At 43.9% G+C, this 1,153,433-nt stretch overlaps 19 protein-coding genes, 7 long non-coding RNA genes and 2 other non-coding genes across 63 annotated transcripts; 14 read left to right on the top strand and 14 right to left on the bottom strand.

Annotated features, from left to right (window-relative positions):
* Nucleotides 1-4,177: 4,177 nt before the first annotated feature.
* On the bottom strand, nt 4,178-15,314 carry LOC133231780 (C-C motif chemokine 3-like). Its single transcript, XM_061390341.1, has 4 exons — nt 15,228-15,314; nt 5,897-6,080; nt 5,044-5,158; nt 4,178-4,647 (listed from the first exon to the last, which is right to left on the bottom strand). The coding sequence occupies exons 2-4, from the start codon at nt 5,958-5,960 to the stop codon at nt 4,557-4,559; spliced, it is 270 nt and encodes an 89-aa protein (XP_061246325.1). The 5' UTR covers nt 5,961-6,080; nt 15,228-15,314; the 3' UTR covers nt 4,178-4,556.
* An 84-nt stretch (nt 15,315-15,398) lies between these two features.
* Nucleotides 15,399-17,679, top strand: LOC133231778 (C-C motif chemokine 3-like). Its single transcript, XM_061390339.1, has 3 exons — nt 15,399-16,223; nt 16,682-16,796; nt 17,198-17,679. Exons 1-3 carry the CDS (start codon nt 16,148-16,150, stop codon nt 17,286-17,288), a joined length of 282 nt encoding a protein of 93 aa, XP_061246323.1. The 5' UTR covers nt 15,399-16,147; the 3' UTR covers nt 17,289-17,679.
* A 26,040-nt stretch (nt 17,680-43,719) lies between these two features.
* LOC133231776 (C-C motif chemokine 3) lies at nt 43,720-45,689 on the bottom strand. The gene is made up of 3 exons (XM_061390335.1): nt 45,519-45,689; nt 44,549-44,663; nt 43,720-44,246 (listed from the first exon to the last, which is right to left on the bottom strand). The coding sequence occupies exons 1-3, from the start codon at nt 45,592-45,594 to the stop codon at nt 44,156-44,158; spliced, it is 282 nt and encodes a 93-aa protein (XP_061246319.1). The 5' UTR covers nt 45,595-45,689; the 3' UTR covers nt 43,720-44,155.
* Nucleotides 45,690-61,931: 16,242 nt separating this feature from the next.
* Nucleotides 61,932-63,595, top strand: LOC133231775 (C-C motif chemokine 4). Its single transcript, XM_061390334.1, has 3 exons — nt 61,932-62,178; nt 62,680-62,794; nt 63,193-63,595. The coding sequence occupies exons 1-3, from the start codon at nt 62,103-62,105 to the stop codon at nt 63,278-63,280; spliced, it is 279 nt and encodes a 92-aa protein (XP_061246318.1). The 5' UTR covers nt 61,932-62,102; the 3' UTR covers nt 63,281-63,595.
* Nucleotides 63,596-75,299: 11,704 nt separating this feature from the next.
* LOC133231774 (WAP four-disulfide core domain protein 18-like) lies at nt 75,300-77,192 on the top strand. The gene is made up of 3 exons (XM_061390333.1): nt 75,300-75,409; nt 75,967-76,115; nt 76,948-77,192. The coding sequence occupies exons 1-3, from the start codon at nt 75,325-75,327 to the stop codon at nt 76,993-76,995; spliced, it is 282 nt and encodes a 93-aa protein (XP_061246317.1). The 5' UTR covers nt 75,300-75,324; the 3' UTR covers nt 76,996-77,192.
* Nucleotides 77,193-88,767: 11,575 nt separating this feature from the next.
* On the bottom strand, nt 88,768-90,785 carry LOC133231773 (WAP four-disulfide core domain protein 18-like). The gene is made up of 3 exons (XM_061390332.1): nt 90,606-90,785; nt 89,838-89,986; nt 88,768-89,010 (listed from the first exon to the last, which is right to left on the bottom strand). The coding sequence occupies exons 1-3, from the start codon at nt 90,688-90,690 to the stop codon at nt 88,963-88,965; spliced, it is 282 nt and encodes a 93-aa protein (XP_061246316.1). The 5' UTR covers nt 90,691-90,785; the 3' UTR covers nt 88,768-88,962.
* A 9,873-nt stretch (nt 90,786-100,658) lies between these two features.
* On the bottom strand, nt 100,659-102,614 carry LOC133231772 (WAP four-disulfide core domain protein 18-like). Its single transcript, XM_061390331.1, has 3 exons — nt 102,495-102,614; nt 101,727-101,875; nt 100,659-100,901 (listed from the first exon to the last, which is right to left on the bottom strand). The coding sequence occupies exons 1-3, from the start codon at nt 102,577-102,579 to the stop codon at nt 100,854-100,856; spliced, it is 282 nt and encodes a 93-aa protein (XP_061246315.1). The 5' UTR covers nt 102,580-102,614; the 3' UTR covers nt 100,659-100,853.
* Nucleotides 102,615-117,728: 15,114 nt separating this feature from the next.
* LOC133231770 (C-C motif chemokine 3-like) lies at nt 117,729-153,904 on the bottom strand. Its single transcript, XM_061390330.1, has 4 exons — nt 153,797-153,904; nt 147,948-148,049; nt 118,618-118,732; nt 117,729-118,214 (listed from the first exon to the last, which is right to left on the bottom strand). The coding sequence occupies exons 1-4, from the start codon at nt 153,861-153,863 to the stop codon at nt 118,124-118,126; spliced, it is 375 nt and encodes a 124-aa protein (XP_061246314.1). The 5' UTR covers nt 153,864-153,904; the 3' UTR covers nt 117,729-118,123.
* Nucleotides 141,926-143,084, top strand: LOC133231771 (uncharacterized). The gene is made up of 2 exons (XR_009731235.1): nt 141,926-142,457; nt 142,674-143,084. It is a non-coding gene; the product is annotated as an uncharacterized LOC133231771 (long non-coding RNA).
* Nucleotides 153,905-163,123: 9,219 nt separating the features above from the next.
* On the top strand, nt 163,124-200,847 carry LOC133231769 (keratin-associated protein 10-6-like). 3 transcript variants are annotated; one of them, XR_009731234.1, is made up of 15 exons: nt 163,124-163,253; nt 167,557-167,658; nt 170,029-170,130; nt 171,055-171,156; nt 173,786-173,887; nt 174,818-174,919; nt 177,545-177,646; nt 178,563-178,664; nt 182,949-183,050; nt 183,978-184,079; nt 191,050-191,157; nt 196,775-196,876; nt 198,076-198,186; nt 199,876-200,043; nt 200,293-200,375. XR_009731234.1 is itself a non-coding variant. In XM_061390328.1 (15 exons), the coding sequence occupies exons 1-15, from the start codon at nt 163,166-163,168 to the stop codon at nt 200,638-200,640; spliced, it is 1,500 nt and encodes a 499-aa protein (XP_061246312.1). In that variant the 5' UTR covers nt 163,125-163,165; the 3' UTR covers nt 200,641-200,847. The 3 variants fall into 3 exon arrangements, 2 of the variants coding, with proteins under 2 accessions (XP_061246312.1, XP_061246311.1); XM_061390328.1 differs by lacking the exon at nt 199,876-200,043 and adding an exon at nt 200,605-200,847 and having other exon boundaries at nt 163,125-163,253; nt 200,293-200,429; XM_061390327.1 differs by lacking the exon at nt 199,876-200,043 and adding an exon at nt 200,605-200,847 and having other exon boundaries at nt 163,125-163,253; nt 200,290-200,429.
* A 33,095-nt stretch (nt 200,848-233,942) lies between these two features.
* Nucleotides 233,943-266,598, top strand: HEATR6 (HEAT repeat containing 6). Its single transcript, XM_061390326.1, has 20 exons — nt 233,943-234,191; nt 236,637-236,744; nt 239,205-239,345; nt 239,813-239,928; nt 240,763-240,877; nt 242,342-242,443; nt 243,491-243,628; nt 245,393-245,691; nt 246,465-246,642; nt 250,480-250,686; nt 251,082-251,181; nt 254,059-254,414; nt 256,646-256,768; nt 257,130-257,216; nt 260,075-260,209; nt 261,030-261,152; nt 262,095-262,219; nt 263,014-263,110; nt 264,146-264,350; nt 265,620-266,598. The coding sequence occupies exons 1-20, from the start codon at nt 233,973-233,975 to the stop codon at nt 266,189-266,191; spliced, it is 3,546 nt and encodes a 1,181-aa protein (XP_061246310.1). The 5' UTR covers nt 233,943-233,972; the 3' UTR covers nt 266,192-266,598.
* A 4,572-nt stretch (nt 266,599-271,170) lies between these two features.
* On the top strand, nt 271,171-271,243 carry TRNAW-CCA (transfer RNA tryptophan (anticodon CCA)). Its single transcript has one exon. It is a non-coding gene; the product is annotated as a tRNA-Trp (tRNA).
* Nucleotides 271,244-290,768: 19,525 nt separating this feature from the next.
* LOC133231767 (uncharacterized) lies at nt 290,769-323,084 on the top strand. 2 transcript variants are annotated; one of them, XR_009731232.1, is made up of 5 exons: nt 290,769-291,006; nt 310,805-310,954; nt 315,907-315,971; nt 316,611-316,667; nt 322,299-323,084. It is a non-coding gene; the product is annotated as an uncharacterized LOC133231767 (long non-coding RNA). The 2 variants fall into 2 exon arrangements; XR_009731233.1 differs by lacking the exon at nt 290,769-291,006 and adding an exon at nt 302,707-303,927.
* LOC133231766 (uncharacterized) lies at nt 313,562-324,680 on the bottom strand. The gene is made up of 3 exons (XR_009731231.1): nt 324,236-324,680; nt 315,403-315,471; nt 313,562-313,747 (listed from the first exon to the last, which is right to left on the bottom strand). It is a non-coding gene; the product is annotated as an uncharacterized LOC133231766 (long non-coding RNA).
* A 34,660-nt stretch (nt 324,681-359,340) lies between these two features.
* Nucleotides 359,341-363,514, bottom strand: LOC133231765 (uncharacterized). Its single transcript, XR_009731230.1, has 2 exons — nt 363,234-363,514; nt 359,341-362,666 (listed from the first exon to the last, which is right to left on the bottom strand). It is a non-coding gene; the product is annotated as an uncharacterized LOC133231765 (long non-coding RNA).
* Nucleotides 363,515-363,584: 70 nt separating this feature from the next.
* Nucleotides 363,585-425,178, top strand: HNF1B (HNF1 homeobox B). Of its 5 annotated transcripts, none has more exons than XM_061390321.1 (9): nt 363,629-364,145; nt 368,723-368,922; nt 373,595-373,859; nt 375,922-376,157; nt 401,183-401,343; nt 407,092-407,224; nt 411,705-411,899; nt 415,155-415,273; nt 424,240-425,178. In XM_061390321.1, the coding sequence occupies exons 1-9, from the start codon at nt 363,802-363,804 to the stop codon at nt 424,258-424,260; spliced, it is 1,674 nt and encodes a 557-aa protein (XP_061246305.1). In that variant the 5' UTR covers nt 363,629-363,801; the 3' UTR covers nt 424,261-425,178. The 5 variants fall into 5 exon arrangements, with proteins under 5 accessions (XP_061246309.1, XP_061246305.1, XP_061246308.1 ...); XM_061390324.1 differs by having other exon boundaries at nt 363,630-364,145; nt 373,673-373,859; XM_061390322.1 differs by having other exon boundaries at nt 363,630-364,145; nt 373,673-373,859; nt 407,089-407,224.
* A 49,718-nt stretch (nt 425,179-474,896) lies between these two features.
* DDX52 (DExD-box helicase 52) lies at nt 474,897-498,904 on the top strand. 2 transcript variants are annotated; one of them, XM_061390315.1, is made up of 15 exons: nt 474,897-475,039; nt 476,126-476,318; nt 479,806-479,936; nt 480,910-481,095; nt 482,994-483,137; nt 484,012-484,123; nt 486,166-486,238; nt 486,733-486,936; nt 489,237-489,327; nt 491,194-491,316; nt 491,434-491,584; nt 491,760-491,835; nt 493,138-493,209; nt 493,756-493,848; nt 496,898-498,904. In XM_061390315.1, the coding sequence occupies exons 1-15, from the start codon at nt 474,953-474,955 to the stop codon at nt 496,986-496,988; spliced, it is 1,827 nt and encodes a 608-aa protein (XP_061246299.1). In that variant the 5' UTR covers nt 474,897-474,952; the 3' UTR covers nt 496,989-498,904. The 2 variants fall into 2 exon arrangements, with proteins under 2 accessions (XP_061246299.1, XP_061246300.1); XM_061390316.1 differs by lacking the exons at nt 474,897-475,039; nt 476,126-476,318 and adding an exon at nt 476,350-479,499.
* A 2,549-nt stretch (nt 498,905-501,453) lies between these two features.
* SYNRG (synergin gamma) lies at nt 501,454-586,946 on the top strand. 10 transcript variants are annotated; one of them, XM_061390305.1, is made up of 23 exons: nt 501,455-501,636; nt 508,821-508,861; nt 512,312-512,430; nt 527,411-527,541; nt 528,242-528,347; nt 529,087-529,198; nt 532,141-532,350; nt 534,029-534,262; nt 535,247-535,324; nt 536,867-537,063; nt 537,677-537,925; nt 539,237-539,370; nt 545,437-545,555; nt 545,691-545,753; nt 549,918-550,865; nt 559,244-559,837; nt 560,957-561,120; nt 562,125-562,178; nt 562,665-562,761; nt 567,930-568,078; nt 582,870-582,980; nt 583,343-583,378; nt 584,386-586,946. In XM_061390305.1, exons 1-23 carry the CDS (start codon nt 501,560-501,562, stop codon nt 584,515-584,517), a joined length of 4,155 nt encoding a protein of 1,384 aa, XP_061246289.1. In that variant the 5' UTR covers nt 501,455-501,559; the 3' UTR covers nt 584,518-586,946. The 10 variants fall into 10 exon arrangements, with proteins under 10 accessions (XP_061246291.1, XP_061246298.1, XP_061246289.1 ...); XM_061390304.1 differs by having other exon boundaries at nt 512,309-512,430; XM_061390307.1 differs by lacking the exon at nt 532,141-532,350 and having other exon boundaries at nt 501,454-501,636; nt 512,309-512,430.
* Nucleotides 586,947-588,572: 1,626 nt separating this feature from the next.
* Nucleotides 588,573-614,281, bottom strand: DUSP14 (dual specificity phosphatase 14). 3 transcript variants are annotated; one of them, XM_061390319.1, is made up of 3 exons: nt 614,191-614,281; nt 590,920-591,004; nt 588,573-589,921 (listed from the first exon to the last, which is right to left on the bottom strand). In XM_061390319.1, the coding sequence occupies exon 3, from the start codon at nt 589,827-589,829 to the stop codon at nt 589,233-589,235; it is 597 nt and encodes a 198-aa protein (XP_061246303.1). In that variant the 5' UTR covers nt 589,830-589,921; nt 590,920-591,004; nt 614,191-614,281; the 3' UTR covers nt 588,573-589,232. The 3 variants fall into 3 exon arrangements, with proteins under 3 accessions (XP_061246303.1, XP_061246302.1, XP_061246301.1); XM_061390318.1 differs by lacking the exon at nt 614,191-614,281 and adding an exon at nt 612,968-613,055; XM_061390317.1 differs by lacking the exon at nt 614,191-614,281 and adding an exon at nt 612,479-612,573.
* A 10,477-nt stretch (nt 614,282-624,758) lies between these two features.
* Nucleotides 624,759-671,204, bottom strand: TADA2A (transcriptional adaptor 2A). Of its 4 annotated transcripts, none has more exons than XM_061390299.1 (16): nt 671,101-671,204; nt 668,010-668,156; nt 658,338-658,444; nt 657,269-657,328; nt 650,453-650,544; nt 648,420-648,577; nt 647,283-647,371; nt 646,029-646,101; nt 639,675-639,738; nt 638,321-638,364; nt 633,862-633,972; nt 632,271-632,342; nt 630,215-630,347; nt 629,624-629,667; nt 627,109-627,182; nt 624,759-625,596 (listed from the first exon to the last, which is right to left on the bottom strand). In XM_061390299.1, exons 2-16 carry the CDS (start codon nt 668,032-668,034, stop codon nt 625,411-625,413), a joined length of 1,332 nt encoding a protein of 443 aa, XP_061246283.1. In that variant the 5' UTR covers nt 668,035-668,156; nt 671,101-671,204; the 3' UTR covers nt 624,759-625,410. The 4 variants fall into 4 exon arrangements, with proteins under 4 accessions (XP_061246283.1, XP_061246284.1, XP_061246286.1 ...); XM_061390300.1 differs by having other exon boundaries at nt 671,039-671,134; XM_061390302.1 differs by lacking the exon at nt 633,862-633,972.
* LOC133231759 (uncharacterized) lies at nt 638,947-644,427 on the top strand. The gene is made up of 2 exons (XR_009731229.1): nt 638,947-639,052; nt 644,010-644,427. It is a non-coding gene; the product is annotated as an uncharacterized LOC133231759 (long non-coding RNA).
* Nucleotides 671,205-671,360: 156 nt separating the features above from the next.
* On the top strand, nt 671,361-957,680 carry ACACA (acetyl-CoA carboxylase alpha). Of its 12 annotated transcripts, none has more exons than XM_061390285.1 (56): nt 671,361-671,841; nt 741,678-741,724; nt 744,886-745,138; nt 766,523-766,655; nt 768,176-768,314; nt 774,068-774,177; nt 775,454-775,535; nt 776,279-776,377; nt 777,985-778,091; nt 781,035-781,145; nt 788,574-788,783; nt 793,382-793,552; nt 794,927-795,088; nt 795,456-795,619; nt 799,342-799,492; nt 800,243-800,346; nt 801,455-801,536; nt 802,197-802,342; nt 803,149-803,299; nt 804,796-804,930; nt 805,519-805,665; nt 806,673-806,861; nt 807,867-807,967; nt 809,066-809,154; nt 815,193-815,317; nt 825,541-825,654; nt 826,858-826,971; nt 828,007-828,096; nt 829,941-830,059; nt 840,776-840,799; nt 843,448-843,591; nt 844,343-844,439; nt 845,700-845,807; nt 850,700-850,756; nt 851,003-851,047; nt 857,171-857,212; nt 858,269-858,484; nt 859,377-859,532; nt 862,130-862,333; nt 867,139-867,294; nt 869,059-869,205; nt 884,491-884,760; nt 890,359-890,456; nt 895,018-895,138; nt 896,043-896,153; nt 914,134-914,277; nt 914,875-914,995; nt 918,931-919,027; nt 922,255-922,351; nt 923,189-923,324; nt 931,126-931,303; nt 933,387-933,499; nt 946,422-946,576; nt 947,449-947,619; nt 954,044-954,180; nt 956,007-957,680. In XM_061390285.1, the coding sequence occupies exons 1-56, from the start codon at nt 671,804-671,806 to the stop codon at nt 956,128-956,130; spliced, it is 7,152 nt and encodes a 2,383-aa protein (XP_061246269.1). In that variant the 5' UTR covers nt 671,361-671,803; the 3' UTR covers nt 956,131-957,680. The 12 variants fall into 12 exon arrangements, with proteins under 12 accessions (XP_061246269.1, XP_061246270.1, XP_061246273.1 ...); XM_061390297.1 differs by lacking the exon at nt 671,361-671,841 and adding an exon at nt 715,592-715,613; XM_061390296.1 differs by lacking the exon at nt 671,361-671,841 and adding an exon at nt 715,757-715,781.
* Nucleotides 691,899-705,697, bottom strand: C19H17orf78 (chromosome 19 C17orf78 homolog). Of its 2 annotated transcripts, XM_061390283.1 has the most exons (7): nt 705,529-705,697; nt 703,789-703,875; nt 702,783-703,028; nt 699,032-699,157; nt 697,025-697,149; nt 696,075-696,197; nt 691,899-693,552 (listed from the first exon to the last, which is right to left on the bottom strand). In XM_061390283.1, exons 1-7 carry the CDS (start codon nt 705,584-705,586, stop codon nt 693,475-693,477), a joined length of 843 nt encoding a protein of 280 aa, XP_061246267.1. In that variant the 5' UTR covers nt 705,587-705,697; the 3' UTR covers nt 691,899-693,474. The 2 variants fall into 2 exon arrangements, with proteins under 2 accessions (XP_061246267.1, XP_061246268.1); XM_061390284.1 differs by lacking the exons at nt 691,899-693,552; nt 697,025-697,149; nt 699,032-699,157 and having other exon boundaries at nt 695,439-696,197.
* LOC133231758 (uncharacterized) lies at nt 768,007-773,836 on the bottom strand. The gene is made up of 2 exons (XR_009731228.1): nt 773,623-773,836; nt 768,007-768,298 (listed from the first exon to the last, which is right to left on the bottom strand). It is a non-coding gene; the product is annotated as an uncharacterized LOC133231758 (long non-coding RNA).
* On the bottom strand, nt 776,524-776,651 carry LOC133233167 (U6atac minor spliceosomal RNA). The gene has a single exon (XR_009731642.1). It is a non-coding gene; the product is annotated as a U6atac minor spliceosomal RNA (small nuclear RNA).
* A 19,220-nt stretch (nt 957,681-976,900) lies between the features above and the next one.
* Nucleotides 976,901-1,086,335, bottom strand: AATF (apoptosis antagonizing transcription factor). 2 transcript variants are annotated; one of them, XM_061390298.1, is made up of 12 exons: nt 1,086,091-1,086,334; nt 1,084,893-1,085,084; nt 1,081,867-1,082,295; nt 1,081,009-1,081,146; nt 1,043,230-1,043,344; nt 1,041,379-1,041,580; nt 1,040,680-1,040,844; nt 1,039,059-1,039,142; nt 1,016,071-1,016,138; nt 1,014,060-1,014,140; nt 1,004,522-1,004,593; nt 976,901-977,194 (listed from the first exon to the last, which is right to left on the bottom strand). In XM_061390298.1, exons 1-12 carry the CDS (start codon nt 1,086,185-1,086,187, stop codon nt 977,131-977,133), a joined length of 1,707 nt encoding a protein of 568 aa, XP_061246282.1. In that variant the 5' UTR covers nt 1,086,188-1,086,334; the 3' UTR covers nt 976,901-977,130. The 2 variants fall into 2 exon arrangements, 1 of the variants encoding a protein (XP_061246282.1); XR_009731227.1 differs by lacking the exons at nt 976,901-977,194; nt 1,004,522-1,004,593 and adding an exon at nt 1,026,621-1,027,577 and having other exon boundaries at nt 1,014,095-1,014,140; nt 1,086,091-1,086,335.
* Nucleotides 1,086,336-1,090,639: 4,304 nt separating this feature from the next.
* Nucleotides 1,090,640-1,097,057, bottom strand: LHX1 (LIM homeobox 1). The gene is made up of 5 exons (XM_061390281.1): nt 1,096,888-1,097,057; nt 1,094,812-1,095,038; nt 1,094,437-1,094,714; nt 1,092,916-1,093,081; nt 1,090,640-1,092,534 (listed from the first exon to the last, which is right to left on the bottom strand). Exons 1-5 carry the CDS (start codon nt 1,097,055-1,097,057, stop codon nt 1,092,155-1,092,157), a joined length of 1,221 nt encoding a protein of 406 aa, XP_061246265.1. The 3' UTR covers nt 1,090,640-1,092,154.
* A 1,541-nt stretch (nt 1,097,058-1,098,598) lies between these two features.
* LOC133231752 (uncharacterized) lies at nt 1,098,599-1,109,056 on the top strand. The gene is made up of 2 exons (XR_009731225.1): nt 1,098,599-1,106,959; nt 1,107,350-1,109,056. It is a non-coding gene; the product is annotated as an uncharacterized LOC133231752 (long non-coding RNA).
* Nucleotides 1,109,057-1,153,433: the final 44,377 nt, after the last annotated feature.

The following is a 1,153,433-nucleotide window of genomic DNA, read 5'->3' as shown; positions in this document are numbered from 1 at the left end:
GTTAACCTAAACTCTCCGAACTTTCATTTCCTCCTCTATCAACGGGGGGTGCAATAAAATTTGCACCATTAGTAATATTTTGAGGACTAAATGAACCAGTACAGGAAAATGCCTTATCTGGCCTACCATCTCTGCAGGGAGGGAATTTCATTTAGCCCATGAAGTCACTAAAAATAACAGGGATCAAACCTGGGCTATCTCTTATGCCACCAAGACAACAGGACTTTCGGGGATAACTAACATGAATCTGAACTTACCTGGCCCAGTGAGAAATAAATAGGCTTGGAGTATGTCTCTTGCCAACTTTCAGTGAATTTGGCCTCAGTTATTTCATCTGTAAAGTAAAATTAACCTCCCTTGCTCTTCCTTTCTGAACCACTTGGTAGAATATGATAGCCTGGACCCTCTGGAAAGAGTGACTTCCTTCTTGGGTTCAAGCCATTGCCATTTTTCTTTATAGAGAGAAAACCTCATGGCATTGAAAGACAGAAACTGGGGGTGACTGGAGGGGAATATTTTAATCACTGTGTTGGTGTCATGGTGTCAGTTGCACAACCCAGGGCTGTCAACACCCTTTGGTTAACAGAGGGGTGTTCAGAGTATCTGCATGAATATCTCCGTTTCCCCATTGGTTGGAAACACTTCTGGTGAAATTGCTTGTTCTTTGAGGTTCCTCTGAAGAAATGATTTCCTAGTTAGAGGGTGGCCAGGAGCTGGTATTGCAGCAGGCCTCCTTCAAGGTCAGATAGATCTGTGAAGTGTGTGCTAACTGCTGCTCCCCACAGAGCAGAAGGTGCTGATGTTCTTTCACAACTGATCTGACCACACAGATGTGATATCAGTGATGATGCCACCAGCGGTCCAGGTCAGAAATAGCCCTCACCATCTGGGCTGGAAGATCCACTTCTAAGACGGCTTCCTCGGTCACATGTGGTGCCTGGGCTGGGAATTTCACTGGAACTGTGTACATATGGCCCTTCTAGATGGCAGTCTTAGGGGTCAAAGATGAGTGTTCCAGGTGAATAAGGTAGAAGCTGCCTGGCTTTTTATGACTTAGTCACAGAAGTCCTATTGTATCTCTTCTACCATAATCAACTGGTTAAAGCAGTCACAAGCCTGATCAGATTCAAGGAGAGGGGACCTAGATCCTTGTTTCTGCACGAGAAGAGAGTCAAAGAAATCTTGGCCATGTTTTAAAACCACTATAGTATAATTTTATCTATAAGTATTTGTATTAGCTTCTTATTTTTTTATTTTTATTTATTTAAAAAATTTAAGTAGAATTGATTTACTGTATCATGTAAGTTTCAGGTGTACAGCAGTGATTCAGTTGTATTAGCTTTTTGTTGCTGCTGTAACAAATGACCCCAAACTTAGTGGCTTAAAACAATTCAAATGTATTCTCCTACATTTCTGGAGGTCAGGAGTCTGAAATGAGTCTCACTGGGTTAAAATCAAGGTATCTGCAAAGCTGCCTTCCTTTTTGGAGGGGTGCCCTCCTCTGTTATTTGGGGCTTCCCAGGTGACGCTAGTGGTAAAGAACCCACCTGCCAATGCAGGAGACATGAAGGATGCATGTTGGATCCCTGGATTGAGAAGATCCCCTGGAGAAGGAAATGGAAGTCCACTCCAGTATTCTTGCCTGGAGAATCCCCATGGACAGAGGAGCCTGGTGGGCTACAGTCCATAGAGTTGCAAAGAATTGGACACAACTGAAATTAAAAGACGCTTACTCAGTGGAAGAAAAGTTATGACCAACCTAGACAGCATATTGAAAAGCAGAGACATTACTTTGCCAACAAAGGTCCATCTAGTCAAGGCTATGGTTTTTCCAGTGGTCATGTATGGATGCGAGAGTTGGACTGTGAAGAAAGCTGAGCACCGAAGAATTGATGCTTTTGAACTGTGGTGTTGGAGAAGACTCCTGAGAGTCCCTTGGACTGCAAGGAGATCCAACCAGTCCACTCTAAAGGAGATCAGCCCTGGGTGTTCTTTGGAAGGAATGATGCTAAAGCTGAAACTCCAGTACTTTGGCCACCTCATGCGAAGAGTTGACTCATTGGAAAAGACTCTGATGCTGGGAGGGATTGGGGGCAGGAGGAAAAGGGGATGACAGAGGATGAGATGGCTGGATGGCATTACTGACTCAATAGACGTGAGTTTGAGTGAACTCCGGGAGATGGTGATGGACAAAAAGGCCTGGCGTGTTGAGATTCATGGGGTCGCAAAGAGTCGGACACGACTGAGCGACTGAACTGAACTGAACTGAAGCAATTTAGCGTGCACACACAAGGGATGATCCATTTTCTTGCTTTTGTTGATTTCTAGAGGTTGTGCCACGTTCCTTATCTGTAGCCAGCAATGGCCCTTCAAGTCTTTCTCACATTGCATCACTCAGACATCGACACTCCTGCTATCCTTATGAGGATCCTTGTGATGACACTGGGTCATACAGATAACCCAGGGTAATCTCCTTATCTCAAAATCAGTTGAAGGCTATTTTGATTCCTCAGCGCTGTGTAATGTCACATAGTCACAGTTTCTGGAGATTCCAGAGTGGCCACTTTGAGAGAGGGGTCATTGGTAGCAATGGGGATAATGCCCTCCCTCCTTGTATATTCAGAATTATATCTTTCATCTGTTTTCTAAAACTGTTAGCTGTTATCTCTTCAGATCTGTTTGCTGTCTCATTCTCTCTTTTTTTTGCCACTTTATTTCTTAATTGAAGGATAATTGCTTTACAGAAGTTTGTTGTTTTCTGTTAAACATCAATAAGAGTCAGCCATAATTACACCTGTGTCCCCTCCCTCCTGAACCTCCTTCCCATTTCTCTTTCTATCCGCTGCCCGCCACCCCTCCCCCAACCCCGCCCCACCCTTTCTGGGTTGTCACAGAGCTCCTGTTTGAGTTCCCTGAGTCATACAGCAAATTCCCATTTCTCCTCTCGTTTTGAGATTCTGGTCACCCAGACCACAGATGCCCTGCTCTAGCCTCTGTGTGCTCTTATCCTCTCTTTTGTATTTTTTAGTTTTCTGTTTCCCCTTGCTTCATTTTGATCTGTTTGAACTTTACTGGTATGTCTTCTATTGATTTTAACCTGTTCTGAGGTTTTATTTCAGTTTTTGCATTTTTTCGGTTATGGAATTTATTTTACTCTTACAAATCTGCAAGGATACTCATGATAACCTCCAGTTCCTCACCAAAAAGCTCAAGCTTCCTTGTCAGGCATTTGTGGCATCAGCATCTGGGATCGTATTTAAAAATACTCAATGAGTTTGAGATTTTCTAAACTCCCCAAATGATGGGAGCTGGCCTCCTCTTGTTCAAGGGATGGTTTCCTTCTCATTTATTTTTCCTTCTAAGGCATCAGCCCAGACAAAGGATGGTTTCTTGTTGTCCCTTCATTTGGGCAGCCCTGGACTTTGTTCTCCACCAGTCCAGCAAGGCTGAGAAAGGTTCAGCTCACCTTCTTAGCCACCTCTTCTGAATTGCCAATATCCTCAGTCTAGAAGAGGTCTCAGTGCCAGGCTATCTCTGGATTTCTATCCTTTCTTTAACCAGCAACTCACTTCTGGCTCGCTGAGGTAGTCTGTCTCTTGGCAGGGAATTGTGCATTCCTGGTAAATCTGCTTCAGGTGATTTACACACTAAGGGACAATTTCTTAGTGTTAAGTTGAGAGTGTGGGTCTTGCTCTCATCTGCAGGTTTGACCGTGGCGTTACTAGCTGTATGACCTTGGATAAGCTCACTGAAACTGTTTTCTCATTTGTCAAAGGGAGATACTCAGAGTACACACAGCACAGTGATTTTGAAGAACAGACTATGCATGTAAATCCCTTAGTATAGACCGTGGTTCATAGTAAGTCCTCAAAAGCTGTTAGTCCTTATTCTTAAGAAAGCTTAAATACACATGATCGAATGCTTTGCTTTGGTGTTATTTAAGTGATGAATTTCCTTGCTGCACATTAGTTTACATTTGTTTTCAATCCTTTGCTTTTTTTCTGAACTACAAGAAGTATTTCTCTGGTATAAAGCTGGTGTGGTTGAAATGACACGTATCCTCATTCTCTTGACTTCCCTTTCTGCTCAGATGCCTCTATGCATTCTTTCTTATTCTTTCCAACCAATGAAACTGATTTGTCAAGGGGGAAAAAAAAGTGAAGCCATAAGTCTAAAATATATTTAAGAAATAAAAATAATCTTTATTATTCTGACATTTTTAACAGAGGAAAAGTCTCAGAAAAACTCAATAAGCATCTGTTGATGGATGTGTAGCCAGAGACAGAGTATAAATCATTACTCATCAGCCTCCGCGTGATTGACTGGGAAGGGGCTTGGGAATGAGAGGGCATCATAGGATTTCTCAGAGAAAGCATCAAATGAATAAAACAATTTACATTTCAGTAGTTTAACTAAAGTAAAGAAAGTTTCCAGAATGTGGTGAGTGGAGGGGAGAGGGACTCATGGGAGAGGAAACTTCCGGGCTTGCAGTCCCCTTGCTCAGGTCCCTGAGGCCCAGTCTCTGCCCACATTTCAATAGGTTCCTTCTGGACCACTCAGGGGCTCTTCTCCAGGTCCCTGATGTATTCCTGGACCCAGCTATCAGCAGGATCGACACAGACAGATAGGCCCCTTCTGGTGAGGAAGCTGTGGAGAGGGCAGACGTATAGTACAGAGAATGAGTAGGGATGGTTTTGACCACCTGTGGCCTCTGCATCTTCATCCCTATGGGATTTATGGAGATAACCTCAGGCCACCTCCTTTCTGCTGCCACCTTCCTTTCCTCTTTTCCCTCCACTTCTGGCCACATCCTCCCTGGCTCCCTGCAAGCCTCATCCCATGTCAGGAGACAGCCCATTGACCTCTCCCTGTGTCCAGTATGGACAAAAGGCCCAAGAGTGCTGAGCACCTTCCCAGGATGACCCTTTGCCATGAACTGGTGCTCTTGAGATCTGCTCCCTGCTCTGACCCCTATGGATACCCCTCACCCTCGCCTCCATGTCCTGAGTCTCCCCAGGGTTGAACAGGAGGACTGACACTTACATGATACCAGATTTGGGGCAGTTGCTGCTGGTCTTAAAATAGTTAACCACATTTCCACGGGGGATTTTCCCAGAGGTGTAGGTGAAGCAGCAAGTGGGTGGGGTGTGAACCCTTTCTGTACAGGAATAAGAATAACAGTTACGCAGGAGCAAAGACAAGCCCCAGAGGGTCAGGAACACATGGTGGGCAAAGGAAACTGGAAATCATTTGATTCTTTCATTTGCTAGTTTCTCATTAATATCCCTAGTCTTGTCTTTGGATTTGTCTCTTCATTTGATCTCTATCTTTCTCTACAGGGAACTAAACCCTAGAACATCTACTCCCTACTCCCAGCTTCCTTTGTGGAAATGTTTTCCTGATCAATTAAAGCATAAGTGCATGCTAAGTCACTTCTGTCATGTCTGACTCTTTGTGACCCCATGGACTGTAGCCCAGCAGGATCCTTTGTCTGTGGGATTCTCCAGGCAAAACTAATGAAGTGGATTGCTATGCCCTCCTCCAGGGGATCTTTCCAACCCAGGGATCAAACCAGCATCTCAAGCATCTCCTGTATTGCAGTCAAGATTCTTTACCATGGAGCCACCGAGGAAGCCCCCCTCTACCTCATGCTAACAAGCAAACATGTTAGACTTCAAGTTTCTCACCTAAAAAGTAGGATAAAACTTCTCCTAACTCCAACCTGCAGCCCAAATTAATGCACTCCTTTTGAAGCTTCTTGAAAAAAGCAACCGTGTCATTTTCGAAACCCCATTCAATGTTCTTTAATTTCACACAAGGGTTCTTAAGCCACAGCACTCGGGCTGGACTTCGGACTACAGTATGAGTAGCAACTGACAATGGATAGCAGACTTACTTCGTGCACAGGAGCAGAGGGCCACAGTGCAGAGGACAAAGACAGCAGCCACGAGGACCTTCATGATGCTGGACAGGCAGGCAGAAGAGTGTGGGCAGAGCTGAGAAGGGGCTTGGGAACTCACTTCTGCTTGTCTCCTTCTTGGATGTGAGCTGTCTTCTCTTCTTTTTCTGGATGCCCTGGGCTGTGGAAATATAAAAGTCAGAGGTGTCTATGGTGGAATTTTAAGTGTAGTCATGTCCTGTGAGTTGCACCACGCAGGGCTGCCTTTGATTACCAGAGGAGCTCAGGGAGCACATAACACATAGTTCAGTTACTAATTTGCTTGGTGCTTATGAGAAAGTTGTTTCTCCAGATGGTGGACTAGAAGTTGGCACCGCCCAGGGATCAGCCTTAGCTGTTTCCTTTCCATGTGACAGATTTCTCTCTGAAGTGAGTGATCACAGCCTTCTTTCATAGAGCAGGGTGCCTTGATGCTGCTGCTGCTGCTGCTAAGTCGCTTCAGTCGTGTCCGACTCTGTGCAACCCCATAGACAGCAGCCCACCAGGCTCCCCTGTCCCCGGGATTCTCCAGGCAAGAATACTGGAGTGGGTTGCCATTTCCTTCTCCAATGCATGAAAGTGAAAAAATAAAGTGAAGTCGCTCAGTCGTGTCCGACTCCTAGCGACCCCATGGACTGCAGCCTACCAGGCTCCTGCATCCATGGGATTTTCCAGGCAAGAGTACTGGAGTGGGGTGCCATCACCTTCTCCGAGGGTGCCTTGATAGACTCCCATAATTGTCCTAAGTGTCTAAATGTGACGTGTAAAAACTCCACTGAGCCTCAAGAAGGATACGCTGAGCTTAACCACTTCCTAGATGGAAAGAACAGAATTGGAAAGCCTGGAGGTGCAAGGGTGGTGAAAGTCAGGATTAGCTTTCCAGTAACTGGACTATTTGCCAAATAATCATTGCAGCCCTACAATAAAGTCTGGATTTAATGCTGGATGAGGGTCAGCAGATGTAAAAATGTCTATACTCTGAACCAGAAATTCTATTTTTCAGAATCTATTTTATGGAAATGCACTCATAAATGGGGAAAATTTTAAAGACAGTGTTATTTGGGGTAGCTAATCTATGATAAAATAATTGACACTAAACTACATACTCTACAATGTTGGAATAATAGAATAAATCCACTGATAGACATAAAGGCTAATGTATAGGATCCTAAAGCCAGCCTCTTAAACAAATAGAATGACAAGAACAGACTTAATTTTTTTAGCATTAATTTTTATGGGAGATCAATCCTGGGTGTTCATTGGAAGGACTGATGCTGAAGCTGAAACTCCAATACTTTGGCCACCTCATGCGAAGAGTTAACTCATTGGAAAAGACCCTGATGCTCAGAGGGATTGGAGGCAGGAGGAGAAGGGGACGACAGAGGATGAGATGGCTGGATGGCATCACTGACTCGATGGACATGAGTTTGAGTGAACTCCAGGAGTTGGTGATGGACAGGGAGGCCTGGTGTGCTGTGATTCATGGGGTTGTAAAGGGTTGGACACGACTGAGTGACTGAACTGAACTGATAGTTTCTTTACAATGTTGTGTTAGCTTCTGCTATATAGCAAAGTGAATCTCCTATGTGTTTACATATGTCCCCTCTATTTTAATTTCCTTCCCATTTAGGTCACCCAGAGCATCAAGTAGATTTCCCTGTGCTATAGTAGATATGCAATAGTTATCTATTTTATACATAGTAGTGTATATATGTCCATCCCAATCTCCCAATTCATCCCATTCCCCTTTCCTCTATGGTACCATATGTTTGTTCCCTATGCCCATGACAGACTTGATTTTTAATATTAAATATTAAAAAGCAAGATGCAGAAAACATCCTGGGAAGAGGAAAAAACAGAAAGAAATAAATCTACTATCTGTGCTTATCTGCTTTTCATCCCATGTCCCATGGGTTGTCTTCCTCCACAAGCCTTGCCTGTCTCTAGGAAGCAGGAATGATCCTGATATGATACCAGGGTAGGAGCACGGGCTGGGGGTACTACCATGATCATCAACAAAGTTGTGGTGAATCTGGATAGAAATAAGAGAAACAGCAGGCACTGAGGTGTCTGCCCTAACCATGAGGAAGTGGCAATCAAGAGCCACTTCAAAAGAGCTACAATCAAAAGCCAGGTCAATTTCTTCCCCCGTTGGAGGGCGGCCGGCCAGAAGTTGGTGGAGATGTTAATGCTCAGGGCCTGCAGAGTAGGGCACAAAATGAACCAAGTAAATTCAGCATTTCTTCTTGACCGTGAATTACTGTTTTGAATCTCTTCCTGTCTTGTTCTCAGTCTCTGGCTCCCTCTTCAGGGAATATAGCTATTGGAGCAGGGAGCCCCTGTTCGTCTCTTTCGGGGGAACTTCATCTGGTCCATAGAGACATTTGCTAGCAAGATGCCACCTTCTGTACATCACCCGAAGAGTGGAGCTCCTTGGGAGAGTCGAGGGGCTCTGTCATTTGGCTCATCCTAGGAACCAATCAAACCTGGCATTTGCATCTTGTTAATGAATGCTGAAACTCCAATATTTTGGCCACCTGTTGCAAAGAACTGACTCCTTGGAAAAGACCCTGATGCTGGGAAAGATTGAAGGCAGAAGAAGGGGACGACAGAGGTTGAGATGGTTGGATAGCATCATCAACTCGATGGACATGTTTGAGCAAGCTTTGGGAGTTAGTGATGGACAGGGAAGCCTGGCGTGCTGCAGTCCATGGAGTCACAAAGAGTCAGACATGCCTGAGTGACTGCACTCAACTGAATGAATGCATTAGACCTTAATTTTCCCCACTAAAAGTGGGTCCTAGTCCTCTTCTGCCTATCTAAGAGAGCTACAAGTTTTTGGGAAGTTTGGGAAACAGCTTGGAGCATTTTGAAAGCTTCTGTGAAGTTTTTTGCTTTCATGTGGGGAATCTCAACCCATAGGCTTAAGTGATGTGGTTTAGACATCTGTCCAGAGCAGTGAGAAGCAATTTTAAAAGGAAGAAAGGGTGAGAGTTGAGTCTTGTGATACAGACAAGACTCGTGAACTGAGGCTTGTGGTGAGGAGATGGTTGACTAGGGCAGCATGGGGACTTGCGTGGGGAAATCATTGATGATGGGCAGGAAGAGGGCAAAGCCAAGATAGAATGGGGCAAGTGCTGCTGCCTCCATCCTTCGGGAGTCCATCCTGTATCCTTGTCCCTTTATAGGCAACTCTAGAGCATGAGAAGCTGGAGGCTGGGCGTGATCAGAGGGGAAGTTGCTGCATGGTGTCTTGTTATGAGTTGCACATGTTGGGGTCCCTGGGGTCACACAGAGGTTCAGAGCATCCAAGAAGAGCCCAGTTGCTCATTTTTGGGGGCTGATTGGCTGGAAAGTTTTTTGCCAGTGACAGGAGGTGAGATGATGCTAGTGTCAGAGCCGTAAGGACATGGAAAAATCTACAGATTAATAGTTCCTCCCACAGAGCAGATCTGATGCTCTGCTGCAGCTGTTCTGATCATAGAGGGTGACACCTACGGGTAATGTCACAGCACTCTGAGCACACAAGTCCCACTGGAAACCGCATCCTGGGTGAAAAGGACCATGACATCATGTTGCTCGGACCGCTTCAGAGGAAATGATTCACAAACAAGGAGGTGGGGGAGCCAGGAGTTGCCGTCATTAAGGGACCAAGCTTAGCTGGTCTTCTACCATGAACAGAGCTTTATGGATCATACCATTCCCTTTTGCTTTTCTCAGAGCAGACGTTTCTAATGTTCTTCAAGGTGTTTTGACTATGACATATCTACTGATGCCATCGAGTCTTCAGTAGCCTGAGCCATGTTTGATCCAGACTCAGATGGACAGAATGGAATTGGGGAAGTCTGGGCTACAGACACGACCATGGTAGATGAAGTCAGCTTTTAAATCCACTTTTCCCATTCATCAAACGTTCACCAGTCCCCACAATATGCCATCATCTTGTTTAACAGTTGGGTATAGAAATGAACACACATTAGACATAGGGTGTCTCTATAGATCAGGAGCCCTAAATGTCTTTATTTTCTGGCCCAGAAAGTCTACAACTAGAAAAATATCCTATGGGAAAACACGTCATTTGTCGAAAAGTTTTATGCATATAGATATTTGGTGCAGTGTATTTATAGCAAATAAAAATCAAAAACAGTCCAAATGAGCTACAGTAGCACATGATAATATTAATGCACTATGTTGATGGATGAGTAAATTAAGCAGCTCTTAAAAATACTGGAATGATTTGGGAAAGTCTTGTAATGTTAAGTATAAATAACAAAACTACAAATTGCATCTGTTAGGTAGGTAGAATAGGGAAAAGGAGTCCAAAATGGCAGTGGCTAAAAAACAAGAAAGGGAAAAGCCGGTGAAAATAGAACAAAGGAAGGTCAGAGGACCCGAGTGAGGACCTCAGGTAAAACAAACACCACTCCTGGCTGACCCAATTTACATAGGACAGGCCCAGGGAGGGAAACATATAAAAAGAGGAGCCAAAGCTAGCTCTCTCTCTCTCTCTCTTTCTCCCCCGCGCGCTGGGGCGCTCTTCTCTTCATGTCTTTGGGTCGATGTGCCCTCACGCCTCAAAGATGGATTTTCCTGCTATCTTCTAAATAAAATAGAGCTGTAACACTGATTTGTCTAAGAGCTATAACACGGTCCGCTCAAGACCTGAGAGCTATAATACCATCTGTCCAAGACCCAAGAGCTATGACACGCCGAGGGGGGCCTTAATGTCCGTCACTCCAAATCTTTGTTGTGACAAGACAAAAACCGAGGAACATACACTCCCTTGACACATCCATATCATGACTACAGTTATGTCCCTTCCCCTGGTAAAAAGTAAGTAACTGAAATATCAAAAGCCTAGGGAAAACTGCACTTGAAAGAAATAAACCAAGTTAATAGTGGTTAAGTTTGGGTAATAGAACTTTCCCTACCTTTAAGCAAAGACATTGTATTTAGATGAGCCTCAGAATTCATTTAGGCCACAATAAGACAGGAAGAATGTAGATGAAAACTCCTCACATTCTTACTTACAGTTGCCATGCTGCCTACCCAACTTTCAGAAATGAAACAATATTTTTCTATTTTCTATATACTTAAAATCAATTTTTACTACTTTTGAGGGTAATCTATAGTTAGTATCACAAATTATGTTAAAAAATTAAATTAAAAGCAGTAGTAACACTGCTTTTTCTCTGCCTCTCTGAGACTCCCTCCTATACCTGTGGATGAGGCTTTCTGTGAAGACCTGATGCCTGAGCAACACAAGAGAAGACTCTGCACATGGACACCACCAGATGGTCAACACTGAAATCAGACTGGTTATATTCTTTGCAGCCAAAGATGGAGAAGCTCTATACAGTCAGCAGAAACAAGACTGGAAGCTGACTGTGTGGCTCAGATCATGATCTCCTTATTGCCAAATTCAGACTTAAATTGAAGAAAGTAGGGAAAACCACTAGACCACTGAGGTATGACCTAAATCAAATCCCTTACAATTATATACTGAAAGTGAGAAATAGATTCAAGGGCTTAGATCTGATAGACAAAGTGCCTGATGAACTACGGACAGAGGTTCATGACATTGAACAGGAGGCAGGGATCAAGAACATCCTCAAGAAAAAGAAATGCAAAAAGACAAAATGGTTGTCTGATGAGGCCTTACAAATAGCTGAGAAAAGAAGAGAAGTGAAAGGCAAAGGAGAAAAGGAAAGATACACCCATGTAAATGCAGAGTTCCAAAGAATAGCAAGGAGAGATAAGAAAGCCTTCCTCAGGAATCAGTGCAAAGAAATAGAGGAAAACAACAGAATGGGAAAGACTAAAGATCTCTTCAAAAGAATTAGAGATACCAAGGGAACATTTCATGCAAAGATGGGCATAATAAAGAACAGAAATGGTATGGACCTAACAGAAGCAGAAGATATTAAGAGGAGGTGGTAAGAATACACAGAACAGAAGAACTATACAAAACAGATCTTAACGACCTCCAAAAAAGATAATCACGATGGTATGATCACTCAGAGCCAGCCATCCTGGAATGTGAACTCAAGTGGGCCATAGGAAGCATCACTATGAACAAAGCTAATGGAGGTGATGGAATTCCAGTTGAGCTATTTCAAATTTTAAAAGATGATGCTGTAAAAGTGCTGCACTCAATATGCCAGCAAATTTGAAAAACTCAGCAGTGGCCACAGGACTGGAAAAGGTCAGTTTTCATTCTATTCCCCAAAAAAGGGAATACCAAAGAATGCTCAAAGTACCCCACAGTTGCGCTCATCTCACACGCTAGTAAAGTAATGCTCAAAATTCTCCAAGCCAGGTTTCAACAGTATGTGAACTGTGAACTTCAGATGTTCAAGCTGGATTTAGAAAAGGCAGAGGAACTTGAGATCAAATTGGCAACATCTGTTGGATCATCGAAAAAGCAAGAGAGTTCAAGAAAAACATCTACTTCTGCTTTATTGACTATGCCAAAGCCTTTGGCTATGTCAGTTCAATTCAGTTCAGTCGCTCAGTCGTGTCCAACTCTTGGCGACCCCATGAATCGCAGCACACCAGGCCTCCCTGTCCATCACCAACTCCCGGAGTTTACCCAAACTCATGTCCATTGAATCGGTGATGCCATCCAACCATCTCATCCTCTGTCGTCCCCTTCTCCTCCTGCCTTCAGTCTTTCCCAACATCAGGGTCTTTTCAGATGAGTCAGCTCTTTGCATCAGGTAGCCAAAATATTGCAGTTTCAGCTTCAACATCAGTCCTTCCAATGAACATCCAGGACTGATCTCCTTTAGGATGGACTGGTTGGATCTCCCTGTAGTCCAAGGGACTCTCAAGAGTCTTCTCCAACACCACAGTTCAAAAGCATCAATTCTTCTGCACTCAGCTTTCTTTATAGTCCAACTCTCACATCCATACATGACTACTGGAAAAACCATAGCCTTGAGTAGACAGACCTTTGTTGACAAAGTAATGTCTCTGCTTTTTAATATGCTGTCTAGGTTGGTCATAATTTTCCTTTCAAGGAGTAAGCGTCTTTTAATTTCATGGCTGCAGTCACATCTGCAGTGATTTTGGAGCCCAGAAAAATAAAGCCAAATACTGTTTCCACTACTTCCCCATCTATTTCCCATGAAGTGATGGGACCAGATGCCATGATCTTCGTTTTCTGAATGTTGAGCTTTAAGCCAACTTTTCACTCTCTTCTTTCACTTTCATCAAGAGGCTTTTTAGTGCTTGTTCCTTTTCTGCCATAAGGGTGGTGTCATCTGCATATCTGAGGTTATTGATATTTCTCCTGGCAATCTTGATTCCAGCTTGTGCTTCTTCCAGCCCAGTGTTTCTCATGATGTACTCTGCACATAAGTTAAATAAGCAGGGTGACAATATACAGCCTTGACGTACTCCTTTTCCTATTTGGAACCAGTCTGTTGTTCCATGTCCAGTTTCAACTGTATGGATCAAAACAAAGTCTGGAAAATTTAAGAGATAGGAATACCAGACCACCTGACCTGCCTCTTGAGAAATCTGTATGCAGGTCAGCAAGCAGCAGTTATAACTGGACATGGAACAACAGACTGGTTCCAAATAGGAAAAGGAGTACGTCAAGGCTGTATATTGTCACCCTGCTTATTTCACTTATATGCAGAGTACATCATGAGAAATGCTGGGCTGGATGAAGCACAAGCTGGAATCAAGATTGCCGGGAGAAATATCAACCTCAGATATGCAGATGACACCACCCTTATGGCAGAAAGTGAAGAAGCACTAAAGAGCCTCTTGATGAAGTGAAAGAGGAGAGTGAAAAAGTTGGCTTAAAACTCAACATTCAAATAACTAAGATCATGGCATCTGGTCACATCACTTCAGGGCAAATAGATGGGGAAGCAGTGGAAACAGTGACTTTATTTTTTGGGGGTCCAAAATCACTGCAGATGGTGACTGCAGCCATGATATAAAAAGATGCTTACTCCTTGGAAGAAAAGTTATGACCAACCTAGACAGCATTATTAAAAAGCAGAGATATTACTTTGTCAACAAAGGTCCATCTAGTCAGAGCTATGGTTTTTCCAGTAGTCATATATGGATGTGAGAGTTGGACTATAAAGAAAGTTGAGAACCAAAGAATTGATGCTTTCGAACTGTGGTGTTTGAGAAGACTCTTGAGAGTCCGTTGGACTGCAAGGAGATCCAACCAGTCCATCCTAAAGGAGATCAGTCCTGAATATTCATTGGAAGCACTGATGCTGAAGCTGAAACTCCAATACTTTGGCCACCTGATGCAAAGAACTGACTCCTTAGAAAAGATTCCGATGCTGGGAAAGATTGAAGGCAAGGGGAGAAGGGGATGACAGAGGATGAGGTGGTTGGATGGCATCACCGACATGATGGACATGAGTTTGAGCAAGCTTTGGGAGTTGATGACGGACAGGGAAGCCTGGCATGTTGTAGTTCATGGGGTCGCAAAGAGTCAGACACAACTGAGCAACTGAACTGAACTGAACTGATGCCTGAACAGCAGCAGCCATGTTAGCACCATGAGATGAAAGCCCAAAGAAAAAAAGCCAACGAAATGATGTGGGAAGGGGAGATGTTAAAGAGTTTTTAATGATGCCACTGAGCTACCAGACAAACCCTGGAGTTTTCTCCTTGATTTTACAATAAGGAAATAGGAAATGTCATTGTTACTTAAAGAAAGTATAATTTCTTTACTTTCACAGTTTCTAATGGTGAATTATTATTACAAGAGGTGAATATACCTCATGTAATTGTAAGACATCTTTTAACTATTATAAATAAGCTGTAACAAACACTATTATGCATACAATCTCATCATTGTGTTTATGTTCATAGGATAGGTCCCTGGCAGCTGCTGCTGAGTCACTTCAGTCGTGTCTGACTCTGTGCGACCCCATAGACGGCAGCCCACCAGGCTTCCCTGTCCCTGGGATTCTCCAGGCAAGAACACTGGAGTGGGTTGCCATTTCCTTCTCCAATGCATGGCAGAGAGCTTTGCTATTCAAAGAGTAACAACATTTTAAAGCTCCTCATATTAGCTCCCAGTTAGTCCAGCTAACCCAGAGACCAGCGGTCTTGTGTCAGCCTCAGCCTGTTGATGGTGATGCCTGCAGGCACTCACCTGAGCTATATTTTTTGTGGGAGCCCCACTGACATTTCCCAACTGGAGCCAAAGTTGAAGCTGCATCAGCCATTGTGGTTCTTACTGTGATTGCAACACACACCTCAGCAACAACCATCAGGGGAGTTTGAAAAGACAAGGTTTGTTACTCACCGTCCTGGAGGGTACCTGGAACTGCTGAGGCCACACAGCAAGGTCTCACAGAGGGAGAGAGCTCAGACCTGGGCTCTGCTTTTATTGGGGTGAGGGTGGGGTGCCCAGGGTATTGCATGTTCACTCTTAATTGGTGAATTTAAAAGATAAGACAGAAAGTGTGGAAGGGAAAAGGGAAGCCACTCAAATGGTCAGTTATCTAGGTCATCCAGAACTTTCTAAAAGGGGAACTCCATGGGTAGGGCAGCCTCGCCCATCATCTAGTTCTGTATCGGGGGATGTGCTTATTCCAGATGGATATCTTTGAAATGGATGCCTCGCAATCAAAAGCTTAAGGTACAATGTTTGAGGAATGAGCCAAAGTCTGAAAGGCCAGCCTCACTCCGGCCCCTTCTGCAGCTGAGTATTCCCCAGATCTGTCCCCACCCAGGATGTGCTTTTAGCTTGGGTTGGGGGGCTTCTCAAGACTCCGTGGTATTATCGTCTAGGTCAGAGCTGTGTTGTCGGGACAGCTGGGGGTGGGTCCCAGAAGGTTCAGCTCTGTGGGGAGATGCTTGGTGTACAGACCTGCCCTTATGAGAAAGCACCACATAACCTTGTCACAGGGTCACACCAGCCTCTCACCTCCTCTCACTGGGGAAACCATTTCCCCATCAAGTAAGCAACACGAGCGTTCCTGCAAATACGCTGAGCCCTTGTGGTGACCCGAAGCTTTGCTGGCTTCTGCCACTCACAGCATGATACCAACGCTGTGACAAAAAACACACCCCCCGCCTCGGTCTCCACAAGTTTCCGTCCTCTAGTGTCCCAAGGCTGCCTATAAAGAGAGGACACAGCCCAGACCCCAGCAGGAGGCTGCAGCTTCAAGTCTCGAGTCCAGCTCCACTGGGCCCACCTGACTCTCTCACCCGCCCAGCATCATGGAGGTCCCCGTGGCCGCCCTGGCTGTCCTGCTGCTCACCGCGGCCCTCTCTGCCCACACCTGCTCTGCCAGCCGTGAGTCCGCCTTCCCTTCCTTCTGGCCTGTCCCCAACACTTGGCCGGGGCTTGGGCCACAGTGCCGAAGTCTTTCACCTGAGCCCTTAAGTAGAGAGCTTCAGAGAGACTTCAGACACTATTTCCTGAGCAGAGTTTTCCTGCCCAAAGGGGATTTTAACAGTTCTATTCTCTGGCTCTGAGAGAGTGTGGTGGGGAGGCCCATTTTATGGATTCCTGGGAAAATGAGGCCCAGGTGGGATTCTGACAAAAGCTGGAATCTGTGTCCAGTGGGCTCCCAGTGTAGCCTTTGGTCTCCTCTGGAATCCAGTTGAAATAACACCACTTCCTCCTGGATTCCCCCACCCCCACCCCCACCCCCCGCACTGCCTCCTGCAGGTCTGCCTGACCCTCGAGGGGCCGCTGGCTGCCTTTCCCCCTGAACAAGGACTTACCACGGTCTGTCCCCTCTCTCACAGTTGGTGCCAACACCCCGACCGCCTGCTGCTTCTCCTTCGTCTCCCGGCAGATCCCACGCAAATTCGTGGATGACTATTATGAGACCAGCAGCCAGTGCTCCAAGCCCGGCATCATGTAAGGGCCAGCCTTCCTGCCTGCCCTGGGGAAGAAGCCTGGGGGTCTGAGGCACCTCCTCGGAGCTCAGGACACCAGGGGGGCCCCTGCCATCTTTTCTCACCTGGTTTGGGGCCTGCAGAGGGTCCTGAGGGTCTGCCCCTGGGCAGAGGAAGGAGAGGGAAGGGGTGACAGCAGGAAGCTGTCCTCTCTCATTTGCCAAACAACGATGCTGGCTTTCCGAGGGGATCCCCATAGGAGACCCAGGAAGGTCTGTGAACCCCAGAGTTAAGGGGACATGATTTGAGCATGTGGACAGGCCCTGAGATGTCCGGGGCAGAAGGAGGGAGAGGTCCCTGGGGGCTCAGGATCCCCCCAATGCTGCACTCACCAGTGTGTAACCCTTCTGCTGCTCTCCACAGCTTCAAGACGAAAAGAGGCCGGCAGGTCTGTGCCGACCCCAGTGAGGACTGGGTCCAGGAATACATCACCGACCTGGAGCTGAATCCCTGAGTGGCCTGGGAGCTGCAGGGAAGATGTTCCCTCTATGGACAGTCGGGGAAGCAGGGCAATGACCCTGGGACTCCAAAAGGCACCTCTTCTGTGGGTCACACCCCATCCCCAGCCACTCACTGGGGCCCTCCTTCACTTTAATGTCTCCTATTTAACTTTTGTCATTTATTTCCGCCGTCGAAGTGTGTGATGTCATGAATATCTGCTCTGACCCCCTCTTCCCCTTCCTCCGTAACTGTCCTCACTCTCAGTACTTGGATCAATCAGTGTGATTGGCGCTCTCCTGGCACCACTCGTATCATACATGCCAAACAACAAATGCTGGTTGAGTGGTTTTGCCCAGGACTGTGATTCAAAATATTGAAGGCTCTTCCATAAAAGGTAAACCAGCCTTTTCCTTGTGGTGACTCTTGATTTTGTCTTCCCAGCAGCCAGAATCACAGATTGAGACTAATATTGGGGGGAAAGTAGGGGAATATGAAAAGAGGCAGAAACCACGAGAAAGAAAAAGCATCCTAGAACAAGAACACCAGACATTCCCCTGGAGATGCTGTCCTGGAAAGTTGAAACTGACACTTTTTTTTTAATTAAAAAATAATTTTAAGTAAAAAGATTTTCATTTATCTATATTAAAAATTGTTTATATTTTTAACTGTGTTGGGTCTTAGTTACAGCACAAGGGCTCTTTAGTTGAGGTACCAGGGCTTAGTTAACCCCTGGCAGGTGCCATCTTAGTCCCCTGACTAGGGAAGGAACTCGAGGCCCCTGCATTGGAAGGCAGATTGTTAACTACTGAACCACCAGGGAAGCCCTAACACATTATTTTACAACCAAATCATAATTGACACAGTCTAGGAAGTTTTCCTACTTAAATGAATACCAAGGTGATGTGTATTTGTACACACAAATGTGTTTTCATGAATGATTTCGTCAAAATGATGGCTAACTCTTATTGAGGGTTTACTGGGTGCTGGGTTTGATGCTAAGTGCTTACAGTAGTGCTGTGCTGAGTGTTTGCCTTGGTGACAGTCTAGCCAACCCTGCCTGCAGTCTAGCAAGGATCCCCTACCCGCCAGTTGACTGAGAGCTTTGCTCACCTTCTCCATTGTTCTGCACTCTGCTTTGTGGGGGAATGTCCTTCAAGCCACATCTGAGCTGAGGTTTGGGAGCTAGAGTGGTCAGTTACATATAATTATAGGGGGAAGAATTCTTTATTATAAGCATGTCCCATGCAATGCTGAGACATGCTTATACAAAAATTATTTGTTGTGTATCTGAAATTCAGTTTTAACTGGCATTCCTGTCTTTCACCTGGTAACACTACTTGGGGTGCACATCTCTCATAAAGGCTGCCTATTTCCTGTTAGAGTTGAGTAACCCAGGGTTGGTTTGAAGGCAGAGTAGTGCTTTTCAACCTCGAATTCACATTAGAATCATTTGGGGGAGCTTTATACTTTTTAATTAATTAATTTTAGCTGCACTGGGTCTTTGTTGCAGTGCACAGGCTTCTCACCGAGGTGCCTCCCTCCTGCTAAGTCACTTCAGTCGCGTCCGACTCTTTGCAACCCCATGGACTGTAGCCCACCAGGCTCCTCTGTCCATGGGATTCTCCAGGCAAGAATACTGGAGTGGGTTGCCACGCCCTCCTCCAGGGGATCTTCCTGACCCAGGGATTGAACCCTCGTCTCTTATGTCTCCTGCATTGGCAGGAGGGTTCTTTACCACTAGCGCCACTGGGAAGCTCCTCTCACTGAGGTGGTTCCTCTCACTTTCGTGCATGGGCTTCACTAGCTGTGGCATGTAGACTCTAGACCTTGTGCTCAATAGTTGTGGCAAACGGGCTTAGTTGCTCCTTAGCAAGTGGACTCTTTCTGAACCAGGGATCAAGCCTGTGTTCCCTGCATTGGTAGGTGGATTCTAAACCACCGGACTACCAGACAAGTCCAGGGGGAGCTTTCTAAAAACTTCATTGCCAGGAGCTCGCCTCCAAAGTTAAGGATTTAGTGAGGTCTAGGTGAAACCTGGGCGTCAGTAATTTTAAAATGTTAATGTACAGCTAGTTTGAGAACCGATGTTGGAGTGTAGTCATAACCTGTTTTTGGCTGGTCTTGGGGTTTCAGAGGAAATACAACTCCCTTCCAGTTTTTCAAGGCTTCTGATCTGTTTTTTGGTCAAGTCCGTTGGATGGTTAATTAGCAGAAAATCTGTCAGCTACTGTTACTTTTAGAACAGGGATTTAAGACTCCTCCTCTCTCACAGTGCTGGGAGCTCTGGGCCTCCGTTTTTGCCACCACAGACCCCATGTAACTGGCTGTGGGCTCCACACTGCCCTCTGCTGATGAAACGATGCCACAGGCGGGGAGGTTGCCCTGATCAGCTCCCTGCCTGCAAACGCATCCTACAAGCCCACCTCCTCACAGGGAACACGAGGGTTGGTTTCGTTCACAGGATGAATTTCTTAGAGGAGGGGTCTGAGAACAGGATGAACCGGGCTGTTTAAGGATTCCACTTTTTGTCCTTTCTAGTCTCCCATCCTGTCATTTCTGCTGATACTAACCTTAGCTTGGAGGGGAGAATTCTGCTTTTCCAGATGACTGATTTCTCAACCAGCAAGCAAAAAGGGTTTCTCTTAAGCAAACTAAATTTTTTTTTTCCTTCTCTGCTATCGGAGGAGGGGCCAGTTTCAAGGTGAATTAGTCTCTTTCTTAGAGGGCTTTGCTGATGTAACATGAAGCAATCAGTCTTCAACATTCTGCATTTTCCTGATGTAACATGAAGCAATCAGTCTTCAACATTCTGCATTTTCCTTTTTGATGCAAACTTGGTAGGCAGATTCTCATCTTGACCAGCTGTCGTGCTGGTTAGAGATGTCCTCCCTGACTTTGACCTCAGCTACTGCCCTCAGCCAAGGTCACTTTTGCAATCTGCTGCTTGCAGCACTGCCGTCTATGTCATGTATACCTGTGGCAGATTCATTTTGATATTTGGCAAAACTAATACAATTATGTAAAGTTTAAAAATAAAATAAAATTAAAAAATAAAAATAAAAAACAAAAACAAACAAACAAAACACCTCATAAATATGTCAGCTCGGGATGACAGAGGATGAGATGGTTGGGTTGCATCACCAACTCAACGGGTTGGTGCAAGTTTGAGCAAGCTCCGGGAGATAATGAAGGACAGGGAAGTCTGGGGTGCTGCAGTCCATGGGTTTGCAAAAAGTCGAACATGACTGAGGGACTGAACAACAGCAAATCAGAAAAGCTGGCTCCATCTGACTTAACTGATGATACTCGGAACTTGTTATTAATAGTTTGCATAACTAAAGTTACAAGAAGTAGATTACCTTCAGGCAAAACTTGATCCAGAAAAAAAAAAAAAAAGGAAAAAAAGCCAACTTGATCCAGTGGTCCTTAAAGTATCACCACAAACCATGTTCCTTTCTGAACTTCTTATCTCCCTTCAATTTGAGAGCTTCCTCCTAGGACATCAACTGTAGCCAGCTTGCTTGCAGTCCCCACCAGCCCTCCTTGAAACGCCTTCGTGTGGTTTCAAGGAAAGAGGTAACGATCTCTCCTCACAAAGGGTGGAACCCAGCAGGTGGGCCACTCTTGCTTCTTCCTGTGGATGTAGAATGAACTTGTCCCCTTCCTGAGCCAGACTGAGTGGGAGAAAAGAAACTGACATAAGAGACAGGGCAGAGAAAGGAGTGTGGGGGCAGCCATGCTCCCATCACATGGAGTGAATTTCCTCTTTGTCAAACCAACTTGTGGAAGGTTCTGGAGCTTTTTTTTTCCCCTCAAAAAAAGCTTTGAATTTTGTATCGGGCTATATATTGGGCTATAGCTGATTAACAGTGTTGTGATGGTTTCAGGTGGACAGCAAAAGGATTCAGCCATACATATATTACATGTATCCATTCTGCCCCAAACCACCCTCCCATCTTGCCTGCCATATAACATTGAGCAGAATTCCCTGTGCCATGCAGTAGGTCCTTGTTGGTTATCTGTTTTAAATATGGCAGTGCATATGGAAGGTTCTGGAGCTTGAGCCTTCTTCTCATTGACACTACACAGATTGGGGAATTATATATCCCACCTCATCTGAAGAAGACCCCATTTTTGCTGGTTATGCTAGAATATTACTAACAGTATCCTCTTTGACTCTCAAAATCGTCATCCTAACAATAGTAGGTCTACGGCTTGAAGGGTCTCCAGTGACATGTGCTGGTGAGATGGTCTCAGGGTTGATATCCATAAAGGTCCCTGACTGTGTGGGCAACGGATGCTGAAATCCAGTCTGCATGCCACCTAGACAGTCTTACATCCAACACAGGGCCAGGTGTGCTCCAAGAGGGAGCCTTTTTTTAATGTCCTTAGGCTAGCAACGGCCCAGGTGTGCTGCCAATGGTGTGGGTGGAGGGAGAGGTGAAGGATGCAGGCAAAAGTGGGGTGCTGACATCAGGGAACTAGGCAAAGAAAAGACCCACAGAACCCCCTCCATGCAAAGAAATGCATGTGCTGCCCAAGAGAGCATCAGTGGCTTGTTGGCATTAAAAAGAGAGGCAGAGAAGACAAGCAGAAGGGAACAGGGACTACATCTGTGTACATTTACAAGAAGTTCTCTTTACTCCATTATCACCCCACATAGACGCCTTCTCCCCAACACACCAGAAGAATTAGGCCTTTAAAAGAGAGGAGGGGAAGGGGTCCAGGACCACCTAAAGCCTCATCTTGCTCCAAAAACCTCTAAGCCTGATTTGCACCAGTGGGAGGAGTGGAGGGGGTGAGAAGTGGAAATGAGATCAAATTTGAATTGGAGTTTTAAACTAAAAGAATTTTAATTACTGAATGTGGCCAGAAGGTTATGTAATCTGCCCAAATGATGTTAAGGTTGGTGGAAGAAAAGTTCAGCATTTTATGTTTATTTTCTGTAACAGTTAGGATCAGTTCAGTTCCGTTCAGTTCAGTCGCTCAGTCATGTCCAACTCTTTGTGACCCCATGAACCGCAGCACGCCAGGCCTCCCTGTTCATCACCAACTCCTGAAGACTGCTCAAACTCATATCAATCAGGTTGGTGATGCCATCCAGCCATCTCATCCTCTGTCATCCCCTTCTCCTCCTGCCTTTAATCTTTCCCAACACCAGGGTCTTTTCCAATGAGTCAGTTCTTTGCATCAGGTGGTCAAAGTATAGGATAAGGCAGTTAGGATAGGACAGGCTATAGCTGACTAACAACCCCTCAATGGATTAACAAAATAAAAGTTTCTCACTAGCACCAGATCTGACGTAGGTCAGGTTGCTGGTTCTCAAAATTGAGTGTGTACCAGAGCCAGTGGAGGGCCTGTCTAAGCACAGAGTCCTGGTCCCCACGCGAGAGACTCTGATGCTGCGTGTCTGGGGTCTGGCTCAGCTCTGCTTTTCTCATGGGCTTTCCGGTGATGCTGATGGTGCTGGTCCATGAACCACACTTGGAGTAGTGCTGACCCCAGAGCAGCTTGCCTCTAGGTGGTGACGCAGGAATCCAGGCTGCTTCCATCCTGTAGCTATCGATTCTGGAATGAGAAAGGAGACAGAAAAGCCATACTGCTTTTAACTGTCCTGGCCCAGAAGGGACACACATCACCTCTGCTTATAGTCCATTGACCAGAAGTAGTCACAAGAGACCAATTCGTCTGCAATGCAGGGAAACACATAGGCTATTAATGTTTAGGGAGCGCTAACGTCTCTGCCAGTTACTCTCAACAAGAGGTTAACCAATGAAAGGGGGCCTTCCAAGGTGAACTTTTTTCTGGATACACCAGGTGGCTAGTGGGATCTTAGTTCCCCAGAGACTGAACCTATGTTCTTGGCAGTAAGAGCCGAGTCCTAACCACTGGGCCACCAGGGAACTCCTGACCAGTGTGAACTTGCAGTCTACGCGGGTACTTACAGCTGCCCAAATGAAAGGTATATTCCATATTCAGAGTTTTAAAATAATACCATTGACATCTTTTCATCTCAGCACATTCATATCAATACTTCTTCCTTTTCAAGGGTTTCATATGTATTATGTGGGCGTACTAGGGTATTTTTAACATTTAGAACGCTTGTGCACTGGTTTTTTGTTAGTTTGTTTTTGGCTGCGCTGGGTCTTTGTTGCTGAGAGCAGGCTTTCTCTAGTTGGAGCCATCGGGGGCTTCTCTTCATCGTGGTGCACAGGCTTCTCACTGCAGTGGTTTCTCTGGTTGAGGAGCGTGGGCTCTAGGCTTATGGGTGAAGCGTATGGGCTTCAGTAGGTGCAGCACACAGGCTCTCAGGAGTTGTGGCTCGCAGGCTTAGTCGCTCCTTGGCATGTGGGGTCCTCCCAGACCAGGATCGAACCCTTGTCCCCTGCATTGGCAGTCAGATTCTTAGCCACTGTGCCACTAGGGAAGTCCATGTACTATGATGTTTTAGACTATTGTCTCTCTCTCTTTTTTTTGATGAATTTGTTTCTCTTTCATTGCTTTCACTAACAGGTCTGCAAAGAACTGTGCGCCGACACCTTTATATCTTTACGTGGTGTTTCTTGAAATAGATTCCTCGAAATAAGATAGATTGAAGGGTTTGTACATTTTAAAATCTGCTAGAAACTGTCATTATGCTTCAAAAACCCTGACCATCAAAATTCCACTTTTTAATACTAAAAAAATAAAGTGCTAGTGTTAAGTTGCTTCAGTCGTGTCTGACTCTGTGACCCTGAGGACTGTAGCCTCAGGCTTGTCTGTCCACGAGATTCTCCAGGCAAGAATACTGGAGTGGGTTTGCCACGCCCTCCTCCAGAGGATCTTCCTGACCCAGGAACTGAACCCTCGTCTCTTGTGTCTCCTGCATTGGCAGGTGGGTTTTTTTTTTTTTAAACCACTCATGCCACCTGGGAAAACAGAGATTTTAAAACAAAACAAACTGAGTAGGGCTTAACAAAAAGTAATATACATTCGTATTTCTCATAAGCATGTAGAATTTCTCCCTCTTGAATTTTACAACAGAGACTCTGATTTAGTCTAACTTTCTTATTCTTAAAAACATAATCTAGGCCAGGACTTAGGAAAGTTTTCCATGAAGGGTCAGATAGTAAATGTTTTGGGCTTTGCAGTCATACAGTCTCAGTGGCAATTATTTAGCTCTGCCATAGTAGTGGGAAAGCACCCACAGACTCTATGGAATGGAATGGATATGGTTGTGTTCCTCTGAAATGTTATTTGTTAAGACAGATATCGTGTTGGATTTCTTTTTTTTGGCCATGACACATGGCATATAGGGATCTTGGTTCCCCAACCAGGGATCAAGCTGGTGGCCTCTGCAGTGGAAGCTTGGAATCTTAACCACTGGACCACCAGAGAAATGGCTTTGTGCTGGCTTTGTTCTGAGGACTGTAGTCTGCTAAACCTGATCTTGGAGAAGGCAATGGCACCCCACTCCAGTACTCTTGCCTGGAAAATCCCATGGACGGAGGAGCCTGGTGGGCTACAGTCCATGGGGTCGCTAAGAGTCGGACACGACTGAGCGACTTCACTTTCACTTTTCACTTTCATGCCTTGGAGAAGGAAATGGCAACCCACTCCAGTGTTCTTGCCTGGAGAATCCCAGGGACGGGGGAGCCTGGTGGGCTGCTGTCTATGGGGTCGCACAGAGTCGGACACGACTGAAGCAACTTAACAGCAGCAGCAGCAAACCTGATCTAGATAATTGATCTAATAAATCATTTGTCTGGAAGTCTTGTTGCCTATATCAGCTGATTATTTTTTTCTTCTCTGATGTTAGCCATTGATTTTGTGGCTCCATGGATTCTAAGAAAATCATATTCAGGTAACATGTTTACTGCCACATGCATCTTATTAAGAAGAGTGGTAAATTCTATTGACTAATTCTGTGGTTTTTGGTTTTTTGGCTTCATGTAAATCACTTGGGAATTTGGGGAAAAAAATCTAGATTCCTTGGTCCAAATTCAAGAAATTCTGATTGTGACTATTTTAAACAATCTTGCCAGATGGTTCTGAGCTGCTTGGAGAAATGCTGATATTGGCTTGTATTTCAGTTATACTATTTATTAGCTATATGACAGTGGGTGAATTGTTTCAATTCTCTGATCCAACAACATGTTTACTTCTATCAAATGGGGATACTTAGCTCTTGGTGGAATTGTTAGGATTTAAAGAATGATATATAATTCTTGGGCTTCCCTGGTGACTCAGATGGTAAAGAATCTGCCTGCAATGCAGGAGACCTGGGTTTGATCCCTGGGTCAGGAAGATCCCCTGGAGAAGGGAATGGCAATCCACTCCAGTATCCTTGCCTGGAGAATCCCGTGGACAGAGGAGCCTGGTGGGCTACCGACCACAGGGTCACAGAGAGTCAGACTCGACTGAGCGACTAAGCACAGCACACAGCACAGACTTCAGTGCATGAATATATTACAAGATTGAATTTACCTGAATCATATATATGATGCACCAGGTGCTAGCATTTTATAAAAGAATCATTATTTTGCAAAATCGTCTTCCAGTTTTAACTTTCAGGGGTATATTGCCTCTAGATGTGTTTCAAACCTAAAGCCCGGCCCTCAGGCTGGGGCACGAGGGGAAGCCAACAGGCCTGTTTCACAGAGAGGCTGCTTTGTTTCAGCTTGCTGTTCATGCCGTGCCCTGAGGCTGGTAGCCTGTTTTCCCTGATTGTTACAGTCTGGAGGGACACAGGAATGCAAGCCCCTGTGGCCACTGGAGTCAGGCGTTCACTGGGCATCCCCCGGAAGCAGCTGCAAAGCCCCGACACCAGATGGAAAAACTTGGGCCTCATCTTGCTCCTCCAGGTGTGTGTAAAAGCCCTTCTCTGGGGGACGCACATGTCCTGGAGTGTGGCGGGGATGAACACAAAGACAGTGCCCACTGCTTGGAGGATAAAGATGTCATGGGCGGAGGAAAAAACAAAACCATCACCACCACCACAAAAAACCCAGTGCTGATGACTGGCTTTGGTAGAGAGCAGGAAAAGAGCAAAATGGTTCTACCATGCCCTATCCTGGAGACTGTCCCAGCGGCCGGCCCCTCAGGCCGCTGCTTTGCAATGAGTGAATGTGAGTCTTTGTCATGAAGCCTGGTGCTTCTGTGCTGGGTCCTGGGGTGAGTGAGCTTGCCTCAGGAGCCCCTTAAGAGGCATTTCTCAGTTTGCTACAGCCCTTTGGGTCTTGGGGACACATGCCCCATTGGTTTTCGAAGCCAGATGTTTAGAGAGCTCATTTCTCAAGGGCAGTTCTTAAAAGTTGGACAAAGAACTTTTCAGGTAAAAGTTCTCAGTAGTTGGGCTGCAAGTCCTTTGCTTCTTGGGGAGAAGCTCCTAATTTGTGTGTTCTCTCCTGACTGTGGGTGGTCATGCTGAGGTCGAGGTCAATGGCCAGACCACATTTCAGACTCTCCTATCCCCCTCTCATGAGGCACTTTGAAAAAAAAAAAAATTGAGATTTTTTTTACAGTACTGCATTAGTTTCAGATGAGCAACGTGGTGATTCAAAATTGGTATAAATTATACTCCATTTATAGCTATTATGGGGCTTCCCAGGCTGTGCTAGTGGTAAAGAATCTGCCTGCCAATGCAGGAAATATAAGAGACGCAGATTTGATCCCAGGGTTGGGAAGATCCCCTGGAGGAGGAATTGGCAACCCACTCCAGTATTCTTGCCTGGAGAGGCAAGAGGAGCCTGGTGGGCTACAGTCCATAGGGTTGCACAGAGTCGGACACGACTGAAGCAACCTAGCAAGCACGTAGCTACTGTAACATATCGGTTGCATTCTCTATGCTGTGTATACCTGCAGCTTATTTATTTCACATATAGTTGCATCTCATTACATGTAGCTTGCATCTCTTCATGGTCTCCCTCATCTTGCTCCTCCTCTGCTCCCACTCCCCACTGGTGACAAATAGTTCTTTATATCTGTGAGTCTGTTTCCTTTCCTTACTATTTACTGATTTATTTGTTATATCCCATACATAAGTAATAACACACAGTATTTGTTTTTCTTTGTCTGACTTATTTTACTAAGCATCATGCCTTCCAAGTTCATCCATGTTATTGCAATTGGCAAAATTTCATTCTTTTTTAATGGTTAACATTTCCTTGTACGTATATAACCACCTACTCTTATCCATTCATCTATTTAAAGACTGAGGGCAGTTGGGTTGTTTTCATGCCTTGGCAATTGTAAATAAAGCTGCTATGAACACTGGGTTGCATGTATCTTTTCAGATTAGTGTTTTCTCTTTTTCCTGATGTATACCCAGGAGTGGAATTGTTGGATGGTATGGTAGTTCTAGTTTTGTTTTTTGAGGAACCCCCATACTATTTTCCACAGTGACTGCATCAATTTTCAATCCCACCAACAGTGTTCAAGGGTCTCCTTTTCTCCATATCCTCACCAAAATTTGTTACTTGTGGTCTATTTGAACATAGCCATTCTGACCAGTTTGAGGTGATAACTCATTGTGGTTTTGATTTACATTCCTGACAATTAGCAATGTTGAATGTCTTTTTATGTTCCTGTAGGCCATCTGATGTCTTCCTGGAAAAATGCCTATTAGTATTTTCTGCTCATTTTTTAATTGGGTTTTTTGTTTATTGTTGAGTTTCATGGGCTGTTTATGTGTTTTGAGTATTAACTCTTTACCAGTCATATCACTTGCAAATACTTTCTTCCATTTTGTAGGTTATCCTTTCATTCTGCTGAGAGTTTCCATTGCTGTGCAAAAACTTCTAAGTTTAATCAAGTCCCATTTGTTTATTTTTGGCTTTGTTTCCTTTGCTGAAGGAGACAGATCCCAAAAAATATTGCTATGGTTTATGTCGAAGAGTGCTCTGCCTCTGTTCTCTTCTTGTAGGGAAACAGAGCAGGGCCCTGTGGTCTTTGACCTTCCCCTCCCCCGCCACCCTGCCTGTAGTCTGTGGAAAATTTTAGGCAAAGAATAAGTTTAATCAGAGAAGTGAGAAATGCAGAAACAAAGGAAAACAGCCAAAGGAGACCAAAAATTAATAACGTAGTCATCGAGCATAGTCAAGGACCTTTGGTTCCTTCTCAAGGGCTGTAGATAATCTTCTGAGCCATATCCTGGAAGCTGTCCTATAGATACCAAAGAAGTTAACTAGATAATGACCAGACTGTATCTATGACATAAGCTGCCACAACTCCGAGAGCTGGCCTCGAAGAAATGGGAAAAAGCAGACCCTGGAACAGAAGGTTAACTGTACCTGAAACAACCAAGATGATGCTGGCAGACCCCTGATGAGCAATTTGAAGATGACTGTTAGAGCTGACGGAGCTGCTTTGCAGCCCTCTCCTGTCTACGAGAGCTCTTGCCCCGCTGGTTGCCAGTGAGGGGAGAGCTGGCCTTTGGACAGATGCGCACCTTCACTTCCCACGCCCCTACTTTATTCTGAAATAAAGCAAACTTTCCTTTCCACCAACCTGGCCTGTTTATTGGCTTTTGAGCAGCAAGCAGCGAGACCCCACACATTCTTTCAGAAAGGGTAGTTTTATGGTTTCCAGTCTTATATTTAGGTCTCTAATCCATTTTGAGTTTATTTTTGTATATGGTGTGAGAAAATGTTCTAATTTCTTTCTTTTACATGTAGTCGTCCAGTTTCCCTAGTACCACTTACTGAAGAGACAATCTTTTCTCCATTCTTGCCTCCTTTGTCATAGATTAAATTGAATATAAGTGTATTCATTTATTTCTGAGCTCCCAGTTCTGTTTCATGGATCTTTGTGTCTGCTTTTTACCAGGATCATATTACTTCGACTATTGTAGTGATGTAGTATAGTCTGAAGACAGGGAGTGTGATTCCTTCAGCTCTGTTCTTTCTCAAGATTCCTTTGGCTATTCCGAGACTTAATTTTTTCTATGTAATTTTAAAAATATTTGTTCTAGTTCTGTCAAAATTGCCATTGGTATTTTCATAGGGATTGCCTTGAATCTGCATAATGCCTTGGGTAACATGGTCATTTTAACAATATTAATTTTTCCAATTAATCATTAATAACATGGTATCTTTTCATCTGTTTCTGTTGTCTTCAATGTCTTTCATCAGCATCTTACAGTTTTCCAAATGCAGATCTTCTACTTTCTTAGGTAGGTTTATTCCTAGGGATCGTATTCTTTCTGATGCAATTGTAAGTGGAATTGCTTCCTTAATTTCTTTCTAATAGTCCATTATTAGTGTATAGACATGCAACAGATTTCTGTATATTAATTTTATATCCTGCAACTTTACTGAATTCAATGATGAGGTCTAGTAGTTTGTGTGTGTGTGTGTGTGTATTATAGATTTTGTGGTTACTCTGAGGTTTATAAATAGCAATCTATATATATATATATATTATAGGTTGCTGATCTCTTAGTTTCAAGCACATTTTAGCAACCCTCCATTTTTATCCTCTTCCCTTCATGATTACTGATCTTGATATCATATTTTACATCTAATTGTTTTGTTTATGCCTTAAACTGCTTATTGTGGATATGGATGATTTTACTACTTCTGTCTTTTAACCTTCCTACTAGCTTAGTAGAGGCTTCCCTGGTGGCTTGGTGGTAAAGAATCCACCTGCCAATGCAAGATACATGGGTTCAGTCCCTGGGTTGGGAAGATCCCTTGGAGAAGGAAATGACAGCCCACTCCAGTATTCTTGCCTGGGAAATCCCATAGACAGAGGAGCCTGGTGGGCTACAATCTATGGCACTGCAAAAGAGTCAGACACAGTTTAGCGACTAAACAACAATAACTAGCTTTGTGCATGGTTAATTTACTGATAAGCCTTTCCTTTCACGGTTTTCATGCTTCTAGTTATGGCCTTTTCACTTACAGATGTCCCTTTAACATTTCTTGTAAAGCTGGTTTGGTGGCGTTAAACTCTTTTAGCTTTTGCTTGTCTGTAAAACTTGATCTCTGCATCAAATCCAAATGAAAGACTGTCAGGTAGAGTGATTCTTGGTTGTAGATTTTCCCCTTTCATCATTTTAAATGTATTATTCCACTCCTTTCTGGCCTGTGGAGTTTCTGCTGAGAAGTCCTCTGAAAGCCTATGGGAGTTTCCTTGTGATTAACTTTTTGCTTTGTCAATGCTGCTTTTAATATTCTCTTTAATTTTTGCCATTTCAATTACAATGTGTTATGATGTGGTTCTCTTTGGGCTGATCCTGTTTGAGACTCTGTGATTCCTGGACTCGGGTGTCCATTTCCTTTCCCAGGTTAGGGAAGTTTTCAGCTATTATGTCTTCAGATATGTTATCTGCGGTACTTCCTGGGTGGCGCTAGTGGTAACAAACCCACCTGCCAATGCAAGAGACACAGGTTCGATCCCTGGTTCAGGAAGTTCCCCTGGAGAAGGAAATGGCAACACACTCCAGTATTCTTGCTTGGAGAATCCCATGGACAGAAGAGCCTGGCAGGCTACAGTCCTTGGGGTCACAAAGAGTCAGACACGACCGAGTCACTGAACACACATGTTCTCTGCCCTTTTCTTTCTCTGTCTCCTTCTGGGACGCGTATAATGCACATGTGATTGTGCTTGATGTTGCTCCAGAGGTCTCTTAAACTCTTCTCTTTATTCTTTTTTTCTGTTCATCCTCAGTGATTTCCACCACTCTCTTCCGGATGGCTGATTCATTCCTGTGCATCATTTAGTCTATTGCTGCTTCCTTCTAGTGTAGTTTTCATGTCAGCTATTGTATTCTTTATCTCTGGTTGTTCTTTATATTTTCTCTTTGGTAAAACTTCCAACTTCTCCCTCTGTTTGTCCCTTCTTCTCCTAAGCTCTTTGATCATCTTTACAATCATGACCTTGAACTATTTCTTGAGTAGATCGGCTATCTCCACTTCACTTTCTTCTTCTGAAATTGTATCTTGTTCCTTCATTTGGAATATGTTCCGTTTTCACCTCATTTTGTCTACCTTGCTATTCTTATTTCCACGTATCTGGTAAGTTGGTTATGTTTCCTGACCTTGAAGAAGTGGCCTTTTGTAGATGTCCCAGGAGTCCCCATAGCACATCCGCTGTGGTCACTAGAGCTATGTTCTATAGGGATTTCCCGTATATGGGCTGCTTGGATCCTCCTGTTGTGATCCACCTGTTGTGGTGGGCTACCAGTCAGTAGTGGTGGTAGTCTAGCAGGCTTAGTTGGCTCCTGGTCTGTTGATTGCTAGGCCCTGCCTTGTGTAGAGGTTGACAGTCAGTTCTTGGTGGGGCCCAGTCATAGGGCAGAGTCAAGTGTCAGGCTGGCTGGGGGACCCTGGTGTTAATGCTGGCTCACTCGTGGGAAAAGTTGGGGTGCAGGAGGTCCCCAGGCTGGTGCCCACCCACCAGTGGGTGAATTCAGATCCTAGGGCTAGTGGTTGCCCACAAGTGGACAGAGTTGGGTCCTCGGGTCTGGCTGCAGGTCCAAGAGTTCCAGAACTGGAGTCTGAGTGCTGGTGGGTGCAACTGAATTCTGACACAGCTGGCTGCGGGGTCTAGGGTATCCTGAGGCTCGTGTGGCCATGCTGGGGGCAGGGCCTGAGGCTGGTCAGTCCCCGGGCTGATGTTGGCCCACTGGTGGGTGAGGCTGGTGCTGAGTTTAGGGCCGGCTCTCTGGTGGGCGGGGCCAGGGCCCAGCTGGTCTGAGGTCTGGTGCTGGCCTGCTGGTGAGTGGGCTGGACCCACAGGCCCAGGGCTGAGGTTTTCCGGGGGCTTGTGTTAACCCATTGGTGGGTGAGACAGGTCTAGAACAGGCTTACTGGAGGGAGGGGCTGGGGATTCTGAGGCTATTGCCTGCCCACTGTGGGGTGGAGCTGGGTTCCGGGGTCTCTGGCTATAGGACTCTGGGGGTCCCAGACTTGGCGCCTGCTCACTGGTGTGTAGGGCTGGGTCCTGGGCCCTCTGGTGGGCAGGGCCATGTTCAGAGACGGCCATGTGCTCAGGCATTCTTAAGGCAGCCTATCTGATGGTAAGTGGGGCTGCATCCTTGCCCAGTTAGTAGCTTGGCCTGAGATGTCCCAGTACTGATGCCTATGGGCTGGTGGGTATGGATGGGGCTGGATCCTAAGGCTAATAGGCTGGAGGGAAGATTCCAAAATGTTACTTACCAGCAGCAGTCCAGGTAGAATGGACTCCCCCAAATGGCTGCTGCCAGCGTCTGTGTCCCCAGGGTGAGCTGCAGTTGCCTCCTGCGTCTCTGGGAGACTCTCCAAGATAAGCAGGTAGGTCTGCCTCAGGCTACTGTCAAAGGACTGCTTCTGCTCTGATCCTGAAACAGGTGAGACTTTTGTGTGTCAAAAAGAGTCTCCTTTAAAAGTGGAGACTCTATTTCCCACAGCTCTCTGGGACTCCCAAAAGTAAGCCCACGGGCCTTCAAAGACAAACATTCTGGGGTCTCATCTTCCCGGCCCAGGACCGCTGGCCTAGGGAGCCTGAGGTGGGGCTCAGACCCTTCCCTCCTTGGGGAGAACCTCTGTAACTGTAATTCTCCTCCTGTTTGTGGGTTGCCCACCTGGGTGCCCATCTTGACTGTACTGTGACTCCTCCCTTCCTGTCTTGTCGTGGTTCCTTCTTTATATATATAGTTGTAGAAGATCTTTTTTGGTAAGTTCCAGTCTTTTTCATTGATAGGCGTTCTGTAAATAGTTGTAATTTTGGTGTTCCTGTGAGAGGAGGTGAGCACAAGGTCTTTTTAGTCCTCATCTTGCTGTGCTGTTCACTGTGGCTCTTTTCCTGTTTGCTGATGTGAAGTAGCTGCTCAGCTAGTTTTCAGGTCTTTTTGCAGAGGAAATTGTTCAATATGTACCTATAGATTCAGTGTGTCTGAGGGAAGCGGTACATTCAGGATCTCCCTAAGTCACCATCTTGGAATCTTAGGTTTGGTCTCTATCTCCCTCTGCAGGGAAGACAGCTAACTGAATGGCCTGCCTCTTGTTTCAGTTCTGTTTGGGGCTTCCTTGGTGGCTCAGATGGTAAAGAATCTTCCTGCAATGCAGGAGGTCTGAGTTCGATCCCTGGGTCAGGAAGATCCCCTGGAGAAGGGAGTGGCAACCCACTCCAGTATGCTTGACTGGAGAATCCCATGGACAGAGGAGCCTGGTGAGCTATAGTCCATGGGGTCCCAAAGAGTTGGACACGACTGAGTGATTACCACTTTCACTTTCAATCTGATATAAGAAGAGATTTTTCCTGGTCTAAGAAAAGATTTTTCTAGTGAGAGGCTAACTCTGTAAATCACCTATAAAGTAGCAATGAGGTGACTTTACTACTCAGCTGATGACGCGGAAGCAACTGAGCCTGGATTCCGCCTCCTGTTGAAAACCCACTCAATTTTCCCAGTCCCACAATAGGACAAGCCCCCACCCCATCTTCTGGGTGTATAGAATTGTATAGAATAGAAATCTACAGCTCCTCCAGAAAGAAAAGCCCCTCTAAACAGATAGCCCAAGGCATTTTGAAAATCCACTGGGACGTCCTGTATTTCATTTGGTACCTCTGTACGTAGGGCTTTGGTGATGTGGTCTGACCTGAGCCAGGACCTGGAGGTCAACAGCAAAGGGCAGCAGGAGGACACCCACAAGAGGAGGCCTGGGAGCAGAGGGCCATGGTGAGGGGGCAGTGAGGGCCAGAACTGCTTGCTGTTGCCCCCTTCTGGGGGCCAAGCGATGTCCCCTACTCTTAAGACCTAAGCCACGGGCTATGGGGAGATAGAAACTGGGGGTGACGAGAGAGGAAGTTATTAAGCACAGTGGTGCTTTGTTGACTTGTATATGCAAGAGGGGTCTTGGGTAACCACAGGGCTCAGGGTATTTGCAAGAATAGTTCAAGTGCTCACTTAATTTGGGCTGTTTACAGGGAAGTGGTTTCCACAGCGAGAGGAGGTGAGAGATGGGTGTCATCCTGGGACCACACTTAGTTGGTTCCTTCTCATTAGAAGCCCTGCAGTCATAGTTTCCCCCAGCAGAAACTTTTGTTATTCCACAGCTGTTCTCACGGCAAAGACGTGGCCTTTGCAGTGACTCCATGAGTCTTGAGCAGCACGCCTCACTTTAAACCACACCCAGGTAGACAGAGTTGCATGATCCCAAATTGGGCTGCAGGAATGATGAGAGGGTGGGATGCCTTTCAGACACTCACTAGTTCAAGAGAGGCTTATCAAGGGCCTCAATACGCACAAAGCAAAAACATGTTACGTATGTATGTATATGTTCAGTCACTCAGCCATGTCCGACTCTCTGTGGCCCCATGGACTGTAGCCTGCCAGGCTCCTCTGTCCATGGAACTTTTCAGGCAAGAATACTGAAGTGGGTTGCCATTTCCTACTCCAGGGGATCTTCCTGACCCAGGGATCCAACCTGCTTCTCTTGCATCTCCTGCATTGGCAGGTGAATTTCTTTACCACTAGCATCATCTGGGAATGGTGCTAACATACATGCTGCTGCTGCTGCTGCTAAGTTGCTTCAGTCGTGTCCAACTCTGTGTGACCCCATAGACAGCAGCCCACCAGACTCCCCCATCCCTGGGATTCTCCAGGCAAGAACACTGGAGTGGGTTGCCATTTCCTTCTCCAATGCATGAAAGTAAAAAGTGAAAGTGAAGTCACTCAGTCGTGTCCGACTCTTAGTGACCCTATGGACTACAGCCTTCCAAGCTCCTCCATCCATGGATTTTCCAGGCAAGAGTACTGGAGTGGGGTGCCATTGCCTTCTCTGGCTAACATACATAAGGAACCTTAAAATGATCTTAAACTTTGACCAAGATAATCCATGTTGAGGAATAAATTTCCTATGTAAACCCATTTAATTTTTTAAATTTACCAAGGCTAGATTTGTACCCCAGGATGTGATCTATGCTGGAGAATATTCCATGTGCACTTGAGAAAAAGGTGAAATCTAATATTTTGGGGTGAAAAGCCCTGTAGATATCAATTAGGTCCAACTGGTCCATTGTATCATGTAAAGCTTGTGTTTCCTTGCTAATTTTTTGTTTGGTTGATCTGTCCATAGGTGTGAGTGGGGTTTTAAAGTCTCCAACAATTATTGTGTTACTGTTAATTTCTCTTTTGATTCATGTTGATGGATGGCAAAAAAAAAAATCACAATATTGCAGCGTAAATTATCCTCCAATTAAAATAAATTAATTAATTAAAAAAATGAAAACATACATTTAAATATGGAAAAAAAGTTTATGCATAAGAATATTTTGTCCCCAGCATATTGATAACAATTTAAAATTAGACCTAGTCAGAAAGAGAAAAATATCCTACATTAATGCATATATATGGAAGCTAGAAAAATAGTACTGATGAACCTATTTGCAGGGCAGGAATATGGACACAGAGGTAGAGAATGGACTGTGGACACAGCAGAGAAAGGAGAGGGGGGGACGAGTTGAGAGAATAGCACTGACATATATGCACTACGGTGTGTGAAATCGCTAACTAGTGAGAAGATGCTGAGTAGCACAGGGAGCTCAGCCTGGTGCTCTGTGACGACCCGAGGGGTGAGATGGGGGCGGGGCAGGAAGGAGGCTGAAGAGGGAGGGGATGTATGTATACTTACGGCTGATTCACATTGTCGTAAGGCAGAAACCAGTGCAGCACTGTAAAGCAACTATCCACCAATCAAAAATAAATTTTAAAAAAAGTTTGAAAGGAGAAAAAGAAAAATAGACCTAATTTAAATTGTTTACAATATGAAAATGGTAAAGAAAATTATGGTATCTTCACTTGGTTTGCTATTAGGCAACGTTTTCAAACAATATGATGACATGGGAAATACTTATATTCTAATGATGAGCTTAAAAAAAAATCCAAGATGAAGATTGACCCATTTTGGGACTGGGGAGGTGGTCAGTTCCATTCAGTATTTTTTGTGGATACTGTTCCCAGGAAAAAGGGAGAATAGAAGGAGCAAGGATAGTGTGTCTCCCGTCATCTACCCTTGGTCGATTTAATAATAAAGGGTTCTCCTCTCTTCCTCAATATGGGCAGTTTCAGTAATGATGACTCACTATTCTGAGAGTTCTCTTGATTGCCACCTTCCCCCATCTTCTGCTTTTACAAAACAGGGTGGGTAGTGTTTGTGGCGGGACCAGTTCTAACCCTCTTAGCATGTTCTGGAATGAACAGTAGGCCTATTTTGGGGTTGTGACTTTGCCACCATGAAGAGCTTAATGTCTCAGATTTGGGTAATAGTCATTTACAGAGCAACAGGAAATACACAAATCAGCATCTTCTTGAAAATTAAGTCATTCTGGAAGGGGGAAGACTAACAGTTTATTATCTAGACAGCAAAGGAAAAACATATTTATCACACCTTAAGTGTTAGTGTTGTTATCTCAAGAAAGAGAAAAAAAAAAGACAGGAAAAAGACAAAAGACATGTTTTTCCTGACCACCATCTACTCTACGTCCTTCTTGATATCAGAAACCCACAATTCCTTTGGGAAGCCACTCTATCGCAAAGTTCTCAGATTTTAAGTTTTTGTGAAATTCATCTAACCACAATCCAGGATATGGTTTTTCCAGTAGTCATGTATGGATATGAGAGTTGGGCCATAAAGAAGGCTGAGCACCAAAGAATTAATGCTTTTGAATTGTGGTCCTGGAGAAGACTCTTGAGAGTCCCTTGGACTGCAAGGAGATTCAACTAGTCAACGCTAAAGGAAATCAGTCCTGAACATTCATTGGAAGGACTGATGTTGAAGCTGAAACTCCAATACTTTGACCACCTAATGTGAAGATCAGACTCATTAAAAAGGACCCTGATGCTGGGAAAGATTGAGGACAGGAGAAGCAGGCAACAGAGGATGAGATGGTTGAATGCCATCATCGACTCAATGGACATGAGTTTAAGCAAACTCCTAGAGATAGTGAAGGACAGGGAAGCCTGGTGTGCTGCAGTCCTTGGGATCGCAGAGTCGGACATGAGTTAGTGACTGAACAATAACAACCTTAATTAGCTTAAGCAGATCAATGAAATGCATCCCCTCAGCCACAGCAACTGGTTAGGAGTTGGATTTCTGACATGTCAGTCAAATCCAAGAGAACCCAGTGATTTTTTTCCAGTGAAGACACAGCCTCTTTCTTCCCTGAAGAAAATGAACAAGAATTCATGTAACATGATGACCTAGAGAGGTGGAATGGGGGAGTGGGTTGGAGGGAGGCTTAAGAGGGAGGGAATATATGTATGTGCTCTGCTGTGCTGTGCTTAGTTGCTCAGTTGTGTCCAACTCTTTGTGACCCCAGGAGCCTGCCAGGCTCCTCTGTCCATGGGGATTCTCCAGGCAAGAATACTGGAGTGGGTTGCCATTTCCTCCTCTAGGGGATCTTTCTGACTCAGGGATCCAACCGTGTCTCTTACGTCTCTTGCTTTGGCAGGCAGGTTGTTTACCTCTAGTGCCAAGTGGGAAGCCCAGAAAGGGCTTTAAAACCCGACAACTGTTGTCAGTAATCTGGAGTCTCAAAGGGCTGTGAATGCAGATATTTATTTCTACTTCAATCTAAAATCAATGTGAATAGACTGTTATATTTAAAGTGGATAATTAACAAGGACGTACTGCGTAGCACAGAGAACTCTGCTCAGTGTTTTGTGGCAGCTTGGATGGGAAAGGAATTTGGGGAGAACGAATACATTAGTCACTCTGCTGACTCTAGTACACCTGAAACTATCACAATATTATTAACAGGCTTTACCCCAATGCAAAATAAGAAGTTTTAAAAAAAGTTAATGTGAATAGAGACAAGGAGATGAGAGACTTAACAGGAGAGCAACCTGGGCTCTGACTGGGTCCTAAGTCCCCCTCCTCACCTCTCCTGTGAAATATTTGCTTATTTGAAGTAGACAATCACCTGCTTGTAAAGGAGCAGGTAAGAGGTAGCTTTGGGCATCAAATATTCATCACTTCTGCATGTTGCCCCATCTCTGCAGGGGCCAAGATAGAAGCAGAGGTCTCCCAGCCCATGGCTAGAGGTAGGGGTGTAAGGGGTGACTGTGGTTTTGAAGGCTGTGCTAGGAGACACACGTTCTCAACCCCAGATAAACTGCAAGATATATGACTAGACAAGCTCTGTCTTTTGGGTTATCAAGCTCATGGAATTGATCGGAAGCAAAGAGATCAGAAGCCTGCTGTTACTAGAAGGGTGTTACTTGCCAGAGAAACTACAAGATCACTCCAAAATAGCTGTAAGCTGCTCAACACCTAGGACAAACTCTAGGCTCCTAACTCACATGGTCAAGAAGTTGGCTGCCCCCCGGGAAAGGGCTTCTCCTCAGCACGCGTGTGTGTCCAAGGAGGACAGTCCCCAGGGAGGTCAACCAGAAGGACCGACCAAGGACCTCAGTCAAGCCTTGGACTCTGAAATGCCCTATACGTTAGTTAGCAGTGCAGTTCCCATGCTCTCCATTCTCCTTGCTCTCACACTCTTTGTTCACAACACTTGTATTGAGGGGGTAGTGGGCACAATTGTGCTTCTGTTTGCCTTTGGGCTTCCAGACCGTGAGAAGCAGTTCAGCATAAATGAGCAGATTTTGTTTGTCCTAAGATGCTGGAAACCAACAGAAAAGAAATGGTGACACCTCCACTGCTTCTTTGGGGACAAAGCTCTTCCTCCCATTCTCCTGATAGAATCTTCACACTTGTCACGGGTTGACCGGTGCGGTTTTAGGGGAATGGGGCATTTCTTAAAGGAAGGGGATTGTAAAACGCTTTTGGGAAGGAGCTCCATGTGTGTGTACATGTATGTGTGTGTGTGTGTGTGTGTGATAGGAAAGCCTTGGGTGAAAGGATTTGTTCCTTGCTTTGTTCTCATTTGATGAAAGCCATTATGAGGACTTCCCTGGTGATACAGTGGATAAGAATCCACTTGTCAAAATAAGGGACATAGGTTTGATCCCTGGTCCAGGAAGATTTCACACACCACAGAGCAACTGAGCCCATGGGCCACAAGTCCTGAAGCCTGTGCGCCTAGACCTGTGCTCTGCAACTGCAATCAGAAGCCTGTACACAGCAATGAAGAGTTAGCCCCCACTTGCTGCAACTAGGGAAAAGCCTGCAGGCAGCAGTGCAGACTCAGTGCAACCCAAATAAATAAATAAATAAATACATTAATTGAAGAGACACATGTACCCCAATGTTTATCGCAGCACTGTTTATAATAGCCAGGACAGGGAAGCAACCTAGATGTCCATCAGCAGATGAATGGGTAAGAAAGCTGTGGTACATATACACAATGGAATATTACTCAGCCATTAAAAAGAATACATTTGAATCAGTTCTAATGAGGTGGATGAAACTGGAGCCCATTATACAGAGTGAAATAAGCCAGAAAGAAAAACGCCAATACAGTATACTAACGAATATATATGGAATTTAGAAAGATGGTAACGATAACCCTGTATGTGAGACAGCAAAAGAGACACAGATGTATAGAACAGTCTTTTGGACTCTGTGGGAGAGGGAGAGGGTGGGATGATTTGGGAGAATGGCATTGAAACATGTATAATATCATATAAGAAACGAATTGCCAGTCCAGGTTTGATGCATGATACTGGATGCTTGGGGCTGGTGCACTGGACGACCCAGAGGGATGGTATGGGGAGGGAGGAGGGGGGCGGTGAGGATGGGGAACACGTGTACACCCGTGGTGGATTCATGTTGATGTATGGCAAAACCAATATAATATTGTAACGTGATTAACTTCCCATTAAAATAAATAAATTTATATTAAAAATAAATACATTAATTAAAAAAAAAACTATTATGACATCAAGACTGTGAGCTCACCTGAGCTCTATTTTCTTCATGCCAACTTAGAGCCCCAGCCAGAAAGTAGTTTTGATAGATGGAATATCATCCATCAAAGGGTAGCTTTGATGATCTCAACTTTGATGATCAAAGTTGAGAATGGAAAGGTGAGCAATACATGTTTATCAAAAAGTAAACCAAATTTAAAATGACAGACTTGTGGTCCAGTGGTTAAGACTTTGCCTTTAGTACAGGGGTGTGGGTTCATTCGATCCCTGGTCAAGAAGTTGAGATTCCCCCATGTCTCATAGCCATAAAACCAAAACATAAAACAGAAGCAATTTGTAACAAATGAAATAAAAACTTTAAAATAAAAATTTCTACATTAAAAAAGTACAGAAAATAGTCTCTATTCCTTTAAAGAAAATAGAATAAAAATTCAATTTCCTCTAAGAAACCACCATAGTTAGCTATTTGATATGTATCTTTCTAAATATGCCTTTGCAAATATGTGTTTATAGTTGTTGAAAGTAAAAATAATATTGCTGTATATGTGTAGTTCTGTAGAACATGTGTAGAGTATCCTTGCATTTACTAGAGGTAAACAGATGTCTTTTGCACCTAATATTATGGACAATTTCCACGATAGATGTGTGTTATCTTTTTTACCAACCACTGAATATTGCATTGGTGGACACCTCATTTCTCTACTGATTTTATCTTCTGATTGTTTAAGTGCTTGTTTCCATTTGTTTGATGTTTGTAAACCATGCTGCAAAGAATATCGTTGTGTCTGTATATTCCTGGCCTCTGGTTGTGTTGCTTCAAAACAGATTCTTAGAAATGGAATCAGCACAAACAATATTTTGGTCCAACAGGATAGGCATCTTAATGTTTGCATATTGAAAAGCAGAGACATTACTTTGCCAACAAAGGTCCGTCTAGTCAAGGCTATGGTTTTTCCAGTAGTCACGTATGGATGTGAGAGTTGGACTGTGAAGAAAGCTGAGCGCTGAAGAATTGATACTTTTGAACTGTGGTGTTGGAGAAGACTCTTGAGAGTCCCTTGGACTGCAAGGAGATCCAACCAGTCCATTCTGAAGGAGATCAGCCCTGGGATTTCTTTGGAGGGAATGATGCTGAAGCTGCAACTCCAGTACTTTGGCCACCTCATGCAAAGAGTTGACTCATTGGAAAAGACTCTGATGCTGGGAGGGATTGGGGGCAGGAGGAGAAGGGGACGACAGAGGATGAGATGGCTGGATGGCATCACTGACTCGATGGACGTGAGTCTGGGTGAACTCTGGGAGTTGGTGATGGACAGGGAGGCCTGGCGTGCTGCAATTCACGGGGTCGCAAAGAATCGTACACGACTGAGCGACTGAACTGAATTGAATGTTGAATTGTACTCTAAAGAGTTTGATCACTACAAATCTAAACTAATTTGGGTATGGAAACTAGATTATTTTCAACAAAATGAAATAATTGTGGTTCATAAAAGTTAATATCTGTTTGATTTTCGTACAAGTCTTCTGAATTTCTCTTTCTTCTACAAACAGGACTCTAACTATAAAACAGGCAATCTATTAAATAACCGAGCTTTCACAGTAAACCTATAAACAGAATCCTGTTCCACATGTAGGCTGGTTGTCTTTTCCTTCTCTGACATTAATCATTTATTTTGTGGAGCACGGATTCTAGGAAAAGAATGTACACTATATCTGTTACCTTATGCAGATATACAGCACATTTGGAAAAGAGAGGTGAATTCTAGTGACTATTTCAGTGGTTCTCAGCTGTTAACATTCATGTGGAATGGTTGATAAGCTTGGTAGAATATCAACTCTCAGGGACATACCTGGAAAATTCTGATGTAAGGGGCTTAAACAATCATTGCTTGCGACTTGAATACAGGTGAATTGCATTTGGGGAAATAACCTGGTTGGTGATGAAGAGCAAAGTCTCTCGTTATGTCAGAATCTAGCTTCAGAACTCAATGGTGCTGTTTGTTCACTTGCTGTGTGATCTTGTCCAAGTTGCTTAACCTCTCTGACCCCATAGCCTCAGTTTACTGTTCCATCAAATGATAATTTAATAGCACTTAGACTATATTATTTCACTGTGAGGATCAAATGAACACAGCAGAAAAAGCCCTCAGCCTGGAGTAAATCTCATGTTAGCTGTTGTTATTAAGAAAGTTTGATTTATCATAAATATATACTACAGATACTCTTCTTAATGGTATCCATTATGATTTGATACATAAAATACTCACAATTTCAGTGTTCTGGAAATGTGAGACACACATTCCAGTGTGTTAACTGAAAAAAAATGCACAGTCTAAAAGTTGAGAGTTAAGATTTATTGGTGGGCAAAACTGAGCACTTAAGCCCAGGACGCAGTATCTCAGATAACTTGGAGAGACTGCTCTGTAGAGGCAAGGTGAGGAGCCAGGATAGACATAAAGGAGTTTTTGCAATGAAGACCAGGTAGCTGGGACGTCCAAAGATTCCTGCTAATTAAAGAAAACCAGATATCTCAAGTTAAGGAATTTAGCCCTTTTGTACATATGGGGAGAGGCAAGAGGGTGGGGTCACTGAAATATTCCTGTGATGTACACCTCTGCTGTCTGAGTGTCTTCAAGGTGAACTGTTGGGGTGACTGTAGTGGTTGACGGCTAGATGCTGGGCATCCTGTTTCTATCCTGAGTTCCCTCAGGGCTCACTGTCAGGGCAGCTGTAAAGTGATGGCTTGATGTTTGCAGCATCCTTCCTTTATTGATATGGCAGTCACCATTGTTCAATCACAACTGTCAAACAGAGTAGCTGTATGGCATGTAGCCCCCTCTTCATCTTTCTCAAGTTCCCTCCATTTCCCATCTTCCTATTCTTTAACTTACTATTTCTTTCAACCAGTGATTCTTTCTTTAAAACTTATTTTTAATTGGAGTATAGTTGATTTACCATGCTGTGTTAGTTTCTGCTGTACAGCAAAGTGAAGTAGCCACACATATACACATATCCAGGCTTCCCAGGGGGTGCTAGCCATAAAGAATCTGCCTGCAATGCAGGAGCCACAGAAGATGCGGGTTCGATCCCTGGGTCAGGAAGATTCCCCTGGAGGAGGGCACAGCAACCTACTCCAGTATTCTTGCCTGGAAAATCCCATGTACAGAGGAGCCTGATGGGTCCATAGGTTCCAAAGAGCCAGATACAGGTCATTACAGAGCACAAAATAAAAGTTCTCTGTGCTATACAGTAGGATCTTACTAGTTATCTTTTATATATAGTAGTATGTATTTCAGAGAAGGCAATGGCAACCCACTCCAGTACTCTTGCCGAGAGAATCCCAGGGTCAGCGGAGCCTGATGGGTTGCCGTCTATGGGATCGCACAGAGTCGGACACAACTGAAGAGACTTAGCAGCAGCAGCAGCAGCCGTATGTATTTATCAATACCAATCTCCCAGTTTGTCCCCTACCCCTTTTCCCCTTGGTAATCATGTTTGTTTTCTGTATCTGTGACTCAGTTCATGTTTTGTAATTGGTTCATGTGTACCATATTTTTTAGATTCCGTATATAAATGATATCATATGATGTTTGTCTTTCAGAGAAAGTCAACCAGTCATTCGGATTTGCCAGATAAACAAAACCAAACTCGAAGCTAGTTTACTTTCTGAAGGAGCATCTTTATTATTTCGCTGGGCTGAACACAACACTGAACAGAAACCTCCAGTACACAGTGTCGGTCTTGCAGCATTGGCGCCATCTCCTCCTCTAACAAGCTGGCGACAGTCACTCAACTGTCTCCACAGTGCAAGTGAAGGTGGGGCAGGAAGGCTGGTGAAAAGGTATCTTGGGACCTCTTGGAGCAAACAGTCCCAGACCCCAGTGGGGCATTGAAATTAAATTACAAATATTAAATAGTATATATAAATAAGTTGCAATTTCAGTTAGGGACGAGTCCCAGAGTGTGGCTGTTTGACAACAACCAGCGCACAGGAGAGGTAGCTATGGAGGCGACAGGGGTGCTCCCAAGGCTCAGACCCCCGCTGCTCAGTCAGGCCCCTGAGGTCACTTCGTTCCTCAAAGCTTCCAGGCCACTCAGGGATTCAGCTCCAGGTCGGTGATGTATTCCTGGACCCAGTCCTCAGTGGGGTTGGCACAGACCTGCCGGCCTTTTTTGGTCTGGAAGCTGTGGAGAGGAGTGGAAGGATTACACACTGCGGAATGCAGTAGGGGGAGGCGATCCTGGGGGCCCGCTCACCCCCAACTCTCTGTCCTGAGCAGCTCAGCCCTCCCAGACTCTGTAAGCCTGGCCAGGTCAGGTCACTCCTCAGAGACACAGGTCCTATATATTTGATAAGCCCTGGAGGGCTGGGCCTTCCACGATGGCTCCCTTGACCTGTCTGTGCCTTTGGGTGCTGACCCCCACCCCTACTCCCCACCCCCAAATCCCCCATCTCCCCAGAGGCGGGCAGGAAGACTGGCACTTACATGACGCCAGGCTTGGAGCACTGGCTGCTGGTCTCAAAATAGTCAGCTACGATTTTGCGAGAAAGCTGCCGGGCGACATAGGAGAAGCAGCAGGCCGTTGGGGTGTCAGCGCCAACTGTGGAGGAAGGGACAGATTGAGCCTGAGTCATAGTTCAGATGAAAAGGCAAGACCCGTGATCTGTGAGAGTGTGAAGAAGACTCACAGGAAGAGAAACAGCCCCACTCAGGGTGCAGACTGGGAGACCAGTCATTGGGAGGCGCTGGGGATTTTTGCCTAGAAATTTCCCTGTCTCTGTCCTTTATTTCTATCTGAACACTTCTTCCTTTTTGACTCTTCACTGTGGGCTCTCTCTTATCACATCTCCCTTCAGGAATTTGTGTCTGGGTCAGAAAATCATTAGCCTTTGGCTCAGTGGTAAAGAACCCGCCTGCCAATGTAGGAAACACAAGAGATGCGAGTTCAATCCCTGGGTCGGGAAGATCCTCTGGAAAAGGAAATGGCACCCCACTTTGGTATTTTTTGCCTGGGAAATGCCAGGACAGAGGAGCCTGGTGGGCTACAGTCTACAGGGTCACAAAAAAATCAGACACCACTTAATGACTAAATAAGAAGTCACATCCCAGCAAAAGAAAAAAGCTTGGCTGTCTCTCATAAGACATCCAAAGGGCAAATTCTTGCGGAGACCTAGGAGGGGTTACTGGAAAACTAACACCACTGGGCAGTAACCAGATTTGGACTCTGCCTTTTACAAACTCATTTGTTTAGGTCTCAGTTTTGCCATCTGTAAAATGGGACTATAACTCCCTCACCCTGGCTCTAGATCTGAGGTTCCCTTTAAAAAGATTAAAAATCTTGAAGAGAACAGCCAAGATGTTTTGCAACCCTTAAAGAGGTTCTCTGTTTTCTCTTGGGGGCTCTCAAGGCCACAAGATTGGCGTGGGGCCCCCCTCAGCTACTACCCAGACTCACATGGTGCCGAGAAGACCTGGCTGCAGAGGGCCATGGCGCAGAGGAGAACGGCGAGAGCAGCCACGGGCGCCTTCATGATGCTGTGAGACGGAGTGTGGGCTTGAGCGTCAGTGGAGCCGAGGTGGGACTTGGTGCTTGCTGCTGCCTCTGTCCTTCTGCAGTGGGAGACCATCTCCCTGGCTCTTTATAAAGGCAGCCCTGGCAGATGGGGAAGTGGAATCTGGGGGTGAGGAGGGAAAATTTTAAGCATAGCGGTGCTTTCACGCGGAGTGTTGCACAACTCAGGGTCCCCGACAACCACAGGGCTTCAGGATATCCAAGAATAGCTTCTTTCTGCTATAAGTGTCAGCCCGCAACACATGACTTACTCTGGTTTCATGTGAGGAAATGGTTTCCCCTGTGAGCGTCTGGAGAGGGGTATATGTCCACCCAGGGCTATTCCTGTCTGGTCCCTGCCTCTAACACATTCTGTATCCCAGACTTTTCCACAGAACTGAGAGTGCTGTGCTTCTTCAGTTGCTCTAACCACACGAATAGGGCAGGCGCGATGTTGCCCGGGACAGTGGCCCAAGCCTCCTTTGGATGGAAGGAACTGAATTAAGGAATTCCCGCCAGAGGACCAGGAAGCCTGAGGTCATGTTTCTGTCATTTGCCCATTCATCAAACAGTCACCAAGTGACCAGGGCCACTGGGTTAAATGATAGTTGAAAATCATAAAGAGAAATTAGATGTGGGTGTTGTTAATATGTCAGGAGCCTAAAAATATTTATGCCCACTAATCTAGAGACCACATTTCTAAGAAAGAGTTCTGAAGAAACAAGCCCAAATACGGAGGTGTCTTCAGAGAGGAAGGTGCTGACCCCACGTCACAACTTGAAATAAAGAAATATAAATTTTTCCCTATCAGGGGATGATAAAGTAAGTTAGGCTATATCCACTGTAATGTTTCTTATTAAACCATTAAACTAAATGAAGTAGCAAAAATATAATCAAAACCTCAGTTGTCAAAAAGTAAGATAAAAAATGTACTAATTGTATTAAATGTACTAATTGTACATTAGTACTAAATGTACTAATTATATACAGAATCATACAAATATATATGTGTACATACACATACATGGTATTAGTATATGTGTATTATACATATTAATTGTAATACACATTAATTGTATTAATATACTAATTGTACATTAGTATTAATGTACTAATTGTATACAGAATTACTTCCCTGGTGGCTCAGACGGTAAAGCATCTGTCTACAATGCGGAAACCTGGGTTCGATCCCTGGGTTGGGAAGATCCCCTCGAGAAGGAAATGGAAATCCACTCCAGGACTATTGCCTGGAAAATCCCATGGACAGAGGAGCCTGGTAGGCTACAGTCCATGGGGTCGCAAAGAATTGGACACGACTGAGCGACCTCACTGTTCACTATATATGTGTACATACACATATATGGTAAATAGTGTAACCAAATATGTGTGTGTGCAAATACGCACATAAATGTGATCTAGGAATGGAAAAAATAAAAAGCATTAGAAATAAATGCTCAAAGCATCAATAGTACTTATAGTTGTGTGACAGATGAATGGATGATTAATTTTGTTTTCCTCTTTTTCTGGAATTTTCTCATTGTTTTGTACTAAAAATGTATTACCTTCCTGGCCAGCCCACACATTTATGGACACATTCTGTCTTAGAGCATTTACAATACAACCAGTTGGAAAGCAGATTGTTGTCAGTGGTTCAACTTAAAAGAATTTTTGGATGAATACACTAAGGTTTCTTTCGAATACCTTTGCTGAAATGAAGTCTTGATTTCCATTTCTCTGAATTATTTTGAGGAATATCGTGCTCATGCTAAGTCGCTTCAGTCTTGTCCGTCTCTTTGAAGGGGGTTTCTTTACTACTAGCACCACTTGGGAAGCCCTTCAGGAACATAAGTCTGAATTTGGCATTACTTGAGGAACATAAGTAATGCCCAATTCAGGGCAGTTTTCCTTTCCTATTCTTTTCAACTCATAATTTCAATGATGTGAAAGGGCCTACTTTCTCAGCCAGACATATATTTTCTTTTCTGTCTTTTATTATTTTATTATTATCAGTGGGCATAGGCCACCTCTGGTGGTTCAGATGGTAAAGAATCTGTCTGCAACACAGGAGATGCAGGAGACACAGGTTCGATTCCTGGGTCGGGAAGATTCCCCTGGAGCGGAGATGACTGAAACAGCTGAGCACACACGCATACACATAAAATGGATAACTAGTGGGTACTTACTGTATAAATCACATTTTTACATTGAAAAATAGATTTAGTTCTTTCCAATGACCTTTTGAAAAACGTTACTGATATAATTGCTTTACAATGTTGTGTTAATTTCTGCTGTATGGCAAAGTGACTCGGTTATACATACGCTGTTCTTTAGCTGCTAAGTTCTGCTCAACTCTTTTGTGATCTCACGGACTGTAAGCCCGCCAGGCTCATCTGTCCATGGAAATTCCCAGGCAAGAATACTGGAGTGGGTTGCCATTTTCTTTTCCAGGGGATCTTTCCGACCCAAGGATCAGACCCACATCTCCTGCTTGGTAGGCAGATTCTTTACCACTGAGCCACCTGGTAAGCTCCACTGATACAGACGTGTATATCGTTGTTGTTTAGTCACTCAGTTATTATGTCCAACTCTTTGCATAGACTGTAGCATAGTCTTCCCTGTCCTTCACCATCTCCCAGAACTTGCTCAGACTCGTGTCCATTGAGTTGGTGATGCCATCCAACCATCTTGTCCCCTGTCATCCCCTTCTCCTGCCTTCAATCATTCCCAGCATCAGGGTCTTTTCTGATGAGTCAGTTCTTCACATCAGGTAGCCAAACTATTGGAGCTTCAGCCTCAGCATCAGTCCCTCCAATGAATATTAAGGATTGATTTCCTTTAGAATTGACTAGTTTGATCTCCTTGCTGTCCAAGGGACTCTCAAAAGTCTTCTCCAACACCACAGTTGAAAAGCATCAATTCTTCAGTGCTCAGCCTTATTTATGGCCCAACTCTCACATCCATATATGACTACTGGAAAAAAAATAGCTTTGACTATACAGACCTTTGACAGCAAAGTAATGTTTCTGCTTTTTAATATGCTGTCTAAGTTTGTGATAGCTTTTCTTCCAAGGAGCAAGCATCTTTTAATTTCATAGCTGTAGTCACCATCTGAAGTGATTTTAGAGCCCCCCAAAATAAAGTCTGTCACTGTTTCCATTGTTTCCCCATCTATTTGTCATGAAGTGATGGGACTGGATGCCATGATGTTAGTTTTTTGAATGCTGAGTTTTAAGCCAGATTTTTTACTCTCCTCTTCCACTTTCATTAAGGGGCTCTTTAGTTCTTCTTCACTTTCTGCCGTAATGGTGGTGTCATCTGCATATCTGAGGTTATTGATATTTCTCCCAGCAATCTTGATTCCAGCTTGTGCTTCATCCAGCCCAGCATTTCGCATGATGTACTTTGCATCTAAGTTAAATAAGCAGGGTGACAATATATAGACTTGACATACTCCTTTCTTAATTTGGAACCAGTCCATTGTTCCATGTCTTGTTCTAATTGTTGCTTCCTGACCTGCATACAGGTTTCTCAGGAGGCCAGTAAGGTGGTCTGCTATTCCCATCTCTTTAAGAATTTTCCAGTTTGCTGTAATCCACACAGTCAAAGGCTTTAGTATAGTCAATGAAGCAGAAGTAGTTTTTCTGGAATTCTCTTGCTTTTTCTATGATCCAACAGATGTTGGCAATTTGATCTCTGGTTCCTCTGCTTTTTCTAAATCCAGCTTGAACATCTGGAAGTTCTCGGTTCATGTACTGTTGAAGCTTAGCTTGGAGGATTTTAAGCATTACTTTACTAATGTGTGAGATGTGTGCAATTGTGCAATAATTTGAACATTCTTTGGTGTTGCCTTTCTTTGGGATTGGAATGAAAACTGACCTTTTCCAGTCCTGTGTCCACTGCTGAGGTTTCCAAATTTGCCAACATATTGAGTGTGGCACTTTAACAGCATCATCTTTTGGGATTTGAAATAGCTCAGCTGGAATTCCATCACCTCCACTAGCTTTATTCATAGTGATACTTCCTAAGGCCCACTTGACTTCCCATTCCAGGACAGCTGGCTCTAGGTGGATGATCACACCATCGTGGTTATCTGGCTCATGAAGATCTTTTTTGTACAGTTCTTCTGTGTATTCTTGCCACCTCTTCTTAATATCTTCTGCTTCTGTTAAGTCCATGCCATTTCTGTCCTATATAGTGCCCATCTTTGCATTGGTATCTCTAATTTTCCTGAAGAGATTTCTAGTTTTTCCCATTCTATTGCTCTCCTCTATTTCTTTGCACTGATCACTGAGGAAGGCTTTCTTATCTCTCCTTGCTATTCTTTGTAACTCTCCATTCAGATTGGGTGTATCTTTTCTTTTCTCCTTTGCCTTTCACTTTTCTTCTTTTCTCAACTATTTTTAAGGCCTCCTCTGACAACCATTTTGCCTTTTTGCATTTCTTTTTCTTGGTGATGTTTTTGATCACCAACTCCTATAGAATGTTATGAACCCCCATCCATAGCTCTTCAGGCACTCTATCAAATCTAATCCCTTGTATCTATTTGTTACTTCCACTGTAAAATCATAAGGAATTTGATTTAGGTCATACCTGAATGGCCTAGTGGTTTTCCCTACTTTCTTGAATTTAAGTCTGAATTTTGCAATAACAAGTTCATGATCTGAGCAATAGTCAGCTCCTGATCTTGTTTTTGCTGACTATATATACAAATATATATGTGCATATATAGCATATATACTATATATATATGTTCTTTTAAATTATGGTTTATATTTTCTAACAATCTTTATCCTCTGGATGCCCCCAGTCCAATAGGAGCAGGTAGAGTATAAACAGGCAACCATAGCACTTAGCAGAAAGCGCTAAAATTCTTAGGAGATAAATAGAAGAAAGCTCAGAACAAGAGGAGGAGGCAGTCATAGGCTTACTTGAGAGGACAGGGAAAGGTGTCCCAGAAGGGATAGAACTATTGGTCTTGAAAGTGACACAGGATTTCAACATACAGACAGTGTGGCAATAGATGACTTGACCAGCTGATACAGAGTCACAGGTGTGAGATTGCTGCATCAGAGAGAGAAGTGGGTTGTTCTGATTCAGCTGCAGGATGGAGGAGCAAATAAGAGCGAAGAAGTTCAATTTGGGCCAGTCCAAGAGGGCTTTGAATTCTCCCAAAGGAGCTAGAATAATGGAGGAAATAAGACATAAGCCAAGTGAGACCACACCTTAGGAATTCTGTCCTTCCTTTGTACAGTTACTTCTCTTAAAACACGTGAGCTGTGTTTCCATCCATCTCTATGATTCCTGATGCTGGTCCTGAGGGAGGTGAAGCAAAGGCAAGATTTGGGGCAATAGCAGATTTCACTGGGGCTGTAGCATTCAGCTGTCTTTCTTTGTTACTGTCAATTAAAAACAAATGGAGTCTATCACCTGCTTCACTGGAAACCTAGTCATAGGCAATGCCTCCTCCTCACACCCACCCCGCTCTGCTCCAGTCCTCAATCAATTCCTCGAATTGCATTCCCTTCTTTACTCTTCAGGGAACCCCCTTCACACTCGTGATTCAGTTTCTGCAAGTGGATGAATTTGAGTTGAGGAGGGTGAGAAGGAGGAAATGGAAACTGCTGAATCAATCACATTTCTGATAACGGACCTTATTATCTACCTCTACCATTACTGTACTTTCCATGTTGGGCAATAATTAGTTACCTAGGTAGCTGTCTCTTCACAAACTTAGAAGATGTTCTGTTGATTTTACTGATTTTTTATTTTAAAGCAAATTTATTTTTATTTATTTTAAAAAATTTTTTATTATTATCATTTTTTTTAACTTTACAATATTGTATTGATTTTTGCCATTCATTGACATGAATCCACCATGGGTGTGTTCCCCATGTGTTCCCCATCCTGAACCTCCCTCCCACCTCCCTCCCCATCTCATCCTGCTGGGTCATCCCAGTGCACCAGCCCCGAGCATCCAGTATCATGCATCAAACCTGGACTGGCGATTCATTTCACATGTGTTAATTTACATGTTTCAATGCCATTCTCCCATATCATCCCGCCCTCACCCTCTCCCACAGGGTCCAAAAGACTGTTCTATACATCTGTATCTCTTTTGCTGTCTCGTATACAGGGTTATTGTTGCCATCTTTCTAAATTCCATATATATGCATTAGTATACTGTATTGGTGTTTTTCTTTCTGGCTTACTTCACTCTGTATAATTGACTCCAGTTTCATCCACCTCATTAGAACTGATTCAAATGTATTCTTTTTAATGGCTGAGTAATACTCCATTGTGTGTATGTACCACAGCTTTCTTATCCTTTCGTCTGCTGATGGACATCTAGGTTGCTTCCACGTCCTGGCTATTATAAACAGTGCTGTGATGAACATTGGGGTACATGTGTCTCTTTCCCTTCTGGTTTCCTCAGTGTGTATGCCCAGCAGTGGGATTGCTGGATCATAAGGCAGTTCTATTTCCAGTTTTTTAAGGAATCTCCACACTGTTCTCCATAGTGGCTGTACTAGTTTGCATTCCCACCAACAGTGTAAGAGGGTTTCCTTTTCTCCACACCCTCTCCAGCATTTATTGCTTGTAGACTTTTGGATCGCAGCCATTCTGACTGGAGTGAAATGGTACCTCATTGTGGTTTTGATTTGCATTTCTTTGATAGTGAGTGATGTTGAGCATCTTTTCATGTGTTTGTTAACCATCTGTATGTCTTCTTTGGAGAAATTTAAAATTAAAAATTTTTTTTTACTGAAGTATAATTGATTTACAATGTTGCATTCATTTCTGATGTACAGCAAAGAGATTCAGTTATTTATATTCTTTCATATTCTTTTCCATTAAGGTTCACTCCAAGATATTGCATATAATTTCCTGTGCTATAAGTAGGTCCTGTTGTTTATCTATTTTATATAGAGTAGTTTGTTTCTGCTAATCCCAAACTCTTAATTTGTCCCTCTTCCTGTTCCCTTTGGTAATCATAAATTTGTTTTCTATGTCTGCGAGTCTGTTTCTGTTTTATAAACAAGTTCAATTGTACCATATTTAGATTCCACATATATGTAACATCATATGATATTTGTCTTTCTCTGACTTACTTGACTTAGTGTGACAGTCTCTAGGTCCATCCATGTTTCTGCAAATGGCCTTATTTCTTTATCCATTCATCTGTCAATGGACATTTAGGTTGCTCTCCTGTCCTGGTTGTTGTAAATAGTGCTGCTTAAACACTGGGGTTCACATATCTTTTCAAATTAGAGTTTTCATCTTTTCCTGATATATGTCCAGGAATGGGATGGCTGGATCATGCAGTAACTCTATTTTTCATTATCTACGGAAACTCCATATTGTTTTCCATAGTTTTGCACCAATTTATATCCACCAGCAGTATAGGAGGGTTCCCTTTTCTCCATACTCCCTCCAGCATTTATTATTTGTAGACATTTTAATTATGACCATTCTGATCAGTGTGAGGTGATACCTCATTGTGGTTTTGATTTGCATTTCTCTAAAAATAAGTGATGTTGAGAATCTTTTCATGCGCCTATTGCATGTCCTGTTGATTTTAAACCAAATTCATGCCATGTCTTTGTGGATTTAAATAAAATTCTAGCACATGGTGATTATAAAATGGTTAATTTTCTGACATAACCTCTAATTCTTATAATTTTGTTCTTTTTAATTCAGTTCAGTTCAGTTCAAAGGTGATTTATTGAATATAAAATTCTCTCTTAGTGATTATATGTTTGTAAGATTTTTCATACAATCCTAAAACCATAGTTCTTGGTCATATATGTTTTTATTTGAATCAGAAAAAAATATACTTGTATACAAAGTATGTGCTTCATATGTACATATTGAATGAATAATGTAAGGAAGCTGTAGGAAGATTGAGCTGGAAGGGTCTCAGAAATTTCCTAATTGGTAAATTGATGTTCCCAGGTGAAATAACTTGTCCAGGATCACAGAGTTAGAATTAGTCAGCTTTATAGTTCAGCTGTTTTTATTGTTTAGTTGCTAAGTCATGTCCAACTCTTCTGCAACCCCATGGACTGTAGCCCTCTAGGCTCCGCTGTCCTTTGGGTTTTCCAGGCAAGAATACTGGAGTGAGTTGCCATTTCCTTCTCTAGGGGATCTTCCTGTCCTAGGGATCAAACACATGTCTTCTGCACTGGCAGGCAGATTCTTTACCAATGAGCCACCAGTAAGCCCTTACATTTCAGTATCTGCATTATTTAACAGTGCATCTCCAGCAGTAAACACAATGCCTTAATACGTATTTGGTGAACAAATGATTCATTGATTTGACTGACAGCATGTATTATGCCCAAAGTCTCACTATGGAATTGAAATACTGATATTATATAAAGGCTCAGAAAGGCCGTGGTGTCAAGGTCTTGATTTTTGGGGGCTACCCAAGATCTCATAGGTGATGAAGTCAGAAAGTAGCCAACAATCAAACTGGTGGATCTTTCAGCATGGAGGGGTTTGATTTGAGTGTGAGGTTTCTAGCTCATTCCAGCCTCTTTGAGGCCCCACTTCGGCCTAGCAGCACATCCCCAGCCAAGAGTACAGGGAATTCTGGCTGAATAATCCAGGTTCTGCAACACCTCTGCCTCATCCTTCTCTGCTCACCTCCTCAGTGTTTCCCGTGCCCTGGCCCCGACGGATTGGTTTCCTTCTGGTTTCCAGCCCCACAGCTCTACATCCCCAGATATCAATCTCAGCTCTTTCCCTCCAGCGGCAGTGGCTCCATGGAGGGGCTCACTGATAATGACACCCGTGTTTCGCCTAGCCTTGGTCTGCTTTTTTCAGCTGTGGTCCATACAGTCAGGTTGCAGCAGGCTTGGCCCTGCCTTTCACGTGGGCAGAGACAGTATCCTGAGGGCCCCTTTCTAGCATCCTAGAGAGACAGTATCTTATCGATGCAGTCCCTTCTTTCTGCAGCCAGACCCTATCCTATCTTGAGTTCTTCTTGTCATTTTCCTCTGGCCATCGTGTGTGTGTGTGTGTGTGTGTGTGTGTGTGTGTGTGTGTGTGTGTGTATGTACACGTGCATAGAAAGCGGGGTACACATCTTGGTACTGAATTAGATCCTTCCACCTGTCTGCCTGCTCCTCCCTCTGTAACTCAGTAAAAAGCATGCCCTCTTACCAAGTTTCCAAACCAGAAACCTGGAAGTCACCCTTGACTCCTCCCTTCTCCTCATCTCCTCCATCCATTCAGCCACAGACTCTGCTGTATACTTGAAACTGAGTGTATCTACGTCTCACCTTTCTCATTGCCTCTGCTGTTAGGCAGGCCCTCATCACGTCTTGCCATGACAGCTGTAAGAGTGTCCTGTCAATTGTTTTTTTCCCTCCAGTTTTTGCCTCTGTTCAATCTGTCCATCACAAGGCATTTAAAGTGATTTTGTTCAAGTCAGTCTCTGTCTCTGTTGAAAACCCTTCAAAGAGTCTACACTGTTTCCAGCATGAAATGGAAGCTTCCCCTCTTTGACCTGACTTCTATTTCCCCTTTGGCCTCATCTCTTGCCACCTTCAGACTTCCTGGAAACAAAGACTCAGTTCTCTGAACCGCATGCGATTCCTTAAAAGTGCAGGTCTCTGCTCTGCTTTTTATGAATGAAGTGTCACTTGGTAAAGCACAATTCCCCCTTCTTGTAGATCACAGGGCAGAGTGAAATACTATATGTTCGATTATATCCCATGACAGCTGCAGAGCTTAGTATTTAGAACAAATAAAGGAAACCATTATTTAACTCCCTTAATTTTCTATGGAAAAGAGAGAAATCCATGACTCGCACTGTTTAAAGACATGCAAAAGGCAAAACTGAAAGACATTTTACATCATAATAACACAACTCCGGCAGTTAAGCTTTTGACACGTTTATAATAAGCACTCGTTTTCTGGTTTATTTATGCTCTGGAGTCACACTTCCTCCGTGTCATTTCCAAATTTATCTTGTGTGAGCTGTGTGTTCTTCCCTGGGTTACTTACCTCTCTGTGCTTCAGTTTTCTCATGTGTGAAAGGGGATAATAACAGTACGTACTTCAGAGAACTACTGTGAGGATGAAATACACCCAGTTCAGTTGCTCAGTCGTGTCGGACTCTTTGCGACCCCATGCACTGCAGCACTCCAGGCTTCCCTGTCCATCACCAACTCCCAGACCTTGCTCAAACTCATGTCCATTGAGCGGTGATGCCATTCAACCATCCCATCCTCTGTCGTCCCCTTCTCCTCCTGCCTTCAGTCTTTCCCAGCATCAGGGTCTTTTCCAATGAGTCAGTTCTTCAGATCAGGTGGCAAAGTATTGGAGTTACAGCTGTCATATGAGTCCTACCAATGAATATTCAGGACTGATTTCTTTTAGGATTTACTAGTGGGCTGCAGTCCATGGGGTCGCACAGAGTCGGACCACGACTAAGCGACTTCACTTTCCCTTTTCACTTTCATGCATTGGAGAAGGAAATGGCAACCCACTCCAGTGTTCTTGCCTGGAGAATCCCAGGGACCGCGGAGCCTGGTGGGCTGCCGTCTATGGGGTCGCACAGAGTCGGACATGACTGAAGCGACTTAGCAGCAGCAGCAGCAGTGAAATATATTAGTGTGTATAAAGGCTTGGAACATCACTGGCTCATGGTAAGTGCTATGTGTTCGTTACTATTATCATTATAACTAAAATATTTCAAGTAATCTATTTTATATATTTTAAAAAGTACAAGTCTCTTGTCTGAATGACCCCACTCTCACACTCTTTTCCTGTTTAATCATCCTTCAAGTCTCAGCTAAATTTAGAATAAAGTTAGAACAACCTGAGGGGGCTAAGTAACAGAATGGTTAAATATAAATTTTGGTATAAAAGTTTGATATACTCACACAATGAAACATCATGAATACTAATTTTGAATAACTTTTTAATAACACGGAAGAATACACAGTAACAACAATAAGATATACTGGTTCCATAAAGGATATTAAGTAACAATAATAAAATACAAAACCATGTACAGAATGCTGGATAATTTTTGTTTTCTTATTTATGCCTTCCAATATTTTCTAAATTTTGTACAGTAACCATGTATATTCCCTGAAAAAGAAAAGCAAACTGACATGAATTTTTGAAAAATCAAGCATCATCTTTTTTGAAAGCCTTTAACATGTATACCCAATGTCTGTCACATAGTAGGTCCCCAACAAAGTTTTACTAAATCATTTTATTCTGTTTCTGGATGTGCCCCGTGACCAGCCTGGAAAGAACTTGAAACAGATGTAGAAGTGTCGTCTGAAGAAAGAAAGATGCTTCAGGACGAATACTGAAAGTTTTCTTCACAAACCCACCAAATAAACTCCTCTCCAGAAGTTGACATCCCCTGAAGTCACTGCCATCCACCTCTGATGGCTAAAAAGCAGGCTGCGGATGGCTGTGAAGGCACTTTTCCACTTTAAGAAGAGGCACTGATGGGCAGCTTCAACCAGCTCACTATTCTGTGGACTCCACCCTGAACCCTGTGTCCCTAAACTTTTTCAATCTACAATCCCTTTTCTGCTCCCATTCCCACCAAGGAGTTGGGCTACCGTGTTGGCCAGACCAAAGGATTCACCTCTTATTGGTTTATGATCTTGGCGGAACGACCATATATCTTAGCTCAGGATGGCTTTGCAGTCTCAACATCCACTCACACGGAATTCTCTAGTTCTGGGCACTCTGCGTCCTAGCGGCTAGTGCTCTTGGTCTTCACACCCAGTGGTCTCCCCTACACTTGCATCTTGGCCTTCCCTTTTAACAAAAGCAGAGAATGTCGGGATTGACCACCTCTCCTTCTGGTTACTCAGCAGGAAGGAGCTTTTGAAATCTCTCCTGAGAGTCTGGTACCTACAGAGACTTGCCACGTGTGATCTCAGAAGGTCACGCCTGTCAAAGAAATTTGGTCATCTCTGGACCAGGAGTTATAAGAAACTAAGTCTTGACATATATCCTATGTAACCTTAATCAAGTTGTTTTTTTTTTTTTTACTTCTCTAGGTCTTGCTTCCTAATCTGAGGCAAGGAAAAACAGATTGGACTCAGATAAAATCACAGACATGGATGTGCTGAGGGAAATCAAAAGTGTTGAGGGAAATCAACACAAAAAGTACTAGGACTTTTGAAAGGTCATGTGATGGCTGGGGTCAGCGGTCTTGCTTTCAGCCTCCGGAAGCTGGAGGACAAAATGACAAAACAGATGTGAAAGTTCCCAGGATGGAGTTTCGAGCACAGTGGCAGTGGAGGGAAGCAGTGGGGGGTGTGGGAGGGGAAACTGCTTATCAGCACAAGTGAGGGGGAAGTGGAAAGTTTCCCTGCTCAGGAGTGAGGGGGCGGCTCACAGTATGCACATGGGGTCCCCCGGAACCGTGGTTGACTCTCACTGTCACTTCTGACATGCCTGAACTGGGAAGGGCTGAGTCCTGGAGTAGTATCTTTCACCATAAAACCACTGGGCATGTGGGTTGAAGGAGGGGAAGCAGGAGAGTTACTATTCCATCAAAACATTCTAAATAGGGGTTGCCCTGGTGGCTGAGTGGTAAAGAATCCACCGGCCAATGCAGGAAACACGGGTTTGATCCCTGATCCTGGAGGATCCCACGTGCCGCGGAGCATCTGAGCCTGCACACCCCAACTACTGAGCCTGTGCTCTAGAGCTGGGAACTGCAACTGAAGCCTGTGAGCCCTAGAGCCTGTGCTCTGCAACAAGAGAAACCACCACAGTGAGAAGCCCATGCGCCTCAACTAGAAGTAAAAAGCCCTTCCAGCAGTGAAGACCCAGCACAGCCAAAAATAAATAAATAAATAAAATTAGAAAACAAAACAAAACAACCCAGAAACATTCTGGATAAAGTGTAAAACATCCAGTTCATTAGTACGTCATTTGGCTACTTTGAATTCACATCCTGAGTTCATGTTACCCATCAGTTCAGTTCAGTTCAGTCGCTCAGTCGTGTCCGACTCTTTGTGACCCCGTGAATCGCAGCACGCCAGGCCTCCCTGTCCATCACCAACTCCTGGAGTTCACTCAAACTCATGTCCATCGAGTCACTGATGCCATCCAGCCATCTCATCCTGTCATCCCCTTCTCCTCCTGCCCCCAGTCCCTCCCAGCATCAGAGTCTTTTTCCAATGAGTCAACTCTTCGCATGAGGTGGCCAAAGTAGTGGAGTTTCAGCTTTAGCATCAGTCCTTCCAAAGAACACCCAGGAACACCCCCTCAAATTAAAACAGTTTGGGCTGCCTTTGGGCACTTAACCAAGTATTTATTGAACATATACTGTATACACAGAGAAAAGCAGAACACAACTTCTGCCTCAAGGAGCTCCCTTTCTAGCGGAGGAGACAATCGAGTAGACAGACATATTATAGGTGATGCAATGGAGGTCCCCAAAGGGAGATACAGAATTCAGTTGCAAGAGAGGTCAGGGAAGGTTCTCTAGAGGAGAAGAGTAATTTTTTGGTTGTGCATACCAAAGGCATTTGTTATCATTCTCTATTGATTATTGGGCTTCCCTTGTGGCTCAGCTGGTAAAGAATCTGCCTGCAGTGTTGGAGACCTGGGTTCGATCCCTGGGTTGGGAAGATCCCCTGGAAAAGAGAAAGGCTACCTACTCCAGTATTCTGGCCTGGAGAATTCCATGGACTGTATAGTCGATTACTGCTTAGAAAAGACCTCAGTGTATAAATCTTGGAGGCCATTAATTTAGCTAAACATGTTGACACAAGCCTTTGTTTTCTCTCTGTGAAGCTTCACTGGTGTGAACGAAGTATTATTGTTAAGACCTTAATGAATAAAAACATTTTTTACCTGCATTAGCCAAAGATCAAATCAAGGCTAGGAGGCAAAAATCAACGGTCAAATTCATTGTGTGGCTAATCACCTATTCTTATCATTCTTATGCATCTGCATGGCTTAAAGACTAGCACTCCCCACTCGTTTACACTGAGGTCTCCACATCAAGGGCTCTTTCGTAGTGCACAGTGGATTTAGCCTTGACCAGCAATGATTCATTTACACCTAAGGGATAGTCTTCTCCACATTTTGGGCTCTCTGACATTTTGTTTCTACCTCTGACATGAGATGTACCATATTCTATCTTAAGAGATAGTTATTTCTATCACTGTCATCACCTCTTGACTAAGAACTCTTTGAGGGCAGGGGTGGGGCTTCATTCAGCTCTGTCTGCCCTGACAGAGAGCAGGTGGCTTGGGGTGAATGGAAATGCCACGGATAACAAAGTCTGTGTAGATTCCAGGTGCTATAAGACACATCTGCCTGCTCTTGAAGCAAAAAAGATGTGTGAAGATGAAACTCCATCAACCAGGGAGAGACCTTGAGAGATACTTGCAATAGATATCAGGGATCATAGACTGTTAGAGCTGGGGATGGGGGTCTTGGTGAAGATCAGAACATTTGAAGCAAGACTCACAGAAAGAAAGGGGTGAGGAGAGAAAGGTTAAAGGAAAGAAGTACAGGCTGTGTGCCTGTGTAGGTGGTGGGGACAGGGAGCAGGGACAGTGATGAAGTAGGCTGACACTGAACTGTATTTAGTGATCCTGAGATTCTCCAAGATGCTCTGACTTCTTCTCTCCCATATTGCTACAGTTCCCAGGAGGCCTGGCTCCCTCTTTTCACTCTTCCTTGTTTTTCAAAGCAGGGGGAGTCAGGTGGCAATGTGGAAGAGGGGGTGAGCAGGGGGTCAGAGGTGATTGAGCTAGAGGTGGGTAGTGGTCTTGATCCCATGACTCTAACTTTCCCAATTCATGCACTACTGTATTCCTGGCCTTCGGAAACTTCACATAGTCACCTTCAGGCCCACAGCAGCTGCCGCACCAGGCAGGGCTTTACATAAATACAAGGAATTGGATGACTGTGGAACACCCACACGATTAGATTATATACTTTATCTGTAACATAGATGAATTCATTGCCAAGTATATCCAGTTCCTTTTTTATAATGTAGGAATATTCTTTTAAAAACTTTTTATGTATTTAAAAAATATTTATTTATTTATTCGGCTGCACCAGGCCTTAGTTGTAGCGTGTGGGATCTGGTTTCCTGACCAGGAATTGAACCCAGGCCCCCTGCATTGGGAGCGTGGTGTCTTAGCCAGTTGGACCACGAGGGAAGTCCCAATAATGGAGGGACTTTCTTTATCTGAGTATCCTCCTAAATTCTTGGTTCCTCCTAAATTCTTTCTCCTTTTCTGTTCTTGGCTCAAGGGAGCACAAGGAAAGCTTGGTTTCTTTCGCATTCCATTCTTGTTCTAGGACAGATGACCCACACTTCTTTCCTGCATTCAACCCTGAGTCTTTGCGTGTGGCATGGCTGCAAGGTGGCTAGCAGTTTCTGTCTCTCTGTGGTCACCTTCGAGATGTGTCCTGGAGGTGGCAGGGTGGAAAGAAAATAGATTTTAGGGTCAGATGAATCTCAGTCCAAATCGTGGCACTGCCACTGAATAGCTGTGTGGCCTTGAGATTATCAGCGGTTTCTGTTCAGCTTTCTGACCTTCATTGCCTGGGGAATCATCACACCCCTGCTCCGGGTTATGGTGGATGTTATATGGTTAACATCCATATAAGGATATTATATGTAAGGAGAAGGAAATGGCAATCCACTCCAGTACTATTGCCTGGAAAATCCCACGGACAGAGGAGCCTGGTAGGCTACAGTCTATGGGGTCGCAAAGAGTCGGACACGACTGAGCGACTTCACTCACTTCACTATATGGTTAAAGATGTCTTGTGTGTAAAGGGCAGCTTGCCCAGTGCCTGGCACATAGTAAATGTTCGCTGTGCGGAAGCTATACTTCTGTTGCAGCCTTCTGCACATTCAATGCTGGACTCCTTCTTTATGCCCAAGGAAATATACAGGGGGCTAAAGTCACTCAGCCCAGCCGAAAGAGGCCCTGCAACGGGACATGGAATCTCGGCTTCCTCTTCCTTCTTGGGGCCAGGTCTGCGATCGCCCTGGAAGAACTGACATGAAGTCTGTAGCTTCTGGAGGTGCTAACCACTGAGAGCAGGATGGTTCTCATCTACAAGCCCCGGCTAGCAGGTGTGAAGCTTCCATCTTTCCTCTTGGGCTTGCAATTCTCCCCCCAGGCCTCAGTCACTGTCTCTGGTGTACCACTTCCCTCTAGGGTTCAACCCACTTCTTCTCTCCCCCACCTCCCTCCGCTTTCCTCCGTGATGACACCACTGAGGAAGAGAAAGCTGTGCAGAGCTCCTCCCTGTCAGCTAGCTTTAGTTTCCCTCTCAGCACCATGACATCATCTATACCCTGGAAATTCCACTCGCCCGCCAATGCCCTCACCTCTGTCCCAGGCCTCAGAGTTCCTATAAAGAGGGGTTCCCAGCTCAGGATCAGCACAGGGCACAGAAGGGTTCTGAAGCTCCTGGGTGCTGCAGTCCAAGCTCCGGGTGAATCTCTCCTCTGCCAAGATCATGAAGCTCTGCGTGACTGTCCTGTCCCTCCTCGTGCTCATGGCTGCCTTCTGTTCTCCAGCGCTCTCAGCACCAAGTAAGTCCACCCTTCCCGCAGCCCCTGAGTCAGGATGTAGAGAGAACTGACTTTTCTAGTTGGTGCTGGTCCAACAGTAGCATTCAGGGATGGGGCAAAAAGGAGCCAGGGAGATCTCTAAGTAGCCTGCTGTTAAATGCAGAGCCTAGTAAACACTCAGTAATATTCAAGTTCCTGTTTTCATAAGAAAGACCAACTCATAGGCTGGCTTAAGCAAGTCCCTGTCTCTCTGAGTGCCTTAGTTTCTCCATCTGTAAAATGAAAGGAGTTAAACACATGTGATCTGAGACCCAATCCAGCCTCAACCTTGTAGAATTCTTTCATCTCTAGGATCCTCTCTTCAGAATAAGACTCCTACTCCAAGTGGGCAGGCTTGAATATAAGGGACTGCACTGGGGAATCTGGTAGATGTACAGGAATGTCCCTTGAATATCTATAACTAGAAGCTAAAACGAAGAGCTCCTTGTAGAACTTCGGTCTTACCTTGGCCTTTCTTTCCAGTGGGCTCAGACCCTCCCACGGCCTGCTGCTTCTCTTACACTCTGCGGAAGATTCCTCGCAACTTTGTGAATGACTACTTCGAGACCAGCAGCCTCTGCTCCCAGCCAGCTGTGGTGTGAGTATCAAACCTGGGCTTTTCAGGGAGGCAAGGGTGAGGGCAGGATTAAAGAAGGGGATCTATTTGGGGTTGGGGGGGCGATTAAGCAGTAAAATAAAAAAGATGATAGGAGATACGGGCTGTTTCCTTAAAGCATGCTTAGAAAACATGTGGAAAAGTCATTGATGGGGACAGCAGGAAATGAATGGGAAGATTACATCCGCATTGATTGCAAAACTCATGGGTTCCTAATCTGGGCAACCCAAGAGGCCAGAGCTAAACCCCAGGGAGGAAGTTACAAGGAATCAGGTTCCAGCAGCCCCCCACTAGGCTGTGCAACATGAGCTAAGGATGGGGAACACCCAACACAGGCAAGGCCCCAAGGGATTCTGACCTGGCCACTCTTGGTTCCACAGATTCCAGACCAAAAAGGGCAGGCAGGTCTGCGCCAACCCCAGTGAGCCCTGGGTCCAGGAGTACGTGGATGACCTTGAATTGAACTGAGCGGCTCCGAGCTCCGGGGCAGGTGTTCTGCAGGAAAGATCACCTGAACCCGACGCTTCTCAGCGAGATGCACCCTCTCCATGCTCACGACTCCCCTCAGCAGATCCTGTTCCTTCTCTTAATTTAATTTTTTTATTCTGTGCTGTGCTATTACTGTATTTGGTATTGTTCCCCATTATTTATGTTTGTTTTACCAGAGGACCCATGTCCCCCATGGGGATTGTCTGCCATCACTGTCCCTCTGCTACTGTGAATACATGGATAATGCAACTGATTTCAAGTGTTTTTGTAATAAAATGGTTTTTTTTAAACATAGACCGTTTCTTTGTGCTTTAATTTGATTTGTAGTAAAGGGAATTGCCTGGTATTATGAAGAGGGACAAACTCCAATTTCCAAACACAATAAGAATGAACTATTCCTGAGGATGGAATATGGGGTAAAATGTCTAAAGATATAAACCTCACTTAATACTTTGAGCAAGGAGGGTTTTAACACCCTTATGAAGTAGGGACTATTATTCTCAATTTTACTGATGAGGGCATAAAGGCTCAAAGGTGAGGTGACTTGTTCAGGCTTGCACATCTGCTTGGGGAGCACCGTGAAAGGATGACTCAAAAAGATCTCTGTGCTGCGCGGAACATCTTGCAGGGAAGTTGTAAATAGAAAGATGAAGTAGTTCGGAGTCAGAAAAATGGGCCTCCGTTCCTCACTAGGATTAAGAAAGTCATCTTGTTGAAGCAGAAATTGCTAGACAGGATAGGACTCTCAGACCTCGATTCCTTTTATTTTCTAATTTCAATTTTTTTTTCTTCTAAAGTAAACATCTCACTTCTTTAACATAAAGCTAAACTCTTTGTACCAGTTTCTAGTCATTCAGGGGAAGGCCTCCCTGGTCTGGAGGGTTATAAAACATTCAGACCCAGGACAAGACAATCATTAACTGCTTATCCAGTTTATCAAGGGAAAAAACCTCCAGGTGGATCATTAATTCTTAAACATACTTCTGGCCCCTAAATAATGGTCTGGGGTCTTGGAAAAGGGTCGAGGGATGGCAATGTGTGGGAAGACTGAGAAAGTGGGGCCCAAAAGAAAGCCATAAAAATGACAACCTGGACATTCCAACTTTCAAACTGATTGGTCAGAAATTACATACATCTGGCCCCAAGCCAACCAAAAATGAACAGATCAATTCTAATAAAATATAAACAGTTATTATTCCCACTTATGGGGAGCTCTTCACACCCCATCTCAGTGTCTATGCTGAGAGTTTTGTATTTCTATCCTCTAAAATTTTGCCTTGTGTGAGTGTTTGTGAATTTGTGAAGTTCAATTTTCAGCCCCGCAAACAAGAACTCAGTTTCCTGTTTCATTGTCTTATTGGACCTCAGTTTTCACACCTGTAAAATGGGAGTGATATTATTCACTTTGAAGGGCTGTTATGAGGTGATGTGCAAAGGGCGCATTAGGGGCCCTGCTACCTGGAAGATTCTCTCTTTCCCTCTCTGAGTCTCAGATTTTTCACTTAAAAAGGACCATGATGTCTGTCCTCCCAGGGTCATCAGGCAGATTAAATTAGTGAACCTAGAGCCAAAGCAAATGCAAACTGTTGTCACGAGGACAAAAGAATAAATGTCAGATTTGGTTCTGCAGTGTGGTGGGTATAATCCAAGGCCATTTCTCCTTGACAGTCCTTCAATCAAGCATTCCCATGACATGAGTCAGAGAGATCATGGGCTGAAATAGAATTATATGCACAATTAAGTCTTGATCCATAAGCTGGGAGGAAACTCTCAGACCATCTGGTCCAGCCCTATCATATTATGGAAACTGAGGAACAGGAAATGAGAAGTGATTTGTCAAGGCCACTCAGAAAGTGTCAAGGCCAGTGCCAATCCCAGGTTAGTTCCCTTTTCTGAGCTCTGTCATATGCCACTGTGGTCCCCAAAAGGACAACTCATTGTATAAGTAGGGTAAAGAGGGGGCTACCTCAAAATTGCTTGTATTCTTTCTTACTGAACTATGGTTGATTCATAGTATTGTGTTTCAGGTGTACAGCAAAGCGATTCAGATTATACATATATATACATATATGTATATATATAATTTGTTATATCAGTTCAGGTCAGTTCAGTTTAGTCGCTCAGGCGTGTCCGACTCTTTTTGACCTCGTGAATCACAGCACGATAGATATACATTTATACATATATATATATATCTCTTTTCCATTATCGGTTATTACAAGATAATGAATATAATTTCTTGTCTTATACAGTAAATCCTTGTTGTTAAGCTATTTCATATATAGTAGTATATGTTATTTTCATACTCCTAATTTATCCCTCCTCTCTCTTCCCTCGCCTTTTGGTAACCATAAGTTTGTTTTCTATGTCTGTGAGTCTGTTTCTGTTTTACAAATAAGTTCATTTGTATTATTATTTATTTTTTAGATTCCACATATATGTGATCACATGGTGTATTTGTCTTTCTCTATCTGACTCCACTTAGTGTGATAATCTCTAGGTCTATCCACGTTGTTGCAAATGGCAATATTTCATTCTTTTCATGGCTGAGTAGTATTCTATTGTATTTATGTACCACATCTTCTTTTTCCCTTCAACTGTTGATGGACATTTAGATTGCTCCCATGTCTTGGCTATTGTAAATAGCCATGGTAGGCTGAATAATGTCCCCCAAGATGTTCACATCCTAATCTACAGAACCTGTAAATAGTGTTGCTGTGAACCCTGGGGTGCATGTATCTTTTCAGATTAAGCTTTTTGTCTTTTCCAGACATACACCCAGGAGTGAGATTGCTGGGTCATATGGCAATTCTATTTTTAGTTTTTTGAGAAACCTCCGTACTGTATTCCATAGTGTCTGCACTGATTTACATCCCCAATAACAGTGTAAGAGGGTCCGCTTTTCTCCACATCCTCTCCAGCATTTATGATTTGTAGACTGCATGATGATAGTCATTCTGACCAGTGTGAGGGAATACCTCATTGTGGTTTTGATTTGCATTTCTTGTTTAAGTGTTCTTAGTGCGATGGAAAAGCAGAACTGAGACTGTGTGTCTCTCTGGGGCCAACAGACACAAATCCCTGCCTTGCCTGCCCTCAGTCACTCCCATCATCCCAGAGTTCCTGTAGAAACCTCCTTCGGATTCTGCAGGGACTGAGAGAAGGATATTGGGGGCTGAATTGATCTGGTCTTCCCTTCTACTTTTGATCTTCCTACATCTGAGCTGTCCAGTATGTAACCACGAGCTGCAAGTGACTATTTAAATGTCAATTAAATGTAATTTCAATTAAAAGAAAACTAAAGGTCTGGACTTTCCTATGGTGGAGTGGATGGGAATATGCCTGCCAATGCAGAAGGCATGGTTTGAGCTCTGGTCCAGGAGGATTCCCCATGCCATGGAGCAACTAGGCCAGAGAGCCACAGCTACTGAAGTCTGCATGCATAGAGCCCATGCTCTGCCACAGAAAAGCCACTGCAATGAGAAGCCTGCACATTACAACTAGAGAGCAGCCCCTGCTCGTTGAAACTAGAGAAAGTCCTCGCTCAGCAATGACAACCCAGCACAACCAAAAATAAAAATAACGAATAAAGTTCAGTGCCTCAGTTACAGTTGTCACATTTTTAAACATTAATTACTTTATTTAGTTTTTGGCTGTTCTGGGTCTTCACTGCTGGGGTAGACGTTCTCTAGTTGCGGTGAGTGGGGGTTACTCTGCAGTGGTGGGATGAGGGCTTCTCATTGTGGCGGCTTCTCTTGCTGTGGGCCTTGGGTTCTAAGGAGCGCAGCCTCAGCAGTTGTGGCTCATGAGGCCAGCTGCTGCACAGCATGTGAAATCCTCTCGGACTAGGAACCGAACCCGTGTCCCCTGCATTGACAGGTGAATTCTTAACCACTGGACCACCAGGAAAGTCCACACTAGTCACATCTCAAGTGCTCGCCAGCACCTGAGCCGTGTGCCTTATGGCTGCCATGTCGAGTGGTAGAGACACAGAACATTTCCTTCATCGTAGAAATTTCCATTGGACAGATATTCTCAGGGCCTAAAGAGAATGAAAGGAGAAGTTGGGGTGGCCTGGAAGGAAAGGACATGGTCTTTGGCAAAAGATACACAACACTAGTCTGAGGGAAGGGGTTGGGAGAGAGAATCCATGATCCCCAAGCCCAAGACAAGGTCTAGATCACCATGGTAGACGGAATAATGGTCCCCAAGCTGTTCACATCCTAATCCCAGAAGCTGTGAATATTGCCTCACATGGCAAAACGGACTTTGTAGATATGATCAAGTTAAAAATTTTGAGATGAGGAGATTATCCTGGGTTATTTGTCTGGACTTTAAATCTAGTCTTATGTGTCCTTATAAAAGGGACAGATGATCTAACCACAGAAGAGAAGGCAATATGAAAACAAAAGCAAGATACCATGCTGCTGACTTTGAAGATGGACAAAGAGACCATGAGCCAAAGACTACAAAAAGGATACAATTCTAGAAGGTGGAAAAGGGAAGAAAAAGGTTTTTCTCCTAAAACTTCCAAAAGGAGCACAGCCCCCTTGGTTTCAGCTCAGTGAATCAGATTGTGAACTTCTGACTTCCAGAAGCTTAAGGGAATAACTGTGTGTTGTTTTAGGACACTAAATGTGTGTGATTTGTTACAGCAGCAGTAGGAAGCTAATACAATCACCAATATCAGTCATTCACAATGACCCCCCACCCCCCATCCCAGCTCAGTGTGGAAGGGAATGAAACATTCTAGAAAGAACCAATGGTTTTCCTAGTAGTCATGTACGGATGTGAGAGTTGGAGCATAAAGAAGACAGAACGCCAAAGAATTGATGCTTTCGAACTGTGGTGCTGGAGAAGACTCTTGAGAGTCCCTTGGACTGCAAGGAGATCAAACCAGTCTATCCTAAAGGAAATCAGCCCTGAATATTCATTGGAACGACTGATGCTGAAGTTGAAGCTCCAATACTTTGGTCACCTGATATGAAGAGCCATCTCACTGGAAAAGACCCTGATACTGGGAATGATTGAGGGCAAGAGGAGAAGGGGACAGCAGAGGATGAGGTGGTAGGATGGCATCATTGAATCATGAGTCTGAGCAAACTCTGGGAGATAGTGAGGACAGGGAAGCCTGGTGTGCTACAGCCCATGGGGTTGCAATGAGTCAGACACAACAGAGCGACTGAACAACAAACTTCAAGTTTGTTTCAAGTTTGAAGACTGAAAGTGAGACAAACTTCCCCAGAGGAGAAACCCAGGGTAAAGTGGACACATTCTAGGGTGAAGAACTATAATGAGGTGAGGCATCTAACACAGAAGTGCTGCTTCAGCAGCTGAGTATGAGGGCCAAAGCTTCACCAGTGACTCCACACCCATCACATTAAGAGGAGTCTTGATTCTTCTCCAGACTCCGGGGGGCCTCTGGGTGTCTTGCATTCCTAACTGGGAGGAATCCACCCTCTCCTTTGTCTAATAAAGCCCAGAGCAGAGCCATGGCTCTTCACGGGTTCATTATTAGAGAGAAGGCAGGGTTAGGGCCAGGATCCGGATTTCCTCCCTCCCCTTGGAGCCCTTTCCCCGCACCTCCCTGCCCCTGAGCAAGTTGGAAGGGAGGAGACTCCACTCCACTGAGGCCGGATCAGCAGGGAAGACGGCAGGAAGCCTGAACACCCTCGTGAAGAAATGCTTTACCAGGGAATTACAGATGAGAGCACAGACTCCTCGTGCTGGGGCAACGTGGGGCTTCACCTGTTGTGCAATATCAGACTTGTGTTTTCCCCCCTTTTTTCATACAACTTCCTTTTCTCATCCAGAGGCCAGGGAGTTTGTATCAGCTTTCAAGACTGTCTGGTGGAGGTTTCTCTGGGTTTCTGGGTAGGGGCCAGAACAGATGAGGCAGGATGGGGGTGGGGAGCCACTGGATGCCTAGCCTGTGCTTTCTGCTTTCCTGCAGTCCCTGCCCCCTCTCACCCCCGTCTCCCTTTCTAGACGGCAGGAAGGCAGTCACCTCCTGTTCTTATTTAGGCAAATTTTGTGTCCCTTCACTGCCTCACCCCAGTCCCCAGAATCTTCGATAATCTTCTATGTTCTCATGACACAGGCATTTTCCTCCTAGGAGGCCAGGAGCTGAGCTCACAGGAGCCAAGGATGTGACTGGAACTGCAGAGGGTGAAAGAAACCACAGCTCTTCCTGATGACAGGGCCAGCGGCCACAGGGCTGTCCTGAGTTTGCATAGTCACTTTTTGCATAGTCACCCTTCACAGACCCAGGAGTCCCGTCACAGCGTTCCGGGTCCGGTCCGGTCTAGGTCTCTGCCCCATTTGACGCAGCCTAAGCTCCTCTGAGCCCAGCAGGCTTCTTGGAAAGGCTGGCAGCCTTCCTGGGTTGTTCCTTCGCCCTGCCAACTCTATCTACAGTCCACCCTCTTCCCATGCAGGGATGAGACCCTATTGAGGCTATTCTCAGATGTCTCACTTTTCAGCTCACATCTTTCCTTTATCCTCTCACTAGTGTACATCTTATTTTTCTCTCCCAATATGTGGGAGGAAAGCTAGCTCTTAAATCATGAATTTAAAAAACATTTATGCTATCAACCCTATGTCTGGTTTCTTTCAGGGCTTGGCCTTATTCCCATCCTCCCACCTCCACCCAAATCCTATTCTCCCACCCAAGCCCAGATCTTGAAATAGGAAACCTGTGCTTTCAGAACTAGTGAGTCTGAAGGAAAATCGCCTGAGGAATTCAGCTGACTTGCTTCTCTAAGCTGTGTCCACCCTCCCCGAAAGGCCAGGGAGTCTAGTTTATAATTGACTGCTTGCAAGACAGAGAAATGGGTGTGAGAATAAGGAAGTAGAGGAGGGTGGGAAGGCACCTTGCAAATTCCTCCAAATATGGTCTGTTCCACACTTAAAGTTATCCAGAAAGGCAGCAGGCCCACAGGTGTTGAGAAGATGTCTTTGGCCAGATCTGTGCCATCTGACTTTTTAAATTTCATCATCTGTGACTTAACAAGGTCTCATGCTCTGTTACACAATGCCTTGGTGTTCTTTCTTCTTTCTTGGCTCTTCATGAAACAGGATAAAGATGACAAAGATATAACATGAACAAGATCTGGGGCTGGGGGGCTGAGTGTGCAGTTGGGTGTTTAAAGGATTTGGCAGCATTGGGAAATGACTCTCTGGAATATGAAATTGCAGGAAAAATAGAATTCCAGGAAATTCAGGAGACTGAACAAAGAAGCTGCTGCAGTCTCAAGGTCTCTCGTGTCATCCTGAAAAAAAAAAAAGAAAAATGAAACACAACTTTGATAGCTGCAAGTACAACAGGTAGATTTGTTGCCGGAAAGGCAGACCCCTTTCAGGGCCTGACATTGGGCTCTTGTCTAACACTCAGAAATGAACTATCTAAGGAGACACCTGCTGACAAAGTGAGAGATTTTTTGGGCAGAGAGCAGCAGGGTAAGGGACCCAGGAGAATTTCTCTGCCACATGGCTCGAAGTCTCAGGTTTTATGGTAATTGCGTTAATTTCTGGGTTGTTGCTGGCCAATCACTCTGACTCAAGGTCCTTAGTGGCACGCATATCACTCAGCCAAGATGGATTCCAGTGAGAAGGATTCTGGGAAGTTGGCAGGACATTTGGACTGACATCTCCTCCCTTCCTTTACTGTTCTTAAATGTTTCCGTTTGGTGGTAACTTGTTAGTTCCACATTCCTCATCAAGATCTCCTGTTTAAGATAACTCACGCAGAATGGATACAAGTATATGACTGGCTGAGTCCCTTTGCTGTTCACCTGAAACTATCACAGCCCTGTTAATCGGCTATAGCCCAATACAAAATAAAAAGTTAAAAAAAAAAAACAACCACTTATGTAAGTGGTTACTGTAGTGCCTGGCCAGGGCAGTGGTTTTGGTCAGTGGTTCCCCAAACATGTTTTACAGACTGAGAGTAAGTGAACCAAAACTTGGGTGGCTCCCTTGCATGTAGTTAAGCGAATCTACAGACACCAGGTTACAGGGAAGGGAAAGTGCAGTGTTTAATGTGAGGTGCCATACAAGGACAGAACAACAAGTGCTCAAAAAGTCTGAACTCCCCGATGGGTATCAGCAAAGCCTTTTAAAAGGCAAGGTGAGGAGGGGGGTCCCAGGGGTGGAGTTGTGAGCAGCTCGTGCACAATTCATTGGTCAATGGTGAGGGTGTTACAGAGGTTAATAACAACCCTGAGGCTCCCATAGGCCTGGGGACTATGTGCTCACGGTCATTAAGTAGCTAATTTTTTCCCATTGGTGGTGATTTTAGCATGTGTAAAGCAACTCAGTAAATGTGCGTCAGATACTATTATCTGTGTACTTTGAAGAGGAGATGGGGCTTCCCAGGTGGCGCAGTGGTAAAGAATCTGCCTGCCAATGCGGGAGACACAGGTTTGATGCCTGGGTTGGAGAGATCCCCAGGAGAAGGAAATAGCAACCTTACTCCAGTATTCTTGCCTGGGAAATCCCATGGACAGAGGAGCCTGGTGGGCTACAGTCCATGGTGTCCCAAAGAGTCGGACGTGACTAAGCACTCACTTACTTGGAGAGGAGCTAAAGCAGAGGATATGGGGGAAGGGTTTGTCTAGGGAAGCCCCCACGGGGTCCTGGCTCAGACACAGGAGGACATCTAGGAATTCCCAAGGTTTCCACTCAGTCTTCTCCTTTAATTGTTCATTTGTGTCTTACAAAGGCTGCAGACACCTGGTCTTTTCAAATGACAATATGTCATGAGAACTTAGCAAATCCCCAAATTTGTGACTGTCACTTGAGTCCTAGAAATCCACTTTTTATAGGAACATCATTTTGTTTTGTTTTCCACAAAGAAATCAAGATTTTAATCAGGTAGGTAAAATGCTCCTCGTTTTCAGGTTCATGAACAGCATCTGGGGAGGTTTTCTGGACCCCACCCTTGGAGATTGCACAGCAGTGAGTCTGGGGTGGGTTTGAAGTGTTCACAAGGCATCATTTCTTTGAGTTTCATTTCTTCATCTGGGACATGGAGATATTGGTGGAAGCAACCCCACAGGCTTGTGAGCCTTCATTGAGATGATGGGTATAAAGTATAAACTCAGGACCTACCAGACAATCATGTGCTTAACAAAGATCAAGTATTGTTATAATTCTTGGAGAAAGTCCCTCCTTCATAACCTTGCAACACCTGTTATTACAATGAGTAGTCAACAAGACATTGTAGACCATGATTATCCTATGCTTCATACTGGGAACTTGACGTGCTAGAGTAGCAAGCAAATTATATTGTGTTATATAATTTCTGCCAATTAAGTTCTTTTACTGGAGTGAGAATTCTTTGCCTCATATTCCCAATTTGGATATATCCCAAGGGGAGTAAAGGACTACACAGCTTGAGATAGTCCATTAAAAATTTAAGGGAGGAGGGATAAATTAGGAGTTTGATAATTACTATTATATAGAAAATAGATAACAAAGACCTACTGTATAGCACAGGGAACTATGTTCCATATCTTGTAATAACCTATAATGGAAAAGCATTTGAAAAGAACAGATACGTATGTATATGTATAATGGCTTGCCTGATGGCTTAGTGGTAAAGAACCCACCTGCAAATGCAGGAGGCCCAGGTTCAATCCCTGGGTCAGGAAGATACCTGGATAAAGAAATGGCAACCCACTCCTGTAGTCTTTCTTGGGAAATCCCAAGGACAGAGAAGCAGTAGGCTACAATCCATGGGGTCACAAAGAGTTGGACAGCACCTAGAGACTAAAACAACAGCAATGTATAACTGAATCACTTTGCCGTGATTCAGCAAATTCATGCAACATTATAAATCACCTGTACTTAAGCCTTCCCTGATAGCTCAGTTGGTAAAGAATCCGCCTGCAATGCAGGAGACCCCAGTTCAATTCCGGGATAGGGAAGATCCGCTGGAGAAGGGATAGGCTCAGATCAGATCAGATCAGTCGCCCAGTCCTGTCCAACTCTTTGCGACCCCATGAATTGCAGCACGCCAGGCCTCCCTGTCCATCACCAACTCCTGGAGTTCACTCAGACTCACATCCATCGAGTCAGTGATGCCATCCAGCCATCTCATCCTCTGTTGTCCCCTTCTCCTCCTGCCCCCAATCCCTCCCAGCATGAGTCTTTTCCAATGAGTCAACTCTTCGCATGAGGTGGCCAAAGTACTGGAGTTTCAGCTTTAGCATCATTCCTTCCAAAGAAATCCCAGAGCTGATCTCCTTCAGAATGGACTGGTTGGATCTCCTTGCAGTCCAAGGGACTCTCAAGAGTCTTCTCCAACACCACAGTTCAAAAGCATCAATTCTTCAGCACTCAGCTTTCTTCACAGTCCAACTCTCACATCCATACATGACCATAGGAAAAACCCCAAACCTGCTAAATGTCTTAACAATTAAAGTCTGGCCAAATAAATTATAAACCATTCATAAAATGGAATTTTAGATAGTAGCTATTATTTTTTTTTAAAAGAGAAGATACTAACCTGGAAAGCTCTCCAAGACATCACATTAACTGAATAAAGCAAAATAATGCATATAACTTCATTTCTACAAAAATATTATGTGTTTATATACACACATAAATATATGCAAAAACATAGGAAAAGAGCTTTGAAAAATACAAAGCAAACTGGTAATATTGATTGCTTCCTGGAAGGTTACTCGGGATATATCTGTATTGTTGGAATTATTTACCACAATCGTGTGTTGTGTGAAAATGAACTTTGACAGATGATGTTAACTCAGGGATAGTCATCGTATCTCAGTCACTTTTGGGGAGATATTCTCGGCAAGCCCTCTCCTTGCCAACAGTGCTGCTCCAGAGAATGCTCCTGCAAGCTCTTTGGAGCTGTCCAGCCCTGGCCCCACGATTGAGGCCACAATACGCAGCAGCCTGGGGTCCAGCCAGCCATCATGGGTTTGGATCTGGGCTTGCCCTTTGCTTTGGTCTGTGCTGCGTGGCACCATTGATCTCCACCCTGGACTGAGCTCTCTCTCTAGGGACCCTGGTCCCTCCTTCAGACTAAGGAGTCATTCTTAGCATTCAAAAATGCTTTTGCCCTTTGAGTCTGCAGAGATTCTGAGATGCTAATGTGAGCTCACCGCCTGACATGGACAGGCTGAGCCCCCTCTTGGCTGACTTCGCCTTTCTCTGCCCAGGCCTCACCCACAGGAGGTCTTAAGGTGCTTGTCTGACCTCTGACCACCAAGGACAAAGCAGACTTTCTCTTCACTCCCACTGTCACTGGGGGTGTATCTGCACGCACCTTTCTCAGAGATTTCGTAATTGAGATGGGAAAGTGGGCTAGGCTCCTTACACAAGCCCCTGAGGACCCTTTTGTGTCTTTCTCCTGTAGTTCTGCTCATGTAGGGCACCCACACAACCTTCTCTCCAGAAACTTCTTGGTATGAAGCAGGGTAGCCTCAGAGACCACCAGACACCAAGATCGACCATGCCTCTCCACTCTCAAGGCCCCTGCCCAGCTCGTGGTCTTGAACATCCATCCCCTTAGATGAGTGACTTTTTCACGCTCACTGTGGTTCCACCCTCAGCCATGGGGGCAGCTCCAAAGCACACGTTCACCATCCTTGTGTAACTGGAGCAGCAGGAGACCCCAGATGGGCCCTTACAAACAACACCTAGCTTAAGCTCTTACTCTGATAATATAATGTACAAGGAGAAAATTCTTTTATTTGGCTATGGTTCCTAGAGGCACGGGGGAAATCAGGGCTAAGAAGTAATGGAGCAATGAATGAAGAGCTTAAACATGTTCCCGAGCTTTCCAGTTTAATATTCGCCTCTCCTAGAACCCATTACCTAGCCTGAGAAACCAGTTGTGAAATAGAACAAGGAAATTAGAACAAGGACACTCCCTTGAGAGCTTACATTTTAATACTCTTCCTGCTCTACTGCTTCCCACCCCACCCTCCTTTCTGGTGACAGTGAGAGTATAAATTATAGCTGGGCTCTGCCCCTTCACCACACCAGAAGCCAACATGAAGACAGGCACTATCTTTGTTCTGCTGGCTTTCATCATCATGGGGCTGGAGGTGACCTGGGCTCAGAAGTCTCCTGTCAAAGGTGAGGGTGCTGAGGGGACCCCAGCTGACCGCAGAGAAGGCTCAGAGCCCAGTGCTAAATGTGGGAATGGTTTGGCCTGGAAGCAACCACATCCCCTCATGCATTTCCCTTGATCTAAATGAGAGTTCACCCTGCGTTTCCCATTGTCCTTATCAGATTGGGTTGGGTCTGATTGGAAGTCAAGTGTAGTGTTCTCTCTATTAGGACTTTGCCCAGATGTGGGACTCCACAGGGAGCTATGGGACAAGCACATGTGGACTCACACACATGAACGGGGAGCTGGAGACCTCTGTGAGCAGAGACTTCTCTAAGATCTTCTTATAATCGGGAAAAAGAGGCTTATGACTGGGAAGGTTTCTTGTCCTCTGAGACCGTGCAGACTTTGGAGCAGGGAGAACTTTCTGCTAAGGCCAGACTGTGGGCTGAAGACTGAGAGTGGAGAAGTCAAGGCTGAGGGAGGAGTCTTGCCAGCGATGAGGGCTTCAGGGCTCCAGCAGCCGTTCTCAAGCCTGTCTTGGTGACTATTCCAGACTGCACAAAACCATCCTGTGTTTCAGGACGACAGAGACCTGGATTCTGCCCAGAGGTGCCCAGAGGTATTTTGGGAGCTTGTGTTGAAATGTGCTCCGGTGATGATTCCTGTCCCAGGGGAATGAAATGCTGCAGCCATGGGTGTGGTCATTCCTGCACAACTCCTGTCTTCCGAGTGAGTACAAATCAACCATGCACTGGCCAAGGATGCACATGACTCCCCAGGGCACTTTGCTGGTGAAGAGGGCTGCTCACATGTCCGCTGCATGTGAGAGTCTGGAAGATTCTGGGAGAAAGGGGCTAGAAATATGGCAAAAGGACAGCTGGTTGCACTATCTGAGGTCTTCTCTTAGAAGAGGAGCCCTATCCCAAGACAGCCCTGATGGGTTCAGTTGAGAAAAGTAGCTGTGACCCTAGAAGCACAGGTCACTCTTTACCAGGAGTTTCTCACTTTCCTTCTCCTCCCTCACCAAAGGGGCTTAATGCTTCCTGGAAAATAGGTCATCCTGGGAGGAGGAAGAAAGGGAAAGGGAACCCCAAGTATCTCCTGTGTTGGGTACACATTGTACTGGAATTGAAGTAAAAAGACAAGAACAACATGGGTCAGGAGACAGATCTCGATAAATAATTGCAACCTAGTGTGAGGAGTGCCCCAAAGAGAGTTCGCCTGAGATCTGTGGGATCAAAGAGAGGAGTTATTGACTTTGCCTGGGAGGAGAGAGATTGGGAAAGTTGTCAGAGAGTAGAGAACATCAAGGGAGAGCATAAAGGATGCATGAAGTCAGCAGGAGGAAGGCAGGGCAGCTGAGAGAGTGGGAGGAGTGTCGACCTGCCCCAGTAAGAGAAGAGAAAGCGATGGTGGTAGGAAGGGATTGTAATATCTCAGAGGGTGGTGGAGGGAAATCCATACCAGAGCCCAGAGAGGAATGAGCTTCCTGCTGAAGAGTTTGGTAAACTGCTGGATGCTTCTAAGCACAATTAATGTCATGATCAAATTTGTATTTTAGAAAGGTGGCTCTGGTGGCCATGGGAAAGTTGGACAGAAGGTTTATTGAGCATGCCTGGAGACCAGCCCCAGAAGATTTCTCACGAATCAATGAATTTGATGCTTGTCATAACTACAAGATTTTCACATCCATTCCAGACTCTTTTCTATGCCTGGAATTGTAGCCCTGGAAGATGAAGATCTAAAATGGTGGGATGTCTGCTTTCTAAAGAGCCTGTGTGGAAAATAAACTAAATTTGTGGCATAGTTTGGGCTGTGTCCTTCTTTCCATGTAGGCATTCTGGTGGCCCCTCTGTGGCTTAACAGGACCACATGTGTATACATGCGCCCATGAATACAGGACACTCAGGATACAAATAGACCAGAGGCAAGTCCCCCTCCCGCCACCCCCCACCTAATTTCAGTCCCCTCCCACTTAGTTTCATTCCTCCAGAGGAGCCTGGTGAGCCACAGTCCACAGGGTTGCAGTGAGTTAGTCACGACTGAGCAGCAAACACTTTCACTTTTATCTCTATGTACCTAGACAAGGTAGAAGGTCTGAGAATGTTTTTTCAAGTGCTCTGTGAATGATTTTGGTCGAGCATAAAAAATAAATAACTATGACTATGGAGCACATAGCAGGCCTGTTACAGCAGACTTCATTAAGACAAGACTTGGAAGGGACAGTGTGGGGATACCCTATTCTAAGGCAAGGCGCCAACATCTATCGGGACTTGATGCCTAATTCTAGGAGAGGGAACCTGATCCTTGGCATGTGGAACTTGGGCTGGCATGCGTTGGGAAATGCCAGCTCTTGTCTTGGAGTGATTTGGAGTCAGGATACAGTTATGAGAAAGGCTTTGTGGATGGAGCTTTGGATTCAGATTTTCCCTGAGGAAGAGGATAAAACTTGGTCTCCCAAAGATTCTGGCAAAAATGATAGTCTGGACGGTCTGCTTGTGAGCTTTCTCTCTTCCAGCTCTCTGTTCACTTCTTCCTACTGAATCCCCCTACTTTGCCTGCTCTTCCATATCTGTATGTCCTTGTCACCAACACTGCTCTTGCTTCTCATATAGCACATCGTAGAATCCCAATGCCCCATGGCCTCAGCAGTCTGTGCACCGGAATGAGGGGATATTAGCCCTGAAATCATCTTTCAGTGATGGAATGGCTGGCCATTCCCATTTCAAAGGATTCCATGCCCCTGTCTCCCTTGGTCATTCAGGGAAGTTCATGACCATACCACTAAAATGTTCTCAAACATTTATCTGCCATACTGAATGACCTTCCACTGCAAAGATATTTGAGGATGGCATCCTATAACTTCCTCTTAGGTTTCTCCCTTCCAGGTAGTCCAGATGTCCCTAGAAAGTTTTTTACTTTTTAGTAAACTTCTCATTTTTCTCACCGGCATTTATTTTTTCTTTTTTGGCAGGGGCTGGGGGTGTGTGCTCTGCAGCATGTGAGATCTTAGTTCCCCTACTACGGATTGAGCTTGTTCCTCCTGCACTGCAGGCACGAAGTCTTAACCATGGGACCACAAGGAAAGTCCCTCACCTGCATTTAAACTGCCTTTATATTTAAGAGAAACCCTCTGTTTCTCCCTCTGGAGACTGGCAAGGCCCAGATACTTCCTTCCTACTCCCTGAAAAATAGGGCTTGGAATTGTATTGCTTCTCTCTGATGATGTGGATCTACAGGGAATGGTACTGTGACTTAGGGATCAGTTCAGTTCAGTTCAGCTGCTCAGTCGTGTCTGACTCTTTGTGACCCCATGAATCACAGCACACCAGGGCTCCCTGTCCATCACCAACTCCCGGAGTTCACTCAAACTCATGTTCACTGAGTTGGTGATGCCATCCAGCCATCTCATCCTCTGTCATCCCTTACTCCTCCTGCCCCCAATCCCTCCCAGCAACAGGGTCTTTTCCAATGAGTCAGCTCTTCGCATGAGGTGGCCAAAGTACTGGAGTTTCAGCTTTAGCATCATTCCTTCCAAAGAACACCCAGGGCTGATCTCCTTTAGAATGGACTGGTTGGATCTCCTTGCAGTCCAAGGGACTCTCAAGAGTCTTCTCCAACACCACAGTTCAGAAGCATTAATTCTTCAGTGCTCAGCTTTCTTCACAGTCCAACTCTCACATCCATACATGACCACTGGAAAAACCATAGCCTTGACTAGACGGACCTTTGTTGGCAAAGTAATGTCTCTGCTTTTCGATATGCTATCTAGGTTGGTCATAACTTTCCTTCCAAGGAGTAAGCGTCTTTTAATTTCATGGCTGCAGTCACCATCTGCAGTGATTTTGGAGCCCAAAAAAATAAAGTCTGACACTGTTTCCACTGTTTCCCCATCTATTTCCCATGAAATGATGGCACCAGATGCCATGATCTTCATTTTCTGAATGTTGAGCTTTAAGCCAACTTTTTCACTCTTCACTTTCACTTTCATCAAGAGGCTTTTTAGTTCCTCTTCACTTTCTGCCATAAGGGTGGTGTCATCTGCATATCTGAGGTTATTGATATTTCTCCTGTCCATCTTGATTCCAGCTTGTGCTTCTTCCAGTCCAGTGTTTCTCATGATGTACTCTGCATATAAGTTAAATAAGCAGGGTGACAATATACAGCCTTGATATACTCCTTTTCATATTTGGAACCAGTCTGTTGTTCCATGTCCAGTTCTAACTGTTGTTTCCTGACCTGCATATAGGTTTCTCAAGAGGCAGTTCAGGTGGTCTGGTGTTCCCATCTCTTTCAGAATTTTCCACAGTTGATTGTGATCCACACAGTCAAAGGCTTTGGCATAGTCAATAAAGCAGAAATAGATGTTTTTCTGGAACTCTCTTGCTTTTTCCATGATCCAGCAGATGTTGACAATTTGATCTCTGGTTCCCCTGCCTTTTCTAAATCCAGCTTGAACATCTGGAAGTTCACAGTTCACGTATTGCTGAAGCCTGGCTTGGAGAATTTTGAGCATTACTTTACTAGCATGTGAGATGAGTGCAATTGTGTGGTAGTTTGAACATTCCTTAGCATTGCCTTTCTTTAGGATTGGAATGAAAACTGACCTTTTCCAGTCCTGTGGCCACTGCTGAGTTTTCCAAATTTGCTGGCATATTGAGTGCAGCACTTTCACAGCATCATCTTTCAGGATTTGAAAGAGCTCAACTGGAATTCCATCACCTCCACTAGCTTTGTTTGTAGTGATGCTTTCGAAGGCCCACTTGACTTCACATTCCAGGATGTCTGGCTCTAGGTGAGTGATCACACCATCGTGACTATCTGGGTCGTGAAGATCTTTTTTGTACAGTTCTTCTGTGTATTCTTGCCATCTCTTCTTAATATCTTCTGCTTCTGTTAGGTCCCTACAATTTCTGTCCTTTATCGAGCCCATCTTTGCATGAAATGTTCCCTTGGTATCTCTAATTTTCTTGAAGAGATCTCTAGTCTTTCCCATTCTGTTGTTTTCCTCTATTTCTTTGCATTGATCACTGAGGAAGGCTTTCTTATCTCTCCTTGCTATTCTTTGGAACTCTGCATTCAGATGCTTATATCTTTCCTTTTCTCCTTTGCTTTTCGCTTCTCTTCTTTTCACAGCTATTTGTGAGGCCTCCTCAGACAGCCATTTTGCTTTTTTGCATTTCTTTTCCATGGGGATGGTCTTGATCCCTGTCTCCTGTACAATGTCATGAACCTCCGTCCATAGTTCATCAGGCACATCTATCAGATCTAGGCCCTTAAATCTATTTCTCACTTCCACTGTATAATCATAAGGGATTTGATTTAGGTCGTACCTGAATGGTCTAGTGGTTTTCCCTACTTTCTTCAATTTAAGTCTGAATTTGGCAATAAGGACTTCATGATCTGAGCCACAATCATCTCACGGTCTTGTTTTTGCTGACTGTATAGAGCTTCTCCATCTTTGGCTGCAAAGAATATAATCAGTCTGATTACTGTGTTGACCATCTAGTGATGTCCATGTGTAGAGTCTTCTCTTGTGTTGTTGGAAGAGGGATTTTGCTATGACCAGTGTGTTCTCTTGGCAAAACTCTATTAGCCTTTGCGCAGCTTCATTCCATATTCCAAGGCCAAATTTGCCTGTTACCCCAGGTGTTTCTTGACTTCCTACTTTTGCATTCCAGTCCCCTATAAAGAAAAGGACATCTTTTTTTGGGTGTTAGTTCTAAAAGGCCTTGTAGCTCTTCATAGAACCGTTCAACTTCAGCTTCTTCAGTGTTACTGGTTGGGGCATAGACTTGGATTACTGTGATATTGAATGGTTTGCCTTGGAAACGAACAGAGATCATTCTGTCTTTTTTGAGATTGCATCCAAGTACTGCATTTTGGACTCTTTTGTTGACCATGATGGCCACTCCATTTCTTCTAAGGGATTCCTGCCCACAGTAGTAGATACAATGGTCATCTGAGTTAAATTCACCCATTCCAGTCCATTTTAGTTCGCTGATTCCTAGAATGTCGACGTTTACTCTTGCCATCTCCTGTTTGACCACTTGATTCATGGACCTGACATTCCAGGTTCCTATGCAATATTGGTCTTTACAGCATCGGACCTTGCTTCTATCACCAGTCACGTCCACAGCTGGGTATTCTTTTTGCTTTGGCTCCATCCCTTCATTCTTTCTGGAGTTATTTCTCCACTGATCTCCAGTAGCATATTGGGCACCTACTGACCTGGGGAGTTCCTCTTTCAGTATCCTATCATTTTGCCTTTTCATACTGTTCATGGGGTTCTCAAGGCAGGAATACTGAAGTGTTTTGCCATTCCCTTCTCCAGTGGACCCCATTCTGTCAGACTTCTTCACCATGACCCACCCATTTTGTGTGGCCCCACATGGCATGGCTTAGTTTCATTGAGTTAGACAAGGCTGTGGTTCTAGTGTGATTAGATTGGCTAGTTTTCTGTGGTTATGGTTTCAGTGTGTCTGCCCTCTCATGCCCTCTCGTAACACCTACCATTTTACTTGGGTTTCTCTTACCTTGGACGAAGGATATCTCCTCACCACTGCCCCTCCCGACCTTGAACGTGGAGTAGCTCCTCTCAGCCTTCCTGCACCCATGCAGCCACTGCTCCTTGGACGTAGGGTTGCTCCTCCTGACTTAGGGATAGTCCAAAACAATTCACAGCAGCAGAAGTGCCAGCAACCAGATTGTGGCTGTGAGCTGAACTTGTTATGTCCTCTGCTACCTGCCTTACACTGTTTCTTAATCCATTCCTAAACCTGATTCACCAGTCTGTTTTTTCTATGAGCTGTGTAATAGCAAAATTCCTGTTGTCTCAACTTAGGCAGAATTGCCTTCTTTTGTCTGTATCTAAAAGGGCTTAATGTGGGTGGAAACTGGTGTCAGGAGTGATAGAGGACAACTGTGCTCAGGGAAATGGAAGGAATCTGGGTTTCATGAATTGATCCAGTTAGAAGTCAAAGGCAATGAGAATGTTGTTAGTCTCCTAGGATGGAAATCTGGCATTCGATGATAAAACAGGTAATAACCTCCTATGTTAAATATTTCTAGGTATTTTATTCTTTTGTTTGCTATCGTAGATGGAATTGTTTGCTTAGTTTCTTTTATGGATTTTTCATTGCTGATGAATTGCATTGTGTACTGACCTGAACTTCACTGAATTTATTTTTTGCCTCTTGTAGAATCTTTGTAAATTCTTTATGATTTTCTGTGTATAGAATCATGTCATCTTCAAATAGAGGTAGTTTTACTTCTTTTTTTCCCAACTTTCATACCTTTTATTTCTTTTTCTTGCATGATTTCTGTGGTTAGAAGCTCCAGTTGAATAGCAACAGTGAAAGCAGGAAACCTTGTCTTTTCCTGGTCTTAGAAGGAAAGCTTTTAGTCTTTTACTATTGAATATGATGTTAGCTATGAATTTTTCATGAATTCCATCTATTGCGTTGAGAAAATTCACTTCTATTCCTAGTTTTCTTAGTATTTTTATCATTAAAGAGTGTTGGTTTTGTCAAATCCTTTTTGTGTATCAGTTTAGATGTTGATGTGTTTTTTTCTTCCTTTATTCTATTAATGTTCTGCATTATATTTATTGATTTTCACCACCAATGCCTTCTTAAGATAAATCCTACCAGGTCATGATGTATAATCCTTTTGCTATGCTATTGAAATCACCTGGCTAGTTTTTTTTTTTTTAGGATTTTTGCACGTATTTTTATAAGGGATATTGGCCTTTAATTTTCTTTTCTTGTAATGTCTTTATCTGGCTTTGATATTAGCATAATATTGACTTCATAGAATGAATTAGGAAGTGTTTCCTCTTCTATTTTCTGGAAGACTCTAAGAATTGTTAAGAATTTTTATTTTTTTGCATTGCAGCTAGATAATATAGTTTATAATATCAGGAATAGGTTTTTAATTTCTTTGTGGCCTAGTACTTGTTTGATTTTTGTGAATGTCCTATAAACACTAAAAAAGAAAAAAAAATTGTCTTCTCTGTTGTTGAGTGTAAAGTTGTCTATTATCCATTAGTTTTGTTAGGTAGGTAGAATAGGGAAAAGGAGTCCAAAATGGCGGTGGCTAAAAGACAAGGAAGGTCAAAGGAAGGTCTGAGGACCAGAGTGAAGACTTCAGGCAGAACAAACAGCACTCCTGGCTAAGCCCAATTTGCATAGGGCAAGCCCAGGTGGAGAAAAAAACATATAAAAGGAGGAGCCAAAGCGCGCGCGCTCTCTCTCTCTCTCACTCCCCGTGCCCCGCCCCGCACCCCCCCCCCCCCCCCCCCGCTCCCCGCTCACTCCTCCACTCTCTTCTCTTCGAGTCCTTGGGCTGGCATGCCCTCACACTTCAAGGATGGATTCTCCTGCTATCTTCTAAATAAAATAGAGCTGTAACACTGATTTGCCTAAGAGCTATAACACAGTTTGTCCAAGACCTGAGAGCTGTGACGTGCCGAGGGCTTTAATGTCCGTTGCTCCAATTCTTTGTTGTGACGAGACAAAGAACTGAGGAACATACACTCACGTGACAGTTTGAATTTGTTAATCTTTATGATTTAATTTGTCTTTTTTTTCATTATTTTTGTCTGTATTATTCATTAATTTCTGAGAGGGATTTGATAAAATGTCCAACTAAAATAATTTATTCATGTATTTCTTTTACTTTTATCAGTTATTTCTTTGTATATATGTCAAGTAATAATTTTAAGAGTATATGTGTTTGTGTTCACAATCATCTTCTTAATTTATCATTCCTTTTAACATTAAATAATATCCTTTTCCCTTTATATATTTGATATTAAAATATTTTTGCTAAATATCAAAATTGATAATTCAGCATTCTTTTAGTTCATATTTGTCTAGTAAAATTTCCATCTCTATAAGACATACTATTAGACCTTTTTCATATATTTCTTAAAGCAGTATTTTGCTTGACTTAAACTCATTTTATTCAGTTTGAGAGGTCTTCTGTATCAGGACCAGCCCAACAATGAACCAACCCGGGGGAGCAGTGCCACAGAAGAATAAGGAAAAATAAGACTCATTCGCAGGCAAAAGCCCGATCCTAATCCTTGCATGCCTTTTATTGCTAACATCTACTTCCTTGAGCTCTAGAGATATCTGTTTTTTACAATCTCAGATCGGGGGATAAAGATATACAATGCACAGTCCTCAATGTCAAACCTTCAGGCCATTCATGATTGTGTTTAGCACTTCAGCTAGTGACAACCTTTCTCAACAACTCCCTCAAGGCTCTGGTTGGAGAACAGTCACTAATGGTTTTCCATCAGTCACATCAGTACTTCAACATCTTGTTTTCAAGATGTTTTTCCACTATGTACTTTTTCCTGCTCCCAGCCCTTCGCCTGGGGGTGATGAGAAAGTCATTCTTATTTTTCAAAGAAGCCCTGTTAACTATAGAACAGGCCTGTACTTAGCATATTGCCTACATTCTGATCAGAGAGTTTAACCTATTTATGTTTATGGCCCTAACTGTTAAACTAGGATTTATCCTGTCACCATATTTCTTGTTTCTTATTTATCATACTTTCTTACTGCGTTTTCTAGTTTGCTATTCTTTACTCTTTCCATTAACTAGGTTAAATTTTTCATCTAGTACTTTAAAATTCATACTTCTAATTTTATTCTTCAGGAATTTACCCCTGTTGATTTTTTCAGTCAGCCAGTTCAGTCGCTCAGTCGTGTCCGACTCTGAGACCCCATGAATTGCAGCACGCCAGGCCTCCCTGTCCATCACCAACTCCCAGAGTTCACTCAAACTTATGTCCATCGAGTCAGTGATGCCATCCAGCCATCTCATCCTCTGTCGTCCCCTTCTCCTCCTGCCCCCAATCCCTCCCAGCATCAGAGTCTTTTCCAATGAGTCAACTCTTTGCATGAGGTGGCCAAAGTACTGGAGTTTCAGCTTTAGCATCATTCCTTCCAATGAACACCTAGGACTGATCTCCTTTAGAATGGACTGGTTGGATCGCCTTACAGTCCAAGGGACTCTCAAGAGTCTTCTCCAACACCACAGTTCAAAAGCATCAATTCTTCGGTGCTCAGCCTTCTTCACAGTCCAACTCTCACATCCATACATGACCACAGGAAAAACCATAGCCTTGACTAGACGGACTTTGTTGGCAAAGTAGTCTCTGCTTTTGAATATGCGATCTAGGTTGCTCATAACTTTCCTTCCAAGGAGTAAGCGTCTTTTAATTTCATGGCTGCAGTCACCATTTGCAGTGATTTTGGAGCCCAGAAAAATAAAGTCTGACACTGTTTCCACTGTTTCCCCATCTATTTCCCATGAAGTGGTGGGACCGGATGCCATGATCTTCGTTTTCTGAATGTTGAGCTTTAAGCCAACTTTTTCACTCTCCACTTTCACTTTCATCAAGAGGCTTTTTAGTTCCTCTTCACTTTCTGCCATAAGGGTGGTGTCATCTGCATATCTGAGGTTATTGAGATTTCTCCCGGCAATCTTGATTCCAGCTTGTGCTTCTTCCAGCCCAGCATTTCTCATGATGTACTTTGCATATAAGTTAAATAAACAGGGTGACAATATACAGCCTTGACATACTCCTTTTCATATTTGGAACCAGTCTGTTGCTCCATGTCCAGTTCTAACTGTTGCTTCCTGACCTGCATATAGGTTTCTCAAGAGGCAGGTCAGGTGGTCTGGTGTTCCCATCTCTTTGAGAATTTTCCACAGTTGATTGTGATCCACACAGTCAAAGGCTTTGGCATAGTCAATAAAGCAGAAATAGATGCTTTTCTGGAACTCTCGCTTTTTTGATGATCCAGCAGATGTTGACAATTTGATCTCTGGTTCCCCTGCCTTTTCTAAATCCAGCTTGAACATCTGGAAGTTCACAGTTCACGTATTGCTGAAGCCTGGCTTGGAGAATTTTGAGCATTACTTTACTAGCGTATGAGATGAGTGCAACTGTGCAGTAGTTTGAACATTCCTTAGCATTGCCTTTCTTTAGGATTGAAATGAAAACTGACCTTTTCCAGTCCTGTGGCCACTGCTGAGTTTTCCAAATTTGCTGGCATATTGAGTGCAGCACTTTCACAGCATCATCTTTCAGGATTTGAAAGAGCTCAACTGGAATTCCATCACCTCCACTAGCTTTGTTTGTAGTGATGCTTTTGAAGGCCCACTTGACTTCACATTCCAGGATGTCTGGCTCTAGGTGAGTGATCACACCATCATGATTATCTGGGTCGTGAAGATCTTTTTTGTACAGTTCTTCTGTGTTGATTTTTTAAACATTATTAATGTTTGCACCTTTTCCAGAACAAGGGCATTACCTTAGCTTGCCCTCATTTCTCTTTGTGCTTGTGCCCCCAACCCCATCCTACTGAATCACCGTGTAGATAACTATAGAATTTTAGTTCTGGATGTTATGTTTGTACTTTAAAAAAATTTCTGTTTATTAGTACGCTGTAAACAGACTGGTTCCAAATAGGAAAACGAGTTCGTCAAGGCTGTATATTGTCACCCTGTTTATTTAACTTATATGCAGAGTACATCATGAGAAACGCTGGACTGGAAGAAACACAAGCTGGAATCAAGATTGCCGGGAGAAATCTCAATAACCTCAGATATGCAGATGACACCACCCTTATGGCAGAAAGTGAAGAGGAACTAAAAAGCCTCTTGATGAAAGTGAAAGTGGAGAGTGAAAAAGTTGGCTTAAAGCTCAACATTCAGAAAACGAAGATCATGGCATCCAGTCCCATCACTTCATGGGAAATAGATGGGGAAACAGTGGAAACAGTGTCAGACTTTATTTTTCTGGGCTCCAAAATCACTGCAGATGGTGACTGCAGCCATGAAATTAAAAGACGCTTACTCCTTGGAAGGAAAGTTATGACCAACCCAGATAGCATATTCAAAAGCAGAGACATTACTTTGCCAATAAAGGTCAATCTAGTCAAGGCAATGGTTTTTCCTGTGGTCACGTATGGATGTGAGAGTTGGACTGTGTAGAAGGCTGAGCACCGAAGAATTGATGCTTTTGAACTGTGGTGTTGGAGAAGACTCTGGAGAGTCCCTTGGTCCCTGCAAGGAGATCCAACCAGTCCTTTCTGAAGGAGAGCAGCCCTGGGATTTCTTTGGAAGGAATGATGCTAAAGCTGAAACTCCAGTACTCTGGCCACCTCATGCGAGGAGTTGACTCATTGGAAAAGACTCTGATGCTGGGAGGGATTGGGGGCAGGAGGAGAAGGGGACAACAGAGGATGAGATGGCTGGTTGGCATCACTGACTCGATGGACCTGAGTCTGAGTGAACTCCGGGAGCTGGTGATGGACAGGGAGGCCTGGCGTGCTGCGATTCATGGGGTCGCAAAGAATCAGACACGACTGAACTGAACTGAACTGAACACTACCTGAAGGGGAGAAACATAAGTGGAAGTTGTAGGAGGCCATCCTCCAGTATCTTTGCCAGGGAAGGTCATATTTTGGCAATCAGAATGGCAGGTAAATGGTGAAATTGATTGGAAACTTTTTAGAGGTATACTCATGAACCAAAGGAGACTGGAAGGGTTTGGGATGAGGATGACCAGACAGTGACAGAAGATTTCAATGCTAATATTCCTTCATTCCTCTGCACAGACAGGTGAGGCCACATGACACTGGGCTTATGAGATGTACAAGAGCAGTGTTGGTGACAGCGAGACACAGATATGGAAGACCACATTTCACACTCATCAGGCTAACTGGAGGAATCTTGATGGAAAGAAGTAAACTGAGAACTCGATTCTCGGGAGAGATAAAGTCAACCCCATCCATCATTTTTGTCAGAATCTTTGGGAGACTAAGATTTAGCTTATGTCTCAGGGAAGTCTCAATGGAAGGTTACATCCTCAGAGTTCATCTCCTAACTGTATCCTAACTTCAAATCACTTGAAGATAGCAGCTGGCACTTTCCAATTCCTGTCACCCACATCCCAGGGAACAGGATGGCTCTCCCGGAGGTAGGCTTCCTGCTAGATGTCGGTGTGCTGCCTTAGAATGGGGTATCCCCACCCTTGCTCACACTCCTACTCCTCTGGAGTCTTGCCCTAATACAAGCCGCTGCAATAGGCCTACTACGTGCTACATACTCATTCATTTTGTTGTTTGACAAAGTCATCTTCACAGGACACTTGAGAAAATATTCTCGAGCCTTCTGCCCTGTCTAGAGACAGAGATGTGGAAAGAGGAAAGGAGCTAGCTGGGAGGAACTTGAGTCTGATCTATTGGTTTTCTGAGTGCCCTGTATTCATGCACCCACTGCAGAGCACACATATGGTCCTGCTAGCCAAAGAAGATCCACCAGAATGCCTAAATGGAAAGACAGACACAGCCCAAACTATGCCACAGATTTAGTTTATTTTGAACACAAGTGTTTTTAGAAAGCAGCCACTGCACCATTTTAGATCTTTATCCTCCAGGGCTACAATTCCAGGCAAAGGAAAGAGCAAGGAATGGATATGGAAGCCTTGTTATGCCAAGCATCGAATTTGTGGATTCATAAAAAATCTTCAGGTGCTGTTCTTCAGGCATGCTCAATCACTGTTCAGTCCAGCTTTCCCAAGGCCACCAGAGCCAACCTTCTAAAAATACAAATTTGATCATGACATTAACTGTGCTTAGAAACATCCAGCACTTTACCAAACCCTTCATCAGGAGGCTCTCTCTCCTCACTGGACTCTGGCATGGATGGCCCTCCACCATCCCCCTGAGATGCTGCAACCCCTTCCTGCTACCACCACTTCCTCGTCTCCAATGGAAGACCCATACTCCTCCCACCTTCTCAACTGCCCTGCCTTCCTCCTGCTAACTTTCTGCACCCTGTATTCTCTCGCTCAATATGTTCTCTACTCTCTGACAACTTTCCCAATCTCTCTCCCTTGAGGTAAAGCCCATAACCCCTCTCTTTCTCCCACAGATTGTACGAGAAATCTGTACAAGGCACTGGTCACCCTACGTTTAGATTATTTATCTATGTCTGTCTCATTTATCCTGTTGTATCTGTCTTTTTGTTTCAATTCCTGAACAATGCATGCCTGACACAGGAGATACTCAATCCCTAGGGATTCCCTTTCCCTTCCTTCCTCCTCCCGGGGTGTTCCATTTTTCAGGAAGAGTTAAATCCCTTTGGTGAGGAAGGAGAAATAAAGTGAGAAAACCTTGGTTAAGAATGACCTGTGAATCTGTATCATGGATACTTGTCTCAACTGAACCGATCAGCATTGTCCTGGGACAGGGCTCCTCGTTTAGGATGAGGCCTCAGATAATGTGGGCCAGCTGTCTTTTGGCCATGTTTCCAACCCCCTTCTCTGGGAGTTTTCCAGACTCTCCCATGTGGTGGACATGTAAGCACAGTCCACTTGAGAGTTGGGTGCACCCCTTGGCCAGCTCTTGCCTGATTTGTACTCACTCTGAAGACAGCAGTTTTGCAGACATGACCACACCCATTGCTGCAGCATTTCATTCCCTCAGGACAGGAATCATCACCTGAGCACATTTCAACACAAATTCCCACAGTACCTTCGGGCAACTCTGGGCAGAATCCAAGTTCCTGTTGTCCTGAAACACAGGATGGTGTTTGGCGTGTGGCGCAGTCACTAAGACAGGCCTGAGGACAGACGCTGGAGGCCTGATGCCTCCATCACAGGCAGGACTGCTACCTCTTCCGTTGCTTCCTTTGTGCTCTGGACTCCTCCCTGAGCCTCCACTGCTCCTCTGCCATGGAGCCCATAGTCTGGGTCTTAGGAGAATGCTCCCCTTTCTCTGAAGGCTGCACGGGTCTCAGAAGATAAGAAACCTGCACAGTCATAACCCTCTTCCTCCCACTTTATAAGAAGATTCTAGAAAAGCCTCTGTTTACAGAGATCACCATCCCTTGCATCACACACTCGGTTTGTCCCCCAACTTCCTCTGGGGTCCCACTCACAAGGCCCAGGTCCTAACTAGAGAGAAAACGTACCCTTTACCCCCAATTTCTAAGCAGACCCAACACAGTCTGATAGGGAGAATGGGACACACAGGATGAGTGCTCATTTACATCAAAGAAAAGGCATCTAATCAATGCCAATCCCCACTCTGCTGTGGGGACCTGGTTGCTTCCAGGCAAAACCACCCTCAGGTCTAACACTGGGCTCTGAGCCTTCTCTGCTATCAGCTGGGGTCCCCTCAGCACCCTCACCTTCGACAAGAGACACCTGAGTCCTGGCCATCTCCAGCCCCATGACGAGGAAAGCCAGCAGAACAAAGACGGTGCCTGTCTTCATGTTGGCCTCTGGTGTGGTGCAGGGGCAGAGCCCAGCCCCAATTTATACTCTCAGTGTCACCAGAAAAGAGGGTGAGGTGAGAGGCAGTAGAACAGGAAGAGTACTAAAATGTAAGCTCTCCAGGGAGTGTCCCAGGATATTCTAGTTTCTTTGTTCTATTTCACAACTGTTTTCTCAGACTAGGAAATGGTTTCTTGGATATGCAAATACAAAACCGGAGAGTCTGGAAACTTTTTTACCCTTTCTTTCCTTGCTCCATCACAACTTGGCTCTGGTTTCTCTGGTGCCTTTAGGAACCACGGTCAAAGAAAAGAATTCTCTCCATGTAACTTAGAATTTCTCAGTGAGAGCTGAAATTTTGAAGCTAGGCATTATCAGGGCCCTTCTGGGGTCTCCAGCAGGTCCAGTTACACAAGGATGGTAAACGTGTGCTTTGGAGCCTCAGCTAGGCATGAGGGTGGAACCACAATGGTAGTGAAATCAGTCATCTAAGGGGATGGATGTTGCAAGATCACAAGCTGGCTGGAGCCCTGGTCTATCTTGATGACTGGTGGTCTCTGAGGCTACCCTGCTCCATACCAAGAAATTCCTGGAGAGAAGGCTGAGTGGGTGACCTACATGAGCAGAACTACAGGAGAAAGACACGAAAGCCTCCTCAGGGGTCTGTGGAAGGAGCCTGCCCACTTTCCCATCCCAATTACAAAATCTCTGAGAGAGGCATATGCAGGTAAAAGCTGAATGACCGTGGGAATGAAGAGAAAGCGACTTTATCGTTGATGGTCAGAGCTCAGGTAAGCACCTTAGGACCTCCTGTGGGGAAGCCCGCTACCCAAGAGCAGAGAAAGACTAAGCAAGCCAAGAAAGGAGGACTCAGGCTGTCCATCTCAGGCAGAGAGCTCACGTTAGCATCTGGGAATCTCAGCATGTCTTTTAATTTCATGGCTGCAATCACCATCTGCAGTGATTTTGGAGACCAAAAAAGTAGTCTGACACTGTTTCCACTGTTTCCCCATCTATGTCCCATGAAGTGATGGGACCAGATGCCATGATCTTCATTTTCTGAATGTTGAGCTTTAAGCCAACTTTTTCACTCTCCACTTTCACTTTCATCAAGAGGCTTTTGAGTTCCTCTTAACTTTCTGCCATAAGGGTGGTGTGCATATCTGCATAACCTGCATATCTGAGGTTATTGACTTTTCTCCCGGCCATCTTGATTCAAGCTTGTGCTCCTTCCAGCCCAGCTTTTCTCATGATGTACTCTGCATAGAAGTTAAATAAGCAGGGTGACAATATACAGCCTTGACGTACTCCTTTTCCTATTTGGAACCAGTCTGTTGTTCCATGTCCAGTTCTAACTGTTGCTTCCTGACCTGCATATAGGTTTCTCAAGAGGCAGGTCAGGTGGTCTGGTATTCCCATCTCTTTGAGAATTTTCCACAGTTTATTGTGATCCACACAGTCAAAGGCTTTGGCATAGTCAATAAAGCAGAAATAGATGTTTTTCTGGAACTCTCTTGCTTTTTCCATGATCCAGCAGATGTTGACAATTTGATCTCTGGCTCCTCCTCCTTTTCTAAAACCAGCTTGAACATCTGGAAGTTCACCGTTCACGTATTGCTGAAGCCTGGCTTGGAGAATTTTGAGCATTACTTTACTAGCGTGTGAGATGAGTGCAACTGTGCAGTAGTTTGAGCATTCTTTGGCGTTGCCTTTATTTAGGATTGGAATGAAAACTGACCTTTTCCAGTCCTGTGGCCAGGAGTTTTCCAAATTTGCTGGCATATTGAGTGCAGCACTTTAACAGCATCATCTTTCAGGATTTGAAAGAGCTCAACTGGAATTCCATCACCTCCACTAGCTTTGTTTGTAGTGATGCTTTCGAAGGCCCACTTGACTTCACATTCCAGGATGTCTGGCTCTAGGTAAGTGATCACACCACCATGATTATCTGGGTCGTGAAGATCTTTTTTGTACAGTTCTTCTGTGTTGATTTTTTAAGCATTATTAATGTTTGCACCTTTTCCAGAACAAGGGAACCTTAGCTTGCCCTCATTTCTCTTTGTGCTTGTGCCCCCAACACCATCCTACTCAATCGCCACATAGATAACATATAGAATTTTAGTTCTGGGTTTTATGCTTGTACCTTAAAAAAATTTCCGTTTATTAGTAAGCTGTAAACTCACCCTTACTCCCCATAAATCTGAATCATCCTTCTGACTTTTTCTCCTTTCCTTGCTGAAATATTTATTCCAAGAATGTTTTCAAAAAAGGACTTTTTGGCCTTGGATGCCTGAGGATTATCTTAATTTTGTTTTCACACTTAAGTGATCACTTACCTGGATATAATATTCTATGCATAAATATTTTCTTTATGCTTTGAGAATATATTTTCATTACCTTGATGGTTAGAATTGCTGCTGAGAATTCTGAACTTCATCTGATTCTTTCATAGGCAGTCGTGGTTTTCTCTCTGAAACTTTTAGAACTTACTATTTATTTATTTTTTTTAAAATCATTATTGTATTTCTCTATGTGTGTCCATGTGTGACTATTTATTTTTCATTAATTTATTCTATTGACACTTTATGGACCACCAACCTAAGAAAGATGTACAACTTGAGAGTTGTGAGTTAAGTTTAATTTGGAACATAATAAGGACTGCGGCCTGGGAGACAGCACCTCAGATAGCTCTGAGAAACTGCTCCAGGGAAGTAGAGGGGGAAGGTCAATATATATGATTTTGGCAAAGGGGGCGTTCATGCAATCAAGCACTTACCTTACTTAAGGCTTTCTGCTCGTCACCAGGGGCTGATGTCACCATAAAGAGTGAGGAGATGCAAGGACTGAAATCATAAAATTCGGTTCCTGAAAATATCTAATTATCTAAAGAGCTATTCCACCAGTTTTCCTGGAGTACAAAGTGCCTCATTCCTGTTCTCCACCCTGAACTCCCTTCAGGGCGTGTCGAAGATCAACAGCTGCAGCAGCAGGGGATTCTTTCCCAGAAGAGGCAGTTGGCACATGCCCTTGAGTGTGTGCATATGTGTGCTCAGTCATGTCCAGCTGTTTGCGACCCCAGGGACCGTAGCCTGCCAGGCTCTTCTGTCTGTGGACTTTTCTAGGCAAGAATGTTGGAGTGGGTTGCTATTTTCTACTCCAGGGGATCTTCCTGACCCAAGGATCACACCCGTGTCTCTTGAGTCTCCTGCACTGTGAGGCAGGTACTTTACCACCTGCGCTGTTTTGTAGTTGGCAGGACCTTCAAACTATCTTTGGGAGCTCAGCGTTATTCCCATCCCCTCACCTCCACCCAAATCCTTGTCCACCCCAAATCCCAGACCTTGAAATGGAAAACCTGTGCTTTTGGAACTAGTCTGTAGACTCGCAAGGAAATCCTGCTGAGGAACTCAGTTGATTTGCTTCTCTAAGCTGAGTCCACCCTCCTGCAAGGCCAGTGAGTCTGGGTTTATAACTGATTGCTTGAGTGAGTGAGTGAACGTTGGCTCAGTCGTGTGTGACTCTCTGTGACCCCATGGAGTATTCTGTCCATGGAATTCTCCAGGCCAGAACACTGGAGTGGGTAGCCGTTCCCTTCTCCAGGGGATCTTTCCAACCCTGGGATCAAAGCCAGGTCTCCCACGTTGCAGGCAGATTCTTTACCAGCTGAGCCACCAGGGAAGCCCAATTGATTGCCAGTTACAAATTGGCACTTGCCAAGAGCATTGCCAGTGACTGAACAACAACAACCAGGGCATTCGCCATCTGCCTCTGCCTCTGAGGAGATGAACCCTGTGCTCCTGCAGCTGTTGACCCTCAATACCCGCTGGGGAAGTTCAGGGTGGAGTGAGGCACTCTGTGCTCCAGGGACTCCGGTGGAACAAATCTTTAGATAGTTAGATATTTTCAGGAACTGATTTCATGATCCCAACATTTGCATCTTTTCATATCTAAGTGCAGTGAAGTCGCTCAGTCGTGTCCGACTCTTTGAGACCCCATGGACTGTAGTCTATCAGGCTCCTCCATCCATGGGATTTTCCAGGCAATAGTACTGGAATGGGTTGCCATTTCCTTCTCCAGGGGATCTTCCCAACCCGGTGATCGAACCCAGGTCTCCCTCATTGTAGACAGATGCTTTACCATCTGAGCCACCTAGAAAAGGAGTAAATCCCTTCATGATGACATCAGCTCCTCGTGACCAGCAGAAAACCTTTTGTAAAATTTTGAGTGCTTAATTGCATTGAACTCCCCCTTCACCAAAATCATATATATTGACCTTCCCCCACTGTCTCTTTGGAGCAGTTTCTCAGAGCTGTCTGAGGTGTACCTCCTGGGCTGCAGTCCTCATTTTGTCCCAAATAAAACCTAACTCGAAACTCTCACACCTTGCATCTTTTTAGTCGACTCAGGGGAATGGGTGTGAGTGTAAGGAAGCAGGGGAAAGAGAGAGAACACCTTGTGAATCCCTCCAAATCAGATCTATTACTCACTAAAGTCGTGCAGAAAGGCAGCAGGCCCACAGGTGTTAAGGAGATGGTCAGGTCTATGACATCTGACATTTTAAAGTTCATTATCTCTAACCTAGTAAGGTCTCATGCTATGAACACTATGTCTTAATGTTCATTCTGGGCTCTTCATAAAACAGGACAAAGATGACAAAGATGCAACATGATCAAGATCTGGGACTAGGGAGCTGAGCAGCAGCTGGATGTTTAAAAGATTTGGCAGGGATGGGAAATGACTCTGTGGAATATGAAATTCCAGGAATAATTGAGTTTCAGCAAATTTAGGAGTCTGAACATGCAGGCATCTCATATGTCATTCTGGAAAAAAAAATAGGAATAAAACTTTGATGGTTGCAAGTATTGATGGGTGGGTTTTGCAGACTGAGTGTTACCAAACCCAAACTTGAGTCTTCTCCCTCGAATGCGGCCTGGATTGTTGTGAAGGAATGTGTAGTGTTTATTGTAAGGTGCCACACAAAGAATTCTGGGACAGCTAGTGCTCAAAAACCTGAACTTCTTGATGGGTTTCAGCAAAGCCTTTTAAAAGGCAAGGTGAGGAGAGCCCCAGGGTATGTGATTGACTCATGCACATTTCTCTGGTTGATGGTGAGGGTGTCACAGGCTTTAACATTGTCAATCCCAAGGTTCCTGTAGGCCTGGGGACTATTGCTCATGGTCATTAAGTGATCGATCTATTCCCTTTGGAGATGATTTTAGCTTGTGTAAAACAACTCAAGAAAGGTGCATCAGGTACTATCATCTGGGTACTCCATTGTTGTTTAGTCACTAATTTGTATCCAATTCAGAAGAGCTAAAGCAGAGGGGAGGATGGGGGGAAGGTTCTGTACCCAGAAGGCTCCCTAGGATCCTGCTCAATTACAGAACATCTCGGAATTCCCAAGGTCGTTCATTAATGCCTCATGGCTGCATAAATGAGGCATGCTGCTGCTACTAAGTCACTTCAGTCGTGTCCAACTCTGTGCGACCCCATAGACAGCAGCCCACCAGGCTCCCCCATCCCTGGGATTCTCCAGACAAGAACACTGGAGTGGGTCGCCATTTCCTTCTCCAATGCATGAAAGTGAAAAGTGAAAGTGAAGTCGCTCAGTCGCATCCGACCCTCAGCGACCCCAGGGACTGCAGCCCACCAGGCTCCTCCATCCATGGGATTTTCCAGGCAAGAGTACTGGAATGGGGTGCCATTGCCTTCTCCGAAATGAGGCGTAAATGAACAATTAAATTCACTATCAACAATTAAATGAACTTAATTGTTCATTTATGCCTCATGGCTGCTGCAGACACCTGATGCATTCAAATGATAATATGTCACGAGAATTTAATAGACCCCCACATTTGTGATTGTCACTCCAGTCCCAGAAGTCCACTTTCTATTAGGGCATCATCTTGTTTTGTTTTTCACGAAGAAATAATGTTTTAACCAGACAGTTCAATCGCTCCTCATTTCCAGGTGCTTGAAAAGCATCTTGGGGATTTTTCAGGACCGCACCATTGCAGAAAAGGGGATCCCTTCAGGATCCTGAGAGTGGGCTCCTGTCTAACACTTGGAAATGAATTGAGACATATGCTGACAAAGCAAGAGACTTCATTGGAAAGGGGCACCCAGGTGGAGAACTGCAGGATGAAGAAACCAGAGAACTGCTCTGCCACGTGACTTGCAGTCTCAAATTTTGTGGTGATGGGGTGAGTTTCCAGATTGTCTCTGGCTAATCATTCCAACTCAGGGTGCTTCCTGATAGTGCAGGCATTGCTCAGCCAATGGATTCCAGTGAGGAGGATTTGGGGAGGTTGGCAGGACCTTTGGCCAGGCATCTCCTCCCTCCTTTTGACCTTTCCCGAAATCTTCATGTTGGTGGCAGCTTGTTAGCCCTGAGTTCCTTACCAGGCTCTCTTGTACGATAACTCATGGAAGTGGTTACTGCCTTTCCTGGCCAGGGCGGACGGTTTCAGTCAGTATTTCTCCTAACAACTTCTGCTGAGAGACTTCATACTCCAGATTCTTTCTGGGAATTGGGGTGGAGGTCTCTTTCTTCTAAAATTACTTCCTGCTGAGAATGGGCTTAGACCTGCCTAGCAGGGTAGAAGTCTCTCTCCCGCTGATTCAAAACGAGGTATTCTGGGTCCCAAATGAGCACTCATCCTTGTCCTAACAACGATTTGGCCTGAAACTGTTGGACCCTGTCAGATACTAACCTTGTAAGCAGTTGAAATAGACAAGGGCCCAAACAGGAGGCCTAAAAGGATGATTTTAGCTGGGTTCAGGAAAAGAAGGCAGAATTTGGGGTGAGGACTGCAAGGTGTGTGGGTTTCTTCTGATTGGCTGGCGGTGAGGTAAGAGGGTGGTGCTCTAGGAATCTTGCACTCAGCCTGAAGTTATCCTCTTTCTGGTTGAAGGCCTTAGTTCCTGCAGAACTCAGATATTGTTATGGATGCTACCTGAGAAGGAATCGGGACCCTACCTCAAGACTGTACCACCCTTGACTGCTCCTTTCCTGTTTTTCCCCTCCCTTCCCTGATTAGAGAGTGTTTGAATCTGCCCAGTGGAACTCAGAGAACTCAGAGAAGATCAGGGAGGCTGAATGAAGCCTATACCCAACAAAAAACAGGGGACACAGAAAAGACTTGTCCTCTGGACCCCCAGAGAGTTCTGCTCAGTTTCAATTCAGAGTACTGGGAGGAGATGGCTCTGGCCACCTTCTGCTAAAATGGGGCATAGTTGTGCCCCAATTTGGAGAATTGACACTGAATTGGAAATATTGCTGAGTTGCAAATCTGGAATATGCATCTTGCATTATCTGGGCCTTATCAATTTCTATAGGGAGAAATAGAGCTTTCCCTTAGATATAAAGGCAGTTTAAATGCAAGTGAAAAAAATGAGAAGTTTACTAAAAAGCACAAACAACTTTCTAGAGATATGATGCAACCAGTCCATTCTAAAGGAGATCAGCCCTGGGTGTTCTTTGGAAGGTACCGGGGTCCAGCTCCAGTTGGATCCAGGGATTCCCTCAGGAGGACGGCGTTGGCGATTAGAATACCAAAGCAGAGATTTATTAGATGCTCAATAATAACTGGTTTACGCGGGAAATCAATAAAGTTTGTGACACCAAGCTTGCTCTGACCACGGAGGCCGCAGGCCCCCTCTCGAATAGCGGAAGGTGCCCCACCTTAGGCACCTTCTCGGGTGGGTCTTAGAAGCCAGGCAAATAAGTGGTCGCAGGGGACCCCCGCGCTCCAATTATTTTGGCGTGAAGGAAGAACAGAAGAGAAAAGGACGAAAAGGAAACAAGAAAGAACGACACAGGGAGACCAAACTTCGATGAGCAAGGCCAGTAGCTTTATTTTCAACAGGGGCTTTTATACCCTAAGTTGCACATAGAGGACAATAGGGGGTGTGAAATCATGCAAAGTCAGCAGTCTTTGATCCTTATTGAGACCAGGCTTTCTTTTCTGCAAATTTATCCTATACAAATGGTTTAGGTGATTTACATCATCTTCTGGCCAGAAGGCCTGTTAACATTTTATGACTCTGATAAAGGTTTGTCAACCATAAGACTTATTTTCTCTAAGAGTAATTATTTTAGAGTTTGGCTCCATCCTCCGAAGGTGTTAGATAAAGTTGCATTCCTATCGGGCAGAGGTGCAGTGGGCTTACAACAAAGGAAAGAATTTATTACCTTAAGGGTCTAAAGTTGTTAACACCAAGGCCACTACTTATTTTTTCTACATACCAACTATATTAATTAATACACTTCCAAGGATACAATACAGGGGATGTGGAAACTTGGCAGCAAGCATTGGCTCAACAATGAAATCTTCTACCAGTTCTATTCTGACAATTTCTAACTCTCTGAGAGGACAATCGTATGCGTAGCTGTAGGAGTCCGGGTAAACCTGTCAGGCAAATTAGAGAGCCATCTGAGGGGTTTGGATTTAAATACTCCAATTATGCCCAGGAGGCTAATTAGCTAGAGCTCTAAGTTGATTTCCTTCAGAGAAAAGGTGGTCGGGAATAGCTGTCAGAGGAGTTGGTGAAAGTCATGAAGCAGTAAAACAGACAGACTTTGGTTTTGGAGTAGACGCTCAGGCAGGCCCAAAGGGGCACCCCTCAAGTTCTGGCTCGCCTTGCCCACCAGAACTCTCCCACATAACCTTGTTATGGGCGGGGACTCCCATGCTGGCTCCCGGCAGGAAGGAATGATGCTAAAGCTGAAACTCCAGTTTGGCCACCTCATGCGAAGAGTTGACTCATTGGAAAAACTCTGACGCTGGGAGGGATTGGGGGCAGGAGAAAAAGGAACAACAGAGGATGAGATGGCTGGATGGCATCACTGACTCGATGGACATGAGTTTGAGTGAACTCTGGGAGTTGGTGATGGACAGGGAAGCCTGGCGTGCTGTGATTCATGGGGTCGCAAAGAGTCGGACATGACTGAGCGACTGAACTGAACTGAACACTACCTGAAGGGGAGAAACATAAGTGGAAGTTGTAGGAGGCCATCCTCCAGTATCTTTCCCAGGGAAGGTCATTCTTTGGCAATCAGAATGGCAGGTAAATGGTGAAATTGATTGGAAACTTTTTAGAGGTATACTCATGAACCAAAGGAGACTGGAAGGGTTTGGGATGAGGATGACCAGACAGTGACAGAAGATTTCAATGCTAATATGCCTTCATTCCTCTGCACAGACAGATGAGGCCACATGACACTGGGCTTATGAGATATACAAGAGCAGTGTTGGTGACATAGTTTGGTGACATAGTTGGTGACAGTGAGACACAGATATGGAAGACCACATTTCACACTCATCAGGCTAACTGGAGGAATCTTGATGGAAAGAAGTAAACTGAGAACTCGATTCTCGGGAGAGATAAAGTCAACCCCATCCATCATTTTTGTCAGAATCTTTGGGAGACTAAGATTTAGCTTATGTCTCAGGGAAGTCTCAATGGAAGGTTACATCCTCAGAGTTCATCTCCTAACTGTATCCTAACTTCAAATCACTTGAAGATAGCAGCTGGCACTTTCCAATTCCTGTCACCCACATCCCAGGGAACAGGATGGCTCTCCCGGAGGTAGGCTTCCTGCTAGATGTCGGTGTGCTGCCTTAGAATGGGGTATCCCCACCCTTGCTCACACTCCTACTCCTCTGGAGTCTTGCCCTAATACAGCTGCTGCAATAGGCCTACTACGTGCTACATACTCATTCATTTTGTTGTTTGACAAAGTCATCTTCACAGGACACTTGAGAAAATATTCTCGAGCCTTCTGCCCTGTCTAGAGACAGAGATGTGGAAGGAGGAAAGGAGCTAGCTGGGAGGAACTTGAGTCTGATCTATTGGTTTTCTGAGTGCCCTGTATTCATGCACCCACTGCAGAGCACACATATGGTCCTGCTAGCCAAAGAAGATCCACCAGAATGCCTAAATGGAAAGACAGACACAGCCCAAACTATGCCACAGATTTAGTTTATTTTGAACACAAGTGTTTTTAGAAAGCAGCCACTGCACCATTTTAGATCTTTATCCTCCAGGGCTACAATTCCAGGCAAAGGAAAGAGCAAGGAATGGATATGGAAGCCTTGTTATGCCAAGCATCGAATTTGTGGATTCATAAAAAATCTTCAGGTGCTGTTCTTCAGGCATGCTCAATCACTGTTCAGTCCAGCTTTCCCAAGGCCACCAGAGCCAACCTTCTAAAAATACAAATTTGATCATGACATTAACTGTGCTTAGAAACATCCAGCACTTTACCAAACCCTTCAGCAGGAGGCTCTCTCTCCTCACTGGACTCTGGCATGGATGGCCCTCCACCATCCCCCTGAGATGCTGCAACCCCTTCCTGCCACCATCACTTCCTTGTCTCCAATGGAAGACCCATACTCCTCTCACCCTCTCAACTGCCCTGCCTTCCTCCTGCTAACTTTCTGCACCCTGTATTCTCTCGCTCAATGTTCTCTACTCTCTGACAACTTTCCCAATCTCTCTCCCTTTAGGTAAAGCCCATAACCCCTCTCTTTCTCCCACAGATTGTACGAGAAATCTGTACAAGGCACTGGTCACCCTACGTTTAGATTATTTATCTATGTCTGTCTCATTTATCCTGTTGTATCTGTCTTTTTGTTTCAATTCCTGAACAATGCATGCCTGACACAGGAGATACTCAATCCCTAGGGATTCCCTTTCCCTTCCTTCTTCCTCCTGGGATGTTCCATTTTCCAGGAAGAGTTAAATCCCTTTGGTGAGGAAGGAGAAATAAAGTGAGAAAACCTTGGTTAAGAATGACCTGTGAATCTGTATCATGGATACTTGTCTCAACTGAACCGATCAGTGTTGTCCTGGGACAGGGCTCCTCGTTTAGGATGAGGCCTCAGATAATGTGGGCCAGCTGTCTTTTGGCCATGTTTCCAACCCCCTTCTCTGGGAGTTTTCCAGACTCTCCCATGCGGTGGACATGTAAGCAAAGTCCACTTGAGAGTTGGGTGCACCCCTTGGCCAGCTCTTGCCTGATTTGTACTCACTTTGAAGACAGCAGCTTTGCAGACATGACCACACCCATTGCTGCAGCATTTCGCTCTCCCGGGACAGGAATAATCTCCTGAGCACAGTTCAGCACAAATTCCCACAGTACCTTTGGGCACCTCTGGGCAGAATCCAGGTTTCCTTTGTCCTGAAACACAGGATGGTGTTTGGCGTGTGGCGCAGTCACTAAGACAGGCCTAGGGACAGACGCTGGAGGCCTGAAGCCTCCATCACAGGCAGGACTGCTGCCTCTTCTGTTGCTTCCTTTGTGCTCTGGACTCCTCCCCGAGCCTCCACTGCTCCTCTGCCATGGAGCCCACAGTCTGTGCCTTAGGAGAATGCTCCCCTTTCTCTGAAGGCTGCTCGGGTCTCAGAAGATAAGAAACCTGCACAGTCATAACCCTCTTCTTCCCACTTTATAAGAAGATTCTAGAAAAGCCTATGCTTACAGAGATCACCATCCCCTGCCTCACACATTCCATTTGTCCCCCAACTTCCTCTGGGGTCCCACTCACAAGGCCCAGGTCCTAACTAGAGAGAAAACGTACCCTTTACCCCCAATTTCTAAGCAGACCCAACACAGTCTGATAGGGAGAATGGGACACACAGGATGAGTGCTCATTTACATCAAAGAAAAGGCATCTAATCAATGCCAATCCCCACTCTGCTGTGGGGACCTGGTTGCTTCCAGGAAAAACCACCCTCAGGTCTAACACTGGGCTCTGAGCCTTCTCTGCTGTTAGCTAGGGTCCCCTCAGCACCCTCACCTTTGACAGGAGACTTCTGAGCCCAGGCCACCTCCAGCCCCATGACGAGGAAAGCCAGCAGAACAAAGACGGTGCCTGTCTTCATGTTGGCCTCTGGTGTGGTGCAGGGGCAGAGCCCAGCCCCAATTTATACTCTCAGTGTCACCAGAAAAGAGGGTGAGGTGAGAGGCAGTAGAACAGGAAGAGTATTAAAATGTAAGCTCTCCAGGGAGTGTCCCAGGATATTCTAGTTTCTTTGTTCTATTTCACAACTGTTTTCTCAGACTAGGAAATGGTTTCTTGGATATGCAAATACAAAACTGGAGAGTCTGGGAACATTTTTTAGCCTTTCTTTCCTTGCTGCATCACAACTTGGCTTTGGTCCCTGGTCCCTTTAGGAACCATGGTCAAAGAAAAGAATTCTCTCCATGTAACTTAGAATTTCTCAGTGAGAGCTGAAATTTTGAAGCTAGGCATTGTGAGGGCCCATCTGGGGTCTCCAGCAGGTCCAGTTACACAAGGATGGTAAACGTGTGCTTTGGAGCCTCAGCTAGGCATGAGGGTGGAACCACAATGGTAGTGAAATCAGTCATCTAAGGGGATGGATATTGCAAGATCACAAGCTGGCTGGAGCCCTTGAGATTTGAGAGACATGGTCTATCTTGATGGCTGGTGGTCTCTGAGGCTACCCTGCTCCATACCAAGAAATTCCTGGAGAGAAGGCTGAGTGGGTGACCTACATGAGCAGAACTACAGGAGAAAGACACGAAAGCCTCCTCAGGGGTCTGTGGAAGGAGCCTGCCCACTTTCCCATCCCAATTACAAAATCTCTGAGAGAGGCATATGCAGGTAAAAGCTGAATGACCGTGGAAATGAAGAGAAAGCGACTTTATCGTTGGTGGTCAGAGCTCAGATAAGCACCTTAGGACCTCCTGTGGGGAAGCCTGCTACCCAAGAGCAGAGAAAGACTAAGCCAGCCAAGAAAGGAGGATTCAGCCTGTCCGTCTCAGGCAGAGAGCTCACATTAGCATCTGGGAATCTCAGCATGTTCAAAGGATACAAGCCCCCAGGAATGACTCCCTGGTCTGAAGGAGGGACCAGGGTTCCCAGGGAGCGAGCTCAGTGTGGGGTGGAGATCAATGGCCCCACCCAGCACAGCAAAGGGGAAGCCCTGATCCAAACCCAAGATGGCTGGCTGGACCCCAGGACGCTGTATACTGTAGCCCTGATTGTGGGGCCAGGGCTGGACAGCTCCAGACAGCTTGCAGGAGAGTTTGGAGTTACACTGTTGGCAAGAGAGGACTCTCGAATTCCTCTCAAAAAGTGAGCTGGACTTGATCACTGCCATTGAGTTAACATAATCTGTCAAACTTCCTTTTCACACAGCAAACACCTGATTGTGGTCAATAATTCCAACAATACAGATATATCCTGAGTAACCTTTCAGGAAGCAATCAATATTACCTATTTTAATCAATATTTAATCAATATTACCTATTACCTATCAATATTTGCTATGTATTTTTCCATGCCCTTTTCTTATGCTTTTATGTACACATATATGTATATATACAAATATATACTTTTTTGCAGAAATATTTATATGTATTGTTTTGCTTTATTCATGTAATGTTATGTCTTGGAGCATTTTCTAGGTTAGTAACCTCTTTTTCTTTTAAAAAATTCTGTTATATGCATGGTTTATAATTTATTTAACCAAACTTCAATTTTTGACATTTAGCAGATTTGGAGATTTCTTGGTTATCAAATAATTTGCCGTGAATGTGTATCATATACTTTGTAATGCTTCTATATATAATATACAATATGTAAAGATAACTAAGTCCACTACATGTAAACAGTGAAAGTGGTTAAGACAGACAATCTTAAGGGTTCTCATCACAAGCAGAAACATTTTCTTATATTTCTTCACTGTTGTATCTCTATGAGATGATAGACGTTCACTCAACTTACGGTGATAATCATTTCACAATGGATGTAAGTCACATCATTGAGTTTTATACCTTTAACATGTACAGTGCTATATGTCAATTATATATCAGTAAAGCTGAAAGGAAAAAAAGAGAGACCATACAATCTACACTTCCTTCCACAGCAAAGGAGACACAGATTTCTCACATACTGATCCAGTGCATTTGTAGCCTTGGTTCCCAAGTTAAATTTTTTAAAAATTTTATTTATTTATGTTTTTCTTGAAGTATAGTTGATTTACAATGCTGTGTTATTTTAGGTGTACAGCAAAGTGATTCAGTTATACGTGTATACAAATGTCTATTCTCTTTCAGTTTCTTTTCTATTATAGGTATTGGCTCAAATGGTAAAGAATCCACCGGCAATGCAGGAGACCAGGGTTTGATCCCTGGGTCAGGAAGGTTACCTGGAGAAGGGATTAGCCACCCACTTCAGTATTCTTGCCTGGAGAATTCCATGGGCAGAGGAGCCTGGTAGGCTACAGTCCATGGGGTTGCAAAGAGTTGGACATGACTAAGTGACTAATACAGGTGTTACAAGGCATGGAATAGAGTTCCCTGTGCTATACAGTAGGTCTTTGTTATTTATCTATTTTATATACAGTAGTGTGTGTCTGTTAATCTTAACCTTCTAATTTATCCGTCCCCTCTTAAGTTTTTAATGGACTAGTTGAAGCTTCTAGTCCCATCCTCCCATTGGGATGCATCTGAATTGGGAATATGAGGCAGTGGAATACTCAGCACAGAAAAGGAATTTAACTACAGAAATTGTATAACACAATACAATTGGCTTGTTATTGCAGTACTTTGAGTTTCCAATATGAAGCAAAGCATAATTAAGGCCTGTAATGTCTTGCTGAATAGGCATTGTAAGAACAGATGCTGCAAGATTATTAAAGAGAGACTCTGTACAATAATAATGACAATACTTGACAGAATGACACAATGAAATTGTCTGGCAGGTCCTGTGCTTGTACTTTATATGAATCATCTCACTGAAGGCTCACAAGCCTGTGGAGTTGCTTCCATGGGCATCCCCATGTCACAGAGGAAGAAAGTGAAATTCAAAGAACATCATTCCTTGTAAACACTTCAAACCCAAGACAGAGCCACTCATGTGGCATTTCCAATGGCAGTGTTAGAGGAGCCACCCGACTTGGCCAGGCAAAACAGTAGTCCCTTGCATGAATTATCTTACAACAGGAGGTATTGGTAAGGAACTCAGAACTACAAGCTACCACTAACTGAAAGAATTCAGGAAAGGTCAAAAGGAGAGATGACATGCCAGTCCACATGTCCTGCTTACCTCCCAGAATCCTTTTCACTGGAATCCATCTTGGCTGTGCGAGGCACGCACCGCCAGGAAGGACTCTGAGTCAAAATGATTAGCCAGAGACAACCCAGAAACTAACCCCATTACCATAAAATCTGAGATTGGGAGCCAGTTCCCTGGGTTCCCTTGCCCTTCGGCTCTGTATCTGGGTGTCCTTTTCCAATAAAGACTCTTGCTTTGTTAGCATGTGTGTCTCCTCGGATAATTCATTTCTGAATGTTAAATAAGAGCCCACTCTCAGACCCTGGAAGAGGTTTCCCTTCCTGCAACAAAATGGCGACTCTGGTGGGATCTCTTCTTCGCTACAACTGACATCCTGACCACTCGGGGTACTCGGAGACCAGCTCACCCACACTGGTGGACCAGACCCAGGGGCCACAGCTGGGGCCATTTTGTCCCTGGTCTCCTCCTGACGTGGATGGCTGGCCAGAGTGCCTTGACCAGGGAAGGAACAGGAGATTTTATTGACCTCTTTCCCCTTCTCTCTCTCTTCCTCTTTTCAATCCCTCCTATCCTCCTATTTTTTCTTCTGTCCTGGTCCTGGACACAGGAGTCTGGTTGAAGGGCCTCAGCCTGCTCTGAGGGTTGATACCTGATCACCTCTGGTGGGCAGGGAACTCTGACTCTGGTTCAGGTCTGGTATCTGGCCTGTAGTTTCTGGTAGGGTTGGGTTCCCATCCTCCCTTCTTGGAAGCCCAGGGGAAAGTCTCACAACACCTGGGCATCTGCAAGTGACCACCAGGTGTCTGTAAGGGCACCCCTTAGTCCCTCTACCACCCCCCTCTTCTTTCAACCTGGCCTCCTTTCCTCCCTTTCAAATCTTGAAGACCTGAGATATTTCCATATACTCTATTCATACTTGGATCTGAAGTTCATGTCTCTGAAGGAGGTTTCCTGAGAGACTGCAATCTTATATTTTAGGAAATGTTTGATGAGAACATCTGGATCTGTGTGTATTTTATACTTTGAGTTCTGTGTTGTGATTTGTGATAGCCATTCTGCCTTGTGACATGGGGTAACATTGTGTGGTCACCAATTTTGTTTAGACATAAGATAAAGTTGGTTTAGATAAAACTCTTAAAAACTGGTGTCAAAACTAGTTTTTTTTTTTTCGTGCATATACAGTTAGTAAAAGCAAGCTTGATCAAATTGCTTTCTGACCCTGAGGGAACAAGTCCTAGTAGATCGAGGAACGAAAAGGTACTAAAAAGAGTTATGTATGATCAGGATTTTCTAAGATTGGATTGAATTTAGCTGGGTAAATGGATTTTGTTAGGAATGGGCTAGAACAAGACTGAATTTGGTGTCTCCCTCCAAAGTATTCTAGAAATGCTGCTTTTGACAACAGATATTGTGTTTATTTGCCTCTGAATGATTTGCTTTGCTTTTGAGATCTCTTGTTACTTTCAATAAGGAATAAGTATTGTCTCACAGGGACTAAAGATCTTATTTGACCACATACTTTGAAAACTTTTTGACAAGTGTCCCAAATACCAAATTTCAATTAAAGTTCTTTCGATTTCCAAGTAAATTTGGGATAATTTAGAAGGCCTCTGAAGTATCTTGCATACAGGGCTGGATGAATCACAAGCAGGAACCAGTATTGCCAGGAAAAATCACTCTAAAGGCAGAAAGTGAAGAGGAACTAAAGAGCCTCTTGATGAGAATCAAAGAGGAGAGTGAAAAAGCTGGCTTGAAACTCAATATTAAAAAAAGTTAAGATCATGGCATCCAGTCTCATTCAGTTCAGTTCAGTTCAGTTCAGTTCAATCACTCAGTTGTGTCTGATTCTTTGCGACCCCATGAATCGCAGCATGCCAGGCCTCCCTGTCCATCACCAACTCCTGGAGTTCACTCAGACTCATGTCCATCGAGTCAGTGATGTCATCCAGCCATCTCATCCTCTGTTGTCCCCTTCTCCTCCTGCCCCCAATCCCTCCCAGCATCAGAGTCTTTTCCAATGAGTCAACTCTTTGCATGAGGTGGCCAAAGTACTGGAGTTTCAGCTTTAGCATCATTCCTTCCAAAGAAATTCCGGGGCTGATCTCCTTCAGAATGGACTGGTTGGATCTCCTTGCAGGGACCAAGGGACTCTCCAGAGTCTTCTCCAACACCACAGTTCAAAAGCATCAAGTCTTCGGTGCTCAGCCTTCTTCACAGTCCAACTCTCACATCCATACATGACCACAGGAAAAACCATAGCCTTGACTAGACGAACCTTTGTTGGCAAAGTAACGTCTCTGCTTTTGAATATGCTATCTAGGTTGGTCATAACTTTCCTTCCAAGGAGTAAGCGTCTTTTAATTTCATGGCTGCAGTCACCATCTGCAGTGATTTTGGAGCTCAAAAATAAAGTCTGACACTGTTTCCACTGTTTCCCCATCTATTTGCCATGACCTGATGGGACCAGATGCCATGATCTTAGTTTTCTGAATGTTGGGTTTTAAGCCAACTTTTTCACTCTCCTCTTTCAATTTCATCAAGAGGCTTTTGAGTTCCTCTTCACTTTCTGCAATAAGGGTGGTATCATCTGCATATCTGAGGTTATTGATATTTCTCCTGGAAATCTTGATTCCAGCTTGTGCTTCTTCCAGCCCAGCATTTTTCATGATGTACTCTGCATATAAGTTAAATAAGCAGGGTGACAGTATACAGCCTTGATATACTCCTTTTCCTATTTGGAACCAGTCTGTTGTTCCATGTCCAGTTATAAGTGTTGCTTCATGGACTACACCTAAGGGAAGTTCTTGGTTTAATTCTTACTTACAACTTTAATAATACTGCTAGCTATGTCATTTGTATTTCACCCATTTACAAAATTGCTGCTTCTTACATTATCAAATATGTGACTGAGCTTCTGATAAAATAATAAATAGTTTCATATAAAATCAATAGTTATAATTGTGTATTAATAGATATGGGAAGAAGGAACAAGAGAGAATATTTTCCTGGACCATAAGAGGCTAATATAGACAGGTGGTCTAGAGAATTTGGGGAACTGTTTTATAGTAACAGTGCACTGAATGGCCTATCAGTGAAATCTTTGCCATACCTGGGAATGAGCATTCTCAACACCATGGGAGAAAATAGTCATGAAAGGCACACCCCCAAATTTACGATCATGAATGGGTCCTGCCAACTGGAAACTGGCACTTGCCATCTACCTCTGGAAAGATTAAATTATGATCATTGCAGCTTCTGACCTTCGACACCCCTGAAAGGAGTTCAGTGTGGAGATTAGGAACGAGGCCCTCTGTGCTCTGGGAAAAGCTGGGGTAGAATTGGCCTTCAGATAGTTAAACGTTTTCAGGAGGCTATTTTATGGGTCCTACTTCTTGCATCTTCTCATACCTAGAGAAACACCAACATTGTTAATGGTGACATCTGCTTTGGCTATTAAGGATAATATTACAAATGAAAGTCAAAATGTAGTAGCTATGGCTCAGGCATCCAAGGAAATTACTAGGTGACACTATGAGTGTAATTTCAGACAAGTCCTTGTATTCCTAAGAACTTGAATTTTCTGAGCTGTGTCAGTCTTGGGTGCCACCAGACATTCTCAGAATGATGTCTGTTGGCAGCTAGCAACTTTACTTTTTAAAGGTTTCCTCTTGTAACTATTACATTTCTAGATAAAGGAAATTGCTTTAGATTGTACATTAACAAAAACAAGAGACATGTATGATGACCAAAAGCACCTGTTATCTATATGTTGATACAAGGGTAAAAGTTAAAACCTACTTGGATAAAACTAGACAACTGATTACTTGGCTACAAGTACCCCCAAAGTACCAGGTCCAGACTGGGTTTCAGGCTTAGTCTTCTGAAAAGGAAGGAGATTTATTTTGCCTATTAAAATTCTAGTTATTTCTCCTCCAACTACTTCTGACTGGGTCTGTTACATCAAAATGGCGGACCAAGGGACCGAGATTTTAATTAAACAAGACTCAGATCCGGGACTTGGAACCCAGATATACTTTCAATTCAGTGTCTATTCTCCAAATGGAGGCAGAACTGTGCTCCATTTTGACAGGAAGCTATCGGAACTATAGTTGTTCAGTTCTCTGAATTAAAACTGAGCAGGACTCTGGGACTCTGGAGTACAAAACCTTTCTGTGTCCCATTTCTTGTTTGTAGGATATAAGCTTTATTCTGCCTCCTTGACCTTCTCTGAGTTCTGAAGGGCAGATTCAGACAATTACTAATCAGGGAAGGGAGGGAATGCAGAAACAGAGGAGGAGCAGTCAGGTGGTTCTTACTTGGGGGCAGGTCCTGGTTCCTACTTAAGGAATATGCATAACAATATCTTTGAGCTCTTCTGCTGATCTTGAGCCCCCACCCAGGTGGGGGATGGTAACTTTAGGCAGAAGGCAAGATTCCTGGAGCACCACCGTTACCTCACCAGCAACCAATCAGAAGAAAGTTGTACATCCTGCAGTCCTCACCCCAAATTTTGCCTTCTTTTTCTGGGCCCAGTGATGACTATCCTGTTCAGTTCAGTCCAGTCGCTCAGTCGTGTCCGACTCTTTGCGACCCCATGAATTGCAGCACGCCAGGCCTCCCTGTCCATCACCAACTCCCGGAGTTCACTCAGACTCACATCCATCGAATCAGTGATGCCATCCAGCCATCTCATGCTCTGTCTTTCCCTTCTCCTCCTTCCCTTCCCAATCCCTCCCAGCATCAGGGTCTTTTCCAATGAATCAACTCTTTGCATGAGGTAGCCAAAGTACTGGAGTTTCAGCTTTAGCATCATTCCTTCCAAAGAAATCCCGGGGCTGATCTCCTTCAGAATGGACTGGTTGGATCTCCTTGCAGTCCAAGGGACTCTCCAGAGTCTTCTCCAACACCACAGTTCAAAAGCATCAATTCTTCGGTGCTCAGCCTTCTTCACAGTCCAATTCTCACATCCATACATGACCATAGGAAAAACCATAGCCTTGACTAGACGAACCTTTGTTGGCAAAGTAATGTCTCTGCTCTTGAATATGCTATCTAGGTTGGTCATAACTTTCCTTCCAAGGAGTAAGCGTCTTTTAATTTCATGGCTGTAGTCACCATCTGCAGTGATTTTGGAGCCCAGAAAAATAAAGTCTGACACTGTGTCCACTGTTTCCCCATCTATTTCCCATGAAGTGATGGGGCCCCATGTCATGATCTTCGTTTTCTGAATGTTGAGCTTTAAGCCAACTTTTTCACTCTCCACTTTCACTTTCATCAAGAGGCTTTTGAGTTCCTCTTCACTTTCTGCCATAAGGGTGGTGCCATCTGCATATCTGAGGTTATTGATATTTCTCCTGGCAATCCTGATTCCAGCTTGTGCTTCTTCCAGTCCAGCATTTCTCATGATGTACTCTGCATATAACTTAAATAAACAGGGTGACAATATACAGCCTTGATGAACTCCTTTTCCTATTTGGAACCAGTCTGTTGTTCCATGTCCAGTTCTAACTGTTGCTTCCTAACCTGCATACAAATTTCTCAAGAGGCAGATCAGGTGGTCTGGTATTCCCATCTCTTTCAGAATTTTCCACAGTTTATTGTGATCCACACAGTCAAAGGCTTTGGCATAGTCAATAAAGCAGAGATAGATGTTTTTCTGGAACTCTCTTGCTTTTTCTATGATCCAGCGGATGTTGGCAATACCTGGATATTATTTTCCTATAATTCATGACTCAACAAAATCAGTGGCTAACATAGGAGAAGGCAATGGCACCCCACTCCAGTACTCTTGCCTGGAAAATCCCATGGACGGAGGAGCCTGGTAGGCTGCGGTCCCTGGGGTCTCTAGGAGTTGGACATGACTGAGCGACTTCACTTTCCCTTTTCACTTTCATGCATTGGAGAAAGAAATGGCAACCCACTCCAGTGTTCTTGCCTGGAGAGTCCCAGGGACCGGGGAGCCTGGTGGGCTGCCTTCTATGGGGTCGCACAGAGTCGGACACGACTGAAGTGACTTAGCAGCAGCAGTAGCAGCAGAGCAACATTAGAGAAGAAAAAGATAATCAGCCAATACAAGCAATAAGACTTCTATGATGAAGGACAAATGATTTATTAGATCAATTATCTCGATCAGGGTTAGTAAACTACAGTTCTCAGAACAAATCCAGCACAATACTATGACTTCTCTGGTGGTTAAGACTCCAAGCTTTCATTGCAGGGGCCACCGGTTTGCTCCCTGGTTGGGGAACTAAGATCCTAATACATCATGTGGCACCGCCAAAAATTTTTTTAAAAATCCAACACAATTCCTGTAAATAAAATTTTTTTTTGTAAATAAAATTTCAGAGGAACACTTGCCCATTCCACTCCATATGGTATGTCTGTGACTGCTTTCCCATTACTATGGCAGAGTTAAATACTTGCAGCTGAGTCTGTATGAAGGCAAAGCCCGAAACGTTTACTATCCGACCCTTTATGGAGAACTTTCCTGAGTCCTGGCCTAGATTATATTTTTAAGAATAAGAAAGTTAGACTACATCAGAGTTTCTGTTGTAAAACTCAAGAGGGAGAAATTCTACATATGAGAAATGCAAATGTGTATTAATTTTTGTTAAGCCCTACTTACTTTGTTTTGTTTTAAACTCTATTTCCCAGGTGACATTAGTAGTAAAGAACCCACCTGCCAATGCAGGAGACGTAAGAGATGTGGGTTTGATCCCTGGGACAGGAAGATCCCCTGGAAGAGGGCATGGCAATCCACTCCAGTGTTCTTGCTTGGAAAATCCCATGGATAGACGAGCTGTGTGGGCTACATTCCACAGGTTTGCAAAGAGTCGGGTAGGACTGAAGCTACTTAGCACTAGCACTCAATTTTTTTAGTATTAAAAAGTGGAATTTTGATGTTAAGCATTTTTGAAGCGTAATGACAGTTTCTAGCAAATTTTAAAATGTACATACTCTTCAATCTATCTTATTTTGAAAAATTTATTTCAAGAAACACTATGTAAAGTTATAAAGGTGTAGGCACACAGATGTTCTTTGCAGCCCAGCTTGCGAAAACAATGAAAGAAAAAGATTTTCATCAAAAAGAGAGAGAGAGAAAGAGACTAGTTTAAAACATCATTGCATATGCACTTCCCTGGTGGCACAGTGGATAAGAATCTGCTTACCAATGCAGGGGACAAGGGTTCGATCCCTGGTCTGGGAGGACCCCACATGCCAAGGAACAACTAAGCCTGCGAGCCTCAACTCCTGAAAGCCTGTGTGCTGCACCTACTGAAGCCCATACGCTTCACCCATAAGCCTAGAGCCCACGCTCCTCAACCAGAGAAACCACTGCAGTGAGAAGCCTGTGCACCACGATGAAGAGAAGCCCCCGATGGCTCCAACTAGAGAAAGCCTGCTCTCAGCAACAAAGACCCAGCGCAGCCAAAAACAAACTAACAAAAAGCCAGTGCACAAGCGTTCTAAATGTTAAAAATACCATAGTACACCCACATAATACATATGAAACCCCTGAAAAGGAAGAAGTATTGCTATGAATGTGCTGAGATGAAAAGATGTCAATGATATTAATTTAAAACTCTGAATATCAAATATACCTTTCATATGTAGATGTTGCAACTATCTGCATAGACTGCAAGTTCACATTGGTCAGGAATTCCCCAGTGTCCCAGTGGTTGGGATTCAGTTCTTACTGCCAAAAATAAAGGTTCAATTCCCTGGTTGGGGAACTAAGATCCTCCTAGCCACCTGGTGTGGCCAAAAAAAAAGTTCACCTTGGACCACCCGCTTTCATCAGTAAACCTCTTGTTGACAGTAACTGGCAGAGATATTAGTGCTCCCTAAATAGTAATAGCCCATGTGTTTCCTTACATGGCAGATGGATTTTGTCTCTTGGGACTAATTCTGAATGGACTGCAAGCAGAGGTGATGTGTGTCCCTTCTGGGCCAGGACAGTTAAAAGCAGTATGGCTTTTCTGTCTCCTTTCTCATTCCAGAATCGATAGCTACAGGATGGAAGCAGCCTGGATTCCTGCGTCACCACCTAGAGGCAAGCTGCTCTGGGGTCAGCACTACTCCAAGTGTGGTTCATGGACCAGCACCATCAGCATCACCGGAAAGCCCATGAGAAAAGCAGAGCTGAGCTGGACCCCAGACACGCAGCATCAGAGTCTCTCGCGTGGGGACCAGGACTCTGTGCTTAGACAGGCCCTCCACTGGCTCTGGTACACACTCAATTTTGAGAACCAGCGACCTGACCTACATCAGATCTGGTGCCAGTGAGAAACTTTTATTTTGTTAATCCACTGAGGGGTTGTTTGTTACTCAGCTATAGCCTGTCCTATCCTGATGCTTACAGAAAATAAACATAAAATGCTGAACTTTTCTCCCACCACTGGTTTCACCTTAACAGCATTTTTGGCAGATCCACAACTTTCTAGTCACATACAGTAATAAAAATTCTTTCAGTTTATAATTTCAGTCTCAAATTTGATCTCATCTCCACTTCTTGCCTCCTCCACACCCCCTACTGCTGCAAATCAGGCTCAGGGGTTTTGCAGGAAGAGGAGGCTTTAGTCCTGGATGCCTTCTCTTCTCTTTTAAAGACCTACTTCTTCTGGGGTCCTGGGGAGAGGGTGGTCTATGTGGCATGATAATGGAGTTAAGAGAACTTTTCTTAACTGCACACAGATGTAGTCCCTGTTTCATTTGGCTTGTTAACTCTGCCTCTTTTTTTTTAATACCAAAAAGCCACTGATGCTCTCTTGGGCAGCACATGCATTTCTTTGCATGGAGGGGATTCTGTGGCTCCTTTCTTTGCCTAGTTCCCTGATGTTGACACCCCAATTTTGCCTGCATCCTTCACCTCTTCCTCCACCCACCCCACTCATAGCACACCTGGGCCTTTGCTAGCCTGAGGACATTAAGAAAAGGCTCCCTCTTGGAGCACATCTGGCCCTGTGTAGGGTGTAAGACTGTAGAGGTGACACGCAGACTGGATTTCAGCATCCTTTGCCCACACAGTCAGGGACCTCTGTGTACGTCAATCCTGAGACCATCTCACCAGCTCCTGCTGTTAGAGACCCTTCAAGCAGTAGACCTACTATTGATAAAATGACCATTTTGAGAGTCCAAGAGGATACTATTATTAATAATATGCTGGCACACTGGCAAAAACTGGGTCTTCCCCAGACAAGGTAGGATATATGATTCCCCAATCTGTGCAGTGTCACTGAGAAGAAGGCTCAAGCTCCAGAACCTTCCACAGGGTGGTCTGGCCACGAGAAAACTCATTCCACGTGGTGAGAACACTGTTGCTCCACACTCCTTTCTCTGCCCTGCCTCTGATCTTGATTGCTTCTCTTTTGCTCAGTCTGGCTCAGAAAGTCGACATCTACAGGAAGAAGAAAGAGTGGCCCACCTGCTGGGTTCCGCCTTTGTGCGGAGAGGTCATTACTTTTTCTCCTGAAACCCCATGAAGGGGTCTCAAGGAGGGTGGGGACTGCAAGCAAGCTGACTCACTCTACAGTAGAAGTCCTAAGATGAAGCTCCCAAATTGAATGGAGATCAAAAATTTATAAAGAAACATGGTTTATGGTGATACTTTATGGACCACAGGATCAATCTTTGCCTGAAGGTAATCCATTTCTTGAAACTTCAATTATGTGAACTAACAAGCTCCCTTTATCAGTTAAGCCAGATTGAGTCAGCTTTTCTGATACAGCAACTCAAAATACCCCGAACTGACATAGACTGCAGTGTTGCAGGCAACAGACCCCGAAAGCGGACTTGGCCAAGGGCAGTAGCTGAGGTCAAAGTCAGGGAGGACACCTCTAACCAGCAGGACAGCTGGTCATCCCCATGGCTTCTTATATATTCTCAGCAAGGCCATCTGCATCACCAAGGTTACATCAAAAAGGAAAATTCAGGGTGTTGAAGAATGATTACTTCTTGCATAAATCAGCAAAGCCCTTTAAGAAAGAGATTAGCTCACCTTGAAATTGGCTCCTCCGATAGCAGAGACGGAAGAAAAATATAGCTTGTTTAAGATAAACCCTTTCTGCTTGCTGGTTGAGAATCAGTCATCTGGAAAAGCAGAATTCTCCCCTCCAAGCTAAGGTTAGTATAAGCAGAAATGACAGGATGGGAGACTAGAAAAGACAAAAAGTGGAATCCATAAACATCCCGGTTCATCCTGTTCTCAGACCCCTCCTTTAAGAAATTCATCCTGTGAACAAAACCAACCCTCCTGTTTCTTGTGAGGAGGTGGGCTGGTGGGATGCGTTTGGAGGCAGAGAGCTGATCAGGGCAACCTCCCCGCCTGTGACATCGTTTCATCAGCAGAGGGCAGTGTGGAGCCCAGAGCCAGTTACATGGGGGAGAGGCGGGTGGTGGCGAAAGCGGAGGCCCAGAGCTCCCAGCACTGTGCTATGAGAGAGGAGGAGTCCTAAATCTCTGTTCTAAAAGTAACAGTAGCTGACAGATTTTCTGCTAATTAACCATCCAACGAACCTGACAAGAAAACCAGATCAGAAGCCTTGAAAAACTGGAAGAGAGTTGTATCACCTCTGAAACCCCAAGACCAGCCAAAAACAGGCTAAGACTACACCCCAACGTTGCTTCTCAAACTAGATGTGCATTATTAACATTTTAAAATTACTGATGTCCAGGTTTCACCTAGATGTCATTAGAGCCTTGACTTTGGAGGTGAGCTCCTGGCAATGAAGTTTTCAAAAAGCTCTCCCAAGTGATTCTGAGGCTTCCCTGGTGACTCAGCAGTAAAGAATCTGCCTGCCATGCAGGAGACGCGGGTTCGCTCGCTGGGTTGGGAAGAGCCCAAGGAGAAGGACATGGCCACCCACTCCAGTATTCTTGCCTGGTGAATCCCGTGGACAGAGGAGCCTGCCGGGCTACAGTCCATGGGGTCACGAAGAGTCAGTCACGACTCAGCAACTAAACGACCTCCACCAAGTGATTCTAATGTGAATTCAATGTTGAAAATACTTGCATTCAAGCCAATCCTTAGGTACCCAACTTCAACAGGAAACAGGCAGCCTTAATGAGAGGTGTGTACCCCAAGTAGGGTCACCGGGTAGAATACAGTAATCCCAGTTAAAATTGAACTTCAGATACCCAACAAATAATTTTTGTATAAGTATGTCCCAACAATTGCATGGGACATCCTTATGCTAAAGAATTCTTCATCCCATATTTTTAAATTTAACTCTGGCCACTCTAGCCCCCAAGTCTCAGCTCAGATATAGGCTTGAAGAATATTCCTCAAAAAAGCAGAGTGCAGAGCAATGGAGAAGGTGAACAAGACTCTCCATCAACGGGCGGGTAGGGTATTCTTGTTAGACTGCAGGCAGGGCTGGCTTACCTGTCACCAAGGTGAGCGCTAAGCACAGCACTACTATACACACTGATCATAAAACCTAGCGCTTGATAAGACCTCAACAAGTGTGAGCCATTATTTCGAGGAAATCACATACAAAAATGCAATTGTGTGCACAAATACACACCACCTTGGTTTTCATTTAAGTAGGTAAGTTATGATTTGGTTATAAAATAACATGTCGGGACTTCCCTGGCAGTTCAGTGGTGAAGAATCCACCTTCCAATACAGGGAACACAGGTTCAATCCCTGGTCGGGGAACGAAGACCCCACATGCTATGGAACAAACAAGTCCTTGTGTTGTAACTACTGAGCCCACACACTGCAAGTAAGATCCCGCACAATCAAAAATAAACAAAGAAATATTTTTAAAAAATAAAAATAAATTTTAAAAATTAATGTGCCGGTTTTAACTTTCCTGGACAGTATCTCCAGGGGAATGTCTGGTGTTTTTGTTCTAGAATGTTTTTCCTTACTCGTGGTCCGCCCCTTTTCATATTTCCCTATTCTCCCCTCCTCACCCCGTATTAGTCTCTACCCGTGATTCTGGCTGCTGGGAAGACAAAATCAAGAGTCACCACAAGGAAAAGGCTGGTTTACCTTTTATGGAAGAGCCTTCAATATTTTGAATCACAGTCCTGGGCAAAACCACTCAACCAGCATTTGTTGTTTGGCATGTATGATATGAGTGGTGCCAGGAGAGTGCCAATCACACTGATTGATCCAAGTACTGAGAGTGAGGACAGTTACGGAGGAAGGGGGAGGGATGGGTGGGGAAGAGGGGGTCAGAGCAGATATTCAAGACATCACACACTTCCACGGTGGAAATAAATGAGAAAAATTAAATAGGAGACATTAAAGTGAAGTGAGTGGCTGGGGATGGGGTGTGACCCACAGAAGAGGTGCCTTTTGGAGTCCCAGGGTCATCGCCCTGCGTCCCTGACTGTCCATAGAGGGAACATCTTCCCTGCAGCTCCCAGGCCACTCAGGGATTCAGCTCCAGGTCGATGATGTATTCCTGGACCCAGTCCTCACTGGGGTCAGCACAGACCTGCCGGCCTCTTTTGGTCTTGAAGCTGTGGAGAGGAGCAGAAGGGTTACACACTGGTGAGTGCAGCATGGGGGGGATCCTGGGCCCCCAGGGACCCCTCCCTCCTTCTGCCCCGGACATCTCAGGGCCTGTCCACATGCTCAAATCATGTCGCCTTAACCCTGGGGTTCACAGACCTTCCTGGGTCTCCTATGGGGGTCCCCTTGGAAAGCCAGCACCGTTGTTTGGCAAATGAGAAAGAGGACAGCTTCCTGCTGTCACCCCTTCCCTCTCCTCCCTCTGCCCAGGGGCAGACCCTCAGGACCCTCTGCAGGCCCCAAACCAGGTGAGAAAAGATGGCAGGGGCCCCCCTGGTGTCCTGAGCTCTGAGGAGGTGCCTCAGACCCCCAGGCTTCTTCCCCAGGGCGGGCAGGAAGGCTGGCCCTTACATGATGCCGGGCTTGGAGCACTGGCTGCTGGTCTCATAATAGTCGTCCACAAGTTTGCGTGGGATCTGCCGGGAGACGAAGGAGAAGCAGCAGTCGGTCGGGGTGTTGGTACTAACTGTGAGAGAGGGGACAGACCGTGGTAAGTCCTTGTTCACGGGGAGAGGCAGCCAGCGGCCCCTCGAGGGTCAGGAGACCTGCAGGAGGCAGTGCGGGGGGCGGGGGCGGGGGAATCCAGGAGGAAGTGGTGTTATTTCAACTGGATTCCAGAGGAGACCAAAGGCTACACTGGGAGCCCACTGGACACAGATTCCAGCTTTTGTCAGAATCCCACCTGGGCCTCATTTTCCCAGGAATCCATAAAATGGGCTTCCCTGCCACTGTCTCTCAGAGCCAGAGAATAGAATTGCTAAAAACCACCCTGGGAAGGAAAGTTCTGCTCAGGAAATAGTGTCTGAAGTCTCTCTGAAGCTCTCTACTTAAGGGCGAAAGACCTCAGGTGAAAGACCCCGGCCAAGAGTTGGGGACAGGCCTCACAGGTGGCAGAGCAGGTGTGGGCAGAGAGGGCCGCGGTGAGCAGCAGGACAGCCAGGGCGGCCCCGGGGATCTCCATGATGCTGGGCGGGTGAGAGAGTCAGGTGGGCCCAGTGGAGCTGGACTCGAGACTTGAAGCTGCAGCCTCCTGCTGGGGTCTGGGCTGTGTCCTCTCTTTATAGGCAGCCTTGGGACACTAGAGGACGGAAACTTGTGGAGACCGAGGCGGGGGGTGTATTTTTTGTCACGGCGTTGGTATCATGCTGTGAGTGGCAGAAGCCAGCAAAGCTTCGGGTCACCACAAGGGCTCAGCATATTTGCAGGAGCGCTCGTGTTGCTTACTTGATGGGGAAATGCTTTCCCCAGTGAGAGGAGGTGAGAGGCTGGTGTGACCCTGTGACAAGATTGTGTGGTGCTTTCTCACAAGGGCAGATCTGTACACCAAGCATCTCCCCACAGAGCTGAACCTTCTGGGACCCACCCCCAGCTGTCCCGACAACACAGCTCTGACCTAGACGATAATACCACGGAGTCTTGAGAAGCCCCCCAACCCAAGCTAAAAGCACATCCTGGGTGGGGACAGATCTGAGGAATACTCAGCTGCAGAAGGGGCCGGAGTGAGGCTGGCCTTTCAGACTTTGGCTCATTCCTCAAACATTGTACCTTAAGCTTTTGATTGCGAGGCATCCATTTCAAAGATATCCATCTTGAATAAGCACATCCCCCGATACAGAATTAGATGATGGGCCAGGCTGCCCTACACATGGAGTTCCCCTTTTAGAAAGTTCTGGATGACCTAGATAACTGACCATTTGAGTGGCTTCCCTTTTCCCTTCCACACTTTCTCTCTTATCTTTTAAATTCACCAATAAAGAGTGAACCTGTAATACTCTGGTCACCCCACCCTCACCCCAATAAAGGCAGAGCCCCAGGTCTGAGCCCTCTCCCTCTGAGACCTCACTGTGCAGCCGCAGCCGTGCTGTCTACCCTCTGGAACTCCAAGTAACAAACCTTGTCTTTCAAAGTCCCCTGATGGTTATTGAGGTTCGTCTTACACTAATAATAAGAACCTTAATGGCCCATCCAGCTTGAACACTGGCTCCAGCTGGGGAAATATCTGTGGGGCCCCCACAAAAAGTACAGTCCGGTCAAATTCCTGCAGACATCACCATCAACAGGCTGACGGACACAGAATAGCTAGTCCCTTGTTTGGAGAAAGAAATGGCAAACCACTTCAACATTCTTGCCTTGAGAACCCCATGAACAGTACGAGAAGGCATAAAGATATGACACTGAAAGGTGAACCCCTTAGGTTGGTAGGTGCCCAAAGTGCTGGAGAAGAGCAGAGAAATAACTCCAGAAGGAATGAAGAGGCTAAGCCAAAGTGGAAACGACACCCAATTGTGGATGTGTCTGATGGTGAAAGTCTGATGCTGTAGAGAACAATATTGCATAGGAACCTGGAATGTTAGGTCCATGAATCAAGGTAAATCAGAAGTGGTCAAACAGTTAGAACTGGACATGGAACAGACTGGTTCCAAATAGGAAAAGGAGTACGTAAAGTCTGTATATTGTCACCCTGCTTATTTAACTTATATGCAGAGTACATCATGAGAAATGCTGGGCGGGAAGAAGCACAAGCTGGAATCAAGATGGCCAGGAGAAATATCAATAACCTCAGATATGCAGATGACACCACCCTTATGGCAGAAAGTGAAGAGGAACTAAAAAGCCTCCTGATGAAAGTGAAAGAGGAGAGTGAAAAAGTTGGCTTAAAGCTCAACATTCAGAAAATGAAGATCATGGCATCTGGTCCCATTATTTCATGGAACATAGATGGGGAAACAGTGGAAATAGTGACTATTTTTCTGGGCTCCTAAATCACTGCAGATGGTGATTGCAGCCATGAAATTAAAAGATGCTTACTCCTTGGAAGGAAAGTTGTGACCAACCTAAACAGCATATTCAAAAGCAGAGACATTACTTTGCCAACAAAGGTCCAACTAGTCAAGGCTATGGTTTTTCCAGTGGTCATGTATGGATGAGAGAGTTGGACTCTGAAGAAAGCTGAGCGCCGAAGAATTGATGCTTTTGAACTGTGGTGTTGGAGAAGACTCTTGAGAGTCCCTTGGACTGCAAGGAGATCCAACCAGTCCATCCTAAAGGATATCAGTCCTGGGTGTTCATTGGAAGGACTGATGCTGAAACTGAAACTCCCATACTTTGGCGACCCCATGTGAAGAGTTGACTCATTGGAAAAGACCCTGATGTTGGGAGGGATTAGGGGCAGGAGGAGAAGGGGACGACACAGGATGAGATGGCTGGATGGCATCACCAACTCGATGGACACGAGTTTGGGTGGACTCTGGGAGTTGGTGATGGACAGGGAGGCCTGGCATGCTGCGATTCATGGGGTCTCAAAGAATCGGACACGACTGAGCTACTGAACTGTACTGAACTGAACTGAAAAAGGAGATGCCAAGAGTGAACATCGACGTTTTAGGAATCAGTAAACTAAAATGGATGGGAATAGGTGAATTTAATTCAGATGATCATTACATCTACCACTGTGGGCAAGAATCCCTGAGAGGAAATGGAGTAGCCCTCATAGTCAACAAAAGAGTCCAAAAGGTAGTACTTGCGTTTCAAAAATGACAGAGTGATCTCGGTTCATTTCCAAAGAAAACCATTCAATATCACAGTAATCCAAGTCTATGTCCCAACCACTAATGCTAAAGAAGCTGAAGTTGAGCAGTTCTATGAAGACCTACAAGACCTTCTAGCTGGGCTAATTGGGAGCTAATATGATGACCCTTAAACTGTTGCTACCCTTTAAACAGAAAAACTCTGCCAGAGATCTATCTTATGGACATAAGCACAATGATGAGGTCATCTGTATAACAGCTTATTTATAACAATTAAAAGATGCTGCTGCTGCTAAGTCGCTTCAGTCGTGTCTGACTCTGTGCGACCCCAGAGATGGCAGCCCACCAGGCTCCCCCGTCCCTGGGGTTCTCCAGGCAAGAACACTGGAGTGGGTTGCCATTTCCTTCTCCAGTGCATGAAAGTGAAAAGTGAAAGTAAAGTCTCTCAGTCGTGTCCGACTCCTAGCGACCCATGGACTGCAGCCCACCAGGCTCCTCCATCCATGGGATTTTCCAGGCAAGAGTACTGGAGTGGGGTGCCATTGCCTTCTCCAAATTAAAAGATCACTTACAACTAAATATGATAACAAATTCACCTCTTGTAGTAATAATTTGCCCTTAGAAACTGTGGAGGTAAATAAATTTTAGAGGAAGTCCTTGCTATTAAAGAATCCTAGAACATTTCCTGTTTCCTTATTGTAAAGTCAAGGCATTTCCAGGGTTCAATGACATCATTAACGACTCTTCTGAAAATATCTCCCTTCAACAGTTTGTTGGCTTTTCTTCTTTGGGCTTGTCACCTCCTGGTGGGGAAATAGTTGCTGCTATTCAGCCATCACATCTTCTCAAAAAGTCTCATCCACTGCATAAGAGGGAGTCTCACAGGAGTGGAGAGAAAGTAATGTTGCTAGTGTTTTAAATTGCAATTGGGCTTTTTTTAAATCATAATTGGTAATGTTGACTATAGAATACTCTCAAAAGTAGTTAAAGCTGATTTTAAATATATATAAAATGCAGAAAAGAATAGAGAATTGTTTCACTTCTGAAAGTTGGGTAGGCAGCGTGGCAAATGCAAGTGAGGATGTGGAGCTGGGGTTGGGGGTGGTGTTCATCTACATTCTTCCTGTCTTATTCTGGCATAAATGAACTCAGGCACAATCTGAATAAAATGTCTTTCCCTAAAGGTAGGAAAAGTTCTATTATCCAAACCTAATGACTATTAACGGAGAAGACAGTGGCACCCCACTCCAGTACTCTTGCCTGGAAAAGCCCATGGATGGAGGAGTCTGGTAGGCTGCAGTCCATGGGGTCACACAGAGTCAGACACGACTGAGCGACTTCACTTTCACTTTTCACTTTCATGCATTGGAGAAGGAAATGGCAACCCACTCCAGTGTTCTTGCCTGGAGAATCCCAGGGATGGGGGAGCCTGGTCGGCTGCCGTTTATGGGGTCGCACAGAGTCGGACACGACTGAAGTGACTTAGCAAATGACTATTAATTTGGCTTATTTCTTTCAAGTGTATTTTCTCCTAGGCTTATGATAGTTCCATTTACTTATTTGCTTTTTATCTCTTTTTACCATGTATGTGGGAAAGGGAAGGGACATAATTGTAGCCATGATATGAATGCAAATTTTTATTTTTCTTATTTACACTTAACAGTACAAGACGTTTCCAACTCATTCCAGTATTTTTAAGAGCTGCCTAATTTCCTCATCCATCAGCCTAGCGTATTAATATTGTCATCCACTACTGTAGCACATTTGGACTGTTTTCAATTTTTAATTGCTATAAATATGCTTCACCAAATATCTATATGCATAAACCTTTTTCAACAAATGAGGTTTTTTCCCCATAGGATATTTTCCGAGCTGTAGACTTTCTGGGCCAAAAAATAAGGACATTTAGGACTCCTGCTTTATAGAGACACCCCATGACTAATGTGCATTCATTTATATACCCAACTGTTAAACAAGATTTTAATGGCATATTGTAGGGACTGGTGAATGTTTGATGAATGAAACAGTGATTTAAAAGCCAGATTTATCTATCACATCAAATCTGTCATGTCCCAGACTTCCCCAATTTCATTCTGTCCATCTGAGTTTTGATCCAACACAGCTCAGGCTACTGAAGACTCTACAGCATCAGTAGATATGTCACAGTCAAAACACCTGTGAAGAACATTAGAAACGTCTGCTCTGAGAAACGCAAAAGGGAATGGTATGATCCATAAAGCTCTGTTCGTGGTAGAAGACCAGCTAAGCTTGGTCCCTTAGTGACGGCAACTCCTGGCTCCCCCACCTCCTTGTTCATGAATCATTTCCTCAGAAGTGGTCTGAGCAACATGATGTCATGGTCCTTTTCACCCAGGATGCGGTTTCCAGTGGGACTTGTGTGCTCAGAGTGCTGTGACATTACCCGTAGGTGTCACCCTCTGTGATCGGAACAGCTGTAGCAGAGCATCAGATCTGCTCTGTGGGAGGAACTATTAATCTGTAGATCTTTCCATGTCCTTACGGCTCTGACACTAACATCATCTCACTGGCCAAAACCTTTCCAGCCGATCAGCCCCAACAAATGAGCAACTGGGCTCTTCTTGGATGCTCTGAACCTCTGTGTGACCCCAGGGACCCCAACATGTGCAACTCATAACAAGACACCATGCAGCAACTTCCCCTCTGATCACGCCCAGCCTCCAGCTTCTCATGCTCTAGAGTTGCCTATAAAGGGACAAGGATACAGGATGGACTCCCGAAGGATGGAGGCAGCAGCACTTGCCCCATTCTATCTTGGCTTTGCCCTCTTCCTGCCTATCACTGATGAGTTCCCATGCTGCTCTGGTCAACCATCTCTTCACTACATCCCTCAGCTCATGAGTTTTGTCTGTATCACAAGACTCTCATCCTTCCTTTCTCTTAGAATTGTTTCTTAATGCTCTGGATGGATGTCTAAACCACATCACTTAAACTCTATGGTTGAGATTTCTCACATGAAAGCAAAGAACTTCACAGAAGGTTTTAAAACATTCTGAGCTATTTCCCAAACTTCTCAGGAAGTTTTAACTATCTTGTCTCTGGATCTGGTAGACCCATTGTTAGTGGGGAAAATTGAGGTCTAACGCATTCACTACTACCACTAAGTCGCTTCAATCGTGTCCGACTCTGTGTGACCCCATAGACGGCAGCCCACCAGGCTCCCCCATCCCTGGGACTCTCCAGGCAAGAACACTGGAGTGGGTTGCCATTTCCTTCTCCGATGCATGAAAGTGAAAAGTGAAAGTGAAGTCGCTCAGTCGTGTCCAACTCTTTGCAACCCCATGGACTGCAGCCTACCAGGCTCCTCCATCCATGGGATTTTCCAGGCAAGAGTACTGGAGTGGGGTGCCATTGCCTTCTCCGGCATTCACTAATAAGATGCAAATGCCAGGTCCAGTTGGTTCCTAGGATGAACAAAATGACAGAGTCCCTTGGCTCTCTCAAGGAGCTCCAGCCTTTGGGTGATGTACAGAAGGTGGCATCTTGCTGGCGATTGTCTCTGTGGACAGGATGAATTTCCCTAAAAGAGATGGAACAAGGGCTCCCTGACCCAATAGCTATATTCGCTGAAGAGGGAGACAGACACTGAGAACAAGATAGGCAGAGATTCAAAACAGTAATTCACGGTCAAGAAGAAATGCTTAATTTACTTGGTTCATTTTGTGCTCTACTCCGCAGCCCTGAGCACTAACATCACCAACTTGTGGCCAGCCACCCTCCAAGGAGGGAAGAAATTGATCTGGCTTTTCTGGGGCTCTTGATTGCCACTTCCTCATGGTTAGGGCAGACACCTCACAGCCTGCTGTTTCTCTCATTTCTCTCCAGATCTGTCAAAAATTTGTCGATGATCATGTGTTCTTATCCTGGTGTAATATCAGAATCATTCCTCCTTCCTAGTGAAAGGCCGGGCTTGTGGAGAAGAGACAGCCCATGGGACATGGGGTGAGGAGTGGATCGGCATATAAAGTAGGTTTATTTCTTTCTGTTTTTCTCTTCTTCCCAGGATTGCATTTTTTGCATCTTGCTTATTCATATGTAATATTAAAAATCAAGTCTTTCCATGTCATTCTATTTGTTTAAGAGGCTGGCATTAGGCTCTTAAACATTAACCACTATGCCAGTCCAGCAATGTAGACTATATAGTTGGCTATCAATTATATGATCATAGATAAACTACCACAAAAAAACCACTGTCCTTAAAATTTTCCCCATTTGTGAGTTAATTTACATAAAATAGGTTCTGAAAAATAGAATTTCTGGATCAAAGAGTATGGCCATTTTTACAGCTGCTGACCCTCCTTAAGCGTTAAATCCAGACTTGTAGGTCTATGGTGAGTATTCAACAAATAGACAAATTACTGGAAAGATAATCTTGAGTTTCACCGTCCTTCTACCTCCAGGCTTTCCAATTCCGTTCTTTCCATCTAGGGCGTGGTTAAGCTTGGCTTATCCTTTTTGGTGTTTTTTGCATGTCCCGTTTATACAGTTAGGACAATTGTGGGAGTCCATCAGGGCGTCCTGCTCTGTGGAAGAAGGCTTTGATCATTCACTTCAGAGAGAAATCTGTCACATGGAAAGGAAATAGCTAAGCCTGATCCCTGCTCTGTGTACTGTGCTTCATTGCTCAGTCGTGTCTGATTCTTTGTGACCCCATGGACTGTAGCCTGCCAGGCTCCACTGTCCATGGGGTCTTCTTGGCAAGATATTGGAGGAACACTTGGTTGCCATGCCCTCCTCCAGGAGATCTTCCCAATCCAGGGATCGAGCCCAGGTCTCCCACACTGCAGGCAAATTCTTTGTCATCTGAACCACCAGGGAAGCCCAAGCTGATCCCTGGGTGATGCCAACTCCTGGCCCCACATCTGGAGAAACAATTTCCTCATAAGTCAGTTCAGCTCAGTTCAGTCTCTTAGTCATGTCCAACTCTTTGCAACCCCATGGACTGCAGCAAGCCAGGCTTCCCTGTCCATCACCAACTCCTGGAGCTTGCTCAAACTCATGTTCTTTGAGTCAGTGATGCCATACAACCATCTCATCCTCTGTCATCCCCTTCTCCTCCTGCCTTCAATCTTTCCAAGCATCAGGGTCTTTTCCAAGGAGTCAGTTCTTTGCATCAGGTGGCCAAAGTATTGGAGCTTCAGCTTCAACATCAGTTCTTCCAATGAATGTTCAGGACTGATTTCCTTTAGGATTGACTGGTTGGATCTCCCTGCAGTCCAAGAGACTCTCAAGAGTCTTCTCTAAAACCACAGTTCAAAAGTATCAATTCTTCAGCGCTCAGTTTTCTTTATAGTCCAACTCTCACATCCATACATGACTACTGGAAAAACCATAGCTTTGACTAAACAGATCTTTGTTGGCAAAGTAATGTCTCTGCTTTTTAATATGCTGTCTAGGTTGATCATAGCTTTTCTTCCAAGGAGCAAGTGTCTTTTAATTTCATGGCTGCCATCACCATCTGCAGTGATTTTGGAGCCCAAGAAAATAAAGTCGGTCACTGTTTCCATTGTTTTTCCATCTATTTGCCATGGAGTGATGGGACCAGATGCCGTGATCCTTGTTTTTTGAATGTTGAGTTTTAAGCCAACTCTTTCACTCTTCTCTTTCCTCATAAGGAACTAAGCAAATTGGCAACTGAACAATTCTTATGTGCACCCTAAACCTCTCTGGTAACTAAGGGATTTACATGCATGGTCTATTCTTCAAAATCACTGTGTTGTGTGTACTCTGATTATCTCCCTTTGACAAATGAGAAAACAGAGTTTCAGTGAGATTGTCCAAGGTCACACAATTGGTAATGTTGTGATCAAAACTGCAGACTAGAGCAAGCCCCACACTCTTAATTAAACACTAGTAATTTGTTCCTCAGTGTTCCACATGAAGCAGATTTACCAGGAATGTAGAATTCTCGGTCAAGAGACAACCTACCTCAGCAAGTCAGAAGTAAGGAATTGTTGCTTAAAGACCCCAGAAAGGATGTTCTTGCTGTCAGTCACTAAGTTGTGTCCGACTCTTTGCGACCCCATGGACTGCAGCACGCCAGGCTTCCTTGTCCTTAACTACCTCCCAGAGTTTGCTCAAACCCATGTCCTTCAAGTTGGTGATGCCATCCAACCCTCTCTTCCTCTGTCATCCCCTTTTCCTCTTGCCTTCAATCTGTTCCAGCATCAGGGTCTTTTCCAATGAGTCGGCTCGTCACATCAGGAGCTTCAGCATCAGTCCTTCCAATGAATATTGAGAACTGGTTTCCTTTATGATTGAATGGTTTGATCTCCTCGCAGTCCAGGGGACTCTCAAGAGTCTTACCCAGCTCCTCAGTTTAAAAGCATCAATTCTTTGGCCCTCAGCTTTCTTTATAGCTCAACTCTCACATCCATACATGGCTACTGGAAAAACCATAGTTTTGACTATATGGACCTTTGTTGGCAAAGTGATGTCTCTGCTTTTTAGTATGCTATCTAGGTTTGTCATAGCTTTTCTTCCAAGGAGCATGCATCTTTTAATTTTAAGGCTACAGTCACCATCTACAGTGATTTTGGAGCCCAAGTACTGTTTCTACTTTTTATCCATCTATTTGCCATGAAGTGATGGGACTGGATGCCATGATCTTGGTATTTTGAATTTTGAGTTTTAAGTCAGCTTTTCCACTCTCCTCTTTCACCCTCATCAAGAGGCTCTCTCTATCCAGAGATGATAGAAATCCAGAAATTTGAGCCTGGCAGTGCAGTCTCTTCTAGATTGAGGATGTTTGCAATTCAGAAGAGGTGGCTGAGAAGATGAACTGAACCTTTCACAGCCTTTCTCAGCTGGAGGAAAACAAAGTCCAGTGCTGCCCAAGTGAAGGGACTGCAAGAAACCATCCTCTGTCTGGGCTTATAGGAGGGAAAGTAAATGAGAAGAAAACCATTCCTTGAACAAAGTGGAGGCCAGGCCCCATCACCCGGGTGGTTTAGAAAATCTCAAACTCTAAAACATTTTTAAACAAGATCCCAGATGCTGATGCCACAAATGCCTTGAGAAGAAGCTTGAGCTTTTTGGTGAGGAACTGGAAACTACCATGAGTATTGTTGCAAATTTGTAAAAGTAAAAATACAAATTTTGGGTCCAAAAAATGCAAAAACTGAAATAAAACCTCGGAGTAGACTAAACTCAACTGAAGAAATATTGGTCAAGTTCAAACATACCAAAATGAACCAAAGGGAAACATGTGAATGAAAAATACAAAAGAGTGGATAAGAGCACATAGAGAATAGAGCAGGGCATCTATTTGGTTAATTAACCATCTAGTTAATTAGAATCTCAAAATAAGAGGAAAGAGAGAATGAGACAGCAAACAGATCTGAAGAGATAATGGCTAACAGTTTTACAAAATGGTGAGAGATGTAATTCTGAAGATTCAAGGTCAGAGGGCATTATCCCCATTGCTATCAATGGGCCAAGTTTTGTATCAGCCACTCCTACCCTCAGTACTAGCTGGAAAAGGAGAAATACCGCTGATGCTGGTCCCTGTCTCACCAGCCAGTCCTGACGGCTTTGATGAATAATGCGTTTTCTGGAACTTTTCATAGAATATAATCTGGAGGATCTTTCAGCCTCACATGGTTTATCTACTCCGTCATGCCCACTTCCATAGTCATTTTTATCCCTTTCTTCTCCACCTGTCATGGCAATTCAAGTATTTTAACTTCACTCAGCATGAGCCATTGCCTTCTCCGGCATTCTGGAGATTTCCTGGCTGCAAAATCGCACTAACCTCTGCGATCCTTGCCAGGAAGTTATAGCCTATATCCAGAAAGAGTGCCCCCAAGTCAATAAGTTCCTCCTAATCCATTCTTGTGTTCCAGCTTCCTTGATCAGTTTAGTTCAGTTCAGTCGCACAACCGTGTCTGACTTTGTGACGCCATGAATTGTAGCACGCCAGGCGTCCCTATCCATCACCAACTCCTGGAGCTTGCTCAAACTCATGTCCATTGAGTTGGTGATGCCATCCAACCATTTTGTCCTCTGTCGTCCACTTCTCCTTCTGCCTTCAATTTTTCCCAGCATCAAGGTCTTTTCCAATGAGTCAGTTCTTTGCATCAGGTGGCCAAAGTATTGGAGCTTCAGCTTCAACATCAGTCCTTCTAATGAATGATCAGGACTGATTTCCTTTAGGATTGACTGGTTGGATCTCCTTGCAGTCCAAGGGACTCTCAAGAGTCTTCTCCAACACCACAGTTCAAAAGCATCAATTCTTTGGCACTCAGCTTTTTTTATGGTCCACCTCTCACATCCATATATGACTACTGGAAAAACCATAGCTTTGACTAGACAGACCTTTGTTGGCAAAGTAATATTTCTGCCTTTTAATATGCTGTCTAGGTTGGTCATAGATTTCTTTTAAGGAGCAAGCGTCTTTTAATTTCATGGCTGCCATCACCATCTGCAGTGATTTTGGAGCCCAAGAAAACAAAGTCTGTCACTGTTTCCATTGTTTCCCCATCTATTTGCCATGAAGTGATGGGCCCAGATGCTATGATATTTGCTTTTCAAATGTTGAGTTTTAAACCAGCTTTTTCACTCTCCTCTTTCACTTTCATCAAGGGAGTCTTTACTCCCTCTTTGTTTTCTGCCATAAGGGTGATGTTATCTGCATATCTGAGGTTATTGATATTTATCCTGGCAATCTTGACTCCTGCTTGTGCTTCGTCTTTGATCAAATCACCCTCAAAATCCAGACCCAAGTTTCTCTCCCAGCTCAGGCTGGTACATGCTTGCTAAATTTTGTTGTTTCTTTGGAGTATAGTCTCTTTCGCCCTTATCAGAAATATAATTTACTGACATGAAATATATGGAATATATGAATGGTCTTATATCTATTAAGGAATTATTTCTATTAAGTAATTTAAGTCCTCCTCCCTACCAAAATTCTCATAGCCTTCAAAAGCAAATTCTAGCAAAAATTTATAGAAGGGATAATGGAGAAAGAATAAACTTTTTAAGAAATGGTACCAAAGTAAGTGGACATCTATAAACCAAAAACAAACAAAAAAACAAACAAAACCAAGAAAACTTGACCTTAATTTCATACCTTACCCCCAAAAAATAACTCAAAATACATCATGAACCTAAACTTAAAACAAAAAATGACAAAACTTTTTGGAAAAAAAAAAAATAAGAGCAACATCTTCTAGACCTAAGACGAGGAAAAAAAGTTCTAAAATTTGATACCCAAAGCACAACCCATAAAAGGAAAAATTGATAAAATTGGAGCACATCAATTTTAAAGTTTTGCTCTTCAAAAGACTTATTTGACAAAGCTCTTGTATTTGGAATATATAAAGAACTTTCAAAATTCAACCTTAAACAAATGAATGAACAATTCAATTAAAAAATGGACCAAACTCATGAACAGATATTTCAGGGAAGAGTACATACAGATGGCCAATAAGCAATGGTACTGTGACTGTATTTTTTTTAATTCTTTTTTTTTTTTCTTAAGATATAGACTGAAGTAGGCAGAATAACGACCCTTCTCTCAGAGGCCATGTCCTAATCACTGTAACCTGTGAATATGTTACATTACACAGAAAAGAGGGATCAAGATAGACAACTGATTTTGAAATAGGGAGATTATCCTGGATTATCTGCATGACCCAGTGTCATTATCAGGATTCTCATAAGGGTAGCAAGACTGTCAGTGTCTGAGTGATGCAATGTGAGAAAGATTTGACTGTCCATTGCTGGCTACAGATAAGGAATGTGGCACAACCTCTAGAAGTCAAAAAAAAGACAAGAAAATGGATCTTCCCTTAGAGCCTCCAAAAAAGGAAGGCAGATACCTTGATTTCAACCCGGTAGAGACCCATTTCAGACTTCTGACCTCCAGAAAGGTAAGAGAATACATCTGTGTTGTTTTAGGCCATTAAGATTGAGGTTCATTTGTTACAGCAAAAAAAGAAGCTAATACAACTGAAGCACTGTGCTGAACACCTGAAACTTACATGATATTGTAAATCAACTATATTAAATTAAAATTTTTAAATAAATAAAAAATAAGAAGCTTATAGACACATTTACAGATAAAATGATACTATAGTGATTTTAAAACATGGCCATGATTTCTTTGACACTCCTCCCAAGAAGAGGCAGGGATCTAGGTCCCCTCTCCTTGAATCTGATCAGGCTTGTGACAGCTTTGACCAACAGGTTATGATGCAAGAGATACAATAGGACTTCTGTGACTAAGTCATAAAAAGCCAGGCAGATTCTTCCTTATTCACCTGGAACACTCATCTTTGACCCCTAAGACTGCCGTCTAGAAGGGCCATATGTACACAGCTCCAGTGAAATTCCCAGCCCAGGCACCGCATGTGACTGAAGAAGCCATCTTAGAAGTGGATCTGCCAGCCCAGATGGTGAGGGCTATTTCTGACCTGGACCGCTGGTGGCATCATCGCTGATATCACATCTGTGTGGTCAGATCAGTTGTGAAAGAACATCAGCACCTTCTGCTCTGTGGGGAGCAGCAGTTAGCACACACTTCACAGATCTATCTGTCCTGGAAGGAAGCCTGCTGCAATACCAGCTTCTGGCCACCCTCTAACTAGGAAATCATTTCTTCAGAAAGACCTCAAAGAACAAGCAATTTCATCAGAAGTATTTCCAACCAATGGAGAAACTGAGATATTCATGCAGATACTCTGAACATCCCTCTGTTAACCAAAGGGTGTTGACAGCCCTGGGTTGTGCAACTGACACCATGACACCAACACTGTGATTAAAATATTCCCCTCCAGTCACCCCCAGTTCCCGTCTTCAATGCTTTTTTGACTTTCCAAAAAAGGAATAGTAAATAAGATGGATTCCATGAACTTGAGAGGGGTCATCCACCCCATCTCGTTAAGGGCAAGATCCTATGTCTAAGCAATTCTTGGTGAGAAATCCTTTCTTGGCACTTTGAAAAGGAAGTGTTCACTGAAAGTCAGCATGGGTGAAGCTAGGGCAAGTGAAACCGGACTAACTCCACTTCCATCTCTGGCAGCAGTGGACATCTGAGGAAATGTGAGCTGGAAAAAGTTGTGAACAAAGGCTCTGATCTCTAGCATTTAACAAAAGTAACCCAGAACCAGCTGGAAAAACAGTAAAGTTCAGGAAACTCACGTACAGTCTATTGTGGGCTGGCATATTATCCTTTGCGCTAGTGTAAAAACAAAAACAGCAACTTTACCCCCTACTTCAAATCTCTTGGAGCCTTAATCCTCCTCAAGACCCCTCTCTTACTCCAACTCTTCTTTTTTAAGTAGATAAGTAGGGTCAGTTATGCAAGAATAAAGCTTGAGGATACGCATGCATGCTGCTTACGAAAGCACGGAAGGCAGATACCTGAGTGTTACCAGGAACTTAGATTCAAGCATCCAGAAGCTGGCACAGGGACGCAAGCGATGAGGTGAATGAATCAGCTTCTCCCCTCCTCCTGCCCACGTGTGTCCCCCACCTCCCCCACATCTGATGCTCTGCTTACCAAGGGACAAAGGCCAGTGTCGGCCACCTGCCCCTTCCTGGTGCACACCCAGGAGCCCACAGTCAGCAGGGAGGACAAAGACAGCCATCAGAGGCATCCACTACATGCACCTCCATCTCTCTGAACTTAAAAAGAACCGGGAGAGGCCCTGCTCCCCGCTGGGCTCTGGTTTGCTGGGAGAAATCAGGCAGCTCAGACCCTCTCCATCCACCTACAGGGGGGAGACTGAAGTCTCAGGGGGAGGAATCCACGGTCTTCTCTTCCTGTTTTCCCTTAAAGCAACTGACAAGAGCTCTTGTTACATCCACCCACTTGTTCTCCAGGATGCAGCTACCTTCAGGGCCCACATGGACGAAAGGGAAAGTAAACTGTCGAGTGACCAGACAGAAAGGACCTGGACAATGGCCCTCACCTCCCTTCTCTTCAGTCACCTGCTCGCCTATTCCTCAAATGTCCCAAACCTATTTCCACCTCTAAGTCTTGGCCTTGCTGTTCGCACTCCCAGGACAAACCTCCCCTGATCTTTGCAAGCCCAGCTCCTCCTCAACAAGCCAGTCCCAGCTGAAACGACAGCCCCCCTGAAGAGGTTCCCCTAACTGGCTTACTAAGTAACCTTCACTCAACCTTCAGGCTCCATCGCAACACCTTGGCTCATTCTCTTCCTAGCTTATACCTCCATCTCCCTCTCCGTTGCTTGTCTGATTCCCCTCTGGAATTTGAGCACCTGAAGAGCAAAAGCCTTGCTTTTCTTGTCTGCTGCTGTATCCTCAAGTTCTAGAAAGTGCCTGGAACACAGTAGCAGTTCAATAAACATAGGTTAAAAAAATTAAATTAGAAAATAATTTTAAAAATTAAAAATAAAGTAACATTAAAAAAAAAAAAAAAAACTACTGAATGAATGAACCTCAGCCCTAAGGAAGGTCTCAATATGGGCACATAAGTAAAATTTCACTCACTTAGATTGTTAGGGTACATATGCAATGGGGTAGGACCTATGGTTCTTGTCCCCCATATCTTCTACCTGCCATTTGTCTGTGGAAAAACTTTTGCCAAAGAATAAGTTTAAAGAAGTAAGAGTATGCAGAAACAAAGGAAAACAGTCACAGGAGACTATGTAATAATAGTGTGTTCATTAAGCATAGTCAAGGACCTTTAGCTCCTTCTCAAGGGCCATAGATAATATTATGATCCATATCCTGTGAGTTGTCTTTTATTAATAGATGCTGAAACTCTCACGAGGTGGAAGACGTGACCTACGTGATGACCAGACTGTAGCTGTGACATAAGCTGCCACAATTCTGAGAACCAGACTCAACCCTGGAACTGAAGATTAACAGTATGTAAAATAATCAAGATGACGCAGGTCAGACCCCTGAGGACAATTTCAAAATGACTGTCGGAGCTGCCTGTGCTATTTCTGCATGTATCTGCCTTCCTCTGTCTATAAAAGCTCTTGTTCACTGATTATCAGTGGTGGGGAGGTGGCCTTTGAACAGACATCCATTCTTGCTGGTTGCTGGCATCCGAAACAAAGCAAATTTTGCTTTTCACCAACCTGGCCTCTTCATTGGCTTTTGAGTGGTGAGCAGCTGGACCTCACTGTCGGTAACACAAACACCTTTCAGTAAGCATGCAAATCTCTAAAAGCTTAACAAAATTACCCAAAAGGTCCCATAGCTTGTAAGTGGTGAATTCCTGGGCTTGAAACAATGCCTCTGACTAGATCAAAAGTTCCTGCTCTTTGCATAAGAACAGGGGGTTGACTTTTTTCCTATTAATAGGGGACATTTTCTTTGCAAACAAACTGGAACCTTACTATGTAAAACTGATAAAAACACAGATACTTAACACCACGAGATATCACCCCACACCATTAGTATGGCTACTCTCAAAGATACAGAAAATAACAAATGTTAGTGAGAATGTGGAGGAATTGGAACTCTTGTACAATGTTGATGGGGATATAAAATGATGCCATGCCTGTCGAACAGTGTGGTAGTTCCTGAAAAAATTTAAAATGCATTTACCATATGACCCAACAGTCCCAGTTCTGGGTGTATAGGCTAAAAAAATTGAAAACAGGGGGAAGAAGGAGAGAGTGGGATGTATGGAGAGAGTAACATGGAAACTTACATTACCATATGTAAAATAGATAGCCAGTGAGAATTTGCTGTATGACTCAGGGAACTCAAACCAGGGCTCTGTAACAACCTAGAGGGGTGGGATGGGGAGGATGGTGGGAGAGAGGGTCAAGAGGGAGGGGACATATGTATACCTATGGCTGATTCATGTTGATGTTTGGCAGAAACCAACACAGTTCTGTAAAGCAATTATCCTTCAATTAAAAAATGAATACATTCAAAATTTTAAAAAATTGAAAACAGGATATTAAAGAGATATTTGTATGGCCACATTCATAGCAACATTTATTTACAATAGTTAAAATGTGGAAGCATCCCGTGTCCATGAACAGATGGATGGACATGCAAAACATGGTATATAGACAGTGCAGTAATATTCAGGCTTAGAAAGGAAATTCTGACATGTGCTCCAAAATGGACCACCTTGAAGACACTGTACTAAGAGAAAAAAAGCCAGTCACCAAGAGACTAACTCTGTATGATTCCACTCATGTGTGAGATACCTAGAATAGTCAAATTCATGGAAACAGAAAGTAGAATAGTGATTGCCAGTGGCTTGCGGAGGGAGAATGAGAAGTCACTGTTGAATGGAATAGAGTTTCTGTTTTGCAAGATGAAAAAAGTTCTGTGGATGGATGGGGGTAGGCTGCACAACGTATGAATGTACTTAACACCACTGAATGTACACCACTGAACTGTACCCTTAGAAATGTTTATGATGGCAAATTCTACATTACATGTATTGTAATCACAATGAAAAGAAATGGGAAAAAAAAAACCACACAGGTGCCTGATCTGAATTTGGTGGGATTGGACATGGGGACAGTCACCCCTGCCTGACCTCCTAGCAGGATAAGCAATCATCCCTGTGTTAGCATTGAAAGCTCCACATCCCAGGAACCTCCTTGGTCCCAGGCACCCAGGATGGTTGGCACCTTCCATCTCGGTCACTAAATCATCCTGGCATCCTGAGCATGGCCCCTGCAGCACACACTTAGGGTGACAAGACAACAATTGTATTCTGTGGACAACATTGCCCTGCCTCTGGGTCCCCCAGCTCAGTCCAGAAGAAACTGTCCCTCAGTCTTGTCCTGGAGGCTGGCCTGGCTGAGCAGAGAGCCTGGGCCCCTGCCTGGGTAGCTAAGGGTCTGATGAAGCTCCCTGGGCTGGGCAGGGGGGAGGGCCCTTCTGTTCCATGTAGGTGAAGGTTTCCAGTCCACCCTGGCTGGTGAGGCCCAGCCATCCCAGGAACCCCCTGGACCCTGCTCCCCACCAGCCCCCATCAGGCCTGGACCTTGTGCTCGGGATGAACCCTGCATTCACCCCAACATCTGTCTCCAGCATTGGGCTGGAGCTGCTGATCCTGAGACAGTCACCCGGCCTCTAAGCTCATGGTCCACACCTGAGGTCAGGCTCACTGAGGGGGCTTAACCAGGGTCCCAGGGGAGACCAGGAGAGGGAGGGCTGTTTCTGACACAGTTCCTGGTCTCCAGGCCTCCTTGACCACCACCCTCAAGACATCAGCCAAATGTGAAAGCCAGGGTCACTCTCTGCCTTCCTCTTTTCTTTGTCTAAATTGACTGAGTTCTCATATTTTAGGTATGCCATTGGTCACAGGGCTTCCCAGGTGGCACAGTTGGTAAATAATCTGCCTGTTTTCTTTCTTTTACAAGTGGTTGACCAGTTTTCCCAGCACCACATGTTAAAGAGATTGTCTTTCCTCCATTGTATATTCTTGCCTCCTTTGTCGAAGATAAGGTGTCCATAGGTGCATGGATTTATCTCTCAGCTTTCTATTTTGTTCCATTGATCTATCAAGATCTATCAGTATGGTACATCAAGACAGTACCATACTGTCTTGATGACTGTAGCTTTGTAGTAGAGCCTGAAGTCAGGCAGGTTGATTCCTCCAGTTTCATTTTTCTTTCTCAAGATTGCTTTGGCTATTCAAGGTTTTTTGTATTTCCATACAAATTGTGAAATTATTTGTTCTAGTTCTGTGAAAAATACCATTGGTAGCTTGATAGGGATTGCATTGAATCTATAGATTGCTTTGGGTAGTATACTCATTTTTACTATATTGATTCTTCCAATCCATGAACATGGTATATTTCTCCATCTGTTTGTGTCCTCTTTGATTTCTTTTATCAGTGTTTTATAGTTTTCTATACATAGGTCTTTTGTTTCTTTAGGTAGATATATTCCTAAGTATTTTATTCTTTTTGTTGCAGTGGTGAATGGGATTGTTTCCTTAATTTCTCTTTCTGTTTTCTCATTGTTGGTATTCATGTCACTGTATGGCAAAACCACTACAATATTGTAAAGTAATTAGCTTCCAATTAAAATAAATAAATTTATATTAAAAAGAAAAAGAAAAAAATCCACCTGCCAGTTCAGGAGACATAAGAGATGGTTCAATCCCTGGATCAGGAAGATCCCCTGGTTGAGGAAATGGCAACCCACTCCAGTATTCTTGCCTAGAAGATTCCATGGACAGAGAAGCCTGATGGGCTACAGTCCACGGGGTCACAGAGCACATGCACTGCACAGCAGCATTGATTACAACTCCAAGGAATCAAAACTGCCATGCAATCTCAAATTTTTGTATGTTTTGACTTCCTGAGCAGCAAATAAAGGAGGCTCAGAGCCCAGCTTTCAAGGAGCCAGAAAATGCAGTAGTCCTCAGCCCAGCCTTGTTCCTGTCGCTGGTCGGCACCCAGAACGATGAGGTTCAGCCTGGCTACCCTGGCCTTCCTCCTCACTCTTGCCGTCCTGCACTCGGAGGCTAATTAAGGTGAGACCTGCTACTCTCACTGCTCTGAACAAAGAGAACACAGGGGCTGGAGACTGAAGGTGGGGGTGGGCAGGGTGCGGGGCTGCAGTGAGGAGCTGTGGGTGGTCTAGAAAACATGGTCTGGGGTTCCTGCAAAACAGCATCTTTCCCTAGGGTGTCTCCCTATTTCTGGTTGAGGCTCACTTCTCCCTCCCCTGGGGTGGGGAAAACCTGCATCTGAAAACAGCCTTCCTGGCCTTTGGTCCCCAGCCTCGAGAAGCTGACCCAGAGCCCTCCAGGTGTCTGCTCAGCTGCCTCCAGGCAGGAGCAGAGTCTGGGCGAGAGGAACCCACAAAGGATCACACTCTCTTCGTTTGACCATCTTTGGATGGTTGCCAACATTGAAAAACTGGTAACATTAAAAATCCCTATTGCCCATTTCTTTCACAAATATGGAAGACCAAGCAGACATGAGCCCAAGTTTCCACAAGCTCACCTCCAAATGGGACTGAGGTGGAGGTGCTGTCCCCTTAGACAGGGGGCGCTGCCCAGGCCTCAGGGTCCCCACTGCCTGCCACACCCAGCTGTGGTCTGCATGGTCTCAGGGGACTTTGAGCCTGAGACACGCGGGTCAGCTTCCCTCCTCTCCCTGCAAGACCTGTCCAGTGTGTACACAGCACAGAGCCATGTAGGAGCTCTCGGTAAATACCTGTGCTACAGGAAGAGCAGGCAGGGCTAAACCCCAGTGTCCTGATCCCCAGCTCACTGCCCTCAACAGGCCTGCTTGGCCCTCTGCAGAGGGCTGGAGCCAGGGGAGAAGACAGCACAGAGGGACCTGGGAGGAGGCTTCCCAGGAAACAACTCTCCTGAGATGAATGTCAACCAAAATCGAAGACTGAACAACACTCCACGCAAGGACTATCATTTGACACCCTACTATGTCAAATGGCATATTTGACAGCTATTTTCCAGGAATTTTGACTGCAAAAGAGCTTTTCACTGCTTTCCAATAATTTCAGTTATTGTCATATGACTTCTCATCTGCAAATGGGATCAGTGATAACTTCTCAAAGGGTGATTGTGAGGAAGGGAGATGAGCCACCTCAGGAACTAAGCCAGGAACCAGGCCTGTAGTGGAGTCTCAGCGCACATGTTCGTCGACTCACGAGGGGGTTATCTCCCAATAAACGCACCGGAAATGGAAAATACCGGAATTTGAAAATGCATATAATGCACCTAACCTCCCAGCACCGTAGCTTAGCCTCGCCCATCTCAAAGGCACTCAGAACTCACCTTAGCCGACAGTCAGGGAACATCATCCAACACAGGCCTATTTTATGATGGAATGCTGTCTAACACAGGTAATGTTTTTGAACACTGTACTGAAAATGACCCACAGAATGGTTGTCTGGGTACAGAGTGGTGGTAAGTGCGTCAGTGTTGACCTGGTGACCCCATGCCCAACCTGGAGATGCAGCTGCTCTGCCCAGCAGCATGAGAGAGGATCTATCCCGTATATACATAAAAAGATGACTCTGTGCCACTCGCTCAGGCAACACGCTGGAATGCACTGGGGGCAGAAGCAGATCATCTCTCCCTCTGGGAGCCTGGGTCTGGAAACTCTGCTCTGGCCAGCTTGTGACCTTCTGTGTCTTGTCTAGTTTTCCTGACCCACAGCTTCCTCATCTGTTCCGTGGGGATAATAAGGCCTTTATTGCACAAAACAATCATCAGTATAAATATCAGTTTGCACAGTAATTGCCCTAAGGCTACTATTTGCCATTTTAAGGACAAAGGTTCAAAAAGGGTAGGTGTCCTGCCTGGAGTGACAGAGCTTTCAGGAGAAGAAACAAGGACTAATGGAGCTTTCCTGCCTCCTAGCCAAGGCCCTGCTCCTCTGAGCCGAGCAAACCTCCCACTTTTAACAGTCCCCGCCACTGCCAGACCTGTAAGGGAGGGTCCTCTCAGATGCAGGGGAACAGTCCCGCCCTGCTGTGGCCCACCCTAGGCATCCACTAACACCTTCATGTGGGAAATTATATTTCTCAGGAAATTATATGCTTTTTTCTAAATTACAAGTCCCCCCAAAACTCAGTAGAGCAATTGGGAAAATGGGAAAAAGTATTCTAATTTTCTGATAGAATTAGCATGACACTCAACAGAGAGATGTTACTGACTTAAAGGAATTTGCTGACATCAAGAACAAAAGCGGTAAGTTAAGATTCAAGGTTCAAGGCTAAGATCAGCATGTGGAGCGACTGGGAGCAGTTAGGGGAGAGGTCATCCCCATCTGGTAGCTTGAGACCATTGCACTGGTAAAAGTGTGAGTTCAAAGCTAAGAAATGCTAATGAGTTTGTAAAACTCATATACTTTCACAATCATAGAAGTGGTGTTTCAAGAAAGAACAAGTTGGGAGAAGCAAATTATGTCCTTAACTGGGCAACTCCAGCTGTGATTCTTGCTCAGAGATGTGGGTATTATGTTATTTGAATAATAATGTTCACTGACATTGCCCATAACGTTCAATTGCCCAGGGTTTGAATAATTGCTGAAGGTGATATGATAGTTCTTTATAAATGCTTTGACAGAAGAAATACACAGAGTCAATGTGTAAATGTCACAGAATACTAGGACGTGACAGCAGAAACATTGGCTAACTTTTCTGTAAAATTTAAATTTGCCAAAGCAACACCAATTTGAAAGGAGAAACTAAATTCAGGACAAGCAGACATGTCCATCGTTAAAATAGGAAATTAGATTATATGAAGCATTTAGTATTCAAACTCCAACTTGAAAATGCATTTAGACATTCTTTCAACAATTTGGCTAACCCAATATGGAAAAAATGTTCTATGTCTGAAATATTTGAAGCTAAACAAAGGTAAGTAAAGACTGCAAATAGCTTGCACCTAACGTTTCCTGTGTTTTATTTTGTTTGTTTAGGGTTTTTTGTTTGCTGTATTCATTTGGCTGCATTAGATCTTCATTTCAGCATGTGGGATCTAGTTCCTTGACTAGGGATCGAACCTGGGCCCCATTGGCAGTGTGGCATCTTAACCACTGAATCACCAGAGAAGTCTCAATGCTTCCTATGTTTAAAATTTTTACTTTTGAATGATAAATTTTAAATCTTTTAAATATCAAATAGTTAAAGCACTTTTTTCAATTTTTAAATGATTTTCATTAACCCTTTACTTTGTGTTAATGGACCCTCCCTTCATGTTTTCTGTTATCAACTGTCTCTATTTGCTAGAGAACATTCAATGTGTTACCAAGTCTATCATCTTGTCACTATATATAGAAACATCATTTATTATTACCTTGGATTTATTTATTTTTACAGAAAACCTCTGAAACTTAAAAAAAAAACCCTATCAGCAAAAAATGATCCATTGTTTACTATATAGTTACATTATTTTTAAAAACTGAGAATAAAGTGCTGCAAAAAATATACAAACTAACACAACATTGTAAATAAACTATACTTCAAAATAAAATAAAGTTTAAATAAAGTAATTTCAAATAAAATTAAAAATTTTTAAATTTAAGCATACAGTACACCTAAAATAAATACAATGTTATACATCCACTTATATCTTAATTTTTTAAAAAAGACAAATATGAAATAATTTATGATTTGAGATTTTCTAGGAATTCTGATTTCTTATTTCTGAATCCTGAGGACAATCAGAAATTTGAAACACTAGGACCACAGAGTCTCATCCCAGCCCTGGAAAGGGTCTGGGAGATGAGGCTGGGAGGGGCTGGCAGTGGGAGGGAGGAGATGTCTCAGAGGAGAACAATTTAAGGGCTGGGAGGGGGCTTCCCTGGTGGTCCAGTGGTTAAGACTCTGTCTTGCCAGAGCCACTGGTTCCCCCCCTGGCTGTGGAACTAAGATCCCACATGCCTGGGAGTGCAGCCAGAAGATGTTTTAAAAGGGGGTGGGGTGGGGAGGAGAAAGATCGTAACATTTCCTGCCAGATGCTCCTGTCTCATGTTTCCCGCCCTACACTCCCGCTCCCCTCCTCAGGGGCTGTGGGGGTGCATATAGAGGTCTAAGCTTTCTCATGGAGAAGTTTCCAGCATCTTACAGCCCTAGGTGTGGCAGAACCAGCTGATACCTGCTGTTTCTCCTACATGTCAATGGCAATCCCACTCTCTCGTGTGGAAAATTATTGAAGGACCAGTGCCCCCAGCCAGGGATCATGTAAGTACAATGGAAAGGGTGCAATCTCAAGAACCAGTAGGGCTGGGAGAGGGAAGGGGGACAGGACTCTCTAGGAACAGTGACAAGAGCAGGGTGGGGTGGGGGTGACACAGGAGGCACTGCTGGTGGGGGTCGAGGGAGAGGCTGGGGTGGTGGGACGGACTCTTCTTTGCCTGCTGACTCTCCGTTTCTCATCTTCTCCTTCTTGCTCCTCAGCTTCCAGACCAGAAGTGGGCGATCAATCTGTGCCGACCCAAGCCAGGCCTGGGTGCAGAAGTACATCGAATACCTGGGCCAAACGTCCAAGGGAGCTGGGAACAGTGGGACCTTCACAGTCGAGGGACCATGAGAAGAAGCCACAGAGCCACCTCCCCTCCCCAACCAGCTCCGTCACCCAAGATGGGCCCTGGGCGAGTCCTGGCCCGAATGAAAGCCCGTGCTCGCGTTTCCGTGCTCCTGCTCTCATGGTCTGCGCTCTCCCGAAGCTTTGCCGTGAAGCTCCGCCTTCTGGGGCCAGAGGAGACTGTGGCCCCCAGACAGCATCTGTCGTCCCCTTGCAGGCGCTCAGGTCTTGAAATAAATCCGTGCTGCAGAAAGGGACTGGTGGCTTAAATTGGTTCTCTCACAGACAGCCTGGTCATTTCTTTGATTTTACAGACACTTCTATGGTATTTACTGCGTATCCGGGGCCTTGTAAACATTTCAATAGGAGTAGATGTAAATAGTGGAATGATGGAGGCGTAGTTAGGACCAGGAGGAGGACGAACAGTAACCCCAGTTAGGGTCCTTAGACAAGGCGAACAGTGTGAATGCAGACGGCCGTGGGGAGACCCTCTGTCTGCATGTGCAGAGCTCAGGTGCACAGCAAACACACCTGGTCACTCCCTCGTCCAAGTGGGCAGAGCGGCTCACCCTTCCTAGAAAGCTCTTCCCCAGGTCTCTGCCATTCAAAACATTTACTTCTCGGTGCACCCCTCTACCGCCTGTAAATAGCGCCCCCTTGTGCTCGCCCATCAAATCTGTTCAGTTCAGTTCAGTTCAGTCGCTCAGTCGTGTCTGACTCTGCGACCCCATGAATCGAAGCATGCCAGGCCTCCTTGTCCATCACCATCTCCCAGAGTTCACTCAAACTCACATCCATCGAGTCGGTGATGCCATTCAGATATCTCATCCTCTGTCGTCCCCTTTTCCTCCTGCCCCCAATCCCTCAATCAGATATGTGCTCTCCCCCAAATCCGTGCTCCATCCACAATCCATGCACCCCAACGCTGAAGTCCTACAGTCTCTTTAGATGCTGCCTGACCCTTATCCTTGACACCTGGGGTAAAAGTGATCTTGGAAATGTGGCCATCCTCACCACCTCCTCAACTAAAGACAGAGGCAGGTACAGGGCAGTGCTCTGTGGGCGTGAGGAGGAAAGGGAGGCAGGCAGGAGGCAGAGGCTGATGCCAGTCTGGCCGTGTGTCACTGGACACAGACTGCAGAAGGGCCTCAGGGACACCAGTGTGGCCCAGCAGACGCCCTCCAACTCAGTCCTTGGGGAAGGCATGCCATGGCTGTCGGCCTCAACCCTAAACTCCTGGGCAGGACTGATGCTCTTCGACCCCAGAGGTCAGAGGTCTCTGTCCATCCGTGAGTTTAGTGGGGAGCGGACGACCACCTACTGTCAGGGGCAAAGTCAGGAAAAGAGCACAGTCTGTCCTCGGAGCCCATGGCTGCCCTGGCCAAGGCCATTTCCTCACTGGACGGCCCCCTCCTCTTCCAAACTCCAGTCCTCAGCGCCCCTGTGCTCTTGGGCTCACACAAATCCCATCGGAAAACCAGTTCTCTGCACCTCCATCCACACTAAAATGGGATGGAAGCTCAAATCTCAAAGGCAAAGAGACTAGAATGAGTGAGGAGGTGGGGAGACCTGGGGTCTCCGGGAAGGACGGGCGGGAGTGCAGGGGCGAAGGGTAGGGAGGAGGTGGGCACGGCAGGGGCCACTGACGACCTCTGCAGAACAGGCTCTACAAGTGGCATACAGTGGCCGTTCACCCCCGCTGCCAGGCAGGTCGGCTCTCCTCCTGGGTTACTGGGGTGCTCGGGCCTGCGGGGAGCTGGGTGGATACCCAGCGTCCCCTGAATGTGGAGCTGTAACTACCGCGCCTGCGCTCCTTCTCTGAGCCCCCCTCCTCAGGAATGGAACCTCCATCCTCCAAGCTGCTCAAGATGAAAACAGGAAGTCACCCTTGAAACACTCTCCCTGATCCATCCATCCAATCTATCAACAAATCCTGTCTATCAACAAATCCTGTCAACTCTCTCAAAATCTCTCTCAATTCCAGCCACTTTGGCTTCTCCACCACCACCCTCATCCAGGCTCTCACCCGCCTGACCTCAGGATGTGCCTCAGAAGCGGGTGAGAGCTTGGCCGGTGCGCAGAATCCAACCAGGCACCCGGAGTCAAGGCGGAGCACCAGGAAGACCGCAGGCATTCAGAACTGAATTACGTGGGAAGAAATTGCTGCAGGGCGTCAGCTGTAACCTTAGAAGGAGATGCAAGATTCCACCCACACAGAGCACAGAGAATAAAAGAAGGATCTAAAGGGCTGGTGGATTGGCTTAAAGTGTCCTTAGTGCCAGAGGGGAGGGTAATGAATGTCCTGAAAGAGCTAAGTAAAGTGAAATGAAGTCACTCAGTCGTGTCCAACTCTTTGTGACCCTGTGGACTGTAGCCTACAAGGCTCCTCTGTCCATGGGATTTTCCAGGCAATAGTACTAGAGTGGATTGCCATTTCCTTCTCCAGGGGATCTTCCAGACCCAGGGATCAAACCCAGGTCTCCCACATTGTAGACAGACGCTTAACCATCTGAGCCACCAGGGAAGTCCCGAAAGAGCTAAAGACAGGAGAAAAGTCTAGCATGGCCGTTAGGAATGTTTGCTACACCCTCAGTGGAGGTGCTAGCTTCTGTCTACTAAGCATCCTCCAGTGCTGGGATGAAGAACTGGTGGAGACCGTATAAAATTGGCCCAGTAATCTCAATTTGTGTAAGACAGTAACACTGCACCTTAGTGGGTAAGCCTCACAAAGGTGATAATTAAACCTAGAAAGATGTGGGGACTTCCCTGATGGTCCAGTGGTTAAGAATCCACTTTGTAATGCAGGGAACGCAGGTTCGATCCCTGGGTGGCAAGCTAAGATTCCACATGCCTTGGAACAACTAAGCCCGCATGACCCAACTAGAGTCTGAGCGCTGAAGGAAAGATCCCATCTGATACAAGGAAGATCCTGTGGACCAACTAAGACTCAACTCAGCCAAATAAGTTAATAAACAATTAATTAATTAATTTTAAAAATATATAAATCAGGTCCAAAATATTAATATTCAGATGCAGAGATTAATTAAAAGGTTTTGGGTTTTTTTGGCAGCTCTATGCTGGTTGCTGGATCTTAGTTCCCCAACCAGGGATTGAACCCAGGCTCCCTGCAATGAAAACGCTGAGCCCTAACTACTGAACCACCAGGGAATTGCCATAAATTTGCAATCACTGGAATCATGTATATAACTTTGAACTTAGAGCACTTACATTTTTTAATGGCCTCTTAGGGTATATAACAGATTATCCTTGTAATTCTAATATAAAATGTGTAATTAAACAATTTATTTTTTGCTTGTGATTTTTGAGTTGAGAGATGTAAGAGAACTTGGCTAAGTTAACAGAGAACATTGACATGTTTAACACAACTTGATTTTTCTATAGCCATAAGTTTAATTTGTTATTACAGGACTGCAGTACTTTGGAAGGTTCTGAGTGTTAGATCGGATGTGGAAAGTACTTTTTAAAATTGAATAAATTAATTAAAGCAGCTTAAATTGTTTATCAAAATTTAATGCACAAAAATTTAAATGGGACTGATTATTTAAGACTGATCTGTTCTACTTGATTAAGCACTCATTAAGGACTTCTTAAATTTTGCTATAAGTAGGCTAAGATGGGTGAAACATGGGAAGCTATATTTTTTCTTCCTTTTTAAAAACTTTTTATTTTATATTGAAGTATAGCCCATTGACCATGTTGTGATAGTTTTAGGAGGTCAGCAAAGGGACTCAGCCATATGTATACAAACACATGTATCCATTCTCCTCCAAACTCCCCTCCCTCCCATCCAGCTTGCCACATACATTGAGCACAATTCCCTGTGCTATACCATAGGTCCTTGTTGGTTACCCTTTTAAAATATAGCAGTATGTACCTATTCATCCAAAACTCCCTAACTATCCCTTTCCCCCTTCCACCCAGAAGCTGTAAGTTCATTCTCTCAGTCTGTGAGGCAATTTCTGTTTTGTAAATAGGCTCATTTGCATCATGTCTTTTTAGATCTCACATCTAAGGGATGCCATATGATGTTTCTGATTCTGTGTCTGACTTACTTCACTCGGTATGACAGACTTTGGGCCCATCTATGTTGGTGCAAATGGTATCATTTCATTCATTTTTATGACTGAGTAATATTCTGTTGTATATATGTACCACATCTTCTTTATCCACTGGTAAGCTGTATTTTTAATTTGTTTCTTTACTGAATATTCATTTAAAAATTGAAGTAACTGCAATAGATTCCTACACACAAATTTTACCTGCAGACATGAAAAAACTCACGCCAATAGAAATTGTCCTTATCTCCTGCCCTGATGACCACAATACGCTCCACTAGGTCTCTCCACTTCCATTCGTCCCGCATCCCTTCCATTCTCCACTGCAGCCACCTGAAAACCCTCTAAAGCTTCCCATCATACCCAGAATAAAATCCAAAATCCTTGTAGCATGTCCTGCCAAATGCCCCATAATTGGATCCCTGCCTGTCTCCTGAGGCTCAGCCTGCTCCCTTGTTTTGAAGCTCCAGCCACACCAATCTTCTTTTCTCATCTCAAATGTCTGACCCTCATTTTTGCCTCAGCCCTTTGCATATGCTATTCTCTTTCCTAGGGCTTCTATTCCACCCATTCTTAGTTTTCCAACTCCCATCCAGTTCTTCTCTTGCTCTTTTTTTAAAAATCTTCTTTCCTTCCTTCCCTTCTTTTTTTCTTCCTGGCTGCGTCTGTTGGTAATTGCAGCATGTGGGATCTTCATTGTGGTGCAAAGGCCTTACCCTCAGAATATATATGTGGAAGGATATAAGCATACACATAACTATGTTTATCTCCCAGTAATATGATTATAGGCACATCTTGCCATCAATTTGTCCCGTACTTACTGACTTTTCTGTAGTAAGTAAACATTCCTTGTGCAAAATTAAATGAGATTTTTTTTTTTCAGCATTCCCAGACTTCACAATGTAGGGAGAAAGCGTGCAGTGACCAGTCTTTTGCTCAAAGGGCAAGAACAGAGAGACACCTCAGGCATTCCAGTGTTTCTCTGGGCGACCACACAGTTGTGCAACTTTAGATAACCCCAAGCTCCTAACTCTCGCAGGACAGACGGTGGTGGAGAAAGTCAGGACTCACCTGCTGTAGCTAGAGGCAGGCAGACGTGCTGGCAGCCCACTTGGAGGCATTCTCTTTCTGCCCCGCAGTCCCTGTCTTCTCTGCACTCATTCACACAGGTGCCTGACAAGAGGAAAGATGCAGTTAAAAGCGTTGAAGTCTTGAGTTCGAAAATAAATAATTTAAATGCCTTTACAATAACATTCAAAAAATAAATCTAACCAATTATGTGCAGAAATGTATGTGATACTACTAAGAAAAAAAAAATTAGCTATCTTATAAGTGGAGAGAGACGCCATGTTTATGGATGAAAAGATTGTGTTATAAACATATCATTTCTCCCACCCCAATAAAGTTAGTACTATCCCAGTCAAAATCATAGAAGAATTTTTCACAAAAATGGGTAAGCTTATTCTAAAAGTTTATATGGCTTCCCCTAAACCAACAATAATCAAGAAAATAAGATAATTTTAAGCAAAGCTGCAGAACTGAAATGCAATTGGGTTAACTGGATTGTTTATATATATGTGTATATATATATATATATTTTTTTTTTTTTTTAAGGAATCTTGTCTCTTACCTCATACCACACAACAAAATCTGTTCCAAATAAGTTATAGACCTAATTAAAAGGTAAAGCAATAAAGCTTCTAGAAGATACTGTAACAGCTTTATGATCTTGGGATAGGCAAGTATTTCTTAAACATCACAGAAGTATTACTGACCATTAAAACAGATAGGCAGATGGAATCTCATTAAAATTAGGAATGTTTCTTCATTGAATGACAGCATTAAGAGAGTGAAAAGAAAGCCACATTAGTAGAAACTGTTTATAATCCAAGCATACAACAGACAACTTGCATCCAGAATTCCTTATAAATCAATAGCACCAACTGATAACATAACAGAAAAATGAGCAAAAGGATCAAGCAGACACTTCATAAAGGCAAAAGAAGTTGTTCAACAAAAATAATGTCAGATTCTGGAAAAATGGTTTTAATTGTGTAGATTGCATACATTTTTGAATTTTCTAAAGTCTCCCCATAAACACACACACAAAGCTATCAAAATAGCAAAATTTAAAACACATAGACGACAAAACTGCGGAATAAGGTATCCCCTCAAACTCCAAAATACGAGTGGATGAAAGGAGACACAACACTAAACTCCCCCAGAGCAGTGAGGTGTCTGCCTCTGTGCAGAAATCTGTGGGAAGCAATGCAGTGACTGATGGAGAAGACTCGGGATATCGTTCCCATGGGAACTTCCTGAGGAATCTATTAAGAATGGATTGTCAGCTAACCCAAGTACTGGAGAGATAACAAAATGAGGACTAGTAAGGCATGGCAACTCTCTCCAGTATTCTTGCCTGGAGAATCCCACGGACAGAGGAGCCTGGCAGGTTACAGCGCATAGGATCGCACGGAGTGGGACACGAATGAAGAGGCTTAGCATGCAGGGTAGTGGGTAGTACTCAAAGAACTTAGTATAAGGTAACTGTTTGAACTATTCGGGTGTGTGTGTGTTAAGCAGTTGGAAGGCTGGGCGGGACCAGGCATATTCCTGTGGAGCTGAGGAATTCGGGCAGGGCACTCAGCCTTGCTTGCGGGGCTGGTGAGCACACGTGGCCACAGCCATTGCTGACGCACTTCTCTCCTGCCGTGCCGTCCCGGTCTTCTTGGCACTGCCCCACACAGACACCTTCACGATCAGAAAAGACTGGGTTGAGACACTTAAATACCATGATTATTTATGTTGTGAATGACCATGTCCTAATAGACTCAGGATACACTTTGATCTAGGACTTCACTGTGTAAACACGAGCTCCAATAGAACCTCATCTGACCCTTCCAGTAAATAAGATCTGGGTTATTCAGATCTGAATTCAGGGTTATTTACCATTAACGCACATGTCCCTTGTGTTACGCAACTCAGTGAAATTAACCTTGAATACAGAGTTGAGCTCCCAGAGGTCAAGAAACTATTTTTTTTAATATTTATTTTTAATTGAAGGTTAATTGCTTTACAATATTGTGTTTCTGCCATACATCAACAAAGAAACTATTTCTGATAGAAGCACTTATTGGATTTTAGTCTTGATACTCATAGAGATAGAGTTTAAAGATGGAGGCAGATCCTCAAAGCTGCTTCAAAGTCTTGGGCAAAAGAACATCTCAACCAACAAGCACATCACCACCTACAAGAGGATTCTCACTGTGGGTCCTACCAGTGGCTGACCTGCTTCTGCCACCCTCACTATGAATCTCATTCAGTTTCCCTGTTATCGTCTGTAAATGGGAGTTGTCTGGTGTGTGGCTTGAGCAAGTAAAGAGAGGTTGGACTAGATGAGTGACTCTCAAATGTGGCTGATGATCAGAATCATCTGGGAGCTTTCAAATGAACTACAGAGAGTAGGTCTTGGTCCAGACTTGATTACTCAGGTTCTCCAGGGTTGATCCTATACGTGTATATTTTAATGAGGGCTCCAGATGACGCTGATGAGTCCAGATGAGCTGGACTAGAGATTCTCCCAGAGACAGCATGTCTCTGACATTTTAGGATTTCATAAGCTGTTGCCAATTTGTGGAGGAAGGCTGGGGATCATAACCCTTTGTTAACGTTCAGCCATTCATTCATTCGTTCATAGTTTATTTACTCATTCATTCCCTTGTTTCTAATTCATCAACTTATTCCTTAAAAAATACCTACTGTATGTAAAGAACAGGGACTCGATATTTGAGGAAATAGAGGTATGAGTCAGGTTTCACATCAGCAAGGCAGAAATAATCAGGGTGGGAAATCAAAGTTTGCTCTCAACAGACTGTCATTCACAACATTAAACCTTTGATAGAAAGTGGCGTGAAAGAGGTACAGAAAAGAGTGGAGAGAAGTGGTTTAACCATTACTGTGCTAGAGAATTAGCTGGGATTTAAACACACACACACACAGACAAAGACCATTCAATGTGGAAAGAATGGGATTTTTTTTTTTCAACAAATGATGCTGGGACAAATGGACATCCACATGTAAAAAAATAAATTTGGATTACTACCTCAAACCATAAATGCATGCATACATAGTATATACCTACATACACAAAAATTCACTCAAAATGGATCAAAGACCTAACTATAAGAGCTAAAACTATAAAACTCTTAGAAGGAACCATCAGTGTGAATCTTTGTGACCTTGAATTGGGCAATGATTTCTTAGAAATGACACCCAAAACACAAGCAACAAAAGAGGTAAAGAAATTGCACTTCATAAAATTAATGACTTTTTTTTCCGTTAAAGAACACTATTGAGTAAATGAAAGGACAAATCATAGAATAGGAGAAAATCTTTGCAAATCATATATCTAATAACAGTCTAATGTTCAGAATATATCATGAATTCCTACAACTCAGCAAGAAAAGGACAAATACTTCTATTTTGCAAAAGGAGGACTTGACTAGCTATTTCTTGAATACATCATATGCAAATGATCATTAAGCATATGAAAAAGTGTCCAACATCATTAGTCACTGGGGAAATGTGAATTGAAGCCACAGTGGGATACCACTTCACAATCACTATGATGGCTATAATCAAACGTCAGGTGTCAAGTGTTGGCAAGGATATGGGAGCAATCGGAACTCTTGCTGGTTGATCGCGGTTAAACTGGTGCAGGCTTTGTGAAAAACAGCTTGGCAGTGCCTCAAAAAATTAAACATAGACTTGCTATGTGACTATGTCCACTCCTAGCAATTTTTTGTCCTCTCCTAGCAATTTTACCCTACAGAATTGAAAATATGTTCACACAAACATTTGCACACAAATGCTCGTAGTAGCATTAACTTCATACTAGCCACAAAGTAGAAATAACCCAAGTGTCCATCAACTGATGAATATATAAATCATATCTGGTAGATCCACATAATCCAACCATGAAAAGGAGTGGAGTACTGATAGATGCTACAACTTAAATGAACCTTGAAAATAGTGAAAGAAGCCAGACACAAAAGATCACATTATTAAATGACTTCCTTTATATGGAATATCTAGAATAGAAAAATGCTTAGAGATGGGAAGTAGGTTAGAGGTTGTCAGGGGTGGGGGAAGTTCAGAACAGGGAGTTGGATAATGGTATGGGATCTCTTTTGAGGGTGATGAAAATGAGCTACAGCTAGATGACAGCTAGATGGCTGCCCAACAATGTGAATATATCAAAACCACTGAGTGGTACACCTTAAAATGGTAAATTTTATCTCAGTAAGCACACACACCCCACACAGAGAAAGCTAGAGACCTCAGAGAGCCTGAGCAGAGGATGTTGGCATTGGTTTCTTTTAACAAGCTTTTTGGGGTGATTCAAAATTGCTGGCAGAGTCTCTTCTACTTAAAATGTGGTCTGTTGGCAGGATTATTAGCATCACCATGAAGCTTAATAACAATTCGTAATCTTGGGCCCCACTCCAGACCTGAATCACAGTCTGCAATTTAACAGGCTCCTTGGATGATTCTTGTCATATTAAACTTTGAGAACTACTGCCCTAATCTAGAAGGAATGAGTATGTCCATTATGCTTATGGTGGAGATAGACAGTACAGTGGGGCTTTTAAGGATTAAGGAGATTTCCACAGGCAGGAGTTGGGGAGGTTGTCACATAAGAGAACACATTTGCATTTTGAGGAAATCAGTCACCTGATTAGAGCTGCACTTTGGGAAGAACACTCTCACATTCATGCATAGAGTTGGCTGGAATTCAACACACAATATGTGTTTTGGATGAGAGAGAGTTCCAAGAGTATTGCAAGGGTCCAGGCATGTAACTAGCGTGGTACAGGTCAGTTTGGAAAGGCTGTAAGAGAAGTTGTGAAAGAAGATTTCACAAAGACTGGTCATTGATTACATAGGAGTGGGAGGAGCAGGCTTCCCAGATGGCGCAATAGTGAAGAAACCACCTGCCAATGCAGGAGACATGGATTTGATCCCTAGGTCAGGAAGATCCACTGGAGGAGGAAATGGCAACCCACTCCAGTATTCTTGCCTGGAAAATCCCATGGACAGAGGAGCGTGGTGGGCTACAGTCCATGGAGTCTCAAAGAGTGGGATTGGAATTCTCACTGGTTGACTTAGTGACTGAGCTCAAGGCAGGAGCAAGGCAACCAGAGAAATCATGTTTAACTGTGAGTCTATAAGGGTGGGGGGGGGGGGCGGTATTGGTAGAAAGAAAAGAAAGCCAAAGGCACAGGAAAGGAAGAGCAAAGAGAGAAGCCGTCAGAGAGCAAATAGAGAGTTTTGGACTGAAAAGATCCTGAACAATGTCAGTTCTGCAGAGATACCAAGGAGATTGACAACTGAGAAAAATTATTAGATTGTCAATCAAGAAGGTATTGGTGCCTTTGGAGAGTGGAGTGTGGGGGAGGGGGCTTGGTATCAGTGGTGACTGTAGTGGTGGTGGTTGAAGATCTATTGGAAGGGCTCAGGGGTCAGTGGTTTGGAAGAAAGAGAAAGAGAAGACAGAAGAGGGTTCAGAAAAATGTTGTCTCAACAATACAGGAATTTATATGCTTGTAGGTAGAATCAAATGGAGAGAAGAAGGTTAGAAATACTGGGAACAGACCCAGAAGCTGTTCAGAGGAGGAGGTGAGGGCAGTGCAAATGGAGAGGTTGGCCTTTGGAGAAAGAGAGAGAGGAGGTCGGCAGACACAGAGGGATGCTGGCATGGGGACTCGTGGGGAAAATTAAAATGTGCCCCAGTGTCTCCTTATGTGGACTGTTCTCCATGTTTACCCATCCCCGCTCCATCCCCTCTTTGGACTGCACAGGACAGTCCTAGATTCCCCACTTCCTGACTCTCTTGTTCTGAAAGGTGGGACGAGACTTACCAATTGCCTGGAGCCTTGTGTTGAGGGTGAGGAGACTGGCCAGGAGGAAGAGACCACCCAACTTCATGTTGCTAGTTGAGGCCTTTGTGTGCTGATAATGGAGCAAGACCCAAGCAGCTGAGATTTATACCCTCCTAAACAGAGGCTGGGCCAGAGTTCATGGCCACCGTCAACATTTAGGTAACTTGAATCCTGGACTTTGTCAAGCAGTGAACTTTTCTGGGAAAAAACAAACTCACAAACTTTGTGGTGCTGGGCAATGTTTGTTTTCCAAACCAGTTTTTGAGACAAGGGAACTATATCTCCTTAGTAATAAATAAATATATCATATGAGAGAAAGTAAGAGAGGGAGAAAGGGAAAGACAATGAGAGAGGAAAAGATAGATAGATGATATATAGGAGATGTAACCCAACAACCTCTGTGTGCAAAATGCTTTCCTCTTTAAGCATCACGACTGAGGTATGACAAGATTAAATAGCTTGCTTGAGGTTGTTGTTCAGTCACTAAGCTGTGTCCAGTTCTTTGTGACCCCATGGACTGCAGCACACCAGGCTTCCCTGTCCTTCACTGTCTCCTGAAGTATGCTCAGATTCGTGTCCACTGAGTCAGTGATGCCATCCGACCATCTCATCATCTGTCCCCCCCATCTCTTCCTGTCCTCAGTCTTTCCCAGCATCAGGGTCTTTTCCAGTAAGTCTTCTTATTGTGTCAAGTGGCCAAAATATTGGAACTTCAGCTTCAGCATCAGTCCTTCCAATGAATATTCAGGGTTGATTTCCTTTAGGATTGACTGGTTTGATCTCCTTACAATCCAATGGACTCTCAAGAGTCTTCTCCAGCATCACGATTCCAAAGCATCAATTCTTTGGCGCTGAATCTTCTTTATGGTCCAGGTCTCACATCTGTACATGACTACTGGAAAAACCATAGTTATGATTAGATGAACTTTGTTGGCAAAGTGACGTCTCTGCTTTTTAATAGGCTGTCTAGGTTGGTCATAGCTTTTCTTCCAAGGAGCCAGTATCTTTTAATTTCATGGCTGCAGTCACCATCCACAGTGATTTTGGAGCCCAAGAAAATAAAACCTGTCACTGATTCCATTTTTTCCCCATGTATTTGCCATGAAGTGATGGGACTGGTTGCCAACCAAACTCAACTGGTTGAATGTTGAGTTTTAAGCCAACTTTTTCACTCCCCTCTTTCACCCTCATCAAGAAGCTCTCTAGTTTCTCTTCACTTTTTGCCGTTAGAAGGGTATCATCTGTATATCTGAGGTTGTTGATATTTCTCCCAGAAATCTTGATTCCAGTTTGTGACTCATTCAGCCTGGCATTTCTCATGATGTACTCTTCATATAAGTTAAATAAGCAGGGTGACAATATGCAGCCTTAACATACTCTTTTCCCAATTTTGAATAACTCAGTTGTTCCATGTCTGGTCCTGACTGTTGCTTCTTGAGCCCTATACGGGTTTCTCAGGAGACAGGTAAGGTGGTCTGGTATCCCCAACTCTTTTGTTTGAGGTTACAAAGCTACTAAATGGGGTTCAGGCTCAGATATTATTGGCTTCATATTTCATGACTCCTTTCCTGTAACCCTCTGTCTCTGCATCAGCACTTGGGTCTAAATATTGTATTGCATCATATGATACTGTTAGGGGTCACATTTGTTCTCTCTCTTTCCTAAGGCGGTGCTAAATATTTGTGCATCTATAAGCATGTAGCAGAAAAATTCTGGAACAATAACCTCTCAAGTAGTAACACCACTTACTACCTCTTAGGAATAACTGAGTGAGTTGGGGGCTTTAGGTAATCAAGAGGTCTTTAATTTCAACTGAAATAAGACTAAGGTAAGGAAGAGACATTCATATATCACTTGCACAATTAACAGTTAATGATAAAAGAGAGAAAAACTCCCTAAAATATGGAAACTAGGTTGAAGAGTTGCACAATTAGGGTCAGGAAGTGCAGTTCAGTTCAGTTCAGTTGCTCAGTCGTGTCCGATTCTTTGTGACCCCATGAATTGCAGCATGCCAGGCCTCCCTGTCCATCACCAACTCCCGGAGTTCACTCAAACTCACGTCCATCGAGTCAGTGATGCCATCCAGCCATCTCATCCTCTGTCGTCCCCTTCTCCTCCTGCCCCCAATCCCTCCCAGCATCAAAGTCTTTTCCAATGAGTCAATTCTTCGCATGAGTTGCCCAAAGTATTGGAATTTCAGCTTTAGCTTCAGTCCTTCCAAAGAACACCCAGGACTGATCTCCTTTAGAGTGGACTGTTGGATCTCCTTGCAGTCCAAGGGACTCTCCAGAGTCTTCTCCAACACCACAGTTCAAAAGCATCAGTTCTTTGGTGCTCAGCTTAGGAGGGCTTATTAAATTTATCGTATTGCAACATAGAGAAACATATCTATCCAATCTGTCTCTCATACCCCTGACTTGCCCTAAACTCTCTGATACTGTGTTTACCCTACAGGACTTATGAATCCATCAACTGGTACTCCTTTCGTTGCTGGGAGAGAGATGAAAAAACCTGTCCCTGAATGGCAGCCCTCTTTCTGCAGTCTGGGTGCCACTTAAAGGCACTTACTCACTCTTCCAAGCTTCACTGGAATTCTTCTTGTGCAATCAGTCAAAAAAATATCTATGTCAGCTCTCATGTGTAAACAAGTTTTGGCTTTCCTTCCCTGCCCCAGCTCTCCTGCACAGAATGTACCACAGTGGGGTTAGAATGCCCAAACTTTCACTTTCTCTGGGAAGACAAGGCTCTGGGGTGATGAATTAAAACTCAGATGTTCATTCAAGTAAATCATGTGGTTGAAAATCAATGTAAACTCTTCTCTGCTTTCTATTTCTCTTTCTAACCTCTTTACCTTGAAGTTGCCTAACTCTGGCCTCTGTCAATAGCACCTATTGGCAAAACCCCACTGTTGGAGACCCCTAACTGTTGGGAAGCGTAGTACAAAATAGCCGTCAAAGGAGAAAGTCCTTGGGAAAATGGCGAAGGGACAGAAGTACGCAGCTTTGCGCTACGGACAGAAAGACATCTCCTGCCTTTGGTTATGCTCAGCGCCAAGAGTTAATAATAAATAGAGATGTTACTTGTGAGAGCGGGTTGTGGGAGAAGCCCATGAGTCATTTAGAGCGCGCTGTCCTTGAAATGTTTCTACTGATTATGTGTTAACTCCGTATGCGCTCTGCTGGCCGCATACTTTAAGCTCTTTGTTCCTGCTTCTATAAAAAAGCTTGACTGCAGAAATAAACTTGTCAGTCCTTGCAAGAGACTGTCCAAGTGTCCTTCTTTCAGGTTCGTCGCTTCCAAGTCCTGGGGGAGAAAAACCCCGACACTAACTATGGACTTTATGATTCCCTGCACCAAAGTACCACCCAGCAGGGATGGATTCCATCATAAATTCATAATCAACAGCTTCACATAAGACTTCAACTTTGCCCTGCAATTTTAGTACAATTTCAACACAAACTCTCACTCTTGCAAAGGACTATTGAAAATTTTGTCTGTGTTTCTCAAACATCAATCTCTTTCAGTCCCTCACACTTGCCTCCCCCTTTACAGAAAAAAAAAAAAAAACATTTAAGCTACTGGTACAATTTTCAAAGAAATATAGGGCTATCAGGTTATTTAGTTCTTCTTGAGTTAGCTTTGGTAGGGTACCAATCTGGATTCAACCAGGAGAAAGGGACCATTCAGTCACTTGAACAGAGTAACTTTAATATAAAGAATGACTAACTGCAAGAGGGATTAGAGTAACAAAGGATTTACTTTGTTGTTGTTCAGACACTAAGTTGTGTCCAACTCTTTGCGACCCCATGGATTGCAACACGCCAGGTTCCTCTGTCTTCCACTTTCTCCCTCCAAGAGTTTGCTCAAATTCATGTCCATTGAGTCAGTGATGCTATCTAATCATCTCCTCCTTTGCTGCCCACTTCTCTTTCTACCCTCAATATTTCCCAGCATCAGGGTCTTTTCCAATGAGTCAGTTCTTCCCCTCAGGTGGCCAAAGTATTGGAGCTTCAGCTTCAGCATCAGCTCTTCCAACGAGTATTGAGGATTGATACATTTTAGTATTGACTAGTTTGATCTCCTTGAAGTCCAAGGGACTCTCAAGAGTCTTCTCTAATGCCACATTTTGAAAGCATCAATTTTTTGGTACTTAGCATTCTTTATAGTCCAACTCTCACATTCATACATGACTACTGGAAAAACCATAGTCCATCCTAAAGGAAATCAGTCCTGAATATTCATTGGAAGGACTGATGCTGAACCTGAAACTCCAATACATTGGCCACCTGAGGCAAAGAACTGACTCATTTGAAAAGACCCTGATCCTGGGAAAGATTGAGGGCAGAAGGAGGAGGGGACAACAGAGGATGAGATGGATGAGTTGGCATCACCAACTCGATGGACATGAGTTTGAGTAAACTCTGGGAGTTGGTGATGGAGAGGGAAGCCTGGCGTGCTGCAGTCCATGGGGTCTCAGAGTCAGACACAACTGAGCAACTGAACTGAACTTGACTATATGAACCTTTCTGGGCAGTGATATGTCTGCTTTTTAGTATGCTGTCTAGGTTCATCATAGGCTTCCTTCCAAGGAGCAAGCATCTTTTAATTTCCTGGCTGCAGTTACCATACACAGTGATTTTGGAGCCCAGGAAAATAAAACATGTCACTGTTTCCACTTTTCCCCTTCTATTTGCCATGAAGTGATGGGACTAGATGCCATGATTTTAGTTTTCTTTTTAATATTGAATTTCAAGCCAGATTTTTCACTCTCCTATTTCACCCTCGTCAAGAGGCTTTTTAGTGCCTCTTCACTTTCTGCCATTAGAGTGGTATCAACTGCGTATCAGAGGTTGTTGATATTTCTCCCAGCAATCTTGATTCTAACTTGTGATTCATCCAGCACAGCGTTTTGCATGCTGTACTCTTCATATAAGTTAAATAAGCAGGGTGACAATATACAGTCTTGATGTACTCCTTTCCCAATTTTGAACCAGTCATTTAGTTGTTCCATGTCTCATTCTGACTGTTGCTTCTTGAGCCCCATACAAGTTTCTCATGAGACACTTCCATCTCTTTAAAGAATTTTACAGTTTGTTGTGATCCACACAGTCAAAGGATCCAGTGTAGTAAATGAAGCAGAAGTAGATGTTTTTCTGGAATTTCCTTGCTTTCTCCATGATCCAACAAATTTTGACAATTTGATCTCTGGTCCCTCTACACTTGATTTCAAAGGCCCACTTGACTTCACACTGCAGGATGTTTGGTTCTGGGTGAGTGACCACACCATTGAGTTTATCTGGCTCATTAAGACCTTTCTTGTATAGTTGTTCTGAATATTTTTGCCACCTTTACTTAATCTCTTCTGCTTCTGTTAGGTCCTAAACCCACCTTGTACATATGAATGGTCTCAGTTCATGTCCTGCTAAAGCCTAGCTAGAAGGATTTTGAGCATTACCTTGTTAGCATTAAAATGAGAAAAATTGTATGGTAGTTTGAATAGTCTTTGACATTGCCTTTCTTTGGAATTGGAATGAAAACTGAACTTTCCCAGTTGTGGCTACTGCTGAGTTTTCCAAATTTGCTGACTTATTGAGTGCAGCACATTAACAGCATCATCTTTTAGAATTTTAAATAGCTCAGCTGGAATTTCATCACTTCCATTAGCTCTGTTTGTAGCAGTACTTCCAAAGGCCCACTTGACTTCACACTGCAGGATGTCTGGTTCTAGGTGAGTGACCACACCATTGAGTTTATCTGGGTCATTAAGACCTTTCTTGTACAGTTGTTCTGAATATTTTTGCCACCTCTTCTTAATCTCTTCTGCTTCTGTTAGGTCCTTACCTTTTCTGTCCTTTATTGTGCCCATCCTTATATGAAATGTTCCCTTGATATCTCCAATTTCTTGAAGAGATCTCTGGTCTTTCCCATTCTATTTTTTCCCTCTATTTGTTTGCATTATTCACTTAGAAAGGCTTTCTTATCTCTCCTTGCTATTCTCTGGATCTTCACATTCAGTTGGGTATATCTTTCCCTTTTTTCCTTGCCTTTCACTTCTCTTTCCTCAATTATTTGTAAAGCCTACTCAGACAAACACTTCACCTTCTTGTACATCTTTTCTTTGAGATGGTTTTGGTCACTGCCTCCTGTACAATGTTATGAACCTCAGGCCACAGTTCTTCAGACATTCTGTCTATCAGATCTAATCTTTTGAATCTATTCATCACCTCCACTGCATATCATAAGGGATTTAATTTAGATCACACCTGAACGGCCTAGTGGTTTTCCCTACTTTCTTCAAGTTAAGCCTGAATTTTGCAATAAGGAAAGGATGATCTGAGCCACAGTTAGCTCCAGGTCTTGTATTTATTCATTGTGTGGAGTTTCTCCGTCTTTGACTACAAAGAAGATAGTCGATCTGATTTTCATGTTGACCAGATATCTGGTGAGGTGCATACGTAGAGTCATCTCTTGTGTTGTTGGAAAATTGTGTTTGGTATGATCATCATGGTCTCTTGACAAAACTGTTGGCCTTTGTTTTGTACTCCAAGGCAAAACTTGCCTGTTATCCCAGGTATCTCTTGACTTCCTACTTTTGCATTCCAATCTCCTGAGATGAAAAGGACATTTTGTGTGTGTGTGTGTGTTAGTTCTAGAAGGTGTTGTAGGTCTTCATAGCACTGGTCAATGTCAGCTTCTTTGGCATCAGTAGTTGAGGCATTGACTTAGGTTACTCTGATGTTGAATGGTTTGCCTGGAAACAAACCGATATCATTCTGTTGTTTTTGAGACTGCACCCAAGTACTGCATTTTGGCCTCTTTTGTTGACTAAGGGATTGACTAGCAGGAGTAAAGAGAATTCTAAAGAGTATGAGGGTGGCAGATATAAGAAACAGCCACTAAATCTAGGATTAAGATAGAGTGCCCAAGGCATCCTTACCCCCAGAGATGAGATGTGGACCTTCTTGGAGAAGTCAAGACCAGATTCATGGGATCATGGTCAGTTTGGTGCTGCACCCACAGAACCTGCAGAAATCCACCCTATAAGGATGGGGAAATTGTTCACCAAAAGGTATCTTAACAGAGGCACTTTGCTACTAAGAGTCCTATGTCTCTTAAAGAAATTGATTTAGTAGTTTAAATTTTTTTCCTGTAAAGGAGGAGTCAAGGTCAACTTCTGAGTATGAAGGACTGGAAGAGACTGAGGTTTGAGAACCATAGACAAGATTTTCAATAATCCTGATAAAGAATGGGTTTCCCTTGTGGCTCAGCTGGTAAGGAATCCACCTGCAATGCAGGAGACCTGGGTTCAATCCCTGGGTTGGGAAGATCCCCTGGAGAAGGGAAAGGCTACCCTCTCTAGTATTCTGATCTGGAGAATTCCATGGACTATATAGTCCATGGGGTCACAAAGAGTCGGACACGACTGAGTGACTTTCACTTCACTTCACTTTATGAAGAGTGGGAGCTTGTGTTGAAATTGTACTAAAATTGCAGGGCATCGTTGAAGCTGTTGATCATGAGTTTATGGTGGAACCCATCCCTGCTGGGTGGTACTTTGGTGCAGGGAAGCATAAAGTCCACAGGTGTCTCCAACAATGCAGGTTTTGCCAGTAGATGCTATTGACAGAGATCAGAGTGAGGGTACTTCAAGGTATTGAAGGGGTTAGAAAGAGAAATCGAAAGCGGAGAGGAGTTTGCACTGCTTTACAACCATGTGATTTACTAGAACGAGCATCTGGGTTTTCATCTCCCCAGTGTCCCATCTTCCCAGATAAAGAAAGCAAAAGCTGAGGCATCTGACCCTATCGTGGTACTTTCTGTGCAGGACAGCTGGGGCAAGAGGGGAGAGCCAAAACTTGTTTATGCGTGAGACTTGGCTCAGCTATTTTTTCAACTGATTGCACAAGAAGGATTCCAATTTTATTTCTTCAGAATTTGTGAAGGTGAGAAGAGAGAGTAAATGCCTTTCAGTGGCACCCAGATGAAGAAAAAGGGCTTGGCAACCAGGGACAAGTTTGCTCATCTCTCTCCCAGCATCACTAAGAGCACTAATTGGTGGATTCTTAAGTCCTGTAGGGTAAACACAGTATCAAAGAGTTTAGGGGAAGTCAGGGGTATGGGAGACAGATTGGATAGATATGTTTCTCTATGTTGCAATATGATATGTTTAATAAGCCCTCCTAACAGCACTTCCTGACACTAGTCCTGCAACTCTCCAATCTAGTCTTCCTATTTTAGGGAGTTTTTCTTTCTTCCATCTTTCATTGTTAATTGTACAAGTAATATGTCAAGGTATCTTCCTTACCTTAGTCTTATTTCAGTTGACACTAAAGGCCTCTTGAGTACCCAAATCCCCCAATTCATTCTGTTATTCCTAAGAGGAGGTGAGTGCCTGTACTACTTGAGAGGTTATTGTTCCAGAATTTTCTGCACTCTCATGCATCTATCAATCCACATCCACATACATCTACAAGCATACAGATGCACAAATATTTAGCACCACCTTTAGGGAAGAAGGAGAAAGATGGGTCCCTTAACAGTATCATATGATGCAATACAGTATTTAGACCCAGGTGCTGATGCAGAGACAGAGGGGGTTATAGGAAAGGAGTCATGAAATATGAACCCAATAATATCTGAGTCTGAACCCCATTTAGTAGCTCTGTAACCTCAAGCAAGCTTGAGGTTTAACCTTGTGGTACCTCAGTTGTGATGCTTAAAGAGGAAAGCACCTTGCACACAGAGGTTGTTGAGTTACCTCTTCTATCTATGAGCTTCCGTCGTGGCTCATATGCTAAAGAATCTGCCTGCAGTGCATGAGACTCTGGTTCCATCCCTGCATTGGGAAGATCTCTTGGAGGAGAAAACGGCTACCCACTACAGTATTCTCGCATGGAGAATCCCATGGACAGAGGGGCCTGGTGGGCTACAGTCCATGGGGCAGCAAAGAGTCAGACACAACTGAAGCCACTTGGCATGGCGTGGCTTCTATATATCTGTCTATCTGTCTATGTATATTCATCTATCTTTTATCACTGTCTTCTTCACCCGCCCTCACATCTCTTGCTTTCTCATCTGATAGATTTTTTTTTTTTTTTAATTACACTAAGAACCATGTCTCAAAGAACTTGCTTGGAAAACAAACATTGCCCAACACCACACAGAGTTTGTGAGGTTTTTTTTTTTTTTTTTTGGTTCTTTTTTTCCCAGCAAAGTCAGCTGCTTGGCAGAGGTCCAAGTTTCAAGTTTCCTAAACGCTGATGGTGGCCTTGAATGCAGGCCAGGCTCTCTGTCCAGCAGCGTATAAATCTCAGCTGCCTGAGCCTTACACATGTGCCTCGTCTGCACATGATGTCCTCACCTAGCAACATGAAGTTGGGCGGTCTCTTCCTCCTGGCCAGTCTCCTCACCCTCAACACAAGACTCCAGGCAATTGGTAAGTCTCGTCCCACCTCTCAGAACAAGAGAGTCAGAAAGTGGAAAATCTAGGACTGTCCGGTGCAATCTAAAGAGGGGATGGAGTGGGGATGGGTAAACTTGGAGAACAGTCCACACGAGGAGAGGCTGGGGCACACCTTAATTTTCCCCCGCATCCCTCTGTGTCCGCGGACCTCCTCTCTCCCTTTCTCCAAAGGCCAACCTCTCCATTTGCACTGCCCTCACCTCCTCCTCTGACTCTGCTCCATCAGCTTCTGTGTCTGTTCCCAGCATCTCCACCCTCTTCTCTCCATTTGCTTCTACCTACAAGCAAATACATTTCTGCATTGTTGAGAAACTTGCTTCTGAACCCACTTCTGTTTTCTGTCTTTCTTGACAGTTACCAATCACACCTGAGCCCTTCTAATATCGCTTCAACCACCACCACCACTACAATCACCAACAACAACCCCCCTCCATCAATTATCCCCCAACTTCACTCTCCCAAAGCATCAATATCTTCCTGGTTGACAATCTAATAATTTTCTTCAATAGTCAACCTCCTTGGTATTTCTGCAGAATCTGACATTGTTCACGATTTTTCAATCTGAAACCCTCTTCCACGGCTTCTCTTTGCTCTTCCTTTTCTGTGCTTTTGGCTTTCTTTTCCTACACTTCCACAGCCAAAGATGATTTCTCTGGCTGTCTTTCTCCCCCCGTATCATCAATGACCAGACTTTGTCAAATCTTCTTTCACAGTTTCTTTTATGGCCTTTGCGATCTGATCACCACCACCCTAGTTACATACCTGGACCCTTGCAATACTCTTGAAACTCTTTCTCCTCTAAAACGCATGTTGTGTGTTGAATTCCAGCCAACTCTATGCTTGAGTGTGAGATTGTTCTTCCCAAAGTGCAGCTCTAATCAGGCGACTGATTTCCTCAAAATGTAAATATGTTCTTTTATGTGACAACCTCCCCGACCCCAGACTGTGGAAATCTCCTTAATCCTTGAAAGCCCCAGTGTACTATTTCCATCATAAACATAACGGACACACTCAGTTCTTCTAGACTAGTGCAGTAGTTCTCAAACTTTAATATGACAGGACTTACCCAAGGATCCTGTTAAACTGCAGACTGTGATTCAGGTCTGGGATGGGGTCCAAAATTCTGCATTCTTAACAAGCTTCTAAGTGATGCTGATGACGCTGGCCTACAGACCACATTTTGGGTAGGAAGAGGCTCTGCCAATACTTTAGATCACCCCAGAAGTGTATTAAAAAGACCAATGCCAAGACCCTCGGCTGGACCAATTAAATCAGGCTCTCTGAGGTCTCAATCTCTGTGTTTGCTTGTGTGTGTTTACTGAGGTAAAATTTACCATTTTAAGGTGTACCCCTCAGTGGTTTTTAATATATTCACAACTTTGTGCAGCTATCACCACCATCTAATTGCAGACCATTCATCACCCCCTAAAGAAAGCCCATATCCATTGTCAAACTCCTTGTTCTTTCCTCCCTTCCCCCCACCCCCTTCTAATCCACTTTCCATTTTTGAAGCATTTTTCTATTCTAGATATTTCATATCTAGAAATATGATATGATATAATCTAGAAATATTATATGATATTTCATATCATATAATTTCTAAAAGAAATTCTATAACAATGTGGGCTTTTGTGTCTGGCTTCTTCAACATTTTCAAAGTTTATCTAAATTGTAGCATCTATCAGTACTCCATTCCTTTTTATGGCTGGATCGTATAGCTCTGCCAGGTATGATTTATACATTCATCAGTTGATGGACATTTGTGTTATTTCCACTTAGTGGCTAATAAGCAAGTTATGCTGCCATGAGCATTTGTGTATAAATTTTTGTGTGAACATGCTTTCAGTTCCCTCGGGTGGATTTGCAAGGAGTAGAATTGCTGAGTCATGTGGCAAGTCTATGATTAATTTCTTGAGGAACTGCCAAGCTCTGTTTTCCACAGAGCCTGCACCAGTTTACCCGACATCAATCTGTGAGAGTTCTCATCCCTCCTACATCCTTTCCAACACTTGTTGACATCTGACTGTTAATTATAGCCATCATTGTGATTGTGGGATATCTTACTGTGATACCTCACTGTGGTCTCAATTTGCATTTCACTAGTGATTAATGATATTGGGTGCTTTTTCATATGCTTAATGTTCATTTGTATGTAATCTGTTCAAGAAATGTCTATTCAAGCCCTCCCTTTGCAAGATGGGAGGGTTTTTCCTTTTCTTGCTGAGTTGTAGGAATTCATTATATATTCTGGATTGCTGTCATTGTTTAGTTGCTAAGATGTGTCCGACCCTTTTGAAACCGCATGGACTATAGCCCACCAGGCTCCACTGTTCATGGAATTTCCCAGGCAAGAGTACTAGGGTGGATTGCCATTTCCTTCTCCAGGGGATCTTCCTAACCCAGGGAACCAACCCATGTCTCCTGCACTGTAGTCAGATTGCTCACCACTGAGACCCCTCAGAAGCATGTTTTAGATATTTGACCCTTATCAGACATACGATTTGTAAATATTTTCTCCCGCTCTGTGGATTTTCTTTCTGTTTTCTTGACAATGTTCTTTAATGCACAAGAGATTTTAATTTTTTGAGGGCCAACTTATATGCCTCTTTTTTTGCTTTTGTTTTGGGTGTCATATTTAAGAAACCATTGCCCAATCCAAGGTCACAAAGATTTTTACCTATGTTTCCTCCTACGAGTTTTATAGTTTTAACTCTTACATTTAGGTCTTTGATCCATTTTGAGTGAATTTGTGTATATGTGTGTGTATATTGTATGGGTGTGTGTTACTCAGTTGTGTCTGACTGTTTGCAACCCCATGAACTATAGTCCAACAGGCTCCTCTGTCCATGGAATTCTCCAGGCAAGAATACTGGAATGGGTAGCCACTCCCTTCTCCAGGGGATCTTCCTGACCCAGGAATTGAGTCCAGGTCTCTCAAATTGCAGGTAGATTCTTTACTGTCTGAGCCACTAGGGAAGCCCATACTATATATACGTATGTATACATATGATTTGAGGCAGTAATCCCAATTTGTTCTTTTGCGTGTGGACATCCATTTTCTCAGCACCATTTATTGAAAAGACCATTCTTTCCCCATTGGATGGTCTTTGTCAATGTGTGTGACTGTATTTGTGAGTTCAAATCCCAGCTAATTCTCTAGCGCAGTAATCACTAAACCACTCCTATCTAGTCTTTGCGGTCCCTTTCTCATGTCACTTACTATTAAACATACATAGTGCTATGAACTGTTGTTATTTCAAAGCAAACTTGATTTCCCATCCCAGTTTTAATCTGCCTTCCTGAAACATCTAGTCCTGTTCCTTACACAGAGTTGATATTTTTCTTAGAATAAGCTAATGAATTAGAAACAAGGGAATAAATGAATAAGTAAATGAACCATGAGCAAATGAATGAACGGTTGGATATTGACGAAGAGTTGTGGTCCCCAACCTTCCTCCACAAATTGGCAAAAGCTGATGAAATCCTAAAATGTCAGACATACTGGCTCTGGAAGAATCTCTAGTCCATCTCAGCATCAGCTGGAGCCCTCATTAAAATGTACATATATAGGCTCACCCCTGGAGAAGCTGAGTAATTAGGCCTGAACAAGCCCTACTATCTGTAGTTCATTGTAAAGATGATTGTTATCATCAGCCACATTTGGGAGTCACTCATCTAGTCTAGCCTCTCTTCACTTGCTCAAACTACAACACCAGACAACCTCCATTTACAGAGTATAAAAGTGAGATTGGAAGAGATTCATAATGTGGATGGCAGAGGCAGGTCAACCCTGTGGCAGGAACCACAGTGAGAATTCTCTCGGTGGTGGTGATGTGATTCATGATGGAGGTGTTATTCTTTTGCCGAAGTCTTTGATCAGCTTCCAGGGCTGCCTCCGTCTTTAAACTCTGTCTCTAGGAGTATCAAAGAGCCACACTGAGACTTTTTCGGGGATCTGAATCCAATAAATTCTCATCTGAAATAATTTCTTGACCTTTAGGGGCTTTACTCTGTATTCAAGGTTAATTTCACTGACTTGTATAGCAAAAGGGACATATGCTTTAAAAGGAATGTCCCTGAATTTAAATCCAAATATTCCTGCAAATTCTTCAGATATTATTCGATGAAAGGGTCAGATGAGGTTCTCTATGGGTTCATGTTAAAACAATGAAGACCTAGATCAAAGTGTATCCTGATGTTATTAGGTCATGGTCATTTACAACATAAATATTCATGGTATTTAAGTGTCTCAACCCAGTCTTTTCTGACCGTGAAGGTGTCTGTGTGGAGCAGTGCCGAGGCGACCGGGACTGCGCAGCAGGAGAGAAGTGCGTCAGCAATGGCTGTGGCCACGTGTGCTCACCAGTCCCGCAAGCAAGTAAGGCTGAGCGCCCTGTCCGAATTCCTGGGCTTAAAAGGACTATGCACTTGGTCCTTCCCAACCTTTCAACAAATGTTCAATAGTAATTTATCTTGAGTATGGTTTTGAATGTTTTCAACATAAAACATTCAAAGGATGGGGTGTTCTTTGAACTCCTTCCTCACAGCACTGTGCATTTAGTCCTCAATTTTTTCCAGCACAGTCACTTTACCACTCCCCAAATATGTATCTGTGGTTGGAAAGTAAGACTACAACCAAAGCTATAGAAACAAATAAATGGTACCCACACTCCCTTTGCCCAGAGAAACATCACTGTTGATCATTCCATACTTACTCTGTCCATGTGTATGGACATGTTGGTGATTGCACATTTTTAACTCATTAAGATATTTAGCATTCCTTCAGCGCATTTCAGTTTTAACTTTTTATTATGGGAAATCTATGTACAAAGCAGACAGACTGGAATGATACACCATAAACCCGTCACCCAACCGTTATCAACCTATGGTCATTCTTCTTCCATGTCTAATCCCACCCACTTCCCCCATCCCTGTTATTTTCAGATTCCAGGCATTATTTTATCACATTCTACATGTATTCTACATGTAGCTCTAAAAGAGATGTATAAGGTTTATCTTATCTGTTTGGTTGTTATTTTATTTACTATTGTAGATGTATTTGTTAGACACATAGTCTTTCATTAAATAACCTATTTTATTTCTGCAACCTGTCTATCCCTTTCCCTCTCTCTTATTATATGTTTTGCATTTAGAAAGCTTTATGTTTTTTGTTCTAATAGTTACCTTATATTAAGACCTTAGACTACTAGCCATGGTGCCCACCCTTTTTTATTATTGCCCATAGATTTCTTACTATAGTAAGAAATTCTTACTATTTATTATGTCATAATAAAATTAGTTCATTTCCTTCTTTCCTTCCTCCCCACTTCCCTATCCCCAGCAGTTAAGTTTAAGCAATATCCTTGCATTTGCACTGGATCTTGTTAAGCTTGTTAAGCTTACTCTGCTTTTCATATGTTCTTTCCTTTGTCCTTCCTGATATTTAATAGGTACATTGTCGCAGCAAATAGATAGTTCATAGACTCTCTTCATGAACATTATTGAGTCTTAATTCTTCTGTAAGTATGTATTTAATGACCCTACTAGTCCCAATTTTCATGTCTCTCCAGTACTTTGGTTGGCTGACAGTCAACCTCTAGTGGGTTCCTTAGGAAGCTCTCGTAGGAATGATGTCCCCAGTCTTCTCCATCACTCACCTCATCGCTTTCCTTGGATTTCTGCACAGATGCAGACACCTCATTGGTCTGGTGGGAGATGGTTTTTGTCTCCTTCCACCCACTCACATTTTGGAGGTTGAGGGGATATCTTGTTCTACAGATCTGTTGTCTATGTGTTTTGAATTGTGCTATTTTGATTGCTCTGTTTTTAAGGGGAGATTGTAGAAGGTCAAAAATTATGCCAACCTGCACAATAAAAACCACCTTCTCAGAATCTGACATTATTTTTGACTCACAACTTCCAAATATCTCCTTTATGAAGTGTATACTCAATTCTTTCCCCCATTTTTCTCTTAGGATATGAATTCTTACTATTGACTTGTAAGCAATTCCAGATCCAAATTGTTTGTTGTATACATGTATTATAAACATTTTCTCTCAATGAGGCTTGTCTTTTCTCTGTCTTAATGTTGTCATTCAATTAAGAAAAGTTCATAATTTAAATGAGATTCCATCTACCTACCTATTTTCACGCTCAGTAATATTTCTGTAAAATTTAAGAAATATTTGCCTATCCCCAGGTCCTGAAGCTATCTTTTATAGCATTTTCTAGAAGCTTTATTGCTTTACCTTTCCCATAGATCTATAACTCACTTAAACAGATTTGTTGTGTGATGTGAGGTAGGAGACAAGGTTTCTTTTTTTTTCATACAGAGAGCCCAGTTCATTCAACCACATTTCAGTCCTGCAAGTTTGCTAAACTTATCTTGATTCTTATCTTGATAATTGTTGGTTGGGGTGAACTTTCATATAAAATTTCAGAGTCAGCTTGTCTATTTTTGTGACAAATCCTTCTACAATTTTGACTGAGACTGTATTAAATTTCAATTTGGGAAAGAAACTGATATCTCTAAAACACCCTGGCTTTTCATCCAAGAACATGGCATCTCTCTGCATTTATAAGATAGTTAATTTTTTTTTCTTGTCGTATCATGTACCTTTCTGCACATAATTGGATAGATGTATTTCTAGGGCATTGATGGGTTTTGAATGATATTGTAAAGGCATTTTAAGTATTTATTTTGAGATTATAAGAGAAGAGCTTTTCACTGCATATTTCCGCTCATCAGCCATCTGCAGCCTCGAGTGCAGTGAAGACAGGGATTGCGGGAGAGGAAAACAGTGCGTCCAGGATGGCTGTCAGCGAGTCTGCTCCCCGCTGATGAGTGTAGGTGAGTCCTGACTCTCTGCACCCTGCTCTGTCCTGGAAGAGCTAAGGGCAGGACGTGATCTGATCTGGCACAATTGTGTGCTCATCCAGAGAAACACACCGGAATGCCTGAGGTGTTTATGGTAATCACTGTGTCTGGAGTCTCTTGTCTAGTCCAGCCTCTCTTCACTTGGCCAGGCCATACATCAGTCACCCAGTTACAGGTGATAAAAGTGAGCTGGAAAGAGATGAATCGTGAGGGGGGCAGAAGCAGGTCAACCCTGCAGCAGGACCCACAGTGAGAATTCTCTTGGTGGTGGCGATGTGATTGTTGGTTGAGACGTTGTTCTTTTGCCAAAGGTTTTAATGCAGCTTCCAAGGCTGCCTCCATCTTTAAATTCTGTCTCTATGAGTATCAGAAAGTCACACTGAGACCTTCTTTAGGGATTAGAATCCAGTAAATCCTCTACTTGCATCAGAAATAATTTCTGGACCTTTAGGGGCTCAACTCTATATTCAAGGTTAATTTCACTGAATTGTATAGAAAAAGGCACATGTGCTTTAAAGGCAAAGAACTGGAATTGCCTTGAAGTTAATTGGGACTTCAAGTCCCAACTCTGCCATGGACCAGCCAATCTCTCAATGGCCTCATCTATAAGATACCAAAAATAAAACCTACTGGTTAAAGATCATTGGGGTTGCCATTAACCCGCTTTCCTTGCATCTTTCTTTCCTACAAAGACTTCAGTCCTAAGGAATTACTCCAAATACCCCTGCAAATACCTCAGCTATTACTTGCTGGAAGGGTCAGATGAGGTTCTATGTGAGATCACATTTAAGCAGCGAAGTCCTAGATCAAAGTATACGCAGCTATTGTTATGTCATGGTCATTTATAAGCATTTCTTTAGTTTAAGTGTCTCAACCCAGTCTTTTCTGACCATGAAGGTATCTGTGTGGAGCAGTGCCGAGAAGACCAGGACTGTGCGGCAGGAGAGAAATGCATCAGCAACGGCTGTGGCCACGTGTGCTCACCAGTCCCGCAAGCAAGTAAGGCTGAGCGCCCTGCCCGAATTCCCAGGCTTAAAAGAACTACGTACTTGGTCCTTCCCAACCTTTCAACAAATGTTCAATAGTAATTTATCTTGAGCATGGTTTTGAATGTTTTCAACATAAAACATTCAAAGGATGGGGTGTTCTTTGAACTCCTTCCTCATGGTACCGTGCATTTAGTCCTTCTCAATTTTTTCCAGCACAGTCACTTTACCACTCCCCAAATATATATCTATGGTTGGAAAGTAAGACTCTACAACCAAAGCTATAGAAACAAATAATGGTACCCACACTCCCTTTGCCCAGAGAAACACCATTGTTGGTCATTCCACACTTACTCTGTCCATGTGTATGGACATGTGGGTGATTGCATATTTTTAACTCATTAAGATATTTAGCCTTCCCTCAGCGCATTTCAGTTTCAACTTTTTATTATGGGACATCTATGTACAAAGCAGACAGATTGGTAGAACAATACACCATGTACCCGTCACCCAACCATTGTCAACGTGTGGTCTTTCTTCCTTCACGTCTAACCCCACCCACTTCCCCCATCCCTGGTATTTTCAGATTCCAGGCATTATTTTATCACATATAAATTCTACGTATATCTCTAAAAGAGATGTATAAGGTTTATGTTACCTGTTTGGTTGTTATTTTATTTACTCTTGTAGATGTATTTATCCAACACATAGTTTTTCCTTATATAACCTATTTTATTTCTGCAACCTGTCTATCCCTTTCCCTCTCTCTTATTATATGTTCTGCATTTAGAAAACTTCATGTTTTTTGTTCTAATAGATACCTTATATCAAGACCTTAGAGTACTAACCATGGTCCCCACCTTTTATTTATTATTGCCTATAGATTTCTTACTATGAGTAACAGTCATAATATAATTAGCTCATTTCCTTCTTTCCTTCCTCCCCACTACCCTATCCCCAGCCGTTAAGTTTAAGCAATATCCTTGCATTTGCACTGAATCACGTTAAGGTACTGATCAAGCTTACTCTGCTTTTCGTGTGTTCTTTCCTTTGTCCTTCTTGATATTTAATAGGTACATTGTCGCAGCATATAGAGGGTTCATAGACTCTCTTCATGAACATTATTGAGTCTTAATTCTTCTGTAAGTATTTAATGACCTTACTAGTCCCAATTTTCATGTCTCTCCAGTACTTTGGTTGGCTGACAGTCAACCTCTAGTGGGTTCCTTAGGAAGCTCTCGTAGGAATGATGTCCCCAGTCTTCTCCACCACTCACCTCATCGCTTTCCTCGGATTTCTGCACAGATGCAGACACCTCATTGGTCTGGCGGGAGATGGTGTCTTGTCTCCTTCCACCCACTCACATTTTGGAGGTTGAGGGGATATCTTGTTCTACAGATCTGTTGTCTATGTGTTTTGAATTGTGCTATTTTGATTGCTCTGTTTTTATAGGGAGATTGTAGAAGGTTCAAAAACTATGCTAACCTGCACAATAAAAACCACCTTCTCAGAATCTGACATTATTTTTGTCTCACAACTTCCAATTATCTCCTTTATGAAGTGTCTGCTCAATCCTTTCCCCATTTTTCTCTTAGGATATGAATTCTTACTACTGACTTGTAGGCAACTCCGGATCCAAATTGTTTGTTGTATACGTGTATTATAAACATTTTCTCTCAATGAGGCTTGTCTTTTCTCTGTCGTAATGTTGTCATTCAATTAAGATTGAATAAGATTTCATTTAAATGAGATTCCATCTACCTACCTATTTTCACGCTCAATAATATTTCTGTAAAATTTAAGAAATATTTGCCTATCCCAAGGTCTTGAAGCTATCTTTTATAGCATTTTCTAGAAGCTTTATTGCTTTACCTTTCCCTTGGAGAAGGCAATGGCACCCACTCCAGTGCTCTTGCCTGGAAAATCCCATGGACGGAGGAGCCTGGTGGGCTGCAGTCCATGGGGTCGCTAAGAGTCGGACACAACTGAGCGACTTCACTTTCACTTTTCACTTTCATGCATTGGAGAAGGAAATGGCAACCCACTCCAGTGTTCTTGCCTGGAGAATCCCAGGGACAGAGGAGCCTGGTGGGCTACCGTCTATGGGGTCACACAGAGTTGGACACGACTGAAGTGACTTAGCAGTAGGAGTAGATCTATAACTTACTTAAACAGATTTGTTGTGTGGTGTGAGGTAGGAGACAAGATTTCTATTTTTTCATACAGAGAGCCCAGTTCATCCAACCACATTTCAGTCCTGCAAGTTTGCTAAACTTATCTCGATTCCTATCTTGATAATTGTTGGTTGGGGTGAACTTTCATATAAAATTTCAGAGTCAGCTTATGCTATTTTTGTGACAAATCCTTCTACAATTTTGACTGAGACTGTATTAAATTTCAATTTGGTAAGAAACTGATATCTTTAAAACACTGTATCTTTTTATCCATGAACATGGCATCTCTCTGCATTTATAAGAGAGTTAATTTTTTTTCTTTGTCGTATCATGTACTTTTCTGCACATAACTGGATAGATGTATTTCTAGGGAATTGATGGGGTTTGAATGATATTGTAAAGGCATTTGAAGTATTTATTTTGAGATTGTAAGAGAAGAGCTTTTCACTGCATATTTCCGCTCATCAGCCATCTGCAGCCTCGAGTGCAGTGAAGACAGGGATTGCGGGAGAGGAAAACAGTGCGTCCAGGATGGCTGTCAGCGAGTCTGCTCCCCGCTGATGAGTGTAGGTGAGTCCTGACTCTCTGCACCCTGCTCTGTCCTGGAAGAGTTAAGTGCAGGGCGTGATCTGATCTGGCACAATTGTGTGCTCATCCAGAGAAGCACACCGGAATGCCTGAGGTGTTTATGGTAATCACTGTGTCTGGAGTCTCTTGTCTAGTCCAGCCTCTCTTCACTTGGCCAGGCCATACATCAGTCACCCAGTTACAGGTGATAAAAGTGAGCTGGAAAGAGATGAATCGTGAGGGGGGCAGAAGCAGGTCAACCCTGCAGCAGGACCCACAGTGAGAATTCTCTTGGTGGTGGTGATGTGATTGTTGGTTGAGACGTTGTTCTTTTGCCAAAGGTTTTGATGCGGCTTCCAGGGCTGCCTCCATCTTTAAATTCTGTCTCTATGAGTATCAGAAAGTCACACTGAGACCTTCTTTAGGGATTAGAATCCAGTAAATCCTCTACTTGCATCAGAAATAATTTCTGGACCTTTAGGGCCTCAACTCTATATTCAAGGTTAATTTCACTGAATTGTATAGAAAAAGGGACATGTGCTTTAGAGGCAAAGAACCCAGAATTCTTGAAGTCCCAACTCTGCCATGACAAGTCTCCAGACAATCTGCCATGGACCACACAATCTCTCAAAGGCCTCATCTATAAAATACTAAAAATAAAACCTACTGGTTAAAGATCATTGGGGTTACTGTTAACCTGCTTTCCTTGCATCTTTCTTTCCTACAAAGACTTCAGTCCTAAGGAATTACTCCAAATACCCCTGGCAAACCTCAGCTATTACTTGCTGTTAGGGTCAGATGAGGTTCTATGTTAGATCATACTTAAACAGCGAAGTCCTAGATCAAAGTGTATGCTGCTGTTGTTATGCCATGGTCATTTATAAGCATATTTATAATTTAAGTGTCTCAGCCCAGTCTTTTCTGACCGTGAAGGTGTCTGTGTGGAGCAGTGCCGAGAAGACCAGGACTGCGCGGCAGGAGAGAAGTGCGTCAGCAACGGCTGTGGCCACGTGTGCTCACCAGTCCCGCAAGCAAGTAAGGCTGAGCACCCTGCCCAAATTCCTGGGCTTAAAAGGACTATGCACTTGGTCCTGCCCAACCTTTCAACAAATGTTCTATAGTAATTTATCTTGAGCATGGTTTTGAATGTTTTCAACATAAAACATTCAAAGGATGGGGTGTTCTTTGAACTCCTTCCTCACGGTACCGTGCATTTAGTCCTTCTCAATTTTTTCCAGCACAGTCACTTTACCACTCCCCAAATCCATATCTATGGTTGGAAAGTAAGACTCTACAACCAAAGCTATAGAAACAAATAAATGGTACCCACACTCCCTTTGCCCAGAGAAACACCATTGTTGGTCATTCCACACTTACTCTGTCCATGTGTATGGACATGTGGGTGATTGCATATTTTTAACTCATTAAGATATTTAGCCTTCCCTCAGCGCATTTCAGTTTCAACTTTTTATTATGGGACATCTATGTACAAAGCAGACAGATTGGTAGAACAATACACCATGTACCCATCACCCAATCATTGTCAACATGTGGTCTTTCTTCCTCCATCTCTAACCCCACCCACTTCCCCCATCCCTGGTATTTTCAGATTCCAGGCATTATTTTATAGCATATAAATTCTACATATATCTCTAAAAGAGATGTATAAGGTTTATGTTACCTGTTTGGTTGTTATTTTATTTACTCTTGTAGATGTATTTATCCAACACATAGTTTTTCCTTATATAACCTATTTTATTTCTGCAACCTGTCTATCCCTTTCCCTCTCTCTTATTATATGTTCTGCATTTAGAAAACTTCATGTTTTTTGTTCTAATAGATACCTTATATCAAGACCTTAGAGTACTAACCATGGTCCCCACCTTTTATTTATTATTGCCTATAGATTTCTTACTATGAGTAACAGTCATAATATAATTAGCTCATTTCCTTCTTTCCTTCCTCCCCACTACCCTATCCCCAGCCGTTAAGTTTAAGCAATATCCTTGCATTTGCACTGAATCACGTTAAGGTACTGATCAAGCTTACTCTGCTTTTCGTGTGTTCTTTCCTTTGTCCTTCTTGATATTTAATAGGTACATTGTCACAGCATATAGAGGGTTCATAGACTCTCTTCATATTATTGAGTCTTAATTCTTCTGTAAGTATTTAATGACCTTACTAGTCCCAATTTTCATATCTCTCCAGTACTTTGGTTGGCTGACAGTCAACCTCTAGTGGGTTCCTTAGGAAGCTCTCGTAGGAATGATGTCCCCAGTCTTCTCCACCAGTCACCTCATCGCTTTCCTCGGATTTCTGCACAGATGCAGACACCTCATTGGTCTGGCGGAAGATGGTGTCTTGTCTCCTTCCACCCACTCACATTTTGGAGGTTGAGGGGATATCTTGTTCTACAGATCTGTTGTCTATGTGTTTTGAATTATGCTATTTTGATTGCTGTGTTTTTATAGGGAGATTCTAGAAGGTTCAAAAACTATGCTAACCTGCACAATAAAAACCACCTTCTCAGAATCTGACATTATTTTTGTCTCACAACTTCCAATTATCTCCTTTATGAAGTGTCTGCTGAATCCTTTCCCCCATTTTTCTCTTAGTTTATGAATTGTTATTACTGACTTGTAGGGAACTCCGGATCCAAATTGTTTGTTGTATATGTGTATTATAAACATTTTCTCTCAATGAGGCTTGTCTTTTCTCTATCTTAATGTTGTCATTCAATGAAGATTGAATAAGATTTCATTTAAATGAGATTCCATCTACCTATCTATTTTCATGGTCAATAATATTTCTGTAAAATTTAAGAAATATTTACCTATCCCAAGGTCTTGAAGCTATCTTTTATAGCATTTTCTAGAAGCTTTATTGCTTTACCTTTCCCTTGGAGAAGGCAATGGCACCCCACTCCAGTGCTCTTGCCTGGAAAATCCCATGGACGGAGGAGCCTGGTGGGCTGCAGTCCATGGGGTCGCTAAGAGTCGGACACAACTGAGCGACTTCACTTTCACTTTTCACTTTCATGCATTGGAGAAGGAAATGGCAACCCACTCCAGTGTTCTTGCCTGGAGAATCCCAGGGACAGAGGAGCCTGGTGGGCTACCGTCTATGGGGTCACACAGAGTTGGACACGACTGAAGTGACTTAGCAGTAGGAGTAGATCTATAACTTACTTGAACAGATTTGTTGTGTGGTGTGAGGTAGGAGACAAGATTTCTATTTTTTCATACAGAGAGCCCAGTTCATCCAACCACATTTCAGTCCTGCAAGTTTGCTAAACTTATCTCGATTCCTATCTTGATAATTGTTGATTTTGGTGAACTTTCGTATAAAATTTCAGAGTCAGCTTATGCATTTTTGTGACAAATCCTTCTACAATTTTGACTGAGACTGTATTAAATTTCAATTTGGTAAGAAACTGATATCTTTAAAACACTGTATCTTTTTATCCATGAACATGACATCTGTCTGCATTTATGAGAGTTAATTTTTTTTCTTTGTCGTATCGTGTAGTTTTCTGCACATAACTGAATAGATGTAGTTCTAGGGAATTGATGGGGTTTGAATGATATTGTAAAGGCATTTGAAGTATTTATTTTGAGATTGTAAGAGAAGAGCTTTTCACTGCATATTTCCGCTCATCAGCCATCTGCAGCCTCGAGTGCAGTGAAGACAGGGATTGCGGGAGAGGAAAACAGTGCGTCCAGGATGGCTGTCAGCGAGTCTGCTCCCCGCTGATGAGTGTAGGTGAGTCCTGACTCTCTGCACCCTGCTCTGTCCTGGAAGAGTTAAGTGCAGGGCGTGATCTGATCTGGCACAATTGTGTGCTCATCCAGAGAAGCACACCGGAATGCCTGAGGTGTTTATGGTAATCACTGTGTCTGGAGTCTCTTGTCTAGTCCAGCCTCTCTTCACTTGGCCAGGCCATACATCAGTCACCCAGTTACAGGTGATAAAAGTGAAGAGATGAATTGTGAGGTGGGCAGAAGCAGGTCAACCCTGCAGCAGGACCCACAGTGAGAATTCTCTTGGTGGTGGTGATGTGATTGTTGGTTGAGACATTGTTCTTTTGCCAAAGGTTTTGATGCGGCTTCCAGGGCTGCCTCCATCTTTAAATTCTGTCTCTATGACTATCAAAAAGTCACATTGAGACCTTCTTTAGGGATTAGAATCCAGTAAATCCTCTACTTGCATCAGAAATAATTTCTGGACCTTTAGGGCCTCAACTCTATATTCAAGGTTAATTTCACTGAATTGTATAGAAAAAGGGACATGTGCTTTAGAGGCAAAGAACCCAGAATTTAAGTCCCAACTCTGCCATGACAATCTCCAGACAATCTGCCATGACCACACAATCTCTCAAAGGCCTCATCTATAAAATACTAAAAATAAAACCTACTGGTTAAAGATCATTGGGGTTACTGTTAACCTGCTTTCCTTGCATCTTTCTTTCCTACAAAGACTTCAGTCCTAAGGAATTACTCCAAATACCCCTGGCAAACCTCAGCTATTATTTGCTGTTAGGGTCAGATGAGGTTCTATGTTAGATCATACTTAAACAGCGAAGTCCTAGATCAAAGTGTATGCTGCTGTTGTTATGCCATGGTCATTTATAAATATTTATAATTTAAGTGTCTCAGCCCAGTCTTTTCTGACCGTGAAGGTGTCTGTGTGGAGCAGTGCCGAGAAGACCAGGACTGCGCGGCAGGAGAGAAGTGCGTCAGCAATGGCTGTGGCCACGTGTGCTCACCAGTCCCGCAAGCAAGTAAGGCTGAGCACCCTGCCCAAATTCCTGGGCTTAAAAGGACTATGCACTTGGTCCTGCCCAACCTTTCAACAAATGTTCTATAGTAATTTATCTTGAGCATGGTTTTGAATGTTTTCAACATAAAACATTCAAAGGATGGGGTGTTCTTTGAACTCCTTCCTCACGGTACCGTGCATTTAGTCCTTCTCAATTTTTTCCAGCACAGTCACTTTACCACTCCCCAAATCCATATCTATGGTTGGAAAGTAAGACTCTACAACCAAAGCTATAGAAACAAATAAATGGTACCCACACTCCCTTTGGCATAATCAGTAAAGCAGAAATAGATGTTTTTCTGGAACTCTCTTGCTTTTTCAATGATCCAGCGGATGTTGGCAATTTGGTCTCTGGTTCCTCTGCCTTTTCTAAAACCACCTGAACAACTGGAAGTTCACGGTTCACGTATTCCTGAAGCCTAGCTTGGAGAATTTTGAGCATTACTTTACTAGCATGTGAGATGAGTGCAATTGTGCGGTGGTTTGAGCATTCTTTGGCATTGCCTTTCTTTGGGATTGGAATGAAAACTGACCTTTTCCAGTCCTGTGGCCACTGCTGAGTTTTCCAAATTTGCTGGCATATTGAGTGCAGCACTTTCACAGCATCATCTTTCAGGATTTGAAAGAGTTCAACTGGAATTCCATCACCTCCACTAGCTTTGTTCGTAGTGATGCTTTCTAAGGCCCACTTGACTTCACATTCCAGGATGTCTGGCTCTAGGTGAGTGATCACACCATCGTGATTATCTGGGTCATGAAGATCTTTTTTGTACAGTTCTGTGTATTCTTGCCACCTCTTCTTAATATCTTCTGCTTCTGTTAGGTCCATACCTTTTCTGTCCTTTATCGAGCCCATCTTTGCATGAAATGTTCCCTTGGTATCTCTAATTTTCTTGAAGAGATCTCTAGTCTTTCCCATTCTGTTGTTTTCCTCTATTTCTTTGCATTGATCGCTGAGGAAGGCTTTCTTATCTTTTCTTGCTATTCTCTGGAACTCTGCATTCAGATGCTTATATCTTTCCTTTTCTCCTTTGCTTTTCGCTTCTCTTCTTTTCACAGCTATTTGTAAGGCCTCCCCAGAGAGCCATTTTGCTTTTTTGCATTTCTTTTCCATGGGGATGGTATTGATCCCTGTCTCCTGTACAATGTCATGAACCTGTGGAAAATCCTGAAAGAGATGGGAATACCAGACCACCTGACCTGCCTCTTGAGAAACCTATATGCAGATGAGGAAGCAACAGTTAGAACTGGACATGGAACAACAGAATGGTTCCAAATAGGAAAAGGAGTACATCAAGGCTGTATATTGTCACCTTGCTTATTTAACTTATGTGCAGAGTATATCATGAGAAACGCTGGGCTAGAAGAAGCACAAGCTGGAATCAAGATTTCCAGGAGAAATATCAATAACCTCAGATACGCAGATGACACCACCCTTATGGCAGAAAGTGAAGAGGAACTAAAAAGCCTCTTGATGAAGGTGAAAGAGGAGAGTGAAAAAGTTGGCTTAAAACTCAACATTCAGAAAATGAAGATTATGGCATCTGGTCCCCTCACTTCATAGGAAATAGATGGGGAAACAGTGGAAATAGTGTCAGACTTTATTTTTTGGGCTCCAAAATCACTGCAGATGGTGACTGCAGCCATGAAATTAAAAGACGCTTACTCCTTGGAAGAAAAGTTATGACCAACCTAGATAGCATATTCAAAAGCAGAGACATTGCTTTGCCAACAAAGGTCTGTCTAGTCAAGGCTATGGTTTTTCCAGTGGTCACGTATGGATGTGAGAGCGGGACTGTGAAGAAACCTGAGCGCCAAAGAATTGATGCTTTTGAACAGTGGTGTTGGAGAAGACTCTTGAGAGTCCCTTGGACTGCAAGGAGATCCAACCAGTCCATTCTAAAGGAGATCAGCCCTGGGATTTCTTTGGAAGGAATGATGCTAAAGCTGAAACTCCAGTACTTTGGCCACCTCATGTGAAGAGTTGACTCATTGGAAAAGACTCTGATGCTGGGAGGGATTGGGGGCAGGAGGAGAAGGGGACGACAGAGGATGAGATGGCTGGATGGCATCACTGACTCGATGGACGTGAATCTGGGTGAACTCCGGGAGTTGGTGATGGACAGGAAGGCCTGGCGTGCTGCGATTCATGGGGTTGCAAAGAGTCGGACACGACTGAATGACTGAATTGAACTGAACTGAACACTCCTTTTGCCCAGAGAAACACCATTGTTGGTCATTCCACACTTACTCTGTCCGTGTGTATGGACATTTTGGTGATTGCACATTTTTAACTCATTAAGATATTTAGCCTTCCCTCAGCACATTTCAGTTTTAACTTTTTATTATGGGAAATCTATGTACAAAGCAGACAGATTCGTATGATGATACACCATGTACTCGTCACCCAACCATTATCAACCTGTGGTCATTCTTCCTCCATCTCTAATCCCACCCACTTCCCCCATCCCTGTTATTTTCAGATTCCAGGCATTATTTTATCAAATTCTACATGTATTCTACATGTATCTCTAAAAGAGATGTATAAGGTTTATCTTACCTGTTTGGTTGTTATTTTATTTACTGTTGTAGATGTATTTGTTAGACACATAGTCTTTCATTAAATAACCTATTTTATTTCTGCAACCTGTCTATCCCTTTCCCTCTCTCTTATTATATGTTCTGCATCTAAAAAGCTTTATGTTTTTTGCTCTAATAGTTACCTTATATCAAGACCTTAGACTACTAGCCATGGTCCCCACCCTTTTTTATTATTGCCTATAGATTTCTTACTATGAGTAATAGTCATAATATAATTAGCTCATTTCCTTCTTTCCTTCCTCCCCACTTCCCTATCCCCAGCAGTTAAGTTTAAGCAATATCCTTGCATTTGCACTGAATCATGTTAAGGTACTGATCAAGCTTACTCTGCTTTTCGTGTGTTCTTTCCTTTGTCCTTCCTGATATATAATAGGTCTATTGTCACAGCATATAGAGGGTTCATAGACTCTCTTCATGAACATTATTGAGTCTTAATTCTTCTGTAAGTATGTATTTAATGACCTTACTAGTCCCAATATTCACATCTCTCCACTACTTTGGTTGGCTGTCAACCTCTAGTGGGTTCCTTAGGAAGTTCTCATAGAAATGATGTCCCCAGCTTTCTCCACCAGTCACCTCATTGCTTTCCTCGGATTTCTACACAAATGCAGACACCTCATTGGTCTGGTGGAAGATGGTGTTTTGTCTCCTTCCACCCACTCACATTTTGGAGTTGAGGGGATATCTTGTTCTACGGATCTGTTGTCTATGTGTTTTGAATTGTGCTATTTTGATGGCTCTGTTTGCATGGGGAGATTCTAGAAGGTCAAAAACTATGCCAATCTGCACAATTAAAACCAAGTTCCCAGAATCTGACATTATTTTTGTCTCACAACTTCTAATTATTTCCTTTATGAAGTGTCTACTCAATCCTTTATGAATTGTTACTATTGATTTGTAAGGAATTCTGGATCCAAATTGTTTGTTTTATATGTGTATTATAAACATTTGCTCTCAATCAGGCTTTTTTTTCCTCTGTCTTAATGTTGTCATTCAGTGAAGAAAAGTTTATAATTTTAATGAGATTCCATCTACCTATCTATTTTAATGGCCAGTAACATTTCTGTAAAATTTAAGAAATATTTGCCTATCCAAAGGTCCTGAAGCTATCTTTTATAGCATTTTCTAGAAGGTTTATAGCTATACCTTTCTCTTAAATCTATTAACTCACTTGAACAGATTTGTTGTGTGGTGTGAGGTAGGAGACAATGTGTCTTTTTTTCGTACAGAGAGCCCAGTTCATCCAATCACAATTTCAGTCCTGCAAGTTTGCTAAACTGATCTCGATTCTTATCTTGATAATTGTTGATTTTGGTGAACTTTCGTATAAAATTTCAGAGTCAGCTTATGCATTTTTGTGACAAATCTTTCTACAATTTTGACTGAGACTGTATTAAATTTCAATTTGGGAAAGAAATTGATATCTCTAAAACACCCTATCTTTTCATCCAAGAACATGGCATCTCTCTGCATTTTTAAGATAATTAATTTTTTTTCTTGTCATATCATGTACCTTTCTGCACATAATTGGATAGATGTATTTCTAGGGCATTGATGGGTTTTGAATGATATTGTAAAGGCATTTGAAGTATTTATTTTGAGATTATAAGAGAAGAGCTTTTCACTGCATATTTCCCCTCATCAGCCATCTGCAGCCTCGAGTGCAGTGAAGACAGGGATTGCGGGAGAGGAAAACAGTGCGTCCAGGACGGCTGTCGGCGAGTCTGCTCCCCGCTGATGAGTGTAGGTGAGTCCTGACTCTCTGCACCCTGCTCTGTCCTGGAAGAGTTAAGTGCAGGGCGTGATCTGATCTGGCACAATTGTGTGCTCATCCAGAGAAACACACCGGAATGCCTGAGGTGTCTATGGTAATCACTGTGTCTGGAGTCTCTTGTCTAGTCCAGCCTCTCTTCACTTGGCCAGGCCATACATCAGTCACCCAGTTACAGGTGATAAAAGTGAGCTGGAAAGAGATGAATCGTGAGGGGGGCAGAAGCAGGTCAACCCTGTGGCAGGACCCACAGTGAGAATTCTCTTGGTGGTGGCGATGTGATTGTTGGTTGAGACATTGTTCTTTTGCCAAAAATTTTAATGCAGCTTCCAGGGCTGCCTCCATCTTTAAATTCTGTCTCTATGAGTATCAGAAAGTCACACTGAGACCTTCTTTAGGGATTAGAATCCAGTAAATCCTCTACTTGCATCAGAAATAATTTCTGGACCTTTAGGGGCTCAACTCTATATTCAAGGTTAATTTCACTGAATTGTATAGAAAAAGGCACATGTGCTTTAAAGGCAAAGAACCGGACTTGAAGTCAGGTTGAACTTCAACCGGACTTCAAGTCCCAACTCTGCCATGGACCAGACAATCTCTCAATGGCCTCATCTATAAAACACCAAAAATAAAACCTACTGGTTAAAGATCATTGGGGTTACCATTAACCTGCTTTCCTTGCATCTTTCTTTCCTAAGACTTCAGTCCTACGGCATTTCTCCAAATACCCCTGCAAATACCTCAGCTATTATTTGCTGTTAGGGTCAGATGAGGTTCTATGTGAGGTCATATCTAAACAGCAAAGTCCTAGATCTAAGTATACGCAGCTGTTCTTATGCTATGGTCATTTATAAGTATTTATTTAGCTTAAGAGTCTCAACCCAGTCTTTTCTGATCGTCAAGGTGTCTGTGTGGAGCAGTGCCGAGAAGACCGGGACTGCGCAGCAGGAGAGAAGTGCGTCAGCAACGGCTGTGGCCACGTGTGCTCACCAGCCCCGCAAGCAAGTAAGGCTGAGCACCCTGCCCGATGTCCTGGTCCCAGCAGGAATATATGCTTTGTTCTGCCCAACTTTTCAGCAATTGTTCAATAGCAATTAACTCTTGAGTATGGTTTTGAACGCTTTCATCATAAAATATGTTTAAAAAGGAGATCTTTTGGAGTCTTCAATCACGATCTCATTGCATTCCGTAATTCTCAACTTTTTTCAGCCTGGGCACTTCTTTTTAAGAACAACTCTTCTTTTTATCCCTCCCCCCCCAAATATATATATTTATGGTTGCAAAACAAGACTCTACATCTAAAACTATGTAACCATATAAATGACACCAACAATATTATCACCCAGAGAAACATCATTGTTCATCTTTCCACACTTACTCTCTCTGTCTGTGTATGGACATGTTAGTGATTGCACATTTTTTTTACTCATTAAGGTGTTTTGAATGTTCCTAAGCAGATTTCAGTGTCAGTTTTTATTTTGGGAAATTCTTCACACAAAGCAGACACATTGTGGAATGATGGACCGTGTACCCATCACCCAGCTTCAACCATTATCAACATGCAGTCATCCTTCTTTCAAATCTAATCCCACCCGCCTCCCCTCATCCCCTGATATTTTCAAGCAAATTCCAGACATCATTTTATTACATATTATTTCTATATACATCTCTGAAAGAGATACATGAGGTTTATCTTACCTTTTTTGGTTGCTATTTTATTTACTGTTGTGAATGTATTTATCAGGTGTATAGTCATTGATTGTATAGCCTATTTTATTTGTGTCATCTGTCTCTCCTTTTCCCTGTCTCTTACTGCATGCCTTGCATTTAGAAAGCTTCATGGGTTTTGTTCTGATAGTTACCTTATACCAAGACCTTAGAGTACTACGTTTGCTATTGTTCAGTTGCTGAGTTGTGTCCGACTCTTTGCAACCCCATGGACTGCAGCACGCCAGGCTTCCCTGTTCTTCACTATCTCCCTGAGTTTACTCAAACTCATGTCCCTTGAGTCAGTGATGCCATCCAACCATCTCATCCTCTGTCACCCCCTTCTCCTCTTGCCCTCAATCTTTCCCAGACTCAGGGTCTTTTCTAATGAGTTGACTCTTCACATCGGGTACCCAAAGTGTTGGAACTTCAGCTTCAGCATCAGTCCTTCCAATGAATATTCAGGGTTGATTTCCTTTAGTATTGACTGGTTTGATCTCCTTGCAGTCCAAGGGACTCTCAAGAATCTTCTCTTTGGCCCCTCTCTTTTTTTAATTATCATCTATAGGTTTCTTACCATGAGTTACAGACATAATAAAATTAGCTAGTTTCCTCCTTTCCTTCCTCTCCACTCTGCCCCCAGCAGCTGATTTTAAGCAACATCCTTTCATTTCCCCTGAATCAAGTTAAGTTACTTACCAAGCTTACTCTGCTTTTCGTATGTTCTTTCCTTTGTCCTCCCTGATTTTTAATAGGTGGATTGTCAAAGCATATAGCAATTTCATAGACTGTCTCCATAGACCACTACTGAATCTTAATTTTTCACGTGAAATACACACTTACTGCAGAAAAGGCAGGAACTACAGAACAAATTGTGCTTCCCAGGTGGTGCTAGTAGTAAAGAACCCCCCCACCAGTGCAGGAGACATGAGAGACATAGGTTCAATCCCTGGATTGGGAAGATACCCTGGAGGTGGCATTCTTGCCTGGAGAATCCCACAGACAGAGGAGCCAGGCAGGCTACAGTCCATAGGGTCGTGAAGAGCAGGACAGGCTGCAGCAACTTAGCATGTCTGCACAGAACAAACTGGTGAAAGATGTGCCTATACTCTTATTACCCGGAGATAAACAGAGTGACGTGTACATTCATATTCTTCCACATATATATTCAGGGGGTATGGTGCCAAATAATCATGGCATCACCCTCCACAAATATATTTTTTAAATTTCCTTTATCTTTTAACACTCAGTAATATGTGGTGAATAGTTTGCCACAAGTGTGGACATGTGTTATACAACTTTATTTTTTTTAAAGACTTCAAAGCATTTTTATTGTAAATATACCACATTTTGTTTACTAATCCTTAATCAATGGGCTTTTCAACTTCTCTAATACTTTTCTATCAAAGGATCCCCTTGGAACTAAATCTTTACGTGTATAACTTGATTCTTTCCTTAGGAAACATTCCTAGAAGTGATATTGCTGACTCAAAGGGCACGTATGTTGGCTTGTTTTTTTTAATTCAAACATACTTGGCTAATTTGCTTTTCCAAGGATGTATTGTTTAGGTCAAAAAGTTTCATGGACTTTAAAATGCTGTATATAGTTTTAAGTTTTCACTGTTTGACAATGATAATAATTTCATATGAGTTTATTGTTTTAAACTACATGCAATTTTATTTTTTATGACTTTTTTTTTTTAATACATATTTATTGTCTGTGCTGGGTCTTAGTTGCAGCATGTGGGATCTAGTTCCCTGACCAGGAAACGAACCTGGGTCCCTTGCATTGGGAGCATGGAGTCTTAACCACTGAACCATCAAGGAAGTCCCTACATGCAATTTTAAAACAACTTGAGGCATGTTTATGAGATACGGTTCTTAGGGATTATTTCAATGATCCTTTGCAATGAGTTGGCATCCCAAAGAATAGGAAAAAAGGGGAAAATCCATATTTGGCAACCCCTCTGTGTCAGGTCTTTTCAAAGTTCATTCTTTTGTTTAATCTTGAGAACTTTAGGTATGAAAGATGTAGGTATTCATCTCACCTCCATTTTCCAGATGAGGAAACTTAAAAATGAACCAACTATATTTTGTTCCTCTTTCTCGTTTTACCGTGATTTGTGCCCACCCTCTTCTTTAAGTCACCTGGCTCACACTGCAGACAGTGAGACCAAGGGGTGCCTTAACAGCGCCCCCAGCTGTTGTCGCCGCTTCAGGAAGGGCGATTCCGGGGCGCCTGGCACAGGAGCTAGGTCTGTAGAGTGAGCTACCGTGGCGCCATCTGCTGGCTGCCACTGACCATTGCATAACCTCCCCAATCATAACATGGTGCTGGCTAAGGCGGATAAGGTAGAAAAGTCTGTAGACCTCACCTTTGCATTTTATCTTCATTACACCTTCAAGAAGCAAATCTTATTACCCGCATTTCAAGTGCTTGGAAACTAGGCCTCAAGGACAGTATGTGCTCCTCCTATATCAGGCAGTTAATAAACGGCAGCAGCGGTCTCTTCATATCCAATGCCAGAGTACTTCCCAGCTGATCACCCAAAGTAATAAGGATGGGACATTATCCTCATGGCCTGTATTTTCCTCCACATTCACACTATAAGGAAAAAAACTACCCTGCATCTTTGCATGAAGTGGCCACAAGTGTGTGTCCCTGGCGTGGCAGCTGCTGGCCACACTCTGGCTCATTCTCATGGCCTCACTGCCCGCTTAATCTCCTTCCTGCTCAGATCTTCTTGTCCTGTTCTCTGCAAGGTGAACTGGAGCAGCTGCCTCTGTCCCAGGGCGGGTATTTCCCCAGGTCTGGCTGATTGATGGGACTTCCCCTGGGACTCCCCTCCTGACCCACACAGCCCCATTCTGCGGAGCTAGGACAGGAGGCCCTGGGGCTTCTGATGGGGAAGGCTAGTCCTGGGGCTGACATCATTGTCCCAGCTCACATGAGAACATGGCTGCTAGCTCCAGAGAGCCTTCACAGCAGTAGAGGGTAAGAGGAGGCTTGCAGTCACACAGACGGCATTCAAACCCTGGCCCCTCCTTTTCCCAGCTCTGAGATGGCTGCTAGTTACTCATGCTAAAACAAGGATAATAGTCCTATCTCACAGGGTCATTCTAAGGATTAAGTGAGACTGTGCTAAATATGCAGCCAGGTGCCTGGCACTTAGTGCTCAATAAATGGTAGCCCAGAAACAAGTGAAGGGTGAGTGCCAGATATATGCCTTCCCCGAGGCTCCCTTGGTCAGGAGGGAGCATTCGCACAGACAGACATCTGCTTGGCTTTTGGCTGGGCCACTAAGGATGGATGGAAATCACCACAAGCTCAAATGTCACCTCTGGGAGAATGAGAAAAAGGCCTCTTGTGGTGGTCAGAGTCCAGTGGGTGCTCAGTTTGGTGACCAAATACCTTTATCCATGTGGAAAAATTGCCCTTCTCTCTGGGTGGAGGCAGTGCCCAGGTGGAAGGCTTCAGGATGAAGATGGGATGGATTATAGTTCTGCTCCTCCTGTCACCAGACATAGTTGTGCAGTGCACAAACTGTAAAACCATACATGGCAGCCCTGGGTGGAGTGGATGAGGGGAAGTGTGAGTGCCTTGAGTCCTCATAACGTCTTTTTAAGCTGTCGTGTCACACTCATTCCCTAGACATAGAAGTTTGAGGTCAGTAAAGTTATGTGACTTGTTAATACATGGCAAAGCTGGTGTCCTCTACTTGAAAAACCCTGAACACTTTTCTACAGCCTCCCTGCAAGAGGAACTCTTCAAGAGTCACCACTTCTGTCTCTTTCTTCATTTCCTCAAGGCACAGAACGCTGAATAGAAAGGACCCGCATCTGTCATATGGTGTGTTCTGTTCTTTTCTCAAGTCCCAACTGCAGCAAGCGAGCCCTGTCCCGGTGGGACTTCCCCACGTCTTGCTGGCTGCCTGCCTTCCTCCACAGCTCCCCTCCCTTCCCTTAGTCAGGATCCACAGCGTCATCCTGAGAAGGTCTTTTGATAGAAGCAGCTTTCTGGGGCTGTCCTCCCATCCTGGTTCGTGGGTGAACACAGATGTTAGTGCTACAGAGAGGTGGCAGCGGTAACGAGGAAGCTTCTCTTCAAATCTTTATTTTGAAAGATTTGTGTGTCTCAGATTCTGTGTCTGCTTTTTTCTAGCTCTGGGGTCTTGTGGAAGTTACTCAAGCTCCCAGAGTCTCGGTTTCTGTACATTGAGATTAAGAAGGCCCATCTCCTAGTGATCTTGTGACAAATAAATGAGATCACAGATGTGAGTCACTTGCCTAGAACTGGCACAATAACAAGGGCTCACTAAATGGTAGAAAAAGACCCTGGCAGTATGGGAGCCGCATATGTGCCGTTTCAGAAGATGCCCTTCATGGAAAGGGAGCATCACTCTCATGTGATTGTGGAAAACCAGGATATCCGGAGTCCAAAAATCTCCAATGAAATCCCAGCCTTGCCATGGGCCCTCCCCTGTTTTCACCTTGGTCTCTGTTTGGAGGACAATTAACAAGCCTTCAGTCCAACCTAGAGACCTGAACACTTTAAAGTGTTTGGATTCAAATGTTCAAAATCGCCCCATGAGGACACTGTAATTATGTAAAAAGTGTCAGGCAGTCCACATGGTGGTTGATTATCCAGTTAACTCAGTGATGCTATTAAACTGTTTAGTAATTTATTGAGTACAGTAGTTTCCACGTGTGTTTGAAAACTTGCAGCGTCTACTATTTGACGATACTTGGTGTCTGGAAGGACTTACCAACCTCATGCATTAACTGATTCCTTGACAGATACATAGTCACTGTGGGAAGAAACATCAAATTCTGAGTTCCTGCTATTTTCCAGGCATGTTCTGAGATTGTTCTGAGATTTTAAAAAATCTCAGAAGTAGTAACGGATATTTTTAAACAAATGAGGGAACCAAGGCTTACAGTAGTGAAAAGACTTACCTGTAGCCACATAGACAATGAGAGAGAGCCTGGGTCATCTGTGAACCATACTGAAATTAGCATAAGCCCTCTATTGTGGCCTCCAGTTGCATAAATTAGCATATATCCTATTCTCTTGTATTAAGTATCCTATCATGCATGACATATGTGCTGTGCTATGCTTAGTCGCTCAGTTGTGTCTGATTCTTCACAACTGTAGCCCGCCAGGCTCCTCTGTCCATGGGGATTCTCCAGGCAAGAATACTGGAGTGTGTTACCCTGCCCTCCTCCAGGGGATCTTCCCAACCCAGGGATCGAACCCACATTGCAGGCAGATTCTTTACCATCTGAGCCACCAGGGAAGCCCTGCATGAATATATGTCTTTTACAATTTAACATGAGTTGTGGACATTTTCCCATGTCCACACAGACAGATTTCATAATTTTAGGATTATATGATGACTAGTGAATACATTTACTTTAATTCATTTAACCAGTTACCATTTGATGGTCATTTTATTTGCTTGACATTTTTTTTGCTATTGCCCAGGATGGTATAATGAACGTGATTTTATAGTTTTGTTCATCAGTGGAAATGTTTCCTGTAGAATATATTTCTTAGGAGTGAAACAAAAAGGTCAAGTTTATGTTTGTTTCCATAAATATTCTCTCCCCTTCTCCTCCTCTTTCTCCCTTCCTCTCTTTCTGCCTTCCCACTCTCTCCTTCCTTTCTGATACCCACTTCCTTACCCTCTCTTCCTCATTGACCAGAAGGACTTTCCTATTTTCTATGGGATGAGAACTCACATAATCTCCAGTGTCTTCTTTCTGCTCAGATTTCTAAGCCTTGTATAAGCAAAGAGGCGCTTCTGAAATTTAGAAAATCTTTTCTCTCTCAGCAGAGCCTGTTGTCTAATTCAACAAAACCTAATTCAAAACTCACTGCCAGGCCCTGGCCTTTTTATTTCAGGCTGGTGTGCCTTCCCCACAAAGCAGGGGTTGCCATTGACTCTATGAGGTGGTGGTTGTGGGTGGGGATTGGAAAGCCAGAAACTAGGAAGAATCAGGAACAAAAAGATACATGGGATCAGCATCTCTGAATAATATCATCTCTGTTATGTCATGTACATTGTGAAAGCAGTCTTTAAGCTGAAAAGTTCTATATAGATTGTTAACTTTTTTGCAATAGTAGACATTTTGTAAATTACACAATTTGTTAAAGTGATAAAACACAGATGCTGCCTCTTAAGAAGGGTTCCCTTTATTCTCTGCTGCAGCCCCTTCCTAGTACCTGCTTCTGAGACTTAAGTTTCTGATGCATCTTCCCTCGCAGGCATTTGTGAGTTCCAGTGCTTCAGAGATCGGGACTGTGGAGCCGGAAGACAGTGCGTCAGCGAAGGCTGTAACCGGGTCTGCTCCCCCGCACCCGAAGCATCAATAGGTAAGATGAAGAGCCCTGCCTGGTTCCCTAACCAGGTGTGCCAGGGCCAGCCCTGCCTGGCCTTTTCAAAACTGTGCTGCTGATCAGAAATGAGACAGAAACCCATCAACGTTCTTGGGGCCCCTTCCTCCACTCTTGCCCTTATAGGGGGAAAACAGGTCAGAGGCCCAGGTGCCCAACATCTCATCAATAAAGATCTCTTAAAAAGACCTTTAATCATTTCCTTTTTTTTTACAAGTCATACTCATTATATAAAAATAAGAAACTAATGATGAGCCTATATATGTGTGCGTGCATATGTATATACACACTATGATTATGATATAATTTTTTTACATACATATATATATATGTATGGTATGCTTTTATGACTTCCCTGGTGTCTCAGTAGTTAAGAGTCTGCCTCCCAATGCAGAATACACAGGTTTGATCCCTGGTCTGGGAGAAACCCCTGGAGAAGGAAATGGCAACCCACTCCACTATTCTTACCTGGGAAATCCCAGGACAGAGGAGCCTGGCGGACTACAGTCCATGGAGTCAAAAACAGTTGGACATGACTTAGTGACTGAACAATTGATAGCTTATGGTGAACGGTGTCGGATTTGTGGCGTCCATAGGAGAGAATTTCGATCCAGCGCCAGAGACAAGGTTTGATCACTCAGCTTTTGCGTAGAGAGTGAAGTCGCTCAGTCATGTCCGACTCTTTGCCACCCCATGGACTGTAGCCCACCAGGCTCCTCACTCCATGGAATTCTCCAGGCAAGAGTACTGGAGTGGGTTGCCATTTCCTTCTCCAGCTTTTGTGTAGCAGAGCTTTACTACAGTGAAAAAGTGATAGGGAAATCTTCTGCCATAGACATCAGAAGCGGTAGAGAGTGTCCCGCTTACTAGTTTGGGTGGGGCTTTATATACTTTTTTGCATTGATTACTAACAATAGTAAGGTCTTACCAGACTCACTCCCACAACAGGCATCTTAAGAGAACAGGATCAGTCAGAAGGTTTTGTTAAGAAGGAGAAACATGTCCTCAAGCAAGATACATTGTTTTATATAATCATTAGTACAGAGCTTAAGAAAAAACATACCCTTGAGCCAGATGTTCTGTTGTGTTGTGTAACCTTTCGGTTCAGTCGCTCAGTCGTGTCCGACTCTTTGCGACCCCTTGGACTAGAGCACGCCAGGCCTCTCTGTCCATCACCAACTCCCAGAGTTTATTCAAACTCATGTCCATCAAGTCAGTGATGCCATCCAACCATCTCATCCTCTGTCATTCCCTTCTCCTCCTGCCCTCAATCTTTCCCAGCATCAGGGTCTTTTCAAATGAGTCAGCTCTTCGTATCAGGTGGTCAAAGTATTGGAGTTTCAGCTTCAACATCAGTCCTTCCAATGAACACTTAGGACTGATCTCCTTTAGGATGGACGGGTTGGATCTCCTTGCAGTCCAAGGGACTCTCAAGAGTCTTCTCCAGCACCACAGTTCAAAAGCATCAATTCTTTGGCACTCAGCTTTCTTTATGGTCCAACTCTCACATCCATACATGACTATTGGAAAATCTATAGCTTTGACTAGATAGACCTTTGTTGGCAAAGTAATGTCTCTGCTTTTTAATAGGCTGCCTAGGTTGGTCGTAACTTTTCTTCCAAGGAATAAGCATCTTTTAATTTCATGGCTGCAGTCACCATCTGCAGTGATTTTGGAGCCCCCAAAAAAGCCATTAGCTCTGGGCTTAATAAAAGTTAGTCTTAGGAGAAATAGAGGAAAAATAACATCTTAGAGGTTAAGAAAAAACATCTTATGTGACTAAGACACAGAAATGTTAAAAAAAAAAAAATAGTTTGTCCTCTTCTCCTGCTGGAGAGCCCTGAACTCCTTATCAATCTACCTAAGAATAAGCTCTTTCACAATGCTTATATAATCATAATATTTTGACTGCCTAGAAAATAATGAACATTTCTACATCATTATACTTATTATTTGCATTTATTAATTATTAATAATATTTACCATTATTATATTTTTAACCCCCAAAAGTCACCCCATACTTTTCTGTCACTCAAGTTTTATGGGAGCATCTTTCACTGTCAACACTTAATATAGTTAATTTTACTTTATTTCACATATTTAATTATTAAATTCAATAAATTTATTTATTTAACTAAATTTCCTCTATCCCACCATATAAAATATACTACATCACCTCAGTAAATCTCCTTCTAGTGGGCATTTCAGGTGGGATTTTGTTTACTGTTGCTATTCTAAGCAATACTTCAATGCTGGTTCTCCTCACTAGATTTTACATACCTCCTTATTATACTGGATGAAGAAACTGAAGTTTCTTGGGTCTAAGTGACCGTGAATTGCTCATGGTTATAAAGCCAGTGAGTGGCTGAGTCAGGATTGACCCCAGGTCTGTTCTTGGCATAGAAGGAGGTGGAGGGCAAGGCTCCAGAAACTTCAAATTCTACCTCTGCAGCTCACCAATGTGGGGTTCGGAGCAAGTTGCTTAACTTCGAGTTCCTCTGCTCTTGTGTGGGTCAACACCTATGTCAGAGGATATGGTGATGGCTCAATGAGCTAATGTAGATCTGTATTTGGTCCTGACCATAGCACATACTTTCTTAAAATAAAATGTAACAATAGGAAAAGAATGGAGTAACAGGAAACACTGTCAGTAAGAAGCAACACCTCATGCAATTAGGAATTTATTTCAAAATGTTGTTCTGGGGACACGGGGGAAAGGTATGTAATTTTTTAAAAAAATTCGCTTATTTATTCATTTTATTTTTGACTGCCCTGGGTCTCCCTGGCTTTGCACGGGCTTCCTCCAGCTGTGGTGTGTGGGCTCGTTGGCGTGGCTGCTCTTGTTGCAGAGCAGGGGCTCTCGGTGCTCAGGCTTCGGTAGTTGGAGCACACCGGTGCATTAGTGGTGGCTCTTGGGCTCTAGAGCACAGACCCAGCAGCTGTGGCGCATGGGCTTAGTTTTCCATGGCATGTGGGATCTTCCCCAACCAGGAATAAGAACCCATAGCTCATGCTTTGACAGGCAGACGCGCATCCACTGCACCACCAGAGAAGCCCGTATGTAATATTTTATTACCCTCAGTTCCACATCAAGGAAACCCAGTAAATGATATCTCTGTTACTGCACAGTGTGAGGACTAAACGAAATATATGAATTTATACAGTATTGTCAGCCTTTTACAAGAAAATGGTAAACAATTCAGCCAGCAAAATCAAGTTTTTTTGAGAATAGCAGAGGATTTAGAATTAGAAACAAGAAAAGTGTGGTAACTAGGGGCAAGTCAGGAGAGCGAAGGACAGCAGCATTTTTATAGAGGACAGGAGAAAGTTGGGAAGGGTTGTTTTGAACAGAAGTTCATTGGAGGAAAGTGAGAGTCTGAAGTGGTGGTGGCTTCTCATTGGCTGCAGGCAAGGGCGGCTCCCAGTTGCCAGCAAACAGGAAATCTTCCTCTTTCCTGCTGAAGAATACAAGCTGCCTTGAGTGGTACCTGTGTGCGAGCCCTCCCTTCGTGGTTTCCTCACTCTTTGTTTTCTGAACTTTTTATTTCATATTAGAGTATAGCTGATTGGAATCCCAGGTGGCTCAAACAGTAAAGAATCTGCCTGCAATGTGGAGACCTGGGTTCGATCCCTGGGTTGGAAAGATCTCCTGGAGGAGGGCATGGCAACCCACTCCAGTATTCTTGCCTGGAGAATCCCATGGACAGAGGAGCCTGAAGGACTATAGTCCGTGGAGTTGCAAAGAGTCAGACAGGACAGAGCAACTAACACAACACAATAGCTGATTAGCAATGTTACGGTAGACAGCAAAGGGACTTGGCCACACACATACATGTATTCATTCTCCCCCAAACTCTCGTCCCATCCCCACTCCGATTTTGAGTTAGGTTTCCTTAACACATTTTCACAGTATAAACTTCTGGCAAAGCATATGTGCTCAGATAACCAGTGACTCCTTGCATGGGGCCACCCTGTGCCTGAACTCATGGGAGCTGGGACAAGTGAAAAGAATCTTAGTGTTCACTCCACTTATACCTTTTATCCCTCTGCTGCTGCTGCTGCTGTTGCTAAGTAGCTTCAGTCATGTCCGACTCTGTGCAACCCCATAGACGGCAGCCCACCAGGCCCCCCGATCCCTGGGATTCTCTAAACCTGGCTAATTTAATTTGGGTCACCCAGAAGAGGGAAATGGAATAAAAACTGGAAAGGAACAGATGAGACTCAGCTTTGACACATAGTCTGTTGGATACGGATCAGCCTCTACTCTCAGATGACTTTCTTTGTGTAAGAAACTCCACATCTTAGATGACAAGTCTATCCTGGATAATAAGTAGATGCTACAGGAAGCTGGTGTGAGCGCACAGGCTCAACTTGCAGAGCTTTCGCAGGGATTACTTATTCTTCTCTTCCCTCAATGGCAAAGCTCTGGAAATCTTATAGGAGATGAGCTCATTCATGGAACAGTCCCACCAGACCAGAGAATTAGGATGTGCAGGTTAGACCATCCTCGAGACAGGAGCCAGGAGCTGGAAACCTGGGACCTGAACTCTCCTCCCGTCGGGCCTGGGGGCCTCTGTCCAGAACCCCAAGCCAAGGTCTCCCAGCCAAACTCACTGGCAGTGAGCTGCTGCCCACATCAGATTGGTTTCTCAAAGCCACAGGGATGCCAGTCTCACTGTTGATCAGAGATGTCCATTTCTCTGCAAGCTGCCAGGACTTGACATTTCCTCCTCTTGCCTTCTATTTCTGGGACCCCATTCCCCGTCCCCTAAAAAGGCTTTGGTTGCATATTCCTTTTAATTTGGCTCACTCTTTCATGGCATCCTATCCCACCCCCCGCCATCTCCCTAGCAACCATTCTGCTCAATTCTCTGCACAGCTGGATCAGAAGAAAACTTGAGAGGTCCCTTAACAAGTTACATCCCCAATTGTTCCCCCACTTTGCCCTCAAGAAAGATCCCTAGATCAAATCTTTGTTCCTCTGAATGATTTTCTTTCTTTTTTAAATTATTTTTTAAAAGATTTTTTAAAAATGTGGACCATTTTTACAGTCTTTATTGAATTTGTTATAACATTGCTTCTGCTTTATGTTGGGTTTTTTTGGCCAGAAGGTGTGTGGGATCTTAGTTCCTTGCCGCTACTGCTAAGTCACTTCAGTCGTGTCCAACTCTGTGCGACCCCATAGACGGCAGCCCCCATCCCTGGGATTCTCCAGGCAAGAACACTGGAGTGGGTTGCCATTTCCTTCTCCAATGCATGAAAGTGAAAAGTGAAAGTGAAGTCGCTCAGTTGCGTCAGACTCCTCGCGACCCCATGGACTGCGGCCTACCAGGCTCCTCTGTCCGTGGGACTTTCCAGGCAAGAGTAAACCGGGGATCAAACCCGTGTCTCTTGCATCTCCTGCACTGGCAGGAGGATTCTTTACCACTGAGCCACGTGACTCTAGAAGCACAAGCAGCAAATTCAGGCAAGTCGCTTAAAGAGGAGACATTCTTTTGAACCAAAGGCCACTGGATACAGTGACCTCCATCCTGTTCTCCACAGTGGTGTACCAATTTACATTCCCACCAACTCACTGATCCTTTTCTGACATTAGGAATCTGTGTGCAACGCTGCCGAGGACACTGGGACTGTGGGGCTGGAGAACGATGTATCAGGAGGGGATGCAGTCACATCTGCTCTCCAGTCCGCACAGCAGGTAATAACACCCAGCCCTGCCCAGGTCCCCAGACCCCACACAACCAGGGGAGACTGTGTGCTTAGCTCTACCCCAACTTCCCTCCTTAGATGGTTAATTCCCACAGTCTCCACATTTAGGCTTGTCCTTCCGGAGGGAAAAGCATGTCACAGAGCTGTGTCCTAACTTTTTGAAACTCCTTCTTTTATTTTGTTATACAGTTTATAATGTTCATTATAAAAAAAAAAACCACTCAGAAATACTACTAATTAGAAAAATGCATGTTCCATGATCCCGTTACTCAGATAACCGTGTTAGCATTTACAATAAAAGCTTCCATATTTCATACGCACACAGATATATTTTTTTCAGATTTCACAGGGAATAGATGTTGATTTTTGTGGTTACTGCATGCCTGGGACTGTGCTGAGCGCTGGGAGATAGCAAAGCGGAGATCTCCATCTTTAAAGACCTCATAGTAGCAGAGACAGACGTACAAACAAACCAGCAAAAATCCAGGATATGTGATTTTTACAAAGGTGTCTTAGACCACCCCTAATCAATAAACACAATTCTATCACACATTTTTAAAAGCTTCATTGTTTCCCAGTATGTGGATATGCCTTATTTCCATACCCTCTTCTACTATTGAAGAATTAGATAATCTATCGTTTTGAGTTACTTTTTAATAACAAGTACAAGATAAATGTCCTTGAGTTAAATCACATTTCATAGGATAAATTCCCAAACATGGAATGGCCAAATTACATTAGAAAGCTTTTGATATACATTGCTAAATTGCCTAGTGAAGACATCTTTCAATACCAAAAATATATATAGTCTCATGCCACATATTTGTAATTTAATAGATAAACATCTCCTTGCATTGTGTGTGTACATCTGTGCATTATTGGTGTGTTTGCCTTTATATTTGTAAAAGCACAGAGAAGATTCCAGAAGGAGCTACAGGAAATAGGAGATAACTCCTGGGAAATGGGCTGAACGGGTTGGGGGAAAGAGAGACTTTCTTTTTACTTTATATAGTTGAGTACTTTTTGTTTTAAAACTTTTGAAATGTACTACTTTCATGATCATGCAAAATATGTAGATAGCTTGTCTATATTTTTTGAATTTAATAAATTTTAAAACAAGCAAGCCTTCTCACAGCCCTTCCCTGCTATCCTGCCAGTCTTAACAGTTTTCCACTGAATTTTCTTTAGGGGTAGGTATCTGCTTGGACCAATGCCAAGGACACCGGGACTGCCCGGCAGGAAGCCGATGTGTCAGCAATGGATGTGGCCGTGTCTGCTCACCCACCCAGGACCGGCGAGGTAAGAGCTGCAAGGCTTCCATGTCCCTGACCCACTGAATGCTCAGCCTTGCTAGGACAGTGGCTATCAGACCCACTGCACATAGAGAGAGGAGGCTGCTATAATGGGGCCAAAAGAGCCTCCGACAGAGTAGGAAAAGATGCCCCGTGTCCCAAGTCTAGAAGACCATGAAGACGGATTGATAATATCTTGCTTTAGAAGTATTGGAAAACTTGAAAAGGCTGGAAATACTCTTAACACAAAAGTGAAATAACGTTCAGGTACCAAATTATTCTTCCACAAGGGCCGAAAAGAACACAGTTACGAACAAGTTAGCCGATGTCTCATACTCAAACACACCGGTGTGACACTCAGGTCCATTCATTCAGTCCACTGATATGTACACCTGCCTAGGCTGATTCTCTCTCTCTCTCTTTTTTTTTTTAACATTTTTCTATATTTGCTTCATATCTTTATTTTAGATAGATAAACATTTCAAAGACACTTGAAACCACTTGAACAAGTGTCTTTTTTCCTATTCCGTTCTTCCCTTCCCAGAGGTCATAATGAACTTGATTTGGTTTTTAATCTCTTCTTGCTTGTTTTTATAAGTTTATACATATATGAGATTTCATGAGCATGATAGAGTTACACATTCTGTCATATAAATATTACACCACATGTATTATTCTGCAACTTTTGATTTTTCTCAACTTGGCTATTTTAACATTTTTCTATTTTAATACATCTTGATGACGAAAGCTTATCCTAAACTACTCTGTGCACTCTCCCATTTACCTCATGATCCAGGCTGATACTTGCCAGCAGTGGCGGGCAGGTGCGCTTTCCCTGCAGAACCTTCAGTTCCCTTACTTTCCTGACTGAAGGCTAGGGTCGAGCACCGCTGCTATAATTTTGGTGGGTGAATCAAAGTGGCCTGAGAGGGACTTCCCTGGTTGTCCAGTGGTTAAGACGCTGAGCTTCCAATGCAGAGGGGCACGGGTTCAATCACTGGCCAGGGAACTAAGATCCCATATGCTGTGCAGCACAACCAACAAACAGATAAAGTGGCCTGGGAACTAGGGAGGCTGTAGAGTTAAGACTGCATGTGTAATCCAAAGAACAGCTTGCTAACACACCTCTCCATTGTCTTGGGCTCAAGGACCACACTTAGATGTTTTTTAGCGGGGTGTGTGTGTGATGGAGGAGTATGTCAGGGAATCCCACAGATCAAGGAGGTCTCTGCCCAACACGGAGTAAAGGGAATTGTCGACCCCCATTTCACCTGATGCACAAAAGTAATATCCAGCCTGCATTTTCCATGCCCCCAACTCAATAGGGTAAACTGTTTGGGGGGATGATATACAGCAGTTTCTCCAATATCTACATGTGTAAGAATAACCTGGGTGGAAGACTTGTTAAATCCAGATTGCTCTGCCCCAACCCTAGAGTTTCAGTAGGTCTGGGGTGGGGCCCAAGAATCGAATTTCTAACAAGCTCTTAAGGAACGCTGATCCTGCCGGGTCATGGGACCCAGTGTGAGTAGCACTGGATACTGGACTGGGGATCTTAGTTCCCCGAGCAAGGATTGAAGCCAGGCCATGGCAGTGATAGTTCCGAGTCCTAACCACTGGACTGCCAGGGAGCTCCCTTTTAAAAACTTGAAACCTGGCCTTTTGTCTTTCATCTGCTATTTCTTTCCAAACATAGTCATCAGAACCCTGTACTAGAATGATGCTGCTGATGGCCTGATGATTTTTCTCACTGTGGGACTCAGTGTTCGTTGGCACCTGGAGGCGTGTAGAATCTGTGGGAAGCTGACGCTGTTTGTGATCTGGGATTTAATTATCTAGTTTCAACTGGAACCAAAAGAAGGGGGTGAGTGGCAAGGCTCTCTTCTCTTCTCCCAAGACGCTACAGCAGTTGGTCATCAGTGTGTTTTCCCATAGACAAAGCAGCCCTGTGTGCCTCCAAAGTTGAAAAAGGTGGGTGATGGGGACATCAAGAAGGGAAGAGGCTAGAGGTCCCTCAGGAAGTGAGACTCTTAAGCTATCTCTCAGCACTGGGTCCCACTCCCTTCTATAGAGCCAGCCTGGGTTATGGAAAGTCTGTTTTGTCTTTCAGCAGAACAGAGACCTGGAACATGTCCAAAGGTGCCAGAAGGAATGTTTGGAACTTGTGCTGAAAGGTGCACAGGAGATGGATCCTGTCCCCCGGGCCAAAAATGCTGCAGCAATGGCTGTGGAAAATCTTGCCAAGTCCCTGTGAGTATAGCGGAGCTACTTACAGGGAGGCTGAGTCCCTGCTGGCCTTTGCCAGCCCAGAAGGGACTCCAGCTGCCGCTCTGCTCGTGGGAGTCTGGGTGGCACGTGGAGAAAGCTGGTTGGTAGCAAAGAGCAGGAATTTCTGGAAAGTAACATAATTATCTTTGTGTTTTAGGATCTGGACTTCACTATCTCTTTGGATGATAAATGAACCTTGGCCTCCTTCAGTAATTGTTTCCAAATGTATCTTTATTCTGAGGTCTGTGTTTTCTTACTGTCTTTTCCGGAACCCCAGGATCACAGGATGTGGATCCAAAATAACTCAGTTTTAAGTGTTGAATTCTGGCAATTGTTTGATGATTCATGGCGTGACTGCTTCTAAAATTATCTTTTTTTCTGAATAAAATGATTTCTGTGGCATTATCATTCTTTCTGTGTAAGTCATTCTTTCTATGTAAGATTTCTAGTTCACTTACATTAAGACCTCCACCGCAAACGAGTATTTAACCACAATCCACAGACCTTCTCTCTTTTTCATTATCCATCACAATTCATGGCCTGTTTCCTCATCCTTTTTCCTGGAACCAGCCCAGGCACTCAATACTGCCTGGATATCTATCCACACTTTCTCCCAAGAAAATTCACTCTCCCAACCACCAAGATGACAATGTCACACTTCTCTTTCTTCAAACACCCATGTCATCTACCTCTCACTCCAACCTCCACCATTCCAGTCTCACCATCTTTCTCGCCACATCTTTCATTAAGAAAAGAGCTGTAGGACTTTGTTGGTGATCTGGTGGTTAAGACTCTGCCTTCCAATGTGAGGAATATGGGTTCAGTCCCTGGTCAGAGAACTAAGGTCCCGCATGCTACCCTGGAGCTTACATGCTTCAACTAGAGAGACGCCCACCGGTGGCAACAAAGACCCAAGAGCCACGACCAAGGCCTGATGGAGCCAAAAGTAAATCATTATCTTTTAGAAAGAAAAAAGTGGCAAGTTTGCAACTTGTAATAGAATTTCCCTCCTTTTCTATCCCTGTATATTTGTTCTCATTTACTCTGCTTTATGGGCTTTCCTGCTTTCCTGGTGGCTCAGTGGTAAAGAACCTGCCTGCCAAGCAGGAGATGGGGGTCTGATCCCTGGATCAGGAAGATCCTCTGGAGAAGGAAGTGGCAACCCACTCCAGTATTCTTGCCTGGAGAATCCCATGGACAGAGGAGCCTGGCGGCTATAGTCCACGATGTCGCAAAGAGTCAGTCACGACTAAAGCTTAACTGGCCTCCTCAAACAGTCTGGCTAACACCCCTTCTTATGCATCAGAGACTTCTCTAATTGTTATCTCCAGTGGGTACAAGTCTCCCTTGCTACTGAATCTCTCTACTTGTCACGCAACTATACCTTGACTTCATATTTCCTTTTTTGTTTTTTTTTTTTTAAGATTTTTTGATGTGGACACTTTTTTAAAGTCTTTATTGAATTTGTTACAATATTGCTTCTGTTTTATGTTTTGGTTTTTTGGCCCCAAGGCATGTTGGATCTTAGTTCCCTAACCAGGGATCCACAATGTACCACCTGCCTTGGAAGGCAAAATCTTAACCACTGGACCACCAGGGAAGTCCTATGACTCCATGTTTCAATCCAGCTGCCATCCACCCCGGCTGGCATTGATGAAATCCCGGCTCCCATTGTCTGTCTGTGTTTACTTCTTTACCTCCTGGCCACCGTCCCCTCCCACTTTCTCTCCTCAAAGTGCATGCCTCCTGCTTCCTTGGGATTGGCTCCAAGCCCCACCTCACCTCACTTTGGGACTCCAACCAAAGTTCCTACGGTCTACCACACACACTGAAGCTTGGATGAGGCCAGTCATGTTGTCTAAATAGCACTTCCCACAGGGACCCTCTGAGCAGGGCACACGAAATGGAAAGCAGATCTCTGGAGACGGTAGAGTAGCTGAGGGCCTTGTTGGACTTCTGGTCTGGAGGAGGATGCCCAAAGTAGTGACTGACAACTAAATTCCTTTCTTTTTCTTTTAATGGGTAAAATTAACATTTAGCTCAACTTTCACATGTTGTCAGCGCAAAAAAAAAAAAATTAGTGAGAGAGTTTGCCTTCTTTTTTTTACACTAAATCTTTGAAGTCCAGTGTGTATTTTCCATTTATAGTGTATCTCAATCTGGGCTTTGAATTTTCATAAAAAATTCTTGACCTCTGTTTAGATTATTTCATAAAATGTTCAGTTGAAAAAGAAGATTCAAGTACCAAATTTGTTCCAAACATGCTTAAATGTCTCCAACGACTAAGCTGAATATCTGCTTCTAAAAGTAAACTGAAATGACTTAACAGCTGACTAAATAAAGGTAAAACCCTCCTGCTCCTTGGTTGCACAAGCCACATTTCAAGTGCTCACTTGCCACGGGTGGCTAATGGCCGCCATATTGGATATCCAAGCCCAGATCCTCAGGGCAGCTCTCAAGCCTGTGGTTCTTTTCATGGTAACAGATGCTCCAGAGAGGTTGCAAAGGATGGCCTCTTGCCTTTAGGAGTTTAAAATCCAACTGAGGGTAAGGAAACATTTAGAGGAGAAGGGAAATATTTTATTTGGTATATTACTCATGTCAGATACTTCCCCGATGTTATTTCCTTGTCCTTACAACAACCCCATGAGTTGCGTATGCTGAGCCTCTAACTCTTGATGGAGAAGCCTGGAGAGATTGTCAGGGTCATATAGCCAGGATGTGGTAGAACCTGCGTTTAAGTCTGGATTTTAGTGGCTCCAAAACTCCTTCTTTTTCTTATACTGCGTGCTGTGCTGTGCTGTGCTTGCTTAGTTGCTCAGTCATGTCCAACTCTTTGCAACCCCAGGCTCCTCTGTCCATGGGGATTCTCACTATAGTACATTCAAAAATGCAGGATGCATGTGCGTGCTAAGTGACTTCAGTTGAGTCCAACTCTGTGCGACGCTATGGACTGCAGCCTGCCAGTCTCCCCTGTCAATCTGGAAATTTAATTCCAGCCAACCACTTTGAAAGCTATTGTACTTACCACGCTCCTACAGCGGGAAGCACTCATAGTGCTTGAGGCCTTAGGAACTGACACAGCAGGGTTTCATAACACTTGGTTACTGACTTGCTACAGGATCTGTGCTACTATTTGGGCCACCAAGAGCTTGAAACGTGAAAGTCGCTCAGTTGCGTCCAACTCTTTGCGACCCCAAGGACTATACAATCCATGGAATTCTCCAGGCCAGAATACTGGAGTGAATAGCTGTTCCCTTCTCCAGGGGATCTTCCCAACCCAGGGATCGAAACCAGTCTCCCACATTGCAGGTGGATTCTTTCCCAGCTGAGCCACAAGGGAAGCCCAAGAATACTGGAGTGGGTAGCCTATCCCTTCTCCAGGAAATCTACCCAACCCAGGAGTCTAACCAAGGTCTCCTACATTGCAGGTGGATTCTTTACCAACTGAGCTATCAGGGAAGCCATCAGAGCTTGAAAGACCTGGAGCAATTATGTAGTCTCAGGGCCAAGATAACCAAACAGTCCCTAACAGAGAGGGTATGGGTACTGGGTCCTCCTGAAACTTTGAGAGATAAAGAGGGAACCTCTGGGACTTCCCTGGCAGTCCAGGGGTTAAGACTCCATGCTTCGAGTGCTTCCACTGCAGGGATTGCTGGTCCATCCCTGGTCTGGGAACTAAGATCCCACATGCTGCATGATGCGGGGAGGGGAGGGAGTGGGAACCTCCAACATTGGGTTGTGAGAATAGCACCATCTCAGTTGACAGTGGATTGCAATGTCCCTGGAGCCAAAAGCCTACGTGATGCTACCTGGAGAAGCACCTACTTGCTGGCTGGTACATTTGGATTTGTGCAATGGAAAGTCACTGGTAGCCCAGAAATCTGTACTTATTTCCAGCTGGTCCAGTTCCAAAATATTTGTCTACCTTACCCTTTTCTCCCCTTCACTGAGCTTCACTTTCTCAACCTCAAGCTGAAATCCCAGGGCTCACAAATACTCCCTGTCCTAGGCCAATAAAATTCACAATGGGGTCAGGTGGAAAAACTAGGTCCACGTCACTGAGAACCTGTGGTAAAAGGGGGCATGAGGATTCTGTACAAGGCAGAAGGAGGGACAACAGCTATTATACTCAGATATGGGGTTTTCCTTTCACCTGAGCATGGCATGAAACTTAATTTACCGAAGGGAATTTCTCCTTGTTAGCAGTTCAGGTATGTGACTCAGGAAGGAATTCTAGAGTCCCATGGATTGTTGGGGGAAACGAGAGGGTGCCAGCGCCGACTCTTAGGTCTAGACTTGAGCCCTGTAGAATTAATATTTGGGTCTAGAATCTGCTGCTGCTAAGTCACTTCAGTCGTGTCCGACTCTGTGCAACCCCATAGACGGCAGCCCACCAGGCTCACCCGTCCCTGGGATTCTCCAGGCAAGAGTACTGGAGTGGGGTGCCATTACCTTCTCTGGGGTCTAGAATCTGGTGAGTGGCAATATGTAAGGAAAAGGCAGAAACAGTGTCAGGTGGAGGAGAGAGCTTGGGATTTGAAGTCAGAAAGATTAAGAAGTTGTGTGAATCTGGAGGAGTGATTATCTCCCCGTGTGTGAAATGGAGATAACCCTTGAGAGAGTATTTTTGATCTTGAAAAGGAGTGAAAATAATGTGTGTGTGTATATATAAATTATATGTACATGTAATTATATATATATTGGAGCTTCCCAGGTGGTGTGGTGTTAAAGAATCTGCCTGCCAATGCAAGAGATGCAGGTTTGATCCCTGGACTGGGAAGATCCCCAGGCATAGGAAATGGCAACCCACTCCAGTATTCTTGCCTGGAAAATTCCATGGACAGAGGAGCCTGGCAGGCCCCAGTCAATGAGATTGCAAAGAGTCAGACATGACTGATCGGCTGAGCAGATACACACAATTATATGTATTTAAAATACTGGAACGCATGTATACCTGTGGGGGATTCATGTCAATGTATGGCAAAACCAATACAATATTGTAAAGTAATTAGCCTCCCCCCCAAAAAAATAAATAAATAAAATACATACATGTATCACTGTGCGTCTGTTTATAAAATCTGGCACATAGAAGTGCCTAGTGTATACCAGGTCCCTTTCTTCCCACTTCCTTTTCCCCTGTCACTCAAAGTGGCCTCCATTCTTTAGTAGTGATCAGGCAGAACAAGCTATTTCTTTTGGCTCAGAGGGCTTATTTGAAAGAACAACATTACTCAATGCTGAACCCAGATCTGATTAATCCAGAAAGGTCAGCTGCCTATCAGGGATCACACTTGCAGTTACCTGTGTTCTGATCCAGGTTCCATGACGCAGAGCTCAGAGAGAATGAGTATAACGCACAGCCCATTGCTGCCCATGAGCATTGTCCGCAAAGCAGAGTCCGCTCAGCAGCATGATGTGAATGCAGGGGTTCGATCATCCTCCCCACCGTCAACACAGAGCTGTAGGGCCTGCCCTCAAAACTCGCAAGGTGACTGGGGCGTCCTGGCAGTCAAACTGTTTACCTCAGACTGGGACTTGAACCGGTGCACTGGGACTCAAACCCAGCCAAAATCCTGTTTGGCACGTGAACCTGTGTGGCTCGTGTAGGGAATATGCTATGCACAGGCCTGTACTATAATTAACAGGACTTCTTTGAAAAATAAGAACGGCTTTCTCATCACCTCCAGTCAAAGGGCTGGGAGCAGTAAAATGTACATCGTGGAAAGACATCTTGAAAACAATTTGTTGAAGTACTGATGTGACTGATAGAAAACCATTGAGCCTTGAGGGAGTTGCTGAGAAATGACATTGAGGACTGTGCATTGTCTATCTTTATCTCTGATCTGAGATTGTAAACAACAGATATCTCTAGAGCACTAACAAGGAAGTAGATGTTAGCAATAAAAGGCATGCAAGGATTAGGATCTGGGCTTTTGCCTGTGAATGGCATCAGCCCCCTGGTCCCCACTTTTATTTCTGAGTCTTATTTTTCCTTATCCTTCTGTGGCACCGCTCCTTCAGGTCGGTTCACTGTTGGGCTGGTTCCAACAGCCAGGACTTGAACCCGGCCAAAATCCTGCTTGGGACTTGAACCCACGTGGCTGGGACTCAAACCCAGCCAAAACCCTGCCCGGTTCCTAGTTTCAGGACCTAAAGAAGCTCAAGTACTTCATGTCTCATTGCAGAATGAATTCAGTGAGAGACAAAGTGATAAGTAAGTAGTTGCTTTACTCAGATTTAGAGAGGAGCACACTCCACAGACAGAGTGTGGGTCATTGCAGAGGGTGAGTGTGGCAGGTTAGTTTTTATAGGCTGCGTGATTTCATATGCTAATGACTGGGAGATTACCCCAGCCATTTTTGGGAAGGGGTGGAGATTTCCACCCAAAGAATTGGGCCACTGCCCACTCCTTGGCCTTTTGACAGTGCCTTGGAACTGTCATGGTGCCTCTGGATGTGTCATTTAGCTTGCTGATTGAGGATCAAGGTCTAACCAAAGTCCACTTGTCTGCCATCTTGGACCCATTTGATTCTAATCAGTGTATGTTGTGTCCTTCAGTCAGTTCAGTTCAGTCACTCAGTCGTGTCTGACTTTTTACAACTCCATGGGCTGCAGCATGCCAGGCTTCCCTGTTCATCACCAATCCCCAAGCTTGCTCAAATGCATGTCCATTGAGTCGGTGATGCCATCCAACCATCTCATCCTCTGTCATCCCCTTCTTCTCCTGCCTTCAATCTTTCCCAGCATCAGGGTCTTTTCCAATGAGTCAGTTCTTGGCATCAGGTGACCAAACTATTGGAGTTTCAGCTTCAGCATCAGTTCTTCCAATGAATATTTAGGACCGATTTCCTTCAGGATTGACAGTTCGATCTCTTTGAAGTCCAAAGGATTCTCAAGAGTCTTCTCCAACACCACAGTTCTAAAGCGTCAATTCTTCTGTACTCAGCCTTCTTTATGGTCCAATTCTCACATCCCTACATGACTACCAGAAAAACCACAACTTTGACTAGACAGACCTTTGCCAGCAAAGTAATGTCTCTGCTTTTTAGTATACTGTCTAAGTTTGTCATAACTTTTCTTCCAAGGAGCAAGCATCTTTTAATTTCATGGCTGCAGTCACCATCTGCAGTGATTTTGGAGCCCAAGAAAATAAAGTCTGACACTGTTTCCACTGTTTCCCCATCTATTTGCCATGAAGTGATGGGACCAGATGCCATGATCTTCGTTTTTTGCATGTTGAGTTTTAAGCCAACTTTTTCACTCTCCTCTTTCACTTTCATCAAGAGGCTCTTTAGTTCTTCTTCGCTTTCTGCCTTAAGGGTGGTGTCATATGCGTATCTGAGGTTATTGATATTTCTCCCAGCAATCTTGATTCCAGCTTGTGCTTCATCCAGCCTGGCATTTCACATGAAGAAGTCTGCATATAAGTTAAATAAGCAGGGTGACCGTATACAGCCTTGATGTACTCCTTTCCCAATTTGGAACCAGTTTCTTGCTCCATGTCCAGTTCTAAGTGTCGCTTCTTGACCTGCATACAGATTTTTCAGAAGGCAGGTAAGGTGGGCTGGTATTTCCATCTCTTTCAGAATTTTCCACATTTTGTTGTGATGCACACAGTCAAAGGCCTCGGTGTAGTCAATAAAGCAGAAGTTGATGTTTTCCTGAAACTCTCTTGCTTTTTCTATGATCCAAAGAATGTTGGCAATTTGATCTCTGGTTCCTCTGCCTTTTCTAAAACCAGCTTGAACATCTAGAAGTCCTTGGTTTATGTACTGTTGAAACCTAGGTTTGAGAATTTCTAGCCTATGAGATGTGTGCAATTGTGCAGTAGTTTGAACATTCTTTGGCACTGCCTTTTTTTGGTATTGGAATAAAAACTGACCTTTTCCAGTCCTGTGGCCACTGCTGAGTTTTCAAAATTTGCTGGCATATTGAGTGCAGCACGTTAACATCATTGTCTTTTAGGATTTGAAATAGCTCAACTGGAATTCCATCACCTCCACTAGCTTTGTTCGTAGTGATGCTTCCTAAGGCCCACTTGACTTCGCATTCCAGGATGACTGGCTCTAGGTGAATGATCACACTATCGTGGCTCTCTGAGTCATGAAGATCTTTTTGTATAGTTCTGTGTTTTCTTGCCACCTCTTCTTAATATCTTCTGCTTCTGTTAGTTCCATACCAATTCTATCCTTTATTGTGCCCATCTTTGCATAAAGTGTTCCCTTGTATCTCTAATTTTATTGAAGAGATCTCTAGTCTTTCCCATTCTATTGTTTTCCTCTATTTCTTTGCATTGATCACTGAGGAAGGCTTTCTCATCTCTCCTTGCTATTCTTTGGAACTCTGCATTCAAATGAGTATATCTTTCCTTTTCTCCTTTGCCCTTCATTTCTCTTCTTTTCTCAGCTATTTGTAAGGCCTCCTCAGACAACCATTTTGCCTTTTTGCATTTCTTTTTCTTGGGGATGATTTTGATCACTGCCTCCTGTACAGTGTCACAAACCTCCATCTATAGTTCTTCAGGCACTCTGTCTATCAGATCTAATACCTTGAATCTATTTGTCACTTCCACTGTATAAGCATAAGGGACTTGATTTAGACCATACCTGAATGGTCTAGTGGTTTTCCCTACCTTCTTCAATTTAAGTCTGAATTTGGCCATAAGGAGTTCATGATCTGTTCCACAGTCAGCTCCTGGTCTTGTTTTTGCTGACTGTATAGAGCTTCTCCATCTTTGGCTGCAAAGAATATAATCAATCTGATTCGGGTATTGACCATCTGGTGATGTCCATGTGTAGAGTCTTCTCTTGTGTTGTTGGAAGGGAGTTGCTGTGGTTGCTATGACCAGTGCGTTCTCTTGGCAAAACTCTGTTAGCCTTTGTCCTGCTTCATTTTGTACTCCAAGGCCAAACGTGCCTGTTACTTCTACTTTTGCACTCCAGTCCCCTATGATGAAAAGGACATCTTTTTTTGGTATTATTTCTAGAAGGTCTTGTAGGTCTTCTTAGAACCATTCAACTTCAGCTTCTTCGGCATTAGTGCCTGGGGCACAGGCTTGGATTATTGTGATATTGAATGGTTTGCCTTGGAAACAAACAGAGATCATTCTGTCGTTTTTGAGATTATACCCAAGCAGTGCATTTTAGACTCTTTTGTTGACCATGAGAGCTACTCTGTTTCTCCTAAGGGATTCTTGACCACAGCAGTAGATGTAATGGTCATCTGAATTAAATTCACCCATTTCAGTCGATTTCAGTTCATTGATTCCTAGAATGTAAATGTTCCCTCTTGCCATCTCCTGTTTGACCACTCCCAATTTATGGACCTAACAATCCAGGTTCCTATGCAATATTGTTCTTCACAACATCAGACTTTACTTCAATCACCAGTCACATCCACAACTGGGTGTTTTTTTTAGCTTTGGCTCTGTCTCTTCATTCTTTCTGGAGTTATTTCTCCACTGATCTCCAGTAGCTTATTGGGCACCTACTGACCTGGGGACTTTGTTGGTGATCTGGTGGTTAAGAATCTGCCTTCCAATGTGAGGGATATGGGTTCAATTCCTGAACCCATTTCAGGAATTAGTCAGAGAACTAAGGTCCCGCATGTCACTTTGGAGCTTACATGCTTCAACTAGAGAGACGCCCACCAACTGCAACAAAGACCCAAGAGCCACGACCAAGGCCTGATGGAGCCAAAAGTAAATCAATATCTTTTAGAAAGAAAAAGTGGCAAGTTTGCAACTTGTAATAGAATTTCCCTCCTTTTCTATCCCTGTATATTTGTACTCATTTACTCTGCTTTATGGGCTTTCCTGCTTTCCTGGTGGCTCAGTGGTAAAGAACCTGCCTGCCAAGCAGGAGATGGGGGTCTGATCCCTGGATCAGGAAGATCCTCTGGAGAAGGAAGTGGCAACCCACTCCAGTATTCTTGCCTGGAGAATCCCATGGACAGAGGAGCCTGGCGGCTATAGTCCATGATGTCGCAAAGAGTCAGTCACAACTAAAGCTTAACTGGCCTCCGCATACAGTCTGGCTAACACCCCTTCTTATGCATCAGAGACTTCTCTAATTGTTATCTCCAGTGGGTACAAGTCTCCCTTGCTACTGAATCTCTCTACTTGTCACGCAACTATACCTTGACTTTATATTTCCTTTTTTTTTTTTTTGAGTTTTTTTTTTTAAGAGTTTTTGATGTGGACCCTTTTTTAAAGTCTTTATTGAATTTGTTACAATATTGCTTCTGTTTTATGTTTTGGTTTTTTGGCCCCAAGGCATGTTGGATCTTAGTTCCCTGACCAGGGATCCACAATGTACCACCTACCTTGAAAGGCAAAATCTTAACCACTGGACCACCAGGGAAGTCCTATGACTCCATGTTTCAATCCAGCTGCCATCCACCCCACAGATGAAATCCTGGTTCCCATTGTCTGTCTGTGTTTACTTCTTTACCTCCTCGCCACCATCCCCTCCCACTTTCTCTCCTCAAAGTGCATGCTTCCTGCTTCCTTGGGATTGGCTCCAAGCCCCACCTCACCTCACTTTGGGACTCCAACCAAAGTTCCTGTGGTCTACCACATAGACTGAAGCTTGGATGAGGCCAGTCGTGTCGTCTAAATAGCACTTCCCATGGGGACCCTCTGAGCAGGACACACGAAATGGAAAGCAGATCTCTGGAGACGGTAGAGTAGCTGAGGGCCTTGTTGGACTTCTGGTCTGGAGGAGGATGCCCAAAGTAGTGACTGACAACTACATTCTTTTCTTTTTCTTTTAACGGGTAAAATTAACATTTAGCTCAACTTTCACATGTTGTCAGTGCAAAAAAAAATTAGTGAGGGATTTTCCCTTCTTTTTTTCACACTAAATCTTTGAAGTCCAGTATGTATTTTCCATTTACAGTGTATCTCATTCTGGGCTTTAAATTTTCATCAAAAATTCTTGACCTGTGTTTAGATTTCATAAACTGTACAGTTGAAAAAGAAGATTCAAGTACCAAATTTGTTTCAAACATGCTTAAATGTTTCCAATGACTAAGCTGAATATCTGCTTCTAAAAGTAAACTGAAATGACTTAATAGCTGACTAAATAAAGGTAAAACCCTCCTGCTCCTTGGTTGCACAAGCCACATTTCAAGTGCTCACTTGCCACGGGTGGCTAATGGCCGCCATATTGGATATCCAAGCCCAGATCCTCAGGGCAGCTCTCAAGCCTGTGGTTCTTTTCATGGTAACAGATGCTCCAGAGAGGTTGCAAAGGATGGCCTCTTGCCTTTAGGAGTTTAAAATCCAACTGAGGGTAAGAAAACATTTAGAGGAGAAGGGAAATATTTTATTTGGTATATTACTCATGTCAGATACTTCCCAGATTTATTTCCTTATCCTTACAACAACCCCATGAGTTGTGTATGCTGAGCCTCTAACTCTTGATGGAGAAGCGTGGAGAGATTGTCAGGGTCATACAGCCAGGATGCGGTAGAACATGCATTTAAATCCAGATTTTAGTGGCTCCAAGACTCCTTCTTTTTCGTATATTATGTGCTGTGCTGTGCTTGCTTAGTCGCTCAGTCGTGTCCAACTCTTTGCAACCCCAGGCTCCTCTGTCCATGGGGATTCTCACTATAGTACATTCAAAAATGCAGGATGCATGTGCGTGCTAAGTGACTTCAGTTGAGTCCAACTCTGTGCGACGCTATGGACTGCAGCCTGCCAGTCTCCCCTGTCAATCTGGAAATTTAATTCCAGCCAACCACTTTGAAAGCTATTGTACTCACCACGCTCCTACAGCGGGAAGCACTCATAGTGCTTGAGGCCTTAGGAACTGACACAGCAGGGTTTCATAACACTTGGTTACTGACTTGCTACAGGATCTGTGCTACCATTTGGGCCACCAAGAGCTTGAAACGTGAAAGTCGCTCAGTTGCATCCAACTCTTTGCGACCCCAAGGACTATACAATCCATGGAATTCTCCAGGCCAGAATACTGGAGTGAATAGCTGTTCCCTTCTCCAGGGGATCTTCCCAACCCAGGGATCGAAACCAGTCTCCCACATTGCAGGTGGATTCTTTCCCAGCTGAGCCACAAGGGAAGCCCAAGAATACTGGAGTGGGTAGCCTATCCCTTCTCCAGGAAATCTACCCAACCCAGGAGTCTAACCAAGGTCTCCTACATTGCAGGTGGATTCTTTACCAACTGAGCTATCAGGGAAGCCATCAGAGCTTGAAAGACCTGGAGCAATTATGTAGTCTCAGGGCCAAGATAACCAAACAGTCCCTAACAGAGAGGTCCTCCTGAAACTTTGAGAGATAAAGAGGGAACCTCTGGGACTTCCCTGGCAGTCCAGGGGTTAAGACTCCATGCTTCGAGTGCTTCCACTGCAGGGATTGCTGGTCCATCCCTGGTCTGGGAACTAAGATCCCACATGCTGCATGATGCGGGGAGGGGAGGGAGTGGGAACCTCCAACATTGGGTTGTGAGAATAGCACCATCTCAGTTGACAGTGGATTGCAATGTCCCTGGAGCCTAAAGCCTATGTGATGCTACCTGGAGAAGCAGCTACTTGCTGGCTGGTACATTTGGATTTGTGCAATGGAAAGTCGCTGGTAGCCCAGAAATCTGTACTTATTTCCAGCTGGTCCAGTTCCAAAATATTTGTCTACCTTACCCTTTTCTCCCCTTCACTGAGCTTCACTTTCTCAACCTCAAGCTGAAATCCCAGGGCTCACAAATACTCCCTCTCCTAGGCCAATAAAATGCACAATGGGGTCAGGTGGAAAAACTAGATCCACATTTCTGAGAACCTGTGGTAAAAGGGGGCATGAGGATTCTGTACAAGGCAGAAGGAGGGAAAACAGCTATTATACTCAGATATGGGGTTTTCCTTTCACCTGAGCATGGCATGAAACTTAATTTACCGAAGGGAATTTCTCCTTGTTAGCAGTTTAGGTTATGTGACTCAGGAAGGAATTCTAGAGTTCCATGGAGGTTGGGGGAAATGAGAGGGTGCCAGTGCCCACTCTTAAGTCAAGCCTTGAGTGCTGTAGAATTAATATTTGTGTCTAGAATCTGTGCTGCTGCTAAGTCACTTCAGTCGTGTCCAACTCTGTGCGATCCCATAGACGGCAGCCCACCAGGCTGCCCCGTCCCAGGGATTCTCCAGGCAAGAACACTGGAGTGGGTTGCCATTTCCTTCTCAATGAGTGGCAATATGTAAGGAAAAGGCAGAAACAGTGTCGGGTGGAGTAGAGAGCTTGGGATTTGAAGTCAGAAAGACTTGGGTAATTAAGAAGTTGTATGAATATGCAGAAGTGATTAGCTCCCCATGTGTGAAATGGAGAGTATTTTTGATCTTGGAAAGGAGGGAAGATAACGTGCGTGTGTCCATATACAATTATATGTACATGTAATTACATATATATTGGAGCTTCCCAGGTGGCGTGGTGTTAAAGAAGCTGCCTGCCAATGCAAGAGATGTGGGTTTGATCCCTGGACCGGGAAGATTTCCAGGCATAGGAAATGGCAACCCACTCCAGTATTTGTGCCTGGAACATTCCATGGACAGAGGAGCCTGGCAGGCCCCAGTCAATGAGGTTGCAGAGTCAGACCTGACTGATTGGCTGAGCACATACACACAAGTATATATATTTAAAATACTGGAATGCATGTACACCCGTGGGGGATTCATGTCAATGTTTGGCAAAACCAATACAATATTGTAAAGTAATTAGCCTACAAAAAATAAGTAAAAAATAAAATAAAGTACATATATGTGTCGATGTGTGTCTGTTTATAAAATCTGGCACATAGAAGTGCCTAGTGTATACCAGGTCCCTTTCTTCCCACCTCCTTTTTCTCTGTCACTCAAAGTGGCCTCCATTCTTTGGTAGTTTTGATGATTAGGCAGAACAAGCTATTTCTTTTGTCTCAGAGAGCTTATTTGAAAGAACAACATTACTCAATGCTGAACCCAGGTCTGATTAATCCAGAAGGTCAGCTGCCTATCAGGGATCACACTTGCAGTTACCTGTGTTCTGATCCAGGTTCCATGACACAGAGCTCAGAGAGAATGAGTATAACGCACAGCCCATTACTGCCCATGTGCATTGTCCACAAAGCAGAGTCCGCTCAGCAGCATGATGTGAATGCAGGGGTTCGATCATCCTCCCCACCGTCAACACAGAGCTGTAGGGCCTGCCCTCAAAACTCGCAAGGTGACTGGGGCGTCCTGGCAGTCAAACTGTTTACCTCAGACTGGGACTTGAACTGGTGCACTGGGACTCAAACCCAGCCAAAATCCTGTTTGGCACGTGAACCTGTGTGACCGGTGTAGGGAATATGCTATGCACAGGCCTGTACTATAATTAACAGGACTTCTTGAAAAATAAGAACGACTTTCTCATCACCTCCAGTCAAAGGGCTGGGAGCAGTAAAATGTACATCGTGGAAAGACATCTTGAAAACAATTTGTTGAAGTACTGATGTGACTGATAGAAAACCATTAAGCCTTGAGGGAGTTGCTGAGAAATGACATTGAGGACTGTGCATTGTCTATCTTTATCTCTGATCTGAGATTGTAAACAACAGATATCTCTAGAGCACTAACAAGGAAGTAGATGTTAGCAATAAAAGGCATGCAAGGATTAGGATCTGGGCTTTTGCCTGTGAATGGCATCAGCCCCCTGGTCCCCACTTTTATTTCTGAGTCTTATTTTTCCTTATTCTTCTGTGGCACCACTCCTTCAGGTCAGTTCATTGTTGGGCTGGTTCCAACAGCCAGGACTTGAACCCGGCCAAAATCCTGCTTGGGACTTGAACCCACGTGGCTGGGACTCAAACCCAGCCAAAACCCTGCCCGGTTCCTAGTTTCAGGACCTAAAGAAGCTCAAGTATTTGATGTCTCATTGCAGAATGAATTCAGTGAGAGACAAAGTGATAAGTAAGTAGTTGCTTTACTCAGATTTAGAGAGGAGCACCCTCCACAGACAGAGTGTGGGTCATTGCAGAGGGTGAGTGTGGCAGGTTAGTTTTTATAGGCTGGGTGATTTCATATGCTAATGAGTGGGAGATTACCGCAGCCATTTTTGGGAAGGGGTGGAGATTTCCAGGAATTGGGCCACTGCCCACTCCTTGGCCTTTTGACAGTGCCTTGGAACTGTCATGGTGCCTCTGAATGTGTCATTTAGCTTTCTGATTGAGGATTAATGTCTAACCAAAGTCCACTTGTCTGCCATCTTGGACCCATTTGATTCTAATCGGTGTATGTTGTGTCCTTCAGTCAGTTCAGTTCAGTCACTCAGTCGTGTCTGACTTTTTGCAACCCCATGGGCTGCAGCACGCCAGGCTTCCCTGTTCATCACCAACCCCTAAGCTTGCCCAAACTCATGTCCATTGAGTCAGTGATGCTATCCAATCAACTCAGCCTCTGTCATCCTTTCTTCTCCTGCCTTCAATCTTTCCCAGGATCAGGGTTTTTTCCAATGAGTCAGTTCTTGGCATCAGGTGGCCAAAATACTGGAGTTTCAGCTTCAGCATCAGTTCTTCCAATGAATATTCAGGACTGATTGCCTTTAGGATTGACAGTTTAATCTCTCTGAAGTCCAAAGGATTCTCAAGAGTCTTCTCCAACACTACAGTTCAAAAGCATCAATTCTTCCGTGCTCAGCCTTCTTTATGGTCCAATTCTCACATCCATACATGACTACCGGAAAAACCATAGCTTTGCCTAGACAGACCTTTGCCAGCAAAGTAATGTCTCTGCTTTTTAGTATACTGTCTAGGTTTGTCATAACTTTTCCTCCAAGGAGCAAGCATCTTTTAATTTCATGGCTGCAGTCACCATCTGCAGTGATTTTGGAGCCCAAAAAATAAAGTCTGACACTGTTTCCACTGTTTACCCATCTATTTGCCATGAAGTGATGGGACCAGATGCCATGATCTTCGTTTTTTGAATGTTGAATTTTAAGCCAACTTTTCATTCTCCTCTTTCACTTTCATCAAGAGGCTCTTTAGTTCTTCTTCGCTTTCTGCCTTAAGGGTGGTGTCATATGCGTATCTGAGGTTATTGATATTTCTCCCAGCAATCTTGATTCCAGCTTGTGCTTCATCCAGCCTGGCATTTCACATGAAGAAGTCTGCATATAAGTTAAATAAGCAGGGTGACCGTATACGGCCTTGACGTACTCCTTTCCCAATTTGGAACCAGTTTCTTGCTCCATGTCCAGTTCTAAGTGTCGCTTCTTGACCTGCATACAGATTTTTCAGAAGGCAGGTAAGGTGGGCTGGTATTTCCACCTCTTTCAGAATTTTCCACATTTTGTTGTGATGCACACGGTCAAAGGCCTTGGTGTAGTCAAAAAGCAGAAGATGATGTTTTCTGGAAACTCTCTTACTTTTTCTATGATCCAAAGAATGTTGGCAATTTGATCTCTGGTTCCTCTGCCTTTTCTAAAACCAGCTTGAACATCTGGAAGTCCTTGGTTTATGTACTGTTGAAACCTAGCTTTGAGAATTTCTAGCCTATGAGATGTGTGCAATTGTGCAGTAGTTTGAACATTCTTTGGCACTGCCTTTTTTTTGGTATTGGAATAAAAACTGACCTTTTCCAGTCCTGTGGCCACTGCTGAGCTTTCAAAATTTGCTGGCATATTGAGTGCAGCATGTTAACATCATTGTCTTTTAGGATTTGAAATAGCGCAACTGGAATTCCATCACCTCCACTAGCTTTGTTCGTAGTGATGCTTTCTACGGCCCACTTGACTTCGCATTCCAGGATGACTGGCTCTAGGTGAGTGATCACACCATCGTGGCTCTCTGAGTCATGAAGATCTTTTTGTATAGTTCTTCTGTTCTGTGTCAGCCTTGCCACCTCTTCTTAATATTTTCTGCTTCTGTTAGTTCCATACCAATTCTGTCCTCTATTGTGCCCATCTTTGCATGAAATGTTCCCTTGGTATATCTAATTTTCTTGAAGAGATCTCTAGTCTTTTCCACTCAACTGTTTTCCTCTATTTCTTTGCACTGATCACTGGGAAAGGCTTTCTTATCTTTTCTTGCTATTCTTTGGAACTCTGCATTCAAATGGGTATATCTTTCCTCTTCTCCTTTGCTTTACTCTTCTCTTCTTTTCACACATAAAAGGCCTCCTCAGACAGCCATTTTGCTTTTTTGCATTTCTTTTTCCTGAGGATGGCCTTGATCCCTGTCTCCTGTACAATGTCACGAACCTCCATCCATAGTTTATCAGGCACCCTGTCTATCAGATCTAGTCCCTTAAATCTATTTGTCACTTCCATTGTATAATCATAAGGGATTTGATTTAGGTCATACCTGAATGGTTGAGTGGTTTTCCCCCACTTTCTTCAATTTAAGTCTGAATCTGGCAATAAGGAGTTCATGATCTGAGCCACAGTCGGCTCCTGGTCTTGTTTTTGCTGACTATATAGAGCTTCTCCATCTTTGGCTGCAAAGAATATAATCAATCTGATTTTGGTATTGACTATCTGGTGATATCCATGTGTAGACTCGTCTCTTGTGTTGCTGGAAGGGAGTGTTTGCTATGACCAGTACGTTCTCTTGGCAAAACTCTGTTAGCCTTTGTCCTGCTTCATTTTGTACTCCAAGGCCAAACGTGCCTGTTACTCCTACTTTTGCACTCCAGTCCCCTATGATGAAAAGGACATCTTTTTTTGGTATTATTTCTAGAAGGTCTTGTAGGTGTTCTTAGAACCATTCAACTTCAGCTTCTTCGGCATTAGTGCTTGGGGCGCAGGCTTGGATTATTGTGACATTGAATGGTTTGCCTTGGAAACAAACAGAGATCATTCTGTCATTTTTGAGATTATACCCAAGTACTGCATTTTAGACTCTTTTGTTGACCATGAGAGCTACTCTATTTCTCCTAAGGGATTCTTGACCACAGCAGTAGATGTAATGGTCATCTGAATTAAATTCACCCATTTCAGTCGATTTCAGTTCATTGATTCCTAGAATGTAAATGTTCCCTCTTGCCATCTGCTGTTTGACCACTCCTAATTTATGGACCTAACATTCCAGGTTCCTATGCAATATTGTTCTTCACAACATCAGACTTTACTTCAGTCATCAGTCATATCCACAACTGGGTGTTTTTTTAGCTTTGGCTCTGTCGCTTCATTCTTTCTGGAGTTATTTCTCCACTGATCTCCAGTAACTTATTGGGCACCTACCGACCTGGGGAATTCATCTTTCAGTGTCATATCTTTTTGCCTTTTCATACTGTTGTGTCCTTGGGCTGTGTCATTCTTTCAAAAGTTGTGCCATGCCCCTTTCCCTCCTGTTACAGCAGCAACTATCTATTACCATCAGGAGGAGGAAGTCAGGGACCCAGGACAAGGGCAAGAAGGGGAAAGGAGTGGGAAAATCAAGGGGCACATTGTATAGGAAGAAAAAGTGCAGGGGGACATCTCAAGTGCCACCTCTGCATCTGCTCACACACTTGCCCTCCAAATGCACTCCTCACCCTTCCTACAAGCCTCCTTTGCTGCTGCACATATCTGTATTCACCAAGCTGTCTTGCTGGGCCCAAAATGAATGCCCAATAATACCAATAACACAGAGTTCCTTTCATTTAAAGGAGAAGCATCCTTTAAAAGGAAAAACTGCTGGGGACTTCCCTGGTGATCCAGTGGTTAAGATGCCATGCTTCCAGTACAGGGGGCACAGGTTCAGTCCCTGATCAGGAACTGAGATCCTACATACCATGAGGCCAAAATTGAAAAAATAAATGAAAAAATAAACAGAAAGGCTCTCACATTTGTGGAGGTTTAAACTAACAACCTTCTTAGAGATGAGGAATCTTGAGCCTTAGAGAAGGCATGACTTAACCAAGGTCACACAGTGGTAACTCTGACAATTAAGCCTGTGTTCCTTGGGTTACAAGCAAGATTCCTTTTTAAAATAAAACTCTCTTGAATCCTGGAAAACAGCAACATTTAATGGGTGTTTGCTATCTTCCAGGCACTGTTCCGAATATAATTATTCAATTGAATTCTCACTCCAACAGTGTAGGGTAGGTACTATTCTTAAGCTAATAATTGCAGAACACAGGGAAAAACAGATCTGGTATGTGGAGCAGTCATTGCTGATAAGAAGCTGCTATTGTTGCTGATCATAATGTTACGAAAAACCTTATGGGGATCGGGAACTCTTTGGGTGGGGACAAATCTTTCCAGACACTGGCCAGGCTTTGAGCATCTTTTGGAAAAATGATGATTGTCTGTGACTTAACTGATCCTCCTCTAGCTAATGACTCTTTAGACAGAAATTGGTCACCTGCTAAGCTTCCTGACCTCCATACCAGAATCATGAACTCACAGATAGTCACTGAGTTGACAGTAATACCAGCTTAAGCCCTGGAGTCTCTTCATGATTCAGTCTATAATTTCCAGCAGAATAAAATATGGAAAGTTCCTGATTCCTCTTTCTTTAGTGGTATTTCCTTAATGAACTGATACACTTTGGCCTGAGTTGTCTGCAGGTGCCCTAATACAGGAAATAGAAAGGCATACATTCTCTTTCGCAGAAATTAATAATAGTAGCTGCCAGTTCTGAGGCCTGTATACATATACATCTATATACATCAATCTGTCCAACAACCGTATGAGGAGTTGCTGCCTATGCCTGCTTATCAGATGAGGAAGAAAACCCAGAAAAGGAAGGCAATTTCCCCAAGGTCACACAGCTCGCAAGTAGTGGAGCCACATGTAAATTGGATCTGTTATACTCTAGAGTCCTCTTTCTTACCTACAGTACTATATAGCATTGGTCTTATTTCCACAACCTAGGAATGACCGAGTGAAGAGCCAGGAATAAGGGCCATCTGTTGTTCCTTAACTCCTAAAATCAAAGTTACAGTTTTAGGTGGATGAACCCTCCCTTTGATCTGACTGTGTGCTCAGAATCTTCTCTAGCTCAGAGCTGCTGTGCTCCGCTAATGAAAGCTTGACAATTAGTGCCCGCTAGGTGAAGTAGAATTCTGTGTCCTCAAAAGCTTATGTGTGCCACATAGAAGAAATTTTCTAAGAATTTGGACTTAACCTGATGGTAATGAGTTCTAGAGAAGAGCGCTGTCTTTGGAGTTTAAGCTTGGTTCTGCATTGAAATGCTGTTTGGGGGATGTTACTAAACCTCTCTGTGACTTAGTTTGCTCATCTGTAAAATGGCAATAATCCTGTCTGTATTGGAAACCATATTGTGTGTCTTCCTAACTACAATGTCTCCCTGAATCTCCCTCCAACACACACACACACACAGACACACACAGACACACACACACACACACACTAACTCACACACACAAACACACACAGAGCCCTCAGCAGCTTTGTGTTGTTAGTTTGAGGGGATGGAGGTGACACCTGACTCAAACCAGGGCAAGGAAATTCTCTGCCCTGGCATTTTAGATTTGGGATTGGGAAAAATTTAGCACTTTCTGGACTCATCTTGAACTCGAGCGCTCAGAGGAGGTCATATTCCCCCTACCATATGGTTTGACAAACTGAGAAAGATGGTCAGCAGAGAAAAAAATGATGAAATAGATGTGAAAGTGAAGCAGAGATGGCTCCTTTGCATTTTCATACTTAATTTCCTGTTTTAGCAATCGGACTCCTAACCAACAAACCACCTCACAGCCTTGTTAGAATTAAATACGAGGAGGTCTTTAAGGAGCCAAGCCAAGAGTAAAACCAGTGCTTACTAAATGGCATGTAGAAGTTGTTATGCCCTTCGCTCACATCTGTGGTGGGCTTCTATTCAGATCAAGGTTTTGTTGATTTTTTTGTGTGTGACAAAGCAAAAAAATTTTTTGACTTTATAGACCTATAAGGCTTAAATGTCTATTCAGCTCACAGCATCAAATAGCTGCATGCCAAGGCAAATCCGGGGAAGACTAAGGCCTCATTACCAAGGCTCTGAAGGCCCTGCTCGGCTCTAAGGAATCCAGAGGACAAGCTAAGCATGTACTTTCAGCACCAGCAAAACAAAGAACCCAAAATAAAATCAGAAAAGAGAACATCTAAAAGGAAATGAATTTAATTTCAACAATACTTTTGAGTTTAGGGCAGTTTTTAACATTTTTTGGCCTTTTTTAAAAATTGAAATTGCATATAGAGTGATATTCTTTTCACTGTTTAGCATCTCTAAAAGTTTTTGGCTCTGAACTATTACAGAAATTAGACAGCAACCAATCTTTGGGACAGATAGGATTGAGTTCAGGTAATTTGCCAAATTGTTTGATGAATAACCCATAAATGTAGCCCTTAACCCACCTAGGAGTATTCGCAATGAATGAGGTCAATGGTTTGCCCAAAGGACCTCTGACAGGTGTATTTCAAGGGACAAATGGAGCATAACAGGGCAGATCTCTTCCTGTAGCCCCAGAATTAGGAACCAGGGCCCCTGGTGAAATGTCGAGTACTGCACTCTCTAAAGGGAAGTAAGCCATCTCGTTGAGGCCATACTAAGAGACTATAAACTGGTCCTGCCATTAGCAACCAGTCCAATCATCCTCATCTCACATTACAATAGTGATCACACAGGACACAGTATTGATGACCAAAATTCATACATGCCTCCCCTCCATTCCCGCTAACACTGGGGAGGGAAGAGGGCCGGTTCCTCCAAAACCCAAGGGGAGTGTGTGTTTCAGATGAGGAGTGGGGAATGAAATTCACTCCCCAGCTGGTTGGTTACTGTAGCCCTCCCTCAGCCCAGTGCTTCATGATGAGAGATTCTCTGGAAGAGTTTAACACGTGTATCGGGAATCTGGGTTCTCAGAAATGAAGGTGGACAGGATGAGGTGGAATGCCAGGCCAGGAAAATGACACTGATCATCCAGGCAAAGGCTACCATACCATACCACCTTTACTTAGGTCCTCAGCAGAAGAGAGAAGCAGACCCCACCCAAAGGAGACTAGAGTCACCTCCTTGCCACCAGCAGGTGGCCGAGGAGCACCCCTGTGGCTGGCTTACTGCTCCTCCCTGCCCTCAATACCAGAGGCACCAGGGCCCAGAGCAAGGCGGGGTGAAGGGGAAGAGCAGGCTGTAGCTTCCCCAGCTAGCCCCCCGCTCCTACGTTGTAATCACTGTCAGGACCTATTCCTCATGCCCAGCACGTGCCTGGTCCAGAGAAGACATCTGATACTTGTGTTCAAAAAGGAAGGAGTGAATGAAAGTTCCCCTACTCCAGTTCACCCCCTTTCTCAGCCACTCATTGCTTTCCTGGTTTAGGAGTCTTATGTGTCGGTCAGAGGAGGGTGTTCCCTTGGCTCAGAGACTTAGGTAACAATGTGGCATTACCCAAGGTACACACGGTGTGTGTGTCACATTTCTCAGGAAGTGTCAGCTTCTGGGCAGGGCTTAGACTCTGGCAGCTCCTAGTCCCACCCTCAGCCTTTCATTCCAGCTCAGAGGGTGGAAGAGGATAAATTTCTGCTCTTTGAGCCTTGTTGCATTTTTATTCGAAGACTTCCGACAGCAGCATGAAGTTGGCAGGCTTCCTCCTGCTTGTGACCCTAGTCATCCTCTGCTTAGTCATACAGGAGCTTCAGGCTGCGGTGAGACCATTCAGAGTTTTTGGTGAGTCCATGCAGAAGGCAGCCCTATCCTTTTTGCAACGAAGGAGCCAGAATGTAAGCCACGGGGGGCCAGTGGGTGCAGGGGAAGGAGGGGAAGAAAAGAGAGAGAGGAAGGTATTCCAGGCAAGGAGTCACTGCAGGGGCCCGCCTTGACTGCAGGATCTCTGTGCTTCTGCTTTGACTTTCTCCCCTCCTTTCCTCTGGTCATCCCTCCATCTGGACTCTCCGAAAGGGAAGACTTTTGCCCTCTCATTGGCCTCCATCCATTTCTCCAGCCCCTCTCTCTCTTCACCAGTTTATCTCTTGCTACAAATAAGTTGGATTGCTTACAGAAAAATTTTCTTAAAGATGTGAAACATGATTCATCTTTTCCTTTTACTGCCAACATTCTCAAAGGAGTAATCTTCATTCTCTGCCTTTTCTTCCCCATGACTCATCCCTTAATCCCCTGAAGGCTGACTGTAGTCTCTATTGCTGCCTCTACCACTCTCCCAGATCTTCTCCTTCTTCACCTTTTTTTTTCTTAAAAAAAAAATTTTTTTTTTTTTTATTTTCTTTACTTATTTGGGCTTCCCAGGTGGCGCTAGTGGTAAAGAACCTGCCTGCCAATGCAGGAAACATAAGAGACTCAGGTTCGATCCCTGGGTTGGGAAGATCCCCTGGAGGAGGGCACGGCAACCCACTCCAGTATTCGTCCCTGGAGAATCCCATGGACAGAGGAGCCTGGTGGGCTACATAGGGTCACAAAGAGTCAGACATGACTGACGTGACTTAGCACACACGTGTTTTCTTATTTACTTGGCTGTGCCAGGTCTTAGCTGCCACACACGAGATCTTCCATCTTCGTTGCAACATGCAGCATCTTCAGCTGCACCATGTTAGATCTAGTTCCCTGACCAGGGATTGAACCCAGACTCCCCGAAATGGGATCATACTGTCTTGGCCGCTGGACCACAAGGGAAGTCCATCTCCCAGACCTTCTTAACAAACCTCACAACTGTCTTGAGGAACCAGTTAAAGGTTAAAAGTCTTTAAGCTCTGCAGCATCTTTTTGCTTGCCAGTCCATCAATTCTCCAGCTTTTTTCTCTTAGATTATCTTCACTGTATCTTCTTCTCCCTAAATGTCATTGGAAACTCTTGCCCTCTTCTCTTTGTTCTCCTTCCCTTACATTGGTTGCCAAATACCAGTCATTCTTTGAAACTGGTTCTTACACATGTTCCTTCCTTTCCGACCCCCGTTGTCACACTGCCTTTTCAGCCCTGATTACTCCACGCCCGGCAGTGCAGTAGATTCCTGACAGCTCTCCCTGTCCCTCTCTTTCTTCTGAAAGTTGCCTGCTTGGTGAATCCTGGTCCATGCTATGCTCTCACACCAGTTAATCTTTGTAAGTAAACTGCCATCACATCTCTCTCTTGACCTACCAAGTGAAATCTCAGTCCTAGGTCCCTCTGTAGCTTCGTCCCCTGCTGCCGTAGGCTTCTCTAGAAGATCAGACAGTAAAGAATCTGCCTACAATTCAGGAGACCTGGGTTCAATCCCTGGGTTGGGAAGATCCCCTGAAGAAGGAAATGACAACTCACTCCAGTATTCTTGCCTGGAGAATCCCATGAACAGAGGAGCCTGGCGGGCTACAGTCCATGGGGTTGCAAAGAGTCAGACATGACTGAATGGTGGGGAAGGGAGGCGCTGCAAACCTGTCTGCCTTGACTTCCAACTATTCCCTATTACTTATCCAGCCTTCTGTTTGCTACTCTTCCTGTATTCCTTGTATTTCAGGGTGAAGAGTGGGAAGATGAGGCACCTAGGGTGCACAATTGAAGGAGGCGCTCACTCTCAGAGTTGTTCAAGGGCCTCCTTAAGTGTTGTGTCCTGGGTGCATCACGCACCTTTCCCTAGGCCCACCCTGTTGCATTTTCCCCTTGTGAATTTTTGCTAGTAATTTTTTTCTCTTCTCCACCCTCCCTCTCAATTCTGCCTTTAAAAGATTCCCATACTTCAAGACTTACCTTTCCTGATTCACTGGAAGTGATGTCCTCTCTTTTGCGAGCCCCTTTAGTCCTTTGGATAAACCTCTCTCAGGACGTGTGTCACATACTGCTTTGCTTTTAGTACTTTAAACATAAACTTTATCTCCACTGTGAGGCTCTAAGCTGCTGGAAAGTAATAACCTAATCTTACATCTCCAAGGGCTTCGCAGGTGGCTCAGTGGTAAAGAATCTGCCTGCCAATGCAGGAGACTCGTATTCAATCCCTGGGTTGAGAAGATCCCTGGAGAAGGAAATGGCAACTCACTCCCGTATTCCTGCCTGGGAAATCCCCATGGACAGAGGAGCCTAGCAGGCTACAGTCCATGAGGTTGCAAAGAGTCAGACATAACTTAGCAACTAAACAGACCAATCCAGTCCACATATCCATACTTCCTGTATTACTTAACCTCTGCTTTTTACATAGTAAGAAATCAACAGGTATTAATGAATGACCAAACTCCTGTGAGTGGAGACAAGAATTCTCCCATTCTCTCACCATAAATCAACAACAGTTAATAAAAGCATGGAGGGACTGTACTGATTTTCTTTGAGGTCAGCAAGTACATTGTAGACATCCCACCAGGCTCCCATCTTACATCATCAGACATTGCTAATCAATTGTAGCACTCTTTCTCTTTGAGCCTGAACAAGGCGATCCAGCCTTCTCCACACAGCATGAGAACAGTCACCTCCATTGACTGGAGCTGACACTGGAGAGTGAACTTCATCCAGCCCTCCTGGATCCAAGGACTTCATTTTACCTTTGAGAAAACAAAGGCCCAGAGAGGTTCAGAGACAGAATCAGGTAGAGAATCTCCTGATCACAGCTGAGTCACCCACCCAAGCATGGCACACATTCATCCACAGCTTTGCACGCATTTTGTTAGAAACGCTTGCAGGGTCTTAAACAGCTCCCTGGACCTATTTCATTGGTCCTCAAAGACTAACCTTGAGGCTCTGGGAGTGTGCAGAGCCTCCACTTGGGTCAGGAGTGACTCCTTGAAATCTGGAGATGGACTTTTCATGCCAGGGTCAGTTTCACCCTCTGGGATGGCAGAGGGAGGTTGGCCTAGGGGCCAGAGAGTCTGGGTTGGATCCGACTTCTGTACTGACTAGTAGGAAAGTCACCTCAGTGCACCCCAGCTGGCATGCCTGTAAAAAGGGGCCAGTCAGACTCATTGCACAGAGTGGCTGCAGGGCACGCTTGATGACATTCAGCTAAGTGTAAGTCTTCCCTTCTCTGCCCTTTTCCTTGCAGAGAGAAGAGAGGGCATTGAAGTGGGCTTCTCTGCACTTCCCCTCCACAGATGCAATTATCCTCCTTTTCAAAAAAATTTTTGAGTGTAGTTGATTTACAATGTTGTATTAATTTCAAGTGTACAACAAAGTGAATTAATTATGCATGTACATATATACACTCTTTTTTTTAAGATTCTTTTCCCATATAGGCCATTACAGAGTACTGAGCAGAGTTCCCCATGCTATACAGCAGGTTCTTATTATCTATTTTATACACAGCAGTGTGTATATGTGAATCCCAATCTCCCAGTTTATCCCTTCCCCCTTTATCCTCTGGTAACCATAAGTTTGTTTTCTACATCCATGACTATACTTCTGTTTTGTAAATGAGTTCATTGGTACACTTGTTTTTTTAGATTCCACATACAAGCGATTTCATATGATATTTGTCTTTCTGTGTCTGCCTTACTTCACTCAGTATGACAATCTCTCAGTCCATCCATGTAGCTGCAAATGGCATTATTTTATTCTTTTTTATTGCTGAGTAATATTCCACTGTATCTATGTGCCATAGCTTCTTTGTCCATTCCTCTGTTGATGGACATTGAGGTTGCTTCCATGTCCTGGCTATTGTAAACAATGTGGCAATGAACACTGGGGTGCATGTACCTTTTTGAATCACGGTTTTCTCTGGGTTGGAGAAGAAAATGGCCACCCACTCCAGTGCCCTTGCCTGGAAAATCCCATGGACAGAGGAGCCTGGTAGGCTACAGGCCATGAGGTCGCAAAGAGTCAGACACAACTGAGAGACTTCACTTTTTTTCACTTTTTCTCTGGGTATGTGCCAGGAGTAACTAATTATTCTGTTCTTTAAAGTAGACCTTACTTTGTTGAGATTGTGTGAATGCCTTGCTTTTCATTGAAATACATAAGATGTTGATGAGTACTACTCTGTGATTAATCATTTATAAATTATATTATGTATTGAACTCGAAGAAGGGGGAAATGGCTGCTTAATCATGGGCTGGCCTCCGTAACACCTGTGTCTAGAGCACGGCAGTTTTCAGCTGGTTTGTTCTAATTCAGGCACCTGTGTTGAACTCTGCAATGGCGACTGGGACTGTGGGCCAGAAGAGCGCTGTGTCAGCAATGGCTGTGGCCACGTCTGTGTTTAACTAAGGTAAAAACATCAGGTCCTTCCCTGCTTCCTCATTCCACGTTGAAGCCAGGCAGGCAGTACACTCGGCCCTAGTGGAACTTCCCAGAAGTAGATGAGACAGAAGCCTATCTCTTATGACCTCTCCCTCTTCACCCATCCTTCCCAAGAAAAAGAAGCACCTATCCCAGGATGGTGGTTTCCAAATAATTTCATTTAAAATAATTTCATTACCTGATATATCCTAGAGAAAAATCAGACTATTCATTTGAGAGGAAAAAAAAAAAGATAAAAATCACCCACCCCCAAATGGTGTTTGCTTAACACTTTGGTGCATATTTTAAACATATAACACACATGTATAATATCTATGTGAAAATAAGATAATCATGTACCTATTTTGATTTCTTGATTATTTCACTTAAAGATAGCTAGTGAGACAATTCCCTGGCAGTCCAGTGGTTAAGATTCCATGGTTCCAATGCAGAGGACACAGGTTCGATCCCTGGTTAGGGAATTAAGATCCCACATGTGGTACACTACAGTCGTTTTTAAAAAAAAGAGAAATAGCTAGTAAACAACTTTTAATATCAACACTGATGTTTCTATCCCATCATCTCTAATGCCCTTCATGTGTGTGTGTCCACCATGTATGGTCATATACTTAGCAAGCTCCATAAGACACGTTTAACATATTTCTTATTTTTAATATCATTAATATGGCTGTAGTGAATACTGATTGGTGTACATACTGTTATTAATTTATTTGGAATAAATTCTAAGGTGTACAATTGATGACCAAGGAGTATGCTTATTTTAAGCCTTGGATGACATTGCCATAGTAAATGATAAGAGCCCCTTTCCTATAAAAATATTTCAGAGGCTTCACATGATAAATCCTTTACTGTCAGTAGCTATCGATTGAAAACAATGAAAAATAAAAAAGCTACCAGGATTCAGTTTTGATTACAAATTGTGTTAAACACAACAGAATCAACACATACTTTTAAATACCCTGCTTGTGTTCAGAATGTATTATTTGCCTTATCCACCCACAATCCCTAGGGCATTTATGGCCTTGTTGATTCCTGGCAGATTCTTATTGAGTCCCAGAACTGGAAAATCTTGTCTCTCAATTGTATTCTGTGGATTCAGGTCCCCAAACAACAGGTCTCATGCATAATTATTTTGTACATTTCACAGGATGAAGACTTATCCTATGGCCCCCTTTCTCTAGCAATTGTTCATTCCTTCCTAGAGTTCCTATTTGCAAAGATGTGACTGTTTGAAGGTCCTTGCCCAGGAAGACAGATGAAGACAGGGACCTATGGATGGAGTGGACAAAGGATGCGGTTGGGAAGAGAAAATAATTGTTTCTTTTAATAAATCATCATCATTAAAAGTACCCACAGTACTTGATTTGTTTGGTGAGGGATGATAAGGAAGAAGATGAGGCAATGGGGAATAGATGACATTTGTTGAGCACTTACTATTCAACAAGGACTGTGTTATACACCCCACAAGTATCATCTAATTTATCCTACAACAACCTTGTGACTATGCTTATTATCACTACCACTTTACATATAAGGACACTGAAGTCTGAAGAAATCAATTTGCTCAAAGTCATCTAACAGACAAGTGTCAAGGCTTTAAGTATATTTCCACGTCAAACTTTAAGTCCTATACATTATGGCATAGTGGTTAGGAGATCCAACTTGAAATTTCAAACCTAGGCCCACCATACAACTGTGTGACCTTTAGCATACGTCCTAACCTTTCTGTACTTCAGTTTCCTCCGCTATATAACAGTATATTCGTCATAGAGCTGCAAGGATAAAAGCAGTGAGTTCATGTAAAGTGCATTGAATAGTGCCTGACACATGGGAAACATCCAATAAATGTTAACTAAATGATTGTTATTATTATCAAATTGATGAGCTGATGACTCTTAGTCCTAATTTTTTAAGACTCTAGAACAGAATCCAAGGCTAATTCTCCTTCCTGGCCTCTACTAGTTTATCTCAATATTAAAAACCAGCACCCCCACCTCCTGTTTTCCCCATTACAAAATGTGGGAGGTTAAAATTGACTTAAAATTTCGTATCCATGTTTTTCACAGTCACAGAGTTAAGATTCAACTGGTCCTGGGACATTCCCGGCTATCCAGTGGCTAAGACTCTGTGCTCCCAATGCAGAGGGCCTGGGTTCAGTCCTGGTCAGGGAATGAGACCCCCCACGCCACAACAAAGACAGAAGATTTCATGTGTTACAACTGACCCAGCACAGCCAAGTCAATAAATAAATTAAATATGAAAAAAATAAAAAGATTCAACTGGCCCAGGTTGTTTGTAGTCTGATATTGACTTATTTACTACCTTCGTAGCCCCTAACAAACCATTTAAATTTTCTTTCAAACCACTTAAACTTTCTTTAGCTGTAAAAGGGAGAAATAATAATATCTACCTCATTTGAATCCTAAGGTTTATAGGACTTTACAGTATACAGAACATTTGATATTCACATTAACCAACAAATGGCAAATAGGGGCTCTGAATAAATAATAGTGAATCCATTCATTCTGTCAACAGGTATCGTGGGTTGCCTGTTACATCCTAGGTGCTATGCAAGCAATGAGGATACAGTAGTGAACCAAGCAGATGGTATCTGTGCTTTCATAAAGCTTACATTCTAGAAGAAGAAACAGGTAATAAACAAGTAAATAAAGACAATAACTACACATTATGGTCAATGTTCTGAAGGAAGTAAGGAAGTGAATTAGAAATGGGGGAAAGGGATAATATAAAGCCTACTTCCATTAGAATGATCCAGACCCTAATGAGGTGATAAAAATGAAGTTTTAACAGGGTTCCAAAATGTGAAACAAGTGACGGACTTCCTTGGCAGTTCAGTGGTTAAAACTGCACCTTCCAATGCAGGGTGCAGATTCCATCCCTGGTCGGGGAGCTACAATCCTACATGCCTCTGAGTCAAAAAAAAAAAAAAAGTATATATATATATATATATATAAAACAGAAGCAATATTGCAACAAATTCAATAAAGACTTTAAAAAATGGTCCACATCAGGATTTCCCTTGTGGTCCAGTTGTAAAGAATCTGCCTGCCAATACAGGGAACATGAGTTCGATCCCCAGTCCAGGAAGATTCCACATGCCTCAGAGCAAGTAAGCCCATGTGCCACAATTACTGAGCCTATACTCTACAGTCTGTGCTCTGCAACAAGAGAAGCCACTGCAATGAGAAGCCTGTGCACGACAGAGTAGCCACTGCTCACCACAACTAGAGAGCATGGATGCAGCAGTGAAGACTCAGTGCAGCCAAAACTAAAAAGAAATATTTTTTTTTAATGCTTAAAAAAAAAAGGTCTGCATCAAAAAAAAAAAAAAATCTTTAAATAAAAAAAAAAGGCTAAATTCCAGAATAAGGCTCCAGATCACTTTACGCAGAATTTATAAAAGGAAATGTCTGTGAACTTAGCACCCATTAAAGGCTCACAGTCACTGTAAGATTATAAAAATATTGAGGGTGAGGACAGGTGAGGATGTGTGAGATTTTCTTGGGAGTGCTTTTGACAAGCTGTGAATGCCATAGTTTGGAGGTTACTGTCTAAATACAAGCCAATTCCAGGGGGTTTCAAAGCCCTCCCTGAGAGTTTGATATGTTTCCTTCAGTTGGTAATCACCATGGAGTAGGAATGTTCATTTCCTTTGAGAAACCACACTACCATCCACAAGGATATGTTCCATCAGAAATCAACAGACTGGTATGGTTTACAATATTTGAGTTGTTCAGTCTTGAATAACACGAATTGTGGGTCATCCATGTGTCAACCTAACATGAGCCACATCAAACCTTGGTTCCTTCCATGGTTTCTTTCACTCCACCTTCACTATGGTGATGACCAGGCCTCACCTCCTTCTAGCCCAGTGTGTTGGACATCTCTTATGTGCTGCTTCAAATATTCTCAGCCTTTCAATCTTATCCTGATTGTTGCTATGTGCTGTGCTTAGTCGCTCAGTCATGCCTGACTCTTTGCAACCGCATGGACGGTAGCCTGCCAGACTCCTCTGTCCATGGGGATTCTCCAGGAAAGAACACCAGAGCAGGTTGCCATGCCCTTCTCCAGGGGATCTTCCCAACCCAGGGATTGCAACCAGCTTATCTGCTGCATCTACTAGCTCAGCACAAGCTAAATTGTCAGACTTCTGACCCTATTGGCTCACACCTCTCACTTTTGCCTCAAGACTTGTCTATGCAAAGGCAGACTCCTGCAGGAACTGCCATACACAGATGTATGCTCAACCCAGAAGCTCTGCAGAACTAATGTTTAGTGGGGAAACACTTGACCATAGAGGCCAAAGGCTGGCAGACATAAGCTCCCCACTTCCATTCCTCAGGACAGGGTTTCTGAGAGCATTCCATAACGCTTTTCATAACATCCCAAAGATCCAGCAATCATTCACCCCTTGCAATAATCAACTTGGTAGCACATATAGATTCTCCTTTCCTGTTCATTCCTGAGTAAATCACTCACATATCAACCTCACTTGAGGCTCTGCTTTAGAATTCAGACTAAAACATCAGTGACTAGTTCTCAGCTCCTGATGTCTGAGCAGATGTTTGAATATCATACATAATATGTATGTATGATACATATTATCACACACATACATAAGTATACACACACCCCAAGAATAAACAGTAATAGACAAGCATAATTAAATCCAAATTCAAATGTAAAATAAGTATTTCTCCCCCAATAAACCCAGTCTTCAGAGAACTAGCTTTTAAAAAATATATATTTATTCCTTTGGCTGTTCCAGGTCTTAGTTACAGCACTTGGGATCTTCAGTCTTCTTAGGGAAATGTAGGATTTTCTGCAGTGGTGGCATGTGGAAACTTTAGTTTCAACATGTGGGTATCTAGTTCCCTGATCAGGAATCGAACCCAGGCTCCAAGCATTAGGAGTATGGAGTCGAACCCAGGCTCCAAGCACTAGGAGTATGGAGTCTTAGCCACTGGGCCACCAGGGAAGTCCCACAACTACCTCTTCTAAAACATAGCCCCTATTTTCATTGCTAAACATAGGTGTTTTATTAAAAGATGCATAGTTAGCCGACTTCGAGGGTTTCTCTAAGAGTCATGGGTGATACTTATATTTTATATTTGCATAACTCAAATCCCTCGAGTTGGTTTTCCTAGTCTGCCCAAATACAAATTTCAAGCCTTCACCTGTCTGGTGACTGAAAACTGTTCACCGCTAAAAATGTTTATTTTGTTCCCCTCATTTTAAATGGGGACATTTAAATTTTCTTTTTCTTCTTTTCAATGTTTCAGGAAATCTTGGGGCGTCCAATCTCAACCAGGTCATCCTTAGGCAAGTTACATTTTACATGGTTCAGTTTGAACTTCTAAATTACTTTTGTGTGGTGAGGCTGCTTTAAGGTCTACAGGATTCACGGTCAGCTGCAAAGAAGACTGGGCAACACAGTCTTAATTCTGGGTGGTTTGTGTCTGGAGAAAAAAATTAGGGGCTCCAATACGATGTAAGAAAAGAAGAATGTCGAACTAGCAGTTTCCGCCACTCCTATCCACAGCGGCCGCTCTGCAATCCTAGGCCGAATCTGAAACGCTTAGTGCTAAACGGGAATGTCAGTTCAGTTCAGTTCACTCGCTCAGTCGTGTCCGACTCTTTGCGACCCCATGAATCGCAGCACGCCAGGCCTCCCTGTCCATCACCAACTCCCGGAGTTCACTCAGACTCACGTCCATCGAGTCGGTGATGCCATCCAGCCATCTCATCCTCTATCGTCCCCTCTTCCTCCTGCCCCCAATCCCTCCCAGCATCAGAGTCTTTTCCAATGAGTCAACTCTTCGCATGAGGTGGCCAAAGTACTGGAGTTTCAACTTTAGCATCATTCCTTCCAAAGAATACCCAGGGCTGATCTCCTTTAGAATGGATTGGTTGGATCTCCTTGCAGCCCAAGGGACTCTCAAGAGTCTTCTCCAACACCACAGTTCAAAAGTATCAATTCTTTGGCGCTCAGCTTTCTTCACAGTCCAACTCTCACATCCATACATGACCACTGGAAAAACCATAGCCTTGACTAGACGGACCTTTGTTGGCAAAGTAATGTCTCTGCTTTTCAATGCTGTCTGGGTTGGTCATAACTTTTCTTCCAAGGAGTAAGCGTGAAAAGAGGAACGGGACTGTCAGCCCTACCCAATAACAAACCCTCCGGGGGGTAGGGACACAAATAACAGTCCTCGCTTTTTAGTCAGGGTTCAAGGAGAGGCGGGCGCCGAAACAGTCTCCCAGAGAATTTCTGATACGTTTTCAAAGAGGGAGCCTGTAGTTTCAGAACTCCTTCCCACCTCAGGTTCCGACCCGAAACAGGCATTTCCGGAACTGGCGCGTGGAGGCGGGGGGCTGCCCCGGAAGTGTTTGTCTGTTGTCCTACGTAGGAAAGATGGCGGCGGCGCAAGTCGTGGGTTCCCTGCCAGGCGGGCCGCCGCCAGAGACGCCGGGGGAGCCACCCTTCGAGCAGGGGCGTGGGTTTCGCTGTTTGTCGGCCAGGCTCTGCGCCCTTCGCCCGGATGACAGCAGTTCCGGCCGCACGGAGATCCACCTGCTCTTCGACCAGCTCATCTCCGAGACCTACAGCGAGGGCTGCGGCGTGGCCCCTGAGGTAGGCCCGCTGGCCTGGGCCCCGCCCTTCAGGGAGCTCGGCCTGTGGCCTTTTCCCAGCCTTGCTTCACAATGCTTAGTCGCAGGCTTAGTTTGCCCCCTCCGACCATGGTGCAGTCTCTAGCCTCCTCTTTCCGGAAGACACTGCGGTGCCTGGTAGAGTCGCTTCTTTAAAATTCCGGCTTGCCGACTTGTGCTCTGATAACATCGCAGGTGTCATCTCTGGTGCCGCTTTCCCGTCCCTCCGCTCCCCGCGTCCGGAACTCTGTGTGTATAAAATTCCCTACTACCACGTTCTTCACTTCACCGTGCACAGTTCCAGGGATTTTGGAACCTTGGATGTTATTCAGTTCAGTTCAGTTGCTCAGTCGTATCCGACCACAGTTCAAAAGCATCGATTCTTGGGCGCTCAGCTTTCTTTTCTTCACAGTCCAACTCTCACATCCATACATGACCACTGGAAAAACCATAGTCTTGACTAGACGGACCTTTGTTGGCAAAGTAATGTCTCTGCTTTTCAATACGCTATCTAGGTTGGTCATAACTTTTCTTCCAAGGAGTAAGCGTCTTTTAATTTCATGGCTGCAGTCACCATCTGCAGTGATTTTGGAGCCCCAAAAAGTAAAGTCTGACACTGTTTCCACTGTTTCCCCATCTATTTCCCATGAAGTGATGGGACCAGATGCCATGATCTTAGTTTTCTGAAAATTGAGCTTTAAGCCAACTTTTTCACTCTCCTCTTTCACCTTGATGTTATTAGGTCTATTTTATTGATAAACATACGGACGCTTACAAGGGTCCACTCTAATATTGCTGGCAAAAGGCAGAACTAGAATGAGAACTATGAGTTTTGGCCATTTTCTGTTCCTCCGTGCTAGTTCACCCTCTCTGTCTGTTTAGAAGTACTTTTTGTATATATTATTCACACGCATCAGGCCTTGGATACTACTTACTTACTAAATTCTGTAAACCCAGTCATAAGCTGTCTTCTGGCGCTCACAGGCATCTCAAACTTGACAGTTCTCAAAAATTGGTTCTTTATCTCCATACACCCACTCCATCCCCAATCTGTCACATGCCTCAACGCATACAAACAGAGTGCGCCCAGTCACATAGGACACAGGTGCAGACACTGGTTCTTCACCCTCCTTTACAGATCCTTCCAATCTGGATTCTTCAGAATCTGTCTAGGAAATGTTTCTCAGTTCCATCCCCTCCTCTCTATTTGCATTGCGAATGCCTGAGGCAAGATGACTCTCCTGGACTGTTCACCAGTCTCCTCTAACTTGCTGTCTGCAGCCGTTCTGCATACCATTATTTGCTCTCCTGTGGGAGTGGTCTTTTCTTTAGTGGGAAAGGAATCTCACTAGAAAAGTGAAACTCTGACCTGGGAAGATCTTCGGTGAATATTGGTAACTGGCCAAAGCAAAGTTACAGTATGAGACCACTATAGGGGGCGGAGGGCTTGAAAATAAATATACATTTATAGATGCAAAAAGTTCAAAACAATGTATGGGAGAGTTTACAATGCAGTAATAGTTTGTGTCACCAGGGAGCGGAGTGGAATTAAGGGAGGAATCAGAGACTTTTGCTTTATTTGTATAATTTGTGCCTTTCCAGTCTTCTGTCACTCTTGCTTCTGTGGGTTGCGTGCAGTCATTTGAAACTTGCCGTTCCTCAGGCAGGTACTGGTGTTTGTTCCAGACCTGCCCACTCTATTCCCTTTGCTTGCATTGTCTACGACCTTGACGTCTACAACCTTGACTGGCAGTTGTACTCATCCTTCAGATCATTTTAGGTTCTGTTTAAAAATTGTCTCTACAGGACTTCCCTAATTACTGTTTCCCAGTAGAATTTGCAGTTAATTCTTTCAGCACCCAATTCACTTTAATTATGTGCGAGCAGTATTTCTGTCTCCCTCGCTAGATTGTGAGCTCTTTGAGGTTCAGGAATACGTTCACATTTGGAGCCCAAAGACCTGGCACAAAGCAGGTGCTCAGAGCCTTTTAGTTCAATAAACATCAAGAGATGAATGAGAGGTGTGATTTCCAGATAGTTTCCTTTAAAAAAAAAAAAAAAGATTTTCTAACTGCATTAAATTTATGCAAGTGTGATTTCTGATTTTCCCAGTGGCATTGCAAATTCAGTTTGCTTACCTTTGGTATTTTTAATTTTGGTGTGTGCTATTATATTCTGGAATCCTTTACTAGGTTATTTATTTGTACTGTCTCTACATATGTAGAGACTCTGTGGAGTCCTTGACTGTATAAAAATCATTGATTCTTTTCCTCCTTTTTTAGCACATGCTGTGTTTATGCTTTCATCTTAACTCATTTTGAGTGTGAATGTTCACTTTTAGTTTCTCATTTGGCTGTTGGGGGCGGGTCTTCCCTTGACTAATAGGTGTAGCACCTTTTCATTCTTTTTGTTTGTTTGTTTTTTGTAGGATGTCAGTACTCTTCTTGTCCAAGCGTGCCGACTCGTGCCTCTTAATCAGAATCATCTTGTCAGCAAATTGTCTCAGCTTATCCACCATTTACTTAACACGTTACAGGTAATCCTGTAGGTAACTTTAGAATTCAGATCATGACTTTTGAGAATAAGTAACTATCTTTGAGATACTACATCTGTGTTAGGAATGATAGCCTGGTCTTTTCAAAAGCTTTGCAAATATGAGAAACAATTGCCTTACTAAGAATTATATCAAAACAAATATAACTGACCAAAAAAAGAAAGTTTTCTGCCAGTTTGTCCATCAGAGGGATTCCTGTCTGTTTGTTTCAGGAAACCAATATCATTCAAGCCCCCAGACCTTAGAATTTTTCAGGAAAGATGTATTAATATTTGACTAAACGTATATCTAAGAATAAGTTGAAATATCCCCAACCTCTTTCCTATCAATATTTTTTTCCCTCTCCCAAAGCTACCATTTTTGTCATCTAACCTAAGAAGTTGCTTAGCTGGGGTGGGGCCCTAGATAAAAAGATCCCTGATATCTTTTTAGGAACAGTTCAAAAATTGAGGCTCTTACTGTAAACTACTACATGAGTATTTGAATGTAGTTAGCACAAAACTTATCAACTAAGTAATCTGAGGTGCTTCTGGTTGCAAGAAACAGAAGAGACAACCCAGAATAGCTAAATAATTTTTTTTTTAATTATCTTACATCACACGCTCCAAGGAATGCAGCTTTAAGGGCATTTAATAATTAAGAAGCTTTCTGGCATCTTTCCGTTCTGCCATGCTAAGTGGATGGGTTGTCCTGAGCTAACATCTCTCACACTCATAAGATGCCTAAAATCCAGGAATCCCATGGAAAATAAGTAAATAACACCCAGCGGAAGCAAAAGAACTATTTATTTTCTTTCTCTTTTATTTAAGAATGAGGAAGCTTACCCCCTAGACTCTCCAGCAAATTTTCCCTGATACCAGGCTGGAGAGACCTAGGTGGTATTAGGACCCCTCTGTAGCAGTCTAATCAGGGAATGGAATTACCGTGAATGGCTTAAACCAGGAATTTCAACCTCGACTGCTCATTAGAATCACCTGGAGGACTTCTGCTCCCTAAATGATTAACAGTATGCAGCTCAACCCTTCTATCAGGGTTTCTCATCTTCAGCACTGTTGATATTTTGGATTGGATAAATCTGGGTTATGAGGGATTGTCCTGTGCATTGGAAGATGTTTAGCGGCATCTTGGCCTCTACTCAGCAGATGCCAGTAGCATTCCTCCAGCTGTGACAGTCAAAAGTGTCTACAGGACAGTGCCAGGTGTTCCCTGGGGGACAAAATCGCCACTGATGGAAAACCACTGTCTTAGCAGAATTGGGATTTACCTTCAGGTCTCATGTGGGAAAGGTGGACATCCAAATAAGATCAGCCCTCTGCCAGCAAGGAAAGAGGAGATGAATGCTGCAGGTGGCCAACTGTGTCTGATACTTGTGACTTCCTAAATGAAATAAGACGGTTTTAGAGTTTAGAATTTTTCAGACTAATGTGGTGGCGTCTGAACATTGGCTATCCTTAGCTACGTGTGCTAATAAGCCACTTCAGTCATGTCCGACTCTATGGACTGTGACCCTATGGATTATAGCCTGCCAGGCTCCTCTGTCCGTGGGATTCTCCAGACAAGAATTCTGGAGCAGCTTGCCATTTCCTTCTCCAGGGGATCCTCCCAACCCAGGGATCCAACCTGCGTCTCTTGTATCTCCTGCATTGGCAATTGGTTTCTTTACCACTAGCACCACCTGTTCTTGCCTGGAGAATCCCAGGGACGGGGAGCCTGGTGGGCTGCCGTCTATGGGGTCGCACAGAGTCGGACACGACTGAAGCGACTTAGCAGCACCAGCAGCAGCACCACCTGGGAAGCCTACATTCTTAGCTATATCATCTTTTTAACACTGACAGTTAGTAAAGTTCCTGATCATGCATGGCACCCATAGCCCTGAACAAGTTTCTGGCATTTGAAGACAGTTTATTTCAGTTGTCCATGAATTGATACTTGGATTAGTGTACTTTATCCAATAAAATCATAAACTCCTTAAGGACAGGAATATGCTATTTCTTCCTGTTATATTCCCCACATCATAGCAAAGACATAATAGCTATTTAGCAGGCATATTTAGTCACAGTGTGTTTGTCAAGCATTTACCAGGTATAAAGAAACATAGTTGAAACCAATACAACATTGTAGACATTAAAAAAATAAAATTTAAAAAACTTCTTTTCAGTGGATCAGACTTAACATCTGTGTATTTACAACTGCCACTGTCTGGTTAGTTCAAGAAAAAGTTACAAGGACTTTGCCAGGTTCTATTTGGAGTGGAAGGATTAAAGGGAAAGAAGGGAGCAGACACTGGGGCAAGAAGAAGGTTCTCTCGATCAGATCTTTTTGACAAAAAAATATGGACACACACGTACTCTCTCACACACAGCTTGATTCAGGTGAGCATTCATGTCTGAAAAGGAATATTTTTTTAAAAGTTAGATCATATTTATTTTTCCCTCTCGATAGGTGATTGTTGACGAGCAGAACCTGGATTTTCTGTTGGCATATACTATTTCTGCTATTCAGCAGTGCAGTTCCTGGACGCACATGCAGATTCTCCAAGCTCTGGCAGCCCTGGTTTACTGCAATGGCTCAAAGTGTCAAAAGGTAAACTGTGTTCTGTCTTTGCTTTGAAGGTTGAGAACACAGGCTCTAAACCCGCAGGCATGTGTTGAGATTTCTCTCCTGCCATTACTTAAATGTGTGACCTTGAGTAACCCTTACTCAGTCACTCTGAGCCTTGTTTCCTCATGTGTAAAATAGTTCCTCTGGGGGTGAAGTCTCATTTGTAAAGTGCTTGGGACTTGGTACATATCAGTCGTTATTATCATTACCTTTCATGTATTCAGCCAAGCCAAGACGAGAGAGCTTCAGCAGCAGGCTTGGCTGAGAGTACTGATCCTTACTGATGTTTTTTGGCATATTTTTGTATGCCTATCTGAAGGATTTACCTAGCAACTAGTCTCTTGGTACTTAAATTTCCTTTAGTTGAAAAAAAAAAAGAAATCTGTTTAAAAAATAATATTTTCCTAGCAGCTTTCCTTCGGCCAACATTGGCTGTGATTTTGTTTCAGTACCTTCCAGACTTGCTTGGCAAGAGTGGACTCTTGATGAAGTTGAGCGACTTGGCTCAGTCGGACCCTGAAGTTAGGAGAGCTGCAGTGCATTGTATGGCAAACTTATGTCTCAGGTATGTGGATTCAGTCATTTCCCAAGCTGTGATAAGACAGGGCCTCTCATGGGCCTTTTGTAGGTGGTTCAATCTGTCTGAAGCCAGAGCCAACTTAGAAAAATAATCTTATGTTGCATTTCTCATGCTCTTTGCTAATAAGATCATCTTATGTTGTTTATTTTTAATTTTAACATTGCTTGTAAAGAAAGCTCATAAAGAAGTAAAGGAAAAAATAGACTAGGGCCTTATTTCTAAAATATGGTGAAAGTGATAATATGTGCAGTGTGTTGAGGTTTTGTTTTTCTGTTGGTATAAATTGTAACCGTATTAAATCTTTTAGAAGGATATATTCATACTAATTTAAGCTTTGGTGAGATATATCTGTCATGGCCAATTTATTCAAAGAAAATAGAAGCAATACCAGCTGCCTAGTTCTGGATTCATGCAATAGAAAGTGAGCAACCCAAGCTTGAACGGATGTGTAATATCTTGTTTCCACATTGCCGTATTGTCCAGTGGCTCAGGAGGCAGGTCCAACGGTGTGATTCTAGCTGGACATCTGTATTATTTCCCTCTAAGAACCGAAAAGCAGAATAAAAATGATTTCTCTTTCTGTGTATTTGTTTCCCTACCAACTTCTGTAACGTTTCCCTGAGGAAACCATTCTTCTTCCTGTTCCTTCCAGCCTTGTGCCTGTCCACAGCAGTAGTTAACCAAAATGCATAATCTTATGTGATACAGTTTGATTCAGGATATATCCCAATTCCATTAGTCAATGGTACTGTTACTCTTTTGCAAGCCCTATTTCAAAGGCAACTGCGTTTTGAGTTGCTTTCTCTGTATGTGTTTTAGTGTGCCTGGACAGCCGTACTTGGAGGAGCCCTACCAAAATATCTGCTTCCAAGTTTTCTTGACCACTTTACAGTCTCCAAAATCATCTGACATGGATGACATCACGTTCTGCATGGTGGGTGAGACTACCTCTAATCTTATGACGGTTACCGATGTGTCTAGAAGCAGCAGTGGAATGAAAGCTGCTATTAAGAGTTTAATTTGGTTGCTTGTATTAGTTTTGTCTAGAGATACATGCATAGGGGAATGATTATAACCTAAAAAGACTGAAATCATCTTTCAGATTTAAATCACAAGAAATGTTTTTGTTTGTTTTGTTTTGCCATTGTTTTTTGTTTTGCAATTCTAAGTTCTTAAAAGTACTTTTCCACTCCTGACTTTAAAAGCTGTACAGTTTCAGACTAGTGACTGTCTTTTAGATGGAAGGTAAAGGGGTGGATTTCAACAAAATCTGCAGTATTTTATTTCTTTTTAAAAGAATCTGATGCAAAGATGATAGTTTATTAATGTGATTTAAATTCAGTAACACTTTTCAAAAATTATAGATCAAAGGTGGTGAAAATTTCTTATATAAAGTCTGCTTAGATAAAACTACTGGGAGCAATTTGTTCTCCATGCCCCCAGGTTTTCTTTTTCTGTATTTCTAAAAAATGAGCATATTTTAAATTTTTAAATGGGATCATATTTAGTATGCTGTTTTGCAACTCTCCTTTTTAAAGTTAATACATCTTGAACATCTTCTTAGTACCTCTTGATGTACCTCATGTTTTACAACTGCTACGGCTGGGAGACCTTGGCAAGATCTTGAGCCTATGTGTTCTTCATCTCTGGAATGGGACAGAGGTTATAACTACCTTGTAGAGGTCTTATGAGGTATATATGATCTAAAAGCATTTAAAATGCTTGGGAAAGTGCTTGCTGTTGTTGTTAAGTTTCATATGTAGCAGAGGTTTAGCTTCTTAAATAATCATTGTCATAACTGATGGAAATGAAAGTTTTTTTCAGCATTTCTACTACTTTACACAAGGCTACAGTTCATATCCTTTCCCTGTAGAGAGTTTTTCTTAAGTACAGAATCCTATAAATGAGATTACTGGCCAAAAAGTTAATGCTGATCAGAATTGCTGTCCAGAATCCTGTTCCCACATGCATTCCTTTGCTTTTAAAAGCTGCTGTAAAAAAAAATAAGATAAAAGAGCTCCTGTGGTTACATGATAAAAGAGATTTCCTGTTTCTGATCTCTGCCACCACATTTTTATTCCTATCATATTCTTCCCACTAAACATCTTTTTTTTTTTCTTGCTCACCATTAGTATATGCTGGCTTAGGAACATGTACAAAAAGACCACTCGTACTCAATAAAAGCACTCTATTCTTCAAGAAAATAATTGGTAGTCGATCATCAGCTCTGTCCTCTGGATCTTCATCTTTGTTTTTCTCTCCCCGTCCCACATCTAAAGTTTGTTTTTTTTTAATCGCCTAAAGGTCTTTTTTTTCCATCCTACGAAGTGCTAGAAAGTTGATCCCTGGACAAACAAATTTCATTTACTTTTTAACTTTTTCTCTTTTCTCCCCCTAGTTGTTGCAAAATGCCTTAAAAGGTATACAGTCTCTCCTAAATGGTGGGAAGATGAAACTGACACAGACTGATGAACTGGGAGCTCTTCTAGCTGTGCTGAAGGTAAGGCATTGCCTCTTTAAACCCCAAGTCCTCACTGTGGTTAGTGTCTTTCCTGTGGACACCTCAGGCATAAGGACGGCTTACCTCTTTACTCCAAGGCTAGCTTTAGAATATCATATTTTAAGAGAGAAGAATAAAATGTTCGTTTTCAAACATACTTAAAATTAAGAACCGAAAAGAATAAATCTTGCTTTAGTAGACTTACCAGAATTCTAAAATTTTATCAGGACTAGTTAATGAGGTATGATCTGAGATTATTTTAGTTTGTCTTGAATCTGTGTGGACTTGGAAGAAGAACCAGATATTCTCCTTGCCTTTAGCTCCCATGTAGTAGGCAGGCCAGTCAAGATGTGTATTGTTAGGGGGACTTCCCTGGCAGTAGAGCAGTTAAGACTCCACATTTCCAATGGAGGGGGCCTGAATTCCATTCCTGGCTGGGAAACTAAGATTCCACATGCCGTGAGGTGCTGCCGAAAAAAAAAGAAGAAGACATGTATAATTAGGGGGTCATCCTTTGGCTTCTGAGCCTGCCAGTCAGTGGGAAAGTCAGGTCAGCCTCTCTGAGGATCCAGCTGTCTTCATTTCAACTGGGAAATAGTAAGAACTTTGTGGTGGTCTTAGATCAAAGTCACGTATGGTAACTTTGCTTTATTATGACTAAAATTTTGATTTTTTTCCTGTGCCATCGCCCCTGCTTCCAAATACATAGAGAGCTAGATTTGGATATGGATATGAGAGATGAGTTTTAAAAAATCACAGATAAAATAATTAGGTAAAACTGATTGGATAAAATTTTTAAATTAATAAGCACAAGTAATAAGTAAATAAAATTTTAACTTAAACCTAGCCAAACCAGATCTCTCTGGACTAGATGAGATTAAACTCTTCTTTAAGCCCTAATCCTTCAGGGAATCTGTTTTCTATCCCATTTTAGTTTTCTTTGTAAAGCTTTTAAACATCAGTTTGTTCATCTGTGTGATTCAGAATATGGTGAATAACCTTGTTTTATGATTCATTGTGTGTGTGTGTCTCCTTAATCTTTATTAGAAATCCATGTTCCACGGACTCCCTGGACTAAACATAGAGATGCCCACTGTGTTGTACCCAACTCCGCTTCCTCAGTACGATGGACGGCCGCCCATCCAGCCGCAGCAGTCGGAGTCCAGCACTTCTCGCCCAGCTGTGGTACACTTACGTCTATTTAGATTTAAGCTATGGACTGTTTTCACTTGCTTGCTCCGTGTGTTTTCTATGATTTGCATCACTGCTGTGCCAAGGCTCACCTTGAATTTTATTTCAGCTTAGGATTTTTAGCATAGTAAGTTTAAATTCATCAGATGGCTAAAAATACCAGTTAGAGCATCTTAATACTTGTAAGTGGTTCAGGCAGTATAACAGCTATAAACACGGGCATTCACTTTATACCCATAGCCAGTCATCCTCACCCCTCAAATGCTCTGGACCACAGCTCAGCAGACGTTTTCTCTCAAAGTCTGGTTGCAAAACATTATAGGCCTCTGTTGCCACTGTCAGATTTCTCGGTCTTTCCAGACAGCTGCCATCTCCCTCATGTTTCTGTTGGAGTACCATACAGATACACGGCCTAGGTATTGCACCTAAAAGTATATTACCTGAGAAATGCTTATAATTCGAAATTATTTCACTCATTGACTTACTCATCATTTACTGAGCACCTGTTATATCCCAGACATTGTGCTAGGCATTAGGAACATTGACTCTGGTTTTAGGAATTTGAGGGAAAAGGTGAAGGTGGATGAACAAACAACCATATTGCAGTCTTATGATTTCTTTCATCAGAATATCCACAGCATATTCTAGGGGCACATTCAGGGCAACCAATAGACGAGTAAGGAGTGCTTTTTTAAAAGACACAGTGGCTCACCTGAGCCTCAGGAATGAGTACAGAGAAGGAAGGAGAGTGCTTTTTCCCGAGAGAGCAATGGGTAACAACCATGGGGAGTGTGAATGCATGCAGCCTATTTATTAACCAGTGGGCTAGAGTGTCAGGTGTGCAGAAGGGAAGGTGGGGCAGGTATGTAGCAGAGGCCAAATCATAAGGGTCTTTCAACCCTGTGCTAAGGAGGTTGGGTTTTTATCTTTTAGGTGGTAGAAATGAAGAATCTTAACGTAGGGGAGTGATATGATCAGATTTGCATTTCAGAAAAATCTCAGTGGTAGCAAGTAAAAGGGTAAGAAGTCTGGAGCCACAGTAATTATCCAAGGTAGAGGTGATGAGGTTAGGGACCTTGGGCATGCAGAGGAGGGCACAGATTCCAAAGACCTTTGGATGTCTGAGAGAAGCAAGTAGAAGAAAGGAAGAAATTGGTGTTTACATTGTATTTACAGAGCCCCAGTGGGCTGCCGTCTATGGGGTCGCACAGAGTCGGACACGACTGAAGCGACTTAGCAGCAGCAGCAGTGCCCTAAAACATGGATTGTATGTAATGGAGTCATGTTTCTCCTAGGCATCTAGAGTGGTACTAGCTGTATATCCTGTTTGCGAGAACTGAGAAGACAGTCACCCAGGTCATTTTCTGTGACCTCAATCTCTTGCAGAACCTCTGTTGAAAAGCCTGAATGCTTTCACAGCCGGGCAAGGCAGGTGGCATTAGCTTGTACTTAAACAGATGAGGACGGGCAAGCTCAGCGAGGCTAAATGATTTGCCCCGGCTCACAGCAATAGTGTTTAAACCCAGATGACACGTTTTGCTCTGTCCCATGTATCTCACACCTTGTTTCTTACAGTCCAGAAAGGTGTACGTCAGCACTTAGCGTAGTGCCTGACACAGAGAGTGTTGAGTGAGTGCCGCTTTTTTCTCTTCTCTTCTTCTTTGTCCATACTACATGTTGGGGACATACTAAGTAATTATCAAATGAGAAGTTACCAATAGCTATCATGTACATGTTTTCATTTGCTCCTAAAATCAGAATAAAAAGAAAAAATCAAAAGTAAAAGCGAAGAAAATCCAGCAAGGAGAGGAGGAGGAGGAGGAGTCCAGTGGTGAAAGAGAAGTGGCCCCAGTCGCTGGCGCAGGCAGACTGAACCTGCACAGAGGGGACACTCAGTGCCCCTCCCCCCCGGGTGCTCAGAGTTTGCCGTTAGCTGCAAGTGGAGCGGCAGGAAAAGACCGAGTCTCTTCACCCTTCAGCTCTTCCAGTTGGAAGAGGGTCAGCAGTAGTGAGTCAGACTATTCTGATGCTGAAGGAGGCATGCAGAATAAAGTGAGGTAGTAGTATTTTGTTATATTTTTATGCTTTATATTCTGAATTGAGTGTATAAGCTCATAACCTTAAAGTCTATTGCACATGCTGTAACTTGAAGATTCTCATTTATGTGGGATTTTGCGTTACTCTGCAGTTTGCATTGTTCTCTCCTCTGCCTTTGTCCATGTGGTTCCTCTGCCTGGGTTTATTCTTTCTTTTCCTTGTTTTGCCTCTTGCCTTATTAACCACTACTCATCTTCTATGTGAGCTCAACAGTCACGCTCTGAGAAGCCTTTTCTGACTCCCTATTCCAGTCACTCCCTTATGTGACTCGTCTCTGATTACTGTGCTAAGGTCTCTTTAACTGCCTTTCTTTGCCATAATAAGCTTGTCAAGGGCAGGAGCTTTGTTTCTGGCTGCCAGCCTCAGCACAGTGCCTGGCACATACTTAGGTATTCTCAGTACCTGTCTGTTGGATGAATGGGTACTCTGGAGTATCTCATATTGTATACTAATTTCCTAATATCAAAATGTTGCCCTCTTATTTGCTAGCTAGTAGTTTTTTTTTTTTAACTATCAACCTTATTAACTTGTTTTGTAAACAAATTGCTTTAACATGTTTTGACCACATTTTGAAATAATTTAAAAAATATGTTAGCATCTTTCAGACTTATGTGGAGTGGAATGCTGAATTTCTCACTGTATCATTTGAGTTGCCTGTAAAAAATAGTGTTTCATGCTCATGTTTTTAAAAGCAATTAAAAGACTTTTTTCTTCCTTCTTTTGGTTGTTAAAGGTCTTACCAAGCCAGAGTTCGCCAAGGAGCATTAGCGTGTTTTCTTTCTACTATAAAATCAATAGAAAAAAGAGTTCTCTATGGCTACTGGTCAGCCTTTGTTCCTGATACACCAGAGCTTGGAAGCCCACAGTCTGTGTCCCTGATGACTCTTACGCTAAAAGATCCTTCTCCAAGGGTAAGAACGTTTAAATTCTAAGTGTTACAACTAGGACGACTTCACAAGTCTTTGTTGTTCCCTCTGCCCCATCTGATCGCATCAGAACAAGGCTCTTACTACTACTGACCCAAGTCCTGACTTGAGAAGCACTCGATGGGCAGGGGGATAGGAGGATAGGGCTTACGTGGCTGTCAGGTTGAGGGAGACCACGCTGCGGCCTCCTGCCCCAGGGCTGGCTTGCGGCATGAGCACGCTGCGTTGCTGCTTCAGTGTCCTCTCTGAACTGCACTGAAGCAGCTGTGCGTCCGTTTCTTTTATGATAGTGTTGCCATGGTGTTTACAATAGAAAAAAAATTCAAAATGGCTTAAATACACACTGGAATATCATGATATATAGTGGTTATGAAAGATATGTAAGGCTGGGGAATGTGGATGATGTTTTATGAAAGTATTGATAGAGAATTTTATGATCCCAACGTGGTTTTTTTTCTTCCTACTTTTCTGTATTTTTCAAATCATAGTAATAAATAGTAATACATAGTCTAATGAGAAAAACTTGTTTTTAAAAAAGAAGAAAAAATAACTTGGCAGTCGTGGATAGCTACAGCAAGGTAGCTGTGGCTGATCAGATATTTGCCTCTTCTTGGATATGTTAACTCTTCTCCGGAAGTTAGCTTTTTACCCAAATAAGGAAAGTAGTCTGCTGTTTAGATTCCCCTTAACGATAATGAACATTAAAAAGTCATGCTGAATGGTATCTCATGTCCTCAGGTAACCAACCTACTTTCTCAAAGTAAATAGTTTTAATGAGGTCAATAGTATTATTTCTTTTCTGTTTTTAGAATTTTTCCCTTAAAAGCAAGGAGGAAGGCTAGCAATTCATAATGCATTGGAACTCCCTTTGATCATCTCCTTGATTAGCTGATTACTATATAAGGAAACTTCTAAATGACCCTTCGACATTTTTCGTAGAGTGAAGAAAAATAAACTAGCCTCAATTATGAGCACAAAAAATGTTTTATAGGGTAATTTCAGATACTCTCTATACTAAATAGTTAAACTGGTAAAAATGTTTCCAACTGACTGAATCATAAACAAATGAGAACCTGGGAGGAAAATGGAAAATGATGGTGGCAAATAAATAACTAATGAGGACAGTCTAGTAATTGGAAGGAAAACTGCTATAAAAATTGAAAATATATATATATGTATTTATATTTTTGAAGACCCTCCAGCTGAACAGAACTGCAGTAAATATCTGAGAATATGCAGAAGAAAGTAGGTTGACATAATTTTCATGATATTTATATCTTTTTTATTTTTGAAATGTTTAATGATGTTAAGAAGTGTTTTATTGGTGAGAGAGGCTTTTTAGAAAGACTGCTAGAAAGTTATGTGTGAAAATTAAAAGTACCTAGTTCATGTCACTGGAGTGGAATAGCATTTTGGATTGATCAGAGCTAGGTTTAAAGGTGCAGCCATGTGTAAAAGCTGAGTGGTCGTTTTCTCGGGTGCTTGTTGAGTATGGAGTTGGGGAGCATAGACTGAGGTTTCCCTTAGCCAGGATGAAACGTGACAGGACAGTAGTGTCATAGCTTCTCCTCAAGTGCACACTCATGATGGTTTGGAGGTCATGGCAGCTCTGGTATAAACCTGTGGTGCATTCAGTTGGAAGCACAGTCGTCACTGACATACTGAGAAATTTTTTATGTATAATTTTATTTATTTACTTTGGCTGTACTGGACCTTCTTTGCTTTGTGGACTCTTCTCTAGCTGCGCTGAGTGGGGGCTCTTCTCTAGTTGCGGTGCGCAGGTGGCATCTCTTGTTGCGGAGCATGGGCTCTAGGGTGCAGGCTCGACAATGTGGTGCACAGGCTTAGTTGCTCTGCACAGGGGTGGGGTCATACGGGGCCAGGATGTGGACCAGACTGTGTCCCCTGCATTGGCAGGTGGGTGCTTTACCACTGAGCCACCAGGGAAGCCCCTCACTGACATTCTTTTGTTTTCATCTGTGATAGTTAGAAATGCTTTTTCCCAGTTAGGAAGCAAAGTTAATTGAGCTGAAAACTTTTTATTTTGAATATTAGTTTCTTTTTACGGCTTGGCTTTTAATTTTGTTTGGTTGGCAAGCTCTTAAAATTGTAGATTTTAATTACATTTTATAGAAATGGCAGTTTCTTTAGCATAACATCTACCTTTTTCAGTTAAGACCAGCCAGTGGTCTAATCAGAGGGTTGGCAGACTATGGCCAATGGGCTGAATCTGGCTCACTACCAGATTTTGTATGATCTATGAGTTAAGTGGTTTTTAATGCTTTAATTTTTTTTTAATAAAAAGAATATTTTGTGACATGCAAAAATTATATGAAATTTAGATTTCACTGTCGAAAAGAAAAATTTTATTTGAAAACAGAAACATTTATTTATTTATACAGCATCTGTGCTGCCATAGCAGAGTTGAGTGGTTGCAACAAAGACTCTGTGGTGTGCAAAATCTAGAATATAAAATTTGTACTACTGGCCCTTTACAGAAGAGTTTTGGTAACCCCTTATCTAAGTTCTTGGATCAGCTGACTTGTGCTTGAGATCTCTCTCTCCACCCCACCCCACCCCCACACACACACCACACACATACACACACATACCACTGTCCTCATACATTGTCAACTTCCTAACTTTCTTAAGTGATTATGCTTAATTCCAAAGACTCATTCTGCTGTACTATAAATTTGTTCTCACAAAAACTTTGGTTTTTTTGTTTATGATTCTACTCTCTAAAAGGCATGTAGAAATGATTTGTTTCAACTTAACTCCTGAACAACAACAGCAATTTGGAGATAACACAGTTGAAGATTTTCTGGAAAACCTTTTTCACACCAAACTCCGATGTGCTTCTTACTGAGTAAATATTTAGATTAGATCCTAAAGTTATAATGTTGATTCCTTGCTTTTTAAAAGTCTTTTCAATTGGCCTTTTGGGGTGAGCTGACCAAAGACAGTACAGTAGTGTTTCATTAGTAGTCCTGCATTTATCACCTACATTCCATTTTGGTTAAATTTGGCTTTCTTTCCATTTATTTTTTCCTTTCTGATTTTTAATGCCGCAGAATTGTCAGAGTACCAATTAAAAGTAATTAAGCTTATAAAGAAAATCTTGATTCAAAGGCACTATTCCTGACAGATAACAGCAGTCCACTGACAGAGGTGCCCGTATTTTCCTTTCCATCCATAAGGTTATATTTAATAGTATTTCTTTGAGTATCAAAGGTTTTTATTGGAGCTAGTGTTATTTTCTGTACCTAAGAATATTTTTGAAAGTTGGTCACTAATGGTGTCTGCCAAGCTGAGTATGCATGGAGTTCCAAAGATCCTATTTAATTGACACTGAGCGCTCATGGACGCTTTAGGGTAGAATGTAAAGCAGAATGTCCTCAGGAACTTTGATGTAAAACAGATCGTAGATGGGTCTATCTTTTTCCACCCCACAGGCTGTTGACTTATCTCTTGTCCGTTGGCTTTATGCTCGACTAAACTAGGCTTCTCGTCCTTAAGTTATTTTCATGCTCGTGATTTTAGGTTTCTATACTATGGAATAGCTTAGACTTATTCCCTATAGTAAGAAAACCTAAGAGCAATGTGATTTAAAGTTCTTTGTTTTTTTTTAAGTGAGGGTAGGGAATGACGGTGCAAGTGCCTTAGTCCACAGCTACTTTTAGGACGTGATAGAAATCACATTGCCTTTATTCGTCTAATTAAAATTATCTAAATACTTTGAAAATGAAAAGTATATATAGGAAGAAGGGGATTTGACTCCTGATTTTTAACTCACTGAAGTGAATCCTTCTGAAATTTCAGACACGTGCCTGTGCCCTGCAAGTTTTATCTGCCATCTTGGAAGGCTCAAAGCAGTTTCTTTCCGTTGCTGAAGATACCAGTGACCACAAAAGGGCTTTCACTCCCTTTTCCGTAATGATCGCTTCCAGCATTAAAGAGTTGCACAGATGTCTTTTGTTAGCTTTGGTGGCAGAATCATCCTCACAGACCCTCACTCAGATCATTAAGGTAAATGTGCCAAGATATCAGTGAGTTGGCAGAGGCACTTTCTCTACTTCAGTTTTGTGTAATGTTTATATTGCCCACAAATAAATTGACTTAAGAATATAAGTAATTTTATTAAAGATAACCTGATTGGAAGTCTGTTCTTCCTACTTGTCTGATCACAGCTATATGTGATCTTTGTATATGTGATCTCTTTGTATGGCCAAATAAATGATTTACTAAGACAATTCCTTTTAAGTTGTACCAAGTGCCCTTTTCCCTTTAAAAAGGGAAAAGAAAAAAAAGACTGATTTTCAAATGAATGTAAAGACTTTGTTTTTTAATTAAATGCTTTAAATTTTGTCTCTGTGCTGCGGCTTAATCAGGCCCATTAATGAGCTACTCTTTGTGTTTTGTAGTGTCTTGCAAACTTGGTATCAAATTCACCTTATAACCGTCTGAAACTCAGCCTGCTGACCAAAGTCTGGAACCAGATAAAACCTTATATCCGCCACAAAGGTTGGTGGTAGTTTGATTGCTTCTTTGTATCAATAAAATCTAGATTACTAGTTTAAAATATTCAGAACATTTTTATAACACTAAGATAATTCTGTTTATTATCCTCAAACTTTGAGGGGAACCAGCTATCGCCAGAACCCTACTTTTGATAAGAAATAACTTGGAGAATCAGCTGTTAAGTTCAATGCCTTTTCAATGCATCAGTGCAGTGACTGGAGTATCCCTTTACAATTAAGACCGAGCAAATCGTAGGGGTTCTGCTCTAGTGGGGCTTCCCTCGTGGCTCAGCTGGTAAAGAATCCGCCCACGATGTGGGAGACCTGGGTTCAATCCCTGGGTTGGGAAGATCCCCTGGAGAAGGGAAAGGCAACCCATTCCAGTATTCTGGCCTGGAGAATCCCTATATATATAGTCCATGGGAGTCGCAAGAGTTGGACACAACTGACGACTTTGACTTCACTTCTTCACTTCTGCTTTGGTATATAATAATTCATAGTCTTTAGATATAAGTAGAAAATGGATAGACATATAGACATTTTCCTCTTTTTGGAAAGAAGTGGAATATAAAACCTAGTTTTGCTATCAGGATAATGTTGGCCTGATACAGTGAATGTGGAAGCATTTCTTCCTCTTCAATTTTTTAGAATAGTTTGAGAAGGAGTGGTATTAAGTCTTCTTTAAATGTTTGGTAGAATTTACCTCACCCTTGAAGCCATCTGCTCCTGGGCTTTTGTTTTGGATGGAATTTTTTGATCAGTGATTTGATTTCAGTACTAGTAATTGGTCCCTGAATGTTTTTAGAAATTTATCCATTTCTTCTTGGTTGTCCAATTTGTTGGCATGGAACTGTTTGTAGTAATCTCTTGTAAATCCTTTGTGGTGTTGGTTGTATCTTCTCTTTCATTTCTAATTTTACAGATTTCGGTTCAGTTCAGTCATGTCTGACTCTTTGCAATTTGGGCCCTTTTATTCAGACTCTTTTATTGATTTGGACCCTCTATTTTTTCTTGATGAGTCTGGCTAAAGGTTTTTCAATTTTGTTTATCTTTTTGAGAACCAGTTTTTGGTTTCATTGATATTTTCTATTGTTTTTTTTTTGTGTGTGTGTGTATCATTTTATTTATTTCTACTCTGATCTTTATTTTCCCTTTGAGTTTGTTTTTCTTTTTTTAGTTCCTTTAGGTATGAGGTTAAATGGTTTGTTTGAGATTTCTCTTACTTTCTGAGGTAGGCCTGTATTGCTATGAATTTCTCTTTTAGAACAGCCTTTGCTTTACGCAGTAGATTTTGAAACACTGTGTTTGCATTTTCATTTGTCTCAAGGTTTTCCTTTTTGATTTTTTTCAGTGACCTATTGGTTGTTTAGTGGCATGTTGTTTAGACTCTACTTGTTTGTGTTTTTCTAGTAGTTGATTTCTTGTCTCATAGGATTTTAGTCGGAAAAGATGCTTGATATGATTTCAGTCTTATTAAACTTATTGAGACCTGTGTTATTTTGCCTAATCCTCTGTTTGTATGTATCAGGTAGAGCAGCTGCATCTCCTGTTCTTGGTAGAGTGGCTAAGTGTAGAAGGTGAACTCTGAGGCCTGGGAGTGTGGTTCCCCCAGGTCACCAGAGCCCAGTGCTCCAGGAGTGTCCCTGTGTGCGTGGCGACTGCCCTTCTGTTGCTCCTGGGCCGTGCTTTCTGCAGGTGTGGTAGTGTATGGGGTTGGCTCCCAGTGCAGCTGGCTGTAACTGGGAACTGAATTAGATGAGCATGTGTTGGGTGGGATCCACAGATCCCATGCTAATAAATTAAATGGCAAGAGTCAGAACAGGGACCTGCCGGTGCCTGGCTAAGTAGAGAGAGCAAGAGAGACGGGGGGAAAAAAAATTTTTTTTTAAGTGGCGCTCTCTAGCTTCTCAGAAACCCTCAGGCGCATGCTTTATTAGTAGTCAGTGAATCTCCTTCTTTGATCAGCTTCTTTTCAAACTGCTGTCTGTGTGCCATAACCTGGAGCCAGTGAGTTTTTGTGCACAGCCTTTTGGAGTGGATTCACAATTCTCTACAGCCCTCCAACTCTCTCTCAGGTGTAACCCCCACTGGTTTATGGGGGAATCATCTTCCTGGTGCAGGTCCCCTGGGCTGGGGAGCCCAACATTGGGTTCAGAACCCTCACTCCTCAGGAGGACCTCTAAGGCTGTGAAATCCCTCCTGCCTATGGTTTGTAGCACTCAAGGGGTGTAGGTCCCTCTCAGACCATGTCTCTGCCCCTCCTACTTGTCTCAATATGGCTTTAAAAAAAAATTTAGTTGTGGAAAATTTTTTCTGCTGGTCATCAGGTCGTTCTCTGAGATGGTAGCTCTACATGACTGTAATTTTCCTCTCTATGAGAAGAGAGCCTACTGTGCCATCTTGTCCTGTCCCCTCACGTTAGCCTTTTGGACTCTACAGTGACCCACCACTCTTTTTCTTTCTTTCATGATTGATTTTGGAAGGGTCTAAGCCAGTTGTCTTTTTTTTTTTGGCTGCACTGGGTCTTCTTTGTGGTGTGCAGGGGCATCTCCCTAGTTGCTCGAGTCACATGGGACCTTAGTTCCCCAGCCAGGGGTCTAACCCCTGTCCCCACATTGGAAGGTGGATTCTTAACCACTGGAACACCTGGGAAGTCCTACCAGTTGTTACAGTATGTCTCACCCTCAATTTGTGGGATATTTTCCTTATGATATTGTTTAACTTATACATGTGTTTCCTGTAAACTGGAAGTTCTGTCTAGAAGTTTAATTAGATTCAGGTTAAACAAGAAAGTCATAATTCTTAATTGCCTGCACGGATAATTATGATCTCTGTGGTCACCGTTCCCATGGTGATAGGTTCTTACTGTTCCCTTTGACAGACGTTAATGTTCGTGTGTCAAGTCTCACACTGTTGGGAGCCATAGTGTCCACTCACGCACCTTTACCTGAAGTCCAGCTACTTCTACAACAGCCCTGTTCTTCCGGACTCAGCGGCAGCAGCTCAGCCACTCCTCACCTCAGTCCTCCTGAATGGTGGAAGAAGGCCCCTTCAGGACCCTTTATAGAAGAAGGAGCTGTTAGCTCACCAAAGTTGTCTTCAGAGCCCTGCTGGCTCATTCGACTTTGCATTTCCATTGTTGTTCTACCCAGGGAGGATTCCTGTTCAGGTAGCGATGCTGGTTCTGCAGGAGGAAGCATCTATGAGCCATTCCCCATGCGGTTGGAGGCCTTGCAGGTAGGAGGTTTCATTTCCTCTTCTCTGAAATGGAAGTAATCATTCTTTTTCACGGGGCTTACCTGGTGGCTCAGCAGTAAAGAATCTGCCTGCAATGCAGGAGTCACAGGAGACACAGGTTTGATCCCTGGGTTGGGAAGAGTCCCTGGAGGAGGGCATGGCAACCCACTCTAGTATTCTCATCTGGAGAATCCCTTGGACAGAGGAGCCGGTCACAAAGAGTCAGACACAACTGAAGTGACCTAGCACGCGCACACACACACACACACACACACACACACACACATTCTTTCTTCACAGCGTGATTACTTCATGAGGAGTAAGTCTGAAAATAATGTAAAACCAAGCCATGTGTCATTGGTATTAGTGGGAATTGTGCGTGAATTCACGTTTTAGGTGTGAATGCTTTGTTGTTTTGTTGTGGGGGGTAGGTGGAGGGGCTTGGTTGTAAAATGTCAGATTCATCCATTGCCAGCCATTTTAGTCATCTCAGGTATTATATGGCCAATCGGTGTTATAGATTATATAATAATTCTGAAAGAAATTATAGAGTTTATCTTTGATATCTACATTTGAAAATTAAAATAAATGTTTAGTTCTCTTTGGTCTTATATCTGCTTCAGTTCAGTTCAGTCACTCAGTCGTGTCCGACTCTTTGCGACCCCATGAATTGCAGCACACCAGGCCTCCCTGTCCATCACCAACTCCTGGAGTTCACTCAAACTCACGTCCATCGAGTCTGTGATGTCATCCAGCCATCTCATCCTCTGTCGTCCCTTCTCCTCTTGCCCCCAATCCCTCCCAACATCAGAGTCTTTTCCAATGAGTCAACTCTTCGCATGAGGTGGCCAAAGTACTGGAGTTTCAGCTTTAGCATCATTCCTTCCAAAGAAATCCCAGAGCTGATCTCCTTCAGAATGGACTGGTTGGATCTCCTTGCAGTCCAAGGGACTCTCAAGAGTCTTCTCCAACACCACAGTTCAAAAGTATCAATTCTTTGGCACTCAGCTTTCTTCACAGTCCAACTCTCATATCCATACATGACTACTGGAAGAACCATAGCCTTGACTAGATGGACCTTTGTTGGCAAACCTGTGTCTTAGGTCATACCTGAATACAGAAAAAACAAATACTTTAATCTAGGGTGGTTCTCTTCCTTTGAAGGAATAAATGTTTTGTTGTATCTGCTTACTTTAATATAGGGTGGTTCTCTTCCTTTGAAGGAATAAATGTTTTGTTGTATCTGCTTAGAGACAACAAAATATTTTGTTATATCTGCTTTATTAGTAGACACCCTTAAGTGTTTGTTTAATCTTATTAATTAGGCACTTATTTTGCCTAATCCTCTGTTTGTATGTATCAGGTAGAGCAGCTGCATCTCCTGTTCTTGGTAGAGTGGCTAAGTGTAGAAGGTGAACTCTGAGGCCCGGGAGTGTGGTTCCCCCAGGTCACCAGAGCCCAGTGCTCCAGGAGTGTCCCTGTGTGCGTGGCGACTGCCCTTCTGTTGCTCCTGGGCCGTGCTTTCTGCAGGTGTGGTAGTGTATGGGGTTGGCTCCCAGTGCAGCTGGCTATAACTGGGAACTGAATATTAAAGTGTTGGTTTTTTCTGTATTCAGGTATGACCTAAGACACAGGTTTGGTCTTGGCGTCTGCTGCTAATTATCTGATTGATATTATACATGTCCTTTAACCTCTTAGGGTTTCCCTTGGTGGTTCAGTTGGTAAAGAATCTGCCTACAGTGCAGGAGACCTGGGTTCAATCTCTGGGTCAGGAAGATCCCCTGGAGAAGGGAATGGCAGCCACTCCAGTATTCTTGCCTGAAGAATTCCATGGACAGAGGAGTCTGGTGGGCTACAGTCCATGGGGTCACAAAGAGTTGGACACAACTGAGCGACTAATGCACAACACTTTAACCTCTTAAACTTTTTCAGTCATAGTTTCTTCAGCTAGACTATTTAGTTAATACCACCTTTGAAAAATTGTTCCCGGCTTAAGTGAGACAATAATGATAATCTTAAACACATTTTGTAGATTATAAAGCACCATAAAATTATATGATAGCACTTAGTTGATTTTTAGTCATAAAATAAAGATTATGGTTGTTTTTCATGTTATTCAACATCAGGTTTAAGCCCCTTGTTGAGTGTGAGTGATTTCTGAAATACTGGAACACTTTTGGATCTTGCAGTCCTGCGTTCCATTCTCAGGGTTAATCCCGTTTTCCTTGCAGGTGTTGGCTCATCTGGCAAGGGGCTACTTTTCGATGACACAGGTCTACTTGATGGAGCTTGGAGAGGTGATTTGCAAGTGCCTGGGGGAGGCAGATCCATCTATCCAGCTTCATGGAGCAAAGGTAATTTTCATTAAAAGCCATGTGCTTTTCTCTTGTCCTCCTTTTCGGTTCTATCCTCTGCCACATGTCCATGAGTTCTGAGTTTCTTTAGGACGTTTCAGGGAGGGAAGTGATACGTTCTTCTATTTTCAGCTCTACATATAAACCAAAAAAATTGATTTGGTAATAAATTAATGAAATATACTTGGTGATTTTGCTCCTGTTGAGAATGCCTCTGAGATGGGAGTTGCTGAGGAAAGAAAGAAAAGCAATTGGAAATTATTTTTCCCCTTGATTTGAAGTAGTCTGTAAATTGAAGTTGCTTTTTACCTCCATGGTTCTAATATTCATCTCTGATAATCTGTTTCTTTTATCTTGGCAGCTTCTGGAAGAACTGGGTACCAGCTTAATACACCAGTATAAACCAGATTCTTCCGTAGCACCTGATCAGAGAGTTCCAGTCCCCTTGGTAAGTCCCCTTGTGTATTCATGGTTTTCTCTTTTCTTAGTGCTTCATTCAGTTTTATTTTGAGGTTCAGTGATGGTTTCTTTCGGTATCAGAAAGTATCAGAGAGTTTGGTTTCTTTCAGTATCGGAAATTATGGTTTATAATTTAGGATGAGTAGGTTTTATTTGCATTTCATTTTATTTGCAGTTCAATATGTGGTAATGTGTAACATAGAGCCAGCAATTGAAGAACCAGTTTTGTTGCACAAAACCTAATTCTGTTACTCATTATGCCCAAGAGACAGACTAGAATGCTGGGAAGAGCCCAGGATTTGGAATACCAAGTCATGAGATTAAACCACTTAATGAATATTATGAACATAATTTCCATGTTATAAAGTGGAATAAAAATCCTTGACTCATTGGACTTTTGGAAGATTGAATGAGGTGTGAAAACTGCCAGATAGATGTTCAATGAATCTTAATTTCCTTAACCCCTTCACTGCCAGCCCCTTTCCCCATTATTTCCATTAGATTTTGTGACTTAGATTCTTTGTGTTCCCTCCACACTGTGCCAGTTATTCTCTGGAGGAGGAACACGTGAGCCCACCAGAGAAACCTTCTACATAGTGCCAAAAGCAGTCAGCTCTACACGAGTGAGGTTTTCTCCCTCTGCCCTCCTCGGCCTGCCCGTTCCTTTTCTCTTCACTGTTTCCGCATCCTTGCAGGGAATTAAGAATGTCTAGCCCTAGTCCTTCCCTAGACAGTCACTAAAACTGAAGTGTCACCATTTGCAGGGAGTTGTGTTGGGCTTCGCCATCAGACAGACCTGGGTTTAATCCAGACTCGTTCTCTTGCTCCATGTGACTTTGGGCAAGACTCTTAATCTCTCACACTTCGGTATTACTTCATATGCCAAAAAGGGATAGACTTTCTGTATTACTGATGTACTGTTGACTGATATTATCCTAAACACTTAGTAGCTTAAAGCCATATCCTACATTTATTCTCTCACATAGTTTCTGTGGGCCAGGGATTGGGGGCAGCTTACCTGATGGTTCTGGCTGAGGTCTCATGAGGTTACAGCCAGCTGCTGGCAGGGGCTGCAGTCATCCGAATTTGACGAAGATGGGTGGCTCCTCTCCTGCGGTGTCTCACTCAGCCACATACCTTGCAGGTTAGCGCTGCCTGGTGGCAGATCTCACTCGCTCCCTCCCCTTGAGGACCTCCCTAGGGACCTGCTGGAGTCTTCTCTGTACAAGGCAGCCGGCCACCCTTGTTCAGTTGCTAAGTCGTGTCTCACTTTTTGTGACCCTAAGGACTGTAGCCCGCCAGGCTCCTCTGTCTGTGGGATTTCCCAGGCAAGAATACTGGAGTGGGTTGCCATTTCCTACTCCAGGGTATCTTCCTGACCCAGGGGTTGAACCCACGTTTCCTGCATCTCCTACAGTGGGTTCTTTACCACCGAGCCACAGGGAATGCCCTGGCCACCATTATAGCAGTTTAATTAAGAGAGAGCAAGATAGAGCTATAGGATTTTTATGATCTAGCTTTGGAAGTTCCTCACTGATCAGCCCAAGTCAGTGTGGAAGGGGATGGCCTCCTAAACATCAGGAGGTGAGGATCCTTGGGGGCCAGCTGGAAGGCTGGCAGCCACAGCTGTCTGTCATCTTCTGGTTTGGGGCAAGAGGGCCCAGATTGGGGGTCTGGGTGACAGGATTGTGGAGGTGAAAGAACTGGCACATGGGTACATGGCAAAATTTAGGACTAGGTCCATGGGGAGGAAATGGAGACACCAAAACCCCAGACAGATTTGCATCTGGGGCATGATTCTTCAGGGCTTTTAAAGGCATAAGAAGGAAACTGTTAAAGGCACTTGCAGATGCCTCCCTTGAGGGGCACTGAAGTGAGAACATCTTCCAAGTGCTCAAAACAGAGCTTTTTGTTCAGTTGAAGAATCTCCACTGTGCACCGGGCGCTGTGCTGGAGACTTCACACACAGTCTCACATTTTATTATCACACAAGCTCAGCCAAGTAGACGCCTTTGCCCTGCGTGTACTGAAGAGGAACCAAAACTTAGGTTCAGCGACCACCCAAGGCTGCAGAGACGGGAAGCAGCGGCTGGAGGCCTCAGCCCCAGCTCTGCCTCTGGATCCAGCACACGGCCTCTGGGCCACCCTGGAGCTCCGACCCTGTGCCCACCGAGGGCAGCTAGAACGAGCGCCTGGCTGCGGGTCGGTTGATCTGATTCTAGTCCAGCCCTGCTGCCCACGAGCAGGTTACCTCTTTGTGCCTCAGTTTCCCGTGTGAAAATGGAGGTAATGATATATTCTTCATTTAGTGGGGCTGAAATTAAAGAGTTCATGGGGGCACTTCCTGGTGGTCCAGTGGCTAAGACTCCATGCTCCCAGAGCAGGGGGCCTGGGTTTGATGCCTGGTCAGAGCACTAGATCCCACATGCCGCAGCTAAGAGTTGACATGCCACGAGCGAGAGAAGATCCCAGGTGCCTCAGCTAAGACTCAGTACAGCCCAAATAAATAAATAAATGTTTTTTAAACATGCAGTGCATTGATACGTGGAAAGCACGCAGTGCAGCACCCAGCGTTGGGAAGCTCTGTAGAGTATAAGCTGTTGCTGTCCTCTTCTTGTCCCCATTACTACCGTCACTGTTGCTGCCTCACTGTAGCAGACCGTGGAAGCGTTTAATTAGTTGCTTTCTGAAGTTCCTTTCATTGCTGTTAGGAAGTACTAGTGAAGGTGTTTACAGCGAGCGACTGCTTTAAGGAAACGCGCCGTCACTGGTCCCTGGCGGTAGTGTGAGCAGCGTGCTGGCTCCACTGTCATCTCCCGGCCGCACTTACAGCTCTGCCTGTTCCAGGTGGTGACGTTCTGGACCGCGATGCTCAACGGTCCTTTACCCAGAGCCCTGCAGAACGCAGAGCATCCGACGCTGCAGGCCAGCGCCTGTGACGCCCTGTCTTCCATCTTGCCGGAAGCCTTCGGCAGTCTGCCGGTAACCTTCGGGGTGTTTTCTCATCTTTAATTTGTGATGCTAAGCATGAGAGCTTGAGTTTGATTTTGACTCTTTTGAACCAGTATTCATCATCTCTGAGGAAAAGGTGCATGTTCTACCTGAGTATAGGGTGAGGGCAAAGGAGAACAGCACTGAAATCTTAATGTCTCAGGGGAGCTTTTCCTCCCTGTGCTTAGAAGGCAGGATTGGGGGTGGGGGGGAGGGAGAGTAGCAGAGGCTTTGAACTCATATTTTAGGATTTCAAATCTATAAGTTAGAAAATCCTAGCTCTTTGGATTTGAATCCTAGTTGGTTTAAATCCTAGTAGTTCTTCTGCCTTCTAGCTCTTTGGTTATCTTAACTTCTATAAAATTTAGTTTTATCACCTATAAGATGGAAATGATAAGTGTGATAATGTGAAGCATGTGAAAATGCCTACTTTGGTGCCCAATACATGTTGTGTTTAGACTGCTGCTTCCTTTAGCCCTTAATGGCATTTGCATCCCTTCTTATTTATATGAATTAGTTTTTATAAGGAAGGCAGCATGATTAAAGTAGGAGAACAAAATGACCTGATTCCCACGGTGGTAGAGGTTACATGTAGTCACGAGGCTGTGTGATCCCTGTCTCGAGTGGGTCCTCTGATGTTAACTGGATCTGAGTTGAACCTTTGTTCTCTGCCAAGTTAGCCTCAAAGACTCAGTTGTGTTCACCTCCCTGACTGTGGATTCAACACAGACATGTCACAGTCACTTGTCGAAGGCAGTGGCTCACAACTGTTTCACTCACGCTTTTGCGTGGCCTCCCTTTCTTATTGCAGAGCGACAGGCAGATCCTGTGCATCACGATGCTGCTGGGGCTGAACGACAGCAAGAACCGTTTAGTGAAAGCTGCCACCTCGAGAGCCCTCGGGGTCTATGTGCTTTTTCCTTGTCTCAGACAGGTCAGTGAGCCCACATAACTCCACCGTGCCACTTTATAGTCATTTTATTACTCTTTGTGATGATATAGAGCTCCTGAAGTGGACAGTAAAGGCGATTAAATTGGTTTGGAATCTGGTTTCCTTAATTGCTACTAAAATATGCTAATGTCTATAAGAGTTGACTCATTGGAAAAGACTCTGATGCTGGGAGGGATTGGGGGCAGGAGGAGAAGGGGACGACAGAGGATGAGATGGCTGGATGGCATCACTGACTCGATGGACGTGAGTCTGAGTGAACTCCGGGAGTTGGTGATGGACCGGGAGGCTTGGCGTGCTGCGATTCATGGGGTCGCAAAGAGTCGGACATGACTGAGCGACTGAACTGAACTGATAGTTCATTTAACTATTTTGCACTCTGACCAGGACCCTAGGCCAGTGAATGTTTAAAGTAATATACAGTGAAAAAAAGAAGTGAAATGGGACATTACCATACAATAGTAATAATTTAGAAAATTAATAAAATTTTAATACAAAGAAACAAATTTCTCCTTCACTTTTATTTGTGACCTTTACCTCACTGAGAAGTGTGTAAGTGAACAGGATGTGCTTACAAGTGTGTTTCATTGTTCACATCTTTTCCCAAGGTGATCATCAAGCCAAGCGCAGGATTCAGAGATAATTGTCACAGGCCAGGTTATAAGATGTTTGCAAGAGCAAAATCTGTAGTCTCCTTGAGTGTGTATCGCATGTATCAGAATCATGGGAGACCTTCCCGTAGAATTTTAATGAGTGTCTAAATTTCATATAAGAAAACAGTAAATTGATTAAATGAATTTTGATTTAAAAATACAAGTTTGTGGTAAAGGCTTATATAGCTTTATCTGAAAACAAATTTGAGAACTTTGAAGGCAGCAGTGTGAACTCTTAAGGTGACTACAGTGTTCTGTTTTGTTTACCTCACAGGATGTCATATTTGTTGCAGACACAGCCAATGCAATATTGATGTCACTTCAGGACAAGTCTCCTAATGTCCGGGCCAAAGCAGCCTGGTCCCTCGGCAACCTGACCGACACTCTGATTGTCAACATGTAGGTGACTCAGCTCATTGTCTCTGGTTGACTGCCAAGGCCAAGGTCCCAAGAGGACATCTTTGATCCTACTAGAAAGGAATTAGCAGTAATTCCCGTATATTATGTAGTCAGTCTTGCTGCTTTGTTTTGTTTTATATTCTGTATTTATATTTGTTTTATATACTATTAGTAACCTGTTTTTAATATATATATATATAAAATACTGTATGCTGATACAAGTAATATATCCACATTATAGAAAATGTGAAAACTATAAAAGTAGAAAATCAAAACCTTGGTAATAGTTGCCCTGTTTTTAAATACTGTATTTGTATATTTTTAAGTAATGTATTCACAGCTTTATCCCCTAATTTCCCTCTCCAGAGGCCACTGCTCTTACACATACACAAGTATCTTGCTTTTTGTTCCTTCACTCTAGACATGTAACATGTATAAGCATTCTGCTGACTTCTGTAGACTTTTTATAAGTTGTTATTTGTTATTACACAGTCTTCACTATGTGCTCATTATTTTGCCATTCCCCTGTAACTGAACGTTCGTGTTAGTGTAGGCTTTTATATGCATTGAACATTTTTGTGCGTGAAATCTCCATTGTGAGATACCCTTTTTGGTTATATCCCTAGATGTAGACCTACTAAATCAAAAGGTGTAAACCCTAAATAAGTTCTCAGTATAATCTGAACAGATATGTGGAGCTGTTTCTGTAATTACACTGAGTGAGTATATTTGCACATGTGTATGTGTAGGTGGGTTTTACAGTTAACATGTTTTGCTTGCTTTGGGTGGGACAGGGAAACACCAGACCCAAGTTTCCAGGAAGAGTTCTCAGGCCTCCTGCTCTTGAAGATGCTGCAGTCAGCTGTAGATGCTTGCAAGGATAAAGACAAGGTAGGCTGACGGCACAGCCTCATGTTTCTCAGTGAGACACTTAGTGTGTTACAGTTCTATCTCACCAGGTTTATCCCTGTTCAAAGGAGATGGAGAGAGTGCTCAGGGTGTATAGTGTACACTCCATACTTGACAGTTTCCTTCCTATCTCATGAAAAATAGCAGTGCCGTTTGTAAGACTATTCCATGCTTGCTTTTTCCAAAAATCTCTTAGTAGAATTGACAAGTCAGAAAGATGAGCAGCTTGGCTTTGAATATTCCCTGTTACACTATTAAGTTTTAAAAGTGTAGACGTGCACTTTAGGGTCAGCAGACATCAGCCGAGTTCAAATCCTGGCTTGCCCTTTAGTAGCTGAGTGACCTTTGGTGCATTATTTAACTTCTTTCAAGGTGAATTTCCTCATCTGTGACTTGAAAATCATTCCATATACCTCACTGGACTCCAAGATGCCTTTTATTACAGCACATGATGCCTTTATTACAGCACCTAGCATAGCACCAGGCCCAAACCAAGTGCTTGACTTAGTCAGTGGTTCTGAAGACTTGGGAAGCCCTACCATAGGTTAATTCCATCAGAATTGGTTTTTGTTTTCTTAAAAAAAGCTCCCCAGATGATTCTAGTATGCTGCAAAGTTTGAGACTTTAGGCAGAAAAGTATTGGACTGGAATTATGAAACCTGGGTTTTCCAAGCCTTGCTGCAAATCAACCGTGTCCCTTAGCCCCTGGGCCTTACACACCATCTCTGTAAAACAAGGAAGATAGACCTCTCTGAAGTCCCATCTGACATTAAAAAAATCAGGGCAAGGAACTGTAGAACTTCACCTCTCTGATGACTCAGAATGTTGACCCCACGAGACCTTGCAGAGTTCTAAGAACTTACACCTTTACAAGCTACATTTTTCATTATCTCATTGCTTTAAGATGTTTTGGGCCTCCTGTTTGGTGTTTCGATTTCTTTTTTTAAACTAAAATTATACTTTCTGACACATATCTTTGGCAAAACAGATTTCTGATGCTTTTACATCTTACTCCAGGTAAAAAGCAATGCAGTCCGAGCCCTTGGGAATTTGCTCCATTTTCTGCAACCTTCTCATATAGAAAAACCCAGATTTGCTGAAATCATTGAGGAGGCTATCCAGGCCCTGATTTCTACTGTTCTGATTGAGGCTGCCATGAAAGTCCGATGGAATGCCTGTTATGCGATGGGAAATGTATTTAAAAATCCTGCTCTTCCCCTCGGTAAGAATGTCTCCTTCTCTCTGATGGAAGGCTTCTTTGGGCAATACACACCCGTCTCCATTATTAATAAAACCACACTGTTACTCATGGTATTTTACTGAACACCCCAGTTTAAGGGAAAAGTGAGGTAAATCATGGTCTATATATTTAAAGGGGTATTGTGTTGCCACTTAAAATTACATTTACAGAAAGTTTTTGATAATCTGGGAAGATAGTTCTGATGTTAAGCAAATGAAAATGAGATATGGAAATTGTTTCTACAGTATGATCTCAATAAATGGGTAGAAAAAAGACTGAAAGGAAATTAACCTAAATATTGACAGTGATTGTCTCTCAATGGGATGATAAGTAGGATTCTTTTCTGCTTTTTCAAAATTTCCTGCAGTGAGCATACATTGTTTTAGCAAACAGGAAAAAAAGTTAAAGGGGAAACAGACATGGGAGAAAGAGGGTTTAACTGGAAATCCCACAGGAGATGTTGGCCCCGGGGTGGAATGCTGCAGGCAGGGAGGGATCTGCCTCTGAGGATGACAGGCCCCGCACCTCGGTACATCATCAGCGGCTGATAGCTGCTCTGGGGTCTGGATCACAGCCTCCAGATCCCACTTGCTGGAATTGCCAGCATTTCTGAAACACAAGGGTGTCTTCCTGGAGAGGTGACGTTCTTCTGGACCAGCAGAACCTACGTCGCCTTAGGGAGGTCTGTTCTGCTCCTTGTACTGCCAGAAGTGTCCAGGCAGACCAGTCAGCCGGGAGCCTCGGGGCTTCATCCACTGAGGAAGCAGCCTGAAGTGGCCTTCGGCACTGGCACTCTTTGGACTGGGTGTCTCCCTCCTGTCTTCAGAGGCAGCAGAGGAGTCGGGAAGGGCTGGGAGCGTTAAGGAAGCTGCAGTTTACTCTGCTGCCCATCTTGAGGAATAAGAACTCCCAAAACAGAGTGTGTAGTGGTAGCTCTGACGAAAATAAAGCTGGCTGACGTTCTGGGGCCAACAGGAAGGGAGCAAAGACAGAAATCTGAGCATCATCTTCTCAGTATTAGGAAATTGAGCCTCCAGTTAATCTGAGTACTCTGTCCCCCAGTTACTGCCTAAACAGTATTTTCCTTTCCTTTGCAATAAAATGCAGGACCCGCTTTTTAAGTGAGAATTAAGTGAAAACATGGAAGGACTAACTTGAGCACTAGTGTATGTGCTTCCCTCAGCTCCCCTCTCTCTCCCCCCACTTACTTTTAAACCTTCATTTGCTCTAATGACTATGGATTCTTTCTAGAAACAGCCCCGTGGACCTCCCAGGCCTACGACGCCCTGACATCAGTTGTGACATCATGCAAGAACTTCAAAGTGCGCATCAGATCAGCCGCAGCCCTGGCCGTCCCCCGCAGGAGGGAGCACTATGGGTCGGTCGAGCAGTACGCTCAGATCTGGGATGCCCTGGTCACCGCCTTGCAGAAGAGCGAAGACACCACAGACTTTTTGGAGTTCAAGTACTGTGCCAGCCTGCGGACCCAAATCTGCCAGGCGCTGATTCACCTCCTGAGCTTGGCCAGCCCCTCAGACCTGTCCTGCATCAGGAAAACCCTCGAACTGCACGGGGACATGGTCCAGTCCTATATCCTACAGTTTTTAAAATCAGGAACAGAGAGAGATGACACCGGAGCACCCCACCACCCGCAGGAAAGAGACCAGATGATCAGAACGGCCCTGGGGCACATAAACAGTGTCCAGGCACTGGCTGGCGACCCAGCCAAAAGGGCCATCGTGGCCTTTTTGGAAGATACCCTGACCATTTATTCTGACTCATCTGGATCTCAAGTAGCACCCTTAGGATTAACCCATCGGTGAATAGTCCACCATACTTTCCAGGTGTCAGGTGGAAACAGGAAGACCTGAGCTTGAGCATCAGATGTGTGGGGTTTCATCTTAGGGGCAGAAACAGTCCTTTCACTGTTAATTTAGAACGGGTGAGCAGCTAATGAAATTTTTCTCAGAGGGCTCATCCACGTTGCAGAGTGGTTCCACTGCCTTGGCTGTGGCTGTGGCTGTGGCTGTGGCTGCGGGAACCTCTGACTTGTGCATCTGGGAGCCAAGGAGTTGGGTTGTCCTGTGGACTGAGTAGGCTTGGGTTCTAAAGAGTGGTCTCAGAAGCGTATTAAACAAAGGAAAAAGCAAAAGGATTTAGGAGTTAGAATGTTGTATCTTGTGCCTCTGAGAATTGTTTTTCTTTTGTAATAAACTCATGTAAAGCAGTGTGCCCGTATTCTACTATTTTTGTCAAGTTGCATTTATAGAAAGCTGCAAGCAGAGCTGCTCTTCAGCCAGTTCATGCTGGTTCAGCTATATCGGTTGCTAAAATACTGAATCAGTTCCTTTCGGGTTGATAAATAGCTATTGCACTGAGCTCCCCGAGTGGCACCCCTGGAAGCCCCCTCCATGCCTTCCCACAGCCCTGTAAAGATGAACTAGCGTTCAGGGCCCTCTGGCCAAGGCCCATGTCCGTTTCAGCCCGGCCATAACATCAGCACCTATTTGAATGTCCTAACGCCCCTTAGGAGAATGTGGTCCCCTATGCTGAATTTTTGGTGATTTTGCCACCTTTGGATTTGTGCCTTAAAAAGGATTATTTGTTTAATTTACATGATTACAAGGAGAAGTTTTTAGATTATATTTTGATAATGCCCAAGCAGTTATAAAAGTCGTTTCTCATTGAAACATTATTTATGTTTAAATTTTGCATATGTCTCTTGACCACCAACTTTATTGTAAGTGATTTCAGTCAGGAATTTAGGGATATATGATAAAAGATCCCACACTTCCACTTGATGTGGATAATTAAGAATCAGGGTACATAGAGTGAGTTTTGGCAGTAGATTACGACTCAGACGGTAGAGTCCGCCTGCAATCCTGGAGACCAGGTTTGATCCCTGGGTTGGGAAGATCCCCTGGAGGAAGGAATGGCTACCCACACCAGTGTTATTGCCTGGAGAATTCCAATGATGGAAGAGCCTGGTGGGCCAGAGTCCCTGGGGTCGCAAAGAGTCAGACATTACCGAGTGACTAACGATATTTGGCAGTATATCATTTAACTGCAGTTACTTCGCTTAAAATACGTATTTTAGAGCATCCATGTGTCCTTTTCTTCTCCTTTACCCTTAAGTTACCCTCTCCCATCTATGTTGCTTTGTTCAGAAAATACGTTTAGGCAGAGACTAGGGAGCAGAGTATTCAAATAGCTGAAGTCTCACTTCTTTTTGTTGGTAGAATACCAGTTTCCACAGCATGAGACTACCAGCACAGTAAAAACCACCACATGAAACATTGTCTAGACTTGATTTTCTTTGGAGGATTCTGGGCAAGAATTGTTATAGAGCCCATGGAACTGAGTTGAACCTGTACCAACCCTGTGTTGAATCTTAGAACTTCCTTTTCTTGAAGGAGTATATTCTTAAGTAGCAGCTTGTTTACTTGCTATTTTCATAAAAGTAAAAATATGCCATATATAACTCATGCCTGGTTCTTTGAGCTTTCACTGGTGGGTTTCTTGATAAAAGATCTCTGAAATGATTTTGAACGGTTTCCCTTGCTGATTCACTCTTACCATTTGCTTACTTTGAATAAAATTTTTTTCTTTCTAAACCTTTCACTGCCTTTGAGGTTTCCAGGTTTCTGAAAACAGATATTAATGTTCATGTGCAGGAAGAAACCAAGGCTAATAAGCACTCCCAGAAATTCGTAAGTGTGGACTGAGGGCTTCTGTCCGGGTCGGATGCTACTTCTCTTCGCCCTGTGACTTTGTGGCTGTACACCCAGGCTGAAGGCTCTGGAAAGCTGCCGTCATGGAAGGAAGCCACCCAGAGAATAAAGGGCCAGGATTTATGTGCTGCAGAAACAGTAGGAAGTCTGGCTCTGATTCAGAATGCCACATTCTGAACTTTCTTTTGATACATGATACCGATGTTTCTCCTGATATTTAAAAGAAGAAATTTGGAGGAGGAGTCAGCTTGGCACAGAAGTCTAGAGCAAACTCATTGAATCAAGAGCATTAGGAAACATCACTTACCTTCCAACCTTTGCTGTGAAACTCACTGATAATAAACCCACTTCTAGAGCCCAAGGAAGATGCACTGTAACCTCTTGCAGATTTAGTTAATGGTAGAGTCAGTGCCCTAAGGTGATGAGAGGTCAGACAGAAACCTCGTCGAGGAAACCAGGCAACAGCTCCCCTGATTCTGATATTTGTGCGTGAATCCAGACCAGGAGCAGAAGCTCACCACCAGCTTAAGTGAGTTCTAGTTACTCTGGTTCATTCGGCCTTCATGTCATTAACAGAGTGCAGTGGTTGAGAGCCTGGGCTTAAATCCTGGCTCTGCTGTCCATCTGCGAATGTTACTTCACCTCTCATGCCTGATTTTCTCGTCTGTGAAATGGGGATGATGGTGCCTGCCTCATAAGGATGTTATAACAGTGAAATTTGTTAATACATGGAAAGTTCTTTAAACAACTTTTGTTGTTGTTGCTAAGTCGCTTCAGTTGTGTCAAACTCTGTGGGACCCCATCCCTGGGATTCTGCAGGCAAGAACACTGGAGTGGGTTGCCATTTCCTTCTCTAATGCGTGAAAGTGAAAAGTGAAAGTGAAGTTGCTCAGTCGTGTCCGACTCTTAGCAACCCCATGGACTGCAGCCCACCAGGCTCCTCCATCCATGGGATTTTCCAGGCAAGAGTACTGGAGTGGGGTGCCTTTGCCTTCTCCGAAAACAACTTTTGGTACTCCATAAAGTCAGTTGTTTGTTTTCCTTAAATTTTCAGAGCACCAGGCAGAAGCTGTCAACACACCATGCGCTTCTGTGATGCCGGTTGAACAGCTGGAATCCCCTGACTGCACTTCTAGGCAGTGAACCTGGATCCAGCAGGGTGGGATGGGCACTGCCCCAGGACGTCTGTGGCCAGCCGGAAACAGCCCCCTGTGGGTCCCCACAGATCCCTAATGGGCAAGGGCAAGGACTGCAAGTGAGTTCTGCCTCGTGGCCCATCCCTGAGGGCCAGTCTTCAGAAATTACAGATCCAGTTTACACAAACTTCGGGATTACACCCGTTTTTTAAATAACAACTCTTCTTAGTAATCATGTCCTTGGGCAAGTTTCTAGACCTCTAATCGGTAAAAAGGGGATAACTACCTCATAGAGTTTCAGGAGGTGGTCACATAATACGTGTAAAGCATTGTCTTGGAGCCGGCACAAAGCAGACACTGCCCTCGTTACCCTTTTCTTTAACTTCCTCCCTGGGCTTACTGTCTCCTCATCCTCACTAGGGTGAGATCTCTGGAGTGGGATCTTGGGGAAGGAGCTTCTAATCTACTTCTAGTACTGTCCTTGAGTCCTCAGGTCTAAACTAAAGCTCAGCTGTAGTGGGTGAGGATGTTATATTCAGTCAGTTCAGTTCAGTCGCTCAGTCGTATCTGACTCTCTTCAACCCCATGGACTGCAGCATGCCGGGCCTCCCTGTCCATCACCAACTCCCTAAAGTTGACTCAAACTCATGTCCATTGAGTCAGTGATGCCATCCAACCATCTCATCCTCTATTGTCCCCTTATCCTCCTGCCTTCAACCTTTCCCAGCATCAGGGTCTTTTCCAATGAGTCAGTTCTTCGAATTAGGTGGCCAAAGTATTATTATATTAGGATCGGGTCAAATTCTCAGCAAACCAGCATTCATTTGCTGTTTCTGCCCAACACTCCCAAGGACCCTCATCCTGCCACCAGTAACAGTAACCCGGGGGAAGGTGGTGGTGGTATGGCCTCTCTTGGAACATAATTCAAAGAAAAGCACCTTTGTTGGGGAAAAGCCCTTCCCTTGAGAATTAATTGCTCTGCAATCTATTCTGTGACTTACTAGGATTGACTGTAGGAACACAGGTTTTTTTTTTAATATAACAGCTCTATTAAAATATTACCACATTAATAGGTCAAGTAAGAAAATGCAAATGGTCATTTTATGGATAGTGAAAGAGTGTTTGATAAAACTCAGTGTCCTTTTCTGATCAAAATTCCTTTAAAAAAGAATTTAAAAAGATATTTCATTAACATCATGAAATATTTCTATCTTAAAGAGTGACTTTACTAAAATCACAATCAAGACAAGTCTATCATCACCACTGTTACCTAACATTGTATAAGATTTGATGGTCAATATGATTAAATAAACCAAAAGCAGAATTTTTCAGAAATTTTTTAAAGAGAGATTCCAAATTAGCATTATTTGTAAAACAACAGTCTGAGAGACTGAATTCATGAATCATTATTTGTAGAAAATCAAGAAAATAAACTCCAAAAGTTTTGTAAGGTAGCTGGTTACAAATTAGGCCAAAATCAATAGCTCTTCTACATATCAACTATAACCATTAAGATTTTATGTTTAAAAGGTCTCATTGCAGTAGTGACAAAATATCAGGAGTAATCTAACCAAATTGTAACACAAGGATTGTGTAAAAAAAATTTTTTTAACTGAAATTTTTAAAAATGTCATTGAAGAAGACATTTTTAAAAAATGAGAAGATCTACCATGTTCCTAGATAGAAGGAACCAAATTATAAAAAGACTATTTCTCTCTGAATCCAGATATTTAGCTAAATTTCTATCAAGATTAAAAAAAAAAGCTTTTAATGGCAATATTATTCTAAGGTTCATCTGGAAAAATGGACGTAAAAATTCAAACCAAGGAATTTGACTTTTAGCCACCACACCATGCTCTAGCGGAGCGGGGTCAGGGGTAAGGGGGGAGGGTGTGCAGGGAGAGAATTTATCCTCAGTTAGGGTGCCCTAGGGCTTCCCTGGTGGCTCAGAGGTTAAAGCGTCTGCCTCCAATGCAGGAGACCCGGGTTCGATCCCTGCGTCGGGAAGTTCCCCTGGAGAGGGAAATGGCACCCCACTCTAGTATCCTTGCCTGGAGAATCCCACGGACGGAGAAGCCTGGTAGGCTACAGTCCACGGGGTCGCAAAGAGTCGGACACGACTGAGCGACTTCACTATACGCCATACACTATAGGGTGACCTAAGGGTGCATCGCGTTGTTCAGCCTTTGTAAATCCACGGCTCTGTTTGTGATATAAAAATCCATCTCTCATTCTTACTCCAGTGCTAGTCCACCCTCTCCCTCCCACTAAACACAGCTAGAGTGCCGGGACTCAATGCGTGCAGCTGCTAATCTCGGAAAGCATAACAGGAAGACCAGGGAAGGAGAGGGGAACTCAGCACCACCCAGCTAGACGGACAGAATCCTGGACCACGCAGACAGAGCTCCCAGAGAAGCTCTCTGTTTCTGGCCCTAGGATGGGGCATGAGGGACTGACTGTGTGGGTCAGGGAGAGAGGGGGACACCCCTGTTTCTTGCTTCTCTCCCCTTCCACCCCTGCCCGTTGGCTATTCCAATGCAGCCATGGCTGTCACAGCCAGGAAGGTGCCTAAAGCTTCAGGGAGGGGAGCCCTTCTTTGACCAGAGGAAGTGTGGTCCCAACAGCAAGAGAGGGAAGCCCATTGCTTTCTCTTGCTCTCTGCGTTTTTCTCACTTGACCTCTCGACATGGGAACATTTTGTGGATAAAACTATGACACCAGAGGGAAATCTGAAACTTTGGGAATGAAGGAAGAGCAATAGATGTGGGAAATATTTGGGTAAATAGACTGTTTTTCTCATCTTAAGCTTTTCATAACATGTACAAACTTCTAATATTGTCTGATAGAATCTTCAGTGAATATAGGTATGTTTGTGTGTGTGTGCTCAGTCGAGTCTGACTGTGTGTGACCAGGCTTTTCTGTCCGTGGAATTTTCCAGGCAAGAATACTGGAGTGGGTTGCCATTTCCTATTCCAGGGGATCTTCCCAACCCACAGATCAAACCCTCATCTCTTGTCTCCTGTGTTGGCAGGCAGATTCTTTACCACTGTGCCATCTGGGAAGCCCAATTATTCACGTAAAAATTACCATCTAAAGAGGAAGGGTAAAGAGATCTATATGGTAGTAAGATTTCTACATTTCACTTGAACAATAAAATGTTAATTCCAAACAACCTATGAAAAGTTAAGTATTTTGTAGTCGCTAGAGAAACCACATGCACACACACACATTACACAAAAGATACATTCAAAAACTCACTAGATGATTAAGGTGGAGTATTAAAAATTATTCAAATAATACAGAAGAAGGCAGGAATGAAAAACAGGGGACAAATAGAAAACCCAAACTAGTAGATCCAAGCATATCAACAATTACATTAAGTTTTGAACAGTCTAAATAAACTAATTAAAAGAGATTGTCAGAATGTAAAAATACCCAAGATTTGTGCTAAGGCTAGTGATTCGGTTGTGTCTGACTCTCTTCGATCCTGTGGACTGTAGCCCGCCAGGCTCCTCTGTCCATGGGTTTCCAGGCAAGAATACTGAAGCGGGTTGCCATTTCCTTCTCTAGGGGATCTTCCCGACCCAGGAATCGAACCCACGTCTCTTATGTCTCCTGCACCAGCAAGCGGGTTCTTTACCACTACTGCCACCTGGGAAGCCCATCCAAGATCCAGCTATATGCTATTTATAAGAAACCCATTTAAAATTAGTAAAGTTTGAAAGGAAAAAAAGAAAACTATACCATGAAAATATTAGTACTAATAAAAAAGAATTTGGAGTAGCTATATACTATCAGACACGATAGACTTTGGAGCAAGAAAACTTATCAGGAATAAACAGGGAAATTGCATAAAGATAAGAGTGTCACGTCACAGACAAGGCCTAACAATCCTAAATGGCTGTGAACCTAACAACATAACTTCAAAACACACAAAGCAAAGACGGATAGACCTGAAAGGAGAAACGACGAGTCAGCAATTACCGTTGTCGACTTCAGCACTCACTCCTTTCTCAGCAACCAACAGAACAGCTCGACCATATTCTGCATCATGAAACAAACCTGGACGGATTTGAAAGAGTCGAAATCATGCCGTCTATGATCTCTGACCATAATGGAATTAAGCGGGAAATCAATCACCAGGAAATCTCTTAAGTACTTGAAAATAAATAATATACTTCTAATTAATCCATAGGTCAAAGGGGGAAGTCTCAAAGCATGTAAGAAAATACTTGAAACTTAACAAAAATGAAAATATAACATATCAAAATGTATAGGTACAGTTAAAGCAAGGCTTTGATGGAAATTTATAACACTCAGTTGTGTCTGATTCTTTCGACCCCATGGACTGTAGCCCGCCCAGGCCCCTCTGTCCATGGGATTCTCCAGGCAAGGATACTGGAGTAGGTTGCCATGCCCTCCTCCAGGGGATATTTCCAACTCAGGGATCGAAACCTCATCTCCTACATCTTCTGCATTGCAGGTGGATTCTTTACCCCATTGGTTGCTTTTTATTTGCCAAGCACAGAAAAGATCCTAGATGCACTACATTACTTCTTTTTCTAACACTTAAATCATCCTATTATAAATAAGAATATATTTTGCAGCTATTTCTGTTACTTAAAAGTTTTAACTTTTTTTGGTTCTCTAATTTCTTTCAGTAAATATTCTTTTTTAAAAGTTGAGATATTTTTTATATATAACATTATATATTATATGATAATATATATAAACATAAATATATATAATACATATATATGTTATATATGGAGAAGGCAATGGCACCCCACTCCAGTACTCTTGCCTGGAAAATCCCATGAATGGAGGAGACTGGTGGGCTGCAGTTATATATATATAAATAAATTTATATAAGTTTGAGGCATACAACATAGTGACTCACAACCTTTAAAGGTTATACTGCATTTATAGTTGTTATAAAACATTGGCTATAAACCCTGAGCTATATATAGTATATCCTTGTGGCTTATTTATCTTATACATAGTAGTTTATGCCTCTTAATCTCCTACTCCTATTTTGCCCCTCCCCCATCGCTTTCCCGATTGATAGCCACTAGTTTGTTCTCTGTATCCGTGAAACTCCTTCCTGTTTTTGTTATATTCACTAGTTGACAAACATTCTTAAAAGCAGCAGCATGTCTTGGAAACTCAAACCGCAAATTATAGCAATGTAGCAGAATGGCCAAGAGATGGAGACAGAGGACACAAAATGAGTCAGACGCAGGTTTTTCACCAAAGCTGTGTTTCTCAGGCTCGGGAACCACAGCACCTGAATTTCAGGTTGCTTTCATTAGAACAATGGTTCTCAAACTGGACTGCACATTGGAATTACTTGGGGGACTTAAAAAAATACCAATTCTGAGTTTAGTGATCTGTTGTTGTCAGTCACTAAGCCGTGTCCAGCTTTTTGTGAACCCATGGACTACAGCACGCCAGGCTTCCCTGTCCTTCACTGTCTCCCGGAGTTTGCTCAAACTCATGTTCATTGAGTCAGTGATGCCATCCAACCATCTCATTCTCTGTCGCCCCCTTATCCTCCTGCCCTCGATCTTTCCCACCATCAGCGTCTTTTCTAATGAGTCGGCCCTTCACATCAGGTGGCCAAAGTATTGGAGCTTCAGCTTCAGCATCCATCCTTCCAATAAATATTCAAGGTTAATTTCCTTTAGGACTGACTAGTTTGATATCCTTGCAGTCCAAGGGACTCTCAGGAGTCTTCGCCAGCACCACAGTTTGAAAGCATCAATTCTTTGGCACTCAGTCTTCTTTATGGTCCACCTCTCACATCCATACATGACTACTGGAAAAAACATAGCTTTGATTATATGGACCTTTGTTGGCAAAATTATGTTTCTGCTTTTTAATATGCTGTCTAGATTTTTCATAGCTTTTCTTCCAAGGAAAGCGTCTTTTAATTTCATGGCTGTGGTCACCATCCGGAGGAATTTTGGAGCCCAAGAAAATAAAATCTGCCACTGTTTCCATTTTCCCCCCATCTTCTGGGGTGTACTTTTGCCATGGGGAGGTTTAAAATCGCACAAATAATTCTAATTATAGCAAACTGTGAGGCCCCCGACTTTAGAACACACACCAACAGGAGGTCTCAAGCTGGAATGTTTCAGAATCATGTAGAAGAACTTGAAAAACAGACACCCAGGCTGTTGTAATCTTCATTCTTTCAAGAACCAGTGCGTACTGAAATGTTGATGTATCAACTTAGTGAAAAAGTGAAAGTGAAAGTTGCTCAGTCATGTCCAACTCTTTGTGACTCTTTATAGTCCATGGGATTCTCCAGGCCAGAATACTGGAGTAGGTAGCCTATCCCTTCTCCAAGGGATCTTCCAGACCCAGGGATCAAACTGGGGTCTCCTGCCTTGCAGGCAGATTCTTTACCAGCTGAGCTTCCAGGGAAGCCCATCGACTTAAGACAGTTAGATATATAATCAAGAATAAATCTGGGATTTCCCTGGTGGTCCGGTGGTTAAGAATCTATCTTCCAGTGCAGGTTCAGTCCCTGGTTGGAGGACTAAGATCCCACATGCTGCAGGGCAGCTAAGCCCGCGAGCCCCCACCTAGAGAAGCCTGCACACCATAGCTACTGAGCCCGCCTGCTCTAGACCTGGTGCTCCACAACAAACGAAGCCCATACACCACAACTAGAGAAGGCCCCACACTGCCATGAAGGGCCTGCGCTTTGCAATGAAGACCCAGTGCAGCTAAAAAAAAAAAAAAGAGGACTAAATCTGGTACATTCTCAAAACTGGATGCTAATATATCAGGGTAACATCAGGCATCAAATGTTTAAGAATGTTTTATAGGAGAACATTTTTAATTGAGAAAATGCTAACCATGAACATAATTCCCCCCCCCACCCCCGGAAACGGAGAGACGGTCACCCCTTGACTGTCTGGTGTCACACAAGAGCAGGTTCCTAGACTGGGCCAGCAGGTTCCCTCAGCAGAGAAGCACAGCCCACACGCGGTGTCAGGTTCCAGAAGTTTATAGCCGTGTGTGGTCATTCCGCCGCAGGACATCAGGAAGAAGTAGAGCTGCTCCAGCAACTGCAGCCCAGCCTTCAAGAGGGAGGCTCCCCTAGCTTGCTTCCACTCTCCTTTACCAAAGGGTTTAAATCATTTTAATATTAGGTTTATTTTCTAAATAACATTTCTCGATTTTTCATATTATACAAGTGACGGATCTTCATTGTGGAAGTTTAAGAAAAAACAAAACAGTAAGTCTATGTAAGTATGCTTGAAGGCAGAAGGAGAAGGGGGTGACAGAGGATGAGAAGGCTGGATGGCACCACTGATTCAACGGACATGAACTTGGGCAGACTCTGGGAGATGATGAGGGGCAGGGAGGCCTGGCGTGCTGCAGTCCACGGGGTCGCAAAGAGTTAGACACACCTGGGTAACTGAACAACAGCAGCAAATATGTAAGTAAAAATGTCTTGAGATTAGCTCTATTATCAGGACTTCCCTGGTGGTACAGTGGTTAAGACTTCACCCTCCAATACAGGGCTCGATCCCTGCTCCACGGGCTAAGACCCCACGTGCCTTGCAGCCAAAAAAATAAATAAATAAACACTCTTCCAGATATATTGTCAGAAAACAGTCAACAAAATTGTGGTTATAACCTGTATACTTTCTTGTAGCCTGCCATTTCACCTAATAATATACCATGAGCACTAAATATTCTAAAACCTGACTTCAACGATTTGATAATAGTTCATAGCATCAGTATCCCATAACATATCCAGTTCTCTACTGGACATTGTTTTCCAGGTGTTTGTTGATTTATATGCACTCTCCCATAGATGTTAGAGTTTTGCGGGGGATGTGTGCGGTGAGGCAGAGAGATAACTCCATGCCTTTCCAAGCAGGCAGCCGGGTGCTGAACCACCGATGTATAGTAATAGAAACAGTGATCACGCCATCCTTCCCCCCGGGTCTGCCATGCCTCCTTGCCCAGTCACCACACTCTTATCTTCCCGCAGGACTGTGTGTGCTCCCTGGTCTTCATCCAGCTGCTCCTCTATCCCCATGCTCGTCCCAACCCTCTTTAACTCTTGGACTTTGTAGTAGGAAGTTCAGCAGCCAGATAACCCACCAGACAAGTCTGGTTCTGCCCTCGCTTTCTTGACTAGACAGGGCACTTGACTCCAGCTTTCGCTTGGGAATCTCAGATGCAGCTAATCATTATTGAACATTTAGTATTGACTTTTAAACACCGCGTATTTAAGAGGAAATGAATATAAGCTGTAAGAGGAAGAAATTTTTTTTTTAATTTTCCCGTTTAACAAATGTCCATAAATTTCTTTTTCTGTAAGGTCTGGCCTCCTGGCATCTTTGTTCTGCAGAATCCTTGCCAGGCCAGGAAAGCTTGGTCCTTCTCCACCTCTGGGTCCTTCCCCACATGTTGACAGCTGAGGTGGCAGGTGGGCCAGTGGTCATTCTGGCAATGAACCTGGTGCTGGAACCTGGTGCTGGAACCTGGTGCTGGACTCCAGATTTCCAGGAGCCTGCCTGGTGCATGATCTCACTGGCCTTGATCACCCTCTGCCCTCATGATGCACGGTCACCCGCGTAGGCCATCAGTTCCCTCTGCCCTCCAGCCCTCAGCTCAGGTCCTCACCTCTTCCTGAAAACTATGACAACATTCTCCAAGAGGCCCTCAGTCACTGGCAGGTCTATGGGGCTCCAGTCTCCTTTCTCAGCCTGCTCAACCTATTCTCTGAGCCACCGGCCACCAAGCTGGTTCCCTGGGGCTTTCCTCACCCCTTCACATGGCTCACAAAAGCCCTCATGGCTGCTCCCCCACCTCCCTGTCATCATCAGCCCCCAACCCACCCAGCCCTACATGGGCTCCAGCTGTATGGGCTTGTGGGCCCAGGCCTTGGTTCACCCTTCAGACTGCCCATTACAAGCTCCTGCACATACCGCAGGTCTCGACAGATACACGCACCCTTTCCTATAGGGCACCTTTCCTGAGCACCCGTGAAACGAGGATGTTTGTGGTGTCAGCTTGTAGGGTCGATACAGGACTAAATGCAACAAGCAAGCCCCTGGCAGAGAGCCCAGTGCTGAGAAGCCCTAGCTGAATGCCAGCTCTTGTCGTTCTTTTTACTACGATTCTTGCATCTCTCACTATCGTGGACCACAATCGTGTATGTGGCTGTCTCCTGGCTCCACCTGGAGTTCCTTGCGCGTTCGCATCACATCTCACCCGCCTTCTATCTCCTCCCCGAGCTGGGGCTAGGCCACGCCTACAGGAGACTCTCAGCGTGTGTCTCTTGAATGACAGGTAGAGATGTGAGTGTCCCCATTTTCCAATCAGAAAACTGAGGCCTACGGAGGGGAAAGTGACTGACCCCAGAGGGCACTGCCTGTCAGAGCAGGAGCGGAACTCAGGTCTGGGAGACGCTTCGTGCAGTGCTGTTCTCCCCTGGTGTGTGCAGAGGCCAGACGTAGAACAAATGAAAACACAAAGAGGAGTTACTTTCAAGTTTGCTTTTTTTTGCTGTGTTTGGTTCATCTTCCCAACTATAGTTTTCCTAACAACTCAGGCCCTAAGAGGAAGACTTCACACAGCTTTGCGCTCAGGTGGGACAAACTGTAACATTGGAGTTGACAGCCGCCTTCAGGGTCACCCCATCCCCGAACCTCAGAGGGAACCACGAGCCCGAGAGGGGACGGGAGTCGCCCACGGTCACGTGGCTGACAGCAGAGCCAGACACCCTTTCCAGTGCTCCTCTTAGTCACAGCAAGTGAAGCAGCGTCCCTGTAGACAGAGCCGCAGAAAGGAGCCCAGGATTTACAGGGTGCAAACCCCCCGGGGGCCTCCAGAACCAGCAGTCAAGGCCTGCATCCTCCAGTCGGTCCCCCCAGAGACAGTGCGGCCCACTCCAGGAGGGGAGGCCCAGGAGGTTGAACAGGTGGGGCGCCTGCAGCCAGGACCGCGCCCGGGGGGTCGGTCCGGCCTGTGTTCTCTGCCGACCGTTGATGAGCCCTGCTCTTTATAGCTTCTCCAGCGGAGAGCAATTAACTTCTTGAGCCTGGAGGTTTATGGCCAAAGACAGGAGAGGGGACGTTCCACCCCACTGGGGCCCTTTGAAAGTAGAAGCATCTGATTTATCTCTGCGCTGGGGTACTTGGCCTTTAGCTGCAGAAGGACTGTCCCGCCCGGCCCCCTCCCCGTTTCCTGCTGGCCACATCTCGGGGCGGGAGATGCAGCTGGATGAAGATGCAGGGTGGAAGGCATGGGGACTCACGGGTCCAGGCAGGGAGGCCATTGAGCAGCCTGCTGGCTGCCCCAGGGCTCCTGCTGGGACTCAGGAGTGGACCGCTGGGCAAGCGGTAGGATCACCTCCCTGGTCCCTGCCCCTGTGGATCAACAGGCTTTTACCTCTTCACCCTTCACACCAACCCAGACAGACAAACGGCACCTGGGTGTCAGCAGGTGGAGGGTGCAGAGATAGATGACATACAAGCCCTGGCCCTGACGGACGCGAGGCCAGTGAACACAGGCATGACAGCGTGGGGAGGGAAGGCTGCCCAAAGGGAGACTCACTCAGCCTGAGCCAGGTCCCCAGGGAAGCAGTCAGGCAAGACTTGCCGGAGGAGGCTGGAAAGATGAAAAAAGGCTCTGGAGAAAGGGCACAGACGTGTGGCGAGTGGGCACACGGAAGAAAGAGTGTGTGCCTCAGCATGGCCGGGTGTGCCTGCGCTCTGAATCAGGAAGGGAAAGGAGGAAAGACTGGGAGGTGGGCAGATGGAGATCACAGAAACCTGTGCACATCCCAGGGTGTTCAGATTTTATTGTGGGGGAGCCAAAGAGGGGTTTCGAGAAGCGTGTGGGTGATACGATCAGATTTAGTTTAGAAAATGGCGTTCAGGTGGCAGGGTGATGACCAATTGGAGGGAAGGAGGCGCTGTGGTTCTCCCACTAGGCCGTCCATCGACGCCACCTGGGGAGCGTCAGAAAGGCTGATGCCCGGGCCAGCCTCCAGACAGGGTGCAGGAAGTGCTCTGGGGTCCCTGTTTCTCCGGGGGTCCCTATTAGGAGGCGCTGTGGCCGTCCAGGTGAGAAGTCTGGAGACAGAGGAAGACGCACATTCGGGCGGAAGAACCGCAGCCTGCAGTGGTTGGTCAGATGTGTATCCTTAGAGAAAAGGGAGGAGAAAGCAGCCAGGCAACTCCTCAAAAGGTTACACATAGAGTTTTCACATCAGCCAACCACTTAGATGCACACCCAAGAGAAATGAAAACATGTTCGCAAAAAAAAAAAACAAAACCTTGTATACAAATGTTCATGCAGCACTCTTCATGATAGCCCAAAAGTAGCAAAAACCCAAATGTCCATCGACTATTGGAGGGATAAATAAGATGTGGCAAATCATTACCATAGAGTGTTATTCCTTGAAAAGAAGAATGAAACACTGATACACGTTACAGCATGAGTGGCCCTGAAAACTTTACGCTGAGTCAAAGAAGTCGGTAACAGAGGAAGCACACACACATATTGTATGATTCCACTTATATGAAATGTCTAGAATAGGCAACTCTGTAGAGACAGAAAGTAGACCAGTGCTTGCCTAGGACTTGGCGGGAAGGCGAGACTGGGAACTGATGGCTTAGGGGGTGTAGGTGGGTTTTCTTGGGAGGAATAATCAGAGTATTCCAAAATCCATGGTGAACGCTTCCCTGGTGGCTCAGTGGTAACGAACCTGCCTGCCAATGCAGGAGACATGGGTTCGATCCCCGATTTGGGAAGATCCCACATGCCGGGGAGCAACTAAACCCGTGTGCCAACTGCTGAGCCTGTGCTGTAGAGCTCGGGAGCCGCAACTACTGAGCCCACGAGCCATCACGACAGAAGCCTGTGCACCTAGAGCCCGCGCTCCGAAACAAGAGAAGCCACTGCCCTGAGAAGCCCGCGCACTGCGACTGGAGAGGAGCCCTGCTCACCGCAACCACAGAAAAGCCCCCTTAGCAACGAAAACCCAGCACAGCCAAAACTAAATGAATAGACTATTTTTAAAAAATAAGTACACCAATAAAACATGAAATCCATGGTGGCGATGGAGGCATGACAGATTCCTAAAAGCCACTGGATTTTACATGTTAGAAGGATGGGTTCTGTGCAGATTATAATGTCAACAAAGCTGTTAGACAGAAAAAAGGGAGGTGTGAGGACTGCGGATATTACCCTGGGAAGATGCGGGCTTTGAGAGGGCTGTGAGCAGAGGGGCGCCACGGTCTCACTGTCTTACACAAGCTGCCCTCTCCTTCTGGTCTCCCAGCCTCGGTGCTGTCGACCCTTGGGGCAGGATAATTCCTCGTCTGGCAGCTGTCCTGGGGACATGGGATGTTTCGCAGCATCCCTGATCGCTACTGGTGCCAGAAGGAGCCCCCTCCACTCTTGTGTGACAACCCAAAACACCTCCAGCCACTGCCAAACATCCCCTGGGGAGTAAAGCGCCCTGGCTGAGAACTGCTGCTCCAGACTGTAGGGGGGAGTGTGCGCAGGAAGTCGGGTTGGGGGGTGCTTATGAGGCCTTTATGTGGAAATGTCCCTTGAGCAGACTGGTGAGGCCGGAGCACCCCCCAAAAATCAGGCAGCTTCACTGACTTCAGACTCAGAGGCTGTTGGAATGAATGTCACAGAAAAAAAGAGAGCAAAACCCGAAGAGTTGGTTCAACTTAATTTTATTTTTGAGCACAAATATTATGCTAAAGGCCTCAGGGCAGATACGAAGGTAAGTAAAATAAGCTTCCAATCCCACCTCACAAACACTGAAGTCTCTCCGTCAGGGCAGGAGTGAGCTACAGAATGCTCTGGAACTGCAGGAAAGGGAGAGTAAATCCAACTTGTCCAGGAGGGAAATTCCATCAATAGTCAAAATAGTTCTGGACTGTCCCCTCCATACCAGGCGGTTTCATTCACGTCGTCTCATTTAATCTTTAAAACTGTGAAGGACATATCCCCCTCTCTTATTTTTTATTTTTTTTAACAGATCAGGAAACTGAGGCTCAGAAAGACTGAGTAACATATTTACAGCTGCCCTGTCTGGGACAGAACTGGAGTTTGAACACAGGCTGTTTAATGCCAAAGCCCGATGCTGGCTTCCAGAAGCTTCTAGGAGGTGGGACTTGAGCTCAGCATTGCAGAGATTGTCAGGCAGCGTGGGGGTGAAGTGGGACAGGGACGTGGAACAGGCAGAGGTGACTGCCTGGGCAAGGCTTGGAAAGGATGAGACAGACAGGAATTTGGGGACAGGGCGTTTTCTTAGAACACAGAGTTCATTTTAGTGGAAAAGTGTTCCAGAACAGAGCACAGGGAAGCTAGGACACAGCCAGGTGAAAAGGAGAGGGCTCTGTTAACAGTGGTGAGTGGTTTTGCATTTTATTCTGTTGACACGGAGGAGGAAAATAATGAGAACTTCGACCTATGAAAGAAGATTAAAGACCAACACATCCCAAATGTATCTCATTCTTAGGTTTGAAGGCTGCTGTGCCCCGTCTTACCTATGAGGCACAAACACACCTCCCCAAATCAGGCACAGAGACTCCCAAAAAGGGTTACCTGGTATTGATAGATGAACTCCCAGAGGTAACCAATGATACAGTAAAATCTGGACAGTCACCTGCAAATAAACACACTGGACTACTTTCTCACACAATGCACAAAAATAAGCTCAGAACAGATTAATGACAAATGTAAGACCTGAAACCATGAAACTTTTAGAAGAAAGCAAAGGCAGTATTTTTTTTTTTTTTAGATATGTCTCCTCAAGCAGTGGAAAAAAGAGCTAAAGTGAACAAATGGGGCTGCACCAAACTGAAAAGCTTTTACATAGCAAAGGAAGCTACCGACAAAATGAAAATATGTCCTCCTGAACGGGAGGACATATTTCCACTGGAGAGAACATACTTTCAAATGATATATTTAGCAAGGGGTTAATATCCAAAATATACAAAGAACTCATATAATTCAACATCATAAAAACCAACTACCCAATTTAAAAATGAGCAGAGAACCTGAATAGACCTGAAGCCCAATCCCAATTCAAAGGTCCTCTGAATTGGGCTTCCCTGGTGGCTCAGACAGTAAAGAATCTGCCTGCAATGCAGGAGACCTGGGTTCGATCCCTGGGTTGGGAAGATCCCCTGGAGAAGGGAATGGCTGACTATCCACTCCAGTATTCTGGCCTGGAGAATTTCATGGACAGAGGAGCCTGGCAGGCTACAGTCCATGGAGTCACAAAGAGTCGGACATGACTGAGCGACTTTCACTGTCACCCAGTTTAAAAATGGGTAGAGGACCTGAATAGACATATTTCCAAGAAAGATATATAAAGGCCGATAAACACATTATAAGATGCTCAACATCAGTAATCATCAGGGCAATCAGAACCACAATGAGATGCCTTTTCACACCTCTTGCAGTGGCTATCATCAAATAGAAACAAATAACAAGTGTTGGCAAGGATATGGAGAAAAGGGAGCCCTTGGTCCCTGTTTGTGGGGGTGTACATTGGTGCAACCACTGTGGAAAACAGTACGAGATTCCTCAAACAAAAATCGACGGTTCCTGGAATTTGTCTGGTGGCCCAGTGGCTAAGAGTCCACGCTCCAATGTAGGGACCCACGTTTCATCTCTGGTCAGGGAACTAGATCCAACGTGCTAGAATGAAGATGGAAGATCCCATGTCACAGCTAAGACCTGGCACAGCCAAAAAAAAGAAAAAAAACAGTTGTTGATCCCTTTACATGACTAAGAATCACATAAGGTGAAGTTCATGACACGTGTACTTTCTGAGCCAAAATATGAACACTTGAGAGCCTAGCTGTGAAGAAAACTTGCTCTTGAATTACAGATGGGGGAGGGGCTAGTCAGACCTGCATCAGCAAGAGGTGGTAAGTTTCGGTAACTGGCCCGAAGCGGCCCAGTCTGAGCTCTTTCCAATAACAAGGCCGCCTGACATGCACAAACCTGAGTGTGTTCAATCACATCGGTTCAGATCAGAGTAGCTTCAGGTTCCCACGCTTTTGGAAAAAGCTTGGCAATATGTATCCCAAAAGCCTTAAAAATCTTCCCACTAGGAATGCCACTTCTCGAATTATTTTTAAGAAACCACCCAAAGTGCAAGCAACACCTACCGTATATCACAGGGGACTCTACTTAATACTCTGTAATGCCTTATATGGGAAAACAATCTAAAAAAAAGGTGGATGTATGTATATGTATAACTGATCCAATTCACTTTGCTGTATGCTTGAAATTAACACCACATTGTAAATCGACTATACTCTAATAAAAAAAATTTTTAAGAAACCCAAATGCAGGCAAAACATGCATAAAACTATCCATCACATTTTAATAGACAAAATTGGACATAACCCAGATTTCCAGCAGCTGGGAAATGGTGAAATCCACTATGGGGCTTCTCTGTGTTAAAGAACCTTACAGCCATTTAAGATGTTTATAAAGAGTCTTGAATGGTGTGGGGTCGCATTTATGTTATATGTTAAGGCAGCAAAATTGGCTACAAAAATAAAACATATACATTATAATAATGGCTATGTTGGTGCTCTGAGGAAGAAAAACTTTCCAACATACTCAGAGTGTTTATTTCTGAGTAGAGAGATAATTATTTTTCATTCTATTCCATATATTTTTTAAAGTATTTTCTCCTTTAATTCTACATGTTTTTGTGTAGTTCCAGGTTTTGCACAAATTAATCAGGAAAAGATAAACATTGATTTTAAAAGGAAAAAAAAAATGACCCAAATCTGAGTTATCCAGTAGATCTAAATGGCATTATAAGCACTATCGTGGTATCCAGAAAACCCTCCCCTATCTGAATGATGTCAGTTTGGGCTGGGGAATGCTGCCCACCAAACCCCAGGGACCACAGGCCCTATGTTGTAGTATCTGGGCAGAACACATGCTATTCCTTAATAATTTTATAGAAATCAGCTCTTTTTTTTTTTAACTTAAATATATGTCTTTTAAAATTAATGGAAAAAAAAATACCAACTTTCACTCATGGAAAGTAACCACAAAATAAATGCAGTAAAGCAAGACAATATTATCAAATTCTAGACTGGTAAAGATTCCGAGCCTGAGCTCTGTTCAGTAAAAAGTGGGGATAGAGGGACAGAATAGCAAAGGTTTGAGAGTTATTAAAATGTCTGAGCCCCACAACTGGCCTCTTAAAGGAATCAGGAAGACTGAAAGATATTTGAAATGACCTTTTCCCTGGAGATTTTGATTTGTTTTTAGTGATTTGCCCAAGTAGCACCCAAACTGCCCCCTATGCCACATCCTAGAGGAAAGTGCCAGACAGTATTCCCAAAACAGTGGGTCTCCCTCAGTCTGTGGTCACTGGTCCAGCCAGTTTCAAGATCAAGGACAGGTGTTTCTACCATGAACGCCTGTCCATTCCTCTTACAATTCCAAAGTCCTACCCTTGTTCAAGACCTTGGTGTTTCCATGCAATACTCCAATGACTTCATCATTTAATTGCAAAGCATGTTTCAGGGCTTGTAAAACCATAAACATGCTGATGCTGTGCCAATTCTGATTTGACATAGGACAGGCAAGTTTAAAAGGGGAAAAGGATGCCACCAGTACTGGGAAATAGCAGAGGCCAGATAAAAGCTTAGGACACCTGGGGACTTCCCTGGCGGGGTAGTCCAGTGGCTAAGACTCTGCACTCCCAATGCAGGGGAAACAGGTTTGATGCCTGGGCTGGGAGCTAGGTCCCACTAAGAGTCTGCTTGCCACAACGAGAATCAAAAATCCTTCGTGCCTCAACTAAGACCTGGTGCAGCCAAATAAATAAATATAAATAAATAAATAATTTTTTAAAAAATCCTTAGAGTACTTAGGTTCTTTCCTGATGGCTCAGTGGTAAAGAATCCGCCTGCTAAGCAGGAGATGTGGGTCCCCTCCCTGGGTGAAGAAGATCCCCTGGAGGAGAAAATGGCAACTCACTCCAGGCTTCTTGCCTGGAAATTCTCATGGACAGAGGAGCCTGGTGGGCTACAGTCCATGGGGTCGCAAAGAGTCAGACACGACTTGTCGGCTAAACAACAAGAGTAGGACACAAACTTATTCATTATACAGATGAAGAAACCAAGGCCCAAGAAGAGGGTGGGACCAAACGTCAGTGACAGAGTTGGGTTAGAACCTGGGTCCTTGAACCCCAGTCCAATGTCATCTCCAAAGTCACTGTTTGCTTTTAGTGTGAGAGGTTTGAGTACTTTGGAAACTCATCCCAGCTGCAGGACCAGAAATCAAAACCAGAGACCAATAAAGATGAGACACGTCCTCCTGCCGGTGTTTCTCCTTGGTTCCTTTAAATGTCAGAGACCTCTAGTCTCTCTCCCCTGCTTGACACCCAGCTATGGGCTTGCTTGGCTGGAAGAATCATGGATCTGTGAACTCCGGCAGAAAGTAGAGACCTCATCTCACTCATACAACCGATACCTAGAGAGACTAGACTCTCCATCTTTAAGAGTCCTGGTCCAGCTGCCCCGCTCATAGAGGAGACCAAGTTCCATGGAGGAAGCATGACTCTCTCAGGGCCATCCCGCTAGGAAGTGGCAGGGCTTGGCCTGGAATGTAAGTCTTCTGGGTACAAGAACAGTGCTCACTTTATTTTTTTTTTTAATATTCAATATCTTATAATAGCCTGTAACAGAAGAGAATCCAAAAAATAATATATACATATATATAAATGAATCACTTTGCTGCATATCTGAAACCAGTGTTAATAACAATGTTGTAAATCAACCACACCTCAATTTAAAAAAAGAGAAAGAAACCAAGTGTCAGAAGTGGTAAGTGGTTTGCCCAGATGAATACCAAGAGCTAGTGGCAAAATGATGGAAACTTTGTCCCCTGATTCTGGATTTAGTGCGTTTTTCACTATACTTCTCTTTGACCTGGTAATATGCCAAGGCCAGTGCTCACCTTAAAAAAATGCTTCTAAAATAAAATTCACTTTTAAACTCGGACAAGCATAACTGTAGCATCAACAGGACCCTAAATAAAGTTTATTTATTTAATCCATTCACTCAGTGGGGTTGAGTGGGATATATAGCAACCTACATTGACTAGGGGTGCATCGTACGGTTGCCTAGCAGCGCTAAGGCACCATTGAGGTTCGAGGTTGTGAATCTGAAGTGTGAGCTGCCAGCCTGGCTTTGCTGTGCTTTTTTTCAAATCTCATTTCAGGTACATGGAGGTCAGGAGCTAAGTGAGCAGAGTCAGATCTAACCAGGGTGGTGGTTTTGTCATAGGAGTGTGACGAAGGAAGGGGGTGAGAAAGTGAATAAGATGAAAATTCATAGGATTTAAAAGGGAATTTTCTTTTTTATACTATATAGATATATATATATGATTTTTTAATTTCACACAATGAATACTGAAACCAGGTTGTGATCCCATTCGGGTTGAAATGGTAGTGTTGTCATCTTTGTTCAGAAGCGGTCTCGAGGGTGTTTGTCTGGGCAGGTTCAATCTGGAGACTGTGGAGGCTGTACTTGATTTAAATTGTTGTTTGAGCCAGTGCTCCACCTAAGAGTCTTAGGACTTTCCTTCCTCCGGAAGGAACCTTTTGAGACGAATCTAGGGTTTCGTCCAAAGCTCAGGTGCTGCAATTCTGCTTATAAAGCCCTTTTCTAGTGTTATTTGTGTAAGTAAATAGTTGGCTTCCTATTTCAGGGAAGGACATATTTGTCCCCAAGGCTGCCTCGTATCCTGGGCACACACTGGGGTGCTGGAAAACAGAACCGTTCCTCTCCTGATAGTGTTTGGAAATAACCAGGGCAATTTGGACCCTTTGACCACAAAAATCAACCGTACACTGAAGCTGAAATACAGGTCACTCTGTTTCCCCTTCTCAGTTTTATATTCTGCCCATCCCTACCTCATCCTAACACTTAATAGGAATCCAGCCTCCTTTCTACTCATCGTAGGTGTCCAGGCAGATGATCCCCACTGCCTGCTTTTCATTGGTGTCAGCAGTGGTAATGATTAAGTGGCAACACCCCACCCCCTTGAAACGTCTCCCTCCTCCTTGCAGATCCCCATGGTGAGCGAAAGCACAGTGTGCCTTCCAGAGCCCCTCCCAGAACTTGTGCCTAGGGCGCAAGTGAGGTCAAACAGTGGTAAGTGAATCCTCTTGACTCCAATCACACCACCACCCTCCCAGCAACTCCAAACCTCAGCCTCCACCCCACGCAATGTGGCAGCCTTTGGGAAAACTCAGGACGGATATTTCACTACCGAGTGCCACCAAACAGTAACTAAAGGTATAAGCCAAGCAGAAGTACAGACACATATAAAAGTGTCCCAGAAGGCACACTTCCGGTGCGTTCTCTTTACGTACGTTGTAACCCAGGATAAAAATGTTTAATAAAGCAGAATTCTAGAATCCTAACTAATGCAGGATCTGGGAGTGGAGGCAATCAAGAATGCTGCCACCCACTTTAAGCTCCCAATGTGCTGGTTTGCCTTTGACAAGAGGACATCAAAACAGTGAAGAATGATTGCCAGTTGTTCTAAAAAAGAACAATAAAAGGTAAAGCACCTCTACCACACACACACACACACACACACACACACACACACACACACCCTCACAGTCTCAATCCCTAGAAGAGATTCGAAAAAGAAAAGCCCAAGAAATTCCAAGCATGAATACCTCCCCAGATAAGACAGAAATGGAAGAAAACCAAACTTTTTAAAGTAAGCATTTTGATCTTCATGCAAACATGGAGTTAATCTGGGGACAGCTAAGCACAATTACACAGATGAATTCATTGTGTGAAATGGTCATTGAGCGTAGAGAATGTTAGTGCCAGTCCAGAGTCCAAGCTCTGTAGGGGTCATACCTGAATCTGCTGAGCTGAGCACATGGAAACCTCGGTGTGCATTCAGGCTTGACCACTCTTTTTAATTTATTTCAGAGTTGCTCACTGGGGTGGCTTCAGGAAATGCAAATAGAATGTCCATAGCGGTGTCTGAGCCCACTCCAGTGTTCTTGCCTGGAGAATCCCAGGGACGGGGAAGCCTGGTGGGATGCTGTCTATGGGGTCGCACAGAGTCGGAAACGACTGAAGTGACTTAGCATAGCATAGCATAGCATAGCGGTGTCTGAAGACGATGGGGTTTTGATGTGTGTTAAACTGAAAATAGAAATCTCTGGGCCTGTATTTACATGGATTAAGGTTGTTCTTAAGATTACAGTCTGATATTTATAATCCTTTTACTCTTCCAGTTGGCTTTTACTCGATTTTATGCATACAGAGAGGACATAAGTGAAGCCCTAGACTGGGCGTGATGGTACCCAGGTTCTAGCTTCACTTCTGTTAAAATTCCCCCTGAGTCCTGGGATTCTTCCTTCCTTGATGCTGGGCCCTCACCCCTATAAACTAAGGAGTTTGGACCACATGGTCTGGTTCTCTAGTTTTGAGGCTACAATTCAGAGCAATTTGGACATACCATTTCACCTCTAGGATTTTTATTTTTTTTTCAACATAATTAAGATGTACACAATTTTCACACCACAGTAGGATATAAATCCTATTCACGTTTCCATGGACTATAAATTAGGAAACACTGGAACATAGCCAGGGACATAAAAAAATCTTTTGATATTGATGTCTAACATAATTCCACAATGATAAGAGAACAGACTCTGTATGATTTCAATACATGAAATCATAGAGCATGAAATGTGTGCACCATATTTTATGTCCAGGATTTTAATTTAAGCAAATGGGAAGTATTTTTACAGTGTAAAATGCATATGGCTCTAGGTGGCTCAGTGAGTAAAGAATTACTTGCGATGCAGGAGATGCAGGTTTGATTCCGTGAGTCGGGAAGATCCCCTAGGAGAGGAAATGGCAAGCCACTCCAATATTCTTGCCTGGAGAACCCCATGGACAAAGGAGCATGGCAGGCTACAGTCCATGGGTCGCAAAGAGTCAGACATGGCTGAAGTGACTGAGCACGCACGCTACAGCCTGATGGACCTAACAAACCCACAGACCTAGAGTCACCATTGGAAATAACTCAAGTACCATTGTCCACGGCAAATGTGTGAAAGTCAGCTCTACAAAGGAACTACACAATTGAGAGAATTCTTTCCCTGTTTATAATAATAACATATTTGCACCGAAAGAGTCCTTAGCAAGCACGGAGACCCAGAGAGGTCAAGCAACTTGCCCAAGACACACAGGCAGCAGGAAGGAGTCAGGACCACAGAGTAGATCTCCTCACCCTCACCCTAGTCAGGACTCCTGCATGCGCCCTTCCGAGGTAGGCAATTTCATCTTTAGAACTTCTCTTTCCATATCCACCAACACCCTTCACAGAGAATGGAAATGTTAAATTTTATTTTTTTAGAGTTAATCTTGTTGAAATTCACTAGAGAAATGAATATTGATTAAAAAAAAAAACTCACAGTTGCCAAAATCTTGGGACAGTTTCACTACAGAAATGACGAAGGCCTTCTTTCCAAGCTGTCCCTGCCTCATCACCAGAAGCAGAGGAACTAGGAGACAAGAGCAGGGAAGAGGGGGTCCCTGGATTTCTCAGGCCCAAGAAGGAGCAGCCTCAGTGGAGATGTGTATGCTGACTTTCTAAGTCTCCATCAGAACAGGGTCCTGGCATACTGGTGGAGCTTGGGCCTGCTGCAAACAAGCTGGTCTTGGAGTGAAAAACGAACACACCCAGGTATGTCCCCCAGTGTCTGCCGACCTTGCGTTTTGGGGAGAGAGACTCCCACTTCCAGCATTGGAAGTGCTCAAATGCTTGAACCACCAACATACGCCTCCCCACATCAGAGCTAATGCACGAGGCACCCTGCCTCTGCTCAAAGGCACTCAGGTTCTGTTGCCTGTCCTTTGGGGAGGGGCGGCAGGGCCTGGAGGCTCGGAAAGGCATTTTCAGTGGAAGCTGAGGGGAGGCACGCTGGTGGAAACAGAACCGCGGGAGTCGGGCTCTGCTGCTGCTGAGCTGTGTGACGTGGGCAGGAAACTCAGCCTCTCTGTTTCCTCATCTGGTAGGTAGAGAGAATCATACCTTTCGAAGCTATCGTTAAGGGGAATTGAAGGAGAAAGCATGTACCCTTCCTCTGTGCCCTTCCTTCACAGGATCTCTACTGAGCACTCACGAGGTTGCTCAGCTAGTGGGTGCTCAGGAAGTTCAAGTTGTCTGCACAGCCAGAAGTGTCTTCCCACAGGTCAGACATGGGAAGATATGGCGCCCGAGGGAGCATATCACTCTGGTGACAGCCAATCCTCCTCCAGCTCCAAGGAGTACTACAGCCGTTTGTGAAACAGTCACACGGCACGTGGCTCACGCGTCGTTCTCTGGTGTCTGTAGGGCGCACTTCCCCCTTCCTCTTCCCTCCCAGTTCCCGCTCGACTGCCAGCATCCTCTCCTGTAGTACTAGCAGCAGTGTTAGTCGCTCAGTCGTGTCCGACCCTTTGCAGCCAGTCAGGCTCCTCTGTCCATGGGATTCTCCAGGCAAGAATATCGGAGTGGAGAGCCATTCCCTTCTTCAGGGGATCTCCCCAACCCAGGGATCGAACACGTGTCTCCTGCGTCTTCTGCATTGCAGGCAGATTCTTTACCATCTGAGCCGCTAGGGAAACCCATGCCCCATCCTGTAGGTGATGCTTATCCCTAAGCCTTCCTAAGTAGGAAAAGCGGCTTCCCATATCTGAAACAGGAGGGGGTCCCACTAGACCTGGTGAGACACCCTGTCTTCCAGCCCATGTGTCCCCTCTCACCTTCCCATACACACGGTCACCCACCTAGCTCATTCCATCCTCACACTGGCCACTGGTGGCCATCAGCAGGGTTCGGGTGCAGAAGGAAGTGCCTGTGAGGGGTCAGCCTGGCTCTGCCACTCAGTCGGTGACCTAAGCTAATCCGTGTTCTCTCTCCAAGCCTCAGTTTCCCCACTGGTAACAGGAAGAGATGAGCTGACTCTCTAGGGCCACTCCAGCTTAGCCAGCTTGTGACATGAGTTACTTCCACCAGAAAATGCTTCTTTTTCCAGCTCCCAAATGTAACAAGGACTCCTCTACTCACTCTACATGGTTCGGACTTTGTTTAAAAAGATTTCCCTTTACCAGGTGTTTGAGGCCCACTGCCACTCAGAGGCCAGAATCATCCCAACGTCAGTGGCAAAAGCACATCAGATCAAAAACGTCCATGGGCCTCATCTGAACACAATTTCTGCTTTGAACCTTCTGCCAAGTCTAGGGCTTATCTGCCAGAGAGTGTGTGTGAATTACCATATGAAAGAGCTCTCTTGGATCGTACTTAAAGAAAGCCTCTTTTCAATTCAGATAAGAAAATCACCCAGTCCTCCAGAAAATACATATAAATTTGTGTCTAAATGACCAAATAGAGTTATGGTCACAGAAGATGTAATTATCTCCTTCTGGGATAAAGGGAGTCTTCTAGCTACAAGGGAGAGCCAAGAAGCAAGAATGTCCTGCTTGAGATGGCAGCAAGCCGACCACCGAAGGTTGCCCGTGTTGTTCGCTGCACAAGGATGTTCCGCTGATGAGTGGGGAGGGACTCTGGAGGGCAGCCTGTCCTTTCCTAGCCAAGCCATGTGTCCAGTACATGACATGATTATGTTGGGTCAAAGAGAGGTGAACCTTTTGGAAATTCAGCAACATCATTGCAGATATTAGCAGACAGCCCCTGTTTGGAGATACAGCCTAACCCCTGCTTACAAATACACCATTTTCCAGAGCTCATGGCAAGAAGAGAGAGCAGAAAGGCAGAATCAAAGGAAGGTCATGGGGTGAATGTGGGGAGAAGCTCCTTCTGGAAACCATCTTAGCATCTGGAGGGGCTTGGACCCCCCAGTGCCTCCCAGTCAATTCCCAAAAGACCACTGGGAAGAACCCAGTGGGACCGCTCCCCACTACCCTTCACATAGGGCTCCACCCTGCCTTCCCTGACCTCCCAGCTGATGATAGAGTCGCTGTTACGGGTTCTCAGAGCAGCTCTGCTTTCCCTCTATAAAGTTCATGTTGTACTTTGCAATAAGATGTGTGTAGGTAATTTGGTTCATCTGTCTCTCTGACCAGATTGTCAGCTGTGCGAGGCAGACTATGTTGGGTTTTGCTCTTGGATCCCCAGCACAGCATCTGGGGCAGGAACTATGAATGGAGCGTGAATGAAAGGGCGTGGGTCTTGCACTTCTGCAGCCCTTTCCACCAGGGAGAAGAGGGCAGAGGATGAGATGGTTAGATAGTATCACCAACTCAATGGACACGAATTTGAGCAAACTCTGGGAGATAGTAGAGGACAGAGGAGCCTAGTAGCCTACAATCCATGGGGTCACAAAGAGTCGGGCACGACTTAGCAACTGAACAACCACAGGGGCTGTCTGGGCACAGGGACATGCAGTCTGCATGACCTCAGCCTTGTGCCCAGGCCCAGGGGACAAAGACTAGAGAAGAAACACCCAACCCTGGCCTGGCATCCAAAACACACACAAAGACTAATGAAAATACAGCTTCCCGGGGTTTCCCTGGTGGTCCAGTCATTGCGTCCCCCAATGCAGGGGATGCAGGTTCAATCCCTGGTCAGGGATCTAAGGTCCTGCATGCCACAGGGCATCTAAGCCACACACCACAAGCCTGAGCGTGGCAACGAAGAGCCCAAGGGCTGCAGCTGAGACCCAACACAGCCAAACTCATTAAAAAAAAAAAAAAAGAAATACAGTTTTCCAAGTTTACCAAGGCATCCAGTATTTGTATGTTTAGCAAGGTGCCTCATGTGATTCCAAGCCACCCATCATGGTTGAGAACCCACAGATGTGGTTGTGATGGGTATAAGGAGGCCTAGATACCAAAGAGAGGGAATCGAGGGCCATCCTGAAGGCTCATGAAGGCTTTCTGGTGGAAATGATGCCTCAGCCAGGTCTTGATCAAAGTGAGTGACATGGAAAAGGAGAGAAGGACCTCACAGGCGGAAGGAACAGCATGAACCAAAAGAGAGACAGGAGACTGCATGGGGCACACTCACGGGCAAGGGTGGTGGGATTGAACCAGAATGACAGATGCTGAGTTCCTGGTAGAAAATCAAGCCCAGGGAAGTTCCCGGTGGTCCAGTGGTTAGGACTGGCTGCTGTCACTGCTGTGACCTGGGTTTGAGCCCTGGTCAAGGAACTACAATCCCGCCATGTGGTGTGGCCAAAAAAAAAAAAAAAAGTCAAGCACAAATCACCCACTACTCAACTGAGCTCCAGAGCCTTCTGGGTAGGGAACCCACATTCCAGCAGCCTTCAGAGAATTTCCTCTGCACCCCTTTTTTTAATGCAGGCCCCATTCCTACTTTGGGTTTCACTCACTTTTTCTTATCTTCTTTCTCTAGTGAGACTGTGGCATTAAAGAATAGACTTCTGAGCCCAAGGCCATCAGGGCATTATTGCCAGGGCCTGTCTTGATAAATAGGCTTGACTTGAGAATTCCAAACTGTCCTGGCTAGAAAGAAGAGATGGTTCAAACTGGCGAATGGCAGCACCCACAGCCAACATCTGTGGCCATGGATGTCCAGGGTGTCAGGAAAGAGTCGTTTTACTTGATATAGAAGTGATGTTTGGAGCACAAGGGTCAGGCCCCCAGGGCACCTGCGTGTCATGACTCATCTGTCTTTCCTGGGCCCAGAATGGGGGGTGGGGTGGGAGCTAAGGTTGGGAATGACAGAGGGGATGCTCTTGGGGTGGGAGAGCAGACCCTCAATGACCTGGCTTTCCTGGAGTGACTGCAATCCACAAGCTGGGGGCTTCAGGCTGTAGGAAACATCTCTCACTACCCACCACCTACCACCCTGAGGTCCCATCCATCCTTCCACATTCGTCCATCGCCTCCTCTCTCCTTACTCATCCCCTCCTCTCCTCCCTTCCCACAAGGTTTGGTCCACAGGCCTTGGCTAGGTTGGTAAGCAGACGCTCCCCCTTATCTGGGTTTTTCAAACTGGACTTTTTGGGACTTCCGTGGTAGTCCAGTGGCCAAGACTCTGTGCTCCCAACGTAGGAGCCCTGGGTTCGATCCCTGGTCCGGGAACTAAACCCCACGTGCTGCAGCGAAAGGGTTCACATGCCGTAGCTAAAGATCAAGAGCCCCAGGCCGCAATGAAGATTGAAGATCCCACGTGCCGCCACCCAGTGCAGCCAAATAAATATTAAAAAAAAAAAAAAGATGTAAAAAAGATGTATTTAACTGACGGATCAAATAAATACCTTTAAAAATAAATAACTTTAAAAAAGTAAGCTGGACTTTGCTACTGAGCCTGGCCAGTGCGTGGACAGGTTTTCTAAGGCCAGCGCACACGCTGCAGAGAGGAAGGGAGAGTCTTCGGCACACCACCCCTCCCTCTGGAGGGATGACGGGTGGCCTCTAGGAAGCGGTGTGGATCCGAAGTTCTCAGCCTCCGCGCCAAGTTTCTGAGACATGCCCACGTCACAGTTCAGTGCCGCCCCACCGGAATCTGAACTATCTTGTCTGCCAGGCAGTTACAAATTAATCTCTCGTCATCAGTGATTAACTTATTCGAGCCCCGGGAGCTGCTGAACCAAAACAGCCCCTTGGGGTGAAGAGCGTCCAGCATCGTGAGGCTGTGGATGTGCCTGTGACCCTCCTCTGGGCCTCGTGCTGTGTCAGCAGGGGAGCAGGGAGACCAGCGTGGGGTTCCCCCCCTCCCCCGGGCACTGCTGCTCTGGGACACTCAGGGGGCCCCTCAGTGTGGCTTGGGGGCCAAGGGCTGGATTGGCTTTTTTCAGTGTGTTTGTCTGCAAGAAACGTTTTAAAAATGGAATTGGGGGCTTCGCTGGCCATCCAGTGGTTGAGGGTCTGCCTTGCAGTGCAGGGGACACGGGTTCAATCCCTGGGCCCAGAGGATCCCACATGCCACAGAGCAGCTAAGCCCTCGAGCCACAGTTACTGAGCCCATGTGCCTAGAGCCTGGGTTCGCCAACAAGAGACACCACCGCAAGGAGAGGCCCAGGCACCGCAACTAGAAAGGAACCCCCGCTCGCCACAACAGGAGAGAAGTGAGCACAGCAGTGAAGGCCCCATGCAGCCAGACAGAAATGAACGGACACGTGAATCAGGAAACAAACAAAAAAATAGGATTGGGGTGGGCTTATCCTTTGGGAACAAGATACAACTGAATACAGACAGCCTGCGACTGACAAGAAAGAACGGGAAGCCAAATTTTGGAAATTGCTTGGATGTTGCGGGGACCAATGGGTCATCTCTCAGAGTATAAACTGTCTCAGTGGTAGAGGCCCTGGAGTTTTTGTGGGTCTGAACTTCCCAGTCCTACAGAAACCGAGAAAGAGGGCTCGACTCACCTAAGGTCACTGTAGCGCCGACAGGAGAGAGACCACGTGTCACATTGTGCTCACACGTCCGATAAAAACTCACTTCCTCGTCACCCTGAGGACAGGCAGCCTAGCACTCTCTCTGGAAAAAAGATCAGGGAATCCTCCCACACAGCACTTCTACCATTTGAAGGTATTCAAAGTCAAGTTTCCCTGCTTTTTCTGAGTAATTCTGAAAAATCTAGTCTCCTTTCTTAGTTCTGGGGCTTTTCAGCAATTTATGTCACCTTGGTGGTCATCCCCCTGTTCCAAACCCATAATCCCCCACCTCACCATGAGAAAAACATCAGACAAACCCCAATGTAGGGCCATTCCACCAAGAACGGTCCCAGTCGTCCTCAAAGCCAGCCAGGTCATCAGAAACAGGGAAGCCTGAGATAGCATCACAGATGAGCAGAGTCTAATGAGACAATGTTAATTAAATGCAGTAAGGTGTCCTGGGTGGGATCCTAGGACAGGAAATGGCCATCAGGGAAAAGATAGCGAAATCTGAATACAGGGCAGAGTTTAGTCAATAGTAAGGTAACAATGCTGACTCCTTTGTTGGAACAAATGTTCCACAGTGGGGACAACTGGGGGATGGATGTGCGGAAATTCTCTACCATCTCCGCAGCCTTCCTATACACCTAAAACTATTTCAAAGTAAAGCATTTACTTAACAATTTTTAAAATGGTCCCTATGATTGGAACCTTTCTGAGATGTTTAATCACAGGGCTCATAATGTGTGGAGTAACAAGCATCGGAGCGAGGAAAACAGGAACAGGGAGAGAAGGAGGGAAGGAGAGAGGAGAGAGGCAGGCAAGAGGACAGGGTGAGAGGGAGCAGGAAGGCAGCGAAAAGTACAGACTTCAAAAGTGACTGTCACTGGACTCCCGGGCAATCCAGGGGTTAAGATTTTGTAATTTCCAGGTGGCTCAGCAGTGAAGAATCCTCCTGCCAGTGCAGGAGATGTGGGTTCAGTCCCTGATCTGGGAAGACCCCACACGTGGCAGAACAACTAAGTTCATGCTCCACAACTGTTGAGCCCGTGCTCTAGAGCCCAGTATCACGATACAGAGCCACGTGCCACAGCTACTGAAGCCTGAGCATCTTACGGCCGGTGCTCCACACGAGAAGCCGCAAGATGAGGAGCTCTGCTCTGCAGCTAGAGAGCAGCCTCCCACTTGCAACAACTGGAGAAAAACGCTCACAGCAATGAAGACTCAGCACAACCAAAAATAAATAAATAGATAAAATTATTTTTTAAAAAAATTTTATATTTTCAATCCAGGGAGTGTGGGTTCACCCCCTGGTCAGGGAACTAAGAGCCCACATGCAGCATGGCGCCAAAATAAAGTATGTCATATAGAGATTAAACAGCAAATTGGCACACATAAATCCCACCTTCTGAACAATTACATTAAATGTAAACGGATTTTTTTTTTAAAGTAACAGTCTAGCCACCCACGAACTGTGGTGTTGGAGAAGACTCTTGAGAGTCCCTTGGACTGCAAGGAGATCAAACCAGTCAATCCTAAAGATCAGTCCTGAATATTCATCGGAAGGACTGATGCTGAAGCTGAAACTCTGATACTTTGGCCACGTGATGTGAAGAACTGACTCACTGGAAAAGACCCTGATGCTGGGAAAGATTGAAGGCAGGAGGAGAAGGGTTGGATGGCATCACTGATTCGATGGACATGAGTTTGAACAAGCTCCGGGAATTGGCGATGGACAGGGAAGCCTGGCATGCTGTAGTCCATGGGGTTGCAGAGTCAGACACAGCTGAGTGACTGAACTGAATTGAGCCACCAATGGCTGCACAAACAGAAGGTGGAATATTCAGAGTGGGATAATATTGGCCATAAAAAGAAACGGAGCCCTGGTCCAACATGGATGAGCCTTGGAAATACTACACTAAGTGAAAGAAGTCACTCACAGAAGACCACATTATTGCATGATCTCATTTATGTGAAATGTCTAGAAAAGGCAAACCCAGAGGACAGGAAGCAGATGAATGGCTTCCAGAGCTTGGGGGCAGGGAGGGCGACCAGTGATTGCTAATGGGCGTGGGGTTTATTGTGGGGCTGATGAAAATGATCTGCTATGAGACAGTGGTGATGGTTGTACAACCTTGTGAATATATAAAACCACTCAACTGTCCACTTTAAAAGGGTGCACTTTATGATGTGTGAACTACATAATAAACTGAAACATACAATGAAAATGTTAAAAAGTAGATACAACTTAGTCTGTTTCTTCAAGGAGCGCTTGGTGTCCTGTGGTAGACATTTCAGTCCAGATGATTGTAAGCCTTTCCCCTTGTCAGTAACCTGCACGGGACAGGAGCCCTGATGGTTATATTATTATTATTATTTGGCTGTGCCCTGTGGCATGCTGGATCTTAGTTCCATGACCAGGGATCAAATCTGTGCTTCCTGTACTGAGAACGCTGAGTCTTAACCACTGGACTACAGGGGAAGTCCAGATTTGTTCATTACTGATTCCAGCACCCAGCACAGTGCCTGGGCCCTAACAAGCTCTCAAGAAATACTTGTTGAATGAAAGATTAAGTGTGTTAAGTCCTATGACAGATCACAGAGGAGAGGCTAAAGGTGCTTGGGAAAACCTAGTGTGCTCTGGAAAACCACAGGCTGTGACATAGACAAGGTTGACTGTACCAGGACACTGTAAAGATTTTCAAAACCCTCCCCAGTGACTAATCCATGTGACCCTGAATCACCAAGCAAAGTCTTGCAAAATTGCCTCCTTATAGCCACCACCTATGCCTGCTCCTTGGGACCCCTTCTTCTGGACACCCACGGATTCACTCTGGAAAGAGATGTATATGCACACACTCCCGCTTCTGATTGTGTGTGCTGAGAAGGAGAGCAGAGGCCAGTGTCAATGGCAGTGGGGTGAGAAGGACATGGGCCTGGGACAGAGGCAGATCCCAGAAGGCTTCCCAGAGGAGGTGACATTTCAGCATGAGGGGCCGTCAGATAGGAGCAATGAATTGATTCTGCAACACAGTTTCTGGGTTGGTTTATCTCCACTATTCCTTTCACCAGTGGTTGTTTCCTGTTGCTCTTTCCAGGGAGGGCTCCACAGATCCTTAGAGACAGCCTTTAATATCCTCACCAAAGCCCCAGTAAGTCTCCCCAAGGTGACTCAGCTACCCAAAGGTAAGTGTCATAAAAACCAAAACTGCCTTTTGACCTCCTTGACCCAGCCAGAAGGAAGTGAATATTTTTGAAAATCTGGTTTAAGGGCCTCAACATACTGGGCGGCTGTGGCTGGCAATGGAGTGTCATTGACATGTGAGTGACTTGGCAGAGAGCTCTCCATCATAAGCCTGAGCCAAAAGGCAAAGGAATCTGCAGCACTATGCATTGTAGTCTTGGCAGAATATCAGAGCAGGAAGAGCCCAGGATTTGCAGTCAGAGAACGCTGGGTGTGAAAAACAGCTGTGCTGCTCACCAGCTGTGTCCTTGCAGGAAATATTTACACCAATCCTGAGCCTCAGTTTGCTTGTGCGTAATATGGGCTTCCCAGGTGGCGCTAGTCGTAAAGTGAAAATCGCTCAGTCGTGTCCGACTCTTTGCGACCCCATGAACTATACAGTCCATGGAATTCTCCAGGCCAGAATACTTCCCAACCCAGGGATCGAACCCAGGTCTCCCACATCGCAGGCAGATTCTTTACCAGCTGAGCCACAAGGAAAGCCCAAGAACACTGGAGTGGGTAGCCTATCCCTTCTCCAGCCTCTTCCCAACCCAGGAATTGAACCGGGGTCTTCTGCATTGCAGGTTGATTTTTTTTTACCAGCTGAGTTACCAGGGAATCCATCTATCAATGCAGGAGACATAGGAGATGCAAATTCAATCCCTGGATCAGGAAGATCCCCTGGAGAAGGGCACAGCAACCCACTCCAGTATTCTTGCCTGGAGAATCCCATGAACAGAGGAGCCTGCCGGGCTACAGTCCATAGGGTCACAAAGAGTCAGACATGACTGAAGTGACTTAGCACGCATGCATGCAAAATGGTGATATAGTCCCCAGCCACCTAGGGTTGCTCTGAGAGTTAAAGAGGATAGTGTGTGTGCAAAACATCCTGATCAATAAGGGACCATCAAAAATTGCAGGTATTAGTTTTCACTATTAAAATTGTTATTATGATAGAGACACCTTGTCCATTTGGAGGGTATTATGAAATTCAATTTCTATCCCCCAAATTCTCTCTCCCCCTCAGGTTTATTCTAAAACCTATTCAAAGAACAAATTGAGCTCTGGAATTTTCTCCCAGGCTAAACTGCCAGTGGAGTTTCTATATCATTTTGTAAGGAGCATTTATGATGAAATCACAGAACCACAGACACTGAATTGGCTGCAGGGAAGCTCCTTTGCCTTTCAGCCTGGTCTGTAAAGCAAAAGAACCCAGAGAGGGCCTCAGTGAATATGCTGAGGTTTTGTCCGTAAAATATCTCAAGTTCTAGGGTGAAATCTGATTTCAGTTTTCGGAAATCTGACCATCTCTTACTGTTGTCAGCTTGGTCTTTAGAGTAACCCCACATGGATGTATAAACTCACATGATTTAAATAGGAGAAAAAGAGAAGAGAAGGAAGGGCAAGGGAAGAGAAGGGAAAGACAGAGGCTGAAGTGGGAAGGCACAGGCACTGGGACTTTTAAAAACACCCCCGGTGAGAATGTTCAGTCGCTCAGTGGTGTCCAACTCTTTGCAACCCCATGGACTATAGCCCACCAGGTTCCTCTGTCCATGGGATTCTCCAGGCAAAAGTACTGGACTGGGTTGCCACTTCCTCCTCCAGGGGATCTTCCCAACCCAAGGATCGAACCCACATCTCTTATGTCTCCTGCATTGGCAGGCGGGTTCTTTTCCACTAGCACCACCAGGTGAGAATGGATATGTTTATTTTGGCTGAGTTGTCTGTCTGAAACTATCACAACACTATTGAGAAATGGAGGATTTCCTGCCATGTCAATAAATAAGGATGTCGCAGGCATCAGCGATTCCAGCCCTCCGAAAGTGAATTTCTGAGCCCAGAGGGCAACCAGAAAGAACAATGCCGGCTATCTAGCAGCCTTAGAGCTGCAGCCACTCCCTACAGTGAGCACTAAAGAGCTGAGGGGATGTGAACACACTGGATACTGGCCCCAGATAGCTGAGATGCATATGAAAGGCATGATTTCAGTAAGCCCAGACTCTAGCCATCTTCCCATACATAGAAAAGCGCTAAATTCCTTAACTTGAGATATCTGGTTTTCCTTAACAATAATCTTCTGATGTTCAGACTAGCTGCCCTCCCACACCCCCTCCACCTCCCCACCTTCCAGCACCCCCTCCCCTCCCATTGCAAACTTCTATATAATCTGACTCCTCCCCACCGCCTCCTCCTTGGAACAGTTGTCTCAGGGTCACTTGACATGCTGTCTCCCCAGGCTTGAAGTCCTAAAAATTCCCACCAAATAAAACGTAGCTCTTAGCTTTTAGCTTGTGACTATTTCTTAAGTTGACACTATTAATCAATGATGCGTGCATGCATGCTCAGTCATGTCCAACTCTTTGTGACCCCATGGACTGTAGCTCGCTGGGCTCCTCTGTCCATGGAGTTCTTGAGGCATGAATACTAGAGTGGGTAGCCATTTCTTTCTCCGGTGGATCTTCCCAACTCAGGGTATCAAACCCAGGTTTCCTGCATTCCAGGTGGATTCTTTATTATCTGAGCCACCAGGGAAGCCCTGTTAATCGGCTATATCCCGATACAAAATAAAAAGCTAAAAAATAAAAACAATTAGGTTTAAAAGGCAAAAAACACCCCAAGTGATAGCAACGTGCAGCTAGAGGCCCATCAGATCGGACCAGTTCCCTTTGGCACTTGCCCTGTACTCTCTTGGTAAAATAGTAAACAGGAAATACTTGCTTCCTCCAGTCTTCATGCAGGCCTGGCTGGGTTTAATAGAATTACACCAGCCTGACATTTACTGTACCAGATGGATATGGCTGGATGCCACATGCTTATTGTAAAGCATCACCAGGAACGCTGGGGACCACAACAGACCAGGATAAGGTCTGGGTGTTTGCCTTTAGGTATTAACGGAGGAGCCCAGAGCCTCAGCCCAGGGAGGGTTGCTGTTTAAACATTGGCCAATTTACCAAGGATTTCAGATATTTGCTGGACATTTTAAGGGGTTAACCTGATCACAGACAGCACACCCAAAGAAGTAAGTAACAAAAACTTCTTTAAGAATTTAAAAAATTAAGCCTAGTTGTTTCTCTTCAGCTTTCTGGTTTGCAGTTTTCAAGTTGTTTCCTCTTCGTGTAACCACTAGATGGTGCACATCACAAAATATTCGCCCTGAAGTGGGGCTGCATTTATCATTTTTGTGGTGACTAGAAGGGAATCAGAGGTAAGGTTGCCAGATTTAGCAGGTAAAAATAGAAGACTCCCAGTTAAACTTCAATTTCAGATCAATGAATATTGCATGGGACACACACTAAAAAATTACTTATTTCTCTGAAATTCAAATTTAACTGGATTGCCTTTAATTTAAGTAAGTAAGTGTTAATTGCTCAATTGTCAACTTTTTGTGACCCCATGGACTGGGATTTTCAGGCAAGAATATTGAAGTGGGTAGCCATTCCTTTCTCCAGTGGGTCTTCCCAACTCAGGATATCGAACCCAGGTCTCCTGCATTCCAGGTGGATTCTTTATCATCTGAGCCACCAGGGAAGCCCTATTAATCGGCTATATCCCAATGCAAGATGAAAAGTTAAAAAATAAGGTTTAAAAGGCAAAAAAACACCCCACACATAGGATTTTTCAGGCAAGAAGATTGAAGTGGGTTGCCATTCCTTTCTTCAGAGGATCTTCCTGACCCAGGGATTGAACCCAGGTGTCCTGTATTGCAGGCTTATTCTTTATTGTCTGAGCCACCAGAGAAGCCCTTCCTGTATTTTACCCAACGATCTTAATCAGAAGGGACTTTAGGAAATAAGTAGATAATCGCTAGCTCTCTCAGCTATGTCAAATACTAGAATTTGGGCTGGCATACTTCAAGGGATATGAAAGCAACATGAAACAAGTCAGCAATTATTACAGCACAATCTCAACATCTGTGGTGTGACACAGTCTTCAGGGGCCAAAGCCCTAATGGTTAACTCAACTCCCTGGTTTGCTCCACATCACTGCACACATCCAGCTGTTCCTGCCCTGTCGTACCTCTTATGGAATCAAGGTAAACTTCTGGAATACTCCAGCAGTTTGGAATACTCTGTGGCTTTCCTTGGCTCGAATGCCACTTTCCCGTACGTCTCCTAGCTTTTAAAGTTGGATCAACGTTGCTTTGAGGCGCACAGTCTCAGTGTTCAATGGGACAGAAAACAGTGTTCGTTTGTAAGAAAAGCAAGTTTTCCACATTGAACAAATTTTGGTGACAAACATGAAAAGATTAGTGCTGTACCTCCTAGCCACAGCTGACCTCCCACGGGCAGCCTCAAGTTTAATATTTCATCGGAAAGAAAGCAGGAATTTTACCTGCATTCCGAGCTCTTTTTTTGACATGAACTGGCCAATCTCTCTGCTTGACCACAAGCTTTCTACAGGCGGGGACCATCTTTACAGCATCTTGCACAGAGAAAAGCTGAAGGACCATCTTGAATCCACATGCACTCAAAGTTCCCTGAATCGGTGTTGTACTCAATGCCCTTTCCAGACAGACTGGCTGTCACAGTTCTGTAATCTAAGCTGTGGTCCGCCTCGTCCCCTCTCAGGACAATGGGGTCCCTGAAGAGAAGAAGGAAGAAGGAAGGAAGTGGAGAAACTCAGAATGCAAAATGAATGTTAAAGGCTACCCAGCTGCAGCCCACTCTGATACTTGACTATTCTGTGCTGAGCAGGGAAAGGAAGAACTGATGGTCAGAAATCTGTCTCAAACCCACTGTTAGGATCTTGTTTCTTTCCCTACGAGATAACTGCTTGCTGGAGTAGATACATGGAAGAGCACATAGCTGAGAGAAGCCATTCGTTTCTTTTCCCTAGATCCACATCTTTTTAACAGCTTTACAGAGATATAGGCTTTCCTGGTGGCTCAGATGGTAAAGAATTTGCCTGCAGTGCAGGAGACCTGAGTTCAATCCCTGGGTCAGGAAGATCCCCTGGAGAAGGGAATGGCAACCCACTCCAGTATTCTTGCCTAAAGAATTCCATGGATGGAGGAGCCTGGTGGGCTACGATCCATGGGGTGGCAAAGAGTCAGACCAGACTGAGTGATTAACACTTTCACTTACTCAGATACAGTTCACATATTTAAAGTGTGCAATTCAATGGTTTTCAGTCTATTCACAGAGTTGTGCGACCATCACTACAGTCAATATTAGAACATTTTCATCACCTCCCAAAGAAACCCCCCTACCTATTAGCAGCCACATGTCGTTGCTCCCAATGTCCACCCTTTCCCCCAGGCCTAAGCAATCATTAACCTACTTTCTGTCTCTACAAATTAACCTACTCTGAACACTTCACATGAGGGGAATCATATAGCATGTAGTCTTTTCTGTCTGGTTTCTTTCACTTAGCATGAGGCCCTCAAGCTTCCTCCATGCTGTAGCATGGGTCAGTACTCCATTCCTTTTTCTGCTTTTATTTATCTGCTCATTCATTCACTGATGGGTATTCTGGTGATTTCTACTTTGGGACTGTTGTGAATAATCTTCAAGTGAATCTTCATGTACCAATTCACAATCTTTTTTTTTTTTTTTTTTGCTGCCTTATTTGTGACATGCGGAAGCTTTCATTGCAGCATGTGAACTCTTAGTTGTAGCATGTGGGATCTACCTCCCTGACCAGGGATCGAACCCAGGCCCTCTGCACTGGAAGCCCAGAATCTTAGCCATTGGATCAGCAGGGAAGTCCATGCAATCCATTCTCGACTCTGCCTCATATCTTGTGACTGCATTGAGAAGGGTCAACTCTCTTTCTTGCTTCTAGAAACTCATTCAAAGTAGAAAGGCCCCCTGGGGATGTTGCCCCCACCATAAGAACAGAAAGAGAAGAATCATTTAGCTGGAGGAGAGGGGACACCTGGGAGCCAGGGACCTCTTCTCTGTAGATTCCTGACAACTTAGGTGAGTTCCTGGGCTCTGAGGAGTTTGAAGACGATGTGAGGTTTTACCATCTGCAGAATGGGTACATGATCCCTCCACTTCCTCCCAGCAGCCTCTCGTTAAGACATCCACATCTTGGGAAATTTGAATCCCAAAGTAACACCATAGATACACAGCCTCTTAAGAATGGTCAGACAGTGACACGTTTGGGAAATTTCTGCCCTCTGAAATATCCTGAATTCCTTAGGTCAACCCATGGATAAGGGTGAACAAGAACAGAGCCTGCATTTTTCAGATTTTCCTCACAGTCCTCACAAGCCATAATGGTCCTTGAGAGGAAGCTGAGCCCTCCTCCTTGGAAGGGAGGGAAGGAATGAAGATTGGCTGGAGTGAGTCACCCTTCCTCTCCTGCCAAGAGGTGCCCACCCTGGAACTCTGCCCATCTGTCTGGATTCATTATGCACAACCTTCTGAGCACCTCCTGTTTGCCAGATGCTGCAGATAAAGATATCACATCTATTGGCAAGTGAGGAAACTGAGACTCAGAGTTCCCAAGACAACGCAGCAAGTGACACGGTAGAAATCTTTTTACTTTATTTTTAATGGAAGGATAATCGATCTACAGTATTGTGTTGATTTCTGCTATACATCAACCTGAATCAGCCGTAGGCATACATCTGTCCCCTCTCTCTTGAACCTCCCTCCCACCTCCCACCCTCTCCCGCCCCTCTAGGTTATTACAGAGCCTTGTTCGAGTTCTGGAATCACACCGCAAATTCCCTTGCTCTCTATTTGACAAATGGTAGCGTATATGTTGGGGTTTCCCTCATACCTCAAGTTGGTAAAGAATCTGCCTGCAATGCAGGAGACCCCGGTTTGATTCCTGGGTCGGGAAGATCTGCTGGAGAAGGGATAGGCTACCCACTCCAGTATTCTTGGGCTTCCCTTATGACTTAGCTGGTAAAGACTCTGCCTGCAATGTGGGAGACCTGGGTTCAATCCCTGGGTTGGGAAGATCCCCTGGAGAAGGGATATGTTTCCATGTTACTCTCTCCATTCATCCCACCCTCTCCTTCTTCCTCCCCACCCCTGTCCATAAGTCTGTTCTTGACGTCTTGCAGCAGAAATTTTAACCTAAGCAGGCTAACTACAGGGAAGCCATTAGAGAAACTTCCATAATGATTAAAATAATCTACTCTCAAGGAGATTATCATATAGTGAGGAGAAGATTAAATAAACAAAAAGTCAACAGGCAGATTGGTACTAGAGGTTGAGTAACACAGAGAAATCCTGGGGGTAAAACCAAGGGGACTTGAACCAGTGGTGGGAGGAGGGGATCACAAGGTGGACAAGGAAGTTCCCCCCAAGATACCAAGGTTTGAATAAAAAGGAAGAATCTACCAGGGAAAGGAGGGGAAGAAGGGTTTCCTTGCAGAGAGAGAGGAGCAGGTATGAAGGCTCCGAAGTGGCAGAGAGCTGTAAGAAGTCTGTGGATGACCGATGCTTGGAGCAGAGGGTATGAGCAGCCATCCAGAGTGTGAGTGATGGGCAGAGGTCAAAAGCAAGGGGCCTTCCTATCACACTGAAAGTTGGATTTTATTCTGAAACTTAGAGGGAACGATTGGAGGATGTTTAAACTGATGGATGTTAAAACTCGATCAAGTTTGCTTGAGCAACACTGTGGAACACGGACTGGAAGGGAGACAGGCGGAAGCTGCAAATAAACAAACTTCTTCCAAAGCGGCTGGGGCCTGTAGAGTGTTCTCCAGGGAAATCACACTGCCGTCGCAGTGGTGTGGTCCACGTGGTCTTCCTGGGTCGGCCCTTGTCCTCTTCTTGTCCTTGCCTTGGAGTAGACTGCGGTATAAAGATCCTAAGAAAACTTGCTTTACAGGTAACATTTCTGAGTTCGCGTGAGTCTGAAATATTTTCATTGTGCCCAGTCATTTTTCCCTCCTTCTCCTTTCTTTCTTTTTTATTTGGCTGCACTGGGTCTTAGTTCCAGCACGCAGGATCTTTAGCTGCAGCTTGCAAACCCCTGGTTGCGGCATGTGGGATCTAGATCCCTGACCTGGAATGGAACCCAGGACCCTGCATCGGGAGTGAGGAGTCTTAGCCACTGGACCCCCAGGGAAGTCCCTGCGCCCTCACTCTAGACAGAGAGAACTTCCCTCAGAACCTCAGGCATTGCTCCATTGTCTCGTGGTGACTGCAGCCTGCTTCTCTTTCCTTGGACCTCACATTTGAAAGAATGAGCCCCTGCGATTCTCTGCAGCATCACACTCCAGCCCCACTGGCTTTCTCATCATCCCTTGCATGTATCAAGTTTTACCTACCGACTTGTTTCTTCTTCCTGGAATTTTCTTCCCCAACTCTGCTCATGGTTGGCATCCTTTCATTTATCAGATTTGAGCTCAAATCTGTCAGTTTTGAAGGGTCTTCCCTTACTAACTTAGCTAAACTAGCAAATATGAGCTGTGCAAAAAAAAAAAAGATTCATCCAATTAATTTTAAATGATTCATTAATTGGCTCATTTTAACTAGGATTCTGTGAGAATTGCTCAGAAAGGAGTTAGTGTTTGGGTTAGGCCAAATTTTCAATCTAATTGGGCTATGCATATGGGAAAAAATGAATCTCAAATTCCTACCTCATATAATACAGAAAAATTTATTCATATGACTTAAGAAATCTAAATGTAAAAGAAATACTGATAAATATTTTAGAATAAAACATAAAATGCCACTGGTAATTTGACAGATATTGTATTGAATCTATAGATTGCCTTGGATTAGTTTAGTTCACTCAGTCATGTCCGACTCTTTGAGACTTCATGGATTGCAGCACACCAGGCTTCCCTGTCCATCACCAACTCCTGGAGATTGCTCAAACTCATGTCTATCGAGTCGGTGATGCCATCCAACCATCTCATCCTCTGTCGTCCCCTTCTCCTCCTTCCTTCAATCTTTCCCAGCATCAGGTCTTTTCCAGGGAGTTGGTTCTTTGCATCAGGTGGCCAAAGCATCGAAGTTTCAGCTTCCGCATCAGTCCTTCGGATGAATATTCAGGACTGATCTCCTTTAGGATGGACTGGTTTGATCTCCTTGAAGTCCAAGGGACTCTCAAGAGTCTCCTCCAACACCACAGTTCAAAGGCATCAATTCTTCAGCACTCAGCTCTCTTTATGGTCCAACTCTCACATCCATACATCTGTTTATGTCTTCAATTTCCTTCATCAGAGTCTTATAGTTTTCAGACTGTTAATTTTTTAAGGGCATCATTTTGCCAAAGAGACCTCAAACCTGTCCCACAATGGTCTGTGAGAAGGATTTCCAAGCCCCCAAATTCACATGATAGAAAGAGGGCTGCTAAAACAGCGCTGAACCCCAAAGGGGCATCCTTCATGATGCACACATCATATGGGCCATGAAGGACAATTCACAGAAGAGACTTTTCCAAAGTGACAAGCAGGAGCCACAGAGGGCAGAGGGCAAAGGGGAGCCTTTCACAGGGCAGAACTGGGGCAGATACACACTTGCTGCCAGGGCAGGACGTCCATGTGATTTCTGCGCAGTATGACATGGGTTATGTAAGGACAGTGACCACTGAGAGTTGTTTCTTGTTCTTTTATTTTCCAAATGAGACTTTTTACTGTGATTACTCTGTTCTCTCTCCATTACAGTTTATGGCGTGTATAACAGTGGTTAAATATAACCACTTAGCCTCACTGGACCACACAGGACCAAAAGAGCTCCATTTGCAAGGTTCTGTTCCAGAGAACCAGACTGGGTGAAACTGTGCCTCATCCCTTTAGGAAAAGAGGTTGCTTGTGTTTATGTAGAGAGTGGGTATTTTTGAAGATATATTTATGGGGATATAGGTGAGTGTGGCTATTGAGTAGTTAAAGGGCATGGACTGCGCTAGATTGATACTGTTTTTGCAACTCAGCATCCACTTACTTTACTTCTGATAAAATAACTCCTTCAAGTGTTTTTTGGTTGGCATCATGATCCTGCCACCCACATCTAGGGATGGGCCTTGATCCTCTTCAGGTGTGTCTTATCCCCTGGCTATGTAAAGAGACAAAACCTGATGCTGGGAAAGACTGAGGTGGAAGGAGAAGGGGGCAACAGGATGAGATGGTTGGATGGCATCACCAACTCAGTGGACTTGACTTTGAGCAAACTCTGGAAGATAGTGAAGGGCAGGGAAGCCTGGCGTGCTGCAGTCCATGAGGTCAAAAAGAGTCAGACACAACTTAGTGACTGAATGACAACAACAACATAAAGAGAGCCAGTGAAATTGGATCCGTGTGCAGAGTTTGGAAAGAGAAGAGCCTCTCACTTCTTCTCCACCTCTCTTCAACAGAAGTTAGTGGACAAAGGACTTCCCTTCCTCTGGATGACATCCTGTTAAGACGTGAGGTTTGTGGTCCCTGCAGGGATGGGAAAGAGCTGGCCCTTGGTGACATTCCTTGAATGTAATCATCACCTGAATCAATCCTATCTCAGCCCTTTTCAGTTGCAGAAGTTGTAATAGCTCCAAGTGGTTTGAGCCAGTTTGAGACAGGTTCTCTGTCCCTTGCAACATAAGAAGTTCTTCCAGGGACACTGTCAGGATTTCGTGCTTCTGTCTTTTTTTTTTTTTTTTTTAATTTGGCTGTGTTGAGTCTTAGTTGCAGCATGCAAGGTTTTCGTTGCATCATGTAGGATCTTTCATTGTGGCTCACAGACCCTCTAGTTGCGGCCTGTGGACTTAGTTTCTCCAAGGAATGTGGGATTTTAGTTCCCCGACCAGGGATTGAACCTGCGTCCCCTGCCTTGCAAGGAAGATTCCTAACCACTGGACCACCAGGGAAGTCCGGCTTTTACCTTTTAAAAATAAAATCTGTTGTTTATCAAGAGCTTTGTGGTTTAAAGGTATTTGCATAGACTTACCTCTTGACCTTGTCACCACCCCTGTAGGGCAGGCAGACCTTACAGTATCATCCTCTTTCTTGTTTTTTTTACTAGATGAGGAAACCGGGATGAGATTCCATTTTGCCCAAAGACATCCAGCCAGAAATTAGAGGAGCTGGAGCTTGGACCCAGGTCTGACTCCAGGAAAAATTCTCCCCTGGAGGGGTGGCTCAGAAACCATTCTAAACACAGCAAGTAAAACAAGTAAGTAAGCTCCGAACCCACCTGATTTCCTTTTCATCAAAAATTCTCCGCAGCAGAGCCTGGATGCCGGTTCCGAGCCCCAGCACACTTGCTTCTGCAGGAGGGGAAATGGCTCCGTTTGAGATATCTCTGGTGCAGTCAAGCGAGAGGTCATTTTCCCTTGTGGTTTCATTGATTTTATGACAAGGGAGTCTGTGATCTTAGTTGGAAATATTTCTGCTTCAAGGAGAGAGACGGGAGGGATCGGTCCTGTCTGTAGGCCAGTGACTCCCAGGGACCTTCTTAATTTAGGGATTCCTCTTCCTCTGCACCCCCCGCCCCACCTCCTCTGTCCATCTTCCTTTACACAGGGCAGGGCTGCGTGGGTGATGTATTTATGAGACTGGAGCTCCAGAGCCCACGTGGAGGAGTAAATTACAAGTGAATGCACCTCCAGGATGGGGCAGCCTCCCTTGCCCTGGCGGCACTTCAAAGCTTCCTGAAAATTCCCCCAAGAACAGTCAGTCTCGGCAGGGCCTCCCTGCAACTCTCTAATGGTTCTGTCGGACACCTGCGCAAGGATTCTCCACGATCTGCAAGCGTCCACCCATCAGTTTCCATGCCGTTTGGGCATTTAGCCACACCCCTTGGCAGAAGGAGGCTCTGAGACACAGCGACACTGAGGCTGTAACCTGCAGATGTCTGTCTGGGATTCCATCTACCCATCCACAAAGGGCCAGGAGTGTGTCTTGTCCGTCTTTGAACTCTCATCTCTAGCACAAATTATGGCACTAGCTGGGACTCAGTATCTTTCTATGGAAAGAGTGCACTATTTTGCTATCCTGGTCTTTGTGCCAAATTTGGTGAAAGTCCGTTTTGAATTTCCAACTCCTTGAGACCACAGAGAACAAAGAATTCAAGATTCTGATACATTGCATAGTGTCCAAACTGGCTCCTCAGTAACTTCCAGACATCAAAATAAACACTTTACTTTAGTGAAGCTGCTTACAATTTACAAAGCCCTTTTTCTTATAGCCTGCCATTATTCTCTGCAACAACCCACGAAGCTGGCATAGCAGCGTTCACCCCAGAGATGAGGGAACTGAGACACAGAGCGGTTGGGTAATTTCTCAGCTGGTAAGTGATAAAGTCAGGACTCAGACCCAGGGCTTTTCATTCTGAGCCCAGTGTTCATTCGACTCCATCATAACAAGGGCTGTATTTTTGTCCCTGCCTTCCGAGGGGCCTGGAGGAGCTCCTGGAGAAGGAGGAAGAGGAAATCAAGATGAGAAGTCTCTGACTTTGCCTGGGGCAATGGAGAAAGAGGATGACGGTTGTCTCCACGCTTTTCCCATTTCCTGAGCACCTAATATGTGCCAGCCTCCCTGCCGCATGCATGCCTGCTTCCAGGGGAAGATATCCAGGGAGGCTGAAGCTTTAAGCCCCTCCCTTGTGCAGACCCCTCTAATGGTCCTGGGTAACAGGTGCCATCAATTCATTACACAAGACGCTTTGAAGTGCCCTGAGCACCTCTATAAGAGACACATGATAGTTTTCCACATTTGACAACAACCCCGAAGAAGTGCCTGACATTACAAATAATGAATTGTAAAGCTGAATCAAAGACTGATTTATCTTTCTCTCCTGACTATGGAAAATATTACAAAATCTTTGTCATGTTGAGAAGTGGTCAAAAATGTGCAGTCAAAATGTAGGAAAGATGATAAAGAGGTAATGCCTAGGTAATTGAATTTTTTAATTGTCATTTTTCTAGGTTTTGTGATAGTTCTAGTACTTACCAGCTTTGAAAATGTGTGTGTGTTTTTTTTTTTTACCATTTCTAATTCTAAATAAATGTTCATTTTACACCTAACATCTAATTGTAACTTTGCCTTCTCTTTTCTTAAAGAGGGCCGTGTCAATTTTATAAGAGCATAGTACCCTGTACAATTTGGATCTGTCCCTCGGGAGGTCATCTCATTTAATTATTATAGTAAGTCAATGAGAGAATTACTATTATCTTCATTTTATAAATGAAGACACTAAGGTTTAGAGAGGAGAAGGCAATGGCACCCCACTCCAGTACTCTTGCCTGGAAAATCCCATGGACAGAGGAGCCTGGTAGGCTGCAGTCCATGGGGTCTCGAAGAGTCGGACACGACTGAGCGACTTCACTTTCACTTTTCACTTTCATGCATTGGAGAAGGAAATGGCAACCCACTCCAGTGTTCTTGCCTGGAGAATCCCAGGGACGGCGGAGCCCGGTGGGCTGCCGTCTGTGGGGTCGCACAGAGTCGGACACAACTAAATCGACTTAGTAGTAGTAGTAGTAAGGTTTAGAGATGATCATTTTGCCCCAAATCCCACAAACTGAAAAGAAGCAAGGCCTTGGATCAACCTCAAATGTGACTTGAAATCTGTGCTTTTCCTTCTTTGTAATTACCAAAACTAACTTTCTGGGAATTCATCCATGGTCCTTTAATGTTTAGGGAAATAGTGATTTTTAACTATGTACACAAATCCTTTGATATTCTTTGCTCCCTATTTCGCCCTCCCCTTGAGTGAGGCTGGACTTGATGGCTTTCTTCTAGCAAATGAATGTGGAAGAAATGATGGTGCATGGTTGGGTCTTTTTAAAATTTTTTATTTATTTATTTTTGACTGCTCTGGGTCTTCGTTGTTATGTGGGCTTTCCTCCAGTTTCTGTGAGCAGGGGCTACTCTCTAGCTGCGATGTGCAGGCTTCTCATTTCGGTGGCTTCTCTTGTTGCAGAGCCTGGAGCACGCGAGCTTCAGCAGTTGCAGTTCTTGGGCTCTAGAACACAGAATCAATAATTGTGGGGCACGCGTTTAGCTGCTCCACAGTATGTGGGATCTTCCCGGATCAGGGACTGAACCCATGTCTCTTGCATTGGCAGGTGGATTCTTTATCACTGAGCCACCAGGCAAGCCCATGATTGGGTCTTAAAAGGCACTGTGGGGACTTCCCTGGTGGTCCAGCGGTTCAGAATCTGCCTTGCAATGCAGGGGGTGCAGGTTTTGACACCTGGTCGGTGAATTAAGATCCCACAAGCCACAGGGCAATTAAACCTGCATGCCCCAACTAAGACCCATCAAAGCCAAATAAGTAAATATTTTTTAAAAGGCAGTGGTGGGGGGGGCGGGGTGTGGGTGTTCCATGGCTTCTCTCTTGCTTTCTGTCTCTTGACTTTGGGGGGAGCTCTCATCTCATGAAGACACCCAGGCAGCCCCATGAAGAGGTGCTATGGTGAGGAACTGAGGCCTCCAGCCAACAGCCGTGTGGTGAGCTGTCTTGAAAGCAGACCCTCCCGCCCCAGTCAAGCCTTCAGATGAAGCAGCCCCACCAACATCTTGACTACAATTTCACAAGAGACCCTGACTCATGGAAGGAGCCCTGTGGCCTCAGGAATCCAACCACGGAGCCAAACACCCACAGTCCGGATGGGTCCTCATTCTCCCCCGTGATGTGCAGAAACAAATCTCGCTCTGTAAGCAGTGGACCAATTCCGTCAGGTCTGAGGACGCCAGAGAAACAGCAAGAGACACTTGGTCTGAAGGAAAGAGACGCACACAGAGGCTTGGGGCAGCCACTCCGTGTGTCCTGAGGGGAACCGCCGTGCCTGGGTTCCTCTTGCTTATGGACAAACCCCAGGGCTCTGCACGGCCAGACAGACTGGACGGTAACTTAGAGATGTGGAAACCGCCCTGCGCTGTGGCCGGGGTTCATCGAGGGATTGAGAGTCTGACCAAAAGCGAGGGACTTGACAGGAAGAATGCCAGGGCAAGGGTCTGCAGCTTTGTCCGGCGGCCCCCATGTGACGTGGTCTTCTGTCTGCATCCCATCTCCTCATCATCGAGGCAGGCAGGCTGTATCCCCCTTTGCAGGGTCTCCAGGGCCAGGCTTACTGATTGTCAGCAGAGTGGAAAGTGCCCCCAGGGGATCAGTTTTGATTTTCCTCCCTGAGGTGAGCTCTTCTGATTTGAAATGAGTAAATTTCCTTGCTCATTAACAACAACAACAACAAAAAACTGCAGACACTTCCTTGGGCTGACAAGCCTACCTGGTATGTCATTGGCATTTACGGATTATCTGGGACATTTAGAGACTTTTTGTTTGCCTGGAACAGAGAGGGTTTCCCAGGATATGAGGCTTTCAGTGTTAAAAATGCATACAATCTGGGAAAATAGGATAGTCACTTATTGGCCTTTAGATAAGTGGGAAGTCAGGTAAATACAGATAGGTTTTTCTTTTTAATAAAAAATTAATGATAATATCTATCACTCACCTTCAGGGGAACATATCTTAACAAGAAATAAAACCCTTGATACTGAATTTCTTCAGGAAAGTCCAGTGCTCTTGCGGGGAAGGACAGAGTTCTGTTTCCTAGACTTGACCTCTTTTGCCTTAAAGTTAGTTTCTGTTAGCAGCACTTGCAAACAATAACTCACCTGAAGAACTGGGCTTTTTCTAGAAAGACAAGTAAGGTGAAAAGTAGGTTGTTCTGTGAGTCAACATATCTGCAAGGAAGCAAGCAAATTTAATTTAAATGCTAGCCAAGCTCTCAGAAGGACACCTGATTCTTCACAGGCTTGCATTTATCTTGAATATGATTATCAGGCTACAAAATTCACTGTGCCAGAAAAATAACTGTTTCAAATGAAAACATTTAACTTCATGTCCTTAGGAGTCTCTATTGTATCGTGATGGTTGGAACTTGATCTTCGCCAATACCAGAGTCCTCATCTTTTCTTCGAGGTTGTGTCTAAGCTCAGGGTGGTGTTGGAGTTGAGAGGGTATAAGGTGCGGGAAAGGATGGAGGCAAGGGCCTCCATTTCTCAGAGCAAATCCTCCTGAGCCCGTGTGCTGCTCCAGACACTCAGTGCTTCAGAGGCATTCTTTCTCTTTGTCTCAGATCAGTATTGATCTGCACTATTTTTATCCCCATTTTACAGGTGAAGCCCAGAGAAGGGGAGAGACTTATGCAAGGATGACACAGGGAGTGAAAGGCAGAGCTGAGGTATGAAACCCAACAGCCTGATTCTAGAGGCAGCCGTCTAGGGTCCTTCATTTAACGAATGTTGGTGGATTGTTGTTACCTCAGGATGCAGCAATGAGCAAAGCAGACAGAGCCCCCTGCCCTGGAGGTGCCCCCATCCTGGCCTCTATACCCCACCGCCTCTTTTCAGCAGCCACAAGACATCCACTCCTCACTTGGTCCTGGGGCAGTGTTTTCTCTGGTTCCCACTCTAGAAGGCTCTGTGTCCGGTGACCCTCTTATTCCTTCCATCCTTCTCCTAGGAAGACAGACATTCATTCTGCTCTGTGTACCACACTGGCCACAGTGGTCAGCTCTTGCAGAGCTAAGAGCCTATCTCCTTCCAACTGCCCTCAAGCACAGGGCACCCTTGTTTTTGCCACATCAGGGCTCAAGGAGAGGTCTGATCCCCAGGACCCACTGCACTTCTTGCTCAGGTGGGTGCAGGGGCTAGTGCTCGACTTCCCAGAGCATCCATGCTTGCCCCTTTCCTCTTCTCACTCCCCTTCTCAGTGGACAGGAAACTGGCTGTAATTTACCCAGTGTATTCCATGTTCCATGTAACTTGACGGCTACAGATTTTCAGTTTCAAAACCCTAAAGCCTTCTCTGCTCATTGCAGAAAATCCCTTCCTCCAGCTGGACGTGTGTGGCTGATCCCAAGTGGCAGAAGGGTCAGGTAAGGAATAACCACAGTGGCTTCCCTGGTAGCTCAGATGGTAAAGAATCTGCCTGCAATGCAGGAGATGTGGGTTTGACCCCTGGGTCAGGAAGATCCCCTGGAGAAGAAAATGGCAACCCACTCCAGTATTCTTGCCTGGGAAATCCCATGGACAGAGGAGCCTGGCGTGCTACAGTCCATGGGGTCAAAAAGAGTTGGACACGACTGAGCAACACTTTCACTTTCAGGGGGAAAAAACCAGCTGTTAGCAGTGCAGGATGACGGCCTATCCTCATCTTGACACCTCAGGCCCTGTAAAGAAGCACCATTTGGGACTTCCCTGGAGCTCCAGTGGTTAAGACTTCACCTTCCAATGCTGGGGGTGTGGGTTCCATCCTGGGTCAGGCAGCTAAGATTCCGAATGACTCACAGCCAAAAAACCAACACATAAAACAGAAGCAATATTGCAACTGATTCAATAAAGGCTTTAAAAATGATCCATATCAAAGAAATCTTAAAAAATATTAACGCTCACAATACCTCTTCAGCATACACCCTTCTTTGTACCTCAGTTTACTCACTTGTAGAGTAGGAATAAAAATAATATTCCCCTCATAGTCTGTTGGGAGGATTAAAATGAGTTATAAGTTGCAAGTGCTCAGAACAATTTCTGGCAAAGGGTGGATTACATGTGAGCTATCAGCTGCTGTCATTGTGATAATTTCGTGAGATATTTATCTTTCCCTTTACATATATGCCAGGGTAAAGAACAATATTTTAAAAGTTTATTTCTGTATCCTCAGCACATGCCATGGTCAGGCATGTAGTAGTTATTCAAAACATGTTGAATTTTAATTGAATGAGCAAACCCTGTTATGTTTCTGTCTCTTAATGTTAAAAAAAAATATTTGATGCAGTAAAGTCGGTAACTTCTCCCCGAAATCCATCCTCTCCCATTCCTTGAAGATGACATTCCTTAGAATGTCAGAGCTGGGAGGTCATGTGTGAAGTGTTAGTCACTCAGTCCTGTCTGACTCTTCGGGCTCCCATGGGCCATAACCCTCCAGGCTCCTCTGTCCATGGGATTCTCTAGGCAAGAATACTGGAGTGGGTTGGCATACCCTCCTCCAGGGGATCTTCCTGACCCAAGGCTTGAACATGGGTCTCCTGCATTGCAGGCAGATTCTTTACTGTCTGAGCCACCTGTAGCCTAATCTTAACTTACAAAGACAAGTCATGAGCCCCTGGAAGGGGAAGTGAGGTGCCTGTGGTTACCTGGTTACAATGCAGTGAAGGAAGAATCGCCAACCCAGGAGACAGGGGTAGGGGCGTCTCACTTTTTTTGCACAGCTCTTCGATGAGAAAACAAAGCTTATCCTTTCCTTGTACTCATCATTCATTGATGCCACCGCAGGAATACTTCACAAATAGGCTCCAGGGTGGGAAGAGTACAGACCACACGATGCTAAAGAGATCAGGGTTCAGACCCCAGTTCCACCACTCACTGGTTGTGTGCTCTTGGGTAAATGAAGCCCCACTTTCCTTGTTTATAAAATGTGGACAATAAGCCAGAGTCTGCAGGAGTTTTGTGAGGACCAGAGAAAGGAATGTGTGAGTGCTTCTAGCACAGAGTAGATATGCTTGTCTCCTCCTCACCTCCCCTACCACCACCACCTGCTCTGGTAGCAAAGCAGAGAAGTGGAAGACAGGACTCTTTTCCTCCAGGAGATCACAATCTAAGATCATCAAACATCTTTCTGAGAAGGAAGAAGCTTGAGCAGGGATGAGCTGAAGGGCAGAGTCACTGGAGAGGGAACATGAACTGGGGAAGTTTCATGGAAGAGGCAGTCCTGGTTTTAAAGGAGAGAAAGCAGACAGATCACCAGTGTGGACAGAGCACGAAGCTTTTCCAAAGGGCTTTGCAGAGAGACAGTCCCTCCCCTGATGAAGTAGCCACCCTCCCTCTCTTCCCCTCTCTCCCAGCTTGACCTCTTCACAGCACTTACACCGCTCGCTCACACTTGTCTTTCTATAATTGTATCCCCAAACTAGGGGCTTCCCTGGTGGCTTAGACGGCAGAGAATCTGCCTTCGAGACCTGGGTTCCATCTCTGGATCGGGAAGATCCTCTGGAGGAGGGCAAGGCAACCAGTTCCAGTATTCTTGCCTGGAGAATCCCACGGACAGGGGAACCCGGTGGGCTGCAGTCCATAGGGTTGCACAGTCAGATACGACTGAGCGACTTAGCACAGCACAGCGTCCCCACTGAGAACACGAGAGACTTTCTGTTTCACATTTAGTGCTATAGCTCCCCTTCCTGGAACAGTGTCTGGCACAGAACAGTTGTCCAAAGAAAACATTCGTGGAACGAATAAGGAGTGATAAGGTACAAAGGTAGAGACTGGGTTATCTTGGCAAGAAAGGGATGGTCGGACTGAGCAGAGGGTCTATGTTTAAAATATTGAGGAATGCAGCAGACGGGGCTAAGGTGCAAAGGCTGAGATTTGATTCTTTTCAGCGACAGAGAGAAAGGCTCGGCCGTGAAGCTGGTGGACTGGCTTCCCTCTCCAGAAGGCCCACATTCCTGACCTTTGGCCAGTCCCTTTCACTCCCATACCAGCCGGTGAGGCTCGAGAGATAACCTCCAGCCACCCAAGACCCCGGGTGCCTTTAGGTCAGCCCTTTACACGGGGATCATCCGTGGTCACAAGTCATCCTCAACTATGTTTAACTCTGGCGAGTGTTGGTCCAAGGAGAGCGACGCGTTAGAAAAAAACAGACACTCAGAACCCACAAAGGAACATGGTTGAATCACCAAGCATCTTGTTTGTCTTAGAGGTTGAGGTAACCTCTAGGAATCTTACACCCATAAAACTGTCCGCAGTATTGAAAACATGCTGCAGGAAAACTCCCTGGTGGCCAGGAATGTCCCCTCCAACGTGGGATGGCACTAGAAACGTTCTGAAAAACTTGAATGACCGCGGGTTGCCCAGTGTTGCTGCTGTCCAGTAGGGGGCGCCGTTGGTACAAATTGTGTCATTGACACATTGACTCCATTATTCTCAGGACCGCCTGGCTGTGTTTACAGCTTTGCACAGACACTTGGCCCTGGTTTTTAAACACTGAATAGGGGACAGGTGTGCCAGGAGAAGAAAGTGGCTTGTTCCAATACTTTGAAGGAAAATGCTTTCCTGGTTGGCACCTTAATGACCGTAACTGGTTTTCTTCCTACAAAATCTTTTTCACGGCTTTCTAGTCCTCATCATGTCAGATTGGCTTTTCTCCTAAAGAGATTATTTTATGTAGCTTATCCCAAGGATCAATGTTTGGTGTCCCTAGAATCCCCGTATTAGAGGAATGTCGAGCTGTTGGTCTGGGGGAACCCAAGTCCCATCCACCAGCTTGAAGAAAACCTAGACGACATAGGGTCAAGCCCAAGAGATGAACTTACCCCGGCAGCGAGGGTGATTATTTTGGAAAACTGCTCTTGAGTTCTCCTGTAAGCAATACACAGTCATTTGAAGAAAGGAGCTGCACCCTAGAAATCCCAAAGAAGGGGTTGATGAGAGCTTCCGAATGCCGGTTATTGTGTGCATGCTTCCCTGGTGTCTCAGTAAAGAAAGAATTCGCATGCAATGCGGGAGACCAGGTTCCATCCCTGGGTCAGGAAGATCCCCTGGAGAAGATGGCTACCCACTCCAGTATTCTGGCTTGGAGAATTCCATGGACAGAGGAGCCTGGCGGGCTACAGTCCATGGGGTCACAAAGAGTTGGGCAAGACTGAGTGACTAACACTTCACATTTTTTTTAACCCCCTTAGGCACAGGATGGTAGATCTGCATCTCTGGAAGCTTTGAGCTCACAGAATACGGGATGAATAAAGGGTGCCCTCCTGAATGCTAATCCTTCACCCCTTTCTAAGCAACAAACCCCCAAGGTTGGCTCAGCTTCCCCAGATCCTGCTTGGGCCACCTTGGGATGCCCAAGTCAGTATACGGGTCAGGAAAGCGCCAGGACTCTTGGGAACATGCAGATACACTGATCTTTTCTGGAGTCTTGGACCTTCCCTGTCCCCAACAAACCTGCTTCTGGTTCTTCTAGCAAAGGAGGGCAGAGAATCCCCCCAAAGTTCCAGGGCTCCTCATGGCTCAAGGACTCTGAGATCAGACATCCAGTCTGACTCAGTGTCTCAGGACGGCCAGGAAGTCCCTTCTGGCCCCTCAACTCCCTCACACACACACACACCCACACCCACACCCACACACACCCCCACACACACACAACTCCAGCGGATGGAGGTACCAGAGAGAGGCTGGGAAACAAAGGTGGCTTTCACCCAGAACCAGCTGAGAGGGGACGACCGTGGCAGGGTCTGCAGCCCCGAAGCAGGGTGCCGTCCTGTGACTCTGAGCTCAAAAATGTGTGAAATTTCTTTTTGCTGGGTATTCTACATCAAGCGGAACCTGTTCTCAGAGAAACATTCCATTTCACAGACCCTAATGGCTTTCCTCTGTGCCGATGCATTAATGAGGCTCCGGCTCATTCTAATCAGAAGGAAGCCATGCAGATAATTGCCTGAATTTTTAATTCAGGGTTATGATAGGGGAATCAAAGTCACACTGCAGTTGCTGAGGCTGCCTCTGGTTCCAGGCCATTGACTTTTGCAATTTTCTTTGATTCCCCCTCTCCGTCTCTTTCTCCCCCACCCCCAGCTCTCTGCTTCTCCCTCTCTGGGACTTGGTGGAGACGACAGTTTCAGGTAGGGGCGGGCTTGGAGTAATGGAGCAGCCTTGGGGTCTCTACACAGTCTTTCTTCTTCCTCCTCCTCTTTTAAACCCTCTCTTTCCCCACCCCCACCCCCACACACACCATAAAAGGGTGGATACAGCCTGTACCTGTCACCCCAGGGCTGGTTCTGGGAGAGTGCCCCGCACTGGCCTTCCCACTCAGGGTCTTCATGCCCGTAGGCAGAAACAGGAAATTTGCCCCAGGAGAGGATCTCCCTTGGCAATTGACTTTTCATTTCACCCCAGTTCTTTGGAACAATGGAGAGAAATGGAAAGGCCAAGGGAAAAGAAACCAGGTGACAAGGGCAGCTCAGTGACCTGCTCTGGATGATGCAGGGACCTAGAGCAGGTGGGAAGCTGGAGGCATCTAAGCTTAGGTCTTATCTGAATTAACTCACACCACAATCCCCGCACACTGGAAATTCTAAAGAACTCACAGGTCTCTGAGAGCTTACAGGTGGTAGAAAGAGGTGCAGGCGAACTGGTTAGATTATTTGCCACCCGCCAGCAAGAACCCAGAGGTTGGTACAGAAGGAGGCTCCCTGACGTTGGGCAGTCTTCCCACTGTATCCAAGACCTTGGAGTGAAAGAGAATTTGCTAGGGTGAAAGTCAGTCTTTCTGGCTCAACCCCAACCAGGCAAGCTGGGTTTTCCGGGAAAGCGACTGTTCCTGCAAGGAATGTCTTCTTCCAGCATCCTCCAGGGCTGGCTCTACTACAACAGTATCAGCAGATGTTTGCACTGAAAGCCAGTAGTCAGCAGAATGACTCCATCCCTTCCAGATGGGGCTGCTGAATCCCTGGTCACCCAGTCATATGGTCTCTAACAGCAGAATGTATTTCCACATCTCTGGTTCTATACAGGTTCAGGATTCTTACTTTCAAAAATAGGGAAAAGATGTTTGCACCATGACTGAGCATTTTCTACGTACCAAGGCTCATTTACCATCATTCCATCTAATCACAACAAGTGCGTCATGAAGAAGAGATGACCACCTCTACCTTACAGATCAGGAAAATCAGGTTCACCAGAAAGAAACAGAAATTTTGCCACCTCCTGTATCTCCCCTTCCATTGGAACGTTTCTTCAATGGAATCCAGAAGTTCCTTTATAGTTGTGTTCTCAGGGCTTGGTGATGCAGTCTTCCCAACTGAAGGCTTTCAGAAATTATAAGGAGCAGTTAGCTTTATCATGCTGGTGGAATTTGCCCTCCTTGGGGCTTTTGTCTCCTCAATAAAAAATGTCACCTCATGCTTGAGACCCAGGTTTGACCCCTAGTTCAGAAAGATCCCCTGGAGAAGGGAATGGCGACCCATTCCAGTAGTCTTGCCTGGAGAATTCCAAGGATGGAGGAGCCTGGCGGGTTATAGTCCATGGGGATCGCAAAGAGTCAGACCCGACTGAGTAGCTAACCCTTTCACTTTCATGCTTGAAGAGCACCCCTCTCCCTAATGTGCCCAAGCAACCTTCAGGATGCTCTGCTGCCACCTGGACACTAACCCGGAAAGGGGAGAAGACTCAACTCCTTAGCAGCATTCCTTCCATTTAGACCAGTGGACCTCATCTTGGCTCTGTAATATATGAAGATAGCACAGAATATCCTAAGAAATATTTGTGAATCTCTGTTGAACTTTTTATGCAAAATCACTCTCCACTTCTTTTAATAAAAAAAAAAAAAAAAGTCTTGTGCTTTGGAATACATTTATGCAGAATTAGGGTCTCATCTGTTCAGGAATAGTTTGACCCAGGAATCAAGGTGGGGGTCTCCTGCTTTGGATTCTTTACCAACTGAGCTATCAGGGAAGCCCATCATCTATTCAACCAGTCAGCAAACAATGAGCACCTACTATATGCCAGGCTCTGCCAAACGCCGAGGATATTAAGTTAAAAGACTGAGTCCTGCCCTCTGGGAGGTCGCAGTTTATTGGGGTAGATGAATGCGTAAAGACTTACTGCTCAGGGTAAGGGCTGCAGCAGAGGCAAGTACGATATATTATGAATAATGACAGGGATTCTGAAACCAAGTTAACAAGATGATAAGTAAACTCCAACAAAATGGAGAGGAACAGCAAAAACGCTTATTCCTGAACCCAGAGTATAGACCCAGTCAGGGACAAAAGACCCCAGTCGAAACTTGGTTCCTGGAGCTTCCCTGGTGGGCCAGTGGATAAGACTCCATGCTCCCAATGCAGGGGGTCAAGGTTCAATCCCTGGTCAGAGAATTAAGATCCCACATGCTGCAGCTAAACCCTTGTGCTGCAGCTGTTGAGCCATGCCATCTAGAGCCCACGTGCCACAACTAGAGAAGCCCGCCTGCCAACAATTGTAGAAGCCTGGGCACTGCAACGAAGATCCAGTGCAGCCAAAAATATAAAAAATAAAATAAACCTGAGTCCCTTCTCAAGAGCCATCTTTCTCTTAGCTCCCGGAGACCCAGACTGCTCCCCAGGTCCTGTGCATTCCAGCTCCAGCCCTGTGAACTTGGAGTTAATGATTAAACTGGGCATCAGTGCCATGGCTTCCTTGGGGTGAGCTGGACTGCTCAGCTCTGGAAACTGCCAAGTTCCTGGCTCTGCTCCAGCCCAGGATAAGCCAGAGACACAGCCAGGCCCCACACCCAGAGGCAGCTCTTTTTCCAAGTCGGCTGGAATCTCAACGATATGCAGTCTTCGAACCTCCTGCTGCACACCTAAGGCACTGTGGTACAGTAGAAAGGGGGTGTTCGAGGAGGTGGGAGTCTTGGGTCCAAATCCTGGTTCTGTTCCTAACCAGATGGGTGACCTTGGGACAGTCTCCTTACCTGTTCTGAAGTTCAGGTTCCTCATCCATAACAAAAGAAGGTTGGACCAGAGCATTCCTTGTTCTCTCACACTTCCATGACTTTGCACCTTTCCCTGGCACACCCTTCCTATCCCTTCTGCTTCTTATTCATCCTCCAGGATGCAGCTGAAGGGTCGCCATCTTCAGGAAGTCTTCCCCAACCTTCTCCCTACAGACTGAAACGGGGGTGCCCCTCCTTTTACTAGATAGAACTCTGTGTTCCCTTTAGCCCATTGTTATCATTGCTTTTTTTGTCCCACGAGTCTGCAACTGAACAATGCCTAGTGTCTAGCGTATGCGTGTTCAGAAGTTTTAAGTTTCATCCAGTTAGAGTCGTCATGATTACTGATACTGATGAAATTATTTCTACCATTTTACTTTGTGTTTTCTTTCGATCACTTCTTTTTAAGCATTCTACCAACTTGACTGTATCTTCTTTTGTTTGGTTTGGAAGTTTTCCACTTTATTTCCATTCTTCTTGTAGGAACCCTTAAAATTTTAACGTAAATACTTGCTTTAATGACTATAAAGTTAACCAGTATCTCTAACTTCTTATCCCCAAAAAGGAAGACTTTAGAACATTTTAACTGTTCTTCCTAAATTCCTATTGTGTCTTAGTATTTTAGCTTTATTTTATTTTTAAACCTCTAAAATTACTTTAAAAATTTTGTATGATGATTATTTAGATATAGCAATGGGCTTATGTATATATTTTATTTTTGCTCATATTGCTTCTTGCAAGGCACCTCCTTCTGTCTGGGCTTAATTCACTTCTTGAAGCACATCCTTCAGTAGTCCCTCCAGTAAGAGTTTATGATGATAAACTCTGTCTTCGTTTAAAAATGTCATTATTTTGCCATCTCTCTTGAATAATAGTTCAGCTGGGTATAAATTTATACACCAATGATTGTTCTTCCTTTGCACTTTGAAGATTATTTCCACCATGTTCTGAAACATTTGGTGGCTAATAAGAGGTCTTGTTTCAGTCTGACATTGCTGTATAAGAAACGTGTTTGTATTCATACTTTTTCACACTTTTAATATTTGACAAACATAGCTTTTAACATTTTTGTGTTTTGTTTTGCTCTATGTTCCTTCTGCAGCTTCATTATGCTCATGTGTCTACGTGTGTAGCTGTTTTTATTTATCTTGCATGTGACTCAATATACTCCTTTAATCCAAGAACTCATTTATCTTTTTTCCAAATTTCAAAGCCAGGATCCCTTTAAACATTCCCATTTCTAAATTTTCTTTAGACTCTCTTTTAGAATCTCTATTAAAACCATGTTGGACTTTCTCATTCTATATTTCATGTCTCTTAATCCCCTTCCACAACATATTTTTCTTCACTTAACTATGTTTCATTTTGGGCGATTTCCTTAGTTCCACATTTCATATCACTAATTTTCTCTTCATTTGCAGCTTTTCTATCATCTAACCAGTTTATTAAGTTTTTGGTTTCAATGACCTATATTTTTCATTTTTAAAAAGTCCACTTTTTCAGACATCCTTATTCTAAATACTAAAAACTGTGTCCCTTTCTTAACCTTTTATCTCTTTAAATATTTTAAACACACACATTTTATAGTCTTTCCAGAATGTTCTATTATTGATAGCTTTGTATTATAGATACAAATGCTCCCATTTATTATCTCTGTTAACTCTCCCTCATGGTGCTTTGGTTCTTAATGTAGTTTGTAAGTTTTCATCCTGGTCTCATCTTCAGCAGTGATTATCTTTCGTGCCGTTTCACATATGACTTTTCTAGGACCTTAGCGATTTTGCTGGTTCAGATTGGTTCTTATGCTGTACCACCTGGATATTATAAATTCAAACTCCACACTGACATATGACAGTGGCTTGGGTTTACAATTTCTCAAGAGCATCTATTCTTCCATCCAGAGTCCGGGTGGATGTTAAGACTCCTGGTAAATTCCCTAATTTGGTGAGCAACTCTCCAGTTTCCATTCGTATGCAGAGGAACCCAGAGAATTCTCCCCACTTCCCCACCTCTCCTTATCCTCAGTTTCTCTGCTGTGCCTTCGCTTAGTACTGAAACTTAGCCTCCCTAGCCTGCCTCTGGATCTGAGACCCCTGTCAGCCATCAGGGTCCCAGTGCCTGCTTACTATGCTAACTTTGAACCCTTCTCTTTCGTTATTTCTTACAAGCTCGAAAATGTATTTTAGGGGAAAGTTTTGTTCTACTCAATCCAGATTTTCTATGAATCTGTAGACAAACAAGCCCACGTCAGTCAATCTCATTAACCAGACATTTCCAGAAATCTCATTCTGATGAATGATATGCAAGATTCCTCCAGCTCTGAAGTCTATACTTTTTTAAAAAAATATTTTTTTTATTGGGAGATAATTGCTTTACCATATTGTGCTGGTTTCTGCCATACATCAACACGAATCAGCCACAGGTATACATATGTCCCCTCCCTCTTGAACCTCCCTCCCGTCTCCCACCCCATCCCACCCCGCTAGGTTGTCACAGAGCCCTGGGTTGAGCTCCCTGTGTCACACAGCACATTCCCACTGGCTATCTCGTTCACATGTGATAATGTATATGTTTACATGTTACTCTCTCAATTCGTCACACCCTCTTCTTCCCCTACTGGGTCCGCGAGTCTGTTCTCTATGTCTGTATGTCCACTGTTTCCCTGCAAATAGGTTCATCAGCACCATCCTTCTAGATTCCATATGCATGAGTTATTTACGTGTACTCAAAGGAGAAGCCTGACATCAGAAACAGAAATCCAAGAACCTTGTCCATCTTTCCTGCTTCTGCTGCTGCCAAGTTGCTTCAGTCGTGTCCGACTCTGTGTGACCCCATAGAGGGCAGCCCACCAGGCTCCCCTGTCCCTGGGATTCTCCAGGCAAGAACACTAGAGTGGGTTGCCATTTCCTTCTCCAATGCATGAAGGTGAAAAGTGAAAATGAAGTCACTCAGTCGTGTCCGACTCTTCGCCACCCCATGGACTGCAGCCTACCAGGCTCCTCCATCCATGGGATTTTCCAGGCAAGAGTACTGGAGTGGGGTGCCATTGCCTTCTCTGCCATCTTTCCTAGATATATAGAAATAAGACATAGGGTTCAGTGACTCTAGTGGACATGTCTTGGCACATGAACCAAGGTTCTCTCCTAGTTACATTTGGTGACGATAGTCAGAAAATATACTTTTTTGTGTTATTTAAAATGGAAGCAATTCTATTGACCCAACTTATGGAATATTAGAAGACCCAAAGAATTGTTCTAAAGAGCTTTCTGTGTATTGTGATTTATTCCTAACAATGCTAGCAGTCCAATGTCAAGGCACATTACTGATGAGCTCTTCTTCATGGGTGTTAGAAATGTGCAAGGCTTAGGTGAGAGGGGAGTTTGCGGGAGAATAGATACGTGTATAGGTATGACCGAGTTCCTTTGCTGTCTATCTGAAACTATCACAACATTGTTAATCAGCTACACTCCAATATAAAATACAAGGTTTTAAAAAATGCATATGTATTAAGCAGTATATAATATAGCCTTAATTTAGAAAAAAAAAAGAAATTTGCAAGGCTTATAGGAGGAAGACTGGTCCTCAGAAAATTCCCATGCAAGCCCGAGCAACTGAAGGAAATAGTTTCTACAATCTGCCTTTCTAGAATGAAGACATGGTAATAATTTGCTGTGTTACAGGATTTTTATTTATACTGCCATGAAACTACCCCAGAGAAGGCTCCATTTGTTTTGCCCATGAAAATCATTGCAGTTTGACTCAGCCCTGAAAAGTAAAGTGTGCTAGTTTTCTGTCTGACTCTTTGAAACCCAGAGGACTGTAGCCCCAGGCTCCTCTGTCCATGGGATTCTCTAGGCAAGAATACTGGAGTGGGTTGCCATTCCCTTCTCCAGGGGATCTTCCCGATCCAGGGATTGAACCCGGGTCTCCTTCACTGTACATGGATTCTTTACCATCTGAGCCATCAGGGGACACAGAGATGAACAGGATGAGGGCTCTCCAAACCCTCACAGTCTGGGTGATACGAAACATGGGTAAAAATGAAAACTTTTCTGTGATTTTTTTTTCCATTTTATTTTCATTTATTCATCTACTTAGAATCTTTGGCATTCCTCCTAAACAATTCTGCTTCTGGAACTTCCCTGGTGGTCCAGTGGTTAAGACTCTGCACTTTGACTGCAGGGGGCATGAGTTCGATCCCTGGTCAGGGAACTAAGATCCCACATGCCGCATGGTGGCCAAAACAAACAAACAAACAAAAAAAATGCTGATTCATACCAGTAAGTCAGTCTATGGGATTACATCTAAAATAATGAACAATATTTTTCAAAATTCCCCTTTCTCCTGAACAGTGAGAACAGCATTTTTGGACCTCACTTCATGGTAGCTTGTAAAGTATAAGGTATCTCAACAAACCCTACCACATGAAATTCATTTTCCCTTTGAAGCCACAGAAGGGCAGAACTTAGAACAAGCCTGCAGGAGCCTGCTCTTTCTCTGAAACCCAGAGCCCCTGCTCTGCATGTCTCTTGGGGCACCTGGCACTTTTCATTCTGTATTATCACTGCTTGCATATTTTTCTCATCTTCATCCCTGGAATCAAAACCCCTTGAAGTCAGGGCTCATGGCTGGTTCATCTTATAGTTCTGTAAGTGAAAGTGAAAGTCGCTCAGCCGTGTCCGACTCTTTGTGACCCCTTGGACTTAATCTGCCAGGCTCCTCTATGCATGGAATTCTCCAGGCAAGAATACTGGAGTGGGTAGTCATTCCCTTCTCCAGAGGATCTTCCCAACCCAGGGGTCAAACCCAAGTTTCCCACACTGCAGGCAGATTCTTTACTGTCTGAGCCACCTGGGAAGCCCATAGTTCTGTAAAGTTCTGCTTAAAATTGTTTTTGTCCTATTTGATCTAGTCCAAAGGCAGCTGAGCCCAAGACTGTTCAATTGCTTACTAAAAATTGCACACCAATGAGGGAATTCTCTGGCAGGCTGATGGTTAAGATTCCATCCTCCCAATGCAGGCAGGAGCTGGTTTGATCCCTGATCTGATCAGGGAACTAGGATCCTGCATGCTGTGTGGCCATAAAACATCTTTTTAAATAATAAAAAAAAAATTGCAGATCAAGACAGAGGCAAATAGTGTCAGCAACACTAGGACCATCATATACACTCAGCAAACACCTGTTCTCTAATTCAGTGCTTCTCAGACAGTAACTGACCACAGATCATGCAGGGTGATTTTTTAAATGCAGATTCTGATTAGAAGGTCTGGGATAGGGCCTGAGGTTCTGCATTTTTAACAAGCTCCCAGGGAGTCCAGTGCCGCTGGCCCACAGACCATGCTCCGACGAGCAAGGATCTAACGCAAGACACACCCTGTGTTGTGGACACGCACCACGTGGGCTGGCATTGAGCGGGTGGAACAGAGCAACCACATATAAGAGAGAAGGAGAAGACCCAGACTCTCAAAGCTGAGAGTTCAAAGGCCACAGGAAAATGCGGGCCGGAAACGTGTGCGGTTAGTATCCTAGGTGACAGGAGAAGGAAGAACCAACGATTTCCCTGGGTTAACCACAGGAAACTTCAATGTATTTCCTTGCAGGGCACTCATTTCCCTCTCTAGTGACTAACGCTAACGCTTTTTTTTTTCCTGAGTTTTCAAGCAGAAGTGTACCCAAGGCAGCCTCCTTCAGGCATGCGTACTCAGCGGCCCAAGGACCCCATCCTCCCCCACACCCCCAATGCCTCTGGGGGTGTGGCAGTACTGGGGCCATTACTAGACGATCATCTAATCAGAAGATATTGACCCAGACTTCAGCCTCTCTGGTTCCTCTGAGTCCACCTGGTTTTGAGACACCGTCCCAGACAGGGCGTGAATGCCTGACTTCTTAGTACGGTGCTGGGCAGAGGGGGAAATTGTGATGAAAGGGGGTGGCCATCTGCTTCTCGGTTATCATATAGCTGGGGTGCTTCTAGAGTGAGAGCTCCTTAACTCTGCTACTCTGACTCTGGGACTTTTTTCTTACAGAATGAAAAACAGAGAAACAACAACAAAAATCCGTGTTTCAGTAATAATCTCATTTACATTTAATTACATCGCCCTGGGCATTTTTCTTTCACTGGCAATGATTGAGGCCTATAAACAGTGTCTAGGACCCTCAGGTCATAGTCACTTCCTGCAAATGAAACTGAGATAGGGTCCCCTGAGCCAGCCCGCAGCTGCTGGGTACCCGGAGTCTGCCTTGTTCCCTCTGGGAACGGGCATGCCAACTCTGACAGCAAGTTCTCCAAAAGGCTATTTGAAATAGGCTGGGAAAGCGAACAAAGATGAGGAAGTAAATTCCTCGAAGGGGGCACCCAAGTGTTGCTGCCAAGAAAGATGCAAAAGCCTCAGCTCTCCAATTCTGTATATCTTATCCTTTCTTTCTTAAAAAAGATCCCCTGGAGAAGAGAATGGAAACCCACTCCGATATTCTTGGCTGGAGAATCCCATGAACAGAGGAGCCTTGGAGGGCTACAGTCCATGGGGTCGCAAAGAGTCAAACACGACTGAGTGATTAATACTACTTTCTTAAAGATTAACAGGGGAAAAGCAGCTAAGCTGAGGAGAGTGCCTCAAAGTCAACAGACCCCAAGTGCATGATCAGAGGCAGAGCATAAGAGCAGTAGCATGGGAGTGGGAATGGAGGTAGCTCTTCTGGGGACACTGGAATTTTGGAGAGAGAGGAGCCTGAGAAGTTGTCTAGATCAGTTTACAAGTGGGAAACCAAGGCCCAGGCAGGGGAAGAGTTGACTCGAGTCTCTATGCAAATACTCCTAGTATATTTTAAATGCATTTATGAAAATATAGGGATGAGGGGACTTCCCCAGCTGGCTCAGTGCTTAAGAATCTGCCTTCCAATGCAGCGGACGGGAGTTCAATCCCTGCTGGGGGAGCTAATATCCTACACACTGCGAGGCAACAAGAGAAGCCCTCTGCCTCTGCTATGGATCGTAACTAGAGAAAGCCAGCACACCTCAATGATGAGCCCCTGAATCTCAATGAAGACCTGGTGTAGCCAAAATAAATCAATAAATAATGAAATAGAATATGGGCTTATGTCCTTTTAATAAAATTCCCTTGGACTATTATCAAGGAGGACTTCAGAACTGATCTGTGAAGGTTCAAGAGCTGTAAAGCAAGCTCAACCATCTTTAACCTTCTCTTTGATACTCTCAGGACTCCCTGGATTCACTTGGGGGAAAAAAAATCATCACATTCATGAAAGATGTATGTGACCACATTAAGTCAGGGGAGGAAAACTACAGCCCTCTGGTTTGGACATCCATGAGTTGAAAATGGTTTGCACATTTTTGGATGGTTGAAAAGAAAACAAACAAACAAAAAATAACACTTCATGACGAGAAAATTAGGTAAAATTCAAATTTCAGTGTCTGTAAGTAAAGTCTTGTTGGTACACAGCCACATGAGTTTGTTTACAGATTAACTATGGCCAATTTTATACTACAATGGCCAAGTCCATCAGCTGGCCAAACTATAGCGTGTTCAAAGCCAAAAATATTCACTATCCTGCTCTTTACAGAAAGAGCTTGCAAGCCCTTCATGTCAAGAATAAAAGTTTGGAGTAGGATGTTGGACGTGATCCCAGGCTTTGCCATCTAAAGCTAGAAATTTCCAAGGTGGGGTAGGGGTGGGACACATCACTCATGAAGACAATTCTCTACAAGCTTACAGAGGACCGTGTATGGAGAGGGCAAGGATTAATCCCTTGTGCGGAGAGAGGGTCGTGTCTTTGTGAGCTGCCTCTCAGCTCTGGGCCTTCCCTGCATTTGACAACCTACCTTAGCCCTGACTGCCCCTCCATCAGAGCCTCCGGTGGTCCCTCCACGTGATCCTTAAAGACCATAGCCTTTCCCGTGAAGGTATCACCGGTACCCCTTCCATCTGAGACCTTGTGTCTGCTATTGGTATAGTCGGAGATCAGAAATAAAGGCATCCAAATCAGAAATGTGTGCTTTGACCTTGTAGTAACAGTGTCAGAGAGATTACCCTGGTCATCCAGTGGTTAAGAATCCGCCTTCCAGTGCAGAAGATGAGAGTTCAGTCCCTGATTGAGGAGCTAAGATTCAGTGAGTCACAATGAGAAGAACCCTAGCACCACAGCGAAGAACTTGTGCAGCCAAAAAAGAAAAAAATGTGTCGGAAAATAGGGTGAATGAGAAAGCCTCTAGAATTTCCTCCTCTGAGACACTGCCTCTACTCCCTTGGGAAGACTTAGAGACACTTACCTTTGAGCCCCTTTGAACCTTAAACAGCATTCAGCATCATACTGCAATTAACACATTGCCTTGTAAATTATTTTTTGTGTATCTGTCTCCAGAAAGACAAGGACCTGATCTTTTCATCTCTGGACCACCACCACCCCGCCCTCTACCCGTCCCAGGACCTAGGACCACATATAGCACATAGCGACGTATAAGTTTGCTGCTGCTGCTGCTCAGTCGCTTCAGTCGTGTCCGACTCTGTGCGACCCCATAGACGGCAACCCACCAGGCTCCGCCGTCCCTGAGATTCTCTAGGCAAGAACACTGGAGTGGGCTGCCACTTCCTTCTCCAATGCATGAAAGTGAAAAGTGAAAGTGAAATCACTCAGTCATGCCCGACTCTTAGCGACCCCATGGACTGCAGCCTACCAGGCTCCTCCATCCATGGGATTTTCCAGGCAGGAGTACTGGAGTGGGGTGCCATTGCCTTCTCCAATAAGTTTGCTAGAGTTTCTATAACAAAATACCACTGACTGAGTGTCTTAAGCAACAGAAACATTATTTTCTCACAGTTCTGGAGGCTGGAAATCCAAGGATCAAGATGTCAGCAGGTTTGATTCCTCTCAAGGCCGCTCTTCTTGATTTGTAGACAGCCTCCTTCTTCCTATGTCATCAAAAGGCCTTTTCTCTCTGTGTTTATCCCTGGTTTCTCTTCATGTTCTTATAGGATAGCTCAAGCTCAGTCATGTCTGACTCTTTGCAACCCCATGGACTGTAGCCTGCCGGGCTCCTCTGTCCATGGGATTCTTCAGACAAAGAATACTGGAGTGGGTTGCCATTTCCTACTCCAGGGGATCTTCCCGACCCAAGGATCAAACCTGCATCTCTTGTGTCTCTTGCATTGGCAGGTAGATTCTTTACCACTGCGCCACCTGGGAAACCCTCATCTTCTTATAAGGACCCCAGTTATATTAGATTAGGGCTCTACTCTTCTGACTTCTTTAATTTTCATTATCTCTTGAAAGTTCCAAATCTCCAAATGTAGTCATATTGAGGGTTAGAGTATCAACATGTATATTTGAGCGGCATGCAATTTAGGCCACATCACTGACTGTCTAACAAGTTTCTTTTGGAAAGTAGGATCATATGTGCAAAAATATTTACAAGTGGCAGAGCAGGTTACACATGTACATATTTCACTATCAGGTTCCCTCCCCCTCCTTAACTTCCCCTCTCCTCCTGAAACTAACTCACGAGCCACCAGACATGGGTTCTGTTGAGTTTCATGCAGCAAACATGAGAAAGGGGCCTGTGCTATTCTGGTCTCCCCAAGGGTATTGACCTCAAAGCAAAAGACTCTCCAGCCTGCTCAGTCATCTCAGGTCCTCAGGGCAGTAAGATACACGTTTTATATCATAATCTGATGTTATACTTCACAAAAAATAACGTTACTCTACCATCCACTGGCATTTTCAAACATATTCTTTGAAGAATAACTGATTTCTGTCTGTGAACCAACAAATTGACTTTATGTCCCATAAAATGGACCAGGACCTGCAGTTTGAAAACCGTTGCTATATTCCTTCAAAGGAAAGCAAAGAAGGGTCCCTTCCCTTTTTTCCCCCCAGTTATTAGTCTTCTCTACCAAACTTAACATTGTACAGAAGAGTTCTACAGACATTATCTCATTTGATTTTACTACAATCCTGAGAGATACATTTTATAAATGAAGAAACTGACAGCTAGAAATATTAGTTAACTATGTTCAAGGTCATTCAGCCAGAATTCTACTGGGGTTAGAACCCATGTTCTCTGACTCAGATTCAAAATACTCTCAATATACCATGCCAAGTAGTTTTATCTTTGTAGAAAGAGGGAAATTTTGCCCATTTTCCTCATCCACATATTTACTTTAATGTCATCATTGATTATTCTTACCTTACTTTCTAGCATTAGAAAAATTTTAAACTTTGGGGTAATCTGATTCCTGATTAGATTAGTCTCAAAATTTTTATAAAGCCTGAGTAAACTTTTTTCTGATTATTAAAAAATAGAAATAAATTATATAAAATTTGGGAAAATATAAAAAAGTCAACCAAAATCTGAATACCAAGACTTTCCTGGGGGTACAGTGGTCAGACTCCGCACTTCCAATGCAAGGGTGTGGGTTTGATCCTTGGTTGGGGAATTAAGATCCCACATGCCCCATGGCCAAGAAAATTTAAAAAGAAATAAAAAGTAAAATCAAAATATGAATACCCAGACCCAGAAAAAAGAAATCATTAAGGCATTTTGGATATTTCCTTCCAGTTTTCTTTTCTATACACAGGCATGTTTTTAGTACTTAATTGACGTCATACTTGATTTTATTGTCTGAACATTATCCCAGAAGTCTTTTTCCATGTTCTTTCAAGCTCTTGTGTTTTTAATGGCCCCCAAAATATTTTATGATGTGAATGTGCCACAATTTACTTAACCATCCCCTAGTGTTGGACACTGGTTTGTTTCTAGACACCATTTTTGTAAATCAAACTTAAGAAATAATGACCTAACTACTTTTCAATGCCCAGGTGTTTTTCCTGGGTCAGTTCCAACATTCTCTGAATCTTTTTTGGAAATTAGACCTAGACGGAGACCTTCAATATCACGTAGTTCAGTATCCTCAATTTAAAGGTGTGGATTCCTAAAGAAATTCCCATGGGGCTGTAGAATAGTATAGCTGAACAATGTACAGGGCAGAGTCAAGAAGCCCATGCCCTTGAACTTGGGAATTTGGGTCATTTTAGCAATTAGAAATGAAAAATAATTTTATTTACTTGTTTGTTTTTGGCTGTGCTGCTTGTCATGTGGAATCTTAGCTTCCCAAGCAGGGTTAGAACCCCCATCTCCTGCATCAGAAGTGCAGAATCTTAACCATTGACCACCAAGGAAGTCCCAGAAATGAAAAATAATTTAAGGAGACGCTGGCGCAAGGGCTATATTTCCATCAGTCACCTGTAGCACAACTCCTACAGACTTACATGAAGTAAGTCCCCGTGGAGGGAAGCATCAGAATTTGGGAAACGGGAAGTTGCCCCCAAATTACACTGTAAGGTAATTACAGAACGGGGCCCTGAGCCCAGATCAAGCAGTTCTCAACTCAGCGTTCTCTTCATCCCTCTGAACAGATGTAGTGTAGATCATAAAGCATCAATGAAAATTTCATCAGACTGAATTTTCCATCCCCCAAACAGGCAAATGGTACTTGTGCACTGAGGTTTACAGTCTGGCTGGGCAGAAATAAAAACTCAAAACTAAAACTCAAGTAAAAACTCAAAAAAAAACAAAAAAAAACAAAAAAACACCCCAGCAAAGCAATAGCTTCAGTGTATTATAAAAACCAAGATTAGATACATGGAACCACTTCCATGGAGCAGTTTAACTCCCCACAGAGCTTTAAGCAGAAATTTTGTTTAGACTTATTTTTTCCCCCCAATGCCAGAAATACTTTAGGGGAAGAGACCTATTTTCTTTTTAGTTTTAAACTGTTTATTTTGTATTGGGGTGTATCTGATTGACCATGTTGTGACAGTTTCAGGTGAACAGTAAAGGGGTTCAGCCACACATATACATTTATCCAGTCTCCCCCAAGCTCCCCTCCCATCCAGGCTACCACATAACACTGAGTAGAGTTCCTCGTGCTATATAATAGGTCCTTGTTCGTTATCCGTTTGAAATATAGCAGTGTGTATATGGGGAAGAGACACATTCTAATATCAAATACTTGAACCCTACTGGGACTGATGCTGAAGCTGAAGGTTCAGTACTTTGGCCACCTGATGTGAAGAGCCGACTCATTGGAAAAGACCCTGATCCTGGGAAAGACTGAATACAGAAGGAGAAGGGGTCCATAGAGGATGAGATGGTTAGGTAGCATCACCGACTCAATGGACATGAATCTGAGCAAGCTCTGGGAGATAGTAAGGACAGGGAAGCCTGGTGTGCTGCAGTCCATGGGGTTGCAAAGAATCAGACATGAGTTAGCAACTGAACGACAACAATCAGAGTACATGTTTTAACAAACACCCAGACGGTAAATATCTGCCTTTGGTTGGTCTAAAACTATGCCCTGCCTAACTTCCACAACCTCTATGCTATCTTGCCAGTTGCTAGCTTCCAACATCAAAATTCCACTAACTGCCGCATCTTGGTTGCTAAAGAACCTGCCTGTTGTTGAACTGCGTTACTAACATTACTAGTCCCTGCACCTTCCTTTGCTGCTAACTTTGGATCAAATACAGGTTACACTATCAACTCTGTGAATTGGTAGCAGCTTTCCAGAAGGCAAATTGATATGGCGTATCAAAAGCCACAGAGAGGTCTATACCCTTGGGCCAAATAATCAAAAAAAAAAGGAAAAGAAATTTACAGAAGATGTCCAACTTGGTGTCATTTAAAACTATCTCACAATAAGTTAACCACAGCACATCTCTCTTACTAGCTGTTACTTGTTGAAGCGGTTCTCTTACAGGTCTGGACATCCTTCTAAAGCTCACAACACCTCCATCACAGATGTAGAAACCAAGGCTCAGAGCACGGTCACTGAATGCCTAATAAATGGCGGAACCCAGGCTTGAACAAAAGACTTTGTTCCACTCATCCCCAGGATTACTTGGGACCCAGACACCCGAGCGGTGAGTGTCAGGAGTGGCACTCCTGACGTGATGCCATGACCTCCACGGTGAGCATGAAGACGTTTCAGCCAGGTTAAAGGGGCCTTCCTGAAAGAACCTTATGGGACCAGAGAAGGACTCCAAATTAAACCCACAGTTTGATAATATTCATAAAAATATGTGTAAAAACTGAAAGCAGAGACTTCCCTGGGGATCCAGTGGTTAAGAATCTGCCTTTCAGTGCTTGGGAAGTGGGTTTCTGGTTTGGGAACTAAGATCCCACGTGCCATGGGCAATGAAGCCGGTGGGATACCACTACTGAGTCCACTTGATTTAGAGCCTTCGGGACACAACTACTGAGCCTGCTCGATCTAGAGCCCGGGCGCCGCAGCAAGAGAAGCTTATGCAACACAGCTAGAGAAACCCAGCGCAGCCAAAATAAATAAAAATGTTTGAAAACTTGAAAGCAGTCACAGAGGAAAATAGTTGCCCTAGCTTTTAGGGGAGGAAATGAGTGGATGTTTTATTCTGTTTATATGTTCTTAAATGTTTTCATGCCAAGGTCTTAACAGCAAGCCTCAAAAACAAACAAACAAAAAAACCCACCTTGGTCACTGACTGGGGCTTTATCAATGTATGTAGGTGTTTTTCTCTGTCTCCTACCTTTGAGTAACTTCTCCACCCCACCAGTTCTGTCTCGGTTTCATGATGCTTGCACCTTGTTGAAACCACAACTTCCCCTCCGGGGATTGCTGAGTGCTCAGGAGGGAATCACGGGGAGGACTTTTTCAGCAGAGGTGAGAGGATATTGGAATATGACATCACTATTCAAATGGCGAAGGAGAGAGGGAGAGTACCAAGTGCCAAGGAGAAAACCAGTGGGCTTTTATGGCTCTGTTTATGGGAAGCGCTCCACCGGCCGAAAGGTCAGGAGCTGACGTGTCCAATGGCACTGGAGCATCACATGAAAAAACAGAACCTTATAAAAATTCATAAGCTCACCAAGCACCCACTTGACTGGGGTAAGGGGTGTGGTGGCCAGAATGTTGTCAGGCCCCAGAAAAAAAGAAGCCCAGTAGCTAGCTGCACCCTGAGGACCTAGCACGGTGCTAGGTCCTTCTAGTAAAAGAACACTCATAACACTTCTTCGGTGGTCCAGTGGTTAGGAATCTACCTGCCAAGGCAGGGGACTTGGGTTCCATCCCTGGTCCAGGAAGATCCCACATCTTGTGGGGCAGCAAGTCCATGCACCTCAACTACTCAGCCCGTGAGCCGCAAATACAGAAACCTGCACGCCCTAGCACCCTCTCTCGAGCTCCAAAACAAATGTGGCCACCGCAATGAGAAGCCCACGCGCTGCAACTAGAAAAAGCCCACATGCAGCAACAAAGAGTGCAGACCAAAAATAAATAATAAATAAACAAAGAACTAAAAAAAAAAAACACTGATAAAATGGCAACCCACTCCAGTGTTCTTGCCTGGAGAATCCCAGGGACGGGGGAGCCTGCTGGGTTGCCGTCTCTGGGGTTGCACAGAGTCGGACACGACTGAAGCGACTTAGCAGCAGCAGTAATACATGCATTGCAGAAGCTCCTGTTGTAGTAACTGATTTAATCCTACAATAAGTACCACGAGTTTACCTTCTACTTTACAGAGGATGAAACTGAGGCTTAAAGAAGTTAAAAAAAAAACTGGCCCAGCTGAGATTCAAGCCCAGATTCACCTGATACCAACTGCTGTTCTCCATAGCCTTTCACTACCCACACTGCCCAATGGCCTTGACCTCATCCCATCAATGACCCTATGTGGTACCAAGCACTGCTTCCTTCATATGAAAGATGTTGCCATTCCCTTAGGTCACAGGAAACACTGCTTCAGACCACCCCGCTCCCCTGGGGGATCAGAGCTGAGGGAGGAAGTTCCCTGGGCTTCCTGCCTCTTCAGTAAAAGAAAGAGGCAACGTGTCCCATGATGGAAAGAGTCTGGGCTTTGGAACAAAATGGATCCAGGTTTGCATGCTGACATCCACATTCAGTAACTTGAGTAAGTCACTGAATGTCTGAGAGCCTCAATGTTCTCATCTGTGAAGTGGGGGCCATTCATGAGTGGCGAGAATTGGAGTCCAGTCCAGTGCCTGGCACGAGATGGGAGTCTTATCTCTTGGTTAGTAATCTGTCCCTTACTGATTCTGAAGGAACCTCTACTGTCCCAGTGCCCCCTCTTCAATGGAGCTGCTATGGAAGAATAGGTTAGTACCCTCAAAGAGGCACTGGTCACCTGGCAGGCACCTCTGGGCCACTACCTTTGGCCACTTCCTTTCCCTTGACAAGATGCGTCTGATCCATCCACCAGTGGAATTTCTCTTTCCTTTGATGGGAGTTCTCTCCCTTTCAGTTCTCCATTCCCCAGTCTGCTAAGACATTATTTGACCTGGCTTCCCTCATAGCTTGGGCTTCCCTCAGAGCTCAAAGAATCTGCCTGCAGTGCAGGAGACCCAGGTTCAATTCATGGGTTGGGAAGATCCCCTGGAGAAGGGAATGGCAACCGACTCCAGTATTCTTGCCTGGAGAATCCCATGGACAGAGGAGCCTGTCAGGTTATAATCCACGGGGTTGCAAAGAGTCAGATAGGACTTAGTGACTAAACCCCACCACCACCTAGCTGCTCTGTGCCTTCACTGGCCTTTGCAGACCCTGGAGCCTGCACACCAGGGCATGGTCTGCCAGGTCAGTGACCATGTCTGCTTTCCTCACGTTCTACCCCCCACGATCTGAGCACTGTGCCTGGCATACAGTAGGTACTCAATAATTGTGTGATGAGTGAGTGAACAAATGAATGATAAATGCATAGTGTGTATGACCTGAGTGGAGAGTGAGTCATTCTGCAAACGTTTGCAGAGGACCTATTGTTGGCTGTGGGTGGAGAGTCAGAGATAGAAGGTCTGCTAGGCTCCCTGGGAATCAGGGTAGATTATGTGCAGCTTCTTTGTTACATGTTTTATATACATCCTCTTATTTAATCCTCGAAAGAACTCTATACATGTCTATACATGTTTTATATACATCCTCTCATTTAATCCTCGAAAGAACTCTATACATGTCAGGGAAACCCCCATTTTACAGGGAAGACTAACTTGCCTGTTACCCACCTAGGTGGGGTGTCTAACCCAGGCCTTCCTGACTCCAGCTCAGGTGTTACCTCCTCACCCGGCAGGCCATCGAGCACAGGGATGAAGTGCATGGGCTCCAAAAGTCAGACGATTCGGATTCAGAGCCTGACTTGCCTCTTACCAGCAGTGGAAATTCTGACAACTCATGGGTCTCCTCAAGGCTTAGTTATCTTATCTGTAAAATAAGGATGGGGGTATTTCCTACCTCAAGGATTGTTGTGAGAATGGAATGAGGCAATTTAAGTAAAATACCCTGAGTCAAGCACAAAAGTCTTTGGCAACAGCAGCCAGCCATAACAGGAGCAGGAGTAGTAATTGTAATAGTAATGGAGGTACTAATGGTGGGCTTCCCTCATAGCTCACTTGGTAAAGAATCTGCCTGCAATGCAGGAGACCCAGGTTTGATCCCAGGTCGGGAAGATCCCCTGGAGAAGGAAATGGCAACCCACTCCAGTATTCTTGCCTGGAGAATCCCATGGACAGAGGAGCTTGGCGGGCTATAGTCCATGGGCTTGCAAAGAGTTGGATACGATTTAGCGACTAAACCACCAACCAATTAATGATGGTAGGAATGGGGGTGATGGTAGTAGAGGCAGGAGGAAGTCTGGCGGTGCTAGTATTAATAGTGGTAGCAGCTACAGCTACCAGCAGTGATCGTGGCAGAGAAGGCAGTGGCACCCCACTCCAGTACTCTCGCCTGGGAAATCCCATGGGCAGAGGAGCCTGGTGGGCTGCAGTCCATGGGGTTGCAAAGAGTCAGACACGACTGAGCGACTTCACTTTCACTTTTCACTTTCATGCATTGGAGAAGGAAATGGCAACCCACTCCAGTGTTCTTGCCTGGAGAATCCCAGGGACGGGGGAGCCTGGTGGGCTGCTGGCTATGGGGTCGCACAGAGTCAGACACCATAGTGTTAGCAAGAACAGTGGTAGTAGCAGTCATGGTAGTAGTAACAATGAGAGTAGTGACAGCAGTAGTGGTGGTAGTAGTCACTGTTGTTCAGTCGCTCAGTCGTGTCCCCCTCTTTGCTACCCCAAGTACTGCAGCACCCCAGGCTTCCCTGTCCTTCACCATCTCCCAGAGCTTGCTCAAACTCATGTCCCTTGAGTCAGTGATGCCATCCAACCATCTCATTCTCTGTCACCCCTTCTTTTCCTGCCTTCAGTCTTTCCCAGCATCAGGGTCGTTGCTGATGAGTTGGCTTTTCGCATCAGGTGGCCACAGTATTGGAGCTTCAGCTTCAGTATCAGTCCTTCCAATGAATACTCAGGGTTGATTTCCTTTAGTAGTTGTGGTAGGGTGATTTGAATTTCAGTGTATGCAGAAGCCAACGCGGTGATCTGAGGAGGTTGAATGGGTTTGTCCTCTTAGTGTCCTACCACATTAACCTGGAGACTGTGTGACCACAGGAGCGGGAGAGGGTGCGACTCAAATCCAGCACTCAGGGAGCGCCCTCGTGGCCCAGTGGTGAGGACTCCGAGCCTCCACTGCAGGGGGCAGATACCTGGTCAGGGAACTAAAATCCTGCAGGCCACGCGGCAGAGCCAAACAAAGTAGTCCGGCACCTAGATGCCAGAGGCCCTGAGAACAGAACAGCAGAGCTGCAGCTCCCAGGCACAGTCCTAGACGGGAGAAGTTACTAGGCACCCATGGGACCTGAGCCCACCCCCAGGGAAACACACCTGGTGAGGAATGGGGTGACAGGCGTGCCCTAAGGTAACTCAAGGAGAGTTGGCTTTAGAGACGATTTTATTCCTGGCATTTCAGGCAGACCTCACGAGAGCAAGTTTGCCCAGAGGACAACAGGAAGGTCAGAGGCACAGAGGGAGCAGAGCAGCAGGGGTAATGCTCTATCTGACGGTGATGCTGGGACAGTGTCGGCTTGTGCGCCCCACTCTCAAACAGCGTGGAAGCAAAGGAGCCCCAGTTTTCGGCCAGTTCCCCTTCTTCTCTCACTCGTCTGGACACTTTTGTGTGAGTTTGAGAGCCACTGGTCTGGAAAGACATGGTGGCCAGTCAATGGGGAGAGAGTTTAAAAGGTCGAAGAGTCATATTTAAAGAAGCCACACACACACACACAGAGGCCTAGAGTAGGACAGAAGGCTGAGTACGTGTTGTGGGTGTCCAAACCAAGAACGTGGCTTTGGAACAAGAAGGACTTGGGTTCAAATTCTAGCTTCTGTGGCTATGAGACCTCAGACAAGGGGGTAATATTAGCCTGCTAGTGTCATTAGGTAGATTAAATGAGACAACATCTGTAAAGTAATTAGCATGTGCTACTAAGTAGCAGGTACTTAGTAGTAGCTTCATTGACTGCTCAGAGAAAGGCAGCTATTATGATGATGATGATGATCTTTATTACTGAGTGAAAGTCGCTTAGTCGGTCTGACTCTTTGCAACCCCATGCCTACCAGGCTCTGTTTTGCCCATGAAAATCATTGCAGTTTGACTCAGCCCTGAAAAGTAAAGTGTGTTAGTTTTCTGTCTGACTCTTTGAGACCCAATGGACTGTAGCCCACCAGGCTCCTCTGTCCATGGAATTCTCCAGGCAAGAATACTGGAGTGGGTTGCCATTTCCTTCTCCAGGGAATCTTCCCAACTCAAGGATTAAATCCAGGTCTCCCACATTGTAGGCAGATTCTTTAACAACTAAGCTACAAGGGAAACCCATCACTATTACATCGGGTTTCCCATGATGGTTCAAGCAGTAAAGAATTCGCCTGCAGTGCAGGAGACACAGGAGACTCGGGTTCCATCCCTGGTTCGGGATTGCAGAGGAAATGGCAACCCACTCCATCATTCTTGCCTGGGAAATCCCATGGACAGAGGACCCACAGGGTCACAAAGAGTCTGACATGACTTAGCACGCACGCAGTGTTACATCAGCACAACAATGTAGAGACGTTGCTGAGACTTCCACGGTGGTCCAGTGGTTAAGAATCCGCCTGCCAATGCAGGGGACACGGGTTTGATCCCTGGCCCGGGAAGATTCCTCATGCCACGGGGCAAATAAGACCATGTGACGTAACTGTTGAAGCCCACACACCCTAGGGCCCATGCTCTGCAACAAGAGAAGCCACCGCAATGAAAAGCCCACAAACCATTACTGTCTAGTAGCCCCATGCTCAATGCAACTAGAGAAAGCCTGTTCATAGTAATGAAAACCCAGCTCAGCCAAAAAGAAATAATAATTAATTATTTTTAAACTGCTTTTACATCCACTCCCACAGTCTTCTCAGTTACATGGTCTTACATGGGAACTGTCTCATATTTTGCTCACTTTGTGTCACAGGTGATAGAACTGAACAAGGTTTCCAGACCCATGAAGGTCAGAATAAAAACACACATATATCTCTTGACTATTACACAATTCTGAGTATAATTCTGGACGTAGAGTGTTTGAGTGATGGGTAAACTCATGCATTGGCCAATGGTGAAATTGACAGCTTGCAAGTTTTCCAGCATGGCATCTACTGGGGCAATCCAACAATCACCTGTTTAGCACCTGCTGTATGCCAAGAACACTGGGAGAGTCTGCTCTGGGGAGCCTGTCCTAGGGGTCCCTCTGTGGGGGAGCATTGCCAGGCCAAGATGGTGACAATCAGGCTCTCCCAAGAGGGTGGTGGTCAGGCTCTCTCCCCTCATTTCCTGTTGATAACGACTTAGCACGCTTACGTGATAAATGAGCTCATATAGGATATGGTACAGGTGCACCATTATGCGACTCTGGAGAGTCGCCACTTCTGTTGGCAGGGCTAAATAAGGCCACTCGGAAAGTTCCCAGCTGCTGCATCAGCCATCCCAAAATAAAGCGTGTCTACAACTCCCATGGCTCCTTGAATCTTCTTCCAGCTCCCCAGCTTGCACTTTACCTACCTGGAGTTCGTTGATCGGTAGGACATTCCTTTCCTTGTTGTTAAGTGATGATGGCCCTGGGAGAGTCCCCTATACTTCTTCCCCCTGCTCTGACCAAACTGACCCCACTCCTGGGCAGAAACACTGGCATGGAACAGAAGGGACAGTACAAGAAACTAACTTGGTCCAGTGAATTTAGGCATTTGATTTTCAAGTTCAAGATCATTTCCTCAGAGACTAGACAGAACTGATGGATCAGTTATTCTGACACTGAAGGACAGAAAGAACTGCAAGGCCTGCTTAAATAAACTCAAGAGAACCCGAAGGGGTGAAGGTCCATTTTAAATATCCTTCTTGGCCTCACTGCTCTTTCTGCCTTACTGGTCTCTGTTTCCTCATCTGGAAAATGAGGATATGAGACTGGCTGGTCACCAAGGTCATTTAAGGAGACCCTGGATATGGCTCCACATGGCACCTGACGATGGGTGAATTCTGGCTCTTCTCCAGTCGTGAACTCCCCATGTGACCAGGACCCAGAGTCAGTATTCCCTCTGCCCTGCCTCCATGTGCCAGTGACCACTGAGCTTGCTCTCGACATCTCTAGGAACCATCCCAGCTAGATCTCTGATGCCACTTCTAAAGTTCTTTCCAGCCCTGCCTTCTCTGCTCCCAGCCATGACTCAACACTAGCGGGGTGGATTGGAGGGCTTGAATAATGAGTTTCACTTCTTCCTCTCTCTCTCATTGCTGGGTAATTTCATGATGACATGCTCCTCCAGAGATGGTCAGGGACACTTCAGGTAGATGAAGGCAAATACCACTGTTCCTTGATGTCTGTTTCCTCATTCACAAAATTAAGTGCATACTTCATTTTTAATCGACAGCATCACCCCTAAAGAAATTTTGAATGACAATCCTATCATTCAATATCTCAGGCAGAAACGTGGATCAGTGACTCCTTTTTCGCAAATTACAAAATGAATAACCTTGCCTCTCCTCCTGTGCTCCTGCCCTCTCTCTTCAATCCAGAAATGCAGGGGCTCCTTCGAGGGCATTTACCCCTTTAGAGAGGAGGGGAAATGATGGGTATTCATATGAAGTTTCTTTCTTGCCTGATTCACTCTCTGTCTTTGTGGCTGAACATTTGAATAATTATCATTCAACAAGCAGAATGATTAGCCTTCAGTAGCTGGGTGACTCCTAAAAATGAGAGTGTGTAGGAGAGGGGAGCATCCAGGAGTCTAGGACAGTGCCCAAGTCAATGTCCCTTGTTACAATCACAGAATGCAGGTTAGTCCGGAAGTTCCCAGTACCGCCACGCATCACCCACGCCTCTTGGGAGAGCTTCTTGGGTAGGAGCTGGGCTCAGGTGAAGAGGCAGTGATAAATGAACCATACCTCGGAAGAATGGCCATGTGACTGAGATAAAAATGATCTGCTCTGCAGATGGTGAAAAGATGAAACCAGGCAGGACTGAAATGCAAACACCAGGGGAGTTTTTCATTCATTCACTCATTCATTCAAAAAACACTTATTGGGGACCACTACGTGCCAGGCATTGTTCTAGATTCTGGGGTTATATGGGTTGCCCAGGTGGCACTAGTAGATTCTACCAGCAGAGAATGAGCCCGACCTTGCTGCCCCCACCCCACCGGAAAAAAAAGGAATCCCTGCCTTCCTGGGGCTTAGTGTTGAGAAAGCAGACAATAAACCAAATTAAATAGTTCAGCACATGACTTGTCAGATAATGATAAATGCTTTGGAGAAGAAGAAAAAAAGGCAAGGGAATGGGGCTTGAGAATATCAAATAAGAGGTGGGCTACAGTTTTATTAAGGGTGAGCAGGAAAAGCCTCAGAGAGAAGATGACAGATCAGTAGAGACTTGAGGGAGAGATCTTTGGGGAAAACCTCCCAGGGCAGGGAAAGAGCAAGTGTAAAGGCCCAGGGACAGGGATGTGCCTGGCAGTTTCCAGGAACAGCAAGGAGACCCTGTGGCTGGAGTCAAGTACCTTCCATCAGGCTTTTGCTCTGAGTGATACAGGAAGCCACTGTATATTTAGAAGCAGAGAACAACATGAATCTCTTTTTTATTTTTTTTTTATTTTGGCTGTACATAAGATTTCTCTAATTGCTGTGCACAGGCTTCTCATGGCAGCAGCTTCTCTTGTTGTGGAGCTCAGGCTCTGCGTGCTCAGGCTTCAGTAATTGCAGCACATGCGGAGAAGGCAATGGCTCCCCAATCCAGTACTCTTGCCTGGAAAATCCCATGGATGGAGGAGCCTGGTAGGCTGCATTCCATGGAGTCGCTAAGAGTCGGATACGACTGAGCGACTTCACTTTCACTTTTCACTTTCATGCATTGGAGAAGGAAATGGCAACCCACTCCAGTGTTCTTGCCTGGAGAATCCCAGGGACGGGGCAGCCTGGTGGGCTGCCGTCTATGGAGTCACACAGAGTTGGACACAACTGAAGTGACTTAGAAGCAGCAGCAGCAGGGCTTCAGTAGTGGTGATGCACAGTTTTAGTTGCCCCACAGCATATGGAGTCTTCCAGGGATCGAACCCATGTCCCCCACATTGGCATGTGAATTCTTAACCACTGGACCATAGGGGAAGTCCAAACATTACCTTTTGATTGAATGAAAACTCCTTGGCTGCTCTGTAGAGAACAGGCTACAGGGGGCAAGAGCAGAAGCAGGGGGACCAGACCAGACAATAGGAAAGATGCCTGGGATGATGGAGCGGGTGTTGATGGGGGTGCCAGGAAGGGACCAGATTCTGGGTTTATTCTGAAGGAAGATCCAACAGGGGTTGCTGAAGGTAAGATACAGGTGTCAGGGACAGGGATGCCTTCTTGTTCGGAGGCATGAACCAGTAGAAAGATGGACATACCATTTATAGAATTGGGGGATCGGAGGAAAAGTAGGTTTGAGGAAGGAAATAGGAAGCCGTGTACAAACAGTAGGAAGGGGGAGATACATGTGGCATGCTGGCCCCACCTGGAAGTGGGCAGTTCAAAAAATCCTATAGAGAAGCAAGTCAGTCATCAATGCACAAGTGATGTGGCAAGGAGGGGAAGTTCTGGTTTTTTGAGTCAGAACACCTGGTTTGGAGTCCCATATTTGCCACTCTCTAGTCGAGGGATTTGGGGTACGATACGTAAGCTCTCTATGCTTTTCTAAAATTATTATTGTTTTATTTTTAATTGGATGATAATTCCTTTACAATGTTGTATTGGCTTCTTCCACACAACAGTGTGAATCAGCCATAAGTAAGTGAAAGTGAAAGTGAAGTCACTCAGTCGTGTCCGACTCTTAGTGACCCCATGGACTGCAGCCCACCAGGCTCCTCCGTCCATGGGATTTTCCAGGCAAGAGTACTGAGTGGAGTGCCATTGCCTTCTCCGATAAGTAGGTATACATATATTTCTTCCCTCTTGAACTTTCCTTCCCAAAAACCCCTGCCATCCCACCCCTCTAGGTTGTCACAGAGCACCAAGTTGAAGCTCTCTATGCTTGAATATGCTTATCTTCAAAATCTGAAAACATAAATACACGTGTATATATATACACACTTTGTAAAATGCAGAACATTATACCCAAAGCAAGAGGTTCAGGGCTAGGAGACCCGACTCTGAAAACACAGAGAGCCAAACGTGAAGCCGCTTAGTATAAATATGAATTTGGGCTGGTTTCTTTACCTCTTAAAAGTCTTGTTTTCCTTGTTTGTAAAGTGGAGATGACATGGCCTACCTTACAAGACTGTTCTGAGAATTCTTGAGCTAAAAATTTTAAAGTACCTAACAAAGAGCTTGGTACCTAGTAGGTGCTTAATAAATTATGGCCATTGTTACACATAAATGTAACTGTTATTATAGATTGATTTATTCAGACATTGGCCTTCTGAGTGTGTGGTCACCCGTACAAAAATTCAGAGTGGACAGACAATATTATTTCAGGGAAACAGACAGTGTTATTTCAACATGCATTGTGATATATTACAATATATTACAATTGATATTGTAATATATCAATAAATAATTTATTATGTGCCCATGTATACCCTCTGAGAATGTGAGCTTGTAGGGAACTGCTGGGAGCTGAGAAATAATAAAAGACTATAAACATTCAATCAAACTTTCTGAAGACAAAGAACCTATTTTTCTTTGTATCGTCGGCTACTGGCTTGGTTCAGTGACTACACCCAGAGGTACTTAATAGAGAGATTGTTGTTGTTTAGTCACTAAGTCCCATCTGACTCTCTGTGACCCTGTGGACTGTAGCCCGCCAGGCTCCTCCGTCCATGGAATTCTCCAGGCAAGAGTACTGGAGTGGGTTGCCATTTCCTTCTCCAGGGGATCTTCCTCACCCACGGATTGAACCTGTCTCCTGCATTGCTGGCAGATTCTTTACTGTCTGAGGCAGCAGGGAAGCCCTTATAGATAGGCTCAAAGAAAGGGATCTTAGAGCTCATTTTGTTCAGTCATCTCCTTTTACTATCAAGAAAATCAGAGCCCAGAGAGGGCCAGTGACTTGCCAAAGTGGCCCAGCAAGTAAGTGGCCCAGCAGACGGAGGGCTGGTGCTCAGCTTGCCTGACTGTGAGGTCAACGGCTTTCCGCCATACCTCTCACAGAGGAGGAATGATCGAATCCAGCAGTGGCTAAATCAGGAGACTCTCATGACGTGAACCCATATAGGTCTCTTTAATGGGCTCATTCTGTCTGACAGAGATTCAGAGATTGTCCCCTTGTAGGGACAATACGACAGAGCAGGGGTTCTGGAATGGTCTTCTGAGCCTCCTGGATTTCTCTGGGGCCGGCAGTGTTTGCACTGGCCTAGACATTTTCCACCAAACCTCCCGGCAAATATTTGAAGGCCTTGATACAATGCCACACAAATAACCGTATCTAAAGCTCTCCCGTGTAAACAGCCTGGAGTCCTTAGTCAGTCAGCAGTGATCAGAGAAAAAAAACAAAACCAAAACTTAGCTCCTTGAAATAGTTTTTGAAAGGTGAACCTCAAAGACCACCTAAAAGGTGGCACATTTTTGTTGTGGTTAAAGTCACAAATGTTATTTACACTATTCATTGCAAACTGGGAGAGGTGTGTGTTTTCCATGATACGGAAGAAATTTCCTGTGATAGCAAAAGTGGTTTTAAAAAATAACTTTTTTCCCAATATTTTAACCATAAAAAAAAATAACATTTCATTTTTATTTTTTTTAACTTTTTATTTTATATTGGAGTATAGCCTACTCACAATGTTATGATCATTTCAGGTGGACAGCAAAGGGATTCAACCATATAGATACATGTACCCATTCTCCCCTAAACATAAAAAGTAACTTTAAAACTTCAAAAAACTGTCTCTCATTCTCTCCCAAGCTTTGCATGTACCATGTGTTAACAACTCCTATTGATAGGGACAGGGGAAAGACTGTAGAATTAGATTAAGGGGAAGAAATTTTTTCTGCTCTGAACTATGAGATGGTTCCTATAATATTTCCCATCTTTGGCAGAGGGGTAAAAAGTACTATTTCTTCACATATTAGCAAATCCGTCGGTAGCACTAAAGCAGCTTTGGACCGGAAGATAGGGATAAAGTCACGTGAAATCTCAGTATAGTGGTTAAAGTTTAGACCAAAGAAGCCACAGTGGTAATTACAGGTTAGAAGTCCCAGGACCATCACCCAGCCTGACTACCTGTCCGTTACCACCCACCACTCCTGACTTTCAAAGAGTCTTTATACAATCATCTCAGCTCTGTTCTACCTTCAAACCTTCTAAATTGAGAATTCTACTACTTTACCTCAGGTGATCACAGATTAGTTGAATCAACTACCCGTCACCAGAAGGCAGGAACAAAATAAACTTAATATATTATTATTGACAACAGTAGCAATTAACATTTATGAAGGCTCAGTTTGTGACAACACTGTGCATTCTCTAATCTAATCTGCACCAAAACTATGAATTTACACTATGTGATATCCATTTTTACCCAGGTTGAACCTAGGTCCTAACTAGTACATCATTATAATTTAAATGCATGAAACTTCTTTATAAATGATAGAATTTCCAGATTACACAAACCTTAAAAGATCATATTATCTTATTTTTTAATAATTTTGTTTGCTTATTTATTTTACTTTTGGCTGTGCTGGGTCTTCATTGCTGCGTGGGCTTTTCTCTAGTCGCGGCAAGCGGGGGCTACTCTGGTTGTGGTGGGCAGGCTCCTCACTGCGGTGGCTTCTCTTGTTATAGAGCACCAGATCAAACATGCAGGCATCAGTAGCTATGTTCCATGAGCTTTGTTACTGCTCTGAGATGTGTGGGATCTTCCCAGACCAGGGATTGAACCCATGTCTCCTGAGGCAGATTCCTATCCACTGTGCCTGCCACCAGGGAAGTCTCATATGATGTTAATTAGTAACTTGCATGTTTCTTCTCATCACTAATACTTGATTGGGAGTAATTCATAAGCTATTACTAGGGTCATACTATAAAAATACTTGAAACTTTTTTCTCATTTAATCTATTGAAATCTCTCTAAATAAATAAGGATTTCAAAGTGTCAACAGCAGCTATTATTATTGAAACTTGTACTTTTTCATTTTGCTTTAATTTTTTTACAATGATTATATATTACCAAGAACAAAAAATTATTTTCATTCTTGAAAAATTAAAAAAAAAAGATTCTGCTATTGCATGGGCCTGTGGCAAAATATTGACATAAATCCATTATCACAGTAAGTCAGTAATAATCATTTACACTTGCTTAAGAGCTGTATACCCACTCCAGTGTTCTTGCCTGGAGAATCCCAGGGACAGGAGAGCCTGGTAGGCTGCCGTCTATGGGGTTGCACAGAGTCGGACACGACTGAAGCGACTTAGCAGCAGCAGCAGCTGCAAGAGCTGTATGGTTTGCAAAGCACTTTTGCATACTATGGCAGTTTAATCCTCACAGTAATTCTATATAATACGAAATATGATGCCCTCTTTCTGGGCAAGGAAACTGAGGCTGGCAGCATTACAGTTTGTATGACTCAAGGTTATTCGTTTCTATAAGGTGGAACTTGAACTTGGCACCTTGACTCCAAGTGCTTCGCATAATCCACTACCCCAGTATCTTCCTAATATTACCAATCCATGTGCCCCGGGTCCTAATATTTTCTGCATACTGCTCTGTCACCTCTTCTTAAAGTTTGCAATATGCGTTTTCACTCCAAGGATCTACTGTTTTAAAAAGGATATCTATATTGTAACAGCTGCTCTCGATTGCTGGAGAGATAAAGGTAACTTGTTCTTAGCTGGACCGTCTGCGGAAAGATGAAACACATGTTGTAAATAGGCGTTTACCACCTCCTGGAAGGTCCTCCCCCACCTTCCCCGGTTGCAGACTTCCCTGAGCCCTGATTGCTCTCAGAGTCCAGGTCAAGGGAGAAACTTCCAGAGAACAAGGATTAATAATGTACCCATTTTCAGATGCAGAAACTGAGCTCCAGAGAGGTTAAGTCCTTTAGTCCCTTGTCACAGGATGGAATGGAAATTCAGACCCGGCAATCTGTCCCCGCTGCCCGTGGGCTTGAAGTCTCCTCTGGACAGCCCCTGAGGAGTATACAACAGAAAAGAGGGAACCAGGGACCTTGGTTTGGTTTTTTTTTAAGTACACACACAACACACACACACACACACCCCAGTGTGAGCATGCATGCAGGAAGCAGGTAAACTGAACAGCAAATGCTCAGAGAAAGAGACAGTTGGGGATTGGGAAGCAGGTAGTGAACAGATAAGAAAGGAGCCTCTCTTTTTACCTGATCCAGTTTTGATTGTTTTCTGTTTTGCATGTCTGTTAGGTTCTTAAAAATTGTGGTAAAACAGAATGTATCGTCTTAATCGTTCTTAAATGTATATGTCAGTGGTATCACGTGCATCCATAGTGTCGTGTAACCATCACCACCATCTTTGTCTAGAACGGTTTTCATCTGGCCAGACTGAAACTCTGCACCCATTACACAATAACTACCCTTCCCCACTTCCACCACCCCCACCCTGCCTTGAAACGGTCTCTGTAGTCTCTCCTCTATAAATCTGATTGTTCTCCGTGTCTCCTCTGAGTGGAATCATACAATATTTGTCCTCTTGGGACTGACTTCTTTCACTTAGCATAATGTCCTCAAGGTTCATCTGTGTTGTAGCATTTGCCAGAATCCCCTTCCCTTCTCAAAGTTGGAAAATATTCCACTATATGTGGACACCACATTTTGCTTATCCATCCATCTGCTCTGGCCACTTGGGTTACTTCCACATGTTAGCTGTTTTTTTTTTCTTCTTCTTTTTATTTGTCATCCTGCATGGTTTGTGGGATCTTAGTTTCCTGACCAGCCAATGAACCTGGGCCCTCAGCAGTGAAAGCGCTGAGTCCTAACCACTGGACTGCCCGGGAACTGCCCACACTGCAGCTATTGTGACCAGGGCTGCTGTGAACTTTTGTGTGCAAATAACCCCACTTTCAGTTTTTTGGTATATCCCCCCAAAAGTGGAATTGCTGGATCATAGGGTGAAGTTTATTAGTTTTGTAGCTTAGAAAACAAAAGTAGGTTGTTGTTTTTTTTTAAGTGAATACTCACATAGATTAGAAAAAAATGTTTACTAATGAGCCATGGGAGACCACGGTGAAAATGAAGAGCTTCAGGACCAGGGAGTGGGCCTGTTTGGATGCCAGGAGCAGCCGGTCGCTTCTTGTAGGTGCTCAGTACAGACCATTGTCCTCACGGGATGACTTCACCAGAGAGTCTTGACAAGTGGTAGATCTCGGAGGAGACAAAAAGACGGCTTGGAAAAAGGCGACAGTGGAGGATGGGGTATTGCCACCGGCTTCCGCACTGTGTGGCCGGGCACTTCGCTTCCTGAGACACCGTCCACCTTGACGCATCACAGATCTGTCATGAAAATACACCGTTCACTCATTCCTTCACCCAACAAGTATCACATGCCTCCCAGTGCCAGGGCTAGATCAGATTCGAAACAGAGGCATTTCTTTCAATAGATAATGCTTCAGGTTTCCTCTGGTGTAATTTTTGTAAAGTAATTTTGTACTCTTCTTTTCTTTTTTTGGTATTCTTTGATTCCAAAGAATATTCTTTTATTCCACATTGAAGTGCTCTCGTCTCACACCTCTTTTTTTTTCTAAGTTTTTATTGTGGTAGAATATACATAACTTAACTTCAAGTTAATAGACATAACTTAAAATATACATAAGTTTACAGTATTAATCATTTTTTAAAGTCTTTTTTAATGCGGACCATTTTTAAAGTTTTTATTGAATTTGTTACAGGATTGCTTCTGTTTTACGTTTTGTTTTTTTGGCTGCAAGGCATGTGGGATCTTAGCCCCCCAACCGGGGATTGAACCCACACCCCCTGCTTTGGAAAGCGAAGTCTTAACCACTGGACCACCAGGGAAGTCCCCTAATCATTTTAGTTATGAGAAAATATATGCTAGATTCCCTGTGTTGTACAGTGTATCCTTAAAATTTAACGTATGTCTGATAGTTTCTGCCTCTTAATTCCCTACCCCTTTATTGCTCCTTCCGTCTTCCATCTCTCCACTTGTAACCACTAGTTGGTCTCTGAATCAGTGAATCTGATTCTTTTTTGTTACATTCACTAGTTTGTTTTTGTAAGTTTCAAATCTATTCCTCTGTTTTTAAAAGCAAGTCTCTTATTTAAAAGATTTTTAAAAAAAGTGATTCTCTAAGAGCTGCGGACATGCCTTTGTTCCGGTGGCTCTATAACCCAGAAGGTCACCTCCCATGTCTTACAGGAGAGAACACGTGGGTCAGGAACTTCTGGGAAACCGCGGGTCCCTCCGCTCTCTGAAGAGCCCGCTGGCTTTTCTAATCCGTAATGCTCACCTCCAGCTGCAAGGAGGAGTTAATGAGGTGTGTGGGACAGTGATGGGAAACGGTCAGCCTCTATATCACTCCTGACACCACTGCTGAGCGAGGCCCATGGAGGGGAACTAGCCATCGGGTGAGAGAGACGGACCAGAAAACAATATCCACTTCATTAGCCGGTGTTTTTGAATGTGTGGAAAGAGGCCAAGGTCCAGCCCACAGACTGTGACGGAACATTCTTACCAGGCTGAGGTCTGGGCAAAGGCCGAGCGGGGAGAACACACGCTGCCTCCGTCCAGCGGGATCTTGGGGACATTCCCCCTCACTCTCTGCCTCCCTCTCTCTGTCTCTCCCTCCCTGTTTATTTTTTATTTGCTATTTAATGCCTGATTCCCTGGGGGGATAGGGAAGATAACAGGTTACTGTCTGGGAACCCCAGCCTGTGACTCAGTACACGCCTGGGCACACAGCCCACCAGCTGCCAGTTTCCCCCTTGTCCAGCCGCTGGACCAATGCACGATGCCCCCACTGAGGCTGTGGAAGTCGAGCCAAGCATCTCTTCCTCCTGGGGCCTCAGCTCCAACCCACGGCAGACAGACACTGTCAGCCTGGATCAGGGATGGCCACTGTCCTGTCCCTGCAGTGCCGTGGGGCTCCAGCATGCTCTCACCACCTCTCTGTGCCCATACCAGTCTCCCTAAGGGTGTTGAGGATGGCAGTGGTTGCCAGGTAGGAGTTGGGAAGAAAGAGGACTGGTGGGGCCTGCAGCTTGAGTCCCAAACCCACCCCAGAAAGGATCCTCCCTAGGTCAGGAAGAGCCCCTGAAGTAGGAAATGGCAACCCACTCCAGTATGCTTGTCTGGAAAATTCCACAGACAGAGGAGCCTGGTAGGTTACAGTCCATACAGGCCATGGGCTCACGAAGAGTCGGATGTGACTGAGCATGCACGCACACACGCACCTTGCCTAAGGAGAGAGGTTCAGACCCCGGGCATGGCATCCAGGGTTTGCTCATATCAGTCCTCCCTAACTTCCCAGCATCATCATTAGCAAGATCCCTCCATGGTCCAGACAACTCAGCTTGCCCTCTGCAGCCCCCATCACCTCCTCACCTCCTTTCATGCCTGCAAGCCTTTGCTTAATAATTCTTTCTGCCTGAAATGTTCTCTGAGTTCTTGTCAAAATTCTACTTACCCTTCAAGTGCTCTGAGTCCCCACAGAACTTGGCTGATTCTCCTAGTATTATTAGCATTTGCTTCTACTTATTCATGTGCCAAGTGGCTTACGTATTTATCTTTCCTGCCAAATTCTACACTGTTTTCCTTTTGACCGACGAGGAAACTGAGGTTCCGAGTGGCAGCTTGCCCAGGGTCACATCTGGGAAGCAGGAGAGACAGGCTGCAAACTTAGATCGGCCTGATTCCTAGCCCTACCCTGAATCCCCCTACTGTTGCTGCCTCTCGGCAAGTACAGAAAATGTGTGAAGCTAGGCAACACAAGATCTCACTGTACATCTTGAGCTTTCTGAGCACAAATGGAGAAATCTGAAAGTAGGAGGAATAGTTTTATCTCACAGGGCCGTTACGAAGAATGAATGAGATGCCTTATGTGAAGCGGTCAGCACTGTGCTTACTGTAAAGCCTGCTCCACCCTGTCTAGCAATAGGAGTGAATATGTGGGGCTTCCCTGGTGGTCTAGTGGTTAAGACTCTGCTTCCACTGCAGAGGACATGGGTTAGATCACTGATCAGAAAACGAGGATCCCACATGTCACACGGTGTGGCCAAAAACAACATAAAATAATTCAACAAAACATTTTTTTAAAAAAGATAAGTGAGTGTATATGTGTCTCTCTCTCCCATTATAAAACCAACTCTTTCAGAGCAGCAACAGTATCACATTCATCTCAGCATGACTAGACAGCTTCCAGAGTGCCCAGCATCCAGTAGGTGCTCAACAAATGTTTGTTGCATTGACTCAGCAGCCCTGTGTGCTCTTCACCCCCAGGCCTGGGAGCAGGGTCTGTGTCTAGTCACCTAGCATTAAAGAAGACCTTGCTCATCCCTTAGCTGAGGCCCAGTGGCCACTCATGCCTCAGATCATGTCACCAACCTCCTGAGCAGACACCACCCGGCAGAGTAGGGGCGTGTCCACCATGGAAGAAGAGGTGACACCGTTCCAACTTTTCCATCATTTGAGCGTGACCTCAGGACTAGAATGGGGGGTAACTCTTTTTACCTTATCCTTAAATCTTGTACCTGTTCTGGGCTGTGGCTTGTGCTAATCTCATCATTGTACAAACACAATATTGTGGAGAGGACTGTAGAGTCCAGCTTCAGAAGACTTGGGTCAATAGAGGGTGGTACTGGAATCTTCGGTGGGTCTTTTTTCCTCTCTGAACATCGGTTTCCTCGTCTGTGAAACGTGAATACTAATGCCTGCCTTGCCTTCTTTGCAAGACTGTTTTGAGGATCAGATGAAAGGAGGAAGCTCTTTGCACACCATAAAACACTGTACAAATGTTAAGAGTTCTTTATGTGGCTGGAATCGCCTTAGACAGGAAAGACTTTGACCTCTCTCTCTCTAAAACATCACAAGATTTCTCTGCCCTGAAACTGTTTAGGGTGCTTCGCTATGCCCTTTCTCTCCCGTCTCATTTGGGTTTGGAAGATGCCAAGGCCCCAGAAGGAAGGTACTTAATGGAGCACCATGGAGTCCTCAATTCAAGGCAAAGGTTCCACTCCTTAACCGTTTGTGGGTCCCTGGGCCAGTATTTACCCTTTTAGAGCCTCTATTTCTTCATCATTAAAGCAGGACTGATGCTGCCTAGCTCACAGGTTTGCAGGAAGAATACAGAGGAGAGTACCATGAGGATCCCTCACTAACAATTCTTTGACTATTAATCTGAAAACAGATTGTAGGAAATCTTAGTAAAGGGTATTGCCTTTCTTTCTTTTCTGAACACTAGCCTGGCCCATATTGTTGATTCAATAAACACTTATACAGCCCCTGCTGTGTGCTGGGCCCCCTGCCAACCTCACTTTTCATGGGTGTAGTAGAAGGGCTAGATTACTGCTCTGGAGTGAAGGCTGTCTATGCCAGGTGTAGTATTTATTAGTTTAATATCATACTAGGTCGCTCGTTTTTAATTTAATCTTTTACAAGCTCCTGGGAACACCCTATTTCTAAAAATGACCCGGCAAGAAGGAGGTGGGTTGTTGAATCAAATGAGAGAACTCTCCTCTACCCTTAGGAGTTTTCCTGGCAAAGATCATCTGATAGCAGCTTGTTTGGGGGAAATAAAAGCACAGAGCTGGAAGGGATTTCTAGAAAGGAAGCTGAGGGCTGGGGTGGTAGGATCTGACATCCTCCGGGAGCCATTTGTCCCAAGCTTGCAGCTGTCCCCGGAGGACTTCACAGGTATTAGACACCTGGTTGTGTTTGTCAATGAACTTACCCTAGAAGTTGTGGTTTAGGAGGAGGGAAGGAAGGGACACAGGAAGGAGCCCTTGAGCTGTGTGCTATGATTGAGAAAGCACTTCATTCGAAACCAAGTCCAAGCACTCTACAAGGTGTTTTCCTGTGTTATCTAATTTAATCCTTCCAATAACCCTAGGAGATAGAAATTCCACTATTATCACCATTGACATATGGTGCTAATATGAAGACTCAAATTAAGTAACTTTCCCAAAGCCACACCCACAAACAGCTGCTCTATTCGACTCCAAATCCAGGATCTCCCAGGTGATCTGTGCTAATATCTCTTGGGAAAGTCATTTCTCCTCCCTGAATCTGTTTCTTCATCCCAAAGACGAAGAAGTGAAGTGAGATGCCTCTCAGGTCTCTTTCGGATACATAGTTTTATCCAAGGTTTGGCAAAACTGTAGCCCACAGGCTAAATCCAGTCAGCCAATTGTTTTTTGGTTTGGTTTTGCTGTGTTCTGCATTGCCAGGTGGATTTTTAACCACTGGATCACGAGTGAAGTCCATCCAATTGCTTTTGTAAGTAGCTTTATTGGTACAGAGCCACACAATTCATTTGTGTATTGTCTATGACAGCAGAATTGAGCAGTTGTGACGAGACTATAAGCCTCAAAAGCCTAAAATACTTACTAACACACTGATGTGCTCCGTCATGTCTGACCCTTTGTGACTCCATGGATGGTAGTCCACCCAGCTCCTCTGTCCATGGAATTTTCCAAGAAGGAATACTGGAGTGGGTTGCCATTTCCTACTCCAGGGGATCTTCCCAACCCAGGGATCGAACCCGAGTTTCTTGCATCTCCTGCACTGCAAGCAGATTCTTTACCAGTGTGTTACGATCCAGCCCTTTATGGAAAAAGTTTGCCCACTCCTGAAACATGCTCGCCTGTAAGTTTCAGTGGTAATAAACCATACACGACAAGTGGGAAGGAATGTATAGGGCCATGCAGAAACTGTAAACAAGAGGGCAGTAAGGAGGTGGCTGCCACTGTTTACATTTTACGCTTTGGAATTATATACTTTTTACTAAGTTATCATTTGGTCTTCCCCAGTACCTCAGACAGTGAAGAGTCTGCTTGAAATGCAGGAGACCAGAGTTCAATCCCTGGGTCAGGAAGATCACCTGGAGAAGGTAATGGCAACCCACTCCAGTATTCTTGCCTGGAAAAATCCCGTGGATGGAGGAGCCTGGTGGGCTACAATCCATGGGGTTGCAAAGAGTCAGACACGACTGAGCAGCTAACATGAACAGAGTTTTAATGTATAGCAACATCCACAAATCCTAAGTGAGTAGCCTGATGATGTATCCACCATCCTGATCAAGATAGAGAACTTTCCCAGCATCCCAGAAAGCTCCCTCATTACCCATCCCTGTGAATACATCCCCCAAAGTAACCTCAATTTTTTTAAGAGGACCATTGTAAAAGCCTTCATTGAATTTGTTACAGTGTTGCTTCTGTTTTATGTTTAGGTTTTTTTGACCACTGAGGCATGTGGGATCTTAGCTCTCCAACCAGGGATCAAATCTGCACCCTCTGTGTTGGAAGGCGAAGATTTAACCACTGGACCACCAGAGAAGTCCCAAGTAGCCTCAAATTTAACCTCTATCACCATGGATTAGTTTTTCCTGCTTTTTAACTTTATATAAATGGAGTCACACATGATATACCCATTTGGGTCTGGGAAAGGTATTTAGACTACTACTTCCTTGCTGACAACTAGAAAAATCAAGTATAAATAAGGACACAAAAATCACTCTTAGTGGTATTGTGGAGGAATGATTACTTGCTCATTTATTCAACAAGGTTTTATTGAGCATGTTTTTATGGATCAGACACCTCTCCGGACATTGAAGAGTAAGTCATGAGATGGTCTCCATCTTCTTGGAGTTTACTTTCCATGGTGTCCCATTTCTAGTACTACTCAGAATTCCAGCCTGAGCTCATGTATCATCTGCCCAAAAGTCTGGAAATGGACAACGTGGTCATTCTGGAATTTCAAATCATGGAAAAAACAGGGAACTTAAATGGCCATCTTTCAAAAGCAGAATCAGAGAAGGTGCCCAGCCAAGCCTTTTGGGGGAGGTGAAGAGTTACCCGGAAAAGAGTTTTGTATCCAGAGATGGCAACTCAGGCTCTAATGACACAGTCTAGAATGCTCTCTAGGCTGCAACACTGCTCTCTTAACAATAAGGCTTCCAACCACTTTCAGACTAGGATAGGGTGGTATTCATGCTTAACTCTAGAGATGCTTTCATTGTGAGGCTTTCTAGAGACTCTCCCGAATCAATGTGGAGAGGGGAGCATCGGAGAACAGAGAGGACTGGGTTCCCCCAGCTGTAAGCAAATCAGGGGAACCATGGAAAGTAGGAAGAAGACTGTGCACAAGCTCAGAAAGCAGGGTCACCTGGGCTGTGAAGTTACGGGGGAGACTGAGGCCATGGGAACCACAAGTGCCCTTCTGTGAAACTTCCAAGACGGTGCCCAGAAAACTTTCATAGACTAGTGAGCCAACTGGATTTTAAATTATCTTGGATCAGGGACTACATTTCCCCATAGAAAAATCTTGGGATGTGAACGAGTGGATTCATTGTTTGAGTAGAAGAACCTAATCTGTTCTCCTTAAATTCAGTAACTCAAAAAAGAAAAACAAAAGCCGGGAATAAAAGAGCCCCAGAAGACCAGCTGCCTTACTTCTTTGCATGTTTTCATGATGGGCTGTCTCTTTCTAAACATGTCAGACACTTGAACCTGCAGTTACCAACTCATTATTTTTTCACCGTCACAAAAACCCAGTAGAGTATTAGGATCATTTTCCACCTAAGGAAACTGAGGCTCAGACGCTTATGCAACGCAAGCTTATCCAAGTTGCACAGCTGGTTAAGTAGATTGCAGAACCCACATTTAGGTCTGTTTGATGCCAACATCTGTTCTCTATTCTCTGCTGTGGAATCACAGCAGAATGCCCTCTTTCAACTTCCCATCTCCCAACACAGTAAAACTGGAGCCCTTTCTCTTTCATCCTAAAGCCCTACTCAAAAATCCTGAGCCCCAATCTCAACCCTTCTTTAACTTATTACAGGAGCTCCAAGCCACCTCTTTAAAACGTCCTACATCGTCTTTTCCCAGTTCTTTAAAATGGGGCTACTGTCTCAGTCCATCATTACTTTATCCTTTGTGAAGCATAAACAAGAGTATTTCACTTATGTTCTGGCTTCCTCTGTTCGGAGGAAGCCTAACCAAAGTGCTTTTTGAGATAATTCATTTGGTGAGTGTTTGTGACCCACATCCCTAAGGACCCCCTGCTGGGATCCTTCCACTTTTTCTTTCTAAATTTCCATATGAAGAGATAGATAACGGGTCTGCCCACAGATCTATAGCTGCAGTTACTTGGTGAGCACCCATATTGCATCAGGTAGTATATACCGATACCTGAGCAAGAGAGTTACAGGAAGCTGCTGACTTTGACTAGCCAGATTACCTGGACATGCATAGGAAATTTCCCTGTGCTCTGGGCAACGTTCTGTGTGTTTCCATTGGCTGGGGTAGGGGGGAAGAATGGGTTTGCTGACACCTGAATTTTGAGAGATAAGGAAGTTTGAGAGTCAGACTGGGCACACAGCAGTCGGAACTACAAATCAAAGCTTTGTTGTTAAAAGGGAAGTGATGGCTGGTTTTTTAATGGGTTTTCCCAGCTAAACACAGAAACTGATCTTCATTACACTTGACTGCTTCTATCATGATAGCAAGTGAGGGACAGAGAAAAAGCGATTGTTCTCCAGGGACATTTACTCTGAACACTTCATTATCCCTGCTGAGGGAAGCTGGGGAGGCAAAAAATGTTCTCCCATTGGGCTGAACTGTGAGGGGCAAGGAGGTGCCATATGTCACAACAAACTCCAAGACAATAAGGTGAAATGAAGAGCCCTCGTTTCTATGAACTTCTTACCCCTTTCTCGGGGAAAGACACTGAGATGCTGTAAAGGTCACCCAGAGCTCCGTGCACACAACCACCCCTTTCTCGTGGGTGGTCCAGGAGTACAGAGCAAACCCTGTAATTTAAAAAGTCAACCTAGGTCCTTAGCGGGGCTTCCCTGGTGGCTCAGTGGTAAAGAATCCTCCTGCCAATGCAGCAGACATGGGTTCCATCCCTGAGTCGGGAAAAAATCCCCTGGAGAAGGAAATGGCTACCCACTCCAGTATTCTTGCCTGGGAAATCCCATGGACAGAGGAGCCTGGCAGGGCCACTGTCCATGGGATCGCAAAAGAGTAGGGCATGACTTAGGGACTAAATAACAACAACAGGCTCCTTAGCAGCCTGACTTGGATCAACAACATCTGGGCTTCAGCCCTGGTACCTGAACCAAGCAGACAGATCTGATGACCCTCCGCATTCCCACTCCTACTCCTGCTGAAATTCCCCTCTTCCTCCTAACTGTCTTTAAAAGGTGGGAAAGTGGGGAGACTTTGCTTAGAAGCTCCTTTGCAAATGCCCTGCTCATTCTGAATGTTTGTCCCTAAGCTCCCAGTCCCCCCCACGCCCAGCGCTGAATTTGCCTGGTTCTGAGAATCCTGAACCTCCCTAGGGCTAGATTTTACTACTAGGAACCGACTGCCTGCCTTCTCAGAAAAGTGTGAACACTGTTCCTGGAATACAGGGTTTCACAGGTGGGCTCACTCAGTGTACACAATGCCGCATCCTCTGGGCTTTAGGTTTCAGTATTTCTTAGGTGATGAACCTGAGGCTTAGAGAGGGGAAGGAGGTGTCCTCTGCCCCAGGAACTACGGGACTGTGAGCCATGGGTCCTAAAAAGCCCCCGCTACCCTGGATCTTCTGCAGGTCCAGGGCAGCCTGGAGTCGGGGCGCACCTCCTGCCTTCTTCCTCGCCTCTGAGCGCCTCCGTGAACTCCGATAGCGCTCAGAGGTTCCCGCCTTCCTTCCTGGGCCGGGCCGGCGTGAACAATCACTTCTGTCCCTCGCTGGCTTGGTCGGCCCCTTCCCAACTTGGCGTGGGAGTCGCCAGCCACCGCCGCCTTGACCTCGCGTCCACAGAGATCAGTCTCTGGCCCTGGGAACCGCTGTGTCCTGGAGCTGCGAATAAACCAGAAATCAGTGCGCCCAGAAGACGTGCGGCTTCAACTGCCCAGCCAACTTTCACTGGCAGAAAGGAGGCCCCTCAATCCCAGTTTTGCCCCGAACGCGCGCTTTGATATTCTGGGTTTTGAAGCCCGGGGGCCCGGACGCCCAGCTCCCCGCGGCTTGGCCGGGCTGGGTGCCGGTGCGGCCCCGCTGCACCCAGTTAGTCGGCGCCTCCTCTTCCCAAGGGTTCTCCCGGCCTCCTTCCCGCTGGCCTACGCTCTGGGACCGACAGTTCTGTAAATCCAAGCCGCCAGCCCCGGCGCCCGAAGGCCTGGGGTCGGCAGAGCGGTAACCCAGGTAGAACTCAGTGCCCGCCACCCACCCTGCATTCCACACTCACCCCCGCCCAACACGCCCCTCTTTCCCCAGGTCTCCGCGTCCACTCCCCTGCGGTCAGTTTCTTCCTCCGCCGGCCCGGCTCTCCGGGCCCACCGCTTGCAGGTTGGTCGGGACGCGTGCGAGAGTACCCCTCCTCCGTCTGCTTCTCCCAAGAGCACCCCAGCTTCCTCCAGCCCTCACCTGAGCCCCCGAGCGCAGTTTCTCCTTCTCTCCGGACTTAAAGCCGGACCCACAGCGGGTGGAAAAGTCCCGGCGCCTTGCACATCAGGCTGCAAGCTACTTGTTTAACGAGTCCAAAGGTCAGCTGAAGTTTGGCTGATAGACGGAAGCGGTACACGAATATCTTCAGACCCCCGGCGTGAATACCCTGGACCCTAGCATCCCGGCTCCCGGCTCGGGTCTCGGGCTCTCGGGTCTGCCTCTCACACTCTCACTCTCTCGGTTCCCCTCCCCCCGCGCCCCCCACCCCCACCCCACGCCGCCGACCATTTGCATCTTGCCGAAAGCCGGGCCCTCCCCGCTAATTTGCATATCTTATATGGCCTAATGGTGGCGATCATGGCAAGTTAGAAGTTTTCTGACTCCTCTCGGAGGAGACTCCGGGACCCCGGGGAGTAACAGGTGTCTGGAGGCTGAAGGGTGGGGGGGGTTCCTGGACTTGGGGTTCGCTTGTGAAACTCCCCTCCACCCTCCTCTCTCGCACCCACCCGCCCGCCCCCTCACCCCCTTCTTTCTCTGTCCTTGGAAAATGGTGTCCAAGCTCACGTCGCTCCAGCAAGAACTCCTGAGCGCCCTGCTGAGCTCCGGGGTCACCAAGGAGGTGTTGATCCAGGCCTTGGAGGAGTTGCTGCCGTCCCCGAGTTTCGGGGTAAAGCTGGAGACGCTGCCCCTGTCCCCTGGGAGCGGGGCCGAGCCGGACACCAAGCCGGTCTTCCACACTCTGACGAACGGCCACGCCAAGGGCCGCCTGTCCGGAGACGAGGGCTCCGAAGACGGGGACGACTATGACACCCCTCCCATCCTCAAGGAGCTGCAAGCGCTCAACACCGAAGAGGCGGCGGAGCAGCGGGCGGAGGTGGACCGGATGCTCAGGTAGGCGCGGGCCGAGGTGCGGAGGGGTGCGCCTGAACACCCGGAGCCCTGGGCCCCGTGGCTGAGCCACACGGCCCCCGACTGCTGTTGCCAAGCCTGGTTTCCACCAGAGAAGTCCCCGGGGGGGCGCTCCGCTTCTCTTCCAACACCTGGACCCCTCCCAGCCCCTCAATCGGACGGCCCGAGCCCCGAAACTTCGTGAATTCCTGCCCAGCCCAGCGCCCGGGACCGGCGGGGCCCTCCCGGCTGTGTTGGGGTTCGGCCTGGGAGAACCGAGCTTGCAGAGCCGTTGCCCACGCGGCCGAAGGTGCGAATGGGCGCAGTGAAACCTCGGCAATTCGCCGGTGCGGAGGCTCCAGGCCCGCAGCAACCCCAGGCCACAAGCAGTTCTCCCGGGGAGCCGCATCTGCGGAACCGGCCTGTGGAGCCGCGTCCTGCGGCTCTCCACAGAGGGACCGGGGGCTCCGGGGCAGGGATCTGGGGGGTGCCTTCTCCGATGGGCGCTCTCGTCTGCAGCGCCCGCGCAAGTCCCCGAGGTTATCTGGAATCCCCAAAGCCCGTTTAGATCTGCGAAAGGAAATGCTTGCACGTTGTCGGGTTGGAGTGGACTCGCAAGGGGCAATGAAACCGCGTCTCTAGCAAGCGAGGGATCAGTGCGTTCAAGCCTTGGGTTTGCGGTGGATTTGGTGGGAGAAAGGAGGGCGTTCCCGGATCTCGCCGCTGACACCCCGGCGTCCCCGAGGAATCCAGGCAGGCCGGTTGCCCGGCCGTCTGTCTCCCGGCCCCGGGTGGTTTGCTAAGCCTTTCTGAGCGGCCTAGGGCTTTGACAGCTTGTTACTAATTATCCAAGGAGCCGAGCGGTTCCCTTAGACCGCATGTCGCTCCCAGCCAGGCTACTCTGGGACCGAGACCCTCGTTTGGCCTCGGACCCTCAGCGCCGCAGTCCCCAGGCAAGGCCAGGACCGGAGTCGCGCCCAGGACCGGGGCAACCCGGGTCACCCGACCGCAGTGGCCGTTTGGGATGCGTTATGACCTTGCATTTGAATTTGCTACCTGGGGACCCGGCGGCTTACTCTCTAGCAAAACAATCAGGGGAATTTCTAGATTTTTTTTTTTTTTTCTAACTTCCCGAAAGTCTGTTGCTACAGTTAGTTCGTAGGGTTTGAGGTTCTTTCTTGCCTGGCGGGTTGCCCCCTTGGCGGCGGTTTCTCCCCCGCCCGGGCTAGGGGTGCAGGAAGGTGAGAGGGGTCAGAAGAGCGGCTGGGGCGCCGGGGCGGGCCGGAGATTGACCCCGGGCCGGGAGGAACCGCCGATGTCCGGCCGCCGGGCACCGGGGCCCGCGGGGCCTAGGCCCATCCGCCTGGCTGCAGGCACCCGCCTTCCAGCGGGGTTTTGGAAGAAGAACCTGGGGCGTCCCTCGGCACCCAGCCCCGCGCCGGGTTAGACGTGGCAGAGATGTAATATAAACTGAAGCACGTGGAGTTAGGGTGTTATTAATTTATTTCTATAAATCATCAACAGAAAGATACACAAAAAGTCGTGATTAGGTTGAACGGAGAGGCGGGTTATTCATTGGTGAAGTTGTAAACGCGGCTTCGAGAGGGAAGGAAAGGAGAAAGCGGACTCGCGAGGCTGTTCGCAGCTCCCAGCACACACACACCGGGCTGCCCGGCCCTCCCAGGAGAGCCCCCGCGCCGCCCCGCGCCTGACCCGGGCTGCCCCGGAGGTCGCCGACACCGCAGGCCGGGAGGGCACAGAGCCAGGCCCGGCCCTGGGCTCCGGACCTCAGCGCTCTTCGCTGCGCAGAGCTCCGGGCTCCAGGGGGCGGAGAGCCAGGCTAGAGGGCCCAAGACCCCCACGGGGGGCGGGGGTGGGGAACACACAGGCCGGGCCCTAAGGTTTCTCCTCCTTTCCCCAGCGGCTGCTAACTTCCCTCCCCCACCTTCAGGAGTGGTCAGACTTGATTAAAGTAATTTTTCAAGAAATCGCTAGCGGTCCCCAGGTCACTGCGCAGTTGGCTGCTACACGCCAGAGGCGCGCACTCCCCTTTTGGTCCACACTGCTCCGCTAAGGCGGAAAGAAAAGAACAGGACAAGTCACTTTGGGGAGCGGCTGGCCGCTCTTTCCATCTCCAAAAAGAGAGAGAGACGGGGAAAGCGGGTCGGGGCTGCGCGCTGCCGGTTCCGGCCCCGGCTCTAGGCTGGCGCGCGCGGTGAAAAGTAGGAAAGTTGGTTGCTCCCCAAGAAGCCCCGGGGGAGGCTTCTTAACGAAGAAATCGCGGCGATCGGAGCCGGGGTCCAGGGCCTCTCGGTTCGTGGCATTGTTTGGAAAGGAGCGTGCTGGGCCGACGAGGCGGGCGCCGAGGTCGGGCGCTTGACACCTGCGCCCTGAGGACAATGCCGGGCGCCCTTCTCCCGATCTGTGTGTTTACCGGGCTTGCGAACCCCAGATCACTGGCTGTATTTTTAAATTTCAAAACGTAACCGACTCTTGGGGCCCTTCCCGGTGAATCCATGAGAATTCTGTGGTCAGAGCTATAAAGGTGTAACTACGCCATCTTATCCCCAGGCTTTAATGCGGGCTGAAAGATTTGCTATCATTTATATGGTTTCCCTGGCCTTTTGTTTTTTGTTTTAAACCTTTTCAGTCGTTAAGCTAATTCACTTTTTCCACGGAATTATTTGCTCTCGGAATATTACACTATTTCAGTTAGGTTTCTTAAACACACAAAATAAATACTAGTAAAAAATTTAAACAAAACCAAAAATGTTAAAGAATCTGTCAAAGCAGCATTACCTTTAAAAACCCAAATACTTTGTCTAACTTTGGAAGCTGTTGTTGATATCTGTTGAAGGTGTTTTTTTACCCTAAAAATACTGTGCAAGCATTTAGCAGAAATAAACTTTTAAAATGAGTGCTAATGTTTACACGGGCATGTTCAAAATGTTACATTACTTTCCTCTTACTCAAGGTGAATTATCCATATTTGAAATGGACGCAGTTCCTCATTTTTTGTTCCTGTTTTTACTTAAATATTGTTGTATTACTTGGAAGTACCTTTATAAATACTTGAGATATTAAGCTATATGTAATTTTGAGTTTGCATTTATCAAAAACATCTCTATCAAAACTTGTGTTCTCATAAATTTAATATCAAAGACTTGCTAAAATAATCCCAATTTTTCAAATGCTTACAAAAATCTGTTTAATTACTAGGTTAAAAAAATTCATGACACAAAGGTGATTGTCATGTTGACATAGACATCATCTAGAAATAATCACTTATTTCATCTTCACCTACATCTGGTGTTTTGCCCTCTGTTTTGCCCTCTGAAATTTTGCTTATTGTTACCTCTGAACCTAATTATTCCATTCATTTTTTTCATGTTTTATCAGGCTATTATATACATCAACCGTAAGGGGATGCTGGGGTTTTTTAAGTTAATGATGTAGCTGCCTTAAACAAATAATATATATGGATCTATTGTTTCATGAATATCTTTGTTCTATATTGTGCACTCTTCTCTTAATTTTTGTTTTCAATTAGATTGCTCACTTTTCAATATGCAAGAAAAGATATTGGCAAAGTTGAAAACGTTTGGAATAAATTAAGAGGCACTAATACAGTGTTCTAAAGAAGTTTTTTTCCATTACCTGTGTTTATGAATGAAATGAACTTAAATGAAAAGTTTAAGTTCTTACCCCAAGCTTGAAATTTATGAGAAAGATTAACTTCCCGACACTCTTACCCTATCCAAGGAGACATGTAAGAATATAGAAAGAGAGTGGCATTTGGAATCATTCACATCTTATTCAGAAATGGAAATTATCCGTCTGTCTGTGTGGTCTTATTTGGGAGGCGGGGCTGTGAAGAATTTTTTGTTTTAATTTTATTTGCCTCACGTCAGTGCAGTGATTCCTCAGCCCCCCAGGAGAGGAACATCATTTCTTAAAAGTTTTCTGAAACTCTGAAAACTGTTTAATATTTGGCTAAGACGTCCTCCTTGCTTCTCCGGAGGTGGTCACTTATGTTTTACTGCCATTTTTTACGCAACAAGTGGAGACGCCCATCCCAAAGGGAGGTGATGTGGAAGAAGTCCAGGTGAATCTAGAGATGCTGCCTCCTATTGTGGGGCTCAACCAGCCTAGTCACAAGCGAATGACACCTTTCCTTTAAAATCTCTCACATTCCAGGAAAGTGCAGGAAAGCAAAACAAACAAACAAACAAAAATGTAAAACAAAAACAAAAAGAAACACCCAGGAACTTTTCTTTCTGCTTCCAGAGAGAGAGAGTGCTGGGCTTGCTTTCCTATTACTGAAGCAAGGAAATCATCTTCCTCTTTATTCTCCCGATCTCAGTTGAAAGGGATGGAGTGCACTATATAGGAGCTTTCATCCCCTCTTTTGTCCAGGCTCTATTTCAGCCTCGCCTCTCTCCCCAGGATGTAACTTGGGCAGGAGGAGAAATAGGGGAAGGTCAGAGTTTTGCACAGAGTTTAAGGAAAACCTCTAGAAAGAGGATATTTGTCCCCGACCTCTTCCACCAGCATCCTAACCCTCTGCTTAATCTGTCTAGCGAGGACCCGTGGAGGGCTGCCAAAATGATCAAAGGCTACATGCAACAGCACAACATCCCTCAAAGGGAAGTAGTGGATGTCACCGGCCTGAACCAATCACACCTCTCCCAACATCTCAACAAAGGCACCCCCATGAAGACCCAGAAGCGCGCCGCCCTGTACACCTGGTACGTCCGAAAGCAGCGGGAGATCCTCCGACGTAAGTGCTTTCAACCGGCCTCTGCCTCAGCCAAGACTGACCTTTGCCCTAACTCTGACCCCTGTGCGATGCCTCAGTTTCCTTCTCATCAACAAGGTCTGCGTGGCACTTGGCAACTATAAGGAAGCTGTCAGGTGGATTTGATGCCCTGCAATGAGTTGGCTTATGTCATTTTCTTCTCCCGAGATGCCCTAGTCCCTAGCCAGTCGATTTGACAAGCCCATCGGTGTGTGTAGCACACCTTGAATATTTTGGTCCCTGCTTGCAACATCTTTCTCTTTGAAACCAAGTAGGTAACAGCAGAATATTGAACCCAAAGTAAGCCAAGCATCTTCTCGCCTTGATCCATGACCATGGATCAGACTTTCCAAGGAAGACATTTAGTAGCAATCAATAATATCAATCACTGTTATTATTATTTTCCTTCTCTCTTGAAGAGTATAAAAAATAGAAGGCATTCGTACCTATAGATATGTTAGGACCTTGACCCTGTTGTTTGGGAGGATGGGGTGGGGGGCGGGTACAACTGAGTTCTGAAGCAACTTAAGATGCTTACTCATATTTACCAAAGTCGGTAGAGCTTTGAGACCCCAGCTGGTGAGCCTGTCAGAGGAAGAATCTGCTTCTGGCTAAGGCAGGACTCAGTAAAAGCATCTGCATCTGCAACTCTGAGTGACGAATTCTTATCCTTCCCATTGTCTTTCCCAAATTTCCTTTCTGTCCCAAGGTTTCTTCCACACAATAACCCTGAGAGATTTTTGTTTGGAAGGCTAGGGAAGTTTGAACTGCATTTGAATGATAAGAGTATCAGTGACCTAGTGTTTTTATTTTAGGAAAAGTGTACTTTTACATTATATTTTGATTATTTCAATCCAGCCCTTTTTCTAGGAAAATTTTATGTAAGTTTTCGCTCTTCCCACATACTCTCCTCTGGGCTGTGGGCTTCTCTGTCTTTGTTCAGATATGAGTTTCCACCACTTTCTGGGCTGAGTTTTTCCCCTCTTACTAGAGGACTACTTTTAAAAATCACTCTTGTTTTCTGTCACACACTGCCCTGAAGTGATGGTTTCAGTATTTATTGTCTCAATGTCCATGGGCTGGAAAGGCCTTCAAAATGCAAGGAAAGGGTTAGGGGTTCAACTTATATTGCAGTGATTTGCTCTTTTGCTGGGAGCGTTAGATAAGTTGGAGCTTCCCTGGTGGTTAGATAAGTAGGTTATAAGAAACACAGTGAGAGGAAGAGACCCCTTTTAAACTCTGTGATGATCCACCATCCATGGTGACTATGTCTTTAAGAATTTGTGTGTCTGACATGAAGCAACTCTCTGTAATTCCTGTAAAGCCCAAGAAAAATCTTCAGGAGCCATAGTCTCCCAAAGGCCAGAGAACCCGTGGGATGCGCTTTCACTCCAATCCAAGCCTCAGGCATCATCTCCCATTTGAGTTGCCTCTCTGTGTTCTGTGGGATTTCCCTCAGAAAGATGGAGGCAGGAAAGATCAACCAAAAACTTCTAAAAGATAGAAGTCCCAGAAAGGTTCTCAAGATGCTTGAGAATGACATTTTGCAAAAATGTATGACCATCTCTGCAAAGGATTTTTCAATTATTGTTATTATTGTTTTAAAGTCCCATGAGACAGAAAGCTTAAGAAGCATCCCTTCATTCTGTAAATATTATATGGGCACCACAGAGTCAGACACAACTGAAGCGACTTAGCAGCAGCAGCAGCATGAGGTGCCAAGCACTTGCTGGCCTGTGAGATACACAGGTTCTTTTCTCCAGGGGCTTACAACCTAGTGAGGAAGATGAGATGTTTGAATAAATAATGACAGCTTTCTAAAAGCTGTTATAAAAGTGTACGCAAAGGACAGCCAGAGGAATTGCTAAATTGCCTAGAGACATCTTGGAGGGCTTCCTGGAGGAGGTGTCATTTGAACCAATTCTTGAAGGTTAAATACAAAATATACTAGCACCGGATAAAAAATAGGAAGAGAGGTGAATAAAAGAAGGACACAAGTGGACAAGTGACAAGTAGTAAGAGAAAATCGGGAGAATAAAAAACACACATGATAACAAATTTTCATAAGAAGCTAAAAGTAATAAGTGGTAATATTCATGAGCCTATCTTCACAGATAGAATCTCCTTGTCCAGACTGGCTCTTGAGCCTATAAAGAAGTTACTGATGCCATCTTCTCCAAGTTAATTTTTATGGGCAACAAACATTTTCTGTGCACCGCCCCCCTGCCCTCCTGCCATTAATCTGGAAAGAAGTAGGGGAGAGTTGGTGGTGGGTGGAGAATGTGTGGGAGTCTGGTTCTTCAAAAAGGGCAGCCAACAGCCAGAGGCGGCCCCTACCCTGTGGGCAGCTGCGAGTGCGTCTCACACCCACCACAGGCAGAACTTCAGGAGTAGGTTCTGTGACCTGCATCCAAGGCCAGTTGGAAGGTTTTCTGGGTGTGTGCTTTGGGTTTGTTTTTAGTGAGAGGTGATGTATATGGGGCATCACCATCAAGGGTTGTGAGTTCAGTGTCTACAGGCTAGGTTCACATCCTGGCTCCTGCCCATGCCTCTAATGGGTCTGAACCTCAAATTTCTTCATGGAGATAACAATTCTTCTAAGAGAGGTGTGAGAGTTAGTTGAAGGGATACATTTGGAGGACTTTGTATAATAACCTCACTGTAGAAATGGTTCATTACACGTTCACTGTGATGACAGGTCATCTCTTCACATCAAATGAGGAACCTTGTATTGACCCTGGGTCCTTGCGATTATCTGTAGTGGCTTTGGCTGTTATTCACGACAACTCCACAGGACCACAGGGAGGAGAGGAGACACTGAGACATACATCCACTGAGCAGGGGACTTCCTTCTCCCCGCTCTGATTGTCCCAAACTCCCTGCACTTAGATGGCTGCTGTGAAGACCAAATAATACAGGAACTGTAAAAGCACTTTGAAAAGTAGAACTTCCCTGGGAATTTGGATGACCATCATTGTCGTCACCATCATCCTGACCAGAGGCATATGTTCTAGAAGACTCTTTAGGGCCCTTAAGTCCTCACCAGGCCCATTCCATAGGCAGAGAAGCCAAGGGACCAGGAATTGCAGAACTTGGCTGGGACCCTCACTATCCCATGGAGTCAGTGACTTCCTGCTAGTAGATGTGGCAGAGACACTCTTAGGTATCTAAAGGAATTATTGGGAACCAGTGAAAACAGAGCCCAAAGTGGCCTGAGAGTCTTCCAAAGTGGATGGGGCTCCAATCAAGGGTTCCAGTGACATGTTCTGTCTGTCTACCAAGGACACAGCTCGTTAACTCGGCTGATCAACAACTAATTAAACAAAGGCCAGCACTACTTGTATCCGGGGTCTAGGCTTGTTAGGGACCCACCACTACTTGATGGGCCAAAATGGAAACGGATCTTTAGATCTTAGCAAGTTCCCTATTGCTGGAGGTAGGTAGGTGGAAGGCCGCACGCTAGGGTGTTATGCAGAGGATTCAAGCTGTGGCCTGACTTTGGACCTTGAGAGTTTTCTGAGACGTGCAGAAAGGACTCCAGGAACCAAGAAAGAAAAACATCAAGGTCCAGAACACGGGGACCAGGAGTTAGGAAATGAATCTGTTTTGGGTTCTTGCTCAGCAGGGTGCTTGGCCTCTCTGCTTGGTCATCTGTAAAATGGAGTTAATACCATGATGAACTCTGCTTCATGCAGATGTAAGGAAGAGAACAAGGAGGCTGCCTCTTTCATGAGTAAATATCAAATCTCATTGCAGCCACAGAGGCTAGGGGATCACCACTGGGTGATTTGTCATCTTTCATTCATTCAATCAAAATATATTGAGGGTCATGATATGCCTGGGTCCTGGGAATTGGACTGTCAGGGGGCTCCATACCATCTATATTTACTTGTCTCCAATTCTTAAAACACCATTCTTAAGAAAGTCCTGAGTTTGCCATCTCTTGTACTTCCCATCTTTCAAATGTGTGGGCAGGTGTGTAAGACTTTTCCCTCTTGGGCTGTTCTCCTCATAAATGGACCCCTGAACACACACACACATCATTGCCTTTGAGATGATTGAGCTCTAAAGAGCTGCTGCTTCTTTTTCCAATACAAAGGTCCAGTTATATTTATTTCAAAGCAGTAGTCAAAAGGTTTGGGGTTTGCGGTTTTTCAAAGAGCATAACATAATGTGGATCCCTAGGATCTATGAGTAGAGAGAGCTATTTTCAGCCTCTGAACATTTTGTCTAAGTGCAAGCTGTACCTTTTAGTATTTTTCCCTCTAGACCTGAGACTTGGTGGAACTCATCTCCTTGACATCAAAACACAAGACTTCAGGATTCAGAGTGTTGCTTCATGTCTGAGAGCCAGTGAGCCAATGAAATAATAGTAATAATAAATTGTCCTGAGAACAATGGTCAGCCACGTTTGAGCTCCTCCAAAGAAAGGAAAGGGGTTGGTTTTGGTGGAGCCAACAGAAATGAGCAGTGAGGGGCCTGGGGTGAGCCTGCTCCCACCCCTGTATTCCCACCTATAGTTAACAGCAGACCCCCAAAGCTCAGGGGAGAGACATAAAGGTATTTTTGTCCATTGATCTGTCTGTCTGTCTGTCTGTCTACCTGCTGAGTGAAGGCTACAGACCCTATCAAATCTACTCCTTTCTCTTTTCAGAATTCAACCAGACAGTCCAGAGTTCTGGAAATTTGACAGACAAAAGCAGTCAGGATCAGCTGCTGTTTCTCTTTCCAGAGTTCAGTCAACAGAGCCAGGGGCCTGGGCAGTCCGATGACGCCTGCTCTGAGCCCACCAACAAGAAGATGCGTCGCAACCGGTTCAAATGGGGGCCCGCGTCCCAGCAAATCTTGTACCAGGCCTACGACCGGCAAAAGAACCCCAGCAAGGAAGAGAGGGAGGCCTTAGTGGAGGAGTGTAACAGGTAACGCCACCGGAAGCTCCCCCAGAGCAGGCGGGCGAGCACAGGGGCCTGAGCTCCACCCCTCGGTCCTGGAAGGTTGAGACGCTAGTGGTGCTGTGCTGAGTCGCTCAATCGTGTCCGACTCTTTGCCACCCCGTGGACCATAGCCCGCCAAGCTCCTCTATCCATGGGGAATCTCCAGGCAAGAATACTGGAGTGGGTTGGCATGCCCTCCTCTAGGGGATCTTCCCAACCCAGGGATTGAACCCAGGTCTCCCACATTGCAGGCAGATTCCTTACCGTCTGAGCCACCTGGGAAGCCTACTTATCCAGCTAAATGTGGCTAAATCGGGCTTTCACAAAGTGTGTCCCACAGAACCCTCATTTCAAGTCATTAATAAATCAGTCTAAGAACCATCATCTGCGTAACTTTCTCTTAGGGGGTCACAACGTGCATTCCTATATTAAAGGCTCTGAGAAGTCCTGCAGTCAAGAAACACACTTCACTTTGCTGAACTGATTGTTAACCAGGGGATGTCTTTCTGTGGCATAGCCCTATGAACTGTTATCCCAGGGAATGATGGAGAATGATGGTCTAAAATATGCCAATGAAGGGAGAATCATGCGTTTGATCCCCCTACAGACCAAGGGAAAGCTATTCCTTAGCCATAGACTGGCTTTGGACGAGACCAAATGTTGGTTCAAAGGGAAACTTAGCAAGAGAGCAAGAATTGGTCAGAATTCCCTCCACTCTGCCCACACTGATTAGAGTTGTTTTTGTAGAGTTCATTTGTTTTTAATGACATGGCATTTTTTTTAAGCTTTTATTTTGTATTGGGGTATAGCCGATTAACAAACAACGTTGTGATGATTCAGGTGAACAGTGAAGGGACTCAGCCACGCATATATACGTGTATCCATTCTCCCCCAAATCCCCTCCCACCCAGGCTGTCACATTTTAAAGAAAACTATTAGAAAATCCTCTATATATCCTTTAGCTTCATTCTTGCCCCATCTGCTCTGATTCCAACCTTCACTTTTTAAAAAATCTGCTCTTTGCTTTGGCTAAGACCTGTGTGTTCTCTCTGTCTCTGGGCTGGACCAGCTCTGGCAGGGAGATGATGCAGCTAGGGAAGTCTGGCAGGGGCCTGGGGAGATGAAACCATCTGCCCAGATGTGTCACAGAGTCCTCAGCTGTGCTCTGGCCCCCACTGATGAGAGGGAAGCCCCCCAGTATCCAGTGGTGTCTAAGAATCTCTCTCACGACTGGCCCTGGGGTTTCCTCAGCGATGATGACTGGAGACCAGCTGTCTCTGCTGTGTCCTCATTTATACCTCACCCAGCCTGCCCTTTGGAAGGAATTCCTATTATGTGACTAAGGGATCTGGCTTCCATGGCACCTTTGTGGGGTGTCCAAACCCTGGAAGACCAGAAGTCCGTTCAGAGTGCTATGGAGGGGCTCAGACTAGGCCAGCAAACGAAATGGTCTTTTGTAGGACAGGAAAAATAGTCACATACGGTGTCAGGAGGCTCACCTGGACCTTCCGCCTGAGATGCCTGTCCCTCACCTTCCTCTCTTGTTCAGGAGCCACACCAAAGGCTAAGCCCCAGACTTCTGGGGCAGTGAGCCTGCTCAGAACCTGTGTTCCACACTGCTCCAGCCATCCAGCCATCTCATCAGATAACTACCCAGGCTGGCCATTTCTCAGGCTTCCAGTACTCTATCCTTGAACGCTTCACACTCCTTGCCATCACCTACCCCCCGCTCCATGATAGTATGCATATGTGCTCAGTCACTCACTCGTGTCCAACTCTTTGTGACCCCATGGACTGTATGTTACCTCGCTAGGCTCCTCTGTCCATGGGATTTCCCAGGCAGTAATACTAGAGTGACTTGTCATTCCCTTCTCCCAGGGATCTTCCTGACCCAGAGATCGAACCTGAGTCTCCTATCTGACAGGCAGATTCTTTGACCACTGAGCCACCAGGGAAGCCCCCCGCTATCGTGTACCTGGGGCCAAATGCCAGGGGGCCTCCCCACCGACCACCCTCACTTACCGTCTCCCCTCTCTCCTATTCTCAGGGCAGAATGTTTGCAGCGAGGCGTCTCCCCCTCCAAAGCCCACGGCCTGGGCTCCAACCTGGTCACTGAGGTCCGCGTCTACAACTGGTTCGCAAACCGCAGGAAGGAGGAGGCGTTCCGGCAGAAGCTGGCCATGGACGCCTACAGCTCCAGCCAGACGCATGGCCTGAACACCCTGCTCTCCCATGGCTCCCCCCACCACCAGCCCAGCACCTCCCCTCCAAACAAGCTGCCAGGTAAGCAGGGCCCAGCCCCACCGCTTGGCAGCCTGACCTTCTGGCTTCTCCCCCAGGGGTCTCATGATGTCTCAGAAAAGGAAATGCTTTGGGACGGTCCTAGGGCTGACTTCCTTCTTCTGCTGAACAGTTCTCATGAGAGTTGCATGTAGCCATGGTCAGATTTCCTCTGCATCCTTGCTCAGCCTCCAGGGAGCCCTGCTCCCCGTTCTTCTCCAGGCTCTTTTCTTCTGTGTGAGTGTGGGTGTTGGGGCGGGGGGCGGGGGGGGGGTGCTGCTGACTCAGCAGGTCAGGGCCGCCGCCGGATGAGATGGAGCAGCCTGTCTTGTCGGTGTGCCGGGTCCACACCGCCGGCAGAGGGGTCGCCCGTTCATGTGCATCCCCAGGGCTCTGTCCAGCTGCAGCAGGAGTCGTCCAGGGGCCTCTGGGCAAGGACCCCTCTGCTTGGGGACATCTGTGTGCTCCCAGAGTTAGGGTAGGGTTGGTCACATGAAACCTTGGCAGTGATGAGTTGGTCAAAATCGGCTGAGTACCTACTGTGTGCTGTGTGTGCCAGGCCCCGCCCGGCCTGGGTGAGGATGCCCCTGTTCTGGGGCGTGGGCTTGTCAGGACAGAATCCCACACCTTCCTTCCTGGTGGGAGACCACCCCCATGTGCTGAGGGCCATGTGGGTCCTTCTGGGAAAGCTGGCTTCTTCCCAGTGTGATGAGTTTACTGAGGTTGGCGTGGTGTCGGTGTAGACAGAGCGTGGTACGGTCTACTGCCTGCTCGGGGAGGGGTTTGCAGACGGAGTCGAGCGCCACTTCAACTCTGGGGATGGTTCTAAACTGCTCTGCACCCTCACCAGCTGGTTGCCCTTCTGCTGGGAGAGGCCTGAGACCGGGGACCTGACCTGAGTGCCAGGGGCACTGGCTCGGAGCCCCGACCTGGTCCATCTGCAAGCATCCATTCTGCACTGTGCCCCCACCCTCCACACCGCAGGCATGACCTCCTCAGGGGTCTCTGTCCAGCGTGAAGCCTGGGCCAGGGAGGGGCACTTTTCTGGGTGCTGTTGCCACCGAAGGGAAGAGCTCAGCCACATAGGAAGAAAGTTGGGGTCACTCCTGAGAGGCAGAGAAGCCTGCAGATGATCACTGGCCTGATGGCAAAGTAATGCAGCCCCTCTGCGGTAGTAATCCACAGAGCTGGAGCTGAGAGCTGCGGGGGGCGTGGCTGGGGCAAGGGGCGTTATTGAGAAGACAATGGCCATTGTGCTGGGACCTGTGATCTCCACACCAAAGTCAGGGAGCCTGCAAGCCAAACAAAGGCCCAGTGGCTTTCTGACAAGCTGGGGTTGTGGTGAGGTCACCACGGGGTCGTCGGCTTAGGCATTCTGTATAGTGGCAGGAGACCCAGAGAGGCGGGGCTGGAGGGGCCAGAGCAGGTACTAGGGCCTGGGCAGAGGGCCGGGCAGCACAGCCAAGACACCACCGATCGATCAGCCTCAGAAGGCACGTTCCACTGGACGTGGATTCTCCGGAGTCCCCGGAAGTTGAGACCGTGTTACATATCAGGGAATGTTAGAACTGGGAGGTACTCGGAAGAAGGAAATTGAGGCCCAGGAAAAGGTAGTAACTTTGCAGAGTTCCCCAAGGTGATGGTAGTGGAACAAGGACTAGAACCCAGGGCTGTAGAATCCCACCCTGTGCCTGCCTACAGCACAGACAGGCTGAGTGCGGGCACCAAGCTAGTGATGAGTAAGACACACACCCCTGCCCCTGGGGGCCTCTGGGCTAGTTGGGAGGCTGGCGTGGAGAACTGCCAGGGATCAAGTTTATCTTTGAGAGTTTTGTGCCCCTTTGTAGGGAGGAGCTGCTATTTATGGAACAATAATTATGGGCCACTGTATATTTTTAGTGCCTACCTTTCTCTCTGCCTGAATTTTAACTCAGTTCATCATGATGGTCCACACCCACCAGGGACTGATTCTCTGGACTTAGTTTTGAATCCTGGTTCTAACCCTCATAACCTGCAGCGCGGCCAGTTCATAGAATTTCTTTCTGAGTTTCCTGTCTGTGAAATGGAGATAGGGTACCTAGCACCTGCGGTCCATGTGAGAATTCAATGAGAGACTGTGTGAACAGCATCTTTCCCAGTAAACCATAACTGTTTTGTTGTTGTTAGTCGCTGTTGTGTCTGACTCTTTTGCGACCCCATGGACTGTAGCCCGCCAGGCTCCTCTGTTCATGGGATTTCCCAGGCAAGAATACTGGAGTGGATTGCCATTTCCTTCTCCAGGGCATCTTCCCAACCCAGGGATCGAACCCACATCTCCTGCATTGGCAGGAGGATTCTTTATCACTGACCCACCAGGAAAGCCCAAACCATAATTACTGTCACCATTGTCGTTATCGGACTTCCCTGGTGGCTCAGACAGTAAAGCTTCTGTCTACAATGCGGGAGACTCGAGTTCAAGCCCTAGGTTGGGAAGATCCCCTGGAGAAGGAAATGGCAATCCACTCCAGTATTATTGCCTGGAAAATCCCATGGACAGAGGAGCCTGGTAGGCTACAGTCTATGGGGTCACAAAGAGTCGGACACAACTGAGTGACTTCACTTTCACTTTATCATTATCACAGAAAGCTAAACAAGTGGTCATGGCAAGAGTCAGTTCAGTTCAATTGCTCAGCCGTGTCCAATTCTGTGACCCCATGGGCTGTAGCACAGGAGGCTTCCCTGTTCATCACCAACTCACAGAGCTTGCTCAAACTCATGTCTATCAAGTCAGTGATGCCATCCAACCATCTCATCCTTTGTCATCCCCTTCTCCTCCCACCTTCAATCTTTCCCAGCATCAGGGTCTTTTCCAATGAGTCAGTTCTTCGCATCAGGTGGCCAAAGTACTGGAGTTTCAGCTTCAGCATCAGTCCTTCCAATGAATATTCAGGACTGATCTCCTTTAGGATTGACTGGTTGGATCTCCTTGCAGTCCAAGGGACTCTCAAGAGTCTTCTCCAACACCACAGTTCAAAACCATCAATTCTTCTTTAGAATTGATGTTCAGCTTTCTTTATAGTCCAACTCTCACACCCATACATGACTACTGGAAAAACCATAGCTTTGAGTGTAGGACCTTTGTTGGCAAAATAATGTCTCTGCTTTTTAATATGCTATCTAGGTTGGTCGTGGCTTTTCTGCCATAGCTTTTCAAGCCTCTTTTGTGACAGGCAGCAGGAATCTATTTCCTTTTCAGTTTCACAGATTGGGGCCTTATTGCTAAGAGACAGTGAAATGTTCTGGCCCTGAGGCTGGGGTATAGGATGCTACATCCCAGGAAGCGTCCCTGTCATCAGCTCCCAGGGTGGGCAGCACATGAGCTGTGACCGTCTCCTGGGAAGTGTGCCCAGGGCCACCCAGATGACAGGCTGAAGCCCAGCACTTGGGGAAGTTTTGGTCTGCATTCCTCATGATATGCTTACTTCCCATCATGGTCCCTGCAACCAAGGTATGGTCTCTAACCAAGCCCCAAACATACCTGGATGCAGAAAAGAGCTCTACAGTGGCCAAGGAGAAACGAACATCCAGACTCAAGACTCACAACTTGAGTTGCGAGTCCCCATCCCCGAGCCCCCACCTTCTCCCCTCTTTCCCCTCCAAATCCCAATCCTCGAGCCAGGAGGACAGGAGGCACCTCGAGACGCATCTTCCCTTGACCCTTCTCCCTGGGGAGGAGAGCATCTGTTCTGTACCTGAGCCCCCGCCCTCCTGGCCACGCTGACAGCGCTGTGGCCCCACCTGCCCATGGTGACCACAGCGTGACCCTGGCCCTGGAATGTCCGGCACAATAGGAGTGGCAGGAGGAGCCCTTTGCCTCTGTCAGCGGCTGATTGGTTACAAGGTGCCCTACAAACACATGGTCAGCAGAATCAGCTGTTTTCAGCGTTGCCCCTCCCGGCTTTACAATCACACGCCAGCATGCAGCCCAGGGTTGTCATGGCTTTGTGTCCCTCATGCATGCTTAATTGACAATTAAGTTGGGGCTTTGAACAAGCCTGGCTGCCTCTGATGGGCCTTCATCTTTCCAGGGAGTGTCACAGGGGCACCCTTTGTTTGCTCTGCTTGGGGGCCTGGAGTTACTGTAGCCGGCTGCCAGCAGCCATTTATCTTCAGCCGGGAAGGCCTTTATCTGCAGCCCCCCATCCCAGCTCTCGCCAGCAGGAGCTGTCCCCGGTTATAGGCCCTGTGACAGCCCATTCTGAGGCCATTGAGCAGGCCCGGAGTGATGGCCCCGACCTCCATTCTGGAGCAGAATCAAGGGAAAGGCCCCCCAAAGGTCAGAGAGCAGGGCTGTGGTGAGGAAGCGGACTGGTTGGAGACTGGTGCCTGTATTGATCCGCCCGAGGAGGAGGAGGAAGTTGGCGTGGGATGGAAGCTGGGCCAGCCTTGGCTCAAGCCCTGGGATCGGCTACATCATCTCTGGTGGCCTTGTGTACTGTCCCCTCCTGACTGTGGCAAACTCGCCCAGCTGCCTCCAGCAAGGTCTCTTGGCCTCCTTGCAACACCAAGGGAGGGGCAGAGGTCTCCATCAGCCTTCACTCACCCAACACCTGATCTTCTGTATCACCTTTCAAGGAGGTAGAGGCTCATTCTCCTGGAAATAAAGGGAGTCCCAGAGGCGAGAAGGAGCCTCGCAGGATAACCTTTGGATGCCCTGAGCCCCAAAGCCTCTTTACCCAAGAGGAGAGGTGTCTTTCTTTTGTGTTGTTGTTTTGTTACCATTTTACTTCTTCATTTTTGGCAGTGCAGGGTCTTTGTTGCTGTGTGGGTTTTCTCTGATTAAGGCAAGCAGGAGCTATTTTCTAGTTGTGATGCAAGGACTTCTCTTGTTCCAGAGCAAGGATGCACAGGCTTGAGTAATTGCGACTCCCAGGCTTCAGAGCACAGGCTCAATAGTTCCCTGGTGGCTCAGTGGTAAAGAAGCTACCTGCCAACGTAGGAGACACGGGTTCGATCCCTGATCTGGGAAGATCCCACATGCCGTGGGGCAACTAAGCCGGTGGGCCACTACTATTACAGAGGCGTGTATTTCTGTGGCTGCTTGCTCCTCCCTCCCTGCAAATGCTATTCCTCCCTCTCCTAGCCCAGGGCTGTCCTTGTCCCGCCCCCCAACCACCCCCGCCCCACCATAGTCAGATCAGAGCTGGAGAACCAGAGAATCCTGCCTCCCGCCTCTCCCTCATCCCCTGTTACATCTCTAACTTGCCTGCAGAAATCTAACCCTGGGTCTTAGACTAACCAGATCCTGAGTTAGGACATCCATGTGGTCACTCTGACTTTCCCTAACAGTGAAATCTACAGAATCCAAAGAAATCTCAAAAGTGCCCAGTGGCAGGGTTGTGAGTAACTTTGAATAATCAGCTAATACTGATTGAGCCCTTCCTGGATACCAGGCCCTGGGCTGATATTTGCATCATCTTATTGAATCCTCACAACTTCGTAGGATAGACACTGTCTATATCCTTACCCCATTTTATAATCAAGGAAGGTGAGGTGTTTAGAATGCAAGTATTTTGTCCAACTTCCCCAGTGGCTCAGTGGTAAACAATCTGCCTGCAATTCAGGAGACGCAGGAGACACAGGTTCAATCCCTGGGTGGGGAAAAATCTCCTGAAAGATGAAATGGCAACCCACTCCAGTATTCTTGCCTGGAGAATCCCATGGACAGGGGGGCCTGACAGGCTACAGTCCACGGGATCGCAAAGAGTCAAACACGACTGAGTGACTGAGCATGCATGCACATAGAGTTCATAAGCGGCAGAGACTGGTTTTGAAGGGATACACCCGACTTTCTCTTTGCATTACGCAGATGCTAAGCACTTTCAAGCATGGAAAGCAACACACAGGATCCTCCCACAGTTCCTTCTTCTCCCACATTCTTACTATTCCTCTTTGAATGACAAAGGGGCTTTAAGGGTGGGGTCTCCCAGTCTGGCTATTTGGCGGCTTCCCTGGCTTATTCCACCCCCAACCCGCGCAACTGTTGCCCCTGACCAAGGTGGATTCTGTGCCCTGCCCAGGGAAGAAATCAAAGCCCCCTCTTCCACCACCCCATCCCCATCTGGGTGGAGAGTTGAACTGCCCTTGCAGTCGGCACTGTCTGGGGCACTAAATGCCTTAACAACTTAATGGGGCTGTGGAGACAGCGCGAGCACCTCGGCTCACCTCTGGAGTCCCACCCACTCCCGGGGCAGCAGACAAGCTGAGGGGGTTTATGAGGGCAGTTGTAAAAATATTCATCTCCGCAGCAGCAAACCTCCCCATAGAAAAGAAGCCCCATTGTCCCTCAGCAGAAGCTTCTTTTCGTTCAGAAGAGAAGCAAACCCTGCCTTGAGTCGTCTGCTATTTTAGAAAACATGTTTATAGAGATGTGGAGTTCCGGGGTGGCCAGGGCTCCAGTGTTCTCCTTGTAGGGACTTTATCTGACTGCCATTTTATCTGTTGAATTCAAAGGTCATTTTATCTTGCGGGTACCACCCCATCGGCTGCCACTAGATTGGGGAAGACAATCAGGATATTAATGAGATTAAGAGGCCCAGCCTTCAGAGCATTCTGCTGGCAGCCTCCCCCTGATAGCGGGCCAGCCCTGGTCTGCATACAAAGAAGCCCGGCTGCCCGGGCCAGTGGGGCTCCAGCCTCGTCACAAAGGGGCCGAGCAGATACTGGAGTCCTATCGCTGGAGCAGCCCTACCTGCCTGCCTAATCCCCCTGAAGGACCCTTAGGGAATTCAAGGACTCCTTGTGCCTCCCGTGGAGTCCTAAGGTGGAAGGAAGCTGCCTGCAAGCACATTGCCCCTGCCTGCAGGTTATGGGAGAAATGTCTTTGGAGTCTGTTTGTTGAAGGTTTGATGGAAACTGACAAAAACTGGGAGAGAATTAAGCGCCAAGGGTGCAGAAACAGGCAGGGAGCTGTGCAAGGGTTGAAGCTAACTGCTCGATAGGAAACCACAATATCAAACATGGATGGGGAGGGGAAAAAAGCATATATATGTATATACCATAATATATGTGTGTATATTTGAAATCTAGCCCCAAAATAAAGTCAAACGCATTCAATCCTGGTTATCATCCTAGCTGTTCATAAGAACTCTGCTATAGAACTTCCCTGGTGGTTCAGTGGTCCAGTGGTTAAGAATCTGCCTGTCAATACAGGGGACACGGGTTCGATCCCTGGTTGGGGTAGATCCCGCATGGGATCCTCAAAGCAACTAAGCCCAAGCACCCCAACTACTGAGCCCACACGCTGCAACTACTGAAGCCTGTGTACCTAGAGCCCAGGTACCACTACAAGAGAAGAAGCCCATGTAACACAACTAGAGAGGAGCCCCACTCGCTGCTGCTAGAGAAGGCCCACATGTAGCAACGAAGACCCAGCGCAGCCCCTCAAAAAGGAACTCTAGTGTTGAGGCTGGCACACTTTCTGTAAAGAGCCAGATGGTGACTGTTTCAGGCTTTTCAGGCCATACTGTCTCAGTCGCAGCTGCTCAGCTCTGCCTTTGGAGAGCAAAAGCAGCGATGGACCAGGTGTGAACAAATGGACATGGCTGTGGTGGGGATTAAAATTTGAATTTCCTGTGATTTTTGTGTATCACAGAATACTCTTTTTCTTTTTAAAAACCACTTAAGGATATGAAAACCATTCTGAGCTCATAGTTCACACAAAAACAGGCCACTTTGGCCTGCAGACCACTGTTTGCTGACCTGCATTCTAGGACAGCGGTTCCTAAATCTCGCCGCACCTTAGAATCAACTGGAGAACTTCTAAAAACCCCAGAGCCTGGCCGTGCCATAGATGTCTGACTATCAACAACACTGACATTTAATACATGCTAAAGATACTCCAGGCTATGGTTTTTCCAGTAGTTATGTACAGATATGAGAGTTGGGCAGTAAAGAAGACTGAGTGCAGAAGTGCCTTCGGACTGTGGTGCTAGAGAAGACTCTTGAGAGTCCCTTGGACTGCAAGGAGATCCGACCAGTCCATTCTGAAGGAGATCAGCCCTGGGATTTCTTTGGAAGGAATGATGCTAAAGCTGAAACTCCAGTACTTGGGGGCAGGAGGAGAAGGGGACGACAGAGGATGAGATGGCTGGATGGCATCACTGACTCGATGGACGTGAGTCTGAGTGATCTCCGGGAGTTGGTGATGGACAGGGAGGCCTGGTGTGCTGCAATTCATGGGGTCGCAAAGAGTCAGACACGACTGAGCGACTGAACTGAACTGAACTGAACTGAACTCATGCAGATGCCAAAGGATTAAATGAGATAATATATGTAAAGCACCCAGGATGTAGCAGGCTCTCATAAATGGTACCTATTGGCAGTCCTGGCAGAGCTTAGTGGTTTGGGTTATTCCTCTTTCCTCCTGTTCCTCTTATCTTTCGATCTTGACTTTGAGACAATTTGAGTAGTTCTACTAGATAATCATCTTGGTGTTTGTGGCAGACTCAAGCTGGCTTCTTGGAGTAATTGGGTCTGAGGAAGGCTTTTCTACTTCCAGGAAGGACTGCTCTGTGATAGCCATAGGGCGTTTGCAGTACCACGGGCTTTTCCAATGACTCAGCAGTAAAGCATCTACCTGCCATGCAGGAGACCCGGGTTCGATCCCTGGGTCAGGAAGATTCCCTGGAGGAGGAAATGACAATCCCCTCCAATTCTTGCCTGGAAAATCCCATGGACAGAGGAGCCTGGTGGGTTACAGTTCATGGGGTCACAAAGAGTCAGATGTACATGACTGAGTGACTGAGCACACATCCATTGCCATAGGTTTCAGTGGATTGATGCTAAACAGTGAGAGAAAGCTGGGAAGAACCATGGATGGCCATGGGGCACAGGGGGGTCATGACCATGTAGCAAAAGGTCAGGTACATAAGATGACCCTGAATTTCCTCCACCTAATAAGGCATTCCTTTCCTTTAATGAAAGATGTGAGTATCCTTGCTTGTTGGTAATTAGTCCTGGAAACCTGCCATTTAGAGTGGGTGTGGTACTTTCCTGGTGGAGGCCAAATCTGAGAAGCTTCATGACCTTTGTTCTTAGGAAGGAAGCTCCCCAAACTTCAGGCAAAAGAGCAGTAAGAAGGGGTTGGGTGGACGCAGTTCCCACAGTGAACGCCAGAAACCTCAGATACTCCTGAGGGCTGAATTTCTAGAAGCAACGTTCCTCTACCTGAGCCATCTGCTTTAAGACACCTCCCTAGCACCCTCTGGTCTGGCTTCAGCAGCCCTGTCCAAACCACACCTGTGTGAGTTCAGCCACGGAGGAGCTTGACCAGCAAGGCTCAGTCTCTCCAGTGCTCTCGGGTAGTCAAGAGATTTCTCAGCACGTATACACTGCATGTCCCTGCCAAGCTGGAGACACACCATGCATGTAGACGCTCTTTAGTGTCTAATGACTTTCCTAAGGGAAGTCCACATCCCCCAGGCGAGCTGGTCACAGGCAGTCCCTTGTCAGGACCATGCTCAGAGGGGTGTGTCTGGGTAGCAAGGTATAGCACCCCAGACAAGCTTGGGCTTGAATTGTGATTCAGTCGCTCTCTGGCCATATGGCCTCAAATGAGTGACTTAGCCTCTCTGAGCCTTGGTTTCTTCATTTGTTAAACGGGAATCATAATATATATCTCCTTCCGGCTATCATTTGAGGCTTAAACATGATAAAATGCATCCAGCACCCCCATGTGGTGCTTGACCCGGAAGGAGTTATTGGGTTGACTCAGGTACCCTCAGGGCGTCAAGAGATAGGAAGAGCTTTGGTTCTCCCTGAGTTCTGGACAAGGTTGTGGTTTGCAGTTTCACCCTGGAAGAGTTTCCCTTTTCATGAACCCTGCTAGTCATTGGAGACATCAGGGAGAATAAAACTCAAGTATTGACAAGATCTGTGGTTCTCAGATCTGCTTCCCAGGCCACATCAAAGGCATCTGGGGAGCTTATTATTATAAAAGTACCTATATCTTTGGGGCTTCCCAGATGTCTCAATGGTAAAGAACCTGCCTGCCAATGCAGGAGATGCAGGAGACACGGATTCGATCCCTGGGTGAGCCCTGTAGCAGGAAGGCCATTTCATCCCACTCCAGGTTTCTTGCCTGGAAAATCCCATGAACAGAGAAGTCTGGTGGGCTGCAGGCCATGGGGTCGCAAAGAGTCGGACACATCTAAGCAACTGAAAACACACGCAGACCCCCATCAACTCCTTTTAGAGTCAGAATATGGAATAAGTGGACAGGCAGGGGAAGTTTCAATAATTCCCTAAGAGATGTGGATGGATAGTCAGGGCTGGACATCACAGGCTAGATGGGGCAAGGCTGGAGTCTAAAGGGGTTGGAGGCAGGCTTGAAGGTCTCCTGTCGAAGTAGAAGAAGTGAGAGAGCTGGTCTGAGGGTCCTAGACTAGGATCCAGGAGCCCCGAGGCACTGAGAAGCAGGGGTGACCTTGGACCAATCGTCTAACATCTCAGAGATTCTGGCCGATGAGACCTTTCAGCTCTGACAGGTTATTATTTGGAGACTGGGGCTCCGGGACTCTGCTGTTTGAAGCTGCAGAGGGAATTTGGCCATTGTGATATTTTATTGTTAAGCTCATATCTGCCTCTCTCCCTCCTGGTCACCCTCACTCCCTTTCTCCTTCCCCATTTCAGGAACTGTGTGCCTTCCACCTTTATTAGGGACCATTAGAGCTTTACAGCTCCAGCAGATTGGGTGGGGCCAGTCACAATAAACAGATTTATAATGGATATAAACGAGACACCTATAACTGCTGAAAATTAACACTTTCAGGACCTTTGAATGGCAGCATGCCTGCCCAGGCCTTCTGGCCCTGCCCGCTACAGGGGGCATCTTTGCAGTTGGCACCTGTCGGATCAGGCTGGCAGTGAGGCCCAGTGAGTCCTTGCTTAGCAAGGATGGAAAACCTCTAGACAGCAACTCCCATTTGTGAAACATCGGTTTACATGGTGGATACAAAATAGGAGCTTAATTTATCTCGGGATGTCTTAGGGGTGGAAGTGGAAATGAGCCTTTTTCTCCTTTTTGAGACTCCTATTTCCAGGTGGAGTGTAGGGTTTGCATTCCTACCTGTCAAAGACAGAGAAACAAGACGAGTCAGTCTTACTCTCACCATGAAGAAGGTCGTCCCCGAACCCGCTAAAACTCCGGCTCATCCAGGAGGGAGAGAGACAGATGCTGAGCTTAACATGCATGCCGAGTGAGAGAAACGTGGGCTGTGCTGACATCTAAGCCCAAGTTGGCTTTTTTCACCACTGAGTTTCCAGCCCACAGCCCTGTGCCTGGCACACGATACACCTTCTATGTATTTGTGGACTGACAGTATCTCTTCCAGACAGCTTCCTATCCAAAAGCCTCATACGTAAATGCCCTGCTTTATAAGTCTCTTATTCACTTTCAAGCTGAACGTGAAATTACTTTCATTCTATTCAATATGTATGTACATATTATTATATAAAGTATATTCTCCCCTTTCTAGGAACGATGTCATTCAGCTCCACTTCCATGAATACTGCTTAACTGAAGTATACAGTTCACCAAAAAAAAATCACTCACTGTTAAACACTACCAGGAAGTCTTCAAAGAACAAGTTATTATTCTTTCTCCCTTAAGTTCTACTAATTTAGCTTGTCCTAGTTTGGTGTACTAGCTTGGATTACTAGTTCAGTTTAGTTCTACTAGATGACTTCCTTTTTCAAAAAATTTATATTGGAGTACAGTTGATTTTAGTTTCAACTGTACAGCAAAGTGAATCATTTATATATACATGAAAGAGTGAAAGTGAAAGTCGCTCAGTCGTGTCCAACTTTTTGGGACCCCGTGGACTATAGAGTCCATGGAATTCTCCAGGCCAGAGTACTGGAGTGGGTAGCCTTTCCCTTCTCCAGGGGATCTTCCCGACCCAGGGATCGAACCCAGGTCTCCAGCATTGCAGGTGGATACATATCTATTCATTTTTGTAGGTTCTTTTCCCGTTTAGGCCATTACAGAGCACTGAGTGGAGTTCCCTGTGCTGTACAGTAGGTCTTTATTAGTTATCTGTTCTATATACAGTAGTCTGTATTTGCCAGTCCCAATCTCCCAGTTTATCCCTCCCTCCCACCCCTGGTGACCATAAGTTTGGGGTCTACATCTGTAACTCTATTTCTGTTTTGTAGGTAAGTTCATTTGTACTCTTTTTTTTTTTTTTAAAGATTCTACGTATAAGTGATATCATAGGATATGTGTCTTTCTCTGTCCAAAGTACTTCACTCTAGATTACTTCCCTTTATCATCTCTTACCAGCATCCCTTGGGGCAAGAAAAGAGCAAGAATCACTCTTCCTGAGTTTCCGTTGAGCTACTGAGGTCTAGAAAAGGGATGGGACTTACTGCCTACCAGTCATATGGAGAGACAGGAAGGAAACCAAGCAGCTATCAGGTCTCGGGGTGCTCCCTACACACGTTGCTGGTGCTCCCGGTCAGTGGAAGCCAGTGATCATCCACGTTCGTGGCCTCAGTGCCCAGCACCTGCTGCTCCCTGGCCCAGCATCCGCGGGCCTGCCGGGTGATCCGGGGCTGTCTGTCGCTGATGATGGTGATGGTGATGACAGTGATGCTGGAGCTGCCCTCCACGGCAGTGAGAAAGGGGCTGGGGTCTGGCCGGGCAAGCATCCCATAATGAGGCAGTTCTGACACTTGCCAGGCCTCCAAGGATCTTCTTCTCGGGTATCACCTCCCAGTAGGGTCCTGCGTATGAATAGGTCGCAGTGGAAAACCTCTCTCTTCTAAGGCAGTTTTATTAGCCCTTCAGTCACAATACTGATGTCTGTTTATGGGCCCTCACTTTTATGTGGACACCCAGTGGCTCAGTCTGCTGATGACTTTATGGCCCTCCCCGTTCCCCAGCCCCACCAGGAGCGTCATGATTCTCCCCGTCAGCCCAGCTGAGGGGGCCTTTGTTGCAGCCACATTACCCTGCCAGCAAAGGCAGCCTCTCAGAAAGGAAACCCCAGGAGCCAGACTGCGGCAGGCCTCTGTCTGCCCCCACAGCCTTTAGGCCTAACGATGTCCATCGTTAACCCTTCTTAGTTTCACCTTAGACTCCTCTGGAGAAAAAGCCGTTTGAGTTACCCAGGTTGCCATGGTAAATCCCCAGTAATTGATCCTCCTGACCCCCGAATTAACCCAAGGGGCCTAAAACTGCATTCTAACATGGCAAGACTAAATTTGGGGTTTCTGCCAGCAGCCTAAACCCTTTAGAAATGTTCAGCTCGTGTTAATGGAGGTGCCTATTCCCACGCTGTTAAAGGCCCCTTGTATATGCTTAGGCCTCAAGAGGTAGGGAAGAATGGGAAGGATGGGAGAGGGAGGGATAGTTAAGGAGGTCGGAATAAACATGGGCACACTGCTATATCTGAAATGGATAACCTACTGTCTAGCACCAGGAGCTGCTTAATGTTATGTGGCAGCCTGGATGAGAGGGAGTCTGGGGGAGATGGATACACATATATGTATGACTGATTCCATTCACTGTCCACCCGAGACTGTCACAACCCTGTTAATTGGCCATACTCCAATATAAAATAAAAAGCTTTTTTTAAAAAAAGGAAGTGGGGAATGGGTAGGCTCCCCACAGGCATCCCACTGGCTCTTTCCACTCTAGATAAAGCACTATCTGGGGTCTCCGGTGGGAAAAGAAAGAGCTGCTGTGTCATACTTACTCCTAGGCACCCGCATTTCGCACCTTCCAACGTGAAGTTGCTGAAATGCATCAATGCTCTCTCTTCATTTTGATTGTATTTTAATCTCTCTCTCTCCATCTCTCTCAGTCCCCCTTCTTCCTCCTTAAAAATACATGTGTCTCATCAACCTCAGAAAACTCAAGAGATTCAGAGGATCAGTGATACTGTCGTCACTTCTCCACTGCTTGGTCAGGTTGAAGGGCAGGTCATGCATTCATTCCTCATGTCCTCTTATCGAGGGCAGAGCATAGTCTGTGCAAGGTTCTGAGGAAGGAGATTGTGGAGAAGACAGACAAGGTCCTGCCCTCATCGGGCTTATGTTCCAGTGAGAGATGCAGCCAAGAAACAAGAAAAGAGACAAAGTCATTTCAAACTGTGCATTATCATGGGAGGCTCAGCATGTGTGTGTATGCCAAGTCACTTCAGTTGTGTCTGACTCTTTGCGACCCCATGGACTGTAGTCTGCTAGGCTTCTCTGTCCATGGGAGTCTCCAGGCAAGAATACTGGAGTGGGTTGCCATGCCCTCCTCCAGGGGATCATCCTGACCTAGGATTCGAACCCGTGTCTCTTATGTCTCCTGCATTAGCAGGCAGGTTCTTTACCGCTAGCGCCACCTGGGAAGCCCCGAGGTTCATTCTGGGGTCAGTGTGTATCTGGGGTCAATGTGGGGCTTTCAGGAAAGGAGAGAGGTCAGCTTTAGAATAGCTCTTCTTTGCTGGGAGACCCTAGGTAAGAGGTGGTGAAAATGACTTCTTCCTCTTTGAACCTTGGCTTTCCACTCTGTCCAGTGGGCATCTGGAACCCACTGAGAAGCAGACTGTGTAAAACACTTACAGGTGTGAAGACCTCTCAGCTTCTCGAGGGTTAACCCAGGTGGCTTCCACCTGCAATTGCATCTCCAGGCTGGCGTGCTCCCTGCAAACCCTCTGGCGTTTGCCAGCAGAAACCCTCTCTCTGCTAAGGAGCAGGCGTGGTGGCCAAGCTGGGCTTTGTGCGGAGGACAGGCGGAGTTGCTGGCACCCTGTCCACCTCCCTACCTGAGCCATTTCTCAGGTGCATGCACATTTGCTTCTTTTCTCAGCCAAGATGCTTTTGATAGAAGCCTTTTTCTTTCCTTGGTTACGTTTGCTTTGATTTTTATAAGAAAACCAGTTTGTGGGCTTCCCTGAAGTATCACTCAACTTTTACTCCTTGAGTTCAAGAATGTTTACCGTCCCCGCAGGCCTGTCTGTGTTTCTCCTCTTTTGAATTGGACTCCTAACTAAGCCACCTCGGGGAGAAAGAGATCTGGAATTGAAGCCAGCCCCGTGTTTAAATTGCTTTCATCTTGCCTCAGATTTTTACTCCCAGGCTTTCAGATTTTTAATCTTTGGCAAACATCCATCTGTATCCTCGGAGAGAAGAAAATGTTAATAAGAACCGGCGATGGTCCTGTGTGGCCAGCGAGGAAACTGAGGCAGCAATGCCAGCCTCTTGGAAAGTTTTCAAGTTTTGAGTTCTCAATTTCAAGCCGGGGGAATTGTTCGCATTCTTTCATCCCCAAATGAGTGTCTTATAAGTTCACCAGTCTGAATAATTTGTGTCTCTGCCTCTCTCCTCAAGAAAGGGAACTCCTCGGGGCTTCCCTGGTGGTCCGGTGGCTACGACTGAGGTCCCAATGCAGGGGACCAGGGTTTGATCCCTGGTCAGGGAACCAGATCCCACATGCCGCTACTGAGTTCACGTGCCTCAACTCAAGATCCCACAGGCGGCAACTAAAAATTAAAAAGTGGCTCCTCTTTAGGAAAAGGAGGAGAGGACTTATAAGGATGCGGTACTGGACCCATCAAGACTGGCTTAATTCCTTTCTGTCGCAGCCACCACCCCCGCCAGCCCAGTGTGTTTTGACTTCACAGGGAAGACAGCTCTGTCTGCTTATAATTGATGGACGTGGTTGTTTCCTTTCTGGAAGCTCTTTCTCCTCTGCACTCTCGCTCCTGCCTGATTTTTCGATTCCCATTTCCAGACCCGACAGGGCCGGGCTGTGCTCTGCGTGAGGTTAGGAACACAGGGGAAGAATGTGTGTGACAGGGCCCTGGTCGGTTGAGTAATGTTTACTCTGTTGGTGGCTGGGACGAGCCCTTGAGCTGGCAGAGGTCCACCAGCCAGAGGAACATTCCTGCATTATCAGGGATGGGTGATTGGCTTGGAAATGTCAAGGGTGAAAGGCATCCCACCGGATTCTGGGTGCAGCTTACAGACCCCAGTGAAAGGGACCCCCACATGGGGTCAAGCTGAGCCTCTCTCACTGCCCAGGAGACCCCACCTCTTTGCTTCTTTCTATAAAAGAGCAATTCTGGTCATACTTTCTAAACTGACACTGCTCTTCTGTTTGCCCAGCATTTTCTTTTCCAGGAAAACCTAGAGCTTTCCTAACTTTATATATTTTTTTCTAACTTCGTTTTATTCATTTATCATTCTGGCTTCTGAGGAAGGGAGATCTGCATGCCCAGGTTATAGACAAAAATGTTGAGGCCCAGAAATTGACGGGCCAGGAATCATCAGAAAGTCAAAGCAGAGAGGCAGAGTATGAGTTTAAAGTGGCTGGACACTGGTGCCCAGTTGATTTCTAGAACTATGGAATTGGGGTCTCAACTGGTCTTTTTTTCACCATTTAAAAAAATTGAAGTGAGATTCCCAAGTGGCTCAGTGGTAAAAAAAAAAAAAACAAACAAAAACCTACATGCCAGTGCAGAAGCTGCAGGATACACAAATTTGATCCCCGGGTCAGGAAGATTCCCCTGGAGGAGGAAATGGCAACCCATTCCAGTATTCTTGCCTGGAAAGTCCCATGGACAGAGGACCCTGGCGGGCTACAGTCCATGGGGTCACAAATAGTTGAACAAGACTGAGTGACTGCACACACACGCACGCACACACACAGAAAAACTGAAGTATAAAGAACAAAGTTTTGACAAATGGGAGGTGATGGTCAGGTTAGATCCTCCTGTTGAGTGGACTACATGAGTCAGAAGATGGGGGGTCAAGAGTAGAGAAAGACGGCACTTTGCCCTAGCTCATCCCGAGGAGCGTGGTGCCCTGGCTCTCTGGAGCCACAAGACTCAGCTTTATGTATCCAGTCTAGACAAGTCCTGTCTACTTTCTTCCTCATAGAGTTGATGGGATGAAAAATGAATTGTGGAAGGACTTTGTAAACAAAGGGTACATGGGACAGACAAAAAAAAAAATTATAGTTAATTTACAATTTTGATTAGTTTCAGGTGTACAGCAAAGTGATTCAGTAATACATACATAGATTCTTTTTCAGGTTTCTCCCCTATAGTTTATTACAAAATATTGGGTATAGTTCCCTGCACTATTCAGTAGGTCCTTGTTGCTTATCTCGTTTGTATTTAGTAGTGTGTATATGTTGATCCCAAACTCCTAAACTGTTTTTTGAAACTTGTCGAGAGCTCTGCGGGGGGTAGTTCTGAGCTCCTGAAGCACTGGTATGGAAAGTTCCTGTGGTTAATTACACCCTAGGCAGCTCCTCCCCAGGGTCCTCCTGACAGGCGGTTGCATCCATCTTTGAAGATAGGGCCGCATTCAGTTTTCTAGAACCCGACATAGCCATCGTAAAAACCACCGTGCTTTGCAAGGTCACACAATAAAATTTGCAGTGCTTATGGGAAAAAAAATGGGGTTAAGGGCACAACACTCAAAAACTTCGTCAGTGACACCTTTTAAAAAAGATAAGAGTCTAATAAAAAAACATTAGCAGTTTTACACCTGTTAAATGCTTAGGAAATACATAAACACTGTGCAACAATAAATATGGCACTTTACCTTGAGAAAGTTCTGAAGTTTGCCTATTGAAGTGGGTGTCGGAAGCGGCGAAGCCGGTGAATTATTGAGGTGGTGGGCAGAGACTTATCTGAAATCGGAAGGAAAGTTGTAACTTCAAATGATGTGGACGGATGTGGCTATGGCACATGCAGTGAATTGACATGTTTGAAGGGTGTGAGAGTGTGTGTGTGTGTGTGTGCACGCGTGCATTTAGTGTATTCCTATGTGAATGGATAAACCAGGCCCTACTGTTTAACACAGGGAACTCTATTCAATATCCTGGGATAACCCAGAATGGAAAATAATATAGAAAAGAATATATATATATGTATATAATTAAGTCACTTTGCTGTACAGCAGAAATTAACAGAACACTGTAAATCAATGATACTTTAATTTAAAAAAAAAAAAAAAAAGCTTTTAAAAAAACTGTAGTGTTTTTCTATTGTGGCTCCATTCAGCTGGATGCAGATTTCTGAAATGGATGTTACACTCAAGTTATTCCCTAATATATCAATCGAATTGAAGCCCATCCTTGTGTGTGTGTTAGTTGCTCAGTCGTGTCCAACCCTTAGCGACCCCATGGACTGTAGTCTGCCACCAGGCTCCTCTGTCCATGGGATTCTCCAGGCAAGAACACTGGAGTGGGTTGCCATTTCCTTCTCCAGGGAATCTTCCCAACCCAGGGATTGAACCTGGGTCTCCTGCATTGCAGGCAGATTCTTTACCATCTGAGCCACCAGGGAAGCCCAGAGTCAATCCACACTTTTGTTTAATTTGGCCTTGCCACAAAGCTTGCGAGATCTTAGTTCCCCAATCAAGGACTGAACCCACGCCCTGGATAGTGAAATCACAGCATCCTAACCACTGGACTGCCAGGGAATTCCCCCAATTCACACTTTTAGTATCAATATTAGCACAGCACTGACTGTATTTTGTCCTTCTGCCGGAAGGGATGCTCCCATGTTCTGGGGCTGGGATGCTCAAAGCACCTAAGGGCTTATTCTCTCATTCAGTAAATATTCACACATCAGCTGCTCTGCTAGGTTCTGAGGATGCACGAATGAGTAAAAAGTCATCTCTTCCTTTAAGAGAGACAGAGAAGGAGACATATCATCCAAGCATTTCTGTGCAGGTGACCAGCCTCTGCTGTCAGTCACTACTGCATGTAGAATACAAAGGATAGAACAGATAACTACTGGATGAATCTAGAAGAGCTTCACAGAAGAGGTGACATTTAGCCTGCTTAAAGGATGGGACATGGAGAAGAAGGGAAGAGCATTCCAGACACAGGGAACAGCATAAGCAAAGGCACAGAGGCAGCAGATGGCAGGGTTCTGACATGACTGTCTGGGATGTGGTGACAGACGACACAAATAAGGCAGAACGGAGTCGTAATGGCCCAATTCTGCCAGTCTCAGGCGTAGGGGCTTTTCCAGGAGGGAGTGAAGAGCCGTGTTAAGTGTCCAAACAGGGCAGTGCGATGGTGCAGTTTTGTTCTAGAAAGAAATCCCGACGTGCAGCAATGTGAAGAGTGCCCTGGAGATGGGTGTGGGTGCAGGAATGCAGGGCATGGAGAGAGGCTGGCTTCTGAAACCACAAGCTTGCAGCCATACTGGATAGAAACCAAGTGATTTGTCTCTGTCCCACATGCTGTTGGCAATTCAGAAACAGCATCATCTCCCATGATGCTGAGGACTGGAAACAGGCGAGAGTTGACACCTCCTCACCAAGGCCTCAGGGATGTCTCTAGATACCAGCTTTTTGCTGCTGGACACACTTGCTGTGGTTCTTAGGGCCAGTGATAGGGATGTGGACAATTAACTGAATTGAAACCAGGAATTGAGTGGGAAATACGTGGCCACTCTCTGGCCTTCTCATTGCTCCTGTGGGAGCTCTGTGGCTATCTGCCTGGCACCTTTAGCCAGCCACTGTTAAACCAGAGTGTCATATGTTCATTTTCAGAGAAGGGAAGATGCCATTCCACTTCTTCCAGGCTTCCTGCCATGGTGCCTGGTACAGGATTCTGAGTTCTGTAAATTCAATCTTCCTAAAAATGCCTTTTAGACAAAGACCATCCCCCCTCAGGAGAAACAGATGTGTCTCAAGTAACTGTTATATGCCAAACATGATCTGGGTAATTTCACACCTGTTAACACATCCAGTCTTTTCCCCAGTGACTGAAGAGATGGAAACCGTTAACAATAAAGAAACCAAAGATCAGAGAGGTTAAGTAATTCCCCCAAGGTCACACAGCTCTTATGTGGTAGAATCAGGATCTGAACCCGGGTCACCTGGCACCAGAGCCTATTCTGCTTCGGTTCTCCTTTCGAGCCCTCTTCTGAGTTTGTGAAATACACAAGGACCTGGCCTCTCCATCCTCTAAGAAGAACACATGGCTGGTCTTGCCGGGGGCAGAGACCTTGTGATATTACCCTTCACCTCGGCATCCCCTTTTAAGGCGGCTGGCCCATTACGGCCTCCCTCTCAGGAGCCTGAGTGATTGCCAAATTCTTGGTGAGAGAAGCATCAGCAGGAAAGGTTACAGGTGCGCCTGGAGCAGGTTGTTGCAATATTTAATTATCCATTTGGCTGTTACAGAAAAATTCTTAACTGTAATTGATGTTTGTTGCTTAATAGTATATTGCCTGTATTTCTACATCTAGTAATGGGCTTTATGTGCTCGATTTTAATATCCATGAGCCTGGGCAAGTGCACACGTGTGCTAAGGTGCTTTAGTCACGTCTGATTCTTTGCAACCCTAGGGACTGTAGCCCACCAGACTTCCCTGTCCATGGGGTTCTCCAGGCAAGAATACTGGTGGGTTGCCATGCCCTCCTCCAGGGGATCTTGCCAACTCAGGTATCGAACCCCGGTCTCTTATGTTTCCTGGGTTGGCAGGTGGGTTCTTTACCACTGTGCTGTGCTTAGTCAGTCATGTCTGACTCTGCGACCCCATAGACAGCAGCCTGCCAGGCTCCTCTGTCCATGGGGTTCTCCAGGCAAGAACACTGGGGTGGGGTGCCATGCCCTCCTCTGGGGTCCACCACCAGCACCAGTATTGGTAGCGGTATTTCTACCTCTAGTAATGGGCTTTATGTGCGACATTTTAATATCCTTGGGCCTGGGCAAGTGCGCAGGTCTTTTTAAAAGAAACATGGTTTCCTTGCACAGAACTGATCAGTTTTGAGAGATCATAATAAATGCCCTTAAAGTGGTCTTTGTAGGTGTGAAAGAAACGGTGAGACTTTGAACTGGTCCCTCTTAGCTGTGGGTTTCCGGTGGCTTAAACGGTAAAGAATCTGCCTTCAATGCAGAAGACCCAGGTTCAATCCTTAGGCCGGCAAGATCCCCTGGAGAAGGAAATGGCAACCCACTCCAATACTCTTGTCTGGAGAGTCCCATGGACAGAAGAGCCTGGTAGGCTACAGTCTGTGGGGTTGCAGAGAGTCTGACACAACTGAGCAACTAACACTTTCACTCTTAGTAAGTGGTATTATGGAGAAGGCAATGGCACCCCACTCCAGTACTCTTGCCTGGAAAATCCCATGGACAGAGGAGCCTGTAGGCTGCAGACCATGGGGTTGCAAAGAGTCGGACACGACTGAGCGACTTCACTTTCACTTTTCACTTTCATGCATTAGAGAAGGAAATGGCAACCCACTCCAGTGTTCTTGCCTGGAGAATCCCAGGGACGGGGAGCCTGGTGGGCTGCCGTCTATGGGGTCGCACAGAGTCGGACACGACTGAAGTGACTTAGCAGCAGCAGTAGCAGCAAGTGGTATTAAGTCTGCTTAATTTATCAGGTCATGTTCATGCTCTGATTTTATATACTTGTATCCATCAATAAACATTGTGATACTTGAAAAAAAAATCACTTGCTTCCCACCCCACTTTGCAGTGGTAAAAGCTCCTCCTCCCCGCCCCCCCACCCCCGACCAAAGCAGGCAGTCCTCTGACTGAGAGCTGAAGGGGGGCTGGAGCTCACCCAATACACTGATGGCAGAGCTGAGCTCAAAACAGAGATCCCCTAGTCCCCAGCCAGACACTGTCTCTTAACCAGAGGTCCTTCAAGGAGGGTGCGGAGGTCTAGGACCATTTGCCTTTCGAGAGCATCTCCCTGTTACATTTCTCCCATAATGAGGTTCTGCTAGGGGAGAAAACAAGGACTGCAAGGCGCTGCAGCCTTGGCTATACTAACAAATGGCTCTCGCCTCCCTCCTGCCAGGCTCCCATGTAAAGCAGGCTTTTGTTTCCTGTGGATACCTTTGGTTAATTATTTTTAAATAAATAATTATGTAGCCTGGGGGTAGGGGAGAAGTCTCCCAGTGACCCATATTTGATCGTCTGAGGACTGGCCCTCTTCCTTCAGCCAAATTAAATAGGGGAAAGCTAGCGTCTGTTTGACTTGAGACCAAATCGATGATGGGGACAAGCTGGGAGGTGAAAACTCACCTGACTCCCAGCGTTATCACTACACTCTCAGGAGCAGAGCATCTTGGGGAGGTAAATAGCTGGTCAGGGAGTCAGAGGAAATGGCAGAAAAGCAGGGTGAAGTCCATTTTCTCTGAAAGGAAAGAACAAGAGGGCAGGGGCCAGGTCTCCCTCCCAAGTTGCTTCCAGGATGAAGCATCAGTGGTTGCAGCAGAGCCAGATTCTTTGGGAATGATTCTCCGTGGGAAGTAATTCCATTCAGGACTTAGAATCTACCCTCCATTGTCCAGAATTCTGGAGTCATAGGACAAATATCTTTGAGTCCATCCCTACACCAGCTCCCTTCCTGTAGGATCCCAAGCCGTGGGTGCGATTTATTTGACTTTCTACGAGGAGTTTCCTAGATGTTATTTCTGATCCAGACTAGCCATATTAAGGAAGCGATCTCTTCATTTTACAAGAGGAAACTGAACCACAGAGAGAGAAGTGATTTCCCCAAGATCACACATCTTTGCTCTTCGTTAAGAGCAAAGTTAGGATTGAAATCCAAGTTTGTCCCGCTCCAGAGCACACAATCTTCCCATTAGCTCTCCTCGTTAGAAAACCCTTCTTTCTGCCTCTCCCCTTTTCCGGTGGACCCAGCTGCCTACTGAGCTCACAAAGTTTCAGATCTCTCTTCTCCTAGGTAAGCATCCTCCTGGGAACCCAGGGGCAAATATGAGCAGAGCAAAAGGACCTAATTTAAACCCAGTGGGATGGAGTAGAGGGTAGTGGCAATGAGACCTAGGAACTGCAGATAGGTACAGAGGAAGACAGACAGGACTGGGCAGGCGATGTTGGTTTGGAGACGTGGAAGTCTTCCTTTATTCCTTTGAACATTGTGGCCCCTGTTCCCCCTAAAATATAGTGCCCCAGCCCTGTAACGACTGAATTCCAGTGTTGTCCTGCCTCCGACACCACCCCCATCAGCAGCCCCTTGCATCAAAGGAAACAACCAACAGAAGCGCACACACAGAACACGCATCAGACCACTTTGTAGTCTGACAAGCTGCTCTTGAAGGTTAGACTCCTGCTCCAGCGTGTGTTTGTTTTCTCCCCACCCTTCTTAAGCTCTAGGTCATTTCAGCCCTGGGGAACGTCCTTCGAACAATCCAAGGAAAACTGGCTTGGGTCTCCTCTTGGCAAGCTCTGTCTTGGTTAATTACGGGCTACTGGTTATGGCAGCCCTGCCTGGCTCCCAGGGGAGCTTTTGTAGCCTCCTCGAGCAGGTGGGGGTGGGGGTGCTCCCCTGGGGGCTGGAGGCAGGGCAGGGGGTGAGCAGACCAACAGAACTTGGACGCTTGATGCAGTGATGTTTCATCCTGGGGAACTGGGCGGAAGGAGAAATGAAGGAGAATTTGGCCCTCCGTGCCAAAGGATTCCTTAGGCATTTGTTCTCTGTCTCTTGCAGGTAGGAACAGGGTCCCCTAAACCTGTCAAATCCAAGGCAGAAAATAAGAACGTGGTCTTTCTCAGCTTTGAGCTTAGGGCAGGACGGCCTGGCTACCCCCTCAGCTTTCTCTCTGGCTGTTTCATGGGCACATCAAACAGGACTTGAACTCTGTACACTGGCTCCAGGTTCTCTTCTGCCTTCAGCTTCCTCCAGTCGCCCAGCACTGTCCCTTTCCTGAGGAGAGGGAGAGTCAGAGCCGCGAGGCTGTACACATGCTTGCTTCTCCCCTCCCTGGCAGACCAAACAGCAGTGGTCTGCTAGGCATTCACTTCCTGCCTATGGGTGCTGCCTGCCCCACCTCCGGGCAGACACACCTTCCCCTGGGCCCTGGAAGTCAGCCAAAGGGGACCCCACTGAAGGAATGTGAGTTCCAGGACCAAAGCGTCCTAGCTACAGCCCTGGCCCCATCGTGCTCTGCTGTTGTCCCATCGGTCACTGGGCCTTGGCCAGAATGGTGGTACACAGAACGATGCATTTTGTTGTGGCCCTTACAAGGGTCATGGCTTCCCTGATAGCTCAGTTGGTAAAGAATCCACCTGCAATGCAGGAGACCCCAGGTCTATTCCTGGGTCGGGAAGAACCACTGGAGAAGGGATAGGCTACCCATTCCAGTATTCTTGGGCTTCCCTTGTAGCTCAGCTGGTAAGGAATCCGCCGCAATGCAGGAGACCTGGGTTCGATCCCTAGGTTGGGAAGATACCCTGGAGAAGGGAAAAGGCTACCCACTCAAGTATTCTGGCCTGGAGAATACCATGGACTACAGTCCATGGAGTCACAAAGAGTTGGACACGACGGAGCCACTTTCACTTTCAAGGGTCACTGGGCCAGTGCCTCTCTGTAAAACCTGTCAGTTCATACTCTGCAGCCCTACCTAGCCAAGCAATGCCAGGGAAACATTTCTAAAAGGTATTTTGAAGAGCAAAAGAAATACTCCAGCTGGGATGGGAAAGCCCCTAAAACCTAAAAGCACTATGTAGAAGCAACAAGAAGTAGAATCCATCCATCTGTTTGTTCATTCATTTGACATATTTATCATGTGGCTACCAAGGGAAGGGGCTTCCCAGGTGGCTCAGTGGTAAGGAATCTGTCTGCCAATGCAGGAGACACAGGTTCAATCCTTGGATTGGGAAGGTCCCCTGGAGAAGAAAAGGGCCACCTACTCCAGTATACTTGCTTGGAAAATTCCACAGAGAGAGGAGCCCGGCAGGCTATAGTCCGTGAAGTCGAAAAAGAATCAAACATGACCTAGCAATTAAACAACACCAATCAAGAGAATACAGCAAGGAGCAAAACAACACAGAAATAAAAACACTCTGCCCTCATGGAGCTTCCATTCCAGACTTCAAGCAGAGGCCGAGCAACCTCTGCCCTAGAGAAAGACAGCTGATATGTCTCACAGAAAGACAGGGGAAAGAGGGCAGTGTTTTCCCCGCTTGTCGGCTCCCCTAGAAAACAAGTGATCCCGGGGGCTCAGGTGGCACTAATATTCCACTGTTGGGTCTGCCTTGTTTTGCAGGAGTGCGCTACAGCCAGCAGGCAAGCAATGAGGTCACTTCCTCCTCAACAATCAGTCACCATGGCAACAGCGCCATGGTGACTAGCCAGTCGGTTTTACAGCAAGTCTCTCCAGCCAGCCTGGACCCAGGCCACAATCTCCTCTCACCTGATGGTAAAATGGTGAGTACACCTGGGCCATTGTAGCTCTGGAGCTGATAAGATAAGAGGCAAAACAAACACAACTTCTCACAAGGCCTGCCTGAAACAATGAACCATTGTAGCCCCACCGGGGAAAACGGGGGCCGTCCAGAGTTGGAACGGAAAGGTAGAGCCGGTGACCCAGCCTCCGGCGGGTGGAAGAGGTGTTCGGTTTGAACCCAGCCAATAAATCTGACAGAGCCCTGCTCTCATTTTATTGATTGAATGCCTCATAAAGGAGCAAGCCGGGTGGGACCCTGTTTGTTTTGGGGCTGCCAGTGACATTTAAGTTGATAAAAATGTTCATTCATCCCCACCCCCCCTCAACCAACCCAGGGCCTCCAAAGCCAGATTTTTTAACCCAGGGAGCACCTCACTTTGAAACTCCCCTCCCCTTTCTCTTCAGCACTCCCCTGATGCTGCCTAGTAGGGTGAGGGAAGTCAGGATTGAGTGGGTGGCAGGAGGTGGTGAAGCTTCCGGCCCTGGGGTTTTGAAGGCCACTGGGCACCCGTGAGGATCATAGCACAGAACGGTGTGTGGGGTGGGGCTTATTGCGGGGGGTGGAGTCTGGGGGGGAAGTGGGGAACACCGACTTTGAAGTTTGCAATGACCGGGTTCCAATCCCAGCTCTGGCACTTAATTGCCGTGTAGCCTTGGCCAGGTTCTAAGCTCTTTCTTTCTCGTCTATAAAACGTGGGTAATAACACTAGGGTTGTTGGCGGAACAAATATGATAACACGAGAGGTACTCAGCACTGTGTTTGGGACGGTAAATATTCAGTGAATGACAGCATGGTGGTTCTTAGGTGAATATCAGTATTGTTTCCCCCTCAATGACGTTTTCTCTACCAGTAACCACAGCCTACCCTCTCAGATGTCAGCTGAGCACCCCGGTGAGGAATAGAGTAGTTGATGCTGAATTTTCAAGGTTCTAAGCTGCAAGCAACACCAGCGCACCCTTGGGAGGGTGGCTTCCGAGACAACACGAGCGTGGCGACACTGGGAAGGGTAGGACGTGGAAAACTTGATTCTTCGGGTCATGCTCTGTGTTTCAGGGGAGGGAGGAGCTGCGGATTCCTGGCTTCCGAGCCAGGTGGAGCCCTGCACCCTCAAGGCGTCTGACCCAGAGGCAGGTGGGGGGGCAGGGCAGGGAGCTGAGGCCATTTTAGACCTTGACGTGTGCGCTGTGTAGGCAACACAGGAATGGTGAGTCACAGGTGATTGAGTCCCCAGCTCCCTGGAGGAAAAACAAAGTGTAGTTTCCGAGGTGGATGCCAACTCTAGTCTGGGGACCTGAGCCGATGGCTTCCTGGTCATGGGCTCTGCAACAGGAGACAAAAGATGCTCCCGTGGGAGGCATTTTGCAGCCCCCTTGCCCATCCCTCATCCCTTAAGCTTCTTCTTTGGCTGCCTCGTGAGACCCAAGGATTGCCCAGACTTCCCCGGAGGAGGAGGGGAGCCTTGAGGAAGAGATCATGGCTCCCCCGTGGAGGACATATGGAGGGAGACCTCTCCTGTTGCTTGAAGGTCCTTGGTGTTTCCCTGTGAGCCCTTCTTTCCTTCCTCCTGAGAAGCAAACGGCCTCGCCCAGGCTGGGGCGCTCCACAGGCAGCCTCAGGGCACGCTCTTTTCTTCCTCTTCTGCTCGACAGCGCCCTAATGGGCAGTCTGTTATTGGATTGATGATTGACCAGGACAGCACACCTCAATGTTAGCAAACACCTGGAAGCTTGTTTGCAGCGACCAGCTTTTCACTAGTTTCCAACACCCTGGCTCGTATGTTATGTCACTATCACTGGGTGCCCAAATTCTGTTTTCGGTTAATAGGTAACGAGCCCATCGCAGATCTTGATCCACCAAAGACAGAAGTGGAGAGGATGGTTAAAAATAACGCTGGCGAGGGAACCAGTGTGCCCACGTCTTGGGCTGTTGTTGTTTATCAGTGGAAGGATGGACATTGCCTAATTTCAGTTTCCTCATCTGGAAAATGGGGGATAACAATGCCTGCGTCACCGGGGTGGGGCGAGGATTGCCTGTAATTCTGCTGTTTTGGGGGTGAGCCCCAGCCAGGGAATGACAGTCTCTGTGTGCTGACTTCAAGTAGAATGTGCATTTGAAATCATCCCCCAGGGATCGGTTTTGGAAACGAGGGTAACGCATCTGAGCTTTCTTTTTGTACTCCAGGGACCCCATCCCATTCCCGAGTGGCACACGTCCACAAAGAGCTGGCCAGCTTTCAGGTTGCCGTCTGTGAGTGTTGAACCTTGTGTTTTAGAAAAGCACACGCCGGATACTCTCACGGCATCAAAGCAACAGACCCCCATGGTGAAAAGCTCAGCCCTAGAGGCAGATGGCCCGCCCTTCATAGCCACTATACCACTTGCGCACATTTCTTAATTTCTTCAAACTTCCATTCCCTTGTCTGCAAAGGAGGAGTAACAGCATCACCCTCATAGGCAGTAGGCATGTGAAGTGCATAGCAAAGGCCTGCAGAAGGCAACGCTGATACCATCCAAACTCTCCAGATTACCCTGTGAGGATGGAGACTGATACTCTTGGCAGCTCCCTGTCTTCCATCAGTCCTGGAGGCAAAGGTGATGGTTGCGTTTTATTCATTTTTTTATGTCATTTTTTAAATGACATTCCTTTTTTCTCTCTTTTTTTTTTGATGTGGATCATTTTTAAAGTCTTTATTGAATTTGTTACCTTATCTTTTTTTTTTTGGCATCGAGGCATCTGGGATCTTAGTCCCCTGACCAGGGATGGAACCTGCAACCCCTGCATTGGAAGGTGAAGTTTTAACCACTGGACCATCAAGGAAGTCCCAATGGTTGCATTTTAGAGTAGGAAGGAACTTGACCAAGGTGACCCCCCAAATAGGAAGGAGATAGAATTTGGGGTGCAGCAAAACTGGGTTTGAATTCTGGCTTCCTTGCTTACTAGTCAGGTGACACAGAGCTACTCTCTCGACTCTTCTGAGGCTCAGTTTACTTATTCTGTGGCAGTGGTTTAGTTACTCAGTTGTGTCCAACTCTTGCCACACCATGGACCGTAGCCTGCCAGGCACCTCTGTCCATGGGATTCTCCAGGCAAAAATACTGGAGTGGGTTGCTATTCCCTTCTCAGGGGATCTTCCCAACCCAGAGACTGAACCCTGGTCTCCTGCATTGCAGGCAGATTCTTTACAGACTGAGCCACACGGGAAGCCCTTCTTAATCTATAAAACAGGGCAATCATCATAATGCCTTCCTACATGTGTCCTTATCTATTGAGGACAATACGTGAAAGCACTTTAGAAACGTTAAAGCGGGGGGCGGGGCAGAGAGGCTCAAGGAGGAGGGGCTATATGAGCACTTACAGCTGAATCACACTGTTGAAATCACACTGTTGTTCAGAAAGCAACATGACATAGCAAAGCAAGTATCCTCCAATTGAAAAGAAAATTCTGCTTTACATGAATGATTTAAAGAAAAGCAACACTAAAGCCATACACGTTTTGTTTTTATTATCGGCACCCACTTTTCTCTTTCACCATTGAAATCAAACATTGAAATGGTAGAGATTACTGTCACTCCATTGACTTTCTGCAAAGGACTGCATTACTCGAGCGAGTCTGAAGGCAGGTCACTGATTTTTTTCTTTTTTTAATGACTCTGACATTTTGAAAAACAAGTCTGGCAAACAAGCTGGTTCTCTCTTGTTTGATGTGGTCAGAATTCCTTCTTGGTCATGTGACCCCTAACTCACAACGTGATGCTCATTTTTAAAACACAAACAAACCTGTTTGGGGTTTTTTTTCTTTCTTTCTTTTTCAACTTCACTTTGGAAGCTATGGGATTGATCAGAAGGGCAAGCAGAAGATAGTGTCTTCCAGGGGTACTGGTCTGAGAGCTCTAATCTGAGGAGCTCTGGGTCACAAGGAAAAGGCAACTCAAACATCTGATGTATGTATCCCAACCCTAAGCCACCTGTGAGCATTCCTGGTGCCATGAAGAATGTCTGGGTTAGTTCAGAGTGAGAGGGGAACAGTCCTTTCTTAGTAATAATTTTTAAAATTATTTTAAAACCACAAAAAAGTAAGGTACTTAATCATGAATAAAAGTATGTTGTGTGTGTGTGTGTGTGTTGTGTGTATGTGTGTGTAAAACTGAAAGCTTATAATTCATGGGGAAATAGTGGAAGTGTTTCTGATAACATAGAATCAAATTAAGCATGTCTATTACATTGTTACTGGTATTATATCTGTGACTGGTTAATACTATTCAGAAAGTTCTAACCCATGCAATATGACACTAGCAAGGAGGAGAGACCTTTTTAGCATTATATGCTTGTAGTGCCATTATATATACACTTGGGAAAATGACAATCATTAAGGAAAGGACACTATTAGGAATAAATGAAAGGATTCAATCCTTAATAAAAGGAATCAGAGTGGCCTTGGATAAAATACACAGAACTCAGTAGCTTTCTCTTACTAATCTGTCATTAAAATATAATGATGAAACAGAGTGGGGGTACCTGGGACCAAGCCTTATTTAGTAGCTTTGTCATTATGATAGTAGCTCCTTGAAAGAAAAAAAAAGAGGGGGGGGAGGGGTGTTTGTTTTTAATGTATAGTAGAGATTTGGGAAAAGCAGAGAAGCCCAATAATGGATAATGACTAATCTCCCCCAGACAGACCTTAGTAATAATTGCAGGGGAAGAGCCCTCTATAAAAAGTAAGAACTTGAATTTTAGAGTCAAACAGACCTAGGTTGGAATACCAGAGGTATCATTTATTCGGTTGTTGGTTGTTGGTTCTCAGGTAATATGCATGTCTACTCTGAGCCTGTTTTTTAGTTTGTGAAATGGGAATGGCAGAGGTATGTGCCTCATGGGTATAGTGAGGTTTGTGAGTTAATCCATGAGTAGTGTTTCCCAGATCCTGTACTCAGTGAAAGCTTCCTTGTACTCTGGGCTCTAGACCTGGGCCCTAATCTGCTACACTAGGGAATCCCAGGGCATTTCTCCAGTTATTATTTGTAGCAATCACATATTTTTAGCACCAATAATACAGATAGCATGGAGCAGAACAGAGGATACTTTGTTTCCTTTTTTAATTTTATTTTTTAAACTTTTTTCTTTTACACTGGAGTACAGCCAGTTAACAATGTTGTAACAGTTTCAGGGGGACAGCAAAGGGGCTCAGCCATACATATCCATGTATCCATTCTCCCCCAAACTCCGCCCCCACCCAGATTGACCTATAACATTGAGCAGAGATCCCTGTGCTATACAGTAGGACTTTGTTGGTTATCCATTTTAAATATAGCAGTGTGTACATGTCCACCCCCAACTCCGTAACTGTCCCTTCCCAGCCTCCTCCCCTCCTGACAACCATAAGCTCATTCTCTAAATCTGTGAGTCTGTTTCTAGAACCATTTCCAGCATGAACCAGGGACAATCATATCATACACGTGGGCTGAAGAATCTCTAAGACAGGCTAGTGATTCAAAGGAAGTCAACAAAAATGCACATGAGGGAAGGGATTATGGTCAATATTATTTACCTTTTTCTCCTCTGTATCTAGAACAGTGCCTGTCCCTCAGTTGGTGCTTAATACTTGTTACTGAATGAATGCATGAATGTACCAGTGATTTAGCTGTGCCGAGGAATTGCTAAGCGGTGTCATTTTGGACACTGCTCTTTCCTGGGTTCCACTCATGCCGCTCCTGTTTTTTCTCTCCAGCAGATCTCAGTCTCGGGAGGAGGTTTGCCCCCTGTCAGCACCCTGACGAATATCCACAGCCTGTCCCACCACAATCCCCAGCAATCTCAAAACCTCATCATGACCCCCCTCTCTGGAGTCATGGCCATTGCACAAAGTAAGCTCTGTCCTCGGTCAGAAAACGTGGGGGCAGGGAGGAGTGCTTTGGGAAATGAGTCAACCTGATTTAAAAAAAAAAACAACAGTAAAGAAGATATTCTTCCAACTCATCCACCCCTTGTAGATTTGATTCAACTCATTTTGTTCCTTATCTCTCTCCTCATGATTTGGATTGTTCAGCCTAAACTTAGAAGAAATTAGGGAATGGAGTTGAATCTGGATCATAGCTCACCAGCTGTGCATCTTGGGTCAAATTATTGCATCTTTATGAGGGTCAGTCTTCGCATCTGTAAAATGGGTTGTTGGGGGCAATCCAATGACTGGGTACATTTAGACATGCTTGTACATTGATAAAGTATGAATATGTATAATATTGTAGCTTCTATTTTTGTCCAGTGTTCATTCCTATCCCTGAGTGTGTGGTGGGTTTTCCAGGAGGTTGTGTTGTGTTGATGTTCCTTTGTGTTGTTTGAGGTGGAGTAAGACATGAGGGGTTCCCTTCTTTTTTAAAAAAATATAAGATTTATTAATTGATTGATCTTATTTTGGACATGCCCCCATGGCATGGCATGTGGGATCTTAGTTCCCCAACTAGGGATTGAGCCTGTACCCCCTGCAGTGGAAGTGCAGAGTCTTAACTCGTGGACCACCTGGGAAGTCCATGGGCTTCCTTCTTAATGGGGAATTCTGTATGGTCAAATGAGACCTCTTTGGCAGGTGGTGAAACATACTGAGAAGGAACTCTGTGTGAAACTGTCATAGCATCTCTGAGCCTTGGCAGGTTTAAAGAGAAATAGATTGTTTATGCCCAGGCCTGAAGATGGAGCGAGGCGTCAGGTCCTTCTAGCCCTGGGGGCTCACCTTCCACAGCCAGTCTGTCCCCATCCATCACAGATGGGCCATTTCAGTGCAAGAAGGCTGCCATGGGTGTGCCTGTGGATGCTGCTCTCAGAGTAATGACATTGATGCGTATTCAGTGTATTTTCAGCCTTGTGTTGACAGCTCAGGCCAAGTCTTCCCTGTGATCCAGGGAGCACCCATGAGAGGTCTTGGGGATAGCTATGGGAGGTACATTTCCCGTCTTTCTTCTACCCTCAGGATCACCCGCTGTCTTTGTGGCCTCCCTGTGTCCAGTGCCCACATGAACCACTTTTTTATTTGTTCCTGCCTTTTTCGCTCCTCTGTCCATTCTTCCTAAACCTTATCTAGCCTCAGATCACTTCTGAAGGGATGGACTTTTGTGCTCCTTGAGGGCAAAACAGAGCCAAGCCCATAGGAGTCACCTGAGTTTATTGAATGAGTACATTTGGCCCCCTCTCTGTCCTCAGCTGCTGGGAAACTGACACCTTCCCCACTTAGTTTTATAAAAGGAACCTTTAGAGGACTCACAAAATTAAAAAAGGTATTTTAAATTTGCTGCCTTTTCATGGGGCCATTATGGCTGAAACCAGCTTGCTTGACGTCTAGGAGATTTGATTAAAAGGCCCATGGATAAGATACCTCATCTCTATTCCTACAACCAAAACTATACCAAACTGTCCCATTTACCTTCTTTCTTCGCTCCAGCTTTGGCTGACACACACAGTTCTATATTTTCTTAGGCACTATCTGAATTAAAATTTTCCCTGGAGCTGTTACACAGTTTTTTTCATTTTGCTCCTAATTTTTCTCACCTATAATTCTCTATCTTCTTATAATAATCTTATTCTCCAATTGCAGACAGCCAATATCAGAGTGCACTGACCTTAGATGGGTGTGTGCGTGTGTGTGTATGTGTGTACTTGCGGTGGGGAAAGCATGAAGTATGGTGAGGGTCACCAGCAAACATGGTTGAGACACAGCAGTCCTACCCCAGGGAGTGTCAGAATGAAGAATCGGTTATGGAGTCCAAGCTTGTTCTGTTCTCTACACCACAGGCCAGTAAATCAAGAGACAAGTTGTTGGGCAATAAATAGCCAACTCCTGTCCTGTTGAATAGGGCTTCCCAGGTGGCGCTAGTGGTAAAGAGCCTGCCTGCCAATGCAAGAGACATGAGACAAGGGTTCGATCCCTGGGTTGGGAAGATCCCCTGGAGGAGGGCATGGCAACACACTCCAGTATTCTTGCCTGGAGAATCCCTTGGACAGAGGAGCCTGGTGATGGGCTGCAGTCCATAGGGTTGCAAAGAATCAGACACAACTGAAGCGACTTAGCACGCACATCCTATTGAGTATGTGGGCCCTGCTTGGTGACTGCAGAGGCCCAAGGAGAACGTGATAACAGACCCCCCAGCAGTGCCAATTCATCATTCCCTACTCACCTATTGGACTGGATAACATGCTTCTTAAGCAGAAACCAGTGCCCAGAAAACAGATGGGAAAGCCAAGAGTCACACTCCGTGGGAGCTCGGATGACATCACTGGCTTTCCATCCTGGAACTGAGGCACATTAGGGGCACATCCTGTGTTGAAAATAAAATTCCTGGGCCTCACCTCCAAAGGGTCTGACTCATTATGTCTTGGGTGGGGCCGAGGAATGCGTATTTCTTAAAGGGCTCCTCAGGACGACTCGAAAACAATAGGCTGGTTGCAGAACCAGGTCCTCCAATGTCATCCACTCCAGATGGCATCATTTGCTTTTCTAGGCAGAGACTTCCTGAAAAGAGCAGTGGCGATGGGCTTGGGGAGAAGACAGCAAATCCATGGGGCTCCCTTGGAGTCTGAGACCTTATGGGAAAGTTAGGAAACAGATCAGGGTGTCAAGCGAGACAGAGCCTGGAGGAGAAGCCGAGCCCCTGGGGAGTTAGAGATAGTGCTGTTCTGAGTGATCAGAGGACCCCTCCTTCCCAGCCCCACCCAGGTGAGCCAGGAGGGGGCTTATTCCCCTTCCCTTCTCTGCTCACCTTTTAGGTTTCTGATAACGGTATCAGCTAAAGCTCTGAGCAGGCAATTGTTGAGGCCTCTGCGCTATCTCCATGGAGCACTTCCCCCTCCCGTGAACCTGCTTATGGAACCCTCTCCATCTCAGGAAAGGCTCTCCAGGTGTCTTTTCCCGCATCTGCCTAAAAAAGAGATCTTTTTTCTGGGCTTCCGTCTTCAGCTTGTTCTAGCCCTCCCCCCACCATTTCCCAGAAAAAAGTGAAAGAAAGTGGAGTCACTCAGTCGTGTCCGACTCTTTGTGACCCCAGGGACTGTAGCCTACCAGGCAAGATTCTCCAGGCAAGACTACTGGAGTGGGCTGCCATTTCCTTCTCCAGAGGATCTTCCCAACCCAGGGATCAAACCCAGGTCTCCCACATTGCAGACAGGCGCTTTACCACCGGAACCACCAGGGAAGCCCCCCCAAAAATGAGGTCAAATCAAAGGAACCTTGGCAACTCCAAGAAAGAAGTTGGGAGTATCTTTCCCCTCATACTCCCATCCCCAGCCCTACCCTGCTTCAGCTACCTGCCCCAGAATCCCGCCCAGGGAGCCAACGGAGGGTGGGTACCAGGGACCTGATCTTGGCAGCACTGGCCCCAGTTCTAAAGAGACCTCAGGTTATAGACACAGTACAGAACCACGGAGGCCCCGTCCTCCAGAACAGAAAGATGGCAGCACCTACTCTAACCACCAGCCTTCAACTCATTACTTCCTCCTTCCAGTCCATGGTCCTTCCATTGCCACCAGCCCTGTGCTGCCAGATAAGACACACTCACTTCACAGACTGGCTGAGTCGCAGTATTTTATTGCCTGTCTGCTCTAGTTAAGAGAATGAGCATCTGACCTCTCTCAGATCATTGCACAGCGGGCCAAGGAGGGTCTTCAAGCTGCACACCTCTAGGACTGTGGAGGAGGTTTTGTTTTTTTATCAAAATGTGGGCCCCTGCACACTCCTGCCCCCTGCTGGACAGACATATCTGGGCAGTAATCTGTACCTTACTGAGCAAGCCTCCCTCAGAGCCAGGCATGGGTGGAGTGGGCAGATATATTGTTGTTGTTCAATCGCTCAGTCGTGTCTGACTCTTTGCAACCCCATGGACTACAGCACGCCAGGCTTACCTGTCCTTCACCGTCTCCCAGAGTTTGCCCGAGTTCATGTCCATTGAGTCAGTGATGCCATCCAACCATCTCATCTTCTGTCATCCTCTTCTCCTACTTTCAATCTTTCGCATCATGAAGATCTTTTCCAATGAGTGGGCAGACATAGAGCACTGCAACCCCAAGGGGGCTTTGGGAAACAGGACAATTTTGAGAAACCCTCAGACCTCAGTCAGACCTGTTGAAACCCCGTTTCCATCTACAGCTGTCTATGGAATGTGGGCGAGTCACCTTATCTCTCTAAGCCTCGATTTTTCAGTCTATAAAATGGGTCTATAAAATTGCTTCCTGGGCAACCTCTTACGTAACAGCCTCAACCCAGTGCTGGCAAACAGCAGGGGCTCTGTTGATGACCGTTAAAGTCTGTTCGCCTTTGCTCACCCCTGAAGCTGTCTCTGATCCTTCCTCTCATTCCCACAGGCCTCAACTCCTCCCAAGCTCAGAGCGTCCCCGTCATCAACAGCGTGGCTGGCAGCCTGGCAGCCCTGCAGCCCGTCCAGTTCTCCCAGCAGCTGCACAGCCCTCACCAGCAGCCCCTCATGCAGCAGAGCCCAGGCAGCCACATGGCCCAGCAGCCCTTCATGGCTGCAGTGACGCAGCTACAGAACTCACACAGTAAGGACCCGGGCATGTCGGGGAGGGAGCCCCAAGGGGCCTCAATGGCCAGTGTCTTCACTCTCTGGGTCTGAAGTTTCTTGGAAGCTTCCTGGTTTGGTCACTTTTCCCTACCTGTGATCAACCAAGACAATTTCTTTCTTTCATTTTTTAAAAAATGTGTTTGGCTGCACTGAGTCTTCGTTGAGGCACATAGGCCCTTCAATCTTCGTTACAGTATGTGGGATCCTTAGTTACAGCGTATGGGATCTAGTTCCCGGCCCAGGGATTGAACCTGGGACCCCTGCATTGGGAGCACGGAGTCTTAGCCACTGGGTCACCTGGGAAGTCCCAAGACAATTTCTTAAGCACAACTCTTATGCGATTCTGTGCCTTTTCCAGTCCTCTTCTCTACCCCTGGAATTCCCAGGGGAGATTTTGCAGAGGCCAGTGAAGGCCGATACGGGGAGAGAAGCTAGAGATAGAGATCTGGGGAGGTAATATAAATGTGGGACGAACCCATGCCCCCTTTCCCGCCCTAGTTCCCATGGAAGAGATCCTCAGGCAGGCACACCCCTTTTCCCGATGAGCCTCAACTTAGCCTTTTCAGCCCAAAATTCCAGGCAGCTGTTATCAGATGATCAGACTTGGCATATAACTTGCCTCCTAAGTGTCTTCTCTGAATTTGAAAAATCTTCCGGAGTCCCCACACTCTCTGATTTCCACCCCCCAAACATCTCTAATCAAGAACCATCAACATGGGTGGAAAAAGCCACCTGCACACAGAACGTTAGTTTCTGCCCCATGCAGAGGCTGCTTCCCACCTCCGATGTTCTCACCTACCCTAGGACTACCTTTCAACCATTTAGCTTTGGGGGTGTTTTTTGGGTTTTTTTGCCATGCTGAGCAGCCTGTGAGATCTTAGTTCCCCAACCAGGGATTGAACCTGTGCCCCCTACCTTGGAAACATAGGATCTTAACCACTGGACCCCCCGGGAAGTCCCCCTTTCAACCATTTACTTCCCACCCACCCCTAGCCCCCATTTCTCCCCCTCCTGAGCCCCAGAGCCCCAGCCCTCTGGCTAGGTCAGGCGGCCCTTGCCTCCGAGTCTGGGGAGAAAAAATGGGAAGGATGGTTTTCTATCTTCCAGCACAACCCCATGCACACACCTGGGCTGCCTCTGGAATGGAGCAATAGTCTTGCATCAGACAGACCTAGATTTAATCCTGGCTCTGAGCCTTAGCAGCTATGTAGCCGGTGGTAATTTCCTCAGCTACTCTCAACTTCAGTTTTTTCATCTTAAAATGGAAATAGTGTGCATGTGGAGTCACTATGAAAGTGAAACAAAAGTAGGTATGAACTGTGTTTGGTAAGCATTAAGAGTTATTAAAATGCGGACTTCCCTGGTGGTCCAGTGGTTAAGACTTCATGCTTCCAGTGCAAGGGGTGTGGGTTTGACCCCTGGTTGGGGAACTAAGATACCACATGCTACTTGGCCAAAAAATTTGAAAAATAAATATTTAAAAAGAGTTATAAAAATGCAAATAATTATTTATTAAGGGTGTCTAATAGGAGGAGGCAGGGCTGGGAAACAGGATTTCAGTTGCTCTTCTGGATGCGAGTCTGAGGGGCAATGGCTAAGTTCAGCCTCCTTCTACGCTCGGGGCTCCATCCCGCCCCAGGCCTGCAGAGCTGGTTCCTGCGTACCATCTCACATTCCAATCACATTTTCGTGGCTTTTAAAAAATCTGCTACAGCCTGCAGCAGAGCCTGGAACCACGTGTATCACACTGTCCTTTCTCCCCGGCCCTGACAGTGCTCCCCCGCCTCACCTGGGCAGGATTCCTCAGTGGCGAGGCTTGGGTGGGACAGAGAGGGGTCACCAGCGACCTGTGCACTGCCGAGGCCCCGCTGCCCTGGCTGGCTCTGAAGAGAGAGCTCATGGGGCCCCAGAACAGGAAATAACCAGCCTCCCACCAAGGGAAGGACAGGCTGAGACAGCAGGCTGTGACCTTTACCCCCATTCCCTACTGGAGGACTCCTTGGTAGAACAAGCTGGTCCCTCCCTCAAGGCCAAACATCCACATGCTTTCTGGGTTGGTCATGTGACCTGGAATTTACATGAATCTTATGGATGAACTGGCATGAGTCAAAGTTTCCAGACTTGGTGGACACATACTGGAAAAACAAAAAGCGAAAACCACATGCTTCTGGAGCTTTTATTGAAATCTAGGCTCAGGGAGCTTCCCTGGTGGCTCAGACGGTAAAGAATCTGCCTGCAATGTAGGAGATGTGTGTTCAGTCCCTGGGTCAGGAAGATCCCCTGGAGAAGGGAATGACAACCCACCCCAGTACGGAGAATCCAATGGACAGAGGAGCCTGGAGGGCTACAGTCTGTAGGGTCGTAAAGAGTCAGACACGACTGAGCGACTAACATGTTTGTCCATCATACTTCATTTGTGTGATGTCATAAGGCATTTTAGTGCAAACTGGGACAGCCCAAAATTATACAAGTAAGGACACCCATGTCTATTTAACAATTATTAATCAATCTACAATTGCTAGCATGAGACCTAGGACTTGAGTCACTACAGAAAAACTAAGCAAACAGGCCAGCTCCTTCATTTTGCCAGCTACTATGAACTTTTTTGGACTTAAATTCTCAGATGCACCACATATACCCCAGGATCAGTTGTGTTTGGGATGTTTGTTTGTTTGTCTTTGAATATTTCTTTATTTACTTAGCTGTGCCAATCTTAGTTGCAGCATGTGGGACCTAGTTCCCTGACCAGGGATCTAACCCCGGCCCCCTGCATTGGGAGCATGGAGTCTTAGCCACTGGACTACCAGGGAAGTCCCAGGATCACTTGCTGATATCCAGGCATCTAATACTTTGGAAGTCAGGGAAAGAAAGTGCTCCCGCCACAGAAGTGCCAGCCACCTCTATCCACCAGGCACTGTGGAAACCTATTTATCTATTTGGTAAACTGCTTTAAACACAGTCTGTTTTAATCCTACAACAGATATCATTCCCATTTTACAGAGGAGGAAACTGAGGCTAACTGCGTTGATTAAGGAGCCAGGATTTAAACACATAGCCATTCTTTTTGATCACATCACACTGCCTTGCCCAAACATAACTACCACCCACCCCCACCCCCTTTTATCTGCCTGGGGAAAAAGGAACAGTGGTGTGGGATGAGGGGTGGTCTGTAGCTGTGCTTACATTCTTGCGGGATCTGCACCTTGACCTTGTCTTCACTCTGTCTCTGCAGTGTACACACACAAGCAGGAACCTCCCCAGTATTCCCACACCTCCCGGTTTCCATCTGCGATGGTGGTCACAGATACCAGCAGCATCAGTACGCTCACCAACATGTCTTCCAGTAAACAGGTAATGCTGGCAAGAAGGTAGGGGGAGGGGAGGGATGACTGTGACTGCTGATGTGCAGAGAGCGTGACAAGTATGCACTCGGCCTCAGTGTGGTCCTTCTGAGGCTCCCTGGGTACTTTCTAAAAGAATCCCTGAGGTCACAAGGCAAAGAAGATGGGCCACAGGCTGAAGGGGCTTATTGCTCCCCTAGCATCCCTAAGAAGAGCACTAGAGTGGTGAAGTGTGCTCAGCTGCTGGAGACTGGATTATACAGAGCCTGCGGGCACTGGGGTTGAGTATCCCCAGTGGGTTGGTCATGATCCACGGACAGGGTATGCCCAAGGAGGGCTCAGAAAGTCAGACCCTCTGGAGTCTCACGCTTTGCAAGAGGGATCCCTGAGGATTTCCCATCAGTTAACAAATAGAGAAAACGAACAGTGAGTCAGAGGTCCCAAGGCTGATTCACCCAGTTCAGAACTCATCCTGAACCCCCAATGCTGTAAGCTCCAGAAAATGACCCAATTCTGCCAACCCACGGGGACTCCCCAGTAGACAGCCTGGCCTTACCAGGGGCCTGTATTCACTTGGTGTTTTATAGAGAAGCTCAGAATCAGCTTCCTGGTGCATTGAAAGTGGGGAATCCAGAGGCTTAGTCACCATTTCAGTTGATGACTAACTCCCACCTCCACATACATAGAGAGGATGAGGGTAAAGACGACCCATGGTGAGGCTACAGCTTGGGCAGCTGGACTCGAACAAGACACTGAGAGTTAGGAAACAGGACAAGACGTCTGAACGCAGGTCACAATTCCAGTGTAACACAATAGGACCTTTTAGTAGCTGGGGTCTGTGCAGTGTGGGAACTGTTTGGCCTTTATTGATTGTTAGATAAGTAGGTGACAACCTTGAACTTCATGTCAGAGGCTCTCGGCAGCGTTTGGTCCTGTGGATGATCTTTTTTTTTCCCCCCATCAAATCACACTTCATCCAATGCCATGTGCTCCTGAGGAAGTTATTTCATGGGCTCAGCCTTCTCTGTTCTTCCTTTGCCCCCATCTCCTCCTGGTCCTGCAGTATCATGAAACAGGTGGATTCAGTTCCTGGCTTTGCCACTTGCTCGGTGACCTTGACCTCCCTGAGCCTTCACCTTCCTCATCTCTAAAACAAGTCGTGGCATCTACTTTTTGGGTGGATTTGATTATGCCATGTAGATTAAGTGCCTGGCACATCTTGGGCTCTGAAACATACATGACCTGGTCCTTCGGGCTGTGGAATGAGGTGGGGTAGGGAGGGAGAGGTGTGTGGGACCCACTTTGCTATCCTTCTCTCACCCATTGGAAGATGAAAGGACAGTCCCCGTTGCCCTGCCCTTCGACTCCCGTGCGATTTCCCACTCTTTGTAGTGAGCAGGGAAAACATTTATCTGTGCTCACCAATCTCAATCAGGGGGGCAGCCAGGCGCAGCAGCCCTGCTTGGGAATACCTTCCCCTTTGAAAGGTTTATCAATCCATCTGCCGCTTGGGCAGCCCTGAACGGGGCTGTGATTAATGATTCCTGTCTTTCCCAAGTTGACTTTGATGCTTGCTTGTTGAAACAAGTCCTCTGAATTCAGGAAATGGCCTCTTAATCAAAACGCTTCGAGATGCTCTCTGAGATGCTGTACCGGCCCCCAAATGGGACTGAGTGGCCAGCCGACCTTGACGCCACATGAACGAGCCTCTAGAACTACTGTGAAGTCATCTCGAAACCCCCAGACATTTCAGGAGTCTGACGATAGACTCACAGTTGTATAGGATGATGACGATGACATTTAGTAAGGCTAGCACTCTTCATATAACACTGTACAATTTATGCTTCTCATGAATGTTATCTAGTTGTTTTCTTTTTGCCAAAACCTCCTAAGAAGTACAAAGAAATAAACCAAGGCTCAGAGATGCAGGGTAACCTGCCCAAAGTCACAAGAGATGATATGCTGGGACTGAACTTCCAGACTTTTGATCTTAGCTTCTAAATCCTGGACTTTTCCCACTTAAACACTACTCGTCTTCCAATACCGATCTTTTCATTTATTTTTCACTGCTTTGGGTCTTCTGCTGTGCACGGGCTTTCTCTAGTTGCAGCGAGCAGGGACTGCTCTTCCTTGCAGTACAGAGGCTTCTCATTGAGGCAGCTTCTCTTGTTGCAGAGCACAGGCTCTAGGGCTCATGGGCTCCGTAGTTGAGGTGCAGGGACTTAATTTAGCCAAAGCTTGTGGGGCCTTATTTCCCAGACCAGGTTCATTGGCAGGCAGATTCTTAACCACTGGACCACCGGGGAAGTCCTGGCAATACCCGTCTTTAAAACGCCTATGGTAATCACTTCTCTTGTGGTCTGTAACAGTCAGGAACAAGAGTAGAAATTAAACCTACATAACTATATTCCAGTCAGGAAACTTTCTTCCTGCAAACAACAGGAGAAGAGAGGGTAGGAAAGATGGAATGAAATAAGAGGAGAGTGAAGATGCTGCCTCTTGGCAGCAGGAGGAACCCAAGGGGAGGAAAAGTTGTACACACTCTGTTCTGAAGGCAAAGGGTCAGAGGCGAGTTTCAGAAGGGAATTGGTGGCAATTCTGCTTTTTTGTTGTTTGAAAGTGTTCTTTTCCAAAAAGCATTTCAAGACTATTGCTAGGAGTCAGAAGCCCATGACATAAGGAGAGGAAGATTCCTTGGCCAAATATGTTGGGGGAACAGCTGGGTTTAGCAGAAACCCCACAGGACAGGGCTTCTCAGAATCTCTCCTGTGCCAATGTGGGCATTGAACCAGGACCCGTCCCGGGCAGGGCTGCTTTAGAGGCATCGTAGAATGCTAAGAAAAGGGTCTGAGCCAATCCTGGCTCCTTCACACCTGCTCCATGACCTTGGGCAGTTAATTCAGGGCTGTGAGTCTCGGGTTCTTCATCTCCAAAGGGGAAGCTCCCACCTCCCTCATACAGAATATACAAAGTGCCTGAAGATCATGCCTGGTACTGAGTCATATGCTCGAAGTGACAGCTTCCTTCCTGTTCCTACCCCTTTCTGTCTGTGATCCCTTAGAAGACACCTTCCATTAGGTCCTCCAGGATTGAACTCACTGCTTGGTCTGCACGTGGTCAAAGGAAGTTCTGACAATAACATGTCTCAGGGTTGGGACCACTTCTCTGGCACATCCTGCCTCCTGGGCCGGGGCTCCAGATCCCTGCTTCCCACTCTCCTGCTATACAAGGATGCCCTTTCACCCACCTCCCAGGAAAAAAAGCCAGTAGTTCAGGCCTTTCAAAGCACCCAAGCCCTTTGTGTGGGGCCAAATGCCTGGCCTTTAGTAGATATTCAGTAAATATGAATGAGTGAGTGAATGAATGAGTGAATGAATGAATACATTCAAATCTAGCATTTTTTTTTGAGTACCTCCCATTTGCCATGTAGGACTCCAGGTGATTTTCCATCTTACCTTTCCTGGCTAACCCTCCTGCAAGGTAGAAATTTTTATGCCTAATTTACAGAGCCAAAAATGGACATTCAAAGATGGGGTGGAATCTGGCTAAGCATACAGGATGGTAAATCTGGAGCTAGAGTTCCAGACTTTGGTTCTTCTCACTCCAAATCCACTCAACAACACTCACCTTCTAAGATGCATTTTTAAAGTGCTTATAAAAATGACTCAAGGTTATGCCGGCCTGAGGCTAAAGCCAGGATTTGACCTTGTCTCCCAGTGTTTTCCACCGTCAGGACAGGCATGCCGCAAGACCTTGTGGATCATGTTTCAGAAACCTCAGGCTGGAACTTTCTTGCTGGGAATCCTTGGCAGCTACTGCCCTCTGTCCTTTCCAGAGCCTGTCTCCTGTCACCAGCTCCCCCACCCCCCAAAGAGTCCTGGCGAGTTACCATCTAAGTGGGTCTCTGCCTGAGCCTCCTGCAAAAACAACAGCCCTCTAGCCTGGAAACCAGACCACAGCAAGCACCAGCCTTGGCTAAAACAAGTGTGGGCAGGCTGTGAGCAGACTCCTGTTTCCACAACTCTACCCACCACTCCACTTCCTAGTTTATATAGAGAGAGGTCAGGAGAGGACCACCACCGCCCCCCCGACCCCACCCTTTGCCCAGAGCAGTCACCCATCAGGGGTGCTGATGAGAAGGAGGTGGGCAGCCTCATCATAAATCCCCTGAAGCTGCACCCACCCCACCACCCCCTCCTACCCCTTTCCCACGCGCTCCCGACCTTCCCCCCACCCCCCAGTGGTGAGGCAGTGTGGGCTTGATGGTAAAGAGCCAATGTAGGGGTTAGACAGACCCCGTCCCCAGCTTCTGCCACTTTCTACCTATGTGACCAAAGGCAAAGGTCCAGCCTCTCTGAACTTCAGTTTCCTTACCTGTAATATGAAGATAACGATTTCTCCTTTGTGGGATCATTGAAAGGGCAAAATGCAATAAAACTTGTAAAACACTCAGCTCAGTGCTTGGCTGGGAACACCCAGTCTGTGGCAGCTGGGTCAACCTTGGCTTTCCCTGAGGGTAACCTTGGGTGTCTCTCGAGCTTCGGAAGGAGGATTTTAAATGGTAAGGGGCATTTATTTCCCCCTGGTGTCCCACTCAGAAAATAAAAGGCAGTAATCTTACATAGTGGGTTTTCTGTTGAGACATCCTGGGCAAGTCATTTAAAATCTCTCTAAGCCTCAGTTCCCTCATCTAAAACACTGTAAGTATAATCATTACTTGTAATGAATAGAGCTATCATGAATCTACCTTAATAGATTATTAACAATCATCTGTATTCACTGTCTCCACCTCCTCATCCCCAATTCTTTTTATTTTCTTATTTTTACTGAGGTATAGTTGCTTTATTCTCTGAGTTTCCGCATAGCAATTCACAATTTTTAAAGATTAGTCTTCATTTATGGTTATATGATATTGGCTATATTCCAGTATCCACGCTGCACATTAGATCCTCGTGGGTTATTTATTTTATTCATAGTAGTTTGTACCTCTCAATTTCCTCTCTTGTCCCACCCCTCTTCCCTCTCCCCAGTGGTAACCACTGGTCTGTTCTCCATATCTGTGAGTCTGTCTCTTTTCTATTATCGTCACTAATTTGTTGTATTTTTTAAATTCCACATGTATTGACACCATATAGTATTTGTCTTTCACTGTCTGACTTATTTCACCAAAGCATGATGCCCTCCTAATCCATCTATGCTGTTGCAAATGTGAAATTTCATTCTTTTTTATGGCTGCATAGTCTGAAGCGACTTAGCAGCAGCAGCAGCAGTACTCCGTTGTATATACCTGGGGTGGGGGGTGTACAGAGACCTGTACGCCCCCGTAGTTCTCTCTTGAGAGCATTGCAGACTGGCTTTTGTCCCCACATTCCTGAAACCCCTCTTGCCCAGTTCACTAATATCTCCGCATTGCCAGATCCAGCGGTTACTTCTCAATCTCTATCTCTGACGTAGCCGATCACTCCCTCTTTTTCTCTCTTGAGTCTTAGGACACTACCTGTTCCTGGTTCTCCTCCTATGGCACTGGCCACTCCTCATTTCCTTGGCTGCCAGCTCATCTTTGCAACATTTACTAGTTGAGGGGCTCTGGGACTCATTCTTTGGCCTTTTCTCCTCCATGTTTATTCCTGGGTGATCTCCAGCCGCGTGAATTTGGGTCAGGTGTACATGACCATGGGTCTTATCATTCCATCTCCAGTACTGACCTCTCCCTTCAGGGCACATTCACAGACCCAGTGCCTCTTTGGCAAGTACCGGTGCACGCCTAATATACCTCACCAGCATCTCAGATCAAATCTGCCTAACACAGCAGCTCTTCATTTTGCCCCAGTTTCTCCTGACTGAAATTGCTTTCTGCTTGGGCTTGTCCATTTCCAAAAACGCCATCAGTTGTTCAGGTGAGACCCCTGAGATTACCTGTGATCATTTCACACCCCGCATTCCACATCCCGTCCATCAACGAGTTCTGCTAACGTATCCTTTAAAATGTATCCTCTACCTGACTGCTTCTTACCCACCCCATTAGTCTTGTGCTCCTGTAGCAGCCCCTAACTTCCCATTCTTGCCCCATAGGGATGGGTGTGCTCTGTTCACCACTCAGCAGCCAGAGTGGTCTCTGAGAAAGGAAAATCCATCATGTCACTCCCCCCGCCCCTGTCAAAAGTCTCCACTAGCTTCTGGCTGTAACCAGACTGAAGCAGAGACTTCCAAGACCCTATGTGGTCAGACTGAAGCCTCTCCTTCCTCTGTCCCTCGGCTTCAGCCACACCAGAGCTGGAGGGCTCCCACCGCAGGACTTCTCCTCCTGCGACACCTTCTGCTGGAGTATACTTTAGAGTGCATCTTTGCATATGCTCGTTGCATCCAGCTCAAACCTCAGAGAGTGGGGGGATCACCTCCCGACCCCCCTGCATAATTTCTTCCCCCTTCCCTCTAGCCATTGTGACTTTTATCATGCTTATCTTTCGAGAGTATTCATCTCCTTCTGAATTTTTATGTGATGCATTTCTTAACTCGTTCATTGTTCAAAACTCTCACTAAAATGTCAGCTCAGTGCAGGTGGGGACAGAGTCCCATTCACAGCTACATGCCCAGTGCCTGCGAATGTGCTGAGCATAGGGAAGGCCCACAAAACCATGTTAAATGAATGAATGACGATTCAAAGGCGTGATGTGAGAATTCTATGGAATGATGCGTATCAAGGCTTTCCTTAGCAATGCAGCCTGGCACACAGTAGGACCTCAGTAAATGTCAGCTCTTCCCATTATGGATCAGATCTTCTTAGGGTGAGGATGTCCTTAAGAATCCTCCAGCTGCCCTACCCTCCAGACGGAGGGCTCTGTAGTCACTCGGGGACCCCCAGGCAGGGTCCCCACAGGGCTGGCTGAGCCGGGCCTCTGTTCTGAGGAAGCCCAGCACGTCCCTTATCAGATGTTTGTGTTTAGACTCTGAAGGGGGCAAATAACTCTAGTTCCTTTGACAACATTTAGGGCTCTGCCACCATTTTATTATGTGAGCAAACATTTGATAGCTGGGAAGCCCATCCCTAATGACAGGTCATAGAATCTCGCTGGCGTCTGCTTATCTGTTCTTGGTGTTTGCTCTTCCATTGAAACCTGCAAGGTCACAAGCCGTTTTCTCTCTCCTCCACCTGAAATCTGAAAATTGGAAAAAGCTTGATAGTGAGGAGTAAAGAGACTGGAGAGAGCAGGGGTGGGTGGAGGGAGGAAGAGGAGGCAAAAGATATCAGAGGACCCTGCCCAGGGGCTCAAGAATGCAGAAGGGCCAGAAACCTGTCTCCACACATGGACGCACCACTCAGCCCCGCTCTGAGGAGCTCTGGGGGGTGGCGGGGGCGGGGGCACGGGGAGCAGCCCAGACCAGGGCACCCCGGGCAGCTTAACAAGGACAGTTGTACCAGCACCACGGGGAGGACGGCACGCCTAGAAGCCCATCTAATCCCCCAATAACCTTCATCATAAAGGTGGGGAAACCAAGGCCCAGAGAAAGGAGTTTGAACAAGAGCAAAGCTTGTAGGGACTTCCCTAGCGGTCCAGTGGCTAAGACTCCACACCCCCAAGGCCAGGGGCCCGGGTTTATCCCTGGTCAGAGAACTAGATCCCACATGCTGCAACTAAGAGTTCACATGCTGTAGCTGAGACCTGGCGCAGCCTAATAAATAAATATAAAAAAAAAAAAACAACAAAGCTAATAGAAGGCTCTTAACCTCAATGTAATGTAAAGAACACTGTCTGGGAGGTCTCCCAGAACTGGTTTGAATCTCTGGCCCCACACTCTCCTAATTCTGAAACCTTGGGCAATTCCTGGACTCTCTTTGACCTTGCTTTCGCAATCTGTAAAATGGACATAATAGCAGCCCCATACAAGGCTATGGCTGGGAGAACTGGTTAATGGAATAATAGTGGGATAAGAGGCCTTTAACAGTGTGATAGATATGTGAACATGTTGTGTGTGGCTGTGGCTGTTTCTGTGTCTTTGTGTGGAAGGGGGAATGTTTGAGGGGGAGTCTTGAGAAAACGAACCGTTAAGTCAAAGGGCAGAACCTTCCTCTGAGATGACAACAAAGGGGAAAGGGAAGGAAGAGAAGCAAAGCCGGGGAAAAGGGACTCCCCGGAAGGAAAACGCGAGCTGTGATCTTGCATGACAGTTGAGATGAGCGAGGCCCACGGCTCTGGGAGCGGAGGCTGCCCCACGTGGGGGTCTGGCTCTTCTCAGGGACTCCTCCATGCTGGGTCTCCTGCCCCAACCCACCCAGAAGCCTGGTCTCAAAGGCCTTTAGCCCTTGGATCCCAGTTCTCTGATTTCTTGTCTTGATAGTAGCAAGCATTATAGAAAGCACTTTGCAATTTCCCACACTTCTTCCTGATGGAGCGTTAGTATGTGGTGATTTTCTCTTGTGCTCTGTGGCCTTGGGGCTCGGCACAGATCAGCAGCATCAGCCCAACCTGGGAGCTGATTAGAAATGCAGGTTCTTAGGCCCACCCCCGGCCCACTGAGTCAGAATCTACCTTTTAACAGGATCTCTGCTACTCCGTTTGGGAAGGGATCTGGGGGACCCCTGCTCTTAGATTTTCTTAGGATGAGACCCTTACTTCCTTCAAAAGCAAAAGCTCCCCATCCAGCTGTCATTGCCACCAAACTGAGCAATTTATAAAACGCACTCTCACAGGAAGAGGAGTCCCATTTCAGCATAAAGGTCGGCAAGTTATGACTATTTCAAGGCAATTGGCAATTCACTTCTCTCTTCTAGGAATGGCCGGCTCCTAGATTTTCCTAAAGGGAGCGTGTTTCAGGACCAGCCCTGCAGGACTCTGAGGGCATGGGGTCCCTACACCTCCAGCCTCCAGCTCTTTGCTGGTGGAGTTGAGTCTCAGCTCCCCCAGAGAAGCCAGACGCTAAGGGCCCAGGTCCCCACCAGAGGCGCACAGCTGAGCTGTCTCTCCTCTCTCTCTGCAGTGTCCTCTCCAAGCATGGTGATGCCCACACATCACTTACTTTGTGCACAGCAACAAGGACCCTTATTTTCCACATCATCACCCTCTGGGCAGCTGTCACGGAGAAGCGCAGTGACCCGACATGCAGCACCTGCGAGAGGTCCCTGCTCACCTGCTGTCCTGCCGGCGCCTCGGACACTGGCTCTGACAGGCGCAGCCCCTTCTATGCAGTATTGTCACGATGCTTCTCCCAAGAAGTCTGGTCTGTCCTAGAGGCAGGGCACAAAGAAGCGGCGGAAGAGGAAGAGAGAAAGCCGTAGCGTCTACATCGCTCTCTTTCACCGAACAAACTGAAGTGAAAACTTGAATCTGTTACTGAAATGAGAAGAGGAGGACACGTGCTATTGAACTGAGCCAAACACAATGTAAATATCAGCCACCTCCCCCTGTCCCACCCCCCATCCCGGCTGATCTGGAGATTTCTTTTAAAGAAGTAAATTTGTCCAATGGGTGTAAACTATAAACTACTGTAATTAAGTGCAATTTCCCCCCTCTACTTCCTCTCCCCTCTGCCCTGTATATAATACTAAAGTGTCTATCGATTTTCTTTGTAAAGGTCAGAGTTGAATTTTCAAAGTGATTCGCCCCCTCTCTCTTCCCCCACGGAGAAATACCCAAGGCAGCAGTGAAGCCCTTGACCCGCTTCCTCGGCCCTGGACACACACAGAGACTGTGTATTTTGGACTGACTGCCAGCTCACTCTGATCTCCTGATGTTAAGACACACCTCTGGGTCCCTAGAAGGGCTGAACAGAGAGTCAGAGTAGTGTCTTAGCTTCCGGAAGGGTTGGGGGGCCAGCCAGGACAGCCCCAGGAAACCCCAAGGCAGGGACGCTGGCTGTTTGATAGCACAAGAAAAAGTTGCCCTTTCAGAAAACCTCCCATTAAAACAATTTATTTTATCATGGCCCAGAGTCTCATATTTCTACCTCTGATGCTTTCCCTGCCTTGGTTTCTCCAAGAACCCCTGGCCCCTGGTCTTCTTGGAATTTTCCACTTACTCCACGGGGCTCGCTGCTACATGTCCCATTGTCTTCGGCCAGCCTTATTGCTAAGGTAAGAAATGTTTTTCCCCCAGTCAGACTCCAATACTTTGTCTTTCTGTGACTCATCGGAGTAGACTTGGAGCCAACTCTTGGTGACTGTTGGTCACAGGAACAGAGGAAAAAGTAGGAAACGTGGAATCACCGTGGGTAACATTGTCAGCTTCATTGTAAGCGTGAACTCCAACCTTTCTTCCCTCCCATGGGGCTGTAGTCAGGAGAATGGCTCCTGTGGGTATCACCTCCTGCCCGGGTTCTTGCCTCCGGTAAGGATAGTTTGGAGACAAATAGTCCAAAAGGTGAAAAGCCAGAGGACTAAACACTCTCTAGCAGGCGCTTTGCCACAAATAATCCAGCGTTGACTCTAGGAAGAGAGAGGCTGGACCTTTCCTCCTTGCCGTCTCCAGCACAGACTTACCAGCCTGTGGTTTCTGGCTTCTAGACAGAGCAGTTCCCAAGCTGGCTGCAAGGGAGGGCGTCATGCTGAAGAGGTCCCAAGCAACAGGTTTTTCAAAATCTCAAAGTAGTAGAAGATGCAGTTCTTAGTGAGCCTGGCAAAGGTACTGAGAGCCCAGGGTAGGGATGGAGACTGTTAGAAATGCTGACCTCTTTTGGCTCCTTGCTCCCCTCCAGACAATGTTATTTGGGATAAAGTGGTCGAGAGAAAATTCACGGATGGGTTGGAAAGGGCCGGGGCCAAAGCCGAGCACCTTGTGTCAAGAGAGGCCAGGATTTGCTGACTCTGGTGGAGATGGCTTATTCGTTGGCTCCTGTGAGTTCAGGAAGAGGAAGGGAATATAGGTCTTGAATTCCAGCCTCAACTGGAGCCCTATGTTTGAATTCACATTGTTTTCGGAGCAGTAAGTATCTGCATTTGGTAGATTTTATATCTATTACATTGTGTTATTGTAATAATCCTGAAAACCCAGGAGGTCTTAATCACTCAAGAAGTCATCCGGGAGTGTGGAGGACTTGGGGAGGGGTGGAAATCTCTAGGAATTTTTCTTAACTAGACCCTATGTGGACCAAGACTCATACAAGGTGACCCTGGTAGCTGAGAGCACTCCCTTCTAAAGCCAATCTCTCTTCTCACTGACTCTAAGAGTGGCAAGGAGGCCCACTGTGCATGGACTCAGGTGGGCATTACCCCCTCCAAAGATTCATCTGCAACTAAAGCCCCCCATGCCTTCTTCCTGTATGGACCAGTCGCTTGGGAATTCCTACCCCAAGCAACAGGTTTTTCAAAATCCCGGTATAGTGGGAGATGCAGTTCTTAGTGATCCAGGAGTCTCAAATGCTGTCTCAACCAGAGACAGCAAATCTAGGCCTCTTTTTTCACATGGTACTTGGCCGAGGCCCCAACCCTTTTCAACTCAACCATGAATTTTCTCTTGAATGCTTTAGCCTAAATAATATTATCTGGGGGAGCCAGGAGCCAAAGGATCAGTTCCTTACGGACTAACATTTTCAGAAGATCTCTTTACACCCTGAGCTCAGGCTAATAGACAATTCTGTTTTCACTGTGACCTGCTGTGGTTTCTTGGGTGAGCTCTGGGGAAGGCAGATTTAATTTTCACATTGTGGATAAGCAATGAAATCAGTCATGGAAACCTGCCTTACAGTGGATTTGAATGGTCCATACCAGTGAATTATTTCCCCCCAAAGCAGAGAGAGCTAGAGTGTTAACTACTGGATTCAGGTGGATAAGAACACAGTCTAGACAGCCAGGGAATCTGAGCTCTGGGTTGGGGGGAAGGTTTTTGATGTTCTTTTTGAAGCCAGAATGCCTTGATTAGGATCTCCAGCATCACCACTTAACCCCGTCCTCATTGTCCTCCTACGGAAAATTGGGTGATTGTAGTAGTGCCTACTCTATAGGATTGTTGAGTAAATGAGTTCATGCTTGTTAAGTGCTTGGACGTGGGCCTGGTACCTCGTGAATACTGTGTGTTAACTATTCTCTCATCCCAGAGTGAGTGATAGTCGCTCAGTTCTCTCCAGCTCATTGTGACCCCATGTGCTGAAGCCCGCCAAGCTCCTCTGTCCATGGAATTCTCCAGGGAAGGATACTGGAGTGGGTTGCCATTTCCTTCTCCAGGGGATCTTCCCAACCAGAGATCAAACGCAGGTCTCCTGTACTGCAGGCAGATTCTTTACCATCTGAGCCACCAGGGAAGCCTACCATTAACAGACATTTTTAAGTATAAAGACAGGTCAACTTAAAAAGTATCAGCAGATACATGCTTGACTTTATCTTATAATCTATAGATAATACATTAGAATATGTAATGAATCCATATACCGTTTCTAAAGGCATACCCGAGATAGAAGTAGCAATAAGGTTATAAATGTCAATTCCAGAGTGCCTTCTCATATATTCTTCTGGACCTGGTTGATCTTTCCAGATACGCTCATCACAAATGTGATGTTTGGTAAATAAAACTGCCAATAATTGGTGAAATGATTTTGCTCATGTCTATGGTACATGACCAACCAAGCAGAGAACCAAGGATGAGTCAGGGAGAAGAGGTCTGAGGAGAGAGAGGGCAGGCTTGACTGGGGAGTCTGTCTCTTTAGGGGAAGAAGAAGGTAAAAGGTGGGGATGATCGGGAGGAGACGACAGAGAGCCAGGAAGCTAGGACTAAAGCTGGCTGTAAGCTCCTAAAGGTTGAGGGCGTTGGTGGTGGTGGGGTGGTGATGGGAAATACAGGGATCTAGGAACAGTGGGTCAGGAAGAGGCAGGAGTGAACTTCCTCCCAAGGACAGTCAGAGCTGAGGTGTCCCCTATGAATGAGGAAGTAATTCAAATAAACGCCACTGAAATCTGTTCTGAACAGATCGCCAATAATGGACCACACAGAGGATTTGCCACACAGTGACAAATCCATGTTTTTTAAAATACTTTAAACACTTGCCAGTTGTTTCAAACAGACTGAATATTTACAAGAAGTTGCAATCAGCTAAATAAAATGTCTATAAAGCCCCTCCCTGTCTCCCTCCTTCCCTCCTCCTCTCTGCCTCTCTCTGTTTTAGTCTGTCTGTCTCTCTCTTTCATACAGAGGTCATTCCAGCTGGGTAAATACTAGATTGTCAGATAAGATTTATAACATGACAGTATTTTATTAATGAATCTTTGGGGTATGCAGACCTTCACACATGCCTGGATGACCAGTTTTTTCCCTTTCTTTTCAAAGTCGCTCAGTCATGTCTGACTCTTTGCAACCCCATGGACTATACACACCATGGAAATCCCCAGGCCAGAATACTGGCCAGTGTTCTTGCCTGGAGAATCCCAGGGACGGGGGAGCCTGGTGGGCTGCTGTCTATGGGGTCGCACAGAGTTGGACATGACTGAAGTGACTTAGCAGCAGCAGCAGCCTTTCCCTTCTCCAGGGGATCTTCCCAACCCAGGGATCGAACCCAGGTCTCCTGCATTGCAGGCAGTTCCCCACTTTCTAAGGAAAAATGAGCAGAGCAAACATGAGGGGAATGGCATCAAAAGCAGAAATCATCAAAGCAGATTTTTTGCAGTCTGTATATGTATGTGTATGCCAACAGACCACCCAAAATTTCTTTGCAGTTTCCACACTTAATTGTCTCACTAGATATGTACTGGGATATCCTCCAAAGGCTGGTTTCCTTCCTGTGCTCTATTGTTCAGACATCCTTAATAAAGCAATTATATTAAATGATTTCCAATTAATTATGAAAGGGATAAAAAGATAAAGTTGGTTTTTTAAAAGACAAAAAAAAAAAAAAAATCACACTCTAAGGAAAGCATGCCTGATTTCCTAAGCCATTATAAAGCCTCTGTGTATCCCTTTGCTTTTGGAAACATCATCTAGTCCAAAATAATATTTCTCATTTGTTTATTCAAGAAATACTTACTGGGACTTCCCTGATAGTCCAGGGGTTAACACTCTGCAGTTGCAATGCAGAGAACGCGGGTTCAATCCCTGGTTGGGGCATTAAGATCCCACATGCTACATGGCCAAAGAACAGAAAAAAAAAAAGAAAAGAAATACATCTACTGTGTGCTAGGCACCATTGTTCTAGACCCCGAGAATACAACAATGAATCAAATAGATGAAAGTTCATTTCCGCTTGTGAGCGCCACACTCTGGTTAGGGAGGCAGGCAGTGAGCATGCGCACGTGTGTGTGTGGTCACGCCACGTGATCTATGAACAGTGCAGCAGGGAGACCGGAGCAGCTGCAGAGCTGAGTGAGAGGGAGCGTGGGGGTCAGGGTGTGAGCAGAGTGCTGGCTGCGGGTGATGACCAACGACAAGGAGTTTGTCATCTTTGCAAGGACTGCTATAAGCTACTGGAAGGACTTTTATTCTGAGGGAGCTGGAGGCCATTAGGAAGTTGTGAGCAGAGCAGGGGCAAGATCTGTCTGATGCTGTTTTGCTTTTTTTTTTTTTTTTGCCTGTGCCGTATCTTCATTGCCACATGTGGGCTCTTAGTTGCAACGTGCAGAATCTAGTTTCCTGACTAGGGATCAAACCCCGGGCCCCCTGCATTAGAAGCGTAGCGTCTTAACCACTGGACCACCAGAGAAGTCCCTGGCTTATGCTTTAAAAGGATCCCCCTGGCTGCTGAGTTGTAGGGAAGGCTCAAGAGTAGCAGCAAGGAGACCGTCAGGAAGTCATTGCATCACTGGAGCCTGATACCAGGGGCTGGTGGTGGAGGGGAGGAGAGCCTGTCTGATTGTGGATATGGTTTTAAAGGGAGAGGATCTGCAGGCACTAGAATTTTCTGATAGTTTTTATGTGACATCAAAGAGGATTCCAAGGTCTGGGGCCTGAACAAAGCAGGAAATAGAAATCGATGCTACAGAAAGCAGGATTACCTGGACAGAGACTCTGTGTCAGGCATTTTGTAAACTGGCACTTTAGGAAGCATCTGGGTAGCACGGCATGCTGTGATGTCAGGGCTCGCCAGGTGACGGTAACCTGACATCTGATATTCATCCAAGAAACATTTATTGAGTGCTTACTACATGCTACGTACTCTTCTGGGCATGGAGAGAAAAGCAGTTTAAAAAATGTTTCTCTTCCCATGGGGCTTACAGTCACCTGGGAGGGAGCCAACAATAACGAAATAAGCAAAGTATACAATATGCCAGATACTGATTGATAGGTGATGAAAAGCAACACAAAGCTGAGAGGAGGAGGCAGGGGTGGGGAAGGAGGTGGGGCCATTTTGGTAGGGGGATCCCCTTGCTTTCCAAGACAGGGATTTTTGGAGGCATCTTGACTAGCAACAGAATGCATGTTTGTTTGTTTTAATTGAAGTGTGGTTGATTTACCACGTTCTGTTCATTTCTGTTGTATAGCCAAGGGATTCCGGTTTTGTATTCTTTTCCGTTACAGTCTATCACAGGTTGCTGGCTACAGTTCCCTGTGCTACACAGTAGATCTTGTTGCCTCTTCCACATATAATAGCTTACATCTGCTAGCTCTAACCTTCCACTCCACCGCTCCCCCGACCCCATCCCCCTTGGCAACCACAAGCCTGTTCTCTGTGTCCATGAGTCTGCATCTGCTTCATTTGTGTCGTATTTAAGTTATTCATTGACGTACTTCTGACTGCACTGGGCCTTTGTTGCTGTGTGCAGGCTTCCTCTAGTTGCAGAGACTGGGGGCTACTCTCTCTTTGCAACGCGCAGGCTTCTCACTCTGGCGGCTTCCCTTGCTGTGGACCACAGGCTAAGGAGTATGCAGGCTTCAGTCGCTGCTGCACGCTAGCCCAGGCTCCCAGGCTCTAGAACCCAGGCTCAACAGTCATGGCACGTGGGTTTAGTCCCTCCACGGCATGTGGCATCTTTCCGGACCAGGGATCAAACCCCTGTCTCCTGCACTGACAGGCAGATTGTTTACCACTGAGCCATCAGGGAAGTACTCTGTTGTATTTTAGATTCCATATACAAGTGATATCACGCAGTATTTGTCTTTCTCTTTCTAACTTACTTCACTTACCTCTAGTGGCATCCATGCTACTGCAAATGGCATTATTTCATTCTTTTTTATGGCTGAATAGTATTCCATCATACGTAGGCACCACATCTTCTTTATCCATTCATCTGTTGATAGACATTTAGGTTGCTTCCATGTCTTGGCTATTGTGAATAGTGCTTTTATGAACAGAGGGATTCATGGATCTGTTTGGATTAGAGTTTCATCTAGATATACGCCCAGGAGAGAGATTGCTGGATCATGTGGTAAATCTATTGGGTTGACCAAATATTCACTTGAGTTTTTCCATAAGATGTTATGAAAAACCCAAACGAACTTTTTGGCCAACCTTGTATTTTTTAATTTTAAAAGAGAGCGTAATTCTGAATCAGCTACACTGGTGGTCAAAAATTTGTTCTCCCTGCTGTCTCCTTCTCTAGAAGAACTGTATTAGTTTCCTGTGGCTGCTCTAACAAATGACCACATGCTCAGGGGCTTAAAACACCAGAAATATATACTCTGACAGTCTGGGGCTGGAAGTCCAAAATCAGTGTCATCACGCCCAAGCCAGGTGTTGGCAGGGCCAACTCCTTCCAGAGGTTATAGAGGAGAATCTGCCTTGCCTCCTGCAGCTCTAGCAGCCTCCCGGGTCCCTGACTTAACAGCCACGTCACTCCAGTCCCTGCCTCCCCAGTCACACTGTCCTCTCTCCTGTGGTCAAGTCTCCCTCTTCCTCCTCCCTCTAAGGATGCATGGCATCATGTGTAGGGCCCACCCAGACTATCCAGGATATTCTTCCTTCATCACATCTGCCAAGACTCTTCACCTTTAAGGAAAAGAGTCCTTGACAGTCCTTGATGGCTCCCAAAGATTCAGACCTGATATTTTGGGTGGGTTGTTATACAGCCTAAAGGGCTGCCCAGGTGGCTCAGTGGTTAAAGAATCTGCCTGCCAATGCAGGAGATACAGGTTCGATCCCTGGCTCAGGAAGATCCCCTGGAGTAGGAAATGGCAACCCGCCCCAATATTCTTGAATGAAAATTCCATGGACAGAGAAGCCTGGCAGGCTGCCGTCCATGACGGGCCACAGAGAGTCAGACACAGCTGAGCCACAAGGCACGTGTGTGCACACAGGTGCACACACTTCACACGCACAGTCTAATACAGACTTTACCACAAACCCAGGAAAGAAAACTGAAGGTGGTAGTTTCTTTGGCACAGCTTCATCAATGATAACTCACGATTATTTTTGTAAAATTGCTTGCCTTCCCCAGGAAATACAGATGAGGAGGAGAAAGATACTTGTTTGTTCATCTTTATGAAATCTACCTTCTGTGGAGGCACACTTTGGAAAAGCTTGACACAATTAGTAAATGAAAAACTTAAAACATGGTGCTCACGTTTGTATCATGGAAGCAAAACAACAGGCCGCTACTGTCGTGATGGTTAACCATTCATCCAGCCCTTTGTTCAGCTGGTAAATATTTACTTCTGCCATACAGAGTCGTGATGAGGAGCTCAGGCTGGGCGAGTCAGGCAAACTGAAGTTCAAATCCTGGCTCTACCACTTACCAGCTGTGTAAGCTGGGGAAGGGTGCTTAACTTCTCTGAACCTGTTGTATTATCTGAAAATGGGGTTGTTGTAGGGATTAAATGAGATACAAGGTGGATCAAGTCCTTTACCTGGTACATGAGAAAGTCTGCACTAAATGTTAGTTATTTGCATCCAGTCTTTCTGGACAATGTGAGAGAGAACATGATGATCCCCATCCCCATCGTCACTGAATGCCTGCCCCTAACTGAAGTGTAAGTTCTGTGAGAGTGGGGACTTAAAAGTTTTATTCACTGTTTTGTCCCCAACATCTAATACCTGGTATGCATTAGGCGCTCAGTAAACATTTTTTGAGTGAATGCATGTGTGTATCTATATCATAGAGTTTACTAGTTGTATGCCTGGAAAATGACCCCAGCGTATACCTACCACCACCTCTGTCTGGGCCTCCCAAGCTTCAAAAGAAGGAGCAAGTCATTGTTATTACTGTTATAAATGGGGGCCACGAGAAAGGAAAGAGATGAAAACAGAGGTCCTAGGTAATGTCTTATGGCCAGTTCAATATTAGGGTTAGTTAGACCAGCTTGGAGGAGAAGGCGATGGCACCCCACTCCAGTACTCTTGCCTGGCAAATCCCATGGATGGAGGAGCCTGGTAGGCTGCAGTCCATGCGGTTGCTAGGAGTCGGACACGACTGAGCGACTTCACTTTCACTTTTCACTTTCATGCATTGGAGAAGGAAATGGCAACCCACTCCAGTGTTCTTGCCTGGAGGATCCCAGGGATGGGGGATCCTGGTGGGCTGCCGTCTATGGGGTCGCACAGAGTTGGACACGACCGAAGCGACTTAGCAGCAACAGACCAGCTTGGAACCCACTCTGGCTTCTGAGCTGACACTCAAAAAAGAAAACCAACAACAAAAACAAACCACTTCTGTCTACCTGTGAGTCTGCTCTCTCACGCATGTGTGCCAAGTCGCTTCAGTCATGTCCATTTCTGACTCTTTGGACTATACCCCGCCAGGCTCCTCTGTCCATGGGATTCTCCAAGCAAGAATACTGGAGTGGGTTGCCATGCCCTCCTCCAGGGGATCTTCCCAACCCAGGGATTGAACCCAATTCTCTTGCATTAGCAGGTGGGTTCTTTACCACTAGCACCACCTAGAAGCCCTCTGATCTCTATACCTTTGGCAAATATTCCTATCACCCAAAGAAATATAACCATATTGAAGACTTCTCAAGGACAGAAGATTATGCCTCTCTTTACTGGCTTAACCCAAAGCTTCATACCTTTGACAATATTCTTTGTACATGCTCCATATACAAAGCCTCTTAAGTGCAGCAGAGAGATACATAATAGATGCCCATTCACTCATTCATCCAACAAATGTCTTTTGCACACCGACTTGAGCTGGGCACAGTGGTGGGTACTGCATATTCCAAGATGTCTTAAAGGAATTGCCTGCCTGACTGGGGAGACAGAAAAATTAGCAAGTTATCGTGACCAATGTGCTATGTCAGTGTTAGAAGATAGAGTGGTAGGACAGTGGAAGAAATCTTGTTTGGGTGGAAATCAGAGACGTTTCCCTGGAGGACACTTGAACTGCGTCATGAATGAATGTCAGTTAACCAGGCAGGTGGTGGAGGGGGTGGGAAGACAGTTCAGACCTACGGCCTACAAAATGCAAAAAGAAAGTCCAGATCAGTTCCAGTATGGTCTCAGCCCAAAACTTGTTTTCTGTGTGCCCAAGACCCCCCTGCCTGAAATTCTCTTGCCCTGGCTCTGCAAATCGTGATCTGACACAGTGAAATATGTTCTCCAGGCTGTAGGTTCTTGGGTCAAGGTAATGGGTCACTAGCCAGCCAGTGCCTCTGAGAAGTGAACTAAGGCCTGAGAATCAGATACGTGGGCCCCACATCTCAGATGAGCAGAGCGGAGGCATGGGGTAAGACATGTGATGTTTACGTTCAGAAACTGCAAAGCCACTAGCTTGTAGAGTGTCATTATGTCTGCAGGTGGAGGGTAATTTTCCTGTTACTCAAGGACTCCTGATCAGGCTCTGATTGGTCTCTGGGGAATTGTTTTATGACCCAGAGCCAGGCAGTGCTAGATAGGAGATGTGGTTTGCTGGGCAGAAATTTACAAGGCAGGAAATTGCTTCACTGGGCACAACCATTCATTAGAAACACCTTTGGGAAAAGGAGCCCGGGCTCCTGGCAGGTCTGTCCCAGGCCATGTATTTACATCAGCAACAACCTGTGTTCCTGGTTACACAATGTGGCAGCGTCACTTTGAGTGGGGGATCTTTGCCCCTTGGAAGAATAAACACATTCCTCACTCTCAGGGAAATTAGCAGACCTCACAAGACTTTTCAGTGGCTCCCCTGGAGGTCTTAATGTCATAAGAAGGTGACTCTACACATGATTAGCTATACAACCTAACTGACTCTGGATTTGGTTGAATTGTGTGCAGGCTAAGATGCAGAGAATCTAGTGCTGAAGGGTGAAAAGGGTGGCAATCCAAGCAGCTTCCAAGGCTACACTAGATTTCTTATGAACAATCCAGGGGTTCAGGGGTCACTGGTCAGTCTTTGGGGAGGAGGAGACAGGCTGCGGGGTTGTTTAGATGGATTCCAAAGCCCAGGTTTCCATTGTCCACCAGCTCTTGGCCGAGTTCTAGAGTTTAGAGCTTTCAGGATGAGTGCCATCAGACCAGAACAGATCCTAAGGAGAAAAGATAAGCGTCTGTGGTTAGAGTCTCCGGAACTATGGGCATCTGTCTGGCGAGTTATGGGAGTTTCCAGCCCCCCGCTATTCAGTAGAGTCAAGAGTCACAATTAGGCCCCACTCTGCCCTCACTCCCCTCCCCGTGTAAACCCCATCCCAGGCCTAACTTGGCCAAGGGGGCTTCCATAGGCTGTGTCCCTTCTCCAAGGCCTTGGGGTCTGTGTCTGTGACATGGAGGAGAGCCTGGTGCCAATTCACGTGGCTGCTCTGCTGCTGCTGCTAAGTCAATTCAGTCATGTCCGACTCTGTGTGACCCCATAGACAGCAGCCCACCAGGCTCCCTGGTCCCTGGGATCGTCCAGGCAAGAATACCGGAGTGGGTTGCCATTTCCTTCTCCAATGTGTGAAAGTGAAAAGTCAAAGTGAAGTCGCTCAGTCGTGTCCGACTCCTAGCGACCCCATGGACTGCAGCCCACCAGACTCCTCCATCCACGGGATTTGCCAGGCAAGAGTACTGGAGTGGGGTGCCATTGCCTTCTCCTATGGCTGCTCTAATGAGAGGACTTTACGAAACCATGAGTTTCCTCACTCTAGGGCGTGTTTGCACACTTAGGGTTGGGTGCATTGTCTCTGAGGCAGTTGGGCAGGTCAGGAGACTTAGAGAGAAATTTCATTTTGTTTTTTTAACTTTTCTAGGAATAGTAGCAGGCAATTCACCCTTACTCTGACTTAGTTCCGGCCTGTCTCACTGTATCGTTATGCTGTTAGTGTGACACCCAAGGCAGCAGTGGTCAGTGGCAGAAAGCCCTGGGCTTGGTCCATCTGACCTCGTTCTATTTGCTTCCTGGAGACCATTTCGTTCTGTCTACTACTAGCAAGTTCTAAGAGGGCCCAGACCATGTTTTTCTTATTTATGTCTGCCCCTCCAGTACCTTGTATAGTGCCTGGTACACAGTAGATTCTCTATAAAAGGCTGTTGAATGAATAGAAACTTCATGAATGAATAAATGAATTAGTGGCACTTCTTTTGAAAGTTGAAATCCGTTGATATAGTGAATCCATGATAAATCTACTCGGAACTTGAGATCGCCTAACTTCTGCATCGTCACGTAAGCAGGCAGCCTTGATTTCTAGTTTCCTTGTACAGTCCCCTGTACAGTGGAGCAGTTGTATCAGGGTAAGCAAAGCCTACCAAGGCCATTGCAAGGACAGTCCCTAGCCAGAACCTTTTAGATATGCATTCATTAAGGATCCATTTTAGGAGCTATGTTCGACCCCGCTCAGGATCTCATACATACGGCCCTGCGCATGCTCTGTGAAGATTGCAAAAAAGTTTAGAGCCATTGCCTCTAGACATCTGAAGAATGGGGTTGCTGGCCAGCATATGTCCAAATTCTCCTAGAGGGACCAGGATAAATCCAGAGATGAAGGGATGATCCCCCAGGGTCAGACTGGAGGAGTGTGTCAACAGGGCAACATAGGAAAAACCTGGAAGAGTGGCTTGGAATCAAGGTTGTGGGCCATTCGAGTGTGTTAGAGGTCCACTTTGGGTTGGAACAGGTGTCTGGGTCTGATGTCCTGAAAGGCATCCTTCTTCTCAAACTGGGATACAGGCCAGAGAGTCAGGGGGTCCAAGAAGCAATAAGAATCATAGTTCATCTTGGAGCATCCATTTTATTCAGAGATAAGTAATTTTAACCTCAAAGGTCATGATAGAAAATATAAAAGTTACAGGCATTTTTTAAGATCAAATATGGGGCGTCAAAGAAATTTCCCGTTTGAGTGATCTAAAGCCTCAGGCCCAAGAAGAAGTGTGAGGTTGATTCTTCTCTGCCACTAGCGTTACTTGAGTAGAACAGTTTCAGAAACACTAGCCTGAAAGAGTCCCATGGAAAATGCCACCCACTGAAAGTGCTCCCACTGTCCCTGAACACTGCTAGACCCTCAGTGCATGCAGTGAAGATGCCCTTGACGAGACAATGGGCCCAGCATTGGGCCCTCGCATTGTCTGGCCTCTCTGGGACCCCAAGAGATTAACTTGTTTTCCTCTCAGGCTCTTGGATATATAAAGTCCTCTGTCCGAGAGGAGGAGTTATAACCCCACTATTGTTTTCTCTATTCTTGGTGGCCAGCACACAGGTGTTGAGCTGTGTTGGGATAGCCTGAACTCCAGAATGGAACCTCCATTTCCACCTTCCTTTCTCCAGAGGGCTGTGGCAGCTCTGGCCTCAAAATCCCTGGAGAGCTCAAACCAAACAATTACAGGCACAGCTCACAAGTGTGGCTCTGGGTGGGGTTCCTCGGGGACAAGTTTCACTTCCTTGGTTCTCAGGACCAAATGGTTGAGAAATTCTTCCCAAGTAAAGACTCTACTTTTTAGGTTTTATTCACTTATTTGAGACAAAGTCACAGAATCACAAAGGGGAAAGTTAGACATGTAGATCATCGGTAAGTGAACAGCTCCACTCTGAAATATACAGAGATGCACAGAGAATGGTTATCTGGGTCTGGGGGCATCCACAGTGAGTTTATGTTTTGGCAGACTTTTGTGGCCAGATTCCCCGGGGTCCCCAGTTCCAGCTCCTGCCCCTTCCTCTGACCTCCTAGCAAGGGAAGCTCCTCTGGGTCTCCCTGACTCTAGCATAAACCCTGAGAGTGGGAATGAGGTCTCATTCATCTTTATGCCCACCACTGCTTAGCAGAATCACTGCATAGAAGTTGTCCTCAATAAATATTTGCTGGTGATGAGTCTGACAAGTATTAGGCCAAGTCACTTACTAAATATTTATGTTCTGTGCAGTCTGCTGGGCATAGGGATTTGATGATGAATAAGAAACAATCTCTTCCCTCAAGGGGCTCGTGACTTAGCAGAGAACGCTAATATGAAAAACGATGACTGCGCGGCAGAGCAAACCCGAGTGGCAGCACCAGAGTCACCCCTCCCCATTCCCAGACAACGAGGGTGCTGTGTGCTCTCTAGCCAATGGGCTCAGCAGCTGAAGGGAGGTCTTCTAAGTCCACCGAGGTGGGCTTGGCCTCCTGCAGCTGAAGTCGTGGGTGGACCAAAGGGAGGGTCACATCCGAAGGTGGGCTTTTGCAATCACAGGAATGCCCGGGGGGGGGGGGGGCGGTGCCCGGAGGTGACCTCTCCATCACCCTGTAGAAAAGTGAGGCCAGGCTAACACCTGTTGAGACAGGTAACTCCCTTTTGCTCATTGTCTCATGTTTGCAGAAGAGGAGCAGGGGGCTCTGGGGAGTGAGAGGGGATGGGTCACAACCGGGTGAGCCTCTTTTGGGCGGCACCACCAGCATTAGCATGGAGATAGAGTGGCCATCCTGGAAGGATTTATAACTCCAGATCTCCAGGTCTTATCATAAACAAGCTTTTTCTCAATCTCAACATGTCAGGGGTTGGGGGGCGGGGGGCGGGGGGGAGTGGGGCAGGTGCGTAGGGATGGACCAGAGAGCAGTGTTGGAGGTAAAACTCCAGTGGATGTGAACCTTCGGCTGTAGCATAACGGGTATTTAGGAGGAAAGAAATAGAGACAGAAATGGAGCTGTTCGTGACTAATAGTGTATTGGACACTGAACTGGTTAATAATAATGCTTAATTTCTTGTCTCATTCCCTGTGGCTCAGGCCTGAAAGGTCACAAACACGCTTAAGAAATCCTAAGGCAAGCCCTGAGAGTCAGCCCAGTGGGAGCATTGTGTTGCCCAGGCTTCTAGAAGCTTCTCCCCCTCCTCCCACTGGAGTTCCTCACCCAGTGCATTTCGTTGTTTGCAAGAGGGGCTTGGGGGCAGTGTCTCTGGTCATACCTAGAGTTTCTGAGGCAGGAACACAGCAGTGCTGTCCCGGGGGGAGGGCAAATTGACCCTCTGTGCTGTTTTGGGGATGGGGGGAGAAAGGGTGTGGTGTGGTAGGGGGAGTCAAGGAGGCAATTGGTGAAGGATGAAGATGGGGAAGAGGAGACTGCACGTGAGACCCTCAGGTCTACAGCTACTGAAGGTACCAGTACTGCCTCTGTCGTCTCTTTCTTCAAAGTCTCCCTTGGCCATTCATTCTTACCTACCGCCACCTGAATAGACAGTATATGGGCTTCCCAGGTGGCTCAGTGGTAAAGAACCCGCCTGCCGATGCAGGAGACATGAGTTCAATCCCTGGATCAGGAAGGTCCCTTGGAGGAGGGAAACGGTAACCCACTCCAGTATTCTGGCCTGGAGAATCTCATGGACAGAGGCGCACTGGGCGGGCTACAGTCCGTGAGTGTTGCCAAGAGTCGGACACAACGACTGAGTGTCTAAACAAGAACCTAAATAGAAACAGCGCCCAAGGGAAGCATCATCCTCTGCCTTCCGCCCTGGACCACACCCCGGCAGCCCACCTTGAAGGGAAGGGCCTGGGTGTTCCCTTCCGTCACAGGCCTGTCCCCTGTGACGGCTCTTCTGGACTCAGGCCTGGTCTGCATTTGGCTCGCAGGCAGGACCGCAGGCTCTGCAGGAGTTGAAAGTTGTCCCTCAGAGGATGCCTCCCTCCTCCTGCTTCCCCTGAGACATCAAACATCCCAGGCCTGGGCGGCCGGGCAGAGTTAACAAACACAGCCAGGCTCAGGGGAGGCTTGAAAACCTCTCCTTCAAGCTCCCCACTCCAGCCTAAGCAAATCCTCCGCTGAGACTTCAAAGCTAGCTGCTTGTTTGCCCGGCCACAGGGCAGTGACAATGCTTTCCCTTTTGACCTAAGACAGCATCGTTGCTGGAGGAAGGCTGGCTTGGCGCCGACCTAGAACACAGGACCCTGCTTAAGGGCTGTGATGTGGGCACTCGGCAACCTGACCTGCCAGTCCAAGAACAAAGGATAGGAACTGTCCCCTGGATGAGCCTCTGGAAAGACTGTCCCAGCTGGGACTCAGGTCCAAAAAGCAGGCTGCACCCCACTACAGCAAGGAGTAATTGGCCACATCAACGAACTGGGAATGGAGACCACAGAGCCCATGAACTTCCTGCTCCTCAAACGCACGCCTTGTCTCCAGGGTCTGCTCATCATAAATGTGGTGGTGTGATGTGTGTGCTTGTTTGGGCCATGTGTGCACAGAAATGTACACGTCTCTGATCCCAGGCACCACCCCACAGTTCTCCAGGAATCATGCCCATGATTCAAATTCTGAAAACAAATTCTTATGCTTGATCTAAAAGCAAGAGTAGAGAACAGTGTATAAGAAACAGTAAATTTTTTATAGCAGTAAATTTGTATAACAAAAATTATAAAACTTTATTCAAAGATGTATGCATATATTTTTGAAGTCTAACTGATTTACAGTATGGTGTTGCTGCTGCTGCTGCTAAGTCACTTCAGTCGTGTCCGACTCTGTGCGACCCCATAGACGGCAGCCCACCAGCCTCCCCTGTCCCTGGGATTCTCCAGGCAAGAACACTGGAGTGGGTTGCCATTTCCTTCTCCAATGCATGAAAGTGAAAAGTGAAAGTGAAGTCACTCAGTCATGTCCGACTCCTAGTGACCCCATGGACTACAGCCTACCAGGCTCCTCCGTCCATGGGATTTTCCAGGCAAGAGTACTGAAGTGGGGTGCCATTGCCTTCTCCGATAGTATGGTGTTAGTTTCAGGTATACAGCAAAGTGATTCAGAATGTATATATATATATATATATATGTATATGTATATATAATATATATATCATTCTTTTCCCTTATGTGTGTTATGTGTTAGTTGCTCAGTCATGTCCAACTCTTTGCAACCCTATGGACTGTAGCCCACCAGAGTCCTCTGTCCATGGATTCTCCAGGCAAGAATACTGGAGTGGGTTGCCACTTCCCTTGTGGTTTATTACAAACTATTGAGTAGGGATCTCTGTGCTATACAGTAGATCAGTATTGGTTATCTATTTCATGTATGTGCCGTGCCGTGATTAGTTGCTCAGTCATGTTGGACTCTTTGCAACCCCATGGACTGTAGCCCTCCAGGCTCCTCTGTCCATGTGATTGTCCAGCCAAGAATACTGGAGTGGGTTGCCATGCCCTCCTTCATTCTATGTATAGTAGTGTGTATATGTTCATTTTAACCTCGTATTTATCCTTCCCCCCACTTTCGCCTTTGGTAACCATAAGTTTGCTTTCTGTGTCTGTGGATCTAAGAGAAGTAAATTGATGCAACCCATCAGCTCCAGAGATGGAGAAACCTATCTTGGGACTTATTTACTTACTTGGGCTTTATTTACCCTTCAGCTTACTGCTGCCAGGTCAATGATGAAAGACTCCCATTTCTAAGGACCCTCACTTTGAGGCCTGAAAAGTGATCCCAGATGTCAGGGATCTGTTAAATCTGTTAAATCCTTTAACAGGATTTTTTATAATAATGATGTTGATGGTGATTTTCCCCTGAAGACTGTCCCCCACATATTGCCCATCCCATGCAAAAGAGGGAATTGAGAGTGTGTAGGCTCTTTCTGAAGATCTGGCTCCATGATAGAGATGGCGTAGGGCAGGAGATGTGTGTGAACACTAAAGGCACCCAGAGGAAATTCCCCGGCAGTTCAGTGGTTAGGACACTGCATGGGTTCAATCCTAAGATCCTGCAACCTGTATGGCCAATAAAACAAACAAAGCCACCCAGAGCAGGGTTCACATTCTAATTCTGCCACTTACTCCCTACGTGATACTAAGACCATTATTTAACACTCTGAACCTATGTTTCTTCAGCTGTAAAAGGGCTAAAACCTACTGAAAGATTCTACCCTAAGAACATTCTTAGGGATTATAATAAGTGGAAATCATTTGCCAAAGAATAGCTTTGGAGCAGAAACCCAAGCTTGGGGCTGCAGACCCCACACACACCATATCCACTGCAGCTCCCTTCACAGTTCATAGGAGCAGCATCCATGGTGGTTTAGAGCCAGACACTAAAGCCTGACTGCTTGGAATCCAGTCCCATCTGCCAATTTTAGCTGTGTGACCTTGAACAAGCACATCTCTGTTCTATACACTCTGTGTATAGAGTGTCCTCATCTATAAAACAAGGATGATAACAGTCTCTACCGCAAGAGACAGTTTGCCTTTGTTGTTAAGGCAAAATGAGCTAACATAAATAAAGTACTTAGAAGAATGGGTGTCATATAGTAAGTGGCAGTGAATATTTTAAATTTTTATGATTGCATTGTCAGTGCTACAGTCATTAGGGCAAGGAGGATTTGGGTAGCTAGAATCTCAGTAATATAGTTCAGATGGAAAATGTATGGATTTAGCAGCTTGGCGGCTGCCGACAGACTGCAGGGAAGCACCTGGTTGGTCAGGGGTAGGTGAAGTCACTTGGGGCTGCTGTCCCATGACAGGCCAAAACTCAAATTTCGGAGTTTCTTATCTCATCCAACCCCCTTTTTAACGTAGTGACATTTATGCTACATCCCTGAGAGATCATTCTCCAGGCTTTACCAGCTCCCGGGGTGGCTTTACCTCACTGTCAATCAGTTGAATGATTCTCACTTGGATCCGCAACCTGCCCACTGATCCAGAGGGCACTGTCCTTTCTCCTCTCCATAACTAACCTTTCCATGTGTCTATTCTCCTTAGGCCTTCCCCTTTAGACTATTAATTTCTAGGATATTTGCTATTGTCTTCATAGAGAATCCAAGAGAATATGCAGATAGATTATCAAAACTATTAAAAGAATTGTGCAAGGTGACTGAACTCAGGATCAGCATGCCAAAAAAATAAAAAATCATCCCTGTATATGCCTGGACAAAACTAAGTAGAAAATGTAATCTTTAAGGGTTTCTGTCACCATCTCCACAAAACTAAAAGATATTAGTAAAGCCTCTACTAAAAGAAGTCTTAATCAACGTGGAGAAAAATAAAACTTTATTGACAAACAGGAGGTCTAAATAAATAGAGCAATATACCGTGTTCATGGATGGAAAACCCAATATTGTTTTTTGAGCCCAAATTATAGATTCAATGCAATTCCAATAAAAATACCAACTTGACTGTATCTATGTATAGGAAACTTACAAGCTAACCTTAAAGTATGATAGACAGAAGCTAAGAATAATTAAGACAATCTTGAAAAAGAAGGAGGAGGCATTTGCCTTACTACATGTAAAACGTTTTTAATAAAGCTGTTCAGTTCAGTTCAGTTCAGCCGCTCAGTTGTGTCTGACTCTTTGCAACCCCCTGAATTGCAGCACACCAGGCCTCCCTATCCATCACCATCTCCTGGAGTTCACTCAAACTCACGTCCATCGAGTCGGTAATGCCATCCAGCCATCTCATCCTCTGTCGTCCCCTTCTCCTCCTGCCCCCAATCCCTCCCAGCATCAGAGTCTTCCAATGAGTCAACTCTTCGCATGAGGTGGCCAAAGTACTGGAGTTTCAGCTTTAGCATCATTCCTTCCAAAGAACACCCAGGGCTGATCTCCTTTAGAATGGATTGGTTGGGTCTCCTTGCAGTCCAAGGGACTCTCAAGAGTATTCTCCAACACCACAGTTTAAAAGCATCCATTCTTCAGCGCTCAGCTTTCTTACAGTCCAACTCTCACATCCATACATGACCACTGGAAAAACCATAGCCTTGACTAGACAGACCTTTGTTGGCAAAGTAATGTCTCTGCTTTTCAATATGCTATCTAGGTTGGTCATGACTTTTCTTCCAAGGAGTAAGCGTCTTTTAATTTCATGGCTGCAGTCACCATCTGCAGTGATTTTGGAGTCCCCCAAAATAAAGTCTGACACTGTTTCCACTTTTTCCCCATCTATTTGCCATGAAGTGATGGGACCAGATGCCATGATCTTCGTTTTCTGAATGTTGAGCTTTAAGCCGACTTTTTCACTCTCCTCTTTCACTTTCATCAAGAGGCTTTTTAGTTCCTCTTCACTTTCTGCCATAAGGGTGGTGTCATCTGCATATCTGAGGTTATTGATATTTCTTCCAGCAATCTTGATTCCAGCTTGTGCTTCTTCCAGCCCAGCGTTTCTCATGATGTACTCTGCATATAAGTTGAATAAGCAGGGTGACAATATACAGCCTTGATGTAATCCTTTTCTTATTTGGAACCAGTCTGTTGTTCCATGTCCAATTCTAACTGTTGCTTCCTGACCTGCATATAGGTTTCTCAAGAGGCAGGTCAGGTGGTCTGGTATTCCCATCTCTTTCAGAATTTTCCACAGTTTATTGTGATCTACACAGTCAAAGTCTTTGGCATAGTCAATAAAGCAGAAATAGATGTTTTTCTGGAACTCCCTTGCTTTGTTGATGATCCAGCAGATGTTGGCAATCTGATCTCTGGTTCCTCTGCTTTTTCTAAAACCAGCTTGAACATCTGGAAGTTCATGGTTCACGTACTGCTGAAGCCTGGGTTGGAGAATTTTGAGCATTACTTTACTAGCGTGTGAGATGAGTGCAATTGTACAGTAGTTTGAGCATTCTTTGGCATTGCCTTTCTTTGGGATTGGAATGAAAACTGACCTTTTCCAGTTTTGTGGCCACTGCTGAGTTTTCCAAATTTGCTGGCATATTGAGTACAGCACTTTCACAGCATCATCTTTCAGGATTTGGAATAGCTCAACTGGAATTCCATCACGTCCACTAGCTTTGTTCATAGTGATGCTTTCTAAGGCCCACTTGACTTCACATTCCAGGATGTCTGGCTCTAGGTCAGTGATCACACCATCGTGATTATCTGGGTCATGAAGATCTTTTTGTACAGTTCTTCTGTGTATCCTTGCCACCTCTTCTTAATATCTTCTGCTTCTGTTAGGTCCATATCATTTCTGTCCTTTATCGGGCCCATCTTTGCATGAATGTTCCCTTGGTATCTCTAATTTTCTTGACAAGATCTCTAGTCTGTCCCATTCTCTTGTTTTCCTCTATTTCTTTGCATTGATCACTGAGGAAGGCTTTCTTATCTCTTCTTGCTATTCTTTGGAACTCTGCATTCAGACGCTTATATCTTTCCTTTTCTCCTTTGCTTTTCACTTCTCTTCTTTTCACAGCTATTTGTAAGGCCTCCTCAGACAGCCATTTGCTTTTTTGCATTTCTTTTCCATGGGGATAGTCTTGATCCCTGTCTCCTGTACAATGTCACAAACCTCAGTCCATGGTTCATCAGGCACTCTATCTATCAGATCTAGTCCCTTAAATCTATTTCTCACTTCCACTGTATAATCATAATCATATAATAATATGCTACTGGAGATCAGTGGAGAAATAACTCCAGAAAGAATGAAGGGATGGAGCCAAAGCAAAAACAATACCTAGTTGTGGATGTGACTGGTGATAGAAGCAAGGTCCAATGCTGTAAAGAGCAATATTGCATAGGAACCTGGAATGTCAGGTCCATGAATCAAGGCAAATTGGAAGTGGTCAAACAGAAGATGGCAAGAGTGAACATCAACATTCTAGGAATCAGCCAACTAAAATGGACTGGAATGGGTGAATTTAACTCAGATGACCATTATATCTACTATTGCAGGCAGGAATCCCTTAGAAGAAATGGAGTAGCCATCATGGTCAACAAAAAAGTCCGAAATGCAGTACTTGGATGCAATCTCAAACAACAGAATGGTCTCTGTTCATTTCCAAGGCAAACCATTCAATATCACAGTAATCCAAGTCTATGCCCCAACCAGTAACGCTGAAGAAGATGAAGTTGAACGGTTCTATGAAGACCTACAAGACCTTTTAGAATTAACACCCCCAAAACATGTCCTTTTCATTATAGGGGACTGGAATGCAAAAGTAGGAAGTCAAGAAACACCTGGAGTAACAGGCAAATTTGGCCTTGGAATACGGAATGAAGAAGGGCAAAGGCTAAGAGAGTTTTGCCAAGAGAATGCACTGGTCATAGCAAACACCCTCTCCCAACAACACAAGAGAAGACTCTACTCATGGACATCACCAGATGGTCAACACCGAAATCAGATTGATTATATTCTTTGCAGCCAAAGATGGAGAAGCTCTATACAGGCAACAAAAACAAGACCGGGAACTGACTGTGGCTCAGATCATGAACTCCTTATTGCCAAATTTAGACTCAAATTGAAGAAAGTAGGGAAAACCGCTAGACCATTCAGGTATGACCTAAATAAAGCTGTAATAACCTAAAATGTATGATTTTGACACACAGAAAGATAAATAGCTTCAATGGAATAGAATAGAGAGCTCAGAAATAGACCTGTGAATATAAGAACTTGGTATATTATAGAAATGACATCACAGATCACTGAGAAAGGATGGACAATTCAGTAAATGGTGCTAGAATGACTGATTATCAATATGGAAAAATAAAATAAAATTAGCTTCATACTTCATACTGTATATAAAGAGCAACTTAGCGGCTTTGATTTAAAAAAGGCAAAATTTTAAAGCTCTTAGAAGAAAATATTGGAGAATAGTTTTGTGCCCTTGGGGTAGGATAGGATTTCTTAGGTAAGAGCCTCAAACACAATACCATAATGGATAAATTTGACTGAATTAAAATGAAGATTTGATATATTAAATAGATTTAATGTTTATTTTATTGAAATGGAAAAAACACTATAAATAAAGGTAAAAGTCAAACCACAGAGTGGGAGAAAATCTTTACAATGAATGCTACTAACAAAGGATGAGTTCCAGATTATATAAGGAATTCCAACAAATCAATAAGAAAGAGACCAACAACCAAAGAGGAAAATCTTCAAAGAATATAACCAAACAAGTCACAGAAATGGAAACCTAACAGGTAAAAAGTATACGCAAAGGTAATAGACCTCAGTAATATTTTGAGAAATTTAACTTAAAATCACAATAAGAGAGACTTCCATCATCAATAAGATAACAATAAAGATTCTTTTTACAAGAGGCATAAACTCACAAGGATGAAGAGAATGGGAAAGGAGATTACAACACATTTTGGAAATTTTGGAAGCTAGAAAGCAAGTAAATGAGAGATAACTGACTCAGTAAACCTAAGAAAGCTGAATCCCAATCTAGAAGTGGAGAAAGTAGGAAGTAGTTCTACCAAGTACTTCAGGCAATGAGGATGAGTGAAGATGGAGTGAAACATCAAGATTGGTTGAAAATCTTTATTTTTTATTTTTTTTTGGTTGGAAATCTTTAAAAAGCCAATGTATGTGCTTAGTCACTCAGTCGTGTCTGACTCTTTGTGACCCCATGGACTGCCTCCCACCAGGCTTCTCTGTCCATGGAAGTTCTCCAGGCAAGAATAATGTAGTGGGTTGCCATGCCTTCCTCCAGGGGATCTTCCCAATCCAGGGATCGAACCCAGGTCTCCTGCACTGCAGGCAGATTTTTTACCATCTGAGCCACCATGGAAGCCGAAGAATACTGGAGTGGATAGCCTATCCCTTCCCCAGGGGATCTTCCCAACCCAGGAATTGAACTGGGGTCTCCTGTACTGCAGGTGGATTCTTTACCAGCTGAGCTACGAGGGAAGCCCCTTAAAAAGCCAGTAGGGTCACATATTTTTTTCCCTTGCTTCATGGAGCCAAGACTTTGAAGAGAGAGTCTCTGGAAAGAAAACAACAGACAAAGCTGAGGGCAGGTTATTATATGGAGAACAGGAGGATTAAGTGAATGTTCATATGCCAAATGTTGATGAAGTGAAGGAAGCCTTCATTCTCCAGGATGGAGAATGAGCAGTGCTTCCCTAGGGATTCTCACTAGTTCACAAGAAAAAGCCTAACACTTCTGACATCAGGGGTTCCCCCAAGGAAATGGAACAGCCAGGTAAATCTACAGTGAGCCTCTTAATTGATAAGTCCTACTCTCAAATTCAGAGCTTTCAATCAGTTTTTAAGTTCCCCATGCTCTTTTAGAGAGCATCTAAGAACCACCAGACTCCTCAAGAAGAACTCCAACATGAAAAATAGAGACCAAAACAAACAGGAAATTACAACCTGGAGAAAACAGATTCTATGCAGGAAAAGGAAACTAAAAGCAAATAAACAAAATAAAGGCAAAAAAAAAGACTATAATTATTATTCCTTATCAGGTAAGAGTAGATAGCATATCCATAAAACAAGAGCAGGAAACTATAAAAGGAACACTTAGACAATTAAAAAATAAAAAATTAGAAATTTTAAATATATATGATAACATCAGTGGAAAACTTAATGAATGAGTTGGAAGATAAAGTTGAGAAAATTCCCAGAAAGTTTAAGTAAAATGCAAAAAGAAAAAACAAAACAAAACATAGAAGAAACCAGAAGGGAAATTCTCCGATAAATAATGAAAGAAAATTTTCTTAGGAGTAAGTATCTAGCATGTTAATGAAAGCATCCTTTCATACAGATACATTATCAAATATGTAAAAACTCAGAATGGATTCAAATGAAGTTCAGAGAAGTGGTTACTTCTGAAGGATCAGAGGTGAAGAATAGGAGTGGGGTGGGATATAGAGTGAGTTTCAACTAAATCTATAAACTTTCTTTTGAAAGAACTGAACATGGCAAAATGTTAGCATTTATTAAACATGAATGGTGATATATGAATATCTGAAATAATCTCTGAACTGTTTGCATACATTTTATAATTAAAATATAAATGCAATGGGGCTCAGGAGAATATATAAGAACAATCACAACAGCTTTATTCATAACAGCCAAAAACTGGAAAAAAATCAAATGTCCATCACAAGAAAATGGATAAGTTGTGGTATATTTATACAATGGAGTAGTATTCAATAAAGAGAAATGAATTACTGGTACATGAACAACGCGAATGAATCCCAAAACATATGCTTAAGAAAAGGAGGCAGATAAAGAAAAATGTGTAGCATCCAACCACAGGCAAAATGAATCTAGGGTGACAGAAGTCGGAATTGCCTAGAGGAGAACTTCCCTGGTGCTCCAGTGGCTAAGAATCCACCTGTCAATGCAGGGGACATGGATTCGATCCCTGGTCCAGGAAGATTCCACATGCCTCAGAGCAACTAACCCCATGTGTCACAGCTTATGAGCCAGCGCCCTGGAGCCTGCACTCTGCAACAAGAGAAGCCACCACAATGAGAAGCCAGAAGAAATCATTGCAACGAGAAGCCCGAGCACTGTAGCAAGAGAGCAGCCCTTGCTTTTTGCAACTAAAGAAAGCATGCAATGAAGACCCAACATAGCCAAAAATAAATAAATAAATAAAACAGTTTAAAAGAAAAAATGAATTCCTAGAGAGGGGAAGAGGAAGACTGGGAGGTTGAATGGGAAGGAGCAAGAGGGAACTTTCTGGGGTGATAGAATTGTTCCTGACCTTATTTTGAGTGCAAGTTACAAGAGTATATACCATTATCAAAATTCACTGAACTGAACATTAGGATCTGCATTTTATTGTCTGTAAATTACACTTCAGTAATGAATGAATAATGTAATGGAGAGAACATGTGGCATAGAGGAGCTTCAAAATTAAGTTTTGGATAGAAACTCTTATCACTCTGTGACCCTATCACGTCCATAATGTAAAGCTCCGCTGTGGGTTGGAGAGCCAGTGTTCATAGATGGTCTATGTGTCTAGTGTATTTTCATCTTTTTATCTGCTTCTGAGTCCATGTGCAATGGTCCTGGAGTGACGGTCTGTTTCAGAACTCTGGGCAGAGCTAGGCAACTGATTCTATTAAACTACACAAAAGTTAGAAAGAAAATTCACAGAACTCAGACCTCATCTTGGCCAACTACCAACAGATCCATGAATTTCCCTCCCAACATTCCTGATGAAGGGTAAACCAGCCTAATGCCTGATCCCCTGCACAGACAAAGCACTCTCTCCTTCCCAGGAATAATAATAATAATGACAGCTGGCATTGCCTGAGTACTCTGTACCCTGCAACTGCGTTAAGCCTTTTGCATGTGTTGACACGAGTCAGCTCCTTCCAAATTTGGAGAGCCTTTCAGAAGAAGGTTCAGACAGGACTCCAAAATTTTCCTCCAATCCTCACAGCTCTCTTAACTAAGGGGGAATGAGAATCTTCATCTTGGAATGGGTTGCCCATGGAGATTATAGAAGAAGAAAGAGTTGATATTCATTGCCTTACATGTTTATCACCATAAGCGCAGTCTATGCTGGGCTCGGAAGAAATAAGAATAGTAATAGTTAACATTTATTGAAGCATATGCTCACCTTACATGCATTTAGCTCACTTAATCCCCATAACAACCCTGTTTTTCTACAGATGAGCAACTTGCTGCCTTGAAAGTTTAAGGTTCGTAAGGTCCCAAAGCTAGCAGCCAGCATTCTAGTTCAGGCTGTCTGGCCCTGAGGCTGAGCTGTTAACCAGTCTGCTCAGGTTTTCAAAGTTAATATGTTTCTGAGAAGAATGTCATGGAAAAAAATCTCCAGCCCAGGAGGGAGAAGACCTGAGCTCTGCTCCCTCCTTTTCTCCTTGCTCTGAGAGTTTGAGCAAATTGCCTTCCTCCCTTCCATGGGTCTGAAACAAGAGAGTTGGACTAGGTGATCCCTGAAGCCCAGACCTAACTAATTATCTGTGATCCAAGCTCAGGGTGGATCCTTTCTCGTCCTATGAATGTGCCCAGCATAACGTTTCCTAGGGCATCCAATTCACATATGGAGATAATGATGATGGAGGAGGAGGAGGAGAGGAAAGACAAGGAGAAGGGGAAGAAGAAATGCATGCATGCATGAATGAGTGAAGTGGAACCTTCAACATTTTCCTTTGCAAGAAGGAAAAAGTGTTTCTGGAAAAGTAAAGAAGGTCCTTATCTCACTTGCTTTTCATTGGCCTGGAATCTCGGGACATTAAAAAAAAAAAAAATACAGCCAGCTTCCACCCTATCGCTTTGCCTCCAGGCCCAGCTGTAGGCTAGAAGCAGAAAGTGAATATGCACAGAGTGGCCAATTAGTTTCCTGAGTGCCCTCCTGACCTCTGACCCCCGCTGGGCCACCCCATCCATTAGCTGTCCTCTTCCCCCCTCCCCCCTCCTCTCTCTCAGTTTGAATCACGGTCTGGCCATTCTCTTTCAGCAAAGAAACATGCTCAGGCATTCAGCCAGCCGCTGCCACTTTCTGTTCTTTTGTCTCCTCCCCCTGTTGCCCTTGTTGCTAACCTGGTCACCACTCCTTGACCCTAGGCTGGGCTCTCTTCCCTCCTGGGATGGGGAGTGGGCAGTAACTGGAGGCAGGGCTGGATAGGAAGAAGATGAGCTCTGGCTTTTCCTTTTCACCTGGGCTTCATTCCACAAACTTGAATTTTAGTCCAAACCTCATCGTAAGAGAGTCCCTATAATACTTTCTCCGGGATGATGATCTCTTTCAAAGACAAGCACTTTGAAACATTCATGTGGGTGAAGGCAGTATTCCTTTCCTTTGAGATGTTAGCTATTCCTCTATGAGGTTGGAAAATCAGTAAATATTTATATTCCATTGATGAGGAAGGGAAAGGCTAGTTCAAGATTATGGGTGTGTGAGTACATATTTGTGAAAAACAAACAAACAAACAAACCAATCATCAGAAGAGGAAAGTAAAGAACTTTTATTGCACAGAAAAGGGGCTTCCCCGGTGGCGCTAGTGGTAAAAGAACCTGCCTGCCAATGCAGGAGACATAAGAGATGCGGGTTCGATTCCTGGGTTGGGAAGATCTCCTGGAGGAGGGCATGGCAACCCACTCCAGTATTCTTACCTGGAGAATCCTATGGACAGAGGAGCCTGGCGGGCTACAGTCCACGGAGTCGCAAAGAGTCGGACACAACTGAAGCGACTTAGCACACACACACACACGCACATTGGAACAGAAAAAGCCTTCCAAGTGTTGATTACATCTGCTAATTCCTTCGAATTCTAGCTCAGAGAGCAAAGGAGTTGGTGAGTAAGTTTAGTAGAAAAGGGTAAGCACTTAGGATTCAGAGCCATTAAATCCAGGTCTTGTTACTTGTCGATTGGGTGACTTTTGGTAATAAGAGTGACTCCTGTTTTCTGAGTGCATTCCTTGTGCCAAGCACTTTACACACATCATCTCATTTAATCCTCATAATAAGCGCGAAGCAGAAATTATTAGCAATCATCACCTCCATTTTGCAAATAGAAAAATGAAGGCTAAGGGAAATCAAATTGTGTGTTCAGGGTTGTATACATGATAAATGGCAGAGAAGGAATGTGAATGAGGTCTATTTGACTCCAGAGTTTTTAAACACACTGCCATACTTCCTCCAAGTTACAACGTACCCAAGTTATTAAATCTTGAGCTTTGGTTTCCTCACCTATAAAGCAATCATCTGTAAAGCACCTAATAGTGATGACTAACAACTCCTGAATGCTGACTGTATAGCCAGGCATTTTCTCAATGGCAACATACCTCATCTCATTTAATTCTCCCAGTGTCCTAAAGAATAGGAACTATTTTTATCCCCATTTTACAGAAGAAACTGAGGCTTAGCTGTGTTAAGAAACTAACCAGGTCACACATGGCTATTGAGTAGGAGAGCTAGGATTCTGATTTGAGCCTGGTTGGTTCCAGAGCCCAGGCTGTTTTCACTTCCCACTCTATGTCAGTTGCATCAGAAAGGCCTACCAAGGGACTTCCCTGGTGGCCCCGTGACTAAGACTCCATGCTCCCAACGCAGGGGGCGCCCAGTCAGGGATCCCTGGTCAGGGAACTAGATCCCACACACTACAGCTAAGGACACTGCATGCCGCAACCACAACTTAGATCCAGCACCGCTCACTAAATAAATAAGACAAACATTTAAAAGGGGTGGGGGAGGCCTACCAAGAAAGATACAAGGTGCGTGCACAGGAGAGGGCTCCAGGAACATAGGGAAGCTGAGGATGTCAGGGTTGGCTTTATGGAGAATGTAGAGGAGATTGACTTGATGGGAATTTACTTGCATGCCAGAAAGGCTCAGAAGTATTTCTCTTTCACAAAGTGAAGCACACACCTAATTATGTACCAGCGTTTATGCTGAAGAAGGGAGCAGAGTCCTTGTCATAACCCAGGGTTATGACGGACTCATCCTGGTCCTACTCTCCCCGTCCTCTCCTCCTAGCCTGATAGCATCTAGAATGGCGCCTTGCACACAGAGGGCACTCACTTGATGGATATTTCTTAATGAAGAGTGGATGATACCTCAAGAAGGATTTGGCTGGGGATAAATGGCTTTCCCAGGTCCGCAGGTGCTGTAGCCTACTGCTGGAAGGCCCCACTCCCGCTCATCTTGCTCCCTGCAGCTCCCCTGACAAGCCCACAGGCTGGGGGATAAGGGGACCCACTGTACCAGAGATGATTTATGGTTCTTTGTTATACAAATTTTTCACATTCCTCCCCCATCTACTTGTTGCAGCCAATTCATCATAATATTTAGATGAAACTTTAGATAGTGAACTATGGCTCAGTCCTGAATACAATTGTTCAGGGCACCCAGATGAGAGACCTAGTATTCAGATCTATAAAAAGACCACTTTGCCGTGGGGGATTTTCTTAGATTTCCCTGCTTTTCCCAAGGACCCAGGGAAACGCCTTTATTTCTATCTTAAAGAATCCCAGATAAAATAGACAACTAGTGAGCACCTACTGTATAACACAGGAAACTACTCCTTGCTGTCTGGTGACCTTAAATGGGAAGGAAATCTACGAAACAGGGGATGTATGTGTATGTATAACTGATTCACTTCGCTGTACAGCAGAAACTAACACAACATTGTAAAGCGATTACACTCCAATTAAAATATAAATTAAAATAAGTATATAGATAAAGTAAAATAGCAGAGGCCCCCAAGGAAGACATTTCAGTCTGGGCTGCAGAATAACTTTGCAGAGACACCTCAGTGGTATTTCCCTCAATGCTCCTGGAACCCCAGATTTGTTGAGTCAATCTGCCATTGAAATGAAGATGACAAAGTGAAATGAAACTTTCTTTGATTCTTCATGCTGTAACAATGAGCTGAAGTTACACAATCAAAATGAACCCTTTATCATGGCCATTGGAATAAAACAGGAGCAAGCATTTCCTTCCATCGGTTATTAAGCCTATTTTCATCATATCACTCATGGGATACACTGGCATTATCTTAACTATGAACTTCCCCTGTGGTTCAGCAGTAAAGAATCTCCTGCAATACAGGAGACACAAGAGGCGTGGGTTCGACCCCTGGGTTGAGAAGATCTGTAGTAGAAAATGGTAACCCACTGCAGTATTCTTGGCTGGGAAATCCTATGGACGGAGGAGGACTGGCTAGCCCCAGTCCATGGGGTAAAAAAGAGTCAGATATGACTTAGTGACTAAACAACAATATCTTTACTAGGTCAGTACAGTAAATAGAATTGACACTTAAATTCTTCAGCAACAATCACATACACTGGCTCTAATACAAAATCTTGTGGAACTGGGCACTTTAAACTTTATTTATTGATTGTTATATATCATCACCTTATTGTGAAAAGAACTATAGTTTTTGGTAATAAAATGCCAGGTGCGATTTTTTTTTTTTTTCAGGTGCGATTTTTAACTTGAGTTTTTTACAACCCAAATGAGTAGGAGATGCCTTTTCATTTCTGAATACACGATGCTAAATAAACTCACTGCTTCTCTCTGTATGTCATTTTCCTCTGTTGACAATTAGGAGATGAATTTTTACTTCCTATCCTCCTAAAAGACAGAACATTCAAAATGCAGGATTTCTCTGGTGGTCCAGTGGTTAAGAGTCTGCCTGCCAATGCAGAGGACATGGGTTCAATCCTTGGTCCAGGAGGATTTCGCATGCCCCCAAAGCTACTAAGCCCATTCTCCACAGCAAGAGTAGCTACCACAATGAGAACCCCACACATGCCAGCTAGAGAGTAGCCCCCGCTTGCCACAACTAAAGAAAGCCCATGTGCACAATGAAGACCCAGCACAGCCAAAAATAAGCAAATAAATAAAATTTTTTGAAAAGAAACTCAAAATGCAATGTAAACAGCAGAGAGATATTTTATCAACTAATGCATTAAAAAATTCAGCATTCATTTTAATATCAGTGAACCACATCATACTTTAGATGTACCAAGGAATCTTAAATAATAATCTTTTGTAAAATAATCAAGCCCCTGTATAATGGTTTAAAACATTCAGGTTTTCAAGTAACAAATTTGCTTAAAAGAGAGGTTCAATTAAACTTCAAACTTCCTTGAGTTCATTCTCTGTGCTTGGTAGTATAAAATATTTTTATTACATATATTATCAGCTAAACCATTTATCATGCACTGTCCTTGCTCCCCACTCCTTAAATGCCAGCACTTACCTTTGACCTATATGATGTGAACATTTTATTGTTCATTCCAGATGATTCTGTTTCTGTTTTGTTATCTGCAAAATAGAAGTCTATGCCGTATAACCTATAAAAGTATTGAATCACTATATTGTATGCCTGAAGCTAATAAAATATTATAGTCAACTATGTTTCAATAAAATTATTTTTAAATAATCTATCCCAAAGCAGTCAGATAAAAACAAAATAAAAAACATGCATTGAAGAGATACATAGAGAACAAGATTTGTAAAATATTAACTCTTTCTTCAATTTGTTAATGTTCACACTACTCTGATTTTGATTTTCCCCTAAGAATTTTTGTCTGCAAGACTGAGTAATAATTCTGTGTTAGATCCACAGTTCTCAAACTGTGCCCCAAGGCACTGTAGAGCGCCACAGCAGCAAGTTAATGGGGCAACATAGAATATTTTAAAGTTTCAAGGGCAACACAGTGATACTCAACATCTGTTTGAAACCACGTGAACTTCTAGTACACCAAGATAGATCATGGTTCCAGCATTAGACTATTATCCTTTAGATAATGTCATGTCTTTTCTTTGTTTATAATTTTGTTTATTTGTTTTTGGCTGTGCTGGGTCTTCGATGACCACAGGCTTCTCTAGTTGTGGTGTGTGGGCTTGGAAGTTACAACATGTGAAATCTGGGATCTTAGTTCCCCAACCAGGGATGCAACCTCAGGCCCCCTGCCTGTGGGACTGAAGAGTCTTAACTATTGGACCACCAGGGAAGTGCCAGTGATGCCGTGTCTTTGAAGAGTTGGATTTTCTGCAGTTGTGATGAAAAGCAAGTACTGCATTAATATCAGTGTGGAACAGGAAATGAGTGTGTCAGTGTCTGATCTGAGCTCAAAGTTTTCAAAGCTGGACAGAATCCACCTGCCAATGCAGGAGATGCAAGAGGTGTGGGTTCAATCCCTAGGTCAGGAAGATCCCTTGGAGTAGGGCATGGCAACTCACTCCAGTATTCTTGCCTAGAAGAAGAGCCTGGTGGGCTACAGTCCATGGGGTTGCAGAGTTGGACATGACTGAGTGACTGAACACACCCACACACACAGATACACACACAGCACTCAACAGGCTCATCCATCCCATTAGCAATGGACATGAGTTTGAGTAAGCTCCGGGAGTGGGTGATGGACAGGGAAGCTTGGCGTGCTGCAGTCCAAGGAGTCACAAAGAGTCGTCAGACACGACTAAGGGACTGAACTGAACTGATGATTATTTAACAATAAAATAAGAATATATTTTCTCTTTCAGTTTACATGTATTTTAATGGCTACTAAGTTGTGAAATCACAGAGAGATGTTAAGATAGTGATAGTGGATAGTGAGTTGCTCAGTTGAGTCTGACTATTTGCAACCTCATGGACTATACAGTTCATGGAATTCTCCAGGCCAGCATACTGGAGTGGGTAGCCTTTCCCTTCTCCAGGGGATCTTCCCAACCCAGGGATCAAACCCAGGTCTCCCACTTTGCAGGCAGATTATTTACAGGCTGAGCCACAAGGGAAGCCCTTGTTTTCAAGGGAAGATGTTAAGATATTAGGCCCTAACAACTCTGTTAATGGAATTACTAGGTATTGGCCTGAGTTGCCATGAAAAAACTACTGAGACACTAACAGCACAGTTAATCAAGGAAGTTTGAGAACCTTGATTTTCTCAATTGTAAACTGAGTCTAATAATAGTGTCCACTGCTCTATTAGACACTATTAGACAGGGTTGCAGTGACATTAAATGGATTATTAACATGTGAACAATATTTAGAACAGTGTCTAACAAGTCATTGCAGTAGTAGTATTTGTTACCTAGGACAGTTCTTTTCAATGATCTTCGACTAGATAGATAAAAACAGTTTTGGAGTGTATCTCTGCATCAGTAACATCAAAGCTTTATAAGTGCCATCATCATCAGAAATCTCTATTAAATTTACTATCTGGGAAGAGAACAGAAATTACTTCATTCTAAATGCTTTAAAATCTCTTTGATTTGTATGTTTCCTGGGATTTAAATCTGCATCTAGTTATTTAAAGACTAGAAAAAGAATTTGTCTCTGGTACATAGTAGAGAGTTTTAAATTTTATTTATTTTTTTGAACATCGTGTTGATTTTTATTTCAGTTAATTACTAGAATTTTAGTGCTTTTCTTTTTATACAGTATTTTGCGTAGTAGTTATAGAATTCTTTTGCTTAGATTTTAAGTACAAAAAATCTTCATTTTTCATTAGCTATGTATTTTGTTATTTTATTTTATTTTTATTGAAGTACAGTTGACTTACAATGGTTTGTTATTTTCGGGTGTACAACAAAATGATTCAGCTATATATACATGTTTTTAATTGCTATCAAAAATTCTTTTTCAACAGGTGTATATTATTTCAAAAAGAATTTTTAAAATATCATTCAAGGGAACATTTAATAAAATTTTTGCCCTCCTGCCACATCCTACTCCCCAACAATGACTTTCCATAAACTGGTCTCCAAGGAGGTAGGCAGAACTAACTTCCTATATACTGATTATGACCTTTGTCTGCTATAACCTAGCAAACACCTCAAAAGTGCTTTAATTACCTTTCCTAACCTTTTCTTTTTATATAATCCCAGACTTACAGAAAAGTTGTAAAAACAGCACTCAAAATTCCTGTGAATGTCTCACCAAGATTTCCCAAATATTGTTATTTTATTAATTTGCATTATCATTTATTTCGATTATTTTGTTAACACGGCGTCTGACAATTTCTCCACTCTAAATTCACTACTTTTCTCTTTGTAATTAATATCTTGTAAGAACATACTTTGTCATGTAAATATCCTGTTTCTCATCCAAATTCACCCACTCATTTTACCATCCATTAATCATTCAGTTATTAGAGTGACAGTTGTCAATAGTGATTTTTTTTCTTTTGTGTATGTGATTTTTTTTAATAAATTATTTTTTAATTTATTAAAAAAGCAATTATTTGTGTCTGTGTGTGATTTTTTAAATTCCATCATTCCTTCTATGTTTATTAGCTGGCATTCTACTGGGACTCACTTTATCTTCTTCCACATTCTTTACTCTTTTCATTTATCTATATGTTGATATATTCTTATTTTACTCAATGGGTTATAATACCCGGCTTTCATTGTTTATGTTTCGTTGTCCCAGATTTGGCTCGTACTAGTCTCTTTGGTATAGCTCTTTTTTTCCTTTTGCCATGAGGCATGCGGCATTTTGGTTCCCTGACCAGGGATCTAATCTGAGCTCCCTACACTGGAAGCCTAGAGTTAACCATCAGACTGCCAGGGAAGTCTCTCAGTGTAGTTTTTTTTTGTCATTCTGGTATGTCCCACCATTTTTTGAGCATTTCCTAATTTACTCATTTAATACAGTGAGTTCAAGGTTCATCTTGTTCTTTGAAATTTGAATTTCATTGTCCATAAATATTTACCCAATCTCAAATACACTGAAAGTAGTTTTAGAATTACTGCCAAAAATATATATATATTTTTTGCAAACCATTGCAAAAACTGCATACAGTTTTATATTTAGTTACAGTTCATTTTTTTCTTTAGTCTGAGAGCATATAGCAAAAAAATGTACTCTAAATTCCTTGGGTTCAGTTAATTTTCTGTCTCATATTCATACACCTGCTTTTCCAAGTGATTGTATTATTCATTTAAAACCATTAGGTTGATTTGCCTGCATTCCATTTTAGACTTTTCCTCTATGTGTGTGTGTGTATTCTTTCCCAGATCTAGCTCTAGAATAAGCAAGTCTTTCAAGGAGTCGTGGATCTTTTTATTAGCAAACAGAATTTGCTCCTAGGGTAACACTGCTTCTGGTCTTTCTCACTGGAAGGGTTGTCATGTCCAGTTCTAATCCAGTACTATAGAATTCATTCTACTCTTCTTTCTTTCCATATTTGTAAAGCTCTTTTCTCTCAGTGAGAAATTTGAACTCATTGTCCATAATATATTTATATGTGTATTTATTTACCCAATCTCAGAATACATAGAAAGTAGTTTTAGAACTGCTACCAAAAAAAAAAAAAAAACCCAACTATTGCAAAAAACCAAGCCAAGTTTAATATGCACTTACAGTTCCTTTTTTCTTTAGTCTGAGAGTATATAGCCAAACAAATATATATTCTAAAGTTCCTTGGGTTCGGTTAATTCTCTGTCCCACATATATACACGTTTTTCCATGTGGTTATTCATTTAAGGGCTTCCCTGGTGGCTCAGAGGTTAAAGCATCTGCCTGCAATGCGGGAGCCCTGGGTTCGATCCCCGCGTCGGGAAGATACCCCGGAGAAGGAAATGGCTACCCACTCCAGTATTCTTGCCTGGAGAATCCCATGGACGGAGGAGCCTGGAGGGCTACAGTCCACAGGGTCGCAAAGAGTCGGACATGACTGAGAGACTTCACTTTCACTTTCTTTCACTTTCATTCATTTAAAACCTAGGCTGATTTATTTGTATTCCATTTTTAGGCTTTTCCTCTTTTTCTGTGTGTATGTGTTCTGCCTAATATATGAATCGTTAACATGGCTCCAAAAGACATAACTATACAAAGAGGAATATTCGAGAGAAATATCACTTTCTGTCTTCTACTCACCGTTTCAACCTCATTCCCAACCACTTCCTGTAAGTAACAGTAATCTCATTAATTTCTGGTTTATCCTTCCTGGTTTGCTTTTTGGTCAAAAAAGTCACTTGTGTATTTTCTCACTTCCCTTTTTTTCTTACACGAAAGGCAGCATATTGTGGATACTCTTTTGTTCTTCGCTTTTTTTCACTGAATTGTATATCCTTGAAATTATTCCTTGTCAGTTTATAGACATCATCTTCAGTTTCTCTTACAGATATATAGTGCTCAATTATGTGTTTGTACCAATAGTTTATTCAATTTCTTTCCGCTAATGGGCATTTACAGTGTCCCATATGTTGCAAATACAAACAGTACTGCAATTATTAACCTTGTGCATTTGTATTTATATTTAGGATAACTTTTTAGAAGAAGAGTTATTGGACCCAAAGTAGACACCTTTGAAGTTTTTTAGGTACCTAGCAAGGTTTGAATATAGAGATTTAAAATAGTTTTTGTGATGATATTTATTATGCATTTGTTAGGTGTTTTGTTTTAGATTTTGAGTTACAGACTTTCATATCTTAACAAATATGTTCTAGTAACTATAAGCAATCAAATAGCAAAATTCTCCGTAAGTATTATTAGATTCTGCATGTAATTACTTAATTACATTTTAGCTCTGAGAGTAATGACGGGCAAAAATAATGGGATAGGGGAGGAATCCCTTAGGTCTGAAAAACAATACTAATACAAAGATGGGTCACATTCCGCCTGTGGGAATGATCAGGGACACAATATTTTTACATCTCTAAGGAGGAGGTATTTCCTCCCAGCAGAGCTGATGATCTAAAGTCACTGGAAACATGATGAATAGTGAAAGGAGCTGGTCGGCTGGTGCTCCAGGGCTGGTTAATTATACTGTAAATCATGCAAACACCGACAGGTTGAACAAGAAGCTTCTCTGGACATCTTTTCCTTCTCACTAAAATAACAGCTCTAAAGGGAAAAAAAAAAAAAAACAACTCAGGCAAATTGGTCATTCTATTAGGGTGACGATGTACAAAATGCTCACATTAACCCCTAGAGAGGCAGAGAAGCTTTTTGGCTTTGATGTCCGTAAGGCATTTAAAAAATGCTGTATAAATATGATTGGACACTCTTGATTAAGCATTGCAGGAGTAAAGACAACTAACTCCCACGTCTGCTGTGTACGGTCAGTACAATAATATTACCCTGGAGTTTTATTATTTGTGTCTTTCACTTGGGAGTCTTCCTTTATAGAGTATAGGATTCACCAATAATTCTCTACCCCTTAGAAAGGTAAATATTTCATTTGGAAACTTTTGTGGGATTTGGGCTTTCACAGACGAAGATCAAAGATAGAAATTTCTCCTCTGCTCCACTGCTGGCCAATCAGGTCCAGTACCCTAGTTTTTCCCACTGTGAAAGGAAAAGAATCTCTCTATGGCACAAATACTGGTATTTTATTGCATTTGCTTTCTCATTTATACTTCACTGTCTCAACATACCAGCTAGATTTCGCCACTGTAAAGTTGCTATTGATAATTGATAAATACACCATGGGCCATATTTCATGACTATGTAAATATCTGTTTCTTTTTTTTTTTTTTTTAACTTTACAATATTGTATTAGTTTTGCCAAATATCGAAATGAATCCGCCACAGGTATACCCGCGTTCCCCATCCTGAACCCTCCTCCCTCCTCCCTCCCCCACCCTACCCCTGGGTCGTCCCAGTGCACCAGCCCCAAACATCCAGCACTGTGCATCGAACCTGGACTGGCGACTCGTTTCATACATGATATTATACATGTTTCAATGCTATTCTCCCAAATCTCCCCACCCTCTCCCTCTCCCACAGAGTTAAATATCTGTTTCTTATAGGTGGTGAAGAGTTTCAGGAAGAGGCCTCAAATTCACAATAGGGGTCCTCACTGTGTGTGAGTGCTCGGTTGCTTCAGTTGTTTCTGACTCTTTGCAACCCCATGGACTGTAGCCCTCCAGGCTCCTCTGTCCATGGGATTCTCCAGGCAAGAATACTGGAGTGGGTTGCCATGCCCTCCTCTAGGAGATCTTCCTGACCCAGGGATCAAACCCGTGTCTCTTGAGTCTCCAGCATTGGCAGATGAATTTTTCACCGACTGAGCCTCCAGGGAAGCCCACCAATACATGTAGCTACTTATTATTAATTATTATTACATAATAATGAGGATATTATTTTGGTTAGTTGTGAACCCTGGTGAAATGTCTTTTTTGGATGGAGACCTTCTATCTTATTATACCCTTTGTGCTGATCCAGCCTTAGATCAGAGTGGATTAAAACATACACACAAACACACTTCCTTCCCTATAAATTCTCCCAGAAAGTTTAACTTTGGGGTCTGTGGACACAGAATTTATGCCAGCTCTTTACTTCAGTGTGGACTGTCCACTTCGAGGTGAATACGATGATGCCAGAGCCCTTTATTCCAGTGAGACTGGAGTGCCACCTTGAGGTCAGCTTTGGCCCTGGCAAAGCCTACTTGAATTCTGGTCTGATTACAGGCATATCTGAGTGCTCATATTTACACTGCATTTACTGTCATTAAGGGGCTTCCCCTGTAGTTCAGCTAGTAAAGAATTCGCCTGCAATGCAGGAGACCCTTGTTTGATTCCTGGGTCGGGAAGATCCCCTGGAGGAGGGCATGACAACCCATTCCAGTATTCTTGCCTGGAGAATCCCCATGGACAGAGGAGCCTGGAGGGCTGCAGTCCATGGGATCACAAAGAGTTGGATACGACTTAGCGACTAAGCACACACATTACTGTCATTAAAACATGAAAAGTACATTCCATACTTTTACTCTTAACATTTTGTACATTCAACTCGATGGCAAAACAGAAATGTACAAAAAGTGTATGAATCTGGATTTCTTAAGCCCTTGATTTGGATTTCTAAAGGACTAGAGTATTGGTCAGTCTTGAGAATTTGATATTGAAAAATTAGCCCCCAGGAAAGTGAGATTTTTGTCTAAGTGTGAACGGCTGCAGGTTTGTTACCTATAAGACCCTGAAGCTGTGATCTAGAAGTTTCTAGCTCCCTTTGCAAAGAACTAGTAATTCCTATTTCCAAATGATCATTAGAAACCCCACTTAGGTGTTTCACAGAAATCTCAAACTCAATTGTTCTCTAAACTTTAGGACTTCTCTGGTGGTACAGTGGATAGAAGTCAGCCTGCCAATGAAGGAGACACAGATTTGATCCCTGGTCCAGGAAGATTCCATGTGCCTCAAGGCAACTAAGCTCATGCACCAGAACTATTTAAGCCCGTGTGCCTAGAGTCCATGCTCTGCATCAAGAGGAGCCATTGCAACGAGAAGCCCGAGCACAACAACCAGAGGGTCGCCCTGACTCTCTACAACTAAAGAAACCCCGGGCACAGCAACAAAGACCCAGGACAGCCAAAAATAAAAACTAAAATTAAATTTTATTTTATTTCTCTAGTTGTGACAAGTGGAATTACTAGTTGCTATACACAGGCTTCCCATTGCAGTGCCTTTGCTTGCAGGCTTCTCATTGCACCGCTTCCTCTCATTGCGGCTTCTTATTGCAAGGTTCTTGGGCACACGGGTTTCAGTAGCTTTAGCACATGGGCTCGATAGTTGTGGCACATGGGCTTAAATGCTCTGCAGCATCTGGGATCTTCCCAGATCGGGAATCAAATCTGTGTCTCTTGCTTTGGCAGGCAGATTTTCTACCACCGAGCCCCGAGGGAAGCCCTACAATAATTTTTTTTTTAATTAAACTTTATATACTACCACCTATTTAAGCTATTTAAGCTGCTGTATAGTCCAGGGAGCTCAGCTCAGTGCTTTTTGATGACTTAGATGCGTGGGATAGGGGCAGGGAGGTCCGAGAGGGAGGGGATATATGTGTACATATAGCTGATTCACTTCATTGTACAGCAGAAACTAACACAACATTGTAAAGCAATAAAATAATTAAATATAATTAAAATTTCTAAAATTAAACCTTATAGGCAATGGCACCCCACTCCAGTACTCTTGCCTGGAAAATCCCATGGATGGAGGAGCCTGGTAGGTTGCAGTCCATGGGGTCGCGAAGAGTCGGACATGACTGAGCGACTTGACTTTCACTTTTCACTTTCATGCATTGGAGAAGGAAATGGCAACCTACTCCAATGTTCTTGCCTGGAGAATCCCAGGGACGGGGGAGCCTGGTGGGCTGCCATCTATAGGGTCGCACAGAGTTGGACACGACTGAAGTGACTTAGCAGCAGCAGCAGCATATTGCTCTTACACTATCCTAGCCCTCCAATATTTCCCATCCCCATAAACAGAGCTCCCCTCACCGAGTCACCAAAGTTTGAGACCTGGGAGCTGCTTCTCTCTCCCTGTCTTCCTACATTCAATCATTAAGGGAGTACGATCAACATCGCAACCTTCACATCTTTTTGATCTGCTTTCTCCTCCTCCCTTTTGCTACAGCATTCTTCCCTCACTTGACTATTACTGCGATGTTCTGATCTCCCTGACTCGACTTGCCTCCCTTCCATGTTGCTGCTAGCATGATCTTTTCAAATTAAAACACTGTTTATATCAGTGATTTGACATCCTTTAAGGGCTCTCAGTACCTACAAGATCAAGTCCAAGCTCTTTGGCATGCTCATAAGGGGTACAGGAGCTAGTCCTTACCCATCTGCTCGGCTCCATCTCTTGCTGCATCATCCACTTCTGGTTTTGTTGAACCACCAGTAGATCCCCAAACACAACAGGGATCATCATAACCCCTTACATTTGTTGCTACTGTTCCCTTTGTTCAGAATAGCTTTGCCTGTCATCTAACTCATCAACATCAATTTTTTTAAGGGTTTGCAAGCTTTACCTCCTCTACAAACTTTTCCTAGTTTCCTACGAAGTCCGCCCCATTCTGACACCAGAGCCCGAACACTCCCTTACCTCCTGTAACTCATGTTACAGTGCTTGCTCTGTTTGAAAACAGGTTCTAACAGACTTTAGTCACTATCCTTAGCAGACTTCAAGCTACTTGAAAACAAGAACTATATCTATCTCTGCATCTCCAGGCCCAAGTCCATGCCAAGCACACTGTGAAAACAATAACAAAGTTTGTTGAATGAGAAGCAGGGAGTGGAGGAGAAAAAGATTTTCAAAAACATACATTTAGGGCATGCAGGGGTCACTCTGTCCATAACAACAAGATATCCCAACCAACCCCACTGCAGTGTTATACAAAGTTTGTGTACTCACTTGCTACAGCTGGGAAACCATGTGTGTCTACCAGTCAGACCATACTGGTTTTTGGAGAAATTCCAGTTATACAAAACCATGATTCAAAGTCCTTACCACTTTTATTGACAATGGTTTTTAATTGTTTTGTTTTTTCTCAAGAGGAAATGGTCCTTTAATGAGTCAGCTGGACATTGTCACAGTAGAAAATGGTATCAGTCTGACAGTTTTCATTTGACGTTATTTACTTGCTCAGCCACAATTTATTCCAAACCACCAAGCAAAAGATACAGGTTCTTTGCTGAATCCACAAGATTGGCAGTTTCAGGAATCTTTGTCTATTTTATTTCACTTTATTCATTCAACAAAATTTATTGATCGCTTCAGGATGAAACAGTATCCATGCTAGGCCAACATAATATGAAGATAAATGAGATACAGGCTCAGCCCTCAAAAAGCTTACAGTCTGGTATGTGATGATGTGGAAAACAATTAAAATGCAACAGCTAAAACAGAGACATTTACAAAGTGCCGTAAGAACTCAGAGAAAGAAGATGGACTATGTCAAGAAGGGGACATTCAAGGTAAGCTTCTTAGCAGAGAACACATAAACTGATTTTTAATTGACGTATAGTTGACTTACAATGTTTTGGGTATACAGCAAAGTGCTTCAGTTTTATATGTGTATATATATCCACTATATATATATATATATATATATATATATATATATATCGGAGAAGGCAATGGCACCCCACTCCAGTACTCTTGCCTGGAAAATCCCATGGATGGAGGAGCCTGGTAGGCTGCAGTCCATGGGGTTGCTAAGAGTTGGACACGACTGAGCGACTTCCCTTTCACTTTTCACTTTCATGCACTGGAGAAGGAAATGGCAACCCACTCCAGTGTTCTTGCCTGGAGAATCCCAAGGACGGGGGAGCCTGGTCAGCTTTCATCTATGGGGTCGCACAGAGTCAGACACGACTGAAGTGACTTAGCAGCAACACCACGCAGGTGGACACACACACACACACATATTCTTTTTTCAGAATCTTTTTTTAAAGTTTTTTTTTTTAACGTGGGTCATTATAAGTCGTTATTGAATTTGTTACAATGTTGCTTCTGTTTTATGTTTTATGTTTTTTGGCCAGGAGGCATGTGGAATCTTAGCTCCCCAACCAGGGATGGATCATACACCGCCTGCATTGGACGGTGAAGTTTTTTTATTTCTTCTAGGTCCTTGTTAAACATTTCTTGCATCTTCTCAATCCTTGTCTCCAGGCTATTTATCTGTAACTCCATCTTGTTTTCAAGATTTTGGATCATTGGAAGCTGAAGTTTTAACCACTGAATCACCAGGGAAGTCCCCAGATTCTTTTCTATTATGGGTTATTATAGGACATTGAATATAGTTCCCTGAGCTATACAATAGACCCTTGTTGTTTATCAAGTTTATATATATATATATATTATATATATATATATATGTTAATCCCAAATTCCCAATTTATCCCTTCATGCCCCCCCACCCCTTTGGTAATCATGAAAGTGAAAGTGAAGTCGCTCAGTCGTGTCCAACTCTTTGCGACCCCATGGACTGTAGCCTACCAGGCTCTTCCGTCCATGGGATTTTCCAGGCAAGAGTACTGGAGTGGGGTGCCATTGCCTTCTCCAGGAGATCTTCCCAACCCAGGGTTTGAACCCAGGTCTCCCACATTGTAGGCAGACACTTTACCATCTGAGCCACGGGAAGTCCTGGTAATCATAAGTCATAAAACTGAAATTTGAAGATAAGGTGTTTCCCATAGTGCAAAAAGAGAGAGGACATTCCAAGAAGAAAGAAAAATAGGATCAAATGTTCAGAGTTAGAAGAGGCATAGCTGAAATTAGATGATAAAATTAAAGCTTAGAGAGGATAAGTAACTTGCCTAAGATCACACAACTAGCAAGTAAGAGAACTGGAGGCAGTTGAACCCAAGCCAAAGTTATTTATGGGAGTGTGTCATGCGTCCTGAGAGTGCTGAGAATCACTGCTTGGGGTCTAGCATACATGCCACATGAGCTCAGACCACACTCAGTAGATGATGGGAAATCATGAGAAATTTTTAAAAATGGATTTATTTATTTTTGGCCATGCTGGTTCGCATTGCTCTGCTTGGGCTTTCTCTAGTTGCGGCGAGTTGGGGTACTCTCTGCTGCAGTGTGCGGGCTACTCTTTGTTGCAGTATGCAGGCTTCTCCGTGCCATGGCTTCTTTTGTGAAGCATGGGCTCTGGTCTAGGTATGCAGGCTTTAGTAGTTGAAGCAAGGAGGCTCAGTAGTTGTGGCACACAGACCAGATCAAACCCACTTCCCCTGCGTTGGCAGGCGGATTCCTATCCACTAGACCACCACCGAAATCATGAGAAATTTTTAAGCAGAGGAGCAACATAGTGTCACTTGGGCTTTAGAAAGATGACTCTAGCACTGATTCTTAACCCTGATAGCAATTAGATTTACTTCAGAAGCTTTCAAAAACTACAGGCCAGAGAGCTACTCCAGAACAGTATTTCTGGGGGTGGGATCCAGTTTTCTTTTGTCGTGTTTTTTAAGTTCCTCGGGGTATTCTCACGTACTGTCAAGGTCAAGAACTACCGCTTCAAACATGTACTTGTTGGTTGCAAGAGTATAGACTGCCTGTCATCAAATTACACAGAACACTTTAGGAGTCTGTTTGGAAAGCCAAAAGGTGGAGGCCTTGTCCATCAGGCGGAAAGGCATGCAGCTAGGCTGCCTAGTAGGCATTTAAAATTTTCCAGGTATTACACTGTTGGTGGGAATGCAAACTAGTACAGCCACTATGGAGAACAAACAGTGTGGAGATTCCTTAAAAAACTGGAAATAGAACTGCCTTATGATCCAGCAATCCCACTGCTGGGCATACACACTGAGGAAACCAGAAGGGAAAGAGACATGTGTACCCCAATGTTCATCGAAGCACTGTTTATAATAGCCAGGACATGGAAGCAACCTAGATGCCCATCAGCAGATGAATGGATAAGAAAGCTGTGGTACATATACACAATGGAGTATTACTCATCCATTAAAAAGAATACATTTGAATCAGTTCTAATGAGATGGATGAAACTGGAACCTATTATACAGAGTGAAGTAAGGCAGAAAGAAAAACACCAGTACAGTATACTAACGCATATATATGGAATTTAGAAAGATGGTAACAATAACCCTGTGTACGAGACAGCAAAAGAGACACTGATGTATAGATCAGTCTTATGGACTCTGTGGGAGAGGGAGAGGGTGGGGAGATTTGGGAGAATGGCATTGAAACATGTATAATATCATGTATGAAACAAGTCACCAGTCCAGGTTCGATGCACGATACTGGATGCTTGGGGCTGGTGCACTGGGACGACCCAGAGGGATGGTATGGGGAGGGAGGAGGGAGGAGGGTTCAGGATGGGGAACACAGGTATACCTGTGGCGGATTCATTTCGATATTTGGCAAAACTAATACAATATTGTAAAGTTTAAAAATAAAATAAAATTAAAAAAAACAAAAAAAGAACTATTGCTTTAGGAGAATGGACTGCAAGAAAGATAAGGATAATATTTATTAAGCGTCTACTGTGTTTGAAATTTTGTTCCAAAAGCTTTATATAATAAGATATACATATATGTAATATATATTCCTAATATAGACAAATATACATAAGATAGATGAATAGGTATATAGAAAGATAAATGATAGATGATACATAGATGAGAGAATCCTGAGCCAGTTCTCACCATTTGAGCTCTGTGTTGAACCAATATTACTCCTAGCTTTCAAGGTAGATATTATAATCCTATAATCCTCATTTTACCAGCGATGAAATTGAGGCACAGAGCAGTGAAATAACCTACCTAAGGAGATCGAATTATTAAATGATTCACACATAAGTCTTTCTGACACCCAAAACCCATGCTCCTTCCACTGTATGCCATTGCCTTATGAGTGCTGCTTAATCCTCATAGCAATTCTGTCGTAGGTTTCATGATCCTCATTTTAGAAATGAGGAAATTAGACCAAGAGAGCTTAATTTGACAGGTCATAGCTAATAGGAAGAGAGGCTGGAATTTAAACTCAGACTTAACTCCAACTACGTGCTTATGAAAGTAAAATACGCAAACTCAACACTCAATACAACCCTTTCCTCTGAAAGGAGGGGAAGTGAGTTGGTTTATTAATATAATGAAGAATATTATTCTTAATAAAAGAGACCCATGCCTACGCACTTCCCCTTCCTTGGTTCTCAGGATGTCAAACCTTTGTTGACTATCAAGCCCTAGGGATTTTGTTGGAGGAGAGGGAGTACAGGGTTCTGCCATAATCTTCTACCACATACGCCTGAAAAACTTTAATCCTGGATAAATCCAGCAATACAACTTCTTCACACTTTCATCTAAGCAGCTAAATCATGCTGATTAGTCTCGTTTTTTAATTCATTGTCTCCAATTCCAATGGGCATTCTCTGCCCAGAGGTACTATGTTTTCCCCAGTAGAGAAATTTTCCCATTCTTACAGAAGGTTGTTCTTGTTGTTCAGTCACTCAGTTGTGTCTGATTCTTTGCGACCCCATGGACTGCAGCATGCCAGGCTTCCCTGTCCTTCACCATCTCCTGCAGCTTTCTCAAACTCCCGTCGATTGAGTCGTTGATGCCATTCAACCTTGTCCTCTGTCGTCCCCTTCTCTTCCTGCCTTCAATCTTTCCCAACATTAGGGTCTTTTCCATGCGTCAGCTCTTTGCATCAGGTGGCCAAAGTATTGCAGTTTCAGCCTCAGTATCAGTCCTTCCAATGAATATTCAGGACTGATTTCCTCTAGGACTGGCTAGTTTGATCTCCTTGCAGTCCAAGGAACTCTCAAGTCTTCTCCAGCACCACATTTCAAAAGCATCAATTCTTCTGCGCTCAGCTTTCTTTATGGTTCAACTCTCAACATGCATACTCTCACATTCATTCATACATTCAAAACCCATAGCTTTGACTACATGGAATGTTATTTCATATCACTTCCTCCTCTTCAGCCCTCCTACACTGCCTGAAAAAAATCACATCCCACATCCATCCCATTATTCTCCCCTTCTCTGTTCCATCAACAATTTCCATCTTTTCACTGCATCGTTCCCTGCAATTTACTAATTTCCCTTAGCACCCATCTTTAAAAACACTGAACACAAAAAGCAAAACTTGCCTTTGAACCCCTATCTGCCTCTAGTTACTACTCTACTTCTCTGCTTTCCTTCTCAGTTAAACATTTGGAAAGAGTTGGCTTCATCACAGTCTCCAATTCTCTACCTTTAGCCACTCAATCATTTCCATCCTCCCTGCCACTGAAATTATCAGGTCATTAGTGACTGCCATGTTGCCAAATGCAGTGATCTTTTTTTCTTCATGCTCAGCCTCTCAACAGTTTTTTAAATAGCTGATTACTACATTCTTTCTGAAACTTTTGTCTGGCTGCCAGAATACCACATTCCTTGTCTTCCTACATCACTGATTGCTTCTCAAATTTTTATAATTACATTCTCTTCTACCTGATCTCTAAATGCTGGAATACACTAAATGTCAGTTCTGGGTTCTCTTCTCTTCCCTATTCACAGAATCTAAGTGATTACATTTCAGTTCGGTTCAGTTCAGTCACTCAGTCATATCCGACTCTTTGCGACCCCATGAACCGCGCACGCCAGGCTTCCCTGTCCATCACCAACTCCCGGAGTCCACCCAAACCCATGTCCATCGAGTCAGTGATGCCATCCAACCATCTCATCTGCTGTCGTCCCCTTCTCCTCCTGCCCTCAGTCTTTCCCAGCACCATGGTCTTTTCAAATGAATCAGCTCTTCACATCAGGTGGCCAAAGTATTGGAGTTTCAGCTTCAACATCAGTCCTTCCAATGAACACCCAGGACTGATCTCCTCTAGGATGGACTGGTTGATCTCCTTGCAGTCCAAGGGACTCTCAAGAGTATTCTCCAACACCACAGTTTAAAAGCATCAATTCTTAAGCACTCAGCTTTTTTTATAGTCCAACTCTCACATCCATACATTATTACTGGAAAAACCATAGCCTTGACTAGACGGACCTTTGTTGACAAAGTGATATCTCTGCTTTTTAATATGCTGTCTAGGTTGGTCATAACTTTCCTTCCAAGGAGTAAATGTCTTTTAATTTCATGGCTGAAATCACCATCTGCAGTGATTTTGGAGCCCAGAAAAATAAATTAAGCCACTGTTTCCAGTGTTGCCCCATCTATTTGCCATGAAGTGATGGGACCGGATGCCATGATCTTCATTTTCTGAATGTTGAGCTTTAAGCCAACTTTTTCACTCTCCTCTTTCACTTTCATCAAGACGCCCTTTAGTTCTTCTTCACTTTCTGCCATAAGGGTGGTGTCATCTGCATATCTGAGGTTCTTGATATTTCTCCCGGCAATCTTGATTCCAGTTTGTGCTTCTTCCAGCCCAGCATTTCTCGTGATGTACTCTGCATATAAGTTAAATAAACAGGGTGACAAAATACAGCCTTGACATAATCCTTTTCCTATTTGGAATCAGTATGTTGTTCCATGTCCAGTTCTGACTGCTGCTTCCTGACCTGCATACAGGTTTCTCAAGAGGCAGGTCAGGTGGTCTGGTATTCCCATCTCTTGAAGAATTTCCCACAGTTTATTGTCATCCACATAGTAAAAGGCTGTGGCATAGCCAATAAAGCAGAAATAGATGTTTTTCTGGGACTCTTGCTTTTTTGATGATCCAGCAAATGTTGGCAATTTGATCTCTGGTTCCTCTGCCTCTTCTAAAACCAGCTTGAACATCTGGAAGTTCACGGTTCATGTATTGCTGAAGCCTGGGTTGGAGAATTTTGAGCATTACTTTACTAGTGTGTGAGATGAGTGCGATTGTGCAGTAGTTTGAGTATTCTTTGGCATTGCCTTTCTTTGGGATTGGAATGAAAACTGACCTTTTCCAGTCCTGTGGCCACTGCTGAGTTTTCCAAGTCTGCTGGCATATTGATTGCAGCACTTTCACAGCATCATCTTTCAGGATTTGAAATAGCTCAACTGGAATTCCATCACCTCTACTAGCTTTGTTCATAATGATGCTTCCTAAGGCTCACTTGACTTTACATTCCAGGATGTCTGGCTCTAGGTGAGTGTGACCACACCATTGTGATTATCTGGGTTGCGAAGATGTTTTTTGTACAGTTCTTCTGTGTATTCTTGCCACCTCTTTTTAATATCTTCTGCGTCTGTTAGGTCCATACCATTTCTGTCCTTTATCGAGCCTATCTTTGTATGAAATGTTCCCTTGGTATCTCTGATTTTCTTGAAGAGATCTCTAGTGTTTCCCATTCTATCATTTTCCTCTATTTCTTTGTATTGATCACTGAGGAAGGCTTTCTTATCTCTCCTTGCTATTCTTTGGAACTCTGCATTCAAATGGGTATGTTTTTCCTTTTGTCCTTTGCTTTTCGCTTCTCTTCTTTTCACAGCTATTTGTAAGGCTTCCTCAGACAGCCATTTTGCTTTTTGGATTTCTTTTTCTTGGGGATGGTCTTGATTTCTGTCTCCTGTACAGAGTCACGAACCTCTGTCCATAGTTCTCAGGCACTCTGTCTATCAGATCTAGGCCCTTAAATATATTTCTCACTTCCACTGTACAGTCATAAGGGATTTGATTTAGGTCATACTTGAATGGTCTAGTGGTTTTCCCCACTTTCTTCAATTTAAGTCTGAATTTGGCACAGTCAGCTCCTGGTCTTGTTTTTGTTGACTGCATAGAGCTTCTCCATCTTTGGCTGCAAAGAATATAATCAACCTGATTTTGGTGTTGACCATCTGGTGATGTCCATGTGTAGAGTCTTTTCTTGTGTTGTTGGAAGAGGGTGTTTGCTATGACTGATGCGTTCTCTTGGCAGAACTCTATTAGCTTTTGCCCTGATTCATTCTGTATTCCAATTTATGATCATGCTTTTACATATAGGTTTGTCACCACTTACACAGGGATTGGGTTCTAAAGTCAGCTCATAAAGAAAAAACTTATTAAGTAACTATTCTTGGAAATTCCTTAAATCACGCATAAACTACAGCAGTTGTGGTTTCATACATGTTGATTTTACATATGATTGTGGCCGTATTTATGTGCCAAATTGAAGACCAATACTCCATTTCCTAAAAACTCAGTTGATTTTTTCCCCTCCTGTACTGAGATAAATTGTTTTCATTGAGAAATAGATGAAAAAGTACTTGAACTTTCACATTTCGTGAAAACTACTTATTTTTAAAGAGCAGACACAGTTGGAACAAGCTGCTCCTGCTAGAGAGAATTAGGGACCAACTCCATCAGAGGGTTCAGCAGACTCTCAGCCCTCATCTCCTCCTCACTCCACATTTGCTTTTCTTGAATGTAAAGGAGCCACACAATTTAAAGTATTTCTCACTCTATGGTTGAATATGTATAACTCAATTAACAAGTTAAATGCTTGTTTGACATGATCCCATTGTACTATTTATATTTTGATGGCTCCTAAATTTATTTTTCTAGCCCTGACCTTTCCCCCTGAGCTTCAGACTCATGTAATCAACTGCCCACTTGGACTTAACCGCCACTTGAAATCTATGAGGCATCTTAACATGCCCAAAACATAGGAAGTGATTTTCACCTTCCATGCCTCATCTTCACACAAAATAGCTGTTCTTCCTTCCGTCTTTCCTAACTCAGTAATCGGCATGCCACTTACCCCAGATTTTAAAACAAAAACATAGGAGTGATTCCTCCCTTTCGCTCATATGAAATTCATCAGGTGTACTTAGATCTGCCTCCAAAACATATCTCAAATTTACCCATTTAATTCCATCAGCTCAGCTCATCACCCTAGTCCAAGCCACCACCATCATTTCTACTTTGACTGACCTCCCTGTTTCCATTTTTACCCTTGTCTCATTGTCACTTTTCTGATTTAGGAATTATTCTGCTTGTTTGTTAACATCTTCTATCAACACTAAAATATAAGTTTCCTGAGGTGAAATTCGTGGAGTGTTGTTTACCAAACTATCCCTAAAGTATAGAACAGTGAGTGCCTGGCATGATTTAGATAAATATTTTTCTAATCAAACAAATAACGACAGACCGTAACTCTGTAAACCCGCCCGACGTCTCACAGCCAGGAGGCCCCGCCCTCTCCCCAAGCCACTTCCGCCCGCCCTAGGCCTTCTGGGAGAGGAAGTCCTCTGCGCAGGCGCTATGAGACCACGGAGCTTTCTGGGTAAAGATGGATGCTCACGATCTGTTTCGCCGGCTCGGCGTGGGGGCCAAATTCGACTTGAGACGCTTTTCAGCGGACGCAGCTCGATTCCAGGTATTGTATCGCTTCCAGGCAGAAGCGCGAGTAACTGAGAAGGGGCGGGAGCAGGAGAAATTGCTGGCTGCTGGGGGAGCCCGCACTCGGAGACCCCGTGGCCTGGTTGTGGGGCATTTTCCCTCATTTGGCGTTCAGGTTACCGCAGCCTTCTGAATGAACCGTTTACCTGTCCTTCTGTAGACTTGGTTGGGTCTAGCAAGGAAATGTTTCACCTGCATTCCACCTCCCTAGCCGCTCTTCTGAGTTTATTGAAAGCACCGTTAGAATCTTACTCTCAAAAATTATCTTTTCTCCGAAACTGATGGAAAATAATTTGAAAAACAGCAACAACCTCAAAAGGAGAGAACAGATTATTTCACGGTGTTTGTCTTGGCTTGCCTGGGCATTTTTTTTTTTTTTTTAATTCCCGCTACTCCACGGCGTATTAAGTAGTGAGAAGAACCATTTGAAATGGGTGCTCTTACAGAGGGAAAGTAGTGAGTGATAAATCGAGAGAAGTTGGGGCCCAGTTGTGAAAAATCTTGAATATCAACTTTGGTATTGGGACTGGAGACATTTTTGTGTGTGTGCCACACCTGTGTTTCTTCTTTCTCTGACGGTATAGTGTAGTTGTTAAGAATTTGAACTCTGGAACCAGATTATTCAAGTTCAAATCCTCGGCCTCCCAGTTACCAGTTTTGAGACCTTGGTAAAGTTGCTTCACCTGTTAATGCCTCGATTTTTCTCATCTGCAATATTGCTATTTACCTTGTTAGGGTAGTTGAAGGAAGGAGGAATTTAATATATCTAAACATGGTTAGAAATTTGCCTGATTATGCAGTGTTATTGTTATGCAGATTAAGCGTAAGTGTTAGGCTTAAAAGTGTTAGTTGCTATTATGATTATTATTATTACTGTTATAAAGTCAGAAAAGGTGTCATCTTGGATTCCATTTGCCCAAACTCTTGTCAGCTCAACAGATATTTGGTGAAAGACAAAAAAGATTGGGAGTCATTGTACCCACGTCCTTACTGTCAGTGCTGCTAAAGTGATAACAATGCCAAATCTGTCCACAGATTTCATTTAAAATTTTTTGGGTTTTAGATAGGAAAAAGGAAATATGACTTTGATTCCTCGGAGGTGCTACAGGGACTGGACTTTTTTGGAAACAAAAAGCCTGTCCCAGGTGATTGTGGGGCATTAAGAACTCATCAGGAGCTACCAGATGAAGAGAAAACAGAAGAAAGCCAAATTGAAAGGAAGAAGCAGAACAGGAAAAAGAAGAAGATAACTTCAGGTTAGGGCTTGATTTATGGTTTTTGTTTTCATTTACAGAAATAGTACAACCTTATGGTTACATGTCAGACAATATATGGCTGTTTGTCATTTGATAGCATTCAGGTTGTTTCAGGGTATTTGTGATTACAAATATTGTTACAGTAAAGATACTTGTAAACATATCTTTTTATACAGGTGCTGTTATTTCTGTAATTAGCATCCCCAAAGTGGATTCAGTGGGTGAAAGGGCACGCACACTTCTTCCTTTGAACAGATAACTGCAAAGTGACTTCCTACAGCCATGGCAGTGTTGGATACTGTTGGTCTTTTTTTTTTCCTCCCCAATCTAATGAGTGAAACTTTTTTTATTTATATTTTCTTGATAACTGGTGAGATTGAACATCTTTTCATAGGCTTTACTGGATATTTACATTTCAAGTTTTGTGACTTGTTTGTACTCGTTGGCTATTTTTCACAAGGTTTTTTTTTTTTTTTCAGTACTCAACTATAGGGGTATTTGTCTTTTTCCTTGTTCATCTATTAAGTTTCCTAGCCATTTTACCTTTTTGGTAGAGTAAATAGTTACACATGATTTTTAAAAGTTATACAAGGGTGAAAAGTAAATTTTCTTCCCAGCGTTTTATCTCTAGTCCCCTGTTTCTCCAGAGGCAACCTCTGTTACTCAGTTTCTTAGATATTTTTGTAGAGATAGTCTATTGACATGTATTTATACCTCCCGTAAAAAGCATGAATGATTGCATACTCTACGTGCTGTTCTGTTCTGAAACTTCCTTCCTTCTACCCCTCTTATAAAAAAACTATATCTTGGAATTTGTTATGAATGAATAGGAAATGCACTGCCTTGTTCATTTTAATGCAGCGTCACATCCCGTTATACATTCCATTATTGATTTGACAAGTTCCTAAGTGGTGGGCCTTTAACTTGTTTCTCCACTTTTGCTTTTACAGTGTTGCAGTAAATGTTATTCTACTTTGTGTATGTGTGGGTATATCTCTTTGATAAATTCTTAAAAGTGGGATTTCATAGTTAACAGATAAACTTATTTTAAATTTAGATATTTAGGAATTGTCCACCAGAAACATAGTATCATTAGGAAGTCCACTGCTTTGTTCTTTGAGCCATAGCATAGTATCCTGCTATATATTGTAGGGATGTTCCATTAATTGGTTTGACAAGTTTCTGTGTTAGGAACATTTACTTTGCTTCCACAGTTTTGGTGACAGTGTTGCAATAAAAGTCATTTGCCTTTCCTGGCTACAGGGAAGTTTACTATAAAGCCTTCCATCAAGATGAATTCTAAAAAGACCTGACACCAGCTTAGGGAAAAGATTCAAATATTGGGCAACCAGAAACACACAGATACATCCTGTAATCGTTGAGTAGCAAGTGTGGATAGATGTAAAGAGTTGTAATGGGAGAATTCAAGGTCTTGTGGATTAGTAATGATTCAGGTCTGTTAATGCCAACTGTCTCCTCATAAAAGTGAGCATAATTTTTTATTTTTTTAAAAAAGTCATTCCAGTTGGTGATGCCCACCAGCAGTGTATGAGAGTTTTCTTTTTCTGTTGTTATAATTTGCCTCCTCATGTCGCATTGCACCTTTTTTCTATTACACTGTCCATCTGTTTCTCTTAATTTGGTAGCGAATTAACTCTTGTCTAGCATACTGGGTTTACACATGTTTTCTAGCTTGTCCTCTCATAATCTTATTTGTTTTTGCCAGTTTATGTGTTAAATATATCTTTTCCTTTATAATTTATTTTTGCTTTTGTGCCCTAAGCATTAAATTAATATATATTTTTTTAATTCTCCCATACTTTCTTATTTGTAGTTTCATTTTGTTATATTGAAATCTTTGGCCCTCTGGGATTTTATTTGGTGTAAAGAGTAAATAAGGAACTAATGTAATTTTTTTTTCCAGATGGCTAGCCGACTATCTTAATATATTGATAATCCATCTTCTCCCCATTGGATTCAGATACAGCTTTTATTGTAACTTATTTCCCATATATATTTGGGTCTTTGGGTTCTGTTCTATTTCATTTACTTCTGATTCTGTATTCATAAACCAGTACAAGCTTGTTTCAGTTAACATGGCTTTATGTTATAAATGAGCTTACCTGGTGGCTCAGACAGTAAAAAATCTGCCTGCAATTCAGGAGACCCGGGTTCAGTCCCTGGGTTGAGAAGATCCCCTGGAGAAGGGAATGGCAACCCACTCCAGTATTCTTGCCTGGAAAGTCCCATGGACAGAGGAGCCTGAGGGACCAGGGTCCATGGGGTCACAAAGAGTCAGACACAACTGAGAGACTAATACTGTGTTATAAATCCCAGTAGAGTAGTGTGGCATACCATGTTTATTGATTGAGCAACTAGATGCTTTCTCCCTAAAGTGAGCTATAGTATCAGTGCAAATCCAGTTAAAATTCTAGTTGGCTTTTTTGGTAGAAATTGAAAAGAATTAAAAAATAATAATAATAAACATACACTTACCATGTGATCCACCTGTTCTGCTCCAAGAATTTACCCAACAGAAAGGAAAACCTATGTTCTCACAAAGACTTGTATACTTGTGTTCATAATAGCTTTGTTTGTAATAGCTAAAAATATGAAATGACCCAAATGGCCCTGGACAGTGGAGGATAGACAGATTGTATATCCATACAATAGGATGCTCCCTATAAATAAAAGGTTTAAAATGATCAATACATGCTCCAACATAGATTGAATGGATGAATGTCAGGATAACTATACTAAGTGAAAGAAACCAGACTACATTTAGTACATACTATATGATTCCATTTGTAGAAGATTCCAGGAAAAAATAAAGTTAATTAATCAACAATGAGAGAATACAGGTTGTTGCCTAGGAATGGAGTAATGCATTATAAGGGGCTACAAGGAATTTTGGGAACTGATTAAAATGGCCTTGAATGTGTTGATGGTTTAACAGGTGTATTGTTGCTGTTGTTTAGTCACTCAGTCGTGTCCAACTCTTTTGCAACCCCATGGACTGTAGTCTGCCAAGCTCCTCTGTCCAGGGGATTTCCCAGACAAGAATACTGGAGTGGGTTGCCATTTCCTTCGCCAGGGGATCTTCTCAGGTCAGGGATCAAACCCATGTCTACTGCATTGCAGGTGGATTCTTTACCACGGAGCCACCAGGGAACTCCAACAGGTATATACATATGTCAAAACTCCTCAAATTGCATACTTTAAATATATGCAGTTTATCAGTGATGTTGAAAAAAATTTAAAAGAAATTCCAGAAGTAGTCTTTACTAATTATTGTTCTTAAAATTTTTTTAGCTATTCTTGCATATTTATTTTATCACGTAAACTTCAAAGTCAACTAGGCCAGTTACCAAAACTATCTAGTTGTATCAACTGTTACTTTTTCTTTCATTGTGAAGATATGGCCTATTTGTGCCACCTAAGAATGTTACAGTTAAAATCTTTAAATTTTTAAAAATATATATTTTAGAAATTACTTCTGAAGAAGAAGTTTCTACTATACAGTGGATATCATCTGTGGAAGCAAAGATTGAAGATAAAAATGTTAAAAGAAAAAATAAACTAACTTCAGGAAAGTTAGAGCAGCTAAGAAAAGAAAAGGTGAGAAAAATATCTTCACCCTAATTGTTTTTCTGGCCTTGTGCCTTTTTCACTGTGCTTGGGTTTTTTGGTTCATCACAGTATGATTTTGTTAAGATAGAAGGTTATTTGTAGTAGTCTAGATTTTACTTTAATGAAAACTTAAAGTAGCCTTTGTGCTGTGGCTGAAATTTTTAAAATTTAAAATTCTTGAAAGTATCTTAAAATCTTGAAAATTAGGGTCAAATTTGAGAATGTGTTTAGAATTAATTTTTTTAAATTTATTTCCCTTTGATAAACATAAAATTGGCCCACTTTATCCTTTATGTTAAACTCACTGGTTTTGAAGAATTTCATGTGACGGGGATTTGAGAGTTGGAATTCTTAAGAAACCTGTTTTCTAACTTGGGACTAGGAGGAGTGGACTTCAGAAGAGACAACAAATATGCCATTGTCAAGTTTGCTGCACTCCTGCCATGTTATAGATGGAGTGTTGTTCAGCTCGTTTAGTAATCCTGAATCCAGAATTTGGCTGTCTGGATCAGAGAGTGGGAAAGCCAAAAAAAAAAAAAAAAACCCAACATCACCTGACTCTTCTAGTGGCATTCAGTCTTAACAAGTAGAGCTTTTAGGGTAGATCGTTAGAAAGCATCGGCACTTGTGTGCTAAGTGCCACATAAAGCAACTAGATGGATTCAGTGCCTGTCTTCTAGCAGTTTATATAAGATTGTGACTGTGACAGTAGCACATGAGTATGAATAATGTTCTTCGTGGCATTGACACATTAAATGTGGAAAGTGTGGCTAGATAGGTTTCATTGTTAGGAAGGTCATCCTTCTATGAAAGGGTGGAAATTGTACCTAATATGTCTCTTTCACGGCCTGGAATTTAACTAGAAAGCTTCATATGCTACCAAAGCTTATTTCAGAAACTTACTATTGCTTTACAACATCTGACAATGTATTTTACCAAATCCCCTTATTTTACTTTTCAGCTAAACTTCTTCCGGAATAAACATAAAATTCATGTCCAAGGAACTGATCTTCCTGACCCAATTGCTACATTTCAGCAACTTGACCAGGAATATAAAATCAATTCTCGACTGCTTCAGAACATTCTAGATGCAGGCTTCCAGACACCTACACCAATCCAAATGCAAGCCATTCCAGTTATGCTGCATGTGAGTGTGAAGGCCTCGAAGTGTGTGTGTGTGTGTGCGTTCATTCTCTTTCCTCTGTCTGTGAGATCCTCCCTTCTGCCTTATCTCCCCTTGTTGAAATCCTTGCCATGCTCTAAACTCCATCTCTAATACCTGTGTCTCCATAAAATTTGTCTTGATCACTACTGCTTGATGTGATCTTTTTCCTTTACCAACACTCTTTCCCCTAACACCCAATTCTCCATGTTTTCTTTTTCTTGCAACATTTATCTTACACTTTATATACTATGTATTTGCACTAACTGCACTTACCGTTTTCCATTTAACTAAATGTGTTCATCTTCTGAGCATAGAGACTATGTTCTGTTTATCCATCATTGATTTGGTTTATAATATCCAAGAACTATTTCAGAAGTGCTGAATTCTTGTATATAACCTGACTTTGTTTTTAATTCCAGTACTTTAAAAGATTTTGCCCATGCCGCGCAGCTTGTGGGATCTTAGTTCCCCAACCAGGGATTGTACCCACACCCTCAGCAGTGAAATCACAGAGTCCTAACTACTGGACTGCCAGGGAATTCCCATATCCCAGTACCTTTTATTATTGAGCTATATTTAAGTACCGAAAAAATACATAGATGTTAAGTGCACAGTTGAGTGAATTTCAGCAGTTTCATACCCTTGCCATTCAGTCCCCACCCCACCCTCACCCAGAGGTGAGCACTCTTCTGGTTCTTCGTGTTGTTTAATCTCTCAGTTGTGTCTGATTCTGCAACCCCATAGACTGTAGCCCACCAGGCTCCTCTGTCCACGGGATTTCTCAGACAAGAATACTGGATTGGGTTGCCATTTCCTCCTCCAGGGGATCTTCTCAATCTAGGGATCAAACCCACGTCTCCTACATTCCAGGTGGATTCTTTACCGCTAGCCACCAGGGAAGCCCTGTTCTGGTTCTTATTGCCATATATTATAGAATTCATATAAGTGGAATCATTCAGTATGTGTTCTTTTATTTTTGGTTTCTTTCTTTCACTCTGTGAACTTTTTTTGAGATTCCTCCATGTTGCATATATCAATTTGTTACTGATATATGAAATGCTGAGTAGTATTCTCTTGTATGAGTATACCATGATTTGTTTATGCACTGTTAACAGAGGTATGAGTTAACTTAGATTTTTGGAAATTAAGTTTTTCTGAGGTTTCTTTTTATAGTAGTGAGAGCTGACTTTTTCTCCCCACATAACCAAGGCGGCCTTCCCAATTGTAGTAGCCAAAGGGTATGAGTTCCCTCCCTCCTCATCTGTATTAATCCTTTTCATTTTCTTTGGGAAACTGAAATCAGAATATATTTGAAGGATGTTTTTTACTGACATTATAGCAAAATTGCTTTTAATTTTCATTAAAGTGTTGTTTCTGTAGTGACCTTAGCTTAAAGCTTTAAAAAGCACAGTGACTTTTTGAAGATTGTCACCTATATATGACTGTCACTGGTGTTATCACCACTTTTTATTTTACATTTAGTCCTTCTGTTATTTATTAAAATTTTCCGTAAGGATGGAGCAATACAGATACCAGGACCAAAAGTTGGTTTTCTGATTTAACTTTGATAAAGAGGATTAGGGAAAAGGAAAATTGAAATAATGGGAATATGGTTGTGGATTATCTTTGGATTTTAGTTATCTAGTTTCTTTACCCAGTTCAAATTAACTTTAGTGATAATGCTCAGAAACTCCGTTGGGGTGGTGGTAGCAGAGATGGGTGGTGTTAGAAAAGCAAATATGGGAGAAGTTAGAAGAATGATGGGAATGTGAGTATCTGGACTTGCTGTGTATAATTTTATTTTTATGGCTGGTAGCATTATTTGACTGGCACTAAAAATGTATGTACTCTTCCTTATACTTAATATACTCTGTTTTTAGGGTCGAGAACTTCTGGCTTCTGCTCCTACTGGATCTGGAAAGACTTTGGCTTTTAGCATTCCTATTTTAATGCACCTGAAACAACCCACAAATAAAGGCTTCAGAGCCCTGATTATATCACCAACACGAGAACTTGCCAGCCAGGTATAACCTGTAGTTTCTGAAAAGTATGTGTTTGTGTTTGCCAGTCATCTTTCTTATTTGAGGGTAATAGAAAGGTCCAGAAGAGAAGGGCCATGTCTTTGTCATGGTCAAGTATTGTGTACAAAGCATACTTCTAAGTGTCTTACTGCATAAAGTCTTATAATTTTCTAAAATATGATCTTAGCATTTATACTGTGGTATATGCTCTAAGATCCTTGTAGTTGGAAGGCTACTGTAACATATGTGTGTTAGTTGCTTAGTTGAGTCCAACTCTGCAAGTCCATGGACTGTAGCCCGCCAGGCCCCTCTGTCCATGGATTCTCCAGGCAAGAATCCTGGAGTGGGTTGTCAGTCCCTTTTCCAGGAGATCTTCCCTAGGGATTGAACCTGGGTCATCTGCATTGCAGGCAGATTCTTTACTGTCTGAGCCACAGACAGTAGTGGGATGTGGTCTGTAATATATAGTTCCTCTTTAAAACTTTTTTTCTCACTTTGAAAAAAGGAAACCTCATCTCAGTTTTTGAGAAAGTAAAACTATACTGTGATCCATTCGACTCTCCCCGTGTGCTTAATGTAAACATGCCAAGTATGAAATAGTTTTGAAATGGTACTTTATTCTTAAAAATAATACAGAGTTGAAGAGTTTTGATTTTATCTCTTGGAACTGGTTTACTAGACCTGAAGAAACTACTGAATCTTATTTGGCATTGATGTTCCAAAATGCCAAGATTCCAAGTTAATCTACAGATTATCATAAGCTTAATTTCAGGTATTCACGGATTGATACTAGATCTATTTTATAAATACTAAAAAAGTGACTGTACATCTTATCCAAGTATTTCAGCAGCTGATGTTTTTATCATTTCTGTTTTAGATTCACCGAGAGTTAGTAAAACTGTCTGAGGGAACAGGATTCAGGATACACATGATCCACAAAGCAGCAGTTGCAGCCAAGAAATTTGGACCTAAATCATCTAAGAAATTTGGTAAGGGATTGCTAGGTAGCACAAATGGTAAAGAGTCCACCTGCCAGTGCAAGAGACTCGGGTTCAATCCCTCGGTGGGGAAGATCCCCTGGAGGAGGAAATGGCAACTGACTCCAGTATTCTTGTCTGAAAATTCCATGGACAGAGGAGCCTGGCAGGCTCCATGGGGTCACAGGGCCTGACACAACTGAGCATGCATTCAAGAGGATGGAAGCTGTAAATTCAGTTCAGTTCATGCTTGAAGTGTAAGGGATTTGGAAATTTCAAATATCCTAATTGCCACCTAAAAATTCTTAAAGTGTAGTTAGTTCGATTTTTAGAAAAGCTGAAAGAAATCTCCTTTCACCCAGTAGTTACATAAATATATACCAGGGGTTCTCCACCTCACCCTCCACCCCAGGGATATTTGGCAATATATGGAGATATTTTGTCACAGCTGGGGAGAGGTGCTACTATTAGAGGGATAGAAGCCAGAGATACTATTACACATTCTGCAGTGCACAGAACAGCCTCCTACAGCAAGTTGTCTGAACCAAAATGTCTGTAGTACTGAGACTGATAATCCCTGCTTTATTCTATTGGTTGTTAACCTGCCATGGAAGTATTCTGCAGATAAGACTGGCTTACATCCCTACTCTTAACATCCACCAGAGAAACTCTTTTACTTGGCTTTTATCTTGAACTTCTGAATAAAGTTCCATTTAAGGAAAGTATTTTCCTGAAAAACAAACGAATGTTTGAAAAGCAGACTGTGGGATGATTGTATTCTTGCCTCTTAGAGGCCAAGTTCAGTTTAGTCGCTCAGTTGTGTCCACCTCTTTGCGACCCCATGAACCGCAGCACGCCAGGCCTCCCTGTCCATCACCAACTCCCGGAGTGTACCCAAACTCATGTCCATTGAGTTGGTGATGCCATCCAACCATCTCATCCTCTGTCATCCCCTTCTCTTCCTGCCCTCAATCTTTCCCAGCATCAGGGTCTTTTCAAATGAGTCAGCTCTTCACATCAGGTGGCCAAAGTATTGGAGTTTCGGCTTCAACATCAGTCCTTCCAACGAACACCCAGGACTGATCTCCTTTAGGATGGACTGGTTGGATTTCCTTGCAGTCCAGGGGACTCTCAAGAGTCTTCTCCAACACCACAGTTCAAAAGCATCCATTCTTCGGCACTCAGCTTTCTTCACAGTCCAACTCTCATATCCATACATTACTACTGGACAAACCATAGCCTTGACTAAACGGACCTTTGTTGGCAAACTAATGTCTCTGCTTTTTAATGTGCTTTCTAGGTTGGTCATAACTTTCCTTCCAAGGAATAAGTGTCTTTTAATTTCATGGCTGCAATCCATCTGCAGTGATTTTGGAGCCCAAAAAATAAAGTCAGCCACTATTTCCACTGTTTCCCCATCTATTTGCCATGAAGTGATGGGACCAGATGCCATGATCTTCATTTTCTGAATGTTGAGCTTTAAGCCAACTTTTTCACTCTCCTCTTTCACTTTCCTCAAGAGGCCCTTTAGTTCTTCACTTTCTGCCATAGGGGTGGTGTCATCTGCATATCCTAGGTTATTGATATTTCTCCCGGCAATCTTGATTCCAGCTTGTGCTTCCTCCAGCCCAGTGTTTCTCATGATATACTCTGCATATAAGTTGAATAAGCAGGGTGACAATATACAGCCTTGACGTACTCCTTTTCCTATGTGGAACGAGTCTGTTGTTCCATGTCCAGTTCTAACTGTTGCTTCCTGAGCTGCATACAGGTTTCTCAAGAGTCAGGTCAGGTGATGTGGTATTCCCATCTCTTTCAGAATTTTCCACAGTTTATTGTGATCCATGCAAGTCAAATAAAAGGAGAGTAAGGATTTAGTAGTTTGTGCTATGATGGATTAAAAAAATATGTACATTAGTTTGTTGTGTTATTGGTATAGTGCATATCAGCACTTCTCCCCACTTGAGGTTATTAACTGAAATGCAGGGGGCTTAATCCCCTAGTTCAAGAGGGATGAATGTTATGCAATTTGTACCATTTGTTTTTCCTTACAGATATCCTTGTGACTACTCCAAATCGACTAATCTATTTATTAAAACAAGATCCTCCAGGAATAGACCTAACGAGGTACATTACTTTAATAATGTCTTTTATGTTTGTTTTTCATTAAGTTGATTATATTTTGTCCTCAACTATAATATAATACTTGTAGTATTGCCCTTTGGAGCTTGCCATCTGCCGGCTTTCAGTCAGTGTTGGTGCTGAGAAATATCTGGCCTGAAATAAAGTTAACAGATTCTGATAAGCAATTAGTACAGTTTCCCTAGAAATTTTTCACATCTTTCAGCAGTGGTGATGGAGTTCCTAACGTTTATCTGAGGTTCTGACATTGCCAGTGGAGCTTCATATCCTTGGGGTCTAATGGAATAGGTACATTAATTTATGTTGATCTTGTTTTACCTTTTTATTGCTTATTCTTCTTGTACCTTTTTCTGGTACAATATGTAGATCTGAGAAGCGTCATTGTGGTTTGACTTCTTTATGTGTTCCCACAGTTTAGTGACGTGTCTTGGATCTTTCAGTTCAATAAGCTACAAATGTTTTTTGTTGTTGTTTCTTAGTGTTGAATGGCTGGTAGTAGATGAATCAGATAAACTGTTTGAAGATGGCAAAACTGGGTTCAGAGACCAGCTGGCTTCCATTTTCTTGGCCTGTACATCCCACAAGGTGAAGAGAGCTATGTTCAGTGCAACGTTTGCCTATGACGTTGAACAGTGGTGCAGACTGAACTTGGACAGTGTCATTACTGTATCCGTTGGAGCAAGGTAATTCTTCCACGTTATCCCACTGATTAAAAAAACCACACAAGTCATTATTTTAGACTAAAAGAGACAGGTTGTGTGGCCTAAGATTAATAAAAAGAGTTTTACTGAAAGAAACATATTCTTTAAAGTCAAGATTGATTAAGGATATTCTGTGTTAGAATAATCTAAAGGGACATTCTCATATTGTCATGTAGATATTACTGTCATTGTGCGTTTAGTTGATTTTTCCCTTCCATAAAGTATGACCATGAGCTCTGTGGCCACCCAGAGGATTTAATTTCTTTGATGGCTTAACTCAGTAGGGCTGAGAGAAGGAAGCTGATGTTACTGAGCCACTTGATTTATAATTCCTTTTTAAAAATATTTTGGGGTGCATTTATGCTAATTGGTAGGGAAAAAGTTTTATGAAATTATAATACTTCCCCTTGATACACTGTAGTGCAACCCATGAAGTAGTATGGAGCTTCCCTGGTGGCTCAGACAGCAAAGAATCTGCCTGCAGTGCAGGAGACCTGTGTTCAATTGCTGGGTTGGGAAGATTCCCTGGAGAAGGGAATGAACATGTACTCCAGTTTTGTTGCCAGGAGAATGGAAATGAAGTAGTAAAAGTGAAGATTGTGGCTGTATGAAAAAGTGCTTGTAATACTGTGTTAAGTAAAAAGCCAAATGAAATAATAAAGAATATCCTAGCTACTTCCAACTTAAAACTCCTGTGTATAAAAAGAAAAATAGAACAGATTCACCATAAATATAATTATGAAAGGAGATAACAGAGTGGAAAAAGTATTTATACATAGTATATTACAGTGGCTTATAGAGTGTTAATAAAGCCTTGAGATACCTCACTCCAACTATCTGTCTGTAAATAAACCTTTGCTATCGTTATGAAAAAAATTTAGCCATATGAAGCAACCTTTAAAATGTTCTGATTTTACCCATTAGTTTTACTTTTAGAAAGATTTTGAAAGATTGGAAACATGAAAATATATGATTAGAACACAACAAAATATCAAAATTTATCGTAAAATGGTAGAATTGTGGGCAACTTATTGTTTATGTCTTTTTTTAATTGAAATAACATTTTTATAATCAGAAGAGAACATTTAAAGACTTAAATAGACATTTCTCTGAAGAAGGCATCCAGATGGCCAATAGGCACATGAGAAGATGCTCGATATCACTAATTATTAGAGAAATGCAACTGAAAACTGCAATGAGGCACCACATCATACCAGTCAGAATGGCCATCGTCAGAAGGGCTACAAAGAATAAATGCTATAGAGGGTGTAGAGGAAAGGGAACCCTCCCACACTGTTGGTGGGAATATAAGTTGTTGCAGCCACTATGGAGAACAGTATGGAGATGCCTTAAAAAATTAAAAATAGAGTTGCCATATGATACATCAGTCTTATTACTGGGCATATATCCAGAGGAAACTAATTTGAAAAGATACATGCGCCCCAGTGTTCATAGCAGCACTATTTATAACAGCTAAGATGTGGAAACAGCCTAAATGTCTACTGACAGGTAAGCGGGTCAAGATGTGATATGTACATACACAGTGGAATGCTGCCGCTGCTGCTGAATCGCTTCAGTCGCGTCCGACTCACTGATGCCATTTGCAGCAACGCGGATGGACCTAGAGATGATCATACGAAGTGAAGACAGTAGAGTCAAATGTGATATTGTAGAATATGTGTAGAATCTAAAAATGATACAGGTGAACTTCTTTACAAAACAAGCAGACTCATGGACATAGAAAACAAACTTACGAATACCAAAGAGGGAATGAGGGGGGAGGGATAAAGCAGGAGTTTGGGGTTAGCAGATGCAAACTTCTAAAGGTAAAATACATAAACCACATATAATTACCTATAATGGAAAAGAGTTTGAAAAAGTGTGTGTGTGTATAACTGAATCACCAGAGACTAATGCAACATTGTAAATCAGCTGTACTTGAACTAAAATTTAAAAACCTTGGTATAACACAGGGAGCTCTGTGACAACTGAGAGGCGTAGGACAGGGAGAGAGGCTCAAGAGGGAGGGGACATACGTACACTTACGACTGATTCACGTTGTTAAATGGCAGAAACCAACACAACATTGTAAAGCAGTTATTCTCTAGGTAAAAGTAAATTTCAAAAAACTTTGTCTTTAAAACATAAATAATTAGGTACTTATATTGATAATGGAAAAAATCATTCTTTTGGAGGTATGTGTAAATTTTTTCATTTATTTAAAATTTATGGGGAAAAACAAAGATTGGCTGTCACACTGTAAGATATGTTTTCCTTCTCAGGAATTCTGCAGTAGAGACGGTAGAACAAGAGCTTCTCTTTGTTGGTTCAGAGACTGGAAAACTACTGGCCATGAGAGAACTTGTTAAAAAGGTAAATTTGGGCTGCATTTTCAAATTTTGATGAAGCTCACCAAGCCTTGTATTACTGACGGGAGGCTGAGCACGTTTTGCTGCGTCGTGTTTAGTACTGCTGCTGCTGCTAAGTCACTTCAGTCGTGTCTGACTCTGTGTGACCCCATAGACGGCAGCCCACCAGGCTCCCCCGTCCCTGGGATTCTCCAGGCAAGAACACTGGAGTGGGTTGCCATTTCCTTCTCCAACGCATGCCTGCATGCTAAGTCGCTTCAGCCGTGTCCGACTCTAGCGACCCCATGGACTGCAGCCTACCAGGCTCCTCTGTCCATGGGATTTTTCAGGCAAAAGTACTAGAGTGGGGTGCCATCGCCTTCTCCGTCGTGTTTAGTAATCCAGTGGCAAATCAGTAAGAAGCACATTGGAGCAACTCGTCCCAAGTGGAGAGGCTCACCTCTGAGAATAAAGTTAAGTTTTCTGTCCCCAGAGCAGGGAAGGCTAGGAAAAGACATAGTTGATGCCCCAAAAGCCTCCTTTTTCCACATCTGTGAACTGGCAGACCTCAGAAATACTGGGGGTTCAGTTCCAGACCACCACAGTAAAGCCAGTGTCATAATTAAGTGAGTCACAGGAATTTTGGGGATTTCCCAGTGCGTAGGAAAGTTGCATTTACATATGCTGTAGTCAAGTGTGCAGTGGCATTATGTCAAAAAAACAATGTACACACCTTAATTAAAAATACCTTATTGCTAAACTTGGTAACCATCACTTTCAGTGTGTTATATTAGTAACATCCAAGAGGACTGATCACGGCTCACCGTGGCAAATATAATAATTGTGAAAAAGTTTGAAATATTCTAAGAATTACCAAAATGTGCTACAGAGACAAGAAGTAGGCAAATGGTGCTGGGAGAAAAATGGTGTCGATAGACTTGCTCGAACATAGGGTTGCCACAAACCTTTGATTTATGAAAAACCTGCCAAGTGCAATAAAACAAGAGTATGCATGTATATATAAATCTCCCCCCACCACTCTGCTGCTTCCATGTAGAACTGGGGCCTTACATGAGTAGGGCCCACTGGAGTGGGGTTTTTTGTTTTATGACTGAATTGATACAAATATAGTACTTAGACTAGTGCTTGGCACATTGTGCTATTTGTTAGTTATTGATGTCACTTGGCAATAGGAAATAGAAGGTTTTGACAGATATTCACATAGGATTATACTCCAGGGATTTTTAGCCATGCATGAATTTGTTTTGTGAACCTTCTGAAATTGTGTGAATGTCTGACTACCTATTAGACAGCTTCATATCTCGCATTAGATTCTGAAAGGATGTATGGACCATAATTACAAGGTCAAGTCCTAATGCTGACAGTTGAAAATATAGAAAGCTGGTTTGAGAGAGAATCAGGGTTTGATAATACAAAATGTAAAAATCATTTGCTTAGAGCTGGTAGTTATAACTTAAATTTTGTCTAACTTGATAAGATAATTTTGAGAGAACTGAGAACCAGGAACTAAGCTTTTTGGAATACCCACAGTTAGGATAAATAATGGATTAAAGTGATAATTACTACATTTTAAGAAGGAACAAAAATGTTCTGAGGCACAGAAGCAAACATGTTTATTTCAAGGAGTAGACATGCATTGCCGTAGACAGGTGAAGGGGGATTAATTAGACAAGATTTTTGGGATGGGCAAAATGGAGAGTACTGTTGAAGGGAAGTAGGAAAAGTCCATTGTAGAGAATGGGTGCTGAGGAAGATGGAGGCAAGCTTAGACCACAGGTCTGAGAAATTTGGCAATTTCTAAATTGAATTAAAATCTTATGAAATGATGCAGTTATATTCTTAATTATGGGTTATGTGTGCTTTCTTTTAGGGTTTCAATCCACCTGTTCTTGTTTTTGTTCAGTCCATTGAAAGGGCTAAAGAACTTTTTCATGAGCTCATATATGAAGGTATTAACGTGGATGTTATTCATGCAGACAGAACACAGCAACAGGTAAAGTCAAATGTAAACTTTCAAAGCAACAAAGAACTAAGTACTGGCATTTATGAAGCACTTGTTTTCCATTCCCAGAGTGGTGCTAAAACATCTCTCGTATGTTCTCTTAACCAGAGAGATAACACAGTCCACAGCTTCAGAGCAGGAAAAATCTGGGTTCTTATTTGTACAGCCTTGCTAGCCAGAGGGATCGATTTTAAAGGTGTGAACTTGGTTATCAACTATGACTTTCCAACCAGCTCAGTGGAATATATTCACAGGATAGGTGAGTCACGTGCCCACCCCCACTCATCTGTCTTAGCATGTCTACCAGAGTCCCTTCAGCATGTTCATTTTTTCAGTACTGTAAAAATCCAGTGACTTGTATATGTGAATCTTGAAGGTCCCATTCCCTTCAAAAATGAGTTTTTTTTTTTTTTTAATGATCTGATTTCTCTTAGGTCGAACTGGAAGAGCTGGGCATAAAGGAAAAGCTGTTACATTTTTCACTGAAGATGATAAACCATTATTAAGAAGGTAAATTAGGAGAAATAGCTTAGCATTAAGTTGGCAAAATTAGTTCTTTATTCTTATACACAATTGATGGATAATTACAAAATGGCTATGTCCCAAATTCTTTTATGATATTAGTCAACCAAATGTTAGCCATGAAAGAAAAACGATCAAAAGGCTTCGTTTTTGTTCTTCCGTTGTTAGATTTTGGAAGTATTCACAAGAGAATATTCATTTAAGTTTCATACTCAAAGAATTCTTCCAATAACATCACTTGATATTAATCACAAGGTAATATTAAGGTTTTTGGATTAGTGAATAGTTAAAGTTAATCCCTGAATCTCTTTATGTTACAGCCTAGTCAAAATGATCTCTTAGCATGGTACATTCTTCCCATTACTTTTAGGGGCAGATGGAGTTTATCTTTAGTCCCAGGTCACTTGTCATAGAGGAAAAACTGCTTTAGTAACACACTCCAGTATTATTCAGTTGTAGCTCCTTGAGGCCTGGGTAACATATGATGGATACATTTTTAGAATCTCATCTTAATTTAGCCCATCATCCTAGATGTTAATGTAAAAGCTGAGTTGTGTTTCCTACACTTGGGCTGCCTACAGTAATGTTAGGCTGATGATAACTGACAGCAGTTCATATTTCTAACAAATCAAGCTGTGGATGGAGGTGGTTTATACATTGACCTGTTTCTCAGTTGTGGCACAGATTTTGATTTGTGCCTTCTGAGCCTTGGCTCTGTCAACCTTGGTTTTGTCGTGAGCAGACTCGTGTGATATGTAGGGGACTGTATTCCAGCAGCCTTGATGCACCTGAGTTCTCCTCAGCAGCTCTAAGCATGTGACTCTGATGACCCACCCCCATATCACTGTGTGCACCTCAGTTTTCTTTTCCATCTGGGAAATGGGGATAATGATGATACTTACTACAAAAGCTTCTAAATGACTGTACATTGAATAAGTGACTGTACATGAGAAGCTCAAGTCAGCCAAGCCCTATGATTTAATAAATTTAAGTGTGACTCTGCCTTCAGCGTTTTCATCCAGCACTGGGCTGTGCTGGTTAGGGCTTGATGCATGTTGAGTAGAAGCGGTTGCTAGCTAAAATTATTCATCAGTACCTTAATTGCAGTCCAGCAGACTCTTCTCTCAGTAGTCCAATGTGATTGCTTCTGGTAATAATTGATCAGAACACTTTACTGGATTAGTTTCTTGTTTGTGTAGTCTTAGTTCCTCTTCTATTGTACAGAGGGTTTAAGTACATAAACAACAGTTTGACAAGATAGAAATTTATGTTTACTGGTACCTTTTTCAGTGTTGCCAATGTTATCCAGCAGGCTGGATGTCCTGTCCCAGAATACATAAAAGGTTTCCAGAAACTACTAAGGTACAGTCTTAAGTTTACTTGGGAGTTCTCTCTCTTTGCATGTACATTCTTACTTTCACACTCGTACATTGTGGTTCTATCAACATTACTGTTTCAGAACCTTCTAAAGTAAAAACTTTCCACTTAAATATTTGTGAATATTGTGTGCTCTTTCCCTGTCAGTTTTTCATCCTTGAAATTTTAAGTACTCAGATTTTTAAAATATTAAATGTGAGTGAAATATGCTCAGATTTTAATTCATAAAGCTAGTAAAAAGTAGTTAATTGGCCAGAATCAGACTCTAGCGCTTATTGGCAGGATATGAGTGACACATATTTTAATCATAATCAGTGCCTTTGTAAAAATTGGTTGAATTTCATCTCTTTGGATTACCGCTCTAGATACTATTAGGTAAACTAGTATATTAAAGTGGATACAGTGTTGTCACTATAAACCAGTAAGTAGATAAACAAATTTTGTGACCAAGAACCAAAACTAGTTTTAGTTTTAGCTCTCTAAATTTAAGTTGCACTTAATTCAGTTCTTTCTTCTCTTTGTAACTTCCAGTAAACAAAAGAAAAAGATGATTAAGAAGCCCTTGGAAAGGGAGAGCATTAGTACAACTCCAAAATATTTTTTAGAAAAAGCAAAGGATAAACGGTAAGTATATGGTAAAAGTTAGTTTGACTCTGTCATTTTCATATAACATGGGCTTTCTTTTTCCTTAGGATAGATTTTTAGAAATAAAATTTAATAGGTCTACAGTCCATTATGGAGAAGGAAATGGCAACCCACTCCAGTATTCTTGCCTGGAAAATTCCATGGACAGAGGAGCCTAGGGGGCTACAGTCCATGAGGTCGCAAAGAATTGGACACAACTGAGCGACTAAACATTAGCAACAGTCCATTATAGAATCTAATAAAAGTAATATATCAGGTTGCTAATGATTTGGAAACTTGGTTAATTCAATCTTGGAATTTGTCTTAACATATTAATGAATTTTTTTTCCATCTTTGGAAATACGATTTCAATTCACTGTGAATTAGAATTGCACTGTCCACTATCTCCACATGGAGTTCCCAGGTAGCACTAGTGGTAAATAACCCGCCTGCCAGTGCAGGAGACTAAAGAGACACAGGTTTAATCCCTGGGTCAGGAACATCCCCTGCAGAAGGCCATGGCAGCCCACTCCAGTATTCTTGCCTGGAGAATCCCATGGACAGAGGAGCCTGGCGAGCTACAGTCCATGGGGTCACAAAGAGTTGGACACAGTGACTTAGGACACATGGACACACTATCTCCACCCAGCCTGCATCTGGACACGCTACAGAAGCCACCTGTTAGGACTGTCAACTCACATCAATGGAATCTTCCTTGAAGCTTCATATTCTGGAAGGGATTTCAGTAGGATTTATACTGAAGCATGTTGAAACATCTCTGAAAAGTATAATTTGAGTAAATTATAAATTTATATGTAAATTATAAACATTTACATATTTATATGAAATTATACACAAATTTGTTTATATATAAATTATAAACTTGAGTAAACTATAAGTTCATTTAGCTTAATGTTTTGAGGATTTCAAAGTATAGTTTTTTTCTTTTTCTTTTTTTTTTTAGAATGTACACAGGACTACCTTTTTTGCCTATCACTACTAGGAAACCATGATCTCATGGAGGTAGACTGAAATATTCTGCATAGTACTATTCTTTCCAGTATTTAAGAAAAATGACACTTTAAATTCTGTCAGTACCAGTTAATATATAACATATATAAAATGTGGGCATTTGCCAAGTACTTACTGTCCATCTTTAGCTTTACTGCATGTATTTGTATTACATATGTACTACATACATAATATGTAGTAAGATGTTAAAAGGGTGTAAAATGAGACCCCTTTCCTGAACTTAGGGAAAGGAGATTAGTATACATGAAAAAAATAATTAGAAAATAATTTTTAAGTAAAATAGAAGCTAGAGAAGGGAAAATCGTTATAAATTGGTGTTGTTTGCAAAAAGTTTTACAGAAGTAGAATTATCTTCAGGGATAGGTAAAATTTAGGCATGTAGAAGGAACAAGGTGAACCCAGGTGAGAAAACTGGCCTGCACTTTCCTTCTGAGAAGAGTCAGCCTGACATTTTGTATTAATTGTGGGAAGTCATGTTCAACCCCAGTACATGGCATGTACAGAGTGTCCCAAGGGTTTAGTGGTTTTGAGCTTTAATAACGGGAGGAATAAATGTTACAACCTTACAAAAATACATCACTGGAAAGATTAATTCATACCTAATCAGTTTTGTGCCTCCTTAATGCATTTTTAATTTTTCTTCTTTGTGGCAACAGTTCCTGGGTGGATTGGTAGAAGATTAGTAGACCAGTGCATTGGCACAGGAGGTTGCCCTGCTTTGTCACCTTATCTGTCTCACTAGACTGTTTCCTGCGATGAGCTCTTTCTGAATTGTTGCATGTACAGCAGAACCTCATGCTTGGGTGATCGTAAAGCTAAGATTGAAAGTGCAATCTTTTCAGGTACTGACTAGCAGCTGAGGAAAGTTTTTACCAAGACAGAAAATCAACTAGAGCATAAGATCGTGGCTCTGTTGAACTATAATAAGAAATACTGATATTTTAAATTATATATTTTGTTGATTTTTATAAGTCTGTAGCCTTTATGCCCTGAAGTTATTAAAACTTACGGCTGCACTGACTTTGAGGACACTTGATATAAACCTGTCCCTAGCCCCTGCTTAAGGTGCTTTAGTTGTCTATTTTCTTCACATTTAAAAACCATACTTCTTAACCTAACATACACATAAGAGTTGATCTGACACCAGCTTGCCTTTCCACTGTAGATGTTGCTATAATGATCCTACCCACACCTGTGGCCTCAGCTCTGTGCTGATTACTCTTAAGTCCATATCTTCAGACCCTGCTTCCCAACTGAGTAATACACCTAAATCCTGTTGCCTAGTGGACCTCACTTCAGGCACCACAGACTCACCCTGGTGTAGTAGAGGGTGGAGGAGACTGGATTTGGAGCAAGAACTGGCTCTAATACCACCTCTTCTGTGTGATTTTGAACAAATCACTTCACATCTTTAAGCCTCTTTCTCCCTATATGTAATGGAAATAGTTATATAAATAATAACTCTGCTGCTGTTAGTGAAGGATTGAGTTGATTGGCATTACTCTACTGTAGTATGCAAATGTTGATTATTTTCTCAAAAGTGTTTTTCTTGGGTTAAGAGTTAGTTGATGGCATTTACCATTCAGCAGACTCTAAAATCAGAATATCAGAGTTCATATCTAATATTACCAGTGTGTGATGATCTGCAAGTTACTCAACCACTCCACCTCGTTTTCCACATCTGTATAAGGAGGATGCTAATAGAATCTTTTTTCATAAGTTAGAAGATCTGAGTTGATACATATAAAGCACTTGTAACAGTGTCTAGCAGTTAATCAATGTGAATTCTTTTTATTAGGTCAGAATCTTTTATGCCATGTTGTAATGTAGTTTATTGTGGTGTTTCTGTCTCACTTAGGTGGATGTGTTTTTCTAAAGGGCAGAGACACAGCTTTTTTTTACTAATGTCTCATATACTTGATCGTGGAGGTTTCAGTAAATGTTTATTAAACTGGTAGAGCTTTGGAAAGTACATATATCTAAAATTTCTAATTCAACTTTCCTTTCATTATCACAGGAAAAAGGTCACTGGTCAGAACAAGAAGAAAGTAGCTCCTGAGGACAAAAGTTTAAAACAGACTTTTAAAAGAACTGTATCGCAAATGTGATTTCATAATTCCAGCATGAATGTTTTTTTCATGGAATATATCGTCTTATAATCACCTGTACCAAATATTTGAAGTCAACCACAAGAACATGGGACTGGTGAAAAATGATCCTAAATTCTCAGTGTATCATGTCAAGTTTTAATTCGTAGGTGATTTTTAAATGATTATACAGTGGGAAAAACATTCAATGACATCCGTGTGGTTTGAATCCAGAGTGATACTTCTTATAGAAGAACTAAAGCTTGTACTTAAAGTAACAACACCCAAATGTGGTAAGCTGGATTTTTCCCTTCAAGTGTGAAGGCAGGTGTTGTATATGCTGTGGAGAGGCATTTGGAACCACATGGCAAAGTCAAGTCTTGAGAACCCACTTTTTTTTGGGGTGTGGTGGGAGGGAAATGGACAAGAGGCAACACAAGCTGTCTACCAAGAATAAATCTACTCATCTCTCTATTTTGCTGTTTCTAAATTTGTTGATGGCTTTTTGTAGTAGGAGCCATAACAATGAGATTCCTTTTCTGCCCCCATACAGCAAATTCCCGTTGGCTATCTATTTTACATATGGTAATATAAATTTCCATGGTACTCTCTCTGTACATCTCACCCTCTCCTCCCCTCTCCCCTTGTCCATAAGTCTATTCTCTATGTCTGTTTCTCCATTGCTGCCCTGCAGATAAATTCTTCAGTACCATTTTTTCTAGATTCTGTATATGTGTTAATATATGATATTTATCTTTCTCTTTCTGACTTACTTCACTCGTATGATAGGCTCTAGGTTTATCCACCTCATTAGAACTGACTCAAATGTGTCCCTTTTTATGGCCGAGTAATATTCCATTACTCAGAACTGGACATGGAACAAAAGACTGGTTCCACATAGAGAAAGTAGTACATTAAGGCTGTATATTGCCACCCTGCTTATTTAACTTATGCAGAGTACATCATGAGAAATGCTGGACTGGAAGAACCACAAGCTGGAATCAAGATTGCCGGGAGAAATATCAATAACCTCAGATATGCAGATGATAACCACCCTTATGGCAGAAAGCCAAGAAGAACTAAAGAGCCTCTTGATGAAAGTGAAAGAGGAGAGTGAAAAAGTTGGCTTAAAGCTCAACATTCAGAAAACTAAGATAATGGCATCTGGTCCCATCACTTCATGGCAAATAGATGGGGAAGCAGTGGAAACTGTCAGACTTTATTTTTCTGGGCTCCAAAATCACTGCAAATGGTGACTGCAGCCATGAAAAACGCTCCTTGGAAGAAAAGTCATGACCAATCTAGACAGCATATTAAAGAGCAGAGACATTACCTTGCCAACAAAGGTCCAGCTAGTCAAAGCTATGGTTTTTCCAGTAGTCGTGTGGATGTGAGAGTTGGACTATAAAGAAAGCTGAGCACCAAAGAATTGATGCTTTTGAACTATGGTGCTGGAGAAGACTCTTGAGAGTCCCTTGGACAGCAAGGAGATACAACCAGTCCATCCTAAAGGAGATCAGTCCTGAATATTCATTGGAAGGACTGATGCTGAAGCTGAAACCCCAGTACTTTGGCCACCTGATACGGAGAACTGACTCATTTGAAAAGACCCTGATGCTGGGAAAGATTGAAGGCAGGAAGAGAAGGGGATGACAGAGGATGAGATGGTTGGATGGCATCACAGACTCAATGAACACGAGTTTGAGTAAACTCCAGGAGTTGGCAATGGACAGGGAGGCCTGATGTGCTGCAGTCCATGGGGTCACAAAGAGTTGGACATGACTGAGTGAACTGAGTTTTGTACAGTGGAATAAAAAATTGACTTCATACATGTAAGGTACTTGGAGTGGCACCTGACATGAATGTTAGTTATGGTCATCGATACTGTAATAAACTTTACTCAGCAACATTTGAATTAAACTTACTTATTTCCTTTAGTCAGTCTTTTATTCTAGAGTCAGGATGGGTAGACTCCAACTTAAAATATTTTAGATGGGACAAAAATTGTTCATCTTCAGAATTTATGTAAATGGAGACCTATTGCTGCAAGGTGCAAGAAATACTGTACCAAGCCTGTGATGTTTTCGTTCTTGCAAACAGATCCTTGACTCACAATATACTCTGGAGGTGGATGCACTGGTGCCACCCTTTTGCCAATCTTTTTTTTTATTATTACTGAAATTGAGGGTAATACCAACTATGTCTCAAGATTAGAAGCACTTAGCACTGTGCCCGACATGTGATCACGTCACAAAAAAATATTCTTTAAATACACATTGTTTGGTTAGGAATACAAAGCCTCATAACATAGTCCCTGCCCTAACAGTGTAGTGGCGGGGATAAAGTAAAGGACAAATAGTGTGGTAAGTGCCATGTTAGACATAAGGCCACAGTGCTGAAGCGTCACATGAGAGCAGCTAACCTGAACTGGAAATGTCAGGAGCGGCTGACAGCCAGAGACTTACAACAGCCAGCATGCAAAAGAGAGCAAAGTATTCCCAGCAGAAACAGAAATTATGTCTTTATGATCCTTGAAATACTCCTCCCCCCCCCCCCTTTTTTTTAGGTAGTTTCTCCTGTCTTAAAATCACCCATCTTTTAAAGTGGCTACATAAGCCTATATCAACTTGATTTGTCAATGGATTTATATGGAGTTTGGTCGTATGTATCAGTTTATATCAATTGGAACATCTGCTACACAGTTCCATCTAAAAGGGAGGAATGAAATTTGTGGACATGAGGGAAAAAAATAGCACACTGTAGTTGAAATAAGCAAGGACTTTGAGGTCAAACACTTTAACTTGGATCCTGGTCCTGGTATTTTGCAGCTGTGTGGTCTGAATTACAAATTCTTTTAACCTTGTTTTTTTTTATCTGAAATGCCAATAGTAACTCTTAGGGACACTGAGGATTTGAAACAGTAAAGTTTCTAACCAGTGATTTGTGCCCAATAAAGGATAACTATTATTATGAACTGTCTCCCTGTAAAAGCCCTGAAGCAAGAGTAAAAGATAAAGCTAACTATAATATTACTTGTTCAGTGGCTAAGTGTGTCTGATTCTGCAATCCCAAGGACTGCAGCATGCCAGGCTCCCCTGTCCTCCACTATCTCCCAGAGTTTGCTCAGATTGGTGTCCATTGGGTGATGCTGTCTAATCATCTCATCCTCCGCTGCCCCCGTCTCCCTTTGCCTTTACTCTTTCCCAGCTGCAGAGCCTTTTGCAATGACTCAGCTCTTCGCATCAGGGAGCCAAAGTATTGGAGCTTTAGCATTAGTCTTTCCAATGAATATTCAGGATTGATTTCCTTGGGGATTGACTAGTTTGATCTTACAGCCAAGGGACTCTGAAGAGTTCTCCAGGACCACACTTGCAACGAATCACTTCTTCGGTGCTCAGCCTTCTTTATAGTCCAACTCACACCCGTACATGACTATTTGAAAAACGACAGCTTTGAGTACACTAACCTTTGTCGGCAAAGTGAAGTCTCTGCTTTTTACACTGTCTATGTTTGTCATAGATTTCCTTCCAAGCAGCAAGCGTCCTTTAATTTCATGACTGCCGCTACCTTCTGCACTGTCCGTAGTGATTTTGGAGCCCAAGAAAATAAAATCTGTCACTTTCCCCTTTTCCCCTTCTGTTTGCCCTGAAGTGATGGGGCTGGATGTTCTGACCTTAGTTGTTTTCATGTTGAGTTTCAAGCCAGCTTTTTCACTCCTCTTTCGCCCTCATCAAGAGGCTCTAGTTTTTCTTCACTTTGTCAATCATTTGCATATGTGAGGTTGTCGATATCCCCACCCGCAATCTTGATTCCAACTTGTAATTCCTTCAACCCGACAAACCCGTTACTTGCTAATAAGCAAACGCTACCTCAAGGCTTGAAAAAGTTTACATTCAACTTTTACATTTTCTTACAGTAGTTTGACAAGGAAAACAATCACAGTAAAAATATGCCCAGATAGGTTAGGTGCAATCAACCTTCCCATGCACCACCGTTTTGGCCCTGATTGTAAGTAAAAGAAAAACGCGGAAACCAGGTGACTCAACAGCTTCAGCTTCTAGGACAGGTGCCAAAAAAAAATCTTCCAAGTTGCAGGGGAAAAGTAGAGCTCATCACTAATGGACGTTGTGAAGCTATCAAAGGGGCATTCAGGCTCCATCTATCCTTTGTGTAAAAAGTAGCAATTAAAGAACACCCGTGTACCCACCATCCAGTTTTTCAAACTGGACTCGTTCTATTTCCATTAACCAAGATTATGGTTTTTCAAACGCAGGAACGACGACTCCCTGCAACTCGGACAGCTGTGTCCTCCACAAAGTCTTCCCAGAGAACGAATCAGCTCCCTTAAAACTGGGCCCAGACCGCCCCGCCAGTCTCCCCGAACCAGAATTGCACCCGGAGTCCCCTCTTCGGCGGCCGGGTCACGTGACGAGGTGGCGCGGCCCCTCCCCCAGGCGCTGAGGGTCACGTGGGCCCGCGGCCCCGCCCTGTCGCCCTAGGCCGCGGCAAGGTGGGGCCTGGCGTTCGCCCCGGAAGTGGCTGTCGGGAGCTGACAGCTGCTGGGAAGGTGGCGGCGGCGGGCCCGGAGCAAGATGGCGCTGCGGCCGGGAAGTGGAGCTGGCGGCGGCGGGGCCGCGGGAGCCGGCACAGGGGCCACCGGGGGAGGCAGGTGGGTGTGAGGAGCTGGACCAGGACGCGCCCAGCCGACGCAGGGGCCCCGCACCGGCGACGGGTGGTCGGCGGTTATGGCGGTTTTCGCCCGCGCCGACCCCTGTTCCCTGGAAACTAGGGCTGCAGGAGAAGGGTCGTTCTCCGGTAACCGGGGCCGAAGGGGCGGATGGAGCCTGGGCGCCGGACTCCTGTCCTCTACACTCGGGTGCTCTGGGGCCGAGCGGGGAGGAGACGGGGAGGAGGCGAGGGTCCTTTTGGCGCGGTTGGCAGCCGGCCGGGTGGGTCAAGGGACCTCGACGCCTCGCTTCTAGCCCGGCTGTATCTGAAGCTGCCAAAGACTTCCCTTTCCCAGGGCTTCACCAGGGGCTCGGAAAGATCTTTTCACAGAGCTGGACAGGTGTTTCCAAGATATATGTGTGTGTGTCTCTTCGCACACTTCGTCTTTCACCGTCTTGTCCTTTTACTTCCTTAACATACCAGAAACAGGAAAACCGGAAGACCTTTGCATTTGCTAAAGAGCTCTTGTAGAGGTAATTCCTAACACCTGTCTCCTCAATAAACACTAATTCACTGTTGAACAGCACATAGGCAGTTATCAGGACAAAGCTTCCAGACTTTTACTTAATCCTTAAACAAATTTGCTTTCTCTGTCATATTTCAGCTGCTAATCGCCAGTGCTTCCCATATCCAGAAGGATAAAAGAAATGAATGAGTGCCACCTGGCAAGTTTACCATTTGAGGAAATGCTTGATTCTGTGAAGTTTATATCCCACTTCTGTTAATGACCTAGTCTGACTTTGTTTTGCTAGCCGACCCGAGGTTCATACACATTTGGAGATAAATTTAGTTCTTTATCTTAAGCATCCCAAATTATTTTTGGAAAACCAAGTGTTAGTTTTTTGATATGCAGGGTTTTAATTTTGGAGTCATGAATACCACAGTGTGAAGTCTTTAAAGTCATCACCTCCTGCAGGTGCTTGTAATATACATATATATATGTGCCAGAAAAAATAAGCAGTTGCTGTTAAATAAACCACCTGTGTGTGACTCCATCTTTCATTTTCTCTACACCTTTAGATTTAAGACTGCTTTTTTCCCTTTTGTTTTCAGATTTTCACTGTTGCATTAGTTTTTCAGCATATTTTTTGTTGTTGTTTTAGCATAAGTCATTACTGGCTGGAGAAGACAAATACGTAAATCTCTTTTCTGAACATCAGGACATTTTTTGAGGGGCATTAATTTGATCAAGTATATGATGAATCATGGCACCAAGTTCTGGGGAAATATAAACTTAAAAGAATTTGGCATTCTAGACACAGGTTTGGGGGTTTTTTGTTGTTTTTTTTTTGAGGGGGATGTTTTTCATTTGGGGTTTGTTTTTGTTTTGTTTTCAAAACAGATGAAGGCATCTTTGGTGTAGAAAGTTGAGTGGATCGTTTCCTTTAGTCTGTAGTAGTTTAACATGAGCACAATTTTTTTTTTTCCTAAATATGGCCTGAATTGTGATAGAAATTAGAACTTTAAAATTTTTGTTTTCTATTTAAAATTTGGTTGTAGTAATGTTGCATTATTAAACTAGAGGATATATGAGAGAATAACTCAATTTTATATTGAAAAATGTGTGGTAAGTATTCCCTGCATTGGAGATTTTCCGAGGCTGAGAAACTATGCTTAATTTAAAAAGTGGACAGTTTTTAGAGACCAGTGGTGAGGGCTGAAGAAGCTAACGTTATGGCTGCAACCTAAGTATATTTTAGGGAAAAAGAAAAAGAACCAGGTGGTCTCTCTCAGCTTTTAATAGAGGAAATACATTAACCATAATTTACTGTATTTCTTAGGTACTTGTCTGTGTGCTAAGAGGCGAAGCAAAAAGCACTGGCATTTTCCACCTTTACTAATGTTAGCCTACTTTTGACTGGTATCCTGAATGGGCTACTTGGAAAAAATTGTAGAGTTGTGTAAAGGGCAAAATTTGTCCAAGAGATGAGAAGTAAAAAAGCATTTTTTAAGTCAAGTGTACTAGGGAAAAAAAAAAAGTTGAAAAATCTTGGTTAGTCTGTATCCTTCTGGGATAGTATCATTAGTAAGCACGTCCATTTCCTGCATTTATAAGCTCCTTAAGGGCCTCCTCATCTTTTTATCTTCCACAGTATAGTACATTGTACACACAGAAAACATTCTATAAATATTTGTGGATTCAAGCATCATTGGAGGCAAACAAGAGCTATTTCAGCTGGGCCTCACTTTGAGGAGGGGTCTGCCCTGGTGGCTCAGAGGTTAAAGCTGCCTGCAATGCGAGAGACCTGGGTTTGATCCCTGGATCCGGAAGATCCCCTGGAGAAGGAAATGGCAACCCGCTCCAGTATCCTTGCCTGGAGAATGCCATGGACGAAGGAGCCTGGTGGGCTACAGTCCACAGGGTCGCAAAGAGTTGGACAGGACTGAGCAATTTCTCTTTCTTTCATTTTGAGGAAGAGGAAAGGGTCAAGAGATTGTCATGGAGATGGGAAGGCCTAGTGAACAGTAGGGGACAGCAGGTAGGCTGGATGGTGGACTGTGGCACTGAGTGGGAGAGAAGAGTTGTGAGAGAAAACTGAAAGAATTCTGGTCCAACTGGAGCGGGCCTTGAATATATAAACTAAGGAAATTTGATTTAAGGAGGAATCACTACACTGTTTTAATCCCAGGAGCAGCCTTATCAAGGGATTCCCAGGTGGCGGTAGTGGTAAAGAACCCGCCTGGCAGCACAGGAGATGTAAGAGACGTGGGTTCGATCCCTGGGTTGGGAAGATCCCCTGCAGGAGGGCATGCAACCCACTCCAGTATTCTTGCCTGGAGAATCCCATGGACAGAGGAGCCTGGAGGGCTACAGTCCATGGGGTCTTACAGAGTCAGACATGACTGAAGCGACTTAGCATGCACACATGCAGCCTTATCAAATGGTCCTTTAGGGAGATGCGCCTCACCTGTGCTACATGAACTGCATTAGAAGCCATAGCGTCTGCCGGTGGGGAGATCCATTGGGAGGTCTTGTTGTGTCCAGGCTTCAGAGAGAAGGAAAGGCTGATCTGGGTTAGTCACGAAGATAGCTGAAAGTGGATGAATGAGATAGGCATGTGACGAATAGAGCTCACAGTGCCGCTTTCATACCAGGACACAAGTGACGCACAGTGGTTTCATCTTTGAAGTCAAATTGCTTGTCATCTTGCTGCCCAGTTTTTGGCCAAGCTTTTGCTGTCTTTATCAGTATCTTACCAGTCTTTAAGTACGGTGGCTGTTAGTGGTCTAAACATTTCAGAGAGTCTTATGAGTGGTACATAGGTCAGTAGGTAGTTTGGGTTGTTGTATAATTATTGGAGTAAGTCATGTTTGTCGATAATATTCTTATTTTTATTAATTTTTGTTAAAATGTAGTTGCTTTACAGTTTTATGTCAGTTTCTATTGTACGGCAAAGTGAATCAGCTATACATATACATATGCCCTGTCTTTCTTGGATTTCTGTCCTATTTAGGTCACCACAGAGTACTGAACAGGGCTCCCTGAACTAGGCAGCAGGTTCTCATAGATATGTAGTATGTATATAGTGTATAGTATCAGTAGTGTAGATACGTCATCCTTATCTCTCAATTCCTCCACCGCTCCCCTTCTCCCCCTTGGGCTTCATACCTTTGTTCTCTATGCCTGTGTCTCTATTTCTGTTTGGCAAATAAGATCATCTGTATTGTTTTCCTAGATTCCACATATATGCATTAATATACGATATTTGTTTTTCTCTTTCTGACTGACTTTACTCTGTGTGACAGTCTCTAGGGCCATTCAGGTCTCTCCAAATGACCCAGTTCTGTTCCCTTTTATTGCCAAGTGATATTCCATTGTAATTATGTACTACGTCTTCTTTATCTAGTAATACCCTTAATTTAGTTTTTGTGTATGTTTTCAAAGTAACCTTTATAGGTCTATAATCTTTAAAACTGATTTTGAAGTCTCAACATGTTGACTACTTAAATGCATTGCTCCTCAGTTTATAAATCTTAGTGTGTGATTAACTTTAAAAAAAACTGAGTCCTACGAAATTTCAACTTGCAGTTTAAACATGTTATCCAGTTAACACATTGCTTAGCTAATAAATTTTGTGTGCTGTTCAGAAAAGCTGTTCACTGTTCAGGCCTCTCTTTGGGTGCAGGCCCACTTGTCAGCAGGATTTGTGAGTGTTTCAGATCCTCTATAAGGCTGTAAATGACATGTAACCAATAGCTGTCCAACTAGAAATTTGTAAACCACCTTACCAAAAAAGTTCTTGATCAAAGTATTTTAAAGTTATAAGACTCTGCAGTTTGGGTTTTAGGCCTTTTCCTGGTCAAGGGGGGTGTTGTGCAATAAAAAAATGCAAAGACACTTAAATTTGGCATAATATTCCTGGATCTCACTATGTGCCTAGAAAGACGCTCAGAAATCCCCTTCAGGTTCTTATCTTCCAGATTTAAGGACTTTTCCCACTCAGATTTTTTCTTCTTCTGTATTTGTCCCATTTTCTTTCCCTCTGGTCTCAGAGAAAGAAGTCCTTCATCCTTTTGCTGTGTTAATCCTATCCTCTCAAAAACCTTGTTTCTCAGTCTCTAATTATATCTTTTGTATCCTAAATCTTGATCTCTGCAGCTCCTGTATCCTGTGATGAAACTGCTCACTCAAAGATCATCATTTTTAAAAACAGCAGTCTTTATTTATTAACCCCCATTCTTATCAACTTCTCTATAGCATGAGACACTGGTAACTCCTTCCTTAAATGTGGTCCTACCCCAGTTATAACTTTCAGCTATAATCAATTTCCTTGGTTCTCAGTGGCCATTCCCTACACAGTTTTCACTAAGAATTCTCCAGGGTTGCCTTTTGTTGTCTTCTAACTATGTATACACATCCCCTTGACTCCTTCATCCACAACCAGACCTTATATTTTTTTCTCTTTTTACCTTTATTTAAAAGAGCCTAGGGGACTTCCTACTTAATCATTGGACTCTGTACTTCCACTTCAGGGAGCACGGATTTGATTCCTAGTCAGAGAACTAAGATCCCACATGCCACAAAGTGTGGCCAAAACATAAAGAAAAGAACCTAGCTAGATTGACGCAGACCCTTCTCTTGCTCTGGTATAACTTCTCTGATTGCCTGTTAGAATGCTCCCTGTGGACACCTTCCTAGCACCTTGCTCCCCACACCTGCTAACATTGGGTTCCTGTCTGCAGTGAACAGCATCACCATCCTTGTAGTCACTCAGGCCCCAAATTTCAGAGGCATCTTCAGTTCTTTCAGCTTTTTCAATACTGTTTGTCCATCCGGTAGTTGCTAAGTCCTGTTGATTCTTCCTTTTAAATAACTTTCATTCATCTCTTCTTTTCCATTCCTCCTACTCTGGTTATGGCCCCTTTCTTATTAAGATTACTTTAATAGTTTCTTTAGCTATTTCTTCTTACTTCAGGTCTTCTCTGCATACCCCATTACCAGAGAAATGTACAGCACATTCCTGATCATTTCTCTGCTGAGAACCTCTGACATCAGGGTGATGTACATCCAAATCACAATGAGGTAGTCCTTCACACTCATTAGGATAACTATCATAAACAAACAAAAATCCAGAAAATAAGTGTTGGTGGAGGATGTGGAACCTCCACCTGGTCCATTGGGAATGTAAAATGGCACAGCTGCTGTGGAAAACAAGTAGTTTTTCAAAAAGTAACCAGAGAATTACTATGTGGCCCAGCAACTCCACTCCTAGGGAGAGACCCAAAAGAATTGAAAGAGGGACTCCAAGAAATACTCGTACATCAATGTTCATAACAGCATTATTCACAACAGCCAACCCACTGTCCATCAACAGATGAGTTGGATAAGCAACATGTGGTAAGTACAAACAATGGAATATTACTCAGCCATAAAAGGGAATGAAATTCTGACACGTGCTACAACTCGATGAACCTGAAAATGTTATGCTAAGTGAAACAAGCCAGATGCAAAAGGACTAGTACTGTATGGTTCCATCTAAGGTGCTAGATTAGACAAATTCATCAAACCAGAAAGTAGAATAGTGGTTACCAGGGGTTGATGGGGGGAGAGAGTAATGGGGAGTTATTGTTTAATGGCTACAGAGTTTCTGTTTGTGATGGTGAAAAAGTTGTGGAAATGGATCTTGGTGGTGGTTGTACAACATCGTAATGCCATTGAACTATACACTTAAAAATGCTTAAAATGGTAAAGTTTTATATTATGTATATTTTACCACAATTCTTAAAAATATGACTTTATGTACTCTTCAAAATCAGACATTTTAAAGGCCTTCTCCAGTCTGCTTACTTTTCCAATCCTGTGTCTTGTATTCAGCCTTAAATCATTTTTCTGAACGCGCTTCAGATTTGGCCTCTGAACTTCTGTTCAAACTTGCTGTATAGTGTGCCTTTCTTTTACGATACAGCTCGAGAGGTACCTCCAGAAACGTTCCCAAGATTTAACCCATCCAATTAGTCTGTTTTCTTCTCATTTCTGTTAGTATTCTGGCCCTCTCACAGGCCCTAGTACAGTCTATCCTATGTTAAAAGTTATTTGCCTGCATCTGTGTCTTCAGCAAGCCTGAGCTCATTCAGGCCTTTTGTGTAATAGGCACCCAATAAATGTTCACTGAATTGAATCTAATCCAGCCCTCTCATTTTATGGATGGAGAGATCGGAATCCAGGGGAGTCACACAGCGACAGAAGCAGGATCAGTTTCAAAGTCTTATCTCTTCTGGTTCAAAATTTTCCCCCTTGGCTAACCTGCTGACTGTCATGCATACTATGGATGCTCAACCTGTTTTGATGGTGGATAATTCAATACTTTATTATACCGTGGAACAGATACCAGGGCCCTGGTTACAGTTTTACTTATGTAAAATGTTACGTTTTATCTGAAATCTTTGCACTAGGAAGATCCTCATATATTTTTAAAAAATATTATTTATTTGGCTGCATCGAGTCTCGGTTGCGACATGCTGGTTCAGTAGCTGGGATAGGCAGGCTTAGTTGCCCCTAGGCGTGTGGGGTCTTTGTTCTGCAGCCAGGGATCAAACCCGCATCCCGTGCATTGCAAGGCAGATTCTCAGCCACTGGACCACCAGGGAAGTCCCAGTCCTGATGTATCTTTGTTCTGTTTTCAGCTTCATGTTTCCAGTTGCCAGTGGATTAAGACCCCCTCAAGGTATGTGAACGTTTATGTTGTCAGCTTTCATTTTTCACTATTTGTTTCTGAACTTGGGGATTAAATGAGTAAAAAAAGTTCTGTTGCTGCCAAATAGAGTCAAATTTTCTTGTTGTCTTGAACCTGACAGCTTACTCCTAGAATTTCTCAAAAATTGGGTAATCTGGGGAATAAGAAAAATTATTCCTCATTCCTCCCAAACTTATTTAAATATCAAATCAGCAGGTTGTTATTTAACCTCGGAGATGAAGGAGACTTTTAAGACAGGAGTATTAAAGAAACAAGTGACAACAATGAAATGAATTGTAGTTCTCTGAATGCCAACTTTCTCCTGTCTTCTAGATTGTTAGCTCTGTGGGGCAAGGGCTGTGTCTGCCTTATGCTCATGAGTATCTCCAGCACCCAGCATGCTGATAGGAAATAATCAGGTCTTTTATAGCTGCTTATGGAATGAAAAAATGAACCTCTTTAGTTGTTTTAGCCTATGTTTTCTGTATATGAATTTGATCTTACTATAATCATGTACATAAGTTATCACATATTCTGCTTCTGTTTAAACTATTTTAAGTCTCTCTTATTTCTAGCAGTTTCTCTGCTAGGTATATTCCTTCTCTTTCAGTTTCAGACAAGGGCCCACCAGTATCTATTCTAGCTTTGTCTTCAAGGAAACAGTAGTGAAGGGGTATAATCTCAGCTCATGTCTCTGTACCACTGGGACAGAACATTGACAGAAGAATATGCTTGTCTGTCTTCTCACTTCCCCCACTCCTGTGTACCCACTTCCTCTCCACAGTCCAAGCCTTTCTGAAAACTGGCCCTTCTCACAAAGCCAGTGTTGACCGGTTATGGTAGGCCTGCTACAGAAACAGAGACTCCCAGGTTACCAGTAGAGATAAATGATAAGGAGCAGCTCAGTAGCAGGTGGTCAGTGTCTCCATTCATAATCAGTGATGGAGGCTGAGTTTCAGGTAAATTTTTCCAAGGGTCAGTTGTATTCTTGCTCACGCTTATTCATTATTTAAGCTCTCTCTAATTAGATGTGTCCTAGATTTGGATCAAGTGGTTGGAGGTCTGTTGTTGTTTAGGAAGACATCACAGCATTTTGTGTTTATTTTTGTGGCTCCTAATTTTGCATTTTTATAAACTTTCAAGTAAAAATCTACATATGAAGCAAAGGAACAGGACAAGGATAGAGCCCACAAGGTTGCCTGATATTTTTTTCTTCTGGAATTTGCAGGTGTGTTAGAGTGGACTTTTTGATCTTTTGAAGGCTTTAAATTACACATGGGTTATTTCTGAAAGCCTATACAAGGAACTGACAAGAAGAGTGGCCATCAAAGTGAATGGGAGACAGAAGGGAAACAAGACTTGTTTTTCAACTGTTTGTACTTCTGTGGCTTTAGATGTCATGCCATATCTTTGAGTTACCTGTTCAGGACTTAAATAAAATTATGAAAATAAATAAAACTATAGCTCCAAAGGCATCAGAGGGATAACATCCTCCTGTGCTATATCCAGTCTCTGCATTCTCATTGTGCATGATGGCTCACTCCCTTACTCTTTCAAGTCTTTGCTTAAATGCCATCCTTTTGGTGAAACCTCTTCTGACTGTGAAATGGCAGCCACTTCTCTCCCTGACTCTCTTACCCCTTACCCTCACCTAATATTCACTTATTTCTTTTTATTATCTACCCCAGTTACAGTGTAAGTTCCATGAGAGTAAAGACCTGGCTTTGTCCAAAACTGTGTACCTAGAATGGTGCCCGACTTAGAGTAGGGCTTCAAATATTTGAATAAATGATTAATATAAGTGAATAACTTGCCACTGATCAGTGTTACCTCAAATGTAATATCCATGCTTCTGATACTAAACTCTGTAAATACCTTGAAGGTACACAAAATCCACTAGATAAACATGGTAGACTTTCAGGTCAGTTCAGTCACTCAGTCGTGTCCAACTCTTTGTGACCCCATGAATCGCAGCATGCCAGGCTTCCCTGTCCATCACCAACTCCTGGAGCCAACCAAACTCATGTTCACCGAGTCGGTGATGCCATCCAGCCATCTCATCCTCTGTTGTCCCCTTCTCCTCCTGCCCCCAATCCCTCCAAGCATCAGAGTCTTTTCCAATGAGTCAACTCTTCGCTTTACCAGACCTTTAATTTTTTTAATCAAAATTTGATTCTTTTAATCCTTATACTAGAACTAGCATGGATGTGATCTGTGGTACAGTATAAAATTAGGATGAAATTTGTGTTCAGGCTATGTAGGGATTTTGTTTTATTCTCTGTTGCATACCAAGTATTTAGAACTGTGCCTAAAATATAGTAGACATTTAGTATTTATTAAATCCCTGGAGGAATGTAGTTTTCATTGTCCTCTTGGGACTACTTCTTTGGAAAAGTTTGGGAGGTACCATATGATAAATCATACTTTCATCCATTATATACTTTGCATGCCAATGGCTGTTTTGTGGTGTTATATTAACCATATAAGGAAAGAGAAGTACCAATTCTTTAAGCATATTAGGTATTAAACAGTCTTGTGAATGTGAAACCGAGGTACAGAAAGAAGTTAAGCAAGTTTGCCCAAGGTCCCAAACCTAGCAAGTGATATTTTTAGTTGGCTTCAGAAGTTCATGCTCTTAACCTACTTTTGTATTAAAAGAAGCTTAATTAATATTAACTCTTAACTACTAGTTATTTGCTGCTGCATAGAAAATTACCCCAAAACTTAAACAGTTTACTATTAAAATAGTAAACCACGCTGTGTCTGTGAGTCAGGTATCTGGGAGTAACCTCACTGGGTGGTTCTGGCCCAGGACCAAGGAGATTGCAGTAAAGATGTCAGCTAGGACTGGAGTCATCTAAAGGTTTGATGAGATGGCTCATTCACATAGATGGCAAATTTGTGCTGTCTTTTGGCGGTAGGTCTCAGTTCTTGCCACATGGATTCTCCATTCTCCATAGGACTGCTTGAGTATTCTCGTGATGTGGCAGTGGCTTTCCCAACAGCTGATCCCAGAGAACAAGGATGAAGCTGCACAGTTACTGAGAACAAGCCTCGTTTCCACAGCGTCCCATTGCTTATACTGGTCAACCCTATTCAGTGTGGGAGGGAAGGACAAGGACATGAATGCCAAGAGATAGACATCCCTGGGGGTCATCCTGAAGGCCAGATAGGTCATGTTGTGTATTTTTTAAGTATGTGCAAAAATTCTGTACAAGTATTATCTTCATTTTACAGATGAAGTTTTGTTAGCTTGCCCAAGATCACAAAGCTAAGAAATTCATGGACCTGGAATTTAAAGCAAGTCTGTCTCACACCAGAGCCTATGCCTTTTCCTCTCTACTCTGCCACTTCCCAAGAAACAAGTCCTTTAGGTACTTAGAGTTTTAAGAAAGTAAAGTGCTTACTTTCGACCTTAACAATATCTTTGTTTTTCAGCAGGTCTGATGCCGATGCAGCAGCAAGGATTTCCTATGGTCTCTGTCATGCAGCCTAACATGCAAGGCATGATAGGGATGAATTACAGTTCTCAGATGTCCCAGGGACCTATTGCTATGCAGGTACTTGCCTCTTCTTAGCCAGTGTTTACAAAGTTATTGTTAATTGTCTACATACCAAGCTATGTACTCGGAGCTTAATGTTATATTTAGAAATAAGTGTGGTCTGCATCTTAGGTGGCTTCCTTTGAAATAAAGTGAATATATGCCACTGCCCCAACCCACGTCTCCACGGGGAGATCCTCAAACGCTCCCAGGCAGGTCTGGCTCAGTCTTGGGGGGTCACTGTTCCTTTCCGCTGGGTCCTGGTGCGCACAAGGTTTTATTTGTGCCCTCCGAGAGTCTCTGTTTTGCCGAGTCCTGTGGAAGTTCTGTAATCAAATCCCACTGTCCAGAGTCAGATTCCCTGGGGGTTCCCTGTCCCTTTGCTGGATCCTCAGGTTGGGAAGTCTGATGTGGGGCCTAGAAGCTTTGCAACAGTGCGATACCTTCTTTGGCATTATCGCTCTCCAGTTTGTGGGTCGCCCACCTGGCAAGTATGGGATTTGATTTTAATGTGATTGCGCCCCTCCTACTTGCGGCTTTTCCTTTGTCCTTGGCCATGGGCTATTCTTTTTTTGGTGGGTTACAACATCCTCCTGTCAATGGTGGTTCAGCAGGTATTTGTATTTTTAGTGCTCTTGTAGGAGAAGATGAGCACACGTCCTTCTACTCCACTGTCTTGATTACAGGAGTGGGCTTTTTTTTTTTTGCCATGTATTATTTAATTAACATTTTTAATTTGTTATGGTTTTAAAAACTTCTTAAAGGAGTCTTTTGTTATTAAGTAAATAGAAAACCTCATTCGTTGTAACAGAGGATAACCAAAAAATAAATATGGTGAATCAAAACAGTATTACTAAATACTAGCTAGATGCTATTACTCGTTGGAGTTGATAAACCTCGTATTTACTTTCTCTTCATTTTAAAAAAAAGGAAATTATGTCTACAATTTACCTGTAAGTGGCTCAACCAAAAAAAAGTATAGATGTGTAGAAACAGAGCAAAGTGTTAATTTCAAGTTTTTAGTTTTAGTGTTCTTTCAAGTTTTCTGTAAGTTTTCAATTTAAAAAAAAAACAAGGGGTTGGGTGAAAATAACATGTAAAACGAGACGTAAATGGGAATCTGAGAGTTGCAATGGAATTAAAGAGAATTTTCCTGCTGTCATGCTGAACATATATCCCTGTGTAACTGGTCATGATCACAGGTAGTGTCGATTAAAGCAAATAATTGTTTTGTTTTGGTTTAGAATTGGTGAGTGAAATTGATAGTATCATGACTTAATAAGTGCAGCCTAAGAAATGGGCTTTATCCATATCCATTTAGATTTCCATATTTTTGTAAACTATCTTCAGCCATGGTATCCATTTAAACCAAGTAAACTGAATCCAGGAGTCAAATCTTTGGTGGAATTCAAAAAAAGTGTTATATTATTTTTTTTAAAGGGAGAAGGAGAAAGAAAAAAGGAGGGAAAAAATCATTCACAAATAAACCAGAGCAAAAGAATTTTGTATTACTAATATTTTAAGTGCCACATATTTCTTTTTTTACCTAATTATTTAAAATTTTCTATTTCTGCATGTTTTGTATATATATTAGTACAAGAGCACATGTATATAACTTATAAATAATGTTGAGTTAATCAGAATTTAAGTTTAAACTGTTGTCACATTGAAGTCATTTAAGCAAATAAAGTTTCTATGCTGTCTGTAAAGATTTAGGAAAACTTCCAAATCATTCTTTTCTTTTTAATTTTATTTACTTTTAAAAAGTTTTGGCTGTGCTGGGTCTTCGTTGCTGCGTGTGGGCTTTCTCCAGCTGCATCTGCTGGGGCTGTTCTCTGGTTGCGGTGCATGGGCTTCTCACCACAGTGGCTCCTCCTGTTGCAGAGCACAGGCTCTATGGCATGCATGCTCAGTAGCTGGGGCACAGGGGCTTAGTTGCCCCATGGCATGTGGAATCTTCTTGGACCAGGGATTAAATCTGTGTCCTCTGCATTGGCAGGTGTATTCTTAACCTCTGGACCACTTGGGGAAATCCCCAAGTCATTCTTTATTCATCTCCACTAGGAAGAAAATGGGAATGAATTAAGCTTTTGTAGAGTTTAAGTTCAAGTTACTCAGCTTTCACTAGGTTATGCTGCAGAAACAAAAATCCCTAAGTCTCAATGACTTACAGAAACAGATTTCTCATTTGAGATACCTGTCCTTGGATGAGCTGGCTCTGACTCAGCTCTGTGTTCTTTATCCTGAGACCTTTACCTAGGACATCTCAGACTCCTGGCATAAATGAGAAGAGATGACCAAACCCTGTGATGTCTTTTAAAGCTTTCTGTCAAAGGTAGGAGTTATCAATCACACTTCTGCTTACAAAGGTAACGTGGCCCAAACAAACATCAATGGGGAGTCTACCAGGAGGAATGCACACCACAGAGGGATGTGCCAACTTCTTATAGTAAGGGCAGCAAGTCATTGTAAACAGGCCACCAAAGAATACCATGTGTTTCTAATTAAGATTTAGTAAGCTTCCTGCTTCAGCAATATGTGAACCGTGAACTTCCAGATGTTCAAGCTGGCTTTAGAAAAGGCAGAGGAACCAGAGATCAAATTGCCAATATCTGCTGGATCATCAACAAAGCAAGAGAGTTCCAGAAAAACATCTATTTCTGCTTTATTGACTATGCCAAAGCCTTTGACTGTGTGGATCACAATAAACTGTGGAAAATTCTGAAAGAGATGGGAATACTAGACCACCTGACCTGCCTCTTGAGAAACCTGTATGCAGGTCAGGAAGCAACAGTTAGAACTGGACATGGAACAACAGACTGGTTCCAAATAGGAAAAGGAGTATGTCAAGGCTGTATATTGTCACCCTGCTTATTTAACTTACATGCAGAGTGCATCATGAGAAATGCTGGACTGGAAGAAGCACAAGCTGGAATCAAGATTTCTGGGAGAAATATCAATAACCTCAGATATGCAGATGACACCACCCTTATGGCAGAAAGTGAGGAGGAACTAAAGGGCCTCTTGAAAGAGGAGAGTGAAAAAGTTGGCTTAAAGCTCAACATTCAGAAAACGAAGATCATGGCATCTGGTCCCATCACTTCATGGCAAATAGATGGGGAAACAGTGTCAGACTTTATTTTTGGGGGCTCCAAAATCACTGCGGATGATGATTGCAGCATGAAATTAAAAGACACTTACTCCTTGGAAGAAAAGTTATGACCAACCTAGATATTCAAAAGCAGAGACGTTACTTTGCCAACAAAGGTCCATCTAGTCAAGGCTATGGTTTTTCCAGTGGTCATGTATGGATGTGAGAGTTGGACTGTGAAGAAAGCTGAGCGCCGAAGAATCGATGCTTTTGAACTGTGGTGTTGGAGAAGACTCTTGAGAGTCCCTTGGACTGCAAGGAGATCCAACCAGTCCATTCTAAAGGAACTCAGTCCTGGTTGTTCATTGGAAGAACTGATGCTAAAGCTGAAACTCCAGTTCTTTGGCCACTTCATGCGAAGAGTTGACTCATTGGAAAAGACTCTGATGCTGGGAGGGATTGGGGGCAGGAGGAGCAGGGGACGACAGGATGAGATGGCTGGATGGCATCACCGACTCAATGGACATTAGTTTGAGTGAACTCCAGGAGTTGGTGATGGACAGGGAGGCTTGGCGTGCTGCGATTCATGGGGTCGCAAAGAGTCAGACACGACTGAGCAACTGAACTGAACTGAAGCTTCCTGCTGAAATCTTAACAAAGGATACAATTTTAAAATCAATTTTCACACTAAATGCCGTTTTCTGACTTGCACGTGTGTTTGCTCAGTTGTGACCCCATGACTATAGCCCTCAGTCTTCTCTGTCCATAAAATTTTTCCAGGTAAGAATACTGGAGTAGGTTACCATTTCCTTCTCCAGGGGATCGTCCCAACCCAGGTATTGAACACGCATCTCCTGCATTGGCAGGTGGATTCTTTACCACTGCACCACCTGGGAAGCCCCTTCTGACTTATGTAATTATCTGAAAAATGTGTTAAAGAGTTTGAAATAACCAAAACACAGTAAGGATCTCTAATACACAGAGCAACAGTAAATAAGTGAACTACTAGGTTTGATACCACGGAAATAATTTCCCTCAGTATCAGGAGCTCCTAAATGATCTTAAAGTAAAGAGACTTCCCTTTTGGTCCAGTGGTTAAGAATCCACCTGCCAATACAGGGAACATGGGTTTGATCCCTCCTCCAGGAAGATCCCGCAAAGAAGAGTAGACCCTGCTTGCTGCAACTAGAGAAAGCCCATGTGCAGCAGTGAAGACCCAGTGCAGCCTAAATAGATACATTTTAAAAAATGATAATCCAAAATCTTTTTCCATAACCTTTAGTCTTGCTGGCAGGTATTATATGCTACTTGGAATCTGTTCAGTATTCTTAAAGGAGAAACTTACAGAAATCTTACCTTTTTCCTCCAAACTTAATAGCCTTAACCAACCACAGATGTGTATGAAGAATACCTCTTATTCTTTAGTCATCCCTTAAATCTTTGAAGGATACACAGATAAAAGTCAAAGATGAAAATTAGTTTTGGTTGCCTCATAGCCCTCTACTCCCCAGAACTCATAAAAAGAACACAGTTAACAAGATTTCAAATACGTTTTGAGGTTAATATTCAAAATATTTCAGGTATTCAGGTAAGAATGAAATATATGATGAACAATGTGTGAGGCAGTAAACCATTTTTAGTTAAACTTTTAATTTTGAGGTAAAGTAGGTACATGTGTATATAAGAAATAATACAGAGAGTCCCCCAGTGGTAACTGCTTGGAGAATGGTAGTATAATATCACAGCTGGATGTTGGCATTGATACAGTCAAGATACAGAGCATCCACCACCCCAGGGATCTCCTCATGTTGCCATTTTGTAACCAAATTCACTTCTCTCCCACTTAATGCCCCCCTAACTCGTGTCAATCACTAATACATATGTCCCCCATTTCTATAATTATATGATTTCAGTATTAGCTAAATTGAATCACTAACATTTTGAGATTGGCTTTTTTTGCTCTGCATAATTCTCTTTAAATTCATCCAAGTTGTTGCATGCATCAATATTTCCCTTCATTTTATTATTGAGTGATATTCCATTATTGGATGTACTATTGTCTGCTTAACCATTCACCCACCGAAGGACATCTGGACTGTTTTTACTTTTTAGCTGTGATAGAGATTTTTGAACATAAGGCTTCATTTCTCTGGGATTAATGCCCGGGAATGCTAGATGGCATGGTATTTGGAAGTTTAGTTTTTAAAGAAATTGTTAAACTATTTTCTAGAGTGGTTATACCCTTTTACATTCTCACAGGCAATATAGGAGTGATCCAGTTTCTCTGCATCCTTGCTAGCATTTGGTGTTATTTTCTGTTGTAGCCATTTGATAGGTGTGTTGTGATATCTCATGATTTTAATTTGCATTTCCCTTGTGACTAATGTCAAAAGAAAATTCAGGGAGCTTTACTTGATATGGATATTTTATTGGGCAAGAAACAAATTATTCCTGAACAGGGAGACCTCAAACCACAAGTGATTCTAGCAATTTATTATAAACATGAATGAATTCATTGTTTTCTACTGTGATTAGTTTCTAGAAATTTACTTTCCTTTTCATTGCTAAGCTTACTTTTTTGTAGCTTATTAGCTAGAATACTGTGATGTCACATTGACATGAAGAAAGCTTGGGTTTTGTTTAAGGTCAGGCAGCATTTCAGGGAAATCAGAACAGTGTTACAATTTGGTTATGTGACTGTGAGCCTGTGGTCTAGGGATATATTCAGAGTGAGGCCTCCATATTGGTTTTTCTTTAATGATGCTAGACATATTTTCATGTGCTTACTTGCTGTCTTTATATTCTCTTCGAAGAAGTGTCTGCTTCTATCTTCTGTCCATTTTCTTGTTGGATTTTTTTTTGTTATTTTACTGTGAGAGAGTTAAAGCTTAGGCAGGCCGGGGCCCTTTAAGGAGGAGGTGAACTTTCTCCCTCTTGCTTTCCTTAAGCCTTGTGCAACAATGTATCTTGCCCAAGATCTGGCCTTTCTTTAGGAGCTAATGATCACAAGGCACAATGTCTTACTGGTGGACATGCTTTTCTTAGACTCTATGTTAATAATTAAAATTGTAACAAATCTTGCCTGGGAGCCTATTTCTCAGCAACAATATATCTCACCCAGAAACACCTTGCCTGGAACAGGTTCCTTCTGGCTAATCTTGTACTGAAGTTATCTCAAGGATGTATGCCTTGGGAAAGGGTCTAATGGAATCTGTACAGCCTTGAAGTGTTGTTTTTTATCTATTCAAGCGGCCAGTTGAAGAGTACATAATGCACGGTTGCAACTGGTGAGGCAGGCACTCTGCTACCTGCTTTTAGTGCCTCTTGGTGGAGGCTCACTCTGTCCTTTCACTGTAATAAAACTTTGCTACACAAAGCTCTTGAGTGACTGAGACTGTGTCTTTTGGGTCCTAGAATGAAATTTTCTCCTTCAGAGACCACAAATTCTGACACTGTTCACCATAAGCTATCAACTGTTGAATGTCAAGAGATCTTTATATATTCTGCATACTAGCCCTTTTTTGGATGTGTGGTTTGCAGATATTTTCTGTCAGTTTTTGTCTTGTTTTTTAGTCTGTTCAGGCTACTGTAACAAAATATGAGAGATTGGATAGCTTATAAACGACAGAAATTTAGTTTTCCCAGTTCTAGAGGCTGGAAGTTCAAGATCAGAGTGGCGACATAGTCGACCATAGCACTTAGGCATGTTTATCTGGGTGTTTTTCTAGGTTCTCTGTTCCAGTCCACTGATGCGTGTGTCTGCTAGTCTTGATTATGTTAGCTATGTAATATGATTCCTCCTATGTTTTCTCCAACACTGTTACAGTAAAATACACATAAAGTTTACCATGTTAACTATTTTTAAGTGTACAGTTTAGTGGTATTAAATATATTCACATTGTTATGCAGCCATTACCACCATTCATTCTTGTAACTCTCTTCATTTTGTAAATCTAAAATTATACCTATTGTTCGATAACTCCCCATTCTTCCCTCCCTCCAACCCCATGCATCTACCCTTATACTTTAAGTCTTTGTGATTTTGACTACTCTAAGTACCTCATGTAAATAGAAGCATACAGTCTTTGTCTTTCTTTGGAGAAATGTCTGTTCAAGTTCTTTGCCCATTTTTGAATTGAGTTTTTTGTTGTTGAGTTTTAGGACTTTCCTGTTTATTTTGGACATGAATCCCGTATCATATATGTGATTTGCAAATATTAACTCCCATTCTGTGGGTTGCCTTTTTACTCTGTGGGTTGTGTCTCTTAATATACACATTTTTAACGTTTTCTTGAAGTCCAGGTTGTCTATTCATTCTTTTGTTAACTGTGCCTGATGTCATATTCAAGAAATCATTGCAAAATCCAGTGTTATGAAGTTTCTGTTCTGTGTTTTCTACTAAGAGTTTTATTGTTCTAGGTCTTACATTTTGGTTCACGATCCATTTGGAGTTAATTTTTGTATAGGGTGTTGGCTGAGGGCCCAGTTCTGTTGACCGCCATTTGTTGAAAAAGACTGTCGTTTACCCAGGTCTTAGCACCTTCATCAAAAATCATTTGAACCATATATACAAGAGTTTATTTCTGGCTTTCTGTTCTTTTCCACTGCTCTGTAACAGTCTTACTTTATGCCAGTGAAAGTGAAGTGCAAGTTGCTCAGTCGTGTCCAACTCTTCGCAAGCCCATGAATTATACAGACCATGGAATTTTCCAGGCCAGAATACTGGAGTGGGTAGCCGTTCCCTTCTCCAGGGGGTTTTCCTATCCCAGGGATTGAACCCAGGTCTCCTGCATTGCAGGCGGATTCTTTACCATCTGAGCCAAAAGGGAAGCCTGCTTTATGGCAGTACTATTACTATTTTGATAGCTGTAGTTTGGTGGTAGGTTTTGAGATCTGGAAGCTTGAATCCTCCAGTTTTGTTGTTCTTTTTCAAGACTGTTTGGCTATTAGGGGTCCCTTGAGATCCTATATGAATTTTAGGATGGATTTTTTTATTGCTACAAAAATCTCATTGGGATTTTTATAGGGATTTCTTTTGTAGATTGCTTTGGGTAATATTAACATTTTAACGATATTAAGTTTGCCAGTCCATGAAATATGGATTATGTTTCTATTTATTTATGACTAATTTCTTCCAACACCGTTTTTATTTTTCATCGGCATCATTCCATAACTGGGATAAATCTTTGGAGAAAACCATTGTTAAGTGAAAAAAGTCAAATACAGAAGGAAACACATGTAAAATTTTAAAACCTAGAGATTATGACATTCATGAATTATATAAACATATACAGAAATGAAAGGAAACAAAAGTGAATTTATGACAGTGATAATCTCTGGGTAAATAGAGGAAGAAAATTATAACTGTATTATTTAAAGGTTTTTTTTAAGTGTTCATATAGCTGCTGGGGCTTCCCAGCTGGCACAGTGGTAAAGAATCTACCTGCCAGTGCAGGAAACACAGAAGACATGGGTTCCATCCCTGGGTTGCAAAGTTCCCCTGGAGAAGGAAATGGCAACCCACTCCAGTATTCTTGCCTGGAAAATTCCAGAGGAGCTGGGGGGCTACAGTCTGTGGGGTTGCAAAGAGTCAGACGTGACCAGGTGCACACACACGTGCACATAGACACACACACACCTGCTCTGTAGTATTATGTTGCAGGAAAATATATGTATATATTCTTCTGTTGATGGACACTTAAGTTGCTCCCAATTTTTTGCTTTCTGTTTTGAGTTTATGGATTTTTAAAAAAATTTATTTTAATTGGAGGCTAATTACTTTGTAATATTGTAATGATTTTTGCCATACATGGACATGAAACAGCCATGGGTGTACACATGTTCCCCATCCTGAACCCCCCTCCCCCCTCCCTCCCCATCCCATCCCTCAGGGTTGTCCCAGTGCACCAGCCCTGAGCACCCTGTCTCATGCATCGAACCTGGACTGGCGATCTGTTTCACTTATGATAATATACATGTTTCAATGCCATTCTCCCAAATCATCTCATCCTCTCCCTCTCCCACAGTCTCCAAAAGACTGTTCTATACATCTGTGTCTCTTTTGCTATCTCACATACAGGGTCATCATTACCATCTTTCTAAATTCCATATATGTGCGTTAGTGTACTGTATTGCTGCTTTTCTTTCTGACTTACTTCACTCTGTATAAGTGTTCATTATGTATTCTGGATTCTAACCTTTGTGGTTATTTGTGCCGTCAGTATGTCCTTCTAGACTTAGGCTTATTTATTAACTTTGTCAATGGTGTCATGTTTTGTAGAAGTTAAGTCTGATGGATAAATCATTTCTTTTATGGTTTGAGCTTTTTGTGTCTCATCTATGACATAATCCAACCCAGAGGTAGTACTGATATTCTCCTGTGTTTTCTTATTAACAAATTAAATTTTTTATATATAGGTCTTTAACCTACCTGGAATTGTTCTTTAGGTATCAGTATGATGCTGAAGGGCCTAATTTTATTTTCTATTTGAATAGACGGTTGTCCCCCAAATCATTTATCAGTAGCCCATTCTGTACCTGTTGAAATCTAAGATGACTCCTGTAATGCCTAATTTCTTCACATGCTTTCTTTGGTTTTTAAGCTCTTTCGTTTGCCTCATTGCTGTATGTGTCTATACCTGCATCAGTACACGCCTTACTGTCTTGTGTTCTAACCCAAGATGAGCCTTTATCTGGTGGAGTGGAGCCTCTGTTGTTCTTTTAAAGAATAATGGCTATTCATGGCCACATCCCCTTCAGTATGAATTTTGAGATCAGTTGAGCAAATTCCATGTAAAACCTGTAGGGATTTTGATCGAAATTGACATTTTCACTCATTTAGTCTTGCTGTCGCATCTCTCCACTTGTTCAGGTTTTCAGTAGTCTTGGGTAACTTTCAACTTGGGGGTTAATTTATTTGTGTTTTAGTCTTTTGAGTAGTTTATTGAATGTATCTCAGATTTCTGAGTGGGTTTTGTTTTGTTTTTGTTTTTGCTGTGTTATTCATTCACTGTATAGATAAGGATTGGTATCTCTTACCCTTTCAGTTTATCTAGATTTCAAAAGAAAGCCTAAAATTAGGCTGTATGACATGTATAAAGTTACTTTTAAGGAATAGGAGAAACACACAATGCCATTTACAAAGTTTGAATCTTCTTGAAGAACAGAATTGTGTAACTAGAAAGGCAATGTGGATAATAACACCTTCTTTCATTCTTTATTATTTTTGTGGAATATATCATTTTGTCTTTTAGCCTGTCTGATTTGAGTGATTTCTTCTGTGTTCTATGTTATTGAACATAACTAAGAACAAGTTTTGATTTGGGTAAACTAAGTCAAAATTTAAAAAGAAATTTAATCCCTTACCTCAAAAAAGAAATGATAATTATGTGACATGACAAAAATGTTAGTTAATACTATGGTGGTAATCATTTTGTGATATATAAACAAGTGTATCAAATAAGCATGTTACCTACCTTAAACTTATACAGTATTATCATATGTCAAATTATCTCAATAAAACTGGAAAAAATAAGGAACTGATTACATTATAGTGGGAGAAGGAGAAATATAATACTAGGACTATGACACTAATTTTTAGCAGCAAGAGAACCATACTGTGATTAAAAATAAATATGCATGGCCACCACCATCCAGGATTTAGAATAGAGTGTTAGTAATTAAGCAATATTACTTGTAACTTCAGTTGTAAAGTACTGGAAACTATTTATAAACCTGCCAGGTTGCTAGTATTCATTGAACAGGTAATGTGTCTGAGCATATGAATAGGCAGAAAAAAACATTTAAAATAGTTTTAAGTCTGAATTTGGTGGTGGTTTTTGATAACTGGACAGGCAGCATAGCATGATGGAGAAAATGGATTTTGGAACCAGAAGCTGCCTGGTTCTAATCCTGGCTCTGTCATTGCCAGTAATGAGTGAGATACTTAACTATTTTCTACTTCAGTTTCCTTATCTGAATAGGAGCACCTACTGCATAGGTTTATTATAAGGGTTCAATTAATTGATACATGTAAAGCACTTAGAAAAGCCCCTGGGACTTAGTACAGACTTCATAAGTGTTTGTTCTTATTAAGGTCTATTTATTAATTATTATCAGAATTATCTCTAATTCTTGTGATCTTACATTTATTGAGAATTATGTATACATATGACTGGTTCTATGGCTGACGTATGGCAGGAACACAATAAAATGATATCTGTATTACAACTATTGTGTTCTTTTATCTACTTGTTTAATTCTGTATTTGAAGAATCTTGTTTCAGAAAAAAAATGGAATCATTACTGTTTTTGAAAGTATTCTATTCTGTCATCAGTATTACTTCTAATGTTAAAGATAATTATTTTATAATAGCTGCTATTATTTTGGAGAAGGAAATGGCAACCCACTCCAGTGTTCTTGCCTGAAGAATCCCAGGGACGGGGGGCCTGGTGGGCTGTCGTCTCTGGGGTCGCACAGAGTCGGACACGACTGAAGCGACTTAGCAGCTATTTATTTACTCATATGTGCTAAACAGTGTTCCAGGTACTTTACATGTATTGTATTACTTCTAAACCTTAAAACAGTCTTCCACAGTCTCAGTAAAGGTTCAGAACAAGAAGGTATTTTAGAAAAGTTCAAAAGAAATACTTTTTTTTTTTTTAATTTGAGGGAAATACTAGCATGATTTCTATTAAAGGAAAATCAGACAAAATATACTTTTAAGTCAAAAAGCCTTAAAAGCCTGGAGGTAAGAGGGCATTTCACTTGATAAGAGATTAAATTCGTCAGAAAGATATTAGTTTGTATGCACCTAATAACCTGGCCTCAAAATGTGTAAGATAGAAACTGACGGAAAAATAAGAAGAAATAGACAAGTTCACAATCAGTAAAGATACACATTTTAAACGAGCTTCTTAACAAACTTGATTAATGGATAATAGGATACTGTGTCCAACAATTGTAAAACACTTTTGTTTTGGCCACACAGTGTGGCATACAGGATACTAGCTCCCTGACCAGGGAACGGACTCATGCCCCTGCTTTGGGAGCATGGAGTCTTAATCACTGGACCACCACGGAAGTCCTCGAAATTACTTTCGTTTTAAGCAAACATGGAATATTGAAATTGAGATATGCTGGGCCATAGCAAATCTCAAGCAACTCAAAGCATTGAAATCTTACAAGGTAAGAGTCCCTGTAAGGCTCCTGTGTTGGGAAACCATTTGAGATTTGTAGCCAGAAATTTAAGATGGGGCTTTCCTGGTGGCCCAGCGACAAAGAACCCACCTGCCAATGCAGGCAATACGGATTCAGTCCCTGGTCTGGGAAGATCCCACATGCCTCGGAGCACCCAGGCCCATGTACCACAACTATTGAGCCTGTGCTCTAGAGCCTGGGAGCTGCAGCTACTGAGGCCTGCACGCCCTAGAGTCTGTGCTCCACAATGCGAGAAGACACCTCAGTGAGAATGTGTGCACTGCCTCTAGAGAGTAGCCCCTGCTCACCACAACTAGAGAAAAGCCCTCACAGCAGCAAAGACCAGCAAAGCCAAAAACAAACAAACATTTTTTAAAAGAATTTAAGGTGACTCTTCAAGGTTTTTCTCTCCAGTAAGATTAAGTGGTTTGGGTATAAGGATAAGAGAAAGTGATTAGTTGACTAACAAGAATGAAGTCCCAGGTGACCATACGAAGGAAGCCAGAGGTAGGGGAGCGAAGGATGTTTACAAGGATATTTAATATTGAATCCTGGAGTCTAAGCTGAGCAAGACGAGAAGTGAGGACATGATGAGCATGATCAGTGGTGGGAAAGTGGAAAGATTAATGGATGGGAGGGAAGTATTAATGAAATAAAAGAATTGCTGGAGAGCATGAACTGGAAGAATAGAAAGTGGTGGTCAGTTATTGGCATGCTTCAAATCAAGATTTTGGAGATGATGCAGCTATTGGGCCAGATGAGCGGGGCGATGACCATGGAATGGGAAACTAGAGTGGTATGTTGAACATGATTGTGATGAGACCTGAAACGCCAGTGTTAGATGAGTCATCCTCGTGATTATTGACCAGGAGCAGTTTAAGAGTAGAATGGACCATAGCAAGGATTTGAAGTTGAAGAGTGAGGGAGTAGATGGCATAAATAGGGTAGGAGAGTAACTGATGAAGTCTGATTGTAAGAAATTAAAATGTGTTCAGGGTTTTGAAGGAAAAGAGATGAGAAAAGGGGTTTGGAACCAAGGAGAATATTGTCCATTTACAGGAAATGTTTGAAGAAAAGTAGCAGTCTCCAAGTGAGAGGGCTTCCAGGGATAGCCAAGTTTCAAGTTAGGGAACTGAAGGGGAACCTTTCAGGGAGAAGGTTGAAGAATAGAGACATTTTCACTCAGTAAAAATTAGCTGTTAACCATCATTTCCATCGTCCCCGTCATCATGATTCATATTAAGTTTTGTGGTTAGCTCTTGTGCAATGCTATTCTTCTGGACACTTCAGTAAACTTTATACTATTGTATTGATTTGTCATTTGAAAGTGAAAGTGAAGTCGCTCAGTCACGTCTGACCCTTAGCGACCCCATGGACTACAGCCCACCAGGCCCTCTGTCCATGGGATTTTCCAGGCAAGAGTACTGGAGTGGGGTGCCATTGCCTTCTCCGTTAACAGCGGCTAGGCATATTATATTTACTTGGAGCTGGTATACTTGGTGACAGCCTTAGTGCCCTGGGACACAGCGTGCTTGGACAGCTCCCCAGGTAGCAGCAAGTGCACGGCGGTCTGGATCTCCCTGGATGTGATAGTCGAGCGCTTGTAATGCGTCAGGCGCGATGCCTCGCCAGCGATGCACTCGAAAATGTCGTTGATGGAGGAGTTCATGATGCCCATGGCCTTGGACGAGATGCCGGTGTACAGATGGACTTGCTTCAGCACCTTGTACACGTACACGGAGTAGCTCTCCTTGTGGCTGCGCTGCGCTTCTTGCCGTGCTTCTTCTGGGTCTTGGTCACAGCTTTTTCAGAGCCCTTTTTAGGGGCAGGAGCAGACTTAGCCGGTTCAGGCATGTTTATAATGACAACACCCAACAACGCAGAAAGATCTTGAAGATACGTCATTTAGTATTCATTAAATATATTTTTTTCTGTAAAAGTTGGGATACCAAGGGTATAATAATATCAAAATATTCATTATCCTATCATACATATTGGAAATACGTGTTTAATCTCATTTGTGGAATAACTGCCGTATGCCAGGCTCTTATCTATTGCTAGAAATACAAAGACATGTAAGATATGACACCTCAGAGAGTATGGCTCAGTGAGCTCACCAGATATAATGTGTGTGTGTCTGAAAGATTTGACGCACACTTCCTCAGACTGTTAGCAGTGGTGGTCCTCTCAGACATGAAGGCAGTGGGAGAGGCAAGATATTAAGGGGAGCTTTTCATTTTTAGCCTATGTCCTTTGAATCTTCTATTAAAGTTAATTAATACAGGCCTTCTCTTGTGGTCCAGTGGTTAAGAATCTGCCTGCCAGTGCAGGGGACACAGGTTCTGTCATCCCTGCTCCGGGAAGATTCCATGCGGCGCCAGGCAGTTAAGCCCGTTCGCCACGACTACGGACGCCCGAGCACCCTAGAGCCTGTGCTCTGCAAGGGAAGCTACCGCGATGAGAAGCACACACCACCAACTAAAGAGGAAAAGAAAAGTTATGGAAGCTACAGTTTTTCTTTGTAGTAGTTAAAAGAAAAAGTTGTGGGGACTTCCTTGGCAATCCAGTGGTTAAGACCCCATGCGTTCACTGCAGGGGGCACAGCTTCCATCCCTGGCCAGGGAACTGATACCACATGCTGCGTAGCACAGCCAAAAAAAAGGAGAAATTGTGTTTTTTAAGCCTAAGTCTTTGTCTGTTGTTTCTAGGCAGGGATCCCAATGGGACCAATACCAGCAGGAGGAATGCCTTACCTGGGACAAGCACCATTCCTGGGAATGCGTCCTCCAGGCCCACAGTACACTCCAGACATGCAGAAGCAGTTTGCTGAGGAGCAGCAGTAAGAAACCTCAGGATGCAAGGATAAAGATGCATGATAGCACTTAAGTTTAAAATGGTCAAATAATCTGTAGTGCAGATTTGAAGAGGAAACAGTCACAGTGCCCTTAAAGCTCTTTAAAATGCTCTTATTATTTAAAAGTTTAAAGCCAGAAGGGACCTTAGAGATCCTAGAATTCAATCCACTGATGTTACATCTTGGGAAAATGAAGTCCAGAGAAATAAGTAACTTGTCAGCCCAGGCTATACAGTTACTGGAAAAACCTGGACCCAAGTGCAGGCCTCCTGATTCCCAGAGCCGTTGCTCTTTCTCATGTATGGTACTGCCTCCCCGAGTAGAAGTTTCTTTTTTGTATGCAGAGCAAAGAGTGTGTTTATTTTGTCCACCTCCCTGTTTGTTTTTATATATATATATATACTTTGAATGTAGAATGTTGTCTCCTACTTTTGCAAATTAGATAAGAAATAAGTTCATGTCTATAATTTAGGTACATCATTTTTTAGACTTATTTCATATATTTGGGAATTCATATAGTGGAGACATAGGATTATCTTCAGAAAATTAGGTACAATTATCAGTGAAGTTTTTAGTTCTAGAAATGCAAGGTGACATTGCTGAAGCTATTAGTAAAAGAAGTATGAATCTAACAGTCAGTTAATAATCCCTGAAGCTGACTCTTTAATGGTTGTTTTTCCTTCAGAAAACGATTTGAACAGCAGCAAAAGCTCTTAGAAGAAGAAAGAAAAAGACGCCAGTTTGAAGAGCAGAAGCAAAAGCTCAGACTTCTGAGTAGCGTGAAACCCAAGGTAACGTACTCCGCCCCACGCACACCCACTGCGTGCCTCCTCTCACTCACTCAGTGGGCTTTGTCACCGGGACACCAGCCCCGGCTGTAGGTGCGGTTGATTGATTTTCCTTTGTCTTAAGTCCAAAAGTGAAGGACTTCTCTCTTTCTGTAAAGAGACTTTATTGTTGAAGGGAATGAGATGTCAGGCATTATCTTCTCCACCTGTGTGTACTACCTTCGGGGTGCTTACAACCTTTTCTTGGGAAGCATTAACACTGGAGACTTAATATCGAACACCTATATCCTAAAGCAGGGGTCCCCAGCCTCTGGGATCTAATTCCTGATGATCTGAAGTGGAGCTGATGTAATAGAAATTAAGTGCATAACAAATGTCACGTGTTTGAATTATCCTAAAGCAATCTCCGCCTTCCCCATCGCGCCACCCCACACACACACCTCCCATCCCCGTCCCCATCTGTGGAGAAATTGTCTTCCATGAACCGGGCCCTGGTGTCAAAAAGGTTGGGGACCACTGCCCTAAAGTAGTTTTAAATGGACCTTTTAATAAGATTCTATGGAGTATTGTTTTATTTTGCTGTGTGTCAGTGTTTTTCTGGCTTGGAGAATTCACTGCCTGACATATGTGGTAAAAATATTGGAAATAGTTGAATATCTGCAGTTCTCTTTCAACTTGTGTGAATTTAGGACAAAGTGTGAGAGGTAAGTGAAGAAATATATATACATTTATTGTCTCTCAGACAGGAGAGAAGAGTAGAGATGATGCTTTGGAAGCCATAAAAGGAAACTTAGATGGGTTTTCCAGAGATGCTAAGATGCACCCTACTCCAGCATCACACCCTAAGAAACCAGGTAGTTTTAATTTTAATTTTCTTTTGATGGAAGATGATTGAAGTCCCTGTGTTTTTAACTGACGTGTGTGTGTGTGTGTGTGGGTGTGTGTGTGTGTGGGTGTGGAGAGTGAGTGTTGAATTCTTACTTCAAGCTAAATACAGATTTAGATGTTTTAAAATTTATAGTGGATTAAGAGCTCTGGTCTAGATAACTGTCTTGCAGGGAAAACTTCTTGTCTTCTAGTAAATGTCAGTATGTTAACTTTACTTGTAAATCTTCTGTACAAATGAGTATGTTAACATTAGTAAAACTCATTCACTCAAAGCAAATGTAGTAAATGAGTTTACTATTGCATTCTTATTATTTTAAATTAATTTTACTTTTTATGAACTAGTGAACTAGTTTAGGTTTTACTCAATGTGATTAAACTTACAAATTTTCTCAATGATTCCTTTAAAAAGTCATGGATTTAATAATTTTCTTGTGAAATTTTAGTTTTTTCTTTGTAGAAATGAAAATATATTTCTTTGTAGTTTTTATTTCATTATTTTTTATATTCATTTCATTATGTCATCATCAAATAAGCAAAGGAAAAGTACCTGATAAAGCAGAGTAAAGGGAATTCATGGGGGTCGGGGGGTGGGATTGCATGTGTGTTAAACATGTAGCAGTTGAAATGAATCTTATCTTCACATAGCTGTTACCACATCCTTTTTTAAAATTTGATATTTTGACATTTTATTCTCAGCTAATTTCAAGATTAGCTTACCATTAATGGGTGAATAGTTTTCATAAATAATTCAGCTAAATACTATTATTTCCTAGCATATGTCATATTGACAAGTTTTATCTTAAACCTTTATATTTTATAGGTGATATCAGGAAGAAATAATCTAATGTTGGCACAGTAATGAGTTCTTGACTTTCTGGGACAGCTTTGCCTCTGTCCATTAATTTCACTTGTTAGATTATATACTCAGGTTATCCTTACAAAAAGTGTGCCCCAAAGTAAAATATATACTGAGATTGAAAAGGGAATGGATATTAGTGATCAGAATGAGTTCAGAAAGGAAAAGCATTACCTCAAGGTGAAAATGTATAAGCTGAATGAGCTAGTCAGTAAATCATTGGAGAATAGTCATTGAAATGGTAACATTGGACCCAGCATGGAGCTTAGAAAAAGGAGAAGAAGGCAGAGAGGGATGGTCATTGTCAGGTCACATACTGTTCTATCCATATAGAATGCCTTGTTTGGGCAGCCAAGTATAGTTTAACAACCTCACAGGTTAAATAATAAATTGGGGTTTTGATGTTCAGTCAATCTCTTGAGTTCATTCAGCATGCATGCAGTTAGCTGTTTCTAGTTAACTGCTTCATGCTTAGCTAGAAAAATACTTGTTTTCTGAAGCAAGCCCAAGGAATTACCAGAGCTTCTCCAGCTAGGATCTTAAACCTAGGCCTAAAGCACCTAAAGAGTTTCCAGCCTTTTTCCACCAAAGACATCTTTTAATTTTCGCCTATAGACTGTTTATCTTAAAATAGTGAATATAAACTGTATCACATAATTTTTATACTTCTTATTAATCATATATATATAGCTATGAGTTTTTAAGCCAAATATATGCCACATAGAATTAAAGTAATTCCAGTCAAATGCAAGGAAATATTGGTATAGCCTAAAAAAAAAAAAAAAAAAAAAATTGGTTTAGCCCAAATAGGATCCATCTAAAAATATTCATAGTAGCTCTCAGTTTTCCATTATTGCTATTTTCTACCAGTAATGGTCAGAGAACCGAAACTGAGAACTTAAGTACACACTGTCAGACACTCTCAGTAACCATTATTGGGAGGGTTGGGATTCATTATGACATGGCTTTTTTTCTTTTTTCTTCATTTTTTATAGTCATTTTGCATTTTTTATAGAACTTTAATGCTTCCAGGTTTTATTTCATAGATCCAAAAGAGAAGCACATAAGTGTCCCCATTTTTCAAATGAGGGCTTTAAAAAAAAAGACTGCTCCTTGTGACATTAGACTTTAGTATTAATAAATGTTATAGCAATTCAAAGTTTGCAATGTGAAGAAGCAACAATAATATTATTGTGAATGAGTCTTAGATTATTAAACCTAATCCCTGTAGAGAGGTTTATTACGTAAGTGAATCTCATATTTGACAGTAAAAAGCCATGGTGACATTTGTATCTTTTAGAGGCAGAGTTCTTTTAAACATAGTGCTTAGCTAGGGTTTATTTTTTTAATTGGCTGCTAAGTTATTTGACTTAACACTTTATAGTGTCCTAATTTTGGTGCTTCTCCCAAGAAAGCATCACTTTGGTAATGTGTTTGATGTTCTTGTTGCCCCTGTAATTTTCATTCCCTGTATAGTAGCTTTCATCCTCCTATGAAATATGAACTATGCTAAGTGTATCAATTAGGCATGATTTATCAAAAATTATAAGTATGTGTCATGCATTGTTTTTTACTGGCCTAAGGAAATTTAGTTATCAGCGTGTATCTCTAAAATGTATTCAGCAGCATATAGGCAGATTTTCTTATTTATATTGGTTTGAGAAAATATTATCCAAATAAACAGATCAGTTGAGTTTCAAAAGTAATCACCACTTTGATGTAAATTACTAGTGGTCTCGAGGAAAAAAATGAGTGCTATTCTAATAAAAGGAGGAAAGAAATTTTGAATTTTACAGTTTTCTGCTTTTGAACCAAATGCAAAATAGCTATAAAACCTCTTTTTTAAAAAGACCAAAAAGCTATTTATAGATAGACATCAAAGTGTTTTGCATTCATTGTATGATTCCGTGTGACTGTCATTACATGTTCTTTCTTAGTCGCCTCCACTGTTCATGCTTCAGTATGTTCTGTTGGAGTTGTGCTACATCTCAGTTTCTTTTCCCCTGTTAATTTTCATTTCTGTGTGTTTCATTGCCATTTTCCGTTTTGCAGATTATCCCACATCATCTCATTCTACTAAAACTGTCTCCCCATCACCTGCCTTTCTTGATGAAGAAGAATTCAGTGACTTTATGCAGGGGCCTGTTGAAGTTCCCACATGTGGGCCTTCCTCCACTTCCCAGCCTTTTCAGTCTTTCCATTCCACCACCCCACTTGGCCAGTTGCATGTACAGAAGGCTGGAGCACAGCCTCTCCCTCCAGGTCAGAGTCCTATGTCTGTTGCCTTACATGGTGTCCCTGGGCAAATTCCTTGTTTCTTTACTGCTTCAGCCTCATACAATGTGCAGGAAACAGGTAACTCCTAAGCTCTTAATGAAAATATTTTGAAAAATCTAGAAAAATTTATTTCACTTACATACGTAGAATAATACAGTGATGTTGGCAAAGAAACATGGGCCTGAATATGTGAGTACTATTGAAATTCACCAAAATAAGACTCTAGATAAGAATCTAGATTTTTTTTAAAAAATCTGGGGGCCTCACGTTCTGAAAAAGTGATTTGAAACTTCTATTGCTAACTTTGGGACCTATTTTTTATTATTATTTTTTAAATTACAAAAGTATGCTAACACATTCAAAGCAGACTTGGAAAATACAGAAAAAAGTTATAGTTCCACTAAATATTGTAGTTATTTTTAAGTAAATTAAGATTTTTTGTTAAAGTTTCAGTATCAAGCTCTCAAAAATTAATACAATGGACAGACAGAAAAATAGAGGTATATAGTAGACCTGAAAAGCACTGTGAATCAATTCAACAATTAAGATTTATATGGTTTTCATACAACAGCAGGATACAAACTCTGTTCATATTTCCTGAACTGTAAATCAGGAGACACTGGAACATATCCAGGGACATAAAGCAAGGTGAAAAAAACAAGGTGCAGAAGTTTCATGGTCTAAAGGTATTGAAATGATACACAGTCTGTTCTCTTATTACTATGAAATTATATTAGAAACCAGTATCAAAAGTTATTTGAAAATAACCCACATATTTTCAAGTGCACTGTGACATTTACCAAAACTTAGCCTTTGAAAGCCTCAATAAAGTTAAAAGACTGAAAAAACACAGAGGCTGATTGCAGAGAAGAAACATTTAAATGAGAAATTAATTTCAAAATGAGAATTAATATCAAAGATTACTTTAAAAGCCCCATGTATTTAGAAATTAAATGCCCACTTTTAAACGATAGGTGTATCTAAGAAGTTATGATCCCTTTAAACCACGTTAGAACTGTAGTAACAAACTGATTTTTTCAGAAGGTGACTCTTGTTTGGGGAAATACCCATGATCATTTTCTTAAGAGTAATTAGCCAGGGAAAGCTGCTTTAGAAAGTGCTCTCTGGTTCTGTGATAAAGCATGTGGGGGTTCAGAAGCCCAGGGTATCCATTTACTATCAGTTTGTCCTTGGACAAATCTTTGAACATTTCTGTACCTCGGTTTTAATCACATGTGGGAACGAGGGGTGGGGGCGGGGCACTTACTCTGTCTTGAGATTTAGAATAGTGCTGAGAGGGCTCTTAGCTGACATGTTCTTGTCCACACTTTCTCAGTTGACAGATGCAGAAATAGGCAGTAGTCTATAGAAGTGTCTATATCTTGTGTAGGTCACCAAATTTCTAAGGTAACACATCTTCCCCCATGCCATTCTACCTTCTGTCTCACAGAATTCCTGAGAATCAAAGAAGATAACGATGGTTAAGTTTTCTAAAATCACTAAAGTATCTCCAGTTCTGTACAAACGTGTGGGCTTGAATTATTTCAAAATTTAAATTATATGTGGCAGGGCCTTCCCTTTAGAATCTGGGGGTGGAAATGGATGGTTGAAAAATTAGAAGCTTGCAATACTATACAAATAATCCTTCATGCTGTTTGTTTAGGCTCTTCCTTGGAGGAGAAGCTCCTAGTATCTTGTGATTTAAGTACATCTGGGCAGGAACAAATTAAATTTAATACCTCTGAAGTTGGGCACAAGGCCCTAGGCCCAGGTTCCAGTAAGAACCATCCCAGTTTAATGGCCAGTAATGGGGGTGCTGTAGATGGACGTGTAAGTGGTACCACTACTGCAGAGGCAGCAAAGACTTCAGACCAAAACCTGTGCATTGAAGAGAGTGGTGAGCTCATGAAATTTTCAGCAAAAAGTTCACGTAACCAAATGTCGCTCCAATGCTAACACCTTAAGCGTTAATCTTAAAATGAATGCTGCTTGATTTTGCTAATTGAAATTTTTTGCTTAAAATAATATGTAATGCATTCTTTTCTGTAATTAACCCCTACGATTTTGCTCTGAATTCTTTCAATACACTGTTACTCCTTTAAAAAAATTTTTTTTGAATACCAGTTTTTTTAATCAAAATCATTCCTGATTTAAAATTTCTTCTTTTATTTTATAAAAACTTTTTCCCCCTCTTAAACTTTCTGTTCTTCCTTAAGGTTGAAAAGTTAAAATTTAACTGAAAAAGTCACCAATGAGAATATGTTTTGCTTCTTGGAAATAAACCATACACACTGCTGCCTGAAGATCCACATTTTTGTAAACTCAGCTTGCAGAGATGAATGTGGACAACCCAGGAGGCAAACTCTTGGAGGCTGTTTTACAGGACAAAGTGAAAACAAAAAAATGTAAATAAAAATGCTATACATCTGAGGCAGCAGTGTCATATTCAAGATTTTAAAACATAAAACTTTGCAAAGAAACATTATTAAAAGCTGCAAGTGAAGCTTGGACAATTTTTTTTTTTTTTGTACACGTAATTTTTAAACCATTGCCTGTCATGTTTTTGCCTGTAATTTGTAATATATGTGAATGGTACAAGCTTCATATGATCCAGAGTATTGATTTGATACATCTTAGGGTTTTTTTGTTTTCTTTTGTTTGTTTTATGTTTTTATAAAAACATAAACTGTGTTTTTAGTTTATGCCTTAGGACAGTGTTAATGTACAAGAGTTGGTTAGAAACCAAATTTTAGTTGAATTGGTGACTTTTTTTTAGTGTCTCCAGCCAGCATGCTTCTTATAAAAAGCCATGACTCAGTGTGATTTCCACTTCTGTTGCACGGACCATTACATACATTAGATGGTGTTCTTTATCTCCTAGGTGTGGGGGTATTTCCCTCACAGGATCCTGTTCAGCCCAGAATGCCTCCTTGGATTTACAATGAGAGTTTGGTTCCAGGTAAAAAGCTTTTTTGCCCAAGATTCCTATCTGGATACTTTACTTCAAATGTTGTAGTGTAGTTGTAAATGTTTACTATTGTGGCTACAGAATATGCAGAAGAAATTATAACTTTATTTTTTCTGAAAGAGTACAGAAAATTAAATACAGTTCATATATGAAATAACTATATAAATGAAGGAAAAATGTTTTGCTGTAATGTCTTAATGACCATCATATAACTTCTTTTTCTAAAAGGTTGTCTTAAATTTACTATTTTAAAAGACACTATCAAAATATAGCATCACCAACTCAGTGGACATGAATTAGAGCAAACTCTGAGAGATAGTGAAGAACAGGGAATCCTGGCGTGCTGCAGTCCACGAGGTCGCAAAAATCGGACACGACTTAGCAACTGAAGCTTTTAAACACACACGTAATTTCCTAGCCAAAATATGTGTTCTTGGACTTCCCTGGTGGTCCAGTAGTTAAGAATCGCCTGCCAATGCAGGGGACATGGGTTCCATCCCTGGTCTGGGAGGATCCCACATGCCACAGAGCAGCTAAGCCCATGAGCCACAACTGCTGAAGCCCGCGTGCCCTAGATCCCATGCTCCGCAGCAAAAGAAGCCACCTCAATGAGAAGCCCGCATGCAGGAGTGAAGACCCAGCACAGCCAAATAAATAAATACAAACTTAAAAAACATACGTTCGTATGGCACGCCTACTAACCTTTAATCCATATGTAATGCTAGATGTAAAATTTCTTTTTAAACATTTTTCTCTACCTTAAACCTGCTTTCATCCATCAACTCCTCTAACTAGGGTCACCAGATTCAGCAAATCCACATACAGAACATCCAGTTAAATTTGAATTTTATATGAACAGCAAAAAATTATTTAGAATAAGTATACCCCATGCAATATTGGCATCCTGTATTTTATTCAGCAACCCTATCCCTAACAGCTTTTCCCACTTTGTCCTTTGGAAAGTCCATTTTATTGTGAAAGACTCCCCAGTGAACCCTTCCTTTTTTTCAAACACTTATTCTCCTCTCTCACTTCAGCTGTAACTGTGTCTTCCTCTGAAGGCTCTGTTCCCAAACACCTTACCCAGTGATGTTTTCTCTGATAGCCTCTGCTTCACTGGGACAAGACAGAGGTGATATGGGTATAATTTGTGCTTCCCACTGCTATTAATATTTGCAGATTAGTTCCACCATCATTACTTTACAACTTCTTTTTTAAAATCCAGAGCATCTGCTTACACCACCTCTGTCTTACTGCTGTACTGTCTCCTGGTGAGAAGACTCCCTCTTACTTCTAACCCAAAATCTTCATCTGTAGAACCAAGCTCCAGCCTCTCTTCTAAGCTCCAGACCCTAATTGTCTGCTGGACATTTCCACTTGAATATCTTTGTAGCAACTCAAACCCTTGATGTGGCTTCAGTTCTGTAAAAGCAGTTTGACTTAGGATTATTCGTTTATAAGCATCAATGACAACAAAAAAGGTGAATCATTTGTAATATGTTTACATTTGTTATCTGGTCTTTCCTTTAATAGATGCCTATAAGAAAATTTTAGAAACCACAATGACTCCAACTGGAATAGACACTGCTAAACTTTATCCCATCCTGATGTCATCTGGGCTTCCCAGGGAAACTCTTGGACAGATATGGGCCTTGGCCAATCGAACCACACCTGGAAAACTGACTAAAGAAGAACTTTATGCCGTTCTCGCCATGATAGCAGCAACACAGGTAGACATTCTTTAGAAGGTTAGGTGTATATTTTCAATATAAACTGGGAGAATATGAATCCTTTTTCCTACAACTTATAGAACTCTTTGAACATTAAAATTTAGGTTATTTTCAGGATAGAGTTCTTCAGAATGTACTGTTTATATGATATGCGTGCTAGCACAATACTCTTTTATTTAAAGGCTTTAATATATTAACATTCTCTGACCTAACTGTAATCCTTTTGAGCTTGAAAGTTAGTAATAGATGAAGTTTCTCTGTCCTTTGAAATCCTTGTCTAAAATTCCTTAGATATAGATAAAGTGTACTCGGTCTGGCAGCAGTTTTTCTCATATTACAAAATCATTGTAAAGGATTTGATTACAGTGAATTAACCAAACTTGTCAGAGAGTGAAAATGTCATATTGAGTGTGTGTTGGCCGTTTCTTTGCTACATATTAGATTTACATTAACCTTATAACTTACTTTCTGATGTCAAATTCCTGCGTCCTGGGAGAGTCAGAGAGAAAACCCCAGGGCTGCAGATTTTACATTTAGGTCTCTGTGTCAGATGCAGGCCGTATGTGGTTTGCAGTTTCCTAAAATGTCCCCGTTTTCCTCGTGTTCTGTGTAGAGGGGTGTTCCTGCCATGAGTCCCGATGCTTTGAATCAGTTTCCAGCGGCTCCTGTTCCAACCTTAAGTGGCTTTCCTGTGACTTTGCCAGCTGCTGTGAGTCAGCCCACAGGGATGCCCTCAGGCCCTGCAGGCTCCATGCCCCTCACCCTCGGGCAGCCAGTCATGGGCATTAACCTTGTTGGGCCAGTCGGGGGAGCTGCAGCCCAGGCTTCCAGCGGCTTCATGTCAGCTTACCCTGCAAATCAGGTAGATGAAGAGCTGTGTGTATTCCAAATTATCTCTGAAACTGAATCCGAGCAAGTGTTTTTTCCAAGAAATGTAGTAAAGATTGCTGGATTATGATGGACACTGGCAGTGGAAATTAAGCAGTGTTAAATGGCACCCCACTCCAGTGTTCTTGCCTGGAGAATCCCAGGGATGGCGGAGCCTGGTGGGCTGCCGTCTATGGGGTAGCACAGAGTCGGACACAACTGAAGCGACTTAGCAGCAGCAGCAGCAGCAAAACAATACAACATTGAATTTTTCATTATTTAAAAAGCAAAAGAATTTCTGAAGCCTTCAGATACTTGAATTTTGGCTAAAAATGTGTAGTTCTTTATCATATGTATTTTAAACATCAAGTTTAATAAAGCTAGTTAAATCCTTAAGCTGTTTCTTCCGAAAAAGCTGCTAAGCCTGATTAAGATGTTTCCTTTTATTTTTCATTTCTCAGTTTAGCAAAAAAAAATTTTTAAACATATATTTAGTGTTAGTAAAAATGTGGGGAAAGGATTTTTTGGTACAGCCTTTTTGGAAGGCACATTTGGCAATAGCTACCAAAATCTAAATATTCGAGTCTTCTTGCCCAGTAGTCATGCTTTTAGGAGTCCATCTCACAGAGCTAGTAACTCAAATGAGCAAAAATATACAAGAATATTTGTTGTAGTGTTGTTAGAGTGAAAATTAGGAATAGCTGCATATCTATCAACCAGAAGAAAAATGTTAAATAAGCTTTGGTTTATCTGTACAGTGGTAGACTATTGGATTATTCAGATGAATGTGGTGGATGGACATGTACTGCATGAAAAAGATGTCCATGTTGAATAATTTCATTTAAGTGCAAAACAATATAGTACAAGCTTGTTTTTCGATAAAACAAACGAACTGTTAACAGCGTTCACTTCCTAGAGCATGGGATTACGAGTGTTCACAGTTTATACATAGATGTGATAGATTAAAACAAGTTTGTGTCACTTGTCATATACAAACGTGATTAAACTTTCATAAAGATGGCAGTTTCTCAGTCTATTAAATGTGATTCAGCTATTTAAAAATTATATAAATTAAGTTAAACCGGTCTTTTACCATTTTTACAAGAATATTTACAAGTACTAAGCAGCATTCTTGCCTTAAGCGGTTGAGCTGATGTTATGTCTAAAGGGTGTTCTCCTAAAATTAGGTATTTGTACTGAAATGGGAGCATTTTAAAAGGTTGTCTTTGAAGTTGATGGTTAAAGATTTGTTATTTAGCTTTTTATTATTGGATGTTTTCTGTTTCAATGTCCTCTGTAAACCTAGGTGGTCAAACCAGAAGATGACGACTTCCAGGATTTTCAAGATGCTTCCAAGTCAGGGTCACTTGATGACTCATTCAGTGATTTCCAAGAGTTGCCGGCTTCTTCAAAATCAAATAATTCTCAGCATGGAAACAGGTAGAAAAGAGTTGCATATTGTTAATATAGTATTTAATAATTGAGAAAGAGGCAGTCTACAATAAGCCTAAATAAAAGAGAATGAAGACTCCTTACTCTCATGATTTCTAGATGATTCCCACTGTATTCATACTTTTATTCTCCAAACTTCTTTCCCCTTTGTCCACCTTAAACTTCAGTTTCTACCGTTCCTCCCAGTATACACCTACTTGACAATATTTCTTTCTGCTTGTGCTAAACCTGATTTATTACAACTGAGTGTATTTGTGGCAAGGATGACTTCATATTCTTATATTAGATTCAGGTCTTCAACTGCTGAAAAGCTTTATAGACAGGGGTACATATTTTAACATGTTGCAATATAGTATATATTATTGCTAATCTATACTATATACTAATATATTATTGTATACTATCTGCAGAAATCATTTAGAAATTGAAATGCATATATATTTCAAATTGAAATATGAAATATGAATAGACATGAAATATAAAAATTCATGTCTCTCTTATGTTTAAGTTGAAATCGGTGGCTTTTAGGCCTTGAGGTTTTCGTTTGTGTGAAAATGTTAGTCACTCAGTTGTGTCTGACTCTTTGTGACCCCATAGACTGTAGCCCGCCAGGCTCCTGTGTCCTTGGCATTCTCCTGGCAAGAATACTGGAGTGGGTAGCCATTTGCTTCTCCAGGGGATCTTTCTGACCCAGGGATCGAATCCAGGTCTCCTGCCTTGTAGGCAGATTCTTTACCATAAAGTTGCGTAAATGTTTTTCTAATGTTTTATGTACTAGCTTAACTTTTAGGTACAGTAACTGATTCAGGATGTGGTCAACACCTTTCCATCTTTTTTTAAGACTTTTTTTTGTGTGTGTGTTATGGACCATGCTTAAAGTCTTCATTCAATCTGTTACAACATTGCTTCTGTTTTATGCCTTGGTTTTTTGGCCACAAGGCATGTAGGGTCTTGGCTCCCCGACCAGGGATTGAACCCCACCTCCTGCATTGGAGGTTAAAGTCTTAACCACTGACAGGCCAAGAAAGTCCCTCTGTTATTTTTAAAACATTTATTTACTTATTTTTGGCTGTGCTGGGTCTTCATTGCTTCATGCAGGCTTTCTCTAGTTGCCTTGCTTGAGACTCTCGTTGTAGCGGCTTCTCTTGTTGTGGAGCACAGGCTCTTGGGCGCATGGACTTCAGTAGTTTTGATGCATGGGCTTAGTTGCCCAGAGACATATAGGATCTTAGTTTCCTGACTAGGGATCGAACCCATGTCCTCTGCATTGGCAGGCGGATTCTTAACCACTGGACTACCAGGGAAATCCCTCCTTCATCTTTTAAAAGTATTCATTAATAAATACTTCTTCCACCAAGTAAAGCATATGAGGCTTTGAGTAAGCAGTGTGAATTTCTTTGGTTGTTTTGGGAACTTGTTTTTGTCAGGATACATATTCCATTTCTCTTATATTCCTGTTTGTGCAACTTATCTTTTCTGTTTTAACCAGTTGATTATCTCTTAGCACTTCCTGCAGACACTATAAGAACAACTTAGGGATAGGCATAGGGAAAGAATTATTTTCTTAATTTTAAGACTACATCAAACACTTGTAAATGACACATAGAAGAGACATACGAGGGATGTGACTGTAAAGTACTGGGAGTTCAAGCCACACACGTATTATTAACGTGGTAAACACATAATCCTTCTTTCTCAGGTCTTTTCCTGTGCACAAATTGATGTATATATATATATATATACTTTTTTTTTTTTTTTAAATATTTATGTATTTGGTTCTGCCAGATCTTAGTTGTGACACGTGGAATCTTCGGTCGCGACTTGTGGGATCTAGTTCCCTGACCAGGGATTGAACCCGGGCCCTCTGCATTGGGAACTTGGAGTCCTAGACACTGGACCACCAGGGAAATCCCACATATTGATCTGTTCTGCTCTTGTCTAGAACATGTCTGAATACCCAAGGCATCTCAAATTACCTGCATAAAACGATTCATTATTTTCCTGCTAAAGCTAAATAAAAATTTGTTAAATCACATATCCAGTCACCTAATCAGAAATGTGTTGTTTTTGACCCCCTCCTCGCTCCTGCTTGGTGTGGGAAAAGACCCCGTGTAATCTGGCTTCTGCCAGCCCTCTCGACTGTTGCCATTTCCCCACAGCTTATCTCCAGCCACACAGACCATGCTCTCTCAAGCTTCTGGCTTTTTACATCCCGTTTTCTTCTATCTGAAGCTTTCTCTAGAGTTAATTCTAGTTCCATGTCAAAAATTGATTTAATGCAGGAAGGTTTTACTAACCCTTCTCCATCAGTCCCTACCTCCAAGATGAGTTCAGGGCGTCTCCTTCTCTACTGCCCTGGCAGCTTGTGAATATCTGTGCCCTAACTGCCATGACTGGTTTACCTGACTGTTCCCCCTCCCTCGGCAGTAGGTAACTGACGATAGGATTTCATGTGTCTATATATATTACTTAGCCCACAATATGTAGTTCATAAAGGTTTGATGGATGAATATATTGTAGTATGAAGGTTACAAACTGAATTTATCAAATTGATGATTCATTCCTCTGGGAGAAAACTCTTCAGCAGATGAAATTGAAATCTGAGCATAGAAAGTTTTAAGGTGGTGGCCTGACTTGAACTGTTTAATAGGGTATTAGCAATTTTGTGTGGCATTATCTCCACATAAATAGTTTACTTTCATGTATAGCCATACTTTGCAGGTTTTTCTTCTTCAATTCTGGCTTGACTGCTACTATGGTTTCCTTGCATGAAAACATTTGTTCATGTCTAAGAATTCACACTCAGTGTTTGTTTATTCATTCAGACACATTTACATAGCATCTGCTGGGCGCCAGACATTGGGGTAGTCACTGGAAATAAAATACAGAAGCAAAAGGCACAGTTCCTGCTCTAAAGATGCTTAGCTTTATCTGGGTATTTATATTGTCTAATAAAACTCTCTTAGAATTGCTCCTTCAGTCATGTGTATGTTCATGTGTAATGAATTCCCTATCTTAATGATGATCTGTATTCCATATTGTGAATTATTTGAAAAGGATATTTGTTAAGTCATGATATAAATAGTTAAGGCTAGGTAAGACCACTTTGGGCAGCATTTATAACCAAAAAATAGGCATTGTTCGAGAAGATGAAAAGGCAAATAAAGTGTTAGAAATAGGCTGGAGCGGAGAGTATCGTTTGTGGGGAAAAATGACATTAAGAGCAGGCACTGGTTATGGACTGCCTTATGATTTGTGACATAATCTGTAAAGCGTTTTAGAAATAAGTGGCATGGTGAAAGTGATTCTTGCTACTGTGTATGGGATAAATGCAGCTTCCATGGTAATCCTGTTGTGAGATGATGAGATGCTCTCAGTTTAGAGTGACAGGTACTGAGAAGGGTTTATCTGAGAAATTGGTTGGACTCAGTGTTGAACTGGATGTCAGAGTCCTGGAGACCTGGCACGAAAGGGCATCTGGAAGGGAGCAACATCATTCATTTATCCATTTGGAAAATACTTGCTGTGTGCCAGGCACTGGGGAACCACATATAGTAAAACAAAGCAGACATGGGGTGCTGATGCTAGAATAGTTCAAAAGGATTAAAGCACATGGGGGTTTTGAGTTGGCTTATTTTCTTTTGCTTTTTTATTTTTATTTATTTTTAAAATTTATATATTTTTGGCTGTGCTGGGTCTTGGTTGCTGTGCATGACCTTCTCTGTTTGTGGTGAGTGGGGTCTACTCTCTAGGTTCGGAGTGCAGCCTTCTTACTGCTGTGGCTTCTCTTGTTGCGGAGCGTGGAGTCAATAATTGCGGTGCACAGGCTTAGTTGCCTGATGGCATGTGGGATCCTCCCGGATCAGGGAATGAACCCCTGTCCCCTTCATTGGTAGGGGCAGGCAGATTCTTAACCCCTGGACCACCAGGGAAGTCCTTGTTTTGCTTTTGAAATGGATTTCTTTAGCAGGGTGAGCAACTAGGTAAAATCATCTACCGCAGCCGCACGGAGTAACTGTAAAACCTAAATGATAACTAGAGAAAAAGAAGAAAACAGTTTTTGGTGACTAAATTATTTAAGTCTCATCTTTCAATAGAATGCAGGTTCTTAAATTTTAAAACGACATGCCTCTCTCACTGAGTGCCTTTCATTAGTATTAAACAATCGTAATAACCATCTCCATGTTTGGAACATGAAACATGTTACATGACTGGCATAAACACTTTCATAATGATTACAGTTTTATTTAGTAATTGCTTCAAGGATAGAACTGAAATTATGTCTTTTTAATATGTGTAAAATTACAATCTGAGTCATAGCTTTTTTTTGCTTCCTTACCCTGAAGAGCCTCTATTTTTTCCCACTTCTGAAAATAATTTTTAAATTAATGATATTCAAATAAATATCACATTTAGTAGATTTTACAATAGACTTTAAAAGCCCAGAGCTAACACTCGCAAATCATGAAAAATCACTCAACTCTGTGGTTTTTTTCCTGAGACATTGATTACCTTTATTCCTGTGCAGCATTCTGTTCAATGAGTTGTCATTTAATTACTTATGGAACTGTTAAAAACCCACCTATTCTGTATAAACAGTGACCTGTTTGGCCAGATCAAATGTGTAGAAGGTGCCTGGTAGTGGAGTGAAATGATAGTATTTGGAAGCACTAACTCCTCCAGCACTGTGGGTGCCCATTAGCACGCATGTGTATGAGCTGGGTTTTTACCTTGCTTGTAGGCCACTGATAAGAAGATTTAAATGACTATGGAAAGATTTTTGCTCCAGGGCAAAGAACTCAATAGAAATCCATTTATATAACTTGCATGTATGGTGGTATTGAATGCCACAAACTAGTAGTGGAATGTAGTCATTCATATGTAAAGGTGGTTCTTCCAGGGAGCTGCCAGGGTCTGATAAGAAAAAAAAAAAAAAGGCAAAGCTTTTGTAGTTTGTGTTTAAGCCATCCAAGAATTACCCACACAGATACTACTCATTACACTGTTTTTCCATTCAGCAGGGAAATGTGTCCACAGGCAAAAGTATCTTTATCTAATTTTGAAGTGATTGTTGTTTTGCTGCAAAGATAGCTTCTGGAACTTCTTGATGTGATCCTTGTAATAATACAGATTGAATGTATTAACTCTTACTGCTGCTTATCATAGGTGGGAACTCCTGCCAGTAAGCAGTGTAGTACGATCAAGAGGGACAGTTTGCATCTTGGTTGAACAGCATTGCAGAAATAGATTTTTATCTTAACTATTCCGCCTCTGCATTCTGAACCCATTTGAGAGAATAATTTACATGAAGCTTAACATAATTTAAAATACTGGGTTTACGCACTTGGAGCAGTTCACTTTCACAGATTTATGTGTTTATCACTTTCACAGATTTAAATATAAAATTGCAGGTGGTCGTTGTTCTGTAATATTTCTAATGCCATTCCAGTGGGTCTTTTTCTTTAATTAATTAATTCATTTTTTGGCTATGCTGGGTCTTCCTTGCTGCACATGGGCTTTCTGTAGTAGCGGAGAGCAGAGGTGACCCTTGGTCGCAGCGCACGGGCTTCTCACCGCGGTGGCTTCTCTCTGTGCAGAGAACAGGCTCTAGGAGTGCGGGCGTCAGGAGTTGCGGCACTCAGGCTCTAAAGGGTGGGCTCAGTAGTTGCGGCACACAAGCTTTGCTGCCCTGTGGCATGTATGGAACCCGTGTCCCCTGCATGGGCAGGCGGATTCTTAATCACTGGACCACCAGAAAATCCCACTCCAGGGGTTTTTATGGCTTAAAAGATGATTTAGATGGTCAGCATGGATCTGACCCCTCTTCACATAATCAAGGAAAGAATTACTGCTTGAATGTTGTTTCAGTCTGTTTTTTTCAAGGAAAAAAAAATGTCTTTGGTCACATGTGGTGTACACATAGTTTCTTTAAAGCAGGGAGCCACGAGTTTTTACTAGGTATCTGTGTGCCATTTTAATTCTAAGTTCTTCCTTGATGACATGGTAGGGAGACAATGTTCTAGTCATTAAGAAATATTTCTTTTTCCCTTTTAGTGCCCCTTCTTTGTTGATGCCTCTTCCTGGAACTAAAGCATCAGCTTCAATGGATAAATATGCTGTGTTTAAAGGAATTGCAGCTGACAAGCCCTCTGAAAATACTGTTCCGTTTGGAGGTAAAAGCAGTTCATAAATTCATGAACCTGTGAATGTAAATCTTAGTTTTTAGTGGTGACCTTTTATGGTAAATGTCCTTGAGTTGTGATCTCAAGGTTCCTAACCTTAATTGAGCTTCTGTCTTTTCATCATAGAGCCTGGTGATAAATATAGTGCTTTCAGAGAACTCGAACAGACAGCAGAGAATAAATCTTTGGGTGAGTTTTTGATTCCTTAAATGGATGAATTAATTCATTGTTTAATACGAGATTTTTATGATTCTTTCACTAACATCCCAAATGTTCTTTTATATTTTACTGTTGTGGCTGTGTTTTTGTTTTGTTTTGTGGCTCTGGAAATTACAAGGAAGTGAAATGTGGTTCAGTTATTGGAAATTATTTTCTAAAAATTAGGGCAGACCCCAAATTGATGCAATTTCCTTTGAAGACAGTGCATTCCCCTTCACCAGAAGCCTTCAAGTCACCTTAGGCTCCTGTGGCCACTTTCAGTTATCTTAACGCTCAGTAAGACTTGGAGCTCTTGGCACTGCGGCCATCTGTGGACTGTGCAAAAGGCAGCAGCAACCAGTCCGTATGCCTCAAGATTTTCAAAATTAGCTATAATTTAATGAGAAGACTGAGAGGGGTTTGTGTGCCTATGTGGTTCCCATCTCTAATAGAAGGACTTAAATAGAGTGGAAGGGAATTTAGAGTGATAATTTGAGAGCCATATATGTAAAGACCAAAAGTTTTATTTGTGGCAAAATCCTGCTAGAAACCTCATGTGTAGGATTTAGATAATCCATAGGTCAAATGACGTCCTTTAAAACTTAACCAATGCATGCTGTGAAATTCGTGTTCTCTACTGAGGAGTTCTTCCTGTGGACAGTACCGCATTCTACCTTTTTGTATTGGGCACTCAAAGTTGGGACATCTTTCCACAGTCATTTGTTCCAACCTTCTCTCCAAGTAATGGGGTGGGTTCAGGGAGGTGAAGGGAAGTTACAGGAGGGATAAGGCATACGTGTGAAATTTAAACTATCAACAGAAAGTATTCTGCTTAAATATCTCTAGAAATACTCAATATTTTACAGCTCTTAGGTTCTAGAACTGTTTCCTTGGGTTTCCTAGGAATAGTGTAGAATGTAATGGCTCAGTGCTTGTATTAGGTACTAGGAGTACAAAGATAAACCCCAGAGGCACCTTAGGTTTGTTGGTTTGGCATTTACTCCTGGTGTTGCTGTCATCAACTCATGGGCCAAGGCATGTTTGGAATAAAGAGCGTGGGTTAATATCACGGTTCTTTCTGTGCTCTGGTGTTAGCGGCTGGGTGATACCTGTGTTATTCCTGGGAAACGCTGTGGTGCCCCCACAGTGTAAGCAGTACACCCGGGCCCTGCTTTCTCAGTGCCTTCCTGACAGAACCCCAGACAGTCGTTGCTGTGGTCATGCTCTCATTTCCAGTCTTACCTTTAAGCCTCTCCATGTAGCGATGCCAACTTTGTTCATTTTGGGAGAATATATTTTAATTCTACTCTTGTTAAGAATACATTGGACTGCAAAAATTTGAAGTAAAATAGGAAGATGATTGTGTGACAGTTAAACCTCCTTGAAGGCCATCTGACTCATGGAATGAAACTTTGTTGACTTATAACACTTTTGCAGTTGACTGGGGCTCTCATGTTAAAGGTGAACTTTGCAGAAAGCTGATTAGGTGGATTGGTTTTTTAAAATATTTGATACAGAAGGTAATAACACAAAGGGTTAAAATATTATTGCCTTGCCTTGATAAAATATTATTATTAGTCAAATAATCAGTTTTGTGTAGAATTTAGCAATTTTATTTCAGTAATTCTTTGTCATTCGATTACATAAACACTAAAAAAAAAAAGTTGGACTGGCTTCATTACTGTTACGGCAGAGGTGTAGTTTCTTAAGTCCAAATGACCGAGTTTAATAATGTTTCCTTTTTACTACCCCTATAGTTTAAACAATAAATTAAAGTAGATGCAGAAAATATACTGTGTAGAGAAGTGACACTTTTTGTTTAAGTTTTAGCAAAAAGTGATATCTTTTGAAATGTTTTTAGAGCCTAGAAAGTAGAGGTCAGGAAACTTAATGAGGATTCAGAAGTGGGACTGAAAAGGTAGCCGTGAAGTCATATGCTTTATGTACCTCCTGATAAGCAAGCGTCCAATAACTGTGGCTAATTCATTTGCCCAAAATCTCCTGTGTTTTTGAACATGTAAACCCACCCATTTTTATTTCTTTTTAACCCTTTCACCCAGCTTACATTTCTAGTGGAAACATTTACACTACTTCAGTAAGTTTAGTTTGCTGTGGTCATTTCTTTTACAAAATAACCAAGCAAAACTTGTCAATTTCACAAATATTTTAAAGCAGCACTTCAAAAATTTAGGCTTTGACAAAATTGGCTGCTTGTTACCTTTTTATTTTACAGAAATAAATATCAGTGATATACTTGCCTAAAATTCTAGGGCAGTTTTTTAAGTTTTGTATCTGCTTCTCCTGTCAATTTGTGAAATTGACTTTAGTTTTATTAGTGGTATGTATGAAAACATAAACTATAGAAACTCTGAATGCTCTTCCTCTCTCTCTAAAATTTCCCTAGTAATAGTAAACAGGTTTCTCTGTGTTGATAAATTATGCTGGTGGATTGGTTAAGTATCTCAGATTAGGAAGAAAAATAAGCTTCCATTATTTTCCATGCTTTTTTTCATGTGATATATCAAAGTATATATCATGTTACAAGCACAGACTATTTAAAGCCTGTATTATTTTCATGATAATTTTCAGAATTATATTTTTATTTTACATACATTTTTCTAGTTTATATGCTTCTTTATCTCATTTTTAGGGAAAATATAATTTTAAAAAGTAGATGAGGAAATTAAAGCTTCTTGTGTTTTGGTTTATAACTCTCCAGAATCGCACTCGTATCTTTAAATAACTAGTGATGTTAGTATAGCTGTATTTATAATTGGTTTACCTCTGGTTTTCATTACCTGGTATAACCTAGTGGATTTTATGGGAGACCTTCAGGTGCTATTAGAAAATGGAGATTGTTTGAACATCCTAATGTCATGCCTGTGAGTGATTACATGCTCTACTGTGCTTTCGTTGCTCAGTTGTGTCCGACTCTTCGTGATCCCATGAACTGTAGCCCTCTAGGCTCCTCTGTCCGTAGGATTCTTCAGGCAAGAATACTGGAGTGGGTTGCCATGCCCTCCTCCAGAGGATCTTCCCAACCCAGGGACTGAACCCAGGTCTCCCGCATTGCAGGCGGATTCTTTACTGTCTGAGCCACCAGGGAAGCCCGAGTGATAATGTGACTGTGATAATAAAGAAGAGAAACGCTATTAAGAACCATAGCCCAGATTTTTTTGAGCACTATCTTAACTGCATCTGTTTATTTCTGAGAAATACCTTATTACCTATTTTCTCTAACTAAAAAAATAAATTCTGTCAGTACCTCTATCCCCAGAGTAGCCCAGTATAAAATAAAGTTTAAATCCAACCCTCGAAATATTTTAATAACAGAATTTGTGTTCAGATCCCTTTGAATTTTAATAGGAACAAAAGCTGATTGGTACCGTGAGATGGCTGACTTCAAGAAAAGCCCAAGTACTTGTAGATTTTTTACTTTTTTTAAGATTCAGTTTGTTTGTCGCACAGTGTGGGGAGAAGCTATTAATACTTTATAATATGCCCTTAGCAAAAATGCTTTGCAAGTAAGTAGATGCCTTTTCAGGAATTTTCACCAAATTTCCTTCAAATTAATGCCTCTGTATACTTCAGCAAACCACATAGTATCTAAGCATAAGCTTTAAGTGCCTAACTGAGCAGAGTCTTGTACATCCTAAATATTTGATGCAGGGTTCTTTGTAATATTTCATAGGTACCATGATTTTTTTTTCCTGATTGATCACTGTGTAATCACATTTTATCACTGTAAAAATCACATTTTATCGTTAAAGGGCCACGATTTTAATATGCCTCTCTTCGGGTACCTCCAGCGCCCATTTCTTATTCTCCTGGAGGCTTGGCTGGGTAGCCACAGTGAGGAAACATCCTGAGAGCAATGCTTCCGGCCAGTTGAGGGCGCTGGTACAGACCTACCACACTGAAATGAGAAAATGAAAATGATGTGTGTGTTCGGTTTGATTTTCATTTGTTTTCCTGTCGCTAGCCTTCAGTGTGGAAACGAAAGGGGTACATGGTGTAGGGTATCATCAAACTAGTGGTTAATAGCATGACGCCTGTGGGGCAAATGTCTGTAATATGCTTGTTCTGTGACGCGCTTTGCATCGTGTGCCTTTCAGCTTGGCATTCTTCTCTATTTGGTTGTGTTTTTTCTTTCAGGAGAAAACTTTGCGGAATTCAGATCTGCAGGGACCGACGATGGCTTCACTGATTTTAAAACCGCCGATAGTATCTCACCACTAGAGCCACCAGCAAAAGACAAGCCTTTTCCAGCCACCTTCCCCTCAGGAGCTACCCAACAGAAACCACAAACACAAGTGAAAAATCCTCTGAACTTAGCAGACCTAGATATGTTTTCCTCAGTTACTTGCAGCAACGAGAAACCATTGTCCTTTTCAGCTGCATTCAGCGTATCAAAACCCGTTTCCACCCGACCCCAGCCAGCAGGGTCTGCGGCACCCAGTGCGGCATTGGTGTCAACTAAGACTGCTAGTTTGGCTGATGATTTTGGAGAATTCAACCTTTTCGGGGAATATTCTAGTCCAGCCTCTGTCGGGGAACAGGATGACTTTGCAGATTTTATGGCTTTCAGTAATAGTTCTGTTTCGTCGGAGCAAAAGGCAGATGACAAATATGAGGCCCTTAAAGAGGAAGCTAGTCCTGGTCCTCTAACCAGCAGCACAGGCATCGCAGGGAAGAGTGGACAAAACTCTGCTGCTACGTCCACGAAATATGACGTCTTCAAACAGCTCTCTCTCGAGGGATCTGGACTAGGTGGTGAAGAGCTGAAAGACAGCACTTCTTCGGGCAAGAGCGATGATGATTTTGCTGACTTCCACTCCAGTAAATTTTCCTCCGTGAACTCGGACAAATCCCTGGGAGAGAAAGCGGTGGCTTTCAGACACACCAAAGAAGACTCTGCTTCGGTGAAGTCCCTCGATCTCCCTTCCCTCGGGGGCAGCAGTGTCGGCAAGGAGGACTCGGAAGACGCGCTCTCTGTTCAGTTTGACATGAAACTGGCTGATGTGGGAGGCGAGCTTAAGCATGTCATGTCTGATAGCTCTTTGGATTTACCGACAGTTAGCGGCCAGCATCCTCCTGCCGCAGGTGAGGAATTGGTGAGATTACTCTGGTGATGGTGACGCAGATGTCAGAGGTGGTTCTGTGGGTGTTCATGTACAGAAGAGGAAGGCTCTGGTTCTTAACCTTCATGAATGTCTGATAATTAACCTCTTCATTGCCAGTCCCCTTAAAGCAGTGTTGCTTTTGATTCTCTGGCTACTCGGATATGTGGTAACTGTGAATACAGTGAAACTTGGATAGCTAAAATAGTTTGACGTTTGAAACCTGACACCAGCTTGGTGTTCGAGGCACATCAAAATCCACTGCTAAACGAGCCGCACATTGCCAGAAATTTTATAAAGATGTTTGCGGTGTCAGTAATGTCCCTCTGTTTCTGTGAGTGAGGTCAGTGTTTCCTCCTTTTTTCTTCTCCGGGGTATGTTTGTCAGCTGCCCACAGAGGATTCTTTTTGGTTTGCAGAAACCAACTCGTGTTAGGCCAAGTAAGTAAAAGTGTCTAGCCAGTGGTACTGCAGTTTGCCAGATCCCTGCAAGAGAAGCAGAGGGCAAGAGCTTGTGTGTGGGTGCCCGGCGTGCCAGGGCCTGGCAAGGAGAAGGGCACCAGTTGTTTGTGGGATTCAGGTAAGCTTTTCAGTGCTAACGCTACGACTAGAAGTATTAAATCGTAACAGGTCTGTAGACTGTAGGATAGGGTAACTACTAACTTCCTCAGAAAACGTTTGAGAAATCTTAGAAGGGAACCCTGTTTAAATTCCATGTGGATTTACATGTAGCAGTTGATTCTCTAGTCCAACTCCTGTCAGAAAAACTAGATTCCCAAGTGTCTTAGTCTTTATTTTGTTTCATTCTTTGATATATATATAGAAATACACCTATTTTGTGGCCTTTAATAATGAGAAATATCTCAGCATTACTGTATTATTCCAGAAAAATGCATACATGTGTGAAGGGTTCATTGTTGTTTAACCAGAGAGAGACACATAAGACACTCCCAAGTTTACAGATTGAGGCAGAAGTTGTAAAGTATGACGGCTTTTGCATACATCAAATTGGTCAAGTCAGAAAACAAAATTACATCCATCCTTTGGCTGTTGAGATGTTGGAAATGGTCTTAAACAGGGTGCTGAATCGGGAGCAAGGTATTGGAGGAGTGCTGTGTTCCACGGGCTCTTTGCTAAGGCCTTTGCCTAGTGCAGTGGGCTGTCTGCAGGGCAACTTATGCCCCTGCCTGTCTACTTTTTTTAATGTACTTTTCTTCAGATGTTTTTCTTTTTTCTGTTTTGCTGCTCTTTGTTTGCTGGAGAGATTCTGTTTCTCTTTTTTGTATGAGCTGCTTAAGCTACAGCAGTCGGTTGCAAAGTGCTCTGTTTTCTGAACAGTAATAGTGACTTTTTATTTTAAAATCTCATAATATCTACACTAGCCTTTTGGACTCTGAAGGTATGAATTAGAAGCTATTTTTCTGAAAGTGAGTCTCTATTCTTTCACAGTGCCAAACTAGATGTTGTTATGAGATGAGTCTAATCTGGGCTTGGGATGTCTTTTTTTTCCCCCCATTTTGGGAGGGGAGGTTGGTTTCGTGACTGAGTTTGTTCTGATTGACCTGTTAAGATAATCTTCTGTGCTCATGTCCTAGTATGTATGTCTGAAACATTCCCAGCTTGGAACCTGTAATGTTCAAGCCAAGTTTCTTCAATTTGAGGATATTCTTAAAAGCCGATTGTTCTCTCCTTTTGATCTGTAAACCTCCTGTCCGAAAGGAGCAGTATCCCTTTAGAGTGGTTGTAAAAGGGGTTGAAGTCTGACCAATGAGCTGTATTGTTCTTGAGCAGAAGTGCTGCGTGAATGTATTGGAGAAGGTAAATCACAGAGACTTCTCCAGTGCAGTTTGGTTTTACATTATCCTCATCTTGACCACAGTAGCTCTTGCTCTCTTAGATTGTGGATTGAAAGGTACATTTTGTCCGAGAAATAAGAAGTGACCCGATGAAGAGAGAATAAGACCTAGTAGTTTATCTCTGTACCTTAATCCTGTTTGGAAACCCTAACTTAACTCTGAAGGGGATACTGTCTCTTTTAACTCCTGCTATGATTCTTTGTATGGAAGGTAGATAATACTAATAACATTGCCTGATTTCTCTGCATATTATTACATTTAACCCTTTGAACCCTTGCTGCGTATAATTTCAACTAGGCTGCTTTTGTCCCCACCCCACTCTCCCCCCACACCCCCCACCCCCACTAAATTGAATCTCTCAGCACTATAGCAGCTTGATGTGCCGTCATTGGGATCATCTGGTTTCGTTGGCAGCAAGAGCTGACCCTCTTTGTGACACTGTCAAAGGGTTAGCAAGACTTCTGTAGCTACCTACTTACCTACCTGTAAAGTAGCTCTTCTTTGACATTGAAAATCTTTGTATTTTAATCAGCGCCTTATTATTATTTTTTGGCTGCTTTTCTGATGTCTTTTTTTTTTTTTTTTTCAATTGGGACATTTTCTGTGTGAATGTGCCTTTTCAAACTTGCTTTGGTATATTCCTCTGCAAATACTGATCTGCATGCTTATTCTGATGACTTTTTTTCCAGCTCTTCTGTATCACTCTCTTTTGTGATCTGTAAGTCTTACGTTAATAAATAATTCTTTGGCATATTTTGAAAGTGTGGGGATGTGTGTAATTTATACTTCTCCAGGGTTAGACCAAAGAAAAATACCTGGTCCATATCAAATTTAAACCCTCCTGTGGTTTGAGGGTTTTTTCCTTTTTGTTTATTTTGTTTCCTCAAACACCTTTTTCCTAAGAAAGTATTGGTACATTTTAGCCTTTTCTTCTTATAATTCCACTGATATAACTGTTTAACATGGCACTGGATTAAAATATAACTTAAAACATTTAAAAAGTATAAACCTTACATTATGTTACATGTTAGAAATTTTATTCCTTACCTCTAGTGACAAAACTGAGTAGATTTTATTGCTTTGTAGACATCTTGGAGCCTGCCTCAACTAGGAGTTGAACTGAGAGAGAGAGGAAAGACCTCAGTTTAGTGTTGGGGAAAGAGGGCCACATCTGTTAATAACTAGGTATTTATAAATTATCAAAAGATATTGAGATGGACTTCTGAACAGAGTATATGTGAACCAAATATAGATAATCTCTGCAGTGGAAAGTGCTCATTGTTAATACTGGAGTGTCCAGGACTGAGTTTGATTTGAGTGTGAAGTTGAGTACTTCCTCCTCTAACTGTAGGGTGCATTACCTTTCCAGCTTCAGAATGTATTATGAAGCCACCTTCCTTTGGTCTTTTTTAACTTAGTCCGTGAGGCAAGTTCTTAACTCTGCATTTTTAAGAAAAGAATTTTTTTTTTAGAAAGACCCATGAAAGTCAGCCACAAGAGTAAGCCAAATTTGGACGCTTTTTTTTTTTTTTTTTTTTACCATTTTAGAGTATAATAATAGTGAAAAACTTTGGGGAAAAGGAGTTATTTCCATGGTTTTAATTTTTTTCTTATATTTTGACACTTCCTTTTAAAAATTTGAGTCAGAAAGAAAATTAAACCATTGAAGGTGAAGATTTTGAATAGAATTCCTGAGAGATTACTTTCAGTAACTAAAGTATGCTGTTGGAGGGGGCGGGTGTGGAGATTGCATATTGAGACTAAGAAAGTGTGGGTCTACCCTTCAAAATATTGTGTTTTCCAGAGCATAATGCTTTAGCAAGTTGAATAATACTTGGTTTGCAAAACCTTGTGTAATCATATTATGTTTTAATTATGATCTGTGCTAACTAATTTGGAAGAAAGATTTTGGTGTAGCTTCTGTCTAGCAATAATATCAGTTGCCTTTTGTTTGAAATTTTCTTATGCCAGTCTTTTGGGTTTGGTGAAGGAATTCTTTTGTCAGTGGAGTTTAGTGGTAGAGTGGTCCATCTGGGGCTGCTTTAACTCCTTTCTCCTTTAAATCAGGCTGCAGAAAATGAACATAACTGTGCATAAAACATAATCACATTCATAAATTGAACAATTACTCAATAAAAGTAACACTACTTTTTAGGGAGAAAGTTTTGATAATACATATAATAATATAAACTCACAGTAAATATTTGAAGGACTATATTCTCTTCTGTAAGTTCCAACAAACCAAAAAATACTATTTTGTTTGCCCCCATGCCAAGTAAAGTGAGATGTGGTTAGTGCCTGACTTCGCACTTCGGTGTCTGAGAAATTATTCAGATGTATTTACATTTTACAGTCACTCTGTTTTTCTCATTAAAATCCCTACTGATTTTTAAAAGTAGCTGATGAACATGGTGATAATTTTGTCAATATCAAAAATGCTGGGCTCAATCCTAAAGTAGCTCAAAAAATCAAGCCATTTTAGTTTTAAAGAGCTTCCAGCTTCGTTTTTCCATCAGTTGAATGCTTTTCATAAGTAGTTTTGGAAAATGTTGGCTGTATAGGGTCACTGTATATGGGGTGATATACATAGGAGGTTCTCCTGGGTGCTGCCCTCTCCCTTGTGTGGCCCGAAGGCTCCAGTTGTACTTGCCATCTTCTGTGCGCATTTAATGTTTTTTTAATGATGACCACGTCCCACTGTATGTCTTGGCACTTTTCCATGGCCTTCTGCCTCCTCCAACTAAAAATATCCAGAGGATTACCTTTTTTTTTTTTTTTCCAATTGGACTTAAAACACTGACCCAGAAACCTGCAGGTGCTGACTGATAGCCTGACGGCACTTAAACCTTAGATTTACATGGATCTGTACAAATGAAGAATGGTCAGTTTCTATGCAGGTTGGAAAACACTGGAAGGCGATTAAGCAGCAGCATTTTATGCCCTGTCATGCTTACACTGTGACCACTTTCATTCCTGTTTTCTTTAACAACACCACCTGGGTGTTTGATCCTTAAGACAATACAGTCAAACCATGCTCTACAGTTAACAGAGACTGTGAACATGATTGATCTCAGAAGGAAGAATAAGACCAGAAATGGACAGAAGTTTAAGTGTATGAATATTTCATGACTTGCTTTGGTAAAACGGAGTTTGGACTAAAGCAGTATTGGAAATTCCTTAGTCCAACGAACATTTTTATTGCTCTGTTAAACACTGAGGAGTGCTGGAATTTGCACACGTATCTCTTTTCTTTTTCTAAATGCTTTTCTCAAAAGCTAATAACTCTTTATCACCTGGGCACATGCTTACAGCTTTAGAAAAGATCCATGGAAATCAGCGTGGCCTTCTCCATCCTGTAGTGGCAGCTCACATTCTTTGTTCCAAGAAATACCTTGTTCTCATGTACAACATCCGTTCAGATGGGATTTGAATAGAGGTTGTGGGAGAGACTGATGGGGTTACTTGCCAGCATAAGCAGGAAATCCATGTCTTGATTTGAGACCCACGATGGAAAGCAGATTGTGTAGTTTATTCCTCTGGCTTGGTAATAGGACATTGCTGGTTGCAAACAAATAAGTATATTAAAGCACACGATTTGGTGCATTATCTGTGTGCAGTTGCAGTTCAATCCAGCACAGCCCAAGAGTTTTCCAGTAGAATTGGAAACATAGTAGTGATTCTCTATTCCTTTTATTACATCCATTCTGTTTTCTTTTCCTTTTTCTCCTGCAGTTTTCAGAATTCAGCTGTCAAATTGAAAACTCACCTACAGTAACTTCAGTGATTACAATATAAAATGTGGGTTATTCCATGTTGTTTTTCCATCACTCATGTTGTAGGTTTTACAGAATCTTTAATATTTTTGAGACCAACATACAGTAATACATATCATTTGATTGCTTAGAAAACAGAACTGTTAATGTGGGAAATGAAGAATTTTCTTGGTTTAACCTATGCTTAGTGAACTGATTCACCACATCGAAAAAAAAAAAAAAAAATAAATGGTTTACTAATATTCACCATGCCAGGAAATACAACTCATTTTTATATTGCTTATAAAGTGCTATGGTTTAGGAATACAGTGTTCTTATGTTCCTTATATAATAGCAGTACTTCCTTTTGTGTCCAAATGAATTGCACTTTATTAACTTATTTTTTTTAACACTGTCTAGCCAATAAATAAGCAAAAATAAAATTTAAAAATCAGCCTTGAGGTTTAACTTTCATATATCCTGTATAATTACTCTTCATTATTTTTTAGAATACAAAATATTTCCATTTTAGTCTTTTGATTGGTCATTTCCGTGAGTTGTTCCAAAAAGCAAAATATTGTGTTTATCATTCATAGTAAAAATAAGATTTGTTGAAGACCTAAAGTATTAACAAAATACTTGAAAGCTCTTCAACTAAGGTATTCCCTTAGTGTTTATAATGCCTTTTACCTTATTATATTACAATCATTTCTGGATTTTTTTTTTTAACTTGTTTTTTCTTGTTGCATAATTGCACAGAGGATCTTTTTTATTACCATAGCAACTTAGTTGTGGTTGAACAAGAGCTTAACTTTTTATTAAATTTATCTTTGGTCTCTATGAAAATTGCTACCAATTTAGTAGATGAGATTCTAGGAGTAGTTCATAACATAGCTCTTCAAAGAGCTTTCTGGTAGGATCTAATAATAAAAAATTTATGTTGTGACACTTTCTTCTGAATGAACCCTTTGCAGACTCACTCATCTTGTGTTTAACTGCATCTGCCCTCTGATTGAATTTCACTTAATTCGAGTCAGGGAACCTTCTGATCCCTTTAAATAGTGGGGAAAACAGACACTACAGCCAGAGACTAAGAAGGCATTCTGTCTAAAGTTTTGTTTCATTCATTCTAAACTGTATGTTTTCACCTAAATCTTTTTTTTCCCCTCCTGTTTATATTAAGTTAGTGCCCTTTTCCTAATAGGGTTGAGAGAGAAGCTTGGGGTGCACTGTTAGAGGAGCAGTGTCATGAATGGCTTCCCTTTCATAAACCAGGCGGCATCGCTGTGTAAGAGAAACGAGGAGACCCGGTGCTGGCTCACGTTTTAACTGAGTTATGAGAATCTAGGTCACAGAACTTTTCGAGCATTTTCCTCGTAAGCCCTGCTTTTGGTTGTCAGAGAGGGAGTCTTGCATTTGGCTTTCTTACCTGGTAGACAGTGACCAAAATGAGACCAAACGCATCTCGGCCAGATTGAATGGACCATGGTGCTGGAAGGTGGCTTCTCCACACCACTATGACTCAGCCCCAGCTGGTCTGGCTTCAGGAAAATGGGCAAGAAATTTTCCCTACTAAGACCACCAAAGTGATGGGTTGACTTTTCACATTTTACTTTGAAACAACTCTATTTTAAGCCCTAAGGCAGGCAGCTAAATTTCACATTGAGGCTGGTGGCAGCTGTGCTATATAATTGCTGTGCTGGTTACTAGACTCTGGGCTGGTCCCTTTACATACACTATCGTTAATGTCACAACACAGCCCTTCCAAGTGCCTGGTCTTTTTTTTTTTTTACATGTAAGCAAGCCAAAGTTGAGCTGTTAAATAGCTCGCCTAGTATTGCCCAAGTGGTAGGTGGCACAGCTGGGAGCTGAATGCAGGTCTGTCTGAATTAAAAACCTGTATTCTTTTTGCTGTTTGGTGCCACCTCTTAAATTATTTAAATGTATATTAAGCGTGTAAAATGAGTCTTCCTCCCCAGTGTTTCTTTCTTTTCCTTTTTTAGTGAGGAGGTTACACATAGTTGAAAGAGAAACAAGAGCCCAAGAGGACCCAGACCTTTGATTCTATTTGTTTAGAGGCTAAAGTTAGCTTAGATTGATTTTTTTTTTCCCTCATACTCCCATCACAGCAGTATGACGTCCATAGTGACCAAAATAACAACTGGGTAAGTAACTACTTAATTAAAATCTCATATTTGGCCTTGCCTAGACAGAAACTCCTAGTAATTGATTAAAAGTTAGCTATAACATTTTTTTTTACTTTAGTTTCAAGATAGTCAGTTTTTAATTAGTGTGTCATATACATTTCATATGAGCATGTTATAAATGAACATGTTCCAATGAAGTCAAAACGTGTAAGAGACTTGTTTGGGGCAGGGAATATTGTAAATACATTTTCAAGTTTACAAGTGAATGGACATTTTATTAAATGACCCTATCCTTCTATCAAACAGTATATACATTGGTGGATGAACCTCCTGTCTTTTTTTTTTTTTTTTTAAAGAAACTGTCATATAGGAAGAAAAGGACTCTTTGTTACTAAATATAAATGCCAGCTCAAGGCTAATGTAGGTTTTTAAAGATCAGATTTTACAGCCCATCTCCTTTAATTTTAGTACAAGCTCTAAATTTAGTCAATTCCAATATCGCATGGAACTAATCAAAGACGCTAGACATTTTGCTTCTGCAGAGTTTAGGGCATTTTGCCTACATGGTGAGCTTGCCTCTAACTGTGGGGTCTTATTTCCCTTTCAGATATAGAGGACTTAAAATATGCTGCTTTTGGAACCTACAGTAGCAGTTTTGCAGTGAGCACACTTACGAGCTCTGACTGGTCAGACAGGGATGATGCCTCTCAGGGCAGAAAGCTGTCCCCATTTGTCCTCTCAGCAGGAAGCGGAGCCTCCGCCGCCGCCTCGGTTCTTCAAAAGAAAGAGACTTCGTTCGGCAGTTCCGAAAACCTCACCGTGGCATCTCTCTCCAAAGTCACAACCTTCGCCAGCGAGGACCCTCTTCCAGAGACCACCTTCCTAGCTTTCGCCAATTTTAAGGACGTGATCCCGCAGGCCAGCGAGCCAAAGGAATACGAAAGCGGGGACTTCAGGGATTTCGCCAGACAAGACCTGCCTGTAGGCGAGCGGAGCCAAGAGGCCATGTGCCTGAGCCCGGCCTCCAGCAGCGCTTCTCACGACACCCCCAAGGAATGCACAGATGACTTCGGAGAGTTTCAGAGTGAGAAGCCCAAAATCAGCAAATTTGACTTTTTAGTGGCCAATTCACAAGGCAAAATGAAATCCAGCGAAGAAATGATCAAAAATGAGCTAGCAACCTTTGACCTTTCTGTTCAAGGTGAGTAGCTTTCAACACAGATTTTATATCCTGGTTTCTTCCACTGCATTTAAATGTTCGTTCTTTCTTAGAATAAGAAGGTGGTCCCTGGGTTAGCAGGAAATATATTTTCCAATGTTTAAAATCAGAGTCTGGGACAACAGACTATAAAAGAGGGTTTCCCTGAGACTGAACTGAAATTAAACCAGTATTCATCAGATGACAGCTTTGGGGGTTAAAATTAAGTGCAGCACACGGTCAATTTGTTGGCTCGTTTTGGGGAGAAGTGTGCTGTGTTAGAAGAGCCAGAGAAATGGTTTGACCCCCTTGTGGGCCAGTGAGTTCTGCTCTTGATCCCTGGCTACAGAGTATATCTTTTCATGCTGAGGTGCCATGTAGTACCTATGGATCTGAGTCCAGTCTGCAGACCTGCTCTGATTGACCCACACTGAAGGATTTCTAATGTGTGAAGCAGTTGCCGATGCATAAAACCATGACACTTCACAACCTGGATTTCTGGCTTTTCTTGGAAAGGCATAGTATCTGGCAGTCCTAGGCCTGCGTTCCCACCTCTTGATGATCAGCTGGAGCCGAGTAGCATCATCCCCTCCAGCAGATGATGTGAGGTCTGCCCTGTGTCATGGTTCCCACTATGTTCCTCTCCAGCTGACCTGCTTCAGTCATTTCCTTTGCCCACCTGCTCTCTGAAGGCATTTGAGTTTGCCCCTTTGGTTTTAATCCCACCCTGACAGAAGGGCTCATTGATTTCTGTTCATTGAGAAGGATGGAGGAAGTCAGTACCAATCCGTAGGTGATGACTGGAAAAGTGCCACACTCTTGCACACTGATACTTAGAAAGACCCTAGTCCTCCAGACTCCAGTGATCCCACATTCAGAGTTATGGAAGTATTGTGACAGATTAAAGAAGCATAATGGAGAAAATTAACGGCAGGGGACTCGGGCATGAGAAAACAAGGGAAAGTGTTCAGCGTGCCACTTGCCAGACAGGCCGAACGAGAAGTGTGATTATGACCACCTCCTGGCGCCAGCATCTAGAGAAGAGGGTCGTGTGAGCAAGGAAGAGCCTCTGCTTGGATTAAGCTGAGTAATCAGAACTTTTGTGCCGTCCATCTCCCCCAGGATCGCACAAGAGAAGCCTGAGCCTTGGTGATAAGGAAATAAGCCGCTCTTCTCCTTCCCCGGCTTTGGAGCAGCCTTTCAGGGACCGCTCCAACACGCTGAGCGAGAAGCCTGCCCTGCCCGTTATCCGCGACAAGTACAAAGACCTGACGGGAGAGGTGGAGGTGAGCGGGCTCTGCGTCCCTGGGGCCCCGAGAGAAAGTGCTTGCCTCTGTCACCTGGGGAGCGAGGGGCAGACCGTCCCAAGGCACCGGGCATGAGATGTGTCATTAAATAAGTGAGAGCATGGTGACCTTAGCCCCGGATGAAGATTCCTCCTAGATGTGACATCACTGAGAGTAGTTAGCGACCCTAAAAGTGGAATTATTCCTGAGACCTCACAAGGAGGGAAGTGTTTCTTCAGGGGGTTCTTTTTGAGCATGTGGACTTTATCATCTTAGTGGTAAAACCTCAAAAGGCGGTACTGGGGCGGGGGTGGGGGGCAGGGGGACTTCCCTGGAAGCCCAGTGGTTAGGGCTTCACCTTCCAGTGCGGGGGATATGGATTCGGTTGCTGGTCAGGGAGCTAAGATTCCACATGCCTCATGGCCAAAAAACCAAGACATTACAAAAAAAAAGAAAAAATCAGAAGCAATATTGTAGCTAATTTAAAAATTGGCCCACATTAAAAAAAAAAATCTTTAAGAAAAAAAGAGGACAGATGTGCTGGATCCTCTCACGGTTAACATGTGTCCCACGCTGCTTCCTCCTCCAGCCGACACTCGGAGCATCCTCCTCCCCGTCCTGTCAGACCCGCGCTCACTCGCACGCACAGCTTCCTGACTGTGGAGCAGGAAGCTGTGGTTTGATACTGGCTCTCGTGCTAGACGCCTACGTGGTGTGTACCTTTAAACAGGCTTCCACTATTAATGGAACAAATGAGGCAACGTTTACGAAGGGAATCCACTAAAAACCATTTCCCTCCAATTTACAAGTCATGTGTTCAGAAGTCACAGTTATCAGGAGCTATCAGTAAAAATCATCATTAGTGGGTTCAGAAGGTCAACTGCACTTGGATTAGTGATTTTCATAGACATGAAAGTAAGTCTTCAGGACTCTGGCCTGACAGAAGTCACAAGTAGGGTTCCAGGCTTGCCTGCTTGACCCAGTTCTTTTTATAAATTTCACAGGAGAACGAGAGGTATGCATATGAATGGCAGCGGTGTCTGGGGAGCGCGCTGGAGGTGAGTCTGTCGCGTGTGTTCACACATCCGCATGTGCCTCTTGTGTCATCTTGCCTTCTTGGTTCCTTTGGGTGGACTCGGGGCGAGCTCTGCCTTGATGGCCTTGCACTAGGAGGACCTGTGTGGAAAGTTACACCGAGAGGCTTCTTCCCCACCTATTGTAGCAGACCCCACTCACTCACTCACGGTGCCCTCTTCCGTCACTGAGTTTAAGGTGTAACAAAATGATATCATTATCTCTGCCCAAGTTAAAATAATATTTAAGCTGAAGAACCCTTGTCTTTCCACTTCCAAAAAAACGGAGACTTGGTTCGTCAATGTCAAAATTAAATTCTGAGATTTGTTTCAGCATAGTCATCTACATACATCAATCAGTCATGCATTTTCACACCTTCCAGCTTTCTGTTGGGTTTTCTACTAATAGTAAACTGCTTTGTAATGACTTTTCCTGATTATGTAAGGTGATGTGATTTCATTTCTTTATAGGTCATTAAGAAGGCTAATGATACTTTAAATGGAATCAGTAGTAGCTCTGTATGCACAGAAGTAATTCAGTCAGCTCAAGGCATGGAATACTTATTAGGTATGTGTTTTCATATTATACTTCTTCAAAATCATGACACTTTGTAGGCTTTTCAGTTGTCCCTATGTCAAGTAGTTTAATCTAGATCTCTCTAAGCCTCATAGGACTTCACTAAGTAGCTTCTGCTTTTATAGATAAGACACTTAAATCCTACCCAGAAACAACTATTTGACTTCAGGTCTCTGTGGCCAGGTTTCCCAGTCCTTGTTATACACAATGTAAAGTCACATGTTACTGGTTTATCAAAGAGTCTGAACTAGATGAGGCATTAACATTAAATCATTGGTTTAAAAAAGAAAATTAAGTTATTGGGTCCCCAGTCAGTTCTTACCAGGCTCTGTTGAATTCTGCCTTTCTACCCCTTACCAACCTCACAGATTCCTTAACTTCTGGCCGCCTTCAGCTCTCACACGTCCCAGTCTAACGTGAAATCTCAGTCCCTGTCCTCAGTGGTCCTCTCCTGCTCAAGGTTTGCCTGTCGCCAGAACCACAGGCACTGGACTCTCCCTAATCTTCTTCAGACCTTTACTCAGATGTCACCTTCTAAGTGAGGTCTTCTCACCCCTCTCACTCAAAACTGTGTTCCCTCTCTCCACCCTGTCACTTGCTATCCATCTCCCTGCTTGATTTTCTCCCTAGCCCTGTCACATTTACTATCTTAAATATTTTACTTTCTGTTATTTGTATCTGTTATCTGTCTGTCTCCAGTAAAATCCACCTCCAAGAAGGGAGAGATTTGGGTGTGATTTGCTTCCAGCTGGGTTTCCAGCACCTCGCCTAGTGCTGGGCGCCCAGTGGTCACTCGTGTATACTCTCTGGGTGAGTGGCTCTGAAGGCTGTGAGCCCTCCTTATTCCTGCCTCCTGCTCTTGTTCCTCTTTCCTGCTCAGACAGGCATAATTCTGCTTCATAAACAAATGTTCACCAGCTCATGGGGTGCCTATCTTTCCCTCTAGTAGTTTCCTAGCATGAAAGATTGACTCAGAAGCCCCCTCACTTGGCTCAGAGGGGGCAGCAATTCCTAACCTTCCCCTGGGGAAGGAAGGACAAGCCGCAGTGCTGTATATAGGCTGAGCATGTACCACTAAAGACCCCCTGGCATTCTTCCAGTTCTCTCTGGAACAGGCTAGGGGAGGGGTTGGGTTATGCCTGGCAGCTGTCCTTAGTCTTTGGAGACCTTGGTGTCTCTCATCCTTGCTGGAAGAATTCAGCCGTAATTCAGAGACCACTAGAAAAGAACCATTCTGTGTCCTGTTAAGTGTGTAAAAGATACATGAAGCCACAGACTTTGTAAATCTTTGAGCATTCAGAGGAGTGAAATATTTCTTAATTACAGGCAGACCTGGGAGATACTGGGGCTTCCCTGATAGCTGAGTTGGTAAAGAATTGGCCTGCAATGCAGGAGACTCCAGTTCGATTCCTGGGTCAGGAAGATCCCCTGGAGAAGAGGCAGGTTACCCACTCCAGTAATCTCGGGCTTCCCTTGTGGCTCAGCTGGTAAAAAAAATCCACCTGCAATGTGGGAGACCTGGGTTTGATCCCTAGGTTGGGAAGATTCCCCTGGAGCAGGGAATGGCTACCTACTCCAGTATTGTGGCCTGGAGAATTCCACGGATTATAAAGTCCATGGGGTTGCAAAGAGTTGGACACAACTGAGCGACTTTCACTTTCACTTCACTGGGAGACATTGAAGGTTTGATTCCAGACGACTGCAGTAAAGCTTATAGCTCAGTGAAGCGAGTTGCATGAATATTTTGGTTTCCCAGTTCATAGAAAAGTTATGTTTACCTTATGACTGTATTCCATTAAGTGTGCAATAGCATTATGTCTGAAAAAACCTTAAATTAAAAATATTGATTAAAAAAGGCTAGCCATCATCTATCTGAGTCTTTAGCAAGTCATAATCTTCCTGCTGGTGGAGGCTCTTGCCTTGATGTCGATGGCTGCTGGCAGATCAGGGTGGTAGTTGCTGAAGGTTGGGGTGGCTGTGTCCGTTTCTTAAAATAAGACAATGAAGTTTGTTTCACCGATGGACTCTTTCATTGATGAACAATTTCTCTATATAGTATGCAATGCTGTTTGATAGCATTTTACCCACAGGAGAACTTTTTTCAGAATTGGTGTCAGTCTTGAAATCTGTGCTGCTTTATCAGCTTAGTTTATGTAATATTCTGAGTTCTTTGCTGTCATTTTAACAGTCATCACCAGGAGTGGATTCCACCCCAAGAAACCACTTTCTTTGCTCATTGTTAAAGATTTATCATGAGATTGTAGCAAATTAGTCACATCTTAAGGGTCTACTTCTAATTCCCTTGCTGTTCCCATCATGTCTATGGTTACTTCCTCCACTGAAGTCTTGAACCCCTCAAAGTCAACCATGAGGGTTGGAATCAACTTCTTCCAGATTCCTCTTGTTGATATTGTGACCTCTTCCCATGAATCCTAGATGTTCTTAATGACATCTAGAATGGTGAATCCTTTCCAGGAGGTTTGCAATTTACTTTCCCCAGATCTACCAGAGGAATTACCATCTGTGGCAGCTATAGCCTCTTAAAATATATTTCCTAAAGACTAAGACTTGAAAATCAAAATTATTACTTGACCCATGGGCTGCAGAATGGATGTTCTGTTATTAGCAGGCATGAAAACATTAATCTTGTTGTATATCTTTATCAGAGGTCTTAGGTGACCAGATGCATTGTCACTGAGCAGTCATATTTTAATCTTTTTTTTTTTTTTTCTGAGCAGTAGTCCTCAACAGTGAGCTTCAAATATTCTGTAAACCATGTTGTGAACAGATGTGTTATCATCCAGGCTTTGTTATTCCACTTCTAGAGAGAGCACAGGCAAAGCAGATGTAGCATAATTCTTCAGGGCCCTAGGATTTCTGAAATAGTAAACGAGCATTGGCTTCAGCTTAAAGTCCCCAGCTGCGTTAGCTCCTAACAGGAAAGTCAGCCTGCCGTTGAAAGCTTTGAAGGCAGGCATTGACTTCTCCTCTCTAGCTATGAAAGTTCCTGGATGGCATCTTCTTCCGATAAGAAAGCAGTGTCGTCTATATTGAAAACCTGTTGGTTAGTGTAGCCACCTTCGTTAATTATCTGAACTAGATCTTCTGGGTAACTTGCTGCAGCTTCTGTATCATCACTTGCTGCTTCACCTTGCCCCTTTATGTTATAGAGATGTTATGGAGATGGCTTCTTGCTTTAACCTTCACGAGCAACTTCTGCTGGCTTCAGACTTTTCTTCTGCAGGTTCCTTATGTCTCAGCCCTCATAGAACTGAAGAGAGTCAGGGTTCAGGATGAGGGAATGTTGTGGCTGGTACAATCATCTCTCCAGAGCACTCAGACTTTCTGTGTATCAGCAATATAAGACTGTTTGCTTTCTTATCATTCGTGTGTTCCCTAGAGTAGCCCTTTTGATTTCTTTCAAGAGCTTTTCCTTTCTTTCGAAAGTTGGTTAGCTGGCAAAAGAGACCTGTCTTGTCTTTCGACATGCCTTCCTCACTAAGCTTAATCATTTCTAGTTTTTGGATAAGATTCCTCTTTGCCTTGAACACTTAGAGGCTGTCATTGGGTTGTTAACTGACCAAATTTCAATATTGTTGTGTCTCAGGGAATAGGGAGGCCTGGGGAGGAGATGGGTGGAGCAGGTCAACGGAATACCCAGAGCACATGCAGCGAGGTTCATGGTGCCCCCAGACAACTACAGCAGTAACATCATAGACCACAGGTCACCATAGCGAATATGGTGATAATGGAAATGTTTGAACTACTGTGAGAATTACCAAACTGTGACAGAGAAGCAAAGCGAACAGATGCTGTCAGGAAAATGGTGCTTATAGACCTGCTTGATGCACAGTTACCACAAACTTTCAGTTTGTAAAAAAAATTCATATATTTGTATCTAGAAACCACAACAGAGGGAACTGCAGTAAAGCAAGGTGTGCCTGTGTGTTATAGTGATCCTGACATTGCGATTCTTTTAAACTGTTAATGTTCCTATTTCAGTGAGTATAACATGTATTTCCCAAATTCAAACAGAGGGACTCATAAAGATGCCAGGAAAAAAATAGCCAATATTTGGTTAACGTCTGCTGTTGTAAGCCTTTTACAGTTTTAACCAGTTTAACCTCTTCAACCATCCTTTGAGAAGGTACTATTATCCCAGTGTTACATTTGAGGAAACTGAAGTACAGAGAGGTTTGCAACCTGCCTGAGGTTACACAGCGAGTAAGTGGCAGAGCTTGGACTTGAATCCAAGTGGTATAGCTCTAGAGTCTGTGCTCTTACCAGGGAGTTTATACTGCAGCGTTAACTGTTGATGGCTCCTGGGCTTCCCTGGGGATCCAGTGGTTAAGACTCCACACTTCCCAACCTAGCTGTTCATTGGCAGATGAATGTGTAAGAAAGCTGTGGTACATATACACGATGAAATATTCAGCTATTAAAAAGAATGCATTTGAATCAGTTTTAATGAGGTGGATGAAACTGGAGCCTATTATACATAGTGAAGTAAGTCAGAAGGAAAAACAGCAATACAGTATATTAATGCATATATATGGAATTTAGAAAGATGGTAACGATGACCCTATATGCGAGATAGCAAAAGAGGCACAGATGTAAAGAACAGACTTTTGGACTCTGTGGGAGAAGGTGAGGGTGGGATGATTTGGGAGAATAGCATTGAAACATGCATATTATCATATGTGAAATAGATTGCCAGTCCAGGTTCGATGCATGAGACAGGGTGCTCAGGGCTGGTGCACTGGGATGACCCTGAGGAGTGAGGTGGGAGTGGGGTTCAGGATCGGGGACATATGTACACCCATGGCTGATTCATGTCAGTGTATGGCAGAAACAACTACAATATTGTAAAGTAATTAGCCTCCAATTAAATAAATTAATTTAAAATAAATAAATAAAAAGACTCCATGCTTCCAGTGCAGGGGGCGCAGGTTCAATCCCTGGTCGAGGAACTAAGATCCCACATGCCGGGGGTTGCGGGCCAAAAAAAAAAAAGTTGATTGATCCCGAGGAATAGGCTCCCATCTGTCCAGACGCAGTCCCTGTTTCACCTCGGACATCAGCCAGCAGTGAGGCTGCCGTGTCTTGTTATCTCTTTCTCTTCACTCCAGCACCTAACTCTTCCTCTCTCACCCCGTCAGGTGTTGTCGAGGTGTACAGGGTAACGAAACGCGTGGAGCTGGGGATAAAAGCCACTGCGGTGTGCAGTGAGAAGCTCCAGCAGCTGCTAAAGGACATCGATAAAGTATGGAATAATCTAATTGGCTTCATGTCACTTGCCACACTCACGGTAAGCCCACGAGACAATTCAGCAGTTGCTTTCCTTGAAAAAACCTAAGCCATAAAGCTGACTGTATGTTCCTTTGATTGGAGGATGAATCCAACTGGCTACAGGAGGAGATGTCCCTCCTGTAGCCAGTCAATGTTATACATATAGAAGGAGATACTAATAACATTTGTGCTGTTAGTGGAATAGCACCAGGTTGGCCTCCAGGCCCATTGTACCTCAATGAGAGTGTAGCTACAGAAAACATTCTCTATCTATATCCTTAAGCCACTGTTTTGCAAAGCGTTGATTTGAGTTTCTCCCTTTACATTTCTAGTTTTTTCCCCATTAGTGTCCTTTTAAAAAAATGTTAATATTAATTGAAAAAGATAGTGCACCTGAACGTTCATACCAGCACTGTTTACAGCAGCTAAGACACGGAAGCAACCTAAGTGTCCAATACAGATGAATGGACAAAGAAGACGAAGTACTACTTAGCCACGGAGAAAGAGTGGAATTTAGCCATCTTCATGTGGGTGGACCGAAAGGGCATTATGCTGAGTGAAAGAAGTCAGAGAAAGACTGAGTCAGAATGATGTCACTTATATGTGGAATCCAAAAAAAAAAACAACAACAAACTAATGAGTATCACAGAAAAGAAGCAGACTCACAGAGAGACAAACTAGTGGTCACCAGTGAGGGGAGGGAAGCAGGGACGGGCAACAGAGGAGGAGCGGATTAATAGGCACAAACTGCTATGTAGAAAGTAAGTAAGCTACTAGGGCACATGGTACAGCATAGGGAATATAGGCAATATTGTATAGTAACTATAAATGGAATATAACCTTTTAAAATTGTGAATCACTGTTATATAGATGAAACTAATATAATATTCTACATCAACTATATGGCAAAAAAAATTCTTTTTAGACCTAAGTAAAACAGACAGAAGACTCTATGATAAATCTTGTTGCTGTCCTGTGGTTCATTGAGCCATTTTACTTTCTTAAGGTCTTGAATTGTTTTCATTTTTTCCCATTACGAATAGTTTTACTCTGAATATCATTAAATCAGTGACTGTCTCCCCTTTGGATGGTACAGTCTCTGCAAGTGGACTTAAATCAGAGTGCATGGTTGCACATGTACATGCATGCCTGCATGTAGCTGCTGTTCCACGTGTTATGTGGATTTCCAGGTAGCTTAAGGCTAGTTGACAGCAGTGCATAGAAGCATACATTTCCTTACATTGTATTCTAGCTTTGTCAATTTCTCAATTTAAAAAGTGTGTAAGCAATTCCCTGAAAGTGTTTTTTAAATTTCTTTCATTTCCCGAGGGACTGTCTAGTGTCTCAAATGATAATTTACTATTTTTATTTCCTTTGTGTGTAAGCTGATCATCTCTCTCTTTTGACCGTTTGGCCATATATTCAGTGAAATACTGTTATTGACCATACACATTTCATATTTGTAATAGATTTATTCACACACACGCATATGTGCATAAGATGATATCAGTTAATTTTTGCCTCTTCGGTTTCTTCCACCTTTTTTTTTTTTTTAATATTTCACTGGGCAAAGCTATTTTATTTTTATATATTCATGCTAATTCAGTTTGTCTCAGATAATATCCTTTTTTCCACAATAGTCAAATTTATCTTCCTTCCACAGCTGGAATAAATGCGCAGTTCCATTTTCTTGCCTTCTTTCCCCACATTGAACCAGGCGCCCCATTTCTAAGAGCAACCAGCTCTCTTTGTGCCACGCTGCTGGGCGGGAGGACCCCACGTCGCCCAGCAACCTGTCTGTCATCAGCGGCAGGTCCTCGCCATTGTTACGTTGCTTCTGGTTTGTAATATTAAGTTCCGAAAGCATTTGAATCATTTCCGAAATCTCTTATATTATTCCTTTGGGCCATTTTTCGATTTATAACTTAAAATCATACTGTTTGGATAATTATTTTTTAAAAATACTATTGTGGCCAATACAATAAGAATTGAAGTATGCATATTTGAAAAGAAGAGATAGAATTGTTTATTTGATGATAAGAAATGCCTCCAGAAAACTGAATTCGAGAGGTTAAATTTAATGAGTTTGGCAAAACTTCACCAAATTCTCATATATTAACAATAGGAAAAAAACATAATAAAAATGGAAACCTTTTTTTTAATGTGGTAAATCATTCAGGCCCTTACCACTTCTGGCTGCATAGCTGCAGTTGCTGGTTCGCTTTTTTATCCACAGTCAATGTGTTCTACACACCACTATCTTTCGGGTCTTTCTAAAATGCTAATCTGATTGTGGCATTTATATCCCATTTGAAACCCTACAGTGACTCTCCCTGGTCTTCAGGGTCAAGTTTAAACTCCTTAGCTCAGTGTGGGAGGTCTTTTCCATCACTTGGGCTGCCCTGGCCCGTCTTTCTCTGTTAAATCGCTTTTCCCTCTGGACTCTGCGTCATTTTCCCCAGAAATCATCCCAAGAGGCCCTCAGTCTGCATTAGATGCCCCTTCCTGTGTGTGTCCATAGCGTGTTCTGGTCAGGGAGGCACTTCCACGCTTCTTGGTGCTTGTGTCTTCTTATTTCTTGCCCACTAGCTTCTCAGCTCCGTAAGATCAGGACTGTGTCCTTTTTTTCTGTTTGTTTAACTGAAATATAATTGATCTGGGGCTTCCCTGGTGGTCCAGTGGTTGACTTGGCACTTCCAGTGCAGTGGACGTGGCTTCAATCCCTTGTCAGGGAACTAAGATCCCGTATGCACAGTTCAGCCAGAAAAGAAAAATATAGTTGATTTTACAGTATTGTGTTAGTTTCGGGTACAGAGCATAGTGATTTGTTTTGTTTTTGGTTTTTTACATATTATGTTCCACTTCAGGTTATTACACGACACTGGGTATACTTCCCTGGGTATACAGTAAATCCTTGTTACTCAACTGTTTTATGTAGTATCAGTGGTTTGTATCTGTTAGTTTCATGCTCCTCTAATTTGTCCACCCCTTTCCCTCTTTCCTTGGTAACCATAAGTTTGTTTTCTATGTCTCTGGGTCTGTGTTGTGTATATATTCATTCATATTTTTTAGATTCCATATGTAAGTGATATCATAGAGCATGTGTCCTTTATCTCTCTGTGTTCTAACGTAGCGATTAGTGGGGCTTCGTATCTTTTGTTTTATACTTTTTGAACCTTACCTTTATTTTCAAACAAGATAAGCATTTTTATACCTCATTATTTTAATAACTGGTTTAAATTTTTTTAATAAATGGATAAGGAAAATGAAGGGGAAATGAAGCAGAAAATGTTAAAGCCAGGAATGAAGTTGTGTGCAAAAATGTGTGCTTTTAAAGTGTTGGCATTTGCTGGTGGTGAGCTGTACCGTTGACCCTTCCAGGCACTGATGTAAAGAAGACATGATCAGTTCCATGATTCACTGGGTTCATAACAGAAAAATAAACCCTCTACTCAGGAAGCATATCTATTCCTGGTACTCACATCTGAAAGAAATTTCTTTTGTGGGTTCTCGTAGAGAGGAAACTAACATCATCTACATTATCTTCAGAAATAACCCTTTTAGAAAGCAACAGGTTTCATTGAGTAGTTTCTTAGGAAATTTTTCATTGTAGATCAAATGGCATAGCCCCAGTAAGTGAAAGTTATTCCAAGTGGGGAGCAAAATAGATGAAATGGTAAGGAGAAGAAAAAGTGTGGCAGTTCTTACTGACAGTGGCCTCAAGTCTTTGTTCGGTAAAGAAAACACATAAATCAGTGCGAAATACACCAGCTTCCAGTAAAGTCAGAGCAAAATCATGAAGTGATTCATAAAAGAGGAGGCACAGCTAATCAGTAAACAATAATTCAAGTTAAAACAAGGTGTTGTTTTTTTTTTTTTAACCACCTAATAAACCCAGTTTGGGATTTGGTTTATTTATTTGAACCTTTAGCATGTTGATGTGGTAAAATGGGACTGCTTCTTAGGGAATTTATTGGGAATTAATTCATTAAGAAATTGGTGCCACCCCATGGGAAAGGTGTCTGGCAGCATGCTTTCCCTCCCACCTGGGAACTCATTGAGGACAAGGACCAGGACCACATGTCCGTCGTCTGTCTACTATGAGCACCGTGCCAGGCACCATGTCAATACCCAGTAAATGCTGAATGAATGAAAAGATTTACGGACCTCCAGAGCGGTTGATTAAGTAGTTCCACTTTTTGGAAAACTCCCTAAGGTAGAGGGTTCTACATACAAACTCACAAAAAGAAGCAGCTCAAACGCACAAGTTGTTCTTTGTAAAAGTGAAAAGTTGAAAATAACCTAAAAGTCCAAATCTGGAGAATTTAATTGTGTGAATCTTCACAGTAGGATGTTACATGGCCATTTTTTAAAGGAGCACAAAGTTTGAAATAACACAGAACTATTATTACAGTGCTGGAAGGGAGTATTGCAGAATGGTGATAGGGTTGTGTGTGGGTCATAAAACCCTGGCAGTTTTTGTTTGTTTTATTTGGCTGTGCTGGGCTGTAGTTGTGGCACCCAGAATCTTTGATCTTTGTTACGGCATGCAAGATCTAGTTCCCTGGCCAGGGATCAAACTCAGGCCCCCTGAATTAGTAGCTCAAAGTCTTAGCCCTTGGACCACCAGCAAGTCCCACCGCTGGCTTTTTAAAAAAGTATTTCCAAACTCCAGTCACAAATGAAGTTGATTGGCTGGCAATGCACGTGGGTGCCCGTGAGGCTGTGGGATGGAGGGGGGTGTCATAAAATCCACCGTGTCCCCTTTGCACTGTTGGCATCAAAGTTCATCAGAGCCTCTGTATTCAGTCTCACAAAGGTCTCACCTCAACAGGCATCTGTTCCATGTTTTTTTAGCAGCAAGATATCTACAGCCACACATTAGGAATGTGCGGGTCTGGGTGTCTCCTAAGTCACCCATCTTCTGCTCCTAACTCTCTACTCCTGTGGACTACATTAAGCCTAAACATCGTCCGCATCATTAGCCAACATTTACTGAATGCTTACTGTGTGCCAGACCCTATTCATGACTCTCTACATGGATGTAATGAATACAGCAGTCTTGAGGGTAGATAATAATATTCTCCCCTGATTAAATGAAGAAACTGAAGCACAGAGATATCGGTGAGACCTGGACTCAGTTTGAAAGAGTCCTAAGTCTGCTTTTTCAACCACAGTACTCTGTTGCCTCCTTGAATGGGCAGATTGGATGGGTGAAAGCAGAAAGGCAAAAGCCTTCTTGCGGAAGATGAGTTGTTCCTTAGCTTTGGGGTTAAAGAGATGAAACACCAGAAGTCTGTCTTGGCAGTGACTTGATCTAAACAGTCAAGTTATTTTCTGTATACTTCTTCCCCGGTTAACATCTCAGGACTGTAGAGGAGCTTAAAGGAGCCCCCTTGCCACTTAGATTTTAAGGTTCTTTGTTTTGATGGCAGTTGGTTTCTTATTAACACTGAAAACTAGACTGCTATACAAATCTATCTCTTCTGGTACTGTTAGAAAAAGGTGGCTGTGAACTCTAAAGAAAAGATATCACAGAAGACCAAGTGTGTTAAGCAGGTTCTAGCCCTTTTCTGTTTGGAGCAAAGGGTATTTGGGGAGACTCTTAGCCTTGATTACGGCTCTGAGGGAGCTGCTTTCGGGGTGAGGTGGAAGCCAGTTTCGTCCTTATACATCTTGCTCATGAGAAAGGCTTGCCTTCGAGATTCTGATTGCCCTTCCTGGCTTTCTTTAATTTTTTTCTTTTTTCCTTTTTTAATAAAATATATACTTAATAAAATGCAAAAATCTTCGTTATACCGCTCAGTGGTCTTGACAAATGCATGCCACACATAACCCAGGCCTGGTCGAGATCCAATACAGCCCGTCTTCCCAGACGCTTTCCTTACGCTCCTTTGTTGACTTCGCCCCACTCACAGATAAGCCATGTTCTGATTTTTTACATGAAGGATTAGTTTTGCCCAGACCTTTTTAAAGGAGCCTTAGAATTTGGTTTTGTGATTCTGTGCATTAGTCCCCCGCCTAGCCTGGGAGTGTTGCCCCTCACTACGGTGGCTCTGAATCCCTCCACATGGCAGAAGAGGAAGTGAAGGGGAAGAGTGGCCAGGCATTCATGCCCTCCCCTGCAGACTCCCACTGGGCACATCCGTTTCTAGCATCCATGTCTGGATCTGGATGCTTGAGTGACTTTGCCTGACCTTTTTTTAGGCCTCAGAAGGATAGACGTCCGCCACTAGACGCCACAGGAGCGCACTGCACGTTGTGGCTGCTGCTGAGTGTTTGTTTCCACAGTCACGCATGCTCTTCCAGTTATCGTTGCTGTTTTCACTAGGTTAGCTGTGAAAAATAGTCATTCCCTACTCATATTTCTCCTGATTATACCACGACCTTTGCTCTTGCTAACTGGTGGGCCTTCGGTCCTTACACCTTACCTGAGGGGCGTCCCTGGAGGCCCTGTGCTCTGCACTCTACTTAATGAACCTAAGTCACCACAGCCAGGCTCTTTGGTTCCAATAACACTGAGACAATAGTTACTGTTTCTTTTGCACCGAGAACCTGCTGGACATTGTGCTGTATTCCTTCTCGTTCAATCCTGGTAACAATCCCATAAGGTCAGCGTAATCCCCAGTTTTACAAGTGCAGAAGTTGGAGCTCAGAAAAGATGAAACTTGCCTGAAAGTCACAAACCTGGGATTGAATATAAATCATTGCCTAAAACCACTTTTCCTACTGTGTTAGTCCCAGCTTCCAAAGTATTAAAAAATGACTCATTTCTTCCCCCAAAGACTCTATGGGACTCTCTGCATCGAAAGGAGACTGCGTTACTTTTGCCAAGTGAAAAAGTTCTGGGTGCAGCAGTGACGCTTGGGCTAAGGGAAGCAGAGCACAAGTCTTAACCTCAAAATTGCGGCTCCTTACGATTTCTTTACGTTGGAAGTTACACTGGCGGCAGTTTTACACGGCCCTCTGTTTAATGCTCCCTTAATCCATGGACTAAAACTCCCTCTTGTGGCAAAAGCGTACCTTTTCTGAGCACTGATTGAAGAAACTTTTTTCTCAAGAGAGAAAAATCCTCTATTTTAGTGAGGTGAGGTGAGTGCTTTTTTTTTTTCTGGTTGCTATGGATCTTTGTTGCTGCGTGAAGGCTTTGCTGTAGTTGCTGAGAGCAGGGGCTGCTCTCTCGTTGGGGTGCGTGGGCTTCTCAGTATGCTGGCGGAGAAGCCCACCTTTCTCTTTTTTCAGAGCGCAGGCTCTGAAACGCTCGGGCTTGAGGAGTTGCAGCACGCAGCTTGGTAGTTGTGACATATGGGCTTATTTGCTCTGCAGCATGTGGAATCTTCCTGGATCAGGGATCGAACCCATGTCCCCTGCGTTGGCAGGCGGATTCCTATCCACTGTGCCACCGGGGAAGTCTGATGAGTGAATTATTATGTTGAGGTTTTATCTCATGGTTGTGGATTGAAGTTCAGTAGGTTTGTAACCAAGACTTCAGTCCTGGAAAACAAAGCTGATTTATTTTGCCATATGAAATCTATGAGAAGAGACAGGACTGTTACTCTCCTAACCTCTAGTCAACTGAAGATCACCCAGGCTCTGTGATTCCACTATTACCCTCAGTCTAATAAAATTCTTCCCCGCTTCCTTTCAGTGTGAAATAAGCAGTGAATTTCAGAGTACTTCCTGTTGCTGTGGCATGTCAGGCGAGCAGTTTATTTTTTTTTAACGATAGCATTTTTATCATCTGGCCAATCTGCATAGTGTTTTAGAGACAGAATATTCATTGTCTCCACATGACCATCTATTTGACCAAAGGTAGATATAGTAGACAGGATAACGCCTCCCCACCCCCAGGATGTTCATGTTCTAAGTCCTAGAACCTGTGAATGTTTTACCTTAGGTGGTAGAAGGGACTTTGCAGGTGTGATTACATTAAGGGTCTTTGAATGGGAAACAGCGTGGATTATCTCAGCAGGCCCAGAGGCACGACAAGGATCCTTATAAGAGGAAGGCAAGAGGGCTTCCCTGGTGGTCCCTGCTCCTCCTGCCTTCAGGCTTTCCCAGCATCAGGGTCTTTTCCAATGAGTCAACTCTTTGCATCAGGTAGCTAAAGTATTGGAGCTTCAGCATCAGTCCTTCCAGTGAATACTCAGGGTTGATTTTCTTTAGGATTGCCCTGTTCTCCTTGCCGTCCAAGGAACTCTCAAGAATCTTCTCCAACACCACAGTTTGAAAACATCAATTCTTCGGTACTCAGCCTTCTTTATGATCCAACTCTCCATACATAACCACTGGAAAAACCTTGCTTTGACTATACGGACCTTATTGGCAAAGTGATGTCTCTGCATTTTAATATGCTGTCTAGGCTTGTCATAGCTTTTCTTCCAATAACAGGCACCTTTTACTTCCATGGCTGCAAAGCAGCGTGCCAATCAAAAGAGACTGGCGAATGCTGCAGTCTTGGCGTTGGAGAGGGAACTGTGATCCAGAGCGTGCAGGCAGTCTCGAGACACTAGAAAAGACGAAGATGTGTGTTCTCCCCTAGAAGTCCTGTAAGAAAAGCAGTGTTGCCAACTCATTTTAGACTTCTGACCTGCAGGACTCTAAGAGAGTAAATTTTATTGCAGTCAAATTAAGTTTGATGGTAACAAACACCACGACCACCACCACCCTCTTTGGCAGTGTGAAACAACAGAGCTCTATCCCCGGCTCCTGTTCCATGTCCATCTCAAGCTGGAGGGGCTCTATGCCATGCCCTCCTTACTCCAGCATCTGGGATGATAGAGCTTCACTGAGTGGAACAAAATAGCTGGTCGCCAGGAGAGGATCAAGGGAACATGACAAGTAGCACATTGGCCTTAAAGGCTTCCTTCTTTAAGGCCAATGTGCTTAAAGAAGTGCGCGTATTATCCTCAGTCTCTCAACACCATGACAAGTCACACAGCCGTGTCTAACGCAGAGGGACAGAGAGGGAGAATAAGGCTATCAGTAAGGAATGCTAGTTGCTTCCAAACTCTTCTTCCTTAATAGTGATTTTCTTGGATACCATTTTAGTAGTTTATTATTGGCTAAAGATTCAGGATTATATCAGTATATCCCAGCCTGCCTCTGGGATTTGTCAGTGTATACAGGTCGAGTATAATATCGCTGGCTTTTTATCTTCGCTAAATACGTGACATACTTGCCAGTTAAAGTAGGTGACACGCAGTGCAAGGTGGCCTGTGGAGGGCGTGCCTCCTCCTAGAGTTAGGCCCTTCGATTGGTGTCACACTATTACTGTGGACTGTAATAATCCCCTTGCTAATAGATGTATATTTATAAAGGTTAATTTGGTCATTTGAAAGATTAATTTGACTACGGAGTAATTTATGCAGAGCCTTATGATTTTCACTGGAGTTTACAATACGACCTTTTCGTTTGCTTCTTTTATTCCTTTGGTAAACATATATTAAAGGCTCTTATTAACTTTTTTTTCCTTCAGGATTTAGTTTCCTTGGGTTCTAATTATTTCTCAAACAGGCCTTCTTCAAGAACATGATGAATGTCTGTAATGTAGATTACAGACATGCTGCTGTGCTTTTAACCAGTTCAAAGAGCATTTTAGGTTTTATTTATCAAAGTGAATAATTGTGATAATCATTTAGAGTATTCAGTCCTTTCCAGCGCCCTTTTTATGTATCTGTGAGGACCCTAACACCAGTTGAAGGAGGGAGGGAGGGCATGTGAAATTGTTGCCCTTTTACAAGGACAGAATTGGACGACGGACCGGTGACAGTGCCGCCTGCTTTTCGGTTTGACCAAATAGGTCATGAGGGCACTAAAAAAGAAAAGGAATTATCCTCCGCTCGGCTAAGGTGGAGTGGGTTCATACAGTTGAATCTTGCACCTCCCTTCTCTTCTCTGAGAACTGTCTGTCATTCTTCCTTCCCTCCGTGTGATCTGAATGGATTTAGCTCAGGTTAGTTTGAGATGTTTGTGGAACCTGGCACGTGGTTTACCATTTCAGATTCAGAAGGGATGGGGAACTATCATATATAATCTACACATTTTCCTGGTGAGAGAAGCCCTTTTTTTCCCTGGGAAAAGTAATATAGTTATGCAAATACAGAGACAGTGTGGTGACTCCTCAGTGCTTCAGCCTAAAGTAACTATGGAGCACGTAGCCACTCTTTTGTCATCAGATTTGCCGTTTTCCTGGTCATCTCAGTATTCTTGAAGAAAAACCAAAGCCAACTCGCCAGGCTCCCAGATCCGTCACACTCCGGACTACAGGCCCTTGTCTCTGTTTCACTGAAGCCACCCCGTGGCGTGATCACTCCGGACTGTGTTACAATCAGGCATCACACCGCAGAGCCAAGGCAGTCTTATACTCAGACGTTTTTCTGAGCCCAGCTTGGTGACTTAAGGTCTTTCTCACTCTTGATTTGTTCTGCTCTTGTTTCTGGTTCTCAAGACGCGACAGGGGCCCCTTTTACTGTGTTCCTGTGGACTCCCTTGCATCCTCACTTCCTTCCCACGTGCCGAAGCATGTTCCTTAGCGTTGGAGATTATTCCTGTCTGTCCGAGGACAATCAGCTGTCCTGGTTAGCTCAGGACCAAGGGGTTTCCTCAGAGCTAAGATGGGCACAGTCTTTTTTTGTAAGTTACTTATTTTCGGCCGTGCTGGGTCTTCGTTGCTGCTCGCAGGCTTTCCTAGTAGCAGCGAGCGGGGGCTGCTCTCTCGCCCCGGTGGCTTCTCGTCGCAGAGCGCGGGCTCCGGGGTGCAGGCCTCAGTGGTTGTGGTGCACGGCCTACTTGCCTTTTGGCGTGTGGGATCTTCCAGACCGGGAATCGAATCCATGTCCCCCGCGTTGGCAGGTGGGTTCTTATCCACTGGACCACCGGGAAGTCCATAAAATGGGGGTAGTCGTGCACTGACCAGGAAGTTGGTCACCCTAGTCCACTGTTTTCATTTGTGGAAATACTATATGATGGTGGGATCTCTTCCCACCCCTGTGTTCACTGACATTGCGCTGGTAGCTCAAAATCAACCATGGAGGAGTATTTGTACCATGGAAATCCACAAATGCTTCAAACTAGGGCTTGACTTGTTGATTTTCTAGATTTAAAGTGATACAGAGAAAATATTAATGTAGGTTAAACTTAAAAGTATGCTGTTTGTGGATGTAGCCCTTATGTTGAGAGTAGAACCAAAAGTTGGGTAAAGATTCTGCAATATTCAAAAACTATTATCTGATTCAGCAAAGAAGTCACTCACGTATTTGACAGACAAATGAAGTTCCAAAGTATGTCTGAGTGGTGGCACTCTAGCCCTTGTCCTCCACATCAGACATCAGCATTCACATTAGAAGTAACACTCTTTCGGGAGAGCAAGCAGAGGTTGCCTGTTGATCTAAGAGTTGGGCAAAAATCCAAGAAAGCATTTTGTGAGAATAAGATACTACGGGGGCGGGTGGGCGGGGGAAGAACTTCCTGGCAGTCCAGTGGTTAAGACTCCACACTGACTGTCGGGGCAACTGAGATCCCACATGCTGTGCAGTGCAGTTAAAAAAAAAGATACTATGTGAACTTTACAATAAAAGGATGGTATATTTGATTATTTGTAAAATGTGCGCTACACATTCTTCATATCAGTAAAGTTTATAATAAGCTTACATACGGGTGTGGGTTTGTGCGTATGTACATATTTACATGCATGCCTGCATACGTCTTCCTCTTTGGAAAGTCAGTTCTTAATTGAGCCGGGAAGGGAGCAGTTTTGTCCCCAGATTAGCCAGGGATCCTGCTAAACATCCTACATGCAGAGGACAGGCCCCACAGCAAAGATTTAACCAGCTTAAAATGTCAGTGGTGCCAAGTTTAAGAAACTCTGTTCTAGGGCATATATGAGAAATATAAATTAGTTCAGGTATACCTAACTTCTACCCATTAAGAATCCAAAATCTTATTTTCTTGATTAGATTTTTTATATTGAAGTATAATTGATTTATAATAGATTGATTTCTGCTGTACAGAAAAGTGGCTCACTTACATATATACACTCTTTTTTTTAATATTCTTTTCCATTATGGTGTATCATCGGATACTGAGCATAGTTCTCTGGGCTGTACCGTGGGACCCTGTTGTTTCTCCATTCTGTATATAAAAGCTTATATCTGCTGACCTCAGCCCGTGCTCTGTCCCTCCCTCGGTCCCCACCCTCCAGGCCACCAGACTGTTCTGTCTGTCTGTGTTTCTGTTCATAGGTAGGCTCATCTGTGTCATATTTTAGACTCCACGTATAAGTGGTATCGTATGGGATTTGTCTGTTTTCTTTCAGACTTCACTCAGTATAATAACCTCCAGGTGCATCCGTGTTGCTGCAGTGGGCATCACTCTGTCCTTTTTCATGGCTCTTTTTTATCCCCTTGTGCGTATGTGCCGCATCTTCTGTGCCTGTTCGTCTGTCAGTGGGCGGTCTCCGTGTCTGGGCTATTCCAGATAGGGCCGCTGTGAACAGAGGGGTGCACGTGTCTTTTCAAATTACAGTCTTGTCTGGGTATAAGGCCAGGAGTGGGATTGTTGCATCACATGGAGACTCTCTCTTCAGCTTTTTGAGGAACATCCACACTGTTCTCCATAGTGGCTACACCAATTTATATTCCCACCAACAGTGCAGGCAGGTTCATTTTTCTTCACACTCTCCAGCATTTGTTATTTGTAGACTTGTTAATAATGGCCTTTCTGACTGGTGGGAGGCGGTACTTCACTGTAGTTTTGATTTGCATTTATCTAATAATTAGTGACGTTGAGCATCTTTTCACGTGCCTGCTGGCCATCTGCATGTCTGGTTTAAAGAAGTGTCTATTCAGGTCCTCTGCCCATTTTTGACTGGGTTGTTTTGTTGTTGCGTTGTATGAGCTGTTGATATATTTTGGATATTAAGCCCCTGTCAGTCACATTGTTTGCAAATATTTTCTCCCATTCTGGTTTTTTGTTTCATTTTTCTGCTTTTGTATTTTTGGTTGTTTTTGTCTTGTTTTATTATTCAGTGTATTTCATAATTGCAGAATAACTTAGATGTAATGAAATGCTCCGACCGTAAATGAATAGTTGGATCAGTTTTGACAAATGCACACAACCATGTAGCCCGCGCCCATCGATAGGTGGAGAGCTTGCATCACCCGCTCAAGCTCCCTTTTGCCCCTTCCCAGCCCTCTGATCTGATTCCCAAAACAGCCATCTATTTTCTGTAACTTTGCATTATCCTAGATTTGCCTGTTCTGGAACCTAATATAAATGAAATTATGCGCTGCATATGTTCTTGTGTCAGCTTCTTTTACATTGCGTGTTGTAAAAATTCACCTGTGTTGTGTGTATCAGTTTGATCCCTTTTTATCACTGAGTAATATTCATTGTATGAATATGCTATGTTCTTTTAAAATCCATTTTTTTGTTTATCGATACAAGGTGTTTGCAGTCTGGACTAACAGGAATAGAGCTGCCGTGAACATTTGTCATACAAGACTTTTGTTAACGTGTTTGCATTTCTCTTGGATAAACATCGAGGAATTAAAAGCTTCATATGATAGATGTGTATTATAACTTTTAAGAAATTAACAGCTTTAATCTTTAGTCTACATTCCATATTTCATACTTTTTTTTTGGTAAGAAATAAAATAACGCATAAAAAGAGCCTAGTGTACTGCTTAGCACAGGTAAGGGCTTGACGTATTAGCTGCTATTATCTTGGGTTGGCATACAGGTCGTTGGGGTTTTCCTGTAACATTTTATGGAAAAACTCTTGACGAACATTCTGGTCAGCCCAGTGTTTACTCTCTGTAGCCAGTGATGTCCAGCTCCCTCTTTCTGGAGCGCTAGAGCCATGTATCCACCTGCCTGCTCATGCAGCGTCAGAGCTCCGCTGACCCGCAGGCAGCTTCGATTTGGCTCGCACCAACCTGGGCTCTTCTCCCCGTCTCCATCCCAGACTCCTTCTCCTCTCACACGCCTCAGTAGGGTGGATCCTCTCAGGTGCCCAGTCCTCCAGGCCTGTTGATTCCGGGGCCTTAACAGCTCCCCGTGTCCATTTCTCTCCACCGTTGCTCCCTCTGTTCTGCCCTTCAGGGCCTGTCTCCTGGCTCACTACCGCAGCCTTGTAATGAGACCAGTCCCCCAGTTCATCACCCGCGCTGCAGCCAGGGGGTCTGTCCAGAGTGCAGACCGCATCCTGTCAGCATGGTGACAGCCCTTAAGGCTCTCCAGGATGAAGTCTCAGCCCCTCATACTCCTTTCAAGGCCTTCCTGCTCCCGCTTCGTCTCCTCCCTCTGTCCATAAGCTCGGCCCCCACCCCCTAGATTTCTCCTCCTACCCAATCTGCTTAGAGGCCTTTGCCCATGCTGCTTATTCCACATAAATACCCTTCCCTCCCCACCACACCCTCCCCCACCAAACACCCCTCAGGACTCATCCCCGATGACTGTAAGTTCTAGGAAGCGTTCTCTGCCACCCCGCTCCTTTCCCCTTGAGTCGGGTCAGTGCCCCAGCCCCTCCGCGCTTTGCTCTGGCCCTCGGTTCTTACACACACGCTAGTGTGGCTCTCATCACGCCGTGTTGCCTGATACCCACCTCACCCCGACCCTGAACTGAGCTCTGAGGGTAGGGACCGTTTTTCACATGTCCTGACATCCCCAGGGAAATGGAATGACCATGCTGGCGGTGGTAGAGCGTTCACTGAATTTGCTGCTGGACCAACTGGGAGGCGGGATCAGAGAGTTGAGCCAAGCAGCGTGGGGAACTGCTGTCTCCTTACCCGTTTGTCTTGTCATCACAGCCTGATGAAAATTCACTGGATTTTTCCTCTTGTATGCTCCGGCCTGGGATTAAAAATGCTCAGGAGCTGGCTTGCGGGGTGTGCCTCTTGAACGTGGACTCCAGGAGCCGGGTAAGTCACCACCTCCCCCCACACCACTTCCAAGGCAGAGCACGTCCCCGACAGGACCCGGGGCACGAGCCCACCTGGCCCACTTCTCCGCACGGTCTGTGACCAGAGGCGGGGAGCTGATCAAGTCCTGAGATGGGACCAGAGAAGCAGAGACTTCCTTCCGAGGGGCGGTACGGGGAGCTGTTGCAGGAGTGGATGCAGGTCTTGCCTTTCCGTGGAGCGGGCTCGTTTGCCTTGTGCCTGTAGCCCCCTCTGCAGGCAGGGTGGCACAGGGAGAAGGGTTGACCTGTAAGGACTGGTTTGCAGGCCAGAGGCCCTGTGCTGGGAATTTTGTTGACCTTATGGTTTCAACATTATTTCAGAAAGAAGAGAAGCCTGCAGAAGAGCATCCTAAAAAAGTATGAACCGCTTACTTGTTAGCTTAGTGTCTCCCATCTTAATTTTGAATGTGGAGGGCAAGTTCAGTGATTGCACTGTCATCCTGAGCTGTTCCAATCATACATGCTTTGCTGAGTCTTTCCCATTCCCACAGTGTCCGATTCAGTCAACTAATGTGTCCACGCGGGTCACTTCCGTCTTGTGTGCATGCTTTGTGGCTCAGAATCGGCTTCTGGTATGGCGGTTATTTTCCTCTAGGAGGAACAGGGTGACAGAAAGGGCAGCTTCTGGAAAACCAGGTCATTGTGACACAGAGGAGGTTAGAGAGCTTCAGCACTTGGCTGTTAGCAGACAGAAACAAATTTAGGGGGCAGGACAGTTAGAGTTTTGTTTATTTGTAGACGTTTAGAAAACACCCTAGGAAGTGGTTGAGGTTAGGCCTGGCTGGCTGTAACTTACCTGCAAGCATTATTCATTTGGAAAGCATTCTTAGGTGTTTGGTATCTTTTTTACAAGCCCTGAACCTATTTGGACATTTTAATGATGTCAGTTCGGCTCTCAGCTCCCAGTGGCATTAGTCCCATTTTAATCTTGAGTTTTCTCTGATGATAGGACGTTAGGAGCCTCCGAGACCTCAGGGATGGCATGTAACAGTCAAATGCCAGCCTCAGGGAAGGGTTTCCTTCTTCACAAAGAGATCAAAATGATCCCCGGCCCTTGGCTATTTTCGTTCCCCTGTCATGACCCCTGCCAACCCCCCACAGCCTCTGTGTGCCTTTTCTAGGAAAGATCTGGCCTCCTTTTGCTGAAACTGGGTTTAACAGTAAAGATTTTTTTTTATGCCTTTAATTAGCGGCACAAAACTTTTCTCGCTTGAATTCCTGTAGCCACCTGCTCAGCTTTTGTGTGTGTGCCAGTCTGGCCTCAGCCTCTGTGTCCTGGAGCGGGGTCCGTGCGGCTGCCGGTCAGCGCCTGGGCGTGGAGGGAGCCTGACCACTGCCCCTCCCTGTCTGTTTCTTCCTGGCAGGCGTTCAACTCGGAAACTGACAGCTTCAAGCTGGCGTACGGGGGACACCAGTATCACGCCAGCTGCGCCAACTTCTGGATCAACTGTGTTGAGCCGAAACCTCCCGGCCTGATCCTGCCTGATTTGCTCTGAAAGCTCCTGACAGCTCCTCTATGACGCACCCGGCTGGGTTTGTTTTCTTCCACCACACCCCTTGGGGTGACAGGGACCAGTAAACGGAATGTGAATGCTGTGGAGCTCCCCCCGCCCACCCCATCAGGAGGAAAGCCTCAAGAGGTGGGGGAGGGGCTGTGCAAGTTCCAGTCTTTCCCACAGACGAACTTTGCCCCCAAGTTCCTGCGGCCAGTCTTTGGGGTTTCAGGTCAAACCGCCCTACCCAAACTGCACGTGGCACTGGAAGTTTGCTAACTTATCTCTAGTTCTCTTAAGATGTTTTAAAATATGGACCACAATTGCCTTTATCTAAGGAATAATTTGCTGCTGTAGCATTGAAACTGTGAAGAACTGACATTTGAAGAAAATTAAATTCTTGCTCTAGGACTGGAGTCGGAAGGATTTTGAGCCAGTGCTTGTGTATCTGGAACACTTATTGTTGTGTGAAGTAGAATGCATTTAGCCACATTTAGTGTGTTAATATCTAAAATGAATAGAAAGGGGGAAATTGTGATTAAACGGATATTCTTTTTATAGAAAAATTTCTGCTTCCGTCCACTGGACAGTGGTAGGTGGGTGAGGGTGGGTTTACCAACTTCAGTGTCACAACAGAACCAGTTCTCTGCTCTGTTCGTGCATTTTTAAGACTGTCAGCTTTCAAGAAAATGGCAACCCACCACAGTGTTCTTGCCTTGAGAATCCCAGGGATGGGGGAGCCTGGTGGGCTGCCGTCTATGGATGGGGTCGCACAGAGTCGGACACGACTGAAGCGATTTAGCAGCAGCAGCAGCAGCAGCAACTTTCAAGAAAACTTTCAAAGCACACCTGGGAACTTTGCAGTGGAGAAGAATGTTCATTTTGACCGAGCCCTGAATCTTGGTGTATCTGGATGAGTCGTTGCCCTTGGGGGTCTTCACTGAAGGCCCTGTGTTGCCTCACACACAGGCTATGAACGTGGTGTTTTTTTTCAAACAAGGTTTGGAAAGGCAGCTGAATGAAATCTCTTTGCGAAGGCCTCTGTCCAGATTTCCAAGAACGCCTGCACAGGGACCAATCCGTTTCTCTGTGAGAGACCTGGAAATTGCTCAGGGTTGGACGGTGGAGCTCATGGCCCAGCAAGGAGAAGAGTAAGGTGTGTATCTGTGGTAGAGGCACGTGACTTAGAAGCAATGGCAGGACGTTGCTCAGAACCAGCATTGAATTTTAGAAGGAAAAGGCTCATGCTCTCTGTTGTGTGGGTTTTTTTTTTTTTTTGGTCTCACTGTGTAGCTTGTGGGATCCTAGCTTCCCTACCAGGGATTGAACCTGCGTCTTCAGCAGTGAAAGCACGAAGTCCACACCACTGGGTCACCAGGGAGCGCCTGCATGCTCTCTGGTACAGGGAATTTTCTTTGCTGCTTAAACCGAATGCATAAAATCGGGGAAAAAGTCAGGGAGTAAGGACTGTGTTGTTCCTGGGACACACGTTTCTCTGTTGTGAATCACGTGCTTAGGCGATTTTGAACCTTGGGTGCTTCTCTTTGTGTGGCTTAAGCTCTCTGACGTACTTAGTTTTTGTTTGTAAACTGGAAAAATTGGTTTTGTCTCTTTACATAATTAATTAGATCATTTTCCCCTCCTCAGGACAAAACTTGGGGCAGTTCGATTTTGCTCCATCTTCCATCTTTTACTCCCACCCTCCCCAAGAAAGGCAGAGAACGTTTTCATTCCTGAGCTGCTGGGGCTTCTGCTTTCTCTGGCTGCATGCCCGGATGCAGACAAGGGTTGCTGAGGTCAGTCTGTTTTTTCTCATCTGTTGCGGATGATACCATCTCCAGCTGCTAACAACCGGAACAGCTGTCTCGAGTTGTTACCTTTGCCCTCCGCAGGGCCAGCGGGTGTCAGTGACGACACAAATGGGCCGGTTTCTAGTAAACTTTGCCTGGGGCCTCCGGGCTCCACTTCAGCCTGGGCAGTGCCTCGGGTTTCGACATGGCACCAAAATTCAAGCAGCCTTCTCATTGGTGTTATACATTCCATGATAGACCACGGTCACAAATCTACCTTTGCAACAAGAAACGTCTCCCAGTTTGACAGAATTTCCACGGCAGAGACATTTTTGGAAACGCTTTGTGGACTATTATTCTGTCACAGTGGTCCATGTTGATGACAGTGCTCACCTGTTAACCAGATAGGTTTCCGTTTCTAGATGTATTCCAGAACGCCTCAGATGAAACTCCTAAGTATAATTACTGCTGACCTTAGCAAGTACGATAGGTTTAGTCACCTCATGGAAGGTGCCAGAGGAAAAATACAGCAGGCGTCAACTAAAAGCTTTTGCTGCAAAGGGTATTCACGACTTTCAGTATCTTGTTTAGAATTGGAAACGCTTTATTAGATCTGCCAATAAAGATTTGGGGAGTGTGGAATTCCGTCACGTTGATTTTCTTTACACAGGTTTATTAAAATGAGTCACACTGCATTCAGCTTCACCTCAGTGCTTGTTAGCCAAGAGCCCAGTGTCCTTGGAAACAGTAACCAAGGTTACTCACGTCCACACAATGCACTGTGCAAGCTGCTTCACCCCCCTGCTTGAGTGGCAATTAGTAAGCTCTGTTTTGGTGGTGTATTTTGCCTTTAAATTTTTTATGGCTTACTGTGTAGTTTTTGGACACGCTTGAGATAGCAGCAGCACAGGGTCTATCAGGATATTATCTATGTTTTGTTTTTTCCTGTGGCTATTGGTTAGCAGTTCATAGAGGTGCTTAAATCATCTGAATATATGTGGTGTGCATCTACGCAATTATTTACAGGTGCCTTCTAATTGCTTTTTATTTAATGACTGGTGTGTTCTTAAGCTTAGAAAAAATGATAGGGCCTTTATGATCTCTACTAAAAATTCCCCTCACACCTTGGAGGCCACACAGCTTCCTTTGTGACTTTTCGCTGATAAACCCAGACATTTAGATGAGAAAGGTGTTAGACTCCCTAAGTGTTCAGAGCGTGCTTCGCTGCACCCCGGCGTGGACGTCTGCCAGGATCTCCGCAGGAGAATTCTCTTCATTACAAAGGGCCTCTGCCACCAGGTGTCCTCCTGTGCAGAGAGAGTCTGGGGTATTTCTCCAGAGACCACCAGGCCTAGAGTTTGCCTTCATATTGGAGGAGCCCAGCCCCCACAACCACAGATTGTTTTCTGATTGATTTTTGATCATGTGCTGCCAAAGCGTTTATGGGTTGCTCTGATTTCCCACAGAAACCATTAATTTCATTTTAATTTTCCCATGCAGACAATAATGGTGCATGTTTTTAAGTGGGCAGATTTTCAAAATTAGAACGCAGAGGGAGACGACTGCCACAAACCAGGTAAAATCTGAAGAATATGATTTATATAAATACGCAGCCACTGGCATTATATGTAGGGCTTCTTGCCACACAAAACCAAAATCTAGGCAATTTTTCTATGGATATAAGCAGGCTACAACCTACCTGGCAAATGAAGTAAAAGCAGGCTGTTGCTGGGACAGGTGGCTCTCCTAGAAAAGGAAGGGGCAGCGTGGGAGCTCGCAGTGGCTTCCCAGGGGCATGGAATGGACACTCGCAGAAACGGGTACCTACCCTGTTGTGCTGTCAGATTTACGAGGGGCGGTGACATTTCCAAGTTTCAACAAAGGAAGCCATTGTGTTAGCTTATCATTTGTGCTGAGGTTCCGTTTAGGGCATTTCTGTGTAAGTCAGTAGGCAGGCAGAGGGGCATACCTTTTGTTAAAAAACAACTTCTTTCGTGGAGGACTCACTGCATCGGTGCCCTCCGGTTACCAAGAGACGGCTGAGAACTATACTTTCTTAGTGTAGAAGACCACGCTGTTTGTCTCCTGAGGTTAATACCGCCCATCTGCAAGGATGGGAAACGCTGACACAACTCAAGGCGATGTCTGTTTTAAGCAGCGTTCACAATTATCACAGGAGCCATACCCTTAATGGTTACTCAAGAGCTATCTTTTGTCCATCAACACACACACCCCCTCCCCCTGAAATTCTCAGTAAAAATTCCAATATGTTAAGCAGATGTATTTATTAAAAATAATGCTAATATACTCCTGGGGCACACTGATTCCAAGAGGGTGTTTGCAGCAGATTGCATTATAATTATTTAACAGCTAAATAATAAAGGCTTTTTTTTTTTTAAACTTACAGAGTCACTAAATAATAGAAGGAAAGGAAAAGAGTAGGGCTGATCCAGTGGAGACTGATGCTGGTATCAGTGTTCCCTAAGCATTTGTTTGGTTGGCAGCCTGGGCAAAGCCTGTACCTAAAGGGTTAATGGGGGTCCAAAGTGATTTTTGCACTGAGCTCCTCCCACGATGCCAAGAGGCATGGGGTTGAGAACACAGCAGAACCAAACAGTTTATTAAACTGTTGAAATTGTTAAAAATGTTGAAACTTGGAACTGTTTAAAAGCCAGTTCAAGATTTTCATAAACACTATTCCAAAATGTTAGTTTTAAAAATGTTAGTAGCAATGTGAGCATTCCCCGTGTCTTCCTCCCCTCCCCTCCCTCTCTCTCAAAATAAAACATGAACACCCAGTGTAAAAAAAAAAACACTTCAGGGAGGAGCATTTGTCCACCATTTGGAAAGAGAGGTGAGGAGGGGAGCAGACGGCGTGTAGCAGATGCTGGTACCGCTCGAGGGGCTGCTGCTGTGGGCTCCGGTGGCTCAGATCCCCCAGTAAGGCAGCAGGTGTCGGGACTCCTTCTCGTAAACGTCCGGCACTATGCCGTACGGTGTCTGTACCATCTTAACTGTCGACTTCCCAAAAAGCTGCCGCTCGTAGTCTATCAGTTGCCTCCAGAAGCCGACGTTGGGCCTGATGACGGGCCTCCGGGCTTTCACCCAGTTGTAGGCCTCCAGTAGGCACACGTTGTGGAATTTCATCAGGTACGCGATGCAGAGCGTGGCCGAGCGGCTGACCCCCGCAGCACAGTGCACCAGGGTGGCCCCGTGTTTCCGGCTCACGCTGTGGATCTTGTCGGCCACGGTGTCAAAGTACAGTCCAATGGGGGCGTGAGGCATGTCCGCCAGAGGCACTTTAACGTATTCAAACTGGGGCCAGTTGAAATTGGGGATCTCGATGGTAGCGTTCACAATGCAGGTGATGCCGCGAGCCTGGAGGAGGTGCCGGTTGGAGGCTACGCTGCCTCTGCCCAGGAAGAGCGAGGAGGTGATCTGCGCAATGCCTCCCAGGTCTCCCTCAGAAATCATCCGGGGGGCCATGAGAGTCCGGGGGAGCGTGCTGTGACCTCTGGAGCTCATGAAGACACCAGCAATCACACTTGCATCATTGGAAGCAAGACCAGAAGGGGGTGTTTTCCTCCACCAAGGAATCGGAAGTTACAGTCGCCTTCCTGCAAGATACAGTATCCGTCAGTACCCTAAATGCTACTGATTCATTGCAGCCTCTGCAGTGTCTGTGGAACGGGAAGGTGAGACGATTGGAGATGGTTATTTTCTATAACTGTGTGTTCTTCCCAGGATGGAGACAAATCATTTTCATTGATTAACAGGAAAGGTAGTCAAAGATGCCAACATGCAAAATCAATGTAAAATTCAGCGCTACGATTTTTTTTTTTTAAAGGCACTAAAGAGAAAGTCTTCCTATTTTAGGGAACGTTAAAGACAAAAGCAAGTGCAGCTAATCCCTGAGTAACAGCCTTGTGGGGTCCTGCTCTTACTGAGGGGAGTGGTGTTCGGTGGTAATTAGAGATCAGAACTTCTGATCCCACCTAGGGCCATGCTCTTTCATATGTTCCTGCCTATCTCCACGGCTATGATGGCCATAGTTTCATAAGCCTAACTCTAGACATAGAGATCTTACAAAGGTGTAAAAATGATACCGCTTTAGGTATTACATTCCAATGAGTGGGCTTTGTAGACTAGAGAGATACTGAATTGGATCAGTTATAGAAAAGCCAGGAACATACGGTCACCTTAGCTCTTTATGATTTAAAAGAGCTAACTCTATCATATTTATTATTTGTGACATCTGAATACCTGTGCTATGACATTTCCATGGAAACAATTCCAGATAACTTCAAGGCCATGGTAGTAAAAATTCACTCCTCTAAGTTAACGAGCATTTTAGCTGACCTGACCCTGGATGTGGCCAAATACACTTTTCTCAGCCCAAGATTTTTCTAATCTCCAAGATATATTGGCCCCCTGGCTTAAGATGGGTGTTGGAAATAAAGTTTAACAGGATGTCTATGTCGTCTTTCACACCACTTTAGTCTGTGCCCTGAGAAGTGTGCGTATCCCCCACCCAGGGCCCCGGAGGGCTGCCCGGAGTGATTCCAGTCAGAAGAGCATCCCCGTTTCACAGACAGGCGGCGCTGGGGCTACTCACTTGTGAGGTGCCTGGTTCCTCTGGAGTCCTGGGTCTGGAAAGGCTTATGTGAGGGAGTGCTGATCAGACTGGATACAAATCAGATCTGTAGAAAGACAAGGAAGTGGGAATGTGGTCAATCAGGAAGATCAAAAGAAATCCTCCTGGGTTTTTTTAACTATGAAACTAGGTTTGACTGGAATAAAGCTAGAAGTGGAAAGCGTGTTAAATATACCTCCATGTGTAAAGAATGTGCCAGTGAGACCTATCAACCTGGGACTTGCCTGGGGGTCCAGTGGCTAAGACACCGTGCTCCCAATGCAGGGGCCTGGGCTCGATCCCCAGAGAACTTGATCCCACGTGCTGCAACTTAACAAATTGAGTTCATATGCCCATGTGCTGAGCTGAGACCAGGTAAATATTTTGAGAACTATCAATCCAAGTCTCAGCTTTCTGTTAAGATTTTTCACACCACGGGTTATGTGTCGTGCACATAAGTGCACTTTTGGCCATAGTAAAGATGAATTTTTGAGAGGAGGATTCAGAGACCGCATATTGACATGTAAGGCTCTGCTCACGGGGCCTGCAAGAAATGCACAGGAAGCTGAACTCTGTCCCCTGTGCCAGCAGCCAGGCCAGCGGTGTGGGACTGGGTGCAGCAGCCAAGCCGGGTGCAGGGAGCCAGCCAGCCCCACAAAGAGCAGCACTGCAGAGGTGGCCTTGGCCATGAACGTCAGTTCCAGAACGTGCTGGTGGTGGACAGCAATCTGAAATGACTTTCATTTTGTTTTCTTGTCCGTGTTGGCCCTCTCATTTACTCATTTATGCGACAATGTGAGCACCAATCAGCATTATTAAAAATGTGATCTTCCCCCAGCCACATGCAAATCAATGAAGTGAGAACACATCACACACAAAAATAAACTCAAGATGGCTTAAGACCTAAATACAAGACATGACGCCACAAAACTCCCAGAACACAGGGAAGACTGTCTCTGACATAATAGTACCAGTGTTTTCTGAGGTCAGTCTCCCAAAGCAATAGAAATAAAAGCAAAAATAAACAAATGGGACCTAATCAAACTTACAAGCTTTTTACACAGCAAGGGAAACCATAAACAAAATGAGAAGAAAACCTACAGACTGGGAGAAAATATTTGCAAATGATGCGACAGACAAGGGCTTAATTTCCAAAATATATAAACAGCTCATACAACTCTAAACAAACCCAACCAAGAAGTGGGCAGAAGACCGTAATACCAGACACCAAAAGGCATACAGATGATCAATAGGCACATGAAAAGATGCTTATGGCTAATTATTAGGGAAATGCAAATCAAAACTACGAGGTACTACCTCACACCAGTCAGAGTGTACATAATTTACAAGTTTACAAATAACACATGCAGAATGGGCTGTGGAGAACAGGGAGCCCTCCTGCACTGCTGGTACCATCCCAACGGGGAGCAGTGTGGAGGCTCCTCAGAGCACTAAAATGAGTCACCGTGCGTGCTCAGGCACGCAGTCGCGTCCGACTCTGTGACCCCACAGACTGTAGCCCGCCAGGCTCCTCTGTCCATGGGGTTTTTCAGGCAAGAGTACTGGAGAGGATTGCCATTTCCTCCTCAGGGGATCTTCCCGACCCAGGGATCAAATCCCTCTCTCCTGTGTCTCTTCTTTACCTGCTGAGCCATCAGGGAAGCCCAAGAGTTACCATGTGGTATATGGTTCAGTCACTAAGTCATGTCCGACTCCAGCAATCCCACACCTGAGCAGATGTCCAGACAAAACTAATTTGAAAAGATACACGCACACCAGTGTTCACAGCACTATTAACAAAAGCCAAAATGTGGAAACCACCGAAGGTGCTGGATGGATAAAGATATGATGAACACACACAGTGGAATATTACTCAACCATAAAAAAGAACAAAATAATGCCATTTGCAGCCACGTGGATGGACCTAGATATCATTACACTAACTGAAGTCAGAAAAATAGATACCATATGGTATAACTTATACGTGGAATCTAAAATACAAATATATCTACAAAGCAGACTCAGATACAGAGAACAGACTTGTCTAAAAGGACGGGCTGTGGGGGAGGGAAGGCGTGGGCGTTTAGGATTAGCGGCTGCCAACTATCAATATTGTATATAGGATGGATAAACAGCGTGCTGCTGCGTAAGCACAAGGAACCGGATCCTGTGATGAACCGTAATGGAAAACAACATGTGCAGAACGGGAAAAAGAGTTTGTTCCTCTCCTATTTGTCCCCTCTGCCTTTCCCAGGTAACCATTACACTTACATTTTCATTTTTTTTTTTTTTTCCTACAGCTCTGTGGAGCTATAACTTACATACAATTTGATGTAAAACAATGAGTTTTGTCATATGTACACTCAAGACACCATGACCTCAAAATAATAAACATATCCATCCGCCCCCAGAATGTCCTCACGCACCTTTCTAACTCACGCTCCCCTCACCCTCCAGCCCCACTCCCAAGCAACCACTGATCCACCTGTCGCTATAGTTTACATCTTCTAGACTTCTACAGTGGACTCATTCGATACAGGGTTTTTCTGTTTGGTCTGGCTTTCACTCAGCATAATTATGTTCACATTCACCTGTGAAACTGTCTATTAACAGGTCATTCCTTTCTTTGATTGCTGAGTAGTGTTCCAGCATGCAGATGTAGTTTGTTCACCTACTGACGCTAGTTTTAGCCTAGCACAAGTGAAGCTGACGGAAACATTAATGGACAGGTAGTGGATATACACCTTCCTTTCTCCTGGTTAACCACCTAGGAATGGAAAGTGAAAGTCTCTCAGTCGTGTCCGAGGCTTTTGTGACCCCATGGACTGTATACAGGGGAATTCTCCAGGCCAGAATACTGGACTGGGCAGCCTTTCCCTTCTCCAGAGGATCTTCCCAACCCAGGGATTGAACCCAGGTCTCCTGCGTTGCAGGCAGATTCTTTACCAGCCGAGCCAACCAGGGAAGCCCATGGAGTGGAAAGGCTGGGTCATATGACATGTGCATATTTAACATTTTAAAATCGTTTTTAAACAACAGTTACAGCTTTCCACCTGTGGGCAGGCTACCGTAACCCTCCCTGAAGACCTCAGAGGGTGAGCACCATCTTCGCACTTGCGCTCTGCTGCGTCCCAGGGCACCCGTGTGTGTGGTGCCCTGGATTCTGTGGCTGCCACCCGGGGACACTTCTTGATCACCTACCTCTGGGGGCAAACACAATTCTGGGCAGCCCTGGGGCACTACACAGGTATCAGCACACTCTCAGTCTTTCTGTGAGAGGCCTACTTGCTTGTCTGGGAGCTCCGACTTGAGGGGCCGCTTCTGCTTCCGCACACTCTGGGGATGGGAACAGAGGTCGGCAGACACCATCTTTTGTTCTCCCTCTGTCTCACTCCAACTCTCTGGTATCTTCTAGAAACGAATTTGTATACTCATCTGGTACCCCAATTTTTGTGACTGCGGCCCAGGGAACACCTCTAGATCACCTGTTTCTGGTGGACAGTGGGACTTAATGCTAGGGGTCCCACAAGCCTGTGAATTTACACACTTTAAAAGCTGGTGACTGAGACCCTTCCTGATAGAACTCTGACAGTTTGGGGTCCACCTGCAACTACCAGGAGCCGCTAAAAATAGGCCACGCAGACAATCACAAAGATGTGAGAGACAACCAAAAAGTCACTCCTCCAAAACTGGGAGAGGTGGCTGTTTTATTTAATGGACAGAAACCAACAGAGAGTTAAGGGAGATGAAGGAGTAGAGGGCTATGTTCCAAGTGAAAGAACAAGATAAAACCTCAGGAAAAGTCCTTACTGAAATGGAGATAAATGATTTATCTGTTAAAGAGTTCAAAATCATGGTCATAATGATGCTCACTTGAGAAAAGAATGAATGAACTTCAACAAAGAGAAATATAAGAAAGTACCAAAAAGAAGTCACAGAGTTGAAGGATACAGTAATTTATCTGAAAAATACACCTGAGGAGTTCAGCAGCAGACTAGATGACAGTAAAAAGGATTAATGAACTCAAACACAGGGCAGTGAGACTCAAACCAACAGAGCAGTAAAAAGAAATAAGAATGAAAAAGTGAAGACTGTTTACGGGACTTGTGAGATAACATCAAGCTTCCCTGGTGGCTCAGACAGTACAGAATCTGCCTGCAGTGCGGGAGACCTGGGTTCAATGCCTGGGCTGGAAAGATCCCCTGGAGAAGGGTATGGCAACCCATTCCAGTGTTCTTGCCTGGAGAATCCACACGGACAGAGGAGCCTGGTGGGCCATAGTCCATGGGGTAGCCAAGAGTCAGACATGACTGAGCAAATAAGCACAGCATGAGAAAAAGGAAAAAGTGCTGAGAACTCCCCTAACTAGGGATGAAAACACATTCAGATCCAGGAAGTTTGGAAAAGTTCCAAATAAACCTCAGAGAGACCCATACCAAGACACGTTATAATTGTTAAAAGTGGAAACACAAGAAAACTTTCATAAAAGCAGAAGAAAACAGCTAGGTATGTACAAGGGGAACCACCAGAGACTATCAGCAAGTTTTCAGCAGAAACTTTCCAGGTCAGAAGGGAGTGGCATGATATACTCAAGATGTTGAAAGAAAACACTTCCAGACAAGAATATTCAGCAAAGCTGTCATTCAGAATTTAAAAATCAAGTTTTCCAGGCTAGCAAAAAGTAAACCGGCCTTACAAGAATTAAGGCAACTTTCTTAAGCTGAAACATAAAGTAATAGTAGGAAAATATATGAAAATATAAATCTCACTGGTAGAGGTAAATACAGTACAATTTAGAAAAATAAAACGTAAAACTAACGGTAGTGTGGATGAGTTACTCATAAAGCCAGTATGAAGGTTAAAAAAATACACTAGCAAAGATATAACAGTTAAGGGATATACAAGATAAAATGGTGTAAAATGTAACAACAACAACAACAAAACAAAACATGGGGGATAGAGTACAATGTAGAGTTTTAGAATGACTGAAACTGTGACTGTTAATAAGTTATGTGTAACCCTCACGGTGATCATAAAGCAAACACCTATTCATGGGAGATTCACAAAAGGTCTGAGAAATAAAAGAATCTAAACATACTATACAGAAAGCCATCAGGACTTCCTGGTGGTCCAAGGGTTAAGAAGCCACCTGCCAACGCAGGAGCCGTGGACCCAGCCCTGCTCCAGGACGCCTCCACGTGCCGCGGGCCAGCTGAGCCCGTGCGCCACGACTCCTGAGCCCACGCGCTGCAACTACTGGAGCCTGAGCGCCCTAGAGCTGGTGCTCCACAGCACGAAAGCCACCACCACGGGAAGCCCGCACAGATCACCCAGACAGAGCGTCAGAAAGCACACATCAGTTTTAAACAGACACGTGAGGCCAGGTAACCTTAACGCATACATACAGAACATTTCATCCAAAAGCAGCAGAACATATTCTTGTCAAGTGCACCTGCGACAATCTCCAAGACAGATCATATACTTAGGCCACAACACAGCTCTCAGTAAACTTAAGACTGAAATCACATCAAGCATCTTTTCCAGTCACAGGGGAAGCTGCAACTGAAGAGCAGCCCCTCCTCCACAACTAGAGAAAGCCCTCGGGCAGCAACGAAGCCCCAGGGCGGCCATAAATAAATAAAACCAGCAAACCATGAAGCAGGACAGCAGAGAGCAGAGAGACTACCAAACAGCAGAAAACGATGAACCAAAGAGCAGTGAGGACAGGCTTACCAGTGATCACTTTAAATGGATATGGACTAAATCTACAGTCAAAAGACAGAAAGTGGCTGAATGGATTAAAAAAAAAAAAAAAGACGTGCTGCCTACCTCTGATGTAAGGATATACAGACTGAAGGTGAGGATGGGAAAAGACATTCCATACAAATGGAAACCAAAAGAAAGCTGGGGTAGCTACACTTAGACAAAACAGACTTTAAAATGGAGACAACGAAGGGCATTACATAATGATAAAGGGGGGGGTGTCAATGAAAGGATAAAACATTTGTAAATATTTCTGCACCCAATATAGGAGCATCTAAATATATAAAGCAATATTAACAGACCTCAAGGGAGAAGCAGACAGTGATGCAATAATACGGGACTTTATACTCCACTTTCATCAATGGACAGATCATCCAGATAGAATATCAGTAAGCACATATCAGTTTTAAACAAACACGTGAGGCCAGGTAACCTTAACGCATATATACAGAACATTTCATCCAAAAGCAGAACATATTCTTGTCAAGTGCACATGCGACAATCCCCAAGACAGATCATATACTTAGGCCACAACACAGCTCTTAATAAACTTAAGACTGAAATCACATCAAGCATCTTTTCCAGTCACACCAGTCTGAAACTAGAAATCATCACAAGAAGAAAACTGGAAAATTCGCAAATAAGTGGAGATTAAACCACGTTACTGAACAACCAATGGGTCATAGAAGAAAACAAAAGAGAAATAAAAGCATACCTGCGACAAATTAAAGTGGAAATACAGCATACCAAAACCTACGGGAGACAGCAAAAGCAGTCCTAAGACGCTCAAAATGACAGATGCCGGCACGTCAAGAAACAAGATCTCAGAGAGTCTAACTCGACACTTCAAGGAACCAGGAAAAGAACAAAGTCCCAAGTTAGTAAAAGGAAAGCAGTAACGAAGATCAGAGTGAAAAGAAACAGAGTCTATGAAAGACAGGAAGGGCTTCCTCGGTGGCTGAGTGGCTGAGACTTCCAGCTCCCGCTGCAGGGGGCTTGGGTGTGATCCCTGGTCAGGGAACTCGATCCCACAGGTTGCAACAAGAGCTCGCGTGCTGCCACGAAGACCAACGATCGGGTGCTGCAAGTAAGCCCCAAAGCAACCCAATAAACATTTTTAAAAAGACAATAGAAAAGATCAATGAAACTAAGAGGTCACTCCTTGAATAGATAAACAAAATTGGCAAATCTTTAGCCAGACTCACACACACAAAGGACTTAAAATCAGACGTGAAGGAAAAAATTTCACAACTGATACACAACAGAAATACAGAGGATCATTAAGAGACTACTAGTAATTATACACCTAGGCTGAATCATGAAGAAATAAAAAATGTGAACAGACCAGTAACCACGAAGACTGAATCCCTCATCAACCCCCACTTCCCACAACCCCGTGCCACCAATGAACAAAAGTTTAAGATACAGACAGCTTTTCTGGTGAATTCTACCAAACATTTACAGAATATGTACCAATCCTCAAACTCTTCTAAAACACAGAAGAGGAGCAAACACTTCTAAACTCATCCTACAAGGCCAGCATGACATTAATACCAAAACCAGACAAGGACACCACAAGAAAATTACAGACCAGTATCTCTGATAAACCTAATGGAAAACTCCTCAACGAAATATCAACAAACTATATTGCTGAATATACTAAAAGGATCATACACAATGATCTGGTGGAATTTATCACAGGAATTCAAGGATGGTACAACATCTGCAATCAGTCACTGTGACACACCGCAATAATGAAAGGATGGAGCCATAAAACTCAGAAGAAAATCCAGGAGGCAAGCCCCTTGACATTGGTCTTAGGAGTGATATTTTGGATTTGGCAACAAAAGGAAAAATAAACGAGGACAACATCAAAGTAAAAAGCTCTTGCACAGCAAAGGAAACTAAATGAAAGAAAAAGCCCTCATGTGGAAGGGGAGAAAATATTTGCAAATGATTTGACCAATAAGGGGTTAAGATCCAAACTATATAAAAAGTGCATGCAATTCAATAGAAAAAAAAAATCAAATTTTAAAATGAACAGAGGGTTGAATAGACATTTTCCCACAGAAGAAATACAGATGGTCAACAGGTGCATGAAAAGGTATTCAACATCACTAATGATCAGGGAAATACAAACCAAAACCTCACTTCACTATCAAAAAGACAAGAAATAATAAGTATTGGCAAGGATGTGGAGGAAAAGGAACCCACTGTTTATGCAAATATAAGTTGGTGCAACCACTGCAGAAAACCATCTGGAGGGTCCCTGAAAAGTTAAAGATAGGATCACTGTATGAACTGGCAATTCCATTTCTGGGTATTTATCCAACAAAGATAAAAACACTAACTCAAGAAGACAGACGCATCCCCACGTTCACTGCCAAGACATGGAAACAACCTAACGTGTCCATGCGTGGATGAACGGAGAAAGAAAATGTGGTACAGATACAAACACCATGGAATATTAATGAGCCATTAAAAAAGAGAGCTTGCCATTTACAACATCATAGATGGGTCTTGGGGGCATTATGCTAAGTCAGTCAAATATTGCATAGCAGCAGTTACACGTGGAATCTTAGAAAAAAAGAGCTCAAAGCCACAGAGAGCAGATTGCTGGTTCTCAGAAGTGGGGATTAAATGGATGAAGAGGCTTAAAAGATACAAACTTCCAGTTTTACAGTCAGTCACGGGGACGTGATATGTAGCATGGTGGCTATCTGCGCTGTACTGCATATTTGAAAGCTGCTACGAGAATGATCTTAGAAGTTCTTGCCACAAGAAAACTTTGTTAACTACGGTGACGGACTTTACCGTGGTGACCATTCTGCAGTATGTACACACGTGGAATCGTTACGTGGCATTCCTGAAACTGACGTAACGTGCTGCAGCTTTATACCGCAGTGGCTCTCACGCTTGGCGAGCATGAGAATCACCTGGAGGGCTTGTGGAAGCAGACTGCTAGGCCCCGCCCCCAGAGGTCCTGACCTAGTGGTTCGCAGAGGGGGCTCGGGAGCCGGCATTTATTTCCCAGGTGACGCTGCTGCTGCTGGCCGGGGGACACTGAGCACCCTGCAGAGGTGATGCCGCGGTGCGCCGCCGATCCCCCTTCCAGACTGAGGCACTCAGAGTGCCGGTGCTGACCCCTCAGCGTCTCCCCAGAAACTGCCCTTGCTCGCTACAAGGGAGCTGCCTCTCCCAGGCTTACCGCCCCTTGTGTGGGGCCCACATCGGCCGACCAGTAACACAGGGGTCGTGTGTAGGTGAAATCGCATCAAGAAGACAAAGCTGCAGCTGCATGAGGAAACGAGTGCGGACGTGAGGGTTAAATGTACATGGAAATGGGCAGAACTTTGGGAGAACAGCCCGTCCTGCAGCAGAGCGCAGTCCCATGCCGCTTCCAAGTCTCTCCCTGGCAGAATCCTAATAGTTTAAAAAGCAAAGTCACCACGTGGCAATAAACACACCAAGTAAGGCTTCTGAACTGCTGCTGCTAACTCCTTCCTCAGTGCGGAAGATGCTAATCAAATTTCCAACCAGGTTATCCAGTGACTGTCTAATTAAGAGGGATTCATGTCCTGTGGTCTCCCAAATAATTATCCTGTTTAGGAAGCCACTTGCCCTCCTGAGGCTGGGGTCCCAGGCTCACTGGCCTTTTCAGCGGCAAGGTCTTTATCAAGGGCCATGGTTAAGGGATGGGCGGGCTGAAAGCCTAGCTCACTCAGTTAACTCCTCCTTCGCTGGGCAGTGAGAGAGTACTTAAGCTGCAGGGAAAAGCAAGCAGATTGTGAATCCCTGGGGCAGAATCCAAGTGAGACAGACAGGATGCTCCCTCCCTGCTGCTGCTTGTCAGTCTCGTGCCAAAAACCTGCTTAAACTGCCAAAGCCGAGTCCAAGGTTCAGAAAAACAACTTCTGCCAGAGAGCACTCAGAGGGCACTGGTATACAGACGCTCCTCTGACCGCGACTCCCAAACCCTTCTCGCAGACCGGAAACATAAGGTTCAGAAAGGGCGAGGGATCTCAGCTGGGAGAGGGCAAGGCGCTGGGCTCTTCACGAGAAGAGGCCCGAGGTGGCCGGGCTCCCAGCTCAAGCCCACCGCTTCATGGTGCCCGTGGGGCGCGGCTGCAGCCTCCTCACCCACCCTTCCAGCGCCCCACGCCACCAGTGCCTTCGGTGCACGAGAGGGGCCTTAGCTCTGCCTAAGCAGATCAAGGGCTCCACACAGAAAAGACTGACCCAGATAGGCTGAGCTGCTCCGGCTTCTTCTACTGCCCAGAAGACGGAGACAGCGCCACAGACGGTACAGCCTCCAGGTCCCAGAAAGCCCTCCTGATGGCAGAGGGAGGGATCACCGCGAGGAGCAGGCCCCGGGAAGGCAGAGCAAGAAGCCCTAGTCTTCTTCATGTCTAAGATGAGCAGATTCTAATCAAAGTGAATAAAAGAAAACATGGGTATGACATCACAGGTGTGTCAAAATCAACCCAGTGAATGTATGCAGGGAAAACCGGGTATCTACTGGGAGAGTAAAGACTGACCATGTTTGAGGGGTCAGGGGTTCCAAGGTGCCCTCTGAGTGACAGCACTGCTCCCACTGCAGCGCCCTGGTCTCTGGGACAAGGGTGACCAGAGAGAACGCCAAGGAATGTCCACGTCGCTGTCCATGGTGTTCAGCTCATTCACGGATGTTCACAGCGTTCAGCTACATTTACTTCTGAGAGGGAACAAATGCTTTCTGGGCCAGGAGAATAGGGGTGAGGTGAAGGACAAAAAGGAGGAGCTGTCCTAAACCAACCCCAGGGAGTTGTGTTTTTTTTAACAAGTTATAAGAAATGCCAGGGATGATGCTGGTCTCTGAATAATGAACATCAAAGGGCTAAGTGCTAAACAAAATGCAGAATTAGTGTCTACCTGGGGGGCCTATAATCTCAGGAAAGCATAAGCTTTAACAACTGGAGTGCTCCTGGGATGTGGGGGCCAGGATCTAACCCGGAGCAGGTGCAGACTGGCTACCTGCAGTCTAATCACAGGATCCATCCCACTGCCACAGAAGCCACCTTTAAAAAAAAAAAATTACGACAAGAAAACCACTAGAATCAGGACTTAAAGAACTGAAATTCTATCTATAGCTTTTTCTTCTTTTGAATAAGCAGAAAAAAATGGCCACAGTGGTGCCAGTGATGACCCTTTAAAATGATCTAAGGTATTTTTAGCTTTAGGAATTTCAGAGGTTTGTAATATATACTGGAGGCCTATACTTTTTATTTTTTTAATACACAAAAAGCCTATGTAATCACATTTTCTTCTTCCATTAAATGTCTACTTTCAAAAAAAAAACACCCTTAAAGTCATCAAAATAGAGGCATTAGCCTACATTGCTGTAAGTAAATAAATACTACTTTTTTCATTATTAAATCAGAAATGTGTTCCATTGGGGGGACTTCCCTGCCGGTCCAGTGGCTAAGACTCTGTGCTCCCAATGCAGGGGGCCTGGGTTTGATCCCTGGTCGGGGATCTAGATCCCACGTGCCACAGCTAAGAGTCTGCATGCCACAACTAAAGATCCCGTGTGCAATAACAAAGACCTGGAGGAGCCAAATAAATATAAATATTCAAAAAATATTAAATAAAATAAATGTGTTCCACTGGGGAAAAAAGTTAACTCTTACAAATAAAAATCACAGTGTGGCAAAATTCAAGGGGAAGAAAAAAAACTTTCTGATAAAACATTGAGAATAAAAAAATTCAAACAAATACTGAGCTGCATTCATGTTAAAACGAAGTAAAAAATATTCACAAATTGTTCTCACTTATCTAGAGAGCTAAATTGGGAAAGCTAATTTGCTAAAACATCTTAGTTTTGGGGGAGGGGTTGTTTTTTCTTTTCCTGCCATATAATTTAACTGATGCAATGGTTGGGAAGAGGACAGATATGCATCACACACAGAGAACTAAGGGATCTGAGAATCACCCTTTTTATAGTTTGGCCACAGATATCCCATAGAGTGCAGCTGTAGAGCAACTGCCTGTGTCGTCGTGGCCTGGCTGACATCTCAATATCCTCCTATGGACCACCAACCGGCCCACGAACTGAGCCTAACAAAGGCTTATCATTTTAAGGCACTAGCCAGCTGCTGGGTGGAGAACAGACCACAGTCCAAAGGAAGACAGGAGCAGTCCAACTGATGAGAGCTGGGAAAAAAGCATGCCGACAGTGACAGGGACACACAGACCTCAGAAGTTTAGCTCCACTGATAAACTCACAGATTCTCATGTTGCAAACAGAATAAGAGACTATAAATAACTACCTATAAAAGGTGAAAGTATGCATGTACTTGTATCAGAGGCAACCTGTTCCCATTTGGAACTGAGGTTTTGAACCTGGTCCTCGTCCCCCTAGATGTTTATCTGCCGCTCATTCACACAACAGTATTTCCTGAGTTCATGCCATGTGTTTACACTACTCCAAGTGCTGCTGGGGACTATGGTAGAATGTATTTGCCAAAAATGGCCACAATAACACCCTGCATCCCACGTGACCAACCAAAACAGAACAGTACAAGCGATGCTTCTGAGGCTAGACCATGAACAAGTCATACACCTCTCCTTGCTCTCCTAACGCGTGCTCTTGGAACCCAGCTGCCATGCTGTGAGGCAGCCCAAAGAAGCCAGAGTCACCGTGTGGAGAGGTCACTTGTGCGAGTTCCAGCCAGCAGCCTAGCGGACGTCCCAGCTGACAGCCAGCATCAACTACTAAATATGTGAATCAAGACACTTCAGTGGTTCTCGGGACTTTCCTGGAGGTCTAGTGGCCGAGACTTCACACTCCCAGTGCAGGGGGCATGGGTTCCATCCCTCGTCAGGAAACTAGATCCCACATGCTGCAACTAAGACCCAGCACAGCCAAATAAATAAATAAAAGTATTAAAAAAAAAAAAAAAAAGACACCCCAGTGAACCTAGCTCCCAATCATCAAGTCACCTCCAGACACTGTGGAGCAAAGACAAGTTGTCCTTACTACGTAAGGTCCAAATTCTCGACCTACAGGAATCTGTGAGCAAAAGAAAAATGACTTTTATACCCCTGGGTTCTGGAATGGTGTGCTATGCACCAAGAGTCACCAGAACAGGGATATAGGGTAACAAGAGACATCACCCTGTGCTAGGATTTCATCATCTTCAAGAGATGACACAAGATATACATATAAAACAGGTGAGCAACAATAAAAGACTAACATCAAGTGAGTCGAATGAGTGGTGCAAACAGTGGGTGCTGCAGCAATGCAGAGAAGGCACAGGGTCAAGACAAGGCAAAACAGTCAGTGGTGCTGAAAACCTGAGCTGCTGCTAGGGGAAGTGTCTCAGAGACTACACTATCATGCTTTTTCTCCAATCCATTTAAAGCAGGCGCCATTCCATTTCTGCTTTGCAAGAAGTCTCCCTATTTGGAGATTCCAAATGAAGAACACCAGCCCTTCGCTATAGCCCCTCACTGCTCACCAAATGTGGTCCAGGGCCCAGTAGCCATCCACCTGGAGCCTGAAGGCAGAATCTCGGGCCCCACCCCCACACCTGCGGAATCCGATTCTGCAGCTTAACAAGATCCCAGGTAAGCTGTACACACTCTGAAGGGTGAGAGGTGCAGGTCTCATTAATCTGCCTCTGTCGGTCCCGCAGGACTTGCAAACTCAGCGCCTGTTTTGCTGAAGCCACAAGAGCACGCTCAGCCTCTCCGGGATCAGTATCCTTGTGCTGTCATGGTTCCCAGATGAGGAATCCGGTAAACGGACGCCAAGAGGCTTTCCCAGACTCTACCCAGAAAGTGAGCACCCCCACTGGGGCCAGAACCCCTTCTCCACGAGTGGTTCATTTGTTGATGAGTCATACAATCTGACCACAACAGACTGACTGAAGACTACCAAAATGTACATCTCACCAGGGAAGAAAACAAAAACTACAGAAAGAAAGAAATTAAGGAATGTAAGACTGGTCTGATTGTGCTTTACCTATAATATGGATATTCATCTAAAATATCCTAAACCGCTAAGTGGTGTGAGATGGTCTTTGGGTGTGAAAAATCTGATCAACTTGAACCAAGAAAATGGGTGGAATATTTCCACAATCACATTTAAGCTTGCTTGGTAATAAGTGGAAACCAATTTATGCCACAGCCTATACAAATAATACTTTAACATGAATCATAGATTCCTGGTAAACTCTGATTTCCATAGGGAAGAATATCTGGACCCACAGTATTCAGCTGTGCTGTGCTTAGTCGCTCAGTTGTGTCCGACTCTTTGCCCTCCAGGCTCTTCAGTCCATTGGGATTCTCCAGGCAAACATTGGAGTGGGTTGCCATGCCCTCCTCCAGGGGATCTTCCCAACCCAGGTCTCCTGCATTGTAGGTGGATTCTTTACTGTCTGAGCCACCAGGAAAGCCCGACCCACAGTATTAAAAAAAAAAAAAGAAGAAAAAAATTACACATCAACAACTAAACCCAAGGGAAGTATAAGTTTGCCTCAAAATTCCTTGAAAAGCAGAATCGTGATATCTCAGGTCCATTCACAAATAAGATCTCAGTACTTAGATGCTCATTATTAACTTAAAGAAGACAAAAAGGAATTTAAAAATTAGAATAAACTTCATAGGACTAAGAGCTCAAGAGTGAAGAGTTGAGCACTCTGATCATCTAACCATCCGACGTCTCACTGGATATATCAATATCTTTACAACTCAAGCTGTAAGACCAGAAACTATAAAACTCCTAGAGGAGAACATAGGCAAAACACTCTCCGACATACATCACAGCAGGATCCTCTATGACCCACCTCCCAGAATATTGGAAATAAAAGCAAAAGTAAACAAATGGGACCTAATTAAAATTAAAAGCTTCTGCACAACAAAGGAAACTATTAGCAAGGTGAAAAGGCAGCCTTCAGAATGGGAGAAAATAATAGCAAATGAAGCAACTGACAAACAACTAATCTCAAAAATATACAAGCAACTCCGACAGCTCAACTCCAGAAAAATAAATGACCCAATCAAAAAATGGGCCAAAGAACTAAATAGACATTTCTCCAAAGAAGACATACAGATGGCTAACAAGCACATGAAAAGATGCTCAACATCACTCATTATCAGAGAAATGCAAATCAAAACCACTATGAGGTACCATTTCACGCCAGTCAGAATGGCTGCGATCCAAAAGTCTACAAGCAATAAATGCTGGAGAGGGTGTGGAGAAAAGGGAACCCTCTTACACTGTTGATGGGAATGCAAACTAGTACAGCCACTATGGAGAAGAGTGTGGAGATTCCTTAAAAAACTGGAAATAGAACTGCCTTATGATCCAGCAATCCCACTGCTGGGCATACACACTGAGGAAACCAGAATTGAAAGAGACACGTGTACCCCAATGTTCATCGCAGCAATGTTTATAATAGCCAGGACATGGAAGCAACCTAGATGTCCATCAGCAGATGAATGGATAAAGAAAGCTGTGGTACATATATACAATGGAGTATTACTCAGCCATTAAAAAGAATACATCTGAATCAGTTCTAATGAGGTGGATGAAACTGGAGCCTATTATACAGAATGAAGTGAGCCAGAAAGAAAAACACCAATACAGTATACTAATGCATATATATGGAATTTAGAAAGATGGTAACAATAACCCTGTATACGAGACAGCAAAAGAGACACTGATGTATTATAGAACAGTCTTTTGGACTCTGTGGGAGAGGGAGAGGGTGGGATGATTTGGGAGAATGGCACTGAAATATGTATAATATCATATATGAAACGAGTTGCCAGTCCAGGTTCGATGCACGATGCTGGATGCTTGGGGCTGGTGCACTGGGATGACCCAGAGGGATGGTATGGGGAGGGAGGAGGGAGGGGGTTCAAGATGGGGAACACATGTATACCTGTGGTGGATCATTTCAATATATGGCAAAACCAATACAATATCGTAAAGTTAAAAAAAAAAAAAAAAAACTCAAGCTGTGAGCCTCGACTTTCTCCCCACGGGGATTTCTTTTTCATGCCCCTGGCCAAATTCCACATTTTTAGTACTTTTATACCAAATTAATTTCATTTGTAAACTATTGATGAATTAACCTCCCATTTTTCTTTATAAACCAAAAGTGAAAGTCACTCAGTCGTGTCCAACTCTTTGCGACCCATGGACTCTATAGTCCATGGGATTCTCCAGGCCAGAATACTGGAGTGAATACTGAGCCTTTCCCTTTTCCAGGGGATCGTCCCAACCCGGGGAAAGAACCCAGGTCTCCTGCCTTACAGACGGATTCTTTACCAGCTGAGCCACTAGGGAGGCGGCATGTATGAGTTTCTGAGCTGAACAAGATAACCAGGCTAGGTCTCTCCAATTAGCTGGAGGGAGGGAACCTGATAATGCCACACATACCCCTATATCCCTGCCAAAGGACAGCAGGCTTTCCGAATTCTGAGGGCAACTGTGTATCTCAGCCTTCCTGGAGCAAAGGGAGAAATCAAAGTTTTAGTTAAACAGGAGTCAAAGAACATAGTATCCTCAAGTTATTCCCTTGGCTTTACCTGTCTCCTAAAGAGATAATCTTGGACTTCCCTGGTGGCTCCATGATAAAGAATCCTCCTGCCAGTGGAGGAGACACGGGTTCAATCCCTGATCCAGGAAGATGCCACATGCCGTGGAACAACAGAGCCCAAACGCCACAACTCCTGAGCCTGTGCACCCTAGAGCCCGTGCTCGGCGACAAGAGAAGCTGCTGAAACTAAGAAAGCCCACACACAGCAACGAAGACCCTGCGCAGCCAAAACTAAGTGAAATATAGTCTGACACAAAAAGATAATACACATTGTTCTTTGTAGATTACACTACTAATTACTGCTGCTGCTGCTGCTAAGTCGCTTCACTCGTGTCTGATTCTGTGCGACCCCACAGACTGCAGGCTCCCCCGTCACATGCTAAATGAGAATCCACTGGCCTATGAACCTCATTCTGTGTGCCTGTTCAGTCTTGTCTGATTCTTTGCGACCCCACGAACTGTAGCCTGCCAGGCTCCTGTGTCCATGGGATTATCCCAGCAACACTGGAGTGGGTTGCCATTTCCTTCTCCAGGGCATCTTCCCAACCCAGGGATCAAAACTGTGTCTCTTGCATCTCCTGCACTGGCAGACCGATTCTTTACCACTAGCGCCACCTGGGAAGCCCCCAAACCTAAACTCTACTCTTGTTCAAATCAGGGGCCGGCAAACTGTGGCAGGCAGGCCACGTCTGGTCAGGCGGGCCACGTCTGGTCAGGCATCTCTTTCTCTACCGCCCATGAGCTAAGAATGGTTAATACATTTCTAAACCGTTAACAGAGAACTCAAAACAACAGCATTCCATGGCACACAGCAACTGTATGAGATTAAAATTTCAGTGTTCATGAGTCAAGTTTTTACTGGAGCACGGCCACACTCATTTGTTACATATTAACTACGCCTTTTTGTGTCAAAAGGTACATTTAAAACAGCAAGTTAAATAGTTGCAACAGAAACTGTATGACCCAGGAGCCTAAAATATGTACTATCTGACCCTTCATAGAAAAAAAACTGCCTACCCCTGAAATTATGTTATAAAGCCATCACAGCAGATGGCAAAGAAATATTTTTCCAAGTGGCCCTAAGAACCCTGCATGAGAATCCTGCATGAGACTCACTGGGCTGCTGGCTGGAAGGCTCCAGAGGTGCTCTATCGCCTACGTCACTGTTTACTAGTCAACAGAAGCAACACCCTCTTGTTAAAGAGTTTTCTCCTGCCACTCCGCAACCTCAAAGACCTAAAGAGTCAGAAAGACCTAAAGAGTCAGAAAGACCCGCCACAGTCCACTGACGATGGAACTGTTCTGGGACAAGGCACCAGTGGGCCCAGGAGTTACATATGAATTTCAAAAGGGCCCCTCTGTCCACGGAGACCTCCAGATGGTAGCAGAAAGCTGACCAAACTGGATGGGAGGTCACTCTCTGTCAACATAAGGTTAAGAATGGGAAATGATGAGGTGAGCAGGCAGGGCCGTGACCTCGGCACCAGAGCTCCTCCTCCTCCCTGCAACAGGGGGAAAACGCAGTTCCTCTGCAAATTACATCCTTTGGAAAAGGATATCAAAAAACACAAATAAGATATCTCCCCCATCACTAAGGTTCTGACTCTACTTTTCATCTTCCCCCGTGGGTATCTTTTCTCAAAAAATTCTAATTTATATATAAGTAGTTTTTTTTAAATTATGGTTATTTTAGAGAATCTGGGGGGGGGGACCCTTTAGTATATTACAAATCTTATATTCTTTTGTGTGTGTATGTGTGTGCTTAGTCACTCAGTGGTGTCTGACTCTTTGTGACCCCATGGACTGGGATATTTTCCCAGGAAAATACTGGAGTGGGTTGCCATCTCCTTCTCCAGGGGATCTTCCCAACCCAGGGATCGAACCCAGGTCTCCTGCACTGCAGGCGGATTTCTTTACTGCTGAGCCATCGGGGAAGCCCTGTTTTCATTTTTTTCTTTTTCAGATGCTAGTTTATCAGTTAATTTCATGGTGACAGTTGAAGGGTGTTTTCTGAACCTACAGAACTGTAATTCTGCCCCCAGGATATAAACAGACTGTTAGCAGATAATACCAAGTACACGAGATGCTCAACACACACCTGGACTTAATAATTTAATAACTGTCCTGATATGACCTCCCTATCCTCTCTCCCTCCCTCTTTCCTCTTCTCTCTCTCACACACATACACCGGTTTTAAATCCAGCTAGCAACACCAAACACAAGCGATTCAAGTTAACCCAGCAACTGGTTACTCAGAGAGCAGGAACTATCAACCCCAGTTGTGAATTACCTCTACCATCCAGTACGAAGGGAGACCTGGAGAAACATTTCAAAGACTGTGAAACCATTTCTTCTCATAGCAAAGAAGCTGTGGTTCCTGGTATTGCCAGGGAATTCCTGCGTTGGTGCCTCTCGGGATCTGCACGTGTACACAAGCATGTGAGTACCAACCCTCCCTCAGACGGTATTTTCACAACGACTAGCCTGGGTTCCTGCACACGTCACACTCTAAGCCTGCACATTCAGGGCCTGGAACCAGGCAAGTCTTCTCCAGCACCACACACCTCACCACCACAAGGCATCTCGTGGCCCAAGCGGTAAGTCTTCCAAAACCTTGACAAGACTACTAGACACTTTAATTTTTAATGCTTCCTTTTACAATCTTTAAATTGCTCTATAACTACACATCTATCTAAGAAAAAAAAGACCTTTAGAAGGATTCTATTGTATATTTCTCAGCCATAGAGTGGAAAACCATCTCTGGCGCTGGGTGTTATGTTAGATCAAACCATACAATTAAACATAAGTATATAAAAATACAGTGGTACAGGAAGGGCCAGGGGTCAAATCAAACCACCTCTGTGACATTTATTCATTCACTCAGGAAATATCCAAACATATTGTGGTTAAACAGCAAGCACAGTGGATTCTAAGTTCAAGGCTGACACCACTGGAGGAATGTAAATTGGTACAACCACTTTGGAAAATTGGCCTCAGCTAGTAAAGTTGAGGATACGCGCATCTATGACACAGCAGTACTCATCTGCCCTGGACCAGAAAGAACTCAGACGTCCATCAACAGCAGATGACAAATAGATAAATGTGGAATATTCATGCAAATATGAACTAATTACAGTCACAGGTAACAACATGGATGAATCTTAAAAAACTGTAATGCAGCAAGAATTCAAACCAAAAAATCATATACATGTGTAAATACATATATGAATGTATATATACACACACTTACATATATACACATATGTGACATGGGCTGCCACCCCCAAAGAAAGGATTTACAAGAATACCTACTTTGATTCTCCTTGCATAAAGATGAAAACCAGGCAAAATGAAACTATATTGTTTAGAGATCAATCTTTAGGTGACAGGACCTCCCTAGCAATACAGTGGATAAGAATCCACCTGCCAATGCACAGGACATGAGTTCAAACCCTGGTCTAGAAGATCATACATGCCTCGCGGCAACTAAGCTTGTGAGCCACAACTGCTGAAGCCTGCGTACGTAGAGTCCAAGTTCGGAAACGAGAGAAGCCGCAAGCAGCAGCCTGCACCACGCAACGAGCACAGCCCCTGCTCACCGCAACCAAGGAAAGACTGTGCACAGGAACAAAGACCCAGAGCAGCCAAAAATGAAATTAATTAACTAAAATATACATATATTTAGGTGATAAAAACTATAGAAAAGAAAGGGGATGATTTTCACAAAAATGAAGCTAGTACTGGCTAGGTTACCTCCAGGGTGAGGAGAGACGTGGTCATTGGGAAAGAGTGTGCTTCCTGACCTGCAAGATGGTTACAGCTGTGTATTCTTTAAAATAATTAAGTTATCCATTTATGTTTTATACCCTTTTGTGTTTTACTATTCACAACTTAAGAAAGGTTAAATAAACACAATGTTGGTTTTCAGGAATTCAGAAGCCTTACAAATTCTGGCCAATCTGGGGAGAGAATCCTTCTGCTTGGAATATCACTACCGCCTGTCAGTTTCATGAGGTCAGTGACCTTATTTGCCTTCTACCCCAGTAGTCAGCACTTAACTTTTCACATAGCAGAAGTCTTAATAAATGTCTAACACATAAATCCATAAACTCTTTTTTTTTGGCCATGTCCAGCAACTTGTGAAATCTTAATTTCCCTGATCAGGGACTAGACCCAGGATTCAGCAGCAAAATTGCAGGGTCCTAACCACTGGACCACCAGGAGCCCATCAACTCTTTGACGTGAATTTTGTTTTAGCTCATCTATCTTCTGAAATTACTGATTTGAACAGTTTTCACGGAAAACGTTAATGTTTTCCTTTCTCTGTCTTCACCCCAGTGAGACTGTCATAAATAACTAAAGCTATCATCTTAAACGCTCGCTAAGTTTACACCCAGGACTGTTGCTTCAGCAACTCCCTTCGCCTTCCACTCCCTTTTACGCCTCCTCACAAGCAAAGAAAAGACAAATATACGAGATTTTTTAATGGCAAAGTTTTCCTTTGCAACCAAGAGAAGCACCAAGGATCTTAATGATTTAATTGTTTTAAAGTTAAGAAAGAATCATTTGCCTATTGTCTGGAGCAAATACTACCAGTGCTATCAGGGTTAGTAAAACTTAATGACTAGCTGGACTAAAAGCACATAGCTACCTGTTCTAGACAGAAACCAAGTGTCTATAAACAGGACATTTTAAAGTTAATACTTAAAAATAATAAAATAAAATAATTTAGTTAAAAATGTCACTCAGAAAAAAAAAAAGCAAAGCTAGAAGTTTTCAGACTATGCAAACCAGAAAAAAGAATCATTCTGTACAAACATTCAAAAAAATGCTTAGCAAAGTCTGAAAGAAAACACATAAACCAATAAAAATATACACAGCGATTACTTTGGCGACAGATGCTCAAAAGAAAGTTTTAATCTTATCTGTAAAGTTTTAATTTTTTAAAACAGAATGTTTAATTCTTGTGGTATTGGGAAAAAGTATTTGTAAACCATCTTGCCTTAAAATAAAATCCCAATTGCGAAAGAATCTACCAAACAAAGATTCCTCCTTAGGAGCCAACATGTAAAAACGCTAAAGTTTTAAAGGATTTCTTGGACTTACACACCTGGCCAGTTTTTTTTTTTTTTAAATAATAAGAATATATACTTATACCATTGTATTAAAGAATACTGCAGAAATCACACCTGCATTCAACCACTGTGAGAGAGTTCAACTGAGAACTCAGCATAGACAGACACGTTGGACAGTGACGTTCAAAAGCCTTGGAATGAAGGAAACTGTCTCCCGTTTTATGGGGGGAAAGCCAAAAATATCAAGCATCTACCTCTCCTCCCCCAAGCGTCAGAAGATGAGTCAGAGCTGGAGGCAGGAATAGGGCCCATGTGTCAAGCCGCCCGTGCAGGGCGCCTTCCTACCTTCACAAGGCAACCCTCTGCCCCCACCCAGGTCAGGGTCCCTGCCTCAGCCTGTCTCTGGTGTGAAGGCTCAGGGGTGTCTCCTGAAGAGGCAGCTATTCATTCTAACGGGTGCCTCCTTCCCCGCATTTCTAAAGACAACCCGAGAATGGAGGCCTCTAGGAGCCCACAATAAGGAACAATCACGAAACACCAAACGCAGCGCAAGACAGTGGAGCTTCCACACGCGTTCAGATAACTTTGGAAAGAATACAGCACCTTTGTTCCTCTGGTTGTAAAGAGCAGGAAACACACGGAGAGCAGCTATGACTTGTCTGGTATCACTTAACTCTGTGACACCGCTGAGTCTCAAGCATGGAGATGCTGACAGTTCCAGCCTCTGTGGCTTTTAACTGCTCTGTACAATCTCAGGGAGTCAGTTCCAACATTCCATGACACTTCTGACTAAGAATCCCTCATGGACTAGGAATTCCAGGAACCCTGGTCCATATTCTTTTCAGATGAGTAAAGAACCAGGACCTGACTTTTTGCCTCCATGTCCACATCTGTAAAATAGGATGGTACTGCTCTTTACCTACCTCGCTCATAAAACTAAGAACAGCTAGTTAACACATGCTAAATGCCCTGAGGTCTTCCTGGATGAAAAGAACGCGGTACTTAAAAAAAAAAAAAATCCCTACACAGTAGAACTGCATTTTAAAGTCACACCTCCTTCCCTTGCCTCTGGGATGCCCAGTTACCATAACAGTAGCTGGTACCATTGGCAACATCCACCTAAATAAAATATAGTTATACAATCCAGAGAAGGCAGCTACATACAACATGCAACTAACTCCTCTCGCACACAAACAAGAACTCAACTTCGCTTTGGAGCAAGGGTACTTAAGAGAAATAAAAAGATAACGTTGGCACTGTGCACACCAATCCACCACCGTAGAGAAACCCTCAAGTTGAATACTTGGCATTGCTGAAAGTCAAGTTGCTTCTATCAATGCACCAGAAACCTTCGGAAGAGGCAAGAAGCCGCCGACGCTCCCGAGGCTCGGAGCCGGAGAACGGTGGCGGCGGGGCGAGGAGGCAGAGAGAGGCCATGGCTGGACCGGGGAGCAGAGGGGTCAAGAAGGGGGAGGGGAGCAGAGAGGATGCTCGCGAGGAGCCGAGGGCCGGGACCCGGGCCCAGGCGCCGCCGCAGCAGAGCAGCCCGGGTGGGCGGCCGGAGTTGGGAGGTGCTCCGAGCGCCCGCGAGGCGGGGCCGGGCGGGAAGGAGGGGTCGCGGCGGAGGTCGCCGGGCCTCTCCTCTCCCCGCCGACCAGAAGATGCGAGAAGCTCCCGGGAGCAGGTGGGGGACGCCGGCACAAAGTTTCTGGAGACCCGGCTCGCGCGGGCCCATGGCTGTCCGCTCCGGCTAGGGCCCACGGGGTCCGGTCGGCGCCAAGTCCCGCCCGCCCGCTGCCCCCCGCCCGAGCCCGCGGGCCCCGTACCGGCTCGCCCAGGCTCGCGGCCAGCGTTCTTCTCTGCTGCGCGGCTCCCGGCGTCTGCGGGCTGGCCGCCGCGCGCACCCTTCCTTCTCTCCTCCGCCCGCGCCCGGGGCGGGCCGCGCGCACGCTCGCTGCGCCCCACCGCCCTCTCACGGGGGCGGGGCGGTCGCTCGGGTAGGGGGCGGGGCCTCGGCGCTCGGGGCGGGAGCGGGGCCTCGGCGCGAGAGGCGCGCGGCGGGCGCCCGGCCTGCAGACCCGGGGGCGCGCGGAGCCGCAGGCGGCGCGCGTGCGCACTGTTCGCTCCGCCGCCGAGTCTGGCATCCCGCGCGCGCATCCCTGGTACCCCGGCAGACCTCTGCTCAAAGGACCGCAGCGGTGTCCCCGTCTGTGTCACAACATCCAACCCTGCTGTTTTCCCACTTGAGCGTCTTCCTCCAAACTAGGTTTCGGCGAGGGCCAAGGGATGGCGAACTAGGGTACTTTGTGGATGTGAGAGGGTTAAAGGCAAGAAAACGATACAAATATAAAAGGTGTGAAGATTGCAGATAGTGACTAATCTCCTACCCCCACCTTCCATCCTGCAAGGGGGAGCCCGGAGTTGGAACCAAAGAGGGAAGAGAAAATAAATCTCATGGCAGCTGTTGGCTGAATTTTGCTTGGGCAGGTATGGGCAGTTTCCAGCGACTGTGGGAGGCTATGTTGTCAGAGACTCAAGGGGCTATGTGCTGTGCTTAGTCGCTCAGTCGTGTCCGACTCTTTGCCACCCCATGGACTGTAGTCCGTCAGGCTCCTCTGTCCATGGGGATTCTCTAGGCAAGAATGCTGGGGTGGGTTGCCATGCCCTCCTTCAGGGGATCTTCCCAACCCAGGGACCGAATCCCGGTCTCCCGCATTGCAGGCGATTCTTTACCGTCTGACCCACCAAAGAAGCCCAGAAATGGCTATAGATGTGGCCATCTTCGGAGAAGGCAATGGCACCCCACTCCAGTACTTTTGCCTAGAAAATCCCATGGACGGAGGAGCCTGGTAGGCTGCAGTCCATAGGGTCGCTAGAGCCTGATACGACTGAGCGACTTCACTTTCACTTTTCACTTTCATGCATTGGAGAAGGAAATGGCAACCCACTCCAGCGTTCTTGCCTGGAGAATCCCGGGTACGGGGGAGCCTGGTGGGCTGCCGTCTCTGGGGTCGCACAGAGTCGGACACGACTGAAGCGACTTAGCAGCAGTAGCAGCAGCAGTGGCCATCTTCTGCCTGCCCCAAGACCGCCAACCCACTGTCATGAACCACAGGTACCACCTGAGTTTCAAAACACCAAGCCCACACCTTGTGCCTCCAAGGCAGGGCTGAGGGTCTCGGGAGCGCAGGCTGAATGCATTAATTCATGGAGGGCTTATTTGCTGTGTCACTCTGAGGGTCTTTTTTTTTTTTCTTTTTAATGTAGGTTTGTCCCTCTATAACCTGAGTAGATGCAGAGCGGACATTCAATACATCCCTGCCCTGGCGGGCAAGGGGAGGTATAAACAACTTCCTCGAGGCTGGGCAGTGAGTCAGGCTCCTGAGAGTCCCGACTCCACACCCAGCCCTTTAGTCACCAGACCCAGCTCCTCATGGGTGTAAATCATTGGCATCAGAGTTGCTGATCAGTCAAACGAGTAATCATAGTTTTGGGAGGAGGGATGGGTGAGGGATGTGAACACAGCGCTTTGGGTTTGCATCCCACTCTCCTGACCTCCTGCATCTTCAACCGCAAGCTTTGAGGCTTTTTCATGCTCTTTCTGATCTCCAACCGGATTCCGAGTCATTCCGTGGGTGCAGGAATATCCAAAAGTTCTGTCTGCTTTCCAGACAAAAATATAACATCAAAGCCATTTTAGTGATCATCTTAAGGGAGCTAAAAAGGCCTAGAATGGAAAGATGTCTAGTTTTCCCATCATAAAGAGAGAAAGCCTTAAAATTAAGCAAAATTAATCTTTCGAAGAGAGAACAATGCAGAATCTGATTCAGGATAACACATTAGTTCAAATCTTGCCTGGGAAAGGCATCTTGCAGTACCAAATTGCGCCACCATCAATTCATCCAGTGACTTATTTTTGACATGCCAATTCCAAAATAGCAAAATCTCTAATAGAAACGATTGTATGCTGCTTTCCTCTCTGTTTCTCCCCCCACAGTCTTTCCTTCAATTTGGTGACTCAGCAGCACGCATAGATACATCCCTCTTCAGATTCAAGCTTGTTTATTACACAGAAGGCAGGTTTCCAGAACAGCTCCTTGGTGACAAGGAACTGGGCATTTTCACACATTGTAGAACTAAGCCTACCATGAAGAATCAAATCCTCATCAGCAAAGAGGAGGGAGGAGGGCTAAAATAAAGTTTGTGCTGAGTGTAATGTATGTGTAAAGATCTAGAGATTAAGGAAAGTAGGAAGAAGTGCTAAACTCAGAAAGATCATTTAGTGACTGTACATATATGCCTGTGGGTAGGGAGGTGCTTTATCCCTTTACAGAATGTGGAAATGTGGGTTTACAGAGGCCTCGACAAAAAAATGCAGTTTGAAGGTATTGTCTTCGGGACCAGCAGTGTCGGATAGAACTTTGGGGGCTGGAGATTACCTGTACTGCACTGTCCAGTACGGTAGCTGCTAGCCTCACGTGGCTTTTGAGCTCTTGCAATGTGACTAGTGTGACTGAAGAACTGACTTTTAAATTGTAATTAATTTTAATCAATTTAAATGTAAATAGCCTCATGAGGCCAGTGACTTCCTTACTGGGCAGTGCTTTACTAGACTATAAATAGGTACATTTAAAGGTGTCAATTATTTTAGTTGTAGGAACGTCTTAGAGATCATCTGCTGTAAAAATCTGACTTGTCTGTGCCCAGGGAAGGTGTGGATGCTCCTGACTACATCTATATAAGCAGTGCTTTAGAGCAGTGTAGATTCTGTGCAAAATAAGAGCTGATCTGATTAGACCCAGTAAATAAGAGGGTGGAAACGTCTACTCTGCTTGGCTTCTGATGTCTGCCTTTCCAAAAATATTTTCCGTAATTGCTTGGGCAATGACTGCTCCTGAGACTAATCAGACCTTTATGAGTCCCTCAAATAGTTGCATCTTCCACTTGTATTGCTTCTTCTGGTTAACAAATGGGTGACAGATTTGACGTATCTGTCACAAGTGGAAGATAGCTGTGTTCAGGGCTCCCCAGTCTATAGCATCTTGATTTCAGGGGGTCATCAGGTCCCAGGGGTCTGGAATGCCTGCTTACTAATACCTGTAATTCCAGAGTCTATGCCATTAATAGCTATAAAAAGGCAAATCCCCCAGGGAAGTAAAGCTTGATGTTATTGTCCTCTCACACATTTAAGAGGGACAGTGGACACGAGGTATCTGGGAGAAAACTGTATAAATGTGGAAAATATTTAAAAACAAAAAAACCCCCAAAACAAGAGGGGTAGAAATAAAAAAAAATATTTCATTTACTATAGAAACTTGCCTAATGCTTGTGCTATTTTATAAGATGTAAGATAGCGCCTTATATGGCTATCATAAGGATTAACTAGATATTATTCATTGCAAAATACTATAAACTTCTATTTGTACAGTCTTACTAGTTCTCATGTAATTTATTTTTCCATCTATAAAAAAGTCACATTACAAAAAAACAAAACACCCAGGAGAGATAGAGAGGGACCTGAAAGCATCAGCCCTAATTTTACTACTTAACGAAACAACTATTAGCATCTTTTTCTGATTTTTTTTCTTCCATGCCTGACTTTTTAGTTTTCTTACAGTGTACCTACAATTTTGTAACCTGAGTTCAAGCTTCTTGAGCTAGGCATTATATAAGGAAATATTATTGCAACATGTCTAGGATAACTAGACATTTAGTATCTATCTATCTGTCTCTGAAAGGTTCCGCCCTTAATTCAACCCTGGGGCTGTGGCAATGATGCACAGTGATGAAGATTCCAATATAAACAACATCCATGAAAAAATGCACCTGTGCCTATTTTAACATTTGATCTGTGTTCTTCAGAGCTTAGTGTCCCTCTGTGAGGCTTTATCGTGGTGTGAATTTACCATTTACCAGGGAAAATCAAAGGCTGCTTCATACCTGGCTGGAGTTAAATGAAAATATTAAAGGCTCAATGGGAAGGGAAGGGAGGTGTCAGGTGAATTATATACTTTATTTATCCCGTTTATCTTCATCAAACACAGTTGGGTAGCTTTTATCAATCATAGTTCAGAAATGAGGGGTTAAAAAAGATTGCCCAAGGTTGTATTATTATTAAGTAGCAGTACAAAAATTAGCACTTAAGTCACCCCAATATGCCAGACAGGTAAACAAGAAAGCATATGCACCCGTCATTTAAAAAGGAAAATAGAGGGATTTGATTTTTTTTTTTAACTAGAATATATTCATGTATTTCTTGAGGGGAAAAAATTGTTTCAAAGGAAACCTTCAAAGAAAAGGGAAATGAAAAAATAAAATACCTCCTCCCCCACCACAAGTTAGTAACCTCTTGTAGTAATAATACCAGAAATGGTAAGAGATAACTTTAAGGACTTACTAGGTAATTAATGCCACTTTGCATAATCTCCTACAATACCAAAGAGAAAAAACCTGATCCTACTGCAAGGGAGTTAATGACCATATTAGCCCAGGTCCCAGGTTGCAAACACCAACCCCCTCTAGTTGTAAATTGTGACAATATTCTGATGTCAAACCTGAGTATACAAATAAAAACAAGGGCAACTGAAGGGGTGGGGGTGTAGCAGAGGTTCCCAGATTGGTTAGAAGGCAGCATCTACCCTACTGTGTTGCTCATCTGCTCTCTGCTTTGCCAAATAGTAGCAAATCTGTGTTACAGGAAATTGTAAGCCTCAAACAGGACTGCACCCACCCAAAATGTATACATTGTCACAAACATAACCTCTGCAGTTCTGTCTCCAGAACCCTGGAGCAATGTCTGACTACAATCTGGATGCTAATCAGGGATATCTTCCTTCACCAGAGGGCTTCTAAACTCCCAGCCCCTACATCCGCCCCCTCTTGCCACATCTGCTGGAAATCCAAGGCTCGGCTTCCCCCCACCCTCCTCCTTGTTTCCATGGAGACGAAACAGTTTACCAACCCCACCCCCCCAACTCTAAGCCCTGGTTATTTTTAACTGTAAAACTCTGAGCCAGGTCACAGCTGGGATCTGGAAGATGCAATGACGTCTATAGCCACCCCTCTCTCCCACCAACGCCTTCTTTTCTGCAGTTGCTGGGGGTGGAGACACTCCTGGGAGATTTTGCTCTCCAAAGCGTTTTGCTTTACATCATTGAAGCTAAACCTATGCTCACTGAGATCTGACAGGTGTCTTGAATCTGAAACTATGCACACCCAAAACAAGGCAAAGATCTTAGCAGGGGGTGGGGGCAGCCAGGTAAGATGGACATTGCTGTCACCTACCTGTGGCTAGAGCTTAGATAAATGTCCTTTGGTAAAAAAAAAAAAAAATATATATATATATATATATATATATCTCAAGATGTCATCCTCTAGGCAAAAAAAAAAAAAAATAGGGCTCTGGCTCCTGCCCCCAGTCCAGTGGCTTTTCTGCTGCAGTTTGACTTTGCTTAAAAAGAGGCTCCCCACAGGATACTGTATGGGAAAACCGTTCCACCTCTCAAAGGCAAAGCAAATGCCCACGCGGTGACGGTTGGCCCACTGCGGTGCTCTCCTCCTCTCCTGAGCGTTCCTTTCAGTTCACCCATCTCCGAGGCCCCTGGTACTTGGGAGCTGGTGTCTTCATGGCACTTCTGAACTTTTCACCCCTTTTCAATGATTTTGGGGAAAAGCGATTAAATTACCCTGAAAATGGCTTTTTTCATCTTAGACAACATCCTAAGATCGGAAACTGAAATAAGAACATCAGATACTTAGTCCCAACTCAGTTTTCCAATAGGGTATACTGTTTGGGAACATTAAAATTAAACTCCACAGTGCAGGTCCCAGTATTTTTTTACTTCTTAAAATAATGTTATATGTTGTGATAATGGGGGTGGGGGGTGGGACGGGGAATTCAAATAGTTATCTATTGTTTAGTGAGAGAAAAGAGGGTTAGGTTAGCCAACAATACAGATACGGGGAGTGTACTTGGAAGGAAAGCTCTCCGGGGAGGAGAGAGGTACATTGGAAGTGTTATGAGTTGGCAATTAGCTGTCAGTTCACAATGGCGATGACAGCATTTCAGCATTTTTTGCTTTGATTAGTAATAAAGTGCTGGCTTCTTAAAACAATTGTGAGGCCTTCTCCTCTCCACACTTCTTGAGATGCTACTTCTGATCAACATAACTCGACCAAGACAAGACTAATCGCCAACTACCTGAAAGCTGTCATGTAATATCTCCAGGAGGCCAGAGAAAGCAGAAAAACCATGTGGCTTGATTAAGAACATGAGATTAATTCAATCAAATGGTTTATCTGCTGCCACAGAAATCCATCCCCTGTGCTCGACAGTAGAATGTAAGTGCTTCGGACTTAATTACCCAGCCCAGAAAGATGAAAAACAAATCTGGGCTGGCATAGGTTAACCACAGCTTTCAAAGACAAGGGGAGGTATGGTGCTATTCAAGGCTGTATCTATTAAATCAACATTTTTGTAGCTTTCAGTTTGGGGTATTAAACATTTTAATGGTCATTTTCTACATTCTTATCTCAACTTCCTTATTCCTACTCTTAACAGGGAAGGGGGCCCAGTACGTAACACATACCAAGCAAGTAACTCATAGTGACAAAGGAATTTTAATGACAGATGCAAGACATTTATCCTTCAAGTACCTGTGTCTCTTGCCTTGTAAGGCTGGTCAGTTGAATCAAAGGGCAGTTTATCTCAGTGCATCTCAACTGGTAGAAGCCAAAGCAACAAGGCAAACAATGAACAGACAAAGAACTGCCTCCTTTAGAAACAAAAACCGGCTTTCCAAGTTTCTGGGAAATGATTTACCTGTCCCCACCCTCTAGCCTGCAGAAGCAGCATACAATGCCAATGAGGACTCCGTGGATAGGAGACTTCGGTTCCAAGATACCTCCAAGCTACTCTTCACTACCGTTCCCTCTCCCCAAACAAGTGTCCGTGTCAGCACGGCCACTGCCGTCCTGTCCAGGCTGCTCTGGCTCTCCTTGCACCCCGAGATCAGTATCACTTACATTTCATGCAGAGGGCCGGTTATTGTGTCCGACTGAAGGGAAAGTCTTTATTATGGCTGGGCTACCTCTTCTGCACAGGCTACAGACATGGCAGTGTCCCACTGTAGCAGAGGTGGTCCTTTCTGGCCGATCTGGGAGAGGTTACTCGCATCCAGCTGAACACACTGGAAAGGAAAGCAAAGCTTCCTCTTGAACGGAACTAACTTTCAGAAATTCAGATTAAAAAGCCAGGTACATGCAAGGTGTAGGAAAGCTTTTTGTGTTAATAACAGTGTATAAGGTATCTACAAAGACATCCTTAAAAATGAATGGAAGAGGGACTTCCCTGATGGTCCAATGGCTAAGATTCCATGCTCCCAGGGCAAGGAGTCTGGGTTCAATCCCTGATCAGAGAACTAGATTCCAAGTGCTGCAACTAAAGCCCCTATCTATGTGCCACAAGCAAGATCCAGCACAGCCAAATTAATAAATTTTAAACAAAGAATGGGCGATATTCCAGAATGCTGTTTAGAACACAGTACAGCTCCCTTGCTTGGAAACCAGTCAAGGTGTTTCGGAGTTACAAACGAGTTAGCTTTCCAAAGCTTCTATGTTTGGTCTTCTGACTCATCATGCTGGAAACTTTAGTTATTATATATCTACATTTTTCCTAAAGTGATGTCACGCAAGTGTATGTTCCTCGGCTCTTTGTCTCGTCACAACAAAGATTTGGAGTGACGGACATTAAAGCCCCCTTGGCATGTCACAGCTCTCAGGTCTTGGATAGACCGTGAGCTCTCAGGTCTTGGATAGACTGTGTTATAGGTCTCAGGTCTCGAATGGATTGTGTTATAGCTCTTAGACAAATCAGTGTTACGGCTCAGTGTTACAGCTCTATTTTATTTAGAAGATAGCAGGAAAATCCACCTTCGAGGCGTGAGGGCACGTCAATCCAAAGACACGAGAAGAGCACCCCAGCGCGCGGGGGAGAGAGAGAAAGAGAGCGAGCTAGCTTTGGCTCCTCTCTTTATATGTTTTTCTCTCCCTGGGCCTGTCCTGTGTAAATTGGGCCAGCCAGGAGCATTGTTTGTTTTACCTGAGGTCCTTACTCCGGTCCTCAGACCTTCTTTTGTTCTATTTTCGCAGGCTTTTCCCTTCCTTGTCTTTAAGCCACCACCATTTTGGGCTCCTTTTCCCTACTCTACCTAACAGTTTGAATGACTTCCCAAGTAGAACTTTGTTATTGATGAATGTCACTGGTCGTCTTCGCTTTCCCGTAACCACAAGCTGAGGATCTCATTACTCAAAACTGGGAAGTTTGTTCTTATCATTTAGCAGTGACTGGTTAACCAAGTCCAGATTTAAAATGGGGGCTTGGGGTGGGGGGAGGTGTAAACAATAAAAGGATGAAAACTGGAACCCAAGAAGAGATAAATCACAAATAGTTTGTTTCAGTAGAGACTGTTAAAGTCTCTGAGCACAAGGGGTCACTGACAGAAAGAAAAAGTTCCAACAGAAATCCTTTAAATTGTAATAAAAATCCTTCACAGTTAAAGATCTTTATTCATTGTTTATTACTGTTGAGTTTTAAACTTTCCTTCTTCTGAGATGATCTGGACCAAGAAAGACCTGTATCAATGTAGTTGGCTTATGGCCAATCCCATCTAGCAGAAAAGGGGAAGGATGGAATATTCTTTGAAAAGTTCTTGCTAGCTCTGCATTTTTAGTAAGAAGGGCCTTCCTTTGGTGACAAGAAGGAAAGAAGGAAATAATGTAGTAAGCTAGTTAGCGACATCAAATATCAGCAAATGCTTTTCTATTATAAATGCAAAAGGGTAGTGACTACTTTTGAGTACTCCTCACCCAAAATTATGGCTTGGTTTGAGAAATCCCCTAGAATTTTAAGTTTTAAATTCTGCAAAATTGGGTTTCCCAAAACCATAACAATCCCACCTTCTAAACTCTAGTCTTTTGAAATTACAGCCTTATTTTTGTCACTGTTTTCAACCATGCCATTTTCATCAAATCTGATTCCCCAATCAGCTTTTCAGACTTCAACTGGATCCAAGGTTTCTATCAGACTGTCCCGCTGTCCTCCCACTCCTAACCACCACAGCTGCCCCTTGTGTCTTAGCCAACTAAATCTCTTGGCACCATTTTCCTTACTCCCATGGCTGCCTCCACCTCCTCCTCCACCCACGATGTCTGGAACAGTCTCCCTCTTCCATCTGCCATTTTATTTCTCTCATCTCCATCTTATCATTGCCTCAAAACCTCACCTCTCCCAGGAAGCCTTCCTTAATCAAGATTAAGGACCTCAGGCTACAGCGGACATCACCCGACACTGACATCTAATGCACTTTTAGAACAATACTTCAAAGAAGCTGGACTTCCCTGGGGGTCCAGTGGTTAGGAATCTGCCAGCCAATGCAGGGGACACGCATTCGATCTCTGGTCTGGGAGGACTCCACATGTTGAAGGGCAATTAAGCCCGTGTGCCACAACTCCTGAGCCCACACTCTAGAGCCCGTATGCCACAAGAGAAGTCACAGAAATGAGAAGCCCAAGCACCACAACTAGAGAAAGCCCATGTGCAGCAACGAAGACCTGGTGCAGCCAAAAATAATAAATAAATATATTTTTTAAAAGTCTTAGCATTAAAAAAAAAAAGAGGCAATCCCTTTATAATCAACTTGGGGTGATGGTGGTGATAGACTGTTTTCTAAAAATAGGACTATGTCAAGAAAACAAAAAAAGAAAACCACAAGCCACCCTTTTAAAATACCGAAGTCCTTTTTTCTAATTCCTTCAGATCCTGAGTTTCCTTTTCATTTGTAAACCCTAGATGAAGTCCATTAGCAAACCACATGCATATTTACATCAGCCAAAAAGTTTGTGCCGATATTTCCAACCAAGTATACAGTATTTGAATTAGGTATTTTGAATGATGAAAGAACTAAAGAATCAGTCAGCTATCGGAGGTAATTTGTAAAGATTCTGTTTGCTTCCAATGGAACAGGGATAACCCTCTGAGTTTGGCTTCCTACTGTGCAAAAAGATGTAAGGACCAACTTTCAGATGTGGTGGAGTCACTCACCCTCATACCTAGTGAGTTCCACACATGAAAGGGCTTTCCTTTTGTTTTAAAAGTAGCTCTTCTTGTAGGCTACCCTTTCACCGTTGAGAAACTAGGGTTCAGGTGTCATCCAAACAATGCTGAAATTAACTGAATCATCTCCATCCTCGGGGACCTGGTATCCCGGGAAGCCCCCGGTGACAACAGGGGCGAGCCCAGGACACATGTGTTAGCACAGGCAGTGCAGTGTGATGAGGTGGGCATCCAACACCCTAAGTGTGCTTTAGTGACCAGAATATTTGACAAACCCACAAATTAAGTAGCAAAACATTTTAATCAATTCTAAAAATAACAGAGACATTTTATGTCCATTGCTACCTCCTCAAAAGTCTTCTGCAGATTAGACAGTCGGACTGCAGATTACAGAGCCAGACATTCAACAAAGTACAGTTTGGGACAAGACCATCATGGGGAGGTTTTCCTCCTTTCTACTCATAAACATGAGTTGTCAGCTTAAAAAGAAACCCTCAGACAGAAAGAGAAAGCTTTCTCTCACTATAACCTCTTTATTTCAAATCTATCTGTAACGTTTGAAGGCAAAACATACTCAGAAAACCAACCTCCCAAGCAGGTACAAGGATCTGAGCTGGACTCCTGGGATTACATACTGGTTTAGTTCTATTTCTACTAACACTGTGATGTGAGGTACTATGGTTCTTGTTTTAGTTACAAGAGGTGTTAGGAATGAATGCCCACACACAATTAACAATAGCTTATCTAGCACATAACTCTGCAGCACAATACCAACAACAGGAGTATTTTAAAGCCGGGTGGAGAAGAAAGCAGACACTAATAAAACTGAAGATTTCCTTTGTTCTTCCCCTCTTTTCACAATGAGAATTCAGTTCAAAAACAAGGCTCCAGAATGCCCGTGCGGTCCTTTGGCCCGCCACACTCCTGGGGAGCCTCAGGCTTTGGTGATGTATCCTTCTCGGATGAGGAAATCATAGATTTTCCGGGTTTTGTTCACGTCTATCTTGATGAGAGCTCTTGCCTGTGCCAGTCTCAAGCCTCCTTGCTTGTTACATTCGTTCAATAGAGCAGACTTGTATTCTAAATAGGCTCCCGGGACCAACCTCACCATCTGACAGAGCTGAAAGACATGGCAAATTTAATGAACATTAACATCTGTCAGTCTTAAAATTTAATCCAGCAGATATAGCCATAATAAAGTGTAAAGAGTGACATCAACCTCCAACTATTTACAGGAGCTTCTGGTGGATAGACCACATTCCATTCCATCTTTTCTTTGATGAGAACAGTCTCAGGAGACAGAAAAAGGCTGCGGGTGATGCCGGGAGAGCTGCGGCACCTATCGGCCGGCTCCCCAGGGTTTGTCCCGGATGCAAGTCTGTGTCCTGAGGACTGGCCTGGGGCAGAGGCCCGGCATGTTCTGGACCAGCCTGTCAGGGAAGAGTCGCAGGGCCCGGGGTGGGGGTGCTGACACTTGGGTTCCCAAGTGTGAATCACATTATGTCTGGTATCAGCATAAGCCCATAGTCCCTACTTTTGTGATTACACTTCCTACTTTGGAGGGAAAGGAGGTCTAGAGATCTTGCTAAGAGGTCACTTTAACTACTAAAAATCCAAAAAGCTGGTTTAATTCCAGTTCACCTACCATTTATCCAGCAATGAACAGTCTGAGGTCACCATTTTGTGAGTAAGGACAAAAAACTGCTTGAAACTCTGGGTCATTCCACACTTGAATCAGAATGGCAATCCTTCAGCAACACGTGGATATAACATACACTCCCTTCTCCTCCCACACTCATATTCACTGTTCCTACTGGGTAAAATAAAAGTCTAATACTAGCCCCTATTCCGTTCTGTCTGACCTGAATTTCTGATACGGAGTGGCAGATGAGGACACCCATCTTGCGAACTATAAAAAAGAGCACACCAGGAACAAAGGAGGAATTCCTCTTTGGAATGGACTTGAGAGTTGTTGCATATTATTTGGAAAATGCTTGATGATGACTCATTTGAGGCTGGACTTAAAAGTTTAGAAACAGCTAACAGTCATAAGAAGACACATCCAGTGATTAAGTGATTATGGTGGAAAAGAAAAGTAGGTCATGGCTTTTTTAATCAAAATTAATGTGTGACTATGTATGATGATGGATTCCTCTTTTGTGTTTATATACATACCATGGAGACAACTCAAAAATCTTTAAATAATGGTCATATTGTTGGAATAAGAGTAGAACTTCTGAAAGTGCCCACTCTTATAGGAAATAACCATTTCCATATATAAGTTATTTTAAGTTTGTAAAAAATTAAATTCAGTAAATAAAGTACTTAGTACAGTATCTGGTACATGGTAAATGCTCAATAAATGATAGTTGGTATTATTTAGATTTATGTATCATATGCTCTTCTCTCAGCAGATGAACGGTGGCAGGGTGATGAGGAAAGGAGTCCCTGAGACCTGCTAAGGTCGGTTCTTAACACCGAGACCTTGAGGATAACTAGAGCTGAACGTGCACATGTGTGATGTGAGCAGAGCAAAATGGGTTTGATCCTATAATGTGTTTTTCACGGCAACTCAGTGAATAACCGGCCCCTACTCTCTTTCCTCTAACCAGCTCCCCCTTCTTTTTGTTACCTCCTTTTCTTTCTCATTCAACTTCTCTGTGCCAGGGAGGCCCGTGAGGTTTAAGGGCGGTGCGCTTCGTCTACCTATAGATACAGACAGAAAAAGGCATGTATTTTGTGAGAGACAGTACCTCAGGAGTCAAAAGTGTAACAAAGTTCACCACGGTCAGGTCTGTTAGGTACAAAACTACTATATATCGGGTACCCCAAAGTTCACTTGAAAATAAAAACAGTAAGTCAAGGACTTCCCTAGTGGTGCCATGGATAACGTGCCTGCTGACTCAGGGGACACAGGTTCGCTCCCTGGCTGGGGAAGATTCCACATGCTGCAGACTAACTAAGCCCATGTCCTTGACAACTACTGGGTCCATGTGCTGCAACTACTGAAGCCCATGTGCCTAGAGCCGGTGCTCTGCAACAAGAGACGGCACCATGAGAAGCCCACGCACTGCAATGAAGAGTAGCCCCTGCTGGCTGCAACTAAGCAAGCAAGCCCACACGAGAGCAATGAGGACCCAGCAAAGCCAAAAATAAGATAAAGATTAAAGAAAAGAATTAAAAAAAAAAGTAAGTCAAGTGCCCTTTGCCTTGATAAAATGCACATATAATCACACATACCTCAGAGTCAAATAAGATTATTCTTCCTAACCCAGTAGAAGATTCTAAAATCTACAGCCCAGATGTCATCCAGTTAAGAAAGTCCCATGCTGCCTGTTTTGACAGCTGATGAATGGAAATAACAACTCCGCAGGACAGACTTCCCTAACACTGGCCATTCTGCCAGCAGTGCAGGCAGACATGGCAATTACCCAGGTGCCGTTCACCTTGAGATCAAAGGCAGAGTCACGCCAGCAAAAGGCCCTTCATTATGTATTATTTGAGGGAATATCTGTTCCTCCCAAAGTAACCCTGTTTACCTGAAAGACCCACACAGAGAAACAGTGAGCCAGTACATGGCAAAGCAGAGGCTGAGCTGAACTCACATACCTTGAGAAAGAGCCCCAAGCACGAGGTCACTGCCCAGGATGGGAAGCCTGATGTGCACAACTCTGGGGATTTGTTTTGAATGTACACTTGAGTGAATGGGCTGTGTTAAGCAAAAGAAAATGTAGAATACTACGTTACACTTCTCAGGGGCGGGGTGCTGCTTAGGTGGTGGAGAGCAGGGGGAGGGGCTGTTACAGCTCGCTCTGCAACGAAACAGGCTTCCCTTTAATGAAACAGGCTTCCCTTTAATATCGACAGAGGGAATGGGAGCTGCTCTGCAGTCCCAGGCCTAGCTTGACCCTAAATACCCTGAAACGGAGATTATGATCACTCAAATGCCTTACCAGTTCCAAGAGGCTATGTTATGATCAGTGATTCAGGTTTCCAACTCTGCACTGCCTTAGCAGCAATTCAAGAGTGTGAAAAGGAGCAAAGGGTCATCTCAACCTAAACACTGGAGCTGAGGGAAGCTGATGCCCGCCAAGGAAGCAACCAAGAGTGAGTGCAAATGGTTCAGAAAACACAAATACCAGAGAAGCTAGGTCAAGTACATTCATTCACTTTAATCAGCCAACGTTAAATTTTCTTATTTCTGTATTTAGACTGGGGGAGGATTTGGACGTGAGAAAATTATAAAACTTAACTGTCTTGGCTATTCCCTAAAAGACTCTTTTCTCCTCTGAATATTAAAAACTAATTAGTTGAAACACAGGAATAAATGAAAAAAAAATATATATATATCACCCCTGCAGTGGCCGTCTCTGAGCCCTGTCTGGGTCCTGAATTGGAGATTTTTTGAATGGGATCACAAGGTCTGTTTTTCCCAGCTTTAAAAAATGGTAAAACTACAAATGGGTTATCTTTTTGCCGAATCCAGTCTGTAAACAGTGGAGTGGTCTATATGTTCTGATCAGGGAAAGTGGCTAATCTACTATATGGAGCAGGGATGAATGATAACCAAGAAAACAGGCAAACACCACCATGATCTTAGATCAGCATTCTACAACTAATACCACCCCACACTACCATTTATTAATTACCAAGCAGCAAGGATTATCAGATATCATATGGCTTTATCTTGCCCTGTAAACTGACCTCAAAATAGGACATGCCAGATAAGAAAGAGAAATACTTTTAAGTCTCCAACTTATAAAGAAAGTCTTACTTTTCTGGCAAGTAACGTGCCTCCTTGCTCATGGAGGATACAAAGCCTTTAAATTATCCCCTGTGAGACAATCTTGAAGTCTGTGGTAGATAAAATCATAGTAAACAAACTGCCTGTGAACACTGGTAAAATAGAAAAAACACCTGTCTGAGGTCCTCTCCTCCCCGTCTTTGTACTGTAAACCCGAGGGAAGTTCCTGTTTGGCCATGAAGGTTCTAACAACTTGCTGATGTTTATGAATCTGTAATAACAATCACCATTCCTTTGCCTAAGCACCTGGCTCCCACAAAGGCGGGAGGGTTTGTTGGGTCACTATAATTCCCAAGATGAAAACTCCACAATTGTGACTTGCTCCAGCCTGAAAAATAATTACCTGAATTCGAAGTCATGGGAACAGAAGGACTCAGGCCAGAATCACTACAAAAAAGAAGAGGAATTTAAACTTATGTCACATCAAAGAAAGCAATTCCCAAAGCCCATGATCCCGGGTAACATTTATCAGGTCAGCTACTTTGAAGTAATGAGACAGACTAGACTATGTTTTTACAGGCTATCCCAACTGTACACAACTCAGGAAAGGAAATCAGGAAGGAAACTGCTTAGATTTGTTAAGAAGACATCCTGGTATGGCACATCACAGAGACCATTCATGAGCAAAAAGCAGGCATTTGATCTTCCAGTGAAAATCACACCAGTAGATACAGAAGAAGAAGGTGTGGCAAGGGAATACACTAATCTTAAAAAATAAGGCCAAAGTAGCAAAGTAGGATTCTAGGAGGCCAGTTACATTTCTCAAAACTGTCAGTACTGTACTGTTTGAGACAGCCTGCTCAAGTTTTCTGAATTCTTCTAGCTACCTAATTATTACAGCTCTGCCATTTAGGGTAGGGCACCCATGGGACTGTCTGAAAATACGGGTAAAGGCCGAAAGCTCCATGAAGGTGTCCCCGGACTAACTCCTCACATGTCAGCCTGCCGGCGGAGCCACTGCTGGCAGGCGCTGCTGTCCTGGATGTACTGGAGGACCTCAGAGAGCATGGTGCGCTTGAGGCGCTCCTCTTCACGAGTCTTCTTGAGGTGATCGTAGGTCCTGGCACCTGTAGGTGTTAAAAAAGTGACTACAATGACAAGGTAGTAGAACTAACCAAAGGGCTTCCTAACTCATCAACAAACAGTTCATCTTTTTTAATTTTTAATTTTTGTGGCCTTGCTGTGAGGCTCGTGGGATCTTAGTTCCCCAACCAAGGATCAAACCCAGGCCCATGGCAGTGAAAGCGCAGAGCCCTAACCATTGGACACCAGGGGATTCCCAGTCGTTTTTTAATTTCCTTTGAAAAACTGCTTCCAGAATTATTTTTCTAAGAGCAAACAAAGTGATTTCCCCTAGTTTGAAATCTCTTTTTTGATAAGAAATGAAAATGTGTTTATTCCTTTTCTACCTTTAAGAAATTTGAGAGAGGGAATCCCCAAAACAGAAAAGTACAAAGAAAGTTGGAGTTGCTCATATTTCCATCCCCTAAAAGTAACTTAATACTGTTATATTTACTTCCTGCTCTATTTTTTCTATCCATATATTTTTTCAAGTCACACAAATGCTATGCACATACACTGTTCCTTAAAAACCAGTTAGGATTACAAATAAAAATAAATCCTCTTTGACTATTACTATTCTGTTCACCTCTTTCCTGGAGACAGCCAGCATCAGGCAACCCAAATCTGGCATCAGAGTCTTTACACGCATCTTGCTAACAGCTGTATAGTGTTTTCCACACTATTAATGTATAAAAATCCAAAATATCAAACCAGTGGGTTTCAAGCCAAGTTCCACAGAGGCCCAGGTTACCATGAAAATATCTCAGGGATTACTGTGAACATACTGGTGGTCCTGGGCTCCACAAGACTTCAACCTAAGGAGTTCCACTTTTATTTATGGGTTAGTACTCCACATTAAATTTCATTTTGTAAAATTTCCAATGTTAGAAATAAAGAGCCATTTTGCTGGGCTGAACTTGAGCACTGGGTGAACGGGTGACAGCTTTCAACCAACAGGAAGGAGGACATGCTGAAGACCATCCCCAAAACAACAACAGAACAACAGAAACTGCCATTTATTGAGGATTTGGTGCGTCAGGTACTATACTATGTTTTCATGCATCATCGCTAATTTAATCTTCACATGAACTCTAAGAGACTTGGAAAATTGAAACGAATAGAATTATAGATCTGGTAAAAGAGCCAGAATCCAAACCCAAGCTGTCCAAGCCTAGACTTCAGCTCTTAACTGCTAACACAACTGTCTTCTCTTACAACCTGGCTCTACTACAACTAGTTACTTAATCACTTTCATCCTTAGTTTCTCTATTAAATGAGAATAACAATACCTATCTCTTAAGTTCAAAGTGAAAGTCAAGTCGCTCAGTCGTGTCCGACTCTTTGCGACCCCATGGACTGTAGCCCACCAGGCTCCTCCGTCCATGGGATTTTCCAGGCAAGAATACTGGAGTGGGCTGCCATTCCTTTCTCCAGGGGATATTCCCAATCAAGGGATCGAACCCAGGTCTCCAACACTGTAGGCAATGCTTTACCGTTTGAGCCACCAGAGAAGTCCCTCTCTTAAGTTGGTGAAGTACAAAGGGTACAGTCCAATGCATGGTGAATGGTTAGGTGCCCTGAATATAATCATCTCTAACTCAAGTAACTGGGATGCAAGTGCCTAGAACCAACTGAAGTGTGCTTAATGGGAATGATCAGATGATGCATCACTAAATTTAAAAAGGCTGAGGCTAAAAGTTGGAATACAAAATCTTTTTTAAGAGGCCACAACAGAATCCTAAATCTCAAACAGCAACTCTGTCATACTTTTTATTTCACCTCAGATAATCTATATAATGGTATTTATAAGGATTAAATAGATGAAACTTATTGGAAAGATCAAAAACTCATTCTGAAATGTGAAAGCTTGTTTATATGTTTGGAAGGCACCTGCCCTCTGATTTAGTGTGGAGCACAAGCATACTTACTACAAAAATTGGTAATGCCTGCCGTCCTGTATTCCTGGAGCCTTTTGATTTCCCTTCGGAGTTCAAATTCCACTGTTTATCCCCCCAAAAAAGAGAAACATCAGAAAAACAACATCAACATCAATGAGCACTTTTACTGCTAAATATTTTCAGTAATTCTGCCTTCTATAAAAGACTGGGCAATTCCATTTGGGGAATCCTAATTGTTGCTAATATCCCATTAGAAATTTTACTTAAGAGCTGACAAAAATGTACTGCAGTGGTCTTTTGGCTTGTCTCCAGTTGCAGAAAGCAGCTGGAATTGTTTCTTAGAAACAATTCATAGTGACCTGGCTGAATTCATTTAGCTACAGTAGTAATGAATATAATTTCTTAAACCACCAAGTTTCCCTGCTCTACTTATTCCTTGTTAAAAGTTGTAGCCACAAAGACAAATTTCCGTATGAAACCTGTCTCTGGTATTACATGACACAGACCTTTTTGCAAGGGAAGGACAAAATTCTGTGCTCAAGTTCCTGATGGTTTCTTTACAGCTTTTCTCTTATAGGGACAAAAGAGCAGTGTGTTTTCCATAAACCAAGATTTCTGCCTCCACTGAACACACAGATCAGGTTGCACTGCTCAGATTATTATGTGATGGAATGTTCAAATCTGGGTGCTTTGAAAAAGCAGATGAAGGAAGAACCTGGACAATCCACGGGGTGTAGTTCCCTGGAGTGACACATAAACCAGGGATGGTACAAACTGGGACAGGAAGTAAAGATGAGCCACCCAGGATAAATCACACAAAGAATGCCAACTAAACAGGGTGTCCGTGAGGACAACCAAGCCGGTTCAGATAAATGCCTGCAGTGTCATGCAAGAAATATCTGCACGATGAGAACAGGATACAAGTCTTCATGAAGTACCGTCCTGAACTAAATTTGGGAGTCAAAATCAAATACCTGAATCTCATGATGAGAGGCACAGACTCAGCCCCTCAGTCCAGACTGTTTTATAGTCCAGGCGTTACTGCCTTAACAACTTCAATTTTTTATAGTGAGAAATCAAATGGTAACTATGTAGATCTCTCTCAGAGAAAAAAGGCAGGAAAATGATGGAAGTGCTATATATTATTTCCATGAGTCAACCAACTCTGTCCCCACCTAGAAACTAGTTTTAATACTAAAATAATTATGAACAAAATAATATGATTTGCTTCAAAATAATCCAGTTGAGGATGGGAAAGGAATGGGTGGCAAAGATGACACTGGATCAGCCAGTGGATGGTTAACTGCTGAAGTTGGGTGATGGATACATGTATATCATAGTATAATGAACCCCATGTATTTGCATACTCCCATATTAAAAATGGGGGGAAAAGCTACTAAACTACTGTTTATCTAAGGCGGGGGGAAAGCCACTAATATTTTTAAGCTTTCTTCTCCATTCCCCAAGTTCCAAATTTATCTCAGAGCAATAAAGGGGAAGAAATAATTTTAAAAAAAATCCACTTACTTACAGAATTTCACAAAAAACACCATTATCGTTCCTGTTTATATAAACACACACACACACAGAAATATATGGTCAAGGTTAAAAAACCACCTACATGCATGGCTTTCAATGAACTTGTCGTGCTCCACCGGCCCCACTATCCTTGCAAATCGCCTCATTGTTTCATAAAGATCTTGGACTTCCTTGGGATATCGTCGTTCCATTACTACAGGGAAAGTAAAGAATATAAAGATCCCTAAGTTTTCTGTATTTTTTTTTTAACAAGTAGTAAAATGGAAGAATATTATTCTTAACCTCACACGATTAATTTACTCATGACAGGAAGCAAACCAGAAAGCTAGGGAATGCAGCACACTAATCATGATGCTAACAGAACCAGAGGGACTACGTCTCAGGGACGCTGTCATGGCCGGAGAGCACCTGCACTCTGGCGACCCCCACACCTCGCTGTCTCTCAATCTGCACAGGGGCAGGAAGTGCTGGCAGTAACAGGAAGGACACGGCAGATCATGCATTCTTAGGAACAATGTAGGGCAAAATCTCCGGTATTGACCTCTGCAGAACAAGGGACGTGAGGACATGCTAATTCATCTAGAAGAGGTAGATCAGTTGGCAAAAGTGTGTGATCTCTCCCATGTCCCACTAAAAATCTTGTCTGTAACTCCATATCCTCAAGTGAGGCGTTTATTTTTTCACTCTCTACATGGGTCATTTTGCCTTTCTCTAAACTTAACTACCACAACATAATATACTACGAATGAAGTTATATTTTAATAACTATCATGGAAGCAAATGGTCATATATGCCACCTGGGATACCCTTACAGGTAGCCAGAATCAGCACCTTTAAGGATCACTACTGACCAAATTTCTAATAAAAAGAGCTATCAGCAAAAAGAGGGATAGGAAAACCCACCAACAATAATTGGTAGGTTGGAATGATCAGGAATTCTCGAATTGCTACTCAGTCATTTCAATAAGAGTAACTAGGCTACCTCTGTCCACTCTCAGGCTAAAAATACAGGCTGTTACTTATGACAGTTACTTAAATTGTCGTCTTTTCAGATGAATCTCTTCCTTAGCAGGAAAATTCTTGCCCACAAATTCTAGGGGCTGATTTGATGGGCAGCCACAAATTCATTTTATTCACCACCAAACAACCCTACTTCTACAGGAATAATACAAAAGTTTGGAGTAATTTAGTCTGATGACAAAGCTCCTACGCCTACGATAGTAAGGTCACACGTGCATTCAGCACAATGGCAAGTGAAAACCTCTCAGACCACACTGCATATGCCATGTCTTTCTTGGAAGCAACAGAGCCTCCCCTCAGGTCTATCTGTAAAAATACAGTTAAAGAATAAAGAGGCTAAGCTGACCTCTGTCCACCAGCTGGGAACAGAATTTATGCAAGAGTCAAGGTCTACTACATACAGGTTAAAATCCAAAAGCCCAGCAATTTCAGACATAGGAACTCACTACCAGAACATGACCAATTATTGTCGACAAAAAGGGCAAGGGAGAGCTGACCTGAAGTTATTTTTGCAAACCCACAGCTCGCGATTAGGACGAGGCTAAACAAGCAATAATGTATACTGGCAGAAGGAATATAAATTGATATAATTATCTTTCAGGAAACAATCTAGCAGCATGTGTTAAGCATTTTTAATAATCATGTTCTTTGACCTAGTAATTCCACTTCTCGGAATCTATCTTAAAAAAATTCTAAATGCAGGCAAAGCTTTATTCACAAACAAGTTTACCTTTGTGCTATTTTTAATGATTTAAAAAAAACTGCAAATATGCTAAATATCCAATAATAAAGACAGGTTAAGCACATCGCATATTATATGTAAAGTTACTGGTATAACATTTTGTAACATATTAGAAGGGATATCATCAAAACACTACAATTGCTTAAAAAATGTGTAGTGGAAAATGAAAAACTAAACGACGTAAAATGTAACCTACTTATGATCATGACTCTGTTGAAAGATATTCAACCCAAGACTGGCTGACCTGGACCCTCCAGTGGCAGAGTGTCAAACCCTGTAAGATTCTATCAACTGGCATATGAAGCACAATCTCATTAGGTTACTTTTACAAAACAGAATCTTGTGGCATACACCTATTATAAACATATATAAATACTGCAATTATTATGATATGATTCTTATGTGCTAAACAAACTCTACAGTGTAAAAGAAAACGTAGAGAAACTCTTTCTGCCCAGCCTGGATACCACCAATATTTAAGAGTAAGGTCAAAGTTAGCAATCACTTAAAAATCATTATAGGTTTATTTTCATCATGCAATATTAATGTCTTGTTTGTTAGTGCGCCCCCACGATGCAAAATAAAGGTGTCACTTTCTGTTAATTCTTTCCATAAAAATATTTTCACAACCCGATGATTACAGTTATATTATGTTTAATATATAATTCTGAAACACAATCCTATTCAGTTTTGGAAAACGATCCATTAATATTCAGGTTTTAATTAATACACTAATTTAAAAAACATTTCTCATGCTAGTGTTATTGACTATATATTACTGGTTTGAGACTCTTAGTATACAACAGAATTGCCTTGAAGACTTTAAAAAAATAGATGCTGGAGCTCTAGCTCCAGAGATTCTGACTTAATCAGAGGTGACTGTTGGGCATCATAAATTTTTAAAGCTCCCTCAGTTCAGTCGCTCAGTCGTGTCCGACTCTTTGCAACCCAATGAATTGCAGCACGCCAGGCCTCCCTGTCCATCACCAGCTCCCGGAGTTCACCCAAACTCATGTCCATCGAGTCGGTGATGCCATCCAGCCATCTCATCCTCTGTTGTCCCCTTCTCCTCCTGCCCCCAATCCCTCCCAGCATCAGTCTTTTCCAATGAGTCAACTCTTCGCATGAGGTGGCCAAAGTATTGGAGTTTCACCTTTAGCATCAGTCCTTTCAAAGAACACCCAGGACTGATTTCCTTTAGAATGGACTGGCTGGATCTCCTAGCAGTCCAAGGGACTCTCAAGAGTCTTCTCCAACACCACAGTTCAAAAGCATCAATTCTTTGGCGCTCAGCTTTCTTCACAGTCCAACTCTCACATCCATACATAACCACTGGAAAAACCATAGCCTTGACTAGACGGACCTTTGTTGGCAAAGTAATGTCTCTGCTTTTCAATATGCTGTCTAGGTTGGTCATAACTTTCCTTCCAAGGAGTAAGCGTCTTTTAATTTCATGGCTGCAATCACCATCTGCAGGGATTTTGGAGCCCAGAAAAATAAAGTCAGCCACTGTTTCCCCATCTATTTCCCATGAAGTGATGGGACCAGATGCCATGATATTCGTTTTCTGAATGTTGAGCTTTAAGTCAACTTTTTCACTCTCCTCTTTCACTTTCATCAAGAGGCCCTTTAGTTCCTCTTCACTTTCTGCCATAAGGGGGGTGTCATCTGCATATCTGAGGTTCTTGATATTTCTCCCGGCAATCTTGATTCCAGCTTGTGCTTCTTCCAGCCCAGCGTTTCTCATGATGTACTCTGCATAGAAGTTAAATAAGCAGGCTGACAATATACAGCCTTGACGTACTCCTTTTCCTATGTGGAACCAGTCTGTTGTTCCATGTCCAGTTCTTTTTTTTTTTTTTTGCGACCCCATGGACTGTAGCCTACCAGGCTCCTCAGTCCATGGAATTTTCCAGGCAAGAATACTGGAGTGGGTTGCCATTTCCTTCTCCCCATGTCCAGTTCTAACTGTTGCTTCCTGACCTGCATATAGGTTTCTCAAGAGGCAGGTCAGGTGGTCTGGTGTTCCCTTCTCTTTCAGAATTTTCACAGTTTATTGTGATCCACACAGTCAAAGGCTTTGGCATTGTCAATAAAGCAGAAATACATGTTTTTCTGGAACTCTCTTGCTTTTTCCATGATCCAGCAGATATTGGCAATTTGATTTCTGGTTCCTCTGTCTTTTCTAAAACCAGCTTGAACATCTGGAAGTTCACGGTTCATGTATTGCTGAAACCTGGCTTGGAGAATTTGGAGAATTACTTTACTAGCGTGTGAGATGAGTACAATTGTGCGGTAGTTTGAGCATTCTTTGGCATTGCCTTTCTTTGGGATTGGAATGAAAACTGACCTTTTCCAGTCCTGTGGTCACTGCTGACTTTTCCAAATTTACTGGCATATTGAGTGCAGCACTTTCACAGCATCATCTTCCAGGATTTTGAAACAGCTCAACTGGAATTCCATCACCTCCACTAGCTTTGTTCGCAGTGAGGCGTTCTAAAGCCCACTTGACTTTACATTCCAGGATGTCTGGCTCTAGGTGAGTGATCACACCATCGTGATTATCTGAGTCGTGAAGATCTTTTTCGTACAGTTCTTCTGTGTATTCTTGCCACCTCTTCTTAATATCTTCTGCTTCTGTTAGATCCATACCATTTCTGTCCTTTATCAAGCCCTAGTGATGCTAATATGCAACATGGATTAAGAACTACTGCCACAAATGATTTAAAACTATTCAATAATGATGGGAAAATTTTTAAAGAAAAATGCTAATACTTACATTGAAACTTCCTAAGGTTGATTAATCCATGGTCTCTTATAATTCTAGAATGAAAAGAATAATTATCTATGATAATTAATTTCACATTTAACAATATCTTCCACAAGCAGCTTTCATTAGGCACCGTAAAGACTACGAGGGGGAGTATCGAGGTCCAGAGAAGCCACTCCTCTCACAGTTCTGCAGCTCACTGAGTCACTAACACAATTTTAAGCTCTCAAGTATCATGTATTTTTCCTCCCCTTGGGCAATAACTATTTGCTGGATGAATCAATGAGCACCCACAAATACTGAAAAACCCGTGTCTGTAACTTAGATGAAACAGAAGGGAATCTGTCCATGGCATAAAAATTATCTATTCAGCTTTAGGGAAATGCTAACTGAGAATAACCATTTAAGGGAAATCTGTTAATGATGAAGGGTGCCATGATCACACACTCAATGTTTACAACTGTACGTTCACAGAATGCCTTGAAGCTATTTGAAATAAATCGTGTGCATGTTTAATGGAAGGGCATCATAAAACACAAGATCTAATAGAGACCTCGACAACTGAGTTCTACAATACTGTCTAGTTCTAATTGCATTAAGCAGAACAGAATTTAGGTAAACCATGCAGAGTTCCATGTCTGGAACCTTTGATTTCTACTGAAGCCTAGCAATGAAGCTTCTCTCAAGAACAGCTGAATAATATTCAGCGCTCACTGGAAGCTAACTCCAGATATGCAGAGAGTAAGTTTTACTTCAGATCATGTCTTGGTCCCTCCAGAGTGTCTCATAAGTCCTATTTCTTTTTCTCATTGTGTTGTCACCATGTCTCTAGTTAGTAACATGCCTATGCATATATACACACACACCTGCGAGTACCCTTCTCTGAACTGTTAAAGTCTCTGTAATCCAACAGAGATCTGCGATCCATAATTTCTCAGTCTGAATGTATGGTTTTTGTTCTGTTGCAAAGAGAAGGAGAAATCAAGAGTGCCTAAAACTTGCTCATGATTCCTTTGAAATCCTTTTAGATAAAAGATTTCTCATAAAAACTCAGCAGTCAGAATGGAGCACTAGAAAAAGCATAACAACTTAATAATATCTTGAATTTTTCTTGTTGCTTTTTTCCTTAAAAGAACATACCCATATTATTCATTGGTCATAACACTAAGAAAGGAGGAGGTAAAAAAGGCAAAAAAAGGAGAGGTAATATTTACCTTTAACAGATGGAAAAATTGAGAGTCAAGAAAGTTAAGGGTATTCCTCAAGGTCATAAGATAAGCCACAAGTGGGAACTTGATCTTACAGGCTATATGTGGTCAAAAGTCCAAAGGCAAAAGAAGGCAGGACGGTTTCCCAGACTTACTTTTTTCGTCTTTGTCGCTCCTTTAACCTGGAATGATAGATATCCACTACAGCCATCTTCAGAGCTATAAACAAACAAACACCTACATATAAATATAGCCAAGGCAAGAAGAAATCTTTTGCCCAAGCTGTTTTTAACCTCGTATTGCTCACTACTCCACATTCACTGGTCTAAGAAATCTGTCTCCTGGAAACAAAAAAAAATCCTAGGATACTGAATTTCTCAACCAGTAAATTACAGTGAAATTCTTTTTCCTAAATATATGTTTACAAGGGATTACCCTATGGATAACAAATTCTGCTTTCTACTAAACATCTACTTTGCATGCCTTGCTATGTATATTAACTTTCATATAACAGTTCAACAAGGAGTCTGAACTTTGGTAAAACATGGGCTAGAAATTACACATATCAGAGTTTCAGATTAGGAGAGAGAAATACTGAAATCTAACATGCTGGGCTATAAGCAGATGCACTATAGCCGTATACAACTTCAGTCGCTGGGAAATGATCAGGAATACTTTATCCAGGCCATCCTCCCTTGGGTCTGAGATAAAAATAACAAATTCTAGCTGGATGATCTGAAGAGAGAACTGAATGCAGTATTTTTTAAACTTCAGTTATTTAAAAAAAAAAAAAAGTATTGGGTATCAGAGATTTGTTGTCATTCATTTCTAACAAGTTCAAAAATTTAAACAGCACTGCTTCATTTTTCCTCATCACCACCCACAAACTAAAAATAATTCAATAATATCAGGTCCAAGATTTAAGGCAATGGATCTCAAACCTTTTTTTCAGGTTGCAGAACTCTTTCTCTATATGAACTCTTTCTTGATTTATACGTATTTCTTATAGAAGCATAGATATCACAGAATGCCCAGACCCTACCGGTGTTTCCTAATACACCTGCTGTGGAATGACAGGTCCTAGAATGCTGTGCTGGGGGGAGACAGGCTTTATGTAAGTCTATGGTGGAAGTGGCAGGAGAATGGGTAGGAGACAATTTGTTTTTGACATGCACTACAACCAAATACAGGAGAAGGCAATGGCACCCCACTCCAGTACTCTTGCCTGGAAAATCCCATGGATGGAGGGGCCTGGTGGGCTGCAGTCCATGGGGTCGCTAGGAATCGGACACGACTGAGCGACTTCACTTTATTTTTTCACTTTCATGCATTGGAGAAGGAAATGGCAACCCACTCCAGTGTTCTTGCCTGGAGAATCCCAGGGACGGGGGAGCCTGGTGGGCTGCTGTCTATGGGTCGCACAGAGTTGGACACGACTGAAGCAACTTAGCAGCAGCAGCAGCACAACCAAATACAAGTTTTAGCGTGGACTCTACCTTCCTTCTTAGGAGAAAGAGAATTAAGAAGTCAACAGTTCAAGGCAGAAAGAGAAGGAAACAGAACAAATAAGCAAACAGGTAAAGAGCTAACATACACTGAGTATTTATCATGTTCCAGGCTCTTTAGGTGCCTTATCTCATTTATCCACTGAATAACAAGATGAGTTCAGTAGGAAACAAACTACTAGAAAATCCAGTGGGGAGGTTAGTGCTAATTTTGACAAAATAGTTCTGTAATTTTTCTAATATACTAACATATCATGTTGTTTCCTAAGATTTGTGTGGGAAAGAATTAAAACAGGAAAAAAAACTGAAGAGACTGTGTTACAAAAGCCTCTATAAATAAATCCTGCTGATAAACGGTTCTGGTGCTTGATCAATTCAGTAGTGGAAGCTTGTACAACCAGCTCTGGAGAACAAAGGGGAGAAAGGGAACGCAGGTCAACAAATGCAAGGAGAAATGGAATTCTCCCAGGGAAAAAATTTCACAGCTGAAGCTCTCTCTTGTCTTGATGAAGCACACTCGGATCGCAACAACTGATTATAAGGTCTTAACTGCATGAAAAACCCAGGGAGGATACAGCACAGCAGGCAGAACAGAAATGAGAAGGAGACACTGAATGAAGGACAATCACAGGTTCACACTCTTCTTAAAAAGTGACTGGAGAGTTGAGTAGAGTAGGCACACAAAGACCCAGAGCTCCTTAAAAACCAACCAACCAACCCAAACCACCCATAACCTCTCCACTGCTGCCAGGCCTCTGAAATCCCAGTCTTGGGGGATGACTAGTCTCCCTGTGATTACACTCGGGACTGATAACAAAGTCTCCAAATGGCTGCCTTAAAATATTGCAAGAAGTGGGCAGCAGTCAGAGGCAGCTCCTTCCCACTGCAGTGTATTTCTAACGCTGTTCAAAATAGCTGGCAACATGTTTCTGTTTTCCTGACAGAAGGCACTTACTGCTTTCTTGGCAGGAAAAGCAACTCAGAGGCCTTAACTCTGGGGAAACCAATCAAGCAAGCACACGAGCACAAACCTGTGAATCAGGTATTCCCCAGAATGAAGCTTCTTAAAAGTCATTCCCCTGCCCTGAAGCTTTTGGCTGAGATGGACACAATCGGGGCTATGAAAAAAGGATGACTGTGTGACCTCATGGTCAAAGTCAGCAACCAGGAAGCCTGAAGCAAGTCACTTCACTCCTTTGTACATTTTCCTGAAGGCAGAATGGGAAAATGACTATTTCCACTTCTCAGGAATGTGATTAAGTCATAGATTATAAAAAATGTGAAATCTAAAAAGAAAAAAAAGGTTCAAGATGGTAGATACAGTAAGTCTAGTAGTATTAAGAGCACAGATGAATGAAGCACAGTAGTATTACGAGCTTGAGATGGCTCTGCCACTTGCAGGTTATAACTTGACCTTGATATTTCCACTCCTCAATTTCCCCATCTATAAAATGGGCATAGGAATGCCCAACTCAAAGAGCTTTGTGAGGATTAAGTGAGTTCACACGTATCAAGAACTTAAACGGTACCTGGCAAACAGAGAGTGCTGTACGTATTAATTATCATTATTTACAGCCTTTAACAGTTAGAAGATCAGAGGTCCAGCCTGGTCACTGTGCCTACTCACCTATCTATTGGCAGTTGCTTTCCCTTGATGGTGATTTGGCTGCTTTGTGCTTAGGACTGTTTAGACATAAATACCATTGAGACTGAAAACTGCTGTTTAGTTGCTCTGTCGTGTTCAACTCTTGTGCGACTCCATGGACAGAGAGCCCACCAGGCTCCTCTGTCCATAGGATTTCCCAGGCAAGAATACTGGAGCAGGTTGCCATTGACTACTCCAGGGGATCTTCCCAACCCAAGGACTGAACCCACATCTCCTGCACTGGCAGGCGAATTCTTTCCCCCTGAGCCACCTGGGAGGACCAAAGGCTGACAATACAACCAAAGAAAGAAAACCGGGGGCGTGGAGGCGAACATGCCCGTATCTGATCAAGAAGTTTTGCTGACATTAGCTTTCCAAATAGAGGGAGAGTAAATTTCTCTGGTGTGCAATCTTGAGAAGTGCTGAGAACACAGACCCAATACAGAGAAAGGAGCTCATGACAACTCCTGCTTGCCCAGGTTACTGGCTGGCAATGATTAGAAGATGCTGTGCTAAGGCTTACCACCTGGAAAACTCTGACAAAGACCAGTCCACAAATTTAGGAGAGATTTTCCCAATAAAAGCAGATGGGGAGCAACGTTCCCCAAGGAAAAGGGAAATGCGCCGTGTGTCACCACTGGCGTCTCACAACACCCTGTGACACAGGGGCACTGAGTTATGGGTCTTCTGCATCTCCCTCTCTAGGCCAATAATCTCAATGAAGTGTGAGGAGGTTTCATTTAGCGATCCCAGAACTTCCTTACTGTCTTCCCCAGACATTACTTCACAGGCAGTATCTTTTGGGGCCCGTTCTGAAAGATATTTGGTATGGCTGGAATGTAACCATCTATTCCTCCATTGTGTCCTAGGCCTCTATAATGGAACATTTGAACCTCCTTTATTAGACGAATTGCATCAATCATAGCAAAAGTCTTGGGAAAGAAGAAGAGCTTGGTGGCATCACCCAGTCTTCTAGATGCCTGGCAACAGGACACAAAACCCAGCCAAACAATTTACTTCCTTCTAGTAGTTGTGAGTGAGGAAATATAAAAGGAATGTTATAAATGCTCAGTAATATTAAGAGTGTAATAGTATAATGAAATGGTAATAACATCAATCTGAATTATGAACCCTCTTCCATTGGAGACATTCACCCTGACTAGTCAGTGTCATCCTTCTTTGTTGGCCCTGGACATAAAGAAATAGCAAGCAGGATTCCAAGTGACTCAGAAGCAAGCCCGAGGTTGAATCACTGTCCTGATCTGCAGAAAACAGGTGCCCCCCTCTCTGCTCTGGGTGTGCATATAAAGCTCCTTCTCATTTCTCCCTGCTCTCCTTAGGCTCCTAGGCTCCTGCACTTGAGTGTTCTGGGAGAAACCGCTCAGCTCAAGGGCAATATGCCCCACTGGACAGTGGGGCCGTGCTGCCAGAGGAGGAATATGAGAACTCAGAGCCATCGACAAAGCATCCCTTTGATCTCCAGTCCTGCCAACCCTCTCGATGACGTCATCACCTTTCAAAAAGCACCCATGTAAACATCTTATAGTTCAGTACTAGACACGGAGGGAAAGCGGAGGCAGAGATTATTACAGTTTTAATTAAAACTACTTATGTATAACAATAACTGAAGCTTCAGTTGTAGTTTGAATGAGTTAGAATCAAGTAACTTAAAAGGCTACAGAATCTGTAGGAAGAACACAAATAACTAAAGTATGCTATTGGTTTGAAATGCTAACTAAAATAAAACTTGCTAATCAATTGCTTCTTTTTGATTTTTTTTCCCTTTGCCCCACTTAATTATAGAAAGGACCATAAATGCACCAGAAGAAACTGCAAATCCTGCTTTCACAAAGAATGCAGAGTAAAATGAAACACCAACCATTACTATAGTTTTCTTAATAATGTTGAGGCTTAAGAATGAAGACCTTGGACTAAGGCCTAGAGATGTGATTTAGCAAGTCCTTTACATAGTTGAGACGTTATTGACATTAGAGATTTTGACTTTCAGAAGTTCAGTACCTCTGAATAGCATCTAAAAAAATGATACTTATAAAACTGCTTTTTTGCATTCTGGATAAGAATGATACAAGCCAGGAAATAATACCATTTTAATTAAAGTTGGCATGTATGAGGAGAAATACTGAATGGCAATCTGCACACTACCTTCAAGGGGACACCATCATGAGGTGAGAACAGACAATAACATGAGTTACCAGGGTTGAAAAGCAGAGATTGACATGGAAGACTGAACAAGTACAATGGCTCTAGTGAACACTAAAGTAGTTTGCCTTCAAGCTTTCCTCTTTTAGTTCAATCTGCGTCACTTTGACTTTCCCTTAAAGTTGTGTGGGAGAAAAGGAGAGAAATGAAATTTTGCAAAGAAAACTGTTCAAGAAGCATGTAGAGAAAAAATTCTAAAGGTAAAATTTTTATGAGGACTCTTTCTTGGTCCCAGATCTGGTGTAACAAATACCTAGACAGCTGTTCTATGAAGGTAAGAGTAAAATTTCCCCTTCAAGGGACAGAGGACCAGTTAATGCAACCTGAAAACTCGATTTATAAATCAACAAGGAGTCTAACTTGCCCTTCCTACATGGCATATACAGTTAAGAGAAATAACAAAGATGTTGTTTAGGAAATATAGAATCCAAGGGATTCACCTACTACATACATCATCCTTAATTCTGGACTGAAATGAAACAGAAGATTTGGGATTATTTTAAAGACATAGTTCATTGAAAATGGAAAGAAAGGGAAAAAAAGATATTCCAATAAAAGTCTAACCATCCACTTTTAAGAGTCTTATTGACATTAAGCATTTACTTATAACAAAAGAGTTAGTAAATCAGGCTAATCTTAAGAATTTAGAAGTGCTAAAAATCCAACAGTTCTGAGAAAGAAGAAATTTTCAGTCTTGGTCTAAAAACTCTTGAACTTCCATTCTTTTCCCCTGCTATGGGAAATGTGGGGTAACAAATTACAATGAACATTTAGTATCAGTAGTTGCTGTTGAAGTCCCAGGTTTTCACCCTGATTCCTTTTCTTTTAAGGAGGTAGTGAGGACCATTTAACCAATTACCTCAGCATAGGCTTGTCTCAATTAAAAGAAAGCTCACATAGTCCAAGGGATGGGATATTCCCAACTACCATTATATGATCAACATTCTCACCATCGTCACAAATGACCTTCTCATTATGGTCAAATCCTGGCAACATGATATGTTCAGCATCTTAACCACTATACTTTCAGTCCCATAAGGGGCAGGAGACTATCTTATTCATTCTTACATTCCTAGCAGCCAGCACAGTCACATTACAGGTCGCAATCAATAGAAACACTTATTGAAATAAAATGTTACCGTGTAAAATGTCCGAGTCATCTTCGACAAAATCAATATCTCTCAAGTCCCACTCCGCATAATTGTCAAACTCCTGTTTGGGGAAAAAAATTCCCACCTCAGATCCATCAGCTTTGAGTAATGCCTTTATAGGAGCCATGCTTTAAAAGCAAACAGCAAATATACAAACACTTGTTAAAAAGTACTGAATGGGGTACAAGGCCAGGATAACTGCTGTAAGTAATAAATCATGGGAAAAATCTGAGAGGCTTTCAGGCAATAGTGACAGCAAAAAAATGAGAAAGCTGTGAGTCCAGGAATAAATATTTGGTTCTAAAAGTAGTCTATTCATAAAATGTAAATCAAGAAAATCTCACTCTGACTAGTCCTTCAAGTATTTAGGTAAGAAAATTGTGTGCATTAATTCATCTACCTTTCTACCACCTTCTGAGGACTCTATTTATTCCAGAATATTGGTTATACAGCTCAGTGGGTAGATTTGTTCATATTCTGTTCAATGAGTACAATCTGCAGGGGTGGTGTCTATGAGGGAGCTCTACAACAGCAGCTGCCCAAAAACAAAACGCTGACCTGGGTGTGGCCAGCAAAATTGTTTATAGTTTGTTAAACTTTAATTACCTCCAGGAGTGCTATAATTGTGGATGAGGTGGTAAACCAAGAGATGTGTGACTACATTCACATGGCTTTATGGCTGCAAGAACATGTAGCTTTTCCACACATTCATCATTCTTTATACACTTGTGAATATAATACAAAAGATAGCAAACTACAGCCTCTAGACCAAATTTAGCCCACTGCCTATTTTTGTAAATAAAGTTTTACTGGTGCACCAGCATGCTCATTTGTTTACTATTATTATCTATGCTGCTTTTTGCATAATTATGGCAAAGTTTAGTTCCAACAGAGAATTTATGGTCTACAAAATCTAAAATATTTACTATCTGGACCTTAATAGAAAAGTTTCCCAACCCCCTGACACAATACAACCTTGGAACCCTCTAAGTGTGGAATGAGAATCAGACTATAGGAACCCCATACTTACTAAGGAAATGGGACTTAAGAAATAAGTTCTTGGTCTGAAGAATTTCTACCTTTCTAAAAAAAAAGTTTACAAATGAGAAAAGGCACTCAGATGGAGAAAATGAGACTGCCTAAGGCCCTACAAATTACAGTGTTTTGAAAAGCTTTTTAGTGGTGTGGAACCTATAGGTAAGAGATACGGCCTCATCCAAAACAAAAACAAGTTTCTCCTACCTCAATGAAATCTGCTCGAGCTGGCATGTATCCTGCCATGTCCCGAGAAAGCAAGGAGTCAAAGGTAGGTCGGGGAGGGTCATCTGCAGCTGAAAGAATTTTGAGTTTTTCTTAATAACTTAATAAAATACTAGCATAAAAAAAGTAACACAAAATTCTCACTTAGATTCTGAAATATTTTTATTTAGAGAAAGTGTCTGAGAGAATAAATAAAATTCAAAAGATTTTTATAAAGGAAAGTAAAAAAGTAAAGTATTATGGAAACAAACTGATTTCTTAAAAAAGAAATTAAGGGGACTTCCCTGGTGATCTAGTGGTTAAGACTGCATTTCCACTGCAAGGGACATGGGTTCGATTCCTGGTTGGGGAACTAAGACCCCTGATGCTACAAAGGGCAGGGAAAAGAAAAAAGAAAAAAAAGAAACAGATTTAGGGAATCCTCTAAGTAAATATGGAAAATTCCCTCTGCTTTTTACTTCCCTAATATAAAAGAAAATCAAGGATCTTTTCTTTAGCATTATAGAACTTAAGTATTTACCCTGTCTGCTTCAGCTCCCTTCTCAGTATCAATTTACAAATCCCATCCAACTGATAGGCAAAAACCCTACTGGATTTGGAGTGAGCTGGAATTGACTCACTAGTCCTGGGATCTTGCACAAATTATTTAACCTTTCTGAATTTCAGGTTCCTTGTGTGCAAAATCAAAGCACTTGGCTCTTTCTGTCTCACTGCATTGCCATGAGGAAGAAATGGTCTAAGCCATTTGAGAACAAAGTGCTAACATCCAAAGGGCTTATCCAAACAGGAGATAGCCCCAGGTTTTGAGTTAGTCACCTATGAAACTGTCTCCAGAAAGTATGAGGAAAGAGGCAGGGGAAAGAAAAATAATCATATCTCATTATTTGTGCCCTGGGAGTCATTCAGAAAAGATGTCCATTTATAATTCATCATGGGTTTGGTTATGTTTTGTTAGACCCATGAGTCCCTAAGTCACATGAGATTAAAAAAAAAAATTTGTTATAATTGCCACAACCAAGTGAACAAAAATAACAAATTGCTTCTTGGACTTAATACTGGGATGGTTAATTATAACGAGTTCAATACTGGACTCTCTTACTGATACAAGGAGGTACTCACAGTGAAATGGAATGGCTGTGTCAGCAGTTTTTGCCTCCTCTGCTTGCTTCAGGTTCAGCAGGGTAGATGCAAACAGAGGGTTATTGATGAAATGCTTCATATAGTGCTTCTCACACTCCTCCTTGGTCTTGGTGCACATCTGATTGGCTACATCCTGCCTAGAGTGTGGGAAGTGAGAAAAGGACGCAGAGTTTTCATTTATGCATAATGGTCAAAGTATGGTTTGTTCTTTCCATATTTTAAGTCCCACTGATATAATGTGTGGAACTTGATACCCACAAACTGATATGATGCAGCTATTGGCAGAACAGTGAGACAAATATAAACATAGTATTGGTATAATCTGATGTTTCAAATCCTGCTATTCCATGATAGAGGTGCCAATATCTAAAAAAGTCCTTTTCTTTCCACCAAAATAAGGAAGATTACTAGAAAATCCATGAATTTCCCTGTGAGCTAGGCTCTACTGAAAGAATTGCTATAATTAATAAGCCAGAACATTTATATTTGCATATTTTATAGTTTACAAAACACTTCATGTGAACAAACATTTCTTTACTAGAGCTCTCATGACAGACCAAGCTCTAAGCTGGAAATATGTACAACATAAGTGACATAAATGCTAGTATTAACTGTGTAGTGTATTTACTATCTCAGTTTCACAGATGGAAAAAATGAGGCCCAGAGGTTAACAAACTTGCTTAAGAACACAAAACACGAAGTGTTAAAGCCACTCAATCTGTACTGACAAACCCTGACTCCTGGCCCAGATGATGCAGAGGTAGAGGTGAAATCTCTCGAAGTCCCCTCTCAACCTCTCTTCCACGACACTTCACTTGTATCGTGCCTCCTAAGGCACGTGCCTCCACTTCACTTGCCTCCTAAGGCATACTATACTCTGATTCATGTACTTCAACCAACTGTACATACATGCTGATTCCCCTACTAGACTACAAGCTTCCTGAAGACAGGACACATTGTCATAATTCTTGGCTCCAGCATCCTCACCACCAAGCTCAGTGCCTTACCCATAGTGCAGAGAGAAACGATGGTCTTTGTTAAGGAAGGGGTACAAAGAGGAATAGCCCCTTTTAGACAAAAAATGAAAAACTAGGCCAAAGAAGACTAGCAAGAAAATGATCACTTTTTTTCTATCTTCTTTGATATTCCCATAGTAAACAAAATTTTATGATGCTTAATAAATATAAGCAAAATATGAATGGAACTGAAATCTCTTGCTTCAAGGCCCTGGACATAAGGGAGGCATATATTGATATATTTTATCAACATCTGATAAAGAATATACTCTAGGAAGTCAGGACAAGGAAGAGCTACTTAGGAGTCCTCTTGCAACATTTGGTCATACGAAGTCATTTTTTAACTTCCTAAGCTTCAGATTCTTCATGAACAAAATATATTCAATAATGCCTCTGCTATCTAGTTCATAAAAAGAAATCATCAGTTTGAAAGTACTCCAAAAAGGTAAAAATAAAAGTAGCAGTATCATTATTAAGCAGTGTCACCTCATAAGGCAACTGAACGTTGTTCAATTCTGCCATGCTAGGACTAAGCAAGTACATACAAGCTAAAACCAGAAAACGCGAATAGGCAGTCTATCAAATTTGAATCTCAGGCAAGCTATGGCCATTAATCTGAAGTCTGACTCACTTAAATGACAAGGTCATCTATAGCCAAGAAAAGTTCATAAAACCAGAAAGGAAGAATAACTAATAGAGTCTATACTTCCCCACTATTCAGAGAGGAATAATCAACCTTCCGTGGTTTGATACGTCCAAAGTGGTCTTTTAAAGCTGGTCAGTCACAGACCACTAAACATCCTGTAGCCTTGTGAGGCATTTCAGCCTTGGAAAAACACGTGTAGAAGGGAAAAGGACTTGTCGCTAAGTCATGGGTCAAGAGAAAAGCAACATACGGCCCCTACCTCCTTTTTCTGAGGTTCCTCCTTTTAATTCAACAGCACTGTCTTTTTGGAGCCCGCTAGGGCAGGACAACCCCTCCTCCCAAGATCTTACCAATTTCCAAAGCCACAGTCCATCACAGCTTCTAAAAGAGCCATTTCTTCTTGAGCAGTCCAGCTGGGATCAAGAACAGGAAAATCTGAGGTCTGAGGAAGAAAAAGTTCTGCCTAAGAACAGATAGAGAAATAGAACCCAGCACCCCCAAACGTAATGCTAATTAAAATTAAGTCCGATAGCTGTCATTCCCATGGTGTTGAGAGATGCCTGAAGAACGTCCTCATTAGTTGTTCGCACTCCCCACCTCCAGTTCTACCATTAGGATCTCCAATAAATACTATCAACCACAAATGCCATTTAGCTCATGTAGAAAGACGTTTCTTAAACTTAGCACAAAGGTAGAGATAAGTATAATAATAAGTGTTCCCATTTAGTTAAGAGAGGAATACAAATGTGTATATTTCTATCTATTAAAATGCACGATTAAATCATATATTAGAACCAAAGTTACCTATTGGGGAGGGAGGGAGAAGACAGGATGGAAAGGACAAGGATAAAAGCTGGTCCTCTCTGAATATTCCTTTTTTGTAGACCTGACTTTGAAAACATAAATACTGTACACTATTAAATTTTATTTTTTTATTTTTATTTATTTATTTATTTTTATTTTTTATTTTTCACCATTAAATTTTAAAATCACAAGAATCAAAAGTAATATGTAACAAATTAACCTATGGATTAATTTTAAGGCATAATCACAAAGAAAGAAGCAATCCCAGGTGATTTTAAAACACAATAATTTGACTATATATTTATCGTAGAATATACTTTAAAATGTAAAACAAACTGCCAAAAAAACCAAGTAGTGATTGACAACTATTGTTTTCAAACAGTGTTGGTAGAGTTATTCTGAGATTAGTATACGCTGATGTGGTGTGGGATAAAGCTGTCAAGTAACCGTACTGGTGTCACTGGACAGTGGGATTTGGGGCTTGGGGGAAAAAAAGATAGGTGATCTATGAGGTTATGTAAAACCATGTGGTCTTGTATTTGAAATGGAAGTTTTAGTATGAACTCATAATGTATTTTGTCTTAAAAGAAAAATTTCCAATACAGAGCACAACTAGTGATTACCAGTATGTATGTGGGGGGTAAAATATAGGGGTGAAGGAGTGGGAGGTACAAACCATTGGGTCTAAGATAGACTACAAAGATGTATTGTACAACACAAGGAACACAGCCAATGTTTTGTAATAACTGTAAATGAAGTGTAACCTTTAAAAACTGTGTAAGAAATTCCAAAAAAAAAAAAAAAACCCCCAAAAAAACCTGTCCTAACACTGTTCAATGAAAAGATCTAGAAAAAATGACTAATCCAACAACAATGAACACTTCCAGTGCCCTATGTGCGGTCTCTAAGTACAATTTTCCACTAAAGGAACCAGGGCTGTTTCAAGAAAAGACTCATTTTAGTTTGGGGGAGGAAATGTACAAGATGAGACTGGAAAATTTTGTTATACTGGAAAGCAAAGAAACTCTCAAAGAATATAAGGGTTACGTCAAAAGGATTCAGAGGTCAATTTGTAAAGGTTCCCACCAACTAAAAATGGAACATTTTGAACATTAAAGAGAACAACAATTGCAAAGGTTTAAAACATGCCAAACATTCTCAATGTCTAGAGGATGCCAGAGAAGGAACTCATACATTCAAAACTAGTAACAAAGGGAAATAATTTATCCTGCCTTTCTGTACAAACTTTACCTCAGTGAGGTGTTTCTTTTTACAGAATTATTTTAACCCCTAAATTAAAAGAAGTGATAGAATTAAAAGAGAACTTATGTATTCTGCAATCCTAGATGAACAAATCTAGACAATGATGGTGAATGAATCTGATATAGCCAATATATGTTACTACTAATTTGTAGGAAACTTCTGTAGAAGTCAGAGGAACATGTTAATCGGCAAAATCTAGACCGCGCGAACATCTGTAAGACAAACAACGCAGGTTTTTAAACAATCAAACTATATGAAACAAGAAAAAGAGTGAGGGAGGGGTAGGAAGGAGAGGAAGAACCCATAGGATAAATATATAAGGTAACCAACCTAGAATAGTTAAAACAAAACAAAACAAAACAAATGTCACACAAGAGCCTGGGCTTCCCTGGTGGCTCAGCAGGTGAAGAATCTGTCTACAATGCAGGAGACACACAGGAGACATGGGTTCAATCCCTGGGTGGGGAAGACCCCCTGGAGAAGAAAATGGCAACCCACTCCAGTATTCTTGTCTGGGAAATCCCATGGACAGAGGAGCCTGGCAGGCTATAATCCATGGGGGTGCAAAGAGTTGGACACTTCCTGAGTACTTCCTAGCACACACGCACGCACACACACACGAGATCTTTAGGAATTCTCCTAGTGGTCCAGTGGCTAGGATTCTGCTCTCAACATAGGGGGTGCAATTTCAAACTCTGGTCAAGGAGCTGGCATGCTGCAACTAAGAGTTCGCATGCTGCAACGACGAGAGAAGATCCCCACAACTAAGACCCGGCAGGGCCAAATAAGTAAATAAATAGAAGAGCAATCCTTCAATCACACAGGTGTTTAGAAATTGTTCTATCTTCTGTTAATGACACACACACATAAAAAACCCTCTGTGGTCTGTCAAATTATATTACTAATAAGCAATACATTTTATCTGAGCACCTACTAGGAATATGCCTCACGTGAGGTACTATGAGATCCAAATGAGAAATTTCAGAGCTTGTATCTGTATTAAATTCAAAATAATCACTCAATCTGGAAAGTACCATAAATACAGGCAAATACAACAACTCATAGTTGAAAAGCCTGTATTTATAAAAGTGTATTTTCTAATATTAATTAGCCCTCACCAATTTTACTATAAGATAAACCAGAAAGACTTTCTACACCAAAGCAAAATGGGCATAAAAGGCAGTTTTTCTTAAAGTTGAATCAGTGTTTCTCAATTTCTGAACCCAATCTTGGCCCTGCTGCTGCTAAGTCACTTCAGTTGTGTCTGACTCTGTGCGACCCCATAGACAACAGCCCACCAGGCTCCCCTGTCCCTGGGATTCTCCAGGCAAGAATACTGGAGTGGGTTGCCATTTCCTTCTCCAATGCATGAAAGTGAAAAGTGAAAGTAAAGTCGCTCAGTCGTGCCCGACTCTTAGCAACCCCATGGACTGCAGCCTACCAGGCTCCTCCATCCATGGGATTTTCCAGGCAAGAGTACTGGAGTGGGTTGCCATTGCCTTCTCCGAATCTTGGCCCTGCTGAACAAGAATCTCTAATAGCAAGGTCTAGGAATCTTTAATATTAAGAAGCTCCCAGGTGATTCTTATGCACTAAAGTTTAAGAATCACTGGTATAAAGGGTGTGGCAAAAAGAGGTGCCTTGACTTGTTCAAGGTTCTAAGAATTATAAGACAAAAATAGGCAAAGAACTCAGAAATCTTGATTAATGCACCACCCACCACAGCATGAGTAACTTCCAAAAATACAGCACTGTGAGATGGCAAAAGTACTGAAAACCATTTAAAGTTTTCTGAGGCTTCATATGGAAAAAAAAAAAAAAATCAAGGTTTTAGTGGTTTCATGTATAGAAAACCAAAATTTGGTCATCACTCCTATGGAAGGAGATTCATCTTTTCCTTATCTGGGAGTAAAGACTAGAAGAATAAAAAAAGAGCATTAGTAATCTCCAAACGCGCTATAAAATAAAGAACAGAATTCTGAAATGTGTTTGAATGGGTGTAGAATAGGTGAGAAAAGAATGATGTAATCTGAAGAGTTAGATGGACTTGGAGAGAAACTTCGTGCCATCAGCATTAGGCAGAAGGCATGGTGCCCAGAACAGTTAAAGCGAGTTCACGGTCAGTCTTCCTGCAGAGGATAACCTCAATCTACTTAAAGTACACTAAATCACAATCCAAATAAATAAATATGTATTCTGCTTCTTAGCATTCTTGTGTGAATTTTGGATGAATAAAGCTAACTTTTGAAGATGGGATAACCTTAGTGAAATGAACTCAGAGCCACAGCTACTCTGACCACACTCTTCCTCCAATCCTGCATTCATTTTGCAATTAACAAAAGAGAAACAAAAGGGAAAAAAATTCTTATTTCATATATTCCATATCATATGTTGTCAGAGAAATGCAAGTTAAAATGAGACAGCACCATATACCTATCAGAATGGCCAAAACCCAGAACACTGACAACACCAAATGCTGGCAAGGGTGTGGAGCAACAGGAACTCTCTTCCATGCTGGTGGGAACACAAAATGGCACAGCCACTTGGGCAGTTTGACAGTTTCTTACAAAATGAAACATACCCTTACCATACGATTCAGCAACCATGTTTCTTGGTATTTACCCAAAGGAACTGAAAACTTAGGTCTGAAGAAAAACCTGTATGTGGATATCTATAGTTGCTTTATTCTTAATTGTCAAAACTTGGAAGCAACCAAGATATCCTTCAGTAGGTGGATGAATAAATAAACTGTGGTACATCTAGACAACAGACTATTATTCAGGGCTAAAAAAGAAACAAGCTATCAAGCCATGAAAAGACATGCAGGAAACTTACATACATATTACTTAGTGAAAGAAGCCAATCTGAAGAGGGTACTCTATACGATCCCAACTCTATGACATTTTGGAAAAGGCAAAACCATGGAGGTCACCAAAAGATCCATGGTCGCCAGGAGTTAGGGGGAGGGGTGGATGAGGAGGCAGAACACAGAAGACCTTTAGGACCGTGAAACTACTCTTTATGATACTATAATGGTAGACGCATGTCGTTCTGTATTTCCACAAATCCACAGAATGTGTTAACACGCAGAGTGAACCCTAATATAAACTACGGGCTTTGGGTGATAATGAGGGTCAATGTAGGTTCCTCAGTGATAATTTATGTGCAATTCTGCTGGGGGATACTGATAATAGGGGAGGCTATGCATTTGTGGGGGCAGAGGATACACGTGAAATTTATGTACTCTGTACTCGATTTTGCTGTGAACTTATAACTGATCTAAAAATCAAAGCCTAATATTAAAAAATATACTCCAAACCTTACAATTAGTGAAGAAAATACTTAGAAGACTGAAGGTGTTTAGAGAGAGGTAGGGGAAGGCCAGAAGGTTGGCTGCCAAGAACTCTTACCAAGGAGCATATCTTGAACTAATTCATTATAGACCAGGACCTGACTCTCGGCATTACAGGCCCAGAAATTCACTCAAGGCTTCACAAATAAGACTTGGAGATGCTGAGTTCCCCTTTTCAAACTTCTAAAAGACAGAAGTAGACATGCTACAGCACTGTGGTAGACAGAATTCTAAAGATGCCCTCCACTCCCCAAAGATTCTTGTCCCCTGATTAGTCAAACACTAACTAAATATTCCTGTGAAGGGACTATGCTGACCAGGTACTAATTAACTGACTGTAAAATAGGGCGATTATGCAGGTAAATCCACTGTAATCACATAGGCCTTAAGAGAGAAAGAAGAGTCAGAGAGATTCAGCACAGGAGTCATGAACCAGGAGAGGTCAGAGAGGCCAAGTATTTCATCAATAACCTTCAAGACCTCCCTGCTGTTGGTGGCTTTGAATATGGACAAAGCGGGTCAGGAACCTCTAGAGGCTGAGAGCAAGTCCCAGCCAACAATCAAGAAGGAAACATTATCATCACTCCTACAACCTCCAGGCAGTGAATTCTGTCAACAACTTGAATGGGAAGAGTCTGAAAGTGGATTCTCCCCTAGGGTCTCCAGATAAAAATCCAGACAGACCAACACTTTCATTTCAGCCTTATGGAATCTGGAACAAACCAATTAACATAATTGGTCTTCTGACCAACAGAACTGAGATAATAAATTCCTATTGTCTTAAACTGCCTCATTTTTGATAAGTTGTTATGGCAGCAAGAGAAAACTACACAAGTATCAATCGATTAATCCATGACGTGAGACTACTGTCAAGAAGATGCCCAACCAGCATTCTTTCCTTTAAGAAAAACCAACAAAGGAGGCCAAATGTAAGAAAACTACTTGGTGAACCAGGCGATAGGCTCCGATAACAGACAGAGGTATTGTATACACGCCTGCCAAGCATACCAGATATTTACTTTGGCTTAGTAAAGTGCCCACTCCTCTGGCTAGATATTGGAATGCATGCTGTCACTTCAGTCGTGTCTGACTCTGTGTGACTCTGCCAGCTGTCCATGGGATTCTCCAGGCAGGAATACTGGAGTGGGTTCCCATTTCCTTCTCCCAAGATATTGGAAGGACACTACTAATATCCATCCATCTCTCATTCCTTCTTTACAGGTGTCAAAAAAAATCAAATTATAGCCAAGTCTTTCTCTGGCCTATGAGTCAATCTATCTCTTCAAAGTGAGTTTACATATTACTATATCATTCACCCTATACTCATTTTACAACTTAACTCTCCGAGGGTAACCAATTTCTCCAAGGCCGAGAAGGTGGAGTGCCAGACATAAATCTCACCACTGCCCACATGAACCACATAAAAATACCATTAGCCAAACACAGTAACAATACATTTACTGTTTATAAATGAACCTAGAAAGCAGCACACCTCTGACCCTTACATAGTAAATCGCAAAGAATACTTCCTTTAAATTCCTTTTAAATTAAACCAAAAATCTGAGTATATAAAATGATTTTCAGCCTTGAATGCTTTAGTAGATCCATAAAATCCTAAAAAGCTTATTGGGCAATGATTACTTAATTCAGACATGGGGGAAAGAAAAGGGAGATACTTGCAGATGAAGAAAGACTAATACCCAGTATAAAATCTGAAAATGAAGGGAAATTCCTACAACTTCATTACCATTATTTCATAAGTATGATCACTTTGATGTTTCTTGTACTCAAATCCTCGTGTGAAACACTGAAAAAGAAAGGAAAAGTAAGTTACCAAAAAGTTACATTTTGAAATGCTTTCTTAAAGGATAGAAGATGACTTGGGGGTATTTTACTCTTGAATGAGTTTTTAAGAATTCATTTACTCTTGTTTGCAGCCACAACTCAAAGGTTAGGTTCATGATCACAGCTTTTCAATGGCCCTCGTAGAGAAAAAACAACAATCTGGGAAAAAAGACTTATTCCTAGGACAATTCTTCCTTTTAGAAAAGCATAAGCCCTGGAAGCAGACTGTCTAAAATTGAATCCTTGCTCTTAGTGTATTTCAGCAATTCTAAGATACACTTTGTCATGTTTTCAAACTCTGAAATGTGGATTCGTCTTATAATAAAAACTATATTACAGCTTCCATTAGCCATTTTTACACTTTAACATCTCTGAAATTGGGATGTTTCTTTTAATCAATAGCATTCTGGATCTGATAAAATATGGTATTTGCTGTGTGACCCTGAAGCAACTATTTAACCTATCTTTGGCCAAGTTTCCTCTGTAAAATAGGAGTACTAATCATTACTACTTCCTAGGGCTGCAGTGATGATTTAAAAGTTAATTCATGCAAAGTACTCAAAATAGAGCCTGGCACAGAGTAAGCACTTATCAGTACTGCTATTACTATCATCATCGACAGAACACTTTGTTCCTTTGTCACCTGCCCAAACATCACTCTTCAATAAGATAAAAAACAGTGTCACAGGAGGTATCAAAAGGAATAATCCTCCAATTCTGTTTCCTGTAGTTCCAATACTTGAAATCTACTGGCAAAAACAGCATTAGGTTGATACAGGAGGAAGTGGAATATTCAACAGACTATCTCATCCATCTTGCTCTCTTCTCCAATTTTTCACTGGTAAAATGGATAATTAAAGACTGACTAGAAAAAATAGATTTAACTACGTACGGTCCTTCTGAGCAACTGACAGTCATCACTGAATTTACTATGCCTATAAAACTAGGCAAGCCTTCCCTTAATGAGTTACCTGTAAGCAGAGGAAAAAAGGAGGTGGACCACATTCTGCACACTTGATATAAGGCTCCATGAGGTAGGAGGAGCAGCCTCGGCAAGGTGGCTTATCAGAGGGATCACCTAGAACATAAAGAAAAATTACTAGCTTTTAAACACCGTATGACTATCTTCAGCACCAGAAGCTAGAAATCTGCAAATGATTACACACGGTAATACACTGTGCTGAAAAGTTCATGGAGATAAGATGAGCTCATTCCAAATAGGAAAACACAAAAATGATGTTCCTTTTTATTTCAGGGCAGCTTTGTTCCTTCCTACAGTACCTACTATTTCAAGCATTTAAGTAGATATGGCACCTGCAGAGAAACAAACACAAGTTTTAACTGGAAGTCTCATAGTGCCCACAATTTATTTTCCCATGGGAAAATAATGTCACCTACCTACCTAACACATATACAGTTACAGATAAAGCCCATCTGACAAAATGTTAATAACTGCTGTATCTGGGTAATGGGCTACAAGTAATCACTGTACTGTTGTTTCAAATTCTTTACAAGTTTGAAATTTTTCATAATAAAAAGTTGGGAGCAAAAACTCTTTAACTATACACCTTGGGATGTACTAATTTATACCTGAGTTGGGAGTTAAACCTAGGACAGCTCCCTCCCTTTCTCCCATAGTAAGCAGAGAGCAGAGCAGACCTTCCTCCAGTTCCAATGACAGTGCTATCTCTGAAATACCAAGGCAAGGAGTACAACCCAAACTCTAAGGCCTAAAGTTATAAAAATGCATACATGTGTGTCCCTGGCTGCCCCAAACTGCCACTCTCGAGTCAGGGCAACACAGCAGAGTTGTTCTCTGTGATCCACAGGAATCTAAGAACACAGGCTTGAAGGTAGAGAAGGGATTTAATCTGTTTGGCCTGAGGCAGACATTTCTCACATTCTGTAACAGAATGCTTCTCCCTAAAATCCAAGAAACACTCTTCAAGGCACCTTTCCCTCCTTTAAGTGGTGATTATTATTCTTTTTTTTCTAAATGAAGACCTGTAGAAAGGTGACAGGAAAGAAAGGTAATCTTTCTGGCCATAGCTTCAAAGTAAATATCTGGAACAGAAACTATCCCATTTCTCCCATTTAAAACAAAAATGATTTTATATTAAATGTCAATTTTTATCAAATTACCTTCTCACATCCTTTTAATGATACGTTTTTCTTTTTTCAAACTTTCTTCAACGATAACAACAAAAAAATTGACCAATGACTGACCTAAATAGGTTTTAAACTTTTATGTCAAGAAGTAATTGTTTTACAAAAAATAATCCAACTTATAGTTTTAAAGATTTTAGACAATAAAAGAATGTCACCCTCTATTACCATGCTGATTTCCAGCCCTTCTTCCTTGTATGTGTGTGTATATATTTAACAAACGTGAGATACCACACATGATGTTTTATAGCCTGTTTTTTTTTCCACTTGACAATATATACTCAACATCTATCATGACGGTACACACAAAGCTCCCCCATTCTTTTTAATGGATGAATAATATTCCAGTATATCAATTTCCTAACCTAGTGGTTTTCAGCTGCCTCCTAGGAAAGCACTGTGTAAATCTGAGGAGATGCCTTCCTGTTGCCATGATGACTAGGGAGCACTACTGCACTTAGCAGCAGGGACCAGGGATGCTAGACATCCTACAGCACTCAAGACATTACTACACACCACAGAACTGGCCTGTCCACTGCACAACTTTCAAATGTCCCACCAGATGTTCAAGTAGGTGAAAACTTATTCATAATTACATGACCTGAAACCTAATTACACATAAGACAAAATGTTCCTGATAGTTCTAACACGTGCTGAATTTTCCAGGAAGGCAGCTGCATTACTTCAAGAGGAGATTTTATCTTGTTTTGTTCAGAATTTTACTAAGACTTAAGTTGTGGTATTTCTGAATCACCAATGCAACACACATGAATCACTGTGCATTTGTAGTTGTAATATGCACAGTGATTCAACATATGAATAGAAGCATCTGACTACTAAGGCATTATGTCTTCCACTGTAATGACTAAACATATGGAGATAGGTATTATTTTGTTATAAATTACATTATTATATATTACTTCATTTATCCTTTATAGTATAGTTAGGGCATTATTTTTATTTCTTTGAAATCATGGGCACAGATATGTTATCTATGCATTTCATTTCCAAATAGTAAGAGGCTTTAAAAACATAAAAGTCAAACACTGAGTCTCATAAGATTGAGAACCACTAGTCTAACCAGTTCCCTGCTGCTGGGCATTTATGTTGTTTCCAATTTTTCACTATTATAAAAAATGCTGAAGTCAATGTTCCTGTACGTTAGGTTGGTGCAAAAGTAGCTACAGTTTTGCGCTATTGAAGCTTGCCATTTGATATTAGAATAATTCTTAAATGTGGTTATGTTATACAACATTTTAATGCACATTTCTTGCTTTATTTTTTTTTGCTAATGACTTAATACTTGCTATTTATTTTATATTTATTTTAGACTATAGAAATAATAGACAAAAAAGCAAATTCAAGTGATTTTTTTAATTCAAGTTCAAAATGGTTCGTAAAGCAGCAGAGACAATGCACAACATCAACAACACATTTGGCCCAGGAAGTGCTAATGAACATACAGTGCAGTGGTGGTTCAAGAAGTTCTGCAAAGGAAACAAGAGGCTTGAAGATGAGGAGCACAGTGGCTGGCTATCGGAAGCCAACAACCAATTGAGAGCCATCATTGAAGTTGATCCTCTTACAACTATACAAGAAGCTGCTGAAGAACTCAATGTCGACCACTCTACGGTCACTCGGCATTTGAAGCAAATTGGAAAGGTGAAAAAGTTTGATGAGTGTGTGCCTCATGAACTGACTGAAATAAAAAAAAAAATCATCATTTTGAAGTGTCCTCTTCTGCCGGGAGCCGGTGTGAGGAGCTCCGCCCGTGGCAAAGGTCATGAGGAAGGAGGCTCGGCATACGCAAAGGCGGGATCGAGCCTCAGGAGTCCCTCTGGATATTCTCGAGCATCTACCCCCAAAAACCAGAGTATGCCTACTTTACTGCTTTGTGCTCTCACCTCTGACATTACTGGGGGCTGTCCCCCACCACCATCTCTCTCTCTCTGATAAAGAGTTAACTTACAGCTCCAGTTAATAAAGTTCCTGGGCATTAGGAGTGTTTAAATCCAAACCCCTCAGATAGCTCTCTAACTCACCTGACAAGTTTACCCAGACTCCTACAGCTATGCATACGATTGTTTACAGTCTCCCAGCCTCGAGAGGCAAGGGAAGCTTAAGATATTCAAATAGCTTAGAGCCTCTCAGAGAGATAGAAACTGTCACAATAAAACTAGTAAAACATTTCATTGATGAGCTAATGCTTGCTGCCAAGCTTCCACATCCTCTGTATTGTATCCTTGAATGTGTTATTAATTAATATACTTGGTATGTAGAAAAAATAAGTAGTGGCCTTGGTGCTAGCAACTTTAGACCCTTAAGGTAATAAATTCCTTCCTTTGCTGTAAACCCACTGCACCTCTGCCCTATAGGAATGCAACTTTATTTAACACCTTCAGAGGATGGCGCCAAACTTCAAAATAATTACTCTTAGAGAAAATAAGTCTCACGGTTGACAAACCTTTATCAGAATCATAAAATGTTAATAGGCCTTCTGGCCAGAAGATGATGTAAATCACCTAAACCATTTGTATACGATAAATTTGCAGGAAAGAAACCCTGGTTTTGATAAGGATCAGAGACTGCTGACTTTGCATGATTTCACACCTCCTATTATCCTCTATGTACAGCTTAGGATATAAAAGCCCCTGTTGAAAATAAAGCTACGGGCCTTGCTCATTGAAGCTTGGTCTCCCCATGTCATTCTTTCTCTCAACCTCTGGCTGAAGTTTCCATCTGGAGTGCGGAGGTCCTCTGCGGCCATTTATTTGCCTGGGCTTCTAAGACCCACTCAAGAAGGTGCCTAAGGTGGGGCACCTTCTGCTATTCGAGAGGGCGCCTGCGGCCTCCGTGGTCAGAGCTAACTTGATGTCATAGGTTATATTGATTTTCCGCGTAAACCAAGCTACTCAGCCTCTTTTCTCCGTTGAATTTTCCTACTGAGCTATCCTCATTCTATTACTCTTTATATCTCTGATGAATATTTAAATAAAGCCAGCGTAATCGCCGACGCTGTTTCCCCTTCAAACTCCTGGATCAGCCGGGGCTGGACCTCGGCAGTCTTCTCTTATTCTACACAACAATGAACCACTTCTTGATTAGACTATGACATGCAACGAAAAGTGGATTGTATACGACACCCAGTAACAACCAGTTCAGTGGCTGGACCAAGAAGCTCCAAAGCACTTCGCAAAGCCAAACTCCCACCAAAAAAGGTCATGGTCACTGTTTGGTGGTCTGCTGCCAGTCTCATCTACTACAGCTTTCTGAATCTCAGCAAAACCATTACATCTGAGAAGTATGCTCAGTTTACCGATGAAACGCACCAGAAACTAAAATGCCTGGTATTGGTCAACAGAAAAGACCCAATTCTTCTTCATGACAATGCCTGACTGCACGTCGCACAACCAAGGCTTCAAAAGTTGGACGAATTGGGCTACGAAGTTTTGCCTCATCTGCCATATTCACCTGACCTCCTGCCAACTGACTACCACTTCTTCAAGAATCTTGACAACTTTTTGCAGGGAAAATGTTTTCATAACCAGCAGGAGGCAGAAAATGCTTTCTAAGAGTTTGTTGAATCCTGAAACATGGATTTTTACATTGTAAGAATAAACTTATTTCTTGTTGGCAAAAATATGTTGATTGCAATGTTTCCTATAACTTTGAGCCTAGCTATAATGATTTAAAATTCACGGTCCAAAACTGCAATTATGTTTGCACCAACCTAGTATATAACATTTCACATTTTGTTCCTCAGGATTTCTATTTTCCTATAGCTACAACTGTTAAGTATGTAGAAGGTTTCTGATATATATAGCCAAACTATCCCTCACAAAGGATCCAGAACTTGTCTGTAACCTAGGAAGAAGGAAAGACTTTTTTTAAACAATCATTCAAAATCCAGAGGCAATAAAAGAGTAATAAATTTGACTACATAGACAAAATAAAAATCTTTTTGGCAAAAAAAAAAATCATAATACAGAAAGCAAATAAACTAGAAGAAAATACTTGTAAACATATCATAGACAAAGGGCTAACACCCTTAACATAGAAAGAACCTTTAAAAACTGAGAGAAAGGAACTTCCCGGGTGGCACAGTTGATAAGAATCTGCCTGCCAATGCAGAGGTCATGGGTTTGATCCCTAGGCCAGGAAGATTCCATGAGCCACAACTACTGGGCACACGACTGGAAACCCATGTACTTCCAGAGCCTGTGCTCTGCAACAAAAGAACCACGGCAATGAGAAGTCTGCACACCACAACAAAGAGTCGCCTGCACTTGCTGCAACTAGAGAAAGCCTAAGAAAAGCAACAAAAACCCAGCTCAGCCAAAATAATTAATTAAAAAAAAAAAAACTGAAAGGGAAAAAAAAGAACCAAAAATCCTATTTTGAAAGTCATGAAGACGTAATTAAGAAAGACGAATATGAACCTTAAACACGAAAAGACATTCAACTTCACTCACAATAAGAGCAATCTACAGAAAGTTCTCACCCATCAGACTGTCAAAAATTCAAAAGCTCTTTGCTCCAAGTTGTGGTCCCTTCTGAGTGGACTCCAGGTGGACTGTGGCTGGCCCCTCAGGGGACCATCCTCTTGTTCCCTCTTGTCATTATCCAACCTTCTCCAACAAGCTGTGGGGAAATAGGCATCTTCATATATTGCCTATGGAGATGCAAAAAGGCACAACTCCTTTATAAGGGAATTTAGCAGTATCTAAATATCCATTTATCTTTGGACACAAGAATTCCACTTCTAAAAATTTACCTGAATATGCACCTCCAACAATACAAGGTTATGCATTAGAATATTAATTGTAACTGCAAAAAACTATATTGATGTCCAAGCACTGGACAGAAGTTGATCAAACTATAGTATATCCACATAATGGAGTAGTATATGCAACTATTAAAAAAAAAACTCCATAAAGTAATATAGTATTTCCAGGAGATACTATTAAATGGGGAAGGAAAAAAAAAGGTGCAAAGATACATAGTATGTTATCTTTACAGTAAGAAATTAGGAAAAACAAAAATATATTCATTTCATGAACCCCAATGCTCACTGAAGCACTATTTACAACAGACAGCACAGAAGCAACCCAGATGTCCATGGACAGATAAATGGATAAAGAAGTTGTGGTACATATATACAATGGAATGTTACTCGGCCATAAAAAGGACCAAATTTGAGTCAGTTCTAGTGAGGCAGATGAAACTAAGAACCTATTACAAACAGTGAAGTAAGTCATAAACGGAAAAACAAATATTGTGTATTAATGCATATACATGAAATCTAGAAAAATGGTACCAATGAACCTATTTGCAGGGTAAGAATAGAGACTCAGACATAGACAACAGACTTATGGATGCAGGAGAGGGTGGGATGAATTGAGAATGTAGCACTGAAATATATACATTACCATATGTAAAACAGATAGCTAATGGGAAGTTGCTATACAACACAGCGAGCTCAAACTGGTGCTCTGTGACAACCTAGAGGGGGGTGTGATGGGATGGGAGGAAGGTTCAAGAGGGAGGGGACATATGTATACCTAGGGCTGATTCATGCTGATGTATGGCAGAAACCAACGCTCCATTGTAAAGCAATTAGCTTCCAATTAAAAATAAATAAATTAAAAAATATATATATATACATGCCTATTTGTCTTTGTGAAAAGAAATAAAGGACAGATAAACTAGAAAACAGTGAAGCTGGAAACTTATGAAGGGCTGAATGAGGGAATGGAATGGAGTGCAAGAGACATAAGGAGTAACAATTATGTATATATATAAAAAATCTCCATAGTTTTGACTTTTGGAAATATATTTATGTTCTACAAATTAAAAAATAAAATCAGTAAATATGGAAAGGAAAAACTGAAAGCAGAACGAACAGATAAACCCAAAAGTATTTCAAAAGAACACTGTAACCACAATGAGAAAGGGAAAAAAAAGAACAAATCCAAGTAATTTATGAATATTTAACAACAGACCTTCAGTACTGGGTGATGCAGAGAATTGTAAACAAACCCTGAATTTGTTGAAGTCGGTCTGCTTTATGTAGTGGTACTCACAAAGCAATTCTGAAATACTTTTGGATGTATTAAAAGACTGAGCAAATGTGCTGAAGTTTTGGGAGCCAGGGTTTTCACTGATGAAAGGACACAAAATAAGGAAAAAACCTATAATGATAAACTGGAGGTATCAATGTGAACTCATGATTTCTTAAAAAGTGTTACCTATAGGTATATACATGTATATGTGAACATATATATTGGTATTTATGTTTATAGCTTATACACACGTATATTTCTGAGCTCTGTGGGCCAAAAAAGCCAAGATGCCAACACACTCTAGCAGCAATAAGCAATGACCAGATCTTGGTTTCTAATGTCATTCCTCTCTAAAAGGACCAAGGACTCCTCACAGAAGTGGCTAATTTCAGAGCTGGGTGATAGGAGGTAAGATGCACCTGGAACGCGGAGCCATACCAAAAAGTAAGGAGATGCTCAACAAAGTGATGGAGGCTGGGGACAAGTCACAAGGCTGCAGGAGACACCTTGACGGGACTCACAGCAGTCAAATTCGGACAATCTGAGAACCAAAATAACTAAGTATGATAATGAACTATAAATCATTGAAAAAGCAGCAATTCATATCCATACTTAAATAAGTGAAACAAGAAGTCTCTTGACTACAATAAAATGCTAATACAGAGTGCTGAAGTGCTGGGGTCTGGGGAAAAAATCATTTTGTAACCATCATAGTAAATGCAAAAATCATCAATGGATGCTGACTAGGGAGAAATTCTGACGAGGAACAAAATATTTTATGGTCTGAGAAAGTGTCTCCTTACGAGTTGCTTATTATACGTAAGAGAAAAAAAAATTATACAGTGAAGAACTTAAATGTACACCTTGACTGGATTTTCAAAATTAACATCACTAATGAGGGACAGAGCAAGACCAGACAAACCCAAAATGAGACACCTCTATTTTTAAAAACGGAGGAAAAGGCCTGATTCCCCAAAAGTGTCAGTCACTAAAGACAAAGACTGTGAAAATGTTTCAGTTTAAAGGAGTTAAACTTAATGCAAGACATGACCTCTGACTGTATCCTGTATGGGAAGGAAGGGGAAAAAAAAACACCATAAAAGACATTACTGAGTCAGCTGACAAAACTGGAATACAGATGGTGGGTTAGAGAAAAATATGTTATCAACGTTATTTTACAAAAGTTGGTAACTCTGAGGTTCAGTTCAGTTCAGTTCAGTCGCTCAGTAGTGTCCGACTCTTTGTGACCCCATGAATCACAGCACGCCAGGCCTCCCTGTCCATCACCAACTCCTGGAGTTCACTCAGACTCACGTCCATTGAGTCAGTGAGGTTAGAACAGAATATCTCTAGTCTTAGGAAATAAACACTAAACTACTTGAGGGTAAAGCCATGACGTATGTCCCTTAGCCTCAAATGATTCTGGGAAAAAAAAAAAACGGAGTATGTCTACTTATATATACATACTTACGTAAGTAAATGTGTGTATTTAGAGATAATATATGCAAATAAGGTAAAAGGTTTACAAAAGGTATATGGGGATTCTTTGTACTATCCTTCCAACTTTCCTATGAGTTTGAAATTATTTCCAAATCAAATTTTTAAAGTTTAGTTTATAAATTATTTTTAAAATTTAAAAATTATTTTTAAAAGGTAGACTGGTTTCAGTTTACACTCCCAGCATGGGGATAATTCATTTAGGTTCTCTTTGTATATAAAATGAGATTTAAACTAGATGTGCCTGAAAACTCCATTCTGTCCTAAATTTATAGAGGGAGTGTGATGAGTGAGCAAATTAGATTTCCCCTTAAGAAATCGCTGAACAGTCTATACTCCAAATGTGCCTTTCTAATTCCTCTCATTGGGACGCTACTAACATCTAACAGTAGATTTCTATTTCTGCCAAATATCTTATCTTCAGAATCAGAGAAAAAGTAATAATTTTTTCCCTCCACAGTTATGGCTGCCTGGATTTATTTCACACATACTCCATAATTCTCTGCACTGTTATTACACTGTAGCTTACTCTGAGAATACAAATTCTGCTAAAAACAGAGGGCAGGAGCATTTTTTTATTCCACCACTGACATTCTTTCTTACCAAGGCACCTGAAATATGTTATTGGTTCTAAAGCTAAATTCCAACTGCTTTTTTCAGTTGAACTATGGGTTAATCATACTATGCACGGTCCATTTGAGCTCAGTTTTCTTATAAGACCTAGGGTGATATGTTTGTGTCAAGAGTTCAGTGGGCAATCAGTAGTATTGGTTGATTTTATTTTGATTTGATATTCTTATTCTTTTAGGATCAGATTCACATGGCTTTAACTTCAAAGTACTTATTTTTCTTCTTTGATCAACTTCCACTTTAGTTTACTATGAATATTAACCTGGGACTTGTTCCCACAGTACTTACTGCTAAAGGAACCCAATCGGTCCATTCCCTAGTTGGCAAAGACTCTGTTGCTTTGATCTTCTTTAATCTGAGTTGCTTCAAGGAGATTTCACAACTTGCCAACACCAAAGCTGATGACCGCTCCTTGTGAACAAACAGAAGTGGCACCTGGATAAGGAAATAATTCAAAGGGACAAGATAAAAAAAAAAAAACAAAGGGACAAGATAGAGAGAAAATAATGCTGTGTACTCAGTTGTACATCCTAGTTTTGTTAAGGCTAAGCAAATTATTTTATCTCTATAAGCTCGTTTCCTCCTCTGTAAAATGGATATGCTACAATCATACCTACTTCCTAGAGCTGTTGAGGGTTAAATATCAAGAGCCAGATAAATAATATACCATAGTGCCTGGCCCATACTAAGTCCTCTATAAAGGCTACACAGTTCTAATAAACAACAACTGATTTTCTCTGCCTGGTATCACTTCTCTCCTTAGCCCTCCATCCTTTGGAAAACTGACTCTCCCACATCTCCTAAGGCTTTGGTGGGATTGTGAATCACAATACTCTATCCTCCAGCTCCACAGCAGCTAAAGCAGTCCAATCTGGTCTTACAGAAACCTGAATATTGAGTAAGACACACAAGGACAGAGGGTAGTTGGAGCTCAGTCATTCACTAGCTAAAGAATCTGGTCCATGAGATCTGGCCCTTCACGATTCCCATCCCCAGGGGTGGCCTAACTGTTTAAGCTTTTTTTTTCCCCCTCATTTCTCTATCTTCCCAATAATACTTTAATCTGAATGAACTTCTATTATTAGAAAACTCAGGAATCCTATCTATTACAACATACATTTTGTTCACTAATTTATTATTTGAACAAATTTTTTTTTTTTCCTGTATTTATTTGATTGTGTTAGGTCTTAGTTGAGGCCTGTAGGATCTAGCTCCCTGACTAGGGATTGAACCTGGGCTCCCTGTATTGGGAGCGCAGAGTCTTAGCCATGGGACCTCTAGGGAAGTAGGTATGTACAATATACCAAGTCACATTTTTTAAAATAAATTTATGTATTTTAATTGGAGGCTAATTACTTTACAATATTGTATTGGTTTTGCCATGAATCTGCCATGGGTGTACACCTGTTCCCCATCCTGAACCCCCCTCCCACTTCTGTCCCCGTACCATCCCTCTGGGTCATCTCAGTGCACCAGCCCCAAGCATCCTGTATCCTGCATCGAACCTGGACTGGCCATTCGTTTCTTATGTGATATTATGCATGTTTCAATGCCATTCTCCCAAATCATCCCACCCTCTCCCTCTCCCACAGAGTCTGAAGACATAAATGAACTCCTATTTCACACTAACCCAAAAAAAAAAATCCCCCCTTTCTAATCTCCCATAGCCCGCCCGCTCGCTCGCTCGCTCGCGCTCTCCCTCCCTCCCTCCCTCTCTCCCTCCCTCCCTCTCTCTCTCTCTCTCTCTCTCTCTCTCTCTCTCTCTCTCTCTGTTTTCTTCAGCATTGTTTACATTCTCCTTTGTAAGAATTACTTCTGAATGCATATTTTTCCCACTTCTAAACTAACGAAAGCAGGGACCACATCAAATAACAAATTTGTATGTCTTAAAGTACTTGGTGCATATTGCCAAGCAGAAAGAATTCAATAAACACAAATGCAGTGGACAAATGAGGGCTTCCCAGGTGGCTCAATGGTTAAGAATCTGCCTGCTAATGTCAGAGATATGGGTTCAACTCTGCCACGACTTAGTAACTAAACAACAATAATGGACAAATAAGTATTAGTTCTACAAAAAGGTTAGTTTATCTTTAGTTCTCCGACAGTGATTTTTTTCACCTAACAGTTTTAGCTTAGAATAAGTCATCATTAAGTGTATACAAAGCTCAGATAACACTGTCAATGAACTTGTCTTTTTCAGGATGAGTTGGAGTGGTTCTCCCTCTGCTCTAGACCAGAAAAAACGAGTTTGAAGAAACACGAGTTCAGTAAGAAGTATTACGCACTCAGTAACAAAATAATGTGTTAGTTGCTCAGTCATGTCCGACTCTGCGACTCTGCCTGTAGCCCACCAGGTTACTCTGTCCATGGGATTTTCCAGGCAGGAATACTGGAGTGGGTTGCCATTCTCTTCTCCACCACCGGACCTTCCCCACCCAGGGACTGAACCCGGGTCTCCTGCATTGCAGCTAGATTCTTTACTGTCTGGGCCACAAATAGTGAACATTTATTGAAGTTTTCTCTTAAGCTAGACACTGTGGCACCACTGTATGTGTATTATCTGTGAATCCTTACAATCTTCTGAGGCATGGAGCTTTTTCAAGGAGGGAAAGAAGCCCTGAAAGATTATTTGCACAATATCTTACAGTTAGTGAACAGCAGCGTCACTTCAACAGAGATTAATAGAGATAGTCAACTAAAGGATGTGTATAGCCTCATAAATGCTCCATGTTGTAAGCACAATATTGCAGTAAACAGAATATTCTTTCTCCACTCCATTCTTCTCACTGGAGACATTTCTGACGCTAACATTCACGAAAGGGTGGCTGCTACCTCCAAGTTAACATTTGCCAAAGTCCAAGAAGTTACTGGGAAGAGGAGGCAAGGTGCGTGAAGTAGAGGACAGGGGCAGACTTGGAAGAGATTCGCAGACAAGATTCGAAGCCTCACTTGGTCCCTCATTAATTATATGATCTTGGGCGTCATTTTACTGGAGACTCAGACAACCTCAGCTCTATAGATACGAAATGTCTACTTGGAAGGCCTATCTGAAAACAAGGGGTCACGTCAGTCCTTTGTTAACAACGGGATTTCGCGCTCCGCCACAGCAGCGACAGGAATGCCAAGGCGGGGACCCAGCGGACCGTTCAGGGGGCGGGGCGCGGCCCCAGGGCTCAGTCCCGGCCCGCGGCGCCCTCCCCCACCGCGCGGCGTGGCCCGTGCCTCACGCCCGCCCGCCTGCCCCTCTCGCCCCTGACGCCGCCGGGGCCCGCAGCCCGCCCGCAAACTGGCCGCCCCTCGCGGTCCCCGCCTCCCACCTAGTCCCGCGAGTGGGGCTCACGGCCGGCGGACAAGCTCCCCGGAGCACCTCGTGCCTCACCTCAGCGCGTTCCCCCTCCTCCGCGCCGGGGAAACGCCAGCCGTGCGCGCGCCCGAGCTTTGCGTGCGCGCTCACTGCGGGCGGCGCAGGCGCGAGCGGGCCGCGCGCCCGCCGCCTCCGCCCAGTCCCCGCCCCGGCCGTCTAATCCCCGTCGCGGGTGGCGCGCCTGCCGCCGCCGCCCCTGGCTCGGCCCCCGTTCGGGGCTCTCGGCCCCCGTCCGGGGCTCTCGCCGCGCGCCCGCCGCCGGCCTCTTGCAGAGAGGCCTGAGAGGCTGGGACTCTGAGCCGCCTGCCCGAGTTTTGAGTGGGACCAGTGATTACTTTTTCCTGAGGGCGTGTTGCTGGTCGCCGCGGACCGGCCGGTGCCTGGTGCCGCCGTTTTATCCGCTCCAGAGTGCGCTGAGCCGGAGAGGGCCAGTACTGCCCCGCTTTTGTGTTTTCTGACATTCCCACTCCCACCCTTGTTACCGCCTCGAAGGAGATCGAGGCTAAGCGCCTGGGCCCAAGGACGGCGAGCGGGGGTGGCCTCTCGAAGCCGTATCTTGCAGTGCCGCTCGTGGATTAATCAGACTGCCTGAATGGTTTAAGGGTACACGGGGTACGTTTGATTCAGATGCTCCTGGAACGTCGAAATTATCATCTTTGGAAAGAACCATCCCCTCTTTGGGCTTCAGGGGCCCAGATTGAGGCGCAATGATGAGAGGATGTGGTGGTCCACTCTGATGTCAATCTTGAGGGCTAGGTATGTCCCAACATCTCTTGTTACTACTACTAATTATTGTAATAGCTGCCATTTGTTGGGTATTTACTGCATGCCAGGTATTGTACAAAGGAGGTAGCAAACATGGTCTCATTTAATATTCAGAAACAACCTTGTGGGGTAGACACTCATTGTTACCATCCCCATTTTCCAGATGAAAACCTTTAGACGCTGCCTTGTGAATAACTTGGGATTACATGCTAGATCATGTATGAAAGGGGATTCACACAGTTGCTGAGCTTAACCATTATGCTACTATATCTGTTTAAGTCTTTCATTCATAAATTTGCCCAACCTCTTATAGAATTCATTTACACTTTCTGCCAGCGTGGCCTCTTTATTCATTTTTTTTTTTTTCTTTTAGTATCTGAGTAATACAAGTTCGTTCTGAAAAAAAAAAGATTTGCATGAGCAAAAATAATGTGAAAACCAGCTCCCCCCATGTAATTTAACATTTTGCTATACACTCTTTAAGATATTGTTTATGCTTAATGTCAGTAAATATAGAATAGTTTTACATATGTTGTATCCTGAAAATCTGTTTATTCATTCATTAATCAAATATCTAATGAGAAGACACTGTTGTACATGCTGGGAATTCAGCAGTGAATCAGTTTCTGCCTCATATAATAATGGGGGAGATTGACAGTAAGCAATACATAAACTATATTACTATGTAATAGCTAATGCCCAATAATGTGGCAGGTTTTTAAAAAAATCAAGACAACGGGATAAGAGTGATGGGATGATGCTGTATTAGATGGGGCAGACAAAAAAGGCCTCTACATCATAAGCTGAAATCTAATCATTAATGAGGGAGGTAGCTGTGTGTATTTCTAGAGAGAAACTGTTCTGGGAGAAAAGAAATGGCAATTAAAATAGCCCTGATTGCTTGGCATCTTGGAGAAGAAGCTAGATATTAGAGAAAGAAGTTGGGAAATAGGCAGAAACCATATCATGTATCTGGTAAGCCACGTTGGACTTTGGATTTTATTAGAATGTGACAGAATACCATGGAAGGGTTGAGAACAAAGGAATCATCAGATTTGTTTTAATTGCAGCCTTGGATTAGTGAAAGTGAAAGTTGCTCAGTCCTGTCTGACCCTTTGCGACCCCGTGGACTGTACAGTCGGTGGGATTCTCTAGGCCAGAATACTGCAGTGGGTAACCTTTCCCTTCTCCAGGGGATCTTCCCAACCCTGGGATTGAATCCAGGTCTCCTGCATTGCAGGCGGATTGTTTATCAGATTTGTTTTAAAAAGAATCACTAGCAGTTGTATGGAGAATAGATAGTGGAAGCATTAAAATTGCCCTTTCAATCATCCATTTTTAACAGTGTACTGGTGTTTCACCTGCGCCTTTACAACCACTCACCTCCACAAACGGAAACTGGCATCAAACCTTTAGGACTTATCTTCATGTTTTTTTCTCCTAAACTGAAAGTTTTTGATACTGGCTAGGGCGTGTATCCAGATCTGGACGTCATCACTATCAACAAACTGATATGAGTCATCAGCGTTTTACCGTTGAAAAACAGTCCCACGTGATTCAGGGATCTATTCATTAGAAACATAGCATTCAAGCACCTGGAAATTACCCTTCCTCTTCAATTGGTGTTAGGCCCTCATTAGAATTCTAAGCCCCAGTTTAGCCATTGTGTTTAAGAAAGATGTGGAGAAATTAAAAATGCATAGTGAGGGGAAGGATAACAGTGATGAAAGCAGTGTTTTTCTCAGTTTCTGCCTTCAGTATTGCAGTGGCATCAGTTATAACATGAGGAACACAAATTTGGAGGAGAAATGAAAGATTCTGTTTCAGATCTGCTTTGCAACCTGCATATGGGAATGACATAAATAAGTCTGAAGCTAAGAGGAGAGACCAGGGCTAAAACGATTTAACTGTATTAGAACTGTTTCTTTGGATGTAGGTTTTCTTTGTAACCTCAGTACCCGGAAGAACTTCCTGGACAAATATTTGCAAAATGAGCAGGTAAAAGCAAAGGCATGCATGAAGTCCTCAGGCAAAAGAAAGATTGTGTAAGGTAAAAAGAGGTGATGTCCAGTTTATGCTTTCACCAGAGGGCCACACACCTGAACATGACCTCTGAGTAGGGTGATAAGTCCCGATTTACTCAGAACAGTCCTGGTTTATACCTATTATCCCCCTATAATTAGCGAGGTTGCATTTCCCTCTTAGAAGTGTCTCTGTACAGTAAATTATATGGTCACTCTTTGAAGAAGGCCCTTCAGGGTCCAATGTCTTTCTCTTTCTTTGTCATTATTGCCCCCATCTTACTCTTCATTCTCCCACCAGGTAGAAGCACCTCCTTTTGCCCCTAGGCACTACTTCCAAGTTTCCTTTGCTAAGGTACCTTCACTTCAACTTAGACTTCATTTCCTCAGGTACATCTCTTCTGACCTCCCCAGGTCTGGATCGGGTATCCCTCTTGCATGCTTCCAGTGATCTGTGCTTAACCTGTGCTAGGAGAGACAACTCAGTACCTTGTTGCTCCCTCACTAAGCACTGTCTGTCAAGGAACCTGAAAAAAACAACTCTTGTCCTCTTAAAGACAGAAAGTTACGTTAATAATATTAAGACCAGTCCCTGTTGAACTAATATTTTTATAAAGAGTGACCTTCAGGACAGACTAATAGCACCTTCTCCAAGCCCTTCCATTCTTCACTAACTAAGGAGGTTGACCTTTTTTTTTTTTTTAGGAGGTTGACTTTTGAACTCAAATCCCAACAAGGAAAATTCCATCCTCCCATCAGGCTCTGTAACGTGGCTACCATTGATTGAGTCCAAAATCTGCCCCAAACTCCTCTCCCACTACTTAATCGCAGTGGTTAGAATCCGAAGTGCAGTTGCTGAGCCTTCCTCTCTGTGAAAATGATAGTCATTTCTAGTTACTATGTCCTGAGTGCCGAAAGACTAGAAACTTGATCTCCTCTTTTATTTATTTTTCTTGTATCTAAGGTGGCTGTTTGTAGTGTGGTATACAAATAGATAAGAACAGAGCATCTAAAAATCTAGCCATGCTTTCCCCATTTCAACTTCCTTCCCTTTAAACTCAGATAATGCCAGTCAATGTAAATTAGCCAGAGATTTAGTTCCGGGAGCAGAGCTCTGTGCCAAATACAAGGTCTCTTAAAGACAAGGAGTTTTCTGTGATGCACTTAGTAGACAGGGCTCCACTCCACCAAAGGCCTGAGCCCAGGAATTGCAGCTCCTTAGGGCTCAGCTCTTTTGAGTTCACACACTAGGAGCCTAGCGTGCTGCAGTCCATGGGGTCACAAAGAGTTGGACGCAACTTAACAACTGAACAACAACAAAAAAAAACTGACTCCACTATGGCCCAGCTCACGGCTGGTCCAGCCTCTTCGGCCTCTGTTGCTGCCTCTGCCATTCAGGAGCATTTCGATCCTCTTGTTTTCATTGGCTCCGTCCCTCCATGGCTTTCTCCTTTGATGGCCACCCTAGTCAAAGGAGTTAGGGAATATTAGTATTCCTTCTAGGAGGTTCCTAGATTGCTTTTATTTTTTTAATTAATTAATTTTAAAATTATTTATTTATTTTTGGCTGTGCTGGGTCTTGGTTACTTCGGGTGGATTTTCTGTTGCAGAGAGTGGAGTCTTCTGTTCGTTGCAGTACACAGGCTTCTCAGTGCGGTGACTTCTGTGGTTGCGGAGCACAGGCTCTAGGGCTCAAAGGTTTCAATAGTTGTGCACATGGGCTCAGTTGTTTCGTCGCGTGTGGGATCTTGCAGGACCAGGGACTGAACCTGTGTCCCTTGCCTTGACAGGCAGATTCTTAACCATTGGACCACCAGGGAGGTCCCTTTTTTTTTAAATTTACTTTTATTGAAGTATGGTGGAATTACAGTGTTGTGTTAATTACTGCTGTACAGCAAAGTGACTCAGTTACACATATATATACACATAAATACATTTTTTTCATATTCTTTTCTATTACATTTTATCAGAGTATTGAATATAGTTCTCTCTGCTATACAGAAGGACCTTGTTATTTATCCATCCTATATATACTAATTTGCATCTGCTAATCCCAGACTCCCACTCTTATTCTTTTCCTCCCCATTCCCACTTCGCCACCGCCAGTGTATTCTCCGTGTCCCTGATTTAGGTTCATTTGCTAGACTGCTCTTCTCACTTGATCACCCTCAACCATGACCATTCTGTCAAGGAAGGATTGAAGTACCTTTGCTAATCTACTTAAAGAAATGTAAGGTCTGCATACTGTTGTTTCTCTACACAGTGGTGTATCTGGGGTGCTTCTGCATAAATAAGGGTGCCCTAAAGTTTCCAGGTGGCGCTAGTGGTAAAGAACCCGCCTGCCAATGCAGGAGACATAAGAGACATGGTTTTAATCCCTGGGTTGGGAAGATCTCCTGGAGAAGGACATGGCAAACCTGCTCCAGTATTCTTGCCTGGAGAATCCCATGGACAGAGGAGCCTGGTGGGCTACACAGAGTCAGACACAACTGAAGTGACTTAGCACTCATGCAGAGATCTCAAAGGTGAGCAAGAAGGGGACAAGTTCTGCTAAAGGACCCCACTACAACCCATTCTTCAGATAAGTAAAAATGAGGTGCAGAGAGGTAAAACCTCTTACCCTAAGTCCTTCAGTTCCTAGGTAGTACAGCCAGAATTAAAATCATGTCTGTCCAAATGTAACTAATAAACTCCCGCTGGCTATTCAAGCTGAAAAGTTAGCAAGTTTTAGGATTTTCATAATCCCAGGGCCATTAAGCCTGATTTTCATGAATCTAGCCCTTTGCTACCCATCTCTTCTGCTTCTTCCTCACCTCACTGACATTTTTAATTTTTGGCTATACTGTGTAGCTTGTGGGATCTTAGTTCTCCTGTCAGGGATGGAACCTGGGCCCTGGCAGTGAGAGTGCCAAGTCCTAACCATTGGACTGGCAGGCAGTTCCCTCCCTGTCTTCTTTTTGATCTCTGTAATGCATAGGATGTCTCTTGGAACAGCAGGTCTGGGGTAGGATCTGAAAAGCTAGGTGAACCAGAAATGTCTTATTGCTGAATGACTCCTGTTTACCTGGAAAATTTTAAATGCCTACCAGGCAGCCTAGCTGCATGCCTTTCAGCCTGATGGACAAGGCCTCCACCTTTTGGCTTTCCAAACAGACTCCTAAAGTGTTCTGTGTAATTTGATGACAGGCAGTCTATACTCTTGCAACCAACAAGTACATGTTTGAAACATGAATTGTTAGAAACCAATTAATATAATTGAAAAGGTATGTAGTTTGAAAGAAGGCTTCAGGAAAGAAGCCTTTCCTGAATTTGAATCCTGTTCCACCCTTGACAACCTTCAAGCATTTAGGCAAATTATTACCTTTTTGTGCCTCTTTTCTCCTCATACATAAAACGAAAATAATACCTAATTTATAAGACTCTTATAAGGATATGATGGTGTATGTATAGTACCTAATTCATGGTGGGGGTCAAATAAATTATAATTGTGGTTTTAATTTTAATTCCAAAAGTGCTCCTTGGGACTTGCTTAGAAGTTATTTTAGGCTATGTTGGCTAGTGGTCAGCATTAGAATATTTTTGTTATTTGAATCAAGAACTATCTTCTGGAAACCTGTAGGTTTCTTAAACACTGAGCAATTAAACAGAATTTTCTTTTGCTGCATGCTTCTTTTTCTTTTAAAACAATTGAGTAATGAGTTTGACTTTTTTAAGTCAAACCAGAATACTGGAGTGGGTAGCCTTTCCTTTCTCCAGGGAATCTTCCCAGCCTAGGGATCGAACCCAGGTCTCTCGAATTTCGGGCAGATTCTTTCCCAGCTGAGCCACAAGGGAAGCCCAAGAATACTGAAGTGGTTAGCCTATCCCTTCTCCAGCAGATCTTCCCCACCCAGGAATCGAACCAGGGTCTCTTGCATTACAGGCGGATTCTTTACCAATTGAGCTATCAGGGAAGCCCTTTTATTCAGTTATTTTGGCTGCACTGAGCCTTTGTTGTTGAATAGGCTTTCTCTAGTTGCGGAGAGCAGGGGCTACTCTCTAGTAGCGGTGTGCGGGCTTCTCACTGTGGTGGCTTCTCTGGTTGCAGAGCATGAGCCTTAGAGCTCACGGCCTTCAGTGGTTGTGTCACCTAGGCTGAGTAGTTGTGGCTCTCAGGCTCTAGAGTGAAGGCTCCATAGTCGCTGTGCACGGGCTCAGTTGCCCTGAGGCATGTGGAACCTTCCTGGACCAGGGATCAAATCCATGTCCCCTGCATTGGCAGGTGGATTCTTAACCACTGGACCACCAAGGAAGTCTCACTGCCTTCTTCTTTAGCATCTTCCTCACTGTACAAAACTAAAGAAGGTGTACGTTATCTTGCAGGTCATAGGGCAAGTGTATAGTTGCAGTCAAGGATAGCTAATCAGGCTTACCTCAAATGCAGGACACACTCAGGAGCTCTGTCTCATTTAATTGATGTAAATAGTGTACAGACTTATGCATTACAAGCAATTAACTATAAAAATGTTCTATAGAGTACTACTGTAATCAAATAAAACTCACAAGGTTACTCTGATGCATATTTAATGATACATATAATTGTTATTGTGCTGCATGATAATTAAACCTTAAATGTTAAGCTGTTTACATAAATGGTCTAACCAGTTGTTTTTATGCAGCGAAACACATTATTTAGTGTTTGCTCACTTTATTAATTTTCTGGAATCTATAATCATGCCAAGGACAGCAGTTTTCCCTGAAGCACTTTACTATTAAATCATGCACTCATACACACACAAACATACTCTTCAAAATGACACAGCAGTATTGTCTCCCTACCTGACACTAAAAATAGCTACTTTGCAAGGTTCTTCGTGGGCTTCTCAGGTGGCACTCGTGGTAAAGAAGCCGCCTGCCAATGCAGGAGACCTAAGAGATGCGAGTTCAATCTCGGGATCGGGAAGATCCCCTGGAGTAGGAAATAGGATTCTTGCCTGGAAAATTCCATGAACAGAGGAGCCTGATGGGCTACAGTCTGTGGGGTCATAAAGAGTCAGACACAACTTGGCACACACACAGTGCAAGGCTCTTTGTATATACTTTCTCATTTCAGTCCTTAAAAATCTCTTAAGGGGAGCGCAGGGGCAGCCTCCAGTGATGCCTGCAGGCCGGCGGGGTCCCCTGTTCCAGGCTGGCTCACCTGCGCCCCCACGGGGTCCGCGCTGCAGGAGAGATGCCCTCGCCCCTCCCGCGGCGCCCTCACCTGCCCGGCGACCTCTCACCGTCGAGAAAAAAAAAAAAAAATCTCTTAAGGGAGGTGTTGTTACTCCCATTTTTACTGGTGCAGAAATTGATGCTCAGAGAATGGAAGCAGGCAGCGTAGTGGAGGTTCAGACTTCTGTTACCAGCCTCTAGACTTTATACGACCTCAGAAGGTAGTGCACCCCAGCAGAGATATGTCAAGTTTCTTTTTTTTTTTTTTAGAAAATAGAATGGCTCTTTAGAAATATGGAATATGTACGCACGTCCAAAAGGAGAAGTCAGCCTTCAAGAGGGAGGGATTAGTTAATAATGGAAGAACTGGAACCTGTTGAAGCTGATTTTCTTATGCCCATTCAAGGAAGAGAGTCTTAGCCAACAAATTTTAAGCATTTTATATATATGTGTGTGTATATATATGTGTGTGTATGTATATGTGTGTATATATGTGTGTGTGTATATATGTGTGTGTATATATGTGTGTGTGTGTGTATGTGTGTATATATATATATATATATATATATATATATATAGGCCTCCCAGGTGGCACTAGTGTAGAGAACCCACCTGCCAATGCAGGAGACTTAAGAGATGCAGGTTCGATCCCTGGGTGGGAAAGATCCCCTGGAGGAGGACATGGCAACCCATCCAGTATTCTTGCCTGGAGAATCACATGGACAGAGGAGCCTGGTAGACTACACAGTCCTTGGAGTTGCAGAAGAGTGACTGAGCGACTAAGCACACACACGCGCACACACACACACACACACACACACACGTAATAAAACAGGCTCTGCCCTTGAAAAGAAGCTCGGTGTCCAGTGGAGAGATGGGCAGCAGATAGTTACAATACAAGGTAATATGTGCTGTAACAGTGATGTGCTAGTACACTGAGGGCTCCGAGAAGAGATCGGCCAATTCTAGGGAGAATTAAGGGGTAGGTCTCTGGGAAGTGATGAGATAAGTCTTAGAGAAGAATGGGAAGGAAATTCCAAACGGATTAAATTACCCAAAGAAGCATGAGATAGCACGATCAGTTTGGTCTGTGTAATTGGAGTACAGAGAGCAAGAAAGGCGAGCCATTGACTGTGAAGCTGCATGGTACACAGGGGTCAGACCAGAGCAGGCTTCAGATGTTACTCCAGAGGCTGTGGCGAGCCAGTAGGGTATTTTGAGTCGGGGAGTGGTAATAACTAATCTGGTTTTAGATCTAGCTCTCTGGCAGTGATGTGGACTAAAAGGTGGCAAAAGGAAAGACCAGGAATTTCAGAAGTCCAAGTAAGAGATGATGAGGGCTTGAACTAACATGGTTGGAATGGGGATGAGGAAAAGTAAATGGATTTAAGGTGTTTAAGAAGTAATGGAGGGGAATTCCATGGTGCTTCCATGGCTAGGTCTTTGTGCTCTCAGCTGCCATGGGCCCAAGTTTGATCCCTGGTTGGGAAACTAAAATCCTACCGGTCGAGTGTTGTGTCTAAAATAGTAATCGTTAATAGTAATAGTGTGGGGTGGGGAGGAGTAAGTTGGTAGGATTAAAGATGATTCTCAAATGTCCAACTCAGGTAACTGGTGGATGATGGCACTTCTAACCAAGAGAGGGACCATAGGGCAAACAGACACAAAGAGGGAAAGGGCAGGTTTGTTCTGTAAACTTTGAGTTTGAGGTGTTTGCAGCAGTGGTACCCCACTCCAGTACCCTTGCCTGGAAAATCCCATGGACGGAGGAGCCTGGTAGGCTACAGTCCATGGGGTCGAAAAGAGTCTGACACGACTGAGAAACTTCACTTTCACTTTTCACTCTTATGCATTGGAGAAGGAAATGGCAACCCACTCCAGTGTTCTTGCCTGGAGAATCCCAGGGACAGGGGAGCCTGGTGGGCTTCCGTCTATGGGGTCGCACAGAGTCGGACAGGACTGAAGTGACTTAGCAGCAGCAGGCTGTACAGGTGATGTTCAGTTGGCAGATTCTAAAGCTAAAAGAGAAGACTTCCCTGGTCATCCAGAGGTTAAGTATTTGTTTCCCAGTACAGGGAACATGGGTTCAATCCCTGATCCGGAAAGAATCCTCAAGCCTCAGAGCAACTACGCCTCTGTGCCACAACTACTATGCCAGTGCTCCAGAGCCCACTCGCGGCAACTACTGAAGCCCTTGTGCCTAGATCCTGTGCTCCACAGCGGGAGGAGCCACTGCAATAAGATTGCAACTGCAGCTAGCAAGTAGTCCCCGCTCTCTGCAGCTTGAGAAAACCCATGCCCAGGAACGAAAACTCAGTGCAACCAAAAATAAATTAAAAATAAAAAGCTAAAGGAGAGATCTGGGTCAGAGAGACAGATTAGGAAATCAGCACAAATCTGGGAATTTTGAAGTCATGGGAGAGGATGAGATTGTCTGAGCTCATTGAATAGAAAAAGAAAAGAAAGGTGAAGAGTAGAAACTTGAATGACAATGACAGGAAAGACACAGAGGAAGAGCCCTTAGTCTAGAAAAGAAGTAGATTGAAGAGAGAGAAGTGATAGTAAAGATGGGGAGTGGGAGGCAGTCAGCAGAGCATTAAGACCCTCTAGGCTCTAGGGACTTCCCTGGTGGTCCAGTGGTTAAGAATCCACCTTGCAATGAAGGGGACATGGATTTGATCCCTGGTCGGGGAACTTAGACCCCACATGCCTCAGGGCAACTAAGCCCAAGCCACAAATATCGAGTCCATGCCCTGCAGTGAAAGATCCCACATGACACAACTAAGACCCAACCCAGTCAAGTTAATTAGTTAAGTATTAATTTTAAAAAGACCATATAGGCTCTGCTGCTGCTAAGTCACTTCAGTCGTGTCCGACTCTGTGCGACCCCATAGACAGCAGCCCACCAGGCTTCCCTGTCCCTGGGATTCTCCAGGCAAGAACACTGGAGTGGGTTGCCATTTCCTTCTCCAGTGCATGAAAGTGAAAAGTGAAAGTGTAAGTCACTCAGTCGTGTCTGACTCTTCGCAACCCCATGGATTGCAGCCCACCAGGCTCCTCCGCCCATGGGATTTTCCAGGCAAGAGTACTGGAGTGGGGTGCCATTGCCTTCTCCAATATAGGCTCTAAATAACTGAAAATATTGTGCTTCCCACATAATTTAAAACTATTGAGAGTTCCCTGGCGGCCCAGTGGTTAGGACTTAGTGCTTTCACTGCCGTGAACCAGAGTTCAATCTCTGCTCAGGAAACAGATCCTGCAAGCCACATGACATGGCCTAAATAAATAAATCTGTAAAAAAAAAATATATATATATATATATAAGCTCTAGGGACTTCCCTGGTGGTCCAGTGGCTAAGACTCCATGCTCCCAATGCAGGGGCCCACGTTTGATCAGGGAACTAGATCCCACGGGACACAGGTAAAAATCCCGAATGCCACAACTAAGACCAGGCACAGCTAATGAATAAATAAACAATATTTTAAAATATCGTAAGCTATAGAATAGGTGTAAGGGAAGTCCAACAAAGTTCTGGTTTGTCTATGGTGACCTCTTTGATTATATCCTCGCTATCTTTATTTCAGTGCCCTTGATCTGCTAGTGCCCTAAATACATGTTTATACACCTACTCAGTAATCTAACAGCATAGCACTGAGAATACATTAAAGTGGATCAGTCAATGATGCCAAGTACCACAGAGAAGTCAAAGATAAATGTGAAAATGTGCCCACTGGAACAAAAAGAAATAGTACCAATTATTCCAGCATATGAAGACTCCCATACTAGTGGAAGAGGAAAGTCCAGAAGTAAACCAAAATACATACAGGAATTAGTATATGCTAAAGATGGACTACTCAATAAATGGCACAGACAACTGGACAACCATCTGGGGTAAAACTAAATGTCAGTTTATCTCACACCAGGGTAAACTCCAAATGGATTACACATTTAAATAAAAATTAAAAACTGTAAAAGAAAATATGAGAAAACTCCTTTATAACCTTACTGTGGGGAAGGGAAATCTTTCTAACTATGACCCAGAATGTAGAAGGCATAAAAGGAGAGGTTAATAATTTAACCACACAACACTCAAAATTTCTGCAGAATGACATAACACTTTAAAGCAATGTCAACACATATATAGAAGATGGAAAAGAATGTTTGCAACTCATATCATAAAGAATAGTCCCCCTAATATAAGGAAATAGCTAAGAGATCAGCCACCCAAGACAAATATCAATGAAGATATAAATCGACAGGGCTTATGTGTTGTGATTAAGAGCATAGAGATTAAGGTCAATGACTTATATTGGAATCCCAGCTGTCTCCACTTATTCGCTCTGTGACCTTGGGCAAGTCTCAGATCATCGGTTTTCTATAAAATGCAGGTAATTGTAGCTACCTCAGAGGTTTAAGTGAGATGAAGGCCAGGCTAGTGACTCATGGTGATAGAAGGAAGGACACAGGGGAGATCTGGGTTCTAAATTTCTAGTATCTGGGATCCTTGAAATAAAGAGATTCAGGGAAGAGAAACCATTCAATTCCCATATGTCTCTTCTTCCATTAAGGGCAGTTATTAATATTTACTAAGCCCCTCTAAGTGTTAGACACAGCCCTAGGCCTAAGGATAGAAGATAAATGCAAGCAAGACAGACCTGGCCTTGGTCCTCAGTGTAGCTTACTTCTGTGAGAGAGGTGTCAGTCAAATGCCACAGAAATACATCATTACAAACAGATGCATACCATGAAGGAAATGGGGAACTTCCCTGGTGATTCAGTAGCTAAGACTCTGTGCTCCCAATGCAGGGGGCACGTTCAGTCCTGGTCAGGAAGCTAGATCCCACACGCTGCAATGAAAAGATCCTGCATGCCACAGCTATGGCCTGCACAGCTCCCCAGAAAGCAGGAGGGGGTGCAGAAAGTAGGAGAACTGGGTGGAGTTTGGGAGATCAAGGAGGGCTATATATATTTTTTTATGACTGCGTTGCGAAACTTGTGAATCCCCCTAATATAAGGAAATAGATAAGAGATAAGCCACCCAAGAGAAATACCAATGAAGATTTAAATTGACAGGGCTCTGCCAAGTAGTACCCCAACCAGAGATTGAAGCTGAGCCACTACAGTGAAAGTGCCGAGTCCTAACCACTGGACCACCAGGGAAGTCTCAAGGGGGGCTCTATTAAGGAGATTCTATCAATCCATGAAATTAAAAGATGCTTGCTCCTTGGCAGAAAAGCTATGACAAACCTAGATAGCGTATTAAAAAGCTGAGACATCACCTTGGCTGACAAAGGTCCATCTAGTCAAAGCTATGGTTTTCTAGTGGTAACGTATGGATGTGAGAGTTGGACCATAAAGAAGGCTGAGCACCGAAGAATTGATGCTTTTGAACTGTGCTGTTGGAGAAGACTCTTGAGAGTCCCTTGGACAGCAAGGAGATCCAACCAGTCAATCCTGAAGGAAATCAACCCTGAATATTCATTGGAAGGACTGATGCTGAAGCTGAAGATCCAGTACTTTGGCCACCTGATGTGAAGAGCCAACTCATTGGAAAAGACCCTGATGCTAGGAAAGACTGAGGGCAGAAGGAGAAGGAGGAAACAGAGGATGAGATGGTTGGATGGTATCACCGACTCAATGGACATGAGTTTGAGCAAACTCCAGGAGACGGTAGAGGACAGGGAAGCCTGGCATGCTGCAGTCCATGGGGTTGCAGAGTCAGATGCGACTTAGCAACTGAGCAATCAATCCAATATCTGAAATTTGACTAGGTGTTGAATAGGCAAATAGTAAAGAAGGGGAAGGTGAGATGAGGAAGTGGAAACAGTGTTCCAGGCAGAGGCGACAGGGGGGACCCTAAGGGAAGGAAGAAGGCAGCTAGTCCACTGTGGCTGTAGCTGGAGTAAAGGAATGAGTGAGGGGAGATGAGACTGGACAAGGGGGCAGACTGGACAATGGATGGCCTTGACAGTCTTAAAATGTAATCTTTCTTACTGTGGCCTAGTTGATTAACATTGGCAGTCAACAGTATTAAGGATTTGGAGTTTTATCCTGAAAGCAGTGGAAAGTCCCTAGATGTTTTTTAGCTGAAGTGCAGCAAGATCTAATTTGCACAAGTAAGATAGCTTACTCTGGCTGCAGGGTGGACCTGTGTTAAAGTTGAAGAGACACGTGAGAGTGGCCTTGGGAAGGCTGTGGTGGTTCAGACCCGTGAGATGCTCCCTAGCCTACCTGTTCCCTCGTCTTACTTTAGCAGAAGACAAGGTTTTATTCTTACATAGTAGATCTGCATTGTGTGTTACCTATTATTATTATCTTCAGTGAGACATGTGCTCAGTCACTCAGTCATCCCGACTCTTTGAGGCCCCATGGGCTGTAGCCTGCCAGCCTCCTCTGCCCATGGAATTTTCCAGGGAAGAGTACTGGAGTGGGGTGCTATTCTCTACTCCGAGGAATCTTCTCAACCCAGGGATGGAACCTGCGTCTCTTGAGTCTCCTGCATTGGCAGGCGGATGCTTTACCACTAGAACCACCTGGGAAGCTCTCATGTTAGAGGTAAAAGGCTTAAAATTAATCCACTAGGAAGAACAAGCATGTTGGAGTGATTTCATGGGAAGTATAGCCACGAGAAACGTGATTTTCTTTTAGATCGGAAGAAGAGAGCTAAAAGGGTAAACAGTGGTGATTTCACAACAGAGAGAAGACCAGAGAGAATTCTCTAATGTCATGTTGCTTTGGCACATAGGCTGTCTGTTCTGCCAAAGTTCACCTTCTCCATGCTTAGACAAATAAAAATGTTAGGCAAAGGTACTTTATGGCTCACTCTGGGAGCTCAGTGCTTTTTAGTGTGAAATAGGCCCAGGAGTTTAGATATTGCTGCAGGTTGCATTTCTTTTCAATACCATGGAGTCGTTATAAATGCCTAGGAAAGCAATATCTGAATAAATCACTCTGGAATTGAACCTGTGTATTGCTTAGCTGGTTTAATTTCAGAATAAGACAATGGCAGATACTAGTAGTTTTTTGAGAGATGCTCTTTTCTCTGGCTGCTGTTAAGAACTGAATAGAGTTGAGGCAGGCTGACGACCCAGCTGCCTTATTTTGTCACGGATATGCTGGCAAAGCAGAGTCCTTCAAGGTGGGAATTCTTGAAGTCCTTCCAAGGAATATGCTCAGTTTTGTGGGACTTCAAAACATAAGCATCAGTAGCTTAAAAAAATTTTTTTTAATTAAAAAAATTTATTTTATATTGGAGTATAGCTGGTTAACACTGTTGTGATGGTTTCAGGTCGACAGCAAATGGACTCAGCCATACATATACATGTATCCATTCTCTCCCAAACTCCCCTGCCATCCAGGCTGCCACCTAACACATTGAGCAGAGTTCCATGTGCTATGCAGGAGGTTCTTGTTGGTTATCCATTTTAAATATAGCAATGTGTACACTTCCATCCCAAACTCCCTAACTATCCCTTCCTCCCGTCCTTCCCGCTGGTGACCGTAAGTCTGTTCTCTAGGTCTGTGAGCCTGTTTTTGGTTTGTTAATAAGTTCATTTGTTTCATTTCTTTTTAGATTCCGCATATAAAGGAGGTCATGTGGTATGATATTTCCCTTTCTCTGTCTGACTTAATTCACTCAGAATGACAATCTCTATGTCCATCCATGTTGCTGCGAACCAATAGCTTTTTAAATGCAGAAGTAAAAATGGAAACAGAATCTTGGAGCCAAATGGGACTCCCAGAGCTCCAGAGCCTGACAGGTGTTTATTTATTAATATGTGTAACTCTGCCTGGAGGGTTGTTTTATATTAGGAATATACTTTTGATTATACCATGTTTCACAGTCAGAGGATTAGTATCCCGAAATACAGCCAGAAATACAGGACTTCTATGACTCAATTAAAAAAACATCAACACAACAGAAGAAAAAGGAGAGGATATAAGCAAGCAAGAGAAAACTTGAAGGCAAGTAAATACATAGAAAGATGCTCAACCTCACCGTTAAGCAGACAAATGCACGTAGGAGCAATAATAAGAGACTACAGTCATCCATTGGCAAAAATGTTTAAGTCTGAGATTTCCAAATTAGGGAGGAGGTGGAACTAACTCTCACATTCATACATGACTACTAGAAAAATCATAGCTTTGACTATATGGTTCCTTGTCAGCAAAGTGATGTCTCTGCTTTTTAACATGCTAAGTTTGTCATAGCTTTTCTTCCAAGGAGCAAGCGACTTTTAAAATTTCATGGCTGGAGTCACTGTCTGCAGTGATTTTGGAGCCCAGGAAAATAAAATCTGTCACTGTTTCTGCTTTTCCCCCTCTGTTTGCATTGATGTGATGGGACTGGATGTTATGATCTTAGTTTTTTGAATGTTCAGTTTTAAGCCAGATTTTTCACTCCCCTCTTTCACCCTCATCAAGAGGCTCTTCAGATCCTCTTCACTTTCTGCCATTAGCGTGATATCATTTGCATATCTGAGGTTGTATGATCATCTATGCCCTCTGCTCTTTTCAGAGGATGACATTAGCAGCTTTAACCACCGGATGGCGCACATTCATAAGAGTCTGGTCAAAGTGTGTGTGTGGTGTTAGTGGCTCAGTCATGTCGAACTCTGTGACCCCATGGACTGAAGCTCACCAGTCTCCTCTGTCCATAGAATTCTCCAGGCAAGAATACTGGAGTGGGTAGTACAGACCAAGGTACAGCAGGTAAAAGAGGATCAGCCGTGAAAAGTCTTCTGGAGACTGAAACTCATGTACTATAGACATGGAATCCAATTCCCTAGCAGTGCAAATTAAGAGAAATGTTTAATATTGGATGACACAGAAAAAGGGAAAGGAAAAAGAAAAGTGTTGGAAGAAGGAGCAGGAAAAGAAAGATAAAGAGACAAAGGAGCATTGAGATAGAAGACTGTGAGTCTAGGAACTTTTCTGGTATTCTGGTGACTAAGACTCTGTGCTCCCAGTACAGGGGACCCAGGTTCAAGCCCTGGTCAGGGAATTAGATCCCACATGCCGAAGCTAAGAGTTCACATGCCACAACTAAAGACCCCGTGTGCTGTAACTAAGACCCAGCACAGCAAAATAAATGAGTAAAAATAAATATTTTTAAGAATATATATATATATTTTTAAAGATTGTAAGTCTAGAGAGATGAATTCAAGTGTGAAACCAACAATTGCAGGTTGGGCCCTCATTGGTTTGCATCCACCTGGTGACCAATAGCAAGTTTGATGTAAAAGTAAAGGTTACCTCATTTTCTTCTGTTAATAAAAAGTCACTTATGCCACCCTCAGCTATCCATTTAGTGGTGTGGCATTGTCAACAATTTTTTCGAATGTGTACTATGATCATGGTGCCTTGTTGGTTACCAGGTAATACAGAGACGTACAAGTTAACATGAGGTTTCCCAGGTGGCTCAGTAGTAAAGAATCCTCCTGGCATTGCAGGAGATGCATGTTCAATCCCTGGGTTGAGAAGATCCCCTGGAGAAGGAAATGGCTACCCACTCCAGTATTCTTCCCTGGGAAATCCCATGGGCAGAGAAGCCTGGCAGGATACGGTGCTTAGAGTTGCAGAAGAGTCGGACAGGACTTAGTGACTAACAGCAACAGGTTAATACAAACACAACAGGCTTCAAACAGAAGAACTGGGAAGTATGTATCAAAGGATAAAGAGCGGCCCGACAAAGCATGATGGCCATGGTGTGAACGCGGAAAGGAATCCTCTCTGAGAATGCAGGGGAAGGGCGGAGACCGGAGGTTTCTGGAAGGAAGGGGAGGAGGAACCATAAGACCATCGACCTGAACAGGTCAAAACAAAGAAGGGTTTCCGGCCATTAGTTGTAAGTCCATAGAGCAGGGAGTGCGCTGGCGGTTCAGTGGTTAGCACTCAGTGCTCCCACCGCAGGGGGCATGGTTCCATACCTGCTTGGGGACCCATCCTCGTGGTGTGGCCAAGAAAAAAGCTACATATATTAATAGCAACTCTTCCTTAGAAAATGTCTAGTTTTGTAGTTTTTTTTTAAAACAGATTTATTATTTGGGGCACCACGCTGTGCAGCATGTGGGATCTTAGTTCCTCAGCCAGGGGTTGAACCCATGCCCCTTACAGTGGCATCTCAGAGTCTTAACCACTGAACCACCAGGGAAGTCCTGGAAAATGGCTAGGTTGGGGCATGATGTAAGAAAAGTGCTTTAGATCAGAAACTACTGGACTGTGCTTAAGAAGTTTCCAAAATAAGAGGAGGACTTGGGGTGGGGGGCAATGTACAGGGCTAGAACCCCCTTATGTCCCTCTCTGATTAGTAACCCCCTGGACTAGCCTAGGGGTGCAGAGAAGGAGGGGTGCTAGTGGCCTGCTCAGGCCTGTCAGAGGCCCAAAGATTCCTAGGTCACTGATTTTTAAAATCACAGGTATACCTTTACAAATGAAAAAATGGAAAAACCAAGGTATACAATTGTATATTTTAAGTGCTTATATTGAATAAAGTCATTGAATAAAGTTGTGCAGAAATACAGCTATTTACTTAACGTCCTTTAGCAGTGGCAGCAAAAGTTAAATCGGAGATGTCTGTGAATGTGTTTTCTCTACCCGAAGCAACTGCCATCATTAGGCCTATCAAAAAGTACTGAGGGATTTCCCCGGTGGTCTAGTGGCGGACTCTGCATTCCCAATGCAAGGGGCCCAGGCTTGATCCCCAGTCAGGGAACTAGATCCCACATGCCACAACTAAAGAGGCCACATGCCACAACTAAAGAGGCCACATGCCTCAACTAAGACCCAGCATAGCCAAAAAGTAAAAACAACAAAAAAAATTGGGGTGACTCAGATTCTTAAAAAAGACGGAATGACTTTAAGGCCTGTCTAGCCTATGACTTGAAAAAAACACAACTTAACACTTGTGCTAACTGGAAATATGGTAGTAATAGTCACTTCCAGAGGAGTAATTGGCTCCCCAGAGAAATGGCATTTTATCAAGTTGAGTTTATAGCTAAGCCTGTCGTGGTGACAGGAAGAATTGTGCCCCACTGTGAAGCGATCTGCAGAATACAGGTCACATCCCAAGGTCCGCCTGGGCATTCTCCCTTCCCTTCTTCTCTCTCCCCTATCTTTTGGTTGTCAAAGATCCCCAGTGGTAAGAAAATAGGAGATTGAAAATTGGTAACTGATTAGGCAGTCAGAAAATCCTCAGAGGGACCTTTCTTTGGGGAAACAAGTCCCCAGAGCAGTGTAAACAATTTTGATTCCATCGGTGAATCTCTGTAAAGAAAAGTCACTATACACGTTGCCTACATTATATTCTGGCAGAAGAGCTAATGAGTATAGACTTTGCTGCAAGTTTTATTGCCTGTTTCTGGATGAAAGCACTTTCTCTGGTGGATAAGCCTGGGAAGGTGGAGATGACTGTAGGCATCAGTCCTCAACCAAAAGCATGAAGTATGGAAAGCTTTTGATCATCCTCCCCAGTGGTCTTGGGAAGGAGCAGGCTTCTTCTCCCCTTCCCGCCCCACCTCCCCCCCACTCCCCACCCCGCCGCTATTTCCTGGTTAGACTGACCCACAGATGGCAGGATAAACTGGAGGTGATGTTGTGCACCAATGGAGGGCAATGCTCGTCTGTTCCAATGCCGGCCCCTGTGCCCTGTCCTCTCCACCCATCGTATTTTCAGAGAATGCTCTATGGAACTTTAGGGCACCCGCAGGATCTCTGGGCTTCCCCCGATGGCTCAGTGGTAAATAATCTGCCTGCAGTGCTGGAGACACAGGGGAGTGCGGGTTCAACCCTGGGTCGGGAAGATCCCCTGGAGGAGAAAATGTATTTCTTCCAGTATTCTTTTTTTATTTTTCACTCCAGTATTCCTGCCTGGAGAATCCCCATGGACAGAGGAGCCTGGTGGGCTACAATCCAAAGGATCACAAAGAATCAGACATGACTGAGCACACAAGCACAGGATCTCTAGGGCTTCCTTTAGAACTAGCGTCTTCCATGCTTGGTTCCATCTCTTCAAGGCTCAGTTTGAGTATGAGATTGAGAGAGTCATTTCCTAGGCAGGTTGATAAGTCTAAGGTGTCCCCAAGGAGAGAGGGGTCTGGAATTCTCAAGAAGGAAGAAAGGACAAACTTTTTTTTTCCCCCTCTACATTCTTTAGGATTATATAACAATACTGTATCCTGCCTGAGGACAGTTTTTGGATTAAACCTTCTGGCTAGTTCTGTTATCTTAAAATGTAAATTATGGGAGTAGGTCTGGTGAAAGTGAAGTCGCTCAGCTATGTCTGACTCTTTGCAACCCCCATGGACTGTAGCCTACCAGGCTCCTCAGTCCTTGGAAATTTTCCAGGCAAGAGTACTGGAGTGGGTTGCCATTTCCTCCTCCAGGGGATCTTCCTGACCCAGGGATCGAACCTGGGTCTTCTGCATTGCAGGCAGACGCTTTACCATCTGAGCCCCCAGGGATTTACAACTTCCAGACATTCTTTGGATTCATTGGAGAGTATATAACTCCATTGCTAACACTAGCAAGCGTCTTTCTACCCACTTCTGATGTCTATGTCAGAAGCTTCCTCTATCTCCTTTATACTTTAATAAAACTTTATCACACAATTTACTTAGGTGCAGGTGCATTTCACCAAAATGAAATGGAATGGTTTCAGACTTTTGAAAAGAAGCAGGACAAAAAAATAAATAGTAGGGGACTTCCCTGGTGGTCCAGTGGTTGACTCCATGCTTCCGCTGCTGGGTACATGGGTTCAATCTCTGGTTGGGGAACTAAGATCCCACACACTGCACAGTGCAGCCAAGAAATAAAACTCAAAAACACATTTAAAAAATAGTAAAATAAAAAGAAAAAAAAAAGGAAAAGAAGCAGGACAACATCCTTCTTATCCTTCTGCCAGTCCTTTTTCCACCTAAACTCTGTTTTAAGGTTAGCTGTCTCGTGCCATCATAAAAAAAGCATTTCCCAAAATGCAGTTTTTAGAGCACGAATTTGAGTTTAGTAATTTTGAATTTGTAAGATTAGTCGTTGCAAAAATTCATCGTTAGGTAATACACAGTTATCTTAACGTTGAAAGTATCGATATGTTAGGTGACAATTTTTTAGAAAAATCTCTTGAATAAAACAATTTTTATGGTAAAATAAATAGAATATTCTTTGCTATACAAAATAGATTGTTTATGTTGTGTTTCACTGTCAAAACTCATATACACTGTAACCCACAGTTGTGAGTTTCGTGAATAATTAAATTACAATGTATAAATGAAAATCTAATTTCATGATAAATTCTATACACTGAGCCTTTTTATTTTGGCTACATTGAGGCACACATGCTCTTTGGCGTGGCGCACAGCTTGTCTCAAGTTGTGGCTCGTGGGCTCCAGAGCTCAGGCTCAGGAGGAGTTGTGGTGTAGCAGGCTCTCTGGTTTTTTGAGACTCAGGCTTAGTTGCCCTGAGGCATGTGGAATCTTAGTTCCTCAACCAAGAATCGAACCGGCATCCCCTGCATTGGAAGGTGGATTCCTAACCACTGGACCACCAGGGAAGTTCCATATAAACTGAGCCTTCCTTGGACTATCTCTTAGCTGAAGTAAGGGAAGGGAAGATACAACAGGTAAGAAATACAATAAATGTTGCATTCAGTTTTGTTTTTTTTTTAAATCAGACTTTTCACCTTCTCACTAAACTCTGAGTGAGGTCAGGCTTGACTCTGAGCCATGCCTCTGTGAGAAAGAACATCATAATTGCGTTGCTCTGGATTGCTTGTGAATGTCTGCAGCTCACTGTGATGGTAGAGTATAATTCCACGTCAGGAATTCTGCATTATCAAGAGATCTTGTCTGGGTCCTGTTTGTATGCCCTTGGGGATGAGTCACGAGGAGGCCCTTTGGAATGCTCAGGGTCACATTCCCTTCCAGTGCGTGGAGAGCTGGGGCACAAGTTTAAAGCCTGGTGAATGCCAGCGGGAAAACAGGACCCCCACCCTCAGCTGGCTGAGAGCCAGTGCAGGAGGTCAGCTGAGAGTCAGTGTGCCACACCAGGGGTTCCTTTGCTCAGTTCCTCGGAGACTGTGTTTAAACCTTTTGTCAAAGAGAGCAAAGTGTCCATTCATATAGTGCTTAGAGGGAAGACCTTTGTTTTCATTTGATGTGATGAAAAATATCCATTTTTCGTTTGAGTTCCAAGTGAATTTCAAAGGCTTGTGGCTGAGTCAGTGGCAAAGACATTAGAGTAACTCTGACTGTAAGTCCAGGCTTTCTCCTCACTGACCTGGTGTTACTGTCTGATCGTAATGTTCCTGCTGAAGATACGAGGGTAAAATTGGCAAGAATCTGCCCATATTGATTAATAGTAGGGAGAAGACAGTGTGCTACCCTTCTTCCAATGTGTGAGGCGCAGCAGAACTTTTCAGAAGTATGTCTGGTGGACCACGGTGATCTCTACAGCTTTCTTGGGACTTGATGAATTGGGAGCCTCTTGTCCAACCTGTGGATTGAAAGCAAGTATGAAAAATAAAGGACACAAATAGGCATTTCTTTATGGTCCAACAAAGAGATGGCTTAGTACAGAACCCCGTAAAATTCCAAGGACGCATCATTTTGCCTCCTTGTTACCCATTAATCTTAGGAAAAGTTATTGTGCTTACACTGAGAAAGTATCAGCAAGGTGCACTTATGTATGAGAAGCTGGTTTGTTGGAACCTATAACCTCCTAGCAAACAGCCCAGCCACCCTTTGCTTGACCTATTTGCCTTGAGTGGAAAGGGCCCTGGATGTGCAGCTATTTTGAATCCCAGATGCATAGGAATTCTACTTCATTCCTGGAATCCGGCCCGAACAATCTCACTGTGTTTGAGAAGGGGCAGGGACCTGAGTCAAAATGACTTAGTGACTAAACCACCACTGCAGAGATCTGGGGCAATGTAGACCCAGATATTTATTTTTTCATAATTAAAAATATGTATTTTTAATTTAATATTTAATTTGTTTTAAAATTTATTTTTGGCTGCACTGGGTCTTCATTGCTGTGCACAGGCTTTTTCTAGTTGCAATACACAGGCTTCCCTTGTGGAGCGCAGGCCCTAGAGCACAGGCTCAGTAGTTGGGCACAGGTTTAGTTGCCCTGTGGCAAGTGGAAATTTCCTGGACCAAGGATTGAACCCGTGCCCCCTGCATTGGCAGGTGGATTCTTTACCACTAGACCACCAGGGAAGTCCGTGGGCCAAATATTTTTTACTAATCCCATTACACTCTTCATTACACCTGATTCATTCCCCATTTGATTTTGTATGCATTTTCTAAATTCTTAACTGCTGTAGAACATAGACTGTAAACCTCTTGAACAGAGGGAACTTGGCACATAGAAGCTTTTTAGTAAAATTTTGTGGAAGAGGTGAATAAGCTAATAAGTACAGGAATTAATTTTAGTTCTGAATTTAGTTCTGTTTCTCGTAGCTGTGTGACCATGGGAAAGTCACATAACTTCTCTGAGCATTAGCTTAAGTATCAATAAGATGTAGATACCCATCCTAGCTACCTCTCAGGATTTTTATGAGGTTCAAATGTGGCAGTGTGTAAAAAATTGCTTTTTTAAAATTAACTCCTTCATCATTTAATGTTTATTTTGTTCATGGGAGAAATTGAATCAGAGTTGCTGTTACATGGTTACTTTTAACTCTGGACTAGTTTTAGTCCTCTTCAGGCCTGTTTCTTTCAATGTTCAGTAGAAATAATAATGTAGATGGGATTATAGAACTAAAAATACACCAAACTATAGAATTATACTAATTCCAAGGGCACATCATCTATTATCAGCAGAAACAGGATTATAGAAAATTGTAAAAATGACAAATATTTCATCATTTCTTACCTAAAGTACTGTGGTAAGAAAGATTCTGATACCATGCCTGGGTGGAAAGAGTGCCACGCTTGATTTTTTTAAATTGAAATATAATTTTCATATAACATGGTGTACGTTTAAGGTGTGCAACGTTTTGATTTGATGCATTTATAAATTGCAGCGTGATTACCACAGTAGCTTTAGCTCACACTCTATTACATCATATAATTATCATTTCTTTTTTGTGGTGGGAATGTATATGGTCTAGTTTATCAGCAGTTTTGAAGTATGTGATGCAGTATTGGGACTGGAATCACAGTGCTGTGCGTTAGACTTCTGGAACATATTCAGCTTGTACCCTGATATATTATGATTTTTTAAGTATTTCTTTTAAAATTATTTTCTTATTGTTATTTATTTTTTGGCTGTGCTGCGTGGCATGTTGGGTCCTGGTTCCTTGACCAGGGAAGCCCCTCCCCGATTTGGAAGCTTGGAATCCCAACCACTGGGCCACCAGGGAGGTCCCTTGATTATAGATATTTTCAGTTAACATGGAATTAAAAGAGTGGTAGCATGTGTCCCATCCTGGACTAGATAATCTTTGAGACTCATTCTCAGTGCTGTAATTCTACAAAAACAGCCACCTTCTTTAATGTAAAAAGTATTGGAGACCTCATCTCTTTGCTTCAGTGTGTTTTTGTAGATGTAGAGAGGGCACCCATCAATTTCTTATATTCAGAAGCTGCATCCAGCCTTTGGAGACATAAATTATGGGCTCTGTAGCTCTTACAATGTCAAGGACCATTTTTTTTTTTAAATAAAAAGAGCACAAATATAAAAAGTACAAAATTGGATACAAGGCCAGTGTGCAGGTCCTATGGGTCCTGAATTTAAGCATCATTAATTTCACAGTAAATCTACCTCTACTTAAAAGTCTATCATAAGATTCCTGGTCCCACTCTAGCCACTCTGGTTCATTATATCTGATCCCCAGAAGTAGGTATTTTCAGTAAGTACTCTTGCATTATAGCAATATTGTACCTGCCCATTTCCTGACGCATAAAAGAATTACCCACATTTGCTTCACAACTAAAGCAGCTCCCTGTCTCCTAGAATTTATACATGAACCCCATTTTCTCCAGGCAAATGACAGCAGCCGTACAGAAAACACTTTCCTTTTTGGGCTGAGTGTCAGACTGGGATTCAGCTGTCCCAGGTTGCTGGTCTTCCTTCCTTGGCCTTCTCCGTAACCGCTGGCACTGGCATAGCTCTCTGACTTGTTGACATCGACTCTGAAGGGGGAAAATGACTGGTATTAACTTCAGGTGGCTGGTATGCATCTGATTATCTTCCAAATCTCACATTAGACGATTTAAAGAAAATCATCTCTCTCGCTCTCTCTTTTTTTTTTTTAACCATGTCACACAGCTTTCGGAATCTTAGTTCCCTGACCAAGGATCAAATCCAGCCTCTGGCAGTGAAAGTGCAGAGTCCTAACCAGTAGACCACCAGAGAATTACCGAATCACCCCTTCTAAAGAAAAGCAAATATTCATCCGTGTTGGCTGTATCCTCCCTAGAGAATGTCCAAGTACAACAGAGGAAAGGAACTTGCATTTAGTAAGCACCTCCTGTATGCCAGGGTGCTTCCCAGGTAGCTCAGGTCAAGAATCTGCCTGCCAAGCAGGAGACTCAGGTTCAGTCCCTGGGTTGGAAAGATCGCCTGGAGAAGGACAAGACAACCCACTCCAGTATTCTTGCCTGGAGAATTCCATGGACAGAGGAGCCTGGTGGGCTACAGTCCATAGGGTCCCAAAAGAGTCAGACGCGAGTTAGCGGCTGAACAGCAACCTATATGCCAGAAACCTTTCTCACAGAATCTCACTGAAACTTCTTAACCACCATAAGAGGCAAGTATCGTCAGTCCCATTTTAAAGATGAGGCAACTGAGGTTGGAGAAGGCAGACAACTTTCTCCAAGCCACTCGGCTGGTGAGTGTTGAGTGGCAGCTGTGTCCACACTCCAAAGTCTGTGCTTTTCTCATTATGCTCTCCTGCCTCTGGGATAGAAGGAGGTGTTTATAGATCAAGTCCAAGGACCCAGGACATCAGCAAACTCACAGGGCATGGCACTTCAAAAATGACAAACACGGTAATGGCGATTCCACTGACAAACAAGGTGACTGCAATCAGAACCTTGACCACGATGCTCCATTTCTTCCTCTTCTCTAGGTTCTCATCTGTGTCTAAAAAGAGAGACAGGAGTGGACAGGGCGAAGTGAGAACTGAAGAGAGGGAAGAGATTGACCCTTTGACTTGCAGGACTCCTGGTTCTCAAGACCAAGTGGGGCCCAGCCTGATTCAGAGGCAGAAACTGAATTTCCAGTTCAGACTGAGAGTCAGAAGTTGGGATAGGCATCATGGCCTCTGCCCTCACCTCCTTTGCAGTGTCTTCCCAGACTCACCTTTATTAGGATTTGGAATTTTTCCATGATCAAGTAGGATTGATTCTTTTTTAAAATTTTCAGTTGGAAGATAATTGCTTTGCAAATTTTGTATTGGGTTCTGCTGTACAACAACATGAATCAGCTATATATATACATATATATATATATATATATATACATACATACACACACACACATATCCCCACCCTCTTCTACCTCCCTCCCACCCCCCTCATCCCACCTCTCTAGATCGTCACAGAGCACCAGGCTGAGCTCCCTGTGTTATACGGCAGCTTCCCACTAGGTGTCAGTTGTATACATGGTAATGTCTGTATTTCAGTGCTACTCCCCCAGTTCATCCCCCAACTCCTTCCTCTGCTGTGTCCACAAGTCCATTCTCTGTGTCTCTATTCCTGCCGTGCAAACAGGTTCATCAGTTCCATCTTTCTAGATTCCATAGTATTTGCATTAATATATGACGTTTGTTTCTCTTTCTGACTTGCTTCAGTCTATGTAACAGGTCTAGGTTCATCCACCTCCTACAACTGACTCCAATTCATTCCTTTTTACAGCTGAGTAATATTCCATCGTATATATGTACTACAACTTCTTTGTTTCCATTCATCTGTTGATGGGCATCTAGGTTGCTTCCATGCCCTAGCTATTGTAAATAGTGCTGCTATAAACATTGGGGTACATGTGTCTTTTTTGAGTTATGGTTTATCACGGTATGTGCCCAGTAGTGAGCTTGCTGGGAGGGTTGATTCTTGTACGGCTTTCATGGGAAGCAAAGCTACACAAGGGAGTCTGTCTCCAGCAGCCCTCTCAGGATCTCTGCCCTTGTACCCCAGCACACATACCACATGGGATTAGCAAATCAACTTTTCTATGTTCCTTTCAATTTAAGAATAGGGGGCTTCCCTGATAGCTCAGTTGGCAAAGAGACCCAGGTTGCAATGCAAGAGACCCTGGTTCTATTCCTGGGTTGGGAAGATCTCCTGGAGAAAGGATAGGCTACCCACTCCAGTATTCTGGCCTAGAGAATCCCATGGACTGTATAGGCCATGGGGTCACAAAGATTTGGACGCGACTGAGCGACTTTCAGTAAATTGCCATCGTTTTGGAGTCATAAGCCAAATTTGGGGCCAAATGGCTCATAAGCATCTTGTTATTATTAATCTCATATTTACATTTCTCCTGTTGGAACTGGGGAGTAACCCAAATGGAATCCTACAGAATGTGAGTCCTGGCCAATTTAGGGAGGGCTATTTGTTAAAACAACGCAGATAAAAATGTGCTTCTTAGTTGTTGTCATCACTGTAATGATTGATTAGAGTTTAGACATTGTCTCTCCTCTGTTCACACATTGGATCTTACCCATCACACCAAAACCCTGTATGTTGTCCCCAAATCTGGCAACAAGGTGAGCTCACTTGTGTGGAGGTGAAGGATTATTAAAAGTATCAAACTACAGACATTTCTGGGACCTTCTTTACAGAGAAGCTGTTTGTTTGTTTTTTCCATAAGAAATGGAGTGATGTTCTCATGCAAACTTATGTAGCTTCTCTACTTCCAGGAAAATTCTAGGAGACCCAGGCTAGTGCTGGGGCTGAGAATTTTTCTGTGTGTTCTTGTCTCACCTCTACACATTCTGTACCTTGATTCAGAGGACTAGAAAAACCATCAACCTTTGTAGTTTTCTCTCCTTTTTTCCCAGGAGTTATGGAGGTAGTAGTGGAGGGATAAGTCTCTGATGAAGCCCCCATCACTGGATAGACCTTACACTGAGAGACCCCTGGTAAAAAAGCTGTAAAACAAGAAAGAAACAATGAAGGACAACTGAGAAAACTTTATCCTGCCTTTGGTTTCACCTGACAAAACCCTGAGTTTACCCAGCTGATATATAGCTTCTAACTGTGGCTCTGTTGACCTGTCCATAGGTTTAAGGCGTGGGCCTTGATAACATGAAAGAATGAGTGAGGATATGGTAATAAGAGATATGGATTAAATCCCCTGATGCTTTTGACTAATGTAGGATCAGAATGAAGGAGTGGACCATGTTTTCTTGGCTTATCACTCATACAGCCATAATAATAATAAGGATGGGAAGGTATAGCAGTGTTGAAAGTCCCTTCTTTAAAAAAGATGGCTTCAAAGTCCAAGGAAGAACTGAAGTAGTATAGTTTGTGGCAGGTCTGTCTAGTGAGTGAAGTCTAAGTCAATGACTTTGAGAGAGAAAGAGAAAGGAACTGGAGAAAGAGGAGAACTGGAAGAAGGGGAGACCACTCAGCTTCACGCACCCCTCAATTTCATTCTCTCAGCATATATTTAAAAATGAAGATCTAGGGACTTCCCTGGTGGTCCAGTGGTTCAGAATCCATCTTGCAGTACAGGGGGATGTGGGTTTGATCCCTGGTTGGGAAACTAAGATCCCATGTGCCGCACAGCCACTAAGCCCATTCGGGTGCGACGAGAGTCCAGATGCAACGAAGATCTTGAGTGCCACAACTAAGACCTGGTGCAGCCGAATCAATAACCATTAAATAAATGAAGATCTAGCTGTTCCAGGGTCTGCTTCCATACTGTGGACATAGCAGCTGAACACACTCTAGCACGGGAGCTAGCAAAGGGGAAGGAGGGCCGAGGGAGGACATGGAGAAGCAGACGACAGTAAGTACAGTGAGTTCTGTGTTGTTGGTTAGAAGGGGATGCATGCTCTGGAAAGAAGCAAAGTAGAGCGCAGCGTTGGGGGGTGCAGGTGGGCAGTGGTTGGGCGACCTGCAGGAGTTTCATTGAGAAGATGAGGACTGGATAAAGATGTGAAGGAGGTGAGAGCACTAGCCAGACAGATGCTGGGGAACTTAGGCAGAGGAAACAGAGGCCCAGGCTGGAGCATGTCCTGTTACAGTTTTAGAGGGAGAGCGCGTAAGCCAGTGAGACTGGAGTGGTGAGCACGGTGACAGTCGTAGGGGATGAAGGAGTTTCTGAAGCAAATGGATTCACGTCACTGGGCCTTGCAGGCCAGTTGGAGGACTTCGGTTCTTGTTCTGCTTGGAATGGTGATCCATTGCAAGTCTTTTTGCAGAGAAGTGACTGGATGGATGGCTTTGTTTTTAAAAATCCGTGGACTGCTGAGTTGGAAATGGACAGTAGAGGGGTGCCTGATAGAAGCAGAGCAACCTGCTGAGAGGCTCTTGCAGAATCCACGTGAGAGATGGCAGTGACTCAGACAGCCGTGGAAAAGATGGAACGCGGATGGGTGCTGGCTGTGGTCTGGAGCCACCTTCATGTGCCTCCAGAATTGACCTAACCCAATTTGGACAGTGGTTCCTGTTCTATTTTTAATGGTCTCCTGTCATTGCCTATTAAATTAAGGTCCATACGTCCTACTTGACTTTTCTGAACTACTCTCCCAGGTCTTGAGTTGATGTGAAAAATGACAGTTTTTTTACTTCAGAGACCAGTGGGCACAGTACCAGGTGCTGTACACGAATCGCAGGGGAATAGTCCTATTATTATTTAATCAGGAAGACTGTTGGCAAAGATAAGCAGAGACAAAGAGCCAACGGGCTCAAAAGGAAAAACGAGAGAATTACGTAGAATTTTGTTGCTATCCTAGCATCAGTCAGTTCTGTGAAATGATAACTGATGTGTTTCCGGGTCAGATGAGATGAAGGTAAATAAATCTCACTTTGGACAAGTAACAGAAGTCCTCTGAGTTTTCGTTTCCTTATCTGCAGGATGGTTATAGCAAAAATAATTCTTGGTCTATGTCACAGGAGTGATGTGAAGATAGGTAAGAAAAACGAGAAAGCAGTTGTGAAAAACACCTAGCAAACTGAGTGATGTTATGATTGAAAGAGGAGGAAAGGGGAATTCCCTGGCTCTTCAGTGATTAGGGTTGTGCGCTTTTGTTGCTGAGGGCCCAGGGTTCGATCCCAGGTAAGGGAACGACAATCCCACAAGCAGTGTAGTGTGGCCAAAACATAAATAAATAAACAACCAACATTTAAAAACAGAGGAGGCAAAACCTAGAGATCCTCTCCCTGCATAGAAGAACTGTGCCCACTAGCCACAGGGATCATGGTATTTCAGTGGTATTTCATGGCTTTTCTTCTACCTCCTGGGAGACACTGTTTCAAAATCTACTTAATAGGCTTCATCGGTCAGTGTATTTCCAGTTCTTCCCAGCTTGTAAATTAATGTCCAGGACTTCCCTATCCCTAGCGGCCCAGTGGTTAAGATACCTTCCAACGAAGGGGACAAGTGGTCCGGGAAGATTCCACAGGCCGAGGGGCATAACTAACCCCTTGCACCGTGACTACTGAGCCTGTACTCTAGAGCCTGTGCTCCGCAACAGAAGAAGGTGCTGTAATGAGAAGCCCGCGCACAGCAACTGGAGAGCAGCCCCTGCTCAGTGCAACTACAGAAAGACGGCAAGCAGCAACAAAAACCCAGCGCAGCCGAAAATAAACAGAGTTCTAAGTTAATGTCATCCCTGTTGGCATCTCCTCTCTTTTAGGCCTCCTGTGCTAGGTAACTGGGTGTTAAGGTGGAGCACGTTTGTAATCACAAAACACTCCATTCCCAGTGCTGATGGAATCGCAGCATTAGCTTTTCTTTGGTTAAGGATATTTGAGCAAGAATTCCCTCACTTCTAAAGAAACTCTATAAAAATCCAAATTGATGAAATGGATAACTTAGGAGATGATGCTTTCCTTTATTACAAAATAATTTGTTTTAAATAGGAAGCATTAGGTACGTTATATTTAAATGGAAATCTTAGAGATTATTCTGAAATAATATTAACAGCTTGAAAAGGCTATTTAAGAGGCCTTACATATTGCTGTGGGACTTACATACCTAGAGATTAGACCATCTAGTCAAATCTCTCATTTGTAGCTATGAAAACTGAACATTGGAGAAATTAAGTAATTTGTCAAAGGTGATAATATCAGAATAAACACTTGTTTGATGTCACTTCTCTTGTATCCCACAGTGTTACATGGAGTGAACAGACGGCAGGAATCAGTTAATACTAATCAAATGCCAAAGAGTTTAATCCATGCCCTAAAATTACATTTAAAAGATTTACATAGATTTGCCTAAAGAAGAGGCTAATCCATGTCCTTGAGGCTTTAGCTCCACTTAGGGGGCTTCTCTGGTGGCTTAGATGGTAAAGAATCTGCAATGAAGGAAACCCAGCTTCAATCCTTGGGTTGGGAAGATCCCTTGGAGAAGAAAATGGCAACCCAGTCCAATGTTCTTGCCTGGAGAATTCCATGGACAGAGGAAACTGGCGGCTACAGCCCATGGGTCACAAAGAGTCAGACACAACTGAGTGACTAACACTTTCACTCTCAACCTCCACTTGCCTCCAAGGATGTCAATTAAAAGTGAGTGCCCACCTCCCTCTCAACTTCCAGTCTCACCTTTGCCTGTCACAAGGAATCCAGCCTGAACCTTGGATGCAGGGGTTAGGTGACAGCTTGGGGGGGCCGTGCTGTCTCTGCAGGGAACAGTCATGACTCTCAGGTTCTTCAGAATGTGCTTGACCTTCTGCCTTTTTTCTGAATGTACAAGGTTAACTTTCACTTTGCTCCCAGAACCAAGACACTGCAAGATAGCCACAGTCTGGTTTTGAATGAACATGGGCCTTTTGGCTTCTGCCTGAGCTTCTGAAAAGAGAAAAACAAGAGAGGAAAATGAAGCCAGTTCCTAATCTGAATGGTGCCCTGCCAACCCACTTCCATTCACAGCCCACTGCTGTACTTTCTCCTCTTTTTCCATCAGGTCGTCCTCAGCATGTGTCTACGGTACTAAATATATAAGCCTTGCCTTTCCCCGTTCCCACCACGGGTCCCCTGAAGACAGTGGTGACTGTAGTAAGTGCAGAGAGATGCTCCTCAGTTGTTTTCTCTAACACAGAGGGGCCTGAGATCTGCTTCCTCTTTCTTCACCCCATCTCTTTGATTTATGTTGCTCTGCCTTAGTTCGTAAGAGTTTATCTTTTTAAACAGAAGCTGATTATTTATTTATGTGGCGAAGCACATGCGATCTTAGTTCCCCAACCAGAGATTGAACCCACGCCCCCTGCATTGGAAACAGAGTCTTAACCGCTGGACCACCGGGGAAGTCTCCATAACAGTTAATTTAAAAATGGGTTTTCAGGGACCTCCTCGATGGTTCAGTGGTCAGGACTCCACACTTCCACTACAGGGGCACAGTTTCCATCCCTGGTCAGGGAACTGACATCCCTGCACACAGTGTGGCCAGAAAAGAAAAAAAAAAGGTTTTCAAGAAAGCCTCTGAGGGATTGATAGCTTTAGAATAGAATGTTTGAGAGCTGGGCTCAGAATGGGGGAGACAAGCATCTTTTGAAGGTGAAAAAAGTCCTGGAGTGGCAAAGTGATTCTTCAGGAAGGGCCCATTGCCTACCTCGAATTAGCTCAGCTCTGATGCTTCTCACATCCTTTGGGAAGAGATCGGGCAGTGGTTCCACTTGACAGCTGCTATCCCTGAGTTCTGGGGGAGGGGAAAAAAAGGTAAGGTTTGACTGGGTCCTTTCTCTTTGGAATTCTGGGCACTGGAGAGGCAGATAAAAAGAGAATGCAGTTTCTTCTTACAAAACTTGGGGAATCAGACATTTCCCCAAAAGAACTTTAAGATGTTTTATTTTTTGCTGCTCCTTGCAGCATGCAGGTTCCCAACCAAATTGTGTCCCCCTGCACTGAAAGTTCAGAGTCTTAACCTCTGGACTGCCAGGGAATTCTCAGAACTTTAAGATTTATGCAAGTGGGAGGTAGCGAAGTATAAATAAAACTGAATACCAGTTTATTATCCTTAGGGGGAAAAAAAGATAAGTTAACTAAGTTAATGAAAGATGAACCGACTCATTCCTTCAAACACTGCTTATTATCACTTCCCCTTCCTGTCCCATCTACCTTCTTGTATTACAACTTTTCCAAGTTTATTTATTAAGTGTAGCATTGGACAAGGTATCTCTCTAGCTTCCCATAGAACCATAGGCCACAGTTATGCTTTTTGGCACATAAATCACAGGGTTCTTCATTTGTTAAATTTGTTGCTGCCTCACCTCATGCTGTTTGGCCTTAGCTCTGATGAGCTAATTTTAGAGATGAACCATTTAGGACACTTTGAAAAATCATGTTTTAAAGAAACAGTTATCAAAGAGCAGTTGCTGCTGCTGCTGTTTAGTCTCTTCAGTCATGTCGGGGTCTTTGCAACCCCATGAAGTATAGCCCACCAGGCTTCTCTGTCCGTGGGATTTCCCAGGCAAGAATACTGGAGTGGGTTGGCATTTCTTTCTCCAGGGGATCTTCCTGACCCAGGGAGCGAACATGAGTCTTCTGCTTTGGCAGGCAGGTTATTAATAATCTGAGCCACCAAGGAAGCCCATGAAAGTGGTAAGTGGTACCATGCTACCCTCACATTACCTTTTCTCTCAGCTTTTCCCACCCAAGAGCATCCCCATCTATTAGGACATAATGCTTTAGAAAAGGAAGACATCTGGACATCCCTGGTGGTCCAGTGGATAAGAATCCACCTGCCAAAGCAGAAGACACAGGGTTGAACCCTGATCCAGGAAGATTCCACACACTGAGAGGCAACAGCCCCACAGCTACTGAGCCCACACTCTTGAGCCCGTGAGCCATAACTCCTGACTCATGTGCTACAACTACTGAAGCCCACATGCTCTAGAGCCCGTGCTCTGCAACAAGAGAAGCCACTGCAATGAGAAGCCTGGGCCACCACAACCAGAGAAAACCCACACACAGCAATGAAGACCCAGTGCAGCCAATAAATAAATGAATAATTTTAAAAAGGAAGACATCTTATGAAGGGTAACGAATTTGGGAGTCTTAGTGAAACTGTGACAACACCTTCCAGCAAAGAAAGCTAACAGTGAAAGGAATTTTAACGTTAGTTACATGAACAAAGCAGAAGAATGCATCACATTCTCTGAAGACTTCCTCCCATGAAACAGACAGCTGTCTTTCTGAGTTGAATATGTTCTATTTAGAGGCTATCTGGGGGTGACTAGAAAGCCTCATGTGCTGAGTATTGCCTGTATCTTTATCTGACAGAATAGACCCCCAAACACTTTCTAGGCCTCTCTTAGGATTTCTCAGGACAGTCGGCTAGAAGAGTACTTACCTTTCTTGGTAACATCGTAGGATGTAATGATTAGGCTGAAAACCAAGATGGTATCCATGTTAGCTTGAGCACATTCTCCTTGTAGAGACTGTATGTGGCTGGTCTGACACCGCCACTCACAGCCTTGTCTCTGAATGCTTTCACTGCCCTAGAACTAAGTTTGACCCTGGGCGAGTCTGGTTCCACCCTAATTGATCTGCCACATTTTCTCAGGACCCAGGAATAGAGTTTATTGGAGAGAGGACCAAGTTTGCTTGTTAATGATTGATTCAGAATATCTTCACCTGACTTCACTGCTAGTGGAGACATAAGGAACTGTAATTAACTAGAGGTTTCTCCTGGAGAAAGGGCATAAACAGAGGTGATATGCTTAACAAATACTCGCAGGGAGACACGTAGACATTCGCACGCATGCTCACTGACACGAGCACATAGATTTACACACCAACATAAAGACGTGCCGAGATTTCTATTAAGGAAAAGTATTTCTAGAGTAGTGCAGACAACTAGGACTGATTCAGTGAGTTACACTGAAGAGGGCACTGGACTGGGAGTCAACAGAAGTGGGTTCCAGGTGAGCCCCTGCAGTTAAATGTATCAACGTGAGAAAGCTGCTTGACTTCTCTGAATTACAGTTTTCCTCTGTGAATGGAGCATTCCAACCCAGTCATCTCTAGAATTCATTCACTGTTACACACATAAACTTACCTGAGCACAGATGTACCTGTCTAGTTGTGCACATTTTCACACTTCTGAAAAGTGAAGTGAGGGAATTCCCTGGTGGTCCAGTGGTTAAGACTCTGCCTTGCAATGCAGGGGACATGGGTTTGATCCCTGGTGGGGGAACTCAGATCCCACATGCGATGGGGCAGCTAAGCCTGTACAACTCAACTAGAGAGAAGCCTGCACACCTCAAGGCAGAACCCATGTGCCACAGCGAAAAGATCCCATGTGGCACAACCAAGACCCAGTGCAGCCAAAAAGAAACAATATTTACCAAATAAAAAAGTGAAGTGACTGTAGGTGGACCACATTCATATGGCTGTTGGGATGAGAAGTTGTGAGGAAGAGCTAACTGCACCAGAAAAGTGATACCGTGTGCAGTTTGGGAAGGCTTACCTCAACATAACTGTTGTAGATTTTTCAAACATTGTATTTTTTTTTTATAAAGAGTATATATCTTGTGTAGGGAGCGTCCCTGGTGGCTCAGATGGTAAAGAATCTGCCTACAGTGCAGGAGACCCAGGTTCAGTCCCTCAGTTGGGAAGATCCCCTGGAGAAGGGAATGACAACCCACTCCATTATTCTTGCCTGGAGAATTCTGTGGACAGAGGAGTCTGGTGGGCTACAGTCCATGGGGTTGCCAAGAGTCAGACACGGCAATTACTATCACTTTCAACAGCACAACAGTCCATCTCGTGTAATACTTTATAGACCTTGTGGAAACAGCTAGGGGGATCATAAAGCAGAAATGAAGATCTACTCAGACCCTCTGCCTGAGTCCAGAGGCTCTGCAGTTGCTCTACCCACTGTGAGTGCACTTACTCCATTGGAACCAACATACGTTTGACTATACATAAGTTGGTTCTAGAGGCTGATGCTCTGATGATATAAAGGGAGCTTGATTCAAGGCACTTTCCTTAAGGGAGTTCATAAGATCTGAGTCAAATCATAATTTAAGTACTGTTCTGTTTCCTGACATTTAAATTCAAGTTGAAATCTGGCTAAATGGAGCATAAAGGAAAATCTTGGTGCGAAAACAGAAAGGACAGAGGTGTCCCTGAAAGACGTGTTTCCTGAAATGTGGAAGAAGGGGAAGAAGTGCTGAGCATGCAGCCGCAGTGCCTTTCAGTTCATTCCTTCATGCCGTACATTTTTATTATGCGCCTATTGTGTGCCAGACACCTTTCTCGCAGTGAGCCAGCCAAATCTGCTTTCATGTGAAACGATGAGAAGCAGACAATAAACAGTTGGAAATAAAATAGTGTGTGCATGCTTGGGTGCTCATTCCTGTCCAACTCTTTGCAACCCAATGGGCCTTCTGTCCATGGGGGGCTCTTTGCCTCCTCATGCCAGGCTCCTCTGCCCATGGGTTTATCCAGGCAAGAATCCTGGAGTGGGTTGCCGTTTCCTACTACAGGGGATCTTCCCGACCAAGGGATCAAACCCGTGTCTCCTGTGCCTCCTGCAGTGCTGGTGGATTCTTTACCACTGAGCCATCTGGGAAGCCCCCAAATAGGGTAGGGGGCTAACAAAAAGTAATACACAAATACATATACCAGATAATTAAAGATTGTGATAATTATCATGAAGTAACAGTGTGGTGAAGTGAAGGAGAACTGACAGAGGCCACTTTATTATTATTATTAAGTTACTTTTTAAAAAGTAAGTTTATTTATTTTTGGCTGCACTGGATCTCTGTTGCCATGCTTTCTCTAGTTGTGGCGAGTGGGGGGCAGCTCTTGGTTGCGGTGCACGAGCTTCTCATTGCAGTGGCTTCTCTTGTTTCGGAGCACGGACTCTGGAGTGTGTGGGCTCAGTAGCTGTGGCACCTGGGCTTAGTTGCTCCATGACTGGTGTAATCTTCCCGGACCAGGAATCACACCTGTGTCCCCTGCATTGGCAGGCAGATTCTTTACCACTGGACCACCAGGGAAGTTATTATTATTATTATTATTATTAGGCTGTGTTGCACGACTTGCAGGGTCTTAGTTCCCCACCCAGGGATTGAACCTGGGCCCTCAGTAGTGAAAGTTCAGACTGAACCCTGGACCACCAGGGAATTCCCAGAAGCCACTTTAAGCAGGGGAGTCAGAGAAGACTTCTCTGAGGAGGTGGCATCTGAGCTAAGGAAACCAGGAGAATGGATGTCCTAGAAGCCAAGAAAGGAGGGTATTTCAAGGAAGGAATTGTGAATTGATCAAACACTGAGCAGAGTGTATAAGGAGGACAGAAGTTCACTGGATTTAACAATTTTGTAACAGTGGTTTTAGCAGAGTTGGTGGAAGTAGGCGGGGGTTAAGAGTGAATTGGAGGTGAAGAGGCATAGGTCATCTTTGAAAGACATCTGCCTATGGAAGGGCACGGAATGAAGCAAGCCCTTTGAAAGACATCTGCCTATGGAAGGGCACGAAGTGAAGCAAGCCAAATGGAGGGAACCTCAGCGCCTCAGATCTTCAATGGTCCAGAGTAGCACCGTCTCAGTTGCCAGATTCTCCTGGCAGGGCATGTGGGTAGAGAGTAAAGGGGCTCCATTGTTTTTCCTCGGTTTCATGGTTTTTGCTTACTAGTTCATTAATATGATTGCATGCTTCTCTGCTCCCTTCTGGTATCAGACAATTTTCCCTACTGTCTGTCTCTCTGAAATTTTCTGTCCATTAGTATCTGGAAGGCAATGGCACCCCACTCCAGTACTGTTGCCCCGAAAATCCCATGGATGGAGGAGCCTGGTGGGCTGCAGTCCATGGGGTTGCTAAGAGTCAGACACAGCTGAGCGACTTCACTTTGACTTTTCACTTTCATGCATTGGAGGAGGAAATGGCAACCCACTCCAGTGTTCTTGCCTGGAGAATCCCAGGGACGGGGGAGCCTGGTGGGCTGCCGTCTATGGGGTCGCACAGAGTCGGACACGACTGAAGCGACTTAGTAGTAGCCTGTTTCAGTGCTGCCACCTTGGAGCAGGTTTAGGAAAGGCTGTGAAGGCTATTCTCGTTCTCTGTCACAAGGTGGCAGAAGAGCTCACTCTTTGCAAAAACAAAGCTTGTGCTAGGAGATCACCAACGCAATGGACACGAATTTGAGCAAACTCCGGGAGGTTGTGGAGGACGGAGGAGCCTGGCGTGCTGCAGTCCATGAGGTCGCAAAGAGTTGGACATGACTTATCGACTGAACAGCAACAAGCTGGGACAAAGAGAAGAGTTTTCTTTTCTTTGGCCATGCTGCAAAGCACGTGGGATCTTAGTTCCCCGACCAGGGACTGCACCCGTGCCCCCTACAGCGGATGCAGGGAGACCTACAGGGAACTCCCCCTACAGTGGAGGTGAGGAGCCCTAACCACTGGACCAGGGAACTCCCCAGTAGAGTTTTCTTTTATTGACTCTCAGACCCTTCGCAGAAGTCAGCCGGCAGGTTGGAGGTACAGAGAAGCTGGAGAGCTTCATTAATGAGTCAGAATATCCAGTAGTGGAGAAATAGACCCAGAACTGTTTCTATACTACTAGATTTTTTTCCCCCTTCTACGCAACGTTTTGAGTGGTTTTCTAAATGTTTGCAGTATCTGTAGAAGGGGTGATCTCACTCCTGATCTCATTTCCCCACCACAAAACTTCCAAGTTTAGGAGGAAAACAAGCTGTAAGATAGTGAGGTTGATGGAGTGTGAAGATGAGAGATGCGACTCTGAAGACAGTAGGAAGCTAGAGCTGATGGGATGAGTCTGGATGGGTCTCTGGAGCACTTCACCAGAAGTCAGGAGGTCACCTAGGTTCTGGATTAGGCTCTGTAATCGACTGAGTCACTTTGAGTAAGACACCTTTTCTGACTTCTGTTTCAGTTTCTTGAATGTTGGACAAGATGTTTTCAAAGGGCTGTTCCAGCTTGAAAATGACTTCAGTGCTATATTCTGCTACTCTTATCTTTTAAGGGTGTGTATTTTTATTTGGGTTTATGTTTAATTTTATTGTGGAATATAGCATGTCTATAGAACAGTATATAGAACATAAGCATATTTTTTGAAGTATTTATTATTTATTTATTTGAATAATAGGCCTTATTTGCTGCTCTTGGGGTCTTCAGTTGTGGAATGTGGGATCTAGTTCCCTGACCAGGGATTGAACCCGGGACCCCTGCATTGGGCATGCAGAGTCTTAGCCACTGGACTACCAGAGAAATCCCAATACAAGCATATTCTTAGTAATAATAATATGAACATATGTAACCATCACCCAGAGTAACAAATTGAACATTGCCTGTAGCTTCCCTGGTGGCTCAGACAGTAAAGAATCTGACTGCAATGCAGGAGACCCGGGTTCATTCCCTGCGTCGGGAAGATCCCCTGGAGAAGAGAATGGCAACCCACTCCAATTTCTTGCCTGGAGAATTCTGTGGACAGAGGAGCCTGGTGGATTACAGTGCATGGGGTTGTGAAAGAGTTGGACACGACTGAGTGACTCTCACTTTCACTTTCACAGTAGCTGAGAAGCTCTTCATACATCTATCCCTCTGGTCACACTCCTTTCCCTTCTCCCAGGCATTTGTCTCCCAGACTGTTTTAAAAAATAGTGAACTATCTATATATGTATCACTAAAATTACTTTTTAGTGCTCTTGTACTTTTTACCTGCTTTTGTACTTAGATACGGAGAAGGCAGTGGCACCCCACTCCAGTACTCTTGCCTGGAAAATCCCATGGATGGAGGAGCCTGGTGGGCTGCAGTCCATGGGGTCGCAAAGAGTCGGACACAACTGAGCGACTTCACTTTCACTTTTCACTTTCATGCATTGGAGAAGGAAATGGCAACCCACTCCAGTGTTCTTGCCTGGAGAATCCCAGGGACGGGGGAGCCTGGTGGGCTGCCGTCTGTGGGGTCGCACAGAGTCGGACACGACTGAAGCGACTTAGCAGCAGCAGCAGCAGCAGCAGCACGTAGATACTTTTTACCTGCTGTTGTACTTATGTAAATGGATAGATCACACCCTATGTAATTTTAAAGTAAACTTTTTTTTACATATAACACAAAGTGGATTGTCTTTGTGTTGTCTCCCAGTCACTACCCACCATCAGGAGTAACCATGATTCAGATTTTTACCATTGCAAATGAATTTTGCCTATTTTTGAAGAAACATACTCTTTGGTGTCTGGCTTTTTTTTGCTCTATATTATGTTTGTGAAATTCTTCCATATTATTTCTTGTACCAGTAGTTTGTTCATTCTCATTGCTTTATAATATTTTCTGTATGAAGGTATCATAATTTATTTTTAAAAATTTTATTGGAGTATATAGTTGCTTTGCAATGTTGTATTAGTTTCTTCTGTATAGCAAAGTGAATCAGCCACATGTATACACATATCCCCTCTTCTTTGGATTGCACCATAGCTTATTTATCCATTCTACTGCTGAGAGATGTTGGGTTGTTTCCAGTTTGGGACCAGAAGAGAAAATGTTCCTGGGACACATTTGAAAGTTTCTCCAGAGTATAAATCCATAACTGGAAGCTGGGTTATAGCACATGCAGGATATGGTCAGCTTCACTAACTAATGCCAAACTGTTTTCTAAGAGGTTGTCCCCATTTACACTCCCATTGACAGTATATGAATTTCCTTTTGTCCTACAGGGGCCAAATTGCTTTCTTAGTGTGGTGCAACCACGGGGCTGAGCAGGGCCTGGCGAACGCTCACATTGCCAGCCTTTCAGTTCGTTCTCAGAAGCTCAGGCCAGAGCCACTCTCCTGTTTACTTGCTCCCTCCAAGTATGGGTAAAAGGTTCAGATGTAACCCCAGATCTCTGATCACATGCTCCGTTCCTCTGGGAATATTGGCCCTGGGCTGGGGTTGGGTAGTGAACTTAATACCATAATCAGTCCTGAATCCAACGAGCATCCACAGGATATTTTGTTCTTGTACTGAACATTAGTGCGACATGGAGAGGGGAATGGAGAGAAAGGGGGAAGTAATAGTTTTAGCCTGCCTCCAAGTTTTGTGTTAGAAACTTTACATTTTGGCCATAACATTTAATCCAAAACACAACCTTACAAGGTAGGTGTTCTATCTCAGTTTTATAGACAAGGAAACTGAGGCCCAGAAAGGGGGTCATTTGCTGTAGGTCACGGAGCTAATTAAGTGATGGCGTCAGGATGTGAAGCCTGGTTTACCTGATTAAAGAGCTCAGCTCTTTACAGTGCAGAACACAGAGAAGGCAGCGTCCCTCCTCTGTTGGCTAAGATCACCAATACCAAGAACCAGTACCTCTCAGGACTGCTTGCCTGTATGCACCCCCAGAACTATACTAGTCAATTGATATGTCCATCTCATTCATTGATTTAAATTACATTTTTTTTCATTCATTTTTGGTTTCCACTTCTTTCTTTTCATTAAGAAATTTGGGCACATCAGTGAAGCAGGTCCACTGATAAACAAGACTCGTACAGATTGCTTTCTACCTGCTGGTCTAGTATGTTAACTAGAGGTGAGATTTAAAAAGACAGGGACACGGAAATCTTCTATTCCAAGTTATAAGAGAGGGAAACTTGAAGACTGAAGGGATGGGACTTCCCTGGTGACTCAGTGGTAAAGAATCCACCTGCCAATGCAGGAGACATGGGTTTGATCCCTAGTTTGGGAGGATCCCACATGTGGCAGAGCAACCAGGCCCAGATGCCACAACTACTGAGCCTGTGTTCTAGAGCCAGGGAGCCACAACTACTGAGCCCATGTGCCGCAACTACTGAAGCCCGAACGCCCTAGAGCCCATGATCCTCAACAAGAGAAGCCATAGCAACAGGAAGATCACGCACCACAGCTAGAGAAAAGCAACAAAGACCCAGCACATCCAAAAATAAATAAAATTTTAAAAATTATTTTAAAGACTGAAGGGGTGAAAAGAATGAAAGGAAGTTGAGTGATGGTTCAGTTTTCCTTGAAAGTAAAGGCTCTTCAAAAATTATTGGTGTTGTATTTTATTACTTACTGTGTTTCATAGATAATAGTAGGGGCTTCCCAGGTGGTGCTAGTGGTTAAGAACCCGCACACACCAATGCAGGAGACGTAAGAGATACAGGTTCAATCCCTGAGTCGGGAAGATCCCTTGGAGGAGGGCATGGCAACCCTCTCCATTCTTGCCTAGAGAATCCCATGGACAGAGGAGCCTGGCAGGTTACAGTCCATGGGGTCACAGAGAATTGGACATGACTGAGGCAACTTAGTAAACTAATGCTCAAAGTTCTCCAAGCCAGGCTTCAGCAATACGTGAACTGTGAACTTCCAGAGGTTCAAGCTGGTTTTAGAAAAGGCAGAGGAACCAGAGATCAAATTGCCAACATCTGCTGGATCATCAAAAAAGCAAGAGAGTTCCAGAAAAACATCTATTTCTGCTTTATTGACTATGCCAAAGCCTTTGACTGTGTGGATCACAATAAAGTGTGGAGAATTCTGAAAGAGATGGGAATACCAGACCACCTGATCTGCCTCTTGAGAAACCTGTATGCAGGTCAGGAAGCAACAGTTAGAACTGGACATGGAACAACAGACTGGTTCCAAATAGGAAAAGGAGTATGTCAAGGTTGTATATTGTCACCCTGCTTATTTAACTTATATACAGAGTACATCCTGAGAAACACTGGGCTGGAAGAAGCACAAGCTGGAATCAAGATTGCCAGGAGAAATATCAGTAACCTCAGATATGCAGATGACACCAGCCTTATGGCAGAAAGTGAAGAGGAACTAAAAAGCCTCTTGATGAAAGTGAAAGAGGAGAATGAAAAAGTTGGCTTAAAGCTCAACATTCAGAAAACGAATATCATGGCATCTGGTCCCATCACTTCATGGCAAATAGATGGGGAAACAGTGGAAACAGTGTCAGACTTTATTTTTTGGGGCTCCAAAATCCCTGCAGATGGTGATTGCAGCCATGAAATTAAAAGACACTTACTCCTTGGAAGGAAAGTTATGACCAACCTAGATAGCATATTTAAAAGCAGAGACATTACTTTGCCAACAAAGGTCTGTCTAGTCAAGGCTATGGTTTTTCCAGTGGTCATGTATGGGTGTGAGAGTTGGACTGTGAAGAAAGCTGAGTGCCGAAGAATTGATGCTTTTGAACTGTGGTGTTGGAGAAGACTCTTGAGAGTCCCTTGAACTGCAAGGAGATCCAACCAGTCCATCCTACAGGAGACCAGTCCTGGGTGTTCATTGGAAGGACTGATGCTGAGGCTGAAACTCCAGTACTTTGGCCACCTCATGCAAAGAGTTGACTCATTGGAAAAGACTCTGATGCTGGGAGGGATTGGGGGCAGGAGGAAAAGAGGACGACAGAGGATGAGATGGCTGGATGGCATCACCAACTTGATGCACATGAGTTTGGGTGAACTCCGGGAGTTGGTGATGGACAGGGAGGCCTGGCGTGCTGTGATTCATGGGGTTGCAAAGAGTCGGACACGACTGAGCGACTGAACCGAACTGAACTGAGGCAACTTAGTATGCATACATATATGATAGTAGTGGTGGGAAGTGAGGGTATTTATTTGGGATAGACAGGTGAGGTCTAAACATGTAGCAAGAGAAAGCTAAGTCAGACTCAGGAGAGATGGAGATGCTGGAGAAGCTGAAGAGACAGTAAGGCAGGAACAGGGACTAAGCTCTCCAGGAAGGCTCTCCTGGGGTTGCAGGAGAGTGAGGTGGGAAATGAGAAGGTCCAAAGCTGATCACTGTGAAATGTGAGAATCCCAAGAACAGGCAAGACTTAAACATGTTAGCCTCCCTGCCTTCAGATAAAGGTCCACTTAAAATTTCTCCAGGTATTTAGTAATGAAGTGTATAGGACTTAGAAAGGGCTTAAAAAAATGATACTGGGTACTTCCCTGGTGGTCCAGTGGTTCAGAATCTGCCTTCCAATGCAGGGGACACAGGTTTGAATGATTCCTGGTCAGGGAACTAGGATTCCATATGCTCCGGGACTACTAAGCCCTTGTGCCACAACTAGAGAAAGCCCACGCGCTGCAAGGAAGACGCAGCAGAGCCAAAAGAAAAGATACTGGAGGTGTCATGCAAGAGGCAGCCAAGTTTTGGTGACTGCCAATTATAGATAGGACAGCTAGGCCTTGGCAGTGTCTGCAGTTGGATAATAAGGAGGGAGGAGAATCTGAAATGCCTTGTGAAAACTCAAGTGTCCACGTGAAAACATTGTGTGGAGCCTCTGTGGCGAACTCTGTCTTTCTTGTTGTGTAATCTTGCCTTTCATCATCAGGACCAGACTTAAAAAGCTGCCTTCCTGCGGACAGTTTCTGACCTTTTGGTGTGAAGTTCCCTCAGGCTCTTAATCCTGGACAAACCTGCACGGCTGACCGGAGTTGAAGAACACAGTGTTCTGATCAGGTCTTCTTGTCTTTTTTCTCTTATCTTACGACTAGAGCCTCCGTTCTGGTCAAGGCAATGACTTTCTTGAAGTCTGTCCATCTGTGAAGTATCCTTCTGGAGGTTTTTGCCTCCCATACGCGACCTGAAGACGGACAAGCAGACGTTGGAAGCAGAGAGGTCTCTGAGGTACAGAGCCAGCATTTATTTTCAGTCAGTGAAGCCCGTACGAATATCTCTACCTAGCTATTGAGGGGAGAAGGCAGTGGCACCCCACTCCAGTACTCTTGCCTGGAAAATCCCATGGACGGAGGAGCCTGGTGGGCTGCAGTCCATGGGGTCGCTAAGAGTCGGACACGACTGAGCGACTTCACTTTCACTTATCACTTTCATGCATTGGAGAAGGAAATGGCAACCCACTCCAGTGTTCTTGCCTGGAGAATCCCAGGGACGGGGGAGCCTGGGGGGCTGCCGTCTCTGGGGTTGCACAGAGTCGGACACAACTGAAGCGACTTAGCAGCAGCAGCAGCAGCTATTGAGGGCTGTACCAAAGTGTAAGAAATGCTCTCTGCTTTTAAGACAATTAAAATTCAGCTAGAGAGCTGAAACCAACATACCCACAAAAAATTTTTAGCCCAGTAAATGCTGAATCATGTGGTGGTGACCAGATTGCTAGTAGAATTCAAAGGAAGGATAATCAGTAGGAGCTGGAGAAATAAAAGAGGTCTTCTTTGAGAAAATGGGACTCCCACAGACTATAGAAAAATTCAGAAAATTAGGAGAGGCAGGACAAGTTTGCCAGCATAAGCAAAAGTAAAGATAAGCACGGCAGGAGCTGGAAGCCAGATTAGTGTAAGTGTTCTGTATTGGGGGCCAGTGGGAAATAACATCGTATTATATCCCCTGTATTGTGCTGTTGTTTAGTTGCTAAGTCATGTCCGACTCTTATGCGACGCCATGGACTGCAGCCTGCCAGGCTCCTCTGTCCATGGGATTTCCCAGTCAAGAATACTGTCCTAAAGGTCTATCACTGACTCTGCCATTTAAGGAATTTGGAATCGTGGCCAGACAGCCACCAGGAGAGGGTGCTCTTTGAGGGTCCATTTACTTTTTAAAAATAATAAATATTTTCTATTTATTTTTATTTTTGGCTGTGCTGGGTCTCAGTTGCTCCTCGTGGGCTTTCTCTAGTTGCAGTGAGTGGGGAGCTACTCTTCCATGGGCTTCTCATTGCGGTGGGGCTTGTGGGCTCAGTAGTTGTGGTGCATGGGCTTAGTTGCCCTGCAGCACGTGGGATCTTCCCGGACCAAGGACTGAACCTGCATCCCCTGCACTGGCAGGCAGATTCTTAACTGATGGACCACCGGGAAGTCCTATGGGTCCATTTTCTATTCAGGCACATTCTTTCCCACCTTGGTTCAGCTTTGGCCTGACCTGCCAGACTTTTCTGTCTGGTTTGTGCAGGTGTAGGACATGTTGTTCTTCATTGGAGACACTGACAGCAAAGAGGGAAAAATAATGATAAATCCTAAACTATTGTTCTTTAACTCCAGGGTGAATAATTACTGCTTAAAAAAAAGAGTCTGAAGTGAGGCTGGTAATCTGTATTTTTAACAAGCACCGACTGATTCTGTTTCAGGTGGTCAGTGGAACATATTTTGAGAAAGACTACTGCAAACTGACGTTGACAATGAAGTGCCAAAATGCACTGGACAGTCACACATACTGCTTATGTATTTCTGGACTTAGTTTTGAGAATTTATCCTCTTTTTTGTACAGCTCTTCTAAAACTTACATGGTTATCAATTAAAGAGCAAGGTCTAGACACTCTGTTTTGGTGTTTAGTTTTGTCTTCCCAACTACACTGGGATATCTTAAAGATAGGTATGCCCTCAGGCTTTTCTTAATTTGCCCCATAGTAGGGTAACAGACCATCTTTAAGGCTGGAATGCTCAGGGGAAAATCCCTGATACCTTAATCTAACCTTCTTTAAAAACCTGGAAGCCATTTGGTATTTGGAAACTTGTATTCGTTTTTTCAGGGCTGCCATGATGGAGTATCACAGACTGGGTGACTTAAACGATAGAAGTTTATTTCTTCACAGTTCTACGGGCTGTAAGTCTAAGATTAAAATGTCAGCAGAGTTGGTTTCTTCTTAGGCTTCTCTTTTTGGCTCGTAGTTGACCATCTTCTCCAGCAAAACAGCCACATCTGGTAAAGGCTTCATCAATTGTGATTCACAGATGGTCTTCCCTCATTGTGTGTCTGTGTCCTAATCTCTTCCTATAAGGTCCCCGGTCATTTGGAATTAGGGCCCACCTAATGACTTCATTTCAGTTCAGTTTCCTCTTTAAAGAGCCAATCTCCAACTAATATTCTGAGGTCCTGAGGGTTGAGACTTTGACATATAAATTTAGATCACAGTTCAGTCTGTTACAGCCATTATGGCACCTAGAAATGTGCCACTCTAAGCTCTCCACCCTCTAACTCTCCTCCACCACTTCTTACAGACATAAGCTTGTGTGGCAAGTACCTATGGAACAGTGCTAAAGAGCCTATAGTGGAGATGGGCAGGTTGTGGCATGCACCAAACAAAACAAGAATTCGGAGTTGAAATCCAGGTGAACTGTCTTAAAGACACAGCTTTCTGCCCATTCTTGGTCCAACTGTTACTTGAGAAATTAGATTACTATATCCTTTGTAAACAGTCTTGGTGTATCTTAACTCATCCTTCATTTTCTTTCATTGTAGCTCATTCATTAGGTCTCTCCTTGGCTAGTACTTTACAAAGCTCAGTTACTTCAAATGTTCAATGAGGTCAAAAGCAAGACATGTAAGGGCTTGCTGAAGGTTCACATAAGGACAGTTTCTGAGCACAACCCCCTGGTTCTGCAGTATTACTAAGGCTGATAAACAGCAACATCACTAAGAAAGAATCTATTAAGTAGTAGGAACTAGGAAAGGTAGATGAAAAATAAGACAAATAACCTCAAGATTTTTAGTTCTTTGTAAAGTCGCTTCCTTCATGGCAGCTTCATAGGGAAGAGACAAAGTTTCCTCTTTCCATGCTTTTTTTTTTTTTCCAATCAAGTCAAAAGTCTTGTTAAACAGAGAGGCCTTGCTCAGTTGTCTTTATATTCTGATTCTCTCTTTGTTCAATTGACAGGTGCATTTAATGACAGTTACTGTGAAACTTGGGTGACTGCTCTATGTAAAGTTCACAATTTCCTCCTGAATGTGTTTCTAGTCTCTATTCTATTCAAATAGGTTGGTAAACTCTTGGAGAAGTCACCACCTAAAGGTATGATGAGGGCTTCTAGAATACTCTTCCCTGTTGACCAGCCTTCCTATCCCTGCTTCTGCTTCCCTCCAAGAACTTCTGACCTCAGGTTGTGTATTTCTACCCTGTTCATTCTTTGCCCCCTGGCTCAGGACTTCTTCCCACCAAACTGTCATTCTCTGTACCACTCTTGGTACAAGCTTGTTAGCACAAGCTTGTTAGCAGTTCAGAAAAGTACCCTGGGCAGGATTGGAAAGATCTCACTCGTTCTTCTGAAGTTTAATTTTCTCTAATTTTCTTTCTCTCCTGCTCTATAGTTTTACTATATGTTTGGATTCTTTCCAGTTACTGGAAAGAATTAATTTTCAACACAGAATCACCATGAATATCTTGCTGTAAAATAACTGGCAAAACTAGAGAAATCGGCTGCCTTCTTCTCAAAGACCTGGTGTAACCACCGTGGACATGGGGAGGCGCGCTCCTTTCCAAGAAGCCGGGAGTTGGTTGCCGTCTAGGCTCGGGGCAGGCGCAGGAGCCTGTCCTTTGGCACTCTGCCCTTCTTACTGAGCTTCCTTCATCGAGGTTTCCCCTCAAGTGCTTCAGGATTCAGCACCTCAGACTCCTTTGGGGTGGGCCACCCAGCGAGGCCGGTTGTCTCAGAACAGGGCTTGTTTGCCAGCACGAACTTGGAAACCAGCCTGTGTGATCCTGGGCAGTTCATGAATGCGATACCCTCCGCGTCGGGGCACGGGGATTGAACAGGGTAAGGTCCTCAAGCGGCCTGCGCACCGCCCGCGTCGTTCAGTCCTGCTCGATCCAGGGCTCCCTTCCCGCGCCGCGAGCCGGATGGCCCCCCGCGCCATTCCCCCATTCCCGGCTTCGCCGGGAGGGGGAGCCGGCCGGGTCGCCGGCTCGGCACCGCCCCCGGAGAAATGGCCGGCGGCCACCCGAGACCCGCCCGCCCTCTAGCCGCTGGGCCCCGAATGGCAGAGCGGCGCTCGGACCATCCGTATCGCCTCACGTCGCCCCGCCCCGCGCCGTCCTCCCATTGGCTGTCGCCGGGCCCTCGGGGCCCGCGCCTCTCTGCTTGGCTGGCCAGACCGCGCCGCCGCGGGGAGCGGGGTCGGAGGTGAACGGCCTCGAGTAACCCCGGACGTAGTCACCTCATGGGGCTCGCCGGCTGAGGTGGGAGCGGGGGCGGGGCGGGGCGGGGCCGGAGCCTTGAAGCCCCGCCCCTCCCCGTGTGCCGGGCCGGCCTGGTGCTGCGCGCCTGTCAGCCATCGCCGGAGCTACCGGCGTCTCCTCCCGCCCAGCGCCGCCTACACGCAGGGGTCCGGGACCGCCGGACCGCGGGACGCCGCCGCCGCCGCCTTGAGGTGAGGAGAGGAAGGCCGCCCCGCAGCCTGCGATTCGGGACCGGGAGAGGCCGGGGCCCGGGGAGGGGCGGTGGCTACTAAGGGCCGCCTCCCATCTTCCGCCGCACGCGGCCCGGGCTCCATCCCGCCCGGACCCGGTGCTTGGCAGCCCGGCTCTCCCCGCAGTTCTTCTGGGGCTTCGCGTTTCCCTCTGGGGGAGACGTGGAGGGACCTGGGGGGGCGTCTCCGGGCGTCGGAGCTCAAACCCCGGAACCAGGAGGCTTAGAGCCCAGGGCCTCTAGGAAGGGGCTGGTGTGTCTGCCTGGAGCGGGTCCCCCCATCCTCCCGCGCCAGCCCCGGCGTGGTCTGATCCCTTCCAGACCCCAGTCTCCAGTGCGACCCTGCGCTGCGGAGAGGAAGGAGATCCACGTGGGGAAGGGGGGGAGGGTGTTGAGGGCTGGGTCCAGTTGCCCCGAAAGTCTGCTTCTCTCTTGCAGAGAGAGAGGGAGGTTGTGGGGTGCAGAGACCCCGGGCTGCTTTCGCTGTTTTTGTATCGTGGTGGGAGGCAGGGGCCGGGCGAGGTGTCCCTTGCCAGTTTCTGCTCCCAGAGTTTTATTATTTTCTCTAAGGGACGTAGTAAAAGGTACATGCCTGCTTTTACTCTCTCCTGCACGTTTATGGTACTGTTCACGGGAAGCTGTCGGAGGTAGGACGTCTCCAGGTGGTGTGAGGCTAATGAATTTCAGAGGAAAACGTGCCGGAAGATCCTGCCTGGGTCAGACCCAACCGTATTTCTGGAATTGGACGCGGGAAAGTGGACGCTGGTGAACACTAGGAATCAGCTCTAAATACTAGAGACTCCAAGTAGGCTTTGTGGGTTTTATAGAAGCAAGTAAGAATAAGCTAACAACTGTACAGGTTTCGGAAATAACTTTAATTTCAGGTGTTTTTGTTTTGGGGTTTAAGACTGAAATCTCCAAATTTCTGATTCCGTTTGTCCTTAAGTAGTGTTTCAGTAATTTCCCAGTGTGCGGAATAAACTTGATAACGTGGTCTTCAGTCTCAGAAGTTGGTCCCCCTCGACTCCTTCTTTTCTTTCGTTTATTACCCCCTTGTCCACAGTGCAGATTGAGAAGCCTGGGTACTTTGGTTTATGGTTTCTTCTTCCTGGGGGGCACGGATAGGAATTCTCTTCTTTGTCTCTTCTTGGTGGGGATGTCTTGCATGTCCGTGAGGAGAAGGCTTTCTGGGTGCCTATTTATTTGATAGGCACTTTTGCCTGGGAAATCCCACAGACAGAGAAGCCTAGCTGGCTACAGTCCATGGGGCCACAAAGAGTCACAGCCACTTAGCCACTAAACCTTTAAGAAAAGCACTGTGGTTTAATAGGGCAGGACAGGAGCTTGCAGTGTCCGGAGAGATGCCCACTTGCTGCAGAGTAGCAACTCACTTCTCTTGCCTCAGTTTCCTCATTTTAATAACAGGAGGAACTGTTGTGAATTTCAGGATAATTAGCAAACATTGTAAAATGGCATAAAAAAGATGTCAAAGTATTAGTTTATGAAGTCACCTGAGTTTATTTGTGTGGCACAGGTTTTGTCTGGAATTAACCAGTGCAGAGCAGAAATACATCTCCCTTAAGATGTCATGGTTTTTAAAGTGGGAGGAAAAGTTGAGAAATGGTGACATTTGGTTTAGTTATCTTAATAGTTCAGAAGACAAGATTATGTCAGTGAACTAGTATTGTGAAAGCCAGCCTTAGAACTCTCATCCCATCCTTGCCTTTTCAAAGTGCCATGGACACATTCAGGTGTAGATCACTATGTAACGTTTGATTTCCTTTTCAGTCAATGACTAGGAAGTTTTTTTGTCTGTCACACAGACTGGCTAACAGGCCTGGGGCTAGTGTTTTTCTTTCTTAAAAAAATTTTTTTTTTGGATAGCTAATATCCTAAAAGTCTTGGTTGAAGAAAGAAGTAAGTTAAAATAAAAATTATTGGAATAATATGTTGGAATTTAATATTTTTAATTGGAGGAGTCTTTTTACAATTCAGAAAAGATTTTTATATCATTATCTAAAATTGTTCTTAAAGATTAATAATAATAGCAGATATGCACCACGTGTCCTTCCAGGCCCTTAAAACAGTAAGATTATGAAGAAGTAAATGAACACCGAAGACTCATTGGCCAGAAAAAATTTCTTTTAACTATTGAGGCAAGTAACATTTTTAAAGGAAATCTTTATTGATCTTCCACTGTAACAGATTGTTGCTTATCTAGTTTTTTGTTTCACTGATTTTTAAAGTTCAGTGAGTATCCACTACTTGGCTCTAAAGGGTTATGTGAGATGATATTTACATAGAGGAAACTATGACAAATAGTGGTCAGAGGTCATTTCACTTATACAAAGAATAAATCTCATTAATAGGGCACAGGTTTTTATGAGTTCAACAAGTCAATCTTACTATGTATGCTCTCATGATACACAGTTCTCTTACCAATTTGTTATTTATTCAAGCCATCAGCCATTTAGTCTCTAGTCTCAGGATGTTGAAGGAAGCAAGTGTAAAGAAACTTCAGCAACAAAGGATGTTAGCACCTTACCAAAAGGCTGGTGGTCCCAATTGGTTGGGTCTTTGATGGATGTTATTTGGGATTTAGGTTTATCCCATCCTTTCAGGTTGCTGAACACACCTTCCTTCGTATAAGGAACCACAGGCGTGTTTACCATTACATGGCATCAGAGACTGAAGTTGCATGGCAGTAGTAGTTACAAAGTAGTCATCCCACATAGAGTACGTTTGAATAATGATTTTCATTTTTGGAAATGATAACATGGAGTTTGAAAATTCTGAATGAATTCGTGGAGTTAAGTTTGAAAAGCAGACTCAGTTTTGGACTGATTTTTTCAGAAAGTGTAAGGTTTTGTTTATGAATATTTGACTATCTCCTATGATAGAATGGGCTTCCCATGTGGTGCTAGTGGTAAAGAACCCACGTGCCAGTGCAGGAGACATAAAAGACTTGAGTTGGATCCCTGGGTCAGGAAGATCCCCTGGAGGAGGGCATGCCAACCCACTCCAGTATTTTTGCCTGGAGAATCCCATGGACAGAAGAAGAGCCTGGTGGGCTACAGTCCATGGGGTCACCAAGAGTCTGGCACGACTGTAGCGACTTAGCACACACGTATGATAGAAATAAGAGAGTACTCTAGTGGGGTTCCTAAAAATCATCCTATGTTTTTGTAGACCACTCAAACCTGTTCTTAAGTCGTAAGTTGGCACAGGTTTACCTGTATGTATTTACACACATGCCAAGTTGGGGGGACAGTAGGTTGATAGGAGCTTGATTAGTTTTTAAGTTTACTAGAAGTGATATCAGCAAATTGGTACCAAGAGGATAGATGGCTGGGTTGTTTGTGTTTTGTGCTTCAGCATTTAGTGGTATTCCTGAGCCTGGCAAGGCAAACATTGCCCTTTGATTCCATCTTATAAAAATCTGAGAACTGAATGGAACTTTTAGTATTAGAATATACCTTAGGAATTTTCTAGTTCAACTTTATAGTTAATATGAAAATATTTTATCCAGTACTCCTGTTGGAAACTTCCAGCTCTAGGTAGTTCATCGTCTGACTGGTACATCATCAGGCAACTAATTTTTGAGAGTTGTTCATTGTTTTCAACCTAAAACTGTCTCCCTAAAACCTATAATATGTTGTATCTCCAAGAGGATTAGGACTTCTGGCTTTAACGTGTAAATTTCACCAGCTCCACATTTCTGCCAAATAATGTAAAATACAATGCTTAACACATCCAGAACACTTGGGGGCAGGCCAAAAAATAAATAAATAATTCTTCAAGGAAGAAATTGTTCTTATCCTTGAATCCTGGGTGCTCTCTGGAAGGTAGCTGACACCTGAATCATGGTTTCAGTTCAGTTCAGTCCAGTCGCTCAATCGTGTCTGACTCTTTGCAACCCCATGGACTACAGCATGCCAGGCCTCCCTGCCCATCACCAACTCCCGGAGTTTACCCAAACTCATGTCCATTGAGTCGGTGATGCCATCCAACCATCTCATCCTCTGTCATCCCCTTCTCGTCCCGTCTTCAATCTTTCCCAGGATCAGGATTTTTTCAAATGAATCAGCTCGTCGCATCAGGGGGCCAAAGTATTGGAGTTTCAGCTTCAACATCAGTCCTTCCAATGAACACTCAGGGCTGATCTCCTTTAGGATGGACTGGTTGGATCTCCTTGCAGTCCAACGGACTCTCAAGAGTCTTCTCCAACACCACAGTTCAAAAGCACCAATTCTTCGGCACTCAGCTTTCTTTACAGTCCAACTCTTACATCATGGTTTCAGCTTTTTCTAAATGCTGCTCTATGAAATAAGATTATGGGGAGGAATTGATTCATAATCCCAGAGATTTTTGAATTCACAAAATGGCTTTTTACCTGGAGGCCTCTAAATGTTTCAAGGGAATACTGTTTGAAATTTGAACACATGATTCACATCTCCGAGTTTCGTCATACCTCATATTCATTTGAATTTCTATAGAACACAGCCTACAAAAGCCTAGTGTTTACACAGCATTGTAAAGTGTTAGGGTAGTAGATTTCAGACAATTGGAAGAGACAATAACTTTTCCAGCTTCATTGAGGAGATAACAGAGTCAGTTACACAGTAACACATGTTAATAAATGAATGGAAAAACTTCCTTGGTGGTTAAGACTCTGCCTTCCAATTCAGGGAGTGTGGGTTTGATCCCTGGTTGGGGAACTAAGATCTCATATGCTGCAGAGTGCAGCCAAAAGTTAAATATATATATATATATATATATATCTCAACTAATAAATGAATGGGATTTCCCTGGTGGTCCAGTGGTTAAGAATTTGCCTAGCAATGCAGCCCTGGAAGAGGGCATGGCAACCCACTCCAGTATTCTTGCCTGGAGAATCCCATGGACAGAGGAGCCTGGTGGGCTACAGCCCATGGGGTTGCAAAGAGTTGGTCATGACTGGATACGACTGAAGTGACTTAGCACGAATCCATACCAGTGCAGGGAACATGGGTTCAATCCCTGAACTGGGAAGATTCCACATACTGCGGAGCAACTAGGCCTGTGCGCCACAACTACTGAGCCCGCATTTTAGAGTTTATGCCCTGCCACAAAAGAAGCCGCCACAACAGGACTCCTATGCACCCCAATAGAGGGTAGCCCCCGCTCGCCACAGCTAGAGAAAGCCCCTGAGCAGCAGCGAAGACCCAGCACAGCCACCACTAAATAAATAAAGTGAGTGACACACCAGTTGTCTTAAATGCTCAGGCAGATATATGAGATAAGGAATTAGAGTGGCATGAAACTAATGGGTAAAGCTTTTTATTAAACATTTGAAATTTTAGTTGCTAGTAAATAGTACCTTCACATAGTTCAAAATTGTAAGTGTACAAAAGTGTATACAGTGACATTCTCTCTCCTGACTTTGTCTTGCAGCCATTCAGTTCTGCTTACCAGAGACAAGCAGTGTTATTTATTTCTTACTATAATTTTTAATAGTAATTATCAGATATGTTAATTTAAATTTAATTATTTCTTAATAACCAGAGATTTTATTCATATTAAAACACATGCTCTTATATTCTCTTCCTACTCTGCCAACTTAAAAAAATGTATATTCTTTCTTTCTGTCTTTGGCCACAGCAGGTCTTACTCGTGGCGTGTGGGATGTGGAATCTTTAGTTGTGGCACAAGGGATCTAGTTCCCAGACCAGGGCTCGAGCCTGGGCCCCCTGCAGTGGGAGTAAGGAGTCTTAGCCACTCGACCACCAGGGAAGTCCCCTACTCTGCCAGCTTTTTAATGCAAACTGTATATACTTTGGCTTCCCTGGTGGCTCAGTGGCAAAGAACCCACTTGGCAATGCAGGGTATATGGGTTTTTGATTGCTGGGTCAGGAAGATCCCCTGGAGAAGGAAATGACAGCCCGCTCCAGTACTCTTGCCTGGGAAATCCCGTGGATAGAGGAACCTGGCAGGTCACCACACATGGGGTTGCAAAAGAGTCAGACACAGACTTAGCAACTAAACAACAACAACAAATACATTCTTTATACACCATCCTTCATCTTTGATTTCTTCACTTACCATTACATGCTGAGTTGTTTACCTTTTTATTTTCATCAGAATAATATGTGCTTATAGTGGGTTCTTGTTGGCTGCACGTGGTCTTTGTTGCTGTGCTGGGGCTTTCTCCAGTTGTGGTGAGTGGGCTTCTCACTGCGGTGGCTTCTCTTTTGCGGAGCACCGGCTCTAGGCTCGCAGGCTTCAGTAGTTGTAGCACACAGGCTCAGTAGTTGAGGCTCAGAGGCTCTAGAGTGCGGGCTTAGTCCCTCTGTAGCATGTAGGATCTTCTGGACCAGGGATTGAACCCATGGCCCCTGCATTGACGGACAGACGCTCAACCACTGGACCACCAGAGATGTCCTCCAGCATATTTATTTGTTATAAAAATCCTTATTCACTTTTGTAATTAATATATAGCTCATGAGGTGATTTTTCTTCACTTTTTCTTGTGGTAAAATAACATGTAACATTTAAATTAACATATAACATTTAAATAACATATAACATTATAAAATGACTCTTGAGAGTCCCTTGGACTACAGGGAGATCCAACCAGTCCACTCTAAAGGAGATCAGTCCTGGGTGTTCTTTGGAAGGACTGATGCTAAAGCTGAAACTGCAGTACTTTGGCCACCTCATGCAAAGAGTTGACTCATTGGAAAAGACTCTGATGCTGGGAGGGATTGGGGGCAGGAGGAGAAGGGGACGACAGAGGATGAGATGGCTGGATGGCATCACCGACTCGATGGACATGAGTTTGGGTGAACTCCGGGAGTTGGTGATGGACAGGGAGGCCTGGCGTGCTGCGATTCATGGGGTTGCAAAGAGTCGGACATGACTGAGCGACTGAACTGAACATTTACCATCTTAACCATTAAAAAATGTACAGTTTTGCATTATGATATTTAGTACATTCATAATGCTGTGCAACTATCACTGCCATCCATCTCTGGAACTTTTTTCATCTTGTAAAACTGAACTGCTATACCCTTTGAACAGTAACTCCCTGTTTTCCTCTTCCCCAGTCCCCTTCAACCACCATTCTACTCTTGGTCTATAATTTTGACTGAGGACCTCATATAAGTGGAATCATACAGTATTTGTCTTTTTGTGACTGACTAATTTCACCTAGCATAATGTCCTCAAGGTTTATTTACATCGTAGCATATTGTGTTTTAAGGTTGAATAATATTTTGTTGTATGTATATGTTACATTTTGCTTATCCATCAATGCATGCTTGGTTTTTTCCAAGTTTTAGTTATTCTGCATAATGCTGTTATGAACATGGCTGTACAGATATAGCTTTGAGATCCTGCTTTCAGTTCTTTTGAGTATATACCCAGAGTGGAATTGGTGGGTCATATGGTTTTTAATTCTGTTTTTAATTTTTTGAGGAACCATCATACCGTTTTCATAGTACTACCAGTTTACACCCCACAGCACCCCAAGGGTTCTGATTTCTCCACATCCTTACCAATACTTGTTTTCTCTGTTTTTGATAGTGGCCATCCTAATTACTGTGGAGTGGCTTCTTATTTTTAGTTTTGATTTGTGTTTCCCTAATGATTAGTAAGGACTTCCCTGGTGGCTCAGTGGTAAAGAATCCTCCTGTCAATGCACGAGATGTGGGTTTGATCCCTGGGTTGGGAAGATTCCCCTGGAGAAGAAAATGGCAACCCATTCCAATATTCTTGCCTGGGAAGTCCATGGGCAGAGGAGCCTGGTGGACTCTTGGCGTCACAAAAGAGTCGGACATGCCTTAGCAAGTAAACAACAACAACAAATGATTAGTAATGTTGAGCATATTGACGGGCTTATTGGACATTCATAGGTCCTCTTTGGAGAAATGTTTATTCAAATCTTTTGTCCAGTTTTGAATTGGGTTGTTTTTTGTTGTTGAGTTTTAGAAGTTCTCTGTAATATTCTGGATATTTATTACTTATCGAGTATATGATTTGCAAATATTTTCTCCCATTCTTTGGATTGCATTTTTACTCTTGTTGATAGAGTCTTTGGATGAACAAACTTCTTTTAATTTTCAAGAAATCCAATTTGTCTGTTTTTGTTACCTATACTCTTGATGTCATAGCCAAGAAATCTTTGCCAAATCCAATGATGTGAAGTTTTTGTCCCGTGTTTTCTTCTAAGCATTTTGTTGTTTTAAGTCTTACATTAGGTCTTTGATCCATTTGAGTTAATTTTTGTCTGTGGTGTTAGGTCAGGGTCTGATTTTATTTGTTTGCATGTGGAGATTCAGTTTTCTTAGCACCATTTGTCGAAAAGGCAGTCCTTTCCCCATTAAATAGTCTTGGCACCCTTGTCAAATATCATTTGACCCTATAAACTAGGGTTTCTTTCTGGAATCTCCCTTGTATTCCATTGGTCTTCATGTCTGTCTTTATGCCAGTATCACATGGCTTTGACCACTGTAGCTTTGAAGCAGTTCTTGAAATCAGGAAGTGTAAGTTCTCCAGTTTGTTCTTTTTCAAGATTTTTTTTTTGGTGGGGGGACTATTCAAGAATCCTTGAGATTCCATATGAATTTTAGGGTAGGTTTTTCCTGTTTCTGCAGAAAATGTCCTTGGGATTTTGATAGGAATTGCCCTGAATTTGGGCAGTATTGATATTTTAACAAAATTCAGTCTTCGAATCCATGAACATGGCGTGTGTTTCCATTTATTTATGTCTTTAATTTCTTTCAGCAATGTATAAAACTATAAAAACTATAAAAGTTTTCATTGTACAAGTCTTTTACCTCTTTGGTTTAGTTGATTCCTATATATTTTATTCTTTTAAATGCTATTGTAAATGGAATTGTTCTTGTAATTTCCTTTTCAGCTTATTCACTGTTAGTGTATAGAAATACAACTGACTTGTGTGTGTTGACTTTGTGTTCTGCCACTTTGCTGAATTCATTAGCTCTAACGGTTTTTATTTTTCTATTTTGGTGTGTGTAAAATCTTTAGAGATTTTACATCTAAGATCATATCACCTCCAGAGATAATTGCATTTTTTCCTTTCCAATTTGATTGTCTTTTCCTTTTCCTTTTTCCTTACCTAATTGCTCTGGCTAGAATTTCTGTGTTGAATAGAAGTTGTAAAAGTGGACATCCTCTGTATGTCTCAGAGGAAAGCTTTTAGTCTTTTACCGCTGAGTATAATATTTGCTGTGGGGTTTTCATATATGACTTTTTTGGTGTGTTTTTTGGTGTGAGATTTCCTTCTATTCCTGGAATGTTTTTTATCATGAATGTGTATTGAATTTCATCAGATGCTTTTTCTGTATTAGTTGAGATGATCGTGTGGGTTTTTTTCCTTCATTCTGATACTGTGGTGTATTACATTGATTAACTTATGTATGTTGAGTCATCTTTGCATTCTTTCCAGTGGAATCCTTGCATCCCAGTTGGAAATGGTATATAATAAGTCTTTTAATATGCTGCTGAATTCTGTTTGCTAGTTTTTTGTCGAGGATATTTAGAGTAACTGTAGCCTCATAGAATGAGTTAGGAAGTGTTCTCTTCAGTGTTTTGAAGAAATTTGAGAAGAAGTGATATCAGTTCATCTTTGTTTGGTAGAATTCACCAGGGGAGGTGTCAGATCCAGGACTTTTCTTCACTGGGAGATTTTTGATTACTATTCTCCTTACCAGTTATAGGTCTATTCAGAGGTTGTATTTCTTTGTGATTTAGTTTTGTTTCTAGGAATTTATCTATTTCATCTAGATTATCCAAAGTGTTGGTATACAGTTGATGAGTCTTTTCTCTTGCTGCTTTCAAGATTCTCTGTGTCTTTTGACTTTTAAAAGTTTGATTATAAAGTATGCCTATTGGTCTTTTGTCTCATTCAGAGTTTGTTAAACTTCTTCAACATTTATATTCCTGTCTTTCATCACATTTGGCAAGTTTTCAGCCATTATTTCTTCGAATATTCTCTCTGCCCTTTTCTCTCTTCTCCTGAGATCTCACAGCGCACATGTTGGTCTCTTGACGGTGTCTCACAGTGCCCTTAGTCTCTGTTCGCTTTTGGTCTATCTGTTTTATTTCCATCCTTCCAACTTGATAATTTTTATGTCCTGTCTTAGAGTTTGCAGATTCTTTCTTCTGCTTGCTCAAGTTTGTGTTAGTGAATTTTTCATTTCAGTTATGGTACTTTTCAGATCCAGAATTTCTTTTTGGTTTGTTTTTAGGTTTCTATTTCTTTATTCTTATTTCCATTTTATTCAGAGATTGTTTTCTTGACTTTGTCCCCATCTTCCTTTAGTTCTTTGAGCATCTTTTAGACAGCTGCTTTAATATTTTTGTCTAATATATCTGCCATCAGGTGTTTTTAGGAATAATTTTTGTTGATTTAGGTTTTTTTTTTTTTTAAATGGCCGTACTTTCCTCATGCTTTGTATGCCTTATGATCTTTTGTTGAAAACTGGATATTTGATTTTAATAATGTGGTAATTTTGGAAATCAGATTTTCTTTCTTCCTAGAATTTGATTTTTTTTTAATTGTCATTTTTGTTTTTTTTGACTGTTGTAGACAGTCTCCATGCAGAAGGTCAGCCTGAGATATAGATGTTAGGTCTCTTCAGGTCTTTTCTGAGTCTTCCCCTCAGCATATTCAGTCACTTTCTGATTTTTCCCTGTACATGAAGTAGTTTTTGAATGTACTAGTGTTTAGTGTCTGGCTCCCAAAAGGGGGAAAAAGGAAAATGAAGGGGACATAAAAGAGCACTGGCTCGCTCGCTCTCTCTCTTTTTTCAAATATTTCTTTATTTGTCTGTGTTGGGTCTTAGTTGCAGCATGTAGGATCCTTTGTTGGGGCTCAAGGGCTTAGTTGCCCCGTGGCATGTGGAATCCTGGTTCCCCCGCCAGGGATAAAACCCACGTCCCCTGAGTTGCAAGGTGGACTCTCAACCACTGGACGAGCAGGGAAGTTCCGGGCACTGGTTATTTAAGGCCCCTAGCAGTCCCTTCAGCTGGAGGATGAGGGACTTGCACCAGGGGGAGGAGGTGTAACAACTGTAGCTGTCTGCCTCTTTGTCCACACCTGTATGATCAGAAACAGCAGTCAGTGATCAGAGCACAGGTCCCCAGTATTTGAAGGACAGGGTTGTTTCTGTCCACCTTGGCTTCCATAGCCTGTGTGTGAAGAGCCTGTGCACAGTGCGGTGGGGCTGCAGCGGTGGGGCTGTACATGACTTGAGCTGGCAGATGGAGAGCTGTTGCTCTACTCCCAAGTAAAATTGACCATCAATAAGTGATAGTCACTCGGTCGTGTCCGACTCTTTGCGACTCCACGGACTGTAGCCGCCAGGCTCCTCTGTCCATGGAATTCTCCAGGCGAGAATACTGGAGTGACTTGCCATTTCCTTCTCCAGGGAAAATTGCCTGTAATCAACCACAGTTAGTCTTCAAAGTCTGTCCATGGAACTTGCACGCTTTCAGTAGATTCCCAAGTTCCAGTATAGTTACACTAGGCAGATTCTGCCAGTGCAATTATTGTCTAATTGGAGACACAGATTCCTAGTACTTGCTACTCTACTGTCTTCCCAGAACCCTCTTCTGTAAGGCAGTTTTCTTTTTTAACACTACGGGAATATCCTGTTTTAGAATAATCTCTTTTCCAATGGTTTTAACATACATTTATGATTCTGGGCTGTATCAATTATTGTATTACTGTTTGTAAAATGAAATATATTTTCTAATTGCTTCATTTTAGGAAGTAATTATTTTGAGATTCTGCTGCCTAAAAATATCTTTATCCTTATAGTTGGTTGGCCATAGAATTTTAGGTTTGAAATAATTTTCTTTCAGAATTTTGAAAGCATTGTTTCACTACCTTCAGGCTTCCATAATTTTTTTCAGGCTGTTAGGTATGAAGGGTATTCTGATGCTTGCTCCTTTGTATGTGACCTTTTTTTTTTCTCTCTGGAGGCTTGTGGAATCTTTTCTTTGTCTTCATTTTTTAAAAATTTTAGTGATGTCACTTGGTGCCTGTCTGTTTTTGTTTGTTGTAATAGACCTTTGATGGGCCTTCTTAATCTGAGCATTATGCCTTTCAATTTTAGGAAGTTTATTGACTTACTACATCAGTTTTAGCTTTCTATATTTTGTTCTGTTCTTACTTTTGAGAGTGTTGCTTCTTCATATGGGCTTCCCTGGTGGCTCAGACGGTAAAGAATCTGATTGCAATGTAGGAGACCTAGTTTTGATCCCTGGGTAGGGGAGATCCCTAGAAAAGGGACTGGCAACCGACTCCAGTATTCTTGCCTGGGAAATCCCGTGGACAGAGGAGCCTGGTGGGCTACATACAGTTGCAAAGTGTTGGACGCTGCTGAGCGACTAACACTTTCATACTTTCTTCTTCATATTTTGGACCTTCTGAATAGATTCTCTAGTACTTATCTTTTTTCTCTTATTGTTCATTCTTTTTTCTTTTTGTTCTGATTTATGAAAGATATTTCTTTATCTTCTAATTTTTGTACTGAGTTTTCATTGCTGTGGTTGTATTTTTAACTTACAAGAACTCTTTCTTGTTCTTTAAATATTTCCTTTAAAAATATCCCATGTGTTTCATGTAAGTAATATCTTAGTTCTCTCAGGATAATGATAGTCCTTTAAAATTAAACATTTTAATTTTGTTTTGAATTTTGAAGTGATTTTTAGATTTACAGGAAAGTTGCAAATAGCATACATAAGATTCCTGAATACCCTCCACCAAGCTTCCTTCAGTGTTAATATCTTGTATAATTACAGTACTTTTGTCAAAACTAAGAAGTTAACATTGGTTTAGTAATATTAACTATAGATTTAATTTAGATTTCTCCAGTTTATTGTTCCAGGATCTAATCTAAGAAACTGCATGCATTTAGTCGTGATGTCTCTTTAGTCTCCCTTGATCTGTGTAGTTTCTTAGTCTTTCTTTTCTTTTTTTTTAAATGATCTTGACAGTTTTGAAGAAAACTGTTTAAGTATTTTGTCCTTTAATTCAAATTTGTCTGATGTTTTCTCGTGATTATTCTAAGGTTATGTGTTTATAGGAAAAATACCACAGAAGTTAGGTTGCCTTCCTGCCTCCCCTCCCCTAATTAAAATTTTTTTGTATTGCATAATCTCTTCAAGTTGCATTGTTTTCTACAGGTAGTCATTATTTAAAAAAAGAATCCTTTCATGTTTTTCTCAGACATCTAGTAATCCTTAATTGACTGCTAAACTTTAAGAGAGGGGATTGAAAAACTAATCCAAGATTATGAAAATGTGAATGAGGCTCATTGACTGTTTATTTCACTGTGGGGTGATCTGACTGGGCATTTTAATTTGGGATCTCTATGTTCTTTGTTGTTGTTCAACTTGAGGCTTTTTTTTTTTTCCTTTCATTCATCTGGTTAGATTCTGCAAAGAATGATCCTTCAGTTTCCTTTTTGGAGGGTGAAAATTGGGGAGAGAAGGCTGGGAAGTCTTACTCGATGTGTTTACTTAAGAGAAGACTCTACACATGGACATCACCAGATGGTCAACACCAAAATCAGATTGATTATATTCTTTGCAGCCAAAGATAGAGAAGCTCTATACAGTCAACAAAAACAAGACCAGGAGCTGACTGTGGCTCAGATCATGAACTCCTTATTACCAAATTCAGACTTAAATTGAAGAAAGTAGGGAAAACCACTAGACCATTCAGGTATGACCTAAATCAAATCCCTTATGATTATACAGTGGAAGTGAGAAATAGATTTAAGGGCTTACATCTGATAGATAGAGTGCCTGATGAACTGTGGAATGAGGTTCCTGACATTGTACAGGAGATAGGGATCAAGACCATCCCCATGGAAAAGAAATGCAAAAAAGCAAAATGGCTGTCTGGGGAGGCCTTACAAATAGCTGTGAAAACAAGAGAAGTGAAAATCAAAGGAGAAAAGGAAATATATAAGCATCTGAATGCAGAGTTCCAAAGATTAGCAAGAAGAGATGAGAAAGCCTTCCTCAGCGATCAATGCAAAGAAATAGAGGAAAACAACAGAATGGGAAAGACTAGAGATCTCTTCAAGAAAATTAGAGATACCAAGGGGACATTTTATGCAAAGATGGGCTCGATAAAGGACAGAAATGGTATGGATCTAACAGAAGCAGAAGATATTAAGAAGAGGTGGCAAGAATACACAGAAGAACTGTAGAAAAAAGATCTTCACGACCAAGATAACCACGATGGTGTGATCACTGACCTAGAGCCAGACATCCTGGAATGTGAAGTCAAGTGGGCCTTAGAAAGCATCACTATGAACAAAGTTAGTGGAGGTGATGGAATTCCAGTTGAGCTATTTCAAATCCTGAAAGATGATGCTGTGAAAGTGCTGCACTCAATATGCCAGCAAATTTGGAAAACTCAGCAGTGGCCACAGGATGGGAAAAGGTCAGTTTTCATTCCAATCCCAAAGAAAGGCAATGCCAAAGAATGCTCAAACTACCGCACAATTGCACTCATCTCACACGCTAGTAAAGTAATGCTCAAAATTCTCCAAGCCAGGCTTCAGCAATACGTGAACCGTGAACTTCCTGATGTTCAAGCTGGTTTTAGAAAAGGCAGAGGAACCAGAGATCAAATTGCCAACATCTGCTGGATCATAGAAAAAGCAAGAGAGTTCCAGAAAAACATCTATTTCTGCTTTATAGACTATGCCAAAGCCTTTGACTGTGTGGATCACAATAAACTGTGGAAAATTCTTCAAGAGATGGGAATACCAGATCACCTGACCTGCCTCTTAAGAAATTTGTATGCAGGTCAGGAAGCAACAGTTAGAACTGGACATGGAACAACAGACTGGTTCCAAATAGGAAAAGGAGTTCGTCAAGGCTGTATATTGTCACCCTGCTTATTTAACTTATATGCAGAGTACATCCTGAGAAACGCTGGGCTGGAAGAAACACAAGCTGGAATCAAGATTGCCGGGAGAAATATCAATAACCTCAGATATGCAGATGACACCACCCTTATGGCAGAAAGTGAGGAGGAACTAAAGAGCCTCTTGATGAAAGTGAAAGTGGAGAGTGAAAAAGTTGACTAAAGCTCAACATTCAGAAAACGAATATCATGGCATCTGGTCCCATCACTTCACGGGATGGGGAAACAGTGGACACAGTGTCAGACTATTTTTCTGGGCTCCAAAATCACTGCAGATGGTGACTGCAGCCATGAAATTAAAAGACGCTTACTCGTTGGAAGGAAAGTTATGACCAACCTAGATAGCATATTAAAAAGCAAAGACATTACTTTGCCAACAAAGGTTTGTCTAGTCAAGGCTACAGTTTTTCCAGTGGTCATGTATGGATGTGAGAGTTGGACTGTGAAGAAGGCTGAGCGCTGAAGAATTGATGCTTTTGAACTATGGTGTTGCAGAAGACTCTTGAGAGTCCTTTGGACTGCAAGGAGATCCAACCAGTCCATTCTGAAGGAGATCAGCTCTGGGATTTCTTTGGAAGGAATGATGCTAAAGCTGAAACTCCAGTACTTTGGCCACCTCATGCGAAGAGTTGACTCATTGGAAAAGACTGATGCTGGGAGGGATTGGGGGCAGGAGGAGAAGGGTTGGACAGAGGATGAGATGGCTGGATAGCATCACTGACTCGATGGACGTGAGTCTGAGTGAACTCCGGGAGTTGGTGATGGACAGGGAGGCCTGGCGTGCTGCGATTCATGGGGTTGCGAAGAGTTGGACATGACTGAACGACTGAACTGAACTGAATGTTCTTTGTTGTTGTTCTACTTGAGGCTTTTTTTTTTTTTTTTCCTTTCATTCATCTGGTTAAATTCTGCAAAGAATGATCCTTCAGTTTCCCTCTTGGAGGGTGAAAATTGGGGAGGGAAGGCTGGGAAGTCTTACTCAATGTGTTTACTTAATCTCTCCACTTTCATTATGGTATCTTCCCTTTTACTGTTGCCAGCATCCCTCAGCCTAGAAACCCTCCATTTTACTCTCTAGCGAAAAAATCTTCAGTCTCTTATCAGGATGGTAGAGCAGCAGGCACCTGGCTTTACAGTTGGGGACAAAATCTGAGGATCTGAAGCTTCTGAGATAGAATTTCATCCAATCCTCTTTATAGTTCCATCTTTCACTTCCACTTCCTGAACATTTTAGAGATTCTATGATATAAATTATACTGATTCTGTGTTTACTACAGTGGGTCGTGATTTCATTTTCTTGGGTCTGTGTAGTCATTTATTACTCTTCCATCTCTCTTTCAAGAAAATTATCCTGCTGTAGTCTCCCCTGACTTTTTTGGCGGGGAGGAAGGAAGAGGTGACTTTCTTTGGCTTATGCTTTTAAAAGTTTTTCTTTCCTTTTGTTTTAATGGGATTTTCAAGCAGGAGCAAAAGTGGATATGCATTCAACTTAACATCCTTATCCAGAAGTTAGGCAAGTCTTTTTTAAAGATTTCTTGAAAGGTGCAGAAATTTGCACCAGCTACCTCCTTGATAAATAATCTAAATCCCTAGACTGAGAAATGAAGACTAGGACAGATAAGTAACACCGTATTATTTTCTCTGACTATTATATCCTAAAGCGATCTGTTCCTGTTTACCAAAAGCAAACAAAATAACCCCTCCCCCCAAACAAACATACAACAACCCCAAAGTCTCCCGCTGGCTCTGGAAGGAAATGGCCTCAAATTCTTGCAACCATTCAGATGTGCTGTATGCTAAGTCATTTCAGTTGTGTCTGACTCTGTGTGACCCCCTGGATTGTAGCCCACCAGGCTCCTCTGTCCATGGGATTCTCCAGGCAAGAATACTGCGTTAGTTGCCATTTCCTACTCCAGGGTATCTGCCCGACCCAGGGATTGAACCCGTGTCTCTTGTGTCTCCTGCTTTGGCAGGTGGGTTCTTTACCACTAGCACCACTTGGGAGGGACATTCAGATGTAGTATTTCTCATAAATCTTATTCTACCTAGGTCTTTATTCAATGGTTTCTTCTACATGGAATTCCTTCCTTTGTCTCCCTCCTTGATTTTCTTCTTAGTTAATCCTTGCTAATGCCTTCCCACTCCAGAAAGTCTTCTTTGATCCCTGCCCTCATCATTATCACCTCCAGGTTTGTGTTTCCTTACCTTCTCTTGTGTTTCCACACCTAGCAACTATTATACTACTGTAATTGTTTATTTAGGTGTCCACAGCCACTTTGCCAGGGACCAAATCTTATTTATCTTTGAATATATTGTCATTTATCTCACTAGTCGGAACACAAGTGCTTGTCATTTTAAAATTCAGATCTTGCAGGAAAATAAAAAGTGGCTTAAAAAAAATTGTATAGGGACTTCCGTGGTGGTCCAGCGGTTAAGAATCTGCCTTGCAATGCAGAGGACACTAGTTCGATCCCTGGTTGGGGAGCTAAGATCCCGTATGCTGCAGAGCAGCTAAGCCTGAGTACCACGACTACTGAGCCTGCACTCAAGAGTCCATGAGCCGCAGCTGCTGAAGCCTGCGTACCACAACTGAAGCCTCTGTGCGCTGCAGCGAGAATCCCGAGTGCTGCAAGTAAGACCTGACGCAGCCAAATAAGTAAATCAGTTAATTAAAAAAGAACTGTATAACCCTCATGAATATTGAATTAATACCAAAATCCTTTTATGTGCTAAGTTGTGTCTGACTCTCTGAGACCCCGTAGACCGTAGCCCACCAGGCTCCTCTGTCCTTGGGATTTTTCCAGGCAAGGATACTGGAGTGAAGAGTTCATTAATAGAATGATAAAAATGACCAAGAAAATTCAGTAATTATTTTTGATTAAAATTTCAGTGAAGTTACTATGGCTTAAAAAGGCAAGGGTAGGCTGTGTTAGCTTGGATACTTTTATCAGTCACTGTGAAAACTAATTGCTGCCTCTTTATTAGAATTGCTGGGAAAATACAATGTCATTTGAGTTCAAGAACATGTTTCGTAAGTTTGGCAAAGTCTGTTCTGTTTTATTTAGAGAAATGTCTAAATAAGTGCATTAGCTATAGTTAGCTTTACCTCATTTTTTTCAGGGACATAGGGTACAGTTTGGGAGCCTTCTGCAAATATTTTCAGGTCCCCAAATAAAAGTTTAAGAATATCGACAGGTGATCTTTGAATGACAGGGGTTTGGACTGCGTGGGTCCACTTATATGTGGACTGTTTTCAGTAGTAAATACTGTAATTACTATGGGAACCAAGGTTGGTCACATCTGTGGATGCTGAATCTTGGATTTGGAGGAACTGCATATATAGAGGGCCCCCTCCAAGTGATACGCGACTTTTTGACTGTGCGGAGGGTTGGCACCCCTAACCCCTGCTGTTGTTCAAGAGTCAACTATGTGTATTTTTAAATAAAAGAAAATTTGACCTTGCTAACATTTGACATAATGAAGTATTTATTTGGCTAAGTAGAATGTTCTACAGCTCTATTTGGGGAAAGGCCTTCTTTTAGAGGTGATAAGACAGCAGCTGTATGAGCCTTCTCGAGGGCTCAACTCCATTCTTTGACCACTTAGAGAAAAAAGTCTAAGCCTATTTCATGGCAAGGCTTTAGGGTTCCCAAACTTGTGTGCAAGCAAAATTTGGGTGAGCATGAATTTTTGTCAGAAAAAGGTCCTTAGCTTTTATCAGATTTCTGGTAGTATCTTGACTTAAGAAACTTTAAGAGCTATTGGTTTAGGTACTTCACCCACTGCATTTGCTAGAGAGGATAAAGTGGAGGGGGCAGTTTGAAGATTAATTGTGACTTTAAGATTTAACTTTTGGGGGAGTTCCCTGGAGGTCCAGTGGTTAGGACTCAGGGTTTTCACTGAGGACGTGGGTTCAATCCCTGGCCGGGGAAATAAGATCTTGCAAGCCAGGAGGTGTGGCCAAAAAAAAAAAGGACTTAACTTTTTGGACTCAACCATAATAAGATGTTGTTAACATTATGAAATATATGTAATTGATATAAAAATTTACAAAGCAGTATTTATCCTTATAGTATGGTGCACTGTTAACCATTTCTTTTTAAAAAATACTTATTTTTTTTATCTTGTAATATATATTGTTTGGCTGCATTGGGTCTTAGTTGTGGCGTGCAGGATCTTTTGTGTCTTGCGGATCCATGGCGCACAGATTCTATGGCTGCAGCACATAGTCTCAATAGTTGCGGAGTTGTGGTGCAAGGGCTTAGTTGCTCCTTGGCGTGTGGGGTCTTAGTTCCCTGAGCAGGAATCGAATCCCCTGCGTTGCGAGGTGGATTCCTCACCACTGGACCACCAGGGGAGCCCCAGCATTTTCTGTTCCACGTGATCTTTAAAATGTTGGTTGTAACTCCCTACATTAATGTCTTCGTATTCTGATTGTTGGTTAGCTCACGTTTGAAACACAGTGCATCACCGTTTGTAAAAGCCTTTCCGTTTTCTCAGTCCTCACAGCAGTCCCATGAGGTACATGTGACTTCTTTTTATCTTCGCAGATGAGGCTCCTCGGAGATGCTTAGTGACTTGTTCCGGTGCGCTGCCAGTATGTGGTAGGGTCAGGCTGTTATCTTGGCCCTTGGTTTTGACTCCTTTGTTTACATTCCATCCATACTTACATACCTTTTCCTGCCTCTTTTCACTGCCTTCTTCACCATAATTGCAGGGAATAATACTAGCTCAGACTACACAATCGGGTAATCCTAACTTGAGACTTGGTATACCTGCACTGTCCCCAGTCCTCCTGTTTGTCATTTGGGGTCTTCTCTTTGAGCGTCTGGATTTTCCTATCTGTATAAAGAGGTTGTTTCCTTCTTTTTTCTTCTGTACTCTAGAGCAATGATTTTCAAGCCTAGATTTATTTACTTACTTTATAATTTTTTTAATTGATTTTTGGCTGTGCTGGATCTTCACTGCTGTGCAAGGACTTTCTCTAGTGGTGGAGAGTGGGGGCTACTCTCTAATTGCAGTGCACAGGCTTCTCATTGCGGTGGCTTCTCTTGTTGCAGGAGCAGAGGATTCAGGGCATGCAGGCTTTAGTAGTTGGGGCTCACAGGCCTAGTTCCCCCAAGGCACGTGGGACCTTCCCAGACCAGGGATGGAATCCACGTCCCCTGCATTGCAAGGTGTATTCTTAACCTCAGGACCACCAGGAAAGCCCCAAGCCCAGATTTATAAGAGGTTCAGTCAGTCGTGGAACTTAATACTCAGATTTCTGGTTCTCTAGCAGGGATTCTGGTTCAGAAGATCTGAAATGGACTTTAGACATAATATATATATTTTTTGTTTGTTTTTTAAATAATTTTTTAAATTGAAGTATAGTTGATGTTCAATATTATATACAATATTATATATAGGTGTACAATATAGAGTCAACAGTTTTTAAAGGTTATACTTCATTTACAGTTACTATAAAATATTGGTTATAGTCCCTGTGTTACACAATATATCCTTGTAGCTTATTTTATGCAAAATAGTTTGTGCCTCTTAATCCCCTACCCCTTTATTGTTCCTCCCCGCCTTCTCCCTCCCTACCGGTAATCACTGGTCTTTTCTCTGTATGTGTGAATCTGCCTTTTTGTCGTTGTTGTTGTTATATTCACTTCCTAGTTTGTTGTATTTTTTAGATTCCACATGTAACTGGAATCATACAATATCTGCCATTCTCTGCCTGACTTATTTCACTTAATACCCTCCAAATCCATCTGTGTTTTTGCAAATGGCAAAATTTCATTTTTTATGGCTAATATTACATTGTATAAATACACCCCATCTTCTTGATCCATTTATTTGTTTTAAAAAAAAAAAAACCCACAGGTGATTGTTACATGTAGTCAAAGTTGAGAATTTCTACCCTGAATACATTATAATTGTTGGGCAAAGAAGGAAACTGAGTATTTGGGAAATAGCTAGAGATTCTTGGCTCCCTTAGTTTAGGGACTTGATAATTAGAGACCTGTCCTCTCCTTGGCTCCCAACCTTTGTGGAAACATAATCAGAGCCTGAGTGAATTGTAGAGAATCTAGTGGTTCTCTTGTCCCCACTGCCTCCTTTTTGATGAAATATTGGGAGTCATAGGGTCAGAATGTGTCCATCGAGACACACAGTTGGAAAAGGCACCTTGTGGAATGGTAAGCTTGGATTACTGTTTAATACTTTTCATGAATAATAAAGTCTTTGAATGTATAATGTTTTTGATTTACAGATTTAAACAATCAACTGAACTTTGAACTTCAAGTTAATAAATAGTATATTTGACCAGAAAAATGATACTTTGAGTATTTAGTTTTATACTAAGATGAACAAAACAGCAATTGATAAAATTTGAGTTTCTTAAAAAAAAAAAAAAAAAAAAAACACTTCAAATCTCTCTCTTTCTCTCTTTAGTTCTTTTTGGAAGTGGATATCTGCTCAGACAATAAGAATTATAAGAGGTCAGTTACAAATAATGCTCTTTCATGTGTACAATGTGTTAAAAGTTTTATGTTCATGTGCTGAAATAAGGAATTGTAGACTTTCATGTTAAAAGTTGCCTTCCACAAAAGAATATAAGCAGATTGAGAGGGGGTAGCCTGAAGTGGAGGAGACTGACAGTGGTGGGAATCCACCACCTTTTCTCCTTAATTCCGGCTGGAATCACTGGAGATGGGATGGGCGGTGGAGTAGCTTCTAGAGTGTCTGGCAGCTACTCAGTAATTTTCCATACACGACTTCTCTTTTCTGTGGTTTGTAGGCTTGTCACCTGGGAATACCGCTCAAGTAGAGTTGCCGGTTGGTGGACAGGCTTTTAAGATGTTGACTCTTAGCTGCTTTCAGTCTCTGGAACCTATAGGGAAGGCTGTCTTCATGTTCATAGCTTGGAAAGAACAATTTGAAGTTGACCATGTGGAGCCTTTCATTTATTTAGCCCTTTCGTTTTCTTCTCCCTTGGAATCAGAGAATTGGTCGTTTCTCAATAGGATGTTGTGTGTGTGTGTTCAGTTATCTAATTTTGCTTAGACTATAAACTAGAATCTGTCCCTGAGTGCCTTACTTATTTCTCTTGTGAAGAAGGCAACTATCATTTTCTGTGTTAGTTGAGATGGAATTTGGAAATTTTTTTTAATCTAGTATTTTTAAACTTGATTAGTCACTGCTCTAAAAATATGAAAGCAGCAGCCTTTTTGCTGCTGTACCTGTTGGTGTTCTTCAGAGTGGTAAATCTGTTATAGTTTTTCCCTCTCTCCTCTTCCTTTTCCGCTTATATCTTTTTTTCTTTTTAATGACTTGGTTTTTTTTGAAAACCAAGCATTCTGGAAATAAGCCTCTTTATAAAATTTGGAGATACTAAAATTTTTTTTTTTAAAAAGAAACCTGATATTCTAAAGGAGAAATGTATAGGGAATTTATTTATTTTATTTTTGGCCATACTACACAGCATGAGGAATCTTGGTTCCCAGACCAGGGATCAAACCTGGGCTTCTTGCAGTGGAAGCATGGAGTCATTTAACTACTGGACTGCCAGGGAAGCCCCCTGTGTAGTGAATTTAGACATCAAGTTTTTCCTGTCACATGATGCTTTTATATTAATATTTGATTCTGGTTTTTAAAATGAAAAACTAAGTAATCCCCAGCTCACTTTTAGGAAATGTCTATAGGTAATTTCTAGCATTCCTGCCAAATTTTTATTATTGTTCCATTCTTCTAGCACAGTGGATTTCAAATTTCAGGACTTGTTAAAAAATGGATTACTGTGCCCTGACACGTGGGTTTAGGTATGGTCACCTAGTCCGTGGCAGAGCCCCGTGATGTGGTTACTGTGGCTGCTGTCATGGTCCAGCAGCCACACGTGGAGAACCACTGCTCTAGCGTTTGCAGATCCTGTTTTGTTTCTGTAAATGAATAAGCTCTGATTCATAACTTACACAAAGCTAATGGTACATCTGTGGTTTTAACATATTTAGTGATGATTCTCAAATATTTTAAAATCTTGATGTTTCATTATCTACTGTCAAAGAACACTTTTATCCATCAAAGTGGTTTATAGCATATGAAGTTATTAATAATAAGTTTATTACTGTAACTTTCTTAGAGCATCTCAGTATCAGAACTGGGAATCATTTCTCTCAATTAGAATTGTTGGTCAGGCAGTAAGCTGTTCAATACCAATTTGATGTGTAGTTTTGACTTTTTAAAATAGGATTTTTGAAATGACAGAGTAAATATTATTTCATTTACTTTTTGCTTTTATTATTGTTATCATCTTTGAGCTATGTTTTGATCTTTGTTAATTAGTTTGTTAGCAGTTGATAACATCTACTCTTGACTAGTAAGGCCCTGTATCTAGAAAACTTATACCTAATTGAGATAACACTTCCGTAATTGTAATTATAGATTTTAAATTTGATAGTAGATTCACTTTCTCGCTATCATGTCAGCAGTCAGCACATTAGAGCCCCAAACAGAAATTTTGGGATGAATTTTTAACATATGTAATTTTAAGGAAAAATTCATGGGAACAAGTAAGGATTTTTTTAAATTAAGAAATACTCATTTGGAATTTGCTTTAAAGCAAACTGTATGTGTGTGTGTGTGTAGTGTATAGTATATATACACATTTAGTTTTCTTTATATATGTATGTACATTTATAAATATATTTCACTTATGTATAATAAATATGTATAGTTTGTTATATATTATTTCACTTAAGTATAATAAATATATACAGTTACATAAAATTCATAGTCTTTCACAGTGTAATATTTGGAACCAGGTTATAGTTGTATACTTAACTTTAAACACCAAGTTTCAAAAGCCCATTGCTGTCCCCAAACCCTTACCCTGCATTCTCTCTAATGAATGTCAGTGTTAGTTGCTTAGTCGTATCTGACTCTTTGCAACCTCAAGGTCTATAACCCACCAAGCTTCTCTGTCTGTGAATTTCTCCAGGTAAGAATACTGGAGTGGGTAGACATTCACTTCTCCAGGGGATTGTCCCAACCCAGGGATCAGACCTGGGACTCCTGCATTGCAGGAGGGTTCTTTACCCTTTGAGTTACCAGGGAAGCCCCAGTACTAACAGCTGAAGTCACAATATCACAGCAAGCAGCTTTCACCTACTTGCAAAGATTTCTCCGTTGGTCATTATTAGTTCCTGGACATCACCAAATTTATAGACATTGGGAATGGCTTATAGTTTTTAGAGAGAATGTTCCTTGAGGAAAAGGGAACAGATTTTAATTTTTTTAGGTGTAGTTCCCATGATCTGAATTTTCTTTTAGAAAGCAAAATTCTTGGGACTTCCCTGGTGGTCCGTGGTTATGACTCTGTGCTGTCAACACAGGAGGCTCGATCCCTGGCCCAGGGAACTAGGATCCCACATGCTGTGTAGTGTGGGCCAAAATTTAAAAAAAAAAAAAAAAAGAATTAAGAAAAAAATGAAAGCAAATCCTTGAAAAAGAGTAGCCAAGAACACTAGATTTCAGACTCTGCCTTGCTCCAGGTGCCTGCCAGCTGTGGTGTATTAGGTCTAACTTGTGGCTTTCCTCAGATTATTATTTCCTCAGGTTATTATTCATAAGCTGTTTTTCTCACTTATTCTTTGTCTTCTTATAGCTCTGAGAGCTCATTTTGAAGAAGCAATGGATGAACCTTCTTCCTTGGCCAAACCTCTGGAGCTGAACCAGCACTCCCGATTCATTATTGGCTCCGTGTCTGAAGATAACTCGGAGGATGAGATTAGCAACCTGGTGAAGCTCGACCTGCTGGAGGAGAAGGAGGGCTCTCTGTCGCCAGCCTCGGTCAGCTCAGACACGCTCTCTGACTTGGGCATCTCGAGCCTCCAGGATGGTCTGGCCTTACACATGAGGTAAGTCAGAGAAGCTGAACCTTTTTCTTACTGAGCCTGTCCTATTGGTTTCACTGATCTTGTTCTAGAAAGAGCAAGGATGTTCTGAGTCAAGATTATTTCCCCTTTATCTACATCACCGGACTTAAAGTTTTGATGAGTAAGTGGGAGATGATCTATTTTGCCTGGGGTGCAGGTTTTCAAAAGCATCTTTTCCCAAATGTTTCCTCTCACTGTTCTCTTGTTCTTCTTACGGGGGGTCTTCTAGCGAGACTCAGTAAGTGAGGCTGAGGAATTTCAGTCTCTATTACTTTGACTAATATTGTTATAACTGTCCAGTGACTGATAGGGCGTTTGCAGGGATGGTAGTAATCTGGTAGTAATCTTTCTCTGAACTGCTTGATCATGTCAGGAAGTTATATTCTTTTTTTTTTTTTTAATTTATGGTGGCTGTACAGAGCACAGGCTCTGGAGCACAAGCACAGTAGTTGTGGTGCACAGGCTTACTTTTCCTTTCGCATGTGGCATCTTTGTTCCCTGACCAGGGATCGAACCTGCGTCCTCTGCATTGCAAGGTGGATTCTTAATAACCACTGGATCACCAGTGAAGTCCCAAGGCCAGTCTTTATTGAGGAACAAGGGGTTGTTGTAGAGCTCTCCTTTTCCTCTAGAAACGCAGTTCTCTGGGTATAATTGAGAATGTCCATAAATAACTCCAGAAAGAATGAAAGGATGGAACCAAAGCAAAAACAATACCCAGCTGTGGATGTGACTGGTGATAGAAGCAAGGTCCGATGCTGTAAAGAGCAATATTTCATAGGAACCTGGAATGTCAGGTCCATGAATCAAGGCAAATTGGAAGTGGTCAAACAAGAGATGGCAAGAGTGAATGTCAACATTCTAGGAATCAGCGAACTGAAATGGACTGGAATGGGTGAATTTAACTCAAATGACCATTATATCTACTACTGCGGGCAGGAATCCCTCAGAAGAAATGGAGTGGCCATCATGGTCAACAAAAGAGTCTGAAATGCAGTACTTGGATGCAATCTCAAAAATGACAGAATGATCTCTGTTCGTTTCCAAGGCAAACCATTCAATATCACAGTAATTCAAGTCTATGCCCCAACCAGTAATGCTGAAGAAGCTGAAGTTGAATGGTTCTATGAAGACCTACAGGACCTTTTAGAACTAACACCCAAAAAAGATGTCCTTTTCATTATAGGGGACTGGAATGCAAAAGTAGGAAGTCAAGAAACACCTGGAGTAACAGGCAAATTTGGCCTTGGAATACGGAATGAAGCAGGGCAAAGACTAATAGAGTTTTGCCAAGAAAATGCACTGGTCATAACAAACATCCTCTTCCAACAACATAAGAGAAGACTCTATACATGGACATCACCAGATGGTCAACACCAAAATCAGATTGATTATATTTTTTGCAGCCAAAGATGGAGAAGCTCTATACAGTCAGCAAAAACAAGACCAGGAGCTGACTGTGGCTCAGACCATGAACTCCTTATTGCCAAATTCAGACTTAAATTGAAGAAAGTAGGGAAAACCACTAGACCATTCAGGTATGACCTAAATCAAATCCCTTATGATTATACAGTGGAAGTGAGATAGATTTAAGGGCCTAGATCTGATAGAGTGCCTGATGAACTGTGGAATGAGGTTCGTGACATTGTACAGGAGACAGGGATCAAGACCATCCCCATAGAAAAGAAATGCAAAAAAGCCAAATGGCTGTCTGGGGAGGCCTTACAAATAGCTGTGAAAAGAAGAGGAGCGAAAAGCAAAAGAGAAAAGGAAAGATATAAACATCTGAATGCAGAGTTCCAAAGAATAGCAAGAAGATATGAGAAAGCCTTCTTCAGCGATCAATGCAAAGAAATAGAGGAAAACAACAGAATGGGAAAGACTAGGGATCTCTTCAAGAAAATCAGAGATACCAAAGGAATATTTCATGCAAAGATGAGCTCGATAAAGGACAGAAATGGTATGGACCTAATAGAAGCAGAAGATATTAAGAAGAGATGGCAAGAATACACAGAAGAACTGTACAAAAAAGATCTTCATGACCCAGATAATCACAATGGTGTGATCACTGACCTAGAGCCAGACATCCTGGAATGTGAAGTCAAGTGGGCCTTAGAAAGCATCACTACGAACAAAGCTAGTGGAGGTGATGGAATTCCAGTTGAGCTATTCCAAATCCTGAAAGATGATGCTGTGAAAGTGCTGTACTCAATATGCCAGCAAATTTGGAAAACTCAGCAGTGGCCACAGGACTGGAAAAGGTCAGTTTTCATTCCAATCCCAAAGAAAAGCAATGCCAAAGAATGCTCAAACTACCGCACAATTGCACTCATCTCATACTCTAGTAAAGTAATGCTCAAAATTCTCCAGCCAGGCTTCAGCAATATGTGAACCATGAACTTCCTGATGTTCAAGCTGGTTTTAGAAAAGGCAGAGGAACCAGAGATCAAATTGCCAACATCTGCTGGATCATAGAAAAAGCAAGAGAGTTCCAGAAAAACATCTATTTCTGCTTTTAGACTATGCCAAAGCCTTTGACGGTGTGGATCACAATAAACTGTGGAAAATTCTGAAAAAGATGGGAATACCAGACCACCTGATCTGCCTCTTGAGAAATTCGTATGCAGATCAGGAAGCAACAGTTAGAACTGGACATGGAACAACAGACTGGTTCCAAATAGGAAAAGGAGTTCGTCAAGGCTGTATATTGTCACCCTGCTTATTTAACTTATATGCAGAGTACATCATGAGAAACACTGGACTGGAAGAAGCACAAGCTGAAATCAAGATTGCCAGGAGAAATATCAATAACCTCAGATATGCAGAGGACACCACCCTTATGGCAGAAAGTGAAGAGGAACTAAAGAGCCTCTTGATGAAAGTGAAAGTGGAGAGTGAAAAATTTGGCTTAAAGCTCAACATTCAGAAAACGAATATCATGGCATCCGGTCCCACCACTTCATGAGAAATAGATGGGGGAAACAGTGGAAACAGTGTCAGATTTTATTTTTCTGGGCTCCAAAATCACTACAGATGGTGACTGCAGCCATAAAATTAAAAGACGCTTACTCCTTGGAAGGAAAGTTATGAACAACCTAGATAGCATATTAAAAAGCAAAGACATTACTTTGCCAACAAAGGTTCGTCTAGTCAAGGCTATTGTTTTTCCAGTGGTCATGTATGGATGTGAGAGTTGGACTGTGAAGAAGGCTGAGCGCTGAAGAATTGATGCTTTTGAACTATGGTGTTGGAGAAGACTCTTGAGAGTCCTTTGGACTGCAAGGAGATCCAACCAGTCCATTCTGAAGGAGATCAGCCCTGGGATTTCTTTGGAAGGACTGATGCTAAAGCTGAAACTCCAGTACTTTGGCCACCTCATGCGAAGAGTTGACTCATTGGAAAAGACTGATGCTGGGAGGGATTGGGGGCAGGAGGAGAAGGGTTGGACAGAGGATGAGATGGCTGGATAGCATCACTGACTCGATGGACGTGAGTCTGAGTGAACTCCGGGAGTTGGTGATGGACAGGGAGGCCTGGCGTGCTGCGATTCATGGGGTCGCAAAGAGTCGGACATGACTGAGCGACTGATCTGATCTGATATTATTATTTATTGATGTTTGCTTGTACAACCAACATGTGAACTTGTGCTCGTTTGCTTTGTATTTCTTGGATTACAGGGTCTGAGTTAGTGGTTCTTGGTTTTCACTGTACATAAGAATCTCTTGGGGAATCTTGAGAAATGAGCCCCATCCCCAGAGATTCTGATTCACTTGATACTGGCTTGGCTTAGAGTTGGGGCATTTTTTTTTAAGTTATTTAAGTGATTATAACATGCATCCAGGGTTGAGATTATTGGTAAGCTTAGACAAACATAAATTAGGGTGACTGTTGCTGCTGTTACTATCTTGGTGCTTCCATTATTAATGGCTTGTAAAAGAATTCAGCTCCTTTTTATACACTTAAGAATCAGAATCTGTAGTAAAATCGTATGCTGGATCTGGCTGAATGTGACTGTCCTGTCTTATGGTTATTCCTGGGGATTTGGGGTCCTTGCTTCTGAAAGAGGAAGTAGTGAGTACCAGTGGTCACCCATGTTTGGCTACATGGAGGTCCAAAGAAAAGAGTTAAGAAAGTTAATTATGTTTTACTTCACAGATTCCCCAAACTTCAGTGAACCAGAGAGAGAATTTAGACTAATGCCTTTTGTTTAAATAGATGATAAAACTGAGGACTGAAGAGGGAAGAGAACTTGCCTAAAGATGAATAGCTAGAAACTGGAATTAAAAGTTAGATGCCCTGATTCCATATCAATAACTTGTCTCCTCAAGTGTTCTAATTATATAGTTCCCACAAAGCTGGTTTTTGGGAGCTAGTGAATAAAATATTATATCTAATCTCTGGGTTAAAAAAAGAGGAATGGAAGTCAGCATTTAGTGGCAGGGAAAAGAAGTCAGGTCTTTATGTAAGCAGTTTTTCTTACTTAATTTTCACTTAATGATTGGCCTGAAGGCTAATACTGGTGGATAGCACCTTCCTCCCCGAGGTCAGTTGTAGATGTGTAGAGGTTGTGACTTATGGGTTACTTGCATTTGGAAGACAGAACCACAGATTCTAAACCTTCTGCCGTGTACTGGATAATCACACACAACACACTGAGGATGGTTCTCATAATGTCATATTGCTCCTGTTGAGAAACACCGGGAGAAATCTAGATCTTAAAAGACCCACAGCATCTTGAGAAATTTGTCCAGTTTGAGGCCAAGGGAAGCAGAATATCCATTTATTGGGTTAGGAAATTGTGAGTTTGGCAATGGTGAGATAAATACCGTTTTAAGATATTCAGCTGATGATATTACAAGGCAGTTTATGGTTCCCAAATCATTCCCAAAGTTGATGATTCTTATTGCAAAGACTGTGTAGTCAATGATATGAGTGCCTGATAATTTCTTTGCATGCCCTGCCATTGCAAAACTCATGCCTGTAGCTCGTGGAGGAACCATGAATTGAAGTGTGATCAGCAGCCTGGGAAGGAGACAGTGCCAGTTCCTACTTGCTTCTGAGACAGCTAATGTTCCAAATAGAGCACAGGTTCTCCGTTGATTCATTTAAGTCACTTGGGGTAACTTAAGTTCATCCAGATTCACTTTATATATTAGAAAGACTCTGTTCTGACACTTGCCACCAATTAAGTTCGTGATCGCAGGTAATTCGTGTTACCTCTTTGGACTCATATTCCTAAGCTGTGAAAATGATGACATTGATTCAGATACTCCTTTTCATCCTTTGAACCCAAAATTAAATAGAGACTGGCTGAGTTTAGGATTAGCTCCCAGAATGAATAGTCTAATCTGTACATTCTCAGAAAACACTCACTGGCATTCATCTAAAGCCCAGTGAAATACCTGCCATAGTATAGAATGAGAGTGGGCCCCTCTTTCAAGTTAGGGCTTGATTTTAGGTGCTCAGTGAGAAGGCTGGTGGGTGTGATGAATGGGTAGTCAGGAAAAGGAAATAGACTTTCCCAGAGTTGGAGATGATTTGCATCACATATGCTCTAGTGAAAGATTGGATAAATAACTCTCTAAGCAGACATTTGAAAATAATACCCTTCGAAAGTAATTATAGCTTGCTGGGTCTATACAGACCTCATGGTAGATAACTGTGCTTTGGCTTTTTCTTTTTAGAGAAGGTGAGCTAGGCTATGTGACCTGTATATCAGCTAGGCTGCTCTATTTCTGAACCTCAGTAGTAGAATTGGACATTTGAGGAGAAAGACCATTAACGAGTGAACATAGGCATCTCAATTTTGATACCTAATGTATGGTTTGGTGGCATTTAACAGAGGCTTCTGGTTGTATAGATACTGACATTTTCTCTGCTCCTTGTGAAATGTTACTTGAGGTCACACTGTTCTGCCTACTTACAATGCTGTGCAAATCCAGATTACCCCACCTATCACACTATGAACCAAACAAAGATTGTAGTCAGTTTTGTCAACTAATATACTGGTTGAAGTCCAGTTGGAAGAAGATAAGCCCCACAGTTACATCTTTTACCTCTTAAGGTACTGTGATTTCTTTCCTTTTTTTTTTTTCTAAAAGAATATTTCTTCATTTATTGTTTATTTGTGCCAGATCCTGTTTGTAGACTGCAGGATCTTTCAGTTGCAGTGCGTGGGATCTCTAGTTGTTGCATGTGGAATCTATTTCTCTGACCCAAGGATAGAACTAGGGCCCCCAACATTGGAAGAGCAGAGTCTTAGCCACTGGGCCACCAGGGAAGTGCCGGTATTGTGATTTCTTTAAACCTTTTTTACCCTATAATTCATGTGTTTGAAACGCCATCTTAATTGTCTCTTAAACTTCTTAAAATGTTTATTCCAAATGTCAAATGGCCAACATTTTATCTATATGAATCAAACCTAATATGTGCTGTTGCCGGGGTTTAAGACAGTAGTTGGTGCTATGGAAGAAGGGGAGAGTCATTAAATTCACTCAGGAAGGGCTCCTTGAAGGTGAGTTATATTCTTTATCACCTTTATGGTCTAGAAAGAAAAGAACTTTACCAGTATCTTAAGAAAATTTAGAACTCACATGTGACATTGCCTATAACATGTTTGACTCTTCAGAAGCATTAAACTAGAGAGTTTTGAAGCTTTTTTTTTATTTTAACGTATTTATTTTTGGCTCCATAGGGTCTCAGTTGTGGCACACAGCTTAGTTGGCCAGTGGCCTGTGGATCGTACTTAGTTCCCCTACCAGGGATCAAACCTGCATCATCACGTGCTTGACTATTACATGTCAAACTCTCTGACATTCTTTATGTGGAGTGTCACACTTAATCTCCATGAGCCAAATAATGTTACTTTTATTACCCACCATTTAGGGTGGGGAATTGAGACACAGGTTAAGTAACATGCCGGAGGTCACACAGCACACTGTGTATGGAATTCAGTCAGAGCTCATACCGTCAGCCACTAGACCTGACTCAAACCTTGGGTGTAATAGATATGTTGGTGTTCTCTTTGAGCAGTTTTCCTCTGATTAAATCTCAGCCTTATGTAAAAGAGACAGAACTTGGAAATATATACACATATATATGTATTTGATATTTATTTCTTTATGGCTCACTGGATCTTCGTTTCTGTGCCCAGGCTTTCTCTAGTTGCGGCGAGCAGGGGCTCCTCTTTGCTGTGCTGCACCGACTTCTCATTATAGTGACTTCTGTTGCAGAGCACGTGCTCTAGAGTGCTGACTCAGTAGTTATAGCACACGGGCTTAGTTGCTCCATGACACATGGGATCTTAGTTCCCGGACCAGGGATTGAACACCTGTCCCCTGCCTTGCAAGGCAGATTCTTAACCCCTGGACAGCCAGGGAAGTCCTAGAAAAAACTATTTTTAAAGAATGCTTTATCAAAGAAGCAATAAGAAAAATTAAAAACAAAATACAAGAAACCAAAAATAAAGCCTTGTTTATCCATCACCCAGAGATAACTCCTGCTCATACCCTGTTGTATAGTCTTCTGAATCCTTATCTGTGCACATAGGCATATTGCATTTCTCATTGCTGTTTTTGTCAAAAGTTTCCATTTTTTTGTATTTCAATATATTTTCATCTCATCTAATATGTATGTCATATTAAAGTTTCTTCAGTTGACTCCAAAATCCTGGTTCATCCAAACTGGTACCCAGTCTGGGACCATGCATGTGTGTGTGTGTGCATGCACTAAGTCACTTCAGTTGTGTCTGACTTTTTTGTGACCCTATGGACTGTAGCCCGCCAGGCTCCTCTGTCCATGGATTCTTCAGGCAAGAATATTAGAGTGGGTTGCCATGCCCTCCTCCAGGAGGGGGTCTTCTTGACCCAGCCTCTGCATTGATAGACGGGTTCTTTACCACTAGCACTACTTGGGAAGCCCCTGTGACCCTACATTGTATATTGTATTCCTTAAATTTCTTAGTCTATCTTGTTACCCTCTCTTTTTTTGGAGACAGTGATTAGTGACTTGTTGAAAAAGAAGGTAGCAAATTATCAGAATACATTATAACATTAGGATCTCTTAGGTGCTTCAGAAGGCTTTCTTTTCCCACATGCCCCTTAATTGGTGGTCTTCTGCAAGGCTTTCTGGCTTCAGCCCTCTTCTTCTTTTTTTTTTTCAGTAACTTTTTATTTTATATTGAAGTATAGCCGTTTAACAATGTGATAGTTTCGGGTGAACAACAAAGGGACTCAGCCATAATATACATGAACCCTCCCTCCCCTAAATTCCCCTTCCTTCCAGGCTTCCACGTAGCATTGAGCAGAGTCCCCTGTGCCCTACCAATAGCAGGTCCTTGTTGGTTATCCATTTTAAACATCGCAGTGTGTACATGTTGGTCCCAAACTCCCTAAATAGCCCTGCCCTCCATTTTTCCCCCATGCCTGCCGTAAACCCGTGTTCTTCTTATACCACATCCTCTCCCTGCTAAGTCACTTCAGTCGTGTCCGACTCTGTGTGGCTCCAGAGACGGCAGCCCACCAGGCTCCCCTGTCCCTGGGATTCTCCAGGCAAGAACACTGGAGTGGGTTACCATTGCCTTCTCCAATGCATGAAAGTGAAAAGTGAAAGCGAAGTCGCTCAGTCATGTCTGACTCCCAGTGACCGCATGGACTGCAGCCTACCAGGTTCCTCCGTCCATGGGACTTGCCAGGCAAGAGTACTGGAGTGGGGTGCCATTGCCTTCTCTGATCCTCTCCCTAGGTCTGTCTTAATTAATGGCATAGCCACTTCCCTGGTCTTCCAAGTATCCCTCACTCCTAATTACATATTCTTTTTCATACTATCCCCTAATAATTTTTTTTAATTTATGTATTGTTTAATGAAGGATAATTGCTTTACAGAATTTTGTTGTTTTCCGTCAAACAGCCCCTAATAATTCTTGAATCCATCCCCTTCTTTCCATTGTTGCTGCCATCGCTCTTGTTCTTATTTCTTATGGCAGTAGTATTTTAGCTTTTCTTCAGTCTCTTTCCCCCTTCAGTGGAAGTGCCACACGGGCATTGCGGTGTTTCTGATGTAAACTGATCATCTCACAGCACTATTCACTGGGTCCCTGTTACATATGAGTCTCTAACCACACATTGTGCCGGGGTAATGTTATTTGTAATACGACAGCTATAATCATTATTATGGTGGGCTTAATGAGATCTGTTATGTCTCAGAGATGTTTGAACTAGGTTTTGAAGGATGAACATAAAACAGACAAGCTAACAGGTAGGTTTGTGTGTAGGAGGAAGGGTAGAGATAGTGGGGTTGACAACGTGTGTAAAGGTACCAGATTGTGAAAACATCTAGCATGTTCAGGCAGTGATAAGACATTGAGTAGTATAAGGGGGACAGGGTGGTTAGTACAATGGAAGAAGAGGTTAGTAAGATAGAGGTCAGATCATTAAGGATCGTGTATGTCACACTAAGACGGGTAAAATGGAACACAGTATTGAGGTTTGGCTGTGTAATAGAATCACCTGCAGAGCTTTAAAGAAATAGGAATTCCTGAGTCCTGTCCCAGACTAATTAAGTTACAGTCTCTGGTCTTCTACTCTCCGGGTGAGTCTGATCTGAAACCTGAACTGAGAACTGCTTTCTCAGAGTTTAGAGCACTGCCGGGGGTATAGTATATGCTTAATAAATGTTTGTTGCATTGAAATTAAAGTTGTGCAAGTAGATTAGATCATTATGAGGAAGAGGAGATAGGTAGAAGGGAAATGTATCTTAAGGAACTGTCTACTTTTTGATGAGAGGAGGAGGAAAAAGGGGACAAGGAAATGATTAGTGAGGTAGAAGGAGAACCACGGGGAAGGTAATTCAAAGGTAGAAGACATAGCATGAAGTGGTGGATGGTGATGGAAGCTGGAGAGAAAGCACCAGGGAGTGAGTTGGAGAGCTTGAGATGAACAGCTTTAGTAGATGGCAAGAGATTAAGCAGTAACAAATGGTGAAAGAGCAGGAATTTCAACAGGGCAACTCTTATGAAGTTGATGGCAAGGAAGAAAAGACAGTAGTTACTCAAGGGCGTCATAGGATCTGCTCGCCTGCCTGCTCTCCCACTGGTGTCCTCCCACTTCCCTTCCCACTACTCTCCCCTCTCCCTCTCTTTCCTTCTCCTGCTCCAACCCTCTCTCCGGTTTTCTTGTTGTAATGCTCTTCCCCTGACAGTTGAAATTCCTTTCATACTTTGGAGACTTGAAGTTTTAAGGTTCTTCTCAAATGCTGCCTGGGCTGTGAAATTCTTCTTGTTCTTTCTCCTATTTTGATATTCTCTTATGGTCATTTGGCCTTCCAGTTTCTATACATGTCAGTTAAGTTGAGTTTTTCAATTGCATTATTCTTCTGTATTCTTGATGTTTTTTTGGCTAATTGTTCTCTGTTGCTGAAAGAAGAATATTAATTAATCTCACTGCCAGAAACCTATAAATCAGTAAGAAAAAGATGTTTCAATGTCTTTTGAAGACATTTCAACCCAATAGAAATATAGGGAAAAGACTTGAACTTCAGAAAATAAGTTTGCCGGCCGGCAAATAAGCTTATGAAAAGGTGTTTAATATTATCGGTTATCTGGGATTTGCAAATTAGAAATCACAGTGAATTAACTGCCATCCCAAAAGGCCCAAATTAAAAGACTGACAATGTCAAGTGTTAGCAAGGGTGTGAGATATGTGTATGTATGTGAAAGTCTCATACATAGCTGATGGAGATAAAAGTTGGCACAACCACTTTGGGGTAGTAAACATACATATACTCTATCAATAAGCAAAGCCATTCCTGGCTGTTTGTCCAAAAGAAATGAATGCATTTGTCCACCAGAAACCAAGTCCAAGTATAATCAAAATTCATAAATAACACGAATGTCCATCAATTGAATAAATAAATAAATCATGCAATAGTCACTCAATGTACTGTTACACACAGTGAAACCAAAGTACTGGTATGCCACATCGTGGATGAATTTCATGAACATAATATTGATCAAATCCATACAGTAGGACAGTATACATATGAAGTTCAGAAGGAGGCAAAATTGATTGATGGTGATAGAGTTCAGAATAGTGTTTACACTGGGGAAGATGTTGACTGGGAAGAAAGCACACTGGATCCTTCTGAGGCTCTGGAAATGATCTATACCCTGATGGAGTGGTTGGTTATGTGTGTATACGTATGTAAAATTAACTAAATGTATTATTAAGACTTTTGCACTTTATTCTATGACGTTACATTTCAAAAGTAAATAAAACAAGCAGGACTTCCAGCTGTAACCAAATGAGGAGATGAACAAATCCTTAACACCAAAAAGCAGCGATCAGATCAGATCAGATCAGTTGCTCAGTTGTGTCCGACTCTTTGCGACCCCATGAATCGCAGCACGCCAGGCCTCCCTGTCCATCACCAACTCCTGGAGTTCACTCAGACTCACATCCATCGAGTCAGTGATGCCATCCAGACATCTCATCCTCTGTCGTCCCCTTCTCCTCTTGCCCCCAATCCCTCCCAGCATCAGAGTCTTTTCCAATGAGTCAATTCTTCGCATGAGGTGGCCAAAGTCCTAGAGTTTCAGCTTTAGCATCATTCCTTCCAAGGAAATTCCAGGGCTGATCTCCTTCAGAATGGACTGGTTGGATCTCCTTGCAGTCCAAGGGACTCTCAAGAGTCTTCTCCAACACCACAGTTCAAAAGCATCAATTCTTCGGCGCTCAGCCTTCTTCACAGTCCAACTCTCACATCCATACATGACTACAGGAAAACCCCCCACCACTTCATGGGAAATAGATGGGGAAACAGTGGAAACAGTGTCAGACTTTATTTTTCTGGGCTCCAAAATCACTACAGATGGTGACTGCAGCCATGAAATTAAAAGGTGCTTACTCCTTGGAAGCCTCGTATCTGAGGTTATTGATATTTCTCCCGGCAATCTTGATTCTAGCCTGTGTTTCTTCCACTCCAGCATTTCTCATGATGTACTCGGAGTATAAGTTAAATAAACAGGGTGACAATATACAGCCTTGATGAACTCCTTTTCCTACTTGGAACCAGTCTGTTGTTCCATGTCCAGTTCTAACTGTTGCTTCCTGACCTGCATACAAATTTCTCAAAAGGCAGATCAGGTGGTCTGGTATTCCCATCTCTTGAAGAATTTTCCACCGTTTATTGTGATCCACACAGTCAAAGGCTTTGGCATAGTCAATAAAGCAGAAATAGATGTTTTTCTGGAACTCTCTTGCTTTTTCCATGATCCAGGGGATGTTGGCAATTTGATCTCTGGTTCCTCTGCCTTTTCTAAAACCAGCTTGAACATCAGGAAGTTCATGGTTCACATATTGCTGAAGCCTGGCTTGGAGAATTTTGAGCATTACTTTACTAGCGTGTGAGAAAAAGCAGCTATAAAGCTCGACAAAACCACTTCAGCCTTCAAATCAACCTTAAGGCATACAACAGTCTGAGAAAAGTTTATGTTTGCTGAAATTCCATAAGAACAGTAGGCATCTGTGGTGTTCTTGCCAGGAGTATTCCTATTCCTTGCCCTCAGCTTGGTTGGCATGGAGGTTGTGCTGCTGTGGGCGTGCCCTGAGGATGGGTGTTGCTGTTACTGCAGTTGAAGGGAGCATATTCCTTTTGAGCAGTAGATGGTACCCTGCTCCCAGTGACGATCCCTGCAGCAGACGAGAGAGGGGGGCCGCCGGCTCTCCTAGCTTGAGGTGTGTTGTGGTTGGGGTAAGCATATTGCTGGTTGAGGCTGCATGCCTGCACAGAGTAGGCGTGATAAGGCTCATCAGAAAGCGGAAGCCAGGACATAACCAGAAAATGTCCTGAACTTTGAATGTGCTACTCTACTGCATACATGGACACATGGACGGAATGCAAAAGCCTTACTGGCTTCAGGCGTTTGCGTATAACCACTGCCTAATTACTGCCTGATTAAGTTTTACAAGTAGAGAAGTAACCCCTTAGAAAGGAGGCTCAAACATAAAAACATGCATAATAAGAAGAAAATGAACTGAGACAGTAATGACTAAACTTTTGAGAGAGCCAGATCTCACAGATTTAGCTCAGGCAAATGATTAAACCAAGAAAGAAAAACCAGTGAGCAAACATTGGTAACAGCGGCAGTCTTCATGGGTGAAAGAAATCAGAATCCAGAGTTGCTACAATAAATTATTTAGTATGTTAAAAATCATGAGACATGAAATGGGCAAGTGTAGGCCATATTTAGAAAAAAAGAACACAAACTGTCTCTGAGCATTTAGATGCCGGATTATCAGACAAAGTGTTCAAAGCAACTTTCATAAATGTATTCAAAGAACTAAAGGAAAACATGTTTAAAGAATTTGTTAAAAGTATGACAACAATGAATCAATAAATAATATTTTCAATAAGGAGAGAGAAATAAGAAGCAAATGTCACCAGAGGATGTACAGATGGCAAATAAAGATGTGAAAAGATGTTTTAAATCATTAGCTGTTAGAGAAGTACAAATTAAGACAGTAAGATATTAGTAAACAACTGTCAGAGTGCCTAAAATAAAAATAAGTGACAACCCCAAATGTTTGCAAGAATATGGAATAATTGGATCTTCTGTGGGTAGTTGGTGGGAATGTAAATGAATGTAAATTGTTTTTCAGCCAGTCTGGAAGATAATATGGAAATTTCTTATAAAACTAAATATTTGTCATATTATCCAATAATTTCACTCCTAATTACCTATAAGAAATGAAAGCATATGTTCCCATAAAAACTTGTATGTGAGTGTTCACAGCAACATTATTCATAATAGCTACGGAGTGGAAACAACCCAATACCCATCAATTGATAAATGGATAAACAAAATGTGGTAAATCCACAAAGTGGAAAGTTTTCTATAAAGCGAAATGAAGTATGGATACATGTTACAACATGAAAGCATTATGCTAAGTGAGAGAAGCCACACATGATATCATCCCATTTATATATCCAGAACAGGCAAATCTATAAAGACAGAAAGTAGATTAGTCATTGCTTAGGACTGGGGAGTGGTTTGAGGGAAATATGGACTGACTGCTGCCGAGTACAGGGTTTCTTTGGCGGGTGCTGAAAATGTTCCAAAATGGACTTGTGATGATGGTTCGCAACTCTGTGACTGTAAGGAAAACCATTGAATTATATACTGTAAATGGCCGAAATATATGGTATGTGAATTCTGTCTCAATAAAGTTAAGGATTTTTAAAATGGGTGTATGATCCATACACAAAAATTAGTTGCATTTCTATGTACTAGCTAGCAATGAGCAAGCAAAAAAAAAAAATAAACTTAAATAATTTTATTCAGAATGGCATCAAAAAGAATAAAATACTTAGGAATCAATTGAACAAAAAAGCATAAGACTTGTACATTAAAATTGTTACATTGCTGAGAGAAATTAAAGTCTGCTGCTACTGCGGTTTAGTCACTTAAGTCATATCTGATTCTTTCTCAGCCCCGTGGACTGTAGCCCACCAGGCTCCTCTGTCCGTGGGATTTCCCAGGCAAGAACACTGCAGTGAGTTGCCATTTCCTTCTCCAGGGGATCTTTCCAACCCAGGAACTGAACCTATGTCTCCTGCTTGGCAGGTGAATTCTTTACCCCGAGTCCTCTGCCTTGCAAGGTGGATGCTTAACCACTAGAGCACCAGGGAAGTTCCACAGCTAAACCTTTTTATATATAAAAAGGTTGATCCTCTTCTTCTTCTTCTTTTTTTTTTTCCCAATATTCATTTATCTGGCTTTGCCATCTTAGTTGTGGTATGTGTGGTCTTCCATCATCATTGCTGGGCTCTTTGGTTGCAACATGCGAATTTTTAGCTGTGGTGTGTGAGATCTAGTACCCTAGTATGTGTGTGTTTGTGTGTGCGTGTGTGTGTGCTTTTTGTGTCAGACTCTTTGTGACCACCTGGACTGTAGTCCATCAGGCTCCTTTGTCAGTGGAATTTCCCAGGCGAGAATACCGGAGTGGGTTGCCATTTCCTAGTTCCCTGACCAAGGATCAAACCCAGCCGCACCTCCCCCACCCCCGCCCCCCCAGGTTGGGAGTGTAGAGTCTCAGCCCCTGGAGCAGGAGGGAAGTCCCTAACAGCAGACTGATTTTCCAAAGAGGTACATCCCTGATGCAAGATTTCTTTGCTTGGGAAAGCCCCAGCGTAAAAACACTGTCTCCCAGCGTGTGCTGCAGTATAACTCAGACTGCCTTGCAACGGAGCCAGCTAAATGCATCACTGTCTGCCGGATAAACTGCTACGTCATCCTTGGTGCTTGGCATGTTTCAATGCTGGGGTCAGTGTGGGCTTCTAGTTGGATTTGGTGCCAGGTATGTGTCTACTTTGGACACTCTCTTTTCATGTTAGATTAAAAATGAGGGTGCCTTGAATTTGGAGGAACGAATGTGGGAATGTGGCCTTTTATTTCTTGTGTTCTCACATTATAGGAAGATGGTGGGCAGCATCCGTAAAAGATGAGAAACACTAGCTTTGTTTTGGAGCTGGGTGTGCCCTGTTAGCGTTTGGTTGTTTTAGAAAGATCCCTTTGGTGAAGGGAAGCACAAGCTTGATTCCCGAGAGTGCCTCTTTAGTATATTTTTTTATATAATCAAGAGCAAAATAACCTGCTTTTTTTCTATATGCCATTCTTTGCTTTTTGAATGTTGAACTTAACAAAGGCAGAGAGTGATTCTCTTCTGGAAAGTGCCTGCATCTAGAGACCCTTAGATGTGTGTAAAAATTAAGCTGCTTCTACATCTGTGGTCACTGTAATTGTTCTGAACCAAAGGCTTCAGTGCTCTGTTTTTCGAGACTTGTTATCCTGAAGAGAGATCAAGATAGGAGGATTCCTCTGCATCTGCTTCTTTAAAGGAAAAAGTAAACTTTACTGACTTTATCAGACGTTAGCACAGTGTAAAAGGAGTGATGCAGAGTTCAGAAACCAATCCAGGACTTCCTTTTTTTTTTGTATTATGACTAATGGTCATATTGAGTGAGTGGCCTGATTGAGTCTTTTCACCTTGGGTCACCTGAATGTCCTAACATCAAGGTTTATCTTCTATTTGATTTTTATCTGTGTTCCAGATCATTTGTGTACTTCTGTTTTGAAGGGTTTTCGTGGAATGTTAATAGATTTACGGCATAGTTGCATCAGATAAGAGTTAACCATTTGTATTCAACATTTCGGTGAGAAGGAATTTTTCTGTGGTGCCTGAATCAGGTTAGATGTGACTCTGGTGAATTAATACCATTCCTGAGGACTTGGCTCAGGAAATCATGATCTTTTCTGCCATGACAAGGGAGCAGTATTTTCAGCATCTACTTAATTAAAAGCTAAAACAGGATACCATTTCCCTTTCAGTCACCATTTCTTTATTTAAGTGGTTTATCACTCTGTGGCAAATGAGCATAACAATAGATGTGTCCCCGTGGCTTTTAGGCAGGGTTTTTCTCCCCTGCCTAAACGCCGGGTTAGACCTGTGTCTAAAATACTTGTCTGGGCCCCTTTACGTTTCTGTGACTTTTATCCACATCCTCTCTGTTATCCTGTTTGTGCCAGCTCCAGTCTTGTTCTCAAATTTTAGTGAATAAGATCTTAGATTTTTGTTGTTTTTAAAAAAGGTGTGTGTACACCACTACTCTGGCCTTAAAATTAGAATTGTGACCCCCACTTTATTCCAAGTTCCTCAGTGGTGGCGTGTCTCGTCCTTCTGACTGGCTTGCTTTCCCTCTTGACCTGCTCTCCCCCCGTCTTGGAGTCTGAAACTCAGTCTTACTTGTTGTGATTGGGTCTCAGAAATCACCTGTTCTTTCCTCCTCCCTCTAGATTTCCTGACCCCATTATTTTCTGGGCATAGCTGTCCTCATAAGCTTGGTCTTCTCTTTTTGCCCTGAGCCTTCCCTGTCACGTGCCCCTGGCAGCCTGGAGAGGCCGCGGAGCCTCTCTAGTGACCGTCAGAAGAAAGTGACCGTTGTTAAAGCACTTTTGCTGCAGCTAAGGCGGAAGCTGCTGAGATCTACTTTAGAGTTATACCTGCTTCTATATTTCTCCCCCTCTCTTCTCTGTCCCCTTGGGAAATCAGCTGATGCTGTGTGGGAGCCCAGTGTAATGGGGGGGCCAACAGGAGGGGAAGTATGGAGATTGGGGACAGAGTAGACAAAAAGACTGTGGTTTGAGGCCATGAGGAGTACTCTACTCTGACTGAAGCAGGGCCAAGAAGTAGGCAGAAGGCACAGTATCTTTTGTCCTCCTGGGTTTTAAGCACCTGCAGCGGGAGGACGAACTCCAGCTTGTGTTTACAAGGCCGACAGCTGAAGAGAAAAACCTCTATTCCTTTGCCATCTTGATATGGAGGGTTCTGCGGAGGAGAGTAAGGAAATGAGATATTACATGCTTCAAAGGTAAGTGTTAGAGGGCCCTATCTAGGCAATATATGCCTTTTAAAAGCAGTAAAGGCGTTGACAGCTAAGCCCTGGAATTTATGGGCAATCTGATTTGATGATTTTTTTTGTGGGTCTGTAGGAAACTCTTTTTTTTCTTAAGGAAATGAATTAAAAATCTCATGTTTGCTCCTGAATTTCTGAACCTTTATTTTACACTCAGAATTTGAACCAAAGATATCCGAGACCACGTGTGACATTGTAGCTATGTTGAAAGCAAGCACCCTTGCACAGACTTTGCGAGCTGCTCCCTGGATAAGGGACCTCACTCAGTCTGTGCCAAATGTGTTCACTGGGCTTGGCTGGACTTTGAAGAGTGAAGTCTTTTCATCTATTTTGAAAGAAAATAGCAACTCTGGATAGTAGGTAGCATCCTGTCAAAGGTAGTTTTGCAGAAAACTTTTTTAGACTCTGTCTCTGGGGCCAGTAAATGTGCCCTCTGCTGTTGTCCTGGCATCGTGTGAGAGTGGGCAGCCAGCCTGGAGTTGTTGTGGGTGCCAAGGTGTCCTGCCTTGAATCTTTCTGCTTCCTGCTCTTAGAACTCAACCTGAGGAGGAAGTGAATCAGGCCTAGTTGGCCTTCTTAAGACTTCTCTCTCTCTCTTTTTAATATATTTATTTGGCCCTGTTGGGTCTTAGCAGCAGCTCGCGGGATCTCTCTTCTGGAGCGTGGGCTCGTTGTGGCGCAGGTTCAGTAGGTGCAGCCACTTCAGCAGTTCGACACGCAGACTCTCTAGTTGTGGCGCCGGGGCTCTGGAGGGCCTGGGCTCAGCAATTGCGGCAGCAGGCCGAGATGCTCCACGGCATGTGGCATCTTAGTTCCTCAGCCAGGGACCGGACCTGCCTCCAGTGCACTGGAAGGTGCACTCTTAACCAATGGACCACCACGGAAGTCCCCTCTTTCAGACCTCCTGCAGGTCTGTGCCTCTCCAGCAGCGGGTTGACATGGAAGACCTCAGTGATTTGCTTGGTGGCAGTCATTAAATGTCTCTCTAGTATCTCATGTGTATGTTTGTGTACTTATTTCTTTTTGCATTCCAGAGTTTTTATTTTGAAAAATGAAAATTGAATAAACCCTGGCAAATATAGAAACAAATGAAAAACACCAATTTGGCAAATGTTGTCTTTAAAATAATCATCCTTTTTTCTTTTTACTTGGCTTCTTCCACCTGTTGCAGGATGAAGCAAGCATATCTTCCACTGAGAGTCAAATAAGTAAAAAGCAACTGGTATATTTTATATATACAAATTATACATTGTTTTATATATATGACTTTCTATCATGTTTTATATATTTTAATAAATATAAAATGACTTGTATTTGTCTAAATATAAATATATAATATTGTTATATATATAAAACAGACATATAAGCAATACACACATATATTAATTTATTTAATATTTTATTGTATTATTAATTTATTTATTTTAATTGGAGGCTAATTACTTTACAATATTGTAGTGATTTTTGCCATACATTGACATGAATCAGCCATGGGTATACTTGTGTTCCCCATCCTGAACCCCTGCTCCCACCTCCCTCCCCATCCCATCCCTCAGGGTCATCCCAGTGCACCAGCCCTGAGCACCCTGTGACTGACGATCTGTTTCACATATGATAATATACATGTTTCAGTGCTATTCTCTCAAATCATCCCACCCTCGCCTTCTCCCACAGAGTCCAAAAGACTGTTCTTTACATCTGTGTCTCTTTTGCTGTCTCGCATATAGGGTCATCGTTACCATCTTTCTAAATTCTATATATATGCGTTAGTATACTGTATTGCTGTTTTTCTTTCTGCCTTACTTCACTCTATATAATAGGCTCCAGTTTCATCCACCTCATTAGAACTGATTCAAATGCATTCTTTTTAATGGCTGAGTAATACTCTATTGTGTATATGTACCACAGCTTTCTTATCCATTTGTCTGCCTATGGATATCTAGGTTGCTTCCATGTCTTGGCTATTGTAAACAGTGCTGCGATGAACATTGGGGTACATGCGTCTCTTTCAATTCTGGTTTCCTTGGTCACACATATATTTATATATATATTTATTACACACATCCATACACACACAGAGTTTTATTCTGTTTTTCTGTGGTTAAGTACAGTAGGCCATCTGTCCATTTTTTCAAGGGGACGTTCTTCCTGGAGCAGTCTGTCCTCCAGTTTTAACAGTCATCTAAGAGAATTCCCTTCTCTTTTCTTCTGTGCTATTTTTTGCATTCCTTGTCTCCCTTTTTCTTGGTTTACTTCATCTTTTTTGAAAGACAACATTCTATAAAAGCTTTCTGAGAAAAGGTAGGTGTGAAGTAAATATTTTGAGGTCTTCTGTATCTTTCCACTTTATCATCTTGTTTTTAGCATGGTGCCTAACTTCTGGTTATGGCTATATGAAGGATCCCATCATTAAAAGTAATATATATTTCTGTTTTTTTCCCTTTTTTGATTATAAGTGACCCTCAGAACGTTCCTTTGCTCTCTAAACTATTGATTAGACCGTATGATCAGTCCCTTCACCACCTTAATTTTATCAATAAACACTTTGCTTCCCTTATTGTCTTATTCTTAGACAGTTCTTTATTTATCCTAGGTTTATACCTTCTCCGTCTCTTTCTCCCTAAGAAACTGAAAGCTAATCTCTAGGGACTGTGTGTGTGTGTGTGTGTGTGTGTGTGTGTGTGTGTCTGTATGTTTTGCAACTCCTTTCTTGTTTATTTTTGACTAAGCTGGATCTTTGTTCCTGCATGCAGATTTTCTCTAGTTGTGGCAAGCAGGGGCTGTTCTGGCTTCTCATTGCAGTGGCTTCTCTTGTTGCAGAGCATAGACTCTACAGTGTACGGGCTCAGTAGTTGCCACTTGTAGGCTTAGTTGCCTTGCAGCATGTGGGATCTTCGTTCCTTTACTAGGGGTCTAACCTGTATTCCCTACGTTGGCAGGTAGATTCTTAACCCACTGGACCACCAGGGAAGTCCCAATACCATGTATAGTTTATCAAAGAAAAAGTGAAGCTTAGCAAGGTTGTTTGGTGAAGATGTGGAATTTAAACGCAGGCTTATGCTGTTTCCCCTGCTATATAATTTAAAGCACCATTAATTGTTAGAGGCATCATTATTGTATGTACCACAAGAAAAAGAAATTCTGCCACTTAAATAAAGCACACCATCAATTGTAAGATACATAGCAATTTCAGAGATTTTAAAAAGCTAAAAAAAAAAAAAAATTGTGTTATCATAAGATCAATGAAATTTGTTTTTTTTAATGCTGCCTCATAAATAAATTGTTTTTGTAATTGTTGATTTTGAAACATCTATGGAATACCCAACTAAAGCGTTTAGTAGGCATTTAAAAATGTGGAGTTATAGCTAGTAAGAAAGACGGAGGCTAGAGATAACAGAGGTGCAGGTCCTCTGTGTGTCAGAATCATAGTTCAGAAGCAGGCTGGCTAACTGTTTATTTTTTAGTTTTAACAGTCTCTCTGAGTCTATTAATATTATTAATCCCAGGGACAGAGGAGCCTGGTGTGCTGCTGTGTATGGGGTCGCACAGAGTCAGACATGACTGAAGCGACTTAGCAGCAGCAGCAGCATACCATCTCATTTTAATCTATTCTTTGCCTCTCTCTCTGTGATGGTGTCTGTTGGTAAACCTTAATATTGCCTTTTATTATTCAGGGAACACTTTTTTACGCCCCCCCTGAAATTTTCACAAGCAGTGATCATTTTCTTTTTCTCTCTTCTGTTTAAAAACTGTGTGGTCTCCCAGCATGCAGTTTCCACAAGGGTACAATAGGAAGTACACTTTCAAGTCTGGGCAGTGAAAAGCAGGTCTCCAGGGGAGACAGATGATGTGAAGAAATCTCATCTGTAGACTTTCGTGATTTTTCTATTTTTACAGATCCAGCATGTCTGGCTTGCACCTAGTCAAGCAAGGTCGAGACCGAAAGAAAATAGACTCACAGCGAGATTTCACTGTAGCCTCTCCAGCAGAATTTGTTACTCGTTTTGGTGGGAATAAAGTGATTGAGAAGGTAAGTTACAACCTGCTCAATTATTTTTTCAAAAGCCCATGAGATTTAATGCCTCGATTTGTAGTCTAGATTTGCTTGAAACTGGCATGTGGCTTGAATTTCTGAGACTGTGCAGAATTATCCTTTCTGCCTCCCTAGCTTTATTAAGTAATTAAATTAAACGATTAGATAATTTCACTATTTTCTGAAATATGTATTTACCACTGATAATTTGATCATAACTAAGTAAGAAGGTGAAGCAGTGCCCATAAGTTGCTTTTAGAAAGATTTCAAGGTTTTCCTAGAGTTGGGCTACACTGATATGAGAGGGTATGAGAAATTGATTAGCTTGTGGGGTGATGATGGGGAGGTTAGTGTCATTGAATTGGGATTTAGAGCTAAAGGAGTGGAGAGAGTTTCAGAAGAGAAGGCTTAAACAAGTTTGATACACTGTAACTTATGGATCCCACCAGAAATTTGAGATATTTAGAGGGTATGTTGCTGCTGCTGCTGCTAAGTCACTTCAGTCGTGTCCAACTCTGTGTGACCCCATAGATGGCAGCCCACCAGGCTCTCCCGTCCCTGGGATTCTCCAGGCAAGAACACTGGAGTGGGTTGCCATTTCCTTCTCCAATGCATGAAAGTGAAAAGTGCAAGTGAAGTCGCTCAGTCGTGTCCGACTCCTAGCGACCCCATGGACTGCAGCCTACCAGGCTCCTCTGTCCATGGGATTTTCCAGGCAAGAGTACTTAAAGTGATTATAAGTATTTTGAAACGTGAGCAAATCTGAGTCACTTTTATCCACATCGTGTCAGAGCTGAGAGATTGACTTGGTTGCAATAGCTTACAGTGATTAAGTTTAAAGGGTGGGGACCTGTATTCCCACTCCTAAAAGTATTGCTTCAGCGGTGTACTTCCATTAGTCTTCCAATGAGGATAGATTACGTGTCTCCTCACTTCTGTTATCCATCCCAAATTCCCTAACTATCCCTCCCCCCACCGGCAACCATAAGTTTGTTCTCTAAGTCTGTGAGTCTCTTTCAACTTATAAGACTTGAGGAACTGATGTGTCCCTTCAGGAAATGAACTAAGAAAGGAGTAAGTTTTAGCTGGCACATATTTTGGACTTCCCAGGTGAGTCAGTGGTAAAGAATCCACTGCAGTGCAGGAGACACAGGTTTGATCCCTGGACCAGGAAGATCCCCTGGGGAAGGAAATGGCAACTCACTCCAGTATTTCTTGCCTGGGAAATCCAATAGACAACAAAGCCTTGTGGGCTACATTCCATGGGGTCGTAAGAGTCGTACACAACTTAGCAACTAAACAACAGCAGCATTGAAGTATTTGCTTTGCTAGCATCTTAAAACATCCCTTGACCGTGCAGGAGTTGGTTCTTAATTGCCTAGACCAGCTATACAGATTCCTAGTTGAAACTCTGGCATTTCAGAGAAAGATGTACAAAAATGTTCTCTTGTCTTTTCCTCCATCTTTGCCTGCCTTTTCCACTTTTCTTTGCAATTCCTATCCCCCAACTCTCCCAGGTTCTTATTGCCAACAATGGCATTGCAGCTGTGAAATGCATGAGATCCATCCGCCGGTGGTCTTATGAGATGTTTCGAAATGAACGTGCAATCCGATTTGTTGTCATGGTCACACCTGAAGACCTGAAAGCCAATGCAGGTAAGTTATTAAACATTAAGAAAGCAGCATCCTCAAACGTAAAACATTGAATGGCACAACCTTTAAGGAAGAGGATGTCAACTTGGGGGATTCAAACCCAAGGACTTGTCTTTTAAAAAGTGTCAATAATAGGCGTAGACCAGGATTGTACTCTATGTAGCCTCAACATAAACTCCTGTTTCTAAGTAAAAATGGGTGTTAATTTAACCAAAGTGTTGATTTGGGTTTTCAGTGTTACTTGCTAAGTCACATTCTTATAGTGTGTGTAAGTAGAAAGGCTTGGAAGGAAGTGCCCTTTCCCTTATGAACTGCATTGAATTTTAGAGAATTTCAGTGTTAAGATTCTTTTTCCCCTTCCTCCTGGGAATAGAGACCTCTTAGGACCCAAGTAAGTTTTACTCTGTAGGCTCTTCTGCATATTCTTTCTGCTTAGATGACCCTCCATCTGAGAGTGGTAGGTTATTGTAGATTGTTGGTATAGTTGAAAGATTGTAGCTAATACTTCTGCTTTATACTTAAAAAAAATTTAATTAATTATTTTTGGCTGCACTGGGTCTTCATTGCTGCACGGGCTTTTCTTCAGTTGTGGCAAGCTACTCTGTAGTTGTGGTGTGTGGGCTTCTCACTGCCATGGCTCCTCTTGTTGTAGAGCACGGGCTCTAAAGTGTGTAGGCTCCGTAGTTGTAGCTCTCGGTCTCTAGAGTACCCGGACTTAGTGGCATGTGGACTTAGTCACTCCGTGTCATGTGGTATCTTCCTGAACCAGGGATCAAACCTGTGTCTTTAAAGAGTTGTCTTTAAAAACTCATTTTGGTCTTATATGTACTCTCTGTCTTGAGACAATGATATTAAGACTATTCCTAAGGCAGTAAGGGTTATAATGTTATCTTTAGAAAAAGAGAAGGCACCAGTTGATTGGAAAGCAGATGTTGTTCATTTAGATTGATCCTTCAACATCTTTGAGCTGCAGTCTTGTATCTGTACAAGGAAAGTCATGTCTGTTTCACTGGATAGTTGTAAAGAAGAAGTTGTCTATAATAAATGTAAGCTACCTTGCATGATTTCTTTTTCCATATTTCTATTTGGTACTCCTATTAATTCATGTATTCATTCACTCAGTGAGCATGGAGACCCACAGTTTAATACGCTGTGATCTTGCTCTAGGAAACGAATAATTTCAATGCAATGAGGTAAGTGCTATAATAGGAATATGTACAGGGTACTATGAGAACACAGAGATGAGACATCTTAACTCTGGTCCCTGCTCTTGGGTTAAGAGTTAAGAGGAATTAACATAGTTAAGAGAGATTTCTGAAAGTGGTTATGTCTACCCAAGAATGAGTAAGAGTTAGTCATACCAAGGGAACATTTCATGCAAAGATGGGCCCGATAAAGGACAGAAATGATATGGACCTAACAGAAGAAGAAGATATTAAGAAGAGGTGGCAACAATACACAGAAGAACTGTACAAAAAAGAGCTTCACAACCCAGATAATCACGATGGTGTGATCACTACCTAGAGCCAGACATCCTGGAACGTGAAGTCAAGTGGGCCTTAGAAAGCATCACTATGAACAAAGTTAGTGGAGGTGATGGAATTCCAGTTGAGCTATTTCAAATCCTGAAAGATGATGCTGTGAAAGTGCTGTACTCAATATGCCAACAAATTTGGAAAACTCAGCAGTGGCCACAGGACTGGAAAAGGTCAGTTTTCATTCCAATCCCAAAGAAAGGCAATGCCAAAGAATGCTCAAACTACCACACAGTTGCACTCATCTCACACGCTAGTAAAGTAATGCTCAAAAATCCTCAAGCCAGGCTTCAGCAATACGTGAACCGTGAACTTCCAGATGTTCAAGCTGGTTTTAGAAAAGGAAGAGGAACCAGAGATCAAATTGCCAACATCCGCTGGATCATTGAAAAAGCAAGAGAGTTCCAGAAAAACATCTATTTCTGCTTTATTGACTATGCCAAAGCCTTTGACTGTGTGGATCACAATAAACTGTGGAAAATTCTGAAAGAGAAGAGAATACCAGACCACCTGACCTGCCTCTTGAGAAACCTATATGCAGGTCAGGAAGCAACAGTTAGAACTGGACATGGAACAACAGACTGGTTCCAAATAGGAAAAGGAGTACGTCAAGGCTGTATATTGTCACTCTGCTTATTTAACTTGTACGCAGACTACATTATGAGAAACGCTGGGCTGGAAGAGGCACGAGCTGGAATCAAGATTGCCAGGAGAAATATCAATAACCTCAGATATGCAGATGACACCACCCTTACGGCAGAAAGTGAAGAGGAACTCAAAAACCTCTTGATGGAAGTGAAAGTGGAGAGTGAAAAATTTGGCTTAAAGCTCAACATTCAGAAGACGAAGATCATGGCATCTGGTCCCATCGCTTCATGGGAAATAGATGGGGAAACAGTGGAAACAGTGTCAGACTTTATTTTTCTGGGCTCCAAAATCACTACAGATGGTGACTGCAGCCATGAAATTAAAAGACGCTTACTCCTTGGAAGGAAAGTTATGACCAACCTAGATAGCATAGTGAAAAGCAGAGACATTACTTTGCCAACAAAGGTTCGTCTAGTCAAGGCTATGGTTTTCCCTGTGGTCATGTATGGATGTGAGAGTTGGACTGTGAAGAAAGCTGAGTGCCGAAGAATTGGTGCTTTTGAACTGTGGTGTTGGAGCAGACTCTTGAGAGTCCCTTGGACTGCAAGGAGATCCAACCAGTCCATTCTGAAGGAGATCAGCCCTGGGATTTCCTTGGAAGGAATGATGCTAAAGCTGAAACTCCAGTACTTTGGTCACCTCATGCGAAGAGTTGACTCATTGGAAAAGACTCTGTTGCTGGGAGGGATTAGGGGCAGGAGGAGAAGGGGACGACAGAGGATGAGATGGCTGGATGGCATCACCGACTCGATGGACGTGAGTCTGAGTGAACTCCGGGAGTTGGTGATGGACAGGGAGGCTTGGCGTGCTGCAATTCATGGGATCGCAAAGAGTCGGACATGACTGAGCGACTGAACTGAACTAGAGGGAAGACAAGGATATTACAGGCAGAAAGAACATATATGCAAATATTTGAAGGTGTGACACAGAGGTTATCTGGAAACTGCAGATAGCTTATCTATCTGACAAGATCTAGACATGACCTAGTATTTGTCAAGGATGGTCTTGTTTTTCATCCTTAAAAGCATGGACTTTTTAGGTATGTGTGTGTGCGTCTGTGTCTGCATGTATATCAGACATTAAAGATTTGCATTTTAAGTGAATTAGTTGTTGTTTTTCACAATTCAAATGTTGAAGAGCGTAATGAACTCCTTCCCATCTATCTGTTATCCAAAATCAACTTCTTTCAGCTATACTTATACCTCCTCTCTCCTCCAAGCATAATTTCTAAAGCAAATATTTATTGCATCTGTAAATATTTCAACATGCATCTTATCCAAAAGATAGATACTTTTAAAATATATGTGTAAATAATTGGATGATTCAGGTAGCAACTTGAAAGATCTGTTTGTGGAGGGTAATACTGGAGGATATGAAGACTGGCAAGGTTTTGGACTCTCAGTTTGGCTTCATGTGAAGCTTCAGGCTTTAATTCCTGAATCTTAGCTAAACTCCTTATACTTAACCTGTTGGCTTCAAAAATATTGGACAATTGCACCTCATTCCTGTAGTAATTGGTTACATACTCTTATTTGGAATAAGCATGATGAGCACCTCTCCACTCAGCTCTATTCATACAGTCACAGATAACTGCCAAAAATCAACAGCAGAAGAAATACAAAGAGGCCATCCCAGCATTAAGAGATATTCCTATTAGTTGAAGTAAACCAAATGTTCTCTCTTGCAGCCAAACCATTTTCCACCAAACACTGAATTGTATGTAAACAACTAATGTCAAACATCCACTATAAATTTTTGACATAAAATTTCGGCCATCATAATTTTAATATCCAGTATTGAAATGCAAAAAAACTAATGTAAGTTGAACTTCTTTTAGATTAAGTTCTATTAATATTGTAGATGTTATCAAATAGTAGTTACTAATGGACAGAATAAATAAAATACTGTATTACCATATGGCAAGTATCCCTCCAAAGAAAAGCAGCAGTGGACATTTATTATCTCACAGTTTCTATAGCTGGGTCTTTGACTTCCGGTTATCAGGCCGCCATCAGTGTTCGAGTGGAGCTGCCGTCCCGTCTGAGGCTCAGCCTGGGATAGGTCTGCCTTCAAGCTCACGTGGTTGTTCGCAGCACTCAGTTTTCCGTGGGCTATTGGACTGAGGGCCTGAATGTGTCTCTGGTTGTTAGCTGAAGCCTGCTCTTGGCTCCTTGCCATGTGGGCCATCCCCAAATGACTTCCTGCTTCCTGCAAGCCAGCAAGGAAAAGTCTCCCAGTGAGATGGGCTCCATTCTTTTTCAAAACGTTTTATTTTTATTTTTGGCTGTGCTAGGTCTTCGTTGCTGTGCAGGCTTTTCTCTAGTTGTGGTGATCAGGGGCTACTCTCTTTTGCAGTGCACAGTCTTCTCACTCTGTGGCTTCTCTTGTTGCAGAGCACAGGCTCTGGAGCTCGTGGGCTTTAATAGTTGCAATTCCCAGGCTTTAGAGCACAAGCTTAATAATTGTGGCACACAGGCTTAGTTGCTCTGCAGCTTGTGGGATCTTTCAAGGGACATGGGTTCCTTCCCTGGTCTGGGAAGATCCCATAAGCCATGGAGCAATTAAGCCCAGACTCCACAACTGCTGAGCCAGGGAGCCTTAGCTACTGAAGCCCGCACGCCTGGAACCTTTGCTCTGCAGTGAAAGAAGCCACCTCAATGAGAAGCCTGCGCGCTGCAATGAAGAGTAACCCCAGTACCTGTAACTGGGAAAAGCCGGCATGCAGCAACAAAGACCTAGCACAGCAACCAAATTCCACCCCCAAAAAGAGTCTTTTTAAAAAATATGGTGGAGATGGACCTTGAGCAAATTAGTTAACTGCTCCAAGACGTAATTCCCTATAAACTGGATGCTCATAATACCTATTATAAAAAGGATTACTGAGTATTAAATAAAGTAATGTATATAAAGAGCTTAGTACAGTCTTTACATTGTAGCTGCTCTGCCACAATTACTTCCAGAAAAGGAAGAAACATCAGGTCACAGATTTGAAAGGGGATACTGTGCCCCCCCCCAAAAAAAAATAAGGAAAGAAGTTAGCTTTTTAAGTATCTTTCAAATCCGTAGTATCCTGAACATTTCAGATAAACAAATGTTTTTCAAGCACTTGACAGACTCCTGTAACTCACCTTTCCTGTTTAGCAAGTCTACAAACCCTCCAGTCTCTTCCCAGTTTCCTCATTTTGTCCCGGCTTTATATCAGGAAAGGGGCCTTCTCAGAATATAGTGCAAGTTAAAGATGAAAGGTGTCATAGAACTTTTTCTCCGAACAGAATAATGGGCCTCTCAGTGACACGTCACCCTTAATATAGAGATCATAATGACTCTTCAAAAAGCTGACACAGTGAACTGTTTGGGAACTGCTGCTTGGTGTCAGAGCTTCCTGAGATTATCACATTTTAGTGCCTGTGACTTAACAAAGAGCCTCCAAATGAATGGTTCTGGAAGTTATCCCACGAATGTAGTTTGTCCCATGCTTACATATGATGGTACTTGTCTTCTGTGTAGTTTTTGCTCTGATGTTACATTTCTGAAAATAAATTTTAATTATTGGTAATGTGCTTGTGTTTCCAGAATACATTAAGATGGCGGATCACTACGTGCCCGTGCCAGGAGGCCCCAACAACAACAACTATGCAAATGTGGAGTTAATTCTTGACATTGCTAAAAGGATCCCCGTGCAAGTAAGACATGCCAGCGTCTCCTTGAAAACCAGATTCAGCCTTTTAAAAAAAAAACATTTTTTTTTTACTGGAGTATGTTTGATTTAAAACGTTGTGTTAGTTTCTGCTGTACAGCAAAGTAAATCAGGTATCCACAGACATATATCCACTATTACGTTTGTGTTTTGGAGAATAAAACGTATTCTCAGTTTTATATCAGTTGCTTCGTTTGCAAATATTTTCTCCCATTCTGAAGATTGTCCTTTCACCTTGCTTATGGTTTCCTTTGCTGTGCAGAAGCTTTTAAGTTTGATTAGGTCCCATTTGTTAATTTTTGTTTTTATTTTCATTACTCTAGGAGGCGGGTCAGAAAAGATCCTGCTGCGATTTATGTCAAAGAGTGTTCTGTGTTTTTCTCTAAGAGTTTTATAGTGTCTGGCCTTTGGTTCAGGTCTTCCACTGTTATTTAGATTCTTTCCCCATATAGGTTGTTATAGATTATTGAGAAGCGTTCCCTGTGCCAAATTCAACCATTTTACAATTAGGCACGAGGGGATAGCCAGTGAAGAAATTTTAATTTTATATAAAGCATCTTTTCTGAACCTCGATAAGAGCCTTTATATGGTATATACAGAGAGGGAAAAGAAAGATGAGAAGAGTGAAATGAGTCACCATAAAGTAAACATCATCTAAACAAGAGGTTTGTAAGGGTCTTTCAGAGATTATTCTATCCATTTCACCTTCAAACCTCCCACTAAGTGAAAGTTACCTATTTCCAATGAAATACTCTTAGTCTAGAACCACAGTAGTGTAGAAGGAGGTTTTTTCTTCTCTTATCACATTGTTGTAGAGAGTTTAGGGTAAGTGTCTTAAAGCCCAAAGAGGAAAAAAACTTGACATTTGTATGGCAGTATAACCACTAGATATAAAGGTGGAGTTGGGTGGCCAAAGTAATGCAATCTACAAAAGAAAACCAGCATGTCTAGAAGAGGCTCTGTAGAGTGTAGTTGAAAGGTATGAACTGACTTTCCTGAAGCGCAACAGTACCAGCTGGATCTTAACATCAGTTTCAACTTGTTTTTGACGTCTTCAGAGGTTTTACCACAGTCGACTGCTTGTTGTTGTTCTGTAAAAAGTTGGCCAAGAATCGGGCATAAAAGCTGAATTAAGCATTAGGCTGCTATGGCACTATTGTACCTCATGAAGTACGGCCAGTCTTGGTTAGAGAGGAATACAGTTGAATCGTGTTCTTTTTACTACGAATTTTAAGAATGAATCATATTGTGTTCCCTTGTAGGCAGTTTGGGCTGGCTGGGGTCATGCTTCTGAGAATCCCAAGCTCCCAGAACTTCTCTTGAAAAATGGCATCGCCTTCATGGGTAAGCCTTTCTGACGTACTCTTCCTGTTTTTCTGTTTCACTCTGTCATTTTGGTCCATATTCCCCCTCTATATTTTGCTTTTCTTCTGTTTAACACATACTAGGCTTTTATTTTTCATCACGCACTGGGCTTTTATATTCAACAATCAGTGTGCCCTTAAATATGAATCAGTATCTTCACATTTAAGCATATAGGTTATAGTCCTGTAAGTGAGGGTTATTTCTTCTGACTTTTCTGCTCTCCTGTAGAGAGAGAAAAATCAAGGTTATATGGTGGTAAGTGTTTCTGTCTTTGTCTCAACAATGATGATTATGCTTTGTAAAGCCTATTAATGATAAATCTTCCTTTTGGGTTTCCCTAAGTCCAAGGAGAGTATAATATTTTAGACTTGAACCCCAAAACTTTATTGTCCTTATTTCAGGATAATCATAAAAAAAGAGAAGACTTTGTTAATCTGGTAGTGTTGGATCATGAAGGATGATTTGTCAGGGATTGAATTCAGCATATATTGACATATATTGAATTCTCTCTGTGTGTAAAAATCTGCTACATTAGGTTCTATAAAGGATACGAAGATGAGCCAAAACACAGCAGTCCCCGTCATCAAGTTTCTGATGTGGATAGTATGCGATGCGGGGGGTACAAGACAAATACAAAAACAATTATATGAAAGACAAAATACTTGGGAAAGAAATGAGGCCAAAATGTTACAGTCAGGGTTCTTTTCTTGTTTTGTTTTTAGGTCCTCCAAGCCAAGCCATGTGGGCTCTGGGGGATAAGATCGCATCTTCCATAGTGGCTCAAACTGCTGGTATCCCAACTCTTCCATGGAGTGGCAGTGGTAAGAAATTTTATTTCTTGTTTGTATCTTAAAGTGCAGAAAAGCTCAGTAGGGTATTTGGGACTGTGGCTGGGGGCTTAGGCCTGCTTTAAAATGTATTAAATATTTGACAAGAAATAGAATCCAAGTTGATTGATTGGTAGCTTGTATCTCCTGGCTTAATTGCTGTATCTATGATTCTATCATGTCTTAAGCATATGCGTGTTGTCAGGCCCAAGAGCCTCTTCCATCTTTGTCAAGGGGAGTGCTAACCTTTGCTCCTTTCATACAACATCCTATCATGTCTTAAGAATGTAAATTTTGTACAAGGTTCAGAGACACTAAACGGTAATGTAAATGATCTTGGGACTTAATTTGGAAAAACTCTGAGGAAATTCATCTGCTTCTGTGGATTCAGATCTATGCTAGGATAGGTCTTCCTAGGCTAGGATCTTCCTCAGAGATGGTCTTCTTAGGTGGAATAGGCCTTTGAACTTGCCTGGGCGATGACTGAAATCACTAAGAAAAAGCTAAAACCCACTTACTTAGATATTTGCCTGCCAGTATTTTCTTTCTTTCTTTTTGTTTATTCAGTCTTTATATTTTGAAAATGTTTATATTGGCGTATAGTTGATTAACAATGTTGTGTTAGTTTCAGGTGTACAACAAAGTGATTCAGTCATGTGGATCCACGTATATAGTCTTTTTGGCCAGTATTTTCTTAATGTGAGCCCACAATCTGTTGACAGTTTGTTTTGCCTGTTTAATACCATTCAACCACTCATTTGCCCTGAAAACTGAGGTCAATAATCAACCTTTCTTCCAAGCATGCAGAAGCCTGAATTTTTTCTAAAAATGATTTATTCTTGACAGATCCCTTAAAGAGTGCCATGTGGATTATTAGAGCTGTCAGTGTTATGAACTTCTGTTTTTCGGTCCTCAAGCACAGGGAGCAGACACACACTAAAACCTCTTACAAATGGGAACTACCATTGTTTTGAGTCTAAACAGATTTGAACTCTTGTTACTCTGGCTCTCCAGGGGAATTGCAATATCCTTTCCAGACCTGCTGGGTCAAACAGTTTAAAATAAAAGGTTGAGTTTGTTCTTGTTTGAATGGAGAGGCTGTACCATTCCCCTTGTGGCTGAGTACAGGGACAGTCAGGAAGCTTGGCGTCATGACTCTGCTGAGGCCAATAAAACCGCCATTTCCATTTCCAAGGGCTCATAAAGATTGAATTATTTCTCAGACCTCTGGCCCTGGAGCAGGCCTGAACACACAAATCGAAGATCCTTTGCTTGCTGAGTTTCTGTGAGAAGTCTGGCATGCTTTTTTTTGTTTGTTTGTCTTGTATTCAGGTCCTTGCGTTTCTGTTTTGTTTTTTTTTAAGTTGCTGCCTATTATCTCTCTTGACTTTTTCCAGCATCAGAACCCAAGTGGCCAGATGTTGATATTAGGTAAATCCTGCTAACTCCAAGGACTGATCAGGGTTTTATGGTATTCTTCTTTCTCACATCTACCCTCAAGTTTGAATAAATATGAAAGCATTTTAAAGAAGGTGTAAGAAGAAAATCGACAAGAACAGAAATTCTTGTAGCTGCTTTTAAGTCACTGTTATCTATTGCAGGTCTTTGTGTGGACTGGCACGAAAATGATTTTTCAAAACGAATTTTAAATGTTCCTCAGGAACTATATGAAAAAGGTTATGTGAAGGATGTGGATGATGGGCTGAAGGTAGGTTACTAACTCTGGGGTGTGATCATGTTCAACGGACCAATTATAGTCCCAAATATGGGGATTTGGAGCCTGGTTTATGATATATACCCATGAGAGTGTTAGGGTTGTAAGACCAGGAGATGTAGTTTATGTAATAGAATGAGGAAGTGACCTACGTTTCACAAAAACAATTTAAATTTGTTTTGAAGCAAGCCACTCACCTGGACAGAACACTTCTTAGGTGGTTAAATCATAGCTTTAAGGAGGTCCTGATTCTTTCTCCACCACCTGTTAGAGTGTGTGTGTGTGTGTATGTGTGTGTGTGGGTGTGTGGTGGAGTTAGGGGCAAACCGCTTTTTTGCCCCACTTAAGTTCAGAACCAAGAACCCTGGCAGACAGAGATCAAAATGTCAGCTTTAATACGAACAGATATGGTGATGAAAATGTCCTAACTGTGCAGCAACAATCAGATTCGTAAAGTGAACATAAGTTAAGCAGGCTCACTCACTGGTTACTGGCAATGTGAGTAATCACAGAGACGGCTTTTGCCATTTAGTTTATTGTATGATTGAGAGCTGAGAAAGAACATGTGTTCTGTGTAGTGGGCTGATCTCAAAGGGGAAAAGGCTGAGCTATACATGCTCAGTTTCTCCTTCCAAACTGACAGATCAGAGTTCATTCTTTTTCCTTTGGAGAGGAGTGAGGGAGGGAGCTGATAGAGGCTGAAACTGTTCTTCTAATTATTGTCTGTCTATGTAGAAACATGCGCCGAAGCAAAAGGAGATCTTTTCTTCAACAGTATTTTTTCTTTCCTTCACAGTCCCCTCCAGTTATTTCTCCTTTCACTTTTTAACTAGTTGGAAGTGTCAGTTATGCCACCAGGGAGATGATCAAAGAGCTATGTTTTAGAAAAGCAAGCTACTCATGTTTGACTCATCTGCAAAAAATTCAAGAGGAATACTGCATATTCAACTGATTTTGCTCTGTTGCTTGCATTTCAAGTTAAGCATCCTGTAACCTCCTTAATAGGAAGAATTAATGTTTCCAATTGAATTGCTGATGTATGTCCTATTTGCTATAATTTGCAAAAGAGTAGAAACCCTTTGTAGGGAATTAGCTATATTGCTTATCAGTTAAAATTCCTTTTTTTCCTGGTTATAATATAAACATAAAATTTTTGCCAGCCTTTTTTGGTTCATAGATTCATTTAATGACAGTCTTTATTAATAGGTTCCCATAACTATAACTGTTACGATAGTTATGAAATTAGGGTCTTACCATATATATTGTTTTTATAATCCAAGATTTCTTCTTCCTATATATAAAAATTTTCCTCGTGGCATTAAAATTTTTCTAAAATACTTTAAATGGATGACCTGTGTCTAGAACTTATGTATGTATTTTAAAGGCCTGCCTTGTTCTTATATCATGTGGGCTCTCCTATTTTTTAGTCTTTCCCACATTTGTGCCTGCTTCTTCAATCATTTATCACCCACTGACTGAGTTCATGCTGATTTTGCTTGTAAGCATAGAAGTTAAGAGAATTTAGAAGAAATGGGACTATGAAGGATTTTCATGCCTAAAACTACTGACAAAAATTAAAATGGTCTTTTTCTGGTGACACATTTTTTAGATGTTTTTATAATGTAAACTATATAAGACTGGAATATTTCAACAAAGGAATGACTCAGTTGTTTTAAACTTTTGGTTAACTTTTCCCCAATCTGCTTTTTGCCTTAGCTACAATGTGGATATCTTCCATATTATTACATGTAAAGGCTACCTCAGACCTTTTAATAATAGCATAGCAATCTAATAAATAGGTATATCTTGACTTAATTGGCTCCTTGCTTAATGGATATATAATTAAATATTCGAAAAGTTTTGGGATCATCTCATAAAATACTGTAAATATGAAAAGCGCATTTAGGGCATTTGTTTAAAATTAGTTTTCTGACTATTAATGTTTTGGTATCTTGTTATTTTTATCTTTTATAAAAAGTCAAGTGAGAAAAAATTTCTGGATATGTGAGAATCCTGATTTGTTGAGTCTTCTATGTTGTCAGAAGATCAGAAGCTGTGCTGAGGTGGTCAGCTTATATTAAGTGAACTGCCTGTGTTTTCTTTGTCTTTTTTAAAACGAAAAGTTATGGAACAAAGAAAATGTACACTTTGGTAAATTTTTAAGAAATAAAAATTATGGTTAAGGCACAAATTCTTGCATATTATAAGAAATTCTAATAATACAGTAATATATACAGTAAAAAGTGAAAGTTTATATCTACTCATCTTCCCTTTATAAATCACCAGTGGTCGATAGTCTAGACTTGTTTTTTTGTACTTACATATGTAAGTGTATGAATGTGTACATAATTTTATGTATATATATGTATATATATATATGTGTGTGTGTGTGTATATATATAGTTTTACTTTGTTTTTGACCTATATGGGATTATTTTAGATTGAACCATACAAAATTGCCAATATAGAACCATTTTTTACCTACCAAAAAGTACAGTTTCTTTTGGGACTTTTCTGGTGGTCCAGTGGTTAAGAGTCTGCCTTGCAATGCAGGGGACTTTGTTTTGATCCCTGGTCAGGGAACTAAGGGCCCATGTGCCACAGAGCAACTGAGCCCACACACCACAGCCAGAGAGTCCATGGGCCACAGTGAAAGACCCCACATGCCACATCTGAGACCCATCACTGTTGAATAAATAAAGAAGTATTTTTTAAAAAAGGACAAACACAGTTTCTTTTGGATCAATCCATTACTGCAAATACTATTCTGGTACTTCTTTTCTCATCTAATACCGTATCTTCAGGATCTTTCTATTTTAATGTATATATATTAATAGACCTACCAGATGACAGCATTTTTTTAAAGGGAGAAAATGCCAATATTCTCCTTCTCTACTAATACCATTCTCACTTCAATTTTTCTCTTTCTTCTTGAAGGCAGCGGAGGAAGTTGGATATCCAGTAATGATCAAGGCCTCAGAAGGAGGAGGAGGGAAGGGAATCAGAAAAGTCAACAATGCAGATGACTTCCCTAACCTCTTCAGACAGGTGGAGTACAAGTTGTTGTTCTTTATTTGAACTAATATGTATATTAGAGATATGTGATTTAATTCACACTATAATTTGGATGTCCAGAAAATATTTAAATTTTTTGTTTGTGACTAATCTAATCATTCGCTTTAACCTCTACCTACTTAGTAGCAGGGGGAAAAAATATCAGTGAAATGTCCAATTCAATCTAAGGTTTTATTCATTTAGCTAATTCAAGCAGTCATTATTCTGTCTTATGTAAAACTGCTCAGTTTCTCAAATAGCTCTTCCCTATATGATTTGTATGGCTCATAGGCCTTCCTAGTAACAAGGAAGAGTCAGTACCTTCCTATGTTTTTGTGCCCTGCTTGTGCTGACATCTTAGATAAAGTGTGTAGAATGGTTAATTCCTGATCTGGATGCTCTTGGCTTGGCCTCACTCAGGCTCTCTGAAATTAAGTAATACTGAAAATTCTCCAAGCTAGGCTTCAACAGTACATAAACTGAGAACATCCAGATGTCCAAGCTGGATTTAGAAAAGGCAGAGGAACCAGAGATCAAATGGCCAACATCTGCTGGATCATAGAAAAAGCAAGAGAGTTCCAGAAAAACATCTACTTCTGCTTCATTGATTATGCCAAAGCCTTTGACTATGTGGATCACAACAAACTGGAAAATTCTTCAACAGATGGGAATACCAGACCACCTCACCTGCCTCCTCAAAATCTGTATGCAGGTTAAGAAGCAACAGTTAGAACCAGACATGGAACAATGGACTGGTTCCACATTGGGGAAGGAATACATCAAGGCTATATATTGTTACCTTGCTTATTTAACTTATATGCAGAGTACATCTTGCGAAATGCTGGGCTGGATGAGGCACAAGCTGGAATCAAGATTGCAGGGAGAAATATCAACCTCAGATATGCAGATGATACCACCCTTATGGCCAAAATTGAAGACGAACTAAAGGGCCTCTTGGTGAAGGTGAAAGAGTGAGTGAAAAAGCTGGCTTAAAACTCCACATTCAAAAAACTAAGATCATGGCATCTGGTCCCATCACCTCATGGGAAATAGATGGGGAAACAGTGGAAACAGTGACAGACTTTATGTTCTTGGGCTCCAAAATCACTGCAGATGGTGATTGTGGCCATGAAATTAAAAGACGCTTGTTCCTTGGAAGACAAGCTATGACCAACCTAGACAGCAAATTAAAAAGCAGGGACATTACTTTACCGGCAAAGGTCCGTCTAGTCAAAGCTATGTTTTTTCCAGCAGTCATGTATGGATGTGAGAGCTGGACCATAAGGCAACCTGAGTGCTGAAGGATTGATGCTTTTGAACTGTGGTGTTGGAGAAGACTCTTGAGAGTCCCTTGGACAGCAGGAAGATCAAACCAGTTCTGAATATTCAAGTTCTGAATATTCATTGGAAGGATTGATGATGAAACTCCAATACTTTGGCCACCTGATGCAAAGAACTGACTCATTAGAAAAAACCCTGATGCTAGGAAAGATTGAGGGCAGGAGGAGATGGGGGTGACAGAAGATGAGATGGTTGGATGGCATCACTGACTCAATGTACATGAGTTTAAGTAAGCTCCGGGAGTTGGTGATGGACAGGGAAGCCTAGTGTACTACAGTCCGTGGGGTCGCAAAAAGTTGAGCAGGACTGAGCAACTGAACTGAACTGAAAATTAAGTCAATAGAGGGGTTTAATGGCATCTTAGATGCAACTGAAGAAATAATTAGCAACTGGAAGGCAAGTCAGAAGAAAGCTCAGACTGAAGCATGAAGAGACAAAAAGGATGAAAAATACAGAAAAGAGCTTGTGAGAGATTATTTGCAAAGATGACCATGATATCTCTTTCCATCCCTATATATACTTCTTTTATAGTATGATTTCGCCTTCTTCCCATAAAGAAATAGTGACTTTTTTTCCTTCCACCCTTTGAGTTTTGGTTGACCTTGTGACTTGTGTTGGTTGACCAATAGAATACAGTAGAAATGGTGACTAGTTTCAAAACCAAAGCTGCAAGTGGTTTCTGGCTTCTGCCCTTGGCCTTTTGGAATGAACCTCAGACTCGCCTTGTGAAGAGCATAGTCTAGGCTTCTGGAAAAAGAGAGGCCACACAAAGCAGAGATGAATTGTCTCATCTGAGGCTTCCTAGACCTGACAGTTTCATCTATACCTTTGAGACATGTACATGAGTTCATATTAAACCTTCCAAGCTTAGTTAAGTTGCTAGATGGCTAACTCCCTGAATGGCTCCTAGCCAAGATCAGCAGAAGAACTGCCCAACTGGGCCCAGCTCAAATTGCTGTAAGCAAAGTGGTTAGTGCCCTAAGTCACTGAAATTTTGGTGGTTTGGTAGGCATCAATGCATAACTGACCTAAAAACTGATACCTAAATGTGTAATGCTGCCCTGGCAAAAAAAGTAACTAAACTACCGCACAATTGCACTCACCTCACATGCTAGTAAAGTAATGCTCAAAATTCTCCAAGCCAGGCTTCGGCAGTACGTGAACCGTGAACTTCCAGATGTTCAAGCTGGTTTTAGAAAAGGCAGAGGAACCAGAGATCAAATTGCCAACATCCGCTGGATCATTGAAAAAGCAAGAGAATTCCAGAAAAACATCTATTTCTGCTTTATTGACTATGCCAAAGCCTTTGACTGTGTGGATCACAATAAACTGTGGAAAATTCTGAAAGAGATGGGAATACCAGACCACCTGATCTGCCTCTTGAGAAACCTATATGCAGATCAGGAAGCAACAGTTAGAACTGGACATGGAACAACAGACTGGTTCCAAATAGGAAAAGGAGTACGTCAAGGCTGTATATTGTCACCCTGCTTATTTAACTTATATGCAGAGTACATCGTGAGAAACTCTGGGCTGGAAGAGGCACGAGCTGGAATCAAGATTGCCAGGAGAACTATCAATAACCTCAGATATGCAGATGACACCACCCTTATGGCAGAAAGTGAAGAGGAACTAAAAAGCTTCTTGATGAAAGTGAAAGAGGAGAGTGAAAAAGTTGACTTAAAGCTCAACATTCAGAAAACGAAGATCACTATTTCCCATCACTTCATGGGAAATAGATGGGGAAACTGTGGAAACAGTGTCAGACTTTATTTTTGGGGGGGCTCCAAAATCACTGCATATGGTGACTGCAGCCATGAAATTAAAAGACGCTTACTCCTTGGAAGAAAAGTTATGACCAACTTAGATAGCATATTGAAAAGCAGAGACGTTACTTTGCCAACAAAGGTCCGTCTAGTCAAGGCTATGGTTTTTCCAGTGGTCATGTATGAAAGTGAGAGTTGGACTGTGAAGAAAGCTAAGCACCGAAGAATTGATGCTTTTGAGCTGTGGTGTTGGAGAAGACTCTTGAGAGTCCCTTGGACTGCAAGGAGATCCAACCAGTCCATTCTGAAGGAGATCAGCTCTGGGATTTCTTTGGAAGGAATGATGCTAAAGCTGAAACTCCAGTACTTTGGCCACCTCATGTGAAGAGTTGACTCATTGGAAAAGACTCTGATGCTGGGAGGGATTGGGGGCAGGAGGAGAAGGGGACGACAGAGGATGAGATGGCATCACTGACTCAATGGACATGAGTCTGAGTAACTCCGGGAGTTGGTGATGGACAGGGAGGCCTGGCGTGCTGCGATTCATGGGGTCACAAAGAGTCGGACACAACTGAGTGACTGAACTAAACTGAACTGATGTGGCATTTGCTTTGAGACTGGCTCATAGGTGAAGTCTGGAAAAGATGGTAAGGAGCTTGGTAATGAAGCCTAGAGGAATGATAAAAAAACTTTTGGTGCAGGATGAAACGGAAATGAGGGGAAAGGTCACCCATCTTCTGTAATGATGAAACAGTTACCTGAGGTAATTTGGAAAGCAGAGACTGTACTGAACTCCTAGATCTACTTAAAGAGATCTTTTAGATAAAGTGTTAAAAGTATCTATTGAATGCTTATGATTGTTTTTTAACTATAAAAAAGAAGTGAACTAAAAAAGGTGTTCCAAACTTGTTGAGTTTAAAAATAGAGCTGTTTTTCATTACTGATCTCTCTGGTGCTGGCAAAAAATTTTCAAAGTAAAAAATGACTTCAGAGTAGAGCCCAAATCAAGAGTGCCTGGGAGATCCTTTAAAACCTCAGAAATAATTTAAGAGCTAGGAAAAAAAGGACTTCTAAGAATTTTAAAAACGTTGTCCCACAGCAGCCTGACATGCCCAAGGTATAGAGAGGTCTGTGCAGAAAAGTTATGGATATGTTTTTGGGGCAAGAAGTGAATTTTCAGTATGATTCATAGGAAACTCATAAACTTTTCAAGATACTTACATTGATGAATGTACCAAAGGGACTGCAAGGGACAGAGACAGTTCAAACTTTAAAGAGGCCTCAGAACTTTCAATTTCCTATGAATAGGAAGCAGACTGGGAAAGTTGTTCAGCTGTAAACATTAGTCATTTCTCATAGTAAGGGAGATTTTTCCGGACCCCGGAGGGCTTCTAAGAACAGAGGGGAACCATGGATTAGGAAGCCACTCCCAGGGATCAGAATTGGACCACAGAGAAAAGCAAAACAAATTCCATGCCTGTGGAGTAAGGAAACCTGACACCGTCTACCCATCTGGACTTCAGAATTGGTGTGGACCAGTGACTGTTACGGAGAAGGCAATGGCACCCCACTCCAGTACTCTTGCCTGGAAAATCCCATGGACGGAGGAGTCTGGTAGGCTGCAGTCCATGGGGTCGCTAAGAGTCGGACCTGACTGAGCAACTTTACTTTTACTTTTCACTTTCATGCATTGGAGAAGGAAATAGCAACCCACTCCAGTGTTCTTGCCTGGAGAATCCCAGGGATAACCTGGTGGGCTGCTGTCTCTGGGGTCGCACAGTCGGACACGACTGAAACGACTTAGCAGCAGCAGCAGTGACTGTTAATGTACTTCCTATTGTTTCTCCTTTGAATTGGAGTATTTTTTAATCCCCATTTTATCATTAAATGTTGGAAGTGTTGGGGACAGATAATTTGTCTTTTTAGTTCCCAGATCTTTGCAAAAATAGGAGGAGCTGCACCCAAGAAGTCTCTTTTGCTTGTAAACATGACTTGTTTCTCATGGGAAAATGGACCTTGGGCCTGATACCATGATTGGATGACTTTGGGGGTCTTGGGAGGGGGTGAGTCTGTTTTGCATGTGGGAAACATGTGAATTACTGCTAGAGGGCAGACCATAGTAGCTTGTTTGCAGAGATGGCTGCCATAACTCCTCCCGTCCTTGTTTGTACATCCCTTGGCAGTGTGACTTTGGCTTTTCTCCCATTAAGAGATGACATCTCTTTTCCCACCCCAAAAGCAGAGACATGACTTTGCCAACAAAGGTCCGTCTAATCAAAGCTATGGTTTTTTCAGTAGTCGTGTATGGATGTGAGAGTTGGAATATAAAGAAAGCTGAGAGCCAAAGAATTGATGCTTTTGAACTGTGGTGTTGGAGAAGACTCTTGAGAGTCCTAAAGGAAAGATTCTGTTGGCTGGTGGGTCTATGGAGCCTCAACTGGAACAGCTCATCTCTATTGCATGTGACCTCTCACCCTCCAGTAGGCTAAACTGAATCCTAAAGGAAATCAACCCTGAATATTCACTGAAAGAACTGATGCTGAAGCTGAAACTCCAATACTTTGGCCACCTGATGTGAAGAACTGACTCATTTGAAAAGACCCTGATGCTGGGAAAGTTTGAAGGCAGGAGGAGAAGGGGATGACAGAGGATGAGATGGTTGGATGGCATCACCGACTCAGTGGACATGAATTTGAGTAAGCTCCGGGAGTTGGTGGTGGACAGGGAAGCCTGGCGTGTTGCAGTCCATGGGGTCGCAAAGAGTCGGACACAACTGAGTGACTGAACTGAACTGAACTGAATCTTAGTTGGCCTTGTGGCTTGCTTAGACCATTAGAATGTGGCCAGAGTGGTATTGTGTAGGTTCTGGAGGCTAGTGCTTGTGTAGGTTTGCAGCTCTGTCTTCACCCACTTCTTAGAGCACTGCATTGAAGAAGGCCTGGTTTAGCCTACTGGAGGGTGAGAGGTCACATGCGGTAGAGATGAGCTGTTCCAGTTGAGGCTCCATAGACCCACCAGCCAACAGTTGACACAGACCGTCAGGCATTTGAATGAGACCATTCAGCCCCACTCAAGTCACCAGATGATGATATGCACATTGAGTGACCACAGGCACCACCAGAATTGCCTAGATGAGCACAGCATCACAAGCAAAGAAAATGGTTGGTGTCCTAAGCAAGCTGCTGAGTTTTGAGGTGACTTGTTATGTAACAGAACAGAGCATAAGAGATTTGGCACATAGAAGACAGTGAAATAATCTAACATTACGTACTTTGAGTCTCAGAGGAGAAGAGAGAGCAAATGGAGCAGAAGCAATGTTTGAAGAAATCATGGAATGGAAGCAACATTTGAAGCATCGTTACATCGTGATTGTCCTCAGTCATGTCCAAGTCTTTGTGACCCTGTAGCCCCCCATGCTCCTCCAGCCATGGGATTTTTCAGGCAAGAATACTGGAGTGGGCTGCTGTTTCCTCCTCCAGGGGCTCTTCGTGATTGAGGGATCAAATCCATGTCTTCAGCATTACAGGTGGATTCTTTACCTGCTGAGCCACTGGGGAAGAGACAACGGCTAAGAATCTTTCTGAACTAATGAACTAATGGCTCAAAATTTCTTGAAAAGGTATCAAGCTTAGACTTAAAAACCACGATGAACCCTGCAAGAAGTACAGAGAAAACCACATCTAAGCTTATCAGAGTAAATCTGCCACCTCACTCCCAGAAAAAAGAGAAAATCCTTAAGCAGCTGGAAAAAACAGATTACTTTCAAAGGAATGACAGTAAGATTGTTAGCTCTCATCTCAGTAGAAACCAGAAAACATTGGGGCATCTTTAAAGTGCCAAAAGAAAATGATTGCTAGTATAGACTTCTATATCTAATGGGAATCTGCTTCAAAACTGATGAAAGTTCTTTGACTACAACAATATGTAATGTAATGTGAACCAGGAAAGTTTTTTGTCTGGAGCAAATTGTACATTTGGCTGTTTGGAATTAATGGTAATACTTTGCCCTTTTCTGGAATTTGTGTGTGTTTTCATAATATTTTGTTCTTTGCCCTTATAACATGTGTTTAGGTATCCATCAGTTAATATTAGTTATATAGTTGAGAATACAGTATTTTAAGAATAGATGAGGGTATGAACTATATATATATATATATATAAATTTTTTCTGTGTATTTCTAACATGGTCCCTGACACTCCCAGGCATTTATTTGCCTATTGAAGTGGAAGCAGCTTATCAAAATAGAAGTACTTTTATCAAAATAGAAAAGTACTTACCCCTTAAGAATTTGTCCTATTTTCTTGTCTAATATAGGTTCAAGCTGAAGTTCCTGGGTCTCCTATCTTTGTCATGAGACTAGCCAAACAGTCTCGTCATCTGGAGGTGCAGATCTTAGCAGATCAGTATGGCAATGCTATCTCTTTGTTTGGTCGTGATTGCTCTGTGCAACGCAGGCATCAGAAGATTATTGAAGAAGCTCCTGCTGCTATTGCTACTCCAGCAGTATTTGAACATATGGAACAGGTATGTATGTGAAAAGCTCAAAGTTTTGTTTTCTTGCACAGAACTACTACTCATTTAATTCATATGCCCATCTGAGAATAGTGGAATATCAGGCAGTGATTCTAGATAATTGATAAGTTCTATCCTTCAAGACGGAGAAGGCAATGGCACCCCACTCCAGTACTCTTGCCTGGAAAATCCCATGGACGGAGAAGCCTGGTAGGCTGCAGTCCGTGGGTCGCTAAGAGTCAGACCCGACTGAGCGACTTCACTTTCACTTTTCATTTTCATGCATTGGAGAAGGAAATAGCAACCCACTCCAGTGTTCTTGCCTGGAGAATCCCAGGGACGGGGGAGCCTGGTGGGCTGCCATCTATGGGGTCACACAGAGTCAGACACGACTGAAGCGACTTAGCAGCAGTAGCAGCAGCATTCTTTAAGAGGGAGAGGACATAGATATATCTATGGCTGATTCATGTTGATGTATGACAGAAACCAACACAATATTGTAAAGCAATTGTCATCCAATTAAAAGTACATTTTAGAAAGTATTCTTTACCTAGAGGAAAAATAAAAATTCCGCTTTTCTCCCTCTAGTAGAGATGCCAGTGAACACTTCAAACTCTAAATTAGTTAATGCTTTTGACAAAAAATTTCAGTGTACTATTTTGAGAAGGGATAAAGACATTTTTGGGGATCTTTAATCTTATTGTTTGGTTCTTTAATAAGCACGTGATAAACTGGTGGTTAAGCTGGTAGTTCCATTTTCTAGATTGATTATCCCTCAGTCTTCAGATGCATTTATTCAAGTCCTTTATCTCTTAAAAGGTACTCTAAGTAGCTTTCAAGTTTACATATTCTGTATTATTTTATGAAAAAAAGAATCTCTCAGCAGTTTTATAGGGTCCCTTGGAATTAGCTGTAGTTTAGAAATCTGAACATGGTCTTTTTTGGAACTCAATCTTCATCTTATTGAACATATGTTTTCCATTTCTATTTTTACCCCTGGATTCCCAAGAAGCTAAATATATGGTTGTCTGTGTTTTTACATTTCATTTCTACGTGTGTATGTTTGTGTGTGTATTGAGATTTATTCTTTAACTACTATTAGTAGTTAAAGTAGTAGTAAAGTGACCTCCAAAATACAGTGGCTTAGGGAGTCCTCTCGTGGCTTAGTGATTAGGATCCTGGGCTTTCAGGTTCAGGAATTGAACCTGCCATGGCCAGGTTCAATCCCTTGTTGGTGAACAGGGATCCTGCAAGCCATTCAGTGTGGCCAAAGATAAAAAACAAATATAAAACTCCCAAAATACACATTTCAGTTCAGTTGCTCAATCATGCCTGACTCTTTGTGACCCTATGAACCACAGCACACCAGACCTCCCTGGTCATCACCAACTCCCTGAGTTTACCCAACCTCATGTCCATTGAGTCAGTGATACCATCCAACCATCTCATCCTCTGTCGTCCCCTTCTCCTCCTGCCTTCAATCTTTCCCAGCATCAGGGTTTTTTCAAATGGGTTAGCTCTTTGCATCAGGTGGCCAAAGTATTGGAGTTTCCGCTTCAACATCAGTCCTTCCAATGAACACCCAGGACTGATCTCCTTTAGGATGGACTGGTTGGATCTCCTTGCAGTCTAAGGACTCTCAAGAGTCTTCTCCAGCACCACAGTTCAAAAGCATCAATTCTTTGGCACTCAGCTTTCTTTATAGTCCAACTCTCACATCCATACATGACTACTGAAAAAACCATAGCCTAATTAGAAGGATCTTTGTTGACAAAGTAAAGTCTTTGCTTTTTAATACGCTGTCTAGGTTGGTCATAACTTTCCTTCCAAGGAGTAAGCGTCTTTTAATTTCATGGCTGCAATCACCATCTGCAGTGATTTTGGAGCCCAAAAAATAAAGTCAGCCACTGTTTCCACTGTTTCCCCATCTATTTGCCATGAAGTGATGGGACCGGATGCCATGATCTTAGATTTCTGAATGTTGAATTTTAAGCCCGGGTCTCCTGCATTGCAGGTGTGTTCTTTACTGACTGAGCCACAAGGGAAGGCCATTTCGTAGAAGAGAACAGCAAACTATAGCTAGCAAGCAAAATCCAGCCTGTCACCTGTTTTGTCAACAAAATTTTTTTGTAACACAGCTTGCTAATTTATTTATCTATTATCTATGGCTGTTTTATCTCTGCAGTGACAAAATTGAGTCATTGTGACAGACACTCTATGGCCCACAAAGCTGAACATAATTATTAATTGCCTTTTACTGAAAGTTTGCCAACCCTTGTCTTAAGGTGTCATCATCTTCATTATTAAAGCTGGCCTACAAGAACTTGTTCACATTGTAGTGTGTTGGCGGGGGGGAAGAGAGGACTTGGAAGACAAGCTTGTATACCTATGGCTGATTGATGCTGATGTGTGGCAAAAACCATCACAGTGTTCTTTATCCTCCAATTAAAATTAATTAATTAATTAAGTGAGATCCAGAAGTCACACATCTTACTTCTGCTCACTTTTCACCGGACAAAATTCAGTTATACAATCACACCTAGCTGCATTGGCTGTTAGGAGTTGTAATTACTGGTTGAGCAGCCTTATGCTCAGCTGAAATTCAGGAGATTGTATTGCTAAATGAATGACGCAAAGAAAAGTTACTGGAGGGCATTTAACATTCTGTGTCTCAGTCCGCTCCTCTGGCTACCCATTATCCTTTCACACCCTTTTTCTTACTCTTAGAACTTACTTAGCCTTCCCCCATAGAAGACAGCCCCAGGTCCCATCCAGTTAACTATGTTCAACCCAAAGTCCAGGCTCTCTGGATGGTGTGCAGCCCTCTCTTATATGTGCATGTAGCTTTTTATGGACCAGTAATCACAAATTACCTTGTGACACCTCCTTTCGCCTTATATAGTGCTGAGTAGGAACAGGATGGCTCCCATTTAGAAAAAAAGAATGAAAAACAGACAATAATCACTGGTCCACAGCAGTTATCACATTCTTGTAGGCAGGGATTGTGGTCATTTCCTGTCATGCGGTGGAGTAATTCCTCAGCGAGCCCTCTGACTCCCCTTGGTTCTGCTGTCTGAAAGTAAATTCTTTGCCCATCTTTAAGGCCTTATTCTCTAGGATGTTCTTCCTTGTTCACCTCCCTCTGTGGTTGAGCTTGGGTGATCATGCCTTCTTTAGAAGAACTTTCCCAGCTCACCTCCTGAGTGCAGGATTGGGGCCACAAAGATTACTGAGATTATCAGTTGTGGGTTTGGAAAGCCAGGTTTTTGGTATGTTTAGCAATATGATTCATTCAAAACTGAGTAAGTTTCAGGACTCCTTGCTTCTCGTCAGCTTCACGTAGGAGTAATCATACCCAAGGTTTCTCTGGACATAATGTTTTCCTCTTTATTTACCACCTTCTGCGTTCAGCCCTTCTTCTCTCCTCCATTCAGTAAGACTACCTCGAGGCCAGCTGAAACTACAGCAGCCACCCTTGATCTCATCTTTGACAGTGGGTTGCTTCAAGGCAAAATTATCATCTTTGGTTTAGGAATGCAAAGCCTTTTGGTTTTTTCACATTCTGACTTTTTCTAGCCATTTTTCCTAGGGCTTAGTTGGTATTTTGTTTGCATTCCAAGTTACTTTAGGAGACAGTTTACCAAATGTGTGTGTGTTTGCCTCGGTGTGTGGCTTGCAGTATCTTAGTTCCCCAACCAGGAATCAAACTCATGCCCTCTGCAGTAGACATGTGGAGTCTTAACCACTGTACTGCCAGGGAAGTCCCTCCAAACGTTTTCTTATGCCTCACAAGGAGGTCACCAGTTTTCCAGTTTGCAGTATCTGTTTCCTTGAGAGCTGCTACCCTATTTTTAACTCAGTATCACATCAGTTTTTTTTAACAGCAACATCCTTCCTGAATTTAATAGTTTCTGTATTGATTAGGGTACAGGTTAAGCTATTATAGTAACGAAATCTAAAAAATACACCGCACAATAGGTTAGAAATTTATTTTCCCTTTCATTCATAACCTGAGGTGATTAGGACCATTCTGCTCCACGAGACCATTTTGGGATTCAGGTTCTTTCTGTTTGGTTTTGTCACTCTTAGTATGTTCTCAGCTGCATGATGAGACAGGCTTGCAGTGTCATGACCACATTCCAGTCCGTAGAAAGGAAAAAGCTGAGAATAGAGGGTAAGCAATTCCTTTTCAAAGCATGAATCAGGGATTACCCTTCACCCACCCATTCTGACATTGCATTCGTTAAAACTTTGTCACTTGCTGTCAGAGTGGAAAATAGTCTCTAGCTGGACACCCACGTTTCTAGGAAGAATACTGGAAATACAGTGACGACTCTGCCATGGTGCTTTAGCTTTCCTGCATAAGGTGGGATTACCTATGACCCCAAGTGGAAAATACTGTTTTCACTCAGCTTTGAACTGAGTTTGTCATCCATGTATAGGAATCTTGTGTAATAATCAAAGAGGGTGAAATTTACTCTCATATGGCGACAAGCCTTTGGTGGTTCTTATAAACACTGGCTCTTTGAGAGGGAGAAGCTTCAGACGAGCAGTGGGCCATCCACTGGATCAGGTGAGGTACTTAGATTGGCTTTTCTTTCTTCTTTGAGTGTGCGGTGAAACTTGCCAGGATGGTTGGTTATGTGAGTGCAGGGACTGTGGAATACCTCTACAGCCAGGATGGCAGCTTCTACTTTCTGGAACTGAACCCTCGGCTACAGGTGGAGCACCCCTGTACAGAGATGGTGGCCGATGTCAACCTCCCTGCTGCGCAGCTCCAGGTGAGTCACCCTGCTCTCGGCTCAGAGGGTTGCCTAGAGAAGTTTGGAATGACAAATGCACGCCAAACTGGCTCAACCAGCCTTTGTTAAGAGGAAAGTGCCTCCTATCCAAGTCTCATGTGATGCTCCTCTCTTGCGCTGGATGGCTTGGGATGTGTGGGTGGGTTTTCCTGATATGGAGCAATTCTGGAGTATTACTTTTTAGCCTGACACATCTGATATAAAGTGTCATATTTTTGCAAGACCCTTTACAAATAATATGCTATATTTAGCTGTTTCAATTCTGGGAAACCTTACTTTTTAATTGTCCTCTATTCCTTTTTCCTCCCTGGAGAAGGAAATGGCAACCCATTCCAGTATTCTTGCCTGGAAAATCCCATGGGGCAGAGGAGCCTGGAGGACTACAGTCCACTGGGTCATTTTTTTAAGTTTCCCTGGTGGCTCAGTGGTAAAGAATCCACCTGCCAATGTGGCAGATGTGGATTTGATCTCTAGTTTGGGAAGATCCCCTGGAGAAGGAAATGGCAACCCACTCCAGTATTCTTGCCTGGGAAATCCCACGGGGCAGAGGAGTCTGGTGGGCTACAGTCCATGGGGTCACAAAAGAGCTGGATCTGGCCTAGTGACTAAACAGCAGCTTCTTTTTTCCTAGTGTTATAAATTGAAGTAATTCCACTTCAGAGTGGTGGCTGAGGTTTCTCCTGGCAAGAGTGTGGCAGCACACACTTCTGTTTATAATGTTTACAGTGCCACTGTTAATATTATTTTCTCCATTCTGCCCAGGAAACAGCTGCTGTGGGAAGCAGTAATAGCTGATGATGAAGTTTGATTTGATTTGTAAATACATATTCTTTGTCCACAATGGGAACCCCTTTTGGTCCCCAGTGGTCCCTATTAAGGAACCCAGGAAACGAAGACTTACGTATATAAATCTACTTTTTCCATTGATTTGTGGGGATAATTTGGAGGTAATTATGACATAGTTAGGACTTTTTAGCTGTCTGAACTTCTTGGAGAGCCACTGACATTGACTTTTCCCTTGGATATTTTCATTCTGATTAAAAATGTCGTATTTTTGAAAGACACTTTACAAATAAGGGTGATGGAGAAAGGACGATTAGAGGGAAGCTCATGTCTATTGCATTAGGGATTTGGGGACTTTTTAAGAAGTGGGAAGTAATTAACACCTTCTGTGTGTTTTGTTTCAAGTAATTTAGAGTTGCTTATTCAATGATGTAGAATGTAGACTACAAAAACAAAGTGTTTTAGGTGGTGGCTACTCAAGTGAAAAGTCTTTTCTGTCATCTGATAGCCTCCACGTTTTAAGGGAAGTAACTGTGAAAGATGAGTGATGTGTGTTTTATTACCTTTCAGATTGCCATGGGGATCCCTCTGTACAGAATCAAGGATATCCGAATGATGTACGGGGTCTCTCCCTGGGGCGATGCTCCCATTGATTTTGAAAATTCGGCTCACGTTCCTTGCCCAAGGGGCCATGTTATTGCTGCTCGTATCACTAGTGAAAATCCAGATGAGGTAACCCATCACTTAAAAGGTTTACACTTTTTTTTCCCCCCACTGTGAACTTTAATATTAAGATGCTATCTGAGGGCATATCTGAAGTATCTTGAGACCTCCCCTGGAGAGGGAAATTTATAGAGGCTTCATCGGAGCAGACACGTAAGTGGTCACTGTTCCACTGGTCATTCAGTCCTACCTCAGTCACCGTCGAGTGCTCAGTGGGTCTGTAGCGCTGGACCTTAGCCCGAAAGCCTTCATGACTTTTGTGTGTCATTTCCACTTTCCTGTGTGTATGCGATTACATAGAACCTGACCAGTGAGTATATGCATGTTCTCTTTCTTGTAAATATAATATCATTTCATATTCTTCACTCCCTAACAGGGTTTTAAGCCCAGCTCAGGAACAGTTCAAGAGCTGAATTTTCGCAGCAATAAGAACGTTTGGGGTTATTTCAGTGTTGCTGCTGCAGGAGGGCTTCATGAATTTGCTGATTCTCAGTTTGGTCACTGCTTTTCCTGGGGAGAAAACCGAGAGGAAGCAATTTCGTGAGTATAATCGCATGTGGTTGCATTTCAAAAAATAAACTTGTGGTAATCTTCAGTGAATTGTGAGCATGGGAAAGGGAATTGTGTATTGCTGTAGAAGTACTTATACGGGTAACCTTCTTGAAGAAATACATCTTCAATTGTAGTTGCATTCATGTTGTATTAAGTTTATGCAGTGTTTGGCAGATGTTTTTCTGTTACTCTGAGCCTTTTCAAGTGATTTTTTGTTTTCATGTGTTTTTGATCAACTTATAAAATTGATTACTCTAAAGATGTCATATTTTTCTGTAGAAATAGTATTGTTATTTGGGGCAGAAGTAGATTTTTCACTAAGATCTTGGTATCTTATATCATGGATAAGATCCATTATTTGTCATCAAAATAAAGGTATAGCTATATATGTCCTGTAGTCATTTAAAATAATAAAGTTAAGCTGCTTATTACATGAAAAGGGCTTAAGGGAACTGTCCACGTCACTTTATATGAGGGACCTCAATGTGCTATGAAATATACGCACAACTTACAATATAACTAGTATATCATAGGTATTAGTTAATATTTCTATTAGCATAAACATTTAATATTTAATATTAAGTTTTGCTTGCCTGAAAAGTAGGGCCCTAAGAGGTGATTTTGACAAGTTAGATGTTTTAAAATGTCTATCCAAAATTGATTTACCTGTTTTATATTTTTTAATTGTCGATTGACTTTCACCAAGGATTTAATACTATTCCTTTGACTTTTAACCTGTACACCTAGATTATATAATCAGTAAACACTTATTAATAATGTTTTCAGAAGTTGGGAAATCTGTTTTTCTGTATTTTGTGCTCTACAAAGCAGTGCTCCCAGAAAAACCATCCGCCTTTTGTATCCTGCTTTGCCAAAGTGAAGAATATAAGCTTAATGTTATTAATAAACTAAAATATAAACCTAATGTTATGAAGAAACTGGAGCTTGCAAACTGGTGGTTTTCTGGCTAGTCACAGCCACTGATGTGTTTTGATTGGCTTATAGAGTATTGTTTAAAAATTGGGAGGTTGAAATAAATACATGCATTTCTGCCATCTCTTGAAAAAAATGGGGTGACAATACCATTGGTTTTATATTCCACTTGGCCAAAGTTAACTGAACCTTTGTGTGACTGCTTCTTTTAGAGGAAACACAAACTCTCTAGTTCACACAGTCCCCCGTCCAGCCTGCCTCATTCGTTTACATCCCCAGAGTGGCCGCTATTGATATTTAGGTTTCCAGTCTTGATTGGCAGGCCACCAAGCCTTCCCTCCAGGACATGTCATATGACTTGCTCCAAAAGTCTTGCTCCTTACTTCCCAACCTGCTCTGGACATTTATCTGCAGTGTAAAGCTACCAGGCTAACATTGAGCATGTGAAAATTATGGTCTCTGCAATAAGCTTGCTTTCTTTTTAAAAATATTTTATCTATTTATTTGGCTTCATCAGGTCTTAGTTGTGGCACTTGGGGTCTTTATTGTGGCTCAGGACTCTCTAGTTGTGGCACGTGGGCTCTGGAGCACACGGGCTGAGTTGCCCTGCAGCGTGTGGGATCTTAGTTCCCAAGCCAGGGATCGAACCCATGGCCCTTGCATTGCAAGGTGGAGTCTTACTGAACCAGCAGGGAAATCCTGAAGCTTGCATCTTGATACCATGCCGGAGTTCATTCTTCAGTTCAGAGTTTGTTTCTTCTTTCTTCATGACATTAGGCTTATATTCTTGAGATTGGTGTTCACTACTCTTCTCTAGACTAGTCCCAGCCCATGTTTCCCTTATTATTTTCCATGGATTGTAATCTAAATACCATGAGAACAGAACGGTGTATGTCTCATTGCTGTGGTGTCCCCTGCATGTAGTGAGTGCTCTGTCAGTGTTGAACGAGTGGACTTGCCCCTCATCCTTGTCCTCATCACTGTCTGCTTCAGTTGTAACATTCCCGGTACACAACCCCTCTTTACTTCCTTTTCCCCTTTGTTTCTGCTGTTCCCTCTCTCCATTCATTCATTTACTCCATTCAACAAATACTTCCTGAAAATCTTAATGCTTCTTGCAATATAACGAGGACCACCATAGGGTCTGTGCCATCATGGAACTTAGTGATCCAGGGTAAGAGAGGCAAGTTAGCCATTGAACAGAACGTAGGAGGTGCCGTCTCTGATAGTGAGATTACGTGAGGGTGTTACAGGAGTGTAGAGCTGAGTCAGCTAACTCCATCCAGAATGGGTCAGGGAAGGTTTCCCAAAAGGAAGGGACATCTAGACTCATATCTGAAATGTGTAGAGGAATCAGCCAGGCCAAGAGAGGGCGAAGAGAGGAGGCTGGAGGTGGGAAACAGGGTAATATTCTTGGCTGAGAACTCATGGACCACCTGGAAGAATATTTCTGTCACAGTCGTAATCTTAGCTTTACTTTTATTGCATTTCAGATCGCATATTCTTGTTTTTCTTAATTGAGGAGTGGTTGGTTTACAGTGTTGTCTTAGTTTCAGGTGTACAGTAAAGTGATTCAGTTTTTTAATATATATTATTTCAGATTATTTTCCATTATAGGTAATTATAAGATGTTGACTGTAATTCCCTGTGCTATGCAATAGATCAATATTGCTTATCTATTTTAGGTATAGCAGTTTGTATCTATTAATCTCACACCCCTAATTTACCCCTCCCCACTCCCTTTCCCCTTTGGTAACCATTAAGTTTGTTTTCTATGTCAGATCTTACGTTCTTTGTGAAACCAAAGGGAGGCAGGTTTTCTCCTTTCTTAGAACCCCTTGGTGCTTTGCTTTTATCTCTCTACTGGTATTTATGATATTCTACCATAAATGTTTAAAGTGATTACTGTCTCCACATTCTCTCACCCTTAAGAGCTTAGTATGTGTCTTGGGTCTGTGAGATGCATAATAAATGTCAAAGTTATACTGGGAAAAAGCTCACAGTATTGAAATCTTGTTAAAATGTGGTTATCTAACACTTAATTGGGAAGTAAGCAAAGTAATGAGCAACTCATTCTATAGTTGGCTAAAACACAGCTTAAAAAAAAGAAACACTCTCACATGTAGTGTCAGGCTGATCCCCAACTTTCTCTAGCCGGTTACCTTCATTGTATGGAAACCTTAAAGTTAAGGTCTTAGTGTTTGTAAAAATTCATTGAACAGTATACTTAAAATAAGTATATTTTATTATATGTAAATTTTACTTAGATCAAATAAAAAGGGTTTAAGAAGGGGAGAATTATGCCCTAATTCTAGTTAACCAGCAGTCAATGAATGGAATGATGGAAACAGTGAAAATGAAGAGTGGTTTGCAGATAATTTCATACATTGGAGAAGGAAATGGCAACCCACTCCAGTGTTCTTGCCTGGAGAACCCCAGGGATGGAAGAGCCTGGTGGGCTGTCGTCTATGGGGTCACACAGTCGGATACGACTGAAGTGACTTAGCAGCAATAATTTGTTCTGTGTTCTGTATAACGAAGTGTCTGTGATCTGCTGATGCTCAGATGGTCAGATAAGTCAGACTCACAAGTTTGCTGACTTCTTGAAAATTCTGTCTGGAATGAGCACATGTGTATCTTGTACCCTCGTTTGTTCTTGGAACTGTTTCTTTCCCCTCCCTCCTAAGACCCCAAAGGGATGAAATAGTTCTTGAAAATAGTTGGAAAACAGTAGGACATTTGTTGCTGAAACAGATCTGCTTCTGTCCTTCTCCCAGAAACATGGTGGTGGCTTTGAAGGAGCTGTCTATCCGGGGCGACTTCCGGACCACAGTCGAGTACCTGATCAAACTGCTGGAGACTGAAAGCTTTCAGTTGAACAGAATTGACACGGGCTGGCTGGACAGACTGATAGCAGAAAAAGTACAGGTGGGTATTTCTCCACTTACAGCTTCTGGGATTGGGTTTTTATAGGCTTGTGATGAGATCAGTCCATGCCATTAGATAAAATTTATTTGATTCTAATACAAATGGTTCTAGGTCTGTGTGTAAAAGTCTAGGAGTCAGTGTGAGTTTAGCACTGTAAGCATTCTTGTGCCTTGTGACACAGTCATTGTATAGGTTGTTGTATAGTATTACTTCCAAAGATATAGTTGAAGAGAGGCGTGCAGAGATTGAAATTCTTTCTTTCTTCACTTGATATTAAATGTGGTTGAGTTCTAGCTGTCTCCAAGTACTGATGAGAGGGCTTCATTTTAATCAACAGAAGTTACCCTTTGTTCCTGAACTGCTGGGCTCATATAAATTACTCAATTTTGTATAAAATTGTTGGATTCATGTGTATTACCTGGAGGTAGTTTATACACCATTTTTCTTTGAGATTATCAGTAGCCAAATCTTTGCACTTTTTAAAAATTTATTTGTGACAGAAGTTTGTTTTTGAGCTAGTCTCCAATTGGCTCAGTGGAAAATCTTAGGAGGGTGAGGGGAAAGGTGTTTTTCATTTCTATTCAAATTCCAAAAATGTGTTTTTGTCTCAAAAATCAGTTGGATAACAAGGATGGAGATTCTCAGTGGTCGCCGATTCTTCAAGCACATTTGAGCCTTGTTTAAATTAAGGGGCCATGGTGCCAAGTGACTGACTCCGCTTTTGATTTGCCCTCTTTTCGTCCCTTTCAGGCGGAGCGACCTGACACCATGCTGGGAGTTGTCTGTGGGGCTCTCCATGTGGCAGACGTGAGCCTGCGGAATAGCATCTCCAACTTCCTTCACTCCTTAGAGAGGTAGGCTTGGCATTCCGTGTTCCGTGCAGGCTAAGCCGTGGTCCTGAGTACGGGACTGATGTTCAGAGACCCGTTTATTCTTCTGTCTGTCACTGGCAGCTTGTGAGTGCTACTTGTTCACTGACCGTGGGGGCAGGGGCAGGGAGGAGAAGGGATGCAGGAGTTGATGGCAAATGGTTTGGGAGCTTTAAGTGTAGATTCTAGAAATTGGTTTATACCATGGTTAGAATTGGTTGCTTTGTAAAAACTGAAATCTTCCTGTATGGTACAAGCATCTAATCTCTCTGAGCCCTGGTGATAAAAATCTGGTGTTTTTCTCTAGTAAGGCACCCTGAATACTTCATATATTACCTGCAGCACCTTTCAGGAATTAATAATTGAGGCTCATATTCATGATGACCTCACAAGTCTTTCAAGTATAGGATCAGACTGTGTGTGGCTAAACGTATTTCCAGCACTGGTTCTGGAAACTAAGCTCTGCCTCCAAGTCCCTGGAGGAATTGTCCACAAGGCTAATCGTTTAAAGCACTTTATCACAGGCATTTTAATTCAACTGAGATTTCATTCGTCTTACCATGAAGATCTCTCACTATGTTGCACTGACGCTCAGTGTGAACAGGTAATATATTTACATGGGTCAGAATTCAAAAGGCACTAAAAGATGCATAGCAATGAGTCTCCTCCTTACCTCTGTTTCCTGGCCACCTAGTTTCCTTCCCTATAATCAGCCTGTTTTTATTTTCTGTTATCTTTTCAGATATATGGTAGATACATATAAGCATATATATGTAATATTTGTTCCTTCCCACCTCCATTTTTTTTTAATCACAAGTGATCGCATACTGTGAAACTATCCTGTACAATTTCACTTGCTTTTTTAATTTAACAGTGTGTTTTAGAGAGTTTCATATTAGTGCATAAAAGACTTCACCTTTTTAATGGCTGCATAATACTCATTTATGTGGCTTTTTCAAAATTTATATCTCTATCTCTTACTGATGGTCCTTTGGGTTGTTTTCAGTCTTGATATTCCAGGAAATGCTATAGCCAATCACCTTTGAGAATTTTTAGAACTTTCAGAAGTAGCTCTCATGTTGCTATCTTTCAGGGGTCAAGTCCTCTCTGCTCATACCCTTCTGAATACAGTAGATGTTGAACTTATCTACGAGGGAGTGAAGTATGTACTGAAGGTATGCTGAGCCTCATAAAGTCTGTGCTGTCTTTTTTTGTCTCTGTCTTTGTCAGCGTGCTTCCTTTAGGTCAGGTGGTGGAGGGAAATTTTGGTTTCTTGCAGGGCTGGGCGTTAGTGAAATTACGGTCATTATTAGTGTCAGTAGCCTGTGTCAAAGCAGTACTTGATGAGTCTCTGAAAATATTTTTGCTGTTGTTCAACTTCACATGTGCAACCAAGACATGAAGGAGACAGAACCATCAGAGCAGGGAGATGGCTCTCAGGTCCCCTCTTTCCTTGCGGCAGGGCTGAGCCGCGCCCACAGCACTAGTGCTCAGACACCAGTGCCATGAATTTCTGTCCTCTCCAACAGAGCTTCCTTTAGCTATTTTTATTTATTTATTTTATTTGGCTGCATTGGGTTTTACTTGGAGCGTGCAGGATCTTTAACTGAGTCATGGAAACTCTTAGTTGTGGCATATGGGATCTAATTCCCTGACCAGGGATTGAACCTGGGCCTCTTGCATTGGGGGCTTGGAGTCTCAGCCACTGGACCACCAGGAAAGTCCCATCTGATGGAGCTTGCTCACCTCAATGTCTGAGGTACTGAAATTTTGTCTGGTACTCTCCCTGGAAGGAACAGACTGACTTGTCTCTTTGGTTTCTCATTTCTTAACAGGTGACTCGACAGTCCCCGAACTCCTACGTGGTGATCATGAACGGCTCGTGTGTGGAAGTAGACGTGCATCGACTGAGCGACGGTGGACTGCTCTTGTCCTATGACGGCAGCAGTTACACCACGTACATGAAGGAGGAGGTGGATAGGTGAGTGGCTCTTTGGGCTCCATTTGCTGATCATTGCACCAACCTTTTCTCTCAGTAGGCGTGTTTAACTCTTGAGGTTTTCAAGGTCTTTTGGGGAAGTCTATTCTAATTTTTTTAAAAATAATACATGTACCTAATAAAAATTTCAAGAGTATCAGAAGTCATTTAAAATTAAAAACAATGTCTCTCCACCACTCTAGTGTGGGCAGATGATGAAAAATAAATCCCCCTTTTTATAGGCTACTACTGTTAACAGTTTCTTATATGTCTTTACTGAAATTTTGTGTGCATATATAAGTTATATACATGTACATACTGTGTTTTTCTTTTAAACATATTCACAAATAAAAGTAACCTTTAGTTCTGCACCTTATTTTTTCCTTTAACATATTGTACACTATTCAACACCAATCATTGTGTTGTTGTGATAATTAAATGAATTAACACATGGAAAGGGTGTAGACCATTGCTTGGAACTTAGTAAGAGTTTGAAACATCTTAGCTGTTACATCATCAGCACCTTCATGTTTTTTTTCTTCCTGCTCAATGGAGATGCCTATCCTTTTTAACAGTCAGATAATCTTCCATTATTTGGATGTACCATAATTAATTTAATTTGACCATTGTTGAAGGGAATTTTGGTTATTTGGCATTGTAAACAAAGATGCAGTAAATGTTGTATGTGTCTGTGTGTGTGTGTGTGTACAGTGAAGTTTTCAGGTTTTTATAAGATTGACATTATTCTACTTTTATTCTTTACCACTTAAGATGCTTTATTAACTTAGATTCTCCCAATTATCTCCTAGATATCGCATCACAATTGGCAATAAAACTTGTGTGTTTGAGAAGGAAAATGACCCTTCGGTGCTGCGCTCACCCTCTGCTGGGAAGTTGATCCAGTACATTGTGGAGGATGGAGGCCACGTGTTTGCTGGCCAGTGCTATGCCGAGATCGAGGTCGCGGTGGTCACTGGGCTTCCGGGTCATGGGAGGGGAAGGTGGGGAAAGAGTTGGCTGGGATGGACTAGGACTCGAGAGGAACAGCAAGGAAGTAGAAAATAGAAAGGAAAGAGCATCTGTTTAATTGGGGTTATGAACCTTAGCATTTTCTTTATTTAAAAAAATATTTTTTTGGCCGTGCCATATGGCATGTGGCATCTTAGTTCCCCAACCAGAGATGGAACCTGCACCCCTTGCGTTGGAAGCATGCAGTCTTAACCACTGGACTGCCAGGGAAGTCCCTGAACCTTAAGATTTTAAAAACACACTAAAAGCTCATACTTTTCCTTGGATAGATGAGGAACCTCTAGCTCTAAAGAATAGATCCTGGGCAGTGGCACTTATTGAGTGTTAGGGATTATGCCAAGTACTGGTTATACAGAAAGAATATGATAGGTGGAATGGGGCCTTGAAACAGACTTGTCATGAAATATGAATTTTGAGAAGGCTGAGCACAAAGTGCAGAGGGCCACCTGCCCAAGTCAGTATGGGGCTGGATGGGCAGCACGAGAAGAATTCCTGAAAGAGGGGACTTTGATCTTGGCATTGAAAGATAGACAGTGATAGACCAGGTGAGGAAGGCCAGGCAACGCTGTTTAAAGGTGAAGGCACAGCACGTACAGAGGCACAGAAGCGAGAGCGTGTGGTGTATAGAGGGAGCTGCAAGTCCATATTGACATCGCTTGAGAACAGACTGAGGTTTAATGGGAAATGGCAAGCAGAGATGCCAAATGAGTCGTCAGAATTTGAGATCATAAAGGACCTTATAAAACATACTAAGAAGTTTAGACTCTCCTCAAGGCTGGTGGTGTCACTAAAAGATATGACACAGAAAAGTGATGGAATGAGATTTGAGCTCTAGAATGATTGCTTCTAGTGGCCTTATTGGAGGTGCATAGCATGTAAAGAGGTCTCTGGGGAGGTTGTTTTTGTTCTTGATTTTTTAAGTTTATTTGACTGCACCAAGTCTTAGTTGCTACATACACACTCTTCGCTGTGGCATGTGGGATCTGTTTCCCTGACCAGGCCCAAACCTGGGCCCCTGGATGGGAAGTGCAGAGTCCTAGCCCCTGGGCCACCAGGGAAGTCCCTGTTCGGAGATTTCTGAACTCCTCTAGACCAGAAGTGATAAGGGCCTAAACCGAAGGGTTGGCAAGACAGGAATATTTTTGAGAGAGGTTTAGAAGATACATTCAGCCTAGCTTGTGACTGTTAGATAAGGGAGAAAAAGGAGTGAGAATGATCCTTAGGTTTTGGTCTGGATATCATAGACAGACAGTGTAAGTACCTGGATCCACAGGTATGAGGAAGATAAATTGTTCATCATTTCTCGGTATAAGACAAGTCAAAACCAACCATGGCAAAAATGGGTTTAAACATTAGAAACGGGAACCATCAGCAGTTGTCATTAATCCCTAAAACTAGGTCCTGAGAGATTTTGGTTTTCCTTGTAGGTGATGAAGATGGTAATGACCTTAACAGCTGCAGAGTCTGGCTGTATCCATTACGTCAAGCGGCCTGGAGCAGCTCTTGACCCGGGCTGTGTAATAGCCAAAATGCAACTGGACAACCCCAGCAAGGTCCAGCAGGCAAGTAGGCGGAGAGACACTCTTAATATTGCTCTCCAAGAGCTGGGTACACGGTAGGGTTAGTCTGGAGAGGCAAGTGATCTCGATCCTTGGTTTTCCAGTTTCTCCAACTTTTTACCCGTCATTTTATGCTTTATGCCTTTGTATTTGTGCCTTTGGTATCATGCATCTAGAATTTGTAAGAGTTACTATGATACTAAGAATCTGTGATTTTCCTCATGATGCTTCTCTCCTTGTTGCTGGATGTAGTAAAGGGAAGTCTTTCTTTCTTTCTTTTAATTAATTAATTACTTTGACTGCATGGGGTCTTAGTTGTGGCACGCGGGCTCTCTGTTTCTGTGTGTGGGCTTCTCTAGCGCAGCGTGTGGGTTTCTCTCTAGTTGTGGCACACGGGCTCGGCAGTTGCTTTGCACAGGCTTAGTTGCCCCACCACTTGTGGGATCTTAATTCCTCCTGGATGGCTGACTCTTAACCACTGGACCACCAGGGAAGTCCCTAAAGGGAAATCTTGATTTTACATGATGAATCTAAGTTGCAGTGGTGTGTCTGAAGGTAGTGGATGACTTGATCTCTCATTGGGGTTGGCAGGCTGAGCTTCACACAGGCAGTCTGCCACGGATCCAGAGCACAGCTCTCAGAGGCGAGAAGCTCCACCGAGTGTTCCACTATGTCCTGGATAATCTGGTCAATGTGATGAATGGATACTGCCTTCCAGATCCTTTCTTTAGCAGCAGGGTATGAATCACTTTTCTTAGGTGGGGTGGGGTAGGGGAACAGGTGTATATCTTGGAAAATGGGTGTTCTCCAACATAGTTTAAAATTCATACAGGGAATTTTTTTAAGAGGGAGGAAGATAGAGCTGTTTGACCAAAATTCTGCCACTGTTAATTGTTGGATTTGAAGTCTTTATATCCTTGCTTCTTATCTCTGTCATTGACTTCACATTTAATTGGGATTTAAACCAGTGAACAAGGACAATGTTAGTTGTTTATAATTTCAAAGTAAGTACCGGCATACCTTGGGGATATTGCAGGTTTGATTCCAGACCGCTGCAATAAAGTGAATATTACAAGAAAGAAAATTACGCAAATTTCTCGGTTTCCCAGTGCATAGAAAAGTTATGTTTATATATTGATCAAGAACCTGCCTGCCAATGCAGGAGACATAAGAGATGTGGGTTCGATCCCTGGGTTGGGATGATCCCCTGGGGGAGGAAATGGCAACCCACTCCAGTATTCTTGCCTGGAGAATCCCATGGACAGAGGAGCCTGGTGGGCTACAGTCCATGGGTCACAAAGAGTCAGACATGACTGACGTGACTTAGCAGGCACGTAGTCTATTAAGTGTGTAATAGCATTACATCTAAAAAATGTACATACCTTAATTAAAAAATGTTTTATTGCTAAAAAAGACAAATCATCTCCTGAGCCTTTAAGGAGTCGCAATGGTTTTGCTGGTGGAGGGTTTGAAATACTAGAATTACCAAAATGTGACACAGAGACATGAAGTGAGCAAATGCTGTTGGAAAAATGGTGCCAATAGGCTTCCTTGACACAGGTTTTACATGAAATCTTCAGTTTGTTAAAAAAAAAAAACCTGCAATATTTGCAAAGTGCAATAAAGCAGTGCACAATAAAGCGTGGTATGCTATACTGTATGGTAGTGAGTTCAGACATATAATTTTGTTTGGGGGATTGTGTTAATTTTGTCCAGATCCTATTTTATCATTTCCTTCTTCTCAGGTGAAAGACTGGGTTGAACGGTTGATGAAGACCCTCAGAGACCCCTCCTTGCCTCTCCTAGAATTGCAGGATATCATGACTAGCGTCTCTGGTCGTATCCCGCCCAACGTGGAAAAGTCTATCAAGAAGGAAATGGCTCAGTATGCCAGCAACATCACATCCGTGCTCTGTCAGTTTCCCAGCCAGCAGGTACTTATAGACTAACGCTGCCATGTTCTGCTGGCTGCCCGCCCTAGAGTTCATGCAGTGGGAGTCCTTCCTGTTTGGATCCTCCTCACTGCCTGGATGTTGTACTTTTGAAGTTTTAAGCATTGTGCACTTTACAAAACTGCCTCATGATGCAAGCCCAGTAAGTTAAGTGTTGGGTGTGAAATGTAGGGTATCTGTGGTTAAGACAAAAGCATATTGGTCATGTACCCCATAGAGGTTTGTCCCTGGGGCTGCACCCTGGTTAGAAGTACTTTCATGATTCTAAAGCAGGCGGATATTTGTAGCTCTTTCATCAGAGACTTCCTCACTACCTGTGCAGCATGCTGATTACTCTGTGCCTCTGATCCAGACTTACATGTAGGGACTAAAGCTGGACAAGTGGGGCATTAAGCATGTCTTGCCTGTCAGGACCTCTGGTAAGGCGCTAGTTTTTGTGGTCACTCTTTAGCTCATCTGGCAAAGGGTGAAAAGACAGAGACGTTGCTTTCTTATTTATCATGAATGAACCCCTAAACTATGCCTAGTAGCATTCAGCTGCTCTCAACATGTGAAAGATAGAAATAATCATGTTACAATGATGAAGATTCCAATAGAGACCCAGTCATAGAGAGCTGACACATGGACGCCGTCGGGAAAGGGGAGGGTGGTACGGATCGGGAGAGCGCCACTGCCGTGTAGACACTGCCATGTGGGAAACAGGTGGTAGTGGGAAGTGCTGTGCAGCACAGGGAGCTCAGCACGCTGCTCGGTGATGACTTGGAGAGGAGAATGGCGGCAGGGGTGGCAGGAAGCTCAAGAGGGTGGGGATATATGTTTACCTATAGCCGATTCACTTTGTTGTACAGTAAAAATTAACATTAAAGCAGCTATACTCCAATTAAAACAACAACAACAGGATTCCTAGTGTTGATGCTATTATGCAGGCTAATGTTTTAGGTCCCTTTGTTGAGTTGGGCTTCATTTTTCTCCTTTCTTATACTTTAGATTGCCAACATCCTAGACAGCCACGCAGCCACACTGAACCGGAAATCTGAACGGGAAGTCTTCTTCATGAACACTCAGAGCATCGTCCAGCTGGTGCAGAGGTAGGTACATGGAACTCCAGAGTCCCAGACCTGCCCGTCCCCACACCTTCCTTCCTTTTCAGTAATCACAAAGAGGTTTACCTTCAGGTCACCTTAGAGAACTTAGACAGCACCTCGTATCTTAGAAAATACCTACGTCTACTAAATATCTTAGAATCGTGAGCTAACTCTCCTACTCAGCGTTTCTGATGACTTCTTTCTATTCGGCATCTTTCCATCAATTATTAAGGCATGAATCTCACTGTCTTTTTTTCTTACAATTTCCCTTGAACTCCTAATTTTTCTTCTGGCATAGGGCCCTCTTTGACATTTACTCTTATCAGCTCATGGGATCAACTATTGGGCTAAAGGCATCTTCACAGGACTTTTTCAACTTTGAGATATTCATAAATTTTTCAGATTTCCCTTAGCCATTTCAAGGCTGTGGTGATCGTTTCTGCTTAGCAATGAGGGACTGAACCAGTGTGTTGTTGGGTAGGGCTATCAAGTGGTTTTGCTTTTGTTTTCTCTCTCTCTCTCTTTTTCTCCATTTCTTTATAAGAAAAAAGTCTTGTCTGTGGCCACATTTCTTTTAGACTTGGATTTATGTTATTTATTTATTATTTTTGGCTGTGCCACGTCCTCATCACTGTGCATACATCCTCTCTAATTGTCGTGAGCGGGGTTTACTCTCTAGCTGCCGGCTACACTGGCTTCTTACGGCGGTGGATTCTCCTGCGGAGCTCGGGCTCTAGGGCGTGCGGGCTTCAGTGGTTGCCGCACGCGGGCTCAGTAGTTGTGGCGCACAGGCTTAGCTGCCCCACGGCACGTGGGTTCCTCCCAGACCAGGGATCGAACCTGCGTCGCCTGCACCGGCGGGCAGATTCTCAACCACTGGAGCACCAGGGAGGCCGGCTTGACTTTAAATTGACCTGGTTAATTGACTCTAGACTGGCTTCTGTCCTGTCCTATATACACAGGGAAGGCTGTTCTATAGGAGGCCTAGTAAGCTTTGGGTTTATTATTTCATGGTTGGTTATTTAATGGTGTTAGCCTGTCAGGATTTTCTTCTAGACTTAAATTCATGTTATTTATTTATACCTTCCTCTGTCTGCCTAGGTACCGCAGTGGCATCCGAGGACACATGAAGGCTGTGGTGATGGACCTGCTGCGGCAGTATCTGCGAGTAGAGACACAATTCCAGAACGGTAAGCTCCTTCCTGAGGCTCTGTACCCGAGAGCATCTCCTTCGAGGGCTGAGCGATAGCTGAGCCAGTCCATCCTGTCACCAACACTTGACACGAACAGCCATCTTCCTCCTTTCACCAGTCCCTTAAAAACTAAACTGCTCTGTCCCACTAACACCAAAGAAAGAACAACAAAACACAACTTGATGAGACTGAATCAGTGTGCTTCTGCAAGAGGGCTGACATAATTTTTCTAGTAGAGATTAGCATTCCCCATTGGCCTCTTCTTGACCTTGTATAGTGAGGGTTAGTTGAGTCAGACCAGGCTGAAATTGAGAAAGCCTATCCGAAGAGCTTGCCTCTCAGCAGCTCATCCATGGAATGAACAACAGGCATCTGAAAAAGGCTCAGATTTTCTCATGCTTTCCAGTGTATCGTTTGGGTGGAGTTTATCCATCACTTTCTCTGTATAGTGTCACTAATGACTTCAGTTCAGTTCAGTTCAGTCGCTCAGTCATGTCTGACTCTTTGTGATCCCATGAATCGCAGCACGCCAGGCCTCCCTGTCCATCACCAACTCCCAGAGTTCACTGAGACTCACATCCATCGAGTCGGTGATGCCATCCAGCCATCTCATCCTCTGTCGTCCCCTTCTCCTCCTGCCCCCAATCCCTCCCAGCATCAGAGTCTTTTCCAATGAGTCATCTCTTCACATGAGGTCGCCAAAGTACTGGAGTTTCAGCTTTAGCATCATTCCTTCCAAAGAAATCCCAGGGCTGATCTTCAGAATGGACTGGTTGGATCTCCTTGCAATCCAACGGACTCTCAAGAGTCTTCTCCAACACCACAGTTCTAAAGCATCAATTCTTCGGCGCTCAGCCTTCTTCACAGTCCAACTCTGACATCCATACATGACCACAGGGAAAACCATAGCCTTGACTAGATGGACCTCTGTTGGCAAAGTAACATCTCTACTTTTGAATATGCTATCTAGGTTGGTCATAACTTTTCTTCCAAGGAGTAAGCGTCTTTTAATTTCATGGCTGCAGTCACCATCTGCAGTGATTTTGGAGCCCCCCAAAATAAAGTCTGACACTGTTTCCACTGTTTCCCCATCTATTTCCCATGAAGTGATGGAACCGGATGCCATGATCTTTGTTTTCTGAATGTTGAGCTTTAAGCCAACTTTTTCACTCTCCACTTTCACTTTCATCAAGAGGCTCTTTAGTTCCTCTTCACTTTCTGCCATAACGGTGGTGTCATCTGCATATCTGAGGTTATTGATATTTCTCCCGGCAGTCTTGATTCCAGCTTGTGTTTCTTCCAGTCCAGCATTTCTCATGATGTACTCTGCATGTAAGTTAAATAAGCAGGGTGACAATATACAGCCTTGACGTACTCCTTTTCCTATTTGGAACCAGTCTGTTGTTCCATGTCCAGTTCTAACTGTTGCTTCCTGACCTGCATATAGGTTTCTCAAGAGGCAGGTCAGGTGGTCTGGTATTCCCTTCTCTTTCAGAATTTTCGTCTCTAAAGCACTGTGGCTAAGATTTTAAAGCTCCATACTGCAGATACTGCTTTCTGCCACAAGATGGCAGTGAAACGCCACAGAATTTGAAAGATTGCCTCTTCATACTGTTTGCTCTGTTTTGCTCATTTTTCCATCTTTAAAGGATGACTCTGCCGCTCATGACAAGCAGAAATACTCAAGTAAATATTGCAGACTGAATCTGGCAGTGTGTAAAATAATACGTCACAACCCAGTTGTCTTTATCCCACTAGTGTAAGCTTGATTAATATGTGAATCATTTATCATGTAATGGATAAAAAGAGGAAAAAACATGGCCATCATCTTAAGATATGGATGATACAAGCCTTTGACAAAATTGAATATCCATTCATGATAAGTTCTTGCCCAACTGAGAATGAAATGGTACTTTTTATCATGTAAAATTCTCCTACAAAAAAATCTGTAGGCTACATCATACATAGTGGTAAAATGTTGAAAGCAATCTCTTTAAGGTTAAAAATAAGACAAGGATGCCTGCTATCATTACTGCTCTTCAGCATCATAGTGGATATCCCAGCTGCTTTTGTAAGGCAAGAAAAAAGAATAAAAAGTATGAGGAGTGGAGTAAAGGTATGGAAAGGAGTACAGAAGTACATCAGCCACTATTAGGTATGACATGAGGTCTACCCGGAAAGCCTCAAAGTATCCACATGTTTATTATTAGAATTATTTAAAATCTAGCAAAGTTGCTGGATACAAAAGTCAGTATATGGGGCTTCCCTGGGAGCTCAGTGGTAAAGAATCTGCCTGCCAACATGGGAGATACAGGTTCGATCCCTGGTCTGGGAAGATCCGATATGCCACAGAGCAACTAAGCCCGTGAGCCATAACCACTTAGCCCACGCACCCCAGAGCCCGTGCTCCGCAACAAGAGAAGCCACCGCAATGAAAAGCCTACACACCACAGCTAAAGAGTAGCACCTGCTCTCTGCAGCGGGAGAAAAAAAGCTTGCACCACAGCAAGGACCCAGCACAGCCAAAATTAATTAATTAATTAATTAAATTTAAAAAGTCAATATACAAAATTAAAATTTTATAGTAGAACAGTTTAGAAAAGTATTCCATTTGAAATAGCAACCCAAAATATGAAATTCTGAGGAATAAGTCTAACAAAAAAATTTGCAACCTTTTTTGGAGAAAGTTGTAATCAGTAGAAATAATAAAGAAGATCTAGATAAATATCATGGCCTTGGATTGGAATATATATATTTGCAAAGTGTTGATTCTCTCGGAGTTCATCTGTAGATTTATTGACTTTGCAATAAATATCTTACTAGTGTATTTCTATGGAATTTGTCGGGCTAGTTCTATAATTCACATGAAAGGTAACCAAGATTCTTCTAAAGAAATACACTATGGAGGTATTTGTCCAGTTAAATATCAAGATTTGAGATAAAGCCATATTAATGAAGAGATTGTGATATTGGTGTTAGGGCAGCTTAGTAGAACAATGGGACATTGGCTCTGTTAACCCAGAGGCAGATACATGAAAAACTACTTTACAACAGGGCATGTGTTGTAAGTCATGGGGAAAGGACAGTTTGCTACTGGGTAATGGATTATTCATTTGCCACCACCCCTCCAAAAAAAAAGATCCCTAGCCTAGACAAGATGCACAAAAATCGATTCCAGATTAATTTAAAACTTAAACACATACTAAAGGGGCAAAACTACTTAATTTTTAGGAGAATATCCTTATGACCTCAAGACCAAGAAGATTTTGTCATGTAAAACCAGCAGGAACAAACTATAAAGGAAAAGGATAAATAAGTTGACATCACTTAAGAAATTCTGTTCATGAAAAGATCCCATAAAAAGACTTTGAAAATACAAGCCATAAAGTGGAGGAAGATATTTATAAATCGTAACAACTGAGAAAGGATTAGAATCTATAGAGCACTGCCTTGAGTCAATAAGTGAAAGATGACCTAATAGAAAAATGGGCAAAAGATAAAAAAAAGATAATTTGGAGAAGAGGAAGCACAAATGATCACACCCAAATGATCAATGAAAAGATGTTTGGTCTTACTAATTAGAGAGCTATGAACCAAAACCACAATAAGATTGGCAAAAATTTAAAATTCACATCATCTTCCACCACTTGTATAAGTAGAAGTGCAAATTGTTACAACCACTTTGGAAAACAGTTCATCAGTACCTAATGGAATTGAACTTATTTATGTTCTTCAACCTACCAATTTCACTCTTAGATGACATGCTCTAGAGAAACTGTTACACATGTTTATTAAGGAGACATATTCAGGACTGTTGGTGGTATCATTATTCATTAATAGCAAACAAGACTGGAAACAACCCAAATATACACAAGTTGAATAGATAGTTGAATTCTAGTATATTTCTACAATGGATTAGTCTACAGCAGTGAAAATAGAACCAAGATGCATCCAAAACATAATGGTCAGGGAAAGAAACAAGTTACAGAAGGATCCAAACATTCCATTGTTACCAAGTTGAAAACAGGAAAAGTGAATATATACATTCATGGATACATATATATAGGTACACACACACATTTGTGATAAATGTAAAGAGCAAAAGAACGATTAACATAACATTCAGTTTAGTGGTTATTTTTGAGGAGGAGCACATAGGATCCTTCAAAGATACTAAAAATGTTCTGATAGATGGTAGTTACTTGGGCGTTTATTCTTCTGAATGTATGTGTCGCAGTAAAAAGTTTTTTTAAAAGAGGTACTTGGCATCATTGCTTTCTTTCTGCTTAGTGTCTCTGCTGCCTCTCCCCTGGGTAAATGTTCTTCATATTTCCCCTGGCCCTAGTAATTTCCATTACCAAGATATATTTCTGTTGTCACTTTAGGGAGAAATATGAATTTATATAGGATAACCAACAGCTTCCATTTTGTCCCAAATGGATATTTTATGAAATTGGCAGCTCTCTAAATACTGAAGTTCACTGTTTTTCAAATATATTTAGGTTGATTTTGAAAAAAATCTTATGTCAGTCACTAATATTTAAAACAGATAAGGGACTTCCCTTGTGGTCCAGCAGTTAAGACTTTGCTTTTCAATGCAGAGCGTGTGGGTTTGATCCCGGGTCAGGGAGCTAAGATTCCACTTACCTCCTGTCCAAAAAAACCAAAACATTAAATAGAAGCAATATTGTAACAGATTCAATAAAGACTTTTAAAATGGTCCAAATCAGAATAATCTTAAAAAAAAAACCAAACAGGTAAAAGCAGAGTTGCCTTCGTTGATTGTACTTGATGTTCTAGGAATACCTGGCAGTGCAGTTTGAATGCCACTCTTGTGGTTTGTAACTTAACATGCAGTCTGAACTAGGTGATAATCCTTTAGTATTTTCATGATTTCATAAAAATTCTGACCTTTTAGACTATTCGGATGCTCATTCTCCTTTACTTGTAAATTTAATTCTGAGGTAAGCTGTTTTCTAAAGAACTGAATATTACTTATATTCCGTGGTAGAAGTCACTAGGGTATACCTGAGGCTTACGCTTCTGTTGCAAAGCACAGCCCTGCCCGTGAGAACTAACCTGCCTCTGGTGGCCTTGTGAAAGGCCAATGAAAATACGCATAACTGTATCTCTGTACAGACCTTTTACCTTCATGCAGGGTTCTTCCTGATCTGTGTCTTAGTTTGGATTTGGAATTCCTAGGCATTGCTTAACTATTCTGTGGACTTAGAAGAGAAAATGTTGATTCCAGAGGAAGCAGCCATCCTTCTTGTGGATATTGATAAGTTTGGGTGTTTTAGTTTTGAACTAAAACCACGCCTTCTAGTTGAGGTGAAACAGTTTTGGTGAGTGGAACATGGAACCAGAATCTCTAGCTGGGGTTTAATGGTGCTGACATCTCTTTTTAAGTAGCTGAACCCTCTCTTCTAAGGAAACCACATTGCTCAGGTTGTGTGCTCAGTCTCGTCCAACTCTTTGCAGCCCCGTGGATGTAGCCTAGCAGGGTCCTGTGTCCAGGGCATTCTCCAGGCAAGAATACTGGAGTGGGTAGCCATTTCCTACTCCAGAGGATCTTCCCAACCCAGGGATCAAACCCATGTTTCTTGGGGTCTCCTGCATTGGCAGGTGGATTCTTTACCACTAGTGCCACCTGGGAAGCCCAAGGAAACCATTGCAGGAAGCTAAATAAGAGTGTTTAGAATAAGGGTCGGGGGTGGACTCTCAGGCCCTAAGACACACCCTTCCCCACCTGTCAAAATTTTTAAATGAAAATAAGACTTAGAGAAGTAAAGTGATTTGCCCAGGAGCGCATCACCATTTGGTAACAGAGCTAAGCTTTGAGCCCAGGGCTTTTATACCAGATTACCTGACTCCTAGCCCAGAGTTGTTCTTAATAAACCACACTGCTAATTCTATAGAAATCTACCTAAGAAAATCCTCAAGCTGTTTCTTCTCACTGCTTATTAATTTTCTAAATAGCATGTAAATGTGAACGTGCATACATGGTGGTGACCGGTTCTTTTTGCTGCTCGTAGGCCACTATGACAAGTGCGTGTTTGCCCTCCGGGAGGAGAACAAGAGTGATATGAACACTGTGCTGAACTACATCTTCTCTCATGCTCAGGTCACCAGGAAGAATCTTCTGGTCACCATGCTTATCGTGAGTACCACTTTTCAGAACCTGTAAGGATGGCTGACGAGACGAAAAAAAGTGTTTCTCCTGTGATGGCTCTGGTCAGAGGGAAAGCTCCTGTCTCATGTGATTCTGGGATGAGCGGGGCTTGGGTTGTGGGTTAATAGTTTCTCACGCCCGTCTTTGCCCTTGACCTGAAGGAACTTGCTCCAATTGGGAAAGAATTGTTCTGCCAATTATTCATATCATTTTAAAAAATGAATTTATTTTTTAATTGAAGGATAATTGCTTTACAGAATTTTGCTGTTTTCTGTCAAACCTCAACATGAATCAGTCATAGGTATACATATATCTCCTCCCTTTTGAACCTCCCTCCCATCTCCCCACCCCACCCCTCTAGGTTGATGCAGAGCCCCTGTTTGGGTTTCCTGAGCCATATAGCAAATTCCCATTGGCTATCTATTTTACATATGATAATATAAGTTTCCGTGTTACTCTTTCCATACATCTCACCCTCTCCTCCCCTCTCCCCATGTCCATGTCTATTCTCTATGTCTCTTTCTCCATTGCTGCCTTGTAAATAAATTCTTCAGTACCATTTTTCTAGATTCTGTATATATGTGTTAGAATATGATATTTCTCTTTCCGCCTTACTTCACTCTGTATGATAGGCTCTAGGTTCATCCACCTCATTAGAACTGACTCAAATGCATTCCTTTTTATGGCTGAGTAATATTACATTGTATACATGTACCACAACTTTATCCATTCGTCTGTCTATGGGCATCTAGGTTGCTTCCATATTCTAGCTATTGTAAATAGTGCCGCAGTGAACAGTGGAATACATGTGTCTTTTTCAGTTTTGGTTTCCTCAGGGGATATGCCTAGGAGAGGGATTGCTGGGTCATATGGTGGTTTTCTAAAGAATCTCCATACCATCTTCCATAGTGGCTGTATCAATTTACATTGCCACCAACAATGCAAGAGCGTTCCCTTTTCTCCACACCCTCTCCAGCATTTATTGTTTGTAGACTTGTTGATGATGGCCATTCTGACTGGTGTGAGGTGATATCTCATTGTAGTTTTGATTTGCATTTCTCTAATAATGACTGATGTTGAGCATCTTTTCATGTGTTTGTTGACCATCTGTATGTCTTCTTTGGAGAAATGTCTGTTTAGGTCTTTTCCCCACTTTTTGATTGGGTTGTTTGTTTTTCTGGTATTGAGTTGTATGAGCTGTTTGGATATTTTGGAAATTAATCCTTTGTCAGTTGTTTCATTTGCTATTTTTTCCTCCCATTCTGAGGGTTGTCTTTTCACATTGCTTATCGTTTCCTTTGCTGTGTAAAAGCTTTTAATCAGGTCCCACTTGTTTACTTTTGTTTTTATTTCCGTTATTCTAGGAGGTGGGTCACAGAGGATCTTGCTTTGATTTATGTCATCGGGTGTTCTGCCTATGTTTTCCTCTAAGAGTTTTAAAGTTTCTGATCTTCCATTTAGGTCTTTAATCCATCTTGAGTTTATCTTTGTGTATGATGTTAAGAACTGTTCTGATTTCATTCTTTTACAGGTAGCTATCCAGTTTTCCTAGCACCGTTTATTGAAGAGGCTTATTCATATCATCTTACACAAGAACTCAAAGCCCGTGGCTCTACTCGCAGTTGCCTCATGTTTCCCCATTCCTGTTGTCACTCACGACAGTAGCTTTATAATGGAGTCTTATCTAGCCAGCATTGTTGTTGTTTAGTTGCCAAGTTGTGTCTGACCCTTTTGTGACCTCAGGGATTGTAGCCCACCAGGCTCTTCTGTCCATGGGATTTCCCAGGCAAGAATACCAGAGTGGGTTACCATTTCCTTCTCCAGGGGATCTTCCTGACTCTGGGATCAAACCTGTGTCTTCTCCATTGGCAGGCAGATTCTTTACCACTGAGACACCGGGGAAGCCCTATGTAGCCAATGTACAGTCCCATTATAACTTTTGTTTGTTCTATGAATGTCAGCAATGGCTCTCATATCCAAAACTTAATAACAAAAAGTAACTGTTAGAAGTCTAGTACTGTTCCTTCCGGACTCAAAACACACTTAAGTTTATTCCTCATCTTCTTTGATCCCTTTCTGTCTTATTTATATGGACGTCTTAAGCGTTGACTCATTGGAAAAGACTCTGATACTGGGAGGGATTGGGGGCCGGAGGAGAAGGGAACGACAGAGGATGAGATGGCTGGATGGCATCACCGACTCTATGGACATGAGTTTGAGTGAACTCCGGGAGTTGGTGATGGACAGGGAGGCCTGGCGTGCTGCGATTCATGGGGTCGCAGAGAGTCGGACACGACTGAGCGACTGAACTGAACTGAACTGAAGCTCAATTATTGGATTGGTAGTAGATACATGCTTTTGTCCCCATAACTCAGTAATTTGAGAATTAGTAGAAAGAGGCAATGAGAAGGGAGACTAGTAAACACGAGTGGGACTGATGTACATTTGACCAGTGGGTAGAATTTCTGTGGCCTTGAGGATTTTTAAAGATGATTTGTAAGCTCTCCACTCATTGGTTTTTCTTGCTCATTCTAGGTAGGAATCAGGACAGTAGGACTGGTCTTCAAAACCTACCCCCACCAGTCCCATCCCACGAACAATTTCGTACTCTGTGAACAATTAATTGCCTCGCTGCTACATGTTTGTGTTTGGGGGAGACTGTATTACCTTTTTGCTCCTTTGGTTTTCTTTCTTGCCTTTTTGTGGGATTGGCATTCTTGGTACCTTAATTCCATCCTTTCTTCTTGGAGGGAAAAAAACTACACATCTTCTGCTATATTTTATTGCATGGTTCAGAGTGAAGGGAAACTATCTGCTTCACATCTCTGGTTAACAACAGTGCCACTCTCTCAGTTATCTGCCTAGGTGGCTAACTCTGGAGGATATAACATTTCTTAGAAATAGCCACTTTAAAAAATATGTAATCATAGGGAGAGTTCATTACCTTTGCTACCCTAGAATGGCTAGACGGTGGGGAAACCAGCAGATGCATTTGAAAGGAAAAAAAAAAATATCAGCACAATGTAATATTTCAACTTCTCCAAGTGATAGGTTTCAGCAAAGAAGATATTACCTTTGGCAACCTGCTAGTTTTCTTTCTCTCAATTGGAAGAGGGAAGAAACCTCTGACTAATTAGATTTTTCCCTTAAATTTTAATGAAAGGGATTGCTAACTCTCATTTGGTTAAAGCCAAGACTTTTCTGGCAGGAAAGGGCAATGATGAGGATGTGGAAGAATCTGTCAGTTTGGACCTAAAAATGGGGTAGAATTTGCCATTTTAGAAAGCTAATTATAGTGAGTTTTCATGTTATTATGATTACCTTTTTAAGGACTTAACAGTTTTTCTGCACTAAAAATAGACCAAAGCCCAGAAACCTTGGAGCAGCAGAAGAGTAATGATTGTCCAAGACTGTCGCTGGGTTTCTTAAATTCTAATTTGTAAGATATAGGGGCTCGGCTCGCTCCTTTTGCGGAGTGATTGTAAGTAACGCTTGCCTTAAGAATCTCATTATTGGAACACGGAGCCATATTTCCTCAGAGAATTCTGGAGTAGCTTTGAGCCGGGGCTGTTCATTTCTCAAGTAATCACGCTGGTGTGATGGAGAGAGAAAATGGCAGCTGTTCGGAGCTCAGGCCTTCAATTTTCTTCAGAGTCCAGTCACTCAAGTGTGTAATTACACGGGGGGTGCTGCAGAGGCGTTGGGCCCTGTCAGAGAGCTGGTTTGAGGCTGTGCTTTCTGCTTTTGCCAGTCAGGACAGGCAGAAGCCAATGGGACTCTGGCTTGCTGCTAGTTCTTTTTTTTCCCCACCTTGTCATCCTGATTACTTCTTACCTGCGTGGATGGTACCCAAACTTTCTTTCCAGCAGGCCAAGCTCTTTGGAGAAAAGAGTCGTTTGTTTAGTGTTTTGGTTTAGATGAATAGGAAGGAGAGGAGGAGGAGGGGGAGGAGGGGCTGGGAGGAGGGGAGAGGGAAGGGGAGGGGGAAGGAGGAGGAAGGTTGAAGATGTGAACCAGAAAGATGGATTCTTCCTTTTCTTTCTTTTGGCATTTCACATTTGTCTTTAAAAAAAAAACAACAACAAAAGAAAACTTGGTAAACATCTGTAGGCTTTTATATCATTAAATTGCTTTTGAAATATCAGTTATTTTGACCTCGTCCCAGAGATTTGGAAAACAAGAAGTTAATTGCTGTGACTGAGCTAAGGATCGGCTAGCAGTGACTTGGGGAGCAGGGATGAAGGCTGGGACAGGACTGCTCTCCGATCTGCCTTCTTCTGGGGGCGGTGGGGGGTGTCCAGTCCCCCACCTCACATCTGCATTAGTGGGGGTGGCTGGTAAAAGCCATTTCAGCTGTTTGGGTTACTCTCTCTAATGGCTATCACCTGGCTATGGCAGCGTTCCATTCCCCCAGCTTGCATTCTCTGCTGGCTCCCCCTTTCTTTGCTTACCTTGGCTTCCTGATTGATGGTTATGTGCCCAGCATTCCCATCTCTGCTTTCTAGAAGTAGGACTGTCGATGGTGTGCTTTGCTGAACTAGACAGTGATGTCTGGGACTTTTGAACCTAGAGGGTGGGAATCAAGAAGATTGAGCCTCTGTGAATCAGTGTTGCAGAATGTGGGCTGCTCCGAGGAAGCCACCCTGCCTTCCAGGTGGTGGCATCACTTGCCTCATAGTCTCACTAGCAGATTTCATCCAATCTTTCACTGTATCTGGAGAGCAAAATACTGAGTAAAACGCTAGTTTTGTCCAGTTTTCTCCATGTGAAGGAACATGGTGCCACATTGAAAACAAAGGAAGTTTATTTTTTGAAAGCTCTTATTTCTTAATTTTATAGGAAAACGCTTAGGAAATTGTTAATGTTTGCTCAGAGATGTTTGAGGGACTCTTTAGCCAAATTTTGTGCTGATGGAAAGGATCAACCTCTTCACAGCTCTGGACGAAAGAGTATGTGTCTTGTACCCACCTTGATTCTGAGTAGTCTCCCTCACTACTTGCCTTATTTCTGATGTGGTCCTCATTAACGTGTTATGGCCCATGCTTTGCTAGGAGTAGTGGCGTGCCTGGGAGCCTCTGATTTTGTTTAGACTGTGCTGCGCTTAATCACTCAGTCATATCTGACTCTTGGCGACCCCAAGGACTACAGCCCACCAGGCTCCTCGGTCCACAGGGATTCTCCAGGTAAGAATACTGGAGTGGGTTGCCATGCACTCTTCCAAGGCATCTTCCCAACCAAGGGATCAAACCCAGATCTCCTGCATTGCAGGCGGATTCTCTACTGACTGAGCCACCAGGGAAACCCAGAGCGTTTAAACACCCTTCTATCCTTCTCTTAACATAACTGCAAATAATTTTATCCAATATATGATAAAGGAGAAAATTCTTTCTCAGTAAACTGAGGTTTCCTGAATAAGGGTGATATTAACATTTCTTGTTAAACCTGCCCCACAGCTTTTATGAGCTGGTGAGAAGTTGCTGAATGGCACAGGGACCCCAGCCTGGTGCTCTGTGATGACCTAGAGGGGTTAGCATGGAGGAGGGGAGGGAGACTCAAGAGGGAGGGGATATATGTATAATTAGGACTGAATTATGTTATTATACGGCAGAAACCAAAGCAACATTGTAAAGCAGTTTCCCTCCAATTAAAGAATTTAAAAAACATCTTGCTGTGACCGTACGAAGTTGCCAGTCCATTTTTGGTTTGGGGATTGGTGCCTCACCCAGCTGGACAGTAGTTAATGTGTCGAGAACATTACCCATTACATCACATTCTTCTCATTTTGAATTGCCTTCAGATTTTAGGATGTGAGGATCAAGTTGGCTATATGGGGCTCTCCTGGAAGTCAGCTGCATAACTTTGGCAGAAGTTTTGACATTTAAGCATGCTTGTTATATTTCTGCAAATCTGAGCTATTCCTTGCAATTAGCTACCACCCAGGTTAAGAATGAAAACAAGAAAAAAGTGTGTGCTATCAACCTTAGCCATTACTAAATAATTTTCATCCTGGCTTGCAGATTTATGCAGGTAAGCCCCAAACCAGGAGATAGGCTCGTTAAATGAACCTGCCTCTCTGCGTTGAGGAAACACAGGCTGGCACCATCGCCCTTTAGTGTTAACTGCTACAGGATGTTCCGCGGAGTCAGACGGGGATGCTGGGCTGTCCGGTGGCCCAAAGGACATCTGTGTCTAGACCAGAGGCCCATAAACTTCCTCTTGGAGGTTTACATCTTAGGATGGGTGGTTCTGATAACAGAATCATCTTCCATCCTTCATGGTTTCTTTCAGGACCTGAACTCTGTGTTGAGGCTAAGGACAGGAGAGGATTGAGAAGATTACTCTACAAGACAATTTTCTATTGCCAATCTTTTCCTAAGTTCTAGTGATGACAATGGAGAAAATAATATACAAATGCAAAATTTTCAAGTCACGATAATTAAAAAAAATTTTTTTCTCTTTTACTTTTTAAATTATGAAAGTATAACACATTAAGAGACTTGGAATATACAGAACAAAGTCACATATAGTTCTGCTATATATTACAATTTTTTTTAAGTAGATAAATAAGCTTTTCAGTTGGAGTTTCAATATCAAACTCTCAAAAATGAATAAAATGAACATAAAGAAAAGTAGAGGATATAGGAGTCAAGGCATGATAAATTATTGGAAGTAGTGGTTTATTCATACTGTGTTTGGTATTTCATATTCCAGAAAGGTCTGGTTTCTGCACTTTATCACTGGGAGCCCAGGAAGATTGTCAGTGGTGATCGTGAATGAATAATTACTTCCCTGTTATTTTTTTCTAACCTCCATAGTTCACTTTTCTTACAGAAAGCAAGCTTCTCTACCCACTTTGTCACCCCCTCTCTCTCATACTAGAAAGAAGAAATGAAAAGGCTTTACTTTTAAGTAGTTCTGTGTGTGTGTGCTTTAGTTAGAATGTGATCTGTAGTTAGACAAGCTGGTAACTCCATTTTTATTTGATTATTTTAATGTAATCTGGAAAGGCAAACCTGGATTTCCTTTCGAGGGAAACCAGTCCATATCAAATCCGATATAGGTTGAGGAGGTGGCTGGTGTTTCTGTTTTGTTGTGCTGACTTTTATTGTTGGCTTGTGTTTGTTTTTGTTGTATTGAGAGTTTAGCCTGGCTTTTTGCAGAGTGGGCTTCCCTGGTGGATAGCTGAGTCTGTTACCCAGGACATTGCTTAGGTTTTGGGATCTTTCAGAGGGTAGTTCTGAAGAGTGGAGTAAGTACCTCAGAAAGGATTCTCTTTCTTAGGTAAAGGGGGATTTAGGTAGGAAAAGCTTATCTTGTTTTCCCTACCCACTGTTACCTCTTCTTTCCTTCTGTTTTGTTATGGTCTTGTTGCTGGTGATTTTATTTATTTTGTTTGTTTCTTGGCCTTGCTCTGCAGCTTGCAGGATCCTAGTTCCCCAGAAAAGAAAAGAAAGTGAAGTCGCTCAGTCGTGTCAGACTCTTTGCAACCCCATGGACTGTAGCCTACCAGGCTTCTCCATTCATGGGACTTTCCAGGCAAGAATACTGGAGTGGGTTGCCATTTATTTCTCCAGAGGATCTTCCTGACCCAGGGATCGAACCTGGGTCTCCCACACTGTGGGCAGCCGCTTTACCCTCTGAGCCACCAGGGAAGCCAGGAATCAAATCTGGGCCCTCAGCAATGAAAGCGTGGAGTCCTAACCATTGGGCTGCCAGGGGGGGTTCAATTGCTGGTGATTTTGTATATTCCCTTGAAATTCTGTTTTGCTCCTGAGTTCTCAGTAAAAGATGAGACTTCATTATATTTTCTCCCTGCTGTTTCTTTTGTGCCCTGGGATAGGAAGAACAGGTCCTTCAGTCTGTGACCATATGCTCAACCAAGCCTGGAATTTACAGTCACTTTCTTCTTCCACTCAGATGAGTGAATCAATTCAGTTTAGTTGCTCAGTCGTGTCCCACTCTTTGTGACCCCGCGAACTGCAACACGCCAGGCTTCCCTGTCCATCACCAACTCCTGGAGCTTACTCAAAGTCATGTCCATTGAGTCAGTGATGTCATCCAACCATCTCATCCTCTATCGTTCCTTTCTCCTCCTGCCTTAGATTTTTCCCAGCTTCAGGGTCTTCTCCAATGAGTCAGTTCTTCATATCAGGTGGCCAAAGTATTGGAGTTTCAGCTTCAGCATCAGTCCCTCCAATGAACACCCAGGACTGATCTCCTTGATGGACTGGTTGGATCTTCTTGCAGTCCAAGGGACTCTCAAGAGTCTTCTCCAGCACCACAGTTCAAAAGCATTAATTCTTTGGCGCTCAGCTTTCTTTATAGTCCAACTCTCACATCCATGCATGACTACTGGAAAAACCATAGCTTTGACTAGACAACCTTTGTTGGCATGGGTGAAAGCAGTACTTGTACTTCCTTAACTGTAAATACCATCACGTGGTTTACTACTCTGGAGCAGACCTCTGGTCGTGGATTGGGGAACCAGAAAATATTTCCTGCTTTAAAATGTTTGAGAGACTGTCTTTCCAGCATTCTAACGCTGAGTACTCCAAAACTGTTTACCGTGTGACGTGGAAGGTGATAGGGACTGTAGAAACAGTGCTTGGGGAAATGTGTGTCTGCCCCAGAGCCCCACACTTGCGCCTGTGCTGCTGTGGTGAAGGACTATAAGGAGGACCCCTGAGATGGGGAAGGTTTAAGATGAAGTGGAGATTCCTTAAGAAAAAGGCAGTAATCGAGAAAGGGCAGCAACAAGAAGATTAAAAGGCAGCAACAAGAAGCCATTTAGGGTCTGGCTGTCTTTCATGTCCTTTTTGATAGTGAAATGAGAGAGACTATTAAAAAAAAAGACTAACAATTATTTCAAACTCCAAGTAGAGGGAACTATGTGATGTGGTATTCAGAACTACTGTTACTGATCACTCTGTAAATTTCAAGAATGATAGGCATTTATAAAAACTGCATCTGCAGGGTTTTTTTTTCAGTTTAGATGAAAATTACATGGATAATGGGTGAATTTAGGGAATAAACTGGTATTGCACTGGAGAAGAAATGTTTTCTCAAAATATGATAGAGATTTTTTTTTCTTAAATTTTTTTAATTTTTCGGAGACTAAGGACCCAGTCCTGAATTACACCATGGATCACATAGTAGGAGTTTGGTTTTCCCCTCTAATGCCTCTAAGGATTCACCATGTTTAGGTATCATGGAATGGTTCTTTGTACAGCAGGAGGATACATGATTTGGGATATAGAATTGTCAGCGTGTGTTTCTAAATGAATAACTTGTGCTTATGTTTCTGTTCTGTGCCCTCCTGGGATGCTGGACATTTGGTTTATGAAATGAAAACCACCAGGAGTGGTTCCTTTTGCCTTATTCTTCCTTCTTTCCAAAAGTGGAAGAAGGACCAAGACAGCTTTCTGGCCTTATATTATTTAAAACCTCTTAAAACTTTGAGACATCATCTGTTATTTTTTTTTTACCCAGGATCCCTTGTCCCTTTTTAATGGTCTCTGATGACTTCTTCTGCATGTTTAAAGTATAGCGTTGGTTCATAAAGAAATGCATTAGGAATTTTGAGCCTGATTGGCCGAGGGCCTTGGGCTTCTCCTTGGCAGCAGCTTCCTCTGGGATCTCTTTTCCGCACTCTTTAGGATAAAGGTAACAGGATGTTTGCATCTTAGGAATCCAGCTCTCTTTACTTTGTTTCTATTTCCTTGTCCCAATTCAAAGTTCTCACCACCTCAGTTCTTTTTTTTAAGCTTCTTATTTTGTACTGTGGTATAGCCAATTTAGGGCTTCCCCGGTGGTGCTAGAGGTAAAGAACCTACCTGCCAATACAGGAGACATAAGAGACGCGGGTTCGAACCCTGGAGAAGGGAGAAGATCCCCTGGAGGAGGGAATGGCAACCCATTACAGTATCCTTGCCCGGAGAATCCCATGGACAGAGGAGCCTGGTGGGCTACAGTCCATGAGGGTTGCAAAGAGTCAAACACAGCTGAAGCGACTTAGCAGCAGCAGAACAGCCAATTTAACAATGTTGTGATAATTTCAGGTGAACAGGGAAGGGACTCGGCCACACATATACAAGGATCCATTCTCCCCCAAACCCCTCTCCCATCCAGGCTGCCACATAGCATTGAGCAGAGTTCTGGGTTTAGTTGTTTTTAACATGAATATGCATGTTCTTTGTCGCATTAACAATTAGGATCAGCTGTGTGGCCGGGACCCCACCCTCACTGATGAGCTGCTGAATATCCTCACGGAGCTAACTCAACTCAGCAAGACCACCAACGCGAAGGTGGCACTCCGAGCACGCCAGGTAAGGACTGAGTTGGTTATCCGGAGTGAGGAATGGTCTTCACAGGTTGGACAGTCGGTTCCATGAGCTCTTCCCCAGCACCTTCCAAAGGTCATGCAATTTCTCACATATGTCTCATTGCCTTCAGAGCAAATGTTCTCATGTGTTGTATGTTTTTTTAAAGAGAATGGAAAAGATTAACCTCAAATTTCTTTAAAATAGGAGCCCGCCCCCATCAGAAAGTCCTGTTACCATTCCCTGTTAAGTCAGGTGGAGGAAAGGAACCTGAAGGAAGACAATAGGTTTGATATTTCTTACTTAACAAAGGGGGCTTAGAAGCAGGTGAAACTTCTAAGTGTCCAGCAAAACATCAAGTGTGGAGAGCAAAAGATGATGAAATGAGTCTTCGGTGCTGGCGGTCAGCGCAACCCCAGAGCAGTGCAGTTACTTTCACCCTGTGGTCTGCATTTCCACTCCAGAAGGCTTCAGCAGGGAAGCCAGGGTTTGGCACTCCCTTTGTGTTTTGTGTTCCAGTGCGCAGGCATCGACAAGGAAGCTGCATTTGAAGCTGTTCAGTGACCTTCTGCTTTCTCTACAATTGTATCCATGTCACTGAATTACTCAAAGTTATTGAACCTCTGAGCGACCTGCTGAGGGTATTCAGGTCCCACCATGTCCCTCTTTGTCTGCGACACTACTTTCTTTCTCTCTGCCCCTCACACGCATGGGTGTCACATTCTGACGCCCTCTCCTCTACCGAGTACCTGGGGCTGTCGGAGCAGCTTTTCCTAGTCTGTCTTTCCCCTTTAGAGTTACAAGAGGCTAGCTCTGCAGCGTCCACCTTCCCCACAGCTGCTCCCTGCCAGACCTGATTCCCAATTACCAGCTAGTCATGTAGTCCCCAGCACCAGCGGCTTCACAGGGGTAGACCAGCTGCACTGATGGAGCTTGATGGTGGTGGTTTGCTCTCCCTTCCCTCCCCGGCCCCCCACTGGAGATCGCTCACCACACAAATCATGACAGGAGTCAGCTGAGACACAGTACTTGGTGGCCCTGGCTTTCTGTTACAGGACCCACAAGTTGTGGTACTTAGTCTCTGTTTTATCTTTGATGCCTGCACATCCAGATTTATATTTATTGCTTTTGTATCAGAGCTGCCTAATGGGAGCCTAGAATAATCACTCCCTCAGGAACTTAACACCTCTCACTTTGCTCTCACTCTAGGTTCTTATTGCTTCCCATTTGCCATCCTATGAGCTTCGCCACAACCAAGTCGAGTCTATCTTCCTATCCGCCATTGACATGTATGGACATCAGTTCTGCATCGAGAACCTGCAGGTATTCATGCATCACAGCCCATTTCTACCCCTCTGCACTGCTGTCCTCTTTATTCCCAAGCATAGTTTAATTAAGTAATCAGTTTCAGTCAATTATGATTTTCTGTGTAATAAAGTTTCATCCCTCGACTTTATAAGACGATTTGTACTTTTTTTCCTCCCCATAAAAATGCTGTTAGAACTGTGGCTTAGCTTAAAAGTTGCATAGGCTGGCCTTGATGGACGTGTCCTGTTGAGGTCTTCACCTCTTGTGCTTGTATCTAGAAAGTGTTCTAGGACACAATGAAGTGGTAGTACTGGTTGATTTCTGATATTTGAATCCGAGGTATAAATAGGTTAAACAGGGAAAAGCTACTTAAATAATCATGCAGTTTTATTTTAATACTTACTGTTAAGCTTTGTACAGAGCCATTGTATAAAATAATATTGGCTAATTTTACTGCTAATTCAAAGAACCTTGACTGTTGTTTTTTAAACATCATTTTGTCAGGAATGACTTTGTATTTTTCTACTTGGAAATAATGATAATATTATCATACCTAGCCAAGGGAATCTTCCAGCTTTCTCTTAGATTTCTTTCTGGGGAAACTAAGGAAGTGGGGACAGAGTGGGGGGAAGGATATTTTTGTTTATTTGGTTCATGGTTGAAATAGAGAGTTCAAATCTATGGTTTACCGTATATTGTACTGAGACAATATATTTAACGTTAAGTTCGGCTATATGTCAGAAAGGATAATAATAGCCATAAACATTTAATAGCATTAAAATTAATGCACTGTTAATGCATGTCTAAGAATTTTACATGTACTGTCTAACACCCACGACAGCCCTTGAGGATAGGTATTATTATTTTCTCCATTTTGTATCTGAGGAAGCCAAGGCAGAGAGAAGGTAAGTTCATGCAAAGAGAAGATAAGTTTATAAGTTTGCAGACAAAATGCTTAAAGTGTCACTAATGCTTCTAATGCTAAATATTGTCCATTGGAATTGTTCTCTTATGGATGTAATGGTTGAAGCTTGTCTTTGTACCTTCCAGAAACTCATCTTGTCCGAAACGTCGATTTTTGACGTCCTACCAAACTTCTTCTACCACAGCAACCAGGTCGTGAGGATGGCAGCTCTGGAGGTGGGTTCTCATAGTAGCATGACGTCACCTTTTTCTCAGCTTCTGGCCGACTCCTTTTGCCTGCTTGGCTATTGTTATCAGTCCTTCTTTGGTCTTAATGTTGGTTCTCCAGAGTAGAGTTTTTTCCTCTGAAACAAATGCTGGACTTTGGTCTTACTTTTATTCAAGTGTGCCAACTCAACTAATCACCAGTTTCTGGGTTCCAGTCACAGCTACCAGCATTTTTCAATTCTACTTTCCAAGTACTTGAATCCTTCCATTTCATAGTGATGAGGATGCCCTGTAACACAGTAAGTGAAAAAAATATGTGGCTGATCAGAACAGTACCATTTTGTGATTTGGGCCAAGTAGAATGGATTCTAGTCATGTTCTGAATTGTCAAGCAGTTCTTATGAACTTATGAACTATTTCAGCGTGAGAAGGAAAGTTTAATGAACTGTGCTTTAGGTGCTTTATTTTTCTCATTTAATCCTCCAAATACTTCATGAAGTAGAAGAAAGTAAGACTGAGAGGTTAAGTGACTTGTCTATATTCACATGGATAGTAAGTGGAAGAGTTTGCATTTGAACCCAGCTCATTCTGACTCACAGACTTTGCTGTGTCCGCTCTAGCATACTGTCTCATTAAGCACAAAAATTGCAGGCTCCAAATACTGCTGTAAAGTTTGCCAAGGAGGTGTGTTTTGGAGGTGAGGAAAAGGAGTGTCTTAGATGATTTTTATGTGATGTGACACCGCTACAGTCTTCTGCGTGCTCCTTTGGGTTACTTTTTATTTGTATTCTGTGGGGAGACTGTCATGAATCCACTCAGTAAATACCCAAATTGGAAAACATCTAAGTGTTCTACAGTGCTTTTATGCTATTTAATGCAAAGTCTCCGTGTATACCTCACATGATGATAGGATTCCATGTTCCATCGTGTGTGCATGGCAAATTGGCTATGAAGTTCATGAGGTTGAACTGACAGGTTTTCCTGAGAAACAGCCTGTTGCTGTTTCTTTGAGTCAAGTTAGTGTATTTGAGATATTATATGTCAAATTATGCCTTCAGATTTTGCCGAGGATTTGGGCGATATGAGCAATGTAAAATTGATTTGGACCAGTGGGAAAACAGAAGAAAGATACAAGATAGTGAATGAGTGAGACTGTACCTCGGTTGTTTCTGTTTTGTATCTTCACGCCTCAGGTGGCCCACAATCAGCACCTCTTATTTTTCTCCCTGTTTGCTTTCATCTTCTTTTTACAAAAAAATTATTTATTTGGCTGCATCGGGTCCTCACTGTGGCACGTGGGATCTTCGTTGTGGTGCTTGATCTCTCTAGGTGCAGCGTGCAGGCTCCAGAGGACGTGGATTCAGTATTTGTGGCACATGGGGTCCGTTGCCCTGGGGGCACGTGGGATCTTCCTGGACCAGGGATCGAACCCGTGTCCCCTGCATTAGAAAGCGGATTCTTAATCTCTAGACCATCAGAGAAGTCCTTGATTTTATCTTCTGTTGACATCATCATGTGTAATGAATTAATAGTCATGGTTCTGTATGCTCTTCTGCTAATGATCAAAGTTTCTCTCGAGTTTAGATCAGTGTAAAGGGCTTTCAGCACACCTAGAGGTGTCCAGCAGAGGCAGGCTGGTTTCCTTTCCATTTATAGTCATGGGTATAGTTGTAAGACTCCAGCCGTATTAATTACAGCAAAGTATGTATGTATGTGTTCGGCACTGGGACTTCTGTCAGCATAGACCATCTTCTGCACCATACATCTCTTTTCAGGACTGTCTTTTCCCTGGGCTAACCACCTCTGAGTTTCTGTTTTTCAAGTGTATTTACTGAGGATTATTTTTTAACCAGGTGTATGTTCGAAGGGCTTATATCGCCTATGAACTTAATAGCGTACAACACCGGCAGCTGAAGGACAACACCTGCGTGGTGGAATTCCAGTTCATGCTGCCCACATCGCATCCAAATAGGTGAGTCTGAGCTGGTGCGTGCACCGGAGCCAACCAGAGCTCTATCTAGAGAGTTTGGGGGTGGGGGAGGAGTAATGTGTGTGACCGTTCTGTACGGTTATTTTTTTAGCTAGAAATGTAGAGCAGACAATGAATACATTTAAACCATGAGAGAAGAGCCTCTTGGCAGCTATTTCTTTTTTTTTTACTTTTTAATCTTTGACCTGGAGAGTGACAGTATGGTCTAATTTAGATACAAGGTTAAGATGAGTCCATTCATTTTTACTTGTGTTCTGTCATGGAGGAGGCACAGTTCTTTCTTTTTTTAAGTTAGAATTTACTGGCATTTCACTTTCTGGAGTTTTGCCAGAAAATCACATTTGTAGCAGTTTAAGTCAACAGGATGTAAAAATATTTTGGGTGGAATGCCTTTTTCCCCTTTATGTTTGCTGTGGGTTGAACCTGAACCAGTTTCATGATCTCTCCAAAAGCACACATGTAAATTTAGCAGTTGAAATTCAGTTTTTAAAAATCACACTTCAGAAAGCAAACTTAAATTCAAGTAAATTACTCATATAAGCCGTGTTAATTCCATTAATTTTACCTTCTTACGCCCTTAAAAAAAATGTGCATATGGAAATTTGTTTCCAGTTCCAACAATAATACCAAAATATTGCTTTGGCTTTAAGATGGAAATACTTTCTCTAATAATCTCATTTCTTTTTCAAGTATTCCCAGGCAGTGAAAAACCTAGGAATTTCATCCCCATCTCTAGTCATCTCCCTTCCGTATTTTCATTCTCCTCAGTAATACCACAGGAAATATAAATAACCACAGCCAATCTTAAGCTGCACCCCCTCCATTTCTTCTTTATGGCCTTTGGTTCTTCAGTCTGTATTACAAAGTACCGTGTCTTTGGGGATCCTTAGTTACAGACAACAGAAATGGTTCTGTTCTGAATTGCCACTTCACCCAAAGCAATAGCAGCTCTTCCTAGAGACAAAGAGGTGTGCACGGAGACTTGCGGCCACTGAATGCCAGTGTTGATCCAGCAGAGGTCAGCAGCCGAGCAGCAGCGTCTTCAGAAAAAAGTACTTGTCTTCTTTGTCTCAGAAGGTCCCTTCACTCCTCTCCCTCGAAAATACCTTATGGCTGGCAGAGAAAAGCATATATCCTTGATTTAGCAAGCATCTCTCGGTACATTTTCGCCTCCATGGATTTCAGAATCTCATTTTCCAGAAACGAATGGCTGTCCTTCAGCGAGCGGGCAAGGTGCTCATGGCACACATGGGCTCAGCACTCGGGCTTCTTTCTTCTCCTGCCTTCCTTGAATAATTGTGGAGAACTACATGCTATACTTCCCACCCTTTGTAATTCTCAGGACATTGGCTTTTTTCTTCCTGCTTTGGGCAGTGATTTGTAGTCTGGCTGCAGTGCTGCTTCTGATCTCCTTCCCTCCTCATTGCTCCCCTTGTCTCTCTGAATTGCTCTCCCTGTCCTACTTTCTTTATTTGAGGATCTGTGTCCAGTTTGGTGAGGGAAAGTCAGTTGGAAAATTGAGAGGAATGCCTCTGAACTGTTAAGAAATCTTATTCACCTTTCCTTCTCAGGGGTGTGACTCTGGTATGATGATTCTTGATATGGTTTTAAGACTTGTATACCTGTCCCTCCCAACATCCAAGGGGCACACATTCTTCTGGAGACCTGAACCGAATCTCGCTGTAGTCTTGCTGGCTTTCTAAAGTCTTCCTTGGTTGTGTGTATTCAGAATTATAAACTTAAACAACAGAAGCAGTATTGTAACTGCTTCAATAAAGACTTAAAAAAAAATAGAAGGAAAGATAAAATAATCTTTGTGAAAACCAGAGAAAATGCCCGAATTGTTTTAATGCTGTTTTAGATCTAAAGTCCTTTTGTTAGTTTAGTAATATAAAATTTACTGTTGTTTAGTGGCTAAGTTGTGTCTGACCCTTTTGTGACCCCATGGACTATAGCCCACCGGGCTCCTCTGTCTGTGGGATTTCCCAGGCAAGAATACTGGAGTGGGTGGCCATTTACTTCTCCAGGGCATATTCCCATCCCAGGGATTGAACCTGTGTTTCCTGCATTGCCAGATGGGATTCTTTACCACTGAGCCACCAGGAAGCCCATAAAATGAATTATCAGCTTTTAATTATAGAAAACTGTATTCAATTTTAAGAACATAGTTTATTCACTTATTACAAATTTGCTTGAATTTAGTTTTGTAAGATCTTACATTTTCTTACAAATGTTTCTGTTAACAATTTGCAGTTATGACTTTATCCTGACATCAGTTGGTATACTGCCATTCAGTTCTGACATTTACCACCTGGCGTTAGATGCCACATGTTAAGGGCTCAGATCTTCACAAAACTGCCCCTACTTCAGAATGTGGCCACAAGTGGGTTTCCTCGGCTGCCCACACTTCTGACCAACTGGCTGTAAATTTGGGGGGTACCCATGACCCCTTTGAGTTCAGTAATTCACTAGAACAATTTACAGAACTCAGCAAAGTACTGTATGTATAAGCACAGTTTTACTATAAAAGATACAGATCCAGACCAACTCAATGAAGAGATACATAGAGTGAGGTCTGGGTGGGTCCTAAAAGAGTTTTCCCCTTCTTTCCCTGTACAATCCAAGTACCTAGTCCTCCCAGCGTATCAATCTGTTCACCAACCAAGAAGTTCCATTGAACTTCAGGGTTCAGTGTTTCTATCAGGATTTCATTACGATGGCACCATTGTTTGAATCATTGACCACTTGATTAAACTCACCCTCCAGCTCCTGTCCCCTCCCCAGAGGTCCAGCTGACCCTCTAGTCACATGGTTGGTTTTTCTAGTGAGCAGACCCTGTCCTGAGTTATCTCATCTCTTAACATAAACTCAGGTGTGATCCAAGGAGCTCATGAATAATGAAGGCACTTCTATTACTTGAGAAATTCCAAGGATTTAGACAAAAGCCAAGTTCTTTATTATTTCATAGACCTACCACCCTTACAAAAGAATTCTTGAGTATCTTAGTTTTAGCTATTTTTGAGCCAAGTTCCAACTTTTTTCCTAACCTCAGGACTTTTGTTGTTTTCTATTCTTGTTGTCAACAGCAGGCAATAAAGATTATTGTTTCTAATTCTACAGAAGTCAATTACAGGAGACTTGTCTACCAGTGTTCATTCCACTCTTAAGTTCAGTAAAACTCAAGGACACGATTATGTCCACTAACCTCTAGATTAGTGATTCTCAGAATTAGCTGCTAAGTATTTTAAAAAATAAACCTACTGGGTTCCTGGCTCTCAAGATTCTGATTCATTTCAAACCAGAGTCCAGGGTATCACTTTTTTGAAAAAGCTTCTCTGATAATTCTGTTGAACATGTGCAGTTGGGAATCAGTACTACCCGACTTTTCCTGGTGGCTCAGCTAGTAAAGAAACCGCCTGCCATGCGGGAGACCTGGGTTTGATCCCTGGGTTGGGAAGATCCCCTGGAGAAGGGAACGGCTACCCACTCCAGTATTCTGGCCTGGAGAATTCCATGGACTGTGTAGTCCATGCATGGGGTTGCAAAGAGTCAGACACAACTGAGCAACTTTAACTTTCACTTTCACCACTAGACCAGCACTGTCCAATAGAAATATATTGGACATATATTGCAAGCCATATATATAATTTAAAATTTTCTACGGGCATATCTAATAAGAAACAGATAAAATAATAATTTGTTGTTGTTGTTGTTGTTGTTGTTGCACCGCACTGCATGGCTTGTGGGATCTTGGTTTCCCTACCAGGGATTGAACCTGGGCCTTTGGCAGTGAGAGAGCGGAGTTCTAACCACTGGCCTGCCAGGAAATGCTCAGATAAAATTACTTTAACATTTTATTTAACCCATTGTATCCAAAGTTTTATATTAATATGTAATAAAAAGTTATTAACCAGATATTTTCCATTCTTCTTAACTAACTTTTTGGAATTTAGAGTGTATTCTCTGCTTCCAGCATGTCTCAGTACAGACTAGCCATATTTCCAGCACTTCCTAGCCACATAGTCAACTCAACTGATCAAGAATTAATTAGGGCAATCACACTGAGTGCTCTGTTTTATGTTAGTGGTAGTGCCCATAGAAGAATTTTTTTTTTTTAATAAACTTTTATCTTGCTTATTTTGTAAATGGTTACAGGAAGCATTCACTTCTGACACTATAGATATACTACAGTATTTTATGCATGTTTTAAAAATTATTCAGTGAGAACATAGAACAGGCATATGAATATACACATTTTACATATCTAATTCTAAATGATTTTCCTGGTGGCTCAGATGGTAAAGCGTCTGTCTATAATATGGGTGACCTGGGTTTGATCCCTGGGTCGGGCAGATTCCCTGGAGAAGAAAATGGCAACCCACTCCAGTACTCTTAACAAACCAAAAATTCTTAGGGAAAAAATTACATACATTCTTTAACCAGTTTTTTGCATTTTCTTTCCTGATACTTGGTCTTCCCATTCCTAGCCAGGCATTCCTTCGAAGTAGACCAGACCTATCCAGCAAGTCCTGAGAGTATCTTTCTCCGCTGTATTTTCAAAGCAAGACTACAGTCTCTTGTTGTGTATGGGGTCATCTTGTGGAATTCCATTCCTGTAGTTTGTTTTTGACTAGCAATTTAGCCTCTGTGGGTTTGGATGAAACATGGCTCTCTGTCTGCAGACTGACAACAGCAGGGTATTTTTTCAGGAAAATGCCCTAGAGGCCACTTGGATTGAAGGCCATGTCCCATTTGCACATGTTTTGATTATTTAGAGAAGTAGGCAAAACACAAGCAGCTGCCATGGCAGATAAGTGGAGCAGCCTCTGAGAAAAGAGAAGACACCCCCCTCTTTTTATTTTAGCACACTTGGGCAATTAGCATGTGGCGGACATGTTTGGTGCCTTTTTGCTTAGATTTATTGAGATACTTTGTATTGCTTGACGTTTTTTAATATTAAAATTTTAAAAAAATTTTATTGTGGAAAGAACATTTAACATGAGATCTACCCTCTTAAATTTTTAAGTATATAGTATATTACTGACTTTAGGTACAATATCGCACAGCATAACTCTCTGGCTTATTCATTTTGCCGGACTGGAACTTGTTTGACGTTTAATTACTGTGTGTTTCAGTATAATTTGACTGTGTTTTTTTTTTTCTAACACACTTCTCAGTGTTAGGAAAGGCATCACATGACTAAACAGTCATTTAAAAGAAATAACCATTTCTTATTTCTGTGACCTTTCTTATCATCCTTCTTGCTAGGTAGGCTTCACTAAGGTATATTATCTTCTTCTTGCTCTTCCATGCAAGAGTTCCAATTTGGGGGGGGCGGGTGCGGGGAACTGTAGTTGGAACTTATTTAGCATGCTCAGGTCTTACTCACCAGTATCCAGGTATTATCCAGTTTCCCTTTACCGAGGGAAACTCCTGGCTAGACATACCCTATTCTTGTTAAATTCCCTTCTTAAATTCCTGACGTAAACATAATAGGAAACCAGTGTATATGGAACACCTACATATAAGAGAAATGTGTGTGTTTTCTTCCCTCTTTATCTTCTTAGCAAGTAAGGACTATGTCTTATTGTATGTGAATTTTTTTTTTTGAGGGGAGGAGATTTTGGATCTTTTTTTTTTTTTTAAGGTAATTTGTAGTCTTTCGGAGAGAAATGAGTGGATTTCTTTTAGTCATTTTCTTGGTGCAGGCGTAGTCATGATAGCTGATCCACACTGAGAGAACATTTTATTATCACGCAGACTTTTAGGGCTTAATTCTTTTGTCTAAGATTTCATCAGGCCAGCTCTTCATTGAGTTCAACCAGTATTTTGCATGGATTAATCCTAGAACTCAAACTGCTATCATTCAGTATTCCCTTTTCTCTGTCTATTTCCAGGGAGGCCCAGAATTTAGACTCATAGGTGTGTGTGTATGTGTGTATTTTTTCTTATTCTGAATCCATAGTTTCTATCATTCTCTTGTGCTGGTGATAGAAAAGCTTGTTACACTAAAGCCTCATCCTAAATGTATTTTTGACGATTCATCGAATCGTTTGACATTCACAATTTTGCTTAGCTTTGGACGTATTAAGCAACTCAGAATAATCTGGAAACAAATAGGCTCTTTAGGCAGCCTGTGTATTTCATCTTCTAAAATATAACTATATTTATGCAAACATATGTAAAGTATATTATCCCATAAACTCTATAGCTATGCATATGGCTGTGCATATTATGACAGTCTGAGAGTATGAAATTTAAAACTCCAAATGATTTTCATAAGTTAATACCTATTAGTGAACACAGTTCGTTTTTTAAAACTTTTCATCTGTGATTCAGATAAGAAGCATCACAGTTGAATCAGAAGATGGAAATACAATTTGTTGTGTATTTCTATACAAACATAATGGGTGAGGACCAATTTCTTAGACGGAAATCCATGCTTTAAGTTAACTTGAGTTGCACTGCACTTTCTCTGCTATTTGCTCCTTGTGAACTTGGCCCCCTGTGATAGAATGTTTTCATTCAAACACTTTCCACTTCTCGTCTCACATCCAGAAGAGATCGGCTGTGTTCTCTCCTGATAGCACGTTTCGGTCACAACTGTATTTAGGCTCTTGATACCTTCAGTTTCACTGTAGGTGGGTGGCCTCTGGACCTTCTTTTCATGAAGGAGGTTATGAGGAAGTTTAGAAATCAGAGGCCCCTACTATGGGACTCATCAGTGACCCATTGCCATTCTTGAGAATCCTGGTAATCTTTGACACCCAGAGATTAGAACCCTTCTTTGACTTGTACTCAGAGACTCAGAAGCCGTCCAATTTGTAGCATTTTTTAGCAGTGGGAGCACTTGGTCGTAGTTGGCAGGCCAGAATGAGCTATAAATAAATAAAACCCCTACAGCTCTTGCTTCCTTCATTCAAGGGAGCCTGCTGATAAGATGCAAGCATCTGGCAGAAGGGAAGATTCTCACCAGGTTTAAGTGCTTACCATCGTGCTTTCTGGTATCAGTGGCTCAGCTTCTGGTCTCTGCTGCATTATTTTGGCACTCTAGACTCGTAAGCTTGGAGAGTCGAGTTTAAAACTCTCAATATATCATTAAGGTAGCCCAAGGTCCCTTCTTGTCAAGGAGGACTAGCTGATTCCAGGGGGAAGGAAAAGTGGAATCCTGGGCACCTGTAAATCCCTGTAGTTTTGTGCTGTGGATTTGTAGCTAATTATACAGCAGGCAATAGTAATGTGTTGTAGCTCTGTTGGCAGACTCGTTTCAGAAAGAGCAGAAGCTTCCCACGGGGCAAAGAAGGGGCTTGGAAGGAGGCTGCAGATGAATGAAGGAGTGTTCATTTTACTGTAAATGAAAGCTCTGCCATGGAATTGGGGCATCTGAACAGCAAGGAGGTGGTTAGGGAGACGCCAACAGAAATACATGGTTCAGATGTGTTTTACAGCTCCTGATTCAGACTCTTCTGCAGAAACATAGTCACTCAAGGAGACCACCACTGGTCACAGCCAGTCAAATTGCTCTTTCTCCGATGGTACTGCTGTTAGCAACCACTAGTAGGTTATTCAGCCGACCTCTTCTGATTCTGCTTTGCTGCCTGATTTCAAAAGATTTTCCTTATCCTGGCTCTGAGTCACAGCTTGATATAACCACTGCTTGTTTGCATGCATCCCCAATCATTTTCCTATAGGGTCTCCCTTTTTTCCCCTACAAGTTAGAAGGCAGAAGAATCAGGAACATTTTTATATGATACTAGATTTATGTAGGGCCAGCTCGAATTCAGCAAAATGAAATTCAGCTGGAAGGGATGGTAAAAGGCTCCAAGAACTTGTGACTGCCAGAGAAGTCAGTGTTCCTTAAATAAAGAGGATTCAGCCAGCCGGCAGCACCTCTGACTTTGCATTCATATTGAAGCAGGCTCTCCAGCCATCCTAGGCAGGCAGATCAATAAAATCAGAGGTGACCTAATGCTGAGGATCTCAGCATTCAAAGGATTTCTCTTGTCCTCCTTTAAATTTAGTCTATATCGATGTGGAATGCTAGCCTCTGGAGCTGAGGTGAGAAAATGCCAGGTCTGGATTCTGGTTGATGACACTTTATTTAGCAGTGACCTTGGAAAACATCCCCTTTGATTTCTCAGTTACCACATCTGTAAAATGGAGCTAATCTCCTGGAAGGAAAATGATTCTAATATTTTTCACAACATAGTGAATGAAGATTCGTCATCTTAAGTTCTCTGAAAACCTAAACAGCAAATATCTTACAAATGAATTTATACTCTTTTTTTTTCGTATTTGAGAATGCAATTGATTGCCCTGTCAGAGATTGAGCAATTTATTTTTGCATGATGAGTATGCAGTGAAATGTGGCAGATTTTATTTTATTTTCAGCTATATAAATGGAATATTTGACTTATATACGATCTCCATGTTGGTTGTTGATTTATGTGCAGACCACTGATCGAGCTTTCTGGTATATCACAGTGGTATGCAGTGTGCCACATAGGTCATTTTCTTAAATTGATCAAATAGCCCCTATATAGAGTAACAAAATGTATAAATGATTGTTATGGACACAGCTAAGTATTTACTTTGTAGTAGAAAGTTTAACCTTCCCTGCTTATCTCCCCAACAGCCCCACAGATTCTTATTCTACCAAAGGGGATAAACTTACCTCCTACATGATCGATCTGAGGCCAGTCCTTTATAGACTGGACATGTTGGGAGTTTTGTTCTTACCCCATACTGTGTAGGTGGTGCCTGATTCTATAACAAAGCAGCAGGGGGCTCCCTGTGCGAGCTAACGGATTGCTGATAGAGAAGGGCTGTCTTTTTGTTGGTGGCGTTCTTTTCAATTCAGGCGCTTTTCTGCTGAAAACTTGGCCCTCATCCTGGGAAGGACTCCCTAAGGGATTCGAGTGGAGCCACAGAAGCAGTGAGACCATTTTATTAGTGTAAGAAATTGGTTAACAGTTGAGAGAGATTACCCTGGTTTCTGAATCCCCTAACTCTGGATGCAAAGGACCCTGAGATGCTTTGTTTGTAGGGTCCTTCTCTCTGCACTGAAGTTTATTGTTTAGAGCCTGTGCAGGTGGCCTTTTTCTTGAGAATCCTTTATATCTTAAAAGGAAGACTTTCCTATATTCTCATTAGCATTTCCTATTAGTTTTCTGCTTCTGCTCTAGAACCCACGAGTGCTTGTTGTTTGCTGATGAGGACCAAGTGCATGATAACGAAGGACCTCTTGTAAAATGAAACCCATTCCCCCAAAGAGAGACTGAAAGAATCCAAAGAGCAAAGGTGCAGGTTTTTGCACTCAGAGGTTGCTCTTGCTGCCTTAGGAATCCACTCTGTGATACAGGTTTGATGCAAAGAGCATTGCTACTCACAAATCACGAGAGGTATACAGTTTGTGTGCAGTGATATGTCACCGCTCTTTATTTATATGGCCAGCTCAGTCTATTCTGCTCCTTTCACTGCCGTGGAAAGTGCATCATTTTCCTCCCTCTCTCCTCCTTCCCACATATCATCAGCACCACCCACTCTGTTCTGCCCATTAAGTCCTCTGTGTGCCAGAAAACCCCAACAATGATTAAATGCTGATAAAAGAGTGTTAGAAGGTTAAAATATCAACCAATCAACCCCCTTACAGGACTCCTAAATTGTAGGTGGTGAGTGTAACTTTTCCCTTTTACCGTTGAAAATAAGGGCTTTTATTTGGGGTTTTTTGATTTGTTTGTTTGTTTCAGTTGAGGAAATGACTGATGTCAAATTAAAGGGGGAGAAAAGCATTGGTGGTAAAGACCAAAGAGAATGCAAGAGACTTGCTTCACAGTTTCCATTCTTATCCTGGAGTTCCTCTCATGATTCAGAAGCATTCTCTATCAGGAGATTCTAGGGCTTGCCAAATCTAGGTAAGGTTGTATTCACGGAAGGCCCAGAGATTTTAAATGTTTAAATGTCAAGATTGCCCTAAATTAATTTTGTTTAAAAAATATTAATTTGTAACAGTTTATACTAGTCTAATCAGGGAATTGTTAATCAACACCTTCCTGCATAATTTTAGCTTTAAGCTCCTATAGCACAGAATACCTGTCTTTCCTATACCACCCCCAGCCCCACCGCCGCCACTCTACAGGAGTGGGGTGAAAGAGAACTAGAAAAGGTACTTGGGAACCCAGATTCCTGGTGTCTTTTCTCTAATTTAGAGGAGAGTTTTTAGGTTCCTCACACATCCTAGAAGATCAGTTAATGTGGGAAAGGCTGTGGCGTCAACTTCGCTGAACCTCCTTATGGCATTTTTAGTAAAACAGGAGCAAGTAAGATGCTCTCAGAATCTTGTCAAGAATTATACCTCATGTTGAAGCTTAAGATAATATACCATATTATACAGCTTCAATTAATTTTCATGAGCCTGTCTTTTATCTTTACTCTGCATTATTTTTGGTAATAGAGCTATTAAAAAAAAAGTGGAAAATACACTTTGACCCTTTCCATCAACAGCTGCTGTGGTAAGGTAGGTCAGCCTCTTTGGAGGCACCCAGCGGGTAGAAGCGTAATGAGCACTTAACTATGTCTGCTGAAGGCCAGAGCCGCCACACTGGGACTCCTCACGACGGGTCTGTATCTGCTCTGACAGTTCTTTTATTGTGGCTTTCCCTAACCTCTTGGTAACTAACTGTGGTTGTTTAATTACAGAGGGAACATCCCCACGCTAAACAGGTACCGTATATTTAGTTTTTTTCCAATTAAAAGCATCTTTTTTTGTAACTTAGTGAAACCAGGAGAAAAAAATAACACTTCATTTGACAAGCTAATATGTGATCTTTCTGCTCGGAGGTCCTGAGCTCCCCTCTGGATATACTAAACTATACTTTGTGTTTGGAAAACATGTTTTCAGCTTTTCTCCAGCCATTCAAAAAGCAACACTCAAAAAGTATGAACAGCTCCTGTCTAGCTGTGGACAATAGGGGAATGAATCACCTGTCCGATGTTCAGCTTTGCTGTAAACATCTTCTTTTGCTAAGTTCTCTGTCTAGTTTGGGGCTTTCAGAGGAGAAACCCTTATGGTCACTCCTATCCTGGCAAACTGTTCCTCAGTTTTTCAATTTTTTAGTTTCTCTAATGTGCGCCTCCTTTTTGAGGAACTCACAGGCAGAAATAGCTGATCTCATGTTTTATCAGTTTGTTAGCTGTTTTTCTAAAGTGTTAACGATGCTATGCAAGTCAAGTTTTATCTCAGACCTGTAATGAGTTTAACACTGGAAGAGTGTACCTACAGTTTTGATGTGTGTAGCCCTGTGAAGACGTTTCCAGACTGATAGAACACAGAGTGGTACTTCTAATACGTTGAGTTCCTTCTGCTCCTGAACCCAGCAAGGCAACACAATGCAAGTTTGAGAGGAAAGTAATTCTGATTGGAATCCACCAAGTGCTAAAGTTGGTGTTGAGCTCTTTGTAGATGACCAACTGTACACTGAAATGTGTATAGACTTGTGTTTATTTTGTGCCTCTCCCTTTAAATATTAAGTAATCAAAACTGGTTATAGCTTTTATAGCCTCCAGTTTGGATGGGGAGAGGAAAGGGAGTGCTTCTGTTTGGTCCCCTAGTCTGCTCTTGGAGGGTAGGCTTGCTTCATTCCTGCCTGCCTTTAGCTGTCCTGGCCTAAGAGCGTAGTACCAGGGGAAACAGAAATGTGGGTATTTTTCCCATGGGGTCTCAGTTGAGTGATAAAGATGCTTAACCCCATGCTTGCCGCAAACACAACCTGTTAGCAACTTCAGGAGTTCCCTTTAAGGGTTATCTGGACTCTCTTTCCTGTCTAACACCAGGCAGGTAGAAAAGATACAATGCCTCACAAACTTGCTCCTTTACTAAATACATTTGGTGATCCTAGAAAAGAGGATGATAGCATTTCTGAGTTTATACAGCTCTGAATCCCGGTTTCTAGTGAGCACCATGTGTAAGACTTGCTTGCCATGTGCTTCGTCTGTCTGTTTCATTCATGGTATCAATGGTTTCCTCTCGCACTCTACCTTCTAGTCCCTGGTACTGTCAGAAGATGAAGTACTTTTTCATGGTCGTCTGCCAAGGGAATAAAAACCTGGAGTGTCAGTCTCTATAGTCTGTGTGAGCAACAGTCCCATTTATAAAAAATTCCGTTGCCATTTATAATTGCAACAGAGTATATTACATTTGCAACAGAGTATTTGCAACAATATATACCCATATCTGGAGTCCACCTTGCTGGCGTCTTGTGCCCTGCAATACTGCAGGTGGTGCATTTGGAGATTTTTGAGCAGCTCCCAGAGTTCAGGTGCCATTGCCATGCTCTGAACTTGCTTCCGCTCAGTATGCCGGTAACATGTGTCGGGCAAGTCCTGGAGGCACCCTTTAGAGTGGTCCTTCCTGAGAGGCTGTCCTGATTGGCTGGGCATCACCACACTGTCCAGCAGTGCCTGTCAGTACACACTGCTGCAGCACATCAAGGAACATCCAGATTCATTACGTTTTTAGATTGAACAGATCCATCCCCTTTCAGCATCTCCATTTACACGTTGGTCCTGCTTACACATACTTTGAGACGCATGCTCTGCCCTTTTGTACTCTGCTGGGATGAATTAAGGGCTTTTACTGACGATATGCTTACTTTGGTATAGAAATGTTTAAATATAAAAAAGGCAATTTGGCAAAACTGTTTCTCTTTCAAAAAGGGAGGAGCTATGATCCTTATGACTACTCTTCCCATCAGCCCAGTAAAGGAAAAGATAGATACCTCAGTAAAGTTCCTTTTATAGACTACGACTTGCTTCTCTTTGATGAAACATGGGTTTTTGTGTGTGTGTGTGTGTTTTAATAATGATTCACTAAACCATTCCAGATGACTTAGAGTTGTTGTTGTACATGTGGATATCTATCTGTGAATCCTTAATCTATTACAGTTCCTAGAGAAAAATACCTCCAGTGTTGCCTAGCTACCACTCACTTGGCTGGCTTACTTCCTTTTAAAAGAGAGGATGTTTTGGGGAAGGGGAAGATGCAGGATGGTTTTTCACCCCTATGTGCTCTTCATTCACTAGACATGTCATGATGTCAGTGTGTGAAAACCGCCATGTTATTATTTGTTAGGTTTTTAGGTGGAGAAATTTACGGGGTGGTAAAAATGTTGTTTGTGTGGAGGGAAAATCCCAAGGCAAGGGTTACCGTGAGCCTAGAAACATGGGCTTCTCCATAGTGGGTCAAAACCAAACCTGCTCCCTGCCACCTGCCCCTGGTTCACCTCTCTCCCAGCTCCTTTTCTCTGTTGAGGCTCTGCCAGTCCTTGCTCCTACCCTCCTTGTCTGACGCACTCGATTGAATTACCATTTAGAATGTCCTTCTCCTCCAACCTCAACCACTACGGCATGACTCACGTAGCCAGTGTCAGCGACGTGCTGCTGGACAACGCGTTCACTCCGCCGTGTCAGCGGATGGGCGGGATGGTCTCTTTTCGGACCTTTGAAGATTTTGTCAGGTAAGGCATCTCAGATTTCTGCGGAGTGAATAGAGGCTCCCGGATTAGCCACGAGCCCGCTAAGGAGATGTAGCCCTCACTGTTACATGCCCCGGGAGAGGTATCTGTCCTTCCTTTCCACCCTCCCGTGCAGACCCTACAAGCCTCTACTTGTTGTATGGGTCTGGTCAGAAAAAAAGGAACAAACAAAAACCATCTTTTCCTCAATAGCTAGTAGAAGAAGCTGTCTGCTCTGTGATGAGTGAAATGTCAGGAGAAATTAAACACAACACTAGAGTGAGCCCCACCAGAGACGATACATCTTTTGGTTAAATGCATTCAGCATCTCTCTCTTGATGTATACTGATGCATTACCCTAGGGGGAGGGGTAATTACATTGGTCTGTCACTGCCCTAGTCCTAGGCTCTTTCTGTTACTTTAAGACCGATGATGACAGCAATGCTCGTAGCTTACATATGAAAAACAAACAAAAAACACAACAGAAAAGCTTGAGATTTTTTTTTTTTTAAATAGGATTTATATATGGTTTATTAAAGTTTAAGCCATCCATCCTCCTAATTTCTGCCACATGGTAGAAATTCTGCACGTCCTCTCTAGCCACTGGTGATTCTGTTCAGTTGACTGCTGAGCACGGGGTAGGACAGATGGTTCTTTCAGACAGAGCTGGCCGTGGCAGCGTTCGTCTTCCTGCCGCTTCGGGTTTCTGCCCCTTTTCATGGTGGATGTTTCTTTGGTATTTGGTATTTTTTAGGATCTTTGATGAAGTGATGGGCTGCTTCTGTGATTCCCCACCCCAAAGCCCGACATTCCCTGAGGCAGGTCACACGTCTCTGTATGACGAAGACAAGGTACGGTGTCCCTTTTGGAAGAATGCTTTGCCTCTTCAGATTCAGAACTTGTACTGTATACTCTCTCTCTTTTAAACATTTATTTATTTAGATTTTTTATTTATTTGGCTGCAGCGGGTCTTAGTTGTGGCACATAGGCTTAGTTGCTCTGAGGCCTCAGTTCAGTTCAGTTCAGTCGCTCGGTCGTGTCCGACTCTTTGCGACCCCATGAATCTTAGCACGCCAGGCCTCCCTGTCCATCACCATCTCCCGGAGTTCACTCAGACTCACGTCCATCGAGTCAGTGATGCCATCCAGCCATCTCATCCTCTGTTGTCCCCTTCCCTCCTGCCCCCAATCCCTCCCAGCATCAGGATCTTAGTTCCCTGACCAGGGATCAAACCCATGTTCCCTGCATTGCAAGATGGATTCTAAACCACTGAACCACCAGGGAAGTCCCCTGTGTACTCTCTTTATTATTATTATTTAATTATATATACCTCATTTAAGTATTTTTGGAAACAGGTAGAAGATAAATTTTAACCTAAAAACAAAAATAACTGTATTAAGCATGGAATCCATAGTGTAGAATGAACTTGGCTGTATGCTCTGCAGCTGCCTCTGGGTCTCTGAATATTGCTTCAAAGACTTGAGCTTTGGTTGCTTTAACTCTTTATCATGGATGGCTTGTATATTTGCAGAGCATTGCTTTTGTAACTTCAATGAATGGTGGGCTTGAGATGGTAGAAGCAAATAGGCATTTTGTTTAAAATTTTGTCCTTTTATTAAACCCTTCTTTCCATTTCTCAGTAAGCACTTGGTCCTGGTTTTTCCCTACCAGGTTATTTTCCCATAATGGTTCGATGTTTCCTCTGTTTGACAAATTGTTAGGAAATACATTACATGGGAATATGTTCAGATAGCTTCTTTTCCTCCTTTTCCTTTACATTATGTGAAGAAATGTTGCAGATGGTTTCATTCCCATTTTATCGGTGAAGAGGTTGAGACAGTGGTCTTCAAGTTCATACCAAGTTAAGATTTGGGGCCATCTCTAATTATGCCTTTGCCACCGTATTGTTTAAAAGTTAGGTGTCTTTAGTCTCCATTGTGGGTGTTGGGCAGTGGTTTCATTTTCTTACTCATACAAGTGGGCAACCCAAAAATATTCTGGGAAGAGGGGGCATGTCTCTTTTCCTAGTATCCTACCAAGTACTGTAACTTTTCTCTGCCCCCGTATTAGCTAACCTCCTGAGTGCTTTGTGTCATATTCTTGGGTTACAGGTCCCCAGGGATGAACCAATTCACATTTTGAATGTGGCTATCAAAACAGACTGTGACATCGAGGATGACAGTCTAGCAGCTATGTTCCGAGAGTTTACCCAGCAAAACGTAAGTCTTCATGTGTGTGGACACTGGTGATGGCCCCTTTCCTGCAGCCTGTGTGACATATCCACCCTTTTCTCAATTGCTACTTATAAGGCCTTATCACTGATAATGGCTGTGTCTTTGACATAGTTCTGCCTCTAGGGGTAAAATTCCAAAGTGATTTAATAGTGTGAAATACATATCTTTTTTATGTCAAGAAGTATAGAACTTAAATATTCAAAATGTTTTAAGGAAGAAAAGTATATTGCTGGATCTTTTCCAGAGTTCCAGTCTTGAACTTCACCTGCTGAATTTCCTTTGATGACTTAACCACACATGTCTAGGCCCAAGCACCCCTCATGCTCCCTCTATGTCTTTCCCTCTGAGCCCTGAAAATATCAGTTATAGTTCCATCCTCCTTTCAGTTTTATGTCACTTGGATATCTTGTGTTGACATCACGCTCCATAGTCGAGGCCTGAATTCCCATCATTTTCCTTCACATCTTCTGATTCCCACATTCGCCACCAAAAAACTAAACAGGAACAAAAATAACCTCAAGTAACCAAACCCTTTGTGCCCAGTCATTCAGAAATCATTGCCTTCTTTCTCTTGTTTGCAGTCCCTTATTCTACCCCTCCCTCCCTGCCCGTTCCTTCCTCCCTTCGCTTCCAGCCCCCTTCTTTTCAGTTTTTAATTCCCACTACCATCTCTCTAGTTTAGACCCCTCCTCACCTCACTGAGACATTGTGACAGGTTTACTTCTGATCCTCACGCATCCCCTCCAGAGAGTCTCCATTTTGCTGATGGGCACAAAGACAGATGTCCAGGTGCCCCCTTGCACTCGACAGTGATTCTCTCTGACCTTCCGGGCACCTCCTTGCCTTACTGTTTAACATTAGCCTATTAATGAAGGCCCACAGTCTAGCCTTTGCTGTCCCGTGAAAAGACCCAGGTCTTTGTCTCATCCACCTTGTCTGCTTGCTCTCTTCAGCTGCCCCTTATCTGGAATGTTTTCTACTTTTCTTCCTTCTTCCTTCTCTCCTTCCTGTCTCCCCCTCCCCCTTTCTATCTAAATCCTGCTTGTTTTAAGAACTGTCTCCAATTTTCCCTCTTTTACGAGGGCTTCTCTGTGTAGCCTTAACTAAGATGTGTTTTCCTCCCTTGGCTTTCTAGTTGGTCAGTATAAATTGATTAACAATAATAATACTTTTAATTTTGAAAGACCACCTGTGTAAATTTTTTAACTTATTAACACCTTACTACAATCCCATGGGGTTAATCAGGAATTATTCCAACTATACATGTGGGGAAAAGCTCAAGCTCAAAGAGGTTAAAGCCCTTTAATCACCAGTTGGTAGGTGATAGAAAAAAAAAAACTAGAATTTAAGGCTTTGATACCAGCTCTAGGGGACACAGATCTAGGCACTTTAATAAATAATACATTCAGATGCTTGTAGTCTAATGTTCAAAATGATCGTCTGTGCTGTATGATAGATGCCAGTGTACCCTTCCTCAGCTGCCCTTCATCACAGTGTGTGCTCTTTGAACGGAAAGCATCTAGCCCGTAGTGCTTGTCATAAAGAACTTAATAGATTTTTTCTTTTTTGGCCACACCTTGTGGCATGTGGGATCTTAGTTCCCCAACCAGGGATTGAACCCACATCCACTGCATTGGAAACATGGCATCTTAACCACTGGACCATCAGTGATGTCCGAGAGATTTTTAAAAGTCCCACAGTGTAAACATTTAGTGCCACAGGTGCTCACATCCTGCCATGCTGATGGTCAAACCGAGGAAAAGATGGTAATTTTGTGCTTAACCTGTGTCCTAGCATTTTCCCCACGATGCTTTCACAGCACGTGAACTGGAATGTGGGGCTGTAGTGAGGAAAGGTCCTTCCAGAGAAGTCAAAGTCGGAGGCCGTGCCTGGGAATTTTTCTCCGGAAGAGAAATCTACCTTCTGTCTTGTCCTTGACTTGTGCGTGATCGCATAAAATTAACCTGAGACCAGTGACCAAGGAGACGGGGAGAGTCCTAGTATTGTGCTTGGCTGCTGATGTTGGTGCTTGATGAAGTAATCTATCAGAGTTTCTTCCCAGGTTTTGAGCACTAATTCCCCACATTTGATTGTTTCAGCCTCCACTTAGGCTTTTTATTACAATCAGATCAATTGTATGTCAGCACACATTGATTTACAGAGGCAGTTTCTCCATTTTCACTATGTTTATTTGTAACATTAAGTGATGATAAGACATTTTCTTTTTTCCTTGACTGGCCTTGTAAACTGAGGCACAGAGAAACCCAGAGTCTTTGCCTGTGGCTGTTCAGTAGGGAAAGGCTAGACTGTGTCAACAGTCCAAGCCTGGAGAAGCTATGCGTCACGTACCGTGCTTACCCAGGAATATTAAACATTTCACCTACTTGTTTTTAAAAAAATACAAAAAGAAAAGGAAACAAAAACAGTTAAAAAGATGAAGTGATAACTAGTTTTGTTTTTCACTTCATAATCATGCTTCTAGCAGTTTAGAAAAAGTTTTTTTTTTTTTAAGCACACATTAAACTATCAAATAGGTTGATCCAAATTGTCCAAATAATCTTCTAGTCCCAGCATGTCTTTTTTTCTCTCATAGAAATTAGGATCATATATTTGTAAATGACTTGTGGAGGAGATTGAAGCAGTCAGTGTAAATGGAGTTTCTCCAGGTGCTGACGCCTAATCGCTGGGTAATAGCTGTGGACTTGCTGTGAGCCCCGCATTATTACAATGTAATCAGAATCCTGTTGCTCTGCTGTTATTGTTAGCCACTTGTGGAATTTTTAAAGCAATAACAATTTTGATTTTAAATCATGGCATTATTAAAGTTATTTTCTTCCCTTGCCGGAACATAGCTATTGATGCTTATCTTCGAAGGAGTTGGCTGTAGTGGAATTCTTTGTTAGTGACAGAAGAAATGTTTCTATACGTTGGCATACAGAATCAGAGAGCCACCACTGCCCCACCCCACCTTATTATTCCTCCCTCTTCTCCCTCCCCTTCTCCCTCCATCCCTTCCTCCCTTTTTCCCTTCCTCCTTCCCTTTCTTTTCTTATTGTAGTATCAACACTTGCTTATTTACACTAGTGAGTATGATGCCCGTACCAATCATTTTTAAATGTAGTTAAACCAAAATTTATTTATATCTGATCTAGGAATTTATTATTAGGAAATTAATTTTTTCTACTTTTGCTTATGCTGTTGATTAGTTTTGTTACTAAAAATTGCCATAATAAAAAATGGAAAAATAAGAGGGAATGGCCCAGGGATATGCTTATTTATAGGGGGAAGCCAGTTTGGATTTAAAATATATATAGTATCAAGAAAGTTAAGAATTGGTTTATGAATATATCTCTCAGAGTTAAGCCAAGTGTATGATGAAAGTAAAGTCCGGATGTGAGTCGTGAAAGTCGGCATAGTTTTTTTCTATTGGTGTTATTCATGTATGTTGTCAGATCATCCAACAAGTGGGATTGCTTTTCTGCTTGTTGCCGGGTAGCCCCTCTTTATTAGGGACCTGTAAGAGCATGTCTTTTACTTAGTTCATTCATCTGTTTCTTTCTCTCTGCCTTTTGAGATGAGTGAGCAGGACAGAATATAGGAAGGCTTAAAGCCCAAGGCCCCAGACTCACAGAAGGAACTGTTTTGAAACTGCTAGTCTCTGTTGACTTCTTTTTTTTTTTTTTAACATTTTTTTTTTTTACCATGGTGTTTTTGTCATTTTATTTATTTTTAATTGAAGGATAATTACAGTATTGGTTTCTGCCATACATCAACATAGATCAGCCATAGGTACACATATGTCCTCTCCCTCTTGAGCCTCCCTCCCCCCTCCCACCCCAGCCCATATCGTCTTATTTTTATTATTTATTTATTTTTTAGGCCATGCCTTGAGGCATGTAGGGTTTCCCTGGTGGCTCAGACTAAAGAAGCTGCCTGCAATGCAGGAGACCCAGGTTCAATCCCTGGGTTGCAAAGATCCCCTGAAGAAGGGAACAGCAACCCACTCCAGTATTCTTGCCTGGAGAAAAACCATGGACAGAGGAACCTGGCAGGCTGTAGTCCTTGGGGTTGCAAAGAGTCGAACACAACTGAATGTCTTACACACACACATGAGGCATGTGGGATCTTAGTACCCCAACCAGGGATCAAACCCATGCCCCTGTTTTGGGAGTGTGGAGTCTTAACCACTGACCTCCAAGGAAGTCCCTATTGACTTCTAATATACTGCTTGCCTATGCCAAGCAGAAATATGAATAATCACTGAATTTAAATGCCCATTAGACATTGTTTTTAACAACTTTTAAACAGAATCCTTTAAAAAATGCCTCCATATGAAATAAGGAGGAAATGTTTTAGAATTGATAAGGTTAGAATTTGTTAGGTTGAATTCCAGGAATGCTGTATCAGATGGTAGGTGATGTCTATAGTCTAAACAACAGTTTAGGACTTAAGTTTTCTGTTTTGTGGAAGTTTCGTATTTTTCCTGTACTGATTTCATTTAGCTTCTGTATCAGTATTGTTCTTCACATTTCAATACATGTCAAACAGTGCAATTTCTATAAGCAGAAAGTGTGTTACTGTCTACCTTGATATGTATGAGTCCTTAGAGAAGTTAGATGACCCCATATGACCCTTTCTCCTCCACATAGTTCTCTTCCCATTTCATCCAGATCAATATATAAAACCTGTTCTGTAAGACTCATTCCCAGGAGCCAGGTTGAGACTTATTTATTTGCAAGGGTGAAGGTGCCGAGTCAAGATATAGATATCCAAAAAGAACGCTTAGCCCAATCAGGGCCTTCTGAGGACTGAATAGGCTAACATTTAGGATGAATGGTGGTCTCATGTATCTTCTGTTTTTACATGTTTGTTTGTAGAAAGCTACCCTGGTTGAACATGGGATCCGACGCCTTACTTTCCTGGTTGCACAAAAGGTATTGGCATGTGAACTATGTACCTCTGTAATATTTCTTACGCTGCTGCTAGAACTTTAAAAGTGAAAAATGGAATGATAACCATATGCTTACTTGTAGAATTTATGTAAAGAAATAACTGTTTCAGTATAAATTTAATCAAGAAAAGCATTAGTTTGTCATCTCCTTTTACTCAATTCTTTTTAAATTTTATTTCTAATTGCCTTCTGCTTTTTTTCCCCTTCCTTTCTGTCTTTCATTTGAAAGGATTTCAGGAAACAAGTCAACTATGAAGTGGATCAGAGATTTCATGTAAGTAAGAGAAACCATGATGAAAGATCACTTGCTGTTTTATCTGTTAGCTGCTGGTTATTTTTAGAAGGCCTGGTCTGATATTTGGTCCCTCTACTTTGAAAAAGTATTAGAATGGATATTCAGGTCTTTTACAGAGTATTCAGACTAAAAGGTTCCCCCCACTTTTTTCCCCATATAATGAATTCTCAGTGTATCTCTGAGAAATAGTTAAGAGTGAGCACATGCATTTATCCAAATGAATAAAGTAGAAGCAGGCGCTAACTAGTAATTTCTTCTGCGCACACAGCGAATCAGTAATCAAAGACTGCCACTCGTACTTGAGGTCTTGACTTCTACTGAAGATGGATTCAGATTCTATTATTGAGATCTGCCAATTCTGAGGAACAATCATTTATTATTTAAAATGCCTTAACAGAGCCCAAGTTAGTGTTTTTGTCTTATGTTAATTCTACGAGGAGGAAATAAATAAAAATTAAGTTGCTGGTTCTCCCATGTAACCAAATTAACTATTAATATTTATGAGTTTAAAATTTTTATTGAAAAATGTGAATAAGGAGAACTCACTAAATAGCCTGGTATCTGAACCATGGTGTATTTGTGTATGAGCATACTGAGTATCATTATAGCAGAGAGGTCAAAAATCCAGTTTGCAGGCAGGATGTCATTTTCTCAAAGGGCTGAATGTAGTCAAAATATTTCTTTAAAAATTCCTCCTGATATGGTGAAGTAAGATTCCAAAGGATATTTACAAAGTCTTAATGTTTCTGATGAGAATTTTATTTTGTTTTTAGCAATCAAGATAATTAAGTTAGTTTTCAAGCCCTGCTCACTTGTTTGTAGTGAATGTAACATTTGGCATGCTGGAAAGGACTTCTAAACCCAAAGACCTGTGTGTGGGTGGCTTTTACCACCCCTTTGTTTGTTAGGTCTCTAACACTTGCCGTTCTGTTTTCCATTTCACAGTTCACCTTGTTGGTCTAGTCTATAGAGAAACAGGAGAGCCTAGCCTGCAGGCTAAAGAGCTAGGATTTTCTGAAATGCTTTAGGAAATGTTGTGGACTCCACAATTCCCCTGTGTTACTGATGTCAGGAAATCAAGCAGAGTGCAGATATATATCAATCAATAACTGTAGATAGGAGACAGGAGGCAGTGGAGAAGTATGAGGAGCTTAAAGAGAACCCTGGGGCTTTAGGAAGAAAAATCAGGAGCTTAGAGAATAAAATTGATACTTTGGGATGGAGTATGAGAATCTGCGAATAAATACTGTGGCTGGTAGATGCTGATCAGAACTCAGGTAGACATGCCAGAGCCAGGCCCTGGATTTAGAAAAAGTATCGGGCTAGGTTCTTAAGTGCTTATCTGATTTGTTCTTTCATCACTGACTTTGGAGTATATATTATTCTGAGGAGTAATACTGAATTTATAAAATTGTTTTCCCTTTTCCTTACAGTCTTCATGTCTATTGCACACTAACTGGTTTTCTATAATCAGCATTCTGTGATAAAACCCTCCACTGAATTTTTTTTTAAAGGCCAAAGCAATTAATTGTCACAGACATTTTTGGGGGACACTTTCTTATCATTGAATCTACATCTTGTCCTAGAAAACACCTAACAGCTTTGAAACATTTTTTTTTCTCCCTGCTCTCTTAATATTTCCCGATTTCAGTTGAATAGAGACATGTATAAGCAAGATCTGCTTGGAAATGAGCCCAGCAGGTGGTCTTCCCAATCATTCATTGTCCAGTTTCCATTTATAGTGGCAAGAAGTGGGAAATCAGTTAAATTATCAAGTGACTTGATCTGTCATAAGTGTAGTAAGCGTTGCTTTAGGGTGCAGAGAACATGAAGGTTCGGGTATGGACTGGATTTGCCCTGAAGAATTGGGTGGCAGAGGAGTTGGGGTGTTTTTATGTTAGGCCCCTCAGACATGATTAGCAATTATGCAGCAGGCAAGGGTGACTATTACTGAACTCTGGCCAGGATCTGCCATAGCCAGGAAGCCCTGGCAGGAGTTGTATGAATCTGGGGCTCACCGTCATGCTGCTGCTCCGAGATCCTCCGCTGGTGGTGGCTTGAAGGACACTTGGCCTCTGTCGTGTCATCCGACGTGCGCTTGCCCCCTAGTTAGTGTAGTGTGAAAAAGAGGAAGCTTTCCGGGACGTTAATGATGAATCCCTTGATCTCTGTGGCTTCCTGGTAATCCACTGTTATGTATGCAGCCTCCCCTGCTCTACACTGTGAAATCCCTATATTATTGAGTAGAAGAGGAGACGTGCGCGGGAGGGGGCAAGGAGAGGAGGAAGGTTACCGCGTTAGGTTCAAGAACAACATGGCTGGTGTGGAAGGAGGCAGCCATGCTGTTCATAGTCGTCGTCTCTTGGGCTGCTTCAGGACCAGAACATTGCCGGGTGGAGGTTCCTGGAGAGTGTGGATATTAGGTGTTTATTCACATGGCAGCAAAGGCTGGAATTATTTCCAATATTGTTCCATCAACACAGTCCCCGGAGATCTGTCCACCAGAATGTCTGCTGATGCCTAAGTGTCTTGGCTCGACATGGAGACCATTCTTCTGAGCAGGCAGTAGTTACCAACGTTAAGGCGTCTTGGTGTTTGAGTCTGTTTCCATAACCATTTAATTAAAGCAAATACCCATAATGGGACTTTGACTATCAATGTTTAACATTGGTATTTAAACAGAAAGTTTGAGGAAAAGCAAGTCTATCCTTGTAAATATCTTCTTCATATTAAAAAAAAAAGTTGAGGCCTTGAAAGCAAAAGAAGACTCTCTGAATTTCTATATTAAGTTGCTGTTCTCCAGTTTTATGGAGTACTAAGTCTCTGTTCGTATCACGCACATTCAGATCTAGAATTCCAAAAAGTGCAGCAGAAGATGCTATTTAATTCTAACATATGTAGTATACTTTAAGAAGCTTTGCATATTTTTTTTCCAGCAAAGTTTTGTTAAGGATGCTAAAATGCGTGTTTCTCAGATCTTTTCTTATACTTGGCTGCCCAAACAGAGCATGAGGTCCAGAAACCATGATGAGATTCTAAATCAGATTTCCACCTGTAGTTTCCTTTTGTTTCTTATTTGTAAGATTTCATGAGATTTTTAAAAATTCTGCTGTAAATCACCTAGGAGATAATTGCAGTTTTACTGATTTTTATGTGAGTGACTCCCACTTTAAGTGTTTTGGATTGTTTTCGCCTGAAGAGCCCACTATCGAAAACAGTTATCGTGGTTAGTAGTTCATTTCTTTAAAAAAAAAAAAAATTGATATGTCAATTATATCTCAATAAAGCTAGAAAAAATTGGCAGTTCTGTTTGCTAGTGGATCAACTATTAGTTTTTCAGAAGGTTTGGTTTGAGTTTTTGTTTTAATTACAGTCTATATAATTAGTTCTCAGCATGTTGAGGTAAAAGAGAATTGTACCAGCAAGCTTCCAATTTCTTCATCTCATTAGGTTTTTAACACGATTATTAGTATCATAATCAGCTATGATGTTTTCTGTTGCAGGTTTTCACATTCTCTGATTTGCAGGGTGTCTTGATTGGCTAATTTAGGCAAATTATTTTGATTGTCTTGATGATGGTTGGCTGATTAGAACACAGCAGGGGTATAATTTCTTCCAGAGAAATGTTGCATTCTTTTGTTTTTTGGTACCAGAACACTAAGAGGGTTTTTCTTTGTGTACATTCAATTATGATATTTGCCCATAACACTAGTAGAATGCCTAGAAAGCAATTACATTAGTGACGGAGTAAGCTTGAATGCCTTAGTGGAAAAATTGGCTGTGTGAGGATGCGGTAGGATGAAGGAATTTACTAAAACTATAATCAGACTTTGGGATTTCTTCTTTTCTGTATTTTCTGTATTTCTGTGACTTTTGAGTGAAAAAAAAAAAAGCAATTTTCTACAAAAGTCTTTCCCTGTCTTAGAGAATTGCTCATTAATCCTGGTTTACCATTGCATGGAAGTTCGTGCCATCTCCTATTCTAAATGCTTTGTGCTTAGTGAGGACTTCACTGTGGAACTAAAAATTTACTCAAAAGTTTAAGAACATTTGTTTATGTCATCTCATCTTTTGTGTAAATGGTATACTAAGTAACTGTTTTAGGTTAACGAATTAATTAAAGTTAAGGAATTGAAGAATATGTGATTAAAAGATTGTATCATTACTTTACTTTTCTTTCAGAAAAATCTCATGGAAGGACTTTGTTACCCTTCTTTTTTGACTCATGTTACTTTTTAGCTAATGCTCTGAAAGCCATACCTCTTGAGAATAAAACCAAAACTAGACTGTATAAAGCCCGGAGCATGAAATCTACTGACAATTCAGTTCAACATCTTCCTGCTTAACCTTGAAGTCATCCCCATGCTCTTCACTGTCGTTCAGGGGAATTAGAGAATTATTTAGGACAAAACATCATCAGTAAAAGATCAGTGCTGTGTAAAATCCACTTTCAAAGGGCTTTTGAAGACCCACGCCTGGACAAGTGGTTTGCTGGCCTTGCTAAACAGGCTCCTAGAAGCTGTTTTTCAGTTAAAATGCCAAGGAAAATGTAAAAAGATTTATTAACTGAGCAAGTTATAGTTAAAGTGAAGTGTAAGACCTATGGAAGGTATTCAAGAAGTTTTCCATAAATTTAAGAACCATGAATGTTGCCTTTTTTTTTTTTTCCTTTTTTTCCTGAAAGCCTTAATTTCAGTTTCTGAGGTTTTTGGTTTTTGTCTCAAAAACAAGCATGGTTCTTGAAAGAGAAGTCCTCTAAATAAGGAATTTGGATTAAAAAGAAGAATAAATAGTTAACATCCTATACTTGCTAGGTAGAGATGAAATGGCATGGGCTCTAGCCTTAGACCCAAGTTCATGTTCCGGGGTCATAATAATTGGGATTGGCATATACACATTAACGATACTATGTGAGAACCTACTCTGTAGCACAGGGAACTCTCCTCAGTGCTCTGTGCTGAACTGAATGGAAAAGAATTCCAAAAAAGAGGGGATATATGTATATGTACAACTGATTCACTGCCACACACAGTGGAAACTAACACAATATTGCATAGCAACTATACAACAATAAAAACTTACTTTGAAAAAAAAAAAGCAGTACTCTTCCAGAGAGGTTGTTGAGAACATTCGACGGTCAGCACATGAGAGCACCTGCCCCCCGCAAGGCTTTCAGTTCATGTTTCCTTCATGGTTCCTGAAGTTCATTGACGGGTATTTAGGCAGCTAGTCCTGGTCTCTCTGCTTTGTACCCATAAGTGTTTGATTACATTGCACTCATAATGAAGAAGATGCCTTAATGAAACCTCCTATGGAGGCAAATAGTAATGACTTGATTCCAACACTGCCAGTAGAGTTTCCCATCCGAGAAACAGGGGTATTTGGTGTTAATAAGTTAAATTTCAGAAACTAATGGACTCTGCTAATTGAATTCATCTTTGTTAATTAATAAGGTTCTAGTAAATTGGTTGCTTTCTTGGGTAATGCCCTGCAAAAGAGCAGTAAGACCTAATGATTGCATGTTCACTAGCTCCATCCACCCTGTTCTTTCCTAGACATAGAGGGCTACTGACCAAAGTAATATCTCACACTTTTCTTTGTCTTGAAATGTTATTGTTTAAACCTTTGAAATTATTAACTTGAGAGGGAATGAGGGGGAAAAAAAGCATGGATTGGGGATGCTATGTTCTCTGGTGAGTTTACACTTTGAGTCTCTTAAGGAGAAACTTGGGAAATCAATCCAGTAACTACTATTGCAGTGCTGCAGTATAAGGACGCGTTGGTCTTATGTGCCAGTTTCTGCCATGGGTAGCAGCCAAGAAGACGTTTTCCACTTGGGAGATGAAAAATATACCATTTTTCACCCCAGAAGAGGGTAGCTGTTAGTCGGGTTAGTATCGTGGTGGTTCTCAAATTTGTAAGTGGGGTCAAAGTGACGGTTACCCAGAGAATCATTCATTTTCTCCAGACTAAGCTTAGGTAAGGATCGTGTTTTCTAGGCAACTGTCTTCTGGATGCTTGACTGTTTCTCTACCATGTGTTTATCCCCAAAGAGTCATATCTATGAAAGATTGACACATTTTCCCTCCTTCTTTAATGCAGAGAGAATTTCCTAAATTTTTCACGTTCCGAGCAAGGGATAAGGTAAGGACTGATTTTTTTTCCTCTTTTTTTTTTTTTTTTTTAATCTTTGTTTTTTCCTTAAAAGCCCAAGAGTAGTATATCTGTGCCATATGTTCTTACCATCTTCTTTCTCTAATTGAACTTATACTTCCCTTTGTCTTACATATATCTTCGAACTAAACAAAGTTCCCTTCCAAAAGAGTTTGGTTCAGGAAACACTGTAATGTCCTGACCTACCGAAGACAGTGATAACTTTCAAAATCATCCGTTAGGATAATCCTAATGATGTAATATGAAAGGACCACTATAGTTATTGGATTATTCTCGTCACCCACAGACAGTTCATTTATCAAGGCTTGTTTATGTGCATTTTTCAATTTTAAAATATAGAATTTCAGACCACATTGGTTTCTTCTTATTACTAGCTTATGTTTTTGGCTTTCTCTCTCCATTTACTCTATGGAGATGTACTCTAAACATATCTGGCTTCAGCAAAACATACAGTAAATGTAAATGCAACTTTAAAAAAGAAATATGAATAATTATGCATGGATACAGGATATTCCATAGCCAAATACCTATTTTTCAATATTATATAACATTTGTTTTCCTGTGTCCTTTTTCAGTCTGCCAGAAATGGTAAGAGTATGAGACATGGATCCTGCCCATACGTGTTTTAGATTAGTTGGATAAAACTAAAACACTGGTATGTGAAATAGATAGTAATGTGAAGTAGTTTGGTTAACTGTTTAAAAAAAAATGAGCTATGAAGGCTTTAAATGCTAGAGGAGTTCTGAGGGACTAGGTGGGGGGTTTTGTTTGTTTTTAATGGAGAGCATCACCAGTTGTAAGAGTATAAATGATGAAAGCTTACAAAGTAAACAGGGCCTCTAGTGCCTAATCTTACGTCAGTTATCGCAGTTTCCTTGTATGTAGCTCCTCTTTCTTCCCCTTTGGTTCCTTGGCACAACATGGCTTATGTTTCTTTTTTAAGCATTTCTTTTATATACAATTTCATAATATAAATTTTGTAACTGCCTCTTGTAAGCTGTTCTTTCCTCCAATTCTTGTATTCAGTTTGAGGAAGATCGTATCTATCGTCACCTGGAGCCTGCCCTAGCTTTCCAGTTAGAGCTGAACCGGATGAGAAATTTTGACCTTACTGCCATCCCGTGTGCCAATCACAAGATGCACTTGTATCTTGGGGCAGCCAAGGTGGAAGTGGGCACAGAAGTGACAGACTACAGGTTCTTTGTTCGTGCAATCATCAGGCATTCTGATCTGGTCACCAAGGTGGGTGCTGTACTTTCTTCTCTTTTTTTCTTGGGCAGGGGTGCTATGCCACTCGGCTTGCAGTATGTCAGTTCCCTGACCAGGGATCGAACCTATGCCCACTGTAGTGGAAGCACAGAGTCCTAACCGCTGGGCCACCAGAGAAGACCCTGGGTGCTGTACTTTAATGGAAAGTTATCTCTGAGGGAAGGGACAGAGACACAGCCATGATTCAAAATCAGGTTTTCCTCCTGAATCAAGGCTCTTGTTCTCTTTCATCCTATTGTCCAATATGCACCAGAAGCCTAAGAGTCACTTCTCTCACAGAGGTAAATATTCTGTGCAATTAAGGGCTTTTTTCCCCCTTTCATTTGATTTTTCTTGGAAATGGAAGCATGATAGTACTTGCTTGAGAAAAGGAAAAGCATGCGAACAGAAAAACCACAGGGAAGTTTGGATGATGATAGAGGATAAAATGAAAAGTTAGAGACGACTCCATGGTAAACCTGTCTAAAAGTGGGGATAGTTTCTGTACACAGCTGGTGTGTGACTTGTTCCTGTATCCCATAGCCATAACCTTTCTGCAACTTTTCCTCTCTAAACAGATTTCCTTTCTATGCTGCTGTGTCTGGCAGTTGTGACCCTACTAGGGTTGCAGCTCTGGGGGTGCCCAGGATCTCCACTTATTGTAAGAAAATGGTACCAAACAGGCAGGAGGAAGGGCTGCTGGGAACTCTTTATCTGACCCTTGCTAGCCCCTGCTGCCTGTGGTCTTTGGGCTGACCCCAGGAAGAAAGATAAATAATATCTACATAACAGCCTTATGACTAGTTGGGTTGGCCAAAACCCAAACAAATTTTTTGGCCAACCCTATAAAACATTAATGTTGATGGTGATTTTCTTTCCTGCATAGGAAGCTTCCTTTGAATATCTACAAAATGAAGGGGAGCGGCTCCTCCTGGAAGCCATGGATGAGTTGGAAGTCGCCTTTAACAATACAAATGTCCGGACTGACTGCAACCACATCTTCCTCAACTTTGTTCCTACAGTCATCATGGACCCATCGAAGGTACATTTCTCTGTAGCTTTGCACCCAGCACCTGCCAACACAGCAGAGAGAGTCATTCTTATTTGTTTGCACTTGGACCTGGAAACAGGTACTTTCTTGGTCAGGTGACTGAACCCTCGATCCTTAAAGTTTACAGAATGCTTCTAGGACTGGGTTTCTGGGATGATATCAAAAATTTGATATAACCATTGAAAGCATACCTCAAAACTGAAGGTGTCTCTTTGTTCTACTATGAAGCTTTACTTCTCCACTACCCCTGCCTTTGAATTTCTGCTGAAAAGCATGTGATGGTGTCTGACTCCCTTGCTGTAGTGATCTCTGAGTAAATAACCTTTAAACACAGTGATTTAAAATTTTTAAGAGCAATCATAATTTACCATGAGACTTAGCTGTGAGTAGAAATTTCATAATCATACATTTTAATTTACGTTTTTAACTTATAATTATGTTTAATTTACATTGATACATACATTTTAATGTAATCATTTAATATTAACTCATAGTTTTGTTTGCTTTCATGGATATAGTTTAAAAGTGTATCTAGTCCATTGTATTGCAGGAGATATAAGCCACTAAAAATCTTGTGATATAATTTGTATATAATTAAATACATCCATTTAAGTATAAGGTCTAAAACACTGAAGGTGGTTTGATGTTATCTTGATAGTCACTTATAAGCAGTACAAAAATGTAAAACTTTTTCGTCTTCTTCCATTGGTAACTGGATATTTTACGATATTTACCATGATAGCAGTCCTATTTTGTTTAATTCCCTAGGATTTCTCATCTAGTATAACTAACTTTGCTATTATTGGGCATTTTGGCAAAATTACTGCCTCTTTTTACTGGTCATCTGATGGCCTTTGAGCAGTAATACACCTTCCCAAAGTGTCTAACCTATTTCTCATTAGTATTTTTCCACAGAGGAAAATTTGGTTGATGTGGAATTCCACACATAACAATGTTTGGTTTGTTCCCCAAGGCTCTATTCTAAAATGCATTCCATATAATTTAAGGAAGGAAAGCAAGGGGACTCTGTACTCTTTTATCCCAGGGGTAGTAAAGACGGGTTGCTCTCTTGTTTCCACTCCCTCTAACCTTTTTATGATATTGTGGAATTTGAATAGGAGAACCAGTATATTTGAATAGGAGACCTCTTTCTCAAGAGCCATTGTAGGCATGGACTTTTGCTTTTTGAACTTAGGGTCTAAGACCCGAGAGATCATTTTCTACTGTTTTTTTCTTCTAGACTCAAACTACTGATTAGTTGCCTTGTCTGCCAGGAAAGCCGAGGTCAGGGCTACTTACTGAGTTTCACAAAGTCTCATCATTCGGTTTAAGCAAAGGTTCTCTTGAGCATCCTGGGATTGATGAAACTAGGAGAGTTAAAACGTGCCCTGGACACTCTATCAGTATATTTGTAGATATGACTTAGCATTCCTCAATGAGTTTTTGCTGTCAGCCTCTCTGTTTCTACTCCAAATGCTCATATGCCCTAACTCTGTCTTTCTAATCATAGATAGCTGTCAATTTCCTCTATTTAGAAATTGTTGACTTTTGTTCCCTCAAAAAAAAGAATGGATAGATATCTCTTGGTTAACAAGCAAGTGTAGGAATAGAGATGTTAACTCCTTGAAACTCATTTTAACCTGAAATTCTTTGGAGCAGAAATAAACTACAAGAGTGGCACATACTTCCAAAGAGTCACAAGTGAAGGATGGCATGAGATTTTTTAAAAAATTCTCTAAGACATTGAGAAAGCATTTTAGAGAGATACTTCATTTAAGAAAATGTTGTTTTGAGTAGTATGTCTTAGCTGCCTATAGCCATATTGGGAATAAAAAAATTCTTTTTTGCTTTAGTGTGTCAATAAGGAAAAATCACATCTAAGGCCATTTGGTTAAAATAACTCACCAAACCCTAAAAATGAGGGCCACTAAGCTGCCTTGGTACAAAGGTAAGAAAAAGGAGGGAACATTTGCCCCATCTCGTTAAATCCTAGTTGGACTTAGCAGTGACCTAGCTTCAGAGCTCTGTTTAGAGAGAACATTCTAGCACCACCTACAAATTGCCTTTCTTTAATTTGTGCAATTTACCAAGAAACATATATTATAAAGTTTAATAAAATTGTATGGAAAAAAGCTCATGGTGATAATTGCTATGTTGATTTAAGGTCCTGAAAGTGCAATGAAACGTAGTTACCATGCATATAAATGCTACTTAATAGCGGTTTAACTAGAGATTTTATTCTTATTTGGGGCCTTCTCTTAAATCCCATGGCTTCTAATTTTAGATATTGCAGATCTTTGGCATAGAATATGAATACAGTTGGGAAAGAGGAAGGGAGTTGCACAGATTTGGGTGTTGTGAGCCAGAGAAAACCACTCAAATGCCAGGCCAGCATGAAATTGTCCCTGACTTGTTCTAAGCGTAGGGTTGGGGAGAAACTGTGTGTCTTTTTGGAAGGAATACGTGGAGGACACATCTCCAGAAACCAGGGTCTGTTCCCGTTCTCCCTTCCCAAAGATGGGCAGACCTGAGTCAGGTGCTGGTTACAAGGCACTGAATTTTTGTGCTTGGTGATGTGTCTGTGTCAGATTGAGGAATCCGTGCGGAGCATGGTGATGCGCTATGGAAGTCGGCTGTGGAAGCTGCGTGTCCTCCAGGCAGAACTGAAAATCAACATTCGCCTGACACCAACTGGAAAAGCAATTCCCATCCGCCTCTTCCTGACGAACGAGTCTGGCTATTACTTGGACATCAGCCTGTACAAGGAAGTGACTGATTCCAGGACAGCACAGGTACAGTAGTTAAGCAGGCTCCTCAAAATTTTGACTTGGTTCCCCCAGAGAGAAGCCACTTGTCCTTGTTACAGAAAGACCCAAATTCACAAATCCCATTTTTCCACTTAGTGGGGGTTATCCTCGCTCAGCTTAAATGGTTGCATGAACCTGAAACACTTCATTTGCCTCATAAGCAGCGCCTCTGTCATAATCCTGAATGTTTTGAAACCCTTAACCTTTGGTCATGAGTTGGGGAGCCCTAACAGGTGCCAAGTGAACCTGACTCCAGAGTCATTGTGTGATTTAGGGTTCTTGGGCTGCTTGAAGAATTTTGTCTTCTCTGATCTGATTTGTCCTTGTTCCTGTTTTCAGCCTAGTTAGACCACTCAAGGAAGGAAGGAGAATTTCCTTGGCAAGGAAAGGAAGGAGAATTATTGAAGTAGGAAATATCTCAAAGAAAGAAGTTTCAACATAATATAATAATAGCTTGAGCAAGATCAAGCAGAGATTTTATCTTGTTTACCCTTTGTTGCACTTATACACTTTGTCTTGCCTTCAAAGAGTTCAGAGTATCATATATCTATAAAAAAGCAAAGTGGCAAACTTTGCCACTTAACCTATTTTTTCAGGTAGAAGAATTGAGAATGTGAAAATGAAAAGTGACTTTCAAAGTAGATTGGTTCTATGATAACAGAGAATTCCCTTTTAATCTGTTTGATCACCTTAGTTTCTAAATCTTTGGGCCATTGGCTATGGTACAGGATTGAGCTTCGTTCACCATTATTCACATCTTTTTAAGAACTGGGATGTTAATTTTAGGTCTCTGGCCGGAACTTGGCAAGTGCCTTTCTTGTCGTTAAAGGATGAACTTGCTCCTTTGTATCTGTACATAAGATCTCGGTCTATTCTATGTATTGGGTGATGAAGAGATTATGTGTCTCTTGTTTTTATCTACGTCCTTTTAAGTCTGGGAACAGCAGTAAGAAAAGACTTTTTTGCCAGGATTTTGAAGACAAATCTTAAAACTCTGGGCTTGGACAGTTGTCTGAGCGACCTTTCATTTCGTGCTTTGATTCCCACTTAGATGGCCAGAGAAATCTATCCTGTGAGAAGTGAACAGTTAAAACAGAAAGTGCGCGCAAGAGTGCAAGGGGTGAGCAAGAGAAAGAGTATTCAATAATTTTCGCTGCATTTGATGTTTTTCAAGACAACCTTAAAGACATTTTCAGTCAAAGCTTTCCATGGGCAGTGATGTTTTTAATTAACTTCTACAATGGCTTCAAGGCAGGTCTATTCTTGTGAAAAATAAGATGGCCACTTGAGATTTTAATGTTTTTGATAAATATGTTTGTTCTTCATAACTACTCCCCCTGTCCTTTCTTTTATTAGAAAGCTCTGAGATTTCCCTCATGCTGGCCAGTGGTGACACAGGGGCATGAGAGGCACAAATGCCTTTATTCAGGGTTTAGTAGAAGGAAATGGCAACTCACTCCAGTATTCTTGCCTGGAAAATCCCACGGACAGAGGAATCTCGCAGGCTACAGTCCATGGAGTCTCAAAGAGTCAGACACCACTAAGTGTCTTATGTTTGGCACAAGTATTTGAAAAATAAATGAGCTGCCTTCTGCCTGAGGGAGCTCCCTTCTTACCATGGGTCCTGTGTATTTAGGAAGCCCTGGAGAAAGGGGTCTCCCTCCGGCTCTTCAGTTGAGATCCAGTGGCCACTGGCAAGTGCGAGTGCAAGAGCCCACAGCTGGAGGAGGGAGCTAACAAAAGAAAGCCTCTAGCTCAGTTCTGGCACTCCGAAAGCCTCCTTGATGCTTATCAGCAATTTATTTTTCCCCTTTCTGTGCTCTACTGTGTCATTACACAAATCTAAAACAGCATAGGACCATGCGTATCATTCAGTTGTTTGTTCATTAATTTAACATTTATTGACCACTTACGATGTATCAAGCAGTAGGGATACAGAGGTAAAAAGTGATATTTCTTCTCAAGAAATTTACCCATGATGGAAGAAGACAGATAATTAGTTTCTCTGTTGTATGATTTGATTTGTGCCATTAAAAAATAAGTCCATGGTTCTAAGGGAGCAGACTGTATGGGATCAGAGATTTTTTTCCAGGAGAAGCCCTTTTGATGGCCTCTGGTAACAGGTGTGTGATAAATAAAATATGTACATATGTTCATGAATTTGTAAAGTATATACTTTATCAATTTTTAATGACTGTGGCCATGATAGCAGAAAATGGAATTAGGTAACATAGATAGATAACTATCTAATATAATATATCTAATATATCTAATGTGTATCTGTTACAACAGTTATCTATGTTATCTATCATTCGGAGACTTCCAGGGCCATCCATTGTTATCAACCTCTTGTTCAAGAGTAATTTTTCATTCTTTCTGTCAACAAGAAGCAAGGTTGACTGGCTTGAGTTTCATTTTATTTCACTTTCCTTGTATAGTCTTTGTGGTATTAGCTATCCTGAGCACTGGTGTCAGGCAGTCAGAGTAGGGAGATTTGAGTAATCCATTACATAAGTCCATTGATTTCCAATGTTCAGTGTAAGAGAGAAATATACATTTCAAAATCATCTTTATCGAGATAGAACTTAGATGTAATAAAAGGCACTCATTTTATGTGTACAGTTTAATTTATCCTCAAATTGTACACACTTGTGACCGCCATCACAGTCATGATAGAGACCACTTGACACCCTCAAAAATTCTCTTGTTCTCCTTTGCAGTCAGGCACCCTCCTCAGCCCTAGCCACCCACCAATCTGCCTTCTAATTCAATAGAGTAATTTGTGCCTGTCCTGGAATATCAGATAAATGAAGTTAGACAATATGTGCTATTTTGTGTCTGGCTCCTTTTGGTAAAGGTAGTGTTTTTGAGAATCATCCATGTTGTATGAATCATGGGTATGCTCCTTTTTGTTGCTGAGTAGTGTTCCATTTTATGGATATACCAAAATTTTTATATTCATTAACCTGTTGATGGGCATCTGAAGTTTTATTTTTCAGTTTGGGCTATTGTGAGTAAAGCTGCTGTGAACATTGATTTCCAAATATTTGTATAGATTTGTTTTCATTTGAGTAAATCTATGAGTACAATTACTGAGGCGTAGTAAGTTTAATTTAACCCCGTTAAATTCCCACCAGCAGTGAAAGTACCCAGAGAGCTTTCTCCAACCTGCTTTCTCAGTCCACAGAGTTATGTTGCTTGAATGACCAGCTTGACTTTATTCCAGACCTTGCAAAAACTGTACCTGTTGGTCTTGTCTTTCCTAGTAAGACAGGAATGTATTGGGATTGGCCAAAAAGTGTATTTGGATTTTCCATAGGATCTTATGTAAAAACCCAAGCAAACTTTTTGGCCAACCCAGTAGTTTCAAGAACCTATTGCTTTTGCTTTTTTTTTTCTCCTCCCCTTATTTTGACTTGGGTTATTTCCTCTAAGTCCAGTTTTTACATACTTACACCCTAGCCTCACTTAAAACTTCAAATCTCTTGGAACATTTCTATTTCTGCCTCCCATATGACTAAGACATTGCTAATTCTACCTCTCACCTGGGGACTTTCATCATTAGCTCTGTGGAAGAGGATTGGGAGCTCGATTCTGTGGGTCTTTAAGCAGTCCACAACAGATTTTGCCCAGAATAGGACCTGATTGACAAGTAAGTAGAACACGTTTGTTCCTTTTGATCTAAAGGGCTAACGATTTACTTACTTGAAATGTACCCAGGATTTAGGAGAATACCTCATCCTCTCCTGGTGCCTATTTAGCAAGCCTGCAAATCTATTCATTAATGGTAGACTTAAGCTTATATATTTTAGGCCCGAAGAGATAGGTGGGTATATACACATACCCTCACTTCCCAGTGTCCATTTGTATTCACTGCACTGGGAATCTATGTTTTATGTATTCATGCATAAAGTGCCTAGCTTAGTGTCATACAAGCCCTGGGCACTCAACATATATTAATTGAATTGAAATAATGGCATCCCTTATAAATATTCATAAGCAAATAAAACTATCTAAATATATGAAATATGAGGTACTCTTCTAGAAATATTTGAGTTAAAATGATTAAAAACTGGTGTGATTTTATTATGTGACAAATATAGGTATTGTAGGAGCTATTCACTAGTTGTAGACACAGTATACTGGGAGAAATACATATGTGTGTGTATTATATTTAATAAAATATATATATTTTTTACTAAAGGCTCTGTCTTATGAGATCAGAAGAATCAGCTAGCTAGATGGATGGGTAAAATCTACTTGTGTCAAATCTTTGAAGCCTTTGTGTAGCTAATTGTACTTACGAAGTGGACTATAAAGTATAGGTGACCCGGTAGAGCCTTGACCTGGCCTTCTATCTTTGAAGATAGAACAGAGTTCTCTTTGGTGCCTAGCTGTTCCTCAACTTAAATACCAGGACTGCTTAGTTGGTTAGTTGACCTTTGTTTCTGAATATGGGATTCAAGTCATTTTGACAGGCAAGCATTATCAGTCTGTCTCTGAAACATGAAATTTACTCTGGTGCTTTCTCGTTGATTTCCACTAATTCAAAAGTGAGAGGAGGAGCGTGTGATTTGTGGTTGGTTACATACCATTTTTTGGAGTTGGTTAATCTGTAGAGGCGAGAGTACCATGTACTGAATGTTAAGAGGTGTATCTTAGCTATTCAACTCACCAAAAATGTGTTTCAAGAAATAGCATTTGTGGAAAAAAAGTCCCTCTAGGCAACTCATGTGATTTTTTTTTTCTCTTGTCTTTTAATTTCCCATGCCATCCTCTTTTTCTTGCAGATCATGTTTCAGGCATATGGAGACAAACAGGGACCATTACATGGAATGTTAATCAACACTCCGTACGTGACCAAAGACCTGCTTCAATCCAAGAGGTTCCAGGCACAGTCCTTAGGGACAACATACATATATGACATCCCAGAAATGTTTCGGCAGGTAAAGGTGGCTACCTGGGGGTGCGGGCTCTGACGTGTGCCAGAGAGACAAGATTTTTCCTGAATTTTCATCAGATACAGCTTACACTGAAATAGGACACTTTCAAAAGGCAGGAATTGTCTTGACGCTGTTCTCACTTCTTTGTCTTCTGGGGTTGAGACTGCTAGCTCAGATGGTGGATGGTTCTTTATGAATGAACAGGAAGAATGATGAGGATAGAGGCCTCTGTTGAGTAGAGAAGAGTAAACAGACTACGCACATCTGATGGTAGTTTATGATGACCTCTGTGAGGAGTTACCTTCAGGTGTCTATTTCCAAAGCCTGTATTCAAGTCAAAAAGAGGTTTGAAATTCTGGTTCTCATTTTCCAAAATAACCCAGGTCTCTAACTGATAGCCTAGGTTAATATGATGAGAATCAGTATATAACATATACAAATGGATATAGAGTGCATGGTACACATTTTAAAGTATCAGTTCTTTTGTGGGAGATTTATTACAGTGGAACAAAAACTAGTGTGAGAAAATACGACATTATGAATCTCATCCTCCGTATGAAAATAAATTCCTTTGATCTGTATGGTGAATCATGTCTAGGCTGCAGATTTTTCTTCCATCAGTAGAAGGCAAGAAAAGTATATCACCAGCAGGAAATGCAACAGATAAAGAAGAAGGTATCAAAAGAATACTGAATTTGTCCTTAAAAAAAAATCTATGAATATAGAATTTTCCCAACTCTTCTAGTCAAAAATACCAGCGTTACTACATTTGAATTTTAATAAAGTAATATGTGTGGTCTTAGTAAATAGTCTATTTGTAATTCCTGTATTATTCAGAAATACGAGAGATTTCCATTATGTAGCCATTTGTTTACAAGGTCTCTCTCTCGACACATAGCTGTCTTCATTCAGTATTACTAGTACTGTCAGCCTATAAGTTGAGTGTTGATTCTGTTCCCTAGTGCTGGCGCCATAAACAGAAATCACTTTCCATATAATTTATCCTATAGAATAGACGTAAGCACAGTGATTTGGGCTTGTAGGTATGAATGAATCACCTTGGATTTAAATGCTGCTCTGAGTCAAGCAGAAAAACAACCGAACTAGTTCCCACTTCATGCCGCATTCATTTTGGTAATATGAAATTTGAAATGGACATCAGAATGGTTTAAAAATGATGTGTGTCTCCGTTCTCTCATATCTGAGCAGACTTGATCTATATATGTACAAACAGTCATCCACCTCTAGTGAGCTAATTCCCACGTATGGACATGTAGCTTTGAAAATATACTAGAGCATGCATCCCCTGAACCTCTAGTAGAAACTCTATCCTTGTGTTCTTGGGTTTGCTTTGTATTAGCTGAGTGTCAGTCAGTTTCCTGGTTATTTTTCTATGGCTAAGTTTCTCTAGGATTTTTCTTCCTTTTTTAAAGAGGTGTTGCTGCTACTTTAGTTTTTAATTTTCCCAGGACATTGTTAGGTCCATTGTGTTTGTTAATGGTCTCCTACTGATTCATGATCCCTCAGTAGTTTAATGTTATTGGCAAAGCATCTGATTTGGGGCATGTAAAAAATGTTATGTGAAAAATAATTACAAGTCTATTTTAATGGAGAATGAGAACTCTAGAATTTGGTGTAATATTTAGGTGCTCAGTAGAACGCTTGGAAGAGAAAGAGCAAAACTAAATTGACCATGTTTTAATATTTATTTTGTTCATGTTGAAATGCTGATTGTTACTGATTAGTCAAACTTTTCTCCTCCTCTAGTCCCTGATCAAACTCTGGGAATCTATGTCCTCCCAAGCATTCCTTCCACCGCCCCCTCTGCCTTCAGACATACTGACGTACACTGAGCTCGTGTTGGATGATCAAGGTCAACTGGTTCACATGAACAGGCTTCCAGGAGGAAATGAGGCAAGTCCTGGAGATTCCCCTCCCCACTTTCTTATCTCTGTGCCCACGAATACCAACTTTCCAAGGAGGTGGTCATTAAATAGTATAAATAAGATCTGAGTGGCATAGGCAGCATTGGTAGAAGTAGTCTAGTCTTATTGAAGTAGAAGTTGTAGTCCTATTGGCAGAATTCTTTAGCCAGAGAACACAGACTGGACAGTGAGGACTATCCTTAATTTTTCAGGTGTGATAATAAGATTACATTTTTTTAAACAGTATTACAATTTTGCTTTATAAAAAAGAGTATTGTCTTCTGTTAGAGATGCCTACTAAAATAGTTACCAATGAAATGAGCTAATGTCTAGGAGTTGCTTCAAAAGTATGTAGGGATGTGCGTGTGGGAGTGCAGATGAAACAAGACTGGTCATGAGTTGTTAATTGAAGCTAGGTGATAGAAACGCAGGAATAGATTATTTTCTCTATTTTTGTACATGTTTGAGATTCTGAGATTTTTCTATGATAAAAGCCTTTAAATATTTCTGGATGTTTTTTCTTATTTGGATCCTTACTGGTGTATGGTTTTTAGTATGTTTTTCATGCTCAGGTGATTTTATCTAGGGCTGTTGTGAGCATGAGAGATTATTTTCTTCATAAAAGGACTCCATCAGAACCAGGAGTTTAAACATCGAAGGAGATAACAGAGAACCTGTGACTCATGTGTTTTTGGCTTTAGATCCCTCTTTCCTCTAGAACACTGTTAATAATGATGTAAAGTCATATTCTGCCCCATGCATTGAGATTCTTCCTGATTCTAACTATGCTTCTAAAGTACAGTTATAACAACAGTGATAACAATAGTAATAAGCCTAAAATGAGATATGTTTTTATTTTAACCTTAGAACTCATCCCTAGATAAAACTGGTCCCTTAGAAGGAGTAATCTCTACCTGAGTGTTCACCATAAACAGACTGGGTAGACCTTTGGAGATAAATGCAATTATTTCCTGTTTTATTCAATATCTTTTTTTTTTTTTTCAAAAAATTTTGCTAAATGTACAAGGTGCATGACTATTTATTAAGTATACCAGGGCTGCCAAATTTAAATCGTTTGGTATTAAGATGGATGCGAGCATTGGACCCAATTGGACTTGTAGGAGTTCTAATCTAATGCCTCAACAGTTAGCAGAAGTGAGAGGCTGGGGAGGCAGGATGTATTGAATTTTGACAAGAGTAGGTATATGCGTACTTGTTGGCACACAAAGTTGCAGCAGAGGTGTGTTCCACTGTGCGTAGCATCTGCTTAGTGAAGCCCTCAGCAGAAAGAAAAGCCTCATCGTGCCAGACTTAAATTCTGATTCATTGAACAGTGTCGTCTTCAGGAACGGAAGGCACCCTTGTGAACATGGGACTGAGAGAAAAACGCTCTTAACTAATGTAATTAAAACACAAAATGAGGTTTTTGGCCACGTGGAAGCTAGCCGCAGCACCGTATACAACCTCTTGCCACGATCTTTCTGTCCTGCTTTCTCTCAGCTCTCATTCTGTGTTTGAGCGAGTGGAGACTGGGGGAATAGTGAAGTCCCAGAGGGACAGAGCTCTGTTCTTGCTGAAATTACAAGCACAGAGCTGCCTGGGCATGAACATGTAGTGTTTACTCTGCCAGTATGAATACAAATAGTCTTATTATACGGGACTCCGTACCCAAAGACACCCACCCACACACACACACGCACACACACGAATAAAAAAAAAATTTAAAGGTTTTTTTTAACCCTTTAAAGACGCAACAAACCTTGGTGGAAAAGGGATGTCTTAACGGCACAGGACTATGGCTATGAGCAGTAAGACCGTGTGTTTTCCTTTGCTCAGTGCTTTAATAATAATTTTGAAATCCAGAAATCTAATCGTATTAAAATTTTTTTCTTTTTGCTTTTCGTCAGTTTTGACTTTCATCTTGTCCTACTCTTTTCCCTCCTCGTTGCCTGTGTTCTTTGTCCTCTTTTCCTTTCCATCGAATGACCGAGTAGGATTGAAGCTGAGCGTTAGCTTGCTGTTTGAGTCCTTGAGCTCTGGAGGGGTGAGCAGTTAGTGACTAATACCCGGCGTGGCTGGTGAAGTCAGTCAGTGGCCAGCGCTAGATTATAGGGCCCCCACATGACAGGAATGAGGTTGGGGTTATTAGTATCAGACTGTTACTGAGAGCTGGGACATACAATGGAGCATGTCCACTGAGAGACTGACCAGTCTGAAGATGGAGTTTCAGCAGTCAGAGCTCAGAGGGACAGCCTTGCCTAAGAGACGAGCTGGTGGCAGGGGGATGTATTTGCTTGTGCCGAGCCCAGTTTTATCAGGGCAAGCTGACTTTCAGCAATTGCGATTTAATTTTCTTTGGCCAAAGAGACAAGTTTGTCATGAGCCTGGCGCTCTACATATTATCCCAAGAATGATGTGAAGGGAAGGAAAAGAGCTCATGCTGATGAGATCGGGAGCAAATCGGTCCAGTCCCAAAGAGAATGGGCATCTGAACAGAGCCTTGAGGAATAGTTGTATTAAAGACAGGGATTAAAAAAATGACCTGTTAGTGTTCCAAGAGCCAAGGCGCGATGTAAAAGCATCAATGCTCCATAGACATTAAATCATCATAATTGGTGTTCTCTAAAGGTGGCGGCTCCACCAGGTCATCATGGTGGGTGGTACTGCATTACCTTGAAGGACTGGAGTTTCTGGGTTTCAAAGCCAGCCCATGGATATAAGGCGTACAAGTAAAACAAGAGATTCCTGCAGAGTTTCCCCATGAATTGAGATGCTTTTCCCCATAATCAAAGGCAGAAAGCCTGCACTTAGCAGACCATCGGCTAGGTGGGTAGCCAGTCTTTCTCCCCTATTTTTTTTTTCCCCAGGACAGTAAATAGGTAAAATGGTGATGGAACCAGAACTTGGAACAATTCAGTTCCATTTAGTTTTAGGGAACTTGTTTGCCATTTGAGGAAGAATATTGGCTGTTTCAGCGGAGATGTGACCTGCATTTCGAACACTGCGGCTGTGTTAAAAGCAAGAGAAAGAGAGCTTTTTTGAGGTGGTGTTAGCTGCTGTCTGTTTTCTGTTTTCATAGTTGTCCCTTTCCCATCGAGAGATGTAACTGAAGGAATGCCACCTTATGCATGATGAAAGCTATAGGAGAATACATTTTTCTCATTGTCAGATTTTGAATGGCATTGCGTTTAGTATGAATTTAGAGTAGGAATAAAAAAGATGTAGACCAAATCTGTGAATTGTGTTCCTTGCAAATAGCTCCAAAGATGAGTTGTCTAGGATTTTTTTTTTTTCCTAATAGTTTCAAGTAAAGAAGAAAATTGAGGAAAATGTGATTGCAACATAGACTAAACTGATTTCACGCTCCTGTGATGGGCACTGTATGTAAATACCCAGCCTGGGTGAGTGTGTGCTGTTGAACCTGGATACAAAAGAAGTCACCACTTCTCAATTTGGGGGGAATTGTTTTCTTTTTCCTGCCAGTTTGCTAATCTGTTTTGATCATTTGTTGGAAGCTGTAATTGCAGGTGGGAACGTTTTGAGTAACAGTTCACAATCCAAGGCAGCTGCTTTTCGCACCAAATCCTGTTATTAAAAGGCTCAGGCTAAGATCAAGCCAACGGCTGATAACCGACTTGACGGAGAACAACTTAACTTTGCCCGGAAGGACAAAGAAAGCACTGGCCTTCTTGAAACTGAGTTCTTACTTATTCTGAAATGTTATTAGCATCCTTTTATTAAATGTCCTTAAACTTCTCTGTGAACTACAGGATGAATCTCCAAAGCAGGCAATGATGAAAGATACGATAGACAGGTACCTTTTATAGCAAAATTAGTGTGGATAGAAATGAGGGCCCTGTTTTCCTTACTGTTTCAGAACACAGGCTTTTTAACAATATGAATCCATCCCTTCCCTCTGATTGCTCCTGTCATAATGAAAAACGGTGATAAGAAGAAGATGCTCTGTCTAGAAGCAGTTATAATAATTAGGTTTAGGATGCGTACTCTGAAAAGGATTGGTAGTTAGAGACTGGAATTCTTGCATGGCACTTCATTATTTCCTTAAACTTTTTTCTGGGGGTTAAGTGTGTTCCAATCCACATACACACTACCAGGCTTAAAATTGTAGTGGCTCCAAGACTTCGTTTTTTCAGATGGGCACTAGGTGTCAGGGTCTTTCCTTCTCAGCAGTCTAGCATTCAGATGAGACTCTTGAATTGTCCTGCTTTGGGAGGCAAATCTAGTGATATCCTTCTCTTTTTTCCAGTTGGTCTGGTGGGCTTTACCTCATTTTCCTAGAACATGCCATTGTGTTTTTAACCCTTTGGGTGGAGATCTGTTGAATCTTATATCATGACTGCACATTTTCACGGGAAACATTTTTTTTAGGGGATGATTGAAGAGGGAAAAAAGTAGTATAAGTTAAAGTTGAAAGGCTAGCTGCCATTCTGACTGGTATCTTGGCTTCAGCTCTGCTTTATATTCTGAGGAATGAAATGGTGGTGATTAGGAATTCAGTTCTAAAACTGCTCAGCCCAGCCCACATTTAGTTGTCATGTAATTGTTGGCAAAGCACTGGTGTCCAGTTCTACCAAAGTATAAGCATCTCTTTGATTTTCTTTTTACTACAAAATATTGCAAGCCTATAGAAAAATTGGAAGAGCGATATGATAAATAATCTCTACATGTATTGACTAGCTTAAACAAATCTTACCATTTTGACCCTGCGCCTCACTGATTTTTTGCCATAGTCCTTTGAAATCTCTCATTTGAGTATAAAAACAAAAATAAAATGTAGGAGTTGTATAAGGAAGTTGGTGAGCTTATATACGTCTGAAAGATTGGAAGAAATTAATTAGTAGATCCATTTTGACAGTTCTTACGCTGGACCTCTTAACCCAAAGGACCTCTTATTTTAGAAAAAACACCATAACCCTCTATCTTAATTCACTTGGTTGACATTTTCCATACCCTCAAAGGAATTGCTTGGGCTTTCCTGGACTCTGCTCCTAGTGGAACCCGTTATCCTTTGACTGGAGAGAGTATTTGTGGGCTTGAGTAAGGAAAGGGTTGACCATTTCTCATGCAAACAAAACCCAAATATTTTTCTAGTTTAACATTAGGCCTTTGCATATTGTTTTACTCGATTTAACCTCAGAATAGCTCCAGAATGGGAAGCTGATTTGAGTGTATTTTACTGTGCTTTTGTCTTATTCCTTTGAAATCAGTTTACCTTTTCATGCTGGGTGTGGAAATTGAGTCCATATCAGTCTTTTAGATATGTGTTGGAAAAGAGGAATGTTTATATTGTAGCATGCTGAAGGTGAGCTGTGAAATAGACCTGAGAAAAGCAGATCTGAAAAACAGGATCATGGTCTGTGCACTGAGTGTTCAAGTTATAAAAAGAGCCTAATGGTCCTTGCCACCAATCTGTCCCTGAAGATGGAAGAGTGTTTGTAAGTGCTTTGAGATCCTCAGCAGAAAACTATCACATTCCACTGATGACATATAAACATTCATACTTGGCACTTACCTTATTTTTCATCAAGGTCTTTAAAAAACCAATTTTGAATCCTTTTAGCCTAGCAAGATAGGAATTTCAAGTATGGAAAAAGACATATTATGAAATACATGGTAAGATAGTTTTATTTAAAATTATTGTGTACATTTCTTCTTTTAGCCTCTAAGAGAGCGTATTTAGTTACAAGTCTTTGAAATGATCTTCAGGACCAAAGTTGAGTCCCTCATGAGAAAAATAGGCTAATTTTGAAAGCTAGGTCTTCCTGCCATGGAATTACTTCTAATGAATTCCTAACCCTTTTGGGATATGTATAGTTTTTTTCAAATTCCCTCTTAATGCCTGTCATTGGAGCTGGAGATTTCTCATTGATTCTGACTCATTTCACTAGTAGCAAACCAAGGCCCAATGAACTTGACTAACTTGGGAAATCCTGATGTATCCCTTGGCCAACCAAAGCAGCACTTGCGGAGAGGGCCCCTCCATGCCTTTCTAAAAGTAAGTCCTGGGACTTCCCTGGTGGTCCAGTGGCTAAGACTTTACCCTCCAATGCCAGGGGCATGGATTTGATCCCTGCTTGGGGAGTTGGGATCCCACGTGCCTCCGTGGCCAAAACAACAACAACAACAAAAAAACACAAAAGCAATATTGTAACAAATTCAATAAAGACTTTTTAAAAAATGGTCCACAACAGAAAATCTTAAAAAAAAAAAAAAAAAAGCAAATCCTAAAGATAGCCTTTAAGCAAAAGGATATACTTGCTAGCATTTTCATACATCTTAATTTTTAAGACTTTACAGAAAAAGGCTGTGATATAGTACCCTATGACAAGTAATTTTACAGCTCCAACTAGAGGCAATAATGAGCATCAGGACAGCAACAGATGACACCAGAGGGTGAGATGTGGTGTGGAGCATCAGAGTTCAGCATTCGGTTACATGGTTCATAGGTGAGGCTTCCTCAACTGCAGTAGGCCAGCTTGGTTAATTTCCCTATCAAACCTATTACCCCGGTGCCCCGTCTTTCAATACCACTGGCTTGTATGTGCTCCATTGCCTGTATTTTTTAAAATTGGTATGTGTATTAAGACATTTTGTATACATGTGTTAAAAATCAGTGTGGTTTCATGTACATATGTAGTACAGGAAAAAATGATTCCCCTGTTTAAAAGGATTACTTCTAATCTTGATAACATTTTTGAAGAATTAGCCTCTGAGAAGAAATTTTTTTGCTCTCAAAATGATATTTTTCTTATCCTTTCATCGCTTTTGAGAAGGGTTGAGGTAAGTTTGTTCAGCCATTTTTGAATTATCCAAGCATGAAAAAAGAGAGTTTTTCAGCTGTTAAGGAAATTGTTTTCAGCTCTTTTATGTGATCATACGACACTAGGCAATGGGACATGATATCCAGCAGATAATACAATATGGAAAGGCATTGACATTATTTTCACCATGGTTTTTCTGAATGGCACAGATTAAGTCAAATATTATAATTCCTTATGGTTTAAAAATGTGCCTTTTAAGACCTATACAGTATTTTCTAATATTTCATAAGGTATTTTTTCCCCATGAGGTTCTGAGTTTAAACTGCAATTGTTTTTTGTTAGTATCAATTAAAAGTGAAGATTTAATACTCTACCCAACATACAAAAGGAAGGAGGAAAGGTAGCATTTTGTTATCTGTCTGAAAAGGAACTCCACTTCAGCTTGCTTCTCTCTGGATCTTCGTTTTTTGACCTTCATGATGCAGAGGCTGCCTACATCTGTTTTGGCTCTCATATTCTAGGATTCTTTGTATATCTGCCCAAGGACCTTGTTGGATGGTCATCTTCCTGGCATTAGCGATAGAAGCACAAAAGTCACTGGAGGCTTTGCCAGAAACACTCAACTTTTAGATTGTCAGCATGGAAAATAAAGCTTCAGCGTCTCAGCCACACTCTAACCTGTATCTAAATCCATATAGAAAGATATTATAGCTGAACTCAAAAGTGTGGAGATATCAGAAAGGCAGGCAAGGCAAAGACATTCCCTTTCTGCCTCCCACGGCATAGCTAGACTTGATGAACGCTTCCTACATCCCTGAAAACAAATTCCTGTCCCATTCCGCCCCGTAGTTTTCCCTTCAGATTTCTTCATTGAGCTTAACGTTGTTTTACTTTGTGACAACAGCAGCTTTGGAAAGCGCAGGTGGGCACGTGTGCATATGTACATTTGCACATGCTGTTCACACTGATAGTACAATTAATGTGGATGTCAATTTGGGTGTTAATTTTGGGTCATGATTAGTGTTGACACTTTGTGTCAGACTAATGGCATTTATGGGCACCATCAGAATAAATGTTAATGTTATCATGTTTTTATTATCTGTTATAGTAACATTAAACCAAGGTCCTCCCAGGAGAAAAAAATACATATATGGATAGATAGATAATGCCTTTCTGTATCACTGGTGTTACTCAGCGAGAAAATGACATCTCAGGGCAGAATCCTAATCACTGTTTGGAGCATCAGAAATAATGATCACCTCTGATCGGAGGTTGTGAATAATTCATTCGGTTTGATTTTCACGTCCTGTCCAGTGATACTTTTCAAACCAAATGTGTTTCTACAGGAAAATAATGGCCCCACTTCTTATGGAAATACTGTGGCACAAATCATTTTACCCACATAAAAACAGTTAAATAAGACTGTTCTCTTCTGCCTGCCTTCTCCTCCCCAGCCCCCTCCTCCCTTGTCGGTGCGTGTTTATTCCAGGATCCGACTGTGGCCAAAGAAATATTTTCTTCCTTAGAACTTGTATAAAGAAAACAGATATTTATTTCTGCTTATCCTCACCTTATTCGCAGTAACTCTTTTGATCCTCTTCCCTTTCTCACTTTAAGGTAATTAGTTTAGGTGGATAATCCTGCACCTAAGAAGCCTACTAATTGGAACGTTCTGTTATCAAAAATAATCTGAAATTAGATATTTTTTAAAATAATGAATTATGGCTATATTAATGAAACTCTAACTGGCTGTAAGTGCCTAGAACCATTGGGTGAGTCTGTGCCTGGGTGACACAGTGGTCAGAGAAGTCTGTGGCACTGCCAGGGCCCAAAAGCCTGAGTCTGAGGCTCCTAAAACCACAAACCCACCCACGCCCCTTTCAGGCTCCGTGTTCTCCTTTTGTTGTTTCCTTAGCTCTCCGTCCTGGAGTGTCCATTTCACTAGGTTTCATTGCATAGAAGCGTTGGAGGGAGAGAGGAGCTAAAAACAAGGGGATTCAGGGGTGGAATTTCCTTCAGTTGTTATTTTTAAGTTAATAAACAAGGCAGCTTGGCTTTAGGTGAAATCAGTGAATGTCATATTCCTGATCACATTATCACACTTGTGTATGCTTTTATATGGCAGTTACAGAATTTTCAATATAAAACCTCCATTGTGTATATAATATAGATAGACCCTGTCCATATAAAGTAATTTGACTGAAAAACTTAGCAGTGTCCTAATTAAACGGGAGGCAAATATGACTGTCTTCTGAAGTAATGACCCAATCCTCTGAGACAAAGCTATTCTTAGATAGGATATTTTGAATCATTTCTCCTGAATGTTGTGACCCCTTTTCCCCCCCCTCTCTCCCTCTAAATCGAACAAGAGCAGAGGGAAGCGCTTTTCAACCTAGTTTTCATCATCAGACAGAAAGTATTTTGCATTCAGAAACCATTTCCAGTATCAAATTCAATTCTGTCAAGTGATTAGTTGAGTTTGGTAGAGAATAATTTAAAAACAAAGCTGGAAATGGCCTTGATGCTTCTGCTCTGGAGGAGAGCAGTTGCTGAGCTCAGGTTGCAGCCCCTTTTCAGGGACTGTGCACGGCAGTGTGGGTGATTGTGTTATGTGTCTCCGCAGCTGACACAGACCTGCATCTGATGACACCATGCGTTCCTACCCAGGAGTGCTGGAAGGAGCAGGGGAGCAGGTGAAGTGATACCTTGCCTGCCTATCAGTGGCAAACGTCCTTTTATGTACATATGTTTATAAAGCTCTTTAGCCCCCTTCAAGATGAAAGGCTCTGTATAAATATGAGCTTTCGATTTTAGTACATGTTTGTAATACATGTGGTACAGTCCTAAATATGTATTTAGCTGATAGGCACTGTTCTTGTCTATTGTACAAATATTGACTTTAAAAGTATAAATATGTATTTAACCATCAGACCAGAAAAACACTGAAGCAGTTACTTCTCAGGTAGAGATATTAATATTGTATAAACCTATATATGCATATGTTTACATTATACCACATCAGTGCAGAGCATTTCTTAAAAAAAAAAAAAAAAGTTGATGAGAGCCCCAACAGAGTTCTTGATGTTCTGCTCCCTTTAAAGTGAGTCTTGATTTTATGTTTTCGTATGTTTATTCCCTTCTTTCTAATTTTATATAAATGTGATCTGTTGTAGTGTGAGTAAAACCTAGTATCAGTTCCTCTCAAACTTGAGAAATCTGTTAGGTTGGTGAGAATTTTTTTTTCTCCTTAAATTTTGTTTTTTCACTATGAAAATGTTCAAATGCACACTAAAACAGAGTTAATAATATCAGCTCCCATGTACCTATTACCCAGTAAAGAAACATTTTGTAGTGTTTTTTTTATTTTTTTGTGTGCCCTACAACATACGGGATCTTAATTCCCCAACCAGGGATTGAACCCATGTCCCCTGTATTGGGAGTGCAGAGTCTCAGCCACTGGACTACCAGGGAAGTCTCATCTCCCTCTTTCATTATAAAATTTTTAAATTATCAAGGCATAAGCATATTAAAGAAATTTGGAAAATGGAAACAAATGCAAAGTCCCATCGTCCTACATTACCATCCCATTTTGCTGTTTTCTTTACTTGTGTTCACTCCACTCCCCAGCATGCTTTGCTTTCAGAGACAGAGAGTGTGTGTATATGTATGTGTCTGTGCGTTGCAACACTGTGTGCTTACTATATGCCAGGTAGAAGATTCTGAGATGTAACATGTATTTGTCTTCACAGCAGACAAGGTTGTTATTACCCCATTTTACTGATGAGGAAATTCAGGCGTATAGAGATTAATATCTTACCTAAGTTTATGTGGCTAGAAAACAGACTGAATCTTTATTCTGTCAGAGTCAGATTCCATTAGATTCAGATTCATTGCAGCTGGTTTCTGAATCTATGTTCTTAACCACTGCCTCGTTCTTCCTCTGTTATTAGGGTACGCATGCAATTTTGTTATCCTTTGTTGTTCATTCAGTCGTGTCTGAGTCTTTGAGATCCCATGGACTGCAGCACGCCAGGCTTCCCTGTCCTTTATTGTCTCCCAGGGTTTGCCCAAACTCAAGTCCATTGAGTTGATGATGCCATCCAACCATCTCATCCTCTGCCGTCCCCTTCTCCTTCTACCCTCAGTCTTTCCCAGCATCAAGGTCTTTTCCAGTAAGTCGACTCTTAGCATCAGGTGGCCAAAGTATTGGAGCTTCAGCTTTAGCATCAGTCCTTCCAGTGAATATTCAGGGTTGATTTCCTTTAGGATTGACCAGTTTGATCTCCTTGCTGTCTTCTTAAAATTTATCATTACATCATGGGTGTTTTAAGATACTGTTCATAGTTTTATAAGGCTGTTCAGAACACTAGCAATGACGCCACTAGTCAATATATTCCCTCGAGAAAAGTTTTTATCTTGACATTTATTTTTTCTGCTTTTTATCTTAATATTAGATTTACAGAAATGTTATAAAAATCATAGAGTTCCCATTTTTAATCTTCACCCAGCTCCCCCTAACATTAACCTCTTATATGGTATAATTTTAAAAACTAAGAAATTAACATTGGTGCAATACAATTAAATAAGATATCGACTTTGTTTTGGGTTTCACCAGTTTTTGTTTTTTTTTTTTTACTAATGTCCTTTTTCTGTTCCAGGGTCCAATCCATACATTGCATTTAGCTGTCAATGATGTTTATGTCTGTGTCACAGTTGATGTTTATCTTTCTGTATTGTTTCAGCTAAGTGCAGTGGCACTAGACTGGAACATGGTTCCTTAATTTCTCTAGTAGCGGTAATTGTGACTCATACCTTGAAGAGTAAGTAATTCATTCTAGGTATAAGGACAAGTTACTTCATTCCTCTGTGCCTTGGTTTTCTTATGGCAATCATAATGGTTTTTTAAGTTAATAATGATAATAGCTACTATTTGAGGACTTTTATATGCCAGGCTGGGTACTAATTTAATGTGATGTTCCTCTCAACAATCCCTCCAGAAGGATACTATTATCCCCACTTTATAATTAGAAAAATTAAGGCTACACAAGGTTATGTGGCTTGTCCAAAGTTCTACAACTTGTCCAAGGCTATACAACTGAACCAAGACAGACTTTACGGTTTAATCTCTTAACTATTATTACTATTTGTTAACATTTATAGTATCATACGACTTCCCTGGTGGCTGAGACGGTAAAGTGTCTGCCTACAATGTGGGAGACTCGGGTTTGATTCTACAGTCGGGAAGATCCTCTGGAGAAGGAAATGGCACCCCACTCCAGTACTCTTGCCTGGAAAATCCGATGGACAGAGGAACGTGGTAGGCTACAGTCCATGGGGTCGCAAAGAGTCAGACACAACTGAGCGACTTTCACTTTTTATAATATCATACAACATAAGTGTTCAAATGATGGTAGCTATTATTCTTATTATTTTTAAAAAATAAAATACTTTAATCATATTTTAATACTGTTATTATATGATCCCTAGAGATAAATTGTGGATGATGTTCTAGGCTCTTGGTGTTGAGTATTTTCCAGCTATCGTTTTAAAAATGAAATGACTATGGAACCAGCATATATTTATTACTTCCATATTATGTGTAGGAATGTGTAGGAGTCCTGTTATGTGATGAAGCAGATGATATGACAGTTCAAGCTGACAAACTAAAAGCAGTCCTAATCCATTTGTGAATAATTATCAAATGAATTCTCTACATGAAGTTCTTAGTAGGAGATCTGGGAAGAGAAGGATCACTTCAGACTAGGGAAAGCTTTCTGAGGAAATGGAATTTGAGTGAACTTTATGGAATGGGTAAAATTTGCATAGGTTGAGAGGAAAGACAAAGGAAAACTTCCTATGGTAAAGTTAATATTATAGATTACTGCTTCTAATAGTTGTTCATCAAACCCATAGGTAATATTAATTTTGTACATGGGGACTTTGAAGCTCAGTGAAGTTAAGTGAATTTCCCAGGGTCACACAGTTAATAAATGGCAGGGCTTAGATGTGGATCTGAGCTTGTTTGATTCCCCAGCCCTACATTCAGCATTATGTATCCCATCATTTGGTTAGCAGTAAAATCTAATATAATTTAAATTTAAATATATATAAATATTTTTATATAAACATATATATTTATATAAATATATATAAATATTTTAAATATATAAAAATATATTTAAATTTAAATATAACTTAAAATTTAAAAATTGAGCAACAGATGCTTCCTTACATACTTATCCATTGTGCTTATTCAAAACTCAATCGAAAAGGAATCTCACTGTACCGAGACTCAGACAACACTCTCTATCCTGTACTGGTACTTTTTAAGTGGGGAGGGGGACAGTCGATGAGGAACACACTTTGAAAAGACATTGATAAAGAGTAGCATGTTCTTGGTGCTGCTGTATTGACACCTAATTAGAAGTCAATATTGTAAGCATAATGACCTGGCCAATCGCTGAACTGACTGCCTAAGTGACACAGAGTCCCCAGGTAATAGCAAAAGATAAGAGTGTTATTTGCTTGCCCAGTGCCACTTGGACACAGTGTTTGCATTAGAATGCAAATGTTCAAGCAGATTCTTCCGGGCTCGTATCTAAGTGGCTCTGGCCTAGGTAGCAAAGGTTAAAATACCATAAAATTTGGTGTGAAACCCAACCTTCCCAGTTACAAATGTGTTCACAGGGAATAGCTTTTCCTTCCTGAAAAGCAAAAGAAGTGTTGGGTTTAGAGGGCCACATGAGAAGGCAGTTAAAATATTTTTCCCCACACAGGCATTATATTGATCAATTTCTTAAAAATAAAAAAAAAGACCAAAGTTAACCTGATATTTGGAGTTTCTCTGTGCTATTTTTTTGGATGATCTTGTTTCTTCCTCCTCTTCTCTGTCTTTAATGAGCAGATAGTGTAATACTGCCTTACTTCCGAAGGTGATTGGATTTTTATCCATTTTGATTTGTATTTGGCCAATGGTATATATTAAATAGCTTATATTTATCTGTGGGTGTTTCGTATATATATTTCTTAATGCTGAGAATCACAAATAGCTGTGTGGAAAGCTTCAACCAGCCTGATTACAGTGGATGTGCAATTGGATTGAAGAATGTGTACTCAAGAGCTTATGATCACTGGCCCGCTCGAGTCTGGGTGATGCATGTGGCTTTCCAGGGATGCCGCTATTTACATCTGTTAATGGCCCTTCTTGATGGCCGGCTCCCCAATGAGGTGACACGCAGCAGCCCGGGGATGAGGGCCCAAGGCTGCAAATGTGGCTGGGCTCCAATAGGCAGGACCAGGATTGTTCACTGGTAGGCTTTGTGTTTGGGGGCAAGTGGTGGGGGTGGGAAGCAGGGTAGACAGAAAGATTCTGGAGGGGGGCAGAAAAAAGAATGAAAAACGTTACTTATCTAGGTAGAGGGAAGCAGACAGGCAGATGTGAAAAACTGCAGCCGTAACTGAGGTATGAGTGACTAGAAAAGAAATGGAACTAGCGAATAAACAAGTAGAAGGATTGACTAGTTCTCATTTGGAAGGGGATTAAAAGAGGAGAGAGCTGCGAGGGTTTGGGAGGAGACATGTCACCCCCGCCTGTTAGGTCAGTATCATTTATTTGTGTGGCTGGACAGATGCTACTGAACACTGAGCAGAGATTTACATATATTAGTGCAGCAAGAGGTCGGTTACTTGCATCCTTGCATCCTTTGGTGTTCTGGTGTTGGGAGAAAGCGACAGGAGGTGCTCACAGGAGGCAATGTTGAGATATCCTGCAGAAATAGAAGATACCTGAAGCAAGCCAGTAAAGAATGTTGCCATTATTCCTATCAAATACTTGTTGTTTAGTCTCTAAGTCATGTCTGACTTGTTTTGGGACCCCAGGGACTATAGCCCTCCAGGCTACTCTGTCCATGGGATTTCTCAGGCAAGAATACTGGAGCGGATTGCCATTTCCTTCTCCAGGGGATCTTCCCGACCTAGGGATCAAACCCACATCTCCTGTATTGCAGGCAGATTCTTTACCACTGAGCCGCGGGGGTAGCCCTATCAAAGGACTATAAAAGTTGTACAGTCATGAGAGGTAGTCCTCTTTCTGCTTTCCTACATGTTAAAGGTTTCTTGGAAAGAATCTCACAAAATAAGGTAATAAGTTAGGGAATCCTGGATTTAATTCCCAGGGCCACAGTATATTCTTCCACACATATGCTGAGTGCATTTAGACTTTGGTGTTTCCATCTTCTTTGAGCAAACCCAAAGAAGAAATTGAGATAGCTGTGAGATACATACATAGTAAACCAGCTGTTCTCAACATAATCTTAGAAAAGTATGCTAGAATATTTGCTCTAGTTTCCCACAGGGAGCTTGGCTCTTTAGCATTGCATATCTTTACACAAAGGTTGTGTCTGCATTCAGTCTGATATCTTCAAGGAGCCTGGAACAAAATTCTGCATGTAAGAAGCTTGTATTGATTTGTCTGTCTGTTTATGCCTTTGCAGATTGGCATGGTAGCTTGGAAAATGACCCTTAAAAGTCCAGAATATCCAGACGGCCGAGATATCATTGTTATTGGCAATGACATCACTTACCGAATTGGGTCCTTTGGACCCCAAGAGGATTTGCTGTTTCTCAGAGCTTCTGAGCTTGCCAGGGCAGAGGGCATCCCACGCATCTATGTAGCAGCCAACAGTGGAGCAAGAATTGGACTGGCAGAGGAAATTCGTCATATGTTTCACGTGGCCTGGGTAGATCCTGAGGATCCTTACAAGGTACAGATTAAGAGAAGATAATACTTCTGATTACTTTACGGATATGTGTGTGTGTGTGTGTGCATGTGTGTGTGTACAAAGGTGGGAGAGAAGTAGAGGTTTAAGTTCAAAAGTTAGCAACTGCACTGTAAATTCTCTCAGTATGTTCACCTGGTCTTTCCTCCAGCTTGGAAACAGAACACCATTCCTTGGGTTGCACTAGATGGAAATAGTAGGTGTGCATTTAATGTGAGACATGTTAAGCCAGAAAATTATTATTACTAATTTCGTTATTAAATTATTCCACCTTGTCTTCTAAGACATGTGGTCAGTTATCAGCAAAATCTCTCAGATCCTCAGCTTCTCTGATTGTTCTCCAACCTTCTTGCTCTACTTGAAACCTGCCTGACCTCCGAAGACTCTTCTTCCTTCTTACATGGCGAACGGTTTCTCTTTCCCTTGTGCCACAGAGCCGGGAGAGAGACTTTGATGAAGAGCCCCTCCCCCTGTCTAATCCCACTGTGTTTGGTCCTTTCGCTTCTTGCCAGCTTAAGGATATAGATCAAAGCTCCTCCCCCTTCTTTCTTGCATCATCATGTTTTCCCTCTGTGTTAGAAGAAGACACGTCTGTGTCTTTAGCACATAGATACTGACTCCTCCAGTCACCAACCCTACCCCGTTTTTTCCTTCCGTTTATCATGAACTCCTTATTGCCAAATTCAGGCTTAAATTGAAGAAAGCAGGGAAAACCACTAGACCGTTCAGGGATGACCTAAATCAAATTCCTTATGATTATACAGTGGAAGTGAGAAATAGATTTAAGGGACTAGATCTGATAGACAGAGTGCCTGATGAACTATGGATGGAAATTTGTGACATTGTACAGGAGACAAGGATCAAGACCATCCCCATGGAAAAGAAATGCAGAAAAGCAAAATGGCTGTCTGTGGAGACCTTACAAATAGCTGTGAAAAGAAGAGGAGGGAGGAGGGTTTAGGATGGGGAACACATGTATACCTGTGGCGGATTCATTTTGATATTTGGCAAAACTAATACAATTATGTAAAGTTTAAAAATAAAATTTAAAAAAAAAAAAGAGAAGCGAAAAGCAAAGGAGAAAAGGAAAGATATAAGCATCTGAATGCAGAGTTCCAAAGAATAGCAAGGAGAGATAAGAAAGCCTTCCTCAGCGATCAGTGCAAAGAAATAGAGGAAAACAACAGAATGGGAAAGACTAGAGATCTCTTCAACAAAATTAGAGATACAAGGGAACGTTTCATGCAAAGATGGGCTCGATAAAGGACAGAAATGGTATGGACCTAACAGAAGCAGAAGATATTAAGAAGAGGTGGCAAGAATACACAGAAGAACTGTACAAAAAAGATCTTCACGACCCAGATAATCACGATGGTGTAATCACTCACCTAGAGCCAGACATCCTGGAATGCGAAGTCAAGTGGGCCTTAGAAAGCATCACTATGAACAAAGCTAGTGGAGGTGATGGAATTCCAGTTGAGCTCTTTCAAATCCTGAAAGATGATGCTGTGAAAGTGCTGCACTCAATATGCCAGCAAATTTGGAAAACTCAGCAGTGGCCACAGGACTGGAAAAGGTCAGTTTTCATTCCAATCCCAAAGAAAGGCAATGCCAAAGAATGCTCAAAGTACCGCACAGTTGCACTTATCTCACATGCTAGTAAAGTAATGCTCAAAATTCTCCAAGCCAGGCTTCAGCAATACGTGAACCGTGAACTTCCAGATATTCAAGCTGGTTTTAGGAAGGGCAGAGGAACCAGAGATCAAATTGCCAACATTCGCTGGATCATCGAAAAAGCAAGAGAGTTCCAGAAAAACATCTGTTTCTGCTTTATTGACTATGCCAAAGCCTTTGACTGTGTGGATCACAATAAACTGTGGAAAATTCTGAAAGAGATGGGAATACCAGACCACCTGATCTGCCTCTTGAGAAACCTATATGCAGTTCAGGAAGCAACAGTTAGAACTGGACATGGAACAACAGACTGGTTCCAAATAGGAAAAGGAGTATGTCAAGGCTTACATGTCCCGCTTATCACGTGGAGTCTTCCCGAATCAGGGATCAAACTGGTGTGTCCTACATTGGCAGGTGGATTCCTTACTACTGAGTCACCAGAGGAACTCCACAGCAAGACTTCTTAAAAAGAGTTTCTCTTCTTGCTGTTTCCAGATACGCTTCTCCCTCCCATCCCCTCTGGAACCCATCTATTTCTCCTGCACCCACACCGTTCCACTGGAGCTGCTTATGTCAAGGTTGCTATTGATTCCGTATTATTAAACTGTTGTGAATCTCACTTATGTGACGTTTCAGCAGCATTCCATGCAGTTGGTTACACCTTCATCCTTGCAATACTTTCTTCTCTTAGTTTCCAGGACCCCATAATCTCCTTTTTACCCTTCTAACACTCCTTCTCAGTTTCCTTTGCTGCCTTTTATGTCTCTAAGAGTGTCAAGGGATGATGGAAATGTTCTGTATTTTGATTGTAATGGCAAATATGCACAAATGTATACATTTGTCAGAATTCATCAAACTTCAACACTTAAAACTGATGGATTTTGTTGCCTGTAAATTATGCTTCAGTAAAATTCATTTCAAAAGTATATGAGAATTGTTCATGACCACTCTTAAGTACTTGGGCTTCCCTGGCAGCTCAGCTGGTAAAGAATCTGCCTGCAATGCTGGAGACCCTGGTTCAATTCCTGGGTTGGGAAGATCCGCTGGAGAAGGGATAGGCTACCCACTGCAGTATTCTTGGGCTTCCCTTGTGGCTCAGTGGGTAAGGAATCTGCCTGCAATGCAAGCAGACCTGGGTTTGATCCCTGCATTGGGAAGATCCCCTGGAGATGGGAATAGCTACCCATTCCAGTATTCTGGCCTGGAGAGTTCCATGGGGTCACAAAGAGTCAGACATGACTGAGTGACTTTCACTTTTACTATTAAATACAGGGTTTCTTTTGGGATGATAGAAGTATCCTAGAATTAGATAGTGGTGGTGGTTGTACTATATCTGAATATACTAGAAACTACTGAATTGTATACTGTATGATGGCCAGTTTTATGTTAATGTGAATTTTATCTCAAATTTTTCAAATTATTTTTTAAAATGTGAATGGAGATGTATTTCAAGGTCACAAAGGCTGTAGCAGAACCAAGTCCAGGATCTCCCAGCCTCAACCCCATCAGGGCCCAGAGCCACCTCACCTGGTGCTTTGGCAAGATAGCTTTTACAGAAGGTGAGGTAGAAAGAAAAAAAGTGTTTTAGGGCTCAGTCCCTAAAACACTCAGTCCCTGAACTTCTCCTCTTGTCTCTATTCACCTACCCTTGGTCATCTCACCCAGTCCTCAAGATTTAAATTCCATCTATAAACTGATTAACTTCTAAATTGATATAATACCCCCGAACGTCAGATTCATCTGTGCGGACTCAACCTCTCTTCCTGCACATCTGCCTCACGGCAGCTTCTAGTCACCTTCCTTGCATTTGTTCTTCCTACAGTCTTCTCTAGCTCAATAAATGATACCTCTATTCTTCTGTGTAAGTAAAAGATCTTAGAGTTATGCTTGACCTGTCTTTCTCACATCCACATCCTCTCTGTCAGTGAATCGCGTGTGCATCCCAGCCTTCAAAATATACCCAGAGCACAACCACCTCTGAGTGCTTCTGCTGCTGCCCCATGATCTAGGTCCCCATCATCTCTTATTGCATTTATTGCGGTCGCTTCCTCATGGACCTTCCTGCTTCTGGCCTTGCCCCTCCCCCTATCCAAAGTCTACTCTCAACAGGAAGTGGAGGGCTTCCCTGGTGGATCGGTGGTAAAGAATCTGCCTGCCAATGCAGGAGACACAGGTTCAGTCCCTGGTCCAGGAAGATCCCACATGCAGCAGAGCAACTCAGCTCAAGCACCATGACTATTGCGCCTGTGCTCTAGAGCCCGGGAGCTGCAACTACGGCAGCCCGCATGACCCAGAGTCCCTGCTCCACAACAAGAGAAGCCATGCAATGAGAAGAGCATGCACCGCAACTGAAGAGTAGCCCCTGCTTGCTGCAACCCAAGAAAAACCAGCATGGCAACGAAGACCCAGCACGACCAAAAATAAAAACGGAAGGGAAGGAAAGTGGAATGATCCAGTTAAATGTAAATCAGATCGTGACTCCAAACTTTCCTGTGATTAAAACCCTTTAAAGGCTTCCCAGCTAACTCACATGAGGGCTGGAAACCCTGCAGTTGCCGGCACGTCCCTCCTAGGCGGGCCTCCAGTGACCCCGTCCTCGTCTGATCCCACCGCATCCCACACTGGCTCCTCCGGCCTCCCCGCTCTGTCTTGAGCCTGCGGGGCACAGTCGGCACCTTCACGCTTGTGGTTCCTGCTGCCTGGTGTGCTTTTCCGCCAAATACCCCCATGTCTCACTTCCACAGCACTTCAGGTATTGGTTCAAGTGACATTTTCAGCAAAGCCTTTCCTGGCTGTTCTTCTAGAAGGTCGACTCTCCAAGCTGTCCTGTCTCCTTCCTCTATTTTATTTTTTCCCCTCAAACGTTATTCCCATTAACATCGTATATTTAACTTACTTATTTTGTGTGTTTTCTGTATCTCCTACTAGAAGATAAGTTGTGTAACACCAGAAACTTTTGCCTGTTTTGTCCGTTCCTGTTTTCCCCATGCTTTGGCCAGTGCCTTCCATGTAGTAGGCGCCCGATAAATGTGGCTGGCTGACATACTGCTGACATTCCCTGCCTTCTCAGCAAGAGTCAGGCAGAATCGGCGGCAAATTCAAATTCATGTCTCTGGCATGTTGTGCTCATTGTGGGACAAGTTCAGTTAAACCGCGGACATAGTTTCTCGTAGTATTTTAAGTGTTTTTCTCTGCTTGCTTTTTTTTGTCTTTTGGTCTGAGTGACTCCTTCACTTAAGGTGAATATGTGTATTAAATAACTCTGTATGTGAGTGTGCATATGTATGTATAAAAATAAGCCAATCATGAAATGTTAGTATGATTTTTTAATGTACCTAGGGATTATTTATTTTAAAAAACAAATATTTTTTTGCTTTTTTATTTAAAAAATAAAATGTTTATTTAAAAAAGCAAACGGTTCAAGCTTAGTGTTTACTGATCATTAGCATAGACATCTGATTTTAAGACTGAATACTCCAGTTTTGTGATGCTCTCAATTATCCTTGACCCATCTATATTTTGATAGTACGATGGTCCCATTGTGAGAAAATGATGAATAGTAATTCATGCAAATCTTTAATTTTGTGTTGATATTTTTAATGGAGGTATCACTTAAGATTAGAGAATGACCCTTTAACCTTGATGAAAAGGAAATGAGTGGAATGTATTAGTACCTGAGGTTGCAGCTGCAAGATACCTAATTTCAAGGGTACAATGATACAGAAACAGACACCTCCATCTTTCAAAGGAGCACTCTCTATGCTAGTATTCTATGAGACAGGAACTCTAAGACATGATTTGGCGATTTAAAGCTAGCTTAGAACCACTGCATCATATGTACTTTGCTGGGTCTTCTGGTCATGTGGTGATGGCAAATAATGGGTTAAAAACTATTTGTGCTTCCCACAGGGATACAAATATTTATATCTGACCCCTCAAGATTACAAGAGAGTCAGTGCTCTCAACTCTGTCCATTGTGAACATGTGGAAGATGAAGGAGAATCCAGGTAGGTATTATCCATCAGAATAATTTGGCCATGGATTCAAGAAAGGAGAATTTGATCATTTTTTTCTCACTGTCCTGTTGATTATGACCTTGAGCAATGAAGATTGCTTGTTGCATAATCTAAAGCCTTAGGTATCTCTGCTCTACCACTTACTAGCTAAAAAGCAAAATTATTCATTGAGGCTTTAAAATTGTTTATGCATTTGAAAAGTTGGAACATACAAATAATTATGAATAAAAAGTAAAAACCAGCTATAGTCCTACCAAGAGATCACAGTTATTAATATATATTATATTCTTTCTGTCATATGTATATACATCTCTTTTCCTACATAATTGGGGTCATAATAGAAAAGGTCTTTTGTAATTTATTCTTTCCACAAAAAATTATTTGGGGGGTAACTTTTTATATTCTTACAATATTATTTGAGAATGTGATATTTAATGGCTTCATATAAATCTTTTTAATGAATGTATCATATTTGAGCATTCAGACAATTCTAATTTTTACTGTTATATCCCTGGACTGATCATTCTTTTATGTAAACTTTGAGGAATATCTCTGGTTATTTACTTTGTGTTAATTTCTAAAAGTAGAATTAGTAGTCAAAAAGTATGTCCATTTAAAAAAAATTTTTTTTAATAATTTCAAATTGTCTTCTCAAGAGCTGCATTCCCACGAGCAGTATATGTAGTGCTTGTTCACGCTGTTTAATTGTTCTCCATCCTTGCCAACATTGATTATTGTCAATAAAATAGGATGAAAACAGCAATTGTTATTTTAACTGGTATTTTTTGATCACCAGTGAAGTTGAACATTTTTATAATCTATCTGAAAGTATTTTCCAGAATATTAATCTGTTGCTCCAGTATCATTTATTGAATAATTCATACTTTCTTCACTTTTATAATAATCTTAACTCAATTACCAGGCTTTATATTCTGTTTTTTGTTCTATCTATTCTTGGACTAATGCCACACAGTTTTAACTGCTCTAATGGGCCAGGGTTCCTCACATTCTTAATTTTCCCCCCAAATTTTATCAATTATTTTTGTCTTTTTACATATAGGCTCATTTTTTAAAAATTCCCCAAAACCTCCCATAATGATTTTGATCCAAGTTGCATTAGGTTTATAAATTAATTTAGGAAGATCTGAGTGCTTTATAGTATTAACTCTTCCCAACTAGATATATGGTGTGTGTTTCTAATTATTTAAGTGTATATTTGAAGTTTTATAGTCTTCTTCACATAGGTTATGCCAGAAGGTCCCAGTCTTTCTTGGTTCACAGCACCCATATTGTCTCTGTAATTTGTTCATAGCAGCTTTAGGCAAAAAGATATACCTCGTATTTCTGATTATTGAGTAGGCAAACCCAGAGAGCTTCATAAGTATTTCTGCCGTGAACAACATGGGTTTGAATTTCTTGAGTCCACTTCTACATGGACCTTTTCAACAGTAAATGCAACAGTACTATACCATCTGTGGTTGGTTGAATCTATTTATAGACATGGAAGAACCGTGTATTAACAATTGAGCACCAACTATAAGTGATACTTGAATTTTCACCTCCTGAGGGTGGATGCCCCTAACTCTGGCTGTTGTTCAAGGGTCAACTGTATAGTATATATCATAGCTGAAAATTTGTTTTATGTCAGTCTTAAATAATTGCAGTTACTTACGTATGGGATATTTGGATCTGCACGACGTTGCAGATCTTAGAGTCAGCTTGGACATCGCCACCCTCATATTCTGCATTGGTTTTTGTGTAGAACGCCCTCCACCCCGCACCACCTTCAAAACTGAAAACCCAGCTTTGCAACGATTGTCAGAGGAATGTAGCACTACCTAGTGTTAAACCACGAACTACCTGAAACTAGTAGTTCACATGGGAGCCATCAGATACCACATAGTATTTCTCTCAAAAATTTGAAACATCCTTCAGTGCCCCTGGGAGAAGGCAGTGGCACCCCACTCCAGTACTCTTGCCTGGAAAATCCCATGGATGGAGGACCCTGGTAGGCTGCAGTCCTTGGGGTCACTAAGGGTCAGACACAACTGAGCGACTTCACTTTCACTTTTCACTTTCATGCATTGGAAAAGGAAATGGCAACCCACTCCAGTGTTCTTGCCTGGAGAATCCCAGGGACGGGGGAGCCTGGTGGGCTGCCATCTATGGGGTCGCACAGAGTCAGACACGACTGAAGCGACTTAGCAGCAGTAGCAGTCAGGGCCCCTGACTGAGGGTTCACTGTGGCACCCATCCCAGGATGTCTTGGTGTACAGTGTAGGTATGGTGGGATTTTGCCGTTTTTTAGATAGCTCTAAATGTTTTGCAGTTTTTTCTTGCTACTTTGAACAGGATTCCCACCCCACGCCCGCCATTGTATTTTTTAACTCTCTGTTACTGGTATCTCAGAAGACTTGATTTTTGTATATTGCTTTTGTTAAAATAAGTCAGTTTTCTTCTCTGAGCTTCAGTTTCCTCGTCTGTACAAAGAAGAAGCAAGTGAGCTTATATATGTGAAGCCTTTATTGGCACAGAACTAAGCACATAGTGAGCAATCACAGATCCTGGCTGTTATTACCTATGATAATGGAGATGATATTCCTTATCACACTGTACTGTTGTGAGGATCAAAAGTGGCACACATGAATCTTCTGTAATTGTATTACATTACACAAAGGTTCGGAGAAGGCAATGGCACCCCACTCCAGTACTCTTGCCTGGAAAATCCCATGGACGGAGGAGCCTGGTAGGCTGCAGTCCATGGGGTCGCTAGGAGTCGGACACAACTGAGCGACTTTGCTTTCACTTTTCACTTTCATGCATTGGAGAAGGAAATGGCAACCCACTCCAGTGTTCTTGCCTGGAGAATCCCAGGGACGGGAGAGCCTGGTGGGCGGCCATCTCTGGGATCGCACAGAGTCGGACACGAGTGACGCAACTTAGCAACAGCAGCAGCAGCATACAAAGGTTTTTATTATAAGTAACATTAAAATGTGGTACTACCTTTTTTGGTTTTTGGCCATGTGATGTGACATGCGGAATCTAGTTCCCTGACCAGGGATCAAACCTGTGCTCCTTGCAGTGGAAGCGCAGAGTCTTAACCACTGTATCTCCAGGGAGGTCCCTGGTACTGCTTTAAAGAATGATAGTCTTAAAGGTAGAAGACTTAGATCATAGAGCAGAAAATGGGAAATTTTTTACTCTCTTTCATGTAATGCAATAGGAAAAGATGTCACTTAACAAATCATAAACACCTCTGAAGCAGTATGCACTCCTTAGGAGGGAAAAGATCTGCTTTGCAAGGAAGGCTGGCTGGGCCCATGGGTATGTGTGACTATATGGCATGTGGGCCTTATAAAATGAACACTTAACCTCCTCCCCCACCACCAAATTACTGTGGCTCGTTAACCCATTAAAGCAGATTAACTTGACCTGTAACATAAGTCTGAAATCAGGAGTCTAGATACAGAGCCAAATGAAGAACTGGGAGAAGCAATTACTGGGAATCTGGGAAGCAGAAACAAAGCCACAGAACAACAGTGAGAGCAAAGAAAAGAAATTGGTGGAAGGCTGGAAGTAAAGGAACAGAGAAACATGGGGCAGAAAAAAAAATAGTTTAAGAGCCACTTTGGGATATTTATTTATTATTTCAGTTTCTAAAACTGTGCCCAGTGCCAAGCCTTCTGGGTACACGTGGAACAATAAATAACATATGCCCATCTCTGTGTCCCACTTTGTATTTTCCCTTTATTAGCTGCATTCCCCATCTCCCATTTCGCATTATCAGCTATCACTCCTAACCTCCCACTGAGAAGACCCACGAGTGGCTCCCCTTGGATCCACAGGCTGCTTTCTGGACAACTTGCCCAGCATTTTACGTTTGCACACAGTCCTCCTGCCCCTCCAGAGACTGTGCCAGGAACTCTCGTACATACACTGGGTACTTGCCAAGGAGCAGGGATAGAGTGCACGGTGTTGACCTTCCCTTCATCCTTGTCTTGGAAAGAGAGAGGATTTGGAACTCGAGAAATTGTTCTCACAGTGCCTCTGGATTTTTTTTTTTTTTTTAATTCCTGGGTAACATTCATCTAAAATGTTTGATTTAATAATGGCTGTGGCTTACTGTAGAGATACACGTCCTAGAATGTAAGAGGTCTTCTGACACTGGAGCGCCATCTATGTGTCAAACCCTCTCGTTGCTGCTTAATTTAACTCAACTCAACTCTCAGAAGTGGATACACTCTAATTCCCATCTTACACAAGTTACCTTATCCCTAGAGTTGCACTGCTGTATGTGTCAGAGCAGGGATTTAAACCTGTCTCCTTAGTTCCAGATTTTGCTCTTTCCGCTACACCATGTTGCTTCCAGACAAAATAGGCACCAAGCTAAGAAGGAAAGATATATGAATGACGAGTATAAAAAATGTACAGAGCTCTGGTGTTAAATATGAGTTCGGTATGCTTTTAACAGCCTATTAATGGTGGCTCTTCTCTTAATGGATTGTCGTTACTGTGTTTAACCTGTCTAATTTGGCATGGCTCTATCCACCAGGTACAAGATCACTGACATTATTGGGAAGGAAGAAGGACTTGGAGCAGAGAACCTTCGAGGGTCTGGAATGATTGCTGGGGAATCCTCGTTGGCCTACGACGAGATCATCACCATCAGCCTGGTAAATCTTGGCCGAGTGTGAGATTTTTGGAGAGCTGGCTTTGACTAGGATTTGCTTTTGCCACCGTCACTGCTGTTCAGCTTCAAATGAGAGCATTTCTTTAAAAATATATATATATATATATTGATTTATTGGCAGTGCTGGGTCTTTGAGGCTGAGCGTGCTTTTCTCTACTTGCAGCGAGTGGGAGCTACTCTCTCACTGCGCTGCAGGGTTCTCATTGTGGTGGCTTCTCGTTGTGGACCACGGGCTCTAGGGTGTGCAGGCTTCAGTATTTGCAATTCCCCGGGCTCTGGAGCGTGGGCTTAGTTGCCCCATGGCATGAGGGATCTTCCCAGACCAGGGATCGAACCTGTGTCTCCTGCACTGGCAGGCGGATTCCTGTCTCTGTGCCACCAGGGAAGCCCCAGGAGCATTGCTTTAAAATTGTAAATCTGCAATTTGATTTTAATTGTGCATAATAGTAGGACGATAGAGTAATGTACATAATTGGATTCCCCAGATAAAACTAGCACCTTGTGTTAGCTTTTAGTTTAACTTATTTCTCAAATATTCCACACAGTATTAACAGCTTAAACTTCTTCTCCTCTTAACTAGTTTCCTTTTTCATACCTCTAGTGTGGATGCCACACATCTGTGGAACAGGCAGAAGTGTAAGAGAAGTAAAGGCTCTGAGACCCTTTAACTGTTACTTGAATCATTGAATGAATTATGTTACCTTCTTGGCTTTAACCAGGAAATTGTGTTTTTGTATTGTCATTTAACCAAACAGATTTCCTTAAAAAAAAAAAACACACACACCTAGCTTCTGTTAATGTGAATTTTTTTTATACCTATAGCTTAATTCTTACAGCTTGGGAGGGAACATAAATATGTGACACATCGAATTTATTCTTTTTTTAAGGTTACATGCAGGGCCATTGGGATTGGGGCTTACCTCGTCCGACTGGGACAGAGAACCATCCAGGTCGAAAATTCTCACTTAATCCTGACAGGAGCTGGGGCCCTCAACAAAGTAAGTTTCTAGAGTTTGGGAGAAGTGTGTGAAGCTTTTCAAAGACTGTTGTGAATTCTTAATTCCAGGTGTTGATTGGTCAGGGAAGATATTCAGCCCACACATTCCTCAGTCTCTCTCTCCTCCTCTCTCCATCTTCTCTGCCTATTCATTCATTTGACATAATGAGTGTTATGAGTACCTACTATGTGCCTGACACTATTCCAAGCCCTGTGTATATGTTAATAAACAAACCATATATAACTCCTGCTGCAAAGAGTTTACATTCTGATGTCGTTCTAGAAAGATCAGATTGACTGCATCTGTTCTGCCCTCCCTCCCTTTTTCTCATCTGTGAGCAAGCAATGTGAGATTTATACCTATGAAACATCCTCTGAACATGGCAAGGGTGTCAGGTTTTAAAGTTTTGAGAAATTTGTGAAAGCATCTCTGAAGAGGAGCACTTAAGACATGGTCCCTTATAGGTAAGGAAGTACTTGGTCAATGTTGAATGGAAAGTGGGTGGATGGATGCATGGATGGATTGCTAAGAAAAGAATGTGACATGGACATTTACTGTCCCTTCCAAAGAAATGCTTGTGCCTGTTCAATCCAAGTTCATAGTGGTTTTCCACAGAGGGGAAAAAATATATAGCTTTCACTCTTACAGTGACCTCAGTACCTAAGAATAACTGCATATACAAAGGACCATGTAGTTCCCCCTTCTTTGCAGGCATAGGAAAATTATTTTCTCTCCAAAGCTAAGAATATGTAATAGTCTAAGGCTGGCTGACTGACCTCATACAGCTCACATAACCTCTCATCTTTCTTTATCCGTCAAAGATGAGTAATAATTTCCACCTTTAAATGAGGAAACACAGGTAAAAGCATCTAGAACTCGGCACAAAGCATTGGCCTGCACTGCTGTTGCAGTTACCTTTTCCTCTCTCAATATGGTTTGGGGACCGAACTTGCAGAATTACACGTGTGCTAAGTTAGTTGTTTATTAGACTTGCACAAACTTTTTTTTTTTTTTAATCCAGCCTTGACTTTCAAGAAGAAGGATTGGAATTCAGTGTCCCAGCCTATCATCCCCATTTAGAATAAGTTGACACTGCCATCAGTCCAGTTACCTTTGGGGGAACGCCAGAAATGAGAATGGTGTGAGGTGATAAGCTTGCTCTCTGCACCCGTGTGAACTCTGCATCCTTCTCTGGGTTTGCCTTTCTCTCCAAGGAAAGCAGAGCGGTGCTCACAGAGGCCGGCTTGGATGTCCTGCTCTTTCTTTAGAGAGTAGCCTGGACATAAAGATTGTGAACTGTCTCTACTGAGGGAGGTTATTGCTCTGAATGAAACTGGCTGAGAGTCTTACGTTTTAAAAAAAAGTTGTTCTTTTGGATCCTTTTTCTTAGAATGAGATATTGATGCATGCTGAAGAGAACTGTACGTACCATTATCTGTGAGGATCCAAGGTAACGAAGACACCTACATTTCTGTAATGTTCCTCTACCTGAGCAAAGAGCTAATTTCTAAAGTGTCTTGTCACACTGAGTTTCTTATTTTTTCCCTGATAGCAAGACTATTCCAAAAGGCAGAGGTGTTGTCATTGTTGTGTTATTGTCACTGCTGCCGGGGGTTTTGTTTGTTTTTTCCTGAAAGCTTGGTAGTTGAATTTCAATCATGCTACAAAGAAAGCATTATCGGTTTTGTTTTGTTTTCTTAAAATCTGGTTAAATTGCTGTGATCAAATTCATTATATTCATCTTCCTCTTAGCCTGCAGGGCTGCTGGTTAAAGTCTAGTTGTAGGGAAGAGACAGTGAAGCTGCAGCTGTAACTTACCCTACAATGCTCATTTCCAGAAGGATATGGTCATTTGTAGCTGAACGGAGTGATCGGTTATAGGGGTTACCTAACCCTGCCCTGACTGCTTCACTGTCCTCTTACATGGAGCCATGGAGCTGGCAGACCCTCGATTTCATGCAAATTCATTAAAATGTCCTGTCTGCCCCTGTGCCTCTCAAGTATGAAGAAGGGGACTAGACGGGAGCCACATACTCCGGCTGCCTCCTCCGCCTTCCTGCCTGTGCACATCCTGTCTTTGTGTGCACCGCTGTCGCTCTACACAGTCTGCCTTTTCTTCTATAGGAATCTGTGTCTCGCATCCGCTGGGCGTGTGTTCAGGTCACTTTGAGTGCGTGTCTCTTCCTGCCTGGGCGCTAGTCTCTGTCTCTTTGTGTCTGGATCCCTCTCTGTGTGCTTCCCTGAGTCTCCATGTGTGAGAAAGTCTTTGTGTGTGTCTGAAGCCCCGTAGAGCCTCCCCAAGCCCTGACCATCTAGCCTGTCATACGCGTGTACCTGTGTAAATGTAGGTGGTGGACGCCAGCCTTTAGACTGTAAACATTTGACCCCTACCTTTCTGAGTCTTCATCCTTTATGTTAAACATTAGGGCAAAGAGTCAGAAGGGTGGGGGGAGCATACAGAGGTTGTAGGGAAAAAAAAAATCTGTGTGTGCAAGTGCCGATCCCGTTGACCCCTTTGAAAATTGAAATAATGATAATGCGCGTCTCCTGACTGCATCAAAGTATCAGCACATCAAAAGCCAGGAGGCATGAAATGCAAATGATAAAGTGAAAGCAGATGGATTGTGCATGATCGCCGGATGCCCAATGAATTTTAAAAGGTGCTGGATTGCAGAGGGGGGGTGGGGTGGGGGTGGGGGTGGTACTGAAATAAACACGTTATCCCTGCGATTTTTTTTTTGTTCTTGACGCGCACTCCTGACAGTATTTTTTTCACACTTGAGTGAACACCCACTTCATCTCTCTCTCTCCTCTTCTCTCTTTCTCTCTCTCCTTTCTAACTCCACCTCCCCCCCCCCCCCAACCTCTTACACGTCTCAGGTCATGTCGCTGCAGCTCCGGTGGAAATAATAAGATATAAACCACGAGGTTGTTATTTGCATAGAAATAGCATGGAGCCCCAGGCAGCAAGGGAGAAGGACACAGGGATCATTTGTCTAAAATTTTAATGAAAACTTTTGCTGAGGCAGAGATTTTTTAAAAAACTTTCTTTCTCCTTGCTCTTCTCCTCCCCCTCCCCGCCCCCCTCCACCCCGTCTTTCCTTTGACTGAACACAGTTGGGTGTGAAGAGAAAGGGTTGACACTCCACATATCACACTTCTGTAACGCAGCCACATGTAAATTGTTTGTTCCTTTAATAGAAACGAAGCTGGAAAGACACACATTCCCAACTTAATACACTGCGTGTCTTCGTCAAGCTTTTATGGCTGCACTCCATCTCAGCACCCACGTGGTGTTGCCCGTCGTTAGCCAACCCGGTTTTAATTAGTTTAGCCCTTCCTACCTCTCTCTTCCAAAGACGCTTACTTTTAAAGGATTTCTTTTTGTAGCCGGCAGTGGTCACCTGCATGTAAAACATGACCATCCCCAGGGTTTCCTGTGTCTTCCTGTCAGTGATCTCACTGTTCACTTACATGTCTTTTTTAGGGGCTCCGTCCTCTGCCATTCTGTCTTTTGTTTACCAAGACCAGACAGTGCTCCCCACATGTGTGCTTTGATCCCCGGTTCTTGTCATCTGAGTATTTGTATATCCTCGTTCCTTGAATGCCATGTTCTTTGCTGCCTGTAGTTATGTGTGAAATATTCAGAATATTACACAGGTGAGGAGAGATACAGGATCCAGTTTTCTTAAGCGTCGCAAAAACAGAGTTGACATTTGAACTCAAGGCAATGGGCTGGTGATAGGGGCAGCCTGGATAACTTTATTTGAAACTTAAGAGCATCTGTGTGGCTCCTTGTAACTTTCTGGGTGGGCTGGTGGCATGAGGGCCATTTTACAGATGGGAAGACAGAAACAGCAGAAGGTAGAAGAATACCTTTGTCTATTCGTTCCACCGACAGAGACTAGAACTAGCAGCAGAACATGAACCTCCACGTCCCTGAGTTTCATTTAAGGTGCGCTCAGTTCCCTGGGCTCAGTGTCCACAAGGCCTGAGAAGAGAAAGTAGTGTGATCATTTTGTTTTATTTTTTAATTATTTATTTTACTTTAAGCTGCACTGGGTCTTCATTGCCGCGTGGGCCTTCTCTAGTTGCAGCACACGGGGGCTACTCCTCGCTGTGGGGCTGGAGCTTCTCATTGTGGCGGCTTCTCTTTTGCGGAGCACTGGCTCTAGGCAAGAGGGCTTCAGTAGTTGCAGTGCGTGGGTTCAGTAGTTGTGGCTTAGTTACTCCTCGGCATGTGGGATCTTCCTGGACCTGGGATCGAACCTGTGTTCCCTGCATTGGCAGGCGGACTCTCAGCCACTAGACCATCAGGGACGTCCCAGTGGTCATTTTACTTTTTGTCCAAATGTCATGCGAGTGATAACATAAGTAAGAGAAGCTCCTAAGGGCCTGCTGTCTCATGTCACTCAAGGTAGTGGATCATGGGTTCCCAGTTCTTCAAACAGTAGGCAGTGGGCGGGCAGATCCTTCAGAATTCCTCACTGAGAGGTAAGGACGGACTCGATGGACATGGAAGACTGCCTGCCAGGAGGGAGTCAGGCTGGCTTCGCAAAGGCAGCAGCTTGTGTGCTTGGGAAACTGGAAACAGAGACCCTTAATGGGCTGTGACAATTTGTAGAGCCATAAACTCCTAAGTCAAGGCGACATTGGATGTTTGCAGTGACTTTCAGATCCACTTCCTCTCCTTCCACTCTTTGCTGTGTTCTGTTTACTGTGACGTCAAGAGGTCGGTAGGCTGGGAGGACCTAGAAATGTAAGGGATATAGACTAGAGCCTGCCAGTTCTCATCCACTGCCCAGATATGGTAAAAGCTCTCTCTTTATACCAAGAAATCAGAATTGCAGTTTATGACTTGTCCTCTGGACAATAATTGTCTCTGGAGGTAAGGCATGTGCCAGTGGTCTGATAGGTGGATTATAGATTCATTCAAGAGGTGATGTATGATTTTCTTATGCTAAAGCATTTTAAAGCTTCTGCATTAAGGGGGAAAAGATATCCAATAATCTCATTCCCTTTAGAGAGACCAGGTCCCTGGTACCAATGGATCTGCCAAGAAAAAATAAATTATATGATGAGTGTGACTAGGGCTATGTGTTAAGCCTGTTAATTCTGCTAATCTTGCTTTTGAAACTTGGTATCAGGCCCACACTGGATCTCAGTTTCCAAATACATGTATTTGTTTGTCTGTACCACGTGAAACGTGACTCTTTGGGGTACAGTATCAGAGCTCCTCCCAGGAGCTTGTAGCACCGGGAGCCTGCACTGTGCATTCTCTGTCCTTGCCCATGACACTCTCATGCACGATGTGAGTCAGCCATGGGGCTTGAGAAAGGAAGGGATGGTTCTTCAGCTCTGGCTGCCTTGTAACTGTCACCTAACTTAAAGAGGCAGACTGGGGACTTCCCTGGAGGTGCAGTGGTTAAGGCTCAGAGCTCCCAATGCAGGGAGTAGGAGTTCCATCCCTGGTCAGGGGACTAAGATCCCACAAGCCTCATGGTGAAACCAAAAAAAAAAAGAAATAGACTGGCCAGGTTTGAATCCAGGCTCTGCCAACTGTGAGTGGAGCGACCTTGAACAAAGTACTTAACCCTTCCAGGTCACAGTAGTGTTAACCATAAAACAGGGCTTGTAACAGACCCTTGTGAGGATTAAATGAGTTAATACAGGTAATTCACTGGTAGTGTTGTTGTCTTCCCTAAGATGCATTTAGGGGCCTGTCTCAGTGCAGCTCTTTATCTGAGACGTGGAAGTGAAATACAAACACAACATCCTCTCTACTTTCTGACCCTTGGAAGGCAAAGATTCCTTTAAGAAAATGTTAGATGTCAGTCCTCACTGTGGCAGTACATCCACATATTGACTTTCCCCATAGATGTTATCTGAAGACAATCACACACTTTGGAAAGCCATTAACGCTAGAGGCACCATGTCTGGCCCTGATAGGGTAGTATATGTGTCAGTCATATGTCTGCGCAGGTCCCCAAGGACTTGTTGGTACAATAGCCCATAATCACTCTAAGGATCAGTCCAGCAATTTGCATTTTTAAAAGTCCCTAACTACCTATTTTCACAACAGACAGGCCCTGTTCTCCGAAGCTCCAGATGGGATCAGTCTCCTTTCCAAAGAGGGTATGTGAGCTTCCTCTCGGAATCAGTCTCTCTTTAGCATGAGGAATGAGCTCTCAGAAAAGGTTGCCCATCCCCTTGGTTTTCAGGCCTTTCCCCCTGCGCACACGTAAAATAGGGGCCACCTGACCCCATCTGGGGAGTTGTTTAGTTTCTCACCCAGTATTCCTCGGGTCTGGGAGGAAACTGTGAGCAGGGCTGTTTGACGCCATGAGTGCGCTGAGGTCATCAGCAGGCAGTCTGATCCCCACTCTCTGGTGGAATTGTCATTCAGGGGTCCACGGCCTCTGACCCTCTAAAAGAGCCCTCATGGGCATGGTGGCCTAGACACTCAGGATGGGAGAGCCCACACAAGCATCACTCTGGAGCTTCTAGAGTTCTGAGGCTCTGCCTGGGCATTGAGACTTGGGAATGATCATGTTCAATAGCCTATTATAAACGTGCTAAAACTTTTTGAAGTTTCAAAGCCTTTGATGTTAGTCACTCAGTTATGTCCAACTCTTTTTGACCCTCTTTGTGACCCCCATGGACTGTAGCCCTCCAGGCTCCTCTGTCCATGGGATTCTCCAGGGAAGAATACTGGAGTGGGGTGCCATGCCCTCCTCCAGGGGATCTTCCCAACCCAGGGATTGAACCTGTGTCTCTTATGTCTTCTGCATTGGCAGATGGGTTTTTTACCACTAGCACCACCTGTGAAGCCCATCACAGCCTTTAGATTTTAAAACAATTATGTATTTATTATTTATTTGGCTGCATGGGATCTTGGTTGGAGCACACAAGATCTTCGTTGGCAGAGTTTGGACCCTCTAAGTTGTGATGCATGGGCTTAGTTGCTCTTCGGCACATGAGATCTTAGTTCCCCAACCAGGGATGGACCCCACTGCATTGCAAGGCAGATTCTTAACCATCACCAGGGAAGTCCCTCAGATTTTTTTTTCTAAGAAAAAGCAAATAAAATTTTTTTAATTATTCCTCTCCTTGCCATGTACTAGCAAAGCAACTAGCCCAAAGCAACTTTGGGCTCTTGTCTCTTTGGGGCTCACTTTCCTCTATGTAAAATACATTTCCTATCTTAAGGTGAAGACCAGAGGGTCTCTGAATCTTAAATTCTTTTTAATTTCTAGTACTCTCTTATGCTATGAAGATGTGTCTTGACTTGTAGCCCGGGAGTTGTGTTAGGTTGGGGCAGGGAGAGAATAGATTGGAGCACTGGTGGGGAGTCTAAAAAAGTGACTACATGTGAGAGAATTCTGTGTTAGTGCGATTACATACTAGTAATCTATAAAATTACTATGTATTAGCAAGGTTAGGAATGGGAGTTGTAGAGCATAACAGTTTAATTTTTTTTTCCATATTACAGAAGAGTTAAGTACCAGGTGGTGATGGTAGTGATGTAGTTCATGATGAGAACAAGTGGTCCTAGAATTATTACTGGAAGCGGAAGGATCCTTCAGAGTCCCACTGCCCAACTGTTGTTTGAATTTCTGCTGTAACTCCATTACCAAATAGTCATTCAGTGATGCTTGAAAAACTCGACTGAAGGGCAACTCAGTACTCTTTAAGCCAATCCGTTTAATCTGTATGAAGTTCTTGCTAGTCTGTTTCTCTATACAGACAAACTAATTCCTCTTAAATAGTAGTTCAAAATTAACAAAGTGACTCCCAGTTTGATGCTCTGGCCTGTTGTAGAACTGAACAGAACCAAACTCTTTCCCATGTATTTTCGCTTTCAAAGTCCAGTCTTGTCTCAAGAACAAACGTAGTGAAGATGAAAATGCTCTTCAAAGATAGCAAAGAAATTGGATTCATAACATTCCAGCCAGCTGAAAATATGAAATGAGTTTTAATTACTGGAGGAACAGCTAAAACTCACCACTTGGAAATAGTACTCTCTAGAACTTTAGGGATCTGCTGCATGCTGTCCGCCCAGGCTTTTATACCTTCTCATCACCCGCCTTGTCAAAAGTCAAGGTCGTGATACAGGGCTGGAAGATAGGGTCTTTTTTATTATTTTTTGCTGCACTGGGTCTTCGTTGCTGCACGTGGGGTTTCTCCAGTTGTTGAGAGTGGGGGCCCCTCTCCAGCTGCGGTGCGCGGGCTCCTCATCGCAGTGGCTGCTCTTATTGCTGAGCGCTGGCTCTCTGCACACGGGCTTCAGGAGTTGAGGCTCTTGGTCTTAGTTGCTCCTCGCAGCATGTGGATCTTCCCAGACCAGGGATCGAACCTGTGTCGCCTGCATTGGCAGTGGATTCGCAACCACTGGGTCACCAGGGAAGTCCAAAGATAGGTCTTTTTGAGAGCTATATATTCAGATACTTGTTAAAATTAGTTTAGTGGGACTTGTTTCAGAAATCAGTAGGGTGATGTAGACTGAGGGACTCTGAAGCCCTCTGGGCGCACAAACCAAGATGCTAATTTCTCACCCACTCAGCTCAGGGAGCAATCTCTGGCTCACACATACATGTGACCTCTGCTCTATGTCTGCCCTCTCTCCAGAGCATCCTATCCAGCCCCCAGGACTGGATGCGCCCTGAGTCTTGGAATCAAGAGATGCCTCCACTTCACAGGTTCTGGGGTGTGTAGGATCTGTACATGTTCTGCCTGTCATAAACATCGTCCCTGAACTCAGGCTAAGTGCCCCCCAAGGACTGGTGCCCTCAGCAGAGCAGCTCAGCTCTTCATCTTCCCAGTCATTTAGATGTTATGCCTCCTTGTGCTGGGTTTTCTTCACTTCTTTCCAGCCATGTTCATTGCTCTGTCTTTGCAAATTAGTGTTCAGTTGAAGCTCTGCTGTTGTGTCTCTCCCTCTCCTCTCCCCTTAACCTTTCTTCTCCCCCCAACCCCTGCCTGAAACCCAAGTAAATTAGCTTCTCACCCCTGCCCCCTAGTTTAAAAAAAAAATTCCCATACTCCTCCAGCAGTGTCTGTTCTTGGATTTGCAGTCAGCAGCCATCTCCAATAACCATCCGGCTGTCAGCTCTGCAGCTCCCCACTACCTCCCACCTCCCCCATCACTCACCAGAGGAAAAAGAGAGCCAGGGCCAGAGCTTGAAATATATCATGCAATAGTGTATCATGAATTTGTTGTGAATCACAGCGGTGAAGCAGGTTTATTTATTTCTGAGACCTTAAATCAATACAAAGTAGGTCTCTTAGTTCTGAAGCTGGGATGGAGTGTGAAAAAATGAGCCCATTGTACTCTTAAAACTTTGGGGAAAGGAGATGACAGCTATATAATTCCATTTACCAGGCACTAGGGGCTTTAATGTGAAGGTGACAGGGAGCTCTTTGTGCATTTAGAGCACCATATCTTCTAAATAAAAGATCTGTAGACTTGATAGTGGAGCATAGCTCCGAGTTTAATAATCTCCAAGCATTAGACCGAGCCAATATGTTCCCAAGTCAGAGAGTTCCCCCCCAAACACTCATAAATTAAAAGTGCAAGAACTGCACACGTTGGTAGATTAGAAATGCAAGGGCTTCAGTCTTCTGGGGCGAAGACAGACCTGGTCCCTGGCTGTGCACAGACTGCTGTGTGAATATGATAAAGACGCAGGAAACGAGACTGTTTAGAAACCTGACTCCTGACTGTTCATCATTCTCGGGAATGTCCCCTGTGCGTGGATCCAGATCTGGCTGTGTCCCCTCTCACTCAGAGTGGCCGCCTTCACCCAGTCTAATCAGCAAACGTCCACCATCAGGAATGTTGAATTATGAAAGGAGAAGCTTTAAGAGCAGTTTAGATTGATAACAAATTACCATGCCCAGGCGTCAAGTTTTTCTGGTTGATTCTTGACTGGGTCCTAATAGTTTAAATGTCTTAGAGTCTGGAATTTAAGCCTTTTAAAATAGTTTGCACATAAGAGAAAGTGAGAAATCAGTGTTTATTTAGGAAAGGAACTCATCCGAATTTAACCAAGAGCATAAGATGCAAATATGGGAAGTCAAGACCGTTGGAACATATCATCAACTTGTGGGTATCTTCATTTTCTATCTAACCCTTTGATAAAATGTCTTCTCAACAGATAAAGCAGGTTTATGCAGCTCAGTAGAGCAACCCTAATGTAATATGACTTTATAGTATATAGAGTTACTAGCTTAATTCTAGCCCAGGTAAAGAATTTTGAAAGAAAAACCCAGTATCTCCACTGGGGAAAACTAAAAGGAGAGGAAAACCAAACCCCTCGTTTTGCTTAAGGAAGCCCCAACACATATTAGCACTAATAGGAAAGGCTTCTATTGCTTATAGTCGTTCAGCTTGCTGAAAATACCAACCGGGGCTGAGTTTTTATAGAACGGTGAGAATGATGGCAGTTCACCGGCATTTATTGTGTGCCTGTTGTGTTAAGACAGTAACAGGCTTTTCACGTGTTTTAAGAGGAAAACACTAAATTGCCGCCCACCAGATGTAGATGAGAAAACACAAACAGAAAGGCTGAAGAGATGAAAGGTCGGTGTTACTCCCCAAGAAGCCAGGTCACAGCAGGCACCAAACTCTGTGCCTCTCCACTGGTGGGCAGAGGCAGTCACACAGCCAGCTGCCTTCCAGTACCGACCTCATTTCCCATACCTAGTCAGAAAAACCACTGGGAGGTGATGAAGAGTTCTCACAACTCAATAATAGGAAACAACCCAGTAACTTTTTAAATGGGTAAGAAATTTGAACAGACCTTTCACCAAAGGTATAAAGATGGGTAAATAAGCACATAAAAAGATATTTATCTGTTAGTCATTGCTGCTGCTGCTGCTGCTAAGTCGCTTCAGTCGTGTCCGACTCTGTGCGACCCCATAGATAGCAGCCCACCAGGCTCCCCCGTCCCTGGGATTCTCCAGGCAAGAACACTGGAGTGGGTTGCCATTTCCTCCTCCAATGCATGAAAGTGAAAAATGAAAGTGAAGTCGCTCAGTTGTGTCTGACTCTTAGTGACCCCATGGACTGCAGCCCACCAGGCTCCTCCACCCATGGGATTTTCCAGGCAAGAGTACTGGAGTGGGGTGCCATTGCCTTCTCTGTATTAGTCATTAGGGAGACACAAATTAAAACCACAGTTAGACCCTACTAATATTAATTTAAGTTGACATACTAAATGTTGGTGAGGCTGCAAAACAACTAGAAATCTCACATGTGTTGGTGGGACTGCAAAATGGTACATTCACCTAGAAAAAGTCTAGCTTTCTTTTAAAAAAGTTACCCACTTCCAGTGTATCCTAGCAATCCTGCTGTTCAGTCTCTAAGTCGTGTCCTGCTCTTTGTGACCCCGTGGATCACAGCGGGCCAGGCTTCGCCGTCCTTCCCTGTCTGCCGGAGCTGACTCAGATTCGCGTCCGTTGAGTCCGTGGTGGTATCTAACCATATCATCCTCGGGTGCCCTCTTCTCCTTTTGCTAGCAGTCTTACTCAACAGAAACGAAAACGTACATTGATACAAAAACCTGTATGGGAATGTACAGCAGCTTTATTCATAGTTGCCTGACACTGGAGACAGCCCAGATGTCAGCTAACAGCAAGCAGATGGACAGGTGGTAGTATCTCCATAACATGGAATACTATCTGCAGTAAAAAAGGAGCTGCCACCTGTGTCAGCGTCAATGACTCTTGGATGCGTAATGCTACTGAAAGAAGCTAGACGCATAGCATTCTAGAACGGGCAGCGTTGTTGAGACACAAGGATCCATCCAACGGGTGGCAGAAGGGACTTGATTACAAAGGAAATGAGAACACTTTGGGGGCTGATGAAAACTTTTGGGGCAGTTGTGGGTGGTGGTTATACACCTCTGTGATGTCAGATTTCATAGAATTGTACACCTAAAATTGGACAGTTTCACTATATGTGAATTATATGTCAGTAGACCAGACTTTTACATTTTTCTTCTGTATTTGGAAATAATTTATTGTCAGTGTGTTCAAGTCTGCAGCTAAATGAGCAGTTGGTGGATCCCTGAGATGAGTGATTTCCTCTGGCATCAGTTTTGACTCTGGAAGTCTATGCCTTTTTCTTGTACGTTTGACAAGTAAACTTTCATGAGGTTCCTCTCTACCCCAGTTCCTCCTCCTGCCATCTACCTCATTCCTCTATTCTCCCTGTATCTCAGTTTCTTTTTGCATAAATATCTTTTCTTTTTTAAAACATTTACCTTTTTTTGACTGCACTGGGTTTCCGTTGCTACACGCGACCTCTCTCTCGCTGTGGTGCGCTGGCTTCTCATCGCAGTGGCTTCTCTTGTTACAAAGCCCTGACTCCAGTCGTTGTGGCTCACAGGCTCGGTTGTGGCATGTGGGACCCTAGTTCCTGGGCCAGTGATCCAGTCTGTGTCCCCTGCATTGGCAGGCGGATTCTTAACCATGGGACCACGAGGGAAGTCCCGTAAATATCCTTCCTACCACTGGTAGCACAGTCCCTTTGCTCCAGTTTATCCATCAGCAAACCTGACCACTTATAAAGAGATTTTTGGGCTTCCCAGGTGGCGCAGTGGTAAAGAATCTACCTGCCAATGCAGGAGACGCCAGAGTCCCCTGGAGAAGGAAACGGCAACCCACTCCAGTATTCTTGCCAGGAAAATTCCACGGACAGTGCATTGGGGTCGCAAAGAGTTGGACAAGACTGAACACGCACACACACATAGAGAGATTTTGGGTCTTGCGGTGGGTGGCATTGAACCCAGCCATGGCTCAGAGGCTTCCCATCCTGTGCCGCCAGTGTGTCGCTGCGTCCCTTGTCTAGCCCCAGCCTGCCAGCTGCCAACCAGCTCTGCGGTTTGCCAGTGATAATAGCGGCAACAAAGCAGGGGAGGAATTTGCAACCCTGGGTCTCTGTATAAAGGGACTATATTTTGGAACCCCCAAATATTCTTGGTCTCACGGGCACTGGTCCTGTCTCCCTAGAGGTTTAATTCCGTTCACCCTTGGATGTATTCCTGGAGAAACATTTACACAGTAATATGTGCTGCAGCACTTAAAATTGTTAATTGGAGATTGAATTACTTGTCAGCTTTTAAAAATGTAGTCCTCTCAGGTCAAGGAGGAGGGTGTTAGCACCAGGAGTAGATGAGCTATTACATTTTTTTCTTCCCCTTCCTCTTTTCACTCCCCCTCCCTTCTCCTCTCTCTCATCCTTTCTCCTTTCCTTTGTCCCTATTTTAACACTTCTTCCCACTTTTTCTTTCTCATCTCTCTCTCCCTTTCTGCCTTAACCAAACCTTTATCAATAACCCAATAGATCCCAGAGGGACTTTAATGTCTAAAATCATGGAGGAAATCCAGTGATGACAGTTGCTCAGGAAATTTACAAAACCCCTCCTGAAATCCTCTTAAGAGTGGAAATACTCTCATGAGAAAGAGGATGGACTCCACGTGCATAGCCAAATTCTTAGATCCACCAGGAATGTTTAAAGGGGAAAAGGTTCGATAAAGTGGGAGAAAACAGCAGCAGAATTTTTATTTTTTATGCATCGATATGCATCATTGTTTCTCACATCTGCAGCACACAGTTGCAAATATTTGCTTATAAATCTGAGGGGCCTGATAAAATATGTATATATCAGGACAAAAGCAATTTTTTTTGAAAAAATTTGAGCTAAAGTTGCATCTATGAAACTCGGAAGGCTCAAAGCCCGGGTGCTGACGAATATCCTGACAAGTAAATACTACACTCATTCAGTATTACACAGTGATTTCATTTGCACAAAACCTCACAATACTCTGCCACTTCACTCAAACGTCTGGAGCACTGGGGAAGGGAAGAAACGAGTTTATCTTGATCTCCAAAAAGGGATTTAAGGGCGAGAGCAGGCGGTATATTAGACTGTTTTCATTGCCTGTCAGCCGGGGTAAACCTGAGGTGTCTGCAGCGTCTCTAGATAAGCAGCAGCAGCAGCAGTGATGCAGGCCTCTCTGTGTGTGTGTATGTGTGACTGCATTCATCTGTACTGCCTGTGCACCTCAAAATTTCTAAAGGCTCTGCAGCATCTTTCACGGAGCCTCTAACATTGGTGTTCTGCTAATCACTGGCTAGAGGCAGTGCCCTGAATTCCCAGGTCCGCCAGCTGGAATGACTGAGTGCTGGCTGAGGCTTAATTTTATGTGGGGAGTGAACGGAGATCCTCTTTCAGGCCGAGCCCTCATTCAGCTCTGTCAGCATCGACACTCTTCAGCAGGGGACCTGAGATGGTGCCTGTTCCTAGTATTTCATGGCACTGCCTCTCCACTCAGACTTGGGAGGAGGCGGCAAAGTAGGGCCTCAGCAGAGTCCCCTGTTTTGAGTGGTTCCTATGTTTAAGTGGTTATTGATGCTGTTGGGCAGATAAACCAAGAGTTTGTATCATGTCGTATAAAATGTGCAAGGAATAATTTCGGAAATGGAATGTGGCGAGCAGCATGACCTATATACGAATGGGTATGTCCAGTTGAAAAAAACTGATGAATGAAGCTCACCTACTTCATGAAAATGATATGTTGATAAGGGTTGTGTACTCCAGGTTTTGCCATAGAAGGTTGGTAGGGCAACAGATTGAAGACTGTAACAGTGGTTGGGTGGTCCTTTTCTCTGCCTTCCTGATGCTCATCAGGGTTAACGTAACTGCTCCAGTGCCATCATTTCAGAGTTGGGCAGAATGGGTTTTGTCTTCGCCCAGATTCAGCTTCTGCAGTTGGAGCTTTTGTTGTGAAGTATTCCAAAATCATTAAAACCACTTGAGTCAGCCCCGACCCCTATCAGTCAGGAGCTGTTGTGTGCGCCCCATTCTCCTGGTACATGCTGCACACATACAGTCATTGAAGATGAACTGGAGGCTCCTGCTTTCTCTTCCCCAGTTGTTAAGTAGCCATGATTGTTGGCATTTGTTTGTGGTTAGTGAAGCAGGCTTCATTTTTTTCGTGTCCTTCCCCTCTGCACCTGCCCCCACCCACTACCGCCTACCTCCTGCGATAAGGCTGACCAGAGGGAGCTCTTCGGACACTCTGTCTGCCATATAATTTTTATCTTTAGTTCCCAAATGCAATGAATCCTCTCAGATGGCAAACATTTCTTTAGCCCAGGATGATGTTCTTGGCTGTAGTAAGCCCTGGTTTTCTTCCTCAGAGGAGAAGAAATGTAGAAATACTGCTGCCTTTTCAGAACAATGCCAAGATGTCAGAACCTGAGTTTCCACTGGTAAAGGGAAGACATGCTAAGTGATTAGCTCCTTCCCGATCTGACTCCCATTAGATGTAAGAATATGGGGTGGAATGGGTGGACAAGGAAGCCTCCAGGAGGAACCCAGTTCTGGAGGCTCTCTTCCTCTTTGAAATGAGGGGGCAAAGATGTCTGAGGAAGGTGTATTTGAACAGCTAAGCATCTCTTCGTCAGTTTCAGTCCCTTTTTCTGAGATTGGTTCTCTATGGGGCCATTACTGATTTGGGAGAGGCGTGGGGCTCTAAGTGATTGGACCTTATCAAGTCCTAGAGACAGGGTTTCATGGGAAAGGAAATACCATTTCTGAGTACAAAATAGCCCTAGCTATTTTCTTGCTTCTAGGCAGCAAGGCATTCTGGGCCCCTGACATACTCTCTGGGTATCAGATATTCAGGGTCAGTGCAGTGTCTCCTTTTTATTTCTTTTCCCCCTTTCCAATTTTATTTTAATAATTAAAAATACTGCTGATCACACCGAACGACTTCTGGCAGAGAGGCAGTCTGTCCCAGAAGGACCAGCTGTGGGCCATCGGGTTTATGACGTCCATAAAACCAGAGCCAGATCGGAGCTCGGCCTCCTGAGTGACAGGGCTTCTGCCTCCACCAGGGTCCCCCGTCGTCTGACTGCTCTGGACATTTGCTGGGGGTTGGGTTTGTTTTTTGTTTTTTTTGCTCTGTCTTGTTTCCTGGTGCATGTGCAAGTGTGCATGTGTGCACACATTTAAAGATAGAAAGGAAACAGGTATGTAATGCCCTCTGCCTGTTAGAAAGACTAAAGCCATAAAAATAACAAACGGCGTGTATTTGCTAGAATGTCAAAGTTATGAGTTTATTTTGTAATGATGTGCTCCTGCCTTCATGAGGTAAACTGGCCGTGGCGGAGGTGTTATTAGTAATATGGACGCAGTGGAGCAGAAAGCCAAGTGACCGAGAGATCAGTGTATCAGTCAGGGAGAGGGCAAATGGAAAGAGACAGCAGGAGAATGAGAATAGAGCCGCGGCGCCTGGGCTGAGATGAAAGGCAGACCGGGCGGAGGATGGGAGCCCAGTGGTCAGATTCGGCCTCCCCGCTTCCGGGGGCTCCTTCAAAGGCGCTGCCAGGCCCGTCGCTCAGCTCAGAGGTGCCTGCGGAGGCTTGTCTCTGTGCTTCTCTAGTAAGGAAAGCAGAAATCTGAGAGCCATTTTGCCTCCCGTATTCCTTTCAGAAGAATCTCTTCCACCTTTCCTTCTGCTGTGTAGTTGCTAAGTGAGTGTCTGATTCTTTTGCGACCCCGTAGACTGTAGCCCTCCAGGCTCCTCTGTCCATGGAATTTTCCAGGCAAGAATACTAGAGTGGATTGTGATTTCCTTCTCTAGGGGTTCTTCCCCACCCAGGGATCGAACCTACATCTGCTGCATTGTCAGGCGGATTCTTTACCAGTGAGCCCCCTGGGAAGTCTGCCCCTCTCCTCTTTGTAGCTGAAGCTAAATGGAACCCAGGCCAGCTGGGTCCCAGAGAGGTGATGGCTCTGGCTGCTCCCTTCCTCAGCCTTTGGCAGGTCTTGATCCCGGGGCTGACCCAGCCCCGCTCACAGCTCTGAACAGGAAGAGGCAAAATGGGAATATACAGGTAGAATTCGCTGGTCTCTCCTTTATTAGGTTCTCCCCCAGAGGCTGGAAATGAATAAAAGTAAGGAAGAAATTTTGTGTTGTGGTTATTTTCCAGAGGAGGAGGAGGAGAAAGGGGAAAGAAAGAAAAGGTAACATACAGTAAGCGGCTCCACAGCTGTTAAGAGCTCTCCAGGGCTACCGTAGATGACTGGCAATTACTACACACTCAGCAGTTTGCAGGAGTCCGTGGTCAGGCTGCCCAGCTTCCATCTGCTGGGTCGGAAAACCTCCCTCCCCAAAAGAAATGATTAACCAATCTTCAAGGGGAACAGAAGCCCTACAATTTCCGAGTCGAAGAATGTTCTTTCTTCTTTTTTTCTTTTTTAAAGGTAACTTTATGATTTCCAATCGCAGGTGCCTTTCATCTTCACAAGAGTTAAACTCCTCCAGGGGTGGATAGACCAGGGAATTGAGGCCCTGAAGTCCCTGGAACCTGGGGAGGAAAGGACCCAGGAGAAGTGGGTTTGGGCATAAATCACTGCCCTGTGCCTAGCACACAAAGAGGACTTTAGGCTCAAGGCTTCATGTATGTGTCATGAGTTGCTTCAGGATTTCACTTGAAACATCAAATATAAAGGGGAAAAGTAACCCTTGGAAAAAAACGAGGAGTCCAAACCTCTCGATGCTCCTGTTTAACTGAGACTCGTCGCTCGAGGGTGTCAGCAGCCAGGCACTCCCCTTTCTGCGTCTGCGGGCAGCAGCGTGGCATGGCCTGTGTCTCGGGGCCCCAGCGTTACCCACCACTGTGGTCTCCCCCCAGAGCCCAGGATGCCACCACGCGTCTGTGGCAGCTGATAGAGAGGGGCTTGCTGGTGTTTAAATTGCAGCAGAGTATGTGATTGTCTAAAATGCCCTTTGTGTCTTCTGAGTTTTCTTTTTAGGACAAAGGTCCAGACAGTCCCTCGACACAGCCCACGGAGGCCAGACTCTGTCTTGCAGAAAAAAGAATCCATTTTAGTGGCAGTTACGAGACAGACCTTGCCTTTCTCTCTGACTGGATGAACGTCTTTTGTCTGGCCTGTTTCCCTAGGTCCTCGGGAGGGAAGTATACACCTCCAACAACCAGCTGGGGGGCATCCAGATCATGCACAACAATGGGGTGACGCACAGCACCGTCTGTGACGACTTCGAGGGGGTGTTCACCGTCCTGCACTGGCTGTCTTACATGCCGAAGGTGAGTCCTCCCCGCTTGCTGCCGGCACCGAAAGGCCCGGAGAACCCGGCCTTTTCACCACAGCTCACTGCCTCAGCATGTGGGACTCCTTTATGGGAGAAGGATTTTTTTCTTACAGAATATTCTCTAGAAGCTGTTGATTTCTTTTTTTTTTTTTTTCTTAAAGCCATCTTTTGCCTCCTACCTTTCTTTAAAAACACCTTTGGATTTCAGGGGTCAGGCCCCCTTCTGATGATATCCAGCCAGGGAAGCCTTGAGTCCTGTCTGGGCTCAGACCCCAGCTTCTTAAGGCTTCGTTCTCATTGTGGGGCTTTCCCTTTTGTCATCGGTGTCCACCCCTCTAGGGGACTTCCCAGAGAGCCTGGGCGCACTGAAGTCAAGAGTCCAATCGCCCCACTTTCTACCAGGCTCCCACGTGAGACTTGCGAGCTGTACCTGTTTCTCAGGGCCTGGCTCTCGATTGGGGTCCTTCCAGCTGATGGATGGGACTAACGGGTGTGCTTCCGTATGTGGGTCCTGCTCTTTTTGTCTGTCACTGTTGCTGAGTTACGAGTTGTTCACTGACCGCTGTGCTCTTTCCCTCCCATCGCCTTCTAGAGTGTATACAGTTCAGTTCCTCTCCTGAATTCCAAGGATCCAATAGACAGAGTCATCGAGTTTGTGCCCACGAAGGCGCCGTATGACCCTCGGTGGATGCTGGCAGGCCGGCCTCACCCAAGTATGTGTATTTTAGAGGGTCCGTGGCACCCTGGCCCTCACGCTTTCAGTGTTCCCTTCTGTCACTAACCAATTCCTGCACAATAGCATGTGACAAAGAAAACAGAGCCCCAGAAGTACCTGGGAATGAGGGAAATCTGGAAAAACAACAGCTCTCTGAAGAAAAAGGTAGAAAATCCGTCAAGAACAAATGAAAAATGAACGAAATCAGCTCTTGAGTCAGTTCTAAGCACTGTAGTCATTAGTGCGTTTCTTCTCTTTATTCTGTTATTGGAGCCCTTATTACTTAATGGTCTCAAAAACCTTTAAAACAGTTAAATATAACCCATAAAGTCAAAGAGTGATAGGACCAGAATCTTCGAGCATCTAGCCTGTGTAAACAGAGACGTTTTATTTATTCTGTGGTCGTTTTTGAAGCTGTATTTCTTTATTCGGCTCTGTCGGGTCCTCATTGCGGCGCGTGGGATCGCTCGTTGCGGTAAGTGGACTCTGTTAGTTATGGTGCGTGGGTTTAGTTGCTCCGCAGCGTGGGGGATCTTCCCAGACCAGGGATTGAACCCAGGTCCCCTGCATCAGCCGGTGGCTTCATACCCACTGTGCCACCTGGGAAGTTACTGTCTTTCCCTGGTTGGAGGACAGAACTTTTAATTTGATAGCTATATTGAGTTAGAACAAGCCCTTCCTCTATATTTATCTAATATATCCCTCTGTTTTGGGGCTTATTTTATACCAAGCTTAAAAAGCAACAACGGGAAAAAAGAGGTCACTCCACTGAAGGCAAATGTACATTCCCGTTTGCTAGCCCACTTGGCGATTTTAACAAACCTTATTTAGCAGGAAGTTCTTTCGTGAAGCCCCAAATCCTCCTGCTACATTTTGAATCTACCTTTTTAGGCTTTTTGGGAAAATGTTCTTTTTTGCATGTTTCTTTCAACTGTTCCCTCCCCCACCCCCCTACAAAGGGCTATATTTTAAAGAATGGAATGCAGAAGATAATTCCTTAAATTTAAAAGTCATTGTGACTTTGCTGAAAGAGAAAGAGGTATTCAGGGACTTCCCCGGCAGTCCCGTGGTTAAGGCTTTGCGCTTCCAGTGCAGGGCGCGTGAGTTGGATCCCTGGTTGGTGAACTAAGATCCGCCATGCCATGTTGTGCAGCCAAAGAGTTAAAAAAGAAAAAAATAATTCTTCCTAAGGAAAGCTTAGTAATCCTATGTGGGCACCCCCGGAAAAGCTAGGTGGGACTGTAAAGCACTTCCATATACACTATCTTATTTGGACTTTCTGTTTCTCAGAGATAAAATGAGATGACCGTTTTACAAGCTCAGAGAAGTTAAGTGATTTGGGCAAGGTCACACAGGTAATACTTAGGAGTTTGGCTTAATTCGGAAACCTAACTATAGACAGAAAAATCACCAGAGTAGGGTTGGCTTTTGGAGAAGGCAATGGCACCCCACTCCAGTGTTCTTGCCTGGAGAATCCCAGGGACGGGGAGCCTGTTGAGCTGCCATCCGTGGGGTCGCACAGAGTCGGACACGACTGAAGCGACTCAGCAGCAGCAGCAGCAGCAGGGTTGACTTTAATTTAAAACCTTACCTGTTGTCGTCAATGCCCTTTCTTGCTAATCTTAATAAAATTAAATAGTTTTTCTGACATAGAAGAATCATCATAGTAATCTTTGCCCTACCTCTCGTTTTTATACCAAAACTTATAATAAGAGCCATGAGCCTAAGATATCTTATCAGTCATAAAATGCAAGACTTTTCTGGGAGAAATCAGAACAAGACCTAGTGAGTGTTCTCCTAGGAATAATTTAGAGCCATGTTAAGTGGCTTCTAAGTTCTACTGATGAACTGAACATGACCTGCTGTTTGAGGGGGCCCAGTAAAGCCCACCTATAATACCTGTAGCCCTCCAATGACTCCCCTCCCTCAACCAACATATTAGGCAGGAGGGGTTTTAAAGAAAAAATATTTCCACTTTGAAATGAATTCTGTAGTTCCAAATCATTATTATTGAAGTAAGAACCATAAAATGATCCAAGCATACAAAGTTAAAATTTCAGTATCTTGGGCTTCCCTGGTGGCTCAGTGGTAAAGAATCCACCTTCCACTGCAGGGGACATGGGTTCAATCCCTGGTCTGGGAAGATCCCACATGCCTCAGAGCAACCAGGCCCATGCACCACAACTGTTGAGCCTGTGCTCTAGATAGAGCCCAGGGAGCGGCAGCTAACGAGCCCACATGTCCTAGAGCGCATGCTCTGCAACAAGAGAGCAGCCCACGCAGCAGTGAAGACCCAGCACAGCCAAAAATAAATAAATGGATAAAATTATTTTTTAACAAAACTTGGATAACCTGAGGCACTTAGAAGTTTTGTTTAGAACCCTCATCAAAATCTGAACCCTTTTTCAGGAGTTGAACAGGTGTGTGTGCATGTGTAGAGGGGCATTATCCTGGCTATTATTAATGAGAACCGCAGAATCAAATGAATTTGTGATAAACTAAGTTTTCTAGTTTGGGGATAATATTTTTTCATCAACTCCCTAGCAATTCATCCTGCTGTCTCTGTGCAGCTAACACTCGCTCCCAAATCGAGTGACTTCAGATTTTAATTTAGTGGAAGCGTTAAAGAAAGCAGATGATTCCCTGTGATAAGTTAAAGCAGATATCTTCTAGGTGAAAAGTTAAAGTCATTTATTAGAGGAGATAGTGCCACGATATTCTTCAAACTGACGCCCAACACGAGCCCAGAATCTAAACGATCAGCTTTGGGCTCACGATAGAGAGATAATTTTGAAATGGATGATCACATTTTACATGGGGGCCATAGAGGCAAGGGATGTAGAACACAGTAATTACAAGTTTAGTCTTGATAAAACACTCTCCATCCTGTTTAAGTCAGCAGAGGTTAGCTTGCTCGGATCTCCACTTTTAATTGGTTTTGGACTTGGGTTTTTAGGGGGCGGAGGGCCACGTTCAAATTAGAAGACTCACTGAGAAATGATGAGCTGAGAGGGCAGCTAGGAAACAGAGGCTTTGATGGGGCCTTGGTCAAACATGGAGACCTGTGGAACAGAAGTTGTTTCTCTTAAAGTAAGATGTTGACAGTCACTGTCTTGCCAGTGAAGGAAATCCCGTGCACAAGGGAGGGTAATGCCATTAAGTGTAGGATCAGACCTCCTGTTTCTGATACTTTTAAGAGTATATGGGCATGACCCTTTCTTTTAGTAGGATTGTCCTGGTCAGCGGTAAATGAAGCAAGTGTATCTTTTCCAGCAGAGAAGTGCTTTTCTAGCAGAGAAGCTCTTCCCCAAATTGGGGTCCTCATCTGATCATTAATATTGATACGTATCATTTCCCTATCTTCATATTTCCATTGAAAGAAAATCAGTGGAATCAAATTTTAAAATATTACCTGTAATAATTTAGTCCTATTTCCCCCCTTCAAATGCAGAACATGACTATTACATGAATACAGTTTGCGCTATAATGATACAACAACAACAAACAAAAGGAAATCAGTGGAGTCAAACAAAATTGTAAGCTAAGTTTTAAAGTAGAGATAGACATTTTGAAAACATCTTTAATGACTCGGCTGCCTTTTGACAAATGTTTGTGGTGTTTTGCGAAAGAAGCCAGGTTATTTATTTAAAAGCACGCAAACTCTGCTAGCTGAACCCCATCGTTTAACAATAAATGATGCTTCGCTGATAAATGATTCTTTTTATTCAGACTAGCAAATGAAATAGGAGATGAGGTCTGAAGGCAGATGAACATTGAGCTGCCTAATGTTTCCATCTACTATAATATGTTTAAAAAACAACAACAGACTCCCCCAAATAACCCCTCAGATCCACCCTTCCATTCGCCAGTTCTGGTGTATTTTGAATGAACTGATCATCTTTATTTTCTGTTTCCTTGCTTTCCCTTCTGTAGCCCAGAAAGGTCAGTGGTTGAGTGGATTTTTTGACTATGGCTCTTTCTCAGAGATCATGCAACCGTGGGCACAGACTGTGGTGGTTGGCAGAGCCAGGTAAGACCCCTTTGGTTTTGGAAGCAACGAGATGAGGTGGTTAGATAGCATCACCGACTCAGTGGACATGAATTTGAGCACACTCCAGAACGTAGTGAAGGACCAAGGAGCCTGGTGAGCTACTGTCCATGGGGTTGCAGAAAGCTGGACAGGAGTTAGTGACTGAACAACAACAGCAATAGCAAAGGGCTATATAGGTTTTTACCATCAATGCTCTCTTTGGCTAAATTTTCTAAGAGTACTGGATTGTAGTCATGCCTGAGGGTGCCTGACTGGAGCCCTGGTTCCCAGTGGTCATTCAGCATGTAACTCCAGCGACGCGTTTAATCTGAAGTCTGGTTTTGACGACATTTCCTTTTCATAATGCCACAAGCAAAGCTCTCTGGGGGCCGTAAAGCCCAACCACAATAGCCATAGCTCACCAGAGACACCCCCCACTATGACCTTCAAAAAACATTTTCTTTTCAAAGTAGGTTCCCAGTGAATCAGACTCATCTACTTCTCTATGTGACCCCCCTGAAAGATCGGTGTAACTGGAAGAAGTTCCTTCAGGGCATCGAGATTATTCTAGTAACAAATGCACTAGACTGGCTTATCATCAGATTTGAATTACAAAAAAAAAAAAGAGTTGACCTGAAACAGGAGTAAAATAAGCTGGAATAGTTTGCAGGAATACCTCTATTTTTCAAGTGGGGAATCGAAGTTTCTATTAAATTTTAATACCCACTCTAAGAAGCGCTTCACTCAACAGCGAGCCCTGCACGGAATAATCTGCACCGCTTGCCGTAACGAGCACCTGCCAAGGCTGATCTTAATCTGGCCCCACGCCACGGAGACATGCCGCCCTGGGGACCCACATCTGGAGCTCACCTGCCTCTCGGGGGCAATCAGTTTCCCTTATCTTGGTGAAAAGTGGCACCTGCTCCAGATTCTCAAGCATGCCACGTCGGGGGGAGATTTAGATTCCAGCCTTGAAAATAATTCTAGGCTTTATGGTTGTTTCCTCCCAGCCGGTCAGCAGACCTCGTGCTGCCAGTGACAAGGGGCCATCAGATGGCAAATCCCACAGACGGGCTCTTCCCCTGTGGGTCTGAATAAGAGTCAGCCTGGAGTTGGCCCAAGCCACGGCTCCCAGGGACTAGTTCCCATTTTTTTCTGGCATCCCAGGCTTCTGCCTCACCACGGGCTTCCAAGTCCCAAGGAGGATTATTCTTTGTGTCTAGAGAAGTCCCACTGGGGAGAGAGCCCCCCTACTTGGGACCTATTGGTTTGCTATAGGTAGTCTTTGAAGGACACTGGGACCAACTTTTTGAGAAAGCATCTCTCAACTATACTCTGCTTCAGTTTTCCCCTCCGTAAAAAATATGCCTGATTTTAAGCCTCAGATAAACCAAACCTTTGTTAATGTCTTTAAGATCCTCCCGTGGGAAATAAGAGAATAATGCTTCCCACTTACGATGGGAAGAACAGGGCTTGTTCCACGAGCAAGATCAGTCAAGCTTGGCTTCGGTTAGCTCTGCCATTGTTTATTGCAACACTCACCCTGACTCTCTTTCTTTCCATCTGATGAGTTCTGGGCTTCTCACTCCAAACCACACACACATGCTCACAAGTATATAAAACACAAATGGAGCCAGCTTCTTTCTAAAGCAATGGCATTTCGAGAAATAAATATAAATGTATTCTTCTGGGATTGTTACTGTAAGTGCTGCCAAAACTCATCTTTGGTATGTATGTTTGGAATATGTGTGCTATTGGCTGTAAATTGTCTTTTATTATTCCATGGCACCTTGTCCAGGGACACACTATAAAACAAGATGTAGCATCTTCATGTGCTAGCCTGATAAAATTTATATGAAGTATAATAGAAAACAGAAGTTGTTCTGAGCTGTTTTCAAGTTCAATAAATAACTGTAATACTCGGATAAAGATGTTCTTTATTAGGTCACATGGGCCCTAATATATAAGTTATAAGTTACCGATTTAGGGTGGCTTTTGCAATTACAAGTTTCCAGTTGGATTGTTAATCATTGTGAACAGAAATATTTCTGAACCCTCCTGTGTACCTGCCGCTCGTTGTCTGGTTGTCTAGAGGGCTTTTGGTTCTGATTCAGTGCAGGCAAGTGACAAGGGGGTGGGTGGTCCCCACTCTGGCCCCTGTCAGGCGTCTTGTGATGACAGGAATCCATCTCCAATAGCCAGTGTGACAACCAAAGAGCATCCTCCACGGAAAAAACTTTGTTATGGAGATGCCGTGGGGAATGAGAGACTATAACCCGCTCCAGCCCCAACCCCAAGGAATGCAGCTCAGAAGGTGAAGATTGAATCACTTTTTCCAGAGTGAGGACTCACCCTGTACCTTGCAGACTTGCTCGCACTCACCCACTTTCTCTCTGCCTTCCTGATTTTTACTAGGAAATCTTTATGAGGACCACGTGTGGGAGGGTGTCACGAAGTACAGGTGCAGGGGCTTTGAGCCCCTGAAGAACTTTTTTTTAATTAACAGAGCATGGAGATTAAATATATCCTTCCAATATAGATCACCTGTTCCATCAAGGTTACTTCTGAAGGTTATCCCTGGCCCCTCGCTCTTTTCCAATGGAAGAGGAAGTTGAGGGCTTGTTTAACCACCTCCCGACACTTGGTGTATATCTTTCATCATCCTACAACACGCCTGCAGACTCCCCATCCATACGCCCGATGGTGAGACCTACTCTCCCGTCACGTCTTACCTGGAAGCCCGTTATTAGTAGTCCATAGACAACGACAGCTCTGTTACAGTGGAGTCTCAGGTTACCACCACCTGTCCAACCATTCCCTCCATCTTTACCAAAGACCTGCTGTGAACTGAGCAATTTCACCTATTACAGTGATTGAAAATGTGTGTGTGTGCGTGCACATGTGTGCACACATGCCCACGTGCACAAGATCTCATACACGTACTAGGCTGTTGAGTCTTAATGAAGGGGCTTCCCTGGTACAAGCCTTGGTTTAAATCTGTCCTGTGCTGGGGAACAGGCGTGACTCTGAGGGTGCTTTCCTTCCAATTTACCATATTTACCAAATCTGTAAAGTAATATTTTACCCCAGGAAGAGTCCGATTTCCCCCGACTCTACATTTGTCTCCACTTCCCCCTCCACCAAGGTGTTGACGTAGGATTGGAAAATAATTGACTAGCTGTAACGATGACATCCACCAGGCCCTCACACGGCTCATTTTTTATCAGGCTAGGAGGAATACCCGTGGGAGTAGTTGCCGTAGAAACCCGAACAGTGGAGCTGAGCATCCCGGCTGATCCTGCAAACCTGGATTCTGAAGCCAAGGTAGGTCACCTCTAGTACCCTGAGTGCCCATGCCTGGGGCTCTCTTTTCCCCGCTGAGGAGCCGTGGATATACTGGGAGCATTGCAAACCACCAGTTTTACAGGCAGGACAGTCAGCAGCCTTGAATGAGTCTAGACCATCACGTGCTTACTTTTAAGATGACTCGGAATCCACCACAAGCTAAATTCTTAGGTCTTTACAGTGGTCTTACGGATGCTAGAAAAAAGTCTCCTTTTGTGGAAAACGTGGTCTTGCCGGAAGACGGCTGAGGTGATGCTGCGGGCTCACTGGTCCTGGGTTCTCCAAGCACATGCGTGGCAGAGCTGCTTCTGGAACTGATAAGGATGCCTGCCCTCAACGCCAGACGTGAATGCCGCAGTCTGGATTAGGTTTTCACAGCCTCCCTAGGGGTTATGCAGTGGGGGCCCGTGGGTGCCGCTGACTAAGCGGAGGAGGGAAGCTGCACCAGGCACAGAGGTGGCCGCACATGGAGACTAAGGGGGCTTGCTGGGGTTGTATAGTCAGGTCACCTCAGGTGGCCCTAGGAAGCATTGATCAAGAATGCCTCAGGTCCCGTCCTTCCCTTGGAAGCAGTAAGGTTCCCCCCTTGGGGCTAAGGGCTGTGGTGGAATCAAGGCTGAAAAAGAGGCATATTTAACAAAGTCCAAGAGCCAGGATCCTTTCTTCTTTTTTATTTGAAGGATGCTGATCTTGATGAACAACTTTGGTTTAATTTTTTTTTTCTAGTTTTTAACAGTAAAACCTCACCTTCTTGAAGAGATTCCCCCTTCAAGCTGTGTCATTATTTGTGTCTTTCTCTTTGGCTTTTCCCAACAGATTATCCAGCAGGCTGGCCAGGTTTGGTTCCCAGACTCCGCGTTTAAGACGTATCAGGCCATTAAGGACTTCAACCGTGAAGGGCTGCCTCTGATGGTCTTTGCCAACTGGAGAGGCTTCTCCGGTGGGATGAAAGGTGACTGGTCCGGCCCTGGGCTGGAGGGTGGGACCAGTGCCCCTGAACCCTGCAGCAGAGGTGGCAAGTGTTCATATCACACAGAGCTTCCGGGTGTCCTGAGCACATCACCCTAGGCTTTGGGGGGTTGCTGCTGCTGCTGCATCGCTTCAGTCGTGTCCAACTCTGTTTGACCCCATAGACGGCAGCCCACCAGGCTCCTCTGTCCCTGGGATTCTCCAGGCAAGAACACTGGAGTGGGTTGCCATTTCCTTCTCCAATGCATGAAAGTGAAAAGTGAAAGTGAATTCGCTCAGTCGTGTCCGACTCTTCGTGACCCGATGGACTATAGCCTACCAGGCTCCTCTGTCCATGGGATTTTTCAGGCAAGAGTACTGGAGTGGGGTGCCACTGCCTTCTCCTTGGGGGGTTACGCTCTGAGATACCTTCCGAGTTGTAACTTGAATGGGAAAATTCATTTTTAACTGCTCCATACAAAGTTTCAGAACCATCTACTAGGGTTATCTAGGTGAACCGCCGTTGGAGGTTTAGTGAGCAGTGGACTTTCTGATGGTCCTGAGTCGTGCTAAGTCCTTATGCCTCTTTTGTGGCCATTCTCTTTGTTGGTGTTACTCTTTAATGCTCTACCCCGACTAAGATAGATACTGAAATTAGCCCTCATCAGGAGAAAATGAACAAATTCGATACCAGAGGGTGTTGTCGGTGGCAATCTGTGCTATGTTTTATGATGATCTGACAGCAGCCGCGGGCCTGTGACTCCAGCGCATTAGACCATGATTAGGAAGGCCCTGCTTCGTGCCCGAATTGCGATTACCGAGACTCCTGTGTGCGGGGCCACCATGGACGATTCTGGCAAACGTACTCTCCCTCCCAGCGTCGCGAAGCTTTGTCTCCAGTGGCTAGAGGTTCACGGCTGTGTGGAAGCCAGAGAGGACTGACTCAGGGCGAGCTCAAGAGTGGATTAGGGGAGGAGAGGGAGGGGGGAGTCGATCCTGTGAAGTGAATAGCGTGATCCGAGGGAAGGCAGAGAATATGTGAGGGAACGAACTCAATAAAGCACCCAGAGTAGCTTGGGGCAGGAGCATCTCTTGCCTTTGAGGGAAGAAAAGCCCGGAGAAGTTATCCTCTTTCAGATCATCAGCTGTGTGTGGAGGGAGTGAGAGCCTTCTGCCAACATCTTTCCCTTCCTCAGCCAGGAAAACCCCTGCACAGATGGCCAGCCTCCCTACCCAAATGTAGACAGCCAGGGCAATTTTTGTGGGGTTTTTTTGTTTTGTTTTATTTTAGTAGAAAAGGCCCCCTTTGTCCACGTTTACCGAAGAACTGCCCCATCTTGCACTTTGTTTGGGGAGACTTGGACTATACATGCAAGTTAGTGTTTGCATACATTCCTATTCAAGGTGAATTATTTTTTGACCAAGATAATAAATCAGTGGAACCACCATGAGATACTGAGAGTCTAGGTTAAACAAGTCAATCCTACACGTTTTTATTGAGTTCCTACGTGCAGGGAACTAGCTATGCTGCTTCAGAGAAAACAAAAATAAGTCAGGAAAGTCATTGCCTGCAGGAGTCAAGAAAAATGTCCTGTGCAGAAAGTTAAACCCATGATATATAAATAAAATATCGCAGTGTTCAAAGGAGAATGATGCTGTATAGGGGGGTGGGGGTGGGGAGGTAGCTGAAATCCCTTTCGTTTATTTTTTTGTTTGTTTTCATTTCTATGGCCATGCCCCATGGCATGTGGGATCTCAGTCCCCTGACTAGGGATCAAATCCATGCCCCCCTGCTTTGGAAGCCCAGGGTCCTAGCCATTGGACTGCCAGGGAAGTCTCTGAATCCCTTTCCTGTATGTATGTTTGAGATTCATCAGATTTCCCTTGATCCCAGACCCCTTGGCTGTAAGATTTACATTAAAAGTCACTTCCCAGGTAGCACTAGTGGTAAAGAACCCGCCTGCCAGTGCAGTAGTCACAAAAGATGCAGGTTTGATCCCTGGGTTGGGAAGATCCCCTGGATAGGGAAATGGCAACCCATTCCAGTATTCTTGCCTGGAAAATCCCGTGGACAAAGGACCCTGGCAGACTTCAGTCCATGGGTTCGCAAAGAGTTGGACATGACTGAGCAAAAGAAAAAAAAAAAAAACTTTAAGACTTGGAAGAGAATACAAATGCTATTCCTCCTTAGCTACCTCTTTTCTAGGAAACCATGAAAAATTCACTCATCCTGACATTACTTAGGAGTAAGTCAGCCTAGCTACTCTGTCCCAACAAATTTAGGGCTCAGAAGTTTGCAATGTGCTGCTTGTAGGGGAAGCTTAATTCTCCTGCACATTTGGCTCTGCCCCAGATTGGCTGCTCGCCCTGTAACCATAAGAGCAACAACAATTAAGATTCATTGAGCTCTTTTCACCAGAAACCGCACTCACCATTTTACATGCATTATCTTACATAATCGTCACAACAAGCCCCTCTAAGGGGTGAATTATATTATTATCCACAATTTACATAAATTGAGACTTTAGGTTAAGTAAATTTCCCAAGATCGTTTAGCTAAGAAATGAGAACACAGATCCATTTTACTTCCTGCAGCACAGTTTAGAGCCACGAGCCAGAACAAGACCTCCTATACTATCCCAAGAATAGAACATCTGGGTTCCTGAGAAAGTATAATTGTCCACCTACCTCCCCTCTGCTTTGGGATGATTGTGACAAGAAACTGCAAGAACTCAGAAAATGAGTTACAGTTTTTTTATTGTAAAATATACATAACATAATGTTTGTCATATTAACCATTTGTAAATGTATAATTTGTCAGCATTAAATACACTTGCAATGTTGTGTAACCATCACTCTTCTCTATACCCCAAACTTTTTCATCATCCCTGACATAAAACTCTATACCCATTAAATAGAACGTCCCCATCCCCACCCCCATCCCTAATCAAAAATGAATTATTAGCCTGATATGGAACAAGATCAGCTGTGTTTTCTGAATCTGTGGTGCTGCTGCATTCATTTACACATCGCTTAAGACAAATAAGCTTTGGGGAAGATAGAGAGGAATGTGGCAGTGGGAGGGGAGGAACAGCCTCCCCCCTCATATTTACATACAGGTCAGGATGTTTCCTACATATTATCTCATGTAAAGGGACCAAAGCTGAGAGTCATTCCATATCCCTTGGGGAGATGTTTGCAGTTTGGGTTTCAATACTGGCTGGGGATTATGCAGGGAGGGAAAATAAACAATTATGCCATCCCTGAGTGCACACAAACACACAGCCAGGAGCCGACTGCACTGTGGGTAAAATGACTCCAAAATTGTGTGTAATGAGTAGGAAAAGATTAGAGACAGCTCTTGCTATGCTGAAAATTGACATTAGTGGAGGGGGAAAAAAAAAACTCTTTACTAGTCGGCCTAGGAGGTCTAATTCGAGCAGTAAAAATATAAATAAATAAATAAAAGCATGTCAAGATGGTATTGGTGCTTTTTCTCCCAATGAGCTCTATCTGGCCGGAAGGCTATTCAGCATAATGCAAAATTAAATTATAAAAACTGGCTGAATATTTAGATGGAAGAGCCATTTGGAAGCAGTTTATTTAGACGAACCGGCAATGACCCACAACAGGGAGACATCAAGCGTGAAATTTACTAGAAATTAGCACCAGGGTCCCAGCCTCAGCATGAATAGCTTGATAGGATGCAAATCCCAGTGATATTAAGCTGCCTCACTGCTGGTGCTACAGGGTCACTCTCAGTCGGCTTTTCATGTTATACTTATTATTTTTTCCCAGGACAGGTTATAAATAACAATAAAAAAAAACACATTTATTGAAAACTTTAACTGGAATGAAAGTCTATTTTAAAGTCTCTGATTACTTGGATGTTGAAATACCACGTCAGCCAGCCATAATGAACTCATAAGAGACGTGATGTGTCTGTAGCCTGTGTACGCCTGACGTTTACCTTCAGCTCCTAAGATAATCTCGCCCCAAGCCAATGAGATCTGTTTCGGTTTTGAAAGAGTGGGGCGCTGCGGAAGCACCCTCCCACCCTCCTCTCTTGTTTGGTACATGTGGCCACCGAGGAGTATCCCCGTTGGGTCACAATGAAGGCCCCAGACAGGGTTGGTGCCGGGGTGCCGAGAACACCCTGGGAAGGCTGCGTGATCACCATTGATGCAGATGGGTTTTGCCCAGAACACTTAGAAATCCGCAGGCTCCCGCCTCTCCGAGGAGGAACCTATCAGTATTTTCCATTCCCGTTGCGTTTCTCACCTCCGAGAGTTGACAGTCAGCATATGCATCGCTTTGCAGTTCCCCAGACTGATGTCTAGCCGAAACCCTTGGGGATCCCCCTTCCCCTGCTGCTTCTGGCTGTGCTTTTGCTCTGCCTCTGAAATATGAAGGGATTTCAAACAAATGTGATTCAGATCGTTGCTAAGCGCTTCAACCTGCCTTACAGAAATGTCTGGTTTGGGGCAGCTGGGACCCAGTACAAGCATGTTGTGTGTAGAGTTTGTGCGTGTGTTTATTATATTCTAACAGCCTTTGTTGCTTTCTGCATGTTTTGATGGTTTGGATTGGCGGGGGTGGGGGTTGAGGGGGGCTGTTGATGGTCCAGGTTAGATGGGGGCATTGTTTTCCGTCCCAAACTTGTCAGGTTCAGTGAAGCTTGATGCTTCTTTTCTGCTCACGGTCTTGGAGGCCTGAAGATAATTGTTTGGCAGTCAGATCCAAGCCCAGCACAAAGCTGCTAGTACAAGTTCTGCTATCTCCGAACAGAATCGAAAGTCCAGGCAAAATTCAGAAATACTCATTTATTCATGTCTCTCTTCAGGCTTTCATTTGACTCAGCTGTTGCAGCAGATCCAGGACAGCAGATTATTTTGGTTTCATGCTCTTTTCTTGAATTAACAGTGGTGGGCTAAGAATGTAGCAGTAAAGGGACTTCCCCGGTGGTCCATTGGTTAAGACTTCGTCTCCCAAAGCAGGCGGTGTGGGTTCCATCCCTGGTTGGGAAGCTAAGGTCCTACATGCCTCGTGGCCAAAAAACCAAAACATAAAATAGAAGCAATATTGTAAAACACATTCATTAAAGACTCAAAAAATAGTCCACATCAAAAAATCTTTTTAAAAACTCTTTAAAAAAAAAAAGAATGTAGTAGTAGAATGTGGACTTACAAGAGCCAGAAAGATCTGGGTTCAGAGTCTCAACTCTGCCTCTTACTTGCTTAAGCTCAGTTTACTCACCTGTCACTTGGGTTCAAGAAGAAGCAGAGTTTCCTGATGATTGATTCATACGTGTGTGTACTTGCAGTCATGCTCCTGATTCATACGTGTGTGTACATGCAGTCATGCTCCTGGTTCATACGTGTGTGTACATGCAGTCATGCTTCCTGGTATACAGTAAGCTAGCTGTGAAACGGGAAGTAGATTTTGAATAAAGTCCTCTCCTTTTTTGGGAGCCGGATCTGTTCATCACAGTACAGAGCTGGATTTCGATATAGACACATCTTTAACAGAGCCAACTTCTCTAGCAGGCCAGTGGTTAATAGTTTGCTTTCCCATGCAAAAGGATGCAGGTTTGATCCCTGTTTGTGAAACTAATATCCCATATGCCTCACAGGCCAAAAACCAGAACATAAACAACAGAAGCGATATTGTACCAAATTCAGTGAAGACTTAAAACACCCAAACCCAACAGAAGTGAGCGAAGAGGCTGGAAACGCAGTCATTTACCTCTTAACTTACTTTTTGTTTTTCACATGGAACGATTGTTTTGTGCCATTTCCTTTTGTTCCGCTTGGTCATTTTATCTCCGCTTCCCATTTCTTCTCCGCGTGTGATACCACTGAGGGCCACTCCTTTCTGTTACTCAGTTTCTGAGACTATACTCTTGGCAGCACTGAAAAATGTACTGCTAATTACACAATTATTTTATTATGTAGCTCTGGTTGAAATATCCACTAAAGAATTAATTTAGTTAAAATAATTTGAACTGAGCAATTATTTTCATAACCACGGAATTAGCGTAAAGCGCTTAAAGTCCTTTATTCCCTGCTCTTCATACAGCAGTTGTGTAATTAGCAGTAAATTTTTTGGATCTTTGCTTTCCTCCCAAAGGAATAAATGTCTTTGTTCTGATCATATATACAGAGTGTATGACCATTCACATTCCACACAGAATGGGGAGTTTTTCCTGGGGCAATTTCTGAACTGGGGGGATTCCTTCACAGACCAGCCAGCCAGGTTGGAGCAGTGGAGAGAGGCGCACTTCCCTCCACAGGTCCCTCGTGCTCACTGATGATTCATATAGAGAGAAGGCCGTTTTTACTTTGGAGAAGGTAGCAGTTTAATTTGCCAGTAACTACAATGAAAGCAATTTCTCTTTGGTCTGCTCTTAAGTTCCTGAAAAAAATCCTTCTTTGCTTTGGCTTTCCAGACTGATTTATTCCAAATTGAGATCCTCTCTTTGATAGGAAAGTTTGAACTCAGTTGAACCTGCTATTTGGTGTTTCAAAGGATCCATTGTGGTTCCACTGAAATACTCATTAAACATCTGGAATCATAAACCTAAAACTTTAGCAGTGTTTAGACTTCAGTGAGCTAGGAAATGGGGAAAAGCCATAAATTATTGGGAAATAAATAACGGATCCCCGATCCTGCTTTCCAAGGACTGCCTCTATTTTCACACCAGGGGTCCCTTTTCTTCAGGCTGCTTCTGGCCTTGGCTGGGTGGGGGGGTGGGGGTGAGGGGTGTTACAGCACATGCTCTTTTGCAGAATAAAGAGGTGGTTCCTCTTTTCCTGTGGTTGTGTGATATTTCCAATAAATACATACGCATTTAAAATTTTTTCTCTCATTGATACCCTGATAAAAATGCAGCTGATAATTTTTTCTTTCTCACTGTGTTTTTTGCAAAGCATGCATGTACTCGTTCATTTATTCAGCACACACTTACTGAGCACTATGTTCCAGGCACCGGCCAGGACCCTGGGGATGCAAAGATGGAAGATGCAGTTTTTTGGAGATAAAATATTTGAAGGATCCAGTTTCATTAGCTGTGCATTCGGAGGGCTTATCATATGCTAAGTATCATGAGAAGAATTGAAAAGAGCTTGAATAGTTCCTTCAGAAAACTTAATGTAGTGAGAGAGATCATATATTGACATGAAAAATACTCAACACTGGTAGAGCGAGTGTGAATTAATGCGGTGAGACCTGAGTACAGAAATTCAGGGGAGATGTAAAATGGAGATGCAGCCCACAGGGCCTGCACCCTGTATCTCACGAAAGACAGTGCACTTTTTTTTTTTTAAGATGTATTTGTTTTCGTTTTGGCTGTGCTGGGTCTCCGTCACTGCGCAGGCTTTCTCTGGCCACGGCCAGCAGGGGCTCCTCTTCGTTGTGTTGCTTGGGCTTCTTGTTGCGGTAACTTCTCTCGTTGTGGAGCACAGGCTTAGCAGTTGCGGCACACGGGCATAGTTGCCCTGCGCATGTGGAATCCTCCTGGACCAGGGGTCGAACCTGTGTCCCCTGCATGGGCAGGCGGATTCTTAACCCGTAGACCACCAGGGACACCCAGACAGTGCACAGCTGGCGTGCTTTGGAAGATCGCCTGGGGTCTTAAACAGGACACAGCTGGGGACACTGGCCGCTTTAGTCTCCAGGACCTGGGGTGGCTGCACCCCCAGACCTGTCACCTCTGGCCACGAGTGCCTTATTTCTCCGTGTACCGTGACGGGAACAGTGTTTGGAAGCACCGCTTCATGGCCTTTGATTTGTCTCTTTCTCCCCAGATATGTACGACCAGGTGCTGAAGTTCGGCGCTTACATCGTGGACGGCTTACGGGAGTGCTCGCAGCCCGTGATGGTCTACATCCCGCCTCAGGCCGAGCTCCGAGGCGGCTCCTGGGTGGTGATTGACCCCACCATCAACCCGCGGCACATGGAGATGTATGCGGACCGCGAGAGCAGGTAGTGCTCCTTCCTTGCTTCCTCTCGCTGCCCCTGGGGAGCCTCCCGCTGTCGGGTGTCCTCCGGAGAGCCTGTCTAACCGAGGGGCCTTTATCTGACTCAGACTGTCCCCAGAGGGCTCCAGGGTCACAAAGCTAGGCTTTCTAGGTAGCATCTGCCAGCACGAGAAGGGAGCCAGGCTGGAGTCAGACTTTCCCATGTGATCCCCCACCCTCGATTCTTTTACTGTGAAATCCTCCATCCAGGCCCTCCAACTTGAGAGACTGTCTCCTATTGGTTGTTCACATCGACCTATTCAGTATCTCTTTTTTTTTTTTAATTTTTTTTTTCTTAATATGGACCATTTTTAAAGTCTCCTTTGAATTTGTGACAGTATTGCTTCTATTTCATGTTTTGGTTTTTTGGCCATGAGGCGTGTGGAATCCTAGCTCCCCGACTAGGAATCGAATCCACACTCCCTGCGTTAGGAGGAGAAATCTCAACCACTGGACCGCCAGGGAAGTCCCTCACTATCTCCTTCTTAGGTGTGTGGCAGAGGTGGCTTACAGCGAGGTGGGGCAGAAGCACTGAGCTGTTAGTCTGGAGTCCTGGAGTCTTCACCAGACCCTGCCGCAGGCTAGAGGGAAATCGGAGCGGTCCTCACTCTCCCTGAGCTGCTTCCCCTTGTCTGTGGGATGAGCTGGATGACCATCGAGGTGCTTCGCGGCACCCACGTTCTGTGGTTCCAACCCAAGCTTCTCCCCCAGGGCAGTGCCTCCCTCGAGGCTTGGACAGCAGTGTTCGCAGCTCGCAGAGAACTGCAGTGAAAATCCCAAGCTTCTGTTAGGCATCGGCGCCTGAAACAAAATGGACCAAATCCAACTTCCTTTCATGATTGGTTTTCAGCCTTTTCATAATCTTACATCATATTTCCTTGACATTTTCCACGCCAGTCCCTATATCCAGTCATTTTGTTAGAGCACCTACGTCTCCCCCCTTTCCCCCAAATTTCAGTCTCTTATTTCAATAGCTGCTTAAGAGAATCCAGTGGTTTTATTGTCAAATCGCTGTGCTAACGTTCTATACTTAAGGACTGACCTTTAAGTCCCAGCTTAGCCTCTGATCTGATACCAGGTTATACACATATACACATACACATATCAACCGGTGAATGTGTTAGTCGCTCAGTCGTGTCTGACTCTTTCGACCCCATGGACTGTAGCCTGCCAGGCCCCTCTGTCCATGGAATTTTCCAGGCAAGAAGAGTGGCGTGGGGTGCCACTTTCTACTCCAGGGGATGTTCCCCACCCAGGCATCGAACCCACGTCTCTTGCATTGCTGCATCGGCAGATTCTTTACCACAGGCGCCACCTAGGAAGTCACTGTGTGTGTGTGTATAGATATATTCTTTTTTTTTTTTTTTAATAAAACCTTCTACATGTCAAAAATTATATATATGTAAAACAATATACATATGTATATTATTTTTTTAATGTGTAGAAGGTTTTTTTAAAAGAAAGGTGTTTAGGGTGAACTTCCTGGTAATAGAACGTCATCAGTATGTACTGGAAGTGACCCTGAAGCCCCTCGGCCTGTCATTTCCATGGTGGCAGGCTGACCGTTTCCTCCCCAGCTTGGCCTGGCCCCGTGAGCCCGAGTGCAAACAGCAGGCTGCCGTGCGTGCGTGGGACTGGTCGGCACCCACTCCCCTCGTTGCACAGCATGCATGATGGAGATTGTCCAACTGTCACTGCACCTACATCAACTTTTTTTTTTTTTTCTTTTTCTGGAAAATGTGACTTCTTTCACCCTTCTCAGCTGTAGATGGTGGAACCTGTATCTTCTCCCTTTGAGATGGAAGTAGACTGATGTCATAATGAGAATGAATTTATTTGCTTTCTGCCAGGCCTCTCTCGAAGCCCACTTAGACTCTCTGGTGCCTGCTCTTCCCCTCCGGGGTTACTTCTGTGAACCGTGGGTGGGCAGAACCATAGCGAAGCTATTTCCTGGTCCACAGACAGTAACCGGCCTCTCTCTGTGTTGTCTCCTTTCATTAAAGTGCCTCTATTTCTGTTTTGTCTCCCTTCTTTTCTCTCTGATCCAGGGGATCCGTTCTGGAGCCGGAAGGAACAGTCGAAATCAAATTCCGCAGAAAGGATCTGGTGAAAACCATGCGTCGGGTGGACCCAGTCTACATCCACTTGGCTGAGCGATTGGGTATGTCTGCTTGTCCTCCTGGCAAGTCAATGAGCCGTTCAGCTGATTTGTAATGAGTGCATTCATAGGCCAGGGGAAGAGGTACTGAAGCATTTGATCAAATTCATGATAATCTTTATTTACTGTCCTCTCTATGGTAAGAACCTTGGTAGAATGAAACAGTGTGTGTAATAGGAGGGGAAGTGGGCCCTAAACAGGCAAAAGTCACCCGATTTTCCTTCTGATATTTCCTTACAGTTCAAGCAGCCCATCTTTCTAGGCTTGTGGATGTCCTTGTCCAGAACGGTTAGTGGTACACTGCTGTTGGGGGCAGGCCGGCCAGGCAGAAAGCATGGTCAGCCTAAGTATCCTGTTCCTGCTCGTCTCTCTGGACGAGCCCGCCTCATTGCTGAGGGATGTAAGAGTCCGTGTCATGGGATGGGAAAGCCACAGCCTTGCCCAGCGGCACGCTAGGGCCATCCCGAGCTGGAGAAGTGGAAGCAGAGAGTGCGCACTGTGCATGTACAGCAGAGGCCAGGCCGCAGTGCCCCGGGAGCATCTGTGCTCCGCGCATCCAGCTTTTACCGGGTTGCTCACTTGTTTCCGGGGCTTTTGGAAGGCTCTTGTGATTGGAACACTGGACTACACCGTGGGAGCCCTGTGTTGAGTCCAGAGCCTGAAAGAGTTTCCGAGTCTCTTAAAACACTGATTTTCTGCCCAGGTCTCCCACTGAGACCTTTGCTGTGTTAGTAAAAGATCATGACTTGAGGTTCTTTTGTTTGTTGGTTTGGTTTGATTTTGTTTTTTTCTAAAGGAGCAGAGAGATTGTCTTTAAAAGGTAGTGAAATCCAGTGAATGGAAGACGTAGAACAAGAGGTGCTAGCTCTTTATGTTCCAAGTAGTAGTTTAATTAGTGAAGTGCCATTGGCGAGCCCTCTACACCCGCCCCATCCAGAGACACAGAAGCTGCTGGGTGTGTGCCTGTCCTCTCTCTGGAGCCCTGAGCCATGCACGAGCGTGTGTGCTCAGTTGCATCCGACTCTGGGCAACCCCACGAAGGCAGCCCTCCAGGCTCCTCTGCCCATGGGGCTTTCCAGAGTGTTTGCTGTACACAGCGACTCGGGCTACCATAAACCCTGTTCGTGTCCCATTGTTTGCCGTTAGGAAACAATTGCCAATAGCTCTCACCCAGCACAGCCTGATCCTTTTATAGGATCTGCACACAGACAACAAGAAATTGGCCAGGTTTCTAAAATCTATTGCCACCCAGAATTGTTGAGGTGGTTTTTCCTCCCCCCACCTTTCTTCTCCAAACAGGATAATTAACTTCTGACCAACCCCATACACTTTAATTAAAGTAACTGCAGCTCAAGTGCAAGTTCCTCGCAACTGTACACAGAGAGAGCTCTAAAAGCTTCAGCCACCGATAAGCATCTCACTAAGATGCTCATAATTGCTCCCAGCATCCGGCGATCGTTGCTGCAGTTTTTACCCCTCATCCCGTACAAAGGCAGCAACGCCACAATTGCAGGACACTGCGAATTACATAATTTTCTCTCTCTTTATTTTTCTTTTTTCCTTCTTTTTTTTTTTTTTTGCTGGTTTTCTTTCTGGCCAATTTAAAATTTGTCAAAGTCGGTCTTCTTCTGGATCACTGCCCTTTGATATTTCGCGCACTCCATTTGCCACAAACAAGCCGCAGGGCCGCAGTTCATGCTGACTCCAGCAGAAGCAGAGAGAGCTCCATTTATCTTACACTGCCTGCTGAATTCCTCCTCATTAACTGGGGGTTCACTGCCTCTTTTTAACCCCCCAATGGCTGTGATCATCCCTTCAGAGCAACTGGGTGGTAGGCAGAGGGATCCTCTCTGACATCTGTTTGCAGAGAGGCTGGAGGGTGAGGGGTGTGGGGCTGAAGCTTCCTTCTCTGGGAGGCAAGTGACATCACTCCCACCTTCACCCAGCACCTTTCAACTTTTGAAACGTGGGAAGGGGAAGAGGAGGAGCTTCCCAAGTGATGGCCATTTAATCATTTGTTACAAATCATCTCATTATCAATTTCCAATCCACGGTGAAGAAAACCAGATTTATTTAACCTTGACCAAAATGGCACAAGAGAAAGACTCCTCAGTGGGCTAAATGTGAAGCAGGCTCTGGCCTGGGGCAGCCTGGGACATGAGCAGTGGAGCTGGAGGAAAAATGAAAGAAAGCGAAAGTGTTAGTTGCTCAGTCCTGTCTGACTCTACGACCCCATGGACTGCAGCCCACTAGGCTCCCTGTCCATGGGATTCTCCAGGCTAGAGCACTGGAGTGAGTTGCCGTTTCCTTCTCCAGGGCATCTTTCCCACCCAGGGATCGAACCCGCATCTCCTGTCTCCTGCCTGTGCGTGTGGAGTGAGATAAATGTGTGCAAGTCCTGGGTGTGTTGCTTGCAGGAAGGTTGTTGAACTTCTCCGAGCATCCGTTCTTTCATCCGGAGAGTGGGGGCCACTACCCCTTCCTGGTCAGCATCGGGATTGGATGAACATGCGTTTGCTCTGAATCTGCAAAGCACCTTCCAAACGTGGGGATCGGCATCCTTTCCTCTCCATCCTGGTCGCCAGAAGCAGCCACAGGTGCCGCGTTTGGAATCGAGCGCTCTGGGTGCCTTCGGCCCCCTTTGGAGCGAGTGGCACAGGGAAGGAAACGTGAAAGCAGCAGTGGCAGCAGTCTCGTCTCTCAGGCGTTCTCGGTCGGATGGGGAGACCATGGGCATTCAGGCGTGTTTGTGACAGGACAGGTCAGCGGTGGTGTCACGGGAGGAGTGTCGCAAAGCCAGCTCCTTTGGGGTTCACATCAGCGTCTGGCTCCTTTCTTTGTGCCTAGAAGCAGACTGCCAAAATGCCTTTTTTTCTTTTACAAAATGGGTGAAAATGACTTAGTTTTCCAGATTGGGAGATTGAGGCAGAAGGAAGCGTTAAGTCATCCAAGATACAAAATAAATATACGCCTGTGCCCAGGAGGGAATTTCTGGTTCCCTGTGCCCGCTCTTCTCAGGATTTCCTCCGATTTGCCTTGGGTACTGAGCCTGATCAAAGTTAAACAAGAGCGCTTCCCTTTGTGATCTGAACCCAGCTGCCCCGAGAGGAACCTGCTGCAGGAGGGAGCCTGTGGGAGTGGATGTTGTCCTGCGCTCCCCGTCTCTTTCCAGTCGGCCTCGGCCCGGGGGAGCGTGCTGTCCAGCCACTTAGACCAGTGCACGGTGACTGACTGTGGTCAAAATCGTAAATGGTATTTACTCATTAATAATACTTAATGAGTGAATAATTTTATTTTGAACAGCTGACTTCAGGGAACCCTGGCATGCTGCAGTCCATGGGTTGCAAAGAGTCAGACATGACTTAGCGACTGAACAGTAACTTCATGTCTTTCGGGATTTTATTTTTAAGAAAATGACCTTTTGTCATTTTATCCAGTTAGTCTGGATAGTGGTGGTGAATTACTCGTGCACAGTTCTCTGGTTACAACAGAGAGTATGAAATTAGTATGTGGATTGGCCCCTGATGAAGGAAAAGGGGATAACTGCCCCAGCAAAAAATGCAGTGTCGGCCCAGATCCCGGAATCTTGCATTGCCAGGTGGGTTCTGACCCTGAGTCCTCAGAACCAGGGCTTGGCAGAGTCAGTGCCGAGGGGAGCGTGTCCTCCGTCTGGTTGCTGTGAGGAAATGAAACTCCATCTCTGGACACAGCGCGCAGCCCGCCAAGGCCTCCCCGTCTCGCTCTGACATCTTTCTACCTCCGGGACAGGCAGGGTGGCCGGGGAGCGGGTCGGCCTGCACAGCCTGGCCTCTTGATGCTGTGATGCACGGTCCTCCGGCATCTTCGCCCTCCTCCCGTGTTCAGAGGGAAGTGACACATCAATTTAGGCGGAGGGGGAGCCGTCCGGTCCGAGTGCAAAGCCACTGTACACTCCCTGCAGCCCCTGTCCTCAACGCTAGGAATACCGGGCCAAGGGGCCGCTTGGTGGAGCTTCTTTCTTCTCCAGACACACGTCTTGGCGGTGGCCCTGTTCCCGGACAGCCGGGCAGCCTGCCATGCTGCGCGCTGGCTGTGCCCACGATGATGAAGCGTGCCCTGGGAGTGGTGGTCTGAGGCAGGCAGAGGCAGCCCGGTGAGCTGGCCCCTGCCCAGATCTGCACACACACCTACGCTTCACCCCCACGCCTTCCAGCCTGAGGCACCCCAGGCACAGAGGGAATATTGTGACTGCGGGTGAGGATCCACGTGTCTGAAGATCCTCAGGCCTGCTTCCCTCCTGAGCTTCCCCTTTAGCCACCAGGATGACAGGAAATTGACGCATCCTTGAGTTAAGGGGACTCAGCTGAGCTGCTCTCTCTAGCAGAGATGATGGAGTCTCTGCACTCCGTGTGCTTTTCCATCTCTTGTGTCCTCTTTGGGATGCCGTAAGCAGAAAAGCCCGTGTGGCCTGTTGAAGCAGGAAGCAGTGTCCCTGCCTGGAAAGCTGAGCACAGGAAAGAAGCCCTACCAGTCCGCCTGGGGAGTGGCCTCTGGCCCTCTCTCTGCTGTACGTGGAGTGTCCTCCTGGGGGCATGGAGGCCCCCAAGCCCTGGTCTCTGTGATAGGAAGACTGCTGAAGGTTAAATCTTGAAGGTGAGGGTGGGATTGTGCCTCCCCTCTTAAGGAAGTGAAGGTGAAAATTGTTAGTCCTTCAGTCATGTCTGACTCTTTATGATGACCCCATGGACTGTAGCCAGCCAGGCTCCTCTGTCCATGGAATTCTCTTGGCAGGAATACTAGAGTGGGTTGCCATTCTTTTCTCCAGGGGATCTTCCTGACCCAGGGATCAAACTCAGGTCTCCTGCATTGCAGGCAGATTCCTTTACCATCTGAGCCACCAGGGAAGCCCCCTCTTAAGGAGGCCCAGCTTAAAACCCACCTCATGGCACCAGTTCAGAAGCTCTTTGGCCTCGTGCAGTTTAGTGCAGTCGTGACAGCTTTTTCTGGGAAGAAGGGGTCCTTCTGGTGTGATCTGCTAATCGGATTTTGTTTGTTGAAGCATCTGGGCTTACCTCTTCCCAGAAAGGAGTGAGTCACAAGTCCATCAGGCCGGAGGGACCCGGCAGGCCCTTTGTGGGACTGAACCTAAGCTTCTGCCTGCCCAAGGTGGTCAGAACTTGTCAGAGGGACCCTCTTCCCCTGTGGGTCCCCGGTGACTCAGATCCCTGTCCTTCCACCTTAGGGAGAGCAACCTGGAGAAGGAAAACAGACTGCCAGGCTTCCTGCCACTAGAACTCAGAGAATCTGCGCTGTTTGCTGAGCCTTCTGTGTGGGATGTGTGCAGGGTGGCCCAGGGGACAAGTAATATATTTAATATCTGTTTGTTAGTTCCACTTGGAAATCTCTGGGTTGACTATAAGGATTCTTAAAAATATGAACAGTAGAGGACTAACACCTTAGCAGAGCACTAACAAGGAACCTCAGGGTTAAATGTCCCTTGAGAGGGTTGCTGTTAAAATCAATATGCAAATACAGTTGTATTTAGATAGGTATAGCTCCCTCTGAAGAAAAGCAGATATATGAAAATGGGATTTAAGAAAAAAAAATAGATACATTGGGAGAAATTATTCCCATTACAAAAGGATTATTTGCTTTACCAAAGGAGTCACTGCAGGGCTCCTTCTAAATAGCTCCCTTAAGGCATTAAAAACAGGATCTGATTTACACAGTTTTTCAAGAACGCTTTTGGGTAAAGAAAGGCACACCCGTTATGGGTACAGAAATCGTTTTGCAGGGTTGGTGGTTTTTTTTTTTTTCTTTTCTCTTTGCGTCCTATCTTACTATCTTTGTAGAGAAATTTCTTTCAGCATAGAAAATGGGGTTACATAGATCTTTTTAAACAGCTACTTACGTTTGTACTTCAGAATCTTAATAAGATTCCAGTCTTTTTTTATGCTGATTTTTCAGTCTCCAGGTTGAGGAATGGGTGTGTGTTCTCAGAGCTGAGATATTCAGGAGCTTAGTGGGGAGGGTGATCTAGTCCTTTTTCTCTAGCATTATAAGTATTTAACCAATCAAAGCAAATTGCTTTCTTCCGAGGAAGAAGAAGGGCCCATAAAAGTTAAAATTGGGTTTAAATTTACATAGGCTTCTTCATAGGACTAAAAAAAAAAGTTAAGAATTAAAAGAACACACACATTCAATATCACATTCTTTTATAAAATATTTTTCCTATTTGCCCGATTAGGATGGTTGTTCCATAAATGAGAGACAGCTCAGAAAAGGGAAGAAATTTCTGCAAGATCACCCAGTGCCTTTGGCTGAGCGGAGAAACTTTAACCTACCACTCTGACTTTTGTTCTGAGCTTTGAAGGTCTCACCCTCCCCCCAAAATCCTACTCTATAGGACGCTCTGCTCATGCCTAGGATAAGGTCGACCACCTCCTGTCTCCCCCAGGGTCAAGGCTGGGTAGAAACACCTCTGCTGCTGAAATCGGTGTTCTCCTCAGAAACTTCTCTTCATCTTTGACCCCCTGGAGGAGAGAGGTGGCTTTTCCTTCCGTCCTGGCCCCAGGGGGACACCTGACGGGCTGCCGTCCTGTGGACACTTGCAAGTCAGTTTAACTTGTTTCATTTCAAAAGTATGGACTCTGAAGCCAGACTGCCTAAGTGCAAATCCAGCCCCACCATTTCCTGCCTTTGTGGCCTTGGGCTTCACTTCTGTGTGTGCTTCAGTTTCCCCATCTAGGAAATCACAGCGATCTTTTGTCGTGAAGATGAAAGGAGATGAACAACAGTACTTACACATGAGTGTATGGGAATATCTCAATAATGTTAGCTTTCATTAGATCACACTAATAGTATCTCTTCTTGCATTTAACTCTTTAAACATTGTTAAAAAAATACTTATTCATTTATTTCTTTGGCTTGCCAGGTCTTAGCTAGGGCCCACGGAATCTTTGATTTTTGTGGCAAGACGTGGAATCTTTAGCTGCAGCATGCGGGCTCTAGTTCCCTGACCAGGGACCGAACCCAGGCCCCAAGCACTGAGAGTGCAGAGTCTTAGCCACTGGACTGCCAGGGAAGTCCCTCTTTAAACATTTTTCATTGAAAGGCTGGATTTTTAGGTTTTCATGGGGACTGTATTTTGGGGGACGGAAGGACATGGGAATGACCTACCTCTCTTTTCCCATTTCAGCCTTGTCCTAAAGTAGGATTCTAGAAAGAATGACTTTCCTCTCAGAGGCATATTCTTAAACACACGCACACATGCCGGCTTGCTTCCCTAAAAACCCTGAGGCCCTGCAATCTGGCTAGAAAAGAAAGAAAACCATTCCAAGATATTTAATTGTACAGGGAGCTTACAGGATTGATCGAGAGCTTAGCTTTTTACAATAGTCCAGTGAATAAGAAATGCTCCTGACAAACGATCAATGATAGGATAATCACTCTTTATCCCCCTCCTCATTCTTACCTCCTTTCTTCCAGAAGAACAGGGTTCAGAAGTCAAAAATCTTTATAGACGCCGCTTTTAAATTAAGCAGAAAATAGACATTGACATATTTGTTAATCTCCCCTAAATCATTACCGGGACTGGCTGCTTTGCTGTACAAGGAGAGGGGCCCCCCTGTGCTGTAACCAGCTGAAGAGCAGCCTTTTTATTTGTAGAAAATAAAATTGAGAAAACCTTTTATTCCCCCTCTTTAAGTACACTCATCTTTGTCACGGGCATTTAAAAATGCATACCTTCTCTACTAATGTCTTTGCCTTGCTTTGCTGCTTTTGGGGAGGTAGGTCTGAACTACAATCAGAGGCATCGCCAAAGGAATCAGACCCTGCAGGCTTCAGGGGATGCTCTGGGATCCTCCTAGTTTCCGGAGGGCCAGGCTGTCGGAGGGGGTTTATTTCATTATTCTTTCAGAGCTCTAGAATAGCTTGACTGGGTGGATGAGAATTTTGTTAGTCTGGGAACTAGCCTTCTTGTCCCCGCTGCTGGTAAAGGGGCCAGTTATCCCTCCAAGGCCTTGTTCCCAGAATGCCCTGTTCTTAAGCCCAGAAGTCCTCCCACTCTGCTCCCAGTGCTGAGCTGTGCTCTTAACTCCGCCTAACACTGGACCAGACTCTGGCCAGTTGCCCTCCTCTGGTCACTGCTTAGCCACTTTCAGTACTATTTAACGAACAGGCTTCCGAGACAGCCAGAGCCAAGTGTAAATCTGACTTCTCTACCTAAGAGCTAGGTGCGGTTGGGCAAGTCTCTGTCGCATTTCAGAGCCTTGGCGTACTCGGACCCTGTCTGTAAGGTTGGGTCGGTATAAGGATTAGAGATGGTGTACCTGGAGCAACTTGGAAGGTGTTCAGTGACGCTGAGGTGGCCTGCTGGCAGCCGCGGTGTTAGCTGCTGACCAGACCCAAGTCTGGGCTGTGGTGACTTATGAGCTGTGTGTTCCTGAAATCACGGAGTGTAGCGCCTGGCACGTGGGAAACGCTCAGTAAATGGAGTGTGTTACACACGGGGCACATATCGGGATGGATGTTGTTGACCTAGAGGGGGCGTGCTGGGAGGGTCTGGAAGCCCCGTTCAGGCACGCGCTCGGCCCTGCCGTCCCTGTGGGCCCCCAGCAGGGCTGTGAGCTTCCCTGCTGGTCTCCAGGCGCCTCAGGGGTATTGCGAGTTCAGTTCCAGTTGTTGTTTACTCACTAAGTCGTGTCCTAGTCTTTTCAGAGCCGTGGACTGTAGCCCACCAGGCTCTTCTGTCTGTGGGATTTTGCAGGCAAGAGTACTGGAGTGGGTTGCCATTTCCTTCTCCACGGGATCTTCCCGGCCCAGGGATCTAATCCTGTTCCCTGCATTGGCAGGCAGATTCTTTACCGCCAAGCCACAGTTCCAGACCCCCACGATAAAGTGAATCTTGCAATAAAGTGAGTCCCATGACTTCTTTGGTTTCCCATGTTCATAGAAGAGTTACGCTGCTACTATACTGCTGTCTGTTAAGTGTGCAGTAGCATTATACTATCTTAAAAAACTATGCACTTACCCTAATTTAAAACCACTTCAGTGCTAAAAAAAGTGTTCACCATTTATCTGAGCACCTTCAGCAAATCAGAATCCTTTTGCTGGTGGAGGGTCTTGCCTTAATGTTGATGGCCGCTGACTGATCAGAGTGGTGGCTGCTGAAGGTTGGAGCAGCTGTGGCAGTTCCTTAAGACAAAAGTCAGGTCTGCTGCATCGATTGACTCTTCCTTTCACCAGTGATTTCCCTGTAGCGTGCACTCCTGCTTGAGAGCATTATTTGATTTCACCATAACAAGTACAATTACAGGTATACCTAGCTTTATTGCATTTTCAAACTTTTTCATTATTATTATTATATTCCTCATGGTGATCTGTGATCAGTGACCTTTGATATTATGTTTTGATGTTTTTGTACTTGTTTTGGCATTTTTTAGCAATAAAGTATTCTCTAGGTATGCCTGTAACAGGGGGCAATGTCCTAGCCACTCACAGAGTGGGGTTCATTGGCCACGTTGTCTTGCTCTGGTTGTGGAATGAGACTGAGGTGGCGCCTCAGCTTCCTCAGGCAGGAATCTGCCGTCCTCTGATTTAGCCTTTTCTAAAGTTTTAAGGGATACCACTACCAAAACACGTGTACACATAAGCCAGGAACACTCACAGCACAATGTGCAAAAGCTTCAGGAGCCCAGCTGCTGCACGCAGGGCCTGGCTTGGCCCCGTTCCAGCTCTGTGACCTCGATAAGTTACATAAATAAGCAGGGCCGGGTTTCCTCACCTGTAAGATGAGAATAATAGGAATGGCAGCCTCATAAGGTCGTTGTAAGGATTAAACAGGTTAATGGATGAAAAGCACTTAGAGCCGTGCCCTGTATGTATTAGCTTTGGTTAACTGATTATACGCACTAGGGGGCCAAGATAAACTTTTTTTTTTTAGTGGCACTTATTTTTCTAATTTTTTCCATTTTATAAAATTTTGTAGAAAAGTTACAAGAATGGTACAGTGGACGTCAGATGCCCTTTTCTCAGATTCACCTGCTGTTGCCATCTTGTCTGACTCGCTTTACCATTTTCACATCCATGTGCTGCCTCGCTCACTCTCCCCACACATGTATGCGCTTTGTTTGAACCGTCTGAGATCATTTGTAGACATCACGCTCCTTTGTCCATACGTATTCTGTGTATGTTTCTAAGAAGAGACTTTCTCTTACATAAGCAAAATACATTTATTAAAATCAGAAGCTGTAACATTGATACAGTACTACTGTCTAATCCACGATTCATATTAAAATTTACCAGCTGTCCTAATAGTGTCTTTACAGCCTTTCTAGCTTTTTTGTTTGTTTGTTTGTTCCAGATCTGAGATCTAATCTCAGCACATGTTGTAATTTGTCCTCCAGGATTTTGTCTCCTTTAATCTGGGATAGTTCTTGGCCCTTTCTTTGACTTTCATGATCTTGACATTGTTTAGAAAGTCCAGGTCACTCTGTAGCATGTTCCACCATTTGGGTCTGTGTTAGGTTTCCCTGGGGTTAGAGATGATGCACTTTTGGCAGGAATATTGCAAAAGTGATGTCATGTCCTTCTCAGGACGTTTTGTCAAGAGGCGCGTGACGTCAGCTTGTCCTGCTCTTGGTGCTGGTCAGCTTGGATTCCTTGTTTAAGGCTTTGTTCACTGGGTTAATCCACTGTAACGTTTCCATCTTCCCCCTTTGTAATTAATAAGTAATTTGTAAGGAGATACTTTGAGACTATGTAAATATCCTGTTCCTCGTCAAACACTCACACTAGTTTTAGTATCTGTTGATAATTCTTGGCAGAATCAATGACCGTGATGGCTGTAAAATGGTGATTTTCTAATTCTGCCATTCCTTCTCTATTAGTTGTTGGTCTGGGGAGAGGGAGGGCGTTCTTTCCCCTTCTCTTCCATTTAATTACGTGTGTCAGGGTGACTTACAGGTTCTTATTTAATTCCATAAATATTCAGCCCGATGCTCAAATTGTCCCAGATTTAGCCTGCTGGAACACCTTCACACTGGCTCTTGTGTCTTTTTTTTTTTAAGAAGTTCTTGATTTTGTTTTGGCCACATGGCATGTGGCGTCTTAGTTCCTTGACCAAGGATCAAGCTTGCACCCCCTGCAGCAGAGGCACAGACTCGTCGCCACTGGACCGCCGGGGAAGCCCTCCTGTACCCTTGTCACACGCCCGGGCGGTTTCTGAGTGCTTGCCCACATGTTGTGACAGTGTGTTCCAAGTTCATCTCAATATTTCTCCTGCTCCAGCCCTGGAATCAACCATTTCTCCAAGGAGTCTCTTGGTTCCTTTTATTGGAGAAGAAAAGATCTTTGCTTCCCTATCAAGGGTATTATACCCGTGACCGTCTCATCTCAGAAGAAGCTGGTCAGCTCTCCTCCCAGGAATTCTCCAGACTGAAATGGACGGGCCTCCGTCTCGTCTCACAGTGCGGGGCCCACTGTTGTCACACCATGCTCCTGCTTTGGAAAGAAGGCTGCTGAAAGGCCAGGGGCCCAATGTGATCGGTCAGCATGAGAGCCCAAGGAAGGATCGCCCTCCCCACTGCTCATCGCAGCTTCAAAGTAGCGATGGGTTTAAAGAAAGAAAACAAAAAGAGTGGGCTTGGGTATCCAAAAACCTCATAAACCTGAAACTAGGTACTAGAGTTCCACCCCTGATCTATTAACATGTGTTTGTGGATGATACTTACAGCTCGCTCAGCAGCCCAAGGCTGTTTACGGCTTGTGATTCATAGCGGCATAAAAAGCAAGGCCCATTCCAGACGGACGTGCTGAAAACAGGCCTTTCCCTTCTGCATGCCGTCACCTGTGGCCACGCAGTCGTTTGTCAGCGTTGGTGACCAAGCACTTCAGGTTGTCACCAACACCAGGGGCTGTCACCTATTGCTCCTTCAGCTAGACTTACGCGTCCTTGCTAGGCAGACAGCTAAATTTTCGGTATTGATTGCAAGTCTCATTCTGAGAGTCATTAGGGAAAAAAGTACAACGGGGCAGCTCCTCTCCTGGGATACTGTTGAGTAGGGGTGGGAGGCTCCTTGTTATAAGTAATTCCACGGTCTCATCTATTGAGTGAGGGTGCCACGTGCTTGTAAGTTGGGTGATCCAGATGGGGTTTGTGGACTGTCTTTTGTTTATTTGGCTGTGCCGGGTGGGTCTTAGTTGCGGCATGCGGGATCTACTTCCCTGACCAGGGATCAAACCTGGGCCCCCTGCATTGGGAGCACGAGGTCTCAGCCACTGAACCACCAGGGAAGTCCCCTACCTTTCTCTTTTCTCCTCCTCTTCTTTTAGCCCAAGAACTAGAGTGTCTTTGTCACGGTGGTCAGGGGTTGGCTCTGGCCATAAGAGCCCAGGCAGGAGACGAGGAGGCAGGCTAATCCACCGAGCCAGCATGAAACATGTGCTTCAGGCTCTCACTTGGGTGGATTCTGACAAATTTCAGGTTAAGAGTATCCAAATATGAGTTTAGAGCTGTGAAGCCAGGCAGCTCCAGCTCTGAGGACAGCAGGTCCTTGGCGGGGTGGGCAGGTGACCAGACGTGGGGAGGGAAGCGCTGCTGCTGGGTGTACGGAGGCGGAGGGCGTCCCCAGCTGGTCCACGCTCCGGGTGGGGTGGCCATTCTGGGGCTGCTCGCGGTTCGCGGGACAGTGGCCTTCGTGGGGACCAGGGGCCTCCTGTCGGTGAGATGGGGAGAGGCCTCCAGGAGGCAGCTGGCACCTGCTTGGGGAGTGGGCCCCCCGGAGGCTGCTTTCGTGACTCACCCCCACCGGGAAGGGCCCCATGGCAGGTCTGGTGTCTGCGGGGTCCAGTTATCAGCAGAGGCAGCGAAGACAGCAGAGAGCCGGGCCCCCAAGCCCCCAGGACCATGGCCCCCTGCCCCTGACGGTCTGTCCCCTCGCAGGTACCCCCGAGCTCAGCGTGGCCGAGCGGAAGGAGCTGGAGAGCAAGCTGAAGGAGCGAGAGGAGTTCCTCCTTCCCATCTACCACCAGGTGGCCGTGCAGTTTGCAGACCTGCACGACACCCCGGGCCGCATGCAGGAGAAGGGGGTCATTAACGTGAGTACTCAGCCCTGCTTCTGAGACCGGCTTGTCAGAGACACGCCGCCAGCCCACGTCCGCCTGGCGCACGCACACGGGCTCCCTCGCAGGGAGCTGTCGGCTCGTGTGTGGAGGAGCCCATGTTCTCTTCTGCAGAGGAGACCTTGTCCCTTTGCTATGCCCGTAATCGTCCTAAAACAGTTCATGATTTAGGTTCCTGGGGACGACTCAGGAGGCGGGCTCCATTTTACTGGCGGGAATCTGAGTCCTACGCAGTGCCCTGGGGACAGCCGCCCCAGGGGTCCTCAGGCTGTGGGTTCCTCCAGGGTCAAGTCCAGCAGCAGCCAGTCCTCATTTAAAGTGAAGTGTTAGTCGCTCGGTCGTGTCTCACTCTTGGTGACCCCGTGGACTGTAGCCCACCAGGCTCCTCTGTCCCTGGGAGTCTCCAGGCAAGAATACTGGAGTGGGTCACCATGCCCTCCTCCAGGGGATCTTCCCAACCCAGGGATGGAACCCAGGTCTCCTGCACTGCAGGAGGATTCTTTACCATCTGGGCCAGCAGGGAAACCAAAACCTGCATGCAAGTTGAGCTATCTGCTCAAAACCAGCCCCACATACTGGCTATCTGGAAACTCGAGACACCCCCCGCCCCAGAACATCTCGGTCACGTGTGGGCCTGCCGTCAGCCAGGCCCATCCCTGCACGGTGCTGCAGTCGGGCATGCGCGGGGCTGTGGCTCTGAACCAGGGAGACGTCTGCAGGGGCTGGGAGCTCATGGCAGGCTCTCAGGTCTCCGAGGCACTTACTGGAGAGTAGGGTTTGTGCCTGTGGAGTGCCTCCGGCCTGGGCACCGAGCTCGGGAGACTGAGCTTTCTGTTGTCCCGGGGTAGGACATCCTGGATTGGAAGACTTCACGCACCTTCTTCTACTGGCGGCTGAGGCGGCTGTTGCTGGAGGACCTGGTCAAGAAGAAAATCCACAATGCCAATCCCGAGCTGACAGACGGCCAGATCCAGGCCATGCTAAGGCGCTGGTTTGTGGAGGTGGAGGGAACCGTGAAGGTAGGTGCGCGTCCCCGGAGGGGCCTTCGCACCGCTCCTCACCCCCCACCCCAGCACCGCCCGGCTCAGCGTCTGGGAGTCTCTGAGCCTCGGAAGGGGAGGGGGTACGGGCCTCAGCCTATGTCCTCCCCGCAGTAACACGTCCTGACGGCTTGGGAGAGGGGCGGTCAGGCGTTCCTTGCAGCTCATTCAGTCATCCAGCAAACCTTCCTGAATGCTTCCGATCAATAAATACTGGCCAGGGAGAGAGGCAGACGTTGTTCCTGTCCTCGCTGAGCCCACTGAGCAAACCTGCCATGGCAAACCATGGCAAAGCAGAGTCTGACCCGCTCTGTGGGCAGGGAGGGCAGAGTCGGGAAGATTTTTAGAAGTGATGTCTCAGCAGAGACCTGAAAACAGAGTAGGAAGGAAGCAGAGGCAAAGCTCGACTGGGGGAGGAAGGAACGTCTCAGGCAGAAGGAACAGCACGTTCCGAGCCTGATGGCGGGGGTGCCGCGCATGGGGCACCGCAGGTACGCGGGATGGCCCGGAGCTGGGGTGGCGAGGCTGGGGGAGCGTGCGGAGGGGCTGGGCTGTCCTGGGCTCTGCGGGAGCCGCTGAGTGTCTCACGGCAGTGGGACCTGTGTGAGGCGTGCCACCCCTCAGGGGCGGTGCTGAGGGGCGGGACCCTGACGTGGGCACGAAGGCTCCTGCTGAAGGTCTTCCGATCTCAGGTTCACAGCTCCCGGGGGTGACAGTGCGGGGCAGGCTGGGCTCAGCACCCACTGAGGCCGCGTCCCCAGCCATCCTGCCCCGGGGCTGCGGCCGGGACAGCCAGGCCCCAGCTCCTGCCTCTGGAACCCTGGGCTGCACAAGACTGTCCACAGGAAGATGGGCAGGAAAAGTCGGAACTTTTATTTCTATTTATTCTTACTAAGAAGAAGCAGTCAACCTGTATTCATAGTGACTATCTGGACTGAATCATAAACATCATACATACATTTTATCAGCATATGGGTAGTACGTGCTGGAAATACACTTCTCTCTTCCCGGTAGCCGTGTGACGGAAAACAGTTGGTGACTGCTGGCTTAGAGCACTGCTGAGGGGCTGCCTGGAGGGCCGGATGGTAGGCTCGCTGGCCTCCTCCCGGGAAGTGTCGCCTGAGGTCTCCGCTGACTGTTCCCAGGAAGCAGTTCCAGGGCCTGCTGTCAGTTTTAAAGTCAGTGGGTCGGGGTGATTCTAAGATCCCCCCGTGTTAAGTCCCCCCTCTTCTTTACTGCCTTGGATAAATGTTTCGGATGTGCAGCCGGGGAGGACAGCCTTCTGCGACTTGCGGTTCAGGTTCAGGTCAGTCGATTATGTCAGTGGCCACTGGCAACTTCGTGTGGAAGTTGGCATTGAAAGTCACGCAAGTGTAAAATAAGGTGGTTGTGCAGTTCAGAGTGACCGGCCAGGTAAATGGAGTATGCGTGGGCCGCCGGGAGAGGGCCTTCCTCCCGCCTTAGTCACTGACGGCCACGCACGGCCGTGACGGGCACAAGGGTGTGGAAAGGCGGGCCCCCTCTGAGCGGAAGCCAGCGACAGGCCCTTTGGGGGCGCCCCAGCCCCCCGCCCCCCCGGGGGTGGCCTGGCGGGGAAGCAGGTCACCCCTCCCTTGTCAATGGAGGGAACAGCCACCCATGTGGACACGCTCCTGGCTGAAGGTCAAGTGCAGAAGACACCCCAGCTCAGGAGGGGAGACCAGAGGCTCCGGGACCCAAATGTATCGCTCCCCCCATCTACAGAAGACAGCGTCCCCCGGAGCAATCAGGGCAGGGGGAGAGAGAGAGGAAGGGTGGGCGATCCCTCTGTGCGGCTTTGAAACCTCTTTCTGGATTCTGCAGGCTCAGCAGAACTCGGGTTAGTGGGAGGCAGGTGATAAAGTCTGCAGCGCCCTTGAGAGCAGAGTGTTGTCCTGTTGAAAAGCTGTGTGGCTGCCTCGGAGGGGCCAAGCCTGCTTGGTGCTTGGGAGCACCTCAAAACCCGCACCTTCCCCCGGTTCTTCAGACGGGGTGGGCGTTGTGCGCTGCCGGCGCTCCAGGCCTGGGGCCTGGCTTGGCCCCTGGGACCCTCACTGTGGCTGCTGGTGAGGAGGGCGCTTAGTGTGGGTGCCTGTGGGCCGTGCTGTACGTTCTTTTCTTCATAGAAATTCCTTTTCTTTGCTTTAAATCTTAGTCCTGAATAAAGAGATTCTGGGACAGCAAGTCTGAAGACACTGTGATGCTGTATAACTGAGGAGTAGAGCTCTTTTGTCTCCCCCCGAGGAATCTGTTGCCATGAGTTGTGGGACTGTTTGAATCCACAGGGGCAGTCCCACTGTAGGAAATCGTGGGGTTTACGGTTCGTAGTGTGACTGCAGGGAGAAGAAAAGCATCGCCACAGTTCCCTGAAAAGATAACAAGAGCTTAGGTCCAATCTGGCTGTAAGAGCAAGGCACACGTGTCTCTCAGGCACGTTTCCTCTGCTGACTCTCAGATCCATAGTTGAAGGTGTGTGGTTTTTCAGACAGGCTGACTTCCCACCCCACCCCCAACCCCATCCAAGCTCCAGTAGAAGAAATTGAGAAGGATGTGTTTTCTGGAATCGTAACACTTTTTGGATCCCCGCTTTGCCATGTGCTGGCTCAGACGTACTTAACCGTCCCTTCCTCACGTGTCAAATAGGGATGTTGTTTGTCTCACAAGGGTTGGGGCATGTTGAACGACACTGTAAGGACCGAGCCCCGTGTCTGGAGCTCGGCTTCCTCCTGGCCCCTCAGCGTGGCGTGCTCGAAGGCGGGCTCAGTAACAGCGCGGCTAGAAACAGAGCCGGGCGCCCCGTGCACTCAGCAGCTCTCGGCCTTCTTGTTGTCGTTGCTCAGTCGTGTCCGACTCTTTGTGACCCCATGGACTGGAGCCCACCGGGCTCCTCTGTCCATGGCATTTCCCAGGCGGGAACACTGGAGTGGGTCGCCAGTTCTTTCTCCAGAGGATCTTCCCAACTCGGAACAAACCCGAGTCCCCTGCATTGGGGACTCCTCTGGAGACAGGCGGATTCTTCACTGCCGAGCCACCAGGGAAGCCCTTGACTTGGCCCTAATCTGTCCAAGATCCAGGATGCCGTGGTGCTCCCTTACCACCCAGGAAGCTGCAAATCCATTCTTCTTCTGCATTCCCAAACGAGACCAATGGCCAGTGGAGGCCCTCGTGAAGTCGGGAGAGGAAGAAGCACCACTGGTAGGGCCACCTGATTTCCACTGTCCCCAAGCTTCCCGTGAACAAGTCTTGGGCACCAAACTTCTGATTTAGGGCCAGGAAGGGAGGAGGTGAGGTGGAACCTGGGCAGCAGGGCTGGGGCTGGGGCGGCTCCCAGAAACGAGGCCCAGCGGCCGCCCCAGCCCACGGGGCTACCACTAGCGTCCTCCAAAGCCTCAGGAAAAGAAGATCGCTTCGCAGGGGCGTCTCCAGGCCGCTCACGAGGTGAATTATCTATGAGGCCTGGGCTTCGGGCTCACATCCATCAGCCTGCGGCCTGTTTACCCCCAGGCCCTGCTGCACCACCACATAAGGAGGCCTTAACAGCAATCCGATACATTAGGAATGAAACTTTCCCAACAAGTCATTTAGATTTTGTAAGATAGACTAATTACTACACATAATTAGTGAGCCGAGTAATGCCAGATATACTGACCCACGGATGCACAGCCAGATAAAGTGCCTGCTGAACACGTACTGTAAGGCCATGCTGCTCTGACCTTTAATCATTAATACTTTACTGGTATTAAAACTTTGCGATTGGGATGAGTGCAGGCAGGTAACATACGGGGCCAGGCCCGCAGCTGCTTGAAATCCACAGTGGGAGTAGTCAGGCACGTTTTCAGGGAAATGATGACAGCAGAGCGTCGGCCGTGCTGGATGGAGTGACGAGCTTCATGGCTCTGTTCCGGGAGGGCAAATGAGGCACTGCAGACTCCCTGGCCCTGGGTGGGAGAAGCTTGCTCACAATAGCAGAGCAAACCCTCCCAGGTCTGTTATTTAAAAAAAAAACCGCGTGGGGCTGCAGTGCCTACGTTTGTTGATTCTTGCTAAAAACGCTGTTGACCAGGATCGTGACCCCGTGGCTGCTGTGCGCTCAGCGCTGTAGTTGACACTTGACCAGGGTTGGACTTGGGGGTCATTGTCCACTCATATTTTGAGTGACCAGCAAACCGTTCATATAAGGGGGCCTACATTTTCCAAACCTTGGGAACGTGTTGCTTTAATTCTATCTGGGAACTTTTCCAGTGTTTGAACACCTAGCGTACTCTGTGGCTGCAGGAGGGGATGGGAGAGCCATGTTCTCTGGAGGGCAGCGGGCCTGCCAGTGCAGCGTCTCAGCATCGTTAGAAGCAGGCATCTCATTAGCTAATACATTACACCAATCAAGGAGAGTTATCTTAAGCCACAATTAATCTGCTCCCTGGCATATGTTGATAGGAAAGCATCATGCTGTTTCTTAATTAAAAGCAAACGGATTAAAAATGATTAATAAGAGTATTAAATATTCTCCTAAACTAAAGGCTTTGGAATTCTTGGGTAAATCTAGGTTTCCCCACCCCCCCATTCTGAAACCCAAGAAGCATGCATTGTTTTCTTTCTTCCTCCCCCTAAATCCTCGTAAGTAAGGGCATGTGCAGAAGTCCAGATTACCACGGTGGAGATGGGCACGTCAGCACGCCGTCCGCGAGTGGGGTGGACGGGCTGCCACGTGATGCTAAGAGCACCTCGCCGTGGGGACGATCGCCACCCCGACCCTTGTCGATGGAGAGTGGTGTGGTGCCTCCTTTTTCTCAGGACAAAGTACTCGCCTGCCGTTCAGCCTCAGGGTGCCAGCATGCTGCCCATGCACGGAGCTGGGGCATGACCTCCCCTCAGCCTCGCCCTGACCAGGAGAACTGACCTTCTCACCAGTGATGACAAGCAGGGATGGGCAAATTTGGGGCCAGCAAAGGAAATGGACAAAAGAACTAGAAAAGGCGCCTCACTGATCCTTAATCCTGGGGCTCCTTAATTGTTCCACTGTGAAGGACTCCTTAAGACCCCTTAGAAACGTGGAAGTCAGTTACAAGGTATATAATAACCAACCAGCCCCCGCGGGCTCACCAGCCAAGGCAGAGATGGGGACGGGGGGTGGGGAGTGGAGGGGTCTGAGAAGAGACCCTTGTTTTTAAAGGCCCGGCGTGGACCCTTGGGAAGCAGCGCAGCTCCTGGCCTCCCGCATGCCACCTCCAGCGGGGTGTGTGAGGATGCACCCTCCGCGCCTGGCAGGCCCCCTGCACCCCAGCTGCAGTGTGGGCACCTTCGCGGGTATCCAGGCTTCCTGGGCCACCTCCCGAGCTCCCTAATGCACCCACCTATTAAATTACAGCGCCAAACTCATTGTCATTCTGACTTTGACTCGGTTAGTGATAACAGAGGAGGATAGCGCACCTTTAAATGACGAGCTTTGTGTTTAATTACCCAAACAAAATGACATAAATATGAATGAGCCCTAATGGCAGTACTTGGTTTTCCGGAAACCATTAACAAAACGATTCCTAAATGATTTGTAAAGAAAATGAGAGGAGACGAGAGCCAGGAGAAGGCTATTAGGTTTCTAACACACTCCTGAATTATTATGGAGTCAACTACCTGGGAAATGCTTGGCTAAATGATCTTGAAAGGAGGAGGTGAGAGGTGGTGTGTCGAGACTTTCGGGGTGATGGACGTCCTGACCGTTCGGGAAAACTTGCACAGTGAACCGGGGTTTAGGTTTCTGACCTGGCGGCAGGACCCCCTTCGCCTCTGGCCGCCTCGGGCTCCGTGGCCGGAGGCGACCAGAGTCCTATGCTTAGGAATCGTGTCTCAGCTCCTCAAGAAGCACAAGTTGCTTTCTTTCTTTTTTCAGCATTTATTTGTTTATTTGGCTGCCCTGGGTCTTAGCTGCAGCACTTGGGATCCTGACTTTGGCATTCGAACTCTGAGTTGTGGTGTATGGGATCTAGTTCCCCAACCAGGGATTGAACCCGGGCCCCCTGCATCGGGAGCATGGAGTCTTAACCGTCGGGAAGTCCCACATGTGTTTCACGCCCATTCAGCTCTTGACTAAACAGTCAGGGACAAAACAGCGGCACCAGCATCCCTGTGAGCACGGATGCCTCTGGGCAGTGCCCAGGTAGATTCTCCAGGAGTGCGTGTCACATCAGAAAGCTGGCCAGGGAGGGCGAGGACGGCTCCTGTCCTGAGGCCTGCTTCCACCGCCTCCTACAGAGACAGCTGTCACGGAGGAACTGGGCATGACTCTTTTATGCTGAGGACACTAATGCAGTGGCCCTCCCAGATGTAGAACAGTCAGGGTGTCCGGCCTGGGTGGGCCCCTGGCATCTGACCAGGCATCATCTGTTCGCAGGCCTATGTCTGGGACAACAACAAGGATCTGGTGGAGTGGCTGGAGAAACAGCTCACAGAGGAAGACGGCGTCCGCTCGGTGATTGAAGAGAACATCAAGTACATCAGCAGAGACTACGTCCTCAAGCAGATCCGCAGGTGAGACCCCAGGGAGGGGCCTCCTCAGCAGAGGTGGGCTCACTTCTGGGGAACGAGCGACTTCTGCACGAACGGTGAGATGACAATGCCGCAAGGTCTTTTTGGCCCCTTCTGTTTGAGACACTGATCAGATCAGAACAGAGTCCAGGAGCACCGTACTCGCTCAGCGGCTGGTCCCCAGGGGCACTTAGGGATGATGGCTGAGCTCACTATGTCCAACTATTAGCTCCAGATGCAGATCCTTAAACTGGGTGAACGGCTCTGGGAGGAAAGCTCTTTGCATCCTGGTTTCCTAGGAAACCACCTCCTCCCCTCCCCCAGCCAAGAGGGAGCTGTGTTCTAAAGGCTCCTGTCTCCTCCACGGGCTGGGTGGCAGAGACTGCAGGGGACATTTTTCTGAACTTTTCGACTACATTTCCCTTACAGAAAAACTGCAAAGCTAAACACAGTACAGAGAACAAATCTGAACCCAGACGTGCCTGCTATTTACATTTTGCCTCATTTGCTGTATCATTTTTAGTTTTTTTTTAAACTTTACATCATATTGGAGTACAGCCAATTAACAGCGTTGTGACAGTTTCAGGAGAACAGCAGAGGGACTCAGCCATACATACACGTGTCCACGGTCCCCCAGACCCCTTCCCTTCCATGCTGCACCTAACACGGAGCAGTTTCCTGTGCTCTGAGGAGGTTCCTGCTGGTTATCCATTTTAAATAAAGCACGTGTACATGTCCATCCCAAGCTCCCTAACTGTCCCTTCTTCGCATTCTTCATTTGCTGTGTCATTTGTGTGTGTTTTATATGTAAAAAGAATAAGCACTCTCATATGTGCATTTCTTCCTTTGTCGGAACCATTTAAAGGTAAGTTACATCTGTCACGGCCCGTCATGGCCCTTTACCCCCAGTGCTTCAGTGTGCCTTTGCTAATAGGGCTATTCCCTGACATAACCATGTAAAGTGATTCTAAGTTGACCACCACGCCTTTGTATCTAAACCACCCTTTGTAGACCACTGCTCATTTTGAGTTTCCCCGTGACTCCTCATGGTTAGATTCAGGCTGTGCATTCGCAGCCCGGATGTCACGTCCGTGCGGGTGGGGCCCATGGGGCGCCGCGTCTGAGGGCGCGTGACATCACCTGCCGGCCCCCATGTTAGCTTCCATCTCCTGGTCGAGCTGTTGCTCGACTCCCCCATTGTCCAACTCCTGATCTTTCTCCTCAAACCTACTAACCAGTCTGTGGAGAGACACAGGCCATGCAGATTCCTGCTCATCAGAACTTCTGCTTTACATTTAGCACTGGGGGTGAGTCATGCCCAATCCAGTGTTTACAGCAAGGTTGCAAAATGGTAACATTCCAACTCCTGCACGCGCTCCAGTCATCTGTGACCACCCCGATTCTCCCGCCAGCAAAAGTCCTCTCCACGCCCCCATTTCTTATATATTCATTATTGGTATAGACCAGTGAGTGTCTTCCATCTTCTCAATGATTTTAACTCGTTTTTTGATGCCCCACATGTCCCAGGGTTAGCCAGTGGGAGCGGCTTCATGCAGGGCCCACTATCATTGTGACATGCCCCAGTCTTGGTTTTGGTTTAAGTTACTTCCGCACTTTCTGACATAGTGGAGCTTTTGCAGTTCATCCGGTACTGACCGCGCTATGGAGGGGGGGGGGCCCTGTCTCGAGTAGGAAAACAGACGAGGTGAGGCAGGGGCTGCCGGATCCACGGTGAACCCCGGGAGCAGGTTCTCCGGCGGTTCTAAAGCTCCGCTGATCCAGGCACGGTTGTCTCTCTCGGTCTCACCAACCCCAATTTCCCCTTCCAGCTTGGTCCAGGCCAACCCAGAGGTTGCCATGGATTCCATCGTCCACATGACGCAGCACATCTCGCCCACCCAGCGAGCAGAAGTCGTTCGGATCCTCTCGACGATGGACTCGCCGTCAACGTAGGAAGAGCTTTCTGCCCATCGCCGCCCTGCCTCTGGCGCCGAGGGCCAGAGCGCTGGTCACACCCGAAACCACCGCAATGAGCAGGCACAGGAGACCGGCGCTGCAGTCACGTGGCTTTTTGCTTCCCCGCGATGTGCTCCGGTTCCGCACGACACATCGGGCCGCGGGCCACACCACCCCGTTCAGTATTTATTACCCTGGCTGTGGCCGCAGGCCCGTCCCCACCCCGAACCTAAGAGGCAATGACGGTACAGCACGTACCACGAGGCCTTCCTGCGCCCGAGCAGGGCCGCCCTGGCCCCGTGAGCCTGCGGCCACTGGCAGCAGAAGAGGGCCGGGACAGGAGCGGGGAGGGGGATCCTCGCGCTGCTGTCTCTCCAATCCCGCACCCGGCCGGGCACACGCCGGGCACCCAGTCTCCTCGCACCGAGGCACTGCTTAGGAAGGCAAATCAGAGTGTGAGGTCTGCAGGTCCGCGGAACTCAAAGACGGGCCAAACTGTGATCGAGAAGTAGAGAAACCGAGTGACTGTTACTGGTTTCGGGGCCCCTGCCCAGGTCCCCTTCTCTGAGAAAGACCTCGGGGAGGTTGACCTGCCACGGCCCCAGGGGCGACCGCATGGCCAGCTGAGGTGCCCGGGGCCCCAATGGCGGTGCCACCGTCCAGGCTGGCAGAGGAGAAGCTGGGGAGCTGCCTCCTGTCCCTGACGGAAACCAGGCGGCAAGGGCGGGCTGGCTAGCCTCTGTAGGACGCGGAAGGCTGCCAGCATCCAGCTGGGCGTTGACAGTCACGGGGTGAGGCATGCCTGCGGGGCCAGCCTCTGTTCCCGGGTCCACCCTTCTAGCAGCGGGCGCTCCTGCTCACTCTGGGTTTCATCTCCTCCTCGAACGCACAGGCAGTGCGTGCAGCCATGGAAAGGTGCCCCGCTGACATCAGGACCCACGGAACCTTGACTACGACCCCCTCATGGTGCTGCTGTCCTCCGGGCTCATGGGCCCCTCCCCGGCCAGCGGCAGGGGCCTGCTCACGGGCGATGGAGAGTTTCTTTTCAACCACCAGTATATTCAAGGAAAGAGCTTCCCAATCCCAGACCTGCTCGTGTTCCTAAAGCAAGAGTGGCAGGTGAGCAGGGCTGGGCGAGCATCCGGTTCCTACAGCACAGCTATCGCGTCTGTCGCTGATGACCGAGGAGGAACTCAGTAAGACGCCTGAGAAGCAGGGGTATGAATGCTTTGGTACCCGCTCCAGTTTTGAGCCTTAACCCTCCAGTTCACGCACAATTTGAGAGCCCCTCTCCCCGTCCCCAGGAACCGCCTGTGCAGAGAGGCCCCGAGGGGCCAGACGTGTGGCTGTCTGGCCCCGGAGCCTCAGCCCGGCGGCCCTGCTGCGGGGTTCAGCGCCATCCTGGGCAGGAGAAGGTGGGGACGATGTTCGGTCCAGGAAGAGTGTCCACTGTGGCTGGTGTCTGCTTACCCAGCAAGAATTGGATCCATCTTTGACCAGATTATTCCTCTATACTTTTCTACAATAAATAAAGTTCCACACGCCTATAGGTGGTGTGAGGTCCTGTGCTTGCCCTGGCGTTTCTTCAGGGGCTGGGTGGGTGACGCACGTTTACTCTCCACCACCAAACTGTGACGTTAAATGAATGCTTCGTCTCGAGAATTCAGTGATGCTCACTCCTTCATCCCCAGAGCCCCCACTTTAGGTCTTTACCTGCACAGGGCTCTTGTCTAAGGACAAGTCAGCACAGTCGTTTCATACACGAGGCCACCACTGCACACGCGTGGCTGCCAAGGCAGGAGCGTGACCCACCAAGGCCCGCCTGAGCTCACCGCGTTGTCTGTCCCCCCAGTCACAAAGCAGCCTTCGCCGGTCTCACTGAGGAGTCAGTGGATGCGCAGCCTGATGAGCACGGTGCTTCAGTCAAATGTATTCTTTTCCCTTTCCGTTGAAATAAACCTCCCCACTGGTAGACCAGTCACCACTGTGCGTCACGTCGGCCCAGCACCTTGCTCTGGTTCCAGGGAGCTTTGTCAGGCGAGCCCCGCCGCAGAGTGTGACCCAGGCTGAGCACAGGGATGCCGTTCCCAGGCTGGGCGGGTTTCGGGTCCACCTTCCCTTGACGGGCTGGGTGGTTTCACTGGTCTTGACATGAACATGAAGATCTGAACCTCTCAGTTGACACGATTTGTGTTGTTTTCTGGGTGAATTGACTAGCAAACCATTGTCACAGGGAGCAGTTTTAGCTTCTCCGAATGATTTGGCGACTTTATGCCTTTTGAACATTAACTTGGGGCACAAAGAGGCAGGAGGGGCAGGGAGCTCGCACTCGTGTGCCTTCAGCCTCTGCCTCAGTTTCTCTGAAGCAGCAATAACATCTGCAGAGAAAGGCGTGGCCACAAGAGGCAGGAGAGGAGCAGTGGCCTTAGTTGACTATTAAACACTGCAGTGTCCACCGCTGTTGAGGATGTACAGCAAAGCAAAGGGGGGGCTATTTCAAAAATGAGCTTAAACAATTTAAAAGCTATCAGTCTGAACCACCCCAAGCTAGATGTTCTAGAAAGGAGGGAGAAGGGAGCTTCCGGGCCCGGGGGAGGCCGCGGCTCTCCTCGGCGGGGAGTGCTGGTCCCCACAGAGGCCTGGGCCCTCCTCCCGCCTCCTGGTCAGACTCTGTGTAGACCCGGTGCCGACCCTGTGCCCAGCCAGCCCCGGCCAGTGGTTCCCAGGCAGGTCATGAGAGGAATGGGAAGATCCTGCCGCTGCCTCCAGGAATCTGCCTGATCCTACAGCGTCTTCGTCTGCTGGGGAGCGACATTTCCTTCATCCATGTTTTTAATGAACAAAAATGTGAAACAGCCAGTGGTATTACTTTGGGATAATCAGGAGCAGACCAAAGAGCCAGTGTTCTGCGATCTAACGTGGGCCCACCCCTCTCCCCAGATGGAAAACAAGAACACAGCGACAAATGAGGGCCACCCCAGGGAGGACGCGCCCCACGCGCCTGACGGGCAAGGCTCAGTGCCAGGCTGTGGTGAAAGGCCTGGAGAAGTGCTGAGCGGGAGGTGAGCCTTCATGCCAGTGCTGGCTCCCGGGACTTCCCTGGTGGTCCAGCGGCTAAGACTCCGAGCTCCCAGTGCAGGGGACCCGGGTTTGATCCCCGGTCAAGGAACTAGATCCCACGTGTGGCAACTGAAGAGTTCACATGCCTGAACTAAAGATCCTGTGTGCTGTAACTAGAAGACCCCACGTGCCGCAGCTAAGACCGGGTGCAGCCAAATAAATAATAAATTTAAACAAAAATGCTGGCTCCTCAGCTTGGGCACAAGAAGGGTAAAACTCAGGCCTGTCCCGATCCACATGCTGAGGCTGAAAGTGCTAAGGACCACGAGTGTGCAGACGATGAAGGGCCAAAGCCTACGGGCAGAGAGATGGAAGTTCCAGCTGGGACGCTAAGACAGGCGTCCCTAGTCAGGTTCCAGCATTTGCAGAGTTCCTCCAGAGACAGCAGGAGTGCTGGGAGGGGCACAGCAGTCGCCTGGGGGAGGACAGGGAAACTTGGAAAGCAAGCAGGCAACAGATCACGATGAACTTTGGGCCAGCAAACAGCATGCTCCTGGAGAGAGTGGGGCACCTTTGATGCTTTGGGGGCACAGGGAGATGGCATAAAGATGTAGAAATGAGTCTCACTGAATGACAAGAGCACAGCCTTGGGCACCAAGAAATCTGGCTCCAAGCTCAGCTCCACGTGTGGATGTCCCTGAGCCGGAGGAGTCACCCAGGATAGTAAGCCCAGGCCACCCCAGGAGGCACAGACATATTAATGGGCGTCTGTCTACTATTTTCAATACTCTAGAAATTTTACATGTGTCTCGGTTGGGTGCCGAAAGCTCATGATGCTGTTTTTTTCCTGATAGCTAATATTTACCTACCCAGGAAGGGGTCCTGGCTACCTCATGCTGGCCAAAAGCTCCAATGGGAGGTTAATAATAATAAATACTGGGGACAGGAGATCTTCATAAAAGCAGTATTTCAGTAAGCAAAATCTCCCCAAACATGGGATTCCCTGTGGTTGGTAGAGGGGCAGAATGATCATGGAGCCTCAACTCTGAGAGGACTGAGATCCACCTAGTGGGCTCAGCCCATTAGCAACTTTTAAGGAGATGAGACAGACGGCAGCTCAGAGGAGGTTGAATGGTGGGCCTGATCCCAAACATGCTGGTTCTGTGATTGGCCTTTTGGGGTGGAGAGAGACAGAAACAAAGACATCTAGGCCCTGAATTAGAAGAAAAGCCGACAGCATTCTTGCCCATACGAACAAGTACTTACGTAGCCATGTGAGGATACAGCAAGATGAACGCAGACTAGAAGAGAGCCTTCACCCCTGAAGATACGGAAGTAACATTATGTCAGAAACAAAATAGGAAATATTATGTGATTCCACTGATATGAAGTATCCTAGAATTAGCAAATTCAGAGAGAAAGAAGAAGAGGGGTTACTAGGGACTGTGGGAGGAGGAAACGGAGTCGTCATTTCATGGGTGTAGGGTTTCAGTTGGGATGATGAAAGAGTTTTGGACAGGGACAGTGGTAACGGTTGCAAAATGAAGTGAATGTACTTAATGCTACTGAACTGTTCCTTTAAAAACTTAAAATGGTAGCTTACGTTAACGTATATTTTACCACAATTTAAAAATTCTAGAGTTGTAAAGTATAATAACAAGTGAAAAATTAACTAGTGGGACTAAGTAGTAGACTCAAGAAGACAGAAGAAAGAATCTGAACTTGAAGATAGAGCAGTAGAGAGTAACCAGTGTGAAGAACAGAAAGGAGAGAGAATGAAGAATGAACGAGCCTCAGGGATCCATACAGCAACATCAGATACAACAAGTGATGTGTAATAGACGTGCCATGGGAGAGAAGAGAAACAGGGAGGGAGAATACGTGAAGAAATCACGGCCAGAACCTTCCTACAGGACGGAAACAACGGGCAGATCCAAGAAGCTCAGTACCTCCCAAGGAGGCTACACACAGAAAGATCTCTACCTGGATGCTTCACAGCCAACCTGCTGAAAGACAAACTCTGGAAAGAAGCTAGAGAAAAACAACTCGCCAGGTACAGAGGAACAATGAAACAAAAATGACAGGCAGCAGGAATGGAAACCAAGGCAGTGAGCCGACATATTCACAGTACTGTAAATTCTTCAACAGTCTGCCAGGAATCCTGGATCCATCAAAACAAAGATGAAATAAAGACATTCCCCTCTCCCCCACCACCACCAACGAAGGGGGAGAATGCATTGCTAGATACGTTGCTTTATAAGAATTAAAGCTGGGCTCCCCGAGTGGTTCAGTGGTAAGGAATCCACTGTCAGTGCAGGAGACACGGGTTTGATCCCTGGTCTGGGAAGACCCCACATCCCATGAAGCAACTAAGCCTGTGCGCCCCAGTGGTTGAGCCTGTGCTCTAGAGTCTGCAAACCAAAACTGTTGAGCCCTTGCACCACAACTACTGAAGCCCAAGGGTCGTGGAGCCGATGCTCCGCAACAAGAGAAGCCACCACAATGAGAAGCCCGAGCACCGCAGCCAAGAGCAGCCCCGGCTCGCCACAACTCCAGGAAAGCCTGTGCAGCAAGACAGCCAGCAAGACAGCCAGACAGCCAAAACCAAATACAAGTACATTAAGAAAGCATTAAAGACAATCATCCAGGGAATTTCAGGTGGTAATTTGAATTCACACAAAGATAAGAAGAGAGGTACTCGAAAAGGCAAATACATGAGTAAATTGTGTGTTCTCTTTTAACTTTGTAAAATACTCTAACTCATGTCCATTGAGTCGGTGATGCCATCCAACCATCTCATCCTCTGTCGTCCCCTTCTCCTCCCACCTTCAATCTTTCCCAGCATCAGGGTCTTTTCCAATGAGTCAGCTCTTCGCATCAGGTGGCCAGAGTATTGGAGTTTCAGCTTCAGCATCAGTCCTTCCAATGAACATTCAGGACTGATTTCCTTTAGGATGGACTGGTTGGATCTCCTTGCAGTCCAAGGGTCTCTCAAGAGTCTTCTCCAACACCACAGTTCAAAAGCATCAATTCTTTGGCACTCAGCTTTCTTTATAATCCCAACTCTCACATCCATTCATGACTACTGGAAAAACCTTAGCCTTGACTAGACGAATCTTTGTTGGCATCAGTTCAGTTTAGTTGCTCAGTCGTGTCCCACTCTTTGTGACCCCATGAATCGCAGCACGCCAGGCCTCCCTGTCCATCACCAACTCCCAGAGTTCACTCAAACTCATGTCCATCGAGTCGGTGATGCCATCCAGCCATCTCATCCTCTGTCGTCCCCTTCTCCTCCTGCCCCCAATCCCTCCCAGCATCAGGGTCTTTTCCAATGAGTCAATTCTTCGCATGAGGTGGCCAAAGTATTGGAGTTTCAGCTTTAGCATCAGTCCTTCCAATGAATAGCCAAGTCTGATCTCCTTTAGAATGGACTGGTTGGATCTCCTTGCAGTCCAAGGGACTCTCAAGAGTCTTCTCCAAGGCATACAGTTACATAAAACAGTAATTATATTGCTCTATTCTGGGGGTCTACAGCATATGAAAATATAATAAATATGATGACAAAGGGAAGGGGAAGAAATACCAAGCTATATAAAAACCAAAGTTCTATATTTTACCAGAAGTTAGTATTTATCTCAGCTTACAATGTACTCCTTAGAACAACCATTAAGAAAATAACTTAACAATACATAGTAAATGCAAATCATACATCTCTTAGTTAATATACAGAATATATAAAGAACTTCTACAATTCAACAGAAAAACCCAAATAACTTGATTTTTAAATGGGCATACAGCTTGAATAGATGTTTCCCTTAGGATTCTATATAAATGGCCAAAAAGCACATGAAAAGATGCTCAGCACCTCAGCATTACTAATCATTAGAGAAATGCAAGTCGATCACAATGAGATATCACCTCACACCACTGAGATAGCTTCTATGGAAAAAAAAAATACTGTTGGTGAGGATGTGGAGAAATTAGAACCCTTTGCACTGTTGGTGAGATTGTAAAAAGGTGCAACCACTATAGAAAACAATATGGCAGTTCCTCAAAAGAATTAAAAATAGAATTACCATATGATCCAACAATCCAAATTCTAGGTATATACACAAAATAGTTGAAAGCAGAAGACATGATGCTTCATGAAATAAGCCAGTCACAAGAAAAGACAAATACTGTAGGATTTCATTTATATGAGATATCTAAAGTAGCCAAGATTCATGAAAAAGAATGCACAGTGGTGGCACCCCACTCCAGTGCTCTTGCCTGGAAAATCCCATGGACGGAGGAACCTGGTGGGCTGCAGTCCATGGGGTCACGAAGAGTCGGACACGACTGGGTGACTTCCCTTTCACTTCTCACTTTCCTGCATCGGAGAAGGAAATGGGAGCCCACTCCAGTGTTCTTGCCTGGAGAATCCCAGGGACGGGGGAGCCTGGTGGGCTGCCGTCTCTGGGGTCGCACAGAGTCGGACACGACTGAAGTGACTTAGCAGCAGCAGAGGGAGAGGAAAACGGGGTGTTATTGCTTGATGGGTATAGAATCTCAGCTTTTGCAAGCTGAGTAATTTCTGGAGCTCTGTTACACCACAGTGGGAATATACTTGGCATTACTAAACCATACACTTTAAAATGGTTAAGGACTACCCTGACAGTCGGCGTTTCCCCTGCAGGGAGCAGAGGTTTGATCCCTGGTCTAATTAAGCTCCCGCATGCCACACAGTGTGGCCAAAAAAATTAATTTAAAAAATTTTTAAATAAGATAGTAAATTTTAAGTATTTTACCACAATTTAAAATATATATATATAGCAAAAGCAACAATAATGAAATTAAAATAGCATAGTATTTAACACAAAAGAAGACATAAGGGAGGAGAAAATGAACAAAAAATAACTACACGAAATTTGAAAGTCCCAGTCAAAAGACAGGGAATGTCCGACTTGCGGGCTATGGTCCATGGGGTTGCAGAGTCGGATGTGACAGAGCGACTCACACCTTCACCTGACAGGTCAGTGCTTAATCACTGTAATTCCTCCTTTTGTCTCAGCGATATTTAAATTATATTTTTCCAGGGTTAATGCAGCCACTCCATCCTGTTTATGATACAGGGTTTTCTCTACTTTTAACCTTATTTGTCTTTGAATCTAAAGTATGTTTCTTGTGGACCCGGAAGAGTTGAGTTATTTTGCATCCAGTCTGACAGCCCCTGTCTTTTGATTGGCCTGTTTAGTCTTTTCAAACTTAATGTAGTTATCGGTAACTTTTGTGTCCATTTTTTCCTCAAATGCATACACAGCTAAAACAGAGTCCCAAAATACATAAAGCAAAAATTAACAGAAGTAAATGAAAAAATAGATAATTCAACAATAACAGATTCCTATATCAATAACTTCCATCCTAAGAAACTGGAAAAAAGAGAACAAACTGAACTCAAAGTAAGCAGAATGAACAAAAAATAAAGATCAGAGTGATAACTAATGAGACAGAAAAGAAAGAGAAACATTAATAAAATCAAAAGTTAGTGCTTTGAAAAGATTTTTTAAATTGACAAGAAGAGAGAAGACAAAATTTCCAGATTCAGAAATGAAACAGGAGATATTGCTAGTGACCCTATGGAAATTAAGACGATAATAAAGGAATTGTATAAGCCACTCTATGTCAACAAATTAGACAACTTAAATGAACAAAGTCCTAGAAAGACACAATTTACCAAAACTAACTTAGGAATAAACAAAGTCTGAATAGACCTATAAGAGGTTAAAAAAAAAAACACTAAATTAGTAATTAAAAATCTCACAAAGAAAAGCTCAGTCTTAGAAGGTCTTACTGGTGAATTTGCTATATTTAGAGAAGAAATATGAATCTTTCACAAACATTTTTCAAAAAAGAAGAAAGAACACTTTCCAATTCATTCTAGAGGCCAGTATTACCCTGAAATCAAAGCCAACAAAGGCATCACAAGAAAAGGAAACTACAGAGAAATATGTCTCATGATGTAAGACACAAAAATTCTTAGTAAATACTAGCTGGTTGAATCCAGCAACGTATTTCAAAAAAATTATACAACACAGCCAGGTGAGATCTGTCCCAGGAGGGCAAACATACAAATGAATTAACTAATACACCATATTAAAAGCACAAAGGGCAAAAACCACATGACCATCTCAACAGATGCAGAAAAAGCATTTCATAAAATCCAACACCCATTCCAGAAAAAAAAAAAAAAAAAAAAAACCTCAACTAATGTCAAACTTAATGGTGAAAGGCTAAATGTTTTTATTCCTAAGATCAGAAATAAGGCAAAAATGTCAACTCTTGCCACTTCTACTCAGCATAGTTTTAGAGGTTCGGGCCAGTGGAACAGGCTAAATAAATGAAAATTTAAGTCATGTATTGGAAAGAAAGATTAAAACTGCCTTTTTTCACAGATGGAATGATCCTCTGAGGAATCTATTTTTAAAAACTAGAACTAAAACAAATTCAACAAAGTCACAGGGACAAGATCACTAAACCACCACCAGAAAAAACAATGGCATTTCTATACACTAGCAAGGAACAATTCAAAAATGAAACATTTCATTGACAATATCATCGAAAACAATAAAATACTTAGGAATAAATCTGACAAAAGAACCGCAAGGTTCGTATGTTGAAAATTATAAAACCCTGCTGAGAAACGCTGAATAGAAGTGAGATATTCCATGTTCATGAATGGAAGTCAACATTGCTACGATGGCATTGCTCCCTAAATTGATCTATAGACTGAATGTAATCCCTATCAAAATCCCAGCAAGCATTGTTAGAGAAACTAACAAATTTGTCCAAAAATGTGTATGGAAATACAACAAACCCAGAATAGCCAAAATGATTTTAATAAAAATGTGAACATAAACTACCCAATTATAAAAAACTTTCACTGGTATAAAAACAGGCAAGTAGAATGGGACAAAATTAAGAGTCTGGAAATAAATCCTCACATCATGGTCAATTGATTTTGTACAAATGAGTTAAGGCAATTTGACGAGGGGAAAAATAATCTTTTCAACAAATGATTCTGGGATAATTAGATATGCACATGCAAAAAGTTTAGTTTTAGACCCTCACATCATATGCAAAAATTAACTCAGAATGGATTATAGGCCTAAATATAAGAGTGAAAACTGTAAAACTTCTGGAGTATAACAGAAAAATCTTTGGTGCCTTGGGTTGGGTGGGTTAAGATTTCTTAGATCTGACACCAAAAACAATCCATAAAAGAAAAAAAAACTGATAAATTAGAACATCAAAAATTTTAAATGTTTGTGATTCAAAAGACAGCATTCAGTTCAGTTCAGTTGCTCAGTGTGTCCGACTCTTTGCGACCCCATGAATTGTAGCACACCAGGCCTCCCTGTCCATCTCCAACTCCCGGAGTTTACTCAAACTCATGTCCATCAAGTCGGTGATGCCATCCAGCCATCTCATCCTCTGTCGTCCCCTTCTCCTCCTGCCCCCAATCCCTCCCAGCATCAGGGTCTTTTCCAATAAGTCAATTCTTCACATGAGGTGGCCAAAGTAGTGGAGTTTTAGCTTTAGCATCGGTCCTTCCAATGAATAGCCAAGTCTGATCTCCTTTAGAATGGACTGGTTGGATCTCCTTGCAGTCCAAGGGACTCTCAAGAGTCTTCTCTAACACCACAGTTCAAAAGTATCAATTCTTCGGTGCTCAACTTTCTTCACAGTCCAACTCTCACATCCATATGTGACCACAGGACAGCATTAAGAACATGCAAAGACTAGCTACAAACTGGGGAAAATATTTGCAAGTCATTTTCCGATAGGGTATCTGTATGCAGAATATATAAAGAATTCTTATGATGCAATAAGACAAGCAACTCAATTAAAATGAGCAAAAAATCTGAATAGACACTTCACCAAAGAAGGTAAATATATGAATAAAAAGTAGAAACGTCACTTTGCTGACAAAGGTCCGTATAGTCAAAGCTATGGTTTTTACCAGTAATCATGTACACGTGTGAGAGCTGGACCTTAAAGAAGGCTGAGCATTGAAGAATTGATGCTTTCAAACTGTGGTGCTGGAGAAGACTCTTGAGAGTCCCTTGGACTGCAAGGAGATCCAACCAGTCCATTCTGAAGGAGATCAGTCCTGAATATTCATTGGAAGACTGATGCTGAAGTTCCAATACTTTGGCCACTTGATGCAAAGAGCTGAGTGATTGGAAAGGCTTTGATGCTGGGAAAGACTGAAGGCAGGAGGAGTAGGGGGTGGCCTAGGATGAGATGGTTAAACAGCGTCACCGACTCAATGGATGTGAATCTGAGCAAACGCTGGGCGATGGTAGAGGACAGGGAAGCCGGGTGGGCTGCCGTCCACAGGATGACAAAGAGTCAGACACGACTTGGCAACTGAACCCAGCCGACAAACACATGAATAGCAGTTCACTAGTCACTAGGGAAATAGAAATTAAAGCCACAGTGAGAGCCCACGCTCACTAGAACGGCTATAATCATAATGCAAACGGTAACAAGTGTAGCCGTGGAGCGACTGGAACTCACACGGCCGCTGGGAGTGTACAGTGGCGCAGTCACCGTGGAAAACAGTTTGGCAGTTTCTCAAAACGTTAAATGTAACCTTACCACGTGACCCAGCAACTCCACACCTAGGTATCCAGCCAAGAGAAATGAAAACAGGTTACACAAAGATTTGTGATTATTTACGTCAGTCTCACACATAACGGCCCAAGTCTGGAAACAACCCAAGTGGTCATCAGTAGGCAAAGAGGTCAGCAAAATGTGGTGCCCATCTGTGATAAAAAGACTCAAACTACCCACATATGCTCTGACGTGGATGCACCTTAAGCTCAGTGAAAGAAGCCAGACACAAAGACTGCATAGTGTGTGATCTTATTTATACGAAACATTCAGAAAAGACAAATCTATAGCTACAAAAATCAGTCCGGTCATTGCCTCAGGCAGGGACGGGCTTGAGGATCAACTGCAAACCAGCACAGAGTTAGCTGTTAGGGTGATGAAATGTTCTAAAATGGATAGAGTGTGTTGACGGGCAGCACAATTTGCCAAACCTACTAAAAATCCCCCAGTTGCACCTTTACGATGAGTGGATTTTATGGCATGTAAATTACACCTCAATATCAAAGCTGCAAAAAAACTGTAACCAGCAAGGGGCTGGGGTGCACTAACCTTACCAACAATACCCAACAGTCTGCCCTTCTGCCTCTGCTGTTTTTACTAACTCCTCCTCCCGACGCTGCCGGCTTGCTCTGCGAGAGCCTCCCAGACTTCACAGGGAAACGTTTACAGTCAGCATTGCCTGTGCACTGACCATCTTCCTGTTAGTTTTCCCACAGGACTCAGATCCTCCACGTGCAGAGCTGTGCCCACAGCTCTTCCCTCCCAGGCCCTGGAGCAAGGCTCGTTGAGAGAGAAACAAGACCACCTGCGTGTGAAGTGCCTTCTGATGGCCCTGGTGATCTCTCACGTAGGAACAAAGTGTAAACTTCAATTCGGCAGCTTAAGTACAGAAACTGACCCTGGTGCCTAAGTTAATCGAGTTACAGGATGATCTTTTTAGGATCATTTTTCGGCTATGACGCATTTTATTACTACTTTTCCTCCAAATCTGTTCAGGTCTGCCACCCTCTGATCTTGCCCAACCACACCCTGCCTGCGTCTGAGAAGGCTTTGCAGGGACCTGGTGGGGGGCTCCTAGGCTGCTCGCAGCACTGGCCGCTGCACCATCTGGTACTCTCGTGCACGCTTCTCGAGAAGCAGGCAGAGTCCTGCACTTTGTTCCTACGACCTCGAGTCCCAGCAGAGCTCCGGGAGATGCTCTTGCCCACAAGCCCTGCTCCTGGCCCAGACCGGGCTGATTGACTGGGCACCTGAGAGGCATGTAAAGAGTGTACATCACAGGTACTCCCCCGGCCCAGACGCTGGCTGAGTGGTGGGGAGACCCTGAAGAGGGGAATTCAGACGAGGCTGGCCATCAAGGAGCCCCTCCGGCGTCAGTCAGCGGTGAGAGGACTTCACACCTAACGTTGGTCACAGGAGCACAGAGCAGGTGCAGCCCTGCCTGGGTGGGGCTCGGGGTCTCCGGCCCCTGAGAGCAGCACTGCCTGGAGGGAAGGTGCCCCAGCAGCCGACCAACTAGCCCCGGGGGCTACAGACGCCACCTCCTCTGCCTTACACACGGGCAAGCCCCCAAACCACTTTTAGGCACACACTGGGAGGCAGAACCTCTCAACTCCAGCCTTGCATCTGAGGCCAACCCTAAAATATCTGCATATTAAACGACCAAGGACAGTTAAGCTTTCAAAGGGAGAAGATCAAAGTGCTGTCATCTTTGAATTTAATCCTTTTGTTGCATCAGTGGTCTTAAGAGGGATAAGAGAGATCAAAATAAAAATGGAAACAAACTATATCTTTGTGGCTGTTGTGTTTTAGTCTTTTTTTCCCTCAATTTGGGCCACAAAATAGGTCAGCTCCATTACTGATCAGCCTTCCCACAAATATTTAAAACAAATTGAATTGCACACCCAATACCCATCACAATTACACCAGGCACAATAACTAAATTAGCAATTCAACAAAATAATTGGAAACGCGATTCTCTCTATCCCACCAGTCTCCCTCGAGGGTTTAGCCGATCTATGGGGGAAAACTCAGCTTTCCTAATTCTGGAGCTAATTAGAGACACACTTGTAAATGAAGTTGTTTGTCTTAAAGTTGAAATTCTCTTCTGGGGGTGGGGGAGAGGGAAGGAGACGGGAGGAAAGTCCTTTCCGTCTGGAGCCAGTGGATGAACAGGTATGAGACACGCCTGGGTTCTCAGGAGCAGCCCTGTCTGCAGCTAGTAAAGCATCACCATTGCGCCATCACTCATCCGCTCAGGAACGACTGCGCAACAGCCGGCCGGGCCGAGAGGGGCGCACCTTTTAAAGGCCCTGGAGACCGTCCGTGGGTGGGGCTACTCCGTGCCGTTTAGGGACCCACAGGGCGAGAGAAGGGTCAGTGAGGGCGGCCAGCTCCCCTCCACACCTCCCCACTGCGGCCTGAAGAACCTAAAGGCTCAACTCCCAGGAAGCCAAGGGGAGGCTCCCGCGCCCAGTAACGCCCCCCGCGCCCCCCAACCACGGAGGCTGGCGCCGGGCCCAGGGCCCAGGGCCCGCGAGGTCGCGCGGCCCACCCGCCAGGGCTGACGCTCTGCCTCGGCCCACTTGCTCAGGCCGCTCCTGGAGAAGCAATCTCCAGGTTTCAATTAAGCTGTCCTTGGCCTCTTTTTGTTCCTTCAGGAAGGAACATCTCGGCTTAATTATATAACCGAGAACTAGGCCTCGAGTCCCTCCCCTCTCTCTCTCCTCCACGAGCATCAGGCTGTGACCTTAAACTGCAGCCTCTCCGAGGGGCTGAGCGAGCTCCGGGCGGGGCGGCCGGGGACCCCCACCTCCTCTTCCCCGCCCCGCACCCCTGGGAATGAAGGCCTCACCCCACCTGCGAGGTCGGCAGATGAAACGGTGGCCCCGGGGGCCCAAGAAGCCTTACTCCGAGACGCGCCCGCAGCATCAGAGCGCCTGGGCAGCCGGAGCGCTGATAAGTGAATTCAAGAAGCACCTGCTCCCGCTGCTTATCTCCCCCAACAATATGAACTCCAAGTTATCACACTGAAAGTGCCCCGTATTAGCCTTACATTTAACTCTTGAAACCAAGTGCCCTGCGCTTCAACTTTAAAGGACACAAGAGTCAAACTGGAGAATAATTTTCTGGCCTCAGGGAGCCGGCTCTCGGTTCGCGCCCAAGCTCCCCATCTGTCCTGTGGCCACACTGGGCGTCGAGGCGGGAGACCCCCGCTTCCCCAGACCCCGGGTCACCCTCCCGGGCCTGCAGTGAGGCACCGACCCGGCTGGCTGCACTCGGGGCCTCCGGACCGCGGCAGCTCTTGGGGCCCCGTCTGTTTCCACTTCCCTTGGTTCGAGCTTTGGCGTCTGCTGAGACTCGTGAAGGGCCTCCCAGTGGGTCAGTGGTAAAGAACCCGCCTGCGAGTGCGGGAGACTTAAGAGCTGCTGGTTCCAGCCCTGGGTCGGAAAGATGCCCTGGAGGAGGGCATGGCACCCCACTCCAGTACTCTTGCCTGGAGAATCCCATGGACAGAGGAGCCTGGTGGGCTGCAGTCCGTGGGGTCGCCCAGAGTCAGACACGACTGAAGCGGCCTAGAACACGCGCACGTGGGAGACCGGGAGATACCCGTGTAGACTCGCTCTCCCACCAGTCACGCGGCAAGGGCTCAAAGGCCACACGTCGCCAGTGACTACGGGCGATTCTACCGTCCTCCCGGGAGGCGCAACTGCATGGCTGTGGTCTAGACGCTCTGGATGCTCTCGGGGTTGGAAGAGGCTCTCCGGGACTCCCCAGAGGAGAGCGGAAGGCAAACCGGCCACGAGGAAGCAGGAGCCACACGGAGCTGGGAGGCGCCCTCGCCGTGGAGGCAGAAGCCGGGGAGCCGCGTCACTTGGTGCGCAGCATCGGCCTCACCTGCACACCAACACCCGGGCGCCCTGGGCCCGCGCTGTCAGAGGCGGAGGCGGGCGTTAGTGCCCCAAGCGCCAGGGCCCATGAGCCCGGCGGCAGCTGCCCTCCTACCAGGCCGAGCTCTCACCTTGGAGGACCGGAGCCCGGGAAAGTGACCCTGGCCTGAAATAGGGCTGGAGCCCCACCATTAATACAAGGAAATCCAGTGCAGCTAAGGGTCCGATCAGACTGAAGTTAGAGGTTGCAGGACTCACTGGACAGAAAGTCCCCACTGGGGCTCAGGTCACCTGTCCAGACAGTCCTCCGCCACCATCACCTCCCCCAGCACTGGGCACACAGCAAGAGGTCAACACCCACCCGGAGGAGTGGAGAGAAAAGCATTCCTGCATCCGTGCTAGACCCAAGGCAAGACACGCCTTTCCATGCAGACAGCTGCTTTAGGACCGGGCGGCCTCAGGAACCAGGGTGGCTGACCCTCATCGCAGTGAGGAGGGCCCCTGCCCCACCCCAGGCTCAGAGGTCAACAGGCTTCCTCCAGGTCACACCCTGGCAGGTTTGACTTCTGATCTAATGTTCTTCCCACTCCACCACCTTCTGTTCATATCTGTCCTTGACACAGAAGGTCACACCAGCCCCTTGCAGGACGAACTCTGTGCTTCCAAGCCTATGTGAGAACCGGGGCACACACCCCTCAACACCCAGGGAGGGGAGGTCAGGCGGCAGAAGCAGCCAGCACCATGGGGCGGGGAGCCTGCCGGTCCAGGGCACCCCGGCTCATTTCCAGCCCCGCCATAAAGAGGCAGACGGGGTGAGCGGAGGCTGGGCAGGAATCTTTATGTGTTACCGTTCCTGCTGGGGACCTTAGATTCCATTTCTTCCCTATCAGTAATCTGGGATTTTTTTTTTCCTCTCTCTCTCTCCATTCTTTTAAATTTTCTTTCCTGAGAATTCAGTGTCCTTGACCTCAACAAATGAACTGAGAACCCTGGACCAGGGAAATAAACCGAGCAAACTTCTCAGGAATATAAATGCCGCTGAGGCGACGACTTTATTGAAAGACCCCACATGACGGGCAAGGGGCTGGTAAAGGAAATCTATAGACAGACAAGAAAAACAAAAGTTAGATAAGGCATACTCACTCTGCATTTACACCATCCCTCTCCTCTCCAGACAAGGAGCAGGTAATGAGGGCTTCATCAACACAGCTGTTGAACAAATTGAATATTTGCAAGTCAGCAGGGTGATATGGATCCCCAGGACTTAAGGATTAGTTAATGAACTTACCAAATTACTGGCAATTATTTTTAAAATGTTATGAAGAAAAAGAAACGAAAAAAAGAGAAAGTGAGACAGGTTAAGATTTAAACAGAATGACCAAGGCAAGTTCAACTTAATTCCTAGCACAACTGTCCCCCCAGTACAAACACACCCACACACACAAATTAAAAACACAAACTCAGATGCAGAACACAAACTTCATTCACTTTAGACAAGGCTCACTGCTTGTACGTGCCTTTCTTGAACACCAAGTGCAGCCCATCAGGATGTCAGGAGGGGAGCCATCCGCCCTGGCACAGAACACCCACACTTCCGTAGCAGGAACCTCGGGCTTCCCCACGACACCCTTCGCCCCTGAGAAGTAGCTGTGTCGCCTGTGAGCCTGACCCAGGGAGGCACGGATCTTGCTGTCTCACATGCACGGTGACCGCACCATGGTGGGGAAGGTTCGGATCCACTGAGCCTCAAAGTCAGCTCCTTGTGGATGAAATGGTAAGAGGCCAAGAGGCAGTAATCCCGGATGAGTCGTATGTGGAGACCAGGAAACTCAACCACTGAAAGGAATCGGCTTTCCTAAACTGGAGACACAGAATTTGTTGCTGAACTTGTCAGAACCGACGTTCCCCGGTGTTCTGTGGGCTCTCAGGGTTCCTGAACGATGCTCAACAAGCATTCTTGGCCGGTGACCATGGAGAGTCTGGCTACACCCTAAAGGCAGTGTGGGGAGGAACACAAACTCACGCAAGGCAAGGAAAACGCACCAAAGAGACCGCCGGGATGAAAGCGCTGAAGGTAGCAAGAGCAGGAAGCCAGTGGGGAGAGGGGGGAACAGCGTGTGATCCAGCGGCTAGAAAACGCACGCGGGGGCCGGGGAGGGAGAGGCTAGTGTCACTTCCTATTTATCCACCATCTTTCACTGGAGCATCTCGGAGCACGAGAGGCCGCAGCTCTTTAATCCTCCCCGAGGAGGACGCTGATTTCAAGGGCTCCCTGGGGAGCAAGAAATAAACCCCAGGATCAGAGTCCAGGGCCGACCTCCTCTCTGCCTCTCAACACCCTTCACTGCAGACGGCCCAGCCTACGGCACGTGAGAAGCAGGTGGGCCCTAGAACAAGCCTCTGTCAGAACTTTCAAAGTATTTGGACTCATTCACTTGGTTCATTTTACTCCCGAAGATCCACGCCAAGAAAAACAATAATTTCAAAGGACAACAAAGAAGCTTTATGCAGGAATATTCTCCTGAAACAATATTCATAATAGCAAACAAGTGTAACAGTCTAAGTGTTCAACAAGAGGGGGATTTGGTTTAGTAGGCAAAGACTAATGGAATTATTAGTTAGCAATTAAAATACTTCAGTGAGATCTTTAAAAACGTGGAAACAACCTTCTCTTGTAGTACTACTAATAAAATGCAGAGTGCAACCTATGGGTGGTTCTCAATGGGTGGTGTATGGATGTTAGGTGGAGGGGGCCGCGTGCATTTTGTTTTTGCTGCTTTGAAAAGGGTAACATTTCAAACAGTCCAGAAGGACAAACGAAGCCTCCCACCTGCACTGCTCCCTGGACCCTCCCGCACCCCGAGAAGAGGCCACTGGGTACCACAGTGTGTATATGCAGGCAAGGGTGATGAAGGAACACAGGTTAACGAGAAGGGGATCTTCTTGAGTGGAGGGATAATTTTTGTTGTTGTTCAGTCACTAAGTCATGTCTTGCGACCCCTTGGACTGTAGCACACCAGGCGTGGCTTCCCTGTCCTTCACTATCTCCCGGAGTTTGCTCAAACTCAAGTCCGTTGAGTCGGTGATGCTATCCAACCATGTCATCCTCGGCTGCCCCCTTCTCATTTTGCCTTCAATCTTTCTCAGCATCAGGGTCTTTTCCAAACAGTTGGCTCTTTGTATCAGGTGACCAAAGTATGGGGTTATAGCCAAGTCTTATTTTCATTTGCTCCTTCCACGTTTCTCTAATTTTTGACGTGAAATAAACTAAGACAAGAAGACAGCCTTATCTTCTCCATCCTGAAGGGAACAGCCCACGGCCTGCTCTGGCCCCATGCGCAAACCTGGGCCGGGTGGGCCTGTGGCTTCCTCGTGGCTCTGGTGGCGTCTTCAGGGGCTGTGGTTTAGGAGCGCCGTGCAAGGAGGTGTCAAAATGGATGAAAAGGAAATAAGCAAACTTCACACAAAAGGGAGAAATGCTTCAGTCAACACTGAAAAAAGGGCCCCGGATTGAAACTCTTTGATAACGGTTCTCAACTCATTTCAAAATCAGCATTAGCCACCAAAATGTAAAGTATTAGTTTTATTAAAATGCAAATCAATCAACTAATCTTTCTGGTAACAGTTACTGAATTGCAGTATCCGTGTCAATTAAAATAGTATCCAATTTATTCTTGGCTGGAAGGAGGGTGGTCTTCTGAATTTTAAAATGCAAGCCTCCCTTAACTGAAAATTCTGTCCACTTTCTCATCTCTTTGGCTTTTAATTCATTCTAATTAAACCTGATGGACTCCAAACATTTTGAAGTACCTGTTTAAATCTTTTTCTCCATTGGATAATGACTATGACAAAGGTTCTGTCTCTTTAGGAAACGTGGGTCTGCATTGGGTGGCCAGTGAAGAGGTTATTCACCTGCTTTTCTAACATGCGTTATCCGGGATCCTCAAGTTGGATGGATGGGGTTGGATGATCTGTGTTTTTAAAAGTGATCATTTTGAAGGGAGTGAAAGTGAGGGAAATCTATTTTTGTTGATTGATCTTTCAAGTAACTGGAGACACACTGAAAATTAAACATTTTCCTGACAGTCAAGCCCAAGAGGAGAAAAACACGTCAGGATGGACCAAGGTCCAATTACTGTGAGACAGAGAAACCCTCCTCCTCCCCACCTCTGCCCCACCCCAAGCCCACCAGATGCTCACCTTAATACTAAACTGTGATGCAGATTGCATTTCGGACTCACTTCATTTGGAGCCCAGCCTCTTGGCGCTGTGTCTGGACCGAGTCAAGGATAACGTGGGATGCCTGGGCACAAAAATCTGTCACTTGGTTTTGACATTTTAAAACAATACCAAAACCTGACTCTGTAAAAGCAATGACTAGACATTACCTACAACTGCGCTCAGATGCCTGGAGCCAGTATTCCTTTAATCCCATAGCTCTGAAGAGGGGGCACAGGACCCGGGAGATGGTCAGCCTCACGTGTGGGCACGTACACATACTTATGCAAGATCAGCTCATTGCATACTGACCACAGCAGGCCAATAAATCCCCCTCATGGGGATTTAATTTTCAGCTTTTGACCTTTGGATGAAAAACAAGTGAATCATTTCCTCCTGCTGGATTTACACCAGAGCTGATCTTAATAAAGTGATTTAGGAATGGTGAGAATGGAAAAGGACTCTGGAAGAATCTTTATGGGTGAAAAGAGGAAACAAGAAAGAAGTCAGAGATTGCTGTTGAGCAACAACAGACAAATACCTCCACCGAGGCGCAGCTGACAGGGTGCGGGGCGGGTGTGCCTGCTCCTCAGAGCCACGATCAATTGCTGAACATTACCCACTTGAGAGCAGCCTCTGCCCCGGGATTATTCCTTCTGTGAAGTTGTTTTTCCCCAAATCCTGGGTTCATTTTATTTATTTTTTAGAATGTTTGACTGTACCCTGAGGCATGTGGGACTGAAGTTCCCTCACCAGGGATTGAACCCACGACCCCTGCATTGGAAGCAGAGTCTTAACCACTGGACCCCTGGGGAAGTCCCCCTTCTGTGAAGTTTTATATTGTGAGAGAAGGCCACTGGGCTGGGGAAACAAAGAGCCTGTCGCCCTGCAGGAGCTTGAATCACTCACTCGGTGCTGCTGAAGGAATCACATGTGGCTGCGGCAACAGTAAAAGTACTCTTTATTTGTGGTGGTTCTAGGCCATGGGGTGGGGAGTTGGGGCGCGGCCTTTGTTTCTGGAAGCACGGTGGGGAGAGGCTTCCTGGCCCGCCTCAGGCTGCCTTCTGGACAGCGCATATTCCCAGGATTACAGCCCATGGCTTCCTCAGCCTTCCACCGGGACAGGGTGTGCAGCGACCCCACCTCAGGCCTCGAGCTGGAGAGATGGGCGCCGTCAGGCCCCGTGGCTGTCATCACGGGGGTTGAGTTGGCCAAAAAGGGATCGATACAGCTCTGTCCTGGAAGACAAATGAAACAAACTGGTTAATGCGTTGGTTTAACTTTTCAAGGTTAGAAAAGAACCAGGAAGCTGGGAAATACCCCAATCTGAGTCTTCAATTGAAAACACAGCTGCATAATTAAAAATGCATCCCACAGCTCTTCTTCACAAACACAGAGGAGGGGAAGAACCTGGAATGGGCCAAACAGCAGAATATGTAAATAGTCCGGCGTGGCTGGATACCCTGTCTCCAGGGAACCAGTTTTCTATAAGTTTGCCCTTTACAGACAAGCTCTTCAAGTAAGAAAACAAGATTGAATATTTTAATAGGATGTATGAGACTGCCACACGAGGAGGATTCAATCAGACATGGGATGTAGGGGATATAATTTAGTTTTCATACATTTTCCTGGACTTGGCAGTACTTGAAAAACAATGAAAATGACCCAGCAACAAGATTCCAATTACCAGCACGCGTGCAGCTGCTTGGGCACAGGGGCTCTTCCCCGAACCCCGCCCTTCCACTATCCTCCATCGAATAGGTAATTTGATTGGCTAATTTATTTCTAAATTTGGGTTTGACGTGAAAAAAAATAATAACCGTAACATGCCAGGGTCTTGGGTCCCTGAAAATGAATAAATGACTTGCACCTGTGTTTCTGCCGCCCGGCAGGGGTGGTTGAGGGCCCCCGGGCCCCAGCAGCCCAAAACTCTTCCCTGAGTTGAGGGCCAGGTCTCCCTGGGATTCGAGGAGCCACGAGCCTCCAGGCGGGTCACACCACAGGGAGGCAGGGACCAAGCCTCTACCTTTGGGGAAGGAGGGCAGGCACGGGGCAGAGGTCACAGACCAGTGAGTGAACGAGCTTGGGAGAAAGCTTTACCCACTCTGTTGTCAAAAGCCACAGCCTGCCATCCTTGACAGGCTGGCTGATAGAAGTGCTCTTATTACCTGAGAGTCATCATCAGCAAATCTAATTTTCAAAAAAAGGAGCAAAAAACCCCCCATGCTTCAGACAGCTATTACTGGTCCAGCTACATTTCAACACAAAATCTTACAAGTCTGTTTGAATTCACCCTGCTACAGTTTTGGGTACCAACAGTGTAAGTGTTAGTCGCTCAGTTATGTCTGACTCTTCGCGACCCCATGAACTGCAGCCCATCAGGCTCCTCTGTCCATGGAATTCTCCAGGCAAGAATGCTGGAGTGCGTAGCCGTCCCATTCTCCAGGAGATCTTCCTGACCTGGAGACTGAACCCAAGCCTCCTGCACTGCAGGAGGATTCTTTACCACAGAGCCCCCTGGGAAGCCCAACAGAGGCACTCTGATTAGAAACCCCAGCAGCAGGACTAGCATACTGAAACTCTGAAAATGGAAAAATCTTAAAGAAGGAACCACTGAAGCAACGAATGTAAAGTAACCTTGTCATGCTGGGGACCACGGGGCAGGCAGGGAAAGTGGCCAGAAAACAGTGGGTCTCCCATACTATTATAGGAACGTCATGGCAGGAACCTGCCGGTACCCTCAGCCGACCGGGGTGCCCCTGGGCCGACGACAAAGGCTGCGGTCCGTCCGGAGCCACAGGGTCTCTCTGTCCCTGAGCAATACACATCTGCCCGGCTCGGGCCCAGACGGCCCTGACGTGTACTCAAGGGGAAGGCAGCTTCGGACCGCATGCAAATGACAGGTGGGCAGCCTCCTTCCGGAGGCAGTGGCTTCTGAATCCCCGGCTCCATCACACAGAAGACAGCCCTGCCCTGGCCAGGCGTGACTTGCTCATGCGATAGCCTGCCTACCTGCCGATAAGTGCAAGTCTCTGCGGCCATTTCTGCAAAGAAATTAAACAGTGTTAAGGGGAGGGTCGCCGTGACAAAGAGGACGGTGTGGCTTTGCGGCTGTGGAGCCCTTTCATAATCACCCCTTCTAGCCTCGCCCGCGCCAGACCCATCATTACCCCTGAGCAAATGCTTCCTCTCCGCGCCGCGACATCAGCGAACCGCCGGGGCCACGCGGCAGTCACTGCCCGCAGCAGGGTTCACGTGTCAGGAGCGGAGAGGGAGATGCTGAAACCCATGTTTTGATAGAACATCATTTCACACTCAGGTGGGCAAGGCTGACAAACATATGCAGCTGTTCATGGCAAAGCAACCTGGACGGCAGAGTGGTCTGCATTCTTAAAATATGTTTTACAGCAAAGAGAGAAAAAACACAAGTCAGGGATTATTCCCACCTGAGAATCAATTCCAAGTCCTCCTCACCCACGACCACCAATCAGGGACTGTTTTCACCCTCAAAGTATCTCAGACGTCCCTGCTCCTCCAGGCTCCATCATTTCAGATCCTACCATCTCTCACCAAGAAGGTGGCAACAGCCTCCTCAGAGACTTTTCTGTTCCCATCTCCTACCTATTGTCCACGACCCTCAGGCCTACTCTAAAGCTCTAGAGATGGACAAAGCTGACCCTCCTGGGGTCCAAGAACATGACCAGGATGAAGCCCCCCAAACTCCAGCTGCTCGGCTCGGCTCCCGGCCCTCTTCCCTGCAGAGGGCCTGCCCGGGGAGGAGGTGGGAAACGCACTGCCATGAGGGTGGGGTCTGTGGTCTGGTCCTCAACCTCTCTGCACAGCCCCTACACAACTTTCCAAAATCCCGCAGCCCCTGCGCACATTTTTAAATTGATATATAATATTTTTCTCGATAAATGTTAATAGGCACAAAGGATATAATCATCAGAAAACTGTGCATACTAACTTTTAAAATAAAACTCTTGCATCCTGTTTGTAATGCACCCCACGGACCCTATGTGCTATACTGATCTGATATCCATCACCGCTCATTTAAACAAGTAAACAAACTCGTTAACCTGGAAATTTTACAGCATCCGTTTCTTCTTAAACTCGGATTTCCATCTGATTTTTCCCTATAGGTTTTTGTCTTAATATAATTGATTTATGCTTGAAAGTCTTTTATTGATTACTCTATGATACTTTTTGGCCACAAAAATAAGTATGCAAATTGATGCACTTTTTGAAATTTAAAAAGTTGAAACAAAAATATTTTCATTTCTTGGGACCATAAAGCTCTAAGTTAATTTTGAAAAATTATACTTCTGGACTGTGTTATCACTGTAATTATTATTAGGCTACAACTGATATATACGATAACAATAAAATAAAGTTTGGTATAATTTTGGTACATTTTAATATGTGTAAAATGTTACTGGAAATTATCTCTTAATGACATGGATGAGGCTTCCCCCTCCATTCCCATTCCAGGGATGAGTATTATTTATCGCTAGGATGAAAGCAGGTTCAGCAGCGATTCTGTCCTGCTTTTTAGCTTTCGTAGCCATCAGTGATGAGAAACCTTGCCATGAAAACAAGCAGATGTGGGAAAGGAGAGTTTTGTTATAGCAGTGACACTCAGTCCTTTCAATTCCTTCTGAATTAATCGCCCTTTTCCCCCAATCTCACAGTGCTCTCCCACCAAAAATTAGTTTTAATGATATATCAGCTGACAACTCAATTAGGTTCTCCTGCAATTCTGCTGAGAATAAAGACCCGGGAGGCACCTGGCCGTCAGGGCTCTGTTACCTGGACCCGGGTCGCGGCCAGTCGTGGTCCCTGCCCTAATATGTTGACTGGTCCTTTGAGGTTCCCCTGCTCTGGGGCAGGGAGGGGCTTCATGTCCAGTGAAGCAACTGTGAAAGGCAAGGGAGGAGGGGAACCTGCAACTCCGCTTGGCCAGGACCGCTGCGGGAAAGAGCTGGAGACTGATTCCTGCCAACTCCCTGCATCTCCTTTCCCAGGGGAGGAAGATCTCTCTGTGGCCCGGGGGGAAGACTGAGGTGGGGGGGCGGGGTGGGTACTGAGCGGTGCCCCCACCCCAGGTGGGTGGTTGACCCAGGGCTCGGGGGAGGGAAAAGCATGTGGAGGGAAACAGGACACACTGGGGTCCCCCTCCCAGAGCCAGGAAAACAAAACTAAGACCAGGACTGGGTAAGGAAAAGCCGCGTGGGACAGAGGGCCAGCCGGCCTTCTGCTGCAGAGCGCCCCCCGCCGCCCGTCCCAACCCCAGCATCTTTCCTACCCGGGACTGAGCCAGGCAGAGAAGCTAAACTATCAATCCTTCAGGTTAACCTTGTCTCCACCCGATTCTCCCGGGTAAGCGTGTAGTTTAATACTTGAGGTCCCCTTAAGGCTATGCATAATGAAGTTGGGTTTTTTTCCCTTAATACATAATTCCTGCTCCTTACCACATTAAGAGTCCGGATTTGAATCACCGAGCTGAAATACCTTCCCCCCTTTGTTACCCCGCCCCCACACTCTCGGCCTCAATGGCCAGTGGGAACGTCCACTGTCGGAAATGTATTAATGGGGTATCATGCTGGAGAATAACCCACAGAGTAATTAACAGGACTTGGACCTAAGGTAGAAGGTCGATAGCAGGGGCTCTTCCTTGAATTAAAATTTAACTTACCCTTTATTGCAACCTACAAAAGCAAGTAATGAGCACTAACATTTTTATTTCTTTTAAACTGTCATTTAGGCTGTAGAGGGGATAATTACCTATCTCTAGTGTAGTAAGGTTTTATAACCCTTAGTGAGGCATTTTCTAATTTAATATTTTTACTATATTATCATAAAACCTGTTTCTGGAAAAAAATGATCATGGATTAGCAGCCATTTTCCATAAAGACAGAATGTGTGTGTGTGTGTGTGTGTATGTGTGTGTGTGTACTAGGATTCAGCTTATTTATTATGTGAGGTAAAGAGACTTAAGTGTGCCCAGTCAAGCTGGCTGTGAGATGCTATCACTTGAGTGGCGGGCAAGGCTCAACAGGGCCCTAAAGGAAACGGGGGTGGACGTGTGTCAAGGTGCAGTCCAGCCGCACGCACTCCTCACCAACTGCAGCACAGCCCAGGACAAAGGCACTCTGAGCCCACAGAGACCTGTGCGGGGGTGCGGTCAGAGGTCAGGAGCTTGCAGCACTTGGGACCAAAGGAGCTGCCCCGGCCACACCCCGGACACCTCCAAGCTACACCCACCTGGCCCTGTGGCCTGAAAAGCAGGCAGAGGAGAAAGCAGCCAGCGCACTGCTCCCTAAAGAAACCTGCACAACCTCCAAAAGTACCTCCTGGTCTCCGAGCAAGTACGACATGCCGGGACTCCAGCCATTCTTCCAAAAGTGCCAGTGGAGACAACTGCTGCTTTCCTGATTAAAACTGTGTGCAGAATTTGTCCTTGATTAATCTGACACTGCTCATCAGTTGCTTCACCACTGGTGAGGTGGGGGGTTCCTCCCTAAATATACAAGATGCATCCCACGAGGGCCCACCCTGCCCGGTAATCCCCGCCTCGGCCCTGCACACCGAAGGGCCTGTGCCGTGTGCTTCTGCAGGACTCCACGTCTTAGACATACACTTGCGAATCCAAGGATGATGAAACACACAAAGGGAAAGGGAGACTAAGGCTCTGATCACAATAGCGCTCGTGTCCAGCAGAACCTTGATTAAACCCAAATCGTGTCAGGACAGACACGGCCGGAGCAGAAACTTACACTGACCACCGTGGTTGCTGACAGCAGATGGGCTTTTAATAATTATTGGTGATGTTACTGATGCAGGATTTTTTTATGTTTGTGTTTCAAAACATTTTACTTGTTAGTGCTGTGGAAGCTTATAAACCTGTATCAGGTGAGGATGGTTCCTTGGTCTCAGAGTGTAACACACAGGTATAACAGATTCACAAAATACATGTGAATGCTTATCTGTTAGGTTTTTGCAGGATTATCAAAATAGGAATGACACGGCAGAAACTAAGTTGGGAAGGTGACCATATGGAGTCACTCTGTTGGGACAACCCACTCCATTTGGAGATGTGGAAACACTCTTCCTCTGGCTGGGCCACCCTCTGCCACTGTGGGAGCCCCACCCATGGCCCAGCCGTCTAAAGCCGCAGGGACAGCTCTTCCCTGGGGCAGCATTTCAACTACTGCTGTCTCCTAACTAAGTCTGGTCTTTTCCAGGTGGAAAGAAACAGTCCATCCCGTTATGCCAAAGTTGGGGTTCTTCTGCCAGCCTGGCAGAACCCCTCTGAGCCCTCCAGTTGCCCAACAGTCAGCGTCTGCACCCTCTGAGCCACCTCAGGGTCTGGACGGTCCAGGAGGCCCAGGCGTGCAGGGTAGGCTCTATCATCGCCTCTGTGTTCAGCATATCCTTTCCTGCCCTCACAGAGCTCCCAGTCTCTCTGTTCTGTGTGCAGGCAGGTCCAGGGCATTCCACAAGCCAACTGGAAAAACCTGTCTTGCCAATGATCACTTGGCACCAAACCAAGGGGTCCTCCTAACCCAGCTGCTAGGGTCTGCTCCTAAACACTACGGACTAGATGGCACCTTCTTGCATCTTTCACTCCTCCTGCTTCCTCTCACCCAAATCCATTCTACTCTGTATCAGAGACTTTACAGGTGAGAAAAAGATGTCTGAGAACTGGTTCTATGGCCTAAGAGGGGCAACTGTGTGGATCCAGACGGCAGGTGGCTGCCCCAGGCGCCGGGGGCCATGTGCACACACAGCGGTGCGACCGGGGGTGGGGGACCATGTGCACACACAGTGGGACCGGGGTTGGGGGTCTGTGTACACACACAGTGGGACCGGGGGTGGGGGTCCGTGTGCACACACAGGGGGACCGGGGGTGGGGGGCCGTGTGCACACAGAGCTGTGGGATCAGGGGTGGGGGGCCGTGTGCACACACAGTGGTGGGATCGGGGGTGCGGGGGCCATGTGCACATACAGGGGGACCGGGGGTGGGGGGCCATGTGTACACACAGTGGTGGGATCGGGGGTGGGGGGGCCGTGTGCACACACAGCGGTGGGACCGGGGGTGGGGCAGAGCCCCCGGTCAAGACTCTGTCTTTCAGGAAGCCTGGACAGTGAGGAAGGCAATGCCAGTGAAGCCACAGAAGTGCATCTTGTAAGGAGGGAGTGCCACTCACAGTGATGTAAAAAGATCACAAGCGTAGAAAACTCAGAGTTCCTGGGTAAAGCCAATAGGTCAGCACCTAACTCCCTCCCTCTCCTCCCAGCATCCCCAGCAACAAAGAGTGGCTTCTCCCCTGAAATGCAGCACAACTGCATGCCCTAAAACAATACACAGAAAAAGCCAAGAAAGGTGAAAAGAGAAAAAAGCAATATTCTCTCATCGAGGGCTGTTAACAGGGACAAGTGAGCAGAGTAACAGTAACTCAGAGAACGCCCTTACCTATCACTAATCACCTCCATCTGGACAAACCTCCCTTCAGAAGCAGGCTGAACGCTGCATAAGCTACAGGACAGCTCGCCGCAGCTGCCCAGATCTGCCACAAGGTGGCAGCACACGACGCACTTCTCAGTGGACCAGGCAACCAGCGGCTCCGGCAAACTGGCCATAAATTCCCGATCACCTCTGCTCGCCTCACCATCCTCCCCAGCGCTTGAAGGAGACTCTGGAAGGTCTGTTCCAATTCGCTCCTTTGGTCAGGTCAGAACTGGGTCCTTCAAACCTCTGCAAATGCTTTTAGCCCCACAGCTTTAAATTACAGATGGTGACGTGACCTCTGGCCTGTCTCCTAAAGATCAGACTCGAGATTTACAAATGTTCAAAGACGCAGGTTCAGGCCCCAGACAAAGGAACTGAAGGAGGAACGATGGGTGAGAGGACGCGAGGGGTGAGTCTGCGGAGCATTCTCCCCGCCCGTGTTCCCTCCTTGTTCCCTTGTCAGTTACAAACCCACTCCCCTTAAACAAGGAAGCAAAACACTTGAAACTTCCGTCATCCTACCACTAGTTTCAAGTCTTTCAAATTCTTTTAAAGAAAAATAATTTACCTTGGTGGGACTTGCAAAAAAGAAGAGGTGGGGCCGCAGGGTGAGGAGGGACCTCTCGACAAAAGGGATGTCGCCTCCTCTCCTGTGCGTTAATATTCCATATTCCTGGGATGATTTCCACTTTCACAGTTTGACTGTTTTATAACAGGTTTGATGCGAAAGAAGACAAATGGCCTCACAGAGGAAGGACGACAAATCATCTCACTGCTTTTAGCAGGGTTTTCTCTTTATTTTTATTTATTTTTATTCTGTGGCTGGGCTGGGGAGCTCTCTGCCTTGCTGGAGATGTTTAATATTAACGTCAGGCCACCACGATCCTGGCAATAGAGTTGGCCGGTGTTGTGTTTACGGCTTTGTGACTGCTGGCTTCAGGAAGATGAAGCTCCTTGTTCAAGCAGCAGCCCCTCTAACAGCTCCTGTTAAAAGCCACGGGATGCTTCACTGCTTAGACGTGAATCACCTCCTCCAGCCGCACGGAAGGGGAGGCTGACACTGAATTACATTTGTATCCCTATCAAGACCGCTGCCCAACAACCCAGGGCCTGGGTGGGGGGCGGTGTGTGATCCTTCTCTCAGCTACTCCAAGGGGGTCAAAACACACAGGAATCAGCGAAGACGTCTGTGGTCAACCCGGAGTTTCAGCAAGGCATTCCATTACTGCTGGTGCTAAGCTGAAGGGCTGACATGACCAAAAAAAAACCAGTCCTGATCCGAACATAAAAGCAGAGACTTTTTTTATCCGAACATAAAAGCAGCTCGGGATGCTGAGCCACTGGGTTCAGCTCAGCCCGCAGGACACAAGGGTACTGCAGGGCCCGGGGCCAGGAGCCGCCCCCGCCCCCCCACACCTCCGCCCAGGGGGAGACAGGGGGAGACCCTGGCTGCTCCTGCTCTGCCCTCATCCTTTTCTCTTCCCCCCACTGCCCTTCCCTGGGTTCTGTTCTCGGCCCTCCTCCCTTTCCCTGGTAAACCATCCACACTCCAGCCCCAGCGATCTCCTGGGTGCGAAGGAAGCACTGTACCCAAGAACCTGCCTGCAGACCTCACCAGGCCCCGCGAGGCTGTTCTGCCCCCTAAATTACCTTTGTTAAATGGCACACAGTATCATTACATGTGGAATCTAAAAATACGATACAAAGCGGCCTATTTACAAAACAGAAATAGACCCACAAGTGTAGAAAACAAACTTACCGTTACCAAAGGGGAAAGGGGTGGAAGGAGAAGTTAGGAGTTTGGGATTAACAGATACACACCATTATATATAAAACAGATAAATAGCAAGGACCTACTGTGCAGCACAGGGAACTATATTCAATATCTTATAATAACCTACAGTGGAAATGAATATGAAAAAGAGATATATGTGTCTATTTATGTATACACACACATACATACACACATATATCTGAATCGCTTTGCTGTATACCTAAAACACTGCAAATCAACTGTACTTCAAAAAAATTTTAAAAACAAACTACCTTTGTTATTAGTCATGTCCCACACTTAACTGTTTAATGGCAGGAAGCTACAAAGTTATAGGGATCAACACCACATTTTCTGATTAAAAAATAAAATCTGCAAGATTCCTGTCTCAGCTCTCTACAAGGCCCCTACCTTAAGGGTCCTGTTTGGACAGTTTATTTCCATTAAATGACAAAATGCAAACTGATGCCCTCCACCTGTCAATCCTGTTTGGTTTTTAATGTCTTTCTTCAAAGAACCTGCTCCTCTCTTCTGTGTATCGAGAGAGAGATTTGAAAAAAAGGTTTCTCCCAGCCACCTGCCAGGGAAACCTTCCCCAGGGGAGTGCCCAGGGGTCCGGAGCTTCTGGGTATCTACCCTGGGGCCGCCTCCCCACTCCAGCGCCTCGGATCACCAGCCAGTCACTGAAGTCAGCAGTCTGATGACCTCAGCCAGTTACAGGACTGGTTTTTAAAAGCCTGACTGCTCCGTGCAAAATGAGTAGTTTGCGTTTCTGCCCCTGGAAGCTGGGGAGTCCGCTGTGTTGCACAGCTGTGCCTCCCCTGCAGGACGGAGAGGCGGACAGGGAGGCCGAGCGCTGCCAAGTGCATGCAGGAGAAAATGTGTATTGATTTCTTCTTTCTTATAAAGGAGCACAAAGCAGTGAGGAACAATTGGTCCTCTTTGCTGCATTTCACATTCCACACCAGACAAAGGGCCCAACCCCCACTAGCCTCCGAGAGGCAGAAAGGGGAACCTTGGCAGAAAGGGGAACCTTGCGGGGCAGCTACTGGCTGTCAGAGGCCACCAGGGTGTTGGGGTCCATTGCCGCGGCAGGAGGGGGGTGGCGGGAGGACATGCCAAACACCCTGGGCTGCAAATGCCTCCCCTGCCTCCAGCCAGTAATCTCCCTTTCCCGGCTGATGTTTCCTCATCTATATTGGAGAGGAAAGAGCCTTCAGTCTTATTTACCTTTTAAGTGGAGGTGCCCAGAGGGTAAAAGAGTTAATGTTTATAAAGTGTTCTGCTCCCCAGAGGGAGACAATGGATAAAACACAAGGTGTGGTTATGGCTCATTCAAGACCTCATTTCCAGGGTAGTTAGTAATAGCTTCCCATTACAGATGCCTGCTCCCCAGCACCTGCAACTCAAAGGACACTCAGGCGATGCCCTTTATCTAAATATCCTTTTTTTGGCTTGACACTTAAAACCAACAGTAAAAATAACAAAAGGAAACCAGGGACCATTATGTTTTGTTAATGCACATACAGGAGCCATTCCAGAGCTGTTTTCTTCTTAAACCAAACAAAATCCTGAGAGTAGTCCAAAAAAAAAAAAAAACTGTCCTACAATGAGAATTGATCAACCCAGGGCCCTGTCCATACACTCTGTTTCCATGGTAACTAGTAATGTGTAGAAGGGCCACCAGAAACCACACCCAGTATGGCTATCACAGCCAAGATGGGCAGGAGAAGACCTTCATACAACACACGTCTGTGGTGTAGACTGTGACCTTTTCCCAGGGCTCACCCTAAGTAAAACGACTTCCAAAACCCTCGAGGTAAAGAATGAAGTCCCAGGGCTGGACTCTATTTCTGGGCTTTTCCAGCTTGGCCACGAGCAAAGAACAAACCATGGAGCTGGCCCTTGGGTGGGGCAATGTTCTCATGTGGAGATAAAGCCCGCAGAGGATCAGGGCCTGCGCTGCTGGTGAACTGTCTGGGCACAGAGTGCTAGGGGAACAGAGCGAAGTGAGGACGGTCCCTGACGCTTGACCGGGGCTTCCCTGGACGCTCCGAGGTGGAGAAGCCACCTACCAGGGCAGGGGACACGGGTTCGATCCCTGGTCTGGGAAGACGCCACATGCCATGGAGCAGCTATGCCCGTGCGCCACAACTGCTGAGCCTGTGCTCCAGGGCCCGGGAGCTGCAACAACCGAGCCTGCACACTGCACATGCAGCTGCACACGCAGCGCGCTCATCCGGAGCCCACGCTCCGCGGTGAGAGAAGCCACCACAATGAGGAGGAGCCCGCAACCACAGCTAGAGAGTAGCCCCGCTCGCCTCAACTAGAGAAAAGCCTGAGTAGCAACAAGAGCCAGCACAGTCATTAAAAAAATAAAAAGATGCTTGACTCAAAGATCTTTCAACTTGACGATGGTGTGAACGCAACGTGCGTTTAGTAGAAGCTGTACTTCGAATTTTGAACTGTAACCTCTCTCTTCCCGGGCTGGGACGTGGGGCAGACCCTCCCGTGATGGTGACAACGGACGAACGACACACACCACTCTGTGCCCAGACAGCCCTTCTGCCGTTCACCTGCAGTACAGTATTCGGTCAATGACACAATCGACAAGTCACTTAATCATGAAATAGGCCTTTGCGTTGGATGACTCTGCCTAACTGTAGGCTAATGGAAGTGTCCTGGGCGTGTCTAAGGTGGGCGACGATCAGCCGTGATGTCAGCAGGTTAGGCGTATTAACTGTATTTTCAACTTACGATATTTTCAACCTATGATGGGTTTATTGGGTCAATGAAGATCTTTGTATTAGAGTTAAGAGTTAGATACTGTGGAGCAATCTTAGTAAAAGAGGCAAAAAAGTTTGTTCATCCGTCTTACAGGACGGATTGCTAAAATCATCTTACCAGCAAATTACTTACAAGCAATAGACTCATAAGCTGAAGGCCTTTCAAGGTATTTTAGACAGGAGGCCTATAGCTAATTCTTCTCAGGTACAAAAAAATAGGTATGTCTGTCCTGGAGGCAAAGGAACAAGGACATAATAGGTATATGTATAAAAACACTAATTTTGTTTAAGTAACTATTTGTACAGGTATCATCAAAACAGTCCTTTCAGAAACAAAAAATTACAAAGACTATTTCATTCTCTAATGAGGACTTACTTCCCTGGTGGTCCAGTGGTTAAGAACCTGCTTGCCAATTCAGGGGACAGGGGTTCGATCCCTGGTCCAGGAAGACTTCACATGCTGCGGAGCGACTAAGCCCATGGGCCACAACTACTGCACTCACACTTCAGAGCCGAAGCTCCGCAACAAGAGAAGCCGCCACGTGAGAAGCCTGCACATCACAACTAGAGAAAGTCCGAGTGCAGGAACAAAGACCCAGCACAGCTAAAAATAAATGATAAATTAGAGAATAAATGTTTTTTAAAAAAGAATCTAATGAGCAAGAAGGACTATTTTCACTTTATAAAGCAGGAAACTAAGGCCGAGCACCAAAGAACTGATGCTTTGAACTGTGGTGCTGGAGAAGACTCCTGAAAGTCCCTTGGACTGCAAGTGATCAAACCAGTCAATCCTAAAGGAAATCAACCCTGAATATTCACCGGAAGGACTGATGCTAGCAGTTTGGCCACCTGATGTGAAGAGCTGACTCACTGGAAAAGATCCTGATGCTGGGAAAGATTGAAGGCAGGAGGAGAAGGGGATGACAGAGAATGAGATGGTTGGGTAGCATCATCAACTCAATGGACATGAGTCTGAGCAAGCTCCAGGAGACGGTGAAGGACAGGGAAGCCTAGGCATGCCGCAGTCCACAGCGTCGCAAAGAGTCGGACACGACTGAACAACAGAAGCCCAAAGAGAAGATTTCTTCAAGGTCACATTGTGATCCTGCCTGTGAGCTGGGGCAGAACAGGTGGTCAAGGATCTGGAGTCAGCTTTCTAGCCGAGGGAAGGCTGACATCAACTGGGCAAAGACTTGACTTGTTTTACAAATAAAACTTGTGCTATAGAAATGCTATACAGTAACTATGTGAAAAGTGACAGCCGCTCAGCCGTGTCCGACTCTCTGCGACCCCATGGACTATACAGTCCATGGAATTCTGCAGGCAAGGATACTGGAGTGGGTAGCCTTTCCCTTCTCCATGGGATTTCCCCAACCCAGGGATCGAACCCAGGTCTCCTGCATTGCAGGTGGATTTTTTACCACCTGAGCCATAAGGGAAGCCCAAGAATACTGGAGTGGGTAGCCTATCCTTTCTCCAGTGGATCTTCCTGACCCAGGAATTGAACCAGGATCCCCTACATTGCAGGCGGATTCTTTACCAACTGTGCTATCAGGGAAGCCCATATAGTAAGTAAGGCAGCATTCAACTGGAATCAAAATATATTAACCCAAACGTAAGAGCATAAAGCCTTGATAATACCAAACACGGGACGATAGTAAACTTATGCGTACAATTTTGACTTATAAATTAAGCATTCTTAACAAGAAAAAAAACACCCTAATAAATGTTTTTGTGAAGTATATTAAGTACTGTTAGAAACAAATAAAATAGGGGTTTGAAGACAAAAGAGCCCCTACTCAGTGGGTGGTGGAGAATCAGCACAGTCCCTCTGGAAAGGCTGGTGTGGACCAAGGACCACGGGCCCTGCAGCAGGAAAGGACAGAGGTGGGACAGGGGAGGTGGGGAAGGGGTGAGGAGGTATCCGGGTGGGAGGGTGTCCCGGGACCTGGGGGGCCAGCAGGACAGCACCAGAGGGTGCACACTGAACCAGGTGACAAGGAGAGAAAGGAGGCAGGGCAAAGTCACCACAGGCCTTGGTGGCAGGCTCAGATTTTATTCGGTAGGCCACCAGGAGTGGCATGTTCTAAGTGACATTTTAGGAAGGTGTAATCTGGCAAAGACACACAGAAATGATTCGACCAGACTGTGGTTAAGAGGCTGTTGGTGTCACAGTGAAAGTGAAATGCTAAGAAGTGGGGAAAAAAAAATTCTGGGCTCACAAAGAAGCAGTAGGAGCGGAGTGCAGAGACCACTGGGCAACATATGACAATAAAGTTCCGAGCAGATGAAAAGTAAGAAAAGAAATCAGACAAAAGTCACAGAAAAATATCAGCTAACAGCTGGTCCTAGAATCCAGGAAGGAAGGCCCAAGCAAGTGTGTGTGAGCTTAGTCGCTTTAGTTGTGTCCGACTCTTCGCGACCCTATGGGCTGTAGCCCAGCAGGCTACTCTTGTCCATGGGATTTCCCAGCAAGAATATTGCAAGTGAAGTGAAGTTGCTCAGTCACGTTCAACGCCTTGCGACTCCATGGGCTGTAGCCTACCAGGCTCCTCGGTCCATGGGATTTTAAAGGCAAAAGAACTGGAGTGGGTTGCTAATTCCTTCTCCAGGGGGTCTTCCTGAACCAGGGATCAAACCCACGTCTCCTGCATTGCAGGCAGGTTTTTTACCACTGAGCCACCTGAGAAACCCATGCCAAGGCATAAAAGCAATGAAAAACACCACAAAGAACTTATATTTTGGATCACATAAAAAATAAAATTTATATATGACCAATAAAGTCACTAATACCAACAGGTAAGCAAAAAGGGAGAAATCTACAAAAACAGGAAATATGGTATATAATCATCACATACAGAATTCATACAAACTGCAGAGAAAAATTAAACCCAAAGAAAAAAAAAATGGACAAAGGATTAAAAACAGAAATATAAATGATTAATAAACATACATGCTCTTCAAGGTTATTATTAAATGAGAAAATAAACACTAGATACTTAGCCCAGCGCCTAGTGCCATGTGGGCCCCAGTAAAGTGTCACCGCAACGCACTCTCGCATCGGCAAAGGTAAATGACACGAACCTCAGGAGGCGGGGGCGCGGGACAGAAATCAGTACAACCCATTATGAACCATTAGAAAATATGGATGGATCATTTTACTATACACCAGAAAACTGAAAATAAACTGTACTTCAATGAAAAAATGTTTAAACGTTTATGCCTTTGGTCCAGAAATTACCCTGCTACTCTTCAGAAGCTATTCTAGAGATACAAGCAAACCTCAGCACATGGGTTTCTATATCGACATGCTCACTGCAGCATTATCCTAAAGAGAGATAAAACCAGAAATAACCTAAATGTCCAAGAATACATACTCCATAATAGAATATTATAAGGTTATTTAAGATGCCTTTAAAAAAACATATGCCATTAAAAATGCTTGTAACAGTTAACTGAGAAAAGGGATTCGGGGACTTCCCTGGTGGCCCAGTGGGTAAGGCTCTGCTCTCCCAGTGCAGGGGACCTGGGTTCAATCCCTGGTCAGGGAACTAGATCCCACATGCAACAACTAAGACCTGGCATAGCCAAATAAATGAAATTTTTTTTTCAAATAAATGAAATTTTTAAAAAAGAAGGGATTCAAACATACAAATAGGTCTTTATAAAATATATACACAAAAAGTTCTGCAAGATAATAAAAAGTATAAATATTATTACTATATTAATGTATTAACAATATTAATAATTGAGTATTAATAATATTATTTTCCCAGTGGCAGATAACATGAATTTTCCTTTGTCCTCTCTATATGTTCCAAATCTTCTTCTATAAGCATGTCTTGTTTTTATGACAGGGGAAGAATACAGTCTCTAAGGAAAGTAGGTGACAGGCACCTGAAACCAGGAGCACTGTCAGAGCAAAAGGACTGAATACACTGGACCAGGTTTCAAAGCCAATTATGAGGCTTAGGGTCTTTGTCATCAAAGAACAGGGTGACCATAAGAACAGGCCTGCAAATTCAGTGATTTACACTACAATGTGAATGGCTTGACAGGCAAAACCCTCCCACACAGAAAGCATCTTTAGGGACTTCCCTGGTGGTCCAGAGGTTAAGAATTCACCCGCCAATACAGGGGTTCAATCCCCGGTCAGGCACTAAGATCCCACACGCCTCAGAGTAACTAAGCCCACGGGAGCCCACGTGCCTACAGCCTGTGCCGTAGTTTCAGAAGTCACTGCTTCTGCAGCTAGAGAACTACCACCTGAGAAGCCCGTGCACCGCAACAGAGAGCAGCCCTGCTCACCGCAGAGAGAAACCCACACACAGCAAGGAAGACCCAGCGCGCCATAAACAAATATAAATAATTTTTTTAAAAAGAAAGCATCTTTACTATAACAGAAAGAAAAAGTTGTTTTACTCTGAACCAGTTTTTAATGAAGAGAAAGGCTCTGAGTATGTGTGCTTGTGGTGGGGTTGGGGGCGAGGAGCAAGCTGCCCTTCAGCACATCGCTCCCACGTATTTCTAAAAGCTTGCTGATGTCTCGGGAACAGGGGCAGGGGTCAGGAGCCACAGTCCCAGATGCAGAAACCAGTTCCGCTCGGAACTTGGCTATCTTGGGCAAATTACTTAATTGCTCTGTGCCTCAGTATTCTTATCACAGAATGTAGATAATGTCAACCACTTCAGTGGTTTCTTATAAGGACTGGATGAAAATACATGTGAAGAGCTTAGTACAGTGTCTGAGATACAGTAAACATTCAATAAGTGGAATATGAGGGAGCTCCCTGGTGGACTAGTGGTTAGGAATCTGGACTTTCACTGCCAGGGCCCAGGTTCAATCCCTGGTCGGGGAACTAAGATCTTGGAAGCTACGAGGCTTGACCAAAAATAATAGTAATAATAGGTTGAATATGAAGTTATCATTCTATGTCATTTCACTGCCAACCAGAAACAGGGTGGCAGACTTAGGGCGGATAAATCAGAGCAAAGGATGAACACACTTAAAAACTGAGATGATGCGCATCTTAGCAACCCAAGCTGCTCAGGTGGCTCAGTGACTGCCGTGGGAAATGTACTCATAGCATGTATGGACGACTCACCTAAATTCAGGTGAAAACATTACCTGTTGCCTGCCCACCTGCGTGTTAGTTCATTGTGTCTAACACAGCATCTATACAATATCACATTTTATAAGATGATAATAATAGAATATAACAACTTAAAAATAATAGTTCCATGAAATTAAAAGACGCTTACTCCTTGAAAGGAAAGTTATGTCCAACCTAGACAGCATACTCAAAAGCAGAGACATCACTTTGCCAACAAAGGTCCGTCTAGTCAAGGCTATGGTTTTTCCAGTGGTCATGTATGGATGTGAGAATTGGACTGTGAAGAAGGCTGAGCGCCGAAGAATTGATGCTTTTGAACTGTGGTGTTGGAGAAGACTCTTGAGAGTCCCTTGGACTGCAAGGAGATAAAACCAGTCCATTCTGAAGGAGATCAGCCCTGGGATTTCTTTGGAAGGAATGATGCTAAAGCTGAAACTCCAGTACTTTGGCCACCTCATGCGAAGAGCTGACTCATTGGAAAAGACTCTGATGCTGGGGGGGATTGGGGGCAGGAGCAGAAGGGGATGACAGAGGATGAGATGGCTGGATGGCATCACTGACTCGATGGATGTGAGTCTGGGTGAACTCCGGGAGTTGGTGATGGACAGGGAGGCCTTGCGTGCTGTGATTCATGGGGTCGCAAGAGTTGGACATGACTGAGCGACTGAACTGAACTGAACTAAGAGAAACATTTACACTCACTTTAATGCATGTGAAACATCTCTTTGGGAAAAAACAATAAGAATCACAGTCTTTTGAAGAAATGGTGGGAATCTGCCTGCAGAAATGAGAACTATAGTCAAGAAGTCCTGTTTTGAGCAAAGATTTAATCTGTTCAGCATATGCAGTCTCCTTCTAGAAAACGTGCTTTTCTTTCTCTTTAGAACCTGCTTGCAACCAGAGCTTCCATTAGAGAATGCAAATTCTCTAGAACTGTGTGAAGACTGAACAGGAGCGCTTCAGAAGATACAGAAGAAACAAGAGCAGCGCCTTCTTTGCAGCCGTTTTTAAAACTCTGGCCCAAGTGTCAGGTTTGAACTTGAGAATGTCCCTTCTGTCCTTTCTGGAGGTGGAAGGCCTCGGGCCCCCTCGCTCTGGCAGGACGCCGTCTTTAATGATGATATATGAGAGTCCTTGCCCCTTGGCCCTGCTGGGGGGCGTCAAACATGGGATGCCGCCCACCCGAGTATCAACAAGTGAATTATAAACTGTGTCAATCCGAGTTAATGCAAAGCTGTAATCCTCTTTAACAAGAGATCAAATCACTGCCATGAGTTATGTTCATTCTGTAATCTGATAAGGAAGAGAGGGAGCCTCTAATAAAAGAGTAATGGGAGCTTTTAATGATGCTGGGGAGAGGCAGGGCCCGTCCAAGCGTTCCCGCTGATTAGATCAGTGTTGCATATTTGCGAGGGCTTGTTTCACCTGTCAGAACAACCTGTGTCTTTTCAGGAGATAAGAAGCCTCAGAGAAAACATCTGTATCTTAACCATTCTTGCTGGCAAGATTTTCAGCAACGAAAACTGCTCTGTGGAGGGTATTTCTGGGGATATGTGCTCTCAAATGCTGAGCTAACTTCACTGAAATATTTCACCATTATTCAGCGCATTATGTCTAATAAGAAGTGTGTATGGGGGTGGGTAAAGTAGGTAATGGGGAATCAAAAATGGTCTAAGTAACTTCTGGGTTACCAATTAGGGCGACAAGAATGCCATGGATATGATATGCCCATACTCAGGGTGCAGACCCACACACTTTAAAAATGGCGCAAGAAGATAAATTGCCTGCACAAATTCTATTATACGGAGGCACCTCAAGAACAACGTGGCAGTGATGTTGACAAAGCACTTTACAAGGCTGGATCACATTTGTACGTTTCTAAAACTTCAGATGTAAAACAATAATGTATTTGGTGCTTAGCAGTTATCATTAAAGGACTCTCTCCTTGTTCTTTTTAAAGCCAGGAGCTTTCTGGAAGGTGTGGGGAAAAGTGGTTTTTGACTGGGAAGGAGAGAAAGGGGGCCAAAATGAAAGTTCCTGCTGTTCCTATTGAGAATCTAAGTTCTTTGCAAAGGGATGGAGTACCTACAAAATGTTGAGATTGCTATCATTTTTGTAACAAGAAAAAAGCTTCTTAGGAAAATACAAGCACCTAACCCTTTTCCTGGGCAGTACCTAAACTGGATTTAGCTTATTGCTCTCTGAAGCTGCAGTTAAATGCAAGGAAAACACCAGTTTTCTTAAGGGGACAGCAAGCTGACTGCTGCTGCTTGGCCTGCTTCTGTGCTGACAATAAAACCCACAGTGGCAGAGCCAGCAGTTCCCATGAGCCCCCTTCCCAGAACTGGGGCCGTGGCCAGCTTGGAGGAACACATCGTGACCTGTCTCAGAGTCTGACTCAGAATTTACTTCTCCTACTTTTTACACCAGCATTTTACTATCTGACCTCCATCAACGTGGCAAATGAAGAACAACAAACTTCTTTAAAAGTCTGCCTCGGGAGACTTCCCTGGTGGCTCAGTGGTAAAGAATCTGCCTGCCAATGCAGGAGGCATGGGTTCAATCCCTGGTCCAGGAAGATCCCACATGCCACGGAGCAACTAAGCCTGTGGGCCCCAACTACTGAGCCTGCACTGTAGAGCCCAGGAGCCGCAACTACCGAACCCCTGTGCTGTAACCACTGAAACCTGCGAGCCCCAGAAAAGCCACCTGGATGAGAAGCCCACGCACTGCAATTAGAAGTAGCCCCGCTCTCCACTACCAGAGGGGGAAAAAAAACCTGAGCAGCAAGTGAAGACCCAGCACAGCCAAAAATAAATAAATAAAAGTCTGCTTCGGGGGTTTCCCTGCGGGTCCAGTGGCTAAGACTCCATGCTCCTGATGGAGGGGGCCTGGGTTCAACCTGTAGGCAGGAAACTGGTCTCACACACGGCAACTAAGAGTTTGCATGCCTCAGCTGGAAGATTCCATACCCTGCGTGCCATAACTCTCAGTAAAGCCAAAATAAATTTTAAAAGTATTTAAGAAAAAAGTCTAACTTGGAGGGTCTCTCAAAAATACAGACAAAAACACAGGTGATTATTTCCACAACTGACAAATTCTTCATTTCGTTAGAACCATAATAAAAGGCCACCTGAATTTCCGCTTTGCCCTCCCTCCCTCTGGTCTAACAGCACTCCAGGGCTTGCCGCCGTGTAGTGTAAGCTGGTTCTAAAATATCCTTGATAAGCTTGGTGAGCGTGGAATAACCTCAACAGTCAGTGAGGTGAACAGCAATCCTGTAAATCATGCAAGTAACATACTGGCCTGTTCCTGGGGTGGCGACACTACATTTAGAGGAATTCTCTGCCATCAAGGTGACAAGGCCTTTGTTCTCCTCAGCCCATGGATTAACTCCGCTGCTTCAGAATCACATGCTACTCTGCCCTCCTCACACAGGTGAGTGTGAAGGGCACACGGGAGCGGCACTGCCCCATGCCAAGAGCACCCGAGGGTCCAGCAACGCCAGCGATCGTTTTTAGCCTCGTGGTAACCTCCTCGCTTGCATGCAGACACGTGATATGGGGGCAAAGTGGGGTTTCTCTTCTTTCCTCTCAGTACCAGAAGCACTCCTCAGGCCTGCAATAGAAACCCCCTGCTTCCCTCCTAACGGGGTGGTATGAAGTGTCAGTGGTTACCTGAGTCTTTCACTAACAAAGGAAACCTGAGGGCGTGTAAAGTCACGTGAATCAGTATGCAAGGTTTACCTAGATGATGCCCCCAAATGGAATTCTGGTAATACAGGAGCAACCTGGGCTACTCCACACCTTAAAAAGAGTTTTAAGTAGATTGCTTGAAGAGTAAATCACCTAGCATGAGAAAAGAATATGTATCAGCAGAAATTACCTAAATAGATAACACTACACAGACTGCACCACAGGTGAAATAAAATGAAGATGCCGCTCACTATCTTTGTAAAGATCCTTTTACAGATAGTAATTCTTCCTTCACTAAGAATATTCTAATACCCTGTGTTAAAGCTCTCTGCGTTCTTTCCCTTAATGAGAGCTATGCTCTGGTCTCAGTTCAGTTCAGTTCCACCAAGGGCAGATTTTTCGAGCTCAGAGTGGACAAACGACATGGAGGATTCAAGGCGAAGTAACAGCACTTGGATTCTCTCCTTGTCCTCTCTTTATTAATACTGGGTATTAATCTAACTCAGGCAAATGTGTGAGGCGATAACCTGGACCCAAGAAACAACTAAAGAAGAGGAGGGCTTCTCTCTCCAGATCTGGGTGTGGGAGGAACCACAGGTAGAGCGGCCCCTACCAAAAGGGCTAGGAAACTTGCTATGGGCTTCCCTGGTGGCTCAGTGGTCAAGGATCCACATACCAGTGCAGAAGACGAGGGTGTGATCCCTGGTCCAGGAAGACCCCAAACACAACGGAGCAACCAAGGGCACGTTCCACAGCTACTGAGCTCATGCTCCAGAGCCTGGGAGCCGCGACTACCAGGTCTCATTCTCATGGCAGGAAATTCAAGCAAAACAGAAGCATGAAAAGTAAAACATCTCCCTTTGTCCGTTCCTCATGAGTTCTTTCCCCATAGGTATTTTAAATATTATCAATGTAAGTTCTGTAACATATATATTCACATATTTGTATGTATTTAGCTGCTTAATTTTTATTTTTAAAACATAAATGGAGATTACAAAAACCTCTTTTCTAGTTAACAAAATAATCTGGAGATATTTCCATAACAGCATATTTTTAAAGGCATCACTCTTTTTTGATCACACATGTCTATTTATTCAAAAGTAGGATTATACTACAGTACTTTGTAGTCTACTTACTATACTAAACATTATGTTAATACATACAGCTCCACTTATTCCTTTAATAGTTGCTTATAACTTCACTGAATTTTTTTCTGTGATTCATTTTAACTAGTTCCCTATTGATGGTCATTTGGATTTTTTAATTTTTTTCTCCATTTAAACAATGTTGCAGTAAAGACTCTATATAAAAATATTTGCCAACTTGCTATTTTCTTAGGTTAATTGCTAGAAGTGGATTTTTCTGGGTCAACAGATACACTTACATTTAAAATTTTTTAAAGTGTTGCCAAATACCCCTCCAGAGTGATTCTGCCAATCACGTTCTTAACAACTGTATATGAAAGTGTCTGCTCCCTCACACCATCAGCATGGGGGATTATCAACCTTCTAATGCTTTCCAGTTTAATAAGAAAAAATGAAGTGTCATTATTTTAATTTGCATCTCTTTGATTAATAAGATTGACAATCTATTTTTTTGCCATTTGCAATTTTTCTTTTATAATTTCTACGTTTGAGTGTTAACATGCTTCACCCACCATTTGTATTGGGATATTTTTTTTTAATTTATTTTATTTTATTTTTTAACTTTACAATATTGTATTGGTTTTGCCATATATCAACATGAATCTGCCATGTGTTCCCCATCCTGAACCCTCCTCCCTCCCCGTACCATCCCTCTGGGTCGTCCCAGTGCACCAGCCCCAAGCATCCAGTATCGTGCATCAAACCTGGACTGGCAACTCGTTTCATATATGATATTATACATGTTTCAATGCCATTCTCCCAAATCATCCGACCCTCTCCCTCTCCCACAGAGTCCAAAAGACTGTTCTATACATCCGTGTCTCTTTTGCTGTCTCGTATACAAGGTTATTGTTACCATCTTTCTAAATTCCATATATATGCATTAGTATACTGTATTGGTGTTTTTCTTTCTTCACTTCCTTCACTCTGTATAATCGGCGCCAGTTTCATCCACCTCATTAGAACTGATTCAAATGTATTCTTTTTAATGGCTGAGTAATATCCCATTGTGTATATGTACCATAAGAGATCTGTAAAAACTCTTTACACGGCATTATTACATGGTAAAGTCATGTTACACTGAACTTTTTCTTTATAATTTTTTCATATACTTATAACTTTGTTTTTGATATCTTTTTTAATTGACTCATGTAGTCAGATCTACCTTGGCGTCTTGCTTACAAAGCCTTTCTCTACCTCAAAATCATTAAATATTCTCTATTCATGTGCACCAAGAATGACATATCTGTAACTCTGTTGTACAGATACAACTGTAAAAATGGGTTGGATTTCCCCAGAGGCTTACCTTCAACAAATCTAGACCCCATTTAAAAAAAAAAAAAAAAGGCATATCTGTAATTTAGCAAAACCAAAATTATTCACCTAGAGAAAAGTACTATGCACTGATATTGAAAAGAAAGTTTTCCAGAAAAAATAAACGACCCAATCAAAAAATGGGCCAAAGAACTAAATAGACATTTCTCCAAAGAAGACATACAGATGGCTAACAAACACATGAAAAGATGCTCAACATCACTCATTATCAGAGAAATGCAAATCAAAACCACTATGAGGTACCATTTCACACCAGTCAGAATGGCTGCGATCCAAAAGTCTACAAATAATAAATGCTGGAGAGGGTGTGGAGAAAAGGGAACCCTCTTACACTGTTGGTGGGAATGCAAACTAGTACAGCCACTATGGAGAACAGTGTGGAGATTCCTAAAAAAACTGGAAATAGAACTGCCTTATGATCCAGCAATCCCACTGCTGGGCATACACACTGAGGAAACCAGAAGGGAAAGAGACACATGTACCCCAATGTTCATCGCAGCACTGTTTATAATAGCCAGGACATGGAAGCAACCTAGATGTCCATCAGCAGATGAACGGATAAGAAAGCTGTGGTACATATACACAATGGAGTATTACTCAGCCATTAAAAAGAATACATTTGAATCAGGTCTAATGAGGTGGATGAAACTGGAGCCTATTATACAGAGTGAAGTAAGCCAGAAGGAAAAACATAAATACAGTATACTAACGCATTTATATGGAATTTAGAAAGATGGTAACAATAACCCGGTGTACGAGACAGCAAAAGAGACACTGATGTATAGAACAGTCTAATGGACTCTGTGGGAGAGGGAGAGGGTGGGAAGATTTGGGAGAATGACATTGAAACATATAAAATATCATGTAAGAAACGAGTTGCCAGTCCAGGTTCGATACATGATACTGGATGCTTGGGGCTAGTGCACTGGGACAACCCAGAGGGATGGTATGGGGAGGGAGGAGGGAGGAGGGTTCAGGATGGGGAACACATGTAAACCTGTGGCGGATTCATTTTGATATTTGGCAAAACTAATACAATTATGTAAAGTTTAAAAATAAAATAAAATTAAAAAAAAAAACCACAGATGGTGACAGTAGATTTTGAGAAATAGTGTAATTTCACAGAAAATAAGGACCCAGAGGAAGAAATGGAAACATATAGTCTAATAGTTTTACATTCAGACATGCATTATTATCCTGTTTCTAAATGCATGTTTTACTAGAGCTAAATATGCTGTATTTAAATTATTTTCATGTGTACATACTGTGTTATAATGAATGTACTAAAATAGAATGAAATGTCTAAGAATAAAGTGTTGGCTTCTAAAATAAAAAAAAAAAAAAAAAAGAAAGAAAGCTTTCCATTTCTCAGCATTTTGTGGTATACACAAAGTGGGAAACCAAACAGTACAGTACTAGATTATTTCCATTTATGGAATTATCTAAACAAAAACAAAATAGGCCTTCCTCCTAAGAGAAAGTAACACTACCGGCCAGCTCTGGAAGACTTGATATTTGAAGCAGAAAGAGCGAATGCCCACTTATTTGGCCTGTGGTTTGTCTGGCCTATCCAGACCACGCAGCATGAGCATGAGCCCATATGCCAGCCTCAGCGTCCTCAGGAGCCACGCAGATCGAGTATGCTGGGTTCTCCAGCTCTGAGACCTCTCTTTAACGCCCTGCCACACACACAGTGGCTAAACCAGCTGAGAACAATGCTGATAATTAGCAATGTCCACAAGCAACAGCTTCTTTTTCGTACAAACTCCAAATGCCACATCAACTGTTGCCCAGCAAACACAATCCCATCACCTCCTCTCTCACCTGCTCTATTGAAGTGGCAACGTAACAGGGTTCTAGCCAACGAGATGTGAGAAGTCTTTGGCGGTCTTTCTGAGAAGCTTTTACTGTTCTGATAAAAGAAAATCAATGTGGCTGACACCACTCCTTTCCTCTCCTTCCTACCCGAAATGCATGTTTGATGGCTAAAGCTGCAGAAGCCACCTTGGGACCACAGGGGAAAGACCAAGAGATGCTGGCCCCAACACCACTGAAAAGGGAAAAACACTGCTAGTCATTACCTGCCTCCCCTAGAATTATGCTGCCAGAAAAATAAACTCCTGTTTGCTTATGCCTCTGTAGTCAGGTTTCGTTTCTTATACATCAAGCTCAACATAATCCTTAATAATAAAGTCACCTTCAAGTTATCTTTACATCTAGAATATAGCAGGCCCTCAAAAATTATGAGTAAATAAATTAGATTCTGGAAAACAAGTATCCTGGGGTATCAGATGACTCAAGTAAAATCCCAACTAGGAATAACAACTGATTTCTAAATGATGCAGTAGTACTGTATTCAAAAGATGCCACTAATATTTAAACTAGGTTTCACTTTATGTCTGGAATAATAGTGTTACCTGAATGGGTTTGTTTTCATTTACAAGAACCTGATTTTCCTTTCCTGTTGAAGTAATTTTTTCATGTCATCCTGACAGAGAATCTAAGAAGCATGCATTTCACTTATTATTTTTAAAAACAGACTAGATCAAGAAATAAATGAAAACAAAAAACCTAAAACAAAACAAGCAAAACCAGCTAGACATAAGCATTCACAGACAAGCATAGGAAGTCACAAAGATGTGAGTATAAATGCACTCAGAATCATCTATAAGCTGTTTTGTCATCAGAACAAAAGCAAACAAAAAATTAATCATCACTGTGTTCACCTAAACCTGCATATCTACTACCTTTCAAGGGGAGGAAATCTGATGGAGTTTAGAGTTTAGTAGCAAACTAAATACTCTCAAATAAAAAGGCTAAGTATAGCTTGAGGGATAAAGCTGGCAAAATCCACATGTGCCTACATTATGACTAATAATATCACTTGGTAAAGATTTATGTTTTAAAACATCTATCACAGCATTACAACAATGATAATTTAAAACAATTTAAATTTCCAAAAATTAGTGAATGGCTAAAATAGATATTACATAGTCACTTAAATTTTTGAATAATTTTAATGATACTAAATGGTCAGAGTATGCAAAATATTTAAATAAAAAGATCACAAGAGTAGAATATAATTTTAATTACAAAAAAAGAAAAACAAGAACATACTAAAAGGGAAACCATAAAGACTGAAAGAAATACCCTCAGATGTTAAAAGTGGTAATACCCTGTGCATATGTATGTGTATGTGATACACACACGTCCTATCTCCGCACACTGAGAGAACCTAGAAACGATGATGCCTAGAACAACGGGCATCTCAGCGCCCAGAACCTGGTTTCTAAAAACCATACTCCATTAAAAACAGTCAGCATTCCTTGGAGAAAGACTGATTCCCGGACTGGAAATGGGAACATGTGAGATGATCCTAGAATACCTTGTTGTGGTAGAAACTAAGAAGTGCTCAGTGAATAACTGGGGATATCTCAAAAAGATGAAACCCGCTTGAAGGGACCTCTATTAATCTGAGACAATTTTAAACCAAAATCAATGACAGCAACAGATTCTAACTAACTGAATAAAATAGGAAAGCATGAGTCCATATTGATATAAATGAATGTAAAAAATAGAGAAGAGATATGGCTAGATAAGTAAAGTTCTAAAAATATTATGTTGTAGTAGAATGCCAACTAATAAATATAGAAGGAATGATTCTTTAAAAAATAGTTAATTCTTTAATTATCTCTGAATTATATGAGTATACATTTTTTTGTGTACACATTTCCATTTTTCAAAATAAGCATGTACTTCTTTTGTAAAAAATACTCAAAAAAACCCCAAAATCCTCAATAGTACCCTGAACAAACACAACATAATACACATCCCCAGAGCAAGCTCTACACCCATTTTTAAAAGGAGAACATACACATAAAATCCCAAACACATGAAGCAAGTGTGTGTGCGCTGTCCTAACCCATCTCTCTAGAGAAGAGCTCAGATGGCCAAAGCAGGTGGCTAATGTTAAAAACAAAACAGCAAAAACAAAAAACCACCAGAGGCAGCACTGAGATTTACGAAAATTTTGTTTTGGTTTTACAGTAACTATGGGAGTGAAGAGATGTTACAAGGACCCTTTCAACAATGCCGATGACAAATGGTTAACTGATAAGAAGAAACAGAGAGGGCGACAGGCTTTAGCACAGGTCAATACTGGGCTTTCATGAAGCCATTTGAGACATATAATTAATCTATTACTCACCTGGCATCATCATTCATTGTGGTATGGTCAATAGGTGCCATGAAGCTCAGCAGCTTGCTAAGCACATGAAACCTAAGTAAATAGGAAACAAACAGGCAGCAACATTAGTAACTATTAACCTAGAAAAGGAAACACATTCTATGAGGTAACAAACTCCAGATGATCACAAGAATATCTGGCTCCAGAGTGGAGCAGGGAACAGTTTCTAGGCATGTGCCACTCACAACCATAAAAACCCTTTTTCCTCAATGCTATAGGAGAAAAGTCTGATAAAAGCACATTGTAAATGACAGTAGTTCTACACAACTCCATTATATCATCTGTGCCCTGAAGCAATACACTAAGCCTTAAACATCACTCCAGACAAGAAATGGTGAGGACCGGACTACCCCATTGTCCCCTTCTCTGCATATATCCTAATCATTTTTCAGTCGGGAGCAGAGGCAGTGGCATACCATCCAAATGGAACACTTCATCACTCACTAGCATGGGTTCCCTGAGTCAGAAAAGGCTTCCAGAATCACCTTCATTCACCAGTCCCACCAGATCGTTCATTTCGCCCCTCTTAAACTAAGGCGCACAACTGAGTGCATGAGGAGTCTACTCCCTACACGTCAGTCAAGGGGCTATAAAAATGGAAGTTTTGTCAATTGCATCTCCCACCAGTAGGAAAAAAGAGGTATTTTTATACGAAGTGCTTTGAGATCCTCTGGTGAAGGAGGCTGAAGAAATATTTGACCTTATACAGACCAAATTATAGCTAAGAGAATTCAAAGAAGGTACCCCTTTCTATTTATAAAAGAAGAGGCTGCAGGACATGTCATATAAAATTCTAACCAAAAAAAAAAAAAAAAACCTCTTCTTGGGCAAAACACTATCCACACAAAAATGATATAACATATGTGTAATGTTTCACCATTTAAAAAACATTTTTACACACATCAAAGAATTTGATTCTCTACCACCAAATAGCCAAGCCTGCCAAATTTCAATCTTTTAACAAATGAATTTTAAAGACTAATAGTGATAAGATTTTTCCCATTACAGGAGTAATAGAAAAAAGCATAAATCCATTACAGAAAATCTGGAAAACCAACTAAGCACACAAAAAATGCACACATATTCTTTTATCTACAGAAGGACTATTATTAATATTTATTAATATTATTAGTATTTTGGTTAATTATGTTCATTTTACATAGTAATCCACACAATACAATTTCCTATTCTTTTTTTCACTTAGCATTGTATCTCCATAGCTGTATACAAAATTCCAGCAAGTACTATAAATATATTTTCATATTTCTGAACAGTTGTATTGTTTCCAATTCTTCACTTCTTATAAGATGCAAAAACAAAATCTGTTAATCATACTTTCTTTATGCCCATTATCTCCTAATTATAAAAAGTAATATATAATTACAAATTCAGAAATACAGAAAGAACTGACAAGTCCCCTGTAATCTCTAGAAATAATCACTGTTAAGTTTGCCTGTAGCATTCTCCATATATAAGACAAATATAAACGTAATATGCTCATGCATTATGTGTTTTTCTACTATGTCATATTGTATTCTTTTTAATAGTTCCAGAATATTTTGTTGCATCAATATATTCTAATTTACTAAACCTCCTATTGATAAGCATGTATACAGTCTTCCCCCTTAAAAAAGCATTATAAACAGTGCTAAAGTGAAGATTCTTTTCTTTATTTTATTGAAGCATAATTGATTTACAAAGTTTTGCTAATTTCTGCTGTACAGCAAAGTGATTCAGTGTACATATATACATGTGTGTGTATTTAACTTATAAGCAGAGTACATCATGCGAAGTGCCAGACTGGATGAAGCACAACATGGAATCAAGATTCCTGAGAGAAATATCAATAACCTCAGATACGCAGATGACACCACCCTTATGGCAGAAAGCGAAGAGTAACTGAAGAGCCTCTTGATGAAGGTGAAAGAAGAGTAAAAAAGCTGGCTTAAAACTCCACATTCAAATAATGAACATCATGGCATCCTGACCCATTACTTCATGGCAAATAGATGGGGAAATAATGGAAACAGTGACAGACTTTATTTTCTTGGGCTCCATAATCACTGCTGATGGTGACTGCAGCCATGAAATTAAAAGACGCTTGCTTCTTGAAAGAAAAGCTACTACCAACCTAGTCAGCATATTAAAAACCAGAGACATTACTTTGCCAACAAAGGTCCATCAAGTCAAAGCTACAGCTTTTGCAGTAGTCATGTATGGATATGAGAGCTGGACCATAAAGAAAGCTGAGTGCCAAAGAATTGATGGGTTTGAACTGTGGTGTTGGAAAAGACTCTTGAGAGTCCTTGGACTGCAAGAAGATCAGATCAAACTAAAGGAAATTAGTCCTGAATATTCATTGGAAGGACTGATGCTGAGGCTGGGGCTCCAATTCTTTGGCCACCTGATGCGAAGAAATGACTGATGACCTGATGACTGATGCTGGGGAAAATGGCAAGCAGGAGGAGAAGGGGATGACAAAGGATGAGATGGCTGGATGGCATCACCAACTTGATGGACATGAGTCTGAGCAAGCTACTAGAGTTGGTAATGGGTAGGGAAGCCTGGCATGCTGCAGTCCATGGGGTCACAAAGAGTTGGACATGACTGAGAGACTGAACTGAACTGATATATATATATACACACACACATTTTTTTCATATACTTTTCCATAATGGTTTATCACAGGGTTTTGAATACAGTTCCCTGTGCTATACAGTAGGACCTTGTTGCTTATCCATTCTAGGTTGCCATGCCCTCCTCCAGGGGATCTTCCCAACTCAGGGATCGAACCCACGTCTCCCACATTGTAGGCAGATTCTTTACCGTCTGGGCCACCAGGGAAGCCCTTTACTGTCTTTTAGGCTTCACCAAACTTCATTTTTCATCTGAAAAAATGAAAACTATTCTTGGCTATGTTCAAAGACAGGTTTAATTCACTGTCTACACAAAGACTATGAACTATACCCAATGGTTGCGTTGTCTGACCCAGGAGTCATCGGCCACATGTGGCTTACTGAACACTGGAAGTGTGCACCAGGTTTTGAAAATTCAGATGGAAAAAATGTAAAATATATCACTAATAATTTTAAAACAATAAACTGTTGAAATAATATTAGCTAGATATTGGGCTAAATGAAATGCATTATTACTTAAGTACACATTTCTTTTTCCCCCTTTTAAATTGCGGCTACTAGAACATTGAAAATTACACATGTAACTGATGAACCTATTTGCAGGGCAGGAGTAGGAGTCACAGACTTAGGAGAATGGACTCGTGGACACAGTCGGGGAAGGAGAGGGTGGGACAGATTGAGAGAGCAGCACTGAGACATACGCATCACAAGGTGTGAGAGAGCGAGCCAGCGAAGTCACTGTGCAACAGAGGAGTGCAGCCTGCGGCTCTGTGATGACCTGGAGGGGCGGGCCGGGAAGGAGTATAATCATGTGTATACTTACAGCTGATTCATCCTGATACACGGAAGAAACCAACACAACACTGCAAAGCAATTATCTTCCAATTAAAAAGAAAAATAAAAAAAATTACACATGTAAAGATACTTTTTACTGGATGGCACTGCTCTGTGGAATACCTTTACACTTTAATACAATATATTCAATAACTAGTAACTGCATGATGAAGGACAGGCTTTTAAGTAGTAATCAGATAAAAGATGATTTAATACAATGCATTTTTACCTCATCTCAGTGCTGAGGATGGATGCATGTTTTAGTATTAAAATTACCAACCATATTAAGAGATAAATATAACTTTGTTGCAGAAGAACAGACAAATACAAAACACAGTATGACATTTCATTATTAAAGGCCTGAGAGTTTAATTCATTTACATTAAGATTCTGCTTAAATCAGGATCAAATCCACTTATAGATAATGCTGAGTAAAATACTGGTAATTAATAATTATAATTATTTCCCCAAACCAGCATATTTCTTTTTTTTTTTTAAGTTATTTTCTAGCATCCAACCAGCAAACTGCTAACACCCAATCTGACCAGGGTGATGCCACTGACCTGCTATCATTGAAATTAATGTTTCCACAAGACAGTGTTCACCTTTGCTATGATATTTCTTTTTTCTCCAACCCTACCACAAACATACCACCCTTATGGCAGAAAGTGAAGAGGAACTAAAAAGCCTCTTGATGAAACTGAAAGAGGAGCATGAAAAAGTTGGCTTAAAGCTCAACATTCAGAAAAGTAAGATCATGGCATCTGATCCCATCACTTCACGGAGATAGATGGGGAAACAATGGAAACAATGCCAGACTTTATTTTTTTGGGCTCCAAAATCACTGCAGATGGTGATTGCAGCCATGAAATTAAAAGATGCTTACTCCTTGGAAGGAAAGTTATGACCAACCTTAAAAAGCAGAGATATTACTTTGCCATCAAAGGTCCATCTAGTCAAGGCTATGGTTTTTCCAGGGGTCATGTATGGATGTGAGAGTTGGACTGTGAAGAAAGCTGAGCGCCAAAGAATTGATGCTTTTGAACTGTGGTGTTGGAGAAGACTCTTGAGAGTTCCTTGGACTGCAAGGAGGTCAAACCAGTCTTTCCTAAAGGAGATCAGACCGGTGTTCATTGGAAGGACTGATACTGAGGCTGAAACTCCAATACTTTGGGCACCTCATGTGAAGAGCTGACATATTGGAAAAGACCCTGATGCTGGGGGGGATTGGGGGCAGGAGGAAAAGGGGACGACAGAGGATGAGATGGCTGGATGGCATCACTGACTCGATGGACGTGAGTTTGAGTGAACTCCACGGGTTGGTGATGGACAGGGAGGCCTAGCGTGCTGCAATTCATGGGGTCACAAAGAGTCGGACACGACTGAGCGACTGAACTGAACCACAAACAAAGAGCAAAGGCTGCCCATGGTGGAACCTAGCACCAGTGATGACAGCTGGCACACCACCAGCTCTTCTGGGGGTCTAATTTAAAGGAAGTTATTTACGACATGTATTCCCATCTATCCTGGAGAAGGAAATGGCAACCCACTCCAGTAGTCTTGCCTGGAGAATTCCATGGACAGAGGAGCCTCATGGGCTACAGTCCATGGGGTTGCAAGAGTCGGAGACACGACTGAGCAACTAAACCTATTCTCATAGGCCCTTTGTTAAAACCTTCACAGCAGAGTTCTAATGTAGCCTAGATATCATTTCGGTGCCTGAGAAGTCCTGGCCAGAGAAACAACTCAAGAGCCACAGGTTAGAAGTGGACTCTGGAATCAGACCAATTAGCTTAAATCTACGTTCATGATTACTAGCTCTGTAACAGTGGGTGAGTCACTTATCTTCTTAAGTACCTTACATGAGTTAGCTAATTTCAATCTGCATGACAGTCCTATGGGATGTGCCTTCTATTATCATACTGGCTTGACAGATGAGGAAACCGAAGCACAGAGAGATGTTAAGTGACTTGCCCAAGGGGTCTTAAGGCCAGTAAGTGCAAGAGCCAGATTTCAAACCTGAACATTTTAGCATCGGAGGTTGTGTCTTTTCCACTTCTGCATGTAAACTGCTCTGCAGTGCCCGACAGAGAGAGTTTTATAAATGTTAGTTGTCGTTATTGCTATATATGAACATCACTGATTCTGACCACATCCCACATGTTCATGGTCACAAAGAAAGCCTTGATGAATACAGGTGATGAAACTGCAACACAATTCAAAGCATGTGACCTTATTTATTACTTTTCTTTTTACTTCTTGTGCTGTGCTATAATGTAGACCTATGGGAAAGTTACAAAAACAGTGCAGAGTTCATGTGCACCTTCACCTCGCTTCCTCGAATGGTAACAACTCATACAAATGTCATTACCACAATTAGGAAATTAACATCTGTGCAATACATAACCTAAACCACAGGCCGCATGCAAGTGTCCCCATTTTCTGCCCTACTGCCCTCTGTCTTCCCAGGCCCCGATCTAGGGCCCCGCAGTGCAGCTAGCTGCGATGCACGCTCCAAGCTCTGACAGCTGCTCAGGCTTCCTTGTTTTTCAATGACTTGCTACAGTCAACAGAATAAAGTCCAAATGTCGAGCATGACCACGATTTAGCACCCTCTTATTCACATAGTCTCACCTCCTGTTATTCCCCCATATTTACTTCAAGTCTCTGCCAAAACAAATGAACTTTGGTTCTCAAAACAGACGGGGATATTCTCAAGCCTGTGTTTTGGCAAACATTATTCTTTTTGGCCTTTCCATAGGCTAATAACTCTTCCTAGTCTGCTCAGTGTGAAGTGTGAATGTTGCATCTCACAGAAAGTCTTACTTGATAAGCGGGTTAATTTTACTGTCATAATCATCCAAAAACATGTCTGTGAGGCACTACAGTAGGCATTAAGGTTGGAATTAACTTGAAAAAATCAGCACAATTCTTGCCCTCAAGGGACACACGATTATAGATATTTGCCCTAGCAGCTTTAAAACTCACAAAAATACAATAATGAAAAAAGACATCTTTTGCTCTTTTCAATTCTTTTGAAGACCATATATTTGCAACAGCAATGCCAACAGATAAACACAAGAGAAATCGAAGAATCTAACACTTTCAAATGTTTATTATGTACCAGACATATACACATTATTTGAATCCTCAAATCAAATCCATCCCTCAAACCAAATCAGGCTTCCTTGGTGGCTCAGACAGTAAGTAAAGAATCTGCCTGCAATGCGGGAAACCCAGGTTTGATCCCTGGATCAGAAAGATCCCCTGGAGAAGGGCATGGCGACCCACTTCAGTATTGTTACCTAGAGAATTCCATGGACAGAGAAGCCTGGAGAGCTACAGTCCATGGGATCACAGACAGTTGGACACGACTGACAGGCTCACTCACACACACACACACACACACACACACACACACACACACACACACACACGGATTAGTATCTCCACTTATTAAATGAGTAAAGTGATGCTCAGAGAATAAAGAGCAACCAACATCATACAGCCAGACAGAGCCAGTCTCCTGACTGAAATCCTGGGCTCCTCCCTCAAGAGAACATTTAAAGCCTCACAGAGCTATTAATTAATTAACTAACTAGAAGTATAGTTGATCTACAACACTGTATTAGTTTCAGATACAAAACATTGTGATTCAACATTTTTATAGATTATACTCCATTTGAAGTGATTATAAAATAATGGCTATACTTCCCTGTGCTGTTCAATTTGTCCTTGCTGCCATTGTATTTTGTACACAGTAGTTTGTCTTTTAATCCCCATATCCCCATCTCACCCCTCCTTCTCCCCACTGAGAGCCACTCATTTGTTCCCTCTGTGAGCCTGTTTCTGTTTTGTCATGTACATTCATTTGTTTTATTTCTTAGGTTCCACATGAAAGTGATAACATACATAAGGTATATGTCTTTTTCAAAGTTACAATTTTAAAAGTGCAGTATTGGAGAAAAGTCTAATCTCAAAATTAAAGAACAGGTATTTATTCAGCCTGATCAATTACAAAGTACTAGGAGAAGGCAATGGCACCCCACTCCAGTACTCTTGCCTGGAAAATCCCATGGACAGAGGAGCCTGGTAGGCTGCAGTCCATGAGGTCGCTAAGAGTTGGACACGACTGAGCGACTTCACTTTCACTTTTCACTTTCATGCATTGGAGAAGGAAATGGCAACCCACTCCAGTGTTCTTGCCTGAGAATCTCAGGGACGGGGAGCCTGGTGGGCTGCAGTCCATGGGGTCGCTAAGAGTCGGACACAACTGAGTGACATCACTTTCACTTTTCACTTTCATGCATTGGAGAGGGAAATGACAACCCACTCCAGTGTTCTTGCCTGGAGGATCCCAGGGACAGAGGAGCCTGGTAGGAGGCTGTCTATGGGGTCACACAGTCGGACACGACTGAAGTGACACAGCAGTAGTAACATTCTTCTTTAAATCCTATCAGGGATGGGGGTACAAAAGAGACAGGTACCAGTGAGACACGTCCGTGAGTGAGCAAGTAAACGAACATTCCAGTAGGAGACTGATCCAGTCTTGGGATAATAACAGCAGTAGCAATGATAGGAATAATGGCAAAGACACTTACATAGCGCTTGCTACGTCCCGGTTGTTGTACTGTGTTAGTCGCTCGAGTCGTGTCCGACTCTGTGTGGCCCTTGTGGACTGCAGCCGCCAGGCTCCACTGTCCCTGCGATTCTCCAACAAGAACACTGGAGTGGGCTGCCATGCCCTTCCCCATGCTGTGTTTCTGGTGCTGGTCTAAAAGCGGTACATACACGTACTCATTTAATCCCCACAGCAACCCTACAAGTCTGGTGCTATTATCACCCCCATTCTACAGATGAAGAAACTAGAACAGAGAGTTTAAGGGTCTTGCTCAGAGTAACTACTAATTGGTATCAAAGGTGGGATTCAGACTTAGGGAGTCTGGCTCTTGAGTCCATGCTCTTAACTGGTAGGTACATTGAAAACAAACCTGGGAGAAGCAGAAAGGTTTGGAAACTTCAGCACATGAAAAAAGTTAAACAAACTGTAACAATTTAAGATTCAGATTTAAGAAGAGTGACTTTCAGTCAAAAGATAATGAAAAGCTACTTTGCACTTCTTCAAACTTAAAGAAAAATAAGCATTTCCTGATGAGTTCTGTTAAATACTAAAACAGGTTAATTAAAGTAGTAGAATCTGCTTCTCTGAAGATACTTAAAAATGAGATAGATCCACATTTGTCCAGAAATAATTTTAATGACAGGCAGGCTCTAACAAAAGTGTGGGATTAGCTATCTGCCTAAAACTGGCCTAACACAATGAGTCTAAGATTTTTTTTTCAATGTGCACTTGAATTACAAGTAGTTTCTTCGACACTGAGGCCTTGTGTGAGTGATATTACGTAATATATAAAAATAGTTACAAGGAATCTCAATCTGAAAGCACACCAATGTCACTTCTACTCTGGTTCCTTGTTTCCATTCTTTTTAAGACTTTCAAGGGCTCACAGGTTTGAGGGCTCTCCTCCACTCAGATATGTTTCTATATTCTCATAAAAGTTCCACTCCTCATCTCATTTAAGCACAGTGTTAACAATCTCTGGAAGCCTTCATTTTTTATCTTTTTAGCATACTAGGTACATGTATGGCATCTTGAAAATGGACCAATATAATTCTGCTTAAATAAGACTCCAAAGTACAATTTTTACATTGTAATAAGGAAATCATTTTTCAAAACTAAGGCAATTTCAATTCTCTTGTCTTCTTTTTTGATTATGTCTCTTTCAGGGAAATACAAATATTATTCAACCTATTCATTCACAGCAGTAAAACAAAAAGTAACTGACACTATCTTTCCATTTCAGAGTAAGAAAAACTGAATCTGAAAAAAGCCTCAAATATTGCTCTAGTGATTTTTCTGCTCCTTAAACATAGAATCATCAGAAGAATAGAAAAAAATGTCATAGGCAACATGCAAAAGAAGTAGTAACAACACACAATGTTAACATCTGTTCTAAAAAGTAACTCACCGAAGTTTCCTTCCTTTGCTGGCTTTTCTATCTACTTTCTTGTGGATTTTGCTTCTTAGCTTCTGGATTGCAAGCCACTGCCTGGGAAATTCGCAAGTGATATTATGCATCATCAACAGAAATAGTTACATGTGTTGACAAATCAGAATTTTTCTCACTAACAACGCTGCATAAAGAAATCATTCAACCTACACCAAGCTCCTCAAGACAGACTGGGGCCAAAGCGACTAATTGATTGAAGAGGATTTGTGCAACAGTAAAAAAAACAAATGGCAGCTGGGAAATTCTCCAGCAGATTTGGTGAACAACACTCCTTAGTATGTGGAGTTACTGTGGCAAGCACTAAATCTACCAGTCTGCAGGGAAACCCATCGCACTGAGTGTAGGTGCTTGGGTTTGCTGCTGATGTTTAGTTGCACAGCCTATTCTATGACTAATATTGCACCTGCTGTTTGGTTTGAACATGTGAATTCTTTAAATCTAATTTTCCCATTGTTAATACCCAGCTGCTTTTCCTTGTGCTTTCCATTTTTTCTAAGTGTTTAGAATTATCTACTATTGATACTAGTTTTATAGTCATTTTATTTAATTTTCATTTCAGCTACATTATTTCAGAATGTGTTGCTAAAAGGGCTTCCCCCCACCTCCAAAAAAATCTCAATACCAGGAGCCCCCAAATAATCTCAATACCACTGTCACACCGAAAAAAAGTTAAATATCAAATATTCAGTCAGTCTTTGAATTTTCCAGATTGTCTCAATTTTACAGTTGGTTTGTTTGAATCAGGATCCAAACAAGAGTCATATTTTCAGCAAGTCATTTTAAATTAAAAGAAATTCGTTTTCAAATAAAGGATACTGGGCTAAGAAAATCTTCATAAATTGTGTATATGAACAAAATGTGGGGGAAAAACAGAGAAAGAGCAGCAGCTGGTCATCTTACCTGACTCAAATGAAAGTTCAACATCAAAAAAAAAAAAAAAAATCTAGGGAAATCCAATTACTGTAATCTTAATATAATCTTAATTACCATAATCTATTTTATTGTAAAGTCAGATAGATGTACAATATAATCACCACTTAAATGCAATTTGCTCGATCACATTAAATTTATAGTGAACAGCTCTCTATAGCATTCCAGTGATATACAAAATATTAACATCCTATCCTAATTTTCAAAGGTTTTACTCACATAAAATTATTTCATCAGCACAAATTTTTCCTTGTGATCTCTCAGAATGCTGCTCTTCCCCAGAATCCCATTCTGACACCTGCAGCTTTGGTTTCCATTTATGCTCTTGCAAGTTACGGCTCATGGCTATTTAAATGTACACTATTCATTAGGTAGCACTTTAAATGTCTTTTTTGTTTTCCAACCACAGGATGAAGCATACGCACAAGGGTCTTCCTTCCTTCACTGTGTTCCATCCTACCCTGACATCTGGGCAACGCTGCCGAGTTCCACGTCTAATTCTGCGGCAGCTTTCACTGAAGGGGCAGAGGTCTAAATGAGAGCAGACTCACAGAGCGAGGAATGGGTTGTGCCCAGTGCCAGGTCCTGACAGCTGAGAGCACACATTTTTATCCACTGATCAGAGACTGATACAGATCTAATTTCAATGCAAAGAGCTTAAAATGGACTTTGTAAAACAAACCCTAAAATAAACCCTTTACAGGTAGATATTTGGTAATCTCATTCAAATTGCCATTCAAGTTATGGCAATGTAGAGGAAACAATTTCCATCACTTTGTCTGTCTAGCTCTTGTTATCATGCTTAACTTTTTTTTGCTGGCCACATCACACAGCTTACAGGATCTCAATTCCCCGACCAGAAACTGAATCCTGGCCAAGGTAGAGAAAACCTGGAATCCTAACCACTAGGCCACCGAGGAACTCCCAGCTTTCATAATTATAGAACCAGTCGTTGCCTTGGAAGTAGAATTAAGGGGACTCAGATGGAGAAACTATTACACAGGCTGCCTATATGAACAGAAAGCCATATCCAAATTACCTTCCCATGGCCACCTGATCATTGGGGTCCAAGGAGCTGGTCTTCCGTTCTATGAGTTCTCGGAGAAGCTAGGGGAGAAAGGAAAGCAGGTGACTTATTTATCATCTCCCAGCACCAACTGACTTTAAAAGGGCATTGGAGGAATTCTGAATGGCACAGTGACAGCTCTGAAACTACAATCAATAAGGGACAACCCAGTGGCAAGAGCATGACCAAATTCCCATTAACCCTTTCATATTTATACATCTTTAAAAAGGTGGCTATTGCAATAACTGAGAGCAGAAGTCCATTTGGAAGACTTATTGTCCCGCAGTTCATCTCAAACGGATCAATGAGTATGCAACATCCCCTTCGTTGTTTTTATGATTAGTCTTGTCCTCCTCGTTGATATCAATGGAGAATCTTTAAAAGGTCAGGTGGGAAGGGCTGGGTGGCGAAAAGGAAAATGCATCGGCTTCTCACCCACAAGATAATGGTATGTGGTTAACTTCTGACCTATAACCCCAGCAGTCAGGATGGTCTTCTTTAGGCAAAAAGCCTTTACTGGATATAATTAGAACTGCGGACTTTCTGCTCTTGCCTTCCATACCTGATACTCTACCATGCTTATGAATAAATGTTTTAACCATGCAGTCTGCAAAGCAGTGCTCAGTTGCTAAGTCAGATCTGACTCTTGAGACCCCACAGACTGTAGCCCGTCAGGCTCTTCTGTCCATTGAATTTTCCAGGTAAGGAATACTGGATCTTCTGAATACTTGAGGGGATCTTCCCAACCCAGGATCAAACCTGCATTTCCTGCATTGCAGGCAGATTCTGTACCACTGAGCCTCCTGGGAAGCCCAACCATATATGATACCAACACATATACAGTCATAGTAATTTTAAGAGGGAACCTAAAGAAAGTTGTACTCTGAACACAACCCAGAGAGCCAGTCTTTCAGTGCACACAACTAACTCCATGGGAAATAAACCACTCTCCAGCTCTCCTCTTAATCCTGGTTAGTCCCCCGAGTGCAAGCTCCGTCTACTTCTCTAGCTCTCACACACAATGAAGAATTTGCATTGGATCTTAAAAAGTCTTAGCCAGGAGAAGCAATAAATTTAAAAGTTAGACATTAAAGGAGGAGAATTTCAACTTATAATAATAAAACTAGATTATCATCTCTCCTATACAAGTGCTATGCGGTGCAGGGAAACAGCAACAGAGATTAAAATTCCAAAAAATCTTCTGAAAGAAATCCTAAAAATAAACCCCTTCCGGCTTGTCACCAGTCAAGAATATAGGTTTGACTTTAAAACTTGTTTCTTCACAAACATAAGTAATTATTTTGTAGGTAAGGCACAGAAGCAACATATATATAGTTCACCAAGTTAAACAGTCTAAGTCTGAGGGGAATAAAGAAGGGATAAATTCCTACAAAAGCAGTTCACTTTCTAATTGTCATTTGCTTATGTAAGTGAGCACTGGGAGAAGGAAAACAAATCTGTGAAAATATTCATTTCCATATAGGATGATCTTTATTGCAAAAGGGAAAAGGCAATCTCAGTCGCAAATAAAAAAACCCCCTGTGCTGTTTTTTCATTTGCTTATTTTAGACATTATTACCGTAGCAATTATGTTTAAAAATGTGGGGACCGGAGGCCTCTGTTTTATTATCACTGGAAAACAGCAAGCTATTTCTCTGCCCTGTTTATCTGATTGACTCCCAACATCTTTCTGGCAGCCAATCTATCAGTTTATCTCCCCTACTTCATCACAGTCACTTCTGGCAGCTAGATACAAGATCCAAATCCAGTGTTACACAGACGTTCGACACAGGAGCCCCGTGTAACATGCTACTCTGTAAACAGCTGCCCTTAAGGCTGAGCCAAAATGGGCTCTGGTTCCTAGTCAACATCCTGTCAAAAGCAAGGTTGCGCAGGCAGAGGAAAGACAGCTTAACAAAAAAAAATTTTTTAAAGAAAGAAAAAGAATAAAAAGGAAGGAAAACATACTGATGAATCTGTTTGCAGAACAGCAATGGAGACGCAGACAGAGAACAGAGTTATGGACAAGGGTGACGAGAAGAGGGAGAGGGTGAGATAAACGGAGAGCAGGGTGGATGAATGTATATATGTAAATAGATAGCCAATGGGGATTTGCTGTATGACTCAGGGAACTCACACTGCACTAGTTGCTCAGTCCTGTCCGACTCTTCGTGACCCCATGGACTGTAGCCCACCAGGCTCCTCTGTCCAGGGGATTCTCCAGGCAAAAACACTGGAATGGGTTGCCATTCCCTTCTCCAGGGGATCTTCCCAACCCAGGGATTGAACCTGGGTCTCCTGCATTGCAGGCAGATTCTTCACCATCTGAGCCACCAGGGAAGCCCCAGTGGGGCTTATTCTGTAATAATCTAGAGGGGTGGGAAAGGGCGGGAGGTGGGAGAGAGATTCAAGAGGGAAGGGACATATGTACACCTATGGTTAATTCATGTTGATGTGTGACAGAAATCAAACCAATATTGCAAAGCAATCATCAATCTGTTAAAAATATATAAATATTTTTTTTTAAAAAGGAAGGAAAATAAATAATGGAATGACTACATCTCATTGCCCTTACCTTGTTCCAGCCATGTAAGAGAGAACAGCCACCATTCCTGGTTTTCCTAACGGTCTCTGATCCCTTGAGACTGGGGACAGCCACTGGGAGCTCGGGAAAAGCTGCCCCAGCACAATGGAGACGGCTGGAAACAGGAGCCCCACGCCCGCAGCGGGGGTGTGACACGCACAGCAGTCCCTGCGATTCCAACACCAAGCTGGTGCAGCATTTACTCTCAAGCACCCTGTGCACTTTACATATTCTGGGTTGCATTTTCATTACCTTGGTGCTTTACACAGCTATTCTTAGTCACTTGTGGTTAGGAAGAGAGTTTTACTGGTCTGTCTGGCTGAATCTAGGTTATCCATGCAGCCTGATGAATTCATTCAGTGTGAGAAGACTGTGTTGTGTGCAAGGCAAGAATAAGAAAGCAGCAAGAAAATACAGGTAAATAAACTCTTCTCCTGGCTATTGCCATTTCCCACAGCTCTCACTAACACTAGGCTTAAATTTAATCAGGAATACTGCTTTCCAAAAAGTTGCTGAAAAATGAAGTTTTAGGGATACTAATGGAAAAATTTAGCTTTGCCTCTTAGTTCAATTTTTATGGCTTCACTTAGGAACAAACTTTTCCATTAAAATTAAGGTTTGTGGTAGTTACCAGAGGTTTTCATTTCAACAATAATGATACAGTATCTGTAATTTTCTATGTGATCTGGAAAACGGAGAGGTATGTGAAATATTTTTGTTCTAGTCTGTTCTCTAGTTCTAGGGGAAAATCATACATGTGGGTGGGTTCCTCAGTCAGCCCACAAAAACCTATGTGACCCATAACCACGTATGCAAGGAATGACATTGACAGTACTATCAGAATCTAACCAGCAGTTACCATACTCTGCCTGGAAAAAGGCATGCTGGAATCAGTTTAAAATGGCAGGCTGAACACATTGGTTTATCTCATCTCCCTTCTTAACTCCTCCAAAAGACAGTAGAGGAGGAAAAAATAAAAAGATGTATTAACCTGCAAGGAAAAAAGAGGAAAGGGAGAGCTAGTGAGAGTAGATTTTCACAGAATTTTCCAAGATAGTCAGGAGATGAAGAGCAAAAAGGAAGTTATCGCCCGAGGGCCCACAGGCAATGAAGGTGAGTGAATCGGGCCCATGGAGCCCCCGTGAGCAGGAGCTCAGAGGGCGGCTCCCCTAAAAGGAGGGCAGGGGCAGAACCACGGGGCCTTCTGGAGTGTCCACGTGGCCAAGTGACTGTCCGCCGGGGGGGAAGGAGGCTCGATTCTCTGGAAAAACGGAGTCACAGAAGCTCCAAACTGAGAGATACGAGGCACCGAAGGCTGACGTCTGGGACCTTCTGTCTCCTTCCCCACCCTGTGCCCAGGACACTGTCACCACGTGACAAGTTCCTAGGCAGGAGAGCAGGGGAGTGTTTTCTGGAGAAACTGCATGGTCATCCCCCAGCTCCCCAGAAAAGAAGATTTCCAAGTTCTGAGAACCAAGAGGTTACCAAAATTACATACAAAGGAGACAGAAAGCTCCACCCAGGTTTCAGAGATACTTTAGAATGCTGTACTCTGAAACATGAAGCGACAGCTAAGGATCACCTGCATCTGAGGAAAGCCTCAGACAGAGACCAAAGCACACGGGAAAAAAGCAACTTAAGAAAGCAATACAAGGAACAAACAAAACACACCCAGACAAAAGAAAGAAAAGAAAAAGAACTCACAATTCCTCCTCCTCCTCTCTGAGGACACCCTCAGAGAAGTGAGAGAAACATACTTCCACAAGAATGGGGTGCTGTGACAGAAGAGTACAATGGGAGACTGAACACAAGAAACATTTAACATTTGCAAAAGAACTGGAAGACAAATGTACAAAAATCTCTATCTCTTGATTATTTGTGAAAGAAGAAAATAACTTAGAGGATAATCCAGGAAGTTAAACACCTACCTAACAAAAAAGGCTGGGAGAAAATTATTAAAGAAATAATTATGAAAACCTCCCCAAATCGAAGGACGGGAATGAACTAATAACCACCACCCAATGCAACCTAGTGCAATGAAGGAAAAAGAACCTTTCATAAGACACATCATCATGAGATATGGAACTCTAGAAGCAAAGAAAAGATCCTAAAGGGTGAGAGGAAGAATAGGTCACATGTAAAGAAGGTGACTATATGGCCCCATCTACCACAGAGAGTCCTGGCTAAAGTCTCCCGTCCTGCTATTTCTTCAGGCTAGCACCTCAAGGGTCCCAGTCTTGACAATGAATTATACAGTCATCTGAAACCTTAAGGAACATAAATCTAAATGGGATTAGACATCTCAATAGCAATAACAGATGTCAGAGGACAGCAGAGCAAAACCTTCAAAATGCTGAGGAAAATGACTTTCAACCTCAAGTTCCATACACAGCCAAAGCACTAACCAAGGATGAGAGTTCATAAAGCATTTCACACAGGCAAGGACTCAATAATTTACCTTCCACAGGCTCTTTCACAGGAAGATGTGCGTCAGTAAAATGAGAGCATGTGGCCAGAAGGACAAAGACAAGAGGTGTCTCTGGAACCCTTTTTGCACGTGCACTGCCTGGAACATGCTTCCCTAACCACTAACTGGCTTACATCACACCCTCCACGTGTGTGCTCAGTCGTGTGCGACTCTTTCGTGACCCCATGCACTGCAGCCCACCAGGCTCCTCTGTCCATGGGATTCTCCAGGCAAGAATACTGGAGTCGGCTGCCATACCCTCCTCCAGGGGATCTTCAGATCCAGGGATCAAACCCATGTCTCTTGCATCTCCTACACTGGCAGGCAGATTATTGACCACTGTGCCACCCTCTCTACCTCCTTGCTAAATCTCAGCTCAATTACCTCCATTCTCAGGAAAGCCTCTCTTAACTGCAGCCCTCCATACACATTCACATGATATTCCTGATGTATTTAATTTATATTTTATTAGTGGAGTACATGATGTCTATTTCCTCCCCTAGCCGACTGCTTCACAGAAAGCAGAGAATGTAACAGTGTGCTCACCACTCTATCCTGTCCACTGGCCCACTGAAGGAGCTCAATAAATACCTACATGCACAGAGTGGGGGAATTGTTTCTGGCAGAAAATATCAAATTTTTATTTACTTTATCACACACACACACACAGACTCCTTTTGTTTTTAAACAAAAGCAATCATACTGTGTAATACCTTGCTTTTAATCCAGAGTACCACTATCTACTTAAGCAACTGGGGAACCTCTTGGTTTTCAATCTCTTGGCACTAGTGGTAAAGAACCTGCCTGCCAGTGCAGGAGAAATAAGAGACATGGGCTCGATCCCGGATTTGGGAAGCTCCCCTGGAAGAGGGCATGCTAACCCACTCCAGTATTCCTGCCTGGAGAATCCCATCAACAGAGGAGTCTGGCGGGCTGCGGTCTACAGTGTCTCCAAGAGTCGGACAAGACTGAAGTGCCTGCACGATTACCAGCACCTCCTCCTCCTCAAACAGCATTCTCTTTCCCGAGCGTCTTGCACAGGGCCTAGAGAACTGTGTGGTTTAAGTGCGTGGGGATTACCCTTTTTTCAACCATCCCAAGAGAACCTGAATTTTTTAAAAAACTACTTAATCCAAATGAATGAAAAAAATCTCAAAACACTTCTCATTATTTTACTGTTAAAATGATGTCGATCTTGCCTCCCTCTTGGGTCTCATTTCCCAAGGGAGAGAGTTGGTTCTTCTCAGGAAAAGAAGAGCGAGAACAGGTCTTTTGCTCTTCCTCTAACCATCTCCCCCATGCCCCGTCATACACTGATTCTTTCTGTAGTATCTTCAAGTTGGTCTTTTTACCAACTTGTGTCTTGACATCTTTGTAATAAAGGTGGGAATCCATTTCATAAGTGTTTTCTGTTATCAGTGTTTCTTTTATCAGTTTGTCAAATCCCAGTTGCAGGTGCCCATCTCCCACCTTCTAAGAGCTAATGATTCTATGTATGAGTTTTCAACTCTGCCCCATGGTTCAACGTAACTGTGAACACCGCCCAGTAAGTCTGTAAAATGCCATGGCTGTGGAGTCTGACATACCTGGGCTCTGTCCCCTTTATTAGATGCGAACTTTGGGACAAGTTATTTGTCCCTTCTGAGACTTGGTTTCCTCATAATAACTGTACCTCATAAAGTTGATTTGCAATCTTAAAAGATGATAAAAGTAAAGCACTTTGCAAAATGCAAGTGTTCAATAAATTAAAATACTGTTGACATCAGATAATGATACTCAGAGATAAAGACAGAACTCAATTTGGGACAAAAAAATTCCATAGCTGAATCACCACAGCTGCTAACAATAACAATGAGCAAATATGATAATTCAAAGTTCCTTTCTACTGATTGCCAACAGTGGATAACAAATAGGATGTGTAATGAAGGAAAATCAGAATGAAAGGGAGAAAGTGTAAAAAGGACAGAAAAAACTCACAATAGTAGTAAGTCAATACCTGAAAAGCAGACTGTTATTTGAAGGACTTTTTCCAAACCAAACCATGATTAATTCAGGCACAAGTGATCCTCTCCTTTACCATTTATTCTATTAGGACAACTAACTGCTCTTTGCTCTCCAGGACCTGCACCCACCCCATCACCCTCTGCTCCCGCAGCCACCCCTCCACCTCACCTTCTGCAGCATCCTATCCACCCCTCTACAAAGGCCTCGATCAAACGCCATCACCTCCCCACAGCCTTCTCTGATTCTGCCAGACCGTTAAGAATCTCCCTTCTCCTGAATTCTTTATCACTCCCTCGCCCAGCACTCTGGTTGTTTACAGCGCCTTTGCTTGACTGTAAGCGTCCTGGGGGTAAGTAAGGTACAGTCTCACTCAAAATTCTCTCCTCCTTCAGAACTCTGCACACTGCCTTGCTCACAGTGACTATTCGATAGTATCTCTGAAAGGAAAGAGTTAAGTTCTAGATCTTTGGATCAAAGATGAAAAGCATCCCACTTCTGCAGCGGCAAGTACAATATTTACAAGAGTAATATTAATAACAGAGAGAAGCACGGAGGGAAGTCAAATGCGTGAATAAAAACCCGAGTGCATCTTCCTACTGAAGTTCCAGATAGCCCACCTTTGGTTACTAAAATCAGAAAATGTACCGCTTGAGGCAACCGCTGAAGAAGTCAGCCTTAACTCTGCCTCACTGCCCTCGGTCTTTTAAGGATTTGATTAGTTTTTCCACTTTCTGATTCAGCGTTGCCTCGTGCCTCCACTCCACAGCTGGAGCTAAGGCCTGTGATTTGGAAGGGATGATAAATTCATTCGCTGAGGAAATTCACACTGTTTCCTCAGCACAAGTTCTAAAATATTTCGAAGGCCGTAATATTTCACCAGGCCTGGCCATTGGGGTTAAAATTTATTAGTCAAAACAGAAAACTTTCTCATCAGACCTTATATATTCCATTAGGCATGATATATAGTGTCTCCCAATGTCTAATTATTAACTAGAAGTGTAAGTAAATCATTACCAGTATTCAGCTCTGATATGTGAAGACAGAGAGAGAATTAGGCAATTTGACTGCTAAAGAACTTGCTTTTCCTTTCTTTTTCCCATACATAAAAAAAATTTTACAAGGATTAAGTGACTGTATTAAGCCATTCTTCCTAATCTATACCAAAAGGGACAAGGTACCAGGAGTGCTATTGTTTAGAATTTCCCACAGCCCCATTTCCAGGATTCTGTCTCCTGGTAAACGGATAGACGTCCTGGTGTGTGCTTGTGTGTGTGTGTATATATATATATATGTATGTGTTTTTTTTCCTATCTATAAAATAAAAGGTGAGGAGAGGGGTTATACATCCTTTTGGATACTAGATCAATCACTGACTATTTCTGGGCATTATATGGTATTCTATTGTATAATGACACTATGCTATGCAACATTTGTATTCAAAGAATGAAGAGGAAGTCGTTCAGAACTAGAGACTGTTTTGCTAAAAAGGAACCAAGGAACCAAGAGTGCAGTGCTAACCTATATTCTGCATTATGTCCTCCAAGGATTAAAAGCCCAGAGGAAACAAACCTCAGCCTCTCCTTCCAGGATTCTCCCTTTAGCCTGCAGACTCCAGTATTCCTCCCTGCTCAGATCAATAGCCCATTGATCCTGCCAGCTTTTCAGCATGCCTCCCCCGCTCCTCCTCACGTGCTCGCCTCTCTCCATACTCATGGGCATGCGATGCCACCATCCAGCAGGACGGTCACTTCCGGTAAACACCCTCAAGTCTGCTGCGAGCTGTCCCTTGGTCATACAGATCCACGGTCTGTGTGCCATACGCTCCCTCGGGGACTGATGTGTCCTGGAATTCAGAGCTTTTGGGATTTGGGGGAAGGTGATGATACAGTGTATGTACCATAAATGCCCCAGCAAACCCTGGGGCAGCACCCCAAAGTCAAACACATCAACACCTCTGCAGCAAAATACATGAGTATCCCCACCTAGTGGGATAAATAAAGCCTCACAGGTTAATACGCAGGCTTCCCTAGTAGTTCAGTTGGTACATAATCTGCCTGCAGTGGGGGAGACCTAGGTTCAATCTCTGGGTTGGGAAGATCCCCTGGAGAAGGCAAAGGCTACCCACTCCAGTATTCTGGTCTGGAGAATTCTATACTTTGTGACTATGGGGTCACAAAGAGTCGGACACGGCTGAATGACTTTCAGTTTCATAGGTTAATACGGCTTCAGAACCATTCAGATGTTGCCACCAAACTTACAAAAACAAACAAGCACACTACTGTAAGCGTTCGGTGTCAGAATTGCAGGTGAGGGATTATGTACGTGTATTTGCTTGTTAAATCTCAGTACCGCATCCATACGGCTGCAATGAGTGGAGAAACAGACAAGATGGACTGAACTGGTTCCACTAACCTTACGCAGGTCTCCAGTGCTCCCAATTACACTCTCCTGCTCTGCTCGAAGACTCTGCCGTATCTTCTCTTTTCTCAAACCTCCAGACCCTGCACTCAGGTAAGAACCTCACATACTACCCTCCCCATAGCTCCTTGGGAACAAGAGTTCCTACACTCTGTCCTCATGCCCATACCTACACAAGAGCTGCCCATGAGACCAACCCCTCTGTGTACCAACCTGTGTACACAGCAGCAGCCACTCTCACCTCCTTCCTGAAATGTGCATGATGCCCTCTACGGGATCATTTCCATCAGAAAACAGTATACAGGATCCCTGATTGGGGAACCAAGATCCCACAAGCAGCTAAGCCTGAGGGCTGCCACCACTGAGGCTGTGGGCTCTAGAGCCCACGCTCCACGACAAGAAGCCTGTGTACAGCACCAAAGACCCTGCACAGCCTGAAAAATAAACAAAAGGACGACAACAAAAGCAACATACAGAGGACATCTACCTGAAACCCAAACAAGAAACCCACTCCTGACCCCTGCTGCCCATTTCTCCCCTTTAGGGCAAGCTTTCTCCAGACTGTCTATGCCGCCTCCAACTTTTCTCCCTCCATTCTCTCTTGAACCTGCTTCAACACTCAAACAAAACAGTTTCTGTGAAGGTCCCAATGGCTTCCACGTTGCTGAACCAAATAGCCAGTTCTCACTCCTTACTTTATTTGATCTATCTGCAACATTCAACACAGTATGTCACTCTTTTCTTTAACAGAAAAAAAAACCTTATTCAGATAAAATGCACATACAATAGAGCTCACCAATTTAGACTATGATTCAATGGTTCTGTATATTCACTGAGGTGTGCAACCGTCATCACAATCAATTTCAGAATATTTTCATCACTGTCAAAAGACTGGCTTTTTTTTCATCAGCTACTCCCATTTCACCCCCAATATTGCCAGCCCTAGGCAACCACCTATCGACTTCCTCGCTTCTATAAAGTGTGCCTATTTGGAGCATTTAATAAATCATACAAATATGGTCTGTGACTCTCTTGTTTCACTTAACTTACCATAATGTTTTCAAAAGTTATCCATGTTGCAAGTTTCAGTCCTTCATCCTCTTTATGGTTGAATAGTATTTATTATATGGATATACCACATTTTGTTTATCGGTTGATGGTCACTTGGGTTGTTTCCTTTATGGCTATTATGAATAACGCTACAGATATTCTTGTACACGTTTTTGTGTGGACATACAATTTTCACTTCTTTTGGGTGTAAACCTCAGAGTAGAACTGCTGGGTCGTATGGTAACTCTATGGTTGACCTGAGGAACTACCGAACTGTTTTCCATAGAGGCTGCGCCAATTTATATTTCTACCAACAGTGTATGAGGGTTCCAGATTCTCCATATTCTCCCCAAACTTGTTATCATCTGTCTTTTTTGATCATAGCTATCCTAGTGATCAAAGTAGTATTCACTGTGGTTCTGATTTGTATTTCCCCAAAGACTAGTAACGGTGAGCACCTTACTAGTCGTTTTTATACCTTCTTTGGAGAAATGGTTATTCAGATCATTCGCCATTTTTTAGTAGGTTATTTGCTTTTATTATTGAGTTTAAGAGTTCTTTATATATTCTAGATACCAGTCCTTTATCAGATAGACAATGTAAAAATATTTTCTCCCACTCTGTGGGTCTTTCCACTTTTCCGGTAGGACCTCTTGCAGCTCAAAAGTTTTCAATTTCGATGAAGTTCAACGTCTCTGTTTTTATTCTGTTTTGTCCTTGTGCTTTTGTGGTCATACTTAAGAAACTATTTCCTAACCCGAAGTCATGAAGACTTACTCCTGTGTTTTTTTCTAAAAGTTTTATAGTTCGGTCTCTTATGTGTAGGTATATATCAACTTAAGAGTTAATCTTCGCGTAGGAATGAGAGAGGGCTCTAACTTCACTCTTCTGCAAGTGGGTATCCAGTTGTCCTAGCATTATTTGTTGTAAAGACTTCTCACCGCTGTCTTGGCACCCCTGTCGAAAATCAATTGACCATAACTGTAAAGGTTTATTTCTGAATTCTCAATCGTATTCTATTGATCTAATGCCTAACCTTATACCAGTACCACAACATCTTAATTACTATAGCTTTGTAATAAGTTTTGAAATTAGGAACTATGAGTCCTCCAACTTTGATCTTTTTCAAGATTGTTTTGGCTATCCTGGGTCTTTTGTATTTCCATATCAATTTTAGGATCTGCTCATCACTTTCAGCAGAAAGATAGCTGGGATTCTGATAGAGATTGAGTTGAATCTGTATATCAATTAAGGAGTACTGTCATTTTAACAATACTTAAGTCTTCTAATCCATAAATTAGAATTTTTCTAATTCATGAAATGGGATGGCTTTCCATTTATCTAAGTCTTTTAAAATTTCTTTCAGCAAAGTTTATAACTTTTTGCATACAGGTCTTCGGGCTTCACAGGTAGCACCAATGGTAAAGAATCTGCCTGCCAATTTGGAGATGCAAGAGACACAGGTTCAGACCCTGAGCTGGGAAGATCCCCTGGAGTAGGAAATGCCAACCTGCTCCAGTACTCTTGCCTGGAAACATTCCACAGACAGAGGAGCCTGGTAGGCTACAGTCCATGGGGTCACAAAGAGTTGGACATGACTGAGTGCGCACACGCACACACACACACACGCACACACACACACACACATACAACAATGTAAGTCTTTTACCTCCTTGGTTAAATCTATTCTCGGGTATTTTCCTCTTCTGGATGCTATTGTAAATGGAATAGCTTTCTTAACTTTTCAGACTGCTTACTGCTGGTGTAGAGAAATACAACTGATTTTTTTGTGTTTATTCTGTATCCTGCAATTCATGATTGAGTAGTTTTCTGGTGGCTTCTTTGGGATTTCTATATATAGGATCATGGCAACTGCAAATAAGAGATACTTCTACTTCTTCTTTTCCAACTTAGATGCCTTTTATTTCTTTCTAACTGCCCATGCTAATTTACTCCAGTACAATGTTGAATATTAGTGGCAAGAGCATCCTTGCCTTACTTCTAATCTTTGGGGAAAGTTTTCTGTCTTTCACCACTGAATAGGATGTTAGTTACAGGTTTTCACAGATGTTCCTTACTAGGTAAGGAATTCTCTTCCATCCCTATTTGTTGAGTGTTTATCATAAAAGGGTGTCAAACAATTTTCTGCATCTATTGAGATGATCATGTTTTTGGCCCTTATAACATTTGATTACATTAACTGAGTTTTGATGTTCAACCTAGATGTCCATCAGCAGATGAATGGATAAGAAAGCTGTGGTACATATACACAATGGAGTATTACTCAGCCATTAAAAAGAATACATTTGAATCAGTTCTAATGAGGTGGATGAAACTGGAGCTGATTATACAGAGTGAAGTAAGCCAGAAAGAAAAACACAAATACAGTATACTAACGCATATATATGGAATTTAGAAAGATGCTAACAATAACCCTGTGTACGAGACAGCAAAAGAGACACTGATGTATAGAACAGTCTTATGGACTCTGTTGCAGAGGGAGAGGGTGGGAAGATTTGGGAGAATGGCATTGAAACATGTATAATATCATGTATGAAACGAGTTGCCAGTCCAGGTTCGATGCACGATACTGGATGCTTGGGGCTGTGCACTGGGACGACCCAGAGGGATGGTATGGGGAGGGAGGAGGGAGGAGGGTTCAGGATGGGGAACACATGTATACCTGTGGCGGATTCATTTTGATATTTGGCAAAACTAATACAATTTGTAAAGTTTAAAAATAAAATAAAATTAAAAAAAAAAAAAAACAATCTTGAATTCCTGGGCTAAATCCCACTTAGTTATGGTATATAATTTTTTTTTTTTTTTGGTGGGGGGTGGGGGGGCTTTCCTGGTGGCTCAGACAGTAAAGAATCCGCCTGCAATGTGGGAGACCCGGGTTCGATCCCTGGGTTGGGAAGATCCCCTGGAGGAGGGAATGGCAACCCACTCCAGTATTCTTGCCTATGTGTGTTGCTGGAGTGAGTTTGCTAGTAGATTGCTGACTTTTGTATCTCTATTGTCGGTAGTTTTCTTTCCCTGTGATATTTTTGCCTGGTTTTAGTATCAGGATGATACTGGATTTCCTCCTCCTTGAATCACTTTGATATGAAACCTGGGAAATCACTCTTCCTTTATTCTCTCTCACCTTCTCCAACACCTATACTAGATCCTCTTCATCTCCCCAACCTCAAAATGTTGAATGCCCCAGGATGTGGGCTTTGCATCTCTCTCTTTTTTTCTCTCCATTTTCAATCCCTAGGTGATCTCATCCAGTCTCATGGTATTAAATACAATCTATATGCTGATACAATCTATATTTGGTATTAGATATACAATCCATATATGGTATTAAACACAATCTATATGCTCTCAGATTCATCTCTTCAGTTCAGACCTCTTCATGAACTCCAAAATTATATACATAACTACCTCCTCAACAATTCCCTATGACTACTTCAGTGATATCTTAATATAACCAATTTGGAATAAAAATAATTAAAGTCAGCATAGGTCCATGGGGTCGGGGTGGGGCTGGGTGTGGAATCTAGTGTAACTGAAGCTGAGTTCCGATTCCTTCTCCAAACTAGCTTCTCTCACACTGTTTGTCCCCAGTTCAGTAAATAGCAATTTCATCCATCCAACTGCTCAGACCAAAATCCCTAAAGTCATCCTGGATCCCTCTCTTCCCACACTGCACACACAATCCATCAGCCAAACCCATCAGTCCAACTTTCAGCATAAATTCAGAGTCCAGCCACTTGTCAGCACTCCCTCTAAAACATCGCAGTCCCAGCTACCGCCATCTCTTGCCCGGACTATCACGAGAGCCTCCTGTTTCCTGCTTGCCACCCTGCCTCCTTAGAATTGATTCTCAACACATCAGAGTGATGCGTCAAAAATATTAGTCCAATCATGTGACTCCTCTGTTCAAAACTCTTCAGTGGCTTCCTAGTGAAAGCCAAAGCCTTAGGATGGCCTACAAGCTCCTTCAGGACCTGGCCTCCCATTACGGCTCTGACTTACGGCTCTCCTATCCAACTCTTTCTTACCTACCCCATCCCGGGGGTACAGGCCTCCCTATTCCCTAGAACACACTAGCCTCGGCAGGGCCTTGGAGCCTTTGCACTCGCCATTCCCTTTCCCCCCAGAACTTTCATGGTCTGGTGTGCACTGCCCTCAGGGCTCTGCTCAAGTATCACTGAATCTCCCGACCATCCTACCTGAAAACAGTAACCATCCCGTCCCTGTCCTAGGCCCCTTCATCCATACCCAGTTTCACTGTTTTCCACTGCAGTATCATCCTGTTTCTAAGACTGAATGAATGTTTCTAAGACAGAGGGCAGGCCTTTGCTTTGTTTCAGCCCCTCACAGAGCTCCAACAGACCTTTCTGTGATGATATGTGTCTGTGTGTGCTCAGTCCTGTCTGACTGTTTGTGACCCCAAGGACTGTGGCCTGCCAGGATCCTCTGTCCATGGGATTTCCCAGGCAACAATACTAGAGTGGGTTGGCATTTCCTTCTCCTGGGGCACTTTCTGACCCAGGGATTGAACCCAAGTCTCTGGTATTGGCAGGTGGATTCTTTACCAATGAGCCACCTGGGAAGCCTCTGTGATGATGTAAATGTTCGCTATTTGCATTGTCCAGCACAATAGCCCCTAGCACATGTGGCTACAGCTCTTGATATGTGACTAGCATGACTGACAGACTGAATTTTCAACTTTATTTTAATTAATTAGCTACAACTGAAATTTAAATAGCTACATGTGGCCAGTGGCTACTGCATCAGATAGCACAGCCTAGAGCAACAGTTACTCGATAAATACATAGTTGATATTCACATATTTGCTGAATCAATTAATGGAAGGAAGAAAGAAATCTGAAAGACTTTTCTTCTCAACTTTTTATTACAGAAAATTAAAAAAAAATACACAGAGGTAGACTATGGCAAAACGAACCTTTAAGTACCCATCACCAACCTGAATGCTCTCCCCTTCACCCCCGGCCGGGAGCAGGAAGGTTTTATTATTACTTTCTGTAAGCAAGGGGAAGATCAGGGATCTTTCCCAAAGCAGTATCTCCCTGAAGGCTTCTCTAACCTGAAATAAGTTTCAGTGGATATCAGATTTGCAATACTGGCTTCTAAAAATCACTAAATTCTTGGAAAATAGTGAATTTATAATATTATTCAGAGTTTATATCTAACAGCATGTCTTAGGGTCTTTTACAAGTTACTGAGACATGACTTTAGGAATTAGGAGTCTGTTGAGAGAAAAACCTGTGTGCCAACAAGTATGTGAGGCACATTTGTGATAAGACAGCACTACAGAACTACATGGTTTTGTTTTGTTTAAACATTATTTATTTATTTGGCTGTGCCAGGTCTTAGCTGTGGCATGAAGGAATTTTAGTTGCGAAATGTGAACTCTTAGTTCGGCATGTAGGATCTAGTTCTCTGACCGGGGATCGAACCCAGGCCCCCTGCATTGGGAGCTCAGTCTTAGCTACATGTATGTTTTCATATCAAGGACCTGATTGCTCTCGTGCACCATTTATTTTCTTCATTTAAATTTTATTAAAGTCATACTCTGAAAGAGGAGCTATCTGACTACAAAATTGAGAATTCTGCTCTTGTTAGGACTCCCCCTGCTGGCTCAGACCTTAAAGAATCCACCTGCAATGCAGGAGACCCAGGTTCGATCCCTGGGTTGGGAAGATCCGCTGGAGAAGGGAATGGCTACCCACTCTTGTATTCCTTCCTGCAGAGGAACCTGGCGGGCTACAGTCCATGGGGTCGTAAAGAGTCAGACATGACTGAGTGACTAACACTTTCACTTTTGCTCTCATTAGATGACAAATTCCTCGGGCAGGAGTTTGTCTTATTAGTCTTTGTAAAACCAGCATCTGGTATAGCAATTAGTGAAAGAAGCCCATAACCGCATGAAAGTGACACGTGTGAACTGTCACAGTATGAACATATATTCTGGATCTTCAGTTTCCTAAACAGTTATGAATCTGAAAAGAAAACACTCAAATGGACTTTTAAGTGTGTCAGGTCAAAAGGCAGCGTAATATGCTAGCAAGTCAGGACTTCGCTGGTGGTCAAGAATCTGCCTGCCAATTCAAGGGACACAGGTTCAATCCCTGGTCGGGGAAGATCCCACATGCCTCAGAGCAACTAAACCCATGCGCCACAACTACTGAGCCGGCATGCTGCAGCTACTAAAGCCCCCACACCAGACCCCGCGGCCCCACAACTGGAGAAGCCGCTGAATGAGAAGCCATGCACCGCAGCCAAGACCCAGGGCAGCCACACGTAAGTGAATAAGAAATAAGAAAATCAAACAGGGACTAACACCACCTGGATTTAAGTGTCTAAAGACGAGACGATCCTACCCTAGTCCCCTAGGCTCCAGTATAAAGACAGTTTGGAATGGACAATTTTCAGAGACACTATCTAACTTCAGAGCAATTAGGTTCTATGCTAGATCTACAATACACATAATTTTTAAAGCTGTTTATTAACTTCCCCTTTTATGCTAAGTCACTGTCCCTATAATTTACTTTTACAGTAAAGCTTTAAGGAGCTACATACACTGAATATAATTTAAAAACAAGACGACACCAGGCCCAGTTTGGTGAACAGGTAGTGCCCCCTTTTCTAAAGTGCCAAACTCTTCGTTGGAGTCTACTCAAACACTGCTGGAATCCTGTGTCTAACACTTAACCAGCTCACACTGGGTTTAACATGAGTATAGAAAAGGCAATTTTGGCCACATATTTGCCTAGTAAACTACCACGGGACCACTTGCATTTGAAAAGTTTCTTCGATGGTTTGAGGCCAATTCTTCTTTCTTTCCTAGCTGGCTCCATCAAATGGAGCCTGTTTTAGGCTTTGTTCTGAGGTTTTACCTTTGTCTACACGAAGCAGTAGAACCAAAGTCATGCTCCGGTGTTTTTTTAAAGCAAGAGAACTGAAAGAAATGAGGGCCAGGCGTGTGTGCCTTCCCTTGACGCTGCTGTTTGATGAAATTTCTCGACCTTGCATTTAAAATGTGGCTTTTGTGTGTGCAGGCTCCATAATAGCAAGCCCACACTAGCTATCAAATGCCAATATTGATACTATCTTTGGGACTAAACACTGACAGACAGACAATGGAAACACAGAAACTAGAATGTATCTCAAATAAAATTCTTGTATAGATTCAAAACATAATCTTGTAATTATTAAAACTGGGGTTTAATTAGACATTGATATTGGTTTGGGGTTTGTTTTTTCAACTCCTTTATTACATCTTAAGAAACCTAACTGATTAACTCTCTGCTCTAACTTCAGCCATAATTTCAGTTTTCAAAATTATGCACTTCATATATACATCCTCTCTAAAGTCACCAAGAAGATATACATGTAATAAATTTTATCAAACTTTTAAGAAACACTATCCACATCTCAAATAGCAGCAACATCTCAAAGTCAAACTAAAAATGAAATACTGCTCTGAACAGATCTGTTTTCCAGCAACAAATTAAAAGGAGTAGGTTCCAATCAGACTTTAAAGCATATTCTCAGCCATCAACCGAACCACTGGAAAGACACATGCCAACAAGAACACTGTATGGCCGTTAACCATAGGAATGGCCTTACACATCCCTTATTCACACTACAATCTAAATGCATACAATTAAAGCTACCCGATCAGCCATCCATATTAATCACTCACCAATTTAACTAAAGTAAACCACCGTGTCAGAAAGCTTGCCTCTTCTCTATTTCTTAACATTATCGACTTTTAATAGTTCACTGAATTAGTAATTACTTGTTTATGACATTATCAAATGTCTTAGACACATATGTCCAGCATGTGGCAGGGTCAGCTATAGACATGTCCTGATGGCAGATGAAAGGAAAAATTTAACCCATCAAAGTGGTCATCAAAAGAACAGAATCTATTATGTCTTTCTCCAGCTGCTCTTGGTTAAATTCAAAGTGACAGGACAAACCAAATCAAAACTAAACAGAGTTAGAAGCAACATATGAAACCCTAATGAACCCTCAGAAATCCAGGTATCGACCCGTCAATATCTAAGCTCAATTAGTCCTTTCAGAGCAAAATACCTCACGAGGTGACAAGAAACTAATTTGAGGTCTCGGCTATGAAAAGAACAAACCCAGTCACTTGCCAGGGCGCCACCGCCAGCGAGGCCGTGCTCCAGGGGCCACACGCCGCAGCTGAAGCCTGTGCACTCAGAGCCTGTGCTCCGTACCAGGCGCCACCGCGAGGAGTCCACACACCACAACTGCGGAGCAGCTCCCGCTCACTGCAACTAGAGAAAGCCTGTGGGCAGCAATAATTAATTTAAAAAAAAATTTTTTTTTAATGCTTTAAAAAAAACTCAGTCACTTTATAGTCACTTTATAGCTTATTGCTAAGTACAGTCATAGCTCAACCTGGGAATCCTGGGAGGATGAAATGAAGACATGAGTCAAGTACCTGTCTAATCAGTCCAGGAACTGGCACGTTACTAGTGTTCAGTAAACATTAGTCCTTCCTCCGTTCTTTGAGAACTCAGGCCTATCGAGTCAAAAATCAACTTTAAATGGCAATATAGACAACATATCTTAAAAGCTGCTGCTGCTAAGTCTCTTCAGTCGTGTCCAACTCTGTGCAACCCTGTAGACAGCAGCCCACCAGGCTTCCCCGTCCCTGGGATTCTCTAGGCAAGAACACTGGAGTGGGCTGCCATTTCCTTCTCCAATGCATGAAAGTGAAAAGTGAAAGTGAAGTCACTCAGTCGTGTCCGACTCTAGCAACCCCATGACTGCAGCCTACCAGGCTCCTCTATCCATGGGATTTTCTAGGCAAAAGTACTCGAGTGGGGTGCCATAGTCTTCTCCAACCTTAAAAGCACTTAATGTCAAAAAAAAAAAAAATAAAGTTGCAAACGGGATCATGAAAATGAACAATAGACACTGAAAACATGGCCCTTCCTTCATGGTCATTTGTAACCTTCATATTTTATGAAATAATCTCTAGGGATGAACTCTAACAACACCTGAGCCAGATGGGAGCTGATCCCACCAGCAAGTGAGAACTCAGCAACGTTTGAAGCCTGTCAACAGTTTCCCTCCTAAAATCGTCACCACTGGGCACACTCTGAGCTTTCAGCAACTCCAAACAAATCAGGAACACAACTAGAAGGTTAATTGTTTTCATTAAAATTGTTAAGAAACCAGGAGTTCAATAAATCATTTGCCTTCAAAGGGAGAAAAAAATTACTTTCTAACACAACATAATGTTTCTTCTGGTTCTAAGAAAATGAAGCTCAGTTATTTACAAAACGAAGAGCATAATACTATAGTGAAGTCTTCCTGTGGCTCACAAATGAAATATTTAAGAAACAAAGGTATGGGAAGAACAGGGCTTGGCCTAAAAAATCTTGGATAGAGTACTAGTATGTGACTTTCAGTAAGTTACTTAATGTCTCAGGGACTCATTATTGTGAGGTTCTTTTCAGCTCAAAAGAAGTACCATTACAGTATCTGATACTCTCCAGTCCTCTCCCTACTCCATATGTATTTGCTTATACATACACATACACACTCTCATGTACCTTTATTAAATAACACAGACATATTTTTTAAGTTGTAGTGATTTAAGGCCCATTATGAAACAAAGAGAGTGAGAGTGTATGTATTCTGACCCTGAACACCGTTCTCAGTGGTGAGGGCCATTTACACAGCCTCGAGACACATGACTTAACCAAGTAAGCCTTTAAACCCTTACAATGAAACATTAAAATTCAATGTGGCTATAATCTCTTCCTTACAAAACATGGACCCAAAGAGTCTGGCTTCAAGTATGGTTAAAAAAAAAAAAAAAGGCGAAACGTTATTATATTCACCACCAAGCTCTTCCAAACAACCCACCGCATCAAAAAACACAAATGAAAACTCACAGCCCATTGTAATACATTGTACCACTTCTGAATGCAACACTTAGCTCAGGCTTACTACCCTGACAAATAAAGGAAAGCACTTTATGAAGCCAATTTAATTGGGAGGTGACAGAAAACATACAGCCATTTTCTTTAGCCTTATCATTGAATTGGATTCAGCTCCAATCTCTGGTAAATCCCACTCAACAGAAGAAATTAACCAGGTCAGCAGAACAGGTGCTACGTTGTGTCTGTCAAGGGCCTGGCATCACCACAATTACTTGCACACAATGAAGCGGTAATCTTTACAGATCATCTCTCCCAAGAAGCATATTGGGGGAGGGGGAGGAAAACTGAAGGCAGGCGGGGGATGGGGTTGGGGGGAGGGGAAGTGGGGGGGTAGTTCGAAGAAGAAGAGGAATAGGAGGCAAAGAGAAAAGGCAAGAAAAGAAAATGAATGTGCAGCTGCCTGGCGGCTCAGCAGATGTCGACTGTGATGTACGAGGCTGGGATAAGCTGTCGTAGCCTGCTGCCAAAGAGTGGTAAGTGATTAAAGCCTGCACACTTCTAAGCACCATATTTAGAATCTGCGGGGTTTCAAGCCTTGCACCCATTCCTTGCTGTGCTGCCAGATGTTGGCAACTGGTCCAGCTCCTACTGACTGTGCGTGGATGGCAGCAGTTGGTGCGGCAGCAAAGCAATCTGGAATGCTTCCGGAGATGCTGTACATTCACAAGTGTCACCCATCATTCACCTTTACAGAAGGCTGAAACAACTCCAATTTGCTGCCACTTCCCTCTTGGGAAACAGCCAAGATAAAGTTGTGCCTGGCAGCCCCATTTGTTTCACTCAGGTGTTTCAGCTGCTTCGCTGACCTCTATTAGTTTAAGTTTTAATTTAGATTAACCCCAGCACCCCAATTAACCAGCAAGGGGAAAAGCGAAGATGTGACTAGTCATAACTGAAATCAGAATTTATCGAAGTTAAAATTATTAATTGGGATGAAGGGCCAATCAAGTAATGCTATTTCTTTTTAAGCAGACCTCCAGGCCAAAAAAAAAAAAAAATCTTTCAGACTAAGGATTGCCAGTGGAAGCAGCTTCCCCCAGTAATTTCAGTTTATTTCATTAGGTCTATTTAATTTATGATGCACTTTCTATCGAACAATGTACACTTCAATTAATGAAGACTGGAACATTTTGGATTGTCTCCCATGATCTCACACATTCACACAGCATTAGTATCCCATGTCGGGTACTCTCTTAGACAGTCTAGAGCAAAACAGAGTTCCCCACTCTTCTGACAAATGGACATTATAATAGAAAAAAAGGAAAAAAGAATCAAGACCTCTGACTGGGAACACCTGGGGCCACACACCAATCCTCTTGCCTCCACCCTCTCATCATTACTTTTAAGATGCACAGCAATAATTTTATGGAACATCAGAGTGAGAGTGAACAGCAAGATTAATTTTAAAATATCTCTCTCTCTTTTTTAGGGCAAAACCAGAGGTTTCCTCAATACAGAATCACTTTTTCTACTTTCTTCACAGTGTAGTTTTCCTGTGTTCCTTCCTTCATACTTCCATATACTACACAGGACCATCATTACAGCTACACCCCCAACAAGCATTTGAAAAGTCTTCCATAAAAGTTAACAAGGATCATTGTGACAAATAATGACTCAACCAAAACTGAACAGCATCCCTGACTCTCCAGAGCTAGAGAGGGGACAGCCTACAGCACGTTTCATTAAGATGTATGACTGGTAAGAGACCCAGGATTAGAGGAAATTATTTTAGTTCTTTAGACTAGCCCAGATTTTAGTCTACCTAGATGGTACAACCGTCATCAGAAAGATCAGCACGACAGCAGATGGCAGGGGCAGAGCAAGAACAGGGGGAATGACTGTGAGGAGACACTGAGAACTGGACTAGATTTCAACCTCTAGCAATTCCTTCTGTTTTCAAAGCACTACACTATTATTATAATCAACAGTGGCAGGCAACCTCAATATGTACCTAACTGATTTGAACATGCACACACACAAGGAAGTTTTAAGAGAAGAGATGTAATATGACAGAAGCAGAAGCACAATTCAAGAATTCTGGGATTCTGGCCTTTCAACCCCATGTCCTTACCTGCTAGTAACAGGACAAGAAACCAAACAAAAAATAAATCCTCCAGGAACATCATCAAAAGTGGCTGAGAGAAAATAAGTCACCTGATGCAAAGACACTGAAACTGTTCTACAGTAACTTACACTCTGTAACAACTAACAAAGAAGCTGTAGCTATTTTCATTTCAGGAGGAAAAATATAAAACCAAAGTAACACATCTAGAACTACACAGCAAGTCGATTCTGAGTACATGTTCAGAAACCCTGTCTGACTCTATCCTTCTAAGGTAAGATAGCTACCTTTAGGTCAGAGAATTCTATCAGGTGTCTTAAAATGCTAAAGCCTGATTTATAACAAAAGAAAAGAGTGTAAAAATCATACCTGGTGATAAAAGTCATCATCATCAAAGATTTCTTCATCCAAGTCCTTCAGGTGGGCATTGGCAGGGGCCTCAGGAAGGATCTCCTACATCAGCAAGAAGGAAAAAGTGAATCCCAATGAGGTTAACAAAGTAATGCAGTGACTATAAAGAATGTGTAGAACAGTAAAACCACTATCTTCCTTAAGATATAAAGAGCTCTCACAATTAAAGAACAAAAATAATGCTGTTGAAAAATGGGCAAAACATTAATAGGCACTTGACAGAAAAAACACAAATACTCAATGGTTATATGAAAATATATTTAATCTCATTCTAATACAAGCAAATTGAGATGAAAAAACATCATTTTTCATCTCCAAAACAGGCAATCTTCAGTAATGGAAAATACAGCAGCCTTTTTGAGGCAATTTTACAACATCTATCAGAATTTAAAATGCATATTCTCCTTAATATTTCCACTTCTAAAAGTGTATCCACATGTTCACATAAAAACAAAAGTATATAAATGCTCAGGAATGTTTCTTATAGCACTGTTTCTAAAACTAGAGAAAACATAAATATCCACTGTTCAAATAAATTCTAGCACACATCCATACAATGGAATACTCTAGCCATTAGAAAAAATGAGGTAGATCTCTACGTAACAGCCTGGAAAAATATCTAGAATAATTTAGAAAGCTGTAAGATTGTATGTATAACTTATATATTTATACACACATATATATCCATCCCATTTAGTTAAAAAAAAATAGACAATTTTTTTTTGTTTTTTTTGGCCATGCCGTGCAGGCTATGTGGGATCTTAGTTCCCCAACCAGGGACTGAACCCATGCCCACTGCATTGGGAGCATGGGGTCTTAACCACTGGGCCAAGAGGAAAGTTCCAAAAACCGTATTTTTATGAATGCATTATGTGTTGTGTGTGTGTGTGTGTGTGTGTGTGTGTGTGTGTAGAAAATACCTAAAAGCTTGTTACAACTATGAACATTGGTTAAACCTAAGGAGTGGAATTTTCAGACTAGGGGAATTTTACTTTTCATTTAAAATTCTTCTGAACTTAAGAAATACATATTAAGTATATATTTCTATTATAAATAAAAGAGTTTCCTTTAGACAGAAGAATCTGCCTCTTCCAATTCTGGATCCTTTCCTGGAGCATATAAACATGCAAAGGAAAGTCTAAAGTACACACTCAACTCAATATTAGTGCTTCTAAAGAAGAAGCTTTAAAACTGAATTTTAAAAACTGAATTACAAATGCTTCCATGACCAGACTCATATCAAACTCAAAATTAAGAGAAGGCTATACACAAGTTAATAATAGCTTTATTCATTATTATTTTTTGTTCAGGAGAAAGAGTGGCTTTATTTCTTTGCCAGGCAAAGGGGTAACACAGTAGTCTAGCACCTAAAGAACTGTGCCCCAGCGGCTTCATTTTTTAAAAACTTTCCCCTCTGACATCATCTCAGTTTCTCAAACAAAGCAGTGCTTTTTTCCCCCCTTTCTTTCGTTTATTTCTTATACCCCAAGGAATACCTACAAGGAGGTGAGCAGATCGTCCAGTTAATTAGCCTCCTTTAGGAACTGCTCCCGTAATCACCATGCATCAGAGTCCTTACCGGCTGCCCTGGCAGACTCTCCGGGACAGGCTGGACTGCTGGCTCAGGTTTGCCAAGAACTCTGTAGACAGAACGCTTGGTCTGTGTCCTTCGAAGTAATCTTTCTTTGTCCATCAGAATATGATCGATCTGAGTCAAGATTGAGCGTTCAAAGGCACCAAAACCCTGCAACAATATCAACCAGTGTCAGATAACGCACAAAGTCTCTGCAGAAGCCAGCAACGTTGGTTTCTATATCTTTCTGTGTCAGCAGAGAAACAGACAATCCTCTTTCCAGGAGGGGCTTTCGGTTAAAGGCTGAGTGGGTGAATGGCTGTGATTGTTCTCAGAAAAAAACTAAAAATTAGTCTTAAGCAGGTCACATTACTTTCCTATACACAGAGATTAACTTCTGCTCCTTTAATATTAATTGTGGTAAAATCCGTTTCTTTAAGGTATTTTGTTTTTCCAACACTTACAAGGCCACCATTTCTAGACTTAAAACACTCCTCACTAATAAAGTTGAAAACCCACGCCTGAATGGTATAAACCTCAGTGGTAGGAGTTCAGTAAATTTTTCCACAGAGATGACGGATGACTACCACATCAAGGCATCATCCATATAAGGGAGCTGTAGCTCCCATTTCTCACAGCCGCTTCAGGTTGCCACGACCTGCCTCACACACTCACATACACACACACACAGGCACCCACGCTTGCCTTCCCCAGTTTTCCAGAAGCCAGCTTGGTCTTATCGTGCCACTTCTGGAGCGTGCGGTTCCTATAGACGGTGAAGTCGGCGAAGCGCTTCGCCATGAAGCTGGGGTAGTCCTCCGTCTCCAGCTTCCTCTTTGTCGGGCCCCTCCTCTGCGGCTTCTTCTTCTCTACGAGCTCTTCATCATCACTGGAAATCTCCTCTTCACTGGAAAACCCAGTAAGAGTCCAATGTAAATAAACGTTACCTGAGTAAAACCTAGGCCCATGTGCAGTCAGGAGTATTCCCTGGTGGCCCAGTGGCTAAGACTGCGCTCCCAAAGCAGGGGGCCCAGGTTCGATACCTGGTCAGGGAACTTGATACCACGTGTGGCAACTAAAGATCCCACGCAGCCAAACAAATAAATAAAAAAAAATTTTTTTTTTTAAAGAGTATGGCTTTTTTCTGTTGTAAGAGAGCATTCACACAGTCAAACAAAAACTTCTGTACTTTTTCAAATAAACATAAAAATAGGTGGTTTCAAAAATATTTTTAAAAGGTAAGAAAACCATAAAAGTAAATGAGGTTGTTAAAAACATTATTAGAAATGCACATGAACCAGGTCTATACTGTTATAGCAGGGTCTTTAAAAATTAAACACATAATCATACTTTTATGACCTTAATCCCCAAATCAATAAGGGGAATATGTCTCTCTGTAACCAATTGTTCGGGAAAGCTGAATAGTATTAGTTGAACCAAATGAAGAGAAGCAGAACGTGAAGAAAACTCAAAGCGATAGGCCACAGAACCCAAGCTAGACTGCAATGCCCTCAACCGCCTGAGAACGTACCGGAGCCTCCAGTTAGAACCAGCTGCACTCTATGGACTGCCGACCCCAACACACAGGAAGTGCTTCCTACAAGAGAGCTCCTCTCCTCTGTCCTTCAAACTAACTCAGTGGAAAGGAGTGGAGCGGAAGAGAAGTGCAACGGAAGACAACAGGCAGGTACCACTTGCAGCAGGCTCAGCCAGAGGGAGAGGTCAAGGAGGCGGGTGACCCTTCATCAGGTGTGATCATTTCAGGAAGGGAAAAAAAAGTTTATGCTGCTATTTTCCAAAAGGTTTCCACCAGTCAAAATAACTGCCTCTTCCCTTACTAAAAAGTCGATGGTTGCAACTGGCAATTCCATGTATGGGCAACAAAGGGCTTCGTAAACATCAATTAAGCATTCATACTAAAAATGTGCTTTCACCAATAATTTCACTAGATCTAAAAAACAAGGCAAGTTTGGGGAATTCCCTAGTGGTCCAGTGGTTAAGCCTCAGTGATCTCACTGCCAGGGCTCTGGATTTGATCCTTAGTCGAGGAACTAAGATCCCACAAGCCAAGAGGTGCAGCCCCCAACCCCCAGAGGCAAGTTTTTTGCAGAAGCTTACAAAGGTAACTGGGCTCCCTAGGTGGCTCAGTGGTGAAGAATCCACCTGCAATGCAGGAGACACAGGTTGATCCCTGGGTTGGGAAGATCCCTTGGAGGAGGGAATGGCAACCCACTCCAGGATTCTTGCCTGCAGAATCCCATGGACAGAGAAGCCTGGCAGGCTACAGTTCACGGGGTCACAAAAAAGTTGGACACAACCTAGCGACTGAGCATGCACACATGCACAAACACAATTAGGCACAACTACACATAAAAATCCAAAAGATAATTTCCAATTTATATGCCATCCTGGCTACCAATTAAATGTGAGAGGCTCTTTCTATTAATAGTTTACTAACATTAAGAAGTCTGATATCTTCTGGAAGGACCTGACTTTATAAACAGTGGGAAAATATTCAGATGAAAAGACAGATTCCATAGTTCCATTCCTCCTTACCTTTCTGCTTTGGGTTTTGTCCCATCTACGAGATACCTAGTGTCTGGGTACTGGAAAAGCAACTCTTCCTGGAGATCTACCAATGACCTCAACAGTGCTTTAAGTGCCTTGTGACCTGGGAAATAAAGCAGGGAAAAGGAACAGTTAATTACCTACAGTGCTCCAAAGCAGGTGATGCCTCTGACGCCTGCCTCCCGAGTAGTACTGGCTGGGGCGGGAGAGGTGTACAGGACTGGCCGGGCCTAAGAACTCTCTGAAATGCAGAATTCCTGAAAGGAAATAATAACAGTGCCTACCTCCTAGAGTCCCTGTGGAGAACAGGCAAGGAAACATGTGTAAGAAACTTAAAACATCTGCAATAAGTTCTGAGTTCTTAAATTTACTAAGTTTGACAAAATCCTTCCTTGTCTGTCATCATAAGCAATCATTTTCTTCCTCTGGTGTTATCTCAGTTATCCTTCTACAGTTGCCTCTTGGATTATCCCTTTATCAACTGGCTCCTTAAGTAATACTTTCTCTTTTCCCCCCAGAAGCACAACTTAGTCCTAGGATTCCTATCACCACCACCTCCCTTCCCTGAGAGATCTTCTCTGCCTCTGGTGTGAGCTGCCACCTCATTCATTTGGTCTCTCAGTGTATGCTATGCTATGCTATGCTAAGTCACTTCAGTCATGTCCGACTCTGTGGGACCCCGTAGATGGCAGCCCACCAGGCTCCCCCGTCCCTGGGATTCTCCAGGCAAGAACACTGGAGTGGGCTGCCATTTCCTTCTCCAATGCATGAAAGTGAAAAGTGAAAGTGAAGTTGCTCAGTTGTGTCCGACTCTTGGCGACCCCATGGACTGCAGCCTAACAGGCTCCTCCGTCCATGGGATTTTCCAAGCAAGAGTACTGGAGTGGGGTGCCATTGTCTTCTCCGCTCTCAGCATATACCCTTATGGAAAGTTCCTGTTGACGAACACACACCCAAGTTAATGACTTCCTGTTCGCAATACAGTGATCGCTCTGTATCCTCACGGGATTGGTTCCAGGGCCTCTCCCGCTGGGTAGCAAAAATCCACAGATGCTCAAGTCCCTTCCTTATATCAAAGGGCCTAATTTGCATATAACCCATATAACCTACCCATATCCTCACACATACTTCAAATCATCTCTAGATTACTTATAACAACTAGTATAATGTCAATGTTACGTAAATTGTTGTGAATATGATACAAATACTGTGGAAATGGTTGTCAAGAGTGCTGCAAATTTTCGGAACTTTCTGACATTTTTTTTTCTTTCTTTTTTTTTCTTCTGTACTTATTTTTTTTTTTTTTATTTTTAAACTTACAATATTGTATTAGTTTTGCCAAATATCAAAATGAATCCACCACAGGTATACCCGCGTTCCCCCTCCTGAACCCTCCTTCCTCCTCCCTCCCCTACCCTTCCTCTGGGTCGTCCCAGTGCACCAGCCCCAAGCATCCAGTACCGTGCATCGAACCTGGACTGGCGACTCGTTTCATACACGATATTATACATGTTTCAATGCTATTCTCCCAAATCTCCCCACCCTCTCCCTCTCCCACAGAGTCCCTAAGATTGATCTATACATCGGTGTCTCTTTTGCTGTCTCGTACACAGGGTTATTGTTACCATCTTTCTAAATTCCATATATATGTGTTAGTATACTGTATTGGTGTTTTTCTTTCTGGCTTACTTCACTCTGTATAATAGGTTCCAGTTTTATCCATCTCATTAGAACTGATTCAAATGTATTCTTTTTAATGGCTGAGTAATACTCCATTGTGTATATGTACCACAGCTTTCTTATCCATTCATCTGCTGATGGGCATCTAGGTTGCTTCCATGTCCTGGCTATTATAAACAGTGCTGCGATGAACATTGGGGTACACGTGTCTCTTTCCCTTCTGGTTTCCTCAGTGTGTATGCCCAGCAGTGGGATTGCTGGATCATAAGGCAGTTCTATTTCCAGTTTTTTAAGGAACCTCCACACTAGTTTCTTTCCAAATATCGTTGGTTCAAAGTTGGCTGGATGCGGGGATATGGAACCCCAGGCTCTGGATCGTTCAGTGTACTGAATTGTGTATTGGAAATCTGCTCATCGGGCACGTGTTCTCACCCAGTTCTCACAGCCAACAGGATGTATTCATAATAAAGCTGGTCGGGATCAAGTGTAACGTCTACGACCAAGAGCTTTCAGAATAAAAACTGGCTCTCTGAGAAACACACTCTTACCTTCCTTATCAGCATAATCCTACTAATCCTACTAAAGGGGCTAACTAGATGTTGTTAATTACTAGATATGTTTTGATAGCATTCAGACATCTCTTTATAATCAAACTCTCACATTTCCAGCAACTAAGAAAATCTCCACTTGGATGCTCCATCACTCCCTCAAACACCCCACATCAGAAACAAAAGTTTTTTCTTCCAATCCAATCCTTCTCCTTTGTCTGCTTCTCTCGTCTCTGTTTAATTTTCATAGGCGATCACTGACATTTTGGTGCCTGTATTCAGTATATTCGATCAGTGGCTAAATCCTGTGTTTTCCATATGTATTATCACTAAGAGTTGTCCATTTGTCTCTGGCTATGCTTCTATCAGTCCTTCCCTCTTTCCCTTAAGCAAACATAATCTTCTTTCAAGCATCCTGACTCTCATTTAGCAGACCTTACATTCATTTCTTGGGCTTTATTTCATTCATTCATTTCGTGGCTCATTCGGTAAAGAATCTGCCTGCAATGCAGGAGACCCAGGTTCAATCCCTGGGTCAGGAAGCTCCCCTGGAGGAGGGCATGGCAACCCACTCCAGTATTCATTCTTGCCTGCAGAATCCCATGGACAGAGGAGCCTGGCGGGCTGCAGTTCATAGGGTCGCACAGAGTCGGATACGACTGAAGCGACTAAGCAGCAGCAGCAGCAGCAGCACATTCATTTCTGTTCACATTTCAGACTAACCAGCTCACACAAACTTCCGTTTATCTGATTTTTATCAATTTAATTCTAACTCTTCTGCTTCTGCTGAGTAACTTCCTCACTATTTTGCATCCTAACCTATTTTATCACTGGGACACCAACACATGACTCAGACCAGTTCTCCAAACAGATCATGCTGTAGCATCCCATTTCACTGTAAGGCTAAGAGCTTACCTGAGAAAGTCCCCCTGAATTGGTCAGAAGGAACTCAGTGACCTAACAGCTCCTTTGCATTCCTCCAATAATCTCCATATAAGACTATATAAATACAACTTCCCTGTTTATAAATAGCATAAGATCCTTGATCATTTATCATTTATAAATTCCATATTCTAATCCTTTTATAATCAGTACATATCCATATCACTTGGGAGGACCTGCAATATCTGAAGAAATCCAAAATGCCTTGTGTTCCAACCCAAGATTCTCAACCCATTGCTCTGAATTTTAACAAAACTTTCCACCAAATATAATGATAAAAAATTATTCTCAAGAGGAAAAAATAATACAGAATTATTCCTCTGATAGTTTTAGGGAAATGGATTAAGTATAAATAGATGAGAAGTAGGCAAGAAGAAAACAAAGAATAAAGACATAACAATTTTTTCTTTTTTAGGTCACATCACACAGCATGTATGATCTGAGTTCCCTGACCAGGCATCAAACCTGTACCCTCTGCATTGGAAGGGCAGAGTCTTAACCACTGGATCACCAGAGAAGTCTTAGACATAACAATTTTAAAGACAAGAATTACTTTAAAGTCTAAATGTGCTAAGTGTGTAACTTCCCAGACAGCTCAGCCAGTAAAGAATCTGCCTTCAATGCAGGAGACACAGGAGATACCGGTTCTATCCCTGGATCAGGAAGCTTCCTCTGGAGGAGGAAACGGCAACCCACTCCAGTACTCTTGCCCAAAGAATCCCATGGACAGCGGAGCCTGGCAGCTACAGTCCACGGGGCATCAAAGAGTCAGACACGACTGAAGCAACGTAGCACACGTGCACGTGGTAAGCGTAACTGGGATGATGCAAAAGTATGTGTGTGTGTACGGAAAATAATTACAATAGTGAGGAAAGCAAAGAATAAAAATGGCACCTACAAACACTATGTTACCATCAGTGAGCACCTATGAAAACAGCTGACAATTATAAACAGAGAGCCCATAACAGCTAAGGTTCTGAAAGTATGTTATAGCAAGAAACTTAAGAAAATACAAGAGACACTAACACTTGTAAGGAAGCCCATGAAAACAGAAATCTCATCTCATCCCAATTCTATGCAAGTATGAACCATTGTTTTTACTCCTTTTCGAGAAACAGCTATTTATAAGACAGCCCATATTCTCCAAAGTGAAACCACAAATCAATTTTGCATCTGCAAAGTGGTCCTCAAAATTCCCAAGACTAAATCTTGAAAATATTAGGCTATGTGAAATAAGCCAGTTGCAAAAAGACATATATTGTGTGATTACGCTTACAGGAGGAACCTAAAACTACAGTCAAATTCACAGACAGAAAACAGAAGAGTGGCTGGGGAGAGGTGGGGATGGGGACTTCCTGTTCAATGGACACAAAGTTTCAGCTTGGGATGAGAAAAAAGTTTTCGGAATGGACAGTAGTGATGATGGTGGCAGGACAAGGTGAATATACTGGCGATTGAGCTGTACTCTTTAAGGCTGAAGTAATAATAACTCTACCTCCCCAGTCTATCTCTACACAGAAAAAGTCATCTACAATCCTTCGGTCTGGCGCCTAGTCTGAAAGAACAACGGAATGTTACTCAGCCTTAAAAAGGAGGGGAATTCTGACACATACCACAACATGGATGAGCCTTGAGGACACTGTGCTCAGTGAAATAAGTCAGTCACAGAAGGACAAATACTGTATCATCCCACTTATACGAGGTATCTGCTGCTGCTGCTACTGCTGCTAAGTTGCTTCAGTCATGTCCGACTCTGTGTGACCCCGTAGACGGCAGCCCACTAGGCTCCCCCATCCCTGGGATTCTCCAGGCAAGAGTACTTAAGTGGGTTGCCATTTCCTTCTCCAATGCATGAAAGTGAAAAGTGAAAGTGAAGTCGCTCAGTCGTGCCCGACTCTTAGCAACCCCATGGACTGCAGCCTACCAGGCTCCTCCGTCCATGGGATTTTCCAGGCAAGAGTACTGGAGTGGGGTGCCATTGCCTTCTCCAGTATACGAGGTATGTAGAGTAGTCTAATTCATAAAAACAGAGAGGAGAATGGTGCGTGTCAAGGGTTGTGGGGAGAGGGAAATGGAGAATTCTTATGTAATGGGTACAGGGTTTTAGTTTCACAAAATCAAAAAGTTCTGGCGATTGGATGTACAACAATGTAATTATACTTAACATTATTGCACTGTACACTTAGAATGGTAATTTTCATGCTATGTATCTTTTTGCCACAATAAAAAATAATTATAAGAACAGGAAAAACAAGTACTTGTCCCTTACTTCCTCCAAGTACCACGTGTCCATGATCTAAAATAGGAGATCAAGAACCATGCAGAGAAGCAGCTGCAAGGCAGTCCATAATGTTTACGGCTGCTTGCCTCCAACAAGCAAGTCATAATTTGACTCTCACATGTAACATAACCAAGAATTGTGAAAACATCCAACACAGAGACCACTACTTTTAAGGGCCACTTTCAAGTAGCTACACAAGCCCTTTTATTTTGCTCAAGTCAGTTTAAAAAAATCCATTGCAGATATATTAGACAGCATATCAATCCAACGAGAAGGCACAGAGCCAATATCAGTAAATCAAAGTGTGCCTTTCTGTTAATACTCTCTCATACGTCGTCATTTTATACACCCCTTCACCCAGTCAGAAAGTAGCCCTGAAGTATTTAAGCTCCATTCAGGGATAGCACCACCATGCATCAAAGTGTCAGGAGACCTACCAGAGATGAAATCTGCAATTCTGTGCTTCTAACCACCACCACCACCACCAAAAAAAAAAAAAAAGTTTATCAAAGTCAAGTCATCAGTGGTCAATACATGCACAACCTCCTCTAAAGAGATTTAGAAGCCAGAACCCAATTCTCGTTTCTTTGCACTATTACGGTCACACTTCCTTCCAGTGAAGTTTTATGTAAAACCTGAAGAAACAGTGAGCAATCCTCTGCTGGACGCGGCAGGCTCCCTCGAAGCCACAGTTGACCCGGGTGAGGAAAGACGCTCCCCTGAAGGCTCAGATCCCACAGTGAGTTCTTCCAGCCCCAGACCAAAACGAATCAAACCAAAGAACTCTATCACTCATACAAAGTTGAATTTCACTTGTTCAACCCTATGAATCATCAAGGGAATGGAATCAACACTTTGTAATTCACCTCTGGTTTCTCTGCCAGAGTTCAAAGCTAAGAAAAGCAGCAGAGATGCATGCGTACTGTCTTCTCTCTCCCCCCTGGCACGTGGCCACAAAGCAAACAGAGACTGGCAAGGACACATAGGTTTATTTTGTCCTACCTGGTCCATTTCCAGAGGCCTTTGCCTTACGAGGAGATTAAGAAGGACACATGACTGACCTTATTACCAAGACTCAAACTAAGCACCCGGGCACCAGCCTTAGAAATAATTTCCCAAGTAAAGAATAAATGAAAAGAGTATTTTACTGAGGGCTAGGAGCCCTGGATTTGAACAGAAACTATCCCTAACTAGTCATTTTCCACTGAGTGGACCCCCCCCATTTAATCTCTTCGAGTCTCAACAATCTCATCTACACCATGCAGATAATCCTTTGCCTGGTTATCTTGCAGAACTAAGGCGAAAAATAACAAATGCTTGTATATATTAAGGTATGCTGCAAATGTTTAAATGCTATAAAATATAAAGTATATTACTATCACAAAATCGGCATCTTTCACACAGCGAAAACCTCGGGCTCTGCTTGCTGTGATCTACAGTGCTAAGACAGAACTAGTATTCATACATTCCCACATTAAGTATTCATTTACATGCTGCCCATATGCAAGCATTCTATATATAAAATGTCACCAATCTAAAAACCATTTTCACCTAACAGCTTTATTTTTTTCCTTGATTCATCTAGGCTGTTCGACATAAACAAAACTGGAGGCAGAGAATAAGTTTGGACATGGGCACACAGTTCGTTAATTAGATTATAAACCAATAAGTAAAACTTCTGGTGAGGAGATGGAGGGCAATGGGGACAGCAAATGCATAAAGTAAAATAAAGCTCGCCTTAGCAGTTTTTAAATATCCACACCATTGTTTTTAAAGCAAATATGCAAACATACAATTATTTATGTGCAAGTATATATAAACGCCTACATTCCTCTTATTCCCGGATATATACATTAAGCTAGAAGGTACAGATTGCAAGAACAGTTTTTCCCCCCCCTTCTTCCAAAGTAACTCTAGAACTGCAGCTAAACTATAGGTCAAAATGACACACGCTGTATTGGCCTGAGAACAATACTTTTCATTCAAATCCACACAAGCCTGCCACTTGCACTAGTCATCCCTGGCAATTAATCCCCCCAGAAAGACGTTTGATTAAATCTTTTCAAGCAAATCCTTTGCTTTGCTTTTGTTAGTTCACTTCTTGTCAACATCTATTAAAATATGCCTTTAATTCTCCCACAATCTTAAAAAACACCGATTCCACTGTCTTCAACTTTAATCAACTGTATGGCCAGCATTTTTCATTTCATAATAACGTGCTGCTTGGAATTCAAGAGGCAGGCCCGGCATCAATCATCTGGTAAGAATTTTTCCACTGCAATAAATATGCAAATGAGGAGAGCCAGTCAGTCGTATTTCAGGCCCGACTTGCTAGTGTTTTAAAAAAGACACAAATTTATTAATTGCCGGTGGCCAGAGGAATCCTATTACTTTGGGCATTGATTACAAAGCTGTGTGAGTGATTATTGTGCAACTCGCGGGCTACCCAGGCATGAGGAAAAATTATTAAAGCAAGGCAGAGATTATCAACTCGGAATAACAATAAGCCTTAACATTTAGGCCCTAACTTCTTCAACAAAGACTTACGTGAAGGCTCCACTGTATCATAATTCCGAATTCTGTCAGTATTACTGTTTGGGCTTGTTCTATATTCCAAAAGCAGGATGCCGTTACCACTAAGACAGAGCACTGCAGGTTACAGATTCCTTAACACCCACCATGTGGATGAGTCGATATCATTTCCAACGTGAGCCCAAGTAGAATTTTTATACATTCATATAGATGTACACACATATAGATGTGTCGTCATCGTTTGGTTGCTAAGTCGGGTCCGACTCTGCAATCTCATGGACTGTAGCCCGCCAGGCTCCTCTGTCCATGGGATTCTCCAGGCAAGAATACTGGAGTGAGTTGCCATTTCCTCCTCCAGGGGATCTTTCTGACCCAGGGATTGAACCCACGTCTCCTGTGGCTCCTAGGAACGGGCACATACATACCCCCTGGTTTAGAGAAATGAATGTGCTCTTAGGAGGACCGTGGTTTTGACTGCAATAGCAGAAGGAGTTCTGTCCCACTGTGTGTGAACCAAAAGTAGGATTTCTTTATGGTACAAAATCACCACCAGGATAACTTTTCAAAGCAGGGCGTGGGGACTTATATTCTAAAATCATGACAACTAAACCAAAGGCAGCCTTGGGTTTTCCGACCTTGGGGGGCCCCACAGCGGAAGGCACACAGCCTGTGCAGGGGTCTGTGGCGGAAACGATTTGATGGGCTAATTCTGAATGCAAAGTGTTTTTGTGAGAAACATTCAACCCAAGACCTTTTAAATCAAATAAGAAAGAGGACTCGGTGGACAAAATTCATTTTTTTTTTCTCTTAAGAGAATGATGTGGGGAATTGGGGAGTAAGTGGAAGTTGAAATAAGAGAGAGATGGAGAGACAGAGGATAAAATATGCTGGGTGAGCCCCTTCACAGAAAGAAACCAAAAGGAAAAAATCCTTCCCATTTTACATTACTGCCGTGCTAAGTAACATGATAGATAGTGTGCGTTTGAGTTCTGTGGAGGGACATCCCACTCAAGCTGTAATTTCTGACCAGGCATGAATTTATAAGGGAGGGAAAAGAATTGCAGAATTTCGTAGGTTTCCCTGAATGCTCTCTCAAATACCTTGATGAAGTGTGTCAATAAATCCTTAAAAAGCCCTACAGGACACAGCAATCTGACTGATCAATGGACTTCCCGAAATCTACTAGCTACCTTCCATTTCACCATTCCTAGACAACCTCCATTGTTCCAGAGGACTTCTCTAAAAAGGGAAATTTATTTTTCCCCTTTAAATGGAAAAGGGGAAATGCTCAGAGCATGAGGTACTTAAAATCCAAGTTTTATTTACAAGGAATTCTTTACAAACTGTCTAATAGGAGTCACCCAGGGAGACTGTGGATATTCTCCTTTTTATCTGATACACTTTTGAACTGTTTGAATATTTTGATATCACGTATTACTCTTACAATTTAAAATACAGTTAAAGTTTAAAGTAAACTCTGAAGTAAATAAATGTATTAAAAATGAGGACCACAATGCAAGTAACCTTCTGTTTCATGTAAAATAGTTTGATCCTTTCATATTAAAAAAGCCTTTAAATAAACAGCCTTTTCGGTAGTGAACTGTCCTGAGCCCAGTGCCCAAAGTCTCTGTACAGAATGGGTCTGGAGACAGGGGTTCCCACGCAGTTAATCCTTTCTCTCCCAGTATCCCTCACATCACTGCTACAACACATATCGTGCTGTGTATGCTATAAGCTCCTTCAGACACAGGGTGCATACCGTCACCCTAGCAGCTAACACACCATTTTGGCCATGAAAAGCCCTCTACAGATATTTCAGTTCCAGAGAAATGATGACCAGGTCAGATGAAAGAACACCCAACTACACTGCCATTTCCAAGTCTGGATACTGACAAAATGTGGACTCCCTGTTCACTGTTTTCAACACTGTGTGTCCTCAGTAAACCGCCCTTCTGTCAACGGAAGGAAGGTAATCAAACTTAACTTCTCCTCATTTGAACATATCAACTATACAGTATCAGAGTTCAGAACTTATATACCTGAAACTAATTAGCAATTTTTGTTAGGCATGTTACAGTGCACTCCCATGAAAACTGTCATTATTGCCACTGGAATAAACCGAAGCCCAGAAAATCAAAGGCTGATGACTTTTATTTTTATATAAAAGGGACTTCCCTGGTAGTCTAGTGGCTAAGACTTTGTGGTTGCAATGCAAGGGGTCGAGGTTCAATCCCTGGTCAGGGAACTAGCTTCCCACGTGCTGCAACTAAGAGTCTGGATGCCGCAACTAAAGATCCTGCAGGCTGCAACGAAGACCCAGCACAGCCAAATTCACTCATTAAAAAACACCAAGAAAGTAAAAGATGATGTTATTTAAGTCCCTTTTAATATTAGTGAGGGTAAGCACTGTTTATTTATCAACCCAAAAATGAAACACGTTGAGAGGTTGCTTTCATGTAATAACATTTAAATGATGCTTTAACAGCTGTTTACCTATCCCCACACCTCGCTGTGAACGTCCTGAGGCAGAGACTGAACTGCTCAGCCTTGGCAAACTGGGCGCTGGCAAATGGCAGACTCCAGGTTGTTGAATGAGTAACTGAAGAAAAATGATGTCTTAATATTTTTCCTGGCATGTGCTTTGTGTGTGTACTTTAAATCTCCAAAGAACTTACTACAAGTGTGTGTGTGCGTGCTAAGTCGTTTCAGTGACTATTAAGTATGAAGTGAAGTGAAGTTGTTCAGTCGTGTCCAACTCTTTGCGACCCCATGGACTGTAGCCTACCAGACTCCTCCCATGGGATTTTCCAGGCAAGCGTACTAGAGTAAGTTGCCATTTCCTTCTCCAGAGGATCTTCCCCACCCAGGGCTTGAACCCCAGTCTCCCGCATTGTACGCAGACACTTTACCGTCTGAGCCACCAGGGAAGTCTGACTATAAGTACAGTACCAGTATTTATTTACATAACCCTTTGATGAAGAGGGAAATATATACTGTGGCCATGGAGCTACAGCCTAGGAAAAAACTACTACCATCACTAAAATTAAAAGCTAGCAACGTATTAAGGACCTACTAAGTACCAGGCAATAACCTGAGCACTTTTCATGTATTAACTTATTTAAGTCCTCATGACATTCTTTTCAGGTGGGCACTATTATTATATCACCATTATACAGATGGAAGAAATGAACACTACTACAAGCTTTAAAAAAGAAACTGCAAACAATAAAATAAATAAATAAAAGAAACTGCACATTTTTCATTTTCTAGATCAATGTACCCATATGGGTTATGTATCTAAACCAACTGGGAGACAAAGTGACAGGAAATTTTCAATTCCAAAAAAATGACGTTAACTATCCTCCTCAGTTACCACAGCACAATTAAAAAAAAAAAATAGTGAGTTTCTGTTAAAATGTTGTATCTAGATTTGATTCCCACAGTTGAAAAAAACAAAGTGGAGAAACTAAAGAAGGCCTAGATCATACAGATGAAAAGCAGGTCCTAAAAGACAAGATAGAAGAACATTTGCTTAAACTGAAAAGGAAGATGCTAAGAAACGGATTAACAGTCTCCAAAATTCAAATGGCCAAATACATTAAAAAAAAAAATTGCTCAGCCTCACTTAAAAAAAAATTTCACATCGTGGTATTTTTCTGATCGTGCTTGATGCTTGCAAGAATGTGAGGAAGGGGTCCTCACCATGCACAGCTGATAAGTGTTTAATTAGCACAACAGATTCAGAAAGCAACTTGGCAAAATGTATCAAAGTTGTACACTCACACACACCTCCTGACCCTATGATTCCATTTCTAGAAATTAATCCTAGAGAAATAATCAGATAAGAAAGCAAAGAGATGCATACAAAAATGTTATTTCAGTTCAGTTCAGTTGCTCAGTCATGTCCAACTCTTTGCGACCCCATGAATTGCAGCACGCCAGGCCTCCCTGTCCATCACGAACTCCCGGAGTTCACCCAAATTCATGTCCATTGAGTCGGTGATGCCATCCAGCCATCTCATCCTCTATCGTCCCCTTCTCCTCCTGCCCCTAATCCCTCCCAGCATCAGAGTCTTTTCCAATGAGTCAATTCTTCTCATGAGGTGGTCAAAGTATTGGAGTTTCAGCTTTAGCATCAGTCCTTCCAAAGAGCACCCAGGACTGATCTGGGTTGGACCTGGTTGCAGTCCAGAATGGACTGGTTGGATCTCCTTGCAGTCCAAGGGACTCTCAAGAGTCTTCTCCAACACCACAGTTCAAAAGCATCAATTCTTCGGCGCTCAGCTTTCTTCACAGTCCAACTCTCACATCCATACATGACCACTGGAAAAACCATAGCCTTGACTAGACGGACCTTTGTTGGCAAAGTCACGTCTCTGCTTTTGAATATGCTATCTAGGTTGGTCATAACTTTCCTTCCAAGGAGTAAGTGTCTTTTAATTTCATGGCTGCAATCACCATCTGCAATGTTTCTGGAGCCCCAAAAAATAAAGTCTGACACTGTTTCCACTGTTTCCCCATCTATTTCCCATGAACTGATGGGACCGGATGCCATGATCTTAGTTTTCTGAATGTTGAACTTTAAGCCAACTCTTTCACTCTCCTCTTTGACATTCATCAAGAGGCTTTTTAGTTCCTCTTCACTTTCTGCCACAAGGGTGGTGTCATCTGCATATCTGAGGTTATTGATATTTCTCCCGGCAATCTTGATTCCAGCTTGTGCTTCTTCCAGCCCAGCGTTTCTCATGATGTACTCCGCATATAAGTTAAATAAGCAAGGTGACAATATACAGCCTTGACATACTCCTTTTCCTATTTGTTTAGCACTGTTTATAATAGGTAAAAACAGGCAAACATCTTAAGTGCCCATTTACAGGGGACTGGTTAAATCAATTTAGTTTACACAGATAACTTTCTGGGCAGCTGCGGAAAAGGATAAGTATAAATAGAATTTGGTTTGAATACACTAAACCATAAATACTTTGGGGGATAACTGAAGTAATTTGAGCACAAAGTGGACATATTATTTAGGACTGCTAGAAAGTATTGATTTGGTTAGATGAGATGATAGTGCTATATAAGAAACAGTCTTATTTTTTAAGAGCCATTTACAGAAGTGTTTAGAAGCAAAATGACATGCTGATGATTACTTTGAAGTACTTCAGGAAAAAGAAAATGAAAATAAAGATAGCATTTTTTAAAAGAAAGAACAGGTAAGACATATTTATCAACATGAGAAGATGGTTCTAGTTCAATGTATCCATATGATCTCATTTATAGTTTACAAAATTTTAAGTTGACATAAAGTATCCAGAAGAATAGGGCTTCCCTGATGGCTCAGATGGTCAAGAATTCGCCTGCAATGAAGGAGACTGAGGTTCAATCCCTGGGTTGGGAAGATCCCCTAGAGAAGGGAATGGCAGCCCACTCCAGTGTTCTGGCCTGGAGAAAGAACCCCACGGACAGAGGAGCCTGTCTGGCTACAGTTAATGGGGTCGCAAAGAGTAGGACACAACTGAGCAACTAAACACACACATATGTGGAAAGATATACACCAAACTTCTAGAGACAGTTCTCTGTGAAGAGCACTAATAATAGGAAGGATAAAAAGGACTTTCACAGTCTCTGTTACGTATTTCAGAACTGTTAGGTCACAAGAAGAGGGATAATCAGCACTGTTTGAAAAAAAATTTTTTTTACTACAAACAAACTTCACTTCTATAATTTTCTTTAAAAACTGATTAAGATGAAATAAGGACTTCCCTGGGGGTCCAGTGGTTAAGACTCCATGCGTCCATTGCTGGCGATGTGGGCTCGATCCCTGGTTGGGAAACGAAGATTCCACATGCAGTGCAGCACAATCAAAATACAAAAAAAAATTTTTTAAAGACTAAATAAATAAATTCAAGAATACAAAGAGGTCTTCTGAGGTAGATATAATTTTTCCTATCAACAAGATAATCGAATGAAAAGAAACAGATGAAAATAAAAGCAGGAGAAATTAGAAGTGGCCATATATTTGACTGACAAGGAAGACCACACATCCTTAGAACTAATTTAAAATTTTCCCAGGTGGTCCAGTGGTTAAAAATCTGCCCATCAATGCAGGGGAGCCAGGTTCGATCCCTGATCGGGAAACATTCCACACGCCAAGGAACAACTTGGCCAATGGGTCACAACTACTGAGCCTATGCTTCCCAACAAGACGCCACCACAATGAGAAGCCCGAGCACCCTAACAAAGAGTAGCCCCTACTCACGGCAAGAAGAGAAAGCCCAAGTGCAGCAATGAAGACCTGATACAACCCAAAAAACAATTTCAAATAACAACATAAAAATAAAATAAAGTAAGATTTTCCCTGTATGATTCACAAAAGAAATACCAAGGGCCAATGAATGAAAGAAAACTATTTACCCCTATTAAACACTGGGAACTGTAAATTTTTTTAAATGTCAATTAAAAAAAGCAGAGACAATTTTCCACCTATCAAAGTGATAAAGATGAAACAACACTGTAATACCCAATGTTGATAAGGATAAGGGAAACTGACATTCATATAAAGACGGTGAGAATGTGAACTGATCCAACTTTTCTGGAGGGCAACTTGGCCATAAAGATCAAATGCCTTAAAACTGTGTATATCCTCTCGGAACACATACTAATTCCACATCTAGAAATTTATTTTATGAAACAAAGTAATCACAGATGTGAGTAAAGATTTACTAACAATAATATTTACTGCATTATTTATAAAGATGAAAAACTGGAAACAATCCAAATGTCCAACAATAAAGAACTAGTTAAACTACCCACATGATGGAAAGTCTATGCTGCCATTAAAAATAATGCTGTAGAACAATATTTAATGACATGGAAAAATATTCATGATCTCTGTTAAGTAGAAGAAAATAGACTGCAAAACAGAATATAGAACACTGTTCCACTTTTGTCCTAACTACACTCACGGAGGAGAAGAAAACTAGAAAATATTTATACCATATATCAAAATTTTAAAAGTACATAACTCTACTGCTCAGACTGAGGAAGAATATTTCCTTACTTTCACTTGACCATTTTCTAAATTTTATATAATGAATACATACATTATAAGAAAAACACATACATAATAAGAAAAACACATTTGTCTATTTCTTTATCATTTAAAAAAAGCTTACCTGCATAAGGGGAGGGAGTGGATCAGATGATTAACCAAGGGCCCTCCTAACTCTCTACCGAAAAAGTATCTTTAGAAAAATTGAAGGTTACATTTACTACTCATTCTAAGCCTTCTGTCTTATTACAAATTCATCTCCATATCTCTCCTGCCTTAATTCCTTTAAGCTTTGGCACTTTATCTATTCCCTCATACTTTCTTTTAAAGGGGGTGGGGGGAGGAACACTGTTTAGCATTAAACTATGTGCATAGTGATGGCCTAGAGCAGAGGTTGTGAAGCAAAACAGACCTCTTACTGGCCTTGCCCCTGAGTGTGTGACCTTGATCGGGTCACTCCAACCTCTCCAAGAGTTGATTTCTTCTTCTGTACAACACAGTTATATTTCACAGGCTGCAGAGAGAACTAAATGAGAATGAGAACTAAATGAGATATTGATAAAGAACTTCATAGGGACTTCTCTGGTCGTCCACTGGCTAAGACTCCATGCTCCCAATTCCGGGGGGCCGGATTCAATCCCTGGTCAGGGAACTAGAGCCCGCAAGTCACAACTAAGACCTGGTGTAGTCAAATAAATAAATGTTTTAAAAAACAACTTAACACAGTGCATGGGGAACAGTGCCGATTAACAAATGGGAGGTATTTTTACTAATTTTACAGGATAGAGGCATCTAGCATTGTACCTGCACAACCAAACACCAAAAGAGAAGTGAATTAATCATCCCGATTCTCAAAACGTTGCTTTTGATTTCTTTTCACTCATGCTCTTGTCTTCTATATCATGAGTCTACTGAAGTCATCGGAAATGCTTTCTAATTATTTGAGTTAGCACATCTGTCTCTGCCCTCCCTGCAAACCCTTACCACTGCTGACATGGATGTAGTATGGACTATGTGCCATCTTAAAGATGTAAGAATCTTTAAGATGATCTGAACAGCCTCTCTACCTGTAAAAATTTTCCTTGCACGAGAGTATGAACAGCTAGTAAAAACTCTTCTTAAAATAGCAGCATTTTGGATTTAGCCGGAGGCAGATTTACTCAACAGCCTCAAGAAAAACAGAATCTGGTAGATATGAGACTAAACGCCAAGCAAAATAATCAATATTACATGAAAACTCATTAAAAATTACCAAAGAATTCACACTAAAGTCAGGTGCAGTCCAAGCATAACAAACATTCAAAGCAACTCACATGTGCAAACTTATTCGGGGACAGCTAATAACACACCTCTTGGTGTGTCAGCAGTAAAGAATCTGCTTGCCAATGCAGGAGATGTGAGTTCAATTCCTGAGTTGGGAAGATCCCCTGGAGACGGAAATGGCAACCCACTCCAGTATTCTTGCTTGGGAAATCCCATGGACAGAAGAGCCTGGCAAGCTATAGTCTATAGGGTCACAAATGGACAGATATGATTTAGTGACTTAACAACAACAACAATAAATATCATAATTATAAGAGAATTATAGCTTAAAGGTATTGTGACATAATGACTTTCTCTAAAAAAATTTATAAGTAACAATAGGTGGTGAGGAAATGGCAACCCACTCCAGGATTCTTGCCTGGAGAATCCCATGCACAGAAGAGCCTCTCAGAGGGCTGCAGTCCACGGGGTTGCAAAGAGTTAGAAACCCCACTGAGCAACTAAACAACAACAGCAGCATAACAGCCTTTTTTCCCCCATACCACCTTCTCCCCAATCTCTTCTCCTTGTCAAATGTCCATTAACATTTAATGGAAAGAGAAGTACAGCGAAGAAAACGTATAAATATTAAAATGTCTGGAAGAATACACACCCCCACCCATTGTTTTATCTGGGAAGGAGGAAAAGGGATTTGGGAGAGTGGAAGAACTTTCAACTTCTTCTTTTACCTACATCTCCACTGTTTATGCCTTTTTTTTTTTTTTTACAGTGAAGATTTTATATATACCTTATATATACAAAGATATATGTAAAGAATTTACATATATAATGTAATGGAAGAGTAGTAAAAGGACAAATTAAGTCTCATAAAATCCCTAACAAGTTTCATAAATACCAGGGGAAAAAGAATGTTTCCACTAATTCAAAAAATGCTTTGCAGCTTCTCATAGTACTTTTAAAGATGGACTAGCTACTCATGGGGAAATACATTATGAGTAGGGTAAGCATTGGCCACGGTTGAAACTGGAAAGCAGGAACCTGCTAACCAGTGATCTGATTTCATGTTTCCAACTGCTTTTACACCATCTAATGAATCAGGATGGAGACCACCTCCAGCTTTGACCAAGGCTTCCAAAAGAAATGGTACCAGGAAACACTCTGGAAAGTGATTTCATGAAAAAGCTGAAAAACTCAAAACTGGAATATTATAAAGCAGCTTACTTGACATAAGCATAGGGAGTTCGTTCATCTAAATGTCTGGGTTATTTGGGTTATGAAAGGCAACCACATTTATCAATACAACTACTATTACGGGGGTGAGGGGTGGTAATCTGCAAATTCACAGTAAACAGAACTACACTTCCACCTTTAGCCAAGTGAAACATCCAACAAAAACCAAACACAGAGAATCTACCTCTTCCAGAGGCATTTTTCCCCTTTAAACAAAGGATTTGATTTACTTTCTGCTCTTCCTGTGCCCCCTCATTTGGATCACTTGTTCCAGTTTTGGTACAATGTATCCTCAAGGAGTTTCAATGAGTTGTGATGTTATTCGAAAGCAAAAAAACAAAAAACGGTGTTTTGTTTTGTTTTGTTTAAAAAGGCAAGAAAGAAAAAGCAGGATTAACTGCAATTGCCACTACAACGGGGAAAACTTGCATCCTGCACTTTTACCATGTAAATAATGCACAGATCCTGCGGGAACATGCCAAACACCAGGATTCTTAATTAATGGAGCTCTTTAATGTGCAAATCAGGAACAAATTGCAAGTTCTGACTTGCATTGATTATGAAAACATTAATTGAATGAACAAGACCCTAAAAAAAAGTCTTCCAAGAAACCAAAAGAATACAAAGCTTTGGAAACCAGACAAGTCTGACCAATGTCTAAAAACACAAACCTAAAACTGAGACCCGCTCCCTAGTATACAATGATTTTAAAAATGAGAAACAAAAACCCCAACGGTTTCATCAGAAAGCAATCACCATAAAAGCATCTATTCCACTAACGTCTAGAGTTAAGCAGAAAAATGAGTGTTCACTCCAAAGGCTCACAGACACTGCTTTAAGGGGAAAAAACCTACTTTATATATACACACACTTATATGTACATAGGTGTAACGAAACAATGCTGTCTCTTTAAAAAGAAATTCATCCTATATAAATTATAGCCATAAACTTTTCCTGCAGTGCAGCCTAATTAATTCTTGTTCTATACACAAAGGGAAATGCTGGGTGACAAATGGGTGTGAAGCCAGAAAGCTGCCAGGTCTGCAAAACATTTTCTACTTCAATTTATAAGCAATTTTGCAGTAAATCATCAACCAGAACCTGGAATCTCAGGAATCTGTGAGTGTCCAAACCACATTATATCACTTATCAGAGAAGAAAAGGGAAAGGAGTTTAAAGACATCTCATTTTTCAGTTCTAACCCACATCAAAATCTAGAAGCTCTGCGTCATCTATTATTCTCTCCTGGGTAAGTTTTTAGTGCCAGAGATATATTTTTCAGGCGAAAATGACACTACAGGTTGATGCAGCCCATTCCTCCACCCTGAGAAGCACTGCATCATGTACCCATTACCATAAGAGATATTCCCAGAGTTATATGGGAATAAGCACACACTATTTATACGACTCCTTCAATCCAAGCAAAGTGTTCTCAAACCAGCCAAGCTGAAGGCTTCAGAGGCAAGCCACTGGCAAAACAGGTGGGAAACACTCCAAGGAAATGAGGTTAGGACTTCCGGGTGGTCTAGTGGTTAAAAAAACTGCCTTCCAGTGCAGGGGACACGGGTTCGAACCCTGGATGGAGAACTAAGATCCCACACGCTGCAGGGCAGCTAAGCTTGCTCACTGCAACTACCGAGCCTGGGTGCCTCAACTAGAGAACCCCCGTGCTGCGCTAAGACCCCATGCAACCACAAATAAATAAATCAGTTTTAAAAGAAAGAAATGAGGCTACTGAAGAGGTAAACAGAAACATACAGGAAACAAAGAAGAAAGCAAGGTTGCCCCTTTGGTCGTCAAGCCCTTCCCCTAACCCCTAACCACCGCCCATCACTGATCTGTTCTCCGTCCCTTTAGTCTTACCGTTTCCAAAATGCCATATAGAGGGAACATTAATGTATATAATCTTTTGAGACTGGTGTCTTTCACTAGCATAATACCTTTGAGAGTCATCCACAATTCTGCATTTTATCAATATTCTGCTCCTTTTTATTGCTGAAGAATATACCACAGTTTACTCATTTCCCTACTGAAGGACATCTGAGCAGTTTCCAAAGTTTTTGGTGATTATAATTAACGCTGCTATAAACACATACATACAAGTCTGTATGTGGATGTATGTTTTCATTTCTCTAGGGAAAATATCTAAGAGGAGGACTGCTGGTCATCTTGTAAACATACATTTAACTTTATTAAGAAAACAAAACTGCGAAGCTCTCTTAGAAAATGGCTAGACCGTCTTGCATTCCCATCAGCAACGCAAGGAAGCTCCAGGTGCTCTGCACCCTCGCTGACACTTGATGTGGTCAGGTATGTGCTTTTAGTCATGGTAAGAGGTGTACAGGGGCATCTTGTGATTTTAATGCTTATGTTAAATAAACATCTTTTCATGTGCTTATTTGTCATCCTATATCTTCTTTGGTAAAGTTTCTGTTCAAATATTTTGCCTTTTTTTTTTTTTTTTTTGAGTATTTTCTATTGTTGGGTTTGAGAGTTCTTTATATATTCTAGACATAAATCCTTTATTATGTGTGATTTGCAAATATTTTCCTTTGGTCTGTAGCTTGTCTCTTCATTCTGTTAATGCGTCTTTCACAGAGCAAAAGATTTAATTCTGATTTAGCCTAATCATCAATTTGTTCTTTTATGGATTACGCTTTTGATGATTTAAGAACTCTAACTAAAGATCATGACGATTTTTCTCCCACATGTTCTTCAAAACACTAGTTTTACGTTTTACATGCAAGTCAATGAACTATTTTGTGTTAATTTTTGTATAAAGTATGAGCTATATTCTTTTTTCTTTGCCAATGAATGTACTACTGTTCTAGCATAACCTGTTGAAAAGACTATTTATTCTCTCCCCACTCACTGACTTTGTACCTTTGTAAAAAACCAATTGCCTGTATTTGTGTGAATCTAATTTTGAACTCACTATTCTATTCCACTGGCTAAAAGTAAATTTAAAAGGAATAAACCCACAAAAGAAGGATCAAGTTCAAGCATACCTTGTTTCATTGCACTTTGCCGATACTGTGTTTTTTACAAATTGAAGGTGCGTGGCAATCCTTCATTGAGCATCATTTTCCCAATAGCATTTGTTCACTTTGTGCCTCTGTCACAGTTTGGCAATTCTTACAGTATTTCAAATGCTTCCATCACTATTATATTTGTTATGGGATCTTGATCAGTGATCTTTGATGCTACTATTGTCATTATTTTGGGCGCTACAAACCACGTCCATAAAAGATGGTGGACTTCAATGATTGTTGAAATGACAACAAAGGATTTAGAATACGACATGAACTTAGTTGATAAAGCAGTAGGAGGGTTTGAGAGGACTGACTCCAATTTTGAAAGAAGTTCTACTGTGAATAAAATGCTATCAAGCAGCACTGCATGCTACAGAGAAACCATTCACGAAAGGAAAGTCAATTGATGTGGCAAGCTTCAGTGTTGTCTTACTTTAACAAAGTGCCACAACCACTCCAGTCTTTAGCAACCCCCACCCTGATCAGGCAGCAGCCATCAACATCACAGCAGGACCCTAACCAGCAAAAAGGTTATGATTCACTGAAGGTTCAGATGATGGTTAGTGTTTTTTAGCACTGAAGTATTTTTTAATTAAGGTATGTAGTTTTTTAGACATAATGCTACTGTACACTTAATAGTATAGTACATACATAACTTTCTGGTAGTCATGTAAGGATGTGAGAGACCATAAAGAAGGCTGAATGCTGAAGAACTGACGCTTTCATACTGTGGTGCTGGAGAAGACTCCTGAGAGTCCCTCGGACAGCAGGGAGATCAAAGCAGTCAATCCCAAAGAAAGTCAACCCAGAATATTCATCGGAAGGACTTATGCTGAAGCTGCAGCTTTGGTCACCTGATGTGAACAGCAGACTCATTGGAAAAGACCGTGATGCTGGGAAAGATTGAAGGTAGGAGGAGAAGGGGACTAGTGAGGATGAGATGGTTAGATACCATCACCAACTCAACTGACATGCTGCTGCTGCTAAGTCACTTCAGTCGTGTCCAACTCTGTGTGACCCCAGAGACGGAAACCCACCAGGCTCCCCTGTTCCTGGGATTCTCCAGGCAAGAACACTGGAGTGGGTTGCCATTTCCTTCTCCAATGCATGAAAGTGAAAAGTGAAAGTGAAGTTGCTCAGTCATGTCCGACTCCTAGCGACCCCATGGACTGCAGCCCACCAGGCTCCTCTGTCCATGGGATTTTCCAGGCAAGAGTACTGGAGTGGGGTGCCATTGCCTTCTCCACAACTGACATGAGTTTGAGCCAATTCCAGGAGATGGTGAAGGACAGGGAAGGCTGGTGTGCTGCAGTCCATGGGGTTGAAAAGAGTTGCATACGACTTAGCAACTGAACTGCACTGAACTTTTATATGTACTTGGCAACCAAAGAATTCATGTGAGTCACTTTATCACAATATTCACTTTAAGTGAATTACAGTGGTTTGGAAACAAATCTGTAATATCTCCGAGATATGCCTGGATGAGAGAGAATGACAGCAACTAAGTTTTGGAAGCTAAAAAGCCAATGGACTATATGATTATTAGAATGTCTGAAATTAAAAAGACAGACCATGCCAAGTGTTAATGAGGATATGAAGCAAGCGGAATTTTTTATATACTGCTGGTAGGATTGTAAAATGGTCTAACCACTTTAGAAAACAGCTTGGCAGTTTCTATGAAAATTAGACACATTTACCATGTGACCTAGCCATTCCGTTCTTAGTCCTTCAAGAGACACAAAAGTATATATCCATACAACATGCACACAAATGTTCATGGCAGCTTTATCCATAACAGCTAAAAACTAGAAACAAAACAAAGCAAATATACTATATCCAGACAATGGACTCGGGGATTACAAGCAATGAACTACTGACATAGGCAAAAGCATGGCTGAATCTCCAAGTAACTACACTGAGTGAAAGACAGACAAAAAGAGTATAAACTGCATGATCCCATTTATACAAAATTCTAGAAAACGCAAACCCATCTACAGTGACAGAGAACAGATTCCTGGTTGCCGAGGGATGGGAGGAGCAGGAGGAGAGATTACAAAGAGGCTGCGGAACTTCTGGGGATGAGGAATACGTTCATCATCTTGATGTGACGATGGCTTCATGCGTGTGTGTGCTCAGCCATGTCTGCCTCTTGGCGATGGCTTCATGAGTGTACACAGAGGTCCAACTGTACAGAAGCTGCTGACAGGTTAAGTAAGATGAGGACTGAGAACTGACCACTTAACTCAGGAACGTGATGGTCTTCTGTGATCCTGATGAGCAGTTTTGGCGGAGTGAGAAGGAAACGGACTTGATGGAATGCGCTCATAAGAGTAAGAGAAAGGGATTCAAGACAGTGAGTACAGACGACTCTTTCAGGGAATACTTTAAGGGGAGCAGAGAAATGGGAACTGCATGCAGTTCAATATATGTCAATTATACCTCAATACACCAATTAAAAAAAAAAAAAAAGCAGATGGACAAATAACTGACGTAGCAAACCTGAGCAAGCTGACTCTGGTGCCGGTAGAGAAGAACAGGAAGCAGTTCCACCATTGTCCATGAACACAACCTCACAAGACTGAAGAACCAGCACCTCTAGAAGAGCAGAGGCAGGCAGGGTTACAGTCAACACACCTCTTTCTACTCAGGCAGAAGTTGAGAGGTTTATCCTTTGAAGAGAGTTAAACATTAGCATCTCTGGACAGGGGGACACCAGACACAGCTGAGGCAAGGGCATAATTCTCAAAACAGGAAGAATAAGCTGTAGTTTCCAGATTGAATGCTGAGACCCCCCCAGCCTACCGGCCTCCTACAAGGCTGGCAGCCAGGCAGGAGATTAGAAGTCCTCTGGCAGCTAAGACCCCATAAAGAGCCGAGATGTGAAGATGCTGACATGGGTGTTCCCCACACGGCCCAGACAGATCACTTTACAACAGAAACCATGGACAAAGGGCCCTGCCCAAACATACAAAACTGTTCATCAGCTTTTGAGTACCCCACTCTTGAAAGTCAACAGCAGACAAAAGATCACCAAGTATTTGAGGAAAACATCTAACATACTACAACCAGGTTTAAACAAAAGAAAGCAGCTTGGAGGAAGCAGACTATGCCAGAAGAACTTTTAAAAATACACACACACACACACACACACACACACACACACACCAGGCATATCCCCAGAGAAATAACAGTAAAATTAAAGGATGACAGAAGATATAAAAATACTCAGTAGATGAGGAAATAAAGCTGAAGAAATGTCTTAGGAAGTGGGGAGAGGGGAGAAAAGAAAGAAAAGACAAAAAGAACTAGGAAACTGAAAGAAAAAAAAGAAAGAAAATCAGAGGAAAAGTCTAACATCAAACTACAGGCCTTCCAGAAAGAAGAGAAAACCGAAGGAAGAAAATCACTAACAAAATAATTTCAAGACAATTTCCCAAGACTGAAAGAAATGAGCCTCCAGACTGAAAAGGCCTGTACATCCACGCCAAGGCACAGCATCATGAAATTCCAAGGTTCCTTGGACAAAGAATTTATGGGGAGGAAAAATCAGTAGTAAGATCAAAGATCAGAATGTCTTTGGACTCCTCAACAGCAACTTCAGAAGGTGGAAGGCAAGGGAATATTCTATAGACTTCTATACACAGTCAGCAAGTCAATCAATTGTAATGATACAGTAAAGGGACTTTCAGACAATCAAGGTGTAAAAAAAGTTTTCCTCTTCTCCACTCTTTCTCAACAAGCTACTAGAACATTTGCTTCACCAAAGTAAGGGAGCAAGCCAAGAAAAATCCTGACTAGGAGATCCACAGAAGCAGGAAGCGAAGGTAACCCCTAGGATGGTGGTGAAGGGCGATCCCCGCATGATGGCGGGGCCCTGGAGAAGGGCAGGTCAAAAGGTTCTGGGAGGGCTTCCCTGGTGGCTCAGTGGTAAGGAATCTGCCTGTCAAAGCAGGAGACCCAGGTTTGACCCCTGGTCCGGGAAGATCCCATGTGCTGTGGAGCAACTGAGCCCATGCGCCACAACTACCAAGCCCGTGCTCTAGAGCCCGCGCCCCACAAGAGAGTCCACCGCATGAGAAGCCCGCACCCCACAACCAAGACTCGACCCGCTCACAGCAGCAAGAGAAAGCCCACACGCAGCAACACAGACCCAGTGCAGCCAAAAAATAAATCAATCAAATTACAGGGAACAAAACAAAGGGTTCTGGGAAAGACTTCTTTAGGAAGAAGAATTGGCAGGAGATCTGATGCAACTGATTATCTTGAGGGGAGACTGAGACAACTAGAGAAAAGTTCAAGCTTGAATGACTGCAGAGAAAACAAAATAAACAGAAATGTAACAATTATTAACTCTAGAAAACAAAATGGTGTGTGGGAAAGGAAAAATAATCATGGCATATATATTACATGGCTCAGCTGTGAACAGTGTTTACACAGACATAATAATGTAAACACTGACTATTGATCTAACCAAATTACAACATAACCAGGAAGGGACAGACAGTGTGCATGACTGTAGAAGCAACGAGGGCTAAATCCTCATTTCATAATGAGAAGTCAATAAATAATGCCTAAAACTGAAAGATCGAGTAGGAACAAAAACATGTCAACTAGAGATTGAGAGATAAATTCATGAACTCAAAAAATAATAATTTAAAATGTAACTGCTGCTTTAGGAAAACGGGCTATGGCAAGGGGGTGGAGTGTACAGTCAGTAGATAAGTTTTCATAATAAGAATGTATAGAATTAGTTGACTCTTTATATACAGATATAACTTGGATAAAAATTTAGAAGAGAGGAAAAAAGTCCAGAGTAAACAGAAAAGCTGGTAGAGATAGGAATACTTTTAAGAACTAAAGTGAATATAAAACAAACAGCTTTAAATGTACATAACATACTTTAAGTACACTAATTACCCAAAAAGGAGCATTCAAAAAACAAAAGAACTTTTAGCTATTAAAAATATAGTTGCAAAAAATGAGAGCAGACATAATGAGGAAAGAAAATTATTCAACAAATATTAAAGACATTTTTCCCCAAACTGAAGGACGGCACAGTCTTCAGACTAAAGGGGCCTAGTAAGTACTCAGCACAATGAATAACAAAGGAACCATAGCTAGATAACACTTTAGGCAGTTTCAGAAAATCAAGAGAAGAGCCCGAACAAAAACAAGTCACCTGCAAAGGAATGAGACTCAAACGGGCAACCACTGTCTCTTGGACAATACCTGGATGACAGACAGTAGGCTCAACAATGGCCCCCAAAGATGTCCACATTCTAACCTCCAGAACCTGAGAATACGTTACCTTACAGGCAAAAGGACTTTATGGGTGTGATTAAATTGAGGATCTGCAACGGGGAGAGTAGCCTGAATTAGCCAGGTGGGCCCAATGGAAACATGAGGTCCTTACCAGAGAGAAGAGGTTAGGGTCAAAATCAGAAAAGCAACGCCTGGTGTGATGGGATCACTGGTACTGAAGATGGAAGGGAGCCACGAGCCAAGGAATGCAGACAGCCTCAAGACGCTGGAGAAAGCAAGGAAACAGGAGCTCCCCGAGGATCTCTGGAAGAAGCACAGCCCTGCTGACACCTGGGTTTTAGGACTTCTAACTTCCAGAAACATGAGATAACAATCTGTGCTGTTTTAAGCTACCAAGCTTGTGGGAATTTCTGGCAGTAACAAGAGGAAATTCATACAGGGCAGTACTTTCAAGTTCTAAGACAAAGTAATTTTCAATCCAGAAATGTATACCCCATCCATTAAGAACATCTCAATGATGAATGAGAGCAGAGTATTTTTAAATCTAGGAGAAATCAGATAATTGACTCCCCATGAATATTTGGCAACAAACTGACAAACTGAGATCCAGTAAGTTCCCTTACATACAAGCATTCCAGTTACAAACTTCCACAGATGCAAAGGCTAGCCCCTGTGCGCCAGCTGCTGTGCTGTGCATGTGTGAGCAGTCCTGTCTGACTCTTTGCGACCCCACGGACTGTAGCCTGCCTGGCTCCTCCGTCCATGGGTTTCCCAGGCAAGAATACTGGAGTGGGTTGCCATTTCCTCCTCCAGGGGATCTTCACGACCCAGGGGTTAAATCTGCATCTCTTGGATCTCCTGCATTAGCAGGGGAATTGTTTTACCACTGCGCCACCTGGGAAATCCGTGTTGTACTGTACTACTGTACTTTTCAAGGTACCATCCTATAAGATTAAAAATGCTTTCATTTTTATTTTTTACATATTATTTATGTGAAAAGTATTATAAACTTATTACAATACAGTATTATATAGCCGACTGTGCTAGCTGGGTACCTAGGCTAAGTCTGTTGGAACCAAACTTGTACGTATGTAGGGGACTTACTATACAGGAATACAAGAGAGCCAGAAAAGAGCTCCACCCTAGAAGAGCAAGGAAAGGAAGTCCCAAGAGGATCCAGCACACTGGTCCCAGAGAACAACCCACACAAACTGGGAAAGTGTAGGAGGAGAGACAGCATGATCGGGGAGAAGTAACTGAGACAATAAAACCAAGCTGAAAGCGGGGGGGTGGGGGGAAGGAAATATATAGAGACCTAGAGAAAAAATGATATAATAAACAGTCCAAATGTGAAGCAAACTAAAATAAAGCATGATTATAAGCACCTGATGGAGGGTTACAAAAGATCTACTTGAACTACAAACTTGTGCAACTAGGAACGCTCTCCTTTGCACAGCTGGGGAGGCAGGCCTCTGAACAAACAGGAATGAATAAGTGATGTTTCAGTTCTTCACCGCTCTATTTACAGGATAGTAACACATTGTAAATGCTGCTTATTGCCAAAAAAAGGCAAATGCTGTTTATTTTCAACTCCTAGGTTCAACCTATGGGTGGTGGTGGTTTAGTTGCTAAGTTGTGTCCGACTCTTGCAACTCCATGTCTGTAGCCTGCTGGGCTCCTCTGTCCATGCGATTCTCCAGGCAAGAATACTGGAGTGGGTTGCCATTTCCTTCTCCAGGGAATCTTCCCGAACCCGGAATCGAAACCAGGTCTCCTGCATTGCAGGCAGATTCTTTACTGACTGAGCTAGAGCACAGAAACCGTGGTTGCATGGCAGAATGCAAAGGGGTTGTGGAAAAAGGATGGGATGACTACCTCATACCCTCTCCTCAAAACTGCTACCACCTCCTCCTCTATTACTCACTTGCAATTTACGACCTTGGTTTCTTTTTCAAAGAAAATAGAACAACCGACGGAAGAGAATTTTCAGACTTCTATCTTTGTCTATTTATATACTGTCTTCCCACCCGTCACTACACTTAGAGTGCCCCCACGACTAGCAAAGGCCACCATTCTCATGCCCTCGTCCATCTCACTTACCTCCTTAAGGACACTGCTACAGCAGCTGTCCCTCCCCTGCCTCATCAATTTACCCTCTGCACAGCGCTTTTTTTTTTTTAGCTGCGCTGGGTCTCCATTGCTGTGCATGAGCTTTCTCAAGTTGCAGCAAGTGGTGGCCACTCTCTAGTTGTGGGCTTCTCCTGTTACGGAGCATGGGCTCAGTAATTGTGGCATGTGGGCTTAGTTGTCCTGCAGCATGTGGAATCTGCCTGGACCAGGGATCGAACCCCTGACTCCTGCATTAGCAGGTGGATTCTTAACCACTGGCCACCAGGGAGGTGCTGCATCGTTCTTACCAATATACCAACATGCTGTTATTCCTCCCATCTCAAAAACAAAACATCTCTCTTGACTCCACATCCTTCTCCATCCAATGTCCCATTTCTCTGCTCCCCTCTAAAGTTACATTCCTAGAAAGAGCTGTCTATACTCACTATCTCAGATTCCTTTTTCCTGTCCTCTCACAAATGCATCCCAGTCAAGCCTGTATCCCTCCAATCCCACCAAAACTGCTCATCAAGGTCACAGATGGCCACCGTGTTGCTAAGTGACATGGTCAATGCTTAATCTTCGTCTTAACCTGTCAGTAGCATTCTAATCTTTCATACCAAAGGATAAAGAAATAGATATAAACAAGTTATTTAATATTATAAAAGGAAAATGAAATAGAATGAGACTGAACATAAGGCAAAGGACTGTTGTCTTCCTGAATGTTTCCGTTTACCATATTCACGTATCATTTTAATCTGAAGATTTGAGCATAGGTGTTAAGGACTTCCCTGGTGGTCCCTTCCAATGCAGGGCGTGAGGGTTCTATCCCTGGTCAGGGAGCTAAGATTCCACATGCATCACAACCAAAAAAACCAAAACATAAAACAGCAGCAGTGTTGCAACAAGTTCAACAAAGATTTTTTAAATGGTCCACATTAAAAAAAAAAAAGAATAAATGTTAGGACATAAATAATAATAACAGAGTAGTATCTTATGCAGTGGCCGGGTTCTAAAGTCTGAGCATATATATTTGAAATGGATAACCAACAAGGACCTTCTGTACAGCACAGGGAACTCTGCTCAGTGTTATGTGCCAGCCTGGATGGGAAGGGGGTTTTCGGGAGAATGGATGCATGTGTATGTATAGCTGAGTCCCTTTCCTGCTCCCCTGACATAATACTGTCAATTAGCTCTACCCAAATACAAAATAAAAAGTTCAAAGTTTGAAAATAAATAAAGAAAAATAAAGTCTGGGCATAAAGCCAAAATCAAGTTCTCACAAAACTACTTTACAAATTCCTAAAACTGCCCAGGAAGTACACCACCACAGTCTCTCTCCAAGTTCAACATGGTCGGTTTCTCCCCTCAAACACGACAGCCGCTTCGTCCATTAAACACAGGACGATTACATTTGGGGACCATGCTGGATGAAGCCTGCAGGCTGCAACTGTAACCACTAGACTCGCAGTCTGTCTGACGAGATGCTCACTGGAGAGGTACCCGAACAAATAACTGCAGGGGCCAAAGACTCCAGCTGCCACCCACACTTCCTCCAGCGCGCTGAGTAAGACAGCTAGAAGAACCACACGCACTACTTAAGCGGCTCCTCTCTCCCTTTTTCTTCTGGTCAGGCAAATATGGTTAAAAGTGAGTTCATGAAATGTCCATACAAAGAGGCTGTGACATACTCGGACATGTCCGACTTCACCGTGAATCCAGTGGATGAGGTAACTCTACTGCATGTGTTACATTACTGCCATTACTACAACTACTACTAACCACTAGTACTTACTACGACTACTACTAACTACTAGTACTTACTACGACTACTACTAACTACTAGTACTTACTATGACTTCTACTAACTACGACCACCAACACTACCAGTTCAGGTTGCTTCCTTATCTAGCTACTCATTACTATTAAAGATTGTTTCTAGGGTTGAAGACAACCCTAATTCCCCAAACCCACAACAATAAAACAAATGTTCTGACCAGCTTGGCTGCAGCAGTTTTTCAAGCTTCCATAGCTCCACGCGCCACGTAGGGCTCATCTTTTCAGGGTGGGTGGAATCATGGCGTTTGAATCTAACACTCTGCTTGGTTTCCGACTTGGTCGCTTTGGAAAAGCACCAGCTCTGCTGACCCCACTTGACTCTCTACATAGTATAAATGCCTAATGAACCACATTGGACAAATTAGGGAGCAGCCTAATAGGGACCAAAAGTCTTCCTATGTAGAACTCATTCCCTAAGAAACACACCAAAAACAGCATAGATTTCAAAGCTAGGTCAACAGGTATTGTGTAAATATTAAACAGAAAGTTATCAAGAAATGACTGCCTTCATTTCTCACCTAGAGTTTAGGAAAAATAAGAGGATCAATAATACTCTGTGGCAGCAGGACTAGAGGAAAACAACTGTTACAGATGAGAACTTAAATGGTTACAATTCTTCTAAAGGCCAATTTGGCTATATCTTCCAAAAGCCTAAAAAAGAAACAGAAGTACAATCCCTTTGTCCCAGCAATCCAATTTACAGGAATGCAGATCTATGCTGCCCAATACCGTATTCACTCTCACATCTGGCTACTGAGCACTCAAAATGTGGTTAGTCCAATTCAAGATGAGCTGTAAATGCAGAATACACTTTGAATTTCAAAGACCTGACATAAAAAGTACATATGTAAGGTATCTATCTCATTAATATTTATATATCGACTATATGTTAACTCACATTTTTAATATACTCCATTAAATAAAATATGCTACAGAAACTAATTTTACCTGTTTCTTTTCACTCTTTCTTAAAATTTGATTACTAGGAAATTTGAAATTATGTATGTGACTAGCACTATATTTATATTGGACAGTACTACTTTTAGACAAAATGCACAAATATGTATGTACAAGGGTGTTTATCAAAGCATGCTTTATCAAAGTGCAAGACTAAAATAAACCTGAGCATCCATCAATACGGATCTGCTAAATAAACTGCAATAAATCTATTAAATGGAATACTCTATAACCATTGAAAATGCTGATATACATCGAAATACAGTGACACGAAATAATATATTAAGTAGAAAAAATAAGCTTATAAAATAGTACATAAGATTTTATGTTTGTTTTTTAAAAGTGTGTGTGTGTGTGTGTGTGAGCACAGAAAAAGGTTTGAAAGGATATTCATCAAAATGACAACCATGGTTACCTCTGGGCGGTAAGATTACAGGTAATCCTTATTTTCTTCTTTATGCTTTTAAGTATTTTCTGAATTTTTGAAGTAGGCATGACATAATTATATAATTAGAACAGTAAAGCTATTTTTTAAAAAATGATAGCCATCAGCTGAAACAAAAAGATCAATCTTCCTCACACCAGCTTGGCTAGATGAAGTCTGAGGTAATAAGGGTCCTTAATCCTACCCAGCACTACACTTGGAGAAGCTTAAGGGTGCCTTCCTCCTAAGCAATACTTAAACCCATCCCAAGTAATTAAGAGTGTTCCAGGGTTCTACAGATCATTCATGAGAACTCTGCCATGAACCCATAAAGTGTTAATTGAGAGAACACTGAAATAGATGTTCATGGATTTGTCACCTAAGGCAACTAAGTAATTAACAAGGGGGGAATTTCGCTGACAATACTGGTTGCCTATGGGACAGGGAACTGGGTGGCAGGGGTATGGGGTGGAAAGGACGATTTTTTCTATAGTGTCATCAGTGTCTTTTGAATTTTGAGCCATGTGAATGCAATGCCTACTTAAAAATAAATATAATTTATAAAAACCAAAACAGAACCTTATTTATCAAGATTCCAATGGCAATGACTTACTCAAAATTTTAAAAGTTGTTCTTTAAGGTGTCTATTAGTGCTGTGGTCAAATTGGCATTAAAATATTTAGTCTATTCAAGTCAAAATAGTTGATGGGCCCAGGGAAGGGCCACAGAGAGATATAAGGGTGAACATGAACTAGAAGATGGGAAGGATGGGAACTAGGAAGACAGGGCGGAGCAGGGCAAAGAAAATTTAATTTACTAATAGTGGAATTTGTTGTCATACTCGTAAGCAAGTGAAAAAAAACCTCAACATTTCCTCTATATTTATATCATGTTATACTGTGTTCTTGCGGGGGGCGGGGTGGGGGGCGGTTTGCTTACAGGAAATATCAAAATGTCAACCACTGTTTCTATTAAAGGTCTTTAATGATATTGCATTTTGGACCTGTAATGAAACATGGTGCTCACTGCAGTCTGTAATGCATCTCATTAAATACATTAATAACATGCATTTTGCCAAAAGGTCAACTTATTACGGCTGAAGTTTGGCTTTCCTGTAATCACTTCATCTAAAGCTACAGCGCAAACTCTGGAAAAGACAGGAGAGCGCCTGTTACAGGAATGCTCTCTCAGTTCCCTCTCCATCCAAACCAGCTGTGCTTAATTAAGAAATCACCATTAGCGTTTTTGTGTGGGATAATGGTATTGTGATTTTTTAAAAAATCCTTTTCTCTCAGAGACCACGCTGATTCCCTGATAAAATGACAGACTGTCTGGTATTTGCTTCAAAATTAAGCAGAAGTAGAAGAAAAGTTAGTTTAAGCAGATGAAATAAGATGGGCCATGAGTTGATTATTGCTTAACTGGTAATGGTGTATAAGTTCTCTGTACATACAACTCTCTCTACTTTTATATAGGTTTGATATATTCCATAATGAAAAGTTTTAGATATACTCATGCTGGAGGTTTCCTTAAGTATCTTGCCTTCTTCTTTATATATTGTTGCCACCAACATAAAGGAACCATCTCCTAATGCTACAGATAGAAGTTTTTATTTATTTTTTTTCTTCTTTTTTAATAATTTTTATTGGACTGTAGTTGATTTACAATGTTGGGTAAGTTTCAGGTTATGACAAAGTGAATCAATTATACATATACATATGTCCACTCAATGGGACTCAATTACAGAGTATCAAGTAGAGTTCCTATGCTATACAGTGAGTGAGTGAGTAAAGTCGCTCATCGTGTCAGACTCTTTGCGACCCCATGGACTGTAGCCTACCAGGCTCCTCCCTCCATGGAATTCTCCAGGCAAGAGTACTGGAGTGGGCTGCCACCTCCCTCTCCATGGGATCCTCCCAACCCAGGGACCAAACCCGGGCCCCCCACATCCCAGGCAGATGCCCTAACCTCCGAGCCACCAGTAGGTCCCTATTAATTATCTTTTTTTATATTGTTATTGTTCAGTCACTCAGTCATGTCCGACTCTTTGCAACCCCATGGACTGCAGCATGCCAGGCTTCCTGTCCTTCACTATCTCCCAGAGTTTGCTCAAACTCCTATCCATTGAGTTGCTCAGATGGTAAAGAATCTGCCTGCAATGCTGGAGACCCGGGCCTGATCCCTGGATTGGGAAGATCCCCCAGAGAAGGGAATGGCCACCCACTCCAGTATTCCTACCTGGAGAATCCCATAGATATTTGTCTTCTTTTTTTTTTTTTTTTTTTATTTTATTTTATTTTTAAACTTTACAATATTGTATTAGTTTTGCCAAATATCGAAATGAGTCCGCCACAGGTATACCTGTGTTCCCCATCCTGAACCCTCCTCCCTCCTCCCTCCCCATACCCAGAAGTTTTTAAAAGAAAATCGGAGAGAAAAAGCTCGCCTATTTAAAGAAATGGTTCTGTGCATGGAAAATCTCTTAATTTTGATATGGTTACTTCATGACTTACCACTTGCTAAGTTGCTTCAGTCGTGTCCGACTCTGTGCAACCCCATAGACGGCAGCCCACCAGGCTCCGCTGTCCCTGGGATTCTCCAGGCAAGAACACTGGAGTGGGTTGCCATTTCCTTCTCCAATGCATGAAAGTGAAAAGTGAAAGTGAAGTCGCTCAGTCATGTCTGATTCTTAGCGACCCAATGGACTGCAGCCTACCAGGCTCCTCAGTCCATGGGATTTGCCAGGCAAGAGTACTGGCGTGGGATGTAACTACAAACATATCCCCCAAAAATGCCTCTGAAATTATTTCACAGCAAGAGTTATAATCACTAAATGTAATACCAGCGTGATTGGGGACCAAGAGCACTGAGGAAGAAAGGAGAGATATGCTTAGTTTCTGAAAAGTAGAGTTCAAGGTGCTTACGGTACAAAGGCACGCTGCTCAGGACTTGACTTTGGCTTAAATACAGCTGGAAGTCCGCTCTGTTTTAGAGAATGTTGTTAAGACTATGAGAGTAAATGACCGGGCCGTGGAGAGAATACGCCAAGAAAACACAGCCTAAGAAGAAGATCCTAAATGTGGTGAAACTGACACTGAGAGGATAAAAGAAGAGGCTGAGATGAGAAAGGATCAGAAACACAGGAGAACCCACACATCATGTGGAAGCACCAAAACCAAAGGGCAATAATTTCAAGGAAAGGGTGAATGCTCCAGGGAGGTAGTAACTGGGCTTGGCAATAAAGAAATCTCTGATCACTTTTTCTTAAGTCATAGGAGGCCGAGGCTGAATTGTAAGTATCACAGTAGAATAGAACACTACTCATTTTCAAGAACAAATGGTTCATTTAAATTATATAAGGGGGACTTTCCTGCTGGTCCAGTGGCTAAGACTCCTTGCTCCCAATGCAGGGGGTCCTGGGTTCAATCCCTGATCAGGAAATTAAGATCCCACACACCTCAACTAAGACCGAGCACAGCCAAATAAATAAATAAAAATATAAAAAATAAATTGTATAGGGAATTCGAACACTGGTAAAAAGTCAAAAAACACTGAAGGGACTTCCCTGGTGGTCCAGTGAATCTGCCTGGCAATGCAGGGGACACGGGTTTGATCCCTGGTCAGGGAACCAAGATTCCACATGTCACAGAGCAACTGGGCCCACGCACTGCAACTACTGAGCCCCCACGCCAAAAGTCGGTGCACTGCAAGGAAAGATCCTGGGTATTGCAATTAAGACCCAAGGCAACCAAATATACTAAAAAAAAAACACTGGAGATAGTAGGGATGACGGTTAGTTACACTGATAACCACTATTCAGAGGGCTGAACACTGCCAGACAACTCTTTCTGCAGAAAAAAGAGAATATGTGTACCTAACATTTGTGGTGTGCAGTGTGCCAGACACTGTGCTAATGCTTGATATCGATCATGTTCTTTAATCCTCACAATCATATTATCCCCATCTGACTGTGAAGTTAAGTAACTTGCTCAAGGTCACTCAGCTAATCCACTGCTGAGATGGAATCTAAACCCAGGCAGTCTGACCTTACTGGAAGACCAACCAAATTGAAAAGAGATTTAATTAAAGAAAATAAGTTCCAGGGTTTGTTTTGGGGTCAGTACAAATTCAGCCAATGTTCCACACCAGCTATATATATATATATATATATATACACACATATATATATAAAACACAGTATAAATTGTTCATCCAGAGTAACATAACCAAGAAGTTTTTCTTAAACTCTGTTCACAGAGATAGGGAAACACACAAATATTATACAGTCATAAAGGTAAAAACAAAAATTAGCTACCCTTCAGATGCATAGCAATTCTGGTAATTAGAAAACTCTCCTAGATAACTAATAAGCACCTACTGTGGAGCACAGGGAACTCTAATCAATACTCCATAATATATGGGAAAAGATCTAAAAAAGAGTGGATATATGTCTATGTATAACTGATTCATTTTGTTGTACACATGAAACTAAAACAACAGTGTAAATCAACTATACTCTAATAAAAATTAAAAAAAGAAAACTCTCCACCCTCCCATCTTAGACTATGTGATACCAAACAAATATTCCTTTCTTCTCCCTTCTCCTCTGCAACCCATTCAGTCAGGTTGACAGACATCTGTTAGATTAACTAGAATGCACCAATGAGGCAAAGAAGCAATTGGTTAAGTAGGAAAAGAGACAGATTAAAAAGACTTGAACTGTTGCAAAAATAAAAGTTACACAACAGTAAAATAGCTAAACAAACTAAACTGCATCCAAGAGTAAGAATGTGTCCCTTAAACCAAGCACTGACTAACCCTTAAAATACCTACATTTTGAGATGAATCCCAAAAAGGGGGGTGGGGAGAGGGTTGGCTCAAGCAAGAAGAGTAATGAGTAACAAAACGGAAAAAGCTTCATTAGGAAACATTGAAGACATTTAATCTAGAGCAGTTGAGGTCTCCTTCCAAATTTCCATACGGGAAATTAGGGCACTAGGGCATTAAAAATAGCAGAGAAATGCTCCAAAAACCTCAAAAATGCTAGAAACCATCAAGCTACCATTTATTTGAGGGAGGAAGGGGGGAAGAGTTGGGAAGCCGCTTACAAAAGACCCACCCTCACAGTATCTGCAGGTTCCTGACTTCAAGTGTGGCAGGACACAATCTGAAGACTGGCCGCTTGGAAGTCATTCCCCACTAAACGCGGTAGTCCCCGCCGAGAAAGATGCACAGGACTCCTACCCTAGAAATCCTACACTTTTATCTGGAACAGTTTAAGGTGACTCTACCAAGAGGCAGACACCAAATCAGATGTCCTCTTCAGGACCCTTCTCATTCAAACTCCATGATATTATAAAAACAAGCTGGAAAGAGCAAATGACAACAATAAGCCTCAAGACTTCCCTGGTTGTCCTGTGGCTCAGACCCTGTACTCCCAATGCAGGGGGCCCAGGTTCAATCCCTGGTCAGGGAACTAGATCTCACATGCCACAACCAAGAGTTCGCATGCCGCAAGTAAAAATCTTACCTGCCACTACCAAAAATCCTGCATGCCACAACCAAGACCCAGCACAGCCAAATCAATCAATATTTTAAAAAAACAAAAACAAAAAAACCCACTAAGTCTCAGCCTACAAACAAGGGATGGCAATCCCAGCAGCCCGTACCTTGCTCAGCCCCAGTCCTCAGTGCCGCTGGGCACACAAGCACACTGCAGGCGGCTCCTAGACTGGAAGGCAGAAAAGGCTGGAGGAGTCTGTCTCTGCCAGGCAGGATCTGGCTATGTAACTATGGCCTTTGGTTCTCTCATCTGGAAAATAATTGCTAAACTCCTTTTCTAAAATTCTGGGACTTCACAGACCAGCAGTTCTTTACAACTTTTTCCTCCTTCTGTGGTCCCTACCTTCTCCTCACTCTATGCAACTCAGAGGAAGACAGAAGTAAGGTCATCTCTGTATGTTGTTCTAGAAACTACCCAACAAAGCAAGGCATCCTTTAAGCACATGACATACAACTTAAACCAACTGAGTTTAGTCACTTACTGTCTCCCTTTCGTTTTGTACCAGCGGGTTCTCTCTGAGCATTAAAAGAGTAACTCAGGGATTTCTCTCAAGGTTTGGTAGCTACAACTCTGCCCTCCCGGTGCAGGGTTCCCAGGTCCGAACCCTGGTCAGGGAACTGGATTACACATGCTGCAGCCAAGAGTTCTCACACCACTACTGAAGCACCCAGCATGGCACAACAAAGATCGAAGATCCTGTGTGTCCCAACTAAGACCCAACACAGTCAAATAAATAAACATTTAAAAAAACAAAAAACCTAAAGATTTTAAAATAAAAATTTTTTAAAATAACTCAAAACCAAGGGGAGGGGGAGGGCATGTGAGATCTGGGGTAGAAATAAGGAGAATAGACAGAACTCCATCTGTCTTGATCAAAATTGCCTTCATTTGACAAAAGGGTTATACTGTTATCTTTTTTAACTTAAAAATCACTATGTTACATCATCACTAAAGCCAAGTCTTCTCAACTCTGTGGTGCTGTGAATACAATCACAGTAGATCCCAATGAACCCCCGGGGTTCTGCGCATCCCAGTGCAGCATGAGTACTCTTACTGTTTTTGAGGGCGCTGGCAAATTCTGGGCCACCTTTGTCCTTGAAGACAGGGAAAACATCTGGTTGAGGAAGCTGATTGGTGGTCAGCAGAGCCTTTTGCAGCTTTATCCTTCCTTCCAAGAGCTGGTCCCACAGTGCTGAGACAGAAAATAGAATTCCATTTCTCAGTTATAAAATCTTCCTGAGGTGGGGAGTAGGGGAGGGACCGGAAATCAAAACAGCCTCTAAACAGCACGGCTTTATCAGTTTCATGCGATGGAAACGCTGTTTATTACAGGAAATAAATCCAGTATCTGGACGCATGAGATATCTGGATAAATCCAGTATCTTGACTTGCTACATGAGAGAAAGGATGCGACAGCCCAACGAGAGAAGATGCCCATCTCCTCAACCTTCCTCAGCCGCCTGAAGTAGTAGGGCAGAGCCAGCGAAGCAGGTGAGGGTAGCAGGGGTGGGCCAAGCACAGGGGAATGGTGCTTTAGGCCTCTAGGTAAGTGGGGCACGTCACCAACGAACTGGCAGGACACAAGACACAGGAGACAGCAAAGGCTTCCCTGGTGGCTCAGACGGTAAAGAATCTGCCTGAAGTGCAGGAGACATGGGTTGGATCCCTGGGTCGGGAAGATCCCCTGGAGAAGGCAATGACTACGCACTCCAGTATTCTTGCCTGGAGAATTACATGGACAAAGGGGTCTGGTGGGTTACGGTCAACCGGGTCACAAAGAGTTGGACACGACTGAGTGACTAACACACACACACATACACACACACAAGGAGAGAGCAAACTGCCTAAAACAAACAGACAAACAAAACGGAGAGCAAATGCAGACACTCTGAAAAACAAGCAGTGTACAAACCTATCTGATTCTTCACAGCTCGGCCTTTCTCCACCTCCTCGGAAACTCTGACCTCAGAGAAGGTCATCACCACCCCGTCGTCCTCACTGGCCCTGGCTTCGGCCTTGTCTTCCTCACTCGCATCTTCAGAGTCTTCCTCACCTTCCCCTTCTTCCATACCACTCTCCTCCTCGTCTTCCTCTTCCTCCTCACTGCTACCAAGGTCGTCCATTCCCTCAGTAAATTTTTCAAAGTCACTGATGCTCTGGACACTGAAGCCCGACGATGTCTGTGAGTGGCTCCCGCTCCTCTTCTTCCAGGCCAGGCTGCTGTCCCCCTCGTCCCCGCCCTCCTGATCCTCAGCACTCATGGCTTCCTCATCGGACTCCTCCAGGCCCAGGCCCTCTGAATCTCCATCTGCAGACCCGTCCTCATCAGATATTTCTTTATCTAAACGAGGGAGGGAAAAGGAAAATCTTGAAACAAATACTTGGCCATTTCTTTTGTTTCACCTAAAGGATTATGGCACCTGTCCAAAAAAAAAGTATTACCATACTCAGTGCAACTCAATAGCACAATCCCTATCACACTAGTGATGCTTATTATTAAATACTTATTAAGCACCTATTATGAACCAGCCGTGGATAAAAACTAGAGACTGACAAATAGAATGCAGAATCTGTGGGGAGGGGTTCACAGTCTGCTAGGAGTGGTAGATACAAGCAACAACCGCGCTGCAGTGTCGTTAGTATAGTGAGAGATGGCTTCAGGTGAAAGATACCTTATAGCTTTACTTATTAAGCATAAGTAGCAGCTCATCAGACGGAGAAAGGGGAAGGAAAGGAAAAGCAGCAGAGACAAAGGTCCAGCACACAAAAGTGTCCTGAGGGAATTCCACGGGGAGCCACTGCTTGCAAGCCTGCCTGCCAACGCAGGGGACAAGTGTTCGACCCCTGGTTCAGAAGATTCCACATGCTGTTTGGTGCAAAGGGCAACTAAGCCTGTGCGCCGCAACTACTGAAGCCCGTGCATTGTAGAGCTTGCTCTGCAACAAGAGATGCTACTGCAATGAGAAGTCCATGCACTGCAACTAAAGAAAGCCTACATGGAGCTACACAGACCCAGCACAGCCAAAAATTAACTAATTTTTTTTTTTTTAAGTACATTGAGGTGCAGGATGCTAGGATATGAGCTCAGAGAGTTATTCAGGGTTTTTTGGTTTTAATTTGAGGCTATGCCATGCAGCATGCAGGGCTTCCCAGGTGGTGCTAGTGGTAAAGAACCCACCAGCCAAATGCAGGAGAGGTAAGAGACGTGGGTACGATCCCTGGGTTGGGAAGATCCCCTGGAGGACATGGCAACCCACTTCAGGATTCTTGACTGGAGAATCCCACGGACAGAGAAGGCTACAGTCTATAGGGTCGCATAGAATCAGACACGACTGAAGCGACTCAGCACGAACACATGCAGTATGCTAGTTCCCTGACCAGGGAGCCACCCGTGCCCCCTGCAACAGAAGTGCAGAGTCTTAACCACTGGACCTCCAGAGAAGTCCCGCCAGGAGGGGTTTTGTCTTCCATGGGAAGGTGTCTAAACTTGATCCTTCAGTAAATGGAATATTAGTTATGGCTTCTGATTTTACTTATAGAAAAATCTGAATTATATTATAGAAATTAAATTATAGAAAAAATTACTTTTACTTCTGATATTTACAGGTCTTTCTGTATCATCATTGATCATCCAATCTCTTCCAGTGCAGAACACAAAGGTCCCACATACGGGAAGCATAATTGTACAGGGGCCTGTTACCAATAACTTTCTTCATAAAACAAAGATTTTATGAAAACATAATAGATCTTAAGTACTTCTTTAAGTGAATATCAGATATACTTTAATATATAGACTCAAGACACAGAAGGCTGTGAAAACTATACAGTTCCAAATAGTAAAGAGAAATAATCCTTTAAGTTCTTTACATGTATGATAGTAGTTTAAAGTATAGATCTTAGAGTCAGACTAACTTATTTGAGTTCTGGGCTGCACTTACTAGATATACGACCTTGCATAAGTTATGTAACACATATGCCCCTCAATTTCCTTATCTGCAAAATGGGGATAAACAGTAGCAACCTCACAGGGCTGCTGGGAAGATTAAACAAGATGATCATGTACCCAGAACTGTTTCAAGGCCTAAATCAGGGATATCAGAGCATGACTGATTACTTCTTTCATATTATCTGTGGGTTCTCAACATGGTCCCTCTGACCTCTCTACAGGAAAACGAATAGCATCCACTCACGAATCACCACATCCAGCCCCCTTCTCCCACTCAGAGAAACTCACAATCTTTAAAACTATAAGCCCACATCCTCCTAACTCTTGCAGGGAACAGGGAAGGGTTATGAAAGTTTTACAATGGCAAAGAAATGAGTGTCACAATATTACCCAGTGACTCAATGCAAGACTTGACAAACCAAAGGAAAATCTATGAGTAGCATGCTCATCAGACACAATGCTTTTACAACACATGCGTGTGTGTGTGTGTGTGCTAAGTTGCTTCAAGTCATGTCCGACTCTGTGTAACTCCATGGACTACATACAGCCTGCCAGGCTCCTCATTCCACTGGATTCTCCAGGCAAGAATACTGAGGTGGGTTGTCATGCCCTTCTCCAGGGATCTTCCTGATCCAGGAATCAAACCCACGTCTCTTACGTCTCCTGCATTGGCAGGCGGATTCTTTACTACTAGTGCCACCTTGGAAGCCCAACACATAGCCCTCTCCAAAATCTAAATATGGAAGGCCTTCTCTGTCACTCCATTTCAGGGTGAACCATTAGTGTAAACATTAGGAATAGAGCAACTTAATAGCTCTAGGCTTTAGATTCCTTACAAAGTGAAATTAAGTACTTCAGAGGGCCATTTCTAATGCCGAATCAATGACAGTAAGTGGGGGCATCCTAAGACAGTGGCTGTGCAGTGGTCACCCAAAAGAAAAAAAGATTTAACCCCCCAAAATTAGGAAAGACATGCAAGTAGGTCTACTCACCAGATGAGCCTGACAGAGTCTGCTCCCAATGGTCTTCCTTCCAAGCTTTTCTAGACGTGGTCTTGCCAGAATATCTCTTGTCTGTGTCCAAGAGGGAGGCTGATGCCAGCTTTCGAATGCTACCCACCGCCTGAAAATCACCTTCCCCATCTTCCCCTTCATCAAACCTGTCAATCACTTTGGCAGCAGTGGCTGTGGGGGGAGGGGGGAAAGTAATCAGAACCTCCTGGTTAGAACCAACTTTAAGGGCGACCCTGTTCAACCCTTTAAATTCATGCTTGAAAGTCCTCTGCAAAATCCCCACCAACTTCTGAGAACAGGGACCTCACTACCTCCAGACTTCTCACACTACCTTGCTACTATTCCTGAACAGAAAGCTGACTCTCTGCATCTACTAGAAAGATATATTTCCAGGCCTTGGAACACAGAAAACTAAGTCTAAATTCCTCCTCCACACGCGACAGTCACTCAGATATTTCAAGTCAGCCATCATCATGTTGTATCCTACTCCAGCCCATGCCTCAGGAGTTTTCTTTGCTTATCCAGGCTAAACAACCTCAGTTCCTTCAACTGATTATTCCTAAGAAACGGTCCAGCACTCTCATTTATCCCTCTGTATTCTCCCTTCCTCGCACTTCTCGGACTCAAGCCTAAAGCAGGATTACTCTCAACTAGACGTTGAACAGCAGCTTACAGAACGGCTGCCTTATTCGTCAACCACTAAGCAAGCGTGTTGAGGCCTGAAAAGGCTTAAGGGGCACCACGGACGCCTACTTCTTCCTTCAATCCTCCAAGTAAGTTATCAGAGGCAGGCAGTTTGTTTTTTTAAAAGAATGAAACTTCCTTCTCCTCATTTCTAATGCGATGCCAGTAAGGGCATCCTGAAAGATGACTACCAACCGAGGCCAACCTGGCTGTCCGCCACAGCCCTGGATCAACAGTTAACCCAAGCCTGAGTGCTCCGGGCGCCCCGCCCACCCGAGCACGAAGTCCAGAAAACACATCAGGAGAATCCCGACGCTCTCCTCCCCGAGTCCCAGGGGGCCCCCCTTCCCGGGCAACAGTTTTCCTCTGAGCAGGGGGAAAGGAGGGTAGGCTGAGCGGCAAGGCCCAGCCGCCGGCCCCTCACGCGCCCCCCAAGTCCTCCCGGGGCCAGGCCCGCCGCTCCGCACGTGGCCTTGCCCGCGTCAGGCCTCACCCTCCTCCGGGTCGGCCTCAGGATCCGCCTCGCGCGGTCGCGGGTTCAACAACTGCTCCAGCTGCAGCGCCAGGGACTGCGGTCCCGCCATGGTCATCAAGGCCTCGCCCGGCGCCGCGCTCGTGAACGTCGCTCTCTCCCTGCCGAGTCCTCTCGCCTGAGAGACGGATCCCCGCGCACCGTCAGGGACGCGCCGAGCCGCACGCCCGGCTCCGGGTCGCCAACTTCCGGGAGGCTCTCGGGAGGGGGCGGGGCTTGCGTCACTACGGGCGTTGCTAGGACGGAGGCGCACGCGCCCGGAAGGCTGCCGCGTGTGGGTGTGCGCCTGCGCCGAGGGGCGGGGGGAGGGGAGGGGTTGGGCCTCGCGGGAGCGCGCAAGGGCACGTGGCTGCCGCTGGCCCAGAGCCGAGACTGTGAAGCGCTGCTCGCGTCCTCTTGCGTAAAGTATGCCTCGAGATTTGTCCGAGATTTGCTTGGGAATAAAGTGTAGTGTAGCCATGACCTGCGGTGACTGATTTGGAAAACAGGAGGAGTAAAGGGTAAGCGTCTCGAGCCTCACGTGTACTTTAGGGCAAGCACAGATTGGGATCCAGAGCAGGTTTGGCGTTTCACAATGTGGAGGAGTCTGGGGCCCGGCGCACGCCTCTGACCCACCGGTAGTCCTGATTTGGAAATCCTACCTAAGGGATGGGCATGTGTTAAGTGTGCGGTGGACTGCTGGCATCTTTATTAATAGGAATAATTATTACAGAAAGTGCTATGGTTGTGCATAAATAAAGATTGATTCTATAACTTTCCCAAGTAGCCTTGTCTGTGTAGGGAAAAGGGAGCGAAGTGAGGACTACTCTACTGCATATCCATCAGGATAGATAACCTGGCTGTTCAAAGATAAGGGCATACACTTGAAACTGGTGCACAAATGGGGAAAAATTCAGGTCACAGTTAGAGGGGCAGAGATGGACTCAAAATATAAAGACCCAATGGGATCAATTTAACTGCACCCAGGTACATAGAAAAATACAGTCCCTTTATATGCACTTTCCTTCATCATGCATTCCCTGACTGCCCACTATGTGGCAGGCACTGCTAAATGAGATACAAAAGATGAGTAAGTTAGATTCTCCCCTGGTGGTGATCAGCTGAGGAGGGCAAACAAACATGTAAACAGAAGCTGTAAAAAGGGATCATCAGGGAAGAACAAAGTGGTCTCCCCTTACAGTGTCTGTTTGAGGTCACCTGTAAAGACCTTGAAGCTCCTAAACAAACTGCCTCAGAAAACAGGGTTAGGGGTGGCCTCCTGCCCTTCCTGGAAGCAGCCCGGACCATTTGGATCCAACAGCTGAAGCTTGGGGAGCCCCCAATTCTCCAGTGTCTCCCATGTAACCCAAGGAAAGTGTGGGTCCCTGACTTCCCTGGTCTTCATACACCACCAGCGTCAAGAGCAACAAAAGGCCACGTGTCCCACGTCTGCTGCTTCCTAGGTGGCTGTGGGGGGAAAGGACAGCCCTCAGGGTTGACATTCACAGAGTCAGAAAGGAATGAACTCCAGGTTAGGATGGGAGCACCCCTAGGCAAGGCACCGAGGCAAGGAGAACTGCTTTTTATCACCTGCAATAGAATTCAGTCTAGAAAACAGCTTTAAAGCAAAAACACAAATAACATAGCCCCTTTAATTGCAGTCTGGTGCCTGCAATGGGGCCTCCAGAGCAAAAGCATACTTAGTCGGCTGGGCCAGCCATCGCCCTGGGCTTTGAAGGACAAAAATGTTTCCCTCACCCCACATTTAGGAAACTATCTCCCCCAGTCCTCTTCCTTTCCTATTTGGGACACTGATAAAGCTCAGAAACCTCGTCTTGGGGTTAAAAAAAAAAAAAAGGTGAGGGAGAGAAAGGGAGGAGGGAGGAGGTGAATCAAGGCAGAGACCACCTCTAAGCTGTCATGCAAACAGGACACTGCTGGATAATTCTGGGCAGAAAATGTCTGCTCCCCTACTCTGGTTTCTGGCCAGGTGCCCACTGACTTGGGAAGCCTTTTGAAGAAGAAATCAAGACCACCCTACTCCTGTTAACACATATCTCAGGGCCCCCAAAATGCTTCCCCCGCCTTCCTACCCCATCCTGAGGATAGAGAGGGGACTCTAGGAGTGGAGGAAAGAAGTCCTAGGACTTGAGATGCCGCTGACAGATGGAGATGCACGAGGCAGCAACCTTCTAAAAACCCCTCTCTGGGGGCCCTCCTGGCTTGATTCTGGTTTCCTGAGAAGGGAGGAGGGGTTTCCTGATGGGGGTGGAAGTGGAGATGGAAGATGGACAACGGCAGGGGCTGTTTTTAAAGACTCTACCTCTTATAAAAAAGGTAAACCCTGGCTAGTAAATGTAAACCCTAGTGATGTGAGCAAAAGAGATGAGGACAGGCAAAGGAATAAATGGGCGCATGCTCCCAAAAGAACAGTCCTCTCTGGAGAAGACAGTCAGAGGGTCTCCCAGTTCACGGTTCCTCTGCCTACTGCCTCAGAGCTGCAAAGTGGCAGACAGATGTAGGAAGGGCAGACGATAGGCAAGGGTGACATTGGATATCACCCCTACCCCATTGTCCCAATCAGCTGTCTGTTCCAGGAGCTCAAGAGTTTAGGGAAACCAGGTGCTTACCCTTCTCTCTTCTCAGATACTCTCCAGGGTCCCAGGCCCCTGCCAGTGCCTGTCCAATATTCCTCCCCTACCTCGTCTCACCCCAAAGCAATTCCCACTTGCCCCCATTCTGGAAAAGAGAGGTGGGTGAGCTTTGCCTCCCTCACCCAGAGCAGGCTAGAACCCTGAGGGCAGGTGGCTAGAGGTGGCGGCTCTAAGATGGCTGCGGGGAGAAACCAGGCTGCCAAGCCCAGGAAGGAGAAGAGACTGCGATCTCAGCTCTCAGGGCGGAAGGGGACCATCCGGCGCTCCCCTCCTGCCCTTAAAGGCATCTCCCCGGAGCTCCTAACATGCTGTGGATGGTGCTGGACTCCTCTGCACCTCAGAGCCAGAGGTGGGGGGCACAGCTCTGATGGGCATGAGAACAATCCTTGACGTTCCTAGATCTCCCCCTCTTGGGCGGCTGCAAATTTGACTGCTAAACTTTGCCACCTGTCCAGGGCCTCCTTAGGGTTCTGGATACAGCGCCCAGTGGGAAAGACTAAGCTGCTGCTGGGATCCACGAGTCAGAGAGAAGTGCATCCACACGGAGCGCCAACTCTAAAACGCCTCTTATCAAGTACCCGATTCCACAATGAAACTGCTAAATAATTCAGCAGGCTTGATAGGAAAATGCAGCTTCCCAATGAGCATACGTTGAGTTAAATGAATGTCTTTAAAGGAGGCTGGCTATAATGAATAAGTTGGCTATGATTTAATGTATATAAATGCTAAAAGGGCAAAAACAAGGCGATCCAGTGATTACATACAAAATAGATAAAGAAATGTGCTGCATGCAGAGGCTAGGAGTTTCAAAAGTCTTCCCAGTATTTCATAAATTTGGATTTCTGAAAGAACACTGTCAGATTCCACCCTGATAGTCCTCCTCATTGGATAAGCTGTCATGTGGATGCAGTGAAATATGGCTTATTTTAAAGCCTTCTTAGCAAGAAAGATACACTTGGTAGTGTCTTAACAAAATATGAAAACACTGGAAATTGCACACCATTTCAAATAAACCCCCTTTTTTTTTTAATACGGAAATAAAGAATCTAGACTGAAATCTAGGTGATTATGGAAAAGAAATTCCGGAACTCTAAGTAGTGTCTGATAGTAAAACACACACACGTATTTCACAGCAGATAAAATATTTAAATTCCTTCCATGTTTATTGAAGGCTTGGAAGAGGTTGAACTACTTTTCAGAACCTATTGGCAACTCTCCGTTGAAATTTGATTTCTGTATTGTTTTTTTTTGCTCATCTTTCAGAGAAAGTAATATGTATCTTGTGCCAAGCAAAACAGTTTTCCTTCTGGGGAACTTCAAATGAAACAAATACTATAAAACAACTGTTTCATATCAGTTCTGTGAAAGGGATTAAAGTATTTCATTTCTAGCTGTGCTGTACCTTCATTTTATGTTATCTTTCAAACCACCAAATTAGAAAGCAGGATTATCTATGGGAAATGAAACAGAAAAGTACCACCTCTAACCACCTATTTACAGGTAACTGACATTCACAAGTCAGGTTTTACCTGTTTAGAGGGGGAAAGGAGAGAGGGCGTGGGGTCTCATGCTTAATCACAGACTGAGACCACTCATTTTTAGCCATGGATTTGATTTCTATTTCCAATTCTATATTAACTTATCAACAAACATATCTTCAGATGTATCCATTACAATCCACCGAATGCAAATCTGTAGTTAATAACAGCACGAAGGCACGGAGAAAAGCGTGGCTGGCATTAGCCAGGGGGTTCAACCACAGTCAAGCTGAACACAGGTCCCCCCTAGTCCTATCTCTCTTCCTCCTGGTTTCTGAGGGATCACTCCACTCCCCATCACATCACAGGTCAATGCTAGTTGTCAAAACATAAAATAACACACCGATTATCTAAACATCAGATTTTCTATTTTTATTAAAAACTCACAAATTTATTCAACATGTTTCCTTTCATACAGTGAATGGTCTAATATGCACTGGAGGTCACACAAGCTTAGGTTTATCAGAACAATAAAAGACATATGAGAAATTTAATTTATAAAGAAAAAAAGTAGCAGCTGTTGACTGCATATTTGACCATAAAATTTAAATATTCTGGACTTTTATTTTAAAGACACAAAAATAAAACCTGTGTGGGTCTATATAAGTCATATTAACAATTCCATGAATGTTCAACAGGACTAAAAATTAGCAAAGATGTTTTTTTTTTAAACCTTGTAACACTTTTTTTTTTTTTTAACACTTTCTTCAGGTTGTGGTGCCAGGCACCTTTACAGTATTTGTGCTATAATTATGCTATTTGGCAAGTGTCTGAATATCATGTTTTCTCTTTGCCTTGTGTAAACAACACCTTTTTACATACTAGCACAGTGAGCTGTGAGCCCTGCAAATCAGAACATCTACAGGGAAAAAAAAAATGAACAATTTTGGTTAATTGCTCAAAACATTTTGTTTTGAACAAGAGGTTTCAAAACAGAATATATTAGTAAAACACTGAACTCCTGAATTTAACATTATACGTAAACAGTTGACTGTTTTTAGTTCAATAGTCTTTTTTTTTTTAATTTTGTGTGTGTGTGTTTGTGAAGGTAGAATACTTCTTTTGTACAGCTGATGTTCAAGTCATTTTACTAAGAGGTCTGGCTGGAGACCATAGTATCGAGTGTGTCTGCGTGTGTCTGTGTGTGTAGAGCTTTGTGAAGGTAGAAGAGTTGATACTGAGGGCTTTACATTTAGAATTTTGCAATTTTGGCAAAAACAAAAAAACCAAAAATCCCAGATAGACAAAAAATATATATATATAGTCCCACCTGATGCACAGCAGGTCGGCGTTTCTGAAGCTATAAGAGTTTGTGGTCGCTGTTGCTGAACTCTGAGACAACTCTAACAGATGTCTCAGAGCCTGAGATGTCTCGTGGCCGGCCCGGAGCTCCCCTGGCCGCTTCGCCCAGCTCAACTGTCTTCGGGCGCAGCCTCCCTCCCCGCGGCTCCGGGCGTCACCCACCCGACTGGCCGCCCCTGCGGCTGCCGTGGGTGTTTTTCTGCGGCCCACCGGCCCCAAGCTCACGCCGGAGGCGTCGGTCCGAGGATCCGGGTCCAGTGGGAGGTGGGGAGAGGTCTGGATTCGCCGCCGGTGCCCGAGTTTGCACCTTGCCAGCCAGCGCTCGGATCCCCGTCCTACCTCCAGGCGGATCCGGATCCTATTTCGCGTCCCCCGTTCCCATCCGGTCTCCCCAGACGGAAAATGGTCCCCGAGGCTGGAGGCAGGAGGGGCGGGGGATGACTTGCTTTTCTGTTTTGTGTATGATTTTTTTTTTCTGTTTTTTTTTTTTTTTCTTAAATAGAAGTTTCATTTCTGTACAACCGCGAGCTCCGCGGGCCGTGCGCGACTCCGCTACCACACGGCCGCCTCGTTCATTTCTGGGGGGTGAGACAGGTGGTTCCCATAACTCGCCCCGCCGTTGACCGACAGCGACGAGAAGGGTGGGCTGGGCCCAAAGACCTCGGCGGACATGGAGTGGAGAGGCCCGGGCAGGCTGGGCTCGGGGCTGGGCGAGTCCCCGGGAGGATGCGCCAGGATGTCGGTGAACCGCTGCGCCTCACTCGACGGGTGGTGGCCGGGCAGCGGGTGCTCCAGGCCACCCAGGGGTGTCCCGGAAGGCCCGGACGACGGCACGAAGGGCAGGTCCACCGGCGTCTGAGCCTGCGAGGACGGGGGGCCTTGCGGAAAGAAGTCGTAGTTGCCTCCGGGCCCGTAGTACTCGCTCTGGTAATCTGCGGTGGCGGCGGGGAGAGGGGACGTCAGGGCGGGGCCCCGGGCGGGACGGGGTGACCGAGCGCGAAGGCGCGCTATCGGGGCTGGGGAGGGCAACGCCGGGGCTCTCCATTCGCCGGGCTCCCCTGCCCGGCTGGGCGCACGGAGGAAGCCCGGGTGCAAACGCGGGAGCTGCTCCCTCTGTGCCCACCAGCCTCATTCAGGACCAGGAATTCGATCCGGTCTTACTGCCTCGCCTCATTTCCTCCCCAGCCTCCACCCTTCTCTCCCGCCCTCTCCGCTTCTCCTGCAGAAAGCCAGGAGCGCCTCCGCGCTGCCGCCCGCTTCCAACGAAACGAAACCGGGCCTGCCCGCGTCCTGCCCCCGGCCCGCGCACCCACCTCCGTAGAAGGAGAAGGGCCCGTTGGGAAGGAGCTCGCCCGGCTCCAGGCGATCCACGAGCGGCCGCATTCGGCGCGGACTGCGGAAGAAGGCGTGGCGCCGGGCGCCCAGCGCGCTCAGCTGCTTCATCCTCCGTTCCTTGGAGCGTCGGTTCTGGAACCAGACCTGAAGCACACACGACTTGGGGTGAGGCCCTGGAGACCCTACCTCCGACTTTTCGGGTGTGCGGCCTCTCCTGGCCCCTCACCGTTCCACCTCCCAGCTAGCGGATTCCCAGCTGTGTGTTTTGTGTCTTGTATATGGTGTGTGTGTGGGGGGGGGGGGTGCGTGTCTTCGAGTAGAACCACGCGGGGTGGCCCTTGAGCCAAGGGTGGACAGGATTCCCGGCAGGGGTACCTGGGCAAGCCGCCCTGCCCAACAGGAGACAGTTGGAGTTGTTTCTAACAATCGCAGAGAAACACTTGCAGCTTGTACGCGCGGAGGCGCTTAACCTCCCCAAAGACACACGGCTTCCCTTTCACGGACCCTGGCAGCACCCCTACCCCCACCCCGCATGATAGTGACAGAGATCCAAACAGCCTCCTGTTGAGTCTCCCGAAGACAGTGACACCAAAACCCACAGCCTCCTTTCCGCACCCACGCACGATCTCCCAGTGCCAGACATACTCGTCCCTAGCCTCTCACTGTTAGAGACATGACCAAGCAACCTCCCCTTCACCTGCGCCTAAGAGCGCACAGCAGAGCGTCTCCGCGGAGGGCAGCCTGCATGGTGCGCCTACTGCACACAACCTCCCAGGCACATCTACCCATGGCCTCTCAGAGCCACCAGGCACAGGACACCTAACCTTGGGCTCGGGACTCGGGCCGAACCACCCGCAGGTTCAAAATCTCACAGCGCGCACCGGCGCAGCTGCCTGGATGGCCGTCTCCGGTCCCCAGGCGACTCAGGCAGGGCCGCGGCAGAACTGACTGCCGCCGACCACCTTCCTTCAAACCTGGGCAGCCCACCTCTCTTTGGAGGGGAGGTCTGCTGGCGGGGGGGGGGGGGGCGCGGGGGGGCTGGTTTAACTGGAGCCAGAGACCCACAAAGTTGGGGGCGGGGACACCGAGGGAGACTATGGATTGAGACCACGGATTAATCCCGGGATGCACAGCGACCGCTCGGCTCCTCCCGGATAGGGGTGGTAGGACAGAAAAATAGGTCGGTACTCTCATCGCCGCGTCCGGACGGTGCCCCCTCCTCCCGCCTCATGCCCCCCCTCCCCGGTCTCTCTCCCATCCTTACCACTGTCGCCTGCGTTGGACCGGAAAGAGGAGGAGGTTTAGCGAATTCCAGATGCCCTACACTTCTGTTGCGACTTCAAAGTCGGAGCCGGGTAGGGGTGTCTGGGCCTCTCCCCTCCCCTCTGCCAGCCTCCAGGGACTCGCTCTGCTCCTCAAAGCTGCTTCCCACCCCCCACCCCCAGGCTCAACCTGCAGGTTGCACCTCGAGGGAACTAAGTGGCATGCTCGGCCCTGACCTGGATGACACGCATGTTGAGGCCGGTCTCCTGAGCCAGCTGCTCGCGGATGTGGCGCGTGGGCTTGGGTGTGGCAGCGAAGGCGGCTTTCAGTGTCTCCAGCTGCTTGGCCTTGATGGTGGTGCGAGGCCCTCTCCGCTTGGCCCCCAGGTTCTGGTCGTCGTTCTCATTGCTGCCCCCTTCCTTGTCCGACACGTTGGCGCTCTCCGAGTCCTTGGCGTCGTCCTGCGACGGGTCTTGGGAGTCCGGAGACAAACTGGGGTCACTGCCCGTGGTGGCTGGGGAGAGGAAAGGGACAGGTGAGCAGCAGCCAGTGGCGGGCCTTCCTCCCCCGAGACCCACGCACCCGGAAGGAGCCGGGCATCAGGTCCTCACCCGAGTGGAGGCTGTTCTCTTTGGCGACACTGCTGTTGCTTAGGTAATCCTCTTTGCAGACAAACTTGTTCTCATCGATGATGTAGAGCTCCTCGCCGGTGGATAGCTGCTTGTTACACATCATGCAGGTGAAGCAGTTCAGGTGAAACACTTTGCTCCGCGCTCTTCGCACCAGGTCGCTAGGGGAGATGCCCTGCGCGCAGCCAGCACACTTGGTACCGAAACACCTGCGGGGGGTGGGGGGTTCGGGTGGGATTGGGCCGAGGGAAGCCAGAGGGCAGGAGAAAGGCGATAGAGACAGTAGAGGAAGAAGAATGGGGGGAGGGGTATGGAGAGAAAGAGAGAGAGAAAGAGCCGAAAAGGAAGAGAGGTAGAATGCCGATTAAGCAGGCCAGAACGCAGGAGGAGAGAGCGCGGGTGCCAGTGAAAAGTCAGGGAGGAAATACACATGGTTACAATGAGGGAGCAAGGAGCTTAAGCCGCCGCCACCCCTAGCCTCCTGCCCCGTTTTGTCCCAGAGACAAAAAGCTCTGAGGGCACCTCCCTCACTTTTCCGATTTTCCGATTAGATTCAAAAAACCAAATTAGATCTCCATTCTAACGCGTCCCAAGCACCGCCGCTTTCTATGCATTGCCTCTTTCGTCGAAAAAGAACCCCAGTCCCACCGCGGGTAACAAACAGCCGCGGAGAGCCTGGACGGCCACAGCCTGGGCGCTGCCGCGTTCCAGCCCAAAGTCCGGCTGGTCGGCTCAAGCTAGACCGCGTCGCGGCTCTAGGTGCCGGGATGCGCTTCGCGGGAGGCAGGCTTCTGGGGCCCACTGGCAGCCTGCGGTGCTCGCCGTTGCCCCGCTCGGCTCTCGCCAGTAGCCAGAGGCCGGGCACTGCGGGCCAAGGCCAGAGGCCCAGCCTGCGCTTCCTCTCGGCAATACCAGCGGACCGCGCTTTGCTCCGTGGGCCGCCGCCACCAGGGCCGCGCATCCCCGGGATGCACCGGGGACAGCGCTTCCGGGTCCTCTGGGCAAAGCCACCTGGGTGGCTTCGAACCCCTCCTCTGTCCCCCAGTTTGATCTGTCACCACAAACTCAGAGAAAATCAGAGACTAAGTCAGCCAAGGAAACGGATATTTCAGACCGGCCTAAAGGAGGATCAATTCGAATTTGCTCCAGTTCTGTTGGTTTGTGTGTTGTGTGGACTCGGTGGCAGGGTGGTAAGTTAAAATGCTCAGCGGAGCAGGGTTGTTGGGAGGCTTCTCCCGCTCCAACGAGCCAGGTCTCCGCTTTCCCCCAGGTCTCCACAAGGAGGTGGCCTGCGGTGGCAGCCGGAGCCCAGAAGAGCTCCGAGCGGAGCCCTCGCCTCACTGCCGAGGTCGGCGTTGCGTGGAGGCCGAACCTGCTGGCCATGCGGGCAGCCCGGGAAGGTCGTCTTGCAGGCTGCAGCCTCCGGCACTTCACAGGCTACCAGTGCAAGTAGTGTGGCCAGGTCGGCCCATCGGGTGTCAGGAAGACCCTGGGCCGTGCAAGATAGGCCCCCGGGCCCGAGCTCTTCACAGTCGCTGCCACCGCAGGCGACTGGACGCGCCATGCCAAAGGCTCTGCGGTTCCCGCCAAGACTTCTCGGGGACGGAAAAGGTAGTGGGATGCAGTTTAGCCGGGGCTTCTAAGCTCAATCTGGAGGACGAGTCAACCGGGGAGGCAGGAAGAATGCAGTTGCTGGACAGATCTGCTAGGGGAAAGATAGGACGCGGGGCTACACCTTCTGAGGCTGAGCTACCTCCTTCCAAGCCAGGAGGAGCTTCTCGCTCCGAGGCGAGTTCAGACTCTTTTTCTTCCCAGGCACGTGCAGCCAAGCCCGGACCCACAATTTCCAGGGCGAAAGCAGGCCGCATCCTCGGCGCCCAGCGCGCGCCAGCTGGCCAAGAGGCGGGACCCCCGCCCCCGGGGACGTAGCTGCCCCTCTCCAAAGGCAGCTCCCAACGCGGGTCGCCGCAGCCACGCTGACCTCTGATCCGCAGCCGGCTGGGAAGGGCCCGCGGGGAAGGAGCGGCCCAGGCGGCGCGCGAGGGAAGAAGTACTCACCGGAAGAAGTCGTTTTTGCAGTAGAGCTTGCCTTCCCGGGAGAAACACTTCTCGGTCAGGTTGCATTTACATTCACAGCACTGGACGCACTTGACGTGCCAGGCCCTGTCCAGCACGTTCAAGAGGAAGCGGTCCAGGATGGGCCTTTTGCAGCCGGCACAGTGCACCATGGTCTTTGGTTTGGTCGGGTGAGGCCCGGAGAGAGAAGCGCAAGATAGAGCCGAGGAGATGACTCACGAAGACGACCGGCGGGAACTCCCCAGCCTCTCCACAAAAGAGGACACAGACTTGGCGGGGCAAACCGAAACCCGCACCGGAAAATCAAAGACAGGGAGGAAGGCTGATGGGGGCGTGAGAGTGGGGGGCGCCGCTTCGGAGAAGTGTGCAGCCGGGCAGTCCCGGGGCCTCCGGGGCACAGCAGCGCCGCTGCAGCTCGCAGGGCGAGGAAAAGAGTCTCAGGCGGGCGAGCTAAGCGACTCTTCAAGCCCAGAGCCCGCGGAGGAGTGAAGGTCACCGAAAACGGCGACGGGAACGGAAATAAATAAACACACCGGAGTGGGAGAAGGACGACGCGGCTGGCCGGGGTTGCGGGGAAAGCGCCGCTGAGTTCTCTCGGGCTTGAGGTAGAGCTGTCGGAAGGCAAAGTGCATCTGCTCTTGTCGGGGTAGGAGGGCGGGTGTGTGTGTGTGTGTGTGTGTGCCGGGTTGCCCGCCACCTGAATTTCCCCTCCTCTTTCGATAAAGAGAAGAACCAAGCGAATAGAGAAGCTTTGGATCCTAAACTGCCGGCATCGCTCAGCGGGTCGGGACGCGCTGGGCGCCCGCGGTGGGCCTGGGGGAGGAGGGAGCAGGGGCTGGCCGAGGCGCGGAGGGAGGGAGGAGGGGAGGACCGGAGGAAGATCTCGTTGTCGATTGTTGTCGTTGCTTAGGTTTCCCCCCTTTTGGAGAAGAGTTCTCTTGTCAACCGAGAGCGGAGAGGGACAACTAGGCGCGGACGCAGCCAGGTGCGCGCGCGCGCTCCCCACCGCCCCAGCCCTGTCACCTCGGCCAGTGGCCTGCCGGGCGGCCTCCGTCTCCGCGGGACAGCCCTCCCCGCGCCTGGTCTCCTTCGGAGAGGGGGTGCCGTCCGGCTCCTCACCGCGCCTGGCCGTGCATCGTGGCTCCAGTCGCAACTCGCGGCCTCCTGGGCGCGCAGCCCCACATCGCTTGGCCCACGCTCCGGCTGCCTCCGTGCAAACCCCACAGTCTCTGGACTTTCTTTTCTTTTCCTTTCCCCCTCTGTTTTTCGTTGGGGTAGCAAATCTGTGTTTCCTTTCTAGCCTCTTTCCTTCCTTTTTTTTTTTTTCTTTTGCAGCGGGAGGAGTCGGGGGGAGGGGGTGTAGCTTGAAGAGCTTTAAAAACAAAAACAAAACAAAAACGTCCTGCTGCCGCGGTACAGTTGTGCGCGGCTGGAACAGCTCGGCCTGGGCCGCCGCTGTCGCCGGCTGTCCCCGGACAGGCGTCCCTCTGTCCCTGGTCTCCTGGCCCAGTCCGCCGCCCCGGCGCGTCTCTCCCCCGCTCCGGCGGCTCGGTCACTGCTCCCGGCTGTTGGCTGGGCTCTGGAAGCCCCCTTGCCTTAATGCAGCGCCCGCCGACGTCACGGCGGCCTACGACCAATCAGCGGCTCGCGGTCCCTCTGTAAACCATCCTGCATCTCCCGGCTGGGGAGAGTGCCGGGAGACCGCGTTTCGAGGATCAGTGGCGACTGCCACCGCGGCCCTGCGCTGTGCGGGCGGCGGGCAGCGAGGTGCCCGGGTCCCCTCCTGCTCCGGTAAGGCGTCGCTTGCGGTAGGAGAGACTGAGAGAGCGCGTGAATGGGAGCAGGCAGAGGGCAGACTTCTGCCCTGAGGGTGGGTGGTACCCAAGATCGAGCCTTGTTGGAGGTTGGGGTGCAGCTGGCTTCGGGAGCCTCGGCGGCCCAGGTGCACTGCTTGGCTTTGCAATTTAGCTGGTGCTGGGTCCCTCCCCACCGCCACCCTTGCTTTCTTGGCCTAGAAGTTTGCCCCGGGCACCGCGCGTGTCTTTAGGGGCGAAGAGGGGAGGGCGTTTGGCAGCAGAATCTCTCTCCTCTAGTCGCTCCTTCTGTGCCCCCTCCCCTAATCCATCCAAAGTCCACAGGTTCCGGGGCTCTGGGAGATCTGGGTGTCTGTTTCCCGCAGTGCCGTCTTGGAAAGTTGATTCCGGCGGTTTCCTGGTGGGGGCGGGGGAGACCAGAGGCGCGGCGCCGGGGAGGGGGGAGGAAAGGAGTGGGTGGGGAAGCGCCTCGGGTGAGGAGTTGCTACCCCGGCGAGAAGTTGCGAGAAAACTGTGATCCGGAGACACCTTTTACAGACGAAAACAAACGACTAGGCGGGAAACGGTGGGGGCAATAGCGGCGGCCGGGGGTGGGGGTGGTAGTGACGGAGGGAACGGCGACGTCCTGGGGACTCCACCCGGAGACTGAGAAGGATGGGGATGTGCGGAGAACCGGCCCGGCCTCCACGTCTCCCCTTTTCCAGGCTCCAGCTTCCCAGACAAGCTTGGCACCAGGTTCCCCAGACAAGTGCAGACCACAGCCTCCGGTAGTTCGCGTCTTACGGAGCCCATGCCTTCCTTATTTTCCTCGGAGTACAAACTAGGGACCACTGCCCGCGGGGGCCAGGTTCTCCCAGAAGTGCGGGCCGAGTCTGGGTCCTGAGAGTCTTAGCCTCGAAGAATCACTCTAGTTCCGCGGCCCACACCAAATACCAAATTCGTTTCGACAGCACCATTCCTATGCTTAACCCGGATCTCTTCCGAAGTGAAATCTGAAGGTGGCAGGGCTAGGCAAAACCCGCATTTGCTCCTTGGTTTGTTTTTTTTGTTTGTTTGGTTTTTTTTTGCGGAAGGAGCGTTAGGAAGGCGCATTCGGCTAAAGTGTAGAAGGCAATAAAAATGGGCGGCCAGCCAGCCCGGTCTGGCCGGTATTTGGGGAATGGCTTTTTGACCCCACACGCGGGGCTGGGTTCAGACATCTCTCTCCCAGCTAAGTTGGAGGAAATGCTCCCCGAAACGCAACTGTTACGAACCTGGCCAGGCAAGGAACTCAGTTCTTTGCAAATGGAATACCCTCTTCGAACGAACCGGGAAGCCCGTACAGCGAATTTGGTTTGCGCTCGGTACATTGGGGTTTTAGGACTCTGCCAACACTGTTTTCCATCCTTAAGCTTCCGCCCGCACGGCCCTGCACCCCCGAGGCCCGCTGGCAGCCCCCTCGCCTTGCCGCCCGCGACACCTTTCGGTTGGAAACCGAGCCAAGGCCGGCTGTGCGCCTCTCTGGCGCTCCGCCCATCTGGACCTCTGGATCGGAGGCCCCTTTCACCATCTCCGCACCCCCTCCACACACACCTGGGCTCTGGCTCCCCACTGCGGGGAGGGAGGCGTTGGGGCTAGCTCGCTCTCTCTCAACAGCACCCTCCTCGGATCTCTCCCAGGCCCGGGCTCAGGGCGGAGCTGGGGAGGGGCCGCGCCGTTCCCCAACCCAGCAGGCTAGTTGTGCCAGATGCAACTTGGCTTTGTGCTCCTGCCGCGGACCGTGCATTTCCAAGAACCAGCCGAGTGGTACCCGGTACTCAGGTACCCCAGGAGACGCTAACAGCTGCGTGGCTGGGGTCCTCGCCGCCTCCACCCGGACCCAGAGGTGCCTTCCCAGCCTGCTGCGCTGGGTGAGGCCCGCGGTGGGGGTGGGGGGTGTCCTCTGAGCTGTCTCCCAGCTCTCCCCACCTCCCCTACACCCCCAGCTGTCTTGGTTCTCGCCACCAGCGCGCTCAAGTGAACCGCCCCTTTCTGGAATCTATAGCGGACCCTGTCCCGAGTGGTTCGCCCCCGCCCCCGCCCCAGCTGGGCTCCTTCTTATGCAAAGTAGAGGGACCGCGGGGGTGAGTGGGGGGCGGTGGGTGGGGACCTCCAGCGCGACAGCTGGACCCGGCTGCCGGCCCTTCCTGAGCCCAAGGTCCGCTGCAGCCGCCTTTAGAATGGGCTGGAAGACGTTGCTGCACCCGTTTGGGGGTGCAGGGAGCTCGAGTAGGGGGACAGAGGGTCCCTCCCTGAGCTCGGATAGTGGGTTAGGGGAGCTGAGGGCTAGGACAGGACTCTGAATGGGACAGGTTCTCTGGCCCCAGTGTCCAGATGACTCAGTAAACAGGTCCTGGGGAACTAACCCGCGAGTCTAGCAGGGGGTTGGGGAGAGCAACTCAGAGAGGGCCTCCTGGCTCCTGGTTCTAGAAATTTAAGCCCAGTTTTAAAGCTTCCAAGGCGACAGCACAGTAGATTAATGTGTTTTCCCTCCATTTCCATTGAGCTTTTATTTTAAAATGTAATTGATCCCAGAGACGCGGCGAGAAAACTGACCCAGCTTTCCAAATTGGCGGCCTCCGAAGCCTGTCAGCTCAGCTCTGCTTTTAAACCCCTGTCTGCTTGGCAAAGAGCCCCAACCTCACCTCCTCACCTGCCGCCCCTACTGCCTGCGTCCCCAAGTCCCACAAGCGCTTTGCACCCAAAGTTCTCCACGTCTCCCGAACCCACCACCATGCACACCACTCGCTCGGCTGCCAGGGTTGTAAATTCTGCCCTGGGTGCTGCGGGGGGCAATTTGCTGCCCAGTCATCGCTCAGCGGCTGCAGCATCCTCTGAACCTCATCCTAGGTGCTCTTGGAAAAGGCCCCACAGGGCCCAGGAAGTGGCATTCACAACACAGGTTTCTCCTATGAGAATCACCTTCAAGACCAGCCCCAGAGGTGGCACCTGGCCCTAGGAACGCGGGATGGAAGGGTCTTGCCGCTTCTTCCCAGCCACCCTGCAGCTGGAGGGCTGAAGGTGCCCTCTCTTGTACCCCCTTTCTTCCTTGATTCCAAGTCCCATGTCACCTCCTTCCCAATGCAGGGATTGGAAGGCCCAAGGATCCGAGTCTGCCAGCTTGGTTGATTGCTTTTGGTTCTAATCACGGGCCACTGTCCTGGCTGCTTTCCTCCTCACCCATTGTGCTCCTGTCCACCCCCCAGAAACCAGCGGTAAGGCCAAGAAAGGGGGCGCCTGCAGCGGAGCAGGCTGGGTCCCTGTGCTGGCCTGCTGCAATAGGGCGCAGCCAGCCACCACCTTCCAGGGAGAGGGAGGAGGGAGTGAGCCCGGTGTGGCTGAGACCCTCATAGTCCTGGAGGCCAAGCAAACTCCGCACTGACTCTAGAGGACACCACTGGTGGAGTCCTGGAAGCCGGCCTGAGTCCGGGGATCTGATCCAACCTCTCCTGCTGTCTCCTTTCTTTGCTCCTGCTTTGGGTTGCCTTAGTCTCACTCCCACACTCTCTCCTGGAAATGACCTACTTGCATGCAGCACTTTAGTTTTGGTTTTTTTCACAATCTGCCCAGAACCACGTAGTAAGTGTGTGTGTGCGAATGGGGGTGGGGTGGGGTTGGGGGATCAGTATTACCTCCTTTTTTCCCCCGGGAAAGAAATCCTGAGATTACAGGGTCAGTGCACTACTGAAGACGAGAAGTTTGGGGGGCTTGTCACCCTGCTGCGCCTTTGGGTACTTCCTTCCTCCAGCCACGTCTCTAAGACCCAGGTGAGGGGAGGCGGGGACCTCAAGGCCGGGAAAGGGCAGCAGCATCCCGACCAGGCCTTCATGGTGTGTGCTCGGGCTGGGTAAGCAACACTGGGCTTCCCACGAGGGCTGGAGGCACCCTGGACACGCAAGCAGGGAGCCAGGTCGAGCGTGGTGATCTCAGCACCGCCCCGCTGCAAAGGACGAGGACAGCCTGGGAGGAACAGGGTGAGCTGGAGGAGGCAGGACAGGGAGAGAGAGAGAAAAAGACAGGTGAGGGCAGAGGAACAGTGAATTAGGGGCGTAGAAGCCCAGAGGGGGAAAGAGAAGGACCGTGGAAAAGTAAGCGGGGATGAAAGGAGGAAAGACGTACTGGGGGAAATGTGTGGAGGAAAAGAAATGGAAAGGCACCCTGTGAACAAAAAAGGTGGCAGGGTGAGTGAGGCTCAGAGCCCAGGAGCCTGCAGGCGCCTAGGGGGGACTGAAGGGTGTCCCGGGTGTGACAGCCGATCAGAGGCAGGAGAAAAGGAGGCGGCCTGCTGGGTGGGAGACTCAGAGCCCATGGAAGAGCGTGTGAGCGGCTCTGGGCAGGAATCCAACAAATAAATAAAACGTCTAAGACGGCGTGACAACAATGTGTATTTGGGTGCGTGCCCGTGTTCCTCCGTCTGAACACACTCGCACCCGGTAAGGAAGACAAACGGGGCTCGTGCCTTGGAGTAATTAATCCTCTCACTAATTGACTCTCTCCCCTTACCTAATGGCGGTGGTCGCTGCTGATATCTGGAGAGATACCAGGTGGAGAGAGAGACCCCAAAGCTTTGTGACCGGGATTGAGTTCTTTCTGGACCTGCCCCCCATAGGGGCAGAGTTCAATAGATGTTGCTGCCTCACCAGCTCCATCTGTGTTTGCATTAATAAAGCTCTTCTCAAATTAGGGGTGACCAGGGGCCCTCCATACACACACACACATACACACACACCTTCATCAATTCAGAGGCTGAAAGCCACCCACAGCCCCTCTGCTGGACTCTGCCTGCAACACCAAAGCTCCCCCTCCTTCCCTGTTGCTCACCCAGGAACCCAGACCTAGCACCCCCTTTTCTTCCAGGCACTACTTACTCTTCCCTCACCTGGGATGTATCCTGTATCCCTTGTCGGAGCAGGTGAGGTTCTGAATGGGTCAGGAAGCAGCCCAAGGGATGAAGTCAGGGTAGGGATGGGAAGAAGCTTCTGGAGACACAGAGGAAGGACACAGAGGGGAGCAAGGCACACCTGGTGGGAGCCAGGTCTCTGGGATGGAGGAGACAAAAGGTGGCCGCTGTGGACCGAGGGAGTGTCAAGTGTGTGTGTGTGTGTGGGGGGTGACCACGTTTGTGATTGTGAGGGTGGCAGTTCCATCTCTCTGTGTGAGCCCAGGGAGGGACCCCTCTTCTTGCCCTCACACTGCACGCTAGTTCCCAGGAATGGGGAACGAGGCTCGGCAGATCTGGAGGCACTGGAATCAAACCTCGTGCAGCTGAGTTGGCCAGAAGGAGCCCAAGGCCCACACGGTCTGTCTGATGAGGCAGCTCTGAGGCTGGGGTTTGAGAGGCAGATGTCAACTCTCACCCCTTTGAGGTGGCAGCTTTGCTCTGTTGGCTCCTCGGAGGCTAAATAAATAACTGCTGAGATCCACAAACCACCGGAGTCGAGGGAGAGGAAAGGGAGGAGGGCAGTTCCTCAAGGGCGAAAAGGAAAATCGCCACCACCAGCACTAAATACATTTTTAATTGTCCCTGGGGAAAGTTTGTACATTTGACCAAAGCAGGTCCCTAAGCAGTCCCAACAAGATCTGTCATAGGGGCTGGCAGTCCGGAGAGAGTTGGGGGTCTGGAGAAGGAGGAGGTGGGGAGAGATGGCGGGCGTGTCAGGGAAGATGAGCAACTCGGTTCTTGTCTCCCTGCTTTAGAAAGAAAGCGAACAAGAGGAATAAAGTTCCAGAGGAAAGAAAGAGAAGGGCAAATGAAAGGCAAAGCCGCAGCAGAAAGGAAAGAAAGTGAAGAAGAAAGAAAAAGACGGACAGGGAGGAGGGGGAGAGACGACCATAAAACAGGGTGAAGGCGGCCCCAGGAGGCTGGGCCTCGTCCCAAACCATCCGTCTTCATTGTCTCCGTGTGTGCAAAGGCAACTCCGGCATAAGGAAAAGCCACTATTGGAGCCGCGGCTTTATTTTATATCCTATACATCAGGAGGGAGGCAAAGCTTTATTTTCGCCAAGAGACAGATATTTTATTTCTCTCTTACGGTTTTATGTGTGAGAGATGTCAGGTTGCCACAATGGATGGCTAATGCATAGGCAAGAGGAAGCCGTGTTGGCATGCTGTGTGTCATGGGGTCTTGGGGGGGTGAGCGGGCCTGGGATTTAGGGCTGATGGGCCACTCTGGGGGATTTCTGCTAAAACATCTCTCTTCATAAATCCAGAAGCATGGTCAGCTCAACAGGGAGAAGAAGGAGTTTTAGAAGGAAAAGAGTTGGGCTTAGTAATAAACGAACACACAAAGGAACCGCTTACCTTCCGAGGGGGCTCGGGCCACGGGGGCAAGGAAACGCCAAGACCCCCGTCGAAATACCCTCCTGCCACTCACGGAGAAGTGTTTTCCTCCAGAATCCAGTGTCAGTTTGCTTCCTTGCCCCTACCTGATATTTTTCCACTCTTGTGTCTCTCTTCACCAGAAATCTTTTTTTCACCTCCTCAGAGCCAGGAGTGGTGGGAGGGGTGTGTGTGTGTGTGTGTGTGTGAGGCCTGGGGAGGGGGTGGAGAGCTATTAATTTGCAAATCATCTGATCTGGGAAAGGATCAAGATGACTGTTTTTCGACACTAAATCCAGTGTCTTGAGTGGACATGTGTGCACACATGAGCCCCTCGTGCTGTGACTCCTGGGAGTGGAGGTGCCAGATTTAAATCCGAGAAAAGCACCCCCCGGTCCCACACCTTCCCCGGGGACCTGTGGCCGAATTAAGCCTTAGATCCCAAACTGCACCATGTTCATATTTTGAAGCCTAGACAGAAGAGGGAGGCAAGGGGACAGAGACAGCGGGGAAGTGTGTTCACTAGTCTCCTCCACTCCCAGGACCCCCAAACCATTTCTTGTAAGATCGGCTTTTGTTGGTGCCCATGCTCTACTGTTGTAATTTTCTGCTTTCCTGGTTTACATCCACAGTGGACCCAAAAGGTGATCGCGCCCTTTCCCTCTTTTCAGAGGATGGGAGACGGCCCAGGGTCTCTAGGCAGTGAACATGAGGACCTGGGCACGCTATGCTTAGCTGTGGCCTTTGGGGAAGACGTTCAACCTCTTGGGGCCTCAGTTTCCCCATCGGTAACCTGCAGGAATTGGGCTACGTGATTGCTCAGATTCCCTCCAGCTCCGGCCTCCTCTGACCGAATGAGATAATGTGTGGAAACACTTTGTAAACGCTAAAGCCGGACGAATGCCAGGGATTATTATTACGGTTCTAATCAATCCTCTTTTCTCCACATGGATCTTGGCTGTTTAGCGCCGGCGAGCAGGCTAAAGAGGGCCGAATTCAAGAAAGCTTAGCGGAGATGGCAAAGGTTTGTGCCGTGGATGGAAAAAAAGCTCTGCCCCTCCAGAAACATTCTGTCTCTGTGTCCCCCTCCCCCAGGCCCCCCTCCACGCCTGGTGCGAAGGGTTGAGGGGGAAGGAGAAGGGGGAAGAGGCCTCACTTGGTAGGACCCGGTTCAGTTTACACGCAGGCAAGAGGGTATTTCTTCCAGAGCATCATTTGTCTCCAAGTGACTGACACAGGAACCCGATGTGAAGGCGATTTGCAATTGTTATTTTTCCAGGAAGAAAGGAAAGAGCAAGGTGTAGCTGATTAGCAAGTTAATTATTTCAGTACCCCAAGGGTTCCAGCGTGGTGGTAAGTTGTCCAGCCCTGGTGTAATTTCACAGTCCGTGCGTTTCCTGGGGAGCACCTGGGGGTGCCCAGGTCTGTCTTTCTCTCTCCATCCACCTGCCTTATGTCTTTCTGACATACCTGGGGAGCTGAAGAGGGGTTGGAGTGGTGATCGGTGTGGCATATATCTTTGGCCTAGGCTGCAGGTAGGGGGCCAGAGCGAACGAGGTGGAGGAAGCCTCGACCTCTGCTGACTGTTTAATTACCTGGCCCTTCCTTCTTCTTAAACATACTCTTTTGTTGAATAAATATTAATGAGGCAGATTATCAAGAAGTGGAGTTGCTTTGAGGCTATTTCCCCAGACTTAACACAGGAAGAACCTGGCCTGGAGGGGGTCCTTTGGTCTCTCACCTCCTCCAACCCTGGCCTGCTCTCCGATGCTCATCTTCGCCTACCCGACTCTGGCCACCACTTGCTCTGCAGGGGTTTCCGCCAGTCCCCTTCGGGCTCTGCCTTCCCCTTGGGGGAGCAGAGGGAGGACTATGTGGTGAAACGGACACCTCCCTCGGAGAGGTAAGTTGGGGATGAGAACGTTAGCTTCTGTTGATCTCTGGGCTGTTAGGGCCGGCCCCGTGCCGCTCCTCCAGAGATGGGGAGGGCTCCACAGTTTACTTAGGAGTGGTCCCATCTGCTCAGACTGGCCTTTCATAAGGGGAGGGATTTATGCAGTGTCCTTGTGCACAGACCTGGGATTTGCCTGAAAACCCTGGGCCTCTGAGAATATTACTGAACGCTAAAATGCTCAGCCACAGAGATGATTCATGATTTGTCTGTGTGGCCGTGTGTGTGTGTGTGTGTGTGTGTGTGTTAGAGAGGGGCACACACATTGATGGGCGCTTTTTCCCATTCTAAGTTCTAATCTAAATATTAGGAAACTTTTTTTTTTTTTCTATATTCACCCAGGAGCCAGCTCACAGCACCAGGCTCTGGAGGCTTCAGCATGTGAAGACCATACAGTCCTCTTTGGTGCTGGCGTTCGAGCAGGTTGGCTGGTATCGCTGCTGGCGGAGAGGGGCCGGGGGACTGTCTGGAAAGATAGTTCTGATGACTGCTTTGCTGTGGGTGGCAGAGGAGTTGGGGAGTTGGAGTGGGGTGGGAGGGGTCTGATGGCTGTTCAAATTAGGCTGCTTGTCTTGACTTCACAGGCCCCTCAGGCTCAGTTGGAGGGAAGTTACAGAAACACAGGTGGGTAGGTATAGGGAGTTCCTTGTCTCAGTCTTGCTGTCAAGTCAAAATGAAACCCAGAGGTGGTAAGAGGAGATCCCAGAGAACGGGTCTCGGAGGCCCCACATGGGATCTTTTTTTAAAACATTTTTATTGGAGTTTAGTTGCTTGACAGTGCTGTGTTAGTTTCTCCTGTCCAGCAAAGTGAATCAGCTGTATGTATACACGTAGCCCCATCTTTGCATTTTCTTCCCATTTAGGTAACCCTAGAGCGCTGAGTAGGAGAAGGCAATGGCACCCCACTCCAGTACTCTTGCCTGGAAAATCCCATGGACGGAGGAGCCTGGTGGGCTGCAGTCCATGGGGTCGATAGAGTTGGACACGACTGAGCAACTTCACTTTCACTTTTCACTTTCATGCATTGGAGAAGGAAATGGCAACCCACTCCAGTGTTCTTGCCTGGAGAATCCCAGGGACGGGGGAGCCTGGTGGGCTGCCATCTCTGGGGTCGCACAGAGTCGGACACGACTGAAGCGACTTAGCAGCAGCAGAGCACTGAGTCACGTTCCCTGTGCTATACAGTAGGTTAGTCATCTGTCTTATACATGGGCGTGTATCCACAGGGGGCCTTGACCTCTCTTCACTGCCCAGTGGCTGGCTGGTCAAGGAGCATTTTCAGCGTGGAGGCCCCTCGTTGGTGGTTCCACCATTTTCTTGCTCACTTTCTGGTTTGGGTCCCATCTTCCCAGCTCCTGAGTTTTCCTGTTCTCTCAGGCCACTCATCATTTAGCTGATGTTTCAGGCAAACGGCCAGCCCACATTTTGAAAGAGGGGCTGGCAGGCCGATAACCATGTGCAAGGTCATTCTCCTTTGGGCTCAAGAGAGGACGTAGTTCCCCCTTAAAAAAAGAGAAGCAGGAAACCATTCCTATGAATCTTCTAATGAAGGATTTACTATCAATTTGATAAGTTCGATGCTCTTTTTACTCATTCTGAATGAATAACTTTTCAGTCAACCCGAGGGACTGTAAAGATGCTTTCTTCAGCCTCCGTGTTGTAACACATGCTGGGGCTCGAGCCTGCCTCTGACAGACTGGGGAGGAGTAGAAACATTCCAGAGACCAGGTCTTAGAGTGTTATCTCTTCCCCCACCCTAAATCCTCACCCGCCATTTTATCTCTCTTCACCACAAATGCAGAGACCTCCTAGGGAAGTGTGAAGGAATGGGTTTTAATCAGGTTTGGGGAAGGAAGGGGACTAAGTTGAGCCCAAAGAAAGATGGAGACCTTTGTAATTTTTAGGTGATACTTCGCTGTTACGCTTCACATGTGTTGTATATTATATCCTACAAATTGTGCATTTGCACCCATAATCCACAGTGTGTACGAGACTTGGCCCAACGCTGCTTGGCTGAAACAGTGTTAAATAAAATTTTAAGGAATGCTACCGGGGCCTTGCATGGCTTATTGAATTCTATCAATGATACATGATGTTTACATGCAGCATCTTAGATGGCAGAACACCGCGTTTCGTTTGTATGTGGGGAAATATATTTAAGCATGAAAGATACAGTTTTCCCATACGTGTATTACCCAGTGATTCGTTAGGAGAAACGATGGAATCAGCAGACACCTTTTCTGTTTCCACATAAACCTGTGCCCCCCACACACAGACTGCAGGTCACACACACACACACACACACACACACAGCCAATCAGCCACGTGTATATTGTTACATGCAAGTCTCCAGCGATAAATGCAAATGTATATTCTGTAAACGTAGATGCAGCATTATACACTTGTACACCATTACGGACACACACACCAGCATTGCGGGATGCACTTACACTGCTGTGTAGACAGGGGCTACTGTGAACATGTGTACCATGCTGTGTGTGGATATGTACACATTCACACATAAATGTTCTCACTGAGAGTGCCCACATGCCTGGAAGGATGCGTGCCCCCATGCAGAAGAGTCCTCTGCACACAGGTGTATATCTGTGCACATGGATGCGTTTGCACACACACACACCCCTGCTCTTGGGTAGACACTGACACTTCCTGTGGCCATGGTGCTGTAAGTGCCCTGTCCCTCTCCAAGGCTCCAGGCATGGTGGACAACGTCTGAGCCAGATGTTTGCCCTGGATAAGCCCCAAGGCCTTCAGGATGAGAGGCCACGAGAAGCAGCGTCAAGATGGTAGTCTGCCCAGCTTGTGATGAAAAGAATATGAAAATGTGGGCGTGGGAGGAAGGGGGTTGGGCAGCTGGTCTCCGCAGACAGAGATGCCTCCAAAAGAGGATCAGTCTTTTGTTTGCTCATTTAACAAACAAGGCGTCTGATTGGCGTCTGTGGCCCTCGCCCTGTGTAAGCCTAGGTAACCTGGTCTCTGGGCCTCAGATTCTACATCTGTTAAGTGAAGTACTGGCTCAGACCAGTGGTTCTCAACCTTGGCTGCAAAGTAGAACCATCTTGGGAGCTTTAAAAAAAACCATAACACACACACTTGGGCTCCGCCTGGACCAATTAGATCAAACTCTCTGGAGGTGGGTGTCTGGCATCTCATTTTTTTAAAAAATGCCCCAGGTGATTCTATATTCAACCAATGTTGAGATCCACTGGCCTAGATGCTCTCCACGGCCCTCGTAGGCCTAAAACCTAATGCCATGGAGGACCTTTTATTTATAAAGCACCATGCTGGGCACCAGGGTACTCAGCTAAAAGTTCTAATTCACTTGTATAAGATCATAAAAAGCCAGTGAAATTCTTCTTCTTTCAGTTTAGGAGGAGGGTTTTTCGAACAAACTATTTATGCTGGAGAAACCCAGGCCTGCCTTTCCAGCTCCTCCTTTGCTTCCTTCCACCTTTGTTCCAGCCTTCGGTATATTAATTATCTGCCACAGATGCAAATACTATAAAGCGGGTCCCTGATAAATGTGATCGATACCTTGCTAACTGCACATATTTCCCGTCTAGCTCCTCACCCCACCTGTTGGGCAGCATGGTATTTTTAGCAGGGTAAATGATAAGGCACAGGTCTCCAGGGGAAAATACCTCCCCCCAACCCCAGCTCCAGCCCTGAGTCAGAGAACACCAGCCCCCAGGCCCGTGCCCCAGTTTTGGAGGCTGGTGCGCCGGAGCTGAAGGAAAAAACCTTGAGCTGCATGTCCTAGAAAGCTGCTCTCAGACTCGGGCCTTTGGGAATCCTACCTTAATATTCTGCAACCACAGTTCCCCAGGCAGATCCTGTCCCTCCCGAAGAAAACAAACCTGCTCCCGCAGCCGCACCTGCAGGGAGACGTGGCGTCCAGTGGAGGCGGCCCATCCACGTGGTCAGCGGGAAGCTGAGATGAGCCAGGAGTGGGCTGCTGCCTGTGGGCCCCTTTCGCAGTCAGAAGATGGTTAATAGAGTGTGGGGGGCAGCGCTCAGCCCTTCACTTGGGTGGGACGGAGGAAGAGGGGTTCGTTCTGGACGTGGGGCTTCCACTGCTCCATCAGTGCCATCATTCCCTGAAGTCCAAGTTAGGGGTCTCCAGGAGAGACTCAGGATGGACTAAGGTTCTTGCTCTCGCCCACAATCTCCCTCTCTCTGTAGGTCTGCTGGCTGGCCCAGGAGGCAGGCCAGGCTGGGTTGATGTCTCTCCTACCCATGTTTAGACTAATCTGCTTCCTTAGGAAGTCTGTCCCAAGCTGCCTACTGTTGCTCCACTGTTCAGGCGAGCCCTGGAGGCAGTGATGGGCCCTGAGACTTGTGGTTTGGGCTCTCACCCTCTCATCTGCTCATACTTGCTTTTTCTCTGATTGCCTCAATTTCCCTCCCAGCTCATTCATTTTTGTCTCCTTTCATTTTCTCCCCGGTTAACACACCCAATCTGGCCCTGGCCCCCAAGGGGGCCTGCACCTGCTCCCCCTGCATTGGAAGTACAGAGTCTTAACAACTGGACCCCCAGGGAAGTCCCCCACCTCTTTCAGAAAGGTTGCTGATCACAGTGGACATCTTGGGTCTTCCCAGTCCTTCCCCACCCCCACCGCCTTCCCTCGCAGGGAGCCCGGGCTTGGTGCTGAGGAGGGCGCGCCAGACGCAGCTCAGGATCCTCAGATTCTAAACCTAGATCCAGAGCCCGGCTTCCCATGCCTGTGCCCCTTCCCAGGACCCACCTCCCCTTGGGCCTGGGGAGCATCACACCCCAGGCTGTGATGGATTCCCCAGGCACCTTCAAAGGGCTCTGCGTTTGTTTGCAGTGTGGACCTTGAATCCTGCTCTGGTCATAAATGTTGTTTATTTTGACTAGGACCTACTGAAAGGGGCCTGGGGGTTAGAGAGGGCAGAGAGAGGATTCCGCAGAGAAGATCATAAAACCATTAGCAGGGCAGGGCTTTCAGGGGTCACAGGGTCATAGAATTTTCTGGCTGGAAAGAACATAGGTCATTGGGAAGGTCAGAGAAGGCCATTTAGTCAGCAAAGGCCTCTAGGGGCCACATGGGGCTAGGGTAGTGGGCTTTGGGCCTCTTTCTAGAAAGTGCACACAGGGCACAGGGGCATGACCCCCCAATAACCTTATACCAGGTGGGGGAGGCCAATAGTTGCTGAACATGATGGATTTGCCCTCCCAGTGGGAAGTACCAGTTGCTTGACTGTGCACTGGAGCCTCTTGTTTCAGGGAATGGGCACCGCTCTGGGTAAAAGAAATGAAATCACCTCCGATTCTGCTCTCACCATCATTTCGAACAGCTAATATGCACCAAGGGATGCTCTTCCAATACCTTCAAGATCATCCTGAAAGAGATGTGACCTCAGTTTTGCAGATAGGCCATCTGAAGCTCAGAGAGGGGCATTGGTTTGCCCAAGGTCACACAGCAAGTCAGTGGTAAGGCTAAGATGAGGCCTGAAGAATTCAGATTCTTTAATTCTAATCTCCTTTCCACCCCCTCTCCCCTCCCCTGCCCTCTACCATCTGTTTTGGCCTGGCCCCCTGCAGCCTCGGAGACGAAATGGGAGCAGGCTCTGTTCTTTTTAAAGCTGATGTCGGGGCTGACGAAGCTCACTTCTAGTAAGAGAGAAAAGCAGTCCTGGGCTCCTTGCAGTCCCTGGCATGGGCCTGGTTTCACCTCTACATCCAGCCACAGTCAGGAAACCATCTCAATTGCCCTTTGCTCGCTGTAAGACTTAGGGAAAGTCACTTCACCTCTCCAAGCCACACTTCTGGATTGATCAGCAGACCCAAGGTCTTCATGGAAAGTGAGGGTTGGTGCAGATGGTTGCAAGCTGGTCCCCTTTGAGCCCCTTTTTGGTGTAATAGCTCTGGGGGGTGGGGTGGGAAGAGATGAGACTTGGTTTTGCTCTCAAGGCTGACTCCAATCACAGAAAAGACACCACCAAAACAGACACGACAAGGCTCCCTCAGATCCCTGCTGAGCACGCAGGAGGCTGAGCGCCAGGGCAGAGGCTGGGCCGTGAAGAGCAGCTTAAGCACAGAGTTCTCCCCTGATCCCCTGACTGTCTAATTCAGTCGCTCGGAGAATGGAAAATCCCCATTCCTCTTCCCCAGCCTGCTTCTCCACAAAGGCCTCCTAATAGGCCTGCCGGCTCTGGGGTGCTGATCTGCTCAGACATGACTCTGGAAGCAGGTTGCCTGGGGGGTCCCAGTCCCACCTGCCCCTCCTCCCATGGGGGGAAGATGGGGAAGGTTGGTGGAGAGGCAGGGGTCCCAAGACTTGGTGGAGGGCCTCTGGGCCTGCCCAAAGGATCAGGGAAACTCACAGGCCTCTGGGATGGGGTGGGGGTGGGGTGGGGCACGGGACTAGAGGGAGGTGGCAGGAGGGCTGGGTCTCGGGGCTGAGGTGCCTCGGGTGGGGCTGTTATTAAACAGCCCCATTATTTTACCCACCACACTCCTGTTTTGTTGAAGACAGCTCCCTCCCCAGCACCTTCGCCTCCCCACCCCCTCCACTTTCACTCATCCATCCACTGAGCTGCTGACAGCTGCCCTGCGGGTGAACTCCCATCCTCCTGCCGCTGAAGCGATACTGGGGTGGGGGGGGGCTCAGGCCAGAGCGTGCCCCCTTCTAGCCCCCCACTGTCTCCCCCCTACATGCTCACTCCCCCAAGATAGTGCCACCTTGGCTCTCTGAATCAGACCCAGAGAGAGGGGAAGGCAGGAGAGCCAGGAGGGGATGAAAAGGGAAGAATCAGTGAAGGGGAGGGGAGTGGAGAAGAGGGGGGAGAAATATACCACAGAAACAGGCGTGGGAGAGGAGAAGAGAGGGCACAGAGGAGGAGAGGAGAGGGGCAAAGGGATCAAGAAGGTGGAGGATGGGGGAGAAGTGGAGGAGGGATGGAAGAAGGGAGGGCAGGGCTGGAAGATTGGGAAGAACTGGGGTTCATGCTGCACCGTTGGTTGGTGGAAGGTGCCAAGGGCAGGGGGAAGATGGGCATGGAGGAGGGGCTGCACAGGCAGGAGGGAAGCCAGGGGGTCTCTCCACAAGTAAGGGAGGAGGCTGAGTGGAGACTCGCCCACCCGCCCCTACCTCTGGAGGAAAGTTCATCGCTGCAATGCGTCCCACCGCCCCATCAATGGCTATCCAGGTTGTAATGGGAATGGAGTGGGATCTCCGGCTTGGAGTGGTCAGAACTGTGGGGATGGGTCAGATGGAGCCCTTCTGGCCTCTCCCGGATGGTGACATCTTCTGCCTGGTCTGTGTGGCCACGCCCACCTCATGCTTCCAGCTCCACCCTGCCCACTCCTCTTGGTTACAGAGCCCATTGGAAGCTGGTCCTAACAGTTGGGCTCTATGATGTTTGGGAGGGATGAGCCTTAAAGACCAAGGACTTTCCATGTCCCCCCACTTTACAGATGGAACACTGCAGCCTGGAGAGGGGAAGGAATGCACTTTATCCTATCAGGTGGATAGTCAACGTCCTGCCTTGACAGAGAAGTAAACCGGGCCCCAGAGAGGTTAAGTAACTTACTCAAAGGCACACCACTAGGAACTGGAGTTGAGATTTGCTCAAAGCCCATGCTGAATCTAGAGATGCCTTGCTCTGTTTTGGATGATGAAAGCTCCTGGCCTCTACCCTCACCCCGTTCTCCACCTCCTCACACTCTAAGGATTAGAGCTGAGACCTCCTCCCCTTTCCCATCCCAGGCCGTCGGGGACTCCTGGTATCATGGAGAATTAGCTGGGTGAATCCCTCTGCCTTTGTCCTGTTGACTCCCACCAAAGACCCCATACGGGCAAGGGTGAGGTCTCCTGAGACTCTGTGATTTATCTATCAATACTGTTATTTTATGGGATGGGCTAGAGAGGTGTCAGGAAGCAAGTTTGCTGTAAATCTCCTTTCTCTGCTCCTCTCCCCCACTGCATGTGCCCTCCTGGGATTTATAGTGGAATATGTTCAGAGCTAGGGACTTGGGGCTTGGGTTCAGGCTTGGGGTGGGAAGGCAAGGGACAATACATCTTCTTCCTGTGGGATCTGCCAGATGTGTGTGTGTGTGTGTGTGTGTGTGCGCGCGCGCGCATGCATGTGCGGGGGTGCATGAGCTACTGGTCCATCACAAGCCTGCACTGTACTGTCAGTGCGTGCACGCTCAGTCGCTCAGTTGGCACTGTATAGTTCACACAACCTCGATGAAAGCCTCCCCCATGCTCCAATAGCTCATCAGACAGCACACTGCCTGCACCAGGGGTGTGTTATTGAGACCAACCCATAGGCTGCTGTTTCCTGCGTGCCTCCCTCACTGCTGGGCATGAGTTTCTGAATCAAGCCTGGAACCTGGGTGCAGAGCCGACATGGGAACAGACATATGACCCACGTGCAATGAGTCTGAGGATGGGAAGAAGCCGGGGGTGGGGGGATGCTCCCTCTGGGGCGGTGGGTTATGGAGTAGAAAAGGAACCTGCTCCTGGGTACCTTTTGGGACTGGCGGGGTGGGCGGCGCAGGGGCAGGCAGGAGGGTTTCCCAGCTGGGCTCGTGGGGAAGCCGTCTGGACCTCTACTCTGGACCCTGTGCTCCAGCCCGGCTCCCTGGAGAGATGGGGCAAATCTGACCGTCCACAGCTGTGGGGCCTGGAGGGGATCAACATCTCCTGGCCGTGGGGTCTGTACCACGGGGGCTGGCCCCAGGTCACATGCAAGAGTGCCGGTGGAGACTGCGGCACCATCTCCTCCTTCACACCTCTCCCGCATCCAGGGCTTTCAGGGCTGCGAATGCTGGGCTGTGTCTTCTGCACTGAGCTTCACCAGCTCAGGGGCCCGTAGATGCTGGCTACGGCCAGAAGACCAGAGACAGTCCAGTGAGGGAAGAGGAGACGGAAGGAAGGGGAGAAGAGAGTTGAGTAGGAGAGGGAAGGAAGGGGAGAGGCTAGAGGAGCCAACTCCAGTCTTGTTTCCCCCAACATTCAGGATTTCACTCTGCTGAATGCCTTCTCCCATCCCAGGGCTCCGTATGCAGGTTAGGGTGGCCTTCATCACTCTCCCCCTCCTTTGCAGGGGAATTTCTTCAAAGAGTCTGTGACACTAGAGGACAGGTCCTGGGCATCCCACAACTCTCCATGGCCCCAAGCTCAGTGTACAGGACCTTGGGGAAGGCTCAGTGAGGCTAAATGAGTCCAGAAGAAAAGATGTCACCCCTAGCGTGAGCATCAGGTCACTCTCCCACCCCATCCTCTCCCTGTTCCCTTTCCTGGATGCCCAAACCAGGGCCGAACTGTGTCTCCAGTTAAATATATGGAATTATCTATTACAATACTTCAATATTTATTACATTGATTTCGCTTTAAATGCTTTGTAAATCATAGCAAAAAATAATGGCCTTCCAACAGAGAGTCATATACCGTAATCAACTGGAAGAAAGTCGGCATTGTAATTTAAAATAAAAAAAATCCTTATGTGAGTCTCTCGTTTAAATTAAGAGACAGGACGTGATTCAAATAATAAGACCCAAGTGAGGCTGGTTTTTCTTGGCAAATTAGTAGAGGTTTTAACTGGAACTGAAAAGGTGTTAAGGTGGAACACTGACCTTATTAGACCTTAATTATTTTCTGTTGTTACATTCCTGGAGCACAGGGTTTTTGGTGGTTTTTTTTTCCCCTAAAGTGGCCATGTTAAGCTTCATCTCAGGAACTTTGCCTTTACAGAGATATCACTTCTCAAGAGGCATTAGTGGAATAAAGAGTAGACACTTTGCCTGTGTCTCTTTTCTCCACCCTAGAGTTTCCTGGGCATCTAAAGCTCCTGACTGGGAGGCAGCATTCTTGTCCTTGCAAACAGAGGACCCGCTGTGTCCCCGGCTTCTTCAGCGTCTTCATCCAGCCTTCTTAGCGGCAGCCTCCTCCCCCGGGATATATCCTCTGCCAACTGGTAGCGCCAGTGTCCATCTGGCCAGGAGTGAGGAGCGGGTGTGTGCACGCGAGCGGTTCATGTGGGTGTACGTGTGTGGCGCACATGCGCATGCGGGTTGGAGGCGGGCGGGACTCGGCAGGCGGTCCTTTTCCCCATCTTTCATTGCAACCTTCCTGCTCTCCCTTCCATGGCCAAATGTGGCAGATCATCGGTCCCAAAGCTAGCGCAAGATGTCCATAGGACTTGGAAATGAAAACGGTGCAAACACCATCCCTTCCACGTGGAAATAATGCAGGTTAATGGCCCTGCACTGTGCCTGGCACGTGGTGGGCATCGGGTAGTGGCGGTTCTATTTTTGCTGGAAGGAGGCACGGTCAGGAAAGTGTCTTTTCTGCTTGTTTCTGGATTCCCCTCCCCAATATCTCCTACTGTCTCTGAGCTGGGGTGCATAATTGGGGAAGAATTATTGAGCCCCAGGAAGAGCCCCTGCAGACATCCTATTCCACAGCTTGGCACACCCCTCCTGGAAGATAACTCAGCTGAGCTCTTTTTATTAAACACAGTCCTGGGACCTCCCTGGTGGTCCAGTGGTTAAGAAATCTGCCTTCCAATGCAGGGGATGTGGGTTCGTCCCAGGTCAGGGGAGCGAAGATCCCACATGCTGCAGGGCCACTAAACCTCAGCCTGCAAGCTGCAATTAGAAAAGTCTCTGCACACTGCAACAAAGAGCCTGTGGGCCACAGTGAAGACCCAGCACCCAGCGGAGCCAAAACAAACCAACCCCAAACCCCACAGCGCTCTCGTTCTTCCCACTAGACTCCTAATTGATTTGATTAGAGCAAGGGAGGGCTTTTTCTGTGGCCTGGTGTCTTGGGGACCATGTCTGGTGGTTCATCACTATCCGGGAGAAGGTTGGGTTGGGGGAAGGATGTAGAGAGATGAGAGAGGACCGAGTAGGACCCAGTAGGCCAGCACAGGTGGAGGGATCCCCAAAGGAAGAGGAAGTCAAGGGTTTCTTCAGTCGTTCATCAGCTAAGACTGTCAGGGCATATACAGGCGAAGCCAGACCTGGATTCTTCAGAGGAGATTCAAAGTTCTAGAACATTAGGTCTAAAAAAGGTCATCTAGGGACTTCCCTGGCAGTCCAGTGGTTAAGACTTTGCCTTCCAACACAGGGGGTGTGGGTTTGACCCCTGGTTGGGGAACTAAGATTCCATATGCCTTATGGCCAAAAACCCAAAACTTACAAGCAATATTGTAATAAATTTAACAAGACTTTAACAGTCATTCATAATAAAAAAATATTTTAAAAAAGGGTCATCCAGGCAGACTCTCTTGCTTTATAAAGGGGACAGTAAGGCACTCTGAAATGCTTAAACACCCTGTCTGGGGGTCCATGGAGGGCAGAGTTGAGATGGTGACAGGAACAAAGCTGCAGGGGTATGGTCTCTGGCTGGGGGCGGCCTGGCTGAGCTGAAGGAGTCCTAGAGCCTGGTATGCAAAGATTCACCTCAGGCCAAGCTCATTCCAGCATGGGTGGCCAATCCCTGCTTCCTGCCAGTTGGGGAGATCCTTTCTGGATCCCGCTCATGTGTCTCATCACTTAGAAAGGCCATGGATGAAGGAGGATGTACCAAGTGGAGCCAGAGGTCTGGGCTCTGGCCTCAGCATCTGTGTGACCCAGGAAGTACTTCCCTTTCTGAACCCATTTCCTTCCTGCTCCACTTACTTAGCAAGGCATAGGGGAGACAAGATGACTTAACTGTACACTTAATCAGATTTCCACTTGTGTGCTCAGATTGAGTTTTGCCTTCCTCTCTCTCATCTTCTATGTGGCTTAACTCCAAATTCTGCCCTGCCAAGGCATGGGACAGGGGAGGAAGCTTAATCCTCCCAATAACATGACTGTAAGATAGGTGGATAGATATTACTGCACCCATGCGACAGATAAATAAACTGAGGCCCAGAGAGATTAAATACCTTCCCCAGCTGCTGAGAGACAGAACTGGGATATGAACCTAAGTTCTCTGACTCTGCTGCTGCTGCTGCTGCTGCTGCTGCTGCTAAGTCGCTTCAGTCGTGTCCAACTCTGTGTGACCCCATGGACTGCAGCCTACCAGGCTCCTCCATCCATGGGATTTTCTAGGCAAGAGTACTGGAATGGGGTGCCATTGCCTTCTCCCTCTCTGACTCTAGATACTTCAAATTTCCAACCAGGATGGCAATAATACAGGAGGGGGTATGAGCACCTCGAGGGCAGGGATTTGTAGATATTAGATATTTTGTTTCAGTGCTGTCTCCCCAGCCCTTGGAAATGTGCCTGACACCCATGAACAATAGATATTGTAAAATAACATATGTCAGCTTTAATGGAAGGTTTGATGTAACAAAGTGAGTTAGGGATGAACACGCTATTGGGAGCTAGATCTTACATCACAGCTTCAAGGAAGGTTCTGTGGGGCTGAGAACTTGGGGGAGCACTTCACCGTCCATGGTAGCTCCTTCTGGCTGTTATATATCCACTGATCCCCTTGACAATGGTTTAAGTCCCAAGTAGTGGTTAAGTAAAAAGGAAATAAAATTAGGAAATAGCAACATTAGCAGTAAAGGAAAATTTTCCACAGACATATGCATATTCTTTATGCAAAGCCATATTCTTTACCACTGAACCCCCAGGGAAGCCCCAAAATGATATCATAGAGGTGAGTAGCGTCTTGCTCCTTGGTAGAGCTCTTGGGAAGACTTCATGGAGGTGAGAACACTACATCTTTTCCTGGTCACTGCATCCTTTAGCTTTATATTTGAAGATATTTGGCCCTTGAGACTTACCTGGTGGTCCAGTGGTTAAGAATCTGCCTGCCAATGCAGGGGACACGAGTTTGATCCCCAGTCCGGAAAGACTCCACATGCCATGGAGCAACTAAGCCTGAGCACCACAACCACTGAAGCCTGTGAGCCTAGAGCCTGTGCTCCACAGGATGAGGACCCACAGTGACAGGAAGCCCATGCACCGCAACTAAGGAGTATCCCCTGCTTGCTGCCCCTAAAGAAAGTCTGTGTGCAGCAGTGAAGACCCGGCACAGTCAAAAAAGAAAATAAATAAATATGAAAAAATAACGATACTGGCTCTTGATGAAAAGGAAAGTGAAAGTGAAAGTCGCTCAGTCGTGTCCGACACTTTGTGACTCCATGGACCATCCAGTCCATGGAATTCTCTAGGCCAGAACACAGGAGAGGGTAGCCTTTCCCTTCTCCAGGGGATCTTCCCAACCCAGAGATCGAACCCAGGTCTCCTGCATTGCGGGCAGATTCTTTACCAGCTGAGCCACAAGGGAAGCCCTAATGCAAAGAAACCAACCTTTTATTCTTCCAATTTTTACTGCTTCAGTATATACAACTCTTTGTGACCCCATGGACTATAATCCGCCAGGCTCCTCTGTCCATGGGATTTCTAGGCAAGAATACTGGAGTGGGTTGCCATTTCCTTCTGTAGGTGCTATTTTTTACTGAGCACCTACTGTATTCCATGCACTGGGTGAGGTCCTGGCAGGTACAGAGATGCGCAAGGGATGGCCCTTGGCCCTCAGGAAACCCGAGGTCCTTCAAGGTCAAAGCCTAAGGAGACCTCCCTTGGGGCAACCAGGCTTGTCCAACAGCTTGGTGGCCCAACTTGGATCTTCCTTCTCTCTTCCCTGGTGCATGGAGAGTCAGCCTCTTGCTCCAGGAGGTCGGCCCAAGGGTCTCTGTCTTTCTCTCTCCCCACTCTCCCCCTCCCTTCTCACCCTCCGCCCCCACCCCAATCCCTAGCTGACTGAAAGGTGCACGAGGGAATCTGAGAAATTCTGTGCTGTTTGTTTTGGGTTCAATGAAATCTCATTTACACGTGTTAATTGCAACTAATTGGCACTAATTGGATGAACAGGAAACCCTCTGGGAGCACTCATACCTTTAATTTGTAGTAAATATCATTAATTAACATATGCTAATTAGAGCCAATTAACATTGATTAAGGGTTTCCAGCTACTTGGAAAGTACAACTGTGTGTCCTCTTCTCTCGGTTGCCTGAAGTCAGCACAAAATATGATACATGGAGTCTGGGCCTGGAGAGGGCAACCCTTCTGGCCACATCTCCAGGTGGGGGCCAGCTTGGAGGATGGCACCCCGCCCCTCTCGCCCCAGGGCAGAGAGGGGGGCCACAGGGGAGGGGCTGAAGGTTAGCACTTCTCAGGAAGCGGGAGGAACAAGCAGGGGATGCTCTGGGTGTTGGGTGTTCCCCAGGGGAGGTTGAAAGAGCACTAGCAGTCAGCCTGGTTCCAAGGGTGGGGAGGCTGATGAAATCAAGCCGGGCTTGGAGTCCTGTTCCATGAATGATGAAGGGTGAGACTGCCGTAGACCCAAGTCCTGTTTGATGCGTGCGTGTGTGCACACACACATACATGCCTCCTCCCTTTGGCATGGACGTGTGAAAGGGACCCCTCCTTGGTCTGACGGGGGCAGAGATGGTGGGACCACCTCTGTCAGACACCTCTGTTGCCCACCTTGGGATATTTTTTACTCAAGATCGGGACGCTGTTTGAACTATCCAGGGTATTGGTGTCAGATTGAAAAAACAAAATCCATCTTCCTGGGGACAAGAAAGCTTTTAGGTCTATTTTTAGTTCTGTTACTAGCTAGTTATGGGACTCTTGGGATTAATTTAAATATTTATTATTTAACAAATATGCATATAATGAATTGTCTTATTTTAGTCAAATTACAAAAGAAATAAGTGTTTCTTGCAGACTCTGACCCCTAGGAGTGCCCTTTCTGTAACAGGCTGCAAGTCTGCCTTTCTTCTCCTGCAGTGGTCACCTCATTATTTCATGTCCAGTGTCCATCTTCACCAACAATTTGTAAATTCCTTGAAATGAAGTCTGAGTCTGGCTTGCGGATTATGGCACCTCATGGGCACTAAAAAAGCTGCTGTTGAGTTAAATGACATGAAAAAAATTGATGAATGAATAAATGAACACATAAAACCATCTATAATTTTCACCACAGAGAAAACATTTGTTTGTATTTATATTTGTATATACATATTATATAAATAAAATATATGCTATATGAAGGACACCAGTACCATACAGATATCTATCTCAGAAGGCTTAGTGTAGTTTTTTCTTTACTAATTTCAAAAGTGTAAAGCACTACAAACTTTAGAAACCAAAGAAAGCATTTGAAACTTGACTTCCACTTACTATACGTTGAGTTTTGTGACTTTTGAATAATATGTTAAAAATTCTAAGTTTCCGTCTTAGTCCCTCTGAATGAAGGTAGCAAAGAGTTCTAAATGTTCTAAAAGTTCTAAAATGTTCTTATTCAAAATTCACAAGACTGAATATGTGTATTTCTGCCAGCACTGACATCTGTTCTTCTCTTTCAACTGCTGGTTAAGTCATGAAGCCAATTTCTTCATCAGTGGCATGAGGCCAGTGGTCCCTGCACTACTTTGACCCTCAGCCTCTCATGTAGGAGGATGTGGACAATTTTTGTTTGTTTGTTTTTAAAAAATATTTATCTATTTGACTGCATTGAGTCTGAATTGCAGCACGTGAGATCTTTCATTGCTCAGACTTAGTTGCTCTGGCTTACTTGCTCTGGGCATGCGGGATCTTAGTTCCCTGACTAGGGATCAATCAAACCTACGTCCCCTGCATTGCAAGACAGATTCTTAACCACTGGACCACCAGGGAAGTCCTTGATTTTGTAACCCAAGGAAAGGAGTATTTCCCAGGCTACCTGAGAATAAACAGCTTTCTATCTCCCAGATCTGAGCTTTTAATTCTGATGGAAAAGAGATGGGGCCAGGGTGTGACAGAACCTGGAGGAAACCTCACCTCAAAGAGGACCTCTGTGGTGGATTCTTACTTACCTAACTCAGAGAAACAGGGCTGCCCTGCAGCAGCCTGGGGGTCAGGACAATGAGAACTGCAAGGCTGGAAAGGTCACTCTATGAAGGGTTGACTCCATACAGGGGAAAATGAAAGTGTTAGTCACTCAGTTGTGTCCGACTCTTTGTGACCCCATGAACTGCAGCCCTCCAGGCTTCTCTGTCCATGGGATTATCCAGGCAAGAATACTGGAGTGGGTTGTCATTTCCTTCTCCCGGGGATCTTCCCAACCCAGGGATCGAACCCATGTCTCCTGCATCGCAGGCAGATTCTTTACCACTTTGAGCTACCAAAGTGGATGAAAACCCCTTGCTATAGGACAGGCCCCAGGCCCTCTTCTAAATGTTTTACATGTATTCATTCACTTACCCCTCCCACAACCCGACGATGTAGGCACTATTATTACCCCCATTTCACAGATGAGGAAACTGAGGCTCAGAGAGGCCAACTAATGCGCCCCAGCTCACACAGCCAAGTGGCAGGGCTACAATTTGAAGTTTAGTTTAGCTGCTGGGTGCTGCCTCCTCCCTTGCATCCACATTTCTCATTCTGCCGCTCCAGGAAGCCGTGGCTCCTGAGGTGGGTTCCCCAGGGCCGGGAGCTCCTGGTTCTGCCGTGGCTGCCTTAACTTTGCTGAGTGGACTCCATTCCCAGCTCCCTCCCCATGGATATCTGAGGTCTGAGGGAGAGCTGCTGGCGAGGTTCACAGCAGCTTAATTACCAAAGTGATTTTAATTTGTTTTTGTTAATTGAAATCTCATTAAGCAAGTAATTTACTCCAGCACAGCTCAGGCGTCCACAATTCTACGGGTGAAGAGGCTAAAGGGGTTCTGAGAACTTGCCTTAATCTGGGGATGGTTCCTCTGACTTTATCCTGTGGCCTTTGTGTGTGTGAGTGTGTGTGTACACGTGCCTCCTGGGGAAGGGCCCTCCCAGCTGGCCGGGGGGCCCCTTTCTCCTTTTTGGCCGGTACTCACCTGTCCCGCCACCCCAGGGCCCTGGTCTCACCTGCCTTGCCCTGGATTCTGGAATGATGAGAACAAAAGTGAACCCGGGCCACCTCCCTGTAGAGCACGCGTGCACTCAGGTGTGTGGCACGTGGTGCAGACACGCAGACACCAGTCGGTATGTGTTTGTCTTTGTGCCAAGCATGGTACTAAGCATGAACTTGAGATGCTAGGGAGACAAATGGCGCATCTTAAAGGAATTCTTTTCTGAACCCTGGGCTTCATTAGTCCACCAGCTAAATGCCTTGAGTCCTCCTTCTTACTCTCATCTTATGCACTGTAATCTCTTGCCATCATGGTGCTTCTCTGTGTGTAAAATCCAAGAGGGTTGGGGCCCCTTGGCTTCCTCATGGCTGTGGCCTGGCTTAGCTGGGGGTTGTCAGCTTGGTTTAGGGTGGGTAATTCTTGTTTTTTATGCCCCCACCCCCTTCATGGCTTGTGGGATCTTAGTTCCCCAGTCAAGGATTAAACCTGGGACCCTTGGCTGTGAAAGCATCAAATCTTAACCTGGGGTGGGCAATTCTTTATCGAAAGGGACTGTGTTGGGAATTGCCAGTCACTTAGATTCCCAGGCCTGGCTTATTCGGTACCGTGAGCATCCCTCTAGACAACTGTGACAGACCCAGACGTGCCCTCCGAGTGTCCCTCCTCGAGTGGGTAGGGATTTGAAACCAGTGCCAGTGTCCACGCTGCCTGGCACGGAGTAGGTGCTCCATAAACATTTGCCAGGTGGGTAACCAAGAGCGTGCCTGAGCTGCGCCTCTGACCTAGTCCGAGTTTCTCTGCTGTGTGTGTGAGACTGTGAAACGTGGGTGCTGCTCCTTTGGTGTCCTGGGGCCAGCAGAGCGTTCTGGGTTTCTCCCGTAAGCTGGAGCCCAGTTCTCAGGGCTCTGTCTGCACCGGGCATTTTCTTTCTCTCCCCCTGTGGCTCATTGTCCCCGGGCTGCCTCTCCAAGGCCCCCACCATCCGCTGCCTCCTCCTTTGCCCCTGACTACGGCCACTTGGTCGTTTTCCAGGCCTGACATTTCGAACATGCGATGCCATATGTATCGCCACTCTCAGGTAATTATCACGTAAAATTAAGCTAGTCTTGTACATGAAACCAGCAATTAGCCAGGGATTGAAGGTCAGGGAGAGCTCGTTTATAGAGTCGCTAACAAAATGTTAAGTGGAAGTGAGTGTCAGATGGGCCAGGAGGCTGGATTAGCCGGGGTCACAGCGGTGGGACTGGAGAGCCGTGGAGACTCCGGGCTCCGCAGCGCTGGGCACAGCAGGAGGAGCTGGGGATTTATGGCTCACACTTTCCTCTTCCAGCTTTCAATCTGGGCCACCGCTTTGAAGAAGGTTGCTAAGCCTGCTAAGTCCTCGTGCACACCAACCCTGTCTCCCCATTCATCCGGAAACCTGCTAGGTCCTGCCTTAAGCCTGTGTGCCATTCCACCTCCTGCCTGGCTTCTCCATCAGCCCAGCATTTTACACTCTGCTGCGGGTCTCTGAAGATGCGATGATCTTTTCAAGACTCAGAAACTTTGCCAGGCTGTTCCCTTCTCTGGAAATGCCTTTCCATCTCTCTCGATTCCCTAAACATCAGCCTGGAAATGTTCTACTTCTCTCCCCGCAAAAATCTCAGGCCTCGTGTCTCCAGAACCCTTTCCAGACCCCTGCCCTACCCCCATATTATTCCGCAGGGAGTTCCTTTCGCTTCTACAGCAAGAATGTGTCTCCACTGTTGCACTTACGCTCTATGGCAACTTATTGGCGATGTGTCTGTCCCCACCATCGCACAGTGAACTATTCTTGTCTTTCTGGCAACCTGTAGCTGCTCAATAAGGTCTGTGGAGTGAATACAGAAATTATTCACTTTTGCTCTTTGTTCTTTTGCAGTACATATCCTTCAAGACCCTGCTCAGATGTCACCTCCTCTGGGCAGTATTCCTGGATTCCCTTCCAAGGTAGATGTAATTATGCCTTCTATGTTCCCACCACACTTGTTTTCCTTCTTTTTTAAAGAAGATATTTATTTGTTTATTTGGCCCACTGAATCTTCGTTGCGGCGCACAGGATCACCCATCTTTATTGTGGCTTGCAGGTTCTTTTAATTGCTGCGTGCGCGCTCTTAGGCGTGGCGTGTGGGATCTAGTTCCCTGACTATGAACTAAACCTGGGCACCGTACATTGGGTGTGCAGAGTCTAAGCCACTGGACCATCAGTGTAGCACTCTGTATCTGCATTTTGTTACAGCACTTACCAAACTGCCTCTTATTTCATTATAGGCCCACCCAAGGCTACCATGTTGCACAACTCCAGAGGGCAGCCTTCTCAAGGAGCCAGGCAATGCAGAGACGATGCCCGTACTTGCCCAGAAGGCAGCGACCTTCTGCGGAGCAAAGACCCTGTGATTCTGCCAATAGCTTGCATGTCATGTGCTCTCGTTGACCACATTAATGTCCATTCAGAGGAGGAATGCAACAGACATGCAATAAACATGTGTTTATTAAACAAGAACAGGTGGTTCAGTGGAGAGAGCTCTACATTTGGGGTCTGAGGACCTGGGTTCCAGGTCTGACTCTGTGACTCTATTGCTGTGCAGCCTTGAGTGAATCACTCAGTCTCTCTGGTCCTTATTCTTTTAAATCAATCATATGTGTCAAGGTACCTGGGACAAAGTAAAGGTTCTCAACACATGTTAGTTTCCCACCTCCTGGCCCCACCCTTTTTCATCTGAGGAATTTTAAGATTCCTGATGGTCTTATAGAATTATGGGCTCTTAGGATTGATGGTCTTATAGAATTATGGGCTCTCAGGATTAGAAGTTTTGAAAGACATCTGATCTAACTCCTGGTACCTCTGGTAGGTGGTCATTCAGTGTTCACTTGTACCTCTCTAATGATGAGAAACTCACTTCCTCACAAAGTAGGCCATTCTACTTTCAGACAGCTCTGTCTTAGAAAGAGCATCATTAACGAACACTTTGGCTTCCCAGAGCTTCCAACATAGACCCCAATTTGGCATCATGTGGTCAGTTCCCCTTGCCCCAGATGGTCGCTATATTCATAGCGACCTTCTCCAGGCTCAAAGTCACAGTTTCATGACCATCCTGCATGTGACTTGATTTCAAGCCTATTCACCGTCTTGGTTACCCTCCTCTGAGCTTGCTCCTCTTTGCCCAAAGATCTCTGGACATGGGGCATCAGAACAGAGTAGGACTGTCATCTTCCTTTGCTTAGAACCTGTGCTTTTATTAAACACCCAACTTGGAAGCAGAGATCATGTTATTGTGACCTATGTCTCTCTCAACCCTAGCAAACATTTGATCATAGGAGGCAAGCCTGGGAAGGGGCAGAATTCTTCATAAATTTTATTTTACATTTTTAAAAGCCTGCACTTAAAAAAAAAACACCATAAATCAAGTCCAAGTACAAGTGATAAGCTAGGGAAATGTTATTTACAACTCATACCGCCAGCAAAAGGCTAATGTCCTTAATAGATAAAGAGCATTCAAAAATCAATATGAAAAAGCTCCACAACCTAATACAAATATGAGCAAAGAATAGTTGAGAGCTGCCAGAAAAGGACTCGAAAATTGCTCTTAAATATATGAAAAGATATTGATCTACATTCACCATAGAAAAAAGGGAATTTAAGTACATCATGTTCACCTGTCACATTGGAAAGCATCAAAAGGTTTGATAATATTTTGTTTTGAAAGGGCAAGGAAACACTCTTCTACATTGCAGCGGTAAATAGGTACCACCCCTCCAGGCAGAAATGTAGCTTTATCTCCCCCAGTTTAGAAATGCACTGGGACTCTTGTGGTGGTCAGTGGTTAAGAATCTGTCTGCCAGTGCAGGGGACATGAGTTCAATCCCTGGTCTGGGAAGATTCCACATGCCCCAGAGCAACTAAACCCATGCACCACAACTATGGAATCCTTGCTCTAGAGACCGTGCTTTGCAACAAGAGAAGCCATCCCACTGAGAAGTCCTTGCAGTGCAATGAAGAGTAGCCTCTGCTCACCGCAACTAGAGAAAGCCCGAGCACAGCAATGACGACCCAGAGAGGCCAAAAATAAGTAAAGTAAAAACGCTCAACCTTCTTTGATTTGGAGAGTCCACCTCTAAGAATGTATCTTGAAGATTTACTCACACATGCACATCAGAAATCTACCCTGGACTGGGGCAGGGACTTTTGCCTATTTTGTTCAATATTCTATCTTTAGTACCAGCACATAGTAGGTACTCAAATAAATGTCTGTTGAATGAATAGTGAATGAGTGGATGGATGAATATGTAAAATGACATATTTCAAGGTTACTCAGTGCAAGATTTTTGGTTAGAGCCAAAAATGAAAAATGATGTAAGTGTGCAACTATAATTGAATAGTATACTGCTGTTAAAAAGATAAAGACAGCTCTCTATGTACCGGTATGTAAGGATTGCCAAGATATATTATTAAATGAGAAAAGCAAGTTGCAGGAAAATGTGTGTAAGAAAAAGGAAGCTTGATATTTGCTTGTCTGTGCATAGAACATTTCTGAAAGGAGGCTCCCAAAATGGCCAGTGTACTTGCTTCTAGGTGGAGAAGTTGGGGGCCCAGAGCGTGGAGTGGGGGGTGCATTGACATTTCAGTGTATTTTCTTTGATTCCTTTTGAATTTTAGGTCATGTGAATGTGTTATCTATTCAAATCAACAGACAATTCAAAATTTAAAAAGAATTTGAAAAATATTTTAAAAAAATAAAAAGAATTGGGCTTAGGAGTCAATCCTGTACCTTTGTGGACACATGTACCTACACCGTTTCTGAGGATGCACATGTATGTGTGTGTGTGTGTGTAAGTGCATTTCCAATTTACCTTGCTCACAACCCTAGACTAGTCTTTCTATATTAAATCCAGTTTCTGAGGGCTTCCTCTGATTAATAATTTTTTAAAAATTGAAGTATACCTGATTTACAATGTTGGGTTAGTTTCTGATATACAGCCAAGTGACTCAGTTGTTCATATATATACATATTCTTTTTCATATTCTTTTCCATTATGGTTTATTACAGGATATTGAATGTGGTTCCTTGTGCTATATAGGAGGAGCTTGTTGTTTACCTATTTGAAATATAGTAGTTTGCATCTGCTAATCCCAAACTCCTAATTTATCCTTCCTCCACCTCCTTATCTCTTTGGTAACCATAAGTTTGTTTTCAACATCCGTGTGTCTGTTTCTGCTTTGTAAGTAAGTTCATCTGTGTTAAGTTTGAGTTTGACATAAGTGATATTGTGTGGCATTTGTGTCTTTCTGACTTACTTCACTTTAGTGTGATAATCTCTAGATCCATCCATGTTACTTCAGAGGGCATTATTTCGTTCTTTTGTTATGGGTGAGCACTATTCCAGTCTACACTTTATCCATTCATCTGTTGATGGACAATTGGGTTGCTTCCATGTCTTGACTAATGTCAACAGTGCTGCTATGAACATTGGAGTGCAAAAATCTTTTGAATTATAATTTTCTCCAGATATATGCCCAGGAGTGGGATTTCTGTATTATTTGGCAATTTTATTTTTAGTTTTTTGAGTAATCTTCACCCTGTTTTCAATAGCAGCTGCACCAATTTACTTTCTTATCAACAGTGTAGGAGGCTTCCCTTGGCTCCACACCCTCTCCAGCATTTGCTATTTGTAGACTTCTTGTTTCTTTGTTTCTTGGCCACATGTTTGGTTTCTTTGCTTTTTGGCCACTCCACGCAGTATGCGGAACTTCTGTGACCAGGGATCAAACCCAGGTCCTCTGCAGGGGAAGTGCAGAATCTTCCAGGCAAGTCCTGTAGGCTCTTTTTAATGATAACCATTCTGACCAGTGTGAGGTGATACTCAGTGTAGTTTTGGTTTGCATTTCTCTAATAATTAGTGATGTGACCAATAGTCTTTAATAGTCCCTATTGTCCGTAAAGTCCAAACTCCTTGTCCTGGGTCTTGGAATCATCTGTTCTTTGACCCCACCTTCCACCACTCCCTCCACATGATATTTGCCCCAGAAAAATGGAGCTACCTTCTCTTTCTGTGCCTACCTGCCAATCTCTCCCCTGAACCTTGGAGTGTGCTCCTTGGGACACCAAGAACCCCCTTATCCTCCCTTGGGCATTGAACAGTGAACCCCTACTCTTCAATGCCCATCACACACCTCCTTTCCCAGGAGGGCTGCCTTGATGCCTTAAGCTGGAAGTGATCTCTCACTTTTTTTTTTTCCTGCTTCTGTCTTACAGCATTAGGTTTCTTTAAAACTCATTTTAAAGCTATATCCATCCCTGGAAACTGTCCTAAGCTACTGGAAGGAAGGCAGAGTTCTGTCTGCATTGTCCTCAGAGCCTAATAAAATACCAGGCACACAGTAGGTATGTAAGAGATGCTGGAGGAACAGATATGCTTAAATCTAGGTGGTGGGTGATAAGTCAGTCTGGACTGTCATTATCGTCTTCACTGTCCCCGGAAGGCCTTTTCCATACCTCCTTGCACACGGCCTGGGAGGGACCTTCTAGAGGGTGGCTCAGCCTGAACCCACTGCCGCCCATCCACGCCCAGCAGCCTGGCCGCAGAAAAGGGGCCCAGACGTGACCAGACGGTGAGGCAGCCGCATTCCAGACGGATGAGGCATGCCTGGGAAACCACATGTCTGGCTCACTGACCCACCTGCAGCCACTGAAGCTTTGCAGACCCTCAGGCTGACCTGGGGTTCGAGTCCTCTTTCTCCCTGTGCACAAACAGCTACTCGCTGAGTCTCCAAGTCCTCACCTACCGAAGGGGAGCGGCAGGACCTGCCGCAGGGCTGCTGGGAGGACTGGTGAGAACTTCTAGTAGGTGCCTTGCTGAGGGCCTGGCATCTGGCTTGTTCTCTGGGGTTGATTACGCTGGAACCCAGCTGCCAAGCTGCACACATGCAGGCCACATCAGCCCATGCTAAACCTAGAAAGGTACATGAATTGCCAAAAACCCCATATGCCAAGCAGCACTTTATTGCAAAGCCAAACAGATTTTTTTGGCTCGACTGTTGTTGAGGATTATTTAGCCACAGTTAACACTCTGTTGGAGAAGGCAATGGCACCCCACTCCAGTACTCTTGCCTGGAAAATCCCATGGACGGAGGAGCCTGGTAGGCTGCAAGCCCTTGGGGTCACACAGAGTCGGACACGACTGAGCGACTTCACTTTCACTTTTCACTTTCATGCATTGGAGAAGGAAATGGCAACCCACTCCAGTGTTCTTGCCTGGAGAATCCCAGGGACGGGGGAGCCTGGTGGGCTGCCGTCTATGGGGTTGCACAGAGTTGGACACGAATGAAGCGACTTAGCAGCAGCAACACTCTGTTGGTGAGAACACTGAAGATCTATCTACCCAGGGTGTGGCCTGTAATGTGGATTAATGGGTGACCATGTATCCACATACAGGCCTGTGCACATCTATGTGGACACACGATGCTCGTGCTAATTGTGTAAAGGTGCGAGCACGTACGTGTTCACGTGCATGTGGAGTCACGCGTGTGGGTGTCTGTATGCATGCCCCTGTGTCCACACATGGATGTATTTGCATCAGTCAGTCATGCGATGGTACTGGCTGGGGCCCCAGGTAGAAAGGAACATGCTACCTGAAGGAATAAAGGCTGGTTAGAGAAATATTGAGAAAAGATAGGGCAAAAGAGGAAAAACGAAATGGGGAGACTGGACTCACGTAGGGGTCCTGTCTTTGACTCTGTGTTTCCAGTGCTAGGGGTGCAGTTCTGATCCTTGGTCAGGGAATTAAGATCCCACATGAGCCGCAGCGAGGCCAAAAAAAAGGAAATAGACTAAAAATGTGACGGTGGAGTGAAAGGCAGTAGCGTGGGGGAGCTTGAAGCATGAACTTGGAACCTTTCCTGGGTTTGAACCCTTCCTTTGCCAATTCCTATGGGTTTCTCTGGCTCAGCGGTAAAGAATCTGCTTGCAGTGTAGGAGACCTGGGTTTGATCCCTGGCTCTGGAACATCCCCTGGAGGAGGAAATGGCAACCCACTCCAGTATGCTTGTCTCAAAAATCCCATGGAGATGAGCCTGGCGAGCTGCCTTACGTACATGGGGTCTCAAAGAGTCAGACACGACTGCGCGACGAACACTTTCACTCTGCCAGTTCCTAGCTTGTGACCTTGGACAGGTCATTCAACTCCCTCTGCCTCCGTGTCTCATCTGTAAACTGGGGATCAGAATAAGAGCGCCTACTGATTACTGTTGGGAGGACCAAGTGAGTCAATTTGCGTGAAGGGCTTAATGGGGCCCGGTGCCGAGTGAGTGCTGCTTCAGGGGGTGGGGGCAGCCCACCAGCCGCTTCCCTTCTCCCCTCTGCTTCCTTTCTCTCCCGTCTAGGATGCGGGCCCCCAGCTCTCCCCCAGCCCCCACACTCACACCGCACTCCCTGAGTCCTGGTCTTTGCCAGAGCCAGGCTGGGGGTAGGCGGTATGTGCTATTGGCAGGGAAAGAAAGCCAAAGCGAGCGGGAGGAGGCAGAGATGCTGGCTTGGAGAGGTTGCCTTTTTTTTTTTTTTTTTTCTCGTTTCCCCAGCCATGCTCCCAGAGGCGGGAGGTTTGGGGCCAGGGGGTGGGGAGCAGTGGGAGGGCTCCAAAGAACAGACAAACCCAGCCGTTCCCTGGTGGGCCGGGGGTCAGGCCCCCTCCTCGCTCCATCTGCCTCAGCGGCAGCCTGTGCCATCCGGCTTTGCCAGCCCAGCGCAGCCGAGGCCAGCGGGCTGGGATCCCAGGCCGAGCCAGCTCCCGCCCAGCTAGGGGTGGGACTGGGCTGCTGCGCAGGGTCTAGGAAGGGTTCTACTGCTTTGTTTTATTTTTCCAAAGCTCCTCTTTGCCCTCAGAGCCCTGATCTTTCCCAGCCCTGGGGCCCTGACTCTGCCCGGTGCCAGTCTCTGGCTGTCTCGTCTGTCCCTACATCTCTGCCACCACCTGCCCGGGGTCTCCTGCCAGCTCCGGGCTCAGGAAGCATCAGGCCCTGTCAGCCTCAGCTCCTGCACGCATCCTTCCCTACCCCCTGGCTGAAGGCTGGCAGCCCCAGCATCTGGAGGGGCTGGCTCTCTGCTCCTGCTGCCCCGGACCCAGGGTCCCCCACCCTGTTCCCCACCCCTCCTTCTCCTCGACTCCCTCCCCAGTGACTAGAGTCCTCTTCCCTCCCCTCTGCCTCCTCCTTGCCCAGGACAGCTTGCTTCCCTCCAGGCCTTGGCTGGAGGCTCACAATGAAAGGGCCTCCCCCACAGACTGGGAGGTGGAGAATCACCATGGCAACCAAGCAAGCCTCTCCTCCCTCCCCTCCCCTTCCTCTCCTGGCTTCCCTGAAGGGGCTAGAGGTCTGATGGGGAGTTCCTGCTCTCAGGGACACAGACGGGTTAGAGAAGGACAGGAGGACTGGAGTAGCCAATGGGACATTTATTAGAGAGATGGGCCTTGGGGAGATGGCCGACTGTGGGACCGCAACTTTTGAGGGGCAGGTCCAAGTGTGTGACTAGCAGGGCCTCAGCCACCAGTTGAGTATCCAAACGTGGCTGTGATCCATCTGGGCAACCTGTTCAATACCGATCCCCAGGCCCCATTCTAGACATGCAAAAGCCCAGTCTCTACAGTGGGTCCTTGTTTAGTCACTAAGTCATGTCCGACTTTTTTGTGACCCCATGGACTATAGCCCGCCAGACTCCTCTGTCCGTGGGTTTTCCCAGGCAAGAATACTGCAGTGGGTTGCTGTTTTAAAGGTTTTCCCCAGGTGATCCTGTATATATCAAAGTTGAAGACCCACCAATATATAGAAGGATGGAATATGACGGTTGTTGTCATTTAGTTGCTAAGTTGTGTCTGACTCTTTTGCTATCCTGCAGATTGTAGCCTGCCAGACTCCTCTGTCCATGGAAAGTGAAAGTCCCTCAGTCATGTCCGACTCTTTGCGACCCCATGGATTATACAGTCCATGGAATTCTCCAGGCCAGAATACTAGAGTGGGTAGCCTTTCCCTTCTCCAAGGGATCTTCCCAACCCAGGGATTGAACCCAGGTCTCCCACATTGCAGGCAGATTCTTTACCAACTGAGCCACAAGGGAAGCCCAAGATTGCTGGAGTGGATAGTATATCCATGGATATACATTTAAATCTGTATATACATTTAAATCTGGCTTCCCTGGTGGCTCAGTGGTCACCTGCCAATGCAAGCAACAGGTTTGATCCCTGGATTGGGAAGACAGCCTGGAGGAGAGAATGACAATCCACTCCAGTATTCTTGCCTGGGACATTCTATGGACAGAGGAGCCTGGCAAGCTACTGTCCACAGAAGTCACCAAGAGTTGGATATGACTTAGGGACTAAACAACAACAATATGTTTAAACCCTAGCTTGGCCACATAAGTCAGGTGGCAAGTCTTGTAATGCTCCAAGGCTCAGTTTTCCTTCTGTAAAATGGGATAATAGTTCCAGCTCCATCGGGCATCATGAGAATTGGCCCCGGAGGATAAAGCACCTTAACACCAAGCTGGATGGCCACTGCCTCCTGCTCTGGGCTCTGCCATCTCCAGGGGGACAGGCAGAGTCTGTGGGGAAGTGTGACCTCCTCCTCCAGGCCCTGCCACCACTGGAAGACACTGTGAATTCTCCACACCAGAGCAACACGAAATCATTAAGGCAAAACAATAAATAAAGGCCTAGAAGTTATTACAGAGCTGACAGCGCACAACGGCGTCCTGCAAAGCAAATATGAATTATTTCCAAACATTTTAAAATGAAAAATCCTCTCTTCTTCCTGCCCAGCCCTGTAATCCATTAACTCCTCTTTCCACCCCCATCTTCCAAGTGAAGACTGGCCAGACCAGAGGGTCCCAGAATAGGGCTTCCTGTGCCCTGGGAGGGCCTGGTCTTCCTGTCACATCAGCCTGCAAGACAGCCTGCTACTCCTCTGGCCTGAACACTTCTGGGTCACTAAAATCACCTCCTTGTTCCTTGTCTCCACCTGGAATCTGTGATCACTTCCTGCCTGATGTACGCAATGTTTGAGGTTTACAGAGAACCCCCAAGGGCTCCAGGAAGATGGGCTCTACTCTTCCCATTTTCCCATGGGGTGCCAGGTCCATAAGGGCTCAGAGACAAGGCGCGGGGCTGGTAAATGGTGGAACTATGACTCAAACCTGGGTCTTCTCACTCCAGGTTTAAATGAAATTAAGTGAGACAGTGTATGCAGAGTAACTTGCATGGCATCCTTTAAGAGCTATCATTATTGTTGCCATTATTATTATTTCTAAGTACTCTTTCTAATAAGCCCTGGTTATCCAGAACTCTGAGGGCACTGCTGTGGCCATCTGCCAAACTTGTTCAGTACCCCTTCCTTGTTCTGCTGCTAACAGCACCCCTTCCCTCTAGAGTACCACCCTCCCCTTTCCATGTCACTTGATGAGCTGCCAGTCCCTGGACCATGCCCTCTCCTGGCCTCCAGCACAGACATGAGATCCAGACCTGTTCCATCATAGTGACCCATCCTTCCAGCCATGGGATTGGACTGCACTGGAACCATCAGAATACTTCGCTGGCATTTTCAATACAGATTCTCAGAGAGACAAGATTCCTTCCTCTCCCATACCAGCTTAATGGGACATGACCCATCCCTTCCCACGGTCCCTGACCCAACATGAGGAAGCCATCAGGAGGAGGCAAGAATGTGGGTGGCATGTAGAGAGAAGCGGAGGTGAGAGATCTGATGATATTGCTTAAGTCCCTAAATCTAGCTGCACCCAAAGGCAGCCCCACCTGCCCTTCGCACTTACACAGACCAAGAATCTGTCCTTTTGGATTAAGCTTGATTGGGTTGGGTGTTAATCACCTGCTCTGGTGGGTACAGGTGCTGTGTGAGCATGTGTGTGTACTCAGTACATGTCCTTCAGCAGTGAGGGTGACCTCATCACCTCCTAATCCCTCCAGGGATGTGGGGGGCTGAGTGTGCCCTGGACCAGGAGATCAATCTCAGGAGTATAATCCCTATGGAGCCATTGATTCACCCTCACAGTGATTGGGAGCAGGTTCCCACTTCTTCTGTGGACCTTAGCTTCCTCATTTGTAAAATGAAAGTTAGGACCACATCATCCCAAAGAGATCTTGTACTGCTCATGTTCTAGAATTCACTCCTTAGGCCATGAGTGCTCAAAATGGGTCACAAGGCCTGCCAAACTCCCACCCCTGCCAGCTTCTTCACTGTCATCTGCCACAATTCTCCCATCATCCCCTTGTACTCTGCTGCTGCTGCTGCTAAATCGCTTCAGTTGTGTCTGACTCTGTGTGACCCCATGGACTGCATCCTCCCAGGCTCCTCCGTCCATGGGATTTTCCAGGCAAGAGGACTGGAGTGGGTTGCCATGGCCTTCTCTGCCTTGTACTCTACACGCCTCTGAAGTTCTAAATTCTCATGTACTTGTAATTCCTTGAACAAACTATTCATCCATCTGTCTATCCACTCATCCATCCATCTACCTACCCACCCATCCATCTACCTACCCACCCATCCATCCATCCATCCACCCACCCATCCATACACCCACCCATCCACCCACCCATCCATACACCCACCCATCCACCCACCCATCCATACACCCACCCATCCACCCACCCATCCACACACCCACACATCCACCCACCCATCCACACACCCACCCAGCCACCCACCCATCCACACACCCACCCATCCACCCACCCACCCATCCACCCACCCATCCATACACCCACCCAGCCACCCACCCATCCATACACCCACCCATCCACCCACCCATCCATACACCCACCCATCCACCCACCCATACACCCACCCATCCATACACCCACCCATCCACCCACCCATCCATCCATCCAACCACTCACCCATCCATCCATCTACCCACCCACCCATCCATCCACTCACCTATCCATCCATCCATCCACCCATCCACCCATCCATCCATCCATCCATCCACTCACCCATCCATCCATCCATCCATCCATCTACCCACCCATCCATCCATCCATCCACCCACCCATCCATCCATCCACCCACCCATCCACCCATGCACCCACCCATCCATCCAACCATTCACCCATCCATCCATCCACTCACCCATCCATCCATCCACTCACCCATCCATCCATCCATCCATCCACCCACCCATCCATCCATCCATCCATCCATCCACCCATCCATCCATCCATCCATCCAACCATCCATCCACTCACCTTATCCATTCATCCACTCACCCATCCATCCATGCATTCACTCATCCATCCATCCATTCACCCATCCATCCATCCACTCACCCATTCATCCAACCATTCATCCATCCATCCATCCACTCACTCATCCACTCACCCATCCATCCATCCATTCATCCACCCATCTGTCCATCCATCCACTCACCTGTTCATCCACCCACACATGCATTGAGCTCCTGACATGTGTCAGGCACTATCCTAGATGCAATGGGTACCACATAGTCATTGCCTTCATGGAGCAAACAAGTGAACACAAGTGTGTTGAGAGTTAGGAGAAGGAGACAAAAGATTCCATGGCAGCATGTAGAAGGCAGCATGTAGCTCTCTCTGAGGAATCCATAGTTCTTTAAGAAAAGAAGGTTGAACAGGAAGTAGTCAATGGAAGGAGGACAAGAACATCTCAGGCAACTGGCTCAGGATAGAGAGTGTTAGGGGTTAAAGAAACTCATAAAGGAAAGTGTAGAGTTAGCAAAAAGGTAGACACACATCTCTGTATGGTCAGAGATGTTGGCAGGAGGCAGGCAATGAGACGAACCCTTTGTCACTCTATCTACTTGGCAAACTCCTATTCATCCTTAGAAACCCTGCCTCTAGGAAGTGCTCTCCATCACCCTAGAGTGAATCCCTCTTTCCTTTGAAGATGGCTTGCACTCTTGTAATTGGACCTGTTTCCCTGCTCTTTGTGACCTCTTGCCATGTTCATCTCTCCTCTTAGAATATATGTTCCTTTAGAGCACGAAGCTGTAGTTGCAGTGCCTGGCTCATGTGGTGCCTCTCCTCAATAAATGCTTCCAGACTGAGTGGATTCACACGGTGTGTGTACAGCCATGAGATAACTATGTTTGTGTTTAAGAAAGGGGTGGGAGGAGTGACGGGCATGTTTGTGGGTATCTGCTGCTTGGATTTAAATTCAACATTTCCAGAGGGCTGTTTGGAGTCAGTGGACTGTGACAAACTGCTGACCATTTTCTCAACACCAAGAAAACTCCCTCGGCTGGGGTGGGGTGGGCGGTGTGATGCCAGCTGGGCTCTCTCACACCTTCTTGCTCTCCTGACCCCTCTTGACCCAGCCCACTTGGGGGCCCTCAGCTCTGCAGGGATCTGTGGCCAGGTGAGGTAGGAGACAGAGCTGGGTCTCCTCCTGGTGCCCAGTAGCCATCGGCCGAGCTGGTTTCTTTGGTCGAGAAGCTGATCAATGGGAGCCTGAGGCCCCAGGCCAGGGGAGGCCCTTCCTGCTAATCCATATCGACTGCTCCCTCCTTTGCCTGCCAATTTGTATCAGGCTGTTGTCTGTGTTGGTGATGAAGAGCCTTGCTCCCACTCCCGGGGATCAGTGCAGGCAGCAGAGGCTTGGGGGAGACAAGGTGGGTAAAGGCTGCTTCACCAGCCGAGCTCCACTGGAAAAGGGCTGCCTCACGTTCTTTCCTTCTTTTTTAATATTTATTTATGTGGCTGTGTTGAGTCTTGGTTACAGGATGTCTGCTCTCCAGCTGTGGTGTGTGGGCTCAGCAGTTGAGGCTTGTGGGGTCTTTGTTCCCTGACCAGGGATTGAACCCATATCACCTGCCTTGGAAGCTGGATTCTTAACCACTGGACCACCAGAGAAGTCCCTGCCTCAATGTTTTTCTTAAAAAAAATTTTTTTTAATTAATTTATTTTGGCTCTGCTGGCTCTTCATTCCTGCACGTGGACTTTCTCGAGTTTTCGTGAGCAGGGCGGCTCTCTAGTTGCAGTGCGCGGGTTTCTCACTGCAGTGGCTTCTCTTGCTGTGGAGCACAGGCTCCAGGGTGCACAGGCTTCAGCAGTTGTGGGTCCCAGCCTCTAGAGCACAGGCTCAGTAGTTGTGGCACATGGGCTGAGTTGCCCCGAGGCATGTGGCATCTTCTGAGACTAGGGATCGAGACTGTGTCTCCTGTATTGGCAGACAGATTCTTCACTGTGGAGCCACCAGGAAGCCCTTGCTTCAGTGTTCCTGATCTTCTTTATCTACATAGACTCAGAGGTGCCTGGGCCTTTCATGAAGCAAGAGAGGACCGCCAGCAGAAGGGCAGATCAAAAAGTAAGCACTTCCCTGCCCACACTCAACCATGTCACCTGCAAGCCAGGCCCAGAACAGAGCCTCTCTGCAGTCCCAGCAACCCCAGGGCAGGATACCCCACTCCTGTCCCTTCTGTCCATCAAGAAGCATACAGCTCAACCCATGCCTTCAGGTCAGGAGGAAGTTGCTGGCATTTGTGTGTGTGTGTGTTGGGCCGGGCGGGGAGGGGGTGGTGTCTGCTATGTGCAGGCTCCTGGCTCAGTCACATTTAATTCTCTCCACAATCCTGGACAGATGCTATTATTATCTCCATTTAGGAGATGGGAAAACTGAGACTTCAAGAAGTTCAGAACCATGACTGAGAACCCAGAGCTTCTGCTCTCTTTTCTCCTTCTCTCCTTTTCTGCCTCCCTAAAGTACAGATGCCTGGCCTCCAAGAGCCACCACATCACGGCAGGAGACAAGGCAAGCCTGAAGATACAAACAACCTCCATTTATGAAAATGTGACCTACAAGCACCGCACCCCCCAACAACTGCCCCAGAGGTCCCCAGTCCTCAGCCAAGACTCTACTTCTGAAGATGCCTGGCTCCTCTGTTGCAGGAAGGGGGGCCCCTTCCAGGGCCTGAGAGTGGACTCTTGTCTAACACTTAGAAATAAATTGTCTGAGGAAACACCCGTGCTGACAAAGCAAGAGACTTTATTGGGAAGGTGCATCTGGGTGGTGGAAAAGGTGATGGCACCCCATTCCAGTACTCTTGCCTGGAAAATCCCGTGGACGGAGGAGCCTGATAGGCTGCAGTCCATGGGGTCGCGAAGAGTCAGACACGACTGAAGTGACTTAGCAGCAGCAGCAGCACCTGGGCGGAGAACAGTAGGTTAAGGGAACCCAGGAGAACAGCTCTGCCATGTGCTTGCAGCCTTGGGTGTTTTGGTGATGGGATTAGTTTCTGGGTTGTCTTTGGCCAATGATTCTGACTCAAGGTCCTTCCTGGTGGTACCTGCATCATCAGCCAAGATGGACGCCAGCGAGGAGGATTCTGGGAGGTGCAAGGATATGTGGCATCTCCTTTTGACCTTTCTCAAACTCTTCCGGTTGGTGGTGGCTTGTTAGTTCCACGTTCCTTACCAGGACTGCCTGTTGTAAAATAACTCACACAAATGGTTACTATGATGCCTGGCCAGAGTGGGTGGTTTCAGTCAATGTGCTTCCCCAATACTTCTTCTTCCTCTTCCACTCCTTCTAGTCACTGGCCACCCCACCCCTGCCTCCAAATCCATTCTTTCTTCTCTTGCCTTGTACCACTGCCACTCTGGGGTGAGAGGGAAGAAAGGAGCCCAGATCCTGTGCCTAGAGGCTCATGTTGCCCTAGAGTGACCTCTCCCTTGCCTTTCCCAAGGTGACCGTAACCTTGAACAGATCATTTAAGCTCTCTGAGACTCAGTTTCCTCACTAGTGAAATGAGGCTACACTTCCCAGAATTTTATAAAGGATATGAAACGTGCCCGTGTGACCAGTGCTATGTTGCAGGCACTCAAGGAATGTTTAAAATAAAAATTAAAATGATGAGTTAGAGTTTGACAGGAAGGGGTGGGGGTCTGAGGTGGGTGGGGCTGGTGGGCGAGGAGGGGCTGGAGGGATGAGGGGAGTTGGGTGGTACCCAGGGCCGGGCGGAGACTGTCAGTCTGAGTCACGGGAGCAAGGCTGGGGAGGGTACTGAATGCCCAGCTGACTTTGGACTTCGTCCTATGGATTAATGGTTTTCACACATGGAGTCCTTTGTTCAATTAGGTCCTGTTTGGAAGTCCAATAGGGCCAGCAGATAAATGGTTGCATTGAGCCTGGGGGGCCGGGGTGAGGGTTCCAGAGTCCTGATTTCAACTCCCTCTCCGCTGCTGGTCCTAGGAAGGGCTCCCTGGAATTCAGAGAGCTACGCTGAGCAGGTTGTCAAAGTGAACAGGGCTAAGTGAGAGGGCTCAGCATCCCTGTCCCGAGGCTCAGTGGGCACGGCCGACTATCGCCCTCATGAGCACCCCCATCCTCACCCTGCATATAAGCTGATTGTGGCACCTGCTAGGAAGACTTGGTCCAATTATCAGTTCTCTCCCTGCATCAGTGCAAGAGTCCCTAGGGAAACACTGGGAAATGAAACTGGGTGTCCCCAGTGGGGTCCAGGTGAGGGGGTTCACTGGTTCTCACTGCCAGCATCAAGTCCCCAAGGTGGGTGCCTCGTGGGGGTGCAGCACTTGCTTAATGGCTTATTTTGTTCCCTCCAGCAGGTACCCACTGCTAATGACGGGTCATGCTTTGAGGGTGGGGGGTGGAGTGGGGTGGGAATTCCTTTCTTCTGCTCCGCTTCTCCATCTGACAAGCTTCCGCTGGTCATTAGTCCTCAGCTGGGACATGGCTTTTTCCAGAACGTCTTCTTTGTCCTCTTCCACTCTGGAGGGGACGTTCCTCCTCCGTGCCTCCACAGCACTGGGCTAGGCTCTCTGTGCAGCAAGCTGTAATTGAGGACTCATTTCTCTCTCCTCTCTGCTAACTTTTGGAGGGCAGGGATCTTACCACCGGAGCCTAGCACGGAGCCTGGGGACAGAGTAGTGCTACGTAAGTGCTGGTGAGAGCTTTCCTGGTGGTCCAGCGGTTGAGAATCCACCTGCCAATGCAGGGGACACAGGTTTAATTCCTGGCCCAGGGAAGGTTCCACATACCACAGAGCAAGGGGGAGTCGAGGGGTACTGGGGAAATGAACATATTTTCAATAGGTTTTCCCATATTTTTCTACATTTGTTTCTTTTTGTCCCCCTTCTCTACAAGGATGGTGTTTATTTATTTATTTTTTTTAAGGATGGTGTTTAAAAAAATTAATGCACATTTAATTTTTTTAAATGTGCCCCTGCACCACAGCTACTGAGCCCTCACTCTAGAACCCGCGCTCTGCAACAAGAGAAGCCACCTCAGTGAGAAACCCACGCACTGAAATTAGAGAGCAGTCCCTGCTCACTGCGGCAGCCAAGACCCAATGCAGCCAAAATAAATAAATACATTTTTTAAAATGCTGGTGAATGAAATGAGTCTGACTCCAGCACCGGGGGAGGGAGAGAGCAAGCAGTGTGAGCTCTGGGCAGAGGAAAGACCGACATTTGAAAGAGGACTGCTGAATGGGATGGGGGCCTGGTTCCGGGGGTGCAGGACGAGGGGGTGGCTGGGGGGAGAACCCAGACACTGGGACCCACCAGGCATATCTACCTCTCCCTGTTCCTTTCTTCCTGTGGGTGTTTGGCCCAGAGCTGTACTTGCTCTGGGTGTTGTACAGTCTGCCTAGTACTTTGCATGCTCACCTGTGTGTGTATGTGCCCGTACGGAGTGTCTTGGGCCACCTCCATGTCCTTGGGTGTGAATGAAGACAGGTGCAACACTGTTTCCGCTTGTTGGGGGTGGAGAACAGGCATACACGGCCGCAGGAAGCTGGGCCTGCCCCTGTGTCCTTGGGTATCCAGGTGTGGTGCCTTGCGAGCGTAGCTCTGTAGGTAGGCCTTGTGCGGGCGTGCTTTTGTATCTGTGAGCGTGTATATGCTTGCGCAGACATGAGTGTGCCCCCCAGGGCCCGGTGGGGCCGGGCCGGGTGTGTGCTGTCACTGCGCCCTGATTAGCCTCGGCTTGGAAGCATTTAGGTGACGATTTACAGCCACACCTGACCCTGGCCTCTCTGCCCGGTCCCGTGTGTGTGCCGCTGCAGCTGCCCCCTGGCCCCTGCCCACCCCCTGCCCCCTGGCTCCATAACCGTGATTTATGGCTGGCCTGTGGGGAGCGGCCCCCTCCCCAGCGCCTACCTCTCTGCGGCTCCTGGACCAGATGGGCTGCCTGCTGCTCCCTGGAGCAGCTCCACCGGGGAGGGCGTCGCGATGACCGCGCCAGGCCGGCTGGGACCCCTCCCTCGCCGCAGCTCGCCCCCCACCCCTCTGCTTTCCCACAGTCCCTGGCATCCCCTCTCAGGCTGGTTCTCGCCTGTTGGGATTGACAACTGAGACGGGAGTTCATGGAACAGAAACTGCCCCCGGTGCTCCATTCGTCTCCGCCCCAGACACAGATGGACAGACACACGCAGATAAAGGCACCGATAGGTCCTCACACAAGGATGCTCACAGGGTCAAGACTGACACATGCGTGCGCCTGTCTACACGGGCACACACGCACACTCAGAGTGAGTGCTGGTGGGGGATCTGCATGTGTGTGGGGGCTGGGAAGGGAGCCAGGCCCCCCTGCAGCCAGGCCAAGCCTCCCCACCCCCACTCCCTGCTGTGTCCCTGCCTCCCTTCCCCTGTGTCTACGCTACCCCCCACCGCCCCTCGATGCCAAAGGGTATCTTCTCCAGCGCCTGCCAATCCATTATGAAGGTCCACTCAACCAGCAAGGGCATTTCTGGGGGTGTCCTGGGATGGGCCCTTGAGGGGATCGGTACCCCCAGGCTGGTTGTGTTGGGTGCAGGGTCGCGGTGGGGAGTGGTAGAGAGACCCCAGGCTGTGTCAGGCTGAAGGTGAGTGCTGGAGACAAAAAGATTGGAGTAAATTATTATTCCCCCCATGGCTTTCCCAAGGAAAGTGGAAGCAGCAGCCTGAGGCCCGTTTTCCTATTTGATGGGGAATCAGATAAATGGCAGGCAGCTTGCTCTGATAAGGCCTTGCTCTGGGCACAACCTCTCTTTCTGAAACCCTCTTACTATGCATAGAGGAAGGCTATCTGTGCAGCTGCACCTTGACACAAATATATCTGCACCCGAGATGAAGCAATTCCCCCAGAAATTACAGCAGGGGGATTGCATCTGAGGAGGGGGCCCTGGGGAGGGGCGGAGGCTTCGAGGGAGGGTGGGGGAGGGAGGAAGGGGAGAAGAGCAGGCTTGAGCAGGCAGGGAGGAGCAGAGGGGGGCGGCTGGGAGGTTGGGTGCGGGGAGGAAGAGGTCAAGAGGACCGCGCCAGGGAGGGGCTTGGAGCATCTCCATATAAAATTTATACATTTTTTTTTCCATCTAAGCAGCTTTCAGGGAAATATTCTTTTCCTCCTGCATCATCTTCTTGACAGGGCAACACTCACCAGCACTTGCACCCCCCATCCATCCCCCTCCCCTGCTGCCCTTACCATATTCTCCTCTGCCCGTAGAATTAAAAATAAAATATGTGGACAATAAAATAGATTTTACAATTAGTCGCCTAAATGGAGGAGTCTCCGCTGCCTTAAATTTTTTTCTTCTCAGATTGGGAGTGGGGGTGGTAATGTGACTTAAATAAATAAATATGTAAGTAAATAAAAAAATTTTTGAAAAGTTGGAGTGTGCAGAGCTCCGACTGGGCACTTACTTGAAACACTTTTCCAACTTGTCACATAGCCCTGTGTGTGTGTGTGTGTGTGTGTGTGTGTGCACGCGCAGGCGCATGTGTATATACAAAAATGTGGGCGAATATGCCTGTGTGTTTGGGTGTGTTCTCACGTGTGTAGCACACACACACACACACACACACACACACACCCTGTTCTTTTCCCTTAGTCTGACAATACCATGGGCTCTCCCACTCTTCCATCCATGTCTGCCCAGCTCTGTGAGCTTGTGTATCTGGCCTCCCCACCTTTCCAGTTGGAAGAATTGGAGCCTCCAGCTTCTTAGGAGATCTCCAGGAAGCCAGAGAAGCTTAAAGGAGAGACATCCCATTAAGCACAAGGTCCCATCTCCCGCCAGACACCTCCCCCCTCCTCCGAGCTCCTCCTTGGCTGGGCAAAGGTCCCCAAGGGCGCTGGCAGCGGGCTTGGCAGGAGGAGTCCACGGTGGGGGGAGGCCGTGAGGGCTGGGGGTCCTGCCCCCAAAGTGCTGGGTCTCAGGGGCACAGGGTGGGCTTGTTGGGGCAGGAGGGGCAACGGGAGGCCTTGCCTGTGTGTGCGTGTGAGGTGGGGGGTGTGGGGCTGTGAGAGGAGGAAGTGGGATGTGAGCACTTGCAGCCGTGCTCCCCTCCCTCCACAAACTGGCACCTGCCTGGAGTCTGACTGTTGAGCAGCTGCGAGACACAAGAGTCAGCCGACAGATGCCTTGGCCAGCCTTTGTCTGAGCAGAAGAGTCACTCCCTCCCCTTAAGCCCCTGCGGTGGCTGAGGCTGTGTGGCTTACCCATCTCACCCTCCAGCTACATCTCCAACCTTGGAGAGCAACAGGGAACTTCATCCTGTCCCCCAGCTCCTAGGGGTTCGAGGAGTGATGGGGAAGATGCAGGAAAGTGAAGGTTTGGGGGAGCTATGCTTTCAACCCCCTTTCCTAAACTGTATGATTAACTCCCAGAACACACCTAAGTGGGGGCACAGGGTGTGGGTGTTGACAATGGGTGGGGGGGTCTCGGTCATGTCAACCTCATGTGACTGGAAAAGGCTTGGGCTGGCAGACAGGATATCATGCTTCTCGTCTATCTCTGCCACTTCTCTGAGGCCAGTCAGCTTGCTCCTCTGGGCCGCGCTTTTCCCTTCTGTTAAATGGGGGGAGGCAATCGTTCAGATGACAGGTGTAATGTTAAATAACACGATGACTGATTTTTGGATGTGTATCAGTCCAATGGGGCTTCCAAGGTGGCGCTAGTGGTAAAGAACCTGCCTGCCAATGCAGGAGATGTAAGAGACGTGGGTTCGGTCCCTGAGTCGGGAAGATCCCCTGGAAGAGGGCACGGCAACCCACTCTAGTATTCTTGCCTGGAGAATCCCCTTGGACAGAGGAGCCTGGTAGGCTACAGTCCATAGGGTTGCAAAGAGTCAGACATGACTGAAGCTACTTAGCACACACTCACGCACCAGTCCAATGAGGCAAGAACCAACTGGTTGTGGCTGTATGTTACCTACTATTGATTTGTGCTGAGCCTTGGACAGCCCAAGGTCTGGTCTCCCTGCAGGAAATATTCTCTGTGAAGTAGGAAGCCTCTCCCAGGCTGGTGGGTTTCTCTGCACACACTTGCAAGCTGGCTCTGGAGACAGACGAGAGAATGGGAGCCTTCCAAGGGGAACTGCTGTGGATAACCAGGCTGGACCATGTTGCAGGCAGAACACTGATCCCATTCTCAATTTTTCTTCCATGGAAGACTGAGCCAGAGGGTCAAAAGGGCCAGGGAGCCTGGGAACTGCCCCTTTAAAGCAAATAAGAGAAGGAAAAACCCCCTAGGGAAGTAGAAGTCATGGATAGCTATTCTATTGCTCTCCATATTGGCAAGCTGATGTCTATACTGGGACATGAACCTCCATCCACCCCTAAAGTGGAACTTTGGCCATCGTGGATCTCATATGGGGACGTGGACTGTCATGCTCATCTTTGTGTAACACTGACTGCCATTGATCCTGATATTGGGGCATTGATTCTTCTTAACTGACGGAATCGGGGCATCGATCTCTACGTTGGGATTTTGCTTCCCTTACCCATCCCTATGGTGGGATATTGATTCTCCTCAACCAACTCTGTATTGGGACATTGATCCCCACATGGGACACTGATTACCTCAACTGAATCTTCATTGGAGTATTGATCCCTCCATTGGAATGTCAACTCCCTTTCCTACCCAGTTCTGGATGGGGACATTGATCCCACATTGGGGATGTTGGTTTATTCTTTTCATGCAGTATCTTGACATTGTCCATCACCCAATATTGAATGAAGACACAGATTTTAAAGTTTGCTTTTCTTTAAATGTATTTATTTGGTTTTGGCTGTGGCAGGTCCTTGTTGCTGTGCAGGGTTTTCTCTAGTTGTGGCAAGCGGGGGCTACACTAGTTGTGTTGTGGGAGCTTCTCATTGTGGTGGCTTCTCTTGCTGCAGACCAAGGCTCTAGGACATGCAGGCTTTAGTAGCTGCACCTCGAGGGCTCTTGAGCACAGGCTCAATAGTTGTGGCACACAGGCTCGATTGCTCAAGGCATGTGGGGTCTTTCCAGACCAGGGATCAAACCCAAGTCTCCTGCATGGGCAGGTGGATTCTTTACCACTGAAGTCACCAGGGAAGCCCTGACACTGATGTTTCTTTTAGGGCTTTGGTCCATTCATTCCATCAACTATTCATTTGTTATATCTACTGTGCGTCAGTTTCTGTGCTAATAGCTGGGGTCTGTGTCTTTCTCTTTTCCTACCACCAGTTCCCAACATGAAGACCCTGATTGCCCTTCAAATCTTCATGGTTGAACGTTGGCCTATTTTCCCACATCCATCACCCCTTCCTTCTGCAATGACTTCAGCTAAGGTCACTGGTCCGATGAAGACAGCCTAATGCGGTTGGGGGCCATATGTAGCATTTTGAAAAGAGCGTAGACTCTGGAGACATGAGTTGGAATCTTGGGCTTCACCATTTACCAGCCTCGGTTTCCTCATCTTTCAAGTGGGGATAAAGATACAATCTTCTCGGGCTTCCTGTGCTGATGAAAAGAGAGAATGTGCATGGGAGCACTGGGTGGGACCTGCAGCATAGTCAGCACAGTGATTTTTAGTAAAGCTTTCCCTTCCCTGCCTTCCTTTCCCCTGGCCCAGGGAGGTGGTTCTTCAGTTGACAGACACATCTATGTACCCCCTCCTCACATACTGGTGTTGAGGTTGAGACACTTCCTCTTCCCAAATCCATCACCAGCAGCATCTCTGATAAAATGTGCGTGTGCTCAGTCAGCCGTGTCCGACTCTTTTCTAACCCATGGACTAGAGCCCTCGGGGCTCCTCTGTTCATGCGATTTTTCCAGCAAGAATACTGGAGTGGGTTACCGTCGCCTCCTCCAGGTGATCTTCCCGACCCAGGGATCGAACCCCTGTCTCCTGTGTCTCCTGTATTGGCAGGTGGATTCTTGGAAGGAAGCCCCCTTCATAATACAGGCCCTCACAAAATTCCAGATGGAGTCTCATTTTGAAAAACCCATATTATATAGATGGGGAAGAGGAGCAACGTTGCCACCCCGAGTCTGTGTGTAATTACATATTTTGCCCGCGTGCTGGGCCTGGGATAAATCTGTATGGTAATGCAGGCCAGGGGCTTACTATGTAGGCACACATGCTAATTTTTAAACCACAAAATCGCGGCTGTTTTCATTTTCATTTCTGACAACACTGGAGGAGATTAGGTCCTATTAAGCACCATGGGGCCTGTCCTCCCCCTGGCCACCTGTGGGGTTCCTCATGGCTTTCATGGGCTGGTCGGGCCCGGTGCTGAGGCAAACACAGCCTTCCTAATTGTAGGGCACTGCTCTGCCCAGGGGGAGGGGGCCAGGTTGGCAGACTGAGGCTGTCTGTGCCCCTCACCCCGACGGGGGTTGGGGGCTAGGTCTCACTCTGCCTGGGGAGGGAGGACTCGGAGCTCACAGCCCCCATGGAGATGGAAATTCCAGGCTTCTCCTCGTGGGAAAGAGGGTCGGCCACTCTCCCCAAAGGCCCAGACTGTCCTCAGGACCCCGAAAGAGAAAGGGTGTGGGTCACTGAGCCCGTCAGTCCTAGCCCAGCCCCAACTTGATGTGTGACCTTGTACGAGTCACTTCCCTTCTACGGGCCTCATTTTCCATCTCTCCAACCTGCAAGAGTTGGAGAAGGCAATGGCACCCCACTCCAGTACTCTTGCCTGGAAAATCCCAAGGATGGAGGAGCCTGGTAGGCTGCAGTCCATGGGGTCGCTAAGAGTCGGACACGACTGAGAGACTTCACTGTCACTTTTCACTTTCATGCATTGGTGAAGGAAATGGCAACCCACTCCAGTGTTCTTGCATGGAGAATCCCAGGGATGGGGGAGCCTGGTGGGCTGCCGTCTATGGGACTGCATACAGTCGGACACGACTGAAGCGACTTAGCAGCAGCAGCAGCCCCTAAGAATGCAATCAAGGTGGTTCAGGCTCTTCCTTCTGGTTCTGATGCTTTGTATTTGAACTTCCAGTTCCCCACTGAAGGGAAGCCAGCAGCTCTGGGTTACCTACGGACCATGGGTTAAGCGATAAATGTTCATGGTCTCATTTTTAAAAAACACTTATTTTTATTTGGCTGCACTGGTCTTTGTTGTGGTGAGAGGGCTTCTCCAGGCACACAGGCTTCTCTGTAGTTGGGGCGTACGGGCTTAGTTGCCCCACAGCATGAGAGATCTTCATTCCCTGACCAGAGAGCAAACCCACGTCCCCTGCATTGCAAGTGAAAGTGAAAGTGCTAGTGGCTCAGTCGTGTCCGACTCTTTGAGACCCCGTGGACTGTAGCCCGCAGGCTCCTCTGTCTGTGGAATTCTCCAGGCAAGAATACTGGAGTGGGTTGCCCTGCCCTTCCCCAGGGGATCTTCCCAACTCAGAGATTGAACCTGGGTCTCCCTCACTGCAAGCAGATTCTTTACTGTCCAAGCTAACAGGGAAGCCCCCTGCATTGCAAGGGGGACTGTTAACCACTGGACCACCAGGGAAGTCCTTATCGTCTCATTTCCCTTTCCCTTTCCCTTGACTCCCTGAAGTAGCAGAATGTTCAATAGCAAATTCCATATTCACCACTCCCTGGCCAGATGATTTCTCATTTTTACAACGGAAGTGTAACTGGTAAAATTACCACCTGATAAGGTATTTATTTTTGAGGTCAAACGAATTGCCAGAGTATACAAGACTTTTAAAACAATGCCAGACATGTGATCAAATATATGGTCATATATGTGCTGGATGTTAGTATTATGTTACAGATAAGGAGGGGGCTTCCCAGGTGGCTCAGTGGTAAAGAATCCACCTGCCGCTACAGGAGATGCAGGAGATGGGGGTTCAATCCCTGAGTCAGGAGGATCCCCTAGAGTAGGAAATGGCACACCATTCCGATAGTCTTGCCTGGAGAATTCCACGGACAGAGGAACCTGGCAGACCACAGTCCATGGGGTCTCAAAGAATTGGACACAACTGAGCACGTTAGAAAAAGATGACCTGTTCACTGGCGGCCACAGTGTTGGAACACAAACTGGAACCCAGGTCCCCTTAGCTCCCCAGTAGATGTTCTGTTTCATTCACTTCTTTCCCACCCAGAAGAGGGGACAGATTCTCTGTCTCCTGAAAGTTCCCATCCTGGGCAACTGGCAGCAGAGAGATGCTGAGAGAAGCAAGAAGGTCTGAATGGGGCTCCTGCTCGGCCGCTACCCCCAACCTTGACTCCCAGGGGTCCTTGGGCACAAGGGAAGCAGCCCAGGCTCGGCAGACGCTGGGGTCTGGCAGACCCTCCGCCTGTCTGCAGGGAGAGGAGGGCGGGGAGGGGTCTGGGGGGAGGAGCCGGCCCAGCCCCCTTCCATTCTCCCTCCATCTGCACCCAGAAGCAGCCGAGCGTGGCGCCTGGCCACCCCGCCCACCCCCGCCCCCTCTGCATTCTCCCTGCCTGGGCGAGGGCTGCCCTGTCTCTAGGGGGGGACCTTATCTGTGCTCAATTTCATGCCACTTAATTCCCAAGCCTGCCCGTGAAAATGGCAACAAATCGGCCCCAACTGCCCAAATGTCCCGTCCCATCTCGGACGTCTCTCCTGTATCCCCCTCCTCCATCTGACAGCCCCTTCATCAGGCTGGAGAGGGAGCATCCAGACACCAGCGAGCTGAGTGAGCCTCACTGCTGACTCAGATTCACCAGGGCTCTCCTCCCCAGGCCCCCACACACATCCCTTCTCCACCAGGGTCAAGCTCTAGACCCAGAGGCGACCCATCTCATGCCCCCTCAAGTGCATGATCAACGTCTGGGCATGGCTTTATTTCGAATTTTAGTGTTGCTGCATAATGCTTATTCTTTTCCTTATGTGTATGTTCTAAGAACAACGTGGTTTATTTATGAACAGGGTACACATTCACATGATTCAGGTTTCAAAAAGCGTATAAGGGAGTGTGAAATGGCCCCCTCCCATCCCCCAGGGCTCCCCCATCCCTAGTTTCCACCCCAAAGGCAACCAACATCCCCAATTCTTGGGTATCTTTTCAAAGATCTGTTATACAAAAATGAGCAGATACACATTCATAGTCTTTCCCGCCTTGTCACCAATGGTGGTGTGTTGTTTACGCCGGTCGGTACCCCATTGTCTCCTATACGTGATGACCAGAGTCTTCTTTCCTACCTTTAGCCCTCCACACACGGGGCTATTTGAAGTTCTCCTCCTCTCTATCCACCTGCCCATCATAAATGTTTTGAAGCCATAGAGATCAGCATTCGATTCTACTTGTGCCAAATACTCTCTAGGTGACTTTGAGAACTTAATTTTTCCTTTGGGCCTCAATCTTCAAATCAGTAAAAGGGGAATATTAATATACACCCACCTCCCAAAATAATTGCAGTGGATGTGTAATTAATAAAGAAGTTAACAGACGCCATGTACCAGGAGATGAGGCATAATGCCCATTCCTTTCCCCTTTCTTTTCCATCCTCCCATCAGATGAATGCCGAGCTGTCTTTCAAGTGCTGGATCAGTGCCACCTCCTCTTGGGCGCATGCCCCAAAATGGATCAGGCCATCTCTTTGCACATGTTGGGTGCTGGACCTATCCCACAGAAAGTGTCACTGTGTATGGTATAACCATTTAAATTCATCTTCCCCCTGCAAGGCTGTGAGACATTTGAAGGCTTCTGATGAGCAGGAAACAAAATGTTATGGTGTACTTTACCTTTAAACCACTTACTGTCCACCCCCCACATTCCCACGTCTGAGCTGATCAGATGATAGGCACATCTATAAAGTTCCCACCCCAAAAACAGCATAAAGTTATTAGCAGTAAAAGCTGGATCAGACTAGAATCAATGCAGTTGGCATGTGGTGGAGGGAAAAAAGAGTAGAACTGAAATTTTAGAAGAGACGAAGGAAAAAAGGGGTGTGAGATACAGCGACCTACAAGACTTTGGGGAAAGACAGAGCTAAAAAAGGATTTTTGAGAGAGTTTTGCTGTATGTCGTATGTGATGTGATTTTCTTCTCCACTTTGCTGCTTGTCCAAAAGGGTTTGGTAAAGACTTCATTGCCAATCAGTGCTTTTGGAAGCTCTTAGGGCTCCTTTTGGGTATCATCAAGACTGAGACTGACCTAAGATTTATCTGGGTTGCATTGGACATCCTGGGCCTGGCTCAGTAGAAATGTTGATTAGCAGAAAGATGAGAAGGGCAGAAGGAGGGATAGGAGGCAGAGTGCACACAGGCTGTGGTTCCTCAGTTCCTTCTCTGGGCAAACCACCTGATGGACAATGCTCACATGTGCATGGCAATATATTTCCCAGGAGCCCCAAGATTTTGATGAGCCACCTCTCCACCCCCAATTTCCCAGATTTATAGATCAACAAGGCCCTAAAATTTGTAATTGGCATAACTACTAAGGACATATCAGAAACATTCCCTCCCAGTCATGGTGCAGATAGGAGGGGATGCTTGTTAGGTGAGATTCTCTACCAGCCTTTCTCTTTCCACCTCCAAACAAAGTTATGAGAAAGTAGGTGAGCTAGATGCCTCAAGATAAATATTATCTCATTTTATCCCTTCTAGCAGCCTTGTGAGATGGGATTAATGTCCCCATTTTAATTTCAATTTCTAATTGTTTATTGTTAGCATGTCAAATACACTTGGTTTTGTATATTGGCCTTGTATCCTTCAACTTTGCTACATTCATTAGCTCCAGTAGCTTTTTTTTTTTTTTCTGGTGGAGAGAGTTGATTCCTTAGAGTTTTCTGTGAAGATGATCATGTCTGTGAATAAAGATGGTTTTCCTTTTTTCTTTTCCAATCTGTGTGTCTTTTTTTCTTTTTCTTGTCTTATTGCACTGTCTATGGTCTCCAGTAAGGTGTAAAATGGGGGTGATAAGAGCAGATATTTTTGCATCGTTCTTGATATTTTGGGAGAAATGTTCCCATTTTATGGTTGAGAAAATTGAGTCACAGATATTCTGTAACAAGTCCAAGGGCCACCAGACAGTCAATGACAGTGCTAAAATCAGAACCCAGATCTTCCTGGCTCCAAAATCTGTTCCTTTTCTATTATTCGTAGCTTTGCAAAGAGTAAAAGTAAAAATTTTAGTTGCGTCAACTTTTTGTGACCCCCATGGACTGTAGCCCGCCAAGCCTGCAAGGCTCCTCTGTCCATGTAATTTTTCAGGCAAGAACGCTGGAGTGGGTAGCCATTTCCTTCTCCAGGGCATCTTCCTGACCCAGGGATCAAACCCAGGTGTCCTGCACTACAGGCAGATTCTTTACCACCTGCACCACCAAGGAAGCTGAAAG

Source organism: Bos javanicus, chromosome 19 (genome assembly GCF_032452875.1).
Source record: "Bos javanicus breed banteng chromosome 19, ARS-OSU_banteng_1.0, whole genome shotgun sequence".
Lineage (NCBI taxonomy): Eukaryota > Metazoa > Chordata > Mammalia > Artiodactyla > Bovidae > Bos > Bos javanicus.
This window is presented reverse-complemented; position numbering and strand designations above follow the sequence as displayed.

What these genes read in the sequence shown, in the direction of transcription:
- LOC133231780 (XM_061390341.1), bottom strand. Translation starts at nt 5,960, where the DNA reads ATGAAGGTCCTCGTGGCTGCTGTCTTTGTCCTCTGCACTGTGGCCCTC. An exon ending in CCTCTGCTCCTGTGCACGAA is followed by an intron (nt 5,159 to 5,896) that starts GTAAGTCTGCTA and finishes ATTCCTGTACAG; the next exon opens with AAAGGGTTCACACCCCACCC. An exon ending in TGCCCCAAATCTGGTATCAT is followed by an intron (nt 4,648 to 5,043) that starts GTAAGTGTCAGT and finishes CCCTCTCCACAG; the next exon opens with CTTCCTCACCAGAAGGGGCC.
- LOC133231778 (XM_061390339.1), top strand. Translation starts at nt 16,148, where the DNA reads ATGGAGGTCCCCGTGGCCGCCCTGGCTGTCCTGCTGCTCACCGCGGCC. An exon ending in CCACACCTGCTCTGCCAGCC is followed by an intron (nt 16,224 to 16,681) that starts GTGAGTCCGCCT and finishes CCTCTCTCACAG; the next exon opens with TTGGTGCCAACACCCCGACC. An exon ending in TGCTCCAAGCCCGGCATCAT is followed by an intron (nt 16,797 to 17,197) that starts GTAAGGGCCAGC and finishes TGCTCTCCACAG; the next exon opens with CTTCAAGACGAAAAGAGGCC.
- LOC133231776 (XM_061390335.1), bottom strand. Translation starts at nt 45,594, where the DNA reads ATGAAGGCGCCCGTGGCTGCTCTCGCCGTTCTCCTCTGCGCCATGGCC. An exon ending in CCAGGTCTTCTCGGCACCAT is followed by an intron (nt 44,664 to 45,518) that starts GTGAGTCTGGGT and finishes CTTCCTCCACAG; the next exon opens with TTGGCGCTGACACCCCAACG. An exon ending in TGCTCCAAGCCTGGCGTCAT is followed by an intron (nt 44,247 to 44,548) that starts GTAAGTGCCAGT and finishes TCCTCTCCACAG; the next exon opens with CTTCCAGACCAAAAAAGGCC.
- LOC133231775 (XM_061390334.1), top strand. Translation starts at nt 62,103, where the DNA reads ATGAAGCTCTGCGTGACTGTCCTGTCCCTCCTCGTGCTCATGGCTGCC. An exon ending in TCCAGCGCTCTCAGCACCAA is followed by an intron (nt 62,179 to 62,679) that starts GTAAGTCCACCC and finishes CTTTCTTTCCAG; the next exon opens with TGGGCTCAGACCCTCCCACG. An exon ending in TGCTCCCAGCCAGCTGTGGT is followed by an intron (nt 62,795 to 63,192) that starts GTGAGTATCAAA and finishes TTGGTTCCACAG; the next exon opens with ATTCCAGACCAAAAAGGGCA.
- LOC133231774 (XM_061390333.1), top strand. Translation starts at nt 75,325, where the DNA reads ATGAAGACAGGCACTATCTTTGTTCTGCTGGCTTTCATCATCATGGGG. An exon ending in TCAGAAGTCTCCTGTCAAAG is followed by an intron (nt 75,410 to 75,966) that starts GTGAGGGTGCTG and finishes CCTGTGTTTCAG; the next exon opens with GACGACAGAGACCTGGATTC. An exon ending in GCACAACTCCTGTCTTCCGA is followed by an intron (nt 76,116 to 76,947) that starts GTGAGTACAAAT and finishes TTTGTATTTTAG; the next exon opens with AAAGGTGGCTCTGGTGGCCA.
- LOC133231773 (XM_061390332.1), bottom strand. Translation starts at nt 90,690, where the DNA reads ATGAAGACAGGCACCGTCTTTGTTCTGCTGGCTTTCCTCGTCATGGGG. An exon ending in TCAGGTGTCTCTTGTCGAAG is followed by an intron (nt 89,987 to 90,605) that starts GTGAGGGTGCTG and finishes CCTGTGTTTCAG; the next exon opens with GACAACAGGAACTTGGATTC. An exon ending in GCAAAACTGCTGTCTTCAGA is followed by an intron (nt 89,011 to 89,837) that starts GTGAGTACAAAT and finishes TTGTATTTTTAG; the next exon opens with AAGGTTGGCTCTGGTGGCCT.
- LOC133231772 (XM_061390331.1), bottom strand. Translation starts at nt 102,579, where the DNA reads ATGAAGACAGGCACCGTCTTTGTTCTGCTGGCTTTCCTCGTCATGGGG. An exon ending in TCAGAAGTCTCCTGTCAAAG is followed by an intron (nt 101,876 to 102,494) that starts GTGAGGGTGCTG and finishes CCTGTGTTTCAG; the next exon opens with GACAAAGGAAACCTGGATTC. An exon ending in GCAAAGCTGCTGTCTTCAAA is followed by an intron (nt 100,902 to 101,726) that starts GTGAGTACAAAT and finishes TTGTATTTTTAG; the next exon opens with AAGGTTGGCTCTGGTGGCCT.
- LOC133231770 (XM_061390330.1), bottom strand. Translation starts at nt 153,863, where the DNA reads ATGAAGTTGGGTGGTCTCTTCCTCCTGGCCAGTCTCCTCACCCTCAAC. An exon ending in CACAAGGCTCCAGGCAATTG is followed by an intron (nt 148,050 to 153,796) that starts GTAAGTCTCGTC and finishes TCCTCTTGTCAG; the next exon opens with GCACCTGTGTGAATGAGTGC. An exon ending in TGCTCCAAGCCCGGCATCAT is followed by an intron (nt 118,215 to 118,617) that starts GTAAGGGCCAGC and finishes TCCTCTCCACAG; the next exon opens with CTTCAAGACCAAAAGAGGCC.
- LOC133231769 (XM_061390327.1), top strand. Translation starts at nt 163,166, where the DNA reads ATGATGTCCTCACCTAGCAACATGAAGTTGGGCGGTCTCTTCCTCCTG. An exon ending in CTCCCCGCTGATGAGTGTAG is followed by an intron (nt 170,131 to 171,054) that starts GTGAGTCCTGAC and finishes CTGACCATGAAG; the next exon opens with GTATCTGTGTGGAGCAGTGC. An exon ending in CTCTCCAGTCCGCACAGCAG is followed by an intron (nt 196,877 to 198,075) that starts GTAATAACACCC and finishes AATTTTCTTTAG; the next exon opens with GGGTAGGTATCTGCTTGGAC.
- HEATR6 (XM_061390326.1), top strand. Translation starts at nt 233,973, where the DNA reads ATGGCGGCGGCGCAAGTCGTGGGTTCCCTGCCAGGCGGGCCGCCGCCA. An exon ending in AGAGAGTTCCAGTCCCCTTG is followed by an intron (nt 257,217 to 260,074) that starts GTAAGTCCCCTT and finishes TGCCTGTTCCAG; the next exon opens with GTGGTGACGTTCTGGACCGC. An exon ending in CTTGCAAGGATAAAGACAAG is followed by an intron (nt 263,111 to 264,145) that starts GTAGGCTGACGG and finishes ATCTTACTCCAG; the next exon opens with GTAAAAAGCAATGCAGTCCG.
- HNF1B (XM_061390320.1), top strand. Translation starts at nt 363,802, where the DNA reads ATGGTGTCCAAGCTCACGTCGCTCCAGCAAGAACTCCTGAGCGCCCTG. An exon ending in TTAGTGGAGGAGTGTAACAG is followed by an intron (nt 373,860 to 375,921) that starts GTAACGCCACCG and finishes TCCTATTCTCAG; the next exon opens with GGCAGAATGTTTGCAGCGAG. An exon ending in GCAGCTACAGAACTCACACA is followed by an intron (nt 411,900 to 415,154) that starts GTAAGGACCCGG and finishes CTGTCTCTGCAG; the next exon opens with TGTACACACACAAGCAGGAA.
- DDX52 (XM_061390315.1), top strand. Translation starts at nt 474,953, where the DNA reads ATGGATGCTCACGATCTGTTTCGCCGGCTCGGCGTGGGGGCCAAATTC. An exon ending in AAAGAAGAAGATAACTTCAG is followed by an intron (nt 476,319 to 479,805) that starts GTTAGGGCTTGA and finishes TATATATTTTAG; the next exon opens with AAATTACTTCTGAAGAAGAA. An exon ending in CCAGGAATAGACCTAACGAG is followed by an intron (nt 486,239 to 486,732) that starts GTACATTACTTT and finishes GTTGTTTCTTAG; the next exon opens with TGTTGAATGGCTGGTAGTAG.
- SYNRG (XM_061390304.1), top strand. Translation starts at nt 501,560, where the DNA reads ATGGCGCTGCGGCCGGGAAGTGGAGCTGGCGGCGGCGGGGCCGCGGGA. An exon ending in CAGCTTACCCTGCAAATCAG is followed by an intron (nt 537,926 to 539,236) that starts GTAGATGAAGAG and finishes CTGTAAACCTAG; the next exon opens with GTGGTCAAACCAGAAGATGA. An exon ending in AATTCTCAGCATGGAAACAG is followed by an intron (nt 539,371 to 545,436) that starts GTAGAAAAGAGT and finishes TTTCCCTTTTAG; the next exon opens with TGCCCCTTCTTTGTTGATGC.
- DUSP14 (XM_061390319.1), bottom strand. Translation starts at nt 589,829, where the DNA reads ATGAGCTCCAGAGGTCACAGCACGCTCCCCCGGACTCTCATGGCCCCC.
- TADA2A (XM_061390299.1), bottom strand. Translation starts at nt 668,034, where the DNA reads ATGGACCGATTGGGTTCCTTTAGCA. An exon ending in CTCGAGCAGATTTCATTGAG is followed by an intron (nt 646,102 to 647,282) that starts GTAGGAGAAACT and finishes TTCCCCAAACAG; the next exon opens with GAGTTTGACAATTATGCGGA. An exon ending in TGACTCGGACATTTTACACG is followed by an intron (nt 639,739 to 646,028) that starts GTAACATTTTAT and finishes GTTTGTTTATAG; the next exon opens with CTCTGAAGATGGCTGTAGTG.
- ACACA (XM_061390285.1), top strand. Translation starts at nt 671,804, where the DNA reads ATGTGGTGGTCCACTCTGATGTCAATCTTGAGGGCTAG. An exon ending in ATTCTGATCTGGTCACCAAG is followed by an intron (nt 858,485 to 859,376) that starts GTGGGTGCTGTA and finishes TTTCCTGCATAG; the next exon opens with GAAGCTTCCTTTGAATATCT. An exon ending in CCACTTGGCTGAGCGATTGG is followed by an intron (nt 933,500 to 946,421) that starts GTATGTCTGCTT and finishes GTCCCCTCGCAG; the next exon opens with GTACCCCCGAGCTCAGCGTG.
- C19H17orf78 (XM_061390283.1), bottom strand. Translation starts at nt 705,586, where the DNA reads ATGGATACCATCTTGGTTTTCAGCCTAATCATTACATCCTACGATGTT. An exon ending in ATTCCTTGTGACAGGCAAAG is followed by an intron (nt 699,158 to 702,782) that starts GTGAGACTGGAA and finishes CTTGTTTTACAG; the next exon opens with CTTTTTTACCAGGGGTCTCT. An exon ending in CTCAGCCCAAAAAGGAAAGT is followed by an intron (nt 693,553 to 696,074) that starts GTTTTCTGTACG and finishes TTCAATCCACAG; the next exon opens with GTTGGACAAGAGGCTCCCAA.
- AATF (XM_061390298.1), bottom strand. Translation starts at nt 1,086,187, where the DNA reads ATGACCATGGCGGGACCGCAGTCCCTGGCGCTGCAGCTGGAGCAGTTG. An exon ending in CTTCTGGAAAACTGGGGAAG is followed by an intron (nt 1,040,845 to 1,041,378) that starts GCAAGCGTGGGT and finishes ATATTGTTGCAG; the next exon opens with GGTTTTGGTGCCTTTGAACG. An exon ending in AGAGTCTGCCAGGGCAGCCG is followed by an intron (nt 1,039,143 to 1,040,679) that starts GTAAGGACTCTG and finishes TTGCTGATGTAG; the next exon opens with GAGATCCTTCCTGAGGCCCC.
- LHX1 (XM_061390281.1), bottom strand. Translation starts at nt 1,097,057, where the DNA reads ATGGTGCACTGTGCCGGCTGCAAAAGGCCCATCCTGGACCGCTTCCTC. An exon ending in AGAGAACAGCCTCCACTCGG is followed by an intron (nt 1,094,715 to 1,094,811) that starts GTGAGGACCTGA and finishes TCCTCTCCCCAG; the next exon opens with CCACCACGGGCAGTGACCCC. An exon ending in GCCCTTCTCCTTCTACGGAG is followed by an intron (nt 1,092,535 to 1,092,915) that starts GTGGGTGCGCGG and finishes CCGCCACCGCAG; the next exon opens with ATTACCAGAGCGAGTACTAC.